Source organism: Narcine bancroftii, chromosome 2, assembly GCF_036971445.1.
Source record: "Narcine bancroftii isolate sNarBan1 chromosome 2, sNarBan1.hap1, whole genome shotgun sequence".
Classification (NCBI taxonomy): Eukaryota; Metazoa; Chordata; class Chondrichthyes; order Torpediniformes; family Narcinidae; genus Narcine; species Narcine bancroftii.
In genome coordinates this window covers 315,909,081-317,062,513 of record NC_091470.1, presented here as the reverse complement: position 1 = coordinate 317,062,513, position 1,153,433 = coordinate 315,909,081, and the positions used below count along the sequence as shown (strand labels likewise).

Genomic DNA, 1,153,433 nt, shown 5'->3' with positions numbered 1-1,153,433 from the left:
CATGTATTGCTTCCTTTGACAGAAAATTCCACAGATTCATTACTCTGTAAGAAAAGGTTCCTCCTCATCTCCATTCTAAATCTGCTCCTGAAAATCTTGACAAGTTCTAGACTCACTAACCAGAGAAAACCGCATTCCTCCCTCTACCTTGTGTATGTATGTACACCTTTCTTAATTTTATATATTTCCATACGATTCCCTCTCATTCTTCTGAATTCCAGCAAGTGCAGTCCCAAATGACTTGCTCTTTCCTCAAAGGCTAACCCACTCATCTCTGGAATCAACCTTCCAAAGTGGATGACCAATTTGCAATCACCAGCATTGTACACTTGCCAGACCCTTGCCCACTTAATTAAGCTATCTATGTCTCCCTGCATGCTCTGTAGAATTTACTTTTCCACTTAATTTAGTGCTTGTGGTTTGAAACATTCTTATGAAATGGTATGTGCAAATACAATCATTCATAAGATAAGGAAAAAGTACATTTATAAAGCATCTGTCAATTCAGGTTGGCTATGAATTTTTTTTTCTAATTTAATTTTTGAAATGCATCATTTTGGCCCACAAGCCCGTGCCACCCAATTTACACCCAATTAACCCACAACCCCACCCCCCCACCCCGGTACACTTTGAACAGTGGGAGGAAACCTAAGCTCCCAGGGAAAACCCATGCAAACATGGGAAAAATGTACAAACTTCTTACAGAAAGCATGGGATTCGAACCCAAGTCCTAATAACTGGTGCTGTAACAGCATCACTTCGGTAATCTGGCTGTATGTAGGATGATTACAGTAATGTACAGAATTCAACAATCAACTCATGCCAAATAAACTCCACAAATAAATAAATTAGAGATTGCTGGTAATTCTTAGTGGGTTAAGCAAGAAACAGATAATATCTTGGGTAAATGCCCAATCATTTACCAAAAAGCAGTGCTGGCTCAAAGGGCTGAATGGCCTACTCCTGCATCTATTGTCTATTGACAGTCCCCTACAGATCTAGCAGTGATAATGAGCAGATAATGCTTTGACACAGGAGAGACAGCTGATGCTGGGTTCTGGAGTAAAAATCAATCTGATAGAGCAGGAGTTCCCAACCTGGAGTACATGTACTCCCAGTGGTACATTTGCACTTTTTAGGGAGTACATTAGATCTGAGAGAATAACCACTACTCTACAATACATGGTGTTGTAATCTGCAGTCAGATTGCACAATGTCATGTTTTTTTTTAATCCTTAATTTTTTGGGGTACACGGGAACCTATAAAAATGCCCAAAGGGTACAGAGGAACAAAAAGGTTGGGAACCCCTGTGATAGAGGAACACAACAGCATCAGTGGAAGAAAACAAATGGCAACGTTTCAGGTCAGAATTCTGGCAAATGGTTGGGATCCAAGATGGAGAGAGAGGGACTGCAAAGGTTAGGGATAGTGAGCAAGGCAAAGAAAGTATGTGGAAGCAAAGCAGGATGGTGAAGAGCAAGTGTTGAGGTGAGACAGAAACTTTGCTGTGTTTATTTTAATGCAAGATGCTTGACAAGGAAAACAGACAAGGGTAGGGAACAGATAGATTCAGATCAATGGGGGGATATTACGGAAGAACTACTGTCTTAACAGGCTGGGTGGAAATTATGAACCAAAAAGGGGTAATCACATTGATGGTATACAGTCTATTGGCCACCTAACAGTCATCAGGAGCTAAGGGATCAAATCTGTAGAGATTGCTGAGGACTTTTAAAATACCAAAGCTACAGTCATAGGTGATTGTTAGCCATTCCTAGCATAACTAATTATGATTGACTTCCTTGAAATGCTTGGCTTGTTCCTTAACAGCTATAGAGAGCACAAAGGATGAAGTGTATTTCTAGATACAGCTTGGACATAAGTGAGGTTTGCAAAGATGGGCTTACGACTGAAATGATTGAAGACCATACTTCTTAACAACCATATTGAATGCTTAAACCTACTTCAAGGTTTCACTGAGAAAATGGGTTTCTGCATAGAAAAACTGCTCAATGCAGTCTATCAAGCTAACAACGTTTACAATTTAGATTTTGGATATAAAGCATCTTTATCCAGAGCTTCCTAACTAATTTTCACTCGAATATTTCTGCAACTTTGCATACAGTGATGTCATGTGTAGTCCTGAATGTTACTGCATTATATGTTTATGGTTGGAGAGGAGCTTAACATCTTTGTTTTCAATTTTGAAATATAGGAAACCACATATTTATAAGCTAATGTAGAAAAACAAATCATACGAACCAATTTAAGTTGCATGTCGAATGTTTCAGCAAACTTTTTATTAAGCAATAAATGTCCATGTTCTGTCTGAGTGGGATGATGATGAATCACGACATAATCTTGCTAATTTTCCACTTTTTGATGAAGACATTCAGTATTACATTTACAGATGGAGCTTATTTGACTTTGTGCTTTTGTCTATTTGACCAGTGTCATCGTGTATTACTACATATAAGAAAAATCCTCCTCCAGTTCCACCACGGACAACAATTAAACCATTCATCTCAATAACTGCGCAGAGCAGCACAGAATCTGCTCAAGATGCATATTTAGACGGCCATACCCAGAGGGGTGACCTGAACAGCCAGTCAGGATTAAGTAACTCCACAGAAAGTTTGGATAGTGTCAAAGCCTTAAATGCTGCTATTGAAGCTGCAAATGCACAGGTTCATGGACCATCTAACAATCAACAGTACATTGACAGCACACCAGCAAATGACAAGGGAATCCTGCCAGCAGAGGAATCTAAAGGGGATGTGTTGAGAAAAAGCAGATGCTCTTCCGTTGGAATACAGGTGTGGTATCCATTTCAACTTGTATTAATTATAGTCTCCAAGTTAGTGCAGATGTCATTACTTTTAAATGGACAAGCATCAATGTAAAAATGTTAGAGAGAAAAATGTAATACAAGTATACTGAAACATTTTTACTATACCAGTAGTAAGAATAATATTAAATTTAATAATGTCACCTCTCTGCATTTATATTTGAAGCAACTTCAGGTCAACTTCAGCTCAGATCACTGGCATCTCAAGGAAAGCTTGCTTGACACCATCATATCCCATTGATATCTATTATGGTACCAAGACATGTCAAATAAATCTTTATAGTGATCTCAGTAAACATCCAGGTTCTGTAAATAGTACCACCCACTTATCCCTTCCTCCTACTTTGCATATTGAGAACATTGGAAGCCAAAGGCTACGATTGATTGATACAAGACTGAACACGTTTTGCTAGGTATATAGCAATTTAATAATAACCACATTTTTAAGGATCCAAACAATGGAGGTTTAGATGCTCGAAAGACTATGAAGATCACTTGCTTCATATTGGAGTGAATGAGCTGGCAGCTACCAGATAATCATTGTATAGAGTACACCTTCACTGTGAAAATTCTTCTATTGATTGTGAAATTGTGGTTCGAAAGTTATAACCCCAATTGTAATCTAATCTGCCTGGTAAAAATGAAACCTGCTTGAAATGCTTGCCCTTTTTACACCCAATTAAATGGTCCCATGGATTCAATTAATCATAATATTGGTATAGATTTTGAATTCATCCCATTCCAAATGTAAGGTACATTAAAACAGGAGCCCTTGTTTTGGCACAAGCATGATGTCAATGAGGTAGAACATGATGATGCTAATTAGCCTAGGATTTTGAAGGGAGTGCATTAGAGGTGCTACTAAAGCTTTGGTTGCCAGTTGTGGGCTGTCCATGAATGAACCGCAAAGGATCTGTCCGGTAGACTATGAGCTTGGTGCTGACTTTGAACTTTTTCTCAATCTGCTAAAGTCTGAGCGGATACTTTGGCAAACTTCATCGACAATGGCTACCATTACTGAGAGGTGGGTTCTGAAGATAAGGAGACGGGGTACTAGAGAGCTATTATCTTCCAGATATCTATGGTTTCAGGTTCTTCAGTGAAGGCATCAGTAAGGACTTGGAGCCAGCCTAGTTTTTGAGTGAGACAGATGGGTAAGCATTTTCTGTGTATTGTAAACTGATGACTGTGATTGGGGTGATCGTGGTCTGGTTAAAGGTGACAAACATTGAGTTGTTCACTGCTCCTCCTGTGAATTGCACTCCTTCAGCTAGAGCAGTGGTTCTCAACCTTTTTCTTTCCACTCACATACCACTTTTAAGTATTCCCTATGGTATAGGTGCTCTATAATTAGTAAGGGATTGTTTAAGGTGGTGTGTGAGTGGAAATAAAAAATTTTGTAAACCACTGTTTTAATTCTATCAAATTGATTCATGGTTTCATAACTCCAAAGGAAATGAGCCAATGACAATTTTTCTCAAGTAAAATATTTCAGTAACAATTGGGTCTGGAGCAGTGATTCTCAACCTTTCCTTCCCACTCACATCCCACCTTAAGCAATTCCTTACTAATCACAGAGCACCGATGGCATAGGGATTACACAAACAGTTATGTGAGTGGAAATAAAAAGGTTGAGAACCACTGAGCTAGAGGCTTATTGGGGTGTGGCAAAATAGGTTGTGAAGGGTGATGGACACATGATTGTTACATCCCATTCTGCACCACCATGAGGTCTATATCAATCTTATAGTTTGGATCATAGCATTCATGTACTCTTGCAGCAGACTTTGAATGGTAAATTTCTGAGGACAGTTAAATTTGAAAAGATTTTCCATCCTTTCAGGATATTGGAGTTAAAGACTTTAGTGAGGCTCAAAAGAGGGCTGTTCTGTAGTTGGTTTAGATCATGGGTCTCTTGATGAGCAGATCACATTATAATTCTGAGAGGAGCTCTTTAGCAACTGGAAAGAGCTGGATGAGGAGGATTCTTTCCTGGCTCTAAACTAGCAATGGGGAACCTCTAATTACACCATTTGAATCTGTTTCCTTTCTTGAAAATTATCACATCAGCCCAGCCCATATGTCTAAGCCACCAATCCTTCTCCAGAGAATCTCAGTCAAGGTTTCAGACATCTAGTCAAAGGAATGAGGAAATACAGGCTAGATTACTCATTGGTTTAGAGCCGGTCATGCAGAAAATCCAGTCTGTATATAGCTGGGTTGTTAAATGTATGTTTATGTAAGACAATTTTTCTGGTTCCATTACTCAGTAGAGAATTACACTATATTGATGTTAACCATATCTGATGAATTAACTCCATGTTAAATGTAAATCATAGAAATTTTAAACACAGAAGGAAACAATTCAGGCAATCTTGCTTTTACAAGTTTTTTAAATATTTATTCTCAGTTGTAGACATCTTTAATTTTCACTGATATACTGGAGGTAGACATTCTCAAATTACTCTGGATCATGTACTGAAGCTGTTTAATGGGATGTTTCTGAATTTTGCCCTAGTGCTGACTCTTCAACTGACCAGTTAACTAATCCATCTCCCTGGCTCATTCTCCACACCTTTTTAACAATTTAAACAATGTTATGGAGCCAATAGCATGGTGATTTAGGATTGCAATGATACGTAACTTATAAACTCCAGCAACTGAATCACAGTATCGACGATTACACATTAACCAAAAACCCATGCCACCTTTTTGACCTTTTGTTTGAGATGTAGCTTTGCTAACAGAGATAACCTAAATTTTCATGATCACTGACCAAGGAGATATTTAAATTTGCTAACTGGAGTCTATTCATCTAAAGTTCTGCTATATCTTCAGTTAAATAAGCCATGAACAATCTGAAATATTACTGCACCACAGGAAGCTTTTTTTTTTACGCTGTCTGGATATTTTAGAATGACTTAAGTTCTCTGTGTACACAATTCTGAAAGCAGCTTTAGTATTGCCTGGCACCCTTTAACCTAAAACTTCTTAAAGTGCTTCTGATCAATTGTACGTGTTGAATGTATATAGCTTAATTTTTACATTCTTTGCCAAAGATCACAGTGATAAATCAAAACTGGATTTTCCTTGCCACCTTGAAATTTTACAGTACATTTCACTATTATATCATGACTACTTAAGTGACTGGCATTTTTAAACTGATTCTATGGAAGCATTATTTTACAATTTTATTAAGACTGATGATTCATATTTACCAATACTGATCTAACTTGTATGTTGAAGTAAATAATGCCTTTGTTTTCTATGTATTGGTAGCATTGCATAACTTTATTTCTTCTTTGTAATCAATGCTAAATACCTTTCTTTCTGAAATTATGAAAACTAGACAGAAAAATATACACATACTGTATTTTCATAAATGTGGTTTCAAAAGATCTGGATTGACAGACAGTATTCTTCCTTCTTTTTCCCCCTAGGTCGATGGGCCAGAACAATTAGCTTTAACAGATACACATGGAAACAAATTCCAGTCGGTAGGAATTCAAGTGGAGACAGAGAAGTGGTAAGTTAATTTCTGTATTGCCTCACACAACTTAAATCACATTCTGGAAATCAAACCTTTCTTATATAAAATGAATCTTTACAGGTCTCTGGGTACAATTTTCCATACTTCATTGTAACAGCAATGGTTGAGAAAGGTCATTTAATCCATCATGGCACATCCATTCAGGAGAATACATTGCCTTGTTATTTGCATGTTATCTCTGAATGTTTTCCCTTTGTTGTCTGCACTCATTTTAAGAAATATCTCAGGAACTTGATGGAATCCTGCACAAGTTTGAAGCTCAGTGTGATTGAAAACAAAATAGATATTTTGAAACTGGAGAAATGCCTCTGTTTTAATTAATTTTACAGGCAAGAACATAGAGCAATACAGTACAGGGACAGTCCATTCACCCAACCATGATGCCAAATTAAACTAATCTCATCTGCCTGCACATGATCCTTTCATTCCCTGCATGTTCATGTGTCTGTCAACATGCCTTTTATATGTCACTATTGTATTTGTTTTTACCACCCTGCCTGGCAGAGTGCTCCAGGCACTCTACCATATCTCCTTTAAACTTTTCACCTCCTGTCTTCAAGCTATGGCCTCTACAATTTTACATTTCTACCCTGAGAAAAGAACTGTCTATCCTATCTATGCCTCTCATTATATTATAAATTTCCAGCAAGTCATCCCTCAGCCTTCAGCACTCCAGATAAAATAATCTAAGTTTGTCCCAACTTCTCTTAATAGCTAATCCTCTCCAATCCAGGCAATATCTTGGTGAACCCCTCTTCCACACCTTCGTGTAATGTGTTGACTAGAGCTGTACACAGTACTTCAAATATGGCCTGACCACATTTTTTTCAAAGATGGCATTATGCTGTCAGTCACCAAGCAGGAAAACCAAAGCTTTAGCAGCTGCAACGTGACTTGCTGACATTTATAGTCAATACCCTGACCAATGAAGTCAAGCCTGCCATACCACCCTATCTATTTTGTTGCCACTTTCAAGAACATATGGACTTAGATCTCAAGATTCCTCTGCACATTTGCATGGAACATAACAGCAAGTACAGGCCCTTTAGCCCACGACATTATGCAACCGATTAAAAATAAATACAAAAAATTAAATCTACCTTACCTCATAACACTCTTTCTTTCATCCATGTGCTTGTCTAAGAGTCTTTTAAATGTCTCTATTGTACCAGCCTCCATCACCATCCATGCCAATGAATTCCAGGCACCCACTACACTGTGTTTTTAAAAAAAACTTAACCTTGACGTTTTCCCTAAACACTCCTCTTCTCACCTTGTTCAGATGCCCTCTGGTGTTTGCTACTCTTGCCCCAGGGAAAACGGTGCTGGCAGTCCATGATCTATGGCTCACATAATTTTGTAGACTTCTATTAAGTTATCTCTCATCCTTCTTTGCTCCAAAACGAAAAGCTCTGGCTCTGCTAACATTGCCTCATAAGACACACTTTCCAATCCAGTCAACATCCTGGTAAATCTCTGAATCCTCTGCAAAGCTTCCACATCCTTCCTGTAATGAGTAGACCAGAAATGAAATCAATATACCAAGTGGTCAAATCACTTTATGGAGCTGCAACTTCTCTACTTTTGAACTCAATCCCCAACTATTGAAGTCTTCTTAACTATCTTATCAACCTGTATGGCAACCCTGAGAGATCTATGGAATTGGACCGCAGACTGATAGTTTATACTTTCCTCTTACATTTGATGTCTCAAAGTGCAACACTCTCGTGTGGATTAAACTCCATCTGCTATTTCTCCACCCATATCTCCAACTATATCCTTTGAAAACTTTCATCACTTTTAATGTTGTCTGCAAACTTACTCAACTTACTGCAATCAGCCCATCTACAATTTTATCCAAATCATTTACAATGTTTAGACAAAGGCACTTTTTTTTCTATTTGCCCCTGTTGCTCCACACTTTTAAATTTGTAATTAAACAATTTACACGTAATTAAAGTGCACATTCCAGATTTTATTCAAGGTATTTGTATACATTTTGTATTGACCATGTAGAAATTACAGCAATTTTTACACATAGTTCCCTCATTTCCGGGGGCCATAATGTTTGGAACATTTAGCTTCACAGGTGTTTGTGAACACTCGGGTATGTTTAATTGCTTCATTGGTGCAGGTATAAGAGAGCGAGGCCATCTTTAAGCTTGTGATCCCCTTTGGAGTCTGTAGTTGTCATTTTTCAACATGAGGTCCAGAGTTGTACCGACGAAAGTCAAAGAAGCAATTATAAGCCGATATGAAGCTGAAAAACAAGAATAAAACACCAAGAGACATTGTCCAAACCTTAGGATTACCAAAATTAACTGTTTGAAACACCATGAAGAAGAAAGAGCATACCGATGAGTTCAATACCAGTAATTGCAATGGGATTGGTAGGCCAAGGAAGATCTCCACTGCTGATGACAGAAGACTTCTCATCGTTATGAAGAAAATCCTCAAATGCCTGTCCGACAGATCAGAAACAGTCTTCAGGAGCCAGGTGTGGATGTGTCGATGATTACTGTCCACTAAAGACTTCTTGAACAGAAATATTGCAAGATGCAAACCACAGAAACAGGATCGCCAGATTACAGTTTGCTGCAGAATTCTGGATAAAGGTCTTATGCGCAGATGAGACCAGAATTAACCTGTATCAAATTGATGGCAAGGGTAAAGTGTGGAGGCAAAAAGTAACTGTCTATCCACAGATTGGCTGCTGATCCACAGCATACCACCTGATCTGTAAAACATGGTGGTGAGGGTGTTATGCCCTGCGCATGTTTGGCTGCCACAGGTTCTGTACACTTAGCTTCATTAATGATGTAATTGCTGATAGCACAAGCAAAATGAATTCTGAGATGTATATAAAAATCTTATCTGCTCAGGTTCAAGCAAATGCCTCCAAACTCATTGGACGGCGCTTCATCCTATAGCAAGAAAATGATCCGAAACATACTGCTAAAGCAACAAAAGAGATTTTCAAAGCTAAAAACTGGAAAATTCTGGAAGTCATTCACCTGATCTAAATCCAATTGAGCATGCTGTCACAGATCCTGGCCAGGTGCCCAAGATGCCCACTCGAATCCCCAACACCTCCCACCACTGTCGCAGTACCCACCTGAGAAACTCCAGCCCTGGCCTTGGCAGCTGACTCAATTGAACTCCCAACGCCATGGATGCCGACCCAAGCACTGCCCCTGGCCGCCAACCCAATGGAGATCCCAACGCCACATCCACCAAGCTGAACAATGGCCCCAGCGCTGACTCACCAGAGTTCCCGACCACACATCTGCCAACTCCAGCCCTGGCCTCGGCAGCCAAACCACCGGAGCTCCTGACAACACAGCCACTGACCCAAACACTGGCCTGAGCCACCGTCTCACTGGAGCTCCCGACAACATGGCTGGCAACTCCAGCCCTGGCTCCAGCCTCTGACCCAACGGAACTTCCAATGTCACAGTTGCAAGCTCTAACCTGGACCCCGACCACCTCCTGATGCTTCAACTTCCAACTCCAGCATTGAACCTGTCCACCTCCCTGCAGGAGAACCTGAGCCCTTGGGCCGGAGCTTCCCTGGAGCCCAAAGGCTGGAGCTTCCCTGTTGCCCAAGGCCTGGAGCTTCCCTGGAGCCCAAGTTCCCTGCTCTGATCCCAGCCCAATAGCATCAGTATAATACTTGTTCAGTATCAGTGGTTAAAATAACAACAAAGAACAAGGGAAGGTTTTTCAAGCATGAAATAAAGTTTAATTCCTACCTTGATGGCAATTTTGGTAAAGTAGTTTTGGATAATCGGAAATTTACTACTACTAGACACACACACACACACACACACACACACACACACACACACACACACACACACACACACCCACCCACCCACACCCACCCACACACACACACACACACACACACACACACACACACACCCACACCCACACCCACACCCACACCCACACCCACACACCCACACCCACACACACCCACACACCCACCCACCCACACCCACACACACACACACACACACACACACACACACACACACACACCACCTTCCACTTTGTGGAACATGTAACTGATAACCGGTGTGAATAACGTGTCATTACCACTACCCTCTGTCTTCCATAGATGAGTCCATTTTGAATCCAATCTACCACATCACAATGAATCCCAGATATCTTCGGTTACTGTGAAGGAACCTGTGAAATGCCTTACTGAAGTCCATGTAGTAAACATTCACTGACCTAGCGTCATTCATTATCTTTGTCACCTTGTTTTTACTAAATCAACTTTGATGGACTGCTGGCATATTTGGGTTTTTTAAACAAAAATGCTGGAGAAACTCAGCAAATCACACAGCACTTTTTAAGTAGGAAATAACTAATGTTTCAGGCTTTGAGCCCTTCAGCAAGCAAAAAGCAGATATGCACCTGAATAAAATGGAGCAATAACCATCTATATCCACCAATTACTCTTTCCCACCCATATCTACCTCTCTCCTCTTATCTGTGGACCTGTGCTCCTCCCTCTGCCCCTGTCTGCTTTTTGGTCATACCTTGATAAAGGGTTCAGGCCTAAAACATTGGTTATGTATCTTTAACTTTGCTACATAAAGGACATTGCATGGTTTGCTGAATTTCTCCAGTATCTTTGTGTAAACTACTATTACAGAGTCTGCAGATTTTCTTGTCCAACTGCCGCACATTTAGGGTTGCTAGGGTGGGGTGGGAAAGATCGCAGTGGTGTTGAGACTTTGCTGGCAAGGGTCAGATTTTAGACCCAGTGTTTCAGACAATCCTAACTTTGAGGCAACGTTTTTAAATTTTGCAAATCATCCTAAATAAGTCCAAAATAAGCCTGTTTAAAATTAGTGTGCTTCGTTGTCAGTCTGCAAATCCACCACTTGCTTGCCAGGAGACATCTCCAGCTATTTGAATTAAGTCTCAATAAAGTTGCACTGGAATTGAGTGGCTGCACCCAGGATGAAGAGCCAGTCGCTGCTGGGTGATTCTCCCAAAGTGTCTCCCTATCCCTAACTAAGTAAGACTCTTTATGTTTATTAGCATTAAGTATATTAGTAAGGCTTTATCTATGATCTTGGGGAGACTATTAATAATGATGGTGGCACGGTTAGCGTAGTGGCTCGTGCAATGCTGTTACAGCGCCAGCGAAATGGCTTCGAATTTAAATTTTGTGAGTCACGGAAATGATCTGATTAAAATTAACTTTACATAATTAAAGACTACAATACTTTTTTTTAAATTACTTGGAATTTTATACCATAATTTGTCTTTCAAATGGTGCATTCTTAATGCAGGCATATTAGTTTGGCATTGGAAGAGTGAGTCTTGGTGAACTGGAAAATTCTCATTTCTGGCATCCTCAAACCCTAAAGGGACCAGATCATGGGGATTTTATTGTATCAACCAACCTACAGACTCCTCCTCTGAATCAGCAGTATTCAAAAACCACAGTTGAGGATGTGAATTTCACACCACTAACAATTCCCCAACTATCATTGACCTACCCAACATTCCAGTTAGATTTACACGTCGTATTTGTCCCATTTTTACCCCCAGTCCACCCCCAAATCCTCTGGATAACCTCAATTCCAGCTGACTCTTTAAAATGGCAATGTTTTTTTTAATTTAAAAAATATATAGAATATATATATATAAAGTATATATAGAATATATACTGCAAGGTCTTTTCACATTCATAGTGTTAAATTCATGCACAAAGGAAAATAGTGCAGTCTTTTAATATTCACAATGTCATATTCATTTGTACATTCTGTTATTGTACCTTGTGATATTAATTTATAGTACTGTTGCCACTAATGTGGCTCCTTCTCTTGTTGGAGGGCCTTCCCCACCAATCTCAGCCCCTCAATACCTGGACTGTGGTTCTTCCCCACAGAGTTCCTATGTTGGCTGCACCAAGCCTCAATGCATCCCTCAACATGTACTCCTGTAGCCTGGAATGTCCCAGTTGGCAGCATTACCACTTTTTCTCTAATTTGCTACATGGCACAGTTGCCGCTCCTGTGGCCCCTTATAGTTACTTCCCGTCAATTGTTTGAAGGGCTTCCAATCCAGTCTCAGCCCTTCAACCCACAAAGCCCTTACATTGGCTGTGCCAAGCCTCAGTGCGTCCCTCAGCATATACTGCAGCAGCCTGGAATGTGATGGTCAGCAGCATTACCTCACTGACATCTCACTGTACTGGAAGACCAACATGTTTCAATCAGACCAAAGGGAATCTTTCACCAAGTTGATGATCTTCCAAAATTTAATATGTCTCCCAGGCCCAGGATATAAAACTCTGGGGAAATGCTAGACTGAATTGATTAGCTCCCACCTGATATGACTCATCATACCTGCATCTCCTCCCTGGGAATAGCCCATAAATCAGAAATGTTTTTTATGCATAGACCTTGTGATTTTTCTGCTTTGAAGTGTCTCCCTACCTTCTGAGTGTGGCTGTTCACACAGGAATGACCAAAAACGCCAAATATCTGTATCACACCATGGGTTTATATAGAATACCTGAAGAGCAGTATTTAAGGAGGCTGGACATCCTATTCATTAGCCTGTTGTTCACGGATCGCCTGCAGTTAGTTTAGAACACAGGCGATCCCTGAAAATTACTAGGGGTTGAGGAGATAAAATGTCTTTTTACTACAGACTGCTTTCTGGGAAATTGAGAATAATTTCCTGGAATGCAACAGCTGTGTGTAAAAAAAAAACATGAATCCTCTGTAATGCTGCTGCTGGGCTTGAACCATGACAAGGACCCTTGCATCCTTCTCCGCATACTCTTAGCAAATACGCATTCTGCGAAGAGCTGAACATTTTTGTTTAGTTTCATTGGACCTCCAGGCATTGTTGATGTTTGAAGAAGCAAGATCATTGGGCACAAAGCTGCTACAACTATCTGGAACATCCTTTACAATACAGTGGAATTTTGAGGCCATTTTGTTTCCCTGCAAGCGAATGCAAAATAGAAATCTAGGGCAATTCTTCTGCATACTGCAAAGAAATTATGTGCAATCATTGGACATAGACCAATTGCTGCTGAATCTTAGGCAAAAGCCAAGCAGAACATCTGTTTCTAGAGGAAATGTTCTGTTGAGTTCAAGTTGGCATAAGCGAGTAATTGCAGATGACATTGAAGTGTCCAGCAGAATAGAACAGTGCACATTTATTATGTCACCCAGGCCAGGTTATAAAACCCTGGGGAATTGCTAGACAGAATTGATTAGCTCCCACCTGATATGATTCATCATACCATGTTGTCTGTGTCCACACTAAGGTAGAATAGAAGATATTGTGGTGTAATTCAAAGCCCAATTCATTCTGCAAAGCTATCAGAAGAATGTGTGGTGGCACAACCAGTGCCCAGGTTATGCCAGGTCTCCATTCCTTAGAGTTGTTAATGAACCAATTTCTCTGTAAGTTAAAAATATCCATTTTATAAAGGTACCCATATTATATCACTTTTCATACACTTCTTGCAGTTCTTTCATTTTGTTTAATAATCATCCTAACATCATTGTATTGATAGAATCTATGCTGAATCCAGTTAGTAATGAATACCATTTAACATGTTATCTTTAATACAAGCTTGAAAAATGCTGTAAAGTGCATGAGAGACTATATATGAAATTGAATGAGATGTGATGAGAGTTTGTTGTCATATACACAAGTACAATTTACAGGTGTGTGGATTTTCTTAAGTCAGGTCATTCTTACCACAGACAGTTCCTGTATTTACACAGCAACAAACATACTGCTGGAGGTACTAAGTGGGTGGAGCAGCATTTTCTTTCCTCCTCCCCCCACCCCCCCAACCACCCTCACACCTATCTCCCCAGCCACAGAAACTGCTCAACCCCCTGAGTTCCTTCAGCTTGTTGTTTGTAGTCTTTCTGTTACATTACAGATAATGATATTAAAAAATACCTATGTTTTCAGTCCATCTCTCTGGAAGAGTCTGTACCCACCCACCCCATTCCCCCACCAAGTAAAGCAATGTAGTCAGGAGAATAGTTATGTTTAGTGAAAACCCCATAGACAATGCAGAGTAAAAGTAAACTGTCTTGTACAGTTTAACATTTGACTAAAGCCCCTTTCACACTTTCCAGGAGTCCAATGCCAATTGGCCTTTAAAGTGGCAAGTGTGAGAGCAAAATCTGCTCAACACTGATGTCAGATGACGTCATCACATGCCGGGGATTGCCGGCCTTGACCCCCCACCCAGTACAATCCCCGGCATCGACAGATGCTGGCGTTGAGATCAGGCAAGTGTGAAACAGACAATTGGATTGCAGGCACTTCCTATTAAAGGTAGAACAGACCAAACGCCGGGGACAAACTCTTGCAAGTGTGAAAGCGTTCAATGACCCGGTTAGGAATGGTCTAGTGTGAAAGCCCATACCCCCATTCCTATTCCGGGACACTGATCGGCCGATTTACTGGGATGCAAGTGTGAAAAGGGCTTAATTCTCATTGACCACTTATTTTGTGAATTTTTCACATTTATTTACAGAAATGTTGTAACATTTTCATCTATATTGTGTATATAAATAGTGAAACATTTTAAACAGTTAAATGATACATCTTATTCAAGATGAAAGCATACTGATTAAAAGTGAATTGGGACCATTGTTACAGCAAATGAAAGAGCCATAATTTCCACTACCATGTAAAATGTAATTTTATTGGTGGATATCATTTTTGATTTTAGTGACTTACATTTGTAAATAAAAGTTGAAAACTAATGAAACACTTCTGATGCAGGCATTACGTGCTGTCCTTTTTATTTGTAAAAATCTCTGCATTATGTCTGTGCTCACTCCCCAAATCCCAATAAATTGAAAGGCATGGACAGTGTAGATGTAGAAAGGTTGGTGGGAGAGTTGAGGATAAGAGGGCACAAATTCAGCATTGAAGGGCATCCACTTAGAACAGAGATGTGTTGAATTTTTTGAGCCAGTGTGTGGTAAACCTGTGGAATTTTTTGCCACAGGTGGTTGGGGAGGCCAAGTCATTGGGTGTATTTAAGGCAGAGATTGATAAGTTCGTGTTTAGCCAGGGCATCAAAGTCTATGGGAGAAGGCTGAGCAGTGGGGCTGAGTGGAACAATGGATCAGTTCATGACTGATTGGCGAGCAGACTCGATGGGCTGAATAGTATATTTCTGCTCCTATGTCTTATGGTCTCATAAGCAGACATCCCATAATAAATGTCCATTCTTCTTACCTGCACCTAAAATTGAATATATTGAGCATTGAAATGTAAATCATTTTTTTCATTTTTCATGTACCTTTCAGTTCTCATTATATTTCTGAAAATATTCTAATTAACCATTATTTCAGATAGAATAAATACCTAGTGTAATAATTGATTTTAAAATCAATTCACAGCCATTTTAAATATGCAACTCTGATTACAATTGATTACAACTCTGATTTCAATTGGCATGTTTATTACAGTACTACAGATGCCTAACCTTTTATCTGGGATTCAAAAAAAATGGCAACCTACAAAACACCGGCACTTTTTTCAGTAGATGGCATTACACATAAGTAACATTTAATTTCCTGTTTTTAAAAAAATTTCTCTGTTTTCAGGGGGAGACCCCCAGTCCCTGCCCCCGACCCCGTGGGCACCTTCTCTTACCTTCAATGGACAAGTGACTCTCGGCCCCAAGCAGCCAGTGGGAGAGAAGCAGGCAGAGGCTGGCTCAATGCGCAAAGCGGTTCCAGGTGCGTGGGTAACAGAGAAGGCCATTGCTCCCGCATTGAGCCATCACCGCAATCCAGTGCAACACTCAGTAAACTCTGGGTATGGCAGCACTGCACCCCTGCTGTCGCATTGGGAGTTAGATGGGGTGGGGTGCACGGCGCTGCAGTTCTGGGTATGTCAGAGCACCAGCCTGTTGTGTTGGTGGAGCTCAGCTCCACCGCCCCAAAGGCCCACTCCTCCTGCAGCTCTGCACCTTATGTCTGGCCTTCTGCCCTGCTTGGCCACTGGCACCGAGCAGCCAACTCTGGCCACCTTTTTGGCCGAGCTCGCAGGCCACCTCATTGACTCCAACCTCACCTGATTGACATACTGGTCAAGAGCCTCCTGTATAGCGCACTTCAAACCACCACTCAGCCCGGTCAGCAACCCCCCCACATTCAGCTTGGCCTAGGGAATAAAATAGTCTGGCACCTGCCCGGGGTGGGGATGCCAATGGACGGCGAGGCATTTGTTTAAAGGGATCGAAATCAAAATGATTCCGAAATCTGGAAGATTCCAAACAACGGCAAGTGTCCAATCCCGATGATCCCAGATAAAAGGTTAGACCCCCTGTATCTGTTTCTATATTTCAAATGAATTATTTTAATAATTTGCTTTATTGGAGCATTTCTGTCTCTGTATGCTTTTCCGTGTGAGTGGTTTGCTTTTTGTAAACAATAACTTTGCCCAGTATGGAGTCATGTTTGAAATTATGATTATTATGGTTGGATATGTATTAAACCTCTCTTATTTTCCTAAACTAAATCACACCTCACCCCAAAAATGACTGCACAAATTTGAATTCTGTTTTTAATGCTAAAAATTGCAATATTTCAACATACTTGAGAATTCCAAAAGCAATGCATACAACTATTTTATGTGATATTTACCAAAAGCATCAGTTGCAATGTAATGCAATGACCAATTTATTTTTAAATCTTGTATAAAATTGGCTGAATGTCTACCAATTGTGTTACAATGTCTTTGGGTGAAATTAGGTGATGTTTTTGCACATGGTGCATTCTTTGGATCAAAATTAATTTTGTCTGAAATGGAATGTTGTAATAAAAGAAAATTGTAGATTAATATGTTGGAAAATCTTGGAGATCTAGATCAATAACATACCAGAATTAAAGTCCACAGCTGGCTAATGATTATTCTGCCCTCAAATCCAAAATTGCTGTACCAGTGCATGTCTGCAACCCTTATTGTGGTTGAGCCCTTTGAAAGCTATGTGATTCCTTCCCTAACCCCCACTACTGACCTTCAGTGAGCAATGTCTGAAAATATGTGGCCTAACTAATCAACCAAGCAATTTCAACTCCCCCTCTTCTTGCCCTGCTGCAGCACCTTATGCTTTTCAACATCTGGCTTTTCACCAGAATTGCTCATGAGCCAACCAGTTCTCTCCTACATGAGGACTTCTGCTAACCTTCATTGCTATCACCAACTGACAGCTGAATCTGTACATTCCCTCGCTGCCCCCGATGTTTACAGTTTTAAAATGTTTAAAACCCAAAGAAATGCCTTGCACATACCTTTCTACTCAGTAAAAAAAAATATCCTGCTCACATGCAAGGACCTTATGAAATTGAAAGATAACGAGGTTATTTGGCCTCTTGTCCCTGCTCTGCCTTTCACTTACGTATATCATGGCTGATATTTTCCTTCAATACCCCATTACTTTGATTCCCTTAATATTTAAAATTTCATCTATCTCTGTCTTGCACTTCCCTACCCTCTTGGATATGGAATTCCACAGATTTGTTAACTTTTGTGTGAAGAAACATCTCTCATCTCTATCCTATCTCCTTAACTACTTGTTCCCGACACTCCAGCCGAACAAACATCAACTCTGTCTATCGTGCCAAACCTCTCAAAAGAATTTTGTACATTTCTTTGAGATTATCATCCACATCAAACCTTACCTGATACTGAGTGACGTTTAATGGCTTCTTATTACTATTTTGAGTCAGTGGATTGTTGAACCTTTACTCTCTATGCTACCTCATCCCTCCCCTTGAGTTATAGTGGATAGATGTCACAAGCAAGCCTCATCCTATCCTTTCCCTTCCAAATCAGAGGAAAATGGAAACGTGTCTAGAAATTGAAGGTAACTAGTGACGCCAATAGCCTGTACCACTGCAGCAGCCGATCATTCAATAAACCTGAGTTCTTCCTACTTTGTGGCAATCAGAATTGTCAGCACATTGACCCACTGGGTCTCCTTAGGACTAAAGTGTGGTTATAATCCATGATACATTTTTTTTAAATTTTTGTGCTGCATAAAAGTGCAACAATGTCCATCAAACCGTTTTGCGATAACTATTATCATTTTTTTTGTAGTTTTCGAAGATTTACACGGTCAAATAGTGTAACAGCAGCAGTCCAAGCTGATCTGGATTATAAGGAAAATTCAGAAACTTCAATGGGACCCCAGGAAGTAGTCTCAAATCCATTATTAAGGCAGCTCTCCAAAGATGCAAGTATATCCACAGCTAGCTTTCTTGGACCGGAAGGCAACGAATTGCAGGCCAGTGCACAGGAGAATGCCTTTGATTCAAATTTTGATCCTTCTTTTCTGCCACCTCCTGAACCCTGGATTGACTCAACATCTGAGGCTGAAGTAGAAGCAGGTCAAAGGTCAGTGTGTCAAAGGGATGGACGATGGTTCATGAAATTGCTTCAAGCTGAAAAGGAGCGGATGGATGCCTGGTGTCAACAGATGGAAAAAGAAGAACAAGAAAATGCCCTTCCTGAAGAAAGTAAGTGTTTATGGAAAATCCAAAATAGAAACAGACATAAAACTTAGTATGTAACATTTACCTATTGTTTTACCCATGGGAGTGAATTTTCCCCAATGCTCTCCCCACACCACTTCGAGCAAAGTTAAGGCAAGAGTTAATAGATTGAGTAGGGCTCAAGTGGATGGGTGAAAGCCATCTCTAGTAAAACTGGTGAAAAATTTTAAGGTAGACGTACAGCACAGGAACAGGCCTTTCTGGCCCACGCACACAATTACACCCATGTGACCAATTAACCTTCTAACCTCGTACGTCTTTGGAATGTGGGATAAAACTGGAGCTCCCAGAGAAAACCCACAGCGACATGGGGAGAATGTACAAACTCCTTAGAGTCAGCAGAAATTAGAACCCGGGTGGCTAGTGCTGTAACTTCATTGCGCTAACCGCTATGCAAATGGTGCCACCCTCAAATACTGAAGGTGTCACTGTCTACACTTATTGTGCTGCCCTATGAAAAGAAAATCAAAGCCAATTGACACTTTAAAGTTGGACAATTTTGTTAAATGGCGCGTGGCCTCCCAAAGAAGCCCCCAAAATGGTGAATGTGCATTTCCAAATGGGAATCTGGCAGCTGCCATATTAAGGACAAATGTAAGGCAGACATACTCAAATGTAAAGCTCTTATGTTCTAACATGAAATATCGCTGCTACCTTTGTGGATATGCCTCAGCGTGAATTTTGTGGACAAAAACCTTTTTTAAATTTGAGATGCTCATAAGGGGAGAAGTAGCCATTATTCAAGATTAAAGGGAACTTTACAGAAAACTTCTCAATTAGAATCAGTTATGAATTCTACTGACTATTGTAAGGATGCAGAAGGAAATGAACTGACACGGTTGGGGTAGCAGTTAGTGCCACGCCATTGCAGCACCAGCGCTCAGGACTGAAGTTCGAATTCTTCAATGTCTGTAAGGAGTTATGTGTCTGCGTGGGTTTTCCCCAGGGACTCCACAGTTTCCTCCCACTGTTCAAAAATGTACCGGGGTGTAGGTTCATTGGGTGGTACAGACCGACCCATGGGCTGTATGTCTGATTTTAAATTCTGTTTTCTCTAAAAGATTCATATTTTGCATATTTCTTGGTGTTTAATTTTCAAATTGCGTCTTAAACAGACAGCCAGTGAAAATTTGCATTGGCAGAAAGGTTTTTAACAGAGGCCATTGACTGAGCTCATTGCTGGTACCCTTTTCCTGAGCCCAATTGCGTGCAGCAGAGTTCCCAGGTGCACGTCCTATGTTCACCTCCATCCATGCGGTAATCCGATAAAAGTAAACCAACGAATTCTGAGAAGGTTCCATTTGTTAATTATTTTATCGGTTGAGGTAAAACAGGAAGCTGTCCCAAAGGTACTGTACACTGCTCTGGTACATAGAAAAGTGACAGAATCTAGGCAGGGTTGATGGCAATGTAGGTAGAATAGGTTGCAGGAAATATAGAAAAGATAGTGTAGACTCAATGGGCCCACCAGCTTCTATGTCATAAGAAAATATGGAAACTACCACATCTTCAGATGCCCACACAGCTGCCATTTCTGAATAGAGGTTGAGTTTCTGTTAAGGTAAATGTTCAGTCAGATTTCAGATTTCTGGTCAGAGTACATACATGACATCACATACAACCCTTTTTCCTCTGGGCAGGGCAGAATTACCACTAATTGGTCGTGCAAAAAATAAACTCTTCACAGCATGAACATGTAAATAATCAAAAGAACTGTGAATGGATAACAAACTGGCTGTGCAATACAGGGAGAGCAAATAATATCAATAAAGTGCACAACCAAGAGGCCTTAAATTAGTCCCTGATTGACTTTGTTGTAGAGCTGTTCCTGAACCTGGTGGTATGAGTCATGTGGCACTTGTACCTCTTTCCTGAGAGAACAGAATGTGTGCTGGGTGGTGTGAGTTTTTGATGATTGCTGCTGCCCTCTGATGCCAGCATTCTCTGTAGGAGTGCTCAATAATGGGGAAGGTTTTGCCTGTAATGTCCTGGGGTGTGGCCATTACCTTTTGGAGGTTTTATGCTCAGGGGTGTTGGTGTTCCCATACCAGACCATGATTTAGCCTGTCAGCACAATTCCCACCACACATCAGTAGAAATTTGCCAGGGTTTATGACCTTCTTTACAGCGGAGAGACTGGATGCAGACTGGGAGATACTTCGCTGAGCACCTTTGCTCTGGCCGCATCAATGACAGGGATGTCCCAGTGGCCAACCATTTCAACTCTTTGCTCCACTCCCTCACTGACATACCTGTCCATGGCCTCATGTACTGTTAAACCAAGACCACCCATAAATTGGAGAATTAACAGCTAATTTTCCGTCCGGCATTAACATTGACTTCTCCAGTTTAAGCTAGCCTACTTCTCGTTCTCCCTCTCTTCCCCATCCCTCTCTCTTCTTTTTCTCCAGCCTATTTTATCATTTAAAACAGAATAATCGCTGTCATTAGCTATGAGGTTTGTTTTGAAGAACTGGTCCATAGTGATCCTCACTACTCTGTAATCTTCAGGTTGTTACCAAACCTCCACAAGCTCCTGAGGAAGTATAGGTGCTGACGTTTCTTCACGATGCCATTGGTATGATAGGTCCAGGAAAGATCCTCCAAGGTGGTGACTCCCAAGAACCTAAGTGTGCTCAACCTCTCCACTTCTGATCCCCCAAAGGATTGTATATCCCTGGCTTTCCTTTCCTGAAGTCAACAATCAGCTCTTTAGTTTTGGTGACATTGAATACAAGGCTGTTATTGGTGTACCATTCAACCAAGTTTTCACTCTCCATCCTATATGCTGACTCTTCCCCTTCCTTTACACAATCCACTACTGTGATATTGTTGGTGAATTTGTAGATGGAGTTATTGTCATACCGAGTTACATAGGAATAGATGTAAAGTAAAGCAGCAGGCTAAGAACGCAACCCTGTGGTGCTTCAGTACTGATGGAGGTTGTGGAGGAGATGTTCTTACCAATCCTCACTGATTGTGGTCTGGAGGTGAGGAAATCCATGATCCACTTACACAGTGGGGTGTTAACTCCCAGGTCTTGGATTTGCTGATCAATTTTGAAGGGATGATGGTGTTAAATGCCGAATTGCAGTCGCTAAAGAGCAACCTGATATATGAATCTTTGCTGTCCAGATGTTCCAGGGTTTTGTGTAGAGTCAGTGAGATGGCATCCATCGTAAATCTGTTGCCACGATAGGCAAACTGGAAGGTATCCATGTCATTGCTCAGACAGGAGCTGATATGCTTCAACACTGGCCTTTCTAAACACTTCATCACTTTAACACTTTGAGTTGAAACCCTCTACCATTTATTGATGCTGCCTGATCCACTGAATCTCTCCAATTTCTCTTTGTTCTCTCTAGATTCTAGTGTTGCATTACTTGAGTTTCCCATGACTTTCTGTAACTTTCCTATCTTTTACTGATTAATTGCCAGATCTTATCTGTTTGTTTATTCATGACACCTACCTTATTGCCTCCTATAAGGTGAGAAAGATTTTATCTCACATTTTATTGTATACAAAGAAGTGTAAAAATGTGCAAAGTCACTCCTAAGTGTTCACATCAGTACAAGAGTCGAAGCTGTATTGTTACCTCAGTAAAAACACAATGCTGGACAAACTCAGCAGGTCAAACAGTGTTCTTTCTATAGCAAAGATTAAAAAAAACATAAACGTTTCGAGCTTGAGCCCTTTATCAAGGTATGGACTAACTGGGTGCCTGAACAAAATGGTGGGGGTGGGGGAGGGGCAGGGGAGGAGCACAGTCCAGCCGGCAGAAAGTAATGGGTGGATAAGGGAGGGAGAGCACATCAGTGAACAAGGGGAGGGGGAACGGTTCTGTGAATGGAGAGGGAAGCAGATGGAGAAAAAAGAGAGAGGGATGGGGAAGAGAGGGAGAACGAGAAGTAGGCTAGCTTAAACTGGAGAAGTCAATGTTAATGCCAGACGGAAAATTAGCTGTTAATTCTCTAATTTACAGCTGGTCTTGGTTTAACAGTACATGAGGCCATGGACAGGTATGTCAGTGAGGGAGTGGAGCAGAATTGAAATGGTTGGCCACTGGGACATCCCTGTCATTGATGCAGCCAGAGTGAAGGTGTTCAGCGAAATATCTCCCAGTCTGCACCCAGTCTCTCTGCTGTAGAGAAGGTTGCAACCTTTAACTCAGCCTATTTTATCATTTGAAACAGAATAATCGCTGTCATTAGCTATGAGGTTTGTTTTGAAGAACTGGTCCATAGTGTTCCTCACTACTCTGTAATCTTCAGGTTGTTAATACTTTGCCTTTTTCCTCTGTCACTTTCATTGCATTTGAGCTATTATTTGAAGTAGAACAAAAAGCAGAGAAGTATATTGAAAGCAGGCTGGCTTGACCCAGCACTGGGCATGTGGGCCCTGGCATTGGTCATTGTACATAGGCTGATATTCTTAAACACCGTTCTGTGAACTTTGGGTTTAACTTGGGCTCGGACCTAAATTTTCGAAGAACAAACACTTTAAGGCATGTCATTTTTTTTCTCTTCTTATCCTCCAATTTTTTCTTGGCATCTACTCTACAACACTCTTTTCACATTTATCATAAATTAATATGCAATAAAACATAAATATTAACTATCCATCCTTGTGAAAAGCTGTAGGAGCAATCAGAAGTTCTAACACAAGTCTTTCTCATCCTCCCTATTGTTCTGGGAGCATCTATCCCTTTCCCCATTCTTTTCATTGGTATCTTCATGTCTGCCCGTCACTAAGACATTTCATAGGCCACATACGACCACCTCACACTCAAATTTCAATCACTGTCTTCCCCCATTTGTAATCAACTCAACTGGACCTTGTTTGCACTGTTACCCTGCCGAGGAGCCCATAGGCCTTGAGAAGAACAAGCCATTCTTCAACCTTTCGGTTGGGATTAAAGTGAACATTCACCAAGGTGTTTCTGAATGGCTAAAATATGGGTTAGAATTATTGATTATTACAGATTTAGCTGAACTATTGTTTTCGTGATGATGTTGAAAATATAGACATTGAATTGTATTTTATTACTTTAATATTAATATAGTAAAAATATCAGTGATTGTGCAAAAACTCAACCTTTTCATAGTACATCGTCTTTTAGGTAACATTGAAACCTTTTCATTAGATTATGGTCATGTAGGTTTAACAGACCAATTGTTGTCATAATCTTACACACACACACACACACACACACACACACACACACACACACACACACACACACACACACACACACACACACACACACACACACACACACACACACACACACAAACCACACACACACAAACCCACACACACACAAACCCACACACACACACACCACAACCCCACACACACAACCCCACCACACACAACCCCACCACACACAACCCCACCACACACAACCCCACCACACACAACCCCACCACACACCCCAGCCCACACACACCACAACCACACACACACAACCCCACACACACCCCAACCCCACACACACACACACACACCAGCCCCACACACACACATCCCAGCCCCACACACACACACCACAACCCCACACACACACACCACAAACCCACACACACAGGCAGAAGCAAGAATAAAATGTTGGAGGGGGAGAATGGGAAAGAATACAGGTAAGAGGAAATATATGATGCATGTGGGTGGGTAAAAGAGAAAGAAGCTGAGAAGTGATGGGGAGAGGGTAGAGTGATAAGAAAGACAGCTTGTCTGATAGGAGAAGGAAGGGAAGGGGGTTATCAGCTGGAGAAAGAGAGATAGGGACAAGGGAAAGAGAGAGATACCAGGGTGAATGTTAATGGAAATTGGAGGTCATCGTTGATGCCTTCTGGTTGGAGATGGCTGAATCAGAATAAAATGTGTTGTTTCTCCAATTTGGAGGTGACTTCAACTTGTCAGTACATAAGTCCATGGACAGATGTTTATCTAGATCTTTCTTTGCTCCCAATGCATAGACTCAAGGTTCTTAATATGATCCCAAATATCCTCCACTTTAGGTGGTCATGGGCCAGGGGTTCCCACAAGTCAGAGGGAACTCCTGGCCCATAACCACTTAAAGTGGATGAAATTTTGGATCGTGTTGAGAACCTTGTGGCGATGCACATGCTTGTAGCGGGAAACCGGCCCTGCTTGTCACGTGCTGTCAGGGGAGCAGCCATGGCAAGGATGGTGTCGTGGGACCGTCTCTTCTGGCCCAGACTGGAAGGTTGCGTACACATCAGGGCATTAGGGGCAGGATCTAGCTGGGGCTTAAAGGCTGCAGCGCAAGATTCAAATTAAAGTAGTTGTGATACCGGAACTCACTGCTTGTTTTCTCAGTCTCTTCACTGCGCTTGCTCACAACTCGCCACATTGGTGACCCGACACAATGGAACAAGCAGCTGTAGATGTCGTTGCATTGAAGCTGCCGACTTTCTGAACGAACAAGCCCCACACTTTGTTAGGTCAAGCGAAGACCCAGTTCCAGATCAAACAGATAACCTCCGATTTGACGAGATACTTCTACGTCATCAGCTCACTCGACCAGGAAGCCGCCTCACGATTCGATAACCTTATCCAGGTGACGCTGGAGAAAGGTAAATGCATGGTTTTGAAAAACCTCCTCATTAGCACGTGCATCCTCTCCCGATGCAAGCAAGCAGCCAGGTTCCTAAACTTTGATGGCTAAGGTGATAGGACTCCCTCTGCCCTCATGGATGAGATGCTCACTCTGGCGGAAGGTCACAAGCCCTGCCTCATGTTCAAGCAGATGTTCCTCGAGCAAATACCCAAGGACATAAGGCTCCTCTTGGCCAATGCGGACTTCAGTGACCCGTGCAAGGTTGCAGCACATGCAAATATGCTTTACCATTCAAAACGCCAAGCCAAAGGCTCTGTCAACTATGTCTCGCAGCCAAGTCTAGTCCACCATGTGAGCAGGCCCCACCACATCAGAGGACGGAGAGGTCCGATCCCAAATGATGTTTCCATCACCAACATTGGGGGTCGTCTGCCCGCAGATGCCACCAGCCGTGTTCGATCCCAGGAAACAATGTGGCCAGCCGCCGATAATGGCAGCTAACAGCAGCTGTCTGACCAAACAGCCTTCTCCATGTCTGGGATAGCATCTCAGGCCACAGGTTCCTCATGGACACGGGGCGGAGGTTAGCATCATAACCCCTACAGTGCTAGAGACTCCATGGTCCTTCCCTTCGGGCTGCCAATAATGCCGCTATCTGAACCTTTGGGGAAAAAAGGCAGATTCCTGTATGTTTCGGTGACAGCACATTCCAATGGTCCTTTACCCTCACTTCGGTGGACAAATCCCTGCTTGGTGCAGATTTCCTCTGGGCCCACTCCCTTCTCGTCGATCTCCAGGGCAAGCGACTAGACCATACTCAGACTTTCCATATGGTGCCCCTCGGCAGGTCCAACAAACCGTCCACTCAGCTCACTTCCATGGAGACCAAAAACAACTAGTACAGCCAACTTCTCACAGATTTTCCCTCCATTTGCCCATAGTTCACGGCAGCCATGCCCAACATGGCGTCCAACACCATATTGCTACCACTGGTCCACCATTGCATTCATGGGTCCACCAGACGAACTCAACCTTGCCAAGGAAGAGGAGCTGGGTATTGTCTGTCGTTCCAATAGCCCATGGGCCTTACCCCTCCACTTGGTGCCCAAATCCAATGGTAGCTGGAGGCCCTGCGGTGATTGCAGACATCTCAACGATGCAATGACACTGGACCACTACCCAATCCCCATATCCAGGATTTTGCAGCGAATCTTCACAGCACAAAGCTTTTCTCCAAAGTTGACCTGATCTGGGGATACCATCAAATCCCCATGCATCCAGATGACAGGTGTCTCACCACGCATTCAAACAGATTAAAGAAGCCCTACGATGCTGGTATACCCATGGACAGATGTCCCAACGGCCCTCACAGTCATTGTGTCCAAAGCAGCTGTTGGCGCTGTTCTGGAACAGTTCGTTGATGACTCATGGCAACTCACAGTTGAACCTGTGATTGCCCGAATTGAAGTACAGTGCATTTGACAGAGAACTACTCTCCCTCTCCCGCCACTTCCATTACTTCCTGGAATGGCACCCATTCACTGTCTACACCGACCACAAGCACAAAGTCCTCCGACCCATGGTCTGGTCAACAACAGAGACAGATGTCCTATGTCTCTGAATTCACTACTGCTATCCGACACCTCTTCAGAAAGCACCACGTGGTTGCTGATGCATTCTCCAAGCCCACAGTCAGCGCCCTGTCACAGGGCATCGGCTACCATGATCTGGCTCAGGCACAACAGAACAATCCTGAGACACTCAGCTTCAGGACAGCCATCATGGGGTTGCAGCTCCAAGACTTCCCACTTGATACCGATGGCACCGCGCTCCTCTGCTACCTTTCCACTGGCCATCCCCACCCTCTCATCCCTGCACAGTTGAGGGAACAGTTTTTGACATTCCACGGTTTATCGCACCCCACCATATGCACAACAATATGGCCTAGTGTCTGCGAAATTTGTTTGGCACAGTCTGCACAAACAGGTCACGGAGTGGGCAGAGAACTGCACAGACTGCCAAGGTCCAGCAGCATACCAAGCACAAACTCCAACACCTCGATGGCCCAATCCGAAGGTTCAAACACGACCATCTAGATATAGTCGGACCCCTGCCTGACTCTCGAGGGTCCCATTACTTACTTGCTGGCCAGAGGCCATACCCATGCCAGAAATATGCGGCAGGGCATTCCTCACCACCTGGGTCTGCCATTTTGGTGTCCCGGCAGATGTTATGACTGACTGGGGAGCACAATTCACCTCCGCCCTGTGGACACATCCCTCCGGACTCCTGAGCAACCAGCTGCACCGTATTATAGCTTACCACCCTCAAGTCAATGGACTAGTTAAGTGCTTCCACCACCACCTCAAATTGACACTGATGGCAGGCATCGATAAACCCAACTGGGTGGACGAGCTGCCCTGGGTTATCCTGGGCATTCGCACAGTGCCAAAGGACGACCTCGGGACCTCCACAGCTGAACTAGTCTAGAGACCATCACGGTGCCTGGACAATTCCTCCCCATAGCAACTAAGCATGGCGCCAGCACAGTCGTCGTCCTTGAGAAGCTATGTGACAAATTGGTATCACCACCACCACAACAACATGGTCAACCACACTGCAACTACCCTCTAGATTTGTCTTCCTGTGAGTACATGTTTGTGCATAGGGGCACACACAGAGCTCCCCTTCAACAACCTGATGAGGGCCCATTCGGTAATACACAGAAACGCTTCAATGTTCACCCTGGACATTGGGGGCAAAGAGCAGGTATTCATGCTGGATCATTTATAACCTGTGCATGTGGACTTGTTCCAGCCAGTATAGATCCCCCCCACCAGAGCATAGAGGCCGGTTGCCAAAACAGTACATCTCTCCCTCAATGCATCCTAAAATCATCTGTGCTGGTTTGGGGAGGGGTGGTTGTGTGGCGATGCACATGTTTGTCATGGCAAACTGGCCCCGCTTGTCACGCACGGTTGGCTGGGCAGCCGCAGCAAGGATGGTGTCGCGGGACCGCCTCTTCCATCCCAGACTGGAAGGTTGCGTACGCACTTGCATCATCAAGGCACAAGCACCGAGACTTTGGGGGTGGAACGAGATGGGGCTTAAAAGCTGCAGTGCGAGATTCAAAATAAAGCAGTTGTAATGCCAGAGCTCACAGCCTGTTTTCTCAGTCTCTTCGCTGCCCTCACTCACAACTCACCACAACCTTATATATATTTCACTCAGATTGTGGGTGAAATGACAACTGTCCTATAAATGCTGAGTCACCTGCTTCTCTAGCTCTATTGTGTACTGCACCCCTTCTTTCAAACTGCCCACCCAGTCAGGTACCTCATGCCCAATCTGTGAAATAATCTGAGCTTCCCTCTTCAGTTGTGCCAGAATCCACAAAATTCAACTATCATCGACATCCTTTATTCTGAGTGTCTGCTAATCTGGAGAATGTTCTGTGTTCAAACACACACATTGTATCCCCCAGCAGGGCACAGTAGGTAGTCAGAAAATAAACTGCAGATTTGAATCTTCAGGTGTAACTAAGACACAGAGCTCGAAGAACAACAAGACATACAATTTCCCCTTTGTCAATCCCCACCTTCAATAATGGTAGATCCTGAATTTCTCTTCCTCCTCTGACCTCCACCCTCCCAGTTCCCAAATCACCAGCTCCATCACCCATGGTAGTTTTCAGAACTAGTTGGAAGGAAGCTTTGCAAGTCACCAAGCTGAATAAATAACATTTTATTTCATGCAAGTAGTGTTAAAGCCAATGAACAGTCCAGAGCAAGTTTTTTTTTGCTTTAACATATTTAATCTTTAGTGAAATGAATCCTCCCTCTAGCATAAAAGTAGATCCAATTAGACACAATTTTAAAATTTAAAAACTACATAAATCACAATAACGTGTACAAGAAAAACAAGCTATTAATTTTAGTCAAATTTGTGCTAAAGTTCTTGCAATATAATGTACACAGACACATTGACCCTAGCTTCTTAGATGACCATGACAATCTGGCATATTGGGACATGAATGAATGGTAGATATGAATTTAAATGGAAACATTTATATGAAGTTCGCATTGTACTCTGTCTTGCCCCCCGCAACCAACCTACCGAGTTTGACCTCATGAGAAGAACACAAGATAACATGGTTCTGTGAATGAAAATGTACAAACCCATCTAATTTATGACCCAGGGCTCAGTTGCAAATAAACTTGTATATTGCTGGGATAGTGAGCAAAATAGTTTCTGTTTTTCCAGTGCACACTTTGAATTATAGGGTTATGTATTTTTTTCTGTTTTATGGACTAATAAAACAATAGCTTACTGTACTGATGACATTTTAATGAACACTAAAGTCAAAACTGGCACTACTAGTGCGAACATGTGCCAAGCTTATAGGATAATTTTTTTTATCGTAAATAATTTGCACACTGTACAGTCAAGATTAACAAAGTGGCTCTTTGTAATACATTAAATCTTCAAATTACAGTCACATACAGTTTTGATTGTTTTTATCTTTTTGTTTAAGAAAACTTGGGGATTTCCCAATCAATCTCTCCTTCTAAAATGGAACGGGGTGGTGGGGGGGGGGGGATCCCTCTAAATCGTTGCTGCATTTGTCTGTGCGCAAAGTGGGGAAAACAATAATTTGTCATTTCTTGGCTCTGAAACTGGACAGTGAATTTTATCATTTATGCCCAATCCTACATTCTGACTTTTTAGAAAGTGGAAGGAAGAAGCAGTCACAAATTATAATTAGCAGAATGAAAGTTTCACACCATTTCTTTCCCAATCCTATTAACCCCACTGGACTATCAGCCTAAAAAACGTGATTTTTCTTTTCAAACCATGTATAGGTAACGTACACGAATGCAAATTCACTTAATGAGATGTACTTGTTCACTTATCTGCACCAATCACTGTTAACATGTGTGGTGTTTTCCACATTAACCACTATTATTTTCCTGCTCAAGCAGGGAACTAGTTCTGAGGAAAGGGTGACAAGAATCTGTTGGAAAAATGTTCTCAAGGGATATTAATGCCATGCTGACTGATTGAAAGGAAAGTTGATTATAGTAGACAAGTTAACTTTTAAGGCAAGAGGAGGAAAGTTTTTTTTTCCCCAGATGAAATGATAGGTGCCTGGAAAGAGCTTCCAGAGGTAGTGGGGAAGCAGACATGTTTGTCGTGTTTAAGTAGCTAATATAGACACGTGAATATTCAGAGAATGAAATTATATGAATCATGAGCAGGTAGAGAGATTTAATTTAATTTGGCCCACAATGACTCAACCAACATGTTGCCCGAAGAGCTGATCAGCTGTGTTGTATGTTCTGTCTAATTCAGGTGTTGAAATGGAAGTTTTATAGTTACATGTAGCTAAATGTAGCACTTGTCTTTACACATGCTAATCACCATGTTTTCTTCTTTATTCCTATTCATAATGCTATAAACAATGATTTCACCTTTTATCATTTACTTCTATAGTTTACAGATTATGGGATTTGTGATAGTCTCAGGAACTCATTACAATGTGAACTATATAGTACTTTGTAATGTGTTCTTGACACCAGCTGTGAACTGAATAAGCTTGAAACCCTGTTGGCCAACTGATTGATTGCTGTACTCCCAACTAGAAGACAAGTTTTGTGTCTCAAGTGACTCAATTATGCCATAACACTTTTTTTATGACTTGCCTTTTAAATTATAAATGAAGCATAAAAAATTACAGTTATATGTCGCTCCATTAGTTAGGATCTGAAACAGCTCAATATAAATATTACCTCACAGTGGAATTGTCACTGAAAGGTGGAGATATCTAAAGAGGAGGTAAATAACCCTGGACAATGAAGATTGTGCTTCCTGAACACTTTTGGGTGTACTTTATGGATTTTGGGCTACTGATCAAGAAAATCACCTTAAAAGTTTCATATCACGTACCATATTTGATGACATATAAGACTGGGTCCTGTATGCGAAGTTGAAATTCAAGAAGCCCGTGGTGGTGCTGTGGCCGTCCAAGAAGTGGGCCTGCAGCTTCGCGGACCACCTACTTTCAGGTGGCCAGTGTTTTCCAGAGCTGTCGCTGCCGCTCACTTCCCCGGTGAGAAGGCTGACTATGGCAGCCCCCACGAGCAGTGCAGGAGGAACAGGTTCCCCAACATATCTGTAAATACATTTTTAAAATTCTTAATATTTCCTGCAGAAATGGGGGAGGGGGGTACTTGTATGCCCATGGGTCTTATATGCCATCAAATGCAGTACCCTTTTTAAGATATAACTAATTTCTGAGATTTCCTGTCATATTTTAAGTCGACTTCAAGCAGACAAAACCATGAAATGCAATATATCAGTGAAAATACATTTTCTGCATTCGCACTGGGACCATGGAAAAGCAGTATCAGGACCATCAGTGGTGGCCAACTATTGGTGAACACTGACATGAGAAGCATTAGATACTGAGTATAAACGAAAATCGGCGACAAAACATTTTTAGGTTAGTTGAACTAACGCAATGTGTCAGCATCATTATGCAATTAAACCTGCTAAATTCAATAAAAGTTAATTCAGTGTTTCTCCAACTTCCTACATATTACAGCTAGTCTGAAGTTATCTTTGTGTTCAACTTACTCTCTAACACACACATGTCAAACTCTGGCCCGCGGGCCAAATTTGACCCACGATATAATTATATTTGCCCCGCAAGATCATTTCAAAAATGTATTAGAGGTGGCCCGCCCTGCAGCGAGAGCCGATGCTGTTTTTTGGTAATGTCACCCCCACCATCCTCCCCCTTCATTGCACATCCTTCCCCATTGTAACACGAGAAATTGTAACACGAGAAGTCTGTTGATGTCATCAGCCGGCAAGCCAGTTGGTAGGCTCCCCGCACAACCAGTCACTTCTCCCACCTGTCGAGCGTGCGGCGGATGGGCGAGCGCCTGTGATTTCCTGTCGGCGCGACGGACATGGCAGGCTGCGCATGGCCCCCGGGCAGCGCTAGCCCCGCGCGACTGGCACCGGACGGCCCTTCCACAGCGCGAGCGCACTTCTCCCGGTCGCCACGGCCTTCAGCGCTTGCACCCGCGCGGACCCCAGGGACGGCTGGTTCGGCCCTGCACATGAAGAGAGAGATGGTGGCTGTCCGCAAAGGCTGATCAGCAGCGCACTGGGCCTGAGTGGGTGGGTAAGCAGGGGTGGGCAGAGGGTGTAGGTGAGGAATAATGGGCAGGGGAAGTTATGGTGGTGCGAGGGGTAGTTAGAGGGAGGGATGAGTAGAAGGAGGGGTGGATAGGGAAGAGGTAAAAGGGGAGGGGCAGGGTGAGTAGGGGAGGGGTGATTAGAGGGTGAGAGATGGGTAGAGGGAGTAGAGGGTTGTGTATAGGATGGGGTGGGTAGAGGCAGAGCGAGTGGAGTGAGGGGTGAGTAGAGGTTGGGTACAGGACTGGTCAGGTAGAGGGATGGTGGGTCGAGGGTGAATAGAGGCCTAGAGCCTGAGCAGTGAGCAGGAAATGCTGAGTCCTGATGCAGGCCAAAATGGACACAGCCTGTGAATGCTGACTACATCTCCACAGGGACCAAATAGGTTTCCCTCAGGTCAAGCAAAGGGTGAACTTGAGCTACCTACTCCTGACCTGTAACATTATCCTCCTAACGTTATATCCTAAAGTTTAACATTACATATGTTGAAAGAAGAGAAAACATGCAGATGTTGTTGAAAATTTTCAATAAATATTTAGTTCGGCCCTCGACTTAGTCCAATTTTTTAATTTTGGCCCTCCGTGAATTTGAGTTTGACACCCCTGCTCTATCATAATCCCCAATTTTTTTCAGGAAGCAACTTGTTTGAAAAAACTCTGTTCTCCAGTGAAATTATTGAAAGAAAGAGGAATGGAGGGCTCTGAGAAATTGATGCAAAGTCAGATATGATCATATTTGGATGCTGGGATAAGCTTGAGTGGCTGAATGCCGTACTCCTGCTCCTGTCATGTTATGTTTTCATGTACAGGTGACTGCATGTTACAATTGTCCAGGTTCAGGAAATTCACTACAAGAAAATATGAGACAATGAAATTCACTTTCATGGTTTATGTGCAAAATGATCAAGGTTCCTCTCTATTTAGCACATCATGCTTTTTTGGAAATGGATTCTGTCTGACTTCCATGCACCATTCATATATTAATTAAATTAGAATGACAAACGTTTGGATTGTGTGAATGGAACCCATATGTGGATTATTTAATTCAAATCCAGAATAAATCAAAGGAAACAATAAGGCAATTAAGTGAATTACTGAGTTCAAACTATAATGGATTATTTGAGCCAGTGAGAATGAGGGAGAAGGAACAATCAAGCTGCATTAAGTTGGCGACTGGAGGATGGTAGTCAAACTGTAAATTGGCCATTCAATGAACCAGTTAAAGAAGCAGTTTTTGCCGTTCACACGGGACCACTGTTAACCGGTTCTCTGCATCATTTCACACTTACCACCAAGCATCCCCAGGGAGAGGGGCACCTAACCTCTACCGGTGACATCTGAGTGACGCATCCGCTAATTATGATCTTGCATTTAAACAAATTTAATCATACCTAATTATAACATATTCAAATATTATGTACAGCACAGTATGAGGCCTTTAGCCCCTGTTGTTGTGTCGACCTATATAAACCTTTATAAAACTATAAAGGACAATGGGAAAGTGGTAGTCGCAATAAAACACATAGGCGCACAATTTATAAAGACCATGGGAAAGTTGCAGAGAGAAAGTGATGGTGGACCTGCCCTCCAAGAATTTAATATGGCAAAGAAAACCTTCCATGAGTGCTCAGTGTCTGCGCACAGAATTCTGGGAGGGCAGGAACAGGGGCTGAAGGGCTCATACTGTGCTGTACGTATACTTAATTATGTTATAATTAGGCATGATTAATTTTGTTTAAATACAAGATCATAATACATTGATCAAGATTTAGTAAATTGAATACAAAGTTTATACCTTTTTAATCTTTTGTTTCCTTCACGTTCCTGCACTCATGCAAAAACGTCATCAATGCATCACTACTTTGTCCCTGGATAGTCCATGTCCTTTTAGCCCTTTTTATGGTCTGACGCCATATTGAAGCTGACTCAACAAGGGAAAAAAAAGGTGGACATAACTTTTTTTACAAAAAAAAGGTGGAGAAGGCCTATAAAGTTGATTCAGTGTTGCTTTTATGGAGTGTGGTATCGGGAACCGTCCTCCAGAGCTGAGGGAGGCAGGGTGAATGGTGCAGTAGTGCCACCCATCGCCGCGTTCAAACATTTGCACCAATCAATTTCTCTCTTCGTTACCCGTAATCCCCCCATTGGTCCCACATTAAAACAAAAAGACCCCACTTGACTCCACCATGCCCTTGTCTACCTCCTTCTGACCTGGCTCAGTGAATGAGCAAGGGGCAGAGGAGGAATGGGAAGAGAACATTTCCAGGTGGCAGAGGGGAGCTCTAACACCAGCACCAATCACCATGGGAGTCCTGGTGATGATTCCTGGATTGTGGGTTGACAGTGTCATCGTGATGTCATCAGCCCACCCCTTTATAGCTGCTTGCAGCGGCAGTGCCTTTATGGATGAGCTGGAATTACTGTGCTTCACCTCTGACTGTACTCCAGGACAGAGTCCACGTGGTAGATCTGCCCTTGGAAGTTTTATGGGGATGTATCGCAATGTAAGAGTGGAGAATATCCACCTTTACACTTGTTTATTTTTTCACTATGTAAAGGCCTTTCACACTGGGCTAATCAGCAGGCAGGAGTCAGATGACTCCCAGGGATGATGAACCCTATCTGGGTGGTCCATCCCTGGGGTTATTTGATGCCTGCATGCTGATTTGCGAGCATTCACACTGGGCTTTTAACCAGTATATTGGCCATTAATTAAGGTACCAATGTGAAAGGGGCTAGAATTGTAAACAATGTTGAAATTTGTTAGGGAAGACATACTGTATATCGATGCTCTCAGATATGTTTTGTTTTAAAATGCAAAAGGGTAGAATTTCTTTGCAAATGCTCTCAGTCTTTCACTGTAGCTTTGGCAAAAAAAAACTTGATTGAAAGAGTAATGTCAATGACATTTCCAAATGGCATTACAACAATGACTGAGAGATCCCCGGTGAAAAATCTACTCCCAGGTCTTTTACTTACCATATCACCTGTAAAATCGTATTGCTGCATATGTGACATACAACTTGCTTATGTAAATATATCATTACAGCCTGAAGGTGACATCGCATGTGGACAGGGCTGAAGGTGACATCGCATGTGGACAGGGTTGTAAAGAAAGCTTTTGGCATTTTAGCCTTTATAAATCAAAGTAATGAGTATAGAAATTGGAATGTTATGTTGAAATTATTCAAGTCATTGGTGAGGCCACACTTGGAACATTGTGTGTAGTTCTGGTTGCCCAGCAGCAAGAAACATATGATATTATTGAAAGAGTGCAGAGAAGATTTCTAAGATACTGCTGGGTCTTCAGGAGTTGAGTTACCGGAAAAGGTTAAACAGGTTAGGACTATACTTCTTGGAACGTAGAAGAATAAGGGGAGACTTGATAGAGGTTTGTAAAATAATGAGGGGTATAGACAGAGTAGATGCAAGTAGGATGTTTCCACTTAGATTGGGGGGGGGGGGGTCATACATAGCTTTAGGCTGAAAGGGGAGAGCCACAAGGGGAACATTAGGGGAAAGTTTTTCACTTAGAGAGTGGAAGGAGTGTGGAATGAGCTGCCATCTGATGTAGTGAATGCAGATTCAAATCTTGTGTTTTAAAAATAAATTGGATAAATACATGGGTAGGAGTGGACTGGAGGGTTATGAAATGAGAGTAGGTTAGTGGGACTAGCTAGTTTTATTGGTCAGCACAGACCAGAAACTTTGAATGGCCTGTTTTTCTGTGCTGTAACGTTGTGCAGTTCTAATGATTGCCTAGAAATTGGACTTCATCCACTGACAAGTGCCACAGTTTCCTTAATGCTAAATTGGTGGCCACTGGGAAAAAAATCCCCAAATTGGGACATTCTCCTTCAACAGATGCAAATGCAGTTGTTCTCCCTTTCAGAAGCAGGATGGTTTGGTTTTCACACTGATGGATGCAACTGTTTGCTGAGCTCACAGGAGCCAACTCATTCTCATGCTGCCTAGTGGAAACACATCAAAACAGTTGGTAGCTGCACAAACTGCTGTGGAGATAGGGAAACTGCTGGAAAATGGGGAAGTGAGATGGGTGGGATATTATTTAATCTGAAGGCAGCACACATCAGAATGTGCATGAGATGTGAGACAGAATCGATTAGGGCTCACTTTCCTGGATGGGATATAAATACTGAAGAGAATGTATTTGTACATGCAACTTACACAGTGAAACACGGATGAATGGTTTTTTTTTGTTAAAATTTCTGAACTAATGTTCTGACAACAAGAGAGCTTGGATGAGTTGATGGTCAGTGAGGAGGAGGAGATGACTGGCAGCAGATTGTCCTTATTCAGCTCAAGACTAAAACAAGGACTATGGCCCTTATTATCATTTGCTAAGTGCTTAGTGCTTCATGTAGACAGACCTCAGAAACACTTGAAATAGTGCTTGATCTAATGCTTGGTGGGATGTGCAGAACACCAGGCACCTTTGTGGAATGGATAATGTGCTATAAAACAGATTTATTTTTTTTTTTTTTTTTTTTTTTAAACACATTCCCAGCTGTCAAGTGGGTTCACTGAAATCTAATACAGCATTTGTAATCTATGTCGATATTATAGAATCATAAATAGGGTCATAAAGAGATTCAGTACAAAACCAGATCCTCTGCCCCATAAAGTCCATGCCAATCATCCATTTACATTAATCCTACATTAATCTCATTTTTATTTGTTTAAAAAGGGTTAGAGGAGTAAGCCTAGCAATTATAGGCCTGTAAGTTTGATGTCGGTGGTCAGTAAGCTAATGGAAAGTAGAGATAATATATATAAGTATCTAGAGAGACAGTGTCTGATCAGGAATACTCAACATGGGTTTGTGTGTGGAAGGTCATGTTTGACAAATCTTATTGAATTTTTTGAGTTGGTAACTAGGAATGTTGATGAGGGTAAAGCAGTGGATATTGTCTATATTTCAGTAAGGCCTTTAAGAAGGTTCCACAAGGAGGAAAAACCCAACACCTAACCCCAACCAACCAATTTTCCCTTGCAACCGCTGCAATCGTGTCTGCCTGTCCCGCATCGGACTGGTCAGCCACAAACGAGCCTGCAGCTGACGTGGACTTTTTACCCCCTCCATAAATCTTCGTCCGCGAAGCCAAGCCAAAGAAGAGACAAGGAAGGTTGGTAAGGAAGGTTCAGGCACTAGGTATTAATTTTAAGATAGTCAAATGGATCCAACAGTGGCTAGAAAGCAGATGCCAGAGAGTCATGGTAGATAACTGTCTGTCGGGATGGAAGCCGATAACAAGCGGTGTGCCTCAGAAATCAATATTGGGTCCCTTGTTATTTGACATTTACATTAATGATTTGGATGATGGATTGGCAAACTGGATATCCACTAAATATGCGGATGATACAAAGATAGGGGGAGTTGTGAATAGTGAAGAAGGTTTTCAGAGACTGCAGAAGGATTTGGAATGCTGAGGAGTGGGCTGAAAGATGGCAAATGGAGTTTAATACTGATAAGTGTGAAGTGCTTCATTTTTGGGAAAAAAATAATCCAAACAGGACATACGCAGTAAATGGGAGGGCATTGAAGAATGCAGAAGAACAGAAAGATCTAGGAATAACTGTTCATCATTCTTTGAAGGTGGAATCTCATGCAGATAGAGTGGTGAAGAAAGCTTTTGGTATGCTGACCTTTATAAGTCAAAGCATAGAATATAGGAGTTGGGAAGTGATGTTGAGACTATTCAAGGCATTGGTGAGCCCAAAGTTAGAATATGGTGTTCTGTTCTGGTCACCAAATTATAGGAAGAATATCAATAAGGTAGAGAGGGTGCAAAGGAAATTTACTAAAATGTTGCCTGTATTTCAGAATCTAGATTACAAAGAAAGATTCAATAGATCAAGTATTTATTCATTGGAGCATAGAAGGTTGAGGAGGGATTTGATAGAAGTATTTAAAATTATGAGAGGGATAGATAGAGTAGATGTTAATAGGCTCTTTCCCTTGAGGTTAGGTGAAATTCAAACAAGAGGTGACGAGTTAAGAGTTAGGGGGAAAAAGTTTAGAAGTAACATGAGAGGGAACTTCTTTACTCAGAGAGTGGTTGCTGAGTGGAATGACCTTCCAGAAAAGTTGGATAGGTGTATGGATGAGAGGGGATTGGAGGGTTATGGGCAAAATCCAGGTAGGTGGGACTAGAGGAGATCACTTAGATTGGTACGGACTAGATGGGCCGAGGTGGCCTGTTTCCATACTGTCATTGTGAGATGGTTATATGGTTATTCTCCCCACATTCTCAGCATTTCTTCTCACCCCCATATCACCCAGATTCCGCCACTCACCAACACACTGGACAATTTACAGTGGCCAACCTGCACATCTTTAGTATGTGCGAGTAAACTAGAGCATCTGAAGAAAACCCAAGCAGTTACAGAGAAATGAGCAGACTCCAATACAGACAGCACCCAGGACTAAGATTAAACCTGGGTCTGTGGTACTCTTCCAGCTACGTCACTCATAAATTATAGGACCCCTAAAGAATCCAAAAACAAATCTACAGATCTGCCACGTCAGTGTCAAATAGGTTACAAAATATATTTATGAAACTACAGCAACAACATTGCAGGAAAGAAATACTATTAAAATATATTAACATTGCAAATAAGTGGTTATGAATTATGAAGGTTATGTCTTGAGAAGAATACACCAGTAAAGCATCAATCTCCTGCTGAATATAAATCAGCCCTAACAGGGTCACTGAAAAAATAACTGAACGTGCCAACAACTGAATTATCTTATTAATGTACTATGGGTATATTTCTGCTTAGTTAGCCTTCTGATGTATTATTTTACAGTGAAACAAAATATAGTAAACCCCTCCTCCGCCACCCCCGGTATCTGGCACTTCAGATATGTGAGTTTTCCGGTTGCCTGAGACACAGTCTTACAATGCCGAACTAATACATGTGCATTACAAAAAAACTGTTTAAAAGACAATAGAAAGTGCAAAATGTAAAGCAATTTGAAAAAAAAATCACTATTTTAATCCTTATTTATGTAAAGTTCACTTTGATCAGGTAATTCCCATAACTTACAAAATTTAAATTTAAATTCGAACCCCAGTCACTGACGTTGTAACAGCGTTGCAGTAACCACTACACTAACCGTGCTGCTATTATAATTAATCCCCTCCCTCCCCCAAGGTTACAGGTAAAGCCTTACTAATACATTTAATACTAATAAAGACTCTTACTAGGCAGGGATAGGGAGAACTTTGGGAGAGTTGCCCAGTGGTGAGTGGCATCAGCTGGCTCTTCATCCTGGACACTGTAATTCTATTGAAACACCACTTTATTCAAACTTTTTCCAACAGTTTTTGTGAGAGGGACAAGACCGGGGTACTCTACTGGCTGAATGTTGCTCCCATCTTCACCAAGGGGTTGGGTGTTGCTTCTGAGAATATTTACTTTTACAATTTTAAACTTTGATTTAATTATTAAATGATTATTTATTTGTTTCCTCAATATTTTATTTGCTAGTGCTTGGGTTGCTGTTTGCTTGAATTCCAGATCCCAGTGAATAATGTCATAGAAAATGTCATAAGAAGCCAGAGAGCACATGAGGTTATATCATTCAAAAAACAAATTGAACATTGTTGAGCCTAATCATTGTTCCTATACTACTCGTATGTCTAACTTTTAATTTTGTATTACTTCACTAACTCATAGAGCACAAAATACTCCTTTTATTTGGTATCGTCACAATTTCCATCACAATCAACGATATCAAAAAAACAAAAAACTGAGATTCTGTGTTTCCTAGTGCTAAAGGTATCAGTTCTTGCTGGGTTTTGTGTCATTTAATCAGCCATTCTCTATGTACTTATAAGAGTCACATAGCACCAAAGCAAACCCTTCAGTCCCACTTGCCCACACCGACCAAAATGTCCCACCCACATTAATCTCAGCTGCCTGCATCTGGCCTTTATCCCTCTAAACCTTTCCTATCCATGTATCCATCTAAATTTTTCTTTAACTTTGCAAAAGTACTTTCCACAACCATCTCCTCTAGCAGTCTGTTCTATCCACCACCTCCTTCTGTGTAACAAATCTTTGACAATTGTTAAACTAATCAACTTGAGATGGCATCACTTCTGCAACCAGTAATATTCAACCTCAAGGTCCGCTGCTACAGATGATTAGACTCAGCACTCTGGGCTACAGGGAGATAAAAGCACATCCAGCTACATCCCAATCCCTTGCATGAGGTTACCTAATTCAATACAAAGCAAGAATCAAACATATGACCACAGGATAATACACAATTATTATGCTGTTTTGATCCTTCAAAATAACTATTTAATATCCTGTCCAACAACCTCCCTTTTCTAGTTTTGCTAACAGGCCCCTTGGTCCACTTTCGCAATCACATTTTATTCTCCCCAGATTCCCATCAACTTCCTCAGATTCTACAAGGACCACAAAAGCACTGACAATTTACAGTGGTCACTTAACTTCCCAATGTGTAAAGCAGAGCACCCCCTAGATAAAATCCAAGCAGTCACAGAGGGTAGCAGTGGGGGCCAGAAATTAATCCTGGGTTGCTGGAGCTGTGAATGACAGCTCTACTATCACAAAGTTTCAAGTTTATGATCATCTGACTGCACATATTCAACCAGGTGAAACCGTGTTTCTCCAGACCACTGTGCATAATAATCACATATGTACATAAAGATATTAATATAGAATAAAATATATATACATTTTTTTTGACATCTGTGGCAACAAATTCTATAGATTCACCACCCTGTCTGAAGAAATTTCTCCACATCTCTATTCTAAAGGGTCATCCTTATATTTTGTTGCTGTACCCTCTGATCCTACCCTCTCCCACTACTGGAAACCTCTTCATACTTTGAGGAAGGTCTCAGGCCCAAAATGTCTGTAATACATCTTCACCTCCTGTGGATGCTGCGAGACCAGCTAAGTTCCTCCAGCAATTCTGTGTTTTGAAACATCTTCAATACACCCACTCCATCTAGCCCTTTCGGTATTTGATAGATTTCAATGAGATTCTCCTCATCCTTTTAAACTCCAGCGAGTACATGCCCAAAGTCATCAAACGCTCCTCAATCATTAACCCTCTCATTGAAGGATCATTCTGGCAAACCACCTCTGGATGTTCTCTCAATGCCAGGAAGGTGATGATAATCCATGAGGTTGCAGCTTGTTTAGGAATATAATTCTGTTCTCACTGGTGGATACTCAGTTTTCAACCAGATGTCCTCTGGATCTATTCAATTGAGCATGAAACTAATGCCACACAACACAATGATGAACATCACAATGTGAAGAAGGAATATTGTCTTCACAAGGGCTGTGTGATCATAGCTCTTGAATGCAGCCATGTGCAATGATATTTACAGTGAATAAATTGAAGAGAATTAGGTAATTGAAATTAGATTCACTCACCACTTGCAGTAGACCCAGTCAGTTCTCTGCCATTCAAGCCTCAGTTAGTAGTGGTGTTGCTGAGTCACTGAGAATAAATAGCTTTGATACCCCCATCCAAAATATAATCAACCTGTGGTGCTTCATCAGCAAAATTTACTTACCCATGTTTAACTTAATACCATGATACTTCATGAAACCTAAGCTCCCAAAGGAATTCTCTCTCTCCCATTCACCCGTGTGTACTTCCTGTTGGTCTGCCCTGCTAACAATGTAGGTTGTACCCAGGCAGGAGTTTATAATTTTAGTTTTAAGGGTGATGCAATGATGCCACACTGTTGCTTGGCCAAATTGTCAGTCAGCTCCCCATTAAGGCAGCAACTCCAGATGCTTCTCACGAAAATTACAATGTTCTATGGTCTGAAAGTGACTGAATCCTGCATCCAGCTCAATGTTAAGTGATGGGTCTGATTTTACTCATTCCATTTTAAAGTATTGGTTTTAATACAACTGAATGACTTGCTCAACCATTTCAGAGAGCAGTTAGGGGTTAAACGGATTGCTGCCTATCTGAACCACCTGATAGGGTGGATTGTGTATATAGGTGGCAGATTTCAGGGCTACCCACCCTAATAATTAACCCAGCCCTTTCCACTGTATCTGGCACCTTACACCCAGATTTCTTGTACAATCCTCTCCAGCCTCACGCCGTTAACACAAAGTCATAGGTTTAAACACGCCATCTATTGCCAGGCCATCCTACTCCACCCTTCTCCAGTGGTGAGCCTGACCTCTCCTAGCAGCTGATTAAAAGCCAGCCTGAGATCCAATCTCCTCTGCAATTACTACCTGAATAAATCAATTATTGGCCCACCATTCAGGGTAAAGTTCAGGTCCCTTTCCAAGCATCACACAGCTTCTCAACACTTATTCCATTCACCTTAGGGTCAATTAGATGAAAAATCTTACCAATATTGTAAAATGTTACTTCCTGTATGATGGCAGTTTTGTATTGGATCATTGTGTTCTGGAAGTAGTTTCCTCTTGCATTCTACTACTGGTCATTCAGGTCTTTTAAGCCATGCATTTTATTTGTTCTATGGCTCACAGCTGGAAAGCAATAGCTTTACCCCTTGACAATGCTTCAGCTAATCACATACCTTATTGTACCTTATGGATAAAAAGGAAATATATCAAATTTGCACTACTCTCACACATCTTCCTTGGGAGCTCAATATCACAGAACACTCTCACATGAGCTGAAAATCTATCTGCAGCATTTATTTCTTGATATTTTGCCAAGAACAGTAAAAAGTCTGGTTCTCCAAATCAAAGCAAAAATGCCAAAAGAATATGTAGGTGTGAAGGCATAGAGACAGTAACAAGGACAACTATGGGGAGTGTTCTGAGTTGCAAAAGGTTTCCACTCCTGAGAACTGTTGGTAACTCGGGGGAGTCACGTGATGGAGTAGTGGCCGGACGGTGAACTCCAGCCCTCTCCAGAAAAGTCGGGAAAAACAAAGGAAAACACAAAGGCACAGAAATAAAAGTTACAGAAAAGTGAGTATAAAGGTGGAAAGAAGATGGCGACAAAAAAAGAAAAATCGAAAGCAACGGTAAGAAGAGAGGAAGAGAAGACAAAGGAGGAAAAAGGTGAAGGCCTTACCTGTCCGAAGAGGCCCGCTGCGGAGAGAGAAACCCGCTCCCTCAGGTCGGTAAATAATGGACTACAAAAATGGCTCGCTGAGCCGAGTAAAAGTGCGCAACCGCGCATGCGAGATGCACATGAAAAAAAACACACCGATGGGAGGGGGGACCAGCTGGGGAGTCGATCTCCACAGCCGGCAACGACAGCTGCAGAACACCTGCAGCAAGAAGAGACCACAGAAGACAATGGAAACAAGAAAGAAGAGAAGGAAAGGGCACCAAAGAAACAACAGATGGCCAACCCAGAGGAAGAAGAAGAGGAAGAGGAAGAGTACAGTGAAATAGAAGAAGAAGGGAAAGGCAAGATAAAGGATATACTTTCTCTTGTTAGAGGATACATGGAGTCATTTAAAGAATGGCAAGCGCAAGAATTTAAGGATTTAAGAAAAAGAATAAACAACACAGAAGAGAAAATGAAAAAAATAAAGATGACCTTAACAGAAATGGGAAAGAAAATGGACAAGATGGAAGAGCGGGCAGAAATGGAGGTAGAAGACTTAAAAAAGAAATTGGAGGAATCTAATAAAAAAACTAAAGAGACACAAGAACTACTAGCTCAAAAAATAGATACAATGGAAAATTATAACAGAAGAAATAACATAAAGATAGTGGGCCTTAAGGAAGATGAAGAAGGCAAGAATATGAGGGAGTTTATAAAAGAGTGGATCCCTAAGACCCTAGGATGTCCAGAACTACAGCAAGAAATGGAAATAGAAAGGGCACATAGAGTATTGGCCTCTAAACCACAACCACAACAAAAACCAAGATCTATTGTAGTAAAATTCCTAAGATATACTACAAGAGAAAAGGTACTAGAGAAGACAATGGAAAAAGTAAGAGAGGGCAACAAACCACTGGAGTATAAAGGGCAAAAAATCTTCATTTATCCAGATATAACTCCTAAAGAAGAGAAAAGAGTTCAATACAGCAAAGGCGATTTTATGGAAGAAAGGGTATAAATTTATACTAAAGCATCCAGCGGTATTGAAAATATTTATTCCAGGACAACAAAACAGACTATTCTCGGATCCAGAAGAAGCACGAAAATTTGCAGAACAATTACAAAAATAGACTGAGGGAGGAAGACGGGTAATGAGAGTTAAAATGATCACGATTGATATGTATGTGGGTAAAGACAAAAATAGACTGAGGGATGAAGACGGGTAATGAGAGTAAAAATGATCACGATTGATATGTATGCGGGTAAAGAGGTATAAGAGTGAATAGAGACAATGTGCATACGTGAATGTATCTGTACTTAGAGGAAAATATAGATAGTATAGACAAGAATTAATAAGGGAAGGTAATGGAATAGAGAGAATAAGGAGGGAATTAAAAGAGTGACCTTTGTGACATATGAAAAGTGAAATCTTTTCGGGGGGGGGCGGGGTGAGGGGAAATAGCGGTCACTGCAAAATCAGTTGACGCTTGCGAGTGGATTCGCAAATCCAAATGGAGAGGGGAGATGTGGTTGTCCGACAAGGGATAAAGGACAACTCAGGAGGGGAAGGGGAGATTGGGGATAAATAAGATAGAAATAGGAGAATAAGGAAAATGTTGGATGTCGTAGGAATGTTTTCTTATAAAGAGTTGAAAATAAGAAAACAGAAATGGAAAAGGAGGAAAGGTAATGATGGAAAAACGGAAAGAGAAGATAAACAAAATATAAAAGGGCTACGCTGAACTATATGACTTTAAATATTAATGGAATACATAACCAAATTAAAAGGAAGAAACTACTAAATTTAAATGAATAAATGTATTCCATTAGAAAAAATAACATATAGGTTAAGAAATAATATTGAAATATTCGAACAAGTATAGGAGCCTTACATTAAATACAATAGCGAAAACCTACCGGGGACAAACATTACCTAAGTTGATGGAAGGAGAAGAAAAGAAAAGAATGGACTCAGTAGAATTTCTGGTGTATTTTTGTTGAATGACAACATTGTCTGACTGGCTTAATGCAACCTAGATTGTATACCTAAAATGGATGAGAGGTGGGGGTGGGGGGGTGGCTTGGGAGGAGGTGGGGGGGAGAAAAAGTCACTGTATATGTGTGAAAAAGAAATAGTGTATATCATGGCTAATGTGATTTATGGTGTGAAAAATAAAAAATTTAAAAAAAAAGAACTGTTGGTAACTCAACTTTTTCCATGTTGGAAATAAACAAAAACAATGTGTGGAAGAGGGATCTTTCAAAATGCTGTCATGGGATAGCAAGCTGGTGCAGGAAGAGCATCTGCTATCTGACCTCATTGACTTAGTGAGGGGTTAGTTTGCTTAGCATTTTCAGCTTTGTTCAGTTCAAGCCAGCCCACAATTATCATGACTTGTTTGCATGTATGAGTTTCCACAAGTCAGGTGTTCAGAACCTGGTGAAGGCTTGTATGTTGGTTCCAGAGCAAGGCCAGGATTGCCTTACCAGTGGCTATTATGATCACAATGGCAATAGATTTGTATTGTTCATTCCATGGTGCAGAGAGAACACCTACAATATATTGCAGTTCAAAACATATTGTGACATTAAGGAGATCACTGCTGCTTTGTATTGAAGCAGGTGAAAAGTTATCTTCTCCCTTGGCACAGAGCCACATGCCAAAGTCCTATACAGATTCATGGGGATTTTGGGCTGTCTGATAGTACCAAGTTCCCTCCCCCCAACCCCCCATCACATCACTTCAAGGATACCAAGTCTTAAAAAGAGATTTGGTGTAACCACAAGGTTTCCATGGTCTGAATGTATTGCCTATGTGCAACCTTAGCCAATGCAATGTGAATGTCCCTGTACAGAATAAAGGATAGTTCAGCCTTTGTGTCCTCCATACATAACTCCAACTCACTCCTTCATCAGCCTTTCTCTTTCTCGTCTCCATAACAAATGTCATCCTGACTCGCATCGCTTATGTTATGACTCCCACAACCTCTGCTTACAGTTTCAATTTTATTTTTTTATTTAAACAGCTATTTTAAATTTCATCCATGTTTTGAAATCTTTTCTTTATATAGGTGCTCCCAACGGCTGTAAGTCCCTTTGAGAACATAACAGCCAATCCATCTGTACTTTTCACATTCTGGCTCCTTGATGTAAATGTAAATTGCTTTATGTTGCAAACCATGCCTTCAGCTACCAAGGAATTGTGTCTGGAATTCAGTCCAAAATATCTGTGCTCTTCAACTTTGGTTTCTATCCAATATTTTATTTAAAATTTTGCAAAAAAATTGTGGTCAGCTCTCCCAATATTTATCTGACTCAACAACCATTTTTATTTAATAACATTTCCTCGAAGCATCTTGGGAAATTTTCACACGTTAAAGCTGGGACATAAATGGGAGTTGTTTTTGAACTTTCAGAGAGAAATAAAGTATTGGTGATGGGACAGTAGCTAAGAAGGAATAACTTGGTAAGCTTTTGAAGAAGGAAATGATAACCTTCACATTTCCAAGATCTTCAATGTAACAAAACAACCAGAAGCATTTCTCTTTCAAAATCAAACTTGAACACAAATAAAGGAAGAAATGGGGAGGAAGGTAGCTCGAGAGAAATTTGAATGTGAAACAGCAAGGTTTGAGGAGAAAATTTGAGCTACTATAAGTCACTTTGAAAGTTTTTAAAAATTTAAAAGTTAATCTTTGTACTCTGGAAAAAAAATTCTGACCTGTATGCCCAGGTGGTCCTCACATCTGCATTTGATTTGCCTCGTCTGCTGTATCCATTTAGGATATAAAAGTCCTATTGAAGAACTATTTCCTATCCAAATTCAATGCCCTACATACACGTGTTCATCAGTATCCCTTCAATAGCAACCAGGAATGAAGGCATTCGTTTATTTTTACCACTATAATCCAAGAGCAGCTGCAGCTTCCCAACTGTTGCCTTGATTAAATCACTTCATACAAGACCAGGATTCTGCATGGGTAAACTCTGATCCAACGGGGGAACGGCAAGTTGTCCTTTACAGCCTAGTGAGAACAACTGTATTCCTTCTCTTAAAATTTCATAGAATAAAGTTAAGTCAGAATATTATGGTACTTAGCTACTTTAACCATTGCTTGAACAATTTACATATATTTTAGTTTACAAATAATTTTAAAATGTTGTAGCTAAAAAAAATGGTCCAAAATATAGTTACCACAAAATAATAAACCAACTGCTTTGTACCATCTGGTCAAGTTGGGAAAAAACTAACTGTGAATATAGCCAAGCTCATTAGGGAAAAAATACTGGTGGACCACCATGAGAAAATATTTCAGCTTTCAGCGTTCTGTATGCCATATGGCAGAAACAAACTGTTGATTTATGTCAGGAACTAGCAAACAGTATAATGAAAAACACTAACCCCAGATAAAGGAGTGCTCATCAGAAATGATAAAATTTCTGGTGAGATAACCCCACCCCCCAAAAATTCCACCTCAGTCCTGATGTCCCCAATTTTAGCCTGCCTTTCTGAACAGGTGAGAGGAACAACCATCACAAATTCACAAGGCACTTTTCCACAAATTGCCAAACAACTGAGGTGTACTGTTGGAACCCACCTGTGGCTTTCAATAAGCCATCACCTAATGTTGCTGGAGATTTTCATTTCCATAACATTTAGAATAAGTTTTTATGCACTATACATTAGAATTTACCAAAAATTTACAGGGTGCCATAGTTAGAGGTGTGACAGGAACAATGGGATGAGAGGTAGGGTGGGGATTGCAATATTGTACAAACTAGATATCACAGTACTCTTCAGAGAGGCTATTGCTGGAGAACTAACATATGAGGCAGTCTGGGTGGAAATTAGGAATGGAAAAGATGTCACATTGGAAGTGCAGTATGGTCCACCATACAGTCACTAGGAGTTAAAGGATCAATATGTAAAGAGATTGCTGTTAATGAAGATGATTTCAACTTCCCCAACATTCACTGGGAATGCCAAATTGTTAGAGGATTGGATGGGGTGAACTTTCTTAAGTGGGTCCAGAAAAACTTTCTACAGCAATATGTGGATAGGCCTACAAGGAATCTTATACTGGGGAATGAAGCAAGTCAGGTAACAGGTATCAGTAGGGGGGAGCACTTTAATACCAGTGACCAAAATTCTACTGGCTTTAAGATAGTAATTTTAAATTTAGACATACAGCACGGTTACAGGCCATTTTGGCCCATTAGTCCATGCTGCCCAATTTGGAATGGAAAAGAATAATACTGGTTCTCAAGTTAGAATCCTATATTGAGGCAAAATCAATTTCAGTAGTTAGCAATAGTTGACTGGATGCAAATATTAGAGAATGAAAATACAACTGCCAAAGGGGAGTTAAGAGTGTGATTGGGAAGGTCCAGGGCAAACAAGTTCATCATCACTTAAAATGCAGGAATAGCAACACAAAGGAACACTGGTAAACAAAAGATATTGAGTCACAGATCAAAAAGGAAGAGGCGTATTGTCAGACAGGTTCAAAGGAAACCCTTGAGGAATATAAGGAATGTAGGAACATAGTGAAAAAGGAAAATAATGACACCTAAAAGAGGTTTTGAGATGACTGGTGGACAGTAAAAGGGAAAATATAAAATTATTTATTTAGTACATTAAAAACAAAAGGGTCACAAAGGAAAGAATACATCCCTTTAAGAATCAGGATGAGCGTCTATGTTCATGCTATAGGAGATGAGGAAGATTTTAAATTAAAATTTTTGTGTGTTTACTGTGGAGCAGGATGAGCAAAAGTGGAAAATGAGGGAGGTAACTAAAGATAGCCTAGAAGAGCACGTCTGCATCAGTAGTGAAGAGGCGTTAGCAGTCTTAGATCATATCAAGTTGGATAAATCTTCAGGTCCAGACCAGAAGATTTGAGAAGTCAGGAAGGAAATTGTTGGGCCCTTGACAGATATTTTTAAATCACCGCTGAGGACAGAAGTTCTGCGGGATGTCAAATGTTGTACCATTATTTAAAAAGGGCTGAAAGGATAATCTGGGTAACTACAGATCTGTTAGTCTGGCGTCAGTGGTAGGGAAGCTACTCAAGAGGATTCTTTGATAGAGAATCTGTCATCATTTGGGAAGCCAGGAGAAAATTAATGAGAACCGGTCTTGCATAAACTGTACTCAAGAAAAAGCTACCTATATACAAAATAAAGAAATGTAAACAAACTGACTGCAATACAGAAAAAATAAATATTATTAATATATAATGTGCAAAGTAAATGGGTCTCTAAGATTGTTGTTGAGGAGTCTGGTGGTGGAAGGGTAGCAGCTGTTCCTGAACCTGGTGGTGTGAGTCTTGTGGTACCTATATATTTCTTTCCTAATGGCTGCAGCGAGAACAGTGCAAGTTTTGTGTGTTTTATGACAAAAAAAGATAAAATTGACGTAAATACCTATAAAAACAGAACCTATTTGTTACCCAGGCTTAACATCTGAAAATTAATAAAATTATTTTGTTTAGTGTTACTTCAATACCTTAAGTAATCTGAAGCACTTAATCATTTGGTCAATGTGACAGAGAAATCTCATGCATCAATGGCTTATGTATTGAGTAAAATTTTTATGATGGAATACAATTTGTAGTTCACAGAGCATCACTTACTCTTCCTATTGGTTTACTCTAGTTTTAGGGAAAATCCGAAGTGCAGTTGGAAGCGCTCAGCTTTTGATGTCACAGAAGTTTCAACAATTCAGTGGGCTCTGTGAAGAAAACATGGTATGTGAACAGTGCTTTATTCTGCATTCCTTCACATCTTCTGGCATATTCATTATAACCATGAGAGGACTACCTTATACCCACAATCAGTAACATAACAAGTAATTCAATATTCTGTTTTTGAAATATGTTCCTTGTATATTTTAACAAAAATGAGGAAACAAGGGTCTGAAACAGAAAAAAAATATATCCCATATATTTTGGTGTATAAGTTGAGTCATGAAATCCTAAAAGAATTATCAAAAAAGGGGAGGGGGGGTCGACTTGTATGCCATATATACTTTTGAGACTTTAAGTTCACCAAAAAAAAACATATTGAGGTCAAATCAGCATAAAAGTCGATGCTGGAAGCACCTCCCCACCGCCAGCACTGCTTGCTCCCCAACATCTCCTCTCCGCTAGGCGCCACCATAACTGCTCCTTCCTGGGATTCTGAGGTTACAGTCACTACTCCTGCTGGTAGGCCGAGGCTCCTGCTCCTGCCGGGAACACAATGTCGCTGCTCCAGCTCCATGGGCCGTCAACTGCAGCCTAGTAGGCTGAGGGGTGTTTTTTCTTTAAACTTACTTAATTTACAGCCTTGTTATTCACAATTGGAGTGTTTTTAAAAAATTTGGGTTGTTCCTGAGAAGCCCAGACAGCCTGAAAAATGGGGGTTGACTTATATATCAGATCTACCATAAAAACATCAAAATGAGGCTAAAAAAAGGAGGGTCGACCTATCTGACGGTCAACTTACACACCAAAATATACTGTATACATTTCTGTACATGTGTTCCTGGAGGAAAACAAAATACAAAGCTCACATGTTATTCTTCTGCCATTCACAGAATCCAAATGCATGTCCTCAACTGACCTCCCAAGATTTGGCAGGATTTTGGGACATGCTACAGTTGTCCATTGAGAATGTCAGTATGAAATTTGATGAGCTGCATCAACTCAAGGCAAACAGTTGGAAGCAAGTGGAACTGTCTGAAAAAAAGGTATCTCTGATATTCCAGAGGAAAAAAAAGTGCAATTCTCTAGCTTGCAGTGCTGTTCAAGTAGAATATATTTTTGCTTTGTAGTTTCATTGTGTGGCATTTGTAGTAGAAACAACAGTGAGATGAGAGCAAGTCCTTTGCCCAGTAATACCATGAGATTCAAGTCACCTCAAGTGTTTTCATGTTAAGTATTCTATAAATTAAATTTACTATAAAACATTTTGGATTCTCTATAACTTCTCAGGTGAAATAATTTTATTTAATGCGTATCACAAATCAAATTGGACCAGGTTGTTTGAATGGGAAATCACGAGAAAGAACATTAAATGAACTAAAGGTCAATGTGGGGTGTTCAAAAATCTATCTCAATGCCTCCTAGATTTTTTCATCAGCCATTGGAGTTAAGAGGAAATGAGTGATGAGAAAAAGTAAGAATTTAATTTTTAAAAATGTAATTTATACCACTAACAACGACAATAATTCCCTTCACTCAATCGAGAACTTATTGCACTCCTGAACCTGGTACTCCAGGACATTAAGTCGATGGTGGTGATATGTGCAACCCATTTTAGGAGGACAATATCCTGTTAGCTGAAGATGGCAGAGGATCTCTAACCTGAAGGTGGGTTGATCCTTTTGTCAAATTATTATGGTGTAAATTCAAACAAGTATATTGTATTGTAGCGGCAGCTACACTGCTTCTGAAAGAACACACACAACAAGATGGTTTGAGCTCAGTGAGCAGACTAGTTTATTGCAGGCTGCTGGGCTGCACTTATACTCCCAGCTGAACGAAAACATACTCCGTGGAAAGCAGTTCACCGGGAACGTGAGACGGGCGGGTGCCATGCCTGGGCACCGGTGGGGGTTCGAACGAGTCCAAGCGTCCCCTGAGGTGAGGAAGTAGTTCGTGCGAGAACCGCAGGGGATTGTGAGGTGCATTGATGAACTCACCAGGTAGCACCAGCAGTGAACCATAGACCAGCTCAGCTGATGACGCCCGCAGATCTTCCTTGGGAGTGGAGCGGATGCCCAGGAGCACCCAAGACAGTTTGTCCACCCAGTCAGGACTGGTGAGGTGGGCATGAGTGCCGACTTAAGGTGGGGGTGCAGAGGTTTGACCAGTCCATTGACCTGCGGGTGATAGGCCGTGGTGCGGTGTAGCTGATCATGGCCATCTACGGTTGCTCCGAGCGGGAGGCGTCAAGGCGAACAGCCTGGAAGGTACGGGCAGTTACCAAGCGCCTACCTCGAATGTCCACCAGAAGCCCATGTGCGAGGAGGAAGTCTGCACCCAGGATGGCGGTCGGGAGGGACGAGACGGTGAACCCCCACGTAGAATTTTGTTGGCTGATCTGGAAGAGGACTGTCTTGTCTCCGTACTTCCAGATTTCTGTTGCGTTGACCGCACAGAGGGAGGTCCACGAGGTCGGTTCCTGGATTCGATGGCGGTGGCCAGGATGACGCTGATCTGAACTCCAGTGTCAACGAGGAACCGCACGCCGCTGACTGAGTCCTGCAGGTAGAGCAGGCTGTGTCCTTGGCCAGCTACCGCAGCCATTAACAGCAGCCAGCCTGGTAGTTTCCCTGGAACGAGCAGAGCGGACGACACTTCCGGGCCTTGGCTCCCCAGTGCTGATGGTAGAAGCAGAGGCCTGGAGCGGATGCTGTGGCCTTGGTTATGCTCTTGTGGGCCCCTGCAAGGGCCAGATGCTCTACCGCAGCGCTAGGGGCGGGCTTGGCCTGGTCTTGCCCATGCCTCATGACCTGCTGAACCACTGAGCCCTCCAGGAATTGTGCGAGCCATAGCTCTTGGGCCTTCTGGGCGACCTTGCTCAGGTCGGTGAAGCTTTCCTGGACCAGCAGCGGCCGAATGTCCCCAGGCATATGGTCGAGGAAAATGCACTCGAAGAGTGGGCAGTTGGTGAGATCACCCATGAGTGCGAGCATCTCATCCATCAGCTCCATCGGGTGCTGTCCCCCAGGGTGTTGAGGTGCAGCATCCAAGTGGCACTCTGGTGCCTGGATAGTCCGAGGGATCTGGTAAGCACTCGCTTGATGGTCTTGTATTTGTCTTCAGCGGGTGAGTGCTGAATGAGGTGCAGCACGCGTCTGGCGGTGGCCTGATCCAGGGCAGCGACCACATGGTAGTATTTGGTCATGCCGGACGAAATCTGGGAGGTGAAACTGAACCTCCGCGTGGCTGAACCAGGTCTCCAGCTCCTGAACCCAGAATTCAGACAGTTTCACGGCTATAGCACTGATCCCAGGCTCGCTCGTGATGGGTTCAAAGACGTTTGAACCAGTCGGGGTCACCAATTGTACCGGCAGCTACACTGCTCTTGAAAGAACACACACCACACACAACCAGATGGGTTGAGCTCAGTGAACAGACTAGTTTATTGCAGGCTGCTGGGCTGCACATATTCCCAGCCCAGACCTGGCTGAGAACCGCTCTCGAGGGCACAGATGTCACCTGGATGTCACGTGGTCCCCCAGCATAGGCTTCTGAGCCCCGTGCTGGGAGGAAGGGAAAACCCCTGACGGGTGCCATTTTGGCCAGCTGCCCCACTGCGTGGCTTACAAGTGGGGATGGTTCGCCTGCGTAGTGGTGAGCCGCCAGTGTTCTATTGTGTCCTTCGTTAGCCACTCCTGTTAAAATTAGGGTGTGATGAGTAGTCTGTACAAAGCACCAATACATATTCTTATCACCATGATCAACTGAGCAATTGTTTCATCAGTAGGCGCTTTCAGCTGCCTTGTAAAATGGTGTTAACTGGGCAATTTGCCCAGTTACCACCCAATCACGGCAGCTTGAAAGGATCCGACCTGGTCAGCAGGCTCCAAAATCAACCAGGTCCCTGCCCTACCTCAGAGGTAGTCAGGGAACCCAGTTAAACTTAACTAGGTCTCGTCCACCAGCAGCCTGAAAATGAAAATGGCCGACCTGATTATTCCAGTGACATCAGTGCTTGTGTGCATGTGTCACCGGGCAACATGTTGGTGCCAAGTTCAAATGTGGAGGAAGAACTCAGCAGTGCATGTCAGGAAAGGGGATATTATATCGTGGTTTAAACTTGCTTCCCAGAAAGAGTAAGGTTAAAATCTTTTACTTCATTTCATTCGGTGAGTGCGTGATACGTCACTCACTGCGTCATTCGCAGGGGCAGGATCCCCCTTAAATCACCAAGTTGGCCATTTAATGGGGCGACCCCCTGCAGGTTAAAAGATGCTGGGAGTACCTTCGACCCATTAAACACACCTGGGTCCCAGGAGGGCGACCCAGGTGTGACAGTTTAAAATTGCCTAGTGATACTTCTTGCTGCTACCCTACTGCTAAAATATTGTGTTACTGTTTTTAATTAATAAAATCTAGGCCTTCATAATCCTATCCTTTCTCCTTTTCCCAATTAATTATCTACTCTTATATAAAGTGCTCAGAAATGTCTCCATGGATGGAAAAGGTAATATTCTGTAAAACATTGTTCCCAATCTCCTGGACCACACAATGATCCATCCACATCTGCTGAAAGTCAAAACACAGTAATGCCCTGCACTGAACTGCAGACATGACCTTCATTCATTTAGGAGAATGCTACATGATTCAAAGGCCTGTTAAATACTTTGCTATTTCCTCCTCTATCATTTAAATTTAGTTTAATTACCCAACACAGCAAGATAATTGTACCCTTTGTGTCTGTTTTCAAATTGCAATCCTCCCCAGAAATGATGCACAAGATTTTCCCTCTAGCAAGTTCAGTACAAATCAAAATAATAATATGCTTCTCATATGCTACATCTCATGAAATTGACAAAACAGAAAGCTTTTTTTTGAAACTTTTGTGCACTAAACTTTCATTAGCACTGAGTGAAACTCAGTGTATTTGCAGAAATACAAATGCTGGAGGAACTCAGCAGGTCTCTCAGCGACCATAATAGGTAAAGATTTATAACTGACGTTTCGGGCCTGAGCACTTCTTCACTGAATGAGTAAATAGTAGTAAGGCACCTGAATTAAAAGGCTGGGGAGACGGGAAAAATGGGCAGTGGAGGAGCAGAAACAGATGACAGGCAAGAAAACCTGGGAATTGAAATGGGTAACTGAATCAGGCTTACTGCAAAATAATTGACCGAAAAGATGATTCAAAGAGCAAAATGGTTCCCAATAGAACTACACTCAGTTGAAAGCAACTTCCTACTGTTTACTGCACCTTAATTTGTGAAGCTATCAGGCACATTCCCATGACAACCAAACAGTAACAACACACACCATGGTTGATGTGGAGAAAAGGGAGATTGTAGGGGGTGAGAGAGAAAATTTCTAGATTCACACTGGGAAAGACGGAAATCCTGGTCAATAAGATGAATGTCAGGATAAAGGTTTTAAGCAGTAGGGGAATCAAGGAGACCCAGGAGGACCACCTTGGAAAGGCCTGGCTTGTGACTGCTCCTACTATGTCCTCCAGAAACCCCACTCATTCAAGCAATACACAAATAAGTGTCATGTCCCACAAGAACAAGAATGAATTGCACACAAACAAACTACTTTAGTAGAACCATAGAAAACTAGAGCATAAAAATAGGTCCTTTAGCCCATCTAGTCCATGTCGAGCTATTTTTCCATCTGGTCCCATTAACGCCCTCCATACCCCTCCCAGGTTTCCAAATTTGTCTTGTACTATATATTGAAATCGAACGTGCATCCTCCACCAACAGCTCATTCCATACTCTCACCTTAGTTTGTCAAGTTCCTCCTAATGTTCCTATTGAACTTCACCTTTCAGCCTAAATCAGTGTCCTTTAGTTTTTGACTTACCCAACCTCAGTGGGAAAAGCCTGCTTTTATTTACCCTATCAATATTCTGACAACCCTTCGACCACAGTGTCTACAGATTTTTGTGATTTACTACTATCTATGCCCATGATAATTTTGTCTACCTCTATCAAATCTCCCCTCATTATCCAACACCAGGGAATAAAGTCCTAACTTGTTCAATCTTTCTCTATAATTTAGTTCCTCAAGTCCCAACAGCATCCTTGTAAATCTTCTCTGCACTCTCTCAATCTTGTTGAAACACAATCCTCCAAATTTGGCCCCACCAAAACCTTATACAACTTCACCATAACATCCCAACTCCAATACTCAATATTTCAATTTATGAAGACCAATGTGCCAAAAACTTTCTTTACAACCCTGTGACAACATATTCAAAGAACTACATATAGGTTTTTCCAGATCCCACTGTTCTACCATATTTCACAGTCCCCTACTATTTTCCATGTAAGTCATACTGTAGCAACTGTGTCAACGTGCAAAATGAAGAACAAGAAAATGATCGTAGTCAAGTCGAAGTTCAGTAAAAGTCATTTACTCAGTCACCTGCAGCTTTTGAAAACCCCATGCATTTCAAATGGTGTCATCACATTGTGATGTCGTGATGTCACTCGGAACCTCCTGAGCTGGTTCAATTAAGCCCTCTGGTGAGCCATTACATGGCCACCCCACCCCAGAACTGGCAATAAGAGGCTAAACCTCTGGTGCCATTACTGTCCACCACTCTCAGGCAGTCTTTCGTGCCTTCGCATCGGGGGTCATGGCAAGGGCCAATCAAAGTTGAGATGAGCAGGCTTTAGTTGGTCAATCATAAATGTCTCTGGATGCCTCCCAATGTCCAGTACACAAGTTGTATGATTGTTTCGTAGCACTCTGAAGGAGCCCTCATATAACCTCCGTAAGGGTGGCCCAATTCACAGTCGCAAGGATCTTTTGGGATGAAGGGTGTTCTTCCATACCTTGGCATGGGAACTGGGGCAAATTTTCCAAGCCTAACACTTCTGTCAGTGGTACCTCCAGTTCACTTGCTGTGGGCATGAACTCCCAGGTACAATTAGCAGGGCTCCATAACCAACTCGGCCGATGAGGAGTTGAGATCCTCCTTGGGTGCCATTCTTATTCCGAGGAGGAACCAGGGCAGCTCATCTGCCCAATCAGCTCCCTTGAGGTGGGCCATCACGTGCAGCCTTCACGTGCCTATAGACCCGCTCCACCAGGCCATTCTACTGCAGGTTGTAGGCTGTGGTGTGGTGCATTCCCAGCAGTTGCTATAAAACAACCCAGAGTGCGGAGGTAAACTGTGGGCCACGTTTGGCGGTAACCTGTGTTGGTAGGCCGAACCGAGATACTCAGGCAGAAATAAAACTTCTGACATATGAATTGGTCGATGAGTTCTTCAGAGGAATCGCCTCCAGCCATCTAGTGAATCTGTGGATGACCATTATCAGGAACCTAGACCCAACCTCCTTTGAAGAAGACCGCAGAGCCTACCTCACTGACAAAAGGCAAAGGAGGAAAAACCCAACACCCGACCCCAACCCACCAATTTTCCCCTGCAACCGCTGCAATCGTGTCTGCCTGTCCCGCATCGGACTTGTCAGCCACAAACGAGCCTGCAGCTGACGTGGACTTTTTACCCCCTCCATAAATCTTCGTCCGCGAAGCCAAGCCAAAGAAAGACCCTCATGATACCGGAAGCAGTCCAACAATGTCTACATGCACAAGGTAGAATCTGTGCTGCAGTGACTGGAAAGGCTGAAGCGGCGCCTTCACGTACTTTTGCATTTTTGCATATTGGCAGTCCGTGCACGTCTTTGCCCAGTACCTGTTTTTAAGTCCATGCCATACAAACTTGTCAGCTATCAGGCAGACCATTGCTCAAATGGAGGGGTGGGACAGTCTGTGAATGGCATTGAAAATGCAACGTCTCCACGCAGCAGGGCATCGGGCGAGGCTGACCTGTGGAAACATCACACAGGAGAGTGCTACCTTGCAGCCCAAAGGCTACATCCTCGAGTTGCAGAATCGAAACAGCAGTTCTATAAGCCAGGAGTTCATCCTGGTGCTGAGCTTTGGCGAGTGCCATGAAATTTACACCAGGAGAGAGGGCACGTGCTGCTTGAACGAAGGAGCGGGACAGGGCATCAGCCACCACATTACTCTTACCAGAGATATGTTTAATCCTAGTTGAAAACTCGGATACGTAAGATAGGTGGTGTTCCTAGCAGGCTGACCAAGGATCTGATGCCTTCACGAAGGCAAACGTTAGCGGTTTGTGGTCAGTAAAAACCCTGAAGTCCCAGCCTTCCAAAAAAATAGCAGTTGTGTCTGACTGCTAGCAGTTCCCTATAAAATGTGTTGTATTTACTTTCCAGAAGGTGGACGTACCTACTAAAAAATGCAAGAGGCTTCCGTTGTCTATTGGTGTACTGTTCCAAGACTCCACCTACTGCTGCGTCATATGGTCTATCATCAAGGCAATCGGTGCATCCATTTGTGGATGGACCAGCAATGTTGCCTTCACTATGGCGTCCTTGGTCTGCTGGAATGCTACCATTGTCTCCTTTGTCCACTCGAGTTCTTTGGCATCGCTCGACATGAGGTTGGAGAGGGGTTTCGTAATATCAGCTGAAAGCAGCAATAGATCTTGACCATCCCCACAAATTCATGGAGTCCTTTGATGGTATTGGGCCTCGCAAATTTGAGGACGGATTCCACCTTGCTAGGCAATGGAATGACACCCCAGCTACTGATTTGATGTCCTAAGAACTTCATAGAAGACTTCCCAAATTTGCACTTGGCAGGGTTCACAGTTAGCCTGAACTCCTGTAGGTGGCGGCAGAGTAAACGCAGATGCTGCAGGTGCTCTTTGTGGGAGTGGCTGGTGACAATTAGGTCATCCAAGAGTACAAAAAGGAAGTCCATGCCATGCCCCACTGTGTCCATTAGTCATTGGAATGTTTGGCCAGCATTTTTAAGCCCAAAGGGTATTCTCAAAAATTTGAAGAGGCCAAACATTGTTATGATGGTGGTCTTGGGCACATCCTTCAGGTTTACAGGTATTTGGTGTACCCCCGCACCATGTCAATTTTAGAAAATATCCTGACCCGCTGAAGACCTGTATATGGGGCATAGGGTAGCGGTCTGTAGTTGTAATCCCTGCAAGGTCTCCAGCCTCCTGTGGCTTTGGTACCATATGTATCGGAGAAGCCCATAGGCTATCAGACCTGCATATGATTCCAGGTTTCTCCATTTTGTGGAATTCTTGTTTCGCAAGCCACAATTTTTTGGGCGGCAAGCATCAGGCTCAGGCATGTAGAGGAGGTCCTTGGGTGAGGATGTGGAGTGTGACACCATGTTTCAGTGTGGCAGTGGAGAACGTAGGAGTGACAATGTCTGGAAACTCCACAAGAAGTTTGGCAAATTTGTTGTTTGAGTACTCCACACATCTAGGTGCAGCGCAGATAGTTTGGCTTTTCCAAGGTGGAGAGTCTGTAATGTTATGGTGTTCACCAACCAGCACCCTTTTATGTCCACCATCAGTCAGTTGCTCTAAGGAAGTTGGCAACCAGCAACAGCTGGGATACAGCAGTAAGAATTAACTTCCATGTGTACTTATTGTCACCAAATTTTAGGGGTATAATCCGTTTGTCATACATACGAACTGTTAATCACTGCAATGAGCACCGGACCTGTGTTCCTGTTATGGGTGTCAAAGACCGAAGGAGGAAGGACACTAACTTCCGCACCCATGTCGACTAGAAATTTGCACTGGGAGAGTTCATCCCAGACATAGTGGCCAGCCGCCATAGCCATTAGCAACGACCGGGCATGGCACTTCCCAGAAAAGTGCAAGGTGGGGGGTCAGCAGCAGCGAGCTCCAGAACCCCAGTGCTGATAGTAAAATCGCCGGGTGGTTGATGCAGAGTCATGCTTATCCAGGGAACGTGTGCCCTTGTTGCTAGTACTCGTGGAACCTGGACCTTTGGGTGTGACATAGCACCAATTTCTGTGGGCTTTGCACCTTGCTGTTTCACGCACTACAGAATGTCTGTATGAGCTGCCACTGTTTGAGGGCGAGCAAAGTCCTTGTCAGTCAACATGAGACAGATGTCTTTTGCATTTGCTCTAAAAACAACTGTTCGAAGAGCAAGCAAGGCCTATGGCTGTCTGCCAGTGCCAACACGTTGTTCATTAACTCAGGCCATCAATATGGGGGAGCCATGCAGTTTGCTTGTAAATCCAGAGAAGGAGGGCTTTTAGGACTTTGTACTTGCCAAAAGCTGGTGGGTCCCAAAGTACTTCGTGGTGTCCACTTCTATCTTGTGAATATGGAACTGCACTCAGTCTGCCTGAACCAAAGCAGGTTGAGTAGTCCAAAAGATAGGCAGTTTGAGCAAAATCGTAGCGTTATCCATGTTGAGTCTAACATCTGTTTGGGCCCATCTGGGTCACCAATGTAGCAACTGTGTTGCAGTGCAAAATAAAGTATGAGAAAATGATCAGACGTGGTCGAGTCGAAGTTCAGTAAAAGTCGTTTACTTAAACAGTCACCCACAGTTTTTTAAAACGTGCGGTTCCAAATGACGTCGTCACATTGTGACATCATGATGTCACTCGGAACCTCCCAGGCCGTTTCGATTAAGCCTCCAGTGATCCACTAGACTACCCTAGTTTGTCCTCCCAAAATGCAACACCTCACACATGTCTGCATTAAATTCCATGTCCTTAAATTCCAACTGACTATTTTTCCAGCTGGTCCAGATCCTGCTGCAAGCTTTGAAAGTCTCCTTCACTGTTCACTACACCTATAATCTGAGCGTCACCTGCAAATTTGATGTTCCAATTTACAATATTATCATCTAGACTGTTGATATAGAAGACAAACTACAATGGACCCTGTTCCGATCCCTGAATTACCACAGCCATAGGTCACAGGGCTCTAGTCAGAGAGATCATTGTCTTCAGCAAGAAGAAACTCCTAAATATCTCAGTTTAAAAGGATTACCCGTTAATTTTTCCATTACTTGAAGTATATCAGCATCCATCTGTTTTGTTCAGAATAGGTTCGACAGGTTCAAAGAGAATCAAGGCTGGACATGTGTTATAAACAAATGGTGGTCTTTATACACAGGGAACTCACAGAAAAAACACATTCTGGCAGACTAATGTACACAGCACACAGGCATGGTATACCACGTAAAAGGTAAATAAGTACATACACATAAACCTGGTTTCCAGTGTAGTCCCGGCTCAGGATCCACGAAGAGTCCATTACAGTTGGTCCTCTGGAGCTGCTTGTTGCCTGGAGCTCAGCAATGGTCACAATTGACAAGTAAGTACATACATACAAACCAGGTTTCCAGCATCAACCACGGCTCAGGATCCAGGATAGGCCCATTGCAGTCGGCACTCAGGAGTTGCCCACCCCTCTGAAGTCACGACACCATGCCAATCCATTTACAGGCTAGTACCCACACCGCCTGCCAACTTTCCCCCCCACCCCCTCCAGCCCCACATATCCACCAACTTTCTCATGGGGTGGTGTTTTCAAGCAACTGGTCCCTGGCTCATTTAATTTGTTCACCGACTTTCATGTGTGGTGAGTGAGTGGTATTCCCCGTCTGGTCCAGAATGTAAGTGCAGCACTCCTTACCGACAACAGCACCAGAACCACCACCATCTGCAAGCTCGTCGTTCAAGGCCATTCTGACTCCTCCTTATGATGAAGTGCTACAGCCTCCTCATTGGTCAGTGTCTCCACCATAGTGACCATTCGATGGGTGCTCCTTCAGATTTACGAGGCATATGGTGGCATGCATCTCAGATAGCATCCACTGTATCTTCCCATGGGTAACCAGGGATCAGCCCAGCAGCCACACATCCAGGACATACCATTTAGCCCTCAGGGGCCACTCACCTTCACTGGGATGTCGGCTGCAGACCCTCCTGTGCCTGGATACCGTTCCTGCTCATACTCCCACTTACTGCTCGGACCAGTGCTGGTTGCACTGCCTGCACAAACATTTCCAAGTCCTGCTCACTGTTTGGGGCTCATTCTGAAAGATGGGACTTTGTATTTGCCAGATTGTGTACAGGGAAAGACTCACCCACCCTGCCAAGGGTTGTCAGATGTGTGGCTGTTACTGGTGTGGAGCAAAGTTGGCTGGTGATCATTACCTCCCCAACACAGGAATATCAAAATATGTGGAGCCAGACAGTTTCCCCCACCCGCCAGCCTGAGTCTTTGCTTTCAATGCTGGCCGGCAGGGATCAGTGTTCGCAGCAGTCCTTCACTAGCATTCCAAGTTTTTGGCTCTGTTGATACATTCATCAGCCATGCTTCCAACCACCACTTATTGCCACCATCACCACTTCTAGCACCAGGAGATGTGTTATCCTATGAATGAAGGAAGCTCACTCTCTCCAGATTAGTATTGTGCAAAAGCATTGTGACTACATGGGTCCAGTCGAAACTCCTTGAACCCTGCACACAGCACCAAATGTTGTATTCAGAATAGGTTTTGGTTGATTCTAAAAGATCAAGACTGGACACGTGTTATGAACAAATGGTAGTCTTATTTACACACAGGGGAATTCACAAAGAACACACACACTGACAGACTAACGTATACAGTATACTGAGAAATGAGGGTTTAACTTATTCAGCACCCACCACCGACAGACACACCATACCACATAGCAAATAAACAAATATATACATATAATCCTGCTCTCCAGTGTAGCCCCTGCTCTGGATCTGGGTCGGTCCTACTGCAGTCGGCTCTCCGGAGATGCCTGCAGCCTGGAGCTCAGCATTGGACATCACTAACAAATATATACATATAAACCTGGTTTCCAGTATTGACCAATGCTTGGGTTCCAGGATGATCCCATTGCAGTCGGCCCTTTGGAGCTGCCTGCTGCCTGCAGCCTGGGCTTCAGGGATGGTTTGAAGGCAGCAGCAAACAAAGAGAGAAAGAGGGAGACTGCACGTGATGCTTTTTCAATGTTGGACCTGTCCACATAACCTGTGCGGACCAATCACGTGTCAGCCTTTTCTGTGGGCAGATCTAACCATCAATAGGCACCTGGAAGATCAATTACACATCAGCCTCATAGGTGAGCAAATCTAATCCTTGATTGACAAATTAGATGGCTTCCAACTAAGCTACAGCCTGAGAGGTCACATGACCCTCCACAATTGCTCCAGATAGGGAGGACACATGACCCTTCACAATCCAAAATTCCTTCAGGATCTTACATGTTTCAATAAAGTTGCAATGCATTCTAAAACTCCAAAGAAAATCAATCTAATTTCTTTATCCAGTGAGATGGAACAATCCTCTCATTCCAGGAATTAGCCTAGTGAATCTCTTTTCAATTGGCTGTCTCAAAACTGTGGACAATTCTCCACATATGGCAGCACCAGTACCTGTTCAATTGTAATAAAGCTTTCCTCATTTTAAACCCCTAACTTCTTGTAATAAAGGTCAATAAAGCATTTGTCTTCCTAATGTCACGGGCCCAGAGGTCTCCAAAACCCAGCAACAATAGATAGTCACCAAGACAAATGGTTACTTAAACAAATGTTGCTTTTAATTATCTTTAAACATGAAAACAGGATCAAACATTAACATTACTATTTACTTAACTAACCTATCTTAACCCCCTTCTAATTCTAAGTGCCCTTGTATGTAATGTGTGTGTAAGTTCAGAAAAGTTCTTTAATTCACATTCCAATCCCACTTCTCATTCCTCCAAGTTCACTGGTTGCAGGCAATTCTTATACTATGCACAGAATTTAACATTTGGTGCCTGAAAGGTAAATGGTTCCCGCTCAGGAAGGTCCTTGTCTGTTTTCAGAGAGATTTGTTGTTCCTGGACACAAACTGATTCCTTTTAATCAGCCACGTCAGTGTCTTGCCGAAGAAACTTGCCTCATCAGGGTTTTCCAGATAATAACCTCTTTTTCTTTCAGGACACCACAGAGTTCCTTTTTGTTTCTCCTATTTCAAGAGAAATATTAGACTGCCAGTCCTCTCCTCTTGTATGGGCCACAAAGTTTGACCAAGCTGAACTAAGCACTCACAACCTGTCTTCCAAATGGGGTTTTCCACAAGCTTGCCAGCTTGTCCTGTTCTAGTCCCAGCTACTGTTGCTGACTGTAACCCTGCAGAACTGAACTCTCTCGCAGAGAAAACCTGCTTGCAGAGAGAGAAAAAAACAATTTGCGGCTCAGGCTACGGCTCCAAGCTCGTGCTGTCGCACTTGGGTCCAGCTCAGCCGTGTCAGCAGACCCAGCGCTCTCCAACTCAGTGGCCATCTGCACCAAGACCCAACACTTCGGGCTTATTCTGGGCCTAGCGCTGAGCCCAGCTGTTGATGTCTGTTCACATCTCTTCCTCTTGGATTGCATCGTGCGGCCGCGCTTGTGGTCCGGGCCACTGGAAGGAGAGCGTCTCGGAACCAGAGAGCGGGACAAGGGCAGGAAGGAGTTGGACCAGGATTCGGTTATGGATGGAGCTCCCTCCTCCCAGGGGTGTATCTGTGAGTTCAAACCACCTGTTGCCTTGCAGGTTTTGCCTCTAAAGGCAAAGGCTAGGAGAAGGTATCTCTGACTTCAAATCCCTGGGCTCAGCTAGCCTAGCCGTCAGTACCTGGAAAGGGCCCCAGCTATGGGCAAATAGCACACGTCAGTCTGACAGCAGGGGCTGGCAGCTGTGACACAGCGCAGGAAATAGTTTCCCTAGCGGTCTGCAGCAGCAAATTCGATGGGCGAAGGATCCATAAGGACAACGGCCTGCGAGCACAGTCTTGGAACAGACCTCTGTGGGGCAATCCCGCGTCACTCTGGCTGTCATCCCTCCCACTCCGCCAGGCCCAGTGGCATGGGACCCAGAGGAAGGCATTTGTCCTGGGCAAGCACTCGCCTCCAAGTCCTTGCCCCAGCATATGGTGCCTAGAGCTCCATGGAAAACAGAACAAAAGTTCTTTGAGGACACAAGAGCTACAAGGCACCGTGTTCATCTTTGTTTGCGAAGGGATGGGCCATGTTGATGATGACCCTCCTAGATGATGACCCTTCTAGAATAGCAACCTCCACTCAGACAGACTGCGGCTCCGAACCTAATCCTCCGAGTTCTTTCACCTGTTGATTTTCAAAACAACAATCCATTGGACACTCTCCAAAGCTTTAGCAAAGGCATTCGGACCCAGTCTGTCTGGCTTGAGCAGAGCTCCAGTATGTAAAATGAGATCTGTTTTAAAGTGTTTGTATGTGACCTACACTTTAAAAGAAAACCTGCCACACTTTATCTCCCAAAATCATATCTATATACAATATAAAACACAACATATTCTGTCACACTAACAACTCACTACATCTGCCTATTAACTTTTTGTGATTTGTGAACAAGAACATCTAGATCCCTCTGTATCTCATTTGTCTGCAATCTTTCTTCTTTACATAATTGTCTACTTTAGTTTCCTGTTACCTAAATACATAATTCCATACTTCTGACACTCTTGCAAAATGAAGATTTTCCAAGACTCTTGCTCTGTGAAATTATACATAAAAGCAGAATAAAACCAGAAACTGAACATTCATTCTATAAAATCATAGTTGATCATGTACTTTTCTCACTTCCTGCCCATACACATATCCATTGACTCCCTTCCCCTTTAATACAAAGATCTTTTGACACTGCACCAGCTACAAGTGTTTCTTCCCTGTGTAAGGAAGCCAAAGCTACTCAAATTTGCAGGTGACATTTTGTCCACCTTCTTGGATATTTGCATCCCTTTACATTAAAATTGTCAGCTCATTTTTTTTTCCCATCTGGTTTTGCATCAGCAAACTTGTACATAGTGCACACTGCTGTTTACATTTTTAATATAAACTGTGAATAACCAAGTATTCAACATTGGTCCCTGTGTGGGACCTGAGGTTGCTTGAAAGCAAACATGAATACAGCTGCAAAAGCACCTTTTTAAATTGCTTTGCAAAGCATGAGAGTTCCGTTCCTGCAAGAAGCACTGCTACAAGTAGCTAATCTCACCCCAACAGTCTGCCTCATGGCTTACAAGTCATATATTTATAGTCAGAACCCCTAGGTTTCTAGAACATTCTTAGAATTCTCTTGGGATTTGTTAATCAGGGTTGAACCCTTACCCAATAGTTTATAGTCATTTACTACCTTGCTAAATAAGGAGATCCTTATCAGCTCTAGCTAATAATAAGGGAATGCAGCTAGCTTCTCTTTACCAGTCAACATTTAAAAAATTACATCAAGTTTCCTCAGTTCTAATGAAGTATCATCAACTGACCTTTTTCCTCTCCACAACTGCTGTCTGACCTGCTCATGTATTTCCAGTATATTCAATTTCCCAAAATAATAAATATTCATGTTTTGATATTAATCTAAGATGAAGTAGCTGAATGCCTAAAGTTTAAATGAAACATTATTCTGCTGTGAAGTATTTCCTAGCGACAACAAAGGGCTCAATTGGACATTAAATTTGAAGGGGCATTTTAACACATGTCTGTGCCTAATGATAAGTGGAAGGCCAGCTTCTTGCCCCTGGATAGGGAATGGAAGATAATGTAAATAACTTGTTTTAACAAAAAGTTTAAAATTATTTATTGAATATCAGTTTTATTTAACCAAGACCAAGTCACAAATTGATGCTTGTGAAACATGTCTAAGGATAAAAAATGGTATTAAATGGAATGATTTTGATGTCATTGCCCTGCAGTTTATATTAATAAAACATTAATATCTCAAAACTTCAGATTTATAGTCCATTATCTATATCTTGAGAAAGATGAACAAATAACTTTGATAATACTTTTAACTATAAATATCCTTCCTAAGGTGCCACATATGTTTACAAAGCAAACATTTCCCTTTATTCTTTTGGATCTACCTGTGTCAAAAGCAAAGTTAAAATGGCATTTTTCTCCCTCAGTACTGACATTTTTAGCGAGTGTTCCATTGATTGTTAACTGAAATATCCTCAATTCTGTAGAAAATGCAGTATTTTTGGAACAGGAAGATCATACACGCATCAAAGTAATAACAGCAACTAAATTAAATAAGACTGGAAAATAGAATCAAGCTAAGATCAAGGTCCATTAGATCTTGAGCAGGATGCATAGAAAATATGTTTTGTGACCTCACTGAGTTCAGCAACAAACCACTTTTGCTGTCTTTAGTGATGAAGGACATGTAATTCATAATTTCCCTTCATCCAAGTCATGGAGAATTAAAATCAGAGCTACCTTTAAAGGTGATAGAAATTATTCCACAGCTCATCCCATAGGAAACTTCTTGAACATAGGTGAGAATGGGAAGCATGATTCTGGTTATGGTGAATGGAAGAAATCCTCTCCCACAGGGACCAGGAAGTCCTCTCAGCTCACAGTGTAAAAAGAAATTGAGGAGAGAGTAGGAGTTGTTGCTTCTCCCATTACTGTGGAAAGTTTATTGATGATCAAGTTCCATCTTTCCCCACTGCACAGTCACCTCACACACTGCTCAATACAGTGGAACTTATAACAATAATTTCTAGGTAAGATTCAAATACTATTCCATATCCCTCGTAAAATGACCAAATCTTTTTCCTGAATCTCATTGCTATGTGTACACTCAACTGTACAACCAGGGCAAGAGCACAACCTCAACATTAAGTAACCTGTGACTTTCTGGCTTGAATCTCCAATTTATTGATTCAACAGTAGGACAGCTGCCACTTAGGGAAGAATGATGCCTTAAATATAAAAGAAACAAGACAAGTAGTCAATTTGAATAACATTCTGAGCATTTGTTTATCTATAAATATTACTTATTTCAGATTTATCTATTGCTTACCAAGAAGCCAAAGTTGAGCACAAGCCAGCAGAATCACAAGAACACTCCATTTTTCCTCATGCTCTCTCCCTCTCTCGCGAGATATCACATTGGCACTGAGTGGCGGTGCATGTATTACACCAGAACATATGGTCATTCACTTTAGCAGAAGAAATAAAGGGCAGACAATTATTTGGACGGGAGAAAATTCAAAATTCAGAGGTCAAAGGTACTTGGCTGTCCTCCTGCATGATACTCTAAAGCAGTGGTTCTCAACTTTTTTCTTTCCACTCACATACCACTTTAAGTAATCCCTATACTCTGTGATTAGTAAGGGATTGCTTAAGGTGGTTTGTGAGTGGGAAGGGAAGGTTGAGAACTACTGCTCTAGACCCAATTGTTACTGAAATATTTTGCTTGAGAAAAATTGTCATTGGCCCATTTCCTTTGGAGTTATGAAACCGTGCACATAATGAGTCAATTAGATACGATTAAAACAGTGGTTTTCAAACTTTTCCTTTGCACACACATACCACCTTAAGCATTTCTTTACTAATTGCAGAGCATCTATGGCATAGTGAATACTTAAAATGGTATGTGAGTGGAAAGAAAAAGGTTGAGAAGCAGTGCCCTAAAAACCATGTTGCCATTCATATCCAGAGACATAGGATAGAGCAGGGAAGTGATGTTTATGCTTTAAAAGGGATTGGTAAGGCCTCACAACGTTGCTAGGTGCTCTATGGATCCACTAATTGTACAGAAGTGTGCATATTCTTTGTCACATTTCACTGAAAAAAAGCAAGCTTCTAAATGTCTCACATTTATTTCTGCAGGAGAAAAGAGTTCCCCCTCCTGTGCCAAAGAAGCCCCCAAAAGGTCAAGTCCCCCTGAAACGTGAAAAATCACTTGAAGCCACAGATAAACAAAGGCAGGAGGCACGGAAGCGTCTAATGGCTGCCAAACGAGCTGCATCTGTAAGACAGAACTCTGCCACAGAGAGTGCGGACAGTATTGAGATCTATATCCCAGAAGCCCAGACCAGACTATAAGCCACACTGGAGAGTAATGGTGGTAACTTTACATGTTTTGTAACATGTTTGTGTTGCAGGTTCATGAGATATATGATTCAGTGCTTGTATCTCTATAATCCTCCAAAAAAGAATCAGGACAATTATGAGCAGGTGTGGCACTCTTAATAAACCCAGGTAAAAAAATTGTACGCTGTTTTAGCATATTCTACCATTAATGTTTAGCTACGTAAAATATTTGCTATCTCATTTGCATGGCTTCACTCTAATTGTTGTTGCAGTTGCTTTTTTGAAACTCCATCCTGGTAGTCAAGCTCCATTAACTCATCCACAAATGTAGTTGCATTTCAAGTACTGACAATAGTTTCAGTAAAAAAAGGGGGAAAATATTAAAAGTTATGTGTGCAGAGCAACAGAACAGAAATTCAACACTGATGAGAGGATTTTGATGTCTTCCTAATTATAGGTGTTAAGATTAGGATCAGTATTGTTTGTTTCAAAATAGATGAAGTGCTTAATTCTCAACAACTCACTTTTGTAACTGGATTTTGACAGTAGTGAAGATACATGTGCTAACTGCTCCAAATATATATAATGGCAAACTGCTCCAAATATATATAATGGCAAAAAAATCACTGCATTATTTTGCTATTGAAGTGTATAAACCTTCAAAAGCTGACATGCATTTATGTTCAATTCACTAATGGCAAAATTTAAAGGAGTCCCATGGATCAACCTTATATTGAAGCAATTAGTTGCAAAGTGCTGTAACAGCTTCAAAACCGGATGCTCTTGGTATGAAATACCTGTGATAGTTGGAGGCAATGAGGTAGATAGATAGAATAAGTAAAAGCCACGTGTAAAATGGGCTTCCGAATCTTCTTTCTGTTTTCTGCTTTCACACAAATTCACCCGTGACACTGGAGTGCTTTTTACTGGCACATTTTAATAGACAATAATTGGGGAAGGGCACAAGGAAAACGATGTTTTTGTAATTAAGTCATTCAGGTAATGTAGTGAGTTAATATATAACCTTTTGAAAGGGAGACCAGTCAAGAGCATGATGTTTTTTCAAAGGCGAACATCTGCTTCTGAATGCAGCAGGTAAGGGCTTGTGATTTTTTTTTTGAAATTATATGTTGTACCTGGAGGACAAACTAGTCTGATCTTAACAAGTGGTTTTTTTTTTAAGCTGTTCCCTTATATACAATACTTAATAATCTTCTTACTCACTGTTAGGGTTTGTACGAGTTTTTGATTGAAATAGAGTTCTGTTAGAGTAAAATAATCAGTCACACGTAATGTAATTTGTAAGCAAGCTCACCTCTTACATTTTCATTCTATATTGAACTTTCAATTATAGTCAACGATCTCTGGGCTGCTGATGCATTTGGCCTAAATGCATTAATCCGTGCCTATTTGTTTGATGAAAATGAATTGCTTTTAATAAAACAAATGTATGTTTTTGTCTATTCAGTAAATTTTTTCCTCAATCCTCTTGTGCTCACTATGACGAGCTCCATTTCCACACTATCTTTATTAGGTGAAAGAGTCTTTATTAAATGTGCATGGTACTATGTCACTATGTAAGCACCTGGAAAGATTCATTTGAAAATTCTAAAACCTGTGTACTTCAGTGGCAAATCTTTGCTGTGAATTTAGCAGAAAGCATACCCAAGCATTTTGTTGGGAAATTATATTTTCTCTACCTTTGGCCTAGTGAGAGCATTTGTTTGCTCTCTAAACTTATGGTCTAGATGATAGGTTTACCCTCTCTCACACCTTTACATTCACTCACCTAAGCTGAAAGAGGGTAAATGTGGATGTCACCCTGCATTCCTTTTTTATATGAATACATATTTGTAGGACTGTTCTACTGGAATACATGAGGACTGCTTGTGAAAGTCAGTAATTGTGAATAATACTTTCCACAGCGTGAAAAAAAGTTAATCATTTGTGCAATCTAGAATCAAAGCCTTCAGCAACTGGCTGTTTAATGAAAATTAAGAGAATTTTATTCCAATAAAACTCCCTTTCAAGTAACATTACTGGTTAGATTTTAATATGAATGTTGTATATTATTATGCTAGATTATATGATATTGTTTATTTGAAAGTTGTTAACTTTTTGTTACCTCATTTGTATTTATTGTTTAAATGTAAATGAGTCCTAAACATATCAATGACAAAAGGGATTTCTATGTAAGCTGTGTTTCCCATGAGTGGACGGAATTTTAAATAGAAAGCAATTACTGGAGAAGCTTGAAGTGGATTCCCACTCAAATTTTGAAATAGTCAGTGCATTGGAACAGTTTAATTATTCAAATAAAGTTTCTGTAAATAACTGAATGTTTCCCATTATATAAAAAAAAATTAAAATCTCAGTTCTGTGCATTGTGCTATTTGAATTTCTTTACCATTCCAAACTTGAGGCATGTTCATAAAGTGCGAACTCCTGCTGGGGTATATTGCAGGAACCAGTGTTTAAATCCTTCAGAAAGTGACCTGTCCTAGACAGGGATTATCATCAGGTCAAATAACGGGAAATTGGAAGACAACAGAGCCCCCAGTTGACCAAAAAAAATTTTTTTGGATAGATATAGAGGAAAGCAAGAAAAGGACTCAATTCTGTTCACCAAAAAAGGTTTTTAAATTTAGAAATACAGCATGGTAACAGGCCCTTTTGGCCCTTGAGCCCGTGCCGCTCAATTGCACCCAATTGATCTACAACTTACTATATTTTGATGGGTGGGAGGAAACCAGAGCACCCAATGGAAACTGGCGCAGACAGTGAGAGAATGTACAAATTCCTTACAGATAGCGCCAAATTCGAACCTAAGTTGCTGCCACTTAACAGTATTTCTCATCACTACGCTAACCGAGTCATTTTGTCAAAAATACCCAGTACCCATAAGATGGGTTATTCTGTTAACAAACTAACAGGTTAACTCTTACAATATGCAGCTGTGTAAAGAGCATAGTTCAAGAGTATTGATGACAATGAAAAGGGTCAATTAAGCCCAAGAGAGGGCAACATGATACCACTGTTATCTGGTTCATTCAAGAACCTAAACTAAGATTTCATTTTATTAATGTTTACAAGATTAAAAGTGCACTCTTCAAAATGCTGACTAAAAATTTTGTCACTATTTTTTCGCAAAGCTTATCAGGAAATTTCAGGTAAACAGGAAATTCCTTCAACAAAACATTAGTTACAAACATTGCACGCTTGCCACCAACTCGAGTACTCTTCTGACAACTGTTAACAATCTTACTTTTGGCTTTGGACCAGAGATGAGCGTTGCCTACATTACCACACCACCAAGATTGTTTGCTTCCACTTCAAGAAATCCATGCAATACTTCCTGCTCCATCACCATTCCCCTTACCTCATCCCATGAGCTGCCGAAAACCCTAGACATGCCTTTGTTACTCCTCATTTTTCCAGCGCTTTCTCAAGAGGGAATTGGGAAGGAGGCTGAGAAGCAGGACCTCCAGGGTGGTAATCTCAAGATTTGTGCCTGTGCCACTGTGAGGGCAAAAAATAGCAAGGTCAGGAAGATGAATACTAGCTGAGAAATTGGTACAGGGGGCAGGGCTTCAGATTCTTGGATCACTGGGATCTCTATTGGCGAAGGGTCAATCTATACAAAAAGGATGGGTTATACCTGAACCTAAAGAGAACCTGGCGGGTAGGTTTAATATAGCTGTTCAGGAGGATTTAAACTAATTTGGCTGGGGGATGGGAACCAGGGAGAAACAGCAGTAAAGTTAATGAAAATACTATGCAGCATAGATGACAGGCAGGTAGTGAGACAAAATAATAGCCGGAGAGATGACAGAGACACAGTATTTAAAAGACTGGTCTAAAGGTATTACATTTAAATGCACACAGCATTAGAAACAAGGTGAATAATCTTGCTCTACAGCTTTAGGTCGGAGGGTACAATGCTGTGGCCATTACTAAGTCGTGCCTAAAGGATGGCTATCCAAGGATACGCAGTGTACCACAAGGATAGGCAGGGAGATAGAAAGGGTGCTGTGGCTTTTCTGGTAAGCAACAATATTAAATAATTGAAAAAAAGACCTAGGATCAGAAGAAGTAGAGTCCTTATGGGTTGAGTTAAGGAGTGGTAAAATGTAAAAGGATCCTAATGGCAGTTATATACAGGCCTCCAAACATCAGCCAGGATGTGGATTATAAAATGCGTCTCAAAAGAGACAAGGCATCTCAGAAAGACAGTGTTACAATAATTATAGGAGATTTTAATATGAAAGTAGATTGAGAGGTCAGGTCGGTCGGTACGAGATCTAAGGAGGGAGAATTGGTGGATGGCTTTTTGGAGCAGCTTGTTGATGAGCCCACCAGGGGGTTGGCTGTTTTGGATTGGGTTGCTGTGTAATGAACCAGAGGTGATTTGTGATCTTAAGATAAAGGAACCTCTAGGAAGCAGTGATGACAATATGATTGAGTTCACTTTGAAATTTGAAAAGGGGGCAAGAGACTAGAGTAAAGGAAATTACAGTTGCATGAGAGGAAATGGCCAAAGTTGACAGGAAAAAACACACTAATAGGAAGATCAGCAATGACTGGGGTTTATGCACAAAATGATGGAAGTACAGGACAGGCATATAACAAAAAGAAAGAAAATTGTGAATGGAAAAATGAGGCAATTATGGCTGACGAGGAATGTTAAAGCAAAAGAGAGAACTTACAAGGAAGCAAAAGTAAGTGGGAAGATAGAGGACTGGGAAACTTTTAAAAACTTGGAGAAGACAACTAAGAAGGTGATTTGGAAGGAAAAGATGAATTATGAAAGATGGTTAGGAATATCAAAGAGGATACTAAAAGCTTTTTTAAAAATATATAAAGGGTAAAAGAGTGACCATAGTAGACATAGGACCAATAGAAAATGTCACTGAAGAAATTGTAACAGGGGACAAAGAGATGGCAGAGGAAATGAATGAATATTTTAGATCAGTCTTTACTGTGGGAGACATAAGTAGCATTCTGGGTTCTCGTGATTCTCTTGGAAGAGAAGTGAGAGCGGTCAAGATCAGGAGAGTGAAGGTTCTTGGGAAGATAAATCGTCTCCTGGTTTATAAGTCTCCCAACTAGATAGAATGCACCCTCAGATTCTAAAGGGTGTAGCTTATAGAGATTATGGGGGCATTGGTAATAATCTTCCAGGAATTAATGGAGTCTGTCTTGGTTCTGGTGGACTGGAGGATCATGTATGTCACTCCACTGTTTACCAAGACAGCAGAAAGGAACTTATAGACCCATTAGCCTGACGTCGGTAGTTGGGAAGCTGTTGGAGTCAATTGTAAAGGTTGAGATTACAAAATACCTGGCGGTGCATGAAAAGATAGGCCCATGTTAGCATGGTTTCCTTACAGGAAAATCATGCCTGACAAACCAATTGCAATTTTTTGAAGAGATCACAAGTTGGATAGACAGGGGAGATGCAATGGATGTTGTGTATTTGGACTCTCAAAGAGGCTTCGTCCAGGTGCCACACATAAGGCCACTAAACAAGATGAGAGCCCATGGAATTACAGAAAGGATAGTGCATTGGCTGGTTGGCAGGATACAGAGAGTAGGAATAAAGGGATCCTATTCTGGTTGGCTACCAGTTCCCAGTGGTGTTCCACAATGTCGGTATGGGACGGCTTCTTTTTACGTGGTATATAAATGATTTGGATTATGGACTAAATGTCTTTGTGTCTACATTTGCAGACGATATGAAAATAGGTGGTAGGGGAGATGGTGCTGAGGATACCAAAAGGCTACAGAGAGACTTGGATAGATTAGGAGAATGGCCAAAGTGGTGGCAGATGAAATAAAATGTTGGAAAATGTACAGTCATGTACCTCGGTAGAAGAAATAGACTATTATTTAGATGGGGAGAAAAATCAAAATTCCAAGGTGCAAAGGGACTTGGGTTGACCTCCAGGCTAAGTCGGTATTGAAGAAGGCAAATGCAATGTTGCCATTCATTTCTAGAGAGCTGGCATTCAAGAGCTGGGATGTAATATTGAGACTCTCTAAAGCACTGGTGTAACCTCACTTGGAGTACTGTGCACCGTTTTGGGAGCAGTATTTGAGAAAAAAATGTGCTGGCATTGGAGAAGGTACAAGAAGATTTTCTAGAATGATACCAGCAATGAAAGGGTTAGCATATGAGGAAAAATTAATTGTCAGCTCTTGAATTATACTTGTTGGAGTACAAAAGGGGATAAGGGGGACCATCCGAGGCATTTAGAATGTTGAAAGGCCCACAGTAGGGGATTCTAGGACAAGAGAGCATAATTTCAGAATAAAAAGGACAGAGACGTGGAAAAAATTTCTTTAGTCAGAGGGTGGTGAGTTTGTGGAATTTATTGCTGCAGGTGACTGGAAGTGAGGTCATTGGGTGCATTAAAGGCAGAGATTGACAGGTATTTGATTAATCAGGGCATCAAGTGTTACGGAAGAATACCAGGGAATGGGGCTGAGTGGTTGGATGCATCAGCTCAATATGAGAATAGTGGAGCAGACCCCAGTGTGCCTACTTCTATACTTTGTGAACTTACCTTTATTCACTTTCCTTCAAACTGAACTCACATGAAACTCTGCTTCCCATATGTAATGGAGGATTTAGACCAGCTTATGCAAGAAGGGAAGCAGTTGCATCAGAAGACATAATCTAAATTCCACCATGGGGCCCAGGATGCAGTTGAATAGGAAGACATTATCTAATTTACACTATGGGGCCCAGGGATGCATATGAATCAGTAGACATTATCCAACTTCCACCATGAGGCCAAGAGATGCAGTTGTCTTTTGTGGTCGCAGAATGAGATAAGACCTTTGAAGATGATTAAATCATTTGTTCAAAGAGATAAGATCTGAAGTAAATAACTTTTGGGTAATATAAGCCATGGTCCCACTGCTGAAGTTAGAGACTCTCCAAGAGGTGGCAACATCTCTCAGCAAGAAGAAGAACTTCAAGATTCCAAACCAACGTCCCGGTCCGGGGAGGTGGAGAAGCTGCTACCGGCGCCCAGACAACCTACTACAAGTGTGTAGTCGTCGCCTCACTTTGGCAGTTGGGACCAGTCCAGGCATTGATAAGTATAATTGGGAAAGGCTTGCATGTTGTAGTGTGAATTCAGCTTTAGATTTATTAATAAAGACTTGTATAAACTGAACTGCTCTCGGTGTGTGTCTATTTTCTTTCGGTAGCTCGAACACTGTGACCAATCTAAAACGAACAAAGTGAGAGGTACAAGTTTACCCAAGACAACTGGCGTAGTCGGCAGGATTGGTCTCAAGATGTTTCGCTGAAAGAAAGAGGTGAGCCCTGAACAGTTCTTGATTCCGATGGGTTTGGCATGTTGGACAATACCCTGTCTTTGTTGGGGCCACCCCTCAGTTGGGATGAGAAGTTAGATCCATCAAGTGCGCCTCTAGGAGAAAGTAAATTTCCTGTTAAAAAGGGGACGCTGACGGACGGTTTTTGGCTGCTGGCCACAGCCTTACGCCACTCTGTTCAGCGTGAAGCAGAATCAGTTCAGCGAGAAGTAGAATCTCAGCGTAAGAGAGAGCAACTAGAGGAGGAGCTAGAAGCCCTGCGACAACACTGTTCCATGATGAGTGAGATTGTTTGCACCAGTCAGGACCGAGCCAAAGAATGGGAGGATAAGCATGTCCAAACGATCTGCTGTAATATTAAACTCTGGCACCAGCTCTGTGCAGATAAAGAAAGGCATGGAGTAGAACCCGATCCACATCGTATTCATGCCATGATAAGGAATGGCGACGATCCTGATGTAATTGATGAATGGGACGGGAATATCTGGAAAGATGACCATGGTAATAATGCAGATACTCCTCAGCATGTGCCTCCACCTGCTGTTCACGCCCACCCCATAAGGCAGCAGACTTCCCAAACAGACGGAAGGGGGGATGATGCAAGGGTAGAGGTTGAAGGGATAGATACCCCGATCTCCCAATTGGACCCAGGGGAAGGTAACGAACCCCTGCTTATGCTCTATGGCACCCCCCCTCTACGGGATGGCCTAGGCCTCCACCCGTCCTGGGCCAAAGTGGGAGCAGAGGTCAAGAGCAGTCAATGAAACGTGACTTCTCTATAAAAGAGCTGGCTGCCATTGGAGATCGATTTAGGCAAAAGGCGGGAGAAACTCTGGCGGCCTGGCTCCTGCATGTTTGGGAACAAGGAGGGGGTAATGTATATTTGACCCCTTAGGAATTGTTGGGATTAGGAACATTGACTACTGATATCTGGGTCACTGCTGAGCTACGTGGTAGAGGGAGAGGGGTGGATTACTTACTTGACACTCTAGGGGATGCCCTGTTATGAGTATACCCGTCACCAGTAGATTGGGATTTGCATTTGCAGAACAATTGGAGAACCCCAGAGGAGGGTATAGCAGTAATTCATCAACAGGCCCTTGCCTCTGCCTTGTATGCAGGGCGTTTGAGGCTGTGGGTACATGGGGGAAGCCCTGATGAAGAGATATTCACAACCGGAATGCATACCAGATTGGTTCGTTCTGCCCAAACCACTGAACGGGGACTAGTTCTGTCCGTAACTAGTCCACTAATTGGGCACCCTGTGTCTGAGGCGGTGCACGCCTTATCTGGGTTTCAAGAATTAGAGTTGGGAGGTAAAATCCACTCATGTACAACCCAGGTTAAATCAGACAAGCAGGATGAAAGGAGAGGGGCTCCTGCTAATAACGGACCGACAAGGAAGGACCTTTTTCTAACTTTGTTAAAGTTAGGCGTACCTAAAAGTGATATTGATGGGAAACCTACTGCGGTCCTGTATGCCCTTTATAAGAGGAAGGCAGGGGATCATCTTCCCCAGCTGTTGAGTCCTCCTGGCCCAGCTGTGTCTTCTGCTCCCACTGCTCCTCCCATTGAGCCAGCTTCTCTTGCTCCAGTTACCCGTGATGAGATACAACAAATGGTTAAAAAGGCTCTTATGGATAATAGTGGCATGTGGGCCTGGAAGCCCCCGAACCCTACTAAAGCATAAGGGTGTGGGCAGGGCCCCCATGTCTACTCCATTGAGATACGGCGGATACATGGGGACCCATGGCCCTACATACCGTTAGCAGTCCATTGGGGTGGGGGTAATGACCGCCAATATTTGGCCTTGGTCGATACCGGTGCGGAGCACTCGGTGATTCCGGATAATCCTGACCTCTGGACTGGACCAACATTTCGAATAGAGGGGATGGGAGGAGCGATCACCCTGGCGAAGGAAATAAAAGTCCGTGCCACGGTGGGTGATGGCCCTTCCCCTGTATGGTTACATGCCCTGGTGGCTGCCACTGACGAGTGTATCCTGGGTATTAATATGTTGGCCGGTACGGCCCTTAATACTAGCCAAGGGGGATTTGCATTGGGAATTTGGACTATTACAAAAAGACTAGTGGTGGGTTGGGCTAAGTGGGATCCTGTGATGGTGCCTCCCCACCGAAACCAGTATGCATTCCACAATATCACCTCCCTGGAGAGCAGGAAGAGATTACTGCCACCATCGATGCTTTGCAAGAAGAAGAGGTAGTGAGGCCCACAACGTCGCCCTTTATAGCCCTGTTTGGCCAGTCCAGAAGCCGATGGCTCCTGGAGAATGACAGTTGACTATCATTTTTTGAACAAACATGCCCCACCACTTGCTTCGGCAGTTCCAGACATTGTTACCCTTATTGAAAACATTGCTACTGGGAACTCAGGAACATGGTATGCTGTCATTGATCTCGCTAATGCCTTCTTCAGTATTCTTATAGCTGAGGTCTCACAGGATCAGTTCGCCTTTACCTGGAAGGGGCGCCAGTATACCTTCACCCGCCTCCCTCAGGGCTATGTACACTCTCCCACTATTTGCCACAGCCTAATTGCCCGTGATTTGGAGACGGTGCCAGTATCGCCTTCCCTCTAAATTCACCATTATATTGATGATGTGATGATCCAAGGGGCCACGGAAGAGATGGTACAGGAGGGTATGGAGATTGTCCAAAATACCCTGATGCAAAGACGGTGGTCCATTAACCCCGCCAAGGTACATGGCCCATCCCAGACAGTTATCTTCCTTGGAATTCAGTGGCATGCTGGAGAACAGGTGGTTCCCGATAAAGTTTGCAATGAGATCACAGTCTTGGCCACTCCTACTAACAAAAAAGAGACCCAGCGTTTCCTGGGGTTATTGGGTTACTGGCGACACCATATTCCACACTTGGCATTACTTTTACGTCCTCTATATCTATATAAGGTTACCCGAAAGAAAACAGACTTTGTATGGGGTGACGATCAGGAAAGGGAATTCCAGTCCACCAAGCAGGCTATTCTTCAGGCCCTGCCCATTGCTCCCCGCATCCCAGATACCCCCTACGAACTACAAGTCTCCGTTACTGATGATGTGGCATCCTGGAGCCTCTGGCAGAAACAAGAGGGCCGCCAAGTCCCTCTGGGATTCTGGTCACGTACCATGCCCGAGGCTGCCATTCGTTATTCTGCTTTTGAACAACAGTTACTAGCCTGTTACTGGGCCCTGCTGGAAACTGAAAGAATGACAGGCGATGCAAATGTTCAATTGCAACCTGCACTTCCAATAATGAACTGGGTCCTGGCTAATGACACTAATCTATAGATCGGGCGGGCTCAGCAGTCTTCTACTGTTAAATGGAAGTGGTATATTCAGAGTCGTGCAACCAGAGGGCCTGAAGTGGTGGGCCGCATACACAAACAGGTGGCTGATATTCCGTCTCGTCATGAGGACGTTGAACCCGCCTTGCCCCCTCCCCTACCCCCTTCACCAGTTCAGTGGGGTAAACCTTATGATTCGCTCACTCCAGCAGAACAAGAGGATGCCTGGTTTACTGATGGTAGCAGCCGGTGGGTGCAAGGAAAGCAGAAGTGGAAGGCAGTGGCTTACCATCCCAGGTCAGGAACTCACTTTTTGGAGGTGGGGGATAGTGGCTCCAGTCAGTATGCTGAGTTGAAGGCAGTCACTTTACCACTAGACCCCCATGATCACCCTCTTCGCTTGTTTACTGATTCCTGGGCTGTGGCTAATGGATTAGTGGTATGGATGCCTGATTGGCAAAAGAACGACTGGCTGATACATGACCACCTAGTATGGGGAAAACAGCTGTGGCAGCTGTTGTGGGATGCTTCCCATCATCGTGAGATAACCATATATCACGTTGATGCCCATACCAATGCAACGGCAAACATGGCACAACATAATGCAGTAGCAGATCAGCTTGCCACTATCAGCCACGCCGATACTGTCCCCCTGGCTCGATCGGCACACAAACAGAGTGGCCATTTGGGGGAGAAGGGATCAGCTATGTGGGCCTGTACACATGCCTTACCCGTTGATCAGGACGATGTCCGCATGGTTGTGCGTATATGCCCAGCATGCCAGCTTGTGAAGTCCCGCACCGTTCCTCCTGGTCCGCATGGCCGAATAAGACGGGGAGCTTGCTCAGCTGCGGTCTGGCAAATTGATTACATAGGCCCTATGCCAGACTGTATGGGTAAACGTTACGGCCTAGTAATGGTTGACACCTATTCGGGCCTGGTTTTTGCTTTTCCCACCAAGACGGCTGACCAAGCTAGCACTATTCAAGGACTAAACCATTTAATTTCTCGTTATGATGTACCAGAAGAAATTCAGACTGATAATGGCTCACACTTCTCCAGGAAGGCAGTCTGTGATTGGGCAATTGACAACAGTATCTTATGGGTCCACCAGATTCCTTATTACCCACAGGCTGCCGGGTTAGTTGAACGAATGAATGACTTACTGAAGGAACAAATTCATTTATTAACACCACTGGGGACCCTGAAGGGGTGGTGCCATGTGCTGCAGCAGGCAGTCGACAATTTGAATCATTGCCCTTTAAAGGGAGGTACACCTTTCCACCGACTTCTTCATGCTTCTGAAATACAGCCTATTCCAGAAGGAAAACAGTCATTGTCCCCCCCCCCTATTCCCAAGCCAGAGAATGCTGGACAAAAGGTATGGGTGGCACCCTCAGGAAGTGGCCCTCCTGTAAAAGGGGAAATAGTGACACCTGCCCAGGGTAACACTCGGTGGGTAGCTATTGAGGGACAGGATAGTTTAGTTTGTTTAAATACTGAACACTTACAGCATCGTGAATGACATATGTCAGGCTTCTTTGTTCCAGATCCTCCGTCTTGTGCTCCTGCAGATCTGGTTTAACAGCTGCTTTGGTGCCAGCAATTGGATTTGTAATGTTGAGGACGTTCCGAGGGAGTTGCCCATGGGGGACACGGCCCGATGCATTACACCAATGAGGTCCTCAGTCACCCGCCTCAAGTGCAACTTATATAATAAGGAGTCCACCCCTACTTCTGTGATGGTCGTTTTTATACCCGCTTTTTGTCTTGTAATAACTCTGCACCGCCTTTCGCTAAGTGGTGGGAGGATTCCGGTTCTGTGGAGGGTTGGTTGTCTAGTTCACCATGTAACATTCCTTCAGATTTGTACGCTATGCGTATGCTCACCAATTGAATATATCTGATTGTTGGATTTGTACAATAGGTCCTTTGCATACCGGTACAGGCATTCCCATGATCCCCATTCCTTTCACCCAAAAGGAGGTTGCTGCCTGGAAATATTTTGATCCCTCCAAAGGCAGGGTTCACATTGATGTTAATAAGCCTATGCCTGAGGAGGCTCGGTTCTTTAGTCTAAGTGAAATTTTGGGTATTTTTCAAGGATGCCACATTTCTACCCCACCTTATAATATCACACCCACCTATTTTATTGTTTCTCAACATGTAAAGGGCTCCATCTGCTTTTGTAAGTTCCCCGATAGGCCTGCTGATGCACTAGGATACAGTAATTGTCTGGCATATTCCCCTTTTATTTCCAAGCACCCTATGAATGGGGACCTATTGGGTTTATGGGTCTTGTGCCTTTGCATGGTTACTCCTTACCTGGGGTGGTTGCTGCTATTTGGCATACACCGTTCCCTACCTGCATCATATTTCCCATTTACAGGATCATCCCTCACTTATGCGTATGTCCCCTGTCCTTTGGCATAGTCGTGCCCTCTCAGGAGCCAAGATTTTCTTTGGCGCCTTGATCCCAGGTTATGGCGTTATTCGTATTTCCCAAGAGGTTCACAAATTATATGATCTGATGAGTTCTATTGCCAATGAGACATCCTTCGCCGTTTCGTCTGTCAGTCAGGACCTTAATGACCTTAATCACGAGCTCTCTGCTGTCAGGACAGTGGCTTTACAGAATCGTATGGCCATGGATTTTCTTTTAGCAAAACAGGGTGGCATGTGTGCTGTTGTCGGTTCTGAATGTTGTTCTTATCTACCCAATGTATGTGATATTGTTCAACATGTTTCAAAATCTGTTCGTGAGCTTCAGCATCTGGGTATTGTGGCCTAAAATGATAGTTTGAGCCTTGGTTGGAATCCTTTTTTATGGTTAGCTGGTACATTTGGGGGATTGGGCCAGAATATTCTCCATTGGTTGCTCGCATTATTCCTTATTTTTGTGATTATTGTAGTTTTAGTTTCTTTTTTTTCGCTCCTTCTGTACTCAGGTGCTTGTTAGGTCTTGTAAGTGACAGACTGCGACCAAGGGGTGGAATGTAATGGAGGATTTTAGACCAGCTTATGCAAGAAGGGATGCACTTGCATCAGAAGACATAATCTAAATTCCACCATGGGGCCCAGGATGCAGTTGAATAGGAAGACATTATCTAAATTTACACTATGGGGCCCAGGGATGAATATGAATCAGTAGACATTATCCAATTTCCACCTTGAGGCCAAGAGATGCAGTTGTCTTTTGTTCGTCACAGAATGTCATGAGAACTTGAAGATAATTAAATCATTTGTTCAAAGAGATAAGATCTGAAGTAACAACTTTTGGGTAATTATAAGCCATGGTCCCACTGCTGAAGTTAGAGACTCTCCAAGAGGTGGCAACATCTCTCAGCAAGAAGAAGAACTTCAAGATTCCAAACCAACGTCCCGGTCCGGGGAGGTGGAGAAGCTGCTACCGACGCCCAGACAACCTACTACAAGTGTGTAGTCGTCGCCTCGCTTTGGCAGTTGGGACCAGTCCAGGCATTGATAAGTATAATTGGGAAGGGCTTGCATGTTGTAGTGTGAATTCAGCTTTAGATTTAGTAATAAACTGTATAAACTGAACTGCTCTCGGTGTGTGTCTATTTTCTTTCGGTAGCTCGAACACTGTGACGAATCTAAAACGAACAAAGTGAGAGGTACAAGTTTACCCAAGGCACCATATCCGGCACTAGTTTATTTATGACTTCCATGCTACTATCAGAGTAAGTTGAACATGAGTTGAAGCACTCCTCCCCAGCTGATACTGGTATCTAAACTATGAAACTGTTTCAAAGGGTTGGTAGAAATTAGTTTGATGGGGATGAAGTGCAGTATTGTAGTGAAAAAAATTGAAAAAAAACATTGGGGCAATGATGCAACATTGCTCACTGAAATCGGCTGTCGTGGACCCTTTGGTTCGTGTCATACTTACATGCCATCGTGAAGAATAGAAGATGGAGATGAATTTCTGTGGGCAGTTGATTCTCCTTGAGACTGGAGTTAACCTTCACAACTAATCCAAATCTATTTAACATTGGGTAGCTACAGACCGCATCCTCCCCCCTCCCCGCCGCAACAAGCTGCAGTATCCAATGATGTGTTTGCTTGCACTTGGGAGGTTAGGCTCCAGTACATCATTGTCTTGTTCACTGAAGCAGAGGATGAGCCAAACATACAAAATCTGCCAACCTTTCCATGCTCTCAGCACCAGTACAGCCTTTGATCAATAGAAGAAAATAGTGTTTGAAGATCAACTTGATACAAAACTCATGGTAAACAAAATAGCAGTGATCTCTGCCTTCCTCTATGCTTGGAGTCCTGGACTGAAGGCAGCTCAAGGCACTGGTAAGATCCCACACAGATTAAAAATTAAAGAAACTGATGACAGAGACCAACAGCCAGATCACTGAGCAAGTAATTACGCCCATTTACTCCATTGAGCAGGTCAGGTCATTCTTATCCTTAACACCAGTCTTCTGAGCTCTGTCACAGGAAGAGTTAAAAAGATTCGAGGTTGTGTTTAAAGCCTCCTTGAGAAATGCAACGTGCCCAATGACTTTGGGATCTCTAGCCCATGACTGCTCAAAGTGGAAAAGGGGCACTGGGTTAGTACTGGCATCCTCAAGCCTATCTTCAGAAACAGAGTGCAAATAGTGGAAGAATTTTATCACCTGACTAACTGATGAAATTGATCACGACTTTCAACTCGCCAACAGATTTGATGAAAAGTTAGTTTGAAAAAGCTAACGTTGACTCTTGCCCTGATGTATACTTCTGAATAACTGCAGCAGGCATCTCCTTCCCCATCTATGAAAGAGTCTTCAGTTCCAAGATTGTCCTCATCAGCCAGCTTAGAACTTAAAAGAACTGAACATCCAGGGACTACCTGGGAAAAATATGTAGTATTTTTTTCCACGAAAGAATGCTCAAAATTAGAGTTAAGAGATTAAATGGATCAGGGTTTGTTAAATACATCCACAATAATTTTCCGAAGTAAAATGCTGATTATAATAGAGAAGAGGTTAGAATTAACCTCTTAGGAAATGAGGTTGGGGCAAGTGGATGATAATGTCCATGGAGTGACCATAAATTGTTAGTTTCAAGATGGTTGTGGAGATGGGATTGGCCATCAAATGAAAGCCCTAAATTTGAGAGGGAAGGGGTCTAATTTCAATGGTATCTGACAGGCAAAACCCTTTCCACTATTGAAAACATCTACAGAAGTGGTTCTCAACTTTCCACCCACATACCACTTTTAAGTATTTCCAATGGCATAGGTGCTCTGTGATTAGTAAGGGATTGCTTAAGAGGTGGTATGTGGGTGGAAAGAAAAAGTTTGAAATCCATTGTTTTAATCGTACCTAATTGTTCACGGTTTCATAACTCCAAAGGAAATGGGCTGATGACAATTTTTCTCAAGTAAAATATTTCAGTAACAATTGGGTCTAGACCAGTGATCCTCAACCTTACCAATCACAGAGCACCGATGGCACAGGGATTACTTCAAGTGGTATGTGAGTGGAAAGAAAAAAGGTTGAGAGCCACTGATCTATGGGGAACACTGCAGCAATCATCAAGGATTCACACCAGCCCACGCTCTGTTCTCGCAACTGCCATCAGGAAAGAGACTCGCACCACCAGATTCAGGAACAGTTGCTTCCCCTCCACCATCAGACTCCTTTAGAACAAACTCAATCAGGGACTCTTGTGCACTTTATTGGGTTTTTTTATTCTCTTTGTATTGCACAGTTTGTTTATCTGTTTACAGACCTTTATTTGTTTCATGTTACACTGTAGTTTTTAAAAAACACGTAAGTGGTAATTCTGCCTCACCTGTAAAAAACAATACAAGGGTTGTGTTATGTTAGGTTTGTACTCTGACAATAAATCTGTAATCTGAACTATCAAAATCAGACTGGGAGAGCTTGTTAATGGCAAGGGAACATCTGACACTGAATGCATTTAAAGGGGAGATTTTTAAAAGTTCAGTCAGTATGCTGATGTTAAGAGTGAACCGCACGGGTGGCAAGTCTAAAGGGGAGATACTGCACCTCACTGACAAAAGGCAAAGGAGGAAAAACCCAACACCCAACCCCAACCAACCAATTTTCCCCTGCAGCCGCTGCAACCGTGTCTGCCTGTCCCGCATCGGACTTGTCAGCCACAAACGAGCCTGCAGCTGACGTGGACTTTTACCCCCTCCATAAATCTTCGTCCGCGAAGCCAAGCCAAAGAAAAAAAGAAAAGATCAAGAAAAAGGAGACACATGTCAGGTGGGATCAAATTTGTCACTTCTGGAGTAGAAGGAAGGTAGAATTACACGTGGAAATGAAATAAGGGCCCATGAGTTATCCCTGGCAGTTAAGATGAAGGAGAATACGAAAATATGCTATTTTAAAAGGGTAGCTTGGGAGAGAGTAGGTCCCTTTAAGAAGAATTAGTCTGGTAATGAATGTGTAGAACCAGGGGATACGGGCAGTCAAATGAACACTCTCAACTGTATCTCCAATGGAAAAAAAGTGAAAAAGTTAGTGAGTTCTGGGGAGGGAACAATGATATCCCGGAGCAGATCAACATTACAAAGGAATGGGTGTGGTGTCTTGGCAGAGGTGAGAAATCCCCTGACTCAGTGGGTTTTTTTTTTAAAGACGTTATGGGGAGAGAGGGGGTGGGTGAGTGGCAGAGATTTTCACATCATCGTTAGCCACTGGTGAGGTGCCGGAAGACGAAGGAAAGCTACAAGGCCAATGTATTGAACGGGAGAGCAGGCTCAACCTCGTGTTCCGATCTTCTCCCAATAAATCCGGTGTTAGTGTCAGATCTTCGGCGACACGAGTTCTACTGCTTCCTGGTTCCGAGCAACCACATGATAACGCGGAGGGAATCAAATGTTCCCTTTCATGGGAACTTTACACAAACTAGTTAAAACGTTCGAGTGACGACCGGCAAATTTAAAAGGGAAACACTTTTAACCTTCAAGCAGACTTCCGACCCTCTCAGGAGATCTCCGTGTGTCCACTGCTGCCTGCGCCCATTGTACGACCCTCTCAGGAGATCTCCGACCCTCTCAGGAGATCTCCGTGTGTCCACTGCTGCCTGCGGCCAATCTACGACCCTCTCAGGAGATCTCCGACCCTCTCAGGGATCTCCGACCCTCTCAGGAGATCTCCGACCCTCTCAGGAGATCTCCGTGTGTCCACTGCTGCCTGCGGCCAATCTACGACCCTCTCAGGAGATCTCCGACCCTCTCAGGGATCTCCGACCCTCTCAGGAGATCTCCGACCCTCTCAGGAGATCTCCGTGTGTCCACTGCTGCCTGCGGCCAATCTACGACCCTCTCAGGAGATCTCCGACCCTCTCAGGGATCTCCGACCCTCTCAGGAGATCTCCGACCCTCTCAGGGATCTCCAACCCTCTCAGGGATCTCCGATCCTCTCAGGGATCTCCGACCCTCTCAGGAGATCTCCGTGTGTCCACTGCTGCCTGCGGCCAATCTACGACCCTCTCAGGAGATCTCCGACCCTCTCAGCGATCTCCGACCCTCTCAGGAGATCTCCGACCCTCTCAGGGATCTCCAACCCTCTCACGGATCTCCGATCCTCTCAGGAGATCTCCGACCCTCTCAGGAGATCTCCGTGTGTCCACTGCTGCCTGCGGCCAATCTACGACCCTCTCAGGAGATCTCCGACCCTCTCAGGGATCTCCGACCCTCTCAGGAGATCTCCGACCCTCTCAGGGATCTCCGATCCTCTCAGGAGATCTCCGACCCTCTCAGGGATCTCCGACCCTCTCAGGAGATCTCCGACCCTCTCAGGAGATCTCCGTGTGTCTACTGCTGCCTGCGGCCAATGTACGTCGCTGCACCCACCAAGTATCTTTGAATGATCGTTGCCCTCCGCCCGAATGACCTGTCTGTGGACTTATCTGGCAGGGGATCCCATTCAAGAGAGAGAAGTCCTGCCTGGCCCGCTGTTCGTGCACCGCTTTCCCCCTGTTAGCCGTGATCAGCTCCGCAGCGTTGCGCGTTAGCTGAAGCCTGGGGTGGGGGGGGGGGGGGGGGGTGACGTGCTTTTCCAAACATCCCCGGGCTCCTGGGCCGCACTCAGGTCGGCGAGGGGAGATGCATGGGTTTGTTTTTTGAAACCTTCAACAAAAGTGAGCGAGAGGTCCGCTTACTGAAGACAGCGCCCAGCCAGCGGTGCGAGGGTCACGCTCCTGCTGCCCATTCACGAGGAAACCTGCCAAACCACAAGCCCCTCTGTTCATGAGGCTGTGACCTTTGTGATGCTAAAAAGCTGAGCCGAGACTGAACGGTTCTGCTGTTTCACCCCTCCCTCTTTCACTTTCCACAGACAGGAATTCCGAGAATGCGGCTCCGAGCTCCGCTGGTTTCTTTGCATTCCAAGTTGTTTTTGACTCAAATTGCCAGAAGCAATTTATCTCAATCAAACCGAATGAACAAATGCCCGCCGTGGAATAGAATAATTCAAACAGGAGAGAAATGTTTGCTGCATTCACAGAATCCCATCCCCTCTCAGTGAGCCCGAGGAAACACACTCACCCAGGCGTATTAACATGCGCTGATTGCGGTCACTGGATACAAGCAGTGATCCCCACACCACTACCGCCTAATCCAGTGGTTTGCAACCTTTATCTTTCCACTCACATACCTCCTTAAGTAATCCCTATGCCATCGGTGCTCTGTGATTAATAAGGGATTGCTTAAGGTGGTATGTGAGTGGAAAGAAAACGTTTGAAAACCATCCTAAGGTTTCATAACTCCAAAGGAAATGGGCCAATGACAATTTTTCTCACGCAATATATTTTAGTAACCATTGGGTCGATCGAGAGAACTGATTCTCAACTGCCTCTGTCCATCATACTTCACCTCTCCCTAGTCCTCCAATCCCCCACTGGCCTCGATCCTACCCTCCCACCCTGTCCTCATTACACCATCTCTCTCTCTCTCCATTCTTTCAGTCTTGATGAAGGGTTCCAGCTTGCATTGTTGATCATTCTTCTTCTTTCTCCTACTGATGCTGCTGAGTTCCTCCAGCAATTTGTGTGTTGCTCCAGATTCCAGCATGTTATGCATCTCCACATTACTATAATCACCAACGAACCCCATTTAAACCAAATGAATCACCTGAGTGCTGGATTAAACTTGAAAGAGATGGTGGGCAGGCAATTTTGTGTCAATCATTAACATTGTCTATCATTCCTCTCGAGAATCAGAACATTCCTGGGTTGTGATATAGTCCGTGAAAATAAAAGAAAGAGCTCCATCAATTTTTCCATTGTGAAAAATATGCAAGAATATAGTTGAGGAAGAGTGAATTTTGAGAACAGACAGATCAATTTCCTCAATAACAATTCAATCAGTGTTCTGATACATTGATTCTGTTTCTCTTTTCACAGATGCCACCTGATTTGCTGAATACTTGGATCATACTTGGATTTTATTTCGTATTTACAGCATCTGCCTTTGGATTAATTTGCCCAGGCACAGCATAAATCTGTGCATTCTTTCGCTTTACTAACAATGGCATAAAAGAAAATAAGAATATCAAATTATCTTGTGGTTAGTAAGGGATGACATGGTGGTATGTGAGTGGGAAAAAAAAGATCAAAACTCACTGGGTTAGTTCATTAGGCAGAGACTGCTGTAGAACCTTACTGTTTAGTTAAGCTATCAGTTATATACTCACAGGCAAATTTTCAAACCTTTTAATATGGCTCAAGTGGCACATTATCCACTTCAGAGCATCTGCAAGCACAGCAGGATTGACTAATATTACTGCACATGGCCTTGATTTCCAATACTGAAATGTGCTCTGTAATGTCAGCATTCCATTGAAGACAAACACATTCCTTTCAATGGGTTTTAGCCTCAGAACACTGGAAGGTAAACCTCTGAGCCCACGGAGCGCTGTCACAAACCTGGTGTAATTTTATATGTACACAGAAATCTAAAATCACAACAGGTTCAAGATGAACTGAGAAAGTGCCTCAAGACATAGCAGATGAAATTCAACTCAAGCAAGCATGAGGTGGGGCACTTTGGTAAATTAAACCATGGCAGGACTTACATGATGAATGATAGGGCCCTGGGGATTGTTGACCAAAGAGAATTGGGGTGTACAGGTATATAGTTCCATGAAAGAAATGACACAGGCAGGGTGGCGAAGAACGCATTTGGCATCCTTGCTTTCATTGTTCAGATCAATGAGTACAGGAAGAAGTAAGAAAGTCATGTTACAAATTTACATGGCATTAATGAGACCCCTCTTGGAGTATTGTGTGCCATTTTGGTCACCCAGCTATAGAAAGATACCATTAAGCTGGAAAAATTCATAATAAAGTTACCAGGACTGGTAGACTTGAGTTGTAAGGAGAGGTTGGATAGGCTGGGACTTTTCTTCCTGGAGCCTAGGAAGCTAAGGGGGGAACTTTATAGCTTTATAAAACAATGAGGGGCAGAGATAATGTAAATAGCCTTGATACCAGAGTAGGGGGATCTAAACGATGGCATTCCTTTAAGGTGCAAGAGGAAAGATTTGAAATGGAGCAAGTTGCCAGCGTAAGTAGTGGAAGTGGGATCAAATTCATTGCTCAAAAACATCTAGACATGTGCACGGACAGAAAATGTTCAGAAGGAAATGTATCAAGTGCAAGCAAATGGTCAACATGGACAAGTTGAGTTGAGGGGCCTGATAACCTGCTGTAGAACTCTATGACTCTTTAAAAGCTTAAATCAGGTGTGCAAGTCAGAAAATGCACACTAGCATGTGTGAATCTATTTAGATTCAGATTTATTGTCAGAGTACATACAAGACATCACATGCAACCCTGAGATTATTTTTCCAATGTCATAACAACCATCCACAAACTCCTGAGGATTTGGTGGTCCTATGACCTTTCAAGCAAGGAAAATGCCCGATTGTAAAGGAGGAGATTCTCCGTCCTTATGTCTAGACTTTCTGAATGTGCCATGGCTGGCTCCAAGGTGCCAAATGCAACCCTTCTCGAGGAAGGATAATCAGTGGAGCGCCGTGCTCCACCGCCTGACCTGAATTTACAGCTGCTGCAAGAGGCTGGTTAGGGGCGGGCTGATGACGCTGTCAGCCCATGACCCATCTCCCCATTCACCCCTCTCCCTCCATGACTCCCTCAAGACAGGGACGGCCAGTGGGAGCCATCAGGCAGCAGGGGCTGGCAGGAGCCATCAAGGCAGGCGCAGCCAGCAGGGATTGTCAGGGACGGCCGGTGCGGGCTGTGACAATCTCACCAAGCCAATTTGGCCTTCGGGGCAGCTCTCTGTCGCTCAAAATGCAACAGAGCAATGACCATCTTCCCTACCCATAATACCCATACATCTGGAACTGTTCTGGGAAACACAAGAGCTGTTCCAGCTGCGTGGGGGCTTATGGGTAGGGTAGATGGCCATTGCTCTGCCGTGTATTTATGATGGGTGGTGTTACAGCACCAGTCACCCCACCTTCATCAGATCTGGAGGTCGTTAACAAGGCGCTGCTCTATATTAAATGCGATGCTGGAGCAGCCTTTTAGAGTTGCTCTATGAAAGGTAAGTTTTAAGTTTTTCCTCCACATTTGTAGCCAAGGCTTGGCACAAAATGGCCATTACTTAACAATGCCATTAGTGTGTTGGATCCAAGAAAAATCCTTGAAGATAGTGACTCCTAAGAACTTATTTTCTTTCTTTGGCTTGACTTTGCGGACGAAGATTTATGGAGGGGTATGTCCACATCTGCTGCAGGCTCGTTGGAGACTGACAAGTCCGATGAGGGACAGGCAGGCACGGTTGCAGCGGTTGCAGGGGAAAATTGGTGGGTTGGGGTTGGGTGTTGGGTTTTTCCTCCTTTGTCTTTTGTCAGTGAGGTGGGCTCTGCGGTCTTCTTCAAAGGAGGTTGCTGCCCGCCGAACTGTGATGCGCCAAGATGCACGGTTGGAGGCAAGATCAGCCCACTGGCGGTGGTCAATGTGGCAGGCACCAAGAGATTTCTTTAATCAGTCCTTGTACCTCTTCTTTGGTGCATCTCTGTCTCGGTGGCCAGTGGAGAGCTCGCCATAGAACATGATCTTGGGAAGGCGATGGTCCTCCATTCTGGGGACGTGACCCACCCAGCGCAGTTGGGTCTTCAGCAGCATGGATTCGATTCTTGCGGACTCTGCCAGCTCGAGTACTTCGATGTTGGTGATGAAGTCATTCCAATGAGTGTTGAGAATGGAGTGGAAACAGCGCTGATGGAAGCGTTCTAGGAGCTGTAGGTGATGCCGGTAGAGGACCCATGATTCGGAGCCGGAGGAGCGTGGGTAGGACAAAGGCTCTGTACACGCTGATCTTACTTTTGTGGTATTAAAATTGTCATATCATTTTTATTGAATAATAAGCATTTCACCCAGCACACTTCCTTCTTATCACCATTCAAACAATATGTGTACATAAAGAATGGAGACAGCCCATTCAGTCTGTGAGGGTGTTTATGTGATCGTCTCACAGGACTTCATTTTCTACATTAGAATATCCTTATAATATTCCTGGCTTTACATGTTTGATCATGTATGTAACTTGGAAATTACAGAATAGATGCTGCTGCATGACCTGCTGAGTTACTCCAGCAGTTTTGTGTACCACACTACACCCAACATCTGTAGATTTCTTGTTTACCTCCATTTGGCTGCTCCTCTACCCTGAAGAAGATTTCCTCCTCTCTTTGAAGGAAGTTCTGAGAGCTTCTCTACTGTTGCCCCTCTGCTATCCCTACTGCTCTCAAGCTCTACAAACATGTGATCACCCAGACTCCCTTCTACAGCTTTCCCTTCTCCAGGCTCCCACCTCTTATCTGTTAGCCTGTGTACCTTCCCCACTTTTACATTCAGGCATCTGCCTGGTTTTCAGCACTTCTGGAGAAGGGCTCATGCCCAAAATATTAGTGTTTTTTTAGACAGCAATGTTGGAAAAAAATCTGTGAAAATTTTAAAATAAATTAACATAATTACTCACCTTGTGGTCATTTACACTGCATGCCTTAAGTTCCTGTGCACATTAGTCTTGGTGCTTTTATGTGGAGCAACAGGGCCGGAGTCATCAGCTGGACATTGAATTCATGAGGGGAGTTTTGCGGTGCAATTTAGACTGCAGGCTTCGCCTGAAAGGTAGTAAGGTTCCTGCAGGATACGTTGCGATGCAGGAATTGACTAAAAATTCCTGCAGTTTCCTTTTTAGATTGCTCATGTAATGGGCAAATTTCGTTGATTGTGGTATTACATGACTCCAGTCTAAAAACCCTATTGACTCCCTTTTGTTTTCTATGTATGCTGTGTAATCGGTTTTGTGCATGGCTTTACAGATTATAGATGAATATTTTATGCTACACATAAAATTTCACAAAAGTTGAATAGCTGTAATTCACACCCAAAATTAACCTAACATACACAAAGAAAAAGATGCTGAACTTGAAAATAAAGCAGGAAGTACCAAAAATGCTGTTTTTGTTGCTCTGCTTCCAAGTAAAAACTTCATTGAAGTTTGGGAATGTTTCTATGTTAATGACTTTCAAGTTTTAATGGGTAATTTAAATTGCCAGACTTCTGAAATGGTTTTGCATTTATTAACATGTGAATAGACCCAATTTAGAGCTTTTTAACCATTTCAATGGCTTTTTAAGATATATTACTTTCCTGTTTCCTCTGCACTTCAGCATTCAGAGTCCAGATGACGCATTAATGAAGTCAAAGAATCTAAATCAACAATATAAGATCTCCCTTCTCCTGAAGATTCTTACTTGAGTACAATTTCAGAGCCTGGTATGTTCTTCATTCTAATTTTTCTTCTCATATATTTTTCTTCTCATATATTATGCCTTGTGCTCACTTACCAAGATCACAGATCCAGAAAAGACACTGGTTTGGTTCCAAGGGTGGGATCACTGACTAAAGTTCACCCTGTACATTCGTGTTTAGCAGCACCAGTGATACAATCTCAAAGATTGTCATGGTAGAGTTTAGTTAACATTTCGTAGCCCAAGCAATCTGACTCCCTCCAATATATGTGACTTGCCTGTCCTATTATAATTCAGCAAATTTGCTTCAAGTTGAATGACATCAATATGCTCATAAACTGCAGCACCTGGGTAGCCCTCCTGGGACCCATGTGCCATTACTGGGGCTAAAAAAATTGTAGGAGGATCTACCCATTAAATCACCAACCCGGCGATTTAAGGGGGATCCTGCCCCCGTGATGACACATCACATACTCACCTTAAGTACCGCCAGACTTTCGGATACTGGCTGCTTGGTGGCACACACACTCAAGCGCCGACGTCACCGGACGGAATATGCAGGTCGGCCATCTTCATTTTCAAATTGTCTGTGGAGATGACCTAGGTAAGTTTGACTGGGTTCTCTGACTACCTCTGAGGTAGGTCAGGGACCCAATTGGATTCCAACGAGGTTGACCGGGTCGGACGCTTTCTAACTGCCGAGTAACTGTGGTGCTAAGCGGGCAAATTACCTGGTTAACCCCATTTTACACAGCAATTTGAAAGAGTATCTTGAATTGTGATTTCATGTTGGAATCCATTGCATTTTACCCAGTCTCTGGCAGTTTATAAAAATCCCACAGTCACTGGGAATCTGGAGATACATGAGAGAGAGAGCAGATGCTGGCATCCAGAGTAACAAACATTGTGCTGGAGGGACTCCAGTGGATCGAGCAGCATTAGTGGAAGAAAAAGGATTGTCACCATTTTGGGCTGGAACCCTTCATCAAGACTGTGAGATTGCTGGTGTAATGAGCACAGAGGGAAGGGGTTGGACAGCAGACAGTGAGGGGAAACACAAAAGTCACAGAGATTGGAACTTTAAGCTGAGAATTGCTGGAAGAACTCAGCAGGTCAGAGAGCAACCATGGGTAGAAATGGTTCGTTAACACTTCAGGTGTGAACCTTTCATCATCTGAAGGTGTGGGAGGTGAAGAGACAGAGAGAGGAAGCAACCATTAGGGAGGAGGAAAAAAATGTAGCCTCTGTAACAGCACAGCCTGTTGTTCAGTGGTGAATCTCAACTTGAGGTATTCAAATTGTACCTCCTTGACCCGTTGTTCCAAATCCCAAAACTGACCAGTTGGATTCCGAAAGGGTTGACCGGGTCAGACCCTTTCTAACTGCCATGTTATTGCCCGGTTATCCGCATTTTACACGGCAGTTTGAAAGGGCCTATCTTTCAGAAAGCCAGCTTGCCATCACACCTTTACAAATCCTGCGCCTGATTCCTGGTTCCCTGAAGCTGGAGCCTCCTGCATCGTGTGAGACCTTTGGCCACTGAGCTCCAAGCTGAAGCCTGCCATTGCAGCCATGTTGAGCTGTGTGCACTCCATAGAGTGACTCAGTGTGACTGCCAGGATCCTCCCCAGATGCATACCTTTAGTTTGGCCCAGGCTGACCTGGTCAACTACTGTGGGTTCCCCCTCGGTAAGGTTCTGTTCACAGCTCCCCCTCCTAGGCACAGGGATGTTCTCCCACTCTGGTACCCTGCTAGGAACTGCTGCTTCCTTGGTCTGGCTGTCAAACGCGAACTTCACCATCTTGAAAACGTACCTGTGATGGACAATTCTACTATCAATTAAACCTGCCAATGAATGATTGGATGGGATGGCTGGTCAGTACAACCCTGCAGAGGAGCACTGAAAGGCCATGAGGCCATTCTTTCCAGGTCTGCAACAGTCCTGCCATCTCAATCCCACCCATCCATAACCCTTGCTAACCCTAGAACAAGACTATTCAATATCTATGATCCTCATTATTTTATATACCTCCATATAAAGTCACCATTCAGCTTCCTACACTCCAGTAAAATAAAGTAATAAATAATAAGGGTTTATTGTCATGTACATAAATGAAATGTATATAGCAAGGTCCTAGCCTACCTCTTTCTCCTTATAACTCAAACCCTTGTGTCCCAGTAACATCCTCCTGAATCTTTTTTTTCCCCTGTTTCCAATTTAATGATATCCTTCCTGAAGTGTGGCAGTCAGAATTGCACATCATACCCAAATATGGGCTTATCATTCTTGTACAGCTGCAACATGACATCACAACGACTGTACCCATTACTTTTAATGCTAAAGTCAAGCATGTCCAATGCCTTTTTCAACACCTTGTCTACCAGGTTTAATAGTTCATGATTTTTTTTTATTGAAGTAAATTGGGTTAATTCATGAGTCACGGTAACTTGGTTGATTCAGGAGTGCAGCTGGGCGTACAAAGCTAATGTTACAAGCCATGGATAAATTACTTGGGTCCCTACGTGATCCTGCCAGTAGACACTCTCCGCCCCTCTCCACCTTTCGCAGGGACCGCTCCCTCCATTGCTCCCTTGTCCTCCTCACCAATTGTCTCCTTATGACCTACCTCTGTGCCCACAGGAGATGCTCCACTTGCCTCCACACCTCCTCCCTCATCACCATTTGCGGCTCCAAACAGTCCTTCCAAGTGAAACAAAATTTCACTACAGAATCTGCAGGGGTCATCTACTGCATCTGGTACTCCCGTTGTGGCCTCCTCTATATCAGAGAGACTGAAAGGAGACCTAGAGATTGTTTTATTGAGCACCTCGGCTCTGCCCGTCGCAATAATGTGGATCTCCCAGTGGCCTCTTATTTCATTCTCCATCTCATTCTCTTGCTGGCATGTCATTCCATGTCGCATGCACTGCCACACTGAGACCACCCACAAATTGGAGCAACAAGCACCTCATCTTCTGACTGGGCACCATCCATCTGGATGGCATTAACATCAACTTCTCTGGCTTTTGATAAACTCCCTCCTCCCTTTATCCCCAGTCGCCTTCCCCTAGCTCTGTCCATCTATTCCTTCTCCTTTTACACAAACATGATAAATTCTTATCTTTTCCCTTGTCATATCTAATGAACACCATTTGTTGGTCTGGATTCCTCCCTCAGCCAGCGTCGTCTGAATTCTGAGACTTTCTGAAATGTCCTGCTTCTGACTCATTCCTCGAAGAAGGGCTCAGAGACGAAACAGCAGCAATGTATCTTTGCTTTTTATGGATGCTGAAAAGACCGGCTGAGCTTCTCCAGCATTTCGGTGTTTTTACTACAATCACAGCATCTGCAGACTTTCGTGTTTCACCCTTATGTTCACGGAGGTGAATATCATCCATTAGTTGCACCATCCTTCCCATATTCTTTTTGTGCAATGTGTACTCAGTTGCCAACTATTATATTTAGCTCTGCTGCGCCCTTCCTACCCCAATTTCCACCTTGAAACACAAGATTTTCTCACTGTACAAATATAATTTTACTGTTCTTGTAGCTGGAGCCAAAGGATCAAAACTCACCAGCTTTTCACCATCAAGCATAAATAATTTCTTCAGGTGGAGTTGCATGCTGGGGATGACTACTTTGATTCAGAGCCATACCATTAAGACTCCCTCATACGAGACATCACGCTAGCTGTGGGCTGGCGCTTCAGTGCATCATTGTTGGAGATAGGATTCCCATGGAATCCCATCTGTTCTCTCAAGTGAAAGATCCATTGGGACTCTTTCAAGAAGAAATGTTAAATAAGAGATAATAGCAAATTCCTGCTTATCATCTCTTCTGTTCATGGGATTTCATTGTAGGTAAATTGGTGAGACTATATTGCAAAAATCCTTTGTTATCCAAATAGAATTTGGGGATTTTCTGAGGCTACAAAAGACACCCAGTAAATATAAATTCCTTTTTTTCTTTGCATATTTGAGGATTTGAGGAAGCATACAGGAGGGAGCTGTATCAGCTCGTTGAATGGTGTAAGGACAACCTTGTACTCAATGTCAGCAAAACCAAGGAGATGATTGTGAACTTCAGGAGGAAGTCAGGGGAATATGACTGAGTCCTCACTGAGGGCTCAAGAGAGCCTTGAGAACTTCAAATTCCTGGGTGTCAACCTCTCCGAGGATCTGACATAGAGCCTCCATGTTGATGCGATCACAAAGGCTCGCCAGCGGCTATATTTTGTGAGGTGATTCGGTATGTCACTGAAGACTCTCATAAATTTCTATAGGTGTACCGTGGAGAACATTCTGGCTGGTTGCGGCACTGCCTGGTATAGAGGCACCAACTCTCAGGGCAAGAAAAAAAACTCTAGAGGGTTGTTAACTCAGCATGCAACAACACAGGCACCAGACTTCACTCCATCAGGGACATCTACATGAGGCAGTGTCTTAAAAAAGCAACCCTCTTCACTCTGCTACCATCGGGAAAAAGGTACAGGAGCCCAAAGTTGACCACTCAATGGCACAAGGACAGCTTCTTTCCTGCTGCCATCAGATTCCTGAATAATCAATGAACCAAGACATATCTTACTTTTCATGCATTATATTTTATATATAGTGATGTTGTAAGATGGTTATAATATGAATGTTTGCTCTTTGATGCTGCCACAAAACACCGACTTGTTCATGACAAGAAAATTCTGATTTTGATATTTGTCTGAATCCTTGGCCTTTTTGTATTATCAAGTGTCAGTCTTACTTAAAGATTGTGGAAGTGGATGATCTATAACTGTGAGATCACATTGCATCTCCACTTATGCTACTGATCTATTATGTCCAGCACTAAAACCCACTCAGAAATTCACATGCACGAATAGTTCACATCTTAATGAGGCAGTTGTTTCTGTAAAATGATACAATTTTTAAAAAAAGTATTTTCAGGATCCCTCTTACACATTAAACCATGGTATGAACAACTTTTTATAAGGGAAATTGCAATCCATCTTCAAGGCATCTCTCAGCAATGAATATTTGCAAATCTTTCTTTAATTCATCCCAGAGATGTGAAACCAGCCAAATTTTAAAAGCAGCAGCAGGTGTGGTGAATATTAGATAACAGATTCTATCCCACATCTCCAAAACAATGTTTCTTTTTCAATGTTGCCTTTGGAGGAGTGATCTCATCACTTGTACACTTTCCTTTAAAGCTGACCTCAGGTACTTGTTTCCAGATGGACTCCATAGTAAAACACAAGAATAAATGTGTAACAATGACTTCCCATATTTACTTTGCAACCATGTGGTTCTCTCTGGGTCAAAATGTTTTCATGCCTCAGGCATGAGAATTACAAGGTCAGATTTATTCTGAAACATAAAAGGAACTATTTTTTCAGTCTGCCAGCAAGAAATCAACTGCAAGCAAGCACAGCACCCTTGGGCCAGGGAGGGTGGGGAACAATCCTGCTCTCAATGCAAAAGTACTGATGGAAGGTTTGCGCCAATGAATAATCTTTTTTGCAGCTTTAGCAATACAGAAGCTTGGAGATCAAAAGGAGGCCTTTTGAGTGCAAATGGCGGCTCTTTGTAAGGGCTATCAGTTACTGGCACTCCCTAGAGTTTTCCCCATAGTCCTCCAATTTCTCAAGATCAAATATTTATATAATTTATTGTAGGAAGTTGTTTTTTCAAAATCTCCTTCCTTTACTCTTTCAAGCAATACGTTGCAAATCACAGTAACTCACCATACGAAATTAAAAAGTCTAATTTCGCTTGTGGCTCCCTTAAATCTGTGCCCTATGGTTACTGAGTCATTAGGTGCTAAAATGTTTTCCTTTTCTTTCTTAAATCCTTCATTTTGATTACTGCTGTCAAATCTCCCTTTGACCATATGTATTTTTTTTTTAAATAATCTCATCTTCTCTCCTCTTTAAAGCCTTTTATCACCAATACCATTTTTGCAATAGAAACTTAATACATGTGCCTAACCTTTTATCTGGGATTGTTGGTACCAGACACCTGCCATTGTTCAAAAGCTTCTGGATTTTTGAATCACTTTGATTTCGGTCCCATCAAGAAAATTCCTCACTCCTAGCCTCAGCCATCCGCCCCCTCCAGCCATCTGTTCTTCCCCCCCCTCCCTGGGCAGATGTCAGATTATTTTGCACCCTAGGCTGGGCTGAATGGTGGCTCGACGGGAGTTGTACCCCCACAGACCAGCATGTCATTCAGTTAGAGGTTGCAGGCGATGGGGTAGCCCGGGAGTTCTGCCAAAAAGGCAGCTAGCATGAGATGGATGCTCTGAGCTGGGAGACAAGTGGGGCAGAAGGCAGGACACAAGATGCAGAGCTGCAGGCCATCGGGACAGTGGAGCCAAGTGCTGGCGGCTTTCAGGAGCTCCACAAGATGGTCGGACTGGCCCTCAGGCACACCCCAGCAGCGCAGCACCATCTGCTACCCCCCTTCCCCCATCTGACTCCCATCATGACATCAGGGGTGCAGAGCTGCTGGGTTGTGCCTGAGGCCTGGGGTGTACACTGGATCATGGTGATGACTCAATATGCGAGCAATGGCTGTCTTCGATACCCATAATCCCGAAAGCAGCTGGAACCACTCTGCCAGCGCCCGAGCGGTTCCAGCTGCGTGGGGGCTTATGGGTGAGGAAGACTGCCATTGGTCCCCACATTGAGCCAGCCACTGCCTGCTTCTCTCCCACTGGCTGCTGGGGCCGAGAATCACCTTTCCACCGAAAGGTGCCCTCAGGGGGAAGGACGACAGGGACTGTGGGGGTGCAAGGGGGTCCTCCCTCTGAAAACAGAAAATTTATTACAGGAAATTAACATTACATGTATAATGTCATCTACTGAAAAAAGTGCTGGTTTTTGGAGGTTGTTAGTGTTCATAATCCCAGATAAAGTTTAGGCACCTGTATGTACAAAGGTAGCATGCCATGACGTGGAACGGTTGAAATGTTATTGACTAGCTTATCTAGTCTGTGGTTCTCCGCTACAAAGATGAGCATGCGGTATAACCTCCTTAGATATCATTAATCTCTGACCTCCAGTGATTTACATTTCTTGTTCCAGTCAGTAACATTAATTTCTCTACCAGTTTTTTTTCCCCCCTCGTTTTGATCACTGAAGTCTGTTCTCATTTGTAGTTGTTGCTTATTTTAGTAAGAAAAACCATTAAATGCCAGAGGGTGATCTTGATGCCAAGGCCATTATATTATTGTCCACCAGCCCTTGAGCTTGTTGGTGTGCTAGGCCATTCCAGGAAGTGTACAAGTTCAACTGGAATCATGTAGGGACTGCATGGCAAAGAATGCAGCAGATATCCATCAAGAACATTAATCAACTATATCAGCAAACCAAATGGGGTTTTAATGACACCACAGTTGTTTCATGGCGACCATTACTATTCTAGCTTTTTAACTGAACATAAATTTCCTGGTACCTGTGGTGGGATTTAAACTCGATGGTCCAGTTATATGGATACATTCCCTAATTTAACTCTATGCTTCTGCACCCAAAGTTTAACGAGACAAAATCCTTTGGCTGAATCAGAGGTAAAATTGGAGTCAATAAACTGCAAGATTTTGTACCGCACACTTGCAATTTATTTGAAAGCAAAGCTTGATACAACCCCTACCATACTGTTGGCGTGTGAGGGACATCCCTGAGCTTCATCTGTCATCACCCTTCTGCCACAGACACATTTTTAGAAGCATGAATCTAGAGACCCCACCAAGAAGCCTTTCAACCCATGACGTGGTGCTGTGTTTGCCCTGACCTTGTTCTCATAGGTTCTGCTGATATGAACCCTTCAAATAAGATAACTGAATACCTCCCATTTTGTAGTGGGATCATTGATAGTTTTTTAAAATACAGATGTTAAGTATCATTTCCTCAACTTATTACAATTGAGATCAACACAGCACAGACCAGTGATCAAAACTGATGCGTTATGTTTACACAGATATCATACAAAACTCTTTTTTAGAAAAGGAACATCAATGGTTCTGAGATTAAGTTAATATTGAACAATCTAATTTATATCTTTCTCATTTACCATTCTTCATTCGGAAGCTTTGATAATGGAATACATACAAGACTCATGATACAACCTGCAATAAATGTTTATAGTTCCAAACTGCAGATGGATTGAAAAATAGAACACATGACTGTTACTGTTTACAGTTCTAAAGTCTGATAGTTAGTGTTCACCAATGCACATTGGGAATGCATTTGTGTTTCAGATTAAGTTTAATTTATAATGGCACAGAAGAGGTGAATGAGCAGCATTAAAAGTGACTCATCTTAAGAGTTTAGCTGTGGGAAGCAGCTTTATTGTGAGTGGCACAAATAAAGTAACTTTACAAACAAGCAGGTTCACATCTGAAATGTAACAGGATACAATTTACTCAACTTTTATCTCATTGATATCAGCCAAAGCATTTGTTCTTGATCTTGGTGTATATTGTATGAAGACAAACATGTAAAAAAGTGTCAATAATAAGATTATCTGCTGACACTCCCATATCATTTGAGAACTGTGGCTACTTGGTGGTAAGGTAATCATGGTCCATGCATGTAAAATGATGTTTCAACATAAATTAATTCATTGGGAAGAATTGATGGTAACAACTTTTGAAAATTGTATTGTTTCCTAAGTCACTCTTTCCAATAGCTATCAGCCTTTTCCCTATATCCTTTTTTTTTTAAACAATGATGTCTTCCAATCTGCCAAGAGTCTAGAGAATGTTGGTAAATATCACCAATGTCTCTACTGCAACGTCTGCCAGAACCATGTGACTTATCTAGCTTTGGGCCCACGAGTTTGCTATATAGTTCAAGTTCACTTATCATCCCATTGCACTAGTGCAACCCGATGAAACTGTGTTCTCCGGTCCTTGGTGTAAATCATGTAAACGCACAACCAGACATAACACTCACACAGACTAACAGTACATATGCAAGACAAATATATGTTTATAAAAATATAAAATATCATTTAAGAAAAAGTAGAGTCTTGAATGGTTAGTGTGTGCAGTTCATTTAGTGCAATTTTTCCCAAACTGGGTTCCATGGAACTCTGGGGTCGATGGGACCATCCAGGGGTTTCCCTGGTGTTGAAAGGGGGTCAATTGAAAATAGTGTCTCCCCCACTCTCCTATCTGGTCCAGAACAGCTTCCTCCACCCCTTCCCCAAACCCAGTCCAGCATGGGGTGGGGCATACTGTCATGAATCTTCATGTGCTTGCTATCACACTTCCCTTTCATCATGCATGCACCAGCCATTCATGGCCTGCAGACCCCAGGATGCTGCATTTAACAAGTAAGTGCCCTTTCTGCCCCTTAATTTACCCTCCATTTGGGGTGGGGGGGCTGTAGGACCTAAACCCTCCCCAAATAGAGGACGTTAATGTCCAGCTGGAGGTGGCGGTGGATGGAGGTCAGAGGGTTCAAAAGTCGGACTGTCCAGTCTATAACCGACGTCTGACCACCCTACCCAGTGTCCAGCCCCCTGCCCCATCTAGTGTTGGGATTCCATGCCTGGAGATTTGTAGGAGATGGGAGGGGTCAATGAGGGACACATAGTCCCTGAAGGGGTCAACTGCCTAAAAGGTTGGGGACCCCGGCCTAGGGGTTTTGCGGAAGAAACGACAGGGATGTTTTTCTTTAAATTACTTTTTACTTTTAATTCCATTTGTTTCTGGGAGGGAAGACAAGATGGCAGCTGCACGGGTGGGGGTGGGGAGGAGGTGAGAGATGCGCATGACCCTCCGCTATAACCATATAACAATTAGAGCACAGAAACAGGCCAACTTATCCTTCTAGTCCATGCCGAACACTTTCTCCAACCTAACCCCAAATGACCTACACTCAACTCATAACCCTCCATTCCTTTCCCATCCACGTACATATCCAACTTCTTCTTAAATGCTAACATTGAGCTTGCCTCCATCACATAGTCTGGAAGCTTGTCCCACAAACCCACCACACTCAAGAAGTCACCCTCTTGTTTCCTCTTATCTTTTGCCCCCTCAGCTCATGTCCTCTTGTTTCTACAGGTATTTCCCCCTTTCTTAAAGGGAAAAAAAACCTCTCCATGTCACTCTATCTATAGCCCTAACAATTTTATAATCAAATTCCCTCTCAACCTTCTACATTCCAAAAAATAAAAATCTAACTTACTTAACCTTTCCCTATAACTTAGGCCTTGTAACACTGGCAATACCTCACTGACGCTTATCTCGGCCGCTCATTTGCACAATACCCGTCGCACCACTCCAATCGGCACCCAGGCTCTGCCTGTCCATCAAAGAGTCTGGCAGGGGGTTCTGGACCAATTAGCAGGCAAAATGATTGGGGGGGGTAAGATTGAGACATCTCTTCTCCCCACTCACGCAGCCAATGACCAGGCTGCGGCCCCATTGTGACATCGGCGGGCGGGCGGGCTTGATGGGGTTAAGGTCCAGAAGCTGCTCCCTGTCTAATCCACAGTGCTCACTCCCCATATGCGATCAGCACGGTAGAAGCTCTTGGTATAGACGACACTTTCCAGGTTCTAGTATTTCCTTATTTCAAAAGAAGTCATCTTCAAGGAAATGTGGGGACGATATTCCAAATTACTATCTTATTAATCTAATAAACCAAAATTTGTAATGCAGCTTTAAGTAGCTCCAATTCATTGATAAAATAGATAAATGTTTTGCATAACTTTGCATTAAGAATTTTTATAATGATGAATAAACAAAGCATATACTGTATTTAAAGATATAACGATATTCAACTTTAAAGAGATATACAAGACGAAACAGGATGAAATCAAAGAAAATGATCTCGAGCACACGTGTCCTTCTTAGTTCGTCGAAGAATGAGATGCAAGCTCCTAGTCTGCGTGGATATTACGACATATTCCATCATAGTCACTATGGTAACACTACAAACAATAGTTCTCTTAAAGAGACAGGCACAAAATTAACTAAGAACTAAAAACACAAGGTTTTAACCTTTATACTTGGAGCTGTTTCCTGCCACCCCACCCCCCACTTGTGTGGTGTGCTCCATTTCTCATTGACTGATGGTGTAAACCATTTCACTGGAACTAACCTGCTTCTGCAAGAGGGATCTGTTGGAAGGGTAGGTAGAGGGGAAACCCATTCATTGGCAGGACTCGTGCGATCACAACAACTTGGATCCGTTGTCTCGCTTCTCATTAAAACAAGTGATGGTGCAATTGTTTGCCACCTCGGCACAGGAGTGCAGTAGGGCTGCCTGTGCTGGAGCGACCATCTCTCCTACTCTGGGGTCCTGCCGCATACGGGTAGGGGGAGAGGCTTCCCCTAGGAGCTTGATTTGGAATTGTTTTTTTAAAAAGTGAATGACAGGTAAGGAAAGACGACCACAAGTGCCCTGTGACCAAGTTTGAAGAGGAGTTGAGTGGATGTTGTCTTGACGCGCCCTGGAGTCGAAAGGATAACAAAGTTATTGAGAACCACAAAAGCTGCCGATGCTGGAATCTTGGGCAGGCAAAGAATTGGTGGAGGAAGTCCGCAGATCATTCAGCATCTGTGGGGAGAAATGCTCAGTTGTTGAACTCAGGGCAGAACAGCAGAGACTGGGATTTGGGATAGGAGGGATCTTTGGTCTCAGACTTCACCTTTTCAAGCAGTAATACATCCCGGAGCTTCAGGTGCTAGTGCTGTGGGTGGGTGGGGGGCGGGCAATGGCCCGCAAATATTCCCCCCCCCCCCGTAATGCTGACTTTGTGTACGTGCCAGGTCTTTTAAACTGTAATTGACCATTGGGATTCTGCAATTTCTAAGTATTCTCCAAAAGGGTTCCGTGAGCTAAAAAGTTTGGGATGCCCTGATTTAGTCATTTAACATTCTCACTGCCTGTGGGAAGAAGCAGTTTCTCAGCCTGGTGATGCTGGCACTAATACTCCTGTATCACTTTCCCCAGTGGAAGCAGCCAACCAGGACAGTCTCAAGAAAGCCCCTGTAGAAGGAAGACATGATGATGGCCAGTAGCCTTGCCTGCTTGAGTTTTCTCAGAAAATGCAGTCACTGTCGCACCTTCCTTACAAGTGAGGAGATGTATGTCCAGAATAGGTCACTTGTTGAGTGGACTCCGAGAAACTTTGTGCTCTCTACTACTGAGTGGAGAACGGTCATCTCTAGTCTGCGATTCTCTTTTGTTTTGCACACGCTGAGACTCGGGATGTTGTTCTCACACCATACACAGGATTTTCCACCTCTTCTCTGTAGTACAACACGTGTTGTTGCTGATGAGGCCAGCTACTGTTGTGACATCTGGCATTTCAGTTGTGGGTCAGTTGCATGAACAAGAACAGGCTGAGCATACAGCTCCAAAGGGCGCCAATGCTAGGCGTGACGGTGCTCAGTGTTCTGTTACTGACCTAGACAGACTGTGTCCTTTCCATTAGAAAGTCCAGAATCCAGTTACAGGGAGGGGTGTTGAGTCCCAGTGAGGACACCTTCTCCACCAGCCTCTGGAAAATGATCATGTTAAATGCTGAGCTTTATGATACACAGCCCTTTTACCAAAACAAATAATGCTCCCTTTTAAAATAATTTGGAAATAATCTCTGCTGATCATTCTGTTCCTCTGCAGTCTAGTTCAAGATGCTGTTCTAATATCCAAGACTTTGGGCAAAATGTGTCCCTTGGATTTGTACTTACTTCAGATGGCAATGATTGAATTGACTGCCGTACATAAAATATTAGCAACCCTTTATGCTAATAAATCAATTTGATTCTGCTTTGGTACTCAGTAGGAAGCCATTCCCAAAATCAGAAAAACCGCATCACATACTTGGAACACACTTTTTGAACAGTTTCTTTTAATATGCAAATATTAAACAAAACAATTCTTCATTACTAGCCAATCTTTGAAGGTGATTTTAATCAAGTGCAGTGAATCCATTTCACCAAGAGATTCATTGTTAATAACATAAAAACTCCAGCTGGTCTTTTTTAGCATCTATCAGAAACAGCTATATTGCTGATATTTCGGGCCTGAGCCCTTCCTCAAGGATAAAGCAGAAAAGATAGAAGCAGGATTTATCAGAAAGTCTCAGAATTCAAACAATGCGGGGAAGAATCCAGACCAACAAAAGGTGTTAATTGGATGTGATAAGAGACTTCATATCTGTGCAAAAGGAGACAGGGAACAGGGATTTTAACCAAAGTCATAAGTCAATATTAATGCCATCTGGTTGGAGGATGCCCAGTCGGAATATGAGGTGACATTCCTCCAATTTATGGGTGGTCTTAGTCTGGCAGTACAAGAGACCATGGACAGACATCTCGATAAGAAAATAGGATGGAGAATTGAAATGGGTGGCTACTGAGAGATCCCTGCTATTGCAGTGGACAGAGCCGAGGTGCTCTACAATGTGATCTCCCAGTCTGTGTCCAGTCTCTCCGATGGAGAACAGTGTACCCATCTGGAAATGAAAAATCAGCTTGGCCTTTTAGCTCCTGTTGATGAATGCACAATATTGCTCCAGTGCCTTGAAACATTTTACCACAATATAAATTATTTTTAAGATGAAGATTATTGCACCATTTTAAGTCAAGAATGTATGTGCTTTAATTCCCTTGAAGCACATCACACAACTCCCATCAATTATCCAGTTACATTGTCAACATCCCAAATTTCTTCCCTTCAGAAGTCCAATTTGTAGGTGACTTAGTACGAATATTTTTAACTCACAGCTCATACTAAATCTCTAATTTTCCCAATTTACACTGAAAATACTTTCTTTCTCACCTTTATATCAAAATGATTCAGCAGTAATGTTGGAACATGACTTTATTTTGAGTTCCAAAATAAAGTGAAATTATTAATTTTTTTAAAACTTAATTTAGACATACAGCATGGTCATTTTGGCCCACGAGTCTGGGCCACTCAATTTATACCCAATAAACCTACAAACCCGGTATATTTTGAATGGTGGGAGGAAACCGGAGCCATCGGGAAAATCCCACACAGACATGGGGAGACAGCACGGGATTCGAACCCCGGTCCCAATCGCTGGCGCTGTAAAGGCATTGCGCTAACAGCTACACCAACCGTGCCGCCCAGTATTGATGGGAATTAATATTGGACACAACACACTGGACTATTTCCAATGTGCATTCACTACAACTGTACTTCTTGATTAGTGCCCATTTGAGCAGTGCAATCCACTTGATAGTTTGAATCTCACTGCCCAACTTCAACCTCCTCCTCTCTGCGCTCTCTTCCCCAAAGCAGACAAAGCCGTCCATTATAGAGAAGAAACAATACAAGAATTATGAATGAATAAAGTAATTTATTATTTTTAAATCAAAATTAGGTACATTGTGAAACTGCATTCTGATGCCCCCCACCTTGTAATTAGGAAGTGAGAAGAACCCTGCCTGCAGAATCCTGTGGCAAGGCAAAGAGGAATACTGCAGCTTTACTCAGTCTTTTACAGGCCTTTTCATTAATAAGGCAAAACATCAATGCAAAATGGACCAGGTTCATATAGTACAGCCTCTACTCATTCTTTACAATTTCAGACAATTGCAGTGATGAAAACTGTACAAATACCTTCTAGCTTGAAGGGTTAAAAAATAACATCTAGTTTAAAAGTAGGACACTACCTTCTTAAAAAAGTTAACAGATGTAGATTAATTTTCAATCTGGAAATATACTTCCACACAGCATTGTTGACCAACTATAAAAAAAAATTACACCAGCATGAAATTCAAATTAGGACCACTTCAGAGACTGTATTGTTTTAATAGTGTGTTAACTCAGCTGCCTTTCAATTATCATTCATTGACAATGCGTTGGGACTTCAGCATCACTGGTAATAATAAATTACACAAAAAAATGTCAGAACTCGACTGCATCCCAAACATAATGGAGACCAAGTTCCTTTTATAAAGTCAATTTCAGAATCTACCGTTAGATCTTGGACTTGATCACAAGGCAAGATCCTACCCACCACACAAGGATGTGAACAAAGCAAGCTCCAAGATACACTCCCAAGAGGTAGGGTACAATTCTGGCATTTGTACTCATTGGCTCCATGGTGGTGGAGACGAAGGAGAGGGAGGATTACAACTCCTGCTGCAAATTTTAGTAGCAGCCCACAGACAAATGAAATAAAAGCTTGAATCAATGCTGTTACTTTTAGATAGCCCACTGAGTTCTTGCCAAAGTAACAAAGAACCACAAGTAAAGGTAAGGCCCCTTTAGCTACATTCCCATAATCTGGAGATTTTTCAAAAATTCTCCAAAAAAATGCAAAAAAATCAAAATCCTTTCTCCAATTACTTAAAAAAGTTTACATTAATTTTAGCATTTCAACAACTCTTATATGCAAGGAGGTGGTAAAATCAACAAGTATTATGATTCATGTGTTTACCAGCTCACAGAAAGGCAAATAGAAATACAAAGAATATAAACTGGGTAAAGTATTTAGTGGAGGTAGGAGAGAAGGGCATGACAATAGTTTAAATAATCTTACATCTTTCCAGCTAAAAATCTCAAATCAGCTGGAAAGACCTTCATTCGATGGGTCAATATGGTGTACGAAGTGTTGAAATAAGAATACTCAAAGATCAGCAACCAAGTTTAGTATTTTTTTTAAATAGTGAATCTTACTAGCAGGGACTTCATTTTGGGCTTCACAGCAGTACTGCAAAACTGGCGATGAATCTGAATGCAACAGGGCCTGGTCTTTGGGATAAGGTGCATTATCAAGAGGACAGAAACCAAAACCAGCACTTGGGATGGCTAAATAATATATTCACTAGTCTCTAAGCCTCCTAGCAGATTTGGTGACATATTTAAACTCTTGTCCTGATGTTCTGCAATGCTCCTCCTGTGCACCCACCATAATTCAAGCAACTACCACCTTAGTATTTCCCCACATTGAATGGTGTCAACAGTACATCATAGCAGGAGTTTAAGAAAAGCCACTTTGAACCTCAATTAGTTATGTAACAGCAGTTTTGGGAACAAAGCATCCTTCACTTAAAAGTGGGTCTCAACTTCACAAATTGCAAGCTAGAAGATTTGGAAAGCAATGGCACAGCCATCATGGATGACTTTCAAACATTTCAACTCTGCATTTGAATACATTAACAATGGGGAAGGTGAAAAGAACAGACAATACACAAGCGCCACTATTAACTATCCAGACCTCACCATCAGTTTTAAAGGCAATGTTCCAGTAAGGGGCGGCAACTGCACCATTTATGTCCCAAACTTCCGCTTCAGTGCCAATAAATGAACGAGCAAAGCCAAAATCACATGCATCAACGTAGGAAAAGTACATTCAAGATTTTTGTGCTAAATTTAGATTTGAGCTAGTCCAGCCATAGAATCCAAAATATTTGTGATCAGGGAACAAGACATACTAGGTCGGTTCTGGCCTTACTTTCTCCATTGGTTACCACTTCTTGTGCAGATGCAGCCTTACAGTTGGGCAAGTAAAGGCTGCCATTAAATAGTATAACACCAATGAATGGGAGCCGCAGGCAAAGCAAAGCAAGAGATGCTGGTGTGCAGGTTCTGCTGAGACTACTGGAACCTGAAAGCCAACAAAAGTCTGCCCAGCAAGGAGTTATTGGAGACCAATAAAATTCTATTCCCCAGGTCCATGGTCGATTGCCTTACACTGAAATAAAGACTGAATGAATAATCAAAACTTAGTTTAGAAACAAGCCCCAGTGACAATACATAATTATATAAAAAAACTTATTCTAAACAATGCACGAGCCACATCATTTTTCCATGCAGGAATGATAAAGAGAGATAAGAAGGCTCTGTATATCTAAATATTGCACAGACTGAAAATAAAGAATCACATAATCATGGGAAATTCTCACATTATCAACAACTACAAAACAAAAGGTTTATCTATCTATAGTAGTCATGAGTTCGACAGTCTCCATGTGAGCAATTTGTTAAGACAATTCTGTGATAGGAAGCCAAGTTTTGGAATTCCCTTGTGCAAATAAGAAGGCATCATTGCTGCATAAAAGCATCTGGTTTTTTCCCCCCCCATATGGAACAAGATTTTCCCGTAGTGTTCTTTCGTCAGGTCAGTTTGACAGCCAGCATGGGTAGGGTTTAAGCCATAGGCTTGGACTGGGATTCCATTTCCGCAGCTCGTTTGAGCGCAACATCCACCAGCAGCTGAAATCCACTGAAATCTTGATTGAGATCTGGTGGAGTGGGTGGAGGGGTGTTAAATAGTCCACTCTGGTGGGGTGGGTTTGACCCAATTTGAATAGCATCTTTGGAGCATCTAGGGTTGGTATTCACCAATCCTGCACTTGACAAAAGATCCATTTTAGACATTCCCTCTAGGCTGGTAGGTGGGCAGTAGTGTAAAGGCACATCATTCGGTGTCGAGACGGTAGTGTGGCATATGACCGAAGGTCTTGGCAAGATTGCTCCTGCAGAAGAGGTGCTACAGGGTGAGATCTCCCCATTATCTGGGCAGGAGCCTGTGGATCCGAATGATGTTTCGTCCAGATCCGGGACAAAATTGCTCGACGTCACCGATGACTGAACGGGGATGTTTTCCGCACTCTTACCCCCACGGCGAGAGATGGTGAAGTTATTGGGATCTTTGCCATCCTTCCTCAGCATGTCTGGTAGCAGTCTGCGGCGAGCGTTAATGAACCAATTACAGACCTGGAATGCAGCAGGCAAGAGAATAATCAGGTTGCGTATCTCTTAACTCAACTAAAGGAGGCTATCAAACGTGCAGCACACAGAAAACATATCCAAAATCTAATACGAAAACTGTAGAATCAAATGAACACAATGCTACACACATTAAAACAATTCAGATATTTCTCTGTAAAGAAAATAGACACATTAAAAAAAGTAATTTTGTAAATCTAGACTAATAAGGAATTAAGACAGAGAACAGGATCACATAAAAATTAAATTAACTGCAAATCTGAAATAAAAGAAAAAAAATTGCTGGGATCAGTCAGCAGCTAAAATCAATGACTACTTCCTTTTTTACCAATGCTGTCTGATTAGTGTTGCCAACTCCCAGCCATATGACAGAGAAAACTGCTTGTAGAAAACTTTTGGACCCCAGGGAACTTCATGGTCAGAAAATTAGGGCCATGATGGCAACCTTAAAGTCCTTCTGGCTGTTTTTCCATTTGAGGAAAAGATTGTTTTTCTCACTTCTTGAAATATTTCTACTCAAAGTAAATGTGGCCTGGGGAAGGAAAAATTGATGCATTGTATCAAATCTGAGAGAATACATTAAGCTAAACAGGAATACTTTGATGCATGAAATAGTAAGAATTCTATTTCACAGTATGAAGATCCACCTTTCAAATCTATTTCAAAAGAAACTTTCAAATGAAAATTGGATCACTCTCTCAAAATCCCAGCAGAGGCACAGTGGATTTGTTTGAGTTTCGTAAGATTGCACAACCGAAATATGTTTGAGAAAATGCTTATTTTAAATGTCTATAACCACATGAAACATCATTCCATCCAAAGAAACTAAATTACTAATGATATTCTACAGCAGAATATATTCATCTTTTAATACATGATAAAGACACAAGACAATCCTGGTTTTAGAATAAAAATGCTTTCATACTGTTGTTAAAAATAGCCACTTGCTCTCTCTGAGAGTCAAAATATACCAGCAACACAGTAATTTAGCTGATAGAGAAGCCTCACAACTCAGAGATTAGTGTTTAATCTAAGAGGAATGAGTGTGGATGCTTATGCTTTCTCTCACATCCCAAAGATGTGCAGGTTCACAGTTAATTGATCACCATTACTTGCCCCTGGTGTGTAGGTGGGTGGTACAATCTGGGAATGTGTGGAGAATAGCACAGGAATGAAGTCATAGGTGTTTGGTAACTATCATGGGCTCAGTGAACTTCATGTGGAATTCTTGGTGAAGAAATTTAGAATGTCATTACTCTCTATGATCAAGCAGAATAACAAATTATACAAAGCAGTCTAATGTGAACTATAACATAATACTGGGAAGTTTAAACTGCCCAGATACTGACAACACAGCTCAGTGTTTCAGATAATAGTTTTAAACATGTATTAGGAACACCAAGTCAAATGGAAAGCTCAATAATAACATTAATAAATAATAATAGCTATTTTTGGCTCTGTCACCAGGTTTCAGTAATGACGCAAAGGTTTTCTTTGTCCATTCTGCTTTTCTCTGAGCTATTCTCACTGGACACAGTGAATCTGGTCCTCGAGCAATCAAAGAAATGCTGGAGGAACTCAGCAGGTCAGACAACATTTCAGCTTTGGGCCCTTTGTCAAGACTGGAGGAAGGGGTATTATTACATATATACAAGGGGAAAGCAGCAGGAGAAGCACTCCAGAGGAGATAGGACGTCTGGGAGGTGGAAAGTCCAGTATAGGGAGAAACCATTATAGAGGGAGGAAAATGAAAAATCAGAGAGGTGGTGGGGGGGGGGGGGGGGTGGGTGGAGGAGGAAGATTTTCAGGAAAAGGCAAGAGATGAAAACAGGGAAATCAGATGGGAGTGGACCGTAACTAAACCGAGAAAAATCAATGTTCTTGTCATTAAATTGAAAGCTGACCAGGAGGAACATGATACATTGTTTCTCAAGTTTATATTCGGATTCACCTTGGCAATGGACAGGCTAAGAAAAGACATGTAACTACAGGAATGGTCAGGGGAGTTAAAATGGTTGGCTATAGGAAGCTCAAGTTTAGACCCAGAAACTGAGTGTAGATGTTCAGCAAAATTCTTCCACCACCCCACCCCCCCAACTTTTCTCCTCCCCTCCCCTTAGTGATTTCACCCTCTGCCTGTCTCTCTACATCCCACACTCTCTGTCCTATACCCCATCAACTGAGCCCTTCCCACAGCTTACTTACCCCTTTCTCTATGTAATTTCACCTTTTTAATCATAGTCTTTTTTTTTTATTTATTTAAATTTTTTTATTTTTCACACCATAAATCACATTAGCCATGATATACACTATTTCTTTTTCACACATATACAGTGACTTTTTCTCCCCCCCCCCTTTCCTCCCAAACCACCCCCCCACCCCCCCCCCCCTCATCCATTTTAGGTATACAATCTAGGTTGCATTAAGCCAGTCAGACAATGTTGTCATTCAACAAAATTACACCAGAAATTCTATTGAGTCCATTCTTTTCTTTCCTTCTCCTTCCATCAACTTAGGTAATGTTTGTCCCCGGTAGGTTTTCGCTATTGTATTTAATGTAAGGCTCCTATACTTGTTCGAATATTTCAATATTATTTCTTAACCAATATGTTATTTTTTCTAATGGAATACATTTATTCATTTAAATTTGGTAGTTTCTTCCTTTTAATTTGGTTATGTATTCCATTAATATTTAAAGACATATAGTTCAGCGTAGCCCTTTTATATTTTGTTTATCTTCTCTTTCCGTTTTTCCATCATTACCTTTCCTCCTTTTCCATTTCTGTTTTCTTATTTTCAACTCTTTATAAGACAACATTCCTACAACATCTAACATTTTCCTTATTCTCCTATTTCTATCTTCTTTATCCCCAATCTCCCCTTCACCTTTTTAATCATAGTCTTGATGAAGGGCTCAAACTTGAAGCATCGACTGACCATTTCTACTCATGGACGCTGTCTGATCTGCTGATGAGTTCTTCATCTGCTCAAGATTCTGGCATCTGCAAATTTTGGGTTTTGCCAAATTACTACTTGATTTGGAGATGAGGGAAGGGGTCCAGAGGTGGGCGATCTGCTCAGTAATGGCTTAATGGCTACACCCAAGCAGAAATCTTTGACCGTTAAGGATCAACTTCACCTCTTCGCTAAATTGGTATGCTTGTCCACATAGGAAGGTCAAAAGAAAGAGGCTTCTGTTTATGACATCCTATTCTTAGGACCCTGGAGAAACAGGAGGCAAGTATTTATTTATTTATAACATGGTCTGCAGACACTGCAATAACAGCAGCACTGCTGTTAAACTGAATGCGCATCAGTGCCTATCGATAACCCACATTGTTCTTTATGATTCAGTTTGCAACTCTCCTTCAATTAAAATTTTAACTACTGCATTGAATGGATCATGAACAAACCCAGTTGAAGTCACTGCACACCAACTGGTTCCAATCCAGTTCCAAGTTGAAAACCATTTTGCTCAAAATGTCCTTTTGTAGTTGAGGAACATGTGTCACAATGTTCTAATGTTGCTTCCAGCAATACAGAACTGTGCTTAAAGCCACAATTTCCAGTAATAGACTACTCTCCACACCTGATGTTAAAATTCCATCTCTTTGTACTTAGCTAGAGCACTGCATTTTTCACCTTACTTCACCACAACATAATGAGACTGCACATTGAATAATTTTGTCTCTCCATCAACTCAATGATTAACCACATTACCTAGCTGAAAACTGATCACTGGAGGAAGATTTTGATTGAAAATCTTTGCACAACCCGTTAATTACAGATGGAACAACTACACCAGGGTAGTTAATTGGCCTCAGTGACCGAAGGGTAAACAAAAAAAGGTTCAAGCCCTCTCATCTCATTGATGTTGTGCAAAGGATTGTTTTCAGCTCCAATGGAATGGATTACTGATGTTTTCCCGCTCTATCCAACTCATAAAGAAGTGTTAAATGCACAAGTTAACTGGCAATCTGACAATGTGTGAGGAAATGGCACATCTGAGGAGCCTTTACAAGTTACTGAGTATGTATTCAACCATTATTTTGTATGCAAGGTTGTAAGGAAAAAGCAGTGAATCTCACATAAATGGAGATGAAAAATGTTTTTGGCCTTCACAGGTTAACATTGCAGGAAATACTAAATTTAGCATTTGAGTACATAGCAAGTAGTAAATAAATGTCAATATACTATTTAAGTAAATGGAGTAAATAAGGAATCTTTAGACCATTTAGCCCAATACAAGAGTAGGAAAATGCATGACTGCGTCTAATTTTCACCAAAAGCCGACAAGTAGGAAAAAATAATTTCATTATTATACACAGATCAAACCATTCCCATAGCAGGTTTGGCTCTGCATGGTATCATGATTTAAAGTCAGATTACACACAGGTGGAGGAGACATTTGTGGTAAGAATTTATCCTTTGTTACGTTAATAAAAGCAGACTAGAGTGCCATGGTGCCAGGCTCCACAGTTGCGTTTCAGTTTATACTATTTCAGTGCTGGTGTTCTTGTTCGCAGTCTGAACTCCAATCATTATAATACTAACTAACCTCCACTAACTCAGCTCATTTTCCACAGATGAGATTCCTTCTCCACTGAGAGTACCACTCACATGTCTGGATAGCTACTATTTCTTGTGACTTCAAAGTTCCTTCTACCATTCAATATCCAGCAGATTTCTTTCACTGTCACACAAAAAGCCTTTGTGATATTTCAATGAGCATTGCTAATTGAGTATGAGTTTTCGTCATTCTTGTTGTACCTGTGCATGTTTATGTTTTTAACTTCATAGCCCTGGCTCTCACACCCATTGCTGCAAGTATTCAGGAATATTCTTCCACCTCTGACGTTTTTGTGTGGCCACCAATGCCCTCGTCCTTCCAGAGCTGTGTCATCATACTGGTACACAATCCTTTATCCGGACATCTAAAATCCGGAAAGATCCAAAAACCGGCAAGTGGGGAGAGAGACCGTCAAGCGCGAGTCGGGCGGCCGAGAGACCAGCAGCGTGACTGGAAGGGGGGTGGGGGTGGATACGGCAGCCCAATTAGGATGGGCTTAAATCCAGCTTTCCAAAATCTGAAATTCGGAACACACTGTCCCCAAAGGGTTCCGGATAAAGGATTGTATACCTGTCCATTGGAAATCCCTTTATAATGACCATTGCCTATTCTAAGTCTCCTCCTCCAAGGTAAGCCCTCAAGATTTCTCTCTTTAACCAAGCTTTTAGAGATCTATTTTAATAGTCTTTTTTTTAATCTAACCAGACTCCTTTGGGGCACTCTAGAATGTTAACTCACAGGATGAGAGTAAATTATAGTTACAGAAACTATACCAAAAGTATTTAAAGGCGAAATAAATGTTCTCAACTCCATGGGTTCACAACAAATTTTGTGCTTTGCAATATGCAAACTGAGTGGAAGCTGAACCATGATTGTACTTTGGAAAAGTACAATTTGCTCACTCTGGATCAATATGAAAAAAATAAAATGTTAAAAAGGAACAGTATGTCAAGAATTTAAGGTTTATAAAGGCTGATGTGGGAAACCTAAAATAACATTATTTGGACATGGTCTAGGTCAGTGGTGTCCACATAGTCCTTAGAGGGCAACTTTCAGGTGGCAACTAAAGAGCATCAGCCATCATTATAGCTGTCAAGAATGAGACATACTGCTCAGAGGACATTTGATGATACCTGTATATAATGTCCACAATAGCCAAAATGGGCCTGAAAGTGAAGTTACAGCCTACCAGCACATTAGTAAAAGGATGTGTGAAGCCTTCTAGATGGAATAAAGCACTTCATGATGACCAAATCCCAAAAAATATTTGAATTTTACCCCACACTGCAGTTTTAACCCAAGGTCTCGGTTTAAATCTTGCTACCCACACAAGTAAAAAAAACATCAACAATGTTGTTTTGAAAAATTACACCCAATTATTTTTACACCCTGCTTCTATGCTCCCCGATCCTGCTCTTATTCCAAGCAAAATTACCACTACTTAAAAAATCTTTCTAACTTTCACCTTGTTCTTTCCCTTCTCCTATTCAGCTCCATCAGTGCCCCCAGCTCTAGTCTCTAGTCAATCATCTCTGAATTTATTCATCAGCTGTCGGCAGCGATGCCTTCAGCTGCTGAAGACGAGGGTTCAGCTACTCAAAATATTTTCATAAATAGACCTTTTTTAAAAACAATCCTTAAATCTTAACCATTTATCACACAGTTTTCTGCATCTATTAACCACCCAACAGATATTAGGTTAATTATTTTATTGGATAATGCAAACAACAAGACATCATCATAAGAATGTTGTGTTATAGGTGATAAATCCATGGAAATAATGCTTTACACTCCACTAACACCATATATTCAGCTTCTTCCCATGGGCAGTGAGAATGCTGAACAACCAAAGGAACCATCCGAGACTCTCATATTCATGAAACAGTATTTATTTATTTGTATCAGTGAAAGACGTCTTGCATATGTAGTTTGTCTGTATGTATGTGTAGCATATCTGCCTGTGTGTCTGCCTGTTTTGCACCAAGGACCAGAGAACACTGTTTCACTGGGTTGTATTTGTACAATCAGATGACTTAATAGTATGGAACAGAACACCTAATTTCTATTTCTGTGTTCATTATGGCCCACCGCATTTCTGCTGGCCACCCAAAGAATTTCATTTCATTGTTTAAACTTATCTAAGTGTTATGACCACAAGTAGTTCATTTGTTTGTAACTAGCAAAGCAGGCATTTATTATCCAATCCTGATTCACCCCCAGACTTAATGTTATTAAAGGCCATTAAAGAGGAAGCAACGTTGATAGGTCTGGAGTTACTTATAAGTAAGAACTGAGTAGAGATGGCAACTTTCCTCAAAAGCAAGCAGCAGGGCAGTCGAAGAGGGCCAAATGGCCACAAAATTACAGTTTAAATTCAACAGTGAGAAATGCAACCTGATAAATTTTGTCAGACAATAGAATGAGGAATATACAGTAGACAAAGTGGCATGGTTCTGAAAGGTTTGGAGGAACAAGAGACCTGGGGATAAAAATGCATAAAAAAAACCAATATTTGACAATGGCAGGACGTTTATGAAAAAAACCCAGTAATACACAAAAGCTCCTAGGCATAGTGTACAAAGCAGCAAGATTCCAAGGAACCTTGTATAACTGGCTAGGCTGCAACTTGAATGCTTGTGTCCAATTCAAATCACCAGTTTAGGAGTGACTCAAAGTTCATAGGAAAGACATGACTCTAGAGATGCTGAGTTTCCATTGCATCAAACTAGAGAAATTATTCTCAAAGAAGAAAGGGGAAAGTTGACATGAGATCTTGGCTGACAGAGAGTGACGCAGATCATAAAGACCAAGGAGCACAGATTTAGAGTGACACACAAAGATAGAACAAATGAGCAAAAACTTTTTTTTTTTTAAAAAACACTGCAATTATGATCTGGAACTATAATTGCTTTTAAGAATGGTGGAATGGACCAATCAGGATTTTCAAAAGGTTTACTAGAAAATAATCTGTAGGCAATGTGGATGAGACTGAATGGATCACTATAAAAGTACTGGGCATAGATTTCTGTGCCATTACAATTCTTGCACTTATCACCCAAAGAGAATCATTATACTCTACAAAAGGAAAGTACTCCATCATGATCACATTTAATTTCTGTGAGCATCAATACCAGTGAGGAAGAGGCAACTAAATTTCAGCAATAGATGGAAAAGTCATCTCAGCGCTGCAGCTACTACGTTTGTACGACTTATTTAATTGCCATTTTGTTTAGTCATTTCTACCTGGTGTCTCTAGTTCCAGATGCCAATGCCTGTTACACCCACAAAGCTACTAGCGCTCCTGGTTAACAGCAGCAGGGACCCGAATTCAATTCTGGCCTCAAGAACAATCTGTATGGCAATACGCAAACATGCTGGAGAAACTCAGTAGATATTGCAGCATCTATAGGATGTAAAGGGTAACCAATGTTTTGGGCTGGAACCTTCAATTGGTATACATACCCTTTACACCCTGTGGATGCTATGTGACTTGCTGAGATTCTCCTCCATCTGCAGACTTCCTTATTCTGTATTTTCTCGGTTATTGCACAGGTTTTCCATGAGAACTTCAGTTTCAAAGACACGGTGGTCAGGAGGTTCACTGGCCACCTGAAATTGCCCCTTGAGTGGAGGGGAAGGGGAGAATATGGAGGGACATTGGAGATCAAGTTAGAGGGAAAATTAATGAGGTCACTTAGTGTGCCAACCTGGACATGATGAACAAAACAGCCTCTTTTTATGCTGTATGGGGAAAAAAAAGAAGCCCAAATGAGAACTAAGTCAGGAGGTCTGCATCTGGTTGTAATTGCAGCAACTCAGAACATACTCAGCATTATCCAGGACGAAGTCTGCTAATTGGCGCTGGAGTCAGAAAGCACTTACTCCATCATTGACACGACGTCACTGCAGCAGCTTACAATGCTCACTTTGACTGCATCGCCCAGCTCAGCAAACTTCCATTAAAGCAGCTCAAGTGCAAAAGCATCGGAGCGACAGTAACAGGAACCAAGCAAAGGCTTCCCCTTCACTAATGGACTTGTGGGCCTGTACCACTGCCATCACCAGGTCAATAGCCTACAACTTTTACCAGATATTCTGGCCCCACCATCACCACAAAATTTGATGGTTCAAAGGCAGCACACTCCACTTTATAAGTCACCACGACGATTAACGCAAAAAACATCGAGGAAACTGATAGCACAATTACTTCATTCAAACACCCAGCCTCCATACCCTACCCCTCACCCCAGCCAACCTAAATCTCACCCTGTTGTGAGACGCCTTAAAATTGACCCTGTACATCTTTAGAATCTGGAGGCTTCGTATTCTGTCTGGGCCAGGGTAAAGCTTGCCCTAAACCGAGCACTCAAGTTGTCCTCCACTATTCTGGGACTGGAGCAGAATTGCATCACCTGAACATTTTAAAAATCCAGTAGGATAATAATCAAACATTTCCTGCAAGTTACAGGGAGATGCAAAATGTGTGATGTGATTTGTACCATTGAATTCAAAGTGCTCCAATGCATCCAAACACATCGCCCGATGCATTATTCAGAGACCCATACCGCAATTCTACAATCCCCAGGATTTGTAGAATGACACTGGGGGAGGGGAATTGCAAGAACGGGATCTTGCGGTTAATTTAATCCTGGCTGATGTCTTTCGTCGCTCGAGGAAGTGTTTTGACTCACTCACCTGCAATACAGAGAGCTGTGCCTGCCTCGACAGTTGCGTCTTCTCCTGTTCAGACGGATACGCCTTGTAGCGATGCTCGTACAGCCAGTCCCGCAGAATCCTCACAGACTCCTTGGGCAAGTTCCCCCGTCTCCGCCGCTTCCCTGAATGAGAGAGGTCGAGAGGAACCTCCAGACTCTCCTCTTCGTCAGTCTCGCTGCCGCACACCGGTCCCATGGCTGCGGAGTAAGAAGTGTTAGTATTGCACGAAGAAATCAGATGAATAGAATTCCGCTTTGCACCAGGGTCCCGGCACGTAAGCCCTTAACACATTCAGTGCCTCCTTGTCAATGTGGTGCCTTCCCTTAACGAAAGGAACGGGCAGATGAAGAAACCAAAGGAGGGAGTTAGATGGCCCATTTTCCACGCCTTGTTTTTAAAAGGTGCCTATTTTTTATTTCTGTGGACTGAAATTATTGCTCTAGTTCCTCAGCCTCCTGGTTTGGATTCTACCACTCACCGAGGGAAGGTATCTCTCTGGTTAAAAAAAAAATGCAAGTTTTTGAAAACGAAAACAAATGACATCGTTGACTTGGGGGGTGTTATCGAGAGACACCCTGGGACGGGCCCGAGCACGCTGTCCCCCAAACTACCCCATGAACCTCAGAGACTCTTCAATCAAGCCACAAATCCGCCCAAAGCACGGCCCCCGTTCAGGGAAACCTCTGGTTGGCTGAGTTTGAATTGAACCCGATCGGACTGTCAGTTTGTAAAGTGATACATGCTCTTTCCCAGCGCTTCCAGCAGCCCAATGATCTGGTTGGATCCAGAACAAAAGGACGGAAAGCCTCCCCAAATCATTCGCCTCCAGCCCGAGTTGCAGTGGAACGGCCACCCACGGATGCAGAACATCTTTCGGCTTTATTCTATCTATTGTACCTGATCAGTTTTGAGGGGGGGGGGGGGGGGGGAAATCAAACACACACAAATTAAATAGCAACTAACCCCCATCCTAACTTGGGAGCCCATCCTGGTTAACTGTCTTTGTAGGAAGGGATTGAGAAAAATGATTATTGTTAATTGTTTCAACAATTAAGAAACGTCCAACCTTCCCTGTTGCAATGACCCCCTACCTAAATGATGCTTTCGCTTCCAAAATACCAGTGAAACAGGGGAGCAAAGATAGTACACAGTGGGACCTGTCACAAACATTCTTTTACTTGGCTATAGTTCAAGAGGAGGAGGGGGGCGGGGGGGGGGGGGGGGATGGGAGAGAAAGCCTCACATTCCGATATAGTCCCAGAACAGGAGAACAAATAATCCTTCCTAAAGCAGGGCACAAAACGAACACACCGTGTCCGATCCCACCAAAGCCCACTTTACAAAATGGTGACTGAGCTTGGCGGAGCTTTGTCCTCCGAAATTCGAAGTCCTCGGACTTTAATTGAGTCAATGGGAGGAGAAAACCAAAGTACGTTATGCACGGTTGAGTGTTTAATAAGCGGAGGTTTTGAGGACTAACAGAAAAATAACCGTCCTCGTAAATCATTTCTCAGATGACTCCCACGTACAATTAGGGTTTGTTTTTTTTTAAAAAGTTATTTCAATATATGGCCTTCGACTCATTTCGAAAAAAAAAGATACATCACTAAGTGTTGTATGAGCTCATTCTGCCTTTCCAATCGATGGGAAATTCCCCTTAACCTGCTGTGCCTGAAGCCCTTGGCAAGCATTGCACTTATAAACTTTTTTTAATGTAAAGAGTAACGCAGAGAAGGGGAAATAATTAATCGGTCTGTTTTAAACGTCGCCGTGTGAAACTTCTCATTGCTTTGTCAAAGTGGGGGGGGGGGGGGGAGAAAGTTTTCCACGAGGTGAAAGCACAAACAAAGCCTTTAAAATCCAAGCTCCCTCCTCTTTCCATAAGGCACATTTCATCAAATTCCCTCTCGGCAACGGATCGACTGGCCCCAGGAATTATTATTTAAAAAAAAATAAATTAAAATGTTGAATTAAATTTAGGGGGGGGGGGGGGAAAGAAGAAACGGACAGACGACGGAATTGTTCAAGAAGGAAATGAAGACAACTTGACAACGTGCCAGCAGCGTGCACCAAGTAACGCGGCTTTCACCTACCTTTCTTCGCTTTCATCCTGTTCCACAAATGTGTCTCCAGGCAAACCAGGGGGGTGTGGAGCCGGAAACAGCCAATAAATCAAAACAATCTTTCCCAACAAATTTCCAAGTTTGAAAATAAAAGCAGGAGCGAGGCAGGAACACCAAAAAAAACACACAAGTTCTCTCCACCCCCCCCCCCCCCCCCCTCCCCTCTCTGCCCAACTTCTTGTGCGCGTCGAAGCAGACGGACAGTGGGTGCTCCAACTCACTCTCACCCCAGCGTGTTGCTCGCCGGAGGAGTCAAACAAAAGGTAAACACATCGCTGCTACCTGGCGCTCGGAAGCACTCGGCTCAACTCGGCTCCGCTCGCCGTGCTCACTGCCTCCACGGGAGCTGACAGCTCTCTCTCTCTCTGTGACAGATCCGTCCTCGATCCGCCCCCAAACTAATCAGGCTGTAGCGCTGCAAGGGGACAAAATCCTCTCTGACATCAGCACAACCCCATTCAAAATAAAAGTTACAATTGTCAATCCAATCCCCCGACTTGTTTTCAGTTGTGTGTGTGTGTGGAAGAGTTTTTTTCTTACCCATTGGCGAAATTTGACACGGGTGGTGGTGGGGGGGGGGGGGGGTGGGTCGTCTTGGAGCTCGTTGCATGTGAATCAAATGAAACTGCCTATAATTGAAGTGGGTTGTTGATTCTTTGTGCTTCGCTGGTTAATATCCGGTGAGATTAGTGTAGCGAGACGTTTAGCCAAATTTTTTTTAAAAACTCTCCAAATGGAGCAGAGAAAAGATTATTTTTGTGTTTTTTTTTGTAAAGATGGGGTTAAGTATTAAACTTGACAGTGCCCGTGTAAAGCTTTGACAATTCTAATTTTAAGGACACGTTTCCGAATGTTTGGTGCACTTCCGCACTTGCTTGCTCTTTGTTTCCACATGTTGCCCTGGTCGCTCGAGGTTGTGATTTGTAGCCCTTGGATCCACGAGTTCAATCAAAATCTTTCCCAACTCATCGAACTGATGCATTTGGCCGATCATTCAAGTAAAACCTGGGGATGTCATTTCATAAATGTTGCAGTGATTTTCAAGCTAAAAGGATTTGAAACGCACTAACGGACCGATATTGGGCCATGTGTGTGTGTGTGTGTTTCAACAGATGGAGAAAAGAGAGTCGAATCCGTCTGCTGTTAAAATATTCTCGAGTTCGAGAATGGGAGCTGGTGCATGTTTAAAACTCGAGAACTCTCATTTTATCGTCTCCTTTTAAAATTTAACCAAGAACAAATTTGTAGAGGGGGGGGGATCCAATTTTGAGACTGTAATATATGGGGGGGGGGGATCAATTCGGATGTTTGTGGGAGGATAAAAAGGAATTTTGATCATAACTGTTCTTGCAAAACGGCTTCATGCAAACAAAACAGATTTACATCTCCTAGTTAATTTGTTATTCAACAGCTGCCTCGTTATCTGTCCCCAAACAAGACAGCTGGGAGAGCTGAGAATGGCCACAAAGAATCCGACAGTGGGGTGCTTCGTTCTATTGTTCTCCGAAAATTGGTTTGTTTTTAAACGATTGTCACACCTTCATCGGTAGTTTTTCAAACAGAATGAGAGCAGTTAACACATCACCAGTTGCACTGACAAACGGTTCAAAGTTTCAGTCATTTTCCAGAGAGGAGTAAAATTTGGCATGATAGTATATAAGCCAGAGATTCCCAAATTTAAATTTAATTATTTTAATTGAGAGACAATTCATTTGGGGAATTAGGGGACTATGTACATCCATTCTGCTTCTTAACCCAAAATGAATAAAGAACAAAAGAAGCAGCAACAGGAGTCCAATCTCTCCATTCAAGAACATAATTGCAGAGACATTCTTACACTCTCATATATCTCCAGATGGCACAAATGACAGTAAAGCTCCATCTTGAGTATATTCAAAAAATGACTCGACCTTTATATCCATCTGGGATAGAGAATTCCATAATTATAACCTTCTGAGATAAGTGTTACGAGCCCAAAGAACCCCAAAGCCCAGCAGCAATAGATAAGACAAGTAATTACTTAAACAAAAGTTGTTTTTAATTATCTTTAAACATGAAAACAGAATCAAACTTTAACTTCTATTAACTTAACTAACCCAACTTAACCCCCTTCTAATTCTAAGCACACATGAATGTAATGTGTGTGTAAATTCAAGAAAAGTTATTTGGTTCACAGTTCAATCTCACTTCTTGTTCTTCCAAGTTCACTGGTTGCAGGCAATTCTGTGCACAGAATTTAACATGTAAAAAGTTCACCAGGCTTTGGTGCTCGAAAGATAAATGTTTACTGCTCAGGAAGGTTCTTTGTAGGTTTGCAGAGAGATTTGTTGTTCCAGGATTTCCACAACTGAGGTACCACCATTAGTCACCTCAATGTCTTGCTGATGAAACTTGCTCCATCAGGGTTCTCCAGATGATAACCTCTTTCTTTCAGGCTAACATAGAGTTCCTTTCCATTCCCCTTATTCCAAGAGAAACATCAGACAGATAGCACTTCCAGCCATCTGCCACTCTGGAGCTTCTTTTTCAGTTTCAATCAGCTTCTCCTGCTTGTTTCAGCTGTGACTGTTCAGTCCCTTTCTCTCTCACTCACTTGCAAAATCCCCTCCTTCTCTGGCAAACAATAAGAGTTAGTCTTCTGCTCCCATCTATTGTTTTTAGTTAAACAAAAACCCAGGATGACCTTTGAGTGAGCACTTTGCAGAAAGGTCAGAAATCTTGTAAAAATGTTCAACACAGATGACCTCTCCAATCGATTCATTTCATGACATCATTTCAATTAGCACCTACTTGTGAAATGTGCATAGCATTCTCCATAGTTTCTCCAAAGTCACTGAATATGAATTCTTCAGTATTTCAAATAAGAACTGTTTTAAAATGTGTGTATGTATATAACCTATTCTAGTTCTACCAATCTTCTCCCAAATACATCTACAAATATTACATCACATAAGTTCTTTTACATTTCCATATTATTGTGAAACAATGCATTCCACAGGAATGATGACTGAGGGTTGGAGGATGACAAATGTGGTTCCCTTGCTCAACAAAGCCAATAGAAAGAATTCTGGGAATTATAGACCAACAAACGGTTGGAGAGGATTTTTTTGTAATTCTTTATTTATCGCACTATGAACTATATCAACCAATATATTTACAGATGCATCTCTTTAAATATTCACAGTGACATTTTTTCCCCCATCGCTCCCTTCCCCCTTCCAAAAACAGTAAATATTGAACATATAAAGTACAATAAAACAATATCTTTATACAAAAGGAATACAAACAAAAAAGACGTATCATCCACTTATTCACATTAAATCTGATCGTGTTTATCTTCTTATCATTTTAGGTGGTGGTGGTCCGAGGCCTGCTTTTTTTGTTACGTTCCATATATGGTTCCCAGGTTTTTTCAAACATTGCAACTTTGTCTTTTAAATTATATGTGATTTTTTTTCCCATTGGGATACACTTAAACTTGGTTATATATTCCGTTAATGTTTATAGTCATATAGTCCAACATGGCCATCTTTTATCTTTATTTTCACTTCTTTTTCGCCTTTTCACCACCTCCATCCCTTTTTTCCATTACTATTTTTTAAATTTTCCTTTTTAATCTCAATATATGACAACGCACTTAAGACATGAAATACCCCAACAATCCCCACAAGCAATAACCCTTTAATCCCAAATGAACCTCCCCTCCTTGGATTGCCCCTTGTCCCTTTTTTTAAAATTTTAAAAAATTTTTCACACTGTGAACCATATCAATCAAAATACATACAAACATTTCCCTCTTAAATATACACAGTGGCATTTTCTCCCCTTTTTCCCCTCCTACCTTCCCTCCGCCCTCCAAACCAATTAAACGTTCAACATATACAATACATTAAACCCATTAAACAATGTCATCACACAATGAAAATTGTGTCGTCTACTTTTACACACTGGGTCAAGTCATTTTGTCTTCTTATCATTTTATCATTTGAGGGGGTAGAGGTCCGAGGCAAACCCTCTCTGTTGTGTTTCATGTACGGTTCCCAAATTTGTTCAAATTAATGTGACTTTATTTTTTAAATTATATGCTATTTTTTCCAGTGGAATACATTTATTCATTTCCATGTACCATTGCTGTACTCTCAGGCTTTCTTCTGATTTCCAAGTTGACATTTGCTATAGCTAAGGCTATCATAATAAATCTTTTTTGCACTTCATCCAGTTTGAGGCCTAATTCTTTACTTATATTACTTAGAAGAAAGATCTCTGGATTTTTTGGTATGTTGCTTTTTGTGATTTTATTTAATACCCGATTTAGATCTTCCCAAAATTTTTTCACTTTCTCACATGCCCAAATTGCATGTACTGTTGTTCCCATTTCCTTCTTACAGCGAAAACATCTATCTGATAATGTTGGATCCCATTTTTTTTTAACTTTTGGGGCATGATATATAACCTGTATAACTAATTATACTGAATCATGCGGAACCTTGTTTTTATTATATACTTCATAGTTCAAAAGCATAACTTTTCCCATGTTTCATTTTTTTATCTTTATGTTTAAAACTTTTTTTCTACTTTTGTTTGAGTTTATAGCTTATTTCATCATTTTCCTTCTCTTGCAGCTTGATGTAAATGTTTGTTATAAATCTTTTTATTATAATTGTTACTGTAATCACATATTCAAAGCTGCTTCCTTCTGGTAATCTCAGTCTGTTTCCCAATTTATCCTTTAAGTAGGCTTTCAGTTGGTGGTATGCAAACATTGTACCATGAGTTATTCCATATTTGTACTTCATTTGTTCAAATGTTAATAAATTATTTCCAAAAAAACAATTTTCTATTCTTTTAATTCCTTTTCTCTCCCATTCTCTCAAGGAAAGGTTATCTATTGTAAAAGGGATTAGCTGATTTTGCGTCAATAATAATTTTGGTAGCTGTTAATTTGTTTTTTTTTCCTTTCTAAGTGAATCTTCTTCCATATATTGAGTAAATGATGCAATACTGGTGAGCTTTTATATCGTATCAGCTTTTCATCCCACTTATAAATAATATGTTCCAGTACCTTCTCCCCTATTTTATCTAGCTCTAATTTAGTCCAATCTGGTTTTTCCCTTGTCTGATAAAAATTTGATAAATATCTCAATTGTGCTGCTCTATAACAATTTTTAAAGTTTGGTAACTGCAAACCACCTTGGTTGTACCTCTATGTTAATTTATCTAATGCTATCCTCGGTTTCCCCCCCCTTTCCATTAAAAATTTCTTTATCATTCTCTTTAGTTCATTAAAGAATTTCTCTGTTAAGGGAATTGGTAATGATTGAAATAAGTATTGTATCCTTGGGAAGACATTAATTTTAATGCAATTTACCCTCCCTATCAACGTTAGTGGTAATTCTTTCCAATGTTCTAAGTCTTCCTGCAATTTATTTATAGTGGCTGATAATTTAATTTGTACAGGTGTCTTAAATTTTTATCTAATCTAATACCTAGGTATCGGATTGCTTGTGTTTGCCATTTAAATGGTGATTCTTTTTTAAATTCTGTATAATCCGCATTACTCATTGGCATCGCTTCACTGTTATTTGTGTTTATCTTGTACCTCGATATTTCTTCATATTCCTTCGATTTCTTATGTTGTTCTTCTATTGATATTTCTGATTCTGTTAAGTATACTATGATGTCATCTGCAAATAAACTGATTTTATACTCCTTCTCCTTTATTTTTATCCCTTTTATTTTATTTTCTGTTCTTATCAGTTCTGCCAGTGGTTCTATTGCTAAAGCGATCAGTGAGGGAGATAGTGGACATCCCTGCCTACATGACCTACTTAATTTAAATTGGTTTGATACATATCCCTTTACTGTTACCTTCGCCAATGGTCCATTATATAATGCTTTCATCCAATTAATATATTTTTCTGGTATATTGAACCTCTGTAATACTTTGAATAAATAATTCCATTCTACTCTATCAAAGGCTTTGTCTGCATCTAAAGCAACAGCCACTGTTGGCTTCTTATTTCCTTGAACTGCATGAATTAGATGAATAAATTTACAGATATTATCCACTGTTCATCTTTTCTTAATAAATCCAGTTTGATCTTGTTTTACTATTTTTGGTACACAGTTGGCCAATCTGTTTGCTAATAATTTTGCTATTATCTTATAATCTCAATTAAATAGAGATATTGGTCTATATGATGCTGGTTTTAGTGTCTTTGGTATTACTGTAATTATTGCTGTCTTACATGAATCTGGCAAGTTTTGTGTTTCTTCTATTTGGTTCATTACTTCCAGGAGAGGAGGAATTATAACTCTTTAAATGTTTTATAGAATTCTATTGGGAATCTATCCTCTCCAGGCGTTTTATTGTTTGGCAGCTTTTTAAATATATCCTGTACTTCCTCTATTTCAAATGGTTTTATCAGCTTGTTTTGTTCTTCTTGCAATTTCAGCAGTTCAATTTTAGCTAAAAACTCTTCTATTTTATCATCTTTCTCCTCATTCTGGTATAATTGTTCATAAATTTCCTTAAAGTTCTCATTAATCTCCATTGGATTATATGTAATTTGTTTGTCCTTTTTCCTTGATGCCAATAGAGTTCTTTTAGTTTGTTCTGTTTTAAGTTGCCAGGCTAATATTTTGTGTGTTTTTTCTGCTAGATCATAATACTTTTGCTTTATTTGCATTATGTTCTTCTCCACCTTATACGTTTGTAATGTTTCGTATTTTTTTTTCTGCCAATTCTCTCCTTTTTGTTAACTCATCCCTTTTCACTGGTTCCTTTTCTGTACTTACTATCTCCCTTTCCAACTGTTCTATTTCCCGATTGTAGTCCTTTTTCATCTTAGTTACATAACTTATTATCTGCCCTCTAATGAAGGCTTTCATTTCATCCCACAATATAAATTTGTCTTTCACTGATTCCATATTTATTTCAAAGTACATTTTAATTTGGTATTCAATTAATTCTCTAAATTCCTGTCTTTTAAGTAGCATGGAGTTTAACCTCCATCTATACATTCTTGGTGGGATGTCCTCCAGTTCTATTGCTAATAACAGGGGTGAGTGATCAGATAGCAATCTAGCTTTATATTCAGTTTTTCTAACTTTCCCTTGAATATGGGCCGACAACAAAAACATATCAATCCTTGAGTATTTTTGAATAATATGAGTATTCCTTCTCCCTTGAGTGTTGCCTCCTCCATATATCCATAAGTTTCATTTCCTGGATTGATTTAACCATAAATTTGGCCACTTTATTCTTTTTACTAGTCTTTTGTCCAGTTTTATCCAACAATGGATCCAAATTAAGGTTAAAATCCTCTCCTATCAATATATTCCCATGCGTATCTACAATCTTCAAAAAAATATCTTGCATAAACTTCTGATCCTCTTCATTAGGTGCATATATATTGATAAAATTCCAAAATTCTGAATATATCTGACATTTTATCATTACATACCTCCCTGCTGGATCTATTATTTCCTCCTCTATTTTGATTGGTACATTTTTTACGAATTAATGTAGGTACACCTCTGGCTTTTGAATTATATGATGCTGCCGCTACATGCCCTATCCAGTCTCTCCTTAATTTATTATGTTCCACTTCAGTTAGATGCGTTTCTATATTTATTTTTTTTCTTTTTTCAGGAAATTTAATAGCCTTTTTCATTTAATTTGGTTATGTATTCCATTAATATTTATAGTTATATAGTTCAACATGGCCATCTCATATCCTGTTTACACCTCATTTCCACTTCCTCACCACCACCATCCCCGTTTTCCCCATTTTCATCTCTCAGTTTTCCCTTTTTGAATTCAATGTATGACAACACTTTTAAAACACAAAATACTTCAACAACTCCCACATCTAATATTCCCTTAGCCCCAAATGTCCCACCCCCCTCTGAGTTGGCCCTTATCCCTTGCTGGGCAACCACAACTCCCCTCTCCATTTGGATTGCAAACCCGCTCACAAGCGTCAACTGATTTCGCAGTGATGGTTATTCTCTCCCACCCCAACCCCCCCAGAAAAGACTTTCTTCTTCACATATAATAAAGCTCACCCTCTTTTTTCCCCTTACTTCCTTTCTTCCCTTTTCTTTCCCTTCTTTAGTTCTTACTTATACATTATTTTTACATCTTTATATGTATTTTATCGTCGTTCTTTGTTCTTGTTACATCTCTTCATCTCTCCTTCTTTCCTGCAGGTGTTCTGCAAATTCTCGTGCTTCCTCCAGATCTGAGAACAGTCTGTTTTGATCCCCAGGGGATAAATATTTTAAGCACAGCTGGATATCTTAACATAAATTTATAACCTTTTTTCCATAGGATCGATTTTTCTGTATTAAACTCCTTCCTCTTCTTTAAGAGTTCAAAGCTTATGTCTGGATAAAAAAAAAATTTTTGACCCTTGTATTCCAATGGTTTTTTGTCTTCTCTAATTTTATTCCTTGCCCTCTCCAGTATATTTTCTCTTGACGTATATCTCAGAAATGTTACTAAAACAGATCTTGGTTTTTCCTGTGCCTGCGGTTTCGGAGCTCGTGTTCTCTGTGCCCTTTCTATTTCCATTCCTTCCTGGATTTCTGTCATTCCCAGGACCTTTGGGATCCATTCTTTTATAATTTTTTTTCACATTTGTGCCTTCTTCATCTTCCTTTAGGCCCACTATCTTTATGTTGTTTCACCTACTATAATTTTCCATCGTATCAATTTTCTGAGCTAACAACTCTTGTGACTCTTTAACTTTTTCATCACTTTCTTCCAATTTTCTTTTTAAGTCGTTCACTTCCATTTCTACAGTCGTTTCTCGTTCTTCCACATGTTCTAATCTTTTCCCTATTTCTGTCATGACCAGCTCTATTCTACTCACTTCTTCTGCTCTTTAAATTTTTCTTTTCATTTCACTAAATTCTAATGTCAACCATTCTTTTAATGCTCTCATTTGTTCTTGAAAAATTCTTTTATCTATATTCTGTCCATTTATTTTACCTTCTATTTCTCTGTGCAGATCTTGGTCTTCTTCTTCTTCTGAATCTGAATCTGCACCTGTATTTGTGTCTTCTACTTCTCTTCCTTGTATCTGTGTCTCTTCTGACTTTCCTGTTGAGTTGCTTGCCTCACTTTGCTGGGCTTCTTCTTGCTTGGCTTCTTGCTGTTGATTCTCTTCTTTTGGGCTAGTCATCTGTTGGGCCTCCTGTTGCTGGTCTTCTTTCCTATCACTCCTTTTCCTGTCGCTTTCCTCTTCTTCCAGCTGAGACCCCTTGGCTGTTCGCTCTGTGTTTGTTCTCTCCTCATCTGGGCCCCCCCTCCTTTTCCTTAGTGATCTCACTGCACACATGCCCGACTCCTTGCGCATGCACAGTTGCGCACTTTTGTTTGGCTCAGAGAGCCATTTTTTCAGTCCGGCAGTCAGGAGGTCGCGACTCTGCGGGGTCGGCACCAACCTTGGAGAAAGGGCTCTCTTCTCCACGACGGCTCCCTGTTTCTTCATGCAGGTAAGGCCTTCTCCTTTCTCTTCCGGCATCTTTTCTTCTTTTTTTCCCATTGTTTTTACTTTTTCCTTCTTGGGTGCCATTTTCTTTCTTTTCTCTACAACTTTATCTTTTATTTGTTATGTTTTGGGTTTCTTGAACTTTGTATTTTCTTCTCTTTATTTCTTCTTTTCTGGAGAGGGCTGGCATTCTCCTACCGGCCACTACTCCATCACATGACTCCTCCCTCTTTTTTTGCCCCTTGTCCCTTGACGACAACCACAACTCCCCTTTCCATTCGATTTGCGATCTTACTCGCAAACGTCAACCAATTTCGCAGTGACCATTATTCTCTCCCCCCATCCCCCCCCAGAGAATACTATTTCCTATACTTATAACAAAGCTCTCTCTTTTTTCCCCTTCTTCCCCTTCTCTTCTCCATCTTTAAATCTTTATATATACATTATCTTTACTTTATAATTTTACATATTTTTGTATATTTTCTTGCCGGTCATCCTTCTTGACACTCCTCCTCCTTTCTTCTGATGTCTTGCAAATGTTCAGGAAATTCTTGGGCTTTCTTTGGGTCCGAGAACAGTCTATTCCATTCCCCAGGAATAAGTGCTTTATGGATGTCTTAATGTAAAGTTATACCCTTTCTTCCATAAGATTGTTTTTGGAGAGGATTTTAAAGGATAGAATTTACAAGCATTTGGAGAAACATAGTTGTATTAGGGGATAGTCAGCATGGCTTTTTGAGGGAGTAGGTTATGCCTCGCAGGACTGATTGAGGTTTTCAATGTAAAAACACACAGAAGTCAATCTCCTGACTAATGAAAGCCAGCATGCCATATACCTTCTTATCCACAGTATTAACTTAAGCAGCAACCTTGATGGATCTATGGACCTGAGTACCAAGATCTATCTGTTCCTCCACTCTACAAAGAATACCACTATTTACCCTGTACTCTACCTTCATGTTCAACCTTCCAAACTGTCTAACTTTACACTTTCTCAGATTGACATCTATCTGCCGCTTTTCTGCCCAACTCTGCATCCTGTCGATATCTCTATGTAATCTATGACAATGTTATACACTATTCACAACACCTCCAACCTTCATGTTTCTGAAATCATATTAACCTACCCCTCCACTTCCTCATCCAAGTCATTTATAAAAATCACAGAGCAGGGGTCCCAGAATAGTTTCCTGGAGAACACCACTAGTCACTGACCTCCAGGCATCCTTTGCTTTCTCTAACCCAGTAAATTCCCAATCCATGCAGTCAAGTTTTCATGAACTCATGACTTTCTGGATGAGCCTACCATGGAGAACTCAGTCAAACACCCTACAAAAATCCATGTACACCACATTTACTACTTTACCTTTGTTTGATCACCTCTTCGAAATCACTTTGTTGTGCACCTCAGCTCTGTGAGTCATCTACTCTATCTAGTGCTCCCATTGTGTCTCTTCTACATTGGAGAGACTGGGTGCAGACTGGGAGATCAGTTCATTGAGTGCCTTGGCTCTGTCTGCTGCAATAACATGAATCTTCTGTGGCCACCCATTTCAATTTTCCATCCCATTCTCTTGCTTATATGTCTATCCATGGTCTCATGCACTGCCAGGCCCTTCACAGATTGGAGGTACCATACCATATCTTCCGTCTGGGCACCCTCCAACCACATGGCATGAACATCTACTTTTCCGGTTTCCGTTATTTATCGTTTCCTCTGGCTCTGCCTGTCTGCCTCTCTCTCTTTCCTGTTCTCTTTTCTCTCTGCTCTTTCTTTCCTTCTCCCAGCCTTTTAATTCAGATGTCTGTTACAAACCAAGCTTGTTTTGGGAATCTGCTGTCTTTTTCTCAGTTTGCCAAAGGAATGCTGATGCATTGGAGATAGTTCAGAGGTCTTTTTATTGAGAGAAAATCGATTCAAGCTTTAGATTTATTTATTGTTGTCAAATGTACTGAGAGACAGTGGAAAGCTATTTTGTCTGTGTGCCGCACAAAGGCCAGCGAATAGTCACCACACGGTAGAGACAGCCTTCAAAAAAAATGAAAGAAGAGAAAGATCAGAGGTCCCTTGAGAAACATTGATTGGTTGGGGATCATACTGGTTACTCCGACATAGCTGGCCCTGAAATTGCCAATGCTACCGCTGCTTCCTGGATTTTGGTTGCCAGAGGGCAATGTGGTAAGGTGAGAGCAGGTTGGGAATGAAAGGACCTTTCTTTTGTGGATATTTTGTGTAAGGCCCATCCATTGGTATGCTTCAGAGAAGGAATCACCAATAACGTGGAGGTCAGTCTTCCAATGTCCACATATCCAGTATGTGTACTGTAAATCAATGGGCCAAGTCAGGATGAGCTTGGTTCTGACAGATAGAATAGGTTTTCATTCGTCCTAAAGATTAACTGAAGTCCAGCAGGGAAGCTTGCTTTAGCTGACCCAGTGTTGTAATAAGTATGATTCAGATGAGGGTTGTGAGTTGAGAAAGCCTTGCTTGATCTAGTCTGCATTGTGTTTGGATCTGTATTGAACCTTTTGGTTAGGATTATGTCTTGCTTATGCTCATGTGGCAGACATAAATTAGTAACAAATATCTGAGGGAGGCAGATGGTAGAACTGAGAAAGACCATTATAAGTAAAGCCGTGACTCCCTATGTCCTTCAACCAGTTTACTTTGCACATGACACAACAAACCTCTCCACTCACTTTCCCATGTGTGGGAGGGTGGATATTATCAGTTAAGTAAAGCTTTAGGTATGCAAGTTATGTCGTGACATAAAAATGCTGTACAGTTCAGTCACATAAAAGTTGCTTGAACTTAAAAGCAAGCATGAGGGATCAAAATGAAATGAGATGACAGAAATCTAAGAGTTTGTTTTATTTTCAAGACAATGGGAAATTTTAACTTTTCATGTTAGACTTTCGATGATATTGCCAAGGGGAGGGAAATAACACCTTTGAATGAAAACAAATAATTAATTTAACATTTAACACAGTTCGGCGGGCAGCAACCTCCTTTGAAGAAGACCGCAGAGCCCACCTCACTGTCAAAAGGCAAACACCCAACCCCAACAAACCAATTTTCCCTTGCAACCGCTGCAACCATGTCTGCCTGTCCCGCATCAGACTTGTCAGCCACAAATGAGCCTGCAGCTGACGTGGACATTACCCCTCCATAAATCTTTGTCCGCAAAGCCAAGCAAAGAAAGAAGAATTTAACATTGTAGTTCCACCCTGCCTTCCTTCTTTTTAATTTATCTTTTTCTTTGGAGAGAGTCTAGAATCCACTTGGTGTGATCAACCCCTGGATTGCCAGAACTGCCTTAATTATATTTTATCCTCCTCCACTTCCCCAGTATTCCCTGTTCCATTTTCCCAGATTCTGTTTTGTTGGTTTAATCAATGCCACTACCTCACAAGGGTTTCCAATATGTTTTCTTTTCCCTTAACTGAGAGCTCCCCACTACTATTCTCGCAGGACCTTCAACAGTGGTTGTTCATTTTTTTTTAGCTTACTGTCCTTTCTTCCTTCCAGAGGCACAGTAGTGTTGACTTTACCAGACAAATGATCAGTTTTAACATTCAAAGATTCATTCTCTTCACTTTCATTAGTTTCATATAATCCACCTCCAGTTTATCTTCTCTCCTTTTATCGTTCCACTGAACGGCCAATTTAGCAGGATGCTAAAGGGAAAGGGACTAGAGAGAGACTGAGAGACTCTTCTGCAGCAGTTGGTGTTGAAGACTGCAAGTTGGCAGACCTCTACAAGACCACATTTCAAGATCGGTTTTGAGTTCTGAGTTCAGCCTATTCTGAATCTCTGTAGTCAATTACAGAGGTTATGGCTGGTTATTATATTTCTCCTGAAAAAGGGGAAAAAGAAGAACTCTTTGTGATAACCTGGAAGAAAAGGTTATCTTTTGGAAAAACCCAAGAGGGTGGCTGATTGAAGGAGATTAGTCTATATTTGTTCAATCAACAATGAATATCTCTCTGAAACCAGCAAAGACCTTCCTGAGCAGTAATAACTTAAGTTAAAGCACCAGAGCCTGGTGAAGATAATAAGTGTTCAATTCAGTGCACAGTATGGAAGTATGCCTGATACATCAGTGAACTTGGAGAAGTGAAAAATGAATGATTGGACAGTGAAAAAGAGCTTTCCTGAACACATAAACATTACGTACACATGCACTTAGAATTAGAAGGGGGTTAAGTTGTTAGGTTAAGTTAATAGTACTAAGTTAAATATTGATCTTATTATTATGTATTAAGGAAATAAAACCAGTTGTGTTTAAGTAGCCGTTGTCTTGGTGAATTTCTGTTGCTGCTAGTTTGTGAGTCCTTTGGGCTCGTAACAGTGGTCACTGGGAGATGAAACATGAAAATTTACAGACACATGATTATAGTTAAAAACACAGAGATGCTGGAGGAACTCAACTGGTCTCACAACTTCCTTAAGATATATTACTGATGTTTCGGGCCTAAGCCCTTCCTCAAGGTATGAGTAAAAAAAGAGACAGGCATCTGTGTAGAAGGCTGGGGAAAAGGGGAAGAATAGGAGGGGAAAGGGGTACAGACCAACAAACAAAAGGTGTTAATTGGATATGATAAGAGGACAGCAGAGAGGAAAGGTAAGAATTGACCTGGCAGACAGAGCCGAGGTACTCAATGAAGTGATCTCCCAGTCTGCATCCAATCTCTCCAATGTAGAGGAGACCACAACAGGGACAATGGATGCAGTGCATGACTCCTGCAGGTTCACATGGTGTTGCTTGAAAGGACTATTTGGGGCCCCAAAAGGAGGTGAAGGAGGAGGAGTGGGCAGAACTGCAGCCCTTCCTGTGGATACAGGAGTAGGAGCCAAGGGAGCAATTGGTGGGAAGTGAGGAATAGACAAGGAAGTCACATTGGGAGAAGCCCCTGTGGAAGGTGGAGAGGTGGTCAGATCAGTTGGTAGGTGACGGAAATGGCGAAGGATGATAAGGTGGATGAGGAGGCTAGTGAGGTGTTGTGAAGACAAGGGGAATCCTGTCCTTGATGCAGTTGGAGGCAGTGGGGGCCAGGGGAGATATGTGAGTAATGGAGGACATATGGGTGAGGGATGAGTTAATAGTAGTAGAGGGGGAGCCATGTGTTTTATGAGGAAGGAGAACATCTTGGATGATCTGATGTGGAATTTGAGGTTGGAGTGGCAGCAAAGTGGACAAAGTCAATAAGCTCATCATGCCTTATCCTCACCCTCAATAACTTCTTCTTTGCCTCATCCCTCATTTGCCAAACATCTTCTGTCAGCTCCATCTCCCTGTATACTTCAACAACCAGGATTCTCCACCTCTCACTACAAACCATTCTCCCACCTTAAATCTTCTTCCTCCTGCTGGACACCTCATTCCGGTCTTCTGCCTGCTCTGGTCCTCTATATTTCCAACTGTTCGGAGACATCATCCATCTCAATTTTACCACTCCCCTCTCTCGTTCCAATCTCACCAGTGTCCGAATGCCTAGCCCTGAACTCTCTCCACACTAATCTGAACCTCACCATCAAATCTGCAGACAAGGATGGTGCTGTTGTATTCTGGCGCACTGACCTCTATCTGGCCAAAGCCAGAGCACAACTCTCAGACACCTCTTTTTACTTACCCCTTCAAAAGGACCCCATCAAAATTCATCAAACCCCACTGTATCAAGCACTATCTCTGAACCCATCGCTTCTGGCATCTCCCTTCCTCAGCCTCTAACCTCATTATTTACCAGCCCTGCCCTGCCTGTCTCTCTGTCCTACTCAAGATCAACAAAACCATTTGTTCTGGCAGTCCCATTCTTTCTATGAGCTCCTGTTGGACCGAACTCCACCTTGTTTCTCCCCCCACCCCGTCCACCCACCCTGGTCTAGTCACTCTCCACCTGACATGTCATCTATCACGTCAACAATTTCTAGTTTCCTGAACTTGACCACCTCATTTTCACCATGCACAACTAATCACTGTACACCTCCATCCCCATATTGAAGGCCTCAAAGCCCTTCATTTCTTCCTTGACCACAGACCCAAGTAGTCCCCTCCTCCTCCACTTCCCATACATCTGCCCTGGCCCCCTTCAAGCCACACACAAAAATGACAAGATTCCCCTTGACTTCACCTACCTCCTCACTAGACTCCCCATCCAACATATCATCCTCCTCCATTTATGCCACCTACTACATGATTCCACCACCAGGCACATTTTCCCCACTCCATCTTCCACAGGGACTGCTCCCTCCATGAGTCACTCGTTCACTCCTTCCTTCCCACCAATTGCTCCCTTGGCACCTACTTCTGTGACTGCACAAAGTGCTACACTTCCACCCACACCCAGTCTCTCACCACCATTGCGAGTCCCAAACCATCCTTCCAGGTGAACCAATTCTTTGCATGAATCTGTAGGGATCATCTACTGCATTCATTGTTCCCATTATGGTTTCTTGTACCTGTGAAAAACTGGATGCAGACTGGGAGATCACTTCGTTGCACACCTCGGCTCTGTCCACCACAATAGCGGGGATCTCCCAGTGACAACCCATTTTAATTCACCTTCCCATTCCCATGCCAACATGTCTGTCCATAGTCTCATGCATTACCAGACTTCTCCTGTTTCCATTAGCAACTCCCCCTCTCCCTCTCCCACTCACACCACCATCTACACCTACTTCTCCTTTCCTATAGCTGTTTCTCTCTCTTTTCTTCCATCTCTACATTCACAGAGTCACCCCCTCCCCGATCAATTCTCATCTTTCTTCTCTTATCCATGTCCAATTATCCAACACTGTCTGCTGTTCTGTGCTCCACCCCCAGCTCTTTTTTCCCTTCTCCCCAGCCTCTTAATTCAGGCGTGTGACAGAGTATTCAGAGGTGTTTTGGGAAGGAATATTAGCACAGGTTGCACACAAACATTTTAAAACACAGAATATTTGCAGGACTTTTGCATAGTGCTTTTTGCAAAAGAGCAACAAAGTATCAACATATAGCTTGCCTGAAAGAGCATGTGATTTTTCAGGCAGACAGAACAATTTTGCTCTCAGAGACGGAATGCATGAAACAGAGAGAAAGGAGACAGAAATCAGTTCCCGAAGATCAAAGCTGGCAAACTTTTGGAAGACTGCCTGGTTAAAGGAGAAGACTAGCTGTCTGAAAGGTGATAATCTGGAGAACCCTGAAGGGGGAAAGTTTAATCAGCAAGACTGATTAAACAGGAATCAGGTGTGGATGTCCTGGAACAAAAGGAATCTCTCTCTGAAAACCAACAAGAACAATCCTGAGTGGTAATCATTTGCCTGATAAGCACCAAAGCCTGGTGAACTTTATTAATGCTAACTTCTGTGCACAGAACAAGAATTGCCTGCAACCAGTGAAATTGGATGCAAAGAACTTTTCTAATCTTAAATGAACATTACACACACCTGCGCTTTGTATTAGAGAGGGGATTAAGTAGATAGGTTAAGTAATAAGTTAAAGTTTAATTCTGTTTCTTGTTTAAATATAATTAAAAACTACTTTTGTTGAAGTAACCCTGTGTCGTAGTGCATCTCTATTGCTGCTGGTTTTTGGGGTCCTCTGGACTCCGGAACAGGCGGATGCCTGCTTTTTATTCATACCTTGAAGAAGGGCTCAGTTATATATTTTTACTTGGGGATGATGTGAGACGTGCTGATTTTACTATGGTCTTCATGAACTCTCTCTGAATCACATCCAATGAAGTTATATTTTTCCCTAGCATATGCACCTCTTCCAAACTCATATATTGCATTCAGTGCTCACAATGTGGCCTCCTCTACATTGGTGAGACCAAATGTAGACTAGCTAACCATGTTGCACAGCACTTGTCTTCTGTCACAATGGCCATGTTAAGCTTCGATTTGCATGTTATTTCAACCCCCTCATGTTTGAATGAACAAATGAATGGAGTTTATTGTCATACACATAAGTACAATGTATATGATGGAATGAAAGTCTTATTTGCTGAAGCTTCCCATTTACTTCAAACACACAACACATCTAAGAAAATAAAACAAAAATTATGGTATAAAAGCAAGAATAATAAAATAATAATCAATATTCATAGTTGGTTATACAGCAAAAACAGTACTGTTAATGGTAGAACACTACCTGGTCTCATTTGCTCATCATCCCTCCCTTATTTGGCTCTGCTTATCACCTTCTCCTCCTTTCCTGGCACCATCTGACCATCTTGTTACTTTACCTGTTTCTACCTATCACCCATCAGTCCCTGTTTCCAAACACCCCCTTTTCACTCACCCACCTGGCTCTATCTGCCCACCAACCCCCACACCTGATTCCACCTATCATCTTCCACCCCTATCTTACTCCTTCCTCTCACTCTTGATACGAGCTATCTTCTGCCTGTACTTTGTCCTTATAGAGAGAGGGTCATGATCTGAAACATTGATCATCCTTTTGCCTCCATAGATGCTGCCTGACCTGCTTCGTTCCTCTGGCAGTTTGTTTATCCTCCAGATCCTTGCATCTGCAATCTTCTGTGTCTCTCTTTTCCTCTAAAATCTTTCATAGTATTCTAAATGTGCCAGCTTTTAGCTCCATTGTTGTAGCCAATGCTGTATCACTTGTGATTGGAATGGCATTTAAATCCTCCCTGGCATTATTCAGTAATTAATATATATTTGTAGTAAGTTAAGCCTGATACAGTCAAAATAGTCAAACCCCTTCCATCAACACCTGTCAGAACAGTAGGAGATGCAAAATTTGTCTCTTCACCTCCCCACTTTTCAAGGCAGCAAACAATCATTTTAGTTATGGAAGCATTTTCTTTGTACCTCTTTCAAATTGCTCTATTGTGTTTGCTATTTATTATGCACCCCTTCTGCTTTGGAAGATCAAAAACAGATTGAGTAAATGCTTTATTGAGCACCTCTTCCTGGTTCTATAGCATTGAATTGGAAGTGGCTATTTTCATGTCCTGTTTCCTCGTTATCTTACACTGTTACAGTGAAGGTCAGTAAAAGCTCAAGGGACAACATTTCATCTTTCATTCAGGTACTTTACAAAATTATGAATCAACTTTAATTTCAAAAGCTCCAGATCACAATCACCACCCTCATTATTTATTGGCTATCAGAGGCTGGAATTGAAAAAAACAGAATTTCTGCAAAGACTCTGCATGTCAGATGGTGCCCGTGGGGAAAACAGTTATTTAGGTTCTGATAATTAGACACAGAAGTGTATGGAACATTACAGCACAGTGCAGCCCTCAATGTTCTGCCAATGTATGCAAACCTACTCCATAACAATCTAATCTTTCCTTCTTCTTTGGCTTGGGTTCGCGGATGAAGATTTATGGAGGGGGGTAAATGTCCATGTCAGCTGCAGGCTCGTTTGTGGCTGACAAGTCCGATGCGGGACAAGCAGACACGGTTGCAGCGGTTGCAGGGGAAAATTGGTTGGTTGGGGTTGGGTGTTGGGTATTTCCTCCTTTGTCTTTTGTCAGTGAGGTGGGCTCTGCGGTCTTCTTCAAAGGAGGGTGCTGCCCGCCGAACTGTGAGACGCCAAGATGCACGGTTTGAGGCGATATCAGCCCACTGGCGGTGGTCAATGTGGCAGGCACCAAGAGATTTCTTTAGGCAGTCCTTGTACCTCTTCTTTGGTGCACCTCTGTGAAAGATTGTACGAGCCTTCATCATCGCCCCCAGCAATGCATTCCTGGCACCCACTGCTCTGTGTAAATTATTTACCTCTAACATCTCTCCTAAACTTTCTTCCACTCACCTTAAACAGATGCCCTCCAGTATTTGCTACTGTGGTCCTTTACAAAAGGTGCGGGCTTACGACCTTATCCAAGCACCTCATCATCTTGTGTAACTCTATTAAGTCACCTCTCATCCTTCGTCGCTCCATTGAGAAAAGCCCTGCTCAGTCAACCTTGCTTCATGTGATGTTCTTCAATCCAGGCAACATCTTAATAAATCTCTCTGCAGCCTCTCTAATGAGGCAACCAGAACTGAAAGGAATATACAAGACAAAACAATGGGTTGATGCCCATTCTTCAGAACTATTTGGCAAAAGGCCATTACGAAAAGCTATTTCTCTCAATGCAATTATACCCCATCTGCTGAGAATTTCCTGAACTTTTAATTTCAGCTAGCCGACATGATACATAGTTGGTTTTTTTTTTAATTTTAATGATGATAGATTTGTTATTTACAGTTCCTCCGCTTGGATTAATTTTACCTTTCCCTGATCCATTCCTTTGCCATGCTCCATTAGCCTTTTTATCATTTCATCTCTTTTACCTTCCAGTTGACCACAGATTTTACCTTTTGTTATTTTTCATTTCATGAGTCCAATGATAAGCTGTAAAATCTTTAATATTTCCCTTTTCTTGCAAAAGGGTGTTAACTCTGTTTTATTTTGGTTTATCATCGACTGAAATTGCCTGAGTATTTCTATTGTTTGTTTCTGCTCCTAGGAAGAGTTGTTTTCAGTATCACATAAAGATCTAGTCAAGACATTTTTATGAGGAATGAGTGAGCAGATCATGTTTATGGAACCTATTTATCCTTCACTGTAATCTTGACTTTGCCTCTATGAAAGAAATTTTAATATAGAAGCAGGAAAGGACTATCTGACCTCCCATATTTGCTCCACTGTTTAATAGATCTTGGCTGAATGGAATTGAATTCTTTATTGTCACTTGTGCTGAGATACAGTGAAGACCTTTGTTTTATGTGCTATCCCAGCAAGTCAACTCATACAGCAGGTAGTGAAATAATAACAAATAAGTAAATAAATAAGAACACAGTGTAAGATGTAGCATTGCAATTAGTCAAGTCATGCAGGATATAGAGAATCATAGTGCAGGGTATCGAGAATCTCAAAATCACTTTCCTACTTGATACTCATATTTTCTGATAACATTTGAGGCCAGCATGTACTCGATGCCAGAGCCTCCACAGCCCTTTGAGGTAACAGATGGTTACAAAGTAAAAAAATATATATACTGCAGATGCAAGAAATCACAAATAAGAACAGAAAATGATGGAAATACTCAGCAAGTCAGGTAGCTTTTGTGGAGAGATACAGTTAATGTTACACATCCATAACCTCTCATCAGTTTTGATTTTGTTAAAACTGTATGTGAAGAGGATCACATGTGGCAATTAATATTCTTATACATATCTAACACTAGGGACCAAGTCAAATTTTATTCCTACATCCCTTATTCTCAATTTCTCGAATGGAAGCCAAATTATTCTTTTTAGAGTCACAGAAACAGAAATAGTATGTTTTCCTCGATCAATATGCTTCCCAATTTACATAAGCAACAAGTCCATACAAATAACTTTATTGATATGTCCATACATTTTAACATTTTTCCAGATTTCAGGTTTATTGTCAAAGTACGTAGATGACATCACATACAACTCTGAGATTCTTTTTACCTGTAGACCACTTATCGATAGTTCAAAAAAAAAGACTGAACACAAGTAAGCAAATAAAGGAATGTAAACAAACTGATTGTGCAATACAGAGAGGTAAAAAAAATAAAGAGCAAGAGTCCTTAAATGAATCCCTGATTGAATTTGTTGTTGAGGAGTCTGATGGTGAAGGGGTAGCAGTTGGCTCCTGAAGCTGGTGGGGTGAGACTTGTGGCACCTGTACGTCTTTCCTGATGATAGCAGCGAGAGCAGAGCATGTGCTAGGTGATGTGGATCCTTGATGATTGCTGCTGCTCTCTTACAGCAGCGATCCCATAGACGTTCTCGATGGTGGGGTGGGTTTTGCCTGTAATGTCCTGGGCTGTGTCCACTACCTTTTGCATGGCTTTATGCTCAGGGGTATTGGTGACCCCATGCCAGACTGTGATGCAGCCAGTCAGCACACTTTCCACCACACACCTGTAGAAAATTTCCAGTGTTTCCGATGTCATATCAAACCTTGGCGAGCTCTGAAGAAGTAGAGGCGCTGAAGTGCTTTCTTCATGGCGCCATAATGTGTTAAGTCCTGGAAAAATCCTCCCCTCCAAATTAGTGCTTTGGGTCCAGGAATGATCCTCAGTTTAAGCCTTTCAATTTCTTTGGATGTTCTATTGTTTGTATATATTTCATCTACAATCTGTGCCAGCAGATCTGCATGAATTATTTCTCCTATAATTTTTTTTTCTATTTTTAATCACAATCAGAGCCTTTTGAAAGATGCCAGGGAAATACAACCCAGCCTGTCCTCGGGGTTCCGGCTGCTGGGAATACTACCTACTGTGCTGGTCTTCCTGGACGGCATGACAATAATGGTGACAAGTTTCTTATCATGTACATTGTCCAATATACATGCCTTTCAGACCTTCAAGTATATGTGTACCATCAAGCAGCTCCAATCCTATGCTATTTTATTTTCTAATATTCTCCCCCCCCACCCATCTCTGTAAACTTCCCCCTCTATGGTCTTCCCTATAATGTTCATTTCATTCTTTGTGAAGGGATGCACACAAGTCTGATCCTGAGGTGATAGATTTGGCATCCTACTCCTGGCTAAATACGCTACTGTTCATTCGAACAGGCAGGATTGTGGTCTCCTCAGCAGAAAAGGGCAGGGTCCTGACCATCATTTGACATTGGAGTGATATTTTATTTTATTGCAATCTTGCAAACAATTGCAAGTTTCCAAATTAGTTTTATATCCTAATTGCGTAACCAAAATCAGAAGCTTACAGTATGGTATATTCCAGATGTAAAAGTGATTTAATTTTCTATTCAAAATAAATAGATAGAGCCAGTGTTTACAAATTAGTTAACGCCATCACTGCCAGCCATAAAGTTACAATCTATATTACATTAGTTTGTAAAGAGATGACTCAGTTGCCAAGAAATACAATGATACAATATTGTTTTTGTCTGCATTATGCAACTAAAAATTGATTTTTTTTGGGTCGGTTGTTATCTCACATTACCCGCAGAAATTTGACCTGGTGCTTCTGAGCGCGAGTCATTCTTGTAACTGATATAATTTCAAGTGTACTATGCAAGGCATAATGTAATTTCTTGTGCAAGGCTCCTTTTGAAAGATGCCGGGGAAATGCAACCCAGCCTGTCCTCGGGGTTCCAGCTGCTGGGAACACTACCTGCTGAGTTGGTCTTCCCAGACAGCATGACAATAATGGTGACGAGTTTCTTATCATGTACATTGTCCAATATACATATGCATTGAAAATCTTACTTGTGGCAACCAAACAGGTACTTCATTTAAAAAAAATAACTGCAGTTGTATATATAATTGAATTAAAAAGAGCCAATAAATACAGAAGATAGATAATAAATATTCGCAGTTATCCTCATACAAAAATAAGTGACTTTTGCTATTATGAAAACAGTTCTTTTGAGCTATTGAAGTAGCCTCTGATTAGTGATACAAGGGGAAGTTCAGGAGCCTGTTAGCTGTTGCAAAGAAACTGTTCTTGAAGCTGACGGTGCAGACTTCAGGCTTCTATACCTTCTCTCTGAAGGTAGCAGTGAGAAGAAAATGTGACCAGGGTAATAGGGGTCCTTTAGGATATTGGGTGCCTTCCTGAGATTTTAAACAAAAAAAAATAGCCTGGTAGAAGTCAATTCTGGCCATTATAAACCCACACCGCCCAATTTCACCCAAATTGACCAACAACCCTGTATGTTTTGGAGGGTGAGAAAATCCATGGAGACACAGGGAGAATGTACAAACTACTTCCAGATGGCGACGGATTCGACTCCAGGCATTTGGTACTGAAATAGCATCGCTCTAACCACTATGCTAACTGTGCCACTCATTGTTTTCAATGGTTGGGAGATTGGAGTTTGTGATGGACCTGGCTATGTTTGCTACCTTCTGGAACCTTATGCATTGCTGGGCATTTGAATTCCCAAATTGTGATGCAGCCAATACACCTATAATCTTTGAAAGTTGAGCCTTTGATGTGCAATTGAATTTTTCAGTGAATGTCACCAACCCCCAACACTAGAGTTCTTAATTAAGTTGTTCTTGAGTACATAAGAAATGTTCATCTCAAATAACATTTTATTCTTTTATTTTTGGTAGTATAAGAATTGCAGAAGAAAGGTCAATGACTCAGAAGACATGGGTTAAGAGTGAAAGGGGAAAAGTTTAAGGGGAATTTCCTCACACAGAGAGTGATGGGAGTGTGGAATGAGCTGCTGGCTGAAGTGGGAAATGCACATTCAATTTTAACATTTATGAAGAATTTGGACAGGTACATGGATGGGAAAGGTATTTAGGGCTATGGACTGGTTGCAGGTCAATGGGACTAGGCAAAAAAATGGTTCTGCACAGACTAGAAGGGCTGAAGGGGCCTGTTTCTGTGCTGTAATGTTCTATGGTTCCATGGACTCATGTAAACAGTGCAATATGCGATCCTGATTGCCTTTCCATCCTTCTAACCAGAAACCATGGTTGGATGTAGAGGTCCTTGCACTTCTCAGAGCTCAAAATGCAGCTTTCAAGACAGGAGAAAAGTTAGCACTAAAATCAGCCAGGGCTGAACTCTCTCAAGCAATCCAGAAAGAAAAACACACAGAATCCATAGTTAGCTGTGCAACACCAGAGTCCAAGGCACATGCGGCAAGATATCAAAACAATGAAAGATCACTAGACAACCTTGCATATCAATGACAATCTTCTATTATTTTCTTTAGCAAAGATAAATAATTTAATTAAAATAATTTTGTTATATCTGATTGCACATGTATATCTAAATATTTTATTCCTACATCTGGCCATCTAAATTCCATTACTTCTTACATTTTACTTAATCCCTATTAACAAATGGCATAATTTCACTTTTATCCCGCTATTTCTCCATATTCTTTTAAATAAATCAAAACATCATCTGCAAATAAAATTAGCTTGTGTTCTTCCTGATTCACCTTAATACCCACATTCCTTGAATCCTGATTTATCAGTTCAGCTAAAGGTTCTATGGCCAAAACAAATAAAGCTGGTGATAATGGACAGCCTTGTCTACTTGAACTAGTTAATTCAAAAACTTTTGAAACCTGGCCATTAGTCATTACCTTCACATTAGGTTTCATAAATAACATTTTAATTCAATCTATAAATATTGAACTTTATAAACATTTTTCTCAAAACTTAAAAATAAAATTCCATTCCAACCTATCTAATGCTGTTTCAGCATCTAAAGCCACAGCTACACATTGTTCTCCCCTCTTTTGAACAAAGTGTATTAAACTAATCACCCTTTCCACATTATGTTTGATCCATATGTATTAATTTCAGTAAATACTTTTCCAATCTATTTGCTAACATTTTAGCTACTATCTTACAACCAAAGTTTAATAATGAATTTGGTCTATAAGATGTTGGTTTCAATAAATCTCTAGCTTTCTTCTGAATTACTGTAATAATTGCAGTCGAAAAGGTTTCCGGTAGAGAATGTATCTTCATTGCTTGATTTAACATTTCCATAAATGGAAGTATTAGCAAATCCTTAAATTACTTATAAAACTCTACAAGGAATCCAGCTTCTCCTGGTGATTTATTATTCTGTAATGAACTAATTACATCACTAACTTCCCTTACAGTAAATAGTAAATTCAAATCTTTTTTTACTGATCACTTAAACTAGGTAAAGCTATTTGAGATTTTAAAAAAAACTTATTAATCTATTTACATCTTGTACTGATTACATTTGATATCATTTGCAATAACATTCATTAAATACCTCATTTATTTCTTGTGGTTTATATAAAATAAGCCCCAAACATTTTTTTAAAACTGCTTTAATCACTCTAGATGTCTGTTCTGCTTTCAACTACCATGCTAAAACGTTATGAGCCCTTTCACCTCATTCATAATTTATTTTCCACTAGTATCACACCACAGAATGAATTGCATACTAGTAAAATAATTTTGTCTTTGCTCGGAACTGATCTTTCACTGTAATTTCAGTATTGAGTTTTATTTTCCTGTACTTGTGTGGATAGAGTTGCTGGATTGCACGCAAAACAAGCGTACATGTGATAATACATGTATACTGGAATTTGTACTAAAAAAAATCATACCTCTTGAGGTCTTTTGTACATTTCTAAGGATTATCTTCAACAGTTAATGTAGATCTCAAATTTAACAATTCATTATTCTACAGGTCCTTTCAGGTGGACCTCCGCCTTGAGGCTGGTGACAGAAGAGGATTTAAAATTGTGAACGCACGTTTCAGGTGGCAGCACTAAAAGGCTGCTGCAGCATTAACTGGTCCACCTGAAAGGGCCTATTCATTGTTTCATCTTGAGTTCGTATGTATAAGTTCTTAGACAACACAGGGAGGAAGGAAATGGTTCTTTACTTTAAAGTTGATGTAAACAGCACCATGAGGCATGTCATGAGGCTGCTAGACTCTATTACAGTTCTCACATACTGTCTGTCAGCCCACTGCTGGCAGCCAAGTCAAATCAAACAGTAACTATAATCAAGGCCTTGCTAGTGGCCATGCAAACATGATCACTATCAATACATTCATATCCAGAGGCATCTCATAGCACCTCCTGATCTGATGGAGGCAGGGTGACTTGTGCCGCAGCCCTACCTTTCATAAACATGTGGCATAGCAATGACGGTCTTTCCTATCCATAATCCCCCACGCAGGTGGATCCGCTCTGTGTTTCCCACAACAATTCCAGCTGCATGGGGGATTATGCGTCGGGAAGACTGCCATTGCTGTGCCACATTTTGAGCCATAGAGAGCAGCCCCATAAAGTTGACTGACAAGGATCAGCCAGCTGGGCTGTCATAGCCAACACCAGCCTCCCCCCAACATCCACCTCTGCCCTGACGGCCGCCCCTCCCCCAGTGGACCCTGCCAGCTGCCCTGCCCTGATGGTCCCTGCCAGCTGCCTCTGCCTCGATGGCCCCCACCAGCCACCCCTGCCCTGATAGCTCCCACAGACCACCCCTCTCCCGACTGCCACCCCTGCCCCAATGGCCCCCACTGACCTCCCCTCTCCCCAGTGGGGCGGGGGGTTGTCAGGCAGAGGGTATTTGGGTTGCAGGCTGATGTAATCATCAGCCACTTTCAGCGGCTGCACATTCAGGTGCGTTCTGCTGATTATCCCTCCCGGAGGAGGGTTGGCGTCAGCGCCTCGGCAGTGCTTCTGCCGCATTCAGATGAGTATGTCTTTAGCTGCAAGGGAGGGGAAGATTATGTAGTTTTACAAGGGGGTGTTCTGACCACCTGAAAGGGCCTGCACGATCATCTTGTCATACTCTTTTTAACCTCTTGGTGACATCAATGATATTAACCCTAAGCTATCTCTTCTGTATTCACCAGGATCTTTACAACTTGTGCAAACATAACATCCTTTGTTGGACGCTGCATAGCCTGACTGTGAATTACCTTTAAAGTACAATGGTTATTGTTTTGTAAGCAAATATGTCTACAAACAGCAAATGTTTTCAAGATACTAGAAAACTGGATTGCCTTGTTTGCATTAATATAAAAGAAAAATGTGCACTAGGGAACCTTTTTGATCCTTTTCCGAATAGAATCATGCATTTTTAGGCCTTTTCAAAGCATTAGAACAGACAGGTAGATGCCTAGTTCTTCATCATTCAGGATAAATAAGCTTTTTAATAATGATATTGTTTACTTTCTGTCGACCATGGGAGAGAAATTCAACTTCAGCAGGAGCACAAAGGTGAAATTAAAGTTGACTGACAAGGATCAAAAAGTGTTGCAATTGTAACAAGAGCCAAATCTCAAAAGGCAAGTTTACAATAATTTCCAAGTTGAATGTCACGTCAGTCTACTAGTTATGTCGCCTCTATTTAAGTGTGAGTACAGAAGAGGGGCCACATTACTTGGACATGAAAGGTATTACAGGTAAGCCAGAAATTTCAAAAGTAAAATTACATCACTAAGTGCGACTATTTTTAACAAGAATTTTGGTTTATCCACATTCCTGCTACAGACCATATTATCAGGATTTACAACTACAAATCCCATCATCAACTCAATCTTGTCCTTGCTTGATACGCACGCCTTCTTCGACATGCCAAATAAGTGATACTTGAGAAATCTGATTGACGATTTCCATAATCTGTCTCGATTCATTCTCGTTCTCTTCCATTTTCGATTGAATTAGCAGCTCTTTCCATTATTTTCCTATTTCCTTGGCCCAATACGGAACTTCATGCTTTAAAAATGATAGGAGTTAGTTAAGATTAACAAAGGTGACAAAGGTTATGCAAGCAGAGTGGATAATGAACAGGTAATACGACATCTAATTATGTCTCACAGAAATGACTCAAACTACTTCACACATAATGTTGTGGTGTTGGATTTGAAAAAAAGTTATCTTCAAAGTAGCTCAGGTGGCGTCAAAGTCAAGTCTCTGTGAACTGTACTCTGTAGAGCATAATGTTTCAAGATTCAGTTTCTTACCTAGTGAAAGTATCTGTATCTTGATACCAGAGAAAACAAATTCACCAAAAACTAGTTTAGAATATTCATTTATTTTAAGTGCAATGATTAAATACTGCATTGGTAATATATTTTGTAACATTGACAGTGCAATTTAAGAAAATGACATTCATAAAGAAGCTCCTATGATCAAGATATTAAAACGTATTATATGATTCTCTGGGAAGCAATGATTCATATCCCTGTATCTAACAGTAATAATGTTATGTTGCCTTTGCTCTGTAGTAACTGATATCCCCTAGTAAATCTGCACATCTGCACAGTGATTTACGTGCTGTACTATGTATGAGATGTCAAGCTGGACTACTTGCTAAACAAACTTTCTCACTGTGCCTTGATACTTGTGATAATAAACACAAGCACTTAAGAGGTAGCATTAACATGGCAGAATAAGCTGACCAACTTCACTGTCCTCTCATGGCCAACAACCCCAACATTGAAGTCCTAATGACACTCACTTGACTTCTTTCATTCAGAACCAAAATCCCAAAGTCAAAGGTCTTTTCATATGAAGAGATTGTTATGTGGTTGGAGGAAAAGATTCATTTGTGTTTTCAAAGCCTAATTGAAATAAGTGTAACATCAGCCTGACTCTTGGGAGATCCTGCCCTTTGACTGTTCCAAGAGGAGAAGGAACATTTGGGTTGGCACAGAGAACCTCAAAACTATGCATCAGAAGTGCAGGGTAAGCAGAGGCAGGAGCACACCATTTCCCAAGTTACCCACTCATCAAGCACCTCCTGAGCTATTATATATATATTCCTGGAATGCAAGGGCTAGCGTATGAGGAGTGTTTGGCAGCTCTTGGGTTGTATTCGTTGGAGTATAGGAGAGTAAGGGGGGGAATCTCATAGACATCTTGAATATTGAAAGGTTTTGACAGAGTTATCTATTTAAAACAGAGAGGAGGGAGGAAGAACTTCTTTAGTCTGGAGGCCAGATCAATGGGAGTATTTAAACAGGAAATGGATAAGTATCCCATTAGTAAGGGTGTCAAGAGATAAGGGGAAAAGGCTGGAAATTGGAACTAGGTGTGAGCATAATTCAGCTTAGTGTAGAGTCATGGAACAGACTCCATGGGCCTAGTGGCCTGCTTCTGTTTCTTTATCTTGTGATCTTGTGAAGAGTACTCTTCGAATTAGATCATTCATTTAGAGCCATGGTATGGTGCCCTTGAAATGATTGGCTGATACTATGAAGAGATAGTTTACAGCCCTTAAAAAATGCAAGTACTAGTGAAAAAAATGCAGAAAATTTAATTGGCTGCTTGTGAAATAATAAATGCCTGAACAATTCTGTAACAAAAGATTCAGTCCTTGATGGTTTGTTTCACTGAAAACATACTTGAAGGTATGATTTATTGTTCATCAATTTAGACTAAAAACAATGTCTCATATTTGAATTTTGCTGCTTTTCAAACACAATGTAATTCCACCATATGGTGTAGCTTAACCTATCGATTATCAAAATAAAAAGGACAGTGTTCTCTCAATAACAGAGTATATTCATATAAATGACTTTCAGAGTAAAATAACATACACATTTTGAAGGAGTTATCAAAGAAAAAAACAAGTTTTGTTGCTCATATCCCATAATGTTTTCAAACTGCAGGAATATCTTGTTCTCACATATCAGACACATTTTTTTTATTTATGACCTTCTGGACAAAATTCATCAAATAACAAGACACCACATCTCAACTGGCACAAGGTGAAGGACTGTAAATTGTTAAATATTTTAAATAACAGACTTATGAACGTAGGACTAGATAAAATGCATGTCAGTTAGCCGCAGAACGAGGGACACCATAATGGAACTTGTGCACATTTCGTGAGGCAATTACTTGAAATTCATACCTTGCTTCTTTTTTTTCTAGCTGAGGTGCTGAGATCAAAACTGCACAATTCCACATTGCAGTGGGAAGTCTCACCCAGAGATTCCCACTAGATTCCCCAAAGCACCTTTGCTTATGATACCTTGATACCTTGAGCATCTATTAAGTGGTGGTGGAGGAAAAAAAAGCAATGAAAATACTGGTTGATGTATCTACCCAGCAATTCCATGCTCTTTCGTTGCATCAGTTTCAATGGGAGTAATGACACACCTAACTCCAGAGCAAGCCCTTTCTTGATCTATTGTTACGGTGTTCTACTTTAACGTGTTTTATCTGATTTTCTGTCATATTTATCCTTTTCCTTTCTTTAAATCATCAAATCCATTCCAATCTCAAAGAAAATCTGATTCATCTTTCTATTTGGCCGCAGCCAAGCCGGTAAGAATTTTGACACATCTGTATATCGTATATTTTATATATATGACAAAAATCTCTAACTACTCATTACTATTTTCTATTTCTGGCCTAACCAGCATCTTTCAATTTTGATTAAGGATTTCTAGAGTTCAATATTTTGCTGATTCCAGCATTTTCTCACACCATTGTTTGAACTATATGCTAGTGACCCCTTGAGTCATTTAAAAATTCTATCAGGCCTTTCCTTTGCTCACTGTAATGAATGCTTATGTAATGATGAATATTACTGATGATACTCTTGATACATGTTACACCATCCATTTGGAACCTTTGAAAAACTATTTTTATTTGTCCCTCACATAACACCCACCACCCACTTCACGTTTGATTTTGATTTTTATAACGTGCTTCAAAATTTGAGGTCCCTTTCAAATATTTAATAATGCATTTATAAATAATTGTTTTATTAATGTCAGGTATTGGTTAACCAATTTAATATTAAGCTGGACATTTACTTGAAAAGCATCACTCTTTTTGCAGGATTAAGCCTGATGAAGATACTCCTACAGTATCTTCCATAAAGAGTCCCAACCCAAGTTGACTGACCATTTCTGCCCATGGATGCTGAGTGACTTTGAAATCTGCCCGGAGCTCATTATTTGGTCAAGATTCCAGCAAGTGCAGTTCCTATGTTTCTCTGCTCCCACATCGGGTAAAGATCCCAAGTCTGAAAGAAACTGCAGAATTGTGAATGCAGCTCAGGCCATCACGCAAACAAGGAATGGAACACAAACGTCTGCAGATGCTGTGATTGTGGGAAAAGCTCAGAAATGCTGGAAGTAGTCAGCAGTCCTGCAGCGTCCAGAGGAGGTAAAGATATATTACTGACAATTCAGGCCTGAGCCTTTCCTCTAGGTACAGGCAAAAAGCAGGCAGGTGCCTGTATTAAAAGACTGGAGAAAAGGGAAGAATGGGAGAGGGAAGAGTACAGACCAACAGACAAAAGATGTTAATTAGATATGATAAGAGGTCAGGAGAGAGGAACATTGAGAATTGATCAGGGGAGGAGGGATGTTTTTGGCTCTGTGAAAGGAGACAAAAGGAACGAGAGAGAGGTGGAGGAAAGGAGATATAAGGAAGTTGGGGGGAGGGAGGGAGCAGTCGATGTTAATGCCATCCAGTTTGATGGTGCTCAGATGGAATATGAGATGTTGTTACTCCAATTTGTGGATGGTCTCAGTGTGGTAGAGCATGAGACCGCAGATATGCATGTCGGCAAGGGAATGTAGCAGGAAATTGAAATGGCTGATCCCTGGGAGATTCACATTACTGCAGGGGTCAGAGTCGAGCTGCTCAATGAAGTGACCTTCTGTTCTGCAGCCAGTCTCTCAGATGTAGAGGATACCATAACACAGCACCAGATACAATAGATGATCCATGTAGATTCACTTGGAAGGACTCTTTGGGGCCCTGAATATTGGTGAGTGAGGATATGTGGGTGCAAGTGGAGCACTTCCTGTGGTCACAGGAGTAGGTGCCAAGGGGCATTTGGTGGGATGCGAGGAGTGGACAGGGGAGTTGTGGAGTAGGGAGTCATGGAGGGAGCAGTCCCTGCAGAAGGCAGAGAGAGGAGGGGAATATGTGTCTGGTGGAGGGATCATCTAGTAGGTGGGGGAAATGGCAGAGGAAAGTTTCTTGGATGTGGAGGTCGGTGGGGTGGTAGGTGAGGACAAGGGAAATCCTGTCTTTGTTTCATGTGTAGGGGAAGGGGACTAGGGCAGAATTTCAGATAATGGAGGATAAGCAGGTAAGGGGCATCTTGATAGTAGTAGAGGAGAAGCCATGCTGTTTGAAGAAGGAGGGCATCTCTGATGATCTGGCATGGAAGACCTCATCCTGGGAGCAGATACAACAGAGATTGAGGAACTGAGAGAGAGGAATGGAATCCTTACATGGGACAGGCTGGGAAGTAGTGTAGTTGTGGGTGGATGTGGATATGCAGAAGATGTCTGTCGAGAGTTTGTCTCCTAGATGAAGACAGAGAGAGATTGAGAAAAGGGTGAGTGCTGCTAGAAATGAACCAAATGAATTTAAGGTCAGGGTGAAAGTTGGCAACAAAATGGATAGATTGTCCGAGCTCATCATGGTTGCATGAGGCAGCAACAAAGTATTCATCGATGTAATGGAGGAAGAGTTGATGAGCCTTGCCTGTGTAGGCTTGTAGCATGCATTGCTCCACATAGTCAACAAAAAGGCAGGCATGGCTGGGACCCACGTGGATACTCTTGGGTACCCCTTTGACTTGGAGAAAATGGGATGTTTCAAACAATAACTTTTTCTGTGACAGATGTAATTCTGAGTTTGCTTCCCAGAAAAAAATTGGAAAGATATTTTTGATATTATTTCAGCAGTTTTGCTCATTGACCTACTGTGTCATCCTATTACTGCACATTTTGGACGACCAATTTTGGACTCTGGCCACTTATCTGGTTCAGCTTGTTGTGTGATTGTATTTGTCACTTTAATAGCCAGGAGATCCATTCTATTCAAATGGAAAGAGCCTAAACCACCTATTATCTTTCAATGGTTTTCCCAAACTATAGCATGTTTAAACTTAGGAAAAAAATCAGAAGTTGTACTGTTGACCCTTCGGTTAAATTTGAAGAAACATGGAGTCCATTTATTCAACATTTTCATATGTTGCAAGTCAATCCTTTCCGAATCCTTTTCAACAATTTTTTTTGTGAGTGTAGAGGAGCAGAATTAACCACAAAATAATTGTTTAACCGTTGAAACAAAGTAGCCAGCTTTTGTTTGCTTTTTCGCTTTGTTTCTTAGTTAGGGGGATACTTTTGTAATAACATTTGATTCCTTTTCATGTTTGGCCTTTAAAAGATTGGGATGCTCAGTTTATATATATTGCTTGATGTCTGTCTTTGTATATGTTAACCGTTGTTAATGAAATTCTAATCTCTTTGTATCCTTCTTGTATTTATTAATCTGAAATTTAAAAGATTAAAAAAGAAAGAGAAGTTATTGAGGGCAAGGACCCGTTCTGTCAGCCAAAGGAGGGTGGGGGTGGTGGAGGGGAACTGGCTCAGTCTGTCATTGAGAAAGAAATAAAAGGCTTTGAGGCCTTCCTTATGGGGGATGGATCTGTATTGACATTGGATGTCCATAGTGAACTTGAGGTGGTCGAGTTCAGGGAACAGGATGTTAATGAATTGATGGAAGGCATATGAGGAATTGCAGATGTAGGTGGGGATGGACTAGAGCGGAGGGAAAAAATTAAGTTGAGGTCAGCAGCCACCAGTTTGGTCTGGCAGGAGCATGCGGAAACAATGGGTCTGTTGGGACAAATAGATCGTTGGTAGGAGGTGGATGCAAGGGAGATGACCAGAAGTGATGAGTTCAGAGAGTGTGTGATATAATGGTTTGATGGGGTCCTGTTGGAGGGGTAAATAAGAAGTGTCTGAGAGTTGTCATCTTGCTTTGGCCAGATGTCAGGGTGCCAGACCACAACAGCACCACCCTTGTCTGCGGGTTTGATGACAAGATATTTTCATCACACAAACAAATCTCCCCTCCATGAACTTCAATTCAACCATAAGAACAAGGAAGAACCACCACTGTGCCCTCCTATGTCTCCTGATGATGTTCTTCTGTCCGTATCTGAAGATGACGTGCAGGCTGCCTTCAGGAGAGTGAATCTGAGGAAAGCATTCGGATCAGATGGAGTACCCTGCCGAGTACTAAAAACCTATGCTGACCAACTTACCTAATGACTATTAACCAATGTACTTCACATCAACAGTGATGAAATGGATTGAGAGGCTGTTGTTGAAACACATCAGCTCATTTCTAAGGGGCGACATGGATCTGTTCCAATCTGTCTACCTCAGCTATGCGTTTACACCAAATCCCATCTCACTGGCTCTACATAAAGCCTCTGGAACACCAGGACAGCAAAGATGCATACACCAGGATGCTCTTTATCAACTACAGTTTGGTATTTAATATAGTCATCCCCTTAAAATTGATCAGCAAACTCCAAGACCTGGGCATCACTGTGTAATTAGATGCTGAATTTCCTCACCACCAGACCACAATCAGTGAGGATTGGTAAGAAATTCTCCTCCACAATCTCCAGCAGGACCAGAGCACCACAGGGTTGCATTCTTAGTTCTCTGCTCCACTTGCTATATACTTACAACTGTGGGGTTCGGTATGACAACAACATCATCTACGAATTCACTGACAATACCACAGTAGTGAGTTGTGCCAAAAGGGGTGATGAGTCAGCATGCAGGAGGGAGAATGAAAACATGGCTGAATGGTGCACCAACAACAACCTTGCACTCAATGTCACCAAAATCAAGGAGCTGATTGTTGACTTTGGGATCAGAGGTGGAGAGGGGGAGCAAATTTAAGTTATTAGGATTCTTTCCTGGACCCAACACACAAATGGCATCATGAAGAAGGCATGTTAGAGCCTCTGCTTCCTCAGGTGTTTGCAGAGGTTTGGCATGACACCAGAAACCCTGGTAAATTTCTACAGATGTCTGGTGGAAAGTGTAGTGTCCGGCTGCATCATGGTCTGGTAGGGGGACACCAATACCCCCGATATTAAAGCCCTGCAAAAAGTAGGGGACAAAGCCCAGGACATCACAGGTAAAACCCTCCCCATCATCAAGAAAATCTACATGAAACCCTGTCGTTAGAGAGCGGCAGTAATCATCAAGGATTCACACACTCTCTTCTCGCTGCTACCATCAGATAAAGGGTATAGGTGGCACAAGACTCACCACCAGGTTCAGGAACAGCTGCTACTCCTCCACCATCAGACTCAACAAAAATCTCAGACTCATTTAAGGACTCTTACTTTTGCACTTTAATTTTTTTCTCTCTGTACTGCAGTTTGTTTACATTTGTATGTTGAGTGCAGTTTATTTTTCGCTCTATCATTGGAAAGTGGGATGTTAGTAAGTTGCTGCAAACTTGCCACACAAATATAACTTGTTTGAATTGGAGGATGGAGAGAAGTAACCACACTGGCCATATGATTGCAGAGATGCATCAGAACATATTGGAAAAATATACACAAATGAATGTATTCCAGAAATGGACATAGAACCAAATCAGCAGTAAATTAAGACAAGATGTCACACATACTTCAGATCAACAAAAACATGACACTTACAAAGCCAGAAATCCAAATACAAAAACATCACACAACTTGATGAAGGGCTCAAACCCAAAACATTAATTATGTACCATTACCTTTGCTCAATAAAGTGCAATATTTGACCTGCTGAGTCTCCCAGCATTGTGTTTTTACTTCAACCATAGTGACTGCAGACTTTTGTCTTTTACTCCCAGTTAAGATATTTCAACTTTAGTTTAGGGTGGCATAATTAGTCCAATGCTATTAGATTACTAGCATCTGTGGTTTGAATCTGCCACTGTCTAAAAGGAATTTGTACATTCTCCATGTCCACGTGGGTTTTCTAAATGTCCCCCAATTACCTCTCATGTTTCAAGGACACAAGTAGTCGGTTAATTGGTCATGTGGGTGTATTTGGGCAGTGCGGGCTCACGGGGAGGAAAAGGTCTTCTACCAATGCTATATCTCTAAATTAAATTAAAATGAACAAACTGAACTTTTAAATCATTGTACACATGGGAAACAGCCTATAGAAAGGGTAAGTTGCACACTTTATTGATCAAATTTATAATTATATATACATGTGACAAGATGACAGTTGTATGTGTTATGGGAGCACATGTGGTAGTTAATAAATGTTGAAAATGTTACCAAATATTCAAAATCAGTTATTACATGTTCTAAAGATGGCAATGCCTCCTAGAGTTCATTTAATGTTCTACTCATCAGCTCTTCAAAGTGACCTAGAGCAGCTCTCAATAGATCACAACCAACCATAGAAAAAAACGGCATTATTCTTTTTTCCCCTAATTTTCTTATTTGAGTATGCATTCACTCTGATATTGGTGACTCAGTGGAGAGGAACACTGTTACCAGATGGCTTGTGATTTAAAGCAAGCAAATATGCATAGACACGATTAAATGTCTCTAGTGTCTCTGAAGGGACTCATTTTGGTGTTTCTTTCTACTATTGTTAGGGGCACCAGCAGATAATGGTGACTCTATAGAACCATAGAACATTTACAGTACATAAACAGGCAGACAAAAGTATATCATGTATATTACCATATTTTTTTTAATATATTATTACATGACAATAAAATGAACCTTTGAAATGCAAGAGATTTAAGACAGGAAGTGAGAGAAACCTTTTTACTCAGAGGATGTGGAATGCACAACTGGAGTGAATGATCGGAGGAGAGATTGTAAACATTTGGGAATAGATTAGATAGGAGCTAAAGGATAAAGGCATATTGTTGCAAAGGATTAGGATCAATGTTGATATGAAGAATAAACACCAGACTCTGTTAAAATGAACTTCCTGTTTCTATGTTGCAATTTCTATGTAATACATCATTTGGATTTACATCACATCGATAACATTGTGAAACATCCTGAAGTACTTCAGATAAGTTTTAGAAATTATGTTGTCAAAAAACACATTAAAATAGATGATTAAGAAACATAATTAATTGAATTCTGAAAGGGGCAAGTAAGAAGGGAAGAAGCAAATGGACTGAAGAGATTTTCAGATTTTACTATTAGAAAGGTTAAGGAAATGGTGAGGGGAGAAGTTTGTGGGTTAGGGATAGTCACACAGGAAAAATAAAGAGGTTGAAGTTGAGAGTTCTCAGTGAATAGGTGGACTAGGACAATGTTGAAGAGAAAGGGAAGGATAAGGTCATAAAGGGATGTCACTTTGATTTTTAATTTAAAAAAAAGACATACAGCATGGTAATAGGCCCTTTCGGCTCCCAAGCCCATGCCTCTCAGGATGCCAATAGCACAGGGTTGAGAACTACTGCTTTCTGATACTGTATCAGGGGTGCAGTGCTGCTGGAGCTCAGCTCCAGCACCTCAGGGGGCCGCTCCAGGCACCTCCTTGTTGCAGTTTTTTTCTGAGGTATGGCACCTAAAAAATTTGCACTGCACACCTGTACTGTACAGTAGTTGGTTTTATCAATGCTTTTAAAAAAAAATATTCACACACATATACATATATATAAATGTTTGTATACATATAAATGTGTGTGTACATATATATGTATATATATAAGACACATACATACATATGTCAATAAACTCTATCATTTATTTTGATAGAGGATGGTGGTGTGCTGTAGGGGCAGGATAGTTGAGGATTTGTCTTGAGAGTAAATGTGTTCTTCGTGCCTGAGCGATCATTGAGAGTGGTAATAAATGGTGAATTGATCAAATGCCCAGAAACAAACCCTTTCACCTCCAGTGACAGCGTTGTAACCAGAAATGGATGAACTGTGGAGAGGGCAGCAAGCAGATATCATGGTGAAACTCTGTCCAAACTTGTAATGAGCACTTAATCTTCTCACAATAATTTTGTACAATTTATTACTTTTGCAAAGATTTTAGGTTTAACTGCGAACAAAATTTATGTCCGAGGCACTTTACAGAGCTACCGAACTGAAGCCAAAACTACATCCAAAAAGTGCAAAGGCCAAATACTGTGGATGCTAGAAATGGCAAAAAAAAGTTTTGAATCTGTTCAGTAAAAGGGGAATCTATCTAATGGTACAGTGATAATGGGGTCAAAGGAGCTCCCTGAGAATTGTAAGACTCTCATTGCTAACTCAGCATGAATTATTTGAACATTCCATAAGTAGATCTGCAAACACTCCACAAAAGATAGTTATTTGCTCCTGTTTAAGAACAGTACTTTAATATACAAAACTAACATTCTGAGATGCCACAACAAAACTGAAACACCCCCTTCTCCAGCCTTTACAGATGTTGACTAATTTATTAATGGCTGATTTACTGCATTTCCATATTATTTCAGGGTTAACACCTTAATTTCAGTTGGTATTGTAATATCCTTTTTACTTTTAGTGCCACCTAGTGCTATGACAAAAACTATACTGCAAGGGATTGATAAGAATTCACCCGTTATTTCTTGCTCTGCAGCAACTTTAAAACAATTTCCACAAATGTTCACAAAATTACTAATCAATTCCCACACCTCACAGCACTCCCAGACTGTAGCAGAGCATGCATGGAAAGCAAAACAAGACAGCATCGCCTGCGCTCCCCATTTGACCCATGTTCTATGCTCGTTTGGAATAGTGAACTAGCATATCACCTGCAGGACCCATGCTCACTGCTGCTGAAGTCAAGATGGCCTTCTGCTGGGTGAACCTGCAGAAAGTGACGAGCTCAGATAGAATTCTGGGACCTGCCCTGAGAACCTGCACAAATTAACTGGCATATTATCTTTAATCTTTCCACTCAACAGGCTACAGTTCCTACTTGCTTCAAGTAGATAATAGCCCTCTTTCACAATAGATAACCTTTCCTTTAGAGAATGGGAGAGAAAAGGGATCAAAAGAATAGAAAATTTTTTTTTGGGAAATAAATTATTATCTTTTGAACAAATGAAGTACAAATATGGTATAACTCAGGGTACATTGTTTGCATACCACCAACTGAAAACCTTCTTGAAGGACAAATTGGGAAGCAGGCTGAGGTTACCAGAAGGAAGCAGTTTTGAATATGTGATTTCAGACACAATGATAATTAAAAGATTTATAACAAACATGTACATCAAACTGCAAGAGAAAGAACGATGAAATAAGCTGTAAACCCAAACAAAAGCGGGAACAAGATCTAAACAAAGATAAAGAATGAAACATGGGAAAAGCTATGTTCCGGAACTATGAGAAATGCAATAAACACAAGGTTATGCATGATACAATATAATTGGTTACACACCCTAAAAGTTAAATAAATGGGACCCAACAGTATCAGATAGATGTTTTCGCTGTAAGAAGGAAATGGGAACAACAGTACATGCAATTTGGGCATGTGAGAAAGTGGAAAAGTTTTGGGAAGATCTAAATCAGGTATTAAATAAAATCACAAAAAATAACATACCAAAAAATCCAGAGATCTTTCATCTAAGTATACAAGAAGTAAAGAACTAGGCCTCGATTTGGATGAAGCACAAAAATGATTTATTATGATAGCCTTAGCTGTAGCAAAAAAATGTATAATGTCAACCTGGAAATCAGGTTGAGATTACAGCAATGGTACATAGAAATGAATAAATGTATTCCATTGGAAAAAATAACATATAATTTAAGAAATAACATCACAGTATTCGAACAAATTTGGGAACCGTACATGGAACACAACAGAGAAGTCCTACCGCGGACCTCCACTGCCTAAAATGACAGAATGAGAAGACGACGAAATGAACTGACCCTGTGTGTAAAAGTAGATGACACAATTTTCTTGTTTATTTTCATTGTGTGATGACATTGTTTAATGGGTTTAATGTATTGTATATGTTGAACGTTTAGTGGGTGGGGAGGGGGGTAGGAAGGAGGGAGGGAAGGGAGGGGGGATAAAGGAGAAAAAAATGACACTATATTCAAGAGGGAAATGTTTATGTGTATTTTGGTCAATATGGTTCATAGTGTGAAAAATAATTTAAAAAAAAGTAGATAATAGCCCAAGAAAAACAACATTCTGCCTAAATTATACCCAACTAGTGGCTCAGACCCCCATCATGAAGTTCTTAGAGGTTGATTACGACTTACATCAACTCCAGCCTACGTGAGTTAAACAAGAAAATCTGCAGATGCTGGAGTCTAGTGGCATACATAAATATGTACTGGAGAAACTCCAACAGGTCATACAGCATCCATAGGAAGTAAAAAAAAGGTTCAGGCCAAAAATGTCAACTGCTTTTTACTTCTTTGGATGCTACATGACCTCTGGAGTTTCTCCAGCACTTTCTGGTGTACAACTAGGCTTGACTCACTTTAATCCTTCTACCATTGAAAGAGATCCACAAGAGACAGAATCACCCCAACTCTGTACTCAGCCCTTGAACACCTGGACTCCAAGGACACGTATGTCAGATTATAATCCTGTCTTCCATGCCATTGCCCCCAGAAAACTCTTCCCCAAATTTCAGGATCTGTAACTATGCCCTCCTCTGCAATTGGAGGTTTTATTTTTGAATATTTACAGATTTTCCACTCAAACTCTAACAATTGTTAATAGAATTAATATCAACATTATTTACATTTCATATTTGGTAATTCCATACAAACTTTTCAGAGTTTAAGTTCTTTTTATCCCCTTTCCTCACCCCACCCCCCCAACAGTGAAAACAACACCAAATTAATTACTTACACGCAATAACCAAGAAGACACTTACAACAAAGGTTTGAAACTTGTATTAAGGGGTTTATGGGTTTGTCAGGTCACAGTGGTTAGTGCATAGGGTGCTTTTTTTCCCTGTTTCTTTTCCTGGTTAGAATGGGATGGACCCCCTCTGCTCCCATGCCAATTGAGGGGTGGATTAGGAGGGTAGAGTAGGGCAGCGAGACACAGTGGTCCACACTACAATTGTGTCCCTATGTAGTTTAAGTAGGGCTGCGAGACCTTAAAAAAAAAGTGCTGTATTATTATCCTTAGCTTATAGGTAATTTTATCCAGGGGAACACTTCTCTGCATTTCTGTGTTCAATGCTCAGGTAGGAGTCAGACTTCCAGGCAACTATTATGCACTTCCTGACCACTGCCATTGCGATCATGACCAATTGGATTTGAAATTTGGGCCGCTTCATTGTAAGCCTATGTCCATTATATTACCCAACAGGAACAACTCTGGGTCCTGTGGGAATTCTTTACCTATGATTTTTCTTCCATGGCTTGGCCCAGTTCCACGGTTGGCACATGTGCACAAAAGTTCCTGTCACTATCCCACATCCAAAACATTGGTCTGCTAATTCAGGTTTAGATCTGTTCAATTTTTGCAGCTTCAGGAAAAGCTGATGTAGAAAATTGTATTGTACCGGCCTGAACCGTGCATTGATGACTTCAGTCATGCAACTGGATGTTTGATTTTCTAACAGACAACAATCAATGAAGGTGGACATCTCCACAATTGCACTCAACAATGGCACTCAAAGATCTGCACTCAGACTCAGACATTACACCAACTGTAGAACCAATTTGCCATCTTCAAATTCACTGATGGCAACACTGAGCCACGTATCAAACAACAATGAGGCAGAATGCTTGTTGATTTGAAGCAAATAAAGATGACAAAGTATTCCCTCAGACTGGTACAGAAATCACAGGGGACCTAGCATTTAAAATGCCCTTAACCACAGGTAATATTCCAAAGAATTGAAGGATAGTTAATGCTGTTCCGTTGTTAAAGGAAGCCTCTAATCAGGGTAATTATGGGCTGGTGAGCCTGACATCTGTGGGCAAGTTATTGTAAGGTATCTTAAGAGGGGAGATATACAAGTACATGGATAATATGGTTTTGAATGTGGTAGATCATATCTAACCAATCTGATTAAAGTTACCAGGAAAGTGAAAGGGAAGGCAGTGGATATTGTCTTCATGGACTTTAGTAAAGTCTTTGACAAGGGGCTGCTTGAGAGGTTTGCTCTGTATCCAAGAGGCAGTAAGTTGGATTAGATAGCGATTTTATGGGAGAAGCCAGAGAGTAGTAATAGATAATTGTCTTACTGACTGGACACCTGTGACTAGTGGTGTGCCTCAGGGATTGGCAGTGGGCCATTTGTTATTTGAGATGGATTTCAGGAGAGGTGACAGAGACTACACGCTGGTCCACATCAATGGTGCTGATGTGGAAAGAGAGAGAGCTTCAAATTCTTAAATATCTCCAATGATCTGACCCAAACCAAGCACAGTGATGTGACAGTCAAGAAAACCACAACCTCTAAGTGCAGCATCACAACACGGCATGGGAGCTGATCTGCTCAAGATATCAAATCCAGCTCACAGCACTATGCAAACTTCCCTGACCTCAACAGGCTCTAAGCTTCACACAGCAGAGGAAGGCAGACAACCCACTGAAGGACCCATCACATCCTATGCATTCTTCTCCCTCTTCTCATCAGGGATATGTAACTATTAAATTCCTTTTCGCAGCATTAATGGTTCTCGAAACTTGCTCTGTTTTCAGTTGCCAAGCTAGAACTTTATGAGCTCTATCACCTAATTCATAATAATGTTGTTTAGATCTTTGAATTAAACGCTCATATTGATATGTTTGTAATGTATTATGACGTAACTTTAATTTAGTTAAGGCTGACTTTTTATCTTCGGTACTATTTTTCTGAAACTCTTTTTCCATTTCAGTTATCTGTTTCTCTAACTCCAAACTTTCTGCCAAATATTTCTTTTTTTCTTTCACTGAATAACTAATAATTTGGCCTCATTAATATGCCTTCAATGCATCCCATAAAATAAAATTACTCTGTACTGAATTCATATTTATACTCAAAAAAGAAGCAATTTGCTCTTTAACAAAACTAACAAACTCAGGTTTCTTCAATAACATTACATTAAATCTCCAACGATAAGTTGATTGCATAACTTTAGATCCAGCATAAGAAATAAATAACATAGAATGATCAGATACAATTCTACTCTTGTATTCAGCCTCAGTAATTCGAGCTTGAAGATGTGCTCATACCAAAAATAAATCTATTCTGGAAAATGAATCATGTCGAGAAGAATGGAATGAAACATATTCTTCTGTAGGATTTAATCTTCTTCAAATCTCAACTAAATTCAAATCTCTCATCAGATGCCATTTGTACGGCCGCCTTTGATTTTTTAAAATATTTTTTAGAGATTTATCCAATAACGGATCTAAAACACAATTGAGGTCTCCCCCAATTAAAATATTTTCCTTAGCCTGATTTAACATCAGAAAAGCTTCAGATATGAATCGTTCATCATCTACATTAGGCGTGTACACATTTAACAATGTCTATGATTCTGCAAAAAGTTTACAATTCATCATTAAAATTTGACCAGCTGTTTCAAAGAATGATTCCAGTTCAAACAGTATTTTCTTATGGACCAAAATCACCACTCCTCGTGCCTCAGAATGAAAGGATGATGAAATTATGTGTTCAATCCAATCTCTCTTCAATTTCAAGTATTCTTTTTCAGTTAAATGTGTTTCCTGTAAAAAGGCTATATGAACTTTCATCTTTTTAATATAACCCAACACTTGTTTACGCTTAATCGGATTATTTAAACCTTGTACATTAAAAGTTGTGAAATTCAAATGAGACATTTTATATTAAAAACATAAATCACAAGTATTCTTTAAAAATAAAGCTCTCCTTGCTCAAAAAATAAAAACTTCGATAATAAACAACAAGAAAAAAAACCCTACTAAAAGAAAAACACAAAAAAACCTCTCCCAAAACTACACCAATGTAGTAACTCCCCACTTAACTGGATGTGGTACAAAAACCCACTAGTGGCAGATGACTATCGAAAACTTCAATCATCCACCCTCCCCAGTCAAATCTCTCAACAAATATATATGCATCTCAATCACATCACATTCCCAATGATTTAAATCCCAAAATTTGTTCCATATCCTCAATTTCAATCAGACTCATTGACATATCTGCTCTCTTTCCATTCCTCTTTCAATCAGACAATTCCCGATCAACTCCTCGCATATTTGGCAAAGAATTCGCAAAAATTAATGCATCATGATCACTCTCAAAAAACTAAGATTGAAAATTCCCGTAGAAAACTTTCAACACAGCAGGATACCGAAAGGTAAACTTATATCCCTTTCTCCACAGCACTTCTTTTGCGGAATTAAATTCTTTACGTCTCTTAATAATCTCTTGACTCAAATCAGCATAAAAAACACTCTACTACCCTGAACCATCAATGGAGTTTGATGTCTTCAAGCATTCTGCACTGCAATTCCAAAATCATCTCCCTATCCTGATATCTCAAACAATGAATTAAAACTGCTTGAGGTGGTTGACCTGGATAAGGTTTCTTCCTCAACGCTCTATGCACTCTATTCAATTCCAAACCAACCAGAAAAAATTCAGCACCCAATACATCTGGAATCCATTAAAAAAAAAATCACTGGATCTGAACTGTCAATATCTTCTGGAAGTCCCACTATTTTCACATTATTCCGTCACTCTTGATTTTCCAAAGAATCAATCTTCTTCAATAATTCTCTCTTCTGGATTTCCCATCCTACAAAAGAATCTTCCACTTTTTCCTTTTTTTTTTGTTTGTTCCGTTCCACTTGTTCTCTACAATCATGAAATTCCTCTTCAAATTTTTTGAAATTGTATTGCACTGTATCCATCACTTTCAAACATCTATTAACATCAGCCTTAACAACAGTCCTATCTTTCCTTACAGATGCCATTTTTTCCACAAATATTATTCATTTTAACCCATGATCCATCTATGTAGACATCTAAGTTGACATATTGCTCATTTGATGAGCAATACCTTCTAATACTGTAAAGACTGCATCAAAAGCAGACTCTCTCATTCCCCCTTGAGGCCTACCTTCCTTAATTTCAGCACCAGTAGTAGCTTCTTCTTGAGTTCATTTTAATAAGGCAGGGCTTCTTTCCTCCTCTTCACCTGCACTTATTATAGATTTGCCAGCTTTACTGCATGTTAACATGCCGACCAATGCAGGACTGAGCCCCTCAGCCCGCCAGCACCCCCACAACCCAAATCTTATTGACGAGATCCCGGACCTGTGACGCACTGTGCATGCGCGGCAGTGCCACGGCCCGCAGAGGTACGTCTTCTGACGTTCCCCCGTGGGCCCCAGCGCTGCTGAGCACAGCTACAGGATTGCGCAACGTTATCAACATCTGTCGCTCGACTGGCTCATCTGTGCACCCGTATCAGATCCAGCCGAGGAACTCGCAGTGCCGGCACCATCTTGCGACTGCAAGCCACCAGTGTAATACTTAGTTGGGCTGGAGTGTGCTGGGCTTTGGAAGATAGGCTCAATGACTCCGTGGCTTCATGATGTTAAGTAGGCCTTAATTCCTCTGCACTCTTATAAGGCAGTTTATTCTGTAGTTGAGTTTTCAGCTTCTTTATTGTAGTCATTGTCTTCTTTCAGATATTCAGAGACGCCTTCAAAAACACTTCAAACTTTTCCAAAATCTTTAATTCGGGCATTAATTAGTTCAACTGGGGAGAGGTGGAATTACTTGTCTTCTTCTTATGCCATCATGCCAACCCCCCCAAGACAAGACTCGAGAGTACACACATCAACAGGATTAAAGACTATTTCTTCCCCACAGCTATCAAGCTGCTGAATAAACCCCACAACAATGCTATTATGCAGCCCTTGCTTGGTACCAATTCCTTCCCCCACCTTTGTAAATGTACCCCATAAATTGCATCCTCCAACTTAATATGGCTGTATGAATGTTAGAAGTACTCATTAAACTCCTCACAGATGAACTCTTCTCACTGTCAAACCTGTCAAAATATGTCAAATCCTTGGAAGTGAAATTCTATTTCTGGACTATTGACCCTTCCAGTAATATGCATTCTTTAAGCAGGAGCTTGCCAAGTAAATGTTTCGCGTGTGGCAGCTCATCACAAGGGAGGCGAACCAGCCCCGTTTGTAAGCCACACGGCGGGGCAGCCAGCCAAAAAGGCACCCTTCGGGGGTTTCCCTTCCTTCCCGCTCGTGACTCAGAACCCATGCTTGGGGACCACGTGATACCCGGGTGACGTCAGTGCCCTCCAGCATGGTTCTCAGCCAGGTCCGGGCTGCGAGTATAAGTGCAGCCCAGCAGCCTGCAATAAACTAGTCTGTTCACTGAGCTCAATCCATCTGGTTGTGTGTGTGTTCTTTCAAGAGCAGTGTAGCTGCCACTACAATTGGTGACCCCGACAGGTTCAAACGTCTTTGAACCCATCATGAGCGAGCCTGGGATCAGTGCTATAGCCGTGAAACTGTCTGAATTCTGGGTTCGGCCAGGCAGAGGTTCAGTTTCACCTCTGCCAGATTTCGTCCGACACGACCAAATACTACCATGTGGTCACTGCCCTGGACCAGGCCACCACCAGACGCGTGCTGCACCTCGTTCAGCACTCACCTGCCAAAGACAAATACGAGACCATCAAGCGAGTGCTTACCAGATCCCTCGGACTATCCAGGCACCAGAGTGCTGTTTGGATGCTGCACCTCGACACCCTGGGGGACAGGACCCGATGGAACTGATGGACGAGATGCTCGCATTAATGGGTGATCTCATCAACTGCCCACTCTTCGAGTGCATTTTGCTCGACCATATGCCCGGGGACATCCGGCCGCTGCTGATCCAGGAGAGCTTCACCAACCCGAGGAAGATCGCCCAGAAGGTCCAAGAGCTATGGCTCGCACGATTCCTGGAGGGCTCAGCGGTCCAGCAGGTCACGAGGCATAGGCATATCCACGCCAAGCCCGCCCCTCGTGCTGTGGTAGAGCATCTGGCCCCTGCAGTGGCCCCCAAGAGCATAACCAAGGCCACAGCATCCGGTCCAGGCCTCTTGCTTCTACCACCAGGACTGGGGAGCCTGTCGTCAGCCCTGCTCGTTCCAGGGAAACTACCAGGCTGGCCGCTGTTAATGGTTGCGGAGGCTAGCCAAGGACACAGCCTTCTCTACCTGCGGGACTTGGTCAGCGGCCTGCGGTTCCTTGTTGACACTGGAGTCCAGATCAGCGTCGTTCTGACCACCACCATCGAATTCAGGAACCAACCTCGTGGACCTCCCCTCTGTGTGGCCAACGCAACGGCAATCCGGACGTATGGACACAAGACAGTCCACTTCCAGATTGGCAAACAGAATTTCGCGTGGAGGTTCAGTGTCTCATCCCTCCCAACTTCCATCCTGGGTGCAGACTTCGTCCTTGCACACGGGCTTCTGGTGGACATTCGAAGTAGGTGCCTGGCGGACGCCTGTACCTTCCAGGTCGTTCACCACGACGACGCCTGCTCGGAGCAACCACAGATGGCCAAGATCAGCACGCCCAGGGACGAGTTCCAGCAGATCCTGGATGAGTTCCTGACACTCCTCAAGCCAAAGTTCTCCGCTGCCTCGCTGCACCACCCATCCCCATCCAGGGCCCACTGGTTCACGCCAAGGCACGCCAGCTCCCGCCTGACAAGCTCCAGGTAGCAAAGGAGGAGTTTTCACACCTGTTGGAGCTGGGGATCATTCGGTGGTCTGACAGCCCATAGGCCTCACCCCTCCACCTGGTCCCGAAACCCTCCGCCGCCTGGCGTCCCTGTGGAGACTATCAAATGCTCAACGAGGCAACCGTTCCTGACCATTACCCCATCCTCACATCCAAGACTTTATGGCCAATCTGCACGGTGCGAGGGTCTTCTCCAAGGTTTTTTTTTTAAATTTTTTATTTTTCACACCATAAATCACATTAGCCATGATATACACTATTTCTTTTTCACACATATACAGTGACTTTTTCTCCCCCCCCCTTTCCTCCACCCCCCCTTTCCTCCCAAACCACCCCCCCACCCCCCCTCTCATCCATTTTAGGTATACAATCTAGGTTGCATTAAGCCAGTCAGACAATGTTGTCATTCAACAAAATTACACCAGAAATTCTACTGAGTCCATTCTTTTCTTTCCTTCTCCTTCCATCAACTTAGGTAATGTTTGTCCCCGGTAGGTTTTCGCTATTGTATTTAATGTAAGGCTCCTATACTTGTTCGAATATTTCAATATTATTTCTTAACCTATATTTTTTCTAATGGAATACATTTATTCATTTAAATTTAGTAGTTTCTTCCTTTTAATTTGGTTATGTATTCCATTAATATTTAAAGACATATAGTTCAGCGTAGCCCTTTTATATTTTGTTTATCTTCTCTTTCCGTTTTTCCATCATTACCTTTCCTCCTTTTCCATTTCTGTTTTCTTATTTTCAACTCTTTATAAAGACAACATTCCTATAACATCCAACATTTTCCTTATTCTCCTATTTCTATCTTATTTATCCCCAATCTCCCCTTCACCTCCTGAGTTGTCCTTTATCCCTTGTCGGACAACCACATCTCCCCTCTCCATTTGGATTTGCGAATACACTCGCAAGCGTCAACTGATTTTGCAGTGACCGCTATTTCCCCCCACCCCGCCTCCCCAGAAAAGATTTCACTTTTCATATGTCACAAAGGTCACTCTTTTAATTCCCTCCTTATTCTCTCTATTCCATTACCTTCCCTTATTAATTCTTGTCTATACTATCTATATTTTCCTCTAAGTACAGATACATTCATGTATGCTCATTGTCTCTATTCACTCTTATACCTCTTTACACGCATACATATCAATCGTGATCATTTTTACTCTCATTACCCGTCTTCATCCCTCAGTCTATTTTTGTCTTTACCCACATACATATCAATCGTGATCATTTTAACTCTCATTACCCGTCTTCCTCCCTCAGTCTATTTTTGTAATTGTTCTGCAAATTTTCGTGCTTCTTCTGGATCCGAGAATAGTCTGTTTTGTTGTCCTGGAATAAATATTTTCAATACCGCTGGATGCTTTAGTATAAATTTATACCCTTTCTTCCATAAAATCGCCTTTGCTGTATTGAACTCTTTTCTCTTCTTTAGGAGTTCAAAACTTATATCTGGATAAATGAAGATTTTTTGCCCTTTATACTCCAGTGGTTTGTTGCCCTCTCTTACTTTTTCCATTGTCTTCTCCAGTACCTTTTCTCTTGTAGTATATCTTAGGAATTTTACTACAATAGATCTTGGTTTTTGTTGTGGTTGTGGTTTAGAGGCCAATACTCTATGTGCCCTTTCTATTTCCATTTCTTGCTGTAGTTCTGGACATCCTAGGGTCTTAGGGATCCACTCTTTTATAAACTCCCTCATATTCTTGCCTTCTTCATCTTCCTTAAGGCCCACTATCTTTATGTTATTTCTTCTGTTATGGTTTTCCATTGTATCTATTTTTTGAGCTAGTAGCTCTTGTGTCTCTAGTTTTTTTATTAGATTTCTCCAATTTCTTTTTTAAGTCTTCTACCTCCATTTCTGCTGCTACTGCCCACTCTTCCATCATCCCGGAGCTGCGTGCATCATGCAGCCGCTGTTTGCCCTCATCGCAGCCAAGCACAAGACACTAGCTTGGAACTCAGAAGCCTGCACTGCATTTGAGGCCACCAAGGACCTCCTGAGGAAGGCCACCATGCTCGCCCACCCACATACTGACCTGCATACGGCACTCTCTTTCGATGCCTCTGCCACAGCTGTCGGTGTTGTCCTGGAGCAGCAGTTGAATGGAAATTGTAAACCACTGGCATTCTTCAGCCGCCTTCTTTACCCGCCGGAATGCAAGTATAGTGCCTTCTGGGCATGTACCAGTGTGGCATTTCCACTATTTTTTGGAGGGGAGGACTTTTACCATTTTCACAGACCGCAAACCCCTCACCCAGGCACTTGTGATGGCAAAGGATCCCTTGTCAGCCCACCAGCAGCGTCACCTCTCCTTCGTGTTGGAGTTTACCACTGACATTCGGCAAAAGGCGGGGAAGGACAATGTGGTTGCTGATGCACTCTCGCGACCGGCAATCTGCACGCTGACGCCTAGCCTCGACTTCGACCAGCTCGCCCAGGACCAGGAAGCTGATGAGGAAACAAGGGCCTTCAAGACTGCCATCACCAGCCTGTGGTTCCGAGACCTCCCAACTCCGAGCGGCGAAGGCACCATCCTGTGCAATATCTCTTTGGGCACCCCTCAGCCAGTGGTTCTACAGCCCTTACCCATTTCCTGAGGCAACCGTTACCTGTTTACGGTGGTGGACTGCACCACTCGCTGGCCTGAGGCGATCCCGATGCCAGTCACCTCCACTGACTCCTGCTCCTGAGCCCTGTTGCATGGTTGGGTCGCCCCGGTTTGACATCCCGGCTCACCTCACCAGCGATCGAGGTGCCCAGTTCACATCTGCGCTCTGGGCACAGCTCGCCAACAGGTTGGCGATACAGCTACACTGCATCACGGCTTACCACCCACAGGCCAATGGTCTGGTTGAACGTCTGCACAGCCACCTTAAGTCGATGCTCGTGGCCCACCTCACCGGTCCCGACTGGATGGACGAACTGTCTTGGGTGCTCCTGGGCGTCCGCTCCACTCCCAAGGAAGATCTGCAGGCGTCTTCAGCTGAGCTGGTCTATGGTATTATGGCAATACCTTGTGAGTTCGTCAAGGCACTTCACAATCCCCAGCGGTCGCCACATGAACTACTTCCTCACCTCAGAGCATGCTTGGACTCCTTCGAACCCCCACCGCTGCCCAGGCATGGCACCTGCCCAACTCACGTTCCCAGCGGAATGCTTTCTGCGGAATATGTCTGCAGCGACTGTACGAGGGGCCATACAGGGTTATACAGTGTTCCGGATCGACTCACGCTGGACTTGGGCAGCAGGCATGAGCTGTTTACCGTGGACAGGCTGAAGCAGGTGCACCTTGATCCCACCCAGCCCAAGAAGCGAGGCCGCCCGTCTAAAAAAGGCATTGGCGCCGGTTCTGGGGGGGGGGGGGTCTTGTGGCGGCTCACCACAAGGCAGGCACACCAGACCCACTTGTAAGCCACACGGCAGGGCAGCCGGCCAAAATGGTGCCGTCGGGGGTGGGCGGGGTTTCCCTTCCTTCCAGCTCAGGCATCAGAAACCCGCGCTTGGGGACCACGTGACACCCGGGTGACATCAGCGCCCTCCAGCATGGTTCTCAGCCAGGTCCAGGCTGGGAGTATCAGTGCAGCCCAGCAGCCTGCAATAAACTAGTCTGCTCAGTGAGCTCAACCCGTCTGGGTTGTGTGTTATTGTAGGAGTAATGTAGCCGCCGCTACAGTAGCCTATTTAACTAAAATATAAAGTAACTGATTTCATTTCATTCACATTTCAATTGATGCCAAAAAAATGGAGCATTTGCAAATGGAATGGTACCGAGAACCTCGACAACATTGGAGTAAACAGAAGCAACACACCACCACCCAAGTTACAAATCCATCCTCCAAGCATCCACCTGCCATCTCAGCAAATTCCACCCAACCCTTTTGAGGCATCCCAAGACAATCTGGTTTAGATATTCATTTTATATTACATCAGTCAAATACTGTCTGTTAAATAGTCTGCTAGATTTTTGCATTCACCTACCTGAAAGACAATGTTTAAATGTAGAAAGAATTCATGATAAAAATATAAAATGATTAAAATGGAAAATTCATGCTTCCCTTCTTTTCAGGCAATCTCTCAGTATTGATGATAACTTGCTTCCACTTCCATTTGTGAGGTCGAGGTGATTGCCAAAACTCAACATAGAACTTGCAGATTTCCCCCTGCCTATGGACAAAACCTTGGGCTCCAATACAATGTTTTCAGTTCCACTCCAAAAGCACCTTCGACGGACAAGGAGCTCCTGAGAACATCCTTTGACTTTTTGCTTCTTCTATTTAAATTTTTAAAATATTTCGAATAGAGCATCTGTTACAACAGTCTAATGCCAAGCATGTGCATGTGGCCAGCAACTCAACAACAGAGGTGACCTATAGCTTCAGCCTCAGTCAAGCAGGAAAGTAAATTATACTGACTACTGATAACGCAATCCCAATGAAGGGCCCAGATCCAAAACATCGGTTACACTTTATTTTCTATAGATGCTTCACAACCTGCTGAGTTTCTTATGCACATCTGTGTATTGCACTCTCGCCCAGCATTGTAGCAGTTGGAGCATTCAGCCCCTCAAAACATATTCTGCTGGTCTTGACATATAGAGTAGTCATTACTAAATCCCTGCACTTGTGAACCACGTGTGGAGTGCTCATCTCAGTGGTCCTCTGCACCTTTGATTTGGTGGGGGCAAGCAACCTTCATCAATTCTCTTGGTTTTGAGAAGGTACAATTAGAAAACTAAAACCAATTCTTCACAAGCAAGAATCATGTAATATTCTCCTCAAAAGCAAAATCAGCCTTTAAATGTCTGAAAGGTGGATTCAAGACATGGCAAATTTAAGTGCAGTCCTGTTTCTCCACGTCTATCAAATCTTCGATCTCGAAAAGGAAATAGTTTTGCATTATAGAATGAAGTGCAATTTATTGGAGAGCTTGTAAGTACCACAATAACATTTCCATGTCACTTTCAGCAATAGATTTGGGAATTGTCAGTGAAGAACTTAATACTACTAAATGCACTGCACGTACTAAAATAAATCCATTATTTTATTGCCTAGTGATCGAGCTTACTGTACAAAATTGTCTCAAAGCACCAGGTCCATATTTTGTACATGGTTTTAATGTTTATTGTACCTTAAATTTCACTCTGTAATAGTGAAGTCAAACAAATTTAGTTCAATGCAATTTTAATTCTAACAATCGGAATTTTAAAATGAACCAAGATTAAAAAAATTCATCAACATTAACTCTTTAGGTGGAGATTAGTTAAATAGAATTAGCCAATTTATGTTTCTGACACTTTCCAACCCTTTGAATGATCGGCTAGTGGGTGTCACGATGCATATGTAAACTTTATGAAGTATGCAGATTTATGCTCCTTATAATGCCACATTTCTGTTGGGAGAGAATACTAGAGCTCAAATCAAAAACCAATTGCTTTGGAGATCCACTTTAAGGCAAGACAAAATATAGCAATCACAGATTCATCTCATCTGTCTCTAGGTATGAAGCACTTCTGCTGATAAAGAATTGCACTGAACCTGAAAATACAAAAAAATGCTGTCAAATGAATTGATGACAAGAGCCGGAAATACAAATATGAGATTAAAAAATATTGGCATGTCAACCTGCTTGTGTCAATATTTGCTCCTGTCTTGTTCCAAAATACCAACCTCAGTCCCAGATCTTGTAAAGTCTTTTTCAAGTAACTTTTAAAAACTATGTTTATAAGCTGACAGTTACAGATCTTAACCAACGTGCAAGGACCTTAGTAATTTTACTTTACCAGTGATTACTATCAGAATTAATTCCAGCATCCTGACTGAGATCAAGCCAACTCTACTTCTTTGTTTGAGGGTTCTGTTGCACATTGCAATAGAAATGAGTTAATTTTAGACTGTCAGCAACCTTAAGAGTTCTACAATTTAAATAATTTCAACTCACAATTACGTCTTTTTTTCCTTTTATTTTCAAGTCAGATCTTTGACAAAGATACTCAAATCTGAATTGTAAGTACAATCAAGAACAAAGCAGAACAGTTGTACAACAATCTGCAATTACTCAGGACACTTGGTGCTACGCAAGATAATAGAACAATAGAAAATAATAAAATCTAAACATTAAATTGAAGTTTCATCCTTTGGATAATTTTTTCATAATACCAAGATAAAGCTTCTACTTTATAGCTTTTACAGTAATGAAGTATTGCAAGATACCAGACTGGATTAGAAGAATATTTTTCAGCAAATTTAGATTCAAGAATAGACATCCAACCCAAAACGACTGGTGTTCAAATTGCATATTGGGTGTTATCACCACCAGACCATGATTTCCAATACAAAAACTGTTCTTTTATAGGGAAAATCCTCATTAAGTTAGCCTAAGAGTTGTTTAAACTGAACACATTTTAATCGGACTATATATTGAATGTGATACATTTTCCCTTCCTTTTGGATGGCAAACCACACATGAAAATGACAAGTTAAAAAGATCGTAGATTTAAAAAAAACAGCATCAGGAATTCAGACAAGGCATTTCATTTGTGATTCATTTCTAATACTTTGTTCCCTGCCACTTATTCCAAATATGTGCAAAGGGTGCCAACATACTGGAAAAAATATAAATATGAAAAAAAGCAATAGTTTGGAAGGCATGCAGTATGTCCCAATAAGTGTACATTTTGCCATGTAAGAGAATGAATAGGGATTTTACATTTTAATCATCTTTGTCCTTAGCACCATGTTTCAGTATGCGTGTAAACTCAATATAGTTGAAATTGCTCTTGCTATCAATTGGTGCTTCCCGGAAAAGTTCATCAACTTCCTCATCAGTAAATCGATCCCCCATGGTTGTAAGCAGATCTCTCAGGTAGTCTTCCTGGATAAACCCTGGAAAAAAAATTTGCAGCAAATCAAAAACAAATCATTTTCCTTCAGAATAGCTTGCAAAATACCACTGAAGACACCCAAACATTATTAACCTTAGCTGCAACATTGAGTGCATAAATATTAACATACAACACGGTAACAGGCCCTTTTGGTTGAGCCAGTGCTGCCTAATTACACCCAATTGACCAACAACCCCAGTACATTTTGAATGGTGGAAGGAAACCGGAGTCCCCAGGTTAAACCCATGGAGAACATACAAACTCCTTACAGATAGCACAGAATTCATACCACAGTTCTATTGCTGGCACTGTAACAGCATTGCACTAACCATGGCACTCCTACTTTCTTCTGCAGAGGAGAAAAATTAAAGATATTCAGATTGCTTCTAGTAGCACATTTTGCAAAATTTGGAGTTGGAAAAGGGCACGGAATCCATACTCATTTCATCCTCCTATAATTAAGTATCTAAGAGGGCTGGAGCAAAATAATATTGTGACACCAAAAAAAAAATGAACAGAAGACTACAACAAAATTATCCAAGATTTACAAACATTCTTAATAGTTTCCAGATCTTGTATAACATACTTCCACTGAAACCAGATCCACTTGCCTTTTCAGTTCATGAGCAATTCTTTCAACATGGTTTGTATGCAGAATAACCGGTTTGAAACATAGTCAGCTGGTAATTTACTTATAGTCAAGTCAGAATCTTAGTAGTCCTGGCCTGTGCATTATTCTTGGCAGGAAAAATGTCAGGAATTCTGTACTCTGTGGAGATACTATTGCTTTTGGGTGTCTTCTCAATCTAGAAAAACTTCTTATGAGCGCAAGAGATTTTCCCCCATTAATGGGCTCAAAATACCTGCGGCAAGCCTATTTAAAACTTAATCCACAAACTTTTCATTCCACCTCTAAATAAAGAAATTTTAAAAATGTTCAACGTTCAAGGTGGGGTGCCTGGAAACCAGCTTATGGATAACTCATACATAACTGCCCTGAATACAAGAGACCATAATCCTAGTCCCTTTCAACGAGATCTGCTGTAAATTAAATAGGGATCTCGTAGATCATAACATAGTTCAGACCCTTCAACCTATGATGTTGTGTTGCCCAACATAAACCTATTCTGAAAGATGGGACCTTACAGGCGACTTTACGGGCAGCTCTGATGGGAATTATCAGTGCCTACTTCTAATGATGAAGGTACCGTGGAGGCCATTCTGGCTAGTAACATCACTGCCTGGTAGGAAGATGCCAATTCTCAGGACAAGAATAAACGTCAGAGGGTTGTTAACTTGGCCTGTGACATCACAGGCACCAGACAACTCCACAGAGGACATCTACACAAGGCAATGTCTGAAAACAAGCAGCCTCTCTCCTCAAAGACCCCCTCCACTCAGGCCACGCCACTTTCACTCTGCTACTATGGGAAAGAGGTACAAGAGCCTAAAGATGAGCACTCAGTGGCACAAGGACAGCTTCTTCCCCGCTGCCATCAGATTCCTGAAAAATCAATGAACAAAAGACACTGCCTTACTTTTCGTGCACTATTCTTTTTATATATAATGTTGCAAGAGGGTTATAATATGAACACTTGCACTATAATCCCGCCACAAAATTCCAAATTGCATGAGTTGTTCATGACAATAAATTCTGATTCTGTTCAATTATTCCCAGAATAAAACCCAGAAACACAAAAACCAAACTCAGCCAATAATATGGATGTGCAAACCTCAGAATCTGCGGTCTCCATGGGGCAGCGGGATATTTAAACAGTCGGTGCTCAGGCAAGAGTTTTAAACAGCCAGTGATCAGGGCATTTAAACTTTGCGGGAGTCGCAAAAAGCAGATGCTCAGTATATTTAAACAATGCAGGTGATTTAAAGGGAAGCACACAGACCATTTAACTACCAGCAGCTGACCCATGAGCCAGGTAAGGAAGACCCGGCCATGCAGGGTGGGGAAGAGGGGCTACAGATCAAACTGGAACACCAGGCCCTGAGATTTCCGCTCCCTATCATCCTCCTGGCCAATGTGCAATCCCAGGAGAACAAACTCGATGAACTCCAAGGCAGACTTCAACATCAGGTAGTCATCAAGGAACACAGCGTGATATGCTTTACAGAAACATGGCTAAAGGCAGACATTCTGGATACAGCGCTGCAGCTCAAGGGTTTCGCCCTCCATCGTGTTGACCGAACACCGGCATCTGGAAAAACCAGGGGAGGCGGTCTTTGTGTCATCATCAATTCATCATGGTACACAGACATGATGGTCATGCCCCAGTCCAGCTCCCCCAACCTGGAACATCTGGTGATCAAACGTCACACATTCCACCTGCTGAGGGAGTTCACTGCCATCATCCTGGTCGCAATGTACATTCTGCCCCAGGCTAACGCCAGGCTGGCACTGGAGGGATTAAACATTGTGATTAACAGACCACGAGACAGCATGTCCTGATGCCTTCTCGATCATTATAGATTTCAATCTGGCCAACCTGACAAACTACCACCAACGTCACATTTAAGAGCAGCCAACCAACACACTCAACCAACCCTACACCACCATGAAGAACACATAATGAACCATACCACTGACTGCATTTCAGCAAGTCTGATCAACTGGCTATACTTCTATTCCCGGAGTACAAGGAGAGACTGAAGTGGTGAAGATGGCAAAAGTATGGTCGAGGGAGGCGAAGGAGCGTTTGCAGAACTGCTTTAAATTGATAGACTGGAACACATTCAAGAGCTCATGTCACCAACTTCTTCAAGACCTGCGTGGATGAGTGTGTGCCCACGCGCACACACCAGGTGTTCCCCAACAAGATACCCTGGATGAATCAGAAGATTCACAACCTGCTGAGGGCAAGAACAAGGGCATTTAAGCCAGGATCAGGATCCTTACAAGTCCAGGTTCAATCTGCAGAAAGAGCTCTCAGAAGCATAGTTGTAATTCCGGACAAAGGAATTGCCAACTATGGCAGGGAGTGTAGGCCACAACAGCATACAAAGCGAGGGTGAACACTATAGATGACCATAATACTTCATTACCCATGAGCTGAGCACCTATGCCTGTTTTGAGAAAAACCCAACAGTTCCTACTAGTATCCCTGAAAAGGCTGAGGACCCTGTGATATCTGTCTCTGAGGGTGATGTCACAACATCATTCAAGAGGGTGAACTTTCGCAAGGCGTCAGGCTCTGACAGTGTACCTGGTAGGGTATCAAAAATCTGCGCCAACTAACTAGCCAGAGTGTACATGGACATTTTCAACCTCTCATTGCTGTAGTCAGAGGTTCCCACCTGCTTCAAAAGGGCATCGATCAGCCCTGTACCCAAGGAGTGTAAGCTGCCTCAATGACCATCGCCCAGTAGCACTAACATCATCTGTGATGAAATGCTTTGAAAGGTTGGTCATGGCCAGAATTAACATGTACCTTAGCAAAGATCTAGACCCACAGCAATTCACCTATCGTCACAATTTCTCCATAGCAGATGCAATCTTGTTGCCTCTCCACTCAGCTCTGGATCACCTTGAAAACAGCAATTCATACACATGGCTGTTCTTTATCGACTACAGCTCAGTCTTCAATACCATTATTCCCTCAGTGCTGGTCAAGAAGCTACAAACTCTAGGCCTCTGTAACCCCCACCTCTGCAACAGGATCCTGGACTTCCTCATCTGAAGACCACAGTCAGTACAAATTGGAAACAATATCTCCTCCTCACTGATTATCAACACAGGTGCACCCCAAGAATGCATGTTTAGCCCACTGCTTTACTCATTATGTACCCATGACTGCATGGCCAGACACAATTCCAATGCTATCTACAAGTTTGTTGATGACACCAGTTGTTGGCAGAATCACAAATGGCAATGAGGAAGTGTACAGGAGGTAGATAGATCAGCTTGTTGAATGGAGTAACGACAACAATCCTGCACTCAACGTCAGCAAAACCAAGGAGATAATTGTGAACTTCAGAAGTAAGTCAGGGGAACACAACCCAGTCCTCATCAAGGGCCTAGTGGAGAGGGTCCAGAACTTTAAATTCCCGAGTGTCATTATCTCAGAGGATCTGTCCTGAAGCTTCCATGTTGATGCAATCACAAAGAAGGCTTGCCAGCAGCTATACTCCGTGAGGTGTCTGAAGAGATCCGGTATGTGACCAAAAACTCTCGGAAACTTCTACAGGTGAACACTGGAGAGCATTCTGACTGGTTGCATGACTGCCTGGTATGGAGGTGCCAACTCTCAGGATAATAAACTCCAGAGGGTGGTTAACTCGGCCTGCAACATCATAGGCATCAGACTTCACTCCATCGAGGACATCTACATGAGCAGCCTCAATCCTCCCACCATCAAGGTCACACCCTCTTCACTCTGCTACCATTAGGAAAAATCTATAGGAGCCTAAAGACGAGCACTCAACGGCACAAGGACAACATCTGCCCAGCTGCCATCATATCCCTGAAAAAAAAAAATCGATGAACCAAAGACACTGCTTTATTTTTCCTGCGCTACTCTTTTTTTTATTTTTAGTGATGTTGTAAGATGGTTATAAGATGAATGTTTGCTCCATGATGCTGCAGCAAAAACCCCGAATTCCATGACAATAAAATTCTGATTCGATTCAACAAACAAAACCTCCCCTCCCTCACACCCACAACCTGAGTTTTCTAACCCTGGCAATGCATTCCAGGCACCCACTCCCTGTGTGCAAAACTTGCCCCTGACGTCTCCCCTAAACTTTCCTCCACTCACATTGTATGGATGTCCTCTGGTGTATGCTACTCTCACCCCAAGAGAAAAGTGCTGGTTGTCCACCCCATCTATGATTCTCAATCTTGTAGACCTCTATTAAATCACTGCTCATCCTCCTTTGCTCCAAAGAGAAAAGCCCTTGTGCCTCATAAAAATGTTCTCATCTCCAACCCAGTCAACATCCTGCTAAATCTCCTCTGCAATCTCTCCATATCTTCCACATCGTTCTTGTAAAGAAGTGACCAGAAATGAACACAATATTCCAAATGTGGTCGAACCATTTTTTTTTTTAAAAAGAGCTGCAACATTACCATACTACATTTGAACGCAATCCCACAAGGGCAGCACGCCACAAGCATTCTTAATTACCCATGAATCTGTGTGGCAACCTTGAAGGATCAATGGATTTGGTCTCCAAGGTACTGTTACGAGTCCGAGGACTCCAAAACCCAGCAGCAATAGAAATTCACCAAGACAATGGTTACTTAACAAAAATTGCTTTTCATTTTCTTTAAACATAAAAACAAGATCAAACTTTAACTTATTACTATTAACTTAACCCCCTACTAATTCTAACCGCATGTGTATGTCATGTGTATATGTTCAGGAAAGTTCTGTTTCACAGTCCAATCATTCACTTCCCCAAGTTCACCAGTATCAGTCAATTCTTATACTGTGCACAGAATTTAACATTTCTGAATCTTCATCAGGCTCTGGTGTTTAAAGTTAAATGGTTACCACTCAGGAAGGTTCTTATTGGTTTCAGAGAGAAGTTTATTGCTCGTTGGACACACACACAAACTGATTTCCTTCATTCAATCACTTCAGTGTCTTGCCAAAGAAACTTGCCCATGTTAACCTCTTCTTCCAGGTCACCAGAGAGTTCCTCTTGTTTCCCTTATATCAAGAGAAACACTCTAGCCACCCATTTCCTCTTGTAACGATTACAAGGGGTTTGAACAGGCTGGACTCAGGACTCACAACCAGTCTTTAAAATGGGGTTTTCCAACAAGCCTACCAGCTTGTCATTTTGCAGCCTCAAATGCTACTGTAGAACTGACTTCTGTCCTTCTCTCTGAGAGAATAATCCTTTTTGTTTTTTCCCCCCCTTTTTGCTTGTAAAAAACCAAATAACCTCTCCCATGACTCCAAATCAAATCTTTGAAAGATCTTATCAGTACTTGAGCCTGGACTCTGTTCCAATTTGCACCTCCTTTTGAAGTTCTTTCCAAAGCAATTCCATTGTTTCTGCAAAAAAAAATCACTCGGAGCCTCAACATCTAGTTTCAGCAAAGTGCTTGCATTTTAAATGTCTTTTGTGAAGTGACCTTCTACCAAACCTCCACAATCTGTCTCTTTTAAAGACATATTTATCCATATCCATAATTTAACCTATAACAGTACTGGTTCAAACACATTTAAAAACCCTGCCATTAACCATGTACTCTTCCTTTATGGCTGATCTCCAAAATTCACCACTTCACACTATCCGGATTGAACTCCATCTGCCACTTTTCCATCAAAGTCTGCATCCTGTCTATAAACTGCGGTAACCTACAACAATCTTACAACCATATAACACTATGGGATGACGCAAAGATAATTATCAAAGCCCTAGCAATCTCTTATATGGTCCTGTCCTAGGGATTTATCAATCTTAATGTTTTTTAAGAAGATCCAACATTTCTTTCTCATCTTCAACAAGCTCAAGCACACAAGCTTGTTCTATGCTGACTTTGCATTGCTTCCGTGTTCAAGACCTCCTTTGGCTCCAGGTACGTTGACTCTTTTATCCTTAAGTGGCCTTGCCTTCATTCTCATCATCCTTCTGTTCTTTTTATGTGCATAAAATGCATTAGGGGTTTCTTTAATTGTACTTGCTGAGGCCTTCTCGTGCTCCCTTTTAGCTCACCCATGTCCTTTCTTAAACTCCTTCCTTCTACCTCTTAAATAGCTGTCTCACCACTTTTGTCGACCAGTTCCCTTATCTACCATATTTTCCCTGTCTCAGCAGAACTAACCTATCCAGAACCCGGAGCAAGAGGTCCCTAAACATCCTTCTCATTGCCTACATGCTCCCCCCCCCCCACCAGAGAAAATCTGTTCCCAATTTACTCACCCCAGTTCTGCTTAATCCCATCTTAATTAGCCTTTCCCCAGTTATACACCTCTACTCCTATCTTTGTCCATAGCTATGCTGAAGGTCAGGGAATTGTGGTCACTATCACTGAAATGCTCCCCACTGAGATGTCTTGCCATCTCAGGTTTCTGACATCCCATATCTACTTCAAAGAGGTGCTTTAAAGGGAACTTGCAATTATAAAAGCAGAGGAATAAAAACAATACTGCCATTTATATAGAAAAGTACAAAAGGTCAAGGGTTTACTGCAATACCTGTCCCTTCTTCATCAAAGCAGGCAAATGCATTTCTGATTACATCTTCAGGATCTGTTCCATTCAGTTTTTCACCAAACATGGTCAAGAACATGGTGAAATTGATGGGCCCTGGGGCTTCATTCATCATTGCCTCTAGGTAGTCATCAGTTGGGTTTTTCCCTGTAAGAAATGTAGAATTTAAAGTTACATTGGAACTACAAAAAATGGTTCATCCATAATGGAAACCAATGAATTTGTATCTGGAGCGGACAACAAAAATCAGAAAGCTCAGTACAATTGAGCACGTTGGTAAAGTTGTATTAGACAAAGAGGCCAAGATTTCGTATCAGCTCTTAACTGATGACATGGACTCTTCCTGTTGGCCCATTTCAGTTAAAATTGATAAACTACAAGCTCCTGGAAGTATTACATTTGAGGCACAAGTTGGATGCAAAATTTAAAAGAAAAAAGGAGCTGAGAAATATGGCACATTTCACTAGGCTGACATGAACCAAATTCGCATTAGAAAATTAAGCAACTGATTACTGACAAATATAAAATGACAAAACAGAAACATCTGTTTAGTTTTTTTACAAAAAGAAAATTATAATTACCAAGAGAAGCCAGCATGTCATGCAAATCCTCTTTGTCAATAAATCCATCTCTATTCTGATCAATCATATTGAAGGCCTCCTTGAATTCCTGAATCTGTGACTGATCAAACATTGCAAATACATTGGAAGTTGCACGCTGAGGGCGCTTCTTGATGCTCTTTCCCTTGGCTTTTTTGCTCGACATGGTGACTAAGTATTTTATCTGGGGAAAAAAGTTGAGATTTCTGAAGGTCATTTACAAATCTCTGTACAACCCAAATATTTCCAAAGGACTCCATTTCAGACAGATCAATTCATTCAGAACAATTAAATCTAGATTTATTCTCAACCAAAGTGTCTGTATTTTTACACTGGATTCAAAATAATGGTGCAAGATTTCCAGCTTCCAATCAGTGACAAAATTTAACTCAGTTAGTCATAAAAATTGAATTTGCTTTTCTTTTTATACATTTTACTTCCTACATAAACAAACCAAACCTACCCATGAAAGTGTTTAGTGATAATGAACGAGAGTTCAAAATTCCAGCAACTCCAAAAATTAGAATATATATAGGACAACCTTAATGTGAATGATTAATCTAACAGACCACTACCGAGTCAGCAAGTCTCAAATTGGTATAGCATAAGCAGTATTCAGATGCTTCTAACATCAAAAGATCGATACATGTCCTTGAAAAAAAGTTGCTTGATATTCAATTACTATGACAGACAAAAAATGAGGGTTTCACAAGTTACAAAATAGGTATACTTAATTTCCCATTCATTGTTATAACGTTAATGACACTAATGTAAAATTTAGAGTTGTAGGGCGGGTGCACCACAAGAAACAGCATCCACCGACTCTTGATTTCATTTTAGGCAGAATACAAGAAGCATTCTTAACTTTGCTCCATAATTGCTTAATAGCAATACATCACCAGAAGCTTTTCCATCATTATCCTGTTCAGACCATGGCTATTAAGAAGTTTAACAGTCACAAGAATTGTTTTTAAAGTTTCTAAAACAAAGCAACTCTGTCACCATTGCAAGCAGCAATGTGTTATCAAATTTATGAAAGACACCTTCAAACCGTTGCATACCACCCCCCAAAAAAAATTGTAGGAAACTTTGCCTGTCAAACTCCAGAGGAGCACTTGCAGAATATATCCAGGCAGATTTCAAACCATATTTGCTTTTGTACAGGGACAATTACTATGCTTAATAAATGCTCATTTAAAAAAAACCAAAACTAATTCATCTGCTTTGTGACATTGAACATCAGTGTATTGATTTTTAACTTAAGACTGTGTAGAGAGAAGGACATTTGGTTATAGCAAACAACAATTCAAGCACATTCTATATTTGTACTTCATTTGTTCAAATGTTAATAAATAATTTCCCAAAAAACAATTCTCTATTCTTTTAATTCTTTTTCTCTCCCATTCTCTAAAGGAAAGGTTATCTATTGTAAAAAGGGATTAGCTGATTTTGTGTCAATAATAATTTTGGTAATCCCTTTCATAATAGATAACCTTTAGAGAATGGGAGAGAAAAGTGATCAAAAGAATAGAAAATTGTTTTTTGGGAAATAATTTATTATCTTTCGAACAAATGAAGTACAAATATAGTATAACTCATGGTACAACGTTTACATACCACCAACTGAAAACCTACTTAAAGGACAAATTGGGAAGCAGGGTGAGGTTACCAGAAAGAAGCCACTTTGAATATGTGATTACAGACACAACGATAATTAAAAGATTTATAACATGTACATCAAACTGCAAGAGAAAGAGAACGAATAAATAAGCTGTAAACCCAAACAAAAGTGGGAACAAGATCTAAACATAAAGATAAAAAATGAAAAATGGGAAAAGCTATGCTCCGGAACTATGAGAAATACAATAAACATGAGGTTATGCATGATACAATATAATTGGTTACACAGGCTAGATATCACTCCCCAAAAGTTAAATAAATGGGACCCAACAGTATCAGATAGATGTTTTCATTGTAAGAAGGAAATGGGAACAACAGTACATGCAAATTTGGGCATGTGAGAAAGTGAAAAAGTTTTGGGAAGATCTAAATCAGGTATTAAATAAAATCAGAAAAAACAACATACCAAAAAATCCAGAGATCTTTCATCTAAGTAATATAAGAAGTAAAGAACTCGACCTCAAATTGGATGAAGCACAAAAAAGATTTATTATGATAGCCTTAGCAAAAAAATGTATAATGTCAACCGGGAAATCAGAAGAGAGCCTGAGAATACAGCAATGGTACATAGAAATGAATAAATGTATTCCATTGGAAAAAATAACATACAATTTAAAAAATAAAGTCACAGTATTCAAACAAATTTGGGAACCGTACATGGAACACAACAGAGAGGGCCTACCTCAGACCTCCACCCCCTAAAATGATAGAATGAGAAGAAGACGAAATGAATTGACCCAGTGTGTAAAAGTAGATGACACAATTTTCTTGTTTATTTTTTATTGTGTGATGACATTGTTTAATGGGTTTATTGTATTGTGGTTAGGAAGGAGGGAGGGAAGGGAGGGGGGGAAAGGGGAGAAAATGACACTGTGTATATTCAAGAGGGAAATGTTTATGTGTATTTTGGTTAATATAGTTCATTGTGTGAAAAATTTTAAAAAATAATTTTAGTATTTGGTAATTTGTTTTTTTCCTTTCCATGTGAATCTTCTTCCATATATTGAGTAAATGATGCAATACTGATGAGCTTTTATATCGTACCAGCTTTTCATCCCACTTATAAAGTATATGTTCTGGTACCTTCTCCCCTATTTTATCTAGCTCTATCTTAGTCTAATCTGGTTTTTCCCTTGTCTGATAAAAAAAATCTGATAAATACCTTAATTGTGCTGCTCTATAATAATTTTTAAAGTTTGGTAACTGCAAACCACCTTGGTTGTACCTCTCTGTTAATTTATCTAACGCTACCCTTGGTTTCCCCCCCTTTCCACAAGAATTTCCTTATCATTCTCTTTAGTTCATTAAAGAATTTCTCTGTTAAAGGAATTGGTAACGATTGAAATAAGTATTGTATCCTTGGGAAGACATTCATTTTAATGCAATTTACCCTCCCTATCAACGTTAGCAGTAATTCTTTGCAATGTTCTAAGTCTTCCTGCAATTTCTTTATTAGTGGCTGATAATTTAATTTGTACAGGTGGCTTAAATTATTATCTAACCTAATGCCAAGGTATCGGATTGCTTGTGTTTGCCACTTAAATGGTGATTCTTTTTTTAAATTCTGTATAATCCGCATTACTCATTGGCATCACTTCACTTTTATTTGCGTTGATCTTGTACCCCGATATTTCTTCATATTCCTTCGATTTCTTATGTTGTTCTTCTATTGATATTTCTGGTTCTGTTAAGTATACTATGATGTTATCTGCAAATAAACTGATTTTATACTCCTTCTCCTTTATTTTTATCCCTTTTATTTTATTTTCTGTTCTTATCAGTTCTGCCAATGGTTCTATTGCTAAAGCAAACAGTGAGCAAGATAGTGGACATCCCTGCCTAGTTGACCTACTTAATTTAAATTGGTTTGATACATATCCATTTCTTTCTTTTTCTTCTTTGGCTTGGCTTCGCGGACGAAGATTTATGGAGGGGGTAAAAAGTCCACGTCAGCTGCAGGCTCGTTTGTGGCTGACCAGTCCGATGCGGGACAGGCAGACACGATTGCAGCGGTTGCAAGGGAAAATTGGTTGGTTGGGGTTGGGTGTTGGGTTTTTCCTCCTTTGCCTTTTGTCAGTGAGGTGGGCTCTGCGGTCTTCTTCAAAGGAGGCTGCGGCAGTTTGACATATCCATTTACTGTTACCTTAGCCAATGGTCCATTATATAATGCTTTCATCCAATTAATATATTTTTCTGGTATATTGAACCTCTGGAACACTTTGAATAAATAATTCCATTTTACTCTGTCAAAGGCTTTTTCTGCGTCTAAAGCAACAGCCACTGTTGGCTTCTTATTTCCTTGAACTGCATGAATTAGATGAATAAATTTACAGACATTATCCGCTGTTCGTCTTAATAAATCTAGTTTGATCTTGTTTTACTATTTTTGGTACACAGTTGGCCAATCTGTTTGCTAACAATTTTGCTATTATCTTATAATCTGAATTAAGTAGAGATATTGGTCTATATGATGCTGGTGTTAGTGGATCCTTCCCCGTTTTTGGTATTACTGTAATTATTGCTGTCTTACATGAATCTGGCAAGTTTTATGTTTCTTCTATCTGGTTCATTACTTCCAGGAGAGGAGGAATTAATAATTCTTTAAATGTTTTATAGAATTCTATTGGGAATGCTTCCTCTCCAGGCGTTTTATTGTTCGGCAGCTTTTTTAATATATCCTGTACTTCCTCTATTTTAAATGGTTTTATCAGCTTGTTTTGTTCCTCTTCTTGCAATTTTGGCAGTTCAATTTTAGCTAAACTCATCTATTTTGTCTTCTTTCCCCTCGTTCTCAGTTTGGTATAATTATTCATAAAATTCCTTAAAGTTCTCCTTTATCTCCATTGGAGATATGTAATTTGTTTGTCCTTTTTCCTTGATGCCAATACAGTTCTTGCAGCTTGTTCTGGAAAAAAACAAATACTTGAAGGAGAAACCAAAATTGACAAAAGTTGGGAACAGAACAGACTCCCAATATTTTACCTAAATATCACAACAAGGATTCCAGCATGTGAATCACAATATTTCCATTCAAAACAAATCTATCCCGAAGTTGCGCAAATCTCAGAACTGCTCAGCAGAGTGTCAAAGCCCTCAGCTGCCTTCAACCACAGAAAAGATGTATACATCAGGATACTCTTTATCGATTACAGTTTGGCATTCAACATCAACATCCCCTCAAAACTGATCAGCAAACTCGAAGATCTGGGACTCAACACCCCACTGTGCAATTGGATCCTGAATTTCCTCACCTCCAGACCACAATCAGCGAGGGCTAGTCAGTACTGGAGGCTTCCTGCCCGTGACCCATGTCCCTCAGGGCTGTGCTCTACTCGCTATAAACCTACAACTGTGGGGCTCGGAATGACAACATCATCTACAAATTCGCTGGTGATATCACAGTAGAGGGTTATGTCAAAAGGGATGATGAGTCAGCATATAGGAGAGATTGAAAACTTAGCTGAATGGTGCTGCAAAAACAATCTTATCCTTAATATCATCAAAACCAAGGAGCTGATTATTGACTTCAGGAAGGGAAAACCAGAGGTGTACGATACAGTGATCATTCGTGAAATCAGAGGCGGAGAGGGTGAGCAAATTTAAGTTCTTACGAGTCACTATCTCCTGGATCCAACACACAAATGGCATCGTGAAGAAAACACGTCAGCACCTCTACTTCCTCAAGAGTTTGCGAAGGTTTGGTTCGACATTGGAAACTCGGGCAAATCTCTATAGTTGTAAAATATGCTGACCAGCTGCATCACAATCTGGTATGGGGATACCAATACCCCTGAGTGCAAAGCCCTGTAAAATGTAGTGGGCAGAACCCCAGAATATCAGAGGCAAAACCCTCCCCACCATCAAGAACATCTACAAGGAATGTTGCTGTCAGAGAGCACCAGCAATGATCAAGTATCCAAATCACCCATCATGTGCTCAGTTCTCACTGTTTCCATCAGGAAAGGGACTGGCACCACCAGGTTCAGGAACAGCTGCTACTTTTCCACCATCATGCAAACTTAATCAGCAATACATTTCAGGACTTTTACTTATGGACTTTGATTTTTTTTTTCTGTATTGCACAGTTTACAGTTCTGCATTTTTAAAAAATGTATACACTGAATAGTTTTTGTTTGCACTACAAATTAGTGGTAATTCTGCCTTGACACAGGAAAAAGAACCTCAGGGTTCTATACATCATGTATGTACACTTTGACAATAAATCTTGTACTGTATCTGAATTCACATTTGCAAGAGAGCTTAATAACTCAAAATGTGAAATAATCTGGATAATGTAGACCTTTCTTAACTGAATGTGTTTTATGGGATACTATCCCATTCTGATGAACTTCTATATAAGTTTCAATGTTAACCTAAAAAATCTAGCTTACACTGACAACTCTCAAGGTTCCCATCACATGACTCAAATACCAGGTAATAAACAGAAGGCCTCATCACTCACCTTATTCATTGGCACCATTTCTCAACTCTGGATAGGTGGCCAATGAACAGAATACAAAACAGTGTGATGATTCATTTTGGCCTATTTGTAATTTTGACCTTTGAAATTGAACACCCACCAGTTGTCTGGATGTAGTCAGGTATCATGCCAAGGCAGCTTCCAAATCTAACTCTGAACTGAACTCAAAACTAACCAAGAATACAATTAAACTGCTGCAACATCTCATTAAGCCTATTGCCATAATTTCTCCAGTGATACAACTCCACCAGTGCAGCAGATGTAGCACTTACAGATTCAAGACCCACTTTTAACTTGGACAACAACTACTTTTAGATTATGAGTGCAATTTGAGATTTCTTTTTGCAGCTGCCATCTCGAGACCACCCTCCCAAATACTCAAACTGTCAATACCATCTTTTTGGAAGTCTAGAAGCAACCAATAAGTGTGACCTTGTTAGTGCCTCCTGCTCTAGAGAACAAGATAGTTAAAAACACTCAAGAGGAATGGAAATTTATGTTCTAAATATTTAGTGTAATATAGTATGAACAGTATATTAGAATGAAGGATGGATAAAACTGAATTTTCTTGAAACTCGATTCCATAATGGTAAGCTCAAGGAATCAGAGGAGTTAAACTCTCCAAAAATTCTATCTTAAACTAAATTAATTTTCTGATGTTACATCCTTATTAAACAAAGATTCAATTAAAAAAAATCTCACCTTTATTTTCAAACACCAGTGGCCTATCTATCTCCAATATCACAAGACCTTGCAACCTTTTAGTTCTGTGGTCCCTAAATTGGAACTCTTTTGCATAACTGTTTTATGATTGAAAGTTATTCAAACAAAATCCCTTTCTAAGCCTCAGCATCACTATCTTCAAGAATTATTTTATCAAATAAAAAACTCTGTGAATTTTACTTACTAGAAATTAGGCAAATAAATATGCCAACTGGCATGTAATCAGAAGGAAACTGCTAAATAGGACTAAATAAATTTTACACCTCCATTTCATACCATCGCAAGTTTTTTTTTAAACTTTATTTAAGATTTTATAACATGAATAACATAGAATAACATTAAAAAAATTAAGAACAAAATAATAAAATTACAATACAGTATCAATAATCTAAATAAACTATACCCTCCCCAATAATTATTACACAACCATCGCAAGTTTTAGGTTTTCAAAGTGGACCACTACAATAATCTGAACAGATGATACACATCCACGATAACTGCAACAACATATGCAATGTATCTTTACAGATTTAGTACTTGGACCAAAACTAATCTCATTTAGAAAAAGAAAAATCCATCACATGTAGCCTCTACATTTACTTAACTGCTGATAAAGCTCAATGGCTTTGGATACTGTTAGGTCTGCTTTGTTCATGAATGAGTGAGACAAACACCAGACTGAGTCGAAATCAGGGTTCTTTGTTCTTTATTACCGGATTGTAACACTTGCGACTAACCATGTTAGTCGGAGAATGCATTCTGCCGTTATCAGCAAAATGGTGATTTTTTATACCCTTGGATATGTGCTTAGAACATCATCATATCATTACTTGTCCAATGACTAAAACTGTTGCTATCCTTTCCCTGCTAGCTTCCTGCCTCTCAATCCATCAATGTCTCTCTTATCTTGTAAGTACAAGGATGCATTCACATCTTGTTACAGCCCTGCACATTCCCATCTCATGATGTTTTACCTAACAGGAGTACAAGGACACCTCCCCTTCTTGTTACAGCCCTGTACAGGGTAACTCCTTACACATTCCCATCTCATGATGTTTTACCTTACAATACTTAATCACGTTCTTAATCAAAATGGACAGCACATTTGCAGTACGAAGACTTGCATTTATACATCTTATGAACCAACCTGCCAAATGATTTATCCAAAAGTATTCAAGTGCTGTCACATTTTGTTGAAATGTAGCGAACATCTTGGTTAATTTGAAAAAAAATCTCAGCGATAATAACCAGAACATTTCCTTCAGTGTTATTTATTCAGGAATAAAAAAAATAGCCTCCCCATCAGGGAGGTCCTTAATATTTGAATTATTTCCATAAAATTCTTGATGACAATCATGGCTTAATGTCTCAGTACAGTACTCTGAGAGGAGTTTGTAATAACCCGAAGGTTGAAATCTTGCAATGACAAGAGCGAATCTTATACTGTAATTTCCCAGTAATCCAAAATACTGCAGCTAATAAAAACTTATGGCACACAATTTGTTGGCTTTAATTATTTGCTTGAAGAGGTTTAATAGAGGATGAACAAATGTCAGACATTAGGGCATAGATTAAATTGCTTAATGATTTGCAAAGGTCAAAAAGCAAAAGCATTGCATGACTTCATTTGTTTAGAATTTCAGAATACCAAAATCATTTTCTAAAACAACTTTTGGGTAGTGACTCTTTTAAGAATTCAGTACATACTGTACAGGGAAGATTTACTATTTGAAGTTTCACTTACCAGATTCGCATTTCAACATCACAGATGTTTATTGATATTTACAGGTCAGGTGTAATGAAATTGAAGCCACATTTTCTGATTGCTCATGTTTTTCCATAGTTTTGGAACAACTATTATTCAAATTTTAAAGAAATAGATCAATGGAAATGACGTAGCACGACGCTTTACAGTGATGGCTGGAAGCCATGCTTTAATTAGGTAATAAATTTGTGCACAAGATTTCCTTGTATGTCTTAGAAGCTCGTTTGCCATCCAAATTTGAATTGAATTATTAACCCCTTTTTCACTAGAACCTTGTCCCAGGAATTGATGGCGAATTTACCAGTTAAGGATCCAGTGGACAAGGGAAACTATGTCAAATGATGCAAAATCACACCAGGGAATGATGGCCTCAACCCCTACTCACACTGTCAGCTGACACCAGCTGATTAAACCAGTGGAAAAAGGACAAGTTGCATCACTGGACTATTGTTAAAGGTAACCTCTCCTATCCCCAGTGATGACTTGTGGTCAGTGGGAAAGCAGTTTGTGTTCCGGTTAAAAGTGGCCCAGTGGAAACAGCAAAAATGGCTTCTTTAACCGGGATACTGCATGGCCAATTAACTGGGATGCCAGTGGAAAAAGGGCTATAGTACTGAGATAGTGGAAGACTTTTGGATGTTATCCAGATAAGTCACTCCATTGTCAAAAACAGATACTGCAAGGGATTCATAATTTTAATAATGATAGGTCCATTTAATTGCGTTAATAACAGGAAAGGAATGAACCTTAAATATGGTGGTGATTTCAAACACATATACCTTCTGCCCTGGGGTGTGGGGAAGGAAGAAGAAAGCATGACAGCTGCTTTCCCCAAAAAAGCAGGAACAGTAGACAGAATAATGGAATCCATTTTCAAACCCAGAGGACCAGAAGACAGGATGAGACAACTTAAAAATAACCCATGTTCTTGTACAAATAGATATTAATGCCATAAATCATGCATTTAAAAGCTCATCACATTGATAGATATATTCATGACTTCAAGTTCCAAAATGTTATTTTATTTAAAAAAATGTTTTGTTATAGTATCAGAAATAGCAAAAATATTTGTTCAAATACCACATTAATGGGCAGTTAACTCCATGTGATATTGATCAAAGGATAATAAAATTTAAATTAGAGGAACTCCCTTTAAAAATGTTGCAGCAGGTTTTAATTCACCCAATGACAATCCAGGGCCTTGGTTTAAAAACTTGTTTAAAACTAATTCTGTACTGCAGGTAATGAGCATAGGTTTTTGCAGTCAGAGCATGATCAAAAGAAGATCACTTAAGGTACATACGAATATGCTGCCAATGCAGAAGGTGAGCAAAATAAATTGGAAATATATCCTTGAATAACATCAAGTGTTTCCATTTTCACAATTATCAAATCATGTAAAAAAACCTACTTTCAATACTATAAATGGTCACTTCTCCATTCAGAGCTACCTCCTGCCCCACTAATTCAGTTTTTTCCCTCTTCTACTCTCCCATAACTTCCTGTTTGTCTTAGTCCATACTCCTCCCATCTTTTAATTCAGACTTTTAATGAAGACTTCAACCCTTTATTTCATATAGATGCTGTATGGCCTGCTGAGCTTCGCCAGCACCTTTGTGTATTGCACTTCCCTTCATTTGCCAAGTACCTTTCTTCTCTGCTCAATTAACAGACAGCAGAGCATAAAATAAGGAAGTTATGGTGAACCTTTAAACATGGAAATATTTATCTCCAACCTCAACTGCATATTGATTGCAATATTATAAGGAGAATGTCAAGTCTGAGGGATCAAAAATGTTTAGAAAAACAATACCTGGATAAGAGACTGCATTACAAGGATTGCTTAAAGAGGTGTGGGCTGATTTCTTTAATGAGGTCAAGAGGAGAATTGATGGAAGTACTGTACACAAAATGTGAAATGTCAGGTCAAGAGGGTAGTGAGAAGCTGTTTCCTTGAGTATAAGGGTTGAGGACTAGAGGTCAGATATTAAAGCAAGCATCTTAGAACTTTTCATGAATTTAACATCAGGTCTTGTGGTAGACCAACACAGATCAGATCTGTGCATGTCAGATTTGCATGTGACAGTTCCAACACTGATTTGTCTTTACAGGCCTGCTAGCACATTCCAATTGGATGAGGATGCAATTATGCAGCCAGTTTGGCTTTTTTTTAAAAATACAACTTTTAGCTCCTATGATCAAAACTAAACAAGATTTAGTTAACTCATCAACTTGCTTATTTAAACATAAAAATCAGAAAATTGGCAATTTAATTCAACTTCAAGCTTGTACAATAATGCCACTCATCTTGCCCATTATATGCAAGTTCTATAAACAAAATGTCTTGCCCTTTGACCAGAGCTCTACTTGTACCTTCAGGTATGTATCCAATTCTCCACTCAGTTACTAATGCACCTCCTTTAACAATGTTCTCACACATGGTTTTCACTCTAGTCACTTTCAGGTGGCAAATTGCCCCGCATGTAAAGCCGCATGTTTAGGCAACATGCGGCTGTTTTGTGGCGAGTTACGTAACCCTCCTCCGAGAGGGATAATCAGCTCAGCTCAGTGGCTCCCCCAGCCACCTGAATTCCAGCTGGCTGAAAGCGGACGTTAAAGGGTCAGGCTGCTGATCACAGCTGACACAGGGCAGGAGCCGGAGTGTGCTCACGTGCAGCTGCGTCCTTCAGGTGGCCAGCGTTGCACTTTAAGCGCTGCCACCTGAGCGGGAATTTAAAGGGCCGCTTCTGCTTCTTCAGACACATTCTTAGCGTAGAATGCACCTGAAAAAGCCTTATGATAAATCTTCCTGTAAATCACCCTTTTAAACTGCTGCACTACCTCTCAAAAGAAACATCACAATAAAGTTCAGGAGTACTTTTAACCATGGAAAACTTGAAACAATCACTGTTGACAGACTTAGCAATCTTATTAGCTTAGTGAATTAACTTTCTTCTCTTAATAGTGGCTAAAATGCCAAAATTTAAGTATTAAAATCTATTTGAGATTATGCTTGATTTAATACCCAAATGCCAAGTCAACTTTACAAAACAGATATGGAATTTTGAATAGCCTCAAAAAGTCAGAGAAAAAAAAAATTGTTCTGATTTCTTCAAGGAATTTTGAGCACATTGTAGAACCAGCTCAAACCATCCAGGCACTTCATTCATAAGAGGACAACTGTCCTCTTCAATGGTGGAGAGCATGCTCAAACATCCCCAACACTCACTCATCCCACCTAAATTAGTAAGGAACAAAACGTGGGACTACTTTGCTAACTCAAGCTCTTGTTATTTGATGGCAAAGTTAAATAGTGAAAATTTAACATGTGCACTTCAAGATCTAGGCAGTGTGACAAATAATACCCTGGCACACATGAACAAAATTGATAAATTTCACCTATTGAGCGGAATCACACAGAATTAGAGAAGGCAAGTTTATAAGGAGAAATCCTAAGTGTTTTTCTTTAAAAACCCTTTTGTAAAAACATTATTTTATATCCAAATTACAATTTTTCTGAAGTTTTTAAGTAAACTATTGCTCAACTTAGATGTCACCACAGTACGGGGGGGGGGGGGGGGGGAAGACCCCATCAATAATTGAAACGCATGTAGTTTACGACAAAAAGTTTCACTATCAACATTTTGCATCCTTCTCTAGTTTTTAAACAGTCACCGCCTCTAATCATTCTAACACAAACAAATTTATTGAGGCTGTTCGACCGATGGTTTTTAATCTTCGGTTTCTAGAGTCCATGGTTATTAGTTTATTGGTTACGGGTTGAAGGACGGACTCGAGCCGAGGCCGGGAACCGACGGGCGGCGGCCGACACCCTCCGTGGCCGATCCATCGCCCGGCTCCACGGCAATGAAACCCGCGCATCCCCTGCCCGCCTCCGCTCGGTCAGGCGCAACCCGGCGAATTCAGCCCCTTACCTCACAGACCCGCGAAGCCTGAAAACTCTGCCTCTTGCAGCAGATCAGCACCGTCCCCCGCCCCACTTCCCCGATAACTCGCTCCAACCGCCGGAAATGCTCCCTGCCACTTCCGTCGGGGGTCGGCGGCGGGGGTGGCGGTCGCTTGGACAGCGAGCGCAGTCACTTCACTCTCGAGCACCACGGACCGGAGCGAACAGAAAGGTCAAGGAATAATTCTGCGAATTAAAGTGTTCTCATCACTTCTGTGATTGTTGGTCTTGACAAACAATACCAACCCCTCCCCCCCCCGGTCCGCAATGGTTCAGCCGCGCACGCGCCGCTTTCACATTCCGATGGCGTCAGGAGGAGCTCGAGACGTGACCTTATTAGGCGATGGAACGGAGCGGTTCCTGTGCGTCATCGCGCCGAGCCGTCTGAGCCCCAGTTCGGGAATAGAGGCGTGAGTCAGGGTGCGCTTCAGCCAAGGGTCCGAGGACCCCCCACCCCCGACCCCCACCTCCGTCACCCAGCGTTTGGAGTCTCCTGCGGGTCGAATGACTGAGGTGAACCAGTGGAGTCTGCACAATGCGGGAGAAACTCAGCAGGTCAAACACGGCAGTTCATGCAGCAAAGGGCTTGAGCCCTTCATTCCTCAAGGTATGGACGACATGTGGGGCAGGCGGCCGAACCTTGCTGTGTTCTTACTCAAATCACCAAGGAGCATTCGGTAGGATTGTAAAATAGATTTAAAATGATAAATAAAGTATCACCCCCCCAAAAAAAAATCACTGAGGAGCAGTTTTGCCCATTGTATTAGTGAGTGACCCAGTCCACTTCTCTGATGAGTTTGAGGGCAAGGTTCCACCTATTGGCCTTCACCAATTTCAGTTGCACTTCCTTGGTTAGACAAGGCTGTACAGTCAGTTGATGTTGCCATAGTACCAGCACAGCGCAGAAAAGATTTATCAGACCAACCCCTCCAACCATGTTCTTCAGGTGATGGTAAGCACGGAATGTCTTGTCCGCACTGAGGGACTCGATGTGGGGTGGTTCCCTGAGCAGATAGCCCAGATCATTTGGCAGAAGGTCTCATTGCCAGAACTCACTATCAATTATTAGGGTCTGTTCTGGCTGGTGGTGAGAGGGGACCCCCACCCCCCACCTCCCCCCCCCCATCTCCCCCCCCCCATCCCTCCCCATTCAGATCTTGTAGGAAAGGAGTAACACCTCCAATGCAAATTGCCCTCAAAGCGACTGAGGTGGAGTGAGAACCATTGCCCTCCTCTTTGTAGACCGTGTACTTTCTAAGAATGTGTGGCAAAGGATGCAAGGGTCCTTGTCAATGGCTCATCCCCAGCAGTAGCATGACAAAGGATTCTGATTTATGGGCTGCTTTCAGGAAAGCACATGGAGACCAACATCCAGAGTTGCTTCAAGATCATCAGTTCTGTGAAAGACACTCTTTGGTCTGCCTAAAACTTGTTAGTCTTCCAGTATAGTGCATGCCAGTGAGGGAATGCTGCCAAATGGTACATTCCAGACTGAGGGTTAAGCCAATGCAAAAGCTGTGTGGGGAAGGACTACAGTTTAGGGTCTTTTTCACTACTAGATGCTGAGGGGCTGAGACTGGTTGGGAAACTGCTCAAACAATGTAGCGACAATGGTCACATTAGTGGCGCAATGGTGCCATGTAGTAAAATAAAACAACGTTCAATAACTATGTATGGACATGAAGTATGTGAAAATGTTATACACTGCTTTCTTTTGTGTATATTTTTATTCTGAATAAAGTTTACTTTTAAAATTACAAAAAGGCAGAGCAAGTGTTTTATTGAACAAAAACTAAATCCTCTGCTATTTGATTAAAAAAAGTAAACTGTGAGACAAAAGTAAATGTCAAGTATAGTAGACAGTAGCAATAACTATATCGTTTCTGCAGATATATCATAAAAGCCTTAATTGAAACATTACATAAAAATCCCCACCATTATATTCGGGCGCCTGTCTATATTTCTTCATACCTTAATGAAGCACTCAAGCCCAAAATGTTGGTTGTGTATCTTTATTTTTACTTTCTAAAGGACACTGTTTGACCTGTTGAATTTCTCCAGCATTGTTTTTATTTTATCCACGGTGTATGCAGACTTTTGTGTTTTATCCCCCTTACATAAAAATCAGCTGACTACAGTAGAATGATTACATTTAGATAGGATGGAAACCAAACCTGGAGAAAAACCGATATCTGAACAGATTTGGTGCTGGAGAAGATGACAATGCTCTTTTCACACTTGCAAGTGGTCCCAGACTAATCGGCCTTTGAAGTGTCTAGCGTGAAAGGAAAATAGTCTCAACACCGGCATGAGATGATGTCATTTCACACCAGGGATTGACGGCCTTGACCCCTAGTACAGTCCCCGGCATCTGCAGACGGAGGCATTGCAATCAGGCAAGTGTAGAGTGGGCAATTGCATTGTGGGATTGAAATGTCTCAAGTTTATACATGAGTGCAGAAACGTGAAGGAAGAAAAGATTAAAATGAAGGTATAAACTTTGTAGTGGGAAAGTCGCAACGTGGGGGAGAGAGCAATAGCGGACAATTTTTAGGCAGTGTGGGAAAGTTGGTAGTGCTATAGTGCACAATTTATAAAGACCATGGGAAAAAGCAATGGCAGATCTGACTTCCTAGAATGCCATGTGGCAGAGAAACTTCTCCATGATCGCTCCATGCATGCAGCCGTGCATACAGCCCTTTCTCTGCCGTACAGCATTCTGAGAGCCAAGGTCTGCCATCGCTTTTTCCCATGGTATTTCTATATTGTGTGTGATAGCACTACCAACTTTCCCATAGTCTTTATAAATTTGTTGCACTTTCCTACACTTTAAAAATTGTCCTCTATTGCTATTTATTGCTAGCACTTTCCCACAGTCCCTTATAAAGGTTTATATAGGTTGGCACAACAACAATGGGCTGAAGGGCTCATACTGTGCTGTACAGAAAGCTTAATCATGTTATAGTTAGGCATGGTTAATTTTGTTCAAATATATTGATCAGGATTTAGGGCAGGTCCACCATTGCTCAATGGGCCATGACATCACCAGTCGAAGGTAGACCCGGGGATGGCTCCTTGCAAGTGTGAATGTGTTCAGTGTCCCAGTTAGTGGTCAAGTGTGAAAAGCCAAATCCCTATTCCTATCCCAGGACACTGAATGGCCGATTTAGTGGGATGCAAGTGTGAAAGCACCTAAAGTTGGGGCTTCATTCTATAAACATTATGGAACTGAATGGTTAATAATGAATAATAACAATAAATTAACCCATGCATACCTGCATAGTGTCTTCTATCCATAACAGACCGCTTTGAGGCTAGGTGGTTGAGATGTGTTTCAATTTAATTCACTACTAAGTCCAGATGAGTTTTTTAACGATTCATTGATAAACACAAAAGACTTTATTATGACACATCGTTCCAATAAAGACGATAATAACAATTGTTGTGACGACATCTGTAGTAACAAAAAATATTCAAACCCTACACACCTCCTAGTCTTTAACCTGTCACCCCAGTCCTCAGGCTCATGAACTCTGAGGAATCGTAACCAAATTCCTGCGTGTGCGCCAACCATCCTCAGAACGCGAAACCTACCCCGTGCATGCGCCAAGCATCATAACACATGCGTGGATGCAACATGGTACTGGAAAGGACAGTGCCAACGGGAACAGCCGCCAAAATGTGAGCAGCAACCAGACACACCAGCCCTTGGACCCTGGGATGCAAAGGCAACCAAGGTAAGCAATGTACTTAGGGCCCCAACAATAGCAGCCCCTAATTATTGTAATGAGACACAATGTCTCAAATAATAATTACACTATTATATAGTCAATTATAAATAGCAATCTAACACATAACATTCAAATATTATGTAGATCTTCATTCTTCATAAGGCCGAGTAGCTTTCTTTGAGCACTGACGCGTGCATGATCCAATTCAACTGTTAAGATAAACTACCTGGTTGACACTATTTCCTAATCATTTACTCTGCGAGATCTTGCTGAGTTCTTCCAGCTTTTAATCTCAACCCCTCGGAATGCCCTCCACTCTCTCCACACCAATCCTTAACACACAATCAAACCCTCAGATGAGTGGTGCAGTTGTAATCTGGTGCACTGACCTCTAACTTGCCAAAGCCAGGCAACAGCTCTCAGACACTTCTCACCCTTTTGACCCCTCCAAAGAGCATCAAGTCACTGTCTCATGCACCAGTCATCTACCTCCACGTCCTCCAACTTGATTGTTTCTCAACCCCGCTGTGGTCTGTTCTACCTCCTGAAGATCCACAAACCCAATTGTTCCAGTAGATAACATTATTTCTGCGTGCACCTGCCGCAGTGAACAGGTATAATCTTACCTCCACTCCATTTCTTCCCTCCACCACCCCCTTCCCCCACCCCGGTCTAGTCTCTATGGTGGATTTCCTTGAAGGGCAAGTGAGGATTGCAACAGAGCCAGTATTTGGAGATATCAAGGACACTTCAACAGTGAGCAAAGATGTAAGGAGGTCCATCTCACAGCATCATCCAAGAATAAAAGGAAGTATCTTTCCTACCACTGTGACAGCTGCAGATAAGGAAAATGATAAAATTCCTAAGGAGAGTTTGCCTGCTGTTTGTTCTGTAGAGGTGGACATGCTTTGGAGATGTGTCCACAGTTGGAACTATTGAGAATCGCTTTCCTAAAGGAAAATGGAATATGTTTTGGCAAAAACTGTAGGAAGCGACTCAGCTGCAACATATGCGGTTTAAAGCATCCCAGAATGCAGCATATTCACCAAAGAAAGAAACAGAAAATGAGGGAGCAGAAACAAAGGAGGCAGTTGAAAATGGTGCAATAGCCTTGGTTCAGACCAGTGGTCTGTAGCAGGGGCCAGTGATCATAGCTGCAAACTCAATAGTGCCTGTACAAATCAAGGCCAAGAAGGGGAATGCAACAGCGCATACTTATGCATTTCTTGACCCAGGTAGCCTTGAATCATTTTGCACAGTGGGACTAATGAATAAGTTTATTCTTCAGGGAAAGTCAAGGATTCTATTGATAACTATGGGTCAAAGGAAGGTCATTGAAACCAGTATTGTTTCAGGCTTAGAGGTTACTGGACTGGACAGCAGTGATTTTTGTGATCTCCCAGGCATATACACTCAGAAGGCTATGCCTGTGCACAAAGGAAGCATTCCACATCGAAACAATATCATCTGAGGAATTTTCATCTACCTGAAATTGGCTCTGATATAGAGATTCTAATTGGCTCAGATGTACCAAAGATTCTAGAACCATTAGATGTAACACAGAGTGTGGGAGATGGACCTTACGCTGTCAAAACCATGCTTGGTTGGATGATTACTGGACCATTAGGAGGAAATAATGATATTGCTCTGGAGCAGTCTGGCAAGTTGTCAACTGGATAGTGATTATGAAACTTGAGGAGCTGTGTGAACACCAATTCAGGACTGACTTCCTTGAGTTCCTCAGTGACGACCAAGAACCTTCAAAAGAAGGCAAGCAGTTTTTGGATTTAGTCTCAAAATCTGCCAAGCTCGTCGATGGCTATTATTGCATTGAATTACATTTATAGAAAGGAGGAATATGCATGCCTGAAACAGAGAACAAAAGGAAATAAAAGGCAGAAAATAGATTTTTCTGCTGTTTACGTTGAGATTGATTCAGATTATTCTGGGGAACCTTTTTTTCGGGTCGTGTTAATGAGAAATCCACACTGCAGCAAAAGACTGTAAATAAGATGACCACTTCTGAGGAAAAGCAAAGAGATCAATGTGAAAATAATGAAAATCATGTGATGAAAATAAATCAAAAGCATCTAAACCTGCATTGAAGGAATTACTTTCATCAGAAATGGATGAAAATGAAGTATGAGAAGATGCTGCAACAACTGCTGGTGATTATTCCTGTGGTACTAAATCTGAGACAGGACTAAAACACACAACTGAGAACAAATCTGAAAGTAGTTCTGTGGCCCAGAGGCTACAGTAGACAAGGCCCAGTGAAATAAATCTCTCAGCATGCTGCAAAACTAGTGCAACTGCCTTCAGATAACAAAATGTTGAAAAGCGACTTGGATAATCACGAAAACTGTAATCAGAAAGACTTTAACTTTGAACTTTGAGACAAAATTGATTTTCGGAAAAATGGGAATGAATCTAATGATTCTTCAGTTTTGAAAGTGACCAAGAGAATTGGCCAAAGTTGAGAAGATTGGAGATTTAATTGTAGGTAGAATTCACAAAGCGGAAGAAAAGGATAACTGCTGAAGAAATGAATGCAGTTATTGAGGAAAGGGATTCAGCCTTATCAAGATGCATACAGTTGGAGGAGGAGATTCATCTTTGGAAGAGAACAAGTCGTTTCTTAATAACACAAGACAGCTGACCTCAGAAAACCATCAAGAATGTATCTGGAAAGGCCCAGCTAACAACAATGCAGAAAGTAAGATTTATCCAGTGACATTAAAAGTGACAGGGTGCACTGGAAAGAATGCTCCAATAAAAGGAACATTCAAATACTAAGGGTGGCATCTGAAGTCAGGGCTACTGATTGTAGAAAAGAGATTGTACAGCCAATATTAGATCTGAGTGCATGTGAAGAGCTCAACCTGATGAAAAGAGTTTTCATAGTGGCTTCACAGACTGAAGACGAGCACTCATGGAAGAGTACACAAATGTTTTTGAAGGGCTTGGATATTTACCTGGTATATACATGATCCATGTCTGGGGGGGATTCCATCCATACCTGCTGCTTTGCCACTTTTCAGTTGTTCATTTGCCTTAAATGTCTCTTCCCAGGTGAGGACCTCATCCAGCTCTAGCCTTAAGGGCTGTTGAGGGAGCTGGAGCAGGGCGGATTCTTGGACTGAGCGGTTGGCACTGAAAAGAGATTGGAAGTGTTCTGACCATCGGTTGAGGATGGAGATCTTGTCGCTGAGGAGGACTTTTCCGTCTGATCTGCGCAGCGGGCTTTGGACTTGGGGTGAGGGGCCGTACACAGCCTTTAGAGCCATGTAAAAACCCCTGAAGTCGCCAATGTCCGCGCTGAGCTGGGTTCGTTTGGCGAGGCTAGTCCACCACTCATTTTAGATCTCCCGGAGTTTGCGCTGAAAGTGGCTACATGCGAGATGGAAGGCTCGTTTCTTCTCTGGCCAGGACGGCTTTGCAAGGTGAGCCTGGTGGGCAGCTCGCTTCTTTGCCAGCAGCTCCTAGATTTCCTGGTTGTTTTCGTCGAACCAGTCCTTGTTTTTCCTGGAGGAGAAGCCCAGTATCTCTTCAGTGGATTGCAGTATGGTAGTCTTCAGCTGATCCCAGAGGGTTTCAGGGGACGAGTCCGTGAGGCAGATTGCATCCTCGAGCTTTGTTTTGCCTGGAAGTTTCCTCTGACTTCGTCTGACGCAAGTTTCCAACATTGAACCTCTTTCTGGGGGCTTTACTGTTCCTGGGCTTTGGTTTGAAGTGAAGGTTGAGCTTGCAGCAAACAAGCCGGTGGTCAGAGTTGCATTCCGCGCTGGGCATGACCCTGGTGTGGAGCACATCTCGTTTGTCTCTTTCTCGCACCAAGACGTAGTCCAGGAGGTGCCAGTGTTTGGATCGGGGATGCATCCAGGTAGTCTTCAGGCTGTCCCTCTGCTGAAAAAGGGTGTTTGTAATGACAAGCCGCTGTTCTGCGCAGAGCTCCAGAAGTCTGGAAGGCTGGCGGCAAAACTCTGCATGCCAAACTGCATGAGTTTTTCAAGCTCTGCTGGGACCAAGGAAAGCTGCCTCAGGACCTTCATGATGCCATCATCATCACCCTGTACAAAAACAAAGGTGAGAAATCAGACTGCTCTAACTATAGGGGAATCACACTGCTCTCCATTGCAGGCAAAATCTTCGCTAGAATTCTCCTAAATAGAATAATACCTAGTGTTGCCGAGAATGTTCTCCCAGAATCACAGTGCGGCTTTCGCGCGAACAGAGGAACTACTGACATGGTCTTTGCCCTCAGATAGCTCCAAGAAAAGTGCAGAGAACAAAACAAAGGACTCTACATCACCTTTGTTGACCTCACCAAAGCCTTCGACACCGTGAGCAGGAAAGGGCTTTGGCAAATACTCGAGACCCCCAAAGTTCCTCAACATGGTTATCCAACTGCACGAAAACCAACAAGGTCGGGTCAGATACAGCAATGAGCTCTCTGAACCCTTCTCCATTAACAATGGCGTGAAGTAGGGCTGCGTTCTCGCACCAACCCTCTTTTCAATCTTCTTCAGCATGATGCTGAAACAAGCCGTGAAAGACCCCAACAATGTTTACGCTGTTTACATCCGGTACCACACGGATGGCAGTCTCTTCAATCTGAGGTGCCTGCAAGCTCACACCAAGACACAAGAGCAACTTGTCCGTGAAATACTCTTTGCAGACGATGCCACTTTAGTTGCCCATTCAGAGCCAGCTCTTCAGCGCTTGACGTCCTGTTTTGCGGAAACTGCCAAAATGTTTGGCCTGTAAGTAAGCCTGAAGAAAACTCAGGTCCTCCATCAGTCAGCTCCCCACCATGACTACCAGACCCCCCACATCTCCATCGGGCACATAAAACTCAAAACAGTCAACCAGTTTACCTATCACGGCTGCACCATTTCATCAGATCCAAAGATCGACAATGAGATAGATAACAGACTCGCCAAGGCAAATAGCGCCTTTGGAAGACTACACAAAAGAGTCTGGAAATACAACCAACTGAAAATCCTCACAATGATTAGCGTATACAGAGCCGTTGTCATACCCACACTCCTGTTCGGCTCCGAATCATGGCTCCTAGATCGCTTCCACCAGCGTTGTCTCCGCTCCATCCTCAACATTCATTGGATCGACTTCATCCCTTACATCGAAGTACTCGAGATGGCAGAGGCCGACAGCATCAAATCCATGCTGCTGAAGATCCAACTGCACTGGGTAGGTCACGTCTCCAGAATGGAGGACCATCTCCTTCCCAAAATCGTGTTATATGGCGAGCTCTCCACTGGCCACCGTGACAGAGGTGCACCAAAGAAGAGGTACAAGGACTGCCTAAAGAAATCTCTTGGTGCCTGCCACATTGACCACCGCCAGTGGGCTGATATCGCCTCAAACTGTGCATCTTGGCGCCTCACAGTTCGGCGGACAGCAACATCCTTTGAAGAAGACCGCAGAGCCCACCTCACTGACAAAAGACAAAGGAGGAAAAACCCAACACCTAACCACAACCAACCAATTTTCCCTTGCAACCGCTGCAACTGTGTCTGCCTGTCCCGCATCGGACTTGCCAGCCACGGACGAGCCTGCAGCTGACGTGGACATTACCCCTCCATAAATCTTCATCCGCGAAGCCAAGCCAAAGAACACGATCCATGTAGATGAGACAGTGGCTCCTGTTGTCCATGCATGCAAAGTTCTGTTTCCACAAGAAACAGACAAACGTAATCAAGAATTAGCACACATGCAATGGATGAAAATCATACAGAAAACTGAAGAACCTAAAGATTGGGACAGCTCACTGGTCATCGTGCAAATGGAAAATGGAGCATAGCTTGTATGTCTGGTCCCAAGAGAGCTCAATAAAGCCATCAAGAGAAAGCATTTTAAATTGCTGACACAGGAGGAAATCATGTCCCCGTTTGCAAGAACCAAATGGTTTATCAAGCTTGACGTGTTATTGGGGTTTTCGCAGATGAAGCTCAATGAGGCAAGTTAGAGACTATGCACTTTCAATACTCCACAAGGGAGGTACTGCTTTCTTTGGCTACCATATGGGATTGTGTCTGCACCAGAAGTCTACCATAAAACCATCACACATGATCTTTGAAAGTGTACCTGGAGTTGAGACCATGATGGATGATATCATTGTATGGGCATCCACCAACAATGAACATCATATGCGACTAATGCAAGTGCTTGACATGACAAGGAATGTCAATTTGAAATTAAATAAAGAAAAATGTGAGTTTGGATTAAGGACACTGACCTTCATAGGAGATGTCATATCTCTTCTTTCTTCTTTCTTTGGCTTGGCTTCGCGGACGAAGATTTATGGAGGGGGTAAAAAGTCCACGTCAGCTGCAGGCTCGTTTGTGGCTGACCAGTCCGATGCGGGACAGGCAGACACGATTGCAGCGGTTGCAAGGGAAAATTGGTTGGTTGGGGTTGGGTGTTGGGTTTTTCCTCCTTTGCCTTTTGTCAGTGAGGTGGGCTCTGCGGTCTTCTTCAAAGGAGGCTGCTGCCCGCCAAACTGTGAGGCGCCAAGATGCACGGTTTGAGGCGTTATCAGCCCACTGGCGGTGGTCAATGTGGCAGGCACCAAGAGATTTCTTTAGGCAGTCCTTGTACCTTTTCTTTGGTGCACCTCTGTCACGGTGGCCAGTGGAGAGCTCGCCATATAATACGATCTTGGGAAGGCGATGGTCCTCCATTCTGGAGACGTGACCCATCCAGCGCAGCTGGATCTTCAGCAGCGTGGACTCGATGCTGTCGACCTCTGCCATCTCGAGTACCTCGACGTTAGGGGTGTGAGCGCTCCAATGGATGTTGAGGATGGAGCGGAGACAACGCTGGTGGAAGCGTTCTAGGAGCCGTAGGTGGTGCCGGTAGAGGACCCATGATTCGGAGCCGAACAGGAGTGTGGGTATGACAACGGCTCTGTATACGCTTATCTTTGTGAGGTTTTTCAGTTGGTTGTTTTTCCAGACTCTTTTGTGTAGTCTTCCAAAGGCGCTATTTGCCTTGGCGAGTCTGTTGTCGATGTCATATCTAAATAGGGAGCAAAGCCTGATCCAAGAAAGCCATCAGCCATTGAGAATTTTGTGAGGCCCCAAAACAAAGAGGAGGTGAATTGATTCTTGGGGATTTTGACCTACCTAGCTAAGTTCATCCCTCATCTGTCGACTGTATCAGCACCACTTAGGTCACTCCTTGAGCAGAAAACTGAGTGGATCTGGTTGCACGAGCATGAAGAGTGCTTCCAGGCCCTCAGAAAAGTCCTAACAGAAGAGCCTGAACTAAAATTTTATGATCTAGATAGGCGCACCAGGATCTCAGCTGATGCATCCCGACATGGCCTTGGAGCAGTGGTATTGCAGCGGCATGAGGATACATGGCAACCTGTGGCCAATGTCTCAAGGGCTTTAACAAGTGCAGAAGCCAACTATGCACAGATAGAGAAAGAGCTTCTTGCCAGCACTTATGCATGTGAAAGGTTCCATCAATACATTTATTGACAAGCTCTTGAAGTGGAGACAGACCACTGAATGACTGTCTCATGAGAGTACAGCGCATGTTGATAAGGTTGCAGAAATACAATGTGAAAATTATCTACACACCAGGAAATTACATATTTGCAGCTTATGCACTGTCTCAAGTGGTTGACAAAAAAGAAAAGAGCAAGTGAGAGGTTAAAGCAGAGATATTGGCTTATGTTGACATGATTATCACCTCATTTCCAGTAAGCTGGGATAGAACAGAGCAGATCAGGAAAGCAACAGAGACAGAGAGAAAAAATGAAAGAGCTCAACGTTACAATACAGAAAGGACGGCCAGCAGCTAAGAATCCAATCGGAGTGTGGGATTATTGGCCATGCAGAGATGAAGTGTCAATTGTGAAATACATAGTCTTCAAAGGGAACAGGTTTGTGATCACATTGTTGCTACACAAGGAAAGGCTTCAGAAGATACATAAAGGACATTTTGGTGAGGAAAAATGCAAACGTATAGCTCGAGACTGATGTACTGGCCAAGAATGAATCAAGACAAAGGCCAGACCACTGGTTCTTGTGAAATATGCCTTACCTATAGACCAAAGCAGCAAGCAGAACCATTTACATCACAATCTGTACCAGTTAAGCCATACTTCAAAGTTGGAATAAATTTGTTTGACTGTAATGGGAAGAATCATAAGCCCCTTTTATGGAGTGATGCCACTTTTAAGCCAGTTCCTTGAGGGAAAAAAAGGTGAACTTACCTTTTATGGTGAAGGTGTATGGTGCCATCCTCCGGCGATGAGGGAGGCGGGGCAAGTGTTGCAGTAGCACTGCCCGCTGCCGTGAGGTCATGAGTATGTGCTGAGCAATGGCCATCTTTGTTACCCATAATCCCCTGCACAGCTGCAACTGCTGTGTTTCCCAGAGCGGTTACAGTGGTGTGGGGAATTATGGGTTACAAAAATCCCATTGATCCTGTGTTAAAACAAAAAGAGGCTCACCCGACTGGGCTCCGACGTGCTCTTGTCTGTCTCCTCCTGGCCGAGCTCGGTGAAGGAGCAAGGGGCGGAGGGGGAACGGGAAGAGGACATTTCTGGGTGGCAGGAGGGAGCCCTAACGCAGCATCAATCACCGTGGTGATGGCTCCAGTGTCGCCAGCTGATGGCATCATTGCAACATTATCATCCCTGCTCCTTTACAGCCGCTTGCAGTGGCAGTTCCTTTATGGATGAGGTGGAGCAACTGCACTTCACCTCTAACTGTACACTCATGACAGATTGGAATTCGCGTGCTGGATCCACCCTCAGAGGCTTTATGGAGGTAAGTTTAGTGATGTAAGGGCAGAGAATATCTGACATTACTTATGTCTGCAGTATAAAAGGCCTATATAGTACCACCTACGGCTCCTAGAACGCTTCCACCAGCATTGTCTCCGCTCCATCCTCAACATCCATTGGAGCGCTTACATCCCTAACGTCGAAGTACTCGAGATGGCAGAGGTCGACAGCATCGAGTCCACGCTGCTGAAGATCCAGCTGCGCTGGATGGGTCACGTCTCCAGAATGGAGGACCATCGCCTTCCCAAGATCGTGTTATATGGCGAGCTCTCCACTGGCCACCGTGACAGAGGTGCACCAAAGAAAAGGTACAAGGACTGCCTAAAGAAATCTCTTGGTGCCTGCCACATTGACCACCGCCAGTGGGCTGATAACGCCTCAAACCGTACATCTTGGCGCCTCACAGTTCGGCGGGCAGCAACCTCCTTTGAAGAAGACCGCAGAGCCCACCTCACTGACAAAAGGCAAAGGAGGAAAAACCCAACCCCAACCAACCAATTTTCCCCTGCAACCGCTGCAACCGTGTCTGCCTGTCCCGCATCGGACTTGTCAGCCACAAACGAGCCTGCAGCTGACGTGGACTTTTACCCCCTCCATAAATCTTCGTCCGCGAAGCCAAGCCAAAGAAGAAAAAGAATAGTAGTAACAGACTATTTTTCCAATTACCCAGAGGTAACAACACTACAGTCAGCAGTGAAAAAAGTGTTTGTGAGACATGGAGCTTCTTGTGATCAGTTAAAGATGCACAATGCGAGTCCTTTACCAATACTGGGGGCGGGGGTTTCAACATACAACTTCAAGCCCACATTATTGTGATAGAGTGCTACCACCAGGAGGAGTCAGACATGGAGTTTGTGGCATCTGGGGAATGTTGTTGCATTTTGGGTAGATTCAAGATGGATGCCTCCACATGAGGTTTGGCATATATATGTTTGTTCTGCTCTTAAGGCTGTTTACTTAGTTAATAAATCTAGTTGTTTTAAAAAGAACCCAAGTTTCTTTATTGTAATGAAAGAAAGATCACATGGTACCCAGAGTGGAAGAAACAGCCAATTTCTGCTGTGCTCAAAAGTGAAAGAAAAAAAGAAAAGCACAGTGTGCATTGTGAGTAACAGTCAGGCTAAAATGGAAGATAAAGTAAAACAGAAACAGTATCATGATAAGACATGAAATTCCTACCTGTCCTGAAGTCTGGAGTTCAAATGCTAATCCGAGATCACAATTATGGCACATGGTCCTTGCAAGGATATGTGTAAGAGGAAATAGATCTACATTCCTACCAGATCCAGAAGGAAGGAGGGACACCTCTGAGAAGGAATTGTGTAGATCTACGACCACAAGCTCCAACTCCTGGTTGTGACCCATCACCTGTCAGTACAAAAAGGGCCAGCACATGTAGAAAAGGAATACGTTGTTCAGAGTTCACTGAAAGACACAAATACTAACGCAGCAAATGCAAGCAGTACACCGGTGGAAACACATACCTGACCAAAAAGACTGTTAAACCATCTCAGAGACTGACTGAAAGCTGCTGACTGGAAAGAGACTGGCACGGAATGTAGATACCCTTGTTATATAGACATAGTATTGTGTTTGTATTTGTTTTTTAGAAAAGGGGATAGATGTGTTATTATGCATGTGTAGTGTCTGCTACGGCAGAGCTATGGAATAGAGACATCCACACGGTGTGAGGGTGAACCAGTAACTAACTTTATTATTTGATTTTCTCGTGCTGCACACAAGGGAATACCCACTTCCAGTGACATGTGTGCTGACTTCTGGAAGTGACGTCAGTGCGCCATGGCATCACTCCCTGATCAGCGGTGTGCCACCTGGAAGCGGGGAGTTCCCTGGGCAACATGTGGCATCAACCATGGGCTTCTCAGGAGTGAAAGGGGACTTGCACCATTTTAAGTCTGACGACTGGGGTGGCAATTTGGCCTGTCTAACTACATGGTCGTTCGTCCCACTACACGTGTATAATAAAGAACTACATTTCTCAGTAGGGTTTGTGCAAGAACAAAAAGTTGATTATGACAGAAGTCATTGTTGGTTCAAGTAGCTCAAAAAATAAGTTGTTTAAATGTTAAAACCACGCAAGGTTGTTCTTCAAGGAACAAATATAACACCCTGGATTGTTGTAAAATTGCAAAAGCAGTATTTGACCACATGTGGGAGCTGGGCCTAAGTCTGCAGATCTGACAGCTGCAGGGTATAGCCATTGCATGTGGTTCCAAAGAAGTTGCCTGGGCATTGGTGTCCTTGTGGCGATTATTGTGTCCTGAACAATTCCATCGTGCCTGACCCATACGATATTCCCAATTTGCAAGACTTCTCAGCGAATCTGCACAACAAATGTGAGTTTACAAAAATAGATCTGGTGCGTGGTTAACATTAGATTCTGGTAGAGTCTTCTGATGTTGCCAAGACAGCAGTGATGACCCCTTTTGGCATGTTTGAGTTTCTGCGAATGCCATTCGGTCTGCAGAATGCAGCTCAGACATTTCAGAGGTTTATGTTGCGAGTGTGGATGAAGAGCAGCACAAGAATCATCTTGATTCACTGTTCCAGAGGCTTGATGAATTTGGCAATGTGATCAATCCGAGTAAATGTTTTTTGGTGCTGCTGAACTTATATTTTTGGGACCCAGCACAGTATCTTCTTGCCTGATGAAATGAAAATGCAAGAAATTTGAGATTTTTCCTACACCCATTATATTTGGCCAGTTACACTTTTTTTTAGCAATGAGGAATTTCTACCGCCATTTCCTGCCGAATGCTGCAACATCTCACTTACCCTCTTACCAAATAATAAAAATATTCCATCTAGGCATTCTCCGACCAGATAACATTAACATCAACCTCTGATATGTTAACTATCTCATCCCTGGGATCATTCTCAAAGCTCTGGGCCCTCTCCAATGCCATCACATCCTTAGACAGGGGATCCAAAAGTACTTGCAATGCTCCAAATATAGTTTAACCGACGCTTTGTAAAGCCTCAGCATTACATCTTTACCTTTAAATTCTAAGCCTCTCGAAATGTATCTTAATGTTGCATTTGCCTTGCTTACTCCTGACTCAACCTACAAGTTACTTTTTAGGGAATCCTGCACTAGGACTTCTAAGTCCCTTTGGGGCAATGCTTTTTGAATTCTTTCTCCATTTAGAAAATAGCCTATTTCTTTTTTCCTTGTACAAAATGCACAGCTAAACACTTCCTTACGTTGTACTCCACATGTCCCTCCGCATGTCTTTGTATCATCTGCAAAGAGGGTCACAAAGCCATAAATTCCAACATGTAAATCTTTTATGCATCATGAAACATAGCAGACCCAACAACAACCCCTGCAAAATGCCACTGGTCACCAGCAGCCAGACAGAGAAGGTCCACTTTATTTCCACTCTTTGGTTCTGCCAGTCAGCCAATCTTCTATCCTTTCCTGTAATACTTTGGACTCCTATCTTGTTTAGCAGCCTCATGTGCAGCATGTTGTCAGACATCTTCAGAAAATCCAAATAAACCATACTCTCCTACATCTGTTCTGTATTTTTTACTTTATTAAAGAACTCCACCATATTGTTAGACAAGATCTCCCCTGAAAGAAACTATGTTGATCAGTCTGTTTTATCTTGTGCTTCAGAGTACCCTGAAACCTCATTCTTAATAATGGATTCTAGAATCTTACCAATCACTGAAGTCAATTATTTCCTATCTTTTGCTTCCCTTCTTTCTTAAAGGGTGGAGTGACATTTACAATTTTACAGTCCTTTGGAACTATTCCCAACTCTAGTGTTTTTGAAGGATCATTACAAATGCATTAACAATCACCTCAATTATCTCTTTCAGAAAATTGGGGTGTAGTCCATCTAGTCTAGATGAAATCCACCTTCAACGCTTTCAGCTTACCAAGCACTTTCTCCTTAGTAACAGCAACTACACTCATTTCTGTCCCCTCATTCTCTCAAATTGTTGGAACATCATGAATGTCTTTCATAGTGAAGATTGATGCACAATAGCTACCCATCTGCCATTTCTTTATTCCCCAATATGCACGAACCACTATTCAATAAGATCATGGTTGATTTTGATCTTTTTTTCTTTTATGGTTTCATTTTAATCTCTGTCTGATCATTCATGAGGTTATGTGGTGGATCATGTTTATTTTTGCACATGTACAATCTTGCATTTGATTTCCCAATAGGCTGAAAACATTCTGAATGAGAAAGTTCTCCTGTTTACATTTCAAAAGTCTTCATTTATATCATTGTTTTGCCAGTTGAGCAGCATTGAAGTCCTCCATTACCCCTGTTGTATATGCCATTGTATAGGATGAGCTCGGAATTTCCAACTAAAATGTTGATTTTGAGCGATACACTTTGTACAAGACGACCCCAAATCTGGCACTTACTGCTGACCAGTGGATGCAGTTAAAAGCAAATTACAATATTTTATGACAAATTATCATTTAAAGTTTTAAATTTTATTTGAATATTTTTAAATAAACCACTGTCAGTCCCTGTAACAGACCGTTTAAAGCTTGTACAGAGCCGATGACAACCTGAACCCCGCAGAGGAGCGTTGAACCTTCTCAAATAACTAATGAGGCACGCGCGATTGCATCAGAACTGGAGGAAGATGACAGCGGTGTTGCGACTTCATCAGCAAGGCAAGAATTTTAGACCCTCTGTATAGGACGACCTAATTTTCAGGTGAAATTTTTGTTTTGAATCATCCTATACAACAGCATATATAATAATCTAGAGCTCTTGCATCTTTTTGCAATTTGACTCATAATTAATGAGCACTTGGAAATACATTGAGGGTAGTGAGCATAGAATCTGTGAACAGCAACTTGAATTCGACAAACCTAGGAAAATTAAAATATTAAACCGGTGATGTAATATGGAATATACAGAAAATGAATATCACAGGGCCTCAGAGAAAATAAAATATTAAGATAAACAATGATGTTGAAGGTTGCAAGTTTGTGGGTTTCACTTGTTCATCTACCATACATTGAAAGAGTGGTGCAAAATCCTGTAAACTCCCTAAATTGCATATATAGTGTTCTAGGTTTGTTTTTATGGCAAATCTTAAAGTGAATACGCAATTGACGGTTGATCTGAAACGGCCATAATCCTGAGCAGATTAGGTTAGTGCTCACTCTATTTTTGTGATTTGTGGGCTCATAACAGAAGATAATAAAATATCAAGCCTGCAGGATAGATTCATTAGAATAGTAAAATGGAATGGAACTATAGAAAAAGTGCTTTTCCTATCAGAATAGCAAAGATTAAGACCAGATATAATGACCATAAGCATTATTATGAATTTGCTTAGATTAAATAGCAGAAGATGATTTTCTCATTAAGAAACCATTAATTTTAACATAGACCTGGAAACTCCAGTGTCTTCATTAGGTTATTTTGGAATAATGCATATCTATGGCATCAGTGTGGTCATTGCTTAGTTAGGCCTGATGGACCTATGATGTGTAATGAGAAGGCATATGATGGGAGGGTGTGTACTACTAGAGCAAATGTTTGTGTGAGATTTGAAGTTTTGGATGAGGAGTGGGGAACACCAGCAAATTGGATGGGGTATTGTGGTGGAGAATAATGGCAGAGGCTTACACAATATTGAGGGAGTCATGATCAGCAGCAAAGTTGGGGCTGAGGATATAATAGAACTACAGTATCTATTGAGGGATGGATGTGCGAGGGAGAGAGAGAGAGATTGGATGGTCAAGGAATTGGCTGGAGATTGAGGGATCATGGAGTTGTTGGAGAGTCCAAGGACGTAGGCAAATAATTTACTTTGCTTGCACTGTTTACACAGCTGCCCCTGCTGACGGTCCCCGCTGACATCTCCCGGTGCCCCGACGGTCCCCGCTGACATCTCCCGCTGCCCCGACGGTCCCCGCTGACATCTCCCGCTGCCCCGACGGTCCCCGCTGACATCTCCCGCTGCTCCTGCTGATGGTCCCCGCTGACATCTCCCGGTGCCCCGACGGTCCCCGCTGACATCTCCCGCTGCCCCGACGGTCCCCGCTGACATCTCCCGCTGCTCCTGCTGATGGTCCCCGCTGACATCTCCCGCTGCCCCGACGGTCCCCGCTGACATCTCCCGCTGCCCCGACGGTCCCCGCTGACATCTCCTGCTGCTCCTGCTGATGGTCCCCGCTGACATCTCCCGCTGCTCCTGCTGATGGTCCCCGCTGACATCTCCCGCTGCCCCGACGGTCCCCGCTGACATCTCCCGCTGCCCCGACGGTCCCCGCTGATATCTCCCGCTGCCCCGACGGTCCCCGCTGATATCTCCCGCTGCCCCGACGACCCCCACTGACAGCTCCCACTTCTCCAATGATCCCTGCCCCGACTGCCATGCCGGCCCCCGCTGACAGGCCCCTGCTGCCCCGACTGCCTCGAGGGCTCCCACTGCCTTGCCACCCTGGACTTGGAGGGAGAGGGGTGAGTGGGGAGATGGGTTGCGGGCTGACGGCATCATCAGCCCGCTCCTAAACAGCCGCTTAGCGTGGCTGTACATTCAGATTGATCGGCGGAGGGCTGCACTGCAGAGATTATCTCTCTTGGAGAGGGGGTTGGTGAGGGCTTGGAGACTGCATCCACACATTCAGAGAGGTAGGAGATTATGCGTTTTGGCAGAGTTTCTCCACCTTTGCATCTCAACTTTTGGGCTATCTGAAATGGCCTATCGAGACATAGGCTTCAGAGAACTTCACCCTAGCAACTTCCCTCCCTTTTGCTGGTATAAATGACTTTCTGTTTAGGGTGAAATTGGCATTTGCAAGTGTTAATGAATGACTAAAAATGAGGCATACAGCACACAGAAGCCACTGTACATTGGGAGCAGCTTTACAGACTGCTTTTAATTTTTTATGCTACACATTCATATATTTTAATTATAACGTGCATGTAAAAAGCCAATCAACGTCAACCATTTCGCTGTCTTTGGAAATGTGCAAATATCAACTGTAATGCCTTAACTTGTAACGATGCTCTCAAAGAGATATCTCTCGAATTTGTATTCAAGAATTGTTCTTAAATATTGTACCCTTCCACTGGGTTCTTTGAATGAGGCCGGCTACAAGAATGGATCTAAAACTTAAAACTTACCTTTTAGACAGCAGCCCTAAAAGGCTACTCCAGTGTCCCATTCGTATCAAGAGGTGCTTTGTAGTGCCCTCTGGATCTGATGGAGGTGGGACGACTGGTGCCGTAGCACCACCCATCCTAAATACCCAGCAGAGCAATGGCCATATTCCCTACTCATAATTCCCTCACGCAACTGGATCCGCTCTGTGGTTCCAGCTGTGTCGATGATTATGGGTAGGGAAGATGGCCATTTCACTGCCATGTTTTCAGTTGCAGAGAGCGGTCCCAAAGGCCGAAACGGCCCGGTGAGGCTGTCATAGTCTGCAACGCCCGCCCCTTGAGGGCTCCTGCTGCCCTGCTGGCCCCCATTGACAGCCCCATCTGCCCCGCTGCCCCAACACCTCCTTCTGCTCCGCTGGCCTCTGCTGTCCCGACAGTCCCTGCCACCACCCATCTAGAGGGGATCATGAAAGGAGAGGGGTGAGTGGCAAGATGGGCCGCAGGCTGACGGCATCAACAGCACGCCCCTAACCAGCCACTTGCAGCGGCTGTGCATTCAGGTCAGGAGGCGGAGCAAAGCACTTCACTGATTATCCTTACCCGAGAAGGGTTGGAATCGGCGCCTTGGATCCGGCCATGGCACATTTAGAAAGGTACGTCTTTAGGTTTAAGGGCGAAGAACCTCTGTCTTTACAGACAGGTTTTTTCCTTACTTGAAAGTGCTTAAAGACATTATCTACCCAAACCTAATATTGCTCATTTCTGCTTGCGTGACTCAATTAAATTTGTGTTTTGTACTCTGGTTCTGCTGTACATTTTGTATCTTGGCATAGACGGCATTCTCTCGCTGGGAAGATCACCATGTACTCTGTAGGTGGCCATAAGGACAATGGAATATCGGACGGAGTTGAAATGCACCTTGAGACTGAACTTCTTCATTGATCCAAGGGAGCATTGTGGTCCCTCATAAAAGACCGATCTGGTACCTGGCCAAGAGACAAGAACCAGTGCATAAGGTAATAAGAATTATGATGGTAATGGTAGAGTTTTAAGAGATTTGAGAAATCAAACATGCGCTTGGTATTGCATAGCCTATAGCCTGCACAAATTGAGGACACTGTTCTGCCAATTACGGGTATATATGGAAGGGTGCCACTAAGACTTGGATATCAAAATGAGCAGCAGATTGCGGCATCAACCTAGTGTCTATTTAAACAATTCGCCAATAGGAGATTCCAGTATTTAACCATTGGCCACAAGGTACTTCGGTGCACCTTGGCACAAGGAAATACTGTCAGGGAAAATTTGGAAATCAGGCTGGGAAATGGGACAGACTATTGATAAGTGTGGGCCATTGCTCTGCCGTGTGGAGATGGATGCAAACAATGTGTTACATCAATCCTAAACTTGGTAAACAATACTGCGTCCTGTCAGTGGTTTTAACTAAGAGACTAGGAGGGAGGTGGGATACCGGTACTATTGCCAAGGCAGAGCAACTAATATGGGAAAAAGAAGCTTCTAAGAAAATGGAAAAACAGAATTAAAGATTGGAAAGAGGAGGCTCACAAAAAGTGGGATAAGGGAAAAAAGTAAGAATTGGAGGGATAATGCGAGCAGCAGAGGGACAGCAGTAAGCATTCAAAATGGACATCCAAAAAACCTGGCAGGTATTACAATGAGAGTGTGACTGGTATGACAAGCTACAATAGAATAGAGATAAGGAAAAGAAACAGAAGTGCTTAATGATTAATAAAGTAACAAAAAAAAACAAGTGACATATTAGGTAACATTATATCAGGCATAGCAAACCTATTTATTCATGATAATAAGGAAGGAAAATTATTAGATTCCCAGTGGGCACCCCCTCCACCACATGCACCACCTTAACGCCTTACCCCAAACCACTCGATTCAAAGGCAGAACTTGACTCCCACAAGCTCCAATACCTTCTGACTCAGATGAAGAAAAAGAGAGGGATGATGTAAGCTATGGGGCAATAGTAGAGACAATAAAAGCTTATCCAAAGAGACATACTAGCAAGCCACGCAGGCTACTACCGAACAGAACAATCCCAACCCAAGGGCAGGCTGTGGGAATCAGAGTGACACCATGGAACTGTATATCCCTGGAAGCCACATGCAATGATACTCATTTCACAAAATGCTCCGGACAGAAGGAAAGACCCTGTTAAATTCATAAATTACATAAGGTTCCCATATTTTCCCTGATACACGCAGTACTAGACATTGAGGAAAATGAAAAGTAGAAAAAGGCATTAGGTAGAGGAGCTGCGCCCATCACAACCTTCAAAATGCTAGTTCAAATTCATAACACTGAACAGGGGAAAGTGAACTGTATACTTGATGGGTTTACTGAATGTCTGAAAGGAACAATTAACATGGGTAGGGAACTCGAATGTAAACCACTTCTTAAAGAATCATCACTTGATTATTGGGAAAGATTCAATACAACCTACAGAACCTATGTAGGTGATCAGACCTACACAATGAGGGAACCTCCCCACAATTCAATGCGATCCTAATACAGAGCTGAACTGAGAAGACGGCCTCATTGATAAAAATTAATCTTGGTTGGACAGATAACACCCGAGAGCAACAGCGACAGGCATAGGTCATTTTCTGGCCCAACAGCAAAGAGTTAAAGGCTGCCATGATATGAAAGATTAAATATGAATTTCCCCTTTGCCCACATGAGTCTGACCTCACTGACAAATGTGAAACTGACCCAGATGACACAGTTGCAAGCCCCATTGATGGAAGCGCTACAAGCAGTGGTCAAATACTATTCCAGAAGACACAACAGACCGTGTACACATGGTAGGAGTGGAGGCCCCCCCCCCCCATGCCTAGATTCAACAGAAAAGAGAGGCCCCCATCAACCCTGTGTGTAATGAACCACCCAATAACCAATCGGCCCCCAGAACTATGCATAACCAATTATCTGCCTTAGATGTGGGGGGGGGGGGGAAGAGGGCATTGGCAGAGGGGCTGCCCCACTAAAGCTGAGGATATGGGTATCCTTCAGGGCAGACAGGCTCCCTTTAGCTCTTGCAACCCCTTCAGGCAGTGACTGGAGCCTGATAAGCCATCCCCAATATTTCCCTTAGCAGCAAGAGGAGAAAATGAACCAATTGTGCAAATAACTGTACAGGAATTCCCAATTCCATTTTCAATTTATGCAGGAGAAACACTTTCCACCCTGGATTATGAACTAGTTGAACAATACAGATTCCCTGTTTCTGAAAACACAGTCTGCCTTTCAGGACTTGAAGGCAGAACCAAACAGTATCATTCCACTGACCCCTGAAGTGTAACATACGGCAATACGAAACACTTACCTTCCCTTCTCCACCACCAATGGCTGGGATGCAACCTAGCCGGGAGAGATCTACTGATGGGGATGGGGCTTGAAATTGTGTGTTAAGATAAAGGAGTCCACGTAAATGAATACATTAAGCTCTGAATGATGGCTCTACACTTAAAAAAAACCCACAATGTTGGCCAGTGGACTTTCTACAATTACCCATTTTCAACAATATAACTTACGAGTTCAGAGAACCCCATATACCAGCAGCAATAGAAATACACCAAAGTAATGGTTCCTTAAACAAAATTAATTTAATTCTCTGAGTATAGAACAAGATCAACACTTACCGTAACTTATCAACACTAAGTTATTTACACAATCCCTTCCCCCAAACTAATCTAAGCACATGTGTGTAATGTGTTTTCAAGAAAGTCCTTTTTACTGGACAATCTTCCTCTGTCCACGTTTTCAAGGCTACAGTTTCTAGTAATCTTCAATTCTGTGCACAGAATCAATAATCATTGTATTTAAGCAAACTTCAGTGCTTTACTTAGAATTACCAGGCAGGAAAGTTGTGGAGGGTTACATAGAGATGGGTGTTGCTTGTTGGACACCCCAAACAGGAGTGTCTTCCAGAAGAAACTCGTCTTCTTTCAAGGTTCTTCTCACAGAGTTCTTCTCCTTTATGCCACACCGGGAAGACTAGCCACCACTCCTGATTTCCACAGAGACTGCACTCAGGCTACCATATTAGAAGTCTGCCTTTTCTCAGACTGCCTTCTCCTAACTTCTTCTCTCTTGTTCTCTGCCCCTCCCCTCCTGATATTCCAGGCACTGTTATTTTTTTTGTTTCAGTTTGCAAATGTTGCAATTTCCAGGCTCTCTGCATATATTTCATATATTACCCTTGGGTAAAAATTTGTGGATAGCTAAAGTAATTACTAACTTTGAATTTGAATTTTAAATTTGGAATTTTAAGGTCTAAAAATATTCTACAACATGTATTCCACCTCATTATCCATTATTTTACTTTTTTCAATGTTGTTTTATAGGATTTACTTCCCCAACATCCACATCATGAAAAAGTACTGGCGGCCTTTTTGGGACATCAGGAAACAAATCTGCATATTTCAAAAGCAAATGTTTCAACTGCCTTTGTTCCTGTGGCATAAGATGACATAGCTTTTCATCTAGGTTTTCCAAAGATGTTGCGTTAGACAGACAGACAGGAACTATGGTTTCTTTATGATAACCCTCACAAGATGTTGTTTCCACAATCTTATGATCCATAACTTCCTTAACCCTGTCAAAAGCCAACACCTGTGATTCAACCTGTTCTGCACGACTATTTTTCTCATAGTAAGGCTTCAACACATTGATATGGCAAACCTGAGTTTTATACCTACGAACGAGAGTGTTTATCAAATAGTCAACATCACTTAGTTTTGATTCAATTTCATATGAACCAGAAAAACTTTCTCTAAGAGGGTTGTAAAGTGTTGGAAACAAAATTGACACTTCCTGGCTTAAAATTCCTCACTTGAGACTTTTTGTCAAACAATCGCTTCACTTTTCCCTGAGACATTTTTAAATTCTCTTGAGCCAAAGTCCAAACTTTTTCCAACCGATCTTTAAATTTAGAAACATAATCCAGCAAATCCAACTGTACATCCTCATGAACCTACTGTTCTTTTAACAACCTTAAAAGTCCTCTCACTTGATGTCTAAACACAATTTCAAAAGGGCTAAAACCTAATGATTCCTGCAGACTTTCTCACTGCAAATAACAATATGTGGCGATTGCAGGAGCTGAAGAAAATCACTGCTACCACACCGATGGTCGTTAATGATTATTTTTATTCAAATTCAGCACGCCTCTTTAAGGGCAGCATGAGCTCAGTCATCTGGTGCATAGTGACGTCATAATCGCTGCCCAGGGTGCGTGCTGGAAGGGATGTTAGTCAGAGAGAAACCTCTGAGGACGCCATCTCCCCATGGCTGCCCCGCCATGTGGTGATACAAGCAAGGCAGGTTTGCTATGAGGATATGAGGATGTGCACTGCCACACAAACCACCCCCCCCCCCCCCCCCCCCCCCGAACCGGCTACGCGTCCTGTTGCCTTGGCGGCCGGCCCCGGTGCTTGGGCTCGGCCGTCTGCACAGGCTGTGATAAATCTAAATGACCAGCTTTTAAGCTGTCCACAGTAAACAGTTCTTCCCTGCCCCCCATATCTAAAGTTAAAGTCCCACCCGACCTCCAGAGAACCTTGTATAGCCCTTCGTATGGGCGCTGCAGCAGGGCCCTCTGTGGTCCTCTCTGGATGAACACAAATTGCTCCACATCCAGATCCTTTGATCGATGGAATGGTCAGGTGCCGTGGTGCGATGGGGGCAGCGGGGTTAGGTTGCCCAGTCGTTTACGGAGGTCTGTGAGCCACTCACCTTCGTTGTGCATCGTCTCGGCCTCCAGGCCAAAGAATTCGCCTGGCAGGGAGAGTGGCGTGCCATAAACCATTTCTGCTGACGAAGCTTGCAGGTCCTCCTTGGGCGCCGTCCTAATCCCAAGGAGAACCCAGGGCAACTCGTCCACCCAGTTGGGGCCAGAAAGTCTTGCCATCAGAGCAGACTTTAGGTGTCTGTGGAACCTCTCTACCAACCCTTCAGACTGTGGGTGGTATGCCGTGGTGTAATGCAGTGTTACCCCTAAAACCCTTGCCAGCTGCGACCATAGTGCGGATGTAAATTGGGCGCCTCTATCACTCGTGATGTGCACCGGCACACCAAAACGAGCGATCCACTGGCTGATCAGGGCTCTAGCACAGGTCTCTGCTGACACCTCATGGACCGGGATGGCTTCCGGCCACCTGGTTGCTCTGTCCATTATGGTAAACAGGTACTGCGACTCCCTGGATACCGGCAAGGGGCCCACGACATCCACGTAGATATACTGGAACCTTCGTGTTGCCGAGTTGAAATATTGAACAGGGGCTTGCTAGTGCCTGTGGACTTTAGACGTCTGGCACCTGATGCAGTTGCAGGTTAGCGCTGCCACCTCCTTCTTGAGGCCATGCCAGACAAATCGCTATGCCACCATATTCACGGTAGTCTTTACTGAGGGGTGGGTGAGATAGTGGATAGAGCTGATGATGATGCCGTCCACCCTTGCCGCCGTGCCCTGGTCCAGTTTGCCCACGACATGGTAAAATTTTGTAGCGTCAGCTGAGATGTTGCGAGGTGGAATTGTGCCTCTACCTGCCTGAACCACGTCCGTGGGCAATGGGGCCAGAAGGGGGGAAGTTTGAGTGCTACAGCGTTCACCTCGGCTGTGTCCATCATTCTCTGGGTCCAGATAGACGTCTGGGCCCGTCGGGGCCATCACTGTGGTGATTGCAGGAGCTGAAGGAAATCATTGCTACCACACCTATGGTCGTTAATGACTAGTTTTATTCAAATTCAGTGCACCTCTTTAAGGGCAGCTTGAGCTCAGTCACCTGGTGCATTGTGACGTCATAATCGCTGCCCAGGGATGCTGGAGTCAGAGAGAAACCTCTGACGACTCCATTTCCCCATGGCTGTCCCGCCACGTGGCGATATAAGCAGGGCCGGTTCACCACAAATGAATACCCTCATCCCAATCTTTTCTATTCTCCGGACAATAAATCCTCATCATATTTTTGAGAGTAGAATGAAATCTCCAAGTTTCAGGGTGGCATGCAGATGAAGCTATCTGTTTAATTCCTCGCTTCAGACACTAACTGCTGAAACAATCCAGATCACTTTGGATCTCTTGAGGTAACCCAGAAAAAGTGAAAAATTTTTGCAAAGTCTTTACCACTGTTTTTGCTTTGATATTCCTCAATGGTATAGCATCTGGAAATCTTGACACTGCACACATAATTGTTAACAAGTACTGATTTACAGCTTCAGTTTTAGGCAGGGGACCCACATAATCCAGGATAACTTGAGTGAAAGGTTCCCCAAATACAGGAATAGGTTGCAAAGGAGCTGCTGGAGGACCCTGATTAGGTTTCTCCACAACCTGACAAATGTGGCATGTCTGGCAAAAATTTACAACATCCCTTCTCAAACCAGGCCAGAAAAATTGTTTCAAAATTTTATTCATGGTCTTCTTCACACCAAAATATCCTCCCAAAGGTGTACTATAGGCCAAATTTAAAATTTCATTCTGGTAGACTTTAGGAATGGCCACCTAATGAATCACTGCCCATTCCTCATTTGCAGCCACATCACACAGTCTCCATTTTCTCATTAACAATTCACCCTTCCAGTAATATCCACAGGGCATTTCCTTACTTTCCTCCTCATTCATAGCCTTATTCCTTGTCAGCAAGATCCAAATCTATCTTTGCTGCTCAATTAAATCTTTCCTGAACAAAGATAAGTCTTGACTATCAAATTTAACATGTTCTTTCTGTTTCTCTTCTATTTCAAAAGTACTGGGCAAATCTCTAACAACTGGCTCTTCCTTTGTTTTCATCTTCTTATACAAAGATCTCGTCATCGCATATACGGGATATATTTCACAATCTTCATCAACTTTATCATTACTTGGATTATTTGTTAATCTCAAGACTAACCCAACCTTGTCTTCTGCTAAGTCATTTCCAAATAAGAATGAGATTCTTTTGCATGGGTAACTCCCACTGCAACTGGTCCTTTAATTCTGAATTCAACATTATTTTGTGCAGGGCAATTGATTCTTTCTCTCCTCCAATACCTCAAATCAAAGTTGTTTCTTCTGTGTTAGTCTTCTGATCAAGGGTTAAGACATTCTCCAACAAAAGTGACTGGGTAGCCCCTGTGTCTCTGAGAATTTTAATAGGCACCTGTGAAGTTCCTTCATTCACAGAAATCAAGCCCTCTGATACAAAAGGTCTGATTACATTCATAACCTCCTTAGCAGGTATGAAACCTTTGTTTTCTTTACGTTCAACTGTCTGAATACAAGCTTCTGGTAATACGGGTACACAATCCTTTATCCGGACATCTAAAATCCGGAAAGCTCCAAAATCCGGCAAGTGAGGAGAGAGATGGCAGCGTGAGTTGGGCAGGCGAGGGGAAGAGACCAACAGTGCAAGTCGGGTGGGCGAGGAGTGCAGATCGGCAGTGCGAGTCGGGGGGCGAGGGGGGGAACCGGTAGCATGAGTTGGGTAGGCGAGGGGGAGGGAGAGAGACCGGCAGTGCGAGTTGGGTGGGCGGGGAGTTGGAGGAGACAGCAACCCGACTTGAAGGGAATGGGGGTGGATACGACAGCACAAGGGTGGGCTTAAGTCTGGCTTTCTGAAATCCGGAAAAATCCAAAATTCAGAATACACTGACCCCCAAGGGTTTCAGATAAAGGATTGTGTACCTATACCTCTCTTTCTTTCTTCCTTTTTAATAATAAACAATTTGACCGAACATGACCAGGTTTCTTACAGAAATAACAGACAAAACTTGAAATTCTGTACTTTACTAAATTACCCTTACCCGCATCTGGTTTCTTGATTTTCTCCCCAGGATTAATGTCAAGTTTACTGGGCTGTTCAACCTTAAACTTCTGAAAAGGCCTACTATACTGGAATTTATTCCAGCTGATGAGTCAATGAATACTCATCAGCTAAACGAACGGTCTGTTGCCATGTAGCTACATCTTTTTCATCCAGATATAATTTGATCTCATTAGGCACACTCCTTTTAATTTCTTCAATTAAAATCAATTCTCTCAATCTATTGAAATCATTGTTTATATCTTTTGAGGCACAACAATGATCAAAACATACAGATTTTTCAATAAGATTGGTTCCATGCTTTTTCCAAACTCCTAAGTTTTTGTCTATATGGTTCTGGAATTAACTCAAGCCTTTAATATTGCCTTTTTAACAGTGTCATAATATGCAACTTGGTCTGCATTCAAACTAGAGTATGCCATTTGTGCTTTTCCCTTCAATACACATTGAAGCACGAGAGGCCATTTTCCTTTCGGCCATTTTGAGCTCTGAGCAACCTTTTCAAAAAGCTGAAAATGGATATCAATATCCCTCTCATCAAAAGGAGGAACTAAATGAACCTCTCTACTAGCCATAAACTTATCTGCAGAAGATGTAGATTCAGTTTTATTCTCTCCCTGCATCCAAAGTCTTAACTTCTCTAATTCAAACATACTAATTCTTTCAGCTTCCTCATACTTCCTAATTCTTTCATCTTCTTCCACCTCCAAATTTTTTAAATTGCAGTTCAAAAGAGCTACTCGCATGAAAATTTTCTAAGCTTCCTTTTCAAATATTTATTTGTTTATATAATATTTTGCTATAATTCTCTGTATTTCAAATTTCCTCATACCAGTTTTGACTTCATCAAGCTTTAATTCCCCAGCAATGAATATCAAATCTTGTTTACTCATTTTCTGCATGTCAGCAAAAGATGGTTGCTTCATAAAGTCACCAATATCCATTGCAGCTGTTCCCCCTTACAAGCTTTAAATTAGCTTGGAAAAACAATTTAGCAATAAATCACAAAACTCTAAAAGTTTATGATCCCAAAACTGCAAATAGTTTAGAATGATACAAAATCTAATGAGCTCACACAATATTATGGGTTCAGTGAACCCCATATACCAGCAGCAATTGAAATATACCAAAGCAATGGTCCTTTAAACAAAATTAGTTTAATTCTCGGAGTACAGAACAACAATATCAACACTAAGTTATTTACACAATCCCTCCCTCCTACCTATTCTAAGCGTGTGCAATGTGTTTTCAAGAAAGTTCTTTTTACTGGCCATTCTTCCTCTGTCCATGTTTTCAAGGCTACAGTTTCCAGTAATCTTCAATCCTGTGCACAAAATCAAATAGTCATTACATTCAAGCAAACTTCAGTGCTTTACCTAGAATTACTAGGCAGGCAAGTTGTGGAGGCTTGGTCCAACCTCATGTTACCCTAGAGATAAACGAAGGCCACAGGGCTAAGGAGCTGGAGTTCCTCACACAGACTCTCACAACCAAAGCTAACATTCATTCACATGAATCCCAGACATTTGTGAAAGGGACCACAGAGTTATGGCCACAATGGTGAAAAAAATTACAGGGACTGTAAACTGACATCGTGTGCCATCCGCTAATGACATTTCAGAACAGCTATGGTCAGCATCCCCACATGAGGCTGGAAAAACAAACTGCACCCCAGATGAGGTACTTTTAAAACCATTTGGTGAAGCTCCCATCAATTTCACAGTACCCTCTTGAGTTTGAGGTGAAAGAAGAAATCAGACCACTTGTTCAGTCCCTTTTAGCTCAGAAAATCCTTGTCCCTTGCCAATCACTGTGCAACACTCCTATATTTTTGGTCCTAAAACCAGGGAGGTCCAAGTAGCATCTAGTGCAGGATCTATGACATTGTAGCACCAATGCACCTGATTGTCCCCAACACAGCAACAATAAAGAATCAGGCTCCTGCAGATGCTCTCGTCTTTATAGTGGAAGATCTACAATATGCCTTATTTGCTATACCACTGCACCATGACTGCCAATATCTCTTTGGCTTCTCCTATGAGGGTCATCAGTACACCTGGACCCAGTTGCCTCGGAGTTGTGCACTCGCTAACTTTATTTTCACAAGTTTTACAGGGACAGTTAGGAAAGCTTTCTCTCACCAGGAACTCCACTATAATACGTCAACGACCTGCTGTTGGCAATCTTGGGAGAGGAAGAGAACGAAGAAGATACCATCACCCTAGTGAACTGGGGATATGTCGTCCCACAATAAAAGGTAACCAGGGACAGTGGGAGATTAAATTCCTCAGCATTACTCTAAGTGCCTTGGAAAGACGACTCACACTCAGCGTCTAGGACCATTCATGCGGTTTCAGCAACCACAGACACCGAAACAAATGAGGGCATTTTTGGAACTAGTAAACTTCTGCCGGCATTGGATCCCTGATATTGTGTTACACTCTAAACATCCATCTCCTCTCACATTAGCCAAAGCCTCACGCAAAATGACTTTGACAGAAGAGTAAGTGGTTTCTTTTTAAGTGTTGAATGACATTTCAGAACAGCTATGGTCAGCATCCCCACGATATGGTAAAAATGAACTGCACCCCAATTGAGGTACTTTTAAAGCCCTCGGTGAAGCTACCATCTGGAACAAAACTCAATCTGCTGGAGGAACTCAGCAGGTCGAGCAGCATCACTGGGAGAAACATATTGTCAATATTTCAGGCTAGAACCCTTCCTCAAAAATGATGGTGGCGGTGATATAGCTAGTATAGGACAAGGTGGGGCAGGAGGTAGGATAGAAGCCCAGTAGGGGACTGGTGAACCAAAGAGAGATGAAGGATGGCAGAGAGAGGCAATTGATCAGCAGATGCCAAAGAGAGAGAGAGAAGAAATGAGGCCAGGTGGTAGCTAGTATAGGACAAGGTGGGGTGGGGGGTAGGATAGAAGCCCAGTAGGGGACTGGTGAACCAGAGAGAGGTGAAGGATTGCAGACAGAGGCAATTGATCAACAGATGCCAGAGAGAGAGAGAGAGAGAGAAGAAATGAAGCCAAATGGAGGAAGGTGAGCCATGTAGGGTGAGGTGGATGATAAATGGAGTGGGAGAAGTGCTGGAATCAAATAAGGAGGTGACCATAATGGTATAATGAAAGACCAGAAAGAACAAAGGGGAATGAAGGATGAATAGGGAGAGGGGAGATAATCTAGTCGAAGAAATAGTGGAGGAAGATGGAAGCAGAAAGTGAGGGGGATGAGAATGTGTGGGGTGTGGGCGGAGGTGGATGGAAAAGGGGACAAAAATGGGGGTACAGTAGAAATGGGGGAAGAATGGAAGTAGCTGTGAAGAAGAAGGGAGAGGGAACATTATCTAAAATTGGAAAATTCAATGTTTATATTATTGGACTGGAGGTTGCTATGAGGTGTGGTTTCTCTAATTTATGTGGGGCTTCATTCTGGCAGTGGAGAAGGCCAAGGATTGACAGGTCAGTGTGGGAATGGGAAGGGAGCTGAAACGGAGTGCGACTTGGAGTTCTGCATAGCCATTGTGGACAGAGTGTAGATGCCCTGTGAAATGGTCCACAAGTCTGCACTTGGGCTCACCAATGTAGGGGAGGCCACTTCCGGAGCACTAAATGCATTAGATAAGGTTGAAGGAAGTGCATGTGACATTGCCTCACTTGGAAGGGCTGTTTAGGTCCTTGGATGATGGTGAGGGAGGAAGTATAAGAGCAAGTGATGCACTTCCTAGATTGCACGGGAAAGTATCAGGAGTCACGGGAGAGATGGGTGAGAAAGGATGACTGGACAAGGGAGTCACAGAAGGTGTGATCCTTCCAGAAGGAGGTAAGGATGGAGAGGGGTAGATGTGATTTGTGGTGGGCTCCAGTTGTACTGACAGAAGTGACAAAGGATGGCATGCTGAATGCAGAGTCTGGTGTGGTGAAAGATGAGGACAAGATGAACCCTATCCATGTTCTGTTTGGGGTGAGGGTATGAGAGAGGAACTCTCAGAAATTAAGGAAATGTGGAAGATGCCTCCATTGTCCACATAAAGGAGAAGCTGCATTTCCTGATAAAGGATGGAATTTTGAGTTTAAATGTGGCGGAGACCAGAGGAAAGGAATGGCACTCTTACAGGAAGTAGGGGAATAGGACTTTTAATTTAGGTCACTGTGAGAGTCAGTGGGTTTGTAGTAAGTTGTCAGTATATAGCTTGTCTCCTGAGATAGAGGCAGAGAGATCTGGAAAGGGCAGAGAAAGATCTTACAAAATTACACAGCCACAACTGAAGCCTGTTTGACTGTCATAGAGTCTTTAATTTTGTGGTTCTTGATAATAAAAAAAACTTAGAATTTCAAACGACTGGATGTGTGACAGCATTAAAACATGATACCAATGAAATCTTTACAATGGGATACTACTGCTAAGAGACTTATTAAAAAGTTGAAAATACAGGGGAAGATTGTTGCCCTTGAAAGGTTGGAGACTTAAAAAATTACTACCTTCTTACCTTCTTACAACTTAGGTGATTTAATATCTAAAGTTACTCCCTAAGCATTTGCGGCTGATAAAAACGTATCGACTTGCCTTTCTTCTTCAGTTTTCGCACTGAAAACATTGCATTGTTGTTTGCTTGCAAGGACAACTTGTGATGAGGTTGCCTCCTTGTGGCAAATAGCAAAACAACTCTGGAGAAAAACAAGAACACAATGCTGGAATTGTGAGTGAGCAAAGAGGTCAGGCAGTATCCATGGAGAGAAATGGTCAGTCATTGTTTTGGGTCGAGACACTTTATCAAGACTAAACTGTCGCTAACCATAAACTTCTCCAGGACCACCAAAAGATATCTCTAACTGTATGAAATGTGACTGTGAATATTTAATAACCTACACTTTTATATTAATATCTGGTTCTCTGACTTGACAAATTTATGCTACAGATATTGTTGTTGGTGCATTTCATTCACCTATTTGACTGCTGCAAGTAAGAATTTTGGGGCATCTCTATATTGTATTTATGTAATGGCAATAAACTTTCACCATCATCAAAATCAAAGGGAAGTAACTATTAAAACTATAAATATTTAAAAAGGGAAGTAACTAGGGAGAGGCCAAGAGGTGATAGAGAAGATAGATATTCTGGGCCTGTGAATATACAAGCTACTTTCCATGTGCTTATGTTGTCTGTGATCCTTACAGCTGATATCCTTCAATGTCAATTTTATCAGAGTAGGTGAGATTAAAGACCTAATTAGCATGGGAGGTACAAAACAAGAATGAAAATGCACCTACAATACTTGGAGCATATGGGGATTTTTTCCTGCTCCAATCTCATGGGGAATAAAGCTCATGGATTCAGATTGACCAAAGAAGGAGGTCAATCTTCCCCTGTATTTTCAACTTTTTAATAAGTCTCTTAGCAGTAGTATCCCATTGTGTTTAATGCTGTCACACATCCAGTCGTTTGAAATTCTAAGTTTTTTTTATTATCAAGAACCACAAAATTAAAGACACTTATGACAATCAAACAGGCTTCAGTTGTGGCTGGTGTTGGTTGTGATGGTGAGATGGTGTTAAATCCAGCCTTAAAGGCAGACTGCACCAGCCCCAGGTAGTAAGTAGTATGCCTCTTCTCACTGAACATAAGGGCCACACTTGACTTACATAAAACTCTCTTCATTGTTTTTTTGGCATCAGGGCTCAATGCTTGGAGAGCAGAGAGATCGAGCCCAAATGAAGATTGCAGTCATTCCTGATGAGGTTGTGGCAAGAATTTTCCAAAAGCCATCTTGAAAATCTCAAAACAAATGACATTGTAAAATATAGATTACATTGAATTACTGAAAGATGTTATCAATTACTTTCTCTGCCTTAATACTAGTCAACTTTGAATGTACCAGTTTATGTGGGCATCATGTATAATCTGAGGCAGTGAGTGTTGGGTGCATCACGATCAAGTCTAATTTTGACTTCACCTCAGGTTTACATTCACACTTTTACCAGCAGGAGGCACTATATAAGAGCTAGAGCAAAACCTTTACTCTTTTCCTAGCTCAAGGGCTATGAATTATTGACACACTTTTATCAGCCAGATTGAAATGAGCAAATTTAAAGCAGAATTCAAATGGAAATGAGGACTTTTCTAGTTTGTATCATCACGCAGTTAACTCAAGAACAACTGAAGGCACACAGGAGACACCAGATACTGGAATCTGCAACAACAAATAATCTGCTGGAGGAACTCAATGGGTGGAGCAGTATCAGTGGGTGAAAAATAACAGTTGATGTTTAGAACCGGAACCCTTCATCAAGATTAGGTCAAGACCTCAACAAGTGTGAAATCCACCTTCGCCCTCAACACCCAAGAACCAGAAACAAGGATGAGTTAATTTGGGACAGAGAGGACATTTACAACCCTCTGGAAAGAACATTTTGAATTCCTCCAGAACTGCTAGTCTGTCTTCAATGCCCTTGACTCCAACTCTTTTATTCAAGTCAGCCTGAATAATAGGGCCATTTATTTTGAGCAAAGGATAAATCTTCATTTGGAAAGGCACAGGTTAATCAAAGATATTCAGCATGGGTTTGTTAAAATAAATTCTGTATGAGGATTATGATTTTTGAAGAGACAACTGTGGTGGTATACCTCCGGCCTACTGCATGGGGGCAATCTCTGTACCTGCAGGAGAGTATGGGGGACAGGACAACACCTGGCCGGCTGTCCATCAGCCGACCTGAATGGATCAAGCCCCACCCGGTTGGGTGTCAATCACCCTCCGGGATATAAGCCTGAGCCGGTCCTCTGAAGACTCCCTCAGAGTTTATAGCAGTGGAACCAGCCCTGCTCTGTGGATGTCTTTGCCGATTAAAGCCTGTTGTGCAGTCTCTTCGGTTTTGTGTGTTGGCTTCTGTCTAACAGTGCACCACCACACCGATTTGATATAGAAAAGCAAAGGAATTCTTTAAATGGCTGTGTACCAGAAAGCAAAGCATAATAGCTGACTGGTGCTGTTTCGACAGAAGGCTATTTTCACTAAGGTTCCATTAGGCTCAGTGCTCAGTTCCTTGATTCTTTATTTAGATATTAAAATTTTAGATGTGAGGGACATGATAAAGATGTTTGGAAAGAGTGCAGGAAAAGTAGATGGGTTTGGTTAGTCAGTTAGTGAAATGGCAAGTGAAACTCCACTATAGAGGTGTGAGGTAGAGCAAGGCAAGGGGATACATACAGTATAAATGGAGAATACTGAGTGGTCAGAGAAATAGAATGGCTCTGGAAAACATGTCCACAGAACCTTGAAGTTAATAAGACAGTCAGTAAGATGGTTAAAAGGACATCCAGAATGGTCCCTATGGATTGGAAGGCAGAAAATATGACTCCACTCTTTAAGAAAGGAACAAGAAGAAAAAGAGGGAACTTACAATCTGTTAGTCCGACATTAATACTTGGAAAATTTCAGGAATTTTTGATTAAAAATTTTGTTATCAGGACCCTTAGAAAATATGACTGAGCAGACCCAACATAGCTTTATAAATGGGAGATCATATTTGATTATCATTGAGGATGTTATTGGTTTAGTTTATTGAAATTGTAAAATGTTGCAATGCTCTGGTGCCATGTTGGATTTAAAAATTCACAGAAAACCACATAGTAAAAACAATGATGCAAGATTAATCATGATAATGGTGAAACTGAATTTATAGCATTTAGGAGAACTGACAAATCAAATTCATTCTCAATGGCTTCCTGCTATTCCAGGATCTGCTCAGTATTGGGAATCTGGCACAAACAGATGCTCCACGCTGTCAGTCATGGGCAGGAGAATGTGGTTGAGAGGTAAAATACGTCAGTCATGGATTGAATGGAAGAACAGACGATGGCCGAATTCTGTTTTTTACGCCTTATGATCTTTTGGTATTATGGTCCGAGCAAGTGCAGCTTCCATAGCTGCAATAATTGTCCTGGCTCCAGTAGCCACTGGGCTCTCCCCAGTGAAGGAAAACTGGTGGATACAGTACTTTAAAGATTTTCAATAAGATCTGCAGGTGAGTTTGGACATCAAGATTAGATGCAATGGAATTGGGAGTTATATGCCATTGGATAATGCAGGGGTGGGCAATCTATTTTTAAAATTCGCATTCAACCTTGAGTATTCCCTATACCATAAATGCTCTGCAATTGGTAAAGGATTGCTTAAGGCCACATATAAAGGGAAGGTTGAGAACCACTGCTCTAGAACCAATTGTTACTGAAATATTTTGCTTGTGAAAAATTGCCATTGGCCTATTTCCTTTGGAATTATGAAACTATGCACATAACAAGTCAATTAGGTACAATCAAAACAGTGGTTTTCAAACTTTTTCTTTCCACTCCCTTACTAATCACAGAGCACATTAAGGTGGTATGTGAGTTTTAAAAAAAAAAGGTTGCCCATTCCTGGGATAACAGATCAAAAACAAAGTGTTGTGAGTTATTTTAAGGTTGGAAGCTGTGACCAGACAAGTATTGTTGAGAACTATAAATGGGGCCCAACTATTCATAATCTACACCAGGGGTTCCCAACCTTTTTGTTCCTCTGTACCCCTTGGGCATTTTTATAGGTTCCCGTGTATCCTTAAAAATTAAGGATTAAAAAAAAACACAACATTGTGCGATCTGACTGCAGATTACAACTCCACGTATTGTACAGTAGTGGTTATTCTCTCAGACCCAATGTACCCTTGAAAAGTGCAAATGTCCCACTGGGGGTACATGTACCCCAGGTTTGGAACCCCTGATCTACATCATTTAGCTGAGGTGATCAAATGTATGGAACTAAATGGGAATGGGAGTAGAACCATAGGGATAAACAGCATGGAAACAGGCCCATAGGCCCAACTCATGCATGCCAATCGGATTGTCCATCTGAACAAAACCTACTTTATTACATTTTACTTGTATCTCTCAAAACTTTTTTTTTCAGTTAAGTTAATGTTTAGGTTTATTATCACATGTTCCAAAATGCAGTGACAGAGTTTGTTTTGTGAGCAGTTCAGCTGGACATCTCATACATAGTATAGCATACATAGCAAACCAAATAAGACACAGTGTAGAAGTGCAGAGTTACAGAGCGATCTTAGTGGTTTTCAAACTTCTTCTTTCCACTCACATACCATCTTAAGTAATCCCTATGCTATAGGTGCTCTGTGATTAGTAAAGGATCACTTAAAGTGGTATGTGAGTGGAAAGAAAAAAATTGAAAACCACTGGTATTGATCAAAGGCAACATAGCCTCACCATTGTGAAGTTCATCCAGGAGTCTGATAATGACAGGAAAGAAACTGTCTTGAATCTGGTGGTGGTGATCTCACACTTCTAAATCTTCTCGACAGTAGGGATATGAAGGGAGTGTGGCTCCAGTGGAATTAATCCTTTATTATGTTGGCTGCTTTTCCAAGACAGTAGGCAGGACAAATAGAGTCAATGGAATGGGGAGGGGTGGGGTGGGGAGGGGGGGTTTATGTGTAATAACCTGAGCTGCGTTCACAACCCTCTGCAGTTTCTTGAGGCTGTGGGCAGAACAATTCCTGTACCACACAATAATGCACCATGGTTGCATCATGGACTAGTATGGGGACACTGATACCCCTGAGCATAAAGCCCTGCAAAAGCAGTGGACACAGCCCAGGACATCAAAGGCAAAACCCTCTCCACCAATGAGAACATCTGTAGGCAACGTTGCCGTCGGAGAGCAGCAGCAATCATCAAAGATTCACACCACCAACCACCTGCTCTGTTCTCATTGCTGCTGCTACCAGGAAAGAGGTCTAGGTCCCACAAACTTGCACCACCAGGTTCAAGAACAGCTGCTACCCCTCCACTACCAGACTCCTCAACAACAAACTCAATCAAGGGCTCATTTAAGGACTTACTTGTGCTCTTATTGTTTTTATTTTCCTCTCTGCATGTACGGTCAGTTTATTTACATTTCTTTATTTGTTTACATATATACGTTGTGTACAGTTTTTTTTTCTTTTGCTCTACCAACTAGTGGTAATTCTGCCTCGTCTGCAGGAAAACGAATCTCAGGATTGTATGTGATGTATGTACTCTGACAATAAATCTGAATGTTTATAGTGCAGGTTGACTTTTTGTTGTGTGACAATACCTTTTAATGGAAGAGCTGGTATTCACCCTTTTAGATTTTAAATCCTTGGTGGAGGCAGGGTAGTACTTGGGATAACTTTGGTTATTCATGAATGTTGTGGACACTAGGGGTCTCTGCTACTCTCTTTGGCTTGGCTTCGCGGACGAAGATTTATGGAGGGGGTAAAAAGTCCACGTCAGCTGCAGGCTCGTTTGTGGCTGACCAGTCCGATGCGGTACAGGCAGACACGATTGCAGCGGTTGCAAGGGAAAATTGGTTGGTTGGGGTTGGGTGTTGGGTTTTTCCTCCTTTGCCTTTTGTCAGTGAGGTGGGCTCTGCGGTCTTCTTCAAAGGAAGCTGCTGCCCGCCAAACTGTGAGGCGCCAAGATGCACGGTTTGAGGCGTTATCAGCCCACTGGCGGTGGTCAATGTGGCAGGCACCAAGAGATTTCTTTAGGCAGTCCTTGTACCTTTTCTTTGGTGCACCTCTGTCACGGTGGCCAGTGGAGAGCTCGCCATATAATACGATCTTGGGAAGGCGATGGTCCTCCATTCTGGAGACGTGACCCATCCAGCGCAGCTGGATCTTCAGCAGCGTGGACTCGATGCTGTCGACCTCTGCCATCTCGAGTACCTCGACGTTAGGGGTGTGAGCGCTCCAATGGATGTTGAGGATGGAGCGGAGACAACGCTGGTGGAAGCGTTCTAGGAGCCGTAGGTGGTGCCGGTAGAGAACCCATGATTCGGAGCCGAACAGGAGTGTGGGTATGACAACGGCTCTGTATACGCTTATCTTTGTGAGGTTTTTCAGTTGGTTGTTTTTCCAGACTCTTTTGTGTAGTCTTCCAAAGGCGCTATTTGCCTTGGCGAGTCTGTTGTCTATCTCATTGTCGATCCTTGCATCTGATGAAATGGTGCAGCCGAGATAGGTAAACTGGTTGACCGTTTTGAGTTTTGTGTGCCCGATGGAGATGTGGGGGGGGCTGGTAGTCATGGTGGGGAGCTGGCTGATGGAGGACCTCAGTTTTCTTCAGGCTGACTTCCAGGCCAAACATTTTGGCAGTTTCCGCAAAGCAGGACGTCAAGCGCTGAAGAGCTGGCTCTGAATGGGCAACTAAAGCGGCATCATCTGCAAAGAGTAGTTCACGGACAAGTTTCTCTTGTGTCTTGGTGTGAGCTTGCAGGCGCCTCAGATTGAAGAGACTGCCATCCGTGCGGTACCGGATGTAAACAGCGTCTTCATTGTTGGGGTCTTTCATGGCTTGGTTCAGCATCATGCTGAAGAAGATTGAAAAGAGGGTTGGTGCGAGAACACAGCCTTGCTTCACGCCATTGTTAATGGAGAAGGGTTCAGAGAGCTCATTGCTGTATCTGACCCGACCTTGTTGGTTTTCGTGCAGTTGGATAATCATGTTGAGGAACTTTGGGGGACATCCGATGCGCTCTAGTATTTGCCAAAGCCCTTTCCTGCTCACGGTGTCGAAGGCTTTGGTGAGGTCAACAAAGGTGATGTAGAGTCCTTTGTTTTGTTCTCTGCACTTTTCTTGGAGCTGTCTGAGGGCAAAGACCATGTCAGTGGTTCCTCTGTTTGCGCGAAAGCCGCACTGTGATTCTGGGAGAATATTCTCAGCGACACTAGGTATTATTCTATTTAGTAGAATCCTAGCGAAGATTTTGCCTGCAATGGAGAGCAACGTGATTCCCCTGTAGTTTGAGCAGTCTGGTTTCTCGCCTTTGTTTTTGTACAGGGTGATGATGGTGGCATCACGAAGATCCTGAGGCAGTTTACCTTGGTCCCAACAAAGCTTTATAAGGCATTGTGAATTAACATTGTTTGAATTTCAGCAAGTATGAAATCTTTTGTGACTGATAAGTACTTTTACTAATGGATAGAGTATCCTGAATAATTATTGCTTTGCTCTCTTGTCCTTTAAGCTTCCATCTTGATTTCCTGCTAAGTTTAAAAGTGAATGTGTGCAGTAGATGCGGGAGTCTTCAATGGGAAAACTCCTCATCAAGTTCAAAGAACTGCAGGAGATTTGTGGCTAACTTTATTTCTTTTGGCAGTGTCAAGTTGGAGCCGAATTCCTCCGTGGAATTCTACTCCATGATCATGGAGCAAAAGAAGTAGGTACAGCCGGTTAAGAGGAAAATCTAAGATTTAATGTCAATATTTTTATTTGAATGAGGAATAATTAATAATTGCAATAATAACCCAGACAAAAACAGTTGACTCAGAAAGCCAAAATTATGGAGGAGTCATCGAAGTCATGGCCCCATCTGCACTGTGTTTAGTTGACAAACCAAAACTGTCATGAACATGCCTGCTATAAATCATCACACAGTAACAGAATATTGTCTGGCTCTGTTAGAATGGAACTTTGAAGGAGGGAATGCAACATCACCTTAAGAGTTAATTCACACTTTAAATAGCCCTCAGTTGACCTGCCAGAAATTACATGGACAAATTGGGAAGTCATCAGATGTCTGACATAATTAGGTGGGCATCCTGCAGTCAGACTGAAATGAGGGCTGAGGGTTAAATTCATTTTGAACAGATGCTGACAACAATAGGGGGCCATAACATAGCCCCACCAACCTGCATGCTGATTGGTTTTCAATTCAGGACACAAGATGAAATCAGAATCGATGGTTTTCTGCGGGATTTGGAAAGAAAATAGTAGCATTTTGTCTTAGCTGTGAATCAATTGGTAACATTTTTGGCTCAGTTAGAAAATAGTCATTTTAAGTTTTTAACGTGAAATCTTGCTAACAGTCCATTGATGTTCTAAGAAAGTGGTGTCATGTGTTCCTCTCAGACTCTTTCCAGATGGAAGCTGAAGCTAAAGACAGTATGTTTGATGAACTCAGTAGGTCAAACAGTCATAGAGCTGTATGGTGCAGAAATGAGCCCTTTAGCCCAACTTGCTCAAACCAACTATGCTCATCCAGTGTGCCTACATTAGACATCTGTTACTTTCTTATCAAAGTATCCATCCAAATGCCTTTAAATGTTGTAATTGTATCTGGCATTACCACCTCCTCTGGCAGTTCTTTCCATGTATGGGCGGCATGGTTCTGGGATTTATGGGCTGCACTTTTGGTGTGACGCTATCACAGTCAGCAACTCACGTTCAAATCCATTGCTGTCTGTAAGGAGTTTGTACATTCTCCCTGTGACCTGCATGGGTTTTCTGCAGATGCCCTGATTTCCTCCCACCCTTCAAAATTTACAGGGTTGTCGGATAAATGGGTGCAATAGAGCAGCATAGGTTTCAATTGCCAGAATCTTGTCACATTTCCTTTAAATTTCTCCCCTCTCACTTTAAATCTATGTCCTCTAGTTTTAGATACCCCCCCATTGTGGGAAAAATACTCTGTCATCTATATAAACCTTATAAGTATCTAAGGTTATTCCAGCCTCCTATGTTTCAATGAGAACAACCCAATACTATCCTTTTACATCTCCGTCTCCCCCATACAGATGGTGTCAAAGCTCTGTTTCTTTCTTGACAAGAGACTCAACCAGATACCCTTCACCACCACCCTCCTCCACCTGGCAGAACTTGTTCTCGCTCTTAATAACTTCTTTGACTAGTTCCACTTTCTACAAATCAAAACCAAGGGTACCCAAATGGGTCCCAGCTATAACTGCTTGTTTGTAAGCTTTGTGAACCAATCCATACTACGACCCTACACAGGGAAGGCCCTTTAATTCTTCCTCTGCTATATTGACAACTGCATCAGAGTTGCCTCATGCACCCGCGATGAGCTCTACAACTTCATGCACTTTGCTGCCAACTTCCTCCCCAATCTTAAATTCACCTGGTTCATCTCCGACCACACTCTCCCTTTCTTAAACTCTCTGCCTTCATCTTGGGAGACAAGCTTCCCACTAAGTCCCACAACTACCTCGACACCCAGTCCCTTACAAAAATTCTATTCCTTTCTCCAAATTTCTCTTCCTCTTCTGTATTTGTTCCAAAGAGGATGTCTTCCAGTCCAGATCATCTGAAATGTCCTCCTTCTTCCACAAACATGGCTTCCCCTCCACCACCATCAACTCAGCTCTTACCCGCATCTCCTCCATTTCCCACTCATCTGCCCTGGCTCCCTCTGCCACCAGACATAACAAACAGAGGATTCCCCTTGTCCTCACCTATCACTCCACTATTATCTGCATCCAACACATTATCCTCCATTATTTCTGCCACCTACAACATAATCCCATACCTGACATATCTTCCCATCTCCTGCCCTCTCCACCTTCTGTAGGGACCGCTCTCTCCGCGATTCCCTCTTCCACTCATCCCTTTCAACCAATCATCACTTGGCACTTTCTCCTTCAACTACAGGAAGTGCTTCACCTCCTCCCACCTCCATTCAGGGCCTCAACCAGTTCTTTCAAGTGAAGCAATACTTCACTTGTGTACCCGTAGGAGTTATCTACCACATCCGGTGCTTACACTGTGGTCTTCTCTACATTGGAGAGACTGGACATAGACCAGGAAATTGCTTCACTGAGATCCTTCAGTGATAGGGATCTCCCAGTGGCCAACCACTTCAATTCTGCATCACACTGCCATGTGGACATGACTGTCTTTGGCCTCATGCACTGACGCACCACGACCACCCGCAAGTTGGAGAAGCAACACTTAACTTTCCGTCTGGGCACTCTCCAACTGAATGGCACTAACATCGACTTCTCCAGTTTCTGCTAGCCTACTTCCATTCCATTTCCTCCCTCCATTCCCTTTCCCATTGTCTTTTTTCTCCCAGCTCTCCACCCCCTTCTCTGCCCATTTACAGAGTCATCCCTCTTCCTCTGCTTGTTGGTGTGCCTCCCTCCCTTATCCACCTATTACCTCCTGCTTTTGGGACTGTGTTCCTCCCCACCCCCCCCCCCCCACACCATTTTGTTTGCACGCTTGCCTAATTTTCTTCAAACCTTCGGGCTCAAGCCCAAAACATTGGCTATGTATCTTTATCTTTGCTATATAATGTACACTGTTTAACCTGCTGAGTTTCTCCAGCTTTGCGTTTTTATTTTTACACATACTATGTAATCTCTCTTTGCAACTTAATTATGACACATCGTGAATCTCTTCTCCATTCTTTCGAATGTTATCACATCTTTCCTGTACTTTACATAATTCTCCATGTGGCTTAACCAATGTTTTCTTTAGCTACAACATGAGTTCCCATCGCTTATATTCAAAGATATGAAGGTTACTAAATGCCTTCTTCCCTATTTCCAGGTCAATGCAAGGTCATTAATCTTTAACATTAATTCAATTTTTCTCTCTCATGGTTAGGTAGTAACTATGGTAATAAATGATAAGTGACCTCACTTCCTTGTACAAAAATGTAGTATAATTCCCTTCAAAAAAACACACAAATGCTGGAGAAACTCAGCAGGTCAAAGAGTACCTTTATGTAGCAAAGGTGAAGATACGTCACCAACATTTCAGGCTTGAGCCCTTCATCAAGGTGTGGGTGAACATGAGAGATGTCCGAACAAAAGGGGGAAGGAGGGTGGGGTGGTGAGGGTGGAAGTGTGGGGGGAGGGGCCGTCTAGGCTAGGTGGAGAGAGAAAGGAAGTAGGAACTGGAATAACTAGTTGGCTGGGGGGGGAAGTGAGGTAACAGGGAAACTGATTGGTGGAATGCAGTGAACTCAATCTTCATACCCTGGGGTTGAAGGGTGCCCAGACAAAAAATGAGATGTTGTTCCTCTAATCTGCAGGTGGTCAGGGTGGGGTAGTATCCATCAAGGATTGTAAGCTTGCCTCCCTGGAGACCGCAGCCTCTGTGACCCTCCATGTGGATCCCCATCTCGCCCCAGGCCCCAGTTGCCTGCCCTTCAGAGCTCCCACCACCACAGCCTCAGACCCAAGCCCAGGCCTTGGGCATCCACTGCCACACCTGCTGACCCAGGCACAGACCCCCGCTGCCTTTACTATGGGACTCTCACCGACACGGCCACTCACATCACCAAGCTCCCTATGCCACTGACGACCGCTCCAACACCCCCCCCCCACCCCACCCAACTCATTGCAGCTCTTGTCACCACCACTCCAGCACTGGACCTGCAACTTCCTCGCAGACTCCTCCCATGTGGCTCCCAACTCTGATTGTGACTGGAGCCCTGATCTCTCTATTGAATCCCACTTAACTAACCCCTCATTCAACCTTCCCAATGCCATCTCCACTGCCATCTCTCCCTCTCTGTCCCCCTCTCCCCCCACCCTCCAACTACCAATCCTCTTCCCCCCTCCCTCAGGCTACCCCATCCACTCTTCTCTCCCCCTCTCTCCCTGTCCCATCCTATCCCTACACACTTCCCTACCCCCTTATTCCCTCCCCCAACCTCCCCAACCCTTTCCCCCCTGCCAATCCCCTCAACATTCCTCCCTCCTCCAATCTTCCCCACCTCCTTTCTCCATCCTCTGACCTCTCCAACACTCCCCCTCCCCGCAACACCCTCCACCACACCGACCACTCTGACTCTTGCCTAGTTTTTACCATCCCATCTGACCTTCTCCGCTTGGAGATGGAGCACTCTAACATCAGCAAAGACTTCACCTATGTCTCCCACTGTCCACACCTCAACGAGTTCTGTCCACACCGCGATGATGAACTCTTCTTCCATCATCTCCATCTCCAGGAGCTGCAACTCTCCGACACAACCCCCCCGGACCCATTCTCCTGCTTCAAGGCCTCTTCCTCCTCCTGGACACCTCCTCCTGGCCAGCTGCCCACTCTGGACCTTTTTATCTCCAACTGCCGACAGGACATCAATCGCCTCAACTTCACTACCCCCCTCTCCTACCCCAACCTCACCTCCTCAGAACGCTCCACCCTCTACTTTTTCCACAACAACCCTAACATCACTATCAAACTCACAGTCAAAGGTGGTGCTATTATAGTCTGGAGCACCTTGCTGAGGCCAGTTGACAGCTCTCAGATACTCCCTCCTATCAACCCCTCCCACAGGACCCCACCATCACCCATCAAGCCACCATCTCTCACCTCATCAACTCTGGGCACCTCCCCCCCCCCCCCCACCCCACAGCCACTAACCTCATTGTCTCCCATCCTCACACCACCCGTTTCTACCTTCTACCCAAGATACATAAACCTAACCATCAGGGCAGACCCATTGTCTCTGCTTGCTCTTGTCCCACGGAACCAAATTCATCCTACCTTGACTCCATCTTTTCTCCCCTATTTCAATCCCTCCCCTACCTACATCTACCTCACACACCCTCCACCTCCTCCAAGACTTCATATTCCCCAAACTGGACCACCTCATCTTCACGATGGATGTCCAATCCTTTTACACCTCCATTTCCCACAAAAAAGGCCTCAAAGCACTTCACTTTTTCCCAGACCTCAGACTTGAGCAGTCACCTTCCACCAACACCCTGACAGAACTTGTCCTCACCTTAACAATTTGTTCATTTAACTCATCCGACTACCTCCAGATTAAAGGAGTAGCCATGTGAACCCGCATGGGTCCCAGCTATGCTTGCCTGTTTGTGGGTTTTGTGGAGCAAAACATGCTCCAAGCCTACACAGGCAAGCACTACCCTCCAACTCTTCTTCTGGTACATCGATGACTACATAGGGGCTGCCTCATGCACCTGCGATGAGCTTGTCAATTTCATCAATTTTGTGGTCAATTTTCACCTGGACCTCAAACTCACCTGGTCCATCTCTTATCACATTCTCCCTTTTCTGGATCTCTGTCTCCATCTCAGGAGACAGACTCTCCACTGACATTTATTACAAACCCTCCACCTCCCACAACTATCTGGACTACTCATCCTCACACCATCCCCTTCTCTCGATTTCTCCATCTCCTCCGCATCTACTCCCAAGATGAGGTCTTCCAATCCAGAGCATCTGAAATGTCTGCCTTCTACAAATGTAGCTTCCCCTCCACCACTATTAACTCAGCCCTCACCCGCATCTCCTCCATTCCCCACCTCCTCCATTCCCCACTCATCTGCCCTAGCCCTCCCACCCCTAGAAACAATAAACACAGAATTCCCCTCATCCTCACCTACCACCCCACCAGCCTCTGCATCCAACACATTATCTGCTAGAATTTCCGGCACTTTCTACAGGACCCTACAACCAGACACATTTTTCCTTCTCCTCCCCTCTCAGCCTTCCGTAGGTACCGCTCCCTCCGTAATTCCCTTGTGCACTCTTTCCTCCCTACCCATCCCCCCAGCACCTTGCACTGTGGTCATAAGAGGTGTAACAACTGTACCCACACCTCCTCCCTCACCACTGTCCGAGGTCCCAAACAGACCTTTCAGGTGAAGCAACACTTCACCTGTACCTCCAAAGAACTCATTTACTGCATCCGGTGCACCCTCTGTGGCCTTCTCTATATCGGAGAGACCAGTCGCAGATTAGGAGATCGCTTGGCCCAGCGCCTCCTCTCCATCCACAACAAAAGCGACCTCCCCGTAGCCAACAATTTTAATTCTGAGTCACACGCTCAAGCTCACATCTAACTATGGCCTTTCACATTACCACACCCTGACCACCCGCAGATTGGAGGAACAACACCTCATTTTTCATCTGGGCACCCTCCAACCCCAAGGTATGAAGACTGAGTTCACTGCATTCCACCAATCAGTTTCCCTGTTACCCCACTTCCCCCCAGCCAACTAGTTATTCCAGTTCCTACTTCCTTTCTCTCTCCACCTAGCCTAGATTCTTTCCCCACTCCCTGGAGTTTTTCCCTTCCCCCACCTCCACCTATCATCTCCCACCCTCACCACCCCCCCTTCCCCCTTTTGTTTGGATATCTTTCATGTTCCCCCACACTTTGATGAAGGGCTTGAGCCCGAAACATTGGTGATGTATCTTTACCTTTGTTACATAAATGCACTGTTTGACCTACTGAGTTTTTTGTGTGTATTTTTCCCTCAACCACAGTGTCAATGGAATCCTATGTTTTACCTAGTATCATTCACTTTATCTCTGTTGAACATTATTGTTTTTAATTCCAAAGTATTAAGGATCATTGTGTATGCCAGGGAACACAAGGAATCCTAGATTGGATCCCTGTGGAACACTTCTCCTCTCCTTCTTTACCTGTTACCCATTATTCCATCTCCTATATCAAAGAAGAATAGGTGAGTTCTCCCTAGTATCCTGAAGTATACTTACACCTGAAATAATATCACTGAAATGCCACACACAAATTGATTATAGTACATCTAAAGTATAACACTGAGTATACATCAAAATTACATCTTTTGCGATAAAGCACTCTGGGATGTCCTGGCAATGTGAATGGTGCTATACAAATACATTATCTTTAACCATTATTATTGTTTTTGCTGCAACAAACAAAAGTTCACAGTAGGAAGTATGAAGGAAGCCTTCATCATGTGCAACAGAATCTGTGGGGAGAGATATAGGCTATATTTTATGTCCAGGATCCGTCATCAGATTTGGAAAATTGAGAAAACAAGCATGCTTCAAGTGGCAAAGAGGGGAGAGGTGGAGAGAACAAAGGCGATGCCTACGAAAGGGTGGAGAGCAAAATTGTCAAAGTAACTATTGTTTTAACAGCTGGAAACTTCAGGAGAGTGAATCCAAGGAAAGCATCTGGTCTGGACGAGGTACACGGCCAAGTACTGAAAACCTGTGCTGACCAACTTGCCAATGTATTCATGGATTTTTTTTCAACATCTCACTCCAGCAGGGCATAGTACCCACCTATTTCAATCATGCCTGTGCCCAAGAAGAGTGTGGTAACTTGCCTAAATGACTGCCAACCAGAGGCAGTCACATCCATAGTGATGAAGTATATCAGCTCCTGTCTGAGCAGCAACATAGATCCATTTCTATTTGTCTACTGCAGCAAAAGGTTTAAGGAAGATACTCCATCTCACTAGCTCTACAAACATTTCTGGAGCACTTGGACAGCAAAGACACATACTTCATCATTCTTTTATCGACTATGGCCCAGCATTCAATACCATAATTCCCTCAAAACTGAGCAGCAAATTCTAAGACATGGGCTCATGTAATTGGATCCTGGATTTCCTCACCTCCAGATCACAATCAGTGAGGATTGGTAAGAACATCTCCTCCACAATCTCCATCAGCACCGGAGCACCATGAGGCTATGTTCCTAGCCCCTGGTCTACTCATTTTACACCTATGATTGTGTGGCTCGATACAAACATAACACCGTCTCCAAATTTGCTGACCATCCCACGGCAGTGGGTTGTATGAAAAGGGATGATGAGTCAGCACACAGGGGGGAGAATGAAAACTTGGCCGAATGGTGCACCAACAACAACCTGGTATTCAATGTCAGCAAAACTAAGGAGCAGATTATACTACTTAGGAAGAGAAAACCAGAGATGTGGGATCAGAGATGGCGAGGGTAAGCAAATTAAAATTCCTCTAAATTACTATCTCAGAGGATCTTTCCTAAATCTAACATACAAATGTCATCATGAAGAAAGCACAAAAGTGCCTCTACTTCCTTGGGAGTTTGTGAAGATTTGGGAAACTTCTACAGATGTGTAGTAGGATGTGTGGTGACCGGCTGCATCATGGCCTGGTATGAGGGCACCAATACTTCTGAGTGGAAATCTCTGCAAAAGTTAGTGGACGCAGCACAGTACATCATGGGGAAATACTCTCCCTACCATCAAGAAAATCTACATGGAATGCTGACATCATTGCGCAGCAGCAATCATCAAGGATCAACACCACCCAGGACAGAATTAGAATCAGAATTGATTGTATGAACCAGTCACAAAGTTCAATGCTTTGAGGCAGCATACAGGGCAAACATTCATATTATGAACCATCATGCAACACTAATATATATAAAAAAAATAATAGTGCATGAAAAGTAAGGCAGTCTCTTTGGTTCATTGATCAATCAGGAATCTGATGGCAGTGGGGAAGAAGCTCTCCTTGTGCCACTGAGTGTTCGTCTTTAGGCTCCTGAACCTCCATCCTGATGGTAGCATAGGCATGGCCTGGGTGGTGGGCGTCTTTGAGAATAGAGGCTGCATTTTTAAGACACCGCCTCATGCAGATGTCCTCGATGGAGTGAAGTCTGGTGCCTGTGACATTGCAAGCTGAGTTAACAACCTTCTGGAGTTTTTTCTTGTCTTGAGGTTTGGTGCCTCCATACCAGGCAGTGAAGCAACCAGCCAGAATGCTTTCCACGGTACAACTATAGAGGTTTTTGAGAGTCTTCGATGACGTGCCATATCTCCTCAGACACCTGACAAAGTATAGCCACTGGCGATCCTTCTTCATGATTGCATCAACATGGAGGCTCCAGGACAGATCATCAGAGATGTTGACACCCACAGGAATTTAAAGAACAGAACATGTTCTCGCTGCTGCCATCAGGAAAGAGGTCCAGGTGCCACAAGACTCGCACCACCAGGTTCAGGAACAGCTGCTCCCCCTCCACCACCAGATAAACTTAGTCAGAGACTCATTTAAGGACTCTTACTTTGCACATGATTTATTTTGATTATTTATTTTCCCTCTTTTTTATATGCTTCTTTCATGTGTACAGTTTTTTGCATTACCCCAATAAATAGAAATTCTGCCTGGTCTACAGGAAAAAGAATTGCAGAGTTGTATGAGATGTCACGTTGGCACTTTGACAATATGTAAATCTGAATTTTGAACTTTGATAAAAGAAATAAATTGAAACAAAATTACAACCACAACTGTGTTGGTCTGTACTCCTTCCCCTGCTCATTCTTCCCTTCTCCCAGCCTTTTAATTCAGATGCCTGCCAACTTTTTACTCATAATTTCAAGAAGGGCTCAGGCCCAAAATGTCGGTTATATTCACTCCTATGGATGCTGTGAGACCTGCTGAGCTCCTCCAGCACAGATCTTCAGTGTTTTTACTACAATCACAATGTGTGCAGATTTTCATGTTTCACTCAAGCAGCCCACGGCCTGTGTGGGTCCTTTGATCGCAAGTCACCATCCGCTCATAGCCTGTGTGAGTCCTTTAGCCACTGAGCTCCTTGCTGGTCTCCTGCCGTGGTCACTGTCCTGTAGGCTCATCTTCTATTCTTGTCCTTCTCCACAAAGGTTGTTTCTTCCATTTTCCATTGCCCTGTGCCAGTCTGCTGCTCCCTGAATGTCTGCAACCCCTCCAGGCTGCTGCTAGCAGAAGCACTGTCATTTTGGGTACAGACCCTAAGATTGCAGCTCCTTTAACAGGCTTTTTAAGGCCTGCATGGATCCATCAGCATTAAAACCAGGCAGTTGGACCCTGCGGAGGAACTCTGTGTCTCCATTCCCTGTTCTCTATGGGTCCACACCAATGACAGTGCTGCAGTTACAGCATTATTCGTGTATCTCTATGGCAGAAAGGGAAAAGAGGTATTGCATCTCTCCTATTACATTGGAGGGGGGTGGGGAGTTGTGATAGTACAGATCTATCACCAATGTACATAGTGTATATAGTTACTGTATCTAGACTGTGCTTACAGCGATTGGCTGAGAGCTAAGCCATGCCTATTGTCTGGGCCTTAAAGGGTTGTGTCCCTAGCCAGGTCGGATCATTCCGGACTGGTCGGCCACCTGTGAAGAGCTCCTGTCTTTTGCTAATAAAAGCCTTGGTTTGGATCAACAAGTCTTTGATTCTTTCAACGAGCTCTACAATTTTATTAGCAAAACTAACTAAATCCTGGTCTCTCCCTTCAGTTAATAACTTTTGAATCTTTTTGAGTTTTTTGTGAGCACTATACGAGTTGAACTTCAAAGCATTTCTTAATTGTTCTCTTGTTCTTCCATCAGCTCCTAGATGCAGGATCGAAAGTATTGAAGCAATTCCATGTGGAATCATTCTGTTGGTTTAGAGCTAACAATCTGATCAAAAACCTTTATCCCCAAATCTGACCCAACTTCTGATACTCTCTTTTTCCACCGGCAGTGAACAGAACTTATGGTCACATCGAGGAGGATCAAAATGTTGATTTTTCTCATTGCCATTCCAATTCTAAACTGAAAATATACCCAAAGATTGGAACTACTTGAGAATATTCACTCAGGGGTTACGCGAAAGGAGAGCTTTTTATGCACCAGAACTGCTCTTCACCTATTCAGGCGCCTCTCGTTTAGACACAATTACACATAGTGTATATAGTTACTGTATCTAGACTGTGCTTACAGCGATTGGCTGAGAGCTAAGCCACGCCTATTGTCTGGGCCTTAAAGGGTTGTGTCCCTAGCCAGGTCGGATCATTCCGGACTGGTCGGCCATCTGTGAAGAGCTCCTGTCTTTTGCTAATAAAAGCCTTGGTTTGGATCAACAAGTCTTTGATTCTTTCGACGTGCTCTACAGGAGTGGCGATTGGTAAAGATAGAAGATTGTACCAGGGAGTCAAAGAGGGAAATGTCCCTTCTGAAAATTTTGATTGAAACAGTATCACAGGCATTTTTCTCCCTTCTTGCCACCACCCCTGTCTCTACAACTTAAAGAAGTTTTCACACTTACCCGCATCTCATGGAAGTCCTTGACCTGAAAAGTAATTCCTGTTTCTTTCACCTAAGAGACTTTCTGATTTGTGGAATGTTTCCAGCATTCAAACATCTGTTGCAGATTTAGGGTGAGCAGAGTTTTGCTCCAACATCAAAAATAATGTCTGTTAGCTTGATAGGAGAACACTCAGATTCTCGAATAAAGCAGTGATCAATTTCATAGACCTCACCCACCAATTACTCTACTGTGATTAACAAACAGCACAGAAGCAAATATGAAACGAATAATGTGATCTTTTCCAGTCCATCCTGGACTAACCATTTTATTCCTGAAATCTGGGTGAGGAAAAAAGATGTTTTTGTTCATTTTACATTGTCAATCAATTATTTATAATAAAAATAATTGTTTACATGTAAAGTTTATTCAAATTTATCTTGAATTATAAACATTTGGCAAAATATCCTGTGATTTATTTTTAAAAAGCAGCAGGTTAGAAATGTGGAAGCAAATGCCTAAATTGAATGTGAATTCTGTTCAGTGACATTGAGGTCACATGACACTGGTCTTGCATTTCTCTCTTATCGAGACTCTTTTTAAATATGCCAGTGATTTATTTGAGTACTTGTCATAAATCTATCTAATAAATTCTTTAACAAGTCTTTGTCTGAAAATAACTCTGAACATGTGAGCCTTTCTAGATTAACCTTTGCAGCCCACTGGATGAACAACATTCTGGGTGGCATGTTTCTACTGCTCTTATTTTCCATCTTCATTTTCCCTATTTTATCTACTCAGAGATAACAGCAATTTGCTATGTTACAGTCACTGGGTTTTGTTTGCCTTTAGCTCCATTCCCCAAAGATCTATTTTAGTTCAAGAGTGAATGCTGATATTATAAAATGTCTGGAAGTCACAGCCAAACTCAACACTGTCCTCACATAATTGAGATATGAGCACGTAGAGCAATGGTTACTTGTTCCTTCTTTAACTGTGGGATACTGAGGACATTTTATCTCTATATCAGTACATCAGGCTAAGATCAGTATGTCCTTTTGTTCGGACATCTCTCATGTTCTCCCACGCCTTGATGAAGGCCTCAAGCCAGAAACGTTGGTGATGTATCTTTACCTTTGCTACATAAAGGCACTGTTTGACCGGTTAAGTTTCTCCAGCATATGTGTTTTTATTTTTGCTCAATGTGATAACCACTCTTTCCCAAGAAGCAGCTCTAGAAATGTCAGTAATAGATGAATTGGAAGAGTAAAGGAAAAATAAGTAATCATATCTCTTTTATATTATTCTCTATTCTGTGACACTGCTATTTTTTAGGGGATATTGAGAATATATGGGAGGCTTATTGGAAATGTCAAGATTCTCTCCAACACTTCCCTTTCACTGCAATTTAAAACGTGTGTGATTTCTGTCTTTTCCTATTTCTGTTGAAAGGACATTTACCCAAAATATTCAATCCACAGATGCTGCCTGACCTGTTGACTACTTCCAGCATTTTATGTTTTCCTTTCATACAAATGTTAAAAATCATAATCTATAGGTTGCACAGGAAAGCCATTACAGCAATATAAATTCAAATAATTAACAAAATAATGCTCTAGAAAAAAAGGTACGAGAGTCTACAAATATTTTTGTATTAGCAGACAAATGTTTAATAAGATGTTTTGTTGTTTTACTACTTGAAAGCAAAGATATTTTAGTTTAAACAGAAATAGTTTGTGGATAGAGCTTTCTGGATCTCCATACTAAACATCAAGAAAATATATCTGTAGATACAGTAAAATCCCCATTATCTGGAATTCAATCAACTGGAAACTCAAATAACTGGCAAAAAAAATTGAGTAAATAAACAATTCAAATTAATAAGATTGGGCGGATGGACCCTGTGGGGGAGCGCTGAGACTTCATTGGACGCACACGGGTTTGTCCTGCTGTACTAGCAATGCCCCTGAATGCGCACGCTTTCTGTCGCCACTTGTGTGGAGGTGAGTCAGAGTGTCAGCGCGAGGAAGGTATGCCGAGGGTATGACTGGGACACATGTGTGGAGGTGAGTTGGTTTGTCAGCGACAGGAAGGTACACTGAGGGCCTGACCAGGACACTTCCGTGGAGGTAAGTCAGATTTCCTTGGTGAAGATGGGAACAAACATTCAGCCAGCAAAGTGCCCCAGACGTGTGCAGTCCACAGCAGCTGTCTGAATGAAGTTTCAATAAAGTTGCATTGGAATGAAATGGCAGCACCCAAGATGAAGAGTTGGCCAAAACCGTTGGGGCGACTCTTCCAAAGTGTCTCCCTATCCCTACTTAGCAAAAGTCTTTATTTTAATTTGTGTTAAATACATTAGTAAGGTTTTAGCTGTAAACTTTGCAGAGGGGATTAATTATAATGACGGCACGATTAGCTTAGCGGCTAGTACAATGTTGTTACAGCCCAGAGAGTGTGGTAGAAATTTAAATTTATATTTTGTCATTCAAGGGAAGGACTTGATTAAAGTGAACTTTATATGATTATAGACTACAATATTTTTCTATTTCAAATTACGTTACATTTTGCACTGTCTTTTGTCTTTTAAATGATGTATTCTTAATGCAAGTGTATTAGGCATTGGAAGAGTGAGTCTCAGTCAAATGGAAAATTTGCATTTCTGGCATCTGTGATCCCTGAGGGTGCCGGATAATGGGTATTTTAGTGTAATCATATCATTATTGAAGGCTAATAAGAACAATGGCATCTAAATGTGAAGGAGGGAGTACATCAAGCTATTTACCTAACAGAGAAGTTTATGGTGGAGGTAACTCAAAGTAGATGAAACCATTTAAAGCCCTTACAGTCCATAAGGTTTATATAGACATGTCATGAACAGGAACCATCAGCTGCAGATACTTTCACTGACAGCTGCTGCCTTTAAGGAAAAATATACTGCATGTAGAATATCGAAGTCGTATCAAAATGTTAGATTCTGGTGTAAAAAAAATAAAATTAGCATTGAATCTCAGTGCAAATTAAAGCCAATTAAAATTTATTTCATTGTCGTGACCCATGCCATTTATTGTAAAGAAGAAACTAGCATTCTTTCTTTGGCTTGGCTTCGCGGACGAAGATTTATGGAGGGGGTAAATGTCCACGTCAGCTGCAGGCTCGTTTGTGGCTGACAAGTCCGATGCGGGACAGGCAGACACGGTTGCAGTGGTTGCAGGGGAAAATTGGTGGGTTGGGGTTGGGTGTTGGGTTTTTCCTCCTTTGCCTTTGGTCAGTGAGGTGGGCTCTGTGGTCTTCTTCAAAGGAGGTTGCTGCCCGCCGAACTGTGAGGCGCCAAGATGCACGGTTTGAGGCGATATCAGCCCACTGGCGGTGGTCAATGTGGCAGGCACCAAGAGATTTCTTTAGGCAGTCCTTGTAGATTCTGGTGTAAAAAAATAAAATTAGCATTGAATCTCAGTGCTAATTAAAGCCAATTAAAATTTATTTCATTGTCGTGACCCATGCCATTTATTGTAAAGAACAAACTAGCATTAGTACAGCAACTTCTGGTACATTAGAACACCATGAAATGCTTTTAAATCCAATTCGATGTGGTGGAGTCATGTTATAATGTCTCCATTATTCTCAAATTAATTCAACATTTGATTGAAATAGTGCCTATTCTCCTACGATTAAAAATAAATACTAAGTAAATTAGAAAAGATTAATGAAAATATCAAGATGTTGCTAAAATGATAAAACTTTAAAAAAATGTGACACAATTGAATTGCCAACAATCTTCAATTGGATGATCACATGGAAAGTTACAAGCAGAGACCAAGTAATATCTTTGACCACTATGGATAGAATGATAGCAGCAATTGTTAGGATTAAAATAGATTCAGAACACATTTGTTTCTGATTGTAATTTATTATACTGTGCAGCAAGAACCTTTAGCTCACATCCGTCGTGCTATTGTGCTGGGAATGTGGCAGTGCCTAGAACACATTTTTGGCATGTAACAAGGAATCTGCAGATGAATAAACACAAACATTTTAATAAGTTTATGGAAATCTCAATAACTTTATGATTTATTTTTAGGAAATGGAAAGAGTAACTTGAAGTAGGAGAGAATGAAAATAAGACATATAGGTATGTCCTACCTGTTTTCTTTGATAATTTAGTTGCCTTTAACTTTTTATATTTGGTACGTGCTTTTGTGCTATAGTTATCACAAAATCACAAATGTAAAAAATACATGTCAATGAATTTCTCATAATTGGACCAAGGACCTTCTATATAAAATTAAACAAGAAAGTCTGCAGATACAGGAGCCGACTACAATGCACAGAAGTTTTAAAGAAACTCAGCAGGTCACTCAGCAACTACAGGAAGTAAAGGGTAGCGGGAATGAGCCACCTCATTCATAGAGTCCAAGAGAGTCCCCTTTCATTTCCTGGTACGTACAAGTTAAACCTGGCTGGAATTTGTGTAAGTAGACTGGAAAATGCACCTTAGTAACTTCGAGTACTGGAGAAAATGCAGAGTTTCAACTCTTGCCCATTTTCTGGGCTGGAAATGAAGTCAAGATTAGGTTTGACCATGATATCTTTTTTTTTAAAATTTTTTTATTTTTCACACCATAAATCACAATAGCCATGATATACACTTTTTCTTTTTCACACATTTACAGTGACTTTTTCTCCCCCCCCCTCCCTCCTCCCAAGCCACCCCCCCAACCCCCCCCCCCCCCTGGTTTGACCATGATATCTTGAAGAAAAATCATTCATTATTTTCTTGGAAACATCCCATCATCCAAAAATAAAGAGGTTCACTCAAAGAAAATTATTATATGGAAGTAATGCAATATGTACGCTTACAAATCTCATGCACTGCCAAGGAATTGTAAGTATTAAAGCGGAGAAGGATTCTAAACTTGCATATCATAGCAACTATGTGAAAAATGCCCTTGCTCCAGCACATCAGAATGAGTCTGTTTGCTAGTATACAGGATACTCCCTTTCAAGATAGTTCACCAACTGTCATTTAATGTCGTTAAAAACTTCCCTTGATTGATAATCTGCACAAATTTGCTTCCAAAATTGCGGTTAATTATCATTGTTTATTTTTCAATATGGCTAAAGCCGCATAGGCCAACACTGTTTATTTTCCCATGTAATAAAATAACTAGTCTAATTTACTTGATTGAGTGAAGGAGATGGACAAGTGTGGCCATGAGAGGGAGCACAAGAGAAAACAAATGTCTGTGTTCAGGATTTTTTTTTCAGTCGATTGTTTTCATGAACCACTTGCAGATTGATCAAGGATATCAATGGTGCCTGCAGAGCACGTGCACATTAATGTCATGAGCTACAACAGACAACAAACCATGAGAGCCTTTGCTATAATCTCAGAACAAGGAGCAGCACTATGTTTTTTGGGCCTATCTTTGACCTCATACAACCCTGCATGCAACTTCACATCCGCGCCTTGACTTTTTTTGTCTCTGAAGGTCACTCTCAGCTACTAAACCTTTGGATCATTTCCAACTACTGCTGTTGAACTCTGTCACATCGTGCACTTGCTACTCTGATAACAAGGACCACTTAAACCCCTTACTCAAGATTTCTGCTACTTCCTTTCAGCACACAGGAACAGGCGGTGAGTATGGGCAGTTTCATTTTGTTGCAGCGTTTCCAAATTGCAGGTATTCAGAAATTGCACCTATGCCCTCACAAAGGCTCCCTGGGCCAATAGCACCAGCGTGCAGCTCTGATGGGTTACCATAGCTTTCATACCCAAAGAACATGTATCTTCGGCAAGCTGTTCTTCTCCCTTTGAAAATACATTCTTGCTCTCCTCCCCTCACTTTAACATCCATTCGTTCAGTAACAACTTTCTTTTGTTACCCGTATTGTGATATGCCTTTTTAAGAGGTAGCTACAAAGATCACAGCGGCAAACCAAGAACTGTGAAAACTTGCAGCAGACCTGGAGTAAATGCTGATGTGCAACTAACATTGCCCATTGCATTGAACTTACCCAGGACACTGTTCCAAGTATTTCACAATTCCTGCTTTTATATGTCAAACTATCTTGGGTTAGCCCTCCAAGCTGCTTTAATGCCAAAGTATATGCCCAGAATTATTTCTGGGCTCTTATTTGAGTGAGAACATGCACTTGATTGAGAACAGCTCCTTCTGTGCTGTTTAGTGGCAAATGTAATGTAAATCAATTTTACATACCCTTGGGTTCATGATAATTAGTCCTGAGATACCAATTCAAAAGATTCAACATGGTATTGGTGTCAGCAATTGTACTTTATTAAAGCAAATCAGATAAAATCATTTTGTGGTGCTTGGTTGCATGTGATATGGCTGCCTGGGCCGAGCTGCAATCTCTGGGACAAACTTCTCTGCATCATCAATGTCCCAGTTTTTTTACTTGGACCAGCTGGTGAGTCGTGAATGGTCCCTCTAGTGGTCTGTTCCCTATTGCTCATTTATCTCAACCTCTCACCCAGTGGTTCTCAACCTTTTTCTTTCCCCTCACCTACCACTTTAAGTATTCCCTATGCCATAGGTGTTCTGTGATTAGTAAGGGATTGCTTAAGGTGGTGTGTGGGTGGAAATAAAAAGTTTGAAAACCACTGATTTAATCATTCCTAATTGACTCGTTATGTGCATGGTTTCATAACTCCAAAGAAAATGGGCCAATGACAATTTTTCTCCAGCAAAATATTTCAGTAACAATTGGGTCTAGAGCAGTGATTCTCAACCTTCCCTCCCCACTCAAATACCACCTTAAGCAATCCTCATTCATCACAGAGCACCAAAATCATAGGGATTACTTAAAGTGCTATGTGAATGGAAAGAAAAAGGTTGAGAACCACGGCTCTAGACTAAACAGTCTGTTTTAAGTCTTTTCCATCTTGGTTCCAGAGTTGTATCAATTTTACACTGCAGATTGATTTGTCAATCAATTACAGTGAAAACCTTCTGTCCTTTGTGAATCCTTGAAAAGCATCTGGCCCAGACGGTGTATCTGTCAATGTCCTTAAAATCTGTGCAAACCAACTGGCTGGAGCTGGTGCAGAAATTTTCCACATCTTTTTACAATGGTCTGAGGTCCCTATCCGCTTTAAAAGGACATCCATCATTCTGGTGACTAAGAAGAGCAAAGTGACATGCCAGAATGGCTTTTGGCTGGTGGCCCTTATGTCTACTGTGATGAACTGCTTTGAGAGGTTGATTATCGAGAGCATCTACCCCTATCTCAGGACAGACTTCTTGATGCTATATCTCTGGACTTCCACTCTGCATTAGATTATGTGGACAACAAGAACACCTATGTAAGGCTGATGTTCATTGAACGCTCAGCGTTCAACATCATCATACCACCAAAACCTGCGACTAAAAGATCGGGAAATTTGTTCATCCCTCTTCAACTGTACCCCTGACTCCATCACCAGCAGACTCCAATCAGCTACATCACCTCCTCCAGGCTAACTATCAACACAGGGGCACAGCAAAACTGAAGGCTTAGTCCTCTTCTCTCTTCCCTGAACACTTATGATTCCAGAGCTAGGTTTGACTCAAATTCAATCTATAAATTTGTTGATAACACAATAGTTGTTGGTGGATTTACTTTGAAAAGATGAGTTAGAATACAGGATGGAGATTGAGAATCTGTTTGGGTTATAACAGAACAATCTTGGTCTCAATCTTGCTAACAAACTTGGAGCTTTTTGTTAATTTTAGGAAGGGGAGGTCAAGGGACCTTATATCTGTCTGCATTGAGGGCACGATGGCAGAGAGAGTCAGAATCTCCAAGTTCCAGGTCCTCTCCTGGAACCAGCACGAGGGCCACCATCAAGGCACTCAAATGCCGCTATTTTCTCTGAGGAGATTTTTCAAGTCATCCAATACTCAATCAGCCTTCTACAGGTACAAAGAGGAATGTATGCTGACTGGCTGCATCTCAGCCTGGTTTGGTAATTAAAGTGCCCAAGAACTCAGAAAGCTGCATAAGATTCATCACAGGCTTCGACATCCCATCTATTGAATGCATCCATGTGAGGTGTTACCTCAAAAGGAAGTCAACATCATTACCCTCATCATGACCTCTCCCATACAGAATATTTTCAATCTATCTATTGTATTTATTTTCTCTCTGATTTAATATATATTATTGTAGGTTTTTTTTAATGAAGTACACATTTGGCTGCTGCAAATAAGAATGGTGGTGCATATGTATATTGTACGATGTATATGACAATAAACTCATTAACAATGTTATCAAGGCCAGGTAACTGTCATCCCCTTAGCTCGTCAACCCAGGACATGACAATGGTACCTTTAACCCTTAATCACTTCGAAGGAATAAATGGAATCATTCTTGAGGCTCATAGTGAATATAAAAGGTGAATGGAGATATAGTGGATTTGACATTGGTCTCATGATCAGAGATGATTCACCTTGATGAAGCCCATGACATTATCCATTCCAAAGAGTAAAAACAATCTGCTGAAGTAATACAAAGGATTGAGCAGTGTCTGTGGGAGAAGCAGAATTGTTGATGTTTCAGATCAGAACCCTTAAATCTAAGAGCAGATAGTTTGCCCCAGACTTGTAGAGGCAGAGATCTTTTCTGCCTTGTATGTTAAGACTTTACAAAGGACTGCCCTGGAGCTTCTCTACATAGAATTGGGACCAAAAAGCATCAGTCCGATGTAATCCAGAGCTTCCAGTTGTCTGTAACTTTAATTCTTTATTCCAGTTCCTCTCTGAACTTACTGTATATGGCCTCTGTATTGCTCCAACAAAGCTCAACATAAGTTTGAGGAATAACATCTCATCTTTTCACTTGGTACATTACAATCTTCAGATTTCAGATTTTCAGATTTCAGATTTATTGTCAGAGTACATACATGTCATCACATACAACCTTGAGATTCTATTTTCTGCGGGTGATGCAAACTCAATATACACAATGTATACATGTAAACAAATAAACTGTAAACAAGACAAATGTAAACAAATTGACTGTGCAATACAGAGAGAATTTAAAAAAACTCAATTACGTGCAAAAGTAAGAGTCCTTAAATGAGTCCCTGATTTAGTTTATTGTTAAGGAGTCTGAGGGGTAGCAGCTGTTTCTGAACCTGGCAGTGTGAGTCTTGTAGCACCGATACTTCTTTCCTGATGGCAGCAGTGAGAATAGATCATGTGCTGGGTGGTAAGGATCCTTGCAGATTGCTGCTGCTCTCTGACAGCAGTGTTCCTGCAGATGTTCTTGATAGTGGGGAGGGTTTTGTCTGTGATGTCCTGGGCTGTGTCCATTACCTGTTGGAGGCCTTTACACTCAAGGGTATTGGTGCCCCCATGCCAGACCCTGATGCAGTTGGTCAGCACACTTTCCACTACACTTCTGTATAAATTTGCCAGGGTTTTTGATGTCATACCAAACCTCTGCAAACTCCTGAGGAAGTAGAGGAGATCAAGACTTATTATTGAATCAACAGTCTCCAAATAATCATTAATTTGTCTTTTATCTCCCATTGTCAAGATTCCTCATTCCTGGTTTTCTATCTCCTTGTCAGCATTTCAGATTTTATTCATCTCCTCCAAGTTATCTCCTTTTCTCAGGTGGCAACACCATTACCAAATCAACATTTTTGGTTGTGGGCCACATAAAAAAAAAGGGGTAATGGATCAAACAATATTAAGTCGGCAGTTTTCAACCAGTTATACTGCAAGAAAAACTAGAAAACTGTGTGATAGAAATTTTTTTTAAAATCAAAATAACTATACTACACTGTTGAACAGTTCAACTATTGACACTACATCAATTTACTGATGTGCTCACATATTACAATTGATATTTCTGTATCTGCTCCTCCTAAATTTAATTTAATTGAATACAATAAAATTCTTTAAAACACTCATTCAAAAAGCAGTGCAAAATAAAAAGCTGGGTGCAAAATTAGAACTGGAGAAAAGGCAGTCTCCAACATTCCTCCACAACTCTCAGTGAATTGCTTTATCAGAACAGATTCATGACATTGCAGTTCATGGCCCAAGTGTCCACCTTAATGATTATAATATAATGTGTAAATCTGTAGATAAGCTATTAAAGGTAACAGATTCCTTGCAAATCAAACAAACACACTTCCCTTGTCTTCTGTGAAAAAGTTCTAATTTTCCCACCATGTCTGATTTTTGGCACTCCCTTGCTATTTTCCATTTCTTTGCTTCTGTCATGTTTAATCAATTGAAGTGATTTTTTTAACTGAGGTAAACATTTTCATCGATTAGTTACATTTCAACATTTGGTCTAGTGCAATGGTTTTTAAACTGCCCCCTCTAAAATCACATTCTACCTTAAGCAATCCTTATGCTCTGTGATTGGTAACGGATTGCTTAAGTTGCTCTGTGAGCGGGGAGGGAAGGTTGAGAATCACTGCTCTAGACCCAATTGTCACCGAAATACTTTTGGCTTGAGAAAAATTGTCATTGGCCCATTTCTTCTGGAGATATGAAACCGTGCACATAATGAGTCGATTGGGTACAATTAAAACAGTGGTTTTCAAACCTTTTTCTTTCCATTCACATACCACTTTAAGCAATCCCTTACTAATCACAGAGCACTTATGGGATAGGGATTGCTTAGGGTGGCATGTGACTTTAGGTGGGCAGTTTGAAAACCATTGGTCTAGAGGTCATTCAAAATGGCAGTAACATCTAGTTGTTATGATCTGCCATTTTTCAGTAACATTTTATTTGTGTGGGTCTGTCCCTTTAATAGAACAGATTTAACAAACCTTGCAGATTTTGGAAAGTGACTGTGAACTAGCAGCAGGCTTCAAAGACAGCATGTTCTAAAAATTGATACATTTGCAGTATGAAGGGAAGCAGCCCTAGGGAAGCCAGGTGCAGAGACCATGTGGCCAGCTTATTGAAAAGACAGTGGATCATTTGCTCAGGTGGCCAATTTAAGAAGGCAGCACAAGAGTAAAGAGCTCTTCGACCTCCTTTGTGGGAATGAGAAACCGACGGCCTTATTGGCCTCATAGTCAAATTGTCAGATATCCTCCTGTTAGTTATTGAGGAATAAGAAGACCACTTCATGACCAAAAGGAGTGAAGGTCACTTTTTGTTTGGTGAGGAAGGCAAATGCTATGTTGGCATTCATCGCAAGAGGATTTGAGTACAGGAGTACAGAGATCCTACTACAGCTGTACAGGGTCTTGGTGAGACCACATCTGGAGTAGTGTGTGCACTTTTGGTTTCCTTATCTTAAGAATGATACCAGGGATGGAAGGACTTGCATATGAAGAAAGGTTGGATAGACTAGGCTTGTATTCTCTGGAATTTAGAAGATTGAGGGGGGATCTTATAGAAACATATAAAATTCTTAAGGGATTAGACAGACTAGATGCAGGTAGATTGTTTCCAATGCTGGGAAAAACTAGAACCGGGGCCACAGTTTAAGGGGAAAGTTTTTTAGGACTGAGATGAGGAAAAATTACTTCTCTCAGTGGGTAGTGGATCTATGGAATTCTTTGCCACAGGAAGTAGTTGAGGCCAGTTCCTTGTCAATATTTAAGAGTGGCTAAGGGGATCAAGGGGTATGGTGAGAAGGCAGGAACCAGGTACTGATCAGCCATTATCATATTGAATGGTGGTGTAGGCTTGAAGGGCCAAATGGCCTACTCCTGCACCTACTTTTCTATGTTTCTATGTCCCACGAAAAGGGTTCTCCTTGCAGAAGAAATACTGCCCTTGGATGGTGACCAGAGCAAGAGTCACTTGAGTTTGGCTGACCCACGGAAAGGGTTCTGGAAGCTTCATGAGCATCACTTGCTTTGTGCCCCAAACATCAAAGAAAAGGGAAATTTTATTTGGCCCTCATCTACAAAGAACATTTCGTTGAAGCACCTCAACAAGGGTTTTGTGAGTTAATCAACATTCTATCACTCCGGTGTCTTTCACCCACTTTATTAACTGCTCCTTTCATCTATGGCCTGTGTGTCTGATCCATCTAAGGCCTGTGTGTCTCAATCATCTAAAACATGTGTGTCACATCAATTACAAGTTCATGTGTCATCACTGAATTTCCGAAACTGAACTTTGAACTGCCTTCCGAGAATTGGGCCTTGAGCTATAGTAGCTTGGGGTATTCCCCACACACACACCAGTATATTCAAACTCATTTGGGGCTTAAATTAAGTAAGTGTAGATAAATTTAGTTAAGTTTAGATAAGTGTAAATAAATTAGATGAAGTGTTATATCATTGTTAATTAATAATTAAATATATTCTTTTAAATATAGCACCGCCTGGGTTCATTTCATCGCTGCTGCCTGGTATGTTACATGGTGTTGAAACTAAGTACAATGTAGGTGCAGTGCAAGTTATTGTTCTAACTGGCCACTTAAAATGGGCAACAGGCCTCAGTTGGCCTGGGAGCTGTCATTTGGCCACTCCTGGCCTATATCATTCAATCTCTCTAGTTTTCACCTTTCTACTTAGCTGCAGTCACTGGAAATCTGAAGCTAAAAATAGAAAACACTCCAAATGCTCAACAGGCCAGGCAGCATTTATGGAAAGAGAAACCAAATTAAAGTTTCAGGTCAAAGACATATCAACAGAACTAGAAATGAGAAAAAACAAGTTAAATTTCAAGTCGCAAAGAAGATGGGAGAGGGACGAAGAGACAAAGAGAATATATCTGACAGGGTGATTGATAGTGATAAGCTGTTGATGAAATTATCTTCAGTGAGATTCTACCATCATATATATATTGCCCAGGACCATTCTCTTTGCAGCCTATGGTCTTCTCTTTCGTCTCCACCAATTATTTCCCTTCTCATTTGTAATCATAGGATAGGCAACACTCAGCCTCTTTCCTTGCCACTATACAGAAACCTAGACAATCTGTCCTGATAAAGCAATTCACTTTGGTGTTCACATTGTGTATTTCTCTACAATGAAGAATCCAGATTTAGGTTAGGGGACCACTTCATGGAATGCCCACATTTCAGCCAGTTGACTGGGACTTTCGTTATGCTTCCAACTCCCACTCTGCTGTTTCTCAAGCTATGTTGAAATGAGGCCTAATGTAAGCTTGGGCAACAGCACTTCATCTCCCATCTGGACACATTGGAACCTTTTGGACTCTAATATTGAGTTCAGCAACTTAAGGTAACTCACTTTCTCTGTAACAGACCTGGCCATTTCTGTGGTGGGTCATCCATCTATTCAGTTTTCTTTCTGTACTTGCACAACCTGACCTGCTGGGCATTTCCTATAGTTTTGTATTTCTTATCACTTTTGTGTTTATTTGGGTTTTTTTTTCCCTCTCTAAGTACCCTAATTAACTTATCAACCAAATTATTTAATCAACAGAGTGATCAGTCCCCTCCCTTTATCCAAAATGTATCCCATCACTTCCCCATACGCTCTGCAACTTAATACTAATTATCTCCCCCCCCCCCCCCCCCACCATGCTGATGAAACCTTAACTCTGTTCCTCTGTTTGCAGGTGCTGAGTGACTTGTATGTTTTCAACATTTTCTGCTTTTCTTTCAAATACCATCCCTTTAATTCTCACAGCTCCTTATATTTTCTCTACCCGTAAAACTGTTATATTTTATATTTTTGTGTGTTCTAAAAAAAAAACAAATTAAAAATAGGGAAAATGCTGGTGCTACCCAGCAGGTGAACTGACGTTTGAGGAGAAATGTTTTAATGTTTCAGACAGCTGACTGTTCATTAAAACTGATGCTAACCTGAAATGCTAACAGTTTCGCTCTCCTGACCTGCTGAGTATTCCAGTATTTTCTGTGCTTATCACTGATTGCCAGCATCGGCCAAGTTTTGCCTTTTCCAAGTTCTGACAACCAATTGTGTTCATTTATTCAATTTTTAGGATCTGGATATCACTGGTAAGTCCAGGTTTATCGTCCTTCTGTAACTATCCTTGAGAAGGCAGCAAATTTTTCAGACACTGCAATACTTCTGGTGAAGATATTCACATGATACATGACACTGGGAAGGGAATTCTAGGGTTAATAGTGAAGGATTGACAATATATTTTTCAACCAAATCAACTTTGCACCAAGCTTGACTAAGAGCAATATGCAACCATTCCTTCTTGTGGGCTTTTGCAATGATCAAGCCAGGATTATAGACCCAATTAATGGTCATGTGATGAAAACAGCGCAGGATGCCTGCAACAACAACAAAGGGTATGGAAGGTGCCTATTTTTCTGCGCATGTTAGCTCCGCCCTGGAATTCATCCAGATGGGCCATTCTGCATATTGTTGAATAGGTGATCCCACACCCCAAGAAACTTGAGTCCTGGACTTCTTTTCCAAGACAGGATAATGTGCAACTGGAAGGGGAACCTGCTGATGGTGGAATCCCTTGTCCTACCTGCTGTTAGAGGTCACAGGCTTGAGAGGTGCTGTTGGCTGAATGGTAGGTGAGTAACTGCTGTGGATTTTAAAGGGTAAACATGATAGAACAGATGGAGTGGATGAACATTTAGGATGGTGGATGGGATAGCAATTAGGTAGGTTTGACCTGAATGTTAATAAATTCTCTTAACTCTCAGCTAAGTTGACCTTGAAAATGAGGGAAAGATTTTCAAGAGTCATTGGTCCAAGATACCCAACTTTTGACCTGCTTTTGTAGTCTGGTCTACTTGAACTTCTGGTCACTATTGACCCCTGACGATGGTAGGGTCTCGGTGATGGCAATACCTTTGATTATCAAGGGGTGGAGATTATACACCCTCTTGCCAGACATGGTTATTGTACGGCACTTTTATGACATACAGCACGGTAACAGGCTCTTCTGGCCCACAAGCCCATGCTGCCCAGATACCCCAATTAACCTACAACCTCTGTTCTTTTTTTTGAAGAATGGGAGGAAACCCATGCGGACACAGGGAGAATGTACACCTCACAGACAGCACTGGATTTGAACCCAGGTTGCTGCTGCTATAATAGTATTGTGCTCACTGCTCGGCTAACTGTGCCGTCCCACTTAATAATTACGAATGGAATTGAACATCGCGTGATTTGAACTAGTTGAAAGTTTGATGTTAAGTCTATGATCTTAAGTGGTGATACTGATATGCTTAAACAATTAATGTGGTATTTTTAGAAAAAAGTGTAAGTGAGAGCTAACCCTGGTAATCTTCCCTATTCTTTCTGTTATAAATAGTTCAGCAAATTCCCTTTTAGTCTCCAGTTGTCACTTGTTTCCATTTGGACTACTGTCATTTTTTTTTTCTGTCTGCAAATAAACATTCTATCGTTAAGCTGTGATCTTGCCCGGCAGTTGCATTAAAACAATTGCAAGTTGAATGGACCTTATTTAATCCTTCTGTAAATAAAATCCTTCCCTATATCAAAACTGTGTTTAAATTCCTTGCCTTTGAGACCTACCAAACCTGTAACCATAAAGGCATTTTATTATGTCAAAATAACATTTTAACATTGTGTGATATCTCCATCTGGAATATAAAATCTGAAACATTGATTCTCCACAGATGCTGCCAGACCTGTTGTGTATTCCCATCATGTTTTCTATTTTCAGTAGTTATACCACAGAAATGTCTATTGAATATCATATCATAGAGGCATTTGGTCATACAGCATGGACAAGGCCCTTCAGCCCAACTAGTCCATGCTGACTAAAATGATATACTGGGCTAATTCCATTAGCCTGCACTTGGTCCACATCCTTTAAGCCCATTTTATCCATAAATCCGTCAAAATGATTTTTGAATATTGTTATTATTCCCAGTTCTACAGTTTTCTCAGACATCTCATTCCAGATGCCAACCACCCTCTGAGTGAAAAGGTTGCCTCTTGGATCCCTCTTAACTCTTTCCCCTCTCACCTTAAACCTATGCCCTCTGGTTCTAGAATCATCTCTCCTGGGAAAAAGGCTGTGAGCATTTACTTTGTCTATTCTGCTCCTCATTATAGAAACCTTTATAAGATAACCCCCTCCACCTCCTTTACTCTAGGGCTGTGGTTCCCAACCTTTTTCCTTCCACTCACATACCACTTTAAGTAATCCCTATATCATAGGTGCTCTGTGATTAGTAAGGGATTGCTTAAGGTGGTACGTGGATGGAAAGAAAAAGTTTGAAAACCACTGCTTGAATTGTACCTAATAAACTCGTTATGTGCATGGTTTCATAACTCCAAAGGAAATAGGCCAATGACAATTTTCCTCAAGCAAAATATTTCAGTAACAGTCCCTTCCCACCCACATACCACTTTAAGCAATCTCTTACTAATCACAGAGCACCGATGGCATAGGGATTACTTAAAGTGGCATGTGAGTAGAAAGAAAAAGGTTGAGAACCACTGCTCTAGAGCATAAAGACGCAGCCTATCCAACCTCTCCCTATATAACTCAATGCCACCAGTCCAAGTAACATCTGGGTGAATCCTTTCTGCACTCTTATAGCTGGACAACCAGAATTGCAAATATTCTAAGTGTGTTCTCACCAATGCCATGTACAGCTTGGATGATGAGGCCCAACTTTTGTACTCTGTACGCTGCCCAAAGAAGGACAGCATGCCAAAAGGCCTTCTTCACCAACTTGTCCACACGTAACCCTGGACTCTCTGTTCTACAGCACTCCGTGGGGCCCCACCATTCACTGTGTAAGTCCTGCCCTGGATTGACTTACAAAATGCAACACCACACATTTGTTACGAGTTACATTTCATTTGCTATTCCTTGACCCGCCTTCCCAACTGATCCTTCCTCACTCTCAGTGACGTTCCCCCTGTTTTTCAGTTGATTTTTATTTGTGTGGAATTGTTCCTTAAAAAGAGAACAGATTGAACAAACCTTGCAGATATTGCAAAGTGACTGTGAAAGGGCTGCAGCTTTGGAAGACAGCGTGTTCTTAACCTGATAGATTTGCCCATTCAGAGCCAGCTCTCCAGTGCATGACGTCCTGTTTTGCGGAAACTGCCAAAATGTTTGGCCTGAAAGTCAGCCTGAAGAAAACTGAGGTCTTCCATCAGCCAGCTCCCCACCATGACTACCAGCCCCCCCACCCCCCCACATCTCCATCAGGCACACAGAACTTAAAATGGTCAACCAGTTTACCTACCTCGGCTGCACCATTTCATCAGATGCAAGGATTAACAACGAGATAGACAACAGACTCGCCAAAGCAAATAGCACCTTTGGAAGGCTACACAAAAGAGTCTGGAAAAACAACCACATGAAGAAACACACAAAGATCAGCGTGTACAGAGCCGTTGTCATACCCACACTCCTGTTCGGCTCCGAATCATGGGTCCTCTACCGGCATCAACTACGGCTCCTAGAACGCTTCCATCAGCGCTGTCTCTGCTCCATCCTCAACATTCATTGGAATGACTTCATCACCAACATCAAAGTACTCGAGCTGGCAGAGTCTGCAAGCATCGAATCCATGCTGCTGAAGACCCAACTGCGCTGGGTGGGTCACGTCTCCAGATGGAGGACCATCGCCTTCCCAAGATCGTGTTATATGGCGAGCTCTCCACTGGCCACCGAGACAGAGGTGCACCAAAGAAGAGGTACAAGGACTACTTAAAGAAATCTCTTGGTGCCTGCCACATTGACCACTGCCAGTGGGCTGATATCGCCTCCAACCGTACATCTTGGCGCTTCATAGTTCGGCGGGCAGCAACCTCTTTGAAGAAGACCGCAGAGCCCACCTCACTGACAAAAGACAAAGGAGGAAAAACCCAACACCCAACCCCAACCAACCAATTTTCCCTTGCAACCGCTGCAACCGTGCCTGCCTGTCCCGCATCGGACTTGTCAGTCACCAACGAGCCTGCAGTAGACGTGGACATACCCCTCCATAAATCTTCGTCCGTGAAGCCAAGCCAAAGAAAAAGAAGATTTGCAAAAACCCTTGGAGAAGCCCTGAAATAGAGATCATGTGACCAGCTTCTTTGAAAAGGCAGTGCACAGCCTGTTCATGAGGTCTTTTGAAGGAAGCAGCACAAGAGTAAAGAGCTTTTCAACCTCCTTTGTGGGAATGAAAACCCTACTTGGCCTCATTGGGTGGTTATAGACAGAATTGTCAGAATTCCTCCTTTTGCTTACAGAGGAATGAGAGACCACTTCTACTGACCCACACAAATATGCAAAGGAAGTACTGCACTCCACTTCGACTGACCCATGAAAAGGGTTCTAGTTGCTGAAGAAGACACTTGTCTAAAAAGGACATATCTCTGAAGCACCGCAGGCAGGGGTCATGAGTAATCAATATTCTGTCACCCCTGCTCTCTTTCAACCACTTCAGGAACTGCTAACTCCATCTAAGGCTTGCGTGCTTCAACCATCTAAGGCCTGCATGTCTCACCATTTAAAGCCTGTGTGGTGCATCAATCTCAAGCCCTCATATCATCACCAAGTTTCTGAACTTTTACCTTGGAACTGGCTTCCCAGAGAATTGGACGGACAGTGGGTCAACAGGGCGGGCGGTGATTGCGGCCTGGCGGATGAGAATGCTGCCCAAAAAAATAAAAATAAAAAAAAGAAGAAAAAAAGAAAAAAAAGAAAAAAAAATGGAGTTGGCTTACCAGATTGAGCCTTGATCTGTACCAACTTGGGTATTCCACACACACACTGATTTATTCGCACATAGTTAAAGTTAGATAATTGTATATCAATTTAGTTAAATTCAGATAAGTTAGTTAAATTAGAGTAGGTGTTATGTAATTATTCATTAATAATTAAAAATATTATTTGAACCATCTGGGCTAATCTTTATTGCTGTTGTCATGTGCATAACAAAATTGGGGGCTCTTCGTCCGGGATCACAACAAATTGAGAGCTGAGTGATCAATTAATTTACAAGTTGATTGATTAGAATTTCTTTTCAAGCAAAATTAAAGGCTTGTGTGTGGAACGATAGCAGCGATGGATGTTGATAAGTTTCTGGGATCACCCACTGTTGCAGTTTTGCTGGGGCAAGAAAGAGTGAGTTGTTGAATATTGCATAAAAGTTGGAATTTGCGGTGGTAAAACCAGCAATGAAAAAGGCAGTGGGAAATTATAGGGTTCTATTGTGAAGGAGAAAAGTTTAGAATAGTAAATGCAGAGAGGAGAGAGGAAAAAAGAGAATTAGAAAAAGATTAGTGGAGGCAAAGAGGAAAGAGAGAGAGAGAGAGAAAAAGAAGAAAATGAATTAGAAGAACTTCAATTCCAAAGGCAGCTAGATTTTTGCTGTGTGGTGTGCTGTTAGCCAGAATCAGACACACACAAAGATAAAGACTGTACAACAGGCTTTAATCCACAAAGACTTCCACAGAGCCAGGCTGGCTGTGGCTACAGCAACTCTGAGTGAGGCCTTGGGAGGCTGGCGCAGGCTTATATCCTGGAGGGTGATTGACACCCGACCGGGTGGAGCTTGATCCATTTAGGCCGACTGATTGACCGTCGGCCAGGTGTTGTCCTGTCCCTTTACACTCCTGCAGGTACAGAGGTTGCCCCCTGCAGTAGGTTGGTGGTGTACTACCACAAGCTGTTGCAGAGAGGAGAGTGAGAGAGAGAGAGAGAGAGAGAGAGAGAGAGAGAGAGAGAGAGAGGGAACAAAACCAGTTTGAGATAGAATTAGAAAAACTTAGGTATGCGATATCGGAAGCTAAGAGACAAAGGCTGTCTGAGAGAGAAAAACTTTGATTAGATAACCTTATAGCTGCAGTGAGACTAAGGAGATTTGAGAAAGGATTGGAACCTTGGTATGAATCTGCTGAAGTAACGGTTGAACATGTTGTAACCCACAGGATTAAGTTCATGCCAAGTGGAGCCTTTCAGAGGGTGAATTTCTGTCAAGTAAAACCTTCCAGAAGGATAATGTGGAATGTTCACTAAGTTAAAAAACATATCGGGAATTAGTGCTGAGGTAAAGATAAAAGGAAGCAGGGAAAGGAAAAACCTTTGCGTCCCCTATAGTATTACCATGTGATAGTGAATTGTCCTGTGTTAAGGAGAAAGAGAGAAAAGGAGGCAGTGCCAGTTGCCTGTATTCAAAATGTTTTAAAAAACCTGGAAACAAAGAGAGTTGTAGACCTGCTGGTAATATTAAGGAATTTGAGTGTTTTGTGTCAGAGAGTTTGGTTTTATTGGAGGAAGTGTCACCACAAGTGACAATCAGCCAGTTATTGGGGAAATCAAGACAGATACAAATATATATCTGGTCTGTACAAATGGTTTGGGCCATAGTTCTGATGGCAACCTTGAGAGTAAGGACTCATCGTTGTCCAGAGTTTGTGGTGGGGAAAAACAGAGATCCTGATTGTGATGAGGTGAGAGAGGAGCCTCTCTCTGAGGAGAAAATTAAGGAAGTGACACTTTGAGATATTAAAGTTAAGACTGCGTCAATAACTTTTGGAAAGCTACCCACTTTGTGTGCTTTGCCTGAGGAGATTTGGTCCGATCAGGGGAACAATTCCATGTCAGGATTATTTTAGCAGTTAGCTTGTAGAGTGGGAGCTAACCAGATCATATCACCTGAACATCCTCCAGCATCTCAAGGGGCCTTGGAGAGGTTCCATTTGACTATCAAATCTGGGATGTGGACCTATTATGTGGAGCATGAGAAGGACTGGGATGAGAGTGTCCAATGGCTTTTATTTGCAGAATGAGAGTCAGTAAAAGAGTCATTGGGTGTTAAGCATTTTTGACTTGGAGTTTGGACAGAAAGTTAAAGGACCTTTGGGGTTGTTGAAGGAACAATGGGTTAATGAAGATGACCAGTTGAAATTGGTAGATTATGTCTCAAAATTTAAAAATCGTTTGCAGGAAGTCTGTGAATTGGCCCAAGTGAAACTATTTGACAAACTCTCAAAGGCCAACCTTACTGTTAATTTGATGAAGAGTGAATTTGGCCATGCTACTGTGACTTACCTCAGTTGTGTTGTTGGTCAGGTTGGCCCCTATCCCGTTCAGACAGTTTCCAAGTTCCCCATTCCCATGGGTAAGAAAACAATTGGGAGATTTTTGGGAATGGCTGGGTGGTTCAGAAAGTTCTATAAACATTTTTTTTGTAGATTGCCTTTCAAGAGGTTAAGTTTACAGTGTTACTGAGAAATGCATATTTAGCTGTATTATGTCATGTAACGTATTATTTCAAATATAGTGGTTTGCAATTAAAATTTTGCTCTTACAGCTCAAAATGTTCTTTTATGGTGGAAGGTGTGACATTCTCCCCATTTTTCCAGTTCATTTTTAGAGTAAATGTTATATAATTGTTGATTAATAATTAAAAATATATTTTTTTAAAAATAAAACTGTGTCTGGGCTAATCTGTATCACTGCTGTCGTGTATGCAACATTATCCTTAAAATCATTGATTTTAGTTTCAGCACATCCACGGATTTACTAATCATGTCAAATACATTGCCATCCAAATCATTAAAAGAGATGACAAACAACAGTGGGCTCAGTACAGACCCTTATGGTGACAGGCCTCCGATCATTAAAAACATCCTTTCACTACTGCCCTTTGCCTCTTTCCTCCAAGCCAGTTTTGAATCCAATGGGCCAACTCACCTTGGATCCCACATAATTTAGCCTTCTGGGCTCATCTGCCTTGTGGCATCTGGTCAAAGGTGGTATCTGATCAAGTCCATATATATAAAGTCCATGGCTCTACCCTTATCAATCCTCATCAAAAACCTACCTGATTCATGAGAAATGATCTACCCTCCATAAATTAATTTCCATGACCTTTAATCAGTCCCTGGCTATCCAAATATCCCTCAGAATCCCCTCCAGCAATTTTCCCATCACTAACATCAAACATGCACTGGCAATTGCCTGGCTTGTCTTTGCTGCCCTTTTTATCCAAAAGCACATCATTAGACATTCTCGTCTTCTGGCATTTCACCCAAGAAAAGTCAAGTGTAGAAGATGAAAGTGTGAAAGGGTAAGACAGAAATATGAAGAATATCTGTAACAAGATGTAAAACAGGAACGATTACAATGAATTGTTGATAGGTCAAGGAAAAAGAAAGCAATGATAAGGAACAAAAATCTAGTGGAAGTCTAAGTACAGAATATTAATTGCACATCGGAGAAGTTATTTCATGTTAAATGATGTTTTGAAATTATTGGAAAATTGCAGGAATTTCTAGCAGTAACTTTAAAAAAAGTTATTAATTCAGAGTCAGTGGATTAGACATCATGCTGCAGCTTTAATTAGGTGCTGGCATACTGATTATGTTTCAGTAATTTGTCCAACTTTCCTTTTGAGAACTCTCCTACTGCCGAGTCTCTGCCACTCAAGCAATAGTAATTGAAAGGTCAAATGGGATACGTTTCATATTAACATTGGTAAACCTTTCCAGGTATTTTCATCTTTCACTAGACATGGTATGTATTTTTTTCAAATTATATGACTTACTCTTTCTTGTAATAAACTTTTTTTCTACTCTGCCTTGTTTTTTTGCACACAAATAATTTGATCAGGCATGTTTTCAATGACGGGGGTCTATGGAAATTAAAACTGGGTGTGTGGCATTTCTGTTAATAGAATATTGAACTATGTTTTGATAATGTGATACACTTTATTGTCATTATACTGGAAAACCAGCCAATGAAACATGATTAATAGAATACAATTAAAAAAAGCCCCACAACAAATCATATGCAATAAGACTGCAATATTCTAAAATAAATTGTAAAAAAAATGACTGATTTTGAAATATAAGTGCAGCACTGCTCAACACCGTGAATTGGTATTTTCACGGCTTCATGAAAAAAGCTCTTTTTAAGTTTGATAGTTCTTGAGTGAAGGCTCCTCTAGCGTTGTCCAATGGTGGGAGAGTAATTAGTTCATGGTTAGGGTGTGTTGCGTCTTTCATGATATTTCTCATCCTGTCCAAACATTGTCCCCTATAGAAAGATTCGATGGTAGACAATTACATTCCAACAATCCATTGGGCAGTTTTCACTACCCACTGGAGTGTCTTCCTATCTTGGGCAGAACAATTCCCTACCACACTGAAATACTATATGTCAGCACACTCTCAGTAGTACATCTATAGAAATCCAAATCTGGTGTGGAGGTGTAACTTTCTCACACATCTCAAAAAATAAAGATGTTGTTGTGCCTTTTTGATCAACATTGATGAACTCAAAGACCACGTGAGGTCATCAGAGATATGGACCCCCAGGAATTTGAAGCTCTGTAACCGCTCCACCACCACTCCATTGTTGTAAATCGGGACGTGCGTGTGGCTTCCTGTCTGTTTAAAATCCACATGGTCTCTTTTGTCTTCTGAGTATTGAGTAACAAATTGTTCTCAGCACACCACAAGGCTAGGTGCTGTAGCTCACCCCTATAGGCCATTTCATTGTCCCTTGTGATTAGACTGACCACCATGGTGTCACCTGAGAACTTTATAATTAAGTTTGAGTTGTTTATTGGAACGCAGTCGAAGGTAAAGATGAAATACAAAAGGGGGCTCAACATGCAACCCTGAGGTTTTCCAGTATTCAAGGTGATACTGGAGGATAAAAAAATATTGCCTAATATTAGGTTTGATAGTAAGGAAATCCAGAATCCATTTATAAATGGATGAGCTGATCGTCACCCAACCATACAACCTGAGCATGGTCCATGCTCAAAACCACATAATACACAAAGATCAGATAAATAATAACATGAAATATTTATAAGTATTTGGGATGATTTTCAAAGTTACAAGATACTGTTTATCAGTCTCACAGCCTGTGGGAAGAAGCTATTCCCAGCCTGGCAGTCCTGGTTTTGATGCTCCTGTCCCTCCTCCTTGATTGCAGTGGGTTGAAGATACTGTGCATTGGATGGAAAGGGTCTTCTATAATTCCTTGAGCACTCCCAACAGATTTCAGTTATTGAGGAAAGGGAGACCCTGGTGATCCTCTCAGCTGTTTTTATATGATTCTCTGTATGGAGCTCTGGTCTGATGCTTTACAGCTACTTGTTTAATGCCATTAATAAATGAAAAATCAATTGTACACTTTTCAATGGCTTGCAAGGTAACAATTATGAGCCTCCAGCTAACACAAGAAATGATTAGATGTGGGAAGGCCTTCATCAGCAAGGTTCTTCTCAGAGTACCAGGCACACATTGTTTCAGGAGAATGCTGTCATGGTATCATTATCTTTAAAAAGACTACAACAGTTGTAAAAATAACTAGGACAATAAATGCATATTTTGGAGTGTCACCAGAATTTAAAAAAAAGTGAAGTCTAATGATGCTTGGTGAAGTCCTCATTTGTGTAGGATTAGAAGACGGCTACCAGGGAAGAGTGGAACTTCACAGACCTGAATGTGGGTGAGCAAACAAAGTTAAACAAAGAGGGGTTAAACAAGAGTTAAAGAGTCCTGTCAAAGAGCTCAGACCTGAAAAATTGGTTACACTTGATGCTCTGTGACCTGCTGAGTTTCTCCAGCACTTTAATGTATTGCAAATAATTGCTAGAGGCACTCAGCAGGTCAGTCAACATCCATGGGCAGAAATGGTCAGTCAACATTTCGAGTTGAAACTGTGCATCCTTGTGTTGTTTTCTTTTCTGATCCTTTTCTCAGAAATGCTGAAATTGTTTCCCATGACAGAACTCAAAACACATTGCTTGTTTCAATAGTCTGGTGCCAGGCATACAGAGGATTCTATTTGTACATGATCAAAGCCTCAGCGCAGGGGATGTTGGCTGAGAACTCTTTCCAGTGGATTTGGATTATTTAGTTAAGGCAGTACTTGTCTGTTTCTCCAGTGCTTTGGGGTATTTCCTGTAAATTGCTAATGTCTAGGACAAGAAAGGTGGAAATCTCTGCTGTTTGATAGATTGAGCTTTGCAGCCCATTTGACATCTTTGAAAACTGTTTCCTGATCCAATATTAGGCTGAGCTCCAAGTCATAATTCCTTCAGTGAGGCGCATGAGTGGATTGGCCCAACACAGAAACCCTTCACGAACTCTCTCCTGACATACAATTCCTGTTCAGGAATACTCATTCAAATGAATAATTATAGGTTTGGCTCATTTATTGTTGCAGAGGTAGCACAAATTCAAGCTGAGCTGATTTGACTGCAAAGAGAACATAGAATAACACAGAATAAATCCATTTCGAAATAAAAGACACTTGATATTTTCAAAATATACAAGTATATTTCCCTCAATGTTGCATTCATTTTAAAGTGTATCCTTATTTTAAAGAAATGATTTTAACTTCTTTGTATGCTCTATATTGTGCCAATTTTGTTGAAATAGATAATTTCAGGAAATGATATGCTGTAGTGGCTACTACGTTAGACCTACTGAAATAATACAAAAAAACACACACTAGACTAGTCAACTGATTTAATCAGGGTTTACAGGCTTCTTTTATATATACTTCATGACCCGGGCTCTACGAGACAAGGTGGGACGTCACTATGAGATTGCTGCCGATCCACGGGACCGGCAGGTTTAAATTTAGCCTTGTAAGTGTCCTGCGCCTTTCGGCAGGAGACTCAACAGCTCAACGTGCCATTCCTCGGCACTCAGCATCTCTTGTGTGGGCTCCTGGTGAGTAGGCAGATGCTTGCATTATGGTTCCGCATGCCCGCAGAACTGTGCCGGCGACAGTTTGTATTGCCGTGCTGTGCACCCGCTCAGCCCACTACACAGTCGCTACATCACCCCCCCCCCCACAGAATTGTCAACGGAAATTAAAACACCAGTTGCATGTGCCTTAGGAGGACACCTGGGCTGGGGGCATTGAATGGGTGCAGTGGGATCCAGATGGGCAGGCTTAAATCTGTCTACACTAAACAGCTGCAAATGTCCCCTAATGTCCAAAGTAAACACAACTCCGTCCCTCTTAATCACGCGGAAAGGGCCCATATGGTCATTGTAACGGTGCTCCTGGGACATGTCTGCATAGAAAATCAAAATCAGTGTCGAGGAGCTGTGGGGCACATGTTGTTTAGGGGTTCCATGCCAACTGGTAGGAACAGGTTTCCTGCTAGTGATACCGCGTCGAATTTGCTGAAGGACATCCACGTCAGAGTTGGTTGCGAAATGAATGTCCCCTGGAACTGTAAGCACCGTGCCATAAACCATCTCTGCCGATGATGCAGACAAATCTTCCTTTGGGGCCATGCGAAGTCCCAGGAGAACCCATGGCAACTCATTGACTCAATTGGGACCAGTGAGATGGGCCTTAAGCGCGGACTTTAGTTACCAGTGGAAATGTTCCACAAGGCCATTGTAGACAATAGACAATTGGAGCTGGAGTAGGCCCTTCGGCCCGTCGAGCCAGCACCGCCATTTTACAGATCATGGCTGATCACTACTATCAGTACCCCTTTCCAGCCTTATCCCATAACCCTTAACTCCTTTGCCCACTATTGTGTAAACTTTCACTTGAATAATTGATTATTTCAGCAGTTTTTTTTAAAAATGAGATTTTAATGTACTTTTGCAAATTTATTTTGTACTTATAACATAGTAGAAAGTTTGCTTTATAATGTTAAGGAGTGATACTGATTTGCTTAATCAGTTAATCTGGTATTTTTTAAGCAAAAGGCTAAGTGAGAGTTAATCCTGGAGATCTCCCCTATTTCATCTTTCTGCTAAATATAGTTCAGTAAATTCCCTCTAAGACTCCAGTTGTCACTTGTTTCCATTTGCACTTCTGTCATTCTTTGTGCCTGCAAATAAACATTCCATAGTTAAACTGTGATCTTGTCTGGCAATTGAATTGAAAAGAATAAAAGTTGAATGGACTTACATACAGTATTCCTTGTAAAGACTTTCAGAGTGAGCGTGTCTAAGATGGAGATGGGAATATTCTAAACTAGTGCTTCTCGACCTGCCTGCAGACTACTGGTGTTTGAGGGTTATTATAGATGGTCAGCAAGTCAGTAAAGGAACATCCAAGGTCTATGAGTGAAAGAGCCGAGAACCATTGGACTACATTTCCAAATGCACCATAACACAAATGTGCTGAAGCAACTCTCATTAGCTAAGGTAGAAATTGAAAAAAATATTTGAGTGATTACTGTCCATTCATTAAAAGTATCCAATAAAAGCAAAACATTAATCAGTAATGTTCCAGTACCATATTAACATTCACCAGGAAGCCATTTTATGATGTCAAAATAGTTTGTTTTAAAATTTTGTGATAGCTTCATCTGGAATGTGAAACCTGAAACATTACTGTTCTTTTAGACTGCAATGTCGGGAAAATCACTGAAAAAAAATCAACATAATTACTGGCCATGTGGTCAATCACACTGGCCGCCTTTTTAGACAGCTATGTCGGGAAAATCACTGAAAAAAAAATCAACATAATTACTGGCCATGTGGTCATTCACACTGGCCGCCTTTTTAGACTGCAAGTGCTTGTGTGCAACAGTCCTGGTGGTTGGACGTGCAGTAGAGTGAATGACTGACAACAAATTTTTCAGGTACAATTTACACAGCAGGCTTCCTCCAAAAAGTTGTAGGGGTCCTGCAGGATAAATTGCGGTGCAGGAATTGACTCAAAGTTGCTGCACGTTCCTTTTTAGACTGCCCGTGTAGCAGCAAAATTCTTTGATTGTGCCGTTACATTGCTGCAGTCTGAAAACCACTAATAACTCAGATTCTTTCTCCACAGATTCAGGAAGATGACTTCCAATGAGTACAATCATTTCTATTTGTGCAAGGTTTTTTTCTCTTGATGTCCATTGACTTCACTTTTACTAGACCTCATCAATTTCTTTCTCTTTGGCTTGGCTTCGCGGACGAAGATTTATGGAGGGGAAATGTCCACGTCAGCTTCAGGCTCGTTTGTGGCTGACAAGTCCAATGCGGGACAGGCAGACACGGTTGCAGCGGTTGCAAGGGAAAATTGGTTGGTTGGGGTTGGTTGTTGGGGTTTTCCTCCTTTGTCTTTTGACAGTGAGGTGGGCTCTGCGGTCTTCTTCAAAGGAGGTTGCTGCCCGCCGAACCGTGAGGCACCAAGATGCACGGTTTGAGGCGATATCAGCCCACTGGCAATGGTCAATGTGGCAGGCACCAAGAGCTTTCTTTAGGCAGTCCTTGAACCTCTTCTTTGGTGCACCTCTGTCTCGGTGGCCAGTGGAGAGCTCGCCATATAACACGATCTTGGGAAGGCGATGGTCCTCCATTCTGGAGACGTGACCTACCCAGCGCAGTTTGATCTTCAGCAGCGTGGATTCGATGCTGTTGGCCTCTGCCATCTCGAGTACTTCGATGTTGGAGATGAAGTCGCTCCAATGAATGTTGAGGATGGAGCGGAGACAACGCTGATGGAAGTGTTCTAGGAGCCGTAGGTGATGCCAGTAAAGGACCCATGATTCAGAGCCGAACAGGAGTGTGGGTATGACAACAGCTCTGTATACGCTTATCTTTGTGAGGTTTTTCAGTTGTTTGTTTTTCCAGACTCTTTTGGGTAGTCTTCCAAAGGTGCTATTTGCCTTGGCGAGTCTGTTGTCTATCTCGTTGTCGATCCTTGCATCCGATGAAATGGTGCAGCCGAGATAGGTAAACTGGTTGACCGTTTTGAGTTTTGTGTGCCCGATGGAGATGTGGGGGTGGGGGGGGGGGGCTGGTAGTCATGGTGGGGAGCTGGCTGATGGAGGACCTCAGTTTTCTTCAGGCTGACTTCCAGGCCAAACATTTTGGCAGTTTCTGCAAAACTGGACATGAGCTCATCAATTAAATGCTGCTTTAATATCAAGATCAGCCACTCTCACCTGATGTTGGAATTCAGCTTATTGATCCATGTGTTGCCAAATTATATGTGACACATATACTGAGCATCAAAGAATAGATTTCTGGTGTGCAAGCACCTCTTGTTAATGAGAAAATCCATCATATTGCTGATAATGGAGGGCAGACCAATGAGAAAGAAATGAGCCAGATTGGATTCATCCTGCTCTTTGTAAGCAGGATGTATCCGAGTAGTTTCTCACATTGTTGCCTGGGCTTTTCCGTCTTGACCCCTATTTATATGTCCCTCCACCAAGTTAATCTCCATACACTGGATTGCAGGGCTTTGATATGAGAAGAGAGAAATGCTGGGGCATTCTTATCTTCCCTGGCCATGGGGGATGGCAAAAGCAGTTCCTACTCAAGAAAAATAACAAGGATAATCCTGGGAATTACAGACCAGTGAGTCTTAAATCAGTGGTGGGAAAACAATTGGAGGAGATTCTTTCTGAGGGCAAATAAGCATTTGGAGCATGCTTATTAGAGATAGTCAGCAGGGTTTATTGAGGGGTAGGTAGGGCTCATGAGACTAATTGAGTTTGTCCGGGAGGTGATAAAACAAATTGATGAAGGATATGGTGTAAATGGATTTTTACCCTATATGAACTTCTGAAACTGGATACTGGAGAACTGTAAGCCTCCCTTGACGATAATCCTGTTGCTTTTACATCTTTCCATGATCTGTCCGCTGAACCGGAGGGGAGGCAGGTGACATCGAACCCGAGAGATCGCCTAAACAGATAGCGATCCCGACACTTTTCAAACTACACCTCCACATATGTGTATGCAATCACTGGAGTCAAGCTCGTCAGGGGGGCAGAGGTTGGCTAATGTTAGCGAAATGTATCCAGATTTAAGAAGTCTGTGGATTAAAAAGAATCGGCGAATTAGCTCTTGAATTCAAGTAACTACCAACTACCACATAAAAAGTTTAATAAAATATTCTTTACCTGCAAGCAACCCCTTGAGATTTCTAGTAGTGGGAGATTGCTTGCTTCAGTGCTATATTTATCGATCCTTCAAGCCATAAAAGGTCGGGACTTTGGCTTTCACGTTCCACTGACGGGAGACATTATTTTTGTACTGAACTCTGGAGCCGAGTCTGCAGCCTTCTAACCTCCCACTGCTTCCCCCCATACATCACACTCCGTGTTCTCCTGGTATACTGTATACAACAACATCCCAGAAAACAGTTAACATTTGGTAAGTGCTCTTGATTCTCGGAATGTCTGGCAGCTCTTTTGGTGGTTCTGTGACTTAGTTTTTTTTAAACCAAGAAAAACAACATTTAAGGTTTTGTTGGCAGCCGGTCGGCGCAATTCTAAGTGATCGCTGGGTTTTATTAACGTGGTCTCGTGTCGGGGGTTCTCTGCAATAAAATGATACAATTAGAAACCAAGAATGAACCGAGATTATATTTCACCCGAACCCTATGTGAATGTATATCAACAATTCTGTCCGATATTTTAACGTTGAACTTGAAGTAGAAAATTGAACACATAATGGGAAGTTGGATGCAAACATGGCTATATATATATACCCTAACCCTAACCTTTGCAAACAATTGTGTGGATTAAAATGGATTATTATCTTTTTTACATGAGGATCAGTCAAATTATCATAGGTAATACTAATGATTTCGAAATACATTCAACTGTATTTACAGTAATTAATAGACATCTAAACCTTTTTATGCACAGTTCACCTCTCATTTATGTTATGTTTATCATCCATAACTCAAAATGATTTGTTGCACAGAAACACTGTGACCAACTGTTGGTTATAAGGATTTGAAAGCCCATCTGTCTCGTTCTCAATGTTACTTACTTCAACAACTAGCGGTTTGACCAGAAAAGGAAAGAAAGCAGAATCCTTTCTTCTTGGCACCAGCGCTTAAGGCTTCAGCAATGGTCTATATTTACTAATGTCGTTTTAGTTCATCAATGGAGCAAATGGTTGAGACCTTTACCTGACTTTTGTTTTTGCTTTATCTATGAACAGACTTCGGTGAAGGGACATTTAGGACTTTACGTAGCCAGCATGTCGTCGCTATCATTACCTTTTTACCAGAAGCACCACCGGCACTTTGACCGTAACTACCGCAGTAGCCAGTTGCAGTCCACAATGCAAGACTACCGCCTGGAGGAAAAGCGCAACGTTGCCACTCACTCCTCGGGGTAAGACACTGGGTCGCCCATCCAGATTTTCCAGCGTTCGCCAAATGGGGAAGGGCGTTGAATTTTAAAGATGCTCTCAAAACTTAACATTCGGAATTTGAGATGACGATAAATTCTTGTTCTGCTTTAACTTGTTCGCTTTTCTTGGCGAGTTATTTATCTTGCAATTCAACCGAAATTAAGGTTCTCATAAAACATTGACTTTTGCAATTAAGATGAACTTTAATTGTGAGGGTATTTAGTAGATTTTTTAAAAATCAGAAATAAAACAGATGCTTGAAATATTAATTTTTAAAAAAGAAATATTGTTAAAACTCTAAATCAGGCAATACCTATGGAAATGGAAACAAAGTTACTGTTTAGGAACAGAGACCTTGCCAGGGTCTTTGAAACGTTAATGGTTTCTCGTTTTCCACATGCTGTCTTTTCACCATTTTCTGCTTTTACCGCAATCACTACCTCCCCCCCCCCCCCCCCTTTATGGAACTATCTTTACCCCTTTATTACTTGATCGCATGTAAAGGGGGGGGGCACTTTGAAGGCTCATACAAACAGCAATGCACTGTTTCGAAGTCACTCTTGACTGTAACGCTCGTTATTCAATTAAAACATTATATTGAGAATATGATTCCTCTCTGTTAGAGGTGACTTCTTTATTCAAAGTGCTCAGATGAGGGTATTTGGCATTTGAGCTACAAAGTTTTCTGTAATTTACACCAGATCCACAAAGGTTTTTTAACATGACCCCTTTTTATGCGGCTGAACTTGTAGAGTGTTGTATCCTTTTATTTTGCATCAAATATAGGTCAATTTGTCATGAAATTTTGTTCCTTGTGTTGAAACTGAAAGTATTATGCTGGCCTATTTGCTATGGTAATGGACAGAAGAATTTCATTGTCCTAATATTCTGCAAAGCAATTTCAATCTAGTGTCCCCTTCCTCCCCACCCCCCCCCCTAATAATTGTTCTGCATTGCATTCTGATAATGTGCAAATGCCACTGTGCACCTGATGAAAATGCACTTAGATCCAGTCAGTTGGCTGAAAGGTTGACAGAAACCCTGTTTAGATGTGTGAATGAGGCTTTAGGCAGACTTTGATGTCTGGGCAGGAACAGGTCTAAGATACTTCCTGGTCCTGAACACTGATGTGGCTGTTCTGCCAAGTTTTTGCTGTCATCAGGGGTTGTGACCTTCCACATCACATTTTTGAAGCAGGCTGATGCTGGTTATCTGATTGATTAATTGCATTTCCAAATCCTTGCCATTGCAGAAGCTGTATCTTTCAATCATCCTTTGATTTCAAGGTAAAACACGGAAGTAGGCTGCTGCGTCCAACTCATCCATTCCAGCCAAATTTTTTTCACCTGAGCTAGTCCCATTTCCTGCATTTGACCCATATCCCTCCAAACATCCCTATCCATGTCTTTTAAATGTTGTTATTGTACCCGTTTCTCGCACTTTGTCGTGCAGCTCATTCCACATACCCACCACCTGTGAAAAGGTTTAGCTCCTGTTTAAATCTTCCTCTTTCATATTAAATCTATGAAAATATTCCTAGAGGTTTAGAGGGTTCCACATTTTACACTCTTAACCTAAAAAAATGGAGAAGAATTAATTAGATAACAATGTTAACCAGGCTATGATTGGGAGAGGAAAGACATCCAGAGACAGTAGACCAAATGAGTGTGAGTTTCCACTTGGCTAATAAATGACACTCTATGCAGATGTGATTAAGGAAACTCATATCTGATTAAGTTGATCATTTTCTTTGAGATAAAAGCTGTGCAGTTTTTCTTATCAGCTTCAAGAAGACTACTGTTAATATTACTAGATAATATAATTGCTAGCAAAATTGAAGTGTATACAATTATAGAGACAGATATAGGATGCGTGAAATAGGTTGAGTGTCAGCAAGCAAAGAATGATAGTTATTAGAAATAGAGTGTAGAGTGGGCCTTGGCTATTTTTATTGAGTTTTATTATTTTTCATCTTGATATTGAAGATATTATTTTAAAATTTGTGGATGAAACAATGCTTAGAAATGTAGAAAAGAATGGAGACAAATCAGTACATGGCCATTGCAAAGATGAATGAAATTATACATTTTGGATAAGAAGAAAGGCAATTGGTAACATTTTAAAATAGAACAGAGATTTTAGTTTCACATTTCAATTGTGATGGTGGCCAGTGAAGTTGATAAAGACATTAATGTGCTAGAATAAAGTAACAATGTTCTTGGTTTTATAAATGGACACAAAGGAAGGAAGCTATGGAAAAACTATAGAATTAATTCATTGGCCATTAGCTTCACTTACACATGACAAGCACCAGTACCCAACACTATACTAATCCCTAAAGCACTTTAGAAAAGATGTTACAGCTTTGAAGTGTTGTTGAAGAGGCCTACCAAAACAAGAACGAAGGATTTGTGAAGTAACTTCAGAAACTGGAGTTTTTATTCTCATTTCAAAGAAGGATATGATTTAATAGAAGTATTCAACATTATAAAGATTTTTTACGGTAGCAAGAAAAAAATTCTATTTGCCAGAGTATCAGAAATAAGATCAGCTAAATGTAAGATAATTAATCAAAAAAACTTTGGGGGATAAGACAGAACTCTTTTGAATCAGTAGGTTATTTATTGCCTGAAATGTGATGGAAGCAGATTCAATAGTAATTTTTTAAAGAGATTGGATAAATATTTCAAAATGAAACATTTTAAAAGCGATGAAAAATATCAGGGAAATGGGATTAATTGGTAGCACTTTCGGAGAACTAGCATTGGACCAAAATAATTATTTTCATTTTATTTCTGGGTTCACTGCAGCTATTACACATCATGATTTTTTTTTAAAACAAAAACAGTCACTATGTATCTGCATGTAATGATAATATTCTAATACAATCATCAATTCCAAGCCTGTGGAAATTGAAGAGACTACTTCGAGTGGTAGTCACAAAATAATCAGTGATTGATATGGACTTCCAGTGGTTTTTTTTTTGCTAAGAATTCTCATGGACTGGTCACTAATGTTGAAGTCAACATACTGCGCTGCAAGAAGCAGACTTTATGAATATTGGGTAGATCCTCTGATAGATGGGAGATAAATACATTCCCTTCAGTTCCCACCGCAAGTTCTGCTCCCCAGCCACTGCATTGTATATAAATGTATGATGCAGCTGTGTGATGCACACGTATAATATAGTCAGTTGGTTGAATGAGCCAATTGGACAAGTCTTAGCAGCTAGAGAAAGCATTGAAGAATGGTAAAGATGCAAGGTGCAAATATTTTTTTTAATATAATTTTTTTATTTTTCACACTGTGAACCATATCAATCAAAATATATACAAACATTTCTCATTAAATATACACAGTAGCATTTTCTCCTTTCCCCCTACTCTCTCTTTCCCCTTCCCAACCCCCTCTAAAACCAATAAATATTCAACATATACAATACAATAAAACCATGAAACAGTGTCTTCACACAATGAAAAATAAACAAGAAAAATGTGTCATCTATTTTTACACACTGGATCAAGTCGTTTTGTCTTCTTATCATTTTAGGGGGTGGAGGTCTGAGGCAAGCCCTCTCTGTTATGTTCCATGTATGGCTCCCAAATTTGTTCAAATAATGTGACTTTATTTTTAAAGTTATGTTATTTTTTCCAATGGAATACATTTATTCATTTCCATGTACCATTGCTGTATTCTCAGACACTCTTCCGATTTCCAAGTTGACATTATACATTTTTTTGCTACTGCTAAGGCTATCATAATAAATCTTTTTTGCCCTTTCTCCAATTGAGACCTAATTCCTTACTTCTTATGTTACTTAGAAGAAAGATCTCTGGATTTTTTGGTATGTTATTTTTTGTGATTTTATTTAATATCTGATTTAGATCTTCCCAAAACATTTTCACTTTTGTACATACCCAAATTGTATGTACTGTTGTTCCCATTACCTTCTTACACCGAAAACATCTATCTGATAATGTTGGATCCCATTCTTTTAACTTTTGAGGTGTAATATATAACCTGTGAAACCAATTATATCATGTGTAACCTTGTGTTTATTATATTCTTCATAGTTCCAGAACATAACTTTTCCCATTTTCATTTTTTATCTTTGTTTAAATCCTTTTATAAATCTTTTAATTATCATTGTGTCTGTAATCACATATCCAAAGCTGCTTCCTTCTGGTAATCTCAGTCTATTTCCCAATTTATCCTTTAAATAAGCTTTCAGTTGATGATATGGAAACATTGTACCATGAGTTATTCTATATTTGTACTTCATTTGTTCAAATGTTAATAAATTATTTCCCAAAAAACAATTTTCTATTCTTTTGATTCCTTTTCTCTCCCATTCTCTAAAGGAAAAGTTATCTATTGTAAAAGGGACTAGTAGGTTTTGTGTCAATAACAATTTTGGTATTTGGTAATTCATTTTTTTCCTTTCTAAGTGGATATTCTTCCATATATTAAGTAAATGATGCAATACTGGTGAGCTTTTATATTGCACCAGCTTTTCATTCCACTTATAAAGTATGTTTCGGTACCTTCTCCCCTCTTTTATCTAGTTCTCTCTTAGTCCAGTCTGGTTTTTCCCTTGTCTGGCAAAAATCTGATAAATACCTTAATTGTGCTGCTCTATAATAATTTTTAAAGTTTGGTAACTTTGGAAAACCACCTTGGCTATACCTCTCTGTTAATTTATCTAACACTACCCTCAGTTTCTCCCCTTTCCACAAGAATTTCCTTATTATTCTCTTTAGTTCATTAAATAATTTCTCTGTTAAGGGAATTGGCAATGATTGAAATAAATATTGTATCCTTGGGAAGACATTCATTTTAATGCAATTTACCCTCCCTATCAACATTAGCGGTAATTCTTTTCAATGTTCTAAGTCTTCCTGGAATTTCTTTATTAGTGGCTGATAATTTAGTTTGTACAGGTGGCTTAAATTATTATCTAACCTGATCCCTAGGTATTGGATTGCTTGTGTTTGCCATTTAAATGGTGATTCTTTTTTAAATTCTGTATAATCCGCTTTACTCATTGGCATCACTTCACTTTTATTTGCGTTGATCTTGTACCCCGATATTTCTCCATAATCCTTCAATTTCTTATGTAATTCTTTTATTGATATTTCTGGTTCTGTTAGGTATACAATGATGTCATCTGCAAATAAGCTGATTTTATACTCCTTCTCCTTTATTTTTATCCCTTTTATTTTATTTTCTGTTCTTATCAGTTCTGCCAATGGTTCTATTGCTAAGGCGAACAGTGAGGGGGATAATGGTCATCCCTTCCTCGTGGACCTACTTAATTTAAATTGGCTCAATACATATCCATTTACTGTTACTTTCACCAATGGTCCATTATATAATGTTTTAATCCAATTAATATATTTTTCTGGTAGATTGAACCTCTGTAATACTTTAAATAAATAGTTCCATTCTACTCTGTCAAAGGCTTTTTCTACATCTAAAGCAACAGCCACTGTTGGCTTCTTATTTCCTTGGACTGCATGAATTAGATTAATAAGTTTACAGACATTCTCTGCTGTTCGTCTTTTCTTAATAAATCCAGTTTGATCTTGTTTTACTATTTTTGGTACACTATCGGACAAGCTGTTTGCTAATAATTTGGCTATTATCTTATAATCTGAATTAAATAGAGATATTGGTCCATATGATGCTGGTGTTAATGGATCCTTCCTCATTTTTGGTATTACTGTAATTATTGCTGTCTTACATGAATCTGGCAAGTTTTGTGTTTCTTCTATCTGGTTCATTACTTCCAAGAGAGGAGGAAATAATAACTCTTTAAACAACACCTGAGTGCTTAAATTGCCAAAAGAAAGGTTACATATCTACAACCTTTCAATCTATGGTTTACACAAGCAAATAAAGCAATTTAGTGGTTATTTGAAATGACAGCAGTAAAAAGATCTTCAATGGAGGTAGATGACTTAAAAAATAAATTGGAAGAATCTGATTAAAAAAAAGTTAAAGAAACACAGGAGCTGTTAGCTCAGAAGATAGAGTCACTATCTCGGAGGATCTTTCCTGGAACCAACACACCAATGGCCTCATGAAGAAAGCCTCTACTTCCTCAGGAGTTTGCAGAGGAGCTAGTGGAGTTGTTCAAGTGAACCGGTACGGACTTGAAGGGCCGACATGGCCTGTTTCCATGCTGTAAACGGTTATATGGTTATATGGTTATATGGTTAAATATTTTATAGAATTCTATTGGGAATCCATCCTCTCCTGGCATTTTATTGTTCGGCAGCTTTTTTAATATGTCCTGTACTTTCTCTATTTCAAATGGTTTTATCAGTTTGTTTTGTTCCTCTTCTTGCAATTTCGGCAGTTCAATTTTAGCTAAAAACTCTTCTATTTTATCATCTTTCTCCTCATTCTCAGTTTGGTATAATTGTTCATAAAATTCCTTAAAATTCTCATTAGTCTCTATTGGGTTTGTCCTTTTTCCTTGATACCAATACAGTTCTTTTAGCTTGTTCTGTTTTAAGTTGCCAGGCTAATATTTTATGTGTTTTTTCTCCCAGTTCGTAATACTTTTGCTTTACTTTTATTATGTTCTTATCCACCTTGCACGTTTTTAATGTTTCGTATTTTAGTTTTTTGTCCACCAATTCTCTCTTTTTCATTATATCATCCCTTTTTACTAGTTCTTTTTCTGTACTTACTATCTCCCTTTCCAACTGCTCTATTTCCCGATTGTAGTCCTTTTTCATCTTAGTTACATAACTTATTATCTGCCCTCTAATGACAAATTTGTCTTTCACTGATTCTGTGTTTATTTCAAAATATGTTTTAATTTGGCATTCAATAAACTCTCTAAATTCCTGCCTTTTAAGTAGCATGGAGTTTAACCTCCATCTATAGGTTCTTGGTGGGATGTCCTCCAGTTCTATTGCTAATAACAGGGGTCAATTAATCTAGCTTTATACTCAGTTTTCCTAACTCTCCCTTGATGGGCCGACAACAAAAACATATCAATCCTTGAGTAAGTTTTATGTCTACTTGAATAAGATGAATATTCCTTCTCTCTTGGGTGCTGTCTCCTCAATATATCCATAAGTTTCATTTCCTGCATTGATTTATCCATAAATTTTGCTACTCTATTCTTTTTGCTTGTCTTTCGTCCAGTTTTATCCAACATTGGATCCAAATTAAGGTTAAAATCCCCTCCTCTCAATATACTTCCTTGTGTATCTACAATCTTCAAAAAAATATCCTGCATAAACTTTTGATCCTCCTCATTAGGTGCATATATATTGAGCAAATTCCAAAATTCTGAGTATATCTGACACTTTATCATTACATATCTCCTTGCTGGATCTATTATTTCCTCCTCTATTTTGATTGGTACATTTTTATTAATTAATATAGCTACACCTCTAGCTTTTGAATTAATATGATGCTGTCGCTATGTGTCCCACCCAGTCTTTCTTTAATTTGTTATGTTCCACTTCAGTTAGATGCATTCCCTGCACAAATGCTATATCTATTTTTTATATTTTCAGTAAGTTTAATAGCCTCTTCCTTTTAATTTGGTTATGTATTCCATTAAAGTTTATAGTCATATAGTTCAACATGGCCATCTTATATCTTGTTTGAACCTCATTTCTGCTTCCTCACCCCACCACCATCCTCTTTTTCCCCATTTTCATCTCTCATTTTTCCCTTTTTGAACTCAATGTATGACAACACATTTAAAACATAAAATTCTCCAACAACTCCCGCATCCAATATTACCTTAACCCCAAATGCCCCGCCTCTCTGAGTTTCCCCTTATCCTTTGCCGGGCAACCACAACTCCCCTTTCCATTTGGATTGTGATCTTGTTCGCAAGCATCAACTGATTTCGCAGTGACAGTTATTCTCTCCCACCCCAACCCCCCCCAGAAAACACTTTTTTTTAACACATTTAACAAAGCTCTCCCTTTTTTTTCCCCTTACCCCCTTCCTTCCCTTCTCTTTTCCCTCTTTAGTTCTTTACATATACATTGTTTTTACATCATTATATATACTTTATCGTCATTCTTCATTCTTATTACATCTCTTCATCTCTCCTTCTGCCCTGCAAATGCTCTGCGAATTTTTGTGCTTCCTCCGGATCCGAGAGCAGTCTGTTTTGCTCCCCAGGGATAAATATTTTAAGCACAGCTGGATGTTTTAACATGAATTTATAACCTTTTTTCCATAGGATCGATTTTGCTGTATTAAAATCCTTCCTCTTCTTTAAGCGTTCAAAAGCTATGTCTGGGTAAAAAAATATCTTTTGACCCTTATACTCCTATGGTTTATTATCTTCTCTAATTTTATTCCTTGCTTGCTCCAGTATATGTTCTCTTGTCATATATCTTAAAAATTTTTACTAAGATGGATTTTGGTTTTTGATGTATCTGCGGTTTCGGAGCTAATGTTCTGTGTGCCCTTTCTATTTCTATTTCTTCCTGCATTTCTGTCATTCCGAGGACCTTCAGGATCCATCCTTTTATAAATTCCTTCATATCTGTGCCTTCTTCACCTTCTTTCAGGCCCACTATTTTTATGTTGTTTCGCCTACTATAATTTTCCAACATATCAATTTTCTGAGATAACAACTCTTGTGTCTCTTTAATTTTTTTGTCACTTTCTTCCAAATTTCCTCGTCATTTACTTCCATTTCTACAGCCGTTTCTCGTTCTTCCACATTTTCTACTCTTTTCCCTATTTCTGTCATGACTAGTTCTAATCTTTGCATTTTATCTTCTGTTCTTTTCATTTTTCTTTTAATCGTACTAAATTATAATGACAATGATTCTTTTAATGTTCTTATTTGTTCTTGAAAAACAGCTTTATCTATATTCTGTCCATCTGTTTTACCTTCTATTTCTCTGTGAAGATCTTGGTCTTGTTCTTCCTCTTCTTCTGTGTCTGTACCTATGTTTGTGTTTTCTGTGTCTCTTCTGATTTTCCTGATGAGTTGCTTGTATCACTTTGTTGGGCCACTTCTTGCTGGGCCTCTTGCTGTTGGTCCTCTCCTTCTGAGCTGCTCATCTGTCTGGCCTCCTGCTGTTGCTCCTCTTGCCGTTCACCCCATCGAGTTTCTTTCTTGCCTGATACTTCACTCCCTCTCCTGCCACCTTCCTCATCTTCCAGCTGAGAGCCCTGGTGCCGGGCGTCCCTCAGCTGGTCGCACCGTAGTTACTTGCTCCTTGGCTGAGCACCCCTCCTGTTAGTGTTTTGTTTTACCTTAGATTACGCACTACTTATGCGCAATTCCTCGCGCATGCGCAGTTGCGCACTTTTGTTTGGTTCAGAGATCCATTTTTGCAGTCCACTGGTCGGGGGGGGGGGTCACAACACCACAGGGCCAACACCAACCTTGGAGAATGGCCATTCTTCGCCACCACCGCTCCCTGTTCCTTCGTACAGGTAAGGCCTTCTCCTTTCTTTTCTGGTGACTTTTTTTCCCGTTGTTTTTACTTTTTCCTTCTTGGATGCCATCTTCTTTCTCTTCTCTGCAACGTTATCTTTTATTTCTTATATTTTATATTTGTTGAACTTTGTCTTTTTTTCTGGAGAGGGCTGGTTTTACCCTACCGGCCACTACTCCATCACATGACTCCTCCCAACGTGCAAATATTGAGGAGGGAATGCTTGCACAATATTAATGGGAAAATGAGCTCCAAGCATTTACATCACCAGTGATAATGGGAGAAAAAGAACAAGTTCAAGACAGAAGTCTGAATAAATGTTCAATGTATCAACTTCACACCTAACATGGTCAAGGATATATTTCTAAGTTAAAACAGCCGAGTCCTAGTAATAAACAGTCCAATGAACTTGAAAACATATTCAGTTGAATATTTGAAAATTTTAATCCAGATTGAAGTGTTTAGGGTGTCATAGTGGTCAGAAATTATAATAAAAATTATTGTAGCTGATGGTGCTAATTGATCAATTAGCAAAGATTAAGAAAATTAAAGCTAGACTGGAAAGAACTGTTTGGATGGGTCATCAAAGCTATGCTTAGATTTATTTCTGGTAAGATATTCATCCATATTCAATACCAATCTATAAAAGTCTTCATCTGTTTCATATATGTAGAAGAATTAATGGAGGAAGAGTTAGATGAATTATAATGAAATGGTGTTCCAGGGAAAACAATCTAGAACAGTAGTTTTCAAACTTTTTCTTTCCACTCACACACCACTTTAAGTCATCCGTAGGTGTTCTGTGATTAGTAAGGGTTCACCTAAAGTGGTATGTGAGTGGGTGAAAAAGGTTGAGAACCACTGCTCTAGACCCAATTGATACTGAAATAGTTTGCTTGAGAAAAATTGTCATTTTGGCCCATTTCCTTTGGAGATATGAAACCATGCACATAATGAGTCAATTAGGTCCAATTAAAACAGTGGTTTTCCACCCACTTACCTTAAGCAATCCCTTACTAATTTCAAAGCACCTATGGCATAGGGATTATTTAAAATGGAAAGAAAAAAATTGAAAACCACTGATCTAGAGTGACCATGTAACCTCTGATGGGATAACATCTAAAATGGACAAGCTGATATGAAAATTAGCAGAGCTGTTGATAACGAAGAAGGCCGTCAAAGGATTCAGCAGGAATGACAGATGGAGTACAAAAATGATATCTGAGCAAGTGTGAGTGTTGCATCAAATGTAAGAGGGAAGTATAGAGTAAATGGCAAGACCTTGAGGAGGACAGAGGGATCTTGGGGTGCAAGTCCATAGCTCCCTGAAAGAAGCAATGCAAGGAGAGTGGGTGGTAAAGAATTGAAGTGCTCTTATCACAAGTAACAGGGTACAGTGGGAAGCTTTATTTTATAGGCTAGAAATAAACCCATACTTAAGAACAGCAGGTAGTGTAATAATACAACAAATGTGCAAGGTGTCGTTTAACAGTAAGTGAAAGAGCGCAGGGTATAGAGAAAGGTACACTTGAACCAGTGCCATGGCATCATCTTTCAATCTTAATGTCTGATACTTGACATTATTGGTCAGATCAATGAGTATCAAAGTCAGGAATTTATATTTTATCAATATAAAACTTTAATTAGGCACATTTGGAGTATTGTGTATAGGTCTGGTTGGCCACTTGAAACTCCTCAGACAATGAAGTAGCCCACAAACAAATGCAGCAAAACTGGACAGTTTTCAGGCCTGTGTGGATAGGTATAAATAACATTCACACCACACAAGTGCTGGCAATAATGATACAAGAGAAAATCCAGCAATTGGTCCCTGATAGTCAATGGCATTATCATCACCGATTCCTCATCTATCACTAGTCTGGGAGTTAGCATTGACCAGAAACTGAACTGGAGTAGCCATATGTACAAGAACAGGTCACAGACTAAGAAGCCTGCAGTGATCAACTGGTCTTTTCTCTTCCCTGAGCTTGACTGCCATCTATAAGGTTTAAATTAGGAGTGTGGTAGACTATCCTCCACTTGTCTGAAAAAGTGCAGTTTAAATAACACTAAAAGAGCTCAGTATTGTACAGGATATAGCAGAGCACTTGACAGCCATTCACCCATTCCATCACCAATGCACATCTGCAGAAGTTGGTACCATTCACAGGATGCACTGCAGTAACTTACCAAGACTCCTCAGACAGCACCTTCCAAACCGATGACTTCCACCAGCAAGAAAGTCCAGGTGGTAAAAGCATGGGAACCACCAGGAAGGTGCCCTCCAAATGACACACCACACACTTGGAAATCACTGTTCCTTTACTGTCACAGGGACAAAACTCTCTCACTAACAATATTGTGAATACACACACCTCCAGAATTGCAGTGATTCAAGAAGGCAGCTCAACACCACATTCTCAAGGCCAGTTAGGGGCAGACAATTAAATGCTGGTTCAGCCTACAAAGCTTAGACCGCAATTACAGAAAGGATGTGAAGGGTTTGGGCAGTATGGAGAAGTTCACCAGGATCTTGTCTGGATTGGAGTTATTGGGTAAAAGGAAATTTTGGACAAACTTGGGTTGTTTTAGGAGGTAGAGGGGTGTCCTGATGGAAATTTATATAGAGGGCATAGATAAGTTAGATACCTTTTCCCAGAGTGGACATTTAAAATACTAGTGGGCATTTAAAATACTAGTGGGCATAGGTTTAATGTGAGAAGGGGAAAGTTGCAGGGAGATGCACAAGACAATTTTATTTTTACATGGCAAGTGATACGTCCTTCCAGCATGGCCTGGGGAAGTGATGGAAGCAAATACATTAACAATATTTAAGAGGCATTTCGGTAGATACATGAACTGGTAGGGGATGGAGTGATGAGCATTTTAGTATGGATCATGGCCAGTGCACACATGGTCAGTTGAAGGGCCTGTTCCTCTTCTGTTCTGTTCTATGTTCCATGATATTTTGACTGTGTGGTGATTACAAGGTGACATTGAACCAGGCAGTTGTTGACAAGCATTGCCAACTTCACAGGATTTATATGCAGAGTTGGCAAGAGCCAAAGATTTCACCAAACTGGATGTCTCACATGCATATTCCTCAGGAGCAGTTGCATAAAGAGAGCTGGAATACTTGCCAATTAAAACTCTTTCACTCCCCCTCAAAATAATTTAATGGTGTTTAATTGTCACCAAAGGCCTTCGAATGCACAAAATATTACAAGGTAAAAATTACTGTCAATGAAAGCAAGGAGATATATAAAAAGTCGCAAGTATTGAAGAAGATATTTTATAAATGTTCAGGGAGCTATAGAAGAAGCAAATGTATGCATATACTGAAAGGTTGGCAGCTTAACAGTGCAGCTAGCAGAGTTGCTGCTCCACTGCTCCAGCCACTCAGGTTCAATCCTGATCCTCAGTGCTCTCTGTGTGACACTTGAGTAGTCGACGGGAATGTGTGGAGAAAAATTTGGGATCAGTGTAATTGGATGCCTGATGGTTGGAGCAGACGATGAGCTTAAGGGCCTCTTTCAATGCTCTGAGACTCTATGACTCTAGATAGTTTAATCTTGAGCCAACAGTAGATACAAATGGATCCAGCCAAAGAAAGAATAATTATGAAAATATATCAGAACTTATTTACTGTAAATATACTTTACATACTCAGATCTTTCAAAAAAAGTCATCTTTACAGCAGTTACTGAAGAAAGATTAAACATGTAAAGGTAGCAATGAGCATCAGAGGCCTTACGGGAGAAAATTCTGGAAATTAGAATTGATCACCACAGCTGTAGGCCTCTGAAGCTTTGAGTTATGGATTTTAATCTGTAATTACCTTGTGAGTATTCAGAAAAATCATGGGCTAGAGATGATCTTCTGTTGAAAGTTGCAGCAGGTGATATTCTGGTTACAGCAATGGAGATAGCTCAGAGGGCACATAACATGTTATTTTAAAATTAGGAATCATTACTAGAATGAATAGATTCTGACAGTGACAGAACCAGATGAAGATGCAGGGTCAGCATCAGAAGAGATTTAATCTGGGTCGTTAGGGTAACTGTGGCTGGGGTGGGGTGGGGGGGCACAAGCTGCCGATTGAGAAGTCACTCAGTGTGATGCCATGCCGTCACACTTTTCCCTCTCTCCGGCGTTTTAGACAAGGATGCGTGGAGACAAAAGCACATGATTCATTTTGATGACGCCCCCTCTGATGGTATCACCCAGTGCGGTTCACAAACCCCTAGTAGTGGTAGTACTGGATGTCTTTTCTGGTTTCTGCACTTGGAGCTACAGCTTAAAGACCTACAATTTTGGGTTCAGAATGTACTCCTGCACTGGAATGGAGTAAATGAATTCTCACACATTACTGTGGAGGTGCCAAATTTTAAGGCATGTTTGAAAGCAGCCAAATACTCTAGGCATTCCATTCAAAGTGCTACTTTGAGAGGATGTGCTGTATTGTCCAATCCCCCTTGATTGGCTCTGATTGTTTTTGTGAGGTGAAAGACTGTTTAGTAACTTTGTACTCTGTGTCATTTATAGGTGATCATGACATGTCCATAATATGCTTCACAAATTTTACATTAAGAAATGTATCACATTCTGGATTCAGTGCAAAAACTGTACTAGTCAACAGTGAGATGTGTTCGCTGAATCTGTGATCAATCTCTCCAAGCTCTGAATCAATAGTGTTGCAGTACAGTCTCTGATTCTGTTTTTTCATCGTCAATCCTATGTCCTGTAGTTCCCATAATGACGTATAATTGTGTTCGCTTTGCATCTCTGTTTGGTGATACATGGGCCTCAGTGATGCACTGGCGGGCATGGCCATGTCCCACACCTTATTAAGCTCCTCATCATAACAATGTTTCCGTACACAAGCCATTGCACTATCCATGATATTTAAACCTGTCACCAAGTCAGCGTCCTCTTTCTGTAGAAGCTTGTTTGGTGGGTCCAACAGGCCAAGAACTGTATGCACTAACTTGGCAATGATTAAGAAACTGGACTCGGTCATCTCACACAGCAGGCCCACAGTCTCCATTCGTATCTATGTGCTATAGAGTCAATCCCACTAGTCAAGAGAGATATTATTGTCATTGAATGACTGACACAGTGGCAAGAAGTTATGTCCATCTCTGTTCCAGAAGGTGTTTAAGGTGCACACCCTTAGACTGCACAGCAATTGTGGGCTTCTTACAGAGTTTGTCGAGGGCATCACACACATGAAAGAAGTCCGCTCCAGCTTTCTCTGCTGACATTGCATGTACTACCACCAAGTGTGTCTGGTGGTCAAGACAGTGTACATAAGCCATCTCACGACCTAATATCTGTGCGTCACCTTCACCAGCTGTCGCCACGGTCAGCATATGCTCTGTCACCTCATATGACTCATTTACAAATCGAATGACAATCGATATCACACTCGATGGGGTCACAGGTTCCATCTACTTTCAAAGTGTAATGGGAGTCAACTACTGCCTCCACTATAGCCTCTGTCACCACATTGCTGAGTGTACTTGTATGAGTTCATTTTGCATGTCATGACAGGTGTATGTGGCATTGCGAGGGATCGTTTTCACAACCTCAGCCAATTCCGGGTCCTTTTTAAGTGTATAGTCCAGTAAGGAGAGGAAAAGTCCTCTCCCCCACTCTGATAAGTTAATCAAAGCCTCTATCTTCCCTCATAAAGGCAATTGGTTTTCCACCAAACACTTAAGAACATTGATGAGAGAGGAATCATAATATCTGTTTTTTCACAGCGATTCTGCATTGACATGTTGAAATCTTCTTTCCAGAATTGACACGCCTCTCCTGCACCCTCCACTGTGTATAGGAAGAGATATGCTCCTTTGAAGATTTGTGTTTATAAAATCCCAGATCTCTCTCCACAGCATTTTTCCAGTTATGAAAGCCCACACTCAAAGGCATCCAGTGTCTGAGACCTCCGAGTGGTGCTAGACAGCCGACAGCAAAACAAAATGCTGCATCGGCCTTGATACTATATTCAAGCCAGTCTCTGTTGTGATAGCAAGTGGAGACAAATGAATGCTTCCCACCACTGAAAATACTGGCAGTGCACTGTTGTAAGATCATTTAGTTGGGTAGTCACTTCCGAGGTCATCTATGGCTATGGGTTGTCTTCCAACTTACTTTAGCAGGTACATCATGGGTGTTCGCAGAAGGAGGTTCTTGCTTTACAGAGGTGGTCATGCTGGGCGCAAGCAGATTTGCTCCCTCTTCTGTTGGTGGAGCTGGAGGAGGCCTTAAAGAAGCTGATTAAGTCTAGCCAATTTCTTACATCCATTTCTGTTGTGTATGTGTCTTTAAGAATCAATTCACAATGGAGGAATGGTAAGCACACTTTATTCAGGTTTAAATTTGGCACGCACACTGCTCCTGATGCAACTTCTGTTATGTGACGTCATGTGTGCATGCAGGTTCCACACATTAACAACATAACTTCCTTTCTGATGTCACTTGCTTATATAATTTTCTCTTCTTATTTTTGATTTTATTTCAAATAAGTTTAGCACCAAATGCTTGGCCTGCAAGTGGGTGGGTGGGCACAATAACTCAATGGGTGGGGCATGGCCTGCAAATGCCCTCCCCCCCTCCTTGGTGCTGGAATCACAAGACCCCATTATAACCAAAAATATGTCAATGAATCTGAGTTTATAGTTGTATGTGTACATTGTACACTATGCAACTGCACTGAAGTTCTTACCTGCTGCAGCCAAACAGGAACTTGTAAAAAAACCACAATTTGATGAACAGCTAAATTAAAAGAGACAATAAATACAAAAAATATATAGATAATGAATATTCTGATAGAATATCAGGAGTACCAGGAGTAGGCAGCAGGAGCCAGGTTCATGGCACCGTGGATGGCGCTGCTGACCAAGAGGGCAGGAAAAAGAGTGGTAGGGCAATAGTCATAGGGGATTCCATTGTAAAGGGAATAGACAGGAGTTTCTGTGGCCACAAACGAGACTCCCAGATGGTGTGTTCAAGATAATAAGTGTTCAAGATAGAAATATTCAATGGAAAAAAGGCGATGACAAAAAGAGTACAGAGAGTGGTTACAGAGAGGGAAATTAGAGACAGCATTAGGTCCAAAGAGAGAGCATATCAATTGGCCAAAAAAAGTACCACAACCGAAGACTGGGAGCAGTTCAAGATGCACCAAAGGAGGACAAAGGGATTAATCAAGAGAGCAAAAATAAATTACGAAAGTAAGCTTGCGGCAAATATAAAAACCGACTGCAAAAGCTTTTATAAATATGTCAAGAGGAAAAGATTGGTGAAATCCAGAGTAGGTCCCTTGCAGTCGGAATCAGGGGAATATATAATGGGGAATATGGAAATGGCAGACCAATTAAATTCTTACTTTAGTTCTGTTTTTACAAGAGAGGATACAAATAACCTCCCAAGGATGTTGGGAAACATAAAGACTAATGCAAGGGAGGAACTGAAAGAAATCAGTATCTCTAAGGACATGGTCTTGGGGAAATTGATGGGAATGAATGCCGATAAATCCCAAGGGCCTGATAATCTACATCCTAGGGTACTTAAGGAAGTGGCTATTTAGATAGCAGATGCTTTAAGAATTATTTTCCAGAACTCGATAGACTCAGGATCAGTGCCCATGGATTGGAGGGTAGCTAATGTTACCCCACTATTTAAAAAGGGGGGTAGAGAAAAAGCGGGGAATTATAGGCCGGTGAGCCTTACATCAGTAGTGGGCAAAATGATGGAATCCATTATTAAGGATGTAATAGCGCAGCATATGACTAGCAGAGAAGGGATCGGACGGAGTCAACATGGATTTACAAAAGGTAAATCGTGCTTGACAAATCTATTGGAATTCTTTGAGATGGTGACAGGTAAAATAGATGGGGGAGAGCCAGTGGATGTGGTGTACCTGGACTTACAAAAGGCCTTCGATAAGGTCCCGCATAAACGAATGGCTTCCAAAATCAAGGCTCATGGGATTGGGGGCAAAGTATTGATGTGGATTGAGAACTGGCTGGCAGGTAGAAGATAGAGAGTTGGGATAAATGGCTCATTTTCTGAGTGGCAGGCGGTGACCAGTGGGGTGCCACAGGGATCTGTACTGGGACCCCAGCTGTTCACAATTTACATTAATGATCTGGATGAGGGGATTAGATGTAATATCTCCAAATTTGCAGATGACACTAAGCTAGGAGGGGTTGTGTGCACGGAAGAGGGGGTCAGGAAGCTCCAGTGTGATTTGGATAAATTGAGGGACTGGGCAGATACATGGCAAATGCACGACAATGTGGATAAATGTGAGGTTATCCACTTTGGTAATACAAACCGGAGGGCAAATTACTATTTGAATGGGGTATCAAGAGGGTTTGAGTATAGGAACAAGGATACCTTATTGCAGCTGTACAGGGCCTTGGTGAGACCCCCACCTGGAGTATTGTGTGCAGTTTTAGTCACCTTATCTAAGGAAGGATGTTCTTGCAATGGAGGGAGTGCAGAGGCGACTCACCAGGCTGATACCTGGAATGGCAGGAATGACTTAGGAGGAAAGATTGCGCAAATTGGGATTGTACTCGCTGGAGTTTAGAAGATTGAGAGGGGATCTCATAGAGACCTATAAAATTCTGGCAGGACTGGACAGAAGGGATGCAGATGGGATGTTTCCAATGATGGGAAAATCCAGAACCCGGGGCCATGGTTTGAGGATAATAGGCAAACCATTTAGGACCAAGATGAGGAGGAATTGTTTGAGCCAGAGGGTGGTGAATCTGTGGAATTCATTGCCACAGAGGGCAGTAGAGGCAGGTTCATTAAATATATTTAAGAGGGAATTAGATCTATTTCTTCAGTATAAGGGTATTAAAGGTTACGGAGAGAAGGCGGGGACGGGGTACTGAACTTTAAGATCAGCCATGATCTCGTTGAATGGCGGAGCAGGCTCGAAGGGTCGAATGACCTACTCCTGCTCCTATCTTCTATGTTTCTATGTTTCTATGTAAACCAAGTGTATTGAGATGACAGATTTATGGAGCCATAGCCAGAAGTTTTCATTATTGGCTAGGCTTTGAAAGAGGTCTTGAAAAGTTATTAGCTTCAGGTTCTTTGTCAAGAATGACTTTAGATGTATTCAGAGTACATACACGACATCAGATACAACCCTGAGAATCTTTTTTCTTGCAGGTGAGACAGAATTTACCACTTATTAGTAGTGCAGAAAAAAACTGTACATAACGTACCCATAAAGAACTGTAAACTGGCAACAAATGTATACAAACTGTGCAATGCAGAGAGAATTTTAAAAAAATCAATAAAGTGCACAAATAAGAATCCTTAAATGAATCCCTGAGTTTATTGTTGAGGAGTCTGGTGGTGGAGGGGTAGGAGCTGTTCTTGAACCTGGTGGTGTGAGTCTTGTGGCACCTAGACCTCTTTCCTCATGGCATCAATGAGAACAGAGTGGGTGCTGGGTAGTGTGGATCCTTGATGATAGTTGCTGCTGTCCGATGGCAGCTGTCCTGGTAGATGTTCTTGATAGTGGGGAGAGTTTTGCCTGTGATGTCCTGGGAGGGATTTACACACAGGGATATTGGTGCCCCCATGCTAGATGCAGTCAGTCAGCACACTTTCCACCATTCATCTGTAGAAATTTACCAAGGCTTCTGATGTCATACCAAACTTCCACAAACTCCTGAGGATGTAGAACCGCTGATGTGCTTTCTTCATGGTGTCATTAGTGTGTTGGGTCCAGGAAATATCCTCCAAGATAGTGACGCCCAAGAACTTAAATTTGCTTAACCTATCAATCTTTGATTTTCCAATGATTTTATACCTCTGGTTTTCCCTTCCTGAAGTCAAGAATCAGCTCCTTGGTTTTGGTGACATTGAGTGCAAAGTTGTTGTTGGTGCACCATTCAGCCAAGTTTTCAATCTACATCCTGTCTGCAGACTCATTCCCTTCCTTTATACAACCCATTTCTGTGGTATTGTCAGCAAATTTGTAGATGGTGTTATTGTTGTACCAAGCCACCCAGTCCACGGTGTAAAGTGAGTAGAGCAGGAGGCTAAGAATGCAGCCCAGGGGTGCTCCGGTACTGATGGAGATAGTGGAGGAGATGTTCTTACTTCTCCTCCAATGCAGAGCTAAATTGGCAGAGACATCTTAACAGATTTGGAATTGGCCAACTAACCTTTCTCATTAATGCAATGGTTATCCTTTAGGAATCGTAAACATTAAAAAAAAGGCTTAGATGGAGTATGTTCAATCCAGTACTGTGACAGATTATGTTATAGTTTATATAGATATGCTTTCAAGGAGATAAATTGTGGCATGATTTTTTTTTAGTGTATATCACATACAAACATTTTAAAACAGATCTTATTTAAAATGCCAGAACTCTGTTCAAGCCAGACAGTCCAGCCTCCGGGTGCCTTTGAAAAAACTTTGAAGGATGCCTATGGAGACTTCAGAAGTAAGTGCTAAATGGACATGCTGTGGAGTAATGGATTATTGCTTTGGAAAGCAACAGATAAACGAACTCAGAAGATTAGGTCCGGAGCTGCAGTCTCTCTGAGTGCAGTTGGCTGTTCAAAGAGGGTCATGTGGTTTCCTCTGTGTGTGTGTGTGTGTGTGTGTGTGTGTGTGTGTGTGTGTGTGTGTGTGTGTGTGTGTGTGTGTGTGTGTGTGTGTGTGTGTGTGAGAGAGAGAGAATTCAGTTCTACAGTTCAGCAGCTGGAGCTGGGACTCGAACACGACAAGCTCGCAAAATCCCATTTTGAAGACGGGTTGTGAGTTCTTAGTTCAGCCTGGTCAAAGACCTTGTGGTCTGTGCAAGAGGAGATGGCTGGCTGTATAATGGTTCACTTGAAATAAAGGAAGCAGAAAAGGAACTCTGTGGTGACCTGAAAGAAAAAGGTTATCATCTGGAGAATCCTGTTGGGGCAAGTTTCTTCGGCAATGCACTGAAGTGGCTGATCAGAAGAAATCAGTTGTGGGTGTTCAACGAGCAACAAATCTCTCTCTAAAAACCAACAAGATCCTTCCTGAGCGATAACCATTTACCTTTCAAGCACCAAAGCCTGGTGAAATTCATAAATGTTAAATTCTGTGCACAGTATAGGAATTGCCTGTAATCAGTGAACTTGGAGGAATGAGAAATGAGATTGGACTGTGAATTAAAGAACTTTTATGAACTTATAAACACAATACATACACATGCATTTTGAATTAGAAGGGGATTAAGTTAGGCTAAATTAATAGAAATAAGTTAAAGTTTGAACCTGTTTTCATGTTTAAAGATAATTAAAAGTGACTTTTGTTTAAGTAACCATTTGTCTTGGTGAATTTCTATTGCTGCTGGGTTTTGCGGTCCTTTGGGCTCATAACAGTACTTTCATAATATGCTTCCATCTTCTCATGTTATAGCTTATCAGAATAACTTGTCTTGGTTAATGATCAGTTTAGATTTGAGCACTTCATGAAATCATTTTGATTAATGACATACTTATTTCACTATAGCATCCAATGACAAATAGTGCTTTTGAAAGATCAGTAAGCAGGAGAAATAAATATTATAATAGTGGTCAAGATTAAATTCAGCTGGCAGCTGTCTGCTAAAAGTACAAAAAGGTTTCATTCTTGCAGAATTACTAAAGTGTAAAAAACTGAGAACACAATTAAGATTAATCCAGTCATATTTTGAGAGCAGAATCAAATAGAAGCATTTGAGGCAGAAACACAGCGATTACTCAAATCATGGAGAGAGCCTGTTGATACGAAGTGGCAAAGTTAGCCATAGAGTTTTACAGCATGAAACCAGGCCATTCAGCCCAAGCTGTGAATCTAAACATTTTCTATCCTTGTATATGCTTAAATGTCTCTTAAACACTGGTATTGTACCTGCTTCTATCACTTCCTTGTTCCACATACCCACCACCCTATATGTGAAAAAGTATCCCTTGTTTTCACTTACAGATTTTCCCCCTTTATCTTGAATCTACATCCTCCCTGTCCTCATGATTTTATATATCTAAAGTTCACCCCCTCAGCCTCCTATATTCTATGGAGAAAAGTTGCAGTCTATCCTTTTAACTGAAGCCCACCAGTCCTGATAACATTCTCGTGAATGTTAACAGGATTGATATTAACATGTGTTATTACCACGTAGCAAGTTTGACATTCTGGAATTGGATGATCGAATGTTGGTTGAAATAGGTAGTACAAAGAGGTCTTGTAGTAATAGGAAATAAGGTACAGATAAATCACCTAATTATAACAAGGGAGTACCAAAGGTTTTGTGAATTTGAGCATGTCCCAGAGTTGATCCAGTGATATTATGGAATAAGCAATCAAAGATTATATTGAATTAAGTGTCAAAGTGGCACTTTTGTTAAGAACTGAAATGAATACAATAGTAATGAAACAAGTTCCTCAAAGATTAAAGGGACTCAGGATAAACGTGACTAGGTTAAATACACATATGATGCACAAAAGTGTCAATGATGTATTCTTTTCAAAAAGGGAAAGGCAGTGAATGAATGACACATGCACAATGCAGTTAGTGAGATGAAACTCTATCTGCCTTGGAGTTTCTCTATGTATTCTGTAGAATTTGGATTCAAAGCAAGGAACACATGCACTGACACGCAAGTTAAGCCATCTACTCTAATCTCCCTGAAATTAAACTAATTTGCTTTTAACCTCACTTTTATATTTGAAAATCAGAAAAACTACAAATCCACAGTAAAATTGCTTATTCTATTGCTTTAAAATCTTAAAGCTCTACCCCTACTTCAGCTCATCTACTCTTAGTAAATCTATTACCTCTGGGTCTGCTTATTGTAACACATTTTTTAGTTCTACCCTCTACAGATTTCAAAGTTTCAAAGTTTAAATTTATCGTCAGTGTACATGCATGACATCACATACAACCCTAAGATCCCTTTACCCGCGGGCCAGGCCAAATTTCTACTTATTGGTAACTGTAAACTGTACTCAAGGTAATCGATATGTAAACAAAAAGCAAGAAACTTAAATGAAGAAATGTAAACGAATGTAAAATGTAAAATGTAACACAGTAAAAGTAAATATTTAGTAACAAATAATGTGCAAAGTAAATCCTTAAATGAGTTTCTGATTGAATCTATTGTTGAGGAGTCTGATGGTGGAGGGGTAGCAACTGTTCCTGAACCTGGTAGTATGAGCCTTATGGCACTGATGCTGCTTTCCTGATAGCACCACCGAGAACAGAACATGTCCTAGGTCAGGGGTGGGCAACCTTTTTTTAAACTCATATTCCATCGTAAGTATTCCCTATGTCATGAGTGCTCTGTGATTAGTAAGGGATTGCTTAAAGTGGCATGTGAGTGGGAAGGGAAGGTTGAGAATCACTGCTCTTGACCCAATTGCTACTGAAATATTTTGCTGTGGAAAAATTGCCATTTCCTTTGGAGTTATGAAACCGTGCACTTAATGAGTCAATTCGGTACAATTAAAACAGTGGTTTTCAAACTTTTTCTTTCTACTCACATACCACCTTAAGTAATCCCTCTCTAATCATAGAGCACCTATGGCATAGGGAATACTTAAGGTGGAAAGTGAGTTTAAAAAAAAAGGTTGACCGACACTTGTCTTAGGTGGTGTGGATCCTAGATGATTGCTGCTGCTCTCCAACAGCATTGTTCCACATAATTGTTCTCGATAGTGGGGAGAGCTTTGCCTGTGATATACTGGGCTGTGCCAACTACCTATTGCAGGGCTATCTGCTCAGGGGTATTGGTGACCCATACGAGGCCACGATACTGCTGGTCAGCACACTTTCCAAACACATCTGTAGAAGTTTGCCAAGGTTTGCGATGTCATACTGAATTCCAAAACTCCTGAGGAAGCAGAGGTGCTGACATATTTTATTGGTGATCCATACCAGGCCATGATACTGCCGGTCAGCACACTTTTCAAACACATCTGTAGAAGTTTGCCAAGGTTTGCGATGTCATACTGAATTCCACAAACTCCTGAGGAAGCAGAGGTGCTGACGTATTTTCTTCATTGTGACATTGGGTCCAGAAAAAGTCCACCAAGATGGTGACTCCCAAGAATTTAAATTTGCTCACTCTCTCCACTTCTGATCCCTCAATGATCACTACGGTTTTCCTTTCCTAAAGTCTACAATCAGCTCCTTGGTCTTGGTGACAATGAGTGCAAGGTTTTAAATCTCCTTTCTGTAGGCTGACTCATTTCCCCACCCCCTTATACAACTCACTACTGTGGCATCATCAGCCAATTTGTAGATGGTTTTGCTATTGTACCAAACCAGACAATCACAGGTGTTGAACAGGGGACTAAGTATGCAACTCTTTGCTGCTCCACTGTTGCTGGAGGTTTGAGAGGAGATGTTCTTGCTAATTGCATTGATTGGGTTCTGGACATGAGGAAATCCAGCAGCCAATTGTATAATGGGCTAATGAGGCATAGGTCTTGGAGTTCACTGATCAGTTTTGATGGGATGATGGTGTTGAATGCTGAATTGTAGTCAATAAAGCATCATGTCTCCACTGTTTTTTTTTTAAATAACTATTTATTCGTTCAACAAGGTTATTACATACAGTTAAAAAGAAGTACATATTATGAATGATAAATTTTTAAAATATATATAAAAAAGAAGAAAAAAAAAGAAAAAGAAGAACCTCCCCCCTCCCCCTCTCAGCCAGCTCTCTTTAGGAGAGCCAAAGAGAGAAAAAAAACCTGAACTATATTTACTAAAATCTAATCAAGGTAAATCTAAATGTAAATATTCTGAATATAAAGACCACTTATTAAGAAAAAAAGAATAATTATCATGTAAAACATACGTGATTTTTTTCCATTACCAAACAAGTTTTCATCTCATTATGCCATCTATTAATATCAATCACATTAGCATTTTTCCATGTACTTGCCATAAATTTTTTGCTACAGATAAAGCTAAATATACAAAAGCAATCTGAAATTTGTCTAATCCCAAATCTTTCAAAGGCTTCAACTCACCCAACAAAAATACTGTCGGGTCTAGAAGTATTTTGATCTTATACAAATGTTCCAAAAACAATTGAATTGCTTTCCAAAAAGATTGCATATGTACACATAACCAAACAGCATGAAAAAAAGTTCCAACCGAATTACCACATCTAAAACAAGAGTCTGATTCACTAAAACCATTTTTTAAAAACTTTTCAGGTGTTAAATACAATTGATGTAAAAAATTGTAATTTACCATTGCATAGTGAACATTTATCGATCTAGTAACACTATCATGACAGATATCTAAACAGTCATCCTCAGAAAAAGTAAGATTAATATTCTTTTCCCATTTAATCTTAGATCTATCCCATCCCTTTTTTTCCATACTTTCCTGTAATATTTGGTACATCAATGAAATATATCCCTTCTTTGGTACAATCACAAGAAAAGATTCAAATTTAGTCAATTTAGGTAAAGTCCTATCTCTACCAAATATTTGTTTTACTAAGGATCGAAGTTGATAATAAACGAATAAAGAATTCTCGTTAATACCAAAATCTTCCCTCATTTGATTAAAGGTTAAAAATTTACCTTCTTTAAAACAATCCCCCAAGTTTTTTATCTCTTTAGATTTCCAATGTAATAAACATTGATTATACATTGAAAAAGGAATAAGTTGATTATTATATAACAGTGTTAAAGTCAATAATATACTCTTAGAACCTATCGTTCTATTTTTCCTCATCCATAACTTCATTAAATGTTTTAGTATAGGCACATTATATTGTTGTAATAAATTTAAATTTCACCAAAACAAAAATTGATGTATTTCAAATTGATAAATATTCACCATCTCAATTTTAGCCCAACTAGGGGGCCATTCCAAATCCATTAATGAATTAATAAATTTAAATTGAGCTGCCTCATAATAATTTTGAAAATGTGGTAAACATAATCCCCCTAATGCATATTTCCAGGTTAGCTTATTCAAAGCTACTCTCGGAAATTTACCCTTCCATAAAAATCCCCTAACCATTTTATTTAACTCTTGAAAAAAATTCTTATTAAGTAAACACGGAATTGACTGCAACAAATATTGTATATGTGGAAAGATATTTATTTTAATTGTATTTATTCTTCCAATTAAATTTATAGGAAGATCCTTCCACTTAATCAAATCAGCTTTGATCTTTTTCATTAACGGTGTCAGAAATAAAACTTCTCACACATGAGTCTCTTTAAAACTGATGACACGACAAGCTTTATTTACAAGTCTGCAGAGTTGGACTCAACTGGTTTCTCACCAGTTAAGCCCCGATACATACAGTGCATTGATTTTTATACCCTTATTGTTTGCCCTTCCCCTTCTTATTAATACTGTTTTAATTGGTTAGTATTACAAAAGCATTCTAAGTATAACTGCATTTTTAATTATCACGTTCGTTACGTACGCTGTGAACTCTACATACACTAAATTCTGTTTCTCACCCTTCTTATCAATCCTTTGTCTCCTGCATGTCTCTCACTATGACCATGAAAAGATAGGTTTAAAAAAACATATTCAGCAGCTCCTTCTGTCCTTGACTGCTAGTAAACTCTCTGTCCATTCTGGCTTCCCTGTTTATGATTAATCATCACATTTTAACTTAAGTCTTTTTAACCTAAATTCTCTATATCACAATCCACCCCTTTCTCTCTTTAAAATGTGTTGAATATATGTATAGATATGAATGGAGATTCTAAGCTAGGGAAGAGAAATGTTTTATGATACATTAATCTCACGCTGAAATAAAAGTCTTACAGGGTCTCCCATTCCCCCTGGTTGCATAGCTTGTTGGACCATGGAAATCACCAGGCTGCGTAGACAGGGAATAATACAGGGCAAAATAAGTAGGAGGAATAAAATACCTCCGATGACCCACAAGAAGGTACGCCACCAGGTTCCTCCAAACCATTTGTCCATCCAATTTAATTGTGGGAAAGGATGCCAGGTTTGAACCGGTACATGGGACAATGTACGAATATTATCAGCGATTTTTCGAATGGCTTTGCCATTATCATCAATCTGTAAGCAGCAGTTAGTCAAATTAAGCTTTCCACATACACCTCCTTCCGTGGCTAGGAGATAGTCTAGGGCCAGACGGTTCTGATATATAGCAGAGCGCATTTGACCTTGCTGGGATGCAAGTAATTGCAGGGCTAGAGCTGTTTGATTTGTAACAATTTCAAGGACTGCTTGTAAGCGAATTATGCGATTTAACATATATATAGGAGTACGATAACCCCAGGATCCATCTTGAGCCCATGTAGCGGGACCATAATATTGAATTATGCATTCTGGAGGCCAATCATCTCCCCATTGTCCCAAATGTACCGTGGTAGAGCGGGGTTGACGGTGTAATGTATCAAAAACATTCACGCCTAATTTATGACCATGATCGTGGGGTAGGAGGAAAAATTCTGGGCGGATTATTCCTAGGAAACAAGTTCCACTCCACTGTGATGGAAGACGAGTATAAGCTTTATTACCACATACCCAGAATAATCCATTTGGGGAAACTCCATACCCCCTTTCCCAAACTCTTTTAAGAACGGGATTTGATTGGTATGGTCCTGTGATGGTGGAAGTGGTACAATTCCAAAACTGAATACTGCTATTAGACAGGGGTAGGCAATTAGTTTTAAAAACAGTGGATAAGAACCAAGTCTGGGGTTTAGGAAACCAAGTGAAAATACCAGGCGAAATGCGAATCCATACAGCCTTGCAGGGACTTTCTCCTACTGGGTATTTGCCGGCTCGTGAGAGACAATAAAAACCAGAGGGGACATTAGAGAGAGACCAGGTTTCTCTTGATCTCGTTCGGTTAGTTGTCCAAATGCGGGAAATCATGGTCAATGAATTGAGAGGTTCTCCCCACCAAGGCCATTGTTCTGACATCCGTGGACCCCCGCAGACCCAACAATTAGTTACATTAAAAGTTCCTGCAATTTTAGTTGCCAGATCTACAAAAAGGTTATCTCCCCCAATTGCATTACCGAAACTTACATGGTTATTTGGATGGACTCGAACTAAGTCCGGCTGTCTTAAAGGGACAGGCAATTTCAAGTGTGGAGTGTAACTTTTCATTGGAACAGTACGTTGGTGTATGCAAAACCAGAGTCCATCAGGGCATGGTGGGCTTGAGTCACCTTTCCAACCGTTAAGAGGGAAAGGAGTGGTATTAGGAATCTGTATATAATGACCCATATTATTTCCTTATTTTTCCACACAAGGGGTATATGGATGTTGGGTGGTATTTTCTGCCCAGCATTTCTCAGGAACTGAGGTATGGGAAATGAAATTACCTTCCTTTCTTCCCCAAATGTGGTCCTGAAACAGGACCACTGTGTCTCTGCATTTCTTACATTTCACACTTAATAAAGACATAGGCAAACTAAGAAAAATCAAAGAACATAACAATAACATTGTGAATTAAGTCTTTTTGCGAAATCGAAAGGTAAGAGGTTTTTCTCCAGGAATACAAGTCCAATCTGAGTTCGTATCAGGGTCCTGTGGCGCCTCTACAGGTCCCTTAAATCTGGATGCGTGTGTCCACCCCTTCTCTCTTGTTCGTGCTGCAGCTTCTGTAGTTAAGAGAACTTGGTATGGACCTTCCCACTGGGGCTGGAGTTTTTCAGTCTTCCAGGTCTTGATAAGAATCCAGTCTCCTGGTTCCACTTTGTGTAAAGAAAAGTCTAAAGGCGGTGTTTGTGCCAATAGTCCTCTCTTTCGTAAATCTGTAAGAGAGCGTGACAGTGCCTGTAAATAGTTCCTAACAAATATATCCCCTTCCCCCAAGGTGGGACACCCCTCAACTGTACTCCAGAAGGGAAGCCCAAACATCATTTCATAAGGGGACAGCCCTACATCTTTTCGTGGGGCAGTACGAATTCTCAATAAAGCCAGGGGCAGACACTTTATCCAAGGCATTTTAGTTTCCACCATTAACTTTGTCAATTGCATTTTTAGTGTTCCATTCATACGTTCAACCCTCCCTGAGCTTTGTGGATGCCAAGGGGTATGTAATTTCCAAGAGACCTGTAATGCATTACAAATCAATTGCTGGATTTTTGAAGAAAAATGTGGACCCCTGTCTGAGTCTATAGAATCCATTATACCATATCTGGGGATTATCTGCTCTAGGAGGAGGCGAGCTACTGTAGAGGCTGTAGTATTTATTGTTGGGAAGGCTTCCACCCATCGGGTAAAGTGATCTATTATCACCAACAGATATTTCCATCTTTGGACTTGAGGTAACTCTGTGAAGTCGATCTGGATACGTTGAAAAGGGCGTATGGCTAATGGTTGACCTCCCATGGTCCCTGTCCTCATTACCTTCTTATTAATTTTTGTGCATAGGTAACAATTCTGCACCTCCTGTTGGGCCAAGGTGTAGATTCCCTTACACACATATTCTCGAAGCACTGTGTCACATAAGGCTTGGGTGCCCCAGTGGCTCTGATGATGCAGGTGTTTTAAAATATTGCGAGTTATTTCTTTATTTAGAACAGTTCTTCCATCTGGTGTTTTCCATGTTCCATCAGGTAATTGGCTTGCGCCCAGCTGATCCATGTTCTTTTCTTCCTTAGCAGTGAAAATGGGAGCTGTCTTTATGCCTTGCCTTATTGGGATTAAAGTCAGCAAACGGACTTCTTGTTGCATGGCTGCTCTTTTGGCTTCTTCATCAGCCAGTCTGTTTCCAATTGCTGTCGGGTTATCTCCCCTTTGATGGCTTGGTATGTAGACCACTGCTATTTCTTGGGGTAATGTTAAGGCTTCTAAAGTCAGAGTAATCATCTGTTCGTGTGCCAATTCCTTTCCTCTTGATGTAATTAGACCACGCTCCTTCCAGATCTTACCAAAGGTATGCACTACCCCGTATGCGTATTTGGAATCTGTGTAAATCGTTCCAATTTTCTTTGCCAGTATTCTGAGGGCTCTCTGCAAGGCATATAGTTCACAGGATTGTGCTGACCAGCTTCCGGGTAGTCTCGTGGATTCTACTACTTTCCAAGTATTTCCTTCTATTATAGCATACCCATTTCTTCTTATTCCGTCAACACATCTGGCGGAGCCGTCAATGTAGAATTCATATCCTTCTCCCAGCGGAGTATCGCAAAGGTCTTCTCGGGTCTTGGTCTGAAGATCTGTCAACTCGACACAGTCGTGCTCCACCTCTCTCTCTGTTTCACTGCCGTATAAAAACTGAGCTGGGTTGCAGCTATTAATCTTTGCAAACTGTAAATCTTCTCCAACCATTAAAATGGTTTCATACTTTAATATGCGAGAATCAGTCAGCCATCGATGGGCAGTTTGTGTTAATAAAACACTCACAGAATGGGAGGTGTACACAGTTATCTTTCCTCCAAAAGTAAGTTTACGTGCTTCCTCTACCAACAGAGCAGCAGCCGCTACTCCCTGGATACACGTCGGCCATCCGCGAGACACTGGGTCCATCATTTTGGAAAGGAAAGCCACTGGGTGTCGCTGACCGCCTTTTTCCTGTGTTAAAACTCCCACAGCTGTTCCTTGGTTATGAGTGACAAATAGCTGGAAGGGCTGTTTTAAAGAGGGCAGAGTGAGTACTGGGGCTCGTGTCAGGCGATGCTTCAAGTCCTCGAACCATCCCTCCTCCTCCTGGGTCCATTTCAATGGATATTCATTTTCATTTGTCAGTTTTTCATACATAAACTTCACCAAAGCTGAGTAGTCCTCTATCCATAACCTACAGTAACCTAAGAGTCCCAGGAATTGTCTTATTTCCTTCTTATTACGGGGTAACGGCATTCTAGTGATTCCCGCAATCCGTTCAGGGGTAATCCGTTTCTGTCCTTTACTTATCTGGTGTCCCAGATATATCACAGTTCTCTCAACAAACTGTAACTTGTTCCTGGACACCCGTAGACCCTTTTTCCCCAGATAATTCAAGAGTCTAATGGTATCTCCCCTCATTTCTTGTTCCTTGGGTCCTGATAATAGTAAATCGTCCACATACTGCATTAGTTGGGAATCATCAGATTGTGGATAGTCCACCAGGATTTGTTCTAGCATTTGTCCAAACAGGTTTGGAGATTCAGTGAACCCTTGGGGCAATACAGTCCACCGAAACTGTCTCCGTCTACCTGTCCATGGATTTTCCCATTCAAACACAAACATATCTCTACTTTCCTCTTCTAATGGACACGTCCAGAAGGCATCCTTCAAGTCGATAACACTAAACCACTCATGGTCTGGGGGAATCCGACTCATAATAGTATAGGGATTAGGCACCACTGGGTGGCGGGTCTGAACAATAGCATTCAAACTTCTTAGATCCTGAACTAGGCGATAGGATCCATCTGACTTTTTCACTGGGAGTATAGGGGTGTTATAAGGTGACATGCATTCTTCTAATAGTCCGTCTCGTATTAAAGTCTCAATTACCGGCTGTAGCCCTTTTCTCCCTTCCAAAGAAATAGGATACTGACGTTTCCTTACCGGCTGATGACCTGGTATTAATGTGACATGTAAAGGTGGGATGTCCAGACCTCCTCGATTTCCCTCCTTATACCAGACTCTCTCGTCAATCTGCCGTTCATCCTCTTCCTTTAAAGCGCAGAGGTGGACTCGCACTTCTCCGTCCACAGGGAGAGCACCCAAACCTAGGAGAGCCTGTAAGTCCCTTCCTAGGAGGTTAAATCCAGCCGAAGGTAATAACAAGAGGTCTTGTACCCCTTCTCTTTCTTCCAGTTTCACTGTTACTTGGGGAATTATTGATACCATTCTGGGAGCTCCTTCTATCCCAGAAATTGTCAAATTACTTTTTATAGGCTCAGTTCCGATTGGCACAGTTATTACACTACTTCGTTCCGCTCCTGTGTCCACCATAAACACCACCTCTTCTCCCTTGGGACCAATTTTTAGTTTTACCAGGGGTTCCCTCTTATATTTGGTCCCTAACATTTGGAACCCCTGACACCCCTAATCTTCTTCCATAAGTTCGAGGGCACGCAATTCCCTCTTGTATCGGGGGCATTCCCTCTTAAAGTGTCCTTCCTCATTGCAGTAATAGCATTTAACAAATCTCCGGGGTCTTCCCTCTCTTGGATATTTTGGATTGTTTAGAGGAAGGTTTTGTTTTCTTTCCCCTCTGGATTCAGCATTCATCTGTCGGATAGTCTGTACCATAACCTTTGTCGCCCTCTTTTGATCTTCTTCTTCTCTCTGCACATATACTTTTTGTGCCTTTTTTAACAGGTCACTTAGGGGTTTTTCGCTCCAGTCCTCCTCCTTTTCTAGTTTCTTTCTAATGTCCTGCCATGATTTGGAAACAAATTCAATTCGAATAAGCTGTTCACCCATTGGTGTACTAGGGTCCACGCCAGCATACTGTTGGACATTCTTTCTCACCCTCTCCAAAAAATCAGTAGGGGACTCGTCTTTCCCCTGGTGGTTCCCAAATGCCTTGGTAAAATTGTGACCCTTTGGCACAACCTCCCGTATCCCTTTAATTGTCCACTCTCTATATTGTCTCATACTTGCCAATCCCTCGGGTGTTCGTTTGTCCCACCTGGGTTCATTTAAGGGATATTTTTGTTCATGGGGTCTAGGGTCCCCAGGTTGTTCATATTCCCACATGAGGAGGGCAGCCCGTCGAATCATCTGCCTCTCCTGGGGTGAGAATAATGTTCCCATTATTGCCTGCATCTCTTCCCACGTATATGTGTTTGGTCCCAGGAATTGGTCAAGCTGTTCAGCCAGTCCTATAGGATCTTCTAATAACTTTTTCATTTCTTTCTTAAATCCCCGCACCTCTGTACTAGTTAGGGGAACATTCACATATCCCGTTCCCCCTCCCGGTCCTCCCATAGGAACTTCTCTCAGGGGATTTAGGCTTATTGAAAACTTTGATGGTCCTGGACCAGTCTGGGATCTTGTCCAGGGTCGGTTTACCGGTGGAAGTTTAGGGTCCGACTCCCTTAATTCATCCTTTTTTTCCCGGCCCCCTTCGGGGCAATCAGATTCATCACCTTTCCCCTCCGGTAATAAGCTTTCCTCGGGCGCAGTAGGCACCGGGGGAATATAAGGAGGGGGAAGGTTGTCCAGAGGTTCCCATTTCTTTTCTCCCGCTACCCTCAATTTAAAACATTCTGTTAAGGATCCTGGCCAGGGAACCCAACAAAATGCATATGCTGACTCTTCTTGATTCACCTTTGGTCTCGAATTTACATATATGTTTAATGCTTGTCTAACCCAATCCTCATCAGATCCAAATTTCGGCCACCAGACCGAGGAACCTTTAATAGGTTGTTTTGACCAAAGGAGACAATATTGGACCATCTTTTTCTTGTTTTTGTCCCGATATCTTTTACTATCCCAATTTTCAAACATTCTCCCCAAAGGGCTGTCAAGGGGTACTCCCAGGAATTGTCCTGAATTTTCAGACGAGCCCTTAGATTTTGATCCTCCCATTTTCCCACCTAGATCTGTTTATCGTTGCTGAGGACCCTCTCGTTCTGGACCCTACTCCCTTCTTCTCAGACGCCTCGTTGGAGGTACTGTCCCTCCTTTGGTTACCGCTGAGGTTTTCCTGGGGTTGACCCCTCTCTTCTCGGCACTTCGTCGGAGGTGCTGTCCCTCCTTCGGTTACCGCCGAGGTTTCCCTGGGGTCTATCCTAGAGTCCCGCGACAGGGTTCTCACACAACGACAAAAGATCTATACTTAATCTATTCCGTTAGGTTTTATCCAAACAGGTGTATCCCGTTACACCTGTTACCCAATCCCCACACCACAATCGTAAGTCGTCACTTACCGGTGTCTTCCCGGGGATTGAACCGTCACCCTTCTCCTCTCCGTCTTGTCGTGTCACCTTGTCCGGATACCACTCGCTCAAGCCGCCCGAAGCGACGAGCAAGGGACTAGGAGCCGCTGAACTCAGCGGGGTGCACCGCCTCCGATGTCCCTCTTCTCGCCTCCCCTCACGGCCGGAGTGTAGATCCCGGACGAGCCCCCATTTGTCAGAAATAAAACTTCTCACACATGAGTCTCTTTAAAACTGATGACACGACAAGCTTTATTTACAAGTCTGCAGAGTTGGACTCAACTGGTTTCTCACCAGTTAAGCCCCGATACATACAGTGCATTGATTTTTATACCCTTATTGTTTGCCCTTCCCCTTCTTATTAATACTGTTTTAATTGGTTAGTATTACAAAAGCATTCTAAGTATAACTGCATTTTTAATTATCACGTTCGTTACGTACGCTGTGAACTCTACATACACTAAATTCTGTTTCTCACCCTTCTTATCAATCCTTTGTCTCCTGCATGTCTCTCACTATGACCATGAAAAGATAGGTTTAAAAAAACATATTCAGCAGCTCCTTCTGTCCTTGACTGCTAGTAAACTCTCTGTCCATTCTGGCTTCCCTGTTTATGATTAATCATCACATTTTAACTTAAGCCTTTTTAACCTAAATTCTCTATATCACAAACGGTACATAATTTAATTAATATAAATATTGATAATCAACATCCACATTTATACCCAAATATTTAATTCGATCAGTCCACTTCAAATTAATAATATTCTTATAAATTGAATAATCTCCTTCACCTATCGGTAAAATTTCACTTTTTTCCCAGTTAACTTTATATCCAGACAAAGATTCATATTGTGTTATACACTCCTTCAAGTGTAAAAGTGACTGAGCTGTGGTCTTTACTGTTTTCAAGTTAAGCAGTGTGTTGACTTAAAATGTTCTCATCTTTTTCTCACGTATATCCATGGCCTAAATCTTCCTGAAATCTGTAATCTTCTCCAGCCCTATAATCATATGAATTATCTTCACATCTCCAATTCTCACCCTTAATCGTTTTAAATTGTAGATGCAACACTGCCTGGCAAGGCTTAAGCTAAACAATAAAATAATAATACTTGATCCAGAGGAAAAAAAATTAGTATGTGAATAGAGCAAGTCAGTGAGCATACAATAATATAATAAGCTGATGGATTCCCAATGTGCTGTGAAGTTCCAAGGTTTCAATTTCAAGGCACCAAACGTTAAGAGGAACAAATAGATAAGGATCAATGAGCAAAGTAAAGCGATTATGAAGTCTGTCTGTCATTACTGAAGAGTGTGTGTCAGATGGCATACAAATGTGTCAATAAAAAAAAATGCAAATTAAAGATTTTATTTATGTGCCTCTTTGTTTAGCCACATGTACAGCAGTGGAATTACTGAAAAAAAAGATGAAAAATTCAAGCAGTCAGAAGGATATATTGGTGGTGAGTTTCACCTTGTGCAAAAGGAAGCTATTGAAGAACACAACGTTGAGAGGACAGCAGTGCATAAGACAAGAAAAGTAGCCATCCGTGAGTCTGCTGACCGCATTTCACTGAATAAAAAGGTGAATATAAAAAGCCATATTCATCCAGATCCAGACACCAGATATTTTCCTTGTTGGGCAGACTTCTAATTAGAATGGATCTGGCATTGTGACGAGTTAGAGCCAAAAGAGAAGGTGTTTGAACTATTATTGAAGGGGGAGCTGAATATTGTTAATAGGTCAGGAAGAACAGAAGGATTGTTGATAAACAGCACAAAGTGACAAAGGATAAAGTATTATGTGCAGATTCAAGAGGATAAAGTTGTCCTAAGGACAATCTTTTTAAATTTTGAAACTGGTTGATGCATCCAGTTTGTCAGATGCAAGGTTGGATCAAGGTACTGATCCAAAAGTGGACGAGGTATGTTGTGAATGCTGTGGGTGGCAGGCAATGGCATATAAATATTATTAACAATGGAAATAATGCCAGGCTTAAAAGTATCCCCTAGCGCAAGTAGCAAGAGGAGAGAAATTTTGCCCATCCCCATTAAGATCCCATATGAACTTTTTAAGATTTGGCTCGTTCCTGCCCCTGGATACAATATAATGGACAGAGATTGTTGATACTTCCTTTGTGCTTGAGCTCCTAGCTCCTTTCCTTTCCTTCCCCCTCCCACCAGTATTCACCTATCACTTGTAAGCTTGTACTCTTTCCCCCCCCTTTCCTTTCTCTCCACCCCCCCGCCCCCCCACCACCGGCCCACCTTTCATTTGGAAAATTGCTTGATCTTCGGCATATCCGTAGAACTCAGGTCTGAAACCTCAACTGCCCCTACTGCTTTCCATAGATGCTGTGTGACCTGCTGACTTCCTCCAACACTTATGTTAGTTGCAAAACTTGAGAGATGAGATTGGCCATTTTAATGAGACCTTCTGAAATTGGAGACTTCACAATATTCTACAAGTATCTGAAAGCCTGCTTTAGTTGACCAGCTAGGTGTACCTAACAAAATGTAAGCGCATTTTCCCAAAGAACCAGCAAACGCTGTAAATTAAAATTCCACTGTCCTGCATCCTGACATCTTATGCTTTATAAACAGACAGTAATTGTTTGCTGAATACTTTTACAGAAAGAAATACATGCTGAAATACATATCCTAATATATTCCTTTGCAATTTTTTGCATGGCTTTCAGTTAATCTGAAAAATAAGAGATACAACATTTAAATGTTATTGTTAATAAAGCTGAAATATTTTGCACTGATAAACCTCATGTTTTAATGTATTTCATGTCAGATTCATGAGACTCAAGAATTTCACAAAAGACTGAACGAGGATAGCATGCTTCGCTTGCCTGAGTTTATAATCAAGCCTAGATCCCACACTGTCTGGGAAAAGCAGAATGTGAAACTGCATTGCACTGTCTCAGGATGGCCTGAACCCCGAGTCACATGGTAAACATCTCTATGACATTCATTGGATTTTACATGTTATTTGTTTACTAAGCTTAGGTTTTATTTTAGTTGCATGATAGCCGTCCTAATTCAAAAAAATAAAATATATAAATGAAGGTTCTTTTAAAGAACTATTAAAGTAGAATAGATGTAAAAAAAAACGGAACAGCCAATTGTGCAAAATAATCGGCAAAATAAGTTAGGTGAGTTTTTTTGTCTAGACGGTAAGTTATTACGTTCTCATTCTTTGAAAAGGCAATGAAAGCAGATTCATTTGCAACTTTCAAAAGGAAATTGGATCTCCACTTAAATGCAAGAGTTTATATGGCTCTCAGAAAGAAAAAATAAGGGAATTTGAGCTAATTGGTTAGCTCTTTCAGAGAGCGGGTACAATAGAAAGTGTTTCAGTACCTCCTTCTTCGTTGTATGTTTCTGTAATTTCATGTGGTTAATAACTGCCTGAGTTCTCCTTAGAAAATGCGGCTCAAATGTATTGTATTCCAAGTTTAGCACATTGCTGCATTAACCTGTGTCTGAGTAGGACTTTAGTGAAAAGAGATCCTTTAATTTTGCATTGTAGGTATTGCCTAAGCATTGGTTCCAAAACTATTTTTCTATTGAGCCACTTCATTCATGAATTTACAATAACATTAACATGTTGATTGGTTCTTAGATTTTTTGGTTTATTTCTTTTGCCCTCAGGTGTTAGTTTTAGGTCCTCAGAAGTATTGCACCAGATAATGAGTGAATGTTATTTTATTTTGCTGTGCAATATCCTTGAGGATAATGAGTGAGCTTACTCATAACTCAGCTTCAGCAGTTTGGGACAGCGACTGAGATACAAAGTATTTGATATCACAGGAATGATCAAACAGAAGCTTTGATTTGTGAGCTTGGTGTGTTGGCAGGACACTAAATTTGGCTATTGATGCTTCTTTGCAAGTTAACCCTCTTTTATGCCCTTCAGATATTTAAATTAAAAAACTTTAAATGTCAAATTTAGACATACAGCACGGTAACACACCCTTTCAGCCCAAGAGCCTGTGCTGCCCAGTTACACCCCCCCCCCCAGTATGTGTTGAATGGTGGGAGGAAACCAGAGCCCCCAGGGATAACCCACGCAGATACAGGAAGAACATGCAAACTCATTGCAGACAGCATGGGATTCAAACCCTGATCCCATTTGCTGGCTCTGTAACAGTATTGCACTGTTACACTAACTGTGCCGCCCCTATATAGTTATATATTGACCATGTAACTTTTAAATTTCTTTCAATGTTCCCATATGAATGGAGACCTATTGGCGATGATTTGCTGCTGAAGCAATATTTCATTTATTTTGGTTGGTTCTTTTAATAAATTTCAGGTTCTTCCAAAGGGAGACTAACCTGGCCATGCTGAGGTAAATTGAAGCTTATTGCATGAACAGGTTTCTGAAGATTACCTATTGGCTGCAAACCACCACCTCCTATTCCCAGAGAGCAGTCAACTTATCAAAATCAAGAAGGTTCCCAACAAAAAAACTTTAAAAAAGTATTTGATCCTTTCTATAAAATTCAATACACCACAAAGCTCCTTGAAGTCAACAAAGTACTCCTGAAGTATAATGTAGCCAAATGTGAATGCAGCCGTTTCTCACAAACAGCAATGCAATAATCACCAGATAATCTATTCCAGTGATGTTGATTGAAGGATAAATGTCGGCCAGGACACAGGAGATAAATTTGGTTCCCATTTTAAAATGTGTCAAGGTAGCTTTTATTTCAACCTGAGAGAGGAGAAGATATTGGTTTTAACACTTCATCTAAGGGATAACATCTGCTGAGGGGCAACACTCCCTCAGTGTTGAATTGGATCATAAGCCAAGATTATAGTGGTTGAGATTTTGGAGTGGCCCTTGAACCCCCCACTTCTGGTTCAGAGACAGATTTGCTAAACTACAGATTGGCTGACATTAAATATAGCTTCCCATATCACATTAAGTTGAAGAAATCTTTATTTGTTCTACTTTGAGGAATTTAAATGTTATTTAATTTATTATACATAATGAACAAATGTAGTAGAAACTCCTTGGGTCTAATTCACCATTCAATCAGATTACAACCGATCTGATTCGAACCTCAACCTTCCATTCTCAGAGGTCAGGCAGCATCCATGGGTAGAAATGGTCAGTCAATGTTTCTGTTCTGGACCCTTTATCAAGACTAAAAGGGGGAAAGAAACTGGGGAAGAGCCCGGAGGTGATTAGAGTACCTTCTCTCTCACCTCCATCCAAGGCCACAAACAGATAGGACAGAGCTTTACATGTACATCATTCACCTAATCTACTGCATTCAGTGTACCTGATGTGGCCTCCTCTATGTTGGTGAGACCAAATGCAGATTGAGTGTCCACTTTGCCCACTTCGATAACAGCTTGTTTGAACATAGAACAATACAGCACAGGCTCTTCAGCCCTCAATGTTATGCTGGGCCCATATATCCCTTAAAAATACTAAACCCTCCCTACCCTGCAACCCATTCCAGGCACCCACAACTTTGGGTAAAATAAAAAAACTTACCACTGATGTCTTCCCTAAACTTACCTCTCTTCACTTTGTACATATGTCCTCTGGGGTTTGCTGTCCTGCCCTGGGAAAAAGGTGCTGGCTGTCCACCTTATCTATGCTTCTCATAATCTTGTGTACCTCTATTAAGTCTCTTCTCATCCTTCTATGCTCCAAAGATAAAAGTCCCAGCACTGATAACCTTGCATTATAATACTTGTTTTCAATCCAGGCAACATCCTGGTAAATCTGCTCTGCACCCACGCCATTGCTTCCACATCCTTCCTATAATAAAGTAACCAGAACTGGACACAAGACTCCAAGTGTGGTCTCACCAGAGATTAGTAAACTTGCAACATGACCTCTTGACTCCTCAACTCAATCCTCCTATTAATGAAGCCCAACATCTACAGGCCTTCTTAACTATCTTATCAACCTGCACAGCAGCCTTGAGAGTTGATTTGGATCCCAAGGTCCCTCTGTTCATACACACTCGTAAGTAATCGACCATTAACCCTATACTCAGCCTTCTGGTTTATCCTTCCAAAATGCATCACCTTACACTTATCTGGATTGAACTCCATCTGCCAGTTTTCTGCCCAACTCTGCCTCCTGTCTATATCCTTTTTTAACCTACGGCAACCATCAGCACCATCCACAACTCCTCCAACCTTCATATTATCTCAAACTTACTAACCCATCCTTCTGCTTCTTCATCCAGGTTATTTATAAAGATCAAAAAGTGTAAGGGTCCCAGAACAGACCCTTGCGGAACTCCACTAGTCACTGATCTCCAGGCAGAATACTTTCCTTCCACTGCTACTCTCTTTCTACCTGCAAGCCAATTTTTTTTCATCCACACAGTCATGCCTCAAGACTTTCTGAATAAATCTCTCATGGGGGACCTTGTCAAATGCCTTACTAAAATCTATATAGACTACATCTACCCCCACTCTACCCTCATCAATTTCCTTTGTTACCTCCTCACAAAACTCAATTAAACTCATGAGGCACGACCTTCCCTTCACAAAGCCATGCTGACTATCCCTGAGTAGACTGTACTTCTCCAAATGCCAATAAATCTTATCCTTAAGAATCCTCTCCAACAGTTTGCACACCACTGACCTAAGACTCACCAGGCTGTAATTCCCAGGATTCTCCCTATTACCTTGACCATAGCTTCATCCATTTTCATGGCAAAGCTCAATGTAAACTTTATAAACAGGTCATCATATTCCTCCTCTACAATCTTAAACCTGAAGGCAAGAATATTGATTTTTCTAATTTTAAGTAAACCCCACCCCTCAAACGCTTTTGATTCCAGTGTTTCCATCTATTCCTGAAAAGATTTCACTCTCTCTTTTCTTTACCCCTCCCTTCCTAATGGTTTCTCCTATTACCAGTCTCTCCAGCTGTCACACCTTTTGTCTTCTTACCTCTCTGCACCCTCTCATCTTTTACCCCCTTTATATTAAGTAATATCACCCCCTTCCCTCTTGACTTGATAAAGGGTGTAGATTTGAAATGTTGACTAGCCATGATTGCTGTCTGAGTTTTTCCAGCAATTATTTGTTTGCTCTAGATGTTACAAGCCTAACTTATCCAATCTTTCTTCATAACAACTCGCTCATTCCAGGTATTAGTCTAGTTGACCTTACCTGAATCACTTCAAATGCATTCATGCCTTACTATTAATAAGAACATGAACATTGAACACAGTACTCTTCATGTGGTGTCACCAGTGACCTATATAACTAAAGTATAACCTTACATCTTCAGTTCAATTCATAATAAATGATATAATTTTGTTATATTTCCTAGTTAATTACCATATCTGCTGATGAGCTTTTCACAAATCATGCACTTGGACACCATGATCATACTGAATTGCTGAGCTTTGCTGTCTCTCACTACTTAAATAATGTGTTTTTATTTTTTTTCTGCCAAATGGGGAATTTCCCATTTTTCCATATTATACATGCTTTGCTCTTTTCCTTAACATATGCATGGTCCTTGCAGCCTCTTTCTCTCCTCGTCACCATTTACTTCTCTCCATGTGTTTGTGTCATCAGCAAGTTTAGCCCTACCTTGGATACGTCCATTCATGTTATTAACATAATCTGAAATAACTGAGGCCAGAAGAGTCAGGCCTGTCATACACTACTCAGCATTCAGTGAAACATGCAGTTGTGTCTAGCTTCAGTTTCATGTTAGCCAGGTAATTTCCTATCTGTATCTTCAGCACAATGAGCCTTTATTTTCATCAATTAACTTTGATACAACATCTTCTCAAAGACCTTCTGGAAATCTAAGTGTAGTTATCTATTATCCACCATGTAGTTACTTCCTTAAGAACTCTAATACATTGGTCAAATATGATATCCCTTTCAAAAACACTATTGACTGCTATATTACCTCAAGTATTTACTAGATTATTTTCAAAAATATCTTTAATAATAGCTTTTAATATTATCCCTATGACTGATGTTAAGCTAACTTATAGATTTTTGCTTTCTGTCTATAGATTGCAATTTAGGCATTCTGTGCATATTTGTTATGTTTTAGACTGATAACCTTCACTGCTAAGGAGGAGAAAAAAAACCCAATGTTTAAATGTTTAACATCATGCTTTCTTTTACTGTTCAGGTACAAAAACAACGTGCCCATCAATATCTACACAGAACCTGGGAAATACGTGATTGACAGTAAATATGGCGTTCATTCCTTGGAAATTAACAAGTGAGTTTTTTTTCTTCCATCTAAGATCAATTTGCTTGAGTTAGCAGATGAAAAAATTCAGTTCTTTCAGTGAATCAGGAACGCAACTGCAATGTGATTCAGGCACTCGTCCTTCAACTGTATTACACACTCTAATAACTGAAGCCTGAAGAGTCAGACTTGTCGAACACCGCTCAGCAAACAGTGAAACATACAATTATTTACAGGTGTAGAATTGTACTTTTGTTACAATTTATTGATATTATATTGTTTTACTGGGTACTTTTTGGTGAGGTAGATCTTCTTTCTACTTTGTTGCTCTCAGACATCAAGCCATAGGATCTCATGAATAACAACTGCATGAAAAGTTATCCATGCATCACTCTGAGTAGTGAAACAATATTTTATAAGATCAAATGCAGTGTGTTAAGATTTTTGAAATGGACGTCTTAACTAAATGCACCAGGAAGAAGAGGTTCATCAAAGATCTAAATATAACAGTATAATTCAGTGGGAATTCTTCAGTGTTTGGTGACTGTCTGGTGGCTGGAAAATCATGATTGAAAATTGTGAAGCAGGTCCCGAGTATTATTTTTCATGTTGTAAAAGTAATATTTGCAGCATTTCCAATATTAAAGTTTGTGTCTTTTTGCTAGGTCATTCAATTTTATTTGAACTGCTAAGCTAGCACCATCCAAAAATGAATGACTATATACTACATCAAAACTATAGACTCTCCAGTTTGTCCAGTTATACCTGCTTTATTCAGAAATGCTCATTCACCTATAAAATTATACAAAAAGCTCTAAAAGGTTACTTTATTTTCAACTTTACTCATTCTCTTTACCATCTATCATTAACATATTTGATCTCTTTTAAATATGCTGTATTATTGTGTCTACTGCACAATGAATTTGTGTTTAGAACTTTTTGAAGAACCTTTAGAATATATGCTTTGCCATGATGAAAGGAACACAAAATCAAATTGGCACAAAACAAGTTCTGCAGTGATACATATGAGAAAATAATCCTCTTTAATAATGTTGATTGAGGGAATTAATTTCTTTTTGGTGACACCAGGACAAGCTCTGTTCTTCAAACTTTGATTAGTGGTGAAAATGCCTCAAGAGCCTAAATGTAATGTTTTATCTGAAAGACAGCACCACTGACATCTCTCCCTCAACACCATGTTAGGTAGATTATGTACTGGGATCTCAGTGGGGAAAAGAGCATTCTAAACTGATCCAAAGCTACTCCAAGCACAGTTCTTAATTTTATTTTCTCATCCAATTTTATAACACATTTTAGTTCCTTATTTTTATGTGCAATGCAGACAATAATTTTATCCAGGGGGATTGACTATTTTGCCATTTCAAATGTTCTCTTGTCAGTTTCTGATGCACTCAAAAATGTTCTGTGACAAGCAGAACCTATCCAGTCATCACAGAGAGTTCTCTGTGAATAAGCCCAGATAAGAAGTACAAAGATAAATGAATTTAAATCAAATATCTAAAACCTAACACCCATGAGAATAAGGCAGGTGTTGTTGCAATTGGAAAGCTCTGGTATACCAAGTGGAAGATGATCATGAAATGCTAAGTTAAGTTGAGATGTCCCTAACATTTCCACAGCTACATCAGCCAAGAGCAACAAGTAAACTGAAGGCAGGCAGTGAATTTATTGTATCAACTGAAGCACAAGGAGAGCATCATATTAAGATTTCAGGTGATATAAAATCAATGAAAGACTGTCCCAACAATGAGCTCATGTCTTCAAGAGTGCAAAAAAAGGGAAGAACTTCGACAGTTGAAAACGTTAATTGTCGAGATAATTTTAACAAATCCTCTAGTTTTTGGTTTGTTTTGTGTCTAATTTTGCCATCTGGTTCCATTTCAGTTGTAACTTTGATGACACTGCCCAATATCATGCTTCAGCCATGAATGCCAAGGGGGAACTGTCAGCTTTTGCATCAATTGTGGTGAAGAGTATGTCCATGAGAATATTTTTTAACATTACCTGGTTTGGTGACTTGCCTTATTTTTGGTGGACTACACCAACATACACCAACATTCTGTTTCCCTTTTTATCAGGATTCAAGGCTGAGCTTGATGACTTCTCATTCCATACTGCAAGATTTGCACCACCTTCCTGTAAGTATCATTTTTTTTTATCAGTAGAGTCAGCTTTAATATGAATAGAACAATTTTCACTCCCATCAATTGAATGCAGAATGACTTCACTCTATATAGCATTCAAACCAGAAACTTAACTTTACTCTGTTTAATACTTCTTGATATATCTTCTTTCCTTTTTTAAATTAACTTTGTGGCCTGCACAATGGAACTTCCTTCTTTATCAACACTTCTTAAAATAAAATAAACTTTAGCCAGTTTATAATTACTTCTGATTTAATAAATTAACCAGGCAGATAGAATATAGCAGCAGCAAGAGGCCAGAGAATGACAAATAAATGCTCAACCTAATAAAACAGCAGCTCCGCTGAAAATAAGCGAACATGGTTTGGCTTGATAAATTCAAGGACAAAGAATCAGGGATGCGGAAGGCACATTTAATCATAACAATGCATTTTCCAGATGTAAAGAAAACATGAATAACATACATGAGGTAAAATGAAATGATGCTGGGTCAGCATTTCAAAGAGCCAAGTATGTTAAATGGACTGAACTTATAGCGCCTGATAGTGCCTGGGAAAATTGACCATTAGGTCTATGGGTTCTGAACTTCTGTACAATGCAGAGTCCAAGCTTGCTGGCATCCCATTTTATCTATGAATTTACCACTGAATCCAGGTGTAATATCTAATTGCACTGAGCTCAGGAGCCAGAAATGTCATACCTGGACATTTACGGCAGTCATAATTAGCACACAAAATTCAGCCTTCTTCATTTGAAGAGTATTGCCAAACTTCATTAACATTGTAAGAAAAGATAAGTGTTTCATGTTCACATTTTTATAATTAATTAGCAGGATAGCCAGCATTGCCTGGGTAATTAAGTACTCAGTTAGTGACTACATGGTTGAAACAAAATACCCAAAAAACTTCATGGGAATTTTAGACTCTTATTGTCTGTTCATGGAAGGCCTGACAGGATCAGCACTGAGGTGGGCTTGGCATTGTTCCTCAATCTCTTGCTGCCTGCTCTTTATTCGTCTGGAGGCCTGAGCACTGAGACGGGCATATCGCTGCTCTTCTGTTTCCTGCTGCCTGCTCCTTGCCTGTCTGGAAGCATCGACAGTGAGATGAGACTGATATTCCTCTGCTGTCCTTTGCTTTCTCCTTTGTCTAACTCTATGAGCTTGTGAAGAGCTTCTGCCGATGTTGCTTCGCTCTTTTGGGCCTATATGGAACTGAGATTGGCTATTTGCTTTTATTCTGAATGCTCATTCATGCAGAGTAGTCAACTAATTGAGGTGTCCCTGGTGTAAGTTCAATTTTTTAAAAACTTTTGAACTTCATATGACCTTAAAGATTAAATTCAATGGGATCAAATGTTACCCCTTCTGAACCTCCTTGGACATTTCTAGAGTGCTTCATATTAATTTGCATGGAGAACAGACAAACAAACAAACAGACATACATGCATAAATGTGTATTAAATAATATATTAATTAATTATACTGAAATTGATTTTTAAATTAATTTATAATTTCTCAATCTTGGTCATATTTCCAAACTTAAAAAAAACTGTAGGAAGATTATCAGGGCAGTCTGACACTAGTTATACCAGTCCATTGCTTACTCTCCAGACACAGGTTGTTCCACTACACTGGCAGGATATTAAGCCACAAAAGGTTAAGTGTGACTGTGGGCACCCAAACACATCAGCTGGGTCCACTTTGACCCAATCCATGGGCATTGGCATTTGATTCCTTTGAATACAAAGAAATAAGACCAAGAGTAGTCCACCTGCCCCCTCAAACCCACCCTGTCATTCACTCTGTTAATGGCTGATCTGCCCCAGACCTCAGTTACTTAAAAGGATAGCGCAATTTATGACCAAAAGGATGATACAAAGAGCACAATTAAAGTCTCATTATTCACTGTTATTCTCCCCTAACTAACCTTTTATGGTCCATAAGTCATACATGTGGGTCCTTAAACCTGACTATCAAAAGCACAGAAGGAATAAATCTAAACTGTAAATATATTGAATATAAAAATATAGAAATGCTGGAGGAATGCAGCAGTCTCACAGCATCCATAGTAGAGATACATTACCAACGATTCACGCCTGAGCCCCTCCTCAACATATGAGTGAAAAGCTGGCATGTATCTGCATTAAAAAGCTGGGGAAAAGGGATGAATGGGAGAGGGAAGAGTATATCCAATAGACAAAAGGTGTTAATTGGATATGATAAGAGGTCAGGAGAGAGAAAAGGTGAGAATTGATGGGGGGGGAGGGGGTTGGGGGTTGTTGATAATCCTCAGCAAAACAACTCCAGCAGGTTTTTAATGGGGCATATTTTTGGCCTTAAGATTGAGAACTGAAGAAGTCATAGTAAACTTGATTTCATTTTTTTTTAAATCCAATATTTTTCTGGTCTCTGCACCCTCAGAACATTTTTTGCCTTATGTTGATTGTAAGGTTCTTTTGTTCCCCATGATAAATAGATCACCAGTTTGACTTCTTACCAGTGCCACATGTGTCTTGACAGATTTTTGCTAAATTTTTCTACACTATACAACACATCCGTTGCTTTCCCAAACCTTACTTACTACAGTAAGAGTCAAATTCTGTATGAAAATAAAATAACATGAAATAGTTCACATCGAACAGATGTTACCTGTATGCAGACTTTCACTGGAGCAGAGGGAGCAAAATATTTGCTGATTTGATTGGATCACTTGCAAGAATTACACAGATGAGTAAGTCGTAAGTAATAGTAGTCAATAGTTACACCATGATAGGGAGTGGAAGGTACTAAAATATATATATTTTTCTGATCAGATGACTTTTTCCCTGGAGATTCTCGCGTGAAGTTTGATGTCCACATTATTGAAAAGTTTAGCGTCTCATTTGGTAAGGAAGGTGAGACAATGAGTTTGGGCTGCACAGTCATTGTTCACCCCAATCTAAAGCGATTTCACCCAGAGATCCAATGGTGGCGTGATGGTAAGTGTTATTTTTGTGTTGGAGAAATCATTCTGTAACTACATTATTGAGAAATTAAAAAGTAAATTGCTGAAAATGAAAACATTACTTAACTATTTTCCTTCCTTTCCAAATTGCATTCAATCTTCCTGGCATATTGTTCAGAAAACACTGATGAAACTTCCCCTTTCTCCACTCAACCTGGTTTCCTTACACACTTGTACAAAAACACGAGCTTGGCTAATATCAGATTCTGTGGTTTCTTGATGCTCATCCAAGAGCTCTCTTCATTAGATGGCAAATTGTCAAGTCAAGTCAAGTGTATTGTCATCTGATTGCAAATGTACAACCCGACGAAGTAGCATTCTCCAGTCCTCAGGGCAAATCACACAGACACACAGCCAGACATAACACACATACAGACAAACAATACACATGCAGGTTAAGTCTTTAAATATACAAATAAATAAATAAATATTCTTTAAGAAATATTGGAGTCTCAGATGGTTAGTGTGAGCAGTTCCTTTGGTCGTTCAGCATTCTTGCTGCCTGTGGGAAGAAGCTGTTCCTTAACGTAGTGGCGCTGGCTCTAATACTCTTGACTTTCCCAATTGGAGCAGCTAAAAGATGCTGTGTGCAGAGTGGAAGGGATCCTCAATAATTTTGCCCACCCTTTTCAGACAATGATGCCAATTGTAAAAGCCAAAGACATGTTTATTTTCGTTGGTTTGGCTGTGGGCGTCGGCGGTGTCCTGGGTTCTGGAGGCTGCATGCGTTCTGTTCCTTCACTACAGCTGTTAGTGCATGCATGGGGGTTTTCGACCATTGTTTGGTTTGGCGGGATACACGGTGGGTGAGTAGGGCTCTGATATTTTCTGTTGATTGTTACCTGCTTAAAACACATCTGAACTTGGTTATGAATTAATTCAAAAGTGTCACAGTAAAAAGCCCACTTAGCCTCCGAGTGGCTTTTTTATGGATAGTAGTCGCTACATTTTAGTCAACAGAAAATAGAACTGAATGGACATTGTTGGAATATTGGACAGTTTCCCCTCTTTGGTTTGGAGCAACACTGAAAGCAATATGGCAGTCATGTTGGAAATGCTGAGTGCAGGCCGCTAACAGCAAACCACGTCCATCGGTTTGAGGATTAGCCACAAAGGGGTCCAGGGCTTCTAGCCCTAGAGCAGAGCATCCTATGAACACACTGGTAGAGTCTTTTGCCAAGAATCACAGTGATATCATTGATTGCTGCTGTGGTGCAAACTTGCTCATTGACAGCAGCACGTCACAGCCATCAGGAACCATAGGATTACTTTTGTGGATTCCTTCTCTGTATTTATTTGGTTTGAACACAGTTTGGAAGTACTGCCACTTGTCCACTGGTTACTGTTGATTTTGGGCTTGTGATGTGCATGCTTGGTGCTCGAGCTCGGCAGACGGTTGTATTGGGATGCATAAAATTGCCACTGCCGCCGCTATTGTCGGCATCACCGTTGAGGCACGATTAATACCACTGCAGAAGACATCGATTGAATTTAAAGTCAGCAACTTTAAATGAAAGCAAAAACAAAAACCCCAGAGATTGTCTTTATCATCTGGAACAGTATACAAAAGGAGAGCCATGGGAACTTTTAAGGAGTTGCCTACATATGGCCTCGGACAGAGGATTTGGGAAGGTTAAGTCTTTACTACAGGAGCATTTTGGCAATAAGCATAAAATTGCTACAGCTTATTTGGAGACTCTTTCATGGTCATCAGTAAAACTGAATAATACAAAGGCTCTACAGACATACGCCCTCTTTGATGTTGTAAAGCCATGGAAGATATCAAGTACATATATGAGCTTGACATGCCTGCTACTTTACTAGTCATCATAAGGAAGTAGTCCTACTGGCTGAGGGACATATGGAAAACTGAAGCCTGTAAGTTCCAGGCAAAACGCAATCAAAGAGCTACCTTTAAGGATATGGTGGATTTCCTTGAAGGGCAAGTTCAGGTTGCAACAGATCCAGTTTTTGGAGATATCGAAGACACTCCAACAGTGAGCAAAGATGTAAGGAGGTCCAAGTCTCAGCCTCATCCAAGAATAAAAGGAAGTATCTTTGCCACCACTATGACATTTGCAGATAAGGAAAATGATAAAGGAACAAAGGAAAAGAGAGTGTGCCTGCTGTGAAGAGCTGTTTGATCTGTGGAGGTGGATTTGCTTCGGAGATGTGTCCACAGTTGGATAAGAGGGGATGTAGTGAGAAAATCATTTTCCTAAAATAAAATGGATTACATTTGGTTGTCTGTGTAAAGGACACATCAGCAAAAACTGTAGGAAGTGACTCAGCCACAACATATGCGGTTTAAACCATCCTAGAATGTTGCACATCCACCAAAAAAGGAAGGAAATTGAAAAGGAGCAAGCAGAAATAAAGGAAGCAGCTGAAAACAGGGCTCCAGTCTTGGTTTAGGCAGATGGTCTTACTGTGGCCGGTGAAGATAACTGCAAACTCTCAATAGTGCCTGTATAAGTCAAGGTCAGGAAGGAGGAATGCGACAGTGCATACTTATGCATTTCTCGACCCAGGTAGCCCTGCATCACGTTGCACAGTGGGACTAATGAATAAGCTTAATCTTCAGGAAAGAAGGTCAATAATTTCATTGAGAACTATGGGTCAGCGGAAGGTCATTAAAACCAGCTTTGTTTCAGGCTGAGAGGTCACTGGACTGGACAGCAGTGATTTTTGTGAGCTCTCAAGCATATACACTCAGAAGGCTATGCCTGTGCACAAAGGAAAAATCCCACATCAAAACGATATCGATCGGTGGTCTCATCTGAGGAATGTCCATCTACCTGAAATTGGCTGTGATAAAAAGATGCTGATTGGCTCAGATGTACCAAAGACTTTGTAACCACTAGATTATAGTGCAGAGTGTGGGAGATGGACCTTACGCTGTCAAAACCATGCTTGGTTGGACAATTAATGGACCATTAGGAGGAAATAATGATATCGCTCAGGAGCAGTTCATTGACAAGTGTCAACAGGATAGCAGTTGTGAAACTTGATGAGCTGTGGGAACAGCAGTTCAGGACTGACTTTCCTGACTGCCTCAGTAATGAGCAAGAACATTCAAGAGAAGACGAGCAGTTCTCAGATTTATCCTCAAAATCTGCAAGCTAGTCAATGGCCATTATTGCATTGGATTACCTTTCTTCTTTGGCTTAGCTTCGCGGTCGAAGATTTATGGAGGGGGTAAAAGTCCACGTCAGTTGCAGGCTCGTTTGTGGCTGACAAATCCGATGCGGGACAGGCAGACACGGTTGCAGCGGCTGCAGGGGAAAATTGGTTGGTTGGGGTTGGGTGTTGGGTTTTTCCTCCTTTGCCTTTTGTCAGTGAGGTGGGCTCTGCGGTCTTCTTCAAAGGAGGTTGCTGCCCGCCAAACTGTGAGGCACCAAGATGCACGGTTTGAGGTGATATCAGCCCACTGGTGGTGGTCAATGTGGCAGGCACCAAGAGATTTCTTTAGGCAGTCCTTGTACCTTTTCTTTGGTGCACCTCTGTCACGGTGGCCAGTGGAGAGCTCGCCATATAACACGATCTTGGGAAGGCGATGGTCCTCCATTCTGGAGACGTGACCCACCCAGCGCAGCTGGATCTTCAGCAGCGTGGACTCGATGCTGTTGACCTCTGCCATCTCGAGTACTTCAACGTTAGGGATGAAAGCGCTCCAATGGATGTTGAGGATGGAGCAGAGACAACGCTGGTGGAAGCGTTCTAGGAGCCGTAGGTGATGCCGGTAGAGGACCCATGATTCGGAGCCGAACAGGAGTGTGGGTATGACAACGGCTCTGTATACGCTTATCTTTGTGAGGTTTTTCAGTTGGTTGTATTTCCAGACTCTTTTGTGTAGTCTTCCAAAGGCGCTATTTGCCTTGGCGAGTCTGTTGTCTATCTCATTGTCGATCCTTGCATCTGATTAAATGGTGCAGCCGCGAAAGGTAAACTGGTTGACCGTTTTGAGTTTTGTGTGCCCGATGGAGATGTGGGGGGGGGGGGGCTGGTAGTCATGGTGGGGAGCTGGCTGATGGAGGACCTCAGTTTTCTTCAGGCTGACTTCCAGGCCAAACATTTTGGCAGTTTCCGCAAAGCAGGACGTCAAGCGCTGAAGAGCTGGCTCTGAATGGGCAACTAAAGCGGCATCATCTGCAAAGAGTAGTTCACGGACAAGTTTCTCTTGTGTCTTGGTGTGAGCTTGCAGGCGCCTCAGATTGAAGAGACTGCCATCCGTGCGGTACCGGGTGTAAACAGCGTCTTCATTGTTGGGGTCTTTCATGGCTTGGTTCAGCATCATGCTGAAGAAGATTGAAAAGAGGGTTGGTGCGAGAACACAGCCTTGCTTCACGCCATTGTTAATGGAGAAGGATTCAGAGAGCTCATTGCTGTATCTGACCCAACCTTGTTGGTTTTCGTGCAGTTGGATAATCATGTTGAGGAACTTTGGGGGACATCCGATGCGCTCTAGTATTTGCCAAAGCCCTTTCCTGCTCACGGTGTCGAAGGCTTTGGTGAGGTCAACAAAGGTGATGTAGAGTCCTTTGTTTTGTTCTCTGCACTTTCTTAAAGGAAAGATAAATATGCATACCTGAAAACAGTATTATTTAAATTTAATTAAAAAAAATTAGACATACAGAACGGTAACAGGCCATTTCGCCAACGAGTCCATGCCACCCAATTTACACCCCATTAACCTATACCTTCGGTATGTTTTGAATGGTGGGAGGAAACCAACACCCTCAGAGAAAACCCACACAGACATGAGGAGAATGTACAAACTCCTTACAGCAGCATGGGATTTGAACCCAGGTCTGGTCTCCATCGCTGGCACTGTAAAGGCATTGCGCTAACCACTACACCATCTGTGCTGCCCTTATCTTGCTGAAACATGTACACTGAACCTAAAGAGAAGATCCAAGAGGGGTTCTTCCTTTCATTTGGACTACACCAACTTCATGCCTTACATGACATCCAAAGGTTATACAGAGAAAGTATCAGATGGTGTCTTGGAATTTAATGATGCAAAATATGTTATCTACCACATCATGGGGTTATGCATCAAGAAAAGAAAAACTTTGAGTGGTGTTTAACTGTGGAGTGACATTTCAGGGAGTTTCATTAAATTCTCAGCTCTTACAGGGGTCAGACCTGACCAGTACATTCATATCAGTCTTGGCTAGATTCTGTAAAGAACCTATTGTCATCACTGCAGATGTTGAAGCAATGTGGCACCAGGTGAAAGCACCAAATGGAGACCGTAACTCATTAAGGTTCCTCTAGTGGTCTGATGGAGTCTACAGTCAGAACATGGAATACTGAATGACTGTGCATCTATCTGGAGCAACTTCATCTTCAAGTGGTGTGAACTTTGCTCATAGGAAGTGTGCTGAGGGCAATGTGAAACAGTTTAGCCCTCAGGCTGTAATCACCATTATGAACAACTTCTATGTGGATCACTGCCTCACTTCAGCAGCCTCAGAAAGAAGATGCAATATGTAGCCGTGTGCTACTTGAAAGAAGACACACACGCACATAGTGTAGTCAGGTTAAGCTCTGAGTTTTAACAAGGCTCAGGCCCGACTTTTATACTTCCACTATTCCCACTGTGACCCCTCCCCTTGACTGATGTCACAACATGCATAACAAAAGCGGGTTTCCCACGTGCAGTACTTTCCTGCATAACAATGCCCTTCTTCCTCACCCGCTATCCCTGTCTGTTTAAGTAAGGCCAGCGCCATTTTGGGGTCACTGGCCTTGAAGTTGCCCTTGCCGTTTACCCACTGGTTCACTTGTTGGGGTCAGTGCTGCTGCGCAGGCTCCTGGCCTTTGGTTGCGCTCATTGCCCGGAGTGCCGGCCTGATCGCTGCCTTGACAGGCTGCCACAGGTGTACGGGCCTCAGTTTCTTCTTTGGCCTCAGGAAGAGTGGTGTCAGAATCCTGATGGATTGAAAGAAATCTCACCAAAGGAATCTAAATTCAAGAGCATAACTGTCAATGCTGCTCAGATAACGTCTGAAGAAGTGGATCCAGTAACTCACTTCATCCACTACTTCTCATCCTGGACTCATTTGAAAAGGGCAGAGAATGGATGCTCAGACTTGAAGGACAGCTTCTGTATTGTAGCAGAAAAAAGGAAATCAGCAAGTAATGGTCTTGCTCAACTTCATCCAGATAACATCCATCAGAGAGATCTGCCACTAAAGGAGACAGGAAATCTTGAGACTCAGGAAAACAGTGATCTAGAGTTGAAGAACTGCTAATACTAAAATGGACGTAATTTGCTTTTACCAGAAGAAGAGATTTTGCAGATGAAATTTCAAATTTGAGAAAAGGAATGAATGTTAAAAGGACTAGCCACATTAATAAGCTCAACCCCATTCTGGAAAATGATGTATTAAGAGTTGGTTGATGACTTAGAAGAGTAGCAATGCCAGTAGAGATGAAACATCCTGTCATACTAGCCAAATATTATCACATTTCTGATCTAGTTCTCTGACTTGCTCATGAAGAGGTGGGTCATGATGGTTGCAACCATATGTTATCCAGACAACGCCAAAAATATTGGATTCCCAGTGCCGTTGTGTCAATCAGAAAAAATTGTGTCAAGATTTGTTGTTTGTCAGCATATAAATGCTACTCCCGTACAAGAGCAGATGGTAGGTTTGCCCCTGGGCAGAGTCCCTCCTGACGAACCACCCTTCACATATGTTGAAGTTGATTATTTTGGACCCTTTGAAGTAAAGCGTGGAAGAAGTGTCGTGAAATGCTATGATGTTGCTTTCACATGTTTAGCTGTAAGAACAATTCACATCAAAGTGGCATCATCACTTGACACAGACTCTTTCATCAATACCCTTTGGCATTTTATAGCCAAACGTGGTCATGTGAAAGAACTATAATCTGACAAGGAGTCTCCAGGTGGCGCTCATGGAGTGAACACGTTTTGGTTTTTGCTCCATAAAATATACTATTTTTAACCTGTATCCACCTTTGAACTAACTTCACAGAAGTCAGAAAGATCTTTATTATTTCTCTAATTATACTTGAGTCTGAAGATTTTGAAGAAATGACTGAAGGAAAAGCTACACGAGCTAAAACCCGGGCAGAAGAAGGTAACGGCCGAGAGAAGAAACAACCAGACATTAAACTAAGTGAGATGACCTACACTGACTTTTTAAAATTCTTTCGTGATGAATTCAAAGATGTTTGTCGCAAAAAAGACCTAGCTGAACTTCGTACAGCTTTAATTGCCTCAGAAGCTGAAACCAAAAAACAACATACCTTAATTGCAGCTCTTCAAACTGAAGTTCAACAAAAAGAGATTAGACTGACTGAGGTCGAACAGAAACTTTCCAAAGCAATTAAACAACTAGAAGCACTCCAGCTGAAAAGCATTGATTCAGAGAACCGTTCCAGAAGACAAAATATTCGTTTGGTTGGAATTCCTGAAGGCATTGAGAAAGGAGATCTCCTGACGGTTTTTGCCGAGCTTTTAAAAGAAGCATACCCATCCGAATTCCCTGCTGATCCACCGCTACTTGATAGAGTACATCATATCTGGAACCGAAATGCTGAAGCTTCCAAACCCAGAGTGGTGATGGTCCGTATGCATTACGTGAGTACAAAGGATAGATTGATTCGTACAGCCAGAAGACTTGGAAATGTGACTGTTCGTGGCTTTAGTCTAAGAGCCTATGAAGATTTTAGTCCGGAGGTAGTAGGCACTCGAAGACTGTTTAAAGATCTGATGTCCGAATGTTTTGAGAAGAAACTGAAACCTGCGCTCCTGTATCCTGCGAGGCTCAGGATTTCTCCGGAGAACCAAGCTCGTCAAATATTCGACTCCGTGTCTGCAGCACGGAACTACCTGTCGGCTAATTTCCCGTCTAGCGCGACCTCTCAGCCCGAGTGACCGATAAAAAATGCGGTAGATATTGGTCTTTTTCAGGTTAATAGTCAGATTCTGATTTCTGACCATTCGAAAAGTAATAGATCATTATAGCTCTAATTATCCTGTTCATCTTTAACACATTTTTATATATTTTCTTTCTCCTCTGTGAGAAATTTTTTTTTAAATATATAAGTGTATGTTTAATTTTATATTAATCTATACTAATAATATGATTATATTCTTTACTATTTTATTTCTGAATTACTGAAAATGGCGATTTTTTATCTTTTGTTTATTAAAACTTTTCATGGTTTTTTTTAACATTCGCCATTTTCTCTTTGTCTTTCTTCATAAACTAATTTTAAAATGATTTAACTCTTTATGACTTTGTTTTATCAGTAGGTACTACACAATTACGATTTTTCTTTTATTTCTTTTTAAATATTTTTCTTTCAATATTTAGTATTTGATTTTAGCTTGAGTTATCCTTTTTATAAGTTTAGGTGGTGGATCTTATTAGGAGCTGCCGTCTGAAGACATGGGGGTAGGTTTAGTATTATCTCTTCTTTTTTCTCTGATCATTCTCTGGTCAGATGGGGGGCTTTGTGGGTGGGGGGTGGGTTTTGTTTTTTCTTCAGGGGTTCTTATGTTTCATTTTCTTTTGTTTTTTCTTGATTTTTCTTTTAGAACTACAGATATGGCTGACACGTCGTCATTTCCGGTCCTTCCTTATATCTTAATTCTTCTTCCGGGCGCATGGGTCCCTGCTTTGGTTAACCCTTTATATACTGGAGGGTTGACCTAAGTAATGGATCAAAACATTAATTTTGTCTCTTGGAATGCTAATGGTCTAAACAACATGTTTAAAAGGAGGAAGGTCTTTAAAGTATTCCAGAGACTGAAAGCACAGATTATTTTTTTACAGGAGACTCATGTGAGGAAGGGGGATAATCTGCGTTTTTTTAAATCTTGGAAAGGCCCACAATTTCATGCCAACTCATGCTCTAAGACTCGAGGTGTATCTATTTTTATTGATCCCTCTATTACATTTGTTCAACATGACATCACTGTAGACCCTAACGGCAGATTTTTATTGGTTACTGGGTTATTATTCAATATTAAGGTTGTCATGGTTAATGTTTATGCCCCGAATGTAGATCACCCTGAGTTTTTTAGATCTTTGTTTACTATTTTACCCAATCTAAATGAATATCATTTAATAATGGGTGGGGATTCTAACTGTTGTCTGAATCCCCTGCTAGATAGGTCGAAACCTTCACAGCTCCTACCGAATAAATCGGCTACATATATTAACTCTTTCCTTACTAACTCTGGAGCTGTTGATATTTGGAGATTTCTTCACCCGACAGATAAAGAGTTTTCCTTTTTTTCTCATGTATACCATTCATACTCGAGAATTGATCACTTTTTTATTGATTCACGTTTTATTCCACTTGTAACTGCTTGTAAGTATGACATTATAGCCATTTCGGATCACTCTCCATTACAACTCTCTCTTAAATTCAAAGACTCTGTTTCTACTATTAAGCACTGGCGTTTTGATGTTACATTATTGCAAGATTTAGACTTTGTTAAATTTATGAAAGAACAAATTAACTTTTTCTTTTCAACAAATTACACTACGGAAATTTCTTATGGAATATTGTGGGATACATTCAAGGCTTATATTCGTGGCCAAATTATTTCTTACTCAGTAGCTTTGAAGAAATGCATCAAAAACAAGATTCATCTATTGGTTGAGAAGATTAAAGACATTGATAAGAAATATGTGACTGATCCTACTGAAGAACTTTACAAACAAAGAATTGAACTGCAGATGGAATATAATTTATTACTTACATCTTCGATTGAAAACCAGCTAATTAGATCTAAATCTGATTTTTATGTGCATAGTGAGAAATCGGGTAAACTGTTGGCTAATCATCTGAAGAATATTTCAGCTAGACGCCAAATTGTGGAGATTCGCAAACAGAATGGAGAACTGACTGTTAACCAGGAAGAGATAAATCAATCTTTCCAAAATTTTTATACATCCTTATATAGTACAGAATCCCCTCAAGACCTTAGTAATATGTTTAATTTTTTAGAACATTTGAAATTCCCAAAAGTATAACCTCAAGATAACTTAGAATTAAGTAAACCCATTACAGATTCGGAGATCAATAATACTATTTTCTCACTGAACTCCGGGAAAGCACCAGGTCCCGATGGATATTCTGTGGAATTTTATAAAGCTTTTTCTTCTACTCTCTCTCCCTGGCTGATTAAGATGTTTGATGAATCTATCACATTGGGTAAACTACCACAATCATTTTACAGAGCTACGATTTCTCTAATCTTGAAAAAAAATAAAGACTCGACCGAATGTTCTTCTTATAGACCTATTTCTTTGTTGAATGTTGATTCTAAGGTCTTCTCTAAAATTCTAGCGACAAGGCTAGAGAAGATATTACCATATATTATCTCTGAAGACCAGACTGGATTCATTAAAAATCGTTATTCCTCCTTTAATATTAGAAGATTGATGAATATTATTTACACTCCTTCACATAAGTCTTCAGAATGTGTTATTTCACTAGATGCTGAGAAGGCCTTCGATAGAGTAGAATGGCCTTATTTATTTACAGTTCTTGAAAAATTTAATTTTAGTCCGATATTTATATCTTGGATTAAACTTCTTTATAATTCCCCAGTTGCCTCGGTTTTTACTAATACCCAAAGATCGCCATATTTTCGATTATTTCGGGGCACCAGGCAAGGGTGCCCCCTTAGCCCTTTATTATTTAACTTAGCTTTAGAACCTTTGGCAATTGCTATCAGAGAAGCACCCAATATTACTGGTATTATTCGTTGCAGGGATATTCATAAAGTATCACTATATGCAGATGATTTATTGTTATATATTTCCAATCCTGAAAATTCTATTCCTGCAGTTTTATCTTTATTAGCCCAATTTAGTAATTTTTCGGGATATAAACTGAATTTAAATAAAAGTGAATTATTCCCTTTTAATGGATGGGTCCCTATTTATGATAGTTTACCTTTTAAAATAGCTAGAGACCATTTTATATATTTAGGGATTAAGATTACTAAAAAACATAAAGATTTGTTTAGGACTAATTTTTTCCCTCTATTGGACCTGATCGGCAGTTTACTTACCAATTGGTCACCATTATCCCTATCCATGATAGGCCAAATTAATGCTATTAAGATGATGATCTTACCTAAATTTTTATATATTTTCCAAGCTATACCTATTTTTGTTCCTAAATCTTTTTTTGATAAGGTCGATTCTAAATTGTCCTCGTATATCTGGCAAAACAAGAATCCTAGATTGGGGAAAAAATATTTACAGAAATCTAAACTAGAGGGAGGGTTGGCATTACCCAACTTTAGAATTTATTACTGGGCAATTAATATTAGTTACTTAAGGTATTGGTTGAATTATTCAGAATTATCTCTAAATCCCCATTGGGTAAATTTAGAAATTAAACCGATACAAAATTTTTCAATTAGTTCTATTTTGGGAGCTGCTCTCCCTTTCACTCTTACTAAATTATATAAACAAATTGATAATCCAATGGCTAAACATACACTACGTATATGGTTTCAATTCCAGAGATTTTTTGGCCTAAGTCATTTTATCTTGGAAACTCCTATTGTACTAAATTTCCTTTTTCATCCCTCTCTAATTGATCAAGCTTATTTACTCTGGAAAGTTAAAGGTATAACATGCTTTTCGGATTTATTCTTGGATAACTCTTTCATGTCATTTGAACAATTATCCATGAAATATGATTTACCTCGATCTCATTTCTTTCGATATTTGCAGATTAGGAGTTTCTTAGTTTCGACTTTACCCTCTTTTCCCATTCGGGAGACTACGACTGTTTTAGAGGATATACTATATTCAAAATTCCCTCCAAAAGGTGTGATATCTAAATTATATAATATAATTACAAAAATAAATTCTGGGACTTTTGAAAAGTTTAAAAATGATTGGGAAAGAGAACTCAACCTTCATATTTCTAATGAAAATTGGAATAAAATTCTGCGACTGGTAAACTCTTCTTCTCTATGTGCAAAACATTCACTAATACAGTTTAAAGTTGTTCATAGAGCTCATATGTCTAAAGATAAACTCCATCGCTTTTATTCTCATATCGATCCTATATGTGATAAATGTCAATTGGAAATAGCTTCCCTTACACATATGTTTTGGTCCTGTCCCTCTTTACAGAATTATTGGAAGGAAATTTTTTCCATTATATCTACTGTTTTGAATATTGATTTACAACCACATCCCATTACTGCAATTTTTGGATTACCTATGATAGATTTGACTTATTTATCTCTTCCTGCGGATCGTATGATTGCTTTTCTTACACTAATGGCTAGAAGATCTATACTATTAAATTGGAAAGAGGTAAATCCTCCCACTGTTTTCCAATGGTTTACCCAAACTATACTATGTTTAAATTTAGAGAAAATTAGAAACTCTGTCTATGAATCCCCTTCTAAGTTTGAGTTAACCTGGCGACCATTTATTCAATATTTTCATTTGTGGTGAGTTAATCTGGCTCTGTTTTCTTTCTATGATTATGTATGATAATTGGGCTGTAAGATGAGATCGGAGTGATCGGCGTGGTTTAGCTATATCTGTAGGTTTTTTAAAAAAGTTTTTTTTAAAGTTTTTTTTAAATTCAGATTTGTTTTTTCTTCTTTTTTGGGGTTTTTTTTCTCTTTTTTCATATATTGTTATTTAATTATATCTTTTTTTTTAGAGATAGTTCACACCCTAAACTGATCAAATTTTTTTTTTATGATATATTTTTATTCTGTAATATTATTGTTTAATATCTCTGTATTAATTCATTACTTACTATGTATTTTTTTATATCTCTTTGAACTGTATGTGTTTATAAATTATAATAATAATAAAAAGATTGAAAAAGAAAAGAATAATCTGACAGTGGCACCAAAGTGTGAGTTGAGGGAGGCAATTGAAATCTGCAATCAGGGTCAAATGCATAATGCATTGCTCTAGAAAGGAATCAGTTGGATCTTTCATCCCCTTGTTGGGTCAGACCATGGAGGTATATTGGAAAGATCAATAGGATCAGTGGGAAAGGTTCTCAATTCCATCCTAAATGAGCAAAGTCTTGATAAGAAGGGTCTCCACAGTTTTATGTGAAGTTGAGGCTATTTCAACAGTTGTCCAATCACCAAGGCTTCTACAGATCCAAATAACCTTGAGGCACTTACCCCAAACCATCTTCTGCTCCTTAAGATTATGTCATCAATGCCACCAGGGCAGTTTCAGAAGGAGGGCATATATGCTTGCCCAGTATATGACAGACTTGTTCTGGAAAAGATGGATTAAAGAATATCTTCCCCAACTACAGGAGTGACAGAAATTGTCCAACATCAGATGCAACTTCACACTAGGAAACATTGCGATCATCATAGATGATTTAGTGCCTCAAAACTCCTGGCTAACTTGAAAAATTGTTGAGACTATCCTGGACAAAAAATGGTTTGTACGTCATGTTTGGATCAAGACCATCAGCAAAGTTTTCCTTTTACAGGAGGCAGAGGAACTTTGACAAGCCCAAAACTGATTTTATTTTGTTGTTTTTTGTACCTTGCCCCTTGCCCACTACACAGACTACAAATTTACTGGTCCAGAGGGGTGGTAAAGATCACTCTTTTTCAAAGCTTTGTGCTAGTAACCTCTGGTCTTATGAAGAAAGAAATTCTACATAATATTGGAATTTTCTGCATGATTGTTATTTATAATTGTGAAATTATTGTTTGAGAAATAATAATTAGGGGGCTGGTGTAAGAGCCAATAAACTTTGTTTATTGTCATTTGTTTGGCTGCGGGCACCAGCGATGTCCCAGAGTCCGGAGGCTACGCACTTTCTGGGATCCGGAGGCTCCATGCCTTCTGTTTTTTCACTATGGTTGTTGACACATGTGCGGGGGTTTTCGCATGGTTGAGGAAGGAGTTAGCCTGCATTGACTGGTTTGATGGGATAGACGGTGGGTGAGTAGGACTCCGATATTTTCTGTTGACCATTATCGTCAACACGGTATCGCTTCACTGACGTTAGTCATGTTAGCAAGGACATTATTGTTACCAAGTTCATGGTCATTACCTTACACTGATCGTTACCACATTATGAATCCTGTTGTGTTCACTAATAAACAGTTAAAAACACTTTGTTGTGAATGAATTTGAATGCATCACAGTAAAGAGCCGACTTAAACCTCGAGGGGATTTTTTAATGGATAGTAGTTGCTACAACACATTGATTGGGGGGAAGAATCTAGTGATTCTCTCTGCCTCTCTTGTGGCCCTGTGGATGGACCTCTGATCTAATTCCCTGCAGCACTATACCACACTGTAATGCAGCTAGGCAGGACACTCTTGGTAGAGCACCTGTAGAAGGTTAATATGATGGTGGCTGGTAGCTTTGCCCACTTCAGTCTTCTCAGAAGTGCAGTAATTGGTGCACTTTCCTGACAACTGAGGAGATGTTGTGTGTCCACGATAGGTCACTAGTTAAGTGAACTCCAAGAATCTTGGTACTCTCCACTACAGAGTTATTGATATGTAGTGGAGGGTGGTTCTCCTGAAGTCCACAATCATTTCCTACATCTCGTTCATGTTGTGTGTCCATGATAGGTCACTTGTTAAGTGAACTTCAAGGATCTTGGTGCTCTCCACTACAGAGTTATTGATATGTAGTGGAGGTTGGTTCTCCTGAAGTCCACAATCATTTCCTACATCTCGTTCATGTTGTGTGTCCATGATAGGTCACTCGTTAAGTGAACTCCAAGGATCTTGGTGCTCTCCACTACAGAGTTATTGATATGTAGTGGAGGTTGGTTCTCCTGAAGTCCACAATCATTTCCTACATCTCGTTCATGTTGTGTGTCCATGATAGGTCACTCGTTAAGTGAACTCCAAGGATCTTGGTGCTCTCCACTACAGAGTTATTGATATGTAGTGGAGGTTGGTTCTCCTGAAGTCCACAATCATTTCCTACATCTCGTTCATGTTGTGTGTCCATGATAGGTCACTAGTTAAGTGAACTCCAAGGATCTTGGTGCTCTCCACTACAGAGTTATTGATATGTAGTGGAGGTTGGTTCTCCTGAAGTCCACAATCATTTCCTACATCTCGTTCATGTTGTGTGTCCATGATAGGTCACTAGTTAAGTGAACTCCAAGGATCTTGGTGCTCTCCACTACAGAGTTATTGATATGTAGTGGAGGTTGGTTCTCCTGAAGTCCACAATCATTTCCTACATCTCGTTCATGTTGTGTGTCCATGATAGGTCACTAGTTAAGTGAACTCCAAGGATCTTGGTGCTCTCCACTACAGAGTTATTGATATGTAGTGGAGGGTGGTTCTCCTGAAGTCCACAATCATTTCCTACATCTCGTTCATGTTGAGGCTCAAGTTGTTACTCTTGCACAAGCCCTTCCCAATCATAGACAATACAGTGATTTGACCATAATGAGGAGCCAAAGTTGCTGCTGCAACACCAATTTTTTTTCCCACTGGTCGCCTAATTATAGGAAGGATATAAACAGAGTGGAGAGAGTGCAGAGAAGGTTGACCAGAATGTTGCCTGGGTTTAAGCATCTAGAGTATAGGGAGAGATTGGACAGATTAGGTCTTTATTCTTTGGAGCGTAGAAGGTGGAGAGGGGATTTGATAGAAGTATTTAAGATTATGAAAGGGATAGACAGAGTGGATGTGGATAGACTATTTCCGTTAAGAGGAGGAAAGATTAAGACAAGAGGACATGAGTTAAGAATTAAGGGGCAGAGGTTTAGAGGTAACATGAGGGGGAACTTCTTTACTCAGAGAGTGGTAGACGTGTGGAATGAGCTTCCGGGAGAAATAGTGGTGGCGGAGTCAATTGCATTATTTAAGAAAAGGTTGGACAGGTCTATGGATGAGAAGAAGATGGAGGGTTATGGGCATTGTGCAGGGAGGTGGGACTAGAAAGGGGTGTTTGGTTCGGTGCGGACTAGAAGGGCCTAATGGCCTGTTTCCGTGCTGTAATTGTTATGTTATATGTTATGTTATATTAACCAAGTAAGAAAGATCTTGCTGATTGTAACAATCTTTTTGCTGTTAACCTAGAAGCTCAGAGATCTGTGACTCACAATGACTTTGTGGGTAAGATCAACTGGACCAATTTCAGTCAGAGCTTGAGTACATGATGCTGCTTTTGAAAACGTGCGCTGAACAGACTTGATTTATATATTTTTGTCTAATGCTGCATATGCTAATTGGGAAAATCAGTGCCCCATCTGACAATTCCCCGTCACTTGATCATGGGAGCAGCCATTGGAGATTTGGGACTTTAGCACCTTACATTTTCCTGATGTTGAATATCTATGATTTTGTGTTTAATTTAGGATTAACAGAAATAAGTATTAATAAAGATAAGAGATTACTGAAATGTCATTTCATTGTTTGGCTCTCTGTGTCTTATATTTCTGCATCTTTTCAATTTTCTTACCAGGGATTCAGTTACATCCTTCCAAATGGGTCCAGATGCACTGGAGTGGTGAACGTGCTACACTAACTCTTACCCACTTAAACAAAGAAGATGAAGGACTGTACACAATGCATGTGTTGACAAAATCTGGTTATGAACTCCACAGTGCATATGTCTTTGTGAGAGGTATGTGTGCAAATAAACTTGGTAGCCCTGAAATTGACCGTTCCAAGATAATACCTGTCCATGGGCTGCCCCAAGATGCCAAGCTATGCCCATTCAGGATCCACATATCAGCGAAAAAAAAATCTCAAAATAACAAGAGCACTTTTATCACATCCAGTTCTCCCCCACACCATCCTGCCACCATACTCTGATACAATAATCGTGACACTTTATCATATCATGACTAATTTAGCATGCAGAAGTGACCATTATTACACAGGTAGTTTCTCCTACAGCTACTCTCTGATTGGGGAAACAAGGGCAATAACAACGACAAAAATAGTTTTACCTGTTAGCCTGTACTTCCCCTTCCCTTCCTCCCTTTTCTCCTCTCCTGCACCTTCCTCCCTTCTCTCCTCTCCTCTTCCCTCTCTATCCCTTTTTATATGGGCGCCTGCCTGTTTTTCTTTCTTATTTCTGATGAAGAACTCGGGCCCAGAACATGTTTGTTCTTTACTTCCTGTGGATGCTGCATGACCAGTTGAGTTTCTACAGCACATTTGTGTCTTGTTCTGGTATGATGTCTATTTCTATGCTTCAGACCATTTGCACTAACAATGTTCTTCAAGTGGTCAACCCTTTTGCAGTTCCCTTGCAAGCTACCCTCTAACTCAAAATTTCAGTCTTTAATTCAAGATGATTTTACACAGAGCTCACGTGATAACCACTTGTGACATTCTGCCTGTAAATCCTTGGAAGTTTCTCTCTGAGCTTTCCACATAATCCAGAATTCTTACCGGTAATAATTTGATTGAGAAAAACTATTGCTTCATGTTGTATCATTTCTCATCCTATTTATTCGTCATGGAATTATTTGATGACCACAGCTAAAAGATGTTTTGATGAGAGAAAAGTTTGAGTGCATCAGCAGTGAATCTTCTCCTGATAAATTCAATGGTAGGAAATAAACTGTTCTTGAATCCAGTCGTGAATGATCTCAAATGTGAATCTTCCATTCAGAGGGGAATGAACAGAGTGTGGCTGGGGTCGGTTGAGCCTTTCAATTATGTTGGCATCTTTTCCAAGACAGCAAGAGTTATAGATGGAGCTGATAGAATGGAGGGAGCATATGTGATGGCCTGAGCCATGTTCACTAGCCTCTGAGTTCCTTGTGATGTTGAGTGGAGCAGTTCTTGTACCACTTGTAGGATACTATCAGTAGTGCATCTGTCGAGGTTGTTAAGGGATACTGATGACATGTCACATTTCCTCAGACTTCTGAGGAATTAGAGGCACTGGTGCACTTTCTTGTCCATTGCTGTTAACCTAGAAGCTCTGAGACCAGGACAAATCATTGGAGATGCTTATCCCCAGGAACTTAAAGCTGTTTGCTCTCTCCACCTCAGCACTGTTGATGTGAAACAACGAGTGAACTCTGACTCTCCACTGGAAGTCTATAACCAGCTTTGTGGTTTTGCTGATATTGAGGGAAAGTTTGTATTCTTGGGACGAAGCTACTAGTCCCTTCTGCACTTGGCTTATCGCCATTAGAGATCCTGGCTACGAACGTGGTGTCATCTGCAAATTTACAGTTGGAGTTGGAGCTGTGTTTGGTCATGCAGTCATGGGGTAAGAGGGGGAATAGTAGAGGACTAAGTACATAGCCTTGTGATGCCGATAATCATGGTGACTATCACCAATGATCACTGATTGAGGTCTGAGGGAAAGGAAGTCGTAGATCCAATTGCAGAGGGTACTGAGGTCAGTACTGAGGAGTTTTGGTGTGATTTTCTTTGGGTACAATTGTGTTGAAAGTGGAACTATAGCTGATGTTGGTATTCTTGTTCAGGGCTGAATATAGGGTCAAGGACATGGCATTTGTTCTGGACCAGTTTTGGCAGTATGCAAACTGGAGTGGGTCAAGTTGGCTGATGGGATGGAGTTAACTTGAGCCATGCCTAACCTCTTGAAGCATTTCATTATGGTGAATGTCAGCACCATCGCCTGATAGTCATCAGTTGCAAATTGGGAAGTGGCTTATTGATATGATGAATGTAATTGGAAGGACTGTGTCTCGTTTACAGACAGTGATGCGGAGGTTGCTGGATCTCCAACAGCTCCCTTAGATGTCTACTGCTTGGATGCCAACAAGGATTATGTAATTGTCAGCTGGAAACAGCCAGCGGTTGACGGTGGAAACCCCATTCTCGGATATTTTGTTGACAGGTGAGTGGTTAAAAAAAATGAAAACAGAGATGCTTCTCATTACATCTAATTTATGTATGTAAAATTCTTGTTAAATCATGTTACATTGTATGGAGAAATAAAAACCAAAATTTGTAATTACTCTCAGTGACTGTGAGAGAAAGGCAGTTAATGTTTTGAATTAATGCCATTTAAGGCTAAAAGACATCAACCTGAAATGTTAACTGTTCCCTTCTCCACAGATGCTGTTTGATCTACTGAATAGTTTCATTATTTCAGATGCTTTACATGTGGCATTTTGCTTCGGTATTTTTTAAAGGTTGATTATTTTACATGAGGACAGATCTTCTGCTGTCCTGAAAGTGGGTTTGGTTTCTTCCAGCATGGTCCAGGGTTTAACCTTCCTCTGGGAAGCCAGTTTCCTGTTTACTACTGGGTAACAAGGCATTGTCTAGTCACTGCAAGTGGATGAGGGTGGCTGGGCTGACTTGTGTCTTTGTTAGCTGCTAAGGCTCTGCCAACCCAGTCTCAACAACTGACATGAATGTTTTTCAATATCTCTTACAGAAGAACTCTGTAACTATGTAATATTGTAATTGTGGAAAGTAAGTCGATCTCTTCCAACGTCACTCATTAAAAGTTAGAGAGCATGGACAATTTCTGTTTTTCACTATTTTTTGTGACGCTGTTTTTCTGTGTCTTAGTCTCCCTCTCTATTTACCCTTTTGTGAATTTATCTCTCTTTCCTCTTCTCTTCTTCCTCCTTTACCTTTTTTTTCAGTCATATCCTATTTCCCTCTTTTGTGCATCCTTTGGTCAAGGATAGAGGGTGGAAGGGGTTGTATCCTCAAGGAAAGATTCGCACATTATTTGACATGAGAGGTCAACAAGTGACAAAACGTAGAAGTTAAGGTTACCAGAGAAAGAATTTTAGAGTTGTCAATTAAACAGTTAATGGATCAGATTAACATGAAGCAAAATTACTGTATATATATTTTAGTATTTTGAATATATCTTTTGATGTCAAAAATAATCATACATTTTAAAAGAAACTAGTGTTATAAAATTGTAACGTTTATTCCTTCATATTGGATTCTGCAGCCACTTATGTTTTGTAAATCCTCAGTGCTAGAGGCTCTTAATGAAGAGCTGAGGCCCAAAATGTTGGTTATTTATCTTTATCTTTGCTACATAAAGTGCACTTTGACCTTCTGAGTTTCTCCAGCTTTGTGTTTTTGCTAGAGGACCTCTCTAGTTTCTGAATACCGTTCAGAGAATGAGGAAGGTATTCGATTGTTATTTTACAAGATAGAAAGTAATAGTATTGTTTAACTCTAGCTAAAATGCCACGATTAACTCCAATTAACTATGTAAATATTGGAAAACAAATTTTGATTTGGGGCCACACGGTTAGTACTAAGCTATTACAGTGCTTGTAGCCTGGGTTCGAATCCATCACTGGTTTGATTTCCTCCCACAATCCAAAAAACATACATGGTTAGAAGGTATGTGGTTAGTGGGTTTGGTTTCTTCCAGCATGGTCCAGGGTTCAACCTTCCTCTGGGAAGCCAGTTTCCTGTTTACTACTGGGTAACAAGGCATTGTCTAGTCACTGCAAATGCATGAGGGTGGCTGGGCTAACTTGTGTCTTTGTTAGCTGCTAAGGCTCTGCCAACCCAGTCTCAATCTATGGTCAAATAGATGGATTTTGGCGGGAGGGGTTCATCACCCAAAAGGGCTTGTTACTGTACTGTTTCTCTAAATTAAAAAAATTAAAATTAGATAGTGTCATACAGTGTCATACAGTGTGTAAATCTTGCTTGAACCAACCAAAATGTCCCACCCAGACTAGTCCCACCTCCCTGTGTTTGGGCTATATCCCTCTCTGAAAGGTCTTTCTTTTGCTTCTCTTTCTTCTATTGTTAGGCCTCCCAGGCAATGCTCATGGCAACTTTTTTGTCTGCTATACGGCAGCTCAGTGGCACTGCGGATAGAGCCACTGCCTCACAGTATAGGACACCAGGATTCAATCCCGACCTCGGGTGCTGTCAGTGTGGAATTTGCATGCACACCCTGTGATCTCCTGGGTTTCTCCCAGGTGCTCTGACGAGTATGTGGGAATAATAAAAATGGAATATTGGTGGGATTGGTGTGGCGTGGGTGGCAGCGATAGTCAGTATGAATTTTGTAATCTGAAGGGCCTATATCCAGGCTGCATCACTCAACGACTCCATCTGGGAGCAAGTTATTTGTGGGCAGCATGGTTACCATAGCAGTTAGCAGAATGCTGTTACACTGCCAGCCATAGGGACTGGTGTTCGAATCCCACGCTGTCTGTAAGGAGTTTATAAATTTTCCCTGTGTCTGCATGCATCTCTCCAGGTGCTCCAGTTTCCTCCACTATTCAAAACGTACTGGGAGCTGTAGGTTAATTGGGAGTAATTGGGCAGCATGGGCTCGTGGGCCAAAATGGCCTGTTACCAGGCTGCATCTCTAAATTTAAAAATTAAATTTAAAAGTTGAAGTATATCATGTATATTACATTTTTAATGTATTATTATGAGACAATAAAATGAGCCTTTGAACCTTTTAAAATCCATCCTATCCAGGTATGTGTCCAATATTTTCTTAAATCATGTGTGTCTCGACCACCTCCTCTGGCAACCTGTTTTGTATACTTACCACCCTATGGGTAAAAAAAAAAGTTACCCCTCAGGTCTGTGTTCAATGTCACTTTAAACCTTTGTCCTCTGGTTACAGATTCTCCTACTCTGGACAAGAGGCTCCCTACGTTCCCCAATCTATTTCACTCATGCATTTGTATATTTCTATGAGACACCCCTTATACTCCTGCACTTTAAGGAATATAGCCCAGGGTGCTCAGCACCCCCTGTAGCTCCAGCACCTTCAGAGATCGTCTCTGCACTCTCTGCAGTTTGACATCTTTCATGTAGAATGGTGACCAGAACTGAATATTATATTCCAAATGTGGTGTCATCAACATCTTATATATCTGCAATATGATCCTTCAGCTTCGATACTCAATACCCTGACTGATGAAGGCCAATGCGTTGAAAGTCCTTTTGACCATTCTATCTACTTTTGTTGCTTCTTTCCAGGTACTCAGTATCTGCATCCCTTTGCTCTATAATATTTCACAGATCCTTATCATTCATAATGAAAGGTCTACCCATGTTGGAACTCCCAAAATGCAACACCTTACATTTCTCTATACTAAATTATCTTAAAAAATTAAATTAAAATTAATTGTACTTGCTTAACATGAAATAATAACATTATTGTATTAATGGATTACTTTAAAAAGTGGTAGATTTCTGTTTGTCCTAACAGTTTGAATTCTTTTCTTACAGATGTGAAGTAGGAACGATTCATTGGGTTCAATGTAATGACACCCCAGTGAAGTTTGCTCGGCTCCCTGTCACTGGATTGGTTGAAGGCCGCTCTTACATCTTTCGTGTGCGTGCTGTCAATAATGTTGGTATCAGCAGACCTTCCCGTGTGTCTGATCCTGTGGCAGCCTTGGATCCTTCTGACAGAGACAGGCTGAAGGGTATGTCTGTTTGATTTTTTTTCTCAGACTAAATCTTCTGAGTGACTTTTTTGATATAATCTGTACCTGCTTAGAATGATCCTTACTGCATGTAAACTGATAGAAAAGTAAAATATACCAAAGAAAGTCAATATACAGTACAGTACAACTCCATTTATCCGAAATGGTCTGGACCGGGCCTATGTTGGATACATTTTTTTTCGGGGAACTGATAATTTTTTAAAAACAGACCAGTGGCAACAGCAAATCATTTGTAACAGTGTTTAAACAACAACACAGAACAAGGGAAGGCTTTTAAAGCATTAAAATAATGTTAAATTCTCACCAGAAAAAATGCCACCATCGATCACCAACACCTCTTCACCGAGTCCCTGCTGCTGCCGGGAGACCGACATCCCTGCTGCAGCCAAAAGCCTGATGTCTCCACTGCTGCAAGGAGCCTGAGGTCCTCACTGCTGCCAAGAGCCTGATGTCTCCACTGCTGCTGGGAGCCCGATGTCTCTGCTGCCATTGGGATCCGAGTTCCCCGCTGCTGCCAGGAGAACGCTCTCCTTGATGACACCGGGACAAGGGATTCTTTTGACTGCTTGGGGCTGGGAGAGAGTGGCAAGCAATTTGAGAGGGAGAATTCAATAGGAAAATCAAACGGGGTTGGTAAAGAAGAAATAAAAAGGAGGGGGGGGTGGGGGGAGAGTTACCTGAAATGAGGACAATCGTCGTTCTAATTTCATATTGTGTAAATCTTTTTTCAACCTGTGAGATCAGTTTGGCTCCAAAAAAATTTTGGATACATGAGGATTTCTGATTTGTTTTGGATAGCCTCATTCATCCGAAATTTTAACTTTTTTTTGGATAAATGAAGATTTCAGAGAATCTGATTTCAGATCATTGGAATTGTATTGTATATGGATGAATGAAACCAAGATTTGATCTCATGGAATAGCGGGATGTTGTTAGGCAGATGAATCAGGTGAAAAATAAGCTTCCTTTCAGTAACAATTGCAAAACCAGGAGGATGCATCTGTGTGATACCCAGTGGCTGCTCCAAGTTGGCAATGTTACTTTGACTTCTTGGTTTATTGAAAAACAACATTCAAAGAAAGGGCAAATACTGTGCCCATCAATGCTAGTTGATCTATTATTGAGTTACACAGAGGCAAGAGAATGGAATGGTAATTTTGGCTGGGACTGATATTATTCTCAACCTGTGTGAGAATAATGACTCATGCCAAAGTAAGGGGAGCCTCACTGTGCCGGGGGTCTATCCATCTTGGGAGGTAGGAAGTGAACACTCTGATCCAATGCACTTTCCCAAGCCATGTTCTCTGTCATATTCTTCAAATGACTCAAATCGCAAATCTGTTAGGTTAAAAATCTGTAAAGTTTCAGGTTTACAAGTTTGATTAACCCTTCCTATTTTTTTTTCAGGCACCACAAAGTACTTTGAAGAAAAAAGACGTACTGTCGTAGGAACTCAATGGGTCAGGCAGCATTTGTCAAGGGAAAGATAATCAACAATGGGAAAGATAATCAATGTCCTGCTTCTGGACCTTACCTCCACAGACGCTGTCTGACACTCTGAGCTCCTCCTGCAGTTCGATTCTTGCTCCAGATTCCAGAATATGCAGTCTCTCGTCTCTCCAAAAGTGTTTACAAATTCATCTTGATTGTTTTTTTTCCCAAAATATTTATCTTTTGTTATTTAATTATTAGGAATGCCATTAGCCCCCTGGACTGGCCAGATTGTTGTAACTGAAGAAGAACCAGCAGGTAAATAATATACTACCTTCTACATGCGTTAGTCTACTAAGGTAAAGCTAAACTACATTAAAAGCAATAAAATGTTCTAGATCACTTGAATGTAATTTGTTTCTCAGCAGATTTTATGAAGCTTCCAAGGATAGGTGTTGTCAATCAAAATGGGAAATGGTAATCTTTGGATAGTGGACTGGTGGGGTATGTGTCCTACAGCTGGAAGCTTAGGTCCTCAATTAAGTAGAACAAGGAAGTTGGGGTGTCAAAAGGACACAGGGTGTTAACACAAATTTACCTGTCTCATTCTGGCTGATACATTATTGGTCAGCTTCCAGGTAAATCCTGGGGAACATAAAGGGATGCAATATTTTTATGCATTCCTGCATTTGGATTACTGAAATTTGAAAGACCACTTTGCAAACTATTTTATTTGCTGCATATCATCTATATTAATGAATGCATCAATTGGAAAAATGCTAAGATTTTAATTGCATTTCTTAAATCTTTCATATGCAGCATGACAGATTTACTCAGCACCTGGGCAAACCAACACCACTTTGAATGGCCTTGCTTTCTTCATTTAATCAACCTCAAAGAATTAGCCAGGGTGTGTGTGTAAGCAATGTAGCCATGGGAGCTCATCTTTTCAATGCAGCTAGGAAGCCCTAAATTTGTTCCCAGATACCTTGAAGTTTGAGCTTCAACTAATGCTTGTGTTTATAACTGTGCAGTAAGTATAACCCAACACCCAACCCCAACCAACCAATTTTCCCCTGCAGCCGCTGCAACCGTGTCTGCCTGTCCCGCATCGGTCTTGTCAGCCACAAACGAGCCTGCAGCTGACGTGGACTTTTACCCCCTCCATAAATCTTCGTCCGCGAAGCCAAGCCAAAGAAGTATCTCTGTATAATGACTGTTAACCCATCCATTACATTATACCTGAACTACTAGCACCTACATAAAACTGTAGTTTGCAGTTGCTTGCCAAGGCCACTTTGACAGCATATCCAAACCTGAAACCTCCAGCACTAAGAAGGACAAGTATAGCAGGTGTAAGTTCCCCTTTGAGTCACCATTTTGGCTCTTCCTTCATTGTTGCTGAATCTAAATCTTTGAATATCCGACCTTACAACAGATGGGGATGGGAATGGGAGTGACTGGTGCAGTGGGAGGCAGGACATTTCACTGTTAAGATTTCAAGTTGTGGCTCACACTCAGCTTCTCAAGGGCATATTGGGATGCGCCATTTATTTGCTAACAATATCTGTATCCAATAAATAAAAATATTAATCTGTAATGAAAACTCTGGACAACTTCTTAGCTCCATGTTATGCATTATTATTCCACTCTTACCCCAACAGAAGGCATTGTGCCTGGAAAACCTACAGAACTTACTGTGACTGAAGCCACCAAGAGTTATGTTGTCCTCAGCTGGAAACCTCCTGGTCAACGTGGCCACGAAGGTATCATGTATTATGTGGAAAAGGTAAACATCTCAAAATTCAAGTGATAAAAAATAATGCAGCCTTAACAGTCAAGAAAGTAGTTTATCTAGTGTGGTATGTTGTTCAAGAGAAGACTATCACTTATGAAGCAAGTTTGACAGAGCGAGGGCTTTCCTCTTTGGAATGACAAAGGATGAGAGGTGATAATGGAAATATATAAGATTATGATGGGCATAAATAGGGTGGACAGCCAGCACCTTTTTCCTGGAACATCATTGGCAAATACCAGAGGACATGTATTTAAGGTGAGTATAGTAAAGTAGAGAGAAGATGTCAAGAGTAAGTTTTTGCACAGAGAGTGGTGGGCGCCTGGAATATATTGCCGGGGGTATGGGTGTTGGTGAAGGCTAGTATAATAGGGAGATTCAAAATACTCTTGGATAAGCACGTGGATTTAAGAAAAATAAAGGGTTATGGGTATGTGGTAGGGAAGGATTAGATTGTGGTGGAGTAAGTTTACATAGGATGACACAACATCATGGGACAAAGGATCTGTACTGTGCTGTAATGTTCTGCATTCTTTGTTTTTCATGAGATTTCCCATTCTGCTGATTTTATAACCTGTTTAATTAAAACTTTTTTACTGATGTAAAATTTAGATGTAGTTGTGCAAGTGTGCTTCTCTCTTTTCTGAGTACGATTTATGTAATGCATTTTCTATCTGATTTTATTGAAGATAATACTACAAAAAGAGTCAATTTTCAGTAATATTTTTAATATTAATGACGATTATGAAATTTTTCACATACCAGTAGCTTTTATCCTACATCCAAGGTACGTGGCCCTGAAATATTATCAATTATTTTCAAAGATGCTTACAGGTAAGGGGTATGGTGTCATCATTTGTACATCGCAAATCATTGCAATGGTAACCCTCCTCCCCCACCTCCTCATTTTCCCATCAGCTGCCAAAAGCAGGAAGCTCAGTGATAGTGCAAATACTGGTAGGGCCCTGCCAGTATCAATGAAATGATCCTTACTCAGAGTGTCACGGTCCTTCGTATCACTGAACCTCTTTTGCAAAACCACTGTACCCTCGCCAAAAGGACAGCAGTGTTTTCAGAAGTGGTTCACTGGTATTTCCCAAGAGTACTGGAAGTTGGCAATAAATTTTGCTCTTGCCAGCATAACCCATAGCCCGTAAACAAATACTAAAGATATTAGTTGATTTTGTTTTTGTTTTTTTTTCTCACTCATTTGTTGCCTTTATTCTCACTTGCATGTGTTAGTGTGTGGCAGGCACAGAGGACTGGCAGAGGGTTAACCCAGAAATCCCAGTGAAGTCCCCACGATTTGCATTGTTTGATCTGGCTGAGGGAAAATCGTACCGTTTCCGTGTCCGCTCTGCCAACTCCGCTGGTATTGGTGAACCTTCTGAAGCCACTGAATTTACTGAAGTAACAGACAAACTTGGTAAGTATGAAGTGCACATGCAAATTTGTTCATGCTACTTGCACCTTTTATCTGCCTGTCCCTGCAATGTTTCAGAAAAACTCTAGCAGGATATCACCATTAATGACCAAAACATACTCCAGGTATGCGATAGGTCAGAGCTAGGCATGTTACTTATTCTGTCTTGTGTTTTTTTTTCAAATTTACATCATAGATACTGCATGGTAACAGGCCCTGCCAGCCCACGAGCCCGCGTTTCCCAAATACTCCCATGTGACAACTTAACCTACAAGCCTCATATATCTTTGGAATGGTTTAACTCTCTGTTTGTAAAACCTGAATTAGCTGGACAGGCAAAAGGAAGGCTTAATTTCCACACAAATTCTGCAACCATTACTATGATAGGATGAGAATGAATATATTACTGAAATTTTTATATCCTTTCCAGTCAATAGCAATTTTTATCCCTAAATCTTTTTTTGACTCACTGGACTCATTTATTTCCTCGTATATATGGCAAGGAAAACAGCCTCATTTAAATAAAGCACATCTTCGAAACACAAAAAAGGGCAGATTCTATAATTGGGTGGTCAATATACGTAATTTGGTTCTTTTATTAAGACTTGATAAGTTAGTTGACTGCCCTTCTTGGGTGGAAATGGAACAGAACCACTTTAAGTATTCCCTATGCCATAGGTGCTCTGTGATTAGTAAGGGATTGCTTAAGATGGGATGTGGGTAGAAAGAAAAAGTTTGAAAACAGCTGTTTTAATCATACCTAATTGACTCGTTATGTTCACGGTTTCAGAACTCCAAAGGAAATGGACCAGTGACAATTTTTCTCAAGCAAAATATTTCAGTAGTAATTGGGTCTAGAGCAGTGACTCTCAATCTTCCTTTCCCACTCACATACCGCCTTAAGCAATCTCTTACTAATCACAGAGCACCGATGGCATAGGAATTACTTAAAGTGGAATGTGAGTGGAAAGAAAAAGGTTGAGAACCACTGCTCTGGACTGTCCCAATATAACTAATCATTTTTTTTAACCTTTTTTGTCAGATGCAGGATTCAGAGAGTGGTGTAGACTTGAAGGGAGGTGGTTTAATAATTTTAAATATCTTTATATTTAAAATAATTTTGTTTCCACAACTGTGGTGGGCCTTATTAGTAAGCATGATGAGTCAGCATACAGAGATGAGGTGCAGTTGCTAACGGACTGGTACAGAGTCAACAACTTGTATCTGAATGTTAATAAAACAATAGAGATGGCTGTCGACTTTAGGAGGGCCCATTGAATGTTCTACCATTGAAATCGTCAAAAATATCAAGTTCCTTGGTGTGCACTTGGCAGAGAAACTCACCTGATCCCTTAACACCAAGTCCATAGCCAAGAAAGCCCAGAAGCATCTCTACTTCCTGCGAAGGCTGAGGAAAGTTCATCTTCCACCCTCTATCCTCATTACATTCTACAGAAGATCAATTGAGAGCATTCTGAGCATTGCATTACCACCTAGTTCGGAAGCTGTACCACCTCAGACCATAAGACCCTGCAGAGGATAGTGAAGTCAGCAGAAAAGATCATTGGGGGCTCTCTTCCTACCATGACAGACATCTACAACACATGATGCACATGAAAAACAATAAACATTGTGAAGGATTCCACACATCTCTCATGTAAACTTTTCTCCCCTCTGCCATCTGGTAGGAGGTACTATAGCATTTGGGCCCTTATGTCCAGATTGAGCAACAGGTTTTCCCTCAAGCCATCAGGCTCCTGAATTCCCAGAACATATGTGGATAGTGTGCTGTGGACTTTTATTACGTCTTAATATTTTAACTTGTATTTATGTAAATCTACTCTATGGTCCTAGGAATGCTACCTAGTCTTTACCATCCAATACATGTATGAACGACTAATAAAGGTGACTTAACTTGACTTGGCTTCTTTTGAACAACTGAGGGTAAAATTTAAATTATCCAATAGTTCATTTTTTCAGATATCGACAAGTCAGACATTTTGTTCAGTCCAAATTTTTTGATTTTCCATGGCTTTCTGAAACAAATATTCCTGATTTACTTTTTGACTTCCAATTTTCTCATGGAGAATCAATATCAATTATTTATAGTAAATTGATGAATTTGAGAACAGTTTCTCTACTTAAGATCAAGAGTGATTGGGATCATGATTTGGATTTGTCACTTCCAGATGAGGACTGGGAGATTGTTCTAAATGTGATTAATGAATCCTCATTTTGTGTGCATCGTTGTTGCAATTTAAGGTTGTACACATATTTCAAAAGTTAAATTCCCTCACTTCTGTTCTAATATTGATCCATTATGTGATAAATGTAAAATTTTTGAGCCCTCATTGATACATATGTTTTGGACTTGTCCTAGTTTTGAAAGTTTTTGGAAAGATTACTTTCAAACTCTTTCAATCATTTTTAAGGTCAAATTACAACCATGTCCCTTAATTGAGCTGTTTGGCTTTTATCAAGATGAGAAAATATTATTGACTTCATCTCAGAAGCAAGTTTTAGCTTTTACCTCATTAATAGCTAGACGGGCAATTCTGATGAAATGGAAAGGAAGTATTCCATCTACCCATACTCAAGGGTTACAGGAGGTAACCCTGTAAGTTTAGGAAAAAAATCAGACATAATGTAAAAGATGTAAAGGTGAACTTTTATAAGACGTGTGGCCCATTTGTGGAGTATCAGCATAATTTAACGAATTAAGGTGTTTGGATGCTCTTGAACAGTGTTGTCTGGTCTCCGACTGTTGTCCTTCGTTTCCTATTTTTATTAGACATGCAAGTTTGCCTTGTTTAGAGGGAGGGATTCGATTATTAGGAGTTTCATTTCTCTTTTTCATTTTTTTTGCTTTCTTTTCTTTTTCAATATTTTTGATAGAGTGGGTTAGATCTGAAAGGATGCACACAATTTATATCATGTATAATCAATGTTTTATCTAAAATGTTCAATTTTTTTTGTCTTTACTTATACTCTAGCAAATGTATTACATATATATGTGTATATTTTTAAATTAAACTCAATAAATATATTTTAAAAAGAAAGGACAAAAAAAATTCTATGGAGATTTATTCCAGAGTAACTGCTGACATTGCAACAAAATACACTGTTGAGATGATCTCTAATCAATAACTAATCTTATAGACTAGATGAGGTTTAAGGCAAATCAAAATTGTTCTGTAATGCATTTCTGCCTTTTTCTTTCAGATGTTCCGAAAGCACCTGGTCATGTCGTGCCTTCAAGGAACACAGACACTTCAATGGTTGTAAGTTGGGAAGAATCAAAAGATGCAAAAGAGTTGGTGGGGTACTACATTGAAGGAAGCATCCAAGGATCTGGAAAATGGGAACCGTGCAATAACAAACCAGTGAAAGGAAAAAGGTAGTGATCACGAGAGAAGTAGAAGAACTTGAATAGAGCGAATCAGATTAAGGATGGGCGAGAGTGAATGAAGAATTTGATTTAAGATTTGTCATTAACCTTTAACCTCCATTTGCAGAATGGTCATTGGCATACCTGTAAGCAATTTGCTCTTGTATTTCTGGTACATTGTGATCATTGCTCTGCTGTCCTGGGTATAAGTCATTGCAGATGAATGCACATCTTATCATCTCCATCCCAGAGCTAACTAATGATGTTACCAAGCACAAATGAGTCATACGGAGATGCTTGATGGAAACTCCAGTACACTGATAACATTATTTAAAACAGACAGCCATTTTCTTGTCACGGCCCTTGTGCTGAATAGAATTTTGCATGAAAAGGGCATGGGCTTCCAAAGTTTTCCCAATTTAAAATGCATTTTTGAATGCCGTTCAATTCTAAATCTGAATCTTTTGAAGAAAAAGCATTATGCTTGGACCCAAGCATAATAGAACAGTCAGTACACTGAAATGATGACAGCTAGACATATGATCAGGCTGGAGCCAAGGATGGTTCAGGGAAGGGAGTGAGATGGGTGTGGTGGTTGTATCTCTGAGGGAGCAATTATGGGAGGAAGGGAACTGAACTGTAAATGATGGATGCTTTAACGCTTCAAACTGGACCTGAATTAAAGTGATGGTTCACACGATTCTTGTGTACACACAAGAATTCTGTGAAAGTGATGTAAAAGTTTCTTCTCTGATGGCTTCACATGGAACTGCTGGATCAAATTTGCATCAGTGGATTATGCTTGAACAAAATAGCTGATCTATTACATGAGACAATTTTTGCCTACTACCTTTAACGAATCTAATAAAGAAACAAAATAAATAAAGCTCTTCCCAATCAAAATATGTCACAAAATAATTTACAACCAAAGAAATATGCTTTTTAAAGTGTAGTCCTAATTATAATGTCAGAAATACATTTTATGTAGAATGACCTCCAATAAATGGCAACAAGTTAAAGATCACATAATTTGCTTTGTGATGTTGGTTGAATATAAAGCAATTACCTGAACTAGTTCATCACAAATATTTTCCCTTTTTTTTTTGCAAAATGGTACCAGGAGATTATTAAATATATAGCTGATGGTGGAAATGAAGCCTCAATTTTTATCTAAAAGATGCACCACTGGCTGAATACAAAAATTTGCATAAGATTTTTCTCATATTCCCTTTGATTTTCTTATATTTTGGAAAGACTCGTGATGAATTATCTGATTATAATGCAAGAAAAAGATATAGTTGCCCATTGATAGGTATTGAAGGCAGATTATTATCTGCTTAAGGCAGTTTAAGATCACTGATCCAAATCCCAAATTCCTAAAACGATGAATGGAACTTCTTGTATCCTTAACATATATGAATGACCAGCAAACTCAGGGAAACAAGAAGCAGGATGTTGAGTAGCAAATTTAAGTTCTTAAAAATATAATATATAATGGCCACTGTGTTTTCAAGAGAATGTTGATGATCAAATTGAACCAAAATACTTGATCTATTTTTCCCTTCTAATAGATTTTTATAAAATGACCTTTATGCTACAAAATACACTATGATTATGTATCACATTAAAATACCATCCTGAAACCTCAATCTCCAACTATACTGATCCCAATTCAGGATGTAGAGTAAACAGGACAAGAATTGATTTGAAAAACATGAAATCTGAAGATGCTGGGATATTGTGCAAACAATGAGATTACTGAGGAACTCAACAGGTCAGGCAGCATCCATGAGTAGAAATGCTTTAGATTGGGACCATTTATCAAGGCTAAAGTAGGAAGGGGTGATATAAAGTGTATCAAAGGGGAAATTTAAAAAAAGACGGGGATTTAATTACCACTGACCAGTCTGAAGCAGGTGTAAATAGAAGGAGACCCCAATGAGAACATAGGTAATAGGACTGGGAGATAAGAAACCATTCCTGGAAGAGGACACTGGAGATACTCAGCAGGCCAGGAAGCATTTGGGGAAAGAAATAATGTTACAGCTTTGCGATTTTCTATCAGAATGGCTGGTTCTGCCTCAAACCAAAAAGCTTGGTGATGGCTAAAGTGGCAAGTCAGAAGATAAGATGTTGTACCTCAAGCTATGTTGGGTTTTGTTAGTGGGACATAAGAGACCAAAGACAAAAAAATCAGTATGGGAATTAGATGGATGACAGAGTTAACATAGCAGTCAATCCAATGCTATTACAGTGCCAGCGACCTAGGTTTGAATCCACCGCTATCTGTAAGGAGTTTGTACATTCTCCCTGTGACCACGTGAATTTCCTTCGGGTGACCTGGTTTCCTCCTACATTCCAAAGATTTACAGGGTTAGTAGGTTAATTGGTCACATGGGTGTATTTGGGAAGCGTGGGCTCATGGGTCAGAATGGCTTGTTAACATGCAGTATTTTTAAATCAAAAAAATAATGCTTGAAGAAATGGAAGTAAAATATTTAAAATGGCATTGTTTTTTAATTTTAATTTTGAGAAGAAATATTCACCTGTTCATGAATAATCTGTGATGAATTACTTGATGTTGTAAATTACATTTTTGTTTTTAAGATTTATTTGTCATGGCCTACACACTGGGGAGTTGTACAAATTCCGAGTCAGGGCTGTCAATGCAGCTGGCCTTAGTGAATTCTCACAGGAATCTGAGGCGTTGGAAGTCAAGGCAGCTTTAGGTATGTAAAACACTCATTTTTGAAAGCATATTTATAATATTAGAAAAGTTACATTATTATTAAATGTATAAATGTTTGCTTATTTTTGGATGTATATGTACTCATTGTTGAAAGTTGATATTCATTTTTGGAAATACATTGATTTCTGTGTTTGCTTCCTAATTGATCACAGACTATTTTCACAGTGCCATCTGAATCATTATTCCATCCATGATGTCATAAGTCGTTGTTCTGATCATGCCTGTATCACAAGGAAAGTGTACTCTTTTTCACTGTGCCCATCCATTAGCCACTGTATGAAATCTTATTTGAGCCTGCTTCACGGTCAAAAGTTTCAAAACTTAACAGAAGTGCAGATTACCATCCACGCTGCAGCACAATGTAATGTGCAACACACAAGACCATCTTGTGCACATCTTGTTCATGCCTTTTCTAATCTGCATTCACTACCATTTTGCTTGCTATCTGTTTAACATAATTTTTAATGGGTGCTCCTATAACTGCCGATGCTCACTCTAAAAAATTATTTTACCTCTAAAATAACTGTTGTGTGAAATGCTTTATCTGCAGGATCCTATAAATATCAAAAACTAATCCAGTATTTTCATGTTGTTTAGAGAAACAAGTCCAAGATTTCACAGATTTAAATGCAATTAATAATGCAACAATTTATTACGTGAGCAAGTTGTGAGTTCTTGTCAGATATTAGATACAATTAGATTAAAAATAAAAAGAGAAAATGTTGGGAACACTCAACAGGGCCAGACAGCATCTATGGAAAAAGAAACAGGTTTGGTGCTTTAGGACCAATAAATAATGTTACACTGAGATTATACCACAAATGGTTAATGATTCACAATATTTAATAAGCCAAACTAAAGAACTGATGAAATGCCTTGCCTTATAATGGTGCTTTGGCATATAGATTTGTTATTGAGCTGTAGTTATTTTCTTCTGGCTTAGGACTTCGACTGTAAAGGCAGCTATAGAACTAAGAGCTTTTAGAGTTGAGCTTTTGGGCTGTGAAATACCTGAGGGGTTGGGAGAATTCATCACTAATGAGTTCAGGGGGTTCAGACCTCACTAGTAGATTTGTTCCAAGATCCTTTATTGACTTCATTACTTTCTCCTTTGCTTTTTATGTTTTTCTTTCCATTACTTCACACTTTTCTTTCTTATATTAGTACTCATGCTTCTCTGCAAGCGAAAATGATTTTTGCCCGTAGCAGAAAATTTGCTTGAAGCAAATAGGAAGCTATGTTGTAGAGTGCCTGATTTTCTTTTCTAAAGTCAATAGAAATTATTAAGAACCCTAGTCAACCACGACGTCAATTTTTGATGACCACTTACAAACACCAATTTTATTTCTTGCTTGTCACATAATTTTTCTACATTGCCTCTTGCTACATTTTTTCTCAACTATACATTTATTTGTTCCTCTCGGTCTCACTTGGGACACCCCAAAAATAGTCAAGGCATCACATTCACTTGTGTCTATTGAAAGCAGCATTCCTGCTCATGGGGTCAGAGAATCATACAGCACACAAACAGGGTCTTATAGCCCACGATGTCCATGATGACTATCGAGTACCCTTCTTTATCAATCCCATTTACCAATCTCTGGTCCATAGTTTTCCATGCTATGCTAATTTTTTGTTATAATTTCAGCATGCAGTGTCCAACAACTTAGCTGATCTTGAGCTTATTGCCAACAATCCTGCCTTTACTTTTTTTGCTCAACCATAATTGGGTTCCATATGAGGAATGAAGGAAGGCATCGCAACAAAGCTCATGTCAGGGCCTTAAAATGAGCTGTACTTAGGAACAAAATGGCACCATAATCTTGAAAATGGTGTTATCAAGAAAACTAGGCATGATGGAGAAAGATGGAGACATTATCTTGAAATTGGCATTGGTCTCTTGTAAGGGTACATTGCTGCAGCACCCCTTGCTATGTTTTACTGCATTAAAGCCAGGATATAAATACAAGTTGTTGTTGTTGGTGCAGGCACCTTTTCGTGTTGGTCAAATTATGTTGAAAAGAGATAAATCAGTAGGAAATCACAAAAATCTGTAGACACCGTGGTTGCGATAAAAAGATGTGGCTGAATATGGAATTTCTGATGGAGTTAGGTCAAGCAGTTCATTTTGTCTGTGTGAGTAGAGGAAGATGTGAGGTAACGGGGATAAGAGGTTCACAGGAATGCCGAAATTTCTCTTGTTAGTTAAAAAAAAAGTTCAAACTTAAAGGTATCTAGAGGAGCAAGTGGATAACTGCTATGGCATCAACATCGCAGAGCATCTGCTGGGCAACTGATCTTGCCGTACAAAATGATCACTGCAAAGGAGAAAACAAAATACATGAGAAAAATACAATGAAGTATAAGCTAATATTCAAGTGACCTCTTCTCAACATTGAGTTATGTCTGCAGTTTATTCATGAAATCCAGTCTCTGAACTATTATCTTTCAGGACAAATCAAATCCATATACTGCCAAATGGAAATATATAAAAAAAACAGCTCAGCTTAAATACTCTCCACCAGTACTGTCAAAGAGGTTCCTTCAAGGGCATTAATTTGGTATCTCTTTATGTAGATACTGCCCCTGAGCAACTGAGTGTTTCTCACATTTTTTTGTTTTGTTTTGGTTGAGTATTCTACCTCACACATATCAAAACAAAACACTTGCTCACTTAAAGTTGTATGCTTTCAATGTTGATGTCTGAGCATTGAGCAATGCTGCATTTTTTCCTGTGCATTGTAACAAAAATTATCATTACTCTTCTGCATCTAGCTTATTACCAAGTTGAATGTGTAAAATCATGTCCTTGTGTCTCTTTCCTTGTTTTTATGTGTACCACGTGTCTTCATTTCTTCACCTTTGGAAAAAAATTAAGTCTCTTATTGGGCAAACAGAGCTGTTCTTGATTGCCTGATTAATTACTTTATTTAACTCTAGGAGGAGGAGTGCCTCATGGTGTGTTTCCTGAACAAAGTGGTAACATTGATGGACTAACAGAAAGCGGTGCACGCTGGGATGGCAAGCATGAGGCATCTCAGCCCGCACATGACACTATACTAAGTTGTGATGCTGTGCTTAACAGACACCAGCTGCCTACTGGCTATGATAATTTGCCATACACAGCACCTGATGCTTCAAAGGAGGTAAATGCAAAGTGGACGAGCAAACCTAATCACAGAAGCTCAAAGGTACAAGATATGCACGAGGAGGGTAAAAAGGTACCAGACATTCATGGAAAGGGTCCAAAGGTACAAGATAAACATGAGAAGGGCCTAAAGGTAGAAGATATTCACAAGATTGGTTCTAAGGTGCAAGATGAAAATGAGAAAGGCCCTAAAGTACAAGATGTGAACGTGGAGAACCTAGGTGAGAAATCAGGAAGTGACATACGTTAAACATATAAAGAGATGCAATCGTATCCTGAGAGGAACTGACCAGTTCTTGGTGAATGTAATTGATGAACTTTAATTTTTATGAGGTACAATGAATAACAATAACAAAATAATGCTTTGCTTTATTATCTCTCCCATCAGAAGTCACCAAACAATTTGCAAGGGGATGAGACGTACATTCAGTAAGAGGTGGGAATAGATTGGAAACATCACCAAATCATGTTTTTACAAAATATGTTCTGTGGAGGCTTGAGGAAGAGGAATAAGAAGAATTATTTTGGGGGAGTCTAGAAAGAACATGGATCCATCAGGAGAAAGATTGAACCCAAATGATCTCATGATACATGAGCAATAAATTAAATTCAGGGGAATAGTGAACATATACCAATAAAGTTATCATTTGGATTTATGAAAATCAGACAGGAACTGTGACATTTAAGGATAGAGTTACTACAATGAAGCTGAGAAATAAAGTAGATAAATCTTAAGGTTTTCATAGCTATTTTGTTTGGAATAAGTATGTTGTTGAATACATAACCATTCTCATAATTGTTTGACCAGAGTAGATTTGAATAATTTAGCCTTTTGACTTTGTACCATTCATGAATTACAGTTGTTATTCAGGTTAGTTAGCCATTCCTGTTCCCATGGTACTAGATGCAGAATTTCTTTAGAAGTTATATTAAGGATATGTATTAGATCTAGTAGCAATCAGAGTTTATTCTCTGATTAATTCTCTCTTATTTCTATCCATTGTTTGGAAGATATAAAGAATGGGATAAATACTCAAAAGCTATCATTATGGGGGTTTAAAAGTGAAGCGGAGCATGATTGATTGTGTTTGTGCTATAGACATGGCCAGCGCTACCATTAGGCCAACTAGGCAGCTGCCTAGGGCACAAACCTCAGAGGGGCGCTGTTGAAGAGAGATTCCAGATGTTGTGGTCTCACAGTTCAAAGACAGGCACCATGATCTGCCCTGCTGTCTCTCTGTGTGTGCTCCCTGCTGATTGGGCATGTTCTCAGCCCTTCAGCTATTAGCTGGCGAGGTTCGTATGCTGCGCATGCATGATTCACTGTGAACGCAAGGCACAAAAAGAATTCAAGATTTATGTTCGAACAGTAAATCAGAGAGGCTAAATCAAGAGCTGTGAGTAAAATGTTTTATTTAAAAACTGAATTGATTTGCAAATTTTGCCCCACAGTTCAGGTAAGCCAAGGGGAGGGTTTGGAGTCGGCATCAGGAGCTCAGGTGTGCGCCTTTAGGCTGACTGCCGAACGGAGAGTTTGGATACAGGCATTGGGAACTCCATTCACCGGACCTCCTGATGACCGAATCCCAATTCTGAACCCTCCCCTTAGCCTACACCAGGGCTCCTGTCCAGCCCTAGGCCAGATACAATGCTCAAGCGGAAGCGGGCAGTCCACTGGTCAACCACCTGTGGGTGGCACAACACAATACTGAAATTAGCAGTTCTTCAGGCAGTTGAGAATCATCAGAACAGGGCAACAATAAATATAATTTCCAAAGTCGCAATGGGAGGAGAAGAGAACAGGAACCAATACAATCCAAGGGGAGAGATGAGGAGAATGAAGGGAACGAGGTTGTTGAACAATACCCCGACTATGGACCCTTTCCGAGTCCAGGGATCGATACAGGATGTTCCCACCCCAATTTAAAAAATGGTGGGATCAAATTTCTGAGATATGTAATCCTTAACAAGGGATAGAATCATTTACAAGGGATATTCAAATGTTATTGGAGATATTGGAGATGGTGCACTGTGAAAGGGAGCTGGGTTGACAAGAAGAATAGTGGGAGAGTGGGCACACAGTGATAATGGTCAAGGCAACATGTGAAGATAAATTTGGCTTGAGGAATGGCACATCAACATCATTGAGGCACTGAAGTCAGGAGAAATCATAAATGAGTTTTATTTTCCGGTTCCGCTATACTCGTGATCCTCTGCCAGTATTGATGGCATTCCCTCAGCTGTACGGACCCTCCTCAACCTCGCAAGACTGAGAGCAAAAACCAAAGTCAGGGACATTGTGGCACATGAACTACAATTTGCTGATGACTATGCACTGGGTTCTCAATCTCTTGAAGACATATAAGAGTGGCTTTGCCAGTGCTGCCAAGAACGGTGGATTGACAATCAGCCCGAAAAAGATGTGCACAGCTTATGGTGGTGCGGCTTTTTTTTCTTAATGTGCTCTCACTCCCCCTAACATTAAAACCTGGCTAAACCCCTGCCCCCCGCTTCACCTCCCACCACCAGGGACAACCCGGTCAGCACCCTTCAGTGCTCAGCCCGGCCTAGGGCGCAAAAAGGTCTGGCATTGGCCCTGGCTACAGCAAATAAAATGGGAAGCTCAAGGGGAGCAGCCAGTGTGTGTGAGTGGCCCAGTATAGGTCTGGAATGTTTGAGGCTTTTGCTCGAGAGGTTTCGGTGAGCAGAATATGCTACAGGTAAGGTAACTTCATAGTAATCAGAGTAGAAAACTCTGGCTCGAAGCTGCAGGATGTGGGAAATTTGGAGCAGCACAAGGGTTACTGAATTCCACATGTGAAAGAGATGCATCCAGCTGCAGCTCCTTACAGACCGTGTTAGGGAAATGGAGCTGGAGCTGGATGAATTCTGAATCATTTGGGAGGCAGAGAGGGTGATAGACAGAAACTATAAGGAGATAATCACACCTAAGAGGCAAAAGGCCGGTAACTGCTTGACTGTTAGGAGAGGGGAGGGGAATAGGCAGTCAATGCAACACCCCTGTGGCCATTCCACTCAGCAATGAGTATGTGGTGATATGTAATTACACCACTAGGTCACCAGGGGTCATCCTGGTGACTTTGTACATAAAGCAGTCTAGCCTTCCAGTTCGCCTTGCAGAGAGACAAGACCTCTTGGTGTACAGATTAGTTTATTAAAGCTGTTTTATACTTACACTGCTGGTGTGGTTATTGTCAGTATACTGTTGGGGGTGGATGACCTCTCTGGGCAAGGTGGCAGCCAGACCAATAGCACTGTGGTCAGCTCTAAGCCTCAGAAGGGAAGGGTGAAGTCATAGGGAACTTGATAGTTAGGGGAACAGATAAGAGATCTGTGGCCACAAAAGAGATTCCAGGATAGAATGTTGCCTCCTGGATGCTTGAGTCCAGAATGAATTTGAATGGTTGAGTCATGGCTAAATGAATGTCATTGGGAGCTGAATGTTCAAGGATATAGAGTGTATCAAAAGGATAGGGAGGTAAGCTGAGGGGATGGCATGGCTTTGTTAGTAAGGAATAACATTAAATTATTTGAAAGAGGTGACAAAGGATCAGAAGATATGGAATCATTGTGAGTTAAGAAATGGCAAGGGTAAAAAGACACTTGACAGTTATATACAGACTTCCAAACAGCATCAGGGATGCAAGTAATAAATTATAACAGCAAATAGAAAAGCTGTGCCAGAAAGGCATTGTTCTGTTCATCATGTGGATTATAACATGCAAGAAGATGGGGAAAACTAGGTTGGGATTGGATCACAAGAGAGAGAATTTGTAGTATACCTAAGAGATGGCGTCTAACAGCTTGTGGCTGAGTCGACCAGGAAAATGGCAATTCTGGATTGGGTATTGTGTAATGATCCAGAATTAATAGCGAGCCGAAGGTAAAGGAATCCTTAAGAGGCAGTGATCATATGTCAAAATATCCCCTAGCTGCCTTAAGAGCTGATATTTTGTCAATTTCCACAAACCTATAATTTCGCGGACTGCTGAGAAAGCCCCCACCGGTTTCCCAATCAACCTGGCCACCTTTCTTATGGAGGGATGAGACTCTGTCATGAGCCCTCTGCAGGCTGTCCTGATCTCTGCCGCTTTATCCTCTGACAGAGTAAGTCTCATGTCTTATGTATCAATAATGAAGCCAAGGAATTTTAACCTCATGGTAGGCACCAGCACTGATTTCTCAGGTTGATTAGGAAACCCCACATGGCTTAATAATCTCAAGGTGGCTGCTACTGCCCTTTCTGTTTCCTCGAATAATCTGTCCATGATAAGAGCATTGTCTAGGTAACCCATTACCATGTACCCCTCTTTCCTGAGCTTGGCAAACACCGGCTTCAGTAACTTAGTAAATGCCCTGGGCGCCAAGCTCAGCCCGTTCGGCAAAGCCTTATACAGTCGTAGCTCTCCCTTCCAGTTAAAGTTCAAGAATTTCCTGTACTGTGGGCAGATCGCGACCGAATTTTATGTGTCTTGCAAATCTATCGAGACCATGTAATGGGCCTTACGCAACAGCGGCAACACAGAATACATATTATCCATTTTAAAATGCCTGTACAAGACATATTCGTTAAGATCCCATAAATCCAGTATCCCTCTAGTGCCAGAACTTTTGGGTCGGGTGAAGATGTTTGATACAAACTTATGTTTTTTTATAGCTACAACATTCAATAGCGTTTTTCTTTTTTAATGGTGTGATCTTGGCATGTACATCCTCCGTCAGTTGTGGTCTGTGTATGTATGTATATAGATCCTTTCTCCTTATCAGAGGGGTTTTCTGGGGATCAAATTCGATTTTATAGTCCTTCATTGTCTGCCAAATAGATGTATCAGTGGTAATATTACATCATCTATCACAGAATAGTGTTAATCGAGCATCAACCGTTAAGGCCTTGTAATTATCAAGTGCACTCAACTGTAGCGTTCACTTCCTCGACCCACCTAGTCTACAGGCTGGTGCATTCTGAGCCCACCTCCGCAAACCACTTAGAGCGGGAAAATTCTGCTGCCACTGACTCCATGGAGGACATTGTTCTAAAAAAGACCTGCTGGCTTTTGCCGCTTGGAGTGGGAAACTGCCTCGGATAACCCACTTAAATTCCCCCGCATACCTGCAATAGGGGTGAAACACAGCAGGTTCTCTTGCCTGTGCTCTTGAACCTCTGACCATTGCCAACCGTTGCCTTCTGCTGCTCATTCAAATCTTTCACCTGTTTACTGAGATCATCACCAAATAGAAATTCCATTACAAGGTTAGATGGTCTGCACAAATGAGCATATTTTACATTTAAGTCGGACAATCATAGTTTGCATGGGATAACAGCCCCAGAGCTTCTTGTTGGGTCTCCGATAAATCGTGTGAGAGCGTTTGTGCAAATGCAATGATACCTTTAACCAGTGACCCCTGTAGACTTTGCAATTTCATGTCTTTTGCCCTTGTGGGAACCTTCAAATTGTCCCATATCGTGGGATTTACCTTAGGTACCTCCAACAGAGGGCAGTTAACAGGGCAGGGGGACTTCTTGATGGATTCTTCTAGTACTGTCTCCTAAAAGGCATTTGATACCATATAAGCTATTGACCCCACAATATTATCCTCTAGCGGCTGGCCGATACCCTTTGGTACTGCAAACTTTGCGGTATATGGCTCTCCCCCTGACTGGCCTGAGCAGTGTTTGGAGATTTAGGTGAGTCAGCCTCTATTACTGGCCCTTCATCATCTTCCTATGCGTAATCATAAATGTCCTCCCCCTGCTCTGATGGTGTAGGAAACTTGCATACTATTGCCGTCACCAGTTCTTCCAATTTATCCAGACGACTTACAATTTTGTCACTGGTCGAGGGCTCTGTTCTCTGGCAGGCCTTCCTCTCGGACCCTGATCGAGCAGGTGCCCGTCCTACAGAGACCACGCCCTTCCTTGGGCTTTTCTGCAGCTGGTGATTAATTCTCTCCCATCGAGCGGGCGACTTCACTACATGATGTGTTCGGTTTAAATTAGGTCCTACCTGCTCTTGTGTGGAGTACTCCCCTTCACTGCCACAACTGAGGTCCATTCGTCTCATGCAGCTAACCTCATGCAGCGGCATAACGGTATAACTGCTTGCTTTTTGAGACCCCAACTTCCACAAAGCCAGGTCGATGCAGCTGGCCTTGGGCTCCACCTTCAACGAAGATAGGCCACTGCCACCTGATCCCACGCCCAATGACCTTGCTGCTCCTCAGCTGAGACACAGCACCCCGGCAGGCCCGTTGAATTTTTGGCGCTAATGAAGCGCTACGGGGGCTCTTCTTGGAGGCCTTCCTCCTCAGGCTTTGCCGCCCTGCATCTACCCCAGCCCCTCAACGGGACTTGGGAACCTCCCACTGATAATCCTGGAGTTTTTACTGCTCACCTCCTTCTCCGGAGGGCTTGTTCGGGGGTTTGGTTCCATTTTTGTGGATCATTCTCCTGTGATCTCCCTCAGGGCTCTGCTCCTATAAGCCTACTTATTTAGTGCTTTTTGGGGGTCTTTCTACTATGATCTCCCACTGATTCAGTGCTTTTTTGCTCCCGTGCTAAAAACACATGCTGCTCCTCGCAAGTCATTGGATGTAATAGCTGCGCACGTGCGGATGGGACCACTCATGTTGGGAAACCGATGTACATTGCGAAGAATAATGACGCTGCAGAAATTATAAAAAGAGTCAAGGAGATAGCAGAGGAACTGAATGAGAATTTTGCATCAGTACTCACTGTGGAAGACAGACTTTCAAGCATGTCAGGGAAGTGAGGTGAGTGAGTTCATGGTCACCAGAGAGAAAGTGCTTGGGAAGCTAAAAGACTTAAGGGTAGATATGGTACAGTTAGTGTAACATTATTATAATGCTCGCGACCCAGATTAGAATCTGGCGAATTCTATAAAGAGTTTGTACGTTTTCTACTGTCTGCTTGGGTTTCCTCTGGGTGCTCCGGTTTCCTTTGACCCTTCAAAAGATACAGGGGTTGTAGGTTAATTGGGGTATTTGGGCAGTATGGGCCCATGGGCCAAAAAGGCCTGATACCATGCTGTATGTCTAATGTTACATCTCAAACCAGCTGCAACAGAAGATGCAATTCAAAAAGGTTAAATTTTAACTCTTTTTATTAATAACTATTAACAATATAATGTCTTAACAAAATTATCTGCTCTATAAGTATCTACAGCAATTATACAAATATCATATATCTGAAGATCCAACTGCGCTGAGTAGGTCACGTCTCCAGAATGGAGGACCATCGCCTTCCCAAGATCGTGTTATATGGCGAGCTCTCCACTGGCCACCGAGACAGAGGTGCACCAAAGAAGAGGTACAAGGTCTGCCTAAAGAGATCTCTTGGTGCCTGCCATGTTGACCACCGCCAGTGGGCTGATATTGCCTCAAACCGTGCATCTTGGCGCCTCACAGTTCGGCGGGCAGCAACCTCCTTTGAAGAAGACCGCAGAACCCACCTCACTGACAAAAGACAAAGGAGGAAAAACCCAACACCCAACCCCAACCAACCAATTTTCCCTTGCAACTGCTGCAACCGTGTCTGCCTGTCCCGCATCGGACTTGTCAGCCACAAACGAGCCTGCAGCTGACGTGGACATTACCCCTCCATAAATCTTCGTCCACGAAGCCAAGCCAAAGAAAAAAAGTATGCGAAAAACTCAAACTATTACAGTCTGTGCCCAATACTCATAAAAGGAAAAAAAAATCCCTCATACCCCAGTCAATTTAGTCAAGTAAGTCAATCCCAAAGCACAGTCCACAGAATTCAATCTCAAACTTCAATGTCCAAGTTCAATTCTTTACTGATAACAAAGTACATTGAATAGAATGTTGGAGAGAGAGAGAAATGTTGGATGTTGCATTGCAGTAAACTTACGAATCCTTTTGCAGGCTTCTTCAGATGACTTCTATTGGTTCTCGAAGGATGACTTTTAGCCACCTCACTTATAAGGCAAGAGCATTTAGCACAGCTCTATGACAAGTGACCTTTTAGTCACACTCAAAATCAGTTTTTCCCCTGCGAAGCAGGTCAGCCAGAAACTGTCTCAAGTATAGAGCATGTGGTATCTCTGTGTATCCTTCTTGCCTGCTCCAAACTGAACTCTCTGCTTCACAGTTGGGTTTTCCCCTGTTCTCAAAAGTTCTAAGCAACGAATACATTCCTCTCTCTCATCTCATCCCTTTCTCTGCACAGCTCGACCTCGATGAATCAGCACTGAACTGTACCTCCAAGTTACACAGTTCTTGGTAGAAATCCATCCTTTATAATGACAGTCCACAGTCCAAAAGGTCAGTCCATGGTCCATAACACTAAATTAAAAAAAAATTAAATATGTCTCCTGGACCAGATGGAATGCACCCTTGGATTCTGAAAGAAGTAGAAATATAGAGATTGTGGAGGTACTAGTAATGATCTTCCAAGAAACAATAGATTATGGCATGGTTCCGGAGGATTGGAAAATTGCAAAGGTCACTCCACTATTTAAAAAGGGAGGGAGGCAGTGGAAAGGAACTTATAAACCTATTGGCCTAAAAGTGGTGGTTGGCATTCATATCTAGAAGAATAGGTTTAGAAGAGCAGAGATGTGATGTTGAGGCATTATAAGGCACTGGTGAGGCCTCACTTGGAGGACAGGGTACAGTTTTGGGCTCCTTATTTAAGAATGATTCCAGGAATGAAGGGATTAGCATATGAGGAATGTTTGAAAGTTCTTAGACTGTACTCCTTGGAGTTCCAAAGAATAAGTGAAGGGGGGACCTCAGAGAAGCATTTCAAACATTGAAAGACCTGAACAGTGTAGATGTGGCAAAGTTGTTCCCCATGGTAACAGAGTCAAAGACAAGAGGGCACAACAGGATTGAAGTGTGCCCTTTTAAAACAGAAATGTGGAGGAATTTCTTTAGCCAGAGAGAGGTGAACCTCTGGAATTTTCTGCCATGGGGACCTGTTGAGGCGAGGTCATTGGGTTGCTTTAAAGCAGAGATTGATGGCTATTGAATAATCAGGGTATCAAAGGTTATGGGAAGGTAGGGAGTGGGGCTGAGTGGGAGAATGGATCCGTTCATGGAGCAGACTCGATGGGCTGAATGGCCTACTTCTGATCCTTTATCTTATGATCTAAAAGATTTGAAGATTGATAGAAGGATGCACCACAAAAGGAAGGCAAGAGACTCACCATGTGACTATTTGGCAGATTTCTCAAATTAGTCCTTTCCCCCTATTCTGTTGTTATGGTTTTTCTTCTAATTCTAGTTAGTTCATGTTTAGTTAGAAAAGTGAGCAGACTCTGGTAAGCTTCTGTATTTGATGTTGTGAGCCTAGAATGGTATAATGTAACTTGCCACCTAAATCAGCTTTAGCTTCTCAAGGCTAAATTCCAGTTTTGTTTTGTTATCTTTTGATAACCCCGTTTTTGTCCATCCCTGTCTGTTGACCTCACATTTGCCCAAGTCCAATAATGATTCAAATTTAAAACTCACATCATGTGTCATCAAACCCCATTCTGTAACCTCCTCCAGCACTGCAACTTTCCAATAACTCAACATTTCTCTAATATTATTTTAGTGATTCTGTGACATCCTTCACCCAGAATGAGAGAATTTTATTTATAATATTTCCTCTACTATTCCTGTCACTCATCCTGAGGTCATTTTGAAATATGTTTCTTCCAATAACTTTTTGTCACTATTCTAACCTCCTCTTCATTGTGTCCAGTTACTTTTCCTGTGAATTGCCTTTGAATACTTTACTATATTAAAGACATTATTATTGTTGTTCATTACTCTTTAGTTATTTTGTTCAAGAATCTGGTGACAATTATAATGTGGGAATTCAAGCTGAAAGAAGAGACAGGAAGTTGAAAATACAAGTAAACAGAACGTCAGACACAATGTGAGATGCATTAACTCCATTCCTTCAAATATGTTAGGTTCTCATGTCATAAAAAGATAAAGTACAGAAAAAGGCTATTCAGCCTCCAAGTCCACATTGATCCTTTACACTAATCTTATATAAATCCCATTTTTTTTTCTCTCCACATTCGGATCAACTAGCCTAATTTATAGTGACTGATTAACTCACCGTCTTTGGGATGTGGGAGGAAACTGGACCACCTGGTAAAACCCATGGGGTCACAGGGAAATTGTATAAACTCTACACCTCGAGCACCCAGATCCAGAATTTTACCTGGGTTTTTGACTCTGCTGTTGTCAGACAATGGTCTAACCAACTGTGCCACTCTCCTGCATTGCTATTTTCCCACAGTTTAAACAAAGTTATTTTGTAATTCCAGCAAAATGCTGCAATTGAGTAAAAGATGATAACGGTAGTCTGTACTATTTGAAATGGATTGAGTTCCATCATTGAAATATATATTTATTAATGATGTCGATATTACTTTCCCCATGACAACTTACCATGTTTTTGTACCTCAGTGTGCCATTCTCGATGGAAGAAATCAAGTACTAAAATTTTGAAAATCATTTCTAGATGTTCTTTCACTTGTGTGAAACACTTTTGCTACCTCATTAACACAAAATGAATGTTTGCCACTGTTACGTTCTAACCCACTATCACCAGAGTGGTAGCCTGGATTGATCAGTGTCATATTTTTCAATGTACATATTTTCTTTAACATATTAACTTGAAAAATGTGCATTCTTCTTCTTTCAATATCCTTCTGTATTACCATTTCTTAAATTTCTAGCATTCTGAAAGTATCTGACAGATGCGAGAGACTGCATCTCAGAATGGCTCTCCATATGGTGTTTTCTCATTCTCCGCAGAGAAGTACATTGACCTATTGTGCCATTTGAGCTACAGTACTCACCATATCAAGAATTGTGCATCTGATCCATTATTGTCTCTAACTAAATTAGTTTATGTCCCTTTTAATAGAGCAATGATGTTGGAATCTCCAGAGCATTCCACAGCTTGTAATGCTCAAAGTAATTTCTGGTTTGCGTTCACAATATAATATAATAACTCCTTCAAATTCAAGCCAAAAATAAAGTTGAATTTACTTCACTATATGGTCCAATTAAAAGCCAATACATGTTTGTACAATATGTAAGACAAAATAGTATTTTTTGAGTGGAGATAATAAACAAGAACACTTTACATAAATGACAAAATGCTGTTGAACCATTTCTTCTGTCAACTTCTCTTAATGTGATTACCCTCAGAATAGAGTGTCTACATCAGGAACATGGTGTCAGATGTGCAAACAATGTGAGCTGACCATTGGCTCAATGTTATTAGGGCATTAGTTTTGGGAATGTGACATTGGGAGAGGACGTTGATGGTTTGTTTATTCTGCCAGTGGATTTGGAAGATTTTGTGGAGGCACCACTGGTGGTATCTGTTTCTTCTTTTTACAATGTCTCCCCAGGTATATCTAAGAAGTGTACAAGAGGGCAAGGGTCACAGCTGCCCTGTGGACCATGAGCTTTGAGCCAGGTTTGAGATCCAGTCACTGCAGAGAACATTTCATGCATTGAATTCCATCCTGTACTACATTACAGTGAGAAATATTTGAATGGCTGCACTGTTTTATTAGTGATGGATGTGTTAATTGAATATGCTCTCTTAACAAAATTTAGGAACAACCCACAGTCTAACTATTTGCCCTGTTTCTATAATAGATGACAAACTAAAGAGAAGTTGTTGAATTTAAATTTCATTCGGCTCTTCTTCTTGTGATTTCACTATAATATAAAATTTCATGCCAGATGCACTGCTAAAGTCATAACCATTTACATGTGGTCATTATATTGATCACATCCAAGATCATTTGAGGCATTACTTGTATAATACACAGAATACTTTTTTTATATATCATTACACGGAAGTGATCCATGCAGCCAGATTTGTACTGAAGTTCAGCTGCCAAGTGGAATCAAATATTAACCCAATATACTCTGCCTTCAAACAGCTGCCCCAGCTCCACCTTATGGAATTACAGTGCTTGAAAGCGTGCATGACTCAATGGTGCTAGGATGGAAGCAACCCAAATTCCATGGTGGCTCTGACATCACTGGTTACTTTGTGGATTACCGTGAAATAATTAAAGATATCCCTGGAAAGTGGAAAGAAGCCCACATCAAAGCAATCAGCGACCGAGCATACAGAGTAGGTGAAAAAATGGCTTATTTCTTGATCATGCTTTTGAAGTTGTAAAAGAGAGTTTTCTGCTGAATGTATTTCTCAAATATCCATCTGATAATACGAAAAGAATGAACCCATGTATCACCTGCATTGAAATAATATAAATATTATTGTCCCCTGAGGACCCTCCAATCTGACCCTCCTTTCAACTGAAGTTATTCCATCTGCTTCATTTATGCAAGCATGTTACTGTTGTCTTAGACCTGCTTGTAAAAAAAATCATTTTCAATATACTGGCATTGGATTCTTGAGCATATCAACAGGCCTTGTTCATCTGGAAGGTTAAATGGAAGACACTGCAAAGTATTTGAAATATGGCTGCACAGCATTGGATGCATTTAAGCTTTACTTTAACAATGTGTAAATCATTTGAAAATGGTTGAAATTCCCAGCAAGTCACAGACATTTCTGGAGAGCAGACGAAGTTAACATAGTAAAATCTTACCTGGAATTTCAGGGCCTTCAGCCCATGATATTGTGCCGACTTATATAAACCTGCTTGACTATCTCAACATTCCCTACCTCACCGCTGTTTTTCTTGCATTCACGTGCCTAGCTAAGACTCTTTTAAATGCTCCTGTTGTACCAGCCTCCATGACCATTCCTGGAAATGGATTCCAGGCACCCAGTCCTCCCTGTGTAAAAACAACTTGCCCTAAACTTTCCTCCCCTCACTTTATGCAGATGTTCTTTGGTATTTGCTACTGTTGCCTTGGGAAAAAGGTGCTAGCTGTCCATCTTATTAATGCCTCTCATAATCTTGTACCTCCATTAAGTCACCTCTCATCCTTCTTCACTCCAAAGGGAAAAGCCCTAGCTCTGTTGACCTGGCCTCATAAGATACATTCTCCAATCCAGGCAATTTCCTGGTAAATCTCCTCTGCACTCTCTCCAAAGGTTCCACAACCTTGCCACAATGAGGTGATCAGAACAGAACGCAATATTCCAAGTGTGGTCTAATGAGAGTTTTATAGAGCTGCAACATTATCTCACATATCTTGAAATTAATCCGCCCACTAATGAAGTCCAGCATACCATAAGCTTCTTAACTACCCTATTCCTACCCTATCAACCTGTGTGGTGACCTTAAGACATCTATGGATTTGGATCCCAAGGTTGTTCTGTTCTTCCACAGTGTTTAGCATTCTGCTGTTAAAGTCTTCAGACACCGTGGTTGAAGTAAAAACACAATGAAGGAGGAACTCAACAGGTCAAACAGTGTACTTTATGTAGCAAAAATAAAGATACATAACTAACATTTCAAGCAAGAGCCCTTCATCGAGGTCCTGCTCGTAAACTTGTTTGACTTTCCAACATGTATTATTCCACACTTACCTGGATTGAACTTAATCTGCCACTTTTCTGCCAAACTCTGCATCATGTCTATATCTTGTTGTAACAGACAACAATCTTCTACACTATCCACTACACCTCCAACTTTTCATCTGCAAACTTACTGACTCATGTTTTCACTTCTTCGTTCAGGTCATTTATAAAAATCACAAAGAGCAGGGCTACCACAATAAATCCCTGCAGAACTCCACTAGTCACTGACCTTCATACACTCCATCTACTACTACTCAATGCTTTCTGTAGGCAACCCAATTCTAAATTCATACTGCAAAGTTTCCATAGATTCTATGCCTCATGTCTTTCTGAATAAGTCTACCATAGGGGATCTTGTCAAATGCCTTATTAAAACTCATATATACCACATCTACCACCCTCCTTTCATCAATTTCTTTTGTCATTTCCTCAATTAAGCTCATGAGGCATGATCTGCCCCTCACAGAGCCATGCTGACTATCCCTGAGAAGAAGGTCTCTCTAAATGCTCGTAAGTGCAATCTCTTAGAATTCTCTCCAATAGTTTGCACACCACTGACGTAAGACTCACTGGTCTACAATTCCCAGGATTCTCCCTATTACAATTTTTAAACAAGGGGACCACATTTGCCATTCTTGTTTAGAAGATGATAAGATTATAAACAAATGCAGATCCCAGGTAAAAGGCTGCACGGAGATTAGAAGACGTGAATGATTAAAGGGATGATAATACCAGGCAAAGGAGTTTCACTGAGAAACAGTGAAAAGCTTATTTTTGCATATTATCCAAGCATCACAAAAGATATTGCCTCTCTACAGCCCCATTTTGGAAAACATGGTAAAAGTATGAAAATCATGAAACTGGGTTTCTGATCATGACAGATAAATCAGATAAACTCAAATAGCAGGAGAATGTAGTGTGTAGCTGAGAGGTTGGGAAGGATCAGTTGAGAGAGATGGTTAAGGTGAAGAGGGGGGAATGTAGGGGACAGGAATCAAATATCTGAAAAAAACCCCAGAAGGGATTACAGTGATCTATGACCTGAAGTACTTTGCAAAAGAATCTGCTGGAGGAATTCAAGTATGACTTTGAGCATATTGTTTTTTTTTTGCTCTGGATTCCACCATCTGCAATCTCTGAAAAACTATCTTTTGTCTGTTTTTCCTTAAATGCCCCTTAATATTTTCAACCTTCTGTGATACCTGGCACCCTGTGCATTAATATTATTGAAGTATCTGTTTCACTGTTCTCCTAATTCTTCATCTTGTAACCTGCTTTCATTAGATCAGTAACCTAAAGGAGAACATGACATATCAATTCCAAGTTCGTGCAATCAACATGGCTGGAGTCGGTCTACCTTCTCAACCAAGTGACAAGTTTAAGTGTGAAGAATGGACCATTGCTGTTCCAGGCAGGTCTACTTATTTTCTAAGTCAATATATTTGCTGTATTGAGGCAGAGTAGTAAAGCAAGAATGAATGATGCTGTTGAATGAAAATTAATGGTATGGGAATCAAGACATGAGAATAGGCTGGCAGTAGATACAAAGGTTTTCTTACAGCCTCATGGACTTTTCCTGTAGACCATGGCTTCTCAGTCTTCCTACAAAAAAAGCTACCTTTTTCACAGTGATCTCCAGTAGTCTCTTAGGGGACTCAAGCCTCCCAAGACCTTGCGAATGGAAATGAGGCTGGTTATGCCTTGCATGCCCTCTACATTTATGGGCATAGAGGGCAATCAAATCTCTGTAAGCAGTCATAAGACGCTGAGAGGCACTGGACAAAGTGGCAACTCTCTGTCCGCCTTACAGTAGACAAAGGTTAAAGAATTTTCATGTATGTTACATTCTAAATGCAGCATTACATGACAATAATGGAACCTTTACCATTACCTTTACCTTTACTGATTTGTTGAACAATTTTATTCATTAGAAAGTTTCTTTGGGTAAGGAGATAGATAAATGAGCCACTACCATATTTGGTTGGCGTCCACCTTTTGGGGATCTGCTAAGATCTGGCTATCTTTTCATTAGTCTCTTGGACATTATACCTAAATAAAAATAAAATCCAAACTGCTCAGTTGTACTTTGTGGCAACTAGTTTGCTTATCCTTTTTTGAGCTTCTAAGTTGTCAATGCTCTCCACTAAACATGTGATAACATGCCATAGTTTTAGTGAAGGTATTGTTTACCATTTCAAACATAGGCAATGTTTAGTTGGTTGCTTTTTCCAGAAGAAGATATTTACAGTTCTATTAGTAACACCCAGCTGAATTATATAAGATGAATGGTGTATTAGCATCAATTTCTCTGGTTTCATTAGACTGCGCACCCTCCTCCCCCCAATGTCTCCCTCTTTCCCCATTCCTGTCTTCTTTCTTCCAGCTCTGCATTCACATATCTACCTCCTCCCCAATCAAATCTCAACTTTTTTCTCCTGCCCTCCTATTCCTGTCCACCTATGGCCTCTTGGCTGTTGACCTGTGCTCCTTTACCCCTCATTTTATTCAGGCAGCTCCAGCTTTTTGCTCACGCTTTGATGAAAAGCTCAGGCCTGGAACTTTGATTATATATATTTGCCTCCTTAGATGGTGCAGGACCTACTGAGTTTCTCTAGCATTTTTGTGTATTTACTACAATCACAGCAACTGCAGGCTTTCTTGTTTCACTGAATTATGTGAGGATGTTCTGATACATAGAGATTTCCTATTCAAATGCATGACAAATCCTTAAATTACATTTAGAGAGAATCCTAGCTGACATTTACTGTTTTACGTAAGTAATGCTCTTTCAACTTCAATACAGGTCCACCTCATGATGTTATGTACACTGAGGTCAGAAAGAACTCTGTGGTCCTCACCTGGAGAGTTCCAGTGTACACAGGACGTAATGAAGTCACAGGATACTATGTCGATGTCCGGGAGGCAGCTGCAAGTGATGAACAATGGACAAGTGTCAATGAAAAGGCAACATCGAAGAGATTCATAAAGGTAAAGGGCAATCCATAATTCCAGCTCTCGAGCCAATTGGATGAACACAGTTTTTTAGAGCGGCTTTTGTTAAATGGAATATACAAGGTTTGTATTATTTGTTTCACAGTTTCTCAAAAAAATAACTTGTGAATCACTGAAATGAAGACATCAAACTCTCTTCTAAAGTTGAAGATATTTTGATTACATTTGTATACTTAATTTTCATCAGATAGTTTACAACTGTTGGCTTTGAAGGTTACTGAGACTTCTCATATGCATTAATATGAGAGAATCTCTTAAGGAAAATAAGGAATGAAACAGCGCAGTAAAGAGGGAAATAACAAGTGATAAAAGGTTTTGAGATGGCTGCGGCAGATGTGTAAGGGAGAATCCAAAAAGATTTTATGAGTATGTTAAGAACAAAAGAAATCACGAAGGAAGGAATATATCCCCCTAAGGATCAGGATGGATGTCTACGTGTTAAGCCAGAAAAGATGTGGAAAAACTTAAAGGAATGTTTTGTGAATATTTTTACTGTGGAGCGGAATGAGGTGAGGGATGTAACTAAACTAGGGTATGTATGATCAGTAGTGAAAAAATGTTAGTGGTCTTAGATTATATCATAGTGGATACATCTCCAGGTCCAAACCAGGGGCATCCCAGAACATTGTGGGAAAGCAGGAAGGAAATTGTTGGGCCCTTGACAGACATTTTTAACTCATCACTGAGGACAAGAGAAATTCTGGAGGATGGTAAACATGGTGCTGTTATTTTAAAAAGCTTTAAGGACAATCCTGATAACTACAGATATATTAATTTTGCTGTCACTGCTGGAGAGGATTTTGAGATATAAAACCTATCTGGATGGCCAGGGAAACTTAAGAAGAGCCAGCATGGATTTGTGTGTCGGAAATTGTTGGTAGACGAGGGCAAGGCAGTTGGTGTTATTTATATGGATTTCAGTAAAGCATTTGATAAGGTCCCATGTGGTAGGTTGGTATGGAAGGTTAGGGCACACAGGATAGTAGACCAACTAGCCAAATGGATAAATACATTGGCTTAGTAATAGAAGTCGGAGAGTAGATGTAGAGGGCAGTTTTTCAGATTGTAGGACTGTGATCACTGGAGTGCCTCAGAATTTGGTACTTAGCTTTTTGTAATATATCTAAATGTTTGGGAAAAGATGTTTGTAGCAAGGTAAGTAAGTTTGCTGATGACACAAAAATATGTGCTATGGCAACAGTGAAGAAGGTTACTTGGGTTTGTAACGGGATCTAGACCAGATTGGGAACTGAACTAAGGAATGGCAGATGCAGTTCAACTTGGAGAAATACAAGGTACAGTGTTTTGGTAATTGAAACCATATCAAGACTTATTCTGTTAATGGCATTGCCCTAAGAGTGTTATGTGGCATAGGGTCCCAGGGGCGCAGGCATATAGCTCTTTGAAGATTGCACCACAAGTAGACAGAGGAGAGAAGAGATGAGTTTGTTATACTTGCCTTCATTGGTTGGGGCATTGAATACAAATGTTATGACATCATGTAGAAGTTATACAGGATATTGGTGAGGCCACACTTGGTTGTCCAGCTTATCAGAAGGAGACAGATCAGATTTGCAAAGTTGTTGCCAGGATTTAGGGATGTTGAGTCTTTGTGAGAGACTGGAAAAAACTAGGCCTTAGATTAAGTAAAGTTGAGAGAGGACACGAGGGCTTAACTATAAGGTGGGCAAGCTGGGATTCAGAAGGGATGTGAGGGGAAAGTTCTTCATTCAGAGGGTGATGGGTATAAGGAACGAGCTGCTAGACTAAGTGGTAGAGGCAGGTGCATTAACTTCTTTTAAGATCCACCTGAATAATTACGTGGATGGGAAGGGATTAGAAGGGTATGGGCCTAATGCATGTAGGAATGTAGGGCCCATTGTTCAGCACGGACAAGCTGGGTCTATGGGCCCGCTTCTGTGTTGCATAACTCAATGACTCCACGCTATGATTCTACAATTTGGCAAATAGAAGTAGCATTCCGGCTTTTGTGTTTCTGCTTGTCATTCTCCCAGCTGACTTGTTCTCCCTTCTTTGTCTCCGTACTTTCACCTATTACTCCACCTCCTCTGCCACAGTCTCTTGAATATACTCCTTCCCAAAAGCCTCCATCTGCCTGTCATCCTCCACCGTTCTTTGGTCCAGCAAAGTCCTTCCAGGTCTTGTCACACCTCTCCCTCTCTCCTCTTTATACTGACTCTCTTCCCTCTCTCTCAGCCCTGATGCAGGGCCATAGCCCAAAATGTTGACAATTCCTATTCCTCCACAGATGACCTGCAGAATTCCTCCTGAATTTTGTTTTTGTACCAGATTCTAACAACTACAGTCTCTTGTTTTGCTATTTTGTGACATGATGAGTTTCGCCAAGTGTTATATGTTCTCCATTGTTTTAATTGATGAGGAGTTAATAAAATAGGATTGGCTTTTAGATTAGCTTGGTACTTCACCAATACTTCAATTTTGCCATTAGGTACAAGGACTCAAAGAAGGTGTAAGCTATGTTTTCCGTGTGCGGGCTGTGAACATGGCAGGTGTTGGAAGACCATCTGATTTGACAGAGCCAGTCACTGCAGAAACTAGCCCAGGTTTGTGTTCCTAATTTTCAAAATTTACAAAAATTAAAAATGCCTTATTTACGGTGCATGATTTGAATTCAGTGAAACAGAATGGTTTGATCATAATTCCCACTCTAATATTCACCTTCTTTTTGTGCAATAAGGCAGTTTAGATCTGATCTTATTCAAGTCCTATTGGTTCCTCTTCTAAAAGTGTAAAAGCCACAATTTCCAGTTTAAATACAACTCATCAGGTTTCTTTATTGCATCAATTTATATAAGGCAATTTACACACAAGCAATCAATGCTGTATTTTAACTGACTAACAATATCAAACCTGAAAAAATATGCAACCCATATGGGAAACACTTCAAAATAATAAACTCCACTGTGGCATTAATTAGTCCACATTCATCTGAGGAAAAAAGTTTGATCTGCAGCTTCCCGACATTCTGCTCACTGGAATGATCTTATTTTGTGCTTTCGTTTCAGCACTTGTGCACGATGGGATTGAATAATTCGAGTGCACCCATCTTTCCATTGAAAGTATGTGCAATTGGGTGCTTGGAACATCTGGAGTTAAGCTAAGATGGAATCACAGCTCATGACAAGAAAATGCCTTGGTTGTTCTATCCTAACTTCACCTAAAAATCAATTTAGTAATATGTAAAACAAATCTGATTTAATCAAGTGGTGGCCCACTGGAACTGACTGACAGATTAGCAAGTCTTGAGCACATAAAAAGAAAAAATTGTAACTACTGTATCAATAATATTACACTTACAATTCTGAGTAATGTCATTATTATAGATCAACCACAAATGCTCGCCTTGCTATAAAGATGGAAAGGTTAGCGCAATGCAATCACAGCGCCAGCGACCCAGATTTGAAACCACCACACTCCATAGGGAGTTTTTACACTCTCCTCATGTTTGCAGAGGTTCCTTCAGGTGTTCCAGTTTCCTTCTACACTCAACAAAAAACTATGATGTTTCTAGGTAAATTGGTGTATTTGGGAAGCATGGGCTCGTGGGCAGGAAAGGCTTGTTACCATACTGAATCTTTAAATTAAAGATTAAACTAATCAGTGTGACAATGGCACCTAGAGAGCAATTGGGAAGAATGAATAGGACCATGGAGATATGAACTTCTACTTCCAACAATTAGCCACTCACCATTCACAGCAATAAATTCTATTTATCTTAGATCTGAATAGCTCAAAATAGAGCACAAAGAATGAATATACAGCTCTGTATTGTTGAAAAAGGGATCCTCCTGGAAAGGTGTGTGATCTTAAGAATTGATATCCCACAGGATGCCGAGGAGATGGTGCACCAACGGAACTTTTAAGAAAGTATTTGAACAAAAGAATCAAGCCTGCAAACACAGGCTTTGGAAAATTGGAATTCTGAAATCAATTTTTTTTTTTAAGGTACCAAAGAGATTGTTGTAGATGTGGATGACGATGGAGTTATCTCCCTGATCTTTGAGTGCACTGATATGGCTGAAGGTTCAAAATTCATTTGGTCTAAGAATTATGAAGAACTTATTGACTCACCAAGAGTTACACTGCAGACTAAAGGCGGAAAGTAATTACTGTTTTTCTGTCTCTTGTTAGTTTTTTTTTTCTGTAGCCAAAGGAACAGTTATAATTATATTGCTGGAAATAACCTCAAAAGTATATATATTTTCATTATCAGCTCTGTGTTGTGTCAGCATCAACATATGACAAACATTTGTTGATGCGTTAACTAATCATATCAGAGAGATAATAAGTTGATTGAATTACTGAGATATTCATTCATTAATATTTTGGTCTGAGGACAATTCAGCTTGATTGATGCAATGGTTATGATTATCTTGTGTCTGATATGCTTGCCAACAAGATCATTGTTAATTTAATAACAAGGATTTAATGTTTCATCATCTTTAAAATGTCATGTTGTACTACATTAAGAGCATTTTACTGAAAAATCATATTGGTGAATACTTGGCAGAACAGTAACTTGCCAGAATGTCTATGCTAATTGAAATCACCTTTCACTTTCATAACTATATTTCTTGAGATTAATGGGGAGTGATTTTGTGTTTTATTTTCACGTTAATTTGATGAGCCATGATTAATACAGAACTAGCATTGTTGGTCTCAGGGTATTAGAGAATTCTCAGATCATCATTTCCACGCATTTCCCCACCAACCCCTCCCCCCCCCCCCCCAACCTCTATCATGTGCCTATTGAGTATATTCTATGTAATAATAGATCTAAGGATGTTGTGATATTTCACATGACACCAGAACATCCCTTTGCCATTGCTTTATCATAGGTTTCAGGATTCAGTGTTGATGAATAAGCTCTGTGATACATTTTGTCCTAAATTCTTGTCAAAAGATCAGAGCAAAAACATTGTCAAATTTTGGCACATTTCACTGTAAATTGTTTTCAGGATACTTGGGATAATAACGTCAAAGGATGGTACCAGAAGATAATACAGTGTATTGACCTCTGGAAACATATGGCATGAATTGATAAGACATAATTCACATAATTTTATTTGTAATGACAATTGGATCTCAGCTGTGGAGTGCATGAGCTACTAAGCAGGGATCTTTCTTTCCAAGAAGTGAGGGAATGTCATAATAAAAGTCCTTCTAGTCATATACATCCCTTTAAAATAGGTAACTAGGTTGTTCAGCAATATCTTTACAGGCAGCACATGTTTATCATAATCTCCCAATGATTAGCAGAGCAAGGTGGAGGAAGGCAACCTAATTCAAAAATACGAGATAATGTGCAGAATATTCTGCTTAGTAGTGGCTCAAGTATCCGTTTTTACTTCTTTTTCACATAGGACAAGATTCATTTTCAATGACCCAGGGAAGGAAGATTTGGGTGTTTACTCTTGTGCAGTTACTAATACGGATGGAGTTTCTTCCAGCTATGCCATAGATGAAGCAGGTATATTTTTCCTTATTCCAAAAATGATGATTTTAGAGAAAGTTACCAAAAGGTGTGAAATAGTGATTGAAATCTGATCTGGTTTCTCCAGTGAATTTTTGACCTATTCACTGATTCTGAGTGCTATTCACAGTGATGAATATTAGATTTGAAATACAGTAAAAACTCCGGTATCTGGCACCTATGGGGGAATCGGTAAATGCTGGATAAGTGAATTTTCCAGTTGGTGAGATTGCATGGATTGTTAAACTGACCGCTATGACATGCCAATTTAAAATTTTTGTAGTTTTTCCCTATTTATTTTCCACAATTTTTTTGCTGGTTGCTTAAGGCCAGTTGCTTTAATTTCAGATATCAGGGATTTTACTGTACTTACATCAATGCTGAGATAAGTTGATTTTTGTACTTGTGTAATAGAGATTTATGGAGATCTGAGCCCAGAAGTCAGATGACCATGATGTTGAATGGCAAAGCAGACTTGAGGGGCTTACTCCTGTTCCAAGTTCTAATGTTTTCATGTAATCGTGTTGGATTAGCAAAAGGGAGGTGACACGCTTAAAAATCCTGACTGGGTTCCAGCATGACCGAGGCTTAACTGCAATTATAGTCAATGGCATGTTGCCAGTTAGGATTCTGGCAATAGGAGTGAAACGTGTAAGTTTGCAGACGCTGTGATTGTAGTAAAAACACACCAAAATGCTGGAGGAACTCAGCCAGTCTTTTCAGCGTCCATAAAAAAGCAAAGAGATATGGCCCATGTTTTGGACCTGAGCCCTTCAAGGAATAAGCAGAATGCTTTAAATGCTGAAAAGACTGGCAGGATTCCTCCAGCATTTTGGTGTGTTTTTACTTTGGCAATAGGAATCAGAGAAGCAAAATTTGCAATTGACCACATTACAATGCTGTAAAGAGTTTATTCTACAGTGATTAAAATTTAAACCTTTACACTGTTAAAATGTAAATTGAGGAGAGGTTGGAACGCCACTACAGGCCCCACAAGGAATACCAGGACTCCTGTTCTCCCTGGCTACTCCCAGGTTAATTCCAAAGTCATCTGAAAACTAAGCCATGAATAATTCCACTGACTCCTATTGAAATGATCCTCAACTGTCAGGCAGTCACCTTCCTGGTTCACTAATAAAAGCTAGTTAGATGATTTATCTCAATTTTAGATATGAGGAATTATGTACAATCCTGTCACCAAATCTCTTTAGTGCTTTCTTTAGCAATTTATAGTTCAAAGGATCAGGGGGGTATGGAGAGAAAACGGGAATAGGGTACTGAGGTCATATGATCAACCATAATCATATTGAAGGATGGGGCAGGCTCGAAAGAATGAGTTGTATTCAGTGATTCCAAGATTTAGTAAAGGATGTTGTGAAATGTGATTTGTTTAAAAAAAAATTAATAATTAGTCAGAAATATTTAGAGGCCATTAATTGCTATAATGTTTTCATGAAGTTGAATTTTGTATCTGTAACAATGTGGCCAAATCACTGTAGAATAGAGTCTTTATAGCATTGTAATGCTGTCCATTGCAAATTTGGATTATTTTTTGTGAAATTGTATGGTTCTCTTCCAGATTTGAATTGAAAAACCAAAATGCATAATTTTGCATTGTTGATGAGAGTATTCCTAACATAAATAAATAGGTAATTTAGGGTAGATTAATACTCAGTTTTGAATGGTGTTGAGTTAGTGTGATACGGAACACATTTTAAAATAATATGCTTGACAGATAAATGAAAATGAAAGCAGAATGGGGCATCAAGGAGGCCAGTCAAAAGAAGTCAATAGGAATAAAGAAAATATTCTCCAGTGACCATAGGCAAAGCTAGTATGAAGAAAATGGTTGAGATGGCGTGAGCCTTTTCATTATCAGCTCAACTTTTTGGTTCCTCTAATAGTGGAAAGGTCTGTGCCCATGTGCCATAAAACATTGAAAACATTCAAATATAGGACGATAAGTGATTTGGAATGATCTGATTCAACATGAGAAGATGGCCAGAGATGTGGAATGAGTCAATAATAAGCAGGTTTTTGGATCCTCTTCAAGCATCTTCTGCCTAGTCCCTATTCACTGCTGCTGCCTGTATCATTCGTACATTCTGATGAACTCCAGAAGAGTTGTGAAATCTTACCCAGATTTCTCAGTACTCGGGTGGGAAATCTGTCCAATGAGCCTGCATCTAGAAAGGGAAGAGGAGGGGGGATGGGGTGGTGAGGCTTCAAGTGAATGGGTTCCTGGGAGAAAGGTGGATAATTCCTTTATTATTTATTTGACCTTTAATATGTTGATGAACTCTTCAAATTTTAAATAAATCACCTTTATTGTTTTATATGCTAAACATTTGCGGATGTCAAAGATATTGGCAACATTTCCATGACCCCAATCACACTGACAGCAATGTTTTCCTGGCTAGTTTTCTTCTTTAGGTTTAGTGGTTACAGAACCTCTTTGACAGTCACAGTGATTCCATGAACCCAACTGCCTGTCTGCGCTGAGGCAGTCCCTATAGTGCATTTTATCAGACTTTCAGGAAAGGACTACATGCTCAAACAAACAGCTGGGCACAAGGGCAGGGGCCAGTGATTTCAGGACAAGAGTATATGTTCTTCACTACAGTAAAGGTAGAAGATGTTGCCGTCTTCATTTGCTCAGTTTTGATTAATGAAGTTTTTGTTGAATCCATTGCAACAGGTTCAGACCCAGATTTATATTTCTCAGATTAACAAACTTAGTGGAAACTTACAGAAAAATTCATGCAATTGTATCTTAAGTCGTGCAATTATTTGAATCTGAATTTTTGTCTTTGCAGAACTCTTGCGTCTACTTGAACTTAGTCATGAACATAAATTCCCAAGTAGGTATTCTGCACATTATCAGCTGGAATAATGGTCATTCCTTACATGGTTTGATACACTGATACATAATCGAATTTACTTGTGTTAACAGTTGTACCTTTGAAGACAGAGTTAGCAGTTGAGTTGCTGGATAAGGGACAAGTCCGCTTCTGGTTGGAGGCTGAACGTTTCTCTCCAAATGGACAATGTAAATTTATATTTAATGACAAGGAGATTAAAAATGATGAGGTGAGTGACCTTCTTTTCTTTGGCTTGGCTTCGCGGACGAAGATTTATGGAGGGGTAATGTCCATGTCAGCTGCAGGCTCGTTGGTGGCTGACAAGTCCGATGCGGGACAGACGGGCACGGTTGCAGCGGTTGCAGGGGAAAATTGGTCGGTTGGGGTTGGGTGTTGGGTTTGTCTTTTGTCAGTGAGGTGGGCTCTGCGGTCTTCTTCAAAAAAGGTTGCTGCCCGCCGAACTGTGAGGCGCCAAGATGCACGGTTGGAGGCGAGATCAGCCCACTGGCGGTGGTCAATGTGGCAGGCACCAAGTGACCTTACTAATTGCATAATCACCAAAATCCATTTTGCTCTGCCTCAACAGAAAATATTTAATGCTTAACAGAGATGGTGGCTTCCTTGCTGGGGTTATCACAGGATATAATCTCAAAATATAGGGTTCCCCATTCAGTATCTGTATATTTATCTGTCGGGTGAGAGGTGACTTATTGGCTGGCTGGATCTGTGGTTCCACTCACAGACACCTGAATAAAGGTGACTGTTTCACAGCTCCTTCCCCACCTCAGGACAGTCAACCAGCATGGACGTGTCACCATTCTATTGTGAATAAAAGCTGTCAGTTTTGCATAACTTCCAGTCTTTTGGAGTTATTGATGGTGGATCACCTTTGTCTGAGTGTATTCTTCCAGTGGAGAAATACAAAACTGCAGATGCTGCAGTCTTGAGCAAACAACCAGCTGCTGAAGGAGCTCACTCAGGACAAAGCACATATTGACTGACCACTTACACCTCCAACAGTTTTTATTTTGCTCATAAGCTAATTTCGCACTGTAAATGACTATCTAGTATATGCTAATGGCAAAAAGAAGTGGAGTTGATGGGCATGTAAAAAAAAAGAGGAAAATGGAGAATGAGACTAATGGGAGCATCCCTGGAGTTGACTTGGAGGTAATGGGCCAAATATATTTATCAGTATAAAATTAGTTAGACCAAAATAAGTCAAGATACATAAATAGCCATGTACAAAGAACAGAACAGCACAGGTAGAGGCCCTTTAGCCCATGATGTCTGTACTGACAATGATACCTAATTAAAGATCCCACATGATCCATATTCCCCCCATTCCCTGCATACTGATGTGTCTGTGTAAATGCCTCTTATATTTGCTTCTACCCGGATCCTCACCCCCCCCCCCCCCCCACCCACACCCCAAGCAGGCAGAGCCTGCCAGATACCAATCACGTTCTGTGTAAAAAAAAACCTGGCCCGCATAGCTCTTTTAAACCTCCCTCTAGTATTTGACATTTCCATCCTTGGAAAAAGAGACTGACTATCTATTCCATCAATGTGTACAATTTTACAAACTTCTATCAGGTCACCCCTGCCTGACACTTCAGAAAAAAACAATCCAAGTTTGTCCAACCTCTCCTTCTTGCTAATAGTTTCACGTTGGCCAGATATAATTCCGATATCAGTCACTAGCTGTAGAGTGACAGGCACGTCTGGTATTCACACCATAAGATGGTCAGTCCTAAAATAAATCTATTTATTTTGGGAAAATTGCATTGCTCTCTTGATACTTGAAATATTAGAGAAGAAAGGGAGCCAATTAAAGTTGATTAAAAACATTGCAATGTTATGAAAGAATTTCATGTTTCTCATTGTGATTTAGTATGTATGGAACTCAAACCGGGATTTTCAACAGTCCATAAACATTTTCAGATTTTACAGCCTCAGTGATCTGCCTTAAAGTCAGCCTAATTTGCTGAAGTCAATTTATTTAGAACATGTGAGGTGCTTGGCATTTGCTGTGGTGTAATTTAGTATGTATTCTTGGAACTACCTATTTAAAACATCAACAATTGATTGCTTGGTGATTAATTCACAGACTCTTCATCCTCTGCAGCAACTTTATATGATAGAAAATAAAAGGTGTGGTGTTTGTTTGCTGTTTGGCAAAGTACAAGTGAGGGAAAATATGTTAGATTGCAGATTTTGTCAGAGTACATACACGACACCACATACAACCTTGAGATTCTTTTTCGGCAGGCAAGGCAGAACCATCATTCATTGGTAGTACAAAAAAAAACTGTACACAGCGTATAAATGTAAACAAATAAAGAACCATAAACCAATAACAAATGTAAATAAATTATGCAATACAGAGAGAAGAAAAAACTCAATAAAGTGCAAAGTAAGAGTCCTTAAATGGGTCTCTAAGTTTGTTGTTGAGGAGTCTGGTTGGTGGAGGGGTAGCAGCTGTTCCTGAACCTGGTGGTTTGAGTCTTGTGGTACATATTTCCTCTTTCCTGTTGAAAGCATTGAGAATCCTTGATGATAGCTGCTGCTCTCCAACAGCAGTGTTCCCTGTAGATGTTCTCGATAGTGGGATGATTTTGCCTGTGATGTCCTGGGTTGTGTTCACTACCTTTAGCAGGGCTTTACGCTCAGGGGTATTGGTGTCCCCAGACCAGACCATGATGCAGCTGATCAGCACTCTTTTCATCACACCTCTGTATAAATTTGGCAGGACTTCTGGTATCACACCAAACCTCCACAAACTCCTGAAGAAGTGGAGGTGCTAGAATGCTTTCTTCGCGATGCCATTAGTTGGGTCCAGGAAAGGTACTCTGAGGTAGTGACTCCCTCTCCATCTCTGATCCCACAATGATCAGTAGATTGTATACCTCTGGTTTTCTCTTCCTGAAATCAACAATCAGCTCCTTGGTCTTACATAGAATATTGAACAGTACAGCACAGGCACAGACCCTTTGGCGCGCCATGTCTGTGCTGACCATGAGGCATTTTTAAATCAATCTTATCTGCCTGTACAAGACCCATATCCTTCTATTCCCTGCTTATTCACATGACTCCCTCTTAAATACTACTAATGTAGCTGCTTCCACCACAACTCCTGGCAGCCTGTTCCAGATATTGATCAATCTCTGTGTGTGGAAAGAACAAAACTTGCCTTGCACATCTCCTCTAAACATTTCTCCTCTAACCTTAAACCAATGTCCTCCACTTCTAACCTATCTATACCCCTAAACATTTTAGCATTTGTATCATATCTCCTCTCATTCCCTACAGCCTCTCACCAGAGAGAACAATCCATGTTGGTCCAAAATACAGTCTGCTGGAAGAGCTCAAAAGGGTTGGTTAGGATCACTGGGACAAAGTCAGTATTTCTGAGCATGCATGGGTGAGATAAAAGAAGATGATCGGAGGCTTTGGACAAGGGCCAGACTGCAATCTCTGCACCTACAGTCACGATGAAGTTTTCCAACCTGAAAGATCAACAATTCTTTTTCTCCCAACGATGCTGGTTGACCGTTGAGTTCCTGCAGCAGATTGTGCTTTGCTCCAGATTCCAACATCTGCAGTCTCCTGTGGGTCTCTCTTTCAGTCCCTATTGGACAAGGGGCTAGAGAGATCAGGGGTGGGGGAGGGGCACCCATCTATCAAACATCCCTCCAGAACCAACAAAAAAATTGTCCATAATTATTTGTTCTAATTTGCATGAAATCCTGTTCACTATTCAACTCTGTGATCACTAATCAATGCTGGCTTCAAGCATCAATTTCATCTTCCTTATCCTTGTATTCTTATCTCTCCAATAGTCTTTCCTTCCTGCGTCTGTTATTTCCACCATTCCTAAATATTCTGAGGCTGGGTGGCTTTTCTTTTGACTATAGAAAACTGGGAGTTGAGCTAATAGAAGTCCTCAAAATGATGAAAGGTTTTGACAGAGTTGATATGGAGAGAATATTTCAACATGAAGTAGAGCTTAACTCAAAGCCATTGAGTTAAAACAGACATCAAGAAATCCAGTGAGGAACCTAATGTGGAACTGGTTGAGGCCAATAGTCTAATGAATTAAGGGGACATTGGAGAAAGAACAAATGAAGAAAGAAAGGAAGATACTTGGGGACAATATAAATGTCAGTATGATGGGCCAAATAATCTGTTTCTCTAATATATATGTTGTGTGGTCCTATCTTTTATCCGTTCAACTTCAAACAAGCTGTTGGCCACCTTCTCTGAAATTTACTTTATATGGTTCAGCTTCAAATTCTGTGCGTTATCTCCCTGGATTGCATTTTGCCTTGTTAAATGCACGATATACTACTGTGATTGTTAATTGCAAAATATTCCATAGAACAATGAGACCTATGAATAAAACCATCATTTTTTGTATCATACTTCCATCATTTCATATTTCAGAAATATAAAATAAAGGTTGATCATAAAACTGGTTTAGTGGAAATGATAATGGAGAAATTGGAGGATATCGATGAAGGCACTTTCACCGTACAACTTCAAGATGGTAAAGCAAATAACCAATCTACTCTGGTTCTGATTGGAGATGGTGAGTTTTATGTAGTGTTCGTCTTCATCTGGGTAATCACAAATGTGGGTAAATGCCAATCACAATTGAGAAGTCTAATAGCCTGAATGCACCTGAGATTATCTGATCTTACGTTGCTGGCAGAGCAAATGTTGGTTCTCTGTTATCAGCATATAGTTCAGTTTCCTTTGTTTCTGTCCCTAGAGCATGATGGGGCTTCTGGCTAATGAGTGGCGTGGGAATGAGGACAATATTTCAAGCGGGGAAATGAAATAGATAATACTGCAAATGGTTCTATCAATGATACCATTTGTAGCATCACAGACTTATCTCAAGCAATATCAAAAAGCCAGCTAGTCTTTGCAAATAATGAAAGTCAAAAATTAAACTAAAAATGCTGGAAACATTCAGCAAATCAAGCAGCATGTGTGGAAAGGCAAGGTTTCAGGTCTGCAAAATGAATAGCCTGATGACAGATGGCAGACCAGAAATGTTCAGATCAGATCTTCTCTGACCTGCTGAGTTTTCCAGATTTTTCTGCATTTTCTGCTTTCGTTTCAAATTTTCAGTTTTATTTTCAACGATAAATTCTGTCTCCCACTGATGCGGCTCGTCATGCTGAGTTTTTCCAACAGATTATTTGGTGCTCCGCATTCCAGCATTTGGAGTGTCCTTCTTAACTCCCTGTATTCCCTTCGTAACTTTAGTAATCTTGAATATTCCTCAATATAGCAAAAATCATTTTATTTTCATTGAACTGACAATTGATTTCCGAAACTTCCAAGGGATATGTGGCAAAAGCTCAGACTGGAAAATCCTGCATGTAAGATATCACGTGTGCCATAGGGTCCTGCGTGAAGGCTAAATTCTCCCATAGGAACACTATCCTTCAATTGGGATTTGTCTTCAGGTATTCATTTCAAGCAGCTACATTTCCTCCTACCCTGTCGCTTCAATCATTTCACCAGCGTGTTTCTGAATTACTATTGCCAAGTCCATTGGATATGCAATCATGAACAGATAAATTGAAAATTGTTATTAGTTGATTGCTTCACTCCACTTCAACACAAGGCAGGGTGAAGTACAGTTTGAGAACATGAAGTTGCACTGTTGCTTCTCTACTGATACAGGGACGTATCTAGGGAATGGCATGTGCCCAGGGTGCCACTTGAAGAGGGGACTCCACTTGAACAGAGGCCATAGCATCCTGTCACATCACCCTGGACATACAAGGAACACACACTTGTTTCTTTTACGCTCAGCACACATTATCCTCCTTCCTCATCCTAGTGTTCTCCCTCAATTATACAATGCCAAATACAACCTGGCGGCCACCAAGGCCTGCTGTCGCAAGATCTCCTCGTTGCCATTTATTTTGACACATTGGCCATTCCTGCCATAGGTGCTACTTTGTGTAGAAACCCCCTCTGATAAAAAGTTCCTTCACTACTAATTTCAGTGACAACAAATGCCATGATGAACTTCAATAAGTATTAAATAATCTAGATTTTAAAAAATCTTTGGAAGGCATTTCATTATGTGCTTTCATGATTATTAATTTTTTAGACATTTGTACGGATTTCCTCTTTTGTTCTGTCACATATTAGTCAAGGAGACCTTGGTGCACCTCAGTAGTAATGACATCAAACTGCTTGAATAGCTAATCAAACTGAAGAATCATTACTGAAAACAAACTAGGCAGGTGAATGCAGAATCGTAATTGTTAATTGCTTTTCCAAAGCTTGAAATATTATAAATATTTTTAAGTAGATATTTTTCTTTCTTTGTGAAACCCATGTAGGTAGGCCACATACATTCATCATTCAGCCGCCACCCATTATATCACAGTTTCTTCAAATAAATCCTCAGATCGACCTTCTTGTGAAGGAGTCTTGATCCTTATCAGTAAGGCAATGTATAATGCAGGGACCTCTGCAAATAATACTATCACATAACAGAGCAGAGGAAACTTCAATAGTGCCATTAAATCACACCACCCACTCATCCTGCTATTAAAGATTGAAAACAAAAATCTGAAATATCTCTTAATTCAAAAACATTTAGAAACTTGTATGAGTTAAACTATTTTTTATATAATTAAATATTTTGAAATGTAATCTGCTTAAAATAATTAATATTTAAGTAAACTTCCTTATTTAAAATAAACTATGATGTACCAGATACCTATTTTGGACACTTTAACATGTTCATCTCCATTGAAATGATAAGAGTCTAATCTGGCCTGGCTTAAGCAGAGAGATTTCTGTGTATACTTATTGGCAAAAGTTACAGAACCTAGCAGTAGGGGTGTAGAGTCAATGGAAGATGTTGGTCAGTAATGTCTTGGAAGATACCTATCAGGAAAGTCAGGGAATCTCTGCATTGCCATACGTTCCTCCTTTGACTTCTCAACATTTCAGATGCCTGTGTGGGGCAGATAGCAACAGTACTAGGCAAAACAGGCTCCATTTTTCCAGGCCACCGACCTTTGAAATACTTAGTTGAAAGAATTATGTCCACGTACATAAAATTACATATTTAAGACCGGGGGAGGGGGGGGGTGTTTCTAAGGCCCGTTTATATAATTTTCTCACAGAACATCTCAAGTTACAGGGTGCATCATTTTCAGGGCATTTTATGGACTAACCTAAGAGAGTAATATATTGCATCCATTCTCTGATTTCAATGATAAAATCTGCAAAGGAGCACAATCTGTGGAAGAGCATTGTATCATAAGGATATATTCTCTGATTTCTACAGTAGCTAAATGTGCATAGAAATCCTGAAACTGATGTGATTTTCACAGTCTAACAAAGGCAATTGCTAATATAATTGGTCTGATTGCTGAAACAAATTCTGGGCCAGAGTATAATTGTTTTATTCCTTTTATCAGTGTTTAAAAATCTGCAGAAAGAAGCAGAATCACAGAGAAAAGAATGGCTCAGGAAACAAGGTAATGACACAATTTGATTAATATACTGCTGCCCAGAAATTTGGAGTTCACCATCTCTTGATGTGCTAAACATGCATTCCATATGGCACTTAAGGCCACACCAACCTCCTGAAAATTTTTTCATAATTGAACAAAAATATATAGGAAGCAGCTATGAGGTAGTGAATCGTGTCCCAAAAGGATACAAAAGCAGTGCATATTGGTATTTCTACACTGATAGCAAAGGAAAGCATGAAACAACTTAAATAATGTACAGCATGGTGAGCATAGCGGTTAGCATAATGCTATTACATTGCCAGCAACCCGGATTCAAAGCTAGCATTGTCTGTAAGGAGTTTATATGTTTCCCCCTTCTCTTCATGGGTTTCATTTAGATCATCTGATTTTCTCTCACCCCCCCCCCCCCCCCCAAAAATGTATGGGCTTTGTTGGTTAATTGCTGCATTTAGGTGGCATGGACTTGTAGGCCAGAAGTGCCTGTTACTGGCTGAATCTCTAAATTATAATTATAATCTATGCCTGGCATCAAATGGACAGCAATAAAAAGGGCCATCATGGAAATGAAGATAAACATTGGGAAGGATAAGGACTGTGGTGAGATGGTGGAGAGTCACCTTCTCACTTGCTTGGGAAATCCTTACCATGTACTCGTGTAATTGTTGAGTTTTAGGAAGCAATTTTTCAGGTCAAACTTTTACACATATGCAGCTTTTGACTGCGGTGAGTACCTGGGTCATTCAAGGTGTTGTGAGCTTAGATGGCCGGGTCTGGGTAGTAAACGTGAATTTGGGGCATAAGGAGCTTGGATGGGCAAGTGGTCAGGGCATTGGGAGCTCAGGTGGGCGGGTATTAGGGGTGTCGGGAGCTTGGATGGGCAGGTGGCTGAGGCAAAGGTTCGCGGTCAAGGCATCAGGAGCTTGGATGGGTGGGAAAGTTGAGAGCTCAGATGGGCGGGCAGTGGGGGGCTAAAGTAGGGAGGGGGCTTTTGCTTGCAATGCAGGGAAAGTGTGGGATTTTTGGGCCAAATAATGGGAGTTGACTTTTACACAGAATTGATTAATACACAAGTATATAACGGTACATCAGTATCTGGCTCAATCTCCTTGTCAGCTCCAGCCCACTGGGCTCAATTCTCACTTCCGTTGCTGTCTGAGTGTAGAATGCAAGTTCTCCCTATGACCATGTGCATTTTCCTGGTTTCATTCTATATCTTAAAGCCCTGCTGGTTGGTTAATTGATTCCCATAAATTACCAAGTAGATGAATCTTAGTGGAGGTTTTGGGTACATGAGGCAAAATAACCTCCAGTTGGATGAAACTGCTCTATGAGCTGACATGGACTCTTTTATGATGTAAGAAAATAGGAAAAGTTATGAAAATCAACTTCCAGAGTGTGATGGTCCCATCAGTTGTCATCTGAACAACAAGCTCTGAGTAAATATAAAGAAAAGACCAGTCCGTTCCAGTGGGTGATGTGAATATCTATCATTGTTTTCCTTGTTTATTTATTCATTATTTCCTCTTCCTTTTGTTATCTTTATTTTTTCCTCATGGTGGCTTCTCATGTTCATTATATTCAAGTTGTTGTGAAGCTGCATAATTCCATCTGTATGTTGATGACAAAAAACTGTTCATTCATTTGGAAAAGTGAGGCTAGGATATATGTGGATGAGATATCAAGGTGAAAGTGTAGACCCTTCAATTACATTGTTAAAACTTAATCTTGTGTAATGTGCCCCTGATGTTTTATGTGAGTAAACAATGAAGATTGTAGGTTCCTCCTGGAAGCTCCACCTTCTGTAAGCTGTGAAGGAAACAAACACTGCAGAACATGTGGCATCATTTGCTTTGCAACTGAGGCTGGATATATTTCAGCCTCACTAAAGTGAATAGGGCCTCAGGTGCCCAGGTCTGTAACCTCCCCCGAACCTTTTCTGAAGTATCAAGATGGAGAACTTGTTTCTTCCTCCAGTCAGGCAGCCATTACCTGACTCAGTCTTATGGATACTTGTCAGGAACTAATATCTACTGGATCTCATTCTACATCTCCGGATTGCAACTCCTCCCAGTCACACGATTATCAGCCCAAGGTAAAATTGAGTGTATTATTCCTCCCTTTCCCACTTGATGCATTATTTGCTGCTTGTGAAACCAACGATATAATGTATTTGCTTCTTATGCAAAACCTTGTTTGCTGTCTAAAGACAAAAATATTAAGAAAAATAATTGAACAGGCTTCTTTAAATTTTAGCCAGATGATAATTACATCAATGTACTAAAGAAAATATATTTATTTTTTAATCTTGGGGAAAATTGTTTGTAGTGATAAATATTTTGTGTTACAGGTCCTCATTTTGTTGAGTATCTTGAATGGGAAGTTACAAATGACTGCAATGTGCTTTTGAAATGCAAGGTAAATAGATCTTTTTCTTACATACTTTTTGATTCTATAATTCCATAAAATACTTAATGATTTAAATATATAGAGGACAGCTAAGTATTTTATCCTGAAGAGAAAAATAATAGCAGAGCTTTTTCCAAAAATAATTCCATGCACAACAAGAGTATCGGAGTTCTAGAAAAACTGAGAATTTTCCTAATTTGTAAGAAAATTATTTATTGATTGGGTATGGACCCATTTCTATTTCAGATATGATGCCAGACAGGTCCATCCAAATATGAAATAACATAAATAAAACAATATTAGTGCAAAACATCACCTTGTTCTGGTGAGTCTCAAGTGTAGACTCAAAGCATGTGAAATTCAGCAAGAAACTTCAGAGAGGTTGAATTAACATAGAACATAACAGCATGATGTTGTGCCAACGTACCTACCAAAAAAACTAACCCCATCAACTTCATAACTCAATTTTTCTATCATCCATGCATCCATTTAAGAGTCTCTTAAATGCCCCTATTGTTCCAGCCTCCACCACCACTCCTGGCAATGCATTCCAGATACCCACTACTCTCTAAGTAAATAAAAATGTACCCCTGATGTCTCCCTTAAACTTTTCTCCTTTCACTTTATACAGACGTCTTCTCATAATCTTGTATTCTTTTACTGAGTCACTTCTCATCTTTCTTCAATCCAAGAAAAGCCCTACCTCTGCTAACCTGCTCTTGAATTGTATTTTCCAATCTGGTTAACATCCTGGTAAATCTCCTCTCCCACCCTCTCCTTAGCTTCCACATCCTTCCTGTAATGAGGTGTCCAGAACTGAACACAATATTCTAAGTATGGTCTCACGACCTCATGACTTCTGAACTCAATCCCCTGACGAATGAAGTCCAGAATTCTTAAAGTAAATCAAGAAAATAAAGCCTGCAAGGGTAAATATTCACCAATTGTTGTTTGCACTAAATGTACACTACAAAATATTGTTCCAAAATTTAAATCCAGTGAAATCAATTGAACAAAATTTCCTACGCACAATACATAATTATTGTTGATGATTAAAACAAGCAAGTATGGGCAAGCTTCTTTTTAATATCATGAAGTATGTAAAAATGTTGTTTTAATGCACAATTTCTACAGTTCCCCATGTGATTATATGTGGTTGTATCTCACACAGATGGCTGTGTCAGGGTGATTAGAATTGAGAAAAAATAAACTGTATATCAAAAGTCTCATTCTTGAATGTTCAATTCAAAGAACTCATGATCCACTTGAAATTACAAACAAGCAACCTTTGTCACAGTTAGAAGAGATAATTCAAATTTCTTGTACGACAATGAGCCATATAGTCCAATGGACACAGACCTGGAATATGGTTGAATTAAATATTATTAAAAACTCCTATTTCATTTAGTGACTGTCACTTTGAGGGTTAGTACAGGCTGGGACCATTCACAACTATAGAGAGAAATGAGTGGCAATGATCAGGTACAGACTGTGCCCAAAGTTTATCCTCTGGAGGAAGAGAGAGAACATTTGTTATTTTATCCAGGGACAGATGGGGAGAGAGAGAAACATGTGAGAGAAACATTTAAAGGAACTGCACACTTGGTGATCAGCAGCCATCTCATGAACATTGTGCTGAGGTGACTCTGTGAGAAATGGACAACTCAGCTGATTCTCCCCATCGGGGAGCCCCATCGGGGCTACCATGACCAAAGGAAAGGTAATTTTGAAGGGGAATTATTGAATCACACCATGACTAAAAGAAAGGTCACTTCAGCTGACCCATGCCAGGATTTTTCGAAGCATGGTGGAAGTCACACATTTCATTTTTCCTATGCAAAGAAAAGAGAAATTGTCTTAACCAATCATCTGAAAGGATATTTCACAGCAAGCAACTTAACAATGATTTGTGAGTTTTCAGCAGTCCTGTCACTCAGTCTCTTCCACCTTTTACCTGATGCACAGAAGGAGTCTGCATTTCAATAACAGTCTCCTGGTAAATTTCTATTGCTGCTGGTCTGTGATGTAACAAATTGGGAGCTCATCTGGGATTTGACCAAAATTTGGAGCTTATTGATTTTCAATTTGATTCATTAAATTCCTTTCTGAAAGGCAATTAAAAGGCTTGTGTATGTGTGTAAAAACAGCAGCAATGAATATTGATAAGTTTTTTGGAATTGCCATCCTCAATAGGTTTGCAGGGAGCAAAAAAGAGCGAGTTGGTGGCTATCGCCCAAAAGTTGGAACTTGCAGCAGTAAAACTGTTGATGAAAATGGCAGAGGTCCAGAGATTTATAGTTGAACACTATTTAGCAGTAGGGAAGTTTGGAGAGGGAGAGTCAAAACAATTTCCCGAGAGTAAATCCCTTGAGCAGGAGTCACCAGTGGAACAAATTGAACCAAAAAAAATTAGATTTGAGATAGAGGAGAAGGAAAGGCAGAGAGAACAACAGCAGTTTGAGCTAAGTATACTTGAGTTAGAGTTAAAAAAAAACATATATTGGAGGAAACAGAGAAGCAAATGAGATTTGAGGTGAAAAAAGCAGAGAAACAAAGTGAGTTTGAGATAGAGAAGAGGAGAAATAGAGTTCCACCTTCTGGTCTAAGTGAGAGGTTTATGACCAGTAGGAAAGTTAGGTTAGTTCCTCCATTTGATGAGGTTGAGATTGATAAATACTTCCAGCCTTTTGAGAAAGTTGCCGAGAGTTTCTTTTCTTTTAAAAATATTTTTATTGAGTTTAACATATAAATCCTACATACAAAGATTTCTAATAAAACAAACAGGTCATATCACAAATTAAATATAAATGTAAATCTAAACCTATCTATATTCGTTTATTAAACAATATTTCTTTAAAACATTAAATTCTGCCAGTATAGTAATTAACAGTCTATCTCTTTCTGCTAATATATTGCAAAATAGTTCTGAATAGAAAATAAGGAAGACTAAATTAGACAATCCCTTGATCTAAACAAATAGTAAATTTTGTCTTATTTAATGACAAAATATATAAACCCACATTTAACAAGTTAATCTAAAAAGAATAAAAAGAAAAAGAAAACTAGAACTAAATTTAATCTATCCCTTCCCTCTAATCAAGATTACCTTCTGAAAATTTGTAAAGATATGGATCAAATAGTGACCTTCAGACACTAGACAGAGAATCTCCAGAACATCTAACTTCTTAAATCTTCCAGTCATGATAGTATTCTTTCAAATTGAAACTTTCTATGTTTAATGATGTATCTATTTCTCCAAACTTAAATAGGATGTAACATCATGTAATCACTGTGTATAAGTAGGTGAAGAGTTGTCTTTCCATTTCATTCATATTGCTTCTCTGGCTATCAATGTGATAAAGAGGTATATCCAATTAGCTAGAAAAACAAACAAACAAAGCAATTAAAGGTCATGATTCTATATTGATCTTAAAAATCATTGATAAAGTTTAGAAAATATTTTCCAAAAAATTTCCTAGATTGGGGCACTCCCAAAGCATATGGATCAGTGAAGCTTCAAAGTTTTTCCACTTTATCACATAGTGGATCAACATCTGCATAGAAATGAGATCATTTGAGTTTGGACATATGTGTTCTATGTACCACCTTAAATTGTAATAAACAATGGCTTGCACAAAATGAGGAATCATTAATCAAGTTAGAGTCCCAATATGAAAATGTTATAAAGTTGCTGAGAGTTTAAAGAAGCCAAAAGACCATTGGCTTCTTATGTTACAAAGCGTGAGTAAAGGGAAAGCCCAACAGGCTTTCTCTGCCCTTGCAATTGGACAAGCTGCTGATTCTGAGACTGTTAAGCAAGCTGTGCTCTTGGCTTATAAATTGGTTCCAGGAATTTGAGGAAATCGGTGAATCAGTCTTATAAAGATTTTGCATATGACAAAGCTGTGTGCTTCAACCGATGGTGCACATCAAAAAATATGAACGATGATTATATATGGTGTTAGTTGAGGAGATTGAAAGGTGAGTTCCAAATGATGTAAAAGCTATGGCAAAAAGCTTGCCAGTGCAAGCAGTGCTGTGCAGACTGATTTAAAAGGGACTGGAATCTGTGATAGAACAGAACAGCACTCAGGTTGTAATAACCTGCCAAAGCCTTTACCTCTTTCTTTATTGGACCAGAGTTCTGGTGTTAAACCTAAGAGTAAGGATTTGTTCTTATCCCAAAAAGAGTCATAAATGGGGCAGAACAGAGATCCTGATTTTATTGAAGAGGGGGATAAGGCTCTCGCTGATTATGAAATTAATAAAGTGCCAGTTGGATATTATTAAAGGAAGGTATGTTGACGAGGAAGTGGAGACCATCTGATATCCTTACCAATGAAGAATGAGCATTTGTTCACGAGGTTGTAGAACCTAAAGCCAATAGAGATGAAATTTTAACCTTGGCCCATATCTCACCCTTGGGTGGTCATCTTGGTGTAAGAAAAACTATGTGATATTTTGTCAGAAATGCCATGTTTGTCAGATAGTGGGCAAACCCAATCAGGGTTCACCAGTGGCTCCATTACAACCCATTCCTGCTTTTGATGAACCATTTTTTAAAGTTATTGTGGATTATGTTGGCCCATTGCCCAAGTCAAAAGCTAGGAATCATTAATATATTAATAAATATATTGTTTTAAAATAAAAACAATAACAGTTTCTTGGTGAATTTCTATTGCTGCTGGTCCGTGACATAACAATATGTAAAAGGATGTTTGTAAGTTGAAGCAAGGTGCTCATCTTCATAAGTCACTTCAGCAATGTAATTTCTGTAAAACCACAGGCAAAATTAGAATCTGTGCCCTCAGCCTCCTACATCTATTTGAAAGCATATTCATTGTTTTTCAACAGGCAACTTGATTTGGTGGCTGCTATTGTTGAGAGACGATTTAACCATATAACCATATAACCACTTACAGAACAGAACAGGCCAGTTCGGCCCTACTAGTCCATGCCGTAGCAAATCCCCACCCTCCTAGTCCCACTGACCAGCACCCGGTCCATACCCCTCTAGTCCCCTCCTATCCATGTAACGATCCAGTCTTTCCTTAAATGTAACCAATGATCCCGCCTCGACCACGTCTGCCGGAAGCTCATTCCACATCCCCACCACCCTCTGTGTAAAGAAATTTCCCCTTATAATTTTCCCCCTTCAATCTTAAACCATGTCCTCTAGTTTGAATCTCCCCCTTTCTTAATTGAAAAAGCCTATGCACATTTACTCTGTCTGTCCCTTTTAAAATCTTAAATCTTAAAATTTTAAAATCTTTAATAGAGAGGCTTATGGTTGCACTGATATGAAGCCTCCTTTAATAATCCTGGGGTACAAATAAAATATTAGACAAGCGGAATGAATTATGCTCCCAATTAATCACCACTTTTGATGTCAAGAAAGTGTCCCTTTAAGTTGTATTATGATGGGAACCAGGCTAGTCACCTTTGGTTAATAGTGTACTGACAATCAGCCACCAAGATTGCATCTTCTGTGATCTTGATATTAAAACTGGAATTGCATATGCCAAAAATGTTCAATACTTGTGGGAAAATCCTATTATTTAAGTACAACAGAAATGCTTCCTATGAGAGATATACCATAGGCAACTAGTGCACCTTGACTAATAAAAATTAGTAGTTTTCTTCCTCACTTCCCTTCTAGTACCAATCCCATCATTTTGAGCATTCCTACAGAAATAAAAATAAAATAAACCATCAAAATTGTTGAAAATGGGTCACTATTAGCATTAAAAGCAAAATTAACCATTTTTGCTCAAGAGCTCATCTGTGACCCAAGGATGACTCACAAGAGAAGGGATACTTCCTCATAAACAGTCAAACCAGATAAATAAAGTTCAAGCAAGTGAAATAATAACTTCAGGAGGCACCCACTTGCATGATCATCCAGTATTGCCCTCCCCCCACCCCCACTGTTTTGCCATGCACATATGGAATGGGGATTTGCCAGGTAATAGAAGATAAACAGTTGCTGATGGAACCACGATGTAAATTTGGGGCAGGTGATAAGCAAGTTCTCATTGACCCACAGGATGATTTAACAGGAAATGAAAACTAAATAGAAAAACCCAGTGCTAATCTTGTGAATTTATTGTTGAATATTATAGAATAAAGGAAGAACAAAACATGTATGCTAATATTTCTCTTTTCTTTCAATTTAGGTGGCAAATATCAAAAAAGAGACATCAATTATCTGGTACAAAGATGATAGAGAGATAATGTTTGATGAAAAGCATGACTTCAAGGATGGTGTGTGTACTTTGTTGGTGCAGCAGGTATGGATGTTTAGGTACTTTAGTGAGACTTACTGTAATTACATCAATCAGTAGGAGATGTTGCCATTTCTGGGGAGAGTGGATTCCATAGATGGAGGAACCAGAGCTGGAAAATGTGGGTGCAGGGATCTCATACATGCTATGGAATTTTTAATGCCACAATGCACATCTCTATTTTTTTTTAAAAAATGATGGGTGGCTCTTTCAGATGATTTGGCTTCCATCCAGGTGGGAAGATAGTGAAACTGGCTGCCAACCCTTGCAACAAGTTCCATTTCTGGGAATTCAGTCATTGATACTGGATGGACCAATCCTAAGGTGCAGGAGTAATCTAATCCCAATCTCAGGAATGACCCTGGCGGTGGATTAGCTAACAGGCATGGAAGAGAGCTGGCCCAAAGCATTCTTTGTCCTTCCTGCTAACGTGTGAGCTGTGCAGTAAAAAAATATTTACCTGTGTATTGAAGCTGCCTTTGTTTTCCCCTAGCTGCAATATACATCCCGGGATTTGCGATCCCCGTTGGTCATGAAATAGATGGTAACATTAGCTGTAAAGCTCATTCCCAGGTTTTGAGAATGACCCATCTTCCTGCTCCTTGTCCAATCTCTTTTAAAGCAAAAACTGGATTGTTTGGAAACTACTTGGGTTCTCTTCTTCAAAACCTTGAAATGGAGCCTGGAGTGGGTAAAGGTTGAGTATAAATCAGCAGCTTGCTGTGATATGGGTTTCAGGAAAGAGTGTTACAAGATCAGTGTCTCTATTAAGACCGAGATTTCCAGGTGTGTGGGACACTAAAATGATCATGAAGGAGTTGATGCAGCAGGATTTGTGTAACTGAAGGAATTTGAAGTCAGAGCCCATTGCCATTTCAGGACTGAGGTCACCTATGGCAATTGGAAGTTGAACAATTTGAATTGAAGGCCAGTTTGGTTTTCATGAAATAGTGAAAAGCTTGGAAACAAATTTGGGAATCGATATGAATCACGTGATGAGATTCGAACCATTAGGTGATTTGTGTCATTGGCCTGGATCCATCAGGAAATTGGGGAGGGAGATCCAATCCAATGATAAAATGGGGTGAGACTGGCGAGAATGGAGTGGGTACTGGTGAGGAGAGTTAAGTTGGTGCGTGGAGGTGATGGCACTCACCAAAATGATCACAATCTAGAGTACCACTGTGAATGCTTGGTTGTCCCTTGAATACCCAATGTTTGGCATTCCCAAAACAATGCACTAATTTCCCAACAAGGATGTTGCATGGGGAGTCCCATAATTTGACATTCTCTCTTGAATTTCTAGGGTACAGTGATCAGAACCAAAAATGTTCCACTGCCAACAATAATAAAAAATAACTTTTTGATGCACTGCACCAAATTAAATCAAGCCACACATCCAAGTTTCTAGGAATATATCAACATATAAAAGAACAGGTGTAGTCTGAACTGGAAACGAGTTTTGCCACTTGATGTCAAAAGAAGCATATTTTGGAAGCAGGGTAACTCCCATGTGCATTTGACACAAGTGACTTAGGATATATTTTTTAAAAATCTCTCATAAGCCAACAAAAAAATAAAGAATGAATCTGGAATATTAGTACTCTTAACTGTCTCACTACAATATGAAACAGATGTTTAATTTGCTCATGCATACTTGCACAGTAAAGTTATCACACCAAGAAATCTAATATAAACTTAACAAAACTCCACCTTGGTGGACAAAAACAGAGGACTCTTTTTCTAAAAGATACTGACAGAATTTAATTGTGATAAACATACGAATTTGATCTAATATTCCTGATTTAATATTTGGCAATAGTTTTCAAAGAAGGATGCTGGTGTTTATGAAATTGTACTGAAAGATGACAGAGGAAGAGATTCAAGCACTTTACGACTGCTTGAGAAAGGTACGATTTTTAGTCCTTAACAATGGGTGTCATTTTTAAATGGGGTGCAAATAAAGGTTAATCAAGAGCTATTCTGAATCATTAAGAATAGTTCTAACCCACTAACTTGTTGTGGAGTGGTATTAAGGAGCAGGCAGTTAATCAACTCTCTTGAGCGGGTTGACATTGTAAATACCTTAATGAAGCCTGTGATGCCTGATTTAACCTGCTTTTCATGGCTGACCTGGGAAGCATGGCAGCTGCTAAAGAATTGCCAGGTCCAAAATCATACTTTATGAAGCATTATCTGAAATATATGGCCAATCTTTAACAATATCTATTACACCCCTTGGAAATGAAACCTGACCTTTTTGGGTTTCCTACCCAAAGCTCACTGGCCCAGAGGCTGATATAAAGCACCTTTAATAAAGTTTTTCCCTACAGGCCTTACCGAGTCTGGCCTAGTTATATCCCTGTCCTGCCAACACAGCTGATAGCATGCTCTCACCCACCCTCCGCTCAATTCCTGATATTCTCAAGATCCCTGTCCTTCATGTCAAACCCTATAATCCATTCCACAGGCTCCTTTCATTATGACTCACATTTCATAAACTGCCCGCACTCCTCTGTTAGTACTACAAAGTTCAGGGGAGAAAGGCCTTGGATACATTTAGCAACTGAGCAAGATCAATTTCACTGGGCCATAACTCAGAAAAACCTATCACCACACATTTGCCATTGATCATCAGCCCCTATTATTTCCTTGGGATATCATTAATCTTTTGTTTGATGATGCATGTATGAAATTGTAATGGATATTTTTGCTGCTTTACAGGTGTTGCTTCAGGGAAAGTGCATAGGAAAGTAATTCCTTTTGCTTTCAACCTGTTGGGCCCCAATGTAGATTTTTGAATAATTGGAGACCTCAAAGGTACATTAATAAATAAATAAGATTAAATGGATCCTTAGATTATTCAAGATTTAAACACACAAAATAGTGGGATCCTTGAAGAATCAATAAACTTGCAATAGCTGGAAATCTACAAGAGAAGCTGAAAGTCCTGGAAGCACTCGGCAGATCAGGTAGCAACAAGAGATAATGCTTCAGGTCTGTTCAGGAAATGTGAAATCATAAATTATTAATTGCAAAAGATGTGAAAGGAATTGTACAAGTCAATCCTCTGGACAATGACATGTGCTGGCAATGCACTTTTTGGTTAAAAAGTTTTTATAAAATTTTATAAAATTAGAAGATCCTTTAGCCAACACACCATCCAAACAGTAATAGGAGAAGGTGGGGATGCAATCAAGATCCAGGATGTAAAACAGAATTCATGACTTCATCTTTCAATATACCATTGGAATTGTGTTATATATTGTGACAGAAAGAATGTAGATAAACTTGCATTAAGATAATTTAATCCTAATTTTACAGCTTTCGGCGATGTGATAAGTGAAGTTTGTCGTGTGGCTGGTGAGTTTTATTTGAATGCAGCACATTTCTCTTATTTTCTCAAGATTTTCATTAATTGACTACAGAAACTTAAGTGTTTTTTTGTTAACATTGCAGCTCTGACTGCAACTGATGTGAAGGTACAGAGTACAGAGCATGGTATCAGACTCTACTCCTTTGTTTCTTACTACCTGGAGGATTTGAAGATCATCTGGCATCACAAGTAAGACATCACTTTTGGGATATTTGGCCCCTAAATGTTGGGAGCATTGCGGATTAGGATGGGCTGACTATGTCCAATTTGCCAACTGCTGCTCCCAGCACAAAACTTCTATCTTGCATTTGATTTTTGCAGAGAAGCATCAAAAAGGTATGCAATTTCATGCCGTCCACTTGAACTAGTTTCTCTTTACGTCATCAATGAACTGAATGATGTGAAGATACAGAGTTCAGAGCCACCTCGAGTTTGGATTGCCTTTAAAATGCCTGTTGTCTTTCTACAGAGACACAAAGCTTGCATCGACAGATAGAGTAAAGAGTGGTGTCACAGGGGAGCAGATCTGGCTGCAGATTAATGAGCCCACACAGAAGGATCAGGGAAAGTATACTCTGGAACTCTTTGATGGAAAAGAAGGTCATAAAAAATCAGTTGAATTAACTGGACCTGGTAAGAGTGATTGAGTTTCCTCTATTAAGACTAATCTTGATATTGTAATAACATGCTGTCTTATAGCAAAATTGGTGCAAAGCTCCCTCTGGCCATACCCTAGGAATGCTTGTATGTTACAGCTGTGCCATCTAAAGCAGTATTGAGCTCTTCTTGGAAAGACAGGAACAATTTAGCAGTGTCCCCAACCTTCCAAATATTTCATAGTGAGGGTTGAATGTGTAACAGGCACTGGTTTAATCTTATCCTGATTATTTTACTGAAATGACTCAGGATTCTGGAATAAATAGTATTATGAACCAAGGTATCATCAAATCTGAAGTAAAAGAAAAAAAATGGTGCTCCATGATTGAAATATTATGATATATATTTCCTTTGATATGTTTTTGCTGATAAAAGTAATATTTGTTTTAATGTTTGTAAATTCTGAAAAAATGTTGTGGAAAGAATTGCAGCCATGACCATGTGAATATATTATTCAGCAGGATGAAGAGTAGAAAGTGGCAATTTGTTATTTAGGTTTGCAACTGATCTTTAACAGGAAAATGTTTTACAAGGGAGTCTTTCCCTCATGTTAAAATTGAAGATGAGTGCTCAATGTCAGTATTGTATTGACTGCCAAGATAGGTTTAAAAAATCCATTCTTCCCTCTGAGGTAATTTACCATGGTAACTCGGAACAATCTATTGAACAGTAGATCATTTGAGAGCTAACTCATACCAATACATTTCTTCAATCCACAAGTGAAGAAAACACTAAAATTTGATTATAAATGGTGGAAAATAAGATACAAGAACATAAAAATAGGCATTGTATAGGATTTCTGATTTTTCCTGGGTGATTATTAAATCTTAAACATTTTCGTTGAGGTGATATTATTTAGTAAAACCAATCTCAAAATGTGCCAACTACTGGTAGTTAAACTAATGATGTGCACCAGCTAGAGCTTAGATATCTAGCAACATTATTTGTGAGAGTAGCTTTCCAATCTCTATTATTAATAACATATTAAATATCTTCCATTTATTTCTATTATGATATTTAATTGATTCTGACAAGCCCAGTGGAGTGTCAGAGTTTATATACTTTTCAATTAGTATGGAAGAAGAACTCTTTGCTGATTGCTGTACATCTCATATCTCCCCATACATTACAAACTCCAGTACATCAAAGATTTATTAACACATCTGATGGAATGAAGATTTTAGAATCAACATATGACAATGCATTGAATTGATCATTGTGGGTAATGATACATTAAAGCAACTTTCTTCATTTCCATTCCTCCATACAAACAGCCTTTACTTAGCTCAGGCCGAGAAAAATACCTGTTTCAAGGCTTCTCTAACCAGCTGCTTTAGAAAACAGCCTCAGAGGAATATGGGGTGAAACAAGAAAGTCTACAGATGTTGCGATTGTAGTAAATACACAAAATTGCTTGAGAAACTCAGAAGTCCAGCAGTTTCCTTAGGAGGCAAAGATATATAATTAACATTTTGGGCCTGAGACCTTGGTCAAAGTATGAGCAAAAAGCAGGCAAGCACCAGGATAAAAAGATAGGAGGCGGAGGGAAGAGGGGCAGGGGAGAGATTCTCAGAACCCCCTTCAAAGAGAGCAGAAGAACTTTTTCAGGGTAGGTATTGTGAATATGTGGCCATAGAGCATGAGAGAAACAGGGAGAACAGATTTGGAGCAGTGAGGGAGACTGAGTAGATGGTTGTTGAACTTGAGAGCAGCATATTCACTTATGGCCTCCAGGCTGTTGACCAATACTCCTCACCTAACCCTTCTTCCATCCTCTCCCTATCCTCTTATTTGGGCACCTGCCTGCTTTTTGCTCATACCTTGATGAAAGGCTCGAAATATTGGTTATATATTTTTGCCTCCTATGGATGCTGCACGACCTGCTGAACCCCTCCAGCAATTTTGTGTATTTACTCAAGAAAATGTTTGTATATTTACAAAGAAATGTTTAGCCTCAACTTAGTTAATTCCATTTTCTCCCAGTTTCACTTTTTCAGTGGCGATTAAATTGTTAACCTCAAATTTCAAGGTGGTTGGTGTGCTATTGCAGAACTTAACCAAATTTATCCTCTTAACTACAAAATGAGAGCAAGATCTGTGCAAAAATTGAAATGTCACAACAGTACTAATAATAATGTAAATATCTGATATAGATTCTAATCTAGTTGTCCATGTTGGAATAAATCAAAATTTAAAATGGATTAGTTTCCATGGTGTTAGCCAGTCTTCAATACCACATTTGCAACAGGGTAGGAGATTTTAAACTACAGAAAAATTCCTGTTTTCGGGAATTCAAGCAACTGGCTGCCTCAAGCAACCAGCAAAAAAAACATGAAAAATAAATGTGAAAAAATATAGAAGTTTAAAATTGGTGTTCCCACTCATCCAGCATCTATCAATCTCCATAGGTGCCATACACCAGGAATTTTACATTTCAGTTGTTTTTAATACAATTTAGTTGCTGAATTAATTGCTACACACTTAACTACAACTTTTGTTTCTCTTCTTAAAGTATTTGATGAAGCATTTGCCGAATTCCAGAGGTTGAAGTAAGTACTGCAATTTTACAAAATATTTAATTTATTATTTTTTCCATTATCTACCCTTGCTGGAACACAAATGCACTGGTGCAGATTTCCTGCACTGCTTTATCAGTGTCCTATTCTTTAAACGCACAATAGATGCACTCACTATGTGCACGCTCACAATTTTAACTGTAGTTTAATTGGTGCCATGTGTATGTTCATTGTAGGTAATTGAAATCTAGAGAGATAGTCAGTGCAGTAGTCCGAGATTGGTACACCGTTGAATGCGAACCATTTTGATAAAACCAAGCTTGAAAGATCCCATAACATTTACACTGACCTGATACAATTTGCACTAAGCTTTCCGACAGCATCTATTGTAAATATATCTGGAGTATGATAATAATTTTCACTATTACTTATCAACATTAGTAGCACATCACTATGGTAACCCTTTGGATGAACTAGTAGCAGGTTTTGATCCTCCTTTGGAATTTGAAATGGTGTAGCTTCTTATAGGTGTCTTTGGAAAGTGTTAAACCCTGTCATCAAATCAATGTATCAAAACAATCTACTCTTTTTAGATATGGAAACATTCTTCTTAGATATGGAAATACACTGAACTCTTTTTCCGTCGCCTCTGCCACCAGGCTTACTTCTATGACTGTGACTCTTCACCCTCCCCCCCACCCCCCCCCCACCCCACCCCACACACAAGACCCCCTTCTCCTGCTTTAAATTTTCTTTCTCCTCCTGGACACCTCGTCCTGTTAAGCCATCTGCTCTGGATCTTTTTATTTCCAACTACTCCCGAGACAGCAACTGTTTCAACTTCACCACTCCCCTCTTGTATTGTAATCTTACTTCCTCTGAACGCTCTGCCCTCAACTCTGCCAAACCGCAACAATCCCGACCTGACCATCAAACCCACAGACAAGAGTGGAGCTGCTGTGGTCTGGTGCACTGATCTCTACCTTGCTGAGGCTAGACATCACCTCTTCCTATCTACCCTTCCCACAGGACCCCACCACAGCACATCAAGCCACTATCTCCAACACCATCTCCAACCTCATCACCTCTGGCCACCTCCCTCCCATAGCCGCTAACCTTATTGTCTCCCATCCCCACACTGTTCGTTTCACAAACCTAACTATTCAGGTAGACCTATTGTTTCTGCTTGCTTTTGTCCCACTGAACTAGTTTCAATCTACCTTCTCTCAATTTCACTGTCTCTGCTGCATATGTTCCCGAGATGAGGTCTTCCAGTCCAGAGTTTCTGAAATGTCCGCCTTCTTTCATAAACATGGATTTGCCTCCACCACCATCAATTTAGCCTTCACCCGCATCTCCTCCATTTCCCGCTCATCTGCCCTGGCCCCCTCACCCACAAGCCTCCGCATTCAATACATTATCCTCCGGAATTTCTGGTACTTACAACAGGATCCCACTACCAGACACATCTTCCCCTTTCCTCCCCTCTCTGCCTTCTGTAGAGACCATTCCCTCCTTGATTCCCTCGTGCACTTATGCCTCCCCACCAATCTCCCCCCTCCCCGACACCTTCTCACTATGTTCTGTGGGCCCAAAAAGACCTTTCAAGTGAAGCAACACTTCATTTGTTTAGCCACAGGACTGATATACTTCATCCAGTGCTCCTTTTGTGGTTTTCTCTATATTGGAGAGACTGGGTGCAGACTGGGAGATTGCTTCGCTGAGCACCTTCACTCCATCCACTACAGTGACAGAGACATCCCAGTAGCCAACCATTTCAGTTCTGTGTCACACTCCCATAGTAACATGTCTGTCCATGGCCTTATGTACCATCCCACCAAGACCACCTACAAATTGGAGGAACAACACCTGATTTCCCACCTGGGCACTATTCAACCAATGGCATTATCATAGACTTTCCAGTTTCTGCTATCCTGCTCTCCTCTTCCCCTCCCTCCTCCCTTCCCCCTTTCCAGTTCTCCTCCCTTTCTATTCACCTGCCCATCCCTCCTCCCTTTGATCATTGCTGTCCTCTCCCTCCCTTCTCCACCTATCACCTCCTGCTTTTGAGACTACACCCCTCCCCTACACTTTTGCTTAGATGCCTGGTGACATTTTTCCAAACCTTGATGAAGGGCTGAAGTCCGAAACATTGGTTATGTATTTTTACCTTTGCTACATAAAGGACACGGTTTGATGTGCTGAGTTTCTCCTGCATTGTGTTTTTACTTCAACCAGGATGTATACTGGCTTTCATGTTTAACTTATTGATAAAAAATACTATTGTGCTCAGGTGAAGTCTGATCCTTCCAACTCCCCATTTGCTCCAACTCAATTAAAAAAGGTGGAACTTCCTGATAATACCAACTTTAGAAATTCCCTTCACTTCATTGGAAGAGTTTGCCATTATTTCCCTTGCCTCATTTCACCCCAACCATTCTATACCTCACTCACAATTCGCTTTCCTTCACCCTCTGTCCATTTTCTTGGATCTCCTTTTCAATTTTCATCTTCTCACATCTTCCTCCACCCTATCCTTCCTCTCATCCTTCCTTTCACCCCACCTGTCTCAGCCTAATTATCTGCATGGCTTCTTGTGATACATGATAATACTGCCCTTGTATGAATCCTCCACATGCAAAAAAATGAATAATATTTCTCTTTATTTCTGATTTCCAGCAACTTAGAAGTTACTTTTGCAAAATGAATTGCCTCTAAATTCCTATCAAATAAGCCACAGCGAGGAAATTGCATTTACTCTAGTGACTTACAAGGAAGCAAAGGGTATTTTGCCAGATGTGTTAAAAATCATTCACTTTTATCTAATAAAAATTTGGACTCACTCCATCAAATTACCATTCAATGATTTTAAATATCTGGGATCTGAAGATGAAGTATGAGTAGAAATTACAGAACTATTGGCCATAATTTTATAAAAGTCCTTTAAAAGAGTAACAAACTGGTTAGATGGATGATGTTAATTAAATCCAAAATTCCTTACAAAATAAAAAAAAATTAAGAAGCAACAAGAATACTTTGATCCTAATAATAAAATTCTAATTTTAAGTAAACCTAACATTTCCTTCTGAAGCCTGCTAAGAGAAAAGATGGGGAGAGGTGAAAGATGGGACGGCAAATGTGGCAACAGAATCAAATGCAATCAGTGTGCAATCCCACATTTGCAATTCCTGAGATTAATGTTAGTAATTTATTCTATTCTGACCACACCTGATATGAGGTCATGTAAATACATAGTTGGCATCTTCATTGGCATGAGTTGGGCTGAAGGCCTCATTTCTAAATTGTATAACTCTTTGCATGTACAGGAGTTGCTAGATAATATGCCAAAGTAACAATATGTTGATTTTTAAAAAAAATGATGATTTGAAACATAGAAACATAGAAAATAGGTGTAGGAGTAGGCCATTTGGCCCTTCAAGCCTACACCACCATTCATTATGATCATGGCTGATCAGTACCCGGTTCCTGCCTTCTCCCCATACCCCCTAATCCCCCATGGCCACAAGGGCCAAATCTAACCTACACTTAAATATTGACAGGGAACTGGCCTAAACTACTTTCTGTGGCAAAAACTTTCCCCTTATCCTTAAACTATGGCCCCTGGTTCTGGGTTCCTGCATCTAGTCTGTCTAAACTCTTAAGAATTTTATAAGTTTCTATAAGATTCCCCCCTCAATCTTCTAAATTCCAGAGAATACAAGCCTAGTCTATCCAACCTTTCTTCATATGGGAGTCCCTCCATCCCCAGCATCAGCCTAGTGAACCTTCTCTGCACCCCCTCCAAGGCAAGATAAGGCAACCAAAACTGCACACAGTACTCCAGGTGTGGTTTCACCAAGGCTCTGTACAGCTGCAGCAGGGTCTCCCTATTCCTGTACTCAAATCCTCTCGCTATGAACGCCAACATACCATTTGCCCTCCTCGCCGCCTGCTGCACCTGCATGCCCACTTTCAACCACTGGTGCACGGCAACACCCAAGTCTCGCTGCATCTCCCCTTTTCCTAAACAGATACCATTTAAATAATAATCCTCTTTCCTGTTCTTACCTCCAAAGTGAATAACCTTGTGTTTATCCACATTATACTGCATCTGCCATATCCTGGCCCATTCGCCTAACTTGTCCAAATTTGGAAGAGAGCCAGATGATAATTACTCACCAAAAGTATTTGAAGAAAATGGAGTTTGAAACAATCTTGTAGCTTTCTGGTTATCATTAATAGGACTAGTCCACCCCCCCCCCCCATTCCAGATTATTAACTAAAATTAAATTCCATTGAAGCCCTGCTGGGATTTGGATTTTCCTGGACATCTTAGACTCAGTTAAACACTGTTGCACCACTGTACCCATCTTTTTTATGATCTACTTATGCACACAGATTTAAAAAGCATTAAAAAGGACCTGCAATCTACTAAGCTCATCTATTAAATGATTGTGCCTTGACAATCACATTAAGATATTTGATAGTGAGGGTTGAATGGCACCATATAGTTTCTGGGAGAATTTTAAACTAGAACAAAGACATATAGGCAATTGAGGGAAAGATGTTGAAAATTCCTGAAGATTTTATTTAGGTGATGAAACCAAGCTCATTGAATATAATTTGTATTATCAGGGACATAGTCTTTTGAACAGTGAATCTGCTGAGCCTTTATAGGGACATAAAGATGTCCTTTAGAGTCAAAATGTTCTGCCAACCCAGCTTATCCATACCAACCAAGCTCATCCCATTTGTTTGCACTCAGTTCATATCCCTCCAAACCTTTCCTATCCATGTACCCATCGAAATTTATTCTAGTGACATACAAGGAAGCAAAAGGTATTTTGCCAGATGTGTTAAAAATCATTTTTTGAATATCCCCTTTCTACCACTTCCTCTGACAATTCATTGCATCTACACATTACCCCTGTGTGAAGAAAATGCCTCTCAGGTCTCTTTTAAATCTTTCTCCTCTCACCTTAAGTCTATGCCCTTGAGTTTTAGATTCCCCACCTTGGTAAAAACATTATTACTTTTTACCTCACCTCTGCCCATTGTGATTTTGTATCTCAAAGTCAAAGTTTGAATTTATTAAAGAAGAATGTATTAAATATTTATATAAAAAAGTATATTTTGATTATGTATATGACTGCTTGTTACTTGGGCACTGGGAATTGTAATCAATAACAGAATCAAACTCTACAGCTACCACACCATCTAAGATCAGGTCAACACAGCAGTGAACTGTGGTTACTGTTTTTGTCTCAAATAAGTTAAAAAGCACCTCAAAGCCATTTACACAGAACCCCTTACAGTTGGTAGAGACAGAGATATTTTATTCTATTGGCCTTAATTGGATTCAAATTTTTATTGGTATTTGGGTGGGTTGGTGCTCAGGTGGATAAGGTGACCCTAAATATTTTACGGCAATGAAGTACCAATAAGTACTTGAGTAGTATATGTGCACACAGCAAGTTCTATAAATAGTAATGAATATTAAACTCCTGAAGTTGACTGAAGGATAAATATTGATTCAAATAAATCAGGGACACTCCCTTGCTTTTCCAATATAAGCGATGAGATAGTTTACATTTTCTGATGATCTTTCAACACTTTCCTCAGATGAGTGTATTGTTATAATTATAAGAAAGTAAAGCATTTATAAAATTATACTTAGCTCAAAGAAATGTTATTTATTACAAAGTGTCATTTAAAACAGATACGGTATCCTTGTTTGTTGGTTTGAAAATGCCACCGTTATTTGTCAAAAGATTTTTCTGCATTACAAGGAATAAATAATACCAGCATATTACTTCCCTTTCCTCTTTTAAAACCACCAAGCACTTTTCTATATCTTTTGATATAAAAATTGTTTCATAATTCTCAGTCTCTATACTTGGAATCATTCATATCTAGATTTGCTAATTTTTCCTTTTTTAAAACTTTTTTTAAATACAGACAGGCAGCAATTGCTGAAAAAAGTGAGTATTCTCAGCTGTTCTGTTATTACATAAAATTTAATACAAATGAGAAATAGCTATTTTAATAAACAATTTACTAATATTTACTCTAGATGCATTCAAAATAATTCATTTGTGAAAATATAGAATTATTTATATTTCTTAAAACACCATGGCTTTGTTGGATATTACATAGAGTTATAGTTTTTAAAGGGAGCCATCCACTGCCTTGAGCCTCTTCCAGGATACACTGAGACAAATTCAATTACATTTCTACTGTTCTGCCATTTCTTGCCAAATTGTCCAGTTAGGGGCATGAAAATGCCCTCCAATTAATTTATCTTCTAATGTTTAGATGTCCTATATAGAGAAAATATCAAATTTCTATCTTGGCTCTTGTCTGTTTCAGGCTCAACTAAATTAGTGTTACACATATAACTTTAGATTCTGAGATTTGTTCTTCCATTCTTGCAATTCCCAAGACATTTATTTTTTTTATTAGATCGTGCTCGGGTTATCGGGGGTTTGCCTGATGTTGTCACAATCCAAGAAGGAAAGGTAAATGGGGTATATTTTTGGATAGCAAGATTAAAACTAGCATTCTATATTTGATTAAATATTACACTGTGCATGTATTGATACTAGATCAACCATTGTCATAAATATAGCATTTGATTGAATTTTACACGAAGCATGCATTCATACTACATCAAACTTATTTTCACAATTATATCTGTAATGATTAACAAAATAACTAATTACATGAGTTTGACTACAACATGTCCACAGACTGAAAGATATGCATTTTGAATGTGAAATAAATGAATTTCATTTTGTAACCGCTACCTTGGTTTTGTTGAGAAAATGATTGAATATTATTATTTTTCATGTCTTTTTAGTCACTTAACCTTACTTGTAATGTCTGGGGAGATCCAGTTCCTGCAGTTTCCTGGTTGAAGAATGAAAAGGAACTGCTGGGAGATGCTCACCTGATATTGAAGTTTGAATCTGGAAAATTTGCTTCCTTCGTTATCACCGATGTCAGGACCACAGACTCTGGCAAATACTGCATCCTTGTGAAAAACAAATATGGCACTGAGACAGGCGATTTTACAGTAAGTGTTTTCATACCTGAGGAAGAGGAGCAAGTTAAACATGAAAAAGCAACAAAGAAAAAGTGAGGCAGTTGTGTGGAGGAAGATTAACGAAAGCAAAGAAGCTCAAGCTAACATATTATCAACAGTGTGTAAGTTTTGACGTGGAGGTTAGTTTGTTACTTGGTCAGACTGGAGGAATGACTTTGAAGAAGCAATTTTTAAAGACTTTCAGCAGGTCTACTAAACTAGTCATGGAGTGCATCTGAAGCAATGAGATAGAGAATTAGATTTTCATAAGAGTTTTTTTTTTTGGCCATCTGTTTTGTGTCCCAGATAACAATATGAACACCAACTGATGACAATGTAATGATTAAAATCCCAGAAAAATTCACTAATAAATGATGCACAAATCCTTCACACTTACCTCCACCTTTTTGCACTGTGTCTTTTTTTGAGAGATCCTGTCACATTTGTTCACTTCTTCTTCCTGGTTCATTGGCTCCCACACTGTGCTTAAAGTTGCAGCGTCCCTTACCCAATACAACTTTATCGAATCAAATTAATACTTGGCTGGTGAGACCTGTGCTTGCACTTCCCATTTAAGGATGAGGTTTATCCTTCTCTTCCGTGGTACAGGCATGCAAAAGGAGGCGCCTTGCACGTCTCTGAACAACACCAATTTGACAAGTTGAAGTCATCTATTAATCAGCCCTCATGAATGGATTTGTAAGATTTCCTTCATGTTGATGTGTCTGAGTTCCAGACACTAAATTAATTTCAGTAAGTATTGGATAAAACTCACAACAAGATTACTGCAACAAAGGGCACATAATAAATTCAGTACTGGAACACCAATGGATTCTAGATATCAGTAATAGCTCAATGGCAATTCCTAAAAGGGACGCTGTAATTTTCACATCTTCTATATGGGAGCAGCAATGAGTTCTAACTGAATAAGGTTAACGCTGCCAATGGTCATTCTTGGTATAATACACTAAATAATCTAACTGAGTCAATGATTTCGTATGATTTGGACAGGTGCTTCTCGAGAAAATTTAGTGTGTGTCTTTGTATTAAGATGACCAATAATTTAATATCCAAAGGTAATTGAAATATTGTCATCCTTAATATTGAAACCATCATAGACTCCACTCCCAGCACTAAAATAATAATCACTGGACTGAATGACAGGTGCTTCTTGAATTGAAAGTTTTACTAAACTCACCTAATATTGGCACACAAGCACATTTAGGAATTTCATTTAAATACCCTAATATTTTAATTTTATTAACGTGACAAACTCCAATTCATGTAATGTTTATTAGACATTATGTGTGAGATGCAGAAAGTATTTCTTGACTATAGAAAGAAAACATAATTAATGGAATAGGGCAGAGACAGAGTTTTGATTTAAATGACTGAATCCTTGTGATAATCATTCATGAAAAGTAAATCATAAATATGAAATCTACTGAGTAATATTTACGCAGTTTGGGGCAGCATCGTTAGTACCAGCAACCCTGATTCAAATCCGATGCAGTCTGTAAAGAGTTTGTACGTCCTCCCCGTGTCTGCATGGATTACATCTGAGTGCTACAATTACATTCTGCCCTTGATATATGGGGGTTGTAGGTTAATTGAGGTATTTATGCGACAAGTGCTTGTGGGCCAGAAGGGTCTTAATTTAATTTAATACATACAAGTTTAGAAAACCATTTCCCCCAAAATGTGGTTAATGTGTCTGAGAGAATTCAATTTCTTTGTCTTAAAGCATTTAATTTATCAAAATTGGATATGATTAACATAATTAATGAGCCCAAGGGTTAAAAAGTGGTTTTCAACCAATCATTGATTCAAAATCTGGCATTTGACATTATGTCAAATAAAGAGAAATGTACTGGATAAGCTGTTGTTATGGGATAAAGAAATCCTAAAGCATAGTTAGAGGTAGACAATGAATAGTAAATTACTGAAGTAGTTAGCATGCAAGATCAGAAACTTGCTGTCTATCTTCTTGTGAGTATCATGAAGTGGTTGGTACTCTCTCCATTGTTATTTAGCGATCTTGTTTTATGTCGCAAAGACCCTACTAATTGTGTGACTTACATTCCTTACAGTCTGGTAGACTTTGGAGGGCCAGAGAACGAAAATTGAAACCATAAAGTCTTAATGCCGTAGGACACAAAACTTTACATGTTTTCTCACATATTTCTAAACTTTCTTCTTCCTCTTTATTAATCCAGTCTTCCTTTCACACAATTAATTTCTCATTATACTTTGAGTCTTATTCACTCAAGTTCTATCTTTTTTCTTATAGAATCAGAAAAAAATAGCTCAGAAGGCCAATCAGCCCTTCTTTGTCCTTAGGCCCAAAACGTTGGTCTATACCTTTGCCTCTGACGGATGCTGCATGACCTGCTGAGTTCCTCCAGCACTTTTGTGTTGTATACCATTCCTATAATTGTTTTCCAGATTTTGTGGCAATTTTAATGCAAAATACTGCAAATGCTGCAAATCTGAAATAAAATGCTGGAAGTACTCGACAAATCAAGAAGCAACCAAGAGGAGAAAAAGAGCTATATGTACAGTAAAACCCCTGGCATCTATGGGGATTGGTAGATGCTGGATAAGTGCATTTTCCAGTTGCTTGAGATTGTGTGTTACGTGATTGGCGAACCAACACAAGGTATGACAGTTTAAAAAGTCCAAACTTTTTTACCTATTTATTTTCCGGGATTTTTTTGCCATTTGCTTGAGGCTGCCAATTGCTTGAATTCCAGAAAACAGGGGTTTTAATGTATACTGAATATTTCTAGCATTTTCTGTTCATTATTCCAATTGTAATTTGATATTTTATATGATAGATCACTGCTAATAATCTTCATCTTTCAAAGTTCAAAATATCAAAGTTAAAATTTATTATCAGATTGCATACATGCCATCATATACAACCCTGAGATTAATTTTTCCTGTGGATCAGGCTGAATTTCTACTTTAGAATATACTGTACTCAAGAAAAAGATCTGTATACAAAAAGAGAGGTGTAAACAAAGAAAGAAATGTAAACAAATTGACTAAGATAAGCACAATCTTGAGCAATAATGTAAATTTGTGGATGATCTTTGAGCATCCACCCATATCTTCTGTGAAATCTATGCAGAAATAGTCAACTTTAAACCAGGCTCAAGTAACACTGTGGGGTAAAATTTGAGTTGTTAATAAAAGTCTTACTTCTTGGAGAAATATTCAGATGGTCTGAAGTCATTAAAACATTTGATTAAATTGAAGGGCCACTTAGAATGGAAGGCTTCCTTAACAAAGGTACCAATCTTCTGGTAGTATTTCCAATGTATTTAGGCAGTTTAATTTATTTACATGGGAAGTAAAAGTAAGATAGTGTGTGTATATAATGACATTTTGCATCTTTAATCTCAGTTCATTAAGTAATTTGAGGGCACTCCTTTAAATCTATCAGGAAGATTTCAGTGAAGAAAAGTATGCAGAGATAATGAAGCTTTTCTTCATTAAAGAATACCAAGAGGTGTTGTCAAGGTTTACTATATTTACTAGAAACATTATTTTTTCTGTCATTCTCTTTATACAAAACAAATTAAATATCAGAAACATCACATGAATACAAACTAGAGGAATGTGAACACAAATTGCTTGATTATTCTTCATCTGACTTTTCTAACATCTCAAGTGAGTATAGGCCAACTCATGCTGATTCTCCATCCTCCAACACCTTGCACAAGGGGTCATCCTTCATGAAAAGGCAATGAGTATTGATGGCATGGTAGGGCAGCACAGCTAGCATAACGGTTAGGACAATACTGCTGCAGCGCCAATGACCCAGCTTGAATTCAGCACTGTCTGAAAGGAGTTTGTCCATTCTTCGCGTGTCTGTGTGGTTTTCCTCTGAGGCCTTTGGTTTCCTCCCATCCTTCACAACGTACAATGCTTTGGTTAATTAGATGTAATTGGGTAGCACGGTTTCGCGGACCAGAAGGTCCTGTTACCTTTTGTATGTCTAATTTTTTTTCTTTAAATTGCCAAATGACTTCATTTATGAGGAACATTATCAAAATGCACAATCTCATCTTCTCATGCTACCTGCAAATTTCTTCTTTCCAGCACAGGCTACACCTCACATTTAGTGGTCTTCTCTGACCTCATTATTGCAATTCTTGGACTTTGCTGAATCAGCCATTTACAGTATTGGTAGTAGTTGGAACTCACCCAAGTTTTTTTTATAGGCCACAAAATGATGACGTGCTTTTTTTGAAGTACTTCTACATGTTCAGCAGTTCAATTTATTTAAAGATACATCTAAAGAACATAACACCTAGCTGAACATGCTTAGAAAAAGCTGCCAAATGTATGCTGAATACTGCCTCTCATGAAATACTAGATCCCTCAGGAGGAAACACATTCTGTGATGAGGGATTGGAAAGGCAGATAGCGAGTGTATTATTCTGCTGAGGCATTTCCAGATAACAACCTTTGGCATTTGAAGAACATTAACACATTTTACACATTTGTTGCCTATAACCACATATTAAAACATTCTTCTCACTTCAACAATTGTATTAGGTGGCAGTAGCAAAGATCCATGGCAGAAGATAATTTGGCAGGAGTAGTAAATTCTCTGGAGTGTTTTAGACTGCAGAAGTCATAATGTAAGATTCCATAGAGTGCAACATATATTGTATCCATGGCTTTGCCAACCCATCTGTTCTCAGAGAAACCAAAACCTCTTAATACTGAATGTCGAACAAATGACCTTTTCAGAGCTTAAGGACCAAATCAATTGAATGGAGTTCTTTTTGCTATTTAATGTAAAAGGCAAGAGTCTAGGTTTATTAATTTTGTATCAAAGCATGCAATCTAACTCTTACACAGGGATCATGTATATGTCAATTGTGATAGTACCTAACCCATTCATTATTGAGCTCTCAAACAATCTTATCATTTGTAATACTAAGTGTACTTTTCTACAGCCACAACACGAATTCTATTCAGAATTTAAAAATTAGACAATAAATATCAGGATCTCTGACCAGACAGAAAAATTCTGGATTAACTTTGAAGACACAAACCTTCCCTGCTGTTAAATTCAATCCCTCTTATAATGAAGGCCAACATTTCATTTGCCTTCTTTAATATCTGTTGTACCTACAAACCAACTATTTGCTGTTCATGTACATTGTCTTTAGCTTACGTCACTTGTTAAACAGTGACATAAATATTTGCTGCCTTCCAGTTCACTTGGATCTGCCCAGAGTCCAAAGAATCTTTAGCAAATTATAGCAAATGCATCTATTATAACTTTCTCCCCTTTCTTCAGTACCCTGAGATGTATTCCATCAAGTCCAGGGGACTTGTCTACCTTTAGACCCACTACCTTCTGGTGATAATGACTGTATTATAAATACAATTGGTTCAATGATCCTTTGTGCACCTTTCCTTTATGTCATGATCCAATTCATAATCCCAGGTCAGGCTCCTAAGTCCTTTAGAAAGTTTGACTGATAGGGTCGTCAAAGAAAGGCCCTCAGAGAACCAAGAAGCAAGATAAAGGAAGTCTTTCTGAACTCAGTCCATTTGAATTCAATCAAATTATTTAGGATGAATGTAAGCAGGCACTGGAATCCCAATTACAGCTACTTTTACAAGACAGATTAATTTGTAATCCTGCTAAAACTTGGAAGGTATCCAGGTTATCAGTCAAAATATTTTCTTCTGTTATTCTATAGTGTATTTTTCATCAAAAGTTGATAAGCTACAATATTTTCATCACTTTTCAAAGGCTTTTAGTGTTCAGTATTCAAATAATACGAGGAAATAAGATTTTATGTGGAGAAATTTTGACAGATCTTCTACATCCACTGGCACATCCCAAAATCATATCCTACAGATGCATTAATCGTAGGCAATAATTAGCAATCCTGAAGATTGTAGAAACTGAAGCACTTTCTTTTCTGATATTGTTGATTTTATTCATTTCTCAACTCTTCAAGAGAAAAGCATGAAGAGAGAGCTTTAAACAAGCTTGTCTCAGAAAAATTACGAACAACAAATGGGAAAGAGCAAGAACTTGTTTAAGTATTGACTTAGGAAGATGTTGGGTAGTTCTATCAGACACCATATATTGAGTTGGAGTACCAACTCCAATAAACTTCAAAATAAGTAATCAAACTAGATGCTGTATATGGGACTATGTGCAAGTGTAAACATCAAGCTACAGACCAAGCAATCCTATAACCTGTTCAAACCTCTGCAGTCCTGCTCCATCTAGATGTGAATGATGGTGAACAATTAAAGGACAATAGGCAGAGGTAGCTCCCTAAACATTCTATGCTTTATGATAGTGAAACCCAGTACATTGGATTGAAAAATAAGGCAGAAGTGTTTGCAGCCAACTTCAGCTGAAAGTGTCAAGTAGCTGAAATCATAGAACATTACAGCACAGGATCTTTAGCCCTCGATGTTGTGCTGACCTATATATTCCGATCAAAAAATACTAAGCCCTTCCTACCTCTTAACCCTCTATTTTTATTTCATCCATGTGCCTGTCTAAGAGTCTCTTAAATGCCCCTAATGTTTCAGCCTCCACCACCATTCGTGGAAGGGCATTCCAGGCACCCACAACTCTCTGCATTAAAAAAAAAGTACCCCTGATGTCTCCCCTAAACTTTCCTCCCTTCATTTTGCAGTGATGTTCCCTTGTTTAATTTTTCAAATTAAATTGTTTTTAATTTAAAAAAAATTTTTTAGACTTACAGCACTGTAACAGGCCATTTCAGCTCATGAGTCCATGTCCCCCCAATTTACACCCAATTAACCTACACCCCTGGTATATTTTGATTCCAGCCCTGGGAAAAAGGCACTGGCTGTGCACCTTATCTATGCCACTCAGAATCTTGTAGACTTCTATTAAGTCTCCTCTCATGCTTCTTCAATCAAAAGAGAAAAAATTCCAGTTCTACTAACCTTGCCTTATCCTTCCTATAGTAAGGTGACAAGAACTGAACTTAATACACTAAATGTGGTCACAGAGATTTACAGAGTTGCAACATGACATCTTGACTCTTGAACTCAACCCCCCTATTAATGAAGCCCATCATCTCATAGACCTTCTTAACTGTCCTATCAATCTGCACAGCAATCTTCAGAAATGTATGGATTTGGACCCCAAGGACCATCTGTTTCTCCACACTCCTAAGTACCCAACCATTAACCCTGTACTCAGTCTTCTAAAATGCATCACCTCACACCTATGTGGATTGAACTCCATCTGCCACATTTCCACCCAACTCTGCATCCTGTCTATATCCTTTTGTAACCTACGACAACCTTCAACACTATCCACAATTCGTCCAACCTTCGTATCATCTGCAAACTTATTGACCCATCCTTCTGCTTCTTCATCTAGGTCATTTATAAAAATCACAAAGACAGGGGTCCCAGAACTGATCCATGCGGGACTCCATGAGTCACTGATCTCCAGGCAAAATACTTTCTGTCCACTACTAATTTCTGCTTTCTACATGCAAACCCATTTTTAATCAACAAAGTTAAGGTTTAATGGATCCCATGTTTCTGAATGGTCTCTTATGGGGGACCTTGTCAAATGCCTTACTAAAATCCATACAGACCACATCTACCACCTTTCCTTCAACAATTTTTCTTATTCACCTCCTCAAAAACTCAATTAGGCTTATGAGGCACAACAATCCCTTCACAAAGCCATGCTGACTATCCTTGCGTAGACTGTACTTCTCCAAATGCTCATAGTTACAATCTTTAAAAATCCTCTCCATTAACTTGCACACCACTTCTGCTAGACTCACCATTCTATAAATCCCAGGGTTCTCCCTATTACCCTTTATAAACAATGGGACTGTAGTGTGCTGGATGCGAGCGAGTCAACAGACTGGAGACACAGACTGTGAGCTTTGAGGTCACAGCAGGAATGTTTATTTAAACTTTGTACGCTTGCTTTTCAGCTGTGCAGTCAGACTGCATATACGCTCTGCTGCTTGCGCCATGCTGATGCAAGCGCGCAAGGCAACTTTCTGTCGTGGAGCAGAAGAGATGGGAATGGATCATCATCTCTGCCACAACTACCCCATCAACCGCGCTTAACAAGCGGGGCCGATTTATCGTGGCAGATTTGTGGATCACCATATAACCCTCACACCAGCACCAGTGGCGTGTGGGAGGTCTGCTTCTGTGTGGTGACCACTGAACAGGGACTGGCTACATCAGGTCCAGATGTGCTGGCTTCAGGCGGTCCACCATGAAAATCTCCTCCCTGTCGCCGACCTGCAAAATGGAAGTCGAGGTGGTGCAGTGGAGCACTTTGTAGGGTCCCTCGTAGGGACACTGGAGTGGTGGTCTGTCGCCTCCCCTGCGCACAAACACAAAATTACAAGTCAATCTCGGTACATGAGTTGGAGGGCTGCCGTGTCTGGACAGGGCTGGGGGTCCCAGGGTATCCAGTTTCTGATGAAGGTGCTGCAGGTTCACATCGGGGTCCTAGGATTGTTGTGAGGACAGGGGTAAGAACTGACCTGGCACTGTGAAGGTCTCACCATAGACCAGTTCAGTGGTAGAGGCCCGTAAGTCCTCTTTGGGAGCTGTGCGGATGCCAAGGAGGACCCAGGGAAGCTCGTCCACCCAGTTGGGGACATGAAGGTGTGCCATCAGGGAAGCCTTGAGGTGGCGGTAGAACCGCTCAACCGGACTATTGGATTAGTGGTGGTATGCAGTATGTGGTGTAGGTCAATGCCCAGGAATTTGGCAAGGATCATCCACAGGGACAATGTGAATTGGGCCCCATGGTCTGTGGTGATGTGTGATGGAATGCTGAAATGGATGATCCAAGAGGAGAGGAATGCCCTGGCGCAGGTGTCTGCAGCTATGTTGGGAAGGAGACCTGCCTCAGGCCACCTGGTGTGCCTGTCCACCATTGTGAGGAGGTATTGCTGCCCCCTAGAGATGGGGAGGGGCCCGACGATGTCCATGTGGACATGCTGGAAACAATGCAGAGTGGTTTTGAATTTCTGAACCAGCGGCCAGGTGTGGGTCTGGACTTTTGCCAGTTGGCAGTTGGGGCATGCACGTGCCCACTCTGTGATGCATTTGCGTAGGCCATGCCAGATGAACCTGGTGGAGATCAGGTGGGCTGTGGAGCGGATGGAGGGGTGAGACAAACCATGTATCAGGTGGAACATCTCCTTTCACCATTTCGCTGTGACCACTGGCTGAGGGATCTCAGTGGATACGTCGCAGATACGTCGAGGGGCAGGTCCATTAGTTGAAGGCCAGTCAGTACTGTGCAGAAACAGGCTGCATCTGGGCCCGTCTTTTGTGCGCGGGCCAACTTGTAATAATCTACACCCTGTGACAAGGGGCAGATGGTCGGCCTGGAGAGGACTTCTGTGACAAAATTGTCTTTGCCCGAGAGGTGGCGAATTTGGAGATGTACAACATGAGTTGCTGCTGACAGGCTGACCAGGGGTCGGAGACTTTAATGCAGGCGAAGGTCAGCAGTTTGTGGTCCATGAAGACTGTGAAGTTTCTGCTCTCAAGGAAGTAGCGGAAATGGTGAATGAACAAGTACAGAGCCAGCAGTTCCCTGTCGAAGGCACTGTACTTGCGCTCGGGTGGGCGCAAATGGCAACTAAAAAAGGCAAGTGGTTTTCACATATTGAACTGCTGGAGGACAGCTCCTATTGCAATTGTGTATGCATCGACTGCAAGGGCAGTTGAGACCTCCATCTGTGGGTGTACGAGCATGGTTGAGCTGGTGAGGGCCTCTTTCATCTTGTCAAAAGCCACCGTAGCCCCGATGGTCCAATGGAGTTCCTTCATGGAGACAGAGATGAGGTCAAAGAGGGGTCGCATAATAGCAGCTGTGTAGTTTTCTCTAACCACTTAAACATCCTCCACATTACTTCTGTGCTTTCTCCTGTGAACATCTGTTCCCAATTTACTCTCCCTAGTTCCTGCCTCATTCCATCATAATTAGGTCTTCTCCAATTGAACAACACAAGATGGCAGTGCACAAGGTTGCAGCGACCACTTTGGCTCCTCAAAACGGTGAAATCACCAACCTGCAATGTTGTGTCTATGTTCGGGAAACATTCAACAAGATTCTAATCAGACCTTCAAATTAGCGCATTGGATCGGTAAGATTCTGTGCATTTTAAACCTATTGAAGCAGGGTCATGGGCTGCTGCAAACTGCGGAGCAGATTGCAGGAGACACTTGGGAGGCCATCAGAAGTGGTGCTGGAGAAGGTAGAAGCATGGAAAACAGACTGGCATCAGCATTAGTCTGAGAGTTAACCCTTTCAGACCCACAATCATGATGATCCTATTCTCAAATAGGATCACTGGAGAGGAAAATAGATTACCTGAGGCTGCATCTGAACCAGAGAGAACTGCAGGGCTGCCATGCTCTGGTAATTACAGAAACGTGACTCCAGGACACCAAATCAGACTCAGCGATCCAGCTGGATTGCCTTAATTCCTTCAGGGCAGACAGAGACGTTGCTACTTCTGGCAAGACTTGAGGAGGGGAACTGCATTTACATCAATGAGACCCATTGCATCAATGTCTCTGTTGCGAAGACCTACTACTCGTAGAGATAGAGTACATCCTAATGAATTCCCTGCCCAGGGAATTCTCAGTCACACTGATTGTCACAGTCTATGTTCCGCCTTCAGCTAATGAGGGTGAAGCCATGAAAAAGCTTTATGGTGCCATCTGCAAAGCCCAGACTTTCCACTTTGACACTGCCATGATTGTTACTGGCTAACCTGAAAACGGTCTTATCATTGTTTAACAGCATGTGAACTTTCCACCAGAGGAGAGAACACTCTAGATTGGGTGTACACCAACGTCCCTGGTGCGTACAAGTCTGCACCTCGCCCCTACCTTGGTTACTTGGATCACAGCTGGAAAAGCAAACTAGGTCAGTTCGCAGGGAGATCAGGACATGGCGGGGGGGTGGGGGGGTGGGGGGGGGGGTTCACAGCAGTGCTGCAAGATTGCTTTGAAACCATTGATTGAAACAGTTTCAAGAAGTCAGCCACCTACAATGTTCATGTAAACATAAAGGAGTACATGAGCTCTGTGACTGGCTACATCAGGAAGTGCATTAAGGATGTCACTGAGATCAAATGATTCACAATCAAGGCTAACCAGAAAGCATGGTTGGATGCTGAGGGCTGGGCCCTTCTCAGGGCTTGTGATGCTGCCTTCAGGACAGGGTATAGGATGGCACTAACATCATCCAGCACTGAATTCTCCTGTGCAACTCTGAAGGAAAAGTGAAGGGTACGCATAGAAGATGCACGGACAGCTGTGCGATACCAACGACAGGAAGCACGCGTGGCAAGGAATCAAGACTATAATGGATCACAAGTCAACCTTGAGAGTTAAAGACAATGACGCCTCCCTTCTGGACAGATTGAACATCTTCGATGCACGGTTTGATGAGAAGAACAGGATGACACCAAAGGAAACTCTGCATTCCCTTGATAAATGGGCAGCATGCATAGCCACAGCTGAGGTGAGGAGAACCCTATCCGAGGTCAACCCACACAAGGCTGCCAGTCCACATATCTGGTCGGGTACTGAAGGACTGCACAGACCAATTGACGGAGATCTTAGTGAACATCTTCCACACCTCACTGCAGCAGTCTGTTGTTCCTGCAGAGTTCAAGATAGCCAACATCATCCCAGTATCCAAGATGGCAACAATAACAGGCCTCAATGACTACTGCCCTGTGACACTAACCTCAACCATTATGAAATGCTTCCAGCATCTGGTGATGGAACATATCAAAGCACACCTCCCAAACACTGTCAAAGAAACCATTCCACAGATGATGCTATAGCCTTGTTACTTCAGTCCGTCTTGGCCCACCTGGAGAACCACACCTCATACACCAGGTTTCTGTTCATTGACTTGAGCTTGGCATTTAATGCGATCATTCCCCAGAGGCTGGTGGAGAAGCTGTCCTTGCTAAGACTTAGTGCCCCTCTCTGTAACTGGATCCAAACTTCCTCATGGAGAGACCACAGTCTGTGCAGGTCAGTAGCAAATTGTTGAGCACCATCATGCTGAGCACTGTGCACTTCAGGGCTTTGTGCTCAGTTCGCTCCTGTTCACACTACTGATCCATGACTGCATCACCAGATCCACTTCCAACAGTGTCATCACATCTGTGGATGACACAACACTAGTTGGCCTCATCAGCAACAATAATGAGTCGAAATGCAGAGAAGAGGTAAAAAATCTTGTGAAGTGGTGCAAGAGTAACAACCTGAGTTCCAACGTGGACAAGGCGAAGGAGATGATTGTGGACTTCAAATGGACCAAAAACATCCATCCTCCATGCATATCAACAACTCTGCAGTAGAGAGTGGAGAGCACAAAATTCTTTTTAAATTTAATTTTTAAATTATTTTATTTCAATTTGGTCATACAGCAGTTACAGGCCATTTCAGCCCATGAGTCAGTGCTGCCTGATTTACACCCAATTAACCTACACCCCTTGTCCCTGTACATTTCAAACATTAGGAAGAAAACTGGAGCCCCCAGGGAAAACCCACACAGATGCTGGGGAAGAGATACAGGAGTATCAGAGCCACCTCCACTAGGCCGAGGAGCAGCTTCTTCCCATGGGCAGTAAGAATGCTGAACAACCAAAAGAACTAACCATTCGAGTTTCTCATATGCACAAAACAAAATATTTATTTGTATAGAAGACATACTTATCCTACATATGTACTGTTTGTCTTTATATGTGTTATGTCTGGTTGTGCGTCTGCATGTTTTGTATCGAGGACTGGACAATGCTGTTTTGTCAGGTTGTACTTGTAAACTTGACTTTCCCATTTGTCTGCTTTTATCCTGTCTAAAACTATGCTAAAGCTCAGGGAATTGTGGTCACTATCACCAAAATGCTCCCCCACCCAGACGTCAGCCACTTGACCAAGGTCATTATCCAGTACTAGATCCATTATGGCCTCTCTTCTAGTTGGCTGGTCCACATACTGTGTAAGGAATCTTTCTTGGATACACCTGACAAAATCTGCCACATCTCTCCCTCTTGCAGTCAGGAAATGCTTAGCTTCCTCCAGATACTTCATGTTTTCATTTCACCAAAGCCAGTTTTTATCGATTGAATTAATTGTATGTAGACCCTCAGAAAGGCTGAATACACTGGATGTGGCAAAATCATAGACCCCTACAAAAAGCTAGCTGTAGAGTTCAATACTCCAGAATTGTCTATGCCTCTTGCAAAGCTACAAAACTTTTCCAGTACAACTTCAATAATGGATATTTACTCAGCAATACAGAAAACTACACAAATGATGTCTTGTACTGAAGACAAAAATTTTAACAATGTAATTCCAACAGTTAGCCCAAAACAAGAATACAAGAAAATTGGAAGAGAAAGCCTCTTGGACCCTCAAACCTGTCCTATCATTCATTATGATTATTGATGATCTATGCTATCCTCAATTTCTCTTTGAAATATTTATCTATCTTCAGCTCAACTGTATCTAATGATCTGGCCTCCCCTACCTTCAGGGGCTGAGAATTTGAGAGATTCAATCTCCGCGAGAGAAAACATTTTGATGCATTTCAGGTTTAAATGACTGGCCACATATTTTATAGTCAAGTTTATTGTCATCTGATTCTACAAGTACAATCCAACAAAACAATATTCTCCGGTACTCAGGGCAAAAACATGCAGACACACAACCAGACATAACACACATACAGACAAATAATGCATACGCAGGACAAGTATTATATTGATAAATAAATAAATATTGCTTTGTACAAATGAGAGTCTCAGATGGTTAGTGAGAGCAGTTCCTTTGGTCATTCAACATACTCACTGCCTGTTGGAAGAAGCTGTTACTCAGCCTGGTGCGCGGGCTCTGATACTCCTGTAGCTGCTGTGCGCAAAGTGGAAGGGGTCCTCAATGATTTTGTGTGCCCTTTTCAGAAAACAATTCTGTTAGATCATGTTGATGGGGGGGTGGGGGGGGGGGGGGGGAGAAGGGACACTCCGGTAATCCTCTCTGCCACTCCTATGGTCCTGTGGATTGACCTCTGATCTGTTTCTCTGCAGCAATTGTAGCACACTGTGACACAGCCGCCCAGGTTCTTGATAGAGCTCCTATAGAAGGTTGACATAATAATTCAGGTAGCCTTGCCCGCTTCAAGTCTTGTCAGGAAATGCAGTCAATGTTTGCTCTTCTAGACAAGTGAGGAGAAGTTGAGGTCCATGATAGGTCACTAGTTAAGTGAATTCCACGGAACTTGGTGCTCTCCACTGTCTACCACAGAGTTGTTGATGTGTAGTGGAGGGTGGATGTTCCTGGTCCAGCTGAAGTCCACGATCATCTCCTTCGTCTTGTCCATGTTGAAACTCAGGTTGTTACTCTTGCATCTCTTCACAAGATTTTCCACCCCTTCTCTGTATTTCGACTCATCGTTGTTGCTGATGAGGCCAACTAGTGTTGTGTCATTTGCAAACTTGATGACTCTGTTGCAGCGGGATCTGGTGATGCATTCGTGGGTCAGTAGCATGAACAGGAGTGGGCTGAGCACATAGCCCTGAAGTGCAGCAATGCTCAGCATGACAGTGCTCGATATTCTGCTACTGATTCAGACAGACTGTGGTCTTTCTGATAGGAAGTCCATGATTCAATTACAGAGAGGGGTGTTGAGTCCCAGCGAGGACAGCTTCTCCAACTGCCTCTGGGGAATGATCATATTAAATGCCGAGCTGAAGTCAATGAATAGCTATGTACCCTTGTTTGTATCAACACTCCTACATCAACCCTGTTAAGTCTCATGACATTTTATATAAATCTACTCTCATTCTTCTCAACCCCAAAGAATAGAGAAGCAAATTACTTTTGGTGGGACAACCTTCTCATCCCAGGAATTTGAGACATAATCATAGAGGTTCACATCATGGAAACAGGCCCTTTGGCCCAATTTGTTCACGTTAACCTAATTGTTTGCCTAAGCTCTACTAATTTGTCTCGCAGTAAACTCTTCTAATCAATGTCTTTTAAACATCACAACTGTGTCCGACTCTACCATTTCTTCTGGCAGCTCATTCCATATAGCAACCATCCTCTGTGTCAAAATGTTGATCTTCAGGTCCCTTTCAAAAGGCTATAACTGTTTAAGTTATCTATGCCCCTTGTGATTTTATAAACCTCGATCACTTTTCGCCTCAGCCTCATACTTTGCAAGGAGAAAAATTCCAGCTTATTCAGCAGCCTCTCCTTATAATTCATTCTACCAGTCCTGGTAACATTTTGGTGAATCTTTTCTGTACTCTTTTTGATGCACTATCAATAACTTGACAGTCTAGAGTTACAGAATGACAAGCTTTTATTTACAATAAACTTAAAGTGTATGCCATGCAGTGACCCAGGCTCTGGGGGAGGAGTCAAGTGGGGGGAGCCATGGGTACAGTTACAGCAAGTGGCGGGGTCAGATAAATGAGTATTCAACAGTTCACCATATCCACCCCTTGTTTTGTTTTATTTTGTGCAGCAGGGTGAAGTGGGGCAGAGGTTCTTATAGATTAAGTCTGTCCGGTGGCCTGGTCTTTTGTTGCGACCATCGGAGAGTCAGTGGCTGGGCTGTTGCTGGGACCGCTGTTGAATCCTGGACCTCCAGCACTGTATTAATTTACTGTGTGTATGGTGACTCGATCAGTGACAGGTGAGGGTGGGGGTAGGGTGCCATGGTATGTAGTTTGTGTCCATGGGAGGGGAAGTTGCTGATTGGTAGTTAAATTCCTCAGGGGTCCCTGCACGTACAAAGCCTCGGACGGAAACAATGTCCTCACACCCATCTGGGTAGGCGACGTATGCATATTGGGGATTCACGTGGAGGAGCTGGACCCTTTCGACCAGTGGGTCAGTTTTATGGCCCCTCGCGTGCTTCTGTAGCAGGACCAGCCCTGAGGACATCAACCAGGATGGCAGGGTGGTCCCTGATGTGGACTTCTAGGGGAAGGAGAAAATTCTTTTGAGAGGGGTAGCTTTGGTGGCAGTACATAACAGCGACCTGATTGCATGGAGCGACTCGGGAAGGACCTCCTGCCAGTGAGAGATTGGTAGTCCTTTGGACTTAAGGGCAAGGAGGTTGGTCTTCCACATGGTGGCATTCTCCCTCAGGGGTTATAGCTGGTGGTCCATGCTCAGGCGTTCGAAAGACCATGTGGCCTTTACCAGGTGTGGTGCGCTGAGGTAGCAGCAAGTAACCAAGCATAAAACTCAAAAGACTGTACAACAGGCTTTATTGCAGTAAAAGTCTGAACACCAATTCAAGCCTTGGTGGCTCCCCATGTGACTGGCTTGTGGGGTGGGGGGCCAGCTCAGATTTATATTCAGGTTGGCTGATTGACAGCTGGCCAGGTGGAGTCAGCCACTTAGGTGGCCTTCCTGCAAGTACAGAGATCACCCCCTGCAGAAGGCTGGTGGTCGTATCACCACATTCGGTGGTGGGTGGTATTTACAGATTTAGGTGGTCTGGCAGTCATCGGAGTCTCTGGGACCATCGCAGGGTTGGCTCCTGGGTGGTTACGAACTGAGGGTTGGCTAGGTCTAGCGTAACCGAGGCAGGTGTCGGTGTGGGCAACGTGGTATCACTCTGTATGTCTGTCCACAGGGGGTGTGGCTGGGTGGATGTGGTCTGCCAGGAGTGGGGTTCTCTGGAGGAGAGGAGGGAGGAGGTCAGCCCCCGGATCTTGGGTGGGCCAAGGGTACCAATGGTGGGGAGATTGGACTGGGTAGTCGTAATGCTGGGGGGGGAGGGGGCCCTGCTAGTGCCAGATCACTGGTCGAGATGGTGTCCTCATGGCCACTGGGTTACCTAAAGTAGGCGTAGTTCTGGTTGGGATGGAGGAGGAGCACCTGCTTGACCAGCGGATCGGTCTTCTGGGCCCAGAGATGTGACCCAAGCTGGGAGGGAGATCCAGTCGCTGATTTCCTGGGAAACGAGACAATGCACTCATGAGGGGTCAAAAGTGAGGCATGGAGTGCCTCGGGGAGGGCCTCTTGCCAGTAGGACCAGCCTTTGGACCTCAGGACTGCCTTTCAGATAACCCTGTTTTCGTGCTCCACCTGCCTGTTGCCTCTCAGGTTTTAGCTGGTTGTATGACTAACTGCAATGCCTCGCGCTACTAGGTACTGGCACAGCTTCTCACTTATGAATCTGGACCCCTGGTTACTGGGAATGAATACAGGGTATCCAAACATGGTGAAGATCTGTGTCAGTGCCCTGATAACGGTGGCTGTGGAGGTGTCAAGGCAAGGGATGTGGAATGGAAAATGGGAGTATTCATCTACGACTGCGAGGAAGTAGACGTTTTTGTTCATGGAAGGCAGGGGGCCCTTGAAGTCGATGCTAAGCCATTCGAAGGGTCGATTGGCCTTGACAACAAGGGCTATGGTGGACATAAGAAGCACCGTTTGCATGACCCTGCATGACTAGGTCATGGTCCTGACTTCTTGGACGGTGAAGGGGAGGTTCTGGGACTTGATGAATAGGTACAGGCCCATGATACCCAGGTGACAAAGGGTGTCGTGCAGTGTCTGCAGTTGGTTGGACTGCACAGTGGCGCAGGTCCAGGACAGGGCATTGGGAAAATCACTGAACTTCCCCTGTCTGTACTAGATGTTGTAGCTGAACATAGCCAGCTCAACTTCCCAGCACAAGATCTTATCGTTCTTGATCTTGCCCTTATGGGTGGTGCTGAATATGAAAGCCACTGCTCGTTGGTCGGTAAGGAGGGTGAACCTCCTGCCTGCCAGGTAATGGCGTCAGTGGCAGACCACTTCCATGATCGTCTAGGCCTCCTTTTCAACGGCAGAGTGCCCGAGCTCAGAACCCTGGAGGGTCTGGGAGAAGAAGGCAATGGGTCCCCCCCCCCTTGGTTGAGGATGGCCATTCTGAGCAACATCAGAGGCATTGCACTCCACCTGGAATGGGGTGTCCTGTCCACAGCATGCATCATGGCATCAGCAATGTCCTACCTGATGTGAGCAAAAGCTGCTTGCACCTCGTGGGGGTGGGGGGGGGGGTGGGTGGAGGGGAAAGGTACTGGCTTGAGCCAGTGGGGTGGACCTTGTCTGAAAAACAGGGGACCCACTGAGAGTAGTAGGAGAAAATCCAAAGGCACCTGAGGAGTGCCTTGAGCATGTGGGGGAGGGACAGTTCCATTAGTGGACGCAGGTGCTCTGGGTCAGGACCAATGACACCATGTTCCATGATGTACCCTAGGATGGCGAGGCGGGTGATGTTGAACACGCACTTGTAAGTGAGATTCAGCTCCTCGGCCATCCGGAGAAATCTCTCCAGTTTGTCATTGTGGTCCTGCTGGTCATGGCCACAGCTGGTGACATTGTCCAAGTACTCTTAGGTTGTGCTGGTCTTCCATGCAGTCCATCTCCTGCTGGAAAACAGAGACACCGTTAGTAACCCCAAACGGGACCCGGTGGAACTGGTAGAGATACCCATCTGCCTCGAAGGCGGTATATGTTTTATCCCAGGCATGGATAGGGAGCTGGTAGTAGGCCGACTTTAGGTCAATTGTCGAAAAGACCTTATAGCGGGCTATCACATTGACTATGTCGGCTATTCGGTGTAGGGAGTAGGTGTCCAGTTGGTTGTACTGGTTTATGGTCTGGCTATAATCAATTACCATCCTCAGTTTGCTACCCCCTTTTACCACTAGGAATTGGGCTCCCCAGGAACTGGTGCTGGGCTCTATACCTTCCGCCAGAATCCACCTTACATCTGCCTTAATGAAGGCCTGGTCAGCCGTGCAATAGCGCCTGCTCTTGGCAGCTATGGGCCTGTAATCTGATGTAAGGTAGTTGAAAAGGGCAGGGGGGGGGGGTTTATCTGCAATGTGGAGAGGCCACAGGTGACTGGGGCGGTCGCAGGGCTGCATGCTGTAGAGTTTGAGTGAGGGGAGGGGCCCGCTGAAAGCTTTGGAGGTGGCTCTGGAAGTCCAGCCTTAAGAGGACTGGGGCACAGAGCTGGAGCATGACCATGAGCCTGAACCCTTGGCATATTTCTCCCGCCCCAGCCTCTGTCAATTCTACTGAGCAGCATCCAAGGGCTGTGATGGAGCAGTCCTGGGTAATGAAAAAGATGGAAATGTTTGTGGGATAGATTTTGAGCTTTAGTGTCCGGGCCACATTCGGGTGCACTAAGCTCTCAGTACTACCACTATCGAACAGGCACTTTGTAACCTTTCCATTGACAGCAATGTCCATCATTGAGCACCCGAGTCCATGGGGAACGTCTCTTTTTAAAGTGGTGGATGCTAGGGCCATCTCAGGGTCCGAGTCGCTGCTCCCCAAAGGATAAGGGAAGTAGCGGCCAGTGGCTTCCTTCCAGGGCATGGGGTGCGTTGGGTGGGCGATCAGGTATGAGCTCATGTTGACCATGCCATTCCATCGATGTGCAGTCACGGCCCAACTGGCCCAAGATGGCTGTGCTCAGTAGACGCACGTGTGTCAGTGCGGTCGGGTGACCTGACCAGCAGTGAAGTGAGAGGTAACGTCATCTGAGCAGGTGGAAGTGACATTTTTGGTGTGGGTGGAAGTTGTCTGGAGGAAGATGGCAGCGCCCAGGGTGAGCACACTTCAGTGGTGCAGAAGTGATGTCAGCGGTGAGGGCAGAAGTGGTGGGGCGAGTAATGGTGTTGCCCAGTCCTCACATGTGGCGGCATTTGGGAGGGCTCCCAGCTGGTCGTGGAGGGCCGCAGTGCACCCAATGGGCCTGGAAGAGCACACCATAGTAAAGTGGCCTTTCTTCCCACATTGGGAGCAATGCGAGTTCCTTGCTGGGCAGCCTTTGTGGGATCGCCTGTTTGACCCACTGAGGCAATGTTTTCCTCCAGCAGCTTCTGTCGGACACTCCTCGAGCGCAGTCCTCACATGTAGGCATCCTGGATCAGTGCCTCCACTTCCCCTTTGGTCAACCCGGTCTCGGCCAGGCATGGGCAGGCTAGCTCACACAAGGCCCCCAGATAGGCATCTGCCATCTCACCTGGCTGCTGGGACCTGATGCTGAGCAGGTACCAGGTGTAGATCACATTTATCGGGGGCTTGTACATGATCTTCAGGATGGCCATCGCAGGTTCATAGTCCATGCAGTCATTGATGGCCTAGAAAGCTCGTGGGCCCAGCTTGGTATGGAGCACCATGAGCCGTTTCTGGTTGGTGTTGATCACCTCAGCCTATGTTAGATAATCACATGCTTCCAGATTACGAAGCGTGCCTGGGCATCCGGGTGTTGGGGGTTGATCTGCAGGCTCCCAATCATCATAAATTTCTCCATAGTCTCTCTTTAAAATTTTACTGGAATAAATTGTGGTGCACTGAGGTAGCAGCAAATAAGCCCAAAATTCAAAAGACTGTACAACAGGCTTCATTCCAGTAAAAGTCTGAACACCAGTTCAAGCTTTGGTGGATCCCCATGTGACTGGCTCAGGAGGGGCTGACTAAGGTTTATATTCAGGTCGGCTGATTGACAGGTACAGAGATCGCCCCCTGCAGTAGGCTGCTGGTCATATTCACCACACCAGGTGCGCCGTGTCTGGGTGGTAGAAATGCGGTTTGCATTCCGTGCAGACCCAGCAGCCCCTACCTAGTCTGATATCCCCAATGGAGTACAGGAGATTTCAAGATTTAATAAAATGGAAAAATCTCATGACTGGGGTGGCAGAGATCATTGTGGAGGATTTTGAGTGCTATCTATCTGTGCATTGGCACATGTTCTTCATGGCAGGGCTGAGCTTCCCCAGCCAGTACAAGATGTCATAATTATAGCTGAAGAGTTTGATCCTCCACCTCACAATCTTGACATTCTTTATCTTACCCTGCTGCTTGTTATTAAACATGAATGCCACAGCTCATTGATCCGTGAGTAGGGTAAAGTGTCTGCCGGCCAGGCAGTGCCTCCAGTGCTATACCGCCTTAACTATTGCCTGAGCCTCCTTCTCGATGGAGGAGAATTGGACTTCAGGGCCTTGGAGGGTACGGGAAAAGTAAGCCACAGGCCAGCCTTCCAGGTTAAGGGTGGCGGCCAGAGCGAAATTGGACGCATCACTCTCCACTTGGAACTAGGCGGCTTCATCCACCACATTTGTTGCTGCTTTTATGTGACAGAAGACTCTCTGGGCCCATCTTGTCAGGGGAATTTGATGAAGGGGTGGGCTTTGTCTATGTAATTGGGGACCCACTGGGCGTAATAAGAGAAGAACCCCAGGCTCTGGGGGAGGGGGAGTTCTAGCAGGGGCCGCATGTGGTCGGGGTCAGGGCCAATTATTCCATTTTCCACAACACAGCCAAGAATTGCCAGGTAGGAAGAAAGGAAAACATATTTGTCCCTGTTGTAGGTTAGGGTGAGGCATTTGGCAGTCTTGAGGAATTTCTGGAGGTTTAGCGTCATGATCTTGCAGGTCGTGGCCGCAGATTGTAACATTATCCAGGTAGGGGAAGATGGTGCGCAGTCATTTTGATCCACCAACCGGTCTATCTCCTGTTGGAAGTCAGAAACTCTGTTAGTAACACAGAAGGGCACCCTGAGGAAATGATAGAGGCGGCCAACTGTCTCAAAAGCAGTGTACTGGTGGTCCTCCAGACAGATGGGGAGCTGATGGTAGGCTGATTTTAGGTCTATTATGGAGAACACATGATATTGGACGATGTTATTGACCATATCCATTATGCGAGAGGGGGTACGCATCCAGCTGCCTATAGCAGTTGATGGTCTGGCTGTAATCAATCACCATTTGGTGTTTTTCTCCACTCTTGACCACCACCACTTGAGCTCTCCTCAGGCTGATACTGGCCTTGATGATCCCCTCATTCAAGAGCTGCTGCACCTCAGCTTTAATAAATGCTCTGTCCCCTTCACTGTATTGCCTGCTTTTTGTGGCGACTGGTTTACAGTTGGGAGTGAGGTTCGTGAACAGTGGTGGGGGGGATTGATGCAGAGAGTGGAGAGACTGCATGTTGATTTGGACAGTAGTGGGGAGAGAGCATGGTGGGTCGAGAGGTGGGGGGAAGGGGGCTGGTTGGAGGGGACGGTGGCCAGCTTACAAACTGTGGGTTGCAGACTGTGAGAGGGGGCAGGGGACTGTCATACCGCATTGTAACACTTTTGAGGTGGCACTGGAAGTCCAACCCCAGCAGCACTGGCGCGCAGAGCTGCGGCATGACGAAGAATTTAAAGTTTCTGTAGGCTGTACCCTGCATGGTCAACGTCACAGTGGTGTAACTGTAGATCTCAGCCGAGTGAGATTTTGAGGCCAGGGAGACTTTACAGTTTACTGGCCTTGCTTTAAGGAAGTAACACCGCACTATGTCCAGATGGACACTCTCTCTGTTCCCACTATCGAAAAGGCTCTCATCACCTGATCATTGACTGAGATGTCCATCATGAACTTGGAGAGCTGATGGGGCTGCTTTGATGCAGTGCCTGTAATGGAGAGGCTGCAGCCACCACATGGTGACACTTCTGTGCTCCTATTTGGAGGAGGCACTGCAAGACAATCAAGGTCAAGACTTACCCCAAGCCATCAAGGTGACCCTTGCGATTGCCCCACCTAAATCACCAGCTGCTGGAGTCCAGACAGCCTTCCTGGACTCAGCCATGACCTTCACTCAATCATCTAGGCTGACCTCTGCTGAGCGCTTGGACTTAGCTTTGAGCCATTGGCCTCAGCAGCCAATGGGGCCCAGCCTGCCCCAAGTGATTGGCTCCCCAATACCGGCTGCAGAACTATAAAGGACCATGTGCCCCTTTGTACTGTCTCTTTTGACTCCTTGTGACACGTATCACCTTTTGCAATGGGTTTGGGTAAGTCCCGAGGTTAGGTAGCTAAAGCCACGTCCATACCAGTCAAGGGGTGGGAGCACATAGTATCACCTTGATACTGGCTGTTGATTTCCTCAGTTTTTGTTGGTTTTCCCTCGTTATCCGAAGTGTATACTTACCCTTGTGTATATAGTGTGTGTTTAGGTTCATTTAGTATTTCGACCCTGTTGCCCCATTTGCCCCAAATAAACTTGTGCTTCATACCTTGTCCTTGGTTTGGTACTTAACCTGTGGGATCCACACCAACCGATGACACTATGTTCCACGATGCACCCCAGGATGACGAGGTGGGTGGTACTGAACACACACTTCTCCCTGTTGTCGGTGAGGTTCAGTGCCTCTGCTGTCCAGAAAAATCTCTTCAGGTTGGTGTCATGGTCCTGCTGGTCATGGCCGCAGATGGTGATATTGTCCAGGTATGGGAAAGTCACTCTTAGATTGTGCTGGTCTACCTTGAAGTGCATCTCCAGCTGAAAAATGGAGACTCCATTTTGACCCCAAATGGGACCTGCCAGAACTGGTAGAGACGTCCATCTGCCTCAAAGGTTTATCCTGGGCATGGATGGGGAGCTGGTAGTAGGCTGACTTCAGGTCAATCGTAGAGAAAACCCTGTAGTGGGCAATCTCGTTAACCACATTGCCAATGTGGGGTAATGGGTAGCTGGAGCTGGGTGTACTGGTTGATGGTCTGACTATAGTTGATGACCATCTTCTGTTTGCTGCCTCCTTTTATGACAAGGACCTGGGCTCTCCAGGGGCTGGTGATGGGCTCTATAACTCCTTCCTCCAGAAACCGTCTTACCTCAGCCTTGATAAAGGTCCTGTTGGCTGCACAGTAGTGCCTGTTCTTGGCTGCTATAAGCTTGCAGTCCATCATCAGGTAGATGAAGAGGAATGGAGGGTACACCTGTCAGGTGGAGAGCCTGCAGGTGAACTGGTGATGGTCGCTGAACTTTGTGCTATGGATGGTGAATGTGCTGTGGAAGTCTAGTCCCAGGATAACTGGAGCACAGAGCTTGGGCATGACCAGTAGCCTGAACCCTCGGTCAGGTTCACCAAGCAGTACCCCAGTGCCATGATGGAGTGGTCCAACATGAAAACGATAGCAAAGTTTACTGGGTATACTTTGAGTTTCAGCATACGGACCACATTCAGGCGCACAAAGCTCTCAGTATTACTGCTATCAAACAGGCATTTTATTACCTTCCCATTGACAGTGATGTCCATCATCGACTGCCCAAGTCCATAGGAAATGTCCTCCATTAGTGTGGTGGATGCTAGGTCTGGCTGAGTCGCTACTCCCTGATGGTTGTGGTGAGTAGCGTCCAGTGGGTGTCTGTAGGAGTATGCGGTGCAATAAGCATGCAGCTTTGTAAGTGAGCTTGTTGACCATGTTGTTTGGTTGGCGAGTCGGGCAAGTTGGGCTGGATGGGGATCATCTGGCCCATGACACATGTGGCATGCAGCGACCCGGCCAGAAGTGATATCGTCAATGCGGGTGGAAGTTGGATGATGAAAGATGGTGGCACCCTTGGTGAGCTCATGGCCTCAGCGTGGTTGGATGGTCGTTGGCATGGGCAGAAGTGGTGGGCAGAGTCAGAAACTCGAGAGGGGTTCCCGGTTGGTCATGGAATACTGCAGCGCTCCTGGTAGGTTTGGAGAGGCACACTTTAGTGAAGTGGCCTTTCTTGCTGCATCGGGAGCAACACGCGTTCCTCACAGGGCAGTTCTTTTGGGAGCGCCTGTCCAACACACACTGGGACTTGCAGTACTTACAGTGGTGGACTATGTCTGCGGCGGTGTAGAGCTCGTCGAAAGAATCAAAGACTTGTTGATCCAAACCAAGGCTTTTATTAGCAAAAGACAGGAGCTCTTCACAGGGGCCGACCAGTCCGGAATGATTCGACCTGGCTAGGGACACAACCGTTTAAGGCCCAGACAGTAGGCGTGGCTAAGCTCTCAGCCAATCGCTGTAAGCACAGTCTAGATACTGTAACTACATACACTATATACATTGGTGATAGATCTGTACTATCACAGGCGGCGATCATCTCTTCCACGTGGGGCCCCTCAGTGACTGTTGTCATCAGCGTCAGCCAGGCCGAAGGATGAGGGAGACGAGCATCGAAGACCTCTACATGGTGAGCTGCAGCTTCTAGGGAGCAGACCACTTCCATGTTCCTGGAAGGGAAGCATTATTCACCTCCAACAGTCTGTTGAGTTGCCCTCGACCACAACCCTCGCACGCAGGTATCTCGGACAAGTCGCTCCACTTCCCCAGCAGTCACCCCAACTTCAATCGAGCATGGGCATGCTGAGCAGGTGCCAGGTGTAGAATATGTTAATCGTGGGCCAGTACATGCCTTCCATGGTAGCCTTTGTTAGTTCGAAATCCATGCAGTCTCATATAGCCTGGAAAGCGCATGGGCCCAGCTTGGTGCGTAGTTCCATGAGTTTTTTCTGGTTTGTATTGATGATCTCAGCCAGTGGGTAGATGATCACCTCGATCACATGCTTCCAGATTTCGAAGTATGCTGGAGTGTCTGAAAGTTGAGGGTCAATATCCAGCCTCTCAATGGTGAAGAACTTCTCCATGGTCCTTTAATTTTAAGTTAATTAAATTGTGAGCGCTGCTGTGCAAATGATTTTGACGCAAAGTCCACAGACTACAACAGACTTTAATTAGCTTAATCTTGTACATACCAAGTCTCAGTATTCTCCTGGCTCTACGTGTCAGACTGTCCCCAAAGGGGCAGGCTCGAGTCTTTATATATGCCGGTGATTGACAGCAGGCAGGTGGGGCCAACCTCCCAGTTTGCCTACCTGCAGGTACAGTGGTTGCCCCCCTGCAGTAGGCTGGTAGGAGTGTGGCCAGTGTAATGGTTGATACACCACAGGGAGAGCAGGGATCAAGGGGAGGAGGGATGGCTTGGAGAATAAAGGGGTAAGGGAGGGAGGAGAATTGAAGGAAATGAGGGGGGGGGGGGCGGGTTGTGGGAGAGCAGGTTAGCAGAACCTAGAAAAGTTAATGCCATCTGGCTGGAGAGTAGCCAGATGGAAAATCAGGTGTTGTTCCTCCAATTTGCAGGTGGTCTTGGTGGGAAAGTACACAAGGCCATGGACAGACATGTGAGTATGTGAGTGTGACATAGAACTGAAATGGTTGGCTACTGGGAGGTCACTCAACATTTTTCCATACCTCGATGAAAGGCTCAAGCCCGAAACGTTGGTTATGTATTTTTACTTTTGCTATATAAAGGACACTGTTTGATCCACTGAGATTCAACAGCATTTTGTGTTTTCATTCTGAATATTGGTGTACACCTTCCACCTCATCCCGGATGACTTTGAATAGATTAATTGAGCTGATATCTAACCAAGTTGTATTGTCCTTTCCGAAAGCAGGTCATATTTGTGTAATTTTCCATATTATTGTGTAGGTGCTACTGTTATCTGTACACTGACAACTCTTTTGTTGCAGTTTCTTCCAATGCTCAGTTTAGCAGTTCCCTTTCTTCAAACTATGGCAAAATGTAAACAACTTTATAACTTAAATTAACGCATTTATCGATTTAGCCAAATTTTATAATGATTAATGTTGAAATTATAACAATCATGTAATTTCAGTAATCACAAAAAAGAATCATTAGTTATTTTTCAGTATTTAATTGACTACAATTAACTATGTTTCTGACCAGCTGATGATTGTCCAAGCCTCTGGAGAAATTTGTATGGCTATGTATGTGGCTGATGCTGCAGGCAACATTCAGGAATCACTGACCAAAGATGCCACAAAAACGACAAGTGGGAAATATAGTGATGTCAATACAGATGGTGAGTAATGTCTTCAATTTGAGTTTAATGGGGTAAAGACTGTCAATATTCTGTGAACTGGAAGTTGGTGTAGCTCTAATCAAGTAATTAGAGTCTGCAGTCAGCAGCAAAGCTTTGGCGCTCTCTACTGACCTCACAGAAAGATGCCAGCAAAAGTCTAGCAATCTTCCCATTGTCAACTGCTATCTGGTACTAGTTCCTTTGAAGTCAGCTATCCAGTAAGAGCAATGGCCTATACAAGCTGAGCAACCATGTTCTAAGAATGCAAACAGTATATTTTAAAAAAAAACCACACACACACACAAACTGATCACCAAACTTCTGAAATGTCTCACAGAAGAATTCATGGTATCTTTAATTCTCTTCCTATGAGTTTATTAATTCATTTAGCAATTTTTTTCATGGAGTCATACAGCACAGAAAAGGGCATTTCTGCTCACCTTAACTATCAAGTAATATATATACACACTAATCTATTTACCAGCACTAATTCTATTTATCAGCAATTCAAGTTGTCTAGATACTTACATAGAACACTACAGCACAGTACAGGCCTTTCGGCCCTCAATGTTGTGCCACCTTAAACTATGTTTATTCCTTTAAAAAAAGTACTAAACAGTCCTTTCCCCGTAATCCTCTATTTTTTTTCCATCCTTGTGCTCTTAAATGCCCTAATGTTTCAGCCTCTACCACCATCCCTTGCAAGGCATTCCAGGTACCTAAAACTCTCTGCATAAAAATCTTACCCTTGATGTCTCCCCTAAACTTCCCTCACTTCACTTTATGCATGTGCCCTCTGGTGTTTGCTATTCCTGCCCTGCTGCCCTGGGAAACAGGTTCTGGCTTTCCACCCTATGTATGCCTCTCATAATCTTACAAAGTGACGACTCTCTGTCTGCCTTATGGTAGACAAAAGTTAAAGATTTTCATGTATGTTACATTCTAATACATTCTAGTATTACATTGTAATACTACATGACAATAAATGAAACCTTAACCTTTAAGTCTCCTCTCACCCTTCTTTGCTCCAAAGAAAAAAGTCCCAGCTCTGCTAACCTTGCCTCATAAGATTTATTTTCCAATCCAGGTAACATCCTCTCTATAGCTTCCACATCCTTCCTGTAATGAGGTGAATGTTGAAATGTTGTGAGATTACTTGTCTTCACCACATTCCAATCATCCTCTGAGTGGAAAGGTTCTTCAGGTCCCATTTGAACTTCTTCCCTCTTACGCTAAACCAATGCCCTCGAAAGGACAAAGGATGAGAGGTGACTTGATTATGAAAGGCATGGATAGGGTGGACAGCCAGTACCATTTTTTTGCATGGGGTAATGATAGCAAATATCAGAGGACAGCTGCTTCAGGTAAGTAGAGGAAAGTTTGGGGGAGATGTCTGAGGTAAATATTTTTACACAGAAAGTGGTGGGTGCCTAGAATGCATTGCCGTGGGTGGTGGTGGAGGCTGGTACAATATGGACATTCAAAAGACTCTTAAATAGGTCCATGATACAATAAAAGTGGAAGGTTATGGGCGTCTCATCAGTGTGAAGTAAATTTACACAAGCTGGCACAACCTCTTTGGCTGAAGGGCCTTTATTATGCAGTAATGTTCTACATATGTTCTAATATAGTCTCTCCTCAAAAGCAAAACATTCCATTCTGTTAACATTCTGTTAATCTCCTCTGCACGTTCCCCAATGCAATCACATCCCTCCTGTACTGTGATGACCAGAACTGTACACAATACTTCAGCTGTGGTCCAAATCAGAATTTTCCGCATTGTTTCCCTAACACTTGAAATTACCTGGCAGGTACCTGCTGCCCTTCTTAAACAAGGATCCTACATTTTCTGTCCTCCTATCATCTGGAACCTGGTTTGTTGCCAGCAAAGATTTAAAAGTCACTGGCATGATTCCAACAATTTCCTTCTCTACCTCCTGTTTCTCATCGTCAGAGGGATTTAGCCATCTTTAAGTTTGTGAACATGTCCAATACTGCCTCCTAAAATATCACTGACTTCACCTCCCCCACCCTGAATTCCCCAACTTCAATGTCCCTCTGCTTAATGAATATAGATGCAAAGTATTCAGTTGGGACTTCATCCATCTCCTCTGACTCCATGCATAGGTAGCTATTTTAGTTCTTAATGGACCATATTCTTTCCCTGGTGGTAGAAGCAGACATGACAGCATTGTTTAAGAGACAGGGAATAGACATCCCATGGGTTTCGATTAATTTGGCTTCACAAAAACTAATGAATGCTATTGTTTGTATTGATGGACAAAATGGGAAGTATTGATGGACAAACAGTGGGGAAGTGCAAATGGATCTGGGTGTACTTGTTCACCGGTCACTGAAGGCTAGCATGCAGGTTCAGAAAGCTGTGAAGAAGGCAAATGGAATGTTGGCTTTCATAAAGAGGGGATTGGAGTATAGGAACAGAGACGCCCTTCTGCAGTTATACAGGGCCCTGGTGAGACCCCACCTGGAGTATTGCATCCAGTTCTGGTCTCCAAACTTGAGGAAGGACATACTAGCTATAGAGGGTGTGCAGTGCAGATTTACAAGGTTAGTTCCAGGGATGGCAGGGTTGTCATATGCAGCAAGGCTAGAAAAACTGGACTTGTACCCATTGGAGTTTAGAAGGATGAGGGGGGACATGATTGAGGTATACAAAATCATCAGGGGGATAGACAAGGTGAAGTCTGATTACTTGTTCCCAATGATGGGGGAGACGAGGACTAGAGGGCATAGTTTAAGAATACAGGGTAGGCCCTTTAGGACGGAGATGAGAAAGCATTTTTTTACCCAGAGAAGTGTGAATCTGTGGAATGCTCTGCCACAGAGGGTGGTAGAGGCGGATTCACTGACTATGTTCAAAAGAGAGTTAGATAAGACTCTTGTGGGTAACGGAGTTAAGGGTTATGGGGATAAGGCTGGAAAGGGGTACTGATGGTAATGATCAGCCATGATCTAAAATGGCGGTGCTGGCCCGACGGGCCAAATGGTCTACTCCAGCTCCTATTATCTACTGTCTATTGTCAAACAGCAGTTATGTTATTTTCTTGTGGAAAATATGACTAGAAACATGTAAACCTCTGATAATCCATTACCAATTAATTGGAGATTTGTTTGACATCAGACTTCAAGCTGATTCTTCCCACTCTCCTCTGAAACTCACGGTTGTGTGCTTCACACTCTCTCCTGAATCTCACTTTGATTCTGGTTTCATCTCCTCAAATCTCACCAGGTCACCCAAATCCTAGACTCTGAATCCATCTCACCATCAACCCCATCAGTTCTCTTGTCTTAAAATCTTCAATCAATTCCAGTCATTAGTTTTCTAAATTTCAGTGAATACAATCTTAATTTGTGCACCACTCCTTGAAGATTAGGTTTAATTGTGGTAAATGTAAACTACACTCTCTCAAAACCCAATATATTCCTCCAAAAATGTGAAGCCAGGAAATGCCCACAGTACTTCTTGTGTGGACTAAGCAAGGTTTTGGGTAGTTCTAATATGACTTTTCCCAGTTTGTCCATCAATACAAACAATAGCATTCATTAGTTTTTTTTCTGATTCTCTGTACTGTCCATATTTTAATAGTCAATATACAGGTACATGAATCCCCAAGTTTGTTTATATCTCCATTGCTTTTATTTCTTCGATTTCCAAAAGCTACAGTTAAATTAAGGATGACACATTAGTAAATTTAACATTGAGCATAGAAAAGGGAGCAGGAATAGGTGATTTGAGCCTATTTTGTTTTGTTTCACCATTCAAAATAATGTATTTCACTACCCAGTTCCCATTACTCAGTAATCAATTCAGCTTCCTTCAAAAAAATACTGAACACAATAAATTCACTCATTTTACACATCTGCTAGTCTGTTTATATCAATCCATAAGAAGCTGAAATTCAGCATTGAAACTAATCAGTCTTTAACACATGCTTATCTGTTTCATGCATTAATACATTCTCCCACATCAAGTGTGATGTGAGGCTCTTTATACATGACTCCATATAATTCTGACTAGTTCTGTTTATCTCTTTTCTTCATTGTATTTATTTCCCTTTTCTTTCTTGCTGAATTTGAAAGCTAGAATATTTAGTTCTGTATGAAAAATTTGTAACCACGAAAGTAATGAACATTAAGGCATCAGATTGAAGGTCAGTACGGAGGGTGATTAAAACTGATGAGAAGATTACTGGGGTATCCCTTCCCTCTAACAATGATATCTACAGCGACTATGGCTTAAAGATGGCTCAGAAAATTATTGAGGACCCTTACCATCCAGCATGCAGTATCTTTGAGACTACTTTCAAGAAAGAGGCTTGAAAACCAGGACTGCCAGGCTGGGAAATTGTTTCTTTCTACAGGTAGTGAGATTGATGAACAATTTTAGAAACCCATAAATTATTTTTAAATATATTTATTTTCATTTGCTATGCATATATGTTGTTTGTGTGTAGGATGTACCGTGTCTGTGGGAGTGTGAACTATGATCCAGAGATATGCCATTTCGTTGCATTGTGTATGTACAATCAGATGGCAATAACTTGAATTTGAACTAAGTAATATTCTCAAGTTGAATTTGGAGAGTATTGCAGGAGATGCCGGAGAGAGAGGTGAAAGTCATGGTGAGGCTAGAAAGATGGAGGGTAGATAGATCAAAAAGCGTCAGAGACCTGAGCCGAAAAGATAACAGATTACAGGGTCAAAAATGACTTGGTAGGATCAAGGGAGTGAAGCCAATAACATTTTTGGGGTAAGTGGGTAGGGAATGGTTGTGAGAGGACAATAGAGTAGAAAATGGGTATAGGGTAGGTCTAAGTGTTGGTGAGATTAATAGTTTAGTGCAAATACTTATTAGTCCTGTAAAGACATGCCTGCCTGTTCAATATAGTAATCCTCATCTCCTTGAGCTGCCCAAATCCCTGAGACCATGGAAGCATAGTTGGTTAGTGTTATGCGTGGAAAAGTCCAATACATGCAACTTTCTCAAAATATCTAATTGAGAGTCCCAACATCCTTTTCGTTCCTTCAGTATCATCTTGTTTAAACTAGAAGAGCCAAGGGCTTGATTTTTTTTTAACATTATGATTTCCACTTATCCAAGATCCATTGATTTTTGTGGATTTAGTTTCACTGATAGACACTGACTCTATTGTTGATCTGTAACATAAACAGATTTGAGAAAACCACATGTGGAAGAATTTATTGCAACTGAAGAAACTCCTGATCCAATAACAATCCCTGGAGCATATGAAACGACAATTTTGAATTCCAGCACAAGTAAAGAAACAGTCGACAAAGCCAATGACTTGAAAGAAAATAACCAACCATTACAATTTTCTACAATACAAGAATCAGATATACCCATGTTTCAAAATCAAAATGACTGAAAACAGTAATATTTGTTCAGAAAGGATATGTATAGAAGATATACTTAGAGATGATGAGATTAAGTTGCTCAAGGAATAGCTTGGCAAGGCTATAGATGAACATGTATTCAATGTAGTACACCTATTTGAAATACTATACAATATTAATTAAAATAGAATGGCACATAAATCAGATCATGTTATAAAGCAGCAATGTTTTAAAAGAAAAATAAACGGCAGTTGAAGGGAATATGAAATAAAAATAAAAATGTGGGAAGTTGATTAAAAAAATGGTAAGAAGATGAAGATCGTCCAGTTATCAGAAATATTATTGGTGCCAATCAATAGAGAGTGTGGAATCACTTTTAATCAAAATGCATAAGATTATAGGAATATAAATAAGATGAAAGACAGGGGCGGCAGAAAGAAAAATAAACAATGCTGGATATATGAGATACAAGAAATCTGAAATAAGAGAGAATGCAAGAAATATCAGCATTTCTGTTTGACTCATCAGATAAAGTGGATAACCTTACATCAGACGGGTTAGTTCTGACACAAAATGGAAAGACTAATTATCTGAAATAGTTGAATTCGATATTCAGCCCTTAAGACATGTGCCCAGATAGAAGATGAGAAGTCATTCTTGAGTTAAGGTTGGGTTTCCATGGGACCATGTAAAAGGTCAAGACAAATAAGTTACCGTGGACGTTTGATGGAGAATTCAAATGATAGGCAATTGGAAGCTCAGAATCCTCCTTTGAACTAAAAAGAAATGTTTTGCCAAGCTGTCACTTAATTTGCATTTCAATTACCCAAAGTAGAGGAGATACCACATGATGAGCACCAAATTCCTGCTTTACTTGGGAAGACTATTTGGGTTCCAAGATGGTAGGAGGGTAGAGGTAAAAGGGAAGGTGTTGCATCTCCTATAATTGCATGAGGAAGTGCCATGGAAAGGTTGAACAAGGTGTCATGGAGGCAACAATCTTTTTGGAATACTGAACAGGAAATGGAGGGATCTTTTATGCAATGAAATTTCATTAAAGGTCGGGAAAATTGTGGAAGCTGCTGAAGGTGATGGCAAGGGTACCCATTTTTGCTCTGGCTTCAAGAGGATGAGATGAGAAATAGAGTAAACATAGTTAGGTACCTTGTCAATCAAAGGAGAGATAAGGAGTAGTTAAGATGAAAACAACTAATCTCAGAAGTACTGGTGTGGAAAATATTAATATTAGAACAGATGCAATGGAGACACACAAAGTGGAAGAAAGAAATGGAATCCTAGCAAGCAAATTAGAAAGAGTGGTTATCAAAATAACCATGGGAATTTCTGAGGTAGTAATACAAATAGGTTAACCAAACACATCCTTGATTTATCTTTTTCTATTTCAGTAGACAGGTAATTGGAACCTCTGGGTAATCATTGCAGATTGAATGGAGGAGTTATGCAAAGCAGTCACCTGATCTCCATTCAGCCTGCAAGGGTGGTTCTGAATGTTTAGCTGCCTGTCACTTTAATTCTCCATCCTATTTCGACTGAATTTTAATGAATCTCAATGAAAGGTCAAGTCATGGTATCTTCTTTCATGGTCCACTGCAACTCTCACAAATCTATGATTACAAACAACCAGCCTGAGCTGTTTGTTTCAGAAACAGTAAATCAGGATTTTTTTCCAGATGTACTGATAAAAACATTAAAAAAAACCAAAAAACAGCAGTAGTCATTTTGTGAACCTCCTCTTCTATTCACTTAGATTTCTTGTGATTTTTAAAAAATCTAATTGTTAATTTTCTACATAATTCACATTTCCAAAGATCTCCAAACACTCAGGAATACATCCTTTTAAAATATTTTTATTAAGGTTAACATATAAATCCTACATAATAGTCTTCAATAAAACAAATAACAGCTCATATCATATACATATGGATAGAAAATAAGTAAAACTACATGAGGCTATCCCTTGATCTAAACAAAGGACAAGTTCTGTCTAATTTATTGAAATGAACGAAGACAACCATATTTAAACCCATATTTAACAAATTGATCCAAAAAAATTTTTTTAATCCTAAAACTGAATTTAATTTATCCCCTCCTTCTAATCAAGGTTACCTTGAAGAAAAAGATGCAAAGATATGGATCAAATAGTGATCTTCAGACACTAGACAGTGAATCTCTGGAGCATCCAAACTTCTTAACTCTTCCCATCATGATAATATTCTATGAATGGCCCCCACATCTTTTCAAAATGAAACTTTCTATTTTAAATGTTGTAACTAATTTTCTTCAAGCCTAAATAGGACAATAACATCATGTAATCTCAGTGTATGAGTAGGTGAAGAGTCATTTTTCCATTTCATTAAAATTGCTCGTCTAGCTATTAACATGATAAAAGCTAAAACTTTCTCCTGGGTTGCAGACAGAAGTATATCTACCTGTTCTTCACAAGAAATACCAAGCAAAGCAATTAAAGGGCATGGTTCTATTTTGATCTTAAAAATCATTCATAAAGTTTGAAAAATGTTTTCCCAGAATTTTCCTAAATTGGTGCACTCCCAAAACATATGAATCAGTGAAGCTTCAAAAATTTTACACTTCTCACATAGTGGATCACATAGTAGTCTGCATAAAAAATGAAATAATTTGAGTTTGGACATATGTGTTCTATGTACCACCTTAAATTGTAAGAAATAATGCCTTGCACAAAATGAGGAATCATTAATCAAGCTAAGAGTAGAGTCCCAATCTTCATCTAATAATGTTATATTCAAATCATGTTCCCAGTCATTATTAATCCCAGCCATTGAGGTTGAATTTAAATCCAATATATAAATACATGATATTAATCTATCATGAATGAACTATAAATTAAAAAAATATATCAAGAATATTTGTATTTGAGATTCAAGGAAAATCAGAAAGCTTGGACTGAACAAAATGCCTAACTTAAATATCTAAAAAAAAGTCGATTCACCAATTTATCAAAATGTAATAATAAAAGTAGATTATGCATATTAATCGCCCAATAATAGAATCTAAAATTTGGAAGTGATAATCCCTCAGTCCTTTTAGTCTTTTGAAGATGGGCTTTATTTATACTTGTTTGTTTTCCCTGTCATATGCATGAAGAAATGCATTTACCTTTGTTTTGAATGAACTAAATGACAGAGTCCCTACATTTCTCCAATGTGGAGAACTCCAAAGTTTTGCCTCCCTCTTTGGAACAAAAATCTTTCCTTATCACAGACCAAAATTTCAAAATTAAATCCTGCATGTTGAGACCAAAAAGTCTTGTAAGATTTGGTGAGAATTGTCTTTCTTCTGGGGAATATAAATCCAGTCTATCTTTCATTATTATGCCAGCTTACCATCCATGAACTCAATTCAGTGTTACTTCACAGTGTTCCCTCCAAAGTAAATCAATTTTTAGGCAACACATCTCCAGAAGCCTCTTGTCATCATCTCCCCTACTCATCATCCCATCCAGTTTTATATTGTCTCCAAACTTAGAAAAAAGACATTTATTTCTCCTGACCTTATTGTGATTATAGATTATGAATAGATGGACTCAAGCACAGATCACTGCTGCACTCTACTACTCAGTCTGCAACCTGAGAATGATCCTTTTAATTCCATTATTTGCTTTCTGTCTGATAACTACTTTTCAATCCATGTTTATACATTATCCCAACTCTGTGTGCTTGAGTTTAGAAGGATGAGGGATGATCTCATTGAAACTAACCAAATATTAAAAGGTGCTGGATAGAATGAATATGATGGTGTTTTCCAGTATAGGACCAGAAGGTATAGCCTTAGGATATAAGGACATCTGGAGGAATGATTCCAGAACCTACATGATGACTCGGGTATTCACTATAACCTTAAACATCTATTTTAAAACTCTGATCACGTGGTTATTTCCAGCATTCTCTTTTATTTCAGATTTCCAGCAAAACTGTGTTTCGAGTCTCACAACTCTAGTATTTTGTTCTTTTTCCACTTTATTCATTCATCTTCTTCATGTTACACTCCTATCAACTATTATTAATAAATATTGATCACTATCTTCTAAGACACAATAACAACAATTCACCTCAACCCTTTCACAGACAATCCCTTAGGTCTCTCTGCAACTTAAGTCTTGTTCATTTTCTAATATTTCCAGATCTGATGAAGGATTATTTAACTGAAATATTAACCCTATCCATAGATTTTACCTAACCCATTGAGTGACTCAGTCATTTTCAGTGACAAATTAAGGAGGTCAGATGAGTAAATTGATCAGCAAAAAAAAAATCAAGTTTTTTTGATCATGTCATCTGAATCCTCTGAGCCACTGCTCCTTGAAGTAGAATGCAGTCTGAGTGTTATCTATTATCATGTATGCAAGTTTGAGGTGATTATTTTAGGTCAAATCCTCAGAGATTGAATAGAATACCACAGCAATTTCATTATAATTGTCTTGATTCTGCACCACTTTCTTGAATAACATTGATTATTGCCTTTTTTCATCCTTCTTTTGTGATCGAGAGTTATCGTACCAGTATGATCTGCATTTTAAAAAATGTTCTACAAAGTCAATTTTACAAACAATGAGACTTATCCGAAAATAACATATGAAGATTTTAATTAATTGAATGAATTTCTTATGTATCGTTGGTCAGTAAAGTTCTCTTGTGACATTGTAATGGTGTCAAATTGTCAACTTGTTTATTTTTACATGATTTGATTGGAATATACATAAAAAGGGAATTTTTCAGGATTCTTTGGAATTTCTACTTACATTCCACAACTTACAAAGAAAATTCATCTTACCCAATTGAATTCCCACTGTCTTCCACTAAAGTTTTAGCAAACTATCTATAAACTGGTAGAATTTTTACCTCACCTCTCCTTTGAAAGCTATTTGAGACACATGAAGAAAGCTGGAAAATATGGCAGATAGGAAGTGTTCACAAATTTCTGAGAAAAATATGGTTGCTTTACTGTGCAAGAACAAACTTCTGTAAATACAAATACAGGTACCATCTACATGACCAGTTAGCCATAAGCAGCCAACACAATTTCAGGTTGTGCCAGAAAATAAAATGGGAAATGGCAAAACAAAAATAGAAATACAGTACTTACTTGAATGTGTATTGGAAGGAGTAGAACAAGAGAACACTACAGCACAGAAACAGACCCCTTTGGCCCTTCTAATTTTGCCTAGTTCCACTGTCCTGAACCCAGTCCATAGCTCTCCATACCTCTCCCATCCATATACCTGTCCAAATTCTTCATAAATGTTAAAATTGAGCCCACCTTTGACACAGAGTAACAATTTAACTGAAGCTTTGTCACATTTCTGAATGGTGATAATTATGCCATAGCTGCTTTCAGTTCAGCTAATGATTTTGCTTGCTATCCTTGACAAAAACCAGAATTAATTACACGCACTTGTATCTATTTCTGACAAGACGTGTCAGGTTTTTATTCTTAGAACATTACAGCACAGAAGCAGGCCCTTCGGCTTTTGCAGTCCATGCCAAATTATTATTCCCTCTTGTCTCAATGACCGGCACCCTGATCATAAGATTCCATACCTCTCCCATCCATGTACCTGTCCAAATTCTTCTTAGATAATCAAATTGAGCCCACAATCACCACCTCAGCTAACAGTTCATTCCACATTCCCACCGCTTCCTCTGCGAAGAAGTTCCCCCTCACGTTCGCTGTAAACTTTTCCCCTTTCACCCTTAACCCATGTCCTCTGGTTTTTAATCTCACCTACCCTCAGTGGTAAAAGTCTACCTATCTCCCTCATAATTTTAAATACCTTATCAAATCTCCCCTCATTCTTCTATGCCCCAGGGAATAAAGTCTTAACCATTTTAACCTTTTCCTGTACCTCAATTTCTGAAGACCAGGTAACATTTTAGCATATCTTCTCTGCACTCTTTCTCTCTTAATGATAGCTTTCTTGTAGTTATGTGCCATAAACTCCATACAATACTCCAAATTTGGCCTCACCAATGTCTTATACAACTTTAACATGACATATGAAGGCCAATATGCCAAAACCTCTCTTTACAACCCTATCCACCTGTGACACTACTTTCAGGGAATTATGTATCTGTATTCCCAAATCCCTCTGTCCGACTGCATTCCTCAGTGCCCTACCATTCACATGTACATCCTTTCTTGGTTTGTCCTTCCAAAATGCAGCTCCTCAAACTTGTCTGCATTAAATTCCATCTGACATTTTTCATCCCATTTTTCCAGCTGGTCCAGATCCATCTGCAAGGTTTGAAAACCTTCTTCGCTGTCCACAATGGCTCCAATTTTAGTGTAATCTGCAAACTTGCTGATCTAATTTACCACATTATCATCCAGATCACTGATAAAGATGACAAGCAACAATGGTCCCAGCACTGATCCCTGAAGCACACCACTAGTCACAGGCCTCCAGTCTGAGAAGCAATTATCCACCACTACTCTCTAGCTACTTCTATCCAGCCATTATAAAATCCAATTCATTACTTCACCATGAATGCCTAATAGCTGAACCTTCCTGATTAACATCCCATGTGGGACCTTGTCAAAGGCCTTACTAAAGTCTATGTAGACAACATCCACAGACTTTCCTTCATCATCTTTCCTGGTAACCTCTTTGAAAAACTCTATAAGAATGGTTAAACATAACCTACCATGTACAAAGCCATGGTTCATTTTAATATTTTATTTTTGATTTTTACCATAAATATACATAATAAAATCTTCAATATCACAATATATTAAACTTTTCTTACAAACAACAACAAATAACAAAAACTAAACAGTCCCTCCCTCCCTCCCCCTTTCTATACATACAGATCTGTACACCGTCACAGCTTACATATTTTTAAAATATATAGAATATAATTGGGGAAATTACATTTAGATATGTATAATGGTAACATTTATAGTCCTTTTTTTAATTACTGTATTTGGGCCCATATATGCTTCAGGTATGGCTGCCAGATTTTTACAAAAGTGTCATATTTATTCTTTAAATTATGTGATTTTTTTCCATAGTTATAAAGTTGTTCATTTCCGCAGTCAAGTGCAGTTTTCTTAATGTTACTTTCAGTAGTCATCTTGTTATTCTGCACACAATAACAAACACGATGTCAGAAGTGGGATCACAAGCGTCCTAAGCCTGAGGCTTTCCAAATAGCCAAAAGTGAGTAACCAACACCACGTTTCAATGTTGCAACAGTCACCATAATGGCGGCTGTTTTTGACAGCCTGACCCATTTATGTTCAAGGGCAATGTAGCTGAGAACTGGCATATATATTTTTTTTAATTATTTTCCATTTGCATCAAAACATATACAATATTTATCCATAACATAAAAATAATAAAAATTATGATACAAAAGTAATAGTTTTTATTATTTTCTTCCCCCCCCACCCACCCCCTCCCTCCCCAAAAAAATAGAGAAAAAAAGAAAAGAAAAAGCCTGTCTAATAAACCTGTATCTTTTAATTAATTAATTGCAATTTACATAACAATCTTAAACCATAACTAATTATGGTGGGCTGGATGGGGGCATGGTGGATGCTGCAGGTAAACTCGTAGCAATAAAATCCATGTAGGGTTTCTAAATCTTATCAAATTTTTCTAGTTTATTTAATAAATTGTACATTTTTCTCTCTAATGGTATACAATCTAATAATTCCATTCGCCATCTATTCAACCCCACAATATCACCAGTTTTCCAAGCTACATCTATAGATTTCTTTCCTATTGCTATACTTAAAAAAACTTCTTTTGAAAAGTATCTAACTTCAATTGAGAAATATCTCCCAATAAAAATACTCTGGGATCCTTCAAAATGTGTGTCTTCAAAACTCGTCCCAATAAAATACTTATATCCTTCCAAAACTTATCTACTTTTTCATATTGCCAGACTGCATGCAGGAAAGAACCTACTTCTTTATTACATCTAAAACATTGATCAGTACAATTCGAATGAAGTGCAGGTAATTAGTATGGAGCATTATTGATGTAAAAAATTAAATTGTACCATTTGATATCTAACATTAAATGTATTATTTACATTTTCATAGCATAATTTTGACCATACTTCTTGAATCTGTATATTTAAATCTTTTTCCCATTTGGATTTGGATTTGAATAAATCCTTTTTCTGAATAGTCTCTTGTAATTTGATATACATATTAGTAATAAATCTTTCAATAAACTTATCTTTTATTAGATTTCAAATGGACTTTGTTCTAGTAATTTAAAATTTCTTCCTAATTTTCTTTTTAAATATGATTTAATATAGGTATAGATGAAAGTTTAATGCAGCATTGCTGAAAAGGAAAGATTTTTGTGACTTTATAAGGCAACAGATAAAACTTTTTATGGACCTGAATGAACATTCTGTAACTAATAAGTTAGTGGTATGGAATTCTTTAAAGGCTTATTTAAGAGGACAAATAATAAGTTATACGACCAAGGTTAAAAAAGAATATATGTCTGAAGTTAATTCTTTGGATAAGGATATAATAAAGATAGAAAAAGAATTGCAAAATTGAGGGAATGATGAACAAAAGAAAATATTGGATTTAAGAAACTGAAGCTTAATACAATGAAAATATATAGAGTAGAGAGGAATATTAAACAAACCCGACAAAAATATTATGAATTGGGAGAGAGAGAACAAAAAGTTTTAGCATGGCAATTAAAGAATGAACAAGTATTGAGAACAATAATAGCTGTAAAATAAGATTCAGGTCATCTTATTTACAAAACATGAGATATTAATTATGTATTTATGAAATTCTATAAATCAGAATCTTTGAAGGATCAGGATAAAATAGGCGAATATTTGTCCAAAATTACTTTACCATATTTAAGCATAGAAGAGAAGACATAATTAACAAATCCATTTACAGTTACAGAATTATATGATATATTGATGTCTTTACCAAACAATAAGGCTCCAAAGGAGGATGGTTTCTCTTCGGAGTTTTATAAAGAATTTATTCATTCCAATATTTATGGGGTTGTTAGATCAAATGGAAGATCTTTGGGACTTACCTGAGTTGCTTAAAATTGTGTTAATAACAGTTATTCCACAAAAGGAAAGGACCCTTTGCTTCCATCTTCATATAGACCAATTTCACTATTGAATAGTGATTACAAAATTTTGTCCAAACTAATAGCTAATAGATTAGCTAAATGTTTACCTAAATTGATTAACATGGATCAAACAGTTTTTATCAAAAATAGATCAGCAGTTAATATTATTAGATTTTTAAGTTTAATAGATATGGCTCAGAAAAGAAAAATACCATCAGTGGCTTTAGCTTTAGATGCAGAAAAGGCATTTGATAAATTAGAATGGGATTATTTATTTAAAGTACTGAAGGTTTTTGGAATTCGGACAAATTTTATAAACTGGATAAGAGCATTATATAATTCTCCAAAAGCTAAGGTGATTACAAATAGGCAAATATCAAAATCGTTTTTGTTAGAAAGATCATCTAGACAAGAATGTCCATTATCTCCTTTTTTTAAAATTTGCATTAGCTATAGAACCTTTAGCTGAAGTAATTAGAAGTGATAATGAGATTGAGGGCTTTAAGATACATGATAAAGAACATAAAATTAGTCTTTTTGCAGATGATGTAATATTATATCTTACAAACACTGAAAGCTCATTACAAAAAGTAAATGATTGATTGGCAGAGTATGGATTAGTATCAGGTTACAAAGTAAATATTGATAAAAGTGAAATGATGCCAATGATCGAGACACACTATGTTTAAGTTAAGAAAAGGACAAAATTTAAATGGCAGATTGGTGAAATTAAATATTTAAGAATTGATGTTGTTAAGAATTTAAATAATTTATTTAATTTAAACTACATACCTTTACTGATGAAAATCAAAGAAGATATAGTAAGATGGAAAGATTTGACAATTTATTTAATAGGAAGGATTAATTGTGTGAAGATGAATATCTTTCCTAGAATACAATCTTTACCCATTTTTGTACCAATAATGTTTTGTAAGGATTTAATTAAAGTGTAAAAAGATTTATTTGGAGGGATAAAATGCCTCGGATGGCATTTGAAAAATTAACATGGAAATTTGATCAAGCGGGACTTCGACTACCTAATTAAAAAAATTATTATAAAGCAGCTCAACTTAGATTTTTTGTCTCTTGTTATCAGACTGTTGAAAAATAAGTAAAATAGGAGAAAGTAATTCTGAACACATATTTTATAAATGACATGAGGGATTATTAAAAGGAAAATCAGATCCAGAAAGTTTGAAGCATATACTCAAAGTATAGAATGGAGAACATGGAGAAAGAGGAATGAAGAATTATCCGTTGGGTAAAATTATGTTGTTTAATAATCATTATTTTGATGTTTGGTATAATTGTGGAATAAAAAAATAAGGGATTTTTTTTGGAATCTGATTTTTAAAAAATTTTGATCAATTGAAAGATAAGTATAATATACCACATAATACAATTTGTTCTTATAATCAATTAAATCATATTTAACTGGCATATTTTTGAGCAAGAGTGCGACATATTTATTGTGGCAGCACACAGCGACAAGCCTGCCTGCACCAGAGCATATATTTTATTTAATTTGGTGGGCCCAGAAGCCAACGAAAGGGAGAGGTCATTCATGTGAGAAGGGGAACTCATTACCAGCCCAGCTGAGTCAAGAGAGGACCCTGAGTGTCTAAAATGAAAAATTCAGGGAAATGTGCAACCCACAGTGTAACATAACGATGGAGAGACACAAGTTTAACACTGGAGCCCAAAAGCCTGGTGAGTCAATTAACTTATACATCAGCGATTTGAAAATCAGGACAAAGACCTGTAACTTTGGAATGCTCTGTGAAGAATTAATTAAAGACAGGATGGTCTGCGGCATTCGTGACAACAATATGAGAAAGGCATTTCTGTGCGACAATGTCTTAATGCTAGCAAAGGCCATTTTTACTTGTTTGGCTTACGAGACTATGGAGGAGATAGCAGGGAGTTAATCCCTCCACAGCAACATGCAACCAATGTTGACGCAGTCCAGGCGGCACCTGTGAACAGACAATAGTGGCGGTCAGGAGGAAAAGCCAGCCAAGTCATGCCACATTCTCATCCAGGGCAGAGTGCAGCAATTGCGGAGGCTACCACGTGGCAAGATAAGAAATGTGCCCAGCGTTCGGGCAGCAGTGTAGAGCCTTCAGAAAATAGAACCATTTCAGCAGATGCTGCAGAGCTAGGCAGCAAACCAACACTAGGCCCAGAACTAAGAGGATGATTGACCAGCTAGAGCCGGAGCAAGGGGAAAGCAACCCAGATGATGAGTACTATGTTGATGGGCTGACTCTGTGGACGGCAGGGAACTCATCAGAGGAAACAACAAAGCCTTCGAGATTATGAAAGTCAATGGCAAGATGGCAGAAATTAAGGTCGACACAAGAGCAAAGTGCATCGTCACGTTGCAGAAGACGTTCAGTTGGCTGAGGAAAACGGAACAGATTGAGCCATGGATCAGGTCAATGAGCCTAGTGGCATATGGAGGCAGCAGGATCAAAACCAACAGCATGGTGCAGCTGCAGTGCTACATACAGGGACAGTTACACTTACTAATGTTCTTTGTAGTCCACGAAGATCTTATGACTCTGTTGGGCCTGAGTGCATGCATGGACATAGGACTGGTCTTTTTTTAGCAGAGAAGTACTCTAAATAAGCCCCTCCGAAGATGATTTGTCCTAGAGAATTTTTTCAGAATATGGTGACCTTTTCGCAGACGAACTGGGAAAGTTGCCAGGAACGTATTCCATGCGGCTTGACCCAGAAGTGAGACCCATGATGTGTCCAGTACACAGTATACCAGTGGCAATGAAAGTCAAGATCAAGGCCGAGCTGGACAGTATGCAAGACTTGGGTATGATTACACCGGTCTCTGAGCCGACCAAATGGGTGTCCTCCATGGTGGCTGCCAAGGAGAAAAATGGACAAGAGATCTGGATAAGTATAAATCCGTGAGACCTCAATACAACCCTGAAGAGACAGCACCATCCAATGCGTACCATGGAGGAGGTTGTGGCACAAGTGGCTGGGGCTACTGTATTCTCAATTCTCAACGCAAAAACTCCTTCTGGCAGATCACCTTGACTACAAATTGTCACTACTGACCACATTAATCTCTGGGTTTGGTTGATACAGATTTCTGCGGATGCCATTTTGGAGCAATTCAGCCAGCAAAGTATTCTGGAGATACATGGAGCAAATTTTTCCTGGGTACCCCTGTGCCATCATAGTCGATGACATACTTATGGGTGGCAATAATTTAGAGGAACATGATGCAAATTTAAAGGAGATAATTAAATGAGCCAGGAAAGTGAACCTTAGGCTCAAGCCCCAGAAGTTCAAATTCTAGCTGAATCAGGTCAGGTACATAGGTCATGTGTTTACTAGCAAAAGCTGGAAGGCAGAACCCTGGAAAACCAAGGCAAGTGAGATGCTAGTGCTAGCAGATATAACAGCCCTACAAAGATTTCTTGGTATGGTTAACTACCTGAACTCAAGCGAACTCATAGCTCCACTACAACAGCTAACGCATAAAGATATTGCGTGGTCATGGCATGAGCAGCAACTGAATGCATTCAATGCTTTAAAGAGGCATATGTCACACCCACCAATTTTGTCATATGATGAACAGTGCTGCAGACCTGTGACGCATTGCAATATTCCTAGGTTCAACATGCCTGCAAATTGGAACACCTGTGGCCTATACATTAAGGCCACTCACTGACACAGAAACCAGGTACGCACCGATTGAAAAGGAATTATTGGCAGTGGTTTTTATCTGTTCGAAGTTCAACAACTATATCTATGGTAGACCATTGACCATAGAGTTTAACCACCTACCCCTGGTCACGATTATTGAAGAAGCCGATATACGCAGCACCAGACAGGTTGCAAAGAATGATGCTCAGACTTCAGAAGTACAACATCACTTTGGTATACAAGTGTGGAAAGGAGTTGCACCTAGCCGATGTTCTATCCCGTGTTCCCAGAAAATGCTAAGTCCAACAGGTCAAGTAAGAGGATACTTTTGACATAATGATGATCATGTACATTTCCTCATCCCGGATGGAAGAACTAAAAAGATACACGACTAAAAAAGCCACTTTAAGGACCCTAGGTACTTTTATCAGGGGTGGCTGGCCGCATAAGCAGTGCAGCCTGCCACCAGAAGTACAACCTTACTTCCCATTCCGTGACGAGCTACATTGATGAAAGAATCACAATGAATGGCCAGAGAGCAGTAATCCTGAGTTCACTGCAAAACATATATACATTGGCATCCTGCACAGAGAGCATCTGGGTGCGGAGGCAACAAATCAAAGGTGAGAGACATAGTTTTTTGGCCAGGTATGACCGAAAACATTCATCAAGAAGTATAAGTTTGCTCAGTGAGCAACAGCACTAAGCCATACCAGCAGAAGGAGCCACTGCAGCTTCACCAGTGCCTGACCTACCCTGGTTAACTGTGACAATGGACAATTTTGAATGGTTAAGTCAGCAATTCTTGGTACTAATTGATTCTTACTCAGGATGGTCCAAAATAGATCTGTTACTCGACGCTACTGGGTTATTGACTTCTTTACTCAATTAACAACTGACTCCTTAAATTCTCCTTTCAAAACAAGTTATGGTGGGCATAGATTTCTTAATCATCAAAATGTTAGGCAATCCAATTAGAGGTCCATGTTTCATCCACACCAATGTTATGCCCATAAATCTAAGAATTCACCAAACACCCCTTCTGTTCCCATTTTGAACTTCTCTCATTCTCATTTTCTTTTATGTTCCTTCATTCTATTCTCAAACATACCTATCCATTTTATTCACCATCTGTTCTCACTGACCTAAAACATTTCTTACTGGGATTCTTGTTCTAAGGCAATGTAAATGATTCCACTTCTAACTTGTTCTCTTTTAAATCAGCCCTTGCAAAAAAAAACCATCAAATCTGTGTCCATCTTTCTTAGAATCAAGTTTCAAACTCGGTGACACCAAAGACCTTATAGAAATCATGATAAGTGTCCTCCATGTCTAAGCTGATTTACCACCTTGCACTAGCCCCTTCACAACCATACTGCATTTAAGCCTTCATAACATCACTAATGCTGTAACTCATCTACTAATGAAATGATCATCAATGATCATAGCTAGTGGGCTCCCATCTTCCCTAAATGTGCTCAAGCATTGTTCTCCTGCCACATCCCTTTATATCCAGTGACTTTGAATATTTTATTTTAATTTTCATAGACTTGTAAAATTCAAACAAACCAAATAATCTTTTTTTAACATTCATATAACATATTTATACCCCCTCCCACCTCCCCACCCTCGTACAATCAAAAGAACAGTTAATTAAATTACATTGATACAATTAAATTAGATTAAATTAGAAAGAAAGTAAAAAAAAACTCAAAATAAAACACATTGCCTATGTCATGTCCCACTTCTTTGATCATATTAATTTCACTCCTGGGACAGATTGCTACAGTACTCCTATTTTGAAGGGGTGGTTGTGGAGGGTGAACTAATCAATCTGAGTGCCAATATATTTCAAGTAAGGTTTCCACATCTTAGATTGTACGTGATTTTATCCAGGTGAAATCAACTCTGCATTTCCACCTTCAATCACGTGGTATTTAGTTGCACTTCCACGAAACCACTATACACTTCCTGGCAACCACCAAGGCAACCTTCACGAACAAAATTTGATATTTGGTATTCGAAAACTCACATTCCCGGTCTCCCAGAAGGTACACTTCCGGATCCAGTGGAAAATCCACTTTAGTAATTTTTTTTAAGAATATCCCCCAGGTCTTCCTAGAATGATCTTACCTTTGTACATAGCCAGGTGGAGTGGACAGAAGTTCTAACCTCCATACCACACACGTCCTGAAATTTCTGGTTTTGATTTATGTAATTTTTGTGGTGTGAGGTACAGCTGGTGCAAGAAATTGTATTGCACCATCCTGGATCTGGCAATGATGACTCCAGTGGTGGCAAGACCTGTCCAGACACACGTCTTGCTACCTCTCTTCATTGATTGTTATGCCCAGGTCTGACTCTCATCTCTCCCTTGACCTGTGTAAGTGGCTTCAGGCCCTCACTTTGAAATATGTAATACATCTTTAAGATAAATTTACACACTTTCCCCTGTTAAATTAGAATCTCCACATTACTACATCTAGGCAGGGTCATAGATGCTCCCAATTTTTCCCTTAAGAAAGATCTTATTTGCAGATAGGAGAAGAATGTTCTATTGGACAAATTGTATCTGTTCAACTGCTCGAATGACAAGCTGCCTTTGCTTGTAATAATCCTCGATACACTGATCCCCTTCTGGCACCAGGTGTCCAGGATTTTATTACCCAGAGTCAAGGTTTTAACTGGTTCTGAGTCAAAAGCGTTTTGGGAGATAACCCCACCTTCAGTCCAATACATTGATTTATTCTTTGCCACATTTGAAGTACATGCTTTAGTATGGAGTTATCCATTTTCTTTGAAATAATCTCACTTTTGTCCAGATTTACTTTATACCCTGAGACCTTCCCATAATCCTTCAGTGTGGTCCTCAGCCTGGCCAATGAACCCTGGGGTTTGTCAAATATACTAACATATCATCAGCGAAAAGGTCTTCCACCTGACCTACCCAGATCCCTTTATGTCTGGATTCTGCTGAATGGCTTCCACCAGTGGCTCAATTGCCGTATGATCAGCATTGGAGACAATGGACAACCCTGCCTACTGGACCTGCTCAAGGGAAACACTAGAGACAAATACCCATTTGCAATAATTTTTACTTGGGGTTTACAATAAAGCGTCCTCACCCAGTTAATAAATGTTTGACCCAATCCAAATTTCTCCAGTACCTCGAACAAAAAATCCCATTCCAATCTGTCAAGGGCCTTTTCCACATCCAAAGCTATGGCCACTCCTGAATCCACCCCCAACTGTGCCAGATGTACTATATTAAGCAATCTAGCTATGTTGTTTGCACACTGTCTCCTTTCTACAAATCCAGTTTGGTCTGGATTTGCTAGTTTCACCAAATATTTTGCCAACCTATTGGCCAGTGTTTCTGCAATGATTTTATAATCTGTATTCAGTAATGAGATGGGTCTATATGAGGCAGGATTCAATGGGTCACTGCCTTTTTTGGAATCACCATGATGATTGCTGTGGAGAAAGACTCCAGGTGGGTATGCATCTCTGCCGCCTGATCCATCACCTTCTAATGAAAGGGCATTAATAGATCTTTGAACTCTTTATAAAATCCAGTGGGCAAACCCTGTGATTTACCAGCCTGCATAGAACTCAGGGTCCATGCTCTCTCATCTTTAGAGAAAGGGGAACTCAGCCCCACTCACTCTTCCTGATCCAAATTTGGTAGTTCCAATGAAAACAAGAAATCATCTATTTTGGTAGGATCACCCCCTGACTCAGATTTATACAATTCCTTATAAAACCTTCCAAATGTTTTGTGTTTTTTTGGTTTATATGAGACCTTGCATTCCCCTGTCTGAGTAGCATTGATTGCCCTCATCTGCCAGGACAAGACTTGTGCACCCTCTCCCCTAGCTCATAATACTGCTGTCTAGATCTTCAAATCAACATTTCTGTCTTGTATGTTAATAACATATTATATTTGAGCTTTTTATTCATCAAATTCCTTTATTTTTCTTCTATGCCCACTCTTTGATTGTCCTTTTCCAGTTGTGCTATTGCCTTTTCTAAAGCGTTAACCTCCTTCATGTACCCCTTTTTAATGCTCTTGGTACTACAAATTATCTGGCCCCTTAAATAAGCCTTAAATGTGTCCCATATTATGAAGTTATCCTCAGTAGAGGGGCAGCTCATCTCACAGAATAGCTCTATCTGAGCTCTAACAAAGCTACAAAATTCCGGTCTTCCCAATAGCAAAATATTTATCAAGTCCTGCTTATCTGGCATTGTAATGGAAAGCATCAAGAGTGAATGGCCAGACAGTAGTCAAGCTGTGCAATCAGTCTGCACTATCCTACCCTCCAATTGGGCTGATGTCAAAAATAAATCAATTCTAGTGTAGTAATCATGTTGTCTTGAGTAAAAGGAGTAATCCCTTTCTTTCTGATTCCACCTTCTCCAGACATCTATAAGATTTAGCTGGTTGATAAAGGCTAGGGTAGAGTTAACCACCCTGGCCCTTGTTACCTTCTTCACTGATATGCCCATGACTGGATCCAGATAAAAATTAAAGTCTCCTCCAAATCAAAACATTCTCCCACCCTTGGATATTTTCAAGAATATGTCCTGTATGAATTCTTCATCATTGAAGTTCAGCTCATAAATATTCATAAGTGACCATGGTTCCAAGTATATTTGACAATATATCATCACGAATCTCCCCACCAAGTCAGCAACCATTTCCCTAACCATCAATGGAACATTCTTCCCTATCAAGATAGCCACTTCCCTGGCTCTGGAATTGAAGGGGGACATTGTCACCTGGCCCACCCACCCCCTCTTTAACTTTAAATGCTCTTGCTTTGTCAGGTGGGTCTCCTGTAAAACATTATATCTGCCTGCATCTTTTTTAGGTGTGCCAAGACTCTTTTTCTCTTAATTTACCTGTTTATCCTATTTACAGTTTTTTAAAATCACAAATTTGATTATACCCAAATCATTCCATTACATCCTTCCCCTTTCTTCTTATCCTCTGATACTTAACCTTCATCCTGGTTCTCCTCCGTAAATCCTTGGTGCAGATTATAGTGTTCTGCACAAGAACTAAACAAATTAACAAAATGAATATATCCAGTGACTTAAAATATTTCATGTCCACCAACATTTTGCTTTTAAAACTTGTATCCATCTTCAAATAATGCTTGTTTCATGCAAGATAATTATAAAATTAGAGGGGCCTGTAACAGCTACCATAATCTTCATGCAAATGCAACATAACAAATTTGTGGTAATAAATGGGGAAAAAAATCATGGAATGTATTCAGGATAGTTTGGTAGATTGTTATTTCAATGAACCCTTTATATCTAATAATGTGCAATGAAACAGGTTAATTAATAGCCTTATAAAGGAAAAAGTGGACTATAGAATTAAATAATTATGAGATTTAGTTTCAGCCCAAAGAATTTGAATAAAGGTAGAAAGGACAAATTAATTAGCAATAAGTGGTCAACTAATGTTGGAATTTGGCACCTGGTGAACAAGAAGGGAGCATGAGAACCAGGGACTCGGTGAGTAGAAGGGAGTGCAAGAACTGCAAATCTGGTGAATAAGAAGAGATCATGAGAACTAGGGACTCAATGAGTGGAAATTACAACATCACATGGTGACCAAAGTGCTAAACAATTGGGATTTCCAGGGATCTAGTCTCTGATCCCTCATTTTACAACTGGATCCCTAACTTCCTAATCAACAAACCTCAATTAGTGCAGATTGGCAACACCACCTTGTCCTTGCTGACCATTAACATGGGGCACCTCAAGGCTACATGCTTAGTCTTTGTACTTAGGACTGTGTGGCCAAGTTCAGCACCAGCACAATATGTACATTCATTGACACCACCATTATTGTTGACTGAATAATGGGTAATAATGGATTTAGGGTGGAGATAATATGGATTTTAGAAAGGGGAAGTTGAGGGATCATGCAGCTGAGACAACCATGAAGAAGGCATATCAATGTCTCTGCTTTCAAAGGAGTTTGAGGATATTCAGCATCTCACAAATACATTACACCTTTGAAGGTTACAAAAAGAACAAAAAACGACAGGCACAGCCAAGTCCATTGCGGGCACCAACCTCCCATCCATTGAAGACCTCTGTCTGAGGTGCTGTTGCAAAGAAGGTAGCAAACATCTCTTTTCACTGTTACCTTCAGGCAGAAAATGCAGAAGCTTGAAGTCCAGCCTCTAGATTGACAAACAGGTTTTTTCCAACAGCAATTAGTAACATGAACTTCCTATATCATTCAAACCATAATATGACTACAAGACCACAAAAGATCTATCTGTACTAATGGCCAAATATTTGGTGTTTTTCCATTTCCGTTTATATTTATTGTCTTTTTTCTCTTTGTGATGTCTTAAGCATCTTAATTACCTTTGGTATGTTTTACATAGCATTGATTGCATCAGTAATTTTACATGTATATTACATTAATGTTTCATTCATCCACTTATTGAGGATCAGAAGTGAACATGGGTCACTGTAGCTGTGAGATAGCAGCTCGACCAGATACACCACTTTGTACCCCTATTTTTTATCTTATTATATTGAAACTTATAAAATACTTAGGAGGTATGACATGGTAGATGTGTAGATGTTTCCATTATAAAGTAATGAGAGTTTATTATTACATACATAAATACTTTGATAGAAATGCAGCTGTTTCTGGCAAGACTGCAGAGTGGGGCTATACATTTGCATTAATAAGGACTGGTGTACTGATGTCTCTGTAGTAAAGGCTCACTGCTCACCAGAGATAGAGATCTTAATGGTTAGGCACAGGCCTTTCTACCTGCCCAGGGAATTCACAGCCACCCTGACCACAGAAGTCTATGTTTTTCCTTCTGCAAATGAGAGAGATGCAATAAAATAACTTTACAGGGCCATGTGTGAAACACAAGCAACACACCCAGATAGTTGTATGATCATTACTGATGACTTCAACAATTCTTTCCCAGTTCGGTATAATTGCTCGTAGAATTCCGTAAAGTTTTCATTAATCTCTGTTGAGTTATATGTAATTTGTTTGTCCTTTTTCATTGATGCCAATACAATTCTTTTTGCTTGTTCTGTTTTAAGCTGCCAAGCTAGTATTTTGTGCATTTTTTCTCCTAGCTCATAATACTTCTGCTTTATTTTCATTATGTTCTTCTCCACCTTATACGTTTGTAGTGTTTCGTATTTTATTTTTTTGTCCGCCAATTCTCTTTTTGTTGTATCTTCCCTTGTTGCTAGGTCTTTTTCTGTACTTACTATTTCCCTTTTCAGCTGTTCTATTTCCCCATTGTAGTCCTTTTTAATCTTAGTTACATAACTTATTATCTGCCCTCTGACGAAGGCTTTCATTGCATCCCATAATATAAATTTGTCTTTCACTGATTCTGTATTTATTTCAAAGTTTCAAAGTACGTTTTAACACTGATAGGAAGGGTAAATTGCATTAAAATGAATATCTTCCCAAGGATACAATACCTATTTCAATCATTACCAATTCCCTTAACAGAGAAATTCTTCAATGAACTAAAGAGAATAATAAGGAAATTCTTATGGAAAGGGGGGAAACCGAGGATAGCACTAGATAAATTAACAGAATGGTACAAACAAGGTGGTTTGCAGCTACCAAACTTTAAAAATTATTACAGAGCAGCACAATTAAGATATCTATCAGATTTTTATCAAACAAGGGAAAAACCAGATTGGACCAAGATAGAGCTAGATAAAATAGGGGAGAACATATACTTTATAAGTGGGATGAAAAACTGATGCAATATAGAAGTTCACCAGTACTGCACCATCTGCTCAACATTTGGAAGAAGATTCACGTAGAAAGGAATAAAACAAATTACCAACTACCAAAATTATTATTGACACAAAATCAACTAATCCCTTTCACAATAGATAACGTTTCCTTTGAAGAATGGGAGAGAAAAGGAATTAAAAGAATAGAAAATTGTTTTTTGGGAAATAATTTATTATCATTTGAACAAATGAAGTACAAATATGGAATAACTCACGGTACAATGTTTGCATACCACCAACTGAAAACCTACTGATCAAGTACAAGCAGACTGAGATTACCAGAAGGAAGCAGCTTTGAATATGTGATTACAGTCACAATGATAATTAAAAGATTTATAACAAACATGTACATCAAGCTGCAAGAGAAAGTAATTGATGAAATAAGCTATAAACCCAAACAAAAGTGGGAACAAGATCTAAACATAAAGATAAAAAATGAAATATGGGAAAAGCTATGCTCTGGAATTATGATATACATAATAAATATGAGGTTACACATGATACAATATAATTGGTTACACAGACTATTTATCACGCCCCAAAAGTTAAATAAATGGGATCTAACAGTATCAGATAGATGGTTTCACTGTAAGAAGGAAATGGGAACAACAGTATATGCAATTCGGGCATGTGATAAAGTGAAAAAATTTTGGGAAGATCTAAATCAGATATTAAATAAAATCACAAAAAGTAACATACCAAAAAATCCAGAGATCTTTCTTTTTAGTAATATAAGAAGTAAAGAATTAGGCCTTAAACTGGATGAAGCGCAAAAAAGATTTATTATGATAGCCTTACTGGTAGCAAAAAAATGTATAATGTCAACTTGGAAATCAGAAGAGAACCTGAGAGTACAGCAATGGTACATGGAAATGAATAAATGTATTCCATTGGAAAAAAAACATATAATTTAAAAAATAAAGTCACATTATTTGAACAAATTTGGGAACTGTACATGGAACACAACAGAGAGGGCCTACCGCAGACCTCCACCCCCTAAAATGATAGAATGAGAAGACAAAATGAACTGACCCAGTGTGTAAAAGTAGATGACATAATTTTCTTGTTTATTTTCATTGTGTGATGACATTGTTTAATGGGTTTATTGTATTGTATATGTTGAACGTTTAATGGGTTTGGAGGGGGGGTGGGAAGGAGCGAGGGAAGGGAGGGAGGAAAAAAAGAAAAAATGACACTATGTATATTCAAGAGGGAAATGTTTGTGTGTATTTTGATTAATATGGTTCATAGTGTGAAAAAGTTTTAAAAATTAAAAATTAAAAAAACAATGCTTTCCCGAAAATGGCCCTGCCAGAGTTCCAACAGCACGTCAACTTTACAACCAGAAGAGAGAACTTTCTAGGTAGGGTGTACACAAATGTCCCTGGAGCTTAAAAGACTGTCCCCTGGTTCCACCTTGAAAACTCAGACCACATTTCAATCCTGCTAACCCCGATGAGATGAGTCAAACTAGTATGCAGGGAGATCAGAATGGCCAGGGGATGCCACGGGAGGGCCACGGACTGTAGGAGATACAGGGAGGCAGCCATCTATAACAATCAAATCATGTGGCTGAAGACATGGTGTGATAGGGAGGGCTTCAAGTTTCTAAATCACTGGGCTCTGTCCCAGGGAAGGTGGGATCTGTACGAACAGGATAGATTGCATCTGAACTGGAAGGGGATTAATATCCTTCCATGTAGGTTTGTTAGTTTTGTCCTAATGGATTTAACCTAGATTTGCAGGGGCAGGGGAACCAGAATGTTAGAGCAGTTAGTGAGGAGGAGGAGGAGGAGGAGGAGGAGGAGGAGGAGGAGGAGGAGGAGGAGGAGGAGGAGGAGGAGGAGGAGGAGGAGGAGGAGGAGGAGGAGGAGGAGGAGGAGGAGGAGGAGGAGGAGGAGGATAGAGGTCATGCAAGGACTGCATGTATAGACAGAAATCAAAGGTTTATACGTGATAGTGTGACAGAATATATAGAAATATTTTTGGGAAATAAATTGGAAAAACTTGAGTAGGTTACATACAAACACTTTAAAACAGATTTGAAATACTGGAGAATTCATATCCAGAGTGACTTTACAGAAACTTTGAAGAATGCCTATGGAAACTTCACAGGTAGGTGTTAATTGGACTGATGCTGTGGATTAAATGGACTATTGTCTTTAAAGCAACAGCAGAGACATTATAGCAGTTCCACAAGAGGTCACTGATGGGTTCTTGATGACCTAAAAACAACAGATGAACCAGAAGACAGACTCCTATTGTTTGAGAAGGTCAGGTGGTTTTTGCAAGCAGTGCAAGAAAGCAATCTCTGACTGGGTGTGTGTGTGTGTGTGTGTGTGTGTGTGTGTGTGTGTGTGTGTGTGTGTATGTGAGAGAGAGAGAGAGAGAGAGAGAGAGAGAGAGAGAGAGAGCTATGACAAGCAGGTGAAGCTTACTGGAACTGAAATAGAAGCTCCAGAATGAAAAATGACTAGAAGACTGGCTATCTCTTGGAATATTTGAAACAGAAAGGAAGTCTGTGGTAACCTGAAAGAAAGGGGGTAAGTTTCGTCAGCAAGACACTGAGGGAAGTACCTCAGTTGTGGATGTCGTTGAACAACACATCTCTCTCTACAAAACCTACAAGAATCTTCCTGAGTGATAACCATTTACTTTTTGAGCACCAAAGACTAATGAACTTTATACATGTTAAATTCTGTGCACAGTATAAGAATTACTTGCAACCAATGAACTTCGAGAATGATAGGTGAGATTGGACTGTGAACCAAAGAACTTTCCTAAACTTACCACACATTACACACATATGCACTTTGAATTAGAAGGGCATTAGGTTAGGCTAAGTTAGATAAGTTAATAATAATTTTTGTTAAACTTTTTTTCTATTTTCATGTTTAAAGATAATTAAAAGAAACTTTTGTTTAAGTAACCATTTGTCTTGGTGAATTTTTATTGCTGCTGTGTTTTGGGGTCCTTTGGGCTCGTAACAATAGAAATGTTCTCAGGTGTATTTATTTTAATGCAAGGAGTATTGTTAGAAGGCTGACGAGTTTAGGCATGGATTGACATGTGGGATTCGACATTATTGCTACGAGTGAGACTTGGTGGCAGGAGGGACAGGACTGGCAGCTAAACGTTCTGGGTTCCGTTGCTTCAGACGTGATAGAGGGGGAGGGATGAAAGGTGGAGGAGTGGTATTGCTAGTCAGGGAAAATATTTCAGCTGTGCAAAGTTAGGACAGCCAGGAGGGTTTGTCTACAGAGGCGGATTGAGAACTGGAAATGTGTAACCACACTGATAGGGATGTATTACACACCACCCAATAGTCAGAGAGAATTGGAGAAGCAAATCTGTAGAGATAGCAGATTGACGTAAGAAGCAGAAAGTTGTGATAGTAGGAGATTTTAACTTTCCAAATATTGACTGGGACTTACATACTGTGAAAGGGCTGGATGGCTTGAAGTTTGTGAAACGTGTTTAGGAAAGGTACTTGATCTCCTATTAGGCCACAAGAGAGGTCAGGTGGCAGATGTATGTGTTGGCAAACAGTTTGGGTCCAGTGACCATAATATCCTTAGCTTCAAGTTATTTATGGAAAAGGAGAAATCTGGACCTCATGCTGGGATTCTAAATGGGAGGAAGACAAATTTTATGGAAATGAGAAAGGATCTAAGAAGAGTGGATCAGGATATGTTGTTTTCTGGCAAGGGTGTGATAAGTAAGTGGATGGCCTTCACAGGCAAAATTTTGAGAGTGGAGTGATTGCATGTTCCTGTTAGGATTAAAGGAAAAGTTAACAGGCATAAGGAACCCTGGTTTTCAAGGGATATTGGTGATCTGGTTAAGAAGAAGAGGGAGGTGTACAGCAAGAATAGGCAACAAGGAGCTAATGAGGTACTTGAAGAGTACAAAAAATGCAAGAAAATACTCAAGACGGAAATCAAGAAGGCAAAGACACGAGGTTGCTTTGACAGATAATGTGAAACCAAAGGGTTTCTACAAGTATAATAAGATTAAAAGGATAGTAAGAAACAAAATTGGTCCTTTAGAGGATCAGAGTGGTCAACTATGTGTGGAGCCTCATGTTATGTGGGTGGGGGGGGGGGGAGACATTAAACAGTTTTTTTGCATCAGTATTTACTCAGGAAACTGGCATAGTGTATAAGGAAAGAAAGACTATATGTCTTGGAACATATGGAGATTAAGGAGGAAGAGGTGCTTGCTGCCTTATAGCAAATAAAGGTAGATAATATCAGCACTGACATGATATTCCCTCAGACCATGAGGAAGACTAGTGTAGAAATTGCAAGGGCCCTGGCAGATATATTTAAAATGACCTTAAGCCACAGGTGAGGTGCCAGAAGATTGAAGGGTAGCTCATGTTGTTCCATTGTTTAAAAAAGGCTCCAAAAATAAACCAGGTAATTATAGGCTGGTGAGCCTGACATCAGTTGGAGGTAAATTATTGGAAGCTATTCTGAGTGATATATAGGTATTTGGACAGCCATTGGGCTGATTAAGGACAGTCAGCAGGGGTTTGTGCGTTGTAGATCACGTTTAACGAATCTTGTAGAATTTTTCGAGTATATTACCAAGAAGGTAGATGAAGGAAAGGCTGTGGATGTTGTCTACATGGACTTTAATAAAGCCTTTGACAACGTCCCACATGGAAGGTTAATTCAGAACGTTAAGACACTAGGTATCCATGGAGCAGTTGTAAACTGGATTTGAAATTGACTGTGTGGGAGAAAACAGAGAGTGGTAGTGGATGGTTGTTTCTCAGACTGGAGGCCTGTGACTAGTGGTGTGCCTCAGGGATCTGTTAACGCATTGTTGTTTATTGTCTCTATCAATGATCTTGATGATAATGTAGTAAATTGGATCAGCAAGTTTGCTGATGTTGCAAATATAGGAGGCATTATGGGCAGCGAGGAAGATTTTCAAAGCTTGCAGAGGGATCTGGACCAATTGGGAGAATGGGACCAAAGATGGCGGATTGTCCTTAATACAGACAACTGTGAGGTGTTACATTTTGTAAGGGCAAACCAAGGTAGGACATACATAGTAAATGGTAGGCCACTGAGGAGTGTGGAGGAGCAAAGAGATCTGGTAATATAGATACACGATTCCCTGAAGGTGGTGTCGCAGGTAAACAGGGTTGTAAAAATAGCCTTTTAAAATCAAAGCATTGAGTATAGGAGTTGAGATGTTATGTTGAAGTTGTTTAAGACATTGGTGAGGCCAAATGTGGATTGTTGTTTGCAATTCTGGGTGCCCAACTACAGGAAGGATATCAATAAGATTGAAAGAATGCAAATATTTACTAGGATGTTGCTGGGTCTTCAGGAGTTGAGTTACAGGGAAAGATTAAACAGGTTAGGACTTTCTTCCTTTGAACAATGAGGGGAGATTTGATAGAGGTTTACAAGAGGTACAGACAGAGTGTATGCGAGTAGGCTTTTTCCACTTAGTTTGGGGGAGATAAATATTTGGTCATAGTTTTAAGGGAAAGGTTTTGGGGGAATATTAGGGGAAAGTTCTTCACTCAGAGAGTGGTGGGAGTGTGGAATAAGCTGCCATCCGAGGTGGTGAATCTGAGTTTGATCTTAAATTTTAAGAATACCTAGATGGGAGAGGTCTGGAGGGTCATGGAATGGGAATCCGGTCAATGGGACTAGCAGAATGATGGTTGGCACAGAATAGAAGGGCTGTAGCATTCTATGGTTGTAATCAGTACACAAGCACAGTGACCTGCTAAACAGACCCAACACGAAACAGCCAGGGCCAACCCGAAACCATGACTCGATGCAGAAACCTGTGCATTTGTCGGAAGTTGGGACGTTGCTCTCAGGGCAGGTGATAGATACGAAGAACAGGAAAGGGTGAACCCTCCTGGTCAATCAGGAAGGCAAAGTGGGGGTTTGGGCAGAAGATCCAGACAAGTGAATCTTGCAGGTCAGTGAATAATTACACGTCCCTTCCTGACAGGCTGACCAAACACCACCTCCACACCGCTCGGTTTCTTCTCGTGCGCATGTGCAAGGGGGGGCATTTCTCTCTCTCTCTCTCTCTCCCTCCCCCCCCCCCCCCCCCCCCCCCTTATAACCTGACCCTGGCAAGTTTGAAATGGCCACCCTAAAGATGACTACTGACCAGGTAGTGCTTTGAGCGAGTGGTAATGGAGCCCGTGGAAGCGCACCTCCCAGCTCGCTCACTGCTTGACCTGCTGGGTCTCGCCAGCGTTCTGCTCTTCGTTTCAATCCCAGCTGCCCGCAAGACTTTTCGTGGGGACTGAGCTACTTTCCGCAGCCTTCTGCGTGGGAACGGCGCGCGCGCAACGGCTCGCGGGGGGAAGGGGTCACGTGAGCCGGGCTCGCGCGGCCACCACCGCAACGAGAAGAGGAAGCGCCAGCGTTCGCCCGCCCGCCCGTCAATGTGGCTCCTTCGTCCCTCCGCTTCGGCGGTTCAGCGCGACTGAACAAACACGGATATTCTGCGTTTCCTGACGCCGGCGCCGCAACAAAGGTGAGGGTCGAGCGTTCGTTATTTCCTGCCCCTTGGTTAACGGTTCCCGTCACGCGCGCGCTCTCGCTTCCATCTGGCAGCGCCACTCAGGACTTGAGGTGTTTGTTTCCTCGCTGCAGGGTTGAAATCCAGCGGGTTGAAGTGAAAGACCTGCATTGATGAGTTGCTGGTCTCCTCCTCGGTGCCACCTCATCGATGCAGAACCCCCAGCCAGTAGGACCCATAAACACCGGACACTAGTCCTTCTGTAACATCCCACAGTACTTCTGGCGGACTGCATCTCTCCTTCTGGAGGTGGCAGCTTCGGCTTTTGGTTTAAGTTCATGATTGGACCAGCACCTTGCCGTACTTGTTCTATTTAAACAAGACAAGCATGTCTGGACCACTTTCCAGTTGCTTCGATTCCTGAATCATGGCCCGAATGAAAATGTTATATTACGGACCCGTAAGGTCATGAACAACTTGCTCCTAAGGTCATGAACAACTTGCCCCTAAGGTCATGAACAACTTGCCCCTAAGGTCATGAACAACTTGCCCCAAAGGCCATGAACAACGTGCCCCTCAGGCCATGAACAACGTGCCCCTCAGGTCATGAACAACGTGCCCCTCAGGTCATGAACAACGTGCCCCTCAGGTCATGAACAACGTGCCCCTCAGGTCATGAACAACGTGCCCCTCAGGTCATGAACAACGTGCCCCTCAGGTCATGAACAATTTGCCCCTAAGGTCATGAACAACTTGCCCCTAAGGTCATGAACAACTTGCCCCTAAGGTCATGAACAACTTGCCCCTAAGGTCATGAACAACTTGCCCCTAAGGTCATGAACAACTTGCCCCTAAGGCCATGAACAACTTGCCCCAAAGGTCATGAACAACGTGCCCCTCAGGTCATGAACAACGTGCCCCTCAGGTCATGAACAACGTGCCCCTCAGGTCATGAACAACGTGCCCCTCAGGTCATGAACAACGTGCCCCTCAGGTCATGAACAACGTGCCCCTCAGGTCATGAACAACGTGCCCCTCAGGTCATGAACAACGTGCCCCTCAGGTCATGAACAACGTGCCCCTCAGGTCATGAACAACGTGCCCCTCAGGTCATGAACAACGTGCCCCTCAGGTCATGAACAACGTGCCCCTCAGGTCATGAACAACGTGCCCCTCAGGTCATGAACAACGTGCCCCTCAGGTCATGAACAACGTGCCCCTCAGGTCATGAACAACGTGCCCCTCAGGTCATGAACAACGTGCCCCTCAGGTCATGAACAACGTGCCCCTCAGGTCATGAACAACGTGCCCCTCAGGTCATGAACAACGTGCCCCTCAGGTCATGAACAACGTGCCCCTCAGGTCATGAACAACGTGCCCCTCAGGTCATGAACAACGTGCCCCTCAGGTCATGAACAACGTGCCCCTCAGGTCATGAACAACGTGCCCCTCAGGTCATGAACAACGTGCCCCTCAGGTCATGAACAACGTGCCCCTCAGGTCATGAACAACGTGCCCCTCAGGTCATGAACAACGTGCCCCTCAGGTCATGAACAACGTGCCCCTCAGGTCATGAACAACGTGCCCCTCAGGTCATGAACAACGTGCCCCTCAGGTCATGAACAACGTGCCCCTCAGGTCATGAACAACGTGCCCCTCAGGTCATGAACAACGTGCCCCTCAGGTCATGAACAACGTGCCCCTCAGGTCATGAACAACGTGCCCCTCAGGTCATGAACAACGTGCCCCTCAGGTCATGAACAACGTGCCCCTCAGGTCATGAACAACGTGCCCCTCAGGTCATGAACAACGTGCCCCTCAGGTCATGAACAACGTGCCCCTCAGGTCATGAACAACGTGCCCCTCAGGTCATGAACAACGTGCCCCTCAGGTCATGAACAACGTGCCCCTCAGGTCATGAACAACGTGCCCCTCAGGTCATGAACAACGTGCCCCTCAGGTCATGAACAACGTGCCCCTCAGGTCATGAACAACGTGCCCCTCAGGTCATGAACAACGTGCCCCTCAGGTCATGAACAACGTGCCCCTCAGGTCATGAACAACGTGCCCCTCAGGTCATGAACAACGTGCCCCTCAGGTCATGAACAACGTGCCCCTCAGGTCATGAACAACGTGCCCCTCAGGTCATGAACAACGTGCCCCTCAGGTCATGAACAACTTACTCAATCCACTACAGGGGAAGCAGTTGAAGTCCTTTCTCAAGGATTTCTTTTTTGAAAAAATAAAAACTCTGAAGTTGTTTACTTCCTAAGCTTTACTTAAAAAAAAAAGAATTGCCAATGACAGTGCCGTGGCAGGATTTGGTGGTCCTCGTGTGTTTATGTTGGTGCTGGTTGTGGCGTGGAAGCGACAAGGTTACGATGAAAGATTGCTATTTAGTAATCCAAGATGGGTGGGGGTTGAGAGAAACTGATCAAGAAAAGATTGTTACCACCTCGCTGAGGAAGAGACGGCTTGAAGTGTGGTATTGTGCTTAAGGGAATCTTCCAGTTCGAAAAATGAGCAGTGAAACATGCGCAGGTGTGAAAAAGCAAAACAAAAACTAACAGAAATGACTGAAATTGGACGAGTTGCTGGTCTCTTGTCACCTGAATTTTAACTTGCCTGTAAAATCGTCATAAGTTTTGAATGGGCATTTATTTGGGTTTGCCCGATATGAACTGTCCCTTTTTAAATAACTCATTGTATCCTTGATTTTTTTGAAGTCTGTTATGGACTCGTTTTTGAAATCACCACAATAATATGTCAATTTAGAAATTCCAGCAGGTGGATCATAACTTAAGTCAATGAAGGCAAAAATGACCCAGATCTTAAGATGGTCAAATGTGCACAAGTTTCAGTACAACATCAAAATGATGTATTTGGAGCACACAGGATCCTAGCAGAATGATTGTATCACCTTACAAACTGCCCACCTTATCCAGTTGTGCCCTATCTATGGTGAAGTTGGGTTTCACTTTTGCTTTAGCAATCACCTTGGAACCTACAGAAATGGAGCAGAAACAAGTGTCTTCAATCCTGAGTCTCCAAAAAAAAGTAAATTCATAATTAATGAAGCATCAATTAATTGCTCTCTCAATTTGTATGTATTTATTTTTCTTATACTTTTTGCTTAATACAATTTTTACTTAATTTCTGTACTTGGCCTCCTCCATTCTATTTTCTTTCTTCAACCCTTTAAGTACAGTATATTGGTTTAGAACAGTGGTTTTTCAAACTTTTTCTTTCCACTCACATCCACCTTAAGGAATCCCTATGCCATAGGTGCTCTGTAATTATTGAGGGATTACTTAAAGTGGTTTGTGGGTGGGGGAAAAAAAGGTTGACAACCACTGCTCTCAACCCAATTGTTACTGAAATATTTTGCTTGAGAAAAATTGTCATTGGCCTTCTTAATTTCAATGCGCACATGTGAGCCTTCAGTTGGTGCACGTGCAGTGGGTTTGCATTATTGGAGTTCAGTTGGCGTATGCGCGAGAGTTAAGGAGGCGAATTCAATATTGTTAGGGCACTTAACCCTTGCGCATGTGCCAACTGAATTCTGATACATGAACCCACTGCGCATGTGCCATTCGAAGACTTGCGCATGCCCACAGGAATCAGATGGCCACGCCCAGCCTACGGACCCTGCTACACCGACTAACAAGGGTGTGCATGGACCAGATTGTGGAAAGATTCGCCAAATTGATCAACAAATTCAGGAAGCTTTAAGTTGTTATCGTCAAATCTACAATAAAAAATATTTGATTTAAAAAGTTTGCCTTAAGACTTTGGTACTCCATGTCCACGGGAAGAATTCCGACTTGTGTCCATTTTGAGATACGACCGATCCTTCGGACCCAATTGCGGTTGAAAGTCAGGGAATACCTCTAGTTTTAGAAATTAACACTGAAGAAAAATGGATCTTTATTGATTGGTTTGTAGGTATTTGAATATACAGCATTAATGTTTCATTCTTGCTAGAAGAGAAAATGTAAATGCCCAAAGTAGGGCCTTGCAAATATTTTTAGTCTAAAGAGCAAGCCTTATTCTGATTAGTCATAGTTCTAGAGTAGGGAAGTGGGGCCTTCAGCCCAATTTGTCCACACTGATCAAGTTATTTATCCAAGCTAGTCCTATTTGCCTATGTTCAACTGTATTCCTCTAAATCCTTCCTGTCCATATACCTGGCTAAATGTCTTCTAGACTTTACAATTGTGCTCTCCTCTATCATTTCCTCTGGCAGCCTATCCCATATACCCAACACCTGAGGACTGATCTACTTTCTAAAAAGTGTACAAATTGCAGCACAATTGATAATGATCCAGCCCATGAAATCAGTGCCACTTAATTTCACCAATTTTAAGATACTTTTATTAAAACAAAAAATGTGATATTACATGAAATTTCCTTTTGTCTACTGTGAGACAAAGATTCTCCATCAGCAGAAGTTCCTCATCACCCCTTACAGTCAGAGAAATTGATGTAAAAGAGAATCCCCCACCCCCTGCCCGGAGTCACTGAGTGTTCATGGATTCGCCTTCAGTGTTCCTATAGCCACATAGCCTTCAGTCCAAACCATCAGCCACCCAAGCTCCAGATCCAAGCCTCCAGCACGAACAGGAAGCCCTCAGTTTTGAGAAATCTGAACCTGTATTTACATCAGATCAAAATGGTTGAAACTTTCCATAATTTAAATTTCCAGTATATGTGTGTTGTCAGATTCAATGCTCTTTTGGGAAAAAAAAGAATTGCAATTGATACAGAGGAACATAGATCAGTTGGTGGAGCAGTGACATGTAATGCGTTTTGGGTTGTCAAATACTGGCTGGACATAAAGAGTAATAGGTAAGAAGGATCTTGTAATTAAGGATTGATGTACAGAGGGACCATGAAATGCAAATTCATAGTTCACTGAAGATGATGACGTGGAGTAGCGAAGAAGGTGTTTAATTTTCTTGCCGTGATATTAGAAAGAATGTGGTAGTGATGGAAAAACTGTAGAAGATTCATGGGATTTTGCCATGATGGGGGTGGGGGCTTCAGTTACAAGTTGAGATTGAATAAACTGAGATTATTTTCACCGGAGAACAGGAGGCTGATGGGTGACCTTGCAGAGGTATATAAAATTATCAAGAGCATTAGGGTGGATGATCTTTTTCCAAGAGAAGGGATATCTAAAACAAAAAATAATTAAGGCTAGAGGGGAAATATTTAAAGGAGATTTGAAGGGCAAGTTTTTCCAACCAGAGGTTGACAGGTATATGGACTAAGCTGCCAGAGGTGGAGGTAGAAGTAAATGGATAGGAATGGAATAGAGAGATATTTGTACAGATGGCCTGCTTCCATGTTGTACACAAGTCCGTGACTCATTTTGTTTGTAATGCCCCATTTTTTTAAAAAAAGCTTTCAGATTGTGGCAAAGCATTGTTGGAAAAATTTAGCCAATCAAGTTTTCTGAACTTGATATAAATAGAAGCTTTTAGTCTTCTAAGCATAATGGCTGGTTTTGATGAAGAATTATAAAACTGAAATGTCAATTCCCTGGCTTTTTGTGTATTTCCAGAACTTCATACATGGTCAAAATCAGAAAAAAAACATTTAATTTTTACATCGCTTTGGCCATTTTCTTTGTGCAGATCGGGGAGGAAATTTATGCTTTTAATGAAGTGAGATTAAGTCTTATTTGCACAATATTTAACCAATGCTATGCGTGGTAAACTACTGTCTATATGTTAATCTGTCGGAGCTCCACCCACAGACTCCTAAATAAAGGTGACTGTCCACAGCCCCCTCCCCAGCTCAGGACAATTGACCAGCATGGACATACCTCCATTCTATTGTGAATAAAGGCTGGCCAGTTTTGCATAACTTCCAAGTCTTTTGGAGTTATTGATGGTGGATCAACTTTATTCATAATACATTTTAACAATGGAGCAAATCCTGAAGCCAGAGAAGCTGGAAATCGACCCTCAATTGCCTGAGGTGTCTACCAGCTTCGAACTTTGGCTGTGCTGCTTCCAGGTGTTCCTGCAGCCATCATCAGCCATCGTTTGGTCAGAGAACAACCAACTACAGGTACTGCACTCCTGGGTCGAGCCCCGGGTGTACTCGATGATCAAGGACGTTGCAACGTATCCAGAAGCAATGGACGTTGAAAGGCCAGTACCTGAGTACCTGAGCAAGGCATCTCCTGGTGATCCAAAAACAGCGAATTGGGGAATCGAGCACTGAGTACCATCGGGCCCTGTGAACCCTTGAACGGGCCTGCGAATGCAAGGTCATGATGGCCTCAGAGGACCTGATTAGAGACGCTGATGTCACAGGCATCGGCCCAATTACATCCATCAGAGACTATTCGAGCAAGGTGAGTTCAATTTGTGGAGGACAATCAAATTGGCAGGCGCACTGGAGGTGGCCCTCCAGAATATGGAAGCCTACTCGGCCAACAACGTGGCCGCCTCGTGGTTGCCCGGGTGCTGTCAACTTGGGATGTGGTGTCACCGTCACATCCTGCCAGTGGTCTGACCATGGCAACCATACTTGGTGAGGGTACCCAAGGAAATGCTGCCCAGCCAAAGATGTGGTTTTCTCCAGCTATGGGACGAAGGGGCACTACAGTGCTGCGTATGGAATATAGATGACTCCTTCCAAGTTGTTATATTTCCCAATTTCAAAATGTCTTCTTCACAGAAACTTAAGTGATGATATTCCTTTACATGAACCTTGGGGGTGGGGGGGAGGGTACCATCTTGGATGCTGCCATTCCTGGAAACCAACAGTGTCATGTGTGAGTCGTGGGGGCTGTCATCTTGGGCACTATCTTCAATACCCAGCAGCACTACTTGCGAGCCATGGGAGTTCGTCATTTTGGATACCGTCATCTCCCAGCTGAACACATGAACTCTCCGCTGCATCAACAAGCAACGACCTGACACTGGCCAACTTTAGAAGAAGGTAGTCCTCATAAACTCCCCAGGTTAATGATGGACATTTAGATAAACAACCACATGAGTTTGCCTGTTCGATAGTGTGAGCACTGAGAGCTTCATCTACCCAACACAGTGCAACGCTACTCTCTCGTGGTAAGGCCAGTAAGCCAAAAGTTCTCTTTTCAAACCACCCACTGCGCTCTACCGGCAACTATCCTTCAGCCATCCCCCTATCGTCTAACCAGCCAGCACGCACGACTTGCGGACTCTCCACCCTCAAAATCACCCCTCCACTGTGTTTGCCAACCTCACCCTGACTGTACAGGGCCTTTATTAGGGCAGAAGTACAGCGGCTACTCAATGAGATGATTGAACCCAGCATCAGCCCTTGGAGAGCACGAGTGGTGGTGGTGAGGAACGGGAGAAAGTCAAAATGGTTATCGACTACAGTCAGACCATTAACTTATGCACACAGCTGGACACGTACTCCTTTCTTTCCCCCCCCCCCCCCCCCAGTATATCTGACGTGGTGAACCAAATTGTGCAATATTGGGTGTTCTCCACCATTGACCTAAAGTCAGCATAGCTCTGCATCTGTCTGGAGGACTGCCAATATATTGGTTTCAAGATGGTTGGCTGTCTCTATCATTTCCTGAGGGTCCCCTTTCCCTTCACCAGTGGGGTCTCGATCTTCCAGCAGGAGATGAACATTATGGTGGATCAGTACGAGCTGCAGGTTGTGGATCAGTACGAGCTGCAGGTTGTGGATCAGTACGAGCTGCAGGTTATGTTCCTGTATCTCGACAAAGTCACCATCTGCAGCCATGACTTGCAGGACCATGACACCAACCTTCAAAAATTCCTCCAGACCGCCAGACTCATCAACCTCAAGTACAATAAGAATAAATGCATATTTCACATAATCTGCCTTGCCATCCTTGGCTGTATTGTAGAGAACATAGTCATTGGCCCTGAACCTGACCGCACGTTCAGGTTCTGGAAATTCATGTTTTGGAAATTCCCCTCCCTTACAGCCCTGAAAAGGTGCCTGGGCTTTTTCTCTTGCTATGCCCAACGAGTCCCTAACTATGCAGACAAGGCCCACCCCCTCGTTTAATCTACCTCATTTCCCCTAACATCAGAGGCTGTGCAGCCTTCAGCAACATCAAGGCAGACATTGCCAAGGCTATGATGCATGCTGTGGATGAATCCACCCTGTTCCAGGTGGAGAGCGATGCATCCAACTGCCCTAGCTGCCACACTTTTTTTCCCGCACCCTTCATGGCTCCAAAAATCAGCACTCCTCTGTCAAGAAGGAGGCCCAACCCATTGTTGAGGCAGTAGGGCACTAGAGGCACCTCCTAGCTGGCAAATGATTTACCTTGCTGACTGATCAATTGCATTCATGTTCAATAACCAGCTGCGAGGTAAAATCAAAAGTGACAAGATATTGAGGCGGAGAATTGAATTTTCCACCTGCAATTATGATATCTTTCACCAGCCTGGGAAACTCAATGAGCCCCCAGATGCTCTACCTGTGGAATCTGCTAGCACACAAATTTACTGCTTACAAGCCCTCCAAAATGATCTCTGCCACTCTGGAATCACCAGATTCATTTATTTCGTCAAGGCTAGCAATCTGCCCTACTTCAAAGGACCCCTCCTCTCCTCAGACCTCAACGTCATTGACGAGTATTCGCATTTTCCGTTTGCCATCCCCTGCCCAGACATGATAGTTGTCACACTCATGAAGGCTTTATGCAGTCTCTTCACCCTTTTTGGTTTCCCCTGCTAGACATGATAGTTGTCACACTCATGAAGGCCTTATGCAGTCTCTTCACCCTTTTTGGTTTCCCCTGCTATATTCATAGTGACTGGGGGCCATCCTTTATGAACGACGAGCTGCACCAATTCCTGCTGACCAGAGGTATCGCCACAAGCAGGACCACCAGCTACAACCCACGATGGAACAGGCAAGTGCAAAGGGAGAATGCCACAGTCTGGAAGGCTGTCCTCCTAGCCCTCGGTCTAAAGGCCTTCCTGTCTCCCGCTGGCAAGAGGCCCCTCCCCTGAGGTGTTCCACTCGATCAGGTCACTCCTATGTACTGCCATTAATGGCACACCACATAAACGAATGTTTTCTTTTTTGAGGAAGTCTGTTATGGGTACCACGCTGCTGGTGCCCCCAGGGTTGGTCCTACTCCAGAAACATGAGGAGTCATAAGTCCGACCCACTGGACGAAAGGGTCCATCTCCATGCCAACCACCAATACGCTTATGTGGAGTACTCCGATGGGTGCGAAGACACAGACTCTGTCAAGAATCTGGTGCCATCAGGGGCTCAGGAAAACATTAATTATCACCCCGCACCCTTTTCACTTCTTGCCATCCATGATGCACCAGGGCCATGGCATGTTGCACTAGCCCCAACAGTTGGCATGCCAGACTCAAGCCAACTCCGACGACTGTGTACAGGTGCCCCCAGACTGTCCAGGACCCCATTACTGCACTGCAGTCACAACTGATGCTATGACGGCTGCAGCAGCAAATCAGACCACCTGAGTGACTTGTGATTATATCTAATGCATTTCACCTCGCTGGGCTTTTTAAAAAAAAAAACAAGGAGTGAATGTAGTAAACCAGTGTCAGGCCACACCCATTGGCTGTCTGTACCTGTGGCTTCACCCATAGACTCCTGAATAAAGGTGACTGTTCCACAGCCCCCTCCCCAGCTCAGGACACTTTACCAGCATGGAAGTCCTTCCATTCTATTGTGAATAAAAGCCTGTCAGTTTTGCATAACTTTCAGTCTTTTGAAGGTATTGATGGTGCATCGCCATGTCAGGATCGTTCACAACGTTGTCTTGAAGCAGTTGTGAAATCAAAGTTATTTGAAGATTGATGTTAGGAACTGCGAGAAGGCTAATGCTTTGACTTTGGAACAATGTTGGAGTTGAGTTGTAGAATGGGTAGAGCAATGGCAGTACAGGCTGGCTCGCATGGTCAAAGTGAGCAAATGGCCTGTTTTCATGCTGTATGACTAACTGCGCAGATTATTTTAAATTTGTATTGTTGGATTGCACAAACTGCAAGAATTACCAACATTCATTGCATTTGCTAGTAATTCATTGTCAAAATTAGCATTTTATCAAACACATTATGTGACAGGATCACATTTGCCTTTGTAGTTTAGCTGGTAAATGGACAATTCAAGTGATTTACCAGAATTCACACAACTATTATTTTGCAGGGTTATTTCAATTACAAGAAAATTAATATAATATTTAAGCATCATTGGTAAATCATCTTAATAATTGCTAAATCCCCTCCTACCCTGAAATTAAGGTTCTTTATCGTAGGTTTTGATAGCCTCAACTAGTGACACTGAAGTGGCCTTGAAATTAACTAATATTCCTGTCTGCCTGTTGGTAGTGAATTTCAGTGTAAGGATTCATGACAGTGTAGACTCACAAAATTTGTAGATTGCTTGACCTGATTTAAGCGTTTTTTTGGAAAAAAAAATTGTACCATCTTACAAATAATTATTTGGAAATTCACTAGTTTTACACCAGATGATTTTCAGACCAGCTTGTTCATGTACTTCAGTTTTCGGTGTAAAAAAAATTTTGTGCTCTCTAGACAAAATATAATATGCTTTCTAGACAGCATATAATTACACTTTGACTGTGAAACCAATCAGGTAATATGCATTTGTTAAATTTAATGTGCAGTTAATTTGCAAAATACATTTTTAATAAGCTTTTTAAGAAATGTGGTAAGCAGTGGGCCATGTAAAATTGGAAGATCTTTCAAATGACTGGATTTGCAGTCTGCCTTGTTTATTGCTTTTTTTTTAAAAAAGTCCTGTCCTTAGAGCAAGTTTGAAAGCTGAGCCTTGCCTTCTGATTGTATGCAATGGATCTCCCTGTAGAAAACTTAATGTACATTAATGTTAATGTTTGAAAATGTGTGTGGTTTTTGTCGTATACAAGAATAGAGATATCTTTATACTGTTAACTGAAAAATATGTAACCAATTAAACCACTATTAAGTATCCTTTTGCTGTTTGCAAAGGTCTCTTGGGATATTTGACTGATTAATAGGCCATCCTTTTTGAGTTCATTAGTTATGAGCAGGAGTATTCTCAGATTACTTTATGTTTGGGCCTTAAGTTTCAGGCTTTCTCATACAATTTCTCATACAATTATGGCTGTTTAACATGCCATAAACTAAACTAGGTGTAACCTTTCCACAGAAATGACATAAATAATGAACTATTTTTTATTGTTTTAATAGTGTTCATTAACGTTTGATTAAATTTTGTTTACACTGAAACATCAGTAGTCTATTGCACAACCTGAATGCCAAAGTAATACAATTAAGTGCAGCTAAGATAATCCAAATGAGAAAACAAATGCACTACAGTCAACTATTTTCTATGTAGTGTTTGTTTATTTACACCTAACTCTCAAGTGCTTTGTTTCTAAAATTTAACCAAATTAAGTTTGTTTATTAAAGTTTGAGTTGTTCTTGTCTATAGTTGTATTATCCAGTTCTAGTGAAACATTAGCAGCGTTCAGAGGATCAGGTTCGAGAATTGTTGGCTACAAGGAAATTTAAGGATTCTCTTACCTCCTTTGCATCCCCCCCCTCCCCCCCCCCCCCCCAACCTAAGTGATGTTTTCCCAGGACTTCTTTGAACAAACAAAAGAACAGTTGTTTGGCCTCTGTACATGCTGACTCTAATGGCTCCATGTAGATGAAAACTTTCCCCACTGAAAGTTGTGAAGGAGGCCCCAGACTTGTTGACAAGAGTATCCAGTGTTCAGTTTACTTGTTTGACAGGAGGAGGAAAGATATCAATAAGATTTAAAGAGTGCAGTTGGGATGTTGCCTGGACTTGAGAAACTGAGTTCCAGGGAAAGGTTAAACAGATTAGGACTTTATTTCCTGGCGGGTAGAAGAATGAGGGGAGATTTGATAGAGGTGTTTAAAATTATGAGGGGGATAGACAGTAAATGTAGGTAGGCTTTTCCCACTGAGGGGAGGTGAGATACAACCCAGAGGACATGGGTTAAGGGTGAAAGGGGAAAGGTTTAGTGGGTACATGGGGGGGGGGGGGGAAACCTCTTCATACAGAAAGTGGTGGGAGTGTGTAATGAGCTGAAGTGGAGAATGCATGTTAATTTTGACATTTAAGAAGAATGGGATGGCTATGGACTGAACACCAGAGAAACCTCATAGACGTGCAGTGACTGTGGAAGGATATGCATGCTACATGGTATAAAATGAAACCTGACAGAATAGCAAGCAGCTATTCTGTTCCAACAAGTTCAATGCATTCTCTGTTCGCTTCGAACAGGAGGCCAGCGAAACAGTTGCACACATGCACAGAAACACACACTTCAACCTCAGGTATGCTTGCACCTACATTTACTGCCACAGACATCAGATTGCCTTCTGGGGAGTAAACTGCCAGGAAGAACAGTGGTGAGAGTATTCATGGATATTTTCAACCTCCTTGTTACAAGCTGAAGTGCTCACCTTTTTCAAGAAAGTCACTATCATTCTGGTGCTGAAGTAGAGCATGGTGACAGACCTAAATGACAATGGCTCTAACATTCATCATTATGAAGTGCTTTGAAAGGCCTCACAGTCACTCCAGCCTCCCACCCAATCTGCCCACCATTGCAACCTGTTTATCTCTCTGGCTGTGCACACACCTGGAACATCTGGACAACCTATAGTTCCCTCAAAAATGTTTAGGACAGAGGTACTTTTTTTCCTTTATCTGCTCCACAGTTCTCAATTTGTTAACAAACAATTCATATGTAATTAAAGTGCATATTCCAGATTTCATTCAAGATTCTTTATATGCATTTTGGTTTGACCATGTAGTAGTTACATCACTTTTTATACATTGTACTCTCATTTCAGGGCACCATGATGTTTGGGACATTTGGCTTCAAAACTGTTTGTGAATATTTGGGTATGCTCAATTGCTTCATTGGTGCAGCTTGCTTCTCAGCTTTTGTTCACCTTTGGAGTCTGAAGTTGCCATTTTTCAACATGAGGACCACAGTTCAAAGAAGCCATTATGAGGCTGGAAAAACAAGGAGGAAACAATAAGAGACATCGCTGAACCTTAGGATAGCAAAATCAACAGTTTGGAACATCATTAAGAAAAAAATAGCATACTGGTGAGCTCAGTAATTGCAAAGGGACTGGTCTTCCAAGGAAGACTCCACTGCTGATGACAGAAGAATTCTCATCATAATGAAAATAAATTCTCAAATTTGTGTCTGATGGATTAAAAACCCTTTTCAAGAGGCAGGTGTGGATATGTCAATTGACTACTCTCTGCAGAAGACTTCATGAAAGGAAATATAAACACTACACTGCAAGATGCAAACCATTAGTTAGCCACAGAAACAGGATGGCCAGGTTACAGATTGCCAAAAAATATTTAAGAACCTGCAGAATTCTGGAAAAAAGTCTTGTTGATAGATGAGACCAAGATTAGCCTGTATGAAAGTGATAGCAAAAGCTAAGTGTGGAGGTGTAAAGGAAGTGCCCAAGATCCAAAGCATGCCACCATGGTTTGCATCTTGCAGTGTAGCATCTATATTTTTGTTCATGAAGTCTTCTGCAGATCATAGTCATTGACATATCCACAACTGGCTCCTAAAGAGTGTTTCTGATCTATCAGATGTGCGTTTGGAGATTTTTTTTTTTCTTCAGTATGACAAGAATTCTTCTGTCGTCAGCAGTGGAGATCTTCCTTAGAAGATTTGGGCAATGTCTCTTACTAATTCATGTTTTTTAACCTCATAATAGCTTCTTTGACTTTCATTAGTGCAACTCTGGTTATCGTGTTGAAAAGGGGCAATTACAGACTCCAAAGGTGAACAAAAGCTTAGAAGCAAGGTTAGCTCTCATACCTGCACCAATTAAGCAATTAAACAAAACTGAGCATTCACAAACAGCTGTGAAGCCAAATATCCCAAACATTATGGTGCTCTGCAATGAGGGAACTATCTATAAAAGTTGTTGAAATTACAACATGGTCAAACCAAAATGTATACAAAGAACCTTGTACAGACTCAATGGGCCTAGTGGCCTGCTTCTGTTCCTTTATCTTGTGATCTAAAATCTGGAATGTGGACTTTAATTATATATGAATTGTTAGATTACAAATTTAAAGCTGTGGAGCACAAGGGAAAATGAAGGGGGAAAAAAAAACTCTTTGTCCTAAACATTATGGAGGGCAGTGTATGTGACACTACTATTCATTGACTGCATCTCTACCTTCAATGCAATAATAACAAATAATCTCATCTCCAAACTTTGTGACCTTGCCCTTCGTCCCCCTCAACTTGTGACTAACTTCCTGTTATCAGATTGTAATGATTGTGGATTGGTGACAACACCTCCTCCAACCTCAGTTCAGCTCTGGATCACTTCGGAAACAGCAACTTGTGCATATGGCTGCTCCTCATAGACTATAGCTCAGTCTTCAACACCATTATTCCCTCAGTGCTGGTCAAGAAGCTCCAAACCCTGGGCCTCTGCACACACTACTGTAACTGGATCCTTGACTTCCTCATCAGAAGACCACAGTTAGTATGAATTGAAAACAACTTCTCCTCCTTACTATGAACACAGGCACTCCTCAAGGATACGTGCTTAGCCTACTGCTCAACTCACTGTACAACCATAACTCTGGAGCAAGGCACAATTCCAGTGTTGTCTACAAATTTGTTAAGGACACCAGTGTTATCGGTAGAATCACATATGACAATGAGGGAGTTCACAGGAGGGAGATGGATCAAGCTCATTGAGTTGTGTCACACCAACAACCTTGCACTCCACATCAGCAAAACTAAGGAGATGATTGTGAACTTCAGGAGGAGGTCAGGAGAACACAATCCAGTCCTCATTGAGGGCTCAATACTGGAGACAGTCAAGAACTTCAAATTTCTTGGATGTCATATTCTCCAAGGATTTGTGTTGGAGCCTCCATGTCGAAGCAATCATGAAGAAGACTCACCAGCGGCTATATTTTGAGGTGTTTGAGATTTGGTATGTCACTGAAGACTCTCAAACATCTACTGGTGTACTCTGGATACCATTCTGGCTGGTTGCATCACTACCGGTACAGAGATGCCAATGCTGAGGACAAGAAAAAAACTCTGTTGTTAACTTGGCCTGCCACATCACAGGCACCAGACTTCACTCAATTGAGAACATCTACATGAGACAGTGTCTTAAGAAAGCAGCCTTTATCCTCAAGGACCCCCACAACCCAGGCTATGAACTCTTCACTCTGCTGCCATCATTGGGGGGGGGGGGGGGGGGAGAAGGCTAGCTCCCCTCCCCCCCACCCCTCCACTGCTGCTGCCATCAGATTCCTGAATGATCAATGAACTAAAGACCCTGTCTTACTTTGATTTTTTTGGGCATTATTTTTATTTATTGTTATAAGATCATTTATATGAACTGTGATGCTGCTGCAAAACAACAAATTTAGTGACTTGTTCATGACAATAACCTGATTCTGAACATCATTCTCAATACTGGGGCCCCATAATGCTAGCTGCAAATTCAGTCCCCCACTAACCTCACTACACCCACAGCTGCATGGCCCAGCACAGCTCTAATTAAAAGGTGATGGATGACGCCACCATAGTAGGCAGAATTCTAATGACAGGACAGAATATAGAGGGGAGAGAAAGGGACTAATGCCTTGGTGTCAAGAGAACAACCCTTTCCTCCATCTCAGCAAGAGTAAGGAGTTGGTATAGATTTCTGAAAGAAGGATGGAACTCATTCCTGGACTGAATCAAAAGTGGCAGTAAAATTAGTAGACAATTTTAAGTTCCAAGGAGTAAACACGTTTGGCATCCTGTCCTAGTTCAGCCCTGCCGATGTGATGACCAAGAGAATGCATCTTCCTCAAAAATCTGAGAAAATGTGGCATATCACAAATGTACCTCAACAACTTGTATGGTTGCACGATCAAAAATATCCTATCAGGGTGCATCAATGAGGGTTATGGAAACTTCTCTGCCCAAGAGTTGTGAATGCAGCTTACACTTTCTGACAAGCCTCCCTCCCCTCCATCAACTCTATCTATATTTTATGCTACCCGGAAAAAGCTGCCAATGTATTAAGAGGACACATCCAACTCTGGCCAGATTCTTTTCTCCCTCCTCTCCTGGGGAAGAAGATTCAGCGTAAGGTCACACACCATCTGATTCAAGGACTGTTTCTTTCCTGCCATTATCAGTTAGGAATAAACCTTGTGCTTGGAAAGTAATGGTCCTTTTTGCTCTGTACTAATCGCTCTCTGTAATTCTGCACTCACTTTCACTTGTATGTTGACTGCTTGCAAAGCAAACTTACTCAGGGCACCTTGGTATGTGAGACCCAGCACTTGCACATTCACCAAGGTCATGACAGATCTCTTATCTCTGTGCCATTTAATAATTTAATAGCACTGTTGTCATATCTATAACTTCTACAAGTATGCCACCATCATCACCCTGTACAAAAACAAAGGCGAGAAATCAGACTGCTCAAACTACAGGGGAATCACGTTGCTCTCCATTGCAGGCAAAATCTTCGCTAGGATTCTACTAAATAGAATAATACCTAGTGTCGCTGAGAATATTCTCCCAGAATCACAGTGCGGCTTTCGCGCAAACAGAGGAACCACTGACATGGTCTTTGCCCTCAGACAGCTCCAAGAAAAGTGCAGAGAACAAAACAAAGGACTCTACATCACCTTTGTTGACCTCACCAAAGCCTTCGACACCGTGAGCAGGAAAGGGCTTTGGCAAATACTAGAGCGCATCGGATGTCCCCCAAAGTTCCTCAACATGATTATCCAACTGCACGAAAACCAACAAGGTCGGGTCAGATACAGCAATGAGCTCTCTGAACCCTTCTCCATTAACAATGGCGTGAAGCAAGGCTGTGTTCTCGCACCAACCCTCTTTTCAATCTTCTTCAGCATGATGCTGAACCAAGCCATGAAAGACCCCAACAATGAAGACGCTGTTTACATCCGGTACCGCACGGATGGCAGTCTCTTCAATCTGAGGCGCCTGCAAGCTCACACCAAGACACAAGAGAAACTTGTCCGTGAACTACTCTTTGCAGATGATGCTGCTTTAGTTGCCCATTCAGAGCCAGCTCTTCAGCGCTTGACGTCCTGCTTTGCGGAAACTGCCAAAATGTTTGGCCTGGAAGTCAGCCTGAAGAAAACTGAGGTCCTCCATCAGCCAGCTCCCCACCATGACTACCAGCCCCCCCACATCTCCATCGGGCACACAAAACTCAAAACGGTCAACCAGTTTACCTATCTCGGCTGCACCATTTCATCAGATGCAAGGATCGACAATGAGATAGACAACAGACTCGCCAAGGCAAATAGCGCCTTTGGAAGACTACACAAAAGAGTCTGGAAAAACAACCAACTGAAAAACCTCACAAAGATAAGCGTATACAGAGCCGTTGTCATACCCACACTCCTGTTCGGCTCCGAATCATGGGTCCTCTACCGGCACCACCTACGGCTCCTAGAACGCTTCCACCAGCGTTGTCTCCGCTCCATCCTCAACATCCATTGGAGCGCTCACACCCCTAACGTCGAGGTACTCGAGATGGCAGAGGTCGACAGCATCGAGTCCACGCTGCTGAAGATCCAGCTGCGCTGGATGGGTCACGTCTCCAGAATGGAGGACCATCGCCTTCCCAAGATCGTATTATATGGCGAGCTCTCCACTGGCCACCGTGACAGAGGTGCACCAAAGAAAAGGTACAAGGACTGCCTAAAGAAATCTCTTGGTGCCTGCCACATTGACCACCGCCAGTGGGCTGATAACGCCTCAAACCGTGCATCTTGGCGCCTCACAGTTTGGCGGGCAGCAGCCTCCTTTGAAGAAGACCGCAGAGCCCACCTCACTGACAAAAGGCAAAGGAGGAAAAACCCAACACTCAACCCCAACCAACCAATTTTCCCTTGCAACCGCTGCAATCGTGTCTGCCTGTCCCGCATCGGACTGGTCAGCCACAAACGAGCCTGCAGCTGACGTGGACTTTTTTACCCCCTCCATAAATCTTCGTCCGCGAAGCCAAGCCAAAGAAAAAAAAAAAGAACAAGTATCCATAAAATTTGTTGATCACCAGTTTGAATGAGCACCATACCTGGGGTAGAGAATTGTAAAAGTTCACCCTTCTTTCCAGTCCTAAAGGCTACCCACTTGTTCTCAAATTGGTCCAAGTCTTATCATTCTGGGATATTACTTTCTTGCATTTAGTCTGTCAAGTCCTTTAAGAAATTGTCAGTTTTAATGTGATCTTTTGTCCTGCCTCCCCATTGAAGTTTTTATAAAAAGTAAAATGTGAAACAGAAAATGTTGTGGTTTGTGCCTTTATTAATGTCTCCTTATCTGCCTTTGCCAGAATATGTTTGTTTGCATGGAATTTTTGAGCACTTTGGGGGATGATTTGCACATGGTTGTCAGTAAGTTGATTTAATTACTAGATGAGATAAAAGTTGTTTTTTCCTAACCACTCTTTGTATTGCAGCAAAACCATATATAGTGAACGCAATAATATTCAGTTACTATCCTTGTTTTAACCTTGGCGTTCTCAGTAATTCTGCAACCCAATGCCATCACCCCCTTCCTTTCTCTTCTCCCCCCCCCCCCCCCCCCAACCACCCCACATTACAAAAGGTATGTAGGACAAGCATAAAACTTTGACTCTGAAAGGCAACGTTTAGTATTTGGCTTGTTAGTTGACTTTGTAGTTTTACATCATTTAGTACATGGTCATGTTAGCATTAACCCACTTCAATATGCTTACTGGCCAAAGAAATTCACTGCAGATACCATCTTCCTAGCCTCCACTTGGCCCTAAGAATACCTGGATGCCAAGGACGTCTATGCACTGTTGTTCATAGACAATATCTCTGCCTTCAAATACCAAACTTCCTTCCAAGTTTCATGATCTAGACATTGGTTTCCTCTTCTGTAACTGGATCAATGACTTCCTCACTGCAGTCAGTGAAGATGGGTAACAACAACATAATTGCACTTGGCACCACCCATGTCTGTGCAACTAAATACTGTTCCAACTCCATTTTCAAATTTTACCAATGACACTATAGAGGTGGGTAGGGTATTGAATAAAGATGAAATGGAATACAAGAAAGAGATTGCCACTAGACTTCCTTCAATAAGGTAAAGGAGAAGAACATTTGCTTCAGCAGAGGGGGCAAAGTCCTGCCCCATCCACGTGAATGGCATTGACGTCGAAAGAGTGAATAGCTTGAGATTCTTGGGAATAATATCCCCAATGATCTGGACTGAGATAAGCACATCAACGTGAAGATTAAGATAGTGCACTGATGTCTCCACTTAGAAACTGCCAAGTCCTCCTATCCCTCAACAACTTGTGCTGGGGCACCATTGAGAACATAATAGCTTCTTTGACTGCATCGCAGCATGATATAGGAACTGTTCTGCTCAAGGATGGAAATTACTCAGATAGTTAATGCAACTCAGAATGTAACAAACTTTCCTGCCATCCATGAACTCCATCTACATTTCCTGCTGCCTTGGAAAGATAGCCAACATACTGAAAAACCTATTACACCCTGACACATCGGGTAGAAGGCCTAAGAGTGTGAAAGCATATATCACAGGCTTCAACAATTTCTTCCCTTCAGCTATCAGGTCTTTGAATGAATCTCAAATGTTTTTATGCTACCCTTGGTGCTTGTAATACTATCCTCTGTAAATTGTACTCCACATGGCTGTATGTAATGTTAAAGATAACCTGTTGGTTTGTTCACAGAATAACCTATCTTTCCATGCCAAGTATCTGGTTACAATTTAAAATTAGCTGTGCAGAAGTTGAAGAAAAGATATTCTGGTGGATATCTCATTTCTAACTAATTAATTTTGTATCCGTTTATTGGGTTACACACAGAATTGTCATGGGCACGTTAAAAATAATTCTGAATCACTGAGAGGAATCATGAATGGTAATCACAAAAGTATATTTTCAACTGTTAGACCTGTAGCAAACTGGATTCAACCCTTGTAAGATTCAATGTGACCGTACTGGTTCGGACCCAGAGAGAGCGGGAAGCAGAGACACAGCGCTCCTCCACAAGGTTCACCTGTCGAGTCCTAATGCTGATGGCTCCATAGAGGCTTTAAATGGCCTGTGAAATTGAAACACTGTCAGCTTTAAAATTCTGCAACCATGGGGACCTAATTCCCACCATTGGCTATACATGAGAATTGAGTTGGATTAGAAGGTGCATGCTACCTCTCAAAGAACCTGCCTGTTTTCTCTATCAAATAACTGACATTCAGATGCTTTTGGCTGCCAGGTACTTTGAGAATGGGTCCTTCATTCTATAACCCAATTATCTGAAATGCTCCTTGACTCTAACCTGTGGTTGGCTGGTGACGTGGGGTTCTAACCCCAGCCCAAATAAGTAGAAGCAGGGATTGACCACAAGTGGTGATTCTGCATTATATAATTTTTCCTCACTGCCACCAGATTCAGGAATAAACAATGGACCAAAAACAATGCCTTACTTTTCGTGCATTTTTTATATTATTGTTGTAAACTGGTTTATATATGAATGTTTGCAGTATGATGCTGTTGCAAAAAACTGAATTTCATGACAAGAAATTCTGATTCTTCTGAATTCTTGTGATTGGTGAAGAATATGAAAGCAATTTTAGCAAAGAACATTAATTTTGGAGAATTTTCCAGTCATTCACATTAATTGCAAGATTAATCAACATGTAAAAATGTAGAGTGCAAGTGAAATTAATCTTGCAAGAAAGATAACAACTGATATTAACAATGCAAGTATTTTGATTAAAATCTCCTATTTTGACATTAAAAAAAAAAGACTTTTAAATACCTAACTTTGTCTTTTGCTACTCTTCCTCCATGAGCTCCACAGTAGAACAGTCATGACACCAGGTCCAACCCTGAGCAGAATATTGATGTAGAAAACGTGTGCTGGGGAATTCTTAAAATTTCCACTTACACTGGACTCTGATGGAACTGCCATTGGTAGAATATCTATCTGTTGACTGCAATTTCAAGACAATATTCATGCACAAATCACTCCATTTTCTTTCCATAAAAAATCAGATTTCTTTGCTCATTCATTGTTCATTTTCATTCAGAAGAAGTTTCAGATTTGTGCTTTCATCAAGCCTTTGGACTAGAATTTTTAAAATTGAAGATATATCATGTCAGATACGGGGGTTCCTTTTGAAATGAGAATCTTGGCAGAATGAACTTCTCTCTTTTGAGAGTTAAATGGGTTCAGAAAGTATTTATTTGGTCGATTGGGAATTAAACAAGAAAATCTGCAGATTCTCAGGTCAAGTGCAATTATACAAATATGCTGGAGTAAATCAGCAAGCCATGCAACATTCATGGGAGTAAAGGGTAACCAACATTTTGGGTCTGAACCTTTTGTCAGGAATAAGAAAAAAAAGTAGATGCTTGAATAAAAAGGTGGGGGGGAGGAGAGGACATTTAAGGGGCAAAGCACAGTCTAACAGGTAATGGGTGTGAAACATAAAAGTCTGTGGATGCTGTGATTGTAGTGAAAATGCAAGAATGCTGGAGGAACTCGGCAGGTCTTGAGTGTCCATAGGAGGTAAAGATATATAAATGACATTTTGGGCCTGAGACCTTCTTCAAAGTACAGTTAAGAGCAGGTAGAAGGCTGGTTGGAACAAGATATTCAGGAGGAGAAAGGTTTAAGGTGGGAGAAAGGCTTTGTAGTGAGGTGCAGAGAATTCTGGTGATAGAAGTGGGCAAGGATATGAAGCTGATAGAAGAAGGGTTTGGCATCATGGTGTGTGCGGAACTGGTTGAGTTGTGGGCAAAGGTGAGGCTTCTACTTCTACTGAGGACACAGCATTCTGTATCTGAAGAGGGGAAGATTGGAGCGGGTGGTAATGAACAAGCAGTAGTTGGGGGGATCAATGGAGTGGAGGGTGTGGTGGGGGTAAGAGAATGGGGTGGATCAGGAGGAGGAGGAGAGAAAGAATCCAAGGAAGGGAAGGGAGGGTTAAGTCAGAGTGGGGAAGGTGAGAGAGGCCAGGTAGTGGGTTTGCAATGGAGGCCAAGTCCTGTAGGCCACTAGGGTGAGAGTTAACAAGGGATGCTTGTGGGCTGTCGATGCCACAGTAAGGGTTTTCGGCAAAGGCCAAGTCCTGTTGGCGGTTAGGGTCGAGATCTGTCGGAGGTCACAGAGGTAGCAATCTCTAGGGAGATGAACTTCTGATCCTTGATGGACATCAGGTGAGCGTTGAAGCAGCAGTTGAAGGTGTGGATCTGGCACAGGATGAAGTATAGGGGAGGTCAGTGGCAGGCTGTAGCAAGTGAGTTGTGACAGCAAGAGAGCGAGGGTCCATTGGCATCTGCACATGGAGCCGAGGGTGATTTGTAGAATATGGCTCGAGGTGAAAAGAGCAGGAGATAACACAGCACACATAACCTGAGATCCTAGTGGGGACCAAACTAGGAGGCCTAGAACCAGAGTTACAATTCATGTGGCATCAGATGGCGGCAAAGACACATGATTTTGAAAGCTAGTCTGGTTGAGAACATGATCACAGAGCTTGAGAATGGCAGGGGTTGCAGATGGTGAGCAGTGAGAAAGATTCTCACAGAATTTCCATTGAAGAGAGAAGGAGAACTTCAGAGGCATCTCTCAGAGATTTTGCAGTGGAGAAACTGAATAGAGTGAAACAGAAATGCAGATGCTGTGATTGAAGTAAAAACACAACTGCCAGAGGAGCTCAGCAGGTTTCATAGCATCCATCAATGGATGCTGATGGGAGGGCCGGTAAAAGAGAAAAAAGCTGAGAAATGATGGGGGAGGTGGGAAGAGAAAGAGCATTGGGCTAAGAAAGGTAGCTCTCTGATAGGAAAGGGAGGAGAGTGGGGAGTTGAGGAAAGGAAAGAGGGATAAGGAAAGAGACTAGGGAGAGGGTTAACAGATGTGGAGGTTGATGTTAATGCAGACTGGTATTGGGGGAAAAAAGTTTTTCTTAATACTATACTCAAACCAAAGACAACTCCTGTAATGTAGCACCCCTTTAATAGTGTGTTGGTGTACACTGTGCACCAGAATACAATAGTGATGGTCAACAAATTTAGCATTCACACAATTTAGTGAATAGGTAGGCTTAATTGAACAATCAGTGTGTTTAATCTTGACAGATTCTTTACAAATCTGAAGTGGTCAGGTTGTATGCATGATGGAGAAATGTTAGCTGCTCAATTTAAACACGTCTGAATTGTCAATTGCCAAGTTTTTAAAATGAAAATGCTCTTTAAATTGCATTTTGGGTCAATCAGTGCATTGCTGTCACGAGTGGTTTAAGTAGAAAACTCCAGTCTAATACTTTTTAAGGTGTATTAACTGGTGGGACCAGCCAATGATTTTTTTTTATCTTTGCACTATTTTTTTTAGATGTATATTTTATTTTTTAACAAATATTTGCAAGTTTCATAGTAATGATCCTGTTAGACAAATGTTTTTAAGAGACATGCCTGATCTATCAGTTCAATCTCCGATCAGCTTTTGACCATGTACTTTTACCTTTCTGTTTAGAGGCTGGAACAGATTTTTGTTTTCTATTGGTTCGTGGCTTGTTTTTGTTTTTTTTCAATTGAGGTACTTTATAACAGCACATTTGATAAACTTGGAATTTCATACTTGTTGACTTGATCTTCCTGTAAGCACACAATGTTGGGAAAACAGCTACCATGAACTGCAGTTTTTAAAGGTTTGGAGAGGAATTCTTTTTAAAAAATGTACTTGTACGGAGAGAATTTTGATTCCTCGTTTGAAAATAGTTGTGAAGGTAACCCTTTTGGAAAATCTTGGCTCTGGGTAAGTGAGAAGTTGTATGGCCAGGTCAAAAGCTCTTAACTGGAACAAAGGCAGAAATGTCTGTGCCTATTTTAATAATTCATGTTAATATAATTGTTCAGTTTGAATCCTTAAAACTCTGGAGGTCATTTTGGTTAGGATCATTAACACTGTATTAACTAAGTGAAAATGTTAATGGCTGCAAGGCTGTAAAGTGCTTGCACATTGATTTATATGGTACTAAAATATAAAGGCCATCAGCACTTCTACAGAAAATGTGCAATCAGATTTCACTCTTAAGTGGAATAACTTTAAGAGTGTAGTCTCACTCTGGAAAGGTTCATGATATGTCCAAGCTTTCACCATTTCAAAGAATTCAGTTAGCTGAATTTTCTAAACTTGAATAAATTAATTTCAGATTTATGCAACCAGGCCTGCTAATTTTAACTTTTAATCCCTTGCATGGCCATGGTGAGCATGTAGTGAATTGCTCCAACTGTTAAATAACCATGGTACTGGAAGCAGTCTGACTGCTGTCAACTTCAAGTAGACACTAGTGTGTAAAACATTACATCCACACAAGTATTCTACGTTATGATCACAAATATTTCTTAAAAATGTCATATCCATGTAAATATCAGGTAAAGAAAGTTGCTAACTAGCTTTCACACATTGCCATGTGCCATAAATAAGTATTTTGATTATTTGAATCTTAATATTGCTATAAATCTGGAGATGTAGTCAAATTCATTTCATTTTTGTACAGATTTGATTAAATGAAAAATTATACTTAATAGAGCTAAACCTTTCCATTTTAATATCCGGTTCTTGTCATTGGTTTTCATCCATGATTTGCTTTCTAGTACCTTTAACATAAATGCTTCCTGAATTGTTTCTGAAATGTTCTTCATGATTCCCTTTGGAAATACTTAAGACTTGTTGGGAGTCTTGTGAAAGATTTCCAGGGCCGTGGTCCGATTCAATTCTGGAGTTTAATGTTTCACTCTGGGCATTGATCTTGCATGGAGGGTCTTTTATTTTGAAAGGAATATAGTCAATTCACCAACATTATGCATGTTGTAAAAGGTTGGAAAATAGAATGGTGTTGCATAAATTTGTCATTATGACCATGGAGAGCTGAAGTAATTGAGAGTATGAAGGGACTGTAGGAAATTACTTTTGTTACATTTTGATAACACTCCAGAGTGGGGAAAAAAGTGACTGATGTCATTGAAAATTGTTGTGCCCGGTTTTGCACAATGTGCTTCTGAAGAAAAGCCATTCTAAAACATGACCTCTCTGATTCTGGTGAACTCTTGTAATAGTGCTGTTCATGTTGAAATCTCTGGAGAGAGATAGATGTATGCCAGATTTTGCCATTTGTAGTGCGAAATTCATCTCCCTTGTGCCAAGCTCACAAATCCAGAGAAATCATTTCGGAACTGGATTTAACACATTGAGAACTGGCACATGTGGAATTAAATAGAAATATAAACAGCTAAAGGTCACCTGTTGCATCTTGGCTTCTGTGCTGTGTTTCTTGACTGTCATTCAAAGGTCTGTGGGAAGACCAGCCAAATGACTGAGTCATCTATTTAACAGTGAGCGTTGCCTGCTCTTCCCATGGGCCGTTTGAACACTAGGAAGTGTTGTGAATTTATGGTGCTGAGCTGTTGCAAGAAGTTGGGATCTTTGGAGAAGCAAAAACATTTACCAGCAGTGACATCACCAGTCTTTTTCTGGCCTTATTAATGGAAAAAAAAAATGGCTCAGATGTTGTTTTCCTTTCATGCACTGCTAGTTTCAGTAAATATTCCTTACTTCTGTCCAATTTGCAAAACTGACCTTTGGGTTCATGACTTGGTTTCCAAATTTATTTTAGAGGTTCATTCGACCTGGTGTCAGACTTTTTGATCAGATTTTTAAAATAATACATTTTTGGGTTCTCTGATTTATGTTTTTAACTTGGGAGGGACTGGTTCTCTAAATTGTAGCAGGAGAATTTAAGAATGCCCTTTATCAAAGTATATAGTTTTTGTTGCTGGCAGCATCTTGTCAAAATAGTGGTGCCACAACCAACAAATTTTTCAAAGTTCTGCAGTGCCACCTCAAAACAGTTGTGAATAGTGAGGCTTGGCTTCAATAAGACTAAATGAATACTAGTGACCTTGATTGCTAAGCCCATACAAGAATGCAAGCAAAGGCCATCAACTGCTAAAGGGGTGAGTGAGTGATTCAACTTGGCTTCCTGAGGTTCTTATCACAAACTAGATTTCAACAAGTTTGATTTGCTGTATGTGACTGAGCTAGATGCAGTATAAAGGTGGGCCCAAATCTGGATCTCCATTGCTAACTGCTCTTCCAGTCCATTATTCAACAAGATGGTAATGATCTATATTTTTGTGGGAAATTGAAGTTTGACAATAAATGGTGGTTTTGCTGGTGATGTTGACGTGCCAAGAATTAAAAACAAAACTTGAATGTTTCCCTTGGTGCACAGTTTTCAGGACTATCACTAGTTTTATCTCGCCTAATAAAGCAACTATTGTTGAGTTGACAAATTATAATGTGTGCAGTCACATATCTGATTTGCAATGAACCAAGTTCTCTGCACATTAAGTTTCTCTAGTATTGCAAAACAACATTATTCACTTAAACATCAAGCCTTTGGTTTAGGATTGGAGGATTTGTGGATCAAATTTGCAGATAATATGAATTCATAAGAGGGAATTTTGTGGAGTCCATTGGGGTAATGGAAAGCCCCTATTGAGAAACAAGTTACAAAGTGGGAATACTGGATAGGTACGGGCAGAATGTAGCTAGTTGAAGTGAACAAGATCATTAATGTCCAAGAACCTTTTATTGCTGACTGAATAAACACAGGGATATTTTTGCTGTCTGTATTTTAATTGTTTGATCAGAGTCTACTCGGTTCGAATTCAATTCAGCTTTTTTTCATTGTACATTATACTTCTAACAGATTTGTATCCAAAACACTTTTATGAACACAATTTTTCTAGTCAATTCTGTCATTTCTAATTTGCTACAATTATTGAAACCAAATCCTCTAGGGGATTAAATAACTGAATCCATAATAAAGTGTGTCCTATTCAGAGGTTCAAAATAAAGCAAATTCTTCAGCAATTTTGTCTTTGTAGTACACTGTAATGCCTTTTAATTGAAAGTTCTTTTTGTCCGCAAGATGTGTTCTTTGCTCCTTCAAGACTGCCCACCAAATTATTATCTGAATTCTTTCCTGCCCTTTTCTCCCCTCATCTTTTAAAACTTTAAACTTGTCTTACTGGTAAACAACCTCCATATCTCTAACTTTCATCTATATCCTTCAGTGGCATTTTGCTTCCCATAGCTATGCCTTTCAACTAAACTCCAGGAAGAGTAAATTCACGTTCTTCAGTCCCTGCTAAAAATGCTGACCGTCAGGGGCACTATTTTAATCAATATGTGGATTTTTTAACTTGAGATCCATTTCCCCAGCAATGTCCCAGAGGGTTGTGGAGGCCATAGATATTTAAAGAAAAGGCAGATAAAATGTTTTTGAAAACTGAGGCCCAAATCAGTCACTGCCTTTCCAAATGCAAGGATATCCTGTCTCTTAAAATCCCTTCGACCAATTTGTCCACGACTGACATTAAGCTCATCAATCTGTTGTTCTCTGGCTTATCCTGAGAGCTTTTTTAAAAAAATATTTAAGACCAAACACAGACATCTGTGATACCAGCAACATGAGGTTTGAATACTTTGCCAAATTCACCTTGTGTAATATGTCAACCTTGTGGGTCAGCGACAATGATACCTCCCCTCCTGATAGGTTGAATACCTTCTACACACGATTTGATTGGAGAAAAAAAACAAGGTGACAGCAAATAAATTCTTGCCTCTTCCTGAAGAAGAGGCACATTGCGTAGCCACAGCTGAAGTGAGGAAGATCCTATCCAGGATGAAGTAATACAATGCAGCAGGACCAGATAATGTACCCGATCAGGAGCTGAAGGTCTGTGCCCCAGCTGACTGATGTTGTTACAGGCATTTACAACATCTCACTGCAGCAATCCATTGTTCCTGCATGCATCTTAAGCACCATTATCCTGGTGCCTAAGAAAGCAACTGTAATCAGACTAAAAATCTACCACATGTGGCACTGACTGCTACGGTCATGAAGTGCTTTGAATGGTTTGTGATGTAAAGCGCATCTTCCAGTAACTTTGGCTGTGTTCCAGTTTGCCTACTGTCCATACTGGTCCACAGATGATGCAATAGCCTTGACTTTCACTCTCCTGATCCACCTGGAGGGCGATGCCACATACATAAAGCTCTTGTTCATTGACTTTAGCTTGGGGTTCAACACTGTCTCCTCCGAGGCTGGTTGATGAGCTGTCCTTGCTGGGATTCAACACCCCCTTCTGCGTCTGGAGTCTGGATTTCTTGATGAAAAGACCATAGTCAGCCTGGGTTGGCAGCAAAACCTCAAGCACCATCATGCTGAGTACCGGCACACTTCAGGGCTGTGTGATCAACTAATTACTATTAATGCTATTGACTCATGACTGCACTACCAGATTCAGTTCCAACAAAATAATCAAATTTGCTGATGATATAACTATAGTTGGCCTCATCAGCAACAATGATCTGAGTCTCACTGTGTACAAGATGAAGGAAATGATTGTGAACTTCAGAAGGACAAACGTTGACCATTCTCCACTACACTGCAATGGTTCTGTTGTGGAGAGTACAAAGTTCCTTGGTGTGCATTCCAGGGATGACCTTCCTGGATCCACAACACCTCATTAGTTAGGATGGCACAGCATCACCTACACTTTCTTACGAGGTTGAGGAGGGCAAGGCTGCTGGCCTCCATCTTGACACCTTTTACAAGAGTACAATTGAGTCAATCCCCTGGCTACATGATTGTGTGGCATGATGCTACAAAGCATCAGACTGGAAGTCTACAGAGGATCATTAAAACAGCTAAGAGTATCATTGGGGTCTCTCTTTCCTCAAGAGGTGACATTTACTGGGAATGTTATCTAAATAGGGCTCAAGGAATTATAGCAGATCCTTTCATCCAGTGGACAGTATCTTCAAGCCACTGTCATCAAGGAGGAACAGGAACATCAAAATCAAGACTGCAGGCTGGGGAATATATTTTCAAAGTTGTGAGAATGATGAACAGTATCCTGTAATAGTGAAAATTGTCTCAAATATTTATTTTGATTATTTATGTGATCCTTGTGTATTTTTGTGCATGCACGATAGTCTGGTGAGACGCTGTTTTGTTGAGCCATGAAAGATCTCAACAATGAAGACGCTGTTTACATCCGGTACCGCACGGATGGCAGTCTCTTCAATCTGAGGCGCCTGCAAGCTCACACCAAGACACAAGAGCAACTTGTCCGAGAACTACTCTTTGCAGACGATGCCGCTTTAGTTGCCCATTCAGAGCCAGCTCTCCGGCGCTTGACGTCCTGTTTTGCGGAAACTGCCAAAATGTTTGGCCTGGAAGTCAGCCTGAAGAAAACTGAGGTCCTCCATCAGCCAGCTCCCCACCATTACTACCAACCTCCCCCCCCCCCCCCCCCAACATCTCCATCGGGTACACTGAACTCAAAACAGTCAACCAGTTTACCTACCTCGGCTGCACCATTTCATCTGATGCAAGGATCGGCAAAGAGATAGACAACATACTCGCCAAGGCAAATAGCGCCTTTGGAAGACTGCACAGAAGAGTCTGGAAAAACAATCACCTGAAGAAACACACAAAGATCAGCGTGTACAGTGCCGTTGTCATATCCACACTCCTGTTCGGCTCCGAATCATGGGTCCTCTACCGGCATCACCTACGGCTCCTAGAACACTTCCATCAGCGCTGTCTTCGCTCCATCCTCAACATTCATTGGAATGACTTCATCACCAACATTGAAGTACTCGAGCTGGCAGAATCGGCAAGCATCGAATCCACGCTGCTGAAGACCCAGCACAGCTGGGTGGGTCACGTCTCCAGAATGGAGGACCATCGCCTTCTCAAGATCGTGTTATATGGCGAGCTCTGCACTGGCCACCGAGACAGAGGTGCACCAAAGAAGAGGTACAAGGACTGTTTAAAGAAATCTCTTGGTGCCTGCCACATTGACCACCGCCAGCGGGCTGATTTCGCCTCCAACTGTGTATCTTGGCACCTCACATTTCGGCGGGGTGCAACCTCCTTTGAAGAAGACTGCAAAGCCCACCTCACTGACAAAAGACAAAGGAGGATAAACCCAACACCCAACCCCAACCAACCAATTTTCCCTTGCATCCGCTGCAACCGTGCCTGCCTGTCCCGCATCGGACTTGTCAGTCACCAACAAGCCTGCAGCAGACGTGGACATACCCCTCCATAAATCTTCATCCGCAAAGCCAAGCCAAAAAAAAAATGTACAATCAGGTGATAATAAACTTGAATATTAGCTAAGAAATAGAGCAGGTCAAACTCTAATTCAGTATCTTGAGAATTAATTCAAAATTGTCTTTTGGAGTCTGATCATAAGTATTTGGGAAATCCTATATAGTTTTTTTTAAATTTTTTATTTTTCACACCATAAATCACATTAACCATGATACACACTTTTTCCTTTTCACACATATACAGTGTCATTTTCTCCCCCCCCCCCCCATCCCACCCTCCCTACCTCCCCCCTCCCATCCATTTAAAGTACAAAATCTAGGATACATTAAACCAGTCAAACAATGTTGTCATTCAATAAAAATACACAAGAAATTCCACTGAGTCCATTCTTTTTATTTCCTTCTCCTTCCATTAACTTAGGTAGTGATTGTCCCCGGTAGGTTTTCGCTATTGTGTTTCATGTAAGGCTCCCATATTTGTTCAAATATTTCAATATTATTTCTTAAACTATATGTTATTTTTTCTAATGGAATACATTTATTCATTTCTATATACCATTGTTGTATTTTCAAATTATCTTCCAATTTCCAGGTTGACATAATACATTTTTTTGCTACGGCTAGAGCTATCTTAACAAATCTTTTTTGTGCATCCTCCAAATCAATTCTAAATTCTTTGTTTTTTTATGTTACTTAGGAGGAAGATCTCTGGATTCTTTGGTATATTGTTTTCTGTTATTTTATTTAATATCTGATATAGTTGATGGAAATATTGATTTGCTCTTAACCTTTTGAACCATATCCATTAAAGTGTGTTCATTTCATTTGTGACTCATTGAAATTTCAATTTAATTGTTTTAAGGTGTCAAGTTAAAAATCATAATTGATTCATTGAGGGCCTGATTCATATATAAATCAGGAAATTGAGTGAATGTTATGTAGCTGATGGGTGCAATCTGTAAATTTGCTTTTTAAATATACAAAATCATTTATTGATACTTAACAACAAACATAATTAAATGTTTATCATAGTACACAGTCCCTTTGGACTGAGGGTTATTTCCTTCCTCTCCACTTGAAGTGGCTGGTGCCAATGTGGAACCAAACAGTAGGGCAGGATGTGCTTGTCAAAATGGGAGGAGAGTTAGGAAGTGTTTTCTTTATGCTGTTTTGCTGGTCTTCTGTGTGTGCCTAACAAATGAGCTCTTGTAGCGACTACTCTGGTGGAGCTACTAAATGAATGCACATACACAAAGACTGTTTGAGTTGCTCCCCCCCTTTTTTGTATCCCTCCTGGTCTGGGCTCCAAGGGACTGACCCGGTGCAGGGGGGGTGATGTCACCACGTGCTTGCTGCCAATCTGCGGGGCTGGCATGTTTAAAGTAAACACGGTGGTAGCCCCGCGCCTTCGAGAAAGAGGCATAACAGTGCTACGCGGTTCATTGCTCAGGTGAATGGGCAGCAACCTGGCCCATGGCTCCATGTGTCTGCTGGGTGAGCCTCACGGTGATGGTTCGCAATACAGCTCTACACACCGACTCGGCCCGCTACACTACACCCCCCCCTTACCAATTGTAGCGACTACTCTGGTAGAGCTATTAAATGAATGCACATACACAAGGTTAGTCAGCAAACACTGTTTATTTGAGTTTGCTCCCCCCATTTTGTATCCCTCCCGGTCTGGGCTCCACAGGACCAAGGGGGGGTGTGACATCACCAATGCTTTCTGCTATTCTGTGGGGCTGACGTGTTTAAAGTAAACATGGTGGTAGCCCCATGCCTTCTAGAAAGAGGCATAACAGTGTCTCTACTCCGCTTGCAGCACTATATGCACATGGATCATTGCTCTGGTGAGTGAGCAGCGACCCAGCCCATGGCTGCACGTGTTCGCTGGGTGAGGCGCCACGGCAACGGTTTCCAACTCTGCCTGCTGAATGGCCATTTGGCCCACTATACTCTGATTGCTATCCCAAATGCTGCTGCTGTTCCATTTTAAGCAGTTAGTACTTTAAAAGGAGATTTTGAGAACATAAATAGACTTGAATGACATGGCCTGCTATTAGAGCTGACTGCATTTAGTGCCTCAATGTTGGGTACGTTAGCCAGTAAAGGATGCAGACCTTGGTTTAATTATCCTGCCAATCATCTTGGAAGATTTTGCAGAATCAATGCTGGCATTGCCTTTCCAATGCACTGAGATAAAAGTATTCAGGAGGGCTGGGATTATTGCTGCTCTCTAGATCATGAGCCTGATGGTGACATCAAAATCTTGATCTTAAAATGTACTTTTTAAATCGCAACTAGACAAAGGCCATACTCCAATTTTGAAAGTGGTGTTGAATTTCTAAAATGTCTGCTTTCACTGAGGTGAGAAAGTCCACGTTTCTCTCTGGTGGTATCATGATCTTATATTCTTGTAGGGTGGTGTATTCCAGAGCAGGTGCAAGAGAATCTTTGTGTGCATTTTGTTGAACAATGCATCAATAGCCCCTTTTTCCACTGGCATCTCAGTTAATTAGCTGTACAGTGTCCCAGGATAGGAAGCTCTTTGTGCTGTTTTCACTGGGCCACCCTTAACTGAGACACTAATTGCTTTTCCACTGAACACACTCATCCCCGGGGATCTGAGTGTTCTACCTTTAACTGGAAATGGGTGTTTTCTGCTGTCCCTTTTCCACTGGTTTTATCAGCACACTGACGTCAGCAGATGTTGGGAATGTCAATAGGGTTAATCCCCAGTGTGAAATGATGTCATTTGATGCCGGTGTTTGGACAATTTTCCTTTTCCACTGGACCTTGTCCCAGTAAATTCCCAGTTAATTCCTAGGACAAGGTGCCAGTGGAAAAGGGGCTAATGAGTGGCTGCTCTGTTTGTGTAACCATCAATGTACTCTTTCTAGCAGAGTTTGAAGCAATATTATGTCTGCGGCAGTGGTGATGTAAGTTGATCAGTTTCCCATGTGTCCTGCAGAGCAGGTCCACTCCTGTGAAAAGCTTGTTGGAGGTGAGTGCATCGATACAGCAAGAAATATTGAGAAAAATGTTGGAACAATTACACAACCTTGCTTTGCACTAAGATGTTGTGGTTTACAGTCAAATCTGCTTATCACCATTAAATACAAGATGGAGACTAATTTCTACAAAAAAAAAACCAGGTATCCCTTATTGACTTAATATACAGTAAAACCCCTGGTATCCTGCATCTATAGGGATTGGTAGATGCTGCCAGATAAGTGAATTTGTTGGTTGCTTGAGATTGCGTGTAGCGTGGATTGGCGAACTGACCAGTAGGGGTGCCAATTTTAAACTTGTGTATTTTTTACCCATTTATTTTCTGGAATTTTTTTCTCTCTCCTGATTTCTGAGGCTATTGGTTGTTTAAATTCTGGATGACGGAAATCTTACTGTGTATCTTTTACCCTGAATTTACATATCAAATAGTCATTGCTTTTCTGAAGATGCCTCAATTTGCTTAGGCTGAATTGATCAGCACCACAAATAATTTATTTGCCACTCTAGATGCAACTTTAATGCTTAAACTGGATTAATTGAGGGTTTATTGGTTATCTCCTGATCACAGCAGCAAAGGAACTTTGCATCTGAAACCCATAGAACTGATGTTTGCAGAGGTGTATTGCAGTAGATGGGACATGTTTGCAGAGGTGTATTGCAGTAGATGGGACATGTTTGCAGAGGTGTATTGCAGTAGATGGGACATGTTTGCAGAGGTGTATTGCAGTAGATGGGACATGTTTGCAGAGGTACTTTTGAAGCACCAGCAGCTTGTGATTTCCTGTTCATTTATGGTTTTGCATTTCCTACATAATTATGATAACTTGATTCAATGTTAGAACTAACTAAATGGTTACTGGTTGTCAGCTTAATTAAAATCAAGCATGGAACTTTACCTTAAATTCTACTCGTTACGACGAACACAAACTCCACAACTTTTTCCATGGTGCGTTGATGTACAGCATGTAACTGAATATTGATGTTTTTTTGTTGCTATTGGCCCAATTGAGGTTGGAGGATAAATCACCTTGCAATTTCATATGAAGTCAAGTGCACATTTAGAAGCTACATAAGAAAGGGATTTGATCAGTAAGACTGTGCCTTGAATTGGATAAATTGCAGTTGCTGTAATTGCATGATAACATTTAGACACCACAAATGCCACTGAGTGTCTGTGAATTTGCATCCATGGCTCCTGCAGCCTCTGCAGATACATGAGACTCCAGTTCAGTTCAATCCATTGGCAACCCGAACTCAGATCCAAACGTCCGACATGATGTGGAAGCTTTTGGGCCCAGGGTCCTTTGGGAGCCCTCCTTTGCCCTCAGCATCCTCTCGAATCCCACTTCCGATTCTTTGTTCTCATGAGTCAGTCTCCTGTGGCTTGGATCCTGGTGTGATTCCTTTGACTTCAAGTTGTCTGCAGCTTGTGTGGGTTCCTCGCCTGCAAGTTACCAACATCTCGTCGATTGTGTGTGTCCTTCAACTGCAAAGCACCTTACTGGTCTGCCACTGTGGTCATCATCCTTGGGGTCGACTCCTTGCTTTTTCTTAATGGGGGGGGGGTTGTTCTCCCCATTACAGGTGCCCTGTGTCATTCTGCTGATTTCCCCAGAGTCTGCAACCCCTTGTGGCCATCATTTTGGGCCTAGACCCTGCAGCTGCAGGATTTTAAAATAAAATACTGTCGGCTCCTTTAACAAGTCGTTTAAAGCCCGTATGGAGCCTTTGGCAGTTGGACTGGGCGGTAGGGGGACCGATGTGTCTCTGCTTCTGCACTCTGTGGGTCTGCACCCATGGCAGTGCTGCCATTGAAGCCAAGAAAACTTATCAATTTCTCTTCTGCCTCAGAAACTGGTGGAAAATTGCCCGTCACCTGTGTACTTCAACACTTCTACATGTGACCCATTGAAAGTATCCAGCCAGAATGCATTATTATGTAGTCTAGGAACAGCTCACCCCAAGATGTAATAATTGGGAGTAAGTTGTGAACTCTGGAGTCCAGGTACTCTGTCAAACAGTTGCCTCGTCTGTGCCAGGTTTCACCAATGTAGATGAGTCCATATTGTGAATACTGAATTCAGTCAACGAGGTTGGAAGAAGTGGAAGTGAACCTCTCTCACCTGGAAGAGTTGCTTGGGTCCCTGGATGGTGGAGAGGGAGGAGGTGAAGGGGGAAGTGTTGTACCTACTGTTGCAGGAGAAAATGCAGGGGATTGGATGGGGAATGTGAGCAGTCCAGAAGATTATGAATGAATAGTTATTGTGAAAAGCAGAAACCAGTCTACAGGAAGATCAGGACCTAGCCAGAGTAAGATACTCTGCCTTGAAAGCACTGACTAAAGTGTATTCATGGAAGCAGCCATCCACAACATTGATGAGTGCATTGAGGTTGTTATGGTGATCAAATGTTACACACAGGGCAAATCAGAAACCATGCAAGACGCAGAGGTTCATACATTGTTTCGAGCCCATGATGATGCCCTTACATCAGGTGACAAAGTGGCATTAAAATCATCAAGGGTTGAACTTTTCTCTGCAATTAAGAGGGCAAAGTGAGAGTATGCATAGACAATCCAGATGTATAACTCCAGCAACACGAGGCACATGTGGCAGATTATTCAAACTGTAATTGACTAAAAATAAACTTTGTGGGTCAGTGACAGTGATTCCTCCCTTCCTGACAGGTTGAATACCTTCTTCTTGTGGTTTGATGAGCAAAATAATGTGATACTAAAGAAAACCTTGTCTCCCACTAAAGAGCAGGCACCCTTTATAGTTGTGGCTGATATGAGGAGGATCCTATCCAGGGTGAATCCACACAAAGTAGCAGGATTAGATAATGCATCTGGTCAGGTGCTGAAGGACTGTGACTCAGCAGGCTGAGATCCCTATGGACATCTTCAACATCTCACTGCAGCATTCCACTTTTCCCATAGGGTTCAAGGCAGCCACCATCATACCAGTGCCATAAGAGAGCGACAGTTACTAATCTTAAATTACTATTGCCCAGTGGCACTGACCTCCATGATCATGAAATGCGTTGAGCGACTGGAATGGAACATATCAAATTGCCACTTCCAGCGACATTGGATTTGCTAGTTTGTTTATCAACCAAACTGGTCCACAGATGATTCTATAGGCTTGACCTTCTACTATATCCTGACCCACCTAGAGAATGATGCCTCATGCCAAGCTATTGTTCATTGACTGAAGCTCAGAGTTCCACACAATCATACCTCAGAGGCTGGAGGATAAACTGTCCTCACTGAGATGTAATACACCTCTCTGCAATTGGATTCTGGACTTCTGGTTGGAAAGACCACAGTCTGTCCAGGTTAGAAGCAAAATCTCAAGTTCCATCACTCTAAGCAGTGCCGTGCCTCAGGGTTGTGTGCTCAGCCTGCTACTGTTCATACTGCGGACTCATGTCTGCACTGAGCCAGATTGAGTTCGAACACAATCATGAAGTTTGTGGATGATAAAATAATAGTTGGCCTCATTGGTAACAATATGAGTCACATTACAGAGAAGAGGTTGGGTGGCTGGTAAAATGGTGCAAGAACAACAATGCCCATCATGGATAAGACAAAGGAGGTGATTGTAGACTTCAGGAAGGTGAAAATTGACCATTCTCCACTACACATCAATAGTTATGTCATGGAAAGAGTTGAGGACTTAAATTTCATATAAAGGATGACATATCCAGGACCCACAACAGCTCAATCAGGAAGGTGCAGCAGGGTCTATATTTCCTAAAGAGATTAATGAGAGCAAAGCTACTGGCCTTTATCCTGACAACATTTCATAGAGCACAATTAAGTGTACTGTCTGGCTGTATCACTGCTTGGTATGGTAGCTGCAAAGCATTCTTTCCATTTCTAGTCTTGATGCAGGGTCTCAACACATAATGTCAACTTGCATCTTTTCCCATTGTATATGTAGCTTGCCCTGAGTTTTTCCAACATTTTTTGTTCCAGATTCTAGCATCTGTAGTCCATTTTGTCTTCATGCAGTAATAAGATGAGCCCTTCCTTTGTCATTCAAGCCTGTCCCCACACAATAGAAGCCTTGTAAATTATTTTTTTTAAAGAAAAAGTCCTTGTGAAACCAGCAATACAATGGACATTTGTATGAAATGTGTGTGTCTGCTGTTGGCATTCAGTTTTACCTTGCCATCATCAGCTGCTGTAATCTGTGCAGCTGGCTAGTGAGGCATTTAAAATGAGAAAAGGAATTATATTTTGTGCAAAGAGTTGCAAAGATTTCAATGAACTGCAACTTCATAGCTCCCCTGCTGCGGACTAGTTCTTCTCTCTTTCCCGGCACACACCCAAAATCTTTTCACAAGAGTGCCTAGTGTAGCTGGAACACGCCAGTGTCTTTCATTCATCGCTGCTTCACAAAATATCCTGTTGGTCATCCTCCAAGAACAAGCAATGTTCTAATTTGGGCTAAATCTGGGAAGTCCTATGCCTTTTCACAATCAGCTTTTTTTTCTTGCTCATGATACTTGAGAGACAGTTACTGGGCTGTTAGCAGCAGTAAGTGGTTGGTATCACTTGTGTGATTATGAATTTTTTCTGAAGATCCTGTGGGTGATTTTAAAAAAAAAAATTAATTAACATTGCATTTTAATACCCAAAAGTGCTGGAGAAACTCAATAGGTCACGCGGTGTTCCTAGGAATCCCAACAATATGTAACCAACATTTCAGGCCTGAGCCTGAAGGTATGAACGAAAAGCAGGCAGGTGTCTGAATAAAAAGGCCGGGGTGGAGGAGGAATGAAGGCCAGGAGTAGGAGGATAGAAGAGAAAAAAGCTGAGAAATTATTAGGTGGGGGGGGTGTGGAAACGGCTCTCTGAATGGAGAATGAAGGGGATGAGGAGCTGAAAAAAGTGGGATAGGGAAAGAAAAAGAGACAGTGGGGTGGGGAGTGGGGCAGGTGGCTAATGGAAACGATGCTGAATGATTGGAGAGAGCCCTGACAAATAATTGGGTGTGTTTCTCCAATTTGTCCATGGCCTCAGTTTAACTGGTTGTCTCTTTGTTCACCGCTGAGAGCAAAATGGGTCCTAGTGCTTTGCTTTTACCCTTCATACAATGTTGTTATTAAAGCTTAGCAGAAATTCAACTTTTATTGGGACTCGAGCCACATTCTCCTTCACAGAATTTTCAATGCTTTTAATGAAAATAGCAACCAAATTACCTTTCCACACAATAGGTTTTGAATGTTCACTGAAACCTTGAGGAATATCAAAATGAAAACAAATGATAAACTGTCCCTTGTTAATTCCTGTTTATTTACTGCAATAAACTTAGACAAAATGGTGTTTTTTTTTAATACATTTAGCACGGTAACAGTCTCATAAGTCCATGCTGTCCAATTTACACCCAATTAACCCACATCCCCAGTATGTTTCAAACAGTGGGGGGAGACCTACAGAGACATGGGAGAATGCACAAACTCTTCACAGACTACCGTGGGATTGGAACCCTGATCCCGACCACTAGTGCTGTAAAGGCATTGCACTAACCGCTATGCCAACTGTGCCACCCTTTACTTAACTTTTACTTGGCCAGCTGCCTTTAATAAATATATTGTACAGCATAGGGAAACTCTGACTTAAAGCTTGCTATTCAAATTGCTTTTTGGAATTGAGTAAATATTTGTCTCATTTTTGGTTGGAGAGAGATGCTCAATGCATCAATTGGATGCTTGGTTAAATTGTATGGTTTTTTGGCTTGTGATAGAACTGAAGTTTTCCCATTTGGCATTTTAAAAGCAGAAATCTATTTGTTTTCAAAGTCTTTCAGAGGCTTGGATTACTTCAAGTGCAAACAAGGCCCTTTATCAAGTTTATTCTCCTGATGTAATTATGCAACCAAACATTGAACTCTGAATATGTTGGTTAGTACTGTATTTTGCAAAAAAGATGAGATTGTAGCGGCGGCTACACTGCTAACTGATGGGTTGCACAACCAGATGGGTTGAGTTCAGTGAGCAAAAACTGATTTATTGCAGGCTGCCTGGCTGGTCTTATACTCCCAGCCCGGACCTGGCTGAGAACCGCACTGGGGGCCCCAACGTCACCAGGGCATCACGTGGGTCCCCAAGCACGGGCTTCTGAGCCCGGAGCCGAGGTCGGGAGGAAACCCCCGACGGCGCCATTTTGGCCGGCTGCCCCATCGCGTGCGTGACAAGTGGGGCCGGTTCGCCTGCCTAATGGCGTACCGCCACAAAATTTTAAAACATTGTTGCTTGTTTCAAAGAATTATTCTCCTAAATCGGTGCTTTCCAAATGTTTCTTCACTCACATACCACCTTAAGTAATCCCAATGCCATATGTGATTAGTAAGGGATTACTTAAGGTGGTATGTAAGTAGAAAGAAAAAGTTTGAAAACCACTGATTTAATTATACCAAATTGACTTGTTATGTGCATGGTTTCATAATTCCAAAGGAAGTGGACCAATAACAATTTTTCTCAAGCAAAATATTACAGTAACAATTGGGTCTAGAGCAATGGTTTCAAACTTTTTTTTCCCCCCACTAACATACCACCTTAGGTAATCCCTTGCTAATTACAGAGTACCTAAGGTATAATGATTACTTCAGGTGATATATGAGTGAAAATAAATTTTGACAACCACTCTCCTAAATGAAACAGTGATTTAATCAACATCTAACCTCTTTTGGATGGATAGCTTGCTTTTGTTCATAATTTTTGGTCCTAATTTTAGGTATAGTTTTCTTTTATCATTGAAAAGTCAAAAACTGAAAGCTTCCTTTATAAAATTTGAAGATGAGAAGTTGTGGTTTAACTTTGGCAATGGGGAAATTACTAAGATTTTCAGCAACTATTTTATGTTAGTTTTCACAGTGGAGGACATACCTATCATGCAAAAGAGATATGCTATAGATGCGAAGGGAGGGGGGGGGGGGGGGGCTGAGGATAATCACTACTTTTTAAAAAAAAACAGGTAGTGCTGACCAAACTAGTTGGCCTAAAAGTAGTTAAATCCCCAGTCCTGATAGAATTAATGCTTAGGTACGAGAAATGGCTAAATTTATAGAAAAGGTATATGTGATACTATACTAATATTATCTGGGGAACTCCAGATGGATTGGAAGTCAGTGCTTGCTATACCACTATTTAAAAGAAGAGAAAGGCAGAAAGCATTGTTACGGAATCCAGAGGACCCCAAAAACCAGCAGCAATAGATCTGCACCACAACACAGGGTTACTTAAACAAAAGTAGTTTTAATTATATTTGAACAAGAAAACTGAATTAAGCTTTAACTTATTACTATCAATTTACTGAACCTACCTAACCTACTTAATCCACCCCCTAATACTAAACACAGGTGTGTGTAATGTATATTTAAGGTTAGAAAAGTTCTTTGGATCACAGTCCAATCTCAATGGTTGCAGGCAATTCTTGTACTGTGCACAGAAGTTAGCATTAACAAAGTTCACCAGTCTTTGGTGCTTAACAGGCAAATGTTTTCCACCCAGGAGGGTTTTCAGGGAGAGATTCCTTTTGTTCCAGGACATCTGCACCTGATCCCTTTCCAATCAGACTTGTTGATGAAACTTGCCCCCTTCAGGGTTCTCCAGGTGATCCTCTTTCTTTCAGGTCACTTTTCAGACCGCCAGTCTTCTCCTTTGACCAGACAGCCTTCCAAAGTTTGCCAGCTTATCCCTCTGGAACTGATTTCTGTGACTCCTTCTCTCTCTGGTTCACTCCCTCCCTCTCTGAGCAAAACTGTCCTCTGCCTGCCTGCAAAAATTACATGGTCTCCCCGGCAAGCTGTATTCTGCAACTTTGTTGCTCTCTTTCTGCAAAAACATTCTGCAAAAGTCTTGTTTTGAAATGTGTTCGTGCAAACTGCACTAGCAATTCATCCCAAGCCACCTCAAAATACTCTGTCACAGCATGTACTGGTAACTAAAGACCAGTTAGCTTATAGTCTGTAGTCGGGGAAAATACTTGAAGCTATCAAGTAAGAAATTATTCCATCAGGCATGAATTTGAGAAGGGAAGGTTAAGTTTGATAACTTCTCTGGAGTTCTTTGAGGATATAATGATTAAAGTCGGTGGGGGGGGGGAGAAGAGAACAGGTGAATATTGTGTAGTTAGATTTCCAAAAGGTGTTTGATTAGGTGCTGCATGAAAGACTTTATCCATAAAAATAATGATGTATTGAGTTGGGGAGTAATATCTTAGCATGGATAGAAAATTGGTTAACCAAGATGGAGAGTTAGAATATTTAATTGCAAATCAGTAGTGAGCAGAGTGCCACAGTGGTCAGTGCTAGGACTGCAAGTGTTCACAATGTACATCATTGATTTGGAAGAGGTGACTATGTGTAACCCATCCAATTTTGCTGATGACACTGAACTGAGTGGAAAAAAAAAAATATCGTGCAGGGGTGTGTAGAGTCTCCAGAGATGCAGATAGTTTGAGAGTTGACAAGGACCTACAATGGACTACAATTTTGGTAAATGTGAGGTCATCCACATTGGAAGGAAAAATAGATCAGAATAGTATTGAAATGGTGATAGATTGTAGCATGCTGTTGTGAAGATGGACTTGGAAGTGCTTGTGCATGAATCACAAAAGGTTGGTTTGCTGGTCCAACAGGTAATCGAGAAGGCAAATGGAATGTTGGCCTTCATTGTTGCAGGGCTTGAATTCAAGAGTACAGAGGTTCTGCTGCAGCTGTACAAGATATTGGTTAGGCTCCACCTGGAGGACTACATGCAATACTGGTCGTCTCACATGAGAAATCTATATGGTGATGCAGAGGATGTTCTCCAGTTTAATTCTGACAATACTTGCTGGAATTCAGAAGAGTTGGAGGTGATCTTAAAGAAATATAAAATTATCAATTGGATAAGATAGAAGAAGGAAAGTTTCTGCTCGTGGGTGAAATTGAAACAACAGAACATTGCCTCAAGATTTGAGAGAGTAGTAGATGAAGAAGAACTGCTTCTCCTAGAGAGCCATGAATCTGGAATTCTCTACCCAAGAAAACAGTAGAGGTTGCTCTTTAAATATGTTTAAGATCTAGTTGAATAGATTTTTTGCATAATTGGGGAGTGAAGGGTTATTGTGGGATGGGGGGAATGGAGGAGGGAAGTCAGATGAACCATGATCTTGTTTGCTGGGGAGCAGGTTCAATGGGGCAGTTGACCCACCCTGCTTCTCTTCCTTGCGTTTTTATGTATTTGATTTCCCCATCATAAAATAAGAGTATTTAATACTCTTCATTATTGGTACCAGTTTATCAGAAGGAGTGTTACCCATTAGAAAGCTGATGAATCACTACAACTATTCTTGTTCTTTTGCTTGTAATAAGCAAGCTTGTTCCCTTTCCAATTCTGTTGTTGAATTGGCAGACTGTTCGAGGTCACCTCAACTGCAGAGATGAAAGCAAGTTCAAAACTGCATTCTGGATCTTGTGCTATGCTGCACTGGAACTGGTACACATTGATTTGATTTTTGAATAAGACTTGGGTGCTGGAAATGCTCGCATGGTCTGGGAGCATTTGTGAGGTTGTTTCCTGGAAACAACTGATGTTTGAAATCTTGTTTTTGCTTTAATATTCTGAGGGAGTAAAAAAACTGGAGACTGAATTCTTAAATTTTCAGATCAGAAAAGTGACAGATATGCCAACATTTTATTGGTTTGACTTGGTCACAGGAAAGAGGCATCATTGTGGAGGAGCTTTTGCGCAAACAACATGTGGAAGTAGGATTTTTGCTAGAGAAAAGTACAGATTTTTTTTATTATTGGCTATTCTGTGTACCTTAATTTCTAAAACAACATGCCAGTAATCACAAGAATTTTAAGTCTGGGAATTCCTTTCATGGACTTTTAATGTCATGCATTTTGTAAGCTGGTGAAAATTGTTCACAAACAGTATGAAAAGGATAACATTACAGGCTGAAATGCCTCTTGCTTACTGCCAACCCTCCAAAAAGGCAAGTAAACTACCTGGATTGGTGTACACAGTAAGCTGTTCAGACTGGTTCTAAGGGGGCCTAGATTCCAGTAGTGATGTCCTGAGTGATACGTACTTGCAGGGCAGTGAAATCACAGTGGGAATAAAGCACATAAGCGCACAATGTATAAAAGAGTTGGGGGGGTGGGGGGGGGGGTGTAAGAAACGCACACAATTCAATAAGACTTGTGTGTGCATGTATAAAAGACAGTGAGGGGAAAAGTGTGCTCAATTTATCAAAGACCATAGGAAAATCTACTGCAGTGGGCTTCAATCTGTTTAAACTTGGAAATTTAAAGGACATTGGGCTGAGCACCAATGCAAGTTCTGCGATCATGCTCGTCATGGTGATCTCTTATAGTTGAGGATGATGGCCTTCGTTCCATTGATCCACAGAGCGAAGACACCTGTGCGTGTATTTGTTTATTGTGTGCTTGATGTTGCACTCCAAGAAGCAACCAACTGATTCCAATGGCATGAAAACCATGATGATTGGAGCTGATGGATTTGTTGCAGCCTTCTTCTGCCTTCACAGCTTTTGAGTTCAAAGTAGCTTTGTCCTCTTGTTCAATCGTTGAGGACTTGGTTGATTTGTTCATTGTCAGGTGTGACATTGTTGTATTTTATATTGTATATAGATATGTTTTAAAGAAGATAAATTGTGCGCATTTTTTTAATAGTGTAGGTCACAAACAAATACAAACATTTCAAAACAGATCTCATTTAAAATGGCAGAGCTCTGCTCAAGCCACACAGTCCAGGCTCTGAGTGCCTTGAAAAAATTATGATGATTGCCTATAGAGACTTTACAAGTAGGTGTTAATTGGACATGGTGTGGAATAATGGATTATTGTTTTGGAAAGCAACAGATGAACAGACTCAGAAGATTAGGTCTGGTGCCGCAGTCTGTCTGAATGCAGTTTGCTGTTCTAGGAAGGTCAGGTGGTTTTGTAAGCAGAAAGCATCAAACAGGCTTTTCTCTGTGTGACAGAGAGAGAATTCAGTTCTAAGCAGCAGCTTAGACTGGAACATGACAAGCTTGTGGAAAAACCCCATTTTCAAAACAGTGTGAGTTCTTAGTTCAGGCTGCTCAAAGCCCTTGTGGTCCATACAAGAGGAGATGGTTGGCTGTATAATGTTTCCCTTGAAATAAGGGAAACAGAAAAGGAACTCTGTAGTGACCTGAAAGAAAGAGGTTATCATCTAGAGAACCCTGATGGGCCAAGTTTCTTCAGCAAGACACTGAAGTGGCTGATCAGAAGGAATCAGTTTGTGTCCAACGAGCAACAAATCTCTCTCTGAAAACCAATAAGAACCTTCCTGAGTGGTAACCATTTATCTTTCAAGCACCAAAGCTTGGTGAAATTCATAAATGTTAAATTCTGAACACAGTATATGAATTGCCTTATACCAGTGAACTTTGAGAAGTGAGTCAAAGAACTTTTCTGAACTTACACACACATTACATACATGTGTGCTTAGAATTAGAAGAGGGTTAAGTTAAAGTTTGATCCTATTTTCATGTTTAAAGATAATTTAAAGCAACTTTTGTTTAAGTAACCATTTGTCTTGGTGAATATCTATTGCTGCTGGGTTTTGCGGTCCTCTGAGCCCATAACACAGGGTCCTCACCCTCTTCCTTGCCGCCAAGGATGACCCTACCAGATAGCATCACTCTTGGGATCACAGGACCACACAAGCTCATCCATCATGACAAGGTGGAAGTTGTGTGATCATATTGGATAAAGAAGAACAACCGAGCATTTGCATTGTATTAGTTATTATAAATAACTTCGAGATGATTTACAGCACAGGTATGCGCCAACAGTCCTGCTGGCTGCCCTGTAAAATATAACTGTACTGGTATTAAAACTACCAGACTCACGCACACAGGCACTGACATCACCTGGTAGAGCTAGTTGCACATTCACATTGCAACCTACCAGGTACCTTGTCAAATCCGAGTTAACTGTGCTGGTCTCTGACACAACAATCAATGAATATTATACATGCTAATAATATATATAATAATATTATATTTTCATCATTGACCTTTACCCGTCTTGCCCGGTTTTCACATTGCTGATTACCTGCTAAATTGCCCGGTTCAACCCACTTTATTTGGCAGTGTGAAAGGAGCTAAATGTGATTACATTTATGGAATAAGTTAGGGTTTGTTTTCAATAGAACAAAACTACGGACAGCAAAATCCATTTTGATTGCAGAATTTACCATAGTTAACTTTGCACAGTTGGTTGCAGCATTGACGGAATAATTGGATAAAACAATTCTTCAATTTTAAGGAGTTTGAAACTCGAGGAGATGAAAATCAGCCATATTTTGCTGCAGCATTCAATAGACAGGCCTGCAAATTGCAATTTGTGTTCTATTTGGTGTAGCTGTCCCATATTCAATGTTTGAATCTTTTAGTGACCCATGTATATGACTGGTTTGAAATATGAATAGTGATAAATATAATTCATTGGTGTTATTTTTTGTGAACATTTTATTTATCATTTGTATCAATACAAAAAGGAATAATTCAGTAATGCAGTAATTTGTGTAAGTCATAAAAAAGATACAAAAAATTAATTTTTCTCCTCAACCCCCCACCTCCCAAAAGAAAGAAGAAAAGGAAGAAAAAAAAGAACACCTACTCTACATATAATATTATTAGCGTGTATAATATTCATTGATTTTTTTTTGAAAATTTTATTTATTGATCATGATAAAACATACAATGAAAAAATACAGCTTGGGAAAAAACAGAATACATACATGATATTTTTTATGCAAATAATAACCCCCCCCCCCAACCCATCCCACCTCCCCCCTCTAAACTACCCCCAAAAAAGAAAGATCACAAAACATAAAACTCATCAATTAGTTACCATGGTTCGGAACAATACCACTAATGTATGGAAAGGAGATTAATAATTCAGCCCCATATAATGTAAATATGGGGTCCAAGTTTTAACAAAAAAGGAATAATTGTTATGTAAATAATGTGTTATCTTTTTCAGTGGAATACAAGATCTCATTTGCAAATACCATCTATGAATACTCATATTATTCTAATTTTTCCAAGTAATTGCCAAACATTTTCTAGCTACAGCTAAAGCCAATTTCAAAAAAGCAATTTAAAATTTATTTAATTTTAAATATACTAAAGGATCAAGTGGAACCTTCAATATGCCATCTGCCTAATAGTTTCACACTTTCAGTTTTTCATGTTACCACTATACATTGCAGTTGCCACGGCTATATTTAAAAATTATTTTCTTGATATTTGTCCAATTTCATTTTTATATCTTTTTATATATTCCCATGTAAAAATATTCTTGGTTCTTTTTGTATCTTTATCTTCATAATTTGTCCTAGCAATACACTCAAATCATTCCAAAATCTTTCAATTTTTTCACAGGACCATACCAAATGTAAAAAAAAAGTCCCTAATTCCTTGGTACATCGAAAACACTTATCCAAATAATTAGAATTAAGTCTATTTAATTTATGTGGTTTATGATATTATTGACGAAGAAAATTATATTGAACCATTTGATATCTAGCATTAACTATTTGTAACACTCTCTTGACACAATTTTGACCATATTTCCTCTTGAATTTGTATATTTAAATCTTTCTGCCATCATAATTTTGATTTGTATAAATCTATTTTCCTTTTAGTTTCTTGTAATTTTATATACATATTATTAATTTTATAATGTTCATCTATTACTATACCTTCAAATTGACTTTGATCTAGGAGTCTCAAATCTGTTCCTAATTTTTTTAAGCAAGCTTTTAATTGGTAATATGCAAAAATTGTATTTTGTATATTATATTTATCTTTTAATTGCTCAAAAGTTAAAAAGAAAGATCCTTAAAAAACAACCTTTTATCCTATGTATACCTTTACTATAGCAATTATCAAATAAAGAATTATTCAAAGTGAAAGGAAAAGTTAATTTTGTTTTAACAACATTTTTGATAATTGATAATTTTTAATCCCTCTCTCCATATGAATGCCATTCCATATTTTCAATATATGCTTTAAAATTGGTACTTCCATATTTCCTTTAAACAATTTACTATTCCATTTATACAAATATTTTTCTGGGATAGTTTCTCCAATTTTATTCATTTAATTCTGAACCCAAGCTATTTTTGTTTCACTCATTTCATAACAGAGGACAAAAATCTCAAATGAGCTGCTTTATAATAATTTTTTTTAAAATTCGGTAATCTTAGTCCTTCCTGATCAAATATCCATGTTAATTTTTCAAGACTAGCTCTTGACATTTTACCTTTCCAAATAAATTCTCATATTTTATTCAAGCCCCCATCTATTTATTTATTTATTTATTTCAAACATTCTAGTATATGAATGGGTAACAATTGAAATAAATATTGTATTCTCAGAAAAATATTCATCTTAATACAATGCATCTGTCCTATTAACATTATTGGTAAATCTTTCCATCTTTTCAAATTTTCTATCTTTGTCAATAATGGTGAATAATTTAATTAGTGTTATTTTTAAATTTAAATTTAGACTTACAGCACGGTAACAGGCCACCCAATAACATCCGATTTACCTACACCCCCAGTGTGTTTTGATTGGTGGGAGGAAACCAGAACTCCTGGGGGAAAACAAATGCAGACTTGTGTTCTCCCGAGGGAGAACGTACAAACTCCTTACAGTGTGGGATTTGAACCCAGGTCCCAATCGCTGACGCTGTAACACTGTTGTGCTAACAGCTATGCTTACTATGTGGTTATTTCTTCTGTCAGAAATTACCTGAATCCATGTGCAAATATGAAAATGTCACTATCAATGGAGTTTTTTTTTAAAGTTACCTCAGTAGTGTTTAATACTTTTGGTAAATCCCTTAAATAGCTGTTTTCTTTCAATTCCTCTGTAGACTGACTGCCAGTATTTGTTATTCATTTCTCATGAACCTTAAAGAGGTGGTGGAGCAACTTGAGCCACTGCAGTCCTTCTGATCAAAGTTTTCCAACTATGACTGAGGAGAGTATTCCTGGATTTAGACCCAGTAACAATGAGGAAGAACTGATTTAATTCCAAGTCAGCGTGGCATGAAACATGGAGGAGAACCTACAGCTGGTGGTGTTTCTTTGTACCTTAAATTTTTGTCATCCTTGGGATAGGTTTGCAGGCTTTGAAAGGGTTATCAGTGACCAAGTATCTGCAGTACATTTTATAAGTGGTACCAGAAGATAGAGGAAATGAAAATATAGGGTGGTGGATGGACATGCCATAATGATTGGTTTGAACTAGGTGGTTTTGAATTTCCTGAGTACTCTGGGAGCCATACTCATCCAGACAAATGAAGAGCATTTTGTTGCATTCTTGACTTGCACTATAGATGGTGGAAATGCTTTGGGCTATTGAGAGATGACTTGCTCAATGTAACCTCTACCAAGCCTCTAACCCGTTGTTAGTCACAATTTATTTAGTTGGTCAAGTTTAGATTCTTGTTTGTGATAACCCTCACCTCCTTCCCCACCCCTTAAAAAGGATAGAAGTTAACAACGGTTATACCATTGAATGTTCACATCCTTCTTCCTTTCTGAAAAATGTGACTTCCACCCAAGAATTATTACCACTAAGAACCCTTGACTTGCTCACAGGAAAGGAGCAGCATTGTGTAGACAACGATCTTTGTGCAAACATGTGGGAGGCTATGTAGGATTTTTGCTAGAGAAAAGTACTATTTCTGTAGCACAGTTTTACCAGAGCTGCTTGATGCCCCATTCAGTTAAGCTGCCTTAAATTCAAGGGCTTGTGGCGGCTCACCACCAGGCAGGCGAACTGGCCCCACTTGTAAGCCACACGGCGGGGCAGCCAGCCAAAATGGCGCCATTGGAGGTGTTCCCTTCCTCCCAGCATGGGGCTCAGAAGCCCAAGCTAGGGGACATCAGCGTCCTCCAGCGTGGTTCTCAGCCAGGTCTGGGCTGGGAGTATAAGTACAGCCCAGCAGCCTGCAATAAACTAGTCTGCTCACTGAGCTCAACCTGTCTGGTTGTGTGTGTTCTTTTAGGAGCAGGTGTAGTTGCTGCCACAATTGGTGACCCCGACTGGTTCAAACGTCTTTGAACCCATCATGAGCGAGCCTGGGATCGGCGCTATAGCCGTGAAACTGCCTGAATTCTCGGTTCAGGAGCCGGAGACCTGGTTCAGCCATGTGGATGGTCAGTTTCACCTCCACCAGATTTCATCCGACACGACCAAATTCTACCATGTGGTCGCTGCCCTGGACCAGGCCACCGCCAGACGCGTGCTGCACCTCGTTCAGCACCCATCCACCAAAGACAAATACAAGACCGTCAAGCGAATGCTTATGGGATCCCTCTGACTATCCAGACACCAGCATGCTGCTCGGATGCTGCACCTCGACACCCTGGGAGACAGGTCCCCAATGGAACTGATGGAAGAGATGCTCACGCTCATGGGTGAGCACACTAACTGCCCTCTCTTTGAGCGCATTTTCCTCGATGATATGTCTGGGGACATCCGGCTGCTGCTGGTCCAGGAGATCTTCACTGACCCGAGGAAGGTCACCCAGAAGGCCTGAGAGCTATGGCTCGCACGATATCCAGAGGGCTCAGTGGTCCAGCAGGTCATGAGGCACAGGCACGACCATGCCAATCCCGCCCCTAGTGCTGCGGAAGGGCATCCGGCCCTTGCAGGGGCCACCAAGAACATAACCAGGGGCATGGCATCCACTCCAGGCCTCTGCTTCTACTACCGGCGCTGGGGAGCCAAGGCTCGGAAGAGTCGTCAGCCCTGCTCATTCCATGGAAACGACCAGGCCAGCCGCTGTTAATGGCTGCGGCAGCTGGCCAAGGACACAGCCTTCTCTACCTGCGGGACTCAGTCAGCGGCCGGCGGTTCCTCGTTGACTCGAGCCTAGATCAGCGTTATCCCGGCCACAGCCGTCGATTCCAGGAACTGACCTCGTGGACCTACCCTCCGTAAAGCCAATGCAACAGAAATCCGGACCTGTGGAGACAAGACAGTCCACTTCCAGATTGGCCAACAAAATTTCACATGGAGGTTCACCGTCTCGTCCAAACCAACTGCTATCCTAGGTGCGGACTTCATCCTTGCACACGTGCTTCTGGTAGACATTCGAGGTAGGCACTTGGTGGGCGCCTGTACCTTCCAGGCTATTCGCCTCGACGCCTCCTGCTTGGAGCAACCGCAGATGGCCACGATCAGCACGCCCAGAGATGAGTTCCAGCAAATCCTGGACAAATTCTTGACACTCCTCAAGCCACAGTTCTCTGCTGCCTCGCCATGCCACGGGGTGTTCCACCACATCCTCACCAAGGGCTTACCGGTTCACGTCAAGGCACCCCAGCTCCTTCCTGACAAGCTCCAGGTGGCGAAGGAGGAGATTTCGCACCTGTTGGATCTGGGAATCATTCGGTGATCCGACAGCCCATGGACCTCACACTCCACCTGGTCCCGAAAGCCTCCAGTGGCTGGCATCCCTGCGGAGACTATCAATGGCTCAACGAGGCAACTGTTCTTGACCGTTACCCCATGCCTCACATCCAAATCTTTACAGTCAACCTGCACGATGCGAGGGTTTTCTCCAAGCTTGACCTGGTGTGTGGATATCACAGATCCCGGTGCACGCTGAGGACATACTCAAGAAAGCCATCATCACCCCCTTTGGCTTGTTCGAATTCCTGCACATGCTGTTCAGGCTCGAGAACACCGCTCAGAACTTCCAGCACTTCATGGACTCTGTGGACAGGGACTTGGATTTTGTCTTTATTTATTTGAATGACATCCTCGTCGCCAGCAAGGACCAGGCGCAATACAAGGCCCACCTACGTGCCCTTTTCTCTCAGCTGGCCAATTTCGGCCTTGCCATCAACCCGGTCAAGTGCCAGTTCGGGAAAGAGTCCATGCAGTTCCTGGGCCATACCATCACGGCCGAAGGAGCCATGCCCGCCGCTGCGAAGGTCGCCGCTATCAGGGAGTTCCCTCGCCTGGACAGCCTCAAGGGGCTGCAGGAGTTCGTGGGTATGGTCAACTTTTACAACCGCTTCATCCCGGGAGCTGTGCACATCATGCAGCCGCTATTCGCCCTCATCGCAGCCAAGCACAAAACGCTTGCTTGGAACCCAGAAGCCTGCACCGCATTTGAGGCCACCTAGGATGCCCTCGTGAAAGTCACCATGCTCGTCCACCCGCACACCGACCTGCATATGGCACTCTCTGTCGATGCCTTTGCCACAGCCGTCTGTGCCGTCCTGGAGCAGCAGGTGAATGGACATTGGAAACCGCTGGCATTCCTCAGCCGCCTGCTCCGCCCACTGGAATGCAAGTATAGTGCCTTTGACCACGAGTTACCTGGTATGTACCCGGCGGTGCGGAATTTCCGCTATTTTTTGGAGGGGAGGACTTTTACCATCTTCAACGACCACAAGCCCCTCACCCAGCCACTCACGATAGCAAAGGATCCCTGGTCAGCCCACCAGCAGCGTCACCTCTCCTTCACGTCGGAGTTTACCACCGACATTCGGCACAAGGCAGGGAAGGACAATGTGGTTGCTGATGCACTCTTGCGACCAGCCATCTGCGCGCTGACGCCCAGCCTCGACTTTGACCAGCTTACCCTTGATCAGAAGTCTGATGAGGAGACGAGGGCCTTCAAGACTGCCATCACAGGCCTGCAGTTCAGAGACCTCCCAACTCCAAGCAACGAAGGCACCATCCTGTGCGATATCTCCATGGGCACCCCACGACCAGTGGTTCCACAGCAGTGGCGCAGGCAAGTCTTCCGTCACATCTACAATCTTTCACATCCATCCATCAGGTCCACACTCTGGATGGTGGCAGAACGGTTCGTATGGCCTGGGATGTGGAAGCAGATCGCAGGCTGGGCCAAAAGATGCACCCATTGCCAGACGTCCAAGGCGCACAGGCACACCAGGGCGCTGGTACAGGAGGTCGAGCACGTCCGAGAACAGTTCAGCCACATTCACGTGGACATCGTCGGGCCCTTACCTGTTTCCTGGGGCAACCATTAACTGTTTATGATGGTGGACCGCACCACTCGCTAGCCTGAGGCTAGCCTGAGGCGATCCCGATGCCAGACACCTCCACCGACTCCTGCTTCCGAGCACTGTTGCATGGTTGGGTCGCCCGGTTCAGCATCCCGGGTCACCTCACCAGCGATTGGGGTGCCCAGTTCACATCTGCACTCTGGACACAGCTCGCCAACAGGTTGGGGATCCAGCTACACTGCACCATGGCCTACCACCCACAGGCCAATGGACTGCTCGAACGTCTGCACCGCCACCTCATGCTTCTATAATCTTGTCATATTTCTTGTGTTGTGAGAAAAAGGAAGTGATTTCTTATTTTCAATGTCATCTAACTGCATTTTCCATAATTCTGACTTTTTTTAAATTTTTGATTTTAAAATTATTTAAACATCTTCAAACTAAAGCTGAGAGACATTTGTCACATATAGGTATGATATTAACATTTTAAAATTTTATTTGACTTTGACAAGGATACATTTCCTGACACTGTTGTATTTGGACCAAGTTGTTGCTTGCCTGAATGTCTCTGCATGCACTTCAATTCTGGTGTAGCTTGCACACTAGTTGGGTGGTGCCAAAACAACAATCTCACTCTCAACATCACCAAGACCAAGAAGCTTATTGTTGATTTTAGGAAGCAGAGATCAAGGGACCACACGTCCACATTCAGAGGATGGAGGTAGAGAGCGATAGAACCTTCAGTTCCTGGAGTCCACATTTCAAAAGACCTCTCCTGGAGCCTGTATATTGAGGCAAATGTGAAGGTGCAATTTCTCAGGAATCTGAGGAGATTTGGCATGTCATCAAATCTATCAAACTTCTACAGTTACACTGTGGAAAGTATACTGCCAGGTAGCATCACAGCCAGGTTTGGGAATTTAATTGCTCAGGAAGGTAGAAGATTTCAGGAGATAACCAACATACCCAGGTCTACCACAATCTCTGATCTCCCATTCATTGCATGCATCTATGTGAGATGTTTGGGGAAAAAAAAATTGTTTTGAGCTATTACCAGAGTTGCTAGGACCAGAGGCAAAACATAAATATCACCATCACCTCTGGAAGATTTAAAGAGCTTGGTGATCCTCATTGCGAGTATATTGTGCTAGTAACCTTTTTTTCATCTGGTTTTCCACAAAATCTCCTAGATACAATTAAGAATTCAGCCTGAATTGTGACACATTGCTTTCAAGATTTTTGGATTTAACCACAAAATTTGATGACATTGACAAGATATCCTGAGGATTGGCAGGGTTGGGATTATGGGAGTTCGTTTTTTTCATCACTTAATGCCCAGAATTGGGCACCAGAATTTGAAGGATACAGAGTCTGGCAACATGAGACAGTAAATAGGGCAGTGGAAGAGTATATCCTGCAAATGTAAATGTGCACATGCATTCTGTCCTTAAAACTAAGTGTTGAAGTGGCCTATCAGATGTGTATTGTGAGTTTTGTGCCAATGCAAGTTTACACAATTTTTCACAAATTAGAATTTTTCGAGATGGTAATAATAGTGTAGCCATGCGCATTACACAAAAGAATGACACTCACAAGTGTGGTCAAGTTAAGATCTCCTTTATCAGGGCTGAAGCCCGACTCTTATATTGTTCAAGTTCCCGCCATTTTCCCCGATTACTGATGTTACATTCTGCATGACAAAGGTGGGGTTTCCTGGATGTAGGTACACCCTTGCATAACAATACCTTCTTCCCTGCACACTACCCCATTTTGACCTCAGAGAGCGATGCTGTGCCGGGGTGGTGGAGTCAGGGCCAGGTTCCCGACTCTTTCCGTCAGTCTGCAAAGAAGGGCTGGTGCGTCATCTTGTTGTCCGCCGGGGATGGTGCAAATTCTCATGGACGACCTGTGGAGTTCTGAAAAAAGTTTGACATATGAGGTGTTGAGGTCCTCCTTGGGTGTGGTGCGAAGTATGCATGGTAGCTTGTCTGCCCAGTTGGGTCTGTGGAGTGGCCATGATCGTAGCCTTGAGCTGCCTATGGAAGCTCTCTATCAGCCAGTTTGACTGCGGGTGGTAGGCCATTGTATGGTACAGCTGGACGCCCCACAGGTTGGCGAGATTGGACCACAGGCTGGAGGTGATGTGTGAAGGCAGTCCAAACCGTGCCATACAGGATGAGATGAGGCCCTGGCGCATGAGGTTGTGGCAGTGTCTGCCAGGGGACTTCCTCCAGCTACCTGGTGTAATGATCAACCATCATTAACAAATAACGAAATACTGGTAGGGGTCCCACTATGTCCACGTGGACATGGTCAAACCTTCACTCGGAGGGTTCAAAGTGCTGTGGTGGGGTCTTGGCATGCAGCTGTACCTTAGCCATTTGGCACTACGTGCACGCCTTCAGCCACCTGCTGACCTTCTTCCGTAAACCATACTTGCTGGCTGCCAGCTGGATCATGGTCCTAATGGATGGGTGCACCAGCCCGTGGTACAAGTTGACTCTTCCCATGAACTTCTGCAGTCCACTGGTCGTCCTGGACTTGGGAAACTTTCAGATGGTCTCTACTTTGCTGGGTAGTGGTGTGGCACCTTCCTTGATTATCCTGTGGCCCAGGAAGTTAATGGTCTCTAGCCCGAACTGGCATTTGGCTGGGTTGATGGTCAGTCTGAACTTTCTCAACCAGATGTAGTGTTTGCGGAGGTGTATCAGGTGTTCCTGTCGGTCCTTATTTGCCATGAGGATGGCATCTCGGAGGGGGAAGGTTTGGAAGGTCATAATGTGGACCAGTTGCTAGCCTTTTAGGTCCACGTCAAGGCTGTGGGCATGTAAGAAGTCTGCTCCAAAGAGTGGTTACTCCACTACCGCCAGTGTAAATACCCACAAAAAGATGCTGCCACCCAACTGCAGCTGGATCTTGCGGGTACCATAGGTCAAGATGATGCTGTTATTGGCAGCCCTCAACATGGGGCCCTCTTGTCTATTCCTGGTGTCCTGTCCCAACGGGGGCAGGACACTGACCTCAGCTCCTGTGTCCACAAGGAAACGTCGTTTGAACTGGCAGTCCCAAACGTACAGGAAGCTACCTTGTTGGCCACCCACCATGGCCATTAGTGATGGCGTCCAGAAGGTCAGCAGCTTGGAGGCGACTGCATGGACTGCTGCTGGCTCATTCATCATTGGGTTTAGATGCCATCAAAACTGTCGGGATCACCAATTGTGCCACGCATTGCACGAAAGAACAATGTTCACAAGTATGGTTAGGTTAAGCTCTCCTTTATTAGGGCTCAAGCCCGACCTTCATATCATTCAAGTTCCTGCCGTTTGCTCCGATTACTGACAATACATCTGCATGACAAAGGTGAGTTTTCTACGCACAGGTACACCCTTGCATTGACAATACCTTCCCCGCACGCTACCCCAGTGGCTGTACAGTGGTCTTTTAGGTTGCTTTAGCCGTACATCCACTGGTTCGCTTGCTGGGGCCAGTGCCGCTGCACGGTCTGCTGGCATTACATTGCACTTGCCACCCAGAGTGCCTGTCCGCTTGCTGCAGCGGTAGGCCGCCTCAATAGCATGTTATGGTATTCATTAACAACGCAATACAGTTTGTATTTCATTAGTGTAATTATAGATCATGATTAATTTAAAGAATTAGAGAAAGTATGTTGTGTGAAATGATGCAGGTAACAATAGAGAATGGATGCGTATTACGTGGAAAAATTGGTTTCTTAGGGAGTTTACCTTAATGATACCCAGGGGCTGCTTGTATTTCAAAAGGCATTCCTGTGTGGAATAAGCAGAATGAGTGTGAGCATTACAGTGAAATCTAATTTTAGATTAATTGGATCTGAATGCAGGGTTTAAAAAAAAGTTAAATTTGCCCTGTAGTTAGAACAGAAATCAAGATGATGAGGCAAATAAATATTGATTTAATGTTGAATTAATAGGGCCAAATGACTTAGTTCAAGAAATTATTTGTAGTTGGAGTTTTAGATATTTATCCTATGAAAACTAGTGATTCCTAACATCTTATAAAAAGTGTATTTCATGATGGTTTCTTTTTTGGAGGTTAGTAATTTGATTTCAAACCTTGAATTCTATTTTCTAACCTGCACTATAACACTGCCATATTACGTGGCCTTTTTCCTTACGTTCATATTTTTGTTTATTTGTTTTAGATACCTATCCAATTAAAATTAGTTAATTGGTTTATTTTACCTTGGACAGTGATAATACTTAGTCACATTTCTCAATGAATTATTTCACAATTTATTGTGTTGCAAATTGTCCATGTGATCCAACTGTGCAGGTGAAATGTCAGGAATTTTCATTGACAAAAGTTAAAACACAAGAAATAGGAGCAGGAGTAGGTCACCTGGCCCACTAATCCTGCTTTACCATTTAATAAAATCACAACCGACTCAGGTCCACTTACCTGCCTTTTCCCCCTTATTTCCTCTTTATGCCAGAATCTATTAGTCTTAATTCTATTTTGGAAGGCAGCCTCTGCTGCTTCCTTGAGCAGAGAATTCCACAGATGCACTACTATCTAAAGAAGGAGTTCCTCCTCATTACTATCTTAAATCTTACCTCAAATCTTGATGCCATGCCCTCCAGTTCTAGTCTCATCTACCAGTGGAAACTACTTTCCTGCTTCTATCTGTATATATTCCTATCACAATTTTGCACGTTTCCACAACATCCCCAATCATTCTCTGAAATTCCAAGGAATATAGTTCCAAGGGATATTCCCCTCATGAGTTAACTGCATTATCTCTAGAATCAATCTGGTTTACCTGCTCTGCACTGCCTCCAATGTCAGTATATTTTTTTGTTAAATAAATGTACCAAAGCTGCACACAGTGCTGCAGGTGTGGCCTCACCAGTTCCCTGAACAGATGCAGCAGAGCCTCCCTACTTTGAAGTTCAATCTCTACCATTGAAGGCCAACAGTCCATTTGTTCTCTTGATCATCTGTTGCACCTGCAAATCAACCTTTTGTGATTCATGCATAACAAATCCTTTTGGTTTGTACATCTGTGGTAGTGTTTATTGGTGACATGATCAGGGTTTTGCATTGAAATTTAAAAAAAATAAGTTTGGTTGACTATTAAATATGTCTATAATGTGCATTTAACCTTTTATTACGTTTCCCTTCCAGTCGCAAACCATGAACTATGTTGGACAGTTGCTGGTAACAGTCAAGGAACTTTATAAGGGACTAAATCCTGCCACACTCTCTGGATGCATAGATGTCATAGTGGTTCAACAACAGAATGGCAGTTACCAGTGTTCACCATTTCATGTTCGATTTGGAAAGCTTGGGGTACTTCGATCAAAAGAAAATGTGGTATGTACCTAATTTTGATTAGTGAAAGGTATGAATGAAAAATTCTTATTGAGGTAACTTATTCTTGGACTAGTCATGCTCTTTGTCAGTCTACTATAATGTAAGCAAGAATATGGTCCAGGAAGTTAGCAGGGGAAAGAAATTGAGTGAATAATCTGAGAGCCACAGAGTCTCTGTGGGTCAAATGGCTTTCTTCTATCGTAAAGAAGTGTGATTATGTAATGTGGCCTTGATTCTAAAATAAAATAATATAATAAAATTATAGATCCACTATGGTGGGCAATGTACATTTTTTGTATTTTGCTATTTTCATATTTACATATTCATGAAAACAAAGGTTTCAGTGTTTTCTAGAATCTAAATTGAGGTTTTTAAAAAATTGTATCTGTTATGCATAACCAGGACCAATTTGAACATCTTTCATAAACTGAAAAACAAAATAATGAGGAAAATCTCTTCCCTTTATCTTCAATCCCTTGTTTTTCTGTGTTTATACTAAATTATTAGCTGGGTTCTTTCCTAAATATGCAGGCCTTGTCCATTTCCACAGTCTCCCTTACTGACCTTTTGTCTGTAATATCTGAACTGAAACTGGTTTTCCACTTTCCATTGATATAATTATCAACCACGGTTGTCCCAAGATTGATTTCTGATTGAATGGTCTCAGACATGGCAGAAAAATCATTATAGATACCAAAGAATAATGCAGTGTTCCTATTCTTCAGCTTGATCTTCTTGTCCAGCCTGAAGTTCAAATGCTAACCTTGAGTGATTGACTGTTTAAATGATTTATTTGATATCTTTGAGTAGACAGATAAACTTCAGATTTGTTGTCAGAGCACATGCATGACGTCACATACAACCTTTAGATTCTTTTTCCTCTAAAATTACCACTTACTGAGAGTGCATAAAAACTGTACTCATCATATTCACATAAACAAATGTAAACAATGTGCAATAGAGAGAAAAAAATCAATAAAGTACAAAAGTAAGAGACCGCAATTGAGTCCCTAATTGAATTTGTTGTTGGAGTCGGATGGTGGAGGGGTAGCAGCTGGTCCTGACCCTTGTGGTGCGAGTATTGTGGCACCTATTATCTCTTTCCTGACGGTAGCAGTGAAAACAGAGAGTATGCTGGGTGATGTGGATCCTTGATGATTGCTGCTGCTCTCTGACAGCAGCATTCCCTATAGATGTTCTCGAAGGTGGGGAGGGTTTTGCCTGTGATGTTCGAAGCTGTGTCTACTACATTTTGCAGGGCTTATTGCACAGGGATATTGGTGTCCCCATACCCGACTGTGATGCAGCCAGTCAGCACACTTTCTGCACACACCGCACATCTTTTGAATTTTGCCAGGTTTTCTGATGTCATACCAAACTTATACAAACTCCTGAAAGCTAATGTGCTTTCTTCACAATGCCATTAGTTTTTTGGATCCAGGAAAGATCCACCGAGATGGTGAATCTCAAGAATTTAAATTCACTCACCCTTTGTTCAAGTTCTGCCATTTTTGCTGATTGACTGAGTCATCCATATGAATAACAATAGCAGGCGGGAATAACCATGCATATGAATGCCCTTCTTCCCCAGCCTGTTTCTGCTGAGTTAGCTGGGCAGCTTGACCAACACCATTGGTCACCATTGATGCTGCCCCAGCTTCTACCCCTGCCGGTTCATTGGTTCTGGGAGTCACTTTAGCGATCTCTGTCCACATCTGCTGCTACGCGATGTACCTGCCCAATCTCCGCAATTGCAGGCCGCTACACTTTAAAACTCCCGATTCATGTCATACACTACTGCGCATGCTCCAACACATGAGCGCACTGTGCGTCCTCCAACAGAAACTCTAATATACTAATGCACTGCCCATGCTCCTGGAACTCACACATGCGCACAAGAACAAAGATGGCTGCGCCCAGCTAATCGAACCCAGGAAACCTCCAACCATTGGGACCAACAGGATCCCAACTTAACAGTTACTAATTTTGGCTCCTACAATACCGGCCCCTAATTATTATAATGAGAGGTAATGACTTAAATAATAATTACAAATAAAAATCAAACATATAACATTCAAACAATATACAGACCTTTCTTCATAATGCCAGAGGTTACCAATGCATAGCCTTGAAAAAGAGTGATCTTTACCACCACTCTGGATTATTAAAGTCTGTAACCTGTGTAGTAGCCAACAACAAAATAAAGTCAGTTTGTATTTATCAAGAATCTTTGAGTTAAAACGTCAACCAGTAAACCTTAAATCTCCCTCAGGCAAAATAGGCACAGCTTTCCGCTTAAGTTTAACATGAGATACTTCTTCAGCATGTCATTTAGCTTTCCTTTCTTCAACATTCTGCTTTTCATAGGAAGAATTTGAATTCTTGGAACTAGATTTTGAAAATTTATTTGATTCTCTTGATTTCAATTAATGAATCTCTTTAATCTTCCTTGCAACAGATTTGCTCATCTTTTTTTCCACAGTTGGTCATTATGATTAAGATATGATTCAAACAACATTGTTTCTTCAAACTCATCAACAGCTACAACATTTGTAAAAATCTTTTGTAAAGAAGTAGTCTGGTTTCATTTATGGCTCATACAAATCTCTAACTAGAACTGCAGTCTTTTCAGCCATTTTGATTTCTATTGCCTTTTCCTGCAATTCCAAATCCAATTTTGCAACTTTCAATTCAGTCTCAGTTTCTGACAGTTTATTTTGAAGCCTTTTATTAGACTCTCTCTCTCTTCAATAAGAAAATAATTATCTTTTTATCTTCCAAGAAATTAATAACTTAATCTGAAATGAAAAGATTATGTGATACATTGGTATTTCTGTTGTCAGCTCTGCTGTAGTAAATCTGAGGTGTTTGAATTGCTTCATCTTGTTTGTCACATTGCTGAAATGCAATTTATTTTTCCTCAATAATTGTATTAATCTCTTCAGCAATTATTCTTCAATTTTCTGAGTTTGCAAATTTTATCTACAATTAAATCTTTATTCCTGTCAACCTCTCTCTGGACCTTTTCCCTTAGTCATTTTTGAAACGAAAAAAAAATCTTTGGATTTATTCTCATCCTTTTGAAATACAGTTTTGTTTCCAAGTGCAAAGTTAAAATCTTTCCGTCCATGATTATCTAATACTTCCAAGTCCTTTTTCCACATTTTGACCTCTGAATGCCAAATTGTCAGTCACATGCTTCTTTATTCCATCAGTGGAATATTCTGCGTTTGCCAGTTTTGCAGCACATTGTGATATTTCTTCATTGACCTTGTCTGCTACAATCTGAGCTAAAAAAAATGTTGCTTTCAAATTTGTTCTCAGTCTTTTATTTTAGTCATGCCTTTGATTCAGGAATAATCACCAGCAGTATTTGCAACATCTAATACTTAATTTTCATCAATTTCTGATGAAAATAATTATTTCAATATTGTTTTAGATGCATTTGATTTATTTTCACATTGATTTGTTTTTTTCAGAAGTGGATTTTTAATTTGTAGTCTCGTTTTTAACTTGTCTCTAACCGTTCCTGAGCAATATCATTATTCTTTCTTTCTAAAGGTCCATTATTTTCCATCCAAGCATTGTTTAAACAGCATAAGGTCCATCTCCCACACGCCATATTACATCTAATGGTTCCAAAGCCTTTGGTACATCTGAACCCATCAGCATTTCTACCGCAGAATTAGCTTCAGGTATATAAACCTTCCACAGTTAAGACAACTGATAGCTATTGTTTTGATGTGGGATGTTTCCTTCATGCACAGGCATAGTCTTCTGAGTATAAAATTGGAAGATCACATAAATCCTTGTCATGTAATCAAGCCATCTCTAAGCCTTTTTTTTATAACTTTATTTATTCGTTCAATAGGTTATTACAGTAAAAAATAAGTATATATTATGAACGATAAAAAAAATTTATATATAAAAAAAGAAAGAAAGAACCCCCCCCCCCCCCTCAGCCAGCTCCCTTTAGGAGAGCCAAAGAAAAAAAAAACTGAACTATATTTACTAAAATCTAATCAAGGCAAATTTAAATGTAAATATTCTGAATATAAACACCACTTATTAAGAAAAAAAAATCATCATGTAAAACATACGTGATTTTTTCCATTACCAAGCAAGTTTTCATCTCATTATGCCATCTATTAATATCAATCACATTAGCATTTTTCCATGTACTTGCTATACATTTTTTTGCTACAGATAAAGCTAAATATACAAAAGCAATCTGAAATTTGTCTAATCCCAAATCTTTCAAAGGCTTCAACTCACCCAACAAAAATACTGTTGGGTCATGAAAAAATGTTCCAACCAAATTACCACATCTGAAACAAGAGTCTGATTCACTAAAACCATTTTTTTTTTTAAACTTTTCAGGTATTAAACACAATTGATGTAAAAAAAATTGTAATTAACCATTGCATAGCGAACATTTATCGATCTAGTAACACTATCATGACAAATATCTAACCAGTCATCCTCGGAAAAAGTAAGGATAATATCCTTTTCCCATTTAATCTTAGATCTATCCCATCCCTTTTTTTCCATACTTTCCTGTAATATTTGGTACATCAATGAAATATTTATCCCTTCTTTGGTGCAATCACAAGAAAAGATTCAAATTTAGTCAATTTAGGTAAAGTCATATCTCTACCAAATATTTGTTTTACTAAGGATCGAAGTTGATAATAAGCGAATAAAGAATTCTCGTTAATACCAAAATCTTCTCTCATTTGATTAAAGGATAAAAATTTACCTTCTTTAAAACAATCCCCCAAGTTTTTTATACCTTTAGATTTCCAATGTGATAAACATTGATTATACATTGAAAAAGGAATAAGTTGATTATTATATAACTGTGTTAAAGTCAATAATTTACCCTTAGAACCTATCGTTCTATTTTTCCTCATCCATAACTTCATTAAATGTTTTAGTATAGGCACATTATATTGTTGTAATAAATTTAAATTCCACCAAAACAAAAATTGATGTATTTCAAATTCTGAAATATTCACCATCTCAATTTTAGCCCAACTAGGGGGCCATTCCAAATCCATTAATGAACTATTACATTTAAATTGAGCTGCCTCATAATAATTTTGAAAATGTTGTAAACATAATCCCCCTAATGCATATTTCCAGGTTAGCTTATTCAAAGCTACTCTCGGAAATTTACCCTTCCACAAAAATCCCCTAACCATTTTATTTAAATCTTGAAAAAAATTCTTATTAAATAAACACGGAATTGACTGAAGCAAATATTGTATACATGAAAAGATATTCATTTTAATTGTATTTATTCTTCCAATTAAATTTATAGGAAGATCCTTCCACTTAATCAAATCAGCTTTGATCTTTTTCATTAACGGTACATAATTTAATTTATATAAAGATTGATAATCAACATCCACATTTATATCCAAATATTTAATTCGATCAGTCCACTTCAAATTAATAATATTCTTATAAATTGAATAATCTCCTTCACTATCGGTAAAATTTCACTTTTTTCCCAGTTAACTTTATATCCAGACAAAGATCCATATTGTGTTAAACATTCCTTCAAATGTAAAAGTGACTGAGCTGGGTTTATTAAATACACCAGTACATCATCAGCAAATAGATTCATTTTATACTCCTCATCTAAAACTCTCGTACCTTGTATCTGTGTATTTTGTCGTATCAACTGTGCTAAAGGTTCAATTAGTAATGCAAACAAAGCTGGAGACAAAGGACAACCTTGTAAAAGGAGCCTCCAGCTCCAATATGTCGTCTTCTTCTAGTACTGGTAATTTCAACACCGATTAAAAAGGAGTCAATCGATCCCCTCTCCTGTTTTTCCTCAGAAGTATATAATTTCTTATGAAATGAATGAAACTCATCATTAATATCACGAGGTTTGTAAGTAACAGTTGAATTTCGTCTGACTGCATTAATAACCCTTGATACCTGTTCTTTCTTGAACTGCGCTTTCTCACCCCATTCATAATACCGTTGTTTAGATCTATTAATCAAGCATTCAAATTGATAAGATTGCAACGTATTGTATTTCAATTTCAATCTAGACAACTCTATCTTCTGATTTTCTGTCACATATCTGAAATTCCTTTTCTAATTTATTAATCTGTTTCTCTAATTCAAGGCTCTCGGTCGGATAATTCTTTTTAACCTTAGAGGTATAATTAATTATTTGACCTCTCAAGTAAGCTTTCATAGCATCCCACAATATAAATTTACTCTGAACGGAGTTAACATTTTCTTCCAAAAAGAGATTAATTTGTTTTTTTTTTAAATTCAATAAATTCTGCTTTCTTTAACATCGTATTGAACCTCCAACGAGAAGCTGCATGAACTTTTTCAGAACTCTCATAAGTAAAATACAACAAAGAATGATCTGAAATTACCCGACTTTTATATTCTGCTTGTAGTATTTTCCCCTGTAAATGTGCCGAAACTAAAAAAAAAAGAAATCAATTCTAGAAAAAGATTCATGTCTAAATGAATAAAAAGAGAAATCCTTCTCTGTTGGGTTAAGACGTCGCCAAATGTCCACTAAATTAAAATCTTGTATCAAAGCTCAGATTTGAATTGCCATTTTAGATTTTTTTAACATTTTTTGTAAATTTATCTAATAAAGGTTCCAGAACACAGTTAAAATCTCCTCCAACCAAAACATTTTCATTAGCTTGTCCCAGAAACAGAAATGCATCCGAAATAAATGCTTCATCATCCACATTTGGTGCATAAATGTTAAGTAAAGTCCAAAATTCATTAAAAATCTTACAATTCAACTTAAAAATACGTCCTGCATTCATTTCCATTGATTGTAATTCAAAAGATATTTTTTTATGTATCAAAATTGCTACTCACTTAGCTTTGGAGCTAAATGAAGAAGAAAAAACATGTCCAACCCAGTCCCTCTTCAATTTCATACTTTCTTTTCCATTCAAATGTGTCTCCTGTAAAAAACAATATCAATCTTCATCTTTTTAATGTAAGCCAAAGCTCGCTTACGCTTGATCGGGTTGTTTTATCCCTGAACATTAAAGGTAGCAAATTTCAAATTTGACATATCTAATACAATTGCTAAATACCAAAAATAATCACAAAATTAATAATAACAAAGAAAAAAAAAGAATTTTTATATTGGTCCCTCAAATTAAAATATATAGGCCCTGCAAATAAAATAATATTCGTTAATAAGAGAAAAAAAACAACAAATAAAAAAAAAAACTACCAAAAGGTAGTAACTCCCTTTAATAAAAAACTGGGTGTGGATTACCCACTAGTGACTGATGACTAACAAAGAAGTTAGTGCGGTCCCCTCCTCCCCAGGCAGCCAATCAAAAATATTAACATATTACAAAAAAAAATCAGCCTTGAGATTCCAGTCCAGATGGTGAACTCATTTCAAGAGTAGGTGAACTCTTTCCATTCCCATTCTTTCCACTTCTGCCATTTTGCCCATTTCCAAGTCCATCAGATTTCCTTTTAGGAGATAATGGTGAACTTCTTCTTTGTCCTTTGACATCCGGTAACGAATTAGCAAAAATCATTGCTTCATGATCACTCTCAAAGAATTGAGACTGACAGTTTCCATAAAACACTTTCAACACAGCAGGATAACGAAAAGCAAATTTGTAACCTTTATGCCATAAAACATCTTTACTGGATTAAATTCACATCGGCGTCTGATGATATCTTGACTCAAATCAGGGTAGAAGAAAACTACTATTCTGAACCATCATTGGAGCTTGCCTTTGTCTTGCATTTTGAACTGCAAGTCGAAGAATTGTCTCTCTGTCCAAACAATTCAAACAATGAACTAACATAGCTCTTGGAGGTTGGCCAGGTAGGGGTGGTCTTCTTAAAGCTCTATGTGCTCTTTCCAATACCAATCCATCAGGAAAAGACTCTTCCCCCAACATCTGGGGAATCCAATTTTTAAAAAAAATTGACAGGATCTTGACCTTCTATACCTTCTGGCAAACCCACAATTTTCACATTATTTCTTCTGTTTTGATTTTCCAAATAGTCCATTTTTATTGTTAACTATTTTTCACAGGCTCCTAAATCTTTAACTGATTTTTCCTCCTTTACTATTGTTTCTGTATTGGATTATTCCTGTTGTTTACATTCAGAAAAAGAAGCTTCAAATTTTTTAAAGTTTTCCCGATTTTCTTTAACTTCTGCCTTAACCACAGTTAGGTCTGAAATTATATTAGTATTCATTTGAACCAGCTGGTTGAATTGACCAGTAATAACATCCAAATAAGAAGCAATACCTTCAAACATGATGTAAACAGGCTGAGATACAGTTTGAAATGCAGGATCCAATTCCTTAAGTTGTAACTCACTTTCTTCCAGCTCTTCTTCCATTTCCTGTGCAGTGGTAAATCCTCTTCTTGTTGTTCTTCAAAAGGCAGCATTCTAGTCGTTTTCCTGCGAGTTTGGACACCCAATGACGACCCCCCGACTTCCTCAGGAGATCGTCAGTGTTGTCCCCCTGCAGACCATTTTTTCATAAAATTACGGAGTTCTCCGTAATTAACAGCGCCACCCAAGCCCACAGTCGCTGTAGACTGCGTGTCTGCCATCACAATCCTCTTCCTCCGCACTCCCGTCTCTTCTGACGGGGGTGTTCGTTGTAACAAGCCTCCAGGCTCACACCCGACTTCTCGGGAGCGCACTCCTTCCTCCGCAGAACGGGTCGAACCAGCGCCATCTTGAGACTGGTGAGTAGCTGTTACTTTAACTTTTGTTCCCACCAGCGATCGTTGAAGCTTGGGGTTCGCTGAAAATGGATCCGAGACTGTTCCAAGTCGTTTAGGCCCCAATTCTTCTGCACTTCGAAACTGTATTTTCTTTTGTAACTGAGACTTAGGTTTTTTTTGCATTAGCAGCCATAATGGCTCACCAAAATATCAAACTGAAAATTAAAGTTTTAAAATTAAAAATAGGCACTTAAAAGTCTGACCAGAGAGGGCAGGGATTACACATCTAGTCTCTACGCCATCTTGCCACTCCCCCCCCCCCCCCCCATCCCCCAAATCTCTAAGCCTAAAACAGTGCTGGTGTTCAACATAATCTTTGACTTTCTTCCTTGAAAATTGTTTGTTCATCAGTCGTGCCATGCAAAAAGATGCAGTACTGCCTGGGTCAAGAAATGTATTAAGTATGTATTATTGCATTCTCACTCTTGTAGAGGCACTATTGAGAGTTTGTAGTTATCCATACTAGCCCCAGTAAGTCCACTTGTCTAAGCCAAGGCTATAACACAATTTTCTAATGTTTCCTTTGTTTCTTTTTCTCCTTTTCCAATTCCTTGTTCCTATGATGGATGTGCTCTATTGTAGGATGCTTACAGCCAAAACATATTCAATTTTCCTTTTTAAAAAATGTAACTTAACTTTTTAATGCCTCTCTTTATGGAGGTATTGAATCAGGCAGTTGGGTCGCACACTTTGTCAGAATCTTTCTCATCAGCAATAATAATAGTGATTCTTTAGAAAGATAGGGAACCATTAAAACCATCATTCTATAGGCTGATCTCTTCATTAAATATAGATTATAAAATACTAGCCAAGGCCTTGGCAAATAGACTGGCAAAATATTTGTCTAAATTGATAAATATGGATCAAATCCTGGATTTGTGAAGAAAAGGCAGTTAGCAGATAATGTAACAAGACTACTTAATGTAATTCATTTGGCTCAAAAAAGAGGTGAACTTAGTAGGGCAGTTGCTCTGGATTTGGAGAAGGCCTTTGATATATTGGAGTGGGACTTTTTATTTAAAGTATTAGAGAAATTTGGATTGGGCCAAAACTTTATAAATTGGATTCGTGCTTTATATAATGAACCAAAGGCTGGAGCTGTGATCAATTGACAAATATCTTCTACATTCCCACTATCTAGGTCTAATAGGCAAGGATGTCCACGATCTCCATCCCTATTCGTATTGGCCATAGTACCCTATTCGATAGGATCCAAACATTAAGGGGTTTAGAGTGAACCAAGATGAACATAAGATCGTTCTCTTTGCAGATGATGTGACAGAACCTGTGACTTCATTACCAAGACTGTATTTGCAATTGGAAGATTATAGGAGGGTTTCTGAGTATAAAATAAGAGTGAGATTATATCTTTAACAGAGTATAAAAGAAGTGGACAATTCAGGTGGCCAGTAAATGAGATTAAATATTTGGGGATCAAAGTAGATAATTATTTACAAAAAAACATATAAATTGAACTAATTCCCCTTGCTTAAGAAAGTTGAAGGAGATTTAAGTAAATGGGTGACTCTTCCAATAACACTAATTGGAAGAGTAAATTGTATTAAAATGAATGTATTTATGGATCTACAATATATTTTCCAGACTCGTCCAATACCATTGCTGCAGATTTTTTTTTATATAAACTTGAACAAATTAATTAAGAAGTTTCTTTGGAAAGGTAAGCTAGCTGGACTCTCTAGAGAAAAATCAACTTGGAAATATCATATGGGAGATTACAACTCCCAAATTTCAAATATTATTGGTTGGCCCAAATGCAATTTGTCTCTTTTTTGATGAAAGAGACAAGCCTTCATGGGTGGAAATTAAATTAAAATTAAAAAGTCAGAGAGAGTGAGTAGCAGAAGACTTTATATATAAATGGGATACTAAATTTATATCTGCTGAAAAGGAGGCTCCATTAATAAAGCTTATTTTGAATATTTGGCACAAATTGAATACTGTATAATTTGGCGTATACTATAAATATTCCTGTATAATGCATTCTGTGTATAATGTGACCCCTCCCCCCCCATTTTTGAGGGAAAAAGGGGGAAAGATTTTTGCTTTATACTTGAATATTTACGGTAAGTTGACCCCCTTTTTCAGCCTCATTTTAAGGGTTTTATGGTGTATCCTGCATATAAGTCAACTCCAATTTTCTGGCTGCCTGAGCTGCCCCGTTGGCTGGCATATAAGTCAACCCCTAAAGCTTGCAATGCCTGAGGTGGGCCATTGACTGGCATATAGATCATGTGGATTGATCTGGGTGTTGGCTGGAGGTGATTGCTATCCTGGAGGGTCCATCGATACAATGCATCACACAACGAAAATATGAAGCTAATTTTAAGTTGAAAGTGATAGAAATGGCCAAGAAAACCAAAAACTGCACTGCTGCAAGAAAATTTGCATGAGGAGTTGATAAGAGACTGGAGGAAGAAAGAAGAGACTAAGAAACATACCAAAAAGGCAATGTTCTTTGAGAAAAGGAATCACTCATTGGGCAGAGTTGGAAAATCACGCTGCAGAATGGGTAAGTGAACAGAGGCAAGATTGCTACAGTCACCCAAAATAAAAGAACATTCGCACTGTCACACCCATACCTCAGTGATGATTTTGAGGCGACAGTAGGCTGGTGCAATCATTTCATGAACAGGAAAAATCTGGTATTAAGCCAAAAAACAAAAATTGCACAGAAACTACCAAAAGATCTTGATCATAAAGTTGTAAGTTTTCTTATTATACAGAACTGGCAGAAACACCAGTTTGCATTAGCAAATAATGGAAATATGGACAAAACCTCGATGAATTTCAACATGATAGGCAATAGAACATTGGAATGGAAAGGTATTAAAACTGTAAAAATCCGAAGTACAGGCCAAAAAGGACCAGGTTTACTGTGGTGTTATCGTGCATGGCCAATGAGACAAAGTTAAGACTCGCAGTAGTTTTCAAATGCAAAATTAAACTGAAAATGAAATTACCTGCAGGTATTTTTGTACATTTTCATGAAGAAGGATGGATGGATAAAAATGGTGCAAAACTATGGATAGACAATGTGTAGAACAGGCGACTTGGTGGTTTACGCAAAGAACGGAGTTTGCGGGTCTGGGGTATGTTTCACAGCCACTTAACTGAGAACACTAAAAGTAGATTACTTGTGTGGCAGTTATCCAGGTGGTTTGACATCTATATTGCAACCTCTTGATGTCTGCTCGAACAAGCCATTTAAAGACTATGTGCACGAGGAATGGAATACATGGATGTCAAGTGCAGAAAGGTCATTTACAAAAGGTGGGACAATGCATGCTGCATCACCTGATATGCTGTGTAACTTTGTGTTCAAGGCAAGGGACAAAGTTAGAGACTGATTAAACTCATTTAAAAAGTGCGGTATCTCTTGTGCAATTAATGGCCGGAAGATTATTTATTGTGGGACACTGACGACCAAACTGAATCTGCCTCATCAAATACAGACTGGGACCCATATGATGACTGTTTAAACAGTGAGAGTATGGATGTGCTTGCTGCCATCTTTGCTTCAGTTGATGATAGTGAGAGTGGTTTTGAAGGGTTCTAAATGTGTTGTTTTCAGACAATGATAGTGGTTTTTGAAGGGTGCTAATTGAGGTGTTGTTTTCAATAAAAATCTCAATGAAAATCTGTTGCATTTGGGATTTTGGGTTTTTCAAGGGTCGACTTCTATGCCAAAACAGTTTTTCAAGGATTGATTTGTGTGCCAGATCAGCACAGATTGGATTTTTGATCTGAATTTACGGTGTCAAAAGTATATCTGGCGTATAAGTGACCCCCATTTTTTGAGAGATTTTTTGGGGTTTCACGACTCAATTTGCACACCAAAATATATTGTAATTTAATTGGTTTAAGGAAAAAAATCCTCCAAAACTCCCTTAATTCAAAATAGAATAATTCCTTTAACTTTGGACAATTTAATTCTGCATCCCTGGTCTAGTAAAGGGACCAGATTATATAGAAGATTGCTATGAACAAGAGCAATTAATGTCATTTGAACAGTGTAAAAAATAAATATCCATAATAATACAATCTTCTGCTACTTTGAAACAAATACATTTTTACATCAATAATGTACTTTCTACTTCAAACGGGCACTCCTAAGTGGGAGTTATAAAAATCAAAACAAAGATGGGAATCAGACTTGAATATTAGTATTAATGATATGACCTGGTCTGATTTATGCCATTATTGCAATTAATGCAAGATATAGACTGGTGCAATATAATTTTCTGCATTGGCTATATCTTACCCCGCAGAAACTGCATAAATTAAATTTTAATATATCTGTTACGTTTTAGATGCGGGAAAGAAGCAGGTACCTTTTTACATTCTACCTGGTCATGCTCTAAACTGAAATCCTTTTGGGAAAATTTAAGAATTTTATTAAACCAGATTATTGGGAAGCAATTAGCACCAAGTCCAGAATTGTTTTTTTTGGAAATATTATGGACATAAGACCAAAAATGAGGTTGTCCAGGTACCAATGAGAATTTCTTAAAATTGTATTAGCAATGACCAGGAAATGTATTGCAGTTACCTGGAAGTCTGATTCCCTTCTGGACATAGCCTGATGGAATGCAGAAATGAATAGTTGTGTTCCCCTGGAGAAAATTACTTCTTCTTTGGCTTGGCTTCGCGGACGAAGATTTTTGGAGGGGTAATGTCCACGTCAGCTGCAGGCTCGTTTGTGGCTGTCAAGTCCGATGCGGGACAGGCAGACACAGTTGCAGCAGTTGCAAGGGAAAATTGTTTGGTTGGGGTTGGGTGTTGGGTTTTTCCTCCTTTGTCTTTTGTCAGTGAGGTGGGCTCTGCGGTCTTCTTCAAAGGAGGTTGCTGCCCACCTAACTGTGAGGCGCCAAGATGCACGGTTTGAGGCGATATCAGCCCACTGGCAGTGGTCAATGTGGCAGGCACCAAGAGCTTTCTTTAGGCAGTCCTTGTACCTCTTCTTTGGTGCACCTCTGTCACGGTGGCCAGTGGAGAGCTCACCATATAACATGATCTTGGGAAGGCGATGATCCTCCATTCTGGAGACGTGACCTACCCAGCGCAGTTGGATCTTCAGCAGTGTGGATTCGATGCTGTCGGCCTCTGCCATTTCGAGTACTACGATGTTAGGGATGAAGTCGCTCCAATGAATGTTGAGGATGGAGCAGAGACAACGCTGGTGGAAGCGTTCTAGGAGCAGTAGGTGATGCCGGTAGAGGACAAATGATTCGGAGCCGAACAGAAGTGTGGGTATGACAACGGCTCTGTATACGCTTATCTTTGTGAGGTTTTTCAGTTGTTTGTTTTTCCAGTCTCTTTTGTGTAGTCTTCCAAAGGCGTTATTTGCCTTGGCGAGTCTGTTGTCTATCTCGTTGTCGATCCTTGCATCCGATGAAATGGTGCAGCTGAGATAGGTAAACTGATTGACCGTTTTGAGTTTTGTGTGCCTGATGGAGATGTGGGGGGGCTGGTAGTCATGGTGGGGAGCTGGCTGATGGAGGACCTCAGTTTTCTTCAGGTTGACTTCCAGGCCAAACATTTTGGCAGTTTCCGCAAAATAGGACGTCAAGCGCTGAAGAGCTGGCTCTGAATGGGCAACTAAAGCGGCATTGTCTGCAAAGAGTAGTTCACGGACAAATTGCTCTTGTGTCTTGGTGTGAGCTTGCAGGCGCCTCAGATTGAAGAGACTGCCATCGAAAAATATAATGTTTTTTTCATGCATGGCAACCATATCTACAAATGCAGTGCTGAATACTTTACGTACTCATACTATTTTTGAATTTTTTCTTCCTCTTTTCTCCCATATTTGTGATCTAGGTAAAAAAGTACCAGAACACAACAGTACCTTTCTCTTTTTCTGTCTTTCTTCTTTTTCTTCATTCTATTTCTTCGATTTCTTTTTCTGTTCTTTCTTTTTGTGGGGTTTTTGTTTGGGGAGGAAGGATGGGTTTTTTTTTAATTTAAACAATGTGCATCAATGATTTCATTTTTTGTATATATTTGTGATGGTTAATTATTGATACTTGTTTGATCATAAAATTAAAATATTTTAAAAAAAGCAATCCTCTCTATGTTCCTTCTTTTCCAACCAAAAACACTTTTCCAAAACATGTCCACCTATATAGAACAAACAACTCTTCTCAGTAGGTAAACTCTTCTTTTCCTTAATTACTTTATCTTTTTCTTTCTTTAAAACTGACACAATAGTAATAAAAATGCTCCTTTTCAATTTTGGACTAGACTGAGTTGGTCCTCCTTACATCTTTGTTCCCCATTAAAATGCCTCTAGTATTTCTATATGTTGGATCTATTTCAATGCACACCTGCCATTCAAGGAAATTCACCAAATGCTTTAAGATAGCTCTTTGATCGAAATTTATCTATCCCACATATGATAGGGTAATTATTCAAGATGCTTCACATTTTACCAGGCATTTCCAGCTCATGAATATTGTCTATCTTCCACATCCTCTTAAAAAGAAAGTATATGCTTGTCGTGTGGCGACACACATGTTTGCAGCGGCAAACTGGCCCCACTTGTCATGCACGGTCAGCGGGGCAGCCATGATAAGGATGGCATCGTGAGATCGTCTCTTCTGGTCCAGACCGGAAAGGCGTGTGCTTGCATCATCGTGACGCGAGTGCTACGATGTTGGGGAATGACCGGAAACGGGCTTAAAGGCTGCAGCACGGAATTCAAAATAAAGCAGTTGTGTTATTCAAGCTCACAGCCTGTTGTCTCAGTCTCTTTGCTGCGCTCGCTCACAACCTGTTACATTGGTGACCCCGACAAGTCTCCACTCCCTGAAGACTCGATACAATGGAAAGAATAGCTGTAGATGCCATTGCATTAAAGTTACCAATGTTCTGGATGAACAGGCCCTGTACTTGGATTGGCCAGGCAGAGGCCCAGTTCCGGATCAAATGGGTAACCTCTGATTCGACAAGATACTTCTACCTTCTCAGCTCACTCGACCTGGAAGCCACCTCACGAGTCGTTGATCTCATCCAGGTGCCACCAGAGGAAGGTAAATACATGGCCTGAAAAACCACCTCATTAGTACATCTGACGTGAGAGAGCCTCCAGGCGCCTGCCTTTGGACAGACTAGGTGATAGGATCCCCTCTGCCCTCATGGACGATATGTTCACACTGGTAGAAGGGCAAAAGTCTTGCTTCATGTTCGTGCAGGCGTTCCTTGAGCAGATGCCCAAAGACATCAGATTCCTGTTGGCTGACACAGACTTCTGCCACCTGCGCAAGGTTGTGGTGCGAGCAGACATTCTCTACTGTTCCAAACGCGAGGCTATAGACTCTGTCAGCCACATTACATGGCCACCAACAATGACAACACCCAGATCCAGTCCACCACGTGAACAGGCCCTACCAGAGACCAGAAAGGTCCAATCTCAAATGCTGTTTCTAGCACCAACGTTGGGGTGCATCTGCATTCAGGTGACACCAGCTATGTTTGTTCCCAGGAAATGACGAGGCCAACCGCCATTATATAGCATCTTAGGCTGCAGGTTCCTTGTGGACACGGGAGTGGAGATAAGTGTCATATCTCCTACGACTCTTGAAACATGCTCGAGACCCCACGGCTCCTCCCTGCATGCTGCCAATAACACCGCCATCAGATCCTTTGGAAAAAGGTGAATTCCTGTACGTTTTGGCGACACCACATTCCAATGGTTCTTTACCCTGGCTTCAGTGGAGAAACCTCCGTTTGGCGTGGATTTCCTGCGGGCACACTCCCTACTAGTCAACCTCTAGGGCAGACTACTAATCCATGCTGAGACTTTCCACACTATGCTCCTCAGCTCGTCCAACTAGCTGTCCATCTAGCTCACTTCTGTGAAAACCAAACATGGTTAGTACAGCTGACTCCTCGCAGAATTTCCCTCCATTTTGCATCCCCAGTTCATGGCAGCCATGCCAAAGCATGGTGTCCAACATCACATCGCTACCACTGGTCCACCATTTCATTCACAAACCCGCTGCCTTGTCCCAGACAAACTCAACCTCACCAAGAAAGAATTTAGACACATATAGGAGCTTGGCATCGTCTGCTGTTCCGATAGCCCGTGGGCCTCGTTTGGTGCCAAGATCCAATGGCAGCTGGAGACCCTGTGGTGATTACAGATGCCTCAATGATGCAATGACACCAGACCACTACCCAATTCCCCATATCCAGGATTTTGCAGAGAACTTCTGTGGTACAAAGCTTTTCTCTAAAGTCAACCTAATCCGGGGATGCTACCAGATTCCCATGCACCCAGATGATGTCCAAAAAACTGCTATCATCACCCTGTTCGAGTTCTCTTCACCGTTTGGTTTTTTAAAAAGTGCGGCGCAGATGGACGTGGTCGGCAGAGACTTGCCTTTTCTTTTCATCTACCTCAACGATATCCTGGTAGCCAGCAATGCCTGAGGATTATGTGACACACCTGCGCCAGCTGTTCACTCACCTTGCACAGTTCAGCCTCACTATTGTTACAAGATCAAACCAGCAACCACAAAGAAGGTATATCACACAAGGGTAAAGATGAATAATTACCTTATTAACAAAAAAAATCACCTTCAAACTTTAATTCAAATGCTTCCCCCCCCCTATAACAATGCCCACTGGTTACTATGCAAATTTCTATAACAGTGTAAAACTAATAAATTCCCCAGCCTAAATATAACGTATGTAATTAAAGTCAAATTTCCAACCAGCCCACAGATAAACTTAGACACAAAACATACACAAAACACCGAAGACTCACAAAACTTCGATCTCAACAGAAGCAAAGATCATAAACAAAATTCAGTTTGTTTGGTAAACTGAAGCCAAAAGATCTTTGAGAGAGAGAGAGCACAAAATTCGAAGTTGTCTTGTGTTGCTTGCAGAGAGAGGAACAACTGGCTTGGTCTGGATCCTTCTGGCTGCTTTCAGAATGTTCATCCTTTTTGAAATCCCAACATTCTAAACTGTCCTCCAGACCATGATTCATGCTCTGGGCTTTCTTCCACTCCACAGTATCACCCAGTGGTGGTTTATCATCCAAGTCCAGAAATTTTTAGATTATTTTCTTCACATGCTCAGTCCGTCTCCTACTCTTTCAGCAGTCCACCTTCACCTTGGCTCTCTAAGGCAAACTGTCACTTTTTAACATAAAATCGCACAACACATAGGCCAGTACACAACATAGAACTCTGTAACACCATTAACCCAGAGAAGTGCCAGCTTGGCCTCATAGAAAAAAACTTTCTAGGCCATAAGATTACCGAAGATGGCGCCACCCCTTAATTCGACAAAGTGGAAGCCATATGACAATTTTCTAGGCCGGCGACACTGAAGGGCCTGCAAGAGTTCATGGACATGATACATTTTTACAACAGATTCATCCTGTGGCAGCCAAGATTATGCAGCCTTTCTTTGTTCTAATGATGGGCTTGACGAAGGAGCTCGAATGGACAAAGTCCACAAAACTTTCGAACAGACCAAAGAGGCCCTGGCCCATATAAAGATGTTAGTTCACCTGCGAATGGACGTACAGACAGTCCTCACAGTTGATTCGATCAACACAGCAGTGGGCATCATCCTGGAACAGTTTGTTGACAATTCATGGAGACCCTTCGCCTTTTTCAGTTGCTACCTCCAGTCACCTGAAATGAAGTACAGCACGTCTGACAGGTAACTACTCACCATCTACCTGGCTATCCACCACTTCTGCTACTTCCTGGAAGGGCGTTCATTCACTGTCTACGGATCACAAGCCACTTCTCAAAGTCCTCCAACACGTGGTCTGCCTGACATCTCCGAATTCACCACTACTATCTGACATCTATCAGGAAAACACATCATTGTCGCCAATGCACTCTCCAGGCCAGCAGTCAACAATGTCGCAGGGCATTGACTACCATGATCTGGCTTGTGAACAAGATAACCTTGAGAAACTCAGCTTCAAGATTGTAATCGTGGGGTTATAGCTCCAAGACTTCCACTTGATGACAATGGCACTACACTCCTCTAATGACATCTCCACTAGCAACCCTGACTGCTGGACCCAGCCCAATGGAGGGGAACAGTATTTGACTTAATCCACGGTTTGTCGTACCCCTCGATGTGCACAATGGTGCGACTGGTATCCGCAAGATTCGTTTGGCATGGCCTGCGCAAACAGGCCATGGAGTGGGTGTAAATCTGCCAAGGTCCAGCAGCACACCAAGCATCAACACCCGCAAGTTCAAGCACATCCACCTCAACATAGTTGGGCCCCTGCTAGTCTCCTGGGGGTCGTGCAACCTACTTACAGTAGTAGACAGGTTCACTTGTTGGCCAGAGGCCATACCCATTCCGGATGCCTCACAGAAACATGTGCCAAAGCTTTCCTCACCACCTGGTTTTGGTGTCCCAGCAGACATTACCACTGACTGGGGGTGGGGGGGGTGGTCTATGGATAGAACTCTCTAAACACCTGGGTACCCAGCCTACCACCCAGAAGCCAAGGGGCAAGTCGAATGTTTGCATCGCCGCCTCAAATCGGCGCTGATGGCACGTCTCAAAGCCCAACTGGGCGAACGAACCTCCCTGGGTTCTCCTGGGGATACGCACAGGGCCCAAGGATGTCCTCAGAGCCTCCTCTGCTGAACTAGTCTACAGAGAGACCATTGCAGTCCCTGGCCAATTCTTCCCGCCAGCAACCAAACAGGACACCAACACAGCCGTCGTCCTCGAGAGATTGCATGACAAACTGGGCTCCATTGCACCATTCCCGCCCTCACGACATAGTCACCCGCCATGCAACTACCCCTTAGACGTGCTCCTGTGTGTATGTATTTGTGCAAAGGGGCACGCAGAGGACTCCCCTTCAGCAACCTTATGAGGGTCCATACAGGGTGCTGCACAGGAACGCTTTCATGTTTTACTCTTGACATTGGGGGGGGAAAGGAAGAGTTATTCACACTGGACTGTTTGAAACCAGCTCATCTGGACTTGTCCCAGCAAGTACAGGTCACCCCACCAGTGCGTAGAGGTCGGCCGCTGAAACAGTACACCTCACCCTCAACGCATCCCGAGACCCATTGGTGCCAGTTCTGATTGGGGGGGGGGGGGTGGTGGTTGTTGTGTGGCCATGCACATGTTTGCAGCAGCGAACCAGCCCTGGTTGTCATGCATGGTCAGCTGGGCAGCCGCGGCAAGGATGGTGTCATGGGACCATCTCTTCTGGTCCAGATTGGAAGGGTATGTGCACACTTGTGTCATTGTGACGCAAGTGCTGGGACGTTGGGGCCGGGACCAGAGACAGGCTTAAAGGCTGCAGCACAGAATTCAAAATGAAGCAGTTATGATTCTTGAGCTCACAGCCTATTCTCTGCGCTCGCTCACAACATGCTACAGTAGAACCTTCACATCATTCTGTTTTATGATGACCATTTAAGAGCTTTGTTCATATAAGCTAAAGCAATTCGATGCTTGTTGCCAAAATGTTGCTGTAGTAAAGACTTAGCTCTGTCGAATGCTCTTTCCGCGGACATATGGTGACAACTCTTTACAAGTTCATTTGACTGTCCTGTGTACATTTCTAAATAGTAAAGTCAATCTCCAGGGTCTTGGCACTTATTTTCAATATTGTGTCTAAAAGATCTCATGAACATTTGGTACTGGTGGTTCTCCATCAAAAGCTTGAATCTCCTTGGGCAAAGAAGAGAGAGACTGTAGCTGGATCCATGATGTAGCTATTTCATTGTTTCTTCTCGTGGATGCTATTTCATTGCTCTGTTCACTGCCTCTTGTAGCAGGTAATGTATCTGAAAACATCATGTGTATTTCTGATGCTTGACTAGAATGTCAAACAAGCTGCAGCATTTGACTGAACCCAAGCCGCAGGACTGTCAGTGGATGTTACAGTTGGTATATGTGGCTTGGCTACAGGATGGTCTGGAAGGATTTGTGCTTGTATATGCATGTTTTGTACCTGTGGTACTAAGATATCTGTCTTAATAATTAGTTTCATTTCCTGTAGCTCTTTCTTAAAATATGATTCCATACCATCATACATTTTATACCTCTGAACCTTCTAGTGCATCCGACTAGGAATCAATAATAGCTTTTCTTTTTCTCAAATTCAGTTACTACTTTTTCTTCCTTAGCTGCTCCCATTTCAGTTCCTCTTCTTTTCGTAGTTGCTCCTCCTCTCTTCAAAGCTTCTCCTATTTCAGCTCCTCTTCATAGCTGCTCCATTTGCGCTTCGTCTACTTCTTCTAAGACATTATGCCTTAAGCCATTCTTGTTCTGCATGAAGAGCGGTCTTTTCAGCTCTTTTACGCGTGTTGATATTTTACTGGAAACTCTGGGACTTGAACCAGGAGAACTTCATTTGCTTTCAACGTATGATGCTGTCGCTAGATTTTATTTTGTCCCACAGGTTGTATGTTGTCTTCTAACATATCTCTTTCTCCAATTTGAATTGTACATCTGTGGCATCTTCAGCCTCTTGGCTTTCGATATCCTTTTTATTTTTTTCATCTTTTGGTGACACATCTTTACCCTTTTTTTCATAACCTTTTGGTGACATAAATTCAACCATTTCCAAGTCGCTGTCTTCAAATTCATTTGTTGTCTTCTGCAATGTCTTCATTACTTATTACTTTATTGTCATGTAAGAAAACGCAATGAAATTAAAAAGCACAACCACGGTATTATACAAGAGCAGTAAAACAGTAAAAAAACAATAAAAACAAAGAAAAAAAGCAACATTAAAACACCTCAAAATACAAAAACACTAAATTGCAGAGTTTAATTCTTGAATGGCTCTGGGGTAGAAACTGTTCCTGAATCTGTTTGTCCATGATTTAATGGACCTATATCATTTACCCAAGGACAATAAGTCAAACAGATGATAGGCTGGCTGAGTAGAATCCTTAAGAATATTAGCTGCCTTCCCGATACAGTGAGATCAAAATAAATACTCCAAAACGGACAAGGAAAACCCTGTGAGCTTCTGTGCTGTATTGATAACCCTCTGAAGATTCCTCTTATCTGCTGCTGTACAGCTGGCAAACCATACTAGAATACAATGTCAGCACACTTTCAATAGAGCAGCGATGGAAGGACATCAATAAGCTATCTTGTAGGTTAATTTTCCTAAGAATTCTCAGGAAGTGGAGACGCTGATGTGCCTTCACTACAGTGGTGGTATTAATAGTCAAAGAAAGATCCTCAGCCAAATATGTTCTCCATTAATATACAATGGAGATGGAGCCATAACTATTCCTCCTAAAATCCATTACAAGCTCTTTTGTCCTCAAAGAATTCAATATCAGATTGTTTTCTGAGCACCACACTTACAATCTGTGGACTTCGTCCCTATAGGCTGACTCATCACCCCTTGAAATGAGCCCAATCACAGTCGTGTCAACCGCAAATTTTATGATGGTATTAGACTAATATTCAGGGACACAATCATAGGTATAAAGAGAATACAACGTTGGGCTCAACACAGCCCTGTGGGGAATCAGTGCTAAGTGTGAGAGTAGGGGAATAATGAGCACTTATTTTTACAGTCTGGGTACGGTTTGTTAAAAACTCCTTAATCCATGGACAAATAGATCTGGAAGATCCTAAGTCAGCAAGTTTACCATCCAGTCTGCCTGGAATAACAGTATTAAAAGCAGAACTAAAGTCTATAAAAAGCAACCTCACATAGCATCCCTGTTGTTCTAAGTGGGTCAATGCTAAGTGAAGAACAGTGGCAATAGCATCCACAGTAGACTTATTTGCCCTGTAAGCAAACTGGTATGGGAGACGGGCTTTAATGTGCTGCAAAATCAGCCTCTCAAAGCACTTCATAATAACTGCTGTTAAAGCAAATGGACGATAATCATTGAGGCCCTTGATAACCTTCTTAGGCAGAGGAATGATAGTAGCAGCCTTTGGGTACAGCAGGATGATAGATTTTGACAGGAACCTGTTGAAAATCTTTGTGAAGTCCTCAGAGAGATGATTCACACACTCCTTCAGCACCCTGCCTGATACCATTGGAGCCAGCGCCTTTCCTTGGGTGCACCACTCTAAGCACCCATCTCACTTTGTGTTCTTGCACAATGAGGACATGGCCGTTAGGGGCCAATGAGTGTGTTACATCCATCTTTTCGGCTTCCACCTCAAATGGAGCGGAAAAAAACGATTGAGATCCTTGCTCAGCATAATGTCACCATCAACAGTCATCCTGTTGTTTTTATAATTGGTGAAGTGCGAGATGCCCTGCCACATTCACCATGTTTCATTATCGTTGAAATAGTTCTCAATCCTTCTATAGGCTGCTTTAGCATCCTTGATACCTCTCAGGTTGGGTTTAGCTGCACTATACAGTACACTATCACCATACCTAAAGCAATATTGCAGTCCCTGAGAAGAATTTTGACCTCCTTGTTCATCCAGGACTTCTGATGTGATATATCCTATCCATTTGTTGACAGTAACGTTGTCAACACAATTCTTTATAATTCTGAGTATAACAGCTATACACTCCTCCAAATCCTGACTTTCAAAGATGTCAGTTCAAAGCAATCCTGCAGCTCCAAGGAAGCTCCTTCTGGCCATGTCTTCACAATTTTTACAGTGGTCAGAGCCCTTCTACTAAGGGGAATGTAGGCTGGAATTAAATGTATGGAAAGCTGATCTGACCAGCCTAAATGTGGTAACGAAATTGACCTGAAACCTTTCTTGATATTTGAATAAACTTTATCAAGAGTCCTATTTTCCCTCCCTCCCCCCACCCCAATTACACAAGTGACATGCTTTTCACATTTTGGGAGGGCTGCCTTTAAATCCACATGATTAAAATCTCCAGTGATAATGTAAGCTTCTTCCGAGTGCTTACTCAGTTGTAAGTTAGTAGCTTTGAGAAGAAAACCCAAAGCTATGTGCACATTAGCATCCAGTGGTATATAAACGGCTATAACAATTACAATAGTAAGCTTCCATGGTAGGTAAATAGGTCTGCATTTAACTGCCAAGTACTCCAAATCTGGAGAACAATGACTATGATTTCTGCATTCGTGCACCAGTTTAAGCACATACATGCATAATTCTCCCCTCTTCCTTTTTACCAGAGTTCTTATTTCTGTCCCAATGGAACACTGTCTAGCTGCATCTGGGATAAGTGGATGTAGCCGTATCTCTGTTCTCAGCATAATACAACAGTCATCAAGGAGTCTATTCTCAGAGATCTGCAGCTTTAATTTATCCATTTTGTTAGTAATAGATCTGGCATTCACTAGACAAATGCTAGGTAGTGGTGCTCTGAACCTGCAGAGCACTCCAGAATGACATCCCTGCTGCTGCTTCTTGTATCTATACCTCCTCTTCCTCCACGTCTGACCCAATGACGATCCACCATGGGCCCGATTTTCTGGCACTCTCCTTCAGCCCATTATCAGAGCACAGGAACTCATACACCACAGCCTCACTATGCTGACTCCACAGGTTAAAAACTTCCTGCCGGCTGTAGGCAAGTCTCACCCATCCGAACCTGACATTCATGAATGGATGGACACACACACACACACACACACACACACACACACACACACACACACACACACACACACACACACACACACACACACACACACTCTCTCAGCTGCTGCATCTATGCGCGCCACTGCCTTCAGGTCATCTTTATTTCCATCCACTGAAGCTTTGGCTTCTTCCCTTGCCAGATTCATTTTTGCAATGAGAACGTTTTCATTTCCACTTGTATCTAGTTTCCGTTGGCTCAGTTCTTTAAGATCTGCAACCATCATGTCTTTAATACGTTGCTCCATATTAGTGAAGTCAGCAGCTGCTGCAGCCATTTTTTACTCGTCTTGTTCCACCGTCCTTTGAATACGCACAACACCAGCCAAATCAACGGTCCCCAAAGGACTAGCGGCAGCAAAATCCAAACTGTGTTCCAACTTTCCAAAAAAACATAGGAGAGTCCACAGACTTAAGCCTACTGCTTCTGATGGCTGTAACATGCTGCTATTAACAAATGAGTTTCCATTGCAGCATCCGTCAATAATATTGCTGATTTTGAAGAAATGGCTTCACCAATGTGATTACAGAACACTTTGCTATTAGATTAGAAGCTTTAAATTCTTATCTGGCTGATACTCATGGCGAATGGATGTGGATTACAATCTGCCCCAACTCGAGGCATTTCCAAGATGGCCACCATATTCTTTTCAATATCAATCCAAAGCACAGGGAGATTATTTTCTATCTTCCATCCTTCTATTTTCTGTTCCAAACAAAAAAAATTAGTTGAATAAAATATAGCAACTTCAATATAATAAATAGTCGCTCGAAGGCTAGGAGAGACACTTGTTTGTGACACGTTTCAATTATTTCCAATGCAAATCCAGATGTATTTAAATCCTTTATTTAACACATAAGCTGGCAACTATTTTCTTTAACATTTGATGAAATGACCAGGGCTGCAGTGCTAAATTTTTAGGTGCTGGAACTCACCAAAAACAGTGACCATGAGGTGCCTGGAGTGGCCCTATGAGGTGCCGGACCAGTGCTCTGACAGAGTTTTGAGTTTTTCAGGGAAAGAAGAATGAGCATATATGGTTCATTTGGCTTTTCAGAAGGCCTTCAATAAGATCCCACAATGTGTTTTTAGTTATAATCAATACACATTAACTGTTAAAAAGTTTGTCACAGTGTAAGTGAAAGAATTTGCACATTTGAAACATTAACTGGCATAAAATATTGCCAAAGAAAAATGTGTTTTCCTATTCCTTGGCAAGAAGGAAGAGAAAAGGGGATAAGAAGACTCTGATGAGAGTTGTCTCAGGTCTCCAAATAGTAGCCAGGATGTGGAATACAACAGGGGGGAGATTGAAAACTTGATTGAATGGTGTACCAATAACAACCTCACACACAATGGCACCAAAACCAAGGAGTTGATTATTGACTTAAGGAAGGGAAAACCAGTGATCATTGTATATCAGGTGGAGAGGGTGTGCAAATTTAAATTCTTGGGAGTCAATACTTTGCAGGATCTTTCCTGGACCCAACACACTAATGGCATCATGAAGAAAGCACATCAGCTCCTCTACTTCCTCATGAGTTTGCAGATGTTTGGTATAACAACAGAAACCCTGGAAAATTTCTACAGATGTGTGGTGGAAAGTGTGGTGACTGGCTGCATCATGGTCTGTTATGGGGATACTAATATCCCTGAGCGTAAAGCCCTGCAAAAGGTAATGGGCACAGCCTAGCACATCACAGGGAAAACCCTCGGAACCATGGAGAACATCTACAGGGAATGCTGCCATCTGAAAGCAGCACCAATCCTCAAGGAACCACACTACCCAGCACATGCTCTGTTCTCCTGGTGCCATCAGGAAAGAAGTATAGGTTCCACAAGACTCACATTACCAGGTTCAAGAATAGCTGCTACCCCTCCACCATCAGAATCCTCAACAATAAACTCAAATCAGGGACTTATTTTGCACTTGATTGCTTTTTTCCCCTCTATATTGCACACTATTGTAGATTAAGGACTTGTGCATGCTTTTGTTTTTCTTTTCTTTTTTTATTCTCTCTGTATTGCATAGTCAGTTTGTTTACATTCATTATCTGTGTACAGTTCTTTATTTGTTTACATTAAGGGTCCCCAAAGTGGTCAATATCAACGCCTGAGGGACTATCCAAGGGGTTGAAAAGGAGTTGATAAACAGCAGGAGGGGTCGATTGAATTTTTGGGGTTGAAAGAATTATAGGGCCCGAGGTCCTGGCTCCTGCCCGGGAGCCCGAGGCGACTTCTTCGAAGTGGACGGCACAGCAACTGATGTTGAGAATGGAGTTGCCAAAGACTTCGACCCAGCTCTGTATGGCATCTTCTCAGCCAGAAGCAAAGTTTTTTTTTAACTATAATTATAATCACTTGCTTGCTTAATTTACAGATTTATAATGAAGTTTGGGTTGTTGCTGGAAGGCCTGGCCACCATGCATATGGTATACAGTTTCCTTCACTAAAGCATATAGAAATTGCACATCTACTTAATTATTATTGATTTATTTTAATTTGTTCGTTCCTGGGGGTCTATGAGTGATCAAGAATTCCATAAAGAGGACAATGGTCTAAAAAGTTTGGGGATCCTTGGTTTAAATGTATATGCTGTGTTCATTTTTTTGTATTGCACTATCAATTAATGGAAAAAAGAATCTGTTGTATGTGATGTCATTTATGTTCTCTGACAATAAATCTGAGCAATTAAGGAATTAATTAAGGAGCTTAAGGTTAAGAAAACCTTGGGAAGCAGTGATTATAAATATAAAATTCACCTTTGAGAGGGGGAAGAAAAATTTGATGTATTGGTATTATAGTTGAATAAAAGTAACTATAGAGGCATGATAGAGTTGGCCAAATTAGATTATCAGGGAACCCTGTCATGGATGGTGGCAGGGCAACAATGGCAGGAGTTTCTGGGGTAACTTGAAAGACCAAGGATCACAATGAGGTGTCATTGTGGCTTTGGAAACTGTTTACATCCCAGAGCTTTGAGGGGGTTGCCTACAGAGATTGTGAACATTCTGGCCGTCATCTTTTACATTCTAGTTATCATCTTTTAAAACTCTGGAATTGTGTCTATGGATTGGATGGCAGCAAATTTGACCCCCTACTGTTTCAGAAACAGAAAAAGCTGGGAACTACAAACATCAGTTGTAGGAAAAATATTGGAATTGATAATAAAGGATTTAATAACAAAATGTGGCAGCACACATCTCTGTAAGTAAACCGGCCCCGTTTACTTACAGGGCAGCTGCAGAAGATGGCACCCTCAGGGCTTACTCACTGCCTCGTGGCTTAGGCCACTGCTCGTGCCCCTGGTCACGTGATGAGGTAATCGCTGCGCGGGGCGGAACTCCCGTTGGCCTTAAATGGGCGTGCGTGAAATGCAAATAAACAGTTTTACTGGAAACCCCTCCGAGTCTAGTGGTGTTTTCTGTGTGTAGCTACAAAAACACCGTAAAATAGCTAAAAGATTGAGCATAATCCACATGGGTTTATAAAAAGAAAATTTTGTATGAATAAACTAGAGTTTTGAGTTTTTCAGGGAAAGAAGAATGAGCAGATATGGTTCATTTGGCTTTTCAGAAGGCCTTCAATAAGATCCCACAATGGATATTGGTCAACAAGGTGAGAGCAAAGAGTTGGAATACACAGATCTTTCTTGAGTTTATTAGCTATGATGAGACTGATCGGTGCTCAAGACTCAGGTATTTATCATCTATATCAATGATTTATGTTTTCAGGTTTGCTACTGATAGGAATCATTGTGGGATTATAAGAAGAGGGTATAAAGAGCTTCAAAGGAATATAGACAAGAAGAGTTAGCAGCCAGGGGCATAAAACATTGTTTTGATTTTATCTAAAAAGGATTAAATTGCCATGGATGGAATGAGCAATGATTTATTTGGCTTTTCATTAATGTTGAATTTGTTGTACAAGGAGAGATAGAGTAGTAGAGGCCTGTATTCCCTGAAGAGGACTCATTAAAACTTTTGAGGCAGGGAGGATGCTTCTGGCAGATGACAGGCCATTTAGGATTAAGATGAGGAGAAATGTCTGTGCAGATGGTGGCAAATTACTGGAGTTTGCAAACTGCAGAATTGTTGAGGCTCAATCCTTGAGGTCATTCAAAATGCAAATAGTTTCTCGATATTACAGCAAAAGAAAATGACGTTGAGGTGAAAGATCTTTAAAAATGGCAGGCCAGGATTTGAAGGCTAAAAGGTCATCTACTCCCATTTGTACTCTTGCTCACCTTTATCTACACTTTAAATCAATGGCAGATAATCCCATGAGAGTCATTAAATATTCAATAGCCTTGTATAATGCTTGAGGGATGCTATGAGGGAAACCATTTTAAAGACATTTTTGCTATTTTTGGATTTACAGATCGACATAGAGATCAATGGGGATCCAGTTGATTTGCACATGAAGCTGGGTGATAACGGAGAAGCATTCTTTGTCCAAGAGACGGAGAAAGAAAATGTATGTAACAACTTTACTTGTAAATATTTAAAGTGGCAAATGCCAGCTTTTTAAATTTCCCTTCAATGTACACAAGAATTCATTAAAAGGCCAACAGAGGTATTCATGCATATTCCTAGACACAGTGAAACCTGTTATCCAGAATTCAAACAACCAGCAAAAAAGATTAAGGATAATAAATAATTAGAAATGAAGATTAAAAAAGAATAAATAAAAATTTTAATTAAAGTTTAAAATTGTAAAACCTTTGGTAAAGATGGGAGCAAATGTTCAGCCATTGGAGTGCCTTGGTCATGCTTTGCTATTAGCAGCGGTTTGAATTAAGTCGTGTGAAAAAGCAATGGTTGCTGCTCGCTTTTGGGGTGATTCTCATAAAGTGTCTCCTTATCCTTGCTTAATAAGAGTCTTTATCTCAATAAATTATTATGTATATTGGTAAAGCTTTATCTGTAAACTTGGGGGAGGGCAGTTAATTATGATGTTATTGTTTGACTTTGGGGCAGCTCCATGGAAGGGGAGGAACTTGCAGATGAAGCGATGGTTAAATGTTTTCAAAGAATTTGACTGAAAGTAAAGTAAAATGCTTTTAGATTTACTGTATATTTTGGTGGATAATAAGACACTTGAAGCATGCAAAAAAAAACACCCTGAGAAAAGGGGTTGTCCAATTAGGCCAGATACAAAAACAGTGACCTTAAAATTCTTCTCAAAATGCCACTTAAACGGTTCTATGACCGATCCAGACCTGATCCTATAACAAATTTTTAAGGTACCGGTATATTTTTTTTTAGAAACCTGTTGACGTGTACCAGTTTTTATTTTGCACTAAAATCCATTACCAATGTGGTGTTAAACCAATAAAAGAATTGTAAATTTTAAAAAAATACCAGATCACACACATTTAAAATCCTTGAAAATCACTAATTTCACCAACTGAAACAAAGAACTTGGCAAGCACATCTAGAGTCTCACTACTTACACGTCATCATACAGGTCCCAGTCTGAATCTGGTGAGTTGGCTTCAGCTTCGTCGTCAGTGTCCCATAATAAATATCCTCCGAACCATGAAAAAACACACAAATGCTGGAGAAACTCAGCAGGTCAAATAGTGCCTTAATGTAGCAAAGATAAAGATACATCACCAATGTTTTGGGCTTGAGCCCTTCATCAAGGTGTGCAAAAATTGTCAGCAGGCATCTGAATAAAAAGATAAGGGAGAGGAGTATGGTAGCAAAAGCAGGAGGTAATAGGTGGAGAAGGGGGGGAGGGATAGGTGAATAGAGAGGGAAGTGGGTGGAGAACTCTGTTCCCAAGATGTGATCTTCCAGTTCAGATCTGCTGAATTGGTCTGCCTTCTTCCACAAACATGGCTTCCCTTCTACCACCATCAATTCAGCCCTCACATGCATTTCCATTTTCCTCTTATCTCCTCTGGCCCCCTTTTCCCTCAGACACAATAAACACATGATTCCCCTTGTCCTCACCTACCACCTCATCAACCTCCACATCCAACACCTTATCCTCTGGAATTTCTGGAACTCAACAGGATTCCTCTTCCAGACACGTCTCCTCCCCGCTCTCTCTCTCTCTCTTCCGTGACTCCTCATGCACTCATCCCTCCCTGCCAATCACCCCCACTCTCACCTTCCCCTGTGACCGCAGGAGGGGCCATACTTGCACCCACACCTCCTTCCTCACCACAGTCCGGGGCCCCAAACAGACCTTTCAAGTGAAGCAACATTTAACGTGTATCCCCAGGATTGACTTACTGCATCTAGTGCTCCCTTTGTGGCCTTTTCTATAACGAAGAGACTGGGCGCAGACTGGAAGATCACTTCGCTGAGCACTTTCGCCCTGTCCGCACCAGTGACAGGGACCTCCCAGGGCCCAACCATTTTAATTCTACACCCCACTCCTATAGTCATATTTATGTCCATGGCCTCGTGTACAATCCCACCAAGACCACCCTTAAATTGGAAGAACAACACATGATTTTCCATCTGGGCACTCTCCAGCTGGATGGCATTAATATCGACTTTTCAGGTGTCTGCTAACCTGCTCTTTCTCTCCCCACTTCACCTCCTCTTTCCTTCCCCCTGCCTTTGCCGTAGCTCTCCAGCCCCTTCCCTCTCTATTCACCTAGCCGTCATGCCCCCCCCCCACCTATTACCTCCTGCATTTGCTACCATGCTCCTCCCCCTACACCACCTCCTTTTTATTTAAATGCCTGCCAACATTTTTCCATACCTTGATTAAGGGCTCAATCCCAAAATGTTGGTTATGTATTTTTATTTTGCTATATAAAGCCCACCTCACTGACAAAAGGCAAAGGAGGAAAAACCCAACACCCAACCCCAACCAACCAATTTTCCCCTGCAACCGCTGCAGTCGTGTCTGCCTGTCCCGCATCGGACTTGTCAGCCACAAACGAGCCTGCAGCTGACGTGGACTTTTTACCCCCTCCATAAATCTTCGTCCGCGAAGCCAAGCCAAAGAAGAAAGATAAAGTACACTGTTTGACCTGCTGAGTTTCTCCAGCATTGTGTTTTTACTTCAACCATGGTATCTACAGACTTGCGTGTTTTACTTTTGAGTTCGTTAGTAAGAGCAAATCTCAAGCAACTGGAAAACTCACTTATCTGGCATCTACCAATCCCCATAGGTGCCAAATAACAATGGTTTTGCATTTCTTCCCCAAAATTGAGGTCAAATTCAAATGTTTTAAAGAGGGCCATGAAACATGAAGGAATGGTGTTAAAATCCAAGTTCAGTGGGGAAATAGTAAAAATGTCCCATTTATCTGGTTTATAAACCAGTAGCAGAGCATGTTTAAGGCCAAATAAGGACATTTTCATGATTTTGATCATTTGTTTCCAAACTTGTGTAGCTTGTAAAGTTCAATAGAGGAGACACCTAAAACAAGATGTCGTCATGGTTCATTTGGGGTTTGAAGTCGTGGACACTGCAGTCCATTTATATTGGCCTATGGTTGGGTAAGAAAGAAAGGTCTGAACCCCAAAATTCTCAATTATTGCTGGGGATATGGTCATAATGGGCCGTTGATTGACAGTCACTGCATATGAAACAAAGTATATGTATAAAACTATATACTGGTATCTGGCACCTATGGGGATTGGAAGATTCCTGATAAGTGTATTTTCTGGTTGTTTGAGACTTGCTCTTACAATTACTTACTAATACACCTGCATTAAGATTAAATAGATTAAAAGATAAAAATTCAGTACTGTACAAAATTCACTTGCATGAATACAGTAGAAGTCCAAAAATCCAGATGCCAGAAATAAGGACCACCCGAGATTCCAAACTTTTTGAAATTTAGTGGGCTTTTGTGTGCACGTGCGCATGCGTAAGAGCCACAGATGCACAGTGGCAACAAGTGACCACACTTGACACAGGGAATCTTATCACAAAGAACTTCATTTGTTTACTGTATTTTCTTTTACAATGTTAATTTTTAAACACAATTTCAACCAATAATGTTTTTTTCTTGTAGTGAAAATATTTGATGTTTACTTTTTTTGTCAAGTATTGACTTTATTTTTTATTTAAAACTTCATTTTTATAAATGAAGAATGCTGTATTTTGCTAATGAATAAACTTTCAAAATTTATTGGTACAGGGGGGCATGGCATGATGGTGTCGATGGAAGATGTGGGAAGGCACCTCCCCCAGCAGAACTATTAAAAACCCGACTTTTTAAGGTTTTATAACTTTTCAGAAAATATTGCATATACAGTTGATACATTTTAGAAGGCAACTATAAGGAAAACAAAGGCACAAGCAGTTAAAAATAAAGACTTCTAAACAGCTTTCAAGTACAGAAGAACTTGGGCCTACCTTTGAAATGGTGTCTGCAGAGTCGATTCCTGCTTGCCCAAGACCACAACAGCAGTCCCTGGGTAAGACACACTCGACTCCATGCAGCATCGCCGAAGATGGTGCCAGAGCTCGAAGACGTCCTTCTCCAGACTAAGAGGAGCAATTCCGCATGCGCAAAACTTGGCACATGTGCTTTATGTCAAGTTCAGTCCAAGCTGCGGGGGACCCAACTTCTCTCAGCCCAGCGATGCTGGGCTGACGGGAAGGGGGGGTGATCCGAACCCACAGTCAGGCCAAGATGTCATCAATATCGTCGGAGGATGAAGAAGACATCGGAAGGGGACCGAAGGAAGAAGATATTTATCCAGGTATGGAGGAGGAAGAAACTAATATATAAGGGTAGGCCCATACCTAAACATGTATCAATAAAGTCTAAATCTGATCTTTACTATTCAGACCCAGTAAGTCAAATTGATATATCAAAACAGATGGAGAATTTGGCAAGTCAGATGGGTCAAAGTTTTTCATCTATGAAAGAACAACTTATTGATATGAAGGAACAGATATCATCTATTAAGTTGGATATGGAAAAATATGTGAAGTTGGTAGATAAAGTATAAGACAAATTTTAAGAAGATTGAAGAAGATTTTCATGACTGTCAGGATGATGTGGAGCAATGTAAAGAAAAGATGGGTCAGATGGGCGATTCATTTACTGGATGGCAAATTCAGAGGAATGATTTATTGAAGAAAATTGATGCTTTGGAGAATCAAAGTCGAAGGAACAATGTTAAGATTGTTGGTCTTCTGGAAGATTTTGAGGGTTCAATTTTTTAAGAAGTAGATCCCTAAAGTTTTGGGGAAAGAATACTTCCTGAACTGTTTGGAATTGGATAGAGTTCATAGAGCAATAAGGAGGAAACCTCTCCCAGGTCAAGCTCCATGCTCTATTCTAATTCGATATTTATGTTGTCAAGATAGAGAATTGACTTTAAAGAGTTGTAGTTCAATATGCAAGAAGTAATCAAGGCCCCCTGGTAGTTAAGACTAACAGAGTTTTCTTTTATGCTGATTTGAATCAAGTGATTATTAAACATTGTAAAGAGTTTAATTGTGCTGTTTTCTGGAAGAAAGGATATAAATTTGCTTCTTGATATCCTGCTCTCCTTAAAGTTTTTTATGGAGTCTCTCAATCTCAGTTTTTTAGTGGTGATGCTGAAGCCCTTACGTTTGCTAATTCTTTACCTGATAATGAACAGGAAAGTTTTTTTTCAACAGCCTGCATTAGCCCAGAAGGAGAAGAAGAGAATGCAAGAGAAGAAATTTCAACAGCGAGTTGAAATTGACATCGATGACTACGTTAATAGAGACTTGGAAGAACATATCATACTTGAGATGATTTGTTGATTATTGTTTTGTTCTGTTCAGGGGCTGGGGGAGAGGGTAGTTTGCCTACTGATCCTTCTGAAGTCATTGTCCATTTTGTGGTATTGGTCACTCTTGCATAATTGAGGGAGATAATACTGTAGTACAGTATTTTTTCTTTTTTTTAGGGTTTTTTTGAATATGGGTTTTTTCTTTTTCTTTGAGGAGCTTTCTTAATTCTTTTGTGTGGTTGCCATGGAGAGAAGTTCCTCCATGTATGGTAAGGTGGTTTTTGAAATGAATTGGAATGATGGCTAATTTAAATTTTGCTACTTTTAATGTTAATGGGCTTAATAACCTGATTAAGAGAAAAAGAATATTGGTGCATATTAAAATGTTGAATGTTGATTTGCTTTTTTGCAAGAAACATTTGACTGATGAGAAGGAACATCAAAAATTGAAAAGAGATTGGTTTGGTCAAGTTATAGCTTCTTCGTTTAATTTGAAAGCAAGTGGTATAGCTATTTTGATTAATAAAAAGTTATCTTTTAAATTGCCGGAGGATTGGCGCATTGCGCATGTGGTTCCGTTATTTAAAAAGGGTTCAAGGAGGAAGCCTGGCAACTATCGGCCTGTAAGTTTGACGTCTGTGGCAGGTAAATTAATGGAGAAAATTCTTAGAGATAGTACTTATAAACATCTGGATAGACAGGGTCTGATCAGGAGCACTCAATATGGATTTGTGGGAGGAAGGTCATGTTTGACCAATCTGATTGAATTTTTTGAAGAGGTGACTAGGAATGTGGATGAGGGTAGCGCGGTGGATGTTGTCTATATGGACTTCAGTAAGGCCTTCAATAAGGTACCACATGGAAGGTTAGTTAGGAAGGTGCAGTCTTTAGGTATAAATTTTGAGATAGTCAAATGGATTGAACATTGGCTGAAAGGGAGAGGCCAGAGAGTGGTAGTGGATAATTGTCTGTCAGGTTGGAGGCCGGTGACCAGTGGTGTGCCTCAAGGATCTGTATTGGGCCCGTTGTTGTTCGTTATATACATTAATGATCTAGATGATGGGGTGGTGAATTGGATTAGTAAATATGCAGACGATACTAAGATAGGTGGAACAGTGGATAATGAAGAAGGTTTTCAAGGATTGCAGAGGGATTTGGGCTGCTTAGAAAAGTGGGCTGAAAAATGGCAGATGGAATTTAATGCTGATAAGTGTCAGGTGCTTCATTTTGGTAAGAAGAATCAGAATAGGACATACATGGTAAATGGGAGAGCATTGATGAATACAGAAGAGCAGAAAGATTTAGGAGTAACGGTACATCGTTCCCTGAAGGTAGAAACTCGCGTGAATAGGGTGGCGAAGATGGCTTTTAGTATGCTGGCCTTTATCAATCATTGCATGCAATATAGGAGTTGGGAGATGATGTTGAGATTGTATAAGACGTTGGTGCGGCCTAATTTGGAGTTGTGTGTGCAGTTCTGGTCGCCTAATTATAGGAAGGATATAAACAGAGTGGAGAGAGTGCAGAGAAGGTTTACCAGAATGTTGCCTGGGTTTAAGCATCTAGAGTATAGGGAGAGATTGGACAGATTAGGTCTTTATTCTTTGGAGCGTAGAAGGTGGAGAGGGGATTTGATAGAAGTATTTAAGATTATGAAAGGGATAGACAGAGTGGATGTGGATAGACTATTTCCGTTAAGAGGAGGAAAGATTAAAACAAGAGGACATGAGTTAAGAATTAAGGGGCAGAGGTTTAGAGGTAACATGAGGGGGAACTTCTTTACTCAGAGAGTGGTAGCCGTGTGGAATGAGCTTCCGGGAGAAATAGTGGCGGCGGAGTCAATTGTATTATTTAAGAAAAGGTTGGACAGGTATATGGATGAGAAGAAGATGGAGGGTTATGGGCATTGTGCAGGGAGGTGGGACTAGAGAGGGGTGTTTGGTTTGGTGTGGACTAGAAGGGCCTAATGGTCTGTTTCTGTGCTGTAATTGTTATGTATCAGTTATTGAGTCAGTTGGCAGACTTTTAGTTGTTAATTGTAAAAATCCTTCTGAATCTTGGACTTTAATGAATATTTATGCTCCTAATATTGAAGACGAGAAATTTATGTTGGACTCTTTTCTTAATTTAAATCAAGCATATGAAAAAATTATGACTGGAGGTGATTTTAATTGTTGTTTGGACCTATTATTAGATACATTTCCAAAAGTTGTAGTTAGGACTAAAATGGCAAAACAGTGGTAATGTTAATGAAAGATATGAATTTAGTAGATGTATGGAGGAGATTAAATCCTAAAGAGAAAGACTTCTCATTTTAATCATTACAACATGATTTTTATTCTTGAATAGATTTATTTTTAGTATCAGCACAATTGCAAGGTTGTTTATTGAAGGCTGAATATAAGAGTAGAATTTTGTCTGATCGTTGTTAATAACATGTACAAGTTCAGAGAGAATTGATAATACATAGCAATAGAGATTTAATTCATTGTTATTGAAAAATGTAGAATTTTGTAATTTTATGAGAGATCAAATATAGTTATTTTTGAAAATAAAATGGACTCAGTGAATAGTACATTTGTTTTATGGGATGCTTTAAAGCATATTTGAGGGGACAAATTATTACTTTTACTACTAAAATTAAGGAACAACATGTAGCTGAAGTAACTAAATTAGAGGAGATAGGAATTTTAGGAAAAGATTTACAGCAAAATCCAATGGAGGTTAAGAAAATATGTTTGACTAATATGAAATTAAGATATAATTCATTACAAACATAAGTTTGAGAAGCTATTACAGAGAACTAGGCAAAGATATGAATTAGGGGAAAGAGCTCAAAGTTTTAGCTCGGGAGTTAAAAATGGAACAAGTTTCAAGAACAATTAATGCTATCAGGAATGGTTGATAACTTGTAAACATCAGGAGATTAATGATGTGTTTAGAAAATTTTATTAAAAATTATAGACACCTGAAATAGAGGAAGATGAGGTTAAAATTGAATTTTTTTAATCTGATCTGGATTTGCCTTTTTTGTTGTATGAAGACTAAATATTTGGATGCTCCTTTATCTGCTTAAGAAATAATAGACGCACTTCAATCCATGGCATATGGAAAGTCTCCAGGTGATGATGGTTTTCCTTCTGAATTTTATTTAAAAATTTCAATATTTATTAATTCCATTATTGATCAAAATATTGAAGCAGGCAACGAGGTTCATTCTTTTCCAGACTCTTTTTCTCAAGCAATTATTACAATTATTCTTAAAAAGATAGGGACCCATTGAAAGCTGGGTCTTATAGACCAATTTTGTTATTGAATTTCATTATAAACTTGTAATGAAAATTCTAGCTAATATATTGGCTAAATATTTACCAGATTTAATTCATTTTTTATTAAAAATCATTAATCGGCAGATAATATTGTGAAGTTGATTTCTTTGATCAATATTTCTCAAGAGGGATTCAACCTACTAATGGTTATTTCATTGGATGCAGAAGAGGCCTTTGATAGAGTGGAGTTTTTTATTTATTTAAAGCTTTGGATAAATTTAAGTTTGGCCCAATATTCATTGGTTGGATTGAGGCTTTATAGAGAAGCCCTACTGCTAGAGTTGTGACAAATGGACTGTTCTCTTTACATTTTATGTTGACTAGATCGACTAGACAAACCTGTCCTTTGTCGTTGGTGCTATTTTCATTAGTTATTGAACCTTTGGCTCAGATGATTATACAAGATGGTATTAAAAGTATTAAGGTGAAATCTTATGAATTTAAAATTAATTTATTTCTGGATGATGTTTTTATATATTTAACAGGACCTCAGAATTCTTTGAAGTGCCTACATGATAAGATTGGAACATTATGTGCGATATCAGGTCACAAAAACAATTGGGGAAAGAGTGAGATTATGTCATTAGCGGAAACTGATTATTTTTCTTGTAAGCATATTGTGACGTTCAAATGGTTGGATCAAATTAAGTACTTAGGTGTTAAGGTAGATAATAATTATAGTCATTTATAGGAATTAAATTATTTACTGTTATTGTCTAAAATTAAATATGATTTGAACTGATGGAAAGATTTTCTGATTACATTAATAGGAAGTTAATTGCATTAAAATAAATATTTTTTCTCGATTTCAATATTTATTTCAATCTATTCCTTGAAATTTTAAGGACTTGAATGCTTTGGTGAGGAAATGTTCAGAGAAGGATAAAATGGCAAGGGTATCTTTACAAAAATTAACTTGGAAATATGAATTGGGAGGTTTGCAACTCCATAATTTTCAAATTTATTATGATGCAGCATCATTGAAATTTATTAATAGGATGTTTGAATTGGACAAACCATTGATGTGGGCTAATAATGAATTATTTCAAATTAGTGAGAAGAGAATAGATCAGTTTATTTATAGATGGAACTCTTAAGTTATTGAATAGTTATAATTTACCTGTTTTGAAACATTTAATGGATTTATGGTATTAAAAAAATGAAGTTATAGGTACTCAAGGTAAGATTTAGGGTAAAACTCCTTTGTATCAAAATAAGCTCTTCCCCTTTTATTTACACTTAATAATCAATCAGCTTTTAAAGTTATGGGATCAAAAGGGTATTAAATTTGTGCAAGATTGTTATGAAGCAGGATATTTTATTTCTTTTTTAGAGAAAGAAAGAGAAATATGATATCTTCAAATTAAAGCTTTATCGTTGGATAATTTTGGTCATACTTTACAATTACCTAGATCAGGGGTGTCAAACTCAAATTCACGGAGGGCCAAAATTAAAAACTTGGACTAAGTCGAGGGCCGAACTAAATACTTATTGAAAATTTTCAACAACATCTGCATGTTTTTTCTTCTTTCAACATATGAAATGTTAAACTTTTTCTTATTAAAATAAAGGTTTAATAATAGTTTTAGATAAACTCTTTCCAGAAGCATTAACAAATGAGAAATAAAATATTCAATAAATAATATTTCTCTATAGAGGATTTTTCAAATGTTGCTAGTGTGCTGTAAAATAGTAAAATCTGAGGGCTATTGAGAATGTGGGAGAATAACATGATTCCTGAAACAATCAAATGGGTGATTGATTGTGGCATGAACTCTAGCAGGGTTATTTGCCATGCCCTTTTTCCATTGGTACAGATATCCTTTGATTTACACACTTTTCAAGTTTCATGCCGAATGAGCTTGTATCCAGGTGCAGGACCATTTTTAACCAGGAATATATTTATCACTGTGACATGAAACTATTGGAAGATCGTTTTATCCTGAGATTAAAGTTCATAATACTTACTCAGGTCTGTGTGGGGGAGGGCGGGGTTTGCGGGCGATCGGGTTGGACAACGTCAGTGCGGGGGCATCTTGGCGGATCAGCGGCCCCGTCACCGTGAGTCGCAGGTCGGCCTGCGGCAGGGAGGGGGAGTGGGCAACGGTCCTGGCGAGGTCAGGCCCCCCCTGAGTTTCTCCCGGACCCCTCCCCCTTGACCTGCTGAGTTTCTGCCGGACCCCCCTTGACCTGCTGAGTTTCTCCCGGATCCCCCTTTGACCTGCTGAGTTTCTCCCGGATCCCCCTTTGACCTGCTAAGTTTCTCCCAGACCCCCCTTGACCTGCTGAGTTTCTCCCGGACCTCCCTTGATCTGCTGGGTTTCTCCCGGACCCCCCTTGACCTGCTGAGTTTCTCCCGGACCCCCTTTACTTTCCGTGCCGGTGTCCCAGGACCTTTCCATGGCAGTCTCCGTGCTCAGGACCGCGCTGGGATCCCGGTCAGCGGTGGAGGAGCAGGTGAGCGCGGCTAATCCCGATCCAGCCCACGCCACTCCCGAGATTGGCGGGGTGTTCCACCCTACCTGCCCGACCAGCCTCGCTCTCCATGTGTACTCCGGGCATCCGCCACTGGTCCGGTGGGAAGGCGCAGGGCGGCCGGCAGTCGGCGCCCCCATCGCCCGGCGGGGAGCCCCAAACTTCCCTCCGGCGTCACGACTCCATCTGCAACTCCAAGAAACGCTGTGCCACTGGGGTTCCAGGCGCTGGGAAGCGGCCTTGGCTTCCCCTGACTCCGGCCAGGTGCGCTGCGATGGGGGGGTGGGCGGGGGGGACACGACAGCGTGTTTATAAAACCACCCACCACTACTTTTCAAGTCCCAGGATTTTTCTCTCTCTCTCTCACCCTGGGACACAGCGGTTACTGTGCATGCGCTATACTGGCGCGGCGGCCAGCGGGCCACCTCTAATACATTTTTGATATGATCTTGCGGGCCAAATATAATTATATCGCGGGCCAAATCCAGAGTTTGACATGTGTGACCTAGATGGTCTAATTTTGAAATTTTACTTACTGAGGGTAGTAAGAAGGGATTTATAACTGAGATGTATGCTTTATTACAGAATAAAATGCCTAAATTGGATTTGTATAAATCTAGATTGAAATGGGAGAAAGATTTAGGAATACAGGTACAGGAACCCTTGGGGGACAGTGTGTTCTGAATTTCGGATTTTTCCGGATTTTAGAACAAAAGCCAGCTGCCCCAGATTTAAGCCCACCCGAATTGTGCTGACGTATCCACCCCCTTCCAGTCACGCTGGCATCTCTCTCCCCCCGCCCGCTCGAGTTGCGCTGCCATCTCTCTCCTCCTCGCCCACCCGATTCGCGCTGCTGTCTCTCTCCCCACCCCTTGCCTGCCCGATTCGCGCTGCCATCTCTCCCCCCCCCACCCCACTTGCCTGCCCAAGTCACGCTGCCATCTCCTTCTCTCTCTCTCTCCCTCCTCCGCTGTACCAGCACCAGGGAAAAAAATGCCGGATCTTGCAACTTTCCAGATTTTAGATGTTCGGATAAAGGAGTGCATACCTGTACTTATTTCTCAGGATGATTGGATGAGTTTATGTAGGGATAGTATCAATAAAATTATAAATATAAGATATTGATTAGTTCATTATAATTTTATTCATCAATTATATTTAACTCCAGAAAAATTAAGGAGATACAATTTCATTTCTTCAGAATTATGTTTCGGATGTCACAAGGAAGTAGTTTTTTTTTATATTCTGTCTGGCTATGTGAAACAGTAAAAACCTTTTTGGAATAGACTTAAGGAACTTTTAGAAACTATTTTGAAAGTGAAACTTCACTAGATCCTTTAGTATTTTTGTTGGATAATATTAAGAGGTTGAATTTAGAATTAAGATTAAATAGATTTCAAATTGCATTTTTGAGATTGGCATTAACTATAGCTAGAAAATGCTTAGCAATTCTTTGGAAGAATGACACTGATTTGATTGTATACAGAATTGAGGTCTTGTATTCTGTTGGAGAAGATAACATATAACTTGTGTGATAATGATCTTTTATCATAAAATTTGGAGCCCTTATTTGGATTGTATGGGTTTGAGTTTTTGAACCCCCTGCCCGCACAGTATTAGTGTTATTCCAATTCATGGCAATTAATTGATGAATTTTCTATGATTATCTCCGCTTCTTTCTTTTTTCTATTTTTGGGATAGGTTAGTGGGGGGTGGGGTTGGGTGGGTGAGTTGGAGGGTGGTGAGGATTTGTATGGGGTTATTTTTGTTTTGAAAATATCATGTATGTACTTTTTTCAATTTTTTTTGTTTCTTTAGTTGTATATTTTGATTATATACATCATGATTTCAATAAATAGAATTTTTTTTTAAATTACTGGTTCATCTCTTCTTTAATCTGCATTAAAGTTGAATTTTAAAAATACTGTCTGAGAATTTGGTAAATCCAAAAATCTGGATCGACCAAATCCCTGAGTAGTCTAGAATTTAGGAATTCTATTGTATTTCAACCTTGAAGCATTTTACTTTATTTTTAGTCATATTCTTTGAAAACGTTTAATCATTGCTGAATCTGTAGATACCTCCCCCCTCTACGAAGCCACCTGAAAGATGAAAAATAACATTATAGATAATTACCCCCTCCTCCCTGAAGTATACAGATAAAACCTCTGACTGGGCTATTCTTACTGAGCAGGGATAAGCGGACACTTTAAGAGAGTTATCCCAACAGCGAGCGGCATAAACCAATTCTTCATCCTGGGCAAGGCCCCATTTTATTCAAACACAATTTATTCAAACCGCTGTTATAAGCAAAGCACAACTAGGTCATTCTGCTGGCTGAATATTTGTTCGCATCTTCACTAAAGATTTATGTTTACTTCAGAGATCACTTATTTTTAAAATTTAAACTTGCGTATTTTTTTATCTGTTAGTTTATTCTTATTTATTTTCCTTTTTGCTGGTTGCTTGAATTCTGGATACCAGAGGTTTTACTGTAATTGAAATTTCTGTCTTTAGTCAAAATGTGATCAATGCAATTAATGAATGAGGTTATGGTTTCTTCATTTTAAATCTGTTTCATACTTTTAAATGGAGGGTGGTATGTCATTTTTGTATGATTTGTTGCACCGTTGGTTCCACAATATACTTGACAGCAGTTTGATGAATGGAAAAGTCACTTTGATGTGCTGTTCTTCATGGAAATAAAAATTGGGAGACAAATTTAGTTTGGAAGTAGGTTTCTGGTTAATCTCTTTCCAAACTAAAATATATAATAGCACCAAAGTTACCTTCTTCCTGTGCAAAAACACTAAAGTCATGAAATTAAGAAATTTTGTTTTTTTCAAATGCACTAATCATTTTTTTTGTTTGAGTACAAGGATGTGGGGCAGGTAATAAGCAATGAAAATCCCATCTACCTTGAGAAGTGAAGAAAATTATGGAGGCAGAAGCATATTCATGATTTTGAAAATTGATGTCTGCAAGAGATGCCAGAGTTGGCTGTAAGGTGGATGAAATGCCTCTGCAGATTTCACTCCATGCTGAAGTCAGTCACTTGACAGCTCCCATACACCAAAGATAAATGTGCACTGGGTGCTAGGCAGATGTTGGGTCGATGATCTATCCCAATTACTGATGTAGAACAGTTTAGCTTTAATTTACGGGTGTAGACCATGAGAAAGTGAAAGCTTTAGGCTAAACTAATGCATTTTTAAAGAGTTAAAAAATCCCAATCAATCCAAATTCAAAAGCATCTGTCATGAGCCTGTTGTCACATTCCACTCAATTTTCCATGTGCACTTTACTTCATTCAAGGAAATTGGACTCTCAAATGCAGCAGCTGTTACTTTTTTTCAAATTTTTGTGCACTGCTATTTTAAAATGTACTGAGGAAGAAACTAATTGCTCTTCTAAAAGGATTTGCTTTTTTTTTTGTTGAGAACATATGCTTCAGGCAGCAGGCAAGACATGTTGTTTTAATTATAAGCTTTCTGTAGCCTTTTGTGATACGACCTTACAGCCCACATTTGATTTCACCAGCATTTGGTTTCTATGGTTTCCTTCAACTATTTTAGATTCATTTGGTCTCTTCAGCTTTGCATAACTACATTTGGATCCAATTCATTTACAAAAAGAACATCTCTTCTAAAGTTTTAAGAACCTTGAACTCAGATGTTTTAATTTTTAAATGATTTCTGATTTTATCCTTAACACAATGCTTGTTAATGTATGAACTGAATACTGTAGAAAACCCATAGTTCTGGTAAATAGGAAGCTTGTTTTTTTATCCTCTCTGATCCTTCACTTCAAAGATAACTAGTTTGCCAGTGTATTATAGTGAACACGTGATCTTGACAGACTGTAGTCAACTGGGACTGCCAGTTACTCCAAAAACTACAGCACCAATGACCTGCATTTGAATCCGGCACTGCCTGCAAGGAGTTTGTAACCTGTAACCTGCATGGGATTTCTCCATGTACTCCAGTTTCACCCCGCCCCCCAAAAACGTATGGGATTGGTAGGTTAATTCGAGGTAATTTCCCAAAGGCTGATAATGTTCTTCCTTGCTCCAGAAATTAATATAACAGAACACGTTATCTGCCAACTATTATTTCAGTGGTTAAGCCAGGGTTCATACTTGATGCAAATTGTATAGATTTAGCTTAAAAGTTCCATACTTCTATGAACTTGAAGCTGCATTTGAAAGTGGTATAGAGCAAATGACCTTCAGCTTTCAATTCAATAGGGTTTCAATTTTTATTTAACTAGGAAGAAGTTCCTTCTCACTTGGCCACCTCTCCTATCCATACTGAAAATGGGCAGTTTTTCAATGATGTAAACTTGGAGCAATGTGGAGCTGATTTGAGAGATGGACAGGACTTGGAGAACATTGTCCAGGACACTGGTCCCGAGGGTGCAGTATGCTCCGGCTCAGGAAAGAAAAAAAAACGACGCAAGAAGAAACTTAGATTAGATGGCAAAAAGGAAGAGCGCATTTCAGATGGAAATGAAGACATATTTGAAATTGACATGAGTTCTGAGGAAGAGGAACCAATGCACTCCTCCAGGTTGAAGCACATTTTTATCTTGCAGTTTGCAACTTTTTTTTAAAAAGTGTTGAAGTGCTGCTAATTCATTGATTTTGGCTGTGTACCTTGGTGATTTCCTGATAGTTCTGGTAATAACTCTTGTTGAGAGTTGTCAATGCTTGGATAATGAAATGGTTTAAATAACTCATAGATTCAATAGATATGCCAATAGATTGAATAAATGACCTAAACAAAAACATTGCTATTGCCCAGTTGGAGCAACTTGTAGCAGGAAGAGAAATCATGTGGATTGGAAATGGAGCTGCTGGCTGATTTAATTATTTGATTGTTATATTTTGGAAATGCTCACTGCCCTCAGCATCTCTTTTCTTGCTAAGTTTTTGGATTTGTATAGTAATTGCTCTTAGAGCTTGTAATGTTAAGATAACTAATTCATGTAGGCATCTTTTTCATTATTAAGCATTCAAGCCTAGAATGCACCCAATCCAATTCATCCCCTTCTTGGTCCCAATCTTTATTTTACAATCATTTTTATCTGTCTGGTTAAGAATTACTGTTGATCTTGGTGCTTACTTTACTTCCTTAGAGTTGGTAAGGAGCAAAAGAATCTAAAGATAGTTGATGTGCGTTCAAAGAGACAATAAGATGCAAAGATATCAGAAAATAAGGAGAAGGGGAATGGGATTGCCTATGACCCAATGCCTCCATTGTCATAAAAGTAAAAGTTCAAGCAACTTAAATGGCCTAAAATATTTAAAAATGTATCAATTCTTGGTAAGGCTTTGACCAATGGGAAATGTTCTGAGATGGTCTACTCTAGCAAAATTTTGCTTGATGTTTGACTATTGTATTTCTTACATAGAATTCTTGCTGTCCACTTTTCGGAGAAGAAAAGCACTAAATGTTTATAACAAATGTTTGGGTTTAATATAGTTCCTCAAGTGCAGTAAAATATCCCAATATGTTTCAGAGTTATTGTGAAATGCTTCGTCCCTAACTTCTGGCATTTCATCCCCAAATTTTATTTCACAATAGTTCTGAAACATACTGGGATATTTTACTGCACTTGAGGAACAATTGCTGCTGCAGGTGAAACTATTTCAATTTGGGAATGCCTATTCTTCATTAAATTTAAGGATTGATTATTCAAGATTCCTTTATTGTCATGTAATAGTACAGAACATGTAAAATTACACAAAATTGCCTTCTCCCTGCCGTAAAGCAGATGAAAGAGTTACCTTTAGTGTCACCTGGCACCCCTTTCAGTAAGAAAGAAAGAGTAGCAAAAGAGAGTCCCTTCAGAGTCACTGAGAGTCCCTGGATTCGCCTCCAGAGTTCCCACAGCCTCTGCAGTCTCACAGACAGTTCGATTCATCGTCAACCAGAACTGCTGATCCAAACCTCTGATATGATCAGGAAGCCTTCAGCCTCTGAGGCTTTTTGGGAGCTCTTCTTGACCTCAGCACCCTGGCAAATTTCCGTTCTGATACCTGGTTCCCATGAGCTAGTCCTCAGTAGGCCATAGCAAATGTGGGTCATTTGACCACTGATCCACTCGCTGGTCTGCTTTCGTGGACACCATCTTGTTGGATCCTTTCCTCTGCTTCTCCTTCTCAATTGGGGGGGGGTGTTCACCCCGTTTCTGGTGTCCTGCACCAGTCCACTGCTTCCCTGGAGTCTGCTACCCCTCAGGGCTGCTGTGGCCAGCACAGGCACTACCATCTTGGGAACAGACCTTATGGTTGCAGGATTTTACTTACAAACACCATCAGCTCCTTTCTTCTTTGGCTTGGCTTCGTGGACGAAGATTTATGGAGGGGGTAAAAAGTCCACGTCAGCTGCAGGCTCGTTTGTGGCTGACAAGTCTGATGCGGGACAGACAGACACGGTTGCAGCGGTTGCAGGGGAAAATTGGTTGGTTGGGGTTGGGTGTTGGGTTTTTCCTCCTTTGCCTTTTGTCAGTGAGGTGGGCTCTGCGGTCTTCTTCAAAGGAGGTTGCTGCCCGCCAAACTGTGAGGCGCCAAGATGCACGGTTTGAGGCGTTATCAGCCCACTGGCGGTGGTCAATGTGGCAGGCACCAAGAGATTTCTTTAGGCAGTCCTTGTACCTTTTCTTTGGTGCACCTCTGTCACGGTGGCCAGTGGAGAGCTCGCCATATAACACGATTTTGGGAAGGCGATGGTCCTCCATTCTGGAGACGTGACCCATCCAGCGCAGCTGGATCTTCAGCAGCGTGGACTCGATGCTGTCGACCTCTGCCATCTCGAGTACTTCGACGTTAGGGATGAAAGCGCTCCAATGGATGTTGAGGATGGAGCGGAGACAACGCTGGTGGAAGCGTTCTAGGAGCCGTAGGTGGTGCCGGTAGAGCTCCTTTAACAAGCTATTTAAAGCCTGTATGGAACCGCCAGCATTGGGTCTGGGTAATTGAACCCTTCTGAGCATTATTGTGTTTCGGCTCTCCCTGGATCTGCTCCAGCAGCAGCGCTGCCATTTTAAAAAAATTCTGAGGTGGGGCAATTGCTTCTAATCTCGGGTAAATTTGTCTGTCATTTGACCATTTAAACTTTTTAGTCATGCAGCACAGTAACAGGTCCTTTTGGCTCACAAGCCGGGGCCACCAAATTTACTTCCCAGCGTGATTTGATGATGATGTGTTTGTGGCTGTGAATTGGACCAAAATTGATAAATGTTAGGCATTATGTAATACCCATGGAGCACAGATATAGGGTTCTCAAGGAGGAAACCTTCAAATCAAAACCCAATGAGTCACTGTCTGAAAGAAAAAATATATTGCTCTGCACACCTTAAAAGAATTCATTGAAAGAATTTTAATGCCTTGTCTATGAAATGCTTGTACAGTTTCATTAAGTATGAGGTCGTCTTCATTATCTGAATGAGTCGCAATGATGTTATAGTCAGACCTCCCCAATCTGTTCCATTTTTTAAATTTTCTTTTTACAAACATTCTTTTTGCATATTTTTTTCTAAGGGGATGAAATTATTGGCCAAATTCTAGATTTGAATGGTTAATAATGAAAAAGATTTTTAAAAATGAAAAAAGATACCTTTATTAATTATGATTTTTAAAAAAATTATTTATAGTTTTTCCACTCAAACTCAGTTTGAACCTTCTTAAGGTGTGCTAAGACTTTTTTTTGATTTACTCATTTAGTCCATTAACATTAAAGCTTAAAAATGTAATTAATTTACTCATTACCCCAGTGTTTCCCCATCTTCCTCTTGCCCCTCCTCTTTGCCTTCTGATATTTACCTTCCGTCTCTTTTATCTTACCTTGGTTTTCTGTATGGATTTCATGTGTAAAACAAAACCTAAACGAATTAACAAAACCAAAACCAATATTTCAAACAGAAACATAAAAAGCCCTAAAAAGTATTTCTTCCCCCAAAACAAACTAAAAAGGTTAAAATCAACAAACCTGAAATAATAACAAATATCGCATATTCCCCCACCCCTTCTCTTCAACCCCCTTGTCCAGCCTTTCTGGCACTTAGACCCCTATGACGGGTGCTAACTACCGCCTTTTTATTAAGCGTGCTTGACTCCTTCGTCCACCTCCTATTCTTTCTCATTTCTTCCTGTCTGAGCCCCCTTTATTCCCTTTCAAATCAAATTTATCAGTAAATATATGATATAATTAATAAAACCATAAATCATGTAACCATAAAACACTAACATGTATATAACCCCAGCATTTATCATGTAACAATGTAACATTATAACAAACTTACAACCCCACAATATAAACATTGTAATGAATAGACATTCTCATAGTTCATCATAATTTTCTCTTTTAACAACAGATCTAACAGTATTAAACATAAAACAACTACAGAACTCCATACAAATAATATAAACTTTTCTCACTATAGCAACATAACAGTCCATTTTAACAAACTTCATTCATTGTTTACTCTGATGTTATTTATTTTTTAACATAAACCATTGCTTCCTTGAAAAGTTTTATTTTATCCCCCTTTGTAATTTTCAAGGTTGCTGGGTGAAGGAGGGCATATTCTATCCCCTTTTGTTTTAAAATCTTTTTGACTCTGTCAAATTCTGCAACTGATGAGTGCCGCATTCATGTCCAGGGGGGGGAAAAAAAAATTCTATCCCCCTTCCATATTGCTGGATATCTCCTCTTCTTTGCTTTGTCTGCCACCACCCGTAAAATTCGCAACAGTCTCATTTTCTAAATTATCAATTATATTCCCACCCAACACCTCTGGAATCCATTTTTTGAAGAAACCCCCTCTACGTCCTCCTCCGCCCCCCCCCCACCACCTTTACAGTATTTCTTCTATTACAATTTTATCCCAAATTTTTTCTTTCTCCCATACTTCCCAATCATTTTCTCTTCGTTCTATATTTTCCTCCACTTTTTCCATCCTGTCTTCCATCATTGATACTCTTTTAGTTAAATTATCCATTTTTTTCTTTTACTTCATTTAGCCATCCCAGTAGGCCTGGCCTCTCTATTTCCATTTCTTCCTTCCTTTCTAATCCCAGTTTGTTTTCTCTGTCTCATCTCTTTTTCTCTTGCTTCTTTATTTATTAATTACAAATCTTAACATTACAAGTTTAAATGGCAATTAATATTCAAATCCAACAACTTTGTGAACAAAATCAGAGCTGTTATGTGCAATAACCCATTTCCTAAAACTAACAATGATATAATTAAATCATCCAGTAGCTCAATTTGTAATCACTAATTCATTATTTTGTGCAAGATATTTCATTTAGCTTTGAATGTAACTTGGAGCACTTTCCACCTCCAACTCCATTCCTTTGACAGTAAAAATAAATGTGGATAATTGAATGCTGAAAAAAAGGAGTAAATAATACTTTAATTTGTATCTAATTTTGCAGGAAATTTAGGGAGAATATATTGTGATCAGAATGATTGTTAATCTACCTCTTGTTTTGTGTACTTGAAAGGTTGTTCAGTGCAAATAAGGTTTTTGGAAATACTTGAAATGGGTGCATTTGTCACATGAAAGGATGAGCAAATAATTTTCAATAATGAATAAAGAGCTTATCCAATTATTTTCTTCACCCAGGGGATTGATATGTTCTTTGAAGGAAAATGACTTGAATGATTCTCCAGCTTTTCACCGTGATGTCGGTTATCCACATTCTGATGGGGACTGGTCTTCAGTTGAAAGGTACGTCATGCAATTCTAAATTAAAGTAGAACAAACATTTTTCTAATTTTGTTAAATACAGCATCATATATTCCATAAGGTTGCTTTTGAGATAACTGCTAGATAGGAAAGGTTTAAGGGGACAGGAGTCAAAAGCAGGCTAGGTATAGAAGAAGGGATCAGGCCCAAAACATTGGTTGTTTTTCTTCCTATGTTTTCTAAATCAATATATAGAGGTATTTTTTGCCTCCTAAACCTTTCTAATCAATATATAGAAGTACCAACGGGAGAGGATGCAATACTTTATCTCCTATTAGGGAATCAGACAGGTCAGGTGACAAGTACATGTAGGATAGAAAATGTAAGAGAATACCTAAGGAAATCAGGAAAGCAAAAAAGAAGACATTAGGTTGCTTTGGCAGGTAATGTGAATGTAAACCTGAAGGGTTTCTACAAGTATGTTAAGAGTAAAAGGATAGTAAGGGACAAAATTGGCCACCTAGAAGATCAGACTCAAGGCAGTGGTTACATTTTAGCGTGCATGCTACACAAAGTGTAGAATGACAGACAATTTGGCAGTTCTGTTTATATTCATTCCATGACTCTGACGACAAGAGTGATGTCATCGCAGCGCTGGCATCTGATTGGCATTCCCGCCATTGCCCGCTGTTTCCTGTTGTGCGGGAGGTCACGCAGGGAGACAGTCGTTGGTCCCTGAGGGCACCCCCCCCCCCCCGCCCCCCCCAGAACTAGTGATTGGAGTGTCCATTGCCACTTTGGGTGGCCTACATCTGTGTCTCAGAGGGCTGAGTCTTGACTGGCTAGCTAATGTCTACATGAACTGGTTTCAGGTGGTCAAAGGTGAAGGTTTCCTCTTTGCCAGCAATGTCCAAATCACATGTCAACCCATTATGCCTGACAACTCTGGCAACTCGTATGGTTGCTTGAAGGGTGCCTGGTACCCTCCCCTTTGCACAAAAACATAATCGCAGGTATGGAAGTCTTTGGGGATGAAAGATTTGGCTGGCCGTGTGGCAGGAGCTAGGGTAAACAGTCTTTCCCTCAGCTGTTTCAGTTCCACTGTGGGGGGTTTCCGGATCCTTGGCGGTGGCCAATAACTCCCCTGGGGTTACCAAGAGTGCACAATACACCATTTCATCTGCATTTCTGGGAGGTATTAAAGTCCTCTTTCAGTGTGGTGCGTATCCCCAGAAGGGCCCAAGGCAGTTCGTCTGCCCAGTTGAGACCCTTAAGCCGGGCCATCAGGACTGCTTTTAAGTGTCTGGAACAGCTCCACCAACCTGTTGGCATGTGGGTGACATGCTGTGGTACAGTGGGCTTGGGTTCCCAATAGTTTGGACAATGCCACCTAGAGTCCTGAGGTAAACTGCACTCCTCTGTTGGAGGTGAGATGTTCCAGGACTCTGAACCTGGACACCCAGCTGTTGATTAGTGCCCTAGCGCAGGTCTCCGTGGTCGTGACAGCCATTGGGACTGCCTCCGGCCACCTCGTAGAGTGGTCAACCATAGTGAGGAGGTATATCACCCCATGGGAAACCGGTATCGGCCCCACGATGTTGATGTGGATGTGGCTGAACCCACACCATGCTGGCTCAAAAGATTGAGGTGGGGCTTTATTGTGAGTTTGCACCTTGGACACCTGGCAGAGCATGCAGGTCTTGGTCCACTGACTGGCCTGCATGCGGAGCCCCTGCCAGACAAACCTACTGCCTACCATCTTTATCATGGATCTAATGGCTATATGTGCCAGGTTATGCACAGCGTCAAAGACCTGCTCTATCCATGCTGCAGGTACGGTGTGGCAGGGTTTGCCAGTGGAGTCGTTGCAGAGGAGCATCTGGTTGCCAAGGGCAATGACAATTTGCTCCAGCTGCAGCCCCGAAAGTGCTGGCATACTGTCCTATACACTGGGATCTCAGGGTTGTCGTGTTGTGCCCTGGCTAGGGCTGAATAGTCTATACCCTGGGTTAGGGTGTGGATGGACTTGATGGCGTCGGCCACTACGTTGTTTTTGCCAGCGATGTGCTTGATGTCTGTGGTGAATTTGGACACATAGGAAAGGTTCCTCTGCTGCCTGGCAGACACTTTGTGGAAAGTGAAAGTCAGTGGTTTGTGGTCTGTGAATACCTTGAATTGTCTGTTTTCCAGAAAATATAGGAAGTGCCTGACTGCCAGGTACACTGCCAATAGTTCCCGGTCAAAGATGCTGTATTTAAGTTCAGGTGGCCAGAGGTACCTGCTAAAACAGGCCAGTGGCTGCCATTGCCCGTCGATCAGCTGTTTGAGGACCCTGCTGACCGCTGGAGGCAGCAACCGTGAAGGCGGTCGGCGCCTTTGGCCTGGGATAAACCAGAATGGTGGTATTGACCAGAGTGTCCTTCGCTTTTTGGAATGTCTCCGAGGCCTCCCCGTCCCAGAAAATATCTTTATTTTTCTCCGCCATGACCACGAAAAGGGTGCGCACGATCCGAACTGTTGCCAGTATGAATCGATGGTAGAAGTTCGTCATACTGGCGATCTCCTGCAGCAAGGTGCAAGGTTTCGTGAACCGCCAAATGGTCTCTACCTTTTCAAGCAGTGGTTTCACCCTGTACTTGTCGATCTGCTGCCCCAGGAAGTCAATTGTGTTCCGCCCGAACAAAGACACTTGGTGGGGTTGATGGTCCCGAATTCCTGCAGACAGATGAATAGTTGTCTGAGGTGGGCTATGTGCTCTGAATAGTTGCAGCTGGCAATAAGGATATCATTCAGGTAGATGAACGTGAATGAGAGGTTCTGGCCGACTATGGCCATAAGCCGCTGAAAAGTCTGAGCAGTGTTCTTAAGCCCAAAGGGCATCCTCATGAATTCAAACAGGCCAAAGGGGCTATTATGGTGGTTTTGGGTATGTCTTTGGGGTGCACTGGGATCTGATGATAACCCCATGATAAAATCAACCTTTGAAAACACTGTCCCCCTTGTAAGTTCGTGGTAAAGTTCTGGATATGGGGTACGGGGTATCTGTCCGGTGTGGTGGTCTCGTCAAGGCGTTGGTAATCACACATGGCTGTCACCCTCCTGCTGTCTTCAGGACCATATGCAGGGCATAGGATCAAGGACTGTCCGATCATCGCACTATCCTCAACTTCTCCATTTTCTTAAATTCCTCTTTGGCAAGGGCACATTTTTCGTGGAGGGTTGGCAGGGTGCTCTGGTGAGGAGCGGGGGCCCTCAGTGTGGATGTGGTGCCTTACCCTGTGCTTTGGTTACGCGGAGGAGAATTGTGGCACTATGATTGCGGGAAACTCCACTAGAATGCATGTGTAGGCGTCATTGGACAGCATGACGGAGTCGAAGTGGGTGGCCAGTAGTTTGGCTTCCCCCAGGGACATTATTTGAAAAGTTTTGGCATGCATCAAACTCCACCAGCAGCCAGTGGGCATGCAGAAAATCAGCTCCCAGGAGCAGTTGTGGCACTGCCGCGACAGTAAAAGTCCACTTAAATTGGTGCCCAGCAAATTGTAGGAGGATGGTGCGGGTGCTGTAAGTTTGTGCAGAAGTGCTGTTCTCTGCCCTCGGTGCCGGGCCCAGCTTGGCATTCCAGGTGTTGTCAGCCATGAGGGGAAGGACACGTATTTCAGCACCAGTGTCCACAAGAAACTGCCTTCCTGACAGAGTCCCACATGCGGAGGATCCTGTCACGTTAGCCAACCGCTGTAGCCATTACAATGGCTGGCTGTGGCATTTCCCAGAAACATGCAAGGTGGACGGTATCGACCAGGCCGCTGCACCCCATAACAATAACAATATGGCTGGGTAGGGGGGGTCCACGCCTCTATGTCTGCTGTGGTCTTGTTGCCGGCTGGGGTCAGATCTTGGCGATCTATTCCACCAAGGCACTGTTTTCTCTCTTTGCTCTCTTGAGCATGTCCACCCGGGCTGCAACTTTCATCGGGTCGCTGAAGTCCTCGTTGGCGAGTAGGAGTCAGATATCTGCTTAAAGAGCAGGCAAGGCTTGTGCCCCTCAGCAAGTGCAAGCATCTTGCTCATGAGGGCAGATTAGGCCCTATCTCTCAAACTGTCCAAGTGCAACAGATGGGCGGCGCGCTTGTGCTGTGATAGCCCGAAAATGCAAATAAGTAGTTCTTTGAGGGCACCATATTTGCCTTGCTCCGGAGACTGCAGTAGGAAGTTGATGACCCTTGCTGCCATGTCCTGATTGAGCTCACTACGTAATAGTAGTGGGTGTCATCGGCAGCAGTGATTTGTCAAAGGTGGAAGTGGGCCTTGGCCTGTTTGAACCACACATGTGGCTGCGATACCCAGAATGTTGGCAGCTTGAGTGGGACAGAGTGGTCCATCAGCTTCGGCTCGAACTGCCAGTTTGATCTGTCGGGGTCACCACGGTAGCGTGCGCGCTCCGCAAAGTGCGGAAAGAACGACATACACACGAGGAATTGAAGTCAACTGATTTATTGCACTGGCAGCTCTGCTTGTATTCACTCCTCACTGCTGACATCGGGAATGATGTCACAGCAGCATCAATCTCCGACTGGGCAGCAATCTCACTGTTGCCCGCTGTTTCCCGTCATGTGGGAGGTCACGCAGGACGACGGCCATTTTGTGAGCTGGTCGCGGCTCGGGTCGTGGGCCTCAACAAGATGATGATGTGTCCTGTTTAAGTTTGGACAAAATTAGATGCAACATTAAAGATAGAAAGTTTCAATTTGACAAGATGTGGGGCCCTTTCATGGACTTTTTATCATAATTGGAAGAATTAAGCAATTTGGAGGCTGATGGGGCTCCTGATCTGTTGTCTGGAGGTTGCTATTTGATCCATATCTTTACAATTTCTACAAGTTAACCTTGTTAGTGGGAGGGGTTAGATTAATAACATTAATTTATTTATTTTTTCCTTTTGATCTTTTTAATTTTTTTTAGAATAAACTCATAAATATGGGGTTATGTGTGGTTGTCATAGTTCATATCAACATTATGATGAAATTATACCTTTATAAAGGAGTTTTCAATTTTGTTCCATTTAATTTTCATTCAATATTGGATACATTATTAGAAATGCATTAACTGCTAATTAGTATATAATAGAATTAGATGCCTTAAGATATGTGATGTGTATGATATGACCTGTTATCTACTATTGTTAGATGATTATGTATTTAGATTTATATTAAACTCAATGAAAATACAGTATTTTAATGAAGATCAGAGTGGTCATCTATGTGTGGATCCTAACGAGATGGGGGAAGATCTTAAACAGTTTTTTGCATCAGTATTTACTCAGGAAACTGGCATGGTGTATAAGGAAGGGAAACGAGCAGTAGTATCATGGAATAGATAGAGATTAAAGCGGAGGAGGTGCTTGCTGCCTTACAGCAAATAAAGAGAGATAAATCCCCCCAGGCCTGACATGATATTCCCTTGGACCTTGAGGGAGACTAGTGTAGAAATTACAGGGGCCCTGGCAGAAATATTTAAAATGTCCTTAGTCACATTTGGCATATTGGCCTTTATAAATCAAAGTACTGAGTACAGGAGTTGGGATGTTCTGGTGAGGTTGTATAAGACATTGGTGAAGCCAAATTTGGAGTATTGTGTGCAGTTCTGCTCGCTAAACTAAAGGAAGGATATTAGTAAGATGGAAAGAGTGCAGAGGAGATTTACTAGGATTTTGCTGGGTCTTCAGGAGTTGAGTTACAGGGAAAGATTAAATAGGTTGGGACTTTATTCCTTAGAGTGCAGAAGAATAAGGGGAGATTATAGAGGTTTACAAAATTATGAGGGGAATAGAGAGAGTAAATGTGAGTAGGCTCTTTCCACAGATTGGGAGAGATAAATAGGAGAGGACATGGCTTTAGGGTGAAAGGTTTAGGGGAAACTTCTTCACTTGAGAGTGGTGGGAGTTTGGACTGAGCTGCCATCTGATGTGGTAAATGTGGGCTCACTCTTAAGTTTTAAGAATAAATTGGATTTAGATACATGGATGGGAGTGGTCTGGAGGGTTATGGAATGGGTGCAGATCAGTGGGACTAGAGGAATTATATTTTGGCACAGACTAGAAGGGCCGAATGGCTTTTTTCTGTGCAGAAGTTTTCTTTGGTTCTATGGACACTGCAAGACTTGCTAAGTTACTCCAACATTTTTGTGTGTTTACTAGAATCACAGCATCTGCAGTCGCTCAGTGTTAGTACTTTTTTGTACCATTTTCTTCAAGCATTCCAAAGTGCCTTTAGACTCAACATCGATGGCTGAATGGCCTGTACTGTGCTGTATTGTTCTCTGATCTAAAGTTGCTATGATGGTGTAGAAAAGATTAAAGCCTATTTGCATATTGCATGTTATTTGAATCCTAGTGTAATAACCGTATAATTGGCGTCCAAGTACAATGTGCTGAGAATTGCCTTCAGTGATGATGCCTTTTTGAGTCAGAATTTACTGCATTTCGTAAGATACCATTTCTGCCAAACCAGTTGAACAACCTATAACTTTTAAAAATAATGTAATTTGCAAAAGTCATTTTAACAGAAGATTTAATATGTTCCAACCATAGCACAATTTGTGTGACAGTTGGATGAAGGTTGTGTCCTTTGCCACCAAGATGATTGTGAAAATTCTCTGAGCAGTTATTTTTAAATAACTTCTGAAATAATTATAAGTTAGTCATTACTCTTGAGCTCAGTTGGCTGTGGTGCAACATCTGAGTCACAAATAGATGAAGAAAATTTTATACTCTAGGCTGAATACTTGTACAGAAAAGTAACAATTTTGCTTAACTGTAGAGATTGCTGAGATTATTTTATGAATGATTATGCTCAAAATGGTTTCCTAATTTAAATCTAGATTGATCCTCGAATAAAATTAAGAGACACTTAGAAACACTGAACAAGTTATTGTTTTTAATATATTCAGTTATAAATGCATTTTTCCTTTTGTTTTATTCCATTTAGCATGTCATTTCCAAAGTCTATTTCCCCTAAAAGCGATTCTGAGTTAGTGGTGAAACCAACTGACATGCTGATGTCTGAGTCCCACATGCAGTGGTCCTGGGGAGAATTTCCAGAATCAACAAGGGTAATACATTTAATTAAATTCTTAAATTTTCCTACTGAGATATTTGTGGTACAATGTGTTAGTCATATTTTCTAATGGAATCTGACTGTAAAAGCATGAATTTCTGGCACATGAAAATTTCAAGAGAAGAATTTAAGTACACAAAGGTGCGCTAAAGTTAACAAATAGATTTAGGGATGTTCAGTTGTGGTTCGCTTCAGAAAGTTCTTGGAACTAGGAACTAAATTTTAAGAGAAAAAAATCAAAGGCAAGAAATCTTCAGGATCATTCATTGCCAGTATGAGAACTGAAAATGTGACTGGAAAAATAGTGTAATAGGAAGGTTTGCATTCCCAGGGCATCGAGGTTAATTTTAACAAGCTTTGCAAAGATTGGTCAACGCTGCATGTACTCTGTATGAGAGAGGTTGAAGCTAACTTGGAAAAAGAAAAGAAATCAAAGTAAGAACAGGAAATCAGTATCATTTTTGTTTTAAGGCATTTTAATCAAGTTGTTCGGGATGCTTTTCTCCAAAACTGTCAGTGGTTGAAGAGCCATATTAATGACAGGGAAATATTGTGTTGAAAATATGTTGAAAGAATAGCTGAATAAAAATATTTCATACTTATGCACATCTAAATAAAATTGTTTCCATGTGGAATGACCAATATGTTTGTATTGAATTTTTCAGGTTAATAAAATGGAGAAACTGGAACAACCAAGAGCCTTCACAATTACACCATCTGAAAACACTCATTTCAGAGTTATTCTCAGTTCTGCTGCCATGGAAATGGATGTCACCGATGGGGAAAGCACAACTCATACTTTACTAAAACCTGAGCCTAGATCAAGTGTGAACATTAGCCAGGCATTTACTGGCAACGGAGTTACTGGCAGCACAGTTACATCCTCAAAAGAAATTTCTACTGAAGCACTTTCACAATCCCCACCTCCACAGAATGTCCCGGCAACTAAAACTCCTGTAGTATCTCAGATGGACAACTTACCTTCAGACCCTGGAATACAGACTCCAGTTATTGCAGACTCCAGTTATTCTCCATCAAAGAAAAAAGGTAATACAGTATCTTCTGAATCAAGAGCCAAATTGCCCTCCTGTTTGGGTCTTTAATGTCCAACATTGTTAGGCATGTTGATTTCCATCCTGATGCTGCTAAAATGTTGAGCTGACATTTGAAAAGCAGCGATAATTGTTTATCTGGAGTCATAACTTACACACTGATATGAATCTGTACAATTTTCTGCAATATGCTGTGAGGCTATGTCTTGACAATACTGAAAATGTAAAATAATTTTGCTGTGTTGCGTTTACTTTGTGTGTGTGTGTGTGTGTGTGAGTATTTTGGGCCATATTGTTGTGCTATCCATGATCACTGAGTTTTTATCTAAATCCTGGAATGACTAGCAATGACGAACTTGGCAAAAAAAAAATACCAGATGCTGTTATTATTAACTTGCAGGAAAACTATCAAAGAAAATATGTAATTGAGCTACTAGAATAACTATTGGTTCAGATGACACCACAGATTTTACAGGGCATACTGGAGAAAGGTTAAATGAAAAGAATTGTGACACCTAGTCCTGAGGGCGTGCCACATGATGATGTGGGATTAGACTGATAATCCCTGCTCTCCTCGAAAAAATTGAGAAAAAGTGATTTAAAAAAAAAGACTATAAAAGTTACATAAAGTATAAGGAAGAACTATCTGAAGACATACAGAAGACATTAACAATGCCACCAAAGAAGGATAAAAGCCTTACTGCAATACTAGAAACCGAGCAAGAAAAGGAAGAGGCCTACCTTGAGAAAGGATCCTGTTTTGTTGAATGACAACATTGTTTGACTGGCTTAATGCAACCTAGATTGTATACCTAAAATGGATGAGAGGGGGGGGTGGGGGGGTGGCTTGGGAGGAGGGGGGGGGGGGAGAAAAAGTCACTGTATATGTGTGAAAAAGAAATAGTGTATATCATGGCTAATGTGATTTATGGTGTGAAAAATAAAAAAATTAAAAAAAAAAAAACACTACTTACAAGGCCACATCATGTAACTGAAGAATATTAGGATGCAAGCTTAGTCTGCGCATCGCTTGAATTTCACGTATATTTTTCACTTCCTCCAAGCTAAGTGCAAAATTTGAACATAAAACAAAGGTTATCTGGAAGTCTGATAAAGACATAATTCACAAGCAGCATGAAACAGTGCAGTTCCAAAGATCAAATGAAACTTAAAACTTTTCATAATTTCTATGCCTTTTTCTCAGATTTTTTAAACAATAGAAATTGTTAAGCTGCTTATATTGGATATGTTTCAAGCGCCTGGCATACAATTATTATCCAATAGTACATTAGCAGTTTTTGAATGACTATTCTGCACATCTTAAATGAGAATCTATTTCTATTGTGGGTTGAAATGTTCATTCAGACCTCAGAAAATGTCAGTTTTTCTTTTATATATAAATAAAGCATTGATAATTTTCAATTAAAAAAAAAGAGAGAGAAAGGATCCTGGAGCTGTTCATAAGGTAACATCCAAAGGAGAGAGGCCTGAAGCCGGGGAGATCTTGGACACTTGCACAAGGTCTCCTCCGACAATAGTCACCGACATCGATTGAAGAAATTACTCTGCATGCGTGACTCTTCGCGCATGCGCAGAGCACAAAAAATAGGAGGAAATTTTAAAAAAGGTACAAGACACTCATAGCTCCACCGAATAATAAGAGGACCTGGAAAAGCAAAGGAAAGATCAAAAACTACTTACGATCAAGAAAAAGAGCAGAAAAAGGTGCGGAAGCTTCTTTATCTTCTGAAGAAATCAAGCAATCTTTAGATTTTTTTTCCACAATCTATCGAAGTATTTGTAGGTGACACTTTCCAGCTTTTAATATTTCTCAATCTCAGAACACGTCACCTTCAAAGAGAAGTAAGCCTTGATATTTCGAATTGTATCTTATTCATCCAAATAAAATCAAACCATAATTGCAGCTGTAAATAGTTTTAATTTTCTGTTGATAAAAGCAAATAAACATTTTCATAGCTTTACACTTCATAAACGATAAGTAAAATAAAGCATATTGTAAATGATAATGATAATCAACTTCAAACAAATATAAATGAATTAAAATGATAATAAATGATTAATAATGAATAATAATGATAATGAATAATAAGGATAAATTCAAAGAAAAGTTTCTCGAGACCTCACTTCTCTTCCATGGTCATTCCAAGAATGAGAAGAGAACTCCCAGTCCGCTCGGATATTATAAATCATAGTATCTATGGTAACTCTACAAAAACAATTAATCCTATAGAAAAAGTCAAAAGACGACCATAAACGCAAGGTTTTAACCTCGACAGTATTAACTGATGAAGTAAGGAAGAATGGTGATGAGACAGAAAGATTAATGCAACAAGTTGACGCTAGATTTGAAATAGTGGATGGTAAAATTAAAGGGAATAAATTTGAGATTCAAAGTATCAAAGACAAGAAGAAGAAAGTACAAGGAGAGGCTGCTGCAAAGCATGATCAGTTAATGCAAAAAAATAGACATTTTGTAAAACTTTAGTAGATGGAATAATATTAAGATTGTTGGACTTAAAGAAGGGGATGAAGGCCAAGATATGAAAAAAAATTTGCAATGGTGGATACTGGAATCTTTGGGTTAGGCTGAATCTCAAAGAGATTTGGAGATTTCTTTAATAGGAAGGGTAAATTGTATGAAGATGAATACTTTTCCAATCATTACCAATTTTTGTACCAACAATGTTTTTTCAAGATTTAAATAAAAGTGTAAGAAGATTTATTTGATGAGACAAAATACCTAGGATGTCATTGGAAAATTAACATGGAAATATGATGGGGGATTATGATTGCCTAATTTTAAAAATTACTATAAAGCAGCTCAACTTAGGTTTTTGTCTTCGTGTTATCAGACCGATGAAAAGACAGCATGGGTACAAATTGAAATGAGTAAAATAATAGAAAATAATTCTGAGCATATTTTGTATAAATGGCATAAAGGATTGTTGAAAGGGCAAATACATCCACCAATTTTGAATCATATACTTAAAGTATGGAATTGAATTCATGTAGAAAGAGGAATGAAGAATTATCAGTTGGCTAGAAGGTTATTAAAGCAAACTCCTTTGATTCGTTTCATAGTTAATAATGTTTATTTCAATATTTGGTACCATTGTGGAATAAAAAGGATATGGATGGTTTTTTGGATTTTTTTTTTTACTTTTGACCAATTGAAAGATGAGTATAACATACCAAATAATACCATTTTTTCTTATTATCAGCTTAAATCATATTTAAAAAGAAAGTTAGGGATGAATTTTAGATGACCTGAACAAAGTCAATTTGAATGTTTAATAACTGATAAGTTTATTAAAAGATTTATTTCTAACATGTATATAAAATTGCAAGGGACTATGCAGAAAAAGGATTTATTTAACTCTAAATTGAGATGAGAAAGATTTAAATGTACAAATTCAAGAAGTATGGTTAAAATTATGTAATGAAAGTAACAATTACAATTAATGTTAGATACCAAATGGTACAATTTAATTTTTTACATCAATTATATTATACTCCATATAAATTACATGGAATTAATTCAAATAGTTCTGATCAATGTTTCAGATGTAATAAAGAAGTAGGAACTTTTCTCCATGAAGTTCGGCAATGTGAAAAAGTAGGAAAATTTGGGAAAGATACAAGTATTTTATTAGGACAAGTTATGAAGATGCAAGTTTTGAACGATCCCAAAATATTTTTATAAGGAGATACTTTTGTTTTGAAGTTAGATATTTATCAGAAGTTTTTAAGTGTAGCAATAGCAAAGAAATGTATAGCTGAAATGTGGAAATTAGACAATAATGTGGGGTTGAATAAATGGCAAATGGAATTACTAAATTGTATACCATTAGAGAAAATAATGTATAATTTACAGAATCAACTAGAAAAATTTGATAAGATTTGGAAACCTTGTATGGATTTCATTGCTATGACTTCATCTACAGCGTCCGCCATTCCTGCTCCAACTTACCTTAGTTAATTTAAGGTTCTAGATAATTATGTAATTTTGAAATTTAACTAATTAAGAGGATATATGATTATCAGGCAGGCTTTCTTTTCTTCCATCTTTCCACTTTTTTGGGGAGGGAGTGTAGGGGAAGAAAATATGAAAATATGTATTTTTGCATCATTGTTTTTCAATATTCTTTATAATATGGATAAATACTGTACTTGTATTGATGCAAATGAAAAATAAAGTTTACAAAAAAAAACACCTAGTTCTATAAAGAGGGATTTTCAGAGTTTAAAACATTTGGCTGTTTAATGTTCAGTTGCTGAAGTTTTTGATATACAGTATGGAATTTTCAGAAGGTTTTCAATAAATACCCACACTGTAGGAGGTTGGTGAACAAGATTAGAACATGTTGAACTGGGGTATAATCCTGGCATTGAATAAGAATAGATTAACAATGGGAAAATGGTGAAAATAGACAGGTGCTTGGTTTTGTTCTGGCTTATTAGTGAAGAAGAACTGAGATTGGTGCATGCTGATGAAATGAAACTAAATAAAAATTGGAGTAACAATAAAGAGTCTTCCAGGTGATGTAGATAAGAAGTGATTAATGTAACCACCTGATACATGGAGTACAATGTGAAGCTACCTTGATGAGACCACACCTGGAATATTATGTACAATTTTGTCTGCTTTTCCTAAAATGGATATGTTTTTGATAGAAGGAATGTAGCAAAGATTCACCCAACTGATTTCAGGTGTGGTTTGTGTCTCATGTAGATTGAACAGGCTGGGTCTCTATGGACTTGAAGAATTTTGTATGCTTCAATGACGTGCTGTTTAACTCAGGCTCTGTGGCTCCGCATCTCATTGGTCATGAAGACCTGAGGGTATAAAAAGGGTAGATGCTTTTCCTGGCTGAAGAATGTAGAACCATGGTTCAATCTCAAAATAAGAGAAAGCTATGACATGGGCAATTTCTTCTTTCAATTACAAACATTTGCCACCATTTTGTGCCCTGGATGGCTATGGGAGACACATTTCCTGTCATCAGGAAATTTATACCAGCTTACCATCCCATTTCCCTCACTATCTCCCCATATTACCAACATTTCCACCACCCACCTCCACTTAGGCAACTTACAGTGACCAAGTTACCTGCAGACTGGCACACCTTTGGGATGTGGGGGGGGGAAAAATAGATTACAGGAAGAGAATCCATATAGTCAAGGAAAATATGCAAACACCACTCACAGACAGCACAGGAGGTTAGAATTGATTGTAATCAAAACAGATTGATAGATTTCTGGATTTGGGAGAAATGAAGAGGTCTAGAGTAGGAAAAGGTTGGTGAAAAAAGTTTAAGATCCCAAGATTTGTGCTCTTGTGTTTTTAGCAGATGTGGGGGAACTGAATGTTTCTAAAAATAAGTGTTGTGATAATAGCTCCTGGGCAGAAACCAGAGATAAAGGAATGAAAAGTGTCGAATTTGCAAAGTAACAAAATATTGAATATCATATCTGCTTGCTCCATTGCTTGTCAGAAAACAAAAATCCTCATGAAAGGACTGATCTGTCCAACTTTTCAAACCTTTCATGCCTTTTGTGCATGGAACTGAGTTTTCTTTGAGGGTTAAAGAGGAAACACATTCTCAAATGTTTTTCCAAAAGAATAAATGGAGAGAGGAAATTAAGATTGTACAGAATTAATTTAGAAAACTGGTAAAACAATTTGTGAAATTCAGTTTTGTCTGGTTTTGTAGGACTCCATAAACGAAGTCAGCACCAAGGACCTGAAGACATCTATTTGGATGATCTGACTGTGCTGGAACCAGAAGTTGCTGCTCGCTATTTTCCCAAAAGGTACCATGTGGTCTGATAAAGAAGCCTTAACATGAAACATTAACACTGTTTCTCTTTCCCTGATGCTACGCAACTTGCAGAGTTTTGGAAGCCTCACAGTTTTGATGCTATATTGTCCCTCTGTTTGGGAATACCGATGTATGAAAGTTGTAGAGGTTTTTTGAAGTTAACTGCTCTTTAAGGGTATGCTGATAGATTTTTTTTTAAATTGATAAACAATTGAGAATCAATTTTGCCGCTTGTGTAGCTAATTATTTAATAGTTGAAGGTATATTGACCAATGAATTTCTGCTTCAAGTGTTGTCTCTAAATAAACTTGTGAAGTGACAATATTAAATCTAAGTACACATTTCATTATTTTTAACAGGATATGATCTATTAAAGTTGGTAATTATTTCATTCTTGTCTTTAAATGTTTTTGTTTGTTTAACGATATGGTAGCCAAGAGGATAACCTATATAATAGAGATATCCCTCTCTTGATGGAAGTTCACAATCCAGCAAATAAAGGGCAAGAAATGTCTGTTCCTTAGCCTCTCAAATCTTAATCAGTCACACAAACTCTAAGAATCTGTAGCCTTCTGACAATTTAAGCGTGTGACTAGATGTTTCTTAAATGTTGTTAGGATTCCTGCATTATCCACCTAAAATAGTGTATTCCAGATTCCACCTACTTTATAGGAACCCCTCTAAATCTCTTGCCTCTCATCTTGTACTCATACCTTTTGCTTTAGACACCTTCCACCCCAAACTGAATTGCACCCCATAGTTTAAAATTCCTAATTGTGTCTGCTTCAAAGTCTCAATTATGAAGTATGCACATCCCTTCCAATTTAATTACTTTTTGTATTTGCAATTGATAAATTTTTGTTTGAATATTTTATTTTGAGAATTTTCAATCAACGTGCAAACAAAACGGAGAATAATCAAAAAGAAAAATATCAACAATATTAACAAAATAATACAAATATCGATCTGCATGTTGATATTCAAAAAAGGTGAGAAAAAAGTCAACATGTGATTCAGTTGTTATAAAGATAAAAATTACAATAATACTACAAAAATGCCAATCCAATATCCATGTTGAACCAAAAGAAGAAAAAAAAAATAGAGAAAAAAGAATAAAATAAGAGAAACCCTCCTACCCCCTCCCAAGAAACAAGAAGAAAATGTAAGAAAAGAGAACGATTAAGAAAAAGAAAAGATTGGCTTCATCTAGGATAAACCCCACTCCTATCAAGGGACAAATAATCTGACTTATCTAGGGTCCTCAGCGCTGTGAGCACCGGGAGGAAGAGACAGGAGGGGGGATTCATTAAAGATTTATTCCATTGTACCTTGGATATGAATTCCATATTCTTGAAAATACATCATACCTGTTTTGAGGTTATGGGTGATCTTCTACAGTGGAACAGAATTATGCTTTTTATATCTTCCAGTGGGCTAAACCTAGTTGGGAATCAGATTTCCAAGTAACAGCTATGCTTTTCCTGGCCACTGCTAATGCTTAACAAATTTTAATTGTTATTTTGACTGCCTCATTTTAGGTCTTCTAAATTCCCCAATAAAAATAATTTGGATGCCTGAGGATATTAAATTCCAGTAATTTTTTTTTCCAGTGGATTACCTAAATCTTTCCAGAAGGGCCTCACTTTAGGGCATGACTAGGTCAAAAACATTAGTCTGATATTTCCAATTTCAATTTATGTAACTTTTGTGGAGTAAGGTATAGCTAATGCAAAAAGTTACATTGCACCAGCTGATACCTTACACTAATTGTGTTAATCATGATGTCCTGACATAAGTTGGACCAGCAAAATGGATCAATTTCTATACCCAAATTGATTCCCACCTTTGTATTGATATATTATTTATTCTTAATTGTTAACTATAACCAAAGGTTTGCCTTCTGATACTAACATTCCTGCCTGTATCTTCTCTACAATGGTTGATGCTTGTTGCCATTAGTTCATCTTTGCTCCTATTCATGTTTGTTAATACTGCTGCATCCATGGAATTGAACCATTCTGACTTTTGTACATTGTTCTGCTGTTTCCACTACATCTTTTGTTGCTATACCTATTGAGTAATAACAGATTTAAAATATTTATTCCCAATCTGCTTGACTTACAAAATTTGCATACATTGTAAGATTAAGTACATTCTCATTAGCTTTGCTGAATTATTAAATTAACAGCTACTTTCTTAAATTAGATAAGGCTATAAGATGCTAGGTGATAAACAGCACCTTGATCTTTATTCCAAGTGCTCTATGGTGGATGGACCATAAAATGTATTGTTGGGATTTAATACTGCAATATCTATTTGCTCAATGGCACCAGGTTTCATTGTAACTTGGTCCTCATTGATCAATGAAACATCCTCAAAACAAGATTCTTTTTATTGTAACGATTCCTGCATTCTGCCTTTTGTCTTCTTTTCCACTTTCGTCTCCCTTCAGTATATCTCTGAATAAATTAGATTGTTCTGTGGTTGGTAAGGGAATGTCATAAATATTTGTAGTTGTGTTATTAAGAACTGTCTATTCACACATTTATAATATAGTACTCATTTTGTATAAAGCTGAAAAGTACATGAGGAAAGATGGTGGGAACTTTGTACAAGGTAATTTCTTTGGAGTTTGTATGCAGTAGGTTGATGTGTCTGCGTCGTTTCTCACATCTGGAAATGTTGTAAGGGGTGGCTTTGGTGAAATTAGCAAGTGTTTAATTGATGTAAAATATAATCATAGAAATCTTTGTTATCGATGGCTATCAAATTAACAGCTACTTTCTTAAATTAGATAAGGCTATTAAGATGCTAGGTGATAAACAGCACTTTGATCTTTATTCCAAATGCTCTCTGGTGGATGGACCATAAAATCTATTGTTGGGATTTAATACTGCAATATCTATTTTCTCAATGGCGCCAGGTTTCATTGTATCTCAGCTTATAAAGCTGCATTTCCCATGATAGGTAGTATCACTGCCATGAGCTATGTGGTGCCTTCAGGATATTCATCATGCAACAAATTGTGACCAACTTTTTTTGTTCATGCAACATTAATTTGAAGTAAATACTCTTTATTTTCTCCTGCAGTGAGTTTGACAGCAGTTCTAAACAGTTTGAATCAGATGTGCGATCTGGTTCTCAATCCCCGCAGTCAGTGGAAAGCGTGGCAATGGATAGTGGGACTGAATGCCTTTATGATTTGCCATCTGACCTACCAGATCTTGTGTTCTCTCTCTGCGGGGGACTAAGTGAAAATACTGAGATTTCCAAAGGTAAGATAAAAGACAGACCATGAAGTTGTAATGTTATTGAAGTGTTAGTGGAAAAATTCTTTACTTATTCTTACATTTTAAAGCAATTGACATGTCTTCTCTTCAACCATTTGCTCTGATGGTTAATATCTTCACATCAAATCTGAAATATTAAATATTTATTGTTGTGCAATAGCACACAAAAATTTGTTAACTTTTGTTTGCAGTAAAGGCACACAAAGAGGCATCACTAGCCTGGTATCCCCGTCAATAAGAGAAATAAAATAAAAAGTGAGTCCCTTCATAGACACCAAGTATTCGCAAATTAATTTCCTGCATTCCCATAACTAATGCAGCTGGACGGTCTCCAGTTCAATCCAACGGTGAATCTTAGCTCCTAGTTCCGAACCGCCCATAGAGTTAGAAAGCTGCTAACACCAGAGCCTTTCAGGGGGACTTTTTGTCATTGGCACTCTCACAAATCCCCATCCCAATACCTAGTTCTGGCAAGTCAGTCTCTAGCAGCCCGCAGTCTGGTGCAAGTCCAGCCTCCAAGCCCCTCACTGGACAGCTGCTGTGTTCATCTTTCCTGTTTGGTACTCTCCTAAGCTTCTTAGCGGTAAGGGCAGGGGGAGGAGTATTCTCTCACTCTGGTACCTTGTGCTGGATTGCTGATCCACCAGCGCCTGCGACCCAAATGGTCTGATGCCAAGTTGTTGAAAAATGGTCTATTTTGCCTAACCCTCTTCCTATGACTTTGTCATTATATCTTCTTTAAATTTAAGGGGTCATCAGAGAAGCATAGATCCTTTATTTTAATCTACACAAAATAATAATTTGATTAACATAACATTAAGTTTAACCATAAAGGTTGCTTGCCATTCCAGCTTATTTGACTTTCCTGTATGTTTTTTTTCTTAGTTCTGGCATTATTCTTTTGAACCTTTTCATTTATTCCCTTCCTATGAGTGGAAACAAATTGCATCAATCTGGATGTTATTATGACAACAGAATATGTCTTTAGTTAGGTTTCCTCATCCTTTGTCACTTCAAAGAGAAAAGCCCTAGTCTGTCAACCTTATTTCATATGACATGACTTCCTCTCCACCTTCTCCAAAGCATCTACATCCTTCCTGTAATGAGTTGACCAGAACTTAATGCAATACTCCAAATGTGGTGCTGCAAAATTATCTCATGACTCTTGAACTCCATCTTCCAACTAATGATAAGGCGCACACTATATGCCTTCTTAACTATCCTATAAACTTGCATGGCCACCTTCAAGGATCTATAGAGCTGGATCCCTCTGTTCCTCCACAATTTTTTTTAAACTTTATTTATTCGTTCAAAATACAGATAATAAGTAACATATATAACAATAAACAAAGCATGAACGTTATATTTTATATATATATTAAAAAAAAAAGAAAAAAAAAGGAAAGAAACCCCCCCCCTCCTCTTTCAGCCAACTCTCATAAGGAGGGCCATAAAGAAAAAAGAAAAAAATAAAGAAAAGTAAAGCATACATATTAAAATCTAGTCAATATAAATCAAAATGTAAATACTCTGAATATAACAACCACCTATTAATAAAAAAAACTATAGTTAACCGCGAAACATACGTAATTTTTGTCCATTATTAAACAATATTTCATCTCATTATGCCAAAAGCCTCAAATTTAATCATTTCAGGTAAAATCATATCTCTACCGAACATGTGTTTTACCAAAGATTGAACTTAATAAAAATACACTTACGCTTATTCGGACTGTTTAAATCCCGAACATTAAAAGTAGCAAACTTCAACTTTGACATATCCACTAATATTACTAAAAACTAATAATATCAATATATAAAGACTCAGATCAACGTAAATAAGCCCTCCAATAGGAGAAAAAGAAACCACAAATTAAAGTCTAAATAAAATGAAAATAAAAAAAGATAAAAAGAAGAAAAAAAAACCCAAAAAAAAACTACCAAAAGGTAGTAATCCCTAAACAAAAGTTGGGTGTAGATCACCCACCAGTGGCTGATGACTAGTAGAACATAGAGCAAATTTCTCCCTCCCCAGCCAATCAAAGAATAACAACAAGATATTATAATGACATAAAAAGAAAAAAGTTCCTCTATTCATCCAAGAAATTCCAGACTCGGCGACCCCATTTCAAGGAAACGGACTCTTTCCATTCCCATTTCTGCCGTTTCTTCCATTTCCAGAACAACCAAACTTTTCTTTAGGAGACAGTGGCGGGCTACGTCTTTGTCCTCTTACATCTGACAATGAGTCAGCAAAGCTCATTGCTTCACACTCATTCTCAAAAAAACAAGGTTGAAAGTCTCCACAAAACACCTTCAACACTGCCGGAGAGCGAAAAGTAGACTTATAACCTTTACACCACAAAACTTCTTTAACTGGATTAAATCGACGCCGACGCTGAATAACCTCTTGACTCAAATCAGGATAGAAAAAAACTCTACTATTCTGAATCATTAACGGAGCTTGTCGTTGTCTCGCGTTTTACACTGCTAAACGAAGTATCGTTTCTCTGTCCAAATAATTCAAACATCGAATTATCATGGGTCTCGGTGGTTGACCAGGCAGAGGTCTTCTTCTTAAGGCTCTATGAGCTCTTTCCAATACCAGACCTCCAGAGAAAAATTCCTGCCCCAGTATTTGTGGAATCCATTTGGTAAAAAAACGAAGATGATCTTGTTCTTCCATACCTTCTGGCAAACCAACAATCTTCACATTATTTCTTCTACTTTGATTCTCCAAATAATCTACTTTCCTCTCTAACCCCCTCTCACATTCTCACAATTCTTTCACAGATTTTTCCACCTCCAACACTTTTTCTGTATTAGAAGCCACTTGTTCTTGACATTTCAAAAAAGCAGCCTGAAATTGTTTAAAATCCTCACAAGATGCTTCCACACGTATTTTAACTGTATCCAGTTCCAAACTGAGTCTCTGAGACATTTCATTCAGCATAGGCTGAATGATAAGGCTTAGCTGTTTTCATTGTAATTCAGAAAAGCTCAGCCCTGCTTTCTCTTGCGTAGTGGCAGAACCAGGTAACTGCAGCTCCTGCTGCATCTCAACAACAGGCAGTTTAACAGTTTTACTGCGAGTCTGGACTCCCAGCGACGGCACCCCGAATTCCTCAGGGGGCCGACGCTGTTCTCCTCCCGCAACTTGTTGTTGCTTCAAAAACTCAGAAAAAAGACCAAAATATTCAGATTGGTGTATATCCTGGGGTATTTCAAGCAATGGAGTCGTCTTCTTGCGTGCCCCCTCCGTTAAAGTCGGCAGGCTGCCAGAATCAGGATCCACATTGGGGGCACACGCACCTTCCTTCTGAGAACGGGTAATTCCAGCGATGTCCTTCTCCTGGTGAGTAGTAGTCATTTTTTCAGCTCCCACAGGCAATCTCTGTGGTTTAGTCTTGAAAGAAAGCAAACCTGAAGTTGTAGCAGACTGTTTAGGCTCTAAATCTTCAACACTCCGAAAATGTAGTTTCTTCTGTACTTGAGGTTTAATCTTTTTACCATTAATAGCCATAACAATTCCTTGATACTTTAAGTTTTAAAAAATTTAAACCTGAAAACAAAGAGTTAAAAAACAGGTTCTTAAAAGTCTGGCCAGAGAGGTCGAGATTACATGTCTAGACTCTATGCCATTTTGCCACGCCCCCTCCACACTGTTAAGAATCCTGTCATTAACCACATGCTTCATCTTCAGGTTCAACCTTCCAAAGTCCTTCACTTCACACTTATCTGGATTGAACTTCAACTGCCACTTTTCTGCCAACTTTGCATCCTATGTATATTCTGTTGTAACCTATGATAACCTTCTAAACTTTCCACATCGTCAAGTTATATTAAAAAAATCACTGAGAGTGGGGGTCCCAGAACAGAATGTCATGAAACACCACTAGTCACTGACTTCCAAGCAGAATGCATTCCATCTACTGCTTTCATTTGCTTTCTATCGGCAAGCTGTCATGTGTCCAGAGGACCCCAAACCCCAGCAGCAATAGATATACACCACGACAAAGGGTTACTTAAACAAAAGTTGCTTTTAATTATCTGTGAACATGAAAATAGAATCAAATTTTAACTTATCTCTATTGACTTAACCTACTTAACCCCCTTCTAATCCTAAGCACTCGTGTGTAATGTGTGTGTACGTTCAGCAAAATTCTTTGGTTCACAGTGCAATCTCACTGGTTGCAGGCAATGCTTATACTGTGCACAGAAGTTAACATTAATAAAGTTCACCAGGCTTTGGTGCTTAACAGGTAAATGGTTACCACTCAGAAGGGTTCTTGTTGGTTTTCACAGAGAGAGTTTTTCTTGTTCCAGGACATCCACAACTGAGTCCTTTTTAATCAGCCACTCCAGTGTCGTGCTGATGAAACTTGCCCCCTTCAGGGTTCTCTAGATGATAACCTCTTTCTTTCAGGTCACCACAGAGTTATTTTCTGTTTCTCCTATTCCAAGTGAAACACCAGACAGCCAGTCTTCTCCTTTGACCAGGCCATCTTCCAAAGCTTGCCAGCTTGTCCCTCTGGAACCGATGTCTGTGTCTCTCCTCCCTCCCTCTCTCTCTCACCCCCTCCAACTCTGAGAGCAAAGCCTGTTATTTTTATCTCCTTTCTGCCTGCAAAGATCATATGACTTTCCAGACAGTAAATTCTGTTTTCCAGACAAAGCTGCCACTTTATGTTGTTACATTTATTGCCTTTTGCAAATAACAGTCCCTCATGAGTCTCTGAGCACTCTTGCAAAAGCTCCTGCAAAAATTCTGTGTTTTAGTGTTTGTGTGTGACCTGCTCTAACAAATCTTTCCCAATTTATCTCCCAAACATGTCTGTACACTCAGTCACAAAGCCAATTTTGAATCCAAGCAGCCATGACTCATGACTTTCTGAATGAGACTTCCATGGGGGACTGTTATAAGCCTAATGGACTCCAAAACCCAGCAGCAATGGATATTCACCAAGACAAATGGTTACTTAAACAAAAGTTGCTTTTAATTATCTTTAAACATGAAAACAGAATCACACTTTAACTTATCACTATTGACTTAACTTAACTAACCTAACTTAACCCCCTTCTAATTCTAAGTGCACGTGTATGTAATATGTGTGTAAGTTCAGAAAAGCTCTTTGGATCTCATTCTTCCAAGTTCACTGGTTGCAGGCAATTCTTATACTGTGCACAGAATTAAACATTTATAAAGTTCACCAGGCTTTGGTGCTTGAAAGGTAAAGGGTTACCGCTCAGGAAGGTTTTTGTCGGATTCCAGAGAGAGATTTGTTGTACGTTAACACCCACAATTTATTCCTTTTTTAATCAGCCACTTCACTGTCTTGCCAAAGAAACTTGCCCCCTCAGGATTCTCCAGATGGTAACCTCTTTCTTTCAGGACACCCCAGAGTGCCTTTTTGTTTCTCTTATTCCAACATTAGACACCCAGTCCTCTCCTCTTGCATGAACCATAAGGGCTTTGACCAGGCTGAACTAAGCACTCACAACCCGTCATTCATATGGGGTTTTCACAAGCTTGCCATCTTATCCTATTCCAGTCCCAGTTGCTGTTGCTGACTGTAAGACTATAGAACTGATCTCTGTCTCTCTCTCTCACTCTCTCAGAGAGAAAAAAACCTGTTTGACTCTCTGCTTGCAAAACCACATGACTCTCCTAGAACAGCAAGTTCCCCTCCAGACAATCTGCTGCTCTGACAAGCTCTTTCATCTGTTTTTTTTTTGTAAACAACAATCCATTAGTGAAGTCTCTTGGGCACTCTCCAAAGCTTTTGTAAAGACTGTTGGCCCCGACATGTCTAGCATGAGCAGAGCTCCAGTATTTTAAATTAGATCTGTTTTAAAGAGTTTGTATGTGACCTACACTAAAACACCTTTCCCAATTCATCTCCCAAAAAACATATCTATATATTCTGTCACAGGATCTTGTCAAACACCTTACTAAAATCCATATACACCACATCCACTGCCTTACTTTCATCAATTTCCTTTGTCACCTTTTGAAAAACTGAAATCGGGCTCATGCCCTGCCTCTCACAAAGCCAAAGTGACTATCCTAGAGAAGACTATGCTTCTTCAAATGCTCACAAATCGTAGTGCTAAGAATCCTCTCTAATAGCTTGGCCACTGCTGACATAAGACTCACTGATCTATAATTCCCAGGATTCTCCCTCAAAACAAGGGAACAATATTGTTATTCTCCAATCCTCCGGTACCTATCCTGTGGCCAGGGAGGATGCAAAGATCATCACCAATGTTCTAGCAATCTCTTCTCTCGCTTTCTCCATTCATTCCTGGTGACTTGTCTATTTGAATATTTTTAAGAAGATCCAGCACTTCCTCTTTCTTAATCTCAACACGCTCCACCACATTAGCCTGTTTGATACTGACCACACAATCACCAAGATCACTCTCCATGGTGAACACTGAAGCAAAGTATGCCTCTCACCTCCTCTGCCTCCAGATACATGTTGATCCCTATATCCCAAAATCAGTCCTACCCTCATTCTAGTAATTCTTTTGTTCTTCATGTACATGTAGAACGCCTTAGGGTTTTTCTTAAACCTACATCCCCAGGCCTTCTCGTACTCCCTTCCAACTCTCATAAGTCCTTTTTAAGATCTCTCCTGGCTGCCATAAAATTCTCATGAGCCTTTCCTGACTTTTACTTCTTAAATTTTGTGTATGCTTCCTTCATCCTGTCTTGTCAACCATGGCTCCTTTACTCTGTCATATTTTCCTTGTCTCACTGGGATAAACCTATCCAGGACTCCATGCATGTGGTCCCTCAATATTGTCCACATTTCTGCTATGCTTTTCCTTGACAATATCTGTTCCTAATTTACTCTCCTAAATTTCTGTCTTTTCCCATGATAATTAGCCCTCTCCCAATTAAATAGTTTACTATTCTGTCCAACTCCTATTCTTGCCTGTAGCAATGATGAAGGTCAGGGAGTTGTAGTCACTGTCTCTAAAATATTCATCCACCAAGTGGTCTGTCACCTGACCAGGTTCATTACCCAGTACAAGATCCAGAAGTTGTTCTGAAGTTGGCTTGTCCACATATTGTGTCAGGAATCCTTCTTGGACACAACTGACAAATTCTTCCCCATCTGAATCTTTTGCACAAAGGAGGTGCCAGTCAATATTAGGGACATTGACGTCTACCGTGGCAATGTTATTTTTGCATCTTTCCATAATCTGTCGACTTACCTGCACCTCAGTGTCCTGGGATTTGTTTGGGGGCCTATAGAATACTCTCAATAGAGTGACTTCCATCCATAATGACTCAGACAATTATCCACTACGTCCTCTCTGTAGCTGTTCTACATGATTAGAAATGCCACCCTCCCTCTTTTTTTCCTGAAGATTTGTTCTTCATGAAGCCAGTTTTCAATTATTCCTACAATTTTTATTAATTGAATCCCCCTTTACTGAGAAATTGGGAAAACAGCAGACTAACACAGCAGTAATCAGATTTAAAATGATGCAACATCAGTAACTTTGAAATTAGTTTTGAAAATTGATAAAAGGTTAAGTATACTCATTTGCCACTTTTCTTTAACACCTTGTTCAGTAACTTCCTTTCTAATGATGAATTCTTTGAGTTTGCCACAAGCATATAATGCATTGGTCTTTATTCCATATTATGCCCCAATAGAAAACACCTTTGCCCCTTGTGTGCACATGTTTCAATTCATCCAATTTCATGATTGTAGCACAAGATTTCATGATTTCAAAATGAAAAACTGCTTCAGTTTATTGAATAAAATGAATTTGGACATGTGTTATGCTCTAACAAAAGAGTTCACTGTGTTGGGTTCAGACCTCTCTATTGAAAACATTCTCTCTACATTGGTAATAACAGCAAATTTGTGAATTAATTGTCCTTTTCTTCATATTTTTATCATTTGGGTGATGTTAATAAATCACCAGACCTATGAAGATTTTTAAAAATTATGAAGCAGATAGTTAGCAGAGTCTATGGTTGTGGTGAGACCTGAATTTGTGATTTGAATCTTTGACGTGCTGAGTTTACAATTACAGCTAAACCATTTTGAATAAGTTATTTGAAATCTGGGTGTTCCAGTGCCTCAAGAAAATTGATTAGGAGAATTTCACCAAATGCTTTTGAGCAGTTCGTAGAGATTATCAAAAATTGAATTTGAAATGCTGTTTGAGAGAAAATAATGCAAATTGTAGTTCATGTATATTTCTTGTTTCGGATGGGTGGGGGATGTGAGACAAAAAAGATGATCATTTCAAGCACAAGTAATTCTTAAGTACCATCTTGCATTCTTTTGCAGAGAAATTTTTGCAACATGTTGTGACATATCATGAATTTGCTGAAAATCCTGGCATTATAGATGATCCTAATCTTGTTTTAAGAATTAATAACAGGTATGCTCTAATAATGTGTTTAAAAGCTTGTATGAAACAAATTTGTTTAGCAACAATTACGGATACATTGCTACAAATTTGATTTCTTTCCATTTTGTGTTCATGGAACAAGGTTTTATTAATTTTAAATCTTTAATACCGTAACAATTTCAGGTGTTTTATTTATAGATCATTGTTAATTTTGTTTCAACTGTTTTGTCTTCATACCCAACAGTTTGCTATCTTGGCTTGCATGTTAATCTTTTTGCTATTTTGTGAAAATGTGCCTATTTGATAACACTTATGATACTTTGGTAACATTAATTACAAAATTAAAACACTTCCAAATATTCTCAGCAACGCAATTGCTGATTATTCACCTCCCAATGCTACTTCTTTTCCTCTTCGCCATCCTCCCCACTTCCCAAAGCTGCTCAATAGACCTTGCTCAGTCCATTAAAACAAGCAGCTAGCAAGTTCAATGATAATAAAACTTTAATAAAAATCAAACTACCCCAGTAATTCACAGAATATTGAACATAACTGTTACAGAGGTTATGTTTACTATGCTGCTTTCCTGACTTATGGTTCATTGTAGCTGGGGTCCTGGGATATAGGCTCAGCAAATACCCATGGATTTGCCACAAGTAATTACATAAATTCATGGTCCTGAGTCACTGTTAGATGGATTTAACCCATCTAACACATGGGTGTTATTTATGTGGTGCATTTAAGTAACAAACGTTGTTATAGTTTCTGCAATGTCCAGCTGTCCATGGTTCACAAAAATTGTGTGACTCTCAATGATTGACCTTCATCTCCGGTTATTATTCCTACTACAACCAATGCAATGGTTATTTGTATTTTTCTCTGTAGGATGTGTAGTGCAAGTGATTTTATTTTTTTCTGGAATTTATATGAAGTATGTCATTGTGCAGGTACTATAACTGGACATTGGCTGCTCCCATGATTCTTAGTATGCAGGCTTTCCAAAAATGCCTACCCAAGGTAAAAAAAAAAAAGAACAATTTGCATTTCATTTTTGAGAATATTTAATGTGCTGTTTTCTTCAAATGAAACAATTGTAATCAATTATATAATAACTTATTTTGTTAAGAATGAACTAAAGAAGCATTTAACAACCTTTTTCATTTCTGTATAAAATCTTTGGTTGCCATTGTATGTATAGATTTTTGGGCTATTTGGAATTTTACACTGAGAAGACATTTTCCCTTGGTGGATTCGAGTGGGGAGCAGAACACTATACTAGTTAAGCATGGTGCTTGCATCAATTGTTAAAGATTGCTCAATTCTTCGAAGGTTAAGAATAGAATGCTACTTCACCCATCACAGTCTTCAATGCGTCCCTTCCTCATTTCCACATGCAAATATTTTCTGAATTGTAACTCACCTTTTCACTTTTTAAAATTTCTGGCATCTGCAGTTAGTTAGTACTTTTCTGACTTTAACTTTTCCCTTGATTGATTTTTAAAAAAATTGTCAGTAAATTTATACATTCTGATTTACAACTAATGAATTGTAATTTTCCTAATTTATGTTATTTGAAAGCTTATTCAGTTGCCTTTTGAGAGGATTCTAATGTCTGAAGTATTGAATTGTGAATCTCCAGTACCCTCGCCTTGTCTTTTCCACAAATTCTGGAGTAGTGTTCTTACATAATATTCTTACTGAATGTTTTTCTTACATTCATTATACCTGGATTATTTTTAAAAAAAAACCTTTTGTGGATTAGTGTGGAGATTAAGAGGATCAGAATTAGGCTATTCATCCCGTTGAGTCTTTTCCACCATTCAAATCAGAGCTGATGTATTTTCCTTTCAACCCCATTTTCCTGGCTTCTCCCCATTACCTTTCATTATTCAAGAACTGCTTTAAATATACCCAATGACTTGGCCTCTACAGCCATCTGTGGCAATAAATTTCACAGATGTACCACCATCTAAAGAAATTTTTCCTTATCTCTGATCTAATGGGACATCCTTTTATTCTGAGACTAAGACCTTTGGCCCTAGACTTTCCCACTACTACAAACCTTTTCTCCACATCCATTCTATATAGTCCTTTCAATATTTGGAATGTTTCAATAAGATACTCCCGTAGTCTTCTAAACTCCAGCAAGTACAGGACAATAGCCATAATATGCTCCTCCTATGTTAAGCCTTTCATCTCTGGAATCATTCCCGTAAACCTTTGAATCCTCTTTAATGGCAGTCTATTGTTCAAAACTGCTCACAAAACTCCAAATGTGGTCTGAACAATACTTGTAAAGCTTCAGCATTACATTGTTGCCTCTTGAAATGAATACCAACATTGCATTTGCCTTCCTTACTACTGACTCAAGTTATCCTTTAGGGAATCCTGCACTAGGACTCCTAAGTTGCTTTGGACCTTGACTTGCTGCATTATCTCTCCATTTAGAAAATAGTTATTCTTTATTCATTCTACCAAAGTGAACGTCCATACGCTTCCCTATGCTGTATTCCATCTGCCACTTTGCTCATTTTCTCAACATCCATCTCTCTGAAGTCTATTTCCTCATCACTACCTACCCTTTCACCTACCTTCATATAATCCGAAACTTGGCCACATTATGTCATCTAAATTATTTACAAAGGGAATGAAAAGTAGCAGACCCAACACTGTCCCTTGTGGAACATCATTATTCACCAGCATCCAGCCAGAAAAGGCCCCCTTCATTCGTACTCTGATCTTTTACAATCAACTCTCCATGCTAATAATACCTTTTCCATAATACCATGGGCATCTATCTTGTTCAACAGCCTTATGCACAGTACCTTGTTAAAAGCATTTTGAAAAGCTAGGTCAACAACATCCATTGACCCTCCTTTGTCCTGCTCATGATTTCTTCAAAGAATTCCCATAGATTTGTCAGACAGGATCTCTCCTCTGAAAGAAACGATGCTGACTTCAGCTTATTTTATCTTGTGCTTTCAAGTAGCCTGAACCCTCATCTTTAATATTGGACTCTAGAATCTTGCAAACCACTGAAGTTGGGCTTCCTGGCCTATAATTTTCTGTCTTTTTTTTCCTCTCTTCCTGAAAGAGTGGAGTGACCTTCTGCAATTTTCCAGTCCTCTGGAACCATTCCCAACTAGCGATACTTGAAAGATCACTATTAATGTATTTACAATCTCATTAGCTACCTCTTTCAGAATGTTGGGGTATAGCCTATCTCATCGAGGTGACACCCATCTTCAGCTTCTGAAGCATATTCCTCTTAGAAGTAGCATCTGCCCCTTGACTCTCTCAATTTTCTGGCATGCCACTGGTATCTTCTGTTGTGAAGACTGAGGCAAATACCTATTCAGTTCATTCACCATTTCCTGTTCCCTTTTACCACTTCTCCAGTGGTCTGCTGTCCGCTTTTCTCTTTATATATTTGAAAAAACTTTTGGTGTCTGTTGGTTTTTAAAAGCTACCCCAATCCTCTGGGTTTCCTGCTAATTTTTACAAAATCGTATGCCCTCTCTTTTACTGTTATGCTGTTTTTGATTTCCCTTGTCAGCCTCAGTTACCCTCCCTTTAGAATGCTTCTTCAGGATGAAATAATCCTGGTTGAATTATTACCAGAAACTCTTGCCATTGGTGCTGTACCATTTTCCCTACCTGGGTATTCTTCCAATCAACTTTGGCCAACTCCTCTATCATTTCTCCATAGTTACCTTTACTCAGTTGTAATACCAAAATGTCCAGTTTTATCTTCTTCCTCTCAAACTGAAGGGTGAATTCTACCATTTTGTGATCACTGTCTCTTTTTGGTTCTTTTACTTTAAACTCCCTCATCAAATCTGGTTTATTGAACAGCACCATAAAATGCAAATCAGTCTGTATTAAGTAAACATTTTCTAAACGAAAAGAAATAAAAAGTGATCAGTGTTCAAAGAGATAAATGGATAATATTTAAACTCCTATAGCAATTGATTTATATCAAGAAAATTCACATGTACCCACATTGATTCTGCACTTGTAGAAAACGATTGATGACTGGGTGAAAGTGAAGATGCCAAAGAAGTCTGGAAGGTGGTGGTTCTGGCGCAAGAAGGATAGTACTGTCAAACAGGTATATTTAGTTTAACCTGTTCCATCATGGACAGAAGAACGCAAGTTTAAGAGTGTTTAATTACCTTAATTGCGGCTGAGTGATAAATGTGCAGTATTACGCAGATAAAAGAATTAATTATAACACCTTTCAGCAGTTAATCTGATCTTTAGAACCAGAGTGACAAAGAATCAATTAATTGCCTTTCTACCCAACAATAACATGTGCCCATGGATTGTTTGCTTCTGAAGTCATTTTTAAACATGCAAAACATCTCCATGAAACATATCTTTTACCTTTGATTTTTTTTTAATGGGTACACTCTTTAAAGATCATGTTTGGACATTGATTGTGTTTGTTGATGATGGTTGATAATGCTTGGACTAATCCTATACAGCTATTCCATTATTAACCAATGTTCAATTTATGAAATATGGCTACAGTGGTATTGACTCTAGGCCACACCTTCACTTTGAAGCTATTTTTCATTATGAAAAATAATGTGGTGCAGTGAATGAATTCCAATGCGTTTTAACAGCCTTTTTGATTTATAAAGTTTAGTTTAACAGAACAGTTCTATGCTATCAACACCCTTTTGTAAATCAAGGAATGGCTATGTAATTGTTGGGATGTGGGGCATGTTTTACATTTGATGGCAGATGACTGGTACTGATCATGCTGTGTAATGATTTTCCAAGCAATGGTTAAGATTTTTCTAAGTAATGGTGGTATCCCCTCTGTGTTGGAAAGCACAGAATTTTAATATAAACACGCCCTATTGTAGAAATCCTAAATTTTTGAAGAATTTTGCTGTGGTTGATCTCTGATGGAGTTCCCCAAGCAATTCCCAGCAACAGAGGGTGAAAACCTTCCAGTTCCTGGGAATGCACATTACTGGAGAAACTCTCCTGGAACCAGCACATTGAGGCAACTGTGAAAAGGCACAACAGCACCTCGACTTTCTAAAGAGCCTGAAGAGATTTAACATGTTGTAGAATAGTCTATTGAACCTCTACACATACATTGCGGAAAGTATACAGGCAGGTGACATCAGGGCCTAGTTTGGAAGCTTGAGTGACAAGCAACACAGAAAGCTACAAAAATGGTCAAACCCTATCCAAGTCCCTCATGAGGATCAACTTCCTGTCCATTGGAGATATCTATGTGAGATGGTACCTCAAATGATCCCCATCACTTTGGTCACAATCACTTCACACAGCTACCTTCAGGCAGAAGGCACAGAAGCCTAACCAGCACCTTGAGGTTCAAGAACAATTTATTCCCTCCCACACCGATTGATCTCAGACTCTTGAACCTCTTTGTTACGGATGAGAGGTTTTTCCTGCGCTGCTTTCCTCCAGATCTTCACCCATATAGCCTGCCAGTGACTTTAGCTGGTCAGAACTACCAGTGATTGTTTATCCTATGACGTACATGCAATTACTGGGAACATGAGCTGAGCATGCTGTTGAAATAATGTTCAGTTCTCTACAATATGATTGTTCCTTGGCTATTTGTAGCTAGTCATGCCAGGTCCACAAGAAATTGCAGTAAAGTCCAGATGGAAACGGGGTTTTTTAACATGTTCTTTCCAGGTGGCTCTTGTGATTACCCTTGCTGCAATATCCGGGAGATTACAGTGTAAGCCATTTAAGTTTCTAATCTCTGTTACACAGCTGGGGTTTACTTTCAGATACAAGCAAGCTCCATTTTGATAATGGGAGTGCTCCCAGAATTCTGATAACATACTAAATATTACAATTTTAAAATCTGTTGTTTTATGTATTTTATGCTAACAATGATGTTACTCAATATATTACACTAAAATCCCCATTTTCCAGCACCTATGGGGACCACTGATACGGAAATGCGAATTTTCCAGTTGACTGAGACTCACTCTTACAATGCCTAACTAATACTCCTGCATTAAGAATACACTGTTTAAAAGACACTGCAAAGTAATCTGACAAAAAAAAAATCAGTATTGTACTCTTTAATTACATAAAGTTCACTTTAATCAAGTAATTCCCATAGCTTCCAAAATTTAAATTCGAATCCTGGTCACTGGCAGTGAACAGTGTTGCACTAGCCACTACGCTAACTGTGCCACCATCACAATTAAATCCCCTCCCCCAAGTTTACAGATAAAGCTTTGCTAATATACCTAATACTAATAAAGATATAAACTCTTACTAGGCAGGGTTAGGGACACACTTTGGAAGAGTCATGGTGTGTGGCATCAACCGGCTCTTCATCCTGGTGTCCCAGTCAGACCCTCAGCACAGCCTGACTTACCTCCACACCAGTGTCCCAGTCAGACTTTCAGTGCACCTTCCCCGCATTGACAGCCCGACTCACCTCGACGCTGGTGTCCTTCTCAGGCCCTCAGTGCAACCCGACTCACCTCTACACTGGTGTCCTTCTCAGCCCCTCAGTGCAACCCGACTCACCTCTACGCTGATGTTCTTCTCAAGCCCTCAGTGCAACCCGACTCACCACTACGCTGGTGTCCTCAGCCCCTCAGTGCAACCTGACTCACATCTACGCTGGTGTCCTTCTCAGGCCCTCAGTGCAACCCGATTCACCTCCACACCAATATTCAGTCAAGCCCTCGGTACCCCTGCCTTGAAATTCTGACCCCATTTGCAAGAGCTGAAACAGCATTGCACGAGCCAACTGTTTCATTGCGAACCGTGCCATAATTGAAACCCCTCTCGCCCAAGTTTCAGAATAAGCATTACAAATATACATAATAATATACTAATAAAGATAGAGTCTTGCCAGGCAAGGGAGACACTTTGGGAGAGTTGCCCCAGTGGTGAGCAGCACTGGCTGGTTCTTCATCCTGGGCTCCACCATTTTACTCAAACAACTTTATTGAAACCTTATTTAAACAGTTGCTGTAGGCGGGGCATGACCGGGGCACTCCGCTTGCTGAATGTTTGCTCCTAATAAGCACTCTTCATGTGCCTGTTGCTTTGGAGAACATTTACTTTGGCAATTTAAACTTTTTATTTAAAACTGTATTCATAATATCTATCTATTTATTTATTTTGCCAGTTGTTTGAGTTTCCAGATAATTGAATGCTGGATAATGGGGATTTTACAGTATTTGGTGTACCCACCCTGGCCACTTGTGGGGGCGGGGGGGAGGGGGGGGAAGCAACATTTGGCTAAATCTCTTTTAAATAGGTTGAGCTGATTTGTACAAATTCTGAATAATCCCTATAATAGCTGTTTTTTAATGAATTGGCAGCCTGAAGCAAAAGAAGAAAAACTGAATGAAACAAACAAAGCTGATCAAAACCAAAATGCTGTCACCAGCAGGTAAATTTCGACATATTTTAGAAACGATCTCAAAGTTTACTATTGCAGAACTTCATGGTCTTACATTTGTATCTTTGATTTTTTTTGTTGAAATTTATAACTTTTATTGGAATTTGTATGGTATGTGTAAAAGAAAGTTGTTGTTAATGTGAATGTGGAGATGGTTCTTCTCTTGCAATGGAAAAGCTTCCCTGGATCTGTATTTAGCCAGAAACACTGAACAATGCTGTGCTATCCCTTTACCAACCAAGCTGAAATGTGCTAAATTGGGAACCTTTCCAATTTGGCTCAGTACTACTTAGTCCTATGTCTAATAGTCATTGATGCAGTGCAATTTAAATTGTCACTCTATCTGTTTAACAATACAGTAGTCCGTTTCCCCCCCACCCCCCATCTCATCCACAGGGGAAATGTTCCAAGACCCCCTCAGTGGATGCCTGAAACCGCGGATAGTACCAAACCCTATACAGGGTATACTCTGCTTAACAACCATGATATGTTCTGTGAAATTGGGCGCTATGAGATGTGGGCATTGTGCAAACACCATATTATATACTTAGCAAAGCTAAGGGTCAGTATGGGGACTGACACGGAGCTATGGGCAGAGAGTGGGGCAGTGAAATCAGTGTGGGGACCGACATGAAGCTGTGGGAAGGGAGTGGGGCAGTGGGATCAGTAGAGGGACTGATACGGGGCTGTGGGGAGAGAGTGTGGCATTCGGATTAGTTGGGACTGAAACAGGGCTGTGGGAAGAAAGTGGCTCTTTCTGCTCAGTTTCGGACCATGGGTCACTGAAACCATGGAAAGCGAAACCACAAATACAGAAGAATAAAGATATTATAGCTCTTAATTGTTGCCATTTATCAATGCCAGGACAAAATTCAGAGAGTTATATAAATGTGTGGTTCAACCAAGACTCTGGGTTTTTATTCCTTCAGATTTTAATTATAGGAGATTTCTTAGTATCTGATCTTTCTATTCATTTTCTTTTTTTCTCATTCCCCTTATTTTCACTGAATTATCTTGTCCCTTGAACATTGTTGGGTCCCTCTTATTTTGCATCATGTGATTTTGCACTAAATTAATTATTCTGTCAAGAACTTGCTGATTCAGAGACTATTTACTGTGAGATGGAGTTGTTAACCCTTTGGACTCTGTTTTCAGGCACATATAATCCTTGTTCACATTTTTCAAGACTGCTTTTATACCCAACCACCAGCTTGTACTGTAGCTTACCCATGGACCCAGTCAGGATAATATATTATTAAAGGTTAAAAATGGCCAGAGTCCAAAGGGTTAATCTGGAGTACCAGGTTTCATGTAGATAATTTCTAATAATTGTAAATTCTAGTGTGGAACCGTTAGCAAATTTGTGGCATTTAATGAATAACTCAGCAGGTCAAACAGTGTCCTTTATGTAGCAATGGTAGAAATACATAACCAATGTTTCGAGCTTGAGCCCTTCATCAAAGTATGAGAGAATGCCGTCAGATGTCCAAGCATGGGGGGAAGGGGATCTGGCAAAGACAGGACGTGATAGGTAGATGAAGGGAGGGAGGAGACCGCAGCAATGAGGGGGAGGAGGGATGGCTGGGTAGATGAGGGGGAAGGAAGGGGAGAACTAGAAAGACAGGAAAGGGGAGGGGAAAGAAAAGGCAAGCAAGTTTAGCAAAAAGCAGAGAAACCAGTGTTAATGCCATTTGGCTGTAGAATGACCAGAGAGAAGAGAAGGTGTTGTTCTTCCAATATGAGGGTGGTCAGAGTAGAATAGTGCAGAAGGCCAAAGATAGACGCGAGTCTGGGAATAGGACTCAGAATTGAATGGTGAGTGACTAGGAGGTCACTGTGGTTGCTGACGGAAAGGAGGTGCTCAGCAAAGCGATTTCCCCCAATCTGCAATCGAGCTTTCCGATGTAGAGAATGCCACAAAAGGAGCACCAGGTGTAGAAAGTCCTGAGGATATACAAGTGAAGTGTTGCTTCACTTGAAAAGCCTGCCATGGTGAGTGAGGAGATGTGGGCGCAATTATTGCACCTCCTGCAGCCACAGGGGAATGTGCCGAGGTGGCGCGATAGGTGGGGAGGGATGCATGCATGAGGGAATCACAGAGGGAGTGGACCTTGTAGAAGGCCGGGAAGGGAGGATTCCGGCAGATAATGTGTTGGATGCAGAGGGTGGTAGGTGAGGATGAGGGGTATTCTCTACATCGGAGAGACCAGTCCCAGATTGGGTGATCACTTTGCTGAGCACCTCCTCTCCATCCGCAACCACAGTGACCTCCCAGTAGTTCACCATTTCAATTCTGAGTTGTGCTCCCAGACTCGCATATCTGACAATGGCCTTTTGCACTATTCCACCCTGACCCCTCTCAGATTAGAAGAACATCTTCCATATGGACACACTCCAGCCAACTGGCATTAACATTGATTTCTCTGCTTTCTGCTAAACTTGCCTTTTCTTTCCCCTCCCCTGTTCCTGTCTTTCTCATTCTCCCCTCCCTTCCCCCTCATTGCTGCTGTCCCCTCCCACCCCTCATCCACCTACCATCTCTGGCCTTTGCCACCCCACCTTATCCTTTTTCTCAGATGCCTGCCAACATTCCCTCATACCTCAATGAAGGGCTCAAGACCAAAATGTTGGTTTTGTATTTCTACCTATGCCACATAAAGAACACTTTTTGACCTGCTGAACTTCTTCAGCATTTTGGTTTTTTTTTTCACTTCAACCACTGTGACTACAGATTTTCGTGATTCACTTTCGTAATGCACAGCTGATCTTCATATGATGTCAGTCTCAAATCTTAAGCCATAAATTAAAGGAGTTTTCTGCAGGAGCAATCAAGTATCTCACTTAATACCATGCATGCATTTCATACCATTGCATGTAGAAAATTTTGTAATTTCTCTATACAAATGTGCTGCACAGAAAGGTCTATGAATCATGGAATAAACATTTAGATCAATGGTTCTCAACCTTCCCTTTCCACTCACATCCAACCTTAAGCAATCCTTTACTAATCACAGATCACCAATGGCATAGGGATTACTTAAAGTGGGATGTGAGTGGAAAGAAAAAGGTTGAGAACCACTGATTTAGATGTTATTTAGCACTGCATAGGATCCAAAACAAACATGCAATAATTATTTTTGTATAATTCGTTGGGAAAACTGGTTTTATCTGTTTAAAAAGTGATAAACAATGTTTTGATCCTGGTACTCAGTACAGGCACAAGGAACTCAACGCATTTTGTAATTTTATGAAAGTGGGGGGGGGTGGTTTAACAAGTTTAATTTCTCAAGTTTGATCCACATAACTTGTATTTTGAAAATTAACCAAGATGCATCTGTTGATTGTATCAACTTTTGTTGTACAAATTGGGGGGAAAAATGGTTTATTGTAGCGGCAGCTACACTGCTACTGAAAGAGTGAGTAGAACTGATTTATTGCAGGCTGCTGGGCTGGACTTATACTCCCAGCTTGGACCTGGCTGAGAACCGCGTTGGGGGGCGCTGACATCACCCAGGCATCACGTGGTCCCACAGCGCAGGCTTCTGAGCCCTGTGCTGAGAAGGAGAAACCCCAACAGTGCCATTTTGGCCGGCTGCCTCACCGCGTGGATTACATGCAGGGCCGGTTCGCCTGCCTCACCACACAGCCCCCCCCCCCCCCCCCAGAACCGGTACCAATGTCCTTTTTAGCTAGGTGCCCTCGCTTCTTGGGCTGGGCCACAATCACTGGTTCAGTGGGGTTGAGGTGCACTGGCTTCGGCCTGTCCACAGTAAACAATTCCCGCCTGCCGCCGATGTCCACCCTGAATGCTGGACAACCTTGTATGGCCCCTCGTAAGGTCTCTGCGAGGTGCCGCGGGCGGGCCCCGCTGAATAAAAATGTACTCTGCAGAAAGCAGCTCGCTGGGGATGTGAGATGGCCATGTGCCATGTCTGGGCGGCGGTGGGGGTGCGAAGGAGTCCAAGCGGGCCCGGAGGTGTGGAAGCAGCTCGTGTGGCGACCGCTGGGGGTTGTGAGGCGCATTGATGAACTCACCAGGAAATGCCAGCAGTACACCGTAGACCAGCTGTCTGAGTCCCGCAGGTAGAGGAGGCTGTGTCCTTGGCCAGCCCCCGCAGCCATTAACAGCGGCCGGCCTGCTTGTTTCCCTGGAACAAGCAGGGGTGATGACACTTCCGAGCCTTGGCTCCCCAGTGCTGGTGGTAGAAGCAGAGGCCTGGAGCGGATGCCGTGTCCCGGGTTATGCTCTTGGTGGCTCCTGTAGGGGCCGGATGCTCTACCGCAGCGCTAGGGGCGGGCTTGGCGTGGTCATGCCCGAACCTTGTGACCTGCTGGACTGCCGAGCCCTCCGGGAATCGCTCGAGCCATAGCTCTTGGGCCTTCTGACTAAATATGCAATATTATGTTACATATGTTACATATGTAATATGTAACATTATCTTACTAAATGTGTAATCAGTTATGCAATCTTTACTTTTACCCATATGTCAATTGTGACACTATTTCTGAATTGGATTAGTATGTGGGTAATTTTAAAATGGTGAGTGACATTTCCCTCTGCTCTAACTCTTGATTAGATCGATGGAGGAGGATTCTTCTACTGATGATGACTCAACTCAACTAAATGAACCAACAACAAATGATCCAAAACACTCTGATAACCCTAATCAGGGATATTCTGTCTCCTACAGGAAGTCTCTAAGGTTGACAACAAAACAAATTGTAAGAACATTTTCCATGATATTGCTTCATTCAAATTGTAATTGTAACTTTTTTTTAGTAAATGGGTAGTTCTCCTTTATTATTATGTTAATTGTCTCATTTGCAGATAGAATTTCAGAGAATTTGTTAAATCACTAACTGATGTTGAATCCAATTTTTATAATTTCTCAACCCAATTTGCTCAAATACAGATATCTGCAATAGAGAACCTAGAACACTTCTGAAATCTGTTTCAAACTTAAACCAGTTTGTATTTTTGAACCAATGCTTAACATAGCTCAAACAGATACACCAAAGGTGTATAAAAACTGAAGTAAGACTTCCAAGTGCAGAAGTATGTTTATTCTCTACCCAATTTTAAAATGAATTCTCCACTTTAGGAAAGGTGTTCAATTTGTGTCAAAATGGTACTGAGTGTGCTTGAGCCTTCTAGGAAAGGTAGGGACTTCCAATTTTAAAACAAAGCCGCTAACTTATAGTCATAGAGTCACACAGTGCAGAAACAGGCCCTTCAGCTCAAATTGTCCAACACAACCAAAATAATCCCAACCACACTAATACCACATGCCTGCTGTTCAGAAAAATAGAGCATGTTTTTTTTTGTTCTGAAACCTTTTTTTCCTCTAGCTATGACTGGTGACTTGATGGTAGTGCAATGACATTTGAGAATGAATTTGAACCAAAATAAGTAGAGAGCTTTTGTTTGAAGTCATTCTTTTTCTTCTTTTGTGCATGTATCCCAAAGGCAAGTCTTAAACTGAAAGAGGGGCCAAATGATGCAGTCTTTAGTATAACAACACAGTATCAAGGTACCTGTCGCTGTGAAGGAACAATATACCTCTGGAACTGGAATGATAAAGTCATCATATCTGATATTGATGGAACCATAACCAAGTAGGTTGTGTAAAAATCAAAGTACAAATATTTTAGCAGGTTTTTTTTTTTCAATAAATGCATAGGAAGCACTTTCGTGTCACATTGATTAAAGCAAACCTGTACGATGATATCTTTGAACCTTGTCATTTATGTAGGTTATTGCTACTTGCATGCATGATGCTGTATAATGTAATGTAATTTGCTGCATAATTTAAGAAAAAAACTATCTGTATTTTTTTCCAGTGTCTTATCATTAAGAACCATGAAGGTTAAAATTATGATGGTTGTATTTTTAAAACTGAAATATATGTGCTTCTCTCACTGTTTCCTAAATTGGTTGTTTAACTCCTGTATTACGAGGCTATTTTCCTAAAGGCACAATGCCATTTGTAAACTGATTTATTTCCTGCACCTTTTTCTCTTTTAAAAAAAATCTTTTGAGCTATACTTTGTCCTTTGATCTGTACTTTGAACTTTTTTATTAGCCCAATTGCACTCTGTAGCATTCCTTGATTCTTATATGATCCAGCCTTCTGTTTTGCTTCATTGTCTTTTTCCAGTGTCCATATCCTTTTGAATCATTATGTAACGACTCTGAACAGCTTCTTACAGTGACGTTTTAAGTTTCTGCTCAACAGGACCAGGATTAACAAAGGTCATCTAATTTATAAATCTGTTTCTACTTTCTCCTTTATTACTTTCATGAGTTCTTAAAAATTGTGTGTATGAGTGCAGTCTTTTGAACCTACCCTCAGTCCTTCTGTTGAGTACTGAGTGCCATAAATTTCTGGAATGTTTGATCCTTTGATGGTGATCCCCACTGGAAATTTCATGGAGTGCATATGCTGAGACTGTTTAGCACCTCAAACCTCTTTCATTGTGAAGTTAAGACTGATACCAAAACATCTGTTAACAAAAATCCATCAACTGTCAGACTTAAAATGAATTGACTTGTGTCGCTCTTGCAGAATATAGCACAATACAGGCCCTTTAGCCGATCTATATAAGCCTAGTCAACAAACTAAATTTTCCCTACCTCACACCCATAATCCTCTATTTTTCTTGTATCCATACACCAGTCTCCTTAACTACTTCTGGCAACTCATTCCAGACCTTTTACAATTGTCCTCTGGTGTTTGCTCGTCTCATTTTAGGAAAAAGATGCTGGCTGTCCACTGTCTACCCTATCTATGTCTATCATAATCTTCTGCAGGAGCAGCATAATTTCTATCCTGGCACATTCCAGACCTTCCGATACAAAGACTACCCTTCTATTAGCCTTTTGAAAACACTTCAACTTTAATCAGTCAGGTGCCTACATCACTGCATCCGCCCAGCTTCTTGGGGTAGAGCAGACCAGTACCTGTTGAATGCAAGCAGTAGTGTGCACCCATTGACAAATAATTAACATTTTTTTTTTCAGAAATCTTATTCTATCCAGAGAGTTTCTTGCATTAGACTCATAAACGTTCATTACATAGAATAACCTTGGAACGTGTTTTTAAGGGTGCATCAATCTTTAGGTTATAATATTAAGTGCTTATTTGCTTACCTTTTTAGTATTCAAATATGCTGTCTTTCATATCAACATCAAACGATTTTAACTTCCATTAACATTGTACTTTATTTATGACAAAGCTATTTATGATCACCAAATAACCTATTTGTAGTCTTTCAAATATTTCTTTGAAGTTTGTCTGCTGCAGGTAGTTATAATTTTTCTTGTAGGTCTGATGCTTTGGGGCAGATCCTTCCTCAATTGGGCAAAGACTGGACTCATCCAGGAATCGCCAAACTTTATCATAAGATACATGAGTAAGTATCTGGAGGTCATATTTCAGAAAAACAGAAGCCAAACAAAAAGTTCAATTCACCTTTATATGTTGCAAAAAATTCGGATGGCTCAAGGATTGGGTCGGTCTCGATTTTCCAGATTCTTGGCTAGTACTTTTAAAATTAAAATTTAAGGAGGAATAAAAATGTTGATAGTTTATTCATTAGCAATTACAGCTTGCTTTATGTATTAAAACAAGCTGCAAGGAGTAATTTAGGAAAGGCAGACGAACTTAGAGCATGGATTGGCATGTGGAATTGTGATGTTGTGGCATTAGTGTGGTTGCAGGAGGGGCAGGACTGGCAGCTCATTGAGGTGGGGGGGGTGATGAAAAGAGAAGGAATGGTATTGCTTGTCAGGGAAAATATCACAGCTGTGCTCAGGCAGGACAGACCAGAGGGCTCGCCTACTGAGGCTACATGGGTGGAGCTGAGGAACGGGAAAGGTATGACCACACTCGAGAATTGGAAGAAAAAATCTGTGGAGGGATAGCTGCAGGAAACATAAGGTTATGATAGTTGAAGATTTTAATTTTCCATATATTGACTGGACTCCCATACTGTAAAAGGCTGGATGGCTTGGAGTTTGTCAAATATGTTCAGGAAAATTTTCAATATATATAGAGATACCAACTAGAGAGAATGCAAATCTGTATCTCCTTTTAGGGAATGAGACAGGACAGATGACAGAAGTATGTGTAGGGGAACAATTTTGGTCCAGTGACCATAATGCCATTAGTTTCAAGTTAATTATGGAGAAAGATAGGACTGGGCTTCAGGTTGACATTCTAATTTGGAGAAAGGCTAATTTTAAGGAAGTCAGAAAGGATCTCGAATGTATGGATTGGGATAAGTTGTTTTTGGTCAAGGATGTGCAAGGTAAGTGGAGGACCTCCAAAAGTGAAATTTTGAGAGAAGAAAGTTTGTATGTTCCTGTCAGGATTAAAGGCAAGGTTAGCAGACATAGGGAAATTCTGTTTTTGAGCGATATTGGGGATCTGGTTCGGAGAGGAGAGAAGTGTATAGGCAACATGAAACAAATGAGGAACTTGAGGATTATAATGCTATAAAAACCTCGAAAGAAATCAAGAAAGCTAAAAGAAGACATGAAGTTGCTTTGACAGACATGTGAAGGAAAATCCTATGGGTTTCTACAAATGCAGGTATATTAAGAGCAAAAGGACAGTAAGGGACAAATTGGTCCTCTTGAAGATGAGAGCGGGTGATTTTGAATGGAGCCAAAAGAGATAGGGGAAGATCTTAATATTTTTTCCTAAGTATTCACTCAGGAAACAGGCACAGAATCGTGGGAAGTAAGGAAAGCAACCATGGAACCTTTTCAGATTAAAGAGGAGGAAGTGCTTGCTGTCTTAAAGCAAATAAGGATGGATAAATCCCCATGGCCTGACAAGATAATTCCATCAGACATTGATGGAGGCGATTGTAGAAATTGAAGGAGCTCTAGAAGAAATATCTAAAATGTCTTTAGTCACAGTTGTAGTGCCGGAAAATTGGAGGGTAGCTCACATTGTTTAAAAAAGGCTCCAACGGTAACCCTGGAAATTAAAGGCAGGTGAGCCTGACGTCACTAGTAGGTAAATTATTGGAAGGTGTGCTAAGATATGCAATTATTTGGATAGCTAGAAATTGATTAGAGATAGTCAACATTGCTTTGTGCGTGATAGGTCATATTTAACCAATCTTCTAGAGTTTTTCGAGGAGGTTACCAGGAAAGTTAACGAAGGAAAGGCTGTTGATGAAAGGCCTTTTACAAGGTCCCACATGGGAGGCTAGTCAGGAAGGTTCAGATGCTAAGTATTCATGGTGAAGAAATGAAATAGATTTGACAGTGGGAGAAGCCAGAGAGTAGTGGTGGATGGTTGCTTCTCAGACTGGAGGCCTGTGACTAGTGGTGTGCCTCAGGGATCGGTGCTGGGACCATTGTTGTTTGTCATCTATATCAATGATCTGAATGATAACGTGGTAAATTTGGATCAGCAAGTTTGCAGATGACACTTAAGATTGGAGGCATGGACAGCGAAGAAGCTTTTCAAAGCTTCAGAGGAATCTGGACCAGCTGGAAAGATGGGCTAAAAAATGGCAGATGGAGTTTAATGTAGACAAATGTGTTGCATTTTGGAAGGACAAACCATAAAAGGACATACACGGTCATTGGTAGGGCACTGAGGAGTGGGGTAGAACAGGGATCAGGGAATGCAGATACATAATTCCATGAAAGTGGTGTCACATATGGATAGGGTAGTAAAGAGAGCTTTTGGCATAGGGCCTTCATAAATAAAGCTATTGGGGAGAGGAGTTAGGATGTTATGGTAAAGTTGTGTAAGACATTGATGAAGTGAAATTTGGAATATTGTGTGCAGTTTTAATCACCTAACTACAGGAAAGAAGTTAATAAGATTGAAAGAGTGCAGAGAAGATTTAAGGATATTGTCTGGACTTTATACCCTGGAGCATAGAAGAATGAGAGGTGATTTGATAGAGGTAATTAAAATTATGAGGGGGATAGACCGAGTAAATGTAGATATGAGGGTGGGTGAGATACAAATCAGAGGAGAGGACATGGGTTAAGAGTGAAACTGGAAAAGTTTATGAGGAGCATGAAGGGGAACTTCACACAGAGTGGTGGGAGTGTAGAACAAGCACCCAGCTAAAGTGGCGAATGTGGGCTCAATTTTAACATTTCAGAAAAATTTGGACGGGTACATTAAAGGGAGAGGTATGGAGAGCTTATGGACTTGGTGCAGGTCAGTGGGACTAGGCAAAAAAAATGGTTCGGCACAGACTAGAAGGGTTGAAGGGGCTTGTTTTTTGTGCTGTAGTAAGCGTGGTTGCTTGTTGCCGCTGTACATCTGCACCACTTGTGCATGCACACAAAGGTGATACCTTATTGAGATTTGGGTCAAGAAAACTGGACTCTCCCAAAGTCCCTGCCACAATGGCCATTATTCTTGTAAGCCTCTTCTGAATTTTGATTTCATCTGATCTTTACCTGAAATCTAGAAATGTGTCCTTCCAGTATAGGTAATCCAAAGAGTAGTATAGTTAATGACAGATTTTCTTTGGACGCTAAATGAGCCAGGATAATTGTTGCATTGATCCTGGATTGAACCTCCTTCCTCACCGCGGTCTGGGGCCCCAAACAGGCTTTTCACGTGAAGCAACACTTCATTTGTACATCCAGAGTACTTATTTCTGCATCCAGTTGTGATATTCTCTACATCGGAGAGACCGGTCAAAAGCAGGGAGATCGCTTTGCTCAGCACCTCCCAGTAGCCAACTATTTCAATTCTGGGTCATGCTCACGTCTGTCCATCATCTTGTATACTGCCCCACCTTGACCACCCGCAGATTGGAGTCTGAGCATTCTCCAGCCACAAGGCATGATCATTGACTTTACTGCTTTCCATTAAACCTGATTGCCTTTTCTTTCCCCTCCCCCTTTCACCCACCCAGCCCTGCCATCCCCTACAGGCTGTGCAAGATTTCAGCCCGTCTCGATCACTGGTGCTGTAACACCATTGCGCTAACGGTGCTGCCCTATCTTTGCTTTTAAAGTTTGAGACATGACTAGTTGCTTTAATTTTTTTAGTGCTAAAGATGGTTAGGTGATTAACACTATCCTTGTCGCTTCATGTCCTTTGGGAAGAAAGTAAAACCACATCTCCATCGGGCACACAAAACGGCCAACCAGTTTACCTATCTCGGCTGCACCATTTCATCAGATGCAAGGATCGACAACGAGATAGACAACAGACTCGCCAAGGCAAATAGCGCCTTTGGAAGACTACACAAAAGAGTCTGGAAAAACAACCAACTGAAAAACCTCACAAAGATAAGCGTATACAGAGCCGTTGTCATACCCACACTCCTGTTCGGCTCCAAATCATGGGTCCTCTACCGGCATCACCTACGGCTCCTAGAACACTTCCACCAGCATTGTCTCCGCTCCATCCTCAACATTCATTGGAGCGCTTTCATCCCTAACGTCGAAGTACTCAAGATGGCAGAGGTCGACAGCATCGAGTCCACGCTGCTGAAGATCCAGCTGCGCTGGGTGGGTCACGTCTCCAGAATGGAGGACCATCGCCTTCCCAAGATCGTGTTATATGGCGAGCTCTCCACTGGCCACCGTGACAGAGGTGCACCAAAGAAAAGGTACAAGGACTGCCTAAAGTAATCTCTTGGTGCCTGCCACATTGACCACCGCCAGTGGGCTGATATCGCCTCAAACTGTGCATCTTGGCGCCTCACAGTTTGGCGGGCAGCAACCTCCTTTGAAGAAGACCGCAGAGCCCACCTCACTGACAAAAGGCAAAGGAGGAAAAACCCAACACCCAACCCCAACCAACCAATTTTCCCCTGCAACCGCTGCAACCGTGTCTGCCTGTCCCGCATCGGACTTGTCAGCCACAAACGAGCCTGCAGCTGACGTGGACATTTACCCCCTCCATAAATCTTCGTCCGCGAAGCCAAGGCAAAGAAGAAAGAAAACCACTATAACTACATCATATTTAATGTCCTGTAGGTAATGGACAGAGTGCTTAGCAACCACTAAAGTATTTCTGAAATGTAGCCACTGGTGCAAGATAGGAAATCCAGCAGTCATTTGGCATTCATCTAGCTTTGTTAAACAATGTGAAGATGACCAGATAACCAGTTTGACAAATGTTGGTTGAAGAATAAATATTGAATAAAACATTGGTGGAAAACTGGAGCTCCAGGGACCTGATCTTGGATGTTATATGTGTGAATTTGCACATAATCCCTCTGTCAGAGAGTTTAGTTTCCTTCTGTATTCCAAAGTTGATCTTTTAAATTAATTTGCTGTTATATGATATTTTTAAAATAAGGGATACATTTCTTTTTAAAAAGTCAAAGGTTTGTTGATGAAAATTGACTTGGTGTTAAATGGAGCAGGACCTCTGTCTGGAACAGCATCTTGCTCACCAGTAATTTTGCCATGGTTCCTTCCGAAGGCTTCAGTTCTTGCACTCCCTTTAAACTTGGCTCACTGAAAATTTATTATAGTACAGATGCCTAACCTTTTATCCAGATCATAGGGACCAGGTACCTGCCGCTGTTCAGAATCTCTGGATTTCAGAATCATTTTGATTTTGGTCCGTTTAAGCAAATGCCTTGCTCCTAGCACACCCTCCACCCCATCCCCCCAAAAGCCGATGCCGGACCATTTTGCGCCTTAGGCTCAGTTCAATGTGCGCCATAAAAGATGCTCTCGACCAGTGCATCCATTAGGTGGAGATTGGAGCCAACAGGGTGGCCAGTGTCAGCTGCTCAGAGCCAAAGGTCAAGTGGGGTAGAGCTGTTGGAGGAGCAGACTGTCGGGACCAAGTACTGGTGGCTTTTAGGCACTCCACCAGCTCGTCAGGCTGGCCCTTAGACACACCCCAGCAGCGGTTCCAGCTGCGTGGGGAATTATGGATCAGGAAGACGGCCATGGCTCCTGCATTGAGCCATCTGCCGCCTACTTGTCTCCCACTGGGTGCTGTGGGCTTTCCATTGAAGGTAAGAAAGGGCGCCCATGGGGATGTGACCTCCCTCTGAAAATGGAAAATTTATTATGGGAAATTAACGTAACTTATGTGTAATGCCATCTACTGAAAAAAATGCCAGTGTTTGGAATCCAAATAAAAGGTTAGATACCTTTACAGCCTCATATAGTTTGTTTAAAAAAAGAAGCAAATTAAGTTTATTATGGTTTAATTGAAATAAAATCCAATAGTTTATAAAACCTCGTACAGAATTATCAATTTTGCATTTATTAAATTGCAGTTTGAACCTGATGGGCCAGGTTTCTGTTTCCTGTGCTGAAGTCAGTCAGTGAAAAAATTCCTCCTAGTTTTCAAAATGTTGCTCTAGGACTTTTCATGTTTATTCAGGAGGGCAGTTAGAACAAGCAGGAAGAGCTTCACTGAGCATTTGTGGAACTAATTCTATCCAAGAACATGGTGTCTCCTAAATCATGCCTTGTATTTTGTGGAAAGGCATCAGGTTATAAGTTGGTTTGTACAGAATCCCTATCAGATACGTTTGATGGTGACACTGGAATCGCAAATATAAAGAAGATATGGTGAAAATGGGCACCAGAATTATTATTTCAAATTACTGAATTGATTGAATCCAGATGTTTGTAAGCCTAGCTTGATTGAAAGACCAGATACTATTTATTGGAATAATGTAGAATGTGAAGTTGGCATTGAATGATGGAGAGTTAAGCAGCTGGTGACTGGAAGTTCGGGATTATGTCCACAGGTTCAACAGAAGGAAGTCTATCTGAAGTAGGTTTTTTGAAAAGAGTGCGTTATTAGCAATGATTCAAGGCTATTGAATTCAAAGTAGTACAAGTAAATCTTTCACTCATATTGTTTCAGGACTGTGGATGTGAAAAGGATAAGGAGAGAGTATTTAAATTATTGTGATATGAGATGGTTCAGTAGTCAAATAAATGTTACATAATCACAAGATTCAAAGTGCTGTTTTGTGAGAGTTTTCTCCTCAGAAGGAAGTTATTGATCCAATATAGAAGGAAGAAAATTGAAGAATACCTAGCTTGTGCAGAATAATCATATTATACACCTAGTGCATGGACTTGAGGGCAAGCCAGCTGAAGATCCTCTCGACTGAACTAGAACTTGTGAAAAATGTTTCTGCATCATCGCTCAGCAGCCCCACCATCTGCTAATTGGCATTGCTTTTCTTGATTTGTCTTTTTTCTTTCAAGTACTATATTTTACTAACTGTACTTCCAGAAACATCAGTCACTAAAATTACACATCAGTTGTATATGGGAGAGGCAAAATAGTTAAACAAGATGAAGAAAGATATTTATTATGTCCAGTAGAAACAAATCAAATGTTGAATTTTAAAATCAAATTTTGTTGAACAGGATTTAAATCTTGGAAATGTATCCCCAGGCTATATATTAATGACATAATGTTTGCTTAAAGGAATGGCTACAAATTTCTGTATTGTTCAGCACGTGCTATTGGCATGGCAGACATGACGAGAGGGTATTTGCATTGGGTGAATGATAAAGGAACAATCCTTCCTAGAGGACCCGTACTGCTGGCTCCGAGTAGTCTTTTTTCAGCACTTCGTAGGTATGTGGCAGAATCTTCAATCAGTAAATGCATTGAGAAATATTTTATTTCACCAATTCATTTATTTGAATTTTGGTTTGAACAATTACTGAAATGTAATGCTGAAATATTATGATTGTCTACCTTGCCCAGAAAACTTTTACCACTTTTGAAGTTCCAAAGTGAGTTTCAGTATCGTTCATTTTGTTGAGATGTGGCCTTGACTGCCAAGCCCAAAAGGTTTGGTAGATGAATTAAAACTCCATTTGTGCGGAGTTTATCACTGAAGTTTAATCATATAAGTACAAATGGTGCTTTGATTGGCAGTAGGATAGTGGTCTTGGCTAATTTCCACATTGACATGTTTTCTTTAGATTCTAGTCAAAGATCAGAGGTATCTTGAGACCACAAATCTAGTTTAACTTTTGGATAGGTGAATCTGCCAGTGTGTGAAATGTTGCCTGGTAAAATCTGTTTAACTAGCTCAGACTCTAAAGATGATCCAAAGGATAAAGTAAAAACCACAAAAAATGTTGGAGGAACTCCTCAGGTCTTGCAGTGTCCACAGGAGGGAAAGATAAATATAGCCAATGTTTTGGGCCTGAGCCTGCGAGACCTGAGTTCTTCCAGCATTTTAGTGTTTTTACTACAATCACAACATGTGTAGACTTTAATGTTTTAATCCAAAGGATAAAAGGTCTGAACTCAATGTTGACTGACCATTTCTATGCATGGATGCTACCTAACTCATTGCATTCCTCCAAAGGTTAGCTGCTAGATTACACGCTGTGTGGTGGAATCGGTGAATGTCTGGGTTCAGTGACAAACTTTGTGAGCTAGTTTGTAGCTTAAATTAAAAATTCTCAATACTGTAACTTTTTAAAAGTTTCTGTAAGCTAAGAATTTTGTAGAAATATTGTTCCATATGTAATTGTGTTATCGGAGTTGGTAACCACAGAAGTAAAAAGTTTAATCATTCAAAATCCCTCACAGTTACATTTCCTTGAGGTGGAATTAACTTTACAAAAGCTTCAGCAATCTCTCATGGATTACTTGATAGGCTGAAGTGCAAGAAATCCTTAACAAATAGCTGGAAGGATTCCAGGCCACAAACATTTGGGGAACAAGTAAAAGACCAGGCTTCATCACTCTTTGCGTGAGGGCATTAATGTTCATTGTGTCTGACACTGTACCTATTTAATTACAGAGAAGTAATAGAGAAGAAACCAGAAAAATTTAAGATAGAATGTTTGAATGACATCAAAAATTTGTTTAATATTTACAACCAACCTTTCTACGCTGCTTTTGGGAACCGACCTAATGTAAGTTTCCACCAATACTTTTATCCTATACAGGTACTCCCCGACTTGCGACCTATGAGACTTATGTCCGTACGACTGAATTTTTTAAAAATATTTCGGAAAAAATATAAAATTTACGCAGTTTATGTTGTATTTTACAAACTATAAAGGGATACAGAGCACGTAAGTGCCAAAATATTCATACTTACCTTGTTAAGTCGGCATCTTGGGGACTATAGGCTGGGCGTGGCCATCTTGATTCCTGTGTGGATGCACGAGAGTTAAGGGCGCTAACTTGCCCTGTTATAGTTTGTCAAATACAACATTTGATTAAAAAGTTTGCTTTAAAACTTCAGTACTCCACGAGCAAAATTCCGACTTGCGTCCATTTCAAGATATGACTAATCCTTTGGTCCCAATTACGATTGTAAGTTGGGAAGTACCTGTACATCAAACATGATCTAATGAATGTTTTATAAAAGAAATTAATACAAAACTTTTGCATAAAATTAAAAACATATGTTTTGCTCGCTCATGATTTAACAGTGATTAGATAACTTGAAATTTCAAACCTTACTCATTTTTTTTAAGGATGTCTGTGCCTATAAGCAAGTTGGAGTCCCAGACTATAGAATCTTTACAGTTAACCCTAAAGGTGAACTAATACAGGAGCAAACCAAGGGCAATAAATCTTCGTAAGTATTCCCTGCTGACCTCAAGCAAAGAAACAAACTGCCAGAGTAACTCAGTGGGTTAGGAAGCATCTGTGGAGGGAAATGAAGAGGGTGAAAAACCTTCATCTTGACTGAAAGGGTGGAGGGGAGATAAACAGTATAAAGACGTGCAGGGTGGTGCATAGGTGGATCCAGGGGAGGCTTGATGTGCAAGTAGAGGAGGGTAGAGATAGGACAGAAGTTGGTAAGTGATAATTGTAGACAACAAAGGCCTGTAGAGCAGAAGAACAGTGTCTTGTTTTCTGCCTGGGTAAGTCCTTTTACCCTTTCTTTCCTATCCCCACCTGCTCCATCTGCCCATCATCTAGACACTCCTCCCACTGTTCCAATCTACTCACCATCCTCCCTTATTTGGTTCCATTCTTCACTGAACCTTTTCAAATTCCTGTAGCCTTATGTTGTCTCCTCTTGGCGCCTCCCAGCCTCTGTGCTAACTCCACCCTTACCTCCCCACCTGATTCTGTCTGTCAGTCAACCTTTCTTCACCTGGATCCACTTGATGCTTGCTACTATTGCCCCATCTCTCCCCTCAAATCTAAAAATCCAAATAAAGAGCCAAGACAATTTTAAGAAGCAATGGGGGAGGTGGGACAATAGGTTGATATCACATCCAATCTTTCATGGGGCAATAATCCATGTTTTTTTTAAATATATATTTAACTACTTTTTCAAAATACGTTCTAATTTGAACTCTCTCCTTTTTCAGGTATATTAGATTGAGTGAGCTTGTTGAACATGTCTTCCCTTTGCTCAGTCAAGAGCAGTGTTCTGCTTTTATTTATCCAGAATATAGCCACTTCAACTATTGGCGAGATGTGCTACCAAGTATCGATATGGAAGAACTTAATTAGATATTGCTATTCATTGAATTCTTGTCAAAGAAATTCCAAGTAAATTATACTTTTCAAAGAGTCTGATTCAGGTGCAGGTTTTCATGAAAATAATTTGGTTTTATTTGTGTTCTGGTTCAATTGTTGCTGAAATATGGTAACACAGTTCAGACCAGCACAATCCTCAGGAATCTAACCATGTGTTCATTTGACCAATTGGTTGTAGCAGAAGGAAATCAATGATTCTAGTTGTGAGCTGTATCTAAGGCATTATTAACACTCTCATCATTCCAGTTGCTACTTCTAGTAACTTTTTTTTAAAAGAACAACTTGGTTTAGATATTACTCAGTATATTTAAAGTGACAATATTTTTAATACCTGAAAAATGAGCTGAATCCTTGGGATATGAAGGAACCTAATAATAACCAAAATGGCCAATTATATTTTGTAGCAGTGATCTAAATCATGTTACAAACCTCATGTTATTTGATGCTACTTCAGCTATGGTGTAAATGAACGCCAATTTTGTTTTCAGTTAAAATCAAACCATTTGCACTTTCATTACTATAAATCAGATATAAATGGTACCTGAACACTCAAATGGAGGGGTGAGAAAGTCTTGCAACCAGATGCATGCTACATGCAGGTTATTTTTATGTATTTAATCAATTGCCATGAACTTCATCCATGGTCTCATGAATTCCTTCAATTAGCAATCTGTTTTTCAACCTTGATAGAGTAATACAGGAGGGTTTTTCATTGAGGCATTTCACATTACAGCACGTGATTCTTTCTATGAAAGATATAGATTAGTGTTATAAAATAACAATTATGAAAAGATAATTATATTCTTTAAAGTGGTTAAATTGGATGTATTATACTGGTGGAAGGTAAATAACGAATAGACATATTTCTTTAAACTATTTGTGCCAGGAATGTTTCCATTGTTTGAAATGGCAACAAATTATGAATTTTGTTTTAATCACCCATCCCGTACAAGCTCTTGGGGGATGTTTTACATCCTGTTATAATCCTGGTAATGGGTTTACAGCATTTTCTCTCACCTGTGCACACTTTGTTGAGGCTAGTAAGTTAAACACATTTTGTGTTGATCATTTAAAATTGCTATGTTTCTGATCATGGACACCACCTATCAAGGAAAGTTTAATAATCATTTATGGTAACCTCAGCAGTTGCTTTAACCAGCTTGGATTTCAGTGATTGTATCAGTATTCTATCGCAGAACGTGTACCTATAATACCCATGTTTAACGCAAACTTTGATAGGTGTATGTACATACACATTCTTGCTGAGACATTATAGTGTCAGAATGAACTTGTATTTCTGTGTGACCTAGAGTATTCTGTTCACAGAAAATGGCATTTTACTCAATTGATTGTTTCAATATACTATGAAAGTTTGTGTTCAGTACAGAGGAATGCAATCATTTGTTGTACAATATTGGAATGCAGATAGAAGTTTAGGATGCACATTTTCCCCAAAAGTTTCAACATTTTGATCTTCCAGGGTGCATGTTGTTAAAACTTGTATCTGAAGATTAAACTTGATTTGACTGGATCCTGCATGCAGAAGTGGTAGAGTTGAACAACTAGCAAATCTGTAACAGAAATGTAACCTTGCAGTAAAAGAAAAGTACATTGTAACTTAGTTCTCTGTAAAAATGATCAACAATTTTACTAAGATGCCTGCTATTAATGAAAGATGAAGCTGTAAAAGATGTCAATTTTTGGTGTGAATGCTATATCCAAAGCTTATCTGACAAGAGAGAATGCCCACTTCATTAAAGTTCTGAAAACCTCTTCTGTCAGTTTTCTCAAACTTCTAACTAGTTTATACCAAGTATAGCTTTGAGGCATTTGAGCACTGGGATTCCTAAACATTAATGGAACAGAAAAAATAGTTGTTATGGTTCAGCCCAACAATGACATTTTATTAGAATTCCATTCAGAACAATTTGTTTGGCAGTATTATTTCATTCAACTAGCTTTGTACTGGTTTGTCATTAAAATTATATTATTCCACCCTCAAAAACTGCATCCGTCATTGTGTATTGATGTGCATTATTGATTCAGTTATTTTTAATCCCAATGAAATATAACATACAGGGTAAGCATTAAAGCTATACATTTTTTTTTAAAAAGTTAAAATAGTGAATAGGATAAACATCCTTGCTGGTAACAGTATTTGAGATCAAATCATTCTTTTGATAAGATGGATCAGTAATTCAGCTCCATTGCAAGTGCAAACGTTTGCTTGTATTTTGGGGTTTCAGTTGATATTGTTGCCTTTTTAGTGTCCATAGAGAGAGAGAACACGAAAGCAGACCCTAGTTTGCCCTAATTCTACTTTACCTTATTTTAGAAAATATACTTTAAATTAGATTTTCTCTTGGTTAGCTCATAGGATGACACTTAATTCCATAAATCGTACAAGATTTTTTAAAAAATGAAACAAAATAATGCTCCAATCAAAGCAGCCTCTGGGAAGAGAGTTGTCCACAGATACTATCCGACTTGAGAATTTCTGGTGTTTTATGTTTTAGAATAATCTCTCAAGTATTTATTATATTGTGGATCATCAACTTTAAAATATTGGTTTTAGCATCCTCAAGGTTTAAGATAACTTCCACTATTGGAACAATGAGACAAGGTGCTGCTCATTGGCAGTAGTTATGTGTGGACATTTCATTTGGGCCCTGGTAGGTCTGCATCTGTAAAGGAAGCTTTTGATGCCACAAGAAAGAGAGGATCCCAAAGTTAAAGTAGTAAACTACTATAATTTTAAAATGTATTGTTTGAAACTAAAATGTATAAATGAGTAAGAAAACAGTTCAACTATTATAAATATTTTATTGACCTTGTTTCAAATGTTCTTTGTTAAAATGAATTTCTCAGGTATGTTTAAAAATGGTTAAATGTCCCAATACTAGTTAAGGTAGTGAAAAAAGCATGATGCTGAAACAGGCCATGAAAGACCTCAACAATGAAGACGCTGTTTACATCCGGTACCGCACGGATGGCAGTCTCTTCAATCTGAGGCGCCTGCAAGCTCACACCAAGACACAAGAGCAACTTGTCCGTGAACTACTCTTTGCAGACGATGCCGCTTTAGTTGCCCATTCAGAGCCAGCTCTTCAGCGCTTGACGTCCTGTTTTGCGGAAACTGCCAAAATGTTTGGCCTGGAAGTCAGACTGAAGAAAACTGAGGTCCTCCATCGGCCAGCTCCCCACCATGACTACCAGCCCCCCCCCACATCTCCATTGGTCACACAAAACTCAAAACGGTCAACCAGTTTACCTATCTCGGCTGCACCATTTCATCGGATGCAAGGATCGACAACGAGATAGACAATAGACTCGCCAAGGCAAATAGCGCCTTTGACGACAACATAAAAGAGTCTCGAAAAACAACCAACCTGAAAAACCTCACAAAGATAAGCGTATACAGAGCCATTGTCATACCCACACTCCTTTTCGGCTCCGAATCATGGGTCCTCTACCGGCATCACCTACGGCTCCTAGAACGCTTCCACCAGCGTTGTCTCCACTCCATCCTCAACATTCATTGGAATGGCTTCATCCCTAACATCGAAGTACTCGAGATGGCAGAGGCCGACAGCATCAAATCCACGCTGCTGAAGATCCAACTGCGCTGGGTAGGTCACATCTCCAGAATGGAGGACCATCGCCTTCCCAAGATCGTGTTATATGGCGAGCTCTCCACTGGCCACTGTGACAGAGGTGCACCAAAGAAGAGGTACAAGGATTGCCTAAAGAAATCTCTTGGTGCCTGCCACATTGATCACCGCCAGTGGGCTGATCTCGCCTCCAAACGTGCATCTTGGCGCCTCACAGTTCGGCGGGCAGCAACCTCCTTTGAAGAAGACTGCAGAGCCCACCTCACTGACAAAAGACAAAGGAGGAAAAACCCAACATCCAACCCCAACCAACCAATTTTCCCTTGCAACCGCTGCAACCGTGTCTGCCTGTCCCGCATCGGACTTGTCAGCCACAAATGAGCCTGCAGCTGACGTGGACATTACCCCTCCATAAATCATCGTCCGCGAAACCAAGCCAAAGAGAGAAGAGTTAAGGTAGTTAATTAATTTGTATGCTTCAACATTTGCCATGAACTTCATCCATGCTCTCATAAATTCCTTCAATTAGCAGTCTGTCTTTCAACCTTGATAGAGGAGCGAGGAGGAAGGTAAGGTAATAAATTCTGTTCCCTACCGGGCTCAGGCCTAGTTGGTTTGAGCAGCGAGTTGGAGGAGGCAGCGACCAGAGCTCGGAGGAGGAAGAGTGAGGTGAGAGTGACGGGGTTAATTGATCAAGGGCCAATAAAAGGAGGGTAAGGCAAAGGAGCAGCCCAGTGAGTGAGTGGCCTGGTGAAGGAGTGGGGCTTAGAGGCTTTGGCGAGCTGAGGTTGAGCCTATCTGGTTTAAGGCAAGACTATATTTGTCACATATTATCTTTTTGTTTTTTCTCTTTATATGGTGTTTGCTGTTCTCAATGTCAATGTGGGAGGTCCTGGAGTCTTCTAGCCTCTCGGACATCCACGTCTGCACTAGGTGTACTGAGCTGCAGCGTCTCAGGCACCAAGTTAGGGAACTGGAGCACAGCTCATTGACCTCACTCTAGTCAGGGAGAGTGAGGCTGTCATAGATAGTTGTAGCCAGGTGGTCACACCAGAGCCATGGGAGGAGGATCAGTGGCTTACAGTTAGGAGAGGGAAGAGGCAGGTACAAGAGAGGGCCCCTGTGACGAGACAGGTAGGGGATACTGTGGATACGATAAAGAAAACCGGATGGTGGTTTGCCTCCCTGGTGCCAGGGTCTGGGATGTAGCTTCTCGTGTCCAAGGTGGGGAGGTAATGAGCCAGAGGTCATGCTACATGTTGGCATGTAGGGAGGAAGAGTGAAGTGGTCTTAAAAAATGAATATAGGGTGACTGAGGTGTGAATTGGGGAGCTAAAAAGAAGGACCAGAAAGGGGGTCATCACTAGATTACTTCCAGTCCCACGTGATAGTGAGGGCAAGAATAGTATCGGCTGGACGATGAATGCGTGGCTGAAGGGGTGGAGTAAGGGGCAGGGATTCAAGTTCTTGGATCACTGGGACCTTTTTCAGGGGGAAGTGGGACAGACGGGTTGCATTTGAATCCCAGGGGGACCAGGATCCTGGCGGTGGCATTTACTAAGGAGGCTTTAAACTAGTATGGTTGGGGAAAGGTGCCATATAAAAGAGAACAGGAAAGAGACAGTTTGTCTGCAAATAGAGAAGGCTTGTAAACAAAGTTTGGGGGTAGAAAGACAAGTGATCGAGAAGAAAAATGATTGATGCAATATTGGTAATAAATAAGAGTTGACCATAAAGGTAGGGACAAACAGAGGGAAAGATGTGGTATCTCTCTGAAATGCATTTCCTTTAATACTACTAGGAGTATTGTAAGGAAGGTGGACAAGCTGAAGGTGTGGATAGAGACTTTGCAGTATGACGTGGGGGTGATTACCACGTTGCAGGAGGGTTGTGACTGGCAGCGAAATATTCCAGGATTTCGCTGCTTTAAGTGTGATAGAATTGGGGTAAGGGGGGTGGTGTAGCATTCCTTGTCAGGGTGCTGATGCGAGATAGATTGGAGGGCTCGTCGAGGGAGGCAGTATGGGTGGATAAATGGAAAAGGAGAAGTTACAATTATAGGCATGTTTTATAGACTGCCTAGTGGAGAGCGAGAAATAGAGGAGCAAATATATAAGGAAGTAGTAGAGATTTGCAATAGACACAGGGTTCTGTTAGTGGGGGATTTTAATTTTCCTAATATAGATTGGGAAACACATTCTGTGAAGGAACTGGATGGATTAGAATTTGTAAAATGTGTGCAGGATAGTTTTTTGCAGCAATACGTTGAGGTACCCACTAGAGAAAGGGCAGTGTTGGATCTACTGTTGGGGAATGAGAGGGCAGGTGACTGAGGTGTGTGTTGGAGTCCACTTTGGATCCAGTGATCGTGTTACCATTAGTTTCAATATAATTATGGAAAGGGATAGGTCTGGTCCAAAGATTAAGGTTTTTGAGTGGCGGAAAGCAAGATTTGAAAAAATAAGGGATTTGCAAGGAGTAGTTTGGACTGATTTGTTTTATAGGAAGGAGGTACAGGAGAATTGAAGGTCTTTTAAAGGTGAGATTTTGAGGGTGCCGAATCTTTATGTTCCTGATAGGATAAAAGGCAGGGCCAAAAGTTTGAGAGCCGTGGTTTTCAGGGAGATTAGAAAGTTGGTTCGAATTAAAAGGGAGGCCTACATTAAATATAAGAAACAAGGTATAAATGAGATGCTTGGAAAATACATGGATTGTAAAAAAGCTCAAGAAAGAAATTAGGAAAGTGAAAAGGTGCGAGGTGGCTATAGCGAACAGGGTGAAAGTAAATCCGAAGGGTTTTTAAAAATATGTAAATAGCAAAAGGAGAGTGAAGGTCCCTTAGAGAATCAGAGCGGACAACTATGTGCAGAGCCGAATGAGATGGGGGAGATAATTGAATGAGTTCTTTCGTATTCACTAAGGAAAAGGATATGGAATCGTGTAGGATAAGAGAAGCAAAAGGGGTGATTATGGAAAATGTAGGGATTAGGAAAGAGGGGGTGTTGGAACTTATGAGGCATATAAAGGTGGATAAGACTCCAGGACCCGACAGGATTTTCCCCAGGACCTTGAGGGAAGTCAGGGAGGAAATAGTGGAGGCTCTGACAGTGATTTTTCAACAGTCTCTAGAGGGGAGGCATGGTGCCGCAGGATTGGTGTGTCAAATGTGGTTCCCCTGTTTAAAAAGGGTTCCAGGTGTAGGCAATTATAGGCCAGTAAGTTTGATGTCAGTGGTCAGTAAACTAGTGGAAAGTATTCTTAGAGATAATATATAAGTACCTAGAGAGGCAGGGACACCCAACATGGGTTTGTGCAGGGAAGGTCATGTTTGACAAATCTTGTTGAATTTTTTGAGGAGGTGACTAGGAAGGTTGATGAGAATAGAATAGTAGATGCAGTCTATATGGATTTCAATAAGGCCTTCGATAAGGTTCCATGTGGAAGGAAGGTTCCAGCGCTAGGTATTAATGTTGAGATAGTCATATGTGTTCAACAGTGGCTAGAAGGTAGATGCCAGAGAGTCATGGTGGATAACTGTCAGGATGGAGGCCAGTGACAAGCAGTGTGCCTCAGGGATCAGTGTTGGGTCCCTTGTTTGTCATTTACATGAATGATTTGGATGATGGAGTGGTAAATTGGGTTAGTAAATATAAGGATGATACAAAAATACAGGGAGTTGTGGATAGTAAAGATGGTTTTCAGAGACTGCTTAGAAGAGTGGGCTGAAAGATGGCGGAAGGAGTTTAATACCGATAAGTGTGAAGTGCTTAATTTTAGGAGGAATAATCAAAACAGGACATAGGCAGTGAAGGGGAGGGGATTGACGAAGGCAGAGGAACAGTTCATCGTTCTTTGAAAGTGGAGTCTCGTGGATAGAGTGGTAAAGAAGGCTTTTGGTATGCTGACCTTTATAAATCAAAGCATAGAATATAGGAGCTGGGAAGTGATGTTGAGACTATTCAAGGCATTGGTGAGGCCAAATTTGGAATAGTGTGTGCAGTTCTGGTCCCCAAATTATAGGAAGGATATCAATAAGGTAGAGATGGTGCAGAGAAGATTTACTAAAATGTTGCCTGGATTGCAGTATCTAGAATACAAAGAAAGATTGGAGCGTAGAAGGTTGAGGAGGAATTTGGTAAAGGCATTTAAAATTATGAGGGGATTGATAAGAGTAGATGTGAATAGGTTCTTCCCCTTGAGGGTAGGTGAGATTGGAACAAGGGGTCATGAGTTAGGGTGAGGGAACAAAAGTTTAGATGCAACATGAGAGGGAGTTTCTTCACTCAGAGAGTGGTGGCTCAGTGGAATGACCTTCTGGAAGAGGTGGTTGCAGCAAGGTCAATTTTGTCATTTAAGAAAAAGTTGGATAGGGGATTGGAGGGTTATGGGTAGGGTGCAGGTAAGTGGGACTGAGGGGCTGAGATGGCCTGTTTCCTTACTGTAATTGTAAAAAAAATCTCAAATCCCAAGGGGCAACAAAGTATATTGTCAGCTACTAACAAAAAAAAGGTGTTATTCTTGCACTTGAAAGTGTCTAGGATCTGGCCATGAATGCAAGAAATATAATCTACAGTTACCTGAAATTAAGGTTGGTTATGTTGTGATCAGTCAATTATTTCACTTAAGAGTTTTGTTTTTCCTAATGGTTGTCCATATCATTGAAACAACTTTCCCATTTTCTCTACCAACCCACTCAGTAAATTGCCATTTTAATATTTTGGCAAAATACATTATTTAGTTTTGTGCTCACAGCTGTTCACTATTTAATGTAGAAATGTAAGAGAACACAAGATTTTATCTTTGCAATGTACCACAACATTTTAAATCATGACTTAAAGTTTTGATTTTATTGGTATGTTTAACACTCAGCTTGCATTTAATAAAGCACAGCATATTTAAATTACTTTAAATCTTAGCATGTGATAGCCTAGATGCAATTTTACTTTTTAATTGCCCTTATGTATTTACAACCAAGAGAGTTGTTGCTGGTGGGGGTGGGGGGGTGAAATTAGATTGTATTCAGAGGCATGTTTGCAAAGCTTTGTGGAACAATTTTTTAGGATTCAAATAGTGATGGGAAAAATTGTTTGCTAAATTAAAATGAGACATCACAAAATATTTAAAGCATAGTTTTTCCATCCCATGAATATAGGTTGCTCATATTTAAATATGTAATACAATAATGGCCTTTCCTCCATTGACAGTGCTTGGAATCCTCCAGCTGTGATATTCTGGGAAATTTTGTCAAGTGTAAAAGCAATCTTTAACTCACTCCCGCAAATGCTTTTCAGTCTGGATGAACTACTGTGGAAAGGTTATTTAAAAGAACTCAAAATAGTAAAATTAAATGTTAGAAGCTTATCCAAAATTCTAATCTGGTGGAATTAGTCCTTAAAAGTTGAATTGACATTTTATAAAATATTTGATTGTCATATTCAGGAATATCCACATCCCTTGACACCCTAAATCGGTGTATTTAAATTTTTTATTTGCCTGGCTTTCAGGTTGGCTAGCTCTGAGGGGATGTTTCGTAGAGCAAAGTCCCACTGAAAGTTGAATACATTTCATCTGTGTCAACTAGTTTACCATCAATTACAACAACACTCACTTCTTCCCCAACTTTAAGATTCAGGATCAGGTTGAAGGTCCCAACTCCTCCACAAATATCTCTTCTCAGAAAGGGTCTTTGAGATTCCAATACTTCTATTTGATAGCCAGAAGTGTCCATCTGCATGATACCTTTATTAGAAACAGTGAGAATTGCTTCAATGTGCTCATTCCTCTGAGGAGCGAGCACTGCAGTGATGAGGTACTGTCCCTCAAAAGGAGCTGTAAATATACCTGAAACAAAATGAAGGGTAATTTAGATAACCCAGTATCATTTTTTTTTTGAGTTAAAATCACGTAACACTATCTTCTTAATCATTTTTTTTTAAAAATTGTGTTTGAGAGTGGGGAAAAAAAGCAATCTATTTTGTAATCCTCCAAATTTAAATCATCCATTTTTACACTATAAAATGTAGAACCGTTACTGGAAATCAAAACAGCTCAGGTATTTTTGTCCTCAGTCTCTTTCCCTTCTCTAACTAAATTGGCAGTTGTAACCACAGAACTGCCATCTTTTCAGCATTATGTTCTAACTAAAAATAAAGATTTGCTCCTCTTCACACTGTCGTTACACTATAAATGACTGGGGTGGTTCAGTAATATTTGCTATTTAAAGTATGAACCTCCACAGTTTTTTCCCAGTTCCATAATTTGCTGTTCTGTAGTCATTGCTCTGTGCTGGTGACTGCTTGCTGAACACCTCCAGACAACTTGCTGGCCGGCATCAGCTGTCAAGCTTCCATGTCTGTTACATTAATTCTCAATGCCAACTTGAAGTGCACCACCTCTCCTTCCACACGGCACATTAATTACAGCTACTAGTCACTTAAGTTCATCATCTCTTTCCAGTTTAATTTTTCTTTTTGATCTCAGATTTCACTCACCTATATCATCTTCAGATGTACCTTTTGTTATTCAATCATTGCCATTCAGTCTTCTTAATCTTCTCCACCCCACCCTTTTTGTTTTACCTCCAACTTGTTCCAATGGAACTCAAAATATTTTTTTTCTTCAGGGACCTAAGCATTTCTATCATTTCCTTTACATCATTCTTCAATTGCCATTCCCAAGTCTTAAAAGTTATCAAGCACAAAAACAGGCCCTATTGCCCAACTCATTCATGATAACCCTATTTGGCCCATATCTCTCAAAATTTGACTATCCATGCATCTGCCCAAACATCTTTTAAGCTGTAACTGTCCATCTCTATCATTGCCCCTGCCAGCCCATTCCCTCTGCATAGAAAAACTGGTCCCCTGTGTCCCTGCTCCCCTTCAACCAATGCCTTTTTTTTGACTCCCCCACCATGGGAAAAAATGCAATGTATCCTATCTATGCTACTCATGTTTTTAATAAACCAATAAAGTTGTTCCTTAGCCTTTGTTCCAGGGAAAAAATGTCTACTGGAAGGGGTATTCTGGGGTAGAAGTTATTAACATAAATTTTGTATATCATTAATTTCTAAAATATTGTTTTGAGGCAGTGAAAACAGATTTCTTAGTGTATGTGGACAATAGAAAATCAAATGCCATATTCATGAGGGCATTTAAGAACCAATTTAGTTCAAAGATCATTGGAGTTTGTTGTATGTTGCATGGATTGTCCCTCTTTTTTAGCAGGTTCAATTAAATATCCATGTTAGATAATGGGGTGTAACAGTCTCAGAAAATATCAAACCTTTTACACATTGTCTTATTCCTTGTTTGCAGCATTTCATTTGTTGAAAAATAAATGGGACAATTTGCTAAAATTATGAAACTAGGACAATGACATCTGCAAAATATAACCCATGCTTCTCCTCCAAAACAAAATCAAAGCAAATAGTCCCTGAACTTAGAAAGAGGTTTAAAAAAAAAGTAGGGTGGAATTGCACATAAGCCCAATGGAACAGTTACCTGTATTTGTATTGTAGTGATGTCCATCATTAACTAGAACTTTATTGAAACGAATTATCCCTGCATTGCCAACAAATGGTTTTTCAGTCAGGCCAACAGAAAAAGCCACATGCTTTGGAACAGCAATCTCTGAAAGGAAGAACATGTGTCAGACAACATCACATAGAGACAATATTATGAACATCTTGTAAAGTAGAATTATATTTAAATTGCAAAATTTGTACAGATCAACAGTTCACTAGGTAACTTTTCTAAATAATGGAAGTACAAGGGTCATATGGAGGAGACTAGCCAATAATTTTGATGGAAAAGACCAAGAAGCCAATGTCTGATTTCACTGCCTGTGGATTCTCTTTGGAGCTTTTCAAGTGAATTGCATTTGCCTTTGTGTCAGTCAGATCTGGTGTCCTTTTGATTTCTAAGAGGAGTGGAGGGAAAAAGGGAAGCAAGTGTACTTTTATTTTAAACTGACTCCACATTTCTAAACATTTTTAAATTTCTCAATATCAGATGTGGAGATAACCATCTCCACTTAAAGATGTCATGGATTTTAAAGCTCCTCCCCAATTTCTCCATTCTTACAGAACCTTTCAGGCATTTCTTTGAGCGTAGCCTTCTGCTCAGAAACATGAGCTCTGGTTGTTGTCTGGATTTCACAACCATGGACAGTCTACATCTGCCCTTAGTCATGCAAGGTTTATATCCAGCAAAATTCAGGCCAAAGACCAATATCTTAGCTTGATAATGGGCCCCACCAATTTTAAATTTATTATCCAAAATACTTGACTAATCAAATAATCATGACATTTTAAGTAATCCTAAGGGATTCTACAAGTATTTTAAGAGCGAATGGATAGTAAGGGATAAAAATGGTCCCATTGAAAATCAGAGTCAAATGAGATAGGGGAGATCATGAATGTTTTTTCCCCCAAATCAGTTATTCAGGAAATGGGCACAGAGTCGTGAGAAGTAAGAAAAACATGTAGTGAGGTCATGGAACCTTTAAAGATTAAAGCAAATAAGGGTGGATAAATTCCCAGGGTCTGACAAGATATTCCTTCAGGCCAGCTAGTGCAGAAATTGCAGGGGCTCTGGCAGAAATATTTTAAATGCCCTTAGCCTCGGGTGTGGTGCCAGAGGATTGGAGGGAGCTCATGTTGTTCCATTGTTTAAAAAAAGCTCCAAAAATAACCCTGGAAATTATAGGCCAGCAAGCCTGATGTCAGTAATAGATAAATTATTGGAAGGTGGTCTAAGAGATCAGATATACAATTATTTGGATAGCCAGGAACTGATTAGGGATAGTCAACATGGCTTTGTGTGTGGTAAGTTGTATTTAACCAATCTACTAATAGAGATTTTTGAGGAGGTTACCAAGAAAATTGAAGGAAAGGCTGTGTGTGTTGTCTACATGGACCTTATTAAGGCCTTTGGCAAGGTACCACATGGGAGGTTAGCCAGGAAGGTTCAGACGTTAGGTATTCATGGTGAAATAGTGAACTGGATTTGACAATGGCTGGATGGGAGAAGCCCGACAGTAGTGGTGGATGGTTGCTTCTCAGACTGGAGGCCTGTGACTAGTGGTGTGCCTCAGGGATTGGTGCTGGGACCATTGTTGTTTGTCATCTTTATCAATGATCTGGATGATGATGTAAATTGGATCAGCAAGTTTGCAGATGACACTAAGATTGGAGGTGGTGTGGACAGGCAAGAAAGTTTTCAAAGCTGGACCAGCTGGAAAATTGATATGGAATTTAATGCAACAAGTGTGGGGTTGGAAGCATTTTAGAAGGATAAACCAAAAAAGGACATTCACAGTAAATGGTAGGGCACTGAGGAGTGTGGTAGAAAGAGGTATCAGTTGTAAAGAGATCTTTTGGCATATTGGCCATCATAAATCAAAGTACTGAGAATAGGGGTTGGGATATTAAGGTAAAGTTGTATGAGTAATTGATGAGGCCAAATTTGGAGAATTGTGCACAGTTTTGGTCATCTAACTACAGGAAAGGTATCAATAAGACTGAAAGAGTGCAGAGAAGATTCACTAGGATGTTGCCTGAACTTCAGGAACTGAGTTACGAGGAAAGGTTAAACAGGTTTGAACTTTATTCCCTAGAGCATAGAAGAATGAAGGGAGATTTGATAGGGGTATTTAAAATTATGAGGGGGATGGACAGTGTAAATGTAGATAGGCTCTTTCCACTGAGGGTAGATGAGTTACAAACCAGAGGGCATGGGTTAAGGGTGAAAGGTAAAAAGGTTAGGGGGGACATGAGGGGGAACTTCTCCACAGAGAGTGATGGGAGTGTAGATCCAGCTGAGGTGGTAACTGTGGACTCAATTTTAACATTTTGGACAGGTACATGGATGGGAGGAGTATGGAGGGCTATGGACTGGGTGCAGGTCAGTAGGACTAGTAGGCAACAAAAAAAAAATGGTTCAGCACACACTAGAAGGGACCTGTTTCTATACTGTAATGTTCTATGGTGCTAATATTGTTTCCCTCTTTACAGCTTGAGAAGCCAAACTATTAACACTCTCCAGCATTTTATTTTGAACATTGTTTTCCATTCATTTATGAAAATATGCCCAACTATACTGTGTTCCAAATGGGAGTGATCCAACAGCACAATGACATGCCACGACAGCAAAGTTATACTGAGACATAGCCATTCAACATAAAAGAGGCCCTTTGTCCAAACTGGTTCACGCCAACCAATTTGGTTCCTATTGCTCCAAGTTCCTCCTATCCAGAAATCTGTCCAAATGTCCATTGAATGTTGTAATTGTCCTCATTTCAGATGCAGACCTCCCTGTAGAAAATCTTTCCCCTCTCATCTTGAATCAATGCCCTTTAGTTTATCTACCGTGGTGAAAAAGACTGGGCATTCATTTTTTCTGTGCCCCTCATGATTTTGTAAACCTTCATAACAACATCCTTAAGTGTTCTTCACTCTAGCACTGTGTATTTAGACTATCTACTCTGACCCTTAGTGGTTGAAGTGCTTGTCAGGATGTTGTGAGGACTTGTCTCCACCATTTCCTTGGGTAAGAGGTTCCAATTTCCAACCACTCCATAACAAAGACCAAACTTTTATAATCCCAGCAGCATGTTAGTCAATCATCTCTGCATCTCTTCTAATTTATTGATGACCTTCCTATGGCTGGGCAACCAGAACTACACAGTACCCTATATGGTCTCTCCAAAGCCATGTACTCCAAACCCCCCTCAACGAAGGCCAGTGCACCAAACACCTTCTCCACCTGTGTTCTATGTGAATTAAGTGCAGCTACCATGTCTTTCTATTGGAGTAGATGACACTGCAGTGGCCACATTATAAATCTGTATGGAACTTAGCTGATTATTATGAATGAGTGCTTGCAACTAACATAGAAAAGAGTCTGGGACTGAATCCAGAGGTTGACAGTTTCACCAATATAAATCCTCCAGATTCTAACAACTGGACTGTGAAAAACTATGTATAACTTTGTTACTGAAAATTAGTTTTGGGATTATTAACAGAATCAGTACATTTTTTTTTCCCCTTTCACTAATCTAAGGAAACAGCAATGTAGAATGAAACTAATGCACCAAATATTCACCAATTCATACAGCACAGAAACAAGCCCATATCCATTCCATGCAAGTGCCCAGCAATGCAAAATGCAAGCACACACAAAAATATATTGCATACGTGTTTATAAACAATGCTATGTACCCTGATGAAAAAAACTATTCAGCCCATCGAGTCTGCCCCACCATTCTATCATGAACTGATCCATTTTCCCACTGGCCGGCTTTCTCATAACCTTTGATGCCCTGGCTAATCAAGGACCTATCCATCTCTGCCCTAAATACACTCAATAACTTGGCCTCTACAGCTATCTGTGGCAAAGCAACAATTACCACAGATTCACCACCCTCTCTTGAAAGAAATTCCTTCACATCTCTGTCATTCTTTTATTCCCAGAGTCATCCTTGTAAATCTCCTCTGAACCCTCCTTAAATGAGTCCCAAACTGCTCACAATCCTCCAAATGAGGTCTCACCAATGCCTTATAAAACTTCAATATTACATCCCTGCTCTTGTATTCGATTCCTCTTGAAATGAACACCAGCATCGCATTTATTTCTTCACTACTGACTCAACCTGGAAGTAGACCTTTAGTGTATCCTGCACAAGGACTCCCTTTGCATTTGGAAATTTTCTCCCCATTAAAAACATCGTCTGCCTGTTTATTTCTTGCACCAAAGTGCAGGGCCATTCTCTTTCTGACATTGTATTTCATTTACCACTTCTCTGTCTCAGTCCTAATGCAGGCTCCCTCTTGCCTCAACACTAATTGCTCTTCCACCCATCTTCATATAATATGCCAATGAGGCCATTAAGCCATCAATTTATCATCTAAATCGTCGATATACAGCATATAAAGAAGGGGCCCAAACACCAACTCCTTGTGCAACACCACGAGCTACTGGCAATCAACAAAAAATATGAACCCTGTATTTCAACTCTGCTTCGTGCCAATCAGCCAATGCTCAAATCATTCTACACTATGTTGCATGCTACACCATGGGCTCTTATCTTGATAAGTAGCCCTATGTGTGGCACTTTTTCAAAGGCCTTCTGAAAATCCAAGTTTGCAACACCCACTGCCTCTTTTATCTAGCCTGCTTGTCACTTGAAAGACATTACAGCTCCACTTGAGTTAGTTCAAATAAATAACTGCATAATTGTGTGGCATTAAAGTGTAATTGAGGTGTAGAACCATAGAACACTACAGCACAGTAAACAGGCCATTTGCCCCACTAGTCTGTGATGACCATCATTTCCCTAGTCCCAGTGACCTGCTTCTATTCTATAACCCTCCAGGCCTCTCCCATCCATGTACCTATCCAATTTATTCTTAAAACACACTATTGAGCCTGCATTCACCACATCAGATGCCACCTCATTCCACACTCCCATCTCTTTCTGAGTGAAGAACTTTCCCCCTATACCTTCCCCCCTTTAGCTTAAAACTATGACCTCTCGTATTTATCTCCCCCAATCTAAGTGGAAAGAATCTATTCGCATCCACTTTGTCTATACCTCTCATAATCCAGTAGTCCTCTATCAAATCTCCCCTCATGCTTCTTCGCTCCACTATGATCCCCTAGGGAACCAATTTTGTCCCTTACTAACCTTTTACTCTTTATATACTTGTATGAACCATTTGGGTTTACCTTCACATTATCTGCCCGAGCAACCTTATATCTTCATTTTGCTTTCCTGATTTCTTTCTTGAGTATTTTCTTGTACTCTTAAAATACCTCCTTGTTGCCTATACTTGCTATACACCTCCCTCTTCTTGTTAGCCAGATCAACAATATCCCTTGAAAACCAGGGTTCCCTGTACCTGGTAACTTTGCCTTTAATCCTAACAGGAACTTGCAAATTCAGCACTCTCAAAACGTTGACCTTGAAGGCTTCCATTTATCTAACACGCCCTTGCCATAAAACATCATATCCCAATCCACTCGTCCTAGATCAGTGGTTCTCAACCTTTTTCTTTCCATTCACATACCACTTTAAATATTCCTCATGCCATAGGTGCTCTGTGATTAGAAAGGGATTGCTTCAGGTGGTAAGTAGGTGGAAAGAAAAAGGTTTGAAAAACCACTGTTTTAATTGTACCTAGTTGACTCATTATGTGCACGGTTTCATAACTCCAAAGGAAATGGGCAATGACAATTTTTCTCAAGCAAAATATTTCAGTAACAATTGGGTCTAAAGCAGTGATTCTCAACCTTCCCTTCCCACTCACATACCACCTTAAGCAATCTCTTACTAATCACAGAGCACCGATGGCATAGGGATTACTTAAAGTGGTATGTGAGTGGAAAGAAAAAGGTTGAGAACTACTGCTCTATGTATTGATTTAGAAAACTTTCCTGAACACATTACACAAACTTCAAGCCATTCTGCCCTTTTACAGTATGGGAGTCCCCGTCAATATTTGGGAAGTTTAAATCTCCCACTGTCACAACGTTCTGTTTTCTATATCGATCTGCAATCTCTCTACAGTTTTGCTTCTCCAATTCTCTCAGACTATTGAGCAGTCCATAATACAACCCTATCACTATGGTCACACCTTTCCCATTCCTCAACTCCACCCATTGAGCCTCTGTAGTCAAGTCCTCCTGGCTGTCCTGACTTTGTATAATTGAGGTATTTTCCCTGACTAACAATGCCACTCCATCCCATTTCATCCCTCCTCCTCTATCACATCTGAAGCAATAGAACCCTGGAACATTAAGATACCAGTCTTGCCCATCCTGCAACAAAGTCTCACTAAAAGCAATAATGTCATAATTCTACGAGTCAATCCATGCCCTCAGCTCGTCAGCCTTTCTAACAATACTCCTTGCATTAAAATAAATACACCTGAAAACATTTCTATCACGTACAAACCTATGATTTCTGTCTATACATGCAGTCCTCACATGAATTTGTCTACAGTAGACCCACTGGTCTGCATTTAGACTATATACTCTTAGCCTTGGTGATTCAATTGCTTGTCTGGATGCTGTTTAAATGCTATGAGGATCTGCTTTCATCTTGGGTAGTGTGTTCCAAATTCCAACTTCTCTGAACCTTTTACCTCTAATACCTATGTCCTTTGCTTTAAGCTCACTGTGGGGAAAATCGATTCTTACTTTGTCTACTACTATCAGGTGACTTCTCCACCTCCTCTATTTGAGGGAAAACAAACTCAATCTCTTGCTATAATTGAAATACTCCAATTGAGGTAATATCTGTAGGCTCTAATCTTTGAACCATTCTAGCATTGAGGATTTCATCAAATCAAATTAGTGAAGTGGGATTGCCAGTACACAAAACCATGCTACCTATCTCTAAGAAGCCCCTTTCTCTGCAAGCGTCAATATATCCTTTCCTTAGAACTTTCTTCCCATACTTTCCCTGGGCTGTACTTGTTTGATTTATCCCTCCTGCCCTTTTTGAATATTGGAAAAATATTAACAATATCCTCCAGTGATATGGTATCTCACATTGCCAAAGATTATGTCAGGGTTCCAGTTATCTACTCTCTTTAATCTCTCAGCAGCCTGCGATATATCTCAGGCCCTTGTAATTTAAGTGCTCAAAATATCTAACACTATCTTTCTTGATGCTGATCTGCTCTAGAATATCACCATGTCTTTCTGCTCTTTTTTGTTCAGAAGCTTGCCGGCATTTTCTCATACTTGATGAAAGACTCAAGCCCAAAACGTCAGTGATGTATCTTTGTCTTTGCTACATAAGGACACTATTTGACCTGCCAAGCTTTTCCAGCATTTTGTGATTTACATGTCTTTCTGCTTAGTGAATACAGATTTATTTAACACTTTGCTGACTTAGCCTAGCTCCATACCGTGATTGCCTTGTGGTACTTTCATTTCTCTGATTACCAGGGAGCGAGGGGCGGAGAGACCGTGCTTCCGTGGGGTCTAACCACCCAGTCAACTGCCATCAGCTCCAGACAGGCTTTTAATGGCCCATTAAAGGAGCTGATGGTAGTTTCATTTAAAATCCCGCAACCACAGGATCTGCACCCAAGATGACGGCGCCAATGATTGGCAGCAGCCATAAGGGATTTCAGACTCCAGGGGAGTGGAGGACTGATGCAGGGCACTAGAAAACTGGGAGACCATCTCTGAGAAGCAAAGGAGACGACCCATGGGATGGTGACCGCGGCGGCGGACCAATGAGGGGGCTCTGCGGCTGAAAGACCCACACATGCATGGGTTGCTGGCAACTCAACACGAGGAACCCATGAAGCCTGTGGGCTGCTGGAGACTGCTGTCGGGAGACTCACAGCCCTGTGTGCTGGAAACTGGCTGTAGGGGTATCAGGTATCAGAACCAGGATGTGAGGGGGTGCCAAAGGTCCTGAAGGGTTCGTGACCATGTCGGAGGTTCGGATGTGGAGCTCAGGTTGCAAGTGGTTTGGACTGGACTCTGTGTGGCTGTGGAAGTGCTGGAGGTGAATCTACAGACACTCGGTGACTCTGGGGGGACTCATTTTTGCTTCTCTTCCTCTGACTGTAAGAGGTGCTTCAGGCAATTTCTGCCAATGGCAAATCATTCTGCCTTACAGCAGGCAAAAGCAATTTCATGTAATATGACACTGTTTTATTACAATGACAGTAAATTGAATCTTGTTCCTATTACAGTATATTTAAAATGCCCTGAGATTTTTCTTCAGCCAGCGACATTTCACGACCCTTCTTTGCACTCCTAATTATTGTTTAAGTAATCTCCTATGCTTTCTGCACTCTGCTTGGGTCTCTCTTCATTTTTAGTTGCCAATATCTGCCCTATACTTTCTTTTTTTCATTAAACCCTCACTGTTGTTTGTCATCCAGAGTTCCTATTTCTTGCTTTTTACTTTACTAGAATGTGACACATTTTAATGAAGAAAATTAAATACCCAGTGAACTTATGGAATACAATATCGAAGACAAATGTGTTACATTCAAACCACATACCTGCCAGTTTTGGAGCTTCAACAGTGATTAAGTGCCCTGTGAGGGGATGGGAGGAAAAATGAGTTAAGAGTCAGTTGTGTGGTTCTACTTTCTGCAAGATGGTCAACAACATTCAAGTTCAATTTTGTTATCATCTGATTGTACAACCAGATAAACTAGAGTTTCTACAGACCACTGTGCACACAAATAGATATGTAATACACAGAACATTATAGTAAAGTACAGACCCTTTGGCCCACAATATTATGCCAACCTATATATATATATATCTACCAAAATAAAACCAACCATCCATACCTCTTAACCCTCTTCTTTTTCATCTATATACCTGTCTAAGAGTATCTTAAATCTCCCTATTGTTCCAGCCTCCACTACCACACCTGGCAATGCATTCCAGGTACCCACAACTCTGTGTAAAAGAACTTCCCCCTAAACCTTCCTCCCTTCGCTTTGTACAGATATCTTCTGTTGTTTGCTACTTCAGCCCTAGCGAAAAAATAGTGTCTACCTTGTCATTGCCTTTCATAATCTTGTCGATCGATTTTAAATGTAGACATGCAGCATGTTAACAGGCTCTTTCACCCCACAAGCCTGTGCTGTCCCAAATACACCCAAATGACCCACCCAGTACATTGTTGAGCAGAAGGAGGAAAACGGACCATGTGGAGGAAAGCCATGCAGACACTGGGAGAACATACATACTGGTTTGAACCCCCGATCCATGGCGCTATAACAGTGTTGCACTAATCGCTACGTTAATCATGCCACCCTTTAAGTCACCTCTCATCACTCCAAAGCGTAAAGCCCTAGCTCTGCTCACCTTGCCTCACAAGACATATTTTCCAATCTGGGCAACATCCTGATAATCTCCTTTTCACCCTCTCCTATGAGGTGAATAGAACTAAAGACAATATTCTAAGTGTTATCTCACCAGAGATTTAGGTTTGTAACATTTTACCTCCAAACACCTGAACTCAATCCCCCGATTAATGAGCCCATCAACAGGGTTTCTCAACGGTCCTACCAACCTGCACAGCGACTTGAATAGATCTATGGATTTTGACCCCTAGGTCCCTCTGTTCTTCCACACTGATAAGTTTCTTACCATATACTTTCAGAAGTCCTTCCTGTTTTTTGCTTCCTAAATCTAATGTATGCTTCCTTCTTTCTCTTAACCAGCTGCCTCACCTGTTTTGTCAACAACAGTTCCCTTTTCCTACCATCTTTTCCCTGTCTCAGTGGGAGAGATCTTTCCAGAATCCCATGCAAGTGGTCCCTAAACATCTTCCATTTCACTTCTGTGCTTTCTCCCAACAATATCTGTTCCCAATTTCCTCTCCCTAGTTTGTCTCCCCTCATAAGTAGCCCTTCCCCAATTAAATACGTTCCCATTTTGTCTGCTTGTATCCTTGTCCATAGTTATGCTAAAGCTCAGGGGCTCTGGTCACTATCACAAAAATGCTCCCTTACCTAGAGGTCTGTCACCTCTCCAGGTTCATTAGCCAGTACTAAATCCAGTCTGACCTCTCCTCTAGTCACCTGGTTCACATACTGTGTCAGGAATACTTCTTGGACACATCTGCCCCAAATTCTGCCTCGTGCAGTCAGCAGGTTCCAGTCAAATATTTGTGAATTTGAAGTCCCCCATAACAACCCATTTCTACACCATTCCAAAATCTGTAAGCTCATCTGCACCTCAGCCTCAGAGGGCTATTTGGAGGCCCACAGACTACTCCCAACACAATGATTGGTCCTTTTCTATTTCTGACTTCCACCCACACAGACTCAGTAGACACACCCCCTACATCGTCCTCCTTTTCTGCAGCTTTGATACTATCCCTGACAAGAAATGTTACCTCCTGCCTTTTTTACATCCCAACCCTTTTAAAACATCTAACCCTGGTACCTGCATTGGCAATCTTGTCCTTGTGTCAGCCAAGTCTCTGCTATTTACCTTATAGAGTTTTTCGAGGGGGTTACGAAAAAGATTGCTGAAGGGAAGGCTGTGGATGTTGTCTATTTAGACTTTCGTAAAGCTTTTGACAAAGTTCCCCACAGGAGATTAGGTAAAAAGGTAGAGGCATTAGGTATAAATAAGGAAGTAGTGAAATGGATTCAGCAATGGTTGGATGGGAGGTGTCAGAGAGTACTGGTAGAAAATTGTTTGTCCAATTGGAGGCCGGTGACTAGTGGAGTTCCTCAGGGATCGGTCCTGGGTCCACTATTATTTGTTATATATATTAACGATCTGGAAGAAGGGGTGGTGAATTGGATAAGTAATTTTGCAGATGATACAAAGATTGGTGGTATTGTGGACAGTGAGGAAGATTACCGTAGCTTAAAAAAAGATATAGGAAAGCTAGAGGAGTGGGCTCAGAAATGGCTGATGGAATTTAATATGGATAAGTGTGAAGTGTTGCATTTTGGAAAGGCAAATCTAAATAGGTCATATACATTAAATGGTAGACAATTGAGGCGTGCAGAGCAACAAAGGGATTTAGGAGTTATGGTAAACAGTACCCTCAAAGTTGATACTCAGGTAGATAGAGTGGTGAAGAAGGCATTTGGAATGTTGGCCTTCATAAATCGGAGTATTGAATTCAAGAGTTGGGATGTTATGATGAAATTGTACAAAGCATTGGTGAAGCCAAATTTGGAATACTGTGTGCAGTTTTGGTCACTATAGGAAGGATATAAACAAAAGAGAGAGAGAGTGAAGAGAAGGTTCATGAGAATGTTGACAGGATGTCAGTGTTTGAGTTACAGAGAAAGGTTGAGCAGCCTGGGGCTTTTTTCTCTGGAGCATAGAAGATTGAGGGGGGATTTGACGGAGGTGTTCAAGATTTTAAAAGGGACAGAGAGAGTCAACGTGGATAGGCTTTTTCAATTAAGAGTAGGGATATTCAAACCAGAGGTCATGGTTTGAGATTGAAAGGAGAAAATTATAAAGGGAACATGAGGGGAAATTTCTTCACACAAAGGGTGGTGGGGATGTGGAATAAGCTTCCGGCGGAGGTGGTTGAAGTAGGAACGTTATTTACATTTAAGGAAAGACTGGATAATTACATGGAGGGGAGAGGATTGGAGGGGTATGGACCAGGTGCTGGTCAGTGGGACTAGGAGAGTGGGGATTTGTTCCAGCATGGACTAGTAGGGCCAAACTGGCCTGTTCTGTGCTGTATATGGTTATTTCCTCACCTGGCAGTCTCACATAACATGCAGATGACACACAATATCGATCCCAGTCATTCAATCGACTGGCAACTTTTGTTGTATCAAGAGTTTCTGGAACTAACAGAGAGGTTTGAGTAAAGAATGCAGTAGTCAGTGGGTTAGGTGGCATCCATGGGTGAAAATAGTCAATGTTTTGGGCAGGATCCATGGATGCGGTCTGACCTGCTGAATTTTCCAGCTTCTCATTGTTGCTCAAGGTGCAAGCGTCTATAGCTTTTGATTTTTTACACTCAAGACATTTAGGTACTTGGAGTTCCGAGTATAGGGAACAGTCTTCCTAAAGGAAGATTAAAGTATCTCCTACAGCCATATCCTTATTAGACAGCAAAACACAGGTCATGCATTCCTAATTCCTTACTCATTACTTATTGTTGGAAGTGTACGGAGGCATGAATTTAATTGCATTAGAAGGAACTGCAACAGATGCTGGAAAATCAAAAAAATAAAAGCAGAAAATGCTGGAAACATTTTGCAGGTCAGGAAACAGAAAAAGCCAATATTTTAGTTTCAAATTCCTTCAACAGAACCAGGAAAGAGAGAAAAGACAAATGCACCTTTGTGCTTATTCAAAAGCACCCTGGGTTTGGAAACGGGTTGGTAAACATTTAAAAAAAAACCTCTGCTAACATTAGGCTAAATCAAGGAACTAGAACCAAGAACAACCTTGTTATGTATTTATTGTTATTTAAATTTTTATAATGGCTTCGAGCACAATGGTTTTAGTTTCTAGTAACAGCTGTAACAATGCACAACATCTTGTATTTATTAACTGTCTTAGTAGGAGCAGGAGTGAGCCATCTGGCCAGTTGAGTCTGTACCACCATCCAAAACGATCATGACTGATCTGACTGTGCACTCAGCTCCACTTACCTGCCTCTCATGGTAAAATTGTCAATTGCTTCACAGGAAAGTACTCAAATGGAAACTAACACATTGTTAAAATTTGCTATGTCAAATTTCCTAGGTGGTATTTTTCTTAAACAAGTAGATACCTTTACAAAAGAGTTACACAAGAGCATAACAAATATAGTAGAATCTCATGTAGAATCTCAAATCTGGTCTGGCATTAGATACAGTAAAAGTACAGAAATGCTGGAGGAACTTAGCGGGTCTCGCAGCATCCATAGGAGCTAAAGCTATATAGCTACCCCACCCCCATAAATTCTCACCTTTCCTCTCCTGTCATTCTATCCATGTCCAATTATCATTGTTTGTCTGTCGGTATGTACTCCTCTCCCTTCACTTCCTTCCCAGCCTCTTAATTTAGGCACCTGCTTGCTTTTTACATATCTACCAGCCCCCCCACATCTCCATCGGGCACACAAAACTCAAAACGGTCAACCAGTTTACCTATCTCGGCTGCACCATTTCATCAGATGCAAGGATCGACAATGAGATAGACAACAGACTCGCCAAGGCAAATAGCGCCTTTGGAAGACTACACAAAAGAGTCTGGAAAAACAAACAACTGAAAAACCTCACAAAGATAAGCGTATACAGAGCCGTTGTCATACCCACACTCCTGTTCGGCTCCGAATCATGGGTCCTCTACCGGCACCACCTACGGCTCCTAGAACGCTTCCACCAGCGTTGTCTCCGCTCCATCCTCAACATCCATTGGAGCGCTTACATCCCTAACGTCGAAGTACTCGAGATGGCAGAGGTCAACAGCATCGAGTCCACACTGCTGAAGATCCAGCTGCGCTGGATGGGTCACGTCTCCAGAATGGAGGACCATCGCCTTCCCAAGATCGTGTTATATGGCGAGCTCTCCACTGGCCACCGTGACAGAGGTGCACCAAAGAAAAGGTACAAGGACTGCCTAAAGAAATCTCTTGGTGCCTGCCACATTGACCACCGCCAGTGGGCTGATAACGCCTCTAACCGTGCATCTTGGCGCCTCACAGTTCGGCGGGCAGCAACCTCCTTTGAAGAAGACCGCAGAGCCCACCTCACTGACAAAAGGCAAAGGAGGAAAAACCCAACACCCAACCCCAACCAACCAATTTTCCCCTGCAACCGCTGCAATCGTGTCTGCCTGTCCCGCATCGGACTTGTCAGCCACAAACGAGCCTGCAGCTGACGTGGACTTTTTACCCCCTCCATAAATCTTCGTCCGCGAAGCCAAGCCAAAGAAAAGAAGAAAGAAAAAGAAGAAGGTTGAGGCCCAAAACATCGCTTATCTAAGTTTACCTCCTATGGGCGTTGCAAAACCTGTTGACTGCCTCTAGCAGTTCTGTGTTTTTACTACAATCACAGTGCCTGCAGACTTTTGTGTTTCACTGGCGCTTGATACATTCATTTATGCTGCATCTGTCTTTTTTTGAGAAACCATATAGATAAGAAACCAAAGTAGTAACCCCACCAGCAAAGTAAGGACTTCTCCAGACTGGTTTGGCAAGTCTGCACATAAATGCTACGAATTGATCACATAACCCTGTATTTAAGGATTGTGGTGGAACACTGTATTGCAGACATTGTACTGGTTGGCCTGTCTGTGATACTGTAATTCCTCCTTTACAGTGAGTAAAGCCTGTTAATCTGACTTCTGGCCTATCGGGTCTAATTGATAGCTCTACAAGGATATGGCAGCCTTAAAGTCAGACTCTTTAGCAGCCAATATTAAATGTATACACTAACACCACCCCATCCTGAACTTTCTCAAAGAAAGAACTGGGGATGGTGATAGCATAGGGATCAAACTAGAAACCATCGTGACAAATATAACAATTTCTGGCTCTAGTCAACACCCTCATTATACTGCCCATCTCTACTCTCAGCCTTGATGAAGGATACTCCCTGAAACATTGACAATTCTTTTATCTCACTGTTGCTGCTCGACCCAATGAGTTCCTCCAGCAGATTGATGTTTTGCTGGAAAGATGAGATCACCGGACATCAATCTATATTGAGTTATAAATATGGGCAGAGCACTTCCAGTCCAGACAATCATTGTACTAATGGAACCTGTTGAGATGAGAAGTTGGCATAAAGGTGATGCAAGGAGGGAGCAGATGGGACTGAAGTGTGGGTCGGGGGTGGGGAGAGAGCGGAAGAATTGAATCCAATGGGGAGATGGAGGAAGGGAGTTGAACCAAAGGGGAGGGGGTAGTAAGAATGTGTGGGTAGGTGGGAAACAGAACAAAGGAGGAGGGGGGAAAGAAGGGAAATTGAGGGGTGGGGGGGCTCATTATCTGTGATTAGTCAATTCTATGTTCACACCATTGGGCTGTAGACCGCCCAGACATAAGATGAGGTGCAGCTCCTCTAGTTTACATTAGGCCTCACTCTGGCAGTGAAGGCGGCCCAGAACTGACAGATTGTTGTAGGAAGGAGAAGGGAGGTGAAAATGGCATTCAACCAAGAGCATAGGATGGGCATCGCAGACAGAGTGTAGATGTTCTGCAGAATGGTGCCCAAGTCTGTGATTGGTGGAGGAGATGATGCACCTGGAGCACCGAATGCAGTAGATGAAGTTAGAGGAGGTGCCACCATCATCCCGGTACCATAGAGAGCGACAACAACAACTACCGTCCAGTGGCACTAACCTCCACCATTATAAAATGCTTCAAGAATCTGGTGATGAAGCACATCAAAGCACACCTCCCAGAGACACTGGACCCAGTTCAATTTGCCTGTAGAAGAAAACACTCCACGGACGATGCTATAGGCTTGCTCCTTCACTCCATCCTGATCCAGCTGGAGAACAACATCTCATACTCCAGATTGCTGTTTGTTGACTTCAGCTCTGCATTTAATACAAATATTCCCCAGAGATTGTTGGAGAAGCTGTCCTTGCTGGGACTCAACACCCCTATCTGTAACTAGATTCCCAACTTCCTAATGGAAAGAGCACAGACTGTCCAGGTTGGCAGCAGAACATCATCAAGCTGAGCACTGGCTGTGTCCTCAGCCCACTCCTGTTCATGCTATTGACCCACAACTGCATTGCCAAACCCACCTACAACAGTCATCAAGTTTACAGATGACATGGCAATAGTTGGGCTTCTCAGCAACAATGAGTCGCAATCCAGAGAAGAGGTGGAAAATCTCATGAAATGGTGCAAGAATAACATCCCAAGTCTCAATGTGGACAAGATGAAAGAGATAATCGTGGGCTTCAGGAGGACACTACACATTAATAGCTCGATAGTGGTGAGAGTGGAGATCACCAAATTCCTCAGAGTCCACTTATGAAGTGACTTTAACTTGGATACATAACATCCACTCATTTGTAAGGAGGTGGCACAGTGACTGCACATCCTAAGAACACTGAAGCAGACAAGGCTACCAGCCAGCATCCTGTCAACTTTCTACAGGAGCTCTATTGAGAGCGTCCCGGCTGGCTGCATCACAATGTGGTGTGGTTGCTGTAGAACATCAGATCGGAAGTCAATCTATAGGACCATAAAAGTGTCAGAGAGGATCACCCATCGATGCGATTTACTGGGATTGTTGTTTAAAGAGGGCTCGCAAAATCAGGGAGGACCCCCTACCACCCTGCACACAACATCTTCTAGCTATTTCTGTCAAGAAAAAAGATAGAAGTATTAGAGCCTGATCCATCAGGCTGAGAATCAGCTTCTTCCCACCGGCAGAGAGGTTGCTGAATGACCATTGAACTGCTAAAACAATTTTTAGTGTCTCTACTATTTATTAACAATATTTTTTTTTATATACTCACATATGTATTGTGTATATGTATCATTTGTCTGTATGTATGTTATGTCGGTATATGTGTTTGCACTGTTCTGAACTGTGTGCCAGAGAACGCTATTTCATCAGGTTGTACTGGTACAATTGGATGACAAATGACCTTGAACTTAATGCGAATCTTTACTTCACGTGGAAGGGCTATTCGGGACTCTGGATAGAGGTGAGAGAGGAAGTGTAAGAGCAAGTGTTACACACCTTGTGGTTGCAGGGGAAAGTACCGTGGATCACAGAGAAATGGGTAGGGGGATAAGCCGGCAAGGGTCAACAAGGTGGCAATTCCTGCCAGTGACAGAAAGGGGTAGGTGTGTCCGGTGGTGGGGTAAAGTCGCAACTTGCAGAAATGAAGTAGGGTGATGTGCTGAATGTGGAGAACTGCTGGGGTAAAAGGAACCTTACTCCCTGTTTGGGTGGGAAGTGGTGGTGAAAGCAGAACTCAGAGAGATTAAGGAAGTGTGGGAGATAGCTCTATTCACCACAGCAGAGGGGAAACTACTGCTTAAAAAAGAAATACATTTTAGATGCCCTGGAATGGAAGGCCTCACACTGAGAGCAGAGAATGGGAGAAAGGCATGGCATTCTTGGAGGACACCGGTAGGAAGTCAATGGATTTGACACAAATGTCAGTACTTAGCTTGTCTCCTGAGGTGGATGAAATAAATCTAAAATGGAACATCAGAAATGGTCCAAGTGAATTTCAGAGCAGCATGGAGGTTAGTGGCAAAGTTGATAAAATTGATGAGTTCTGCAGAGCATCAACGTAACAAAGGACAGAGGAAGAGTTGGGGGCTGGTCCCAGGGTAAGTCCAGAACAAAGACTGTTCCACATAGTCAAAAGGCTGGCTGCCTTTGATTTGAAGGAAATGAGAGGCATCAGAAGAGAAGTTATTAAGGGTGAGAACAGGTGGATGAGAAACTGGTGAGAATGTTGTTTCATGAAGTTCAGAGTTCTGAGACCTTCCTGATAGAAGATTGAGGTGTACAGAGACTAGAGAACACAGTGAAGTTGAGAATGTTGGGTCCAGGGAATCAGAAGTTGTTGGTGGTGAAAGGCATGGGAGGTATTCTGGATTTAAGAGGGAAGGGACAGGACAAAGGGTAAGAGATGGAGTCAAGGTGTGAGGAAATAAGTTCGATGGGATAAAAGGAGGCAGAAACAGTGGGCCTGCCAGGACAGTCCTGTTTGTGAATCTTGGGTAAGAAGTAGAAGTGGGAAGGGCTTGATTGGGATACTATCATGTTGGAAGTTGTGGAGGGGATGTCTGATGCAATGAAATCTTTGATAGTTTGGCAAAAAGTGGCCTGGTGTTCACTGGTGGGGTCATGAGCCAGGGGTGGGTATGAGGATGTATCCGAGACCTGGTGTCTGACTTTTGAAAAATAGAGGTCAATTCGCCGGACAACTTCAGGGCCACCTTTTCCCTGCACTGTGCTTTGTCCACTCCACCTTGTATGTTTGAGCTTCCTTCCTTCATGTTTTACCTCTTCCTGGTTCACCAATCTCACATGGGGCCCCTGAGCCACCCCTCCCATCCTGTCCTCTTTACACTAGCTTATTTTCTACATTTCCCCAATCTCAATAAAGGGTTTTGGCTTAAAACATCAACAATTCTTTTTCTCCCACTAATGCTGTTTGACCTGATGAGTTCTTTCAGTGAATTGTGTTTCACTTCAGATTCCAGCATCTGCAGTCTCCTGTGTTTCGTTGTAATCTCAAACTCCTGGAAACCAGTGACTCACAGAGCTAAAACAGCTCATGAGAAGGCTTTGGCAAGTAGGATTAAGGCAAAGCCTAAGGCATTCTCTGCATATGTGAAGAACAGAAGGATGATGAGAGTGAAGGTGGGGTCACTTAAGGATAAAGGAAGTAACATGCCTGGAGGCAGAGGTAGTTGGGGAGGTCCTAAATGAATACTTTGCTTCAGTATTCACCAGAGAAAAGGACTTTGATTAAGGTGAGTTCAGAAAAGAACAAGCTTATGTGCTGGACCATGTTGAGATTAAGAAAGAGGAAGTGCTGGATTTTCTTAAAAACATCCAGATTGATAAGACCTGGGACTGGACAAGATCTACCCAGGGTTGCTATGGGAAAGGAGGAAAAATATTACTGGGGCATTGGCAATGATCTTGGCATCCCCCTCGACCACAGGGGAGATGCCAGAGGATTGGAGAATGGCAAATATTGTCCCCTTGAGGAGGTAAGTAAAGAAATTGATGAAGATGTGGGGCGGGGGGTGGAGGAAGAAGATGTACCAAGATGTTTCCTGGATTGGAAAATATGTCTTGTGAGGCAAGGTTAGCAGAGATCAGGCTTTTCTCTTTGGAGCGAAGAAGGATTTGAGGTGACTTAGTAGAGGTGTTCAAGATTGCGAGAGGCAGAGATAAGTTAACTAGTCAGCACCTTTATCCCAGAGCAGGAGTAGCAAGCACCAGACGAAATCTGTACAAAGTTTAGGGGAGACATTAAGGGTTGTTTCCCCTCCCCCACCCCCCACATGGAATGCATTGCCATAGGTGGTGGGAGAGGTGGAATAATAGGAGCATTTAAGAGAAAGAAAAATAGAAGGTTATGAAGTAAGGAGAGCTGAGATTTTTCTGATAAGTGTACAGTATACAGGTTGCCACATTATTGCACTGTGCTTTAATGCTCTAATGAAACTAGGGCTGACATATTGGATTAGAGTATCATACCAAATGGATAATATTACACCAAAATTCCATGAGCAAGCCAGACCCAACACAGGTGAGGGGAGCCCTTGGAGTCCTCAGCATCGTGTTACATGTATAAGGATACATCCTGATTACCACCTCCCACCCTCTGCTGATGAATCAGCGCTCCTCCAAGTTGAACAATGTTATGAGGCAAGGGCACAGAATGTACTCTTCAAACGCACTACCTCTGCAATCACAGTGACAATCACCATTGACCATAGACTCACCAAGGGTCTAAAAGTGCAGTTCAAAGGCTAGATCTGTTTCAATGAGCGACTCACATTCTGACACTCCCAAAATGTTTACATCATCTGCAAAGCACATAGGAATGAGATGAATTACTATCCATGTGCCTCGATTATTCCAGCTCTAACTCTCAAGAACATGGAACATAGGTCTGGAGCACTTCATCAAGGTATGAGCACAATGTAGGCATCCCTTCTCACTAATCATCCCCTTGGCATCTGTGACCGCAGGAAGTGCCACTCGTGCCCACACCTCTTCCCTCACCACCATCCAGCACCCCAAATAGTCCTCCCAAGTAAAGCAACACTTCACTTGTGAATCTGCGGGATTTATCTACTCTACCCAGTGCTCCAGTTGCGGCCTTCTCTACATCGGAGAGACTGGACACAGTCTGGCAGATCACTGAACATTTCCGCTCTGTCCACATCAATGACAAGGATCTCCCAGTGGCCAACCGTTTCATTTCTGTGCTCCACTCCCATGCTGACATGTCTGTCCATTGCCTCGTGTACTGTCAAACTAAGGCTACCCATGAATTGAAGGAGCAACACCTAATATTTTGACTGGGCACTCTCCAACTAGATGGCATTAACATTTACTTCTCTGGTACCTGCTAGCCTACCTCCTTTTATCCTTCTCTGCCCTATCTTTCCTCCAGCTCTATACCCCCTTCCCTCTCCATTCAGAGCCATCCCCCGCCTGTTTACTGGTGTGCCCTCCCTCCCTTTTCCACTCATTACCTCCTGCCTGTGGGACTGCCCACCCTAACCTGGTTATGTATTTTTATCTTTGCTATACAAAGTTCTCTGACCTGCTGAGTTTCTTCAGCTTTGTATTTTTTCTTCAATTCACGGTGTCTGCAAACTTTTGTGTTTTACACACAACCAGATAAACCTATTCTGCACACTTTCCAAAGCCTCCACATCTCTTCCGTAATGTGGCAATCAGAACTGCACATAATACTTTAAGTTCAGCCAAATCAAAGGTTTACATACTTGTAACATGATTCCTTACTTTTATACTCAGGGCCCCGGCCAATGAAGGCAAGTATGCCAGACACAAATTTTTTAGAAAGCTCTGCCCAAGACTGATGATGAACATAGAGTTGTTATGTAGATCCAAGGCAGAGACTGCTGGACTTTTAATACTGAGAATGAAGGAGTAATGGGTTAGAGCAGGAAAAAGGCTCAAAGATAAAAGATCAACCTTGAGCATATTGAATGGAAAAGCAGGTACAAGGGGCCAAATGCTGCTGAGAGATCCTGCTCCTCTAACTGAATGGTTTCCATTGGATCCTTGCTAATCTGGGCTTTAAATTCTGTCCCTAATTTTTCTGGTTCAACAACACTTAGTATCCTTGCTTTAAACCACTACTAATCTTAAGTTCGACATTTGCAGCTCTCTCAGGTTGAACACGAATTAAAAGAGTATGTTCCATCTTTTCACTATCTTTAGTCTGAAATGTCTTCTGTAATTAACCCTGAATGAACCAGATCTAATTTGAAGCAAAAGCCCCATTTTGGACTTGCCCGCAAGAAATGAGGTCTCTTAGTTTATCCTTCAGTCATCTTAAATAATGCAATTAGATCACCACTTAATTTTGCATAATGTAGAAAATAGAAATGTAGCTTATGCAAACCTAACCTCCTAATTTATATCTTTTAGCTTTGGCATCATTTGGCTAAACCTGTTGCAACTAGGCTCAACTCATCATTGTCAATCAAGTTAAGCTGCTTTCAGGTGCATTCTCCACCAAGAACATGCCTGCAGAAGTGGATGCAGAGGCTTGGAATCATCGTTCCTGAAAGCACTGTGCTGTCCACCTGAAAGGGACAGCTGTACGGAAGGCCCCTTGGAGCGCACTCTGGCTCCCGTCCACTGTAGCTGTACTCCCGCCCACTGACACAAGATTATGGCAGACCCGGAGCAGGCAAGAGAAATACTGATGATGGTTTCAGCCTTTCTCAGTGTTCAGAACGAGATACGTCAAATCCTTGGCAAAACCCTGCCTGCCCACTGTTTCCAAATTTGCGCCAAGCGTCTCAGGCTGATGACGCCCCTTAGCAGCCGCATTCAGGTGCCTAGGGGGACTTCAGTGCTCCAGCGATTATCCCTCCCAGAAGAGGATTAGAAAGTGCGCCTTGGAGGCACCTCCTGCTCTTTCAGGTGGTGCCCCGAGAGCTGCATAGGGGTAGAATATTCTGGTCACCAGAAAGACATTTTATTATTCTGAGCTAGACATATTTGCCTGCACTGGTCCATACCATTCCTATCCATAAATTTATCCAATGCCTTTTGAATGTCAAAATTACGCTTGTTTCTACAATTTCCTCTGGCAGTTCATTCTGGAAATGGACAGTCCTCAATGAAAAACATGCCCCTTAGGTACCTCGAAGGGAACTTGTACAAGAATAAACAAGAGAAGGACACTTTAAAAAGGTAAGTCTAGTGACAGAAGTTGGTGCGGGAGTGAGTGAGTGAGAGAGGGACACTTAAAGTGCTGGTAAAAGGCAATTAATTAACTGTAGCCAATAAAAAAATGAAGCGTAAGTGGAGCATCCACTGTTGGAGTGGGCCAGTATAAGAGTGGGACATAAAGGCTTTGGCAAAACAATGTGCAGATGTCTTCAGGGATAACAGCTCTTTAGGAGAAAAGGCTTCAGTCAGAAGGTGTAGGTGAGGCAAGGTAAGGACGTTTTCACCGTGCACAGAGAGAATACTGGGAATGGCAGCCGGGGCGGTCACTGGTATCGCAGAAGAGTTAGTGAACTGGAGCTGGATGAATTCCAGATCATTCAGGAACCATAAGGGTCAACAGATGGGGTTACAGGGAGGAAGTCACTTGTAGGAGGTAGGAAGCAGGTAACTGTGTGACCATCAAGGGAGGAAAAGGTAATAGGCAGTCAGTGCAGGGTAGCTCCGTGGCTGTTCCCCTCAACAACAATATACTGTTTTGGATAATGTTGAGAGAGTTGATCTACCATGGACAAAACACAGGGGTCAGGTCACTGGCTCATAAGGAAAGGTGGGCTGGGAGTGGGGGGATGGGGGTGAGGAGGAGATGTGAGCTGTAGTGGTAGGGGATTCAATGATTAAGGAAACATTTCTGTGGATGGGATCGAGACTCCTGGATGATATGTTGCCTCCTGAGTTCCAGGGTCAGGAATGTCTTGAATCGAGTTCACAACGTTCTCAAGTGGGAGGGTTAACAACTGGATGCCACTGCCCACGTCAGGACCAATGATGCGTGGAGGAAGGGTGAAGAGGTCTTGGTACCAGGTATCAGGTCTATTGAAGATCATTAATGATCAACAGAGGCAATTTATGTTCTTTGAGGGAATTTAAAATAAATATTTACCCAACAACACGTTCTTCTGCTATTTCCAATTGTGATCTTTTTTGGGGGGAAAAGTGGGGACCATTAATGTTCCTACCAATGTGCTCAGACATGGAAATTCTAATTCAAAAGGGGAATGCAATCAAATTTATCTGTAATATATATGTTCTGTTCCAAAATCAAAGCGCAAAGTCTGGACTTCATAGATTGAGAGAGAGATGGGAATCTGATTTGGGCATTGTAATCAGATCTATGTGTAGATAATAATGACCACCTTAATTAATTCTAGATATAGACTAATTCATTATAATTTTCTGCACCAATTATATCTTACACCTCAAAAGATAAATAAAAATAAACCAGAATTTTCTGATAGTGATATAGGTGTGGTATAGATGTTGGTACATTTCTACATTCCATGTAGTTATACACTAAATTAAGATCCTTTTGGATAGAATTGGGGGAAGTGTTGACAAAAATTATGGGGGTGAACTTCCCTCTAGACATAGAATTGATTATTCTGGGGAATTTGACACTTATAAAAGTTAACTTCTTGAGAAGTAAAATTAAATTTATTAAAATTGCATTGTCAATAGCCAGGGAATGTATAGCAGTAACATGGAAACCCAATTCCCTACTTCACATTGATCGTTGGAACATGGAAGTGCAAAGTTGTATTCCCATTGAGAAGATTATTTATAGTCTTAGGAATAGATATAGTATGTTCATCAAAATTTGCCAACCTTAGATTATTTAAATGCCCAGATTGTATACTTTATTTTGATATTTGTCAATTAGTATACTCCTTATTAGAAATTTAATACTTTTAAAATGATGCAATCTGTGATGTTGAACCTTGCTCCAGTTGTTTTTTCTTGTCTATTTTCTTTTTTTTTTATCTCCCTCTATTCCCTGCTCTCTGTCTCTTTTTCTTTCAAATCTGGGGTGGGATGGGGGGCGCTGGGAGAAGAGGGACTCTCCTTTCCTTTTTATATTTTTTGGATCTTATGAATGTTTTTTTATGATTTTATATTTGATACATTATTGTTACTCTATTAATTGAGTCCTATATGCTGTAATGTCTTAAAACTTAAATCAAATGTTAAAAAAGGGTGAAGAGGTCTCGCAATTTGGAAATTAGTTAGCGATCTACTAACACTTGTAAAGTTCCCCAGAAGACAAAGCTCTGAATTCATAGAAATTTCCGAGTGGCCAGGAAATGTATAGCAGTAAAATGGAAATCTGACTCCCACCTCCTCATTGATAGGTGGTCTTCAGAATCAAACAGCTGCACTCCACTTGAAAAGGTCACATACAGTCTTAAGAGAGGATATAACGCCTTCCTAAAAATCTGGCAACCTTATTGAAAACATATAGATACCTCACTGGCGCCACCATGGGGTTACAATCATTATTGACTAGCCAGCACACCTCTGTAAAGATTTTAACATCATGATACCATCATGTCTGTGTTTTACTGTACGCACTGATTATGGGATTTTTGTTTCTTTTTCTTTGTTTTTTCCCCCCTGTTTAATTGGACTTACTCAGAGGGGAGGGTGGTGGAGGGATGGGTTTTCTTGATGTTTTGTATTTTATATGGTTGTTGATTGTTCAATATATTTAAAATTATATATAAAATATTACAAAAAAAGATAAGATCTCACAAAGTGGGATCAAAGAGTTAAATGAAAAGACTTCCAGGATTGTGATCTCATGATATCTACCTATTCCGTGTGCTAGTGTGGCAAGAAATGGGAGGATTTCAGATGTTTGGATCATTGGCCTCTCCTCTGGGATGGTGGGACCTGTGCCAACAGGACAGATTGCACCTGAACTGGAGGGAGTCCAATATCCATGTGGGACGGTTAACCAGTGTGGTTCCAGGGGTTTAAACTAGATTGCAGGAGGAATAGGAACCACAGCTACAAAGCAAACTTGTAGAGAGCTAGCAGACATTTCCAAGAAACAAAGTTGTAATAGTAGGTAGTTTTACTATTAACTGGGGCTCCCCTACTATAAAAGGAATGGATGGGTTAGAGTTTGTCAAATGTGTTCATGAAATTTTCTAAACTTAATGAGGTCCCAATTTGGGAGATTGCAATACTATATCCAGCCTAATTGCTCCAAAATCTGCCTTGCTCAAATTTAAAACTTTAAACCAGTGGACCAATTTCATCTTTTTCCATTACTATTTTATGGTCATGGTTCCAAAGTGCACCCCTACTGTCACTTCTGTCATTTGTATGATCTCATTCCTTTGGAGGAGGTCCAATGTTGCATCTTAATATAATTAATTGGAGAAACAATGGACAATACATCATTCCCAGTGCAGGCCCTGTGGATATTTTGCAGCTCCTGTTTTTATAGAGACTTGGCAGGTTATCAGTGAGTTCTTGCATGATCCTTGATTTTTCTGTGGGAGTTATAGTCTATCTATAGCACTGATAGTCTATCTATAGCACTGCTACACAGCCCCCCCCCCCCAAAGAACCGGCACTATCACCTGGTAGTTTTTTGGGAGGTCGACCCCTGCATCAGACTGCTGGCTGTTGAATAGGTAGGTTTGAGCCTGTCAATTATGAATGACAGAGGCTGCCCGGCAATGTCCAAGATGCAGGTTGACCTCGTTCATCTTATCACCCTGTATGGTCCCTTGCATGGCACCTGCAAGGGCTGCCCATATGTTCTTCTACGTACGAACACATATTCACAGTCCTTCAGTTCATGTGGTACAAAAGAAACATGTTTGCCATATGATGATGGTGGTACAGAGGATGAATTGCCTACGGTATCCCTTAGTCTGCTCAGCTTTACTGGATCCATGTGGAACGAATTCCCCTGGGATCACCAAAGGCGCGCCCTATACAAGCTCCGCAGACGAAGTGTGAAGATCCTCTTCTGGAGTTTCCTAATGCCGAGTAACACCCATGGTAATTCGTCTGCCCAGTTGGGAGCGTCTAAATGGGTCATTAAGAATGATTTAAGTAGATGATGGAATCGTTCAACCATCCCATTGGACTGTGGGTAATAGGGGCTTGAATGATGAAGCCGTTTAATGAATATGCAAAATTGAGGTCCTCTTTTAGAAGTGATGTGCACCAGTACGCTGAAGCGAGTCACCCAGGAATTCTTGTGCACAAGAAACATTCACCATGGGGACTGCCTCAGGCCATCTCATAAACCTATCAATACATGGTTGAAGCGGTGAGTTACCGATGGGAAGGGTTGTAGTGGTGTTTTCATTTGCCGATGGATTTTGACTTTTGACAAGCTACACGAGATCTAGCCATTTGCGTGACATCTTTCTTCAGACCATGCCAAAGAAATCTGTCTGAAATCAGACAAACGATCTGATGAATGGATAAGAAAGTCCATGGACAGAATCAAAAATGCGACATCTCCATGATGCTGGAACCCCTGGCCATGGATGTCCTGTTGACACATCACAAAAGAGCAGCTTGCCATCAGCATCGATTTGCACATCCTTCCATTGTAGGTTGGTTATCGAGGTGCAATATGACTCCATCTCACTGTCTTGTGGTTGGGCAGTGGCGAGAGCCACATAGTCAATACCGTGGTCCATAGCTGATATCTCAAGTGCAGCTGAGCGGGAAAGTGCATCAGCCACTACATTATCTTTTCCAGAAATGTGCATTATTCTGGTAGAGAATTCCAAAATGAAGGATAACTGCCACTGTGGTAGAGCTGACCAGTGCTCTGATACCTTTGAAAATGTGAAGGACAGGGTTTATGGTCTGTTAAAATGTTGAAACATCTGCCTTCCAGAAAGTACCTGGACAAATATGTGGCTAGGAGCACTTTATCAAAGGAGCTGTATTTAGTCTCGGCCAAACAGAGGTGCGGCTAAAGAATGCCAATGGCTTCTATTCTCCATCGACATACTGCTGCTGAGCGCCCCCTATGGCCACATTTGTTGAAAGGGCAGTGGCTGCGTTTAGGACTGGATAATTGAGCATGGTTGCTGGAGCTAATAGATCCTTTGTCTTTATGAAACCATTTCGACTTTCATCTGTCCACTGAATAGATTTGGCATTTCCAGACAGCAGATTGAACAGAGGCTTCATGATATGAGCTGCTGCCGAAAGGAATCGACGATAAAAATTAACCATGCCCAAGAACTCTTGCAGACCTTTGATGGTGGTTGGTCTGGAATATTCAGTAATGGCATCAATCTTGGAAGGCAGCGGAACCATGCCCTTGTCAGTGATTGTATGCCCTAGAAATTCTATGGACTGTTGTCTGAAAACACATTTATCTGGATTGATAGTCAGTCCAAATTCTCACAGACGTCTAAAGAGTGTACGCAGATGTTCCATTTGTTCTTCTTAAGTTTTGCTGATGACTAATATGTCGTCTAGATAAATGAAGATGCTGACCATGCCACACCCTACTGCATCCATATCTCGCTGAAAGGTCTGAGCTGCATTTTTTAACCCAAAAGGCAAATGTAAAAATTTGAACAATCCGAAAGGGGTAATTATTGCCGTTTTTGGGATATTGTCTGGTTCTACTGGCATCTGGTAATATCCATGCACCAAGTCCACTTTTGAAAAGATTTTTTCCCCGTGCAGATACACTGAAAAGTCTTGAATATAGGGAATAGGGTAGTGATCCAGTATAGTGGCGTCACTGAGGTATCTAATCTCCATAAGGACTCCACCCTCTGATGCGTTTTTGGACTAAATATAATGGAGATGCCCACGGGCTGTCGGACCTACAAGTTATCCCCAGCTCTTCCAGTTTGTGGAACTTTTGTTTAGCTAATATCAGTTTTTCCAGAAGCAAGCGATGTGCCTTACATGAATGAGAGGACACTTGGTAGAAATATGGTGAGGTACTCCACATTTTGCAGCAGGGGGGTCAAAAACTGAAGAGTTGTCATTTCTGGAAACTCTTCTACAAGTCTAGAGAATATCAACAATCTTATGCAGGGCTTGAGGACATAGTGCAGGAACATGTGATTCTGCCAGGCGAATAGTTTGACTGTTGTGAGTTGGAGGTTAGGAGTAGGATAGCATGTATCAAAACTGGTTGGTGGAAAAACACTAACCTCTGATCCGGTGTCAAGGCTCATTCTTTCTCGGCCAACTGTCACAGCCATTAACGATGGTAGGCTAGGGCATATCCCGAGAACACACAGGGTGGCAGGCACCTATGTTCATTGACTCCTCAAAGCCGGTGGTAAAAACACCAGGTGGAAGTGCTGACAGGCTGTCTGCCTGACTTGAGACGTTTCCTTGTTAGAGGAGCTGGTGCGTTGAGAGCGTTGGCTTGGGAAGTAGTGTCAACAATGTTGAGCGTGGAGGGTTGTAATGCAGTGACATCATCCGAAGACCTTTTGGTGTGCTTTTCTTTGCCAACCATAGGACGTCTGCCTCTGCAGCTACTGCACTGGGGTCTTCAAAAGAACTCTGTGATAATAAGAGTCTAATGCCTTCTGGCATCCTTTCCAGGAAGAGCTGTTTGAATAATGTATCTGGCCGTTGGCCAGATCTCAGGTACAGTATGTTGTCCATTAGTTCAGACAGGGGGAGGTCATTACATGCTGTAAATTTGCAACAGGAGCGCTTTTAGAGAGTCATACTTGTGCTCTCCAGGCTCCAGCAGATCGCACAGGACGTCACCAACTCATTTGGCAGTGGCTTGGTCCAGGGCACTGACGAGGTGATAATGGCGAGTCATGTCCACCTCGATCTTCCTGAGGTGAAATTGTACTTCAGCCTGTCGAAACCACAGCTCTGGTTCTGCTGTCCAAAAGCGTGGTAGCTTAACAGCAACAGTTGCAGTATCCATATGCTCCAAAAACTTGTTTTGAACCCATCAGGGTCACCAATTTTAGCCACTGAAAATGCAGTGGTGGCTGATGAATGCGAAATAATGACACACACAGTTGCAAGTAAATCAGAACTCCTTTTCTCGAGTCACGTGCGTATTATTTTAAAACACCACATCATGACGTCCCATGCTGCTTCGCTAGATTTCTGGGAGTTGTAGTCTATCTATAGAGCTGCTACAATGTTATTGTTTTGGGGCCAGGTTGGAAATGACAAAACAGCCAAGTGATGTACTGAGAGTTCCTTTCATGGCTAAAGTCTCTCTCTGAGACAATAGGTACCAACATTTGAGTTATGTTATGCCTTGAAGGCTTGGACATGTTTTTCTAATGAAGCAAGGGTTTGTTATCATTTAAAAACCAGAAAATAGAAATCAAGCAGTATGAATGGAAAGTGACTCTCAAGAATTAAAGTTTCAAGCTCCAGGTCTTTTTGTCAAAGCAGAATCACAAATTGGAAAGGTTAACTTGCTGAGCACTTCCAGTATCTTCTGTTTTTATTTCGGACTTCTAGCAGCTGCAGCATTCTTAAAATATTTATTCACTAGAAGTGATTAGAAGATTTTGTAAGGATAATTAATCCACTAAAATTAACCTTCCCAGTTTCCTTGGCCATCACACCTAGAAATTGGCGTGGAAATCACCAAGGAGGACCAAGGCTGGACAATTCCTGTTTATTCTCATTTGCTGGTTCCACGACTAGCTACAAGTGTTATCATTTTGAATGCACTTTCAATAAATCTATCACAAATCTCATCCTGTCATCAGTCCTATAAATGGCTCCAATGCCATACTTCTACACTTTGATTACATCTCTCAGTGCGAACCTTCAGTGAATGCCTTCTCGATATCCATAATAAACAAAGCCTGTGACCTCCATTAGCTAATCAGTTGATAAGCATCTCAAAAAATTGGGCACAGCTGAAATTTACAAATTCACTTTGGCTCTTAATCGGATAACATTTGTGCAATACTCGGTGATCCTGTCCTTAATGATGGATTCTAGCAGATTCCCCACATCTGATTTCTGACTAATCAGCCTAATCTAGTTTATCTCATGCTTCTTAAATTGTGGAAATGGCATATGGCAGTTTTCTTATCAAAGGGAACAACTCTTGAGCCACATGTTTCTAAAGATCATGATCGATTCAAATAATGTGTCTAATTCTCTTAATAAACTCATCAGAAAACCTACCATCCTTACTCTCATTACTCCTCTAGCATTTCCCATTATTTAATCCAATTATTATTTCCTGTTATTTTCAATTTTCCCTTCATCTCCCTTGTGAAGATCAAAGCAAAATAAATATTTAATCCAACGGCTATTTCATGATTTCCAATTGTAAGTGTCAATGCTTGTCACTAAAGAACACATCTTCTCTTCTCGTTCATATAATACCCTTACTCTTAATATTCTACACCAGACTTTCTATGATCCTTTTAAACAGGCACTGAACAACAAAAATTTCTGCTCCGGTGGCAGTGTAAAAATGGCAGGACGGAATTTTTTATGCAAATTCCATCCCATAATTTTTCCGCTCGGACCCCTACACATTTTTACAGAAAGGCTGCTGTGTAAATTGACCACAGCAACTCCCAAAGAAACAAGCCTAACAAATAAGACATTCCCCCTCTGACAAACTCTGCAACCCAGGAAGGCTGAGTAAAAGTCCCCCTGTGTAAATGACCATATTGGGACACACCAGAGGTAAGTATGCTAATTTTTTTTGGAATAATTCCGAAACTTCTGTGTAAAAATGCCAATTCTTTATATCTGTCCCATGGGATTGCTATTGTTCTTTGCCTTTGCACAAAGTTTTATTTACTTTGATGTGATATATTCTGTCCAGTTCTTTTCAACACTGATTTTTCATTGTTTTCTATAACTAGCTTTGTTTTTTTTTGTGGTTAATTTCTCCCTTATTCTTTCAAAGTCAGACTTAAAGGCATGAATGCAGACTTATCCTCTGCCCCTCAAACCTATCATTTAATTCCATCAAATTATTTTTTATATTGAGATATACAGCATGGTAACAGGCCCTTTTGGCCCATGAGACCGTGCCATCCAATTAACCTACAACCCCGGTGTGCTTTGTATGGTGGGAGGAAACCAGAGCCCTCAGGGAAACTCAAGCAGACACTGGGAGAATATACAAACTCCTTACAGACAGCACGGGATTCGAAACCTGGTCCCGAGTGCTGGTGCGGTAACAAAGTTGCACTAACCACCAGTTAGCAAGGTGTTCCTTAGTGAAGTGCAAGTTCATTGCCAACATTCAGATTGTTCTCTAAAAGTATCCTGGAAATTGGTATGCTGAATTTTATTTACATTTCCAAATTTATTTTTTGAAGTGCAGCATTTTCCACACAGCATGTTTCCCGACGTATTTTTAAAACTACATCAGCTATGTTCAATGTTTTAATAATGGTATAAGCATTTGTGCAGAATTCCAATAGATGGAGCTCTTGCAATAAATAAAACAGTTTATGATGGGAAATTTGGAAAGGAGAACAAATTGTATTTACAAGTCTTCAACTCCAAAGAACAAATTGTATTTACAAGTCTTCAACTCCAAAACTGCTCTCAATGAAGTACTTTCTAAATAATTTTTTAAGACAGAGCATGGAAACAGGCCATTTTGGCCCACAAGTCCATGCTGCTCAATTTACACCCAATTAACCTACATCCCCAGTACATTTCAAACGGTGGGAGGAAACCAGAGCTCCCAGGGAAAACCCACGCAGACACAGGGAGAACGTACAAACTCCTTACAGTAAATTACTATGTAATCTTGATTTAAGAGGTATTAATTGATAAAGAATTATCCAGCCACATTGAGAGATTATCTTCGAAAATCCTTTAGAATAATTAATATCTATTCAGAATTTCAAAAAGAGCTCCCTTTTCATTTTCAACCACTCATCTGAAAACCTTTAGTAATGTAGTTTTTCTTGCATCAAAAACTGAAAAATCAGCTCCCATTTTACAGGCGGGTTTCTGGAGTGGATCAAGGGTCCAGTCCTGAATCATATAACAAAACCAAGATAGATGTCATGAGGCCATAGGTATCTTAAAAAAAAGGCCTTTTTTTCAATCACACTTCAATAAGACACAATAACCGACAACGAAGATATCCTATATACCCTATATAATTAAACAAATGTTCCTATTAAACCATACTGAGACTTAAATGGATTAAATTCCCAAGACAAAGTTGATATGTTTAAACCAGATTTCATTTGAAGCAACATGCTGAATAAAATCAAAACTGATTTGACATTCTATTGATTACTGATGTTTCATCAGGATTATTCAATGAGATTCACAGAGATCAGCATTAAATCAGCCTCATGCACTCTGCTGAGGTCAGGAATCAGGACCCTGTATAACTGAGAGCTGATCGTCGAGTCAGACCTTCAAAAACCACGAGTGCTGCAAAGATCAACAGTGAAATAGAGAAATCTGAAGCTAGCTAATGGCCTCCAAGTTGGCTCCTTTTGAATCTTAATAAATTACTCATGCCAATAGAAGAGTTTACATACCAGTGCCTCCATTTTTTCCATTAAATGGTGGTGTGCTTTGCTGTTCCTTCACTCCGTGAGAGTCATTAATATCTGATGAATCCATTGTTCCTGGTGGGCCTGCATAACCTACTTCCCGAAGGACACCATGGCTTGTTCCTGTGTCGTGTGGAAATCTTGCTGATGTGGGTGGAAACTTTGGTGATGTGGGTGAGCCTGGTGGTCCTGCTTGGCCTCTTTCCACTTTTTTTTAAAGGAAAAGAAAATAAGCAGTCATTTCATATCCTTCATTTGCATTGGATGCTTGCTGCTCAACTGATAAAATTGACTATAATACCAAAATAGAGCACAAACGATAAGAAGGTGCTCTCATTCACTGCCTAAAGTGAGCTAATCTCACTCACATTAAAATGTTAGGTTAAGCCAGTGGTTTTCAAATTTTTTATTTCCACTCACATATCACCCTAAGTCATCACAATGCCACGGTGCTCTGTGATTAGTAAGGGATTATTTAAGGTGGTAGGTTGATGGGGGGGGGGGGGGGTGGGGGGGAAGGTTGAGAACCACTGCTCTAGACCCGATTGCGACTGAAATATTTTTCTGGAGAAAAATAGTCATTGGGCCATTTCCTTTGGAGCTATGGAACCCTGCACATAACGAGTCAATTAGGGACGATTAAAACAGTGGTTTTCAAACTTTTTCTTTCCACTCAAGTACCACCTTGAGTAATCCCTTACTAGTCACAGAGCACATATGGCATAGGGATATCCAGAGGGTTGTTAACTCAGTCTGCGACATCACAGGGACCAGACATCACTCCATCGAGGATATCTGCGTGAGGCGGTATCTTAAAAAAGCAGCCTCTCTCTTCAAACACCCCACCCACCCAGCCCATGTCCTCTTCACTCTGCGACCATCGGGGAAACGGTACAGGAGCCTAAAGATGAGCACTCAATGGCACAAGGACAGCTTCTTCCCCGCTGCCATCAGATTTCCAAATAGCCAATGTGTAGACTACTAGCATCAAACCACATGAGGCAGAGTGCAAGTAAAACACTAGTTTTAATAGACTGGTATACAGCTCGGCTTTGAGGCCTTGGTCTTGCCTCTGTGCAAGCATCATGCATGATATACCACCATATTATGATCCAAAGACACTGCTTTACTTTTGGTGCACTATTATTTTAATTTTGTTTGCATTAAAATGATGCTGCTGCAAACACCGCATTTCATCACTTGTTCATGACAATAAATTCTGATATTTGTTGAAAGGAGAGGCTTCAAGAGAATTAGTGTTATCCCCTGAATAGCTGCAACCTCGTTCATGCTTCAGTAACTGGAACAGTAAGGTTCAAGAAATCCCACTAAAGATACTAATTTCTCGAGAAGATACAGCATTTGACGGTGAGAATTTTATGTATGTTGGCTATGACCCAACAAAATATCAAGTTCTCACAACTTCAATCCATCTTATCAGAAAGCTCGAGAGTGAGAGAGGCACAAATACTGATATTTCACAACTGAAAAAAAGTACTTCATTTAACATTTGCTTTAGGAATCTCAAATAGGACGCAGCTGGTTGCCCAGCAGAATCAAACAGCAGCAAGTCCCAGAAATTCTAATCAATTGCATTTGTTTCAGTTGTCACTGGCACCTGCAGAGGAACAATGAAACGTTATCCCAACAGATGATTCATCACCCCCTCCACCTCTCTCACCCAATTGCAATGTCACTAATCTCTTCAAGGATTAGTGTCCATAATCCCAATGCTCCTGGCTGAGTTAACAGGTGAAAAAAATTAGGAGGTAAGTTTTGGAAACCACCCTCCATGGGGTAGACAAACATCAGAAGTTCAAAAAAAAATTAGAAGCTGCACTAACCAAGTTGCAGCGATTCAAGTTGTAATGTGACCAGTGAAGGCAGCTGGCAATGTTGAATCATTTGGGATGCACAACTGTGGGAACATGGGAGAGGGAGAGCAATACAGAGACTTCAAGCATGGGAAAATTATCCAGTTCCAACAACTGAGTGGGGTAAATCAAATAATAACAACTGGGGGGGTTAATTTGAAGTCTGAGCTGATCGTGGGGGATTGAAGTCAATAAACATGATTGCTTGATTAAGCTCGTCATTATCAAGCTATTTAAACAAACACAACTATACTATTAAATATAATGTGGTCTCCCAGACAGTAGCCATTACTTGACAGTGACCATATCCTTAACAGTGCAGTTACATTTAGATGCCAGCTGGTTGTGCAGTGTTCCTGGACCCAAAAATTGTAGTTATACCATAATGTAGCACAGATTTTCACATGGCATTTATTCTTGGATATAACATTCTTAGTGAGAACAAATGTTTTGAATATTCACAAATAAAACTACAATATAAAATTTTCATTAGGGATTGAATTCAAGAGCCATGAGGCGATGTTGCAGCTCTATAAAACTCTGGTTAGACCATACTTGGAATATTGTGCTCAGTTTTGGTCACCTCATTCAAGGAAGGACGTGGGACTTTAGAAAGGGTGCAGAGGAGATTTACCAGAATTTGCCTGGATTGGAGGACGTACCTTATGAGACCAGGCTTTTGTCTTTGTAGCGAAGGATAATAGAGGTGTACAAGATTATGAGAGGCAATAGATAGGGTGGACAGCCAGCATTTATTTTTTAACCAGGGTGACTGTAGCAAATACCAGAGGACATATATAAGGTGAAGGGAGGAAAGTTTAGGGAAGAAGTCATGGGTGAGTTTCTTTTTACACAGAGAATAGAAGCTGCCTGGAATGCATTGCCAGGGTTGGTGGTGGAGGGTGGTGCAATAGGAACATTAAAAAAAAAAGACCCTTGGACAGGCATGTGGATGCAAGAAAAATAGAGGGTTATGTGTGTGGGATAGTACAGACCTATCACCAATATATATAGTTACAGTATCTAGAGTATATAATGACTGTGCTTACAGCGATTGGCTGAGAGCTTAGCCACACCTACTGTCTGGGCCTTAAAGGGTTGTGTCCCTAGCCAGGTCGGATCATTCTGGACTGATCAGCCACCTGTGAAGAGCTCCTGTCTTTTGCTAATAAAAGCCTTGGTTTGGATCAACAAGTCTTTGGTTCTTTCGACGAGCTCTGCAGGGTGTGAGTTAGGGAGGGTTTAGTTTGTTGAGTTGGTTTATATAGGTCAGCATAATATCATAGGCCAAGAGCCTATATATTGTGCTGTAATATACTATGTTTTGTGTTCATGTTATTTGCAAGCAAATATTCAAATATGGATATGCCAAGTTTGATGACCAAAAAAAAACTCAAGTATCACTTGGAAATTTATACCAGTAATTATATTTTTTTAAAATTGTACAGTTGTGGTCGAGAGTTCAATTGAAATTGATTGATTTCCCTTGTTAGCAGAAGAAAACCCCAATTACTATAAAAGCAGTCATCAAGGCATTGCCACCAAAGATGTTGAAAGACTATAATTAATTTCAACAATATCAGTCTTCTCAATTTCACTGCGGAATTAATTTGGGGCAGTGGAGCAGAAATGATTAGTGGTTTACCAGCTGCATCTTTTCAGCTATTGCAAATGAGAAAAAAATTGTCAATTTGTTCCAATGGAGTATGACGTTCTAACATTTAACATAAAGCATGATCATTAATGACATGTGAAGGAATCAACATGTACAAGTAGAGAGCAGTGCATATGCACAATACCTGAGTTACATACATAATATTTCCATTATCAATATTTGACAAATGTAGGATACAGCACATGCAGGTCTTTCATTTGCAAATATCCTGTATATAGGAAAAGGGTGATGTTTATACCCAACTTTTGACGTGGCATATACATAATAAGCAATATATATATATATATATAGTGTCTGTCAAAATATGCACAGGATATTTATTGAGTGTGTAATTTTTGTTTATCTGGATCCAGGTGTTGCTGACAATAGTGTGTACATCTTAATGCCTTAATATTTCAATTTGTTAATTCTTCCTAACTTATATCTTATGTAAATATGCTCCATGGTCTTGAAGAAACGCTATCTTGACTTTACCATGAGAGCATGGTATGAATGACAAATAAAGTTGACTTGACCTGAATACCTTTAATCATTGACCTTTACCAATTGCCAATGAGAAGGAGGAACTGCCTCTTAAACCACTGCAGGCCTTCCAGATACATAGGAACAAGAAGGGGATATTTGGTCCTGCTCCACCATTCAATATGATCATGACTGAATATCCACATGTCCACTGCTTTCTCCAAATATCCCTTCATCCCATTAGTATGAAATATATTGACCTTCTTCTTGAATATGTAACGATTTCTTGGGCAGAGAATTCCAGTACAGGGGATTCAATATTCTCTGGTAAAAGCAGATCTACTCCCCAAAATCTTGAGGCCATCTCACCCTTCAGTGCAACCAACTTTCCTCCTATATATTAAATCCCTTTCATCATTTTAGGTGAATCTGTAAAATTCCCTCACATTCTTCTCAATTCCAATGACTATAGTCCCAGATGTCTTAATCTCTCCTCATAGGTTAACCCCTCATCTCTGGAATCAACCTGGCAAACCTCCTCTGCACCGTCTCCAAACCCGGTACACCTTTTTGCAAATAAAGAGTCCAGAACTGCACACAATACTCCAGTTTGGCCCTCACCAGTTCCCTTTGCAGCTGCAGCAGAACTTCTCTGATCTTCAATTCAAGCCCTCGAACAATGAAGGCCAAAATCCCATAGGCTTTCTTGACTGCATGCTGTACCTGCAAACTAACATTTTGTGATTCATGCACAAGCACTTCTGAGTAACAGCATGCTCCAATCTTTCCCATTTAAATAATCTTCAATTTTCCTACTAAAGTGGGTGATCTTGTATAAACCAACATTGTACTCCATCTGCCAGATCCTTGCCCATTCACTCAGCCTATCTATATCTCTCTGCATCCCCTGCACAATTTACTTTGCACTCAGTTTAGTCTCATCGGCAAACTTAGAGTTACCTGCCTACTGCCTACATCCTCTTTTACACAATGGCATGATATTTGTTGTTTTCTAACCTGCTGGGACTTGCCCAGAATCCAGAGAAATTTTGTGAATTACCACAGATGCATCTACTATAATCTGCCATTTCTTTCAGTTTCATGGGATGCTTTCCATCAGGAACTGGAATGTATCTACCTTTAGGCCCAATTGCTTTGCTCAGCAGGACATCTTTAGTGATAGCTAGTGAAAAGTCCTCACCTCCCATCACACCTTTCAGACCCGAGAAATATAAAAAGGTAAATCGGGGCCTCAAAGAAGACATGAGGTTGCTTTGGCAGAGAAGATGAAGGTAGGGTTTCTACAGATTTATTAAGAGCAAAAGAATTGCAAGGGATAAAATTGACCCTCTTCAAGATCAGAGTGGTCAGCTGTGTATAGAGGCAGGATGGATGAAGAGATCTTAATTTTTTTGCATCTGTATTTACTTAGGAAACTGGCACAGAGCCTGGAGAATTGAGGCAAACAAGAAGCAAGGTCATGGAACCTATTCATATTAAAGAGAAGATGATTGCTGTCTTAAAGTGAATAAAGGTAGATAAAACTCCAGATCTTGAGGAAGACATGTTGAAATTGCACTTGCCACATGTGAGATTTCAGGGTAGCTTATATTATACAATTGTTTTAAAAGGCTCCAAAAATAACCCAAGAAATTATAATCCAGTGAGCCTGACATCAGTAGTAGGCAAGATATTGGAAGATGTTCCAAGAGATCAGATATACAAGTATTTGGATAGTCAGGGATTGAACATGGCTTTATGCATGGCCGACTTATAGAGGTTTTTCGAGAAGAGCACCAGGAAAGTTGATGAAGGATAGGCAGTGGATGTTGTCTACATGGACTTTAGTAAGGCCTTTGACAAGGTCTCAATGGGAGGATAGCCAGGGAAGTTCAATTGCTTGGTATTCAGGATGAGGTAGTAAACTGGATTCAACATTGGCTTTATGGGAGAATCCAGAGAATGGGAGTAGACAATTGCCTCTCTGACTAGAGGTCTGCGACCAGTGGTGTGCACAGGGATTGGTGCTGAGTCCATTGTTGTTTGTCATCTATATCAGTGATCTGGATGATAATGTGGTAAATTGTAACAGTAAGTTTGCAGCTGATATAAAAAATGGAGATGCAGTCGGCAGCAAGGAAGACATTCAAAATGTGCTGAAGGATCTAGACCAGCTAGAAAACTGGGCTGCAAGATGGCATATGGAATTTAATGCAGACAAGTGTAAAGTGTTGAATTTTGGAAGATCAAACCAAGGAAGTACATGGTAAATGGTAGGGCATTGAGGAATGTGGTAGGACAGAAGGATCTGGGAATATACAGTTCCCTCCATAATGTTTGGGACACACTTCCTTTTCCTTAATTGTCCCTGTGCTCCACAATTTTAAATTTGTAATCAAACAATTCACGTAATTAAAGTCCACATTCCAGATTTTATTCAAGGTTATTTGAGTACACTTTGGTTTGACCATGAAGAAATTACAGCACTTTTTATACATAGTCCCCTTATTTCAGGACACCACAATGTTTGGGACATTTTGCTTTATAGGTGTTTGTGATTACTCAGGTATGTGTAACTACTAGGCTTGTTTTTTTTTTTAATCACATTTAGAGCCTGTAGTTACTATTTTCAACATGAGGACCGGAGTTGTGCCACTGAATGTCAAAGAAGCCATTATGAGGCTGAAAAACAAGAATAAAAAAGAAAGAGACATCACCCAAACCTTACGATGACCAAAATCAATTGTTTAGAACATCACTAAGGAGAAAGAGCGTACTGGAGAGTTCAGTAATCTTGGATCTTACAGTGCAGCTTCTGTGTTTCTATTCATGAAGTCTTCTGCAGACAGTAGTCAGTGACACATCCACACCTGCCTCCTGAAGAGTGTTTCTGGTCTGTCGGACATTCATTTGGGAATTTTTCTTCATTATGATGAGAATTCTTCTGTCATCAGCAGTGGAGTCTTCCTTGGAATACCAGTCCCTTCGCGATTACTGAAGTCACCAGCACGCTCTTCTTAATGATGTTCCAAACTGTTGATTTTGGTCATCCTAAGATTTGGGCGATGTTTCTTACTGTTTTATTCTTGTTTGCAGCCTCATAATGGCTTCTTTGACTTCCATTGGCACAACTCTGGTCCTCGTGTAGAAAAATGGAAACTACAGATTCTAAAGGTGATCAAAAACTTCGAAGCAAGCCGAGCTCTCTTATACCTGCACCAATGGAACAATTAAACATACCTGAGTAATCACAAACACCTTTGAAGCCAAATGTCCCAAACATTGTGGTGCGCTGAAATGAGACTATGTATAAACAGTGCTGTAATTTCTACAGGGTCAAATTAAACTGTATACAAGAAACCTTGAATAAAATCTAATATCCATTTCTGTTTGAAGTACAATCTGATAGTTACTTGCTCTCACTAAAATAAGCACCAGACCAATGAGCAAACTACTTCCCCAAATTTGACCATATACAAATATGATCAACAAGGTGTGTTTTCTTTCTTATTTTTGTTTTTATTTAATTTAGCAAAAAGTTTTTCACTTTTAATATGATAAATATAAATTAATTAATAAAATGCAAAGTTTGCAACAATAATTCATTTGGGTGGGGGACATGGCCTGCCAATGTTTCCCCCCCACCCCCACCATGACACCCCAACCCTGTAACCCCCACCTTTCTATCACATGCAAACTTGGAAAGGTTACATTTGTTCTCTTATCCAAATCACATTGTGAATATCTGGAGTCAAAGTGCTGGTTCCTTCGGCACCATAATAGTTATTACATGCCTCTTAGAAAGAGATCTGTATATCTATGGTTTCTGGTCTACCAACCAATTCTTAATCCATACTATCCTAATTCCATGGGTTTTAATTTTGCATACTTACCTCTTATGCAGGCCTTACCAAAAGCCTTTTGAAATTCCACCACAGCACATCCTCAGATTCTCCCTTATCAATTCACCAGCTAGATCTCCAAAAAGCTCTGATAAATTTCCTCAACATGATTTCCCTGTCATAACACATGCTAACTTTGTCAGATTCTAAATGTTTTCTTAGGATTATAGTATTACAATTTTCATAATAGTTTCTAGCACACTTCCCATTACTGATGCTTCCGGAGCCGGCGCTACCATTAGGTCAACTAGGCAGCTGCCTAGGGTGCAGACCCACAGATCAGCTAGGCCAAGGGGAGGGTTCGGAGTTGGCGTTGAGAGTTCCAGTGTGCATCTGTAGGCCGACTGCTGAGGGGACGGTTCGGCCTTCGGAGTCAGGCATCGGGAGCTCACGACAGGTACTCTTTGGCTTGGCTTCGCGGACGAAGATTTATGGAGGGGGTAAAAAGTCCACGTCAGCTTCAGGCTCGTTTGTGGCTGACCAGTCCGATGCGGGACAGGCAGACACGATTGCAGCGGTTGCAAGGGAAAATTGGTTGGTTGGGGTTGGGTGTTGGGTTTTTCCTCCTTTGCCTTTTGTCAGTGAGGTGGGCTCTGCGGTCTTCTTCAAAGGAGGCTGCTGCCCGCCAAACTGTGAGGCGCCAAGATGCACGGTTTGAGGCGTTATCAGCCCACTGGCGGTGGTCAATGTGGCAGGCACCAAGAGATTTCTTTAGGCAGTCCTTGTACCTTTTCTTTGGTGCACCTCTGTCACGGTGGCCAGTGGAGAGCTCGCCATATAATACGATCTTGGGAAGGCGATGGTCCTCCATTCTGGAGACGTGACCCATCCAGCGCAGCTGGATCTTCAGCAGCGTGGACTCGATGCTGTCGACCTCTGCCATCTCGAGTACCTCGACGTTAGGGGTGTGAGCGCTCCAATGGATGTTGAGGATGGAGCGGAGACAACGCTGGTGGAAGCGTTCTAGGAGCCGTAGGTGGTGCCGGTAGAGGACCCATGATTCGGAGCCGAACAGGAGTGTGGGTATGACAACGGCTCTGTATACGCTTATCTTTGTGAGGTTTTTCAGTTGGTTGTTTTTCCAGACTCTTTTGTGTAGTCTTCCAAAGGCGCTATTTGCCTTGGCGAGTCTGTTGTCTATCTCATTGTCGATCCTTGCATCTGATGAAATGGTGCAGCCGAGATAGGTAAACTGGTTGACCGTTTTGAGTTTTGTGTGCCCGATGGAGATGTGGGGGGGCTGGTAGTCATGGTGGGGAGCTGGCTGATGGAGGACCTCAGTTTTCTTCAGGCTGACTTCCAGGCCAAACATTTTGGCAGTTTCAGCAAAGCAGGACGTCAAGCGCTGAAGAGCTGGCTCTGAATGGGCAACTAAAGCGGCATCATCTGCAAAGAGTAGTTCACGGACAAGTTTCTCTTGTGTCTTGGTGTGAGCTTGCAGGGGCCTCAGATTGAAGAGACTGCCATCCGTGCGGTACCGGATGTAAACAGCGTCTTCATTGTTGGGGTCTTTCATGGCTTGGTTCAGCATCATGCTGAAGAAGAATGAAAAGAGGGTTGGTGCGAGAACACAGCCTTGCTTCACGCCATTGTTAATGGAGAAGGGTTCAGAGAGCTCATTGCTGTATCTGACCCGACCTTGTTGGTTTTCGTGCAGTTGGATAATCATGTTGAGGAACTTTGGGGGACATCCGATGCGCTCTAGTATTTGCCAAAGCCCTTTCCTGCTCACGGTGTCGAAGGCTTTGGTGAGGTCAACAAAGGTGATGTAGAGTCCTTTGTTTTGTTCTCTGCACTTTTCTTGGAGCTGTCTGAGGGCAAAGACCATGTCAGTGGTTCCTCTGTTTGCGCGAAAGCCGCACTGTGATTCTGGGAGAATATTCTCGGCGACACTAGGTATTATTCTATTTAGTAGAATCCTAGCGAAGATTTTGCCTGCAATGGAGAGCAACGTGATTCCCCTGTAGTTTGAGCAGTCTGATTTCTCGCCTTTGTTTTTGTACAGGGTGATGATGGTGGCATCACGAAGATCCTGAGGCAGTTTACCTTGGTCCCAACAAAGCTTGAAAAACTCATGCAGTTTGGCATGCAGAGTTTTGCCGCCAGCCTTCCAGACTTCTGGGGGGATTCCATCCATACCTGCTGCTTTGCCACTTTTCAGTTGTTCGATTGCCTTATATGTCTCATCCAGGGTGGGAACCTCATCCAGCTCTAGCCTTAGGGGCTGTTGAGGGAGCTGGAGCAGGGCGGAATCTTGGACTGAGCGGTTGGTACTGAAAAGTGTTCTGACCATCGGTTGAGGATGGAGATCTTGTCGCTGAGGAGGACTTTGCCGTCTGAGCTGCGCAGCGGGCTTTGGACTTGGGGTGAGGGGCCGTACACAGCCTTTAGAGCCTCGTAGAAACCCCTGAAGTCGCCAATGTCCGCGCTGAGCTGTGTTCGTTTGGCGAGGCTAGTCCACCACTCATTTTGGATCTCCCGGAGTTTGCGCTGAAGATGGCTGCATGCGCGACGGAAGGCTAGTTGGTTTCTAATAGCAGAATAACTATCAATATTTAACCATGTAATCATATACAGCACAGAACAGGCCAGTTTGGCCCTACTCGTCCATGCCGGAACAACTCCGCACCCTCCTAGTCCCACTGACCAGCACCACTCTCTCTATCCTTTTTAAAATCTTGAACACCTCCATCAAATCCCCCCTCAATCTTCTACACTCCAGAGAAAAAAGCCCCAGGCTGCTCAACCTTTCTCTGTAACTCAAACCCTGACATCCTGTCAACATTCTTGTGAACCTTCTCTGCACTCTCTCTATTTTGTTTATATCCTTCCTATAATTCGGTGACCAAAACTGAACACAGTATTCCAAACTTGGCCTCACCAATGCTTTGTACAATTTCATCATAACATCCCAACTCTTGAACTCAATACTCCGATTTATGAAGGCCAACATTCCAAATGCCTTCTTCACCACTCTATCTACCTGAGTATCAACTTTGAGGGTACTATTTACCATAACTCCTAAATCCCTTTGTTGCTCTGCATTCCTCAATTGTCTACCATTCAATGTATATGACCTATTTAGATTTGCCTTTCCAAAATGCAACACTTCTCACTTATCCGTATTAAATTCCATCAGCCATTTCTCAGCCCACTCCTCTAGCTTTCCTATATCTCTTTTTAAGCTACAGTAATCTTCCTCACTGTCCACAATACCACCAATCTTTGTATCATCTGCAAACGTACTTATCCAATTTACCACCCCTTCTTCCAGATTGTTAATATATATAACAAGCAATTGTGGACCCAGGACCGATCCCTGAGGAACTCCACTAGTCACTGGCCTCCAATTGGACAAACAATTTTCTCCCACTACTCTCTGACACCTCCCATCCAACCATTGCTGAATCCATTTCACTACCTCCTTATTTATACCTAATGCCTCCACCTTTTTTCCTAACCTCCTGTGGGGAACTTTGTCAAAACCTTTACTAAAGTCTAAATAGACAACATCCACAGCCTTCCCTTCATCAATCTTTTTTGTAACCCCCTCGAAAAACTCTATAAGGTTTGTTACGCATGATCTACCCCTGACAAACCATGCTGACTACTTCCTATCAATCCCTGTTCTTCCAAATATTTGTAAATGCCATCCCTCAGAACACTTTCCATCAACTTACCCACCACAAATGTCAGACTCACAGGTCTATAATTTCTTGGCTTACATTTGGACCCTTTCTTAAACAGCGGAACAACATGAGCCACCCTCCAATCCTCTGGCACTACCCCTGTGACCAGTGACATCCTAAATATCTCTGTTAATGGCCCCACTATCTGTACACCAGTCTCCCTGAGTGTCCTTGGGAATACATTGTCTGGACCCGGAGATTTGTCCACCTTTATCTTTTTTAACACTGCCATCACTACCTCCTCAGTTATCCTTATATGTTTCATGACCTCCACACTATTTTTCTTTACTTCAACTGGTACAAATTTTTTTTCCCTAGTGAATACCGAGGAAAAGAAATCATTTAAAATTTTCACCATCTCCTCTGACTTTTTACATAGCCTACCCTCCCTATCCACAAGGGGTCCAATTTTATCCCTCACTAATCTTTTACTTTTAATGTACCTATAGAAACCCTTTGGATTTATTCTTACTCTGCCTGCCAAAGCCTCTTCGTGCCTCTTTTTGGCCTTTCTAATTTCTTTAATATTTTTTCTACACTCCTTGTAGTCCTCTTTCAATTTCTTATCACCCTGGTGCTTATACCTCTTGTACACCTCCCTCTTTCTCCTAGCCAAATTTCTAATATTCCTCGAAAACCAAGGCTCCCTATGACTTCCACCCTTTCCTTTGATCCTCACTGGGACATATCTACTCTGTACTTTCAAAATTTCTTCTTTGAATATTCTCCATTTTTCATTTACATCCTTTCCTGAAAAAAATCATGTTCCACTCAATACTCACCAAAGCCATTCTCATTCCTTCGAAATTTGCTTTTCTCCAATCCAGAACCTCAACTTTAGGCCCTTCTTTGCTCTTCCCTAAAACTACCCTAAAACTAATAGAGTTGTGATCACTAGACCCAATTTGTTCTCCAACATTAACCTCAGACACCTGATCTATCTCGTTCCCTAACAGGAGATCCAGTATTACACTGTCCCAAGTCGGTTCCTCTATGTATTGATTAAGAAAACTATCTTGCACACATTTGACAAACTCTAGCCCATCCAGCCCTCTTACTGTATGGGTATCCCAATCAATGTGAGGGAAGTTAAAATCTCCCATGATCACGACCTTATGTTTATTACACATATATGCTATCTCCTTACAAATTTGTTCTTCCAATTTTATTGGCCCATTTGGTGGCCTATAATGCACTCCTATTAGTACCCTCATGCCTCCTCCACCCCTCAATTCCACCCAAACAGCCTCACTGGATGATCCCTCCAAACCATCCTGCCCCCTCACGGCAGTAATGTCCTCCTTAACAAGCAGAGCAACTCCTCTCCATTTTTTACCCCCTGTTCTATCACATCTAATGTAAATGAGAAATAAAAATATACAAATTCTTAAAAGAAATCAACCCAGCAATTAATCCATGCAATATATCAATGATTTTGTTTATCCTAGTTTGCAAACTTCCATAAAACATGAGAACTTCAAAAGGCAGACTAACAGATAAAGCATTTTTCAATTTCCATGTGTAAAGCCGTGCTGAAATTATATAGTTACATTTTGCTCAGGGTTCTTTATCAATGTATTGCAAGTTCTCACAGTTATTGTTATGTAATATGGAGACATTACCCTTCCAGGCAGTTCTTAAATAGACATGTAATCAACTTTATTTTTGCTATAGTTGATACTGTCTCACAGAGGTGCAATTAGCAGAGCTACTATGGCAAGTTGGCAGCGAGGTGACTGCAGTTTGAGGCAGCTCTCCCAACTCAGGTGCACATTACCTCAAGTATATAGCTGTGTACCTGGAACCGGTGGACGAGCACCAGGGAATGTCTGAAGGATCTATTGCAACCTGAAAAAATTTGCTGGTGGCAACTCTGGCTCCATCTGAGGAATGTCCATTACAGAAGTCCTGATGGCTGAGGTGGGTGTCTGGAATATCAGCTTGGAGGACAGTGGTGCAGCCTAAGCGACCAGTGTGGAGGTTGGGGTGGCCCAGCCTGGTGTCAGAACAACTGACCGATGTGGAGATGCAGCGACCGAGGTGGAGCCCAGGGTTTGTCACTGGGTGAAGTTGGCAGACGTACTTGAGGAGATGGCTCACCGAGGTTATGGACCTGAACCGTGGACTGTTTGCGGGGCCGGAACTTCTCCACGCTGCAGGGGCATTCCTGAGAGGCCACATTGTAGGGGTTGATGGTAATGAGGGTGCCTGTGGGGCATGGAGGTGCCTATACTATAACCCAAGGCACTAGTGAACGTGAATGGAGAGACTTCTTACTAGAGCCACTGATGGCTGCTGCGGTCTTTCAACCCTATGGTGCGAGTGTTGGTTTCTAGTCGAACTATAGTTGGTACAGATTTTTGGGGTTTTTTTTATATAATTGCAGTTGAGTGTTTTATGTATAATAAATTTAGCTTAACTTGTAATTTAGGTAATTTCACATAATGAAGTCTAAATTGTGTTTAGTCTATAAAGTGTCTTATTGTGTTTTAAACCTAATGATGCACCAGTCTCCAAGAGCGTTATCTCTTTTTGTAAACCGCTGCTCATTCTTCGTGCTGCAGCATGAAGAATGATGTTCAGGTTCAAATTGGTATCGAATTTTGTCATGGTTGTCTAGGGAGCTGTAACGCCCACCCACATAGTTTGGGCTGGTTGGACACAGAGCGTAGTCAGCCACGACAGTGTTTAGGCAGTTTGTCACGACCCACATGTTTCTGCAGCCTATTATTCCGTGAGATGACTCTCTTGTCCAGTGTCTAGACTTTTGTGTTTGTTGATTTTGTGCTCTTTAATTAATTGGTTATTCAGCACTTAGGAGCAACATTTTGTTGTGTTTTAAAAGCTCTATGTAAATAGATATTCAATTCAATTCAATACAACCTAACAACTCCAGCCATCTGGCTTCTGTTCTGGACTCTGGCCCTGTCTATGTGCAGTTTATACATTCTCCCTCGGACCACGTGAGCTTCCTCTGGATGCTCCAATTCCCACTCGAATCTCAAAGATGTCGGGAGGTAGATTATTGGCCATTGCCGTAGAGCAGTAGTTCTCAACCATTTTTTTTCCCCCCACTCACATACCACTTTAAGTAACCCCTATGCCATCGGTGCTCTGTGATTAGTAAGAGATTGCTTAAGGTGGTATGTGGGTGGGAAGGTGGAAAACCACTGCTCAAGACCCAATTGTCACTGAAATATTTTGCTTGAGACAAATTGTCATTGGCTCATTTCCTTTGGAGTTATTAGGTATGATTAAAACAGTGGTTTTCAAACATTCTTTCCACCCACTTACCACCTTAAGCAACCCCTTAATAATCACGGAGCACCGATGGCATAGGAAATACTTAAAGTGGTATGTGAGTGGAAAGGAAAAGGTTGAGAACCACTTAGTGTGTAAGTGAGTTGTAGAATCTGGGAGGAAATGATAAAAATGTGGGAAAGTAACAAATAGCACAGATTTGTAGAAATGGTTATGGGAAAGTCAGAGCAAACTTGATGGACTAAAGGGGCATTTTCATACTGCATCATTCATGTGGAAAAAAAATGAACACTGGAAGGTATATATAGACTGAAACCTTTTATTTCACACATCTTTAAATGTTGTGTTGCTTTTGGCAGAGGTATCCATTCTACTGAATGCCCTTTAGTTCAGAATGATTTGTGTGCTAAAATATTTTCTTTTGTATTTGAAAAAGATAATCAAAGATTGATCTATTACTTATTCTTGCAATTTAAAATAAATTTAGCAGTTTCAAGTTTTGTGCTTTTCATTTTTTTCCATAAAACATCTGTTTTTGAAAATCGAAGTTGGCAATTATTTTTGGGGAGTGTTACGAGCCCAGAGGACCCCAAAACCCAGTAGCAATAGATATTCACCAAGACAAATGGTTACTTAAACAAAAGTTGCTTTTAATTATCTTTAAACATGAAAATAGGATCAAATTTTAACTTATCACTATTGACTTACTTAAGGGGACTTAACCCCCTTCTAATTCTAAGCGCACGTTTATGTAATGCGTGTGCAAGTTCAGAAAAGTTCTTTGGTTCATAGTCTAATCTCACTTCTCATGCTTCCAAGTTCACTGATTGCCAGCAATTCTTATACTGTGCACAGAATTTAACATTTATAAAGTTCATCAGGATTTGGTACTTGAAAGGTAAATGGTTACCTCTCAGGAAGGTTCTTGTCGGTTTTCAGAGAGAGATTTGTTGCTCCAGGACATCTACAACTGATTCCTTTTTAATCAGCCATTTCATCTTGCTGATGAAACTTGTCCCCTTCAGGGTTCTCCAGATGATAACCTTTTTCTTTCAGGTCACCATAGAGTTCCTTTTTGTTTCTCTTATTCCAAGTGAAACATTAGACAGCCAGTCCTCTCCTCTTGCATGAACCACAAGAGTTTTAACCAGGCCGTATTCCAAATGGGGCTTTCCACAAACTTGCCAGCTTGTCCTGTTCCAGTCCCAGTTGCTGTTACTGGCTGTAACACTGTAGAAATGATCTCTCTCTCTCTCTCTCTCTCCCTCTCTCTCTGAGAGAAAGCCTGTTTGACTGTCTCTGCTTGCAAAACCACGTGACCCTCTTGTAAGCAACAATCCATTAGTGAATTCTCTTGAGCACTCTCCAAAGCTCTTGCAAAAGCTGTGGAGCCTATATGTCTAGCATTAGCAGAGCTCCAGTATTTCAAATAAGATTGTTTTAAAGTGTTTGTATGTAACCTACTCTAACAAACCTTTCCCAATTTATCTCCCAAAAACATATCTATATACTCTGTCACAGGGGATACAAGTAGTTGGCCTTGCCTAGAGCGCAAAATAGTTTGGCACCAGCCCTGGATGTTAGGCTTATCAGTCTTTAAATCTCCTATTTTTCTCCCTCTTATTATTAAACAATTGGGTTATATTTGTCACCTTCCAATCCGTAGAATTTTGGAAGATGATCATTTCAGAGTTATTCCTTTAAATCTCTGGAATTCAGGTATCAGGCTGTAGAGGATTGTCTTTCGCCCCATCAATTTTCCAAGCATTTCTTTAACAATATTGATTTCCTTCATTTTTTCCCTCTCATTAAACCCTTGACTCCCAACATTCCACTACTGTCACTGGCAACGTGTTCGCAACACCCACCAATCTCTGAATAAAAATAAGCTTGTCCCACATGTCCTTAAAACTTTCCCCCTCTCACCCTGTAACCACACCTCTCATTACTTTATACGCTTGTATTTGGTCACCCCTAGCCTCTGGCATCCAGAGAAATGAAATTTGTTTTACCTTTCCTTATAGTTCATATCCTCTAAACCAGCTAATATCCTAGTGAATCTCTTCTGTACCCATTCAAAAGCCTCCAAATCCTTCCTATAATGGGATGACCAGAACTCCACACAATAATCCAAACACAGCCTAACTGAAGTTTTACATCCTCAAATAATTGGAACACACTTGTCAAACGTGATTTGCCTTTCTCAAATTCATAGGATAGATTTGAATAGATTCAGCTTCACTAAATGATTTAGTTTTTACCACTTTTGATTCTAGCATGCTGCCAACACTAGATGCTAAACTAACTGGTCTGTCATTCTCTTCTCTCTTCCTCCCTTTTTGAATAAGCAAGTTACACGAGCTTTTCCAATCTTCAAGTACCCTCCTCAAATATAGTGAATTTTGAACAATTTCAACAAATGTCCTGGAGATGGGATGAATAATCTCCAATGAGCGTAGTAATTTTCCTTTGCATAAGGCAATCAGCACATTAACCTCAATGTTATCGTTGTTTGTTGCCGACCTCAATTAAGTACCATATCAATGTCACCACAGCTTTTTGAAACTAGGCAATCACAACCTATGAAGATCCATTCCAAACTTCTCTGAACACCCAATGATCAGAGATCCCAATAGCCTTCCAACAGATGGCACCCTGGCTCACCATGATTGTGCCTCTCTGCTCCAGCACCAGCCTCTGCACTCCACCAGTTTTCTGTTACCTCCCAAAAACCCATCTTCCCTTTGCTTCACTTTGCACCACAAGCATGACAGAATTTTGCTTAATGGTCCGTGGTATGTATCCATCCTTTATTCTGCTTTTCAAGAAAAAGTCTGAGCTGATTCTTCCTTCTGTGGCAATGCAAGCACTGACCTGGATTTAAATATAATGAATTAAGTATTCATACCTCAGCTTCTGCAAATAAGGAGCACCTCAGCTTTCTATTTGTCCACTTACCAATAGAGTTTAATATACAAATGTGTTGGAGAAATTCAGCAACCTAGGCCCAAAACATTCAAGACCCTTTACCCCATGGACGCTGTGTGACCTGCTGAGATTCTCTAGCACATTTGGGTAATGCACTCAACCTCAGCATCTGCACACTTTAACCAATAGAGTTTGTGTTGTATTTTTAAGATAACATCCCCTGTCTCTGTGGCATAGGGAGCTTTTGGCTCAGATTGTAACCAAAGACCAGCTGATTTTAAGAACCGTAATATTTACAATTGGAGATTCAGACATAATTGGGATCAGATGATCCCCAACTTGCCTTGAGCTGAATAAATTACCAGAACACAAAATCAGAACAACTCCATCAATATTCATGTTAAACATCACACAAACAATAACAGCCATAGCCAGATGCAAAAGGAGCTTATATACATTTTTCAGCAAAATCTAAGAATATTTTTGTGGTAGACAATAAAAATCCTGTTATCTGGAATTCAAAAGATAGAAGAAAATAACTAAATAAATAGAATGAATGATAAATTAAATAAAAGTTTAAAATTGTAGAAGTAAATGTTCTCTGAATTAACACAAAGCTTTGGTGATGATGGGAGCAAATATTCAGCCAGTGGAGTGCTTTGGTTGTGCTTTGCTTGTGGAATAAAGTTGTTTTTGAATAAAATGTCATCACCCAACATGAAGAGCTGGTTGATGCTGCTCAGTGTTGGGGTGGCACTCTTAAAGTACCTCCTTATTCCTGCTTATTAAAAAGTCTATATTATTAAGTATATTAGCAAGGCTTTATCTATAAACTTGGGGGAGGAGGGGGTTAATTATGATGTTCTTGTTAGTCGTTCGGGTGGCTCTATGGAGGGGGAGGAACCTGCAGATGCAGCAACAGTTAAATGTTTTCAAAGAATGTGACTGAAAATAAACTAAAATGCTTTAAGGTTTATCTATTCATGCAAGTGAAGTTTGTTCCGTCTAAGTATGGTATAGTTTTTTTTGTCTTTTAAACTGTTTTTAATGCAGGTGAATGAGTTAGGTGTTGTAAGAGTGAGTCTCAAGCAACTGGAAAACTTGGTTATCCGGCATCTATCAATCCCTGTAGATGTTGGTTACTAGGGGTTTTACTGTATTTAGAAATTTCACATTTATATTTTCTCCATCCTGTCGTGTTAAGAGGCATGGTGCTCATTAATGGATATGACTGGGGCAAGCTGTACACCTGCAGTAGATAAAATTATATTAATGATTCAAATTGCACAATGCCTCCAAGTCTAACAAGATCCAGACAAAATGTGATCCACAGAATTGAAGAGATAATTTCCCTAGGGGTCCAGACTGTGACATCTGGTAAGAAAGCAGGCTTTCTACAGTCTTGTCTCAAAAAGGGTGAAGATTTATGCATGAATTAATTAATGAATTCCATGCAGCACAATCCCATTAAACATTTTACATCTCACCATTCCCAAAATGACCGAGTTTTACAGCAACACCTGGTATCAATTTGCTTCCAGATTTTCTGACAAATTGTTCGACTTTTAGTTGCTTTTTGCCATGTATGTTTTTGTTCAACTGTACTTTCAATTTCACATAAATATGATAAAAGACCAAAGTTGTTAGAATAAAGAAAACACAGGTCAGAATTTGAAATGCATTTCCTAATGCTGTTTTCAAAATAACTTTCAAAAGAAAACCCTTTCATTGAAAGGGTTAACAGCATTGTTCTGTGTCATCACAGACTCAGTGGACCTTGTTTTGTTGTGCATTGCTTGGCTCCTGGACTTTAAGTTGAGGCCTTATCAACAAGAGATGTTCATATCTTCAGATAACTGAAGACCATGAAAGAGCATTGAAGATCACTACAATGGTCCAATTCCATCCTTCCCCAACACCACTTGCATGTTGTTTCATTGGAGTGTTTGACCTGAAGCATTAACTATTTCTCTTTCCACTTACGTTGCCTGACCTGCTGAGCTTTTATTTTCAGCATTTTTTTTTTAATTTCATATTTCCACAGGGTTTTTTTTCCATTTTCACTGCCTGCAAGATTACGGCTTGGCAATTAAGAATATGAAATCTGGCCAATTCCAGCAATCATAGAACAATAGATCACAGGCCCTTTGGCCCTTGATGTTGTGCCAACCCATATATTTCTTCCTAAAAAATAAAGTACTAAACCCTTCCCACCTCACAACCCTCTATTTTCTCTCATCCACGTGCCTAAAAGTTTCTTAAATGCCCCCAGTGTTTCAACCTCCACCACCATCCCTGGCAAGGCATTTCAGCCACCCACAACTCTCTGTGTAAAAACTTATCCCTGATGTCTCCCATAAACTTCTCTCCTTTAACTTTGTACATATGCCCTCTGGTGTTTGCTGATCCTGCCCTGGGAAACATGGGCTGGCTGTCCATCCTAACTCTGCCTCTCATAATCTTGTAAACCTCTATCATCCTCTCCTCTCATCCTTCTACACTCTAAAGAGAAAAATCCCAGCTCTGCTATCCTTGCCTCATAAGAATTGTTTCCCAATCCAAGGCAACATCCTGGTAAATCTCTCTGCACTCTCTCCATAGCTTCCACATCTTTCCTATAATGAGGTGAACAGAACTAAACACATACTTAAGTGTGATCTTACCAGAGATTTGTAGAGTTGCAACATGACCTCTCTACTCCAGAATTCAATCCCCCTATTAATGAATCCCAGCATCCCAGATTCCCTTCTTAACTTTCCTATCAACCTGTGCAATGACTTTGAGAGACATTCATCCACATTCTTAAGTAACCAACCATTAACCCTGTACTCAGCCTTCTGGTTTATCCTTCCAAAGTGCATCAGCTCACACTTATCTGGATTGAAATCCATCTGCCACTTTTCTGCCCAGCTCTGCATCCTGTCTATATACTCTTGTAACCTTCAACAACCTTCAGCTCCAACTTTCGTATCATCCACGAATTTATTGACCCATCTTTCCACCTCTTCATCCAGGTCATATATGAAAATCACCAAGAGCAGGGGTCCCAGAACAGATCCCTGTGACTTTCCACTAGTCACTGACCTCCAAGCAGAATACTTTCCTTCCATTACTACTCTCTGTTTTCTTCCTACAAGCAAATTTTTTTATCCATACAGCCAAGTTTCCATTGATCCCATGCCTTAAGACATTCTGGATGAGTCTCTCGTGTCAAATGCCTTACTAAAATCCATGTAGACTACATTTACCACCCTTTCTTTCTTTTTCAATCTTTTTATTATTATTATAATTTATAAACACATACAGTTCAAAGAGATATAAAAAAAAATACATAGTAAGTAATGAATTAATACAGAGATATTAAACAATAATATTACAGAATAAAAATATATCATAAAAAAAAATTTTGATCAGTTTAGGGTGTGAACTATCTCTAAAAAAAGATATAATTAATAACAATATATGAAAAAAGAGAGAAAAAAAAACCCAAAAAAGAAGAAAAAACAAATCTGAATTAAAAAAAACTTAAAAAAAACCTTCTTTGGCTTGGCTTCGCGGACGAAGATTTATGGAGGGGGTAAAAAGTCCACGTCAGCTGCAGGCTCGTTTGTGGCTGACCAGTCCGATGCGGGACAGGCAGACACGATTGCAGCGGTTGCAAGGGAAAATTGGTTGGTTGGGGTTGGGTGTTGGGTTTTTCCTCCTTTGCCTTTTGTCAGTGAGGTGGGCTCTGCGGTCTTCTTCAAAGGAGGCTGCTGCCCGCCCAACTGTGAGGCGCCAAGATGCACGGTTTGAGGCGTTATCAGCCCACTGGCTACAGATATAGCTAAACCACGCCGATCACTCCCTACCTTTACCACCCTACCTTCATCAATTTCTTTTGTTACCTCCTCAAAAAACTCAATTAGACTCGTGAGGCACAACTTACCCTTCACAAAGCCATTCTGACTATCCTTGAGTAGACAGTACTTTTCCAAATGCTCACTGATCCTCTCCTTAAGAACCCTCTCCATTTGTTTACACACCACTGACGTAAGACTCACCGGCCTATAATTCCCAGGATTCTACTCAATACCTTTTTTTAAACAAGGGGATGAGATTTGCCATTCTTCAATCCTCCGTCACCTCACCTGCAGCCAAAGAGGATTCAAAGATCATAGCTACTATCCCAGCTATCTCTTCTCTCACCTCCACCTGCAGCCTGGGGTATATCACATCCTACACCGGGGACATCAATCTTGATGTTTTTAAGAAGATCTAACACTTCTGCTTCCTTAATATCCACATTGCCCAGCACACAGGCCTGTTCAATTTCCACCTCACCATGATCAAGGCCTTTTTTTCTTGTGAATACTGACACAAAGTATTAATTTATGACCTTCCCAACCTCCTCTGCCACCAGGCACGTTTCCTCCCTTATCCTTTAGCGGCCCCAGCTTCATTTTCGGCATCCTTCTGTTCTTCACATACGCATATAATTCCTTGGGGTTCTCCTTAATTCTACATGCCAAGGCTTTTTAATGTTCCCTTCGAGCTCTCCTAAGTCCGTTCTTAAGCTCCTTCCTGGCTACAATATAATTTTCACGAGCCCTTCCTGTTTCCTGCTTCCTATATCTAATGTACATTTCCTTCTTCCTTTTGACTCGTTACGTCCATCACGGTTCCTTCTTCCTACCATATTTTCCTTGTCCAAGTGGGACAAACCTATGTTAAACCCTGTACAAGGGTTTCCTAAACTTCCTCCACATTCCTTCCGTGCTTTCTGTGGTTTTGATTGATAGTTCATGGGATCAATCCTTTAGCAAGGTTTTAAGCAACTAAAATTAGAGAAAAAAATCCACACCTGCAGAAACTTGGACTACCAGTACACTGGATGAAAGGTTGACCAAGTTCAAAACAAAATTATAACCTCAACAGATCAGACAGATCTCTGTGGCTGTGAAATTATTAAAAACAGGTTTTAAGAGGACTGAATGCAAAACAAACAGACTTTGAAGCATATTGCAAGCTGTGCTTAGAGCCACCTAGAGTTTCTACTTTAAAGAATACTAAATCTTCAGAATATCTTAAACAGAAAATTCTTTGGAAGATGAAATTGACGAAGGATATATAGCTTTATATAGAATTCTGCATGTCCAGGTGTATTGGGCCTCGAATATAATTGCCTTATTTAATTACCAAAGAATTCAGGAAGTAGCTAAGATTCAACTACAGAAATATTTGAACTAGAAGCAGGAGTAAGTGAATTAGCCCCTCAAGCCTGACTACCATGAATAATGTATGATTGATCTAACAGAATATTCAACTCCCCCCTGCTGACTACAATAGTCATCTTTCATATTTTAATTTTAGACATACAGCACAAAAACAGACCAATTTGGCCCACGAGTCTGTGCCACCCAATTTACACCCAAATAACTTACACCCCCGGTACTTTTCGAACAGTGGGAGAAAATCGGAGCCCCCGTAGAAAACCCACACGGACACAGGGAGAATATACAAAGTCCTTACAGACAGTGCAGGATTCATCTTTCTTAAATGCATTAATTCTCTACTTCCATTGCCTTTTGAGGATGAGTGTTGCAAAGACACGTGACCCTCAAAGAGATTTGCACCTCAACTCTAGTTTACAGGGCCAATCGCTTATTTTTAACTAATAATCCCAAATTCTCAATTCTCCTGCAAGAGAAGGAATTAGAATGTTGTTAGAATGTCAACCCCTACAAGGAATGATCACTCCACATCTACCCTGTCAAGACCCCTCAGGATCGTATGTTTTAATCAAATACCTTCAACTATCACCCATACATTACTTAATTAGAAAGGATTAACTGGATAATTGGTGAGGGATATTGAATGAAAACAAGCTTTTAAAAGCAGTAATATTAGAATGCTTAAAGTGAAACCTTCTTCAGACTGAAGAAGTTTGGAGAGAATATTGAACAAAAGGTCAAATTTAGTCTTGAGCAAATTAGTCAAAGCAAGTAAAGGTCACAGTCAAAAGAAGCAATGAGGGGAATCAACAAGGCAATAATTTTTCATTTGAAGCTTGGAGGTGAGTTTGAAATAAAATGTCATTCGAATAGGACGCAACAAGCAAATATTGGCAGTACTAGTGACAGGAGACCACCAAGGATATCGTTAAAGCCATCATTAACCAAGCATGTGGAAGAATTCCATCAGTATGAAGAGGAGAATTGGATTTCAGGGGGTAATGTTACAGATAAGGAGTATCTGTGATGGGAAGAATATGGTGCCACCAATCCATCTTGGAAGATTCATCAGCACAGAATTTTCAGACCTGAAATATATCATTCAGCTTCCTCTTGGAGGACTCCAAAGGCAAGGAAGGAACCTGTTTTATAAAAATTCAACTATACTAAATTTTTTTTAAGTCAGAAAAAGAGCATTAGGGACTTCATTTTGATAATAGGGGAGCCAGCCAAAACATACATCAGAACTGCACAACAACAGGAAATCACAACTAGATATTTATAGAACTAGAAATCTGTAACTGTGAAGCATTATATTTTTTAAAAATCAAGCAATGAATTTATGCAAATACAATGTACACCAAATAACCATTAAAAAGAAACAACCCCACTCCCTCCCCCACATTTTAACAAGGTAGGAACTAGATGGGTGAAATTCCAAGCTTGGGTATGCCCTAGGACACACATGTCAAACTCTGGCCCGCGGATATAATTATATTTGGCCCGCAAGATCATATTAAATATATATTAGAGTTGGCCCGCTGGCCGCCGCGCCAGTATAGCGCATGCACACTGAAGGTGAAAATGAAGACGCCGGAGGCGTGGAGGGATCTCAGAGTCCTGAATCCCGGGGATCGGAGCGCCGCACTCAGCCCGCCCGGCTCCCGGACACACAGACGCGGCTGGAGTTGGGGACCATCCTCGCTGGGTCTGCGCTTCAGCGGCGACGCCGGACCGAACGTCTCGTTGGCGATGCCTTCCCCCTCGCTCCGTGCGCGGCGGACCCTGCCTCCCACTCCTTTTGTTGGAGACGAGCCCGGCGCCGTGAGATCGCAGTTTAATCCCTCTCCAACCATGGGAGGGGGGTGGGGGCAACGCGCTCTTCTCAGCCAATTCCTCCACCGCCCTGGACGCCGGCGTTTCAACGGGGGGTTCAGGTGCCTTCGTCAGGCGACCGACCTGTTGGTCCAAGACAAGGGGAGAGCGTACAAATTCCACACAGACAGCACCTGAACTCAGGCGAACATGGAGCTGCGACCCCACATTTCACATCAGGACTGTGTGTAAGATTGGGAGCACTGAGATGGAAGCTTATTTTGTTCCTGTGATTTAAGCCTTTCTTGGGGTGGGGGAGGGTCCTTCTCTGACCACTTGCCTAACAATTAACCTAATCAGATGTTGAGTTACCACAATACAACAGTTCTCAACCTTTTTCTTTCCACTCGAGTCCCTGTGCCATTGGTGCTCTGTGTAAGGGATTGCTTTAGGTGGTCTGTGGGTGGGAAGAAAAAGTTTGAAGACCACTGCTTTAATCATCCCTCATTGACTCGTCATGTGCACGGTTTCAGAACACTAAAGGAAATGGGCCAATGACAATTTTTCTCAAGCAAAATATTTCAGTAACAATTGGGTCTAGAGCAGTGATTCTCACCCTTTCCTTCCCACTCACATCCCACCTTAAGCAATCCCTTACTAATTACAGAGTTCCGATGGCATAGGGCATACATGTCAAACTCTGTTTGGCCCGCGATATAATTATATTTGGCCCACAAGATCATTTCAAAAATGTATTAGAGGTGGCCCACTGGCCGCCGCGCCAATATAGCGCATGCACAGTAATACAACAAATCCCAGAATGCATTGGCGTCAGCCTGCTAATCGCCCCCACCTCCTCTGTTTACGTTGCAGGGTCTCACCGTGGACTCTGGTTTTGGGGCCTGGCCTGTGTCAGGGGAAGCCAAGGCCGCTTCCCAGTGCCCGGAACTGGAGGCCTCAGGCCTGACCTCGCCAGGACCGTTGCCCACTCCACCTCCCTGCCGCAGGCCGACCCGCGACTCACGGTGACGGGGCCGCTGATCCGCCGAGATGCCGCCCTGCAGCGAGAGCCGATGCCTCCGCACTGTCGTTGTCCAACCCGATCGCCCGCAAACCCCGCCCTCTCGCACACAGGCCTGAGTAAGTATTATGAACTTTAATCTCAGGATAAAACGATCTTCCAATAGTTTCATGTCACAGTGATAAATATATTCCTGGTTAAAAATGGTCCTGCACCTGGATACAAGCTCATTAGGCATAAAACTTGAAAAGTGTGTAAATCAAAGGATATCTGTACCAATGGAAAAAGGGCATGGCAAATAACCCTGCTAGAGTTCATGCCCACAATCAGTCACCCATTTGATTGTTTCAGGAATCATGTTATTCTCCCACATTCTCAATAGCCCTCAGATTTTACTATTCGACAGCACACTAGCAACATTTGACAAATCCTCTATAGAGAAATATTATTTATTGAATATTTTATTTCTCATTTGTTAATGCTTCGGGAAAGAGTTTATCCAAAACTATTTTTAAACATTTATTTTAATAAGAAAAAGTTTAACATTACATTTTGAAAGAAGAGAAAACATGCAGATGTTGTTGAAAATTTTCAATAAATATTTAGTTCGGCCCTCGACTTAGTCCAAGTTTTTAATTTTGGCCCTCCGTGAATTTGAGTTTGACACCCCTGCCCTAGGATATGCCATATGCTTGAAAAACATGGACAGAATAGATGTAGAGAGGTTGCTTTCTGTGGTGGGGGAGTCTAGTACAAGAGGGAACAACTTCAGGAATGAAGGGTGTCCATTAAAAGAGATGCGGAGGAAAAATATTTAGCCAGAGGGTGGTGAATCTGTGGAATTTATTGCCACAGGTCACTGTGGAGGCCAAGTAATTGGGTGTATTGAAGGCAGAGATAGATAGGTTCTTGATTAGATTGTGGTGATATGTAATTACACCACTAGGTCACCAGGGGTCATTCCAGTGACCTTGTATATAAAGCAGTCCAAATCTACAGTCTAGCCTTCCAGGTTTGTCTTGCAGAGACAAGACCTCTTAGTGTATATATTAGTTTATTAAAGCTGTCTTATACTCGCACTGCTGATGTGGTTATTGTCAGTACAATTTAATAAAATAATATCATAGCTACTAGGATAGAAGCTGCTTCTGCTCCAACACGCATTCCCGACTACCTGGAGACTCTTCCTAAGGAATAGAATCAGGGGAAAACTAGCATGTACTTGCATCCGAGGACAGAGATGGCGAGGGACCGCTGTACTGGAATCATGGTGGAATGCAGGGAAGACCACAGAAGTTCAATAGGGCAGGTAAGAAACGGCCAAGAGCCCTGCCTGCCTGTGGGTTCACCGGTACAGGTGCTGCCGACCCTAAACCCCGGTCCAATCAGAAAGGGGCCACTACAAGTCGTTCTTAGCCACTCCAGAGCCAGGAAAAGCAGACACCACTACTGTCACTCCACCAGCAGCAGATTCCCCAGTACCACGGAGACCTGACGCTACCGCTGGGATCCGCCCAAGCCCACTGCAAACTTCCCAAAGCCAGAGATTCAGCCAACAGCCCCATGCACCCAGGTTACTCCTCCAGCAGACACAAGCCCCACAGAGGCTCAACAAGCAGCTCCCAGTACCCCAGAGTCTGCCTTTGCTACATCTAGACCCAGAGACCACGTGAAGACTAGGAACGACCCCTGGGGTGCCCCCACATTACCTAAGGGACCAGAGACTGCGGCTTAGCAATGTGCTGCGACCAGACAGGCTGGAGCTCAACCCCAGAAATCCCGGAGCAGGCACACACTTTGGCCACTGGCAGAAATGCTTTCTGAATTATGTGGAGGGTGTTGAGGCATCGGATTAAGAGCTATTAATGCTGCTGTTAGCACAGCTGGGAGACCACCCTTACTCCCTTATACAGGATGCCAGGTCCTACCAAGAGGCAATGAGCACTTTACAGAGGCATTACAGTAAGGGGCATAGTGAACTCCACTCCCGGTACAGGCTCATGACCAGGTCACAACGAGGAGGGGAGTCTGACAGAGACTTTATACTCTCTCTGAAAGACCTGGAGAGAGGCTGCAACTTTAAAGCAGTATCAGCTCAGGAGTATACGGAGGACCTTATTAGGGACAGAATTGTTGCGGGTATATGGTCCACTGAGACAAGACATCGATTGCTGGAGAAAGGATGGTGGGGCTAGATGAGGCAGAGACTATTGCAGAAGCTTTAGAGAGCACCAGGAAAGAATTGGAGGAGTACTCACAGGACCCTGGGGCTGGGACAAACGTCACACTGCTGGACTCTTTAGCCCCACGAAAAGAAAAGTATGCTGCCTCACAGGAATTCACAGCAGCAGCACCTTGAGGGTCCAAAGTGCTTCTTCTGTAGTCAAAGAAAACACCCCAGAGCACTCTGCCCTGCCAGAGAAAATGTCTGTTCCAACTGTGGAAAACGTGGGCATTATGCAAAAGTCTGCAGAAGCCCCAAGGCCACAGCCAAGGCCCATTCTTATGCTAATGAGAGGCGGGAAAGCTCTTCTTTCTCCACAAACAGAAGAAAAATTCCATGTGCAACCGCCCATCTTGGACAAATGCTATTGAGCAGAGGACACAGTCTTCAGGAGATGAATATCGGATGGAAGGACACGAAGGACATGCCAGACTTGCTTCCCTACGCATGAAGCAGGCAAGTCCATACAATTTATCTGATGCCACTGTGTGCATCAAAATTAATGATGTGAGGGTAAATTGCTCAAGAGATAGTGGAAGCACTGAAAGTTTTATTGACCAAGGGTTAGTCAACCGCCTTACCCTCCCCACATGCCCGAGTGAGCACCAGATCCTGTTAGCAGCCAGCAGCCTTGCGGCTGAGGTAAAACAGTTTTGCAGGGTTACTCAAGAAATCCAGGGCACAAAATACGAAGGGCTCATATTACTAATACTCCCTCACCTCTGTGCCCCGGTACTATTGGGGTTAGATTTTCAGTGCCAGTTAGAAAGCATTACAATAGTGCCTCAGCCCCCCACTACGCCTTATGAAGAATCAACACTGCAGCCTGTCTGTCCTGAACATAGAACCCCCTCCGCTGTTCACACACCTGACCCCAGAATGCACACCAATCATCACAAAGAGCAGGAGGTACAGCCCGAGGGACAGAGCCTTCATTAGGGCAGAGGTGTGCAGGCTACTACAGGAGAGCATCATAGAGCAGAGCACTAGCCCTTGGAGAGCCCAGGTGGTTGTAGTAAAGTCAGGAGAAAAACTGCACATGGTAGTGGATTACAGCCAGACAATCAGATGCCTAACCTCTGCCACGCATAGCAAACATGGTCAACAACATTGCACAGTATAAGGTGTTCTCCACCATAGACCTGAAGGCAGCATACCACCAACTGCCCATTAGAAACAGCGATCGCATAAAGCAGATGGCAGGCTGTATCAATTTCTGTGACTCCCCTTCGGTGTCACCAATGGAGTGTCCCTGTTTCAGAGAGAAATGGACCGAATAGTAGATGAGTTCTAACTGAAAGCAGTGTTCCCCTACTTAGACAACGTGACAATCTGTGGCCACACTCAGGAGGATCATGACTCAAATTTAAAACACTTCTTCCAGGCAGATGAGGAAAGGAACCTAACATACAACAGGGACAAATGCGTCTTTAGCGCCAGGAAGTTGCCAATCCTGGGCTACATAGTGCAGAACGGGGAAATCACTCCAGACCCAGCCCGTATGCGCCCTCTCCTGCATCTCCCAGTGCCACACACGCTGAAAGCACTAAAAAGGTGTTTGGGACTGTTCCCTTACTTCGCCCAACGGGTCCCCAACTACGCCGACAGGGCTGCCCACTTATAAAAGCCTCAGTTTTCCCACTGTTCCCACCAGCCACCAGAGCATTCAGGGACATTAGGGACCATATCACTAAAGCTACCATGTGGTCCATGGATGAGTCGATCCCGTTTCAAGTAGAAACGGATGCATCCGATGTGGCTCTGGCAGTCACCCTAAACCAAGACGGACGACCGATGCCCTTTCTCTCGCGAACCCTACAGGGGTCAGAGGTAAGACACTCAGCAGTAGAGAAGGAGGCCCTAACCATTGTGGAAGCAGTAAGGCACTAGCGACATTATGTGGCGTGCAAACACTTCACCCTCATCAAGGACCAACGGTCTGTGGCTTTTATGTTCGATAACCAGAACAGGGGGAGAATTAAGAACAACAAAATTGTGTGCTGGTGGATAGAATTGTCTACATTTAACTATGACATTCTATACCGTCCCGGGAGACTCAATGAACCCCTGGACACGCTGTCCAGAGGCACTTGTGCCATCCTTAACCACATGTCCCAGTTGCAGAGCTTACACGATGAGCTGGGCCACCCGGGGTCGCTAGACTGTTTCACTTCATTAAAACCCAAAACCTCCCATTTTCGGTAGAGGAAGTGAGGTCAGTGAACAAAAGCTGCCCCATCTGTGCGGAATGCAAACCGCAATTTTACTGGCCAGGCAAATCCACCCTGATAAAAACTACCAAACCCTTTGAGCGCCTCAGCCTCGATTTTAAAGGCCCACTCCCATCCAATAATAGAAATGTCTATTTCCTAAACGTAATAGATGAATATTCCCATTTCCCCTTCGCAATCCCGTGTTCTGATGTATCAGCAGGCATTGTTATAAAATTTGGGTACCTGAACTACATACACACACAGGGGTGCTGCATTCATGAGCGCAGAAGTACAGCAGTACCTGCATGAGAGAGGGATTGCTACCAGCCGCACTACAAGTTACAATCCCATGGGGAATGGACAAATTGAAAGCGAAAATGCCACCATCTGGAAAACGGTCCTCTTGACTTTAAAAGCAAAAGACCTGCCTGTTACTAGATGGCAAGAAGTGTTCCTAGAATCCCTACACTCTATATGTTCTTTGTTGTGTATTGCCACTAACATGACCCCACAATGAGCGTATCTTTTCTTTTACAAGGAAAGCCACGACGGGCACAGTACTGCCTAAATGGATGATGACACCGGGACCTGTTCTCCTCCTGAAGCACTGCAGACCCCACAAAGTGGAGTTGAGGCATGCAAACCCTCAGTACACTTTTGTCACATTCTCAGATGGAAGAGAAGATTCTGTGGCCACCAGGGATCTCGCGCCGGCCGGATGTGTGAACAACGCGGAGGAAATACAGATGTCTACGGATCAACAAGGAGCGCAGCAGCAGTCACTAGAACAGTCATCCATCGAGTCACCCCAGAGGACTATACCACCCACCCCGGAAATCAGGACCCTGGGTACGCCCGCCCCACAAAATATCACCGCCCTAGACTTGATGGCAGGACCTAATCACATTCAAGAGGATCCCCTGGCCACATGGCCATCTAGTACATCCCACTCCCACACCTTCACCAAGAAAGGCCGAAAGGCAGACTGCACTCTCCACCCCTATGCCACTACCGAGGAGGTCCAGAAGGCAACAGAAGCCACAAAAAATTTTGGATATGATCTTACAAACAAGGGAAGGAGGTGGGGGGGTGGGGGGAATAACAATTTTTTTAAGGGGGGGTGAATGTGGTGATATGCAATTACACCATTAGATCACCGGGGTCACCCCGGTGACCTTGTATATAAAGAAGTCCAGCCTCCCAGGTTCATCTTGCAGAGAGACAAGACCTCTCTGTGTACATATTAGTTTATTAAAGCTGTCTTCTACTCACACTGCTGGTGTGGTTATTATCAGTACATAGATAGGCCATCAAAAGTTATGAGGAGAAAGCCAGACAGTGGGGAAAATGGATCAGCTCATGATTGACTGGTGGGGCTGACTCAATGTGCCAAATAGCTTATTTGTGTTCCTATGTCTTATCGTCAAATCTTGCCCTACAAAAACATCTGTATCTGCTACTAGATCCTGGTTCTGGCTCAGACACTGTACTTTTTCTGAATAAAATTAAGGGCTGGATTGGATCTATTTCTTCTATTGATGTTTCTGCAAAATACTGCTGGGGTTAAAGAGGTAACATTTATTTATAAAAGAATACTGAACGAAAAGTATTGTCTGAGCCAGAGTTTCAGAAATAAAATGTGAAATACGAAAGGCTTTCATTACCACCAAGTACAGATTTTGTTCTTCCAGGGCCAGGCTATGCTGGAAGAGAACATGTTAAATTAATTAAAACCAGCATGATGGCACTGACACATATACATCCATATATTAATGCTGGTTATGTTGTGAACTATCATGAATTAAGCACTTCACACAACATTAAAGTACAGTATAGTAAAGTACAATAGATCTAAAACTACTTTAATATCAAAATATCAGATGTGCTGACAATATTTTACTGATAGATAAGCATGTTGTGAACAATTGGTAAAAGACAAAACATATGTTCTTCAACCAGAGACAAAATATTTTTAATTTCAAGTAACCTGGCAAGAAAGAAAGAAAATGTGTCCAAGTTAATAAATCCTACCTGGTAAGGGCTGAAGTGGAAGGAGATCTTCAACTTTGGGCATAACTTTGGGGCCTTGAATTTGGAGTCGGCGAGCAGCAGTCTTCAGCATGACGATGTCTGTAGTGTGTGATCTCACAGTTTCATTGATCTGATGGACATCATTCCAAAGGCTGCTGACATGCCTGTTCAAACCATCTTTAATCCGCTGTAGGCTGCCTGAAATATTATCTAGCTTACTGCAAACATTCTCAATGTGTGCAACTTTGCTATCAAGATGGGAGACTTCTTTCTGGATGCCTTGGGTACTATGTTTACATTTAGTAATGTCTTTAGCCATCTGACCTGTTAGCTGATCCAGTTGTTCCTTCATTTCACTGAACTGGCTTCCATTCTTGTGCAGTTGGGTTTCCAAGTTTCTGTCGGTTTCTTGTAGTTTGTCAATTTTATCCAGGAACTCCTGCTGCTTCTTCATTAACGTGGACTCGACAGTTAAGAGTATTTCAGTGCTCCTGTTCAGACCTTCCCACTGTGTTTGTACAACATCTTCAACAGTGCCCAAGGCAAGCTTTAATTTGTTAATTTCTCTTTGTGTCATTTCCAAGTCTGTATTTTCTTTCACTTTTTTGAGACCTTCACGAACTGTACTGTTCAGAGATGTCAAAAGAAATGAGTTTAATTCTGTTTTTAATAACAACTCCTTGTGGTTGTTCTTGGAGGTTTCCAAATCTTTTTTGATGATCTTCATCTCTGTTGTATCAGAGATACAACCATTCTGGCACACAATTTCTAATTCCTGCAACCTGTTCTCAAGATGCTCCATCATATTATTGATTTGATCATTACTCAAATTCAAATTGCTCTGTAGTAGTGATTCTAGTTCACTGCCTAAGACAGCACTGAAAGTTGTATTGCCGATTAGTGCCAAATCGTCATCATGTTTGTCCCGTAACAACAGGATCTGCTTCTTTAGCAGTTCCTTTACACCGTCAACTTCAGTTTCAATGAGTGCTCTCAGACTATACTCAATATAAAAGCAATGCACTTCAGCATTCCTCTCTGTTACATTTATTCTAGATTCTATTTCTTCCAGTCTCTCACTAAAAAGATTTTCGAGATTAAGGGTCGTAAAACGCTCCATTTCATTGTCCAATCTAGCATTTAATGCCTGGTTTGCATCTGCGATTCTATAGACCCTTTTATCAATATCATTCAATCGGCGTTTTAAGGTGCCAATGGAACCACAACAGTTTGATTGGCCTGGTGTTTGCTGCAGAAGATTCCTGATGTCATAGATCTCCTTTCTCAGTTTATCCTCTTTCTCGTCTAATAATTTTTCCATGTTCTTATATTGCAATTCATTTTCATCACACTGCTCCTTGAGAGACATTAATTTGTACTCACAGGAGTTCTTCATGTCTGCAAATTTCATGTCAATGCCAATCATCAGCTGATCCCTGAGAGTTTCAAACTTGCTATCAATATAAGATTGATAAAAGTCTCCATTGGCAAAAGGAGAATGAGTAGAAATAGGTCCTTGAACTGCTTCCATTAGCTGCTTCAGTTGCCCATCGTGCCCACTCACCATTCCATGTAGTTCATCGAGCATATCACTCTTGGTCTTTAGTGTGTCCTTAACCTCTGTTAATTTAGACATCATTTCACCCATTTCTGATTGATTAAATACATCTCCATTCTCTTGGACAGTTGAACCATGGACAGTCTCGAACCCAACACCACTGCCAGAGAGTCTCAGGTTGCTCAACAGTGTTGCAAGTGTTTTGCTGGTATCTTCCTGAACAGTGTGCCTCAGACTTTCACCCAGTCCTGTCATTGAAGCCTCCACCTTTTCCAGAACCTGATTAAGACGTTGTACTTCATATTCCAATTGCTGGATTTTCCGGCTTTGGGCATCAGTGGATGGTTCCTTATGTCTTTGGCTCCCTCCTGACTCAGGAACTGAATAAAACATAGTGTCATTATTATATCTCCAGAAAATACGTACATTCACATCAACAGAGAACATTTATTTTTTTTAAAAAGTGTGAACTTTTAAACAATTAGACTTGCATTTAGCACACAAACTAATAATATTTTAATGGAATTTAACAAATTAAAAAGGATACAGTTACATCCTGCAGAGTGAACTCACAAACTCCAAAATGTTTGAATTTCCATCTATTTCCTTCTCAAGTCCTGTCAAGGATGTTCCTGACACCTAATGCCCGCCAAAGAGTGCAGGTTCTAGAACTCCTCACCCAACAGTATTGGTGGAGGTTGCCTGCAAGGGGATTTGCAGTGGTTCACGAGAAGGGATCACCCAACTTTTTCCAGTGCAATTAGGGATGGTTAGAAATTATTGGCCCAACAGTAAAGACCGACTTCTGTACATGAATAAACTTTTAAAAATTTCTGAAGAAGCTGAAGGAGAGCAGTCTCATTAAACGTGACAAATCTTGGGCTGAAATATTTTCACAGTGTTGTTAGCTACAGCATTCCAGGGAAATGTAGCATGATGGCAGAAGATATAGATGAAAGACTCCGAGAAAATGTCAAATACTACTGCAGAATCTTGGAATTTAAAATATAAGCAATAATTTTTTTAAATCTTCTATGACTAATAGTGATCAGTAATGACCTTTGGGGAAGATAAATCTGTGATCCTTACCCAAACCTGACCTATAGGTACAGCATTATTGCTGAAATATCCTCAGAAGGATATCCACTCATTTATAGACACATCAATGTGATAAGCCCAGAACAATGATACTTTAGTGATGACATTGGAGTATCTAATGAATTTTAGGCACAGATGTAATTATTTGGAGTTAAAAGGGATGACCTTATTTGGACTTGTAACAATTATTGCACTCATTCACTAACCCTTGCCATGCACTCATTTACCTAAGATGTGAATTCATTGTCACTTTGGTTTGGGCTCAGTGCCAAAGTATTCAGAGGGATGGATCATCTACTGACGACTGATGGTCCTTCTTTCCCATCAGGAGATGGAATCTCTGAATCACTGGAATGAGAACACCCAGGAAGGAGCTAGGAAAACTTCTTAATGCTGTTTAGCACATGGAATCCACACACAGAATAAAATAATCTTTGAGCTATTATATTCATCTTCCAATGTATCTCTTTTCAAAATATAACCACTCTGGATGGTGCATAAGGGTTCAGGACCATTTGTGGAAAATAATGCTCAACGACTGAAACATGTACAGTCACTATGAGCTGTAATTTATTAACATTTCACATGAAGGCAATGATAAATAGTTATTCTTGGAACTAAAAGATAATCTCTTGGATTTATTTGAAGATATTTAATCTGATAAAAATCAACTCTGTAGGATAATGTTTGTCGGTCATCCAATTTTCAATCTGCTCAATTACACCTACCCTGAAAGCATATGTGTTGAATTTACACATTAATGTTCTATATGGGACACTATCAAAGATGTTCTGAAAATATAAGTACAGGTACACTATCCTTTATCTGGACATCTAAAATCCGGAAAACTCCAAAATCCAGCAAGTGGGGAGAGAGACGGCAGCATGAGTCGGGGGGGGGGGGGGGGGGGGAGGGGGAGAGAGACTGCAGCGTGAGTCGGGGGGTGTCTTGGGTAAACGTATCTCTCACTTGGTTCGTTTTAGATTGATCACAGTGTTCAAGCTACCGAAAGAAAATAGACACACACACACCGAGAGCAGTTCAGTTTATATAAGTCTTTATTACTAAATCTAAAGCTGAATTCACACTACAATTTGCAAGCCCTTTCCAATTATACTTATCAATGCCTGCTCTGGTCCCAACTGCCAAAGTGAGGCGATGACTGCACACTTGTAGTAGGTTATCTGGGCGCCGGTAGCAGCTTCTCCACCTCCCCGGACCGGGACGTTGGTTTGGAATCTTGAAGTTCTTCTTCTTGCTGAGAGATGTTGCCACCTCTTGGAGAGTTTCTAACTTCAGCAGTGGAACCATGGCTTATATTACCCAAAAGTTGTTTACTTTAGATCTTATCTCTTGGAACAAATGATTTAATTATCTTCAAGGTCTCCTGACAGTCTGCGACCAACAAAAAACAACTGCATCTCTTGGCCTCATGGTGGAAGTTGGATGATAATGTCCACTGATTCATATGCATCCCTGGGCCCCATAGTGTAAATTTAGATAATGTCTTCCTATTCAACTGCATCCTGGGCCTCATAGAGGAATTGAGATTATGTCTTCTGAGGCAACTGCATTCCTTCTTGCATCAGCTAGTCTAAATCCTCCATTACACGGGGGCAAGGGGGAGAGACTACCGGCAGCGCGACTCAGGCGGGTGGGGGGGAGAGAGACGACTCGTGTGGGTGGGGGGGGTGTGGGGGAGAGACACCGGCAGTGTGAGTCGGGCGGGCGGGGGGGGACCAAGCAGCGCGAGTCAGGCGGGCGAGGGGGGGGAGACACCAGCAGCGCAAGTCAAGCGGGCAAGGGGGGGGGAGAGAGACAGGCAGTGCAAGTTGGGCGGGGGGGGGGGGAGACACCGGCAGCGCGAGTCAAGTGGGCGATGGGGGGGAGAGACCGGCAGCGTGAGTCAGGCAGCGTGAGTCAGGCAGGCAAAGGTAGGGGGGAGACGGTAGCATGACTGGAAGGGGGTTGGGGTGGATATGGCAGTACAATTCGATTGGGCTTAAATCTGGCTTTCCGAAATCCAGAAAAATCTGAAATTCGGAACACACCCTCCCCCAAGGGTTCTGGATAAAGGATCGTGTACCTGTATTGTATAACACATTGGTTTTCAACCCTTTTCTTTCCACTCAGATACCACTTTAAGTATTCCAGATGCCATTAGTGTTCTGTGATTAGTAAGGGATTGCTTAAGGTGGTGTGAGGGTGGAAAGAAAAAAGTTGAAAACCACGGTTTTAATCATACCTAATTAACATAATTACAGTTTCGTAACTCCAAAGGAAATGGGCCAATGACAATTTTTCTCAAGCCAAAACTATTTTAGTAATATTTGGGTCTAGAGCAGTGATTCTCAACCTTCCCTTTCCACTCACACGTGAAAGAAAAAGGTTGAGAAACACTTGTATAATACATCTATTGGTTTTCCTTTATCCACTTAACCAGTTACATCTTCAAAAATCTCCAGTAGGTTTGTCAGATGTTATTTTCCTTCACACAAGATCTCCATCCTCAACCGATGGTCAGAACACTTCCAATCTCTTTTCAGTGCCAACCGCTCAGTCCAAGAATCCGCCCTGCTCCAGCTCCCTCAACAGCCCCTAAGGCTAGAGCTGGGTGAGGTCCTCACCCGGGAAGAGACATATAAGGCAATTGAACAACTGAAAAGTGGCAAAGCAGCAGGTATGGATGGAATCCCCCCAGAGGTCTGGAAGGCTGGCGGCAAAACTCTGCATGCCAAACTGTATGAGTTTTTCAAGCTCTGCTGGGACCAAGGAAAGCTGCCTCAGGACCTTCGTGATGCCATCATCATCACCCTGTACAAAAACAAAGGCGAGAAATCAGACTGCTCAAACTACAGGGGAATCACACTGCTCTCCATTGCAGGCAAAATCTTCGCTAGGATTCTGCTAAATAGAATAATACCTAGTGTCGCCGAGAATGTTCTCCCAGAATCACAGTGCGGCTTTTGCGCAAACAGAGGAACTACTGACATGGTCTTTGCCCTCAGACAGGTCCAAGAAAAGTGCAGAGAACAAAACAAAGGACTCTACATCACCTTTCGTGACCTCACCAAAGCCTTCGACACCGTGAGCAGGAAAGGGCTTTGGCAAATACTAGAGCGCCTCTGATGCCCCCCAAAGTTCCTCAACATGGTTATCCAACTGCACGAAAACCAACAAGGTCGGGTCAGATACAGCAATGAGGTCTCTGAACCCTTCTCCATTAACAATGGCATGAAGCAAGGCTGCGTTCTCGCACCAACCCTCTTTTAAATCTTCTTCAGCATGATGTTGAACCAAGCCATGAAGACACTGTTTACATCCGGTACCGCACGGATGGCAGTCTCTTCAACCAATTTTCCCCTGCAACCATTGCAACCGTGTCTGCCTGTCCCGCATCGGACTTGTCAGCCACAAACGAGCCTGCAGCTGACATGGACATTTACCCATAAATCTTCGTCTGCAAAGCTAAGCCAAAGAAAGAAGATTTTCCTTCTGGAAATCCAGGCAGACGTTATCTACTTCTGTTGATGTTTTCCACGTGTTTTGCTTTCTCATACTTTATCATAGTTTCCAACATATTCCCTCCTGCTGCAGTTAAGTGGTGAGGTGTGATTTAAGTAGCCCCACAATATGCAGGAACAACTGAATTCTGGAGAACAACCACCAATCATTTCCATAGCCACCTCTTTTTTTTTTGGCATGCAAATTATCCAGCCTAGGAGTTTATTGTCTGACAGCGTCATTAACTTTTCCAGCAATATTTTCTTACTAATATAAGCATCCTCATGTAACAAACAGGTTCTGTGCTTACAGATGTCCATAGGTCAATTATGTGTGCAAGCCATAAAATGCACAAAAATCACTCCAAGTGGAAATCATGCCTGCATAGTATTGTCATGAATGGCATCAAAAGCACAGATTGATTAAAAAAGAACAATTACAAGTAGTGGAGAGAGAAAGAGAAACTCATTCTGCCATTCAGTAATGAGTTTATTAGTCATCCACATGTTGACAATGTACTGTTATGAACCACATGTAACGAGCAACAATAGACAGTGTTTAATTTTAAACCACTAATTTTATTTCTTACTCTTAAGCTATAGTCTTAACTCTTAAACTATCCTTAACACTATATCTATCCCCAGCTTTTGTGTGTGTGTGTGTGTGTGTGTGTGTGTGTGTGTGTGTGTGTGTGTGTGTGTGTTTTACCCAAACCATTATTTTTTTCTTTGGCTTGGCTTCGCGGACGAAGATTTATGGAGGGGGTAAAAAGTCCACGTCAGCTGCAGGCTCGTTTGTGGCTGACAAGTCCAATGCGGGACAGGCAGACACGATTGCAGCGGTTGCAAGGGAAAATTGGTTGGTTGGGGTTGGTCCAGGCCAAAATCTAGAAACTTACTTCAAAGTTCAGTCTTTTAAATTCAGTGTTGAAGCACAGGCCTTTGAAATTGGATACTCAGAATTAATGTTGAACTGATTGGAAGGCTGGAGTTGTGGCTGATACTCATGAATTCTCCTTGCGTTGCCTTTGAAAAAAATGTCCATCCACACAAATTGTGGTCATAACACTCCTGGCCCTTTTGTCAGCCGGGCTCAAACTGGGCGGCCTCCATGAAGCTTCCAAGACTGGCACCGGTCTCTCCAATTACCTTCACTGCTAATCAGACTTAAAATGGACCCGTCTCTCCAAGTGATCTTCACTGTTAGTCACAATCAAAATGAAGTACTTGGCTTCCCAAAAAACCCTTCTGGCACAGGTCAATCTACTGAAAGGCCCAATCATACATAAAACATGCTTTGCTCTGAATTCAACAGAATGGCTGGCCACAAGAGCTTATTTAAAAAGTGGTTTTCTCTGTAGTAGTCAGAATGATTCTCCCTTTGTAAAATCATGTCTTTGCAAATGTATTGAATTCTGGAACAGACTGTGACAAACCTTCCCAGTTCTTACAATGTATCAAATTATCACTGGGCTGTGACTTGTGCCTGTGTGAAATGTTAAATGTGATCATTCAGTCCCTCCTGTCTATATTATCCCCTAAAGTGATAATCCCATTTTAATAAAACAGGAGCTCATAATACTTCCCCCAACAAAGAAAATGTTCAACTTTGATCAAAATGTTTAACTACAATCTACAAAATTAAATAATACCATCACTATTGTTATATAACACAAACAAATAACATTCTTTTAGAAACGTATATAACTAATAAGTTTTATTTTGCTGTAAAGCATGGCAAACTTAACATCTCGAAAGGTAATCAGAAATTACATTATCTTTGCCTTTAAAGTAAGTTATCATTAAATTATTTTCTTGCAGAATTAAACTCCAGTTTAATAATCTTCAATTTTTATTTTTCACCTTGCTTAAGAACACTGGGGGATTATGGGCAGTGTACACAATAATTGGTCCCTGAGTTGTGCAGATATAAACATCGAAGTGCTGCAAAGCCAGTACAAGCGACAATAGTTCTTTCTCTATGGTAGAATAATTTTTTTTGATGTTCATTGAATTTCTTCGAAAAGTTAGCCACTAGATGATCAATACCATCAAAATATTTCTTTTGGAATAAAATTGCTCCAACAGCCTCTTCACTCATATACATGGCTAAGGAAAATGTTCTGTCCAAATCAGCAAATTTTAAAACAGGGTTATGGGACAATATCTACTTTAATTTTCTCTACACAAATTTCTCCCTCTTCTTCAGAAGGAAGAGCAATTTCTGCACAATTCTTGCAAAACTTCCTATAATATCCTGTCATTCCTAAAATTCTTCTCACTGCTTCCTTGTCATTGGGAATAGGGAATTCAGAAACCCCTGAACTTTCATTTGAATAGGCGCAACTTTATCCTGACCAACTACATGTCCTAAGTATGTCACAGTAGCATGCCCAAATTCATTTTTAGCTAAATTGATAAAGTTTGCTTTAGATAATCTTGCAAACAATTTCTCCAATTCCATCAGATGTTCTTCCCATGTGTCACTTTTTATGACCAAGTTATCAATATAAGCATCTGTATATTTTAAACCTTGGATTACAAAATTTATCATTCTTTGGAATGTCACAGGACCATTTATCATGCCAGAGGGTAGCACATTTTATTCATACAAGCCTGATGGTGTCACAAATGTGGAAATTTTACTGCACATCCTCATTAACCCATTGTTCTTTCAACAACATTAAAAGCTCTCTAACTTGATGTCCAAACACCAGCTCAAAAGGACTGAAGCCTAATGATTCCTGTACTGACCCTTTTACTGCAAACAGAAACAAATGGACATCCTCATCCCAATCCTTCTCATCATCACAGCAATAGGTCTTCATCATGCTCTTGAGTGTCAAATGAAATCTCTCCAAGATTCTCGGAGATTCAGGATAATATGTGGATGATGTAATTTGTTGAACTCACAATTTATAAATAATTTGTTGGAAAAGTCCTGACATAAAATTACTTCCTTGATCTGATTGAATTTCCTTAGGCAATCTGATTAAGGTAAAGAATTTGACCAAAACTTTGGTCATGGATTTAGCTTTTATGTTCTAGAATAGCTTTTGGAAACCTGGAAGGTGCATACATAACAGTTAACAAGGACTGATTACCAGCTTTTGTCTGAGGCAACACAATCCACAATAACTCTAAAGAAAGGTTCTCCACACACAGGTATAGCTTGTAATGGTGCCTTTGGTGGCCCCAGATTAGGTTTACCCACAATCTGATAAATGTCCCTCCTTAGTGACCACCCAAGGTTGTGCTACAGGACAAGTTTAAAATTTCATTCCTATATGGCCTTAGGAACTTGATGAATAACTGCCATTCTTCATTAGCAAGTGTATCCCTTGTTCTCCACTTTCTCATAAGCACACCATTTTCAAAATAATATCCAACTGGCATTTTCTCCTCAGTTAAAACCTTATTTCTCATCTCAGCAAGATCAATATCTGTTTTCCTATCAATTCCTTTTGTAATAAAGAAAAATCCTTATGTTCAATATTCTGGTCTACAAGAAAAGTTTCTGACAAATCTAACAATCTAAAAACTGTTTGATAATTTTACCTTCCTTATCAAGTTTCTTTTCCATTGCACGAGTCACTGCACAGGCCGGATAGATTTCAAAAACTGTCTTCATCTCATTAATAACTGGCTTCTCTGTCAATTTCACCACAGGACCCACTTGACCTTCTGCCGTCATTCCCCAAAATCAATGAAACTATTGGTAAAGTCTCAAATTCCAATAGTAATAATCACTTTAATTATTTCTGAATTCAAAAATATCCTATGCAAAGTTCACCTTCTTAACCTCAGAATAAATTTATTTCCCCTGTGGCAGTCTCATCACCAAACTGCAAAATACTGTTCAACACAAGTGACAGGGCTGCCCCAGTACCTCAAAGTCTGTTCACTGGCACTTTTGGTGCCCCTTCCTTTACCCTCTGTAAAAAAAAATCCTTTGACACAAAAATTTTAACTCATCGCTAATGTTGTCAGCAGATCTGAAGCTTTGTTTCCAGGTTTCTCATCTTTTTGAATACAGACGTCTGTGTTACCTCTTTTTCTTCAGCTTATCTCATGACCAGGTTTTCTACAATAAAGACAAAGGAGACCTCAAGGTTTTTCCCTCTCCTGTTCCCTCTCATCTCTGATTCTCACATCATTTCCTGATTTGTTTTCAAATTTACTGGGATGAACCACATTGACCCTTTGAAAGGTTTTATTGGGTATAAACTTAACCTTGTGGGTCAGAGAATGCTCATCAGCTAACTTTGTTGATTTTTTCCAAGTTCCTACTTCTCTTTCATCCAAGTAGGATTTTATATCATTAGGAACACATCTTTTGATTTCTTCAACTAACATCAGTTCACTTAATCTGTTGTAATCATTCTTTATTTCTTTTGATGCGCACCATCGGTCAAAGCCCACAGCTTTATCATAGGCAAAATCCATACGAGAATGGTTCATTGAACTCTTCAAAGTCCTGAATTTTTGTCTGTAAGCTTGAGGAATCAATTTGTAAGCGTTAAGCATGGCTTTCTTTCTATCTCATAATTACCTGCTTGTTCTGCAGTAAGGGTTGAGTAAGCCTGCTGTGTTTTCCCTTTAATTATACTTCGTAACATGAGGCACCACTGATCTCATGGCCATTTTAAACCTTCAGCTACTTTTTCAAAATGTTAGAAGTTATCAATTTCACTGTCATCAAATGGAGAACTAACTTCGCCTCTCTACTTGCTATAAACTTCTCAATTGGACAAGAAGCTAGAACTCTGCATTGTCTCTGCTCTGCCTCAAACCTCCTTTGTGTCTCTTTTTCTTCTGCCTCAATTTTTTTTAACTCAATCCTTTCCAACACCAGCTTTAATGGATTTACTCTCAGGAAATTTCTCTAACTCCGCCTCTTCAAACTTTCCTTCTTCTATATATTTCCTTACTATAATTTCCTTCATCTCCACCTTTCTCAGGGGTTATTTTCCTTCAGCAAGTCCCAACTGTTGAGCAATATTCACCAAACCATCCTTTTTGCCTTCTGCAACTTTGCTGGAGATGGTGATTCCAAACATCACTCAATATTCATGGCTGCTTTTACACACACACCCAAGCCTCTGAATTAGCTTGCATAAAGGAATTTAACCACCCAATCGAAGTTTTATCGTTTGCAGCGCTCCAAATTCTGTGCTGCCTTCTGTAGCACATAAAATATAAGCTCCCCAATATGGCTAACTTTCAATTAGCTCCAAATGTGGTAAAATCCCTGAACACAAACCGCGTGTAACGAGCAGCAATAGACAATGAACCAGTGTTCAATTTTAAACCACTTATTTTATTTCTTACTCTTAAGCTATAGTCTTAACTCTTAAACTATCCTTAACATTATATCTATCCCTAGCTTGTTTGAGTGAGTGAGTGAATGTGTTTTACCCAAACCATTACAGTCCAGGGCAAAATCTAGAAAGTTACTTCAAAGTTCAGTCTTTCAAATTCAGTGTTGAAGCGCAGGCCTTTGAAATTGGATGCTCAGAATTAATGTTGAACTGATGGGAAGACTGGAGTTGTGGCTGATACAGACTCACAAATTCTTCTTATGTTCCCTTTGAAGAAATGTCCATATACAAGAGCTGTGGTCACAACACTTCGGGTCCTTTTGTAGGCAAGATTCGAACTGGGCGGCCTGCACAAAACTTCTAAGAACCTGACACTAGTCTCTCCAAGTGACCTTCACTGCTAGTCATACTTTAAATGAAGCACTTTGCTTTTTCCCACTGAAAAAGCCCCAGTCATTCACAGAGCATGCTTTGCTCCGAATTCCACAGAAATGGCTGGCCACAAGACCTGCTTCAAAAAGCTGTTTTCTCTGTAGCAGTCAGAATCATTCTCTCTTCGCAAAATCGTAAGGCTTTTTCAGGTGCATTCTCCGCTAAGAATGTGCCTGAAGAAGCAGAAGCAGCCCTTTAAATTGCCGTTCAGGTGGCAGCGTTGAAAGCGCAGCACTGGCCATCTGGAAGGACAGCTGCGCCAGGATGCACATCTGAGCGCATTCCGGTTCCTGTCCCTTGGGCTGTCATCAGGATGGCTGGCTGTCATCTGGGACAGCCAGCATGGGCTATCAACGCGGGACATCCCCATACGGATGCCACTGCCCCGCTCTCTCTCCACTCACGAAATCAATCCCCACACTGTCAGGCAGCCGGCGCGGGCTGTCTGATCCTGCTGCCCCGCTCTCTCCCCACTCATGGGGCTGAAGCGGCTGGCGGGGGAGGAAGCTGGAGCAGCCAGCAGAGGGGTACTGGGGCTGGAGCGGCCGGCGGGGGAGAAGGTGGCTGGATGAAACAATGCAGGTACCCCACCGGCCGCTCCAGCCTCCTTCTCCCCCGCCAGTCGTTCCAGCCTCCTTCTCCCGTAACCCTCCGTCCCCCCACCGCCGAAGCTCGTTGTGGCATGAAGTCCATGGGATGGATGGGCAGTCTTTGACGTGCATGCCATTGAGGAAGCGCAGGACGATGAGCTCCTGCAGCCCGTCGTCACAGTTCAGCAGCTCCTCGAAACACTCGGGCTCGCTCAGATCGAATGCCTCATAAATGCAGTCCTAGAGCCACTTGAGGCAGGGGCCATCGGTCGACATGGCCGGACGGGGCCTCACCACTGGATCCACACTCTAATGGCCCCTGGGTGCATGCCAGAGTCCAGTCTCCATGGAGATCATGGCATTTACTCCCATTCCCATGGTAACTGACACGTCACTTCTCCAAAGTTTCAACCATTTGCAGCAGTAGCGTCGATGCACAAGCACAAGTGTCCAGAAAATTCTGCTCCTTAGATGATGGTTTGTCTGACTTTAATAGAAACTGCTCAGTGGCACCCCCATTCAAGTGGCACCCAGGGCACCTGCCATTCCTTAGATATGCCTCTGGCCACCATATGCCAAGGTATGTTACAGATCCGGCACACCCTGGGCAGTCCAGCATAGACCAAGTACCCATGGTTCTCTCCAATGGGGAACACCAAGGTGGGGGGAAGGGGTTGGATGGTACTCCTTTTGCTGTCCAGTCTCAGCTTCATTTTCACTTGGTGTTTGCTGGTCGAGATTACAAACAGGTCTTTGATGTCATACAGGTCCCTGTTTCCTCGATATAACAGCCCAAGAAGATGAACACGTCCACTACTGGCACATGGGTGTTGGACTAATAGCATTGCACTGACTGCTACACTTATCTAGAATTCCTTAAAGCAGTCAGTCTAATGATTCTATGGCAAGTACATCCCTTCCCAGGCAAGGAAGTTAAAAACTATACCCAATTCTCCTGCTGTATACTTGTAATAAGACTACCCTACTACTGAAGTCACATCCTCTCTTAATAAAGACTAAAGTATCATTGCCCTCCCATTTGCTTGCTGGACCTTTGAATATTAGCACCACCCAAGTCTCATCAATGCATTTTTCTATGATGTGCACAAAAGTGAAATGACATCACATTTTCCACATGATATTTCATTTTCCATGCCTGCACCCTCCAATGGATTCTCTGAATCCTCTTGGCTCAGCAACACTTGCTAGAATCATCTTAATGAATCTTTCATGTTCTTCATAAAAATAGAATACAATTCAAGAAGATTATTGAGACAGTCACCAATTGTTCAAATATTAGTAGCTTTTCAAGAATAAAATGTGATGCTGGAATTTTGAAAATATATAAACTTCAGTAAAATTAATTTCAGTTCAAAAATTAATGTCAGATAAAACAAATCAAAATTCTGAAAGAGGATCATAGTAATTTATTGATAATAATTATTCTAATATTTCTCCCTTTTTAAGTATCCGCATTGTCTTGTGATATCCTGTGTACAAAAGGAACTCACCCTGAAAGAAAATCTTCAGATTTATTGTCAGAGTACATACATGACATCACATACCACCCCGAGATTCCTTTTTCTGTGGGCAAGGCAGAATTACCACTTATTGGTAGTGCAAAAAAACTACAGTGTATACAAAATAAATAACTGCAAGTAGATAACAAATGTAAACAAACTGTGCAATACAGAGAGAGTTTTTTAAAAAATTAATTAAATGCATAAAGGATAGCCGGTGTTGCCCGGGAAATAAAACACATGGGCTTGGCGTTGTTCCTCAGTTTCCTGCTGCCTGCCCCTTGCCTGTCTGGAGCCATGAGCACTGAGACGGGTGTATCGCTGCTGTTCTATTTCCTGCTGCCTGCTCCTTGCATATCTGGAAGCATCAACAGTGAGGTGAGACTGATGTTCCTCTGTTGTCTCTTGATTTCTCCTTTGTATAACTCTATGGGCTGCTGCCAAATTTGCTTTGCTTTTTTGGGTCCATATTGAACTCGGTTTGGGCACTTCTTTTTATTCTGAATGTACACTGATGCACAGCACTGTAACTAATTGAGGTGTCCCTAGTGCAAGTTCAATTTGTTTTGAACTTTCAAACTGCATACGACCTTAAAGGTAAAATTCAATGTGGTCATGACATTCAGCATCAAATGTTACCACAATTATAGTAAACAGTAATGCAAGTCCATAAAGGTGCCCTGAAGATATCCATGATATAATTACTAGATCCAACTAGATCTAGTTGTCAGATCGAGCATCAATCATGTTTCGCCTTCCATTGATGCTGTCTGATCCACCGAGTTCCTCCAGCATTTTGTTCTCCAGCATCTACAGATGCTCTTGTTTACCTCTCTTATCACCATTCTTACAAAACACAGTGGCAACAACAGTCTGTGAAGTTAATTACTTTCCATGGTGTATTAAGGCACATCCACAACTCTTGAAGCATTTCCACTTGAACCAGAAAGGCAGTCCCTGCATCAGTGACGACGTCACCCACATCCCATTAAGCACTCTCTGGAGCATGTGATGAAGGTGCAGAATTGAGCCGGAACAATGACGACACTACGTGCAACATTACACACTCAATATCCAGAAAAGCAAGATCAGGGGAAAAAGTGCTGATGGCTTACAGCCAATGTCATCATAGTGGAACCTGCAGCTGAAGCCAAATGACCCACCTTCTCGATGTGCAAAGGAGAAATGAACCAAACATTGCTGAAAGCAGGAAGAAATGTACAGGGTAAAAATCCAACAGAATGCTTGGTGCTGTGCCAACAACTGAATGCAAATCTCAGGGCACCCACTGGCCCTCTGACACAGGAATGCTAGGAGTTTAAGAATGGGATTTTTAAAAAAAATATCACAGCTGCATTGGCAAAAAAAAGGTCCAATGAAATATCACCAGTGCTCGAAATAAACAGATGAGGAGATGGGTGGAACCCGAGCAAGAGTTGTGCACCAGGGAAAATATCATCACCATGGAGGCTGTGGACAACAGAGTCAAACAAGGAGTAGACGAGACACCGAGCTATCGACTCACACCACGTGGACAAGACTCCAAGTGATATTACCATTCCACATGAACTCCTCAAGCATGCGAAGCCTGCAGAATCTCCCTGAGCCTCTGTGATAGTACAGATTATATCACCAATGTGTATATGTACAGATTGTAGTGTAGGATGACTGTGATTGGCTGAGAGTGTAGCCACACCTACTGGCAGGACAACCATCATTTCTGTGGTGCCCAAACTCTAATTTAGTCGCACAAGCCAGCTCTCTCCATTACCAAAGAGTCTTTGTCAACTTCATGTCCAACTAATTTTGTTCAGAAGCTCCCACACAATCAGATTTCACCAACCTTTCAGATTATGTTCCAGATTTCCACGCACCTGTACATGGGAAAAATCTCCCATTTCCCCCTTTTCCTGTTATTGTAACTTAATGAGTGCTGTTTACAAAAATCTTTTGCTGAACAGCTGCGTTAAAAACCTTAAAACGTTAAACTTCTCTATGAGACAAATCTCAACTTTTCTAAACTCTTCACAAAATTGAAACCTTGCAACATTGTTATCCTAGTAACTCCTCTTCAACTTCTCCAAAATCTTCATTAAGTTGGTCCTGTCCAGAAAAATACAAGACCCAACCATGTACTTGTCAAGGTTCAGGAACAAGAAATGGAACAGGAGTTGGCCTCAAGCTACCTCCAACCCTCTCCACCATTCAATAAGTTCATGGTTTATCTGACCTTGACCTGAACATCCTGCTCTTCCCTGTAATGCTGGAATTCCTTTTGTTGCGACATCTGTCTGATTCAGCCTTGAAAAATATGAAGTGGCTCAACCTCCACAAGTCTCTAGGGTAGGAAGAGTAAGATTCTTGATTTGTTGACAAAAGAAATGTTTTCCAGTAGTAAAACATGAAAATCTGTAGACACCATGGTTGAAGTAAAAACACATAATGCTGGAGAAATTCAGCAGCTTAAACTGCATCTTTATATAGCAAAGGTAAAAATACTTAATCAACATTTTGGGCTTGATAAAGGGCTCAGCCCCAATATGTCGGTTATGAAATTCTTTCCAGTGCCTCTTAAGTTGACTATTTCTGAATTTTGTCCCCAGTGAATAGATTCAAAGGTTCATTTTATTGTCATGCAATAAGACATTAAACTGTGATTTACATGACATCACCTTTTGTCTGCCATAAGTCATACAAAGAGAAGCCAAGAGCATTGGTCAGCGGCCCTAGCAATAGGAGAAAGAAAAACAAAGTCCCTTCAAAGTCACTGAGTGTCCATGGATCCGCCTCCAACAATCCCGCAAGCTCTGTAGCCGCAGACTCTAGTCAAGCCATCAGCAACCCAGATTCCAGATCCAAACCTCCGATACGATCGGTAAGCCTTCATTACCTGTGGCTCTTTGGGAGCCCTCTTGTCCTCAGCAGTCTACTGAACTCCAGTTCTGATACCTAGTTCCCATGAGCCAGTCTCCAGCAGTCCTTTGACTGCAAGTTGGCAGCAACCTGGTCTGTGTAGTTTCTCCAGCCACTGAGCCCCTTGCTGGTCCGCTGCCATGGTGATCATCCTAAGGGTTGTCTCCTTTACATCTCCTTCTCAATGGGAGCATTCTCCCCACTTCTGGTGCCCTGCACAGGTCCGCTGCTCCCCTTGGGTCTTTAGCAATCATGGTCCGCTGCCCAGCACAGGCACCTCACATTGGGCACAGACTGGGCGATAGGACCCAGTTGAGCAGTGCTTGCTCGCTCTCCTGGGTCAGCACCAGCGGCAGCAGCTCTGACAGTGGTACCATTTTTAAAAATTCCTCCATGAGTGTAAACATCCTCTCAGCACCGACCTTGCCAAGCCCCAAAAGAATCTTATGATTCAATGAAATCATCTCTTTAATTTTTGTGCTTCAAGAATAAAAGCCCAGCCTGCTCATCTTTCCTTTACAAGTCAACTCCTTTATCCTCTAAAATCAACTGAGTGAACATTCTGATTTTCCCCACAGCAAGTATATCCTTCCAAAGTGAGGAGAATTAAACTACACACAGTAGTCCAGGTGTGCTATCACCCACAGTTGAGCTGTAGCAAGACTTTATATCATGAATACAGCTCAGTTTATCATGTAAGCCATCTTCCTTCCAGTAAATCTATGCCCACTTTCCTCAGCCTCAGTGAAGCAGCCAAACATATTAAAGAACTGCAATAGGTTATTTCACCCCATGGAAGGAAGGAGAAAAGAACATGATTCTCTTCTCCTTCCTTGTCTTGGGCAGAAGATGCACGAGTATGAAAACTTCTACTGCCAGTTTCAGGAACAGTCCTTCTCCTCTGTTATCAAACAATTGACTGACCCCCGCCTTTGCAAAATGATGCACCCCTTGCACTGTTTTATCTAAATGTTTACTCTGTAACTCTATACTTTTGCTATATTTTACACTAACTATTACAGGTGCTCCCCTTCTTAAGCTGGTCCGACTTACAATTTTTCGAAGTTACGATAGTACAATAGTGTGACTGTCATGTACTTTCATGTAATATGTTAAAGTAAAGTATGTTGAGTTTTCCAATAAACATCCAAGGTGAATTCTTTGCAGCCTCCTTGGTTAATGACTTATTTTAGTTCAGTTGGAAAACTCGCAGGGACAGTAAGCATGACAGGGGAGAGTGGGGCAATGAGATCAGTGTGGGGTCTGATACAGCACTGTCAGGGGAGAGTGGGGCAGTGGGATCAGTGTGGGGTCTGATACAGCACAGTCGGGGGAGAGCGGGGCAGCAGGATCAGAGTGGGGACTGATACAGCGGTGTTGGGGGAGAACGAGGCAGCGGAATCAGTGTGGGGTCTAATGCAGTGCTGTCGGGGGAGAGTGGGGAAGTGGGATCAGTGTGGAAACTGATACAGCACTGTCAGGGGAGAGCGGGGCAGCGGGATCAGAGTGGGGACTAATACAGCGGTGTCAGGGAGAGCGGGGCAGCGGAATCAGTGTGGGGACTGATGCAGCGTTGTCGGGGCAGAGTGGGGCAGCAGAATCAGTGTGGGGTCTGATGCAGTGCTGTCGGGGGAGAGTGGGGAAGTGGGATCAGTGTGGGAACTGATACAGCGCTGTTGGTGTTATGCAAAGTATACCTGTATTCTTTTTCGACATTTGATTTTTGTTTCAACTTACGATGGGTTTGCCGGAGCACCTGTTTACTAAAAGATACATTGACTTGCCTGGATAGCAACACAAAGTTTTTCCACTGTATCACAGTACACATGACCATGCACAATTCAATTTTTAAAAGTTTTTTGTGTTCTATCAGGTTTACAATAAAGGCCACTATTTCACTCATCTTCCTAATTATTTGCTGTACCTGAAAGCCTTATGTTTACTATTCAAACTGTTGAATTTTTAAAAAGAAATCAAACAGAATTTGTGGTGATTGCATAAACAATTGGATAATATAAATCTAACCAAATAAAATTTGAAATGGTGAAATAACGTTGAATAGAATTACACTAAAAATCACAGAAATGCTGAATACACGCCATGGCGGCAAAGAGAAAATGATTCACTGAGGACATAGTTCAATCTCAATTGTCCTCAGTTTACCATGACAACATGATGAACCATACATCATTATTACAAGCAAGTTAAAATCATCTGTACACTAGAGCAGAATTATTATATGAAGTTCAAGTGCAAATAAAATCAGTGGCAGTACAGATTCTATCACCAATGTGTATATGTACAGATTCTAGTGTAGGATGACTGTGATTGGCTGAGAGCGTAGCCACGCCTACTGGCAGGTCTTAAAGGATTGCTCCTAGCCAGACCAGGACATTCTGGACTGGTCAACCTACATGTGATATGCTCTAGTCTTTTAGTTAATAAAAGCCTTGGTTTGGATCAACAAGTCTTTGGTTCTTTCGACGCGCTCTAGAATGGCAACCCTTTCAGTTTTTTTAAAAGTTAAAAATAACACATTAATGAACAATAACTCAGAACCTTACAAACATTGAAGGCATTTAATAATCAGGTATAAATTGTGATCTTACCAAGATTCCTCTTTTGGGGGTCAGAAGATGGCAGAGGAGAAACCGCAGTACGTGCTGATTGACCATCCTTACAATCCTTACCCTTAAAACCAGGGCAACACCTCCATGCCAGCTGAGTCACCATCTTAAATGCAACTTTATACGTAGGGCGAAAATGGGTCCGATATCTATTTGGAAATTAGGTCAAGAAAATTGCATGAAACATCAAGATATTGAAGTTAAAATCCATTGTCGGATTCCCTGTGCCCTATTCTATTACAGTGAAAAAGAACCAGGTTTTGCAGATAATGCCCAGAATTAGAATTCTGCATCGTGTTCCTCATTGTAAAACAAAATAATATATAGAATATTTGAAAATAAAGTACAAATTCTGGAGATACTCTGGGTAGATTATCATTCCAAAACATCAAATCCTTCACTCTCCACAGGGGCCATGTGACCCAGATTTTTCCAGCAGTTTTTAAATTTTCTTTTATTCTATAAATATCTTGAATTAATTAGTTTGGAATTTATTCTACCTTTCCCATATCCTGCCAAATTTGCTTAATAAACCAATGGCCATGCCAAAGTACTTCAAAATTTGACTTAGCTTTTATCTTGAATGGTCAACGAATCATTCACAAGATGTATAAAATAATGAAAGTTTATCATCTAACTGTACACATACTGGACAATGTTTCTTCAAACCACCATGTGCCCATACACAAAGCACATCATGTAATAATCACAAATATAAATAGCGATATCATGCAAAATAAATGTGTAATGGCCTTTTTAAACAATGCAGAAGCTGTAACATTGCCTCCTTCATTCTGCTATGCATCTTAACCATTTAAAGTAGCAAACCTTCAGTTATTCTTTATCCAACAATGTCCCACTACCCATTTCATACCACACCATAAACAGGTGATGGATTTCATGAGCAGGTGCCTTGTAGGTGTTTCATGAAAAAGGTCAATTTGAAGGGAATATAATGGCCACAGCAAATGCAACTGATTCAAATATGGAAGTGCAAGCAATAGAGTCATTTAGTAGCAGAATTCACATAAAGATCTCAAATTTTACATGTGCATTCTTTTATAAAAATTAAACAGTCCTTTCATTCTAGGACGTTTGCTCCTTTTTTAACGGAATGCCTGCTGTCTAAAAAGCACCGAGTCTGAATGGGATGGGTTGGTGGGGGGGGCATTCTAGTCCTGGCTTTTTTCCGGAAGCAGGCCTAGTAACAGTGCCGGAATGCCAGCTGTGTAAAAGATCCTTCTGGCATTCCTGGACGATTTCAAGTCAGGATGTGTATGTGTTCCATAATTTTTTTTTAGTCTATTTACGGGTAAGCATTTAAAATTTGGACAAAGCATGCAAGTAGGACACCAGAAAATATTTTTTAATAATAATACTATCGCTGTCCTGCTCTGCCCTCACTCATGGAGGGGGGTAATCACAAAGTGTGGCTGGGTCCAGCACCAACTCAGTAAGGTATCATTTCCAGTACACTAGGTCTGCCAGATGGAGCTGCAATTATACAGTAAAGGTAAAAGGCAGAGTCGATCTGGGTGACAAGTCGTTCACTAGGCAGGCACTTGGGATTCAGCCCATCTCGGATGCATGCTCCCATAAATGCAGAAGTCTGAAATGAGCTGTAGATGAAATGGCTGGAGCTGGAGATGAGTTGAAATGAGTGATGCATCCTCTTCTAGACTCACTGTTGTTGGGAGGATAATGAGAGATCATTTAATTCATCAGTACATAATCCATTGTTTTGACAGGACAAATGTGGGGTGGCTATTGGTCTTTCAAAATAGGGATAAAAAGAATAAATGGGTACTGAATCTGGAACTTGACAAAAGGAGGGTGTGAATATTCAGTTACTGAATGTATTTAAGACAGTCACTGACAGACCTTCAGATATGAAGGGAGAGGAGATTAATGTTAGGGAGTGGCATTGTGATAAAATACCATCCCCCGCACTGATCCCACCGTCCTGTTCTCAGCTGTCTCTAGTCACCTTGTGCTGTGAGCAAGCTGGTCCATGGGTTTATCCTCAGATTGAACAGTCTGAAGCCCACTGCCCCACTACCCTCCTGAGAGCAACCAGCCCCCAACAGTAGCTAGCGGTGATTAGTAAGGGATTACTTAAGGTGGTAGATGAGTGGAAAAAAAGTTTGAAATCCACTGTGATAGATCAATACTTGCGGTAGATCTTCCCACCCTCTTTTATACATGGTACACGTTTTATTAAATTGTGCATGAATTTTCCCACGCTTTTATGTATGTGTTTTCCCACTACAATTTTCCCACATTCACTTTTCTATTAATTGATATGTTTTAATAAAAGTAATATTCGATTGCAAACACTTGTGTCCCAACTCATCTCTCTTGAACCTGACACACTTTCTCAACACAATGATCAATGTGGGGACTGACAACATCACTGCCATTGTTACTCACCATTATCAGCTTAATTTCAACCTCTATTACAAGACTGGAGGAATATTTTGAGGAAAAATAAGTGGGTCAAACATGTCGTAAAATCCATTATGTTGCACGTGACACTAGACGCGGATGCCATTGAATTACACATCCTGCCTCTTTTGCTCACGGAATGCTGGCTTGCTGTATAAAAAGACACACTGATCCAGAAAAATGCTGGTTTTGTTCATTTCAGTAAAAAAATACAAAGCCTTTCCATCTCAGACATAATCTGTCCACAAATGAATGTTGTATCAAATTGGACTAAATAGCAATGATACACAAGGAACTGTGAAGCACAATAATAAAAGACTTTCACTTGAAGCACTTGGGGATTGCAAACAGAAAGCAGCAAGTTTGTCTATTGCATAATATAAAATTGTGCCAGAACTTTCCAAGCTGCCTGGATAGCACACAAACTGTTTTCACTGTATCTCAGTACAAAAAATGATACCTATTTAAAAAAAAAAGGTCTGAAAATGCACTTCAAATTTAAGAAGCAGAGAGGTAAGCAAGCACAATGAAAAGGCCCCTGTGAACCTCTGGGTTTTAATGTTCTGCTGATTGACAGATTATCTGTAAAAGCACCAGGATACTCTGCTACAAAAGCATTGTTGCACAGGCACAGCCAAGGGTCTGGAAAGGAAGGTAAAGCTGTAGCAGTTGAAACAAAGAAAAGCTCGCTATAAGTATATAGATAAAGTTTTATGTTTGAAAGCACTAGGTGGATTGGAGATGGGAAAATTCACTAGCAGGGATATTGTGAAAAAATCCAAGAGTTAACGAGGAGGAATTGGAGGGAGATTCAGAAAGGTTGGCACTTCACCACCATGTCTTTCATGAAAGGCAGAAATGAGGAAGATAGTGAGAAACCTACCGTTTAAACCTACCCAGCTGCAGGAAACAAAGCTCTGAAAATAGTTGATTTTAACTTTCCACATATTGACTGGGGCTCCCATACCATGAAAGGGCTGGATAGATTAGAACAAACCTGGGCCACATCCGGCCCTTTGGCTGTCCCTGACCAGCCCACATAAGGGCTAGATAGTGGCTGAATGGGTACTGGGTTTCAGGCTCGGGTTACCGTCATCCAGGTTCTGGTCGCGGTTTCCGAACGGCCTGGGAACAGAATGGAGCTGCAGTGTACGGTGGAGGGAAACAGCAGGACCAACAGAATGTTCTAGTATCAGCAGGACCCTGGGAAGGGGCCTCATAACCTGTTTTACTCCATGGCCAGAGGTCACGTGGGAACAGTGAACTGTTTATCCGCAGAGAGACCAGGCGACAACCTGTTTATACTGAAGTCTGCCAACCTGAGCGCAGCCCTCTCGGCCCCGTATCTCAGCACTTGGGGTCTACACGGTGCCACGAGCTGTCGACAAGGCCCTACAAAAGCATTCCCACCGCAGCAGTGAAGTGAGGCGGAACCAGCGGCAGGGGAACAGGTGCCTCTGCGCCTAGGGTGGAAATGTCAGTCAGAAGCTTGAGAGGCGGGGGCTTGTGGAAGGGGTTGGCACCAATTCATATGACGTCTGAGAGAGAGCTCATCTCTCCAACTCCCGAATACTATTGCTAAATATGGCGTGTCTAATTTAAATAGAGAGAGAGAGGATTGGAGAGAGAAAGAGAGAAAGGGAGTGAAAGAGAAGGAGGGAGAATGTGATTGGTGGAGGGAGATTGGCAGGGAGAGGAGAGAGATCGAGGAGAGAGGGGGAAAATATCAGAGGGTCTGCGGGGGCACAGAGAGCAAGAAAGGGCAATAGGGAGTTTGGCAGGGTGTTGGACAGTATAGAACGTAAATAAAGTTATTGATTGTTAATAAGAGAATGAATTCGCAGAGGGGAGATCGAGAGATGGACAAGAGAAGGGGAAAATAGGGTGAGTAAAACAAAATGGGTAGAGTGGGAGGAATGAGGGGTGAGAGGGTGTGTGCGAGGGTGACGGAGTGGGGGAGACTGGGTGAAAGTGATCGGCGAGAGATGTAGAAGGAGGAGAGGGAGGGAGAAATCTATTGGAAAGAATGAATGAGAGAGAGTGAGGGAGGTGGATTGGAAAGAATGAGTGATAAAGGGCGGAGAGCGAGAGGAGAGAGAGGTAGCCTACATATATAAATCTATGCTTGTGCACACCTTTTCCTTTATTCAGTTTACGAGTTTACAAGCGTAAGCCCACAAAAATGTCCGCTCATGCTTAAAAAAAGATTGATGCAGAATGCAGAGTTTTTAACAAAACATAGACTACTAAGTATTTATTTACTGAAGTCAGAGGTAAAGCTGTGTGTTTAGTTTGTGGAGAGCAGATCGTCGTGTTTAAGGACTACAATTTGAATCGCCATTACGAGACTAAATACGCGGAGAAATACAAAAACCTGACTGATGCCGAACGGGCACAGACATCTGATGCTGCAAAAGCAACAAGGCTTTTTTTTAAACCAAGCTTCATACATCCAGGGATGCAGCAACCAAGACTAGTTTTGTGATATCCTACAAAATCACTAAAAACAGTAAGTCATGCTCTGAGGGGAGTTCATCAAAGAGTGTTTGGTGGACTCTGCAATGCTAATATGCCCCGAGAAAAAAGAAGCATTTGAGAACATCCCCCTCTCCAGACAAACAGTGATGAGAAGGATCGAGGACATTGCGGGAAACCTGGAGCTTTAGCTCCAAAATAAAGTGGACAATATTGATTTTTTTTCTCCTTGGCTTTGGATGAGACCTATGATGTCCACGACGCTGCCCAGTTACTCGTCTATGTCCGTGGGATAACAAAGGACTTTAAGATTATGGAGAAGCTGGCGGCAATGCAATGAATGAAAGGGACAACGTCAGGGAGTGATTTGTTCATGGAGGTAAATGCATGCCTGGACAAGCTGGGACTGAAATTGAACAAATTGGCAGGTGTTACAATGGATGGTGATCCAAATTTAACGGGGGAAAACATTGGATTTTTGAAACAGATGTAAGATGTTATTGATGTTGTAACTAAAATAGTTAACTTCATCAGGGCACGAGCATTAAATCACAGACAGTTTGTTGCATTCATGGAGGAGCATGAGACTGAACATGGTGACATAGATTACCACACAACTGTAAGATGGCTCAGCCTGGGCAAAGTGCTGAAAAGTGTTTGGGACCTGAAAGCAGAGATTCAAGAGTTTTGTGAGAAGAAAGCAAAGATATACCAGAGCTCTCAGATGGGAACTGGTTGGCAGATCTTGCATTTGCTGTTGATATGACTGCACCGATGAATGAACTAAATACCAAACTGCAACATAGGGGCCTTTTTGTTCATGAAATGTACAGCCTGATGAAGGCTTTCATGAGAAAGTTGAAGTTACTTTTAAACCAACTGGAGAGCAACACTCTCATTCACATGCAAACTCTGAAAGAAGTCATACCATCAGCTGATCACCTCCACAGGTAACTCATCCACATTAGGAGCACTGCATGGTGAGTTTTCAAGATGATTTGAAGACTTCCAAATGCAGGGAGGAGTCACGTGATGGAGTAGTGGCCGGACGGTGAACTCCAGCCCTCTCCAGAAAAGTCGGGAAAAACAAGAGAAAACACAAAGGCACAGAAATAAAAGTTACAGAAAAGTGAGTATAAAGGTGGAAAGAAGATGGCGACAAAAAAAGAAAAATCGAAAGCAACGGTAAGAAGAGAGGAAGAGAAGACAAAGGAGGAAAAAGGTGAAGGCCTTACCTGTCCGAAGAGGCCCGCTGCGGAGAGAGAAACCCGCTCCCTCAGGTCGGTAAATAATGGACTACAAAAATGGCTCACAGAGCCGAGTAAAAGTGCGCAACCGCGCATGCGCGATACTTCGTGCATGCGCGATGCGAATGAAAAAAACACACCGACGGGAGGGGGGACCAGCTGGGGAGTCGATCTCCACAGCCGGCAACGACAGCTGCAGAACACCTGCAGCAAGAAGAGACCACAGAAGACAATAGAAACAAGAAAGAAGAGGAGGAAAGGGCAACAAAGAAACAACAGATGGTCAACCCAGAGGAAGAAGAAGAGGAAGAGTATGGTGAAATAGAAGAAGAAAAGAAAGGCAAGGTAAAGGATATACTTGCTCTTATTAAAGGATACATGGAGTCATTTAAAGAATGGCAAACACAGGAATTTAAGGATTTAAGAAAAAGAATAAACAACACAGAAGAGAAAATAAATAAAATGGAGATGACCTTAACAGAAATGGGAAAAAAAATGGACAAGATGGAAGAGCGGGCAGTAGCAGCAGAAATGGAGGTAGAAGACTTAAAAAAGAAATTGGAGAAATCTAATAAAAAAACTAAAGAGACACAAGAACTACTAGCTCAAAAAATAGATACAATGGAAAACCATAACAGAAGAAATAACATAAAGATAGTGGGCCTTAAGGAAGATGAAGAAGGCAAGAATATGAGGGAGTTTATAAAAGAGTGGATCCCTAAGACCCTAGGATGTCCAGAACTACAGCAAGAAATGGAAATAGAAAGGGCACATAGAGTATTGGCCTCTAAACCACAACCACAACAAAAACCAAGATCTATTGTAGTAAAATTCCTAAGATATATTACAAGAGAAAAGGTACTGGAGAAGACAATGGAAAAAGTAAGAGAGGACAATGGAAAAAGTAAGAGAGGGCAATAAACCACTGGAGTATAAAGGGCAAAAAATCTTCATCTATCCAGGTATAAGTTTTGAACTCCTGAAGAAGAGAAAAGAGTTCAATACAGCAAAGGCGATTTTATGGAAGAAAGGGTATAAATTTATACTAAAGCATCCAGCGGTATTGAAAATATTTATTCCAGGACAACAAAACAGACTATTCTCGGATCCAGAAGAAGCACGAAAATTTGCAGAACAATTACAAAAATAGACTGAGGGAGGAAGACGGGTAATGAGAGTTAAAATGATCACAATTGATATGTATGTGGGTAAAGACAAAAATAGACTGAGGGATGAAGACGGGTAATGAGAGTAAAAATGATCACGATTGATATGTATGCGGGTAAAGAGGTATAAGAGTGAATAGAGACAATGAGCATACATGAATGTATCTGTACTTAGAGGAAAATATAGATAGAATTAATAAGGGAAGGTAATGGAATAGAGAGAATAAGGAGGGAATTAAAAGAGTGACCTTTGTGACATATGAAAAGTGAAATCTTTTCTGGGGGAGGCGGGGTGGGGGGAAATAGCGGTCACTGCAAAATCAGTTGACGCTTGCGAGTGGATTCGCAAATCCAAATGGAGAGGGGAGATGTGGTTGTCCGACAAGGGATAAAGGACAACTCAGGAGGTGAAGGGGAGATTGGGGATAAATAAGATAGAAATAGGAGAATAAGGAAAATGTTGGATGTTGTAGGAATGTTGTCTTATAAAGAGTTGAAAATAAGAAAACAGAAATGGAAAAGGAGGAAAGGTAATGATGGAAAAACGGAAAGAGAAGATAAACAAAATATAAAAGGGCTACGCTGAACTATATGTCTTTAAATATTAATGGAATACATAACCAAATTAAAAGGAAGAAACTACCAAATTTAAATGAATAAATGTATTCCATTAGAAAAAATAACATATTGGTTAAGAAATAATATTGAAATATTCGAACAAGTATAGGAGCCTTACATTAAATACAATAGCGAAAACTTACCAGGGACAAACATTACCTAAGTTGATGGAAGGAGAAGGAAAGAAAAGAATGGACTCAGTAGAATTTCTGGTGTAATTTTGTTGAATGACAACATTGTCTGACTGGCTTAATGCAACCTAGATTGTATACCTAAAATGGATGAGAGGGGGGGGTGGGGGGGTGGTTTGGGAGGAAAGGGGGGGGGAGAAAAAGTCACTGTATATGTGTGAAAAAGAAATAGTGTATATCATGGCTAATGTGATTTATGGTGTGAAAAAAAAAACTTCCAAATGCACATGATTTCCTCTCTCTTTACCTTTAAATACATCCAGTGATGCTCAGTTGGAACTCATTGACCTGACACTGGCAATGCACTTTAAGTCAGTATCACTGCTGGATTTTTACTCTTCTCTCAAGGAGGAGAACTTTCCACACATGAGGAGGCATGCTCAGAAGATATTGGTTCTCTTTGGATCTACCCTCATATGTGAACAAACATTCTCAGTGATGAAGTTTAACAAATTCAGGTATAAATCCTTTCTGTCAGCTGTCCTTCACATATCCACCTCAGACATTCAGCCTGACTTCGATGCACTTGTTCAAGCCCAACAGAGACTAGATTTCTCTCACTTAACTAAAAGAACTGAAATACAGCAAATGAGGTGGTTGGACTACAAGCAAAATGGTAATAACAATTTGTATAAAGCTGATTTAATGCTGGTCTTTCAAAAATGGAACATTTCTGAACATGCACATTTTGTTTACAATTGTTTTGGGTCATTTTGATTAAATAAATGATTTTTCCTAAGCTTATTTTCCATTGCTTAATCATCACATTTACTCTTACCTGTCGCATCTTGTCAAAACAATGCAATTTACTGCTTTATAAAGAGATAGAATTAATATTAAGCATAATTTAGTTCAGCCTATTGGTCCGGCCCTCCACAATATTTTCTGTTTCTCATGTATCCCCTTGGGAAAACTAATTGCCCACCCCTGGATTCGAGCAATGGTTCCCAACCTTTTTCTTTCCACTCACAGACCACTTTAAGTAATCCCTATGCAATCGGTGCTCTATGATTAGTAAGGGATTGCTTAAGGTGGTTTGTGAGTGGGAAGGGAAGGTTAAGAACCAGTGCTCTAGACCCAATTGTTACTGAAATATTTTCCTCGAGACAAATTGTCATTGGCTCATTTCCTTTGGAGTTATGAAACTGTGCACATAACGAGTCAATTAGGTAAGATTAAAACAGTGGTTGAGAACCATTGGATTAGAGGTTGTCAAGTGTTGTGGAAAGTTTCGTAAAGTGTGTTGTGTGTGTGTGTGTGTGTGTGTGTGTGTGCGCGCGCGCGCGCCCGCGCGCGCTTATATAAAAATATACAGAGATGCCAATACTGACTCTGTGATTAAAGAACAGGATAGGATAGGTGATGGAGATGTGTGTCATGGAACACTTTGGCTTCAGTGATCACAATGTTATCAGTTTCAAGATAATTATATATTCATTTGTGGACAGATGCAGATATAAGCAACAAGGAGCCAATGAGGTTCTTGAGGAGTATTAAAAAAATTGCAAGAAAAATCTTAAGAAGGATATCAGTAGGGTTAAAAGAAGGCGATGATGTTGCAATGGCAAGGGGAGGGAAAATCTTAAAGGCCTCAACAGGTATATTAAGAGCAAAAGGATCGCAAGGAGGAAAAAAACTAGTCCTCTTGAAGATCACAGCGGCCAGTTATGTATGGAGCCAAAATAGATGGGGGAAGTCTTAAATGTGAATTTTGCATCCATATTTACTCAGGAAACCGATGAGGTCATGGAAACTATACAGATTAAAGAGGAGGTGCTTGCTGTCTTAAGGCAAATAGGGTGATAAAGCTACAAGGCCTGACAAGATATTGGCTTGGAATATTGGGCTTGTATAGCAATTGCATGGGCCCTAGCAGATACATTTAACATGTACTTAGCCATGGGTGAATTTCCAGAGGATTAGAAGATAGCTCATGTTGTACCATTGTTTAAAAAATTATCTGGGAAATTATAGGCCAGTGATTCTGACATCAGTAGTAGGTAAATTATTGGAATATATTCTAAGAGATTGGAAAGAGTCCAGAGGAGATTCACAAGGATGATTCTGGGAATGGAAGGGTTATCATATTAGGAGTGTTTGACAGCTGTTGGCTGTAATCATTGGAATTTAGGAGAATGAGGTGGGATTTCATTGAAACATTTTGAATGTTGAAAGGCATGGACAGAATAAATATAGAAAGGTTGTTTCCCATGGTTATTCCAGGAGATGCATTATGATTACTTAATTATTAGTCACAATAATCTGCTTGGAAATGTGAACAGCCTTAATTTTTTCCTACTGGAGTCAATAAGGCCAGATCAGTCCGATGAGGAGTCCATTGCAACTGTGACCAGGGAGCAAATTTGGAATCCAGATTGTTTAATCGATGTGACGCCACAAAAATGCCAAGAGAATCAGTACCAATGAAATAGAGTAACTCTGTAAAGGTGCTGCAGTCCTTAGTTAATCTTTAAGAAATCTTTCCATCTATTCCTGACTTTTAGCAGCACGTCCACAGAAGCGCAAAGATGGCTAATTATTTAAACTCTTGGATTTGCTATTTACACATTTGAAACATAACATCGAGAGAGAGAGTCACAAGTAATAACAATATCCATTTTTAAAATTAAAATATTCCATGGAAGGATAATCGACTTGTTAGTGTCAATAAATGAATATCTAAATATGTTTTATGTCGGATATGATGTTGCTTTAAAGCAATGGTTCTCAGCCTTTTCTTTCCACTCCAAAGGAAATGGGCTAATGACAATTTTTCTGAAGCAAAATATTTCAGTAACAATTGGGTCTAGAACAGTGGTTCTCAGCCTTCCCTTCCCACTCACATGCCACCTTAAGCAATCCCTTATTAAACACAGAGCACAGTTGGCATAGGGAATACTTAAAGTGGTATGTGAGTGGAAAGAAAAAGATTGAGAACCACTGCTTTAAAAGATTCTAATCTCCAACTTCGTTTTACATTGCAATATAGTAGTAATGGCCCAAAATCGGTTCCTCCAACCTTGTCTTTCCACTGCCATCACACTTTCCTCTCATCGCACATGCATCAGCCGGCACTATTTAGGGCACCTTTAAAATATATGCTACAGCCCCCTCAATACCTTAACCCAGCACTGACAAGAGGGCACAACAGCAAGATTTAAGGGTATCTCTATTTAGAACAGAGATGCAGAGAATTTCTTTAGTGAGATAAATCTGTGGAATTTGTTGCCAGAGGCAGTTGTGGAGGCCAGGTCACTGGGTGTATTTAAGGCAGAGATTGACAGATTCTTGATTAGCTAAGGCATCAAAGGTTATGTATGGGGAGAAAGCCGAGCAATTGGGCTGTGGAAAAATGGATTAGCTCACAATTAAATGGTGGGTCAGACTCAATTGCTGAAGAGCCTATCTCTGCTCCTATATCTTATGGTTTCAATGGAAGATTAGGCGGAGTTTCACGCCAAGAGTGGTGGGAACATGGAATAAACTGCCAGCTGAATTGGTGAACGCAAACTCAATTTTGACATTTAAAATGCATGGAGTGATACAGTCTGAGTATAGGTGAGTGAGACTAGGCAAAATAATAATTTGGCACAGACTACAAGGGCCTGTTTTTGTGCTGTAGTGATCTCTGGTTATGTGAAAAACTGAAAGAACACGAAAGAGGTGATTCTCGGTATGTTTAGAGATAAACACCATACTAATATTTGAGTTCAAGCAATGGATATAGTTACAGTAATCAAAAAGAAAATGAAATTCAATTCTGTTGGTGCCTACTTTTACAAGTGTAGTTCTTGTGTAAATGACAAAAATTCACATTGAACAATGTACAGATGCACTGAGATTCTTGGTGCAGCCCGATACGCAAGATATACTGAAATTTACACAAGAACAACCAGTTCAACTAAATTTCTAGAGCAAGACTAGGTTAAAATTCTTTTAGATGGAAGAATGCATTATGGCATGTATAAGTAAGTGTAAAGATATTATCTGGCAATATTTGATGCAGTTTTCGTGTGTGCACTCTAAAAGTAAGCACACATCATCGAGCTTTCTACATATGACCATACTCCTCTGGAGACTGGAAACCTACATCGACTGTCCATACACATTAAAGTGCTTCTTTCATCTGTGAAAATCTAATCTCGCCGATCTGAGAATTTGTTACCAACAGACACAAGGACCACAAGCAAAGTAAGCAATTCCAAATTACTAATGGGCTTTTTAAAAGGAATACAGGTTAACTTAAATTTCAACATTTGTGGATAAGACATGGCTAACTGTTCAGCTATTATTTAAGCTCTTTCCTTACAGCTGAAACTTCTAATTAACTAAAGTGTAAGGCGCAACAGATTGATTAAAGGAATGTTATTTTACAGCCCTGCTTGCAGCTGCCCACTTCAACTGACTTATCAGTTTTAATTACAGGGGTTAACCACAGTCAAACTCCAGAAAATTTGAAAGCATTTCCTACAGGGAACCCATCTATTTGATCAAAGTTGTTAATTTAGGCAGAAAATACACTACACTGGCAAAGGTCTTCAAATCAAAGGGAAAGTAAACAGAACATATTTTATGACAAATGTTCATTTTTAAAAATGCCTAATCACTAAATTTTATCTTATTACATATCTTTCATTTAATTCATAATACTACTTCCCTCCAGACTAGGCAGAAACAAAAGGCGCAGTTGTAAGATGGACATCTGTCAGCTACCCTGGGAAAATGGGTCAAGATGCAGGTGGGCAGGGAAGGCACAGCTGTGCTCAACTCATCCTGTTCACATTTTAGATAGAGGCCCCACTGAAGGCATTATTTATGTATATTTTGATTCAATTCCAAATGAAAATTATAAAATGTTAGAAATTTTACTGCCAATAAAGATCTTGGCTTTTTATTGTTTTAAATTCAACTTCAGGCCAGAGGTATTTTTGAAACATGGACATTTGAAGAGATTTAATTGATGAAGGGAAACCATTTTAATTATTATAACAAAAATAGCCCAGAAAATAGAGCAACAGATCTAATAATGTTTCAGTGCCTTGATATTTTTTCTGTTATAAAGATCTCCAAGCTAAGGAAAAATCATGAGGAAAAGATCAGAAAATCATGAGATGATTAGATCAGGTGAATGTCTTTTGGCCAAAATTGGGCAATGGAGAACCAGAGGGAATAGTTTTAAGTTGGGGGGGAAGAATTGATAGGAACCCAAAGGAATCTTTTTTTGGTGAGTGTATGGAACAAGCTGTGGGAGGAGGCAGTTGAGGCAGATACTATTGCAACATCTGAGGAACATTTATACGGATACATGGCTAGGATAGGCTTGGGAGATATGGGTCAAATGCAGGTAGGTAGGATTTGTATGGGTTGGACATTATGGTCAATGTGGTCAAATTGGGCCAAAGAGCCTGTTTCTACACTATGACCAAGCAACTTTATAATAGCCAAACCAGTTTAATACACATCATTCCATTCGTAACACGACAAAAGGTTCATGCAGTTTAAATACAAAATATGTTCTTTAAATTCCTCAGCTTTTCTGTTGAAGTAACAAGCTCCTATTCACTCACAGCTCCAGAGATATTGAAAGATTTCAACGACTTAACCAATTGACAATTCTTCATGTGCAAGCTAGTTTCTCAGATGTCCACGTTGTGTGATTTGCATAATAGCATTATTTGGTTTTGCAAGTTTATCTTGTACAACAGTTTCAGGGTAAAGAGGGGCAAAATAAACAAAGGAATGCAAAACGATAATTCCCATTTCTTGGGGTCTTTTCTACCACAGAAGAAATCACAACTAAACAGGTTTCTTTTCACACTCGGATCTCAGCACCCTTTCTTCTATTTTGACCTTCCAAAAATGAATTTCTCCTCCTTGTCCAAGGAGGCGAGCAACAATTGCATTTCTCCCCATTCCTGTTGTAAAGGTGGTTTCCCAGAACCAAAACTAAAGTTTCTGGAAAACTTTTACCTCACCCATTAAATATCGTGAACATATTTTAAATAATTTGCAATGATATGGGTTTAATAATTTTATCATCAAGCCCATCATTTTCAAATCACAAATCAGTGATTGATGGAACAAGAAGTGATGGTGACCTAAAACACAAATGACCCATTGATCTCTGGTTAATCCCATAACATTGATTGTTGTGCAAACGAGAGACTGAGAGCAACTAACATGTGCTGTGATCTCATGGTCTGCAGAAATTGAAGGAGACTCCAAGTATGAATAGATTTTGATAAATATAGTGGGGTGCTGCTGGGACCCAGTATCCCCTGCAATCTGGAGCATAATGAGCTACATTATACATGCATTGATCGCCTCATCGTTACCACAAAAGCACAACATAAATTTGCTCATTCGGGTTCATCCTAGTTCGTGCTCTCAGGTATTTACGAAGCAAATTGGCCGGTAAAAGTTTTTTGTTTAATATACCCGAGGGACAAGAGTTCGATTTTCAAGACAGCAATGTTGGCGCAATGCTTTAAAGTTTCCTCAATCGGTGGCATTTCTGCGAAATTACACTTCGGATGTCCAGACTCCAGTAAAGCACAGCAAGTAAAGCTGATTGAGCCCTTCAGAAGCAAACGCACACACCCATGACCTGTCCTTGACTCCTGTTAGAGCGGAATCCCATTGCTCTTCAGCGAGCGGCTGAAAATGACAGGTCCCCCCCCCCCCCCCCCCCGTGCGGAGGGCAGGGGAGAAGAGTTCACTGTTACTTACAGAGGTGCAGACGGGCAGTTGGCCAGACCCCAGGGGCACGGCTGGTATTCAGCCTTGATGTAACTTTGTGCGCCTCCCAACACCGAGCAGGTCACGTTCTTCCTTACGATGTAAGCACACCAGTTCCTGCAGCGGGGTGGAGAGGAACCGTACAGGGACTGTCAGAGACCGGACCCCGAACAAAGCCGCGACTGCGAACACCCCCTCCGCTGCCACTGAACCCAGTGCACGGGCGGCTACCGTCACGTTTACGATGGCAAAGGCAAGGTTTAAACTTGCACAGTGAGTTGAAATCGATCCAGGTGAGAGGGGAAAGGGAAAGACCACTTGGATCTAGATCACCCCACTCACCTTCACCCAAGGTAACCCATCCGCTTAGATTCTTTAAAAAAGACCCCCCCCCCCCCCACCTTGCCGCGAGTTAATAGAAAAGTTAACTTACTTGCTGCGCCCCGGGTGCCTGGCGGCAGCCTGTTGCGGAGCGGACCTGGAAGAATAGAGGTGGTAACTGGCGAGGGGGAGAGTTGTCTGGACATCAGGCACCAGGAGGCTGATCAGAATCAAAGCCCAGCTCAGTGAAGCCGCCTCGCTCTCAACTAATCTTCCGGCCATTGTAGCAGGGGTGGGGGGTTTTTTCCGCCCACCTTTCTGTGTGATAGCCCAATGGGGGTGCTTGGAAAACGGTGGCACGGTCCTGGGGTTCTGGCCGCGGGAGGTCAGAGGCTCTGGGCAGGCCAATCCGCAGCGAACCTTCCCTTGGAGGAGATGAAGAGCAGACCCCGTGCACCGAGGAGAAATGCCTTGGTCTCGGGCTTTTCCTGTGGCTCTGGTCTGAAGGTTTTTTTTTACGGAATGACGTTAATCTTTCTGCACTGGAATTTCAAGCACACCACTAGGAACTCTGCTTCTCGTTGAAAAAAAAACTTGGCTGCAACTCCATCCCTGCCTGCGCCTTGAGGGTAGTAACTTCCCTCTTCATCCACATACTCTAATATGGTATTACAATCCGTCGGAGAATGAAGATTTTAAATAAAAACCCACATCGGGCACTATAATGGGTGAGGTGGAAGGAATGGCAGCGAATGCCAATTCACCACCTCCTTCCCATGTCAATCTCATCAAATAGTAACCGTAGTTTGCCAAAAAAAGTCATATTGGCTCCAACTTGTTATAAACTAGATAAAAATAGCGTATGTTGTAATCTTGGTGGGACAACTCATTCTTGGCTCTTTTGAAAAATAATTCCATTTCAGCAATAAGTTTTGCTAAACTTAGTGAACTTTGACAGCCGCGTGTGTTCTTGCCTTAAACAGGGGGCCAAAAACCGAGGTGATGTATAAAACACAAAAATCTGTGCAGTGGGTTGGTTTGCTTTTACAATTGCTGCAGGTGTGTCAGTTTGAAACAGATTCGATTGAAACTACCGGTCCCATTGACAATCTTAAAGCTGTACTAATAGTTCTTCCAATTCCACTTCTTTTCGTTCACCTTGTGTTGGTTCCCTGCGTGCAATATAATGGTTTTCTTCATTCCATCTGGGAATAAATAGGCCTTCAGATGACCCTGCATAAACTAATCAAATGTTCAAACAAGCTGCAAAATACCTTTAAATTGTTGGATTGGATTTCCGATTTATTGTCAGGGTACATACATGACATCACATACAAGCCTGAGATTCCTTTAACCTGCAGGGGTGGTAGAATTACCACTTGGTTGTGCAAAAAGCAACTGTACACAGCATAAACATGCAAGCAAACAAAGGACTGTAAACACAATAAATGTTAACATGTCAATTAAAACATCTATTATTTAACATTAAAATTAACAACCAGTTGGTTTCACTCATTTAAAGTTGGATTGTAGAGCTTGCAAGTGGGGCTCTTCCACATTTACATGGTTGCTGGACAGGATGTGTAGTCCATGGAATTAGAAATGAATGCTTCCATTCTTAATGATCCAGAGAATCCATTGCAACATTCACTTTTTACATCATTATATCTGGAGTCATTTCCCATTAGTCCACCCCTCTTATTTATCAATAAAATCTCACTCAGCAAGTTCATCTGAAAACACAAACACAGTACTAGATCACCCATGGATCCTACTGATACTTGGTCTGACAACTCTTCATAGTTAACCCCACAAGTGCTTTTGAATCTAAATGACTTACATTATCTCAACAGTCTGATTCCACCTTCAGTAATTTTACCTCTTACTGGGTTATTTAATAAGCTGCTGAAAAAAATCTCAACTTTTTTCTTAAAAGGCCTTTTGTACTTGAAAATTCCAATGCTGTTGGCCAGTTTCCTAGTTTCCATTCTCCTTAGACTTAAAGTCATCCTAAATGCTGCTGCTTGTATTCTAAAACTTGCACAAAATCTCCAAAACTCACTTCAGACACACAGAAAAGAGCAGATGCTGGAAATCTGAAGAGGATGGAAAACAGAGATAAGGATGCATCAACAGCTTCCCAAAGTTTCCACGAGCTATCAGGATTTTGAACCTCACCACACTACCTGAATGAAAAGCACAACCCAGATCAAGGATCTGTCTGCACTATTGTAACTTCACATTGTTTTGCACCAACTGGAACTGAATATTGATCTATCCTTTTATATTTATTGTCTTTTTACTCTTATGGGATCATTTAATTTATTGTTATTTTACGTACCTGTGTAACTGCACCAAGAATTTCAATGCATCTGTACATTGTATTTATACCTCAATAAACTCTCATTATCATTATCAGAAGAAAGAAGAATTAATGTTTTAAGTTGCAGAGGAGAACAAAATGAATGACTGTAATGGGGTGGAGTCTGAAAGAATGATTCTGGTGCTGGTTGAGAAAGAGAGTAGAAGTGCTTTAATCTTGCTTGGTCTGTCTGAAGGAGATGATGAATTGAAAATGAATGAGGATAGAGAGGGGAAGATCAACACTGGAACTGTGGGATGTGAAACAGCATAAGGTGGAAATCTAAACTAAAACAGAAAACACTGGACGAAGCAGGGGAAGGAGCATCAGCAGAGAGATAAAACATGGATTAGCTCCCTATAAAGTGGTCATGCAATCTGCATTTAATTTAAGATCTTGTTATGAACACAGAATACAATACCCAAGATTGGAAGAAGACCAATTAATTAATTGCTTCCCCTGTGTGCATTGTTGGAAATGGAATAATGCTGAAAAAAAACATTCCCTTTGGAATACTGCTGAGTGGAGATGAGAGGAAGTTGCGTCTGATGTTGGCATCCCATTAAATGTGGCTGAAATTACAGAAGATGATTATGGATGAAGCGCAAGGTCTGGAGAAACCTCCTCAATGGAAGGGCAGTGGATAAGAACAGAAGTGCAGGAAATAGAACAGAGTCAGTCAAGAACTCTATCAATTATGCTGCAAAGGAAACTAGAGGGAAAGAAAACAAAATCATTTCAGAAGCACAGATGTTTTTTGTGAAAAAACTCCTGAATGAGCAGGAGTAACTGGGAAAATGAATGAAGTCTACATGAAACAGGATGCAAGGACTTTCAGTCAATATAACTCGGCATGTAATGTATATTGGTCACAGACATGCAATTTAATCAGTTAATCACCATAATAACTCTTTTATGAATGCTTCATTTACAGATTTAATAGCATTTTAAGGTTGTGGATCATCTCTACCAAATGCTTCCATGATCCATTTGCAATTATAGTTGAGCCTATGAAATTACCTCAGATTCTGGATCAGTGATAATTATATTGCTAATTTGATATTTTTGCTAAGTGAAAACTGCTGTGCAAATATGCAGAACAGACAAAGCATTAATCCCTTTCCTATTACAAGGTTCTTCAAAATTATTGGTCCTGAAACTTAACTGATGAATTTATCAGAAATTAACTTTAAAGCAGTGGTTTTCAAACTTTTTCTTTTTACTCACATACCACCTTAAGTACTCTAGTCTCTTACTAATCACAGAGCACCTCTGGCACAGGGATTACTTAAGTGGTATGTCAGTGAGTGGAAATAAAGTGTGAAAATCACTGCTTTAAAGGATGAAAACTCCTTGAAAACACAATGACCATTATAACTATATTCCAAATAATGACTTCCACCACACTAATCTTTTTATAATAAGAACAGAAAATGCTGGGGACATTGAGCAGGCCAGGTAGCATCACTAAAAGAGAGACAGAAGTACCATTTTTGGTCAAAGACCCAAAGGTTAACTTTCATTTTCTTCCCACATTTGTGCCTTATCTGCTAACTATTTCCAGCATTTTCTGTTTTTATTTCAGATTTCCAGCATCTGCAGATTTTCTAATGATTTTCAAATGAATTTCTTTGTCAGGATCACATCTACAAATCTGCTTTACGAAGTAAAAGCTATTTATGGATTTTATGCAAATTATTTACTTCTGGGCTGCTATTGACAGGACCACTGATTGAAGGTTTTGTTTTGTATTGGCCAAGATTGTTTCTCAGCAAATAAGATTCTCCAAAGGTAAAGTCTTTTTAATACATTCGTATCTTTATTAAAATACAGGGAACCTCCTTTTTTTAACAAACTATTTATAAGTATATAAAATACATGATTAAAAACAGACAAAAAAATACAAACCCAACCCTCCTAAAAGAAACAAAAACCTATATAACCCCCCTCCCCTTACCCCTATATATATATAAAAAAAAAACCTCTAACAAAAAAAAATCATATATCAGTTACTTATTCATTGCTGCGGAACGTGCCAAACCTTTACAGATTTTTTTAAAAAACACTAAACACCAAAAATAACTATTGTACCTCCAAATTCATACATCTCAAATATGGAGGTCACATCTTCACTTTAAAAGAATAATTATTATGTAAATTACATGTTATATTTTCCAAACAAATACAAGCTTTCAATTCATTATGCTAACAATTCATATTCAAATCATATCATTCTTCCATATAATCGCAATACATTTCCTTGCTACTGCTAAAGCTAAATAAATAAATTCACATTGAAATTTATCCATTTTTAAATCTCTTGTCAAAGTTATAATATTCCCCATTAAAAAAAACATTGGATCCAATATTAAGGTAATCTCAAATAAATCCTCCAAAACTCTTTAATTTGTATCCAAAAAGACTTAGCCTTGTCACATAACCCGACAAGAGTATAAAAAAAAAGTACCAATATGAGTCCCACAATGAAAACATAAATCCGAAATACTAAATCCATATCTTTTCAACTTTTCCTGAGTTAAATATTACTGATGTGGAAAATTATAGTTCACCAAACTATCTCGGACATGAATCAATTTAGTCACACTATCTGCACACATACTAGTCCATTCTTCTTGCCTTAATTCCAAATATAAACCTTTTTCCCATTTATCTAAATCCAGTTTAGTCATTTTTTATTGCAACAACGAATATATTTCTGAAATAAATCCCTTCTTTACCACATTTATAATTAAATCTTCAAATTTAGTTAACTTAGGAATCTTCAATTCTCACCCAAAATTATCCATTACTAAAGCACGTACTTGATAATATGCAGGTTACGAACCTCTGACTTATGGTCAACTCGTTCTTACATATTGTGCCCCCATTTCGCTCATTTGCATAATGCTACCTCACCAATGCCACTTCCAGCATGTAAGACATTGATGGAATGAGAGTAAGTGTACTTTTAATCATGAACGTTTTTTAATATTTTTCTATCTAAACTGTTTTAAGAACTGTTTCTTTATTTTTTTACAATATGAAGACAAACATTTTACAAACTGACACTAAATAAAACCCGTATGTACCTGTTCCAACTTATCTACAAATTCGACTTAAAGGCAGATGTAGGAATGGACCTCGTTCATAACCCAGGGGCTCCCTGTAGTTTAAGAATGTTCCTTGGATGTTGTGTGGGCTCAGAAGAGGTCAGAGCCACTGCAGTGCTACTCAGATGCTGCATGTGTGGAGTGTGCACATTTCATGTGATTGTATTAGTTTTGGCTGGATGTTTCTGTTTTCTCCCACAACTCAAAGATACAAGGGTTGGTAGGTTAACTGGCCACTGCAAGTTGCCCCCAGTACATTGATAAGAGATGGAAACTAGGAGAGTTGATGGGAATGTGGGGAGAATAAATTGGGATCAGTGTAGATAGCTTCTTGATGGTTGGCATGGACTTGATGGGTTGAAAGATCAATTTCTGTGCTGTATGACTTTAATGAAAGAATTTAATATTGTTTGGATCACAGAGAAGTGCAAACTTCATCCAAGTGCATACTAAATTTAATAATAACATAACTATTTTTTTCTTGCAGTTCTTATAATTGCGTTAGTTGGTAATCCTTCACCACATTGTTAACATTTTTTAAAAATCATTTATTTTCTTCTACATTATATAAACTAAGGCTGATAATAAGTTATTGGAAAATTCATACTGCGAGATATTCTCTTCCAGTTGGTGATGTCAATTTACAGGCTTGATTCCAAATATCTTTGATTGAATAATTGTACTTAATTCATTGTCATTTGTTGGATATTTTTAAAAATGCCATAACTAAGGATAATATTCCCCAGCTTGACAACCAAAAAAAAGTTACTGAAGTACAATGAATTACAAAGGACGTTTAATGTATTTCAGGAAATAAAATATGAATGTCATTTAGAAATTGCAGATAATTTAAAATGGGCTGGAAATGTAAGTTTATACAAGAGACTTTATACAATTATAATGTAATGTTAACAAGAAACTTCTCATTTTTTTTATGACAAAGGGACTGATAATTTAAACAAGTACACAAGTGGGTTGACTCGAGATATTCCCAGGGTTACATTTGGTTTAGATTAAAATTGTACACACTGACTTAGGCAAAATTCCAAGATCTGTTAAACCTCCCAACTAACAAGAGATTTACACACTGTCACAAAATGAAGTCAGAGTAGTCCAGCTTTTTATTTTTCATGGGCTTATTAGAGAACATATGGCCACAGATGAGAAGGGCTATTCCCTCTGTTTAAATGGAATCACTGACATCAACTTCATAAAAATGACTCACTAAGCAACGTTGTTATAATTTTCCTGTTATCAACAATGCAGAGAGTAAAATTAAACAGTGGTTCAACTGATTCAGAATTTGATTTGGCAACCCATTCTGCGAGATATTCTCTTCCAGACGTACATTAGCTAGCTTTTGTGGTTCAATCTAATTCTGGCAGAAATGAAGGTTTCTTTACAAAATTAACTGAAAAATACATTTCACAGTAAAGTTTACTAACCTTTTAAAATCTGTTTTTTTTTCATGTCCATGTAGAACATGGACTTGATGGACTTGAATATTGTCAATGCAAGGTTATTTTCAACAACCTTTCTTGCTTTTGGAAACAGGAATGTTAGTTTTACTACTTAAGAAAGCAGTAGATAGAAACGAATAAGATTTTTAACAATTTCCTCTTTCTTCTTAGACAGTTCCTTTGGGTTGAGGATGATTTGCCTCCACTCAGTTCTGAGAATTCTTTAGTGGTATATGGGATCTGTAAATTCTGCCACAGGTGAGACAGGCAATACTCCACCACCTTGGAGGGCTATTTGGGAAAGATGTGCCCTCCTTTTGCTGTTTGCACATGGTATTTGTGCATTCTCCTATAGATTCTTGAGATGTTCCATAATAGACCAGAAATTTCCGCAAGGAGGATTATTAACAGACATCTTCAACCTCTCTCTCTTTCAAGATGAAGTACCTACCTGCCTCAGGAAGGCCATTATTACCCCATTGCTGAAGTAGAGAGTAGTGATGGGCCTAAATAATTATCAGCTGTTGACTCTGACATCCAACATATGGAGAGGTTGCTCATGGCTTACTTTAACTCAAGCCGAGCAGCCATCCTCTACCTAGTCCAAATTGCATTCCACTACAATAGATCCATAGGAGATGCCATCTCCTTGGCCCTACACTCAGCCTTGAAAAATTTGGGTATTCAAGGACATTGATGTCAAACTGCTGCCCATTGACTATTGCTCCACCTTCAATGGAACACGAGCAAACAAGCTCAACCCCAAATTCCATGATCTTGGACTCAACACCCCTCTCTCCAATTGGATCCAATACTTCCTTTCCCACAGGCTACTATCAGTTACAGCATCACTTCCATGATCATCATCCACAATGGGTCACCACAAGGCTGTATATTCAGTCCTCTACTGCACTTCTGTACACCCATCACTGTATGGCCAGACATCCCTCCAACTTTAATGATAAGTTCACTGTTGACACCACATTGTAGCAAGGATCTTCAACAATGATGAGTCAGAGAATAGGAGGGTGATAGAAGGACTAGTGGATTAGTACCAGGACAACAACCTCTCCCTCAATGTCAGCAAGACCAAAGAGTTGGTTATAGCATTCCAGTGGAGGGGCGGACCTCATGCTCTGGTCTGCATCAACAGTGCTAAGGTAGAGTAGCAGACAGCTTTGAGTTGTCAGGGATAAACACCTCCAATGACCTGTCTGGCTCACCCACAATGGCACAATGGATAAGAAATGGTGCCAGTACCTCTACCCCAGAAGCCTGAGAAAGTTTTGCATGTCACCTCCATCCCTTAACAACCTCAGATGCATCACTGTTTGGTATGGGAACTACTCTACCCAAGACGGCAAGAAACTGCAGAGGGTTGTGAATGCAGTTGAGGCCATCACATGCACCCCATCCCTCTACTGACTCTATCCACACTTTCTGCTGCTTTGGAAAAGCAACCAATATATTAAAAGACTCATCCCACCTTGGCCACACTCTCTTCACCTCCTCCCTTTGGAAGAAGTTTCACAAGTGAGATCACACACCCCCAAATTCAAGGGCAGTTTCTTTCAGACTTCTGAATTAACCTCAATTGCAAAATTAAAATGCCTCTGCTCTGCACCAATTGATCTCTCCAGCTCTACAGTTCTTCACTGTGCCTCACTATACAGTAAAACTCCAGTATCTGAAATTCAAGCAACTGGCATCCTCAATAAATGGCAAAAAAAGAGGAAAATCAATTTAGAATATTAAATAAGAATAAAATAACAGGTAAAAATAATTGATTAAAATTGTATAGGTTCTCTGAAGTAACACATACACTTTGGTGAAGATAGGAGCAAATATCCAATCAATGGAGTGCCCTAGTCGTACTTTGCTCATAGCCGCTATTTGAATAAAGATGTATGAAACAGTAATAACTTTGACCAGGATGAAGAGCCATTTGATGCTACTCGCTGTTGGGGTGATTCTCTTAAAGTGTCTCCTTATCCCTGATTAGTAAGAGTCTCCCTGGCCAGAGGCATTTCATTATCTGTAAACTTGGGGGAAGGGGTTAATTATCCATAATGTCTGTGGAGGGGGAGGAACCTGTAGATGCAGTGACAGTTAAATGTTTTCAAAGAATGTGACTGAAAATAAAGCAAAATGCTTTTTGTTTGTATAGTCATGCAAGTGAAGTTTGTTCAGTGTAAATACAGTGTAGTATTTTTTACTTTCAAACTGTTTATTCTTAACACAGGTGCAATAGTTAGGCATTGTAAGAGCAAGTCTCGAGCAACCAGAAAATACACTTATCCGCATCTCCCAATCCCCATAGGTACTGGATACGAGGAGTTTTATTGTTCAGCAAACTACAAGACCTGGGACTCAACACCTCACTGTGTAATTGGATCATGGATTTCCTCACCTCCAGACCACAATCAGTGAGGATTGGTAAGAACATCTCCTCCACAATCTCCATCAGTACCAGAGCACCACAGGTCTGCGTTCTTAGCCCCTGCTCTACTCACTTTACACCTATGATTGTGTGGCTCAGTACAACAACATCATCTACAAATTCACTAATGATACCACGGTTGTATAAAAAGGGGTAATAAGTTAGCTTTCAGGAGGGAGATCGAAAATTTGACTTGAAAAGGCACCAGTAACAACCTCACACTAAATGTCTCTAAAATCAAGGAAGCACCTCTGCTTCCTCAATCATTTGAGGAGGTTTGGTATGACACCAGAAACCCTGGCAAATTTCTACAGATGTGTGGCAGAAATTATGCTGACTGGCTGGATCACGGTCTGGTATGGGGACATCAAAGCCTTGTAATAGCGAGTAGACACAGTCTACTCAGGTTTGGTGGGTTCACAGACACAATCTTCAATCAAAGGTAAATTTATTGAAAACATGGCAAACAAACAGGGGAAGACATCAAATGATACTTAATTCTTTGGCTTGGCTTCGCGGACGAAGATTTATGGAGGGGGTAAAAAGTTACTCTACTATTTAATAGCTATATAGACATTCACATTAGAAACAAATTGGGCTCCGATACACATGGTATGAGACAAAAACTATAACAATGTAAGCAGGCATATCAGGCTGCTTAGCCTACCACAATCTCTCACATGTGGACACACTTCACAGACAAAAACTTTCACATACACTCCTGGTTCTCTGTACTATCGGGGTTGTAGTTCTCTGCAAGCACTGATCTATCACAGTACTATGGCTCGACGAAGTGCACACCTTACCCACGACTCCCTCCAGCGATGCCCACAATAGCAAACTTAGAGTGGAGCGGTGTCTGGGGCTTGGACCAAGAAACAGGCAGAAAGAAATGTGGCACGCATTATTCTTTATACTGTTGGAGCTGTGCATCTGGCTAATGATCATATTGAATCATTTAAATGAGCCAACAGTAAGGTGTGCACTAATGGGTGGCCAGAGTCTAACCCTGATTGGCATGTGATGCGACTTCAGACTAGGTTTCAGACAGGGAGGTCATGTGATCCTCTGCAATCCATGTTGATCCATACAGGGAGAACATGTGTTCCTCCACAATCCACATATAACATTCCATCCCTCGGAATCATTACAAAACGCAATGAATAAAAGGTTTCTAAACTTCAGAATCTAAGTATTATAACTGAGAAAATGTGTCTAAAATGATGCAAATCAAGAGGATCGATATACACACAAAAGCCTTCAGTATGATGGTCAAGGCACATTATCAAACAATGACAGTGCCTCACCAACCCACCCCCCACCCAAACAGGGTCATTGTGTTCCCGATGAAGAAGGGCACTGTGAGAACTGCTCCCCAGTCTGAGAGGGGAGGGAAGAGAAAATGGTCTGTTCACTGACTCGACTCGCATGCCTGGTTTCTCCAGCTTAGCTGCCATTTATGCATGCATCTTTACCACCAACATCTGTAAGCAGGCAGGTCATTTATAAGGTGCCAAAGCCCTCTCTTGGCTAGCACATCCCGCACTTTGGCTTCACATTTAGGTGGTCCCTTGGCACAGAGCCTAAATACCTATTGCTGTGCTCTCCTGTGGTGAGGCAGGGGACAGGTCAGCAGGCGTGCATCCAGGGAGTACCCTTATTCTCGTGGGAGGGCCTCATTTTTCTTTGCTGTCGTCTGACACCAAGATGCCGTCCCTGCTCATGCTCCCTTGAAAAGAGTGCCACATATGCCTGTGTTGGTTCTCTATGCATAATAGTCAGGACTGTGGATTTTCCAAATTAATGGTTTTAAATAAAGGCTCCTGAAGCACCCACCATATGATGAATTAATATCTGTTATTGGGAGGACTGGAGGGACGCTGACATTACCAAATGGTTGCTATATATATAAATAAATAAAATTCACTAATTCACACAACATTTCCTGCTAGAGGGTGATCCACAACATTGTAACTAAAAGGCACTTTCAAGCAGGGAAAACACCTGTCTGGAAATGCGGAGGTTCTTCGCCCTTACGGCGAAAGACACACCTTCGTAAAAGCGCCGTGGCTGGTTCCAAGGTGCCGATTCCAACCGTTCTCAGCTGGTTAGGGCCGGGCTGATAATGTCAACAGCCCACAACCCATCTCCCCACTCAACCCTCTCCCTCCAAGGCAGGGCCGGCGGACGGGAGACCTTGGAGTAGCGGAAGCCATCGGGGGGAGGGTCCGTTGGGGCAGCAGAAGCCTTCGGGAGTCATCAAGGGGTGGCCGGTGCGGCTGAGTCAGCCACACCGGGCCACTTTGGCCTTCAAGGCTACTCTCTGCAGCTCAAAAAGCAGCAGAGCAATGACTGTCTTCCCTACCTATAATCCACCACACAGTTGGAACTGTTCTGGGAAGCAGAGAGTGGTTCCAGCTGCATGGGGGATTATGGGTAGGGAAGACGGTCATTGCTCTGGCACATATTTATGACGGGTGCCGCTACGGCACCAGTCGCCCCACCTCTATTGGCTCTGGAGGGTGCTACGAGGCGCCTCTGGATATGAATTGGACACTGGAGCAGCCCTTTAGGACTGCTGTCTGAAAGGTAAGTTTTAAGTTTTATATCTGCTCTTGTAGCTGGTCTCCAGGTGGAGGCCTGACATGAAATGGCCTAAAGACTGATACTGCAAGTTCTGTAATTAAAAGGGGCATGACAAAGATTGTGACCATTGTTACACCGGAATTTCCGGTGAGAGAGAGTCCATGGTGACAGCTTTTGCCATCTGCTCCTTGAAGTCCCATGAAAAGGTTCATACCAACAGCTCCTGCTGCTCGCTGAAGTTTTTTGGTACCGTTAACAACAACAGCTCATGCTGCTAAAACAAGCTTGTGGAAGAGCTGGAATACTGTGAAAATCAGTGAATGGAATTTCTCCTGCAGGGTGATCTTCCATAAAGTTAAGTTGTCTTTGCCCTGCAGGGGTAATGTTACGAACTAATAACCCTTTTAATTATTTTTGGGACTAAAGCAACTTTGTTAGCATGAATATAGGAACAGCAATGGAAAATTCACCAGATAATGATAAATTAAAAATAATAGATTTTTTAAAAATTAAACTATTAACAACATAACATTTCTTACTTATCTCTAAACTTACTTTAAACTTAACCCACTATGCCCAAATGTAAATGTGTGTGTGTGTGTGTGTGTGTGTGTGTGTGTGTGTGTGTGAGTGAGAGAGAGAGAAATATATAATTAAAGTCCTACTCTGAAAAGCCAATCTTTAAAAGTTCAGCATTATTTTATCTTGCTTGAAGGTCTTAAATTCTCAGTTCAGAAATAATTTTAAAACACTTTTAAACTTTATATCTTCAGACCTCTTTACTCATAATGTGGCTATTTTCTTCCACGATGAATTCACAAACCCTGACAAGGGTTAAAGAAATGTGGTTATCTTCTTCCATGATGAAGTCATAAACCAGAAAAGAGCTAAGCAAAGTGACCATAAAAAAATAGACCCAGTAGAAATCAGTCCTCTTTTCCAAAGAGACAGCAAAATGGTCTTCCTTACTTCAGAAGCTACTGATTCTGTGTTCCCCTTTCTTAGGAATAACACAATAAACAGCACCAATTCTGGTTACTGTAACTCAACCCTTTCTTTCACAAGGTTTCAACACCAGTATGCCACAGGTGTTTGACTTCTGGACTCTCCAAGTTGATCTGCTCTAAAACTGAACTCAAAATGTCTGAATTCAGTGATATATTTCTCCAAATCATGGGACCATTACATAATACCAAGGTGAGCCCCAGTTCTTGGAAACCACATGACTATAAGTTTTATTTCCACCAAAATTCTGTTCCTTTTTCAAAACCATTCCGTATCCATTGCACCTCTGACCTCATCTCTGCTCAAGAGGCTTAAGTGGCTTTGATTAAAAACAGATGGCTTCCTCAACAGTTCTTATTGAGTAATCAGGACCTACTTCAAATCCATTAGCTCTGTCCTTCCCAGACACGTTGACTCCGAAAATGAATTCTCTTCTCTGAAAACAATGGTTCTCCATAGATGTGCTGTGACCTGTGTGTGACCCTGGACCAACCCACAACTAAGAATACAGATACAATATTTTAACTCTATAACTTATTTTACTAAGACATTTTTATATATGAATAACATAGTTTAACATTAAAGATTAACATAAGTCTGTTACAGTGGGAATTTTTCTTCATTCTCTCTTGGAGAGTTTGTTTGTGTGGTAACATGTTAATGCAGTTTCTCCCAGGCACGCAACTGACCGAGTGTTTCCCTATCCCTGAGCAACTGCCTCTCTTTCTGGGCAGACCTTGTGGCTGCTGCACCCCTCAAGGTCCTGTAGGTCAACCTCATCTAATTTTTTTTGTCAATGTGGCCAAATGTCTTGAAAGTGAGGACCCTCCTGTGTAGTGGGGAGTGAATTAAGTTGGTCCACCACTTCCTGCAGCACGCTGAGTCACCCTGTGTGCTTATGGTCGGATGTCAGCAGGAGCATGTGCAACTTTTGCTTGAGGTGACCTTTCAATTGGGCCTGATGCTTGTGGAAGGTAGAGGATGTGCAACAGCCATGCGATACTTGCATCTGTCACCCATTTTTGTACCTTTGAATCTGCTAAGTATGTTTGATCGGACTGTACCTGCCTCTCGCTCACCCCTCACGAACAAAACCCTTGATTGCAAACCACACCACACCATGCTGAGGTTTATTTTTCTCAGTCATCAAGACATGCTCCAGGCTTCAGGTCACACTAAGCGACCCAAGCCTTGTGTCTATTAACTGCCATTCCCAGCTGGAAGCCATAGCCTCTGTAGGCAAAATGTCTCTCTTCCTGACCCATAATCTGCCATACGGCTGGAATCACTCTGGTGCTGGCAGAGCAGTTCCAGTTGCATGGGGGATTATAGGTAATGAAGATGGTCATTGCTCAATTTACCTGTGTCTTGGGGTATGCGAATATTTCAATTCAAAAATTAAAAAACAGACACAATCCTTTGAATTCTACAAGGAAGCGCCGGCCGCTGACTGAGTTCCACAAGTAGATGAGGCTGTGTCCTTGGCCAGCCGCTGCAGCCATCAACAGCGGCCGGCCTGCTCGTTTCCCTGGAACGAGCAGAGATGACAACACTTCTGAGCCTTGGTTCCCCAGCACTGGTGGTAGAAGCAGAGGCCCAGAGAGGATGCCGTGTCCCTGGTTATGCTCTTGGTGGCCCCTGCAGGGGCCGGGTGTTCTACTGCAGCACTAGGGGCAGGCTTGGCGTGGTCATGCCTGTGCCTCGTGACCTGCTGGACCGCTGAACCCTCTGGGAATCGCTCGAACCATAGCACTTGGGCCTTCTGAGCAGCCTTCCTCGGGTCGGCAAAGCTCTCTTGGGCCAGTACGGCCAGATGTCGTCGGGCAGATGGTCGAGGAAAATTCACTCAAAGAGTGGGCAGTTGGTGTGATCACCCATGAGCGCGAGCATCTCGTCCATCAGCTCCACCGGGAACCTGTCCCCCAAGGCGTGGAGGTGCAGCATCCGAGTGGCACGCTGACGCCTGGATAGTCTGAGGGATCCGGTGAGCACTCACTTGATAGTCCCTCATTTGTCTTCAGTGCTGAATGAGGTGCAGCACACGTTTGGTGGAGGCCTGGTCCAGGGTGGCAACCATATGGTAGTATTTGGTCGTGTCGGACGATATCTGGTGGAGGTGAAAATGGGCCTCCGCATGGCTGAACCAGGTCTCCGGCTCCTGAACCCAGAAGTCAGGTAAGTTGACGGCTATAGCACTGATCCCAGGTTCACTCATGTTGGGTTCAAAGACATTTGAACCAGTCATGGTCACCAATTGTAGCGGCAGCTACACTGCTACTGAAAGAACTCACAACCAGACGGGTTGAGCTCAGTGAGCAGTAAAACTGATTTATTGCTGTGGGCTGGACTTGTACTCCCAGCGCAGACCTGGCTGAGAACTGCGGCATAGGGCGCCGACGTCACTCGGGCGTCACGTAGTCCCCCAGCACGGGCTTCCAAGCCCGGTGCTGAGAAGAAGAGGAAACCCCCCCCCCCCCCCCGACGGCGCCATTTTGGCTGGTTGCCCCGCCGCGTGGATTACAAGCGGGTCCGGTTTGCCTGCCTAGTGGTGAGCCACCACAATACAATGTTTTTCAGTCTTTTCAATTCTATGTTCTTGTCTCCAATATACACTTTGATTAGGAATGCACTTTAACAACCTGTTTACTCACAAGATGGCCCACGCCTGTGCATGTGATACTTAACCATGTGAAAATACATTTTTAAAAATTGCTTTGTGCAAGTATAGATTACAACTTGTTGTTATAAAAAGCCTTTTTATCACAACAGGTAGCTCCCATGAAAATTAGCTGCTGGTGCTTAGACTCAAACACCGGAAATGCAAGTGTAGACAGTGGAAGAAGTGACAACATCCCCCCCCTCCCCCCACTCCACTTACCCAGCTCAATGGGCGGTCTGCTCGCATTCACATTGAGGCCTTGTTGAGGGGAGATGTCGATGAAAATGGCCTCCAGGACAAACACAGGCCATGCTTGGCGATCACAGGCTGCCGCAAATGAGGCGCGGGCTGCGCCATGACCAACACTGGAACGAAGACCGAGCTCCATGGTGGGACACACACGTGTTTGCCCTCGGCCCCTCCAGAACCAGCAGCACACTGGGCTGCGGCATGTGGGGTGTGAGGGTGAACTCCCTTTACTGGAGTGGCTGGCTAGTGAGAAATGATGGTTGATTGGTGTCAATTTGCAAAATGATCCATCCAATGTCAAATAGAAAGCTTCATTGATTAGAGAATTTAAATGAAACTCCAAATGCTTTACAGCAGGTTAGAACGCTTATTCTTAATACTTTTAGACATTTTAAAAAATTGGTACACCCTCCAAAATCTCATCTTTGAAGAAAAGGCTTTACACTGCAATAAATATGATGTAAGCTGGACAAATCCATATCGCCCGCCTCGTTTTTCAAGGACAATCGACGACAAAACGGTCCTTTTCATTTTCAGTGGGTCCAGTCTTAAACAAAAAATCTTTACAGATTTCAATGTGAATTAAGTCATGTCTGTCCTCACACGCTTTTGGATGTGTCTTTTCACAGGAAAACCAAAAAACGCAAAAGAAATATTCAAGTCAGAGTGGAACTCTCGGAAAGGACTTGATAAAATCCCACATGAAACTGAAGCTAATCGGTCCTTCCACATCATCCGATCTCTGATTGCCATGGAAATCTCTCCTTAACACTTGGCGACTTTATAAGGAGTTCTCCAAGGTTACTTACTGGAGGTCAGAATTGGGGGGCAGATGGGGCATTAGTGCTGTCACTCTCGGTGACAGTGCTGAAGTTGGCCTGGCTGCAGTGATGTTGCCGCTTCTCCTGGTGCTGCTGTGCTCCTCATCGAATGACCTTGCCAGTGGTTGGGAGAAGGCAGGAGCGCTGGAGGCAAGCTATCAGATGGATGGCTGCTACTGTGCAAAGAGCTCCACCATCCCAAGCACCGGAGGGTAAAAATTCATGCAAACATAAAACTGTGGTGTGACTTCCTTGTCTGAAATTTTGATTGGGAGTTTGGCTTAACACTGTGATAATGATTTATGATCTAACATTAACATGTGCTTGTTGATCTATTCATGGCTAGAATTAGCTTAACAATTATAGTTTTTAGACTGCAGGCATGTAACGGGACAATCAAGGAATTTTGCTGCTACACGGGCAGTCTAAGAAGGAACGTGCAGGAATTTTGAGTCAATTCCTGCACCGTGATTTATCCTGCAGGACCCCTACAACATTTTGGAGGAAGCCTGCAGTGTAAATTGTACTGGAAAAATTTGTTTTTCTTTAAATTTTATTTTCCATTTGTGTCAAAACATGTACAATATTTATCCATAAGAAAAATGACAAAAGTAATACAGTTTTTATATATTTTCTCCCCCACCCTCCTCCATCCCCAAAAATGTAGGAAAGAAAGAAAAAGCCGGTCTAATAAACCTATATCTTTTAATTAATTAATTGCAGTCTACATAACAATCTTAAACCATAACTAATTAGGGTGGGTTGGATGGGGGCATGGTGGACGCTGCAATAAAATCCACGTTGGGCTTCCAAATCTTATCAAATTTTTCTGGTTGATTTCGTAAATTATAATTATTATCCTAATGGAATACAATTTAATAATTCTATTTGCAATCTATTCAACCCCACAATATCACCAGATTTCCATGTTACAGCTATTGATTTCTTTGCTATTGCTACATTTAAAAACTTCTTTTAAACTTCATTAAAAAAATATCTAACTTCAATTGGGAAATATCTCCAAATAAAAATATTCTGGGATCCTTCAAAATTTGTGTCTTCAAAACCCGTCCCAGTAAAATACTTATATCCTTCCAAAACTTATCTACTTTTTCACATTGCCAGAATGCATGCAGGAAAGATCCTACTTCTTTATTACATCTAAAACATTGATCAGAACAATTCAAATGAAGTGCATGCAATTTGTATGGAGTATAATATAATTGATGTAAAAAATTAAATTGTACCATTTGATATCTAATATTAATTGTATTAGTTACACTTTCATAGCATAATTTTCACCATCCTTCTTCTTGAATCTGTATATTTAAAATCATTTACCCATCTGGATTTAGATTTGAATAAATCCTTTTCCTAAATAGTCTCTTGTAATTTGATATACATATTAGTAATAAAACTTTCAATAAATGTATCCATTATTAGATATTCAAATGGACTTTGTTCTGGTTATTTAAAATTTCTCCCTAATTTTCTTTCAAATATGGGATTGTGAGAGAACAAAAGGATCTGGAAATACAAATACATAATTCCTTGAAAGTGCCATCACAGGTGGATAGGTTTTAAAGAGATCTTTTGGCATATTGGCCTTCATAAATTAAAGTATTTAGTGTAGGAGTTGGGATGTTACGGTAAAGTTGTATGAGACATTGGTGAGGCATTGGTGAGGCCAAATTTGGAGTACTGTGTACAATTTTGGTCACCAAATTATAGGAAAGATATAAAGAAAATAGAGAGAGTGCAGAGAAGGTTCACGAGAATGTTGACAGGATTTCAAGGTTTGAGTTACAGGGAAAGGTTGTGCAGACTGGGGCTTTTTTCTCTGGAGCATAGAAGATTGAGAGGGGACTTGATAGAGATGTTTAAGATTTTAAAAGGGATAGACAGAGTAAACGTGGATAGGCTTTTTCAATTAAGAGTGGGGGAGATTCAAACTAGAGGGCATGGTTTAAGATTGAATGGGGAAAATTATAAGGGGAACATGAGGGGAAATTTCTTTACGCAAAGGGTGGTGGGGATGTGGAATGAGCTTCCAACAGACGTGGTCGAGGTGGGATCATTGATTACATTTAAGGAAAGACTAGATAGTTACATGGATAGGAGAGGACTGGAGGGGTATGGACCGGGTGCTGGTCAGTGGGACTAGGAGGGTGGGAATTTGTTACGGCATGGACTAGTAGGGCCGAAGTGGCCTGTTCTGTGCTGTAAGTGGTTATATGGTTATATGGAGGTCAAATTTAGAGTATTATGTGCCGTTTTAGTCACCTCACTGCAGGAAAGATATCAATAAGTTTGAAAGAATGCAGAGACAATTAACTAAGATGTTGGCTGGACTTCAGGAACTGAGTTACAGGGAAAGGCTAAACAGGTTAGGACTTTATTCACTGGAGTGCAGAAAAGTGAGGGGAGATTTGATCGAGTGATTTTAAATTTTGAGGAGAATAGAGAGTAAATTCTAATAGGTTTTTTTTCCACTGGCGGTACTGAAATACAAACCAGAGAACATGGGTTAAGGATAAAAGATAAAAGTTTAGGTGGAAATACAAGGGGGACCTACTTCACACAGAGAGTGGTGGGGGTGTGGAATGAGCTCCCAGCTGAAGTGATGAATGCAGACTCAATTTTAACGTTTAAGAAGAATTTGGACAGGTACATGGATAGGAGGGAACTGGGTGCAGGTCAGTGGAACTAGGCAGAATAATAGTTTGGCACAGACTAGAAGGGCTGAAGGGCCTGTTTCTGTGCTATAATTTTCTATGTGTAAATTGTGTGCAGCTTTTTAGAACAACCAATAAGTGTTCATTTTGCCTTAACTCACAGGAAAAAGAATCTTAAAATTGTGTGTGATGTCATGTTTGTACTCTGACAATAAATCTGAAATCTATTTCCATTCACCTAAATAAGTGACAGAACACTATTTAAAGTTTGAAAATCTGTTTTGCACATGATACTTCAAGTTGTTTTCTGCCGGTCATATAAAAATAATGTTTGAAAGATTGAAATGGATTATCAAACTGCAAGGCTTGTATTCTACTTTTATCTTTTGAACAGTCAGCTAAGTTGTGCCATGGAGACAGGAATCTAATTCTATTGAGGCCAATTTTACTGGATTTTTTTTTCTATTGGCAATGTCATTGTTATCTTATCTCTACAACCCAAGCTTTTTAGATATATAGTCAGAAAAAGTGGGTGGCTGTATTAACTCTGAATGAGGTCTATCTGAGGTCAGCAAGCTAACTGGTGATCTAATTCCCAAGTAGACCGCTGTCTAAGTTTTATGACTAACTTGACATCCTTACAAAAACCAATTGTTGCAGACTCCTCTACCTTTAGGGGCCTAAATCATCCAAATGTTTGGTCCATGAATCATGGTGAAACTTGTATTTCTTCAAACCACCCTGAACCATAGAACATTACAGCACAGAAACAAGCCTCTTTGGACCTTTCATTTTTTTTTGCCTAGTCCCACTGACCTGCACCCAGTCCATCGGCCTCTATACCTCTCCCATCCATGTACCTGTCCAAATTCCTCTTTAATGTTAAAATTGAGCCCGCATTCACCACTTCAGCTGGAAGCTTGTTCCACATTCCCACCACTGTGCCCTGCCTGAGCACAGCTGATATTTTCCCCGTCGAGTAATGACACTCATCCCCCCCCCATTCTATCACATCTATATACTGAGCTGCCAGTCCTGCCCATCCTGAACCAAGTTTCACTAATGGCCACAATGTCATAATTCCACGTGCCATTCCACGCTCCAAGCTCGTCTGCCTTTCCTACAATTATCCTTGCATTGAAATAGATGCAGTTGAGAACATTTCCACCACATTTAACCCATTGACTTCTAATGATGCTTGCAATTTTTACATCATCTTTTCCCTCCTCCACTCTTCTATCTCCTCTGGCACTCTGGTTCCCCTCCCCCTGCAAATCTAGTTTAAACCCACCAGGGCAGCACTCGCAAACCTTCCCGCAAGGATATTAGTCCCCCTCCAGTTCAGATGCAAACCATCCCATTGGAATTGGTCCACCTTCCTTGGAAGAGAGCCCAATGATCCAAAGACCTGGTCTTCCCTCCTGCGCCATCTCTTTAGCCACATATTTAGCTGCATTAGCTTCCTATTTCTTGCCTCACTAGCACATGACATGGATAGCACTCCTGAGATCACAACCATGGAGGTCCTGTCCTTCAACCTAGTGCCTAACTCCTTGAACTATCCTTGCAGGACCTCCTCACCATTCCTATTCACATCATTGGTCCCTTCTTGAACCACGACATCTGGCTGCTCACCATTCCTCCTGAGAATGCCATGAACTCGATCTGAGATATCTCAGACCCTGGTACCAGTGAGGCAACATACCATCCGGGATACTCAATCTCTTCCACAGAACCTCTTATCTGTCCCCCTAACTAGGGAATCCCCCATATGACAAAAAAAATTCAAATGTTCAGCCAAAATATATAACAGGCGGTGAAATACTTAGCTAATTTTCGCATCTCCACCGCAGAATAGTTGGAGCGGATTGTAGTGACTTATCAGCACCTCTACAGAGGCACATGATTTAAAAGCTTAACTTGCTTTTTTTTTTCTAGTTTGCATTGTTTGATAGTATACCAGACCAGCATTTACTGTGATATGCTTTTCTATCTTGAGGATGCCAAGAGTTTTTTTTAATCTGTCATTATTTCAAGGCTAGTAGGTGATGGACCTGGCATTCCTGGCCATTCAAATTACCAAACCAGGCTGTGATGCAACTGGTCAGTATATTTTCCATTGTTCACTTGCAGAAACTTGATAGAAGAATTTCACTTTGAATTTTCAAATAGAAACAAGTGCCTCAATAATTGGGGAAAAAAAACGGTCACATCACTGGATTGGAAGTACAAAACTTCACACTTGGATCATAAATCATTGAATGGGATAACAAGCACATAGATCTAACAGATTAAAGCAAATACTGTGGCTGTCTACATTGTGACTACATTGTGTGTTGTCTATTGCATATTTTCTCGTGCAGCTTTGGGTGAGAGCATGCAGCAGATAGATAGAGACCGTATCTAATGTGACACATCAGATTGGAGCTTGTCATAATTAATGTCGAAAGTTTGTATAGTAATGTGACGATTTAATTTAGTGATAGGAAAACTTTCCTTAAAGATAACATTAAAATATTTCTCTCATTGTGTATTGACTTAGTCATTGAACATCTCTACAATTGAGTTCAGGTTGTTTCACTGTAGTGAAGTATTCTATACACATTGTAGAATCGCTGTACACGTTGTCGAATTGATGTATGTGCGGGAAAGTCGAAATACACTCTGTGGAGTCTAGTGGAAGACTGACACCTCCAGGCTTGCATGCTGGGCTTATATACATCACTGCTTCTGTCACATGGACTGGAAATGACATGATTGGTGATGTCATCAGCCTGTGTTGGATGCAGGTCAATTTCCCGCATTTTCCACAGCACATCCGCCATTTTGGGAGCCAGTTCGCTTGCTGGTAAGTGGATTATGACATCAAGCAGTTTTTAATGTCTAAACAAGGGAAACTACAATGGGATGAGGGAGGTATTAATATCTGGCAGGACAGGTGAGGAATAGTGGAAGATTTTCAGAGATTTTTCACTGTGCGCAACAAATTATATTGCAGTAAAGGTCAGTAAGGGCAGGGAGAGCCAGCCTTGGATAACTGAGGAAATAAAGGAAGGCATTAAATTAAAAGCACAAGCATACAAGGTTGACAAGCGGGGTAGCACGGTTGGTGTAGCGGTTAGCGCAATGCCTTTACAGCACCAGTGAACCAACGTGGGGTTCGAATCTCATGTTGTCTGCAAGGAGTTCATACGTTCTCCCCGTGTCTGTGTGGGGTTTTCCTGTGAGTTCCAGTTTCCTCCCACCATTTGAAACATACTGGGTTTGTAGGTTAATTGGATGTAAATTGGGCACTGACTCATTGGCCAAAATATCTCATTAGAATTAAAACGAAGGAATTTATTTAATCCAAGCTAAGTGAAATATACCATCTTGAGGAATCAATACTCATCCCATGAAACATCACTACAGTAAAGCACTTTTTTTTGTTCTGATTATAGGATCTCATTTTGCATTTAATGATTGCAACCTTTGACCATTTCAACAGCATGTTTAAATAGATTAATGTGCGCAAAACTTCTGAAGTACACAATCCTTCTTAAATTATATTTAAAATGGAGTGATAGGGAAAAATATCATTTATTTTCATATCAAAATTGATGTGGTTATAAAAAGGATGCCTTTGAGAGATACAAAAATTAAACTTCTTGAAACCATGAATTTATTGTGGGTTAAACTCACTTTTTCAGCTGCTGTGGTTTACAAAGCCTGCTTATGTACAAAGCCTGCTTAAAATTGCAGGAGAAATCCTCGTAAGTGTACTCCTGAACAGACTGATTGCCATCATTGCAGAAGAACACCTTCCAGAGAGTTAGTGTGGCTTCAGAGCCAATCGGAGCACCATCAACATGGTATTTGATCTCAGGCAGCTCCAAGAGAAGTATAGGTAATAGAACAAGGAACTGTACTTGATGTTTGTCGACCTTACAAAAGCTTTCGACACTGTGAGCAGGAAAAGTTTGTCGCGATCCATGGAACGACTGGGATACTCCCTAAAGTTCCTCAGCATGGTCATCCAACTACCTGAAGATCAGCTTGGCCAAGTCAGACACAACAATGACCTCTTAGAGCCTTTCCCAATAGGCAACAGTGTAAAGCACTGACTCTCTTCACCATCTTTTTCAGCATGATGCTCCAAAGGGCCACAGAAGACCTTGGTGACTACATATGAAACTGCACGGATGGAAGCCTGTTCAACCTGAGGTGACTATGGTCCCAGACCAAGACAAAGAAGCAACTAATTTGAGAACTACTCTTCATCGACGATGCTTCCCTTGTTGCCCATACAGTGACACCCTTGCAGCAAATAAAATCCTGCTTTGTGAAAGCTTCTGAGCTCTTTGGATTGGAAGTCACCTTGAAGAAGACAAAAATTCACTGTAAATGTGTGGAAAAGAAAAAGTGTATATCATGGCTATTGTGATTTATGGTGTGAAAAATAAAAAATTTAAAAAAAAAATTTAAAAAAAAATTAAAAAAAAAAGACAAAAATTGTCCATCAGCCACCCTTCCCGCATTACCATCGGCGAGACTGAGTTGAAGACAGTCCATTAGTTCAGCTATCTGGGGTGCATCATCTTGTCAGATGCCAAGATTGTTAAAGAGATTGACAACAGACTAGCAAAGGCAAACAGTGCATTCATCAGGTGGTACAAAAGAATCTGGAACAACAGCATCTGAAGAAAGGCACAAAGATCAGCATGTACAGAGCCATTGTACTGACCATTCTCCTGTTCAGCTCTAAGTCATGGGTCACCTACCATCACCACCTACAACTCCTTGAACACTTCCACCAGCGCTGACTCCGCATCTTCCTCAACATTCACTGGAGTGACTTCATCACCAACTTTGAAGTCCTCGAATAGGCGGAAGTTACCAGCATCAGGACCATGCTGTTGAAGATGCAGCTACACAGGGCAGGGCACATCTCTAGGATGGAGGATCATCACCTGCCCAAGTTTGTGATGTATGGTGAACTCTCCACTGGCCAGTGACAGAGGAGCTCTGAAAAAGAGGTACAAGGTCTCTCTGAAGAAATCCCTTTGTGCCTGTCACATTCACCATCGTCAGTGGTCTGACCTAGACTCTGATTGTGTTGCCCTAATGACACACTATTCACCAGTCTGTCTCCTCCTTTGAGAACGCACGTAGGGCTGACATTAAAGAGAAAAGGAGATGGAGGAAGAATTGTGACACAGCAGCACCAAACCCAGAACAGAACTTCCCTCGCAGCAGCTGCGGCCGGGAACGTCCATCCCGCATTGGCCTCGTCAGCCATCAGTGAGCCTGCAGCAGATGTGGACTGCCCCCTTCCTAAATCTTTATTCTTGAAGCCAAGCCATGGTACAAATCATGCTAAAATTAATCTAGTTAATATAATGACAAGGCACAAGGAGTAATTAAAACAGCCTTAGAATTAGAGGATAAATAAAGAGACTGGAAAATGGTCTATTTCTAATCAAGAGAGAAAACCCCATATTGGGTAAATGTAATGCCTCGTGTGGTATCAATCTACACAAACTAGAGGAATCAGCAGATTCTTAAATCATCTAATTCTAGTTTGTGTGGTGTTGAAACATTATAATCTGTTCCAATTTTTCTGTACTTTGGGAAAGAAAAGTCTCCACTCCAATTTATTACATCAGATTTGCTGACAACAGCTGAGATTTGGAGAGGCTAGTCTTAGGCTTGTTGCAAGATTGAACAATCCTACCAGCACTCACCCAGTCAGAAAACAAAGCCAAGCCATTAGGTAAGGTGCTTTCAAGGTTGCCTTACATAAGAACTGCTGTCTCCATGAGGCAAGGAGACAAAAAGGAGTATTTTCATTTTCAAAAGTGGTAATTTGATGCCAAGAATTTTTTATTTGAACTTTTTTTTTCTGGGGGCATAAGTGTAACGTTTAAAATGCTAAACTTCAAAGTAATTTTGTTCAAGAAATCTTCACTGAGATTTATCTTAGCTGCTTGCCCCTGGTGGTTTGTGCCTATGGTATAGTATCACAGTGCAGGGGAAAAAGTTACATTGATCCTTTTTATGAGATTTTGTACATTCAATCAAATTAAATGTTTGACCCAATGGCCTCCAATTTCATCTCCAATAATCCGGAAATGACCAGGAACAATTTAAAACTTTTTAAAAAGTAATCTTTGCCACAAGCGACAGAGTCTTCCCGAATGGGGTGTGTTTGTTTGAAGAGACAAGTCACTGACTTGGTTCAAAGTGAAGTTTCGTGTTTTCTCTCATGAAAGCCCATTGTGGGATGGGCTGGGCTTTCGGACCCCTGTGAATAAATGTTTCCAGCTCCGAATCCCATATTCTCGTCTCTGAGCCAGCATGAGTCAGAGAATAGACCGTGATTTCACACTGAATCCCAGGGACGGGGTGGGGGAATAAAGCCACACATCGCTTTTGTCCATTCACTGCAGGAGGACAGCGATCGGACGTTGGTCTCTGATTTCCTTTTATGGACATAAACGTTGGCGCTCGGAGCAATTCACTGCGATGAGTGAACCTCTCAACCATGAGGACTAGATTAGTCCATGCTGCTGGGAGCAAATACAACGAGAATATTATAATGCGGGACAATAGTACGCCTTTTGTACATTCTATTTGCGTTATGTTCCCAAAACACCCCACACCCAACGTTTAGAAGACGCTTCCTTTACCTACCCCTACATAGTCCTGCAATGAGGATTCCCTGATCCTCACCCACGGGATGTTCTTTCATTAGGTCATAACGGAATTTCCTCCCTGCTCTTTCAACACCATCTTCCTTCGCATCAAATTTAGATAATTTATTGTCCCACATCAGTACCATCTCCGTGTTGATATTAGGATGTCTGAAGCCATCATTATAATTTCCCATCACAATGCCCCAACTCCATTTCTTGCTGCTGTCTGATGCTGAACATTTCTGGATAAGCAGCAGTCTATAATTCTTCCCTTGCATCTCAGCTCTTTAGATTCCAGTCTAAGGACAACTTTGTTCCTCCAGTTGTCATCTTTCCCATCTATTTTATTCATTCCTGCAGTGGGAGGTTATGCTGTCAGCTACTTGGATCATGGCTTTGTAATTCACCCCTATTCAACCATCTCTAAACCACCTCTGCCTTTCTCCATTTCCTTTTGAAAGATGCTCCTTAACCCGATGGACTCCTTCCATTTTTAACCTTTTATAAATATACTTGGGACTGGGTCCAAGGATAAACTACAGTATGAACCAGCTGTTGAGTGGGTAGAAAACCAGTCCCTGTTAACAGGGTTACAGAGTATATGCGCTTTTTGGTAGGCCCTGAAACAGGGACACAGAGTTCAAAGGGTTAAACCTGAACCCATTTTGTCCTATTCTATCATAATGGTGTCAATTTTTGATCATGTTAATATGTTCTTTCTTGATACAAAAAAATTACATCAATACAAGTGATTTTATTGGTACTATTTACTAACTTAAGGGCAAACCCTTTCATTCTCTTTCAAGACAGCATCGAGCATTGGATTGTTCTGAATTATTGGTCCCTTCCATTAGGGGATCATCTAGTTTGTAGATCCAGAATGGAGGCCATATTTTTTGGTATTTACTGATATGTATTAATACTCATGACACTCTCTGGCTTGTATTGTTTCTGTGGTGATAGAGTGCTAGGGATACTCCTAACCACTAGAGGGAGTTGGAGATGAGTCCTGCATCTCAGGTTAGATATAAAAAATGGTTGCACCATGTGGTGCACTGTTAGCCAGAATCAGACATACACAAAGATAAAGACTGTACAACAGGCTTTAATCCACAAAGACTTCCAGAGTGCCAGGTTGGCTGTGGCTGCAGCAACTCTGAGTGAGGCCTCGGGAGGCCGGCGCAGGCTTATATCCCGGAGAGTGATTGACACCCGACCGGGTGGGGCTTGATCCATTCAGGCCAACTGATTGACAGCCGGCCAGGTGTTGTCCTGTCCCCTTACACTCCTGCAGGTACAGAGGGTGCCCCCTGTAGTAGGCTGGTGGTGTACCACCACACACCATGAGGTCATGAGTTGTTAATAAAATATTATTAATATAAAAGAACTCAAGTTTCTGTATTACTTAAAAGAAACATCACATGGTGCCAGGAGTATGTATCAATATCAGCAGGAAATGGAGAATGCGCAGACTCGTGGTGCTGTGAATTGGACTGGGAAAGTCGACCATGAGTGGTGGTTGTTCAACCATGATTCACACTGTATCTACAATACACAGACTTAATAGCAAAGCAGATGCACAGAAGATTGCAATGCTACTTACCATGGTGGGACCTCAAGCACTAGAGGTTTACAACACATTTGCTTTTGCTGAGGCAGATAACCAAGGCAAGTTTGACAAGGTTATCGAGATGTTTGATGAACACTGCTCAAGGAAAAATGAAACATTTGAGAGGTAAGTAAGTGTTCAGTGTTCTGCCATTCACCCACAAAATAGATTTAAAGGTATACACACACACACACACACCCACCCAGTAGTGTATGACCCAAGGTGGGTTCCAGCACCACTAAAAGACAAGTTCAAGAAGGAACTCGACTGAATGACTTCACTAAGGGTCATGAAGTGGAGGAGCCCACAGACTGGGTGAATTCAATAGTGTATGTCAAAAAGAAGAACAGTGACCTACGTGTGTGCGTGGACCCAAAAGGCTTGAATGCCAATATAAAGAGGGAACAAATTGGATAGTAACAGGAGTTTAACCTGCCAATTTGGCAGGTTATCTACCCATGTATAGGCCAATTGGTGGGTAGAATTTTAAAAAAAGCCACATAGGTAGGCAAATCAACCTCGGAGGTGGATTTTCAACCCATGTACATGTACCATGTAGCTGCTGTTGGTCAATTTGTAAGCGATCAATGGTTGCCTGGGTTGAAAATGTCAGCATTATGAGCAATGGCCGTCTTCCTTACCCACAATCCCCCATGGTGCTGGAATGCCAGGGGGGATTATGGTTAAGAAGGACAGCCATTGCTCCTGCTCCAACTCCATTCCCCACCGGCTCAGTCCGCTCCCCTGTAAGCCCACTCCTCTTCCTGCTGGCCCAACAGTGTTCCCCCGCTGGCCCCAAATCAGGGTCTCTCCCCCCCCCACCCCCCCCCAGTTCTGACAGCATTCTGACTCTGTGACTCCCCCAACCCGATTCATCGGTTTTCAGAATAGTTTCAATGGGTTCAAAGAGAATCAAGACTGGACACATGTTATGAACAAATAGTGGTTTTTAATTTACATACAGGGGAATTCACAAAAAGGACACACACTGACAGACTAACATACAAGCTCAGTATATTGAGAAATAAGGGTTTAACTTCTTCAGCACCCATCACCCATAGGCACGGTATACCATACAGTGAGTATATACACATAAACCTGATCTCCAGTATTACTGCTGTCTGGAATCCGAAACAAGCCCATGGCTCTCAACCTGGAGTTCAACAATGGTCACAACTATTGAACACATACACAGAAATAATACACAAATTCGGCTGCAAATAAATCACTGCCAAACATTCTCAACTCCCAATTGGGAATGCAAGGGTTAAACTCACAGTACCCACCAACCCTCTTGATCCCGAGCTGGCACAGCACACTAACAAACAGTAACTAAATAACAACTTACAAATATATCAGATGAACCTGGTGTTTAGTATTGTCCATGGCTCAGAATCTTGGATGGGCCCATTGCATATGGTCTTACATAGCTGTCCGTGGCCTGCAGCCTGGAGTTCAGTGATAATCTACATGTAACAGCAAGAACAAAGAATGAGAGAGACTGCAAATGTTTGGCTTTTTCAATGCAATATTCATCCATGTGACCTGCATCCGCCTCACCTGTGGACAGATCTATCACTGATTGGCACCTGGAGGACCAATCATACACCAGCTGCCAGGGCTAATCATGCCACCATGATCTAACTCTTGATGACAGGTGAACTGACTTCTGACAAGGAGCCAGCCAGGGAGGTCACATGACCCTCCACTATCCACATTCCCACAGGTTCCAGAGAGGCGACAATCCCACCAGGCTCCAGTCAGAGAGGCCACATGACATTTACACTACAGGTGTATAATCTACATTTGTGATTACCATTGGGAAAAAAAAACGGATGGCCTGCTAGAAAGTTGTAAATCTGAAGAGATTTCAAATGCTTGCACTATCAGATTTGAGATTTATTGTCAGAACAGTCATGGAATCACATACAATGCTGAGATTCTTTTTCCTGCAGTTACGGCAGAATTAACACTTATTGGTAGTGCAAAAAAAACCTGACTCAACGTAAACATGTATACAAATAAAAAATGTTATGGTGGTACGCCATTAGGCAGGTGAACCGGCTCCACTTATCAAGTATGTGGCGGGGCAGCCAGCCAAAATGGCGCCATCAGGAGTTTCCTCCCATCCTCAGCACAAGGCTCAGAAGCCCACACTTGGCGACCCACGTGACGCCCCGGTTACGTCGGGGCCCCTCAGCACGGTTGTCAGCCAAGTCCGGGCTGGGAGTATAAGGCCAGCCAGACAGCCTGCAATAAATCAGTTTTGTTCACTGAACTCAACCCGCCTGGTTATGCGATCCTTCAGTTAGCAGTGTAACCACCGTTACAATTGGTGACCCCAACAGGTTCAAACGTCCTTGAACCCAACATGAATGACCCTTCGATCACGCTATAGCCAACTAGCTTCCTGACTTCTGCGTTCAGGAGCCGGAGACCTGGTTCAGCCACGCAAAGGCTCAGTTTCACCTCCACCAGATTTAATTGAATTCGACCAAGTTCTACCATGTGGTTTCTGCCCTGGACCAGGCCACTGCCAAACAAATGCTGCACCATGTTCAGCACCCACCCGCGGAAGATAAGTACAGGACCATCAAGCGGGTGCTCTCTGGCTCCCTCGGCCTCTACAGGCGTCAGCGTGCTACTTGGATACTGTGCCTCAACATCTTTGGGGATAGAACTCCAATAGAGTTGATGGACGAGATGCTCATGCTCATGGACGATCACACCAACTGCCCACTTTTCAAACGCATCTTCCTCGACCATCTGCCTGAAGACATCTGGCCATTGCTGACCCAAGAGATCTTCGTTGACCATAGGTAGGTCACTCAAAAGGCTCAAGAGCTATGGCTCAAACAATTCCCAGAGGGCTCAGCAGTCCAGCAGGTTACGAGTCCCGGGCATGACCACGCCAAACCCTCCTCTAGCACTGCGGTGGAACACCTGGCACCTGCAGGGGCCTCAAAGAGCATAGCCAGAAGCAAGCCATCCACTTCAGGCCTCTGCTTCTTCCATCAGCACTGGGGAGCCAAGGCTCGGAAGTGTCGTCAGCCCTGCTCGTTCCAGGGAAACAAGCAGACCGGCCGCTGTTATTGGCTGCGGCGGCTGGCCAACAACACAGCCTTCTCTACCTGTGAGATTCAGTCAGCACCCGACACTTCCTCGTCAACACCAGGGCCCAGATCAGCATCATTCCGGCCACAGCCATCGAGTCCCAGAACCAGCTTCAAGGACCTCCCTTCCATGCAGCCAATTCAACGGAGATCCGAATGTATGGAGACAAGGCCGTCCACTTCTAGATCGGCCAGCGGAAGTTCTTGTGGAGGTTCACCATTTCGTCCCACCCAACTGCCATCCTGGGTGTTGACTTCCTCCTTGCCCACGGACTCCTGGTCGACATTTAAGGTAGGCGACTGGTAGATGCCAGTACCTTCCAATCCATTCACCACAATGCCTCCCGCACAGAGCAGCCACAGATGGCCACAGTCAGCCCACCCAAGGACAAGTTTCAGCATATCCTGGATGAGTTCCCGACCCTCCTCAAGCCGTAGTTCTCCGCCACCTCACCATGCCATGGGGTATTTCATTACATCCCCACCCAAGGCCCGCCAGTCCATGCCAAGACATGCCGTCTCCTGCCAGATAAGCTCCAGATAGCGAAGGAAGAATTCTCACATCTGCAGGAGCTGGGGATCATTTGACGCTCCGACAGTCCTTGGGCCTCACCACTCCACCTGGTCCCGAAAGCCTCCGGCGGCTGGCACCCCTGCAGAGATTATCGATGGCTTAACGACGCAACAGTACCTGACCGTTACCCGATCCCTCACATCCAGGACTTTACGCTCAACCTGCATGGCACGAGGGTATTTTCCAAGGTCGACCTAGTGCGTGGTATCACCAAATCTCGGTGCACCCCGAGGACATACCCAAAAAGGCCATCAACACCCCCTTTGGATTGTTTGAAATACTACGCTTGCTGTTCTGGCTCAAGAACGCCGCCCAGACCTTCCAGCGCCTCATGGACACAGTGGGCAGGGATTTGAATTTCGTATTCATTTACCTGGACGACATCCTTGTCACCAGCAGAGACCGGGCACAACACAAGTCTCACCTGTGCACCCTCTTCTCCAGACTGGCCGACTTCGGCCTAACGATCAATCTGGCCAAATGCCAGTTTGGGAAAGAGTCCATGCAGTTCCTGGGCCATACCATCATGGCTGAATGAGCTACACCTGCCGCTACGAAGGTCACTGCAGTCAGGGAGTTCCCACACCCGGACAACCTCAAGGGGCTACAAGAGTTCGCGGGTATGGTCAATTTCTATAACTGCTTCATTGCAGGCGCTGCGTGCATCATGCAGCCGCTCTTCGCCCTTATCACAGCCAAAGACAAGACACTCACCTGGACTCCAGAGGCCAGCAGGGCATTCGAAGCCACGAAAGATGCCTCACGAAGGCTACCCTGCTTGTCCACCCACACACCAACCTGCATATGGCGCTCTCTGTCGATGTCTCTGCTACAGCCATCAGCGCCATCCTGGAGCAGCAGGTGAACAGACAGTGGAAACCACTGGCATTCTTTAGCCGACTTCTTCACCTGCCAGAGCGCAAGTATAGCGCTTTTGATTGTGAGTTGCTGGGTATGTACCTGGCGGTGCGTCATTTCTGCTATTTCTTGGAGGGAAGGCCTTTCACCATTTTAACCGAGCACAAACCCTTCACTCAGGTGCTCACTATTGCAAGAGATCCCTGGTCAGCCCGCCAACAGCGTCACCTCTCCTTCGTGTCGGAGTTTACCACCGACATTCGGCACAAGGCGGGGAAGGACAACGTGGTTGCTGATGCACTCTCGCGACCGGCCATCTGCACACTGCACCCAGCCTCGACTTCGACCAGCTCGCCCAGGTCTAGAACTCTGACAAGGAGATGCGGGCCTTCAGGACTGCCATCATGGGCCTGAGATTCCAGGACCTCCCGACTCCTCACAGTGAGGGCACCGTCCTGTGTGATGTCTCCATGGGCACCCCGCGTCCAGTGGTTCCCCAGCAGTGGTGCAGGCAAGTCTTCCATCATATCCATGACCTTTCCCACCCTTCCATCAGGTCCACGGTCCGTATGGTGGCAGAATGTTTCATCTGGCATGGGCTTTGGAAGCAGATTGCGGACTGGGCCAGAACCTGCACCCGTTGCCAGCTTTCCTCGGAACACAGGCACACCAGAGCGCCTGTACAAGATTTTGAACACGTCCGGGAATAGTTCAGCCACATACATGTGGACATCATTGGACCTTTACCCATTTCCCGAGGTAACCATTATCTTTTCACAGTGGTAGACCGCACCACTCGATGGCACGAGGTGATCCCGATGCCAGATGCCTCCACGGACTCCTGCTCCAGAGTGCTTTTGAATGGTTGGGTTGCCCGGTTCAGCATCCTGAACCACCTCACCTGTGATTGGGGCACCCAGTTCACCTCTGCAATCTGGGCACAGCTCGACAACAGGGTGGGGATCGAGCTACATCACACCACAGCCTATCACCCACAGGCCAATGGGCTAGTCGAGTGATTGCCAACCTTAAGTCGGCAATGATGGCCCGCCTCACCGGCTCCGACCGGGTGGACGAGCTGCCTTGGGTGCTCCTGGGCATCCGCGCAACACCCAAAGAAGAACTACAGGCGTCATCAGCCGAGCTAGTCTACGGTGCACCGCTAGCCCTACCTGGTGAGTTCATCAGCGCACCTCACAACCCCCAGCAGTCACCGCATGGTCTACATCCCTGCTTCCGGGCCCAGTTGGACTCCTTCACACCCCCACCACTGCCCAGACATGGCACACGGGCCTCTTACATCCCCAGTGAGCTGTATTCTGCAGAGTACATTTTTATCAGATGGGGCCCGTCCTCAGCACCTCTACAAAGACCATACAAAGGGCCATACAAAGTCGGCCAGCATTCAGGATCCACTTTCACACTGGACAGTGGTGGTAAGAGGGAATTGTTTATAGTGGACAGGTTAAAGCCAGCCTACCTCGACCCCACCGAGCCAGTAGTTGTGGGCCAACCCAAGAAGCGGGACCGCCCGGCAAAAAAAGGACATTGCCGCCGCATCGCTGGGGGGGGTGCTGTGTGGCGGTACACCATTAGGCAGGCAAACCAGCCCCACTTGTCACGCACGCGATGGGGCAGCTGGCCAAAATGGCAGAAGCCCGCAGTAGGTGACCCACGTGACGCCCCGGTGACGTCTGGGACGCTCAGCACGGTTCTCAGCCAGGTCCGGGCTGGGAGTAAGGCCAGCCAGGCAGCCTACAATAAATCAGTTTTGCTCACTGAACTCAACTCGTCTGGTTGTGTGATTCTTCAGTTAGCAGCGTAGCCGCAGCCACAATGTAAACAAATTGTGCAATACAGATAGAGAAAAAAATCAATGAAGTGCAAAAGAATCCCTAAATAAGTTGCTGAGTTTGTTGTTGAGGAGTCTGATGGTGGAGGGGTAGCAATTGTTTCTGAACCTGGTGGTGCAAGTCTTGTGACACCTATACCTCTTTCCTGATGGCAGCAGCAAGAACAGAGCATGTGCTGGGTGGTATGGATTGCTTCTGCTCCCTGTTGGCAGTGTTGCCTGTAGATGTTCTTGATGGTAGGGAGGGTTTTACCTGTGATATCCTGGGCTGTGCCCATGACCTTTTGCAGGGCTTTAAGCTCAGGGGTATTGGCATCCTCATACCAGGTCGTGATGCGGCCAGTCTGCATACTTTCCATCACACATCTGTAGAAATTTGCCAGGTTTTCTGATGCCATGCCAAACCTTTGCAATCTGCTGAGGAACTAGAAATACTGATGTGCCTTCCTCAAGATGCCATTTGTGTTTGGGGTCCAGGAAAGATCCTCCGAGATAGTGACTCCCAAGGACATAAATTTGCTCACCCCCTCCACCTCTGATTCCCCCAACAATGGAAATGATTGTTTGAAAAAAAACAACAAAGTCCACCTCTTCCACACTTAGGATCTGGTGCTTTTGCTGATCAGTTAAGCTCCACAAGCTGAATTAATTTCCTTGTATTTTCTGCTACAGAGAGTCCATTTTTTATTTATTGGTCATTTTCTTCTTCTTGGGCAGTCTCTCAAGATCAAGAATGACCTGCTTCCAATCCCATTTAGTAAGTTTTAATGTGTCCAATGAGGGAACCAAATATCCTTCCACAGGTAAGACATGGATGGAAGGTTTGTGAAGCAGTGTACTCCCAACACTGGGACTCTATGTGATGCTCTTTGAGCAGTCTTGCACCTGGGATTCCCAAATGGGGGTCTTGCATTGCTTTGAGGTAACTTCAAGCACATCTTACCCCTCTCCTCTCTGTTAGGCAATTTCTTGATATAAAACTTGGAAGAGGGCTTATCTTCTGCGATCCTACTCTTAAACATGGAGACATTCAAGACTAACCCATGTTTTATAGCTGTAATGTTATCTTGGGTGAGGATATTAGTTTGCTTATCCTTCCAGTGAATTTAGAGGATTTTGTTGAGACAGGTATTGGCACCTCATCAATGCTTTGATATACCTTCTGAACATAGAACAGGTTTCAGAAGCGTAGTGGAAGGCAAGGACTACATGCAGTGCCAGTTCTGAGATGTTGATCCTCAAACATTATTTTCCTCAATCAACCAAAGGCTGTGCTGGTGTCCCAAAGGAGATGAGATGGTAAATCTCAAAGTTCACCTTTATCAAGAGGAGAGTTCCAAGATATTGGAAGTGGCCCATTTTTTCCATGATCTTGCTGTAATTACTTATTGCCAGGGCACAGCCTTGCAAATTGGTGCAGGACCCTTGCCTTGCAGCTGTTGCTTGTTGCTTCAGTGAACAAATCAATGCTGGTTTGAAACTCAGTATCCTCACCCAAGATAACATTACAGCTATAAAACATGGGTTAGTCTTGAATGTCTCCATTGAGAAGACCCTATCACACGTGTTTAAATGCAAGTGTTGTCTAATTGTTGCAACTTGAGTTGGGAGGCTGAGGTGACCTTCATTTTTGAGTGTAGTCACTATAGGACAAACATTTTTCCTTTCACTCCATTCCTTCAGGAAGTTTGGAGGCAAGGTGCAACATATTTGGGCAACGACACGGCCTTTTTTGATTGATCTCCATTGTGATCGGCTCCGTTGTAACCTTTTCCATTGTGATTGGCTCCGTTGTAACCTTTTCAAGATTTCAACAAATGATACAGGATGTTATAAACGGGCATATAAACATTATTGCATTTACTAATTCAACCATACAGAGGACAATACTTTGTCTTTAAATATTGTACCCCAAGCCTCATGTTCAGCCACACCCTTCAACATATATTGTCTGAATACTGTTATTGCAGTACCTCACTCTTAATGCATGTCAGAGACAAATGCCGTGAAGAAGGGCTCAAGTCCAAAATATCCATTTGTACAGTGCCCTCTGTAATGTTTGGGACAAACACACATTTTATCCTTTATTTGTCCATATGCTCCAATTCTAAATTTGTAATCAAACAATTCACATGTGATTATAGAGCACATTCCTGATTTTATGATATTGCAGCGGCAGCTACACTGCTCTTAAAAGAACACACACAACCAGATGGGCTGAGCTCAGTGAGCAGATTAGTTTATTGCAGGGTGCTGGGCTGCACTTATACTCCCAGCCCGGACTGTGCTGGACGGCGCTGACATCACCCGGGTGTCACGTGGTCCCCCAGCGTGGGCTTCTGAGCCCTGTGCTGGGAGGAAGGGAAGACCTCTGACGGCACAATTTTGGCCGGCTGCCCCGCCGCATGGCTTACAAGCGGGGCCGGTTCACCTGCCTAGTGGTGAGCTGCCACACAATCAAGATTTGATATAGAATTTTAATACACATTTTGGTTTGACCATGTAGAAATTACAACATTTTCTATACATAGTCCCCTCATTTCAGGGCACCCAGCTATTTGGAACATTTGGCTTCACGCATGTTTATGATTATTCAGGTCTGTTTAATTGCTTCAGTTTTGCAGGTATAAGAGAGTTTGGTGCACTTCTTAGCTTTTGATCACCTTTGGAGTCTGCAATTGCTATTTTTCAACATGAGGGTCAAAGTAGTGCCAGTGAATGTCAAAGAAGTCATTATGAGGCTGAAAAACAAGAATAAAATAGAAAGAGACATTACCCAAACCTTAGAATTACCAAAATCAACTGTTTGGAACATCATTAAGAAGAACGAGTGTCTTGGTGAGCTCGGCATTCGCAAAGGGACTGGTAGGCCAAGGAAGACCCTCACTGTTGATGACATAAGAATCTCATTATAATGAAAAAAAAAATCCCCAAATGCCTGACACATCAGAAACACTCTTTAGGAGGGAGGTGTGGAGGTTTCAATGACTACTGTCCACAAAAGACTTCTGAACAGAGAGGCTACACTGCAAGATGCAATCCACTAGTTAGTCACAGAAACCGAATGGCCGGATTACAGCTTGCCAAGAAGTATTTAAAGAGTCCACAAAATTCTGAAAAATCTTGTGGACATTTGAGACCAAGATTAATCTGTATCAGAATGCTGGCAAGAGCAAAATGTGGAGGGGCAAAGGAATGACCCAAGATCCAAAGCATACCACCTCATTTATGAAACAATATGGAGGTGTTATGGCCTAGGCACATATGGCTGCCACGGGTACTGGCACACTTATCTTCATTGATGATGTAACTGCTGATGGCAGCAACAAATTTTGAGGTGCAGCGAAACATCTTATCTGCTCAAGTTCAAACAACTGCCTCCAAACTCATTGGACAGCGCTTCATCCTACAGCAAGACAATAATGCCAAACACTGCTAAAGCAACAAAGGAGTTTTTCAAAGCTAAAAAGTGGAAGATTCTTGAATGGCCAAGTCAGTCACCAGATCTCAATCCAATTGAGTCTGCCTTCCATATGTTGAGGAGAAAACTTAAGGGGCCAAGTTCCTGAAACAAGCAGGAGCTGAAGATGGCTGCAGTAGAGGTCTGGCAGAGCATCACCAGAGAAGATACTCAGCTCCTAGTGATAATCAGTCATTGCATGCAATGGATATGCAACAAAACACTTAACATGACTGCTTTAATTTACATACCATTGCTGTATCCTAAATATTATGGTGCCCTGAAATGAGGGGATTATGTACAAAAACTGCTGTAATTTCTACATGATCAAACCAAAATATATATTAATACCCTTTAATAAGATCTAGAATATGCCCTTTAATCACAAGAAAATTGTGTGATTACATATTTAAAACCATGAAGCACAGAGACAAATAAAGGCAAAATATGTATTCTCCCAAACCTTATGGAGGGCACTGAGTTTCTTTACCTCCTATGGATGCTGCAACATCTGCTGAGTTCCTCCAGCAATTTCTTCTTTTACTCACTCTTGAATGACCATTTCTCCAAACTCAATGCAGTGAACTGGGATTCAGTGGTAGTGTGTTGTGCTGATGGCTGGCCCTGCCTCCCAGCTCCACCCCTATCTGCTCCCTTATAACCCTGGCTTCCCGCCTAAACCCAGAACCCTTTTGACAACTACTGTGAAACCCTACCCATAGTTATAAGCCAATAAAAGTGTTTGTTCTCCCTCCAGTCATGAGAGCTTTTATTCATGCAACAATTTATTAGCTTATTCTCTAACGATGGAAGCGCTCCTCAAGCCAGGTCTGCTGATGGACCTTCTGTCCTCAGATGCAGCTGAGTTCACATACTAGCTAGGCTGCTTCCAGGCATATCTGAATCCGACTAGAGACGTCTTCCACACCGATAAACTCAGGGTCTGTACTCATTTTGAGAGTAGGAACAAAAGGGTATGTAGTCATCAGGGAATGCACTACATATGATGCTGCCATCAAAGTGTTGAAGGCTCTGTACCTGAAGTCACAAAACAAGGTCCTAATGAGGTACCGACTCGCTCTACGTCACCCGTGCCAGGGAGACCATTGATGACTACCTGCTGGATCTGTGGACACTTGCCAAGAAGTGCAGCTATGAAGCGGCTATGCGACGAAGAACAGAACCAGGACACTCCAGTCGTGGGGGTCCGCTCGAGGTACATGAGGCAGCAACTGCTCAATTTGGGAAAGGAGGATCTGGCTAGCCATGTTGTTGGAACAGGCCAAGCTCGAGAACGACGACCTCAAAGCCAGCGAGCTTGCTCACCCAACAGGTCCTTCCAAAGACAACAGCCTAATGGCTGCCACTTCCCAGGCTCCGGAGTGCTTTTTCTGCAGCAAGAACCAGCATCCCTGATCTTATTGCCCGGCAAAAGCCTCAGTGTGTTCCCGCTGTGGCAAGAAAGGGCAATGGGTGAGGGTTTGCCACGTGAGAAGCGAGGGGAAGCCCAGGGAAGTCCACGGCCTGCACCGCCTCCCAGATCCGATTGCAGCCCCAAGCCATCTGCCTGAATTCACCCGAACCCACTTGCTGTGTGTTATGAGCCCAGAGGACCTCAAAACGCAGCAGCAATAGAAATTCACCAAGACAAATGGTTACTTAAACAAAAGTTGCTTTTAATTTTCTTTAACATTGCTATTAACTTCTAATTCTAAGTGCAGGTGTATATATATATTTTTTTAAATTCTGTGATTCAGTCCAATCTCACTTCTCACTCCTCCAAGTTCATTGGTATCAAGCAATTCTTATACTGTGCACAGAATTTAACATTTATGAAGTTCACCAGGCTTTGGTGTTTGAAAGGCAAAGGGTTCCCGCTCAGGAAGGTTGTCAGTTTTCAGAGAGAGAGTTGTTGTTCACTGGACACCCACAACTGACTCCTTCTGATCAGCCACTTTAGCGTCTTTCTGAAGAAACTTGCCCAATCAGGACTTTTCAGACGATAACCTCTTTCATTCAGGTCACCACAGAGTTCCTTTTTGTTTCCCTTATTTCAAGTGAAACATTATGCAGCTAGTCCTCTCCTCTTGTATGGACCACAAGGGCTTTGACCAGGCTGAACTTAAAACTCACAACCCATCTTCAAAATGGGTTCTTTCCACAAGCTTGCCAGCTTGTCATGTTCCAGTCCTAGCTGATGAACTGTAGAACTGAATTCTCTCTCTGAGAAAACCACATGACCCTCTTAGAACAGCAAACTGCACTCAGATTGCAGCTCCTGATCTAATCTTCAGAGTTCATTCATCTGTTTTTTTCCAAAACAATAATCCATTAATCTACAGCATGTCCAATTAACACCTACCTGTGAAGCTTTATAGGCATTCTTCAGTTTTTGCAAAGGCACCGGAGCCTGGACTCTCTGGCTTGAGCAGAGCTCTGGCATTTTAAATGAGATCTGTTTTGAAGTGTTTGTATGTAACCTACACTAAAAAAAATCTGCCACAATTTATCTCCTTTAAAACATGCTGATGGACGGTGGCAGTGAGGAAATGGCACAAAAAAGGCTTGGCTGCTATCTTGCTGCGACCCAAATTCAAACTCAGTGCCATTATTGGAGGAGGAAGGAGGGCAGACATCTTGCCGCGCCACAACGTCAATATCATCTTACCTATGTAAGGCAACCCAGGACAATGAGGAGCATGCAGTCTCCGGAGTCTTAGCCTCGATGGTCCTAGAACAGGACAGACCTCAGCAACTCCATAGTGACATTCCACTAAATGCCTAATCAACACAGGCTCTACTGAAAGCTTCATAGACTCACAGATTGTGCAAAAATACAACCTAAAGATGTTTCCTTCCATTACCATTTATTCCTTGCATCTCATTCACATTCTATGCATGTTCAACAACATTGTTAAATATATCTGTTGTTTGAAGCATTGGGGGGGTGGGGGTGGGGGGGGGGGGTGAGAAGTTCTGTAAATTTCACCTGAATATATTGGATGAATTGTGTGCTTCAGTGTTGTTAGGTCTGGACTTTCTGTGTTGCCTTAAAAGCGTGACCTTGGAGTATTCTCGTCCCCTCTCCGCTGCAACGGTTTGGAACAGAGGGCCCCTAAAATCAGAACCCACATATCGACCCCCCCTTCCCGAATCTGTTCTCAGACTGCAAACCTTTTGCTACTAAGAAGAGGAACAGCATAGCAGACTGAGATTTTATAGTCTGAGGCACAACGTCTGCTCGACAAAGGTATAATTGAACTTAGCACCAGCCCACGGAGAGCACAAGTGGCAGTGGTAAAAGGGAAAAACAAGTCCAGGCTAATAATTGACTATAGCCAAACTATTTGCTGTAGGTTAAATCCTAAAGAAAGGGATTATTTGTTTTATTCAGATAGGCACAACTCTTTCTAGAATAGATTAATTTTTGATATCTGCAACTACAAGAAAGAACAGTGGATGTGGACTGTAAGACTAGAATATTGTCTGATCATTCACCGCTTTTAATGACATGTTTAGTTCCTGAGAAAGAACAATCAGTTTATAGGTGGAGGTACATAGAAGTATCATGAATAAATCCTTCATCATCAACATTTGATGCATAAATACTGTAATTTTCCACATTCCAGAATAAATTTGACAATGAATCAAAACAAATCTCCCCACAGGATCAGTAACCACCCTTTAAATTTTAACAGGTAACGTCGTCTTAATATTGCCACACCTCTTGATTTAGAATTAAATGCTGAAGCTACAACTTGGCCTATCCAGTCTCTTTTTAATTTCTGATGTTCTTTCTCTGTTAAGTGGACTTCTAAAATCTAGAAAGCTCCAAAATTTGGTAAGTGGGGAGAGAGACGCCCAGCACTTGGGAGAGGTGGCCGAGAGACTGGCATTTGGGGGAGGCAGCTGGCACTTGGGGGAGGTGGCCGAGGGACCAGCATTTGGAGGAGGCAGCCGGCACTTGGGGGAGGCGGCCAGGCGGCTGCAAGAAAGCATTATCAACTTTAATTTTCTTCAAATAAGCCAAAATCCTCTTTCTCTTAATCATATTATCCCCATTTATATTAAAATTTACAAAATTTAATACCCTCCCTACTAGTAGTCATTGATCTACTTCCTAACAATTTGGAACTCTCCTTTGCCTCTCCTCTTGGGCCTCCTACATCTTAAAACTGTTAACCACATTTGACATCTCCATCCAAAGCAAAAAAGTAAAGAACAGAAAAAGAAAACAAAATTTAAAAAAGACCCCCCCTAAAAAAAAACTGTCAAAAAAAAGGCCAGTACTTCCTCCTTCTATTGTACGGGAAGTGGCTCTCGCCACCAAGTGGCACATAAAAGTTAAAGAAGGAGAATAATCATTATATAGATTTTTTTAAAAGTTCATTTATAGGCAACTCTTTCTCTATAGAACTCTTTCTCTATTTTCTCAGATTGTTGAATACCCAAGTTTCACACATCAACTGTTGAACCTGCTTATTACTTGGTTTTCTTGGGCTTGGCTTCGCGGACGAAGATTTATGGAGGGGGTAAAAGTCCACGTCAGCTGCAGGCTCGTTTGTGGCTGACAAGTCCGATGCGGGACAGGCAGACACGGTTGCAGCGGCTGCAGGGGAAAATTGGTTGGTTGGGGTTGGGTGTTGGGTTTTTCCTCCTTTGCCTTTTGTCAGTGAGTTGGGCTCTGCGGTCTTCTTCAAAGGAGGTTGCTGCCCGCCAAACTGTGAGGCGCCAAGATGCACGATTTGAGGCGATATCAGCCCACTGGCGGTGGTCAATGTGGCAGGCACCAAGCGATTTCTTTAGGCAGTCCTTGTACCTTTTCTTTGGTGCACCTCTGTCACGGTGGCCAGTGGAGAGCTCGCCATATAACAGGATCTTGGGAAGGCGATGGTCCTCCATTCTGGAGACGTGACCCATCCAGCGCAGCTGGATCTTCAGCAGCGTGGACTCGATGCTGTCGACCTCTGCCATCTCGAGCACTTCGACGTTAGGGATGTAAGCGCTCCAATGGATGTTGAGGATGGAGCGGAGACAACGCTGGTGGAAGCGTTCTAGGAGCCGTAGGTGATGCCGGTAGAGGACCCATGATTCGGAGCCGAACTGGAGTGTGGGTATGACAACAGCTCTGTATACGCTTATCTTTGTGAGGTTTTTCAGTTGGTTGTTTTTCCAGACTCTTTTGTGTAGTCTTCCAAAGGCGCTATTTGCCTTGGCGAGTCTGTTGTCTATCTCATTGTCGATCCTTGCATCTGATGAAATGGTGCAGCCGAGATAGGTAAACTGGTTGACCGTTTTGAGTTTTGTGTGCCCGATGGAGATGTGGGGGGGCTGGTAGTCATGGTGGGGAGCTGGCTGATGGAGGACCTGAGTTTTCTTCAGGCTGACTTCCAGGCCAAACATTTTGGCAGTTTCCGCAAAGCAGGACATCAAGCGCTGAAGAGCTGGCTCTGAATGAGCCAGCTTATTACTTGGTAGAGAATTAGCAAATTCCAAAGTTTCTATATATTTACAAAAAAATCTTGCTCATGTCCCAGAAACACCCAAGTGTAGCTGGGTGTGAAAACTTGTATTTTTTCTTCCACAAAATTGATTTAGCTAAGTTAAACTCCTTTATTTTTTTCACGATTACTGTACTTCAATCTGCATAAAAGAATACTTTCCTTTCAGCCACTATCAATAGGCCTTGATGTTCGTGAGCATTCTGGACAGCTGCTCTCAACATTCCCTTTATGTTGATAATGCAAACATCTAATCAGGATAGAGTGTGGTGTCTGTCCAGGTAATGGTTTCTTTCTACTATGTGCTCTATCCAATTCAATTCAGAAAATTATCAGACCCCAGAACTTCTGGGATCCATTTTTGGAAAAAAAAAACTGTACTGGATTGGGACCTTCAAAATCTTCTACCAGCACAACAATCTTCATATTATTTTGCAGTATATCAATTTTATGTAAGAGTTCTTTCCTCTCAACACCCCATGCCGTAACCATATTTTCCATTTTATTAATCACATTCTTACATTTTTTCACTTCATCATGGTATTTTGCAAATTTTCTTCGACTTTCTGAACTTGAACTTTATCAAACATTTCAATCTTTTAATTTCTTCCTTAATATTTTTTATGTCTCTTTTAACATATTCAAATTAAGTATTAAAATCACGCCTTAGACACAAACTGCACATCAATCTTTTCACTCATTGCTTTAATTGATTCATCAATATAGAAGTCTGTTTTTATCTGCCTCTTATCTTCATTCCTTGTATTAGTTGGGCAATTTGATCTCCATCTTCTTCTTCATCCTCCTCTTCTTTATCTTGTTCCTCTTGTCCTTCTACGTCACTTACTGTTGAAAAAGGAGTTTGTCTCTGATTCTATAGGAGGCAGAACTTGCGAGAACAACAGGTTGCTCAGAGTTGCGGTTTGTTCAGTTCTGCACGTGTGAACTTTCACACATCCTTATAATCTTTGTCCGCAAGTTCTAAAAGCTATATTAGTTATTTTAAAATTTTAAAACTTTTTTAAGGTCGGTTATTCATTAATTCTCCCAGAGAAGGTGTATTCCCACGTCCCTCACTCACATCATCACACCATGACTTTTCTGCATTGCAGTTTGTTTACATTTATTTCTTTATTCATATTTCACTCTTTTGCATCTTTTCTTGAGTGCAGTTATTTTTGCACTACCAATAAGAACATTTGCTTGGCCTGCAGGTAAAGAATCTCAGGGTTGTATGTGATCTATAACGACAACAAATCTAAACTTTGAATTAAAGTACTGATCATTGAATTGTCTGGTATCACTTAAAAAGTCTGCACAATATTGCTGGAGCTAATTGTCCCATTAGTGATCAATTGAACAAGAGGAAATTGTATGGGCTAAGGCTGCTAAAAGTTATACTCAATTTTCAAAGTTTATTCCTTAATCAGAACTCCACCTTGTTATGAAGATTGTGAGATGAGCTTCTAATTTATGGCAACTTGCTCAAACTCCATCTTTTGCTGACTAGAAGGGCTAAACATTATCAGCAATAGTAACAAATGTTCAAAAAAACAAGATGATCAGAAGAGAATAACACTATTGAAAGTAAGGAAAAAAGGACAACAGCAAAGGGCTCCAGGTTGACACCTGCTTCAAAACCTGCAGCCATCTGCACAAAGATAAATTTATGAAAGATATTCTCCATCATCAGATCTCAGGGCAATGTTACATCTTACCTTTTGCAACTGAGGACACCTCCAGTACTGCCTCCAAGAACTTTCAGACCATTTCACAAAAGCATACACAAGGAGGGAAATGTACTGTTGTCTTCCACTTAAAAACCTCCTCATTATTAGTGGCAAACCACAAATCAATAACATTGCTTCAGTGCTAGACCTCAATTTTCAGTTCAGAGCCCTGCCATTCATTTAAATACAACCAGAAACTTTCTCCTGCACTAATTCAATGTTGTAGAAAAATGTTTATTTTTTTAGCTCCAGGGACCCATGTTTGATCTGCAGACTTTTGTGTTACATTCCATCCCGACTTCAGCTGCTGTCTGAGTGGAGAATGAACTCTCCCTGAGATTACATGCGTTTCTGTGCTCCTCTTTTCTCCTGAATCCCTAAGATGTAATGTTAAGTTTTATGGCTATTGTGAATTATGCCTCATTTTAGGTAAATGGCAAAAAGGATCAATGGGGAAATGATGGTCAAGTGACTGAATAATTTTCAGGGCTACAGGCAAATAAAAGAGTGAAAGCAAACAATTAGATTTCACTGCTGGGAGCTGGCACGGACTTGACAAGCTAAATGGCCTCCTGCGTAATAAGTTTGGTGACTTATTTTCCAAGACTTCTTGGACCAAAATGCCAGCACATCTTCATAGAATCCCTTCCCCAAAATAATCTCCCATATTTTGTAAAATGAATGTTTTGGCAAATCTTGGAAAGTATTATTTCATAAAGCATTGCTTGTGGGACCTTGCCATATATTTGGAGTAAGCTGATATTCTGCACATTATTTTCTGATCACATCTTTGAGAGAAGTCACTTGCAAGAACTCAGCACCTGGACTGAACATGCCTGTTTTCAGTGAACTCAAAATTAAAATACTATAATGTCTATTAGACAGTACTCATCAAGGCAGAAATTGACATAATAGCCATTTTACAGATTGACTCTCAATATTTTTGTAGCTCTTAAACCATTTTGCATAACTTGTAACACAAATACACATCTTTAAGTCAGAATAGATTTATGACCATGCTACAATGGCAGTCAAAATAAATGGGAAAGCTTCTTCCTCATAGCAGATTAATAAAATAGGGAACTGGAGCTGCATTAACTCCAGATCATTCGAGATGGAGAGGGGAGATAGTCATTCCCAAAAGTCATGAAGTAGGTAGCTAGAGAACTGTCAGAAGAGGGAAAGGGAATAGACAGAGAGAGCAGAGCACCCCAGTGGCTGTTCCCATCAACAATGAGTATACTCCAGGGACAAGTTGTAGTGGTCATGTCTCTGGTACTGAGACTGGACTCTAAGCTCAGAAATGAAGGAGGGAAAAGAGGAGAGCAGTAGTGATAGGGGATTCAATAATTAAGGGGACAGAGAGGAGATTCTTGGAAGAAACAGAGAATCTCAGATGGTCTGTTGCCTCTCTGCCGCCAGGATCTGCAATATCTTGGATCAAGTTCTCCGTATTCTCAGGAAGGAGGGTGAGCAGCAACCAGATGTCGTGGTCCATGAAGGGATCAATGACATGGGTAGAAAGGTACTGGAGAGAGAGTTTAGGGAGTAAGGTGGACAGCACCTGCAGAATTGTGATCTCAGGAGTGCTACCTGTGTTATGTGCTAGTGAGGCTAGAAGTAGGAAGCTAATGCAGCAAAATATGTGGATAAAGAGATGGTGCAGGAGGGAGGGCTTCATGTTTCTGGACAATTGGGCTCTGTTCGAGGGAAGGTGGGACCTGTTCCAATGGGATGGTTTGCACCTGAACTGGAGGGGTACTAACATCCTTGCGGGTAGGTTTAATAATGCTGCTCAAGGTTGGGGGGGGGGGGGGGGGGGGGGAGTTTAAAATAGATTTGTTGGGGGATGGGAACCAGAGTGTTAGTGCAGATAGTGAGGTGGAAAAAGATAAAGGTCATGTGAGGACTGCATGTATAGACAGAAATCAAAGGTTTATATGTGATAGAAATGTTCTAAGGTGTTTTTATTTCAATGCAAGGAGTATTGTCGGAAAAGCAGAAAAGCTTAGGGCATGGATTGGCATGTGGGATTACAACATTATTGCTATTAGTCAGACTTGGTTGCAGGAGGGGCAGATATGGCAGCTCAATGTTCCGGGGTTCCGTTGTTTCAGACATGATGGGGGGAGGGATGAAAGGGGAAGGAGTGGCACTGCTAGTCAGGGAAAATATCACAGCTCTGCTTGGACAGGGCAGCCTAGAGGATTTGTCTACAGAGACCACATGCGTGAAGCTGAGGAACAGGAAAGATGTGACCACACTGACAAGGTGAAATGCCCAATAGTCTGAGAGAATTGGAGGAGCAAATCTGCAGCAGACCAATGTAAGAAACAGTAAGTTGTGATAGTGGGAGGTTTAAACTTTCCATATATTGACTGGGACTCCCATACTGTAAAAGGGTTGGATGGCTTGGAGTTTGTCAAATGTGTCCAGAAAAGTTTTCTAAATCATATATAGAGGTACCAACAGAGAGGATGCAATACTTGATCTCCTATTAGGGAACCAGACAGGTCTGGTGACAGAAGTATATGTAGGCAAACATTTTGGGTTCAGTGACCTTAATGTCATTTGGTTCAAGTTAATTATGGATAAGGATAGGTCTGGTCCTCGAGTTAAGATTCTAGATTAGAGAAAGGCCAATTTTGCAGAAAGGAGAAAAGATCTAGGAAGAGTGGATTGGGATGTTGTTTTTCTGGCAAGAATGTGTTAAATTGAAGGCCTTCAAAAGTGTAATTTTGAGAGTTCAGAGTTTGCATGTTCCTGTCAGGATTAAAGGCAAAGTTAGCAGGCATAGGGAACCTTGGTTTTCGAGGGATATTGGTGATCTGGTTAAGGAGAGGTATATAGCAGGTATAGGCAACAAGGAAAAAATGCAAGACAAGAAGAGTATAGATAATGTCAGGAAGGGAAAAGGACATGAGGTTGTTTTGGCAGATAATATGAAGTTAAACCCAAAGAGTTTCTACAAGTATATTAAGAATAAAAGGATAGTAAGGGACAAAATTGGTCCCCTAGAAGATCAGAGTGTTCATCTGTGTGGAACTTCATGAAATGGGGAGATCTTAAAGTTTTTTTGCATCAGTATTTACTCAGGAAACTGGCATAGTTGATAAGCAAGGAAGGGAAACAAACAGTCATGTCACGGAACATGGAGATTAAAGCGAAGAAGATGATTGCTGCCTTACAGCAAATAAAGGTAGATAAATCGCGTGGAACTGATGTAATATTCCCTCTGACCTCGAGGGAAGCTAGTATAGAAATTATAGGGGCCCTGGCAGAAATATTTAGATTGTCCTTAGCCATGACTGAGCTGCTGGAGGATTGGAGGGGAGCTCATGTTGTTTCGTTGTGTAAAATAGGCTCCAAAGGTAAACCAAGAAATTACAGGCTGGTGAGCCTGACGTCAGTAGAAGGTAAATTATTGGAGTATGTTCTGAAAAAGCGGACATACAAGTATTTGGACTGCCAAGGGCTGATTAAGGATAGTCAACATGGCTTTGTGTTTGGTAGGTAGGTCATGTTTAACGAATCCTTCAGAGTTTTTTGAAGGGTTTACCAAGAAAGTAGATGAAGGAAAGGCTATGGATGTCGTGTACATGGACTTTAGTAAGGCCTCTGAGAAGGTCCCTCACAGGAGGTTAGTTTAAAAGGTTCAGAACTATGGATAGGTTGTAAACTGGATTCGAAATTGACTGAATGGGAGAAGACAGAAAGTGGAAGTGGATGATTGCTTCTCAGACTGGAGGCCTGTGCTTAGTGGTGTGCCTCAGGGATTGGTATTGGGACCTTGGTTGTCTATATCAATGATCAGGATGATAATATGGTAAATTGGATCAGCAGGCTTGCCAGTGAGAGTAAGAATGGAAGCATTGTGGTCAGAGTGATCTGGACCAACTGGAAAAATGGGCCAGAAAATAGGATATGGAATTTAATGCAGACAAGTGTGAGGGATTACATTTTGGAAGGACAAACCAATATAGATTATACACATTAAATGTTAGAGCACTGTGGAGTGGAGAGGAACAAAGGGATCTGGGAATACAGATAAACAATTCCCTGAAAGTGTTGTCACAGGTAGATAGGGTTATAAAGAAAGGTTTTGGCATCTTGGCCCTCATAAATCAAAGTACTGAGTACATGAGTTGGGATGTTCTAGTGAGGTAGTACAAGATATTGGTGAGGCCAAATTTGGAGTATTGTGTGTAGTTCTGGTTGCCTAATTACAGGAAGGATATCAGTAAGGTTGAAAGAGTGCAGAGAAGATTTACTAGGATGTTGCTGGGTCTGCAGGAATTGAGTTACAGAGAAAGATTAAACAGACTAGGACTTTATTGCTTGGAGTGTAGAAGAATGAGAGGAAATTTGATAGAGGTTTACAAAATTATGAGGGGTAGACAGAGTAAATGTGAGTAGGCTCTTTCCACTTAGGAGAGATAAATACGAGAGGACATGGCTTTAGGGTGAAAGGGGAAAGGCTTAGGGGAAACTTCTTCACTCAGAGTGGTGGGAGTATGGAATGAGCTGCCATCTGACCTAAATGCGGGCTCTTAAGTTTAAGAATAAATTGCATAGCTACATGTATGCGAGATGTCTGGAGGGTTATGCACTGGGTGCCAGCCAATGGGACTAGTGAATGATGTTTCGGTAGTGACTGCAGGGGCTGATGGCCTGTTTTCTGTGCTGTAGCTTTCTACTTTTAACTATGTTGATTCTGGTACCAAATATTTAATTGTGCACTAAACAGTGGAATAACAGAATAGTGAAACTTGACTAATATGGAAAAATTGAGCTATCCATTACTGATAATTTTGTACACCCAAATAATGCACAAATAATACAGATTGATCTTATTCTCATTAAGGGGAATAAATATGCTAAACATTCAAGGATGAAAAAAAATCAGAAAGCAATGACACTTGTTTCAAATATTCAGAGTTTCAGAAAACTAATATACGTGCCACACAGATATAGAAGATGTCATTGGAAAATGTCTTAAGAAAAAATAACATCAAATTATATAAAGGCTTTATTTCTTGCTCCATGACAAAGTTCAGTAAACGTTTAGGGAAAAAAGTTATAAAATAAAAATTACAAAGTTGAATGTACAAAATTAGGCTTTCCAATTTAAATAACTACAAATTAACATAATCTACCAATACATTTTGATATATTTGTGACTGTTGGATAGAAATTTTTGTAGAACACTTATACACTTCACACTATGTACATTTCTCCTTAAGTAATTGTATCTGACGCTCGACTATAATGAGATACACCTCCCTCTGTAAAATGTAAAAAAAAATGAAAAGACATTAACTGCTGAACAGTTTAATAGTGGAACTTTCAGAGAAAAAATAGCCCCATTTTCTCTAGGCCTTTCTTTTCCTTGACAAATTACTTCCATTTGTTTCTAATCCAGATCCTGAAGGCAACTGCTGCGATTTCCTCAAAGGTGTTGAAACCCATTCTTCTGTACTGTTCAAAGATTAAAAAAAAGTTTTACCATCTACTGTCATTTCAAAGAAAGTTTCCAGCAATGACTTAATGATTTTCAAGGGGATAAATGGGATGGTGATTACTCAGAATACATTGGGGCTGGCAGGATGGACTGATAACAAAATATTGTATTTGTTGGGCATATATTTGGGCATATATTTATTAGAGTTTAGAAGAATGGGAGGAGCTCTCATAAAAACTAGTTAAATTTTAAACAAAAAAGACCCAACATACTAAATGTTAGGAGAATACTCTCAATGGCTGGAAAGTCCAGAAACACAACCTCAGAATGCAGGGTTTGGCATTTACAACAAAAGTCATTAGAATGTTCTTCAGCCAGAAGCTGATGAACCCGTGAAATTCTCTACCACAGAAGATGGAAGCGGCCAAGTATTTAAAATATTAAAAAAGCTAAAAAGATGAAATGGTGGTGGGAGAAGGCAGGAGTGAGATTTAAAGTGGATGACTAATTAGGCAGCTGGCTTGAAAGGTCTATTCTTGCTCCCACTTTTATATGTTTCTATACCTGTAGGTTTTCTTTGCACTCTCTCTTCTTATTCTTTTGCTTGGCGTCTGCCCATCAGATAAATCTGTGGCCAATATTCTAGGACTGGAGGCAGATATTGCTCTTGTTGGAGTCATTCCTGTGTTCAAGTAGGAGAATAAGCATAATTAACACCCAGCATGTAGAATTTATTTTAAAATCCTACATATCGTGCAATGAATTCAATTGCAGAGTCTTACTTCAAAGTCCTTCAATATAAAATAAACAAAGCATAACAGAAAAATTGTTTCAAATTATTACATAGTATTATTTCAAATTTTGTTAGCAACAAAAATTAGAAATAGTGATTATGATGTTAAGATTTCAAATCAAATTAATTTTTAATTTTAAAGATATATCATTTTAAAAGGTCCTGGCATCCCATGAGCCCACGCTGCCCAAATACACCCATGTGTATTTCTACTACTAACCAACCTACTAATCCTGTATGTCTTTGGAATGCGGGAAGACACCCACACAGTCATGGGAAGAACATATTGTTGCAAGCTTTTTTTTTTAAAAAATTGAGTGTTATTTTGAGAGTTGGAGCAGGGTGCAAACAGTACAGTTCGCAACATTTTCAGACAGTCTGACACCCGAGTCCAACCCAGAACCATGGATTGTTTACTCAAGGAAAGACATCTGATGAAGAGAGATGACATGATCGAGTCATGTTTTTGGGACATTAAAACCAATAGAAAGCAATATTGATCAAGCAAATGATCTAAAAACTGTCGGAATGGCTCTGTGAAATGAATCCTTCTGCTGCTTATCTTTGTCAGGGAAAACTGAACCACTGTGACCATTGTGATGGTAATTTTGATTGACCCACATCTGGGTAAAAGAAGCAGGAGAATTGCTTCATTGGATCGTGACCATTCTGATGGTCATTTCGACTGACCCCTGCCTGGGTTTTGGAAGTCACATGTTTTGTTTCTCCTTCACAAGGAAGAGGGGAGTTGTGACAATTATTTGTATGAAAGAACATTTCTCTAGAATCAACTTGACAAGCAAGTATTCATGAGTTTTCAGCAATCTGATCAACTCAAGTGTCTCATCTACTTCATAATTACTTCTGAACATCAGTTTAAAGGTTATGAGTTTCAACACAGCATTTCTAAGACTTGTGCCTAAGCTGCAATGGTTTGGGTAATCCACAAACACACACATATAGGTATATTTGCGCATTGTTGGGGTTAAGTTTAGATTTAAGTAAAAACTATTGTTTTAAAAATAACAATGTCTTACTGATTTTCCATTGATGCTGGTCTATATGTAACAATATAAACTCCTTACAGACAGTGCCAATTCAAACCCAGGTTACTGGCACTGTGTTAGCATTGTGAAACCACTACACTAACTACGCAGCCCTATATATTTAGCATTTGGCAGACTTAATCATTTTGCTATGTAGACATAAACAATACCAAAAATAATACACAATTTTACAACTTTGGGATTCACCCAAAACTAATTTTTATGTGGAATAAATTGATTGCATAAGTTGAGATGAAATGCTGCATCAGGGCTAAGAGGAAAGAGGAATGTTTTCCACTGTAAAAGGTGTAGGATAGTTTGGTAAGTGATAGAAGCAGATGAGGAAGGGATGATCAATAGATGAAGGTGTGGGGAGGAGAACGGGTGGAGAACAAGGAAAAAAAACTGTGTGTGTATACAATACTATAAATTCAATGTTCAAGCAGAATATGAAAAGTTTTTTAAATTGGAATTTGGCCTCTCACAGAAATGGAGAGGGTCAAGTTGGTATGAGATTGGAAAGGAGAATTAAAAAGACAACCAGGTCAAGATGGCTGTTGTAGACAGAGAACAGGTGCTCAAAAAAAGTCACATATTCTGCACTTGGCTTCACTGATGTCAAGGAGGCCAAATTGTGGGCAATGAACTTCAAAACAGGTTGGAAGAGGTATAAGTGAACCTCTCACATTGAAGGATTATTTGGTTCCCTGTATGCTAGTGAGAGAAGTGATATACCCCTGTTGTAACAGGGGAAAGGAAGGGATGGGAAGGATGACTGGATCAGGGAGTCACGGAGTTGAACCTGCGGAAAGAAAAATGGGGATGGAAAGAGGGGAGGATGTGAATGGTAGCGGTATGACATTGGACTTGACAAAATGTTGTGTACAGAGGAGGATGGAGTGAAAAGTAAAGACCACGGGAACTTTATTGCTTTTGTTTCTGGAGAGGGAGGTGGGTGAAAGCAGACATGTGGGAAATGTTGGAAATGCGAGAGAAGTAACCTGGCATCTTATTTATTAGTAAATCATCCACTGTTCAATAAAACTCATAAAATGTAGTTTTACATTTGACCCTTGTAGAATGTTAGGCATCATTCAATTGATAAACACCAGTCTTGACATGGTAGCTTTAGGTTCAGGCAAACAAAACTATTCAGACATACTTCAATATTGAGGAAGTTTTGCAGTGTAGATGGGCATTAAACCTATACCATTTTCCTTCACAGGTAAAACATCCCATAACATTATTTCACAGAACATCAAGGGAGCACTTGCGAATATCCTGGTCAATATTCACACTCAACCATTTTTATTTTATGATTTATCATTTTACTGTTCATAAAAATTACACTACTTAATCCAAAAATAATTGTTTACAAAAAGTTTTGCCATGTCCCAGCATTTGAAAGCTCTAATGTTTTTGTGTGATGTGACTAAACATATCTCCATTACCCATATCATAAAGTAACTATCCTCAGCAGTGCTTTTTGTCTCCTTCATCTGAACTAAATTCCTTACCCATTGTACAATGTCACAATATTGCAGAAGACATAACTTCCCTTTCATCGACCAGGTGCAAATAAACATTATTATTCCAATCTTCTTCTCTCATTTAAAAGATTGAAAAAATATGCTTTTTTCTTTCGATTATGATGATCTCATGGCATTATATATATTGCAAAGGCAAATCTATTTGAAGATAATGCATATGGACAGAATACAGTGCAAATTTGTTTTTACTGTTAGAGAATAATCAAGTACAAACGAAATTTCAACATTTATAATACTCAGATAATACAGAAACTGTAATTTATTATGGGACCCAATCTTACTGGAGTAGGCCAGCTCTAGGCAGGCATTCTTAAACTTTATTTTCCTGTAAAACTTCAACTCAAATGCAACTTAAAATAGTAACTTCCAAATAATATAATGGTGAAGTGAATGGGAGACATGGGATATCAGCAATGAGACTCAATATTTCTTTTCCCATGATGAAAAGATTAAGTTGTACTGAATTTATGGTTTTAATAATTATGAGCCTCCATTTTCAGTACTCTACATTTTAATGGCTAATTAATGCACAAATCTAGCAAGTTCTTAAAAATAATGTAATATAGTTTGTGCAAGGTCAACTGCGGAGTGAAATAAATTGACTTGCATGTTCCAGACATTCACACTTCATGCTGAATTTTAACCTCTGAACTTGTAAGTCAATTTACATATTAATAATGGCATGAACTGCAATGTTCCATAAAAACTAGACCAATTGCAATGAACCTTCATAGGATTAATAAATGGCAAAATTGGCTGAGTAGACTCTTGCTCTTATTCCATTATGACATCACGCTCTGAAAACTTGCCTAGTTGCTTTTCTATTTGTTTGAGCTGGTTTTCTTGGTCATTGAGCTCCTTGTGCTTTTGGGTCATTTCTGGTGAACGGATGTATTTCAGCTGTAGATCCAATTCCTGATTGACATTATTAAGTTTGATCAGAGCAGAGCGATATTGCTGGAGAAGATCTAAAAGAAAAATAAAACTCTTTGAAACATTACACACTCTGAAAACAGAATACAAAGCAAGCAAGCAACAGGACAATTCTTTGATTTAGTGAAATTTAATAAAGTGAAATATTGAACTTTGTGGATTGTTTTCCATGGGTTAAGTTTCTGATCAAAATTGGACCATCGAGGAAAACAATTAAGAAAAAAATCAAGGACGAATGATCTGGGGTTAAATCTGTTGTTGTAAGGAGTTTGCTCCTCTTCCACATGCCTGTGTGGATTTCCATTGGATGCTCTAGTTTATTTGTCCACATTCAAGTGCCATACAGGGTTATTTGGTTATATGAGTGAACTCATGGGCTGTTATTGAGTGTATTGTTAAACCTAAACTTAAAAAAACCCCAGAAGTCAGCAGGCAAGTGTGAACAACTATTCAATACGTCGTTTCTGTAAATCGACTGCCTATCTATTCTCTTCTAAGAAACAGAATTCTAACTTGAATAGTGAATCATTCTAGAGTTCCCCTCAGGATAACTTGTGTCAAAAACTAAAATTACAAACAGAAAACTATTAAAAAGTACCATACTGTGAAATAGAGCCCAACCAATTATACTGATCACCTGACTTCAGTATATTCCACCATTCATGCATTGTTGCAGATTGAAAATCTTGAACTTGCTCCTTAAAACTTATGAGAACACCATCAGCCCAAGTTTTATTTTGGATCACTGAAGAGCAAGCAACAGGATACACATTCAGATGTGCTGGTCTATGAGCAAACACCAGTGGAATTTTACACAAATTCTGGAGAAACTCAACAGGTCAAACAGATAAAGATACATCACCAACAGAATCCTGTGTTTTACTCCAAATACCAGTGGAAGGTCTTGCTTTGCTGCATAATACTGCGCAAAAATCTAAATCTTAATACATTAGAAACTATTTTCAAAATAAACATACCAATCTGTGAAATGAGTGTATGATAAGCCTTTGGTAGAGGAGCTCCAAATATCATTCCCCGCAGTTTTTCCATTTGTGGTGCCTTGTTTTGAAGGCCTCCAAACTTTCCATTGCTTCGTATTCTATCTCCATTTCTCGTCAACAATGTTGGGCAGTGGGTGATTTTCACAACCTAAGGTTGCATTAAGAGACAACTTCAAATTTCTGAGTAGTATCTCAATTAAAAACCAAACATTAACAAATGTACATACGAATTATTCATGCCCTTAAAACAAGTTTTATACAAAATAAGAAATATTTCTCCTTTAAAATAGTTGAAAGAAAATGAAGTTTCTGACATCAGTGGCAAAAACAATGTCTTAATCATGCAAAGCAAAAGGAACATTGGAACCTACCTCTTTTCTATACTGATTTGCAGCATTTAAGTTGTCCATAATTATTGTATCTCCGAGAAGCATCCCAAATACTGAAAAATAAATTTGCATTTTAATAGAATGCTTTGTTCAAACAATTAAATATTGAAAATACTCATCTCTGGTTAACATATAATTCAGACCTATTCAAATATATTTTCAAGTTTAATTATATTATTTGTTTCCTCACAGGATGATCATCAAAACTTATTAAGAACAGTGTCAATCAATTTCTGGTAAAAATCCTGTTCATAAAATGAAAACATTAGCTTAGAATTCTTGTGCTATAACTGCACTATCAAGTAAAAGGCATGCAGTATTGAAAAGTAAACTCAAGTGTTTCATTGCACCTTCTGCAGGATTAACATATAGAGGGGAGCATGGACAATCCCTTTCCCCAAACCTCAAGGTACTGCTGCCTTGAAAGCTCACATTATCTAAAGCTAGGAAGTGAAGGATCAATGGTCTTCAACCACCAGTTCTTTTCTTTTTCTACCCCTTCTCACAACATCTAAAACTCTGCTAGATCCTCAGACTTGATCAACACCCCAAAAAAAGAGGATAAAGGGAAACCTCTTCCTTGGCTTATTTAGCGTTCAAGTCAATAAACTTACTCTTACTGCTTGACAGTGAATGTATCAAAACTCTTTGGTGATTGGGTCATATTGTTATCAATTTTAGGGCAAGGAAATTTTGAACATGGGATGCCAGTATTATTTAAGTAAGGTTTTAAACAGAGTGGTTCCATATTTAAATATAACAATAACAAATACAATCCTATCTCAAAGCCAAAATAATCAGCTTTCAGTTATTCACATTTTTTTGACATATTCAAATGTGGTTTTGTTAGAACCAGATTCTTTTAATTTACTTACATGCACGTAAGGAGCTAAAAATGAAGAACCTTATCTGTCCAGGGATAAATTATCACCGTACCAATATGAAATACAGCTCTGATTATCCAAAATCTTCATTTATCCAACATTTTTTTTTAAGACCTTAAAGTGACATCTGTTCGCCTCCAAAAAAATGTTGGATAAATGAGGATGTCTGAAACAATCAGAAATCTTCATTTATCCAACATGAAATTAGAATGTCAATTGTCCTCGTTTCAGGTAACTCCCTCCCCTCTTTCCATTTCTTCTTTACCTTCTCCAATTGATTTTTTTTCTCCAACTTTCCCTCTCAAACTGCTTGCCACTGTGTCCTAGTCGCAAGCGGTCAGAAGAATCCCTTGTCCCAGCATCATTAAGGAGAGCAGATCCCGAGGAGGAATGGGGCCTCAGGTTCAGAAGCATTCCCTCTTCCCTCCCTCTCCCTCTCTCCTCAGCACACCGGAGCTCCCGACGCCGAGTCCAAACCCTCCCATACCCTACATTTGAGCTCTTGATGCTGACTCAATACCCTCCTGTCGGCCTACTGCACACTGGACGAGCATTGGGAGCTCTGGTCAGTGGTTGGGAGGAGTAATGTGCGCAGGCAAAGACTGCGTGTGTCGGGCTCAAACATCGAGAACTAGGACACAAAGCCAGAACAGCCCCTGCTGGAATGAGCCCATGGGGATATATAGGAGCCTGCCGATTTGCCAATGAGTGTTCCACCAGCCTGGGAAGCCTCCCAGGGGATTGGTGTCAGTGGTGGGGACATGTCGGGGATTGGCCAAGACAGTTTGGAGGTCTCAGTTAACAGCGGTGACATTGGGAACGTATCAGGGATTGGCTGCAGCCAGCATTTTTTTTGGTGATAATTAAACATTATTTTAATGCTTAAAAAAGCCTTCCCTTGTTGTTTGTTGTTGTTTAAACATTGATACAAGTGATTTGCTGTTGCTACTGGGCAGTTTTTAAAAAAATTACCATTTATCCAAAAAATTCAGTCATCTGAAATAGGTTCGGTCCTGACCATTTTGGATAAATCAAAGTTGTAATGTATAAAAAGTGACCTATTCTTCAGAAAAGTAAATCCATCAAAGTTATAATCAATGATTGATGTCAAATTATGAAATTAGTTATTTTAAACATGAACTTCAAATCAATTGAGACAAATATAATTTACCTATTCGACATTGTTCAACATTTTCTGTGAAAATAAGCAAGTCCCGGGCGAAGATAGGGTTTCCTTCAGGGTTGAAATGACATTTTCCATTTCGCATGTGAGGTAATGGTCTACAATTTAAAAATACATGTCTGAGCAGATATAAAGAAAATTAACAGGAATTTATATAATTATACATACTTTTCATTTTTTAACTGCAAGAGCGGATGTTCACCCAAATTATATTTTTGTTTTGAAATTTTAAAGAAACAGCACGGTAACAGGCCCTTCCAGTCCAGGAGCTCATGCCATCCAAATACACCAATTAACCTACAAATCCCATACGTTTAGGAATGTGGGAGGAAACTAGAGCACCTGGAGGATACCCACACAGGCACAGGGAGAATGTAAAAACTCCTTACAGACAGCACCAACTTTGAAGCTCGGTTGCTGGCGCTGTAATCACGTTGTACAGCTTTTATACATTTTAAAATGACAATAACATCTCCATATCTTTTTAATATCTCCCAAAATATGAGTAATGGGATTTATCGATCAGCCATGGGAAAATGTACATATTCAATCAAATCATAGGCTTTTTGAAAAAAGCACAATTTTTGTAGACAAGTGAATAGAATTCGAAACTTGTGTATTAAGCTTAATACATTCTAAAGACACACAGGAGACTGCAGATGTTCAAATCAAAAGCTAAACAATCTGATGGAGAAACTCAGCAGGTCAAGCAGTGGGAAAAAAATGACTGATGTTTCGAGTCAAAACCCTTTATTGAGACGGATTCAAAGATAGGTAACCCTATCCAAATTTTCATTTCAAAGATAGTTAAGAAATAGCATTTAACCCAAAGATCCAAAATTAAATGTGAAATTTAATCTGATCAATTCTGACAGCCGCATTAATCCCAGCAATTATTGTGAAATTAACTGAAGCACCAAAGTGTTTTTCAATTGATTTCTGGCCCATATTTAGTTTGTTGACATTTTTATGCATTTTGACATAACTTTTTATAAAGTTTGTTTAAATGGGTTAACATTTCAATTAATAATTTATACCTGTTAACATCTGGCAGATTTTTTCTGTATATCGAATCAAGTGGTAGTACTTGTTGGCGACCCTGAGTTTCATCAAAAATACGTCGCGCAGCATCTGTAGTTAAAGTAACCACGCAATCCATGTCACTGGCCATATGCCAAGAGATGACCTTGGCCACTTCATCGTCCTCTATCATTGCCAAGTGTGCAATCTGTAATTGAAACAAAACTACTTTTAGATGAGACAAAGTGACGAACAATAAAAATATAATAATTTGTTCTTCATTGGCAAAGAGGGAGGATGTGAGTGAAGACCAGGAGAATCAGAACAGTTAAAACATGCCATGTAAACAAACTGGCATTTATGAAAGGGAAAATTGAAAGTTGTTATTAATTCTCAGGTCAAGTGCAACACAGTTCGATTAAATAGCTGGCAAAATACAAAAATGGTTTACTTTTTAGGTACATTAGACATTGTTAATTTGAAAGAAAATGTAGTAGAAAAGAAGATGCCAAAAGAGGAATACAAATAGCACAAAAATTAAAATCAATATTTTTGTCAATAAGGTCGAGTATTAATTTGTCTTGAATTAACAATTACAATTAAACAGACAATCTGCAGACAATGTGATGAGAAATCCAGCAGGTCATGCAGCATCTAGAGGAATCTAAAGGTGATCAATGTTTTTGGCCTGAGCCCTTCGTCAAGGTATGAATTATAATTGGATGTTCTTTTTAGTTAACTGAACAAGTTCTAGAATGCAAAGGATTTATAAACTTCATTAATTAGTGATCATACCTTTCCTAAAATGTCACTGCTGTTCCTCGCATAATTTGAAAGAGAACATGATCTCCTGGGCAATTTGAATATCTTGTCTCTCTCAATTTTCATCTGCTTGACAACTGCATCAATACTTTGAGGCTATATTCAAGAAAAATAGTATGTTAATATTTTCAACATATGGCTTAGGGTTTGAGAATAATGATATTTTAAAAATGAAACAATATATAATCTTCCACTACAACCAGTATTAAATTCTACATGGTTTTAAAAAATTTATACATACAGCATGTTAACAGGTCCTTTCAGTCCGTGCTGCCTATTACACTACACCCCAGTACGCTTTGAATGGTGGAAGGAGTCCAGAGGCTCTGGGGAAAACCCACAAAGACATGGGGAGAATGTACAAACTCCTTACAGAGAGCACAGGATTTTAACCCCGGTCCTGATCGCTGGCGCTGTAAAGGCATTGTGCCAACTGCTATGCCAACTGTGCCCCCTCTAAATGATCTAAAATGATAACAACTCATGTATACATAGTAAATCTGCATCAGGAAAGGATGCTTACAAGTTCTGGTCAGCTTTACTCTCATTTAAAAAACATTTACAGTAGAATCCACATTATCTGGAATTCAATCAACTCAAATGACTAGGAAAAAAAGGTAACAAATAAATAATTTAAATGAGTAAGATAGGCTGGAGGAGACTCATGGGGGAGCACTGAGACTTCAATGGACACACATAGCAACTAAATTGCAATACAAACTAAAGTTTGGACTCCGTGTGAACCAAAAATGGGACAAAGAAACTCCAGCTAGTTAGATGTTTCAGTTTGAAATTTTGTTTATAGCTTGTGACTTCCAATACTATCCCAGATCTAAACCAACGGTGTGCCTCAGAAATCTTAAAGCCACCCTGAATTCAACAGAGGACATGCCCCACATTTCAAAAAAAATACATCAACTTACAGTACTGATTTCTGCAGGCTTGATTTTTTGTTTTTGAAGTTCATTTCGGAGGTGAGTTTCCTTTGCTGTAGCTTCCTGTGCTTGACCTTAAAAATAAGATTTCAATGTTAGTTCTTAATCTGCAAAACTGTCAACTACTTTTCAATAATCTAAGTTACTATTTCCCCAATATTTCTTTAGTGTTCAGAATCACTGTATGCAGCTTTGGTTTCTTATCTACTTGCCACATAAGAAGGCAGTGAAGGCTCAACAGGATGATTTCTTAATTATTGAAGGACTTTGGCATTCTAAATAAGTACTACATGGTTCATTCATAAAAATGATGTGCGGACAACAGATTAATGCCAAATACTGAAAATTATAGATACATTCAGTAGGTCAGGCAGCACCTGTAGTGAGAAACACTGACTCCCCATTGCAGACTTATGACTTTCCATCAATCTTAGCAAACTAAAACAGATGATCTAAAATTCAATTTTCTGGCCCAAGAACTATTAAATGTCATGTTGGGAGATGAGATGCTCTTCTTTGAACTTGCATTGGGCCTCTTTGAAACAGAACAAAATTACAGAGAAAGAACAGTGCAAATGGATTGGAGAATTAACAGATTAGGCAACTAGAAGCTCAGTCACATAGATGGATTGAACAAAGGCAAAAGTCCCAAAAGCTACATTTGGTTTAGTCCACCACATTATGAACACTGAAATGGCCAAATCTTCCAAGTTGTGTCAGAACTGGCTAGCTTTGATGAAAAGATATATTGTAACATAGAATGTTTTTCTGTTTTCAGAAATGTGGTCACTGTTCTGGGTATTTCCAGCATTCTTTAATTTCAGATTTTCAGCATTTGTATCTGGCATCACACAATTCCTGCAGTCCTTTTTATCTATGTTCTGTCCTCATTAAGCTCTATTTAGAGCTCTTCTTGAAGGATCATCTAAAACTAACAAGTTTTCAACATCCTCTCTCAACTGGTAGCAACATTTGTGGCTTTCTTTTTCCTGTGATTTTCATCCTACCCTATTCTTTTTTCCCCACCCTATTTGCAACATCAAGTATACTTGTTCCCTAAATTTGCAGTAAAATTGACCTTAAATGTTAATTATTTCTCTCTACTGCTTAAGCTGGTTTAACACTTTTTTTTGTTTTTAATCTCAGATTTATAACATTTCCATTTTTAAAATGTTTTTAGATGATCATTTTGGGAAATTTGAGAATTCTCTATTTTAGAAAAAAATTCCATGCAGCTCAAATGGGGGATAAAAAGACAAAACAAACTATTTGTGTTTCAGTTCATGTTCTTCTCAATTTTAATCATTAGACCATTTGCTGTTTGGAAGTGACATGAATTTACAATAGAAGTCCAAAGTATAAATGAGCCATCTCTGATACTTACTTGCCAAACAAATTAAAAAAATTACTCCTCTGTACATAATTTTTGTAATTCACAAACATGCAAGTATTCTGAACATAACTTACACTTCATCTCACTAATTAATTGGTTAGTGGTATCAAATAAACTCCTGTATACAACAATGGATTGGGAGAGTTGGTCTTTCTCTTTGGTTAAAGTTGTCATCACTTGCTGTTTCTTAAAATCTGCGAACAAAAGGAACATCCACATCAGCCATTCCTATATTAATTTTGAACAGAGATTTCTCAATTCTTATCAGCTTTTTAAAAAAAACTGGTTGTGTGAACAGATTGAATCCAGGCAGTACAAAAACACAAAAATGGAGTCCCCAATGCAAATATTGGCAAAACTGAATATTTGACCCATTTATTCCAATTTCTATGAGCCAGTCAATCCCTCATCCATGTGCATATTTGTTTTCTTATCTCAGATAGGGCTTAGAAAATTAAGGATGTCAAAGGCAGCTGTGTACTCAGCCAATGGAAAAGCAAGATTATCAACTTTGTAACTACCAGTGTATGACATCCTCTTCACCCTGTTAAATCATCCACCCTTCCCCCTCTTTCTGAATCCTCTGCCTGACATCCTCCCCAAACATCAAATCCTCTCCACTCCATGCATACATATACTGCACCTTTATTCTTCCTAACAAAAGACCTGCCTGACACCCCTCATCGATCTACCCACCAAAGTGTTTAGCCTTTACTCAACACACCCAAATCCTATCTCTCCTCTGGATTATCACAATTATCATGCATCAGACCCTCCCCACCCACACCTGCGATAAACTTTTTTGTAAACCATATGATCACCACTCTTTTTACTTCAATCTTTTATTTGAATAACTTCATGATCCTATCCCTAATCCGCTTCCTTCATCCTCTGCAAAATCCCAGAGGTCAGTAAAGTGATTTGGGCTACTCAACCTTAATGTCATTTGCTTTCTGGTCAAATATATTCTAGAGATTCTGCTGGTATAGCAGGAGAGAGAATGAAAATTGAATTTTTCTTTAATCTATGGGTAATGATATAATTTGGCATTATTTGTTATTTAAATCCCTTGATCAATATAGTCATTCAAGCAACACGGCTCTGGTGGACCTAAGCCAACGTATTGCATGGATCATTTAAGCAAAAACAGGCAGCTTGTTCATTCACTTACCATTGCAAAACATAAAAGGTAATATGTAAGGAGGTAAAGGATTCCTGCAGCTTGATTTTGTAAAGACTGGTTCAAAGACCAGTAAATATTCAGTGCTATCTCTGCCAGGACTGTTTTCTGCTAGCACCAAGTTCTGTTAAAACAAAAAGTTTCAAAGTGTGGCAAATAACTTACATTATCAAAATTATACAAGTACCGTATAACTTTGATTATCCAAAACAGTCTGGACTGCACCGATGTCAGATAAAAGGTCAGTTCTTTTAAAAACAGCTCAGTAGCAACAGAAAATCACTTGTAACAGTGTTTAAACAACAAACAACAAAGGAAGGATTTTAAAGCATGAAATAATATTTAATTCACACCAAAAAACAACCTGAACAAATATTGTAAGATAAATCACCAAACACTTGAAATTCTACTCATAATCAGTGTTATCTGCAGATCTCTTTGCCATAACAAAACCCTTGAGTGCTCTTTCAAAATCAAAATGTCAACTCAGACATGCACATGAGAATGCTGTGTTTAAATTTTTTTCAAGCTGTTAAATGAGTTCTGTGCCGAAAAAAAATGAGAAAAAAATGATTGTTTCAAAAATCCTTACTTATCTGACATTTTTGGGAGGCAAAATTATTTTTGGATAAATGAGGATTTTTGATTGGTTAAGAAATCCTCATTCATCCGATATTTTTGGGAGGCGAATGATTTTCGAATGAATAACTATTTTTGATTTTTCTGAAATTTTCGTTTATCTATTTCTCCTCCATAAATTTTGGAGGATCCGTTTTCAGCGTCTAAGGGACAGAGTCAGGGGAACTTGAGCTGCAGCTCGATGACCTCACTCTGGTTAGGAAGAGTGAATCTGTTATAGACAAGAGCTATTGGCAGGTGGTCACACCAGGGCCATGGGAGGAGGGGCAGTGGGTTACCGTTAGGAGAAGGAAAGGGAGGCGTCGGGTTCAAGAGAAAACACCTGAGTCTGAAATCCTCAGAAATTGGTACTCCTCCAATCTTGTTGAGTTTTTTGAAGAGGTGACAAGTGGATGAAGGTAGGGCATTGATGTAATCTATTTGGATTTTAGTAAGGCTTTTGATAATGTTCCGCATGTAAGGTTAGTCACTAGGGATTTAAAGAGAGATAGTGAGATTCATTCAGAGGTGTCTGGAAGATAGACAACAGTCATGGTGGACATCTGTCTGTCAGGATGGAAGCCTGTGACTAGCGGTGTGCCTCAGGGATTGGTGCTGGGTCCCCTGTTTTTTTTTCATTTATATTAATGATTTGGAGGAGGGGTGGTTAACTGGGAAAGCAAATATGCAGACGATACGAAAATAGGGGGAGTGATGGATAGTGAGGAAGGTTTTCTTGAATTACAGAAGGATTTGATTTGTTTAGAAAAGTGGGCTGAAAGATGGCAGATGGAATTTAATGTAGACAAGTGCGAGGTGCTGCATTTCGTAAAAAATAACCAAAATAGGACATATGCAGTTAAGGCTAGGGCATTGAGGTACGGAGAGAAACAGAAGGATCTTGGAGTTATGGTACAGAGTTCATTGAAGGTGGATTCCCATGTAGACAGGGTGGTTAAGAAGGCATATGGTATGCTAGCCTTCATAAATCATAGCATAGAAGCTGGGAAGTGAGGTCAGGTTTGGAGTATTGTGTTCAGTTCTGGTCTCCAAATTATAGAAAGAATATAGATAAGGTGGTGGAGAGGGTGCAGAGAAGATTTACAAGGATGTTTCCTGCCTTACAACATCTATAGTACAGAGAAAGATTATTCATTGGAACGTAGACAGTTGTGAGGGGATTTGATAGGTATTTAAAATTATGAAGGGAATAGATAGAATAGACGTGAGTAGACTCTTTCCCCTGAGGGAGGGGAGGTTGGAACAAGAGGGCATAAGTTAAGGGTAAGGGGGCAAAACTTTAGGAGAAATGTTAAGAGGATGTTTCTTCACTCAGAGTGGTGGCGGAATGGAATGATCTTCCAGAGGAGATAGTTGCGGCAGGGTCCTTTCTGTCATTTAAGAGAAAGTTGGATGTGTACATAGATATGAGGGGATTGGAGGGTTATGGGCAGAGTGTGGGAGGGGGAACTAGTGGAGTTGTTCAAGTGAACCGGCGTGGACTCAAAGGGCCTATATGGCCTGTTTCCGTGCTGTAAATGGTTATTATGTAGGTGCAGTCAAACAATTTTATACCAGCACAATATACATTTTTGAAAAAGTCCAATAAAGTTCACAAAGCTTACAAAAAGGAGTTGATTTAACACAAGTTGAAACTTGTTTCAGAGATAAAAATTAATTTCAAAGATAAAATGCTAATTCAATTTCTCATGCTTGCTACTGCATGCAAAATCTTCATTTGGACAAACTCAAAACCAACCCTGGATTTATAAACAAAATGCTTTACATGGCTTTTCTCGGCTCATTTAAAAGTTGTATTTTTTTTTAAACACGGTTCTGGATCCATTATTTGAAGTTTTCTAACAAGAATGCTGCTTATTTGTGCCTTTGTTTGAAAATTGGCAAAATAAAGCAAAATTGAATACAACCTAATGTATCATTTCATTTGTATGATGTAACATAGATAAATAATTTTTAATCACACACAAAATCTGTATCCAATATGACATTGTCCTTTATATATGCAAATAGTTTATTAACCCAATGTTGATATTGGGAACTACAAACTGTAGTGATTTGAAAACAAATTGTTCTTTACACCAATTTAAATCTCTGAAACAAAACAGAAATAAACGGAATAAAGCAGTCAACAATTTTTTTTCTTAAAGTCAAACTTCCATCTAAATAAAACTGTACAAAAATAGGAGATTAATACTGCAGAACAAAATTATATGTCAATGGAACAGTTCAAATTCCAGGTACATTGTGTTTCTTGTAGTGCTGTGAGGTCATACTAGTAAAATTGTTGAGGAAAAAAATCCTTTTAATCAATAGCTTTTCCCTAGACTAGTTAAGTTAGATTCAACTTACTGAAATGACAGATGATCCATTGTTGAGTTCATACTCCAGAAAGTTGAATTTTCCCTGAAACTGAGGAATCTCACTGTCATCTTCAGTTGTACTTCTAATCGTAACCATCAACATGCCACAAATATCCTCTCCAGCTGCATTGTTATATTCATCCTGTTTGAAAAGAACAAACAAAGCCACTTCATGTGCATTACTTTACTCAAATGTCCTTAATAGAAGTCAATTGGGGTTTCCACAGAGGCTCCAGTTTTCTCCCACCGTTCGAAGTGTACCAGGGGTTGTAGGTTAATTGGGCATCTTGAACTGAAATGACCCATTACTGTGCTGTATGTCTAAATTTAAATCTGGTCTACAAGCTTGTAAATGACTACAAAGAAAGATGCAAAGCTTTGCTTGAAAGATGAACAGATTGTAAAGAATAATACTTAATTACTCAGTTCCCAGAAGGGATTCCAGTTTATGGGTAACTAGTAAACATGAAGATTACACCAAGACAACTCAGATGGAAGAGAGAATAAACTTTCTGGGACAGGATCATGGTTGTATCTGGCCTCACTAACTCTATTCTCATTAAGGGAATTATCCAAACGATGCTGATCCCCAATTAAGTAATACAGTAAAACCCCTGTTCTCCTGCACTTATTGGGATTGGTAGATGCCAGATAAGATTTTTTTCCAGTTGCATGAGACTTATATTCACTATGTCTAACTATACACCTGCATTAAGAATAAACAGTTTAAAAGACAAAAATACTATACTGTACTTTTACTGAAACATCACTTGCATGAATATATCAACCTTAAACCATTTTACTGTATTATCAGTCACATTTTTTGAAAACATTAAACTACTGTTGCATTTGCAGGTTCCTCCCCTTCACAGACCTGCCCAACACAAACAATAGCATTATAGATAATTAACCCCTCCCTCAAGTTTACAGATGAAGCCCCTAACTTGGGTGACTCTTACTAAACAGGATATGGTGACCCTTTAAGAATGTCACCCGGGGGCAAGCAGCATCAATCAGCTCTTTATTCTGGGTGACACCATTGCTGTTTCACACAACTTTATTCAAACAATTGCTATGAGCAAAGCACAACCAAGGCAACTGCAGGCTGAATATTTGTTCCCTTCTTCACCCAAAGGTTTGTGTGTTACTTCAAAGAATATCTAATTTTAAAATTTTAAACGTGTATTTTTTTATTTTATTTTATTCTTATTTCTTAATTTTTGAATTTATTTTCCTCAATTTTTTTTTGCTGGTTGCTTGAAGCTGCCGATTGCTGGAATTCTGGATACCAGGGGCTTTACTGTATCAACTTCATAAATTATATGCTTTTCAAGCTCTTCCCATGTTCCATTAGCTCCACAACTTTGCTCAGATATCTGCAATCCTCCATTTCTGGTCCCTTTATGACCCTTTGAATATGAATAGACTGTTCTGCGGCTAAGTAACCAGCAAAATTTGGGCAAAGAAATCATTTTTCCTCATCTACACCTCATATTTTCTAGTTTATCACCATGCACCTTGTATAAAGATTTTCCTCACTTTAATTTTGGTTCTTTTATCATTTAAAATATTATCAGATCCTCTTTCAACTTCCTATGCTCCAAGGAGTAAAACCCAACCTCTCCTGGCTATTCAGATAACTAAAATTCTCTTCCCTTGATTTATTTGCCTGCCTTTCAATTTTGATGAAGAATATATACCTCAGACTAGTTTTCTCTATTAATTTTCATGCAACACAGATCCAACCAATACATCAGCCTATATCCTTGAAGTGTATTTATTCCTTGCAGTTTATTGTACTTTCAAAAATTGTGCCACTTGCAAATATGGAAATTGTTTCCAATCCATCCAAGTCAAAGTTACTGACTTAGAAGTGACTCCCAGCGAACACAATTATGTACTTCTCTACCTACTGTTTCCTGCCATCTTAGTGATTTTTCATGTTTGCTGCTATGTGTGGAGACCCTGAGTGTAAAGCAAAAGGTAGTGGACACAGCCCAGGACATTACAGGAAAAGCCCTCGCCCCATCATCGAGAACATCTACAGGGAACACTGCCATCTGAGAGTAAAAGCAATCAAGGATCCACATCACCCAGCATTCACTCTGTTCTCACTGCTGCTGTTAGGAAAGAGGTATAGGTGACACAAGACTTGCTCCGCCAAGTTCAGGACAGCTGCTACCCCTCCACCATCAGACTCCTCAACAAACTCAAATGAGGGACTCATTTAAGGACCCTTACTTTTGCACTTTTTTTCCTCTCTGTATTGCAGTTTGTTTACATTTCTTTATTTGTTTACATGTATCCTTTGAGTACCGATTTTTTTTGCACTACTTGTACGTCTACAGGATAAAGAACCTCGGTGGGGGGGGGTATATGATGTTATGAATTTACTCTGACAATAAATCTGAAATCTCTATTTTAGTCCATGGGTATTAATCTTGACAATTTACGCACCTCACTGTCAAATGTTTTCTTACAATCCATGCACAAGTCGAAAACATTTTCCTCATCAATGGTGTTATGTTTCCAAAAAAAATGATTTGCTTTTAATGACTTGCCAGCCACAAACGAGCCTGCAGCTGACGTGGACATTTACCCCCTCCATAAATCTTCATCCGCGAAGCCAAGCCAAAGAAAAGAAGACACCCTTTACTAATCAATTTTTATTCAATCAAGTGATATATCCTGTCCCCCGCCATCGGGAAAGAACGGATTTATCTTGCATTTGCTGGATTTATCCTTGCTTGCTTTCTTCGACAAGGATTCAAAGTGTACAAATGTCCAATAATCAGGCCTTATCCCCATATCTCAATACTTGGAATACCGTTGCTAATATCTGTAAATTTGCACTTTTACTTTCTTCATTAACCTACTAGGATTGAGAGATTTATCCACTTTAAATATAGCTGGCACAACCAAGTATGATGCTGTTGGTCAAGACCACAAAAAAATTGTCTCATCTCAGCCATACCAACTGCCTCCATCAGTGGATTTCCATCTTGGTCCTCGATTGGCACAAGATCTTCTTCATACTCATTTACTGCTGGTATTCCTATAACATATTTTTGAGTCAATTGCAGTTGTTTCTTTTCCATTTCTCTCTGAACTTTCTATAATCAACTAGTTCCTCACTTGTTAGTAAACTTGTCTCTTCCAAGTCACTCATCTCAACTCTGTGCTCAAGATAACAGAAGTTCATACGACACCAGTATCCCCTTCCGTTCCAAAATCATCAAGACTTTTTTTGAAATATTCCCAGCTACAACTTCATCAGTAACCTTCCATAGCTGTCCAAAGCCTTACAATATATTGTAAACAGATTTCTGTCACCCTCCTGTAACACATTTGAATACATCCATCTAACAGGAGCACTGAAAATAATTATAATTTGACATAATGAACACTTTGTACCATGATAGTTGCACTGCCTCTCAATAATTCTAGTCTTCTCACGAATGACCATGATCTGCCACAGAATCATCCCATGCTAGTTCCATTAAGCTAGGCTTACTTCATTCTACTTTTATCTCATTACAGGCTGAAAATTTCTTTTTTTTTTTAAAAACAAATCTAATGATATTTTTTCCCCTCTGCCTCTATCCATGAATCCTTTCGATTCATTTCCTTTCATTGATAAATGAGTCTTAAGCACAATTCATTCACATATTAATAGCCAAGTCCACCAACTGTATTTAGAAGTCATCCATAACAAAATAAAATAAAAATTTATTTTTCTCACCAATTTAGTAATTCTCATTGGAAAACATATTTGTAAACATGGGATGAAACAAGAATTGGGCTCAACAGTGATGTGCTCTAGAAACAACCTATTGATAACCATGCATATAGAAAGTGCATAATGTTTTTGAGAGTTGCTGATATTCATGAATATTAAAATTAAATTGAAAGATCATTAAAAATTAACATTTATATTCAATGTTAGAACATAAAATTTTACCATAAGCTTCAAGCACATATTTTTAATCAATGTACGATGGGTGATACTGTGGACATTCGAGACAGTAGGAGTAGCTGGCTGCTCTTCTGGCATTAATTTCACAGGTTCGCCAGGTACCACTTTCAGAGTGATCTAGAAAGCAAATATGGAAAAAAATAAAGACAGAGACAATGCAAGAAATATATACTGTATTAAATGCAAGTGCTGCAAATTAACAAAGATATTTCAGACGGCAAGTTAGTTACGGAGCGATGAAGAAGTTGCGGATAAGGGTACCCTGCTGTTACAAATAATTATGGAGGAGTTGGGTGGGGGTGTAAGGGTGGTGGCAGTACAATCAGACCAATGGCACAGAATTAGGATAGAAGTAGATCTAAAATATAGTTACACAATTTTTGAAAAGGTTTCAACATAAAACGCATCATACCTGTGCACTAAACAATACATTTTTATCCTGCGAATAAGCAAACTGAATGGAATGAACTCCTGTTCTCTCTGGAAGTACTTTATCCCTGAAATGCAAATACGTTAGAAAATAATACCATTTTCAAATTAGTGACATCCTAAATGGCAGAATGGGTTTAAAGGATGAAGATATTAAGAACAGTTCAATAAAATAAAAAGGAATCTGATTGTCTCAGCTTACTTACTTAATTGTTTTTTTTTTAAATCCCCTATATTCCCTCATCTGGGAAGGGAGATATGTCAAGCTTGACCTGCAAGGTATGTCACTCTGTTCTGCATTTAGCACAGTCAAGCAGGTCAATACGATACAGGATATAGCAGCCTGTTTGATTGGTATGCCTTTCACAACCACTCACTCCACCAATAATGCAAAGTAGCAGGTTCTGAAGGATTGATTGCAGACACTCATACTCCTGAGGCAGCACCATCCAAACCCTCATCCTCTGACAGCTAGATGTAGAAAGGCAGCAAAAGTATGAGAACACTGCCACCTGGATTAAATATAAACATACAGCACAGCAACAAGCCATTTCAGCCCTCGAGACCTTGCTGTCCAACTTATTCCTAATTAACGTACACCTCCAATATGTTTCAAATGGTGAGAGGAATCCGGAGCATGTGGCGAAAAGCCACAAAGACAAAGGGAGAATGTACCAACTCGTTACAGACAGTGCAGGATTTGAACCCTAGTCCCAAACATTGGCGCTATAAAGATTTGGCACTAACCGCTACGCCAACCATGCCGTCCAAGCCACACACCATCCTTACTTAAAAATACTTCAATATCATTGGGTGAAAATCCTGAAACTCTCAACATGACAGCATTTTGGGTATTCTCGTACATGGGAACTGCAGCAGTTTGAGGCAGTAGCTCACCACCACCATCTGGAGGGCAATTATGGACAGACAATTAAATGCAGGACCAGCCTGCAAAGGCCAGATCCTTTGACTGTATAAAGAAGCTTTTCTCATGGTTGTCCTAGTTTTATGGGAGTCCAATAAGTGTCATCGCCCTGTAGCCTTTTATAAGATTAATAACTTGTTATCTCGTCAATAACAGCATATGTACAGCTCATCCTTGGCGCCTCACAGTTTGGCGGGCAGCAACCTCCTTTGAAGAAGACCGCAGAGCCCACCTCACTGACAAAAGGCAAAGGAGGAAAAACCCAACACCCAACCCCAACCAACCAATTTTCCCCTGCAACCGCTGCAACCGTGTCTGCCTGTCCCGCATCGGACTTGTCAGCCACAAACGAGCCTGCAGCTGACGTGGACTTTTTACCCCCTCCATAAATCACAAACGAGCCTGCAGCTGACGTGGACTTTTTACCCCCTCCATAATCTTCGTCCGCGAAGCCAAGCCAAAGAAAAAAACAGCTCATCCTAGAAAACACGCTACTGGGTTGTTCTCTTAAACTTGTTCATTTTGTGAAAGTAACCCCAGAGTGTTCTTTAGATGGGGAATTGCAACATTGACCAAATAATAAAATATCAATGAAATATTTCCAATTTAGAATGAGATGCAACATGTGAGGTAAACTTGCACATGGTACTGATTGAATCCATGTACTCTCTTACCCATGGTTGACAATGGGTTTACTGTCATATGTACATTTGGACTAATATTACTTGTTACAGCTGGACATCTACGTTGTAAAAAGTGACAAAAATTATAATAGTATAATTGAATTAAAAAGAGGCAATAAATATACAAAAGATAGATAATATTTAATTTTCCTGGTGCAAAAAAAAGCGAAGAGCAATTTGTAGTGTTGGAGCAGTCACTGATTAGTGTAATAGGGGGAGGCTCAAGAGCCTGATAGCTGTTGGAAATAAACAGTTCTTGAATCTACAAGTGTTGACCTTCAGGCTTCTGCCCAAAAGTACCAGAAGATGCTGTGACCAGGCTATTATGATGTTAATTAGCATCTCACATAGATGGATGAGAGGCCAGAACCAATGTTTGTTACTTCTGGAGCCTTCTGCATTTCAGGGCAATTGAATTTCCAAACCAGGTTGCAATGCACCAGTCAGTATTCTTTTCATAATGCACCTAAAAAAAGTCTGATAGAATATTTTACAACATGCAAAATCTCCCCAGACTCTGTAAAACATTGAGGCATTGGTGTGCCTTGATGTACTGGCTCCAGGTGAGGTCTTCTGGAATATGGACTTCCAGGAGCTTGGAGGTTCTGACCCTCTCCACCTCCGTCCCATCAATGCAGACAGGTGCGTGGTCCCTCAGCCTCCCCTTCCTAAAATCAACAAACTCCTTAGTCTTGCTGACACTCAGAGCAAGATTGTTGTTTTAGTACCATGCAACCAGATTCTTGATCTTCATTTTGTATCCTGACATAACTTCCAATAATTAGGCCAACATCAGCAAATTTGTGATAGATTTAGAGCTGAACTTGGCTGCATAGTCATTAATGTATAGGGAGTCAAGTAAGGGATTAAGCACATGGCCTTGGGGTGCTCATGGAGGTGATATTGCTGATTCACACTGATTGGGGTCTGCCGATGAAGAAGTCAAAGATCCAGTCGCAGAGGGACGAACAGTGTCCGAGACCTTTTAGTTTAGTCAGAAGTTTTGTTGGTATTTTTTTTTAAAACTTTATTTATTCATTCAAAATACAGATAGTAAGTAACATATATAACAATAAACCATAAACATGAATGTTATATTTTATATATATATATAAAATAAAAAGAAAAAAGGAAAAAAAAACTAAATAAAATGAAAATAAATAAAATAATAATTAAAAAAATTTATCAAAAAAAGAAAGAAAAAAAGAAAAAGAAGAAATAAAAACCCACAAAAACTACCAAAAGGTAGTAATCCCTAAACAAAACTTGGGTGTGGATCACCCACCAGTGGCTGATGACTAATAGAACTTAGAGCAAATCTCTCCCTCCCCAGCCAAACAAAGAGTAACATCAAAATATCATAATGACATAAAAAATAAAGTAAGAATAAGAAAGTTCTTCTATTCATCCAAGAGATTCCAAACTCCATTTCAAGAGAAGTTGGACTCTTTCCATTCCCATTTCTTCCATTTCCAGAACAACCAGATTTTTCTTTAGGAGACAATGGTGGACTACGTCTTTGTCCTCTTGCATCTGGCAACGAATCAGCAAAAATCATTGCTTCACGCTCATTCTCAAAAAATCGAGATTGAAAGTCTCCATAAAACACCTTCAACACTGCCGGATAGCGAAAAGTAGACTGATAGCCTTTACGCCACAAAACTTCTTTAACTGGATTAAATCGACGCCGACGCTGAATAACTTCTTGACTCAAATCTGGATTAAAAAAAAAACTCTACTATTCTGAATCAATAACTGAGCCTGTCGTTATCTCGCATTTTGCACTGATAGACGAAGTATTGCTTCTCTGTCCAAATAATTCAAACATCAAATTATCACAGGTCTCGGTGATTGACCAGGTAAAGGTGTTCTTCTTAAAGCTCTATGAGCTCTTTCCAATACCAAGCCTCCAGAGAAAAATTCTTGCCCCAATACTTGTGGGATCCAGTCTTTAAAAAAACAAAGAGGATCTTGTCCTTCCATACCTTCTGGCAAACCAACAATTTTCACATTACTCCCTCTACTTTGATTCTCCAAATAGTCTATTTTCCTCTCTAACGCCTTCTCACATTCTCACAATTTTATAACAGATTTTTCAACCTCCAACACTTTTTCTGTATTAGAAGCCACTTGTTGTTGACATTCCAAAAAAGCAGACTGAAATTTAAAAAAATCTTCACAAGATGCTTCCACACGTATTTTAAATGAATTCAATTCTAAACTTATCCTTTGGTCATTTCATTCAGCATAGGCTGAATGACAGCGTTTAACTGTTTACATTGTAATTCAGAAAAGCTCAGCCCTGCTTTCTCTGACGTAGTGGCAGAACCAGGTAACTACAGCTCCTGCTGCAGCTCAACAACAGGCAGTTTAACGGTTCTACTGCGGGTCTGGACTCCCAGTGACGGCACCCCGACTTCCTCAGGGGGTCGATGCTGGTCTCCCCCCGCAGCTCGCTGTTGTTTCAAGAACTCACGGATAAGATCGAACTCTTCAGGTTGGAGTACTGCCTGAGGCGTTTCAAGCAATGGAGTCGTCTTCCTGCGTGCTCCCTCCGTTAAAGTCGGCAGGCTGCCAGAATCGGGATCCACTTCGTGGGCACATGCACCTTCCTCCTGATAACAGGTAATTCCAGCGATGTCCTTCTCTTGGTGAGTAGTAGACATTTTTTTTCAGCTCCCATAGGCAATCTTTGTGGTTTAGGCACTGTAGAAATTAAACCTGAGGCTGTAGCAAGCTGTTTAGGCCCCAAATCTTCAACACTCCAAAAATATAATTTCTTCTGAACTTGAGGTTTAATCTTTTTACCATTAATGGCCATAACAGTTCCTTAATACTTTAGACTAAAATTTAAAAAGTTTAAACTTGAAAACAAAGGGTTAAAAACGGGTACTTAAAAGTCCGGCCAGAGAGGTCGAGATTATACGTCTAGACTCTACGCCATCTTGCCACGCCCTCCGTTTTGTTGGTATGATAGTGTTGAATACGGAGCTGTAGTCCTGACGTCCAGGTTCCTGTGGACCAGATAATTTATCAGAGTGGAGGGCCAGTGACAGTCAATAGTCATTGAGCCATGTCACCATACTCTTCTTGGGCACTGGTATAATGGAAGTCCTTTTGAAGCAGGTAGTAAGAGGTTGATGTTTGCAAAAACTCCAACAAGCTGGTTCGCAAAGATATTCAGAACTCTGCCAAATATGCTGTTTGGGCTGGACATTTTTTGAGGATTCACCATTCTGAAGGTTCTGTTCAGGTTAGCCGAAGGGTTTAGGAGCAAAGAGTCAATGGGGGCTGAGGAGGTTCACGAGGTTTTTCATTTGTTTTCCTCTCGAAGAAAACATGGAAAGAATTGAGCATGCCCGAAAGAGATGTATGACAGTTAATGAAGCTGCCTTGTGTCACTCTATAGGATGTAATGGCATGAAAGCCCTGCCACAGCTGTTAAGCATCTGTCTGAGACTCCAGCTTGGTCTTACTTTGGTGATGGCCTTCTGGAGATTATACCTGGTCTTTCTTTCCACATCTAAATCTTCTGACTTAAATGCCACAGATTTAGTTTTGAGATGTTCTACTGAGAAGCTTTGGTGAGATGCCATAGATGACAAATGGATATAGGAGACAATAGATTTTTAACCTTTTTACAGCAACTTACAATTGAACCAGAAACTTTTAAACTAGCACAAGTTCAATTGCATATCAATATACTTAACAAATGACAAAGTACTGAGATGATTTTCCATAAAAACATTGGTACATATTGTTATTTCCAACTTAAAACACGAAATATTGTGAATACCTGAAATAAAAGCAGCCCCCTTTGTCACCTTCCCGTCCTTTGTTGCAGTTTAGAACAGTGGGCTAAAGACAAAATTGCAAAGATGATTAAAAATTAAGGAGTAAAAAAAATTATGAAGAACATGGGAATAATATTTGTCAACTAAATCTCTTTATCAAATAATGTAATTCATAAAAGAATCTCCACAAACTCTGAACAGAAGTTATAAAATTGTTAGGAATGGGGAAAATTTTATTCATTTTTCTTTCATAGTCATCAGCTCTCTATCTGAAGAAATACTGCAAAGGCCTGCAAACTCTCAAATTATATACCCCCGATTTGCACGTTCTCTCTTCATGTTCAAGAAAATACAAACAGTTTCAGGTTAAAAGTAGGAATTTTCAGCCATGCTATACTGCATTCTGAATATCCATTCTGCAAACTAGTGTTTGAGGTCAAGTGATGCACCTTTTTTTGCAGTATGATTGTTTTATCCGTTTGATTGTTAGCAATCCTGGCATCAATAGTTCACCAAATAATTATCTTCAAATAAATTAAATTGTAAAGATCCCACACCCCAAAAATAAACTAAAAATTATTTTGGAAAAGCATCTCACAAGCTTAATTTTTTTTTAAAGATTCAGTCCTGCATTCTTCTCAAAAATGTTTTGCCAAAAGATGCAGAAAGTGAGTGAGTTTATTGTCATATAGACAAGTACATATGCACCGCTATTTTTATTTGCACAGGTACTTTTTGTCTAAAAAAAAGACAACTACAATACTACACATTAAATTACTACCATATAGAAAGTAATAATAAATAGAAGATAGAGCAAAAAAAATCAATATTCAGTTGCAGTTAGCGCAAGATACAAAGTGGATTTTAAATAGTGCAGACAGGTCTTTTTGTGGTCCTGCATTAGTTTATGATTAAGGTAGTAAGGGGAGGTTCAAGAATCTAATAGCCATTATTATGCAGATAAGGAGGAAACAGATCAGCTGGAACCTTAATATTCAATGGAATTAAGTAGATAGCAGCAAATATCTAAACTGACAAACTATTTAGTAAAAGACCAGAACTGTTAAAGAAACTGGTAATATCCAAATGCTTCACTGATGTAAGAACAATTGATTAAAAAAAATAATTAACAACACAATTTTATAAAGGAATAGTCTTTAAAGCATTGAGGCAAATTTAGGAACAGCCTTTTCGCCTTATTATACAAGGCATTTAGATGCATGGACAAAATTTACTGACTGTTCATTAATGCCCTTGAGAAGTTGATGAGGGCATTGCTAGTGCAGATTGATTGAAATAGCTGGTTGATTCAGTTGACTTTGAGAGGAACTTGTAAATGATGAAGTACTGTGTTTGACCTTCCAAGGCATTTAGAAGCCAGACATTTGGAAAATCTGTGGGTTCCACATACAAGATATTCATCTTAGCTAATGTGTTATGGGCAGATTAAATGGCAACCACATTGGCTGCTTTATCTAAGTCAGTTATGAAGCTGTGTTGAAGCTGCACTCATCTACCCATGTAGAGAAACATCCCATTTGTTATGTTGGTGGTGCAGTTATCCATCTATCTAGGGAGCATAATATACAAATGGGATGGTATGTTGGAGCTGGACTCATCCACCAACATAGCAAACATTCCATCCTATTTGCTTTATGTCAGAAGCTGCCAGGCTTTGGGATGTTCTGAGAGCATATCAAACTGCTGATCTGCTCAAGTAGCTGGTTGTCTTGGGTTTTTGATTAATGGTGGTCTGCAGAAAGTTTGATATAAATTCAAAGATAGTGATGCCATTAAAATAATGGAGAAACTCTCAAAGATTGCTTGCTGCAGTTAAAATCACTGCCCTGTGTTTTCTGTGCTGAAAATGCTATTTGCCACTTTCAGCTGTGTGCATTTGACAAGGCTACATTTCTGAATTATGAGCTTTGCATTAAGACTAATAGACTATGAACTCAACTGCAATCTCACTGCATTTGCCCTTAAACTTGTCACTGTCAGGCAAATTGACATCTTTTTAAATAATAGGCAATTAATTTTCTGCATTCTTGATCCAATCCAGAATTTCTCAAAATCTTGGGCTGAAACAGTAGATACTGTATGGCATAAAATCAACATACAACAGTGAACTTTTGAAAATTGGACGCCATTCTGTGAAGCACCCTCAAAATCCTTTCTTGGCTCTAATTTCAGAAGGGCATCTCAAAGTTCCTGAATCTAAAAGACCCCACCAACAAACAGCAGGCCATCACAGATCTCATCACATCATATCTGCCCTCCACAGTCTACACACCTAGTAGGGCCCCAACTCCACACTACCAATTATATTGTTTACCCAAGATTAACAAACAGGACTGTCCTTGTAGACCCATTGTTTCTGCATTCTCTTGGTCTTTGAGCTGATCTTGAATTGCAACCCTCTTCTGTCTTCCCTTGTCCAGTTCCTTCCTACCTACATCTGGGACACCTCTCATGTCTTCAAACATTTTAAAAACTTCTGATTTACTGGCCCCCATCACCTATTCACTTCCAATATCTTTATTCTGGACTCTCTTCACTCTACACTCTGTCCTGATGCAAGGTCCTGACCTGAAAAGTCTACCATCCTTTTGTCTCCACAGACACTGAATGATCTTGAGTTCATTCAGGTTCCAGTCTCTTGTCCCCTAAATTTAATAAATGTTGCAAATCTGATCTGAACTTTAAAAATTACCTTGATACCAGAAGTTAAAGACTTAGAATTCAGCATTTTTGAATCTGAATGAAAATTTGTATTAAAATTCATAAAGCTTCTCATTACATTTTCATAACTAAACAAATTTAAATTGTCATTTGCGAAAAAGGAATTTGAGCAGAATGGCAGAAGTTCAAACTTTTTTCAGTCCCCAATGGTCTTGGCATTATTTCAGTTACTTTATACTGGTGTTTGTGTTTGACATATGCTAACATATGTTCCATGAAAAGTTGACATAATTCATTTAAAATACACTATTTCATGAAATTTTGGTGTGGCTTAAGTTGCCAGTTAAGTTTTGGACAACTTTGGGATATATATTAAGGCTCTTTCAAAGGTTCTGTATTATCCCACAAGTTAGATGGTATGGAATTACAGGATTAGAATGAAAAGCTAAAAAGTTGTTGCATAATAATAATAATGAGTTTTTAAACTTACATTTGAAACTGGTCGTTGTCCCCTCCAGATTCTCATGCTGAGATCCGCTGCCTTAATATTTCTCATTGTATTACCATCTTCAGAAATGACACTAACCACAAAATCTAGAAAATTACACAAAATATTAAAAGATTCATTTGCTGAGTAATTTTCTTGTGTTAACATGCAGCAGTTCCCATCTAAAAACAGCTTTAAAGCAAGTGATGATCTTCAGGAATATTTTAAATACTTAAGAAAATACATCAGTTACCATTTCTTTTGTTAGAGTTAAACTTGGTATTTACTTCTATGTTCTTGTTGCTAAAAGCAGATAAAGAGTCAAGATTCTAGAAAGGAGCAAAAATAATAATGGCTGATTAACTTTCCTAATATTGATTGGCATCATCTTACAGTGAAGCTTTGGATGGAGTAGATTTTTTAAGTGTGTTCAGAAAGGTTTCCTGATGCAATATGTAAATAGGCCAACTAGAGGAGAGGCTATCCTTTACCAGGTATTTGGAAATGAACCAGGTCAGGTGTCACATCAGTCAGTGGGTAAACATTTTGGAGAAAATGATCACAATTCCACTCCTTTACTACAGCATAGGAGAGGGACAAAAATAGACAATTTGGAAGGGGTAGGGTAAAATATAATGCTGTTAGGCAAGAACTTGGCAACATAAATTGGGAACAAAGGTACTTGGGCAGAAATGTACTATATTGTGGCAGAGATGTATGGCAGAAACATGAGTCAGAATTTATCATCATAAACATCATGAAATGTGTTGCTTTACAGCAGCATTACAGGTGCAAATATTGCTAAGTTACATTAATGAATAAATCAGTGCAAAAAGAAGAGAAAGGGAGGTAAATCTGATGGCAGAGGGGAAGATGTTTTTGCACTGCTGGGTGTTCGGCTTCAGGCTCCTGGACCTCCTTCCTGGTGGTAGCAGTGAGATGAGGGCATGACCTGGGTGGTAAGGGTCCTTGAGGACAGACTCTGCTTCGCCTCCTTCAGAAGTCCTTAATGGAGTGAAGATTGATGCCCATGATGGCAATGGTCAAGTTCACAATTCTCTTCGTTCTGTACACTGGCACTTCCATACCAGATAGTGATGTAACCATTCAGAATGCTCTCTATGGTACTCCTGTAGAAATTTGCGAGTCTTTGGTGACATGCCAAATGTCCTCAAACCCCTCACGAAATATAGCCAATGGTAACACTTCTTTGTGATTTCATCGATGTCAAGGCCCCAGAATCATTTGTCAACCGTATGAAGTTCTTAACCCTTTCCACTGCTGACCCCTTGATGAGGAGTGCTTTCTCCTGATTTCCCCCTCCTGAAGAACACAATCAGTTCTAGTTTTACTAATATTGAGTGCAAGGTTGTTGTTGAGACACCACTCAACCAGCTAATCTATTCCATTCCTGTTCACCTCATTGCTGTATGTGATTCTGCCTGATGATCCGTAGTGTCATTGGACAATTTGTAGGAGGAATTTGAATTGTGTCTAGCCACAGAATCAAGGAGCATGCATCCTTGAGGTCCGCCTGTGTTGATTGTCTGTGGAGACATTGTTTCCAATTTGTACTTACTGTGGTCATCCAATGAGGAAGTCAAGGATCCAGTTGCAGAGGGAGGTGCAGAGACCCAGTACTGAAGGTATGATGGTGTTGAAAACTGAGCTGTAGTCAATGAAAAGTAGCCTGATGTACATGTTGCTGTTGTCCAGGTGATCCAGGGCTGAATGGAGAGCCAGTGAGATTGTATCTGCTGTGGAGCAATTGTGGCAGAAGGCGAATTGCAGTGAGTCCAAATCTTTACTTAGGGTCGAGTTAATTCTGTCCATGACCAACCTCTCAGGTAATATTTGCACAAATATATCCCATAGGAGACAGGGAAAGGATGGCAAGGTGGAAAAAAAAAACTATGTTGTACAAGGAATGTTGAAAATCTAGTTAAGAAAATAAATGCTTATGAGAGGGTTTAAGAAGATAGGAACCGATAGAGCTCTACAGAATTACAAGATTTTCAGAAAAGAGCTGAAGAAAGGACTTGAGAGAGATTGAAGGAGCCGTGAACCCTTGGCAACCAGGATTAAGGAAAACCCCAAGGCATTTTGCAAGTTTGTGAATAACAAGAGGATGAGTCATGTGAGGCTAAGACCAAATCAGAGTGTATGCAAAACATATGCATGGAGTCAGAGATGGTCATAGAGGTCCTTAATGAATACTATCAGTGTCTACCAGAGAAAAGGACATTGAGAATTGTGGAGATGACTTAGATCAGTCTGAAATGCTTGACATGAAGAAAGAATGTGTTGGATCTTTTGAAAGGCATGAAGTTAGGCAAGTCGCCAAGACCGGACGAACTTGACTCAGGTTGCTGTGAGAAGCAAGGGAGAAGTCTGTTGAGCCAATGTCTGTGATCTTCAAATCATCATTAGGAGTACTGGAGGATTGAAAATGTTGAATAAAGAGAGTAGAAAACTATAGACCAGTGAGTCTTAAGTGGTGGACAAGCAGTTGGATAAGATCCTTTGAGGCAGGATTTAAAAGCATTTAGAGAGGCATAATCTGACTTGGTATTCATCAAGGGCTCAGTAGCGGAGAGGGTCAAGAACTTCAAATTCCTGGGTGTCAACATCTCCAAAGGTCTGTCCTGGAGCCTCCACATTGATGCAATCAAAAAGAAGGCTCTCCAGTGGCTATTCTTTGTGAGTTATCTGATGAGATCTATATGCCACCAAAGACTTTTACAGCTTTTACAGGTGTACCATGTAGAGCATTCTGGCTGGTTGCTTCACTGCCTGGTATGGAGTCGCCAACTCTCAAGGCAAGAATAGAAGCCAGAGGGTTAACTTGACCTGCAACATCACAGGCATCAGACTTTACTCCATCAAGAACCATCTACATGAGACAGTGTCTTAAAAGAAAGCAGCCTCTATCCTCAAAGGCCCCCACTACCCAGGCCATTCCCTATTCACTCTGCTACCATCGGGAAAGAGGTACAGGAGCCTAAAGGCAAGCACTCAACAACGCAAGGACGGTTTCTTCCCTGCTGCCTTTGGATTCCTGAATAATCAATGAACCAAAGAAAATGCCTTACTTTTCACACACTATGATTTTTACAGTAATGGTAGAATAGTGATGAATATTCCAAAGTAGGAGAATATAGATAATGGAGGAATATAGTTCTTGGATTTGAACTGCTCTAAATACTTTTATCGAGGCCTTTGACAAGATTCTACGTGTCATCCAAGGCAAGTTTTGCAGAATGGATACAGAATTGGCTTGATTGTAGGAGACAGGAGGTAATAGTTGAGGGTTGTTCAGTTTCGAGGCCTGTGACCTGGGATGCGCTGCAGGGATCTATGCTGGATCCACCATGATTTCATCTGTTTTAATAATATGGATGACAATATAGCTGGCATGTTAGTATGTTTGCAGGTGACAAAAATTGGGGGTAAGTGAATATTGAAAAAGGTTATCTAAGATTACAGCAGCATTTAGATGAACTGGGAAAATAGGCCAAGGAATAGCAGACAGATTTTAATTCTGGGGAGTGTTATTTGCACTTTGATTAGTTAAATCAGAGCAGGACTTGAAACGGTAAATGGTAGGACACTGAAGAATGTTATAAAAAGAAACCTGGGTATAAGTATATAGTTCCATGAATGTGATGACACAAGTAGACAGTAACATATTTGGCATACTTGCTTTCATCAGTCAGTACACTGAGAGCAGCAGATGGAATGTTGTGTTCCTCCGGTACAATATGTATGTGAGACCACACTGGGGTATCAGAACATGGAAATCTATAGCAGAGTATTGCCTGTTTCGCCCACAGTGATGTTCCAACTGAATATCCTACTCTAACAACTGTCTAGAGTCTAGTCACTGCCTTCTGCATACCCTCCATTTTTCTCAGTTCCATGCCCCTATCTTAGTCTGAGATCCTATTATGGCTGCCTCCACTATTGTTGCCAGCAGCACATTCCATGCACCCACACTCTTTAAAAAACACACGCCTCTTGTACTTATTCCCAAGCACCTTAAAACAATCCCCCTTGAGTTAGCCATTTCCAGTCTGAGAAAAAACCTCTAGCCATTCACATGATCGATGCCTCTTATGATCTTATACCCTTCCATCAATCTTCATTCTCTGTTGCTCTAAGGAGAAAAGGCCAAGTTCACTCATAAGGCATTCTCTCCAATCCAGGAAGCATTCTTGTAAATCTTCTCTACACCCTCTATAGAATCCAGATCCTTCCTGTAGTGAGGTAATGAGAACTGAACACATTATTCCAAGTGGAATCTAACTAAGATCTTGTATAACTGCAATATTACTTCACAGCTCTTGGACTTGATCCCATGGTTCATGAAGGCCAGACCCTTACACCTTCTTAAAGCTATCAACCTTTGTAGCATCTTTAATTGTCTTATGGACACTGTCCCCAAATTTCATCCATGCTGCTCAGTCCTCCCATTAACATTGTATTCTGCCTTCAAATACGTCTTACTGAAATGATCCACTTCATACTTTTCTGGGTTAAACTTCATCTGCCACTTCTCAGCCAAGCTCTGCATCCTTTCAATGTCCCTTTGTGATCTCTGGGAACCCTCCAAACTATCCACGACACTACCAACCTTAGTGTCATCTGTTTCTTTGGCTTGGCTTCGCGGACGAAGATTTATGGAGGGGGTAAAAGTCCACGTCAGCTGCAGGCTCGTTTGTGGCTGACAAGTCCGATGCGGGACAGGCAGACACGGTTGCAGCGGCTGCAGGGGAAAATTGGTTGGTTGGGGTTGGGTGTTGGGTTTTTCCTCCTTTGCCTTTTGTCAGTGAGTTGGGCTCTGCGGTCTTCTTCAAAGGAGGTTGCTGCCCGCCAAACTGTGAGGCGCCAAGATGCAAGGTTTGAGGCGATATCAGCCCACTGGCGGTGGTCAATGTGGCAGGCACCAAGAGATTTCTTTAGGCAGTCCTTGTACCTTTTCTTTGGTGCACCTCTGTCACGGTGGCCAGTGGAGAGCTCACCATATAACACGATCTTGGGAAGGCGATGGTCCTCCATTCTGGAGACGTGACCCACCCAGCGCAGCTGGATCTTCAGCAGCGTGGACTCGATGCTGTCGACCTCTGCCATCTCGAGTACTTCGACGTTAGGGATGAAAGCGCTCCAATGGATGTTGAGGATGGAGCGGAGACAACGCTGGTGGAAGCGTTCTAGGAGCTGTAGGTGATGCCGGTTGAGGACCCATGATTCGGAGCCGAACAGGAGTGTGGGTATGACAACGGCTCTGTATACGCTTATCTTTGTGATGTTTTTCAGTTGGTTGTTTTTTCAGACTCTTTTGTGTAGTCTTCCAAAGGCGCTATTTGCCTTGGCGAGTTTGTTGTCTATCTCATTGTCGATCCTTGCATCTGATGAAATGGTGCAGCCGAGATAGGTAAACTGGTTGACCGTTTTGAGTTTTGTGTGCCCGATGGAGATGTGGGGGGGTTGGTAGTCATGGTGGGGAGCTGGCTGATGGAGGACCTCAGTTTTCTTCAGGCTGACTTCCAGGCCAAACATTTTGGCAGTTTCCGCAAAGCAGGACGTCAAGCGCTGAAGAGCTGGCTCTGAATGGGCAACTAAAGCGGCATCGTCTGCAAAGAGTAGTTCACGGACAAGTTTCTCTTGTGTCTTGGTGTGAGCTTGCAGGCGCCTCAGATTGAAGAGACTGCCATCCGTGCGGTACCGGATGTAAACAGCGTCTTCATTGTTGGGGTCTTTCATGGCTTGGTTCAGCATCATGCTGAACTTACTGTAAACCACCCTTCCTCTTCCAGGTCATTTATAAAAATGACAAAGAGAAGGGATCCCAGAACAGATCCCTGCAAAACACTGACCTCTGTGCAGAAAACAAGCTATCTACAACCACCCTCTGCCTTCTCTGGGATAATTCTGTATCTGCAAAGCAAGGCCTCCTTGGATTCCATGCCTCCTTTTTGAATGAGCCTTGCATGGGGAACTTTATTAAATGCCTCACTGAAATCTATGCACACTACATCCACTACTCTATTTTCATCAATTTTTTTTGACACATACTCAAAGAATTCTATCAGACTTGTGGGACGCAACCTTCCTCTGACAAAGCTATGCTATCAGAATCAGAATTTATTGTCATGAAAATTGTTGTTTTGCGTGGCATCATAGTTCAAATATTCATATTTTTATAACCATCTGTTCAGTTGGATCATCACTGTGGGCGAAACAGGCAATACTCTGCTGTAGATTTCCATGTTCTGATACCCCAGTGTGGTCTCACATACATATTGTACCGGAGGAACACAACATTCCATCTGCTGCTCTCAGTGTACTGACTGATGAAAGCAAGTATGCCAAATATGTTACTGTCTACTTGTGTCATCACATTCATGGAACTATATACTTGTACCCAGGTTTCTTTTTATAACATTCTTTAGTGTCCTACCATTTACCGTTTCAAGTCCTGCTCTGATTTAACTAATCAAAGTGCAAATAACACTCCCCAGAATTAAAATCTGTCTGCTATTCCTTGGCCTATTTTCCCAGTTCATCTAAATGCTGCTGTAATCTTAGATAACCTTTTTCAATATTCACTTACCCCCAATTTTTGTCACCTGCAAACATACTAACATGCCAGCTATATTGTCATCCATATTGTTAAAACAGATGAAATCATGGTGGATCCAGCATAGATCCCTGCAGCGCATCCCAGGTCACAGGCCTCGAAACTGAACAACCCTCAACTATTACTTCCTGTCTCCTACAATCAAGCCAATTCTGTATCCATTCTGCAAAACTTGCCTTGGATGACACGTAGAACCTTGTCAAAGGCCTCGATAAAAGTATTTAGAGCAGTTCAAATCCAAGAACTATATTCCTCCATTATCTATATTCTCCTACTTTGGAATATTTATCACTATTCTACCATGAAGCTGAGGCACCTATCACAATAAGAAGACATGCCTGATTTTCAAAAATTAAACACCAAATGCAAGTTCTAACACCAAAAGTCAGCACATAACAAGGAGAGACATTCAATTTCACAATGAATACATCAAATCAAAGGGACAAGTAGAAAAGCAAGGCTGGTGGGAAGAAATGGTGGCAGAGTTAAGACATAGGAAGAAAATACAAGGGGATGAGGAAAAGAAGGAGTGTTGGGTTGAAGGAAGGAAGAAACTTGAGAATGAGAAGGTGCAAGACAACATGAAAACAAAGAGGGAATGGAAAAGAAGAAAATGAAAACAGGAATGGAACTATGCATCATTCCTATACTGAAAAGAATGGAGCTGCCTGCTCTGAACAAAACCTTGCACAGGCTCAATATTTGGTCTTTAGCATTCCATGAATTATTTTTTGAAGAAATGCCAATTGACTCCATAGCCTCCTGTAGACTGGCCAGTGGAAATCCTCCAAAGCGGAGATTAGGCACCCACTCTTTTTGTCACTGCCAAAGCAGCAGGTCAATCAGCATGTTTAGGTGCTACCTGGACGGGCAGGAAACAAGATGGGGAGCAAGGTCTGGAGCAATGTTAATTGCATGATGAAAAATAAAAGCAAATTACATCCTAACCAATAAATAACATTATTAAACAATTGCAACTCTGCAATGTAATATTGTAATGAAGCGATACATTAAGCACTGCATGATACCAGACATCATTATGCAGTTCAAAGGATATAGCAGTGGAAGATGCATTAATTTCCACTGACCACAAAGGGTTATTAAACTTCTTATTGGAGTGGATCATCAGGAGTTGTCAACTACAATTAACTACCACAACAATTTATTCCCATGTGGCGCTGAGTGGAGCTGAAGAAAGCACAGCCACCACGTTGAGGGTCGTTAACGACTGTTTTTATTTGAATTTAGCGCGTGCCCCTTTAAGGGCAGCGTTGGTTCAGTCACCATGTGCGTAGTAGCATCATAATCGCTGCCTGGGGCACGCGCTGAGCGGGAGGTTTGTTTGAAGAAGAACCCCCGACAGCGCCATCTTTCCGGGGCTGCCCCGCCACGTGGCGTTACATGCGGGGATGGTTCGCCCTGAGAGAGTGCACCATCAGTCCCAATGCATTCTGAAAGACTGGAAATGGAATAAATCCTATTGCATGTTTCCACAATGACTTACACTGTAATCATAATGTGTATTTTTTTTTGGGAGATCCCAAATGAATTTGAGTACAGAAAGTTTAAAATGGTGCTTATACTCACTAAATTGAGTTTCTTACAGAGTTAAGTCACTCAACAGTATGCTTGGTACTCGCTGGATGTCACAGACACAGCTCAGCGTTGGTGTGCTATTTGCACTAGGTCAAACGAGAGCTTGAAATTGCCCAATCATATATTTTTTTTAAAGGCAATTTTCATTCTCATCCCTGACCATTTTTTATTATGTGTTTTAACACTTCACTTTAATCTTCTGCTGAAGGTTCTTACAGTGCCGTTAGGTAGAAAATTTCAAGATAAAGACTCTGTGTCAATGAAAAACTGGTGATGTTTTTCCACATTAGCATGATGTCTGACATAGAAGGGAACCTACTGTGATGTTACCATGCACCTACTGCCCTTGTAGAGATCACAAGTTTGGGAGAAACTATGAAAGTGGCCTGGGTGAGCAACTGTAATGCCTTTTGGAGATACAGCCATTTTGCATCCATGAAGGAGGAAATGAATGAAGACTACATACTTTGTCCTGGACAGGAATTGGTACACAGAATAGCACAGCATAGCACAGGGTTAGGCTCTTCAGCTCATGTCAAAATGTTGAAACTATGGAAAAATTAAACTAAAACTCTGCTGCTTGCACATGACACACCACCCTTTATTCCCTAATATTGGTTTATCTATTTAGAAAATGATTTTTTTAACATTTTAAGAATTTTAAAACCACATCTACAATTATTAGGTTGAAAGAATAATACATATGTGATGTTTACAAATATATATATAAACATTAAAATGTAATTCCGCCCCACCCCCTCACCCTAAAAAAGGAGAATATCAAAAAAAGAAAAACCATCTCATTACACATAATATTGGAGCTAAGGGTGGTGAGCAATCGGAGTCCTTCAAATTTTGAAGCCAACACATTGTAAGTATGGGCTCCATATTCTCAAAATGATATTTATTACATAAATTATGTTATTTTTTCAAGTGGAATACAAAAACGCAATGCAGCATGTCATCTCTCCATTCCTAAATCTGTATTTGATTTCCAAGTAATGGCAATTCTCTTTCTAAAAACTGCTAAAGCAAATCATAAAAATTCCATTTGATGCATAGTTAATTTTAATCTAAGACTAATCATTTTAATACAACCAACAAAAATAATATCGGATCTAGTGGGAATTTTTCCTTTTAATAGTTTCTCCAAAAAATTTTTTTTAACTTCTATCCAAAAAGGTTTTTACTCAAGGGCACTCCCAAGTAGAATGTAAAAAATGAAATCATTTTTTGATCACATCTAAAACATAAATCGGATACTACTAAATTCAACTTTTTAAATTTTTGGGGAGTTAAATATAATTGATGTAAAAAATTATATTGAACTAATCTAGATCTTACATTAATAATTTTTGTCATACTATCCTTACAAAGTTCCTTCCAATCATTTTCATCTATTTGTTTACCTCAATCAACCTCCCATTTTAATCTTGATTTATGAATTCCTATTCTAGGAGCTGTTTTTTGAAGTAATTTATACATCTCTGAAATAAATTTATTCATAACCACCCTTAATTATTAATAATTCTAATTCATTTTGCTTAGATAATCTCAAATTATGATCTAATTTATCAATCAAAAAGGCTTTGACTTGATAATAACAAAAAGAATTATTATTCAGGACATTAAATTTTTCCTTCATTCATTGAAAACAAACTTCTATTCTTTTTATCCCCATTTGACTCCAAGTCATCAAAAATTGATTATTCATATAAAAAGGAAAAAGTCTATTTTGATATAAAGGTGTTCTTCGGGAAATTAAACCTTTTCCACCTATCTCATAATCTTCTTCTTTATTCCATAATTCAATCAAAAGTCTCGTGGAATTGGTAAAAAAAAGTATCTATTTAGAAAAGTTTTTTTTAAATAAAACTATTTTAAAGTTAGTATAAAACATCTAACTAAATTTTTAAGATGTCACTTAAGAAAGAAAAAAACATCTAAACTAACTCGTACAAAGAAGATTTCTCTGAATCAAACATTCTATTTATAAATTTCAATTGGCTGCTTTATAATTCTTAAAAAGAGTAAGTTGTAAACCTAACTTCTCTAAACTCTAGGCATCTTTCCATAAAAACTTTCTAATACTTGAATTTAAATCCTTTTTTTTTTAGGTATACCACAAGGAATTGACTGAAAAAGAGATTGAACCCTTTGAAAAATATTCATTTTAATACAATTTACTCTATCCATTAAAGTTATAGGTAAATCATTCCATTTATTTAAATTAGCCTTAATTTTATTAAATGAAGGAAAATAATTTATCAGTTCTCATCCCCAAATATTTAATTCCATATTTTGACCATTTAAATTGGTTAAATTGTTTACAACCTCCTTTTACCAAGGGCATAATTTCACTTTTATCCCAATTAATTTTAAAACCTGTTATTTCACCATAATCTTTCAACCTTGTATACAAATAACACAAAGAATTTATAGGATATGTCATACAAATCAAAACATCATCAGAAAATAAATTAATTTTATATTCTTCTGAACTAATTTTTATACCCTTAATACCAATATCTTCTCTCATTAATTCTGCTAATGGTTCAATTGCTAAAACAAACAAAGCCAGGGATAATGGACATCCAATGAAAACGCCGAAGAAATTTGTCCATTCGTTACTACCTTGACAGGATTTTTATTATAATATTTTAATCAAATTAATAAACAAAGATCCAAAACCAAATTTTTCTAACACCTTAAATAAATAATTCAATTCTAGCCTATCAAAATCCTTCTCAGCATCTAAAGTTAAAACCACCGGCAATGCACCTTTCGTTTGAGATGTATGTATTAAATTAATCATTCTAACAAAATTATCTGCAGAATGTCTTTAACAAACCCAGACTGATCTACACAAATTAAACTGGCTAAATAATTAGTGAATCTATTTGCTAAACCTTTAGCTATTATCCTATAATCAATATTTAATAATGATTTTTGACTATAAGTTTCCGTTTTTAATGGATCCCTATCTTTCTTGGGTATAACTGTAAAAAATGCATTCAAAAAAGATTCCATTACAGAATAGGTTTCACTTGCCTGTTTCAATAGTTCTATAAAAAGAGGCATTAATATCTTTAAAATTTTTGTAAATTTCTGACAGAAAACCATCCAGTTTATAAAGAATTAAGGGCATTAATAATTTCCCTCATCATAAATGGTGCATCTAAATCTTTTTGATCCTGGCAATTTTAGATTTTAAAAAATCTGAATCTTATTTACATCATTATACAACTTAAAATAAAAATCTTTAAAAGAATAATTTCTTGAGGTTTAAGGAACTGTTTTTAGAGTTCCCTTTATTAGCATTAATAGTTCTTGAAGTTTGTTCAGCTTTTAATTGCCAAGCCAAAACCTTGTGTGCTCTTTCTCCAAATCCATAATATTTTTATTTAGTTCTTTCAATTAATTTTTCAGTTCTAAGTCTGCATTGAATCATAATTTCTTCTTTATTCACTTCAGATGTATTTTTATAAATCTTATTTCTCAAATTCTCTATTTTTTTCTAATTTATCTAAATCCTTAACATAATCTTTTTAATTTTAACTGAATAACTTATTATTTGACCTCTTAAATAAACCTTCAAGGCATTAAAACATTTTTTTTATTATTCATTGAATATGAATTAATATCTAAATATTCCTGGATTTGTCTTCTTATAAAATTACAAAAATTATTATTTAAAAAAAACAATGAAGAATTAAATTTCCATCTATACGACATTTTTTCCTTATTAGGAATTATACATGACATCAAAGGGTGTGAATGATCTGATAAAATCTTAGCTTTATAATCTGCTTGCATAACTCTTCCTTGAAAAATTTGCTGACATTAAAAACACATTTTTCTTTAAATAAGTCATGTCATTAAAAATAAAAGTAATCTTTTTCTTTTGAATTTAACAGTCACCAGATATCAACCAAATTTCAATCTTTCATCAAAGTTAAAATTCTTTCAGCAGTTTTAGTCCTAATAACTGATTTTTGTGACTTATCCAAAATTGGATCTAAACAATTAAAATCTCCTCCGATTAGAACATTTTCATATGCTTCAGCAAAGTACATAAAAGACTTACTAATACATTTCTGAATAAATATTACAATGTACTAAGACAAATCTCCCAGCAGAATCTGTAACTACAGATTGTATCTTAACAGGAACTTTCTTATTAATCAAAATAGCAACTCCTCTTGCTTTAGAATTAAACAAAGAAGCTACCACTTCACCTACCCATTCCCTTTTTAATTTTTGCTGTTCCTTTTCAGTTAAATGTTTTTTTGTTTAAAAAAAATCAATAGCGACCCTTTATTTTTTTAAAGTATAAACCTTTTAATTGTGCTATTAAGCCCATTTATATTGGATATAAAATTTAATACATTATTACCCATCATATTCAAATCTAAGAATCAAAGAACTCTCGCCATTTGTCCCACTGGAGCACTGTTCCATAAATGTATTCAAATAAATTTAACATTTCCAAGAAAAAAAAGAAAAAATCCTTGGTTTTTAAAAAAACCTGTACTAATTCCCTTTCCTTTGCCACAAAGTGGCACATGGCTATGGAAGGAGAAGACAAAAAGTCCACCCTTTCCAGACAGAATATACGTAACTTCAATTATAGTTCATTCAAGTATAAGTGGCTTCTTCGAGATGTTTATTCATTGATAATCATTAATCTCCACCAGTTCTTGATGGTTTAAAAATTGTCGCACATCTTTTGCCTTCTCATCTTGATGAAATGAAAGCTGTTGAGTAGTCTGACTGAAACTTGTATTTTGATCTTGTTTAAGATTTGGCAAAGAATTAGCAAATTTCAAAGCCCCTTCATCATTGAAAAACCGCGATTGATTTTCTCCAGAAAACACTATGGCTGGGTAATTAACTTCCAATGAACTTCCAATGAACTGATTTCGCAGGGTTAAATTCCTTTCTTTTTTTTTAAACAACTGACATGCTTAAATCTGAATAGAAAAACACTCTTATTTCCCCACTATTAAGGGGCCTTGTTGTTTTTGAGAATTTTGAACCGTCAATCTTAATATCATTATTTTATCTTGATAACATAAACACCTTATCAAAATTGAGTGTGGCACTTGACCTGGAAATAGTTTCTTTCTATTTGCTCTACCCAATTCTAATCCAGTAGGAAAATTTTCAGGACCAATAATTTCTGGAATCCATCTTTGAAAAAATTACACTGAATTAGATCCTTCAAAATCTTCAGATAGCCCAACAAACTTAACATTATTTCTGCGACTATGATTCTCCAGCACATAAATTTTTTGTAAAAGTTATTTTCTTTGTACCTCCCAAGCCTTAAAAGAATCTTCCATTTTATTAACTGTATCGTTGCATTGGTCTACTTCATCATGATAATTTTGAACATCATCTTCAATTTTCTGAACTTTAGTTTTACCTTTTTCCACAATTTCAGCATATTTTAACATTTCTTACTTAATAACTTTCATATCACCTTTCAAATATTGAAATTGCATTTTAGATTAATTTTTAGAAGACCCAAACTGTGAATCCATACATTTCATCAAATTCCCTACTTGACTAACAAAGTTTGCAAAGCTTTAAATTCTCACTCAAACTTAACTTCAGGATGTTCAAACTTTATATCCTCCATACCTTGAATAAATTGGGCTGTTTCTTCAATTCTTTTTCTCCCTCCAATTCTTCTTAAATTCTTGCTTTTCAGCATCTTCTTCCTCCAAAGATAAAACAGGTCCAGGCTCTGAATAAGGCCACTGCTGTAAACGGGTCTGACTAGCAACACTAGCAGACCCTGGTTCAATTGACTAAGTCCCCATGTAGACACTGCTAGATCGATTGTGCGCATGTGCGGATTTCCGTGCATGCATGGTTATTCCTGCGCAATTTGTAGTTTAATAGTCGTCTTCTGAACTCCAGCACCATCTTCCCCCGCTCCCCAGAGAAGTGGTGCTAGTGTCACGTGGATCTTCACCATTGTTACTCAGGTCATCCTTGGAGGGAGTGGAGCTTGATTCAGAGGCTGAAGCGTTACGAAGGCCCAACTTCTTCAGTTATACTAATGTCTTTAGTAGTCGTTTTCTTAGCTATTTGAGTCTTAGTCTTTTTTGTAGCCATAGTATATCACTTCAAATTGATCTCAATGTTCTTAATTAATTCTGCTGGGAGAGGCGAAAATCCACATCTCCAACCTACGCCATCATGTCATACCACCCCCCCGCCCCCCCATTTAGAAAACTCTTGGATGCTATTATGAATCTGCTCCAACCATTACACCTAATAGCTCGTTTCAGAGACCTACCATTGTTTAAAGATATCTTGCATGTTTCCTTCGGTGACATTTTTACCCTGGCGGGGTGTGGGGGGGGGGGGGGGGGAAGAGAGGAGATTCTGTTTGTTCTATGACTCTCATAATTCCATAAACATCTATCAGATTTCTGCTTAACCTCCAATGCTCTAAAGAAAACATCCCAGGTTTATCTGACCTCTCCCCATAGCTCAGACCCTCTAATTCAGGCAGCACCCTTGTGGCCCCTCCATCCTTCTTGTAACCTTGTTGTGACCAATGAAAACGAGCATGCCATTAACTTTATCATCCTATCTACTTGTGTAGACGCTTTCAAACAGCTACAAGACCTGGACCTTCAGATCCCTAAGCAGATCAACCTTTCATATATGGAAATTAATTCTACTGTAATGAAAACTACCAGTGATCACCAGCATTAAATTACAAATTTGATAGCAACTTCTGCAATGTGCAAATAGAAATAGAAAGGTTAGCATCAGTGACAATATTCCTTCATTGAATTCATGGTTTATCCATCTTGTCCAAAATTTAGAAATATGATGAGAATGGGAATTTCCAAACCTTATTCAACAAATTGCAAGTTTTTAAAGTGGTAGACAAAGCTATAATTACTGCTGAGCAACTCAACCACCCATGTTAAAAAAAATACACAAATTGTTATTTATTCAAATGTTTCTAAAAATTTTTTTTAAATTAGTTTACTTTTTGATAAAATGATAGATATTTCAGCAAATGGGACCAGCTCAAGTACATACCTAGACTGGCATGGAAAAGTTGGGCTGAATAGCTCTTTTTCATGCTTTATCACTCTATGACTATACAGTAGCTATAAAATGAAACCTTTTGCTTTGAACTGCATAGACTGCTGTGCGAATGGTTAAAACAATCAGTCTGATGTCATTTGCTGGGCACTAGGTATTCTTTGAACTGACATTCCATTTAAAAACAAAACAAGTAACAGGGCAGGTCCACACAAGAGATCAGTGCAGGTTTCTTTTTGGTCACTAGCCAGTGACATCATTCAATGGATTGCAGGAATAGAGGGTAGAGGAGCCTGTCATTATTAAACTTGTTTGAAATATGCAGCTATATTTAAGAGGCTTAAACTTCCAGAATAAATTTTAAACAAATGATTTCAGTGAATTGCTGGAATTATGTACCTTCAATTTTTTCCAAAGATGCAGTTTTCTTGTACAAAAATCAAAATTGATAGTAAATTACAACCAATTGCAAGGGGAATACAGATCGAGATTTATCAAGTCAATAGTGTTCCATACATTTATCAGAATTTTGGAAAAAGTAAGCTTAGTTAAAATGCGAAGTGAAACTAAAGACAGGCACTGACTCTTGGCAAGCCTCTCATTTTAAAATGCAGACAGCTTGGAAGTTGTGTTAAGAAAGAATGTACTGCATACAGAAATAAAAATACGTTTGCAATACCAAAGCAGAAACAAAAATGAAGAAATTGGACAGTAATTGCTCTATTCTACTCCTCATCTACACATTTACACAAAGATACAAATAACTTTGCTGACAAAATGACAATGTCAGCTGTAGAGGATGAAAGAAATTCTGACAAATCACTAACATTCATGGTACTGAATTATATAAATGAGAACTGATAACAGCAAGATTTACAGATTTTAAAGTATTAAAAATATTAGCATATGGCCCTAAGACCAAGTAACAAAGGTCTATCAACCCAATTTCTATTTACACATTTATGGATGAATACAATCGTGCATACCTGGTAAAATTCCACCAGCAATAAAAGATGCCTTCTTGTCGTACTCTACATGCAAGCTGGTAGGCCTGTTGGGATCTGGAATTACATTTAATCTCAGCACTGGTCCGTCCAATGCACTTTTATTAATGATGGCTTTAACTTGTAATGTATATTCTCCCCTGAAATTTAAAAAAAATAAACTTTGCAATGTAATACTTTTAACATTTTTGAAATCCAATGAAATAAAATTTTATAAGAATTTTATTCCCAGATTGATTTTGAATAAGATGCAAATTTTAAAAAAAACACATTTACATCAATTTAAGGTTGGTATGGTGACCTTTTAGTTAAAGACTATACCCAGATTTAAAAACTCAAAATGCCTTGATATACACTTGTACTAAGTCTATATTACCAAGGAAACACAGATGCCTTGTGGTTTCACAAATTCAAGCTTAAATTGAAGTAACTACACTGATTTTCATTGTATTACTCTGCCACCCAAGTGAATCCCATTTGCCAGTGTTTAGTGTGACAGACTATATAGAGTATACAGATACGTTTTTGAGAGATAAATTGGGAAAGGTTTGTCACAGTAGGTTACATACAAACTCTTTAAAACAGATCTTATTTGAAATACTGGAGCTCTGCTAATGCTAGACATATCGGCTTCTCGGACATTTTACAAGAGCTTTGAAGGGTGCTCAAGAGACTTCACTAATGGATTGTTGTTTACAAAAGGCAACAGATGAAAGAGCTTGTCTGGGAGAGCTTGCTGTTGTAAGAGGATCATGTGGTTTTGCAAGGAGAGAGAGTCAAACGGGCTTTCTCTGTGTGAGAGAGAGAGAGAGAGAGACACACACACACATCACTTGTACAGTGTTACAGCCAGCAGAAGTAGCTGGGACTGGAACAGGACAAGCTGGTAAGCCCATTTGGAAGACGGCCTGGTCAAAGCCTTGTCGTTCATGCAAGAAGAGAGGACTGGCTGGCTAATGTTTCACTTGGAATAAGGGAAACAAAAAGGAACTCTGTGGTGACCTGAAAGAAAGAGGTTATCATCTGGAAAACCCTGAAGTGGCAGGTTTCGTCAGCAAGACACTGGAGTGGCTGATGGAAGTACATCAGTTGTGGATGTTCTGGAACAACAAATCTCTCTCTGAAAACTGACAAAAACCTTCCTGAGCGGTAACCATTTACCTTTCAAGCAACAAAGCCTGGTGAACTTTATAAATGTTAAATTCTGTGCACAGTATAAGAATTGCCTGCAACCAGTGAACTTGGAGGAATGAGAAGTGAGATTGGACTGTGAACCAAAGAACTTTTCTGAACATTACATACACGTGCGCTTAGAATTAGAAGGGGGTTAAGTCAATAGAGTTAAGTTAAAGTTTGATTCTTTTTTATGCTTAAAAGATAATTAAAAGTAATTTTTGTTTAAGTAACAATTTGTCTTATTGCAGCTAGGTTTTAGGGTCCTCTGGGCTCGTAACATTGGTCCCTATCCCACTAAAGCCTTCCTAATCATGTACATATTTAAATGTCTTTTAAATGTTGTAATTGCACCCATCTCTATTACTTCCTCTGGCAGCTCATTCTATCTAACCACCACCAACTGTGTGACAAACATACTTTCCATGTCCTCTTTAAATCTTACCCCCTCATACCTTAAACCTATACCCACTGCGGAAAAAGTGAGACCATCCAACTCATCACGATTTGATAAACCCTGAAGTTCAGTTTCAGAGTGAGGAATTTCTGCTCCAGGAAAAACAGTCACAGCTTTAGTCTCTTGCTATAACTCAAGACCAGTCAGAATGATCGGGAATTTTTTTCTGCATCCTCTCAAGGCTTGTTCACATCTTTCTTAATAATATGACCAGAACTGCTCATAATATTCCAGTTGTGGTCTTATATTCCTATAATATGATGTCTTAACACATGTTCAAAGCCCTGATTAATGAATACAAGCACATCATATGCTGTCTTCAACCACAGTCTACTTGTGTAGTCACTTTCAGGGAATTATGCACTGGCACACGTTAGCCACTGTTCTTCAACAATCCTCTGGGCCCAGCCATTCACTGTGTACTATACTGCTTTGGTTTAACTTCCACCACTTTAAACTTGCCTGAGTTTATTTTCAACTGTCATTCTTTTGCCCACCTTCCCAACTAATCAAAATTTTAGACAACCTTCATTGTCCAGTCAGCCACTGATTGTGGTGGGATGCACATTTTTTCTAATCATTACCTACCTTCTCATGCAACTTGTTTATATGACAAACAACACGAGGTACACCATTTGGACAAACAACCTTCCACTACCACCTTCTGCTCCATTAAGCCAAATCTGTACCAAACTGGTGAGCTCATCTTGGATCATATGATCCTACCATCTCGTCAAAGACTTAGCTAAAAGTTCAGATAAACAGCATCCATCGTTCGGCCCTTATCAATCCTCTTGGCGATCCTCTTCCAAAAAAAAACTTGACATTTTGTGAATTCAGATTTCCTATGCACAAATGTCCAAAATGTCCATATATCCTTTCTTTCAAAGCCCCCTTCAGTAACGTCCCACCACTTAGGTTAAGCTAGTTGCTTGAAGTCCTTGCAGCCATTATGAAATCAAAGGCACAACATTACCACCTTCCAGACTTCAGGGACCTCACTGATAGCTCTAAGGAAGATTCAAAAATCTTTGCTATGGCCTTAGCCATTTCTTCCCACATTGTCTTAGGATACACCTGGTTTGGTCCCATGCCATCTATTCACCTTCATATGTAATGCCAATCTGTTACCATCTCTGAACTCTGTAATGCCAATCTGTTACCATCTCTGAACTCTGTAATGCCAATCTGTTACCATCTCTGAACTCTGTAATGCCAATCTGTTACCATCTCTGAACTCTGTAATGCCAATCTGTTACCATCTCTGAACTCTGTAATGCCAATCTGTTACCATCTCTGAACTCTGTAATGCCAATCTGTTACCATCTCTGAACTCTGTAATGCCAATCTGTTACCATCTCTGAACTCTGTAATGCCAATCTGTTACCATCTCTGAACTCTGTAATGCCAATCTGTTACCATCTCTGAACTCTGTAATGCCAATCTGTTACCATCTCTGAACTCTGTAATGCCAATCTGTTACCATCTCTGAACTCTGTAATGCCAATCTGTTACCATCTCTGAACTCTGTAATGCCAATCTGTTACCATCTCTGAACTCTGTAATGCCAATCTGTTACCATCTCTGAACTCTGTAATGCCAATCTGTTACCATCTCTGAACTCTGTAATGCCAATCTGTTACCATCTCTGAACTCTGTAATGCCAATCTGTTACCATCTCTGAATTCTGTAATGCCAATCTGTTACCATCTCTGAACTCTGTAATGCCAATCAGTTACCATCTCTGAACTCTGTAATGCCAATCTGTTACCATCTCTGAATTCTGTAATGCCAATCTTTTACCATCTCTGAACTCTGTAATGCCAATCTGTTACCATCTCTGAACTCTGTAATGCCAATCTATTACCATCTTTGAACTCCTTGGCTTCCATAGCCTTCTTGAATATTGAAGATAACTTTGCATGTTCATCTGGAACACAAGCATAACACTATTTCAGCATACTTGCAGGCCTTGCTTTGAAAAAGGCAAGCATTCAACATACTTGTTCTCTTCATTTCTAACATGATATGCTATTTCTACACTAACGCGGAAAATAACTGCCAATTGGCTTTTCTTGAGTTTTACCCAATTTCCAATGGAAAATTAGTTTGTCATTGTAAGAACCAGGATTCATCAGTATGACAATGTGGGGAAATCCTGACTCACTCATTCGATTACATTTTTAGATTGATGAAGGAAGGATGATAGATAGTGTCTACTTGAAATTTAGAAAGGTATTTGATCCAAAAGGTTAAGGCACACGATATCTAAAGCAAACTGGCAAATTAGATCCAAAATTGGCTTGGTAATAAGCAGCAGATTGTGGTGGAAAGTTGTTGTTCAGAATAAAAAAAATCTGAGTGTTGTATACCACACCCTTTTGTTTGTGATTCATCAACAATTTGGACGTGAATGCAAGGGAATTAGTAAATTTGTTGATGACAAAAATTAGTGTTGTGGATAGCAAGGAAGGGCATCAAAGACAATAGGGTATAGCTCAGATGGAAAGATGGGTGAAGCACTGACAGATGTTATTTAATCCTAACAAATGCAAAGCAATGCTTTTTGGAAAATAAAATTGTGGTAACATTTGTACAGTATACAAATGGGGACTAAAAAATGCCGTAGTTCATGTAGGGATCAATGAAGTGGGAAGGAAGGATGAGGAAATCCTGAAAGGAGAGTTCACGGAGTTGGGCGCTAGTTTGAAGGACAGAACCTCGAGGTTTGTGACTGCTGGATTGCTTCTCGTGCTGAGTGCTAGTGAGGTTAGGAATTGTAGAATAATGCAGCTTTACACCTGACTATAGACATGGTGTCAGAGGGAGGGCTTCAAGTTTCTGGATCATTGGGCTCTTTTTCAGCGAAGGTGGGGCCTGACCTGATGGGATAGTTTGCATCTGAACTGGAGGAGGACTAATATCCTTGCAGGAAGGTTTGCTAGTGCTGCTCTGAGGTGGGGTGTTTAAACTAGATTTGCAGGGGGATGGGAAAAAGAATGCCAGAACAGATTGAGGATTGGAGGAGGGAAAAGAAGTGAAAATTGCGTGCACCTTTGGAAATCAACAGATTGTACATGGTGGAAATGTTCTCAGGTGCATATATTTTAATACAACGAGTATTGTAGAAAGGAAGAAGAGCTGAGAGCATGGATTGGCACATGGAATTATGACCTCGTGGCCATTAGTGAAACTTGGTTGCAGGAGAAGGACTGGCAGCTCAGTCAGGTTTGTGCGATAGAAAGCAGGGTGAGGGAGGAGTGTCATTGTTCGGCAGGGAAAATAATAATAGCTGTACTCAGGCAGGACAGACCAGAGGACTCATCTACTGAGGTTATATGGGTGGAGCTGACGAACAGGAAAGATGGGACCACACTCAGAGTTGTATTATAGATCACCCAATAGTCAACGAGAATTGGAGCAGCAAATCTGTGGAAAGATAGCAGAAAGCTGGAGGAAACTCAAGGTTGCGAGAGTAGAACATTTAATTTTCCACATATTGACTGGGACTCCCATACTGCAAAAGGGCTAGATGGCTTAGAGTTGGCTAAATGTGTTCAGGAAAGTTTTCTAAATCAATATATAGAGGAACCAACTATTGGGGAATGAGCTAGGACAAGTGATAAGTATGTATAGGGGAACATTTTGGGTCCAGTGAACATAATAAATACCATTAACCCACTTTCAGGTGGCCAGAATACCCTGATGTAAAGTCTCCTATTCTACTTGAATGTGGCTGTTGGGAGGCCACCTGAAGCGGAAAACCCGACCCCGAGGAGTACTTACCCAACCCTCCTCAGGTAGGTATATTCTCCACTTCTGAGCATCCCCCGAGGCACCTGAAAGCAGCAGTGGCTGCTTGGGGTGGGGTGGCGGGCTGATGATGTTGCGGTGGCATCGTCAGCCTGAGACGCTTTGGTGCAATTTTTGAAAAACTGGGGAGTGTGCATGCTCGGCATTATTGGTACAGTCACATTTTACGGTATGTTAGAGACTTATTTCGACCCTATCGCTTCAAACTGGGTGATCCTGTGTTCCTTTCTGCTTCAGCTTTGATGCGCTGCAAATGACATTACGACAGTGGTCGGGACTACGGCCACAGTCGACAGGAACCAGCGTTCGCTCTGACGTGCCTCTCCTGCAGCTGGCCCTTTCAGGTGCCAGAACAGCGCCTACAGTGCTACCACCTGAACGTTACCTCAAACACACCCGCAGCCGCTTCTGCAGGCGCATTCTTGGAGTGATTGCACCTGAAAGCGGCTTTAGTTTCAAGTTAATTATGAAGGCAAAGTGTGGGCCTCAGGTTGAGATTCTAAATTAGAGAAAGACCAATTTTGAGGAAATGAGAAGATCTAGAATGCATGGATTGAAATAAGTTGTTTTAAGGCAAGGATGTTTGAGGTAAGTGGAGGACCTTCTTAGGTGAAATTTTGAGATTACAGGTACTCCCTGATTTGCCACCTATGCAAGTATATTTAAAATATTCTTAGCCACAGGTGTGGTACCAGAGGATTGGAGGGTAGCTCACATTATTCCATTGTTTAAAAAAGGCTCCAAAAGTAACCCTGGAAATAATAGGCTGGTGAGCCTGATGTCAGTAGTAGGTAAATTATTGGAAGGTCTTCTAAGAGATTGGATGTACAAGTATAGGTATACCCCGCTTCACAAAACTAGAGCATACATATTAAAACCTTTTGTAAGCCAAAATGGCATAAAGCAAAGACCCATTCAACACTATTGGAGGCTATTTTCGTAAAAGCAAAAACTCATTCAAATCTTTTCGTAAAAGCGAACATGGCTTTCTTCGTAAAAGTTATTGTAAAGCAGGATATACCTGTATTTGGATAGACATGGAATGATTAGGGATAGTCAACATAGCTTTGTGAGAGGTAGGTCGTGTTTAACCAACCTCAGAGTGTTTTGAGGAGGTTACCAGGAAAATTGACAAAGGATAGGTTGTGCTGTTGTCTGCATGGACTTTAGTAAGGCTTTTGACACAGTCCCACATGGGAGGTTACTCAGGAAAGTTCAGATGCTTTGTATTCATGGTGAGGTGGTAAACTGGATTCAACAATGATTGGACAGAAGCCAGAGAGTAGTGGTAGATGATTGCTTCTCAGACTGGAGGCCTGTGACAAGTGTTGTGCCCAGGAATCAGCGCTGGGACCAGGCTGTTTGTCATCTTTATCAATGATCTGGATGATGTGGTAAATTAGATCAGCAAGTTTGCAGATGACATTAAGAATGAAGGTTTTCAAAGCTTGCAGAGGGATCTGGACTAGGTGGAAAATTGGGCTGAAAAATGACAGATGGAATTTAATACAGACAAGTGTAAGGTGCTGAATTTTGGAAGGACAAACCAAGAAAGGACATACATGGTAAATGATAGTTGGGTACTGAGGAGTGAGGTAAAACAAAGGGGTCTGGGAATACAGATACATAATTCCATGAAAGTGGCATCACAGGGTAAGAAAGAGAGTTTTTGGCATTTTGGTCTTTATAATCCAAGTTTTGAGTATAAAATTTGGGATATGATAGGAAAGATGTACAAGACATTGGTGAGGCCAAATTTGGATTATCGTGTGCAGGTTTGGTTACCTAACTATCGGAATGATTTCAATAAGATAGAAAGAGTGCAAAGACTATTTGCTTGGACTTCAAGAACTGAGTTACAAGGAATGGTTAAACAGGTTAGGACTTTATTCCCTGGATCATTGAAGAATGATCAATGAAGTATTTGATAGAGGTGTTTAAAATTATGAGGGGAATAGACAGAGAAAATATAGATGGGCTTTTTCCACTGAGGGGAGGTGAGGTACAAACCAGACAAGGGATAAGAGTGCAAGGGCAAAAGTTTAGAGGGAACGAGGGGGAACTTCTTCAGAGAGCGATGGGAGTGTAGAATGAGCTGCCAGTTGAAGTGGTGAGTGTGGGCTCAATTTTAACATTTGAGAAGAATTTGGATAGGTAGACGGATGGTAGAGGTATGGAGGGCTATCAACTGAGTGTAGGTCAGTGGGACTAGACAGGAAAATAGTTTGGCACAGACAAGGGCCAAAGGGACTAATTTCTGGTGCCCTGCGCAGGTCCATTGCTCTTCCAGAGTCTGCAACCCTGATAGTATGCTGCCCAGTATAGGTGCTGGCATCTTGAGCACAAACCTCTGTGGTTGCATGATTAAAAAAAAGTCAGCTCCTTTAAAAGGCCATTTGAAGCCCATACAGAACCATCAGCACCCTATCTATATTCCTCTTTCTCCCCATCACAGCACTGCTGTTACAATAGCACCAGCAGTGCCAATATATAGAATGAGTTTGTCCAAAGCATTCTGGAGGTATAAAGGCTTGTTATGACTCCTTGAAACAATCATTATTCTTTATCTTTTAATCACATCATTTTAAAAAAAAAATTACATCCTTTTTACGAACTCTCAGAAATGGTGATAATATATCGGCATGGATAAAGAAGGCTAAGCTGATTCTTGGGATGAAGGTAGATGTGTAAAGAGGTGGTGAGCCTAGACTCACTGAAGAATGAGAGGCAATCTTACTGAATCAACAGATTATCGGTAAGGTGGCTACTAAAAATATGGTTTTCCAAGTGAGACAATCAGTCTATCCAGAAATTGGGGGCACAATTTCCATACAAGGGGTGTGTGGCAATTTATAATTTCACCACTCCCCCAACCCCCCCAGAGCTGAGGAACTAATGTAATTGAACAGAGATTAGCACATATTTGAACAAGATAAGCAAGGAGAGGGGTTAGAGCAGGTTAAGTGGTGTCCAGGCCAAGGCTGCATTAACATGATCGTAATCAATGGCAAAGTCTGTGCAGCCGATGAGCCTACTCTCTGCTACTGTTCCACTCTTTAAGTAGATCAACTTTTAATTTTTTTTATACTCAACAAAATATGGAATAGGGAGGAGAATCTAACTAATAATTCAAAACTTTTTAACCACACATCACATTATCATTCTGAAGGAAATGTATTAACCCATGTCTAATTTAACAGGAACAAATTTAACAACTTAACCACAAGGGTTGTGAACTCCATGCGAGCGGTGGACAAAACCAGGCACCACAAGTGGGAGAACACCAGCTCATCGAGAAGGAGAAGCCCAGAAGACCCAACAGAGGAATCTCCAGCAGCAAACCAGTATGCAACTGGGCAGCTGAAGGACTCACACCCAGCTGTGGGCTGATGGAGACTGGCTTGTGGGAATCAGGTTTTGATTCTGGGATTTGGGAGGAGCCTCTTGGTAAAGAGAACTTCTGAAGGGCATCTGGGTTAACAGCTTCTGTTTGGAACTAAGGGCCAAGGAATGTGACTTGGATGTTGAAGCTCAGGTTCACTGCTAGAACAAATAAGAGGCTATGTGGCTAGAGAGTATGGGAGGTAGTGGCATCAGAGGTGGTGGTGTCAACAAAAGGACTCTCTTTTGCCTTCTCTTTTTGCTCTTGGCCAGGTGTCAGACTAGTGGCATCTTTTTCTGTGCATTTATGTACAAAAAGTAAACAAATTTTGTGTATTATGTACAGCATTAAAAGAACCAGAACTTTATTGAACAGTACTGTACTTTCCATTTTTTTGTGTTCCAGACCAATTGAGACAAATGTTTAGATCCCACTGGCTTGTTTTTGTACTGTTCTACTATATTTATACTTCAGTATGTACACATTTAAAATTGCTCTCAACAGATTTTTTTTAAATAAGCTTTTCTTGGAGCCAAATGTAGATATCACACATCTCCCTAAATGACCAATTGATAATATGGCCATATTTTTAGTAGCCACCTTACCGATAATCTGTTGATTCAGTAAGATTGCCTCTCATTCTTCAGTGAGTCTAGGCTCACCGCCTCTTTGCACATCTACCTTCATCCCAAGAATCAGCTTAGCCTTCTCTATCCATGCCAATATATTATCACCATTTCTGAGAGTTCTTAAAAAGGATGTAATTTTTCTTTTAAAAAGGATGTGATTAAAAGATAAATAATATTTCCTGTTTTGAGGAGTCATAAGCCTTTATACCTCCAGAATACTTTGGACAAACTCATTCTATATATTGGCACTGCTGGTGCTATTGTCACAGCAGTGCTGTGATGGGGAGAAAGAGGAACATAGATAGGGTGCTGATGGTTCTGTATGGGCTTCAAATGGTCTTTTAAAGGAGCTGACTTTTTTTTAATCATGCAACCACAGAGGTTTGTGCTCAAGATGCCAGCACCTATACAGGGCAGCATACTATCAGGGTTGCAGACTCTGGAAGAGCAATGGACCTGTGCAGGGCACCAGAAATTAGTCCCTTTGGCCCTTGTCTGTGCCAAACTATTTTCCTGTCTAGTCCCACTGACCTACACTCAGTTGATAGCCCTCCATACCTCTACCATCTGTGTACGTATCCAAATTCTTCTCAAATGTTAAAATTGAGCCCACACTCACCACTTCAACTGGCAGCTCATTCTACACTCCCATATGTATTATAATATGTATTTGAATTAAAAAGGCAATAAATATTCAAAACATTCAATTATCCTAGCGCAATAAGTGATTTAGCAAACGTGCGCATAGTCCTTTTGTGAATGCTGGAACAGCCCCTGATCGTTGTAACAAGGGGAAGTTCAAGGCACTGATATCAGTTGGAAGTGCTGGTCTTCAGGCCAAAGGTAGCATTTAGGCTTCTTGACGTAATCACACTGAAGAGTCAGCTGACATTTGGGCCCAGAACCCCAAAACAAAATTCTACCACTGTGCCAAAATTGACTTCAACAAATTAATAAATTAGAAATTACATCTGAAGTTCCATAAATATCTTTAATGTTACATTAAAAACTGGCAGTTTCTAAGATATCAAGCAGCTTGAATTGACATTCTGCTCATCACCATGACTGTTTCAAAACATTTTGGGTTTAGAACCCACTTTTGAAATCTGAAGAATTCTATCCTCAATCCAGTTAATCTTAAGCATCATCTCAATAAAATTATTTTAATGGTTTTTATTTTTGCTGTTTTAAATTATTTTGACTTTATCAAATCAAAAGACTCAAAAAGTACAACAAATAGATTAAATGATATACCATTCCTACATTTTTTTTCCATGTGACCATGACAATAGTTTATAAACATACCAGTGGTGTAATTGGCAGCTGGTGCACAGCTGACTCATTTGACAGGGGTTTTCCTTGAGGTTCATGAATTAATAGAGGCCAAACGGCTAAAAATCTATTGTACTTGGTAGGTTACACGTTTAATGGCTATTCAATCAACCAAACCTGCACAATATTACAGACACAAATAATAGCAGTTCTAACATTTCCCACTGAGTTTATCATACAATGGCTTTAAATGTAACAATAAGCAGTTCTGTTGTGTTCTGTAATTTTAGATGGACATTTACCTTTTGTATTTAAAGAAAATCATCCAATTCAGGTTTACAAAAGGAAGACAGGTGATGAAAAGCTTTTGAATATTAAAATCATTCAATAAAGATGTAAATAAATTGAATTTAAATCACGGGAGAAGCAGAATCTGGCCATTGAAACCCATGCCACCCAAGTACGCCCAAATAACCTACTAACCCTGTATGTTTTTGAAGAGTGTGAGGAAACTACAGCACCTGAGGAAAACTTAAGCAGGACATGAGTTACTTTGTACAGACCTGAGAAACACATTTCCAAGTTTGCTTTGGAAAATCATCAGACGAACAAGGTAAAAGAGAAAAAGGATATGCTCGAAGCTTCCACGAAAGAGAGAAATATTCTTATACCTGGGACCCTTTGGCCCATGAATGCTAAAAGTGGAGGATCATTTGAGATGGTATTGGAGAACCTGTGTACAGCCTCGAGGCTGTGTATTGGAAAGCAGAGGAAAACACACACAAAAGTCTGCTTTGCAGCATGCTTAATACATCTAGAAAAAACATGCATATTTAAAAAATAATAATTATACCTTGCTGCAAAGATTTGAAACAAACCAAAGTTTGCCCTTCCATCTTCATCAGTTTTCTGCTGTTGTGGTGCTGGTGATAACTGAAAGAAAATAAAATCCTAGATCATTCTGGTATAACCATAATATGCAGATAATGTTGATTTATCTAGTAGAATAAATCTATGAAAAATAATTACAATATAAACTAGAATATTTTAAGCTTTGTATTTCAGTATTGCCAGCACCTCTGGTATTTTGCCATCCACCAATCCGAAATACTGACAGTTTCTCAACTGTTCACTTTCCCTGCTGAAAACTTGGTTTTGTTTTAAATACCCAGAATCTGCTTCAATTTATTTTAACCGTTGTGCACGATACCAGGTGTGACAGATTATGTTATTATTTTATTCTTTATGTTTTAAAAGAGAGAAGTGTGGCAAGTATTTTTTTAGTGTAGGCCACGTACAAACACTTCAAAACAGATCTCATTTAAAATACTGGAGCTCTGCTCAAGCCCAGGCAGGCCGGCCTCAGAGGGCCTTTGCAAAAACTTTGAAGAGTGCCCAAGTGACACTAATGGATTGTTGCTTTGAAAAGCAACAGATGAAAGTAATCGGAGGATTAGGTCCGGAGCCACAGGCTGTCTGAGAGCAGTTTGCTGTTCTAAGAGGGTCATGTGGTTTTGCAAGCAGAGAGAGTCAAACAGGCTTTTCTCAGAGAGAGAGAGAGAGAGCGAGAGAGAGAGAGAGAGAGAATTGAGTTCAGCAGCAGCAGCTGGAACTGGAACAGGACAAGCTTGGAGAAAAACCCCATTTTGAAGGCAGGTCGTGAATTCTTAATTCAGCCTAGACAAAGCCCTTGTGGTCCATACAAGAGGAGAGGACTGGCTGCCTAATGTTTCACTTGAAATAAGGGAAACAAAAAGGAACTCTGTGGCAACCTGAAAGAAGGTCATCATCTGGAAAGTCCTGATGGATAAAGTTTCTTCAGCAAGACACTGACGTGGCTGATCAGAAGGGATCAGTTTTGTGGGTGTCCAGCGAACAACAAATCTCTCTCTGAAAACTGACAGAAACCATTTACCTTTCAAGCACCAAAGCCTGGTGAACTTTATAAATGTTTAATTCTGTGCACAGTATAAGAATTGCCTGCAACCAGTGAACTTGGAAGAATGAGATCCAAAGAGTTTTTCTGTACTTACACACATATTACATACACGTGCACTTAGAATCAGAAAAGGATTAAGTTAGGTTAGTTAAGTTAATAGTAATAAGTTAAGGTTTGATCCTGTTTTTATGCTTTTAATTATCTTTAAACAACATTTGTTTAAGTAACCATTAGTCTTTGGTGAATTTCTGTGGCTGCTGCATTTTGGGATCCTCTGGACTTGTAATACAGGGAAAAGATTCACTCTAAAATGTTTCAATTTATGTAAATTTCTTACCTTTATACCATTATCCTTTATCAGGCAAGTTTTTATCATTGGTTCAGGAGAAGGATTCCCCCAAGCATCACAAAGCTGCGCGACCAAAGGCTTATCGAGAGTTTTACCATTGACTACTGTGATAGGCTAAAAATAAATAAGTAGAACTAAGGCACAGACACAAGACAAGCTCTTTCTGCTAAAGTTCAAATAAATTGGACACAAAATCAAACTGTTGTGAAGCAAAACAAGATGGTTAAGTTACTACAGTTTAATCCCCAATATATCCAATTTAGAGTACAAGACTTGTAAAGATTCATATGTCTTAATCCATCAGTTCATTCAGCTGCTTTGGTCCACATGGGTCAAGCAGCAGAGGCTGGTCTCAATGATATTCTCCAGCATTCTTCTGGGGCAGGAAAAATTAGCTCTGCATTCTGCATCAGATTTAAGTTTTAAATGATTTTTGCTTTAGTTTAATGCCGCTGGCTCTGTACAAACTTTAAACATCCTGTTAAAGGAGCCACTGTTTGTAAGTAAAATCCTGCATCCAGGACAGTGCCTAAGGTGGTGGCGTGTGTGCTCGGCAGCAGCCACGAGGGGCAGCAGGCTCCAGGGGAGCAGCGGACCAGGGCAAAGCATCAGAAATGGGGTGAAGGGGAAACATGGGAGACAATCCTACATTAGAGAGAAAGAAAGGCATGGGAGAAGATCTGACAGGACGGTGACCACAGCAGCTGACCAATGAAGGGCTCAGTGGCTGAAGGACCAAGGCTACTGGCAACATAGGACGCACAAGGGCTGGAGGACAGTGACTCATGAGAAACAGGTATTGGAGCTGGGATTCGAGAGGGTGCTGAGGGCTAGAAGGGCTCCCGAGGGCCTTGGATATTGAAAGCTTCCTGATCTTATCGGAGGTTTGGAACTAGAGCATGGGTTGACCGATGAGTCGAACAGGAGTCTGAGTGGCTGCAGAAGCACTGGTGGTGAATTAATGGACACTCAGCGACTCTGAAAGAACTCTCTCTTGCTTTTCTTTCTCCTATTAGGGCCCCATGGCAACTCTGCTGACTATCGGCAGACAAAAGTCAAGGTGTATCATGCATTTTAGATTTTCAATGTGACAATAAAAGGAACCTTGAACATGAGTGCAAGAAGTCAAGATGGGTGACTGGGGTATATGAAATCATGAGTATAGGTGGGATATACTGCAATTTCCACCCCCCCCCCCCCCCCCCCCAAGACAGATTTAATGTGAGAAATTTAGAGGGGATCTAAGGGGGTCCTTTTACATTCAGAGAGAGATGTAGTCATGGAAGCAAAGCCATTGAATTGTAAAATGTGTCTAGATGAACACTTGAATCGTCTGGGCATTGAAAACTGTTGGATGGAAGATTGGGTTAATGAAAATGGGTGTCTACAAGTCAGGAGGGAAATGGCAGGCCAAATGACCCTGTTCCATGCTTAACTCCATGGAAATTATTAACTTTCGTGTTTTTTTTTTAAAACACCATTTCAGAATGCTTGAGATATTAAAACCTTTAAAAAAAAATCAAGTTTAAAGATGACAAAATTGGAGCAAGGTTTTACTGGCAGAAAAGGTTGAGAGCTGTTTCAAGGGTGAGGCCTCCTTCCTTTGTCAGACTGCCTCTACCACCACTTTAATGCAGTCCTGGATAATTTGGCATTGAAGTCCAGAATACACTTGACTGTGGACAACAGACATTTCAATTCAAGAGGATTGGTCAGCATGATCAAGCTTTCTGATTGCAATTTTTAAAAAAAATTTAGACGTACAACACAGTAACAGGCCATTTTGGCCCACAAGTCCATGCCATCCAATTTACACACAATTAACCTACAACTCCCGGTCCAAGATTTTGGCAAACTTTATTTTGGTTTACGAAGCCATTTAATCTTTAAATATTAACAATTCATATATTAATTTAATACATTTGGCCAACTTCTTAAGCTTTCACCTAAAGGGTAAACTACAGAACTTTAAAAAAAAATGAATCATCAACATACTTCCAGCCATAAAAAATTCTGTTTTGGTTAAACTATGAAGTTGTTGCAAAGAAATTCACCTCTGAGTTTAATTAATTGTGAAGAACTTCCAAAACCATATTGCAAATAAAAGAATGAAGAGAATCTTCAAAGATTTAAAGTAATCTAACTTCTCAGCTTTTACCTCTTCCTTATTTCCCCAGTCAAGGTTGGAAATCTGGGTTGGTGGTCCTGCAGTCAGATGAATTCTTACATAGTTCACAAAATCACGCCAAGCAAAGCAAATTTCTTTATGACCAGTGGCCCCTGGAAAAAATTTTATTCCCCGTACGATCATTTGCTGGTTATTTTCCTAAAAATAGAAAAACAATTCTCACAATCATACAGCGCCATCATATATACAAAGACTTAAGAGACTTAATGATACTAAGTTTATTGCCATACAAAGTATACATGTCCAAAATTCTAACTTTCTGCATCCAAACAGATGCATGAAAGAAGGAAGAAAAAACAACCAACAGTAAATTAATTGAATTCAATTAAAAAGAGACAATCATAAAGTGGACAAAAATTTTCATAGCATTCCTCGTGCAAAAAGACTTGCAATAGTGCAGACAGTATTTTTGTGCTATTGGAGCTGTCTTTGATTAGTAAACCAAGGGAAGGTGGTTTTCATGCTTCTGTGCCTCCTGCCTGAAGGAAGAAGTGAAAAAAGGTTGTAATCAGGGTGATGGGGTGCTGTATCATGTTGACTGCCTTCTTGATGTTCTTGATGTAAGACCTCACATCGACGTCTGCAATGAATGGGAGTTGAGCCTATGATGGACCCGATTTAATTATTTAAATCTATAAAAGTCAAAATTGCCTCAGTCTTTTTTTTTAAGTAAGAAAAAAAAAGAATTGTCATAAAATTAGCCTCTTACAATAAAAAAATTGGATACATACAGAGAATGTCAAATCATACTTTCAAAATCCTGGATGCATACCATAGGCATGAGGTTGCTGCTTTACAAAAGTGCTTTAGGTGACAAGCATCAATAGTTGTGGCCTGTTGGACCTACACAGGCTGTGGGCTGCTGGAGATTGGTTCTTGGGACCCAGATATTGGAACCGGAGTTCGAGAGGGTGCTCAGTGAATAAAAGGTCGCTTTTTGCTTCTCTTTCTCCTGCTGTAAAGGGTCAGGCAATACTAATGGCAACTTTTTGTCTGCCTTACAGCAGACTGTAGGAAATTTTGTAGAATATTACATTTTCTGTTATAATTGTAATATGAATAAAAGCTCTCACTACTGGAGAGAGAACATATACTTTTATTAGCTTATAACTGAGGGTAGGGTCTCACAGTGATCTTCAAAGGGGCTCAGGGTTTAAGCAGGAAACCATGGTTATATATGGGTAGAAGGGGGCAATAATATACGACAATAAAGGAATTTTGAATCTCTATGTGGGCACAGCCATACTTTGATTAAAAAAGAGTACTCAAAATACTTCAGGATGATATATCATAGATCGCCAATACAACATTTTTGAAAACATCCTGGAGAGAAGGACAAATACAAAATTGCGAACATGCCAAGGAATGAAATAAAATGATACACGATATACAATCAGAAAACTCTTTCAGACATTAAAGAAAAGAACTTTATGAAAACTAAACCATTTGCCTATGAAATTTGTGTCAACTTTTAAGGTGAAAAATAATGATCATGCAAAAATATATGAGTGCTTTCCTAGAAAATACCAGTATATCAAATTCTAGGAAGTTTGGTTGCAAGGAAATGCACTATGTAATGCTCCTCAATAACTGAGAATAAATCTTTGTGATGAGACAGTAATGATAAAGCTACTCTGCTAAAGAAAACAATTAAAGGTCACAAGTGTAGAAAACAAGACATTTTCATAAGTTGAGTTGGCAAAAGCCAACCTGGATAGAAAACAATGGAGAAATGAAGCTTTTAAAAATTATACTGTGGAAACTCTCTTATTTCAAATAGGAGATAGGATTAGCTTGCTGTCACTTCCTTGTCTCAAATCAATAGTAGGGAAGTTAATGGAAAAAGAAATTGAGGGACAGGATTAACGATTATATGCATGGGCAGAGAGATGGTCAACATGGGTTTTACAAGGGCAGATTTAGTCTTATAAATATGATTTTTTTTGAGGTAGTAAAGTACATTGACAAGCGCAATAGATATGGTTTACATGGACTTCAATGAGCCTTTCAACAAGATTCTGCATGAGAGACTGGTCTACAAGGTTAAGTTGGTAAATTAGATCCTGAATTGGCTTAGCAATAGGCAATAAGATGACAAAAGATTGCTTTGGTGACAAGATGCCTGTTGATGAGTGGCATTCCAGAGAGATTGGTGCTGTTCTTAATATACATGAATGATTTGTCTGTGGATGTAGATGGTATAACTTCGCAGGTGACAATAAGACTGGTGGAGTTGTTGACAGCGTGAAGGATACTGGTTGAGAAGGTATAGTAATACCAGTGAATACAAGAGTAGGGAGGTTATGCTCCAACTTCATAAAAGATTGATCAGACCTCATCTATTGCACTGTATGGAATTATGATTATCACTCCAGAGTAAGGAAGTGATAACAGTAGAGATAGTGCAGAGGAGATTCATCAGGATATTTCCTGAGATGGAGTACTTGAGTTACAAAGAGACTGGAGAGCCGAGGTCTATTTTCACAATAGACCTAGTTATAAGACAAGTTATAAGAGCAGAAGTAGGCCCAATGCCGCATCAAGTCTGCTCCGTCATTCTAATCACGAGTTGATTAATTCTCCCACTCAGTCCCACTCCCCGGCTTTCTCCCCGCAACCCTTGATGCTCTGAAGAATCAAATACCCGTCAAGGTTGTAGACCTTGGTTTGAAGCTGTCTGGAGTAGAGGTGGTTATGAGGATGTACGATTGTGGTATACAAGATTATGAGCAGTATAGATAAGGTATACTGCACACATTTTTCCTCCTTGAGGGGAATAAAATTAGAAGGTGTATACTTAGATGAGAAGCAAAAAATTTAGAGGGGATTTGAGGTGGGCCTTTTCAACCAAGTGCAGCAAATATCTAGAATTCACTGTGCAGTGTTATAGAAGCAGTTACCAACAGGATTTATAAAGTATCCAGGCACGAGTTATTGGCCAAGTACCCAAAGATAAAAATGGTGTGCATGGATGCCCTTTGGCCAGTGTGGACATGGTAGCATGAAAGGCCTGTTTTTCATGATACAGTAAACCTCTGATATCTGGAATTCAAGCAATCAGCAGCCTCAAAAAAAAAAGGAAAATAAATACAAATAATAAAATATTACATAAAAATTAAGTAAGATTAAAATTGTAAAAATAAATGTTCTCTGAAGTAACACAAAAATTTAGTGACGATGGGAACAAATATTCTGCCAACAGAGTGCTTTGATTGTGCTTTGTTCAGCAGCTGTTTGAATAAAGTTGTGTGAAACAGCAATGGCAGAGCCCAGGATGATCCCACTCGCTGATGGGGGCTGACTCTCAAAGTGTCTCCTTATCTCTGCTTTGGAAAAGTCACCCTGGTCAGAGGCTTCACCTGTAAACTTGGTGGGGGATTAATTATCTATATTGTTAGTGTTCGCCTTTTGGGCAGTTCCATGGAGGGGAAGGAACCTGAAGATGCAGCAACGGTTAACTGTTTTCAAAGAATGTACTGAAAGTGAAGTAAAATACTTCTACGATTATATATTCATGCAAGTGAAGTTTCTTCAGTGTAGGTATATTAACTTTGTCTTTTAAACTGTTTACTCTTGATGGAGGAGCATTGTAAGAGCAACTCTCAAGCAACCGGAAAATACACATCCGGCATCTACCAATCCCCATAGGTGCCAGATATCAGAGGTTTTACTGTATATGATTCTATGACCAAATTCTGGATATCTATGAGATACATACAATGTTGTGGAAACATTTTGTAAATAGTACACATAAATCTAAAATATTCCCAAAAAAAAGACAGCATTCCAAGTTCTATTTTTAAAAAAAGTTTTACCTGCCAAATGATTTTTAATGAACTCTTGTCAAGCCCTTCAGCAGCTATTCCCAATAAATTTACACAAGAGGATGTTAGAGTCTGAATATGATTGCCATGTCGATCAGTAAGTATTGAATCTAAAAATAAAATATGCATTTTATATTTCAGTGGAATTTGAAGTTGAAATTGATTTTTAAAGAACTAATGTTAAAAATGGTAAGCATAATATTGCCAAAAAAAAAACTTACGTATTTCTCCTTGCAGTTCTTCTCCCATTTGGACAGTGCTTAATCCTTTCAAAGAACATTTCAAAAGTTTAGGTTCATCTGGCTGTGGCCTTAAATATAAAAAAAATGATGAATTGTGCTATATTAAAAGAAAACGAAGATTTCTGTCATTTAAAATTATATTCCCAACTGGTTTCAATTTAAGATTTAATTTGAATAAAATTCAAATACCCAGAAGATTTTCAGGAAAAGTTTTACCAATCAGGTTAATACAATCCACCTGCTGATTACACATATACAGTATATGCAATTTATGACTCAAGGCAAATGACAAAATATTTCATAATGCTTGAATTCTTCTACATCATATTTTATATATTTTCTTTTCACCGTATGCAGGAGAGAGAAAAGAAAAATAAGGAAAAATATGAAATATAAGGGCTCGTACTGTGGGCCCTTTGGCCCATGATGTTGTGCTTACCTCCATAAACTTACTCCACAATCAATTTAACCTTTTCTTCCCTTCGTCCAAACCCTAAATTTTCTTACATTCACTTGCACATCTAAGAGCCTTTTAAACACCCCTATAGTATCATCCTGTATCACCAACTACAGCAGAATGTTCTAGGTGCTTACCACACCCAGGTATTTGTCTATCCTCCTGTCTTTCACTACCTTTCTTAACCTTGACATACTCCCGCACACAAGTCTGTTCTGTGCTGACTAATGAACACCAAAGTATTCAATAAGGACCTCTCCTATCTCATTAACCCCCATGGATGTTTATCCCTTTATTCTTGACTAGTCCTATGTTGATTGTTCATTTTATGTTGAGAATGCCCATTAATTCTATTTGCAGACTTTCTCATATCCCTCCCAGTTCTCCAAAGTTCCTTCTTATGCTCCTTGCTGGCTACCTTGTAATTCTCAAGAGAGCTGGCTGATGAGTTCAAAGATGGTGCATGATATAGTGGTTTGATGAGGTCCAGTTGGAATGGTAAGTAAGTGGTGTCCAAGAGTTGTTGTCTGGCTTCAGCCAGATAGTCAGTACACCAGACCACAACAGTGCCATACGCAACAGGACTCTTCCAACTGGATCCCACCAAAACTTACCAAACCACTGTATCGCCCACCATCTTTGATCTTGTTACTTCTGGTCACCTCCCTGGCATAGCCTCCAACTTAATTGTTTCCCAACCTTGTACTGCCCATTTCTACCTCCTACCCATAATCCACAAACTATGTTTTCCTGGCAGACCCATGGTGTCAGTGTGCTCTTGCCCCACCAAATTGGTCTCCACTTACTTTGACCCTTTTTGTCCCCTGGTCCAAGCCCTGCCCATCTACATCTGGGATATTTCACACGCTGGCCATCACTTCAACAAATTTCAGTTTTCTGAACTCAATTGCCTTATGTTTAGCATGGTCATCCAAAAACTATGTGCCTCCATCTCCCTCAATGAGAGCCTCAAAGCCCTTTGTTTCTTTCTGGACAACAGATCTGACCAGTCCCCTTCCAATGTTGGCAGAACTTGTTCTCGCCCTCAATAATTTCTCCTTTAACATCCCATTTTCTTCAGATTAAAGGGGTAGCCATGGGCCTCAGCTATACCAGATTTTTTGTTGGTTATGTGGAGAAATCCATGCTACAAGTCAACACAGGCAAAGCCACCCAACTCTTCCTCCACTACATTGACAACTACTTTGGCGGGATTAGCTCGCTGACTTCATCCACTTTGGTGCCAACCTCCACCCCAACCTAAAATTTACCTGGCCAATCTCTAGCAATTCTCCCTTTCCTCAATCTTTGTCTCCATTGTTACATCTTAAACTAGCAACAACAGAAGACACAATTCAAAATGGTTAAATTTTAATTCTATATTTATTAATGACTATTGGCAATATAATGTGTTAACAATTAATCCAACTATAAGCCAACTTGTTTGAAGAAGGAGGAGATCTCGGATGATCTGGCATGAAAATTTTTGTCCTGGATGTAGATGCGATGGAATGAAACCCTTACAGGGAATAGGTTTTGAAGAGGTGGCGTGAAGAGGTGGAGTTGAGGTAGCTGTGGGAGTTGGAAGGTTTGTAGAAGATATCTGACAAGAATTTGCCTCCTGAGATGGTGTTATGGACCATGAATATACAGATATCATATATTTATAAACAGTGTCTGTGAAAAGACCCAGGCCATTACAGTCTGTACCCAATATTCAAAAATGAAAAATCCCCAAAACCCTAGGTCAGTTAGTCAAGTAAAGTCACAGTCCAAAAAACAGTCTACAGAATTCACAATTCAATGTCCAAGTTCAGTTCTTTAACTGATAACAAAGGACATCGTATTAAACATCAGAAAGAGAAATGGCTGATCCTCACTCATGAGGCATGTGCATTTCTCACAGCTCTCCAGCTTCCCTCTGCCTCAGTTGGATTTTCCCTTTGTTCTTGAAAGTTCCAAGCAATTGGCCAATCAGCACTCAGCTGTACCACATTGCAGTTTTTAGCAGAAATCCATCCTTTATAATGACAGTCCACAGTCTAAAATGCCAATCCATGGTCCATAACACCATCTTGGGAGGCAAATTCTTGTCAGATATCTTCTACAAACCTACCTCGCTACAATGATACCATAATAAACATCTGCATGTTCCAAGGCAAAAATACTGGAACATTGAAAAAATACTAGAAACACCAAGGTCTGACAACATTTTTCAAAAGAAAACACTTTTCTCTCCCTGTGTATGCTTCCTGATTTTTAAATAATTTACATTTCTTGCTTTTAAGGCCGTGAAACTTGAGGGTGGCAGTGATTGAGAAGTAAAATATTGCATATGTGAATAGAAATTTTGTAGAAACCACTCGTCTCAAATTTAATAGAACAATAAATTTTGCAAAAATTAAAATGTTAAAATTGTAAAAGTGACCATGCCAAACATCATTTTGAATAAAGACTCTCATTTTTGCAAATGCATCAAACTGGAATGCACATTGATCTGATTAAAATACAAGTTAAAGATTCTTTTGCTTACTTCACTGTAAATGCACTCTCCAGTGAAACATGATCGTCTTGGTATGATACCTGACAATAGCGCACATCCTTAACAGAGCAGGGTACTTTAACATCAGGCAATAATCCTTGAATTAACTGTTCTCTATTTACACGTGGTGTCCAGTTGACCTTTTTTTAAAAAAATTTAGAAAAGATTTTGGTTAAAGAAATGTCAACAACTTGAATATCCAATCATAACTAATGCATATTAAATGGAAATACTGGAAAAGATGAAATATGAAATTTGATTTTTACTGTATCCAAATATTGTTTTAAAATAATATAAAATTGGTACAGAAAAATTCAAAATAACAAGGCTCGCAAAGAGAATATAATAATAAGGAAACAAGTCTGGCAACATAAATCTAAAACAAAAATTAACAAATGTGTGAACTAGTTCAAATTAAATAGCATAAAAATTATCATCTTAACAATACTAAGTGGCATTGAGTAATTTGCACTGTTGAAATCTTGGGTATAATGTATACTGTACACATGAGTTTCAAAGTCATCAAGCAGACAAATTCTGAACTTGGAAGACAGGAACATGCAAGATTCAATTTATTGTCATGTAATATGTTATATTACAGAAAATAACCTTTTGTCTGCTGTAAGGCAGACAGATGTGCCATCACCAGAAATTGCTCGAGGCACCTCTCTCTTACAGTCAGAGAAAGAGAAACAAGAGTTCCTCCCATCCTCAACGAGTGTCTTTTTAAAAAAAATTATTTTACTTATAATTAAATCATATAACATTAATTATAACATATTCATGCAGAAATATATAATTGAATACCCCCCCCCCAACATCCCATTAATACCCCCCCTCCCCCCCCCCCCTTCCACCTACAAGTTAAATTGTTTTTGGAGCAAGTATTAAAAGTTAGTCTTCCATTTGATCCAATGTTGTTTTTATTAAGGGACATTTAAGTCCATTGCTTTAGGACTAAGATTGATGATGTATCAAAATGAACTTATGTTTAACTTTGGCCATTTCTAAAAAATGTTTGGCTATCACCTGGAAATCTGATTTAGTTTTAGGAATGCAAAGATAGCATACTGAAATGAAACCCTGTATTCCTTTAGGAAAGATAACGCATAATTTGAGGGATAAATATCATTTTTTTTTTGTAAAAGTATAGAGCCCATACCTAAAAATTCTTGGTTTGAAGATTTAATCTCTCAATCCGCTCCGGAGTGGTGTCTCGGGCTCCATAGCTAAAAAGTTGAATATTGTAGTCAACAAGTGTCTGTCGATTCGTCTCCAGCACTCCTGCAGCCTCCACAGCCACACAGAGTCCAGCTAAAAACCATCGGCAACCCGAGCTCCAGATTCGAACCTCTGATATGATTAGGCTCCCTTCAGCGCCCTCGGCACCCAATACCTAGTACCCTTTCAGCTACTCTCTAGCAGTCCGCAGCCTGATGCGAGTCCTTGACTGCAGTCGCAAACAGCCTACATGAGATCTTCACCTTGGGTCACCAACATCCTACCGCCTGCGTGTTCTTCAGCCTCAGAGCCCGGCTGGTCTGCTGCCGTGGTCACCATCCATTCTTCTCTTCTTCTCAGATGGGTTCAGTCTCCCAGTTTTCTGGAAAAAAAAAGCGGCACTGCCGGAGCTGCTGTAACGGTAGCACTGCCAATGGTGCAAACCCACAGAAAGCAGGAGCAGAAACACAGCGCTCTTGTGGGGTCCAACCGCCCTGCCCAATGTTGGTCAGCTCCGTACAGGCTTTGAATGGCCTGTAAATTGAGCCAACAGAGGTTTTATTTAAATTTCCACAACCGCAGGGTCTACGCCCTAGATGGCAGTACAGGTCACATACTGTAGTGGCCTGCTAACCAGGGCACGACCCGGTACACAAAATGCCAAAATGCCTGACGAACACGGAAATTGCGCAGACCCCATGGAGGCCAAAGACTTTCATCCCAGGTGACCACCCACATGCAGGGAAATAGCGATCAAATGCGGGAAAGCCACCGAATCGGAGATCAGCACTGTCGTGACATTACTCTCAATGTCAGCAGTGAAGAGAGAATGCAAGCAGAGCTGCCAGAACAATAAATCAGTCTTCAACTTTGACTCCTCGTGTGTGTGCCTTCTTTCCACGGTTCATGGTAGCGTGTACACTACATTAGTGACCCTGACAGATCCAACCGGCAGTTGGACCTGAAGATGACTGAACAAGTAGCTCTTCACGCAGTTTCGTTGAAGCAGACAACTTTCTGGGCTTCGCACCTACACATGTGGTTTGAACAGATCAATGCCGATGACGTACGTTACTACTACATGGTGAGCTCACTCGACCAGCAGACAGCAGTGTGGGTCGTTGACTTCCAACAACAGCCTCCATTAAACCGTTAAACCTTTGCCTACCACAAAGTGCCTGACTCGTGGTTAGCCAGGCAGCAGCGACACCTCTCATACGTGTTTGAATTCACCTCGGGTAAGAACATTGTGGGTAAGAACATGGTATCCGACACACTGTACCACCCCACAATCAAGTCCATCCAGGCCCTATCCCAGTGAATAGACTATACTGCCCTAGCCAAGGAACAGCATGAGGACCCTGAGATCCTGGCATGCAGATCAGCAGTGTCCAGCCTCAGGCTGGAGGATGTCTCCATTGGTCCTGGCAACCAGACGCTCCCCTGAGATGTCTCCACCAACAAACCCTGCCCCATCATGCCGTCAGTATGAAGGTGGCAGGTCTTTGACACAGTGCACAACCTGCCATAAGGACTTCTGTTGAAATGGTGACCAGTAGGTTTGTCTGGTACAACTTTCAGAAAAAGGTCAGTCAGTGGGCCACGACCTGCACGTTCTGCCAGATGACTAAAGTACAGACCCGCTTCAAGGGCCACCCCCTCCCCTAAGACATTTGAGCCACCGCAACGTCGGTTCAGCCACATCCATATTGGCATTGTTGGGCTGCTGCCAATCTCCTGTGGGGCAAGATATCTCCTCACCATGATTGACTGCTCCACAAGGTGGCCGTACGCAGTCCTGCTGGTGGATATAATCACTAAGACCTGCATTCAGAGTACTGGAGAATATGACCTGCGATAGAGGTACACAGTTAACTTCGGGACGCTGGACGGTGCTGGCCAAGTTGCTGGGAACTCAGTTCCACTACACCATAGATTATCACCCTCAAGCCAATGGGTTGGTGAAGCGGTTTCACAGGCATCTAAAGCCAGCCTTGATGGCTTGACTCAAGGGGCAAAATTGGGCAGACGAGTTACCCTGTGTCCTCCTCAGGATCCGCCCAGTGCCGAAAGAGGACTTCAATGCCTCCACAGCCGACATGGTATACGATGCACCAATGATGATACTGGGGGAGTTCCTGGCTACCGCCAAGGATCCAGAGGACCCCTCGGCCTCATTGACTAACCCGAGGGAAAAACTGGGTCCTCCAGCACCTCAGCAGCCTCTGCTGCATGGCCAGGCTAAAACCTATGTCCCCACAGACTTAGAGGCCTATGAGTTCATTTTCATTTGTGAGGAGGGAGGAGGGCACACCGCATGCCTCTGCAATGGCCATATGAGGGGCTGTATAAAGTAATCAGACTTGGTCTAAGTGTGCTGAATCTCGGTCGCTTCAAATCAGCACACCTGGACATAAGCCAACCTGTCCCTTCGTAGCTCCAGCGCAGCAGAGGTTGGCCAGTGAAAGCGGTGAACAGTGCTCCGATCGCCAGTTCTGGAGGGGATCGTGTAGCAGCCCACTAACCGGGAGGCGACCTGGTACACACAATGGCTGACGAATGCTGTGACCGTGCAGACCCTGTGGGGCCCAACAACCTTCGTCCCCCCAGGTGACCACCCGCATAGCTGAAAAAGTGAGTAACAGCAGAGATCAGCCCTGCCATGACGTCACTCCCGACATCAGCAGCGAGGAGAGAATATAAGCAGAGCTGCCAGTGCAATAAATCAGTCTTCGACTTCAACTCCTTGTGTGTGTGTTTTCTTTCCACACTTTGTGGTAGTGTGCATGCTGCCATAACAATGTAATGAATAAAATAGTATCATGCAACAATGCAACCAAGGAATTAAACAAATTGTACATCTGGATTTGCCCAATCATAGTGAGTGGTACAGTGGTATTATTAAAGCTGCAGCCCATAGATGAGTGTAGAGATTTAGAGATTTTACAATTAATCTGACAAACAGCAACAATTCAAAATATGGCCGTCAGGAAGAACAGAAAAATACAAAATCTGCAAATGCTGGAAGACTTATGTGGAAACACGGAATTTGGACCGTTAATGAATAGCTTGCAGAAACCAGAAGTATACAGGAATATTACAACGAAGACAGAAAGAAAAATAAACAGAGAAGTTTAACGGGGTTCTATAGAAAGCTATGCAGAATCGACCCCAAAAGACCACAGAATTGTGTCTCACAAGAGGAACCAAAGCATAAATCATAAAAGTGCTGGAGAAACTCAGCAAGTCTTGCAGCATCCATAGAAGGTAAAGATGTACTTTAAAAAAAATCAATAGATTTTATTCACAATAAATTATTTATAAAAAGAAAACTTCTAAATTACTTCCCACCCTTAGTTTTACATCCATTTATTTCCATCACTGACAACTGTTACATCACTTACATTTACACCACTGCCAACAATGCGGTGCCTTGTTGTCACTCCCCCTCTGTTGGTTTGACGAGCTTCCCCTTGATCTCAGGCCCTCAATATGGTAATGGTGGTTCTTCCCAACAGCACACTTGTGTTAGCTGTGACAAGCTTCAGTAAGTCCCACAGCACATACTCCTGCATTCTGGAATGTGCCAGTCAGCAGCACCCCAACACCGACATCTCGGAGTGCTGAAAGATCAACTGGTTTCAGGCAGACTAAAGTGTCTTTCACCAAGTTGACGATCTTTCAGCAGTTTGGGATGTTTGACTCTACGTGCGTCCCCAGGAACAGCCCATAAATCAGACGAACGTGAAAAGGACCCTTGTATCCATCTCCATATACTGAGTAAGTCTGCATTCTGCAAAGAGGTGGGCAACTGTCTCCACTCCACCGCAGTCATCTCAGGGACAACATGCATTGTGGGTGATGTCGTGGTTGTGACCGGAGGTGCTCCTCTCACCATCACCCAGGCCAAGTTCTGGTGCCTGTTTATGAGCACTGATGATGAGGGGTTCTGCCAGATTACCTGGATGTCAGCTCCGGGAACCTCTCCTTTTCATCTCTCAGTGTCTGCAGGATGTTCTGTGCTAAACAATGCCTGATGGGCCTGTGGTTAAAGGTGTTTGTCTGGAAAAACCTTTTCATGAAGGATGGGCAGTGTGTCAAAGTCCAGCTGACTGAGATATTGCATAGCAATGGGGCCAGGGACATTCTTCTCAACTAGGGCAGGTAGAATGTCAGTCCTGGTACATAGGTTCCACACAACCTGATTCAGCCACACACGAAGGTGGTCATCAGGATGAGGGCCAAGGTGGATACGCCCTTGTCCTCGTTGTCTGGTGACTTGGACCCTTTCCATCTTGAATCTCCATATGAACTGGAAGAGTGCTCTGGTGACTACCAGAGTAGAGATGTGGGGATGGGCCACATTTGCGCCATGTACAGCACCTGATATATAACCAACGTTTCAAGCCTGAGCCCTTCTTCAAGGTATGAGCAAAAGACATGCAGAGGGGCTAAGGGAGAAGAGAAAAAACAACAGGGGGAGGAGCACAGGCCAACAGACAAACAAGGTGAAAATGAGTCATGGATAGGAGGACATGAATGGTGAGAATTGATCGGGGAGACTGTACATGCAAGGCTGGAGGAAAATAGTGTTAGGAGAAGGGGAGAGACTGGGAGCAGGGGTCACTAACAGAAACCAGATAAACCAGAGGGTGCCCAGACAGAATATGAGGTTCTATTCCTCCAATTTGCACATGGCTAGACATGTCAACATGGGAATGGGGTGGGGAACTGAAATGGATTTCCACGAGATCTCTGCTATTGCAGTGCATAAAGGTGCTCAATAATGCATTCTCCCAGTCTGTCCGATGTATTGGAGACCATAATGGGAGCACTGAATGAAGTAGATGACCCCTTCAGATTCATAAGTGCTGCTTCTCTTGGAAGGACTGTTTGTGGCCTCGAATGGTGATGAAGGAGTAGTTGTGGGTCCAGGTGTAGCATTCTTATGGTCACAGGGGTAGGTACCAAGGAAGTGATGGGTGAAAATGGAGGAGTGAACAAGGCAGTCATGGAAGGAGTGGTCCCTGTGGAAGGTAGAGAGGGGAAGATGTGTCTGATGATGGGATCAACACCCCTGTTCATTCAGAAACTTTAAAAGTTTGGAATTTGTACATTCAGAAGGCCAAGGAAAAAGATATTTCAGATTCTTCAGTGAATTGATAAATTTAATCCAATAATTGATTTAAAAAAATAATTTTACAGTGATCAGAATACAATGCTTAAGATGTGAGAAAGATTTAAATGAGTGAAGAATTAAGAGAGTTTAACTTTCTCAAACTGGTTTAGCAATAAGCATTTAATGTTGGAAGTCATGGACATTGGCAAAGTGATGCAAATGATATCCCATGCTGCAATTTCAATTATTCAGATAAAATAATGTATTAAATAATGTAATATTCATTATAAATAACATTAGCAAAATGAATTAGAAGTTAGAGTCTACCTTAATTTTCTCAGCCAAAGATGAATTGACATTGATCTGACGATCACCCTCATCATACATCTGAAATTTAAGATCTTGAATAATGTCACCTGCTATCCAATCAATTTCATCCTGGTGTTTGATAGGTATTGCTTTCTGCCCATCTTTACTGAAGATTTGGAGTTTGGCAACTTGTGTGCTAGGGAGCAATTTGATTACTTTCTCCACTGAAGGAACATCTTTGCAGCTCTGCATATTAAAAACAATTTTTAAAGCATTATTAAAAAATATGAAAAGACGCAGCAGATTCAGGAAGGGAATGCCCTGTTTGATAAATTTACTGGAGTTCTTTGAGGATCTAACAAGCGCAGTGGATTTTGTGCACTTGAACTTCTAGAAGGTATTCATAAGGTGCCGCATGAAGAACTTAGCTACAAGATAAGGACACAGAGAACTGAGAGTAAAGTATTAGCATGGGATAGATTGGTTAACCAACAGAAAGCAAAGTTAGGATAAAATCTGTGATGGGGCCACAACTTTTCAAAATATACATCAACAATTTGGAAGAGGGGATGAGTTTAGTGTATCAAAGTTTTCTGATGAGACTAAATTGAGTGGAAAAGCAATTGGTGCAGAGATTATACAGATAGGTTAAGTGAGTGATCATAGGTTATAGCAAATGAAGGATAAGTGACTTCACAGAGGCATACTAGATTATGAGAGGCATAGATAGGGTGGACAGCCAGCACCTTAGTTCCCCATAGTGACAATTGCAAGTACAAGACCACATGTATTTAGGGAAAGTGGAGCAAAGTTTAGGAAGGCTCCAGAAGTAACTTTTATTATTTAAAAAAAAAACAGTGGCAGGTGTCTGGAATGGTGGTGGTGCAGTTTGTAAAATAGGGATATTTAAAATTCTTAAATCAGCACGTGGATGCAAGAAAAATAGAGGATTATGGGTATTTGGTTGTAAAGGGTTGGACTGTTGTGCAGAAGGTTTATATATTAGAACATCGTTGGCCGAAGGGCCTGTACTGTGATGTAATGTTGTATGAAGTACAATTAGTGTAAACACGAGGTCATCCACTTTTAAAGGAAAACAAAATAGAAGATCTGATCATTATTTAAATGCTGACAAATTGCAGCATCCGATTGTACAAGTAGAACCCGACGAAACAGCATTCTCTGGTTCTCAGTGCAACGCACTGTAAACACATAGACATAACACACATATGCTCAGTTCTTAAATACAAATATTAAAATAAATATTATTTGTTAAATTAATTGTTGAGTCACAGAGAGTTTGTATGAGCAGTTCATCAGTCATTCAGTAGTCTCACTGCCCAAAGGAAGAAGCTGCTTCTCAGCCTGGTGGTTCAATTTCTGATACTCCTGTATCTCTTTCCTATCAGGAGTAGCTGGAAATGTGTGTGGGATGGTATGGGTACTCATTGATTTTGCAAGCTTTCTTTAGACAACAAACCTGGAAAATCACGTAAATGGGGGGTAGGGGGGAGGACACCAGCAATCCCCTCTGCCGGTTTTATGGCCCTGCAGATTGTTCTCCAACCTGATGCTCTACTACAACTGTACCACACTATGGTGCAGTCGGCTAGGATGCTTTCAATAAAGCTCCTGTAGAAAATTGACAGGATGGTGGCCAGTAACCTTGCCTGCCTCAGTCTTCTGAGAAAGGTCAGTCACTTTTGCACCTTCCTAAAAAATTTATCAGATTTTTTTTTGAAGGATGTTTTTGTTCTTTTCAGGAATTACAAAGGAAATTTGGTATTAGTGGAAATTCTGTATTTGTATACTATCAGTTAAGATCATTTGTAAAACAGATATGTGGCCGACATATGATTTTATTGCCTGAAACTAGTTTTGAGAAATATGTACTTTCCATACTAAAAAAGGGGTATATATCTGATTTTTATTGTATTTTACAAGAAAATGAAAACAAGACAGATTGGCATAAAGATAAGTTGAAATGAGAAAAAGATTTAGGTTCTATAATAGCTGAAGAAGCTTGGATGGAAATTTGTCAGAATAGAATTCGGAAACTGATTAATGCTAGATTAGTGATGATTTTCAATCTTCTTCAGCATGATGCTGAACCAAGCCATGAAAGAACCCAACAATGAAGACGCTGTTTACATCCGGTACCGCACGGATGGCAGTCTCTTCAATCTGAGGCGCCTGCAAGCTCACACCAAGACACAAGAGAAACTTGTCCGTGAACTACTCTTTGCAGATGATGCCGCTTTAGTTGCCCATTCAGAGCCAGCTCTTCAGCGCTTGACGTCCTGCTTTGCGGAAACTGCCAAAATGTTTGGCCTGGAAGTCAGCCTGAAGAAAACTGAGGTCCTCCATCAGCCAGCTCCCCACCATGACTACCAGCCCCCCCACATCTCCATCGGGCACACAAAACTCAAAACGGTCAACCAGTTTACCTATCTCGGCTGCACCATTTCATCAGATGCAAGGATCGACAATGAGATAGACAACAGACTCGCCAAGGCAAATAGCGCCTTTGGAAGACTACACAAAAGAGTCTGGAAAAACAACCAACTGAAAAACCTCACAAAGATAAGCGTATACAGAGCCGTTGTCATACCCACACTCCTGTTCGGCTCCGAATCATGGGTCCTCTACCGGCACCACCTACGGCTCCTAGAACGCTTCCACCAGCGTTGTCTCCGCTCCATCCTCAACATCCATTGGAGCGCTCACACCCCTAACGTCGAGGTACTCGAGATGGCAGAGGTCGACAGCATCGAGCCAACGCTGCTGAAGATCCAGCTGCGCCAGAATGGAGGACCATCGCCTTCCCAAGATCGTATTATATGGCGAGCTCTCTTCTGGCCACCGTGACAGAGGTGCACCAAAGAAAAGGTACAAGGACTGCCTAAAGAAATCTCTTGGTGCCTGCCACATTGACCACCGCCAGTGGGCTGATAACGCCTCAAACCGTGCATCTTGGCGCCTCACAGTTTGGCGGGCAGCAGCCTCCTTTGAAGCAGACCGCAGAGCCCACCTCACTGACAAAAGGCAAAGGAGGAAAAACCCAACACCCAACCCCAACCAACCAATTTTCCCTTGCAACCGCTGCAATCGTGTCTGCCTGTCCCGCATCGGACTGGTCAGCCACAAACGAGCCTGCAGCTGACGTGGACTTTTTACCCCCTCCATAAATCTTCGTCCGCGAAGCCAAGCCAAAGAATTATAATTTTATACACCAATTATATTTAACACCAGAGAAATTAAAAAAGTTTGGTCTTAGTAAGGTAGATTGTTGTTTTTGTTGTGATCAGACGGCCAATACTTTTTTACATACAGTTTGGTTTTGTGATCGATTGCAACAGTTTTGGAAAGGTATTCAATCTATATTTAATTTCTTCTTTGGCTTGGCTTCGCGGACGAAGATTTATGGAGGGGGTAAAAAGTCCACGTCAGCTGCAGGCTCGTATGTGGCTGACAAGTCCGATGCGGGACAGGCAGACACGGATGCAGCGGTTGCAGGGGAAAATTGGTTGGTTGGGGTTGGGTGTTGGGTTTTTCCTCCTTTGCCTTTTGTCAGTGAGGTGGGCTCTGCGGTCTTCTTCAAAGGAGGTTGCTGCCCGCCAAACTGTGAGGCGCCAAGATGCACGGTTTGAGGCGTTATCAGCCCACTGGCGGTGGTCAATGTGGCAGGCACCAAGAGATTTCTTTAGGCAGTCCTTGTACCTTTTCTTTGGTGCACCTCTGTCACGGTGGCCAGTGGAGAGCTCGCCATATAACACGATCTTGGGAAGGCGATGGTCCTCCATTCTGGAGGCGTGACCCATCCAGCGCAGCTGGATCTTCAGCAGCGTGGACTCGATGCTGTCGACCTCTGCCATCTCGAGTATTTCGACGTTAGGGATGAAAGCGCTCCAATGGATGTTGAGGATGGAGCGGAGACAACGCTGGTGGAAGCGTTCTAGGAGCCGTAGGTGGTGCCGGTAGAGGACCCATGATTCGGAGCCGAACAGGAGTGTGGGTATGACAACGGCTCTGTATACGCTTATCTTTGTGAGGTTTTTCAGTTGGTTGTTTTTCTAGACTCTTTTGTGTAGTCTTCCAAAGGCGCTATTTGCCTTGGCGAGTCTGTTGTCTATCTCATTGTCGATCCTTGCATCTGATGAAATGGTGCAGCCGAGATGGGTAAACTGGTTGACTGTTTTGAGTTTTGTGTGCCCGATGGAGATGTGGGGGGGGATGGTAGTCATGGTGGGGAGCTGGCTGATGGAGGACCTCAGTTTTCTTCAGGCTGACTTCCAGGCCAAACATTTTGGCAGTTTCCGCAAAGCAGGACGTCAAGCGCTGAAGAGCTGGCTCTGAATGGGCAACTAAAGTGGCATCGTCTGCAAAGAGTAGTTCACGGACAAGTTTCTCTTGTGTCTTGGTGTGAGCTTGCAGGCGCCTCAGATTGAAGAGACTGCCATCCGTGCGGTACCGGATGTAAACAGCGTCTTCATTGTTGGGGTCTTTCATGGCTTGGTTCAGCATCATGCTGAAGAAGATTGAAAAGAGGGTTGGTGCGAGAACACAGCCTTGCTTCACGCCATTGTTAATGGAGAAGGGTTCAGAGAGCTCTCTATATTTAATAGTTTATATAGTATTGTATTAGATCCTGATATATTTTTATTAGGGAATATGCAATCATTAATTGACTTAGGCTTAAATGATTATCAGATTTCTTTTATCTATTTAGCCTTAGCGGTGGCTAAGAAATGTATAGCGCTTACTTGGAAAGATAGAAATATACTAACCTTAGATAGGTAGTATTTAGAGATGAAGTCTTGTTTAATTATGGAAAATATATATTTTTCAATTCAAGATAAGATGTCTTTTTATAAGATTAAGTGGACTCCATTTGTTAAGTACATCCAATTAAGTTTGACTTAAATATGTTTTATGTGTAATATTTTAGATTTGATAAGTTTTTTTATTAGTATTTTTACTTGTTATTTTTTTTGTTTGTGAGTGTTTTTTTAATATATATATATTACTAACTTTATTAATTCTTCACTCTTTATTTGGGGGGGAAGGGTGGTTTTTTTTTATATGTATAGATTTTTTTTAGTGGCCGTATATTCGGGGGGGGGGGGGTTAGACAGACTTAAGTTAGGTCATTGATGCTGTGTTGTAATAATTATTTTATTTTTATTTTTCTTTAAATGTAATTTTTTTTGTTTTATTCATGTGATAAAATCTTTAAATAAAGTTTAAAAAAAAACTTTTGCACCTTCCTTACAAGTGAGGAAATGTTTTGTGTCTACTTCATAAGTGGACTCCAAGGAACGACATGCTCTTTACTCTCTCCATTACCAAATTATTAATGTATAGTGGAGGGTAGTCATCCCCAGTCCTCCTGAAATCCACAATCATCCCCTTTGTCTAGTCCCCTTTGAAACTCAGGTTGTTATTCTTGCTCTCTCTTGTACAGAAACTTGGGAGTGCTTGTGCATGAATCACAAAAGGTTGGCTTGCAGGTGCAAAAGGTTAACAATGTGAGAAATGGAATGTTGGGATTTGCTGCTCGAGGAATTGGTAAGGCTGCACCTGGAGTATTGTGCTCAGTTCTGCTTTTTACTTGAGACGGTGGTACAGGTTTTTCAGGTTTATTCCACAGATGAGGTTGGCCTACGAGTAGAGATCGAATTGCCTGGGAGTATATTTACTAGAATTTAGAAGAATGAGAGGGGATCTTACAGAAACAAAATCACGAAAAGTATAGAGATAGTAAAGTGGTTTCCACTGGTCGGTGAAATTCAAACTAGGGGACATAGCCTCACAATTTAGGAAAGTAGGTTTAGAACTGCTTTGTCTAGAGTAATGAATCTGTGGAATTCTCTGCCAAAGGGAGTAGCAGAGACTATCTCACTGAATGCATTTAAGGCAGATATAGATTTTGGACAGAATATTAAGGGTTGTAGGGAAAAAGCAAGTCATATGGCAAGATCAGCCATGATCTTATTGAGTGGCAGAGCAAGCTCGAAGAGTCAGATTCCTATTTCTTCTATTATTAATTTTACTTCAACTGCATTTCAATCTAGATCTCAGTGAAGCTCAACATTCTCCATCTGTTTCTCTACAAAATGTATCAGAACTCTCCAGTAAATTAAAATGAATAATTGTCCTTGCTGAAATGCAATAGAAAGGAATCTAGTTACACTACTAATACAAAAAAATGAACTTAATCAAACAAAAAACAAAATTGTTTAAGTAGTTGCTGATATTGAAATACAGTGAAAACTAAAAAAAAGACAATTAGTAAGTAAATCACTTCATTTTGACTCGCACTCCAATACACATTGGCTAAATCTAACAAATTTAGAGATAATGTTGAATCTTACCACTATTTCAACTTTTGCTTTCAATGTTTGGTCCTTCTTAATGTTTTGAACATGTATTACAGGGCCAGTTAGGATTCCAGTACCAGTATTGCTACAATCCACTGTGTACACAGGCAGATTTGGGGCACCAAGAAACTAAAAGGAAACAAAAAAAAATCCATTAAAATCAATGACAATTGTACCATGTAATGCACGTGTTAGAGTGAATGGTCAGGAAAATAAAATACACAGCTGTGCCTAAATAATAACAACCAATGCAAATCCCATAAAGGCATTTCAAGTTTATTGTCATAAGCATCAAAAATTTAGTGATAGGTTGAGAGCGAGTGTGAGTGAAAGGAGGAGCGGAGGTGCAAAGGGGAGCGGGGGTGGGCATGTGTGAGATCAGATGGTATGAAGCAAAGACAACATAATTTACTTATTTTGGGTTCAGTCAGGAGTCAGAAAATTGCAGGAAAATATCCACATGGAGAAGGATAAAGAGTTAAAGAAGGGAAACATATTCTGGACCATGTCTGTTTCAGGAAGGAGGAAGTGTTTGAAATATTGACACACCTTAGAATCAATAAATTCTCAGGGCTTGAGAATCTATCTGCCCAAGGAAAGCATGGGACAAGATTGGTGGGGCTATGACAGATTTTTAAATCTTCCAATAGCCACAAGTGAGGTACGACAAGACTGAAATCTAGTGAATGTTGTCCCCTTGCTCAACAAGAGCAGTCAGGATGAGGATGTAAGTTAGAGGTTTGTCAACTTTACATCGGTGGTTGGGAAGTTGGAAGATTGAGGGACAGGATTTCTGTTTACTTGGAAAACCAGGAACTAATTAAGAGCCTGTATGTTTTGTGCAAGGAAAGTATCTCACAAATCTGAGAATTCTTTTTTTGAGGATGCCATTAAAAATATTAATAAAGGTTGCACGAAACACATGGACTCTTGACAAGATCCTGCATGGTAGGTTGAATCAAAGTTATAGTACAAGGCATCTTGGCAAAATGGATCCAAAATTGTTTATAATTTCAATGAGAGTGCAGGTGGTATGATTAGCAAATGACAAAAACTGGTGGTCAAGATATTAAAGAACTGTGTTCATTGATACATCTGGATACAGATCAATTGAAAAATGAGTTAAAATGGTGGTACATAGAACTTAATCAGGATTAGGGAAATTCAATTCTGGTAGGACATAACAAGTAAATAGCATGGACTTTAGGAACTTTGATGTCTGTCTGGAACAAACAAGGCTGAGGAGAGATCATATATGTTTATTACAGTATGGAGGCATATGGGATTGACTATCTTTTTCCCCAAAATAGAGGAAATCATAGGATTAAGGTCAGAGTGGAGAATTTTAAAGGAGATTTGATGGGTGAGAGTTTCGTACAGATGATAACGTTTATAGGCTGCCAGAGACAGATACAATTAGAGCATTTTAATAAAATTCAATAAATACTAAGGAAGGATGCAGAGACATATGGAGCTCCTGAGATTCCTTTTCCTGCAGGCAAGGCAGAATTACCAATTATCGGTGGTGCAAAAACTGTACAATGTGTACATGTATACAAATAAAGAACTGTAAACAGATAATGAATGTAAACAAATTGACTTGCAATACTGAGAGAATAAAAAATAAAATCAATAAAGTGTACAAGTAGGAGTCCTCGAGTCCACGATTGAGTTTGTTGTTGAGGATTCTGATGGTGGAGGGATAGCTGCTGTTCCTGAAGCTGGTGGTGCGAGACTTGTGGCTTTTATAACTCTTTCGCAGCAGCGAGAACAGAATGTGTGCTGGGTGGTGCAGATCCTTGATCATTGCTGCTACTCTCCAACAGCAGCATTCCCTGTAGATGTTCTTGATAGTGGGGAGGATTTTGCTTGTGATGTCCTAGGAAGCGTCCACTACCTTTGCACGGTTTTAGGCTCAGGGATATTGGTGTTCCCATACAAGAGTGTGATGCAGCCGGTCAGCACACTTTCCACCACACATATGTAGAAATTTGCCAGGTTTCTGGTGTCATACCAAACCTTCGCAAATTCCTGAGGAAGTAATGGCACTGATGTTCTTTCTTTATGGTGCCATTAGTGTGCTGGGTCCAGGAAAGAACCTCTGAGATAGTGACTCCCTTGAACTTAAATTTGTTCACCTTCTCCACCTCTGGCTTTTCCTCCCTGAAGTCAACAATTAGCTCCTTAGTTTTGGTGACATTGAGAGCAAGATTGTTGCTGGTGTACCGATCAGCTAAATTTTCAATCTCCCTCCTGTAGGATGACTCATGACTTTTCTTTACACAACCCACTACTGTGGTATCGTCAGCAAATTTATACCAAGCCACGCAGTCGTAGGTGTAGAGTGAGTAGAGCAGGGGGCAAAGAACGCCCCTGTGATGAGCAAAATGGTTAGCATGGACAAGGTGAGCCAAAAGGGACAAGTTCCATGTCATACAACTCTATGTTTTAATGTTATAAATTTTAAATTTAGATATATAGCACAGTAACAGGCCATTTCTGCCCACGAGTCCATGCCATCTAATTTACACCCAATTAATCTACGCCCCTCGTATGTTTTGAAGGATGGGACACGCAGACAGATGGAGAACTTACAAACTTCTTAATGACAGCGCGAGATTCGAACCCCAGTTCCGATTACTGGCACTGTAAAGGCGTTGCATTAACCTCTACGCAAACTGTGTTACCCCCATCTAAACTAAATGCAGATTTTAACATTATGAACCTAAATGACATTAAAAAGCTATCAAATCATCAAGAAAAATGCTTATTAAAGAATCCCATGCAGCAAAATTTGCAGTCTTTGATGAATAGCTGTATTCTGAAAACAATCGCAGGGGCAGAATTGGAAAGTAAAACAGACATTAAAAATTAACAGCTAAAAATGTTTACCTTGCAATGTACCACCAATTTGGGTTGTGCTGTAATATTCCCTGCTTCATCCAACACCTCAGCTTGGAATGGAAAAGCAGTTCCATTTTCAATAACTACTTTATTAGAATTTGGTTTTATCCTCAATGTATGTGGTGGGCCTGTAATTGGCAATACAGTGTTAGAGCTTCCATACATATTTCACCTTTTTCCCAGCACATCCCTTTAAAATGGTTCTTCCTATCATGTTAAGCCACAAACAAAAATCTCTCTTATCATACCTTTGCAAGATATCATCACTGAAGTAGACATGCAAACTTCAAACATGGGTTGTTGAATAGCTTTGGTAAAAATGGGTGAATTTTTTTCTACCCCAGCTTTAGAAACTGAGGGAAACTCAGTAAGTTTGCTACACTTTTTGACTTCTGAAGTATGCAAGACTTGGAACTTCTTTCAGGTGCATCACTTAACACTATACAAGATAACAGAATTACCAACAGAACTGCTTAGAAAAAAATATTCAGTCCATATACCAGCTGGAGAAGCTCTGTGCCAAATCACCAACTGTTGTCAATAGCAGTCACTTATAAGTTCCAGCAAGTTTGAAGGCCAGAACCTAAATAGATTAGACAGGCACATGCCATTTGGCATTTTGCACATGTTCTACCTTTAATAAGATCAAGATCATTACCTATGCTCCAACATGTCCTTGGATCTTTTTACATGAAGTGAATCAAATGATGACTTGAATATACTTTCTAACTCAATCTCCATTATTTCTTGATAAGAGTGCTCAAAGGATTCATTACCCCTTGGTGAAGAAATTGCTTCTCTCAGTTTTAAGACTGTAGCTCCAAGTTAAAAACACCCCAGCAAAGGGAAACTTCTCTATACTATGCCATCAAGCCCGATAAAAATTTAATTATGTTACAATGAAATAACTTCTCCATCTTCTAAAGTCAAAAGAGTCTAGACCTAGCTGCTTTGCGCTCTTCAGCGGATAAACCTGCAATCTCTGAACTTAACTCTGGTGAATCTTTCTTGCATTTGCTGGAACGCAAGTAAATCAATCTTTGAATAATGAATCCAGACCTGTATACTATATTCCAGGGGCCCTATTATTGCTGTATGTGCTAGCCAACTTATGCAACATAGCCATTATAGCCATGTTCTGCTTTGTACACCAGCAGTGGGAAGTCTGTCTGCTGAAAGTTACCACTTTAGGCAATCACTTAATCATTCAATACAAGTACAGCTACAAGTGTTATTTACACTTTCTTGGAATTTGTTTTGATATCTAAAAGTTAAATTAAATAATTAACATTTTCAATTTTTAAAAAAATGGTTCGAGTGTCAGAATTTGCAGGTAATTTCATAAAATCCACATTGAGGCAACAATGAAGAAATAAATGTTTCAGTTTCAAATTGTGGCACACAAGTCATGCAATTACTCTGTTGAATCCCATCAAATGTACTGGCACTGTTCTTTAAACTAAACTGTTATAAACATACAGTATGATACCACTGTAACCTGCTAAATATGCCAACATTAAATTTCTTGTTAATTAATTTTTTTTACAGAAGTTCTAAAAAAAATGTGGATTTCAAACTTACCGGGCAACAGCCTTATTTTTAATATTTGAGTATCATCCTTCAATCCAGGTAACATTACCTTAAGAGTGAAATTCTACAAATGAAATAATTGAATAGTGGTTGTCAGAATGCATCAATGTTAATATTTCCAAACAAAACTTTAGAGGCCTTTTAAAGGCACAAAGGTAGTTTAGAAATTGAATTTTATTTCTATTCCACTCATTGCAATACATTAAGAGTATAAAAATAAAGTAAAATAAACAAATGTTCACATCACAGATCCATCTTTACACAAAAGAATATTCCAAATCATATGAAGCAAACAGGTGAAAACACTGGTGAATTACTGAATGTCAATCATTACAGACTTTAGGAGATGAATTATAATTAAACATACCTTGCCTTGGCAGTTGTTCACAGGGCCTCTGGCAGTTATACCTTTTATGATGAAACTTGATCCCTTTTCTATAAATGTTTCATAATGGAGCTCTAAGCCACTGGAAAGAATAATCAAGTCAGAAAGGGTTACTTTTTGTATACAGGTACTCCTCAACTTATGTCCATGTTCCATTCTGGCTGACTGGTCAAATGGAAACCCACTGTATCCAGGTTATCATTCCTCATACAACATGGTGGCTACAAAAGCCAGCTCTCGTGAGAGGTTGGCCACCATAGATAGACCCGACTTTTACCCGTAAATACGTAATTTTTATATTTTTTCTTTATTTTTAAATTTATGTACTATGCATAGGTGCTCAGGGAAATACCTGTACAAACAAAATAATATTAGAAAAGAATAACTAGATATTTTCCAGACTGCAAAGATGTAACCAGGTAGGTTTTAGTCCTCAATTATTTACATTGATGACCTGCAAAGAGCAGAGTGCAAAGGTATTTAAATTTGCCAATGACAAAAATAAGTGGGAGAGCAAGATATAATGACAATATTTGAACAAAACAACAGGATAAAGATGGGCTAAGAAGTAAATATTTGCTACATTTCCATTCAATGTGGGAAAGAATAAATGTCATACACTTCAGTAAGAGAAATTAAAAGGCAGACCAAGTGAGAGGGTTGCAGGTATTCTCCTGAATGGATCACTTAGGTATGTCAGCAAGTAATGTATTTTTTTTCCATACAACTTACAGAAAATCATAAATTGAGCAAAAAATATTTTTCTACAAGCGTGCACGCATATACCTCGCTGATGTAGTATTCTAAATTCCGACTGACAAAACAATTTACATTTAATTGGGACATGAGACAAAAGAGCAAAAAAGATACCACAGTCCCAGTACGGGACTCTCTCAAAATTAACAACCATTCAACTTCCCCCGGGAAGGGGGTGGGGGGTGGGCGGGAAGAGGAATCAGTTAAATAGATTGAAGATAGGCTTCAGAGTTAAGCAGTATTTTAATTCTGTCATGATTTAAAAAGCCTTTCTTTAAAGCTTATCTTGTTAAAAATGTGCAATTAAGAATTTTATGGTTTGATTTGATGTAATGAGGATGATTAAACCGATGCCATAGGGCAGAATCATCCTAAAGTTGTCTCAGATCAGAGGTACTTAATATCTTAATCTCATTCTTCAGGGGATGGGTCTGGGCAATTATCATTGCTAAAGTACAGTTCCCAAGCAAGAATATCCTGTTTCTAAGAATACCATAGCATTTAGGCCAAAGAGATATTCCCAAAATCCAAGTTCTTTCAATGCCACTATTACATCCCCATGCTCACTATATAAATTGTCGTTGTAACTTTCCCTCGGCCGCTATAAATTGCTGGTTCGACTTTCCCACGGCTACTACAAATTATGCACATTCTTTCAACATGTAAAGATATTCTCATATAACATATAACGCGCAGGGTGGGGCGGGGAGAGAACTTGGTTTATAAAAAAATGCATATAACGCTCACTTCACATGCGTTAAAATATGGTAATTGGGAAAGCATTTATTGCAAGAGGGTTGAAGTTTAGAAATTAGGCATTTTCAGAATTGCACAGAATAATGGTGAGGCCACAGCTGGTGTGCAGTGCAGTTCTGGTCCCCTTGTTTAAAAAAGTTACACCAGTACGGGAGACAAATTTGAATCAGAGACAAAAAAAACTTACATTGTGTGGATTTGCTATACCACAGAAAGGATACAATTAAACTAGTCAGCACAGAAAAGATAGACAAGTTGCTAGGACTAGAGGGCTTGAATTATAATGATAGACGGAATAGACTGGGTCTGCTTACCCTGGAGCAATGGAGGCTAAGAGGTGAATTTAAGAGTTTCTAAAATCATTAGGGTCATTGATAAATTGAATAGTCACAGTTTTTTACCTGAATAAGGTACCCTAAAGCTGAGGACACATATTTCAGGTAATAAAAGGGACATGAAGAGCAAATTTATCACAGTATGATAAATTTGCCTCTTATGTCTTCTATATACAGTTCAACTGTGATTATCCAAAATGGCTGGAACTGTTCCTATGTCGGATAAATGGTCTTTTTTGAAACCTGATCATTTTTGTATGTGTATATATATATAAATAAATCAGCCCAGTAGCAACAGCAAATCACTTGTAACAATGTTTTAACAACAACAAACAACAAGGAAAGGCTTCTTAAGCATTAAGATAACGTTTAATTCTCACCAAAAAAATGCTGGCCGCCACCGATCACTGTTGCTGCCAGGAGCCCAACTGCTGCTGGGACAAGGGTTTCTTCCAACCGCTTTGCGGCTGGGAGATGGTGGCACGCAGTTTGAAAGGGAGAGTTAGACAGAAAAGTCAATAGGGGAAGGTAAAGAAAAAATGCAAAGAGAGAGGGGAGGGAATTACCTGAAATAAGAACAATTGTTCTAATTTCATGTTGGGTGAATTTTTTTTCAGCCTGTGGGGTCAGTTCGGCTCCAGAATAAATAGCGATTTCTGATTTGTTTTGGATATCCTCATTTATCCAAAATTTTAAAAAGTAATTCATTAAATGAGGATTTTGGAGAATCTGATTTTGGACAATCGGGTTGTACTGCACCTTTCTTCTCCCCCCCTCCCCCCACCCCCACCCCACCTCCCCCCCTCATCTAAGACATGGAACAAGCTGCCAGTGGCAGATACAAATTACAATATTTAAAAAGCATTTGGATAGATACATGGATAGGGAAGGATACAAGTCAAAGGAAGGCAAATGGGACGAGCCCAGATAGGGAACTTGGCCAGCATGAACGATTTCAGTCAAAGGACTGTTTTCATGCTGTAACAATTATGAATATAACCCTTAACATGCTTGCAGTTTGATTGGAAAACATCAAATGGTGAACCACTAGGATTTCAATATATTCTGGGTTTTTTTGGCAACTGGCAACTGCCTGGAATGCAATGCTAGAGGTGGTGGAGGAGGCTGGTACAAAAGGGATATTTAAGACTCTAGATAGGCACACAGATGCAATAAAAATAGAGGGTTATAGGCTGCAGGGTTAGGAAGCATTAAATTGATACTGGAATAGGTGTATTGGCTTGTGCTCCATACGACAAAGTCACATTGAACAACTGCAGGACTGAGGCCTATAGGACAGTGAGAGCAAAACAACCATAAAAGGTTATTAAGACCCTCTGGTAACTTGGTCCACATCTTTTGCTCCTTAAATCCAATCAACCCCTTCATCTAATCAAGTATTGAGAAAGGATTGAGGGTTTACTACATGTTTGATAGTTAAAAAAAAACAAAATGTTGGAAATATTCTGGCTTGATGGGAATTAAGGTGGCATAAATGTATTTTACAAATAATTTTGAACAGCCAAGTCACCAAGGACTTTAGATTTCAATGTAGGTCTTAAATGTAAAAGTTGCTGGGATGTGAACAAAACACAATATAGATAGACCAAATTTCAAGATGTGAACTATCATTGGGGGAGAACAGAGGAGCACCTAATTCACTGAAGATTAGATGGATGGAATTCATCTCATTGAAACACAATATCTTGAAAGGGAATGACATTTTCTTTTCCTGAATCGTAAGAGGTGGCAGTCTCATGATAAAATCATTTAAAATAGAGAATAGAAGCTTGATCCTGGTCTCAGAGGATAAATCTGATATTGTAATACTCAGCTGTGCATTCAATTTTGATAAAAAGCACACCAATCTTTTCAAACATGGAGGAAAAATGAATGGTTTATGGAATCAAGGAGGAGCGGAAAAGGATATACTATAACCTTCTTCAGTATCTAATATGCCTTAATATCGACACCCATTTGCTCCATCCCTGAATCTTCTCCTGGGAAAACAAACTATACATTATTTCTTCAATACTGGCTAAATTTTACATTACAACAAACTATAAAACTAAAGTGAAGCTAATCACATCAAATATACACAATATAATGGCAAGAGGAAAATAGAGAGGAAAAGAAAAACATCACCAAATGCTCATTGGCAGTTGGACAGAAATATTTGTTGCAATACCTTGCTTCCACAATTGGTTTCATATTAAATGTTGGTTTAGTTAAATGTCCAAATTCATCCTGCAAGTCCAGAGGAATGTTGAAAGGCACACCAATGCGAAACGGAGGATCAAGCAATCCAACTGTAAATTTATCAGGTTTCCCCTCTCAAGAGAAAAAAATATTAATTTCAAAATTGTGCAGAAATTAAAAATCAGTTTTATTCTCATAAAAATGAAAATCCCTTCAGTAAGCATGTCCCACACCAACAATGCAATCAAGTACAGAAGTATTCAAAAACAAAAGGTTCAATATATAGGAATATAATGATACCTTGAACTAAAGGCAAGGGGAGAACTAAGATGAAAGGAGACCGGCTACTGCTGAACAAATAATCAGATATGCATATATTAAAGTGCAGGTGCCCTTTCTGCTTCTTCTCTTCCACCTAGGGTTAGTCTCAAGGTGTTTTGGTTCAATTAGACAGAGTAAGGTCTTGATTTCGTGCGAAGTCTGCATGCCAATTGTTGAAAAAGCACTGTTGCATTTTAAGAAGTTATGAATTAAGCAGAACCAGCTAATGCCTCAACTTTTCAGATCACTAACATTGAAACCAACAACCTACAGACATCTATGCTATGCCCCAAAACTGGAAGCTACACATGAAGCCAAGGAGGACTTCTATTCAGCCATTGGGGATGGCATGATTGGCAAAGAGAGCACGAAAAACCAATTCCAATAAAGCAAAAAAACTCAGGTGGGACTAGTGAGGGTGGGACATTTTGGTTGGCATGGGCAAGTTGGGCTGAAGGACCTGTTTCCATGATGTATGACTACAAGTCTCTACAATTCTGAGGAGGAAAAGATATAGTCAATGTTTGATGGTATACAAGAAAATCTGCAGATGTTGTGGTCTAGAGCAGTAAACAAAAGTGCTGAAGAAACTCACCAGGTCAATGTTTGAATTGTGATCCTAGATTAGGACAGTTAGAGGGAAGAAATACAACATAAAGGGCTGAGTGGGAGAAGTAAGACAGACTTGTAGGTAATAGGAGGTACCAAGTGAGCTAGCGGATGATGGGCAGATGAAGTAAGGTGAGGGAAGAGGATTTAGATGTTTAGTGATAGAAGGTGGTGGGGTAGAAATATATACAAGGTAAAAAAGAAAACATAATGGGATGATGGAGCCAGATGAGGAAAAAGAAGGCGGAGATGTGGTGATGTGGAGACAGATAAGGGAGGGATGATGAGCAGTTGGTATCAGATGGAGGAGGCAATGCCAAAGGATATATGTGTGGGTGATGGAAATAGGAAAGATAAATAAAGGAGAGGGATTGAAGGTGAACTTTAGGAATGTGAAAGGAACTGGGGGGGAGGGAGTACGTCATTCGAAATGGGAACATTCAATGTTGATGCCATTGGGTTATTGGCTACCCTATAGGAATATCAGAGAAGTCATCCTGAAAATCAAGAAAATGCAATTGAGGATGCATCAGGGAACAAGCCATGTATCCCAATAAAAGACATTTCAGATATTCTTGAAAGGAAAGCCTAAGCTTCAGAATAGATGCAACACAGACAGAAAAATTGAAAGAAAGGGATGGCATCCTTACAGGAGACAGTGGGAGAAGATATGGTAGATGTAGCTGTATGAGGCAGTGCGTTAATTGTGAAAATGAGTAGTTGGTTGGCTCCTGAGAGGGAGACAGAAATCCAAAGAAGATGGTATTTTCACAAATGGTTCAAGTGAAACAAGACCAGGATAGAAATTAGTAACCAAGAAAATAAAATTGTCAAATTCCATACAAGAGCAGAATGGGAAATGGTGCCAGAGTAGGTTTGAAACAAGCATTGTTCCATATAGTTGATACGAAAATAGGCACAGCAGTAGCTATGGCTATTCTCTTGATTTGCAAAGTGGGAGAATTCAAAAGAGAAGTTTTGCAGGAACAACTTTTGCCAGGAATACAAGTGTGCTAGTTGAGGGGAACTCATTAGGTCTTTATTCCAGATAGAAGCACAGAGCCCCAATACTTTTTTTTTTGCAGGTATATAAGGACCAAACACTCCATAGTGAGGATGAGGAATTTGGGGCCAGGGAACTGGAAGTGATCACAATGGTTTCTCAAAATAGTGTCTTGGGTCTCTCACTCTCTCACTCTCTCCAGGTCCCTCCAAAGTGCTCCTCTGAGAGCACAATCTTGTCATAATTAAAGCCATTTTGCCAGCAAGACAAGAACAGGACCTCAGAACAAATCATCCCTGAAGTCTGAAATGTTTATTATGTATCCTTATCTTTGCTATATAAAAGTACATTGTTTGACCTACTAAGATTCTCCAGCATTATGTTTTTATTTCAATAGGCACTGCAAACTGTTAGATCATATAATGATCTGAGGAACAGATCAAAGATGATCACACCACCTACCTAATTAAGTTCCATCAATGTGTACCCAAAACACCAGGGACAGAAACACTACCTCATGAAAATGAATGTTGTTATTCTCATCGACTTTGAAAAAAGGTTGCTTCTTATCACCACTTAATTCACCAACTTCCAGCCAATAAAAGCCAGAGCATCCACAGCACTTTAACTATCCTGATGTTTACCACATTTAGTTCTCAGAGATTCTGGACTGTTCAGTCAACAACCATCAAGATTGGTTTGATGATGAGCAGAACTTGCAGAAGCTAATTAATTGCAAACAAAGGCACTCCTATATTGGAAATTCCACATTCTATTCTAGAAAAACGCCTTAGCAAGCATCTGAAGGTTAAGGTCAAGCAGAAAACCAACAGATAGTGGTAGACCAGAGGAGCCCAGAATTACTGATAACCATAATTTGCATGGGTTCTTCAGTACTGTCAGTCGCATGGTCCTGAATTCTCCTCTCACTTTTAAGCCTCCCACTTGCTAGACTTTGCTATACCCACAAACAGTACTTCTCAATCAACCTGTCTGCCATCAAAATTAGCCTTACTCCAATTTAGAACTTTAAATTGTGGACCAGTCCTATCATTTTCTATAACTACTTTAAAACTAAAATAATTATGGTTACTGGTCACAAGTAGTTCCCACTAATAATTAACTTCCCTTCCTCATTTCCCAATGGGAGGTCCATTGTTGCCCACACTTTGTTTCAGAAAGCTTTTCAGGGAACACTGAAATTCTGCTCATCCAAGTCCCAGAGCACCACGGTAGATCTAGCCAATACAAGGGAAGTTTAAAATCACCTATTATGCCCATATTATTCTTACCACCATCTGTGAACTCTTTTAAATATAGACATAAAGCACTGTAACAGGCCAATTTGGCCCTCCAAGACCGTGTTGCCCAATTTACTCCCCATTAACCTACACCCCAGTACGAGGTGGGAAGAAACTGGAGACCCCAGAGAAAACCCACGTAGACATGGGGAGAACATACAAACTCCTTACAGACAGCACAGGATTCGAACCCAGGCCCAATCCCAATTATTGGCGCTGTAAAAGCGTTGCGCTTAACTGCTATGCCAACCGTGCTGTCCTCTAAATATCTGTTTCAGAAATTGACAATCGATTCAGAGCTGAAATGGGAAGAGATCACCTGATGGACAGGAACAGAGATTCATGGATGATTACCAAGCCCCCATGAAAAGACTGATAAATAAGATGAAGGTCCATGGAATTACAGGGTTGCTATTAAACTGAATAGAAAATTGGTTGATAGAAAGCAAAGGGTTGAAATTAAGGGATCTTATTCAGGGTGGCTGCCTGTAACAAGTGGTGTTCTGCAGGGGTCAGTCTTGGGGCCGCAGCTGTTTACAATTTATATTAACAATTTGGATTGTGGAATGTATGGTTTTGTGGCCAAATTTATGGATGACACTAAGATAGGTGGTGGAGCAGGAATTGTTGAAGAAACCGTAAAATTGCAGAAGGATATAGACAGATTGAGAGTCTAGGCAAAAATATGGCAGATGAAGTACAATGTTGAGAAGTGTTCGGTGCTATATTTTAGCAGTGGAAATCAACAGGCAGAGTACTATTTGGATGGGGTGAAAATTCAACCCTCAGAGGTGCAAAGAGACCTGAGTGTCCTTGTGCAGAGTAATCTAAAAGTTAATGCCCAGCTGGGATTGGTAGTGAAGAAGGCGAATGTTATGCTAGCATTCATTTCAAGTGGTATAGTATATAAGAGTAGAAAGGTGTTAATGAGACTCTATGGGGCACTGGTGAGATCCCATTTAGAGTACTGTGTACAGTTTTGGGCCCCCATCTTAGAAAAGATGTGATGCTGTTGGAGAGGGTGCAAAGGAGATTTACTAGGATGATCCCTGGAATGCAGGGGCTGGCATACGAGGAGCGTTTGATAGCTCTTGGGTTGTATTCATTGCAGTACAGGAGAATGAGGGGCAATCTCAGAGACATTTTGAATATTGAAAGGTTTTTACAGAGTGAATGTGGATGTTTCCCTTGATGGGTGAATCGAGGACAAGGGGTCAGTCTTAAAAGTAGAAGTTATCCAATTAAAACAGAGAGGAGGAAGAACTTCTTTAGTCAGAGGGTCGTGGATCTGTGGAACTCACTGCCGCAAAAAGCAGTGGAGGCCAGATTACTGGGAGTATTTAAAAAGAAAATGGATAAGTATCTCATTAGCAAGGGTATCAAGGGATATGAAGAAAAGGCTGGAAATTGGAACTAGGTGTGAGCATAATTCAGCTTAGTGTAGTCATGGAATGGACTTGATGGGCCTAGTGGCCTGCTTCTGCTTCTTTAACTTGTGATCTTGTGACCCCAATAACTCCTGAAAATCCCCGTTTAAATTTTCATGAAGTGGAGAAGGGGTATCCAAGATGGCACAAAAAAACACTACAGTACATGTGTGGTGCGATACCTATCCACCTAACTATCGACTTGTTCACCATCTTAAACTATCATTGGTTCCAAAAATTATAGTCCTATCTGCAACAATTAGGAATTGATTATAGATGCAAGGGTTGCCCCAATCCAGAAAATGATTCTGCCCATTAATACACTTCAAAGCCACAACAGTTAAATAAATATTATTGAACAACGGTATTTAAAGATTTAGATTCCTACAACTACCTACTACTAAAAAATACAATGTATTACATAACACAATATTAATTTTCTTTCAACTTGAATCAACCAATACAGATGACATTGTTGAACAATATAAAGTCTTCATTTGACAGAGTGAATGCAGATAAGATGTTTTCCTTGATGGGTGAATCGAGAACAAGGGGTCTTAAAATTATAAGTTATCCAATTAAAACAGAGAGGAGGAAGATCACAAAAGTGTTGAAGAATTTCATCCAATAATTAAAAAAAAATCTGTATCTTGAACTTGTCAATTCCAATAACGACCCTGGTGCAATGCTTAACCATATAACATTCAGATTATTCTTTACCTGTGACAGTGAATTTGAAGATTCTACTTGGAAGAGAACTTCCTGCATAAGTATCTGCATTACTTTCATTTAACACCACTTGTAGCTTTAAAGTGTAGCATCCAAGCTTATTAATATTTTCTGAAATAACAAAATTGAATTCCATTATAAGAGAAAATGTTAAATTGAGTTTTGATCTCTTTCTCTGTGAACACTGCACATTTAAAAAAGCTGGCCCACAAAGTCCTCTATTTGCTTGCAGAGTGGCATAATCCTATCTTTAACAATACCTACATATAATCTGAGTTAATAATCACAACTAATGCTATTCAATGCCTCTAAAAGCAAATTCACCAACATGGAAAAGGCAAATTACAAATGATTACGATGATTTACATAACAAAGTTAATATACAGATTAGATTTTCTACTTGGAAATATCTACCAGTACTTATTTCCAATTTCTCATTACAAAATAATTATTGCAAAATGATGACAACTCAAGATGTAAATATTCATATTTCTTTCTTGTTCCCATAAGCAAAAATCCTCATTTTTCTTTTAATAAACCCAACAATCCAGATGGTTTCTCTGGTTATACTGTATTTCTTTGTTCACAAACAGGAACTAAAAGGTTGTACGCACAACTCCCTTAAATATCATGGTATCCTTTTACAACCTGTTAGAAAATGGACAAATATCCTGATCTCTGACATAAAACCTGAACATTTTCTTGTGAAAATACTCACCCATCTTTTTGAACCAATATGGCCATTTGCCACCATGTTGACTAATGTGAGAAACTATTTCTTTGTCACCCGAAGAAGCTGTAATGCAAATAAAAAAACCCAAAATAATATTATTTTATCAATACAGCTGAACATGAAAGTCTGCAGATGCTGTGACTAATGAAACATACAAAAGTGCTGGAAAAACTCAGCAGGTCACGCAGCATCTATCGGAAGCAAAGGGTAACTAAAGTTTCTGATCTGTACCCTTTGAAAGATAGGAGCAAAAAACTAGAAAGGTACCTGAAATAAAATTATTTTATTAATAGCTTTTAAGTTTATTAATATTTTATTGTTTTTTTTTCTCCAATTCAACAGCAGCTTCAGAATAATTAAATTAGTTTAACTTAATGTGACTTGTCATCAGGAGAAGCAGCCACTTTAATATATTTGTCTACACAACACAACATGGATAATCTCATGTGTAACATCTTAAAGGTCTTCCAAATATTGAAACACATTGCATAAACTAATTTACCGACATTTGCTCTGCTAATTATAACTTCAAACATCTCTTAACAAAATTGTCAAATGTGATTTGCCTCTCTTAAAACATCAACTCTCCAAACTACATAAATTCTCCCAATTCAAATGCTCTACATTAATTTTCTGTAAAGGTTAAACCCTTGTGTTTTTTAATTATTAGTTAATTTTGTGCCTGTCTCTTTAAGAGAACTATTGTTTGTAATGTTACCATAGTGACAATGATGTAATATGTTGTAATATCCACGCAGACTAACAGCTTGCTCATTATTCAACCAGATCGGAAGGAAGCGTGAGCATGCAAAATTTTTCTTTTAACTTTGTATCTCTAAAGTTTTTGTATCTCCTTAAGCTAGTATCTCTACACATCATTTGTATCATTATACAGTAATGAAAGTATTAACGCAAAGCTATGCAAAATGTTTATCTGGCATTGGTGAGGCCAAGTTTGGAGTATTGTGTGCAGTTCTGGTTTCCAAATTATAGGAAGGATATAAATAAGGTAGAGAGGGTGCAAAGAAGGTTTACCAAAATGTTGCCTGGATTGCAGTATCTTGAATACAGAGAAAGATTGAGTAGACTGGGACTTTATTCATTGGAGCGCAAAAGGTTGAGAGGGGATTTAATAGAGGTTTTTAAAATTATGAAGGGAATAGATAGAGTAGATGTGAATAGGCTCTTTGCCCTGAGGGTAGTGGAGATTGGAACAAGGGGTCACAAGTTGATGGTTAGGGGGCAAAACTTTAGGTGTAATATAAGAGGATGCTTCTTCACTCAGAGAGTGATGGCTGAGTGGAATGATCTTCTGGAAAAAGTAGTTGCAGCAGGGTCAATTCTGTAATTTAAGAGGGGGCTAGATGAGTGTCGCCGAGAATATTCTCCCAGAATCACAGTGCGGCTTTCGCGCAAACAGAGGAACTACTGACATGGTCTTTGCCCTCAGACAGCTCCAAGAAAAGTGCAGAGAACAAAAGAAAGGACTCTACATCACCTTTGTTGACCTCACCAAAGCCTTCGACACCGTGAGCAGGAAAGGGCTTTGGCAAATACTAGAGCGCATCGGATGTCCCCCAAAGTTCCTCAACATGATTATCCAACTGCACGAAAACCAACAAGGTCGGGTCAGATACAGCAATGAGCTCTCTGAACCCTTCTCCATTAACAATGGCGTGAAGCAAGGCTGTGTTCTAGCACCAACCCTCTTTTCAATCTTCAGCATGATGCTGAACCAAGCCATGAAAGACCTCAACAATGAAGACGCTGTTTACATCCGGTACCACACGGATGGCAGTCTCTTCAATCTGAGGCGCCTGCAAGCTCACACCAAGACACAAGAGCAACTTGTCCGTGAACTACTCTTTGCAGACGATGCCGCTTTAGTTGCCCATTCAGAGCCAGCTCTTCAGCGCTTGACGTCCTGCTTTGCGGAAACTGCCAAAATGTTTGGCCTGCAAGTCAGCCTGAAGAAAACTGAGGTCCTCCATCAGCCAGCTCCCCACCATGACTACCAGCCCCCCCACATCTCCATCGGGCACACAAAACTCAAAACGGTCAACCAGTTTACCTATCTCGGCTGCACCATTTCATCAGATGCAAGGATCGACAATGAGATAGACAACAGACTCGCCAAGGCAAATAGCGCCTTTGGAAGACTACACAAAAGAGTCTGGAAAAACAACCAACTGAAAAACCTCACAAAGATAAGCGTATACAGAGCCGTTGTCATACCCACACTCCTGTTCGGCTCCGAATCATGGGTCCTCTACCGGCATCACCTATGGCTCCTAGAACGCTTCCACCAGCATTGTCTCCGCTCCATCCTCAACGTCCATTGGAGCGCTTTCATCCCTAACGTCGAAGTACTCGAGATGGCAGAGGTCGACAGTATCGAGTCCACGCTGCTGAAGATCCAGCTGCGCTGGGTAGGTCACGTCTCCAGAATGGATGACCATCGCCTTCCCAAGATCGTGTTCTATGGCGAGCTCTCCACTGGCCACCGTGACAGAGGTGCACCAAAGAAAAGGTACAAGGACTGCCTAAAGAAATCTCTTGGTGCCTGCCACATTGACCACCGCCAGTGGGCTGATATCGCCTCAAACCATGCATCTTGGCGCCTCACAGTTTGGCGGGCAGCAACCTCCTTTGAAGAAGACCGCAGAGCCCAACTCACTGACAAAAGGCAAAGGAGGAAAAACCCAACACCCAACCCAAACGAACCAATTTTCCCCTGCAGCCGCTGCAACCGTGTCTGCCTGTCCCGCATCGGTCTTGTCAGCCACAAACGAGCCTGCAGCTGACGTGGACTTTTTACCCCCTCCATAAATCTTCGTCCGCGAAGCCAAGCCAAAGAAGAAAAAAAAAGATGAGTACATGGATGTGAGGGGATTGGAGGATCATGGGAGTGGGTAGGTGGAACTAGTGGAGTTACATGTAAATCGTTGTGGACTAGAAGGGCCGATATGGCCTGTTTCCAAACTTTAAATAGTTATATGGTTATATCAATGAATTAAAGCTACACAAAGTAACAGCCACAGAGTTTGATTTGTTGGATTAAAGAGATCGAAGTTTGGGATATCATAGCTCACGCCTTGTGAAATTAGGATATATACTGGAATAAGGAAATTGTCATCTATATTTTGATTCAAAGAAAACTTTAATTGTGAACTTTATTCGGAAGAAAGGCTTGTAAAATTTGTCTAAGAGAATTAACAACTTGATTTAAAGTCATGAAACATCCACGATGTAGTAACAGAATATTCCAGAAGTCTTTGGGAACATGTCTGTGAATTGCACAGTTTGAAATTGAGCCAAAGCTCTGGCTTATCTTTTCAAGGTTGCAGGTGTCTGGCCAGCCCTTGATAGTGAATTGAGAGCAGCTACTAAATGTGGAAACAACAGAAAAGTGAGAGGCATTTAAGAGAGTAAGAATTCAGAGTCAACATGTCGTAGTGTGAGAAGGAAAGAGAGTAAGATTAGGGAACCTTGTTTAACAAAAGGAAATAACTAAGAACTGGATCACCAAGACAACACCATCATGCACATCAGGCTACTTTTCACATTATTACTGCTCAGCTTTCAACATCATCATCACTATCCCCTCAGAACTGGTGAGCAAGACCTGGGCCTCTGCGCCTCCATCTGCAAATGGATCTTTCACTTCCTCATCAGAAGATCACAATGTGCAAATCTGTAACAATCTCTCTTTCTCAAAGGCAATCAACACGGGTGCACCTCAAGAATAGCCCAGTGGACTACTCTCTAGGCTCAATTCAAATCCCATTTATAACTTTGCTGTTAAGACCACGGTCGTCAGCAGAATCACAGTCAGCAATAAGGAAGTATATCTGCTCCCAAGATGATGTCTTACAGTCCAGAGCTTCTGAAATGTCTGCCTTCTTCCACAAACGTGGCTTCCCCTCCACCACGATTAACTTAGCCCTCACCCGCATCACCTCCATTCCCCCGCTTATCTGCCCTAGCAACCCCCCACCCCTATAAACAATACACACAGAATCCCCCTCATCCTCACCTACCACCCCACCAGCCTCTGCAACTAACACATTATCCACCAGAATTTCCAGCACTTACTACAGGACCCCACCGCCAGACACATTTTTTTCTTCTCCTCCTCTCTTAGCCTTCTGTAGGGACCGCTTTCTCCAAGACTCCCTTTGCACTCTTCCCTCCCCACCCATCACCTCCCTGGCACTTCCATTGTGGTCATAGGAGGTGTAATACCTGCACCCACATCTCCTCCCTCACCGCAGTCTGAGGTTCCAAACAGATCTTTCAGGTGAAGCAGCAGTTCACCTGTACCTCCAAAGAACTCATTTACTGCATACGGTGCACCCTCTGTGGCCTTCTCTACATTGGAGAGACCGGTCACAGATTAGGAGATCGCTTCGCCCAGCACTTCCTCTCTGTCCGCAACCAAAGAGACCTCCCCATAGCTACACATTTCAATTCTGAGTCACACTCTCAAGCTCACATGTCTGTCCATGGCCTTTCATACTACCCCAGATTGGAGGAACACCACCTAAATTTTTTGTCTGGGCACCCTTCAACCCCAAGGCATGAACACTGAGTTCATAGCATTCTACTAATAAGCTTGCTTCTTTCCTCCTCCTCCCCCACCCCTTAACTAGTTATTCCAGTTCCTACTTCCTTTCTCTCTCCACCTCCTGTGGTGCCCCCCACCTATCATCATCCACCCTTTTGTTCAGACATCTCTCATGTTCCCCCACACCTTGATGAAGGGGTCAAGCGGAAACATTGGTGATTTATCTTCACCTTTGTTACATAAAGGCACTGTTTGACCTGCTGAGTTTCTCCAGTATGTGTGTTTTTTCACTTAACCACAGTGTTAAAAGATTTCTGTGTTTTACCCCCAGGAAGTATACAGGAGTGAGAGATCAGCTAGTTGAGTAGTTGAGTGGTGTCACAACAACAATGTTAGCAAAACAAAGGAACTGATTGTGGACTTCAGGAAGGGGAAACCAGTCCTCATTAAGCAGCCAGCAATGGAAAGGGTAAATCATTTCAAATTTCTGGATGTCAACATCTTTGAAGATCTAGCCAGGGGCCTTGATGATGATGCAATCATGAAGGTGGCTCGCCAGCAGCTATATTTTGTTTGGAGTTTGAGGAAATTTGGCATGTCACCAAAGATTTCTTCAAATTTCTACAGGTGTACTAGAGAGAACTCTGACTGGTTGTATTACTGTTTGGTATGGAGGTGCTAATGAACAAGACAGAGAGTTGTGAACTCAGCCACCTCATAGGCATTAACCTTCACTGCATTAAGGCCAAGAGATGGCATTTCAAGAAAGCAGCCTCCCTCTTCTCACTGCTATCATAAAGAAGGATCCTGAAGACAAACATTTAATGATACAAAAACAGCTTTTCCCCTCTACTGTCAGATTTATGAATTGACAATCAACCACAGACACTATCTCATTTTTTCACTTCTTTTGCATCAATTTATATATTTTTAGAAATGTAAGTTATAGCAATTTTTGCATCTGTAATACTGCTGCAAAACAACGAGTTTCATGACATGTTCATGACAAATTCTAATTTTACAATGAATCTTTGATTAGGACAAAGAAAGCACTTAGTAGGTAGAGCCAATTGTTTTCAAAGAATTTTTTTTAAAGTTTATAGAGGAGACAAATTAAAGTTAACAAGGTAAAAAAAAAAGCAAAATGGTCTTCGTATGCAAAATTAAATAGAATCTAAAACAATTTGCAAGTAGATTAGAAATAAAGGTGTTCATGGGTAAAGAGTGGGTCCCTATAGAAACCGGAGTTCTTTGTGGTGCCCTAAATTAATACTTCTCATTGGTGTCCACCAGGGAAAAGATTGAGGAGACTGGAATGTTAAGGGAGGGTAGCCTGATATTCTGGAACATATGTATTAGGAAGGAGGAAGTGTTAAAGATATGGGCACATGAAAATAAATCCTCAGAATTTGACAGGATCTATCCTAGTATGTTGTTGGGAGTAAGGGATAATATTGCAGAGATACTTGAGATTTTTGTGTCTTTCTTAGCCTCAGGTGTTATACCAGAAGACTGTAGGACTGCATGTACTGTTCCATTATTCAAAAAAGGCAGGAGGCAAAAACAAGGAATCTGGAAGCTGTTGATACTTGCATCAGTAGTCCGGAAATTTCAGGAAAAACTATTAAGGGATAGGGTTTGCATTCAGCTGAAAAGGCAGAGATCAAATGGGGTAAACTCACAGATTTATGTAGGGGAAATCATGCCTCACAAATGCCTGTCTTTTTTAAACCTACGGCTCCTAGAATGCTTCCACCAGCGTTGTCTCCGCTCCATCCTCAACATTCATTGGAGCGACTTCATCCCTAACATCGAAGTACTCGAGATGGCAGAGGCCGACAGCATCGAATCCACGCTGTTGAAGATCCAACTGCGCTGGGTAGGTCACGTCTCCAGAATGGAGGACCATCGCCTCCCCAAGATCGTGTTCTATGGCGAGCTCTCCACTAGCCACCGTGTCAGAGGTGCACCAAAGAAGAGGTACAAGGACTGCCTAAAGAAATCTCTTGGTGCCTGCTCCATTGACCACCGCCAGTGGGCTGATCTCGCCTCCAACCGTGCATCTTGGTGCCTCACAGTTCGGCGGGCAGCAACTTCCCTTGAAGAAGACTGCAGAGCCCACCTCACTGACAAAAGACAAAGGAGGAAAAACCCAACACCCAACCCCAACCCACCAATTTTCCCCTGCAACCGTGTCTGCCTGTCCCGCATCGGACTTGTCAGCCACAAACGAGCCTGCAGCTGCCGTGGACATTTACCCCCTCCATAAATCTTCGTCCGCGAAGCCAAGCCAAAGAACTAAAAACATTAATGGACAAGGCTGTAGATGTGATGGATTTGGCAAAAACTTTGACAAAGTCCCACTCAATATAATGGTCAAAAGGTTAAGGAAAAGGGTTCAAAGATGTGTAGCATGCTGGATCCAAAATTACCTGGGCAATAGGAGGCAAAGGGCCAGTAGCAGATGGTGGCTTTCTGATTGGAAACAGTAAAATGTAGTGGGACATTTGTCACATGAATTGGATGAGAATATGGGTAATTTGATTAGTATGTTTGCTAAATAGATGAAAATTGGAGTTTAGATAGTAAGGTTGTCCAATGATACATACAAGAAGTGAAGATCAGCTGGAAAGTTCAGCAGAACAGAAAATAGGAGGAACTTTAGGCTGCAAATGCATAGTTCTCTGATAACAATAGCACAGGTGAATAGAATTGTAACACCATGTTGCAGCTGTACAAAATATTGACAGGGTGACTTGGGGTATCATATATAATTCTGCATAGGTAATGAGAGAATTTATGTGCAGAGACATATGGGAGTTAAGGTCCATGGCCTCCTGAGGTAAATAGGGAGTTTAAAGGCTTATGGTATTCTTATCTTCATTGATCACTGAACTAAGTACAAGAGTGTGAGTGAGGAAGTCATGTTACAGCTACATAGAACTTTGGTTAAACAGCACTTGTAGAGTATTGTATGTAATTCTGGTTGCTCTATAATAGGAACTTAAAGCTCTGGAAAGGTACAGAATGAAAGGCTTTAGTTGCAAAAGGTTGGATTTACAAGGTCCATCATTGTTACAAATTAAATGCATTGCAGAAGACATACCTAACCTCATTCTATTTTCTGAGAATTCTGACCAGGTATTCCACAAAAGGACAAAGAAAAGTCTGGCATTTTAGATGGCATGAATTCTTGCTGAGATTATGTCTCTTGTCCAATGCCAGGCAGGAAGGAAAATGTGCACTGCTTTTTTTTTTAAACCAGATTTACTAGCCAAAAATACGGCAAACATATTTTAAAGTTAAATATGAGCACCAGCAGTGGGTATCAAACAGATCAGAAGTAGCCACATAATTATATATACCGTATTTGACAACATACAAGACCCACATTTTTCCCCCCAAAGGTTGGCTCAAAAATATCCCTGGGTCTTATATGTGAAGTTTAAATTAGGGTGAGCAGGTCACCAGTTACTTGCCCATCTTCAAAAAGCCTGCAGTGGTGCTGTGGCTGTCCAGGAAGCAGGCCCGCAACTTCCCTCAATGCTTTCTGGAGCTGCCACTCACTTTCTCCGGTGAGAAGGCCGACCACAACAGCCCCGCCAGCAGCACAAGAGGAACCCGTTCGCCAACTAACCCGTAAGCTCACTAAAAGAATTCTTAACATTCCCAGCTGAAATTGGGGAGGGGGGTGGCTTATAAGCCCGTGAGTCTTGTATGCTGTCAAATATGGTACTATAAAAGTTCAATTACCGATTAAATAACTTCTGAATACTTACAATGCCAAATAACTTTCAGCTCCACCAATAGTTTCTTTGATCCACCATGACTTGTTCCTGGGAGCTTCTGCATGGTTTCACCTTTTTTATTGAGAATTTCTATTCTCAAAGCCCCTATAAACAAGATTAGCATTTATCTGAGGGACTCATTACCTACACTTACATTATAAATGCTGTTTCTTGGATATCAAAACCACTTCATTTTGCAAATTCTTAAAGCGATAATTTGTTAAAAATATAACTACAATACAATCAAATCGAAAAGACTACCTGACTCTGCCTAAACCTTCTGTGTTGTTCTCAGGGCTTTGTATTCTCTTCTTTAATAATGAACATGTCCTGTTGACTTTTTTTTGTATAAACATTGAAATTTGTTTTTCTCTCTATAATTTTCCTGATGGGTTATAATATACTTCCAATCCACTAACATTTTTACAGAATCAAGAAAAGTTTGAAAGTTGATAATCAATGCATTTCCTGTTTGGCTGCAGTCATATTTAAGAACTATAGGATGCAGAGTATCATGTTCAGGGGATTTGTCAGCTCCTAAAATGTTAATCATATTAATAGAAAATTGGAGAGGATTTGAATAAGTCGAAGATATTGCCGATAACATTATTCGATTGGGTTAATTGTGTTAAAATGAATATATTTCCTAGAGTACAATATCTATTTCAAACACCACCAATAATACTACCACCAATTTTTTTTTTTTAAATCAAAAATTAAATATACAAGAAACTTTCTTTGGAAAGGTAAGATGTCAAGAGTTTCTTGAGACAAGTTAATATGGAAGTTTGAGTTAGGAGGTTTATAATTACCAAATTTTGAAAATTCCTTAAGGCAGCTCAATTGAGATTTTTAACATCTTTTTTTTGATGAAGGAGAAAAGCCAGCATGAATTAAAATAGAAATTGCTAAGATAGGAGAGAGAATATTGGAAGAGTTTATATATAAATGGGAATCAAAATTAATATTTGGGGAGAGGGAAGTTCCCTTGTTGAAACATTTGATAAATGATGAAATTGGAACGAGGAGCACTGTCCTGACTAAAATCCCTTTGATACAAAATTGACTTATTCCATTCTCAATGGATAATCAATTTTTAAGTATCTGGTCTCAGGAAGGAATTAGCTATATAGAAGATTGTTTAGATGGAAGGAATTTAATGCAATTTGAACAATTAAAAAATAAATATTGGATACAAAATAATACACTTTTTTGTTATCATTAGTTGGGAGCTTACTTGAAATATATTGGGTTCAACAATGTTATTACCGAAATGCAGTGATGTAGAAATGTTGATACGTAGTAGATATATTAAGAAATGTATTCAATTATGTATACTTTATTGCAGATGGGGACTTCCAAACAGGAGATACATATGTCCAGACAGCGATAGGAGACAGATTTAAATATTAACTTAGACGAACAAAATTGATCAGATCTGTGCCGAGACAGTATGACAAAAACTACAAATGTTACATTTTTTTACATCAATTATATCTCACACCACAGAAGTTAAATAGATTGAAATCAGATTAATCAGATCAGTGCTTTAGATGTGGTCAGGAGATGGGCACTTTTTTTTTTACATTCTACTTGGTCCTGTTCTAAAGTGAGATATTTTTGGTTAAATTTGGCATTTTTGTTTTAAAAGGTTACAGGAATTAAATTCACACAAAACACATTATTATTTTTTATTAGCAATATTAAAGGGATAAGACCAAAATTTAAATTATCCATACATAAAAATTTTTTGTAAAGATTGCCTCAGCAGAACCAAGAAAATCTATAGCAGTAACATGGAAATCAAATACCCACCCAGCTATGGAGTGACGAAACACAGAAATGCATAGCTATTCCTCTTGAGATTTCTCATAATCTGAGATATAAATATGAAATATTTTTTAAAATTTGGCACCCATATTTACAAATTGAAGGAATTAATTTATAGATGTTTTTCCCTAAGTTTTGAACCTCATTAAACTCTTGGAAGTACTAAAAGATATAAATGATTAGAACCATGTGGTGAGGGGTGCCCTTCAGCAAGCAGGTTTCTATTCTTGTTTTCATATATTATTTTTATTTTTCTATACTTTTTCTTATTCTCATTTCCCTTCTTTTCTTGAGGTTTTGTTTAGGGGAGGGGGTTTGTGTTCTTACTACCATCATGTATAATGGATTTGATACAAGTGTGGAAAAAAATTTAAATAAAATTTCATAAAAAAAGAAAATAAAGTGCACAAGAATCTTTTAAAAAAAACACATATTAATGTGAGATTGTCCAGTGATACTGTTCCCAAGTTCCTGATTTTCATCTTTGGTGTTTTTACATACAGATATTACTATGGCTTATTTTTCCATCAAGTTCATGTATGTATTTTATTTACTCTTGTTCTTTTGCTGGTTGAAAAAATTGAAGTTTAATGGGCAATGCAATTCAATGCCAGCGACGCAGGTTCACATATCCACCACAGTCTGTAGAGATTGTATGTTGTCCCTGGGTCCCCATGGGTTTCCTCAGGATGCTCCATTTCCTCTCGCGTTCCAAATTGTATGATGTAAGCAGATTAATTGGTCACATGGTGTATTTGGGGGACACTAGCTCATAGGTTGGAAAAGCATGTTACAATGCTGTATCTCTTAAAAGCGATACTTCTGATCAGCAGGCTCAAAGGTACTGTGGAAAGGTAAAACTATCACACCCAAAGTTCAATGTTATTGCATTTGGCAAAGTCAGAAAACAATACAAATAAAGGTCATTTCAAGACCCGTGATGGACACAAATTTGAAGTATTAGACATTTTACTGCATAGCTGTGTATAGTCAAAATTAAAAACTAGATATTAGCAATCTGAAACAAACAATATGCTGGAAATACTCAGCATGGCAGACAGTATTTGTAGTTAGAGAAACCATATATACCAAAGACACTTCTCGTAAACATGAAAGAGGAAAATCTTGTTTAAGTTGCAGAGAAGGCAAGGATAGAGAAAAGGGCACCTCTGAACTTGTCGTTTTTTTCATCTTGAAACCCAAAAGAGTTCCTCTTTTCTCAAATGCTCCCTGACCTATTAAGTGTTTACAGCATTTTGATATTCATATTAATCCATATCATGGAACATATTAGGAAATTATGGAATTGAGTTCATCAAAAATAACTGAATAATTGTGAACAAATATGAATAAGTATTACTTCTTCTCACCTATGGGCATTCCTGCTGGTCTGGTATCATTTGCAATAAGTTCATCTCCTTCTGGCCAAGTTACAGACAGTTTATCAGGAAGCCTGTTTCAAACAAAGAGAATGGACACATTTCTACAATAGCAAAATTTAAAAATATGAATGCAAAATGGATCATTGCAAATTTCTAGTACCTTGCCATTTCATCTTCTATATACTTCTTGATTATGAGAGTAGCTACATTTCTGTCCAGCTTTGAAATTGGAATGGTCTTCACCTCATCATACAAAGCTTGAGGTTCCTGAGGGGGAATGGAAAAGTACACAAAATTAAAATGTCTAACGAGTTTGCAACTTGCTTTCCATTACCTTCTTACCACACATGAATGCCACGTTAATTAAATCTGGCTAACTGGGGAACAAAGAACAGGATGGATACCAGTTTAGCTTCACAAAGTTACACAAGAGAGAAAAGATATTAATCCAATCCCATCAATTTAGTAATGCCATTAAATTCATTAGGTTCTAAAGGGTTCCTTGCACTCTTTGAAAGCTTGGCACAATCTTTGGATGATCATAATGAGCGTAATAATTACCATACTTTAGTTACGAATTATCAATAGTATGAAATTTGCATATTACTCTTGTCACAGGATTAGTACTGGGAAAGATTAGATCTTTGTGCAACCAAAATAATAAAGTTGCAGAAGAACAAGGCACTAGGCCATTTCATGCCAGGCCTTTGCCTGGGGGCTGGCTACAAGCACGGAGGGAAAACATAAAACTTACCTTTCATAGAGCACCTCTAAAAGGCTGCTCCAGGATTGCATTCATGTCGAGCACCCTCCGGAGCCGTTGGAGATGGGTTGACTGTTGCCGTAGTGCCACCTGCCGACATGACATCCTTCATCCGCGCCGACACAGAAAGAGCACTATACTGGATCAAGGCAGCCCCAGAGCAGGCAAGACAGATGCTTGTGATGTTTTCAGCTGGACTTAGTATCCAGACAGAGATCCAGCACACCTTCAGTGCACACTGTTGGCGTTTTAAAAGTCCCGCTCCTGTCTCTCAGGCTGATGATGTCACTGCGACGTCATCAGCCCACCTCTAACTAGCCACAACAGCGGCTGTACATTCAAGTCAGGTGGTGGACCGCTACGGTCCGCCGATTATCCTTCCCTGAGAAGGGTTGCAATTGGTCCCTCAGAGCCAGTCACAGCGCATTCAGAAAGGCAAGTCTCTAGACGCAAGGGCGGAGAATCTCCACCTTTACAGTCAGACATTTTTCTTGCTTGAAAGGGCCTACAGATGATCAATTCAAGGTGGACTGGAATAAAATGGAAACTAAATTCACCAAGAATTAGACAACAATAGACAATAGGAGCTGGAGTAGGCCCTTCAGCCTGTCGAGCCAGCACCGCCATTTTACAGATCATGGCTGATCACTACTATCAGTACCCCTTTCCAGCCTTATTCCCATAACCCTTAACTCCTTTGCTCACTAGAGTCTAATCTAACTCTCTTTTGAACATAATCAGCGAATCTGCCTCTACCACCCTCTGTGGCAGAGCATTCCACAGATTCACACTTCTCTGGGTAAAAAAAATGTTTTCTCATCTCCGTCCTAAAGGGCCTACCCTGTATTCTTAAACTATGCCCTCTAGTCCTCGTCTCCCCCATCATTGGGAACAAGTAATCTGACTTCACCCTGTCTATCCCCCTGATAATTTTGTATACCTCAATCATGTCCCCCCTCATCCTTCTAAACTCCATCGGATACAAGTCCAGTTTTTCTAACCTTTCAGCATATGTCAACCCCGCCATCCCTGGAACTAACCTTGTAAATCTGCGCTGCACACCCTCTATAGCTAGTATGTCCTTCCTCAAAACTGGAGACCAGAACTGGACGCAATACTCCAGGTGGGGTCTCACCAGGGCCCTGTACAACTGCAGAAGGGCATCTCTGTTCCTATACAACTGCAGTCCTCTTCTTGAATGTGTTTTTTCCCAAAAGAATTATTGCTCATAAGCATCATGTAAAATTTAAAGTACCTGAACAAGTAGCCTTGGAGTGCTTACTGCTTGACAGCAGCAAAAAGGATCAAACAATAGCCAGGTTGTTGATGCCCAGACAGAGCTTCCAGTATAACATGCTTTTTGTTTGTTTTAATAAAGTGTTTATGAATAATAATGGTGTAATTTGGAGCTTCTCACATGTGCTATGTAATCTAAGAAGGTTCATGAGCAACTGTTCACCATTTGGAATAAAAATCTTAATTATCAGTCATTGGTGCTAACAACTACCATCTGAAGTGTATAAAGAGGATGGTCATTAGTGTTTTTGCAATATGCAAACTGACTTTAAGGAATGAGGGATTTGGAGGTAACTTTGGTTAAGTTGACCTGGATTACTAGCATGCCTATGCATTTTTATCACGTTAGACAATGTAACATCAGTCAATGTTGATAAAACACAGTAAGGAAGTTCAGCTGGAAAACAGCTATTCCAAAAACAGTCTGATCAAAGCATACCAAGGTTAAGTGGTGCTCTATGTAGAGTCATCATCCAAATATATTTGCTAGGACCTAGCTCAAAGTGACCTTCGTTTCTTTCCCCTTCTCTCTCTTCCAAAGTTTCTAGAAAAGCTATGTGGCAGTCCAACGAAATGACACAATTGAAGAATTAAAAGTGTAGGTTGTCTCTGCACTGCAAAAGATGGCTTTGTCTGCTTGATCAATGTTCAAATGAAGCACTGAAGTGACATTTCATTATTGTATGCTTGGCTGAAGTTACCACTAACACAAGTTAACCATATTTTAAACCATTGTCACACCCTTCTATGACTAATATTTTATTTTGCATGGGTAAGGTACTTCTACCAGTTACCAAATATGAAATCAATGGAGTACATGCCTCCATAAATGCTATTGACAAATTCAAGAGTCATATACAGGTTAACACTAACATCTCGTCACTGTGGTGACTATTGGACAGGAAGCCCAGTTTCTCACTGCAGAGTGAAAGCTTCATGTTTCAAGCCAATTTACCTGATGCATCATTACCACAGCACAGAAAGTGCAAGGAACATACAGTAATTGGAAGCCACGCAAACATCCTTTCTCTGCTTTAGAACAACCATTATTTTGTTATCATTTTCAAGATAATGATTTTTGACTGTCTATTTATACCTTAAAAGCAATAAGGAGTTTAAGGAATTCTTGCTAAGCATTTTTAAGGGTAAACTCAGTTACATCAGGATCAGTGGCATTATTTTAATGTTCAAAAAGCCTTCCCTTGTTGTTTGTTGTTGTTTGAACACTGTAACAAGCAATTTGCTTTGCGACTAGGCTGTTTTTTTAAAAATTACTATTTATCCGAAAATACCATTTATCTGATAGAGGTCCGGTCTCGATCATTTTGGATAATCGGAGTTGTACTGCAGATTAAAACTCCATTGTGCAGATTAAAGAGTTAAAGTAGATCATGTTGTATTTCCCACATCTAAATATAGGTACAACAAAGATTGCCTCCAATTTCAAATCTGAACACACATGGCTTCGGGATCATTTTATTTTCACAGTGCAAATTATTTTTTTTGCACAAGTTGTTTCTTTATCTACTGCTAAACTGAAACATTAAGTATCAGGAGAATGTAGACTTGCCAAGAATTTAGCACTTCAAAGAATATATAATTACAACTCTATCTCTGCCTCTCCAAAGTTGGCCAACATTATTAAGATTTAGTTGACTGCTTTATTCTTCCACAATTTTATAATCCCACCTTGTTGAGTTGATATTGTAAAGAATAGGCTTTGAATGGTGTAAGGAAGATTTGCATTTATATCAATTCTTTTGTATTTCTTTCAGGTACTTCTTATGAATGATAGAGATAATGAGTTAATGCACACAATGCACTGTTATAATTCAAAGAAAGCAAGAGCTTATTTGTGATGACTAAAATCACACCAGCAAGAACTCATTCCTGCCTCATTGGAAAATGAAACATTAGCAATGCAGCAATCCATTCACTACTGTAGAAAAGCAATTTAAAATTCTGGTCTGGCACATGAACCCAGAACCTTCCAACTCAAGAGATAAGAGTACTATTAACTGGTTCAGAACATTACTTTTCCCACCAATCCCTGTTCTCCAGGCCATCATTGCAGAAAATAAATTTTATAGTATTTTTATGAAAACTAATATTAGAATATGCCATGATATTAAGACTATTGAATTCAATTCTAATTAGACAACATGAGTTTTTTTGTGCAGTTGGCAATGAATGTAATGGTAGTTAACAAATAAATCAACTATTCTGATAGAAGGGCATCAATGGGAAATGTTAACTATTACATTCAGAGTAGTCTGGACTGCTGAATGTTTCTTCTTATTTAGTAGTGCTTTAGAATAATTAAACAGACAGGGATAGGATCCCTCCATGAACTAGCTTTTAGACCAATCCGCAATAATCATTTGGCATTGAGTCATGATTACCATATGGTAACAGAGAATTAGTGTGTGGACAATGCTACCAATTTTGGGATTGGACATTTCTCAAAAGTTTTGTAAAAATCTTAATTTGGAGCTTTTTTTAAAAAACCACATACTATTCAATGAGACATCAATAATTTAAGAAGCCATTCTATAACCCATTTATATGTGGAAATTATAGAGGCTAAAAATAAAAATATGGGAAGGATTATAATTCTAATACTCACCATAGCTATTTGAACTTCACCTCCAGTGGAAAATACATCACCTTCATGGTCACCATAAAGAAGAAAACGAACTATACTCCCATAAATTATTGGCAGTGTTTTAACTGTTTTAACCTGAAAGCAAAATTATTCTTTGTTAATTCAATGCAAAAGAACATGCAAGATTTCAATCTTGTTGCACAGCACTGAAAATCACCCTTCAGCTCACCATATCTATGCTGAACCTTTTGCTCATCCACAATAACCCCATCTGCTATATTTTCAGCAAACTAGATACACAAAATTCAAACAAGTCATGTCATTGTTTTGGTGTCAAAAACAATATAATGCACAAATATTGTCACAAAACACAAAAGTCAAAATGAAATCATGATCAGATATTAAGGCCTTAGTTAAGAAAAAGGAGGCATATATCAGTCCTAAGGCACTTTCAAGCAGGAAAGCCACCCATCTGTAAAGGCAGAAAATCGTACCATCCTGAATGCGCCGTGGCCAGCTCTGAGGCGCCAATTCCAACCTTTCTCAGGGAAGCATATTTGCCAGAGTGCTGTGCTCTATCGCCGGAGCTGAATGTATAGTCACCGCAAGTGGCTGGTTAGGGGCAAACTGATGATACCATCAACCCGTGACCCATCTCCCCACTCACCCTTTTCCCTCCAAGGCAGGGGCGGTGGGCGGGAGCCAGTGGGAGCTGTCAGCGGGCAGTCGGTATGGGCTGAGACAGCCACAACGGGTTGCTTCGTCCTTCAGGGCCACTCTCTGCCGCTCAAAACGTGGCAGGGAAATGGCTGTCTTCCCTAGCCATAAACCCCCCCACACAGCTGGAACTGTTCTGGGAACCACAGAGCGCTTCCAGCTGTGTGTGGAATTATGGGTAGGAAAGGCGGCCATTGCTCTGCTGCATATTTATGATGGGTGGCACTACGGCACCAGACGCCCTGCCTCCATTGGCTCTGGAGGGCACTACGAGACCCCTCTGAATATGAATGGAACGTTGGAACAGCCTTTTAGGGCTGCTGTCTGAAAGGCAAATTTTAAGTTTTAGATCTGCTCTTGCAGCCGGCCTCCAGGCAGAGGCCTGACATGAAATAGCCTCTGGACAGTTGAAATCAGGCAAATATTTTGAACAATATAGAGGATGCAGAAGATCACTTTGGCAAGAAGTAAGGAGGACAAAGTGGATGAAATGGGTCTGGCAGACAAGGTTAAGGAGATTCCTCAAGAGTCTCTGCAAAATATATCGAAAGCAAAAGAGTAACTAGGGAGAAAATAAACATCAACAATGTAATCTACACGTTAAACCATAGGAGATGGGCAAGGTCCTAAATGAGTATTCCTCATTTGTATTTACCATGGAGAAAGATACCTACGCCAGTGAACTCTGAGAAGTAAATAACATGTTGGAGAGTCCACATTACAGAAGAGGTGGTGATAAAGGTCTTACAACACTTGAAACATTGATGTTGAGACATTATGGGAAGCTAGGAAAGAAACGGCAGGAGACTGGTGGGCCTGGGTGAGGTACTTGAAGACTGCAGGGTGTCTTTATTTGAAAAGGTTGCAAGTACAAGTCAGGGAATTATGTATAGTTGAGCTTAACATCAGTCAGGGTTTAAAAGATTCTGAGAAACAGGATCTATATAGATTTGGAAAGAAAGATGAATTAGTAATAGCATGGCTTTGTGTTGACGTTGTGGCTCAAAAATTATAGTTTTTTTTAAAAGAGATAAGCAGATAGATATTTTCTTCATGGACAAAGCAGGGGCATTGACAAGGTCCCACATTCGCAGCTGGTCCAGAAGATCAGATCACATAACCATATAACAATTACAGCACGGAAACAGGCCAATTTGGCCCTTCTAGTCCACACTGATCCAAGTACTCTCCTCTAATCCCACTTACCAGCACTCTGCCCATATCCCTCCATCCCCCTCCCATCCATATACTTATCCAACTTTCTTAAATGACAAAATTGACCCTGCCTCCACCACCTTTCCCAGAAGCCCATTCCACACAGTAACCACTCTCTGAGTAAAGAAGTTCCCCCTCATGTTACTTCTAAACCTTTGCCTGTTAACTCTCAACCCTCTTGTATCCATCTCTTCTACTCTCAATGGGAAAAGCCTTTCCACATCAACTCTATCTATCCCTCTCATCATCTTAAACACCTCTATCAAATCCCCTCTCAGCCTTCTATGTTCCAAGGAATAAAGACCTAATTTGCTCAATCTTTCCTTGTATTCCAGATGCTGAAATCAAGGCAACATTTTTGTAAATCTTCTCTGCACTCTCTCTATCTTGTTAATATCCTTCCTATAAAACGGTGACCAGAATTGCACACAGTACTCTAAATTTGGACTCACCAATGCCTTGTACAGTTTCATCATTACTTTCCAACTCCTATATTCTAGGCACTGATTTATATAGGCAAGCATTCTAAAGGCCTTCTTCACCACCCTATCCACATGCACTCCTACTTTCAGGGATCAATGCACTGTTATTCCTAGATCTTTCTGCTCCACTGTATTCTTCAATGCCCTCCCATTTACCACACATGTCTTGCTTTGATTATGCTTTCCAAAATGAAGCACCTCATACTCCATCTGCCATCTTTCTGCCCACTCCTCTAAGCAGTTTAAATTCCTCTGCAATCTTTGAAAACCTTTTCTTCATCCACAATTCCCCCTATTTTAGTATCTGCATATTTACTAATCCAATTTACCGCCCATCCTCCAGATCATTAATATATATGACAAACAGCAATAGTCCCAATACCGAACCCTGAGGTACACCACTTGTCACCGGCCTCTATCCTGACAAACAATTATCTACTACTACTCTCTGGCACCTTCCTTCCAGCCACTGGTGAATCCATTTGACTATCTCCAAATTAATACCCAAGGACTTAGCCTTCCTAACTAACCTCCATGTGGAACATTATCGAAGGCCTTCTGAAGTCCATATAGACAACATCCACTGCTCTACCCTTATCAACATTCCTAGTCACCTCTTCAAAAAATTCAACAAGATTGGTCAAACATGACCTTCCACGCACAAATCCATGTTGAGTGTCCCTGATCAGACCCTGTCCCTCCATATACTATCCCCAAGAACACTTTCCATCAATCTACCTACCACAAACGTTAAATTTACAGGCCGATAATTGCTAGGCTTGCTCCTCAAACCCTTTTTAAACAAAGAAACCACATGTGCAACATAACAATCCTCCTGCAGTAGACACTTGAAAAATCACTGCCAGAGCCTCTATTTCCTCACTATCTTCTCTCAAGGTCCTGGGGAAAATCCTATCAGGACCTGGAGACTTATCCACCTTTATATGTTTCAAAAGCTCCAGTACTACCTCTTTCTTAATCACTATAGTCTCCATGTATACCCCCTTTGCTTCCGTTACCCTGCACAGTTCAATATCCTTCTCGTCAGTAAATACTGAGGAAAAGAAATTGTTCAAGACCTCCCCCATCTCTTTTGGCTCCACACACATTTGTCCTTTCTGATTCTCTACTGGACCAATAGGGTTCCAGGATGAGCTGCCCAATTGGCTCGATGGTAGGAGACAGAGAGGTAGTGAATGGTTTTTACTTAGAATGGAGACGCATGACCATTGGGGGTTCCACAGAGATCAGTGCTGGTTCCACTATTTGTCATCTACAGCAGCATAGCTAGCATAGTGGCTAACGCAACGCTATTATAGTGCCGGTGACCCGGGTTTGAATGCAGGGCTGCCTGTAAGGAGTTTGTGCGCTGCCCCCTTTTGTCTACGTGGGTTTTCTCCGGCTCTTCTAGTTTCCTCCAACCCTCCAAAGACTATATCATTACAAACTATCTCAAGTAACTTTGCCAACAGCATTTCAGGTTAATTTAGGAACAATCGGGTGCCACAGGTTAAAATGGCCACAATTGGCTTCTACTGTGCTCAAAAATGAAATCTACACTAACAATTTGGATGACAATTTAGTTAGCATGGTGTTACATGGATAGTAACCATTTCCTGTTGACTGAAGCCACATCCAGCTGTCCATCAACATTGAGGCACCGCCCAAATTCTCCAGCCTGCCAATCAGGTGCAAGCCCACCAACCAGAGCATGCACTCCCATTGGCTAGCCCCCTACCTCACAGCTGCTGCTGAGCAGGGCAGGTTATAAAACTGCAGCACCTTCAATTTCACTTTCTCTTTGCCATGTAGTCACAGGTAATGGACTAGCAACCCCTTAAGCTAACCAGGGTATCACTGTAGACACCGCCGAAACCAGCATTGTAGCTGTGCTCCCAATTAGCAGAGGTACAGGAATGTGTATATCCCTGTAGGTAGCCCATGTGCAGGGTACCTCTGTAGTCAGAATTCCCCCTTTCCCTATGGGCATATTCTGGGGTCGGAAGCCTGTTGTGTTCCCCCTTCCTCTCTTCTGGAACTGCTTCTGATTGCATTCTGTTGCTGGGTTTAGGTTCCAACTGCTTATAAATTGCTACTTTGCTTTGTGCTGTTAATTGCTCCTGATCTGCCACTGTGTGGCTGGGTTCACCAGTCTGTTTGTTTGTGTTAATAAAAAAAATCCTATATTCATTCCCCTTGTCAAGATTCATTTCATTCTGAACCCCAAACAAATGTCAACACAACATATGGTTAGTAAGTTTGCAAATGACATTAAAATTGGTTTATAATGAACAGTAGAGGGTTATTCAAGTTTACCACATGATTTAAATGAACTGGGAAAGTGTGGGAAGATTGATGATCATGTAACCGAGTAAATTATTCCAAGAATATATTTTATTTTACATCTTAATGTATATATGTGATTATTATATGCTGTGTATGTGTGTGCTCTGTATATATGCTGTGTATGTGTGTGCTCTGTAGTGCAGTGAAATGGTGTTTTGTCTTGTACATGCATTGACTATTAGATAATAAATGATAAAGCAGCCTCTATCCTCAAGGAACACACCTCCAAGACCATGCCCCCTTCACTCTGCTGCCATTGGGAAAAATGAACAGGAGCACTCAGCAGCTCCAAGGACAGCTTCTTCCCTTTGCTATCAGATATTTTGAATGTAAATGAACCATATGTGGTGCCTTTTAAGGCAGAGCTGCAAAGGAAAACACTGACTCACGTTGTAATCAAAGAACTGTTTTAATCTTTTTTAGACCACTTTTTAAGTCATTTCCAGTTCAGCCATTCCGAGACCAGAAGTGACATCATAACACTCCTAATGCGTTTCTCAGCCTGCCGGCTTTGTCCCTGAGGTGGGGGGGGTCTAGCGCCATCTCAATGCAGGCCCCCAGGACTCGTGGTTGGCCGGCATTACAGGTGAAACCATGCCCCCCCCCTCCCCCCACTACACAGACACTATCTCACTTTGACCTTTTTATTTATTTTGAAACACGGTCTATATAAATGTTTGCACTGAGATGTTGCTGAAATACAATGAATTTTGTGACATGTTCATGAGAATAAATTCTGATTCTGGTTGTAGTGGAAATATCAGATGGAATTAAACTTCAACAAGTGCAATGAGTTTCACTTTGGTAGGCTGAACCAGGACAAGGCTTGTTCAGTCAATTGTAGGGCTGTGGAGAGTGTTGTAGAGTGAGACATGGAGACACACGCACATTGTTCTATAAAAGTGGAACAGAGTGGAAAAGGTGTTAGGCAAACTTGCCTTCATCAGTCATGCCATTGAGCATAGGAACAGGGTCATTATGTTACAAATGTACAAGACATTGGTGAATATTTTGGCTCATTTTTGGAACTAGATACAAGAAAGATATCATGATGTTGGAAAGAGTGCAGAAAGGATTCACAGAAGTGTTAGCAGGACAAGTAGGCTTGAATTATAAAGAGAAGTTGGATTGGCTGGGACTTTACTCCTGGAATACAGTAAGAGAAGGTGAGGACCTTGTGGAGGTATACAAAATCAAACAGGACATAGATAAAGTAAATGCCATATATTTTGGCGTATAAGACGATCCTTGAAGCATCGAGAAAGCATTTTTAAAAAAAGGTGATGTCTTATAGGCCAGATACAAAAACTTGACAAAATTCTACACAAAATATCACTCAATTGGTTCCATAACCCACTCAAGCCCCACACTACAGCATATTTTTAAGCTACCAGTTTATTAGAAAGAAAATTTGGTTGTTTTAAAAAAAAACACACATCTAAAATCCTTCAAAATCACTATTATTGTCTGAGACAAAGAACTCAGCAATGCTGTAATCCATTCTGCAATGTGATTTTCCAGCTCTGGCTAACAAATTTCTCTTCGAAAATTATTTCTTTGGTATTTTTCTTAAAACATCTTCATTCTTTCTCCACTCTCTTCCAATCCTCTCAGCTCTATCCAATGTCTTTGCAGCAGCTCAGTTGGTTGATTCCTTGGCCACTTCAATGACTTTTAACTTAGAACTTGCTTCATACTTTCTTCTTTTTGCTGGAGGCTCTATGATAACATCCACCTTCCAGCCATGCTCAACAGCTCAGTCAATGCAGCACCAGCTCAAGTCAATACATAAATTTGAGGGGGTTCTTTTAAACACCCAATATGATAGAAATTCAGGCTGACATTGGCTGACATTGAAGGTTGATTTTAATCCGAAATATACAGTATTCTTTTACTCAGGGTAGGGAAATCTAAAGCTAAGGGACAGATTTAGGTGAGAAAATTTAAAAGGAACTTGAGGGGCACCTTCACACAGGTGGTGGGTATATAGATTCAGCTGCAGAGATAATGGTAGAGGCAGGGACAATTGTAAAATAGATTTTATTGGTTTATCGCTTCTTTCAGTGATCAGACTGCTAGGTTGGAAAATAACTTTTTCCTACAGGCTATGAGATTGATGAATGGGTTTCTTATAAATGAAAAAGAAAAGGTAATTCTAAAAATAATTTTCTATTATCCACAGCATCCTTGTAGGATGTTAATATAAAATAATTTCAACATTCTTTTAAAAATATAATTTTCATGCAGGAACAACTGATGTAAACACAATTCTCTCCTTACACAATGATCACACTAGTACATCACTCGCAGTGTTCCAGATCAGAAATGAAAAGTTTATTTTTCCCCACTTTTATCCAGGGACATAATAGTTAGTTATAGTCTAATATTGCCATGGTTGAAATATATCAACTCAAATTTCAGATGTTCTTGGACTAATCAGCCAATAGAAATCTCAAATATCTATTTCTCATCAATAACTAGAACGTAAAGATTTATCCAAAGATATATTTGAATAATTCTTTGGTTTGAGTTAATTAATCTACTAAATCTTACAGATTAGAATAGATCTTAAAGTCTACCAAGAAATTTCTTTTAGTGCTCTCAATATTTTAAATGTAATAAGCTAAATTATATTAAAAAAAACTGTTTGAAGAGGCAGATTGTCATCAACTTATTTCCTTAACTGTAGAACTGTCTACAACGTTTGCATTTCACAGATGGATTTAAAAGCAGAATTTATATATATATATATATATATAAATTAAAGCCACTTATTACACAGGTGGCACGGTTGCCAGCAATCATGCCAATCCCGCGCTGTCTGTCTGTTCCCTGTGTCCGCGTGGGTTTCTCCGGGGGCTCCAGTTTCCTCCTACAGTTCAAAAATGTACCGGGGTACATGGGGTGTAAATCGGGCGGCACAGACTTGTGGGCCAAAATGGCCTGTTACTGTGCTATACAGGTATGTCTAAATTTAAAATATACACAATTAAAATGATCCAACTGAAGTTTGTATCATAAATATGAATTTCCAATTTTCCTAGGTGACAACAAGCTCTCTTTATTGACAGAACCAAACTTGTACTCTAACTACAAAAAAAAACAAGTACTAATATTGTATTTGCTAATAGTTAATATTTAGAAGTGGGCAGTTAATAATGAATAGTGTTTATACTGTTCCTCTCAAAGGTCAGTTACTTGATTTAAAATGTTCATACCACCATGTTGAATATCATGGATGTCCTAGAAAAATTACCATTAAAACAAGCCCCTCAACTGCGAGAAGCTGGCAATTATTTTTCTCTTCAACACTCTCCTCTGAACAAACAAGTAGCTAAAAAGCAGGCACAAACAACTACCACAAATACTTTGTCAGAGAATTGGGCAAAAATAATCAAATGGTCAAAACACTACCTGACTCAAGCTACTGATTGCAGTCACATTAAGAAATATTGAACTTTTTTGCTAAAATCTTAGAAATGAAGGCTATTCATGAGAAAATACAACAGATGTTTTGATTCTAATTACTATATCTTTTGTCCAGTTCCTCAATGATTCTGGCTTGACAACACAAAACATATGCCTGCGAGTTGATGGAACTTTCTTATAAAATTCATCTTTTGTATTTACATTTTTTTTAAACCCCAAGCGTCAAACCCAGCAAGTAATATTCAATGTACAAGTCCTTACCATTTGTGTTGTTTTGAATATTTTTCCATCCCACTCAATTGTCGTATACACAGCCCAAGGACTCTGCATACGTTTTGATGGCAAATCACTTCTTGTGATTGTGCCTTTATAACCACTGAATTTTATTTGCTTGTCATATTTCTCATGGCATTCCTTAAGCCACATGGCAAATTCTCGGTCTATCTTCATCCTTTGTTCCTGAAAGAATATTTTAGGTTACACAAACAATAAATAAAAATGCATTAAAATAAGCAAGCAATCAATTAGTACTCAGGATTTTTGAAGTACCAGACCCTTTTAAAAGAAACTAAAGGCATAGTATTAGGTTATAGATGCAAGAAACTCTTAAAAATGCTGAATTAATAATGATAATTAATCAAAAATAGCAATGGCAGTACTACCGCTACCACTGACCCATGAAGAGAGGAGACCATGCTCCTCCGCAGGGTTCCACCGCCCATTCCATCCACCAACAACTCCATACAAGCTTTAAACAGCCTGTTAAAGAAGCTGATGGTGGTTTATTTTAAAATCCTGTGATAAGAAGTCTGAATTGAAGACGGCAGCACCTACATTTGCCAGCAGCATCAAGGGTTACAGAGGACTGGCACAAGACACCAGAAGACAGGGAGACCATACCCTGTTTGAGAAAGAGAAGCAGAGATGACCCTATGGAGGTGACCATGGCGGAGCACCAGCGACAGGCCCTGTGGATGAAGAACACACAGGCGGCAGCAGATTGTTGGTGACTCAGGCCAGAAACCAATGCAGGCTATGGGCGACTGAATCAAAGGACTCACAACAGGCAATACACTGCTGGAGACAGGCTTGTGATTGGCTAAAGGGGTACAAGGTATCGGAACCAGGATGCAAGACAATGCCAAAGGAGCTTCCTGATGGTGAAGGTTTTGATCTGGAGCTTGGGTTTCCAATGGACTGAAGGTGGAGTGACTGTGAGCGCTGGAGGCCAAACCATGGATACAGTGACTATGTCTCTTTTGCTTCTCTATCTATGAATGTAAGGAATATTTCTGTTAATGGAGAAACTTTGTCTGTCTTACAGCAGACTAAAGTCGATTTTGTGTAATATTACATCTGTTTTAGTACATGACAATAAAGGAAATTGATCTTGATAATGATCAAATTTATTGTCGTCTAGATTGTACAATGTACATCTGCATCAAAATTCTTATTTGCTGCAGCCAAATAGGTACTTGGTTTAAAAAAAATTACAAAAATTACATATTAATTTGCACTAAAGACAGTAAATACAAAAAAGGCAATAAATATTCAGTGTTAAAAAAGGGACTATACAATAGTAAAACAATACTTTGGTGGTGTCAGAGGTGTCTGTGATTACTGCAAATACGAGAGGTACATGAATCTGATAGCTGTTTAAAAGAAGTTATTCTTGAAACTAGAGGTGCTGGTCCTCAGGCTTCTGTACCTTTTGCCCAAAGGTAGCAATGAGAAGAGGTTGTGATGTGAATAGGGTGATGGGGATCCTTTATGATGTTGGCTGCCTTTCAGGCCTCAGATATATTCAATGGATGTCCACACCCCCAAAGATAGCAATGACTAGTAGTGACATTGCCAGCAGCATTTTAATAAATCTATACACACTAAAAATTTGAAATAAACAGAAAATTGAAACATTCAGGCCATATATCATCTGTTGAAAGAGAAACCAGGTCAACAGTTCAGGTCCTGAGTATAGCTCTGACAGAACCTCCAACTCAAAATGCTGACAATGTCTCTTTCCATAGATGCTGTCATATCTGCTTTGTTTCCAGTATTCTCATTTTATTCCTAGCTTTTATTAAGTTGAATGACTAAAGCACTGCATAAAGAATTTTAACACATTTCCCCAAATATGCTGAGAAAAATTAGCAAGCGATGCAGTGTTATTTATGTAGCAAAGATAAGGAAACATAACTGACATTTATAGCCTGACCCCTTCATTAAGGAATGAGCAAAAAGAAGGCAGGTTCCTGAAATAAAGTGGGGGGGAGAAGCACAAGCCCACAGGCAAGGCCATAGATGGATATGGTTGGGATGCAAAGAGAAAAAAAGCTGAGAAGTCATGGGGGGGGTGGGGAAAGAGATAGTTCTCTGTATGGAGAGGGCAGGGGGTGCAGACCTGGAGGAATGGAGACGGAGGGATGGGGAAGAGAGGGAAACAAGGGGAGTGGCCTCAAGGGAAAGTTTATGTCAATGGAATGTGTTTGGAACCAATGGGCTCAGACCAGAAACATTGGTTATGTATCTTTATCTTTGCTACACAAAGAACACTGCATGACTTGCTGAGTTCCTCCAGCAATTTTTTTGCAATTGCAACGATAATTCTTAACACTGCAAACATTTGTGGAATGTTTGCATTCCACAAATGTTTGGAGTGAGCTATTTCTTCCTGGGAAGGAACAGATTAAGAATTCAGGACAGAAAAATAAAATAAATAAGAAACGTTTATTTAGTGATACAACTTCTGGACATTTCACAAACTATACGAGCCAAGTTTAGGATTGTGGTGGTGTGGGCAGAGGTAACAGATTCAGAGTTCAAAGTGTTACAGCTGTTTATTTACAACTGGGAGTGAATGCAAAACTGAAGACAGAATGCCCACCTGTGAACTGATTTCATTCGCAGGCAAGGTAACTAAACTACAAAAATCCAGGGTAGGTTTTAGACCACTAAGGATCAAAACAAACAGTATCTGCCAAGCTCCCCACATTCCTCCCCTCCCCACCCCCCACCCAATGTATGTGTTCCCCTACTTACGATGGTCCGACTTACAATTTTTCAAAATTCCGACTGTTCGATTTTGTACTTTCAATTTTGAATTCCGATCTGTTCAGGCACTTGTGATAGGTGGTACGCTACTTTTTCACAATACTGGGTGAGATATTGTACAGTATACATGATGCTGACTCAACTCAAACATTCTTTAAACCCAGTGTGCTTTCAGCTCTGTGGATTAATAGTTTTTTCAGTGTGGAATAAAGGTATTAAAAATTTAATTTAAAAATGGTAGTGTAGTATTTTTTTTTCAACTTGGGTTTGCTGGAACCTAACCCCATTGTAAGTTGAGGAGCACCTGAACAGAATTTGACTATGTACAGTTAAACCAGTGAATCACGTGTGCACTCAAATTTGAACCCCAACCCCAAATGTATACTCCTTACAATGGATGCTTCAGCACTGACTTAAAAAGGGCAATTCCACAGTCGAGCTTGGCATCTTCAAAAAGAGAAAGAGAGAGCAATTGAGAACATGCTCATTTTTTATACTCCTGGGCTGAAAGCTGGCCTAGGCATCGAGAGAGGTGACTTCAGGGGAACATGACCAAAAGGTGGCTTTGTCTGGGGTATTGAGTAATATGATATCAGGTGAGAAGATGGCCAATCAGAAAAGGGTTTAGTCTGTGTATAGGTCTGATTTTCATTGACAAGACAGTGATCTTCGACCTATTACCTCGAACCAGCGGAGTTTCCCGTTTGACTAGTGAGGTAAACCCTCTGTGTTACAAGGATATGAGCCAGATACATTTTAATTATAAAAGTTAACCAAATTCCTCCAAATGACAACATTCACAATTTCAGAGCAAAACATCCTGCTGAAGGAGAGATCTAGGGTGTTTAAGGCCCGTGATCCAAATCTCTACAGGAAGTTCAGGTACAACCTGCAGAAGGCTATCTCGGCAACATAGAAGGAATTCCGGAAAAGCTAGAGACAAATACATGCCAGCTATGGCAGGGATTGCAAGCCATTACATCCTACAAAGCAAGGGTGAACACCATAGATGGCTGTTACCCAATGAGCTGAATAATTTCTATGCCTCCTTTGAGAACTCAACAGTGCCTAAGAGAATATCGTCTGCTATCTGTCTCTGAGGTCATCAGAACATCATTCAAGAGGGTGAACCCTCGCAAGGCATCATGCCCTGATGGCGTACCTAGTAAGGTACTGAAGATCTGTTCCAACTAACCGGAGTGTTCAGGGACATTTTCAACCTCTCATTGCTACAGTGAGAGGTTCCCACCAGCTTCAAATGGGCATCAATCAACCCAGAGCAGAGGGTGCTGCCTCAATGACCATCGCCCAGTAGCACCAATGCCTACTTTGATTAAATGATTTGAGAGGCTGGTCATGGCCAGAATCAACAATTTCTCACAGCAGCCGCAGTATCACTGGCTCTCCACTCTTGATCACCTCAAAAACAGCAACTCATGCATATGGCTGTTCTTCAATGACTACAGCTCAGCCTTCCCTCAGTGCTGGTCAATAAGCTCCAAACCCTAGGTCTCTACACCCATCTCTGCAACTGGACCCTTGACTTCCACATTGTAGAACTTGTCGAAAGAACCAAAGACTTGTTGATCCAAACCAAGGCTTTTATTAGCAAAAGACAGGAGCTCTTCACAGGTGGCGGACCAGTCCGGAATGATCCGACCTGGCTAGGGACACAACTCTTTAAGGCCCAGACAGTAGGCGTGGCTAAGCTCTCAGCCAACCGCTGTAAGCACAGTCATTACATACTCTAGATACTGTAACTCTATACATGGGTGATAGGTCTGTCACACACATCAGACCACAGTAAGTACAAATTGAAAACAATGCCTCCTCCTCAATGACAATCAACACACGTGCACCTCAAAGATGTGTGCTTAACCCATTGCTCTACTCTCTACACCCATGACTGTGTGACTTGGCACAATTCAAATGTTATCTACAAATTTGCCAATGATACCACGGTCATCAGCAAAATCACCGACAGCAAGGAGGGCGATCGATCACTAGTTGAGTGGTGTTACAACAACCTTGCACTCAACAATGGCAAAACCAAGATGATTGTAGAAATCAGGAGTATATGAACCTGCCCTTGTCAAGGCATCAGCAGTGGAAGAGGGTCAGGAACTTCAAATTCCTAGGTTTCAACTCTCCGAGAAATCTGTCCTGGAGGATCCATGTCGATGCAATCATGAAGGAGGCTTGCCAGTGGCTATACTTTGTGATCAGTTTGAGAAGATTCGGTTCATCACCAAAGACTGTTGAAAACTTCTACAGGTGCACCATGGAGAACATTATAGCTGTTCGCATCACTGTCTGGTATGGAGGTGCCAATACTCAGGACAAGAAAAAACACCAGACGGTTGTTACCTCAGCCTGCGACTTCATGGGCCCTAGTCTTCACTCCATCAAAAACATCTACATGAGGTGATGTCTTACCAAAACAGCATCTATCCTCAAGGACCCCCACCACCCAGGCCACGCCCACTTCGCTCTGCTACCATCAGGGGAAAAGGTACAGGAGCCTGAAGATGAGCACTCAGTGGTACAAGGACAGCTTCTTCCCCTCTGCCGTGAACGAACATTGAACCACAGAATCCACCTTTGACTTTTTTCTTTTTCTTGCACTATTTTTATTTATTTTGTAAGGTGGTTTATATAAATGTTTGCACTGTGATGCTGTCACAAAACAATAAATTTGTGACACATTCATGACAATAAATTCTGATTGTATTAGATATGCACTTGATTCAACTTTTAAAAAAAAATCAAGTGCATGATCTATAAAACCAAAAAGGGTGTGACAGATGTGGTAAACACAAGTAACTACAGATCATGAGCAAACAAAGCTTTGCATCTACCTGCTTTTTATGAAGAGAATCTGGCTCCAGGATGTAAGTTTCAGTATTTCCAATACCCTTTTAAGTAGACTGCCTCATTTATGTTTTTTTTCAATAGACTGTCTCATCACTTGAGATGCATGGACAGGTATATCTTGAGACACACATGATTATGCCATTCATGAATCTGCCTGGATATACATTTGATTATTTCATGAAGTGAATAATACACATCACCTGTGCCTGATTTAATTAAAATCAAAGGGTAGATCTGAAGGACATGTTTGAATATTTTTTTTACTTTAAGGATGGGGTGGTGGTGCTTCTTGGAGAGAGAAGCAGACAGCAAGTTATATTAAAATGATGCTTTTTTTATAAAGGTGCTTTCATTAAAAACAAAACATTCACAGATATTGACTTAGCATAATTAATACCAAAAATGTATGCAAACATGGATAATACAAGACTTGAATAGTAACAGTGTTCACGTGAAATTGTTGTTAGTCCACCCAATGTGCTATTTTAAGCTTAATCCTTCACAAGGCCTGGATCTTTGTAAAATTTAGATACAAATCACTTTCCTTATGAACTTGCCTTGGCATCAAAAATTACTTCCTTGCCTAGTACTCTGCACTTGACTGGAGACTTGACTTTACCCTGCAGGATATCCTGTCGTTGCTTGCTCGACATCTTAAATTGAGAAATAATGACATTGATACTTAAGGATCCTCAACATATAAACATAAGTTACTTTTACACTACAACTTAACAATTCAACCTATATTTTTAGGAATATAGAAGGCTGCTCATTCCACAGGTGGCTTGGACATCAAATCAGAGGGGGAGGTTGAAATCTGGCCATCACAGAATAATCACTTTTGTTATTGCCTGCAAATTAATTATGCTTTTCAACATTTTTCTGCCCTCTTTTATACAAACCCTTCCACAATGGCAATACAGGTCGGGTACCCTGTATCCGAAGATCTGAATACCTAAAAAGATCCCAAAACCAAACTTTTTTTTAAGCACTCCCATGACTTACAAGTTGAAACAATTCACCACCTGACTTGCCCATACGGTGCTCTGACATTCTGTAGGTGTTGATTTGATTACAATAATAGTTGAAAAAAAAACCCAAAATCTTTGCATCTGGCTGGGAAGATGCTAAAAAGAGCTGGGTCCAAGTCTTCAGCATCAGTTGCAGCTGGAGTTGGTGACAACTGTGCGGTGCTGTCCGCATCTGTGCGGTGCTGTCCACATCGAAGTCGCCACCTTGGACTCCTGGGCAGGACCAGGGACTTTGGACAGGAACAGGGACCATAGTTGGGGATCGGTGGTGGTTGGGAGGTGTCAGGGACTTGCGGCAGAAAGTTTTTTTTGGTACATATTAAACATTATTTCTGCTTACACATACGAGTTGATACAAGTATTTTGCTGATGGTACTGTGCTGTTTTGGGTTTGTTTCAGTCTGATCCCAAGCATTTCGGATATAGGGTATTGTACTAGGAAAGTGGGAACTCATAGGAATTATTTGGGCAGTAAATTATAAGATTTTACCAAACCTCATTTTAAGATGCAAAACTAAAAGGAACAGAATTAAAATAGTCAAGATGACAAAACAGTTCAAGTATTCAGTTAGAAATAGTAATCCATGAAAGCCCTCAATATTGATGAACTATTAGGATTATGTTTTATCTAATCTTTCCTGGCATTTTATAATATGCAAAATTCAGTAGTCCCAAAACCCCTCTCAACCTTGAATATTCCTAATCTCTCAGCATTGACAACTCTGGGGTTCAGAATTCCAATGATTAACAACTTCCAGTGGGGGGAAAAATATTCCTTCTCAACTGTGTTTAGCGCAAGACTCGTTATCCTAGTTCTAGATTCCATTACCAGAGAAAAACATCTGCTTGAAACAAGATAATTGCAGATGCTGGAAAACTGGAGCAAAACATAAAAAGCTGAAGGAACTGAGCAGGTTAGGCAGCATCCATGGGAAGCAATAGAAAGTCAATTTTTTGTGCCAAAACCCTGCATTAGGAATAAGAAGAAACAGGCAGATGCCTAAACAAAAGGGTGGTGTGTGTGTGGGGGGTGGGGGGGGGGTGGTGGTGGGGGAGAAGCACAGGCCAGCAGGTGATAGATGGGAGGGGGAGAAATGGGGGGAAAAAAGGTGTTAGGAGGAAAGGGTCCATTAATAAGAGGAAGAGAAGGTGGAGAGTTGGAAGAGGGAAGGTGTGAGTGGCAGGCAGGTAGCAAGGGCAGGAGAAGAAAGAGAAGGAAAAGAAGAGGAATGGGACCAGCAAAAGCAGGAAAAGAGCAGAGGAAGGGTGTTACTGGAAATTGGAGGTCAAATTTGATGCTATCTGGCTGGAGACTGCCAAGACAGAAAATAAGGAATATCTTCTTGGCATCTACCAGCCAAGCCTCAAAATCCTAGAGTTCAATGAGACCATTCATTCAAATTTCAAGGAAGCAGAAGCCCATTTTGCTCTCTCATACAACTTAGTCCCCTAAGCCTACTTCACCATTTAAGACGATAGCCAAATTCAATGGCAACACCAATACTATACTCCCCACCACCCTCCTGTGCACCCTCCCCCCAAAACCAGTAACAATTCACTCCCTCATTTACCACTTCCTTAAAGCTTAAAGAAAAATTCCACCACCAAGGAAGAGTGCTTCAAAGATTAATGATCTTATTTTACTCACTCTTTTAAACCCTCAATAGATACAAGCCAGCCTGACCTTTCATGGCAAGATAACCTGCCCATTTTAGGAATCAGTTTCATATTTCCTTACATTTCGCCCAGGTTCCACATCAGCTCTGACAGTCATTACAATCTTATATTTCCCCAGTAAATCACTTAGTATGCCAACTCTGAACTGCTTCCGATAGATTTTCAGAATGCTTAAAAATAGAGACCAATCTTGTATGCAGAATTCCAGATGTGGTCTCTCTAATAACTTGTAGAATTAAAGCAGATCCTCTCCACATTATGTATATAACTACCTTTGCAATAAACTATAACACTGATACCTTTCCTAACTTTCCTGCCTCACTCTTCTTTTGCAAATCATCATCAACCAGGGCAATTCAATTTCTCAACAATATTTATGATAAAATACTTGTTTATAATGTTTTTCCTACCAATTCTTTTCTTTCTTTTAGATAAAAGATCTTCCCCACACACTAACTTTATGTCCTCTTCACATCTTGCTTTACTGTTTTTGTACCATCAGCAAATTGAGCAATAGTTTCAGTCCATTCTTCCAAATCATCCAGATACTGTAAAAAGGTAAGATACACTACTCACTAATCTTCCCACCACAAAACTTTGTTTCTTGTTTGAAAACCAATATGCCAACTTAAAAAACTCGTTATGTAGAGAATAATATTTTACGAAATCTTTGATGCACTACCTTATCAAATATTTTGCAAACTTTAATACTTCCACAATTTCCCATCAGCCACAAAACATATTATTTCTTCAACTCTAATGAGTTGGTCAAAACTTTTCCATCGTAAAAGTTCCCTGTCTTTAATGTTTAATATCTGTTTAATATCTTCCAACATTTTCTTGAAGGACAGAGCTTATATTAACTGGTCTATAGCTTCCAACTCTCCTCTTCTTGCCTGAGAGTGTTAGATTTACTATCTTCACATCAAGGGAAAATTAAAACCATCTCAACTATCTCACTACACATTTCTGACATCCTTGGATAATGCTCATCAGCCTGTAGCTCCAGCAGTTTATTCAGCATCACTGCTCTGATGAAAGTAATTTCCTAAGTTCCTCCCTCCATTCCAACTGCTGATTTCTGTTTAAATGAATTGCCATCTTTCCTTAATTTCCATGGCATTGTTCCCTTGAAATTTCTCTTGGTTATAACACATTCATTCTAGTTTCTGAAAGATCCCCTGGGGCAGCACAGTTGGTGTATCGATTAGCGCAACGCTTTTACAGCGCTAGCGATTGGGATCAGATTGGGGTTTGAATTTTGTGCTGTCTGTATGGACTTTATGTTCTCCCATGTCTGCATGGGTTTTCTCCAGGGGCTCCAGTTTCATCTCACCGTTCAAAACATACTGGAGGTGTGGGTTAATGGGGGTGTAAATTGGGTGGGATGGACTCATGGCCAAAATGGTCTGTTACCATGCTGTATGTCTCAATTTAAATTTAAAAAGAAAATTAAATTTAAAAGTTGTATCTTCTACTGTCTCAATTGACCATTCTTTTAATCTCATTTGCGTTTATTTCAGTTAGTTTTCTTTCTCAAAGGACAACTCTCCATTTCATAAATTAATCCAGAGTACCAAATCCATGGCATGTTTATTCTTCCTTAAAATAAAACCAAAATCTGTTCACAATACTCTGTAGACTGACCAAACCACCAGCACATAACAAAACACTTCACCCTTGCATACCATACCCTTTGTATTAAAGAGTATCATCACATGCATTTTCTCAAACCATTTATTGTGCCCTCACATTGAGCTTCTAGATCAAAATAGACATCTTCAAACAACATTTAAAACATTCAAGCACTACCGCTAAGAAGTTAATCCCACATTTCTCACCATCCCCCCAACAAATCACTGAACTTGCCTCTATCCCTCCACAGGTCCTACAAGTCAGAAAACTGTTAGAAGTCCTTTACAAAAGCATATGTAATTTACACAACAGATCGACCCACTTGGCCCAAGTTTTTCACTTCTGACTGGAAAATGTAACTGAAATGCATTTGTTAAAATAGTCAAAGGTGCCCTGCCTATGGACAGAATAAGGGATGAATTGTAAAAACACAATGAACTCACTTTAAGACAAATGCCATTTAGTGTAAATAAAAATACACAATCATGTACTCTTAACCAAATAAATTAGGTTTTATTACCTGGCCATTCACAACGCGTGTGAAAAGCGTGTTCTTATCCTTTAACTTCAATTCTAAATCCATGAACGTCAACTTATTGGTGCTGACTTGAAATTTATCATTGGTGAAAAGCACACCAGATATCCTGTTGAAACATTCCACTGCCACAACTCCTCGTTTCTTAGGAGGTGCACAAAACTCAAAACTAGAAAAGCAAGGATTAACGTTTGTTATTCTTGTCAGGATAAATTGAAGACTCTATGACATAACACTACATATTAATGAATGGTTATAATGTATAGTTTCAATTTGAAACACCGTTTGACATTGTGAAGCCATTGTTTAAGCTTTACTTGGGTTTTGACATTTTAAGAGAAGACTTGAGCAGGAAAACCATCTAGTGAAAAATTTTGCAATATATTATCTTTAAATATAACCCACTAAAAATAATTTTAACAGTATTTTTAAGGACAAAAACTTTTTTTTTTAAATAGATATTTGCAAGTTAGGAATTTTGTTCAGTCTAAATTAAATGCTTTTCCTCGAATTGCAGACTCAAATATTCTTGATGTAATTTTTGATCTTGTTAACACTGGATTGCTATCACATATTTATAATGATATTAACATAACTTTTTCAGATGAGGATTGGTATTCCACTCTTAGTTTGATCAATGATTCTTCATTTTGTGCAAGGCACTGTTTATTACAATTTAAGGTGGTATGCAGAATAGATACGTCCAAACTCAAATTATCCTGTTTCTTGAAATGTTGATCCATTTTGTGATAAGTATAAAATTTTTGGTCTCACTGATTCGTAGGTTTTGGGAACCACAGAACATTGTAGAACAGAAACAGGCCCCTTTGGCCCTTCTCGTCTATGCCAAACCATTTTTTTTGCCTAGTCCTACTGATGTGTATCCAATCCATAGCCTTCCATAGCTGCCCCATCCACATACCTGTCCAAATTCTTCTTAAATGTTAAAATTGAGCCAGCATTCACCACTTCATCTGGCAGCTTGTTCCACACTCTCACCACTCTGTTTGAAGTTCTCCCTAAACTTTTTGCCTTTCACCGTTAACCCATGTCCTTTGATTTGTATCTCACCTGCCCTCAATGGATAAAGCCTTCTATCTACATTTACTGTCTAGACGTCTCAAAGTTTTAAATACCTCTATTAAATCTCCCCTCATTTTTCTATGCACCAGGGAATAAAGTCCTAACCCATTTAATCTTTCACTGTAACTCAGTTCCTGAAGTCCAGACAACATCCTAGTAAATCTTTTCTGCACTATTGATATCTTTCCTGTAGATAGGTGGCCAAAACTGCACACAATACTCAAATATTGCCTCACCTATGTCTTATACAACTTTAACATAACATTCAAAATCCTGTTATCAATGTCCTAAATTAGGAAGATATTGGCAGAATATTTTTCATTCTTTATCAATGATTTTTAAGATTAAATTAGATCCATGCACTTTAATTTGCCGGTTTGGTTATTTGCTTGAACAGGATAAACTTTTATCAGCACCTCAAGAGAAAGATTTAGCTTTTAGTATGTTGATAGCCAGATGAGCAGTTTTAATGAAATGGAAAGATAAACTCTCACCGCACCGACTCATGCAGTGATGACATGATGTAATGACATACTCAAGTTTAGAGAATTAGGTATAATATTAAAGATAAAAAGTTTCAGTTTGAAAAGGTATGGGGCCCATTTATAGAATGCTATCATAAATGGCACTTTTAGAGGATATGGGTGCTCTAGTCCGTCTTCTGGAGGTCACGACTTGATCCATCTTTGTATTTTTATTATAACCTTGATTAGAAGGAGGGGTTAGATTAGTATTCGTTTTAGGTATTTTTTAAATTTCTTTTAGATAAATGGATTTATGGGGTTTAATTATCATCATCCTAGATAGTATTTTTTTAGATATTATGTTATGGTATAATGAGGTTTATTATATTATTTATCTTTTTTTTGTAATTTTTATTTAAGAATTTTATAAAACATTACAAAAAGACAAAATACAAAAGTACAAATACAATGAAAAGAGAAAAAAAGTATAATATCCCCCCACCCCTCCTCTACTAACCTACACTATCTCAGCCATCTTCCCTCATCCCATGGAGCCTTACACAAAAAAACGTTTTAAACATTTAAAATTAATCAACGTGCCAACTCTTTACATATCATTTACTTAAAATCTATAGCCATATATTCCAAATATAAACTCCACATTTTAACAAAAAAAGATAATTATTTTGCAAATTATGTTATTTTTTCCAGATATAAACACGATTGCAATTCATTACGCCATCTTTGTATATTCAATTCTACATCATCTTTCCAAGTTATCACTATACATTTTCTTGCTACCGCTAACCCCAATCGCAAAAACATCAATTGTGACTTATCAGCCAATCCTGGAATAACAGCATTCATATAACCCAATAAACACATCATTGGATCCATTTGCAAATCAATTTTAAATAAATCTCTCAAAAAATTTATAACTTTTTCCCAAAAGAATTTAACTTTCTTACACATCCATACAGAATGCATAAAAGTACCCGTCTCTTTTCCATACGTAAAACACAAATCTGTTAAACTAAACCCATATTCCTTCTATTTCTCAGGAGTCAAATATAATTGATGGATAAAATTTATAATTAACCATACTATATCTCACATTAATTAATTTTGTTACACTATCAGTACACCTATTTGACCATTCCTCCCAAGACAATTCAATATTTAAAATTTTCTCCCATCTTTGTCTTATATAGCCCAACATCTTTTTGTGCAACAACCTATAAACCCTTTTGTTTCCTTATCAACTATTAAATTCTCAAACTTAGATTGACTTGGTAAAATTAAATCCTTACCAAAATGTATTTGCAAAAAATCTCCAACTTGATAATAGGCCAAAAAAAGTTTAAAGAAGTACCAAATTTCTCTTGTAATCTACTAAATGTAGAAAATTTACCCGCCTCAAAACAATCTGGTATGGTAATTATTCCTTTCAATTTCCAATTTTTCAAATAAAGATTATTTAAAGAAAAAAGAATTAATTTATTCTGATACAACAGTGATTTAGCTGAAATTTTCCCCTTTGAACCTACAAGTTGATCTCGCTTATACCAAATATCAAATATATGCCTTAATGCTGGTAACTTATATTTGTGTAACAATAAAGGATTCCATTTATAAATAAATTGACTCAGTACTTTTTCAAAAATTTGATCTAATTCAACTTTGGCCCACACAGGTGGTTGTTGAACATCAAATAACCTATTAATAAATTTCAACTGTGCCGCTTCATAATAATTTTTAAAATGTGGTAATTGAAGTCCTCCCCATTCATATCGCCATGTTAATTTATACATAGAAACCCTAGACAATTTACCCTTTCACAAAAATAATCAAATTACTTTATTTAATTCTTTTAAAATATATCTTTGGTATCATACATGGAAAAAGATATTGTTAACGGGGATAAATATTCATTTTTATACAATTTACTCTCCCAATTAAAGTTAATAGCAAGTCTTTCCATTTCTGTAAATCAATTTTAATCTTATTTAACAATGATATATAATTCAGTGTATATAAATCCTGATATTCTCTATTAACTACAACTCCTAAATACTTAATTTTATTAGATCATTTAAATCTAGTAATCTGTCTACAATCTGTATAGTCCTCATCAGATTTGGATAATATTTTACTTTTCTCCGAATTAACTTTATATCCTGAAAATATACCATATTGATTTAGTAAATTTTGCAATACATTCAAAGATTCTTTAGGATATGTTAGATATATCAACACATCATCAGCAAGCAAATTAATTTTATATTCTTGTTCATCTATCTTAATGCATTTAATATCTAAATTTTGCATTACAGCCTGACCAAGAGGTTCTATTACCAAAGCAAACAACGTTGGTGAAAGAGGACAACCTTGTCTAGTTGATCGAGATAATGTACAAGCCGATGAAATTATTATTTAACTGATCTAAATGTATACGCATTTTAACAAATAATTATATTCAACAAATAGGGGTGAAAATTTTAATTTATTGTCCATTTACTTTAATTATATGCTATGCAGATGTTATCATATTGCTTTGCTTTATTATTAACTTGATTATGTTACTCAATAAAAATATTTTTAAAAAAATAAAAACATTCAATAAATGGGTACAGTTGTAGGCTCTGAGATTCTCAGTGGGCTACATTCAAACCTAACCCCTTCTCCCCACCCAACCACCTGATTATCAAACTTGAAGCAATATGTCCTTTGGGTAACTGGTTTAAGAACTTAAAACCGCATGTGATACAGTACTACTGCCAAATTCAAATCTTTATTTCAGTAATAGGTTTGAATACTTTAAATCTTGAAAAGTATGGAAATATAAATTTTCCATTTTAAACTTTCATATTTTAACTTTGTGAAGACTTTTAAACAAAATTAACTACAAATTTTATATATCAAAATCCTGTATGGTGCAAGGATTGCAAAAAACTATATGTTGACTAGCAGATCAAAATTCATGTACGGAATATAATAAATAAGTTATGACATTTAAAAAGTAGTCAAATTTTCCAAAAGTATAAATGTAGGATAAGGAATTATGGAAAATTTAAAATATCACACTAAAATTACATCAGACACACATAGCACCCCTAAAATTTCCATCTTATCCTGTGAATTGCTAAATAATCATTAATCTGCATTGTTTTGGTCAAGTGCAAATGGGTTAGTCATTTCATTATCACAATTATTTAGGCGCCTTGCCAACAGAATGCGATGAATATCATTCATGTTTCCTGATCTCTGTTCAACAACATAAATAAATTTTATTAATAGAAAATCTTTAATACTAAAACCGGTCCCAAATCAAGATTGAATTGGCTGCAGCACACTGGTATTAAATCGCCTGCTGGATTTGTATCCTAGAAAGATAAGTAACTCGGGATCAAAATGAACTGCTGAAAACCAAGTTATACTTATTCTTACTCCTCCACTGTGGTGTAGGGTATTAATCTTCCATTCCAAAAGCATTCAAATATTGGTCTTTTCCCTCTCGCTCCTTTATCAACAGAATAGCAGTCTTCCTCATCATCTTCAGACACATCTAGAGGTAAAAAGTATTCAGCTGTAAAAGGTTAAAAATGTAGCACCAATTCCCTTTACTCCACTCCTCCTGTCATTGGACATGAAAAATTCACAGTTCACATGAACCAAATTTGTTAACAAATTTGCACAAAATTTTATGAAGCTGATTACAAAGATCTTCAACATTACTATAGGTATTGTTGTATAATGTGCATTTAGAAAGATGCTCATTAAAATCATAATGATTAATTATTAAGGCCTACAATATGTAGAAGGCAAAAAAGGATCATCTAAAAATAAAAGCAGTGACTATGAAGTCAAAAATCAGTGCTGATTTAATAACTAAGCTACTAATCTTTCAATGTCAGAAACTACATTTGTCGTGTACCTCACTGCTTCAGTGAGCAAAGACTTGTGTCTATGAAATCCCTTCCCACTCTAGCAAGGTATGATATAGTTTTGTTTTCAAGTTAAAGATAACTTGTCCTTAACCTAGCCTGTATTTATCCTCCATATTATGCACATTAAAACCATATCTTAGATGAAGACAAAAAAAAATCAATATATAAAGCAATAACTTATTCCTTCTTTCAAAGTTTACAAATGTAAGAAAATGCATTCAATTTTTTTCTGTTAGAATAATAATAACTAATTCAGTCTCACCCAATATTAACTATTGAAATGAAAAAATTCTTACAGAATGGGCAGCTAACATCTTCAGGGTAGGTTTCTTTATCATAGAGGAAAGGATGATAACGGATTACTCCTTCCACAACTCCTTCGCCTTCTACATGTGCTTTAAACTCAAAGCTGTCAGCAGCAGTGTTGATAAACAGAGTCTGCATGTCATCTTTTATTTCTCTTAGATTTACAATCTTAGGAACTTTTCCTTTCTCAAACATTGAGATCTAATATAAAAAGGACATGTAAAGGTTCATTAGATTTGAAAGTTCACTGCAATAAAAAGAATTAAAGTTGCATCATAAGATCGATTTTTAAAAAAAATCACTGAATAAATAATTCATCAATTCATCAGTTTAATCATTCTCTACCTTAATGTTAAAGATAACTTGACCTTAACCTAGCCCATATTTATCCTCCATATTATGCACATTAAAACCATATCTTAGATGGATACAAAAAAAATCAACATATAAAGCAATAACTTATTTTAATGTATTTAAAGAATGGTTCTTCGTGATGCCACCATCATCACCCTGTACAAAAACAAAGGCGAGAAATCAGACTGCTCAAACTACAGGGGAATCACGCTGCTCTCCATTGCAGGCAAAATCTTCGCTAGGATTCTACTAAATAGAATAATACCTAGTGTCGCCGAGAATATTCTCCCAGAATCACAGTGCAGCTTTCGCGCAAACAGAGGAACTACTGACATGGTCTTTGCCCTCAGACAGCTCCAAGAAAAGTGCAGAGAACAAAACAAAGGACTCTACATCACCTTTGTTGACCTCACCAAAGCCTTCGACACCGTGAGCAGGAAAGGGCTTTGGCAAATACTAGAGCGCATCGGATGTCCCCCAAAGTTCCTCAACATGATTATCCAACTGCACGAAAACCAACAAGGTCGGGTCAGATACAGCAATGAGCTCTCTGAACCCTTCTCCATTAACAATGGCGTGAAGCAAGGCTGTGTTCTCGCACCAACCCTCTTTTCAATCTTCTTCAGCATGATGCTGAACCAAGCCATGAAAGACCCCAACAATGAAGACGCTGTTTACATCCGGTACCGCACGGATGGCAGTCTCTTCAATCTGAGGCGCCTGCAAGCTCACACCAAGACACAAGAGAAACTTGTCCGTGAACTACTCTTTGCAGACGATGCCGCTTTAGTTGCCCATTCAGAGCCAGCTCTTCCGCGCTTGACGTCCTGCTTTGCGGAAACTGCCAAAATGTTTGGCCTGGAAGTCAGCCTGAAGAAAACTGAGGTCCTCCATCAGCCAGCTCCCCACCATGACTACCAGCCCCCCCACATCTCCATCGGGCACACAAAACTCAAAACGGTCAACCAGTTTACCTATCTCGGCTGCACCATTTCATCAGATGCAAGGATCGACAATGAGATAGACAACAGACTCGCCAAGGCAAATAGCGCCTTTGGAAGACTACACAAAAGAGTCTGGAAAAACAACCAACTGAAAAACCTCACAAAGATAAGCGTATACAGAGCCGTTGTCATACCCACACTCCTGTTCGGCTCCGAATCATGGGTCATCTACCGGCATCACCTACGGCTCCTAGAACGCTTCCACCAGCGTTGTCTCCGCTCCATCCTCAACATCCATTGGAGCGCTTTCATCCCTAATGTCGAAGTACTCGAGATGGCAGAGGTCGACAGCATTGAGTCCACGCTGCTGAAGATCCAGTTGCGCTGGGTGGGTCACGTCTCCAGAATGGAGGACCATCGCCTTCCCAAGATCGTGTTATATGGCGAGCTCTCCACTGGCCACCGTGACAGAGGTGCACCAAAGAAAAGGTACAAGGACTGCCTAAAGAAATCTCTTGGTGCCTGCCACATTGACCACCGCCAGTGGGCTGATATCGCCTCAAACCGTGCATCTTGGCGCCTCACAGTTTGGCGGGCAGCAACCTCCTTTGAAGAAGACCGCAGAGCCCACCTCACTGACAAAAGGCAAAGGAGAAAAAACCCAACACCCAACCCCAACCCACCAATTTTCCCCTGCAGCCGCTGCAACCGTGTCTGCCTGTCCCGCATCGGACTGGTCAGCCACAAACGAGCCTGCAGCTGACGTGGACTTTTACCCCCTCCATAAATCTTCGTCCGCGAAGCCAAGCCAAAGAGAGCAACAAATAATGTTTGAAAATGAAGGAAGCAACATTGTTTTATGACTGAAAAAGACAATGACCTTAATTTTACTCTGCCACCTATTCCTCCTACCAGGAACTAACCACCTCAGAAATCTTGCAGCCATCTCGTTTTTTTAAATGCATATTTAGATAATACCTTCATCATTGCAGAATGGTACTTCATCAGTTCACAGCAAAATTAAAAGATGACAAGCCACACAAGGACAAAAAAAATTTAGATGGAGGTAGGGATTTCAAAAGTGAATCACAACGTGACAGAAGCAGACCTTTTGGCTCACCTCATCCATGCTGACCATGAATGCTACCTAGACTGATCTTATAAGGATGAATTAAGGCCCATATCTCTCTGATTGCTTCCTTCTACCTGTTCAAATGCCGGTAAAATGCTTTAATTGTACCCTCCTACCACTTACGCTGACCTATGTGTCCACCACGCTCTGAAAAACCTGCCCCTCAGATCTCCTTAAAATTTTTCCCTACTCAACACAGCACAGTTGGTGCATTGGTTAGCACAACACTGTTACAGCGTCAGCAATCGAGACTGGGGTTCAAATTCTGCCCTGTCTGTAAGGAATTTGTATGTTCTCCCCATGACTGCGTGGGATTTCCCTGGGATCTCTGGTTTCTTCCCACCATTCAAAAACGTAGTGGGGTTGTGGGTTAATTGGACTGCACGGGCCAAAATAGCCTGTTACTGTGCTACATGTCTACATTTTAAAAAAAAATCTACTTAACCTCATGTCCTCTAAAAATGTACTCATCTTTGTTGCCCAATTTTACAAATCTCTAGAAGATTATCCCTCAGCCTCTTATGTTTCAGAGATAATTAACTCATTCTATCCAATCTCTCCTTATATTTAAAGGCCTCCAAGTACAGGTGCCTAACCTTTTATCTGGGATTCCGAACACAGGCAACCTCCAAAAACAGGCACTTTTTTCTTTAATGAAAGTACCTGACTGCCTTGCTCCTACCCTTGCCGTCTGTCCTTCGCCCCTGGCCATCCAGCTCCCCCACGCCCATCTAACTCCCGACGTGGCAGCAGGGGTGCAGTGCTGCTGAGCCCAGAGTTCACTCTCAGCGGCGGCTCAATGCAGGAACAATGGCCATCTTCGTTACCCATAATCCCCCATGCAGCTGGAGTTTCTCTGCCAGCGCCAGAGCGGTTCCAGTTGCATGGGGATTATGGATACGGAAGACGGCTATTGCTCCCGTATTGAACCAGCCGCAGTCTCCTTCTCTCCCACCAGGTGCTCGGGGCTGAGAGTCACCTTTTCACTGAGGCCAGGGACAGAGGTCTAAGCCACTTTTATTTTGAAGTGATAATATGGCTGTGATATTATGGTCTTTTATGGTCTTTATCTAAATTCATCCCATGCCTCCTGTTTTGTGCAATTTTGAAACAGCATATTTGCTTAAATGCATCACCATTTTAAAATGATTCCAAAATCTGAAGATTCTGAACAGCAGGTGTCCAGTCCTGACGATCCCAGACAGGAGGTTAGGCACCTGTAATTGGTGAATCTCTTCTGCATTCTTTCTAATGCCAAAATCTCTCTCAAGGTTGCAACAAGAGCTGCACACAATATTCCAAGTGTAGCTTACTCAATGTTTTGTACAGCTGCAACAAGACAAACCAACTCTTATATACAATGCATCAGCCTACAAAATCAAGCATACCTAATGCCTTTTCCCTATTCAATCGATTGTGTTGCCATTTTCTGGGAGCTATGAAATTGCACCCAAGGTTCCTGAGATCAACACTCCTGACATCCCTGCACAGGTGTATGTTCTCTTAGAAATGGACATTCCAAAATGCATTTACTTACTTGTCAGGATTAAATTCCACCTGCCATCAACCTGCCCAACACATTATCGACAGTATATCCTTCTGTAGCCTTTGACAATCTTTGTCACCATATAATACTCCAGTAAAGTTTATGTTGTCAACAAACTTGCTAATCAACACACCCATCACTGATCCATGCAGTACACCACTGGTTACAGACTTTCAATACGAAAAGCACTTCTACCCATCACCAAGCAAATTATGGATCCAGTTCACCAACACATCTTGGATTTCTTGTATCCCTTACAGAAACAGTGGCAACATCACCTTGAACTCCGACTTAAATTACAAAAGGTTTTCAATCTATTTTCTAATTCTACATCAAGACCAATTCAAAATTATATTCCATCTTTCCAAGATTTATCAAACATTGCAACTGATTCAGTCACCACACTGAAAAATTTCATCACTGGAGTTTTCTTTAAAACTAGAACAGATTTTTCACAAAATTTGATGATACAGTAAAATTCAGCTTTCAATCAACTGGAAACTCAAACAACTAGCAAAAAAATAAAAAATTTAAATAAATGAGAATAAAGTTTTAAATAAAAGTTTAAATTACGGTTTAAAATTGGAAACGTTCTCCAAAACAACACACAACTCTTTGGGAGCAAGCATTCAGCCAGTGGAATGCCATGCCCACAGAAAGTGTTTGGATAAAGTTTCAATAAAGTTGTGTTTGAATAAAATGGCAGCACCCAGGATGAAGACCTGGCTGGTGTCATTCGCCACTGGGGTGACTCTCCCAAAATGTCTCCCTATCGTGCCTGGAGAGTTTTATCTTTATTAGTATATTAAGTTTATTAAGTTTAAATTCATAAAAATTATTCAACTGCTCCATGATGGAATAATAGGACAATTCCTTTGCAGTGGTGACACATCAGCTGCATTTGCCATTTCTAATGGGGTGAAGCAGGGTTGTAAACTAGCACCAATCCTGTTCAATCGGTTCTTCATTTACATGTTGTCACATGCTGTCCAAGGTCTGGAGGAGGGAGTGCACATCAGGTACCGACTGGACAGCTCTCTCTTTGACCTTTGCCACTTGAACGCACAGACAAAGTGCCCCTACACAGACATTCAAGAAACACTTTTTGCTGATGACTGTGCTGAACAAATTCTCAGATGCTATGCTCTTTGGCTTGACCATCAACCTGAACAGGACTGAAGTACTCCATCAGTCCAGGCCAAATACCAACATCATTGAACCAAAAATTGCTGTTGACAACACCCAGCTGACAAATGTAAACAGCTTCAAATACTTGGGGAGCATCATCTGGAGTGATGGGTCTTTGGGCAAAAGAAATTGACTCCAGGATCAGCAAGGCCACCCAGGCTCCTTGGAGGCTGCATACCAGAGTGCTCAATCAACACAACATCAGCATGTCCACAATACTGAAAACCTACAGAGCTGTGGTCATCTCTTCTCTCCTATATGGACTCAAGACCTCGACTCTGTACCAACATCACATCAAACAACAGGAGAAACTCCACATGCATGCCATCCGTTGGCAAAACGGTGTCCCCAACCTGGAGTCCCTGATCATCAAAGCCCACATTCAGTGGGTGGGACACGTCATTAGAATGGACAACCACCATATGCCTCACCAGCTGCTCTAAAGTGAACTGAAGACTGGAAGGAGACCTCAAGGTCATCGACGCAAGCACTATAAAGACACTATGAAGGAAACCCTACGCTCTCCAGCCGGGATCTAGAAGCTGCAGCTGCCGACAGATCCCATTTATGAGCCCTGTCCTATGAAGCCTACACTAGTTTTGAAGACAGGCGCTGCCAACAACTAATGGAAAACTTTGAACAATGTCACAAAGCAGCAGCCATAGTTATTACAAAAAAAAAACTTCCAGTGCCCCCATTGTGCTCGACTCTTAGCTTCCAGACTGGGACTACAAAGTAACTGTGTCCACAGACGACCTGCATAACAACTGTCTTCTTCAAACCAAAGGACGACCAATATATTATTAAGTATATTATTAAGTATAATAAGTATATCAGCGACAAGATCTCCATCCTCAACCGATGGTCAGAACACTTCCAATCTCTTTTCAGTGCCAACTGCTCAGTCCAAGAATCCGCCCTGCTCCAGCTCCCTCAACAGCCCCTAAGGCTAGAGCTGGATGAGGTCCTCACCCGGGAAGAGACATAAGGCAATTGAACAACTGAAAAGTGGCAAAGCAGCAGGTATGGATGGAATCCCCCCCAGAGGTCTGGAAGGCTGGCGGCAAAACTCTGCATGCCAAACTGCATGAGTTTTTCAAGCTCTGCTGGGACCAAGGAAAGCTGCCTCAGGACCTTCGTGATGCCATCATCATCACCCTGTACAAAAACAAAGGTGAGAAATCAGACTGCTCAAACTACAGGGGAATCACGCTGCTCTCCATTGCAGGCAAAATCTTCGCTAGGATTCTCCTAAATAGAATAATACCTAGTGTCGCCGAGAATGTTCTCCCAGAATCACAGTGTGGCTTTCGCGCAAACAGAGGAACTACTGACATGGTCTTTGCCTTCAGACAGCTCCAAGAAAAGTGCAGAGAACAAAACAAAGGACTCTACATCACCTTTGTTGACCTCACCAAAGCCTTCGACACCGTGAGCAGGAAAGGGCTTTGGCAAATACTAGAGCACCTCGGATGCCCCCCAAAGTTCCTCAACATGGTTATCCAACTGCACGAAAACCAACAAGGTCGGGTCAGATACAGCAATGAGCTCTCTGAATCCTTCTCCATTAACAATGGTGTGAAGCAAGGCTGCGTTCTCGCACCAACCCGCTTTTCAATCTTCTTCAGCATGATGCTGGACCAAGCCATGAAAGACCTCAACAATGAAGACGCTGTTTACATCCGGTACCGCACGGATGGCAGTTTCTTCAATCTGAGGCGCCTGCAAGCTCACACCAAGACACAAGAGCAACTTGTCCGTGAACTACTCTTTGCAGACGATGCCGCTTTAGTTGCCCATTTAGAGCCAGCTCTTCAGCGCTTGACGTCCTGTTTTGCGGAAACTGCCAAAATGTTTGGCCTGGAAGTCAGCCTGAAGAAAACTGAGGTCCTCCATCAGCCAGCCCCCCCACATCTCCATCGGGCACATAAACTCAAAACGGTCAACCAGTTTACCCATCTCGGCTGCACCATTTCATCGGATGCAAGGATCGACAACGAGATAGAAAACAGACTCGCCAAGGCAAATAGCGCCTTTGGAAGACCTCACAAAAGAGTCTGGAAAAACAACCAACTGAAAAACCTCACAAAGATTAGCGTATACAGAGCCGTTGTCGTACCCACACTCCTGTTTGGCTCCGAACCATGGGTCCTCTACCGGCATCACCTACGGCTCCTAGAACGCTTCCACCAGCGTTGTCTCCGCTCCATCCTCAACATTCATTGGAGCGACTTCATCCCTAACATCGAAGTACTCGAGATGGCATAGGCCGACAGCATCGAATCCACGCTGCTGAAGATCCAACTGCGTTGGGTAGGTCACGTCTACAGAATGGAGGACCATCGCCTTCCCAAGATTGTGTGATATGGCGAGCTCTCCACTGGCCACCGAGACAGAGGTGCACCAAAGAAGAGGTACAAGGACTGCCTAAAGAAATCTCTTGGTGCCTGCCACATTGACCACCGCCAGTGGGCTGATATCACCTCAAACCGTGCATCTTGGCGCCTCACAGTTCGGCGGGCAGCAACCTCCTTTGAAGAAGACCGCAGAGCCCACCTCACTGACAAAAGACAAAGGAGGAAAAACCCAACACCCAACCAACCAATTTTCCCCTGCAACCGTGTCTGCCTCTCCCGCATCAGACTTGTCAGCCACAAACGAGCCTGCAGCTGTCGTGGACATTTACCCCTCCATATACCTTCGCCCGCGAAGCCAAGCCAAAGAAAGAAGATCTTAGTAAGGCTTTATCTGTAAATTTGGGTGGAAAGTTAATAATGATGGTGGCAGTCAGTGTAGTGGGTAGCACAACGCAGTTAGAGCTTGCAAATATGGTTCAAATTTAAAGGTATGTTCCTTGAGAGCCTGACCGGGATGCTAGCGTGGAGATGAGTTGGGTCATCAGCAAGGGAAAGGGGCGCTGAGGGCCATACTGGGACACTAGCATGGAGGTGAGTCGGGTTGTGCCAATGGTCTGACTAGGACACAGCATGGAGGTGAATAGGACATTGGCGTGGAGGTAATTTGGGTTTCCAGGTGCGTCGAGGGCCTGATTGGGATATTAGCGTGGAGGAGAGTTGGATTGTACCTTGGACCTGATCAGGACACTAGCATTGACACAAGTTGGGTTGCCAGTGCGGGGAAGGTGCACCGAGGACCTGACCAAGACACTAGCATGGTGGTGAGTCAGGTTGTTTCGAAGGCCTTACCAGGACACTGGCGTGGAGGCAAGTTGGATTGTCAGTGCAAGGGGAAGGGGTTATGATGGTGGCACAGATAACACAATGCTGTTACAGTGCCAGCAACCAGTATTTGAATTTAAAGCGCAGTTCACATAACTAAAGACTACGCTACTGTTTTATTTCAAATTACTTTACATTTTGCACAGTCTTTTGTCTTTTAAAAGGCATAATACAGGTGTATTAGTTAGGTATTGTAAAGTCTCAGTCAACCAGGAAATTTGCATATCCAACATCAGCAATCCCCATGGATTATAGGATTTTACTGTACAATCATTTTTATTCAATTTCATATTCTCAGTTCGATAATTCTTCCAAGTTAGACATTTTCCTCAACTTAAATCCGTTTTAAAGGCAATAAAGCAAGTACAGGTACACAATCCTATATCCTGGCATCTAAAATTTGGAAAGCTCAAAAATCCAGCAAGTGGGGCGGGAGACCCCGGCAGCGCGAGCCGGGCGGGCGGGCGAGGGGGGAGACCCCGGCAGCGCGAGCCAGGCGGGTGGGCGAGGGGGGAGACCCCGGCAGCGCGAGCCGGGCGGGCGGGCGAGGGGGGAGACCCCGGCAGCGCGAGCCGGGCGGGCGGGCGAGGGGGGAGACCCCGGCAGCGCGAGCCGGGCGGGCGGGCGAGGGGGGAGAGCCCGGCAGCGCGAGCCGGGCGGGCGGGCGAGGGGGGAGAGCCCGGCAGCGCGAGCCGGGCGGGCGGGCGAGGGGGGAGAGCCCGGCAGCGCGAGCCGGGCGGGCGGGCGAGGGGGGAGACCCCGGCAGCGCGAGCCGGGCGGGCGGGCGAGGGGGGAGAGCCCGGCAGCGCGAGCCGGGCGGGCGGGCGAGGGGGGAGACCCCGGCAGCGCGAGCCGGGCGGGCGGGCGAGGGGGGAGACCCCGGCAGCGCGAGCCGGGCGGGCGGTCGAGGGGGGAGACCCCGGCAGCGCGAGCCGGGCGGGCGGGCGAGGGGGGAGACCCCGGCAGGGCGAGCCGGGCGGGCGAGGGGGGAGACCCCGGCAGCGCGAGCCGGGCGGGCGAGGGGGGAGACCCCGGCAGCGCGAGCCGGGCGGGCGAGGGGGGAGACCCTGGCAGCGCGAGCCGGGCGGGCGAGGGGGGTGGATAAGGCAGCACAATTTGGGTGGGTTTAATTCTGGCTTTCCGAAATCTGGAAAAATCAAAAATTCGGAACTCACTGTCCCCCAACTGTTCCGGATAAAGGATTGTGTACCTGTAGAAACAAAATAATTCTGAGGTGGACCTGCGATGTAACAAGTCAATTTTCAAAATCTACTGCATATTTGGAACCAACAGCTACTAGTGCTTGAGGAATAAAGTTAAATAAATAAGGCTTTAAATTAAAATTAAATAAAACAATGATTTAAATTAAGATAGGATATGGACAAATATTTCCTGCCCCATTTGCAAATGACTATATTCTTATCGTACACTGTATTTTTAAACATATAATGCGTGTTATATGCATATTTTACAAGCCAGTTATCCCCCTCTAGTTGTGTGCGTGCTATATAAGAATATTTTTACATGTTGAAAGCACGTGCACAATTAATAGTGAGCCTGGGAAAGTAGAAATGGCAATTTTAGGCAAGCATGGGAATATAGTAGTGGCATTAAAAGAACGTGCACAATTAATAGCAGCCGTGGGAAAGACGCGCCAGCAATCTATAGCAAGCGTGGGAATACAATAGTGACAATAAAAGAACGTGTGCAATTTTTAGCTGCCACGGGAATGGTGCACCAGCAATTTATAGCAATTGAGGGAATATTATAGCAAGTATGAAAACATAATAGCGGCAATGAAAGAATTGGGGGGTGCGGTGGAATTTTGATCTTGGGAATATCTCTTTGTACTGAATGCCATGGTATTCCTATAAACAGGACATTCTGGCTAGAGCACTGCACCTATCAATGCAGACCCGTCCCTGAGGGAGGAGATTCACATATGAAGTGCCTCTGATTGAGACATTAGAATTAAAATTAGTTCGGAAGCCTGTCTTCAATCTATTTAATTAGGCTCTTTCAGGTGGCCAGAATACCCCAATGTAAAACCACATATTCTACCCTAATGCAGCTGATGAGGTACTCACCTGAATGCACCAAATGCACCTCCGAGGCACCAACACCAACGCACTTTGGGGAGGGATAATCAGCAGATTGCTGGGCACTGGCGAGGCACCTGAATGTGCAGCCACTGGAAGCGGTTGCCTGGGGCAGGCTGATGACACATCAGCCGGAGGCCCGACGGCCCTGCTGCCCCCGCGTGGCCCCGCGGCCCCCGCCCCGACGGCCCCCCCTCCCCGCTGCCCGACGGCCCCCCTCCCCGCCGCCCGACGGCCCTCCTCCCCGCCGCCCGACGGCCCCCCCTCCCCGCCGCCCGACGGTCCCCCCTCCCCACTGCCTGACGGCCCCCCCCTCCCCGCTGCCCGACGGAGTGTGCTGTCACAGCCCGGCTGGCTGCTCCTGCACCGGGGCCGTTCTCTGCTGCTCAAAATGTGGCATAGTAATGGCACATAAACCCATAAACCCCCATGCAGCTGAAACTGTGTGAGAAACATAGAGTGGTTCCACCTGCATGGGGATTATGGGTATGCCACATATTTACGACTGGAGGTGCTGCGGCAACACTCGCCCCACCTCCATCAGATACGGAGGCACCTCTGGATATCAATAGGCCCTTTCAGGAGGGCTGTGGCAGCCTTTTAGGGCTACCACCTGAAAGGTGAGTCTTCAGGCTGGGATCCGCTCCTGCAGCCGCCCTCAAGGCGGATGATGCATCTGAAAGCGGCTATTGATTCAAAGCTTGTTAATGTGTTGCAGCAGGATATCAACTATATAAATGGACAATTGACACCTCTGGGGGAAGCTGAATGCTTGTTAATTGTAGGAGATTAAAAAGTACATTCTCCTATGTGCTTTGTCTCATGTGCCATTTAAATGCAAATCGTTTTGTCAGTTGGAATTTAGAATATTTGCACATTAAGAATTTTTTTTTCACACACAATTTATGATTTTCTGTGCGTTATATGCGTGAAAATATGGTACTAAGTATTGATCTGACTTTGAACACAACCCATAACTGAACATCCCTAACAGTACAGAGCAGAGAATTCCAAAAATTCACCAATCTCCAAGTGAACAAATTTCTCATTTCAGTATTAGATGGCCAAAAATTTGGAGACCATGGAAGATATCTGCTGCTAAGGGGGTGGGGGTTTCCTCCACTAGAAGAAATTTTGTCCATACATTCCCTAGTTAAGTCCTTTAAATTCTGTATGTAATAATGAGGTCATTCCATTCTTTTAAACTCTAAAGAACAGAGGCCTAGCCGGCTCATTTTTTCCTCATGAACTTCTCCTTTCCTGGCATGATCTACCTGGTCAATCTTTAGCCCCTTTTACACTTTCACCCCAGTAAATCAGCCGTTCCATGTCCTGGAATAGGAATGGATAGGAATGGGTTTGGGTTTCACACTAGATCACTCCTAACTGGGACACTAAACACTATCCACTTGACAGTTTGTAATAATGTTATCTGACGCTGATTGGTGTTCAATTCCTGGAATCACTGGCAAGTGTGAAAGTTCTCAGAAGATAATAGCATGAAATACTCCAAGTATGGTTACATGCAAGTTCTGTAATAATTCAAGTCATACCTTTACTTTTGAACACAAAAAGCACAAAATGAACCTATTAAATGACTTTTTTTTTCAGGTGACATTACAAAACAATTATATGCCTACCTGTATGTCAATATTGTTGAAGGACCCTACTTCTTTAGGGGCTTCCATGTCATTTCCTTTGGGTCCATGAATATAGTAGTGGTATATGTGTCTGAAAATAAAATTGTACTTTTCATAAACCAAGAAAGCAAATGTAATCTGTGAAATAAATATGTCATGCACCAAGACAACAATAGCCATTAAATTCAAAGTCCATGCAAGGGGCATTAAAATCCTTCATTATTAAATGTTTAAAATTTTGCAGGAAGAGTCAACATATCCTAAGGCCCACTATTGTTCCAGTCTTAAACCACTTCCTACACGTGTCAGGTCAGCAAATATCTGGTTAGGAAGCCTGAAGAGAAAAAAAATGGTGGTGCCGCTAGGGTGGACCTGGCAGAGCAGGGAGCAGAGACAGAGCACTATTCTGCAGGGTCCAACCACCCAATCGTTAAGTCAGCGGCCCCATACAAGCTTTGAACTCCCTGTTAAAGGACCCAATGGAGTTTTTAATTAAAATCCTGGAACTGGGAGCTCTGCACCCAAGATGGGAGCACCTATGCTTAGAAGTGACCACAAGGGGTTCCAGACTCCAGAGGAGCAGCAGACTGGCACAGGGTACCAGAAATGGAGAGAACACACCCCTTCACTCCCCCATCGAGGAGACGATGACGACCCTACAGTACGTTGAATACAGCAGCAGACCAACAAGGGGCTCAGCAGCTGAAGGACTCACACAGGAAGGAGGAGGTCAGTGACTTGCAGTTGACAGACTCACAGAACTGGGATTCATGAGGGTGCTGAGGGCAAGAAGGGCTCCTGAAGGGCCATGTGTGTTATAGGTTTCCTGATTGTGATGAAGTTTTGAATGAAGTTTGGTTTGCCAATGGATCAAACAGAGGTCTGTGTGGTTGTAGAAGTAGCAGGACCATTGGAGAAGAATCCACAGACACTGTCTCTGAAGGTACTCTCTTTTGCTACTCTCTCTCTTACTGTAAGGGATACTGGGCAATACTAATGCCGACTCGGTCTAAAGGCAAGCAGAAGGAAATTTTGTGTAATATTACATTTTCTGTATTTTTAATTACAATAAAAGAATCTTGAAATGTAAAACTGCAAGACTCTATAAAATAATCCAGGTATTAGACAGGGACATATCACTACTCGTGAACTTACAACCTTGCAGTTTAAAATTCTTTGGAAAATCTGGTATGGAAAATGCCACAAAAATTTTATATTATTGTCTCCATTGGATAGGTCATTTTGGAATGCAAATTAGAATCAGCTGAAAACATTTGAAATTACTTACATGAACAGAAACAGGTTCTATGTACCAAAAGGATAACATGCACTTGTATCCATATATGGAGGACAACTGTTATATTCACACATGGAACCCACTTGACAGTTTGTAATAATGTTGATGCGAGGCTCAAGATAAAATGTTGACAAATTAAAAAGATGAATGATGGATTACACACTTTTATATATTTGTTACTTACGCCAATTGTCTAGTCCAGAGATGAAAGTAACTTTTCAAGTACTGTACATGCGCTTGCTGAACTCCTGTGATTACGACTGCAGTAAAACTTTCCTTGTCTTTTTCTTCCATTATGAGACTATGAAGGAATCGTTCATCTTCATTTGTGACATGCATTGAATCAGTTGGCTATTGATAAAGAAACATTTAACAAAATATAACAAATTTATGTCACTTATCCACAAAATATTAAGCACCAATATTTCATCCTAATTACTTCCAATCTAGAATTGCGTGATTAAACTGCCCCAGATTTCTCCACACTAACTAGTCAGTTGTTCATCAAAAAATGTATTCATTTTCCATCTCTACTTCACTTAGTTGGCAGGTACATACAATCATCAATTGGAAAACAACAAAATATTCATTTTCACAGATTTCTTACAAATGCTATTAAGAATAAAGCAAAAAGAGTGAGATCTTCCCTTAGTTGTTAACCTTACAAATGGATTGCTACTTTTTTAACCCTTTGGATTCTGTGTCCCAGTTTTCAGGGACTATCAACAAGTGCAGATACTCAGTGTGCTGGTTTTCTGGGACTGGTTTTATACCCAACCACCAGCTGGTTCATACTGGTGTTCATCATAGAGCCAGTCCAGAGTATGATGAAATTTTAAAAATGGCCAGAGTCCAAAGAGTTAATACAAAAGCCTCAGAAATACTCAATAACACTACCTTTCTGTTCCTGATGAACCCACTGTATATTGCTTCCTTATTTTTTTCTTTCTTTTCAAAATCATCTTTCGAAAGTACTAGCTCATGTACATCTTGCGAATCTGCTGGTTTGGTGATCATCTGGAGAAAACAATAACTTGCTAAAACATACAGCTGGAAAACAGTTCCCACCATACCATTTTGATTCTTATAAATTAAAAATGTCTGTGACAAATTGTTAGTAAAGGTTATAACCTTTCTTGAAGCGACTCAAATTTTTCATCTTTACATAGAGCAGTTCATCAATGACATTGCTGCATAACTTATAAAGCTGAAGATATAAACTCTAAATCAAACAGGCAAACCAGCAATCAATTAAAAAATGTTCAGAATATTCCATTTATATGCATTGTTTTCTGTTCTATATCAGCATTGTATTCTCACAATTTCTTTTAATCAAAGCCATGGTTACAGAGCAATTTCCTGAGACATTACACTGCATCACCTCATCTTAATCAAAATGATTTTGCACATAACCATATAATTCACTGCCAAGATAACGTTAAGTCTCAAAAGAGGTTAAAAAAATCACCTTAATAAGGGATTTAACTAGCTACAGTTCCTACTTTGCATCCAGTATTACCTGAAATATAGAAATATGATTCATTTATGCAACTAAATGAAGGAACACATTTATATTGCAGTTTTGTAAGAAGGATTTGGAAGGAAGCTAATTGGTTTTTTCAATTATTTTAATTCAGAAAGTGCTAAAAGTAATCTTTCAATATTGGACTCTTGTTAATATCCTTAAACATTAACTTACTCTGGTTGACTGGCCGATGAAGAAAACTGCCTGCTTTCCACCAACACCAAAATAGGAAATGTCACTATTGAGGCTACGAGGCACCAAAGGTGGACGAACATATCCTGAATGGTCACTGAGGAAATAAGAATATTTTCTTTTTGAAGAGAGAATTGTGCGTACGTATGGAATTATTCCACAGAAGAGGTTAGCATTTTGCCTTCATAATGAATAAAATATACCTTATAGCGGTAGCTACGGAGAAGGAGCGAAAGAACGAGACTACACACTGAGAGTCAGTTTCGCTTCCAGCAGTTTAATTTGAAATGCCTGCGCTGTGCCTTATAAGGCAACCGGCAAGTCCCGCCTCTGCATTGATGGTGGCGTAACGATGCAGCTGAGTGCACGTACACAGCCCCCTGACCATGAGAGAAGCAAAACCCGGCGGCACCATCTTGATGCAGCTGCTCCGCTGCCGCGGCTGTGACAAACGCGGAGCTGGGTCGCCTGCGTCTTGATATGTGCCGCCACACATATTCCCCCCCCCACCTCCCCGGAACTGGTTCTAGTGTCCCGTTATCCCTGAGCACTGTGGGGTCGTGCTTTAGGTTTCGCCCGGCATTTGGGCTATGCTGGTACGATCTGTTGACTGAGGTTCAGATGTGCCAGTTTCAGCCTGTCCGCTGTCCCCAATGTCCAGTGTGAATGTTTTGCCTGAGTTGCTCAGGACCTTGTATAAAGTCGATGGGGGTGGGGGTGGAATGCAGACCAAGGCGGACAAATACAAAGTCTGTGGTTGATAAGTCTTTGGGGATGTACGCAGGTCGGCGTCCATGGTGTGGGGGGGGGGGGGGGGTGTAAAAGAGGCTAACCTGTCCCGAAGGTCTAGTAACAATGCTTTCCCCTTGGTGCCTGAGCCTTGGGACAGTGGGAAGAATTCACCTGGCAGGGTTAGCGGAGCACCATACACCAATTCCACTGAGATGCCTGTAAATTCTATTTAGGTGCCGTTCTGATGCCCAGTAGGACCCAGGGGAGCTCGTCCGCCCAATTGGGAATATTTAAACAGGCCATGAAAGCCAACTTCATTTGGCGGTGGAAACGTTTAACTCGTCGGTTGGACTGTGGGTAGTAGGTGGTGGTGTGGTGCAGCGGGATGTCCAGGAGCGTTGCGAGCAGTGTCCACAGTGCTGACGTAAACTGTGCCAATGTCGGTGGTTATGTGGACTGCTACCCCAAACCTCACGATCCAATGCGTGAGCAGTGCCCTGGTGCTGGAATCAGTTGAGGAGTCTTTAAAAGGAATGGCTTCCGACCATCTCGTGGTGCAGTCTATTACTATGAAGAGGTACCAGGCGTCTCAGGAGACGGGCAGTTGGCCCACGATGTCAACATGTACATATTCAAACAGTCTCTTCGGAGGGTCGAACAGGGCATGACGGCAGACTTTAGATGCTTGACTCTGGGTGCAATTGCGAGCCATCTGAGCGACTTGTTTTCTCAGGTGGTGCCACACGAACCTCTTCACTACCGTACAGGTTGTGGTTTTTATGGACGGGTGTGTGAGGTCGTGAACAGCACTACCAGAGACAGTGCACCAGTGCAGACATCACACAGAAGTGTGCTGGGGCTGTCGGCAGACTGAAGTCTTCAAAGCGCAGGCCGGCGATGGCTGCGACCTTTTCAGCTGATGGTGCCGCCCGGTTCACGGTGATAGTGTAGCCCAAGGACTGCAAGGAGTCTTTTCCGAATTGGCACTTTGCCACATTGACCACGAGTCCAAACTCTGACAGGCAGGTGAAGAGTCTGCTGAGATGGCCCTTGTGCTCCTCACGGTCCTTCTCGCGATGAGTATGTCTTCTGAGTAAATGAACATGAAGCCCAAGTCTCTGTCCACCGCATCCATCAAGTGCTGAAAGGTTTGCGCCACGTTCTTGACACCAAAGGGCATGCTGAGGAATTCAAAAGTCTGAATGAAGTAATAATGGCCGTCTTACCAATGTCATCCAAATGGATGGGATTTGATGATAGCCGCGCACCAAATCGACTTTAGAAAACACCTTCGCACTGTGAAGTCCTGTATGTGTGGTAGTGGTTAGGTGTGGTGGAGTCATTAAGGCAGCGGTAATCACCACAGGGCCTCCACCCGCCTGAGGTCTTGGGGACCACATGTGGTGGGGATGCCCATGGACTATCGGATTTACAGACTATCCCCAATTCTTGAATCTGGGAAAATTCCTCTTTGGCCAACTGCAGTTTGCCTGGGATGTCCTGGCTTTGGCATGGAGCGGGGGCCCTTGGGTCGGTATGTGGTGTTGCACCCTGTGCTGTGGCAAGGTGGAAGTGAATTGTGGCCTAAGGATAGCCAGAAATTTGTCCAGGAGGTGGCTGCACTCGTCCTTAGGGGCACTCACTGTGGCCACGCCTGGGATGCAGGCAATGGTAGCTTTGAGTTGGATGGTTTGGAAGGTCTGGGCATGCTCTCGGTGTTTGGCTTTGACATCCACCAGCAGGCTGTGTGCCAGAAGGAAATCAGCACAGAGGAGCGATGGGTCCACTGCAGCCAGTGTGAAATTCCACTGGAACTTTTCGTTACAGAGTTGTATTTGCATGTGCCGAAGATTTTAATGGTGGTGTTGTTTGCTGCCCGTGTCTCCAGTGCGGTTGGTGGGATGTCGCTGAGTTTGGCACCCGTGTTGACCAGGAACCATCGGCCACTAACCTTGTCAGTGATGTGCAAAAGGCTATTGATCTGGCCAGCCGCCGTGGCCATTAGCAGCTGTTGGCCTGGATGTTTTCTGGAAATGAGCAGGGTTGTCCGAATTTTCGTGCCTGTGCTCCCCAGCACTGGTGATAAAAGCACTAGTGTTTGATGCCTCTGCTGGCTTGCTGGGGCACGGTTGGGGTGGGGATGCGATACCTGGTTCATGGCAGACTCATCTTCATGTTTCATGCGCTAGAGGATGTCTGCTCTGGCCGTGACCATCCATGGGTCCAAGAAATCCTCATTCTCCAACAGCAGCTGTATGTATCTGCTCCAGGAAAACCTGCTCAAACATGAGACACAGCTTGTGGCCCTCTGCTAGCACAACCATTTCGTCCAGGAGGGTGGATGGTGCTGTCTCCTAGGCTGTCTAGGTGCACGAGTTTGGCAGAGTGCTGTCATCTGGACAGGCTGAAAGTACTTAAGAGGAGCTTCTTGAGAGCTGGGTATTTACCTTCCTTCGGAGGGCTGTCCATCTTGGCTGCGGTCTCTTGGTCGAGGGAGCTGGCAACGTGGTAGAATATCGTCAAGTCGGAGGTGATCTGTCGGAGGTGGAATTGCGCTTTCGCTTGCCCGAACCAAGTGCATGAGCAAATCTTCCAGAAGGTTGGTAATTTTATGGCTACTGCGTTGACTGCTGCAGTGTCCATGATGTAGAGTCCAGAATCGTCTGGGCTCGTCAGGATCATCAAATGTAGCTGTAGCTACAGAGAGGGTGAGAAAGAACGAGACTGCACATTGTGAGTCAGTTTCACTTCCAAAAACCTGCGCTGTGCCTTATAAAGCAGCCAGCGAGTCCCACCTCTGCGTTGGCAGTGACGTAACGATACAACCGAGTGTGTGGCCCCTCTGACCACGAGGGAAGCAAAACCCGGTGACGCCATCTTGGCTCAGCTGCTCTGCTGCTGCAGCCGCGACAAACGCGGAGCTGGTTCGCCTGCGTCACGATGTGCACCGCCACACCCTATCACATACTAGCAGATCTGGTTAATTTAATGTTGTGATGCTCTGTTCAATGATTACAAAAGCTGATATTATTGATGGCACAATTAACAGAGGATGATCTATTTGCTAACCTAAGAGAGAATCTTGACAAATGCTAATCAAAACACTCAAATGTACAAGGAACTGGTGCTCAATCATTAAATTACTGGATACATTCAAAATGTTTTGAAATCAGACTGATATAAAGATCATTCTCTGATAGCACAGAATATTTATATTAAAAAATCAGAAACTCAATGTTTTGCTTCAGGATGCTGAAAACAACTTAAAGGATTATTTTTCAAGTTCTGAACTTTACTCATTTTTTAAAAAAAATCATTGCTACAAACTATATTCCTTACACTTTTCTTGCTTAACATATTTGATGGCATATCCCTAAGCCCCCACTTCAGCAGGAAATATTAAGATTTTTTTTAAAGTGTATTTAATGTTATTGAAATATGTAGCTACAGTATAGCAGGAAAAAAAACTTGGACAAAACATGCAACTATGACAACAGGATTTTTTTAAAATAATACTGTTGTAACTTACAAGAGAAAAAAGCAGATTAGCTATAGCAGAAAACATTTTATTAAAAACAAACTGCCACCGTCGGTGTCTACGCTGGTGCTGCTGCTTGCTCTTTCCTGGAGGCCCACAGTCGGTCTTCACGCTGGGACAGTGGGACCAGTGTGGGGACCGACAGCCCACCAGCAGCCCCCAATGATAGATGACAGTGATGCTAGTGAGCCATGCAGTGACGACAATCATGGTTTGCATTACTCACCATTATCACCCTAATTTCAACTTCACACAAGACCTGGGTGATATTTTGGAACCAGTTTTGGGGAAAAAAAATTGGCCTGATATGCCATCAAATATGGTACATTTGTTTCTGAAAGTACACATTGAAGTGGAGGTATGGTACAGCTTATCGAGCACCATCAGCCATTCAATTATGTTGTGGAAGCAAAGACAATGAATATAAAAAAGTGGCCTCATAAAGAGGATACATTGCATGGATATTCCTATCACTGAAATAACAATCATACATGTAAACTGCTTTAGGTAGGATAACACAACAAATGCAGAATAAAGAAAATAAATGGTTGGGTCAATATTTCCGGTTGGAACACTTTTCCAAAAAAGCAACAATTTTTTTCCCCCTTAAGAAAGGGTCTCGATTCAAAATATTGACTGACCATTTCTCTCCATAGTTTTTCCACCCAAGAAAATGATTTCAAACTCTTATTTGAAATATTTGTCAACACTAGGCTTCTAGTTTAAGAGTAAATAAATGATTACTCAAATTTTAGCTATTTAATGCTGAAAAGCTGTTTGCATTTAGATAGCAATTTTGCAATGCGAACCACTAACTTCATTCAAATAAAATGAATTGCATCTCTATTTGGGAAACAAACCTTTCAACATCGTCCTCTGTTCTAGTGAATTTAGAAAGCCGATACACAGCCCAATTGTTAAGCTGTTTAGATGTCATTCCCCTCCCGTTGTCAATTACAGCCACAGCAGGCTTACCTTGAGATTCATCAAACAACTTAAGAGAGAAAAAGACCAAAATTAATGGTTAGCAATCTGTAAACTGGACACAACTAGAATAAGCATGGTCAATAACTGCCTAAAGGTGCCAAGTTGAAAGTGAACCCCAAATGTGAAAACATACATTCAAAAACAGCAAAATTGGAATTCAATGAACCTTTGACATTTATACCAGTTCTTTCTTTAAAAAAAAACTAGTTCCATACCTCAGCTCTTTCTGCATATTTTTGTTACGATTTTCTTGATGCTTTCCCCCCCTTTCTAATTATCATTTTTAAGAACACAAGATGCAAGATTCTGAGTAGGCTAGACTGCCTATTAAGTTTGCTCAGCCATTTGATGTGATCATGGCTGATTTTCAATTTTGGCCTCAACACTACTTTGCTACCCCTTTCACATATTTTCTGATCCCTTTGTCTAAATATCTGTCAGTCTTTACCTTGAAATATATTTAATGATTGCCACCACAACTCTCTGGAAAAATGCCAAAAATACACAACCATCAAAAAAAAAATTTCCTTCTCCCCTGTCACTCTGAAACTAGTAGTAGACAGTACAGGTACACGATCCTTTATCCGGACATCTAAAATCCAGAAAGCTCCAAAATCCGGTAAGTGGGAAGAGAGGCGGGAGGCGGCCGGGCGACTGGAAGGGGGGGGTGGGGTGGATACTGCAGCACAATTCAGATGGGCTTTCCGAAATCTGGAAAAATCCGAAATTCGGAACACACTATCCCCCAAGGGTTCCGGATAAAGGATTGTGTACCTGTACAACAATGAAAACCTCTTCTCAGCATCCATCCCTGAATCCTATGCTTCAGTAAGATCACTTATTTTTTCACAACTCATTTATAATGAAAATATCTTAAGCTATGTCACAATTATAAGTCTAACTATTCAAACAGCTAAAACACCTCTACTGGCAAAAGACCATACTTGCAGCATGGAAACTGACTACATGAACCTTTAATTACAAATACAAACAAGGGAACGTAGGAATTCAAATTAAGATTATCAGGAAGAATACCCTGATGCATAATTTAACCTAGAATCTACTCACCAGTCGAACCTGTATGGTGCGGATACCTTTCTTGGCTGCTGTCGCAGATAATGAATTGTCTATCAGTTCAGCAAAGGCAAATGCTGTTTATGGAAAAGGAAATATTTAAACAGCTGAACATTGATCTTTCCACCTCAAGATTTCATGAACATGCAATATTACTTGCTAAAAGATCAAATTAAAATCTTATACTTACGCAAAGGAGTTTGGCCTTCACTGGCATAGTATTCATACATGCCACTTTTAACCAATGTATCATAGTGAGGAAGAAAATCAATTCTTTCCCTCGTTGCTGAAGGCAATATTTGGTCTGCTGACTGAAGTATATACAAGGTGGTTCCATCTTTGACATATTTCTCTAAGATTGGAGAAAGTTATGGATACATTTCCAGTTAATTTAAATAAATTTATATAGAGCCAATATCTTTATACTTTACACAAAAATAAGTTGCCAATAAAGAGCTCTAATGAATCTTGTCACTGTACCTCAGTACACTTGACACAAAAAAAAACTTGAACTGGAGTCCACTGTTGTTCATCACTCACATTAATGATTTGGATGAAAATGTAGTTGGCATTTCTGGTCAGTATACAGAAATCAAAACTGATGGTATAGTGGACAGTGAATATCTAAAATCACAACAGGATCTAGATCAACTGGAAAAGTGGGCCAATGAACTGCAGACGGAAGTGACTAAGGTCCTCTGAGAAAGTGACTCCCAGGCATTTAAATTTGCTCACCCTCTCCACCTCTGATATGCCAATGATCACTGGATCATACTCCTCTGGTGTTCCCTTCCTGAAGTGGAAGGGAACTCCAGCTCCATGGTTTTGGTGATAGTAAGTGCAAGGTTGTTGTTGGTGCACCCATTCAGCTAAGTTCTCAATCTACCTGTTGTATATCGACTCATCACCCATTTTTATACAACCCACTACTATGGCATTGAGAGTGAATTTGTAAATGGTGGTGTTGTACTGAGCCAAAGACCCAATAAATACTAAAGTTGTATTTAGTGCAAGAAAATGTTTAGTAAATGAAATAGTGCAAAAGTAAAGATAGGTCCTCTTGTGGTCACAGTAGTTTATGTCTAGGGTAGTCATGCCAGATTCAAGAGCCTGACAGTTGCTGGATAAAAATGTTGCTGAACTTCAGGCTTCATTAACTTCTTCCTGAAAGTAGCAGCAAGGTGTTATGACAAGGGTAATTGGGTCCTTTATATTGGTTGCCTTTTTGATGCAACACCTGACATGGATGCCTTCAATTGTTGTGGCCATTATAAAGATCTGGCTGCAAAGGGGACAGGATTGATAGCTCAATGTTCTTGGGTTTGCCTCTTTCTGACAGAAGAGAGGGAGGGAAAAGAGATGGTCACATTGCATATCAGAGAGTGTCACAGATGCACTCAAGAGGGAACAAAATGGTAGGTTTATCTACTGAACCAATAGGAATACAGAATAGAAATAACAAAGATGCAATCATTCTGCTATTTTATAGGCCTCCCAATAGCTACTGGGAGCTGGAGGAACAGATGTAGATAGATCACGGAAAATGATCAAAGCAACGGCCATCGTAATTTCCCCATTACTGATGGGAACATCCTTAGTGCCATAGGCTCAGATGGTGCAGAATGTGTTGAGTTCATCCAGGAAGGGGGAAATACTAGAGCCTGGCCAGGTGAGTTTCAATGGAAAGCATATTGGAAATAGTGATCATTAATCCTAGTTTCAAGATAGTGAACAAGAATAAGCTTGACCTTGTGGGAAAATAATACATTGTGGAAAGGCTAATTATGACATTACTAGAGAGGAGCTGGGAGCAGCTGTTGGGAGGCAAGCCCAAAAATAATATGTGGGAATTGTTCAAGGACCAATTTGAATCCAGGATAAGCAAGTTCCAGCGAGGAGGAAAGCCAGCGATGGCAAGTTCTGAGAATGTTGGAAGGACAAGAGGAGTTATGAATTTAATCAAAAAAGGAAATAGAGTTGCATGCAAATTTTAGGAAGCTTAATTAGGGCCATGGAATATAAAATTGCAGGGAAAACCTCAAGAAGTACATTAGAAAGGCAAAAGACCATGAAACATTACTGGCAAGAAGAATTAAAAAGAATCTCAAAGCATTTTGTACTTGCATTGGCAACCACTAAAGGACAAAGGAGAACATTTATGCTTGGAGTCAGATGAAGTGGGGAAGGTACTAAATTAATTACCAAGAAGGAGAAGAAGATAGTGATAGGAAACAATGGTTTGCTGGTATTGTGGAATTTTGAAATCAAGAAAAGGCTGGTGTGGGGTCTTCTGGGCCTGATAGGATGCATCTCAGGTGCTTGACAGGAGATTTTCACATCCTCACTTGAAACCGAAAAGGTCCCAAAGAACTAGAGATAATGTGTCTTTGCTCATGAAGGGAATGAGAAATATCCTGGAAATTATTGGCCCGTGACCTTCTAATGGAGAGGATATTTTAGGGTAAATTTATACACATTTGGAATGTCATGATCAGATTTATGACAGGCAATGTTGCTTTGTGAATGAAGGGAATCGCATCTTAATTTGAGTTTTGACAGAAGTGACAAAGGTGGATGATGAAGAGAGTTTGTGTACCAAGCTGGAAGTTGTTTTCCCAAACAGACCAAAGACATCATATACATTGTACTACAAGACTACAGAAGTGCAGAGTTACAAAGACATTAATTGGTATGGAGCAACAGCAACACAATTTTACAACTATGAACTTCAATCAGGATTCTGGTAACAGTGTGAAAGAACCAGTCATTGAAGTTGGTGGTGCAATGTATGCTCACACTTGCAAATCTTCATGTCAAAATTGGGTGAAGAGAGCATAGCATGGATGGGATGAGACTTTTAATGATGTTGACTGCTTTTTATAAGAAAGTTGGAAATGGAGTCGATGGAAGCAGGGGATGTGTGATGGCCTGACCAATATTTGCAACTCTCTGCATCACACAATAATGCACCATTGAAGGATGCTGAATTTATGGAATGCTGGTGACATGCCAAACTTCCTCGTTTCTGAGGAGGTAGAGGTATTGGTGTGCTTTCTGGACTATTGAAACAATGCAAGTGCTCTAAAAGTCTATAACCAGCTCCTTGGAGGAATTAGTCATCCTAGCACCAAGCCACCAGTCGTTCTCTCTCTTCTGTATTCCATATCATCATGGTGAGACATCAGTTGATGATGTCTACATGGACTTTTGTAAGACACCTGACAAGGCCTTTCAAAGCAAATTAATCCAGAATGTGCAGATGAATTGATAGTTTAGATACAGAATTAGCTGGTCCACCAAAGACAGGGTAGTGATGGAAACATGCTATTCTGGCTGGAGGTCTGTGACCATTGGTGTTCCGCAGCAATTAGTGTTAGGTCGCTAGTTTAGATGAACAATCTGAAGAGAAAGGGGAATAGGTTAACAAATTTACATACAACACAAAGATTGTTGGACCCATGGACAGGGCAGTGGACTTTCAAAGAATACAAAAAGATACTGATCACAAATATGGGCAAATGGAATTTAATCCAGAGGTATTGCACTTAGAGAGGTCAAATGCAAATGGAAAGTATATAGTTAATATCAGGACTCTTAAAAGCTTTGACATACAGAGGAATCTGGGTTTCAGGTCCATAGATCATTGAAAAAAGCCACGCAAGATGATAGGGAGTTAAAGCAGGCATATAGTATGCCTGCCTTCATTGGTCAAGGCATGCAGTATCAGGAAGTCAGGTTGCAGCTAATATAAAACTTTAGTTCAGGCACTTTTAGAATAGTGTATATAATTCTGACCGCACCATTACAAAAAAGTGGAAGGTTTGGATAGGGATTCATCATTCATTCAGGTGCCTTGCCATTCAGAGTGGGTGATCATGTCTCTCCAACTGTCACGATCTCTGATGTTCCAAATTGTAGTTGTTGCCTCCCCTGTTCTCCTTTGGTGGTCTCCAGCTTTGAGCTGAGACCATAGTCTATGTTGAGTTCATAATTATGCAAGGGAAAATACTGAAGTGGTTCCCATTGGCTTCTTCAATTGCAGTGTCCATACTGGACAGGTAATCCTGGCCACTGATCAAGATTCATCTGCCCAACATTTTTAGTTTTACAACCATAAATTCCAATTTGTTGAGTCTGTTTGTAAAAACCATCCACCACCTGCAATCCAATGGTTCACGTGACCCTGATTGGGAGGCGATCAGACTGAAGGAGTGCCTTACACCCGCTTTTACTGAGCAATTGCACAGCACCGACATATGTAACTGTTGTGGCCAATTTAGAGGTCTGGCTGCAAAGGGGCAGGATTGATAGCTCAATGTTCCTGGGTTTGGCTGTTTCGGACAGAGGAGAGAGGGAGAGTATAGAAGAGATTTACCAGGATGTGCCTGCATTAGAGGTCATGAGCTACAGAGTTTGGATAAATTTGGGTCGTTGGTGGCCTGATAGAAGTCAATAAAATGGTGAGATGCATAAACAGAATCCTTTCTACACTAAAAATATCACAGGCAGGGTGATGGTGGGGTTTAAAAAGGAAATATGGAGGACATTTTTTAAAATTAGAATGGTAGGTGATCAAGATTGTGAAATACAAAAGTACTGTGAAGCTCAGCAGGTCCAATGTTTCAGGTCAAAGCTCTTCAATGTTTGAGCAGAAAGGCCCCTGAATAAAAAGGTGGGGAGAAGGAAGGGGCAGAGGAGGTTTGGCAGTGCACAAGGCCACACGAAGGCATATCAGTGTGGGAGTGGTGTGTGGAATTAAAAAGGTTGGCCACTGTTATTGCAGCAGAGTGAATGTGGTCAATATCATGATCTCCCAGTCTGCGTCTAGTCTGTCCAACCCAAGAGGCCACAAAGGGAGCATCAGATACAGTAGATGACCCATGCAGATTCACAAGGGGACTGTTGCTTCACTTGGAAAGATCACTTAGAGCTCCTAATGGTTGCAAGAGAGGTATGGATGCAAGTGCAGCATTTCTTGCAGTCACAGGTACGGTACTGAGCATTGCAAAAGTCACCCTGCTATTCGGCGGGGTGGGGGGGGGGGGGGGTGGCGGGGGGAAGGCAGCAGAAAGGAAATTAAAGACCAGTTAGCCTAAAGTCAGTGGTTGGGAAGATGTTGGTGTCGATGTTGGGACTTGGAAGCACATGACAAAATAGAGCAAAGTCAGCATTGTTTCCTTAAGGGAAAATTCTGCTTGACAAACTTACTGGAATTCTTTGAAGTGGCAAGCAGGCTAGATAAAAGAGTGTGTACTTGGATTTTCAGGTCTTTGACAAGGTGCCGCATATGAGGCTACTTAACAAGAACCCGTGGAATAACAGGAAACATACGAGCGTGGATAGAGCATCAGCTGATTGGCAAGAAGCAGAGTCCAAATACAGGGATCATATTCTGATTGGTTGCCATTTGCTAGCAGTGTTCCATAGGGGTCAGTGTTAAAGGCTGCTTCTTTTTATGTTGTACATCATTGAATTAGATCAGTGGTTTCCAAACATTTTTTGGCTGCCACCCCCTTGGTCTCCAGGCCACATCCCAATCGCTCCCCTCCCATAGGAACAAGAGTAGGCCAAAAATGGCCCATCACCTGCTCCGCCATACAATAAGATCATGCCTGATCTAATTTATGACCTAACTCCACCGACCTGCCTTCTCCCCATATCCCCGAATTCCTCTCATCATGTAAAAATTTATCTAACTGAATTTTAAATATGTTTAATGAAGCATCCTCAAACACTTCCCTGGATAGAGAATTCCAAACATTCACTACTCTCTGGGAAAAACTATTTTTCCTCATCTCTGTCCTAAATCTACTCACCCGAATCTTGAGACGGTGTCCTCTCGTTTTAGTTACCCCGGCCAGCTCAAAAAACCTTCCTACGTCTATCCTATCCATACCCTTCATAATCCTATGTTTCTATAAGATCTCCTCTCATTCTTCTGAACTCGAGCGAATACAATCCTAGACGATTTAATCTTTCAACCTAGTAAACCTCCTCTGGACCGTCTCCAAAGCCAGTATATCCTTCCTCAAATATGGAGACCAGAAATGGACACAGTACTCCAGGTGCGGTCTCACCAGTACCTTATACAGTTGCAACATTACCTCCTTACTCCTGAATTCAATTCTTCTAGCGATCAAGGCCAACATTCCATTTGCCTTCTTAATAACCTGCTGCACCTGCAACTTAACTTGTTGCAATTCATGCACAAGCACTCCAAAGTCCCTCTGCACAACAACATACTGTAGTTTTTCACCCTTTAAATAATATTCAGCTCTTTTATTTTTCTTGCCAAAGAGGATAACCTCACACTTACTAACATTGTACTCCATCTGCCAGACCTTTGCCCACTCATGTAGCTTAACTATTTCCCTCTGCAGACTCTCCACATCCTCATTACAATTTGCTCTTCCACTCAATTTGGTGTCATCCACAAACTTGGCTACACCACATTTTGACCCCTCCTCCAAGTCATCAATGTAAATGATGAACAGTTGTGGGCCTAGCACCGACCCCTGCGGCACCCCACTTACCACTCTCTGCCAACCTGAAAAACTCCCACTTATCCTGACCCTCTGCCTCCTGTCAGTCAACCAATTTTCGATCCATGCCATAGATTTCCCCAGACTCCACTTTCCTGCAACTTACTGATAAGTCTCTTGTGCGGCACCTTATGAAACACTTTCTGGAAATCCAAATATACAACATTGATCTGTTCCCCTCTATCCACCGCACCCATTATATCCTCAAAGAATCCTAACAAGTTTGTCAAACAAGATCTTCCCTTTCTAAAACCATGCTGTGTCTGCCTGATTGAACCCTTACGTTCCAAAAGTTTCACTATTTCATCTTTAATGACGGCTTCAAGCATTTTTCCAACTACAGACGTCAAGCTAATTGGCCGATAATTTCCAGTCATCCTTTCTTAAAAGGTGGCGTGATATTTGCTGTCTTCCAGTCTGCTGGGACCTGCCCAGAATCCAAGGAATTTTGGTATATGACCACCAATGCATCAACTATAACTTCTGCCATTTCCTTCAGAACCCTTGGATGCACATCATCAGGACCAGGTGATTTGTCTGGCTTTAGTCCCATTAGTTTCTCCATCACTACTTCCTTTGTAACAACTATTTTATCAAGGCCCTCCCCAACATTCGCATCCTTAACTCCGCACTTGGGCATGCTGGTCAAGTCTTCCACTGTGAAGACTGACACAAAATATTTGTTCAATGCCTTGGCCATTTCCTCATTTTTTGCTACCAGTTTTCCTTTCTCATCCTCCAAGGGTCCTTTGTTAACTCTGGCCACCCTCTTCCGTTTTATATATTTATAAAATGTTTTGCTTTCAGTGCTGAGGGAGTTAGTGGCAGTGCCAGTGGCAGGGGTGTGGTGGTGGTGGTGGTGCTGGGGAGAAGGGTCGTGGCGGAGCCGTCGGGGAAAGGGGGTAGTGATGCCAATACAGCATGGCAGTCACCGAGACCAGCTCTAATGAGAATGCCTTGTCACCATTTATTTTGCTCAATACTGCCAACCTGAATCTGGCCATAAAATTACTGCACTGGCTTCGTCATTAAACTTTGCAGCAAACTGAATAACAAGATGGAAGGTTCAGAATACTCCCTTTTTCCTCACCATCCCCTAACTGCACTCTTTTCCCTCACCCGCACCCCCCCCCCCGATCTTTTCACTGCCTAAAAGAGGGTGGCAGCGCCCACTTTAATTTAGATTATTATTTGTGACCATTTTCAGATAATATGAAGATAGATGGAGGAGCATTGAGGAAACAGGGAGGCTGCCAAATTACTTAGAAGAGAAGAATGGGCAGAGTGCATGGTCATGCACTTAGGTAGAAAAAAAATGGCCCGATTAATTTGTAAGTGGGGGAAAATTGAAAATACCCAGATGCAAAGTGACCAGGGAGTCTTTGTACAGGATAGCTTGAGTTGCTGGTGAAGGCGGCAAATGCAATACTGGTGTTCATTTCAAGAGCAGGGATGTGACATTGAGGGTTAGGATCAATAACAGCTCAGCATTTAAGACCATCATTCTCTCAAAATTGATCAGCAAACTCTGAGACCTGGGACTCAACACCACACTGTGTAATTGGATTCTGGATTTCCTCAACTCCATATCATAATTAGTGAGGATTGGCAAGAACATCTCCACAATCTCCATCAGTAACTTAGCACCACAGGGCTGTGTTCTTAGCCACCTGCCCTATTCACAATACACTCATGACTGTGTGGCTTGGTGCAACACCATCTACATATTCACCAACAATACCATGGTAGTGAGTTGTGTAAATAGTGGTGATGGGTCAGCAAACAGAAGGGAGATTGAAAATTTGGCTGAATGGTGCACCAACCACAACCTCACACTCAATTACACCAAAACCAAAGAGCTGATTGATGATTTCTGGAAGGGAAAAGCAGAGGTGTATGATCCAATGATCATTGCAGAATCAGAGGTGAAGGGGACAAACAAATTTAAATTCCAGGGAGTCGCTAACTCAGAGGATCATTCCTGGACCCAGTAAACAAATTGCATTGTGGGGGAAAAAAAAGCCCATTGGCCCCTCAACTTCCTCAGGAGTTTGCAGAGATTTGTGGTGGAGAGTGTGTTGACAGCCTACATCACGATCTGGTATGAGGAAACCAATACCCCCGAGTGTAACGCCCTGCAAAAGGTAGTGGACACAGCCCAGCACATCACAGGCAAAACCCTCCCCACCTTCAAGAACATCTATAGGGAATGCTGCTGATCAAAACCACCCAGCATACTGTTCCTGCTGCTGCCACCAGGAAAAGAGGCTGAGGTGCCATAAGACTTGCACCACCAGGTTTAGGAACAGCTGTTACCCCTCCACCATTAGACTCCTCAACAATAAACTCAATCAAGGACCCACTTTTTTTTTTAATTTTCAATTTAGACATGTAGCACGATAACAGGCCACTTAGGCCCACAAGTCCATACCACCCAATTTACACCAAATTAACCTACACCCCTGATGTTTTGAATGATGGGAAGAAACTGGAGCTCACGAAGAAACCCATGCAGATACAGGGAGAACGTACAAAATCCTTAAAGACAGTGCAGGATTCAAACCCTGGTCCCATTTGCTGGTGACGTAAAGGTACTGTGCTAATTGTTATGCCAACTGTGGTGCCCAAGGACACTTACATTTTATTGATTTTTTCTCTCTGTATTGCAGTTCGCTTAAACATGTAGGTTGAGTAAATTTTTTTGCACCATGTGATAATTCTGCTTCGCTCACAGGAAGAAGAATCTCAGGGTTGTATGTGATGTCATGCATGTGCTCTTACAATAAATCTGAAATCTGTGCAAGTGCTGGTGAAACCTCACTTGGAGTATTGGGAATAGTTTTGGGCACCTTTAAGGAAGAATGTGCTGACCTTGGAGAAGGTTCAGAGGAAGTTCACAAGGATGATTCTGGGAATGAAAGGGTTATCATGAGGAGTGTTTACCAGCTCTTGACCTGTACTTGTTGGAATTTAGGAGAAAGAGTGGATCACATTAAAACAAGTAGAATGTTGAAAAGCATAGACAGAGTAGATGTAGAAAGGTTATGTCCCTGGCAGGTGAGTCTAGGACAAGAGAGCACAACTTCAGGATTGCAGGGCATCCACTTAGAACAGAGGAATTTCTTTAGCCAGAGGGTGATGAACCTGTGGATTTGTTGCCACCGACAGTTGTGGAGACCAAGTAGTTGGGTGTATATAAGAGAGAATGATAGGTTCATGATTAGCCAGGCATCAAATGTTATGGGGAGAAGGCCTGCAGGGGGAATGAGTGAGAAAATGGATCAGCTCATGTGATTAAATGGCTGGGCAGACTTGATGGGTTGAATAGCCTATTTTGAGTTTGATGGTGCAGGTAGCAAGGGGAAGGTTAGTGGGAAGGGATGATTAGATGATGGAGTCTCAGACGAAGCAGCAGCAGTGGAAAGCAGATAAGGGAAGAATATCTGATGGTAGGATCATGTCATGAATGGTGGAAATTGAAGATGATCATAGACCACTACAGCACAGTATCAGGCCCTTCAGTCTGTGCCAAACTTTTTTTTCTGCCTAGTCCCACTGACCTGTGCCTAGTCCATAGCCCTCCATACTCTTCCCATTCATGCATCTGTCAAAATTAAATGTTAAAATTGAACCCGCATTCACTACTTCAGCTGGCAAACTCGTTCCACATTCCCACCATTCTCTGTGTGAAGAAGTTCCCCTTCATGTTTCCCCTAAACTTTTTCCCTTTCACCCTTAACCCATGTCATCTGGTTTGTATCTCATCTGCCTCAGTGTAAAAAGCCTTCCTACATTTATTCTGTCTATACCCCTCAATTTTAAATGCATCTATCAACTATCCCCTCATTCTTCAACATTACAGAGAATAAAGTCCTAACCTGTTTAACCTTTCTCTGTAATTCAGTTCCTGAAGTTTGGTCAAAATCATAGTAAATCTTCTCTGCACTCTTTCTATCTTATTGATACATTTCATGTAGTGACCAAAACTGTACATAATACTCCAAATTTGGCCTTACCAATATCTTGTCTAATTTTACCACAAGACCCCAAATTTTATACTCAATACTTTGATTTAAGGCCAATTTGCCAAAAGCTCTCTTTACAACCCTATTACCTGTGACACCACTTTCATATTACCTGTGACACCACTTTCAAGGAATTAGATATTCCCAATTCCCTCTCTTCTACTGCTCTCCTCATTTCTGTACCATTTATTTCCTTTCTTGGTTTGTCCTAACAAAATGTAACATCTTGTGGCAGCGGACTCTCTCAGGGCGAACTGGCCCTGCGTTTAACGCCACATGGTGGGCAGCCCTGGGAAGTTGGCGCCGTCAGGGGTTCTTCCTCAATCAAAACTCCCGCTCAGCATGTGCCTCAGGCAGCGGTTATGACGTCACCACGCACATGGTGACTGAACCAATGCTGCCCTTAAAGGGGCACACGCCAAATTCAATGTTCTTCAGCTGCGCCCAGCGCCATATTGGTGACCCCGACAAGCCCAGATGTTTTTTTGGACTTTGAAACACTGATTCGGCAGAGATTAACGCTGTAGCGATCAAGCTCTCCCCCCCCCCCCCCCACCCCTTTTGGACCCATCACCCTGCGGATGTGGTTTGGGCAGGCGGAAGCACAGTTCCTGCTCCGAAACATCTTAGCGGACGCCACGATGTTTTACCACGTCGTGAGTGTGCTGGATTATGACACAGCAGCTAGAGTGGACAACCTCATCCATCACTCGCCGGCTGAGGGTAAATATACCGCCCTCAAGAACTTGCTCCTCGGGACATTTGGCCTCACCCCCCCAAACTCCCCCCATCAACAGGCTTCCAGACTCCTGCACCTGGACGGGCTTGGGGACCACAGCCACTCAGCGCTGATGGATGAAATGCTGGCCCTGGCAGAGGATCATAAGCCCTGTTTTTTGCTTCCGCCAAATTTTCCTCAAGCAGATGCCGGAGGATATCCAGCTACTCCTGACCAACGAGGATTCGCGGACCCTCGTAAAGCGGCGGCCCAGGCAGATGCCCTCTAGTGCATGAAGAGGGAGAACGAGGCAGCCCTCAACCAGTTTACATGACCAGGAACCAGCCACCCCAAGCACAAGTTAGAAGAGAGCCATTCAACCTGGTGCTTTTATCACCAGCGCTGCAGAGCGCAAGCCTGTAAGTGCCGACAACCCTGCAACTTTCAGGGAAATAAACAGGCCAGCTGCCATTAATAGCTGCGACGGTTGGCCACGTGAAGCCACCTTCGTGTCATGGACAAATTAATCGGCCGGCGTTTCCTGGTGGACACAGGGGCCGAGTTAAGCGTCCTAAGCCCCACAGCTCTAGAGACTCACACCCGATCTCATAGTCCAACCCTGCGGGCGGCCAATGGTTCCACCATCAAGACCTATGGCACCCGCAGGATGCAGATCCAGATCGGCAAGGAAAAATTCCGCTGAAGGTTTGTGCTGGCCTCGGTGGGCACCGCACTGTTGAGGGCTGACTTCCTGAGAGCTCACAGCTTGCTGGTTGATATGAAGGGCAAGGGGCTGGTCAACACGTGCACGTTCCACTCTATGCGATTGGACACTGCAGAAGCCTGCAAGCCGGAAATCGCTGCCGTTGCCAGAGACAAGTACTCTGACATACTCCATGAGTTCCCTGCCATCTTGGAGCCACACTTCAATGCCGCCTTACCCCAGCATGGAGTGTTCCACCACATCGCCACGCAAGGCCCCCCTGCTGCACACCAGACCCAGACGGCTGCCGCCCGAAAAGCTGCAACAGGTGAAGGAGATTTCCAGGCTGCAAGAGCTGGGGATCATTCGGCGCTCGGACAGTGCCTGGGCATCACCGCTCCTCATGGTCCCCAAATCGTCTGGGAGCTGGAGACCCTGAGGAGACTACAGACGGCTAAATGACCACAACAACTCCTGACAGGTACCCAGTTCCCCACATACAGGACTTCTCGGCCAACCTTTCCAAAGTCAACCTCGTGCGGGGATATCACCAGATCCCAGTGCACCCAGACGACGTGGGAAAAACAACCATCATCACCCGTTCGGCCTTTTCGAATTCCTCTGCATGCCTTTCAGGTTAAAGAATGCGGCCCAGACGTTTCAGCGCCTCATGGACGCAGTGGGAAAGGACTTGGATTTTGTGTTCATCTACCTAGATCGCCAGTCACAACCACGAGGAACACAAGGCCCATCTCCGCACCCTGTTTGCACGGCTGACAGATTTTGGCCTCATGGTCAGCAAGCAGTCACTGCAGTTCCTGAGGCACACCATTTCAGCGGCTAGGGCCGCTCTGGTGCCAGAAAAGGTGGCGGCTGTCCAACGTTTCTACCCTTAAAGGCCTGCAGGAGTTCATGGGGATGGTGAACTTTTACCATAGATTCATCCCCGGGGCCGCCTGTAGCATGCACCCACTGTTTGCGCTGATCGCCGCCAAGGAAAAGACTTTATCCTGGTCAGAAGAGGCAGACAAGGCTTTCGGGGCAACGAAGAGATGCACACGGCGCTCTCCGTGGATGCCTCAGACACGGTAGTCGGGGGAGTTCTGGAGCAATGGCGATGGATATTGGCGCCCGCTAGCCTTTTTCATTAAGCAGCTGCAGCTGCCAGAGCTCAAATACAACGCCTTCGACTGGGAGCTCCTGGCGTTGTACTTGGCCATATGCCATTTTCACGACTTCCTGGAGGGCAAACCCTTCACGGTCTTCACAGACCACAAGCCCCTCACCCAGGCACTGGCAATGGCGATGGCCAAAGACCTGTGGTCACCCAGGCAACAGCGCCACCTCAAGGACATACAGTTGCCCAACAGCCCGGACACGCTGCTCTGTGACGTTTCAACAGGTATGCCGCGTCCGTCTTGCACTGGAGGGCGAGAATCTTCAGCTTGATCCACGACCTCCCGCTGTGAAGACAACCGTGCAGATAGTTGCGAATTGTTTCGTGTAGCACGGGCTTATGAAAGAGGTGGGGGAGTTGGTTAGGAACTGCACCAGGTACCAGACCTCCAAGGTTCACCGGTACATGCAGGCTCCAATCCAGCACTTCAACTCGGCGGCGCAGAGTTTCCAGCACATCCACGTTGATGTCGTCAGTCCCTTGCCTATGTACAAAGAGGCACATTAGCTCCTTACAGTGGTGGACCAAGCCACGAGATGGCCCAAGGCCATCCCCATCAGAGAAGCCTCTGCGGAGACGTGCATCAGGACCATGGCCAGCCAGTGGATGGGTGATTCGGGGTCCCGGCGCACATCACCAGTGACAGGGGTGCCCAGTTCACATCCGCACTTTGGGCGCAGATGGTGAAACTCCTGGGGGTCAAATTCCACCACACCACGCCTACCACCCGCAGTCCAATGGGTTGGTGGAGAGGTTTCATCGGCACCTGAAGTCCACGCTCATGGCTAGACTCACCGGCCCCGATTGAGCATATAAACTACCGAGTCCTCCTCAGGATCAGGATGGTGCCCAAGGAGGACCTGCAAGCCTCGGCAGCGGAATTGGTATATGGCCCACAACCTGAGACTTCACCCGAGGACGCAAACATGCTGGCAGATCTCCACACGAGACTGGCCTCCCTGGCTCCCCCACCCCATCACGCCACGGCACCCAGCCTGTCCATCGCCCCAAAGAACTCTACTCTGCCCAGCTTGTGTTCGTCCGGAGAGGACCGCAGGCAGCACCACTACAGCACCCGTACGAGAGTCCATATAAGGTCCTCCACCAGTCAGGCAGAACCTTCACTCTGGACGTTGGGGGGAGGGTGGAGCTTTTCACGGTGGACTTGTTGCAACCAGTATAGATGGCCATGCCCAAGTGACAGGGCTGCCCGCCCAAGCGGCGGGACGCGTAGCCGGTTCTTGCGGGGGGGTTGTGTGGTGGCACATTCTCAGTCGAACCGGCCCCGCGTGTAATGCCACGTGGCGGAGCAGCCCTGGAAAGATGGCACTGTCGGGGGTTCTTCCTCACTCAAAACTCCCACTCAACGCGTGCCCCAGGCAGCAATTATGATGTCACCACGCATGTGGTGACTGAACCAACGTTGCCCTTAAAGGGGAACGCATAAAATTCAAATAAAAAGTCATGAACAACCCTCAATGTGGTGGCTGTGCTTTCTTCAGCTGAGCCCAGTGCCACAATGTCACACTTGTCTGCTCATTTTTCCAGCTGGTCCAGATCCCTCTACAAGCTTTATAAGCCTTCCCCACTGTCCACAACACCTTCAATATTTGTGTCATCAGCAAACTTGCTGATTCAATTTACATCATCATTCAGATCATTGATAAAGATGACAAACAACAATGGTCCCAGCACTGATTCCTGAGGCACACCACTAGTCACAGGCCTCAAGTCTAGGAACTAATTATCTAGCACCACTCTCTGGCTTCTCCCATCTAGCCAAATGTCGAATCCAGTTTACTACCTCACCATGAATACAGAATTTCTGAATCTCCCTGACTAACCTCCCATGTGGGACCTTGTCAAATGTCCATGTAGACAACAGCTACAGCCTTTCATCAACTTTCCTGGTAACTGTTACGTATCTAGACCAGCAGCAATATAAATTCTCCAAGATAATGATATCTTCAAAACAATAATTTTTATTAATAACTATTAATAACACTTCTTACTTAACTCTATACTTAATCCCACTATGTGCAAATATTTACGTGTGTGCGTGTGGCAGGCCTCAAAATCATTGCAGTTAGGCACTATTATAAAAGAATCAATTTTTAAAGTTTAGTCAGTTTTGTATTGAAACAGATTCTTTAAATTGTTGCTCAAAAGCAATTTTCATGTCTATTTGGAAGTCTCTTAAATGTTATGTCTACTAATGCCATTATTCCTGACAGTCTATTTCAGGCACTCTTCAAGATTTCAGATTCTTTTTTCATGTACACGAAATATACAGTTTTCATTTGTTTTGCGAGGCCTCAGATTTCTCAAAACTCTCAAAATTCTTGTAGAGTTGCTTTCAGAGAATTGTTTCTTCGCATGTATTATTTCCCCCTCTTGCATGGAGGTTACAGTACTTGTGATCTCTGCACGATGATCTCATAAACCCACCTAAGGGTTACATGAAGTGGCCGTGAAGAAATGGGCAGAGTGAAACTCTCCTCTTTCTCAAAGAGACAGTCGAAGTGGATCTTCCTTACTAATGATTTTGTTTATCTCCCATGGTAAAGAGAAAACACCAAGGACAGTACCCCTCTAACCAGAGGCTACTGTATTTCTGATCTCAGATGAAAACTAGTGACTGCAGTGAGTGAAAGCAACACAGAGTCGAGCAGGCTCTGGTTGAACTGTTTACTGTTTGAATCAGCGCGCGCTTAAGAACCTGCTCCCAGCAACTCCAGCATTTTGCGGGGTAGAAGTGATGTCGGCTTCTGGGCCCTTCAAGGGGTCAACAGAATCCTGTGTTTTAACCCATCCCCATTTAAATAATTCTACTTTCCAATAATTTACCTGCTACTGACGTTAGGCTCACCGTAGTATAATTTCCAGAATTACTTTTGGACCCTTTTTAAACAAAGTAAGAACATGAGCTACCTTCCAATCCTCTGGCACCACACACGTTTTAAATATTTCTGCCAGAGCCCCTGCAATTTCTGCACGAGCCTCCCTCAAGGCCAGATGCAGTATCTTATCAAGCTCTGGAATACATCCACCCTTATTTGTTTTAAGTTAGCAAGCACCTCCTCCACTTTATTCAGTGTAGGTTCCATGACCTCACTGCTTTTTTCACAACTTCCCTTAAATTTGTGCAAGTTTCCTGACTAAAAGCTGATGCAAAACATTGAAGATCTCCCTCATCTTTTCTGGTTCCATACATAGTCAACCACTCTGATCTTCAAGGGACAAATTTTGTCCTTTCCTATCATTTTCCTCTTAATATACCTGTAAAAACCCTTACAATTTTCTTCACATTTTCTGCCAAAGCACCCTTGTCTTCCTTTAGCTGTTCTAATTTCTTTCGAGATTTTTGCATTTTTATACCCCTCAAGTACCTTATTTTCTCCATTGTGCCTATACCTGTCATACACCTCTCCTTCCTAATCAATCCCCAATATTCCTCTAAAACCAAGGTTCCCTATGCATCTCAACTTTGCCTTTAATCCTGACTGGAACAATGAAACTCTACTCTCAAAATTTCACCTGTTGAACGTCTCCCATTTACTTCGCACAACCTTGCCAGAAAAACATACCAATCCATGCATTCTAGATTCTTCCTCATTTCCTCAACAAAATTGACCTTCACTAGTTTAAAACACTCAACCAGAGTATCAGACCTATCCTTCCCCATAATTAGCTTGAACTAATGACATTATGATTACTGGACACAAATGCTCCCCTACAAATATTTGAGTCACCTATCCTGCCTCATTCCCTAATAGGAGATCGCAGTATTGCACTCTCTCTCTCTCTCATTGGAACCTAGAATATATTAATTTAGAAAAGTTTTTCTGAACAAATGACAAACTCCAAGCCATCTTGCACTTTTTACAGTATGGGAGTCCCAGTCATTATGTAGAAAACCAAAATCTCCTATTATCACAAACTTTATCTTTCCTACAGCAGAGTCTTCTATCTCTACAGATTTACTCCCACAATTCTCACTGACTATTGGCGGGGGCCGGCAGGGCTCGCCGCCGGGGCTTCGCCGGCGGAACTCGCCGCCGGGGCACGCCGCCGGGGGCCGGCAGGGGCCGGCGGGGCACGCCGCCGGGGGCCGGCAGGGGCCGGCGGGGCCACGCCGCCGGGGCCGGCAGGGGCCGGCGGGGCACGCCGCCGGGGGCCGGCAGGGGCCGGCGGGGCACCGCCGCCGGGGGCCGGCAGGGGCCGGCGGGGCACGCCGCCGGGGGCCGGCAAGGGCCAGGCGGGGCACGCCGCCGGGGGGCCGGCAGGGGCCGGCGGGGCACGCCGCACGGGGGGGCCGGCAGGGGGCCGGCGGGGCACGCCGACCGGGGGCCGGCAGGGGCCGGCGGGGGCACGCCGCCGGTGGGGCCGGCAGGGGCCCGGCGGGGGCACGCCGCCGGAGGGGCCGGCAGGGGGGCCGGCGGGGCACGCCGCCGGGGGCCGGCAAGGGGCCGGCGGGGCACGCCGCCGGGGGCCGGCAGGGGCCGGCGGGGCACGCCGCCGGGGGCCGGCAAGGGGCCGGCGGGGCACGCCGCCGGGGGCGCTCGGCAGGGGCCGGCGGGGCACGCCGCCGGGGGCCGGCAGGGGCCGGCGGGGCACGCCGCCGGGGGGCCGGCAGGGGCCGGCGGGGCACGCCGCCGGGGGGCCGGCAGGGGGCCGGCGGGGCACGCCGCCGCGGGGCCGGCAGGGGCCGGCGGGGCACGGCCGCCGGGGGGCCGGCAGGGGCCGGCGGGGGCACGCCGCCGGGGGCCGGCAGGAGGGCCGGCGGGGCACGCCGCCGGGGGCCGGCAGGCGGCACGCCGCCGGGGGGCACGGCCGGGGGCCGGCGAGGGCACGCCGCCGGGGGCCGGCCGGGGCCGGCGGGGCTCGCCGCCGGGGGGCCGGCCGGGGCCGGCGGGGGCTCGCCGCCGAGGCCGGCCGCGGGGGCCGGCGGGGCTCGCCGCCGGGGGGCCGGCCGGGGCCGGCGGGGCTCGCCGCCGAGGGGGCCGGCGGGGCCAGGCGCGGCTCGGGCCGGTCACGCGGGGCCGGCGGGTGCCGCCTGCCGGGGTGGCCGGCCGGGGGCCGGCGGCGTGGCCGCGCGCGGGCCTCGCCCGCCGCGGGGGCCGGCCTGGGGCCGGCGGGGCTCGCCGCCGGGGGCCGGCGGGGCTCCGCCGCCGGGGGCCGGCGCGGGGCTCGCCTGCCGGGGGGCCGGCGGGGCTCGGCCGCCGGGGGCTCGGCGCGGGGCCTCGGCCGGGGGCCGGCGGGGCTCGCCGCCCGGGGGGCCGGCGGGGCTCGCCGCCGGGGGCCGGCGGGGGCACCGCCGCCGGGGCCCGGCCGGGGCCTCGCCGCCTCGTGGCCGGCCGGGGCATCGCGCCGGGGGCACGGCCGGGGCCGGCGGGGGCTCGGCCGCCGGGGGCGGCCAGGGGCCGGCGGGGCTCGCCGCCGGGGGGCCGGCCGGGGCCGGCGGGGCTCCGCCGCCGGGGAGGCAGGCAGGGGCCGGCGGGGCTCGCCGCCGGGGGGCAGGCAGGGGCCGGCCGGGGCTCGCCGCCGGGGGCAGGCAGGGGCCGGCGGGGGCTCGCCAGCCACGGGGGCAGGCAGGGGCCCGGCGGGGCTCGCCACCGGGGGGCAGGCAGGGGCCGGGCGGGGCTCCGCCACTCGGGGGCAGGCAGGGGCGCCGGCGGGGCTCGCCACCTGGGGGCAGGCAGGGGCCAGGCGGGGCTCGCCACCGGGGGCAGGCAGGGGCCGGCCGGGGGCTCGCCACCGGGGGGCAGGCAGGGGCCCGGCGGGGCTCGCCACCTGCGGGGGCAGGCAGGGGCCGGCGGGGCTCGCCACCGGGGGCAGGCAGGGGCCGGCGGGGCTCGCCACCGGGGCAGCAGGGGCCGGCGGGGCCCACAGGGGCAGGCAGGGGCCGGCGGGGCTCGCCACCGGGGGCAGGCAGGGGGCCGGCGGGGCTCGCCACCGGGGGCAGGCAGGGGCCGGCGGGGCTCGCCACCGGGGGCAGGCAGGGGCCGGCGGGGCTCGCCACCGGAGGGCAGGCAGGGGCCGGCGGGGCTCGCCACCGGGGGCAGGCAGGGGCCGGCGGGGCTCGCCACCGGGGGGCAGGCAGGGGGCCGGCGGGGGCTCGCCACCGGGGGCAGGCAGGGGGCCGGCGGGGCTCGCCACCGGGGGCAGGGGCAGGGGCCGGCGGGGCTCGCCACCGGGGCTGGCAGGGGGCGGCGGGGCTGGCCCGGGGGCAGGGCAGGGGCCGGCGGGGCTCGCCACCGGGGGCAGGCAGGGGCCGGCTGGGGGCTCGCCCACCGGGGGGCAGGCAGGGGCCGGCGGGGCTCGCCACCAGGGGGCAGGCAGGGGCCGGCGGGGGCTCGCCACCTAGGGGGGCAGGCAGGGGGCCGGCGGGGCTCGCCACCACGGGGGCAGGCAGGGGCCGGCGGGGCTCGCCACCGGGGGGCAGGCAGGGGGCCGGCGGGGCTCGCCACCGGGGGGCAGGCAGGGGCCGGCGGGGGCTCGCCACCGGGGGGCAGGCAGGGGGCCGGCGGGGCTCGCCACCAGGGGGCAGGCAGGGGCCGGCGGGGCTCGCCACCGGAGGGCAGGCAGGGGCCGGCGGGGCTCGCCACCGGGGGCAGGCAGGGGCCGGCGGGGCTCGCCACCGGGGGGCAGGCAGGGGCCCGGCGGGGCTCGCCACCAGGGGGCGAGGCAGGAGGGGCCGGCGGGGCTCGCGCACCGGGGGCAGGCAGGGGCCGGCGGGGCTCGCCACCGGGGGCAGGCAGGGGCCGGCGGGGCTCGCCACCGGTGGAGGCAGGCAGGGGCAGGCGGGGCTCGCCACCGGGGGCAGGCAGGGGCCGGCGGGGCTCGCTCACCGGGGCGGCAGGCAGGGGCCGGCGGGGCTCGCCACCTACGGGGGCAGGCAGGGGGCCGGCGGGAGCTCGCCACCGAGGGGCAGGCAGGGGCCGGCGGGGCTCGCCACCGGGGGCAGGCAAGGGGCCGGCGGGGCTTCGCCACCGGGGGCAGGCAGGCAGGCGGGAGCTCGTCACCGGGGGCAGGCAGGGGCCGGCGGGGCTCGTCACCGGGGGTAGGCAGGGGCCGGCGGGGCTCAGTCACCGGGGGTAGGCAGGGGGCCGGCGGGGCTCGTCACCGGGGGTAGGCAGGGGCCGGCGGGGCTCGTCACCGGGGGTAAGGCAGGGCCGGCGGCTGGCGTCACGTCACCGGGGGTAGTCAGAGGGGCCGGCGGGGCTCGTCACCGGGGGTAGGCAGGGGCCGGCGGGGCTCGTCACCAGGGGGTAGGCAGGGGCCGGCGGGGCTCGTCACCTGGGGTAGGCAGGGGCCGGCGGGGCTCGTCACCAGGGGGTAGGCAGGGGCCGGCGGGGCTCGTCACCGGGGGTAGGCAGGGGCCGGCGGGGCTCGTCACCGGGGTAGGCAGGCCGGGCGGCGGTGGCTCGTCACGGGGTAGGCAGGGGCCGGGCGGGGTTCGTCACCGGGGGTAGGCAGGGGCCGGCGGGGCTCGTCACCGGGGGTAGGCAGGGGCCGGCTGGGGCTCGTCACCGGGGGGTAGGCAGGGGCCGGTGGGGCTCGTCACCGGGGGTAGGCAGGGGCCGGCGGGGCTCGTCACCGAGGGGGTAGGCAGGGGCCGGCGGGGCTCGTCACCGGGGGGTAGGCAGGGGCCGGCGGGGCTCCGTCACCGGGGGTAGGCACAGGGGCCGGCGGGGGCTCGTCACCGGGGGTAGGCAGGGCCGGCGAGGCTTGTCAGTGGGGCAGGCTGGGGTCTGCTGGTGCAGGCTGGGACAGCCACACTGGGCCACTTCAGCCTTCAGGGCTGCTCTCTATGTTCTCAAAACGTGCAGATCGATGGCCGTCTTCCCTACCCATAATCCCCCAGGCTGCTGGAACTGTTCTGGGAACCATAGAGCAGTTTCAGCTGTGTGAGGGATTATGGGTAGGGATGACGGCCATTGCTCTGCCGCATATTTTTTTTTTTTGCTCTGCCGCATATTGATGACAGGTGGTGCTACAGCACCAGTCGCCCCACCTCTATTGGATATGGATGGTGCTATAAGTGTTTCTGGATATGAATGACTCGCTGAAGCAGCCCTTTAGGGCTGCCATCTGAAAGTTAATTTCCCACTTTTCGATCTGCTCCATAGCCGGACTCAAGGGAGAAGCCATACGTGAAATGGCCTTATAATACAACTCCTTGAGTGTGGCTATACTATTTCCGTTCTTCAGATACACTCATGTAGCCTCAGTAGATGAACCCTCTGGTCTGTCCTGCCTGAGCACAGGTGTGATATTTTCCGACGAACAATGTCACTCCTCCCCCTTACATTCCTTCCCTTCCCCACCATCACCCATTCTGTCACGTCTGAAACAACAGAAGCCCGGAACACTGAGATGTCAGTTTGCCTTCCCACCCCCACAACCAAGTTTCACTAATGGCCACAATGTCATAACTCCACATGCCACTCCACACTCCAAGCTAGTCTTCCTTTTCTACAATACTTCTTGCATGAAAATAGAGGCACCCAAGAACACTTCCACCACGTACAAACCTTTGACTTCTAACCCTACATTAAATTTTTTATCTTTTCCCTCTTCCACTCCCCTATCTGGTTTTGCACTTTGGTTCGCCTTTCCCTTCAAATCTAGTTTAAACCTCCAGATCACGATTTTCAAGTTTGTGACACTACTGCAGCCACAGACCCATGGGGTCCCAATGAGTTGCCATCATGCCCAATGTTCCTGTACGTTGAAACTGCCTCTAAAATGGGGAAAATTGTATTTTTTAAATAAAGCATTGAAGACCAGAGGAACATGTCCAAGATAGCAGTGTTCATGCACAACCCAGAACTTGTCAGTTAGATTCCTGGGAAGCAGCAGACCAGCGCAGGGTAGCAGACCGGGAGAACATTCATGGGCCCTCCACCCCCACAATAAAGGAGAAGCTTGGGAGGGGAGCACAGCAGTGGACCATATGAGGCTCAGAAGTTGCGGTGTGCCAGTGACGTATCAGGCCAGGAATCATGAAAGTGCCAATGGCAAGAAGGGATGCCAAAGGTCTCAGATCCTGACAGCTACTTCATCACTATGGAACCAGAGGCCGAATGATTTGAATGCCTCAGGCTCAGGGATGGATAGAAGACTGTGCAGCTATAAACATTATGACAGAACAAGATTCAGTGGCAGAGGTGGCAAGAACCTCAGTCACACAACATCTTTGAATGGATTCTTTTGCTTCTGTTTCTGGTCTTAATAGGGGTGCTGGTCTTAATAGGGGTGCTGGTCTTAATAGGGGTGCTGGTCTTAATAGGGGTGCTGGTCTTAATAGGGGTGCTGGTCTTAATAGGGGTGCTGGTCTTAATAGGGGTGCTGGTCTTAATAGGGGTGCTGGTCTTAATAGGGGTGCTGGTCTTAATAGGGGTGCTGGTCTTAATAGGGGTGCTGGTCTTAATAGGGGTGCTGGTCTTAATAGGGGTGCTGGTCTTAATAGGGGTGCTGGTCTTAATAGGGGTGCTGGTCTTAATAGGGGTGCTGGTCTTAATAGGGGTGCTGGTCTTAATAGGGGTGCTGGTCTTAATAGGGGTGCTGGTCTTAATAGGGGTGCTGGTCTTAATAGGGGTGCTGGTCTTAATAGGGGTGCTGGTCTTAATAGGGGTGCTGGTCTTAATAGGGGTGCTGGTCTTAATAGGGGTGCTGGTCTTAATAGGGGTGCTGGTCTTAATAGGGGTGCTGGTCTTAATAGGGGTGCTGGTCTTAATAGGGGTGCTGGTCTTAATAGGGGTGCTGGTCTTAATAGGGGTGCTGGTCTTAATAGGGGTGCTGGTCTTAATAGGGGTGCTGGTCTTAATAGGGGTGCTGGTCTTAATAGGGGTGCTGGTCTTAATAGGGGTGCTGGTCTTAATAGGGGTGCTGGTCTTAATAGGGGTGCTGGTCTTAATAGGGGTGCTGGTCTTAATAGGGGTGCTGGTCTTAATAGGGGTGCTGGTCTTAATAGGGGTGCTGGTCTTAATAGGGGTGCTGGTCTTAATAGGGGTGCTGGTCTTAATAGGGGTGCTGGTCTTAATAGGGGTGCTGGTCTTAATAGGGGTGCTGGTCTTAATAGGGGTGCTGGTCTTAATAGGGGTGCTGGTCTTAATAGGGGTGCTGGTCTTAATAGGGGTGCTGGTCTTAATAGGGGTGCTGGTCTTAATAGGGGTGCTGGTCTTAATAGGGGTGCTGGTCTTAATAGGGGTGCTGGTCTTAATAGGGGTGCTGGTCTTAATAGGGGTGCTGGTCTTAATAGGGGTGCTGGTCTTAATAGGGGTGCTGGTCTTAATAGGGGTGCTGGTCTTAATAGGGGTGCTGGTCTTAATAGGGGTGCTGGTCTTAATAGGGGTGCTGGTCTTAATAGGGGTGCTGGTCTTAATAGGGGTGCTGGTCTTAATAGGGGTGCTGGTCTTAATAGGGGTGCTGGTCTTAATAGGGGTGCTGGTCTTAATAGGGGTGCTGGTCTTAATAGGGGTGCTGGTCTTAATAGGGGTGCTGGTCTTAATAGGGGTGCTGGTCTTAATAGGGGTGCTGGTCTTAATAGGGGTGCTGGTCTTAATAGGGGTGCTGGTCTTAATAGGGGTGCTGGTCTTAATAGGGGTGCTGGTCTTAATAGGGGTGCTGGTCTTAATAGGGGTGCTGGTCTTAATAGGGGTGCTGGTCTTAATAGGGGTGCTGGTCTTAATAGGGGTGCTGGTCTTAATAGGGGTGCTGGTCTTAATAGGGGTGCTGGTCTTAATAGGGGTGCTGGTCTTAATAGGGGTGCTGGTCTTAATAGGGGTGCTGGTCTTAATAGGGGTGCTGGTCTTAATAGGGGTGCTGGTCTTAATAGGGGTGCTGGTCTTAATAGGGGTGCTGGTCTTAATAGGGGTGCTGGTCTTAATAGGGGTGCTGGTCTTAATAGGGGTGCTGGTCTTAATAGGGGTGCTGGTCTTAATAGGGGTGCTGGTCTTAATAGGGGTGCTGGTCTTAATAGGGGTGCTGGTCTTAATAGGGGTGCTGGTCTTAATAGGGGTGCTGGTCTTAATAGGGGTGCTGGTCTTAATAGGGGTGCTGGTCTTAATAGGGGTGCTGGTCTTAATAGGGGTGCTGGTCTTAATAGGGGTGCTGGTCTTAATAGGGGTGCTGGTCTTAATAGGGGTGCTGGTCTTAATAGGGGTGCTGGTCTTAATAGGGGTGCTGGTCTTAATAGGGGTGCTGGTCTTAATAGGGGTGCTGGTCTTAATAGGGGTGCTGGTCTTAATAGGGGTGCTGGTCTTAATAGGGGTGCTGGTCTTAATAGGGGTGCTGGTCTTAATAGGGGTGCTGGTCTTAATAGGGGTGCTGGTCTTAATAGGGGTGCTGGTCTTAATAGGGGTGCTGGTCTTAATAGGGGTGCTGGTCTTAATAGGGGTGCTGGTCTTAATAGGGGTGCTGGTCTTAATAGGGGTGCTGGTCTTAATAGGGGTGCTGGTCTTAATAGGGGTGCTGGTCTTAATAGGGGTGCTGGTCTTAATAGGGGTGCTGGTCTTAATAGGGGTGCTGGTCTTAATAGGGGTGCTGGTCTTAATAGGGGTGCTGGTCTTAATAGGGGTGCTGGTCTTAATAGGGGTGCTGGTCTTAATAGGGGTGCTGGTCTTAATAGGGGTGCTGGTCTTAATAGGGGTGCTGGTCTTAATAGGGGTGCTGGTCTTAATAGGGGTGCTGGTCTTAATAGGGGTGCTGGTCTTAATAGGGGTGCTGGTCTTAATAGGGGTGCTGGTCTTAATAGGGGTGCTGGTCTTAATAGGGGTGCTGGTCTTAATAGGGGTGCTGGTCTTAATAGGGGTGCTGGTCTTAATAGGGGTGCTGGTCTTAATAGGGGTGCTGGTCTTAATAGGGGTGCTGGTCTTAATAGGGGTGCTGGTCTTAATAGGGGTGCTGGTCTTAATAGGGGTGCTGGTCTTAATAGGGGTGCTGGTCTTAATAGGGGTGCTGGTCTTAATAGGGGTGCTGGTCTTAATAGGGGTGCTGGTCTTAATAGGGGTGCTGGTCTTAATAGGGGTGCTGGTCTTAATAGGGGTGCTGGTCTTAATAGGGGTGCTGGTCTTAATAGGGGTGCTGGTCTTAATAGGGGTGCTGGTCTTAATAGGGGTGCTGGTCTTAATAGGGGTGCTGGTCTTAATAGGGGTGCTGGTCTTAATAGGGGTGCTGGTCTTAATAGGGGTGCTGGTCTTAATAGGGGTGCTGGTCTTAATAGGGGTGCTGGTCTTAATAGGGGTGCTGGTCTTAATAGGGGTGCTGGTCTTAATAGGGGTGCTGGTCTTAATAGGGGTGCTGGTCTTAATAGGGGTGCTGGTCTTAATAGGGGTGCTGGTCTTAATAGGGGTGCTGGTCTTAATAGGGGTGCTGGTCTTAATAGGGGTGCTGGTCTTAATAGGGGTGCTGGTCTTAATAGGGGTGCTGGTCTTAATAGGGGTGCTGGTCTTAATAGGGGTGCTGGTCTTGGTCTTAATAGGGGTGCTGGTCTTGGTCTTAATAGGGGTGCTGGTCTTGGTCTTAATAGGGGTGCTGGTCTTGGTCTTAATAGGGGTGCTGGTCTTGGTCTTAATAGGGGTGCTGGTCTAGTGGCATCTCTCATCATCTTTACTGGGCAAAACAAAGTGTATATTTCGTGTACATGATAAAAGAATCTGAAATCTTTAAGAGTGCCTGAAATAGACTGTCAGGAATAATGGCATTAGTAGAAATAACATTTAAGAGACTTCCAAATAGACATAAAAATGCAAGGTATAGAGGGATACATATCATGTACAAGCTACAAATTCTGAGTACAAGTTAGACATCCAGTTCAGCACAAATACGGGCCAAAAGCTTGTTCTTTACGAAGCAGAAGTGGATTTTATCAATGTCTGACTTAGCTGAGAGAGTGTTCCTTACAGAAAATGATCTTGTGAATTTTTATTGCTTGAGGAAGTCCATGGGATTCCAAGTCCATGGGATTCCAAGTCCATGGGATTCCAAGTCCATGGGATTCCAAGTCCATGGGATTCCAAGTCCATGGGATTCCAAGTCCATGGGATTCCAAGTCCATGGGATTCCAAGTCCATGGGATTCCAAGTCCATGGGATTCCAAGTCCATGGGATTCCAAGTCCATGGGATTCCAAGTCCATGGGATTCCAAGTCCATGGGATTCCAAGTCCATGGGATTCCAAGTCCATGGGATTCCAAGTCCATGGGATTCCAAGTCCATGGGATTCCAAGTCCATGGGATTCCAAGTCCATGGGATTCCAAGTCCATGGGATTCCAAGTCCATGGGATTCCAAGTCCATGGGATTCCAAGTCCATGGGATTCCAAGTCCATGGGATTCCAAGTCCATGGGATTCCAAGTCCATGGGATTCCAAGTCCATGGGATTCCAAGTCCATGGGATTCCAAGTCCATGGGATTCCAAGTCCATGGGATTCCAAGTCCATGGGATTCCAAGTCCATGGGATTCCAAGTCCATGGGATTCCAAGTCCATGGGATTCCAAGTCCATGGGATTCCAAGTCCATGGGATTCCAAGTCCATGGGATTCCAAGTCCATGGGATTCCAAGTCCATGGGATTCCAAGTCCATGGGATTCCAAGTCCATGGGATTCCAAGTCCATGGGATTCCAAGTCCATGGGATTCCAAGTCCATGGGATTCCAAGTCCATGGGATTCCAAGTCCATGGGATTCCAAGTCCATGGGATTCCAAGTCCATGGGATTCCAAGTCCATGGGATTCCAAGTCCATGGGATTCCAAGTCCATGGGATTCCAAGTCCATGGGATTCCAAGTCCATGGGATTCCAAGTCCATGGGATTCCAAGTCCATGGGATTCCAAGTCCATGGGATTCCAAGTCCATGGGATTCCAAGTCCATGGGATTCCAAGTCCATGGGATTCCAAGTCCATGGGATTCCAAGTCCATGGGATTCCAAGTCCATGGGATTCCAAGTCCATGGGATTCCAAGTCCATGGGATTCCAAGTCCATGGGATTCCAAGTCCATGGGATTCCAAGTCCATGGGATTCCAAGTCCATGGGATTCCAAGTCCATGGGATTCCAAGTCCATGGGATTCCAAGTCCATGGGATTCCAAGTCCATGGGATTCCAAGTCCATGGGATTCCAAGTCCATGGGATTCCAAGTCCATGGGATTCCAAGTCCATGGGATTCCAAGTCCATGGGATTCCAAGTCCATGGGATTCCAAGTCCATGGGATTATCTGATTCATGAGGCAAGTATCTGAAGTGTCCTATTAATAGCAAGATAAAATAAACTTACCAAAGTTTTGACTTTTGATTTCTTTCCTATTTGTTGTCGTAATTACAAAGGTTTTTCCTCCCTCAATGTCAAAAGCCTGAAAAAAAAAATACAAAAGATGCATCTTCCATTCAACAAACTGACCAAATACATGAAAGTCTACACAATGCTACAATTGCCAATGCAATGCCAGGGCTTTCAATCACAAACTCTGGATCTACACCACTATGTCAGTTATAGAGATGAAATGGAAAAGAAAATTCACCAAGCCTCTTCTGGACCCATCCAAAGACCAAGGAGAAATTGGTAGAAACCTGGCATTTGTTCAACATACATCATACAAAATTATACCTCTGGCAACATTTCTTCACCCTATCCACTCCACTGAAGCATACTTACATGGTGAGGGGGAAAGGTCCATGGCAGAAGCAAAAACATTTGTTTAACACAATATTACCAAGATGCTCTCACATACAAAATACTTTTTTGAATATTTTCTTTCATTAAAGTTCTCATCCACAATGCAGTCAATTACAAGGTTGTAAATCATACATCAAATATTAAATCATATATACATTACATTGTGTTTGATCTGCCTGCCCACTCACCCCCTCCCCCAAAAGAAAAACTTAGGAAATATTAGAATAGCTTTAGCAAAAATAAAGTGATGATTACCCTAGAAGTACTTTTTAAAAAATATTTTACTTAAAATTTATAAAACAATAAAAAGCATATATCACATTGTTACAAATAATTGATTGAATACATGTTGAACTATATAGATGGAAAATAAAGAAAAACTACAAACTGAAAACCCATCTAAACCCCCCGCCTACCCCCAACCCCCCGCCTACCCCCAACCCCCCGCCTACCCCCAACCCCCCGCCTACCCCCAACCCCCCGCCTACCCCCAACCCCCCGCCTACCCCCAACCCCCCGCCTACCCCCAACCCCCCGCCTACCCCCAACCCCCCGCCTACCCCCAACCCCCCGCCTACCCCCAACCCCCCGCCTACCCCCAACCCCCCGCCTACCCCCAACCCCCCGCCTACCCCCAACCCCCCGCCTACCCCCAACCCCCCGCCTACCCCCAACCCCCCGCCTACCCCCAACCCCCCGCCTACCCCCAACCCCCCGCCTACCCCCAACCCCCCGCCTACCCCCAACCCCCCGCCTACCCCCAACCCCCCGCCTACCCCCAACCCCCCGCCTACCCCCAACCCCCCGCCTACCCCCAACCCCCCGCCTACCCCCAACCCCCCGCCTACCCCCAACCCCCCGCCTACCCCCAACCCCCCGCCTACCCCCAACCCCCCGCCTACCCCCAACCCCCCGCCTACCCCCAACCCCCCGCCTACCCCCAACCCCCCGCCTACCCCCAACCCCCCGCCTACCCCCAACCCCCCGCCTACCCCCAACCCCCCGCCTACCCCCAACCCCCCGCCTACCCCCAACCCCCCGCCTACCCCCAACCCCCCGCCTACCCCCAACCCCCCGCCTACCCCCAACCCCCCGCCTACCCCCAACCCCCCGCCTACCCCCAACCCCCCGCCTACCCCCAACCCCCCGCCTACCCCCAACCCCCCGCCTACCCCCAACCCCCCGCCTACCCCCAACCCCCCGCCTACCCCCAACCCCCCGCCTACCCCCAACCCCCCGCCTACCCCCAACCCCCCGCCTACCCCCAACCCCCCGCCTACCCCCAACCCCCCGCCTACCCCCAACCCCCCGCCTACCCCCAACCCCCCGCCTACCCCCAACCCCCCGCCTACCCCCAACCCCCCGCCTACCCCCAACCCCCCGAGGGAAGACTTCCCTCGTTTTGGGGTTTCAAAAGAATTATTTCTAAATTCAAATCTAATGTTCAAACATACAGGTTCCAAATCTGTAAAAATATAGAATATTTACCTCTCAAATTATATAATTTTTTTTTCTAATGAAATTAAATTTTTAAATCTCTATTTGCCATCTTTCTAATGTTAAAGAGACATCTGATTTCAAAGTAACAGTAATATATTTCCATGCCATCACCAGAGCTAATTTAACAACTTTCAACTGAAAATATGATAAATGTAACTTAGGAGTTAGATTTTCAAAATTTCCCATCAATAATAACTCAAAGGGAAAACAACACCTGTAACCGGTGCACAAGTTTACTAAAAAAAAGGTTTAACTTTTGAATAAGACCATATAGAATGAAGTTTCAGTATCTTCACCACATCTAAAACATTTATCCGATATGTCTGATTTCCACTTATTCAATTTTTATGGGGTAATAATTGATGTAAAAAATTATAATGGAGTAATCTAGATCTTATATTAATTGTATTAGACAAACACTTTACATAAATTTTAACCAAATTTACTGATCTATTGATATATTTAAATTGTGTTCTCATCTTTCCTTTGACCCAAATAAACCAGATTCATATAGACCTATTTCATTGTTAAATATTGATTGTAAAATTATAGTGAAGAGACAGGCAAATAGAATAAGTAATTCTTTCTGAATAAATATAAATCAAACTGATTTTGTTAAAAATAAACAAACTTCTGAAAATATATTAAGATTATTAAGTATAGTTCATTTAGCACAAAAAAGAGATTTAAATGTAGCAGTTGCATTGGATGCAGAAAAAGCTTTTGGTAGATTAGAATGGGATTTTTTATTTATTTAAAGTTTTAGGTAAATTTAGTTTTGGGTTTAATTTTGTAAATTGGATTAAAGCACCACTTTATAGAAGTCCCAAAGCGAAAGTAGTAAATAATGGGCAAACATCTCATTTAGTTTGTCCAGGTCAAGTAAGCACGGTTGTCCTTTATCTCCTGCTTTGTTTGCATTGGCTACAGAACCTCTTGCACAAATAATAGTTAAAAGATTTTATGGTAAATCAAACTGAACATAAGATTAGTCTATTTGCGGACGATGTGTTGGTATATTATCATTACCTAGACTTTATAAGCAACTGATAAGATTATGGAAAAGTTTCTGGTTACAAAATAAATTGGGATAAAAGTGAAGTTATAGAATTGGAACAGGGTGATTATTCATAAAGCCAAAAAGATATTCAATTTAAATGGACTAAGAATGAGATTAAGTATTTAGGAATATGTACAGATAATAACTTTAAGAATGTATATAGATTAAGTTGTAAGAAAGTAAATGAGGATTTGAAAAGGTGGACAAATTTACCAAAAACTTTAATTGGAAGAGTTAATTGTATTAAGATGAACATCTTTCCAAGAATTCAATACTTGTTTCAGACTTTGCCAATTTCAATACCACAAAAAAAATTTCAAGAATGAAATAAACAAGTTAGAAAATTTCCTTTGAAAGGTAAGATGGCAAGAATATCAACAGAAAAATTAACATGGAAATATGAACAAGGTGGATTACAACTTCCTAATTTTCAGATTATAAAGCAGCATAATTAAGGTTTCTTGCCTCTATATTATATTTGGAAATATTAAACATCATGGGTGGGAAATGAATTAAATAAAATTGGAGCGGATATAGCTGAAGAATTTATTTATAAATGGGAACCAAGGTTAATGACTGTTGACAGGAATGCCCTATTATTGAAACACTTGATAAATATTTGGAATAAGATTAAATTAGAAAATGATGAAATCTGTCATTAAAAATGCCATTAGTTAATCCTCAATTTTTTAAAAAGATAATCCTTTTTAAGAATATGATATAGTAAAGGAATTTCGAAAATAGGAGATTGTTACGAGGGTGGTAGATTGATGCCATTTGATCAATTAAGAATTAGATACAACAATCCATATAATACTCTTTTCAGTTATTTTCAATTGAGAGCTTTTTTGAGAGAAAAACTAGGACCGGAAATGGTTTTAAAGGACTGTACAGAATTAGAACAATTGACTACTGATGGAATTGTCAAGTTTATTTCACCAGTATATGTGAAATGACAAGAGAAAATACTCCAGAAGTACTCTATATATCTTAAGAAGGGTTTTATATTTTATATGCATAAAATACAAAAATGTGTCTCAAATCAAGATTAGACATAAATACAACATCCATTTTACAAAGAAATCTCATTAATCTCTTCAACTCCTAGTATTCCTAACATTAATATTCTATTCCTTTATATCTGGCCAAAGGCCAAATATTTTGAATAAGTATAAATTAATCCGAGTGGCAAACATACAAAAGCCGTCCTTAGGAAACAGCCTGTAAAACCATTACCTTGCACGGTAAATCACCTTTATCATGCAAGAAACACCCAAGTCCTGAAATTTTCTTCTACAATATTTCTCCATTCATGTCTCCAATTCCATTATTCTATTCTCATTGGGACATAGCAGTAAGCACAAACTTCAACTTAATATCCTTGAAATTCCACCATGTAGAAAATCTATACAAGGATTTTGTTGATCTTTGCATAATCTCAAAATACCACTGAAAACAGAGGCCATGGCTTCCTTATTTAACTAATTTAGGCCAGATGTGTTGACATTAATCAATGATAGACTGAATCGCCAAGCCATGGTGCGCAACGCTCGTTAACCAATTCATGATTCCCACCCCTTAGTACATGGGCCAGACCTTGCTAATTACTAATCAATGGCTTTATGCACTGCAGCATTTAAGTATAGCAATAACTGAAAGTCAAAAGTGCACATTACAACCTCAGCAAGAGCACCAAGACCTTTTCAGAAGGTCCTAAACTAAGGGACCACAATGCCTTGGGCCCTTCAGTTTACTATAGTTTTCTTTGTTATTGCACTTCATATTTTTTTCCTGTAGTGGAGAGGAAGGAGAGGACAGCAGCTTACATCTGTAACAAGATCAGAGACTTTAGAAAGTAAAAAAGATAAAGTTGTTTTGTTACTTTCAATGAATTTTAGACATTTCAGATATTTTGAAAATATTGATCATTATTTATTTAAATATTATGCAAGTCATTCAGATGTTATCAATCAACATGATCAGATGCAAAACCTTTGCAGATCACCAAAACCCTGAGGGTTTTTCTTTAAGAGGCAAGACTTTCATTTTGAGTGAACCCATCACCTTACTAAGTTGCTCTGAGATGCTTCACGCTTGGATCATAGGCTTGCTGCATCAATAGTGCACAAAGCCTGGGGAACTGTGGTGACAATGAGCAGGGGAAATAGGTAATCAAGACCTGATTCATTACCCAAGACAAATTTATTTGTCCTGAATCACAGAGTTTAGGAAAACATCCGTACCTTTGAAAGTTCAACATCTTATTTCTATAGGCATAGTCAACTAAATTAACTCTCCATAGTGTGCAACAACACAGAATTAACCCATCTAGTCTGTGCCAACCATCTCCCTAGTCCCACTGACCTGCTCCCATTCCATAACCCTCCTGGCCTCTCCCATCCATGTACATATCCAATTTATTCTTAAAACACACAATCCACCCGCATTCACATCATCAGATGACAACTCATTACAAACTCCCACCACTCTCTGAGTGAAGAACCTCCCCCTAATGTTAGCCCTAAAGCTTTCCCCCTTCAGTTTTAAAACAATGACTTTTTGTATTTATCTCCCCCAATCTAAGTGGAAAATGCATCTCATTAAAACAATTCTCAAAATCAGGTACCACTAAATTTGATGTTTTACGCCAGCAGTTTACACATTACAGGTGCAAAATTGCTACAAATCAGTTTTGTAAATACAGTATTTAAAAATAAATTAATGCAAAAGAAGAAAAATGAGATCATGACTATATGTTCATTGTCTGGAAATCTGATGGCACAAGGAAAGAAGATGTTTTGTAATGTTGAGTGTGCATCTTTGGGTTCCTGAACCTCCTGATGGAGGGCATGAGAAAAGGGCATGACCTGAGTGGTGAGGATCCTTGACGATATAGAGCCTACTTTCTTGAGACACCTCCTCTTCATGATGTCCTTAATCAATGAATTTAAATGTATACATACAGGACGGTAACAGGCCATTTCAGCCAAGCCCATGCCACCCAATTACCCTACAACCCTCGGTATGTTTCAAACAGTGGGAGAAAAATAGAGCCCCCTGAGCAAACCTATGCAGACACAGGCAGAATGTACAAACTCCTTACAGACAGCGCAGAATTCAAACACCATTCACTGATGCTGTAATGTTGTGCTAACCATTATGCCAACTGTGCCAATGAAGACCAATGCCCTGATGGCACTGGCTGCAGCCTTTTGTGTTTTGCAATGGAACATCCATATCAGTGATATAACCAGTCAGTATGCTCTCCACCTGTAGAAATTTGCAAGTTTTTATGACATAACAAATCTCCTCAAACTACTAATATAGCAGCTGGTGTCCCTTTAGGATTGCATCAATATGATGGCCCCAGGATAGACTTTAAGAGATGATAACACCTAGGAATTTGAAGTTCTTTACCCTCTCCGCTACTGAGCCCTTGATGAGGACTGGCTTGTTTTCTCCTGGTTTTCCCTTCCCTGAGGACTGGCTTGTTTTCTCCTGGTTTTCCCATCCCTGAAGTGCACAATTTCTTAGTTTTGCCAGCATTGTGTGCAAGGTTATTATGAAACTACTCACCTAGCTGATCTATCTCACCCCTAAATGCTTCATTTCCAGCTGTCCATTCTGCTAACAAACACAGATGGCATTAGAATTGTGCATTGCCGCACAGTCATGGGTGTAGAAGTAGAACAGTGAGCTAAGCATGCATGCTTGAAATGTGCGTGTAGATTGATAGCGAGATGATGTTACCAATCAGCCCTGACTATTGTCTTCTGATGACAAAGGATCCAGTTGCAGAGGCCCAGATTTTGAAGCCTGCTCACCAGTACTGAGGGGATGATGGTGTTTGAGCCAGTAATTGATGAAACATGTTGCTGTTGTCTAGGGATGGAGAGCCAGTGATATTGCATCTGCTGTGGAATAATTGTTGCCAATAGGCAAAGTGCAGCTGGTCAAGGTATTTTCTAAGGTATGAGTTATTTCTGGCCATGACCAACTTCTCAAAGTATTTCATTACAGTAGATACAAGTGCTACTGGATGATAGTCACTGAAGCAACTCACTCTGCTCTTCTTGGAGACTGGTATGATTGATGCCTTTTTAAAAATATTTTATTTTAGTTTTTTTTATATATAATCTCAAAGCAATTCAAACAACCAAACCCATCTTTTCCAAGATTCATACAACATACAGAGTGCATTTATTCTCCTTCCTCCAAACATCTTCTTTGGCTTGGCTTCGCGGACAAAGATTTATGGAGGGGGTAAAAGTCCACGTCAGCTGCAGGCTCGTTTGTGGCTGACAAGTCCGATGCGGGACAGGCAGACACGGTTGCAGCGGTTGCAGGGGAAAATTGGTTGGTTGGGGTTGGGTGTTTCCTCCTTTGCCTTTTGTCAGTGAGGTGGGCTCTGCGGTCTTCTTCAAAGGAGGTTGCTGCCCGCCAAGCTGTGAGGCGCCAAGATGCACGGTTTGAGGCGATATCAGCCCACTGGCGGTGGTCAATGTGGCAGGCACCAAGAGATTTCTTTAGGCAGTCCTTGTACCTTTTCTTTGGTGCACCTCTGTCACCGTGTCATACAAATTAGACAAATACAAATACTAGTGGGGTTCACAGCCCCCACTGAAACCCAAGAAAAACCAATCTAGCTAACTAAAAAGGTAAGGAATAAAAACAACAAAAAAATTAAAAATGTACATCACCTGAGCCATAACTACACTCAAGTGCCTGATTTGAAACATTAGAATTAAAATCCTGCTTAACTCTGAAGCCTATCTTTGATCTATTTAATTGATTTCTCTCCAAAGCTTGTCAATGTGTTGCAGCAAGATATCATCTATATAAATGGGCGATCTACACCTCTAAGGTAAATTAATTGTAGATTAACTGTGGCAGATCGTGTACCATTTATATGCAAATTGCTATTGGCAGTTGGAATTTAGAATACTACACCCTCATGTTATATGTGTGTGTGTTATACGAAACTATGTGTTTTCTATTTATTTATTACACAATTTATGATTTTTTGCGCAGTATATGCATGTGTATGTTAGACCTGAAAATACAGGATTGTATCCAGTGTTCGTGATCTCCTCTACATTGGAGAGACTGGATGCAGTAGTGAGGATCTCCCAGTTGTCACTCATTTCAATTCCCCACCCATTCCCTTGCTGACACGTCTGTCCATGGTCTCATGCACTGCCAGACTACTTGCAAATCACAGGAACACCACTTCATATTCCATCTGGGTGCCTTCCAAATGGATGGCATTAACATAGACATCTCCAGCTTTTGTTTATCTTTCCCCATGTCTCCTTTCCTCAAACTTTGTCTCTCTCACTCTTCCCTATTTCCTGACTCCTTTCAAAGAGCTAAAAACAAACCCCTTCCCCCAATTAATTCTCACCTTTCCTCTCTCCTGTCATCTCATCATATTCAATTAACACCTTTTGTCGGCTGGTCTGTACGTCTCTCCCTTCACATTCTTCCCTTTTCCCCAGGCTTTTTAATATAGATGGCTACCTTTTTTTTTTAATTCTTAACTGGAGAAAGGGTTCAGGCCCTTCATGTTTGGGACAAACATTTTTTTCCCTTTATTTGCCCCTGTGCTCATTTTAAATTTGTAATCAAACATTTCATGTGATGAAAGTCCACATTCCAGATTTTATAAAAGGGTATATTGGCAAATGATGATAAGTGTGCATAAAGGAACTGTCAAAGATCTACATCATCTGTGTAATGGGGTGATGGGGGTGTTATGGTTTGGGGCTGTATGACTGCCACAATACTGGTACATTTATCATCATTTTTGTATCAGTCATATCAACTGAAAATATCCAATCCTGGTTTACATTTTCATGTAATTCATGATCATGACATTTTCTCAACCCTTGGTGTCAATGCTGGAAGATCCTACCAGAATAAATGATCAATAAAATTGGAATTCAAAAAGCAAAAAAATGTAACCCTGTGCAAGATCAAAATTCTAGAATTTGGGGTCCAAGTAGTTTAAAACCATTAACACACAAAAAGCGCAGCAAGAACTGCAAAAGTACAGGCACTTCATTTTAAATATTACAGGTACTACCCAATTTGCGATCCATGTCCAGCTACACGTACGACCAAAATTTTAAAAAATATAAAATGCACACAGTTTATGTTGTATTTGGCAAACTATAACTGGGATACAGGGCACATAAGAGCCAAAATGTACATACATGCTTTGTTAGTCAGCATCCTGGGGTTCATAGGCTGGGGCGTGGCCATCCTGATTCTTGTCCACATATGCAGTGGGTTCACACATTGGAGATTGGATACCACACGCGCAAGAGTTGGCGTTCAGCTCTTGCACTTGATCCAACCAAGACTTGAACCCACCACGCATGCATCAACCAAAGACTCATGTCACGTGCACAGGAATCAAGTGGACCAGCCCCAACCTATGGACCTCAAGGCACCGACTGACAAAGTGCGCAGATTTTGGCTCTTCGGCATCCTGTATCCCCGATATAGTTTGTGAAATAAAACATTTGATTAAAAATTTTGCTTTAAGACTCCGGTCGTCCACGCGTGCAGGCAAAATTCTGACTTACGCCCATTTCGCGTTAAGACCGATCCTTCATTCCCTATTACAGTCGTAAGTCAAGGTGTACCTGTATTCATTATTAGGCATTATCCACAGTGAGTCGGGCACTTGATTAGCTGCAAAATTGAGCCCACGTCAATTATACTGAAAAACATTGAAAGAGGGCGGGAAATTGCTGAGAAATACTGGCATACCTCCGCACACATTCATCAGCTCCGAGGTACCCAGAAACATTACAAATTTTCCTGTCCATCTTCATGCTCGAGTGCAGTTGGGGCCACGAACGGCTGATTGAAAACATTTAATTGAAACTGTAACTGCAGAGTCCCGAGGGGAACATCTCCAATCAGGCTCCTCTTTTACTTCCGAGGAGTAGAAGCATCTCTGTCAGTCTCCCGGGGCACAACTCGCCGGGAGTGGTGGCGCAGATAACAAGACGGCCGCACGGAGCCCCCGAATTTACCTCCTCCCCTCCCGCCCCCCTCCAATTACCCGACACACGGCGTTCCTGAACTCCGCATACGCGCTGTTGTTGCTTAGCTCCAAAGATGCCTCTGAAGACTCTCCCGGGCGACGGTCGAAGATAAAAACTGTTTTCTTTTTCTCCTCCTCCGCTTTACCTCCTGCGACAGAACCTGGCAGGACGGCAAGCAACGAACCCACGCCTCGCTGCTGCTGCTGCTCTTTGGCACCTGCATCGCTGTCGCCTACCGCCGCCATCTTGAGGAATCTCGAGCTCGCCCCTCAGCTTCTGGTCTGATGTCACTTCCGGCACAACCGTCGGCGCCGCGACTTGTGCACGTGGCTTGTGCTGTCAGCTGCGCGCTGTGGCTGCATTTTAGTTTCTTTTTAAATTGTCATGTAATACAAAAAGGTTGTACTTCTACTTTTGGCTGCCGTCAAGGTGAACAAAAAGTTTTCACGAGCGTTACCCCAAGAATAAATCATGCACGGTCTTCTCTGCTGTCACCTTCCATGAAGGGTGAAGACGTTGACAAGGTTGGAATCATTGGACCTTTGTGGGTGGGTTCATGGCACATTCAGCGTTATCACTTTCTATGAGCAGCGAGAGGAATTCTCTGTCTTTAAACCAGCACTTTCTTTGTGTGTGTGTGTGTGTTCCAGCTTTCCCTGGGAGATCTAAATTTTGCAAACATGGTTTTAAAAAATAAACTCACAACAGAATATGAAAAGGAATACCAAATAATTTGGTTAATTGAAAAGTGACTTTTTAAGGGAACAAAATGGTGGGCTTCACAATAGTAATTTAGTCACATGAAACTGCAGATACTGGAATCTGGAGCAGAAAACAAACACCTTATATTCCACAACCGTTAAATTTTCCAATTTCATGCAATTCATACTCACAAGCATTCCTTTCCCACTCCCTATTTATCCACCTGAATTTTCTCTCCTTTTTGTTCACTTCCATTCCTTTCCCATTACCTAGATTCATTAACCTCCCCCACCCAGTTCTAACTGCCCATCAGCCACATACCTATCCACCCGGGTTTCTTCTCTCTTGGCCTACCCTTCCTATCTTCACCCCACCTGACACAATCTTCACATTTTCTTTTCCCTTCCACCCATCTCTGTCTCTAGCCTACCTCTCCCCCTTTTCCCATCTTACCCATCTTCCTTCACATCATTTGGCTCCACCTATCATCATTAGCCCGTCTCATCCCTCCCTCTCATTTCAATATACTGGCGATATTTCTTCTACACTTCCAGTCCTGATGTTGGGTCTCTGAAATGTCGACCTAGATTTATTTACTTCTCCCACCCAGTTTGATACAGATTCTGCTTAAGCCACTGACTTCCTTCAGTAGTTTATTTTTTGCGTGGCGGTAGTTTATTCATGAATTAAATTAAAATAGTTAACTAGCTTTTTTAGTCTGATTATACTTTTGTGCAACCTGGATGAGCTAGGGAGTTCTGTTCCCCTTACACTGTGAGATGATTAGGGTGCTATGGAGTCAATTGGTGGATTGATGATTTGGGAGATACTTGTTTGGTAGTGGTGGGTCCAGAAGATGATCATTGGAGCCTGAGGAAATTGGCAGCCTATTGGCAAAGCATTGGAGTTTGTAAAAGAAAATGGAAACTTAAGCAACCAATCTGTTTGGAAGAAGATGGATGCCTTGGAATCAATCCCCTGAAATATTAAAAAAAATGTAAACATACAGCACAGTAATAGCACATGCTGCCCAATTACACCCAAATGACCTACAACCCCTGTATGTGGGAGGAAATCCACGCAGAAATAGGGAGAAAGTACAAATTCCTTACAAATAGCACCGGATATGAACCTGGGTCGCTGGTGCTGTAACAGCATTGTGCTAACTGCTACTCTAAATGTGCTGTCCTAGGTTTACCTTGGCCACTTAACCTAATATCAAAGCAACCTAAGCCTTCTGTTGCAGTAGTTGAAATATCTGTTGTCAAAGTGTCAGAAATAAAACTTCTCACACATGAGTCTCTTTAAAACTGATGACACGACAAGCTTTATTTACAAGTCTGCAGAGTTGGACTCAACTGGTTTCTCACCAGTTAAGCCCCGATACATACAGTGCATTGATTTTTATACCCTTATTGTTTGCCCTTCCCCTTCTTATTAATACTGTTTTAATTGGTTAGTATTACAAAAGCATTCTAAGTATAACTGTATTTTTAATTATCACGTTCGTTACGTACGCTGTGAACTCTACATACACTAAATTCTGTTTCTCACCCTTCTTATCAATCCTTTGTCTCCTGCATGTCTCTCACTATGACCATGAAAAGATAGGTTTAAAAAAACATATTCAGCAGATCCTTTTGTCCTTGACTGCTAGTAAACTCCCTGTCCGTTCTGGCTTCCCTGTTTATGATTAATCATCACATTTTAACTTAAGTCGTTTTAACCTAAATTCTCTATATAACAATCCACCCCTTTCTCTCTTTAAAATGTGTTGAATATATATATAGATATGAATGGGGATTTTAACCTAGGGAAGAGAAACGTTTTATGATACATTAATCTCACGCTGAAATAAAAGTCTTACAGGGTCTCCCATTCCCCCTGGTTGCATAGCTTGTTGGACCATGGAAATCACCAGGCTGCGTAGACAGGGAATAATACAGGGCAAAATAAGTAGGAGGAATAAAATACCTCCGATGACCCACAAGAAGGTACGCCACCAGGTTCCTCCAAACCATTTGTCCATCCAATTTAATTGTGGGAAAGGATGCCAGGTTTGAACCGGTACATGGGACAATGTACGAATATTATCAGCGATTTTTCGAATGGCTTTGCCATTATCATCAATCTGTAAGCAGCAGTTAGTCAAATTAAGCTTTCCACATACACCTCCTTCCGTGGCTAGGAGATAGTCTAGGGCCAGACGGTTCTGATATATAGCAGAGCGCATTTGACCTTGCTGGGATGCAAGTAATTGCAGGGCTAGAGCTGTTTGATTTGTAACAATTTCAAGGACTGCTTGTAAGCGAATTATGCGATTTAACATATATATAGGAGTACGATAACCCCAGGATCCATCTTGAGCCCATGTAGCGGGACCATAATATTGAATTATGCGTTCTGGAGGCCAATCATCTCCCCATTGTCCCAAATGTACCGTGGTAGAGCGGGGTTGACGGTGTAATGTATCAAAAACCTTCACGCCTAATTTATGACCGTGATCGTGGGGTAGGAGGAAAAATTCTGGGCGGATTATTCCTAGGAAACAAGTTCCACTCCACTGTGAGGGAAGACGAGTATAAGCTTTATTACCACATACCCAGAATAATCCATTTGGGGAAACTCCATACCCCCTTTCCCAAACTCTTTTAAGAACGGGATTTGATTGGTATGGTCCTGTGATGGTGGAAGTGGTACAATTCCAAAACTGAATACTGCTATTAGACAGGGGTAGGCAATTAGTTTTAAAAACAGTGGATAAGAACCAAGTCTGGGGTTTAGGAAACCAAGTGAAAATACCAGGCGAAATGCGAATCCATACAGCCTTGCAGGGACTTTCTCCTACTGGGTATTTGCCGGCTCGTGAGAGACAATAAAAACCAGAGGGGACGTTAGAGAGAGACCAAGTTTCTCTTGATCTCGTTCGGTTAGTTGTCCAAATTCGGGAAATCATGGTCAATGAATTGAGGGGCTCCCCCCACCAAGGCCATTGCTCTGACATCCGTGGACCCCCGCAGACCCAACAATTGGTTACATTAAAAGTTCCTGCAATTTTAGTTGCCAGATCTACAAAAAGGTTATCTCCCCCAACTGCATTACCGAAACTTACATGGTTATTTGGATGGACTCGAACTAAGTCCGGCTGTCTTAAAGGGACAGGCATTTTCGAGTGTGGAGTGTAACGTTTCATTGGAACAGTACGCTGGTGTATGCAAAACCAGAGTCCATCAGGGCATGGTGGGCTTGAGTCACCCTTCCAACCGTTAAGAGGGAAAGGAGTGGTATTAGGAATCTGTATATAATGACCCATATTATTTCCTTCTTTTTCCACACAAGGGGTATATGGATGTTGGGTGGTATTTTCTGCCCAGCATTTCTCAGGAACTGAGGTATGGGAAATGAAATTACCTTTCTTTCTTCCCCAAATGTGGTCCTGAAACAGGACCACTGTGTCTCTGCATTTCTTACATTTCACACCTGATAAAGACATAGGCAAACTAAGAAAAATCAAAGAACATAACAATAACATTGTGAATTAAGTCTTTTTGCGAAATCGTAAGGTAAGAGGTTTTTCTCCAGGAACACAAGTCCAATCTGAGTTCGTATCAGGGTCCTGAGGCGCCTCTACAGGTCCCTTAAATCTGGATGCGTGTGTCCACCCCTTCTCTCTTGTTCGTGCTGCAGCCTCTGTAGTTAAGAGAACTTGGTATGGACCTTCCCACTGGGGCTGGAGTTTTTCAGTTTTCCAGGTCTTGATGAGAATCCAGTCTCCTGGTTCCACTTTGTGTAAAGAAAAGTCTAAAGGCGGTGTTTGTGCCAATAGTCCTCTCTTTCGTAAATCTGCAAGAGAGCGTGACAGTGCCTGTAAATAGTTCCTAACAAATATATCCCCTTCCCCCAAGGTGGGACACCCCTCAACTGTACTCCAGAAGGGAAGCCCAAACATCATTTCATAAGGGGACAGCCCTACATCTTTTCGTGGGGCAGTACGAATTCTCAATAAAGCCAGGGGCAGACACTTTATCCAAGGCATTTTAGTTTCCACCATTAACTTTGTCAATTGCATTTTTAGTGTTCCATTCATACATTCAACCCTCCCTGAGCTTTGTGGATGCCAAGGGGTATGTAATTTCCAAGAGACCTGTAATGCATTACAAATCAATTGCTGGATTTTTGAAGAAAAATGTGGACCCCTGTCTGAGTCTATAGAATCCATTATACCATATCTGGGGATTATCTGCTCTAGGAGGAGGCGAGCTACTGTAGAGGCTGTAGTATTTATTGTTGGGAAGGCTTCCACCCATCGGGTAAAGTGATCTATTATCACCAACAGATATTTCCATCTTTGGACTTGAGGTAACTCTGTGAAGTCGATCTGGGTACGTTGAAAAGGGCGTATGGCTAATGGTTGACCTCCCATGGTCCCTGTCTTCATTACCTTCTTATTAATTTTTGTGCATAGGTAACAATTCTGCACCTCCTGTTGGGCCAAGGTGTAGATTCCCTTACACACATATTCTCGAAGCACTGTGTCACATAAGGCTTGGGTGCCCCAGTGGCTCTGATGATGCAGGTGTTTTAAAATATTGCGAGTTATTTCTTTATTTAGAACCATTCTTCCATCTGGTGTCTTCCATGTTCCATCAGGCAACTGGCTTGCGCCCAGCTGATCCATGTCCTTTTCTTCCTTAGCAGTGAAAATGGGAGCTTTCTTTATGCCTTGCCTTATTGGGATTAAGGTCAGCAAACGGACTTCTTGTTGCATGGCTGCTCTTTTGGCTTCTTCATCAGCCAGTCTGTTTCCAATTGCTGTCGGGTTATCTCCCCTCTGATGGCTTGGTATGTAGACCACTGCTATTTCCTGGGGTATTTCCTGGGCTTCTAAAGTCAGAGTAATCATCTGTTCGTGTGCCAATTCCTTTCCTCTTGATGTAATTAGACCACGCTCCTTCCAGATCTTACCAAAGGTATGCACTACCCCGTATGCGTATTTGGAATCTGTGTAAATCGTTCCAATTTTCTTTGTCAGTATTCTGAGGGCTCTCTGCAAGGCATATAGTTCACAGGATTGTGCTGACCAGCTTCCAGGTAGTCTCGTGGATTCTACTACTTTCCAAGTATTTCCTTCTATTCTTTGGCTTGGCTTCGCGGACGAAGATTTATGGAGGGGGTATACCCATTTCTTCTCATTCCGTCAACACATCTGGCGGAGCCGTCAATGTAGAATTCATATCCTTCTCCCAGCGGAGTATCGCAAAGGTCTTCTCGGGTCTTGGTCTGAAGATCTGTCAACTCGACACAGTCGTGCTCCACCTCTCTCTCTGTTTCACTGCCGTATAAAAACTGAGCTGGGTTGCAGCTATTAATCTTTGCAAACTGTAAATCTTCTCCAACCATTAAAATGGTTTCATACTTTAATATGCGAGAATCAGTCAGCCATCGATGGGCAGTTTGTGTTAATAAAACACTCACAGAATGGGAGGTGTACACAGTCATCTTTCCTCCAAAAGTAAGTTTACGTGCTTCCTCTACCAACAGAGCAGCAGCCGCTACTCCCTGGATACACGTCGGCCATCCGCGAGACACTGGGTCCATCATTTTGGAAAGGAAAGCCACTGGGTGTCGCTGACCGCCTTTTTCCTGTGTTAAAACTCCCACAGCTGTTCCTTGGTTATGAGTGACAAATAGCTGGAAGGGCTGTTTTAAAGAGGGCAGAGTGAGTACTGGGGCTCGTGTCAGGCGATGCTTCAAGTCCTCGAACCATCCCTCCTCCTCCTGGGTCCATTTCAATGGATATTCATTTTCATTTGTCAGTTTTTCATACATAAACTTCACCAAAGCTGAGTAGTCCTCTATCCATAACCTACAGTAACCTAAGAGTCCCAGGAATTGTCTTATTTCCTTCTTATTACGGGGTAACGGCATTCTAGTGATTCCCGCAATCCGTTCAGGGGTAATCCGTTTCTGTCCTTTACTTATCTGGTGTCCCAGATATATCACAGTTCTCTCAACAAACTGTAACTTGTTCCTGGACACCCGTAGACCCTTTTTCCCCAGATAATTCAAGAGTCTAATGGTATCTCCCCTCATTTTTTGTTCCTTGGGTCCTGATAATAGTAAATCGTCCACATACTGCATTAGTTGGGAATCATCAGATTGTGGATAGTCCACCAGGATTTGTTCTAGCATTTGTCCAAACAGGTTTGGAGATTCAGTGAACCCTTGGGGCAATACAGTCCACCGAAACTGTCTCCGTCTACCTGTCCATGGATTTTCCCATTCAAACGCAAACACATCTCTACTTTCCTCTTCTAATGGACACGTCCAGAAGGCATCTTTCAAGTCGATAACACTAAACCACTCATGGTCTGGGGGAATCCGACTCATAATAGTATAGGGATTAGGCACCACTGGGTGGCGGGTCTGAACAATAGCATTCAAACTTCTTAGATCCTGAACTAGGCGATAGGATCCATCTGACTTTTTCACTGGGAGTATAGGGGTGTTATAAGGTGACATGCATTCTTCTAATAGTCCGTCTCGTATTAGAGTCTCAATTACCGGCTGTAGCCCTTTTCTCCCTTCCAAAGAAATAGGATACTGACGTTTCCTTACCGGCTGATGACCTGGTATTAATGTGACATGTAAAGGTGGGATGTCCAGACCTCCTCGATTTCCCTCCTTATACCAGACTCTCTCGTCAATCTGCCGTTCATCCTCTTCCTTTAAAGCGCAGAGGTGGACTCGCACTTCTCCGTCCACAGGGAGAGCACCCAAACCTAGGAGAGCCTGTAAGTCCCTTCCTAGGAGGTTAAATCCAGCCGACGGTAATAACAAGAGGTCTTGTACCCCTTCTCTTTCTTCCAGTTTCACTGTTACTTGGGGAATTATTGATACCATTCTGGGAGCTCCTTCTATCCCAGAAATTGTCAAATTACTTTTTACAGGCTCAGTTCCGATTGGCACAGTTATTACGCTACTTCGTTCCGCTCCTGTGTCCACCATAAACACCACCTCTTCTCCCTTGGGACCAATTTTTAGTTTTACCAGGGGTTCCCTCTTATATTTGGTCCCTAACATTTGGAACCCCTGACACCCCTAATCTTCTTCCATAAGTTCAAGGGCACGCAATTCCCTCTTGTATCGGGGGCATTCCCTCTTAAAGTGTCCTTCCTCATTGCAGTAATAGCACTTAACGAACCTCCGGGGTCTTCCCTCTCTTGGATATCTTGGATTGTTTAGAGGAAGGTTTTGTTTTCTTTCCCCTCTGGATTCAGCATTCATCTGTCGGATAGTCTGTACCATAACCTTTGTCGCCCTCTTTTGATCTTCTTCTTCTCTCTGCACATATACTTTTTGCGCCTTTTTTAACAGGTCACTTAGGGGTTTTTCGCTCCAGTCCTCCTCCTTTTCTAGTTTCTTTCTAATGTCCTGCCATGATTTGGAAACAAATTCAATTCGAATAAGCTGTTCACCCTTTGGTGTACTAGGGTCCACGCCAGCATACTGTTGGACATTCCATCTCACCCTCTCCAAAAAATCAGTAGGGGACTCGTCTTTCCCCTGGTGGTTCCCAAATGCCTTGGTAAAATTGTGACCCTTTGGCACAGCCTCCCGTATCCCTTTAATTGTCCACTCTCTATATTGTCTCATACTTGCCAATCCCTCGGGTGTTCGTTTGTCCCACCTGGGTTCATTTAAGGGATATTTTTGTTCATGGGGTCTGGGGTCCCCAGGTTGTTCATATTCCCACATGAGGAGGGCAGCCCGTCGAATCATCTGCCTCTCCTGGGGTGAGAATAATGTTCCCATTATTGCCTGCATCTCTTCCCACGTATATGTGTTTGGTCCCAGGAATTGGTCGAGCTGTTCAGCCAGTCCTATAGGATCTTCCAATAACTTTTTCATTTCTTTCTTAAATCCCCGCACCTCTGTACTAGTTAGGGGAACATTCACATATCCCGTTCCCCCTCCCGGTCCTCCCATAGGAACTTCTCTCAGGGGATTTAGGTTTATTGAAAACTTTGATGGTCCTGGACCAGTCTGGGATCTTGTCCAGGGTCGGTTTACCGGTGGAAGTTTAGGGTCCGACTCCCTTAATTCATCCTTTTTTTCCCGGCCCCCTTCGGGGCAATCAGATTCATCACCTTTCCCCTCCGGTAATAAGCTTTCCTCGGGCGCAGTAGGAACCGGGGGAATATAAGGAGGGGGAAGGTTGTCCAGAGGTTCCCATTTCTTTTCTCCCGCTACCCTCAATTTAAAACATTCTGTTAAGGATCCTGGCCAGGGAACCCAACAAAATGCATATGCTGACTCTTCTTGATTCACCTTTTGTCTCGAATTTACATATATGTTTAATGCTTGTCTAACCCAATCCTCATCAGATCCAAATTTCGGCCACCAGACCGAGGAACCTTTAATAGGTTGTTTTGACCAAAGGAGACAATATTGGACCATCTTTTTCTTGTTTTTGTCCCGATATCTTTTACTATCCCAATTTTCAAACATTCTCCCCAAAGGGCTGTCAAGGGGTACTCCCAGGAATTGTCCTGAATTTTCAGACGAGCCCTTAGATTTTGATCCTCCCATTTTCCCACCTAGATCTGTTTATCGTTGCTGAGGACCCTCTCGTTCTGGACCCTACTCCCTTCTTCTCAGACGCCTCGTTGGAGGTACTGTCCCTCCGGTTACCGCTGAGGTTTTCCTGGGGTTGACCCCTCTCTTCTCGGCACTTTGTCGGAGGTGCTGTCCCTCCTTCGGTTACCGCCGAGGTTTCCCTGGGGTCTATCCTAGAGTCCCGCGACAGGGTCCTCACGCTACGACAAAAGATCTATACCTGATCTATTACGTTAGGTTTTTATCCAAACAGGTGTATCCCGTTACACCTGTTACCCAATCCCCACACCACAATCGTAAGTCGTCACTTACCGGTGTCTTCCCGGGGATTGAACCGTCACCCTTCTCCTCTCCGTCTTGTCGTGTCACCTTGTCCGGATACCACTCGCTCAAGCCGCCCGAAGCGACGAGCAAGGGACTAGGAGCCGCTGAACTCAGCGGGGTGCACCGCCTCCGATGTCCCTCTTCTTGCCTCCCCTCACGGCCGGAGTGTAGATCCCGGACGAGCCCCCATTTGTCAGAAATAAAACTTCTCACACATGAGTCTCTTTAAAATTGATGACACGACAAGCTTTATTTACAAGTCTGCAGAGTTGGACTCAACTGGTTTCTCACCAGTTAAGCCCCGATACATACAGTGCATTGATTTTTATACCCTTATTGTTTGCCCTTCCCCTTCTTATTAATACTGTTTTAATTGGTTAGTATTACAAAAGCATTCTAAGTATAACTGTATTTTTAATTATCACGTTCGTTACGTACGCTGTGAACTCTACATACACTAAATTCTGTTTCTCACCCTTCTTATCAATCCTTTGTCTCCTGCATGTCTCTCACTATGACCATGAAAAGATAGGTTTAAAAAAACATATTCAGCAGATCCTTTTGTCCTTGACTGCTAGTAAACTCCCTGTCCGTTCTGGCTTCCCTGTTTATGATTAATCATCACATTTTAACTTAAGTCGTTTTAACCTAAATTCTCTATATAACAAAAGGACTCTACATTCATAATATACTTTTACATAAGTCAGATATTGCATGCCCAGGAACTGGAGATTTTTTTAACCTCTATTTCAGGGCAGGGTGTCACTGATATGGCCAGCATTGATAGCCCATCTGTAATTTCTATTGAGAAAATGGTGGTGAGCTGTCAACTTCAACTGATGCAGACTTTCTTTTGAAGATATACTCACATTTTGCTGTTTGGGAAGAAGTTCCATGATTAATATCTAGTAATAATAAGGAACAACAACCACAAAAACTTTCATTGAACTAGAATGAAAGTCAGCCCACACTAATAAAATTAACAACAGAACCAATTAAGTGTATGATAGTTTCCTTTATTCAGTCTTTTTAATGCCAGCAGGAGTGAAGGGTACAAAAAAACTTGTTCTCTACACTGCTCCTCACTCAAAATATACAGAGTATTGATCCCATTTTTATACACCTTCAAGCAGGGGTCTGCATGAGACCCTACAACTTTCACATGAGTTTCACACAGCTGGCAATTCCTATTTTTACAACAATATGTTCCATTGTGGTGTTTGCAGATAAGCTGACAAAAACAGGATTTCCTTGGTGTTAGTTACTATCTCACTACAGGCAGTCAACCAGTTTACCTATCTCGGCTGCACCATTTCATCAGATGCAAGGATCGACAATGAGATAGACAACAGACTCGCCAAGGCAAATAGCGCCTTTGGAAGACTACACAAAAGAGTCTGGAAAAACAACCAACTGAAAAACCTCACAAAGATAAGCGTATACAGAGCCGTTGTCATACCCACACTCCTGTTCGGCTCCGAATCATGGGTCCTCTACCGGCACCACCTACGGCTCCTAGAACGCTTCCACCAGCGTTGTCTCCGCTCCATCCTCAACATCCATTGGAGCGCTCACACCCCTAACGTCGAGGTACTCGAGATGGCAGAGGTCGACAGCATCGAGTCCACGCTGCTGAAGATCCAGCTGCGCTGGATGGGTCACGTCTCCAGAATGGAGGACCATCGCCTTCCCAAGATCGTATTATATGGCGAGCTCTCCACTGGCCACCGTGACAGAGGTGCACCAAAGAAAAGGTACAAGGACTGCCTAAAGAAATCTCTTGGTGCCTGCCACATTGACCACCGCCAGTGGGCTGATAACGCCTCAAACCGTGCATCTTGGCGCCTCACAGTTTGGCGGGCAGCAGCCTCCTTTGAAGAAGACCGCAGAGCCCACCTCACTGACAAAAGGCAAAGGAGGAAAAACCCAACACCCAACCCCAACCAACCAATTTTCCCTTGCAACCGCTGCAATCGTGTCTGCCTGTCCCGCATCGGACTGGTCAGCCACAAACGAGCCTGCAGCTGACGTGGACTTTTTACCCCCTCCATAAATCTTCGTCCGCGAAGCCAAGCCAAAGAAGACAGGCAGTCACATTCTCACCTCTGTTACAAGGCAATTATATTCTCACCCAATTCATTAACCGTTTGTTAAGCATATTTATTAAGCTTATTCTTTCATATTACCTCCTTTTATCATTCCATGATAACCTTAGGAAAACTTGAGACAGGAGTATAACTTACAAAAACAAAATAATAACAGAGCTACAAGGAGAATGATTGCTAATATGCATATCCCCTGGGCAAAAGTGGTCCGCCACCCTTTGAAGGCCACCAGGAGGGTCCTGGTAGATTATAATTGTGAAACTATTTTTCTATTCCTTAAATATCTCATATTTGTTCCCATATATGATTGGCCAAATGAGTGATATTTTCAGAGACATCAGGGAAATAGGTAAAACATTCTAACCATTATGATGGTGTGAGTGTAGTAAGCAATACCTGGAATGGACCGTTCCACTTAGGTGCCAACTTCTTCTGCCCCCCATTTCCTGATCAAAATATAATCTCCTGACTGGATACCAGGCAACGTTGTTTCCAGTTGGACTTCCTCCTTTGAGCATTCCAAAACTGTAAATGTAAAGTCTCAAGGATTTTAGTTAGTTGTTAAACATAGGTAATCATCTTTTCACTCAGGGCACGTAGATCCAAACAAGCTTCTATATTCTTAACAGCTGACATTAACCCTGTACCACTGTGAGGTGTAATTCTCATTTCAAAGAAAGCCAATGGGAGTATCTTTAGTCAATTCTATCCTGTCTCCTCAGCTAGTTTAACAAGTTTATTTTTCAAAGTCCCATTTGCCCTTTCTACTATCCCTGCTATCTGTGGGAGGTAGACACAGTGAAACTGCTATTTAATCCCAAGATGTCTGCAAAACTCTTTGTTTACTTAAGCTATAAAATGTGGTCCATTATCAAGCTGATAATGGTTGGTAACCCAAACCTTGGTATTATTTCTTGCAGAATATCATCTATTGTTGTTTCAGTTGTGGTGTTTTGAGTGGGGATAGCCTCTATCCATCTACTGAAAAGATCAATAATAACAAGACAGTACTTATAGGCAATTCTATAAAATCAATCTGTATACACTCAAACAGTCCCATAGGCAATTGAATGGATATGAATATATCCTACCCTGAGTGCACAATTGCTTTACCAGGATTATTTTTCTCACAGATAATACATTCCTGTGACTTCCTGCCTCTTTTTACAAATTAGGGTGTTACCACATTTGTGGTGCCACTCATACCATCTCCTCCTTACCTAAATGTGTCATTGCATGTATATAATTAAGCAACACAGATAAAAATGCATCAGCTGCACAAACTTGTCCAGCATAACCAGTCTCGGGATTTGTGGTCCATAACCGAGTCTCGGAATTTCTGGTCAACCCTTGCTATTTCCATAGTTCGATTTGATTTGCAGGAGTGTCCCCCTGAAGATTTAATACACTCCCTATGTCAGACAAAGCCGGTCTATTCAACAGTAGTTTGCCTCTGCCTGAATAGGTGGTAAGGGGTCCATGGATAGCAGCAGCCATTCTAGTTATATCCGTGTGGTGCGCTGTTAGCCAGAATCACACAAACACAAGGTAAAGACTGTACAACAGGATTTAATCCACAAAGGCTTCCACAGAGCCAGGCTGGCTGTAGCTGCAGTAACTCTGAGTGAGCTTCGGAAGGCCGGCACAGGTTTATATCTCAGAGAGTGATTAACACCCGACCTTCAGGCCGACTGATTGCCCTGCAGGTACAGAGGTTGCCCCCTGCAGTAGGGTGGCGGTACACTCCTGCAGGTACAGAGATTGTCCCCTGCAGTAGGTCGGTGGTGTACCACCTCATTTGCCCCCTTCTTTAAAATTGTCCCGTGGGGCGCAGTAACAAGAATTGTACCCACTATATACATGCAATATTTACAGGTTGAGACATTCCGGTGGCCGCCGGGGCCTCTGTGACCATCGTAGGACTGACTCCTGGTCACTGATCGGAGGGAAAGGGGGGGTTGTGGTTGGTAGCAGGGATCTGTGTGACTGGTGTGGTGCCGCGCGGAGGGGTGGCCGGGGGTGCCGGGGTCGACGTATGTGGGTCGTATTGGATGGGTAAGGGGGCAGGTTCGTTTCCCATGGCTGAAGCGGGCCCCTGGTGGTCAAGGAGGTCCTGTGTGCCCCATAGCCGTCTGGGGATGGGGATGTATGCCCGGTCAGCATCGTCCTGGGCTGGAGGATGGCGTGGTGTGGTGGGCGCTCCTGCTGGTGCCAGGTCCCTGGTTGAGATGGTGTCCTCCCTGCCACTGCTGAACCTAATGTAGGCGTAGTTGTGGTTTGCATGTAGGAGGAAGACCTGCTCGACCAGGGCTTCGGCCTTGTGTGTACGTACATGCTTACGCAGGAGCACCGGTCCTGGGAACATGAGCCATGCTGGGAGGGACATTACAGTCGCCGACTTCCTGGGGAATGAGAACAGACGTTTGGGAGGGGTCTCATTGGTAGCCGTGCACAGCAGCGACCAAATGGCATGGAGTGCCTCTGGCAGAACGTCCTGCCAGTACTCCACGGCCCACCCTTTTGACCTGAGAGCCAGGAGGACTGCCTTCCAGACCACCCAATTTTCACATTCCAATTGCCTCTCGGGTTATAGCTCATCGTGCGTCTGGTTGCAATTCCCCTCGCCATCAGGTACTGGCACAGCTCGTCACTCATGAAACTAGACCCCCGGTCGCTGTGGATGAAGGCAGGGTAGCCAAACATGGTGAAGATCTACCCCAGGGCCCTGATGACGGTGGCCATGGAGGTGTCCGGGCAAGGGATAGCGAAAGGGAAGCATGAGTACTCGTCCACTACCATGAGGAAGCAGACGTTTCCGTTCGGGGAAGGCAGGGGCCCTTTGAAGTCCATGCCGAGATGTTCAAAAGGCTGATTAGCCTGTACAACATGGGCCTGGGGCGGGCGGAAGAAACGGGGTTTACACTCAGCGGAGACCCAACAGGCATCGGTCATGTCCCTGATGGTGTACGGCAGGTTCTGGGACTTAATGAAGTAGTACAACATGGTGACACCCGGATGGCAGAGGGACACATGCAATGCCTGCAGCCTGTTGTCGTGCATAGATGCGCAGGTGTGTGAGAGGGCATCGGGAGAGTCGTTAAACTTCTCGGGGCGGTACTGGATGTCATAGCTGTAGGTTGCCAGCTCGACTCTCCAGCTCCACCACAGGATCTTGTTGTTCTTGGTCTTGCTCTTGTGAGTAGTGTTAAACATGAACACCACAGCCCGCTGGTCCGTGAGGAGGGTGAATCTCCTGCCGGCCAGGTAGTGGCACCAGTGGTGGACCGCTTCCACAATCGCCTGGGCCTCCTTTTCAATGGCGGAATGCCCTAGCTCGGAGCCGTAGAGGGTCATGGAGAAGAAAGCGACAGGACGCCCCCCTTGGTTGAGGGTAGCGGCGAGGGCTACCTCGGAGCCATCGCTCTCCACCTGGAAGGGGGAGTCCTCATCCACAGTCTGCATCGTGACGTCCACGATGTCTTGCCTGATGCGGATGAAGGATGCCTGTGCCTTGGGTGGGAGGGGAAAAGTTGTAGCTTATGCCAGTGGGCCAACCTTGTCCGAGAAGCGAGGGACCCACTGCGAGTAATAAGAGAAAGGGCCAAGGCACCTGCGGAGGGCCTTTAGCATGGGGGGGGAGAGGTAACTCCATTAATGAGTGCATCTTTTCTGGATCTGGGCTGATGACTCCATGGGCCATGATGTACTCCAAGATGGCGAGGCGAGTGGTGCTAAACACACTCTTGATGTAAGTGAGGTTCTGCTCCCCGGCTGTCTGGAGGAATTTCTCCAGGTTAGCATCGTGGTCCTGCTGGTCACGGCCGCAGATCGTGACGTTATCCAGATACGGGAATGTCGCCTTCAGCTTCTGCCAGTTTACCATGCGATCCATCTCCCGCTGGAAGACGGAGACCCTGTTCGTGACCCAAAAGGGAACTCGGCAGAACTGGTACAGGTGCCTGTCCACCTCAAAGGGGGTGTAGGACTTATCCTTCGGGTGTATGGAGAATTTGTGATACACCGACCAGGTCAATCGTGGAGAAAACCCGGTAGTGGGCTATCTCGTTGACCATATCGGCGATCCTCAGCAGGGGGTAGGCATCCAGCTGGGTGTACCGGTTAATGGTCTGCCTGTAATCCATGACCATCCTCAACTTATTTCCCCCTTTGACCACCAGGACTTGGGCTCTCCAAGGGCTGTTACTGGGCTCCATGACACCTTCCGCCAGGAGTCGCCGCACCTCTGCCTTGATGAAGTCTCTGTCTGCAGTGCAATAGAGCCTACCTCTGGCGGTGATCGGCTTGCAGCCTAGTGCAAGATGTGAGAAGAGCGCCGGTGGGGTGATGCGCAGTGTGGAGAGGCCGCAGGTTGGCCGGGGCTGGTAGGTTGGTGTGCTGTGTAACGTGAGTGGCGGTTGGGGCGCCCCCCAAAGGCAAGGGTGACACTCTGCAGGTGGCACTGGAAATCTAGGCCCAGGAGGACTGGGGCGCAGAGTTTGGGCATGACCAGGAGGACTGGGGCGCAGAGTTTGGGCATGACCAGGAGCCTGAACCCTGTGTAAGTCTCCCCTCCCACGTTTATATCGGCCGAGCAGCACCTGAGGGTACGAACAGTCTTATCCTTGGTGGCGAGGGCAATCGAGTAGGTGGTGGGGTGGATTTTTAATCTCAGGGAGTGGGCCACGCTCAGGTGAATGAAGCTCTCGGTGCTGCCACTGTCGAACAGGCACTTCGTTACCTGCCCGTTGACTTGCTCGTCCATCATAGAGCACCCGAGGTCGTGAGGGATGTCTGTAGTCAGCATGGTGGGGGCCGGTACAGTCTTGGAGTTGGAGTCGTCGCTCTCTGGTTGTGCACAGCGATTTATGGCATCCAGAGGCGTGGGGAGTGCGGTAGGGTGGCCTGGTCATCGTCCGTGTTGAGCACGTCGACATCAGTTGTGGGGTGTGGTGTGCGGTAGCTGATGGCATCAGGAAGTGTGGGGAGCATCGGTAGGGCAGCCTGGTCATCGCCCGTGTTGACCACGTCGATGTCGGTTGTGGGGTGTGGCGTGCAGCAGCCATTGGCACCCAGAGGCATGGGGAGCGTCGGTAGGGCGGCCTGGTCACCGCCCGTGTTGACCACACCATTCTCATCATCATCAGGGGTCCTCCTTGTTGGCCGCCGCCTGGCCCAAGATGGCAGCGGCACGTGGGGGCCCGCTGCATGGCTGGCCTCCTTCCCCAGCCATTGCGCCGGGGGAAGTGACATCATCGTGGGCGACCACAGTGATGTCATTACGTCAGCCGGAAATTATGTCCTGCCGTGAGCCGGAGGTGACGTCGCTGTAGTTCTTGGCGAGCAGCGCTGGTGAGGGCGGGGGTTGGTCCACGCTGCAACAGTCGCTGGCAGGGCCAGATGTTGCACCGTCGAGGTAAGGGAAGGCGGAAACCATAGCAGGGACGATGGTACCCGGCCCGCGCATGTGGAGGGGTCTTCGGGGGAGGTGGAGAGATCATAAAGCACCGCTGAGCTGCTGGCTGGTTTTGAGAGGCACACTTTAGCAAAGTGGCCTTTCTTGCCGCATCGGGAACAATACTGGTTCCTAGCCAGGCAAGTTTAGCGTGATCGTCGGTCTGACCCACACCAGGACCCACAGTACTCACAGGGACTTCGGGCGCCTGCAGCAGCGGTGTTATCCTCCCCAGCTTGGTCTGGGGCTGCAGCTGCAGTGTGAGAGGGCCATGAGGAACCTGGAATCGAAGGCTTCGATGTGCAGGGCTGCTACTTCCAGGGTTTGGACCACTTCCACTGTCTTGGTTAGGGCGTAAATATTGTCTTCCAGCAGCTTCTGCCGGATGGCCCTCGAGCTTAGCCCTCGGACGAAGACGTTCTGGATCAGCCTCTCGACCTCCTCTGCATCTACCCAGCTTCAGCCAGACACGGTCGGGCCAACTTTCGCAGGTGTCCCTGGGTTGCTGGGCTCGGACGTTGAGGAGCTACCTTGCACAGACTGCATTCGTGGGGGGCTTGTACAAGTTCTCAAGAGTGTCCATTGCGCTCTTGTACGTGGAGCAGCCTTTGGTTGCCCGGAAGCCATGGGGACCCAGCTTTGACCAGAGTAGGACCAACCTCTTCCGATCTGAGTCCAGGATGCCGCCTTTGTGTGCCTTGATAATTGCCTTGACCGCGTGCTGCCAGATCTTGAAGCGTATCTGGGCTTCCGGGTGGTGTGGGTCGACTTCGAGGCTCCCTGTGCTCAGAAGTTTTTCCATGGCAGCTGAGGGAAAATTTTGTGGATTAAATTGTGGTGTGCTGTTAGTTAGAATCAGACACACACAAGGTAAAGACTGTACAACAGGCTTTAATCCACAAAGACTTCCACAGAGCCAAGCTGGCTATAGCTGCAGTAACTCTGAGTGAGCTTCGGGAGGCTGGCACAGGTTTATAATCCCAGAGGGTGATTGACATCTGACCGGGTGGGGCTTGATCCCTTCAGGCTGACTGATTGACAGCCGGCCAGGTGTTGTCCTGTCCCCTTACACCCTGCAGGTACAGGTGTTCCCCCCTGCAGTAGGCAGGTGGTGTACCACCACAATCCGTTTGGGCATTCCCCAATGAAATGGGGTCTTGAACTTTAGTGTGCGCATCACACTTCATTATTATCAGGTGGGAAGGTTAGGACAGAGAAGCCAGCAGATTCTTTAAGACAGGCGCACATTAGAGCAAAAGGTTCAGCTTGCTGTGCGGAGAGAAGGTGATAGAACAGTGCAGCCTCTACCACTGTATTGGTATCAGTTTTTGGTCACCAGCAGCTGATCCACTTCTTCCCAAAAAAGATGACCTGTATCTTCTGGTGGTGTAGAAGTTTGTGTTTATAGCCTATCTATAAATATCAATTATGAGAAAACTAGCATAGATTTTCCTCTGTAACAGAAATAAAGTCAGGTTTCCAGGCAACAGGCTGGAAGAAGAGAAAAGTCTTAAGCCAAGGAACATTCCAGACAGGAAATTAGAATCGATTGTCTCTTTGCCCAGGTTATCTCAAAGTAATCTCTGTACTCCCAGGCTCTAGTATACATAATGTCTTTAACACAAAGTTGGTAAATGCCTTACTGACCAATTTCACCACCTGCCAAACGGGCTCCCATTCATAAATTGGCTTCCCGTCCAAACATGGCTTATTGACTCCACTACTTGTCAGATGTGATCTAGCTGTTAAAAGCTGCAGGAAGCGCATCCTCATGCTAAAGGTGCCAATGAGACCTAGGCTTCACAGACTAGCACCTTCCCTCCTTAATTTTGGTATCAATGGCATTCTGTTTAGAATGAAACTGACATTTGCAAGTGGTCTGCTTCAAGACCTTGAAAAGATACCTGGGGGTTTTCTCTTATTATGCTCAGTGGGTCCCCATCTATGCAGAAAAGGCCCGACCCCTCATCAGGGCCACCATTTTCCCCCTGTCAGCAGAAGCCCGCGAGACATTTAACTGGATCAAAGCCGACATTGCAAAGGCCACGATGCACGCAGTGGACAAATCCATCCCATTCCAGATGGACAGCAATGTGTCAGACTTTGCCCTGCCTGCCACACTCAACCAGGTGGGCAGGCCTGTAGCGTTTTTTTTGCTTACCTTCCAGGGCCCCAAGATCTGGCACTCCTCCATCGAGAAAGAAGCAATATGGCACTGGAGACATTATCTCGCCGGTAAACATTTTACCCTGCTGACTGACCAATGGACAGTCACCTTTAAGTTTAATAATCAGCAGTGGGGTAAAATCAAAAATGTTAAAATTCTGATGTGGAGAATTGAGCTCTCCGCCGACAATTATGACATACTCTACTGGCCTGGATAGCTCAAAGAGACCTCAGATGCCCTGTCTTGAGGGATTTGGGCCAGTGCATAGATAGATCGACTTCATAAACTGCACAATGACCTCAGCCACCCCTGGATCACCTGTTTTTTTTCACTTCATCAAGGCCCATAATCTCTCCTACTCCATTGAGGACATCAGGATGGTGACCAAAAATTGCTGGTTCTGCGCAGCGTGCAAACCTGATCAAGGCCCCTTTGAACGTCTGAGTATGGACTTCAAAGGACCTCTACCTGAAGTGCCAGTTGATGAAGTAGACAAAGACGATGCGGTCAGACAATATTCATGGCTTTTATTAGCAGAAACTTATGGTACAATAATGAAAGACAATGGGTGCATACACAGTTATACCAAAGGGGAGTGTCTTTAACGGTCGAGATAATCCACAGCCAAGGCTTGCCAGAGGGGAGACAGGCAGCTTAGCAGAGATTCACCACACTCCTCCATGAACTGCAACGTGTACTTCATAACTCCTTTGGTAAGTACTTGCGGTTCCCCTTTGCCATACCCTGCCCGGACATAACAGCAGCTACTGACCTAAAGACCCTGAACAACCTGTTCACATTTTTGCATACCCCTGCTACATCCACAGCGACAGGGGTTCATCCTTCAAGAGAGACGAGCTGCGTCAATATTTGCTGTCCAAGGGCATCGCCTCTAGCCGGACCACCAGCTATAACCTCAAAGGGAACAGCCAAGTGGAGTGGGAGAATGGCACAGTCTGAAAGGCACTACTATTGGCCTCCACGTCCCCCCACTGCGAAGAGATTCTCCCAGAGGCACTCCATGCTATCCAGTCCCTTCTGTGTACAGCCACCAATGAGACACCTCATGAGAGACTGTTTACTTTCCCCAGGAGTTGGGAACCACCTTACCTACCTGGCTGATGATCCCCAGGCCAGTCCTCCTCCGTAGGCATGTGAGGACCCATAAGTCGAGGGTCCAGCTGCTCCACACGAATCTACAGTACACTTATGTGGCATTCCTGGACGGGTGTAAAGACACGGTATCTATCAGGGACATGCAGGAGCATCTGGGACCCTCCCCTCCAACCAGCTGACAGGTACACACCCCCACCCCCCTGGCCCAGCCAAGTACCCCCACTAGGCCAACTGGGATGGATCCTCCGAAACTGATGGAAACCATTACGGACCCCCAGATGGGGATTCGCCCATCACAACACCAGTGAAGACTGCTGGACAGACTGAACTTATAAGGGTCGGTTGACCACAGCACACATCCCAGGAGTACCTTTTAAAAGGTGGGGGGGGGGGTGAATGTGGTGAACCACTATTGTACATATTTGTCATATGTAAATTGCACGATCTTTCCTGGTTGACACTGCTCTCAATGGCTGGCTTGTGACTTCTCCCCTTTCTTCCCCATAAAGGCTGTCGTGCCACAAGCTTGCCCTTAGTTTGAGTCCAGGTCAGTGTGAGTGACCAACATAGGGATGCTGTCCATCTCTTGCAAATAAAAGCCATCAGTTTAGGTAACTTCAGTCTTTGTGCATCACTCAGTCTCTACACCAATCCCCTCTCAAAGCATATGAAGTATTGATCCAGAATTTACACACCTTGAAGCAGGGGCCTGCATGAGACCCTACAAGTTTCACACAAGTTTCATACATCTGGTGATGCCTGTTTTTACAACAATGTATTCCATTGTGGAGTCCACAGACAAGCTGGCAAAAACAGGATGTCCTTGGTGTTAGTTACAATCTCACTGCAGCAATGGGAAGGTCATGCTAGAAGGCAGTAACATTCTCACCTATGTTACAAAGCAACTATATTCTCATTGAATTGATTAATCCTTTGTTAATCAGATATATTAAGCTTATTCTTTCACATTAGGATAATTGAATATTTATTATTTATCGGATTTTAGTTCTAATTGTCTCTTGTTAATAACTGGTAAATTAGCATACCATTGAAGTTGGGTTTTTTTGGTTGTTTTTGCATTTTTTTTCAACAACGTCCCTGTTCAGATTCACCAAGAAAGAATTTTTTTTGCCAGTGGACATTGTACTGTAGTGGCCTGTGCATGGAGTTGTGGACTGGCCCACAAAATAGCTGATAAACGCGGTGACCATGCAGACCTGGGGGTGACACCAGGCGTTATCCCAGATGACCTCCTACATGACGGGAAGATGGGGAACTGTGGTGGGAATGCTGGCCAATTCCAGGCCAGTGCTCTGATGATGTGAGGCTCTCATGTCAGTGCCTGAGGTCCATAAAAGCACGATGGCCAGTGCAATAAACCAGGCTTTGGTGTGCGTGCCCTTCTTCTCCACAGATGTGTAGCACAAATGCTACATTGGTGAACCCGACAGGTCCAACCATCAGTTGAACCTAAAGCAGAGCCAGCGACCATCCACGCAGTCTCACTCAGGCTCCCAGTGATTTGGGTGTCTCGAGGAAGCCGAGGCTCAATTCCAGCTTTGATACATCACCGCCGCTGACACCTGCTACTTCTATATCATGTGTGCACTCGATAAAGACACAGTAGCAAGGGTTGTAGACTTCCTACGGCAGCCTCTAGAGCAATGCAAATATAAGCCCTCAAAGAGCTGTTAGCCCATATTTTCAGGCTCTCCCGGTGCAAATGTGCCACCTGATTGCTGCATATGGATGGACTGGGGGATAGGGCCCCATCCGTCTTAATGAGTGAGATGCTCACTTTGACTGCCTGCTCTTTGAGCAGATCTTTTTGGGGCAGCTGCCCAAGGATATCAGACCCTTGCTCATGGACGATGACTTTGGAAGGTTATAGCCTGGGTAGACAGACTCTGGAGAGCGAGGAAGGACACCAGTGCCATCATAGAGCACAGCAGCAAGCCCCACGAACAATACCTGGCGAGACCAAGACCAGCAGAGAGGTATTAATACCCTGGGACATTTCTGCTGCTATTATCAACGATGGGTGTAGAGGCCTGTCAATGCTGCCCACCCTGCGGATTTCTGGTAAATGGCCTGGCCAACTGTCATTGATGGCTGTGTTGGTTGGCCCATGTGATAGCCTCGTTTACATTTGGGACTCCTTGTCGGGCAGGAATTTCCTGGTTGACACTGGTGCTGAGATAAACGTCCTACCCACGCAGGCCTCGACTCCCATTATGGCAAGCAGGACCAAGCACTGAAGGCAGCCAACAGCTCTTCCATTCGACTCTTGGTATCCACACCATCCCTCTTCGGTTATTTACATAGACGTTCACCAGTAGTGCAACTGGTCCCTAGGGGCTGACTTCCTTCAGGCCCGCTGCCTGTTTATCAACCTGTCTTGGTGCATGACAGAACTTTATAGACTCTATCTCTGGGGAAACCAAGCTACCCGCCTCCACCCCCCCCCCCCCCCCACCCCACCACCTTGACTCTGTAACACATTCAGACAACGAATTCGCCTGCATCCTGTCGGAATTCCCCTCAATAGTGGCGCCACAGTTCTCTGCGCTTGAGCCAAAACATGGAGTAAGGCACCACATTCTGACCGAGTGCTCCCACACCAAGCCAGGGCATGTCATCTCCCTCCTGAGAAGCTCAGCTTCAAGAAGGAGGAGTTCAAGAAAATGGTGGGGTTGGGGATTGTGCGGTGCTCTGACAGTCCCTGGGCCTCCTTCCTCCACATGGAGTCAAAAACAGGGGGGGTTGGAGGCCATTTGGCTGCTGGCTCAACGAGGACACCATGCCCTACAGATATCCCTTGCCCCACATCCAAGACTTGGCTGTCAACCTGCACGAATCACGTGTGTTTTCCAAGGTGGACCTCATTCGGGGGTTTCACCAAATCCTAGTTCACCCTCAGGACATCCCCAAAACCACAATTATAACCCTCTTTGGCTTGTTTGAATTCCTCTGCATGCCCTTCGGTCTAAAGAACGTGGCACAAACTTTTCAGTGGCTGATTGATACAGTGGGCCAGGACCTCCCAATTGCATTCATAGATAAACAGTGACACTCGTCCTACGTGTCCAAATGTATGGATATACAGCTAGTCGCAGCTGCAAAGACCACGCTGCCCACCTGAGACAACTGTGTACCCGTTTGAGTGAGTTCGGGCTGAAAATTAATCCCACAAAATGCCAATGGTCTGGACACTATTGAGTTCCGGGGCACAGAATAAACAGACACAGGGCTACACCACTCCCCGAAAAGGTCAAGGCGGTCCTTTACTTCAGCAATGGCAGGAAGATGGGGAACTGTGGCCAGAATGCTGGCCAATCCCAGGCTGGCACTTCAATGACGCAGGGCCCTGACATTAGTGCTTGGGGCCCATATAAGCATGGTGGCTGGTGCAATAAACCAATTTCAACTTTAAGGCTTTGATGTGTGTGTTGCTCTTCTCCATGCTTGTGTAGCATGAATGCTACAATATATATGACAATAAACTCATGATCCATCTTTATCTACTCTATCCCTATAATCTAATATTAGTCGGCTAATTTTTCTGTAGTGTTACACCTCTTTCTTGATATAATGACAAGTGTTCAGAACAAAATATTTGGTGGATAGTGATTTTGATGGATTATCAGCCAGTGATAATTGGGATGTCTAGGAGAATGAAATAACACATCAAAAATCGGAACATACAATATAATGTAATTGTTGCTGTTTATAACATAAAACATTAGATCAAAGGCAAACTAAATCCAGAAAATTCTGGAAATACTTAATAGTGGTTAGCTAGTCTCTGTGGAGAGAGAAAGAGAGCCAATGTCTCAAGTTTATTGCACTTAATTAGAATTAGGAAAAGTTAGAAATTGAACATGTTTTAAGATGCAGTGAGGGGAAGAGACCAAGAGAAAGGGTGTAATGTAGCTTCATTGCATTTGGATCCTTGACTTCCTGTCTTGCAGACAGTAATCAGTGATCAGTAACAAAATCTTCTCCATCATCATACACAATGCCACCACTCCTCAAGGAAGTGTACACAGTCCCATTCTAGAGTCCCTCTATGTCCACAACTAAACATCTAAAAATGGTCCCAACTCCATCATCGAACTTGATGACTACACCATAATAGTGGGCTGCGTATTAAATAACGAAGAGACAGAATACAGAAAGTGTAACGGCACTGATTTACCCCAGCTTACAAACAAATAAAGAATACACTCAATTGTTTCCTTCAGCACACCATGAAGTTTATTTTCTTTTATTATTCACTAGACACCACATTGCATTCTTCAACTCTCCAAACACCACCCAGCTAAACTATAACCTTCTCAATGGTTCACTGCCACACAGGTGATCCTGACACTCTCACTCTCCTCCTCCTGCATCTGAGATTCATCACCTGTATACTGATGCTCAGCACACCTGTACAATGTATGCTATTACCCCTGTGTCACATCGCTTACATCATCAGTGGTGGCCGGCACTGCTCCCAACGAAGCTAAGTATGAGGCTGCAACAGCGCCCCCTTCCCCCCACCCCAGGGTCTGAGCCATGCAAGGAGGACTGATTGGAATTGTCCTGGTATGTAACGGTGTGGAGGCCCGACCTCGTACAATAGTATAAGACAGGCTGACTGACAAGCGTGCAACTGGTCCTCTGACTCTGGCTCTGATGCAGAACATGGACCATCGAAATACATCGGCTTCATCCTGTCAATGGAAACCTTGTCACCTTTTCCATTCCTGTCGATCACAAAAGCCTATGGGTGGCATTGTTAGAGTTGAAAAAGACTATAGTAAACAGGCTGAAGTGGTTTGCAAACAGCATCATGCCGGAGGAACACTCACATTGGATTTTGGTCTCAAGAATTCTTTATTTGTTTGTAAGCTGTGGTAAATCAGTGCTGTTACAAGTGGTTACCCCATGAGTTCATAGTACCTTTTAATTTAAAATGGATGGAGATGAACAGTTGGGGAGGTCAAACTAAATATTCTCCCCCATTTTTATTAATAATGCACTAGCATGGTGTGATAGTACAGATCTATCACCAATGTACATAGTGTATATAGTTACTGTATCAAGACTGTGCTTACAGCGATTGGCTGAGAGCTAAGCCACGCCTATTGTCTGGGCCTTAAAGGGTTGTGTCCCTAGCCAGGTTGGATCATTCTGGACTGGTCGGCCACCTGTGAAGAGCTCCTGTCTTTTGCTAATAAAAGCCTTGGTTTGGATCAACAAGCCTTTGATTCTTTCGACGAGCTCTACACATGGTTCATGATCCTTGAAGCGCATTTGTCTGCCCTCAGTGTGACAAGTCAGAAGATGAAGAACGGTTTGCTTGTGAAGCATCTTCCAGAGCAAATTGCCTGTGAAGTGGAGGATGTCTTTGTGGATCTGAATGGAAATCTCCCATACATCATGCTTAAGGCAGCTATTCTATGGCCTAGTCAGCCATTTAGGGAGACTTGTATTTCCCAATTACTGTCTGATGACAGCCTAGGCAACCATCACAGATGTTGAGGAGTTAACACAGACTAACTAGAACAGATCCTGTCAAAGGTTCCTTCTGTGTTTACTTCATCATGCTTAAGAGCATTTGGTGAGTGTCTTTTGAATGTCCACCCTCAATTATTTGATGGATCATACTGACCTCCTTATGTCCACAACCTCTGCATTGAAGATAGAAGTCCCCTAGCAAATGGAACTGAACAACTGCTTACTGTGTCTTATAAGGCACCTTCTCAATTGAAGATATCACCAATATCAATCGAAGATAAATGAGTTGGAGCAGCAAATAGTAGCACTGACTACGCAGGACCAGGCTTTTGGTACATCAGCCACTGTCTTTTCCTCAAAGACCATCTCTTGGGTGTTTAATTGCTTGTTGATTCCAGTGCAGAGATATCAGTGGTCCCTCCAACCATGGAGGAATACAGACACCCCAATATGTCATATGTTATTTCAGCTGCAAATGATTCTCATATTCAAACATATGGTCAGAGGTCACTCACCATAGATTTCAGTCTCAAGAAACCTTTTCAGTGGGTTTTCATGGTTGAAAATGTGGCAAATTTCATTTTGGGAGTGGATTTCTTGTCATATTTTTCTTTGTTGGTGGATTTGAAAACACTTACATCATCGGCAGCCCGCACTGCTCCCACTGATGATAAGTACAGGACAATGACAGAAGTCAGCGACTTGGTGCCAAGATAACAATCTCTCTCTCTCAACATTAATAAGGCAAAGGAAATGACCATTGACTTCAGGAGCGGGGCAGAGTCCATTAATGGCACTGAAATGGAAAGTGTAGATAGGTTCAAGTTCTTTAGAATAAGTATCTCCAATGTTACGTTCATGACTGCAGTGATAAAGATGAGCCCAGATGATGTTTTATTTAAAATTATATTTTTAATTATTAATGAACAATTATATAACACCTACTCTCATTTAACTAACTTATCTAAACTTAACAAAATTTATATACAATGGTCTAACTTAAAATCTAACTATGTGCGAATATACTGATGTGTGTAGTATACCCCAAGCCATAACGGCTCAAGGCTCAGTTCTTGAAAGGCAGTTCCAAGTTCAAAGTCAGAAATTCAGTGATGACACACAGGCTTTTGATAATTGGGGCACGCATGCCTTGGATGAAGTTTACAGTTCCTTAAATGGGTGAAAGAAGGTTGATTAACTCACAAAACTCTTATTCCAGATAGTTCAGAGAAATATCCTTTTTAGTCCTTCTTCAGCAATTAGAATCTTTTTGAGGGTCAGTCGAGTACAGTATTTCTTCTGCATATTTAAAAACCCCTTTTGTGAATAAGTAGAGTGCTTTAAACCCCCTTTCGTGGGTCAGTAGAAGTATTGTGCAGTATTTCTTCTGCATATTTTAAAGCCCCTTTTATGGGTCAGTAGAAGTGGTCTCTCATTCCTCTGTAAGTAAAAGGAAGAAATCTGACAATTCTGTCTATAACCACACAAAGAGGCCATGGGTTTTTTGACCACAAAAGAGGTTGAAGAGCTGTCAACTCTTGTGCTGCTTCCTCAAAATGGCTTCCAGCCACTCCTGTATATTCCAACTTAATCTATTGGTCACATGGTCTCTGCACCTGGGCTTTAGAGACATTGTCTTGCTTCTCTTCAAATGTTTCCATTTAGGAACACAATGTCTTCAAATCTTGCTGCTAATTTCACAGTCACTTCAAATCCTGCAGGCAGTTGTTAAATCTGTTCTCTTAAAAGGACAGTCCCACACCAATATAATGAACTGAAAAGATGGGGAGAACGTCAACCAATCACCTAATTTTGGACAAGCACATTGGGTCAATGGTCAAGAAAGTGCAATTTAGGACACTTCATGATGGTGAAAATCAGAGGCAAAGCAGAAAAAGACTTAAAACAGTTTTTTAAATCTTTTTAGTTGTCTAATTCTGCTCCCAGGTCTTATGGTTCATATTATGATCCCAAGATTTATTATTGTGATTGAACTTGCTCAAAGATGGTCTTATCAGTTAAGACTAAAAATAAAAATCTTGAGCATATCCTGAACACTAACCTCACATTATAGTGGGAGACAATACAATGATAAAAGTTTGCTTTGTGGGCTGTTCACCTAGTCAACTCACGCATAGTATAGGAGTAAAAACACAGTACAGAGGCCAGAATTACAGAAAGAGATCAGTTCGAATAGAGCAAAGGCAATGTTATTTTACAAGTGCGAGATTTGTTCAGTGATAATGGCAGGCAAGAAACTTTCCTTGAATTTGGTGGTGTGATATCTCACACTTGTTAATCTTCCCTATAAAATAGGGTTCTGAGTACACAGCCTTGCTGGGCACCAGTGTTAAAGGTGATTATTGAAGAGGTGCTATCATCAATCTCTATTTGCTTGCAGAGGGGGGTGCTGAGGTCAAGATCTTGGAGATTGGAAGTGGATTTACTGGCACTAATGTGTTGAAGGCAGAGACATAGTCAATGAATAGTGGTCAGACGTATGTACACTTGTTTTCCAGATGATTCAGGGCTTTGTGTAGGGCCAGGGAGACCTGTTGTAGAACTGTTGCAGAAGAAGGCAAATTCGGTCGAGGTTGGAGTTAATATGAGCCATGACTAGCCATTCAATGCACTTTATGATGGTAGAAATCAGAGTCCCCACCTGGTTGTAATTTAGGCCCTTCACTATATTCTTCAGCACCAGAATGATAATGACATTCTTAAAGCAGGTGGGCTGCTCTGCTTGTAGCAGGTTGAAGCTGTCTGTGACTACTTCTGCCAACTGGTCGGTTTTGGAACAAAAGACATGTCCATGTGGGTTAGTCACACTTTCTGGGGGTTCATTCTCCAGAAGGCTGATCTGATGTGCGGCAGTGACTATGGATGAAGGTGTACCTGAAGTTGATGTAATGGTCATTGGCCTCCTGCTCAAAATTAAACTCATTGGGAAGTGGTGTGCTGTTGATTGCAATTTAAAAAAAAAATTAGGCATACAGCACGGTAACAAGTCATTTTAGCCCATGAGTCATGCGGCATGCCCAATTTACACACAATTATTCAACACCTCTGGTGGGTTTTTTAACGGTGGGAGGAAACCAGAGCACCTAGGGAAAACCGACATAGACACGGGGAGAACGTATAAACTCCTTTCAGACATTTAAACCCCAGTCCCAATCACTGGCGCTGTAAAGGCATTGCACTAACCACCTCGCCAACCTTGCCACCCTGCCTGATTTTCACTTTATAGAGAAAGTGTATGAACCCCTGCCATACTCACCTGGTGTCTGTGAGTTTTTGCCTTTTGCCATCTCTAATGGCCTTGTGGATGGTCATATCTACATTTCTTGAATAGGACTGGGTCACCTGACTTGTACACTTTGTTCCTGGGCATAAGTAGTGAGTAATATGTAATTCAGCCATAGTTTCCAGGTAGGGAACACGTGGGTTGTTCTCTTTGGCATGTGGTCCTCCACATGCTTGCCATTGAAGTCAGTGATGAAGGTAATATATTTGTTGAGGTAGGTTGCTGAGTCCTTGAATGGGGACCAGATTCGAAGCAATCACATATGATGTTATCTGTTTACTCAGATCAATGATGCAACTTTGGTAGTTGGTAATTTGTTTTATTCCTTTCTACATGAATCTTCTTCCAAATATTGAGCAGATGATGTAATACTGGAGAATTCCTACGTTGTACCAATTTTTCATCCCATTTATATAATATATGTTCAGGTATCTTCTCCCCTATTTTATCTAGTTCTAATCTAGTGCAATCTGGCTTTTCCCTTGTTTGATAAAAATCTGATAGGTATCTTAATTGTGCGGCTCTATAATAATTTTTAAAGTTTGGCAGTTGTAAGCCTCCTTGTTTATACCATTCTGTTAATTTATCTAGTGCTATCCTCGGTTTCCCCCCTTTCCATAAGAATTTCCTTATTATTTTCTTTAACTCCTTGAAGAATTTCTCTGTCAAATGTATTGGCAATGCCTGAAATTGGTAATGTATCCTTGGGAAAATGTTCATTTTAATACAGTTTATCCTTCCTATTAATGTTAGTGGTAAGTCTTTCCAATGCTCTAAGTCGTCCTGTAATTTTTTCATTAGTGGATAATAATTGAGTTTATATAGATGGCCGAGGTTTTTATTTATTTGTATACCTAGGTATCGCATTATATATATCCATTTACTGTCACTTTCGCCAAAGGCCCCTTATATAATGCTTTAATCCAATTAATATATTTCTCTGGTAAGCTGAATTTTTGTACTACTTTGAATAAATAATTCCATTCTACTCTGTCAAAGGCCTTCTCTGCGTCTAAAGCAACCGCTACTGTTGGATCTTTATTTCCTTCTATTGCATGAATTAAGTTAATAAATTTACAAATATTGTCTGTTGTTCGTCTTTTTTTAATAAATCCAGTTTGGTCTAGATTTACTATTTTTGTTACATAGTTGGCTAATCTGTTTGCTAATAGTTTAGCTATTATCTTATAATCTGTGTTAAGTAAAGATATTGGTCTATATGACGCGGGTGCGAGTGGATCTTTCTCTGTCTTTGGTATTACTGTAATTATTGCTGTTTTGCTTGAATCTGGTAAGCTTTGTGTTTTATCAATCTGGTTGATTACGTCCAGAAAGGGAGGAATTAATAAATCTTTAAATGTTTTATAGAATTCTATTGGGAATCCATCCTCTCCTGGTGTTTTATTATTCGGTAGTTTTTTTATTATCTCTTGTATTTCTACTATTTCAAATGGTTCTGTTAATTTATTTTGTTCCTCTGTTTGTAATTTCGGTAGTTCAATTTTAGTTAAAAATTCATCTATTTTGTCTTCTTTCCCTTCGTTTTCAGTTTGATATAATTGTTCGTAGAATTCTCTGAAGCTTTCATTAATCTCCGTTGGATTATATGTGATTTGCTTGTCTTTTTTCCTTGATGCCAATACCATTCTCTTAGTTTGTTCTGTCTTAAGCTGCCACGCTAGAATTTTGTGCGTTTTTTCTCCTAGTTCATAATATTTCTGTTTTGTCTTCATTATGTTCTTCTCCACCTTATATGTTTGTAGTGTTTCATATTTTATTTTTTTATCTGCCAATTCTCTTCTTTTAGTTGTGACTTCCTTCATTGCTAATTCTTTTTCTATATTTGCTGTTTCCCTTTCCAACTGCTCTGTTTCCTGATTGTAGTCCTTCTTCATCTTGGTTACATAACTTATTATTTGCCCTCTGATGAACGCTTTCATTGCGTCCCATAGTATAAACTTATCTTTCACTGATTCTGTATTTATTTCAAAGTACATTTTAATTTGTTGTTCAATGAATTCTCTAAAATCCTCCCTTTTAAGTAGCATGGAGTTTAATCTCCATCTATACATTCTTGGAGGCATGTCCTCTAACTCTATTGACAATATCAGGGGTGAGTGGTCCGATAATATTCTAGCTTTATATTCTGTTTTCCTAACTCTGTCTTGCATGCGAGCTGATAACAGGAATAGGTCTATTCTTGAGTATGTTTTATGTCTACCCGAATAATATGAATATTCCTTTTCCTTTGGGTATTGTTTCCTCCATATATCCAAAAGTTGCATTTCTTGCATCAATTTAATTATAAATTTGGTTACTTTGTTCTTTCTGTTAATTTTTTTCCCAGTTTTATCCATGTTTGAATCCAAATTAAGGTTGAAATATGTTCCCTTGCGTGTCTGCTATCTTTAAAAAAATATCTTGCATAAATTTTTGATCTTCTTCGTTAGGTGAATATACATTGAGTAATTTCCAAAACTCCGAATATATCTGACATTTTATCATTACATATCTCCCTGCTGGATCTATTATTTCCTCTTCTATTTTAATTGGTACATTTTTACTGATTAATATAGCTACTCCTCTAGCTTTTGAATTATATGACGCTGCTGTTACATGTCCTATCCAATCTCTCTTTAATTTCTTGTGCTCCACTTCAGTTAAGTGTGTTTCTTGCACAAATGCTATATCAATTTTTTCTTTTTTCATTAAATTTAGCAGTTTCTTCTTTTTGATTTGGTTATGTATTCCATTAATATTTAAAGTCATATGGTTTAACGTAGTCATTTCATACTTTGTTTATCTTTCCTTTCCGTTTCCTCATCATTACCTTTCCTTCTTATCCATTTCTACTTTCTTTTTTTGAACACTTTATAAGACAACATTTCTAAAACATCAAACATTTCCCTTATTCTCCTATCTAAAATTTCTTTAACCCCACTATCCCCTCCCCTTCCTGAGTTGCCCTTTATCCCTTGTCGGGCAACCACATCTCCCCTCTCCATTTGGATTTGCGAATTCACTCGCAAGCGTCAACTGATTTCGCAGTGACCCAGCCACCCCCCCCCAGAAAATATTTTAATTTTAATTTTCATATACAACAAAGGTCACTCTCTTAAATCCCCCCATACTTCCTTTCTTCCCTTTCTTTCCCTTCTTAGTTCTTACCTCTATTCTATTTTTTTAAATATATATATACGCACATACACATACATATATATCTATATATACCTACTTACACACATACATATAGTTTGTGGTCATTTTTGTTCTCGTTACATATCTTTCTCTCTCTGTTTTGTAGTTGTTCTGCAAATTTTCTTGCTTCCTCTGGATCCAAGAATAGTCTGTTTTGCTGCCCTGGAATAACTATTTTAAGTACCGCTGGATACTTTAGCATAAATTTATATCCTTTTTTCCATAGGATCATTTTTGCTGCATTAAACTCCTTCCTCTTCTTCAGGAGTTCAAAACTTATATCTGGATATAAAAAAAAATTTTGAACTTTGTATTCCAGTGGTTTTTTGTCTTCTCTTATTTTCCTCATTGCTTTCTCCAATATATTTTCTCTTGTTGTATATCTTAAGAATTTTACTAGAATGGATCTTGGTTTTTGTTGTTATTGTGGTTTAGGGGCTAATGTTCTGTGTGCCCTTTCTATTTCCATTTCTTCCTGTAGTTCTGGTCTTCCTAGGACCCTGGGGATCCATTCTTTTATAGATTCTCTCATATTCTTGCCTTCTTCATCTTCCTTAAGGCCCACTATCTTTATATTGTTTCTTCTACTATAATTTTCCATTATATCTATCTTCTGAGCTAATAGCTCTTGTGTCTCTTTAACTTTTTTACCAGATTCTTCTAATTTCTTTTTTAAGTCCTCTACTTCCATTTCTACGGCTGTTTCTCGTTCTTCCACCTTGTCCACTCTTTTTCCTATATCTGACATGATCATCTCTAATCTATTCATTTTTTCTTCTGTACTTTTTACTCTTCTTTTTATTTCACTGAATTCTTGTGATTGCCATTCTTTTACTGATTCCATATATTCTTTTAAAAAAATATATCCATTGTCTTGCCCTTCCCTTCATCTTTCATTTCTCTGTGTTCTTCCTCTTCTTCTTCTGAGTCCACTCCAGGATCTGTGTCCTTTGCCTCTGTCTCTTCTGGTTTTCTTGTTGGTTTGTTTGTTTTATTTTGTTGGGTATTTTTGGTCTTCTTATTTTTATTAGAAGTGTCTTGCTGGTGGTCTTCTTCCTCTGGGTTGGTCATCTGTTGTTTCTTTGATTTTTTACTCTCTTCTTCTTGCTCTCGTTATTTTCTGTGTCTTTCTCTTGCAGTTGTGTTGTAGCTGTCAATCTCAGCTGTGGAGATCGACTCCCGTCAGTGTTATTTTCGTCTTGCGCATCTGCGCATGTGCGAGGAGTCGCGCATGCGCGGTTGCGCACTTTTGCTTGGCTCCGTGAGCCATTTTTGTAGTCCCGAGTTCGGGACTTCAACTGACCTGAGGGAGCGGGCTTCTCTCTCCGCGGCGGGCCTCCTCGGACAGGTAAGGCCTTCACCTTCTTCTTCCGACGTCCTTTCTTCTTCTCTTCTTCCCGTTGCTTTTGACTTTTCTTTTTTCGCTGCCATTTTCTCCACACCTTTATTTTCACTTTATTTTGGTTTTTGTGTTGGTGCCTTCATTTTTTCACTGTCTTTATTTTACTTTTCTGGAGAGGGCTGGAGTTCCCCGACCGGCCACTACTTCATCACGTGACTCCCCGAGGAATATAGGTTGAAGTGAAATTTATTTCAGTAATTGGTGAGTAAAGCTTTGGTGCAAATGTTAAAAAAAAGTTGTTTCAGTTGACTGACAAAAGGAAAATAAATGACTGTGATTAATGTGCAGATGTTACAGTGGTTTTAAATGGTTCCTTGTCTCATAACAGAATTGAATGAGCTGCATTGGGCTTGAATAATAATAGATGCTATCAAAACTGTGACTTACTCTGGTTGAATGTTTCCTGTGTATCATCAGCTTCTCTGCTACTTGTTTAAGGAAATAAATGTGGGTTTCAGGAAGTAGTTATTAATGCAAAATGAAAGATCAGGAAGTAGTTATTAATACAAAATGAAAGAAAGAATGGGATGCAGACAAAAAATTCCAGAAATGTGCTTAGTTGCAATGATTCTATGCCGTGTGCCTCTTTGAGTTGTGCTTTTATTAGAGTTGTGGGGGATGTTACAAGCTCTAAATCAGGGGTCTCAAACTCAATTTACCCGGGGGCCACTGGAGGTAGAGTCTGGGTGAGGCTGGACCGCATCAGGTTTTCCACAAGAAAAGCTCTTACAAAAACATTCCAATGTTATCAAATGTCTTTATTTTTATTTTTTAAACAGAAAATAAGATGAAAAAATAAATAAATTAACAATTCATAAGAAAAAAAATAAAATCAATCAATAATAAATAAATAAAATGAAAATAATAATAATGAAATTAATAATAATGCAGCAGATATAGAAGACTGAAGAAACCACATATAGTTGCTGACTGGAGAAATGTAATTATTATTATTCAGATTCAAATGTCTGTATTAACAGTTCTTTAACCTTTAACTTTCTGAACATGAATGGAACATTGAACATAAACTGTTATGAACATGTCTTCTTCTGCCTACTTCTTACTGCTAGAGATCTGGCAGCGCTTCCTCTTGCATAGCCGAGCCACATTTGGCTTAAGGGAGGAGGAGGTTGAGACCCTCAGTAGGGCTTGAAGATGCTCGTCAGTAAGTCTGGACCTGTACTTGGACTTATTGAAGTTCATGCGCCGAAGCGCGTGAAGCGGGAGCGGCCCGGAAATTGCGCATGTGCCGTGTGCATATAATGACAAATAGAAAATGCACACAAATATGCTTATATTCGCAATAAGGCCAGCCGATGTCCCGCCCCCTAGAGCAATATGCCCCACCGTGATTGGTAGGTTCGTTCAGCTCCGCACACAACACTGAAAAGTGCCAATCATATCAAACTTGCGCGCCGCACTAACATTAAATTTTTATATTAAGGCGGGGCCACAAACTATCGTCCCGAGGGCCGCAGTTGGCCCGCAAGCCGCAAGCTTGAGACCCCTGCTCTAAATGCAACATCCAAAGTTGTTATTCGCAGTAGGTAATGAATCTGTGGAATTCTCTGCCCAATGAAAAAGTAGAGGCAGCTTCCTTAAATGTATTAAGCATGATGGGGAATGGGCATGTAAGTGGAGTTAATGGGCAGATCAGCAATGAAATTATTAATGGCAGAACAAGTTTGATGGGCCAGGTGGCCTACTCCTGCTCCTGTTCACATTCTTATTGATTCACCACTGCCACAAGCACAATTATAGGACAATTAACAGATCAGTTGTGGGCCTTCATTAAAATGGTGCCAAATTGTTTGTAGAAAAAAAAGGAGACCTTTTCCATGCAACTTCACAAAACAATTGATTAATCTAGGTGAAACAGTGTTTGTTTCATTTATTGTCACAAGTTCTCTGAAACAGTGAAAAGCAGACCTTTTTAATATTGAATGTGAACGATCATCATTTCAAGATCTGCCTGAAAAAAAGGAATCTGAGATTAACATCAAATCATACATTCCCTTATGCCTGTAAATGAATGCTCTAATTCTTTCAGTCGCATCCCAACGTTGGCACTAGATTCAGGCTATTAACTGTTCTGACTGTTCTACACTTGCAAAATGGGGACAAGACCTCACTTAGAGAATTGTGCACAGTTCTGGTCACCCAGCCATAGGAAGATATCATTAAAATGAAAAAGATGCAGGAAAGAATCAGAAGAATGTTACTAGTTCTGGTAGATTTGAATTAGAAGGAGAGGCTGAATAGAGCAGGACTTTTCTCCCTGGAACAGAGTAGGATGAGGAATGATCTAATTGAAGTTTATAAAAACATAATGGGCATAGATAAGGTAAATAATCAGTCTTTTTTCACAGGGCAAGTGGAATTTAAAACCAAAAGGCACAGGTTTAAAGCAGTAGTTTTCCAACTTTTTCTTTCCACTCACAAGTAATCCCTATGCCATAAGTGCTCTGTGATTAGTAAGGGATTGCTTAAAGTGGTATGTGAGTGGAAAGAAAAAGTTGGAAAACCACTGTTCGAATCATACCTAATTGGCTCGTTATGTGCACAGTTTCACAACTCTGAAGGAAATGGGCCAATGACAATATTTCTCAAGCAAAATATTTCAGTACAATTGGGTATATAGCAGTAGTTCTCAACCTTTTTTTCCCCACTCACATACCACATTAAGCAATCCCTTACAAATCACAGAGTACTGATGGCTTAGGGATCACTTAAAAGTGGTATGTGAGTGGAAAGAAAAGGTTTGAAAACCAGTGGCTTAAAGTGAGAGGAGAAAGATTGAAAAGGGACCTGAGGTGATAGAGGTGGATATAATTTTAAACTTTAAAGACATTTAGACAGGTATATGGATAGTAACGGTTTAGTGGGATATGGGCTGAATGCAGGCAAAAGAGATTAGCTTGGTTGGCATCGACAAGTTTGGCTGAAGGCGCTGTTTTTGTATTGTAACGTTCTATAACTCTAAAATCATAACTCTGTCTTGGTCTTCCCAAGTGGAATGTGATAAGAAATATTCCAATTATACATGAGTATTCCTTTTTTCCACTTCTTCACCTCTGACTCCATTTTTAGTATAATATCCTATAGGTCCATTCCACTGACTTGCATCACTGCTTCTCAGCCATATGGATAAATAAGGGATTATTTTTAAAATTAATTTAAAAATTCCTCACTTCTCAGACAGGAATGTACTGTTGAGGAGCAAGTGTATTGCTCAGACGTCAACCTACAGAAGGTACTCAGTTATATAAATAAACTCATACAGACTTAAGGTGACCAGATATGATCTGTGGTTGTACATGTTCAAACAATTCCTTGTGCTCCTACCCTGAAAGTGCCAGCTGATATCACTCTCTCCATGAATCCTTCGTTCACCCATCCCTCCCCACCAATTAACCCCTCCGACCCCAGCAGGAGGTACCACACTTGCACCCACACCTCATCCCTCATCACTATTTGGGGCCCCAAACAGTCCTTTCAAGTGAAGCAACACTTCACTGGTGTATCTGAGGAAGTCAGCTACTGCATCTGGTGCTCCATTTGTGGCCTTCTCTACATCAGAAAGGCTGGGCGCAGACTGGGAGATAGCTTCACTGAGCACTTTCAACCACTTCAATTTCACACCCTGCTCCTATGCTCACATGTTTGCCTATAGACTCATGTACTATCCCACAAAGACCACCCAATAATTGGAGGAACAACATTTGATTTTCCATCTGGGCACTCTTCAACTGAATGGCATTAACACCAACTTCTCCAGTTTCTGCTAGCCTCCTCTCTGTTCACCCTCCCTCCTCTTTCCCTTTGTCTTTTTTCCTCCAGCTCTCCTCACTTCTCCATTTACAGAGACATCCCTCCTTCCCCTGGTTGCTGGTGTACCCTCCTTCCCTTTTATCCACCTAATACCTCCTGACTGGGACTGTGCTTCTCTCCCTACCCACCCCCCCTTTTTGTTTGAGCACCTGCCAACTTTTTTTTGTATCTTGATAAAGGGCTCAAGCCCGAAACATTGGTTATGTATCTTTATCTTTGCTATATAAAGTACATTGTTTGACCTGCTGAGTTTCTCCAGCATTCGTTTTTTCACTCAACAGAATCCGGTGTTTTACCATTGAAATGAGGTTGCTCTGTCTGAACCCGCAGCAATAACAGAATGGATTTTATCTCTCTTGCTCATTTCCTCCTGAAACCACTTCCTGAGTCCACATGACTAAGGGTTGATACAGAAGACATGATACTATACAGCAGTTCTTTGTTCTCACTTCAGAATCTGTCTGCAAATGAAGCCAGATCTCATTCTCAGGTTCCATTTCCCAGATATTAACCAACTTTGCTTGAACTCTTTCAATATTCTTCATTGCCCTTGGATTGAACGGTCTTTTGTTTTTATATTGTCTGTTGCATAGTATGACAGAATATAGATATGTTTTTGGGAGATAAATTGGGAAAGGTTTGTTAGAGTAAGTCACATACAAACATTTTAAAAACAAATCTTATTTAAAATACTGGAGCTCTGCTAATGCTAGACATATTTGCTTTACAGCTTTTGTAAGAGCTTGGAGAGTGCCCAAGAGACTTCACTAATGGATTGTTGTTTACAAAAAGGAACAGGACTAGCTGGCAAGCTTGTGGAAAGCCCAAGATGGAAGACGAGTTTGTAAGTGTTTTGTTCAGCCTGGTTAAAGCCCTTGTGGTTCATGCAAGAGGAGAGGACTGGCTGGCTAATGTTTCACTTGGAATAAGGGAAACAAAAAGGAACTCTGTGGTGACCTGATAGAAAGAGGTCATAATTTGGAGAACCCTGAAGGGGGCAAGTTTAATCAGCAAGACACTGGAGTGGCTGATTAAAATGGAATCAGTTGTGGATGTCCTAAAACAACAAGCATCTCTCTGAAAACTGACAAGAACCTTCCTGAGTGGTAACTACTTACCTTTCAAGCACCAAAGCCTGGTGAACTTTATAAATGTTAAATTCTGTTCACAGTATAAGAATTGCCTGCAACCAGTGAACTTGGAGGAATGAGAAGTGAGATTGGACTGTGAACCAAAGAACTTTTCTGAACTTACACATACATTACATACACGTGCACTTAGAATGAGAAGGGTGTTAAGTTAGGTTAAGTAAGTCAATAGTGAGAAGTTAAAGTTGATTCTATTTTCATGTTTAACGATAATTAAAAGCAACTTTTGTTTAAGCAACTTTTGGTGAATATCTATTGCTGTTGGATTTTGGGGTCCTCTGGGCTCATAACAATAGTACCAGGAGACTGACCAACATCTTCTATGTCTCCTCCTGTATCTTTATGCTGTGTTCTTTCCTAAGGCTCAGCAATATTTTTCACCTCAAATAACAACAATAGCCACTTTCAGGTGGAATAGCTGGGAGCATGAGGCTCCAGAGCTGGTTGCGACATTCAGGTGGCAGTGCTGAAGGTGCTGTTCTGGCACCTGAAAGGTACGCAGCGGGGAAAGGCGCCGCGGAGCAAACGTCGGCTCCTGTTGACTCTGGCCATAGTCCCACCTGCTTTCAGGTGCCTAGGGGGAGCACTCGAAAGCGGAGAATACATCTATCTGATGAGGGTTGGGTTAGTACTCCTTGGGTCAGGGTTCTCCGCTTTCAAGTGGCCTCCCAACAGCCGCATTCGGGTATTTTAGGTGGATTTACATTGGGGTATCCTGGCCACCTGAAAGCAGCTAATATTTCCACACACACATGTAATAATAAAGTTATTCTTTCTTTGAATATCTTAATTTTTCCATTTTCCATAAATATATTCATACAATCTTTAAACTTTTATACACATCAAATATATTAAAGCTTTACACAACAAAACAAACCGCCCCCCCACTTTTCCCTCTCCCCTCCCACAAATACAAAAATATAACCACACACTGTCAGAGCTCTCATTTTTTTTCATGATTCTCTTTCTGGGATATCACATCTTTACATACATACATTGATACATTGAAGGGTTAAATTTATAATTGGACCCCTACATAATCCAAATATGGTTGCTATATCTTAATGAATGTATCATATTTATTTTTTAAGTTATAAGTAATTTTCTTCATGGGTATACAGCCACATATCTCTGCAGCCCATTGAACAATAAGTCGACAGTTGGACTTCCAAGTGATTGCTATACACTTCTTGTCTACAGCCAAGGCTAAAAATTTAGTCAGTTTATTGCACAATTCCATAAAGCTTGGGTCAGATGTGAAGGTCACTCCTATTATTTTTGTTAATGTTTCAGCGATATCATGTCAGAATTATCTTACCTTCGCACACAACCATGTAGTATGTAGGATGGTTCCAATTTTGATGCCACATCTAAAGCACATTTCAGATATTTCAGACTTTGATTTGCTTAGTTTTTGTGGCGTAAGATATAGTTGATGTAAGAAATTATATTGTACCAATCCATATTTCACATTTCTTTGGCTTGGCTTCGCGGATGAAGATTTATGGAGGGGGTAAAAGTCCACGTCAGCTGCAGGCTCGTTTGTGGCTGACAAGTCCAATGCGGGACAGGCAGACACGGTTGCAGCGGCTGCAGGGGAAAATTGGTTGGTTGGGGTTGGGTGTTGGGTTTTTCCTCCTTTGCCTTTTGCCTTTTGTCAGTGAGGTGGGCATTAACATCGTTAATGTTATACTACCCAGACACCAATCAGACCAACATTCTTTTTGTATTATAACACATAGATCCAACTCCCACCTTAATAGGCCTGTCTTAGGTCTTTCGCCTTCGAGAATAGAATACATTCTAGTTATAAATTTAGGTGTATTTCCCAGTCGAATCAGCCCCTCCACTTCATTGCTTGAAGGTGAGACCAATATGGAACCCCACATCTCTTACAGAAAGTACCTTATCTGAAGAAAACAGTGGAAGGTTCCATTTGACAAATCATATTTCTGTTTTAATTGTTCAAAGGACATTAGACCATCTTCATAACAGTCTTCAATATGTCTAATTCCTTTTTCATATCAAATGTTTAGAATTCTATTGCCCAAGAGTTTTTCCAGGTTAGCATTTTTGTCCTGCTGGTCACAGCTGCAGATAGTGATGTTATCCAGATATGGGAACGTTGTCTTTGGCTTGTGCCGGTCTACCATGCGATCCATCTCCCGCTGGAAGACGGAGACCCCGTTTGTGACCCCAAAGGGAACTTGGTGGAACTGGTACAGGGGCCCATCCACCTTGAAGCATGGGAATTTGGTGATACGCTGACTTCAGGTCAATTGTGGAGAAAACCCGGTAGCAGGCTATCTCGTTGACCATGTCGTCTATCCTGGGCAGGGGGTAGGTGTCCACTTGGGTGTACCGGTTAATGGTCTGGCTGTAATCCACAACTATCCTCGGCTTACTTCCCCCTTTGACCACCAGGACTTGGGCTCTCCAAGGGCTGTAACTGGACTTTATGACACATTCCGCCAGGAGTTGCCACACCTCTGCCTTGATGAAGTCTCTGTCTGCGGCGCAACAGTTCCTACTTCTGGCGGCGATCGGCTTGCAGCCTAGCGTAAGATGTGGGAAGAGCACCGGTGGGGGTGATGCATTGTGTGGAGAGGCCACAGGTTGGCCGGGACTGGTAGGTTCGCGCGCTGTGTAATGTGAATGGAGGTTGGGGGCCCCCGAAGGCAAGGCTGACACTCTGCAGGTGGCACTGGAAATCCAGGCCCAGGAGGACTGGGGCGCAGAGTTTGGGCATGACCAGGAGCCTGAACCCCATCTATGTCTCCCCTCCCACAGTTATATCGGCCGAGCAGCGACCAAGTGTACCAACAGTCTTATCCTTGGCAGTGAGGGCAATTGAGCAGGTGATGTGGTGGACTTTTAATCTCAGGGAGTGGGCTCTCAGTGCTGCCACTTTCGAACAGGCTCTTTGTTACCTGCCCGTTGACTTGCACGTCCATCATAGAGTACCCGAGATCGTGAGGGATGTCCCTGGTCAGTGTGGTGGCAGCCAGGACCATTTTGGGGTTGGAGTTGTCGCTCTCCGGCTATGTGTAGTGATTTACGGTATCCGGAGGCGTAGGTAGAATCCGGCCTGGTCATCGCCCGTGTTGACCATGTTGACGTTGGTTGTGGGGTGCGGTGTGCAGCAACTGATGACATCCGGAGGTGTGGGGTGCGTCGGTGGGCGGCCTGGTCATTGCCCATGTTGACCACGTTGTCCCCGTCATTGTCAGGGGCCCTCTGTGTCGGCCGCTGCCTGGCCCAAGATGGCGGTGGCACGTGGGGGCCTGCTGCGTGGCTGGCCTCCTTCCTCAGCCGTGTTCATTGCACCGGGGGAAGTGACGTCGTCACGGCCGGTGGAAGTGACTTCACTGTTGTTCTTGGCGAGTAGTGCTGGTGAGGGTGGGGGCTGGTCCAGGTGCTTGGGGCACACGTTGCGATCGTTGCTGGTGGAGCCGGACGCTGCACCGTTGGGGTCGGGGAAGAGGGAAGTTGTAGCAGGGACAATGGCTCCGCCCGGCACGTGGACAGGTCCGCGGGGGAGGTGGGGAGGTCATAGAGGGCCTCTGAGCTGCCAGCTGGTTTTGAGAGTCACACTTTAGCAAAGTGACCTTTCTTGCCACATCGGGAACAGTACTGGTTCCTAGCTGGGCAGTTTTGGCGCCATTGTTGGTCTGTCCCACACCAGGACCCACAGTACTTACAGGGGTGCCGGGTGCCCGCCGCAGCAATGTTCTCCTCCCCAGCATGGTCTGGGGCTGCAGCTGCAGTGTGAGAGGGCCATGAGGGAGCCTGCGGGAATCAGGAATCGAAGGCTTCGATGTGCAGGGCTGCATCTTCCAGGGTTCGGACCACTTCCACTGTCTTGGTCAGGGTGTAGATACTATCTTCCAGCAGCTTTTACTGGATGCCCCTCGAGCGTAGCCCTCAGACGAAGGCATCCCGGATCAGCCTCTCGACCTCCTCTGCGCCTACCCGGGTTCAGGCAGACACAGTTGGACCAACTCTCACAGGTGTCCCAGGTCAGACTCAGCCGTCTTCCCAAGTTGCTGGGCTTGGGTACTGAGGAGGTACCTTGCACAGACCGTATTCATGGGGGGGGGGGGCTTGTACAAGTTCTCGAGAGTGTCCATTGCGCTCTTGTACGTGGAGCAGCCTCTGGTTGCCTGGAAGGCGTGGGGACCCAGCTTTGACTGGAGTAGGACCAGCCTCTTCTGATTTGAGTCCAGGATGCTGCCTGTGTGCGCCTCGATGATTGCCTTGACCGCGTGCTGCCAGATCTCGAAGCGTGTCTGGGATTCTGGGTGGCGTGGGTCGACTTTGAGGCTTCCTGCGCTCAGGAGTATTTCCATGGCAGCCGTGGAAAAATTGTGGTGTGCTGTTAGCCAGAATCAGACACACACACAAGGTAAAGACTGTACAACAGGCTTTAATCCACAAAGACTTCAACAGAGCCAAGCTGATTCTGTCTAAAGGTTAGAAGATTCTTATCTTACTCAGACTGACTCTGCTTCCTACATTCTAATATCCATTTCTTATCCTGTTCATACTGGCTTTATTCATTTACCCATATATCTATATTAGTTTCCTCATCTTCATATTTTTATATCAGTTTTACTCATCTCTCACAATCCTCACTTTTCTTTTAGATCAGTGATACTGATCTCTCACAATGATCAGTGTTACTGATCTCAATCCCAAGCTGGAAAAGAGAGAGAACAAAGAGCACATGGCACCTTTAGAATGCTGAGGGATCCAATGGCTCAGTGCAATTACAATGGCCAATGGCCTAAGGCCAGTGCAGGCAGGCTGGAGAGTCCAGTCCAGGTAATTTACATAGGTGGGGCAGCTGGGATGTTTTCCGACTAGGTAGGGAGCAATGGTCTCACATGACAGCCACAACCCTTCTCAATGCAATTCACCCCTTGGTGGTCACACCACTTGCCAATCATGAGACAATGAATAATTCTATGTATATGTTATCAATAAAAACAAAAAGGCATGTTTTAAAAAAATACTAATCAAGTGGTTTAATATATACTCTTGTGCCTTCTGAATGCTGGACAAGACACATAGTCAAATTCAATGAAGACGCTCCACCCCCAACCAAACAGGGTTGTAGTGTTACCACTGGGGCAGAGTCCTGTGGGTGCTGCTCCCCAGTGTCAGAGGGGAGGGTAGAAAAAGGAATTTGCTTGGTCATTAACTCATATGCCTGGTTTCTCGGGCTTAGCTGGCAAATGTGAGCACCCTTACCACCAGGCAGTGCAAGGTTATCCATCAGGTGCCAGGCCCCTCTCTCAGCTTGCGCATACCACGTCTTGGCCTCATGCTTGGGTGCTCCCTGTTGTTCTGGTCCCCAAAGGAAGGTGGCTTTCTTATGGGAGACCCTATAGGTGATTTAAAGAGCGGGGTAAGGTGGAGTATGTGCTGCCACCAATAACTTAGAAGGCCCACAAAGCTCTGGGTGTCTGTTTTATTTGAGGGGGATGGCAAAATTCAAAGTTTCATTCATGGAAGTCTCAGAAAGTACCTTTGTATTTTCAGAAACAGGACATTCTAGCTGGGGCACTGCACCTTTTTAATGTTAATGACCAGACCCATTTCCTGAGGGAGATTAGCATGTGAAGGGCCTCTGAAACAATTGTATAATGAACAATTGACACCTCTGGGAGAGGTTTGGACATTGTTCCAAAGTAACTGCAAATGGCTCTTGTGAGTTGAACTGGAGAGGAATGGAAAAGAAAAAATTCTTCTTGCAGGGTCTGTACTGTGGGCTACAGACAATCTTGGAGGGAGGAGGGAGAACAACTGGTTCTCTTTTGTAGCCCGTGTGTGATAGTACAGGATACTATCACCAATGTATATATATTTGTATATATTTACATATAGCAGTATTTGCCAAAGCCCTTTCCTGCTCACGGTGTCGAAGGCTTTGGTGAGGTCAACAAAGGTGATATAGAGTCCTTTGTTTTGTTCTCTGCACTTTTCTTGGAGCTGTCTGAGGGCAAAGACCATGTCAGTAGTTCCTCTGTTTGCGCGAAAGCCGCACTGTGATTCTGGGAGAATATTCTCGGCGACACTAGGTATTATTCTATTTAGGAGAATCCTAGCGAAGATTTTGCCTGCAATGGAGAGCAGCGTGATTCCCCTGTAGTTTGAGCAGTCTGATTTCTCGCCTTTGTTTTTGTACAGGGTGATGATGGTGGCATCACGAAGGTCCTGAGGCAGTTTTCCTTGGTCCCAACAAAGCTTGAAAAACTCATGCAGTTTGGCATGCAGAGTTTTGCCGCCAGCCTTCCAGACCTCTGGGGGGATTCCATCCATACCTGCTGCTTTGCCACTTTTCAGTTGTTCGATTGCCTTATATGTCTCATCCAGGGTGAGGACCTCATCCAGCTCTAGCCTTAGGGGCTGTTGAGGGAGCTGGAGCAGGGCGGAATCTTGGACTGAGCGGTTGGCACTGAAAAGAGATTGGAAGTGTTCTTACCATCGGTTGAGGACCCAAAGTTCCTCAACATGATTATCCAACTGCACGAAAACCAACAAGGTCGGGTCAGATACAGCAATGAGCTCTCTGAACCCTTCTCCATTAACAATGGTGTGAAGCAAGGCTGTGTTCTCGCACCAACCCTCTTTTCAATCTTCTTCAGCATGATGCTGAACCAAGCCATGAAAGACCCCAACAATGAAGACGCTGTTTACATCCGGTACTGCACGGATGGCAGTCTCTTCAATCGGAGGCGCCTGCAAGCTCACACCAAGACACAAGAGAAACTTGTCCGTGAACTTCTCTTTGCAGACGATGCCGCTTTAGTTGCCCATTCAGAGCCAGCTCTTCAGCGCTTGGCGTCCTGCTTTGCGGAAACTGCCAAAATATTTGGCCTGGAAGTCAGCCTGAAGAAAACTGAGGTCCTCCATCAACCAGCTCCCCACAATAACTACCAGCCCCCCCACATCTCCATCGGGCACACATAACTCAAAACGGTCAACCAGTTTACCTATCTCGGCTGCACCATTTCATCAGATGCAAGGATCGACAATGAGATAGACAACAGACTCACCAAGGCAAATAGCGCCTTTGGAAGACTACACGAAAGAGTCTGGAAAAACAACCAACTGAAAAACCTCACAAAGATAAGCGTATACAGAGCTGTTGTCATACCCACACTCCTGTTCGCCTCCGAATCATGGGTCATCTACCGGCATCACCTACGGCTCCTAGAACGCTTCCACCAGCGTTGTCTCCGCTCCATCCTCAACATCCATTGGAGCGCTTTCATCCCTAACGCCGAAGCACTCGAGATGGCAGAGGTCGACAGCATCGAGTCCACGCTGCTGAAGATCCAGCTGCGCTGGGTGGGTCACGTCTCCAGAATGGAGGACCATCGCCTTCCCAAGATCGTGTTATATGGCGAGCTCTCCACTGGCCACCGTGACAGAGGTGCACCAAAGAAAAGGTACAAGGACTGCCTAAAGAAATCTCTTGGTGCCTGCCACATTGACCACCGCCAGTGGGCTGATATCGCCTCAAACCGTGCATCTTGGCGCCTCACAGTTTGGCGGGCAGCAACCTCCTTTGAAGAAGACCGCAGAGCCCACCTCACTGACAAAAGGCAAAGGAGGAAAAACCCAACACCCAACCCCAACCAACCAATTTTCCCCTGCAGCCGCTGCAACCGTGTCTGCCTGTCCCGCATCGGACTTGTCAGCCACAAACGAGCCTGCAGCTGACGTGGACTTTTACCCCCTCCATAAATCTTCGTCCGCGAAGCCAAGCCAAAGAAAGACATATAGCAGTAGTGATTGGCTGAGAGCCGTAGCCACGCCTACTGGCAGGTCATAAAGGGCTGCTCCAGGTCTGTCTGGACTGGTTGACCTCGATGTACTACGCTCCAGTCTTTTGTTAATAAAAGCCTTGGTTTGAGTTATCAAGTCTTTGAGACATTCGATGCACTACAATTTTATTAACAGAAATGTCAATGGATGGAGCCAATGCTGCAACCAGAATGCCTCAGCATCGACCTGCAGTCAGCTACTGCCCAGAGTGATTTCAGGCACTGGGTGAGGTGCTTTGAGACATACCTGCAACGATCAGACCCCATCATGGAGGAAGACCGATAAACAGCTAGTCCTGATGTCCATGGTGTCCATGAGGGACTATGAAAACATCCAGGACACGACCTCCTACATGGTTGCCATGATTGTGCTGAGGGGACTTTACGAGTGGCCTGTGAATAAGGTCTATGCCAGGCACATGCTAGTGACCAGGAAGGAGCAGGCCATTGAGTCTTGCAGAGCCTACCTCCAGGCTCTGAGGTTACTGGGTAGAGCTTGTGCATGCACCGACAAGACGGCGGCTAGGATCATCATCTTCCTCATTTGGGACACTTGTGTGGCTAGGGTCCGATCCAATGAAGTGAGGCAACAATTGGTGGAGTATTGGGGAGACAGCTGGTGGAGACCGTTCAAATCACTAAAACGATGGAGGCTGCAGCCCTAAGCATGTCGCCTATACACAGGGCAGGGCTCCCCATTATGATACGAGTAGAACGCCTGCATTTAACCCAGCCACCCCACACCCCGTTGATGGCGTCGCCGCCACACTACCCGACATGGCCCCGAAGTGCTACTTCTGTGGGAGGGAGAAGCACAGTGGATCCCTATGCCCAGTGAGGAAGGCCCGATGCCAGAAGTGTGGAAAGAACGGCTACTTTGCCACTATCTGTGGGTCCAAAATGGCCACCGCCAAGCACAGTGCCTCTTGCAAGGCCCAACTACCTGGCCCAAATTTGAATTACTCATCCTCAGAACTCTCATCCAACGAGAGCGAGGAATCAATTGCGTGGCAACACTTGACATCACGACGCAAGCACTGCGCGCAGAAGGTTCCGCCCTCGCCACTATAGCACAATGCTTCACCCTCGCCGCTGTGACGCTGATCCCTGACGTGGTCGTCCCCCCCCCCAGCCCAATGGGACCTTCACGCCAGTAGGCCCCAATGGACTGCCTGCAGAATGATGGCCGCCGCCTCCACAGCTCGTCGCCGCCGCCGACTCCAACTGGGTCCCGGCACTGGAAGACCCTGTCGGCCTGCCTGCTCCAAGAGTATCACTACCTCCACAGCTCGCCGGTTGAACGCTGCCGCCTCTGCAACTCGCTGCCGAGTGACATCATCACGCCAGGCTCCACAGTCACCAATACAGGCAGCAGACCAACTCCCTGCATCGGTTGCTGCACCAGTGATATTAAACCAGGACCAGCCACACCCTCTAGCTAAGGCGATGGAAACGATTAAGGTGAATAGCCAGTAATGCTCACTGTCTGTTCGATTCAGGTTCGACAGAGACCTTCATTCGCCCAGACCTGTCCAACGATGTGCGCTGGCAGTTCACCTGACAGACCAGAAGATCTTGCTGGCCATAAGAACCCTCTCAGTGGGCATCAGATTGTAGGAGTTTAGAAACAGTTATTATTTTAATTGTAGGAGTTTAGAAACAGTTATTATTTTAATGGTAGGAGTTCTGAAACAGTTATAGAAGGTAGAAAGAAAAAGCAAGAAAAAAGCTAAAATGTTCTTTGTGTAAAATGGCGCATGAAAAACAACAGAACAAAGTAAACAAGATAACAGAGGAATTCAAGCAGACAGAAATATGCATGTACACAAAAAGAGCTTGTTTAATAGGGGGTGGGGAAAGGAGGTGTGAGCATGGGATAAGAGAAAGTTGGAGTCAGTCAAGAGTCAGACGAATAGGGAAAAGTGCCAAACCAATCCAAGAAGGACAAACGTAAGACAAATGTAAGGGGAGGTGAAGTGAAAATTGTATAAGAACAAAGAGGCTTACCACCCTCGGGGTACTTTCCCGAGGTAAGGGGAGAGTACCCAACCTTGCAATGTTGTAAATATAAATAAATGTTCTTTGTTCTCAATTTTTGTCTCGAGCAATTTCTGTGAAGGTACTTTTCTAAACTCCAACAAGGGGGTATTTTGTGGTGACCTTGAAAGTTCAGGGCATCATATTTACAGGGTTTAAGTTACTGGTCCTATCTCAATTATGTGCACCTGTGTTGTTGGGGTTGGATTTCCAAAGTCATTTTAAATCAGTGTCACTACATTACGGGAGTTCCTACTCTCCACTCTCCGTCTGCCATTACTCCACCACGGAGACCTCCTGCCAGCAATAGCCCACACCAGTCCCTGTTCCCCAACGCTCCACTTGCAGCCTCTCCACCCTCCGGGTCACTCCTCCAGCACTCTTCGCCAACCTCACCCCTGGCTGGAAACCAACTGCCACTAAAAACCAGCAGTACAGCTTCGGGGACAGGAAATTTATGAAAACTGAGGTGCGCAGACTGCTGGATTAGGGCATCATCGAGCCCAGCGCAAGTCCCGGGAGGGCACAGGTGAAGAACGGGGAGAAGCTGCGGATTGTGGTTGACTACAACTAAACGGTCAACCGCTTCACGCTCTTGGACGCTTACCCTCTTCCACGAATCACAGATGTGGTGAATCAGATCGCCCAATACTGTGTGTTTTTCACCATCGACCTCCGATTAGCCTACCACCAGCTCCCAATCCACTCAGAGGACCACCATTTCACGGCCTTCAAAGCGAATGGGCATTTGTATCAATTCCTCAGGGTCCTCTTCGGTGTCCCAAATGGTGTTGCAGTCTTTCAGCAAGAGATGGACCGGATGGTAGACCAGAATGGCCTAAAAGCTACATTTCCGTATCTGGAAAATGTCACCATCTATGGCCACGACCCACAGGACCATGACGCCAACCTTGAGAAATTCTTCCAAATGACAAAACGGCTGAATCTGACCTACAATTTCGAGAAGTGTGTCTTCCAGACCACTCGCCTCGCAATTCTAGATTGTGTGGTGGAAAACAAGGTAGTAAAGCCAGATTCTGACCGCATGCGCCCTCTCATGGACCTTCCACTGCCCCAAAGCCAGAAGACACTCAAATGCTACCTGGAGGTTTTTATCCTATTACACCCAATGGGTCCCACAGTATGCTGACAAGGCACGGCCACTAATTAAGTCCACCTCCTTCCCCTTGTCAGCGGAAGCCAGAACAGCCTTTGACTGCATCAAGTAGGACATCGCCGTAGTCACTCTGCGCGCTGTAGAGGAATCCATACCCTTCCAGGTGGAGAGTGAAGCATCCGACTTTGCACTGGCAGCCACCTTAAACCAGGCCAGTAGGCCTGTTGCCTTCTTTTCTAGGACCCTCCAGGGCCGATACTCCAGGCCCCGAAAGCTGATACTTCTCTGTCGAGAAGGAGACCCAGGCCATCATAGAGGCCGTACGTTGTTGGAGACACTACCTCGCTGGCAGGCGTTTTACACTGCTGACTGACCAACGTGCAGTCTCATTGATGTTTAGCAGCAACCAGCGGGATAAAATCAAAAATGACAAAATTGGCAGGTGGAGAATCGAACTCTCTACCTTCAACTACGACATTCTGTACCAGCCTGGCAAATTCAATGACCCACCCGACGCCCTTTCCCGTGGGACATGTGCCAGTGTACAACTGGACAGGTTGCAGAAACTCCATGAGGAGCTCTGTCATCCGGGGGTCACCAGGTTCGCCCACTTTGTAAAGGCCCGCAACCTGCCCTATACAGTCGAGGGGATCTGCTCCATGACCTGAGCCTGCCTAGTATGCACTGAGTGCAAGTCCAACTTTTTCCGACCTGAGAAGACCCACGTTATTAAAGCCACCCTGCCCTTCGAACATCTCGGTGTAGTATTCAAGGGGCCCCTACCATCGACGAACTGTAACACCTACATTCTCACGATGATAGACGAATACTCCCACTTCCCGTTCGCTATCCCCTGCTCAGACATGTCCGCCTCCTCAGTCATAAATGTACTGTACAGAATCTTCGCTATTTTCGGGTATTCCAGTTACATCCGTAGTGACCCGGGGTTCCTTGTTTATGAGTGCGGAGCTAAGGCAGTATCTTCTGGAGTGCGGTATTGCTTCGATCAGGACCACTAGCTACAACCCGCGCGGTAACGGGCAGGTCAAAAGGGAGAATGCCACTGTCTGGAAAGCGGTCATGCTTTCCCTCCAGTCCAAAGGCCTTTCCACCACTCGCTGGCAGGATGTCCTCCCAAATGCCTTACATTCCATCAGGTCCCTGTTATGCACTGCCACCAACACTAACCCGCATGAACCTATGTTCTCGTTCCCACGGAAGATGGAATCAGGAACGACCACACTGGCTTGGCTGACAGTCCCTGGACCTGTCCTGCTGAGATGTCATGTCTGCTACTCGAAATATGACCCCCTAGTCAACTGGGTAACGGTGTTACACGCCAACCCACACTATGCCTATATCGAGTACCCAGACGGGCAGGAGGACACGGTCTCAGTAAGGGACCTGGCCCAAGCTGGGTCTAACATTGTCACTGTTCCAACCCCAATCTCCATCCAATCCTCCCCTAGGTTACATGCCTGGACAATGGGACCAGCAGCACATTGCAGATGACAACAGCAGCAGATCAGACCAGTCCACGACCAACGACAACTGTGGACTAGGCAAAACTGCGCCCACACCCGGGGATCCCAGCAATGATACTCCGCCAGCTACTCCGATCCTGGCGCCAGGCCTCCAGATGCGCTACACCGTGCAACCCCAAACATAAACTTGCCCATGTTAGAACAAAGGAACTGTTCCATTAAAACAGGGGTGTCAAACTCAAATTCACGGAGGGCCAAAATTAAAAACTTGGACTAAGTCGAGGGCCGAACTAAATATTTATTGAAAATTTTTAACAACATCTGCATGTTTTCTCTTCTTTCAACATATGTAATGTTAAACTTTTTCTTATTAAAATAAACGTTTAATAATAGTTTTGGATAAACTCTTTCCAGAAGTATTAACAAATGAGAAATAAAATATTCAATAAATAATATTTCTCTATAGAGGATTTGTCAAATGTTGCTAGTGTGCTGTCGAATAGTAAAATCTGAGGGCTATTGAGAATGTGGGAGAATAACATGATTCCTGAATCAATCAAATGGGTGACTGATTGTGGGCATGAACTCTAGCAGGGTTATTTGCCATGCCCTTTTTCCATTGGTACAGATATCCTTTGATTTACACACTTTTCAAGTTTTATGCCTAATGAGCTTGTATCCAGGTGCAGGACCATTTTTAACCAGGAATATATTTATCACTGTGACATGAAACTATTGGAAGATCGTTTTATCCTGAGATTAAAGTTCATAATACTTACTCAGGCCTGTGTGCGGGAGGGCGAGGTTTGCAGGCGATCGGGTTGGACGACAGTGCAGGGGCATCGGCTCTCGCTGCAGGGCGGCATCTCGGCGGATCAGTGGCCCCGTCACCGTGAGTTGCGGGTTGGCCTGCGGCAGGGAGGGGGAGTGGGCAACGGTCCTGGCGAGGTCAGGCCCCCCCTGAGTTTCTGCCGGACCCCCCTTGACCTGCTGAGTTTCTCCCGGACCACCTCCCCTTGACCTGCTGAGTTTCTCTCGGACCCCCTTTTGACCTGCTTAGTTTCTCCCAGATCCCCCTTTGACCTGCTGAGTTTCTCCCACATCCCTCTTTGACTGCTGAGTTTCTCCTGGATCCCCCTTGACTTGCTGAGTTTCTCCCGGACCTCCCTTGACCTGCTGAGTTTCTCCCGGACCCCCCTTGACCTGCTGAGTTTCTCCCGGACCCCCTTTTCTTTCCGTGCCGGTGTCCTAGGACCTTTCCAGGGCAGTCTCCGCTCTCAGGACCGCGCTGGGATCCCGGTCAGCGGTGGAGGAGCAGGTGAGCGCGGCTAATCTCGATCCAGCCCATGCCACTCCCGAGATTGGCGGGGGGGTTCCACCCTACCTGCCCGACCAGCCTCGCTCTCCAAGTGTACTCCGGGCACCCGCCGCTGGTCCGGTGGGAAGGCGCAGGGCGGCCGGCGCCCCCATCGCCCGGCGGGGAGCCCCAATCTTCCCTCCGGCGTCCCGACTCCATCTGCAGCTCCAAGAAACGCTGTGCCACTGGGGTTCTGGGCGCTGGGAAGCGGCCTTGGCTTCCCCTGACACCGTCCAGGCCGCGCTGCGGAGGGGTGGTGGGCGGGGGGACACGACAGCGTGTTTATAAAACCACCCACCACTACTTTTCAAGGACCAGGATTTTTCTCTCTCTCTCTCACCCTGGGACACAGCGGTTACTGTGCATGCGCTATACTGGCGCGGCAGCCAGCGGGCCACCTCTAATACATTTTTGATATGATCTTGCGGGCCAAATATAATTATATCAATTTGGCCCGCGGGCCAGAGTTTGACATGTGTGCTTTAAAACATTGATCGCTAGAATGCACACAGGGAAAGGTGCTACTAAGACTGTTACAGATATTTGTGGCCTCAGGTCCCCTGGGCAGGAATGAGCAATGGCACAAATGTACCAGGGGCCCTGGCCTTCATCCTATAGGAGGGGGGTGGGGGTCTGTCACCCCATGGGACAGTTCCTGCCTCAACAGGTCTCTGAGCTCAGCCTTGAGGGAAGGAGAAACTGTTCCCAGTGGGGGGGAGGAGCAGAGACAGTGTCAGTGTTGGCAGGGGCAGCCTTAGACTTTATCCCAGGGTGGTTGTAGGTGTTCCCCTGGCCTTTATTTCCCCCCCCCCCCCACAAGGCTCTTTCCACAGGGCATAAATGGCAGAGATTGGGATCCCATTTATGCTGGCAAGGTTAACCCCTGTGCGCAGCAGATCCAAGTAAAGCTGCCTGCACATGAAGTGGGGAGGAAATATGTTACCAGTTCTCACTGCTGCCCTATAGACCTGGGTGGGTCTTCCCCCCACCCCCCCCCCCCCACTGCATGTAGTTTAGCCCTACCAGAAGGGTGATGGCATCCCGCATGGTCTTCCCATTAGCCAGTGCCATGAGGGGCAGGACCACTGACTTCAAATTGGGGTGTATGAGGCTGGCCATAAAGGTCAACCTCCCCTCCCCCTTTCTGGCATTCCTGTACCTGGATCTGGGCTAGCCAAACTCTTGTGTTTATTAAAGCCTATCATTCCCTTGCTCTCGACTTTGTGGTTATTGATAGAGCCTATCACAGGGTGCATGTGGTGACCAGATATCCTGCTAGGGCACTGGTCACCTGGGTATTTTCTAAAAAGTTACATTTACTGGTAGATGCCGTCGACCAATGCCCACTCACTAATAACCTGAGTGCCCTCTATGTACCCCATTGTGGGTGCCTGTGTAGATCCCTCTCCAGGATAGCGGGGTACTGGACCCTCACTGTGGTCACTACCCAATCCCACAGCATATCGTCCTCCCGGATCTCTGGCTGTGGTGCCCAAAGGGCTTTGTTGATGCTTTGTTGGTCAGAGAGGCTTCCCAGGGTGCTCGTCTCTTGATGAGAAAGGCTCAAGTTTGAGTAGCCATGTGGCCATGTGCTCACCCGGCCATTGGTTGCAGTGATCTGCCATCTAAGTCAGCTCCTTTGGTGAGAAATCTCAGGTCTCTGTGATCTCAGAGAGACCACAGGCATGCCCCCTGCAAAATGGTCATCAGCATCCTCCTCTCTGTGGTGCATCTGGGACTGGGTGGTGATAGATCGAGCATGCAGGTGTTCAGGTGCATAGGGGGAAGAGTGGTTGTGGGACCTAGGCTCCTCAGACAGCCCCTCCTCGTCACTGTTTAACCATATATCCCCATCCCCCAGCCATGTGTTCAGCTTGTTACCACGCTGGACCAGGGCTCTGATCTTTTTGGCCAAACCTGTGGGCTGCCTGCGCCTGCAGCAGCTGTACTAGCCTGAAGGCGACTTCAGTCTCCCTATCCTCGAGATTGCTGGGTCAAGTCTGGGCAGCCTGGACTGACTCCTGCAGCATCAACTCCCTGTCCTGGCTGCATAAATGCTGGATCTGGTTAGTAATCCCGAACTGGCATCTCAGGAGGGACACAAACAACAAAAAAGCACCCCTTTGACTCCCTTTGGCTTTTGAGAACCCTGACCTCATAAGGAGGGCTACCACATGGTGCCCCATTTGCTCGCCACAGGGTCCCAGCTGCTCAGACCAGTCCATGGGCTTACCGAAGTCTGCTGGCATGCTAGCCAGACTCACGAATCCGTCCCTGTTGTTGGTCCACCTGGGTATTCTGAATCCGTGGCCAGTACTGGCTTTCTTTCCCTTGTTCCAGAACATCTCCCTCTCGTCTGTACTTAGCCAAAACCCTTGGGACCCTGCTCACAGCGCCAGTTGTTATAAGTGAAGATTCATGTTGGTCCCACAGGTTAAGAACCAGACCAAGATCAAGGTGCAAAGTACGTTTATTCTCAAGAGATGCAAATGAAACAACAGAATCTAAACGCTAAATTAACTTAAACACACAGTTCACATGGGGATGGGTAATGAGGGAAAATCACCAAAACTTAGGAATGGTACAAACGCACATACAGTAAACAATCAGATCAAGGTAACACTGCGTGCTCCCACCCCTTGACTTGTATGGCCATGGCTCTAATTAACTGGCCTCAGGACTCACCCAAACCCAATACTCACCTAACCCAATACTCACGGAGTCACCCTCACCCAATACTCACCCTAACCCAATACTCACGAAGTCAAGAGAGAGAGCAAAGTAAAGCATGGTGCTTTATAATGCTAAAGGGTATAGGTCATATCATTTACAAGAAGCCAAAGGTTCAGTGCCAGGAGGGTTAATCCAATTACAACAGCCAATGAGGTAAGGCCAAGTACAGGCAGGCTGCAGAGCCCAGACCAAGTAATTTACATTGGACCAACAGCAAGGTGTGCACTAACGGGTGGGGCAGAACCATACCTTGATTGGCAGCTGGGGAGACCTCCGACTTGCTAGGGGGCAGTGCACATGACAACCACAACCCTTCTCAATACAGTGTTCCAGAATAATCATCTGTGCCATCAATTGCACAAGAGATGCCACACTTTTTAAACTATTTTATCAGTCTCTACTTTAACTTTGTCCCATGCCTTGAGCATGAAGTTACACAGCACATCAAGCGATGCAGCATGCATTGACCTGCCTTTTGTAAACAAGTTTTCTGCACGCCGGTCAATGTGCCAACTCTGGCAGCCAAAAAATGGGGGTCGACTTATATGCCAGATATACCATAAAACCTTTAAAATGAGGCTGAAAAATGAGGGTTGACATACGCCGGTCTACTTATACATTTAAATATACGATATCCCAATCCACTCTTCATAGATCCATACTCATTTCCACAAAATTGGCCTTTCTCCAATTTAGAATCCCAACATGAGAACCAGACCTATCCTTTTCCATATATAACATGAAGCTATTGACATTACTTTCACTGGATCCAAAATGTTCGCCTCTGACCTGTCTTGATCCCTCTCTCATTTGTGCCTCTATATAATGATTTAGAAAACTTTGCTGAACACATTTCACAAACTCCAACCCAGTCAAAATTTGGAAAGTTGAAATCTCATACTATCACAACTTTCTGTTTCTTACATCAGTCTGATATCTCTCTACAGATTTGTACCTCCAATTCTCTCTGACTGTTGGGCAGTCTACAATATAACCCTATTAGTGTGGTCACACCTTTTCTGTTCCTCAACTCTACCCATATGGCCTCTATAGATAAAGCCTCCTGTCTGTCCTGACTTCGCACAGCTGAGATATTTTCCCTGACCAACAATGCTACTCCTCCACTTTCATCCTCTATCATGTCAGAAGCAATAGAATCCCAGAACATTAAACTGCCAGTCCTGCCCCTCTGCAACCTAATGTCATTAATAGCAATAATGTCATAATCCCATGCCCTAAGCTCATCAGCCTTTCTAACAGTACTCCTTGCATTAAAATAAATAAATACACCTGAAAAAATTTCTATCACATAAAAAACTTTGATTTTTGTCTATACATGCATATACACATCCTGGGTGGTGTGGATCCTTGACGATTGCTGATATTTTATTTAATATAAAACTTCTTAGCAAACATATCACAATATTTCAAACTTAATCCAAATATATGTAGTATTTTATAAAAAAGAAAAAAGTAAGAAAAAAACAAAAGAGAGAAAAACCTCCTATAAATTCCCCCTTCCCCCAACCCCTTACAAACTAAAAAAGAAGAAAAAGAATGTCAAGAAAACCTCAACAAGATTACTTCACTTTCTGATACTTTTAAACATATATATATATATATATATATATATATATACTCATAGAGACCTATAAGAGAAAGGGTATGTTCAAGATTCATTTAAATTTTAATACCAACAGTTTGTAAATAAGGGCTCCATATTTCTCAAAATGTATGACATTTATCTCTTAAATTATGTAATTTAAGTTATGTAATTTAAATTATGGCAGCATTCCATGTATATTTTCTCTATGGTGGGAGAGTTTTGACTGTGTCCACTACCTTTTGCAAGGTTTTTCACTCAGAGGTTTGATGCCCCCATACCGACCGGGTTGTGATGCAGCCATTACACATCTGTAGATGTTTGCCAAAATTTTCAATGTCATACCAAACCTTTGTAAACTTCTGAGGAAGTAGAGGCACTGACGTGCCTTATTCATATGACATTCGTTTGTTGGGTCCAGGAAAGGTCCTCTGAAATAGTGACTTCCAGGAATTTAATTTTCTTACTCTCTCCACCTCTGATCTCCTAATGATCACTGGATTGTACACCTCTGGTTTTCCCTTCAATGACTTCTAGGGCATGTTGGTAAAATAAGAAAGTAGAGGTGTGGTGTCTCTTGATGCCCCAAGATGCTGACGAAGTTAAGGGTGCATATTGCTGAGTCCTTGACTGAGATCTTTGCATCCTCTTTAACCACAGGTGAGGTCCCATAACACTGGGAAATAGCTTGGATATGACTTGATATAGGTGGACAAGGTGGTGAAGAGACAAACAACATCCCTTCCTTCATTGGTTAGGGCAATGAGTTCAGGAGTAGTGTGTTATTTACAACGGATGTTAATGAGACCACATGTGGTGTATGTACACAGTTCTGGTCACCCAGCCATTGGAAAGATACCATTAAGGAGAAAAGATTTATGAGAATGTTACTGGGACTGCTAGGCTTGAGTTATAAGGAGAGGCTGGTTAGACTGGGATTTTTCTCTCTGGAGGCAAAAGGGGCACCTTATAGAAGTTTATAAAATCATGAGGGACATAGATAAAGTAGCCATTTTCCTGGAGGTAAATATTCTAAAACTAGAGGGCATATATTTAAGGTAAGAGGAGAAAGATTTATAAGGCTTGGGAAAGGCAACTCCTTTACACAGATGATGGTGGGTATATGGAACAAGCAGCCAGAGGAAATAGTAGAAGTGCAGATATTTGTGACTTTCAAAAGACATTTAGACAAGAACATGAAGAAGAAAGATTTAGAAGGAAATGAGTTGAACACATGCAAATGACATTCACTTGGTCGGCAAGAACAGGGTGAACCAAAAAGCCCTTTTTCTGTGGTACAGAACTCGATGACTCTATGACTCCATGGTTCTATGGATAACTAATTTTCTTCACAGGCTAAAATTGGTGAGAAGGAGCTGAATGTTACAGTTCTCAGTTCTATTTATCCTGTGTTGCAATGCTGAAAGTCATGAAAATTAGTTAAGGGTGGTGTGTGACAAGTATAACAGTGAACCTTGGCAACATGTCCCCTTCCCCCATAATTTGATAATCCTCTTCTTGCACATCCCCCCCCCCACCCCCAACCAAAGCCTGGTAAATTTAAAGACCTGTACATATTCCTGGTACTAAATTCTGTAGTCACAATGGAGCAAGAGATATCTCTTTATTATTTTAATCACGTACCTATTTTATTCAGTTGCTTCATAATTACTGAAGTTCCGAGAGAATAATACTCAGAGCCAATTAATGTACACGTAGCAGCTGTAATTTGCCTTTAGATAAACAAACCTTCAATTGACAACAACTCAGTACACATTGAAATCTTCCCCAGAGAAAAGAGAAAAGTTCTGAAAATGACTTTGGGAATAAACATTAAATAATAATAACTGGTAACTGCCAGAACCTCACGTAACATTTATTGCTTGACATTTCCAATCAACAATGGTAAGGCCCGGAGACTTAAGATCAATTACAAGCTATCATCACTGGTTTGTAACAATGCTTTTAACATTAGATTTGGAATTTGGAATAGCCCCATAATGCTGAGCACAGGTGCACCTCAGGGTGGTGTGCTCAGTCCACTAATGTACACATTGCTGACTCACAACTGCACTGCCAGATTCAGTGCCAAAAGAATGATCAAATTTGTGGATAGTACAACAGTAACAATAATGAGTCGCTTTACAGACAGGAAGTTGAAGAATTTGTAAAAAGATGTGAGAAAAACAGCCTAGTCTCAATGTGGACAAGATAAAGGAGATGATTGTGGACTTCAGGAGGACAAAAGTTGACCATTCTCCAGTACACATCAATAATTCCATCGTGGAAAGAGTGGAGAGCATAAAGTTCCCTGCAGGACCATGATACCAACCTTTGAAAATTCTTCTGGGCCACGAAGGTCCTGAACCTTACTTACAACATGGAGAAATGTGTATTTCAGACAACCCGACTAGCCATTCTTGGCTGCATGGTCAAAAATGGCGTAATTGGCCCCAAACCCAACCATATGCATCCTCTACTGGAGCTTCCTCTCCCCCACATCCTCAAAGCCCTGAAGAGATGCTTGGGTTTATTCTCGTACTATGCTCAATGGGTCCCCAACTATGTGGACAAGTTATGCTCATTAGTCAAGGCCACCTCTTTCCCCCTGTTGGCAGAGGCCCACGCAACTATTGAATGCATCAAGGTCAACATCGCCAAGGCAGCGATGCATGCTATAGATGAGTCCATGCCTTTCCAGGTGGAGAGTGATACGTCTGACTTCGCCCTGGCTGCCAAACTCAACCAAGCGGGCAGACCCTCCAAGGCACTGAAATCTGCCATTCCTTAGTTGTAAAGGTGGCCTAGGCCACTGTGGAGGCAGTATCCCTCTGGAGGCACTACCTCGCTGGCAAAAGCTTCACCCTCCTCATGGACCAATGGGCAGTCGCCCTCATGTTCATTAATAAGCAGAGGGGCAAAATCAAGAATGATAAAATCCTCAGGTGGAGAATCAAAATGCCCACCTATAATTATGATATTCTATACCAACCGAGATAGGTAAACTATAGTTTACCTATCTCGGCTGCACCATTTCATCAGATGCAAGGATCGACAATGAGATAGACAACAGACTCGCCAAGGCAAATAGCGCCTTTGGAAGACTACACAAAAGAGTCTGGAAAAACACCCAACTGAAAAACCTCACAAAGATAAGCATATACAGAGCCGTTGTCATACCCACACTCCTGTTCGGCTCCGAATCATGGGTCCTCTACCGGCATCACCTACGGCTCATAGAGCGCTTCCACCAGCGTTGTCTCCGATCCATCCTCAACATCCATTGGAGCGCTTTCATCCCTAACGTCGAAGTACTCGAGATGGCAGAGGTCGACAGCATCGAGTCCACACTGCTGAAGATCCAGCTGCGCTGGGTGGGTCACGTCTCCAGAATGGAGGACTATCGCCTTCCCAAGATCGTGTTATATGGCGAGCTCTCCACTGGCCACCGTGACAGAGGTGCACCAAAGAAAAGGTACAAGGACTGCCTAAAGAAATCTCTTGGTGCCTGCCACATTGACCACCACCAGTGGGCTGATATCTCCTCAAACCGTGCATCTTGGGGCCTCACAATTTGGCGGGCAGCAACCTCCTTTGAAGAAGACCGCAGAGCCCACCTCACTGACAAAAGGCAAAGGAGGAAAAACCCAACACCCAACCCCAACCAACCAATTTTCCCCTGCAGCCGCTGCAACCGTGTCTGCCTGTCCCGCATCGGACTGGTCAGCCACAAACGAGCCTGCAGCTGACGTGGACTTTTACCCCCTCCATAAATCTTCGTCCGCGAAGCCAAGCCAAAGAAAAAAAATACCGACCTGGCAAACTTAATGAGCCCTCAGCTGCCCTATCCCGTGGGACTTGTGCCAGAATCCAAATGGACAAATTGCTGACCCTCCACAGCAACCTCTGCCACCCCAGAATGACTGGGCTCTTCCATTTCATTAAAGCCCAGAACCTACCATACTCCATTGAGGAAGTTAGAACAATGACTAAAAACTGCCAGGTCTGTGCTGAGTGCAAATTGCACTTCTACTGTCAGGACAAGGTGTGATCAAAGCTACTCGCCCCTTTGAGCATCTGAGCATCGACTTCAAGGGGCCTCTCCCTTCTTCGAATCGAAACATACTTCCTCACCGTTGTCGATGAGTATTCCTACTTCCCTTTCACCATCCCCTGCCTGGACATGACCATGGCTACAGTCATCAAGGCCCTCTGCAATATCTTCATGCTCTTTTGGTGCCCCTCATTTATAAGCATAAGCTGTGGCAGTACCTGCTGGCCAGGGCATTGCCACTAACAGGACTACCAGCTGCAGTCCCAGAGGGAATGGGTAGGTGGAAAGGGAGCATGCTACTGTCTGGAAAACCATCCTCCTGGCCCTGAGGTCACACTGGCAAGCGGTTCTACCAGATTCAATCCACTCTGGTCGATCTTATGTATGGCCACTAACAATTTGCCTCATGAATGTGTAGACTTCCCTAGGAAGTCTGTACCAGGGGCTATGCTGCCTACCTGGCTGACTTCCCCGGGATCAGTTCTGCTTTAGAAGCACACCAGGCAATCTAAGACTGACCCACTGATCGAAAAGGTCCACCTCCTTCATGAAAATCCCCAGTATGCCTACGTAGCCTTCCTTGATGACATGGTCTCCATCCAGGATTTGGCACCATCGGCTGCCCCTCCAAATGTGATCGACCACCAATAGACACTCCCCCCCCCTCCACTGCCATCTTGGGGGTTCCTGAACCTGCTACTGACCACACTCCACCCCCAGCAACTGTCGTTAACATGATGCACCAGCACCACACTCCCTCCTCCCTTTATCCATCCCTTCCCCCCGGCGAACTGTAAACGGTGATGACAGACCAGCCACACAAGCTGCCCACGGCAACAAGGCGGTGCTCCAACCATTACCACGTTGTTCGCTGCGGCAGAGGAGACCTCCTGACAGACTTGACCTGTAAAATATGTATTTGTGTATATATTTGTTTTTTGTCTTTCACTCCTCATACTGTGATTGGCTACTGCTGGCTGGACGCACCTCCCGAGACTGATTCTACCCATTACCCCTTTGCATGCTTCCAGTCTTCCTGCCATGATCAGTCGATGAGTTTTGTGGCTGCTCCAGTCTATAGTCAGTAAAAGCCTATCAGTTTCACAACCTCGTTCTTTTGTGGTAATTGATGGTGCATCAATGCATGTAAGCCTTTCCTTTCAATCACCCTCTATAGTAGGGTGTGAATTTGGAGATCAGCTGGGCAGTACCTGGTGGATATTGAAGAGCACAATTTCAGGGCACTTATGCAAAAATCCAAAGGCTCATGTCCTTGTCCCAGACACACTTAACCTTTTCATGGGTCATAAATTAGCTCCTCCTCTCTGAATGACAAAAGTTCAATTCATTTCACAAATTCTTGAATAATAAGATGGTCCATGACTACATGCAGTGAAATCTGGACAAAATATGTTTATGGTGAAGGGAAAAGTTTAATGGAGGAATGCAAGGTAAGTTCTTATTTATACAGAGATTGGTAGGTGCCTGGAATGGGCTGCCAAGAGTAGTGTGAGAAGCAGATGGCAGATATAATAGTTACATTTAAGGGGATCCTAAATAGACACATGCATATGCAGGGAATAATGGGAAATGTGCAAGGCACACATTTTTCATTTAAATAAGGCATCATATTTGATGCAGTCATGTGGGCTGACGGGCCTATTCCAATGCTGTACTGTTCCATGTTCTATGTTCGGTGTAAAAATTCAAGCTTGGAAGTAAATTGGGTGGAGAAATGGAAGAGTGAGTTCAAACCAGATAAGTGTGAAGTGATGCACTTTGGCAGGTTGAACTTGAAGGCTGAGTACATGGTTAAGGGTAGAATTCTTAATAGTGTGGAGGAACAAAGGAATCTTGGGGTATAAGCCAATAGATCTTTCAAGAATGTCTCGCAAGTTGATAGGTGGTTAAGAAGGCATTTGGTCTGCTGGCTTCCATTAGTTGGGAGATTTAGGAGCTGTGAGGCAATGTTGCAGATCTATAAAACTCTGGTTAGACCATAGGGAGCATTGCATTCAGTTCTGGTTGCCTCATTTATAGGAAGCTTGTGAGAGGGTGCAGAAGAGATTTATCAGGATGTTAGTTGGATTAGAAAACATATCTGATGAAGCAGGTTTGACAGGTTTGGAGTGACAAAGGATGATAAATTACCTAAAAGAGGTATTTCAGATTATGAGTGGCATAGATAGGGTGAACTGCCGCACTGTTTTCTTGGGGAGGCAATAGGTGCACCCCATTTTATGAATATTCGCTTTATGCGAATTCACTTTTTACGAAGAAACTGTTTATGAAAGGATTTTTGCATTTATGAAAGAGCGGCTGATGGAGCTGTCACAGAGCAGTTGGTGGGGTGTCAGTACGTGGCCAATGGCGTGGTCAAAGGGTGGCCAGCAAGGCTGTCAAAACTTGCTGTCTTTCTTAATCTGCTAGGTGAAACTACACTGTACATAGATTGTTTCTACTGTATTTATCATTTAATTCCTGCTTTTACTATATGTTGGTGTTATTTTAGGCTTTATGTGTTATTTGGTATGATTTGGTGGGTTATTATTTTTGGGTCTGGGAATGCCCAAAAAATTTTCCCATAGAAATCAATGGTAATTGCTTCTTCACTTTATATCATTTCGGTTTACAAGCGCTCTAGTTTCGTAAAGCGAGGTATACCTGTACCAAGGCACATCTGTTTAAGGTGAATGGAGGAAAGTTTAGGGTGGATGTCAGAGGTAAGTATTTTACACAATGATGGGTGCCTGGAATGTATTGCAAGGGGTGGTGATGGAGGCTGATACATTTAAAAGATTCTTAAATAACACATGGATGTAAGAAAATTAGAGGGTTATGGGCTTGAGATTGATGTGGATAGGTTTGCACAGCCCAGCAGAACATTGCAGGTCAAAGAGACTGTACTGTGTTGTAATGTTCTATGTTCTATCATAATTGAAAATTACTGCACCGAAGTTAACGAATCAGCTCATCTAATTCAGCTCATCTAATTCATGCCTGCTGTCCAGTCCAAACCCACTGCACTGTTTTCACAGTCTCGAACTTTGTGCTGTTTGAAATATATTTTAAAGTACTGAGTTTTTTTCTGTTTCCATCATCTTTTCACTGTGTTCCTTATTTGCACCACCCTCTTCTGTATGTCTTTTTTTTGATACTTCAGTCATTTTCTTACCTCCCCCCACACAATGATCTTATAACTCTGGCCTTCTCTGTTTACCACTTTAAGAAATGCCATGGTTTTATATATTTCAATTATATCTCTTTCTAGCCTCCTCTGTTTTATAGAAAACAAACAAGCCAATATAAGCTTAACTTCACAACTAAAAATATTCAGTAGTTCATAAAGTGGTTCTCATAAAAGGTCTTTGGTTTCCTCACTCTTCTAATCACACTTTATTGATGTGGTGATCAATATTTCAACCAAACAAGATTCTTCGTCAAGATTTTTACTACCTAGAAGAATGAGGGTAAAACAAAATCAATATTAACACTGGCATCTTCTAATTCTTTTCCTAATCCTATATCATATTGACTTGAAAATTGATCTCCAATTCTTTATCATTATTTTGTTAATATCTTGGAATTTCCCACAAATAGCAGTGAAAAAATAAATTCTAATTGAAGTAGTAACACACCTTCACTTTTACCAAGGGTGATTGAAGATGAGTATCAAAGGCTGGTCTTGTCAGTGATGCTCATATTTCAAGAATGCATAAAACAATTGCTTTTGTATATTTATTGAATGTGAACATCTTGCATTTTGGAAGAACAAAGACAGACATTGCTTTGCACAGTTGGCTTGGAGGCTGGGGTGGCATGGTTGACATAGCAGTTAGCGCTGCGCCTTTACAGCACCAGTGATTGGGACCGGGCTTCGAATCTCGCACTGTCTGTAAGGAGTTTGTACGTTCTCCCTGTGTCTGCATGGGTTTTCCCTGGGGGCTCCGATTTCCTCCCACCATTCAAAACGTTCTTGGGGGTGTACATTAATTGGGTTTAAATTAGGTAGCACAGACTCGTGTGCCGAAATAGCCTGTTACCGTGCAGTATGTCTAGATTTTTAAAAAACAATTAAATTTTAAAATGTAATTAAACAATGCATGTTTCACTGCTATAGTGCTTTAAAATAATTTAATTAAATGAATCCAAGCATAAAGAACATTGGGAATAATCAACACCCTACCTCAACAGTAGAATTCTAACTCTTGGGAATATTTGATCTTGGCACCTGTGTAAAACTGGAAAATGATCCAATTTCCAACAATGTTGTTTCTAATGAATGATAAATGTAAAATGATCTCCTCCGGTTGAATGATTGAATCATTTTCAATCAACTAGGTACCTTGTCTATTTGAATATTTTTGGAAACTAGAACAAAAATCTTAGTCTAATATAACTCTCATCACATTTAAAATGGATTTGAAACCTTTCAAGGATGCTTTCAGCTAACAGTCATGATATGCCTATGTTTTTACTTTGGGAGATGGTTCCCTCTGGAGTTTCAGATTGAGAAACTACAGCTGATTATTAACTTTGAACTGTCAACTTCCCATGATATAGTTTTTTTAGAATAATTTTTAAATTGTAAATAATGAACTTAAGATACGTGGTTAAGAGAATTAATTAGGAAGCCTTTGACTCACTACAGATTGATTCCCCTGCCCAGAACCTTCCATTTGCATCTTTCTCTTTTCTTTCTTTCTCTTTCTCTCTGTAATCTAAAATGTTAACTAATTTTCTTTCTCTCTGCACATATTATAACCTGTTTTCTATTAATATTTACAATTTCCAGCATATTAGGTTTATTAGCTTTTTAATTCCTTGTATACTTTTCCCAACTATCTTTAAAATGTAATTTTGCTGTTTGCAGCTGGTTTCTCATGTGTCAATGAGTTGCACAATCTAATTTCCCTCTTGAGTAATAAAGTTTATGTAGGATTCCTTATTTAGTTTTTAGAGATTGTTTTGCAGTTTCTATCTGTGTGGACACTTAACCATATAGCAATTACAGCGTGGAAACAGGCCATCTCGACCCTTCTAGTCCACACTGAACCAAGTACTCTCCTCTAGTCCCACCTACCTGCACCCTGCCCATAACCCTCCATTCTACACCTATCCAATTTTTTCCGCAAATGACAAAATGGACCGTTGCCACTAGTTCTCCTGGAAGCTCATTCCACCACTCTCTGTGAAGAAGTTCCCCCCTCATGTTACTTCTAAACATTTGCCCCTTAACTCTTAATTCATGACCTCTTGTTTCAATCTCTCCAACCATCAAGGGAAAAAGCCTATCCACAACAACTCTCTCTATCTCCTTCATAATCTTAAATACCTCGATCAAATTCCCCCCCCCCCCCCAACCTTCTACACTCTGAGAATAAATACCTAATCTGCTCAATCTTTCTTTGTAATCTGGATTCTGAAACCTAGGTAACATTTTCATAAATCTTCTCTGCACTCTCTCCACTTTGTTGATATCCTTCCTATAATTCAGTGACCAGAACTGCACACAGTTTTCTTATTCAAGGGTAAGTATTCTCTTACGTTTGGTGTCAAGTGGTAGAAGTACTAATTATAATGCTAAATCATTTCGGAGATGAAAAGAATATCCCAAAATATACAAAATCAATACTGATCATGCACATTCTGAAAAAAATAATTAAAAAGAAATCTTAAGCCAATTAACCAGAAAATGTGAAGATAGTTTTCATAAACATTCCAAACCAAAAATAGTATTTCTCAAATATTTCCCCACACCATAAAACACAAAATCCATTATATTATTATTTAAAAATAAATATAGGTTTTAGCTAAGTCCGTAGTTTAGATTTTCATCTGTTACTAAGAAGGTGAACAGTAGATGGCAGCATATCCACATGTAAAATAGTGGAACTCAAAGAACTTCAGAGAATGTTTCATTTTTTGAGTCATAAACATTGCAGCCCATGTCAGAAGTTTATTTTAGAGTTTCTATTTTAAAAAAGTCATATGCTTGATGAGAGTACAAAAAAGACCCATTGCAATCAAATCTTTGAAAGATATTTTGTTTCATGTTAAAATCCTATGAAAAAAGACATACGCAAGAGCTTGTATTCAGATCATACTTCTCAATGCAACTTAAATCCCAATGGAATTTACTGAGGAATAATTTAAAAAAACATGGAGGCTGAGTCAAAGAAGATAATAGTAAGAATTCAGGACAAGAAATGTGGCTATTAAATTGGAATTATACTTTGTGAAATGCAGACTGATTAACATGGCTCTTAAGTGCAACGACACTAACTGCACTGTTCATCGGCTGCACAAAATTCAAAATCGTAATCTTCCAGTGCAGTTAATATTAGTGTGCAGGTCTTAGTGCAGGCTTGCATCTTGTAAGTGGGAGATACACCAGTGATAGCTCCCATGAATGAATGGGGCAAGGTTTTTTTAAAAAGTTCCATTGAACACCCTGATGTAGAAAATGGAGAAAAATAGCAACGTCCTGAGATCAGAAGGCTCTAATCATATGTTGAAAAAGTTATCGGATTAGTGAGGTTACTACTAGGAGCATAATGCCAGTTGAATTTGAAATTGAATAGAAAAATCAAAAAGGTACAGACACATGTTTGGGAGAGTATTACAGAACACCATGATTAGCATAATGCAGGATTCGAAATTCGGTCCCGATTACTGGTGCTGTAAAGTCAAATCCTTACTTAAGTCCATGTGGACAGAATCCACTGCTTTAGTTTAATCAAGCACTTTATCACCTCCTTAAAATCTCGATCAATTTTGTTGGGTGTGACCTGTCCCATACAAAACCATGCTGATTATCCCTAATCTCACCATTCCTTTCCAGCTGTATGTAAATCCTATCCCTAACTATTCATTCCATTAGCTTCCCTATTACTGATGTGAAGCTCACCGGTCCTATAATTTCCTAGATTATCCCTATTTTCATACTTGAACAAAGGACAGCATTAGCTACTCTCCAGACCTTCAGGATCTTGTCCGTTGGTGCCGAGGAGACAAAGATCTTTATCGAGATCCCAACAATCTCCTCTCTTGTCTCTTTCAATGGCCTGAGATTACTTTATCAGGTCCTGGGAACATACCCACCTTAATGTTCTTCAAGAGATGCAGCACCACCTCTTTCTTCATCTCAAAATGCCTCAATGCATTAACATGTTCCATGCTGCACTCATTATCCTCCATGTCCTTCTCCTGTGAATATCAGTACTCACTTGATACCTCACCCACTTCCTGTGACTTCAAACTAAAGTTCTTTTTTTGTCCTTGAATTGACCCATTCTTTCCATAGTTATCCTCTTGTTTTTAATGTAACTTTGATACTCTTTTTAATCGTGCTTTCCAAACAGGGCCGGTTTTAAGCCAAATTGGCCAATTTGATCAAATTGGGCCCCGCACCTCAAGGGGGCCCCACACACATGTGAGCCCAGGCCTTGAGCAGAGAAAACTGTGACGGACTTCATTTAAACTGGTAAGAAAATAATACTATAGGCCTTATAAACTGAGGGATTTGTCAGTGAACTTGTGAAGTTATTGCCCTTAATTGATCGTATTATTTCAGTGAAATATTTTTAGGAAATATGTCTTCGATTAAACTACTGGCTATAGGCCTCCTTTGTCTCCCTAGCCAAAAATTTCATGTTTCGTATTCATTTGACTCAGTAAGATAGATGTATTTCGGAGCTGATGAAGCATCGCTTATTATTATTTATATCAAAACAGGCTATAGGCTAATCAATAAGAGAACTTGTACTTTAATATGAGATTGAGATAGCGTCATGCTAGCCTAGGGCCTAGCCTGTAGCCTAGGCTTAAGCAGTTAGCCTGAACGTAAATAGCCTAGGCCTAAGCGTAGAATTTCTGACAATGTTAGCAAATGTAGATGGAATTGGTGAGGATATTCGGGTCTTGTGAAGATGAATAACCCCGGTTAGGTTAGTTTAAGTTGATTTTTACTAGGCTAGGTCACTGTGGGGGTTATAGCCTACATCTTTATGAGCTGGTTTACAAGGTTATTCAGCTATAGGGGCATGTACTGTGCATCTTAGGGTTATTCATCTTTACAAGATCCGGATATTCTTAGCAAGGCTGTCTTTGTCATTGTTTCATAATTTTGCAATGGTTTGATTTAGTATCAAAATAGTACTAGGCTACTGTTACTAACTATGCTATTGCATTGCCAGGACTTAATATAGCCCATTTCATGTTTTTAGTGATTTGGAACAGGTGCAGTTTTAGCTTGACCATGTGGAAATTGTTTTCTTTGGGGGTGAATTTCATCCGTTACAGGCATCAGTTTTTCCGCCGATTTTCTAGCCAAATATCTAGCGACAAACTAACGCTAGACATTTGACTAAAAAAAGGGCAAAATTAAAGTGCGAACCCCCGTTCTGGAATGTAACCTTAACTAACATAACCTAACCTAACCTAACCAACCTAACCTAACTAACCTAATCATTACTAAAAAAAGGCAATTCTTACCTTATTCGAAGATGTCATCATTCAACAAATCCAGAATCGGTCGCTTGTTTTGCTGTTTGGTGGCGTTCACAAGTTGAGAGTTGGGTGCGTTATACCAAGGTCAGCAACTGATGTTGGAACAATGTAAAGCTAATGAGCAAAATGATGTGGGATTGACGTTAATTTCTTACGTTGTACCAACGACGATGACAACATTGTTCCACTGTTGGAACAATTTAGACATGTTATCAGGGATGTCGAGTCCAATTTTATAACAAATTGCTAACATAAAGTTCTTTGTGTAATTTTAAGTCTAAACATTTGAAAATATACTTCTTTTACCTTTTTTACCTTAAAAATATAGCCCAGAGAATTAGCAGCTTAAAATTTGTAGGTCATTTTACATGGCCAGCACAAGCAGAGATAGAGACAAAGGGTGTAAGTATTTAAGTGGCAACCAGAAATGAGCACTGGCCGAGGCTAAGGTAGCTGAAAATGAAAAACATAGAGGTGCTATCACAAAATTCCTTGTCACTGCATCTTTGAAGCGCCCATGTATTGAGGATGAAGAAAACAAAAACAATTCAGAAGATGACAGTACATCCTTAAATCCAATTACAGTTGATGAATACAATGATGAAATTGATAACAAGTTAGAAAAGGATGACGCAGCTGTGAATCAAATTGAAGACGATCTCAATACACCAGAACACAGTGCCAAAGCGGAAAGTCCACTTATAGCCGAAAAAGACCAAGTCCAAAGATCATGCAATGATGGATCATCCATGAGTACAGTTGTAATTAACATTTATGATGACCCAGCCAACTGCCCAGCATATATAAATCAAAATGTAAGAGATATTTAACAATGAAAGGTCCTCCTATTCCTACTCTCAGTTTGCTGATAAATTTATTGGTTTTATTGTAAACGTTTTAGTCAGAAAACAACCAGTGCATTATCAACAAGTGGATTCAACAACTGGTCTAATCTTCATACAAGGTTGTGTGAGCATGAAAATTCTAAAAACCATTTGGAAGCCACATGGAGTTTCTGAGAGTTACACCAAAGACTTTGTAGAGGACAGACAATTGACAAAGAGCTTGAAATAATCGTCAGTGAACATGCAAAGCACTGGCAGCAAGTATTCAAAAGGCTAGTGGCAATAGCGCAGTTTCTTGCTGAGAGAAATCTAGCATTTAGAGGAACAGAGGAAAAAGTTGGTAATGAGAGTGTACACAATGGAAACTTTTTAGGTCTTGTTGAGCTGTTTGGAAAGTTTGACCCTGTTCTTGAAGAATATTTGCGAAAAGTCAAAACCCACAAAATTCATTATCACTATTTAGGAAAAGATACTCAGAATGAACTACTAGACATTATGGCTACAGCTGTTTGGAATGAGATACTGAAACGTGTAAAAGCAGCTACATACTATGGCATAATTTTCGACTGCACACCTGATATGAGTCACCAAGAGCAAACGTCTCTAATGATCAGGTCTGTGTCTGATGGTAACTTGTCTCCTTCAGGTGTTTATGAACATTTCATAAAGTTTATGCAGGCTGAAAGTAGCATAGGAGAAGAGTTATACAAAACATTATTAAACACACTGAGGGAATTAAATTTAGAGGTGAAAGACATTCGAGGCCAAGGCTATGACAACGGTAGCAACATGAAAGATCACACATCTGGAGTACAAGCACGACTGTTGAAGGATAATTCAAGAGCTTTCTTTGTACTCTGTGCATGTCACAATTATAACCTTTTACTCGGAGATGTAGCCAAGTGTTATCCAGATGCTATAACATTTTTTGGGATCTACATATTGTTCTCAGCATCAACTAAGAGGAGGGCAGTTTTTAACCAACATGTACCCGGGTTATCAGTGAAACCCTTGAGCAACACAAGGTGGGAGTGTCAGATTGATAGTGTTGAAGCTATTTGTTATCAGGTTGGAGAAGTATATTGATGCACTTGTGGAAATATCAGAGATAACAGATGAGCCCATGGTAAAAGCAGAAGCTGAATCTTTAGCAAACCAGCTAAAAGCTTCTTTGATATTTTGGCATGAAGTACTTTTTAAAGTTAACTATATAAGCAAGGAACTACAAGGTGAAACAAAGGACATTGATGAAGGCATGGAGTCATTTGAAAAACTATTATCATGGCTAAGAATTTATAGAGAGGGCAGTTTTAATGATGTTCTAATAGGCGCAAATGAATTGGCTGAAGCTGTTGAATTACCATTGGAGTTTAGACAATTTCAAGAAAAAAAAACTACGTAGAAGGAAGAGAAGGTTTTCATATGAGGCAAAAGATCAAGCTTTATTTGATCCAAAAGAAGCACAGAGTTCAGTGCTTCAATTTAGTGCTAGACAAAGCTATTCAATCTTTAGAGTCTAGATTTAAGCAGCTTAAAAGCCATGTAAAATTATGTGGATTTTTAAATAACTTTCAGAACTTACAAAAGGCAGAAATAAGGAAACACACAGCAGATCTTGAAGCAGCTTTAACCGACAGCACACTAAAACAGAGCACTGATGGAGGGAAGGGTAGTTACTGAAACAACTAAAGACGTGGATGGTTATCTGTTGGCTGAAGAACTTGAAACTCTGAAAACTTTTCTTCCCTTCAGTGTTGTTAAGCCTCAAGCTCTGTTTGAATAACTGGTAGTAAACAATCGATTCACAGAATTTCCTAATGTTTTTATTGCTTTGAGGATTTACTTAACAATGCCCATTTTCAAAACTAAAACTGATTAAAACATACTTACGGTCAACAATTTCACAAGAGAGACTAAACAATTTGGCCATGATATCTATAGAAAATGACATTACTAAAACCATTGACTTTGTAATTATTTTGAAAGATTTTGCAAATAAAAAAGCCAGAAAAGTCTGTTTCTAAAAGACCTGCATAAACAGTACGTCTGTAATTGTCTTAACTTGTATTAAAAAATTAAAACTTTCATATTGTCTTTCAATATTTAGTATATCAAGCATTTAATGCTTTTTGGCTAAGACTGGCATACAACACAAAATATAAAACATCAATTTCGACTTTTGTAGAGTAGAGGCCCCGCTATCAATTTTCTAATTGGGCCCCGCAATTCCTAGCACCGGCCCTGTTTCCAAGGATATTTTTATAGCTTCCTTTGACCTTCCTAATGCCTTGCTTGAGCTTTTTATCTGCAATGTTTGTATTCATTCAGGACCCTGCTAGATTGTAGCTTCCTAACCTCCCATATGCTTCCTTTTTACTAAATTCATGAGCTTCTCTTACCTTTCCATCCCCATCCTTTCTCTTTATTGAAATCTGCCTAATCTGGACGCTAATTAGCTGCTCCTTGCACAACTTCCATATATCAGTTGTGGACATATCTGATAACAGCTGCTCCAAATTCTGTCCCTAGCTTCTGTCTAATACCTGTAGTCAAGTTTATGGTCACCTCATTGCACAAGTACAAGAAACAGCCTTCTCTGGCCTTCTGTGCAAAACACAGACACACAACCAGACATAACACACATACAGACAAACAATACATATGCAGGACAAGCATTCATCTATACAAATAAATAAAGTTTCATGAATATGAGAGTCTAGGATGGTTAGTTTGAGCAGTTCCTTTAGTCGTTCAGAATTTTCACTGCCTGTGGGAAGACGCTGTTCCTCAATCTATTGGTGATGGCTTTGATACTCCTGTGTCCTTTTCCCAATGGGAGTAGCTGAAAGATGCTGTATGCAGGGTGGAATGGTAATATCATAATTTGCCTTCCCCCAATTTAGTATTTTCCCCCAATCCCAGACATTTTTATTTATTTTATTGATACTTAAGAAATTGTGATTATTATTTCCATAACGCTCTTCACTAAAAACTCTGATATTCTGGCCAGGTTCATTTCCCTGATTTGACTATCTATATTTTGCTTCAATAAATGCATCTGGATGGACCTGACAAATTTTTCCCCAATCAAGCATCTGGCCCAAAGGAAGTCCCAGTCAGTTTTGGGGAAATTAGTCTTCCACTATGATAAACCTGCTTCTTTTACATTTTTCCATAATCTCTCTATGTATCTGTTCCTTTATATCTCAGAATCTATTGGAAGGCCTAAAGTATTTTGATGTCTCCTCATATTGCCTCAGCATCCGAGCTCTCCAGTATGTCTTCTGCAAGTGCAGCTGTGACCCTCCTCATTAGTAATGCAACCCTATCATCTCATTGAAATACCAGTCTGATCACTCTTGCAGCAAAGTCATTGTGATTTCCTTCATGGATAGTATGTTTTGCTTATATTCAATATAATCAAGATATCTTTCATAAGTTTGGTTTAGAAAATTATTTCTTAAGTAACTTTGTTTTGTGTTCAAAATGCAATGTGATTGGCAGTGACGAGAAGGATTTGTGATCGGTTTAGTATGTTTCGTGCAAATTTGTTCTTCATTAAAAAACATCCAGGGCTGTTTAGATTGCAAATTTCCTTTCTCTTCACCATCCTGCTGCTCACTTGAGAGCTGGCTATGAGTGCAATTCTAGTGCCGTGGTTGGCCTGCAACTAACAGACCACTCTAAGCCATTTCAGATAGCCCAAAAGTTGAGATGTAAAGGCAGAGAAACTCTGCCAAAACGCATAATCACCTACTTTTCTGAATGTGTGGAGGTGGTCTCCAAGCCATATATTCCAACCACTCTCCAAGAGGGGTAATCTCCACATGCAGCCCTCCGCTGATCAATCAGAATGTACAGTCGCGCCAAGCATCAGCCTGCGACCCATCTCCCCACTCACCCTTCTCCCTCCAAGTCAGGGGCGGTGGGGCAGCGGGAGCGCTCGGGGCAGTCAGGGCGGGGGAGCTGGCAAGGCAGCGGGGACCATCAGGGCAGTGGGAGCATTCAGTAGGGACTGGTGGGGCAGTGGGAACCATCAGGGGAGTGGCTGGTGCAGGCTCTCTGTGGCTCAAAACATGGCAGAGCAATCGCTGCCTTCCCTACCCATAATCCCCCATAGAGCTGGAATTGTTCTCGAAACCCATGAAGCGGTTTCAGCTGCCCATGGGGATTATGGGTAGGGAAGGCAGCCATTGCCCTGCCACATATTTATGATGGGTGACACTACAGCACCAGTCGCCCCACCTCCATCGGATCCGGAGGTGGCTACGAGGCGCCTCTGGATATGAATGGGATGCTGGAGCAGCCTTTTAGGGCTGCCGTCTGAAAAGTAGGTTCTCATTTTTCCATCCGCTCCATAGCCATTCTCAAGGCGGAGGCCCGACATGAAATGGCCTTCTGCTGAATGCTGGCAGGTTTCCCTCATGCCATGTTTCGGAATGTCAAAGGTCTGTTCTGATGCATTTTGCATGGCAGCCGAGTTTTCATTTTAAGCATGTTTTGTTCATGTGCTTGGTTTGAAAACCAGATCATTAACCATGTTGTCAGTGTATGGCTGTTCTATTGGTTGCCATGTGGTCAAAACCTTGGCAGTGTAATTGAGCAACACGGATACGTCACCTACCTATGGCTAAATGTCGAAGGAGTGGCGTTTGGACAGGAATTGACCACAATGTGTTGTGCATCCAATCAATAGAAAACTTCACCATGTTGTCTCTGTTCATGAAAGTCTCAGTGGTCTCTTTTGTATTACAGTAGATGACAAGCTATTGCATTCAGCTCCTGTCAAGCCTGGCAGGAGACCAACACCTTAAAACTATTTGCTTCTGTCAACTTCATAAAAACTGACATTACAGTACTTGTTGTGCTGTGAGGTTAAATTTAAAATACAGCAGGTGTTAGAATTCACTAAATTTTTATCAAATGATTGAAATTCAGACAACTTATACAATTATTCCTAGCTGAGGCTCCTGTGGATGAATTCCTCCTGTGCAACTTGGGTAAAAACCAACCTCTGGCAGCTTTAATTTGTATTTGTTGCTTATTCTCCGTATCATGCATTACCTGGGGGTGTACATTAATTGGGTTTAAATTAGGCAACACAGACACGTGAGCCGAAATAGCCTGTTACCTAATGTTGCCTGTCAGCAATTGATTTGAAACCAGCTAAATCTCCTTCAGATCTTGCCACACCATTCCTGTAAATTTTTGCAACAATTATGGAAGTAAATTTTAAAAATTCAGAAATATAGTAATGGCTAGAAGACTAACCTGCAAATAGCTGATGATGTACTTAAGTGGTAGTGGTGGTGGGTATCCTCTCAGTTGCTTAACACTGTTCAGCAGTACAAGTTTAGAAGAACCAAGGCAATACTTTTGATAAATTTTCTGAGGGAATAAGACTCCCCACTTGTAAAAATTACATATTCAGGGATAGAGAAATTGTTTGGTGCCGTGTGTCATTTATGCCATTAAAAGTTCATAATTAATTCTAATTTTTTATTTGATTGGTAGAAACACAATAGCCGATTTTATTCCCAAGTTCAGACCATAATATTGATTTCTGTGTAGCCTCTACCAGCTTGACCTGCAGAGGAACAGGATTTCTGCTGAGAGTTTTAAATTTTTGGACTTAATTGTATACATGTGTATGCTAGATATTGCTGCCAGTTTCACCTAGTGTAATACCATGTGTTGAATGATTAATTGTTATTAGTATAGAAAAATATTGCCAATTGTATGCACCAGTGGTAATTTATCAATGTTTAATAAGTAATTAGAATCAATTTAACCTGTGTCAAACATGTAGGGTGATTGACTGAGTCATAGTGCTAATAAATATTAGACAGTTGTATTACAACGAGTTAATCCTCTTAGTGGATAAGTGATACAAAATTTCAGTAGTTTAATTTTCTGCTGAGTTTTTAAAAGAGCCAATCAAAATTCTTCATTACCAAGTTATACATGTCTGGCCCTTGAATGACAATGTGATCCCTTATGTTCTTTGAAATGGCATTGAATATTTATTCTAAAGTTAAAATGGAAGCCAATGTGAAAGTGAAGGATGCCCTGTCTTTGCAGTGTAGAATTATTCCCTTCACTCAAATAATTCCACAAATCAGAAGCACTTCATTGTCCTTAAGTAGAAATTACTATGTAGAAAAGAATGAACTTATACATTTTTTCCAGAGATTTCCAGAGATTGAACCAAAGTCCCCCAAATGTCAATACGTGGAAATTGGTTGATGGCCTTGAGCTATGAAAATGCAGAATACAGGTCTGGAAACATTTTAAAAAAAAGCTTGGATCAACATCCATTTCAATCCCACAGGCTCCTGCTGCTGTCCTTACTATCTGTTTTTTGACTCTACTTCCTATAAAGTTTCATTTTCATTCTCCCATTTGTTCTGCTTTTGTTTTATCTGTTCTGATGGTGAAACCTTCCATGATACTGCCTTCAAAATGCCTTCCTTTTTCCTGAGCATTGCTTCTTCTCCATTACAGTTGATAAGACTCTGTTCTTGAACATGCTTCTGTTCTCAACACTTCTTCCAATCAGAGTAAGGATACCATTTCCCTTGTCCTCACATTCCATCCCACAAGCCTCCAGATTTAACAGATCATCTTCATAAATTTTGTCCCCTTTGATGTGATGTCACTGCCAAATAAATATTCTAAATAAACTGTTCCCTTTATTGGTTTATTCTTCCATAACCACCAACACAGTTTCCTTCTCTTTTTTTAATTTTTTAAATTTTCCACACTATGAATTATACTGACCAGAATGCACACAAACATTTCCCTCTTGAATATACACAGTGTCATTTTCTCCCCTTTCCCCCCCTCCCTTCCCTCCCTCCTTCACCCCCCCTCCCCACCCACTCAACATTCAACATATATGATACATTAAATCCATTAAACAATGTCATCACACAATGAAAATAAACAAGAAATTTGTGTCATCTACTTTTACATAAACTGGATCAGTTCATTTAGTCTTCTTCTCCTTCTGTCATTTTAAGTGGTGGAGGTCCGCGGTAGGACTTCTCTGGGACCCAACAGTATCTGACAGATGTTTTCGCTGTAAGAAGGAAATGGGAACAACAGTACATGCAATTGGGGCATGTGAGGAAGTGGAAAAGTTTTGGGAAGATCTAAATCAGGTATTAAATAAAATCACAAAAAGCAACATACCAAAAAATCCAGAGATCTTTCTTCTAAGTAATATAAGAAGTAAAGAACTTGGACTCGAATTGGATGGAGCACAAAAAAGATTTATTATGATAGCCTTAGCTGTAGCAAAAAAATGTATTATGTCAACCTGGAAATCAGAAGATAGCCTGAGAATACAGCAATGGTACATGGAAATGAATAAATGTATTCCATTGGAAAAAATAACATATACTTTAAGAAATAACATCACAGTATTCGAACAAATTTGGGAACCGTACATGGAACACAGTTTCCTTCTCATGGCATTTTACATTGTTGCTGTTAGAGATAAAATACCTGTCTTGTGATCTCATCTCTTGTCATGATTACATCCAACTAAACTTTAGAGGATGAAACTGAGGAATTAGCCATGGGAATTAGGATAATGCCAAAGATTCTGAACAATTGTTTTTATTTAGTCTTCACTGTAAAAGGCACTATACAAACCAATAATGAAATTAATCAAGGACATACAGAGTGAAAAATCCCTACCAATGTATTAGGATGAAGGCTAATATTATCCTGCATTCTAGCAACTGAATTAAAAAAAATGACAAAGGTCGTAGTCTGCCAAGATTCCCTGGATTCTGGAAAGGTCCTGGAAGATTTGAAAATTACATATATATTGCCACTATTCAATAAATGGGGAATCAGGAAGCAGGAACCTATTGGCCATTTAGCCTAACTTTTGCCATTGGGAAAAAATAAACATAGAACCTGCAAGACCACTCAATATGATTATGGCTGATCATACAATTTCAGTCCCCTATTCCTGCTTTTTCTCCATAACACTTGATCCATTTTTGCCAATAGGACCATCCAACTTTTATTTTATCCAATGGAAAGGCCTCAACACTTTCTGTGGTAGGGAGTTCTACAAGTTTGTAGACCATGCCGTCTGGTCAGTAAGCCGGGTGAATTGTATTCAGGCTGGATGGGGTTCAGCTGGCCCATAATGGCGGCACCCAGGAGATGCACACAGTGTCGGCATGATTCGACATCTGGGTCAGAAGTGACGTCGTTGGTGCAGGTGGAAATGGCGAGTGGAGTAATGACACTGCCTGGCATTTGCACATGGGTGCACCCAGGGGGTCGAGAGGGGCTCCCGGTTGGTCACAGAGGACTGCAGCACTCCTGGTAGGTTTGGAGAGGCACACTTTAGTGAAGTTGCCTTTCTTGCCACATCAGGAGCAATGTGAGTTCCTAATGGGGCAGTTATTTCGGGAGCATCTGTCTGATTCACACTGGGACCCACAGTACTTTCAGATGCGGACTGCATCAGCAGCGGCAAACATCTCTTCCACGTGGGGCCCTTCAGCGACTGCTGTCGTTGGCATTGGCCAGGCCGGAGGATAAGCATTGAAGACCTCAGCATGGTGAGCTGCAGCTTCTAGGGAGAAGCATTATTCTTCTAGAGAGAAGCATCCTGGCGATGGAAGCATTATTCTCTTCAAAGTCTCTGTCAGGTCACCATCACCCATAGACCTCGCATGCAGGCATCTCGGATGTGTTGCTCCACCTCCCCAGCAATCACCCCAGCTTCGATCATGCACGGGTGTGCTAGCTTTCACTGTGCCCCCAGGTAATTATCTGCTGTCTCACCTGGCTGTTCTTCCCTGATGCTGACCAGCTATTGCTGGTTCAAAATCTGTGTGGTCTCGGATAGTCTGGTTTGTATTGATTACCTCAACCTGTATGTGGATGATCGCCTTGATCGCATGCTTCCAGATTTCAAAGTATGCTGGAGCATCCAGATGCTGAGGATCGATATCCAGCCTCTCGATGGTGAGGAACTTCTCCATGGTAATTTAATTTTAAGTTAATTAAATTGTGACACTGCTGTGCAAATAATTCTGATGCAAAGTCCACAGACTGTACAATAGGCTTTAATTAGCTTAAATTGTACACACCAGGTCTCAGAATACTCCTGTCTGACTCTTCTCAAAGAGTCTGGCTCGAGTCTTTATACAGGCCGGTGATTGACAGCAGGCAGGTGGGGCCAGCCTCCCAGGTTGACTATCTCCAGGTACAGTGGTTTTCTCCTGCAGTTGGCTGATAGGAGTTCAGCCAGTGTAGTGGTTGTGTTATCACAGTGGGTATTTATAAATTGTGTTAAAGCTTTATACAATAATCCTAAGGCTAAAGTCATTACAAATAGGTAGGCTTCAACATTATCTCCATTAACTAGACCTAGTAGGCAAGGATGCCCTTATCATCTGCTTTATTTATTTTAGCAATTGAACTTCTTTGACAGAACCAATAAATTTACTACTTAAATAATATTTAAGATTGGAGGAGTATGGCAAGGCATCGGGTTATAAAGTAAATTGGGATAAAAGTGAAATTATGCCCCTTACTATCGGGGATTATACTCAGTGTCAACAAGATACCTAAATTAAATGGCCAGTGAATGGAATAAAATATAGGAATTCAGGTTGATGCTAAGTTATAGAATGTATATAAATTGAATTATGCACCATTACTTAAGAAAATTTGTGTGGATTTGAACAAGTGGAAGATATTGCCAATAACATTAATGGGTAGGGTTAATTATATCAAAATGAATATACTTCCTAGAGTACAATATTTATTTCAAACATTACCAATAATGATACCATAAAAGTTTTTTCAAGAAGTAAATAAATATTTCAGAATTTTTGTTTTGGCAGGGTTAGATGCCGAGAGATTCTTGAGACAAATTGACATGGAAATTTAAGTTAGGAGGTTTACAATGACCAAATTTTAAAAATTATTTAAGGCAGCACATTGATATTTTTGATCTTTTTTTTGATGAGGAAGGAAAACTAGCTTGGATTAAAATAGAGATTGATAAGAGGGCAGAGAGGAAATCAGAAGATTTTATATATAAAAGGGAATTGAAATTAATACCTGGGGAGAAGGAAGTTTCCTTGTTGAAATATTTGATTAATATTTTGGAATAAGGTAAACAATGAAATTGGAACGAGGAGCGTCTAAAATGCCTTTGATAAAAAATCTACTTATTCCATTCTCAATGAATAATCAATTTTTAAGTATCTGGTCTCAGAAAGGAATTAGATGTATAGAAGATTGTTATGAAGGAAGGAATCTAATGTCATTTGAATAATAAAAAAATAAACGGGATACAAAATAATACACTTTTTTGTTATTATCAATTACGGGATATTTAAGAGATAAACTGGGTCCAACTTTGCTATTACCAAAATGCAGTGATGTAGAAATATTTACATTAGTAGATATATCAAGAAATTTATTTCAGCTATGTATACTTTATTGCAGAAAGGGACTTTTAAACAGGGGATACATAGGTCTAGGCAACATTGGGAGACAGATCTAAATACAGGTACACAATCCTTTATCCAGAACCCTTGGGGGACAGTGTGTTCCAAATTTTAGATATTTTCGGATTTCGGAAAGCCAGATTTAAGCCCACCCAAATTGTGCTGCCGTATCCACCCCCACCCCCTTCCAGTTGCGTTGCCGTCTCCCCCCCACTCTCTCCCAACTCATGCTGCCAGTCTACCCCACCTCGCCCGCCCAACTCACCCTGCCGGTCCCTCATCCACCCATCTCGTGCTGCCAACCTCTCCCCCTCGCCTGCCTGACTCATGCTGCCAGCCTCTCCCCCTTGCCCGCCTGTCTCTCGCTGCCGGTCTCTTGCCTTGGCTCGTCCGACTCGCACTGCAGGTCTCTCCCCCTCGCCCGCCCGACTCACGCTGCTGATCTCTTGCCTTCACTCGCCCGACTCGTGCTGCCATCTCTCTCCCACTTGCTGGTTTTTGAAGCTTTCCGAATTGTTTGTTGACGTTAGTATTTTCTTTAGTTGATCGACTGTGTTTTTAGTTTCTGTGTTCCAATACCATGTTTAATCTTTCTTGAGTAATTGGCTCAGGGGGCTGCAGTGTAGACATATTAGGGACGTGTTTTTAGTAGTGATTCACAAGTCCTAGGAAGGACTGTAATTCTGATTTGTTGGTTAGGAATGGGGCCTAGCAAACTGCTTCTGTTCCTGCTGGATTCATTCTCACCCCATCGTCGATTGTAAAACCAAGGTATGTTACTGAGGGGAGCATGAAAACACATTTGTCCTTTCGTAATCGTATATTTGCCTGTTGTAGTCTGGTAAAAACCTTTCAAGGTTTGGTAAGTGCTCACTGCCATTTTGGCCCGTGATGATGATATCATCTAGGTAACCCCCAACTGAGAGTCCATGTGGTAATTTGTCCATTGATGCTTGAAAAATAATAGGTGCTGCTGAACTTCCGTCAGGTGAATAGTCCTCGATGGGTGTTGATTGTCACATATTCCCTTGATTTTTTAAATCCAATTCTATCTATTCATATGTTTTGTGAATTTTTGCCCTCCATTTAGTACTTCGAATATTTTGAGTGATGGATTGATGGTGATTTTGTAATCTCCGCAAATGCGAATCTCACAGTTTGCTTTTTGTACAGGTATGATGGGCGCTGCCCAATCGCTGTATTGCATTGGTTCTAATATGGATTAATGTTTTAGTCAGTTTAATTCAGCCTCCATTTTCCCTTTCATAGCAAATGGGATTGTTTTGGTTTTGAAGAATTTTGGTTTTGCATTATCTTTTGATTGCAGTTTGGCTTGAACACCTTTGATTTCCCCCAGTTCTTGTTGGAAAACCACTGCATGGTTTTTGAGGATTTGGTCGAGTTCTGGCTGGGAGGTGTCCATTTACATTTAGTATTGAACTGATTTCCAGCCAGTCTAGGGGAATGTGTTGAAGCCAGTTTCTTCCGAAAAGTTCTGGTCCCTGGGTATCTACGATGTAGAGAGAGTGTTTTTGGTTGCTGTTGTTTGTATTTTACTTGGACCGAAAATTTTCCAAACACTTTGATACTGTCTCCTGTAACAGATCTTAGAGTTCAGTTGTTTTTACCTGGAAGTGTGGGAGCAAGTGTTCCTTTACATGTAACGGCATTAGGAACACCTCTGCCCCGTGTCTAACTCCATCTTCAGGGGGTGTCCATTTATTTTTAGCTGTATAAAGATTGCTGTGTTTCCTCCATTTATTCCTCGTATGTGTAATATCTCAGGAACTGAAATTTTAGGAGCTTGAAGGACAGCCGTTGGGCTGTTATCATCATTGTTGCCAGGTTGGCTTTCTCTCTCTCTCTCTCTCTCTCTCTCTCTCTCTCTCTCTCTCTCTCTCTCTCTCTCTCTCTCTCTACAATTGTTTTGACTTCAGCTGCCTGTTTATTTGCAGGCCACCTGCACTATAGAAGCGGACATTTAGCTTTGATATGTCCTTCTGTTTTGCAGTGGTTGCATTTAGAATTTTTGAAGAAACAATTTTCTGGTCGGTGGTTGTATTTCCCTCAACGGAAGCATTGTTGGTAGGAAGACCTCCCGACCAATAAGTCTGGTTGACCCAAATCCAAGTTTTAGTTGCAGGCAGCCCTGTATGCAATCTGTAATGTAACATCTTGCTTGGCGATTTTCCAGCCCCAATACTAATCTGTCTCGCAGAGCCTGATTTAGAGACTTCTCGAAATGACAGTGCTCCATCAGTTTGCGCAACGATGCCAGGTATTCATTTACTGATTCTCCTGGTCCTTGTCTCCTTTCATAGACTGCCATAACTGTTGGTTTGGGGCTTAAATGGTTCCTTAGAGCTGTGCATAATTCGTTGAATGTCTTCATCCCTGGCTCCTCCGGGGCCAGCAAGGTCTTAAGGAGGCCAAATGTTTTGCTGCCCATTATACTGAGGAAGTGGGCACATTTGTGGTTTACTGGACCTTCCACAATATTGTGGGCTATGCAGTAGTGGTTAAACCATTCTATGTAGTTATCCCAACTTTCTTCTATTTGGTTGAATTCCCCAAACTTTCCCTCCACCATCTTGGCACACTTTCACCTTGATCCTTTGGTGGAAATTTGTTGGGGTTGTTAGGTAGTCGTTTTCTACCTTTCTTCTGTTGTTTTCCTTCTCATGGTTGGTGCATGGAGTATGTGTAGGGTTTGTTACGCTCCTCGTTGTCACTGTTGTGTATGCACTCACAATTAAGACTCAGAGATATGATGCTTTCTCATCCTTTACTTCTATTAGACTAACTTGGCTACTGACACACAGGGTTATATATATGGAAGGATGACATCATGACACCCATGTCATGATGCCCAACAGAGGGCAGGCTTATACCCAATAAATGTGTTTATATTTGCATTGATATGGAAGGCCTCCCCCACACTCCACCTGAGGATAATTCTCCAGATGAGAGCCAGATGGGTGAATAGTAGTAGACACAGCTGAGTTTATGCAACCTAGTTTGGAGTGAGAAGTGGAAGAAAAGAATAGAAGCCAGCAAGAGCAGCACAAATCATAAGGTCAGGAGAGACAACATTAAGTGAAAGACCCTGATGAAGGAATCTGACCACCTGAACATGGAGGATTGTCAAGGTGGAATCACTTAAAGATTGTAGTGGTATTGATTGTCAGGAACTATATGGTAAAGATGAGTGACTCATTCAGAAAGGTGCCTGGTAACTATGCAATACTTCAAAGGATGGTAAAAAAGACAAGATGAGCAAAATGAACCAGAGTAACAAGTTTTTTTTTGAGGCATCAATTGGCAGGGTATGGATCAGGAGGCACCAGAGACTTGTAATAGAGTTGATGACATACAACCTGCAGGAAGTAGTAAAGGATGCCTGGAACAGGACAAATTAAGAATAAGATCCACATTTGCAGTTGAGAAAATTAGTTGACTGAAACCATTTATGATAATATATAGCAATGTATTTAGAAAATTATTCCTGATAGATTTTTTGGTTACACTTTGGCAAAAAGAACAGTGAATAGAATATTAAAGATGTACACAGCTTTAAGAACTTTATGCACCATATGGATTGACAATTTATACACTGTTGTACCAATCATTGTTGTTAGTTCACTGTTCTAAATAAGGAGTAATTTATGAAAATTGGTTATACAAGAATATTTTGGAGGATTCTAGGATCAAAGTGATGGAGACAAGAAGTATTACCAAGAGATGAAAAATACTTTGAAAGAAAGGGGAATCTTATTGAGAGAAAAGAAGCAAAAAAGACACATGAACTAGGCATCAGCATTGAACACTAAAATTTGCCTCTAAATGTAAATACAATTAGCATTTGAACTCAGGGAAATGAAGTTCTGTGTTTTTCAATTCGTTTACCATGACTCCAACAAAAAATGATGAAAAATCTGGGAAACAGCATTTATATTAATTTTTTAAAATTTTTAAAATTTTTTTATTTTTCACACCATAAATCACGTTAGCCATGATATACACTTTTTTTTTTCACACATATACAGTGACTTTTTCTCCCCCCCCCCCCCTCCTCCCAAGCCACCCCCCCACCCCCCCCCCTCATCCATTTTAGGTATACAATCTAGGTTGCATTAAGCCAGTCAGACAATGTTGTCATTCAACAAAAATACACCAGAAATTCTACTGAGTCCATTCTTTTCTTTTCTTCTCCTTCCATCAACTTAGGTAATGTTTGTTCCCGGTAGGTTTTCGCTATTGTATTTAATGTAAGGCTCCCATACTTGTTCGAATATTTCAATATTATTTCTTAAACTATATGTTATTTTTTCTAATGGAATACATTTATTCATTTCTATATACCATTGTTGTATTTTCAAATTATCTTCCAATTTCCAGGTTGACATAATACATTTTTTTGCTACGGCTAGGGCTATCTTAACAAATCTTTTTTGTGCATCCTCCAAATCAATTCCAAATTCTTTGTTTTTTATGTTACTTAGGAGAAAGATCTCTGGATTCTTTGGTATATTGTTTTCTGTTATTTTATTTAATATCTGATTGAGATCATCCCAAAATTTTTCTACTTTCTCACATGTCCAGATTGCATGAATTGTTGTTCCCCTTTCTTTTTTACATCGAAAACAGCATTTATATTAATTTTAATGAAAATAAAATTAAGACATAGAAGCAGAAATATGCTATTGAGTATTCAGCAGGTAAAGCAATATCTGGAGAAAGAGATACAGAATTCATGTCGCAGACCCTGAGCCAATATTGGGAAGAAGAGGAAACAAGTTAGTTTCAAACAAAAAAAGGGTGGGGACTAAGATGGTCAGGACAAAGCAAATATTTCTGACAAAGGGATAAGACCTCACTTGGAGTATAGTGAGCAGTGTTGGGCTTCTCATTTAAGAAAGGATATGCTGATGTTGTGGAGGGTCAGATGACGTTCATAAGGATGATTCCAGAAAGGATTATCATATGAGGAGAGTTTGACAGCTCTTCACCTGTACTCATTGGAATTTAGGAGAATGAGGGGGAAATCGCATTGAAACATTTTGAATGTTGAAAGGCCTGGACAGAACAGATGCAGAAAGGTTGTTCCCCAAGGTCGAGGACAAAAGGGCACAATTTCAGGCTTGAAGGGCATCTGGTTATGACAGAGATGCGAAGGAATTACTTTAGCCAGAGGGTGGTAAATCTGAGGAATTTGTTGCCACAAGGTGTATTTAAGGCATAGGTTCTTGATTAGCCATGGCATCGGAGGTTGATGGGGAGAAGGCTAGACAGTGGGGCTGAGTGGGAAAATGGAGCAATCAGTTCGATTAAATGGTGGAGCAGACTTGATGGGCTGAATAGCATATTTCTGCTTCTATGTCTTATGGTTTAAACTGTAAACAAGGTAATCTCATTAAAAGGGACATTTGGGGAAGCAGTATACAGGAAAAGGAATATATGAGTTTCAAAATGCAAGGCTGCCAGAGATTGACCAGCAGATCAGGCTTTGCTAATTGAGAGAGGAAAACTGAGCCAACATTACAGATAGAAAACTTAAACCCCTTTGACGCAGGAAGTGGAAACTTATCTGAAGTTATAGAATTTAATTATATGTTTGGAAGGCTTCAAAGTTGTCCAGGTGGAAGATATGGTGCTTTTCCCCATTTACATTGACCTCATTCTAACAGGAGATCATAGACAGATCAGTCAGAGTGACAGTGAGATACTCCAATGTTAAAATTTGCAGAAGGATCTTGTATAACCTGTCAGTAAACCTATATGTCATTCGCAGTTGGCAACAATCAGGAACAAGAAAGGCCAGTCCCCTCCTTGAGCCTGCTCTTCTCTTTAATAAAATCATGGCTGTTAAAATCTTGGCATCAACAACATTTTCCCATTATTTCCCCATTCTGTTGAAATCACACGCTTCAATGATGACTATCTTTTAGTTAACAAATGCAGTTCTAATACTAAATGTATCGTTACAGTATTTAAAATTAGTCCAAAGAAAAGAATGCATAGAATCAAACAACTTCATTCCCTTCCCATCTGTTCCTCTACCTATTAACTTCCAGCTGACCATTAACTGCAGGGACACTTGTGACCTGACACTTGCTCTCTTGCACTTAACCAATTGATCTGTGAGGAATTGCATTTGCTTGGAGGGATGTTAACCTTGTAAAATTTACAAAAAAAGATGCTAAGAACATTTAAGTACCCCAGGCACTATGTTATTCATGAATGATGTGAGTTTTGAACTGACATCAAAAGTCACCAACTGAGACTGATCCCTAATTAAAGTTGAGGCCAGAGTCAGTTTGCGTGGAGACTAATTGGTTTGATACTCATGAAAGGAAGAAAACCAATATTTACTTCCCAGAAACTATTTACATTAATCTCGTTGCCAGGCAATAAGAAAAGAAAAAGAATAGCATTGTTATTTCTTTAGATTTATTTTTCCCCTATTTGAGGATTTCATGCAAAAACATGGCATTCTGTGGCTGTTATTTTCAACCATCATCTATTTGATAAATACACATTTAAAATAAGCCTTAAAAACAGCTTTGATGTTTTGCCGTAATGATTTTGAAGCCGAGATTTCAAACATTTGAAGACATGTGGTAAGCCCAATTGCAAACCAAGAAGCTGAAAAGAGTGGAACATATTTATTTTCTCAGGCAGATTAGATTCCAAAGAAAATTCATAAGAAAGATTGGGGATCAGACAGTCATTCATAAGAATGAACCATCAGGGTCAACTGGAAGGAGAACAAAATTCTAGCAAGACCTTAGAACGTACTTCACTTTTTTTTAATAGGGGAGTGTTTTTCCATGGAGCTCATCCAATATGAGGCATTTCTGATTGCCCAGTGATGAGTGAAATACCAGTAAGTAGCTTTGCCAGTTTTAATATCCTATTCCCTTAGCTAATAAAACTTACCCAGTTAAATTAACAGACATACTTTATGCTCAAAACATTTTTCTTGGTATCTGTAAAAAATATTATTGTGCTCTGGTTTTGACAAAGAAGTTTGCAGACAGTACAGTTGATGAAGTCAGCTACAATTAATACGTAGGCGGCCTATGATCCCACCTTTTTTTTTAACTGGATTGCTGCGAATAAATCATTGAAAATACTGGACGTTATCTTTACAGTCTTTGCAATGTTAATCTGATTTTCTATTTCAGTTTTTCTAGGGCTATGTCAGAATAACCTAAATTGAAACTTTCCAGAATGAAAAGGGCATGGCTTTAATCTCATGGGATTAATCTCACCCCAGAATCTAACCTAATCAATGTGCTTCTTAAAGAACATTATATTGTCAGAGGGATAGCTGGTGATATTCCAGGATATTATCAAACAAGTGTGGAGAAGTACTTGAAGAATAATTCTTTCTATTCTGAAGAGTGCTGAAAGTTCTGTGAAATTAACTCTAGTCCTCTTTCCTCAGATGGTGTCTTATCTGTTGAGTGTTTTCAGCCTTTTCTGTCAGGTGTCTCACCCATTTTTAACCTCTTTTACACCCTTTTTGTCTTTCTATAAATATAGGGATCAAAAATGACTGTAGAGAATGGTCACCAAGGGCCACAACATTGATGCATGTGTGGATCTTGCAAAGTCTAATTTCAGGAAGCAGAGAAAGTCCAAGTTCATATGGCAAATTAATCAGGGAATATCACTTGAGGTTATAAAATATTGTGATTTCCTGATTTGGAATTTCCACTGTATTTCCACCAACCAGGAAGTAAATGCCAAAGTTCCCAGTTTAAGAACCAGAGCAAATACAACACCCCAAAAGGAAATGAAGAAGTTACTGTTGGCATTTAGATAATGGTGTGGAAAATTGTATGGACTACTGATCTTTCTTTCGAAACGTCACATTTTTATTCATCAAAGAAATAACTGAACTCCAACAGTGACTAATTAAGATCTTGACATTTCAGTTAGTGATTGTTGCAGTTCAGTTTCTTCCTTGATGAATTGACCACTAATTGTTCAACATCTGAAAATGTATCTTGTCAAATGTCTGCCTTTTTCCACAAACGTGGCTTCTCCACCACTATTAGCTCAGCCCTCACCCACATCTCCTCCATTCCCCGCTCATCTGCCCTATGCCCCCGCCCCAGAAACAATAAACACTGAATCCCCCCTCGTCCTCACCTACGACCCCATCAGCCTCCACATCCATATAACCATATAAACAATTACAATAAGGAAACAGGCCATCTCTGCACCGATTTAAGTGAACTCCACTAGACCCATCTACTTGCTCCCTGTCCATAACCCTCCAATCCCCTCACATCCATGCACGCATCCAACCTTCTCTTAAATTACAAAATTGACCCTGCTGCAACCACCTCTTCTGGAAGGTCATTCCACTCAGCCACACTCTCTGAGTGAAGAAGTTTCCTCTTATGTTACTTCTAAAGTTTTCCCCTCAACCGTTAACTTATGACCCCTTGTTCCAATCTCACTTACCCTCAAGAGCCTATTCACATCTACTCTATCCCCCTCATAATTTTATATACCTCTATCAAATCCTCCTTAAACACATTATCCACTGGAATTTCTGGCACTTACTACAGGACCCCACCACTAGACACATTTTTTCTTCTCCTCCCATCTCAGCCTTCCATAGGGACCGCTCCCTCCATGACTCCCTTGTGCACTCTTCCCTCCCCACCCAATGCTCCTCTGGCAGCTTCCACTGTAGTCGTAGGTGGTGTAATACCTGCACCCACATCTCCTCCCTCACCACAGTCCAAGGTCCCAAATAGACCTTTCAGGTGAAGCAACACTTCACCTGTACCTCCAAAGAACTCATTTACTGCATTCGGTGCACCCTCTGTGGCCTTCATTACATCGGAGAGACCAGACACAGATTAGGAGATCACTTCGCCCAGCACTTCCTCTCCGTTCGCAACAAAAGCGACCTCCCCATAGCCACATATTTCAATTCTGAGTTACACTCTCAAGCTCACATGTCTGTCCATGGCCTTTCACACTACCTCACCCTGACCATCCGCAGATTGGAGGAACAACACCCCATTTTTTGTCTGGGGACCCTCGAACCCCAGGGCATGAACACTGAGTTCACTGCATTCCATTAATAAGCTTGCTTCTTTCCCCCTCCCCCTTTAACTAGTTATTCCAGTTCCTACTTCCTTTATCTTTCTACCTAGCCTAGCCTACCCACCTCCTGCAGTTTTCCCTCCTCCTCCCCACCTATCAGTTCCCACCCTCACCAACCCCCTTTCCCCTTTTGTTCAGACAATTCTCATGTTCCCCCACACCTTGATGAAGGGCTCAAGCCCAAAATGTTGGTGATGTATCTTTGCTACATAAAGGCACTGTTTGACCTCTTGAGTTTCTCCAGCATTTGTGCGTATTTTCACTTAACCATGGTGTCAACAGAATCCTGTGCTTTACCCTTGTCAAATAGTTAAATTATTTTACTTAAAAGAATGGTTTTTATTTTGTTGTTTTTTACTCAGTAAGAATTAAAGCAATTAGCAAGGGTATTGCTCAATAATATTTTTTGTGTGCTCTGTAGAAAGTTATCCACCCCAAGAATAGTGCAGAAAGACTAGAAATAAAGTATATGTGAATAAACATAATGTAAATTCTAAATGAGTGGTGTTTGTCTGAGAAGCCCTATAACAATGATCCTCATACTAGCCAAATACACAGCCTCAAGCCACTGCCAAGAGAGGCCAAGTAAAGCAAAGTTTTCTGGTGGCCTGCCACTGCGGCGATTGAGCCGGCGCTTTGGGCGGCGAGTGCAACCAAAGACCAGCAGCCTGCGCAGAGGCACTGGTCCCAACAAGCGAACCAGCAGGTGAATGGCAAGGGCATCTTAAAGGCCAACGACCCGAAAATGGCGCTTGCCTTATTGTGCAGCCAACTGACAGGGACAGCGCACAGGGAAGAAGGGCATTCTTATGCAGGAAAGTACCCGCACGTGGGAAACTTGCTTTTGTTATGCATGTTGTGATGTCAGCCAAGAGGGGCCACAGCGGGTGTGATAGTACAGGATACTACCACCAATGAATATTTGTATATATTTGCTTATAGTTGTTGTGATTGGCTGAGAGTCATAGCCACGCCTACTGGCAGGTCATAAAGGGCTGCTCCTAACCAGACCCAGGTAATACGCTCCAGTCTCTTGTTGATTAAAGCCTTGGTTTGAGTTAACAAGTCTTTGGTTCATTCAACGCGCTGGAATTTAATCAACAAAAGGTTGCAAAGGATGGAGCAAACATTGTGAACAAAACATCTCAGCATCGACCCGAAGTCCGCTACTGCCCAGAGTGACTTTAGGCACTGGGTGAGGTGCTTCAAGGCATACCTGCAGCGATCAGACCCCACCGTGGAGGAAGACGCAGACAAACTACTGGTGTTGATGTCCATAGTGTCCTCGAGGGTCTACGAGAAAATCCAGGATGCACCCTCCTAGAAGAAAGCCATGAAGGTGCAGAAGGGACTCTACGAGCGACCTGTGAACAAGGTCTATGCCCGGCACTTGCTAGCAATCAGGAGGTAGCAGCCCGATGAGTCCTGCAGAGCCTACCTCCAGGCACTGAAGTTACTGGGGAGTCCGCGTGCATGCACTGACAAATCTGTGGCCAGGATCACTGACGACCTCATCATGGATGCTTATGTGACTGGGATCTGCTCTAACAAGGTGAGGCAACGATTGCTGGAGCATGGGGGAGACAGCCTGGCTGAGACAGTGAAAATCGCTGAAACAATGGAGGCTGTAGTCCTAAGCATGAACGCTTACACACAGGGCTGGGGTCCTCACTATGATGTAAGTAGAAATCCTGCTTCCCCTCTCACCCTTGATAGCCTCGCTGCTGCAGCACTGCCCAGCGCTGACCCGAAGTGCTTCTTCTGCGGGAAGGAGAAACACAGCAAATCCTTATGCCCCGCGAGGAAGGCTCGATGCCAGAAGTGCGGGAAGAACGGCTATTTCGCTACTGTCTGCCAGTCTAAAATGGCTGCCGCCAAACACAGTGCCTTGTGTGAGGCCCAACCATCTTCCCCAAATTCAAATCTTCCATCCCCAGACCTCTCATCCAATGAGAGTGAGAAATTGACCACGCGGCAATGCTTGACATCACCGCCCACGCAATACCCCATTCTCGCCGCAGTGATGCAGCCTACTCCCCCCCAACACCAAGGTTCATTACTGCCGCCACCGAGGTCCCAATTGCCGCCTCCACCGCCACCACCGAAGGCCTACCTGCCACTGCCGTAGACTCTGACTGTGGCTGCCCTCCAACAACAAGGTGCATCGCTGCTGCCTGCCAAGGCCGCCACCAAGGTCCCACCTGCTGCTGCTGCCGAGGGCCTACCTGCCACCGCTGCTGCCACCACTGCTAACGCCGTCGCCACTGCCACCACCGCTGTCACCTCACCGGCTGCTGCCGCCGACCGTGGCCGACCTCCACAACCTCCTCCTGCTGCCACTGCCACCACCGCTGTCACATCACCGGCCACTGCTGCTGACTGCGGCCGACTTCCACAACCTCCTCCTGCTGTCGCTGCCACCGACCGCTCCCAGGCAGAGGGTCCCACCGACATGTCTTCACTGCGAGGATTGCAGACTCCACTGATCGCTGACGGCCTGCCCACACTAGTGACACGCCAGCTCATACTACAAGAGACATTCTCATGCCCCCTACTGGTTGCTGCATCCATAACACTAGACCAGGACCAGCCATATTCCCTAGCTAATAAAGGTGAACAGTCTATTTGACTAACTGTCTATGACAGGTTCATCCCCTCAGCTACCCGGATCATGTGGCCCTTGTTCGCCCGAATGGCAGGCATCGTGAAGGACGTCATCTGGGACAAGGAGTTAGCGGAAGCCTTCATGAAGGTCAAGGAAGCCATGGCGGAAGCCGCTCTCCTGGCACATTTCAGGTCAGATACTCCAATGCCCCTGATGGAGGATGCCTCAGGAATGGTGATCGGCAGTGTTCTGGTCTGTATGATGTTGGCAATAGCGAGTCTTTTCCCTCTTTCGGAATTACAGTGATTATTGCTGTTTTACATGATTCTGGTAAGTTTTGAGTCTCTTCCACCTGATTCATTTCTTCTTGGATGGGAGGGATTAATAGATTCCTAAAACCTTTATAAAACTCTATAGGGAATCCATCTTCACCTGGTGTTTTATTGTTTGGTAGTTTCATTAATATATTCTTCAGTCTTAAAAGGTTCTGTTAATTTATTTTGTTCTTCTATTTGAAGATGTGGTAATTCAATATTAGATAAAAATTCATCAATTTTGTCATTTTTTCCTATATTTTCTGTTCGGTATAATTGTTTATAGAATTTTAAAATTTTTTTCATTAATCTCCAATGGATTATATGTGATCTGTTTATCATATTTTCTTGTTACTAGAATGGTTCTTTTAGCTTGTTCTGTTTTAAGTTGCCAGACCAATATTTTGTGGGTTTTCTCTCCCAGTTCATAACATTTTTGATTTGTTTTCATTATATTTTTCGGTACTTTATATGTTTGTAGTGTTTCGTATTTTAATTTTTTTCTCTGCCAATTCTCTTTTTTTCTTTGCATCTTCTCTTTTTGCTAATTCCTTTTCTATAATTGTTATCTCTTCTTCCAACTGTTCTTCCCGATTATACTCCTTTTTAATTTTAGCCTTTGAGCTAATTATTTGTCCTCTAATAAAGGCCTTCATTGCATCCCATAAAATAAATTTATCTTTTACTGACTCCATATTTATCTTGAAGTATATTTTAATTTGCTGTTCAATATATTCTTTGAAATCTGGTCTTTTTAACAGTGTAGGGTTTAGTCTCCATTTATATGTTTTTGGTGGGACATCCTCTAATTCGATTGTTAATAACAAGGGAGCGTGATCAGATAATAATCTTGCTTTATATTCCATCTTTTTTACTCTCCCTTGAATCTGTGCTGACAACAAAAACATGTCTATACTTGAGTAGGTCTTATGTCTATTCGAGTAGTATGAATATTCTCTTTCCTTTTGGTGTTGTTTCCCCCAGATATCAATTAGCTTCATATCCTGCATTATTTTAGTGTAAATTTAGTTACTTTATTCTTATTGTCTTCCAAGTTTTGTCTATCATTGGGTCCAGGTTGAAGTTGAAATCCACTCCTAGCAAGAGGGCCATTGTGTATCTGCCATCTTTTAAAAAATTTTTTACAATTTTTTAATTTTTCACACTGTGAACCATATCAATCAAAATACATACAAACATTTCCCTCTTAAATATACACAGTGGCATTTTCTCCCCTTTATCCCCCCTACCTTCCCTCCCCCATTCCCACCTCCTCCAAACCCATTAAACGTTCAACATATACAATACAATAAAACCATTAAACAATGTCATCACACAATGAAAATAAACAAGAAAATTGTGTCATCTACTTTTACACACTGGATCAAGTCATTTTGTCTTATCATTTTATCATTTTAGGGGTGGAGGTCCAAGGCAAGCCCTCTCTGTTGTGTTCCATGTACAGTTCCCAAATTTGTTTAAATAATGTGACTTTATTTTTTTAAATTATATGTCATTTTTTTCCATTGGAATACATTTATTCATTTCCATATACCATTGCTGTACTCTCAGGCTCTCTTCTGATTTCCAAGTTGACATTATACATTTTTTTGCTACAGCTAAGGCTATAATAATAAATCTTTTTTGCGCTTCATCCAGTTTGAGGCCTAATTCTTTACTTCTTTTATTACTTAGAAGAAAGATCTCTGGATTTTTTGGTATGTTGTTTTTTGTGATTTTATTTAATACCTGATTTAGATCTTCCCAAAACATTTTCACTTTCTCACATGCCCAAATTGCATGTACTGTTGTTCCCATTTCCTTCTTACAGCGAAAACATCTATCTGATAATGTTGGATCCCATTCTTTTAACTTTTAATTGTGTAACCAATTATACTGTATCATGCATAACCTTGTGTTTATTATATTCTTCATAGTTCCAGAGCATAACTTTTCCCATATTTCATTTTTTATCTTTATGGTTAAATCTTTTTCTCTCTTTTGTTTAGGTTTATAGCTTATTTCATCATTTTCCTTCTCTTGCAGCTTGATGTACATATTCGTTACAAATCTTTTTATTATCATTGTTTCTGTAATCGCATATTCAAAGCTGCTTCCTTCTGGTAATCTCAGTCTGCTTCCCAATTTATCCTTTAAGTAGGCTTTCAGTTGATGGTATGCAAACATTGTACCATGAGTTATTCCATATTTGTACTTCATTTCCCAAAAAAATTTTCTATTCTTTTAATTCCTTTTCTCTCCCATTCTTTAAAGGAAAGGTTATCTATTGTAAAAGGGATTAGTTGATATTGCGTCAATAATCATTTTGGTAGTTGGTAATTTGTTTTTTTCCTTTCTATGTGAATCTTCTTCCATATATTGAGTAAATGATGCAGTACTGGTGAACTTTTATATTGCACCAGCTTTTCATCCCACTTATAAAGTATATGTTCCGGTACCTTCTCCCCTATTTTATCTAGCTCTATCTTAGTCCAATCTGGTTTTTCCCTTGTCTGATAAAAATCTGATAAATACTTTAATTGTGCAGCTCTATAATAATTTTTAAAGTTTGGTAACTGCAAATCACCTTGTTTGTACCACTCTGTTAATTTATCCAATGCTATCCTCAGTTTCCCCCCTTTGTGTATCTGCCATCTTTAGGAAGATGTTTTGCATAAATTCCTGATCTTCTTTGTTAGGTGCATAGATCTCTGGATAAATTCCAAAATTCTGAATAAATCTGGCACTTTGTCATTAGATATCTGCCTGCTGCACCTGTTATTATTTCCTTTATATTGATTGATAAACTCCACTAGATTTTGTGTTATATGATGATGCCACTACATGGCCTACCCAATCTCTCTTCATTTTATTGTGTTCTATCTTGGATAAGTGTGTTTCTTGCACAAATGCAATGTTGATTTTCTCTCTTTTTTAGTAATGTCAGTAACCGCTTCCTTTTAATTTGGTTTTGTATTCCATTAATATTTACAGTCATGAAATTTAATGTACCCATCTTATACCTCCTTTTTCAATTGTCTCTTGCTTCCTCAACTTTTCCATCTTTTTTTTCAATAAAAATATTTTTGCACATCTCAATATACGATGACCCAATTAAAAAAACAAAATATTGTAAAAACCCCTACTAAAATTAACACACAAAATATTCCTTCTCAAAATAACGATAATCCCCCCTGTATTGGGTTGTCTTTGACTCCTTGCCAGACAACTACATATCCCTTATCTATTTGGGTTGTGGTAATAACCGCAAGGGTCAACAGATTTTGCAGTAGCAGTTTTTCTTCCCTCCCCAGCCCCTCCCCAGAGAAACACTATATTTTCCAAAAATATAACAAAGTTCTTTTTTTCACCCTTTTTTTTCTTATCTTTTTCATACTTAAACTTTATATTGACATTATTGTCTTTACAACTTAATTCTATACAATGTTTTGGTATTCATTTTTTTAGTACTTCTCATTTCATTGTCTGTTCGGCAATTGTTCTGCAAAGTGTTGGGCATCTTTTGGGTCTGAGAGCAGTCTATTTCTTTCCCCAGGAATGAATACTTTTAATACTGCTGGATATCCTAGTATAAAATTACAGCCTTTCTTCCACAATGTCTGTTTTGTCAAGTTAAACTCTTTCCATTTTTTTCTGAGCTTGAAACTGATGTCTGGATAGAAAAATAATTTTTGACCTTTATATTCCAGTGGTTCTTTATTTTCTTTATCCTTTGCCTGCTCTAATATTTTTCCTCTCGTTGTGTGTCTTAGTAACTTTATTATTATGGAGTGTGGTTTTTGGTTTGAATGCGGGTTTGGTGCCAATGTTCTATGTGCTCTTTTAATTTCTATTTTGTCTTTTAGTTCTTCTGCTTCCAAGACTTGTGGGATCCATCCAATTATGAATTCCCTTTATGTCTGACCCTTCCATGCCTTCTTGCACATCTACTATCTTTATATTGTTTGGTTTGCTATAACTGTCCAATGCATCAATTTTTTGAATGAACAGATCTTGTATTTCTTTAATTTCTTTGTCTCTATCTTTCAGCCTTTCTAATTCCACAGTTGTCTGATTTTCTTCCACTTCATCTGTTTTTTTTTCCTATATCTGCTATGGCCAGCTCTAGTTTTTGCATTCTATCTTCTGCTTTTTCCATTTTTATTTTTATTGTGTTAAATTCTGTTGTTAAAATTTCTTTTAATGTCTTCAGTTGTTCATCAAAATATTCTCTATCTATTAACTATTTATCTTTTTTTACCTTCCTGTTTTCTGTGTAAGCCTTTATCTTCTTTTTCTTCTCTCTCTAACTCCTTCTCTTGTCTTCTGTTCACCTCTTCTTGCCGCAATGTCATCTGTCTAACTCTTTCTTTCAATTCAATTTTGTCCCATTAATGGGCCCCCCTCCCGTCAGTGTCTTTTTTGTTATGCACACTTTTTTAAGGTAGGGCCTATCTCTTTTCTTTCTGTTGTTTTCCTCTTTATCTGTCTCTCTGGTCTTTTCCTTTTTTGGTGCTCTCTCTTAGGTTTTCTTGGTTACTTTATCTTTCTGGCCTTCTATCTTTTTTTCTGTCCAGCTTTTTTTCTTTTCTCTGAGGAGGGCTGTTCATCTCCAGCCACTACTCCATCGGCGTGACGTCACCACTGGAACAGCCATTCTCAATGTGAGCCATTTGGTTTGCCTGTGGGCCACAGCACATTTAGGTTAAAGCCTTGTTTTCTTTTCACCTTGTGTAACATAGATATTTTTTTATTTTTTTATGTCGTAAGAAAGAAGTACAGAAGAAACCAAAACGTGACTGGTTCATAGGGAAGGGGACCCATAAATTTTTTGGGATGTTGTTGAAAAGGACATTTTGGAAAAATGAACAAAGGAGTATCACAATGGCATCTTCACAACACATATCATTATGGTATCTGAATTTTAACAAGATTGCAATGACAAGATGAATGGATATTCATTGATTCTCAGAAGAAGGGCTCCATGCCGGTTACACACACAGCAATACATGTTAAAAAAATTCCTTTTTAGTCACTATGACTGATTTGTATATCTGACACATATTCAATCTTAATCAGTGACAATACTTCAATGCAACTAATCTATCATTCCATAAATCAGAAAAGTACCATTCATATTAAATCTTTTAATGATCAAAATGTAAAATTTACAATTAAGAATTGTGAAGCCAAAATACATTCTTGATCTGAGTACATAAATTAGGTATACATAAACAATATTATATTTTTGGTTGGTGCATTTTTCTTAATTAATATGCTATACACATACATCAATTGAATCGAAAAGAGGCAGATTGTCAGTGTGGACATGATATAGTATTGGCAATAATAGTTTTAAACATGTCCTGTAGATTTTTTTTAAACCATGTACAGCACAACTCCAATGATCTGAAATTGGATTATCAGAAATCTGGATTTTTCCAAAATTTTTTTGATCCCGGAAGTGACATCTGTTCACCTCCGAAACATTTCAGATAAGTGAGGATATCCGAAACAATAGAAATCCTCAGTTATCTGAATTTTTTTTCAGAGCCAACTAACCTCACAGGTCAAAAAAAAGTCACTCAAAATGAAATTAGATCAATTATTGTCCTTGTTTCAGATAACTCCCTCCCCTTCTCTTTCCATTTCTTCTTTACCTTCCTTGTTGACTTTTCTCTCCAATTCTCCCTCTTAAACTGAGTGGCACTGTCTTCTAGTCACAAGTGGTTGGAAGAAATTCTTGTCCTGCTGTCATCAAGGAGAGTGCCCTCCCAGGCGGGAGTGGGACCTCGGCCTCCAGGCGGGAGTGGGACCTCGGCCTCCAGGCGGGAGTGGGACCTCGGCCTCCAGGCGGGAGTGGGACCTCGGCCTCCAGGCGGGAGTGGGACCTCGGCCTCCAGGCGGGAGTGGGACCTCGGCCTCCAGGCGGGAGTGGGACCTCGGCCTCCAGGCGGGAGTGGGACCTCGGCCTCCAGGCGGGAGTGGGACCTCGGCCTCCAGGCGGGAGTGGGACCTCGGCCTCCAGGCGGGAGTGGGACCTCGGCCTCCAGGCGGGAGTGGGACCTCGGCCTCCAGGCGGGAGTGGGACCTCGGCCTCCAGGCGGGAGTGGGACCTCGGCCTCCAGGCGGGAGTGGGACCTCGGCCTCCAGGCGGGAGTGGGACCTCGGCCTCCAGGCGGGAGTGGGACCTCGGCCTCCAGGCGGGAGTGGGACCTCGGCCTCCAGGCGGGAGTGGGACCTCAGCCTCCAGGCGGGAGTGGGACCTCGGCCTCCAGGCGGGAGTGGGACCTCGGCCTCCAGGCGGGAGTGGGACCTCGGTGGGAGGTGTCAGTGATCATCAGCAGCAGTTGGAAGGGGCAAAGACTGGGTGTGTGTTGAGCTCCAACTTCGTGAACCAGGACAGATGGAACAGCCCCTGCCAGAAGGTGCCCACAGGGAGACAGGAGCCTGCTGACTTGCCAATGAGTGTCCAATCGGCCCAGGAAGCCTCCCTAGGGATTGGCAGTGGCATTGACAACATGTTGGGAATTGGCAATGGCATTGGGGATGTGTTGGGGATTGGTGGTGGCCAGCATTTTTTTGGTGAGAATTAAATATTATTTTAATGCTCAAAAGCCTCCCCTTGTTGTTTGCTGTTGTTTAAACATTGATACAAGTTATTTGATTTTGCTATAGGGCTGTTTTTAAAAATGTGACCAGTTATCCGAAAAATTCAATCATCTGAAATAGATGGTCCTGACCATTTCAGATAATCCCCTGTAACTTATCCATCATTTGTAAAGTGGATGTATAGCTGGGATACACTTCAAAATGTTCATAACTGAATTATTCATCATATAATAAACATCTTTACCTAATTTTGAAGCATTCAATTCCTTTTTAGATTATTTTTGTTATTAATACTAAACTTTGTTTTCATTTAAAATTCTTTAAACCAATTATTACAGCAGTTATGGCATCAGACAACAGACCTGTTCAGGTACTGAAGGACTGTGTTGACCAACTGACGTAGGTCCTTATAGAGATCTTCAACATCCTAGCAGCAGTCCAACGGGTTTCAAGGCAGCCATCGTCATCCTGGTACCAATGAGGGTGAAAATAACAGGCCTCAACGATTACGACCCAGTGACACTGACATCCACCAATATGAAATGCTTCGAGTGTCTGGCGATGGACAGCTGCAAAGTCATTGAAGATCTTCACAAGGACCTCTGTCAGTTGGTCAGTACAGTCCTTCAGTATCCAGCCAGGTCTGTGGTCTGGTGCCGTAACTGCTGTAATAATCGATTTAAAGAATTGTAAATGAAAAGAAAGTTTAATAGTAATAATAAAAAATAATCTAAAATGGAACTGGGAAAGATGTTTATTATATGATGAATTATTCAATTATGACATTTTGAAGCCTATTACCAGCTATGCATCCACTTTACAAATGATGGATAAGCTAATAGTTTGTAAACATCTCAACAGGATATATTTAAAACTATTATTGCTAATAATATATCATGTTCACACTGACAATCTGCCTCTCTCTTAGATTCAACGTGCACCTCCCAGAGACACTGGACCCATTTCAGTTACGCTATGGATGGAACCATTCCACTGATGATGCTCTAGCTTGTCCTCCAATCTGTACCAACCCACCTGAAGAACAACAACTTGTACACCAGGTGGCTGTTCATCAACTTCATCTCGCCATTGACTACAATCAATCTGCAGATGCTGGTGGTGAAGCTGTCCTCACTGGGACTCCACACTTCTCACTGTAATTGGGTTCTGGACTTGCTAACAGAAAGACCACAGTCTGTCCTGGTTGGCAGCATCACACTGAGTACTGGCACACTTCAGGGCTGTATGCTCAGTCCACTCTTTTTCAGGCTACTGACCGATGACTGCAATGTCAGATCCATCTCCAACAGAGTCATAAAGTTTGCAGTAGTAGTTGGCCTCATCAGCAACAAGCATGAGTTGAAATATAACCAAGAGGTGTAAAACCTGGTGAAATGGTGAGGGAATAACAACTTGAGTCAGAACATGGATAAGACAAAAGATATGATTGTGGACCTCAGGAGGATCAGGGATGATCACCCTCCACTACACATTAATAGCTCAGTATTAGAGAGAGAGAGAGCACCAAGTTGCTCAGAGACCACTTAAAAAGTGACCTATCCTGGACATATAACATCTTGTCCATCTTGTCACATCAGGAAGGTGCAACAGTGACTGCACTTCCTTACAAGGCTGAGGCAGGCAAAGCTACTTGCCACTAATCTGTCAACTTTCTACAAAAGCTCTATTGAGAGCATGCTGGCTGGCTGCATCACAATGTGGTACAGTTGTTGTAGAGCATTGGATTGGAGGCCAATCCACAGGACCATAAAAACAGCAGAGAGTGTCACTGGTGTCTCTCTCCCCCCCCCCCCCCCCCACCACCCCACCCTCTCCCGTCTCACCATCGATGAGATTTACCAAAATTGTTGTTTAAAAAGGGCTCAGAAAATCAGGGAGGACCGCTACCATCCCATACGCAGCATCTTCCTGCAATGTTACATATGTTGTGAAAAAGATAGTGAAGTATCAGAGCCAGAACCACCAGGCTGAGGAACAGCTGCTTCTGAAAGGCAGAGAGACTGCTGAATTACTGCTTAAACAACTCTTGTGACTTTAATATTTATTAATAAAATTTATAAGTGTGTATAAAAAACACACACAAACACTGTATGTATGTATGTATGTATGTATATGTATTTATATTAACATACACATCTCTCTCTCTCACGAATGTTATGTCTGTATGCATGTTTTGCACTGTTGTGCATCATGGATCAGAGAACGCCATTTCATTGGGTTGTACCGGTACAATGGGATGACAAATAAACTTGGACATGAACTTGAAATGGACCAATACTGGATTATTCACGCAACAAAAGAAACAAATTCCAGAATTCCAAAGTCCATGCAAACTCTGAAGAGCAGAATTCTACATAAATACATTGGGACTGGAATTTTACACATTGATAGTCTGTCCACCCTTTCTTGAACCACCCCATGCTAACCTTACCCTAACCCTAACAATACATGATCTGTTTCACCATTGAAATCTTACTTTTTTTATTCTTCACTAATTGAAATAGAATATATATTTATTTACCTTTTTGTTATGTAGTACCTCTTCTATTATTTTATATTTGTGGTAATTTAATGTATCCTTTTGTACTTGGTGGATGCTTCCTACCTGTTTGATTGTAGCAAGTATGAATTTCAGTACATCTGTACAATAGATTTATATATATATGATAATAAGGTCTCATTATCTGAAGTTAGGTAGGATTAGTTATTTATTAATGCCTATCAGTGACATCAAGTGTTTTGACATTTTAAAAGTGTCATAGTTCTCAGTTCCCCTGTAGCAAAGTGAAAGACAACAGGAGGGGACAATTGCAGTTAATACTGGCAGCGAGGATTATTATGGTCCCAGAAGAACACATGAATCATGTGCATGAAAATACAATAAAGATGGTCAGCTTTTTGGTGGTGAATGCATTGTATTCTATAAAAATTGAGTAGAGTTTAGCAAAATCAGAACCAGAATTTATTGTTCTGAAATTTGTTTTGCGGGATCATTACAAAAATGACTCTATATTACATTATTAAAACTAAATAAAGTAGTGCAAAATAACAGACAAAGTGAAGTAGTGTCTGTGGTTCATTGTCCATTCAGAAATCTGATGGCAAAGGGGAAGAAGCTGTTTTTGTTCTGTTGGGTGTTTGACCTCGTGCTCCTGTACCTCCTTCCTGATAGGAGCAGTGAGAAGAGGCCATGCCCTGGGTGGTGAGGGTCCTTAATGATAGAAGCTGCTTTCTTGTAGATGATCTTAATGTTATGAAGACTAATGCCCATGATGGTGCTGGCTGAGTTCACAACTCTCTGCAGCCTCTTCCTGTCCTGTGCCTTGGCACTTCCAGATCAGACATTGATGTAACTAGTCAGAATGCTCTCCTATAGAAATTTGTAAGTCTTTGGTGACATACCAAATCTCTTCAGACTCCTCATGAAAAGTTTTCTTCATGATTACATCGACATGAAGATCCAGGATAGATCTTCAGAGATGTGACACACAGGAATTTGAAGTTCTTTATCCTTTCCACTGCTGATCTCTTGTGTGTCTTAAGTGTCTCCAATCACTCAATCTCCTTAGTTCTCTGAAATAAATAATTCTAAAGGTTCATGACCTTCTGCACGAAGAAGTTCCTCCTCATCCCCATCTCAAAGGATTTCTCCTTATCCTGAAATCATACCACCCCCCACCAGTTGCAGATCCCCCCACTATAAGAAATATACTCATAACACCCATCTATCAATCCTTTCAGAATTTAATGTTTCTGTAAGATCACCTCCCATTCATCCATATTCCAATGGGCACAGGCTCAACCTTTCTTCATACATCAACCTCATCATCCCACCAATCAACCTAGTCAATATTCTCCACATCAACCCAGTGCAAATATATCCTTCTGTATGTATGGAGACTCCATGGCACTCGAGGTACGACTTCAACAACATCCTGCAAAGTTCGATCTAAATTTGTCTTCATTTCTACTCCATACCTTTTGTAATAAAGACCTATGTTCCATTTGGCTTCCTAATTGTTTGCAGTACATGCATACTATCCCTTCTGCATTTCATGTACTAGGATCAAGAAATATACTACAAATTGTTATAGTCTCTTTCCCTTTGAACACTAATTTACTTTTTCTTCTTTCTTCCAAAGTGGACAACCTCATATTTTCTCACATCTACCTCATCCATCTACCTTACCTGATTACTTCACTTGGCTTCATCCCATTTCCTCTTTCTGCTTTTCACACAATGTGCTAACCCAGCTATCTCCATATCATTAATAAATTTCAGAAACAATGCATTTGGACAATTATTCCAAGACTTTATATCAATTTTAAATAATTGAGGTCTATGCAATACCCTAGAAATCACCAATTACAATGATCCATTTATTTTTGTTATCCACAATTCTCTGTCCTCTTGTCTTTTCAATGAACCTGTTATGCAGTACATTATCAAATGCCAGTTGGAAAGGTGGCAATGGCTGTAATTGGAGCAGGATTCACTGGATCAAGTAATGTAATCAGTCACAGATTATATATTTATAGTTACTGACTCCAAATGAACCATTTCCATATTCAGAGCAGGGAGGACCTGCAATATTCATATCTCTTGTATTTGCAAACACTGCCTGTGGTACACTATCCTCTCCAGAAAAGAAAGATCTCTTCACTTACTCTAATTCTAGTTCATTCTACTTCACTGTGGTGTATTTCTACACCTGCAGCAATGAAACATTTGTGGGAGTTGCCACGGTAACCTTATGCCTTGATTGAGAAATAATTTCCAATAACTTGTAATTGAAAACTTCTCAGGTCCAAATAAGCTTTCCCTCTTCATAAGACAGGAATAATAGGGTCAACTGCCTGTCAACCAGAAACATCTGAAATTCGGTGACCTAGAGTGGACAAGGTTTCTTTTCTAACCTGTATAAATGTTCTTACTGGAGATGACAAATGGGGTTCATTTGGCACCTCATAGTATGTTCTGTGACATGGGTGATGAATGCACCCATCCCACAACTGAAGGCATCTTATGGCAGGTGTTTTTATTTCTAGGGGTCCTCATAAACCAGGAAAGCTTTGATCTTCTGCAGGTGTTGTATTTTCCCATTGTTGCTCTTCATCCCAGAATGCAATATTTTCTGAGAAAAAAGACTCAATGCAATGCCAAACCAATAAAAATTCTGAATATTGAATGGGATTTCCATGATGCAAGAGGATGACATTGATAAATGTATTCAAAAAAGTTTTTTTGAGACAATATAGTGATAGTCCCATTAGAGATGGGGCAATACTTGACCTTATCTTAGGAAATGAACCTGGGCGGAAGTGTTGGTGGGGAACACTTTGGAAATAGTGACCATAATTCTGTAGGCTTAAAGTAGTTGCAGAAAATATAGCAGTGGTTCGCAACCTTTTTCTTCCCACTCCTATATCACTTTAAGTAATCCCTATGCCATAAATGCCCTGTGATTAGTAAAGGATTTCTTAAGGTGGTATGGGGGTGGGAAGGGAAGGTTGAGAATCACTGCTCTAGACCCAATTGTAACTGAGATATTTTGTTTGAGAAGAATTGTCATTGGCCCACTTCCTTTAGAGTTATGAAACTATTCACATAACTAGTCAATTAGGTACAATTAAAACAATGGTTTTCAAACTTTTCTTTCCACCCACATAGGCACCTTAAACAATCCCTTACTAATCACAGAGCATCTATGGCATAGGGATTACTTAAAGTGGTATGTGAGTGGAAATAAAAAGTTGAGAACCACTGTTTTGCAGGTTTTTCTATATAAGGCATGGAACAAGTACACTTTATTGATGATGATTATCACTGAACCAATAATATCTAACACAGTCACGTTAACAGTTATGCCACACGTTACTCATAGTTCTTAAAAAATATACAAACTCAATAGATAATTATGGATTACATGAATTTGATTGGTGTATATTTCCAAGTAACATTGAACAATTGTAGAACATGAGGAGGTGTTCTCCAGCAATGGAAAGGATTAGAATTATGCAATCATTTTTGACTGACAACAGCATCTGTACCTCTAGCCTCTATACCTCCATCCCTAGGTCTAGAATATAAAATTCCATTACTAATACATTTCTTCACCCTCTTCATAATCTCGCCTAACCTATCTAAAAATTTCTGTGAGGCTTCTTACAAAACAAGGGAGTAATGTGATCAATGTCATTTTGCAAACTTAATGGAAAGCATCAAGTTCTGAAATCATTGATGTTTTTGTAATCACAGGAAAGGAGGTGTTGATACTTATGCCAACAATACACATTCTGGATTCAGTGAGAAAACTTTCATCGTTAAAATCTCTTGTCTGCAGAGAATTACAAAGCCCACATCCTCTACTAGGAGACGCAGCAATGGCATGCATTGAGCAAATGTGTCACCCTAAAATACCAAACACAAACATTGAATATAAAACAGTATGAGTTCTTTATTTATATAGTATTCAGTATTCAGTATTTTTTGCTCAGAAAATAAAAGTGAACTGAAAAATTCACTGGAATATAATAGAGAATTGTATTAGGTTTAATTCAGATTTACACCTGACAAGTTTTCAAAATTACGCAATCCAACTACACCCTTTACTCAGTTGAATTCAATACTTAAATTATGAACATTTAAGTTTAATTTTACAGTGAACATTTTGAAAGAATTCTTAGTTTCAATTCTATTCTATTTAGTTTTATCTTTGAAACCTTATAATTGAACTTAAGAAAGTTCTTGTAAAGATCACAAAGAAATTTAAACAATGATAAGTATCAGTAAGTAGCAGTTACTCTTACATTAGAATTTTCAATAATCCTATATCATGCATATGTTGCAAAGAATGGCAAATATGCTATGCTTTGGATCTTGTGCCTTTATGCCTGCACATTTTGCCATCACTCTGATGCAGTCAGTCTTGGTTTTATCTGTCCATAAGACCTATTTCCAGAATTCTGAAGGCTCTTTTAAATACTTCTTGGGAAATTGTTGCCTGGCCATTAAAGGCAATCAGAAGCTCAGGAGCCAGCCAGCAATGAAGCAATTAAAGATACCCAAGTACTCACAAACACCTGTGAAGCCAAATATTCCAAACATTATGGTGCCCTGGAATGAGGAGACAATCTATAAAAATTTCTGTAATTTCTACATGATCAAACCAAAATGTATACAAATGACCTTAAATAAAATCTGTAAAGTGCATTTTAATCACGTGTGAATTGTTTGATGACAGATTTAAAACCGTGGATACAGGGGCAAATAAAGGAAAAAAAAAGTGCCTTGTCCAAAATAATTTGGAGGGCAAAATGGTAAATGTAGTTCAGGAAGGAACAAGAGATAATGGTTTAAAACATTAAAGCATTAACACAAACTCCACTGAAAATATTTTGAACAAGAAATAATTTTTACAAGTAACAAACTTGCGAGAAAAGAAATATGTAGATTTTAGATGATAATAGTTGAAAGCTAAGGAGAGATAAATCTTTGCAATAAATGCTCATAAGGTGGAAACAAATTTTGAATAGAGCATAGAGCAGTGGATCTCAACCATTTTCTTTCCGTTCACATTATGTAATCCCTATGTCATCGGTGCTCTGTGATTAGTAAGGGATTGCTTAAGGTGGGATGTGAGTAGGAAGGGAAGGTTGAGAACCACTGCTCTAGACCCAATTGTGACTGAAATATTTTGCTTGACAAAAATTGTCTCTGGCCCATTTCCTTTGGAGTTATGAAACCATGCACATAATGAGTCACTTAGGCACAATTAAAACAGTAATTTTCAAACATTTTCTTCCCACCCACATAGCACCTTAAGCAATCCCTTACTAATCACAGAGCACCTATGTCATAGGGAATACTTAAAGAGGTTGAGTGGAAAAAGGTTGAGAACTATTGGCATAGAGGATGATCCTTCTTTTGTATTTTTTGAATATATTACTTAAAATCAACACATACAATTATAGCATTAATAAAATCATAAATCATGATATTAAAGAGCTTACAAATATATGCTGATTTATATACAAAAGTGAGAAAAGAAGAAAAAACCTGACTAATCCCTAACCCCCAACACTTACTAACCCTACTAAAACTAATATCCTTACTCATTTTTAGGGAAGACTTCACTGGTCTAGAGGACTCGAAAGAACTATTCATAATTTTAATCCTATTATTTGATCATATGGGTTCCAAATCCGTATAAATGCAGAATATTTACTCCTCAAATTGTATGTAATTTTTTTTCTAATGGAATACAGCTTTGAATCTCTGTATACCATCTTCCTAATATTAATGAAACATCTGATTTCCAAGTAATAGCAATACATTTCTTTGCTTTCACCAAAACTAATTTAACAAATTTCAATTGAAAATCTGCTAAAGATAATTTGGGACATATATTCTCAAAATTCAGCAATAATTCAGGATTTAACAGAAAGACAACACCTGTAACTCATTGTAAAAACTTACTAATGGAAATCCAAAAAGGTTTGATCTTTGAACAAGACCATGTAGAATGAATTAAAGTTCCAAAATCCTTTCCACATCTAAAACTTTGATTTGATATATTTGATTTCTATCTATTCAATTTTTGAGGCGTAATATACAATTGGTGTAAAAAGTTAGAGTGAAGTAATCTATATCTTACATTAATTGTATTTGACATAACCTCTTTTCATAAATCTTGCCAAACCTGCTGATCTATTGATATATTCAAATTTTGTTCCCATCTTTCCCTTGACTTAAACAAACCTAATTTAGGTGTTTTTTCTTGTAACCACATATATGTTATTGAAATAAATTTTTTAGCCATACCATCAACAATTAATTGTTCTATATCTGTAGGATCTTTTAAAATCATATCTAATCCTAATTTCTCTCTTAGATAGGATCTTAATTGAAAATAACAAAAAAAGTGCTTTATGAGGAATGTCATATTTAATTTTTAATTGGTCAAATGACATCAACCTATCATTATCAAAAGAATCTCCTAATTTATAAATTCTTTTATTATTCCAAATATTCCAAAAATTATCTTTTGAAAAAAATTAAAAGGGTTAATCAAATACTTTTTTACTGACAAAAGATTTCCGTAATTTCTAATTTAATTTTATTCCAAATATTAAGTAAATGCTTCAATAGTGGTGCATCCCTGTCAGTAGTTATCAACCTTGGTTTCCATTTATAAATAAATTCTTCAGGTATAGTTTCTCTGATCTTATTTAATTCAATTTCCAACCATGATGGTTTAATTTTCCCAAATAAGGAAACAAAAAACCTTAATTTTGCTGCATTATAGTAATTCTTAAAATTAGGATGATGTAATTCTCCTAATTCATATGAATTTTTCTAATGATTTTCCTGCCATTTTCCCTTTCAAAGAAATTTCCTACTTGTTTATTTATATCCAGAAAAAAATTTCTGCAGTATAGAAATGGGTAAAGTCTGAAATAAATATTAAAGTCTTATTGCCACAAACAAGCCCTTAAACAGTGGCTGATGGACTCCGGCACCTTTCACCTCCCAAATATTACATCAGAACAAAGTCTCTAATTTACTAGTCCATTGCCCCATTCTAAATAGTTCCTTTTCATTTACTCAGCCAATTAAAAGGCAAAATTTCGACCAAACCTGATTTGATTACGGCTGTGGTCTGAGGGTTCTATGTGCTTTTCAATTTCAATTGGACCTCATATATTTTAAAATCAATTTTAAATGTTAAATTCCAATACATCTAACAATAATCCTAATTAATCATGTATCCATTAAAAATCTCATATCTCTCTAACATTCAATTTAAATTCAGTTTTGAACAGTTCTCTAAAGTAAAATAAAACATCAATGCAACTCCATTCATAGATATATATAATAATGGAACTTCCACCCCCCCCCCCCCCCCCCCATTGGCACTCAGGAGAAAAGCACCAACTCCCTCTATTGTACAGGATGTGGCTCATTGTCACAAATGAGCCTATGAACAGCAACAAATGGTCTCCAGCACCCTTCACCTCCCAGGTATTACATCAAAACTGTTACTAATTTACTAGTTTATTGTCTCCCCCTTCTGTTGTACTTCTTCTTGAACATCTTGAATCTTATTTTCGAATTTATCAATTCTCTGTAGAACGTTATTTATCACCTTTAAAGCGTTATCCACTTCAACTGTTAAATCTGTTTTAACTTGCTTCAAATCTGCAGTCAGCAATTTAAAATTATTCTCCAAAGTTTCAGTAAGTCCATCTATTTCAGTCTCAATCTTATTAATTTCTTTCTTAAAAATCTTTTTTCTTGCCTCTAAATCATTCCTCTTCTGAATGACATTTCTTCTTCACTCTCATACTCTTCTGAAGCCTCTTCCACTGGAGAAGTATCACCTTCTTGTTCAGAGGTCAAAACAGTGGACTGTCCCTTTAAGATACTTCCCTCCCCCCCCCTTCCAACTTTTTATTCTTCTGTACCGCACATACACAATACAGTTTTAATTTTTACTCCAGCACCATCTTTATGGGGCGCCATCAAGCAGGCTCTGGAAGAAGGTCCCTCACCCAGGTCTTTGCCGGCAGATATGGAGAGGTCTTTAGTGGCCTGCTTCGTCGACAAGGTAGGCCCAACTTCTTTCTTCCTTTTTTCTGATTTTTTGGGTAGGTGTTCATTTTGGAGTCTTTTTTTTTTAGGCAACATCTTATTTTCTTTTGTTAATTACCTTAAATTAATTTTAGAGTGGCTTTTATTAAGCAAACTTTTCTTAATAAATACTTTTTAAACCAATCCCATGGGAGTTGATAGGGTGCTTTTCACGGCATCACGTGAGGTCCCCCTTCTTTTGTATATTCTACTAACAGCATTGAATTAAGCAGGAAACCGAGAAATACTAGGTTGATCAAAGACTAAATGTGAGAATTAAATAAGGATATCTTTCTTTATTAGGCAGAATAGTGCTTTCGGACAACATTGTTAATATGTTGGAGATTGGATTATGGATTAGTTGCTGGAATACAGTTGTAAGGTTTGAGGTATCTATTGCATGAAATCAATAACCATGCAATGTAATGGTAACATTGAAACCACTGTGGTCCATGTGGAGATTATATAAGGAACGAAAGACAAGAAGAAAGCAAGGATAATATTCTTTTACACAATCTGGCAGTTTGCACCCCTGTTATTCATCTAAACTGAGCTCATCTTCCCTTAGAGAAATTTTAAAAAATCATCCAAGCTGGGTACAATGGAAAGGAAGAGAGATCCTGGCATCAATACATTCAGACAAGGATGTTAATTTGGTGGCTTTAGTATGGACTTTCCTGAAATGGTAATATAAAGAATGTTAGAGGAAAAGCAGAGATGAAAGTCAGAATCTTGTTATCCAATCAATGAAATGGAATTCATCTCCAGCAACTGAGAGGACCAATGCAATAACTTCTAACAATGGGAAAAAGGATTGAAAGAGACCGTATTTGTTAACAAAAGCAACAACTACTTACATTAATATGGGGTTCAGAGGTGCTGTCAAATTAACCTTGGTGAGTAACCACAGTGCCTTTTGTCAATGGTACACACTGCAGCCACATTGCAGAAGTGGAAGAGGGAATGAATATTGCGGGTGGTGGTTGGGCTGCTTTTTCTGGATGGCATGGATCTTCAGTGTTCTTGTAGCTGCATTCATTCAAGCAACTGGAAAGTGTACTTGCACTCTCTTGAATTGTGTCTTGATACCTTTAGAAAAGTGTTGTTGTGTCAGATGGTGAGCAACTCTCCTTAAGATACTCATTGTGTCTGTAATCACATATTCAAAGCTGCTTCCTTCTGGTAATCGCAGTCTGTTTCCCAATTTATCCTTTAAATAAGCTTTCAGTTGATGATATGCAAACATTATATCATGAGTTATTCCATATTTGTACTTCAACTGTTCAAATGTTATTAAATTATTTCCCAAAAAACAATTTTCTATTCTTTTGATTCCTTTTCTCTCCCATTCTCTAAAGGAAAGGTCATCTATTGTAAAAGGGATTAGTAGGTTTTATGTCAATAGTAATTTTGGTATTTGGTAATTCGTTTTTTTCCTTTCTAAATGGATCTTCTTCCATATATTAAGTAAATGATGCAATACTGGTGAGCTTTTATATAGCACCAGATTTTCATCCCACATATAAAGTATATGTTCCGGTACCTTATCCCCTATTTTATCTAGTTCTATCTTAGCCAAGTCTGGTTTTTCCCTTGTCTGGTAAAAATCTGATAAATACCTTAATTGTTGCAGCTCTATAATAATTTTTAAAGTCTGGTAACTGCAAACCACCTTGGTTACACCTCTCTGTTAATTTATCTTACGCTACCCTCGATTTCCCAGCTTTCCACAAGAATTTCCTTATTATTCTCTTTAGTTCATTAAAGAATTTCTCTGTTATGGGAATTGGCAATGATTGAAATAAGTATTGTATGCTTGGGAAGACATTAATTTTTTTTTATTTTTTTTTTAAATTTTTTATTTTTCACACCATAAATCACAATAGCCATGATATACACTTTTTCTTTTCCACACATTTACAGTGACTTTTTCTCCCTCCCCCCTCCCTCCTCCCAAGCCACCCCCCCTCTCATCCATTTTAGGTATACAATCTAGGTTGCATTAATTCAGTTAGACAATGTTGTCATTCAACAGAAATACACCAGAAATTCTACTGAGTCCATTCTTTTCTTTTCTTCTCCTTCCATCAACTTAGGTAATGTTTGTTCCCGGTAGGTTTTCGCTATTGTATTTAATGTAAGGCTCCCATACTTGTTCGAATATTTCAATATTATTTCTTAAACTATATGTTATTTTTTCTAATGGAATACATTTATTCATTTCTATATACCATTGTTGTATTTTCAAATTATCTTCCAATTTCCAGGTTGACATAATACATTTTTTTGCTATGGCTAGGGCTATCTTGACAAATCTTTTTTGTGCATCTTCCAAGTCAATTCCAAATTCTTTATTTTTTATGTTACTTAGGAGAAAGATCTCTGGATTCTTTGGTATATTGTTTTCTGTTATTTTATTTAATATCTGATTGAGATCATCCCAAAATTTTTCTACTCTCTCACATGTCCAGATTGCATGAATTGTTGTTCCCCTTTCTTTTTTACATCAAAAACATCTATCAGATACTGTTGGGTCCCATTTATTTAACTTTTGCGGTGTAATGTTTAGTCTGTGTAACCAATTATATTGTATCATACGCAGCCTCGTATTTATTGTATTTCTCATCGTTCCAGAGCATAACTTCTCCCATGTTTCCTTTTTTATCTTTATATTTAAATCTTGTTCCCATTTTTGTTTAGTTTTACCATTTGTTTCCTCATTCTCCTTTTCTTGCAGTTTAATATACATATTTTTTATAAATCTTTTGATTAACATTGTATCTGTAATCACATATTCAAGGTTACTTCCCTCTGGTAAACTCAAGTTGTTTCCTAATTTATCTTTCAAGTAGGATCTCAGTTGGTAATATGCCAGCGCTGTATCTCCAGTTATATTGTACTTATCTCTCATTTGTTCAAAGGATAAGAATCTACTTCCTGAAAAACAATTTTCTATTCTTTTAATCCCTTTTTTTTCCCATTTTCTAAAGGCAAGGTTGTCTATTGTAAAAGGGAGTAGCTTATTTTGCGTCAATATTAGTTTTGGTATTTGGTAATTTATTTTATTTCTTTCTACATGAATCTTCTTCCATATATTGAGGAGATGGTGTAATACTGGAGAAGTTCTATGTTGTACCAATTTTTCGTCCCATTTATATAATATGTGTTCAGGTATCTTTTCCCCTATTTTATCTAATTCTAGTCTCGTCCAGTCTGGTTTTTCCCTTGTTTGATAAAAATCTGATAGGTACCTTAATTGTGCGGCTCTATAATAATTTTTGAAGTTTGGCAATTGTAAGCCTCCTTGTTTATACCATTCTGTTAATTTATCTAGTGCTATCCTCGGTTTCCCCTCTCTCCATAAAAATCTCCTTATTATTTTCTTTAACTCTTTGAAGAATTTTTCTGTCAGTTGTATTGGCAATGCCTGAAATAAGTATAGTATCCTTGGAAAAATGTTCATTTTAATACAGTTTATCCTTCCTATCAGTGTTAGTGGTAGCTCTTTCCAATGCTCTAAATCGTCCTGTAATTTTTTCATTAGTGGATTGTAATTGAGTTTATATAATTGGCCTAGATTTTTGTTTATTTGCACACCTAGGTATCTTATTGCCTGCGTTTGCCATCTGAATGGGGATTCCTCCTTAAATTTTGAGAAATCCGCGTTATTCATAGGCATTGCTTCACTTTTATTTACGTTTATCTTGTATCCCGACACTTCTCCATATTCCTTCAATTTCTTATATAGTTCTTTTATTGATAGTTCTGGTTCTGTTAAGTACACTATCACATCATCCGCAAACAGACTGATTTTATATTCCCTGTCTTTTATTTTTATTCCTTTTATATTATTATCTCTTCTTATCGATTCTGCTAGTGGTTCTATAGCTAGCGCAAACAATAATGGTGATAGTGGGCATCCCTGTCGCGTTGACCTGCTTAAGTTAAATTGCTTTGATACATGTCCATTTACTGTCACTTTCGCTAACGGTCCCTTATATAATGCTTTAATCCAATTAATATACTTCTCCGGTAAACTGAATTTTTGCAATACTTTGAACAAGTAATTCCATTCTACTCTGTCGAAGGCCTTCTCTGCGTCTAAAGCAACTGCTACTGCCGGTGCTTTATTTCCTTCTACTGCATGAATTAAGTTAATAAATTTACAAATATTGTCTGTTGTGCGTCTTTTTTTGATAAATCCAGTTTGTCTAAATTTACCATTTTCGGTACCTGTTCTGCTAATCTGTTCGCTAATAGTTTAGCTATTATCTTATAATCTGTGTTTAGCAGAGATATTGGTCTATATGACGCTGGTGAGAGTGGATCTTTCCCTTGTTTTAGTATCACTGTAATTATTGCTGTTTTACATGAATCTGGTAAGTTTTGTGTCTCATCAATCTGGTTGATTACATCCAGGAGGGGCGGTATTATTAGGTCTTTAAATGTTTTGTAGAATTCTATTGGGAGTCCATCCTCTCCTGGTGTCTTATTATTTGGTAAATTTTTTATTATCTCTTGTATTTCTACTGTTCCAAATGGTTCTGTTAATTTATTTTGTTCCTCTATTTGTAGTTTTGGTAGTTCAATTTTAGTCAAAAATTCATCTATTTTCCCTTCTTTCCCTTCGTTTTCGGTTCGGTATAATTGTTCATAGAATTCTCTGAAGTTTTCCTTAATTTCTTTTGGATTATATGTAATTTGTTTTTCTTTTTTCCTTGTTGCCAATACCATTTTCTTAGTTTGCTCTGTCTTAAGCTGCCATGCTAAGATTTTGTGTGTTTTTTCACCTAGTTCATAATATTTCTGTTTTGTCTTCATTATATTCTTCTCCACCTTATATGTTTGTAATGTTTCATATTTTATTTTTTTATCCGCCAATTCTCTTCTTTTGGTTGTATCTTCCTTTATTGCTAATTTTTTTTCTATGTTTATTATTTCCCTTTCCAACTGCTCTGTTTCCTGGTTATAGTCCTTCTTCATCTTGGTTGCATAACTTATTATTTGCCCTCTAATTAATGCTTTCATTGCGTCCCATAGTATAAACTTATCTTCCACTGATTCCGTATTTACTTCAAAGTACATTTTTAATTGTTTTTCAATAAATTCTCTAAAATCCTGTCTTTTAAGTAGCATGGGGTTTAATCTCCATCTATACATTCTTGGAGGGATGTCCTCTAGCTCTATTGCCAATAACAGGGGTGAGTGGTCCGATAATAGTCTAGCTTTATATTCCGTTTTCCTAACTCTCCCTTGAATGTGGGCTGATAACAGGAATAGGTCTATCCTTGAGTATGTTTTATGTCTAGTCGAGTAGTATGAGTATTCCTTTTCTTTTGGGTTTTGTTTCCTCCATATGTCCACAAGTTTCATTTCTTGCATTGATTTAATTATAAATTTGGTTACTTTGTTCTTCCTGTTAATTTTTTTCCCCGTTTTATCCATATTTGGATCCAAATTCAGATTGAAATCCCCTCCTATTAGTATGTTCCCTTGCGTATTAGCTACCTTCAAAAAGATATCTTGCATAAACTTTTGATCTTCTTCGTTAGGTGAATATATATTAAGTAGATTCCAAAGCTCTGAATATATCTGACATTTTATCATAACATATCTCCCTGCTGGATCTATTATTTCCTCTTCTATTTTAAATGGCACATTTTTGCTAATTAATATAGCCACTCCTCTTGCTTTTGAATTATACGATGCTGCTGTTACATGTCCTACCCAATCTCTCTTTAATTTCTTGTGCTCCAATTCAGTTAAGTGTGTTTCTTTGACAAATGCTATATCTATTTTTTCCTTTTTCAGTAAATTTAGTAGTTTCTTCCTTTTAATTTGGTTATGTATTCCATTAATATTTAGAGTCATATAGTTCAGCGTAGCCATTTTATATTTTGTTTATCTTCTCTTTCCGTTTTTCCATCATTACCTTTCCTCCTTTTCCATTTCTGTTTTCTTATTTTCAACTCTTTACCAGACAACATTCCTACAACATCCAACATTTTCCTTATTCTCCTATTTCTATCTTCTTTATCCCCAATCTCCCCTTCCCCTCCTGAGTTGCCCTTTATCCCTTGTCGGACAACCACATCTCCCCTCTCCATTTGGATATGCGAATCCACTCGCAAGCGTCAACTGATTTTGCAGTGACCGCTCTTTTCCCCCACCCAGCCCCCCCCAGAAAAGATTTCGCTTTTTATATGTCACAAAGGTCACTCTTTTAATTCCCTCCTTATTCTCTCTATTCCATTACCTTCTCTTATTAATTCTTGTCTATACTCTCGATGTTTTCCTCTAATTACAGATACTTTCACATATGCCCATTGTCTCTATTCACTCTTATACCTCTTTACCCGCATACATATCAATCGTGGTCATTTTTACCCTCCTTACCCTTCTTCATCCCTCAGTCTATTTTTGTCTTTACCCACATACATATCAATCGTGATCATTTTTGCTCTCATTACCCGTCTTCATCCCTCAGTCTATTTTTGTAATTGTTCTGCAAATTTTCGTGCTTCTTCTGGATCCGAGAATAGTCTGTTTTGTTGTCCTGGAATAAATATTTTCAATACCGCAGGATGCTTCAGTGTAAATTTATATCCTTTCTTCCATAAAATCGCTTTTGCTGTATTGAACTCTTTTCTCTTCTTTAGGAGTTCAAAGCTTATATCTGGATAAATGAAGATTTTTTGCCCTTTATACTCCAGTGGTTTGTTGCCCTCTCTTACTTTTTCCATTGTCTTCTCCAGTACCTTTTCTCTTGTAGTATATCTTAGGAATTTTACTACAATAGATCTTGGTTTTTGTTGTGGTTGTGGTTTAGGGGCCAATGCTCTATGTGCCCTTTCTATTTCCATTTCTTGCTGTAGTTCTGGACATCCTAGGGCCTTAGGGATCCATTCTTTTATAAACTCCCTCATATTCTTGCCTTCTTCATCTTCCTTAAGGCCCACTATCTTTATGTTATTTCTTCTGTTATAATTTTCCATTATATCTATTTTTTGGGCTAGTAATTCTTGTGTCTCTTTAGTTTTTTTATTAGATTCCTCCAATTTCTTTTTTAAGTCTTCTACCTCCATTTCTGCTGCTATTGCCCGTTCTTCCATCTTGTCCATTTTTTTCCCCATTTCTGTTAAGGTCATATCCATTTTATTTATTTTCTCTTCTGTGTTGTTTATTCTTCTTCTTAAATCATTGAATTCCTGTGTTTGCCATTCTTTAAATGACTCCATGTATCCTGTAACAAGAGCAAGTATATCCTTTACCTTGCCTTTCCCTTTATCTATTTCACTGTACTCTTCCTCTTCTTCTTCCTCTGGGTTGACCATCTGTTGTTTCTTTGCTGCCCTTTCCTCCTCTTCTTTCTTGTTTCCATTGTCTTCTGTGGTCTCTTCTTGCTGCAGGTGTTCTGCAGCTGTCGTTGCCGGCTGTGGAGATCGACTCCCCAGCTGGTCCCCCCTCCCGTCGGTGTGTTTTTTTGCATGCGCGGTTGGGAAGACATTCATTTTAATGCAATTTACCCTCCCTATCAACATTAGTGGTAATTCTTTCCAATGTTTTAAGTGTTCCTGCAATTTCTTTAATAGTGGCTGATAATTTAGTTTGTACAGGTGGTTTAAGTTATTATCTAACCTGATCCCTAGGTATCAGATTGCTTGTGCTTGCCATTTAAATGGTGATTCTTTTTTAAATTCTGTATAATCCGCATTACTCTTTGGCATTACCACTTTTATTTGTTTTGATCTTGTACCCTGATATTTCTCCATATTCCTTCAATTTCTTATGTAATTCTTTTATTGATATTTCTGGTTCTGTTAGGTATACTATGATGTCATCTGCAAATAAGCTGATTTTATACTCCTTCTCCTTTATTTTTTATCCCTTTTATTTTATTTTCTGTTCTTATCAGTTCTGCCAATGGTTCTATTGCTAAGGTGAACAATGAGGGAGATAATGGACATCCCTGTATAGTTGACCTACTTAATTTAAATTGGTTCAATACATATCCATTTACTGCTATCTTCACCAATGGTCCATTATATAATACTTTAATCCAATTAATATATTTTTCAGGTAGATTGAACCTCTGTAATACCTTAAATAAATAGTTCCATTCTACTCTGTCAAAGGCTTTTTCTGTGTCGAAAGCAACAGCCACTGTTGGCTTCTTATTTCCTTGAACTGCATGAATTAGATTAATAAGTTTACAGACATTATCCGCTGTTCGTCTTTTCTTCATAAATCCAGTTTGATCTTGTTTTACTATTTTTGGAACACAATCGACCAATCTGTTTGCTAATAATTTCACTTTTATCTTATAATCTGAGTTAAGTCGAGATATTGGTCTATATGATGCTGTCTTTGGTTTTACTGTAATTATTGCTGTCTTACATGAATCTGGCAAGTTTTGTGTTTCTTCTATCTGGTTCATTACTTCCAGGAGAGGAGGAATTAATAACTCTTTAAATGTTTTATAGAATTCTATTGGAAATCCATCCTCTCCTGGTGTTTTATTGTCCGGCAGCTTTTTTAATATTTCCTGTACTTCCTCTATTTCAAATGGTTTTATCAGTTTGTTTTGTTCCTCTTCTTGCAATTTTGGCAGTTCAATTTTAGCTAAAAACTCTTCTATTTTTATCATCTTTCCCCTCATTCTCAGTTTGGTATAATTGTTCATAAAATTCCTTAAAGTTTTCATTAATCTCTATTGGGTTATATGTAATTTCTTTGTCCTTTTTCCTTGATGCCAATACAGTTCTTTTAGCTTGTTCTGTTTTAAGTTGCCAGGATAATATTTTGTGTTTTTTCTCCCAGTTCATAATATTTTTGCTTTATTTTCATTATGTTCTTCTCCACCTTGTACGTTTGTAATGTATTGTATTTTTTTTTGTCTGCCAATTCTCTCTTTTTCATTATATCATCCCTTTTTACTAGTTCCTTTTCTGTACTTACTATCTCCCTTTCCAACTGCACTATTTCCCGATTGTAGTCCTTTTTCAGCTTAATTACGTAACTTATTATCTGCCCTCTAATGAAGGTTTTCATTGCATCCCATAATATAAATTTGTCTTTCACTGATTCCTTGTTTATTTCAAAATATGTTTTAATTTGGCATTCAATAAACTCTCTAAATTCCTGCCTTTTAAGTAGCGTGGAGTTTAACCTCTATCTATATGTTCTTGGTGGGATGTCCTCCAGTTCTATTGCTAATAACAGGGGTGAATGATCAGATAGTAAACTAGCTTTATACTCAGTTTTCCTAACTCTCCCTTGATGGGCCGATAACAAAAACATATCAATCCTTGAGTAAGTTTTATGCCTACTTGAATAATATGAATATTCCTTCTCTCTTGGGTGCTGCCTCCTCCATATATTCACAAGTTTCATTTCCTGCATTGATTTAACCATAAATTTGGCTACTTTATTCTTTTTGCTTGTCTTTTGTCCAGTTTTATCCAACATTGAATCCAAATTAAGGTTAAAATCCCTTCCTATTAATATATTTCCTTGTGTATCTACAATCTTCAAAAAAATCTTGCATAAACTTTTGATCCTCCTCATTAGGTGCATATATATTGAGCAAATTCCAAAATTCTGAGTATATCTGACACTTTATCATTACATACCTCCCTGCTGGATCTATTATTTCCTTCTCTATTTTGATTAGTACATTTTTATTAATAAATATAGCTACACCTCTAGCTTTTGAATTATATGATGCTGCCGCTATGTGTCCTACCCAGTCTCTCTTTAATTTGTTATGTTCCACTTCAGTTAGATGCGTTTCCTGCACAAATGCTACATCTATTTTTTTCTTTTTTCAGTAAATTTAATAGCCTCTTCCTTTTAATTTGGTTATTTATTCCATTAATGTTTAGTCATATAGTTCAACGTGGCCATCTTATATCTTGTTTACACCTCATTTCCGCTTCCTCACCACCATTATCCCTCTTTTCATCTCTCAGTTTTCCCTTTTTATGCTCAATGTATGACAACACATTTAAAACATAAAATACTCCAACAACTCCCACACCCAATATTACCTTAACCCCAAATGCCGCCGCCCCCCCCTCTCTGAGTTGCCCCTTATCCCTTGCTGGGCAACCACAACTCCCCTTTCCATTTGGATTGCGATCTTGTTTGCAAGCGTCAACTGATTTTGCAATGACGGTTATTCTCTCCCACCCAAACCCCCCAGAAAACACTTTTTTTTTTATACACATATAACAAAGCTCTCCCTTTTCTTCCCCTTTCTTCCTTCCTTCCCTTCTCTTTTCCCTCTTTAGTTCTTTACATATACATTGTTTTTACATCTTTATATATACTTTATTGTCGTTCTTCATTCTTATTACATCTCTTCATCTCTCCTTCTGTTCTGCAAATGCTCTGTGAATTCTTGTGCTTCCTCCAGATCCGAGAACAGTCTGTTTTGCTCCCCGAGTATAAATATTTTAAGCACAGCTGCATGTCTTAACATGAATTTATAGCCTTTTTTCGATAGGATCGATTTTGTTGTATTAAACTCCTTTCTCTTCTTTAAGAGTTCAAAACTTATGTCTGGGTAAAAAAAAATATTTTGACCCTTGTATTCCAATGGTTTATTATCTTTTCTAACTTTATTCCTTGCCCATTCCAGTATGTTTTCTCTTGTCGTATATGTCAAAAATTTTACGAAGATGGATCTTGGCTTTTGATGTATCTGCAGTTTTGGAGCTAGTGTTCTGTGTGCCCTTTCTATTTCCATTCCTTCCTGCATTTCTGTCATTCCCAGGACCTTTGGGATCCATTCTTTTATAAATTCCTTCATATCTGTGCCTTCTTCATCTTCCTTGAGGCTCACTATTTTTTTTATGTTGTTTCGCCTACTATAATTTTCCAACATGTCAATTTTCTGAGCTAACAACTCTTGTCTCTCCTTATTTTTTTTGTCACTTTCTTCCAAATTTCCTCAAGTCATTTACTTCCATTTCTACAGCCGTTTCTCATTCTTCCACATTTTCTACTCTTTTCCCTATTTCTGTCATGACTAGTTCTAATCTTTGCATTTTATCTTCTGCTCTTTTCATTTTGCTTTTAATTGCACTAAATTCTAATGACAACCATTCTTTTAATGCTTTCATTTGTTCTTGAAAAAATGCTTTATCTATATTCTGTCCATTTGTTTTACCTTCTATTTCTCTGTGAAGATCTTGGTCTTCTTCTTCCCCTTCTTCTGTGTCTGTACCTGTGTTTGTGCCTTCTTCTTCTCTTCTTTGTATCTGTGTCTCTTCTGAATTTCCTGATGAGTTGCTTGTATCAGTTTGTCAGGCCTCTTCTTGCTGGGCTTCTTGCTGGGCTTCTTGCTGTTGGTCCTCTCCTTCTGAGCTGCTCATCTGTCGGGTCTCCTGCTGCTGCTCCTCTTGTCGTTCACCCGGTCGACTTTCTTTCTCGCCTGGTACTTCACTCCCTCTCCTGCCGCCTTCCTCATCTTCCAGCTGAGAGCCCTAGTGTTGAGTATCCCTCAGCTGGTCACGCAGTGGTTGCCCACTCCTCGGCTGAGCCCCCCTCTGTTGGTGTTTTCTTTTACCTTAGATTGCGCACTGCCCATGCGCAACTCCTCGCGCATGCGCAGTTGCGCATTTTTGTTTGGCTCAGAGATCCATTTTTGCAGTCCACCGGTTGGGGGGGTTTTGACTCCGCAGGGTTGGCACCAACCTCTGAGAATGGACACTCTTCACCACCACAGCTCCCTGTTCCTTCATGCAGGTAAGGCCTTCTTTCTTTTCTGGCGTCTTTCCTTCTTTTTTCCTGTTGTTTTTACTTTTTCCTTCTTGGGTGCCATCTTCTTTCTCTTCTCTGCAACTTTATCTTTTATTTCTTATATTTTATATTTGTTGAACTTTGTCTTTTCTTGACTTCTTTTTTATGGAGAGGACTGGTTTTACCCTACCAGCCACTACTCCATCACATGACTCCAGCAAAGACTGAAGTGTTGTTTGAAGAGGGCGCTGAAAATCATTGAAGACCCCTTCTACCATGCACAAATCATCTTTCAGCTGCTCCTTTTGGGCAGGGATCCAGGAGTATCAGAACCAGCACCACCAGGCTGAGGAACAGCTTCTTCCCACAAGTAGTGAGAATGCTGATCGACCAAAGGAATACACTAACCATCCAAGACTCTCATATTATTCATATGAATATTTGTATACAGGAATATTTGTGCTGCATATGTATTCTTTGTCTGCATGTGTTTATGCTTGGTGTGTGTCTGTGTGTTTTGGACCAAGGACTGAAGAATCTGTTTTGTCAGGCTGTACGAGTCCAATGAGATGACAATAAACTTGACTTGAACTTTAATTAATTCAGTCACGTACATAGAGTAACACTTATTGTGAAAATTATTATATCCAATGGATATAAATGTGAGAAGTTAAGATCATTGCATTTTTAAATTACACGTTTAGTACTTACAATGAGAGAGACATATTGTTTACTACTTGAAATCAATAGAACGATCATATTGTCTATAGCTAAATTACATTCAGTATCATTTAGTACCAGAGAAATTGGTAATCACAATACTTTCTTTGGGTCAGCTTAGATACTTGCATCTTAATTTTTGACTTTTTTTCCTCTGTACTGGACCCCCAGAATTTAATTTTGATCTCCTTTTGCTATTAGTCTAATATATTGCACCCAACTTCATGCTGTGTTAATATGGTCAGTGAGATAATGCCCTGTTTTTTTAAATATATTGAAAAAAGTTTGTATATTTTTTTGCCTGATATGAATGTGGAGTATCGTGTTAATTAACAAATTACAATTTATCTGGAGAGGAGAGGTTCAATTTTGGTAATTGCATTAAGAGTCACTTAAGTCTGAATGAAGCAATGCCCATTTTTATTGTGTACTTCATCACACCCATAGTTATTATGTACTTTGTCATACTCATTTAATTGTGCTTTCTCCATAGCAACGGTATGCATCAAGCACATGGATGTTAATGTCAATAAAGCAAGCACATTGAAGTATGGCATGGTTTCTCATTGGAACTGATAAGATAATCTGATGAGATGTTTCTCATAGCAAACACATCTCTAAATCTTCTCAGTCAAATAGGGAATTAGTGTAGAAGCAGATGTCCTGCTCCTCAGGTTTTCTCTAACACTCAGATCTTTGGCCTTAACTCCATTTTATAGCCCAATCACCTTAACTATTGCTTCTTCATTAATGCAAAAATCTCTCACACTCAGAGTTAGTAAGTTAATTGATGACTGCCAATTGCCTCTTGTGTGTAGGTAAGGGGAGTTGATGGGAATGGAGGGGAGAATAAAATAGGTTAGGATGGGAATAGTGTACAAATAAATGCTTTGTGATTTAGAGGGACTCAGTACATTCAAGAGCTTGCTTTTTTTTGTGCTAAATGATTCTTGGACACTAAATATGTTTAATGATTTTGTATTGAGTACAACCATATCTGTGAACATTCACATTTTCCATAAATTATATGGCCTTTAATTCCAAGGTATATATACAAATTATTAAAATACAGAACCTTACTGATTTTTTTTTCATTTATATTTTAAATCTTGGGTGTAGTGAACAGGATCAACATACAGCCCAACCATAACTGCCTTCAAAAAGATAGTGGTGAGTCTTCTTCTAATGAAGGACCTCCCGAAGTTTTGTTGGGTAGACAGTGTTACAATTAGGCCCAGTAATGATGAAGAAATGGCAATATATTTCCAAGTTTGCAAGGATTTTGTAGAGGATACAAAGTGCAACACTTTGGATCTATACTGAATATTTACGATGGTGGTTGAATGAAACTCAAACTATTTGCTTAATCCCGATTGGTGTAGAGATACCAAAATGTTCCATAGCTGTTCTCATTCAAAGAAGGTTCCAACATGCTCCTGACTTGTGGAAAGTAAAGATGCTGGAATCGTGAGCAATCAAAAAGATGCTGCAGGGTCTCAGCAGAGCATCCATGAAGATAATGTACAGTTAGTGATTCAGGATAACATTTTGATGGTGGGAAAGCTTTGGAATGTCACAAGTTGGATCGCTCTGTAAAATAGAGTGCTTCTGATATGCCATAGTTTTTAATGGCTGGTGCATTTGAATTTCTCGTCAGTGATGACACCCAGAATTTTTGCTGGCAGGGGATTTGTCCGTAGTAATGCCATTGAACACCATTGAATTAGCAGGTGGTTTTGTATATGAACTATTAAAGATAACATGAAGCTTCAGCTAAAAGTAAAATGGCCAGTGGGCCTTTCTTAAAAAAAAACTTTGTGTACCAGAACAAAGGCATCGTCCTACAGTTATACAAGGATCTGCTGAGGCAGGCTTGAAATACAGAATACTGATTTGGCTTCTTTATATAAGGAAGGTAAAGGGAATAAGGTGAAGGTTCAGCCAGTTTACTCCTGGGATGTCAAGTTTGTTGTTTGAGGAGAAATTCCAGAGTTTAAATCTGTATTCTCTTGTGTTTTGAGGTGATCTCATTGAAATGTTCAGAAATCTTATTGGCATTGTATGGGTGTGTGTAAAGATGATATTTTCCCCCAGCAAAAAGTATCTAAAATCAGGGTCATAAGCTCAAAATAAGTGATTGATCTTTCAGGACTGAGATATGAGAAAGGTAGTAAATCTCTTCTTCTAAGAGGATTAAGGAGGCTCAATCAATGGATATATTCAAGGTAGAGATTGATAATTTTGGAATGTTAAAGAGCTGTGGGATATCAAATTACTTCATGACAGTCACATTGAGGAATAGATCATCCACAGTATTAGTGAATGGCAGAACAGGGATTTGGATGCTGTACCTTTACTTCCTAGATTTTCTTATATTATGTGGGCTCCAGTACAGATAGTGGTACCAATGCTCAAAGGCACTGATGTCCTTGAACAGATTGGACAGCATTAATTACAGCAGAACTTAGAAGCATACATCAACAGATAAATGTACTTACATAAATGATGCTGCTTGATTCCAAATTGAATCTATTTGTTAGATATTTACATTTGTTATTTATATTTATGCAGAAGAATTTGCAGATTATTCAGGTATATTAATTTTACCACAGGAAAATATATTTAAAGAGGAAAGTAGACTTGGAGTAAAAGATGGAGAGATAAAGAGATGACCAGAAGTTTGATTAGAAATGTGGAAAAGAAAAAGTGGAGGAAAGGCAAAGAAATTGAGAGGAACTTCAACTTCACTAATGATACAGATGAATAAAAAAAGGAGTGAATTCGTAGTTTAAAAAAAAACACAAAAATATTGGAGAAAGTGCTGGTGGCATGTTTGGCCTAGCGGTTACTGCAATGCCTTTACATTGCCAGTGATCAGGACCAGACTGGGATTTGAGACCCATGTTATCTGTAAGAAGTTTGTACATTCTCCCTGTGTCTGCCTGGGTTTTCCCCAGGGGCTCTGGTTTCCTCCCACCATTCAAAACGTACTGGAGGTGTAGGTTAATGGGGTGTAAATTTGGCGGCATGGACTCTTGGGCCAAGATGGCCTGTTGCTGTGCTGAATGTCTAAAACAAACTCAGCAGGTCCCGTAGCATCCATGGGAGGAAAAGATATATAACCAACATTTCAGGCTTGAGCCCTTCATCAGGGGATGAGCAAAAATTGTAGGCAGGTGTCTGAATAAAAAGGTACGAGATAGAGAGAAGGAACAAGGGAGGAGCATAGGTCAACAGCCAAGAGACCATAAGCAGATAAGGACAGAAGAGTAGGAGCTAAAAGCTGTAAATTAATCAGGAGAGGGGATAGCTCTTGTGAGTTTCTCCAGCACATTTGTGTATTTACTCTTAATCTTTGGCTTGGCTTCGCGGACGAAGATTTATGGAGGGGGTAAAAAGTGCACGTCAGCTGCAGGCTCGTTTGTGGCTGACAAGTCCGATGCGGGACAGGCAGACACGATTGCAGCGGTTGCAAGGGAAAATTGGTTGGTTGGGGTTGGGTGTTGGGTTTTTCCTCCTTTGCCTTTTGTCAGTGAGGTGGGCTCTGCGGTCTTCTTCAAAGGAGGTTGCTGCCCGCCGACTGTGAGGCGCCAAGATGCACGGTTTGAGGCGTTATCAGCCCACTGGCGGTGGTCAATGTGGCAGGCACCAAGAGATTTCTTTAGGCAGTCCTTGTACCTTTTCTTTGGTGCACCTCTGTCACGGTGGCCAGTGGAGATCTCGCCATATAACAGGATCTTGGGAAGGCAATGGTCCTCCATTCTGGAGACGTGACCCATCCAGCGCAGCTGGATCTTCAGCAGCGTGGACTCGATGCTGTCGACCTCTGCCATCTCGAGTACTTCAACGTTAGGGGTGTAAGCGCTCCAATGGATGTTGAGGATGGAGCGGAGACAACGCTGGTGGAAGCGTTCTAGGAGCCGTAGGTGGTGCCGGTAGATGACCCATGATTCGGAGACGAACAGGAGTGTGGGTATGACAACGGCTCTGTATACGCTTATCTTTGTGAGGTTTTTCAGTTGGTTGTTTTTCCAGACTCTTTTGTGTAGTCTTCCAAAGGCGCTATTTGCCTTGGCGAGTCTGTTGTCTATCTCATTGTCGATCCTTGCATCTGATGAAATGGTGCAGCCGAGATAGGTAAACTGGTTGACCGTTTTGAGTTTTGTGTGCCCGATGGAGATGTGGGGGGTCTGGTAGTCATGGTGGGGAGCTGGCTGATGGAGGACCTCAGTTTTCTTCAGGCTGACTTCCAGGCCAAACATTTTGGCAGTTTCCGCAAAGCAGGACGTCAAGCGCTGAAGAGCTGGCTCTGAATGGGCAACTAAAGCGGCATCATCTGCAAAGAGTAGTTCACGGACAAGTTTCTCTTGTGTCTTGGTGTGAGCTTGCAGGCGCCTCAGATTGAAGAGACTGCCATCCGTGTGGTACCGGATGTAAACAGCGTCTTCATTGTTGGGGTCTTTCATGGCTTGGTTCAGCATCATGCTGAAGAAGATTGAAAAGAGGGTTGGTGCGAGAACACAGCCTTGCTTCACGCCATTGTTAATGGAGAAGGGTTCAGAGAGCTCATTGCTGTATCTGACCCGACCTTGTTGGTTTTCGTGCAGTTGGATAATCATGTTGAGGAACTTTGGGGGACATCCGATGCGCTCTAGTATTTGCCAAAGCCCTTTCCTGCTCACGGTGTCGAAGGCTTTGGTGAGGTCAACAAAGGTGATGTAGAGTCCTTTGTTTTGTTCTCTGCACTTTTCTTGGAGCTGTCTGAGGGCAAAGACCATGTCAGTAGTTCCTCTGTTTGCGCGAAAGCCGCACTGTGATTCTGGGAGAATATTCTCGGCGACACTAGGTATTATTCTATTTAGTAGAATCCTAGCGAAGATTTTGCCTGCAATGGAGAGCAACGTGATTCCCCTGTAGTTTGAGCAGTCTGATTTCTCGCCTTTGTTTTTGTACAGGGTGATGATGGTGGCATCACGAAGATCCTGAGGCAGTTTACCTTGGTCCCAACAAAGCTTGAAAAACTCACGCAGTTTGGCATGCAGAGTTTTGCCGCCAGCCTTCCAGACTTCTGGGGGGATTCCATCCATACCTGCTGCTTTGCCACTTTTCAGTTGTTCAATTGCCTTATATGTCTCATCCAGGGTGGGAACCTCATCCAGCTCTAGCCTTAGGGGCTGTTGAGGGAGCTGGAGCAGGGCGGAATCTTGGACTGAGCGGTTGGCACTGAAAAGAGATTGGAAGTGTTCTGACCATTGGTTGAGGATGGAGATCTTGTCGCTGAGGAGGACTTTGCCGTCTGAGCTGCGCAGCGGGCTTTGGACTTGGGGTGAGGGGCCGTACACAGCCTTTAGAGCCTCGTAGAAACCCCTGAAGTCGCCAATGTCCGCGCTGAGCTGTGTTCGTTTGGCGAGGCTAGTCCACCACTCATTTTGGATCTCCCGGAGTTTGCGCTGAAGATGGCTGCATGCGCGACGGAAGGCTTGTTTCTTCTCTGGACAGGACGGCTTTGTAAGGTGAGCCTGGTGGGCAGCTCGCTTCTTTGCCAGAAGCTCCTGGATTTCCTGGCTGTTTTCGTCAAACCAGTCCTTGTTTTTCCTGGAGGAGAAGCCCAGTACCTCTTCAGTGGATTGCAGTATGGTAGTCTTCAACTGATCCCAGAAGGTTTCAGGGGACGGGTCCGTGAGGCGGGTTGCAACGTCGAGCTTTGCTTTGAGGTTTGCCTGGAAGTTTCCTCTCGCTTCGTCTGACTGCAGGTTTCCAACATTGAACCTCTTTCTGGGGGCTTTATTGTTCTTGGGCTTTGGCTTGAAGTGAAGGTTGAGCTTGCAGCGAACCAGCCGGTGGTCAGTGTGGCATTCCGCGCTAGGCATGACCCTGGTGTGGAGCACATCTTGTTTGTCACTTTCTCGCACCAGGATGTAGTCCAGGAGGTGCCAGTGTTTGGATCGGGGATGCATCCAGGTGGTCTTAAGGCTGTCCCTCTGCTGAAAAAGGGTATTTACTACAATTTACTACAATTTAGATTGTATTTACTAATTAATACAATTAATTAGTAATTACTTAGTAATTAATTAATAATTAATTAATTACAATTAATACAATTTAGATTGTATTTACTACAATCACAATATCTTCAGATTTTCTTGTTTCAGTGCAATTCACAGAGGGGTTATGAGCAACTGAGAGCCCAGAAAGGAAAGATGAAATAAACAAGGATTTCCAGTGAAGCAGCTAATAAAAAAATGCCTGTTAATGGTTTGGCAAAGTGTATAAAATCATACAAATTTAAGGCATAGAAGGAACCATTTTGAATTTCAAATAATGCTTAAAGAGAAAAATATAGTCAGTCAGCCCAGTTCCACTTTCCTGTTCTTGCACAGTATGGCAAATCAAGTCATGAGCCCCCGAATCCAACTTATCTCCACAAGTAAAATTCTTCAATCCAGATAAATCACTGTTGTGTGGTAAGGTAAAGTTTGGTGGGTTCAAAGAATAGTGGATCTGTTCATAGGCTGAATTCAGAAATAATTTTTATTGAAACTCACACAAGGAGATCACAACAGGGCTAACATTCACAAGTATCCTCAAACGAAGGTACCATTGTCGTTGTCGGTGAGATGTGCTGCACGTACAGCCCAGGCGAGTCGGTGAGACTACAGATGAGAATCAGTGACTGACAAAATAACAAACAGATAGGGGGCCAGTTTCCACAGCACGACACTCCATGAGTAGAATAATTACTCGGTCACATCAGACTTAACTCTACTGATATTAGCAACTGTTCCTTATCTAACGATGGTGAGCATGGCTCAGATGTTATCTGCAACTACAACAGTATACAACAGCCCTGATCCCTATATAGTGCACATCTTACCAGTGACTCCTCCAATGTTGTCCACAGCAGGGTTTGTCTCAGCAATAGAGCAAGACTGACTGCATGTGGTGGACTTTATAGTACAATAAGCTGGCAGTTTCAGCCCAGGTCATCGTTAGGTGATTAAAGGGATCAATGATCAGGTGTGCACTAATGGGTAGGCAGAGGCCAACCTTGATTAGCAGGTGATGTGACTTTCAACTAGGTTCCAGACAAAAGGTCATATGACTCTCCACAATCCACAACCATCAGGTTCCAGATGGAGAGGTCACATAGCCCTCCAAAATCCACGTTAAATTCCAACCCTCAAAGCTTCACCACTTGCCAATTATTAAAAAAAAAACATTATTATAAAAAGTAAATTAATACATTGCTACAAAAGGTAAATACATTGTTACAGGGAAAGTGCCTGGTAGATAAACAGATAGGCACAACAGAAGGGTGGAGATATTGTTTCTGAAATGACAATGGCCTACCAATTCCCCACAGACCAAAGGGATAATTGTTCTACCCATGGAGTATCGTGCTGTGGAAACTGGTCCCCTATCTGTTTGTTATTTTATCAGTCACTGATTCTCAACTGTAGTCTCGCCGACTCGCTTGGGATGTACGTGCAGCACATCTCACCGACAATGACAATGGTACCTTCATTTGTGAGGAGGTAGTGCAAGGTCTTAAGGCTTTCCCTTAATCTGAAGTACCATAGGCCTTCTTTGGCCAGTGTTTCCACCACAGTGGGCATTCATCCAAAAGCTCCCTCATTGTTTGGAGGCGCACATCCAAGATGGCCATTGATGTGCTGTCCTGTGGAAAGTTCAGGGTGTACTTGTGAGTCCTATAGGAGCACACCATTGCTGGGCTGTGTATGTTTTGCCATCTTATGCCAGGATGCTGTTCCTGCTCTCATTCCCACTGATTGCTTGGACCATGCTTTCTGAACTAGGTACCCCACATTGCCAAGGCGTGCTCCCTTCATGGACTCACTGGGAGAATTAGGACTGTTTTTGTGCCAAATTTTATGGAGGTTAAAAAAACAGTTCCCAAAGCACCCACCCCAGCTCGGGTTATTGGAAGTGAGGTGGTTAAGTGGTGAGGGGAGTAAAAGAACACTGTCATTATCAAAACATTTTGATCAAAGAGTCAATATAAGCAGCTCCTATAGCTGTCTTCGAGCGGGGTCAGCATAAATGGAAGACCCTCAGTTGTGTGTGCTGGAGCAGTGATAAAAATGACACAGTCTGGAATGATAGTGCTTTGGGTATTCGTAGGCTCTCACACTGCTGATCAGCAAAGGCTGGAAGAGGAGCAACTTGAAGGGTAGTCTTCTCCTGTACATTGGTGGTGGTGGGGGAGAGGGAATTGGAGAACTCACTCATGTTTGGTGAGGTGAATGGTGTGGTGACATGATAGATTAGTCAGGGGCCACCTCTGGTTGGGGAGGAGCAGGGGGGAGGCTGGACTGGGTCAGAGTGGGCAGTACATTGGAAGATCCAACCTTACAGGGCTTTCCCCCACAATGCTCTTTCTAGAGAGCATAAATCTCACTGTCAGTCACCAGCAGGATGGGGGTCATTGAACATTGTTTCAGCCCTGCAAATTTGAGCAGGTGCTCCCCGCTCCATGCACTCTAATCCCTCCAGGAGGGTAATGACTTCCCAGATGGTTTTTCTGGTCACCAGTCCCATGAGGGGCAAGACAACTTCCCTAAGGTCGGGGCATCTGGTGGTGTCTAATTAGCCCACCAAGGCACCAGTCACCTCTGCGTTCTCAGGGAGGTGGTGCTTGTGGGCACTCCCATAGGTGCCATGATTAGTGTCCACTCCCTAATAACCTATGTCCCCCCGCTAATGGTGTGCCCCTGCAGCTGGCTGTGTAGGTCCCATTCTAGAAGGGTAGGGAACCTGACCTGCACCACAATCACCACCCATTCCCATATGGTGGTGCTGTCACCAACCCCTTCTGAGCAATGCCTGTAAGGCATTGTTAAGCATCTGCTGGTCAAACTGACTGCCTAGGGTGTTCGCTTTGCGATGAAAGAAGTGGACATTGGAGGCCCCCTCATCTCACAGCCATAGAAGCCATGCGTTCTCCCGGCCACTGGTGGTCTCAGTCCCCTAGTCTTGTTAGCTCCTTAGTAGACTAATCCTGGGTCTCTATAAAGCCATAGTGACCTCATGCATGTCCACTTGAGGTTCCCCTATTTTTGGCCACTTCCCCATTTTGTAGGGTTGGCAGGGTGACCTTGTGGCAGGTCTGAGACCATGTGGTCATTAGTCTGGCTTGTAAAGGAGGATGTGTATAGTAGGGCTCAGTTTTCTCATGGTCATCACCATCCATCCAGACATCCCCATCCTCTAACCACTTGTCAACCCCTTTCCCCTACTGGACAATAGCTCGGACCTTGACTGGGCCAGACTGCCAGTCAGTCCAGTGACTGCTTGTACCTGCTGCATTTTAATCAGCTTGCAAGCTGCCTGTATGCCTTTTTCTCGAGATTGGTCGTTTGCACTTGGGTAGTCAGTGTTGCCTCCTGTAGTGCACCACAGCAATGCTGGAGGGATCCTATCACCCTATCTTTTTGTGTGCACCCTGTTTGCCTTATTCTCCTATAATTTTTGTTGGTGTCTCAGGAGAGACCCATTAGCTAAAGGGCCACCAATGACTACCCTTGGACTTGGGAAATCCTGACTTCTCAAGGAAGGACACCACATGGTACCCAATCTTTTCCCCTCGTGGTTCCAAATTGTCAGCCCAGTCTATTGATCTTCTGTGGTCCACTAGTAAACCCGTTAACTGCTGCACCCAGCACTATTATCAGTCCATCTGGGAATTCTACCCTTGTGCCCTGAGGCTAGCTTACTAGCTGTGGGGTCCTTTCTATGAGGAAACATGCCATAACACACACACAACAGGAGACCCACACACATGCTTGTTAATACAAGTTCAAACATCGTGATCGCACACGTGTCCAGCCAAGACTTCTTGAACCCTACTCACAGTCCCAATTGTTGTGTGGTAAGGGAATAGTTGGTAGGTTCAAAGAATAGTGGGTCTGGACACAGGCTGAATGCAGAAATAATATTTATTGAAACACATGTCAGGGTTTGCAGCAGGGATAATGCATGCAAGTATTCTCAATCACACAACACATGGCAACAAATCACATTAGATTTAACACTACTGATACCAGCAACTGCTTACACTCTTACAAGCACAGTACAACCCAATCACATAGGACTTAATACTTCCGATACTGGCAGCTGTTTATACAGACCCATTACAACCAAGGACTACAATATGCTACCTACCATTCCTTGTCTAACATAGGCATGGTTCAGATACTATCTACCACTACAAAAATATACAACAACCCTGACCCCTATGTAGTGCACATCTTACCAGCAACTCCTCCAGCGTTGTCCACAGCAGGGTTCTTCTCAGGGCTAAAGAAAGAGCAAACGAGCAAGATCTATTGCACATGGTGGACTTTATACTACAGTAAGATGGAGGGTCCAGATCAGGTAATCATTAAGTGATCAAAGGGGTCAATGGTCAGGTGTGCACTGTTCAAAATAGATTTACAATTGGATCCGTTGATGTGCTTAATGGGTTATATTAATTTGCCTTTTATAGAATCACAAATGACTAAACTGTATTTAGCTTTTTTAAGATTAGGATTAGCAGTTGCAAGAAAATGTATTGCTGTAACATGGAAAAATTATATACAATTGAGTTTGCAAAGACAACATAATGAAATGCAATCGTGTTTATATTTATAAAAAGTAACATATAAATTACAAAATAATTTCTCTTTTTTTACTGATATGTGGAATTTATATTTAGAGCATATGTCAATAGAAGTTAAGTGAATGGCACTCCAAACATAAAGCATTTAATATAATTTTCTTAAAAGCTCCGAGGGGGGTGGGGAAGAGATTTTTTGTGTTTTTTTTAGTTTAGTGGGGGGTTGGGGGGTGTAGTTAATAGTTTATTTGTACTTTGTATTTGTAGAAGATCATCATATGTAATTTGCAAAATTTAAAATAAAGTTTTCAAAAAAAATGGTCAGGTGTGCACCAATGGGTGGGCAGAATTCAACCTTGATTGGCAGGTGATGCAAATAACAGACTATTACATAACCCTCAGCAATCCACATTCCCACCAGGTTCTGGATGGAGAGATGCATGACCTTCCTCAATTCACACTCCCAACAGGTTCCAGACAGAGGCACATGACCCTCCACAATCCACACTACAATCCCATTATTTGCCCCAAGTGTGCACTTAAATCCAGAGAGATGCTGCTTCAATGGGTTGTACTTGAATAATGTGAGCAGATGATGAGCAGCACTCCAACTACAATGCAATGGATCCTTTATACTTAATTTAGTGTGGCACAAGTTCTCAATGTAATGGGATGGGTCATGCCAACCTGGTCTGCTGCTTGGATTTGCTCCTTGTGGAACTACACTTAGGCTTTGCAGCCACACAGTTCATAATAGCCTGGAAACTGCATTATTCTGGCCATCCTGTAAAATTATTATGATTCAAGTGTTAATTGCACTGAACTAAATTTATGGTTCCATGAAAGAGACACTCCTTGTCAAATTCTGCAATTTGAGGCATTAGGAATGAACAGAATTAGACACCAACCTTTTTTTTAAAAACACAAGGTGATGGATGTGACAGCAATAAAGTTAGCAGCAGATCTACCTCAAGAAAACAAACCTGCACATATTCAACAGGCAAAGCAATTGCTGGAGGTACTCAGCAGGACAGAGAGATTCCATGGAAGAGTCAGACAACATTTTGAGACTGGACCGACACTTCTAATGTATACAAGACCTGCACACCTAGTGTTTGAGCATGTCGAAATATCGATAATGAAGCACTTTTTATCTTTATGTGAACTTACTTTGTCACAAACAATTTCAGGAGAAATAATATTTGCTAACTTATTTCAGGCTGAATATGAATACAAAAACCTAAAAGACTAAGTAGGTCATAAATGATAAACACTAAAGATTGCACTATTGTTTTAAACCTGATGATCCGAAATTAACAAATCCTGCTGAATATGGTCTTCGTGATTTTCTAAATCCATGTATAACATTGCCAACTGCTTCATGTAAAATCGTTTATGTGCTATTGCCCAAAGTGATTCATATGCTAAAGCAATTCAAGACAGGACTAACCTTAAAAGCAAATTTGAGTGTATCTTCCACCATAAAGCATGTATTCTTCTGAATCTTAGACTATCAAAAACTGCAAAATGATGTTCATTCATAACTTGATCATCTTACTGTAAAGCTTCAATCTAGCCGTGTCCACATTTTCAATCTTCTTTGCCATGGTTTAGTTCATACCAGTTTCACATTGGTTCAAGTTTGAATATAAAGATTCAAGCACCCCTAACCTCACTGATGTTCAGATGCTGTTGGAATTTCTGATGTTTGGAAAGACATTTAAAGTGAGCCAGTCCCAGGATCATCAGATTCCTGGGGCTTTCTTTGACTTAGAGCAGTGGAATTACCTCCTTAAAGTAATTATTTATCCTTCAATTCACATGATATCTTATTTCATATGGAGATGTTTTCTAAAGGAAGAGAAACATTAATCTCCATTTTGTTTGTTATTTCAAATTGTGCATTAATTTGAAACAAAACAGGGTCAAAGCAGAGAATGATATTTAAATAATGTTTAAATGTTCAATACTCTTAGCATAAAACAATAAATATGATATTTTAATGCCAAAGAATCACTTATTTTATATTGCTTCAGTTCAGCTTTGTTTACTCATGCTTAAAAAAACAAAATCATACATTTTTCTTATGGCTGCAAACCTAAAATTAACTTTTTTTTCTAGTAATTCACATTTTCCATAGAATTACAATTCTCAAACTTCTGAAGTTTGTTAAAGTATCCACCAAAGAAAGATTCAAAGTGTACTTTGTTAAACTAAGGTTGTATGGGATTTATTTCCTGACATCATTTTCTGCCCATGTTTTTTCAGCTTGCAAAGCCTTTCAGAAACTTGGGTCTAATCAAGCTGAATGTGACATCATGTAACAAAAGATGCTCCAATGTAATTCATGTAGTTGACCATTATAATTTCCCATTTTATTCACACATTATGATCCAGAAATTATTTTATAAATACAACATTTTTGTGATGCACATTGATCATTGTACATGTTCTAGATTCTTTGTGCACATGGCCCACTGATGCATGGACAGTGATATTAAATTGTGAACAAGATCTACATGTGGCCTCTGTTATGAGCTATACTTAGAAATAATTATCATAATAAGTGGTACTGATCAGCAGATTCTGCTCCTGCTTCATTGAAAAGAGACTAGACCTACCTGGTCCATTATCATTGCATCTTACCCATAGATCATCTTGTAGCCTGGCCTCCTTTAGCCCTTTCTGCTCTTGTATTTCATGACTCCTGTATCACACCCAATCACCATTCACCTTTGTAAAGCCACCGTTGATGGTATTTATGAACTCCAATGCCCAAACTTGACTGCCATTGTTCCTTGCTTCCAATTGTTAGTGACATTCTGATTTCCTTATTTCCTGATCTCACTCACTGTAAAGCAGCAACCCAAGACTACATGTGTTTTCACTCTTTTACTTTTATTGTGCACTGTATGTTCAGTCCCATGCAAAGCACGTTACAGCAATGGGTGGTTGGGATCACCCATAAAACATGTGCAGCCCACCATGCAGCACGAGTTTTATGGTTTCCATGACATTTGAGACACTGAAGAATTTCTAGGCATATTGATTAATAGCACTCATCACATGTTCACCATCAATTTGTAGGACTGAATGTGAGAACCACTTTTCACCTGCACTAATAATATTCACATTTGCAAAATGAATCACACTCTTACTGTTTATATGAATCTGCTTACTTGATTCATAATTCTCATTACATTTTCAATAATTTTCACATTGTATGTTACATTAACTATATACAGTACTCAGTATTTCACTATTGATTCCACTTACAATTGTCGTACATTAATTTTATTCATATTAACCATATTGATATAATTCTTTAAATTATTTATATTGATAAAATTTAGGGAGCTCATATGCATTCTGTCATGCTTGGAATAGTCACATTGATAGAGGACGCAGAGAGTCTACAGAGGGATATAGATTGTTGATGTGAGTGGGCAAGGGTCTGGTCGAGGGAGTACAACGCTAGTAAATGTGAGGTCATCCTCTTGGGGTAGAAAAATAATAGATCTATTATTTAAATGGTGAAAAATTGAAGATGTTGCTGCGCAGTGAGATTTGGTAATGCACATGCATGAATTGCAATAAGTTTTCAGGTGCAATAGGCAATCAAGAAGGCTAATGTATTGTTAGAAGGATTGAATTTAAGAGCAGGGAAACTCTGTTGCAACTATATAGGGTGTTGGCGAGGCCACACCAGCTCTGGTCTCCTTATATGGGAAAGATATATTGGCTGTGGAGACAATTTTATTTTTTTTGTATTAATTATATAAGGGAGGTGGTAGATTAGATTTAGTTTCAGTTTTTAGTTTTTTTTTCTTTTTTCCATTTATTTTATATGTTATTTCAACAAACGAGTTTACCATGGTTACATAGATAATTTTAATTAAATGTTTTTGAGGTATTATTGTGGTCATTGTGGTGTGCAGCAAATGAAAGAAGAAAAAAAATCACACTAAAGCTCTGAGTGAGTTGACCCAACCAAATGACTTTACTGGAACTTTCCAAGAGCTTATCAGCACCACTCCCATAATCCTTTTCGGCCCCTCCCACTGGGACCATTGTGATGTCATCCCAGTGCGAGCCTGCACCTCCATGACCCGGTTTGCTTGTGGATCAGTGCAGCTCGCTACATTATAAGCAATTATTGATGTAGTTTTATCGACTTTTTTTGGCTTTTTTTGTGTGTGTGTTTACTCATATACAAATGAATTGTTATGCAATTGTCACTTCTGTATGTATGCTTATATGTTAAACTCAATACAAATGTTTTAAAAAGAAAGGAGATGCAGAGGATGTTCACCAGGATGATTCCAGAAATTATGGGGTTAGCTTATGAGCAGAAATTGAGTAGCCTGGGTCTCTAGTCACTGGAGTTTGTAAGAATGAGGGAGGAACTTCTTGAAAAAAGCAAATGTGAAAAGAATAATTAAGAGAGAAGCAGGGAGGCTGTTTCCACTGGTGGATGAGAATAGAATGAGGGGACATAGCCTCAAGATTTGGGAGAATAGATTTCAGATAAAAATCAGAAGCAACTGATCCTCCAAGAGAGTGGGGAGAAAATCTCTAGACACCGTGGTTGAAGTAAAAACACAAAAAGCTGGAGAAACTCAGTTGGTCAAAGAGTGTCCTTTATGTAGCAAAAGTAAAAATACATAACTGACGATTTGGGCTTCAGCCCTTCATTAAGGTATGAGAATGTCAGAAAGATAGGGGGTGGTGGCAAAGGCAGGAAATGATAGGTGGAGAGAGGAGGGAGGGGACAGCAGCAATTAAGGGGAGGTAGAGGGGGAAGGGAGGGGAGAACTGGAAAGATTAGAAAGGGGGAAGGGAAAAGAAAAGGTGAGCAAGTTTAGCAGAAAGCAGAGAAGTGAATGTTAAGGCCATCTGGCTGGAAAGTGCCAAGATGGAAAATAAGGTATTGTTCCTCCAACTGCAGATGGTCAGGATGGGAGAGTACATAAGGCCATCGACAGACATGTGAGTATGGGACTGTGACTCAGAATTGAAATGGTTGGCTACTTGGAGGTCTCTTGTAGCAAATAGAGTAGCAGTGTTGAGTGAAGCTATCTCCCTATCTGCAACTTGTCTCTCCAATGTAGAGAAGGCCACAAAGGGAGCACTGGATGCAATAAATCAGTCCTGTGGATGTACAAGTGTTGCTTCATTTGAAAGGCCTATTTGGGGCTCTGGACAATGGTGAAGGAGGAGGTGTGGGTACGTGTTGGACATGCAGTGGACATGGGGGAAGGTGCCAGGTGGAGTGATAGGTGGGGAGAGATGAGTCCACAAGGGAATCATGGATGGAGTGGTCCCTACAGAAGGCTGAGAGTGAAAGAGAAGGAAAAACGTGTCTGGTGGTGGGCTCCTGTAATGTGCCATAAATTCCAACAGATAATGTGTAAGATGGGTTAGTTTGTTGCATCTGGGGCAGAGGAGGGCAGGGCAGATGAGCAGAAAGTAGAGGAGATTGGGTGAGGGCTGAGTTGATTGTGGTGGAGGGGAACACATGTTGTGGAAGAAGGCAGACATTTTGGAAGATCTGGACTGGAAGACTTCATCTTGGGTACAGATGCAGCAGAGACGGAGAATTTGAGAGAAGAAGATGGAATCCTTGCATAGGGAAGGGTGTGAGGAAGTGTAGTCAAGGTAGTTGTGGGAGTTAGAAGGTTTGTAGTATATGTCAGTGGAAAGCTTGTCTCCTGAGATGGAGACAGAGAGATCCAGGAAGGGGAGTGTTGTCAGAGATGGACCAGGTGAGTTTGAGATTCGGTGGAAGTTGGACATGAAGTGGATGAAGTCGACAAGTTCATCATGGGTGCATGAGGCAGTTCCAATGTAGTCATCAATCTAGTGGAGGAAGAGTTGATGGGTATTGCCTGTGTAGGCTTGTAGCATGGCTCAACAAAGCCAACAAACAGGCAAGCGTAGCTGAGACCCATGCGGGCACCCATAGTGTTACAAGCCCAGAAGACTCCAAAAACAAGCTGCAATAGAAATTCACCAAGATAATGGTTACTTAAACAAAAATGTTTTTAATTGTCTTCATACATAATAATAAGATCAATGTTTAACTTATCACTATTAACTTAACCAATCTTAACTCCCTTCTAATTCTAAGTATATGTGTATGTTATGTTTTATGTGTTCAGGAAAGTTCTTTGTTTCACTGTTCAATCATTCACTTTTCACTTCTCCAAGTTCACTGGTATCAGGCAATCTTCCAAACTGTACACAGAATTTAACACTTATAATCTTCACCAGGCTTTGGTGCTTTAACTTAAATTGTTACTTCAGAAGGAAGGTCTTTGTTGCTTTCAGAGAGAGATATTTGTTTTTCATTGGACACACACAAGCTGACCTCCTTCAATAAGCCACTTGAGTGACTTGCCCAAGAAACTTGCCATTCTTGTGGGTTTTTCCAAAAGATAATCTCTTCTTCCAGGTTACCACAAAGAATTCTTTTTCCCCTATTTCAGGAGAAATATAATAACCAGCCCAAGCCTTTTGTAATTAACTACAAGGGTTCAGAATAGGCTGAACTCGGAACTCAAAACCCAACTTGAAATGGGTTTTGCAGCATGTCTGCAAAGCTTGTAGTCTTCATCACTAAAACTGCTCCTATAAACTGACTCTCTCTCTCTCTCCCAAAGAATGGCGATGTGGCACAGGCAGAATCACTGCACCAAGCGGCTGGCACAGAATGATGTGGGCTCCCCTTCTTTGCTCAGGAGAAGCCTCATTTGCAGCCCTGCCTGGGTTGACGAAGCCCGTTGCTTCCCTGCTGGCACGTTGTCAGAGAAACAATGACTTTGACATCACTCTGACATCACTCCCTTTTGTGAGGGATGCTGACATCATTCCCCTTTACGGTGAGCTGTGTTTCTTGAGCTCTGCAGTTAGTCCCACTAAATTGGTGACCCCGACAGGTGCTCAAAGTCTTTTGAGCCCCAACAGTGAAATATAGTGAGAAAGCCTGCAGAATGGATGCCGCTACTGCGCTGCACGCGGTGGCTGTGCAACTGTTCACCTTCTGGCCACACAGACCATGGCCATGGTTCCAGCAGGCTGAGGCTCAGTTCCACATTAGGAACATAACAAATGAAGTTGTGGCAGGCTGTGCCGAAGGAAAACACAAGCACAATACTGTTTGGGGCAACAAAACTTTATTCCACTCACATAAATATCTAGTTGGCTGCTAGCTGTGCTTATAGTGGTCCCGGTGGGGGGGGGGAATGAGAGAGAGAGAATATCATGGGGCATCTGAGCCCACCTGGTGGTTGGATGTCATTAGGCCGGGTGCCGTGTCTCTAGGCCACCTGTTGGCTGAGTGATGTACAGCAGCCCATCATCACATTCACCCCCTTTAAATAAAATCCTGGTATTGCTTACAAGTCCAGGCGTATCATTGGTTTCCGTACCCTCTGGGACCTCCTAGGGAGGGTATGTAGTTTGAGCTGGCGGGGCGGTTGTTCAGCTGGGTGTTGTAGGTATACTGGGTGGGTTGGTGAACCCCAGGGGAGTGGCGTTCAGCCTCCATTGTGTGGTTGGGGGGGGGGGGAGTGTGGGTGCTTGGAGGGGTACCGACGGTGTGTCAATTGGGTCAGGCTAGGGTTCTTCCTCTTCTTCGGCCGGCGCCAGGTGCAACATGGAAATGGAGTCCTCCCTCCCATCGGGGAATGTCACAAATGCATAGTTCTGGTTCGTTTGGATCAGCTCTCCCTCTCGACCAGCTGGTCTGTCTTATGCGTTTGGCCATGTTTCTTGATCAACACCAGGCCCAGTGAGATCATCCAGTGTGTCACCTCTGAGCTTGGGGTCGATTTCCTTGTGAAAGAGAAAAATTAGTCATGTGGGGTCATGCTCGTTGCAGTACACAATAACGAATGTATTGTGTGTAACGCCTCGGATAACACTTCCTACCACCTGGATACCAGGAGGTTCTTTGACTTTAGTATCAGAAGGACCATCTTCCAAATGGTATCATTCTCCCTCTCTACTTGCCCATTTCCTTGGGGATTGTAGCTTGTGTTGCAGTTGGTAGCAATCCCCCTCTCTTGGAAGTATTGCTGCAGCTCGGCACTCATGAAGGCTGCCCCCCATGTCTGTGAGGATGTAGTTAGGGTATCCACACTTACTGAAGATGGGTTTCAGGCACTTAATTACTGCTGCCGTGGACACATCTGCACAGGGGATGGCGAAGGGGAACCAGGAGAACTCATCTATCATAGTGAGGAAGTAATAGTTGTTATTGATGGACAGGAGGGGGCTTTTAAAATCGATGCTGAAACGCTCTAATGTCCGGGTGGATTGGATAAGGGCTGCCTCAGGTGGGGAGTAGAACTGTGGTTTGCACTCTGCACATATACAACACCCCTTGTAGTAGTCCTTACATCTTCTGCCAAGAATGGCAGGTTGACGTTCTTAATGAAACGGAACATCCTGGTCACTCTGTGATGGTCCAGCTCACTGTGGATGTTCTGCAGGTGGGACATGTGTTGAGTGGCCACGCAAGCACTCCTGGACAGCGCATCCGGGTGTTCATTGAACTTACTGGGGTGGTATTGGATGTCATACGAGTAAGTAGACAGTTCGATACTCCAATGTAAGATTTTATCATTCTTAATATTCCCCTTGTTCTGGTTGTCAAACATAAAAACATAAAAGCTACCGACTGTTGGTCTGTGACTAGTGTAAAGTGGCTGCCTGCCAGGTAGTACCTCCAGTGCCTTACTGCCTCCACTATGGCCTGGGCCTCTTTCTCCACTGCTGAGTGTATGGTTTCTGAGCCCAGCAGTGTTCAAGAAAAGAAAACCATCAGGTGTCCTTCCTGGTTCAGGGTGGCTCCTATGGCTACATGTGAGGCATTGGTCTCCACCTGGAAGGGGAATGTTTTGTCTACAGCCTTCATGGTGATGTTTGCCAAGTGGCCGCACAGGCTGTTAAATGCCTGGACCACCTCACTGGGCAGAGGGAATTCTTTTGCTCTCATTAGTGGCCGGGCCCCATCTGCATACTGGGGTATCCACTGCGCATAATAGGCAAATAAGCTCAGGCATTTTCTGAGTGATTTGGGCATAGTGGGGATGGGTAAGTTCATCAGGCCTGAATGCGAGCCATATCTGGTCCCACCTCCCCGTTCTGTACTATATAACCCAACAAAGCCCGAACACACACTTGTATGTCAGGTTGTGTTCTTTGGCTGCCTCCAGGAATCTCTTTAGATTTGCGTTGCGGTCATTCACCGAGTGCCTGCAGATGGTAACATTTTCCAGGTACAGATAAACAGCCTCCAGGCGGTAGTCATCCACCAGTCGATCCATTTCCCTCTGGAACAGTGATACCCTGTTAGTGACTCCGAATGGTAGTCGGAAGAGCTGATAGAGTTGGCCATCGGCTTCAAATGCCTTATAGGGCTGGTCGCTCCTCTTGATGGGCATCTGGTGGTATGCAGCCTTGAGGTCGATGTGGAGAAGACCTTATACTAGGCTATGGTATTCACCATCTTGCTAATCTGGGGTGGAGGGTGTGTGTCCAGCTGTGGGAACTTATTAATGGTCTGGATGTAGTTGAACACTAAGCATATTTTCTCCCCCATCTTTGCTATGACTACCTGGGCTCACCATGGGCTATTGCTGGGTTCAATGATGCCCTCCTGCAGCAATTGGTGTGTCTCTATTTTAATAAAAGCTCTGTCTCTGGGGCCGTACCTCCTGCTCTTTGTGGCTATGGGTTTACAGTCTTGGGTGTGGTGGGTAAATAAGGGGTGGGGCTCGATATTAAAGACCTATAGAGCACAGCGCTTTTGGGTTGTAAGCAATAGGGAGGGCTGTGGTCCATTGTGGACTACTGTGAGGCTCTCCAATTTGCACTGGAAGTCTAATCTCAACAGCATCAGGACGCAGAGCTGCTCCAGGACCAGCAGACGGATGTCCTTATACTCCCTCCCTTTAATTTCTAGTGTCACTACACAGTACCCCTTTACTTTCACTGAGTGGTAATTGGACATTAGGAGAATCTGCCTGTTGCTGGAGTATATGGGGAACCCAATGTCTTTGGCTAATTTCAGCTGTATGAAACTCTCCGTACTACCGCTATCCAACAGACATTTAAATTTCAACCTGTTCTACCTCACATAGACCACAGCCTCTGACAAATTGTGTGGACTCACCTGATTGATCCTGAGGGAAGCTAGCATTCACTCTTCGGTCTCCTAGTGGTCTCCGTAGTAGTGGCACTCCGCCTCTGGATCCCAGGCCCAAGATGGCCGCTCCCTCTGGTGTACATGGCGTTCCTTCCTGGCTAACCTGGGGAAGAAGCAGAGCTATCCCACTGCCCATTTACATGATAATGGGTCTTGGCTGTCTCCCGCAGGCTCCTGCAGACCCGAGCATAAAGGCCTCGTTTTCTACATTTTGAGCAGTCCGCGTCTCTTGCCGGGCAGTGTGCTGGGGGTGAGGGTTTTGGCTGCAGAACTGGCATCTATGGGTTGCATCCAACTGAGCCGCCATTGCTGCAGCCGTTGTCATCTCCACATTATCGGCCTGATCTTGGTTGGGTGTCAGCAAGTCTAGCAGGGTTGGAGTGGGGAGCTTTGCGTTGTGGTCGGGGAGGTATTCCCCAAGCTTGTTTTTAACCGTCTCCATCACCGCTGCCACCCTCACGGCCTCTTCCAAGGACACCATGCTTTGTTCTAATAGCCGCTGGCAGATTTCGTTTGACCAGACCCCTGCTATCAGCATGTCTCTCATCAGGTCCTGTGCTATTTGCTGTGCGGTTCTAGCGCGCAAGTTGCATGCCCGTGCCAGGGCTCTTACTGAGAGTATGAAATCCCGGAAGGACTCCCCTGGTTGCTGTCTTCTGGTGAGGAGACAGTGTCTCGCATGTACTTTGCCTCCCCCTTGGAGATAGTGGGACTGGAGCTTGTCCATAGTCATAGTTTGAGGTGCTGTTCTGGACTAACGTGTACGGGAGATCTCCCAGCTGGGCCACTAGTAGCATGAAAAGGTCTTCCGGGTGCACAGCTGGCATCAATGTCTCCAGTGGCTGAAGTACGTGCGTGTGCCGGGGGCCCAGGGGTCTAGTTCCAGGCATTCTAGCTGAATCATTGTTGAGAGGCGCTGCTGTTGATTCATTTCTAGGTGCCCTGATCGCGCTGGGGCTGGGGACTGTTGCCTCCACTGATGGTTGTGGAGCTCCCTGGGGACCGGCTTTACCTGGTAGGCATATGCTGAGGGTCCAGTGTCCTCGCTCACATCCCCGTGTCTGAGCCAGTCTCCACCAGGTTTGGGGAGGCTCGCACACGACTCAACCTTGAAGGATTCATCCCCCTCCTTGATCTCCTTGTGCTTGGGTGGAACCGCCAAGGTCGGGTAGATCTTTGCTTGTTGTCCATTTTTATGTGAGTGGAATAAATTGTGGCAGGCTGCACCAAAGGAAAACACAGGCAAAATACTGTTTGGGGAAACACAGCTTTATTCCACTCACATAAATATCTAGTTGGCTGCTAGCTGTGCTTACAGTGATCCCGGGAGGGAGAGAGAGAGCACACGGCTTTATACCATGGGACCTTTGGGCCCACCTGGTGGTCAGATGTCATTAGGCCAGGTGTCGTGTCTCTAGGCCACCTGTTGGCCGAGTGATGTACTGCAGCGTATCATCACAGAAGCCACCAAATTCTGGCATGTAGTCGCTTCATTAGATGAGGAATCTGCTGCCAAGGTAGATGACTTTATCAACAACCCGTGCGAGGAGGATCAATACAGTGCTTTTAAGGCACACCTCCTCGCAACTTTTGGCATGTCTGACCTGGAAAGAGGCACACACTTACTCCACCTCGATGATTCAGGGGACAGAAGGCCATCAGAACTTATGAATGAAATACTTGTGTTTGCAGACGGCCATTTCAATTGCTTAATGTTCAAGGCAGCCTTCTTGGAATGGCTCCTTCATGACATCGCCCTACTGCTCTCTTCTGCTGACTTCTCCAAACCAAGGGAAGTGGCAAGGGAGGCAGACAGACTTCACAGGGTTCCGCAGCCTCTCATGGCAAAGTTTCAACAGGTCACCTTGGACAGTCAAGTCAATACAGCTGCCAGTTCTACAACACTCCACAAGATACGGGGGAGAAAAAGCTATTGGAGAACAGTGAGTGGTTTTTCTACCACAGAGATGGGCATGAATGCACGCCGCCATTTGCCACTGTACCGTGGTCGACTCCCAGGCAAACTGATGGCCTTGGCAGATGGCAATTAGACCGGCCTGTTATATACCATGGGATGCAAACTTCTAGTTGACACTGGAGCTCATCTCAGTATTTTCCTGCCATCCTCTTATGAGGGGGAATCTATTGTGCCTAAAACTGACTTGCATGCTGTCAATGGCACTACGATTAGCAGTTATGGTACTAAGTCAATACAACTGGTATGAGGTGAAACACCATACCTCTGGACTTTCATGCTAGTGGCCATAGGACAGCCCATTTTGGGAGTGGACTTCCTGAGGGCACCTGACTTGTTGGTAGATGTGAATGGGTGCCATTTGGTCCATGCCACCACGTTCCACACATGCCCACTTTCTTCAGGTCATCACCTGGCAACACAGCTACATGAGCAAACACTCGCCACCAATGATTTTGCAAATTTATTAGCAGGGTTTCCTGATTTCCATTTAGTCTCTCCACATCTTGGAGTTCAGCACTATTTAACCACTACCAGCCCTCCCCTACATTCCAAGGCACGCAGACTTACCCCTGACCGGCTACTACAGGCCAAAAAAAAAAGAGTTCAAAACTATGGAGGAACTAGGCATCATCCAAAGGTCCAATAGTCCTTGGGCATCACCACTCCATATGGTGCCCAAAGCATCCGGCACCTTAGGATCTTGTGGCGATTACTGACACCTCAATAACGCAACTGTTCTGGATAGGTATGCAATACCACACATTCAAGATTTCGGCATCAACCTCCATGGCAAATGGATCTTCTCGAAGGTAGATTTCATAAAAGGTTATCACCAAATCACTGTCCACCTGGAGGACATCCCTAAAATGGCTATTATTACTCCATTTGGTCTATTTGAGTTTTTGAGGATGACTTTCAGCCTTAAGAACGCAGTTCAGATGTTCTAACATTTAATGGACGCTGTCACAAAAGATTTGCCTTTCCTTTTCTTCAACCTGATGACACCTCAGTGGCAAGTCAGTCAACACAAGAGCATAGACAACACTTGTGACAATTGTTCCAGAGGCTTCAGGATTTTATAACCGGTTCCACCCAGCAGTTGCCAGGATCATGAAGCCCTTGTTTCATGTCCTCACCAGCAAACCTAAAAAACTGCTCTGGACTACAAAGGCCACAGAAGCATTTGACAAAACAAGAGAAGGGCTTTCAAAGGTAACCATGTTGGCCCACCCCCATATGCATGCCCTGCTTGAGCTCACGTCAGATGCATCAGACATCACTGTGGGGGCAGTCCTAGAACAGAAAATTAGCAGTCACTGGCAACCCTGGGGTTTTTCAGCTGCCACCTACGCCTGCCCAAATTAAAGTACGGCATTTTAGACCGGGAGTTGTTAGCAATTTATCTGGCCATCACACATTTCAGATATTTTCTTGAGGGCAGGCTTTTTGCTGCATTTACTGACCATAAGCCTCTAACGTTTGTCCTTACCAAGATTATGGATCCCTGATCGGAGCATCAACAGAAGCATCTAGCCTATATTTCTAAATTTACCTCTGATGTTTGGTATTTGTCCAGTAAAGACAATAATGTAGCTGATGCCTTGTCCAGGACAGAGGTCAATGCGATTACAGGAGGGCTGGATCTCCGGGCTCTCACAATAGCCCAACAAGAGGACCAGGAGGTACAAGTTTTCCATGCAGCTATTACGGACTTGCTCTGAGCCCACGTTCCATTGGGCCCTGACCATGTGAACATACTTTGTGATACTTCAAATAGCCACCCATGACCAATCATCCCATTGCCTTGGCAGAGGAAACTTTTTGAAAAACTTAATGGCCTATCCCATCCATCTGTCCACACAACCATTAAGCTTATGTCCTCTAAATATGTTGGGCATGGCTTAAGGATGCAGTTAACTCACTGGGCACACACATACCTCTCCTGCCAGGAAGCTAAGGTCCAACGGCATATCCGAACACCTCTTCAACAATTTCCACCCTCAAAGGTTTCAGCATGTTGTTAGCCCGCTGTCCATGTCCAGAGGTCAACGGTATATACCAACAATAGTTGAACATTTTACCCATTGGCTGAAAGCTACACCAATGATGGACATCATGGTTGAAACGGGTGCTCGGACTTTTCTCTCGACCTGGGTTACTCCATTTGGAGTACCAGTCAATCTATCCTCTGACAGGGGAACTCAGTTTACTTCAAGCTTGTGGGAAAACCTGGTGAGACTTTGCGGTACACAATTGCACCATACTATGGCATACCACCCACAGGCTAATGGGCTTGTGGAACATTTCTACTGGCATCTGAAACAAGCCTGTGGGCAAGACTTAACAGTCTTCAGTGCGCAGGTGAGTTACTGTGGGTGCTGTTGGGTATTAGAACACCACCTAAGGATGACCTGGAGATCTCTTCAGCAGAATTAGTTTACGGCGCTCCACTCCTAGTACCACCAGACCTCACTGCTTCTCCAACTAAAGATAGATCCTTGGTTACAGAGGAATTACAAAAACTAAGAAACAAAGAAACAAAATGGGTTCTCTGGCTCTGGTTCCAGCATCTTGTCATGGATTACCATCTATACATGTTCCTGCAGCTCTCAACTACTTCTTATATCTTTGTTCAAAGTCCATCCCATACTACACTCCTGCAGCAACCTTACGAGGGGCCTTGTAAACTGCTGCAGCACAATGGACCTATGGTGCTTTTGGACATTGGTGGTCAACCAAAACCTTTTACACAAGATAGGCTGAAGCCTGCACATGTGGAAATTGTTGAACCTGTGCATGTCTCATCCCCCAAGCGCTGGGGACGGCTTCCTAAAATACCCAAAGTTGTGACATTGCAGCCATGCAACAATTCTTGGGTGGGGGGGTGGTGATGTGGTTGGTCAAGCAGCCCCACAACTGGGCAGGCAGAATCTCCACACCGTGCGGCCAGCACAGAATGTTGTGGGCTCCCCTTCTTTGCCCAGGAGAAGCCTGCGTTTGCAGACTCACCTGGGTTGATGAAGCACATTGCTTCCCAGCTGGCATGTTGCCAGAGAGACAATGACTCTGCACCGTGCTAACTTCACTTGCCTTTGTGAGGCACACTGACATACATCAATCCCCTTAATGAGGCACACAATAGTTTAAAATAAAAAACATTTGGTAGTCGACTCTTCTCAGGTAAGCGGCATTGCTTGAGCTTTGCAGTTAGTACCACTAAAGCGTGTTTTTTTTCTTTGTTTGTAAGACCACCTCTCGTAGATCAGCAGACTTTAACCAGAAACTTGGATCACTGGCACCAGTTTAGCAATAAAAGATTAATCAGTTTCTGATCCTGGACATCTCTTCGAACATGCTGTTCCTTAAAGACAACAGTTAATTTCAATTCTACATCAATGCAATTAACACCTACTTGTGAAGTCTTCACAGGCACTCTTCATGGTTTCTGTAAAGTTAATGGCAGATATGAAGGCTCTATCTGTACAAGCTTTTGGTTTCAAATGAGATGTTTGTGAAATGTAACTGAGATGTCAGTTTGTGATGTATGGCTTAAAATAAACATTTGTAAAGATATATTTTATCATAATTTTATTAATCCATTCTGTAACAATAGCTACTCCTTTAATATGGAGAAAGTGAGATGAGTTAAAGCATTTACTGCATCCAGTGCTCCCGCTATGGCCTTCTCTGCAATGGAGAAACTGGTCGCAGATTGGGAGAACGCTTCGTTCAGCACCTCTACTCTATTCACTACAACAGAGACCTCCAAGTAGCCAACCATTTCAATTCTGAGTCACAATCCCATACTCACATGTCTGTCAATGGCCTTATGTATTATCTATCCCACCGTGACCACCCGCAGATTGGAAGAACAACACCTTATTTTATGTCTGGGCACATACCAGCCAGATGGCACTAACATTGACTTCTATACTTTCTGCTAAACTTGCTCAGCTTCTCTCTCCCCTCCCCCTTTCTAATCTTTCCAGATCTCCCCTCCTTTCCCCTCTACCCACCCAGCCATCTCTCCTTCCCCAGATTGCTGTTGTCCCCTCCCTCCCTTAGCCACGTATCTACCCCCTCTCCCCCTTCCCCCCCCATCATTTTGTTCATATGATTGCTGGCATTCTCTCATGCCTTGATGAAGGGATCAAGCCTGAAACATCAGTTATGCATTTTTACCTTTGCTACAAAAAGGTGTTATGAGCCCAGAGGACCCCAAAACCCAGCAGCAATAGATATTCACCAGGACAAATGGTAACTTAAACAAAAGTTGCTTTTAATTATCTTTTATTATGAAAACAGGATCAAACTTTAACTTATAACTATTAACGTAACCCCCTTCTAATTCTAAGCACACACATATGTAATGTGTGTGTAAGTTTAGAAAAGTTATTTAATACACAGTTCAATCTCACTTCTCATTTTTCCAAGTTCAGTGGTTGCAGGCAATTCTTGTACTAGGCACAGAATTTAATATTTATGAAGTTCACCAGACTTTAGTGCTTGAAAGGTAAATGGTTACTGCTCAGGAATGTTCTTGTCGGTTTTCATAGAGAGATGTGTTGTTCCAAGACACAAACTGATCCTTCTAATTAGCCATGTCAATGTCTTGCTGAAGAAACTTGCCCCCTCCAGATGATAACCTCTTTCTTTCAGGTCACCACAGAGTTCATTTTTGTTTCTCTTATTTCAAGTGAAACATAGGCAGCCAGTCCTCTTGCATGAACCACAAGGGCTTTGACCAGGCTGAACTAGGCACTCACAACCCATCTTCCAAATGTTTTTTTTCCCCACAGGCTTGTCAGTTTGTCCTGTTCCAGTCTTAGCTGCTGCTGAACTGTAAAACTGCAGAACTGAATTCTCTCTCTCTCTCTGAGAAAAATCCTGTTTTTCTCTCTCTGCTTGCAAAACCGCATGACCCTCTTAGAACAGCAAGTTCCACTCCAGACAGCCTGTGGCTCCGATAGTTCTGTTGCCTTTTTTGTAAACAACAATCCATTAAGGAAGTCTCTCGGGCACTCTCCAAAGCTTTTTGCAAAGGCTCTTGGAGCCAGACTGCCTAGCATGAGCAGAGCTCCAGTATTTTATATAAGATCTTTTTAAAAATGTTTGTATGTGACCTACACTAAAAAACCTTCCCCAATTTATCTACCAAAATCATATCTATATACAATAAAAACACAACATAATCTGTCACAAAGAAAATTGTTATACCTGCTGAGTTTCTTCAGCATTTTGTGAATTTACTCCCAGAGAGTGGGAATCTTTGGAATTCTCCATGCAAGGAAGCATTAGCTGTCGCACTTAAGGCACAGATAGACTTTTGAAGAATTGAGGGTTAGAGGGATCAGGCAGATAATTTGAGCTGCATCCACAGCCAGGTCAGATATGATGGGCCTAATGGCCTCCCCTGCTCATATTTTTATATGCTCTTATAAGATTCATTATATTTATACTATGCATCAAATGCATACTGGATACTATTGAAAATTTCCAAGGCTTTAATGCTACTCATTAAATCTTATTGGGCATGCCATTCATCTATCCTTTCATTATCATTGCAGTCTTCAACAAGAGAATAACTAATGATCATTTCTGATATCAATGAAAGCTTAATTTGCTCCACACATCACCTGAAACATTCATTTCTTCCATCATTAACACTTAATAACTGTAATGTGCACAAGCTGCAAAATGAATCCTCCTTTGACACTACCTCCCAAACTCACAACTTTTAACACCAAGAATGAAAAAGGTAAGGGATGCAAAGGAACATCAAGCACCTGCACATTACCCTCTAGTCTTGTAGTTATTGTTGGCACTTTATTGTTATTAGTTCTAAATCCTTGAACTCCTTGCCTAACTGATGGAATACCTTCACTAGAAGGACTATGCTGGCTCAAGTTGCCACTTCTCAAGGACAATTAATGATGAAGAATTAAATATTAGCCATGCTGGAGACATCCAAATCCCAGACATGAACTGAGAAAAGTTATGCTAATTATCATATTCATACTGCAGACCTCATTAATATTTCTCATCTTGGTAATTTGATACTTTTCTTTGCATAGTATTCAAATTAGTTATGCAGTGAAATAACCATGACATCAGACCTTTGGTTTACAGAGTGGCAGTAATCCAAACTCTGCCCCGATGATTACAAGATTTGGATGTTTCACAGCGAACACATGAAAAACTTACAATGCATGTGCCTTTACTTTCTATGGTGGCTCTTGTGGAGGTCAGCATCTTGAATGTTGAAGCCCTGCATGTAGAAAATGAACAAGAGCATTGCTACTAAAATCACTGATGCAAGCCCAAATCACCAATAGACAAAAGGAATGGAGAGCCAAAGGAAGCACTGTAATGGCACAGTCATGACAAACATCAGAAGATGTAATATTAATAATGTTCACTGAATAACCCAGAATCAGTTCATTGGTGAAAATGGAGGAGTAGCCAGGTTAGAGGAAAAGTATCTCTGCAATCACAGAGAAAGACCAGAAAACAGAGCACAAACAAGTTTCATATCAACTGCGATCTAACCTTGCCTACTAATATAACTTGCGATGTCTGCCAATATACCTGAGCCCTTAGGATCAGACTCTTGAATCATGTAAGGACTTGGAAAAAGGTAGAACCTGTGGAAGAATTCCTCTCAACCATGTCAATGCTGATTATATTCATATTGCTTATTGCATATTTTCCACTCATCACACTCTTACTATTTGTCATTTTATTACCAATAATATTTATATTGCCTAATAAATTCACATCTCCATTAAATTCATACCATTTTATGATGAAAATTCATAGATTTGTCTTGGATCTTCTATCCATTTAAATGTATTCAAAGCAAAGACAACATAAATTTATAATAAACCTATGTGTCAGTTGAATACAGGTTGTGGGATCAGTATTTACTTTTTAACTAGTCTCAGAGGAAGTAGTAAGTTATATTTTAGTAAGCCATTTGCTTTTAATGCATACTTATTATTTTGATTTAGGAGTCAACTCAAAATGATATTTAAATTATTGGGTGAACACAGTTAGTGAATAGAAAATAATTCAACCATTTGGAAAGATATGATTTCTTTAATTTGACAGAAAGAAAAAGAATGACAAAAAAATCTACATTTTTGACTGATATTGTTTTGATAACAGACTTCATATATATAGTGAGCTTTGTAATTTGCTCATTACTTTAACTTTTAATGTGCTGGGAGTTATCCTGCTGCTTACACTTACACTCCACCACTTTCATTCTTCATGATCATGAACTAATCGTGACCTGATCTATTTGGCCGACCTTGTTGGCTGAGACCATCCTGGAGCAGAGTGGCCAAACCTTGCCTAGTGCATGGCTTTCCAATGGTGTTAAGGGTTCACTTTAGTGGTTACGACAATCTCCATCCATGTAAACTCCTCCAAAATCCCTTGAAAATGGCCAGCCACGATCCCAATTTTATCCTCTTTCAAACCTACCAAATATTGTTCTAAGTTTCTACTCCATCTGAGCACTGGGAGGAAAATGTCAGTGGTCAGCAAGATCAAAACTTCCATGAAAACTCATGAAAAATGCAGCCACAGAATTGAGAAAATATTGGCAGTTACATGCACAACCTCAGACAAGGCCCAGCAAAATTCACGGCAATTTTAAAAATGAACTTCAGTCTGAATGTGTTTCTCCACCACTTGATAAAGGTAGAGAGATAAAGTAGAGGCTTAGATAAATTCCCAAAGGTTATAATAATTGACTAATGGAATTTTCAAGTTTGCTATGCAAAGTCAAGATCAAAATCTTTCCTGGATCTCAAAGTGATAATACGTATCGTTAAAAGAATGAGAGTGAGATGCACCCATCAGAGAAATCTCAGTTTGTTTGGAACTATAACTTATCTCCAGAAGCGCTTGTATAAATCACTTCAGGTGAGCTTGACATCTCTCATCAACTCATCCAAGTCCTGATTTGCTTCATGCAGTGACTTACTTCTCTCATTAGGCAGTGGCCTGACTTTAAAGTTCTTATCCTTGTTTTCAATTTCCTCCAGGCTCCTGACTTGCCTTTTCTTTGCAATTTTCTCCAGGCGTACATCCCATGTGACAGCTGTGCTCTTTTAATTCTGCCTTCTTGCTCATTCTTGATGTCAATTGCTTCACCATTGTTGATAGTGTCTAGACCTGTTTATGCCCTACGCTTTGGAATGCTTTCCAGAAACCTGTCCTGCCCTCTTTCCTTTCAAAAAAAGTCTTCTCTGTCAAGGTTTAGGAGATATTTTTGCTGGAGCCGCAGTGCATGAAAATAGAAAGTGTCATAGACAGTCGGGAGGGTTGCCTAGGCTGCTGCATGGCATGATTTGTTGGAAAGTTGGATGGAGCAATGGGGAATGGAAGTTAATCTTAAGTGTGAAATGATGCATTTGAGAGGGCAAACAAGAGTGGAACATGCACAGTAAATGGTAGGGCCAGAGGGAGTATTAATTAAAGCAGGGACTATGGACTACAAATGACTAGCTGTGGCCTAAAAAAGATACGAGCTGAGATGACATGTCACAAATTTAGAAAACATAGGCCTAACCTAGAGTATTGATGCTGTTCTGTTTACTGCACTATAGGAAGGATGTGATTGAAATGGAAAGGCTTCAGAAGAGATTCACCAGTTGCCTGAATTGGAGCACCTCAGGAATATGGAGAGTTTTGGATTGTTTTATCTAGAGAGTTTAAGGTTTCGGGATGACCTACGGAGGTATTCTAAATAATGAGGGAGTAGGTAGGATGTGAAACGCAGGAGGGATTGGTTAAGATGAGTGGTAGGAGATTTAGAGAGAATAAATGGAGGATTTTAAAAAATTATTGCAATGTGTTAAAATTTAAGAAACATCAAGTACTTGAATTGTCATACCTATGAAACTAATGTGAGTAAACAAAATGACAACAGATGGATTCAACAGTTCATATGGGTGTTGCAGGCAAATTACCTGTTACTGTGCTGTCTGATCTAGATTCACACGAGTTATTGAAGCGTTGAAAGTTTAGAAAAGCCCTCCAAGCTAATTGACTAGACTAGGAGTTGTGCTGATGGATGTACTCCATTGAATGTTACGAGTTTTCAGGGATGGAGAAAGGGGAATCAGAAGATTGGGCCAATTAAGGACCAATGTTATCATGTGAGACCTAACAATGACTCTCCTTCGATAGTCCTACAAATAAACACCAACAACAAAAATGTGGGCTATGATTGAGCAGAACACAGCATTGCTGAACTTTAGGGACCTGGGTTCAACCATAACTTTGGATGCTGTTTGTATTAAAATAATGCCATGAAAGACCCCAACAATGAAGATGCTGTTTACATCCGGTACCGCACGGATGGCAGTCTCTTCAATCTGAGGCGCCTGCAAGCTCACACCAAGACACAAGAGAAACTTGTCCGTGAACTACTCTTTGCAGATGATGCCGCTTTAGTTGCCCATTCAGAGCCAGCTCTTCAGCGCTTGACGTCCTGCTTTGCGGAAACTGCCAAAATGTTTGGCCTGGAAGTCAGCCTGAAGAAAACTGAGGTCCTCCATCAGCCAGCTCCCCACCATGACTACCAGACCCCCCACATCTCCATCGGGCACACAAAACTCAAAACGGTCAACCAGTTTACCTATCTCGGCTGCACCATTTCATCAGATGCAAGGATCGACAATGAGATAGACAACAGACTCGCCAAGGCAAATAGCGCCTTTGGAAGACTACACAAAAGAGTCTGGAAAAACAACCAACTGAAAAACCTCACAAAGATAAGCGTATACAGAGCCGTTGTCATACCCACACTCCTGTTCGGCTCCGAATCATGGGTCATCTACCGGCACCACCTACGGCTCCTAGAACGCTTCCACCAGCGTTGTCTCCGCTCCATCCTCAACATCCATTGGAGCGCTTACACCCCTAACGTTGAAGTACTCGAGATGGCAGAGGTCGACAGCATCGAGTCCACGCTGCTGAAGATCCAGCTGCGCTGGATGGGTCACGTCTCCAGAATGGAGGACCATCGCCTTCCCAAGATCCTGTTATATGGCGAGATCTCCACTGGCCACCGTGACAGAGGTGCACCAAAGAAAAGGTACAAGGACTGCCTAAAGAAATCTCTTGGTGCCTGCCACATTGACCACCGCCAGTGGGCTGATAACGCCTCAAACCGTGCATCTTGGCGCCTCACAGTTTGGCGGGCAGCAGCCTCCTTTGAAGAAGACCGCAGAGCCCACCTCTCTGACAAAAGGCAAAGGAGGAAAAACCCAACACCCAACCCCAACCAATCAATTTTCCCTTGCAACCGCTGCAATCGTGTCTGCCTGTCCCGCATCGGACTGGTCAGCCACAAACGAGCCTGCAGCTGACGTGGACTTTTTACCCCCTCCATAAATCTTCGTCCGCGAAGCCAAGCCAAAGAAAAGAATATGGACCTCTCCATAGTACAATTTCAAATCTGCCCATACATACAGCCTCAAGTTATACAGAATAGAATAAGAGGTAAACAACACAGGCTTTTCCATGCAGGGGTCCAGATAAGGATGCACTCAAGCCCTCATTACATTAGTGGAATCAGGGCTGCATATTTAATTGAGGGCCTTGCTGTTGCTCAAGGATGCATCTTAAAATTGCAATTCACAGTATGGGATGGGATCAAAGCAAACACATATATCTCACAATCACATGCCTCAAATCCTCTTCAGGGGAAAAAAAACATGTTACTTTCTAGAACCCTTTCAATTTTATAAATAACAGCAACTGTGCATGTCAATGCCAGAGTTAACAATAAAATTACCTCAATCATTCAATGAGAAAAAAATGTTGCATCATTTTCAATCAGCTACCAATATTTTAAAGGATAAACAAACAAGTGTTTCTTTGGCTCCCATTTACTCATTGTTGTGGGTGGAGGAAAAAATAGCCTCCCTGCCTGTCTGGAATGTGTGTATTGCAGGTGGTCACGTGTCCTCCCCATCAGAAACTTATTCAGAAGTCACATCACTTGTCAAAGTTGGACTCTGGTCCTGATTAGTGCACACTAATCACCCAGTGTCATTATTAACTATGAGCACAGATTAGCACTGTTTTTAACACCAATGCACAGCACATTCTTTCTCTCAGCCTCGTGGTTCAAGCCCCGGACATCGGTCCATGCCAGGTCGCTACCCGTAGACATTGCTGGAAATGTTGTAGGTAATGTGTGTACGACACTGAAGGTGAGCTGTAGTATTGTGATAGATCAACACTTGCAGAGAGCCAGACCCTGATTGGTCAGGGAACCAAGTGTGTGTAAAAGAGTCCCTGTTGGTAGTGTGTAAGCGGATTGAGTATAGGTTTAATGTTGTCGGAGTCCAACCAAAGTTGGGGTGAATGTCTATATCATCGCTTAAGTGAAATAAGGAGAGTACCATGTTTGTTTCCTGTGTGTTAATAAAAGTTGTGTGAGAATGTAACACTTGTGTCCAGACTCTCTCTTTGTGAGCCCACTGAAACTGATACTCTTCGCAACACAAAACTCATTTATTTCGACTACTGAGTATTGAGATAATAGTGTCATTAAAATGAATTGATTATCAGCACATTTTTTTTGTTGAGCAATGATTAAGTACAGATGAATATGTCTTGACAAGCAGTAGTTTTATTCTATTCTGTATAACCTAGGGGTACATGTATGAACAGATTTGAAACTGTACTATGGAGAGGCCCATATTATTTACATACTCATTTTACAAATTAATAGTCACACACATCTTTTCTTGGAGCTATGCTTTAAGAAGTTATGTATTTTTATGCATATAACGCATGCATTATATGTATTTTTTTACAAACCAGATAATCTACTGCATCTTATATGCAGGTGCACACTATACAATAATTTATATTTATATACATACATACATACACACACACATATACACACACACAGATACACACACACACATATATATACAGGCACATATATACACGCACATGTATACATACATATACACATATATATATATATATACACACACATACATATACACAAATATATATACATATATACACACATATATACATATATATATACACACACACACACACATTGAATATAAAATTGAACTTATTTGAGCAGCAACTGGTTCTAAATTAAAATGTATTTTTAATCCCTTGAATTAAAAAAATGTGTAATAAATGATTTTATGTAATACAATATCTTATACAAGATAAGAATGGGAAAATGGTAATGGGGATAGCACATACACATGTGCACAGTTTATTGCAAACGTGGGAAAGTAGTAGCAGCAATAAAGCAATAAGCACAATTTATAGTGGGCATAGGACAGTGGCACCACCAAGAAACAACAGGAACAATTTATAGCAGGAGTGGGAAAGTGACACCAGTAATAAATAACACACACAATTTATAGCAGGATTGGGAAAGTGACACTGGCAATAAATAACATGCACAATTTATTGCAGGAGTGAAAAAGTGGCACTGGCAATAAACAATGTGCACAATTTATAGCAAGAGTAGGAAAATAATAGCGGCAATGAAATACTTGAACACAGTTTACAGACAAACGTGGCAAAAATCACAGCAGGGATGAAACACATGCACAAACGCACACATTGAACTGGGTACATACAAAATGGCAACATTCAAAATTTTGATTTTGGCTGATTTGGGAATATCCCTTTGGCCTGAGTGCCATGGTATTCCAAGAAACAGAATATCTGGCTAGGGCACAGACCTTTAGCAATGTTAATTTCTCAGGCCCATCCCCTTTCAGGAGAATATCATCTATATAATGGACGATTGACACCTCTGGGGAAGTTGAATCGGTTGTAAATCACAGGTGATTAACTGTGGCAGATAGTGGGACTATGGAATGAATATTGTCTCCTTGCCCAAGTAGATGCAAATTTCTCTTGTGAGCTGGAATACTACACCCACACAGTATAGGTGTGTGCACTATACAAGAGTATTTTTATATCGTTTAAGATTTTCCGCACATTATATTCATGTGCGCATTATATGGGTGAAATTATAGGAGAAATTGCAGTCATATTCCAGATGGTACAAAAAAGTAACTTAAAAGTCTGAAGATATTTACCTTTTGAATAATTCCAATTGTAGTAGGACAGTAGTGCAATAAAACTTTTTACAATTCAGGGAATTATCAAACAGGACATTTCAGTTCTGAGGTTAACATTTGACAACTAACTCATCAAGTTCATCTCCTTTATTTCACTTGAACAGCACAGAAATTCAGACTGTACCTCAGAGTTGCACTATAAATCTCTTCCACACTGCAATTCACTTTCAGGTGACTTGCATTTCCATAGATGTTCACTTTACTCATCAAATTCATACTAATTACAGGCACACTAGTGGTCATGCGCACATTTTCTGTCAAATTGATGCGAATAACTTTCAAACAACTTATTTCCGAGATCTCCACATCTACTTTGCACATCGTACTAACAGTGATCATAGTAATTTTAAAATGTCTTATATTTTAACAGTGTCACATTTATAATGATGCATCTTCTGCATTCATCTCAGTTACCTAACTCTCTATACACAATCACAGTGTTAATAACATGAAATCCTTATAACCATATAACAGTTTACAGCGCAGAAACAGGCCATATCAGCCCTTCAAGTCCACACCGGTTCACTTGAACAACTCCACTAGTTTCCCCCCCTTCCACTCTCTGCCCATAACCCTCCAACCCCCTCATATCCATGTACACATCCAACCTTCTCTTAAATGACAGAAAGGACCCTGCCGCAACTAACTCATCTGAAAGATCATTCCTTTCTGCCACCACTCTCCGAGTGAGAAAGCATCCTCCAACATTTCTCCTAAAGTTTTGGCCCCTTACCCTTAACTTATTCCCTCTTGTTCCAACCTCCCCTGACCTCAGGGGAAAGAATCTATTCACGTCTTGTCTATCTATTTACTTCATAATTGTAAATACTTATATCAAATCCCCTCTCAACCATGTATGTTCCAATGAATAAAGACCCAGTCTCCTTATTCTTTCTCATAGAAACATAGAAGATAGGAGCAGGAGTAGGTCATTCGACCCTTCGAGCCTGCTCCGCCATTCAACGAGATCATGGCTGATCTTAAAATTCAGTACCCCGTCCCTGCCTTCTCTCCGTAACCTTTAATACCCTTATACTGAAGAAATATATCTAATTCCCTCTTAAATATATTTAATGAACCTGCCTCTACTGCCCTCTGTGGCAATGAATTCCACAGATTCACCACCCTCTGGGTCAAGAAATTCCTCCTCATCTCGGTCCTAAATGGTTTGCCTATTATCCTCAAACCATGGCCCCGGGTTCTGGATTTTCCCATCATTGGAAACATCCCATCTGCATCCATTCTGTCCAGTCCTGCCAGAATTTTATAGGTCTCTATGAGATCCCCTCTCAGTCTTCTAAACTCCAGCGAGTACAATCCCAATTTGCGCAATCTTTCCTCCTAAGTCATTCCTACCATTCCAGGTATCAGCCTGGTGAATTGCCTCTGCACTCCCTCCATTGCAAGAACATCCTTCCTTAGATAAGGTGACCAAAACTGCACACAATACTCCAGGTGGGGTCTCACCAAGGCCCTGTACTTTAGATGTTGTAATGTCATAGACTTGCATGGGTGAGCTTCTTCGATTATTCTACCAGAAAGATATACAACCAGGATATAAAATATGTATGTGACCTCAAAAAGGGTAATGTGTATGAAAATCCTAAATCTTCTTAATTATTTACATCAATCCATTGGTTTCTCTGCTTTAATGTATTACCAGCAATATACCTGGTCCTGTCCTGAAATTATCAAATCTGTTGTACAAGATCCTTATAAATTCACCTGAACATTCCTGAACTTATGATCCAATTTTAGAGTTAATGGGAATTAGAAACCAATTGTAATTTTCTAAGCATTTTTCTCATTATTTAATAACTATTATCCTATCTGATTATTTCTTTCTTTTCTAAGTTCTTAATATAATATGCTCGTGAAAAATGGAAAATGGAAAAAAAATCATCCACAGTTGAAAGTTCTTAAACACATCCATCTAGATATTCAACTGTATTAGAAAGAATGTGTTGAAAACAAATCATATGGGGTAATTTGATTCTAGAACCCTGATGAATGCATTAATGGATAGGATTTAATTGAATTCTGAATTGATTGTTTATTGTTACATGCACCAAGATTCAATGAATGCTTCATTTTGCATGTTATCAAGGCAAGTCAACCCAAATTTACCCGCAACATGTATGGCAAATAAAACCCTCAAAAGTGCAGAGTATGGAGTTAGAGAAAAAAATGCCAGTTAAAACAGTGCTAAAGCAGCATTATTTTACCAGTGAACAGTCTGTTCAATAGTTTGTGTGCGAGAGAGAGCACCCTGTCAATACTTTCTGCACCGTCTCTAGTTTGATCACATTCTTCCTTTATTCCATGAGTGGAATTTATCCTGTTTTAAAAAAGAGCTGTATGGTAACTCATATTGCATGGTGTCACATGATGCTCTCTTAGTATTTGGACTCATGTTTTGGAGGTTTCCTTTTGGCTGCAGTCTACTAATAAATCTGTGGCTAACACAGGAAGAACACCAGAGTGAAGTGGCCAATTCACTGGCTTAATTAAAGGAAATAGAGGGTAATTGTTGAAGATAGGTTTTCTGATTGGAGGCCTGTGACAGTGACGTGCCTACTGTCATTTGCCATCAAAGATTTGGATGGCAATGTACTAAATATGGCTAGCAAATTTGAAGATGACACCACAATTGGTGTGGTGGACAAGGATGAAGGATGGGGGGACTCAACAGGTCTGGCAGCATCCACGAGCAGAAATGGTTAGTGAACATTTCAGAACAAGTCCCTTTGTCAGAATATCTAAGTTTACAACAGGATTTAGACCATTTGGGAAGATGGGGCAAAGAATGGCAAATCAAATTTGACTCTGTCAAAACCAAGGAAGGATTTACATCATAATTGGCATGGTTCTGGAGGATGGCCAGAGTGGTGATGAAGGCATTTGACACACTTGCCT

General features: G+C 41.3%; 7 protein-coding genes and 7 long non-coding RNA genes across 50 annotated transcripts in view; 6 read left to right on the top strand and 8 right to left on the bottom strand.

Moving 5' to 3' along the window:
* dlgap1a (discs, large (Drosophila) homolog-associated protein 1a) overlaps positions 1-69,410 on the top strand; it is a 615,703-nt gene extending 546,293 nt beyond the window's left edge. For 13 of the 14 annotated variants that reach the window (XM_069921771.1, XM_069921770.1, XM_069921766.1 and 10 more), the window contains 7 exons: positions 2,453-2,817; positions 6,290-6,375; positions 16,029-16,163; positions 18,529-18,947; positions 50,501-50,592; positions 51,423-51,575; positions 69,095-69,410. In XM_069921771.1, the coding sequence (XP_069777872.1) occupies positions 2,453-2,817; positions 6,290-6,375; positions 16,029-16,163; positions 18,529-18,947; positions 50,501-50,592; positions 51,423-51,575; positions 69,095-69,310 (1,466 nt within the window). In that variant the 3' untranslated portion in view covers positions 69,311-69,410. The remainder of the gene's footprint in view (positions 1-2,452; positions 2,818-6,289; positions 6,376-16,028; positions 16,164-18,528; positions 18,948-50,500; positions 50,593-51,422; positions 51,576-69,094) is intronic. The other variant, XM_069921772.1, reaches the window with a different exon arrangement.
* A 16,221-nt stretch (positions 69,411-85,631) lies between these two features.
* Positions 85,632-88,648, bottom strand: LOC138755567 (uncharacterized). Of its 2 annotated transcripts, none has more exons than XR_011352397.1 (2): positions 88,488-88,648; positions 85,632-85,759 (listed from the first exon to the last, which is right to left on the bottom strand). It is a non-coding gene; the product is annotated as an uncharacterized lncRNA (long non-coding RNA). The 2 variants fall into 2 exon arrangements; XR_011352396.1 differs by lacking the exon at positions 88,488-88,648 and adding an exon at positions 88,103-88,189.
* Positions 88,649-108,047: 19,399 nt separating this feature from the next.
* On the bottom strand, positions 108,048-123,269 carry tgif1 (TGFB-induced factor homeobox 1). 4 transcript variants are annotated; one of them, XM_069921774.1, is made up of 3 exons: positions 123,139-123,269; positions 120,713-120,930; positions 108,048-111,435 (listed from the first exon to the last, which is right to left on the bottom strand). In XM_069921774.1, exons 2-3 carry the CDS (start codon positions 120,926-120,928, stop codon positions 110,866-110,868), a joined length of 786 nt encoding a protein of 261 aa, XP_069777875.1. In that variant the 5' UTR covers positions 120,929-120,930; positions 123,139-123,269; the 3' UTR covers positions 108,048-110,865. The 4 variants fall into 4 exon arrangements, with proteins under 4 accessions (XP_069777875.1, XP_069777877.1, XP_069777874.1 ...); XM_069921776.1 differs by lacking the exon at positions 123,139-123,269 and adding an exon at positions 123,084-123,105; XM_069921773.1 differs by lacking the exon at positions 123,139-123,269 and adding an exon at positions 122,827-123,025.
* A 52,959-nt stretch (positions 123,270-176,228) lies between these two features.
* LOC138755558 (myosin regulatory light chain 2, smooth muscle minor isoform) lies at positions 176,229-197,648 on the bottom strand. Of its 2 annotated transcripts, none has more exons than XM_069921757.1 (4): positions 197,527-197,648; positions 184,926-185,127; positions 184,330-184,491; positions 176,229-177,170 (listed from the first exon to the last, which is right to left on the bottom strand). In XM_069921757.1, the coding sequence occupies exons 2-4, from the start codon at positions 185,107-185,109 to the stop codon at positions 176,998-177,000; spliced, it is 519 nt and encodes a 172-aa protein (XP_069777858.1). In that variant the 5' UTR covers positions 185,110-185,127; positions 197,527-197,648; the 3' UTR covers positions 176,229-176,997. The 2 variants fall into 2 exon arrangements, with proteins under 2 accessions (XP_069777858.1, XP_069777857.1); XM_069921756.1 differs by lacking the exon at positions 197,527-197,648 and adding an exon at positions 193,571-193,678.
* On the top strand, positions 197,381-222,283 carry LOC138755560 (uncharacterized). Its single transcript, XR_011352391.1, has 4 exons — positions 197,381-198,165; positions 201,074-201,295; positions 218,065-218,247; positions 221,611-222,283. It is a non-coding gene; the product is annotated as an uncharacterized lncRNA (long non-coding RNA).
* Positions 222,284-222,536: 253 nt separating this feature from the next.
* On the top strand, positions 222,537-418,813 carry myom1b (myomesin 1b). 6 transcript variants are annotated; one of them, XM_069921752.1, is made up of 40 exons: positions 222,537-222,589; positions 228,213-228,325; positions 253,767-253,817; positions 255,178-255,326; positions 280,461-280,636; positions 315,339-315,531; positions 316,747-316,904; positions 322,096-322,188; positions 324,064-324,152; positions 324,258-324,317; positions 327,138-327,302; positions 343,790-343,951; positions 346,015-346,156; positions 349,507-349,706; positions 351,420-351,476; positions 352,823-352,947; positions 354,196-354,379; positions 357,599-357,773; positions 360,372-360,493; positions 363,454-363,882; positions 375,628-375,824; positions 378,471-378,597; positions 379,990-380,174; positions 382,669-382,783; positions 384,186-384,342; positions 385,604-385,710; positions 388,530-388,574; positions 388,667-388,803; positions 393,021-393,165; positions 396,038-396,097; positions 398,442-398,509; positions 404,677-404,790; positions 406,607-406,694; positions 408,109-408,147; positions 408,244-408,349; positions 408,630-408,793; positions 411,330-411,366; positions 417,292-417,314; positions 417,796-417,851; positions 418,193-418,813. In XM_069921752.1, exons 5-40 carry the CDS (start codon positions 280,500-280,502, stop codon positions 418,472-418,474), a joined length of 4,743 nt encoding a protein of 1,580 aa, XP_069777853.1. In that variant the 5' UTR covers positions 222,537-222,589; positions 228,213-228,325; positions 253,767-253,817; positions 255,178-255,326; positions 280,461-280,499; the 3' UTR covers positions 418,475-418,813. The 6 variants fall into 6 exon arrangements, with proteins under 6 accessions (XP_069777853.1, XP_069777855.1, XP_069777854.1 ...); XM_069921753.1 differs by lacking the exon at positions 222,537-222,589 and adding an exon at positions 224,108-224,350; XM_069921754.1 differs by lacking the exon at positions 255,178-255,326.
* Positions 276,184-280,373, bottom strand: LOC138755561 (uncharacterized). The gene is made up of 3 exons (XR_011352392.1): positions 280,287-280,373; positions 279,056-279,321; positions 276,184-276,391 (listed from the first exon to the last, which is right to left on the bottom strand). It is a non-coding gene; the product is annotated as an uncharacterized lncRNA (long non-coding RNA).
* Positions 418,814-457,413: 38,600 nt separating the features above from the next.
* LOC138755555 (uncharacterized) lies at positions 457,414-477,690 on the bottom strand. Of its 2 annotated transcripts, XR_011352389.1 has the most exons (4): positions 477,337-477,690; positions 470,136-470,228; positions 469,459-469,568; positions 457,414-457,699 (listed from the first exon to the last, which is right to left on the bottom strand). It is a non-coding gene; the product is annotated as an uncharacterized lncRNA (long non-coding RNA). The 2 variants fall into 2 exon arrangements; XR_011352388.1 differs by lacking the exon at positions 470,136-470,228.
* Positions 477,385-637,522, top strand: lpin2 (lipin 2). Of its 6 annotated transcripts, none has more exons than XM_069921744.1 (20): positions 477,385-477,708; positions 535,201-535,389; positions 564,136-564,231; positions 579,521-579,819; positions 584,885-584,989; positions 591,934-592,057; positions 592,728-593,109; positions 598,850-598,949; positions 602,048-602,232; positions 610,566-610,659; positions 611,577-611,646; positions 614,651-614,740; positions 617,976-618,046; positions 622,633-622,777; positions 623,523-623,671; positions 625,382-625,468; positions 632,473-632,625; positions 633,812-633,926; positions 634,497-634,600; positions 635,346-637,522. In XM_069921744.1, exons 2-20 carry the CDS (start codon positions 535,210-535,212, stop codon positions 635,488-635,490), a joined length of 2,694 nt encoding a protein of 897 aa, XP_069777845.1. In that variant the 5' UTR covers positions 477,385-477,708; positions 535,201-535,209; the 3' UTR covers positions 635,491-637,522. The 6 variants fall into 6 exon arrangements, with proteins under 6 accessions (XP_069777845.1, XP_069777847.1, XP_069777844.1 ...); XM_069921746.1 differs by lacking the exon at positions 477,385-477,708 and adding an exon at positions 501,460-501,478; XM_069921743.1 differs by lacking the exon at positions 477,385-477,708 and adding an exon at positions 501,490-501,585.
* On the bottom strand, positions 530,569-553,073 carry LOC138755554 (uncharacterized). Its single transcript, XR_011352387.1, has 4 exons — positions 552,955-553,073; positions 542,263-542,351; positions 537,481-537,567; positions 530,569-530,819 (listed from the first exon to the last, which is right to left on the bottom strand). It is a non-coding gene; the product is annotated as an uncharacterized lncRNA (long non-coding RNA).
* LOC138755551 (EMILIN-2-like) lies at positions 633,597-746,500 on the bottom strand. 2 transcript variants are annotated; one of them, XM_069921742.1, is made up of 9 exons: positions 746,002-746,500; positions 745,560-745,685; positions 730,671-730,837; positions 711,127-713,064; positions 678,804-679,025; positions 655,162-655,197; positions 646,631-646,759; positions 644,737-644,969; positions 633,597-637,088 (listed from the first exon to the last, which is right to left on the bottom strand). In XM_069921742.1, the coding sequence occupies exons 1-9, from the start codon at positions 746,169-746,171 to the stop codon at positions 637,080-637,082; spliced, it is 3,030 nt and encodes a 1,009-aa protein (XP_069777843.1). In that variant the 5' UTR covers positions 746,172-746,500; the 3' UTR covers positions 633,597-637,079. The 2 variants fall into 2 exon arrangements, with proteins under 2 accessions (XP_069777843.1, XP_069777842.1); XM_069921741.1 differs by lacking the exon at positions 633,597-637,088 and having other exon boundaries at positions 643,957-644,969; positions 746,002-746,498.
* Positions 745,552-763,879, top strand: LOC138755556 (uncharacterized). Its single transcript, XR_011352390.1, has 3 exons — positions 745,552-745,861; positions 755,142-755,257; positions 762,390-763,879. It is a non-coding gene; the product is annotated as an uncharacterized lncRNA (long non-coding RNA).
* Positions 763,880-795,658: 31,779 nt separating this feature from the next.
* On the bottom strand, positions 795,659-992,093 carry smchd1 (structural maintenance of chromosomes flexible hinge domain containing 1). Of its 6 annotated transcripts, XM_069921732.1 has the most exons (49): positions 991,845-992,093; positions 981,811-981,886; positions 954,554-954,715; positions 954,358-954,440; positions 953,163-953,296; positions 948,015-948,129; positions 947,213-947,332; positions 946,500-946,666; positions 945,019-945,109; positions 932,867-933,077; positions 932,071-932,188; positions 927,062-927,245; positions 922,756-922,851; positions 916,535-916,732; positions 908,106-908,219; positions 903,581-903,687; positions 903,409-903,491; positions 900,200-900,313; positions 891,839-891,916; positions 891,112-891,231; positions 885,720-885,864; positions 881,667-881,766; positions 881,291-881,363; positions 879,698-879,837; positions 876,800-876,934; positions 870,444-870,671; positions 863,768-863,916; positions 860,757-860,845; positions 860,527-860,645; positions 856,682-856,849; positions 854,512-854,637; positions 853,089-853,168; positions 841,492-841,649; positions 825,196-825,299; positions 822,026-822,087; positions 816,605-816,689; positions 816,178-816,309; positions 812,206-812,358; positions 809,209-809,341; positions 808,112-808,231; positions 806,633-806,718; positions 805,683-805,805; positions 804,905-805,095; positions 803,856-803,965; positions 801,783-801,853; positions 801,388-801,559; positions 800,287-800,445; positions 796,653-796,770; positions 795,659-796,105 (listed from the first exon to the last, which is right to left on the bottom strand). In XM_069921732.1, exons 1-49 carry the CDS (start codon positions 992,070-992,072, stop codon positions 796,000-796,002), a joined length of 6,234 nt encoding a protein of 2,077 aa, XP_069777833.1. In that variant the 5' UTR covers positions 992,073-992,093; the 3' UTR covers positions 795,659-795,999. The 6 variants fall into 6 exon arrangements, with proteins under 6 accessions (XP_069777833.1, XP_069777835.1, XP_069777834.1 ...); XM_069921734.1 differs by lacking the exon at positions 900,200-900,313; XM_069921733.1 differs by lacking the exon at positions 922,756-922,851.
* LOC138755550 (uncharacterized) lies at positions 992,091-1,030,938 on the top strand. Of its 2 annotated transcripts, none has more exons than XR_011352384.1 (2): positions 992,091-992,351; positions 1,030,283-1,030,938. It is a non-coding gene; the product is annotated as an uncharacterized lncRNA (long non-coding RNA). The 2 variants fall into 2 exon arrangements; XR_011352385.1 differs by having other exon boundaries at positions 992,091-992,375.
* The last annotated feature ends 122,495 nt before the right edge of the window (positions 1,030,939-1,153,433 follow it).

Bases quoted from the DNA above. Each gene is read 5' to 3' on its own strand.
- tgif1 (XM_069921773.1), bottom strand. The intron at 111,436-120,712 runs GTGAGTGAGTCA...GCTGCATTCCAG, and splicing joins CACAGCTCTCTGTATTGCAG to GTCTGTAATTGGTTCATTAA.
- LOC138755558 (XM_069921757.1), bottom strand. From the start codon at position 185,109: ATGTCGAGCAAAAAAGCCAAGGGAAAGAGCATCAAGAAGCGCCCTCAG. The intron at 184,492-184,925 runs GTAATTATAATT...CATTTCTTACAG, and splicing joins TGACATGCTGGCTTCTCTTG to GGAAAAACCCAACTGATGAC. The intron at 177,171-184,329 runs GTATTGCAGTAA...TTTTTTTTCCAG, and splicing joins CTTTGATGAAGAAGGGACAG to GGTTTATCCAGGAAGACTAC.
- myom1b (XM_069921750.1), top strand. The intron at 357,774-360,371 runs GTAGTGATCACG...TTTGTTTTTAAG, and splicing joins AAACCAGTGAAAGGAAAAAG to ATTTATTTGTCATGGCCTAC. The intron at 406,695-408,108 runs GTACGATTTTTA...CTAATTTTACAG, and splicing joins TTTACGACTGCTTGAGAAAG to CTTTCGGCGATGTGATAAGT.
- lpin2 (XM_069921743.1), top strand. From the start codon at position 501,505: ATGTACTTGTACGGAGAGAATTTTGATTCCTCGTTTGAAAATAGTTGT. The intron at 602,233-610,565 runs GTAAGATAAAAG...ATTCTTTTGCAG, and splicing joins AAATACTGAGATTTCCAAAG to AGAAATTTTTGCAACATGTT. The intron at 618,047-622,632 runs GTAAATTTCGAC...ACTCTTGATTAG, and splicing joins CAAAATGCTGTCACCAGCAG to ATCGATGGAGGAGGATTCTT.
- LOC138755551 (XM_069921741.1), bottom strand. From the start codon at position 746,171: ATGGCCGGAAGATTAGTTGAGAGCGAGGCGGCTTCACTGAGCTGGGCT. The intron at 745,686-746,001 runs GTAAGTTAACTT...ACCCCGCTGCAG, and splicing joins AGGCACCCGGGGCGCAGCAA to GAACTGGTGTGCTTACATCG. The intron at 646,760-655,161 runs GTATGTGGTTTG...TCTTCCTTTCAG, and splicing joins TGAAGCTCCAAAACTGGCAG to AGATTGCTGTTCCAAAGCAT.
- smchd1 (XM_069921732.1), bottom strand. From the start codon at position 992,072: ATGGCGGCGGTAGGCGACAGCGATGCAGGTGCCAAAGAGCAGCAGCAG. The intron at 932,189-932,866 runs GTAAGAATTTTT...TTTTACCTCTAG, and splicing joins AGATGTTAGCTGCCCATTCT to ATGTGTCTGAAGATGATGAG. The intron at 800,446-801,387 runs GTATGTTTATTT...TTTTTCTTTTAG, and splicing joins TACACTCATTTCACAGATTG to ATCTTCTCCAGCAATATCGC.